Genomic DNA, 1,153,433 nt, shown 5'->3' on the forward strand with positions numbered 1-1,153,433 from the left:
TGCACAGGCTTTTCTCTAGCTGCAGAGAGCTGGGGCTACTCTCTAGTTGTGGAGCACAGGTTCTCGGGCACACAGGCTTCAGGAGTTGCCGCACGTGGGCTCAGTAGTTGCGATTCTTGGGCTCAAGAACACAGGCTCAATAGTTGTGGTGCACGGGCTTAGTCACTCCTCAGCATGTAGGATCAGAGAGTGAACCCATGTCTTCTGGATCAGCAGGCAGATTCTTTACCACAGAGCTATCAGAGAAGCCCCCCAACACCTTTGTGATATATTTCCATCCAGTACTTTTCCTAATGCTTGTATCTGAACATAATTGAGAGTTTACCAAAGACCGTTTTCTTTAAAAAAAAAAAAATGAAGCTTGATCAAGGTATAATTGACATACAATAAGCTGCTCATATTTAATGTGTATAATTTAAAATGTTTTGACAATTGTATCCACTCATGAAACCATCACCACAAGTAAGATAATGAACAGATCCATCACTCCCAAGTCAATTTTTCAAATGGAGTTTTTATTTTGGAACAATTTTAGACTTGCAGGAAGGTTGCTAGGATAATAGATCTGGGATAGCCCAGACCCAATTCTCCCTAATATTAATATCCTACGTGCCATGAATGGTAAAGAATCTTACTGCAATGGGGGAGACTCGGGTTCGATCCCCGTGTCAGGAAGATCCCCTGGAGGAGGGCATGGCAACCTCCAGTATTCTTGCTCAGAGAACTCCATAGAGGAGCCTGGCAGGTACAGTCCATGGGTGGCAAAAGAGTTGGAAGCAACTGAGTGACTAACACACACACGTACCATGAAACATTTATTAAAACCAAGAATGTAATATCAGAACATTGCCATTAACTTAGATACTGACTTAATTTGAATTTCACTAGCTTTCCCACTGATGTCCTTTTTTTTTTTTTTTCATTTTTAAAACCTTTTTATTTTATACTGGAATGTAGCTGATTAGCAGTGTTGTGATAGTTTCAGGTGTACAGCTAAGAGGACTCAGCCATACATATACATGTGTCCATTCTCCCCCAAACTCCCCTCCCACCCAGGCTGCCACATGACACCGAGCAGAGTTCCCTGTGCTATACGGAGGGCCTTGTTGGTTATCCATTTTAAATACAGTGCTGTGTACATGTCCATACCAAACTCCCTAACTATCACTTCTCCTAATCCTTCCCCGCTGGCAATCTTCAATTTGTTCTCTAAGTCTGTGAGTCTGTTTCTGTTTTGTAGAAAAGTTCATTTGTACCATTTCTTTTCAGATTCTGCTTATAAGGGATGACATCCTTTTTCTGTTCTAGGATCCAAGTCAGGATATCAAATTCCTTTTAGCCAAATGTAGTTTGATACTTTACCTTCTATGACTTAGCATTCAATGGGGACAATTTCTTCAAAATCTTGCTTTAAATGAGTGCCTCCTATTTCTTGGTATCAGTTTACTACGGTGCTTGATTTTCCATTTTTGGCTCTAACTAGCAATGTTGCCATGAAAAGCTTTGTACTCATATCTTTGTTCACACCTTACATTGCTTCCTTGAGATATTTTCTCCCCCCACCCAACTTTATTGAGATAGAATTGACATATAATATGATTTCCCTTGAAATATAACTAGTAGGTCAAGGTCCTTTGATATACACTTACTTTTCATATTCTGAACAATGCTATAAGATTCGGCAACTATTATGATACCTGTTTCAGTGAAGAATCGTCAATGGAAGCTAAAGTTAAAGAGCGAAAGTTTGATGAGAAACAGGATAGTCACGTGGTGTCAGAATAGCTCCCCACTGATTCCTGGTTGATTACAAAGGCAGGAGTAGCCACTTGATGGGAGAGAAAGCCTGCGGGCACCGCCTTAATTGAGTGATCAAAGTTAAGGACAACAGAAAGAGACGGACCACATTGTGAGCCTCCTCCTCTGACATGCAAAGGAAAACACAAGATCAAGCTGGGACATTCCTGCCAAAGACGTATTACCTGAATTTCGTGGTAAGAAAACGTCAGGCAAACCCAAATGGAGGAAAATTCATAACTGGCTTGTACTCTGAAAAAACATCAAGATCCTGAAAGGCAAAGAGAGGCTGCAGATCATTCTAGAAGGAAGGAGATTAATGAGACACGCCCACCAAATGCAATATATAATACTGAATTGGATCCAGAGTAAGAAAATACAGTTAAAAATATTTTTGTGTAAAAGATATTACTGGGAAAATTGATCCATGGATTAGATAATAGTACTGTATCAATGTTTATCTCCTGACTTTGATAAATATATTTTATGGCAGAAGGTGCATGGACTTCCATCGATAAGGTACTCCAGAAAGACCCATATTAGACTTTTTTTTTAAGTGCTAAGAGGCATATTATGATGCTTTGTAATTCAAGCAACAGAAAAGCTTTATTATCTCACCAAGATGATGGAGAGATGCTTCCATAAAGTCGTGGAGTTTTCAATTTACATAAAAGTTGCGCAACTGTAACAAAGAATTCCCATACACCTCTTATCCAGAGACCTCATTTGAGTTTTGATAATTTGATGATGTTTTCTAGGACAAACCCATCCAAAACAGATTAAGTGTTATAACCAAGTTTCATGTCCCTCTAGACTCTTTCAATCTGGGCTGAATCAAGAAGGAAGGAAAGAGTAGACAGAGGGAGGAAGAGGGAGCATAGATTTTTAGAGCATCCTTTTGTCTTCTGAACAAATTTCTGAGCTGGAAAATTTGGAAAACACAGCAACGCACAGAAAAGAAGCTAACCTCAGACTCACTTCAGTCAGAGACAAGCACTATTCTCTTTGATGAGCCCCATTTTTATTCTTTGATCATATGTGAGATTATAGTGAATATATAACATTTTAAGAATGCACAGCACCTCTTGGTGAGCTTGCTAAAATGCAGATTGTTTTGTGCTGGTCCTATCCCAAGTCTACTGAGTCAGGACCTGCAGGACTGGTGTCCTGGCCTCTGTATTCTTAACTAGATCCCAGGGATGCTGAGAAAGACTCGACTTTAAGACTCACTCTTTGTATGCTGCATTTGCTATTTAATATTAGGTCATAAACATGTCCCTTCACTGTTAGGAGGCCTATTCAATCACTTATAGGAGCATGCATTATTTATACTACCCAAATATTTTATTCAATAGAAAATCTTTTAAAGGCCAGCCAGCCTCATAATCCTGGTTAATAACTTGGGTTCAAGGACCTACGTAGAGGTGGATACCTAGCAGGGGCCAAGGGAACATCTGTGGAATCTCAAAGGAACAAGTAGGATCCACACATCAATAAATGGAGTCAAGTGGATCCTGTCTCAGAGACGCTCACATATTTTGGGGAGAGAATGAGCTGTGACATTGCCTTGGATGGTGCTATCTCAGTTCAGTTCAGTTCAGTTTAGTCGCTCAGTTGTGTCCGATTCTTTGTGACCCCATCGACTGCAGCACGCCAGGCTTCCTGTCCATCACCAACTCCTGGAGCTTACTCAGACTCATACACATCGAGTTGGTGATGCCGTCCAACCATCTTATCCTCTGTTGTCCCCTTCTCCTCCCGCCTTCTTCAATCTTGCCCAGCATCAGGGTCTTTTCTAATGAGTCAGTTCTTTGCATCAGGTGGCCACAGTACTGGAGTTTCAGCTTCAGCATCAGTCCTTCCAAAGAACACCCAGGACTGATCTCCTTTAGAATGGATTGCTTGGATCTCCTTGCAGTCCAAGGGACTCTCAAGAGTCTTCTCCAACACCACAGTTCAAAAGCATCAATTCTTCAGCACTCAGCTTTCTTTATAGTCCAACTCTCACATCCATACATGACCACTGGAAAAACCATAGCTTTGACCTTTGTTGGCAAGGTAATGTCTCTGCTTTTTAATATGCTGTCAAGATTGGTCATAGCTTTTCTTCCAAGGAGTAAGCGTCTTTTAATTTCATGGCTGCAGGCACCAGCTGCATGATTTTGGAGCCCCCTTTGGAGTGAACATAAAGTATGTCACTGTTTCCATTGTTTCCCCATCTATTTGCCATGAAGTGATGGGACCAGATGCCATGATCTTAGTTTTCTGAATGTTGAGTTTTAAGCCAACTTTTCACTCTCCTCTTTCACTTTCATCAAGAGGCTCTTTAGTTCTTCTTCACTTTCTGCCATAAGGGTGGTGTCATCTGCATATCTGAGGTTATCGATATTTCTCTCGGCAAACTGGATTCCAGTTTGTGCTTCATCCAGCCCAGCATTTCACATGATGTACTCTGCATATACATTAAATAAGCAGGGTCACAATATACAGCCTTGACGAACTCCTTTCCCGATTTGGAACCAGTCTATTGTTCCATATCCAGTTCTAACTGTTGCTTCTTGACCTGCATACAGGCTTCTCAGGTGGCAGGTAAGGCGGTCTGGTATTCCCATCTCTTTAAGAATTTTCCACATTTGTTGTGATCCACACAGTCAGAGGCTTTGGTGTAGTCAATAAAGCAGAAGTAGATGTTTTTCTGGAACTCTCTTGCTTTCTCAATGATCGGACAGATGTTGGCAATTTGATCTCTGGCTCTATCTACTGAAATTAAAAACACACTTAGCCACAGACCCAGCATTTCCGTGACTTGGAACTGGTTTCCTGTACATATTTTGAGACCAAGTGAAGATGGATGATCTAAAGAGCTTATGGAAGCATTGCCTGTAATAACGAATGATTGGACACAACACAAATATCATCAAATGACATGGAAATTAAGTCATGGAGTGCTGGGCAACCATGAAAAGAGTGGGGCAGGTCTCACGTAGTGTTATCAAGAGAGGTCCAGAATGCCTTATGAACTAGGAAAAAATTATGTGTGTGTTTTAAAAAATTAAAGATAATTTTATTTGCACATTTTTGTATGCATAAGGCATCACTGACTCGACACACATGAGTTTGGGTAAACTCTGGGAGTTGGTAATGGACAGGGAGGCCTGACGTGCTGCGATTCATGGGGTTGAAAAGAGTCGGACACAACTGAGCAACTGAACTGAACTGAAGACATTTCTGGAAGGACCCACAAGAGACTTAAAATAGCCATGGCTTGGGAGGAGGTGGCCTCAGAAGTCTGGGGTGAAAGGGAGATCTGCTTTTTGTTGTATTTTTGTGTGTGTGTGCTGTTTGACAACTTTACCATGTGGCTGTATTATCTGCTTTATATTTAAAAATTACAGGGAACTATATTCAATATCTTGTAATAACCTATAATGGGAAAGAATCTGAAAAAGATTCATATACATATTTCTGTGCCTGCTAAGTCACTTCAGTCACGTCAGACTCTTTGTGACCCTATGGACTGTCGCCTGCTAGGCCCCTCTGTCCATGGGATTCTCCAGGCAAGAATACTGGAGTGAGCTGCCATTTCCTCCTCCAGGGGATCTTCCTGACTCAAGGATTGAATATGAGTCTCTTATGTCTCCTGCACTGGTAGGCAGGTTCTTTACCACTAGTGACACCTGGGAAGCCCACATATATATATACTGCTGCTAAGTCGCTTCAGTCGTGTCCGACTCTGTGCGACCCCGTAGACGGCAGACCACCAGGCTCCCCTGTCCCTGGGATTCTCCAGGCAAGAACACTGGAGGGGGTTGCCATTTCCCTCTCCAATGCATGAAAGTGAAAAGTGAAAGTGAAGTCGCTCAGTCGTGTTCGACTCTTAGCGACCCCATGGACTGCAGCCCATCAGGCTCCTCTGCCCATGGGATTTTCCAGGCAAGATTACTGGAGTGGGTTGCCATTGCCTTCTCTGAGTGAAAGTTACTCAGTTATGTCTGACTCTTTGTGATCCCATGGATTATACACAGCATGGAATTCTCCAGGCCAAATACTGGAGTGGGTAGCATTTTCCTTCTCCAGGGGATCTTCCCAATCCGGGAATCGAACCCATGTCTCCTGCACTGCAGGCTGATTCTTTACCAGCTGAGCCACAAGGGAAGCCCCCATATATATATATTTTCACATGTTGGATTCTTCATAATGGCTTAGTCAGTAAAGAATCTGCCTGCAATGCAGGAGGCCTGGGTTTGATCTCCTGGGTTCCACAGGAGAATTCTACGGACAGAGGAGCCTGGTGGGTTACAGTTGATGGGCTTGCAAAAGAGTTGGAGATGACTGAGCAATGAACACTTTCACTTTCATATTAATATATAACTGAATCACTTTGCTGTATACCTGAAGCTAATACAACATTGTAAATCAACTATATGTCAATAAAAATTAAGTAAAAATGATTAATACTTAAAAAATACTAACACTAAGGGAATGAACGTATGAATGAATGAATGCTGATGGAATATTAGCTGGGGTGGGAAGGCAGTGATTTGAGAGTGTGTAGCTGTTGGTCCCAGCATGGCATTCCCAGGTGATCCTAGTGGGTCTCAATACCTCCTCCTAATTAAAGAGGGTGAGCCAGGGGTGTCTGTTGGGTGGCGGTGCATCCATCACCAGCCCCCACCACAGGGGCAGGTTTGGGTGACAGACATGCAGAACACAGAGTCCTTGCTCTGCCTGCTGGAAAGCACAGGTCCAATCCAGAAGCTTCCAGACCGGCTCCCACACCACTGCCCTTCTCCTCACTGCCTCTGTGTAGCCCACTTGTCCTTGCAAACTGCTGACTCTTCCTCCTGGGTTTATGCAATGTCTTCTGTGTCTTGAAGTCCATCCCGCATCCAGTCTAAAGTGGTGGACATGGGCGTAGGCACAGAGGGCAGAGACAGCGGGGCTCAAGGCTTGCTTCCACCACTTACTGTGTGGCTTTGGGAAACAGACCTAACTTCTCTGAGCCTCCCTTTCCTCACCTGTAAAACGGCACTGGTCGTAGTATCTATCTGAGTCCCCTGGTGGTCTAGCGGTTAGGATTCAGTGCTTTTCACTGTGTGGCCCAGGTTCGATCCCTGATTGGGGAACTAAGATCCCAAATGTCAAGGAGCAACTAAGCCTGAACGCCACAACTACTGAGCCTGAGAGTTACATCTAGAGAGTCCACACAACACAGTGAGGGATCCCACGTGGTGCAATGAACATCCCGTGTGCTGCCACTAAGACCCGAGGCAGTCAAGTAAATAAATACACATTTTAAAATAATAATAATTAAAAAAAAAATCCTGGTCAGGGAACTGAAATCCTACAAGTCCAGCAGCACAAAGAAAAGAAAAGAAAATTCTACCTATCTTAAGGGGACATAAGTGTTAAATGAGATAATCTCTAATAAGAGCTCACCAAATGTCAATTGGGTTTCCCTGGTGGCTCAGAGAGTGGAAGAAATAGAAAATCTTAACAGACCCATCACAAGCACGGAAATTGAAACTGTAATCAGAAATCTTCCAGTAAACAAAAGCCCAGGTCCAGACGGCTTCACAGCTGAATTCTACCAAAAACTTCGAGAAGAGCTAACACCTATCCTACTCAAACTCTTCCAGAAAATTGCAAAGGAAGGTAAACTTCCAAACTCATTCTATGAGGCCACCAACACCCTAATACCAAAACCTGACAAAGATACTACAAAAAAAGAAAACTACAGGCCAATATCACTGATGAACATAGATGCAAAAATCCTCAATAAAGTTCTAGCAATCAGAATCCAACAACACATTAAAAAGATCATACAAGTGGGCTTTATCCCAGGGATGCAAGGATTCTTCAATATCCGCAAATCAATCAATGTAATTCACCACATTAACAAATTGAAAAATAAAAGCAATATGATTATCTCAATAGATGCAGAGAAGCCTTTGACAAAATCCAACATCCATTTATGATAAAAACTCTCCAGAAAGCAGGAATAGAAGGAACATACCTCAACATAATAAAAGCTATATATGACAAACCCACAGCAAACATTATCCTCAATGGTGAAAAATTGAAAGCATTTGCCCTAAAGTCAGGAACAAGACAAGGGTGCCCACTTTCACCACTACTATTCAACATAGTTCTGGAAGTTTTGGCCACAGCAATCAGAGCAGAAAAAGAAATAAAAGGAGTCCAAATTGGAAAAGAAGAAGTAAAACTCTCACTGTTTACAGATGACATGATCCTCTACATAGAAAACCCTAAAGACTCCACCAGAAAATTACTAGAGCTAATCAATGAATATAGTAAAGTTGCAGGATATAAAATCAACACACAGAAATCTCTTGCATTCCTATACACTAATAATGAGATAGTAGAAAAAGAAATTAAGGAAACAATTCCATTCACCATTGCAACGAAAAGAATAAAATACTTAGGAATATATCTACCTAAAGAAACTAAAGACCTATATATAGAAAAAATATAAAACACTGATGAAAGAAATCAAAGAGGACACTAGTAGATGGAGAAATATACCATGTTCATGGATTGGAAGAATCAATATAGTGAAAATGAGTATACTACCCAAAGCAATTTACAAATTCAATGCAATCCCTATCAAGCTACCAGCGATATTTTTCACAGAACTAGAACAAATAATTTCAAGATTTGTATGGAAATACAAAAAACCTCGAATAGCCAAAGCAATCTTGAGAAAAAAGAATGGAACTGGAGGAATCAACTTGCTTGACTTCAGGCTCTACTACAAAGCCACAGTCATCAAGACAGTATGGTACTGGCACAAAGACAGACATATAGATCAATGGAACAAAACAGAAAGCCCAGAGATAAATCCACACACATATGGACACCTTATCTTTGACAAAGGAGGCAAGAATATACAATGGAGTAAAGACAATCTCTTTAATAAGTGGTGCTGGGAAAACGGGTCAACCACTTGTAAAAGAATGAAACTAGATCACTTTCTAACACCGCACATGAAAATAAACTCACTTTCTATCACCGTACACAAAAATAAACTCAAAATGGATTAAAGATCTAAATGTAAGATCAGAAACTATAAAACTCCTAGAGGAGAACATAGGCAAAACACTCTCTGACATAAATCACAGCAGGATCCTCTATGATCCACTTCCCAGAATTCTGGAAATAAAAGCAAAAATAAACAAATGGGATCTAATTAAAATTAAAAGCTTCTGCACAACAAAGGAAAATATAAGCAAGGTGAAAAGACAGCCTTCTGAATGGGAGAAAATAATAGCAAATGAAACAACTGACAAACAACTAATCTCAAAAATATACAAGCAACTTCTGCAGCTCAATTCCAGAAAAATAAACGACCCAATCAAAAAATGGGCCAAAGAACTAAATAGACATTTCTCCAAAGAAGACATACGGATGGCTAACAAACACATGAAAAGATGCTCAACATCACTCATTATTAGAGAAATGCAAATCAAAACCACAATGAGGTACCACTTCACACCAGTCAGAATGGCTGCGATCCAAAAATCTGCAAGCAATAAATGCTGGAGAGGGTGTGGAGAAAAGGGAACCCTCCTACACTGTTGGTGGGAATGCAAACTAGTACAACTATTGTGGAGAACAGTGTGGAGATTCCTTAAAAAATTGCAAATAGAACTGCCATATGACCCAGCAATCCCACTTCTGGGCATACACACCGAGGAAACCAGAATTGAAAGAGACACACGTACCGCAATGTTCATCGCAGCACTGTTTATAATAGCCAGGACATGGAAACAACCTAGATGTCCATCAGCAGATGAATGGATAAGAAAGCTGTGGTACATATACACAATGGAGTATTACTCAGCCGTTAAAAGAATACATTTGAATCAGTTCTGATGATATGGATGAAACTGGAGCCGATTATACAGAGTGAAGTAAGCCAGAAAGAAAAACACCAATACAGTATACTAACACATATATATGGAATTTAGAAAGATGGCAATGATGACCCTGTATGCAAGACAGCAAAAAAGACACAGATGTGTATAGCGGACTTTTGGACTCAGAGGGAGAGGGAGAGGGTGGGATGATTTGGGAGAATGGCATTGAAACATGTATACTATCATGTAAGAATTGAATCACCAGTCTATGTCCGATGCAGGATACAGCATGCTTGGGGCTGGTGCACGGGGATGACCCAGAGGGATGTTGTGGGAAGGGAGGTGGGAGGGGGGTTCATGTTTGGGATTGCATGTACACCCGTGGTGGATTCATGTCAATGTATGGCAAAACCAATACAGTATTGTAAAGTAAAATAAAGTAAAAATAAAAAGTTAGAAAAAAAAAAAAATAATCCACCGGCAATGCAGGAGACCCAGGTTCGATCCCTGGGTGGGGAAGATCCCTTGGAGTAGGAAATGGCAACCCACTCCAGTATTCTTGCCTGGACGATCCTATGGACAGAGAAGCTTGGCAGGCTACAGTCCATGGGGTCGCAAAGAGTCAGACACGACTGAGCGACTAACACTTTCACTTTTTTCCAATATCAACTATTCATTTAATTAACAAGCATTTATCAAGTACCTTAGCCTGCACCAATTCCTTTTGCTAAGAACTTGAGATTAAAAAAATTTTAATGTGAAATGGTTTTTACTCTTAAGTAATTCACAGTTTAATAGGAATGGGGTCATACATAATATTTAATAGATTGCTTTCAAAATGCTTCCAGATTTATTAATATCTTTGATTTTGATTACAACCTTATGAGGTAGCTCTGATTACTCATATTTTCAAAAACATTTACTTTTATTTATTTAGTTAACTGTGCCAGGACTCAATGGCAGCGTGCGGGTTCTAGATCCCCAACCAGGGATTATACCTGGGCCCTCTGTTTTGGGAGCTCAGAGTCTTAGCCACTGGACCACCAGGGAAGTCCCTGATGACTCATATTTTATAGATGAGGAAATGAAGGTTCAGAGACCAGAGCAGTGGACTGTGATAAAGAGGAGGCTCCTGGGAAAAACACGCTTGTGTTTCTCCTGTGCTCCGTCACTACTGTCACACTTCACTTCTAACACCACATGTGTGGGTGTTTCACATGTCAGGCAATTCTCTGCAACACCAGCCAAGTACGCTACAATCCACTTTCAACACGACTCAGAGTTAGTGCAGACCCCGCTGGTTCAAGGATCCACCCCACCAGTGCCCCCACCAACTTCAGACACCAATCACGAGTAGTGGGTCCCCAGGTTAACTGTAATGTCTTCTAACTTGACTGCAAATCAAAGGTCCCCATGACCTCTTTCTGGGGTTCCATAGTTTGCTAGAACAGTTCACAAAAACTCAAAGAAGGAGTGATGCAGGGCATCACGGAGACACAGCCCATTTGTGGGCTACTGGAGTGTGTGGAGGCCAGACACACATGACCCTGTGACCCTGCGAAGGCTCCTCTCTCCCTGAACCAAGTTCAGGTCATGGGCCTTCCTGAACTGGAGGGTTGCTGAGGGCATTGCCTTGGTAGTCAAGCACCCCAGCTATGTGTGTCCCCTTGGCTGACCCTCCAATTCTCTTCTGAAAAAAAGGTGCAACAGTTTGGGGCTGCAAGTCACAGAATGCCTGACTAAAAGTGGTCCAAACAGCAAGGACATTTATCCTGTCCTTGAATGAACAGCCTGGGGTTAAGTGTTTTCAAAGTTGCTTCATTCGGCCCTTCGATGATGTCTACACAGACTCTAGGACAGTTTCCCCACAATTTTTGTTTTGTTTTACCTTCCTCCATGGGTTGCACAAATGCCACAAGCTCGTGATACCCAAAAGCAGGCAGGGAGGGAAGGAGGGGTTCTTTGAGCACAAATCCTTCTTTTAACCCAGAGGAAAGTCTTTCCCTAGAGCCCCTGCAGGGTCCCCCTTACACATCATTGGCTAGAACTGGGTCATATATCCCAGGTCTGATAATTTCAGCCTAAGCGTCTTTGCCATAGACATCTTTGCCTCAAGCATTTTTGCGGCAAACGTTTCGCCACATAACTAAATGGCAGTTTTGCCACGAAAGATAAAATAATCGGTTGACAGTGTGTTTTGACAGTTTGGTTTTCAACTGGTTGGAATTTGCTAGCATTTCTTCCAGTCAGTGATGGTATTGATGGCTTTATCAAGCTGAAAGATGATGAGAATTTGCCCAAGAATTGTTTTCTTATTTTGAAACACACTGCATTGAAGGAGAAAGAGGCTGAGGGCCTTGAAGGTTTGGAGTTGAACCCACATGTCCCACAGAACTTTGGAAACCTATGGATGGATGTGTGACAGTAAGTCAAGAACACAATGTGTAAGGTTTTCCTGACATGTTATAAATCTCAGCTACAATTACACACCCTGTTATTGGGAAATTAACACCTCTCAATTAAGGAAGACATTTTAGTGAAAAAGTGCATTCTGAATGAGGAAACAAATCAAGAAGCAAAAAAAGCATAAAGCGTAAAAGGCACTGAAGACAATTGCTTTGGTGCAACCACAAAATCAAATCAGTTTTTTTGCATGCTGTCGCCATGAATCCACACATATTTTAAATGCATTCAAACATTTTGTAGTTCACAATAACATCTTTTAATTTTGTTAATCATTTCTCATGTTGCATTAGGTCCTCCTTAAAGTCCCTCTTTCACTTATCATTATCTTACCTTTTACAGAAAAATTGCCTTATGGCCTATTAGTTGTGTGGCAAAAAGGTCTGTGGAAAAATTGCTACAGCAAAGACGTCTATGGCAAAGATGCTCATGGCAAAGATGCTCATGAACTTTCATGGCCATGCCTGGACCAATCACCAGATGCTGCCAGCCTCATCAAATGCCACTGTCCCCACAGTATGCTTTGAATGATATGGTTCCTGCCTGATATAGGACCATTACTTGTCATAGTCCCTGTGCTTGGAGTAGCCCCTGTTAATACCAATGCCACCCAGTATCTCGATAAAGTTTTTCAAGGCAAGTTTTCACTGAGCCTCTGTAGGCCTCCCTATCCTCCTTGGCAAAATGCATTTATATTATTTGCTTGTGTATCTTCCACAATTCTGTGGGGAGGCTGTGCTCAGCTGGCTGGTTCTTCAGCTGTTCACACCTGGCCTCATGCAGGTACTACAGCGATTGTGACAAGATGGCCTCACTCACAGTCTGGTGCCTTGGAGGGGATGGCTGGAGGGCTGGCACTTCTCTCTCTCCTCATGTGGTCTTTTATGTGACTTGCGATTCTTTATGTGGTGGCTGTATTCACACAAGCGCAAAACTGCCACATTTTCTGGATGCTTGGATCCATACCAATGTATGGATCCAACAAAGCTATTATTTCTGCTTTATTCCATGTGGTTAAAATGAGCCACAGGACCACCCCTGGTGGGAGTAAAAGTCTGGCATGGGTGTGAGAGGGAAGGTGATGGAAAGAATGCCTCTTCCTGCCTACTGCTAGACTAGATTTTCTTACAGGGTCATCCTAGCTCTAACATTCCAGAATTATACATTTTTCAGTAAACTTAGTTCCCACTTAGTTATCTGTCTAACCCAGGACATAATGGAAATATGTGTCTTTGGTCGGTCTCTTTGCTCCTTCTTTGTACTATCTGCTTCTTTCCTGATAAATGTAAAGATTATTGCCTAGAGGGAATAACTGTAAAGCATTTAGCCACGTCTACAAGCTTTTGCTCCCAGAGCTAATGATTTCAGCCTTGTGAGATGTGAGTCACCTTCTCTTTTTCTCCACAAAGACATTGAAAAGCCACCTCTTCAGAGGCAAGGGGTCATTAACAATGGGAGAGGGAAGGGCCCCTTCCATTTAATGTGTGGATAAAAGTGGGGTGCTGCAAATAGCCTTTTAGCATGTGATCACAGAGGTGGGACAGGCTGTCACAGGCTTCAGTTGTCTTGGAAAGGAAGCCACAGGTTCCACTGCAGAAAAGAGTGGTAGGGTGTGGAGCAGCATCCTCCCCAGGGGGTCAGGAAGGCTGACAGCTCTTCCCCAGCCCTCCACCAGAGTGTCCGCCAAGAATAGAGGGATGGGTCATGGGGCTGACCCCAGATGCCATTCTGACAGCTTTATAATTACACCATCTATTTGTCAAGTTACCGGTAACCTTTTGATCTTCTCACCGAGGAGTGTGATGTGCCTTTTATCCTAGCCTGATAGTCTAATCATCACGTTCTTTTTTTCCCCCTCTCTGGTCTTCTTGATCACATAGACCACAACCCAGGATTCTCAGGGCCCACTTGGATTCTCTTTCTGTCTGCTTTTTTCCTATTGTTCAATTACCTTGAACAAGCCCCATCACCTCTCTGAAGTCAGCTTCCTATTAGTGAAATAAAGCATTTTGATTGGATCGTAAGCATTGGTGACACAGAATACCAGACTCAGGCAGCTACATCTCTGCCCAAGTCCTCATCCTGTGTCACAGGTGGGCCCGCTGCGGAACATCCCCAAATGGTGTTCGCACAGTCCACCTCCACCTGAGCCAGAGTGACCTTTTCTAACTGTAAACTGGATCATTTTACTTCCCGGTACCATCCTCACACCTTCCAAGACCAACCTTCCTGTCCTCCGAGGACCCACGTGGTCCAGGATCTGCCTACTGCTCCTCTCTATTTCATGTCATTTCCTCTATGTCCTCCAGCCTCCCAGCCTTTCAGCTCTTCAAATGCCCCATGCTCCCTCTGGTCACATCAACTGGTCCTCTGGCCTAGAAAAGGTGACTCAGTGGTAAAGAATCTGCCTGCCAGTACAGGAGACACAAGAGACATGGGTTGACTCCCTGGGTCAGGAAGACCCCCTAGGAGAGGAAATGGCCACCCACTCCAGTATTCTTCGCAGGAGAATTTCATGGACTGGGGAGCCTGGTGGGCGACAGTCCATGGGATTGCAAACAGTCAGATGCACCTGAGCACACAGCCTAGAACAGGGGTTCTCACATTACAATCCTGCACATTACAATCACTCCGGAAACTTAAAAAAATCCCAAAGGGCAGCCAAGATGGAGAACTGAGAGTCTGGGGCATCCTGTTTCCTTTTTTCATCTCTTACTAATCATGTCCTGCCATCCCAGAGGTCATGTCAAAGTGCCATCCTTGATCCCCATCTATGTCTGACTTAGACCTCTGATTACTTTCACAGAACCAGGTTCTGTGTTTTCAGGGCACACACCTCAGTTTGCAATTGTCCACTCATGAGTGTGATATTTATTACTGTCACCTGACTGGGATGGCTGGCCTTCAAGATGGGCCCCAATCCTCTTCACTTCCTGGTATTCAGACCCACTGTGGCCTCTTCCCACAATGTATTGATACCAGGATTGGATTCTGTAACCAACAGCATATGGCAGAAGTGATGGCAGACCACTGAAGATTAGATTTTAAGGGACGTCCTGGTGGTCCAGTGGCTAGGACTCCATGCTCCCAATGCGGGGTCGCTGGGTTCAAGCTTGCTTAGGGAGTTAGATCCTAGCAGCAGCAACTAAAAATCCCTCAAATAAGACCAGCACAGCCATATAAATAAATAAATATTAAAAAGAAAAGACTACGTTTTAAAAGACTAAGGCTTCTGTCTTGGAGATTCTCTTTGGTCACTTACTTCATGGGACACCAGCCACCATGTCATAAGGACCCCCTAGACAGCCTACGGAGATACCCATGTGTTGAGGACAAGGGCCTCTGACCAACTGCCAGCAAATAAGAGTCACATGAGTGAGCTTGGAAGTGGATTCTGCAGCTTTCAGATAACTGCTGTCCCAGCCAATAGCTTGACAGCAACTTCATGACAGAGTGGGCCTGAACCACTCAGCAGAGCTGCTCCTGTATCTGCAACCTTCAGAAAATGTGAGATAATAAAATTTATTTATTACTTTCACATTTTGGGGTGATTTTTTTACACAGCAGTAAATTACTAATACATTCTCATAGTTCCGTAAGCATGGAGACCATGGCTATGATGCTCACCACTCTATTGCCAGAGTCTATAGGAAGGCTCAACAAAGATATTTTAGAATTTGTCAATCAAAAAATGGCTCCAGGGACTTTCTTGGTGGTCCAGTGGCTAAGACTCCCTGCTGCCAATGCAGGGGGCCTGGGTTCAATCCCTGGGCACAGAACTAGATCCCGCATGCTTCAATTAAGAGTTCACATGCCACAACTAAGAATCTGCATGCTGCAACTAAGATTCGATGCAGCCAAACAAGCAAATAAATATTTGTTTAAAAATGCTTCTCGAGCACCTCCTCTGGGCTGGCGCTGGACTAGGAAAGGGAGATACAGTGGAGAAGGGGATGGTGTCCTGTCCTTAGGGCATCTACATTCCAGTGGGATTTGGTGAATAAGTGAGAAGCGGAGTCTAGGAAGAGGAAACAGTGGAGCGAGAGTGGGGAAGTTTGGAACACAAACACGTGTGGTGAGTTAGAGAGGATTCAGTCATGAGCAAAGGGGGTTGGGGCTTCTCTGGCTGTGCATGGGCCTCCGGGAGGTCATGAACTCATTAGCCTTGTGTGTAAAATGACGTGCAGATGTGCCTTTGGAACACAGAGGGATTCTACATGACATTAAAGTCTCAAAAGGAAGGGAAAGGATAATTGTTGTTGTTCAGTTGCTAATTCATGTCCAACTCTTTGTGACCCCATGGACTGCAGGACCTCAGGCTTCCCTGTCCTTCACTATTTCCTGGAGATTGTTCAAATTCATGTCCATTGAGTCAGTGATGCCATCCAACCATCTCATCCTCTGCCACCCTCTTATTCTTTCACCTTCACTCTTTCCCAGCATCAGGGTCTTTTCCAATGAGTCGGTTCTTCACATTTGGTGGCCAAAGTTTCGGCGCTTCAGCACCAGTCCTTCCAATGAATATTCAGTGTTGGTTTCCTTTAGGATTGACTGTTTTGGTTTCCTTGCTGTCCTAGGGACTCTCAAGAGTCTTTTCCAACACCACAGTTCGAAAGCATCGATTCTTTGGTGCTCAGCCTCCTTTATGGTCCAACTCTCACATTCTTTCATAACTACTGGAAAAACCATAGCTTTGACTATATGGAACTTTGTTGGCAAAGTGATGTCTCTGTTTTTGAATATGCTGCCCAAGTATGTCGTAGCTTTCTTTCCAAGGAGCAAGTGTCTTTTAATTTCATGGCTGCAATCACCATCTGCAATGATTTTGGAGCCCCCCCAGAATAAAATCCATCACAGCTTCCACTTTTTCCCCTTCTATTTGCTGTGAAGTGATGTGACCAGATCCCATGATCTTAGTTTTTTAAGAATAATAAAGGATATTAGGCCTAGATGAATGCTATAGTTGAGTGCTGGGGACTGAAAGTTTGTGTTCCACATCCTCCCCTCCTCACATTCATAAGATGAAACCCTCACCCCCAAGGTGATGGTATTTGAAGATGGGGCCCTAGGGAGGTGATCAGATCACAGGGCAGATCCCTCATAATTGAGATTAGTGCCCTTGTAAAAATGTAAGAGATAGCTTGCTTCCTCTTTGCTCTCTGCCATGTGAGGACCCAATAAGAAGGTTGTTGCTATTGTTCAGTCACTCAGTTGTATCCCATTCTTTGTGATCCCATGGACTGCAGCAGGCCAGGCTTCCCTGTCCTTCTCTATCTCCCAGAGTTGGTTCAAACCCATGTCCATTGATTCAGTGATGCTATCTAACTATCTCCTCTTCTGTTGTCCCCTTCTCCTCCTGTCTTCAATCTTTCCCAGCATCAGGGTCTTTTTCATTGGGTCAGCTTTTCGCATCAGGTGGCCAAAGTATTGGAGCTTCAATTTCAGTCCTTCTAATGAATATTCAGGGTTGATTTCCTTTAGGATTGACTCATTTGATCTCCTCTCAGTCCAAGGGGCTCTCAAGTGTCTTCTTTAGCACAATTTGAAAGCATCAGTTCTTCAGCATTCAGCCTTCTTTATGGCCAATGAGTAGGTGTGTGTTAAGTCACTTCAGTCATGCCTGACTCTTTGCAACTCCATGGACTATAACCCACCAGGCTACTCTGTCCACGGGGTTTTCCAGGCAAGAATACTGGAATACTTCTCATTTCCTTCTCCAAATGAGAAGGTGGCCATCCACAAATTAGCAGACTCCAGATCTGCCGGCATCTTGATCTTGGACTTCCCAGCCTCCAGAACTGTGAGAACTAAATGTCTTTTGTTTAAACCACCCAGTCTATGCTCATTGGTTCTATCAGCCCAGACTAAGGCAGGGAGGCAGGTGGTGGTCTTTCAGTACAGCCAGTTTCTATTCTTGTTGTGGGCAGGAAGGCAGAATGGGGAGAAAGTTGGACTTTGGGTTTAATTATGTGCTCTGACATCCACCATCTGCAGACTCTGGACAAGCTACCATCTGAAGCCTCAGATTCTGCACCCGTACACCAAGTCCTAGAGCAATGGCTTCATTTTCTCATGAAAATGAAAGAGGACATGGATGTCAAGCTCTGAGCCCAGAGCCTGCTGCCCAACAAAGGCCTACTAACAGCTGTTAAGATCCTTAATGGGGTGAAAGAGATTTGAGTTCTGATGTCTTTTTTTTCAGGGCTTCCCTGGTGGCTCAGTGGTAAAGACTCTGCCTGGAATGCAGGAGCCCCAGGTTTGATCCCTGGGTTGGGAAGATCCCCTGGAGAAGGAAATGGCAACCCACTCCAGGATTCTTGCTTAGGAAATCCCATGGACAGAGGAGCCTGGGAGTCTATAGTCCATGGGATCACAAAGAGTCAGACACAACTGAGCAACTGAGCACGCATGCCTTTTATCTCAGTATTTTTAAATGAAAACATTTCAAATATAACCAAACCTTGTAAAGACTTTGCAATGAACACAAACATACCCACCACCCGGGTCCTACCATTAAACTTTCTCTGTACCTGCTTTATCATAGCGCTATCTGCCACTGTCTAGCAGACAGCGGTGTTGCCTGACTGATGTTCTCAGACTGGAATTAAAAATCTTTACTAGTTAAGAATCCTTAATTCTTCAAAGCTCAATGGAACTCTGGCACTGAGGAATTCAAACAAGTCCCTTGCTCTTTTTCCTTTTTAAACAAAAGCACATGGTGAAATTTATCAGTATCAATGAACATTTGTACCTGCTCTAATCCTTTAGGTATTGAATGGTTTTCCTTTCTCCTGGGTTCGATTTCATGACAATAAATGGTACCCAGGGCACACTGCTACACTTAAAACTTATAACCAACAGGGACCTCCTGTATAGCACAGGGAACTCTGCTCGGTGTCATGTGGCAGCCTGGATGGGAGGGGAGTTTGGGGGAGAATGGATACATGTATATGTATGGCTGAGTCCCTTCCCTGTTCACCTGAAACTATCATAGTGTTTTTGCCTGGAGAATCCCATGGACAGAGGAGCCTGGCAGGCTACAGTCCACGGGGTCACAAAGAATCGGACATGACTGAGCATGCACAAACATCACAGCATTGTTCATCAGCTATACTACAACACAAGATAAAAAGTTTAAAATAAATAAGTGGTACCTGGGCACACAATGATCGCATTGGTGGTTTGAGTTGAGTTTCTGACACTCAGCAAACTCACCCCAAAGCAGACAACTGGCTTTTGAGCCCTTGAGGAGCTCAAGTTGAGAGGAGATCAGTGAGGTGTGTGGGACAGAGAGGCAGAGAAGTTTCTGATTCCTAGCTCTCCAGGATCTGGTGTTATCATCAGACAAACCCGTCATACACCGAAAGGGCATCACAATTATCAGCCCTGTTGGGGGGGATGTTGCTGAACTGTCTACACAACATCAACAAGCTTGTTTTCTTAAATCATAATGAGAGACTCTCCACAGGAGAGCTAGTTCATAAAGATGCTCCCTATGACACCGCTCCCTACGCACAAACCAGCCAGACGGGAAACTGTGACCGGCAGGGCAGAGGCTGCCACTAATCAGACATGACATCAGCATTTAGACTCCACTGGCCAGTGATGTTGGGAGCAGTAAATTAAGCTAATGAAGCTTTCTTTTTATCTGCACCAGGAGCCGTGGCAACTCTGTAGGTAAGCGGGGTTGGTTCAGAAACTCCCGCTGGATATCTTTGGGGGGAGGTATGATTTTATTGGGCTTCCCTGGTGTCTCAGTGGTAAAGATTCCACCTGCAATGCAGGAGACTCAGGTTTGATCCATGAGTTGGGAAGCTTCCCTGGAGGAGGGCATGGCAACCCACTCCAGTATTTTTGCCTGAAGAATCCCGTGGACAGAGGAGCCTGGTGGGCTATAGTCCATAAGGTTGCAGAGAGTCAGACACAACTGAGGCTACTTAGCATGAATGCATGTGACTTTATTGCTAGAATTTGTTGGGAGGGAGAAAAATACTTAACTAAGTTGTATTAACTAAATGGATAAACTTGGTTGCATGCGTCAGAGGAGACATAATTTTACAATGGGAGTTGCTTTCCAGGCTATAACTCCAAGAGGAACAGGACTTCCATGTCAGAGGACGAGCTGGGGTCCTACTTGGTGACATGTCCCCCGCTGTGCAGCTGAGGGGGGATCTGCGTTGTTTACACCCCTTCTACCACAGGGGGCTGGAGACTTGTCCCCTGCCAGACCCTAGGAGGACCACTTTGAGTCTTGGTTCAGTGTGGAGGTCATGGGTTCTGGAACCACACAGCTGGATTTTGATTCCCAGCCCTGCCATTTATAAGCTGTGTGATCTTAGAAATTTCCCCCATGCTTCTGAGTCTCCATTTCCTTATTGGTAAAATAGAGATAATAAAAGTACTTACCTTGGACTTCTCTGGTGGTTCAGTGGGTGAGAGTCCATCCGCCAATGCAGGGGACATGGGTTCGATCCCTGGTTCAGGGAGATTTCACATGCCGTGGAGCAAGCAACCCTATGCGCTGCAACTACGGAGCCCATTTGCTGCAACTACTGAAGTCCATTCACCTACAGCCTGTGCACAGCAACGAAGAGTAGCCTCCATTCACCACAACTAGAGAAAGCTCGAGCACAAAATGAAGATCCAGTGCAGCCAAAAATACATAAATAAGTAAATAAAAATGTTTAAAAACATCAGTTTATCAGTCAACTTCTAAAAAAAAAGCACTTACCTTAGAAGGGTTGTTTCAGCATTCAGTGAGTTCAGGCTCATGGAGTAACTGATCAGAAGAGTGACAGGTCATTCTGCTGACCTCCTCGGCCTCTTTTTCCTTTCGAGCCCGAATTGTAAAAATGCCAACCGCGTGCATGTGTGTGCTGTCACTTCAGCTGTGTCCGGCCCTTTGCGACCCCAGGGACTGTAGCCCTCCAGGCTTCTTTGTCCATGGGATTCTCCAGGCAAGAATACCGGAGTGGGTCGCCATGCCCTCCTCCAGGGGCTCTTCCCGACCCAGGGTTCAAACTCAAGTCTCTTCAAACCTGCCTTCCCTCTGCCCTAACCTCCTCTGCTGCAGCCCTTCTCACGTCTGTTACAACGATGACCAACGACGTTATCCTGGGAAGTCAGGAATACAGTGGAGAAGGCAATGGCACCCCACTCCAGTACTCTTGCCTGGAGAATCCCAGGGACGGGGGAGCCTGGTGAGCTGCAGTCCATGGGGTCGACACGACTGAGCGACTTCACTTTCACTTTTCACTTTCATGCACTGGAGAAGGAAACGGCACCCCGCTCCAGTGTTCTTGCCTGGAGAATCCCAGGGACAACGGAGCCCGGTGGGCTGCCATCTATGGGGTCGCACAGAGTCGGACACGACTGAAGCGACTTAGCAGCAGTAGCAGCAGCAACAGGAATACAGATATATTTTATGAGGGACCGACCTAGGAGGCTCAACACAGGAGGGGCTGGGGGCAGTGTGGGCCTTCATGTTACACTACTGGGCTTTATGTGGGGGTGGGGTGGGGAGTCCAACTGTGATGTTTGATGATTCGCATCCTTATCCTCTACACCTGCATATTCTGCATCTAATATGCTAACACATTAAAGAATAAGCTCATTTCAACTTTACAGGGAAGGTACTATACTGTACTCATTTTAAAGATCAAGAAACAAAGTCCCGTCAGGAGGACCTTACCTGCCCAAGGCCACAGAGTTACTGAGTGAGTCGCAGAGCCAGGAGTCAAGCCCAAATGGGCTGACTCTGTCCCATCAACATGTTTTCCTTCTGGGCCTGGAAAGACATACTGGAGGGAGGGAGATGGGCTGGGAGGCTGCAGCAATGGTTCAGTGACCTGGATGGAAGCCGCAGCTACATGGATGCCACTTGCTGAGTGCCCACTGTGTGCCTGGCACAAGGTTAAGTGCCAAACATGCACTGCTTAGCTTAATCCTCTCCAAGATACCCTTGTCATCCTACAGATAGGGATGTGAAAGTCTGCAGGGGCTAAAAACATGCAATGTTGGGCAACCACTAGTGACCAGATGGTGTCTGGGTCCAGAGTCTGCATTGGGGGCTGTCACTACTGCGGCCCTGGGGGTCACTGTGGTGTTAGGGGTCATGAGAGATTGGACACGGGACACTGGGAGAGGGAGAAGCTGGTTTCTGATTCTCGGCAGATGGTAGGGAGTTGTTGGCACTTGTCAAGGCAGGGAACAACAGAAGGGGAAGTGGTTTGACAAGGGAATTGAGTTCTAGAGATGTCGTGCTTGAGTCCTCTCCGGGCCACTGTTATGGGTCTGGTTGGCACTTGGGAGGCTGTGAATCATGGGCTTAGAAGGTCATCGCATTTTAAAAATGGTTTATGCGGGCACTGTCATCACAAAAGTGACAACTGATGCTTCCTAAGACAGAAAGGGGCAGAGAGGGCTGTCCGGGATGCAGGAAACATCAACGTTTAAATTGTCTCACTGCTCCCCATCAGTGGCCAACAGAGGCTGTCCTGTCCCCAGGGGCTCATTACCTTTTCTGACAGACACCAGGGAAGTGCAGGCCTACACGGTAAGTACAGGACGATGTCATTGACAAGGCTCTTCAGGAAAATCATGGCAGCGAAAATAGGTGGTTTAGGGACACAATGTTCCAGTTTGATAGTTTCCACAAGAAGCAAATCCAGAGAGTCTTTCAAAGACACTATAAGAGATGAAATGGATGAATTTCTCCATGAAAGCTTGAAAGAACAGCTTCAGAGCTCAAAGAGAGACTTTGATAGACCTGGGAGTAAGCCACACCTTGAATGTACCCTCCTTCAGTGTCTTCAACATCCTTTAGGGTCTATCTGGGGCAGAGATCCTATGAAAGCCAGACGGTTACCAGTCTATACAGATGGTGGCCTTTGCCTAACAAGACAGAGGTGAACTGAGCATAAATCCAGAGTCTAACCCCCTTACAATGAAGCACAAGCAGAGAGCAACTCTGAGAAACGAATTCACAGGACACAGAATATGCCTGTCAATTAACCAACCAACCCCAGGCTCCTCTACTCTTAGCACCACCAACCTCTCCACCCTCCTCCCTCTTATCTCATGGCCAAGGCTGTGCTCCTCTTCAACGTCCCTGGCCCATCAGTTATTTCCTTTCCCACTCCCACATTTTTACCCACCTTGATTGCTGCTGCCTCTGTTAACGTGCTCGACCCACACTGTCTCCACTTTGCCCTCAGCCTACTCCCTTCCTGAGATCCCTGGAAAAACTGGTCTTTGCTGATTCTCTTACTTATTATTCACCCCTTCAGTGACTTATCGGGTGGCGTCCAGTTAGGCGAGCATTCACAGTCACCGATGGTCCTAAACCCAAGCTCCCTGTGTTTCTTTGTGATTGGTGCTGGTTATAGGGTTATATCACTGGTATTTCTGGTTCTGGCCAAACCAGATTCTGGATGACTGGAGAATGTTTCCCAATGATTGCCTCTGGGCAGTAAAGACCCACCCCACCAACTCTGTCTTCCTGTTTTTGATCATGGTTCTATGAGGATGTGATGCTCAGAACTGTGCAGCCGTCTTGTCAGTAGGCGTCATGAAGTCCTCAACACAGCAATCTGACACACTGAGCTGCTGGAACATCTCAAAACCACAGACTTCAGGGCTCAGGACTGATGTTGTATGAAAAAAATGTACCCCAGCTTGTAAAGCCACTTCTGATCTGATATTGTTACCATCAGCTAGAAGCATTCCAATGGATGGAGAGTGTGCACTTTTACAGATGAGGAAGCTGAGAGGCAGTGAACTGGGCCAGACAACACACAGCCACGGCACAACCTGGGAACCTGGATCCAAAGCTGGGTCTGACTTTGGAGGCACAGCAGTTCTGGAAACAGCGCATCACAGGACAGAATGCCTCCCTGGCAAATGCTGAACACAGACGCTGCTCTCTCCCAAGCGGGAATAAGTCCTTCTTTTCTAAAATTATTTCTAAACAACTTTACTGAGATACAATTTACGTAAAATAAACTGTTAAGCCGCACGTCCTTACAATATTTAATTCAATGAGGTTTGGCAGAGTACACACCTGTGAAACAACCACGCAGGAAGATACAGATCACACTCTTCTCACTCCAAGTCTCCTTGTGCCCCCTTTTCAAGCCATACGTGCCGCCACCCCTATTTCCTAGCAACCACTGACGTGTTTCCTGTCGCTATAGATTAGTTTGTATTTTCTAGACTTTTATGCAAATGGAACAGACTTAAATGTACGGAAAAAAATGTGGCTTCCTTCACTCAGCAAGATATCTTTGCGATTCATCTGTGTCATTGCATGCATCAGTAGTTATTTTTAATGCTGAGTCGTACCCCGTCATAGGAATATACCACATTTTGCTCATTCATTCAGTTATTGATGGGCATTCAGGCTGTTTCTAGTTTTAGTTATTCTTATAAATAAGGTACTAAGTACAAATTTTGGCGTTTAAGTATGTCTACAACTTTCTTAGGCAAATATTAGGTTGGTGCAAAAGTAATTGTGGTTTTGTGTTGTTGAATTTGCTGCTTGATATTGGAATATATTCTTAAATAAATGTGGGTTATGTTGTACATCATTTTAGTGTGGATTTCTCTTTGTGTTTTTTCGATAATGACATTACTTGCTGTTCATTTTACATTTATTTTAGACCATATAAATGATGTTAGACAAAAAGCAAATTCGAGCGACTTTTATTTGAGTTCAAAATGGGTTGTAAAGCAGCAGAGACAACTCGCAACATCAACAACGCGTTTGGCCCAGAAACTGGTAATGAATGTACAGGGCAGTGGCGGTTCAAGAAGTTTTGCAAAGGAGACAAGAGCCTTGAAGATAAGAAGCATATTGGTCAGCCATCGGAATTTGACAATGACCAACTGAGAGCCATCACTGAAGCTGATCCTCTTATGAAATACACAAAAAGTTACAAAAGAACTCAACATCAACCATTCTATAGTCGTTAGGCATTTGAAGAAAACTGGAAAGGTGAAAAAGCTCAATTAAGTGGGTGCCTCATGAGCTGACACACACACACACACAAAATCATCATTTTGAAGTGTTGCCCTCTCCTATTCTACGCAACAATAATGAATCATTTTTTGATCGGATTGCAATGTGTGAAAAAAGCAGATTTTATATGACAACCAGCGATGACCTGAAAAGAAGCTCCAAAGCACTTCTGAGAGCCAAACTTGAACCCAAAGAAGGTCATGGCCACTGTCTGGTGGCCTGCTGCCCTCCTGATCAGCTACAGCTTTCTGAATGCCGGCTAAAGCATTACATAGAAGTACACTCAGCAAATTGATGAGATGCACCAAAAACTGCCTGTAGCCAGCACTGGTCAGCAGAATGGGCCCAATTCTTTCCCACGACAATGCCTGACCGCAGGTCACACAACCCGCACTTCAAAAATTGAATGAATTTGACTACAAAGTTTTGCCTCATCTGCCATATTCACCTGACCTCTCACCAACTGACCACCACTTTTTCAGGCATCTCAACATCTTCCTGTTTGCAGGGAAAAAACACTTTCACAACCAGCAGGAGGCAAAAAGTGCTAAGGTCTGTTGAATCCCAAGGCATGGGTTTTTATGCTACAGGGACAAACAAACTTATCTCTCATTGGCAAAAAATGCATTGATTGTAACGGTTCCTATTTTGATTACTAAAGATATGTTTGAGCCTAGATACAATGTTTAAAATTCGTGGTCTGAAACTTCCATTACTTTTAAATCAGGCTAATACCTAGGAATAAAACTGCTGTGTCATATGGGGGACTTTCATTTTTTAACAAATTGTACAGGGTTGTACAATCCTAACATTCTTGTACAGGATTTTTGTTTATTCACTACTCACAGAACACTTCTGGTACTTCTGCTCATCAGATATTAGGTTTTTTTTTTCCTCCCCACATGAAACAATTCTGGGAAACACACTGGGTGTACTACAATGTTACTCAGCTCTGACATTATCTACCTAGATATCAGGTCAGATTCCAAAGGTTAAGGTTCAGTGCCACCAGCCTGCCTCACTGCACTTCAGATGCAAGTTCAGGTCCTTCTGGGCTTCCGACTGATCAGCTCTAAAGTGGAGGTTCCCACAATGCCCTTGTCCGGTTAAACGAAATTTGCTATAGGGCTCACAGAACTCAGGGAAACATTTCACCTACTACACCACTGGCTTATTATAAAAGGATATAACTCAGGCACAGCCAGATGAAGAGGGGCACAGAGCTTCTCTGCTCTCTCAGGTGTGTCACCTCCAGCACCGTCACCCATCCTTTGGGTTTTCATGGAAACTCTACTACCTGGCACCATTGCTTAAAACATCACTTGTGGTGGCTGATGGTGGTTTAGTCGCTAAGTCATGTTCCACTCTTTGCGACCCCATGGACTGTAGCCCACTGGGCTCCTCTGTCGGTAGGATTTCCCAGGCAAGAATACTAGAGTGCGGTGCCAATTCCTTCTCCAGGGGCTCTTCCTGACCCAGGGATTAAACTCAGGTCTCTAGCATTGCAGGCAGAGTCTTTGCTGTCTGAGCCTCAGGAAGCCCCAAAACATCACTTGCTGGTGATTAATTCAGTCTCCAGCCTCCTGGCCCTCCCCTGAGGTTGGGGGATGGGCCTGAAAGTCCCCACCTTCTAATCTGGTTCCCTGGGCAACCAGTTCCAATCTATTGATTTCTAAAAGTTGCCTCATTAGACAGTTCAGTCCAGTCACTCAGTCGTGTCCAACTCTTTGAGACCCCATGGACTGCAGCATGCCAGGCTTCCCTATCCATCACCAACTCCCAGAGCTTGTTCAAACTCATGTCCATTGAGTTGGTGATGCCATCCAACCATCTCATCCTCTGTCATCCCTTTCTTCTCCTGCCTTCAATCTTTCCCAGCATCAGGGTCTTTTCAAATGAATCAGTTCTTCATATAAGTTGGCCAAAGATTTGGCGCTTCAGCATCAGTCCTTCCAATGAATATTTAGGATTGATTTCCTTTAGGATTGACTTGTTTGATCTCCTTGCAGTCCAACGGACTCTCAAGAGTCTTCTCCAACACCACAGTTTAAAAGCATCAATTCTTCAGCACTCAGCTTTCTTTATAGTCCAACTCTCACATCCATACATGACTACTGGAGAAACCATAGCTTTGACCAGATGGACCTTTTTTGGCAAAGTAATATTTCTGCTTTTTAATGTGCTGTCTAGTTGGTCACAGGTTTTCTTCCAAGGAGCAAGCGTTTTTTAATTTCATGGCTGCAGTCACCATCATCAATGATTTTGAAGCTCAAGAAAATAAAGTCTGTCACCGTTTCCATTGTTTCCCCACCTATTTGTCAAGAAGTGATGGGACTAGATGCCATGATCTTCCTTTTTTGAATGTTGAGTTTTAAGCCAACTTTTTCACTCTCCTCTTTCACTTTCATCAAGGAATCCTTAACTCTCAGCATTTAAGGAATTCCAAGGGTTTTAGGAACTTTGCTTGGGACAGGGATGAAGACCAAAAATATATTTCTTATTATGCATCACAGTATCACAAGAATTGTACCAAAGTCTCACTAACATTTGGTATTGTCAACCTTTTACCCTTTTAGCAATTTTACTTAGTGACAGATAGCACTGCACTGTAGTTTTAATTTGTACTTCCATGTGAGCATTTTTCATGTGTTTGTTAGCCTTTCATATATTTTAAGTGTCTGTTCAAATATTTCATCCATCTTTTTTAGTAACCTTTTTAAAATTGAGTTGCAATGGTTCCTTACATATTCTGGATACAGCTATGCTGCAAATATATCATTCCAGTATGTGGCTTGCCTTCTGATTTCTTAGTGATGTCTTTTGAACAGCAGAATCTTTTCAAAGTTCAATTTGGTGATATTTTGTATTTGCTGAGAGTTTGGAATTTGTAAACTTCTTTTACCAAATATGGGAATTTGCTGGCTTTAGAGTCTTCAGATATATTTTTGCTCCATGAGTCCCCTTTTGGGGACTCATATTACTTACTAGCCCCTGATACCGGGAAAGACTGAGGGCAGAAGGAGAAGAGGGCATCAGAGGATAAAATGGTGGATGCATCACCAATGCAATGGACATGAACTTGGGCAAACTTCGGGAGATGGTGAGGGACAGAGAGGCCTGGCATGCTGCAGTGCAAGGGGTTGCAAAGAGTTGGACACGGCTGGGCGACCGAACAATAACATTACCTGTATGGGGGCTTTCCTGGTGGCTCAGACGATAAAGAATCTGCTATATTTGCTTCCCTGGTGGCACAGAGGTAAAGAATCTGCCTGCCAATGTAGGAGACACAGGTTCAATCCTTGGGTTGGGAAGATCCCCTGGAGAAGGAAATGGCAACCCACTCTGGTATTCTTGTCTGGAAAGATTCCATGGACACAAGAGCCTGGCAGGCTATTGGACACGACTGAGCACACACACACTTTACCTGTATTTTAGACCTTTTGACATTGTCCCACAGGCCCCTGAGGCTTTTTTTCCAAACTCTTTTTTTCTTTTCTTTTATTCAATATTTATTTATTTACTTAGCTGTGCTGGGTCTTAGTTGCGGTATGAAGGATCTAGTTTCCTGCACAGGGATAGAACCTGGTCCCCCTGCATTGGAAGCATGGCGTCTTATCAACTGGACCACGAAGCAAGTTCCTTCTTTAAGCTGGGTGATTTCTATTCACCTGTCTTCATGTTCATCCATTCCATTCTGATATTAAGCCCATTCAGGAAATTTTAAAATTTCAGATATTGTTTTTTTGATTCAGAAATTTCCATTTGATAATTTTTATACGTTTTATTTCTTAGATGAGCTATCCTTTATATCAATTCATCATAAGCATATTTTTCACTTCTTTGAGCATTGTCTTCACAGCTGCTTTATTGCCCCAGTGTGATAATCCCAACATTTGGGATATCTTGGGATTGACTGCCTTTTCCTTTGAGAGCGACTCACATTTTCTTGTTGTTTTTGTTTTCTTGTACATCACGTGATGTGGACTGCATCCTGGGAATCGTGCATGCTAAGCTGTGGAGACTTGAGATTCTGTTATATTCCTCTGAAGAATGTCGAGGCTTCTGCTTTAGCAGGTGGTTAACTTGATTAGACTCAAATGGCAAGTTCTTCGTTGCTTGCCCTCAGCAGCAGTCCAAATAGCAGTTCAGTTCTTTAAGCTTCTGCTGCTCAGTTCATGTATCCTTAGAGTTAAGCCAGAGATTTGCATGAAATTCACTTAGAAAATCAGGAGATGACCATCCCCAGCTGCCTGGGATTCTTCACTCTCCAGTGACCCGCGCTTCCTCCCTGGCGTCTCCGGTCAGATAGACGGTAGGTTTGGGAGAAACCTTTATCCATCTCAGCTGACTGCTCTACAACTGTGGTTAACCCTCAGGGCAAAGTGAAGAGGGGAGGGAAAGTTCTGAGCTCCCTGCTTCTGTTCACTCTCCAAATGACCAAGAAGGTTTTAAAATGCATAGTTATCTGCAGAAGGACTGGTCTGTGGGAACTAAACCACTCAGCTCTGAGTGAAGCTCATTCCTTTTTCTATTTCTTCAGTGTGCACCAGTCTGAACTTACAAAAAAAAAAAAAAAAAAGAATTCCTCTTCAACCCTTCTGTGACTTCCATCTGTCTTTTCTTGTGCTGAAACAAAGATGTTCCCTAAAGGTCTATTTTAAGGTTGTGACCTTAAGGCTCTTCCAGGACTGCTAAATTTTCTCAGGAATCTCATTCACTCACGTAACATTTCTGGGAAGCACTTCCATGATGCATTTTTCACTTCTTTTGAGGCCCTCACTTGGATTTCCAGCCCTCTCTTTTCCCATATATGCTTTGGTCTGGAATCAGTCCCTTCTCTGGGCTCACCTGCTTTAGTTACCGGTACAGTATTTGTTCAGTAAGCAGGACTTAGAATTACCAAGTCAGGGACACTTCTCTTTTCACTCCCAATTTCTTCACTTTGAGTGGAGAACCAAAGATAACACTGATATTGTTATTCACTGGCCTGTTGTTGACAATACCTAACTTTAAGGACAATCCCAAAAGAACTACCACAAGGCTTGGGGATATGGCCTCTTCTCCTTCCTTCCTTCCCTGTGTTGAGTGTTAATGTATTACGTGAATACATTACAATATTGATGTCACCATCAGTATTGCTGGACATCTTATTCCACATTCATTGCTGAGTCCTTATTGAGCAGCTGCTCTGTCCCAGGCAGGGCTCTAAGCATTGGGAAGAGTGGCCAATGAGACGGACAAAGTCCTTCCTTGCATTCTGGGTGTGGGTGGGTGGTACAGATCATGGAAAAACAAGCAAAGTTCTTAGTGATATGCTATGAAGAAAATAAATGAGCAGGGGAGGCGATGCCTGTGGCGGATAAGGAGCATAACAACAGACAGGTGGGGAAAGAAGGCCATTCTGAGGATTTCTGAGCTGAAGCCCCAAAGGACAGGAAGCCAGTTCCCATCAGAGAAGACAGCAAGTACATAGGGCAGTGGGGCTGTCAGCAAGAGCAAGGGGGCGGAGCCGAGAGGTGGGGCGGGGAAGAGTGGGCGGGGCCTGGGAAGTCACAGGAAGGAGTCTGAACTTCGTTCTAAAAGAGATGCAAAGTCCCTTTAAGGAAGAAAATTACTTTTTGAAGACAAATATCAGAACAGAAATATAAAAGGTAATTTTTGAATATTTACATTTAATGGAATTCATTTACAGAGTTTTTTTTTTTTAACTTCTATAGTTCCTTTGGGTTTTATTTAAAGAAAAAAGCCAATCTGAATATATATATATATTTGTGTGTGTGTGTGTAGTCACTAATGAAAATCTAATGACGGAAAAAGAGAATTTAGTCACTAAAATGTTTTCTAGAAAGATGCTAGAGGTCATTTATTAATCAAAGAAAAAAATCCCTCATTTTGCGTGTATATAAATATACACAAAGAGCTCTCCAATGGCATTAAGACAGTATTTTATGAAGTTACAAAAAAAAATCAATATTACCTGTCAAGTACTATCTCTTGCATGTGCAACCAAAACCGCCAAGGTTATCTGAACAAGAAATCCCTGGCGTCTATTACAGAGAGCTTTTAATAGAACTTGCTTTGACAATTTATTCCTAAGTCTTTTTTCCCCTTAGCTCAATACAGTATTGCCTCTTAATTTCACAACTGCAAAAGGCTGTTTTAGACACTACTTGGGGAATAAGTACTAAGAGTTCCAGTAAATGCAAATGATGTTTTTGCTACCTTTTCTCAAAAGATTTCACATTAGAGAACAGACTGTAATATTAAATTGTATTCTGTATATATAGATTTATAACTCAGTATCTTTTGCCGGTTCAGTTCAGTCGCTCAGTTATGTCCAACTCTTTGCGACCCCATGAATCACAACACGTCAGGCCTCCCTGTCCATCACCAACTCCCAGAGTTTACCCAAACTCATGTCTATCAAGTCAGTGATGCCATCCAGCCATCTCATCGTCGGTTGTCCCCTTCTCCTCTTGCCCACAATCCCTCCCAGCATCAGGGTCTTTTCCAATGAGTCAACTCTTTGCATGAGGTGGCCAAAGTACTGGAGTTTCAGCCTCACATCAGTCCTTCCAATGAACACCCAGGACTGATCTCCTTTAGGATGGACTGGTTGGATCTTCTTGCAGTCCTGGGGACTCTCAAGTGTCTTCTCCAACACCACAATTCAAAAGCATCAATTCTTTGGTGCTCAGCTTTCTTCACAGTCCAACTCTCACAACCATACATGACTACTGGAAAAACCATAGCCTTGACTAGATGGACCTTAGTCAGCAAAGTAATGTCTCTGCTTTTGAATATGCTGTCTAGGTTGGTCATCACTTTCCTTCCAAGGAGTAAGCATCTTTTAATTTCACGGCTGAAATCATCATCTGCAGTGATTTTGGAGCCTCCTAAAATAAAGCCTGACACTGTTTCCCCATCTATTTGCCATGAAGTGATGGGACCAGATGCCATGATCTTCATTTTCTGAATGTTGAGCTTTAAGACAACTTTTTCACTCTCCTCTTTCACTTTCATTGAGAGGCGTCTTAGTTCCTCTTGGGGACTTCCCAGGTGGCTCAGGGGTAAAGAATCTGTATGCCAGAGACGTGGGTTTGATTCCTGGATCAGGAAGATTCCCTGGACGAGGAAATGGCAATCCACTCCAGTATTCTTGCCTGGAAAATCCCGTGAACAGAGGTGCCCGGTGGACTGCAGTCCATGGGGTCACAAAGAGTCAGACACAACTGAGTGACTGAGCACGCACACAAGATAAATGGTCCTAGTTTTGTTTTTTATAGTGCTATGAACATTGTCATTGTTCAGTCGCTCAGTCGTGTCCAACTCTTTGCGACCCCGTGGACTGCAGCATGCCAGGCTTCCCTGTCCTTCACCATGTATCCTTTAAAAACTTTTTTATTGGAGTATAGTTGATTTACAATGTTGTGTTAGTTCCTGCCATACAGTAAAGTGAATCAGTTACATGTATACATATGTCCACTCTTTTTTAGATTCTTTTCCTAGTTATTCATCTCAATTGACATGAATTTGACCAAACTCTGGGCGACAGTGAAGGACAGGGGAGCCTGGCGTGCTGCAGCCCATAGGGTCTTAAAGAGTCAGACACGACTTAGCAACTGAATCACAACAAGAAGTTATTCAGGCTTAAAACTTGAGTCTATTAGGGACTATCTTGGAATACTGAAAATCAAGACATTATGAAATGCTCCAGGGAATTCACCACATCCCCCTGTCCCCACTCTTCCCTCCAACTGGAGAGGACACATGGCTGAAGACTGGAGATGAGCTTATTTATTGTGAAAAGCAAATATGGGTAAGATGGTCATCTCTCCACCTGTGGTCCACAAACCCACTCCTGAGTCTTGACAACCCGATTCTAGATCACTGTAAACACTCTTCTTCCTTTAACAGTCCCTTATTTCTTTTCCAATTAAAATCATTAATTGAAAAGGTGAGCCCTGAGAGAGCAGCTGGTTCCCTACCCCCTGGAGCAGGAACCTGAACAAGGAAGGAAGAATCACCCGCTGAAGCATCTACTGGTGTGGCCAGAGCTATGTCCTGTGGCCCATTATGGTTCAGTTCAGCTTTTCAGTTTCCTCCAGTGAAAATTCTCTGCCTGGAACAACCTGTTCCTTGGACAGGCTTTTGCCACCCTGAACCTGGTGTCAGAGAAGGGGCTTCTGGGCCCTGCTCAGGCTTTGCAAACCTTGGGATGAAGTCCCAGAGCCTCTGACTAACACTGAGTGCCAAATATTGACTACTGCCAAATGCAGGTATAAACCTCTCACTTGTGAAGAATGTTTTCCAGGAAAGAGGATAGTGTTGGGGAACATAGGCTCAGCAGCTGGACTGTTTACACTTCAATCCTGACTTGCCCACTGTGACCTTGGCCAAGTGGTCCCACTACTCTGAGCCAAAGGACTTAAAACAGTACTTAGCACATAATCAACAATCAAAACCATGGCATTTATGATCATGGTATGTTTTATTATTTATCATGGCATAAGGCACTTTTAAAGAAATATATCTCTTTTCAAAAGGAAAAGGAATCATAAGTGAACACACTGGTAATTAACAACAATCAGACTGATAACACTTTCCTAACTCCTTTCTGAACCTAACACCACTGGAAAATAATGCTGTTTGGCATACATACTGAGGAAACCAGAATTGAAAGAGACACGTGTACCCTTAATGGTCATCACAGCACTGTTTACAATAGCTAGGACATGGAAGCAACCTAGATGTCCATCAGCAGATGAATGGATAAGAAAGCTCTGGTACATATACACAATGGAGTATTACTCAGCTATTAAAAAGAATGCATTTGAATCAGTTCTAATAAGGTGGATGAAACTGGAGCCTATTATACAGAGTGAAGTAAGTCAGAAAGAAAAACACCAATACAGTATATTAATGCATATATATGGAATTTAGAAAGATGATAATGATGACCCTGTATGCGAGACAGCAAAAGACATAGATGTAGAGAACAGACTTTTGGACTCTGTGGAAGAAAGTGAGGGTGGGATGATTTAAGAGAATAGCACTGAAACTTGTATATTATCATATGTGAAATAGATCACCATTCCAGGTTCGATGCATGAGGCAGGGTGCTCAGGGCTGGTGCAGTGGGATGACCCTGAGGGATGGGATGGGGAGAGAGGTGGGAGGGAGGGTCAGGATGGGGAACACATGTACACCCATGGCTGATTCATGTGAATGTATGGCAAAAACCACCACAATATTGTAAAGTAATTAGCCTCCAATTAAAATTAAAACAAAACAAACAAACAAAAAACAAAGTAAAAAAAATTCAAAATAATAAAAAAAAAATGGAGAGGATTTCATGGGATTCCCTCTTAGTATATTCTTGCTGTGTATTGAGTCAATTACCTTCCTTATTAGGTTTCTGGAAAAGGAGATCTAGAAGTTTCATTTCCATTACTTTGAATTATTTCCATATCTTTTCCCAAACCCAAGTGCCACAGTCTAGAGTATTTCTTACAGGTGACATGACAAGGCGTCTCCATTAGCCCTTGGTGATGAACTCTCCCCAATGGCCCCCAGAAACCCTGAATCTGCATTGACGATTCCAGTTCACAAGTTACGACATCCCAGGCCTCAGAAATCAAGGCTTACTGGTTAAACCTCTTCCTGAATTCCTCTCCTTGATTTCTTCTAGCCACATCTGTTGCAAAGAAAGATGAACACAAGGCAAGAATGCAGCAGAACTCTTAAATAGGAGCATACTAATTTTCAAAATTTTTAATTTTCTTGCCACATAACAATGAGCTATGGTGTGTCACTGATCTGGAGTATAATTAACTTCTTGTCTTTTGTTCCTTATGAATTTACATATCCAATTATCTTTCTCTTTAATTTCTCATGGTTTTGCTACATTGACTAAAACTTTTCAACATGAAAGTCATTTAATTTAATGGACTTTGCAGTTCATTTGTAACCAGTTTTTTTGTTTGTTTTGTTTTGTTTTTTTTTAGGATGACTGAATGCTACTGTGTAACACTGTGAAGTTTTTCTTCACAGGAAAACAGGCAGGATGGTGATACCCAGGTTCCTGGTCCACCAGGACATCTGCTGAAAAAGATGTGGATGGGCTAACGCAGTGGTCGGGAGCAGCGGAGGAGCAGCAGCGGTGAGGTAGATTAAGCAAAGACAATGTTGATTTTAACTCGTCCGTGCTCCTTGATCAAGGCACCAGCGAGCGCATTTAATCAAAGCTAGTGCCAATTTAGACAACGTGGCTGAAACCACTGGTTTTGCCCCAGAGTAATTTATGCTTGGTTTCTGGAGAACTCTGCATGAGCTCCCATGTTTTCTGTGAAAGCAGAGCTAAGAATCTCATAAACAGATGATTCCCATCACAGGAGAACGTGGAGGGAGTTGCTGCAGCAATGAATGAGAGGGAATCAGGTGTGCCGCCCTTGACTGAAGAGATGGGCCTTCAAGGGCTCGGTTCTAGTCTCTGGGATGAGGTTTTCAAATATGGACAATCTATGGCTTCCCAGGTGGTTCTTGCCTGGAAAATTCCCTGGACAGGGGAGCGTGGATGCTATGGTGCATAGGATCGCAAAGAGTCAGACGCGACTAAGTGACTGAGCACACACACTTAGGAGCAAAGGTGACTTTTCTAGCTGCCAAGAAGGTAAACTCAACATTTGACCTGTATCAACTTCATCACTGGTCCCAGACTTTAACAGCAAATGTCAGCAACTCAGCTCCTTATTAAGATGAGTCTGCAGCTCTAGTAATGGGACATGGTGATTTGTTTTGTTAGGAAGGAAAAGAGATGACCTTCATTTTGCTTAACATTTTGGGAGTCCTGACCACAGTTTATTATAATCAGATGCAGTTTGCTCAAAGGATCATCAGAGATCATACTTGGATGTCAAGGTGCAACTGAAGTTGACAGGCAGACATTTACCAAAGGCTGCCAGAAAACCATCTAATGAAGAGCAGAGTTGAGAAACACATCATTAGGAGAATGCATTTAATCACCTATGCAGGGATATTCTAACAATATCATTTATTCTTTCATTTCCAGGTTTCTCCCTCCTCTCTTTTGTAAAGGGAGGGCAGTTCCATTTGAGTATCATATAGGGCAGGACCCAGCTCTCTGATTTAAGCAGAAGGACATAAATTCACAAATCTGCCTGGAATACTTTTTTTTAAAAATTTCAATAAGGGGTTGTTTGCAGCTACTGTTTCTAACAAAATAACAGTAGAAGTGAAAAGTAAATCAATCATAATCAGCGATTAGTTTTCCTTCAACAGATCCATCAGATCGTCTTCTATTCCCTTCTCATTCAGCTCATCTAGGCTGTAGTATCGGTGGACGATTTTCTCGGCGGTGACCACCACGACTCGGAGCCCGTGGGGATCTTTGCCCAGCTGGCACCCGATGGCGGATGACACCACCATGTCGAGGTTCCGGTAGGTGCCCCCAGCATTCCTGTGGTAGTGGCCTGAAAACACAGCCTTGACACCTGCAGGGGAGGGAGAGAGCGTTAGGGCGCCAAGGATTTCCACTGAGATAACCGGGGGGGCTCCAAGGGTTTCTTCTGTGAACAGCGGCACATTATTAGTTATAAATACATGATATTATTCAGCATTATATAATAAATATGAAGGTGGCATATGTGACATCTAGAATCTTTCCAAGGATAACTCAGTACACAATACATTATTCACCTGTTTGTCACGGTTCGCACAGGAAGTACTAGGGAACCAGAAGTAGTATGTATTTGTGCCTAGCCACATTCGACTCTTTATGACCCCATGGACTGTAGCCCGCCAGGCCCCTCTGTCCACGCAATTTTCCAGCGAGGATACTGGAGTGGACTGCCATGTCCTCCTCCAGGGGATCTTCCTGACTCAGGGATTGAACCCGTGTCTCTCGTGTCTCCTGCACTGGCAGGCGGGTTCTTCGCCACTGAGCCACCAGGGAAGCCCCAAGGAACACGGAAAGAGAGGGTGATAAGGTGAATGACTGAGAGATGAAGGGAACCTTCTGAGGCCCACATAAACAGCCACAGGAGGCGGAAGGCACGTGTCCATGAAAAATAGCGTTTATGGAGTTCTAATCAAGACAGCACAGCAAGGTCAACATTTAATGTACCGCTTCCTCTCCAAACTAAGAGCCGCGATGGATAAAATACAAAAAAGGAAACCAAAGGACAGACGTAGCCTTCAAAACCAAAATAAACAGTTCTAGTGACCAGAAAAAAAGCAGAAAGACAGAGTAGTGAGTGGGAGCTGAGCTCTTATAATCGAGACTGAAAGCACTTTCTCTGAGATAAGGAAATAAAGGTTGGCTCCTGGCGGAAACAGGGAAGCCTCAATACCTCCATTTATGGAAGGAGATTGAAGGAAACCTGTGCTGCCCTGGGCCAGGGCAGTGCTGAGCTGGTGTGGTTAACAAGTGCTCAAAAAAAAAAAAAAAAAAAGAGGCTTGACCTGTAGAGTCAGACATGACTTAGTGGCTGAACAACAACAAAACGTATAGCGGAACTACGTGTAACTTTGTCCTGCATTTTCCATGTCTCTTGTTAATATGTTATCACACTTTCATAATTTTAGAAATAAGAAAAAATAGGCCAAAAAAAAAAAAAAGGAAATAAAATTATGTCTTCCTTCCACCACCACACACACACAAAAGAAACTGGTAAATGTTTGTTGAGTATTACCTTTGCTCCTTAATATAATTTATTTAATGATGAGTTCATATAATTAAATTGTAGTAATGGCTTTTACCAACCAACTCATATAGCTCCTTAATATTTAATCACTGGTTTTCCTGTACTGGTAGGAGATGTCTCCAGCCCAGCACTGGGTGAAAGTTGACTGCAACCCGTGGACCTAAGCAGGGAAGATAGACACGGGCTCAGGTCAAGGAACCAAAACGTGTTTCCCCAGGATGACTGTGGGACCAGGACCTTAAAGCACTATTACAAAGCCTGGTCCCAGATGGATACTTTTGGGGTGGAAGTAACCAAAACCAGTGGACAGAGAAAAGTTAGTCAAGAGAAAAGTTAGGGGGAAAACAGAACTTCAAAATACTTCTTACTCAAATTGAACCTGAAATAAAAAATCCTCCCAGCCATGAAAATCTCATGCTAAGTAATGAACTCTTCAATCAGGGACATGAATTCACGTCATGGGAAATCAATGATATCAACAGTCTGGAAAATATTTAAAATAAATATTTGGCTCTCTCAAATATTCTCAATAAAGGACTAATATCGGTAAAAAAGAACTAGATGTTATGAAACAAAACAGGCATGAAGTGAATAAGAATAGTTGGTAATGAAAATTTAGAAATGGTGAGCATACAAGTTAAAGTTTTAAAACAAAACTCTCAATAACTTGGATAAGTTGTAGACTAGACACTAATCAGACAGGGCCTCAGTGAGTGAAAAGGAAGAACTGAGGAGCTGAATCAGAAAACAACAGAGACCCAGACTCAAGCAATACGAACGAGCAATTCGAAGGACCCAAAGGATGGGTTAAGAGCATCGGTGAATGCGTAAGAGGAAAGGGGACCGAAGAAAGGGGGCAATAAGAGCAAGAACAGCTTGAAGAAATAATAGCTGGGAATTTTCCAGAAAGGAGGAACATATGCGTTTTCAAAAAAACAGGACTAAGTAGGATACATAAAAATCAATGCATACCGACATATGCCATGGTAAAATTACGGAGCATCAGAAAGAAAAGTTTTCGAAAGATAATCATGGCAAAAATATTATAAAGGAATGGCAGTTAGACAGGTAGCAGGCATCTCAATCATAAAAGAACCAGGGAGTAACACCTTCAAAATGCTTAGGGCAAGTAACTGTGAACTCAGTTTTTTTACCTAGCTAAACCATCATTCAAATTTAAGGGCTTTTAAATAGATACATGTTTGTACATATAAAGACTAAGAGTCTACCACTTCTCAGAACATTATGCTAAGTTAAGAAATGTCCAGAATGGGCATATCCATAGTGTAAGAAGGCGCACTAGAAGTTGCTGGAGGAAGAGGGGAAAGAAGGAATGGGGATGACTGCTAACAAGCACAGTTTCTTGCAGAATGGTAAAAATGGTCTGGAATTAAGACAGTGGCAATGGTGGCACAGTTCTGTGAATATATCAAGACCACTGAATTTTGTAATAACATTTACTAAATTTTTTTAGTTCCTTGGACTGCAAGGAGATCAAATCTGTCAATCCTAAAGGAAATCAACGCTGAATATTCATTGGAAGGACTGATGCTGAAGCTCCAATACTTTGGCCATCTGATGTGAAGAGCTGACTCACTGGAAAAGACCCTGATGCTGGGGAAGATTGAGGGCAGGAGGAGAAGGGGACGACGGAGGATGTGATGGTTGGATGGCATCACCGACTCAATGGACATGAATTTGAGCAAACTCTAGGGGATAGTGAAGAACAGGGAAGCCTGGCGTGCAGACAGGGTCGCAAAGATTCGGACATGACTTAGTGACTGAACAACAACATGATTGGGATTAAAACAGTAATTGATCTCTGTGATCATAATTATGGCATGAGAAAAATATCAGATAGATCCCAGTAGACCTTTTAACTTCATGGCTGCAGTCACCATCCACAGTGATTTTGGAGCCCAAGAAAAGAAAATCTGTCACTGCTTCCACTTTTTCCCCTTCTATTTGCCAATAGATGTTCTATAAAATACCTGACCAGTACTTCTCAAAACTGTAAAAGTCATCAAAAACACGGAAAGTCTAAGAAATGGTCACAGGAAGAGGCATTCACACCATGGAACACTACTCAGCAATGAAAAGGAATCAACTACTGAGAGATGCAATGTCTTGAATGGATATCAAGGAAATTTCACTGATCTAAAAAAAAGCCAACTCAAAAGGTTCCATATTGTATGATTCCATTTACCTAATTCTTTCTTTCTTTGGCTGTGCTGGGTCTTCGTTGCAGCACATGGGATCTTGAGCTGCAGCATGCAGGATCTAGTTCCCTGACCAGGGACTGAACCCAGGCCCCCTGCACTGGAAGGGCAGAGTCTTAGCCACTGGACCATCAGGGAAGTCCCCACTTCCATTACATTCTTAAGGTGACAATATTACGGATATGGTTGCTAGGAGTTAGGGCCAGGGGTGCAGGGGGTTGGGTATGGGTGTGGCTACAGGAGGGATCCTCATGGTGAAGGAATTATTCTGCATTTGACAATGATTCTGGAAAGCATGACTATAACATGATCCAAATGTTGAGCCCTGCTCATTAGTAGAGGTCTGGGAAACTGAACAGAGCCCTGCAGACTATAGCCACTCTCCTGCAGTAGGAACTGAGACCCACCTGGGCATAGGTGGGGCTGTCTGCCGGCCTGGGCCCGCAGCTAGGGATGGAAAGAAAGGTGACCCAGGTTTCCCTACTTAAAACAGCCAAGGGTGGGGAGACAGCTATTTCCAAGGACTGTTAAGATGCAAATGGATACAACTCATTTCAGAGGGTAAATACGTGCAACTGGGTTCTCACATTTTGTTGTGCATTCCCCTAGACCAATGCCAACATTTTCACATAAACATATCCTTTGGAAATAGCACAGAAGAGCCCATAGGTGTAGGTGTGTTGTGTCTGTGGTCATAAATACAGAGTATGCACAGAGGCATTATTTATAATATTCATTTACAGGAGACTTGATAAATTATAGGGCATGTATTTTTCTTAAAAAAAAAAAAAAAAGAGGTAGATTTACATACACCAGTGTTGAAGGGCACCAAATATATTATTAAGTATGAACAGCAAGATGTAAAAAAAAGTTGTGTGGTCTTATTTTTGTAAAATAAAGGTAACGTCCACATGTAAAACAGATACCTAGTGGGAAGTTGCTATATAACACAAGGAGCTCAACCCGGTGCTCTGTGATGACCTAGAAGGGTGGGAGGGAGGCTCAAGAGAGAGAGTTCTGTATATATGTATACACACACACACACACACACACACACACACACACACATGCGGCTGACTCCCGTTGTTGTATGGCAGAAACCAACACAACACTGTAAAGCGATTACTCTCCAACTAAAAAAGAAAAAGACAACATCTGTATGAGAGCATGTGTGTGTGTGTGTTTGTATCCTCAGCTGAATGGGGGACAAAGAGACACTAAACTCCCATGGGTGATTTCACAGCCAGGCTAGTGGGGGGGTGGGGTTAGCAAGGGAGGAGGCATCACTTTTTATGTTTTCATTACTGTAATGTTTACAGTGATCATGAACTGACCTGGCGATCCCAAGCCAACATCGAGGTGACATGGACCAGGAAAGGAGGACAGGAGGGACGGAGCCGTGTGGCTAAAAGCTGCAGCTGGAACCGTGTCACTGAGCACGTGAACAGCTCCTGACCATGCAGGCTGGAGGGCTGTGAAAATGTCTGCCTGCTCCACTGCCCTCCTGGGCTTTCCGAGCCTTATGGTCTGTGCTGTTGGAAGTCCCAGTGGGAGCGTGTGCAATTAGACCCTCCTTGGGGAGCTCCTAATGGCCAGTCAGAAAGCACTTAGTATTATTATTTTGTTGTCTGCTAAATTATGTTTATGAAATTTGGCTCTTAATGCCTAATTCATAGTTGCAAACTGTACTATTCTAGAAGGAATGCTTGGCAATTTTGAAAGTAGCTCGCATTAGCCATAATTAGCTGTAAAAACTCACTTATGTTTAAATTTCACGCTGTACTTATTGGCATTTGCAGAGACAGGAGCATTAACAGAGACTGTGCAAGTGACCAGCAGAGCTTTCAGAACGGGTATCGGCGGGCTGTGGACAGCTGGGTTTCTCCACCACCAGCAAACCCCATCCATTCTCCACCCCAGGCCCCTGAGTGCTGGTCGTTTATTGTTAATGTCCCGAGTCACAGAAAATGAGGGTTTTTAGGTGAGCAAAGATGCCAAAGGGGACCAGAAATAAAGATTTTGCAAGGGACTGTTAGCAAGCAGAGGGATTGTGTTCAGACCCTTCTCGTTTAAAAGAGATCTCATTCCATTACAATAAAGAACTCGGTATTTGCATCCTGAAAAGGCACTGAGGCAATGACCATTTTATAAATTACAAAGGGATGTCAGGCAAGAGGCTAAAGTCTGTCTCAAAGTAGGGACACACGATTGACTCTCCACTCTCCTGGGTACTGGTGTGGATTTCAAGGCTCTGCGACATTCCCGGTTAGCCCAGAGATGAGACTCAGGTGGGAAGAGCGGGAGCCTCTTCTTGGGATGGTACACTGCAAGTTTCTGGGTCTCTTTCCCACCTCCTGGGAAGTCCAGGAGTTTTGAACCCCCTCATGCCTCCCAGTCCTGTCCCAAGTAAGGGCAGACACTGAGGCAGAGTGGGTGGAGGGAAGCCTGGAAGCAGGGCAGGACTCGAAGGACTTTTCACCTACCATCTTGCTGAATCCTCCCAATAGACCTCTGTCCTGGGGGGTGGGGGCACAGAAGTCATTCCCATTTTACAGATGAGAAGACTGAGGCACGGAGAAGTTAAGGAACTAAGGCAAAGGGACTGGGTTAGAAAATAGGGCAGCCAGGATCAGAACCCAGGTACTCAGATGCCAGAGCCCAAGCCTGCAGACTTGGGTTCTGTCCTTGGGGATCTTGGGCCACTTACTGACCTTGGTGAACCTCGACTTCCTCACCTGTAAGAGAATAATGACACTTGTCTCATCAGTGACAGAGAGGTTTGGATAAGGTCATAGATGCTGACCCTTTTGCGACCCCATGGACTGTAGCCCACCAGGCGCCTCTGTCCATGGAGCACTCAGTAAACAGTGGGTGTTCCCCATCTCCCCCGAGAAGCACCTCCTGGAGGGGGACATAGACACAACCAGCTTGGCCCGGTAACATGCAGGCTTGTCTGAGTTACTTCTGCCACCAGGACCTGTATGAAGTCTGAGCCATCCCGGTTTGGTATTAGCTTTTGATGGGGACGCATTGATTCACAACTCGATGCAGGTTAAGGAATGTGTTAATAAATCATGGTTTCCCTGACAAGGGGATTGATTTTAGCGGTGTTTTCTAGAGTTGGGCAGAATTTCCATTCGGCCCGTTCATCAGTCATCTGTGGCCGACATGGCTCTGTGGTTCCTTAATTGAGTATTATGTATAGATTGTTTTTGAATTATGAACTGCTGTAAGGAGATGACAAGCATCTTCTTAAATTACCACCAGAGGAAGAATTCCTGGCCGAGACAGCCCCTACATCAGGAGGAAGTCTTCCGTGGCATTAGCTTCGTATTTATTTCTCCATGCTATCAAGTCATAAAGATGCTATAAAGGCTATTTTTAAGCTGCCCTGATTCAAGTTCATTTCAAATCAATCAGAGGATTAGGAGGCAACCTCCATATAATTTAATATTCTCATTAATATCAGAAACTTGCCTTGAATCAATCAGGAAATCAGGGATGCACCCTGGTAACAATTTTGGTATTAAAAACTGACTTCCTTAATGCCTTCGGTGTTACTTAGGCTTGGAGGGTGTAAACAGATTCTCCGTGGGCACTTTTTACTTTTATCCTGCCTGAGTACGTTTATGAAAATGCTGTGCATCTTTACGTTGCCAGCTGTCACAGTGAAAATGGTGTCACAAATCATTAGTCACACTCAATTTATTCTGTCTCAGTGGTAAGGGGGAAAAAATGGTCCTCATAAAAGAAGAAAAGGGCAAGAGAAATAAAGGAAGGTTGGTTTGAACATACAGAAGTGAAATGAAAGTCGCTCAGTCGTGTTCGACTGTGTGACACCACGGACTATGCAGCCCATGGAATTCTCCAGGCCAGAATACTAGAGCGGGTAGCCTTTCCCTTCTCCAGGGGATCTTCCCAACCCAGGGATCAAACCCAGGTCTCCCGCATTGCTGACAGATTTTTTACTAGCTGAGCCACAAGAAGGGCCCAAACATACAGAAAGCAGGTATAAATAATCCCTCTTGCAGGTAAGCAATTTCTCAGCAGGCAGCTCAGATGCAAGCCTGGAGATGATGATCCCTGCCCTGCAGGAAGCCAGTGGCCTGGGATGGCTGAGATAGCATCAGGGGAGATATCAGAATACAAGAATACCAGAGTGGGTTGCCATTCTCTTCTACAGGGAATCTTTCCAACCAGGGATTGAAGCTGGGTCTCCCACATTGTGGGCAGATTCTTTACCGCCTGAAGAATCAGGGAAGCCCCAGCAAGACATACTTCATATTAAATTATGATATTGAGTTGCCAATTTGGGAGTTCTAGATTCCAGTACAATAGCTCTCGGAATCTCACTGGCAGGTATCTTTTCAGATGCCCAAGAATCTGCAACCCAAGTCTGCTAGAGACTGTGGAGAAAGGAAACGGCCTGCTCCTGGTTCTCTGGGTGAGGTAGGATGCTGTTTCTTCAGGCGATTCAAGGCAATGGACATTTGCTGAGCTCCCTCCCGAAGCCAGGTGTTGGTGGAGCCTAGAGGGGCACCCAGATCAACCGTTTCTAGCAATCAAGAGCTTAAAGTCTACAGCTGGGTAGAGACTATGTAAAGTGCTTTCATAATAAAATGCAGAAAGTGAAAATAACAGTTTAGCCGTTTTATTTACTGAGCATCTGCTCTGAGCTGAGCACTCTGCACGTGCACCATCTCAGTTAAGCTTCATAAGGACCCCCTCGAGGAAGATAATGTCCCCTTTTAACAGATGATGGGATCAGGCACAGAGAGGTTAAGGAACTTGCCCAGGGTCACACAGCTAGAATTTGTACCTGGATCAGACTGCCTCAGAAGTAGCTGCTCTGTCTACCACCCTGGAGGTACAAAGTGCATGGATCATGGGTGGTGCTGGGGCATAGTAAGAAGGCTTCCTGGAGGGGGTGGCTTTGACCTAAGCACATCCTCAACTTCTTCCAGTTCTTTGGTTGTGCCTGACCTGGGACTTGAAGGCTGGTCATGATGGTGATGGTTGTTGTTCAGATGCTTAGTTGTGTCTGACTCTTTGCGACCCCATGGACTGCAGCACGCCAGGCTTCCCTGTCCATCACCATCTCCCAGAACTTGCTCAACCTCATGTCCACTGAGCCAGGGATGCTATGCAACCATCTCACCCTCTGTTGCCCCTTCTCCTCCTGCCCGCAATCTTTCCCAGCATCAAGTTCTTTTCCAATGAGCTGGCTCTTTGCATCGGGTGGCCAAAGTATTAGAGCTTCAGCTTTAGCATCAGTCCTTCCAGCGAATGTTCAGGGTTGACTTCCTTGAAGATTGACTAGCTTGCCATTTCCTTCTCTAGGGGATCTTCCCATCCCAGGGATAGAACCCGGGTCTCTTAAATCTCCTGCATTGGCAGGTGTGTTCTTTACCACTGGCACCACCTGGGAAGCCCATAACGACCATAATAGTAAAAGCTAACATTTGTTGAAGATCTACTTACTACGGGCCAGGCATCAGAAACAAGCCTCATTACACTCTTCAACATTCTCAAAGTATATTACTGTATATGGGGGATGGGAGACTCCCCCCGCCCCTCAAGGTGGGAACCCCTCTTGTGTGACTGCTGCTCTGGAGCTCCTGCTGGATCAGGCTGAAGTCTGACTCAGCTGAGCACGCACCCTTCTTGTCAACTCTGTCACCTGCCCTGACCCATTGTTACTTCCCGTTCACTCATAGGTCGTCTCAGGCTCTGCCTCCAGAGAAGAGACCCCGATCCACCTGGGCTGGACCCCTCCTCTACTGCTCAATGTGTGAGGCTCAAGGGCTCACCAGCCGCCTGACTTCTCCCACGGCTCTACCCATTTTAAAAACACAGACTTTCTATCAGAACCTTAGCTTGCTCTCTTCAGTGGATTTAAATTTTCCATTGCACTATTCATCTTTGTTTTTCTGCTTTCAAAAGTAATGCATGCCTGAGGCGAGCAGCTGAATAAACTATGGTAAACTCACAGCTGTTAAAAAAAAGAAAAAAAAGAAAAAACACCCAAGGAAGATCTCCATGAACTGATATGGAATAACTGCAAAGAAAAATGTCATATGCAAAAAATTATATATAGGAGCCTACGTTTAGTGTAAGAAAGGGAAAATAAAACACATATGATGCAAGCAATATACCCTCAAATAGATCAGAAAAATATACTTGCAATATGTATTGCAAATAATAAAACAATTAAGCAATTGAGGATAAAATGCCAGATAAAGCTGGGTAAAAGGTATATAGGAATTTCTTTTTTACTTACAACTTTTCTGTAAGCTTGAAAATAAAAAGGCTTTCTTCAAAAAGCAATGCATGCTTGCTAAAGGTGAAATCAAATACTATAAAAATACAAGGCATTAAAAAATAAGGGGGGAATCTCTCAAAGTCTGTCTTCCCATTTTAGGAGTTCTGTGTTATTCCGATAATTTTAATGTCTCTACTAATAAAATAGATCTCAGATATACGGGTACTGAAATAAACACATACACAAATACACGTTAATTTCATAAAAATGAGATATGCCATCTATGGATTTGCAACTTGCTTTCATTCACTCGGCAATCTATCTCTTAATTGTTTCCCCTCACGACATATAGCTCTATCTCAGAGCTGCCACATTATAAAATCCTGAAAACTGTATTTGCAGTGTGTAAAATCTAGGCTGTCAGACGATCGTTCTATGCTTTAAATTGGGACGTGAGGACCTTCAGAGACTTTTGGCCCTCCAGGGAATGCTCAGGTACTTGGGGACACTTGGTGTGGCTTGAGAATCTCAGGGGGCGCCGGGGCAGCAACCCCGCAGGGAGCAGGCATCTACCCACCCGGCCCCTACGGCCAGCTCTCCGGGGAGGGGCCATCCATTCGTTTTGGCTGCAGGCTCATCAGCACAAGAGACTCTGTCAGTTTAAAATGCTCGCAAGCCAGCTCAACCTGGTGCTCTGGGATGATACCTAGAGGGGTCGGATGGGGTGGGAGACGGGAAGGAGATTCAGGAGGGAGGGGACATATGTGGATCTGTGGCTGACTCATGTTGATGTGTGGCAGAAAGCAGCATAATACTGTGAAGCAAATATCCTCCAATAGTTTTGTTTTTGTTTTTTTAAGAAAGAAAGCAAATGTTTTTAGAAATTATATTAAATTAAAAAAAAAAGCTCCCAAGTAGTCCTGCTTCTGTCTGAGTCAACCAGGGATGGGGATGGGAGAATTATCTCCTCCGGGAGTTGAACCCCAATTTTCTGAAGGGCATGAGCCGCCACAGAAGGCTGGGTGAGGATGACTTCACTGCCAGGGGATCAGGTGCTGGGCTACCGCTGGAAACCTGGGTTCACGCCTCCCTTTTTTTTGTGAGTGCTATGGAACATGCAAACAACATCTGGTCACTTCAGGCACTTGCTCAGATGTCTGGTCCACGTGCCAGGAAGCATCTGTTTTGTCTTGAGGATTCATAGCCTCCTCCTGGGACTCTTTTTGTTTAGCTTGGGTCAAATGTAATGGCTCAGTTATTGAAATAACCTTCACCCAAGGCCAAGGGATTTCTTTTCTCTGTAGAGTATGAGCTGGCATTAGGTGAAGAGATTTCTTCTGTTTTAGATTCCACCCCCACCCCAGGTTCATCTCCTAAAATTAAAAAAAATTGCCATGTAAATTACATTCTACTTCCCCTAAATAATTATCAACAAAAATGACACTCTTCCCTCCCCAAGGCTCCTCCAGTTCAAACTACAAGATGGTGGGAGGGCTGGGGGATGAAGCCACAATTCTCAGTGGCAGAGAAATGGCTCAGAGAACACGGAGGGGCTGTGTGTTTCCAGCTCAATCAGGATGGGAGTGGTTTTGCTGAAAAAGTTCCCAAGAAGAGGGGCTGGAGAGAGATTTGCTGGTCAGTCATCACACCCACAAGGGAGGTGTTGGAGAGGGGCCTCCACCTGTTCAGAGGGGAGGGCTGTATTTTTTTTAATTTTTTAATTTTGTATTGGAGTATAAGCGATTAACAATGTTAATCCAGGCTGCCCCATAATTTTGAGCAGAGTTCCCTGTGCTATACAGTAGGTCCTTGTTGGCTATCCATTTTAAACACAGCCGTGTGTACATGTCCATCCCGAACTCCCTAACTATTCCTTCGCCCCCATCCTTCTCCTTGTCCCGGAAACCATAAGTTCATTGGAGGAGGGTTGTATTTTATTAATGTTTTATTAATTTTCATATTTGGTTGCCAGAAAAGCAGTGGCAGCTTGGGGTAGGGACTCAGGGGATGCTGGCTTTAACCTCAGCCTGCCACTGCCGAGCTGTGTGAGTGTAACATGTGCACGCCCTGCTCTGAGCCTTGGCTTTCCCCCCTCGGGAAGGCAGGACTAATATCAACCACTCCCGGTTCAGAGCCGTGCCCAGGGGCACACAGCAGGAAGCTGCACGTGATGTCCTCAGGCCATGCTCAGTAATTATACCTTCTTCTCATCTCCTCCAAGTATTCCATCAGAAGTTTTTTTTTTTTTCATTCGCACAAATTACATCTTTCTCACTATTCATAATTTCCTCTTTATTTTTAAAAGAAGACAGCAGGCCTGTGTGTGAGCTGGAACCATGGGGGCACACAGTCAGGTTTCAATCCAGAATGGACAATTTTCTAGATTTCCATTACCCGGTTTCTATGCCCTATCTTAAACACAGCTGTCAGGACAAGAGGCTCATTAAAAAGACTGTTTTGACTGACGGCATGTTCATGTATCAGATTGGAAATCTGTCCAAAAATACTTGAGGGAGGTAGATGGAGGTGGCAGCAAGCCACGGGAGGGAGATGTTATGCGGACTGCTGGAGATGAAATTTACTGGGATAGAAGTCAAAGCTACGGTTTTTCCAGTGGGCATGTATGGATGTGAGAGTTGGACTATAAAGAAAGCTGAGCACTGAAGAATCGATGCTTTAGAACTGTGGTGTTGGAGAAGACTCTTGAGAGTTCCTCGGACTGCTAGGAGATCCAGCCAGTCCATCCTAGAGGAGATCAGTACTGAATGTTCACTGGAAGGACTGAAGCTGAAGCTCTAGTACTTTGGTCACCTGATGTGAAAAACTGACTCATTAGAAAAGTCCCTGATGCTGGGGAAGATTGAAGGCAGGAGGAGAAGGTGACGACAGAGAATGGGATGGTTGGATGGCATCAGCGACTCAATGGACATGAGTTTGGGCAAGCTCCAGGAATTGGTCATGGACAGGGAAGCCTGGCATGCTGCAGCTCATGCGGTGGCAAAAAGTCAGACATGTTGAGCAACTGAACGGAACTGAAAGGGCTCTAGGTCGGACCAGGTGGGCCCAGAAGGGGAATGCTGTGCCACTGCAATGTGGGGACCTTGGGAGAGTCAGTTTCCATTTTAATAGCCAGGAAAGGAAAGAATCCAATCAGGCAGAGCTGCCTTAAACAACATGGAATTTGCCTAACTCACGTGCTTTTCCATGAGCCCTTTAGATGGCAGCCTTCCCCGGGCTCTGCCCATGCCCTTCTCTGCTCGCTGGACAACCACAGCCTGTCGCAGCCTCTGCCACCCCACCTGCTGACAACTGATATCATTTCCCGGCCCAGACTCAGTTCTCCCACTGCTCAGAGGACCTCTGTTCCTGAAGTCCCTGCAGGTACTGCAAGCTCACTCCTCCCACCCCATGCCTGCTCCTCCCCGTGGGCGTCCCTGGGCCAGCACACAGCCACCCGCTTCAGGGCCGTGGGCTGTGCATCTCCTGCACGCCACGGGGTTTTCTGCCCGAACCTGCTCACAGTCCTTTCTGCTCTCCATCCTCAGGACGGTTTTTACAGCTGCCTGCTCGACCCTCTTCTCTGACCCAAGTGTGTCAGGATAACATTCAGCTGTCAGTGGCTTGAACCAGCAAAGCATGTGCTTGTATTTACCTCTATCTGTCCATCCCATACTGAGAAAGAAGGAGGGCAGTCAGGATGGATGCAGCTGCTCAACAATTTTCACCAAGAATCCAGGCTCCTTTTGTTCTACTCCAACCTCAGCTTGTGGCTTTGTCTAGACTGCAAGATGGCTGCAGGGCTTCCAGACATTGCGTCCAAGTTCCAGGCAGGAAGAAGAGGGAAGAGCCAACGAAAAGCTTTCCAAGAAGTGCCACTTGCTGAATTTCAGGACTGGGACATGTGGCTACACTCTCCATCTGGAAAGGAGTGTTTTCAGCCTGTCATATGGGGCCCGGAACAAAATCAGGCAAAGAAGGAAGGGAAAACGCATCCAGGACAGACAGGGCAAGGCTGTCTTTCTAAAATGCAAAACCTGATTGTGCCACTTCTCCACATAAAATCTCCCCGTGCTTCTCCATCACCCTGGGGCTGGATCTGGCTCCTGTTTCACGTCGTCCACACCTGAGCCCTCCCCTGGTCACCGAGGAGCTTCAGTGCCTGCCCGGTACCTGCCAGCTGTGCTGTGGCTCCAGCCTCAGCCTGCGCTCTCCCGGTCTCTCAAGAGCCCTCTTCCTGCCCACAGGCACCTGATGACCTCGCACTCATCCTTCAGGACCCTGCCTCTCCTCTCCTGGCGGAAAACTTCCTCCTGGACGGAGCAGTCTCTCCTCCCTCCCCTTCCTGGCACGTTCCTCTGCTTTTGGCCTGTGGTTTCTTGCTCTCCCGCTGGTGGCCCCTGATGGCCTGTGAGGACAGGAGCCAAGTCTGAATAAACATCCATCCCCGGAAAGAAGATAACAGGGCTGCTGCTCTATCAATGACTGTTGGGGATGGATGGATGGAGAGTTAAGACAGCGAGTGGATACATGGAAATTTGTGGCAGTTCACAAGCTGCGTTTTAGGAGGTGTCCTGGAGGAGACAAACCTCCCCTTTGCCAATATTATCGAAGGAGAAGTTGAGCGCCAGTACTTTCTGCTGTTACAAAGGAGTTGCCAGGCTCCCAAGAGGAGGCCTGATGTTACAAAATGAGGGTGGAGGGCAGAGACGGTGGATTAAGTACGATCCTGAGTCTTAGACGGCACATGAGCTCCTTTACTGTCCTGAACACTTGTTTCCTCAGTTTAAAGGAGGGGATGGTAACAGACTCCTCATGGAATTGTTGTGAGCTTCAGAGATGATGTGTCTGACCGCCAGCGCAGGCTCACTACATACCCTGGGGACACAGCACTTTTCAGGCCTGGGTGTTTTTTGTTTTTGTTTTTTTTTTTAATTTTTATTTGGCTGAACCAGGTTTTAGTTGCAGCATGTGGGATCTAGTTCCCTGAGCAGGGATCGAACCCAGGCCCTCTACCTTGGGAGTGAGGTGTCTTGGTCATAGGACTACCAGGGAAGTTCCTTAGTCCTGTTTTTGAAAGAAAGCGTGAATGCGGTTCCTCCTTCCTTGCCGTGGGAGACAGTGCTGGTTGCCTCCCGATATTCATGCCCTTCCTTTTCCCCTTTGCTACAAGGATCCTGGTTTTGCCGTGGCGGGTCATGGGCTGCATCCCCAGAGCTAAGGAGGAGGCAGTTCTCTTCCCAGGGCCCTCTGGGGGGCTGGGAAAGGGGCTGAGGTCCAAGTCTGTGGGAGGATGTCTGCTGGGGGTCCTTCCCAGGAAAGGCGGTGTTTCTTTTTTTTTTTTAATAAGTCACCTTTCCTGCCTCCTGGGAGTTGCCAAGTCTGAATGTAATGCTCAGAACTACAGCAACCATCTCAGAAGGTACAAACTAGGGAAAGGGCCAACTGCGGGGAGTCAGTCGGCGGCGCGGAGGCGGCACAATCACAGCAAGATCCTGTCCCCAAGTTAGGCTTGTCTGAGAGCCTGAACCACACAAGATCATAAACTTCCTTATTCTCTGAGCTGGGCAAGTTGGGGTTTCTGAATACATACAGCCAAAAGGAATAAATACGATCCTATCCTTTTTAGACCTGTAACTCTAAAGTCTCTCGGGATGACCAGTAATCTGCTTTTAGACACGATGTAAGTTGGATTTTGGAAGCTCCCTGAAGATAATACAAGAGGTCTTAGGACTTTCTTTGGTAGGGTGGGGCTCAGTAGGATCCCAACAGAGGGCTGTTTTGTCAGAGATATTCTGACATCCTTTCCACAGCATGTGAAATTGCTTTCTCAAGAATCAAATATTCAATAAGACCAAGACGTGGACCCAGGGCAATGCCTGGCACAGAGAAGGGGGTGGGGCTCTGGGTAACCTTAGGCCTTGGTGGCTCAGATGCTAAGGAATCTGCCTGCAAAGCAGGAGACTTGGGTTCAATCCTTGGGTAGGGAAGATCCCTTGGAGAAGGGAATGGCAACCCACTCTGGTATTCTTGCCTGGAGAATCCCATGGACAGAGGAGCCTGGTGGGCTATAGTCCATGGGGTTGCAAAGAATCAGACACCATGGAGCAACTAACACTTTTCACTTACATACAACTTGGAGGCAATCTGGAAGTGAGAAGCTGCTAACACCCATCAGAGATAGAGTGTGCTATTGAAAGACCCAAAACACGATCAACAGAAAACAAAGAAAGAAAATCTCCTCCCTTAGATTTTAGTCTCTCACTTGTGGGTAGACAAGAGGAAATGTGGAAAATGCTAAGTGGCATAATCTTTTGAAATAACTGATGGCTCTGTAACTATTATTCTTAAGTATAAGTGTCAGTGGAGAGTGATCTTAAGTACCTATACCAGGGGTTAGGAAACCACAGCTAATTGTCTATCAGCTCATAAGAGCTGTGAATGAAGAATGCCTCTTACATTTTTAAGTAGCTTACATTTTGGTTTATATAAGCACCTATGTATTCTTTCCAATTTTACCTCTGGGCCCACAAGGTCTAAGAGATTTACTATCTGGGCCTCTACAGAAATAGTCTGCTAAACCCTGACCTTGACTTCATTACAGGAACTCTTCTTAATACTCTTTTTTTCATTTTTTTTTTTGAGAAACTCAGAAGATTCAGATGAGGCAAGAAAAAAAAAACAACCACTAATAATAACATTTATATTCTCACCACCCACAGATAATAAATATTTCCATCTTGTAAGATCTCCTTTTCACAGCTTTTATGAAAGAAAAATTATAATGATATAATTCCTATAAAATTATAGCCCATGTATCCTTTGACCAGCCAGCCCCTTCTGTCCCCAGGCACCTGGTTTCACCTCTAATGAGTGGGCACCTTTAACCAGAGGGTCAGTGACCTCAACAAGATTGAGAACAGCTGTTCCATAATCTTGATTAGAAGACAGGAAGTGGGGACATTGATCACCATGCTTCTGAGTATTGATGGATCAACTGCACAGAAAGGTTTCTTTTCCTTGAAAGCAGCCTGTGCCATGATATGTGGGCTCAGCAAACCCCACTCTAATAAATTAATTGAATGGGTGCCCCCAAAACAAACATTTCATGGAGTGATTTCACGAAGGCACATCCTCAAAGTAAAGGTTGTTAAGAATGAAAGTAAAGGAAGGAAGGGGCATGGACAATGGAGGAAGAAGGAAAAAGAAAAGAGGAAAGAAGGAGGGATGGGATGCCCTGGGTGTGGAAGCCATCCATGGCAACAGGTGGGATGCAGCTCACACACTCTAAAGGGAAACCATCCCCCTATCAAATGGGCAGCAAGAAAGTATTTAAATATCTTCAAATGTGACTTATGGAGTTTAGTGAAAGTTGCTCAGTCATGTCTGACTCTTTGTGACCGATGGACTATACAGTCCATGGAATTTTCCAGGCCAGAAAACTGGAGTGCGTAGCCTCCAGGGGATCTTCCAACCCAGGGACTGAACCCAGGTCTCCCGCACTGCAGGCAGATTCTTTACCGTCTGAGCCACTAGGGAAGCCCAAGGATACTGGAATGGATCCCATCTCCACTGGATCTTCCTGACCCAGGAATTGAACTGGGGTCTCTTGCACTGCAGGTGGATTTTTACCAGCTGAGCTCCCAGGAAAGCCCTGATTTATGGAGAGGGGGGTTTAAATATTAAAAACAAATCTCTAACATCAGAAAGTCCTCACTCCAAGGCTTCCACATTGATTGCAATTCTCTGGTTCCCTCCCGACTTTGCCCCCAGGATTGAGCTTTGTGAGGTTAAGACCCACGCTTACTCATCTTTGTTCCTCTAGTTTTCAAATGCACAGCATGTTCAAGTTGCAAAGGTGACCGTGACCATATGCACAGTACTGGACTGCAGTGTCCAGAGCTCCAGAACTCTTCCAATCAAAGTGTCGAACCTCCTCAGCAAAATGTGACTCCAGGTCATGCCTGATCTTACCAAGACCAATTTCAGGTGCTTGTTTCATAAATAAAAGCAAAAAGAAAAGGAGAAAAGGAAAGATATACCCATTTGAATGCAGAGTTTCAAAGAATAGCAAGGAGAGATAAAAAAGCCTTCATCAGTGATCAGTGCAAAGAAATAGAGGAAAACAATAGAATGGGAAAGACTAGAGATCTCTTCAAGAAAATTAGAGATACTAAGGGAACATTTCATGCAAAGATGGGCTCAATAAAGGATAGAAATGATATGGACATAACAGAAGCAGAAGATATTAAGAAGAGGTGGCAAGAATACACAGAAGAACCATACAAAAAAGATCTTCATGACCCAGATAATCATGATGGTGTGATCACTCACCTAGAGCCAGACATCCTGGAATGTGAAGTCCAGTGGACCTTAGGAAGCATCACTACGAACAAAGCTAGTGGAGGTGATGGAATTCCAGTTGAGCTGTTTCAAATCCTGAAAGATGATGCTGTGAAAGTGCTGCACTCAATATGCCAGCAAATTTGGAAAACTCAGCAGTGGCCACAGGACTGGAAAAGGTCAATTTTCATTCCAATCCCAAAGAAAGGCAATGCCAAATAACACTCAAACTACCGCACAATTGCACTCATCTCACATGCTAGCAAAAGGATGCTCAAAATTCTCTGAGCCAGGCTTCAACAATATGTGAACCGGGAACTTCCAGATGTTCAAGCTGGTTTTAGAAAAGGCAGAGGAACCAGAGATCAAACTGCCAATGCCCACTGGATCACTGAAAAAGCAAGAGAGTTCCAGAAAAACATCTATTTCTGCTTTATTGCCTATGCCAAAGCCTTTGACTGTGTGGATCACAATAAACTGTGGAAAATTCTGAAAGAGATGTGAATACCAGACCACCTGACCTGCCTCTTGAGAAATCTGCATGCAGGTCAGGAAGCAACAGTTAGAACCGGACATGGAACAGACTGGTTCCAAACAGGAAAAGGAGCACATCAAGGCTGTATATTGTCACCTTGCTTATTTAACTTATATGCTGAGTTCATCATGAGAAACGCTGGGCTGGAAGAAGTACAAGCTGGAATCAAGATTGCCGGGAGAAATACCAATAATCTCAGACATGTAGATGACACCACCAGTATGGCAGAAAGTGAAGAAGAACTAAAGAGCCTCTAGATGAAAATGAAAGAGGAGAGTTAAAAAGTTGGCTTAAAGCTCAACATTCAGAAAACAAAGATCATGGCATCCAGTCCCATCACTTCAAGGCAAATAGATGGAGAAACAGTGGAAACAGTGGCAGACTTTTTTGGGGGGGCTCCAAAATCACTGCAGATGGTGACTGCAGCCATGAAATTAAAAGATGCTTACTCCTTGGAAGAAAAGTTATGACCAACCTAGATAGCACATTAAAAAGCAGACACATTACTTTGCCAACAAAGGTCTGTCTAGTCAAGGCTATGGTTTTTCCAGTAGTCGTGTATGGATGTGAGAGTTGGACTATAAAGAAAGCTGAGTGCCGAAGAACTGATGCTTTTGAACTGTGGTGTTGGAGAAGACTCTTGAGAATCCCTTGGACTGCAAGGAGATCCAATCAGTCCTGAATATTCATTGGAAGGACTGATGCTAAAGCTGAAGCTCCAATACTTTGGCCACCTGCTGTGAAGAACTGATTCATTTGAAAAGACCCTGATGCTGGGAAAGATTAAAGGCAGGAGAAGGGGACGACAGAGGATGAGATGGTTGGATGGCATCACCAACTCAACGGACATGAGTTTGAGTAAACTCCGGGAGCGGTGATGGACAGGGAGGCCTGGTGTGCTGCAGTCCATGGGATTGCAAAGAGTCGGACACAACTGAGAGACTCAACTGTACTGAACTGAAGCATTTGTAAGATTTGGGCTTGTTTGAACAGAAAGAACTTCAGGACAGTAGCATTTATCACAGAGAAAAACTGAAAACAACCTTAGGGTCCAATAATGGCAAAACAGTTCAATGAACATGGTATGTCTACAGGGCATAAAAACATCTGTGACTTGGAGAATATTTTTAATGACATGAGATAATGCTTTGTATGACAATCTTATGCTTCTAAAAGCATATGATCTTAGCTGTATAAAGAGCAAGAAGTTGTATAAGAGCAAGCTGTATTTACTAGCAAGAAAACATTAATGAATGAATTATTTATAATCCAAGCCTCTAGCAACTACTCTTCCATACTTGACTTGCTCCACCAGGGAGGAGAGGCACTTTTGTGTTAAATCACAAGTCATGAAGGATTATATATAAAGTTGATGAAAAGTGACACCAGAGAACTGTCCGAATCATGGGGAAGTCATCAAAACCAAGGCTCTCGCAGAACACACACCCATGGGCACACACACACAAGTACCACAGAGGGGCAATAATTGGATTATTGATAGATTCAGAAAAAGGCCCTTGGGAAAACTGATGAAACCTGCAAATATTTTTTTCTCTTATAAATTATGTTGTTGCCAATGTCAAACACAGGATGCTGACAAAGGATTCTTTTATACAACTTAGACCAAGGAAACCAAATGACACTTGATTCATTCTTTGTTCATCCTAAGGGTTGCTGTATACTTGCAGTAACAACCAACATTTTATCAAACACAAGTTGAAATAAGTTGATGGCCATAATTTACCTCTTTTCTCAAGATAGTATCTCAAACCAACCTTTATTTTCATTTGCTCACTATTTCTATGACCTACAGTTGTCATTTTGAAAGTGAGATTTTTCTGCTGCCCTAATCCTCAGATGAGCTTCCCCAGGGGTTCAGTGGTAAAGAATTTGCCTGCCAATGCAGGAGACCTGGGTTCAATCCCTGGTTCAGGAAGATCCCCTGGAAAAGGAAATGGCAACCCACTCCAGTATTCTCGCCTGGAAAATCCCACGGACAGAGGAGCTCGGTGGGCTATAGTCCATGGGGTTGCAAAGAGTTAGACACAACTTAGTGACTAAACAACAACAACAGTCCTTAGATGGGAGCCCGCCTGGACTTGTATCCCAGGGGAGTTGGTCAGAGTCTGCAGGAAAGTAGAGACCCCTTCCTGTTTCAAGCAGCATCTTTGTCAGCAGAAGGAACAGCCCACCTACTCAAGATGAAAGGATGAGCTGAGGGGCTTACTCTGGAAAAAGACTGCTGTTCACTGAAGCCATAGGGGAATTCCACACCCTGTAGGAGTTCCTGGACCCCCACCCAGCAGGACCCCTTCAGATGCTGTGATTCTAAGCCTCCATAACTGGCTGGACCAGCTCCTTCCCTGCGGCAGCCCCTGAAGAAGTACAGGTGCAGAGTGGAGGTGGTAGGTGAGTGGGTGGGAACTGCCCCAACACACGCTAGCCTGGCTCCTCTCATCTTGCCCAATGTGCATTCTACTCATTATCCTGAAAGCACGATTAGGAGGCCAAGGGTCAGAGCCGGAGCCCTGGGACAGGAGCTGACCTGTACGAAGCTGGGCACGCCGATGTGTCTCTCTGTGCCTTGGTTTCCTCATCTATGAAATCAGAGCAATAGAAACTGTGGGAATTCGCTGGTGGCAGGTGGGTAAGAATCCGCCCGGCAACACAGAGGACATGGGTTCGATCCCTGGTCCGGGAAGATTCCACAGGCCTAGGGGCAACTAAGCTGGTGCACCACAACTCCTGAACCCTGCCCACCTAGAGCTTGTGCTCCCCAGCAAGAGAAGCCACCGCAAGGAGACGCCTGCGCACAACACTTGCCACAACTGGAGAAACATCTGCTTCAACTAGAGAAAGCAATGAAGACCCAGTGCAATCAAAAATAAATCAATAAATGAGTAAATACATGAAAAAAATACCTGTAGTACAGAATTTAGGAAGTAGAAATTATGATGATGTTCACATAATATTGTGCTTTACATGGCTTATGAAGTAAAACTGACACTTGAGGACCCTGGTTACCCTGAGGTCTTTAGCACTCGCTTGTGGGGGTTGACTCGGGGACACGGGAGCCCCATGTGGTAGGCACAGGAGACGTAGAAAGAGCACAGAAAGACTCGGGTTCCAAGTCCGGCAACCCTCCAGCCAGCCAGCAGTGGGTCAGAGCTGTGAACCTGTGTGAGGGAGAAAGTAGGTTCCTTGCACATCGCTTTCTCTGATGTTAAGTCACCTGCAATATTTTTATCATAGTGAAAACGATGACAGTAAGATGGCTAATCCTAACTGCACATTATCACTGAATACCTACCAGCAGCCAGACACTGTGTCGAGGTGTGGGATTTACTTTATCTGATCCCCATAAAAACCCAGAAATAATCTATTCCTCTTCCCAGTTCCGTGGCCTGAGCAAGTGATTCAGCCTCTGGGACTTTGCTCGTCAGTAAAATGCTGAGAAAGCCAGCACCTTGAGGCGTGCTGTGTAGGCTGCAGGGACAATGAACACAGCCATCAGCAATAACACGAGCCATTAGAAAAAAAATCTGAGTATCAGCCACGGCTCGCAAGAAGTTTGTGCATCTTCTGCCTTTCTCAGGGGAAAACGGCTCTACTGGGTGCATTCAGTGGCATCGTTCAGTAGGCTACTCACTCCAGTATTGCTGGGCTTCCCCTTTGGCCCAGCTGGTAAAGAATCCACCTGCAATGTGGGAGACCTGGGTTAGATCCCTGGGTTGGGAAGATCCCCTGGAGAAGGGAAAGGCTACCTACTCCAATATTCTGGCCTGGAGAATTCCATGGACTGTTTAGTACATTGGGTCATAAAGAGTCAGACATGACTGAGTGACTTTCCCTTTCAGTGGCATCACGGAGGGAGCAATGTTAGGATGTAAGGTTACAGCCCCCGAGGGAGACAGACCACCACAGGCCCCACCCAGCAGGAGGCTGGAGCAGCATTATTCTGGCCAGGACTCACTCGCCTGCCTTCCCACCCGGCAAGGCCCTGCAAGGACTCCTCACCTGCACTTCCCCCAGGGTGCAGGGGAGTGCCTTGAGTAAAGGAGACACTTAAGAGAAGCTCTTTTCCTTCCTCCTGCATGTCTGCAATCTAAATCTGAAACAGACCCAGGGTCCTCACTGCTGTGTGCTTGGGTTCCTCACCTGGTCTGCAGACGCGGTCACGGGACCCTGGGCTGTGACAACAGGGCAGAGGAGGCTTTTCCCAATTGGGTCCTGGTCTTTACTTCTATTTAAATCATCAACAGGCAAACACTTCCGTTAAGTAAAATTATAAACCTTAACTAAAGCAATTTCCAACTTTAAAAATCTACATATAAATATGTATTTATTTGGCTATACCAGGTCTTAGCTGTGGCATGCAGGATTCTCCATCTTTCTTGTGTCTCGTGGCTTCTTTAGTTGGGGCATGCGGAATCTAGGGATGGAACCCGGGCCCCCTGCATTGGAAGCATGGAGTCTTAGATACTGGACCACCAGGGAAATCCCCTCCAGCTTATTTTATGTAGAAATATTCTAAATTTTCACCACATACTGTTAGTCATGGGGCTTCTCAGGTGGTGCTAGTGGTAAAAACCCTGCCTGCTGACGCAGGACACACAGAGATGTGAGTTCGATCCCTGGGTCGGGAAGATCCCCTGAAGGAAGGAGGGCATGGCTACCCACTCCAGTATTCTTGCCTAGAGAATCCCATGGACAGAGGAGCCCAGTGGGCTACAGTCCATAGGGTCGCATAGAGTCAGACATGACTGAAGCGACTTAGCATGCATGCAGTGTTAGCCACAGTGGGCGAAAGTGCCTTTTAAATGAAAGCAAGTCCAGTAAAGAAAAAATTACTTAAACTAGTATAGGAAGTAAGAGTGTTGAGCTAAGTGAGGGACATTTCAATTTTACACAGGAATCCCACTGCTCATTTGAAAATGACACTAATTGCTATTTTAAAAACATGACTCCCCCCAAAAAACCAGCTATAATATTTTGACTTCATAAGCTTAAACAGACACAGCTGTTTCCCCTGTACTTGTGGCTCCTTTTGGAAATATCACAATGGGGTTTTCCAACAAGATTTTGAATTTTTAGTTTGAAGATGACATACAGCACTCTGTTTTGGGTGCCCAGCATTCCTGTCCTGGGTGCCCAGCACAGGGCCCAAGCTATTTGCTGAGTGGATAGATGCTGACATAACTTTGGGAATCAGCAGCATATACTTACGCATGCCAGATTCGCAATTTATAAATATTTACCATCAGGATTTGATTTTAACTTTAATTAGCCCAACTGTTAAGGATACCTCCGAAGTGAGAAATGTAATCCATTACTTTGCACCAGATGTAGCTTCCGCAGTCGGTCTTTTATCTCAGTTTATAGTGAGGGAGACACAGACATCAAATGACTAAAGCATGAGGTTTTATGGTGAACTGATTAAAACATAAAGCAGACCAACCTGGAAGATGAATTCAAGACCAAATGTAAATTAAAGAGGGTGAAAATTCCCCAAGCTGATATGCCCCCAGAAACTGAATTCTACAGATGCTCAAAAAAAGGACTGCTTGTTGAGTTCTTACTTGAAAGTCAGTTAAAAAAACAACCATTAAGATAGCTTGTTTTTGTTTTAGGGCATTAAAAACAGAAAGCACTGTTTGATGATGGCTGTTGCCTGTGGATCTATTTCCTGGATTCAGAAAAATCTGACTATGAGATGACACCTTCCCAGGTGTGTTTACCAGCACATTAACTGGCGGAGGTGCATGTTTAAAAAAAAATAAATGCAGAGTCAAATCCTCTCACTACATTCCATAGGAATTTACCATCTAGTTCAGCGCCTCCCAGCCTCTTCAACCAATATGCACTTACTACAAAGCTGAAAAGTGTGTATTCCTTGTTCGCTCTGAAAACCCTCCTTGAGATGGTCTACTTTCTGCACAGCCCAAAAGCCAAGAGGCTTCTCGTCTAGTTTCACTTCCTTCGTTTGTATTCTGAAGAGAGCTGCTAATTCCTCTTCCTTTTCCAATATGCGAAGTTATCTTGGGCAACTGCTGGCAAGTCTGCACACTCGACGTGCCTCCCCTTGCTTTGTACACACTCACCAACATCCTCCCAAGAAGAAGCCGCCCGCTCCTGCCAGCCCCGGGGGAGATGGGGGTGGGTAGGAAAACTCTAACAAAAGGAGGAAGCCAGACCCCGGGTACAGCTTTGCCTGCTGTGGGCGCGCACTCTGGTCCGGGTCCGATAAGGACATACCACCCTCCATCAAGCAGAGGCCGTGTCCTAGGTGCGGTGCTGCGTGCTCTTACACACGCCTCCCTTTACCTGATTCTCACACCAACCCTGTGTAAGAGACACCTGTGAGGCTGGGATGAGTGGCCCCATTTAACACAGGAGTAAACTAAGCCAGAAAGATGTTCAGCATATTATGGGAAGCCATTTCGCTAGGGAAAGGGCTTTCTTGGTGGCTCAGCGGTAAAGAATCCATCTGTCCATGCGGGAGACCTGGGTTCAAACCTGGGTCGGGAAGATCCCCTGGAGAAGGAAATGGCAACCCACTCTAGTATCCTTATCTGGGAAATCCCATGGGCAGAGGAGCCTGGTGGGCTACAGTCCACGGGGTCGCAAAGAGTCAGACAAGACTTAGCGACTAAACAACAGCAGCAACTGGGTTGGGAGTGGCGCCAAAGGACTTGAGTGCAGGTCTGTCTGAAGCCATAGCCTGCCCGCTGACCTGCGAGGTTACAGGGCCTCGGGCACCCCACCCTGGAGAACCTGCCACGCCTTGTACCACCACCACAAATTCGGCCTTACCTGCCTATTACCCATGCTACTTGGCACGTTATTTTTCTTTCACTTGATGAGTTAGTTACAGTTTTTTCCTAACGTAAGTTACAAAAGCATGTAAGTGCCCCAGGAACCCTCCCACCCTCCCCCTCAACCCTGGGCCTCCAGTAGGATGAGCCACACCCAGGCAGGCCCTCCACTGAGGAGTCTGGGCCCCTTCTGGGCAGACTCTTCAGTGAACTGGCAGTTGTGACCTGAAGCAGACTGGAATTAGATGTGTGCACATTGCTGACAAGGTCTCAGGGGAGAGAAAGGGTCTCACACTGTACTGGGAACGTTTCTCTAAGCCAAGGATGGAAAATCTATGGCCTTCAGGCCCACCTCCTGTTTGTGTAAATAAAGTTTTACTGGCATCCAGTCACACTCATTTGCTGAGGTACCACTGGTGGCTATTTGCACGCTACAGAGGCTACAGAGACTGCAGGGCTTCCCTGGTGGCTCAGATGGTAAAGAATCTGCCTGCCACGCAGGAGACCTGGGTTCGATCCCTGGGTTGGAAAGATCCCTTGGAGATGGGAACGGCAACCCACTCCAGTATTCTTGCCTGGAGAATCCCATGGACAGAGGAGCCTGGCAGACTACAGTCCATGGGGTTGCAAAGAGTCAGATACAATGAACACTTTCACTTTCCAGAGACCACAGCCTAAAATGTTCACTGTCTGACCATGTGCAGGGCAAATTTGCTGGTAAATACCAGTCAAGAGATAATATGCACATTACCTATGATTCTACTGATGGGTAAATGTGAATCAAGTTTAACTCAATTTCATGTTTACTTACTGAGTGGCTACTAAGTGATAATCTTGGCTAGGAGCTGGGTTTACACAGATGAACAAAGCAGGGACTCCATTTTCTGGAGGAAGCAGGATGGAAAGAAATAATTTCAATACGACCCAGTATTAGATGTCAGAGCAGGGTTTGATGTTTCATTTTTCCTGTGAAGCAGACCCTGGAAACCTGACCTTTTTGTTCTTTAAAACTTTGAAATTCTAACACCATAATATTACATGGGCTAAGATCTCTCTCTCCAGTTTTTTTTTTTTTTTTTGCATAAATAGAGATGAAACTATAATTCTGTGAAATTACTCATTAACTTTTACAGGAAAGATCAACTTATTGAAATTTTTCATAATTGCCAAATTCGCTCTGGGCTTTCTACTACACAGTTCTAATCTCTGTGTGGAGAATGGAGAAAAGAAAAGGTATTAAGACATCAAGCGAAGCAGGGTCAGCGAAAGAGCTAGACTTTGCTTTTTTTTTTTAAGACTGAGTTTTTAAATTAAAATCTGTTATTAACTGGGTCACACATTAACTCTCTGCTGAAAAAGGCATAAGGGATACAGACAATGGCCAAGGGTCCCGACTAAGATTCTATCATCTTCTGCCCTTGCAACTCCAACAAAGTATCAGGTGAAAGAAAGTGAAAGTCGCTCAATTGTGTCTGACTCTCTGTGAACCCACAGACTATACAGTCCACGGAATTCTCCAGGCGAGAATACTGCAGTGGGTGGCCTTTCCCTTCTCCAGGGGATCTTCCCAACCCAGGGATCCAACCCAGGTCTCCCATATTGCAGGCGGATTCTTCACCAGCTGAGCTACCAGGGAAGCCCCAAGGTGAATCAAGAGGAAGACCACTTTCTACATCCCATGGAAGTGATGAAATTAACTATCCTCGGGCAGAGCGAATGAAGACGGGAAATAACAGTGCCGCTTCACACCTGTGCAACTGTCCTGCCCTAAAAACTATTTATTTGTCCTGGCTATTGACAACTTTTGCAGATCATACAAAGACTTTTTTTCTCTTTTTTTTTTGAGCTTCAAAAGAAGAAACAGAATGCATCCGTTTCTAGGGCAACCTGAGCTCGGAAGCTCAAGGCTTTGATTCACAGAGAGCATCCCTACACACGCGGTGGCCCGTTATATAGTAACACCCCTCCTCCTCATTTACCTCATCCCATTTAGAAATTAATGCCACAATGTGAGATGATTGTTGATGCTCATTATTAAATCATTTATTCATCCCACACAATGATTCAGAATTATTCATTAAGCTTGCTGGAAGGAAGCTGGGTGTTACCTCCAAGTGGTGGTTTGAGGAGGGGTGTGCTCTTTAAAAGGATATTTTATAACAACACAATTATCATAATTAAAAACTACCCTGATATTCTGATGAGCTTTTGACATATTTTTGAGGACTGGCATTTTAGCACATGGAGATAAATGAGACTGAAATAGTATTAGGGAATAATATTGCTGTGGGGGATAAAAAAGCTGGAGGCAGTATTAAATACCATCTGTCATCATCACCCCCAATTTGATCACGGTCTTTAAGTTAATGAATTTCACAAAATGTCATTTGAACTGCTGGCTTTCCGAAATGAGTTCCAGAATCACGTGGCCGTGACCTGAGCTCCTGCATCAACGAGTCGTGGGGGCCTGCATTCCCCATAGCAGCCCACCTACCCGTGCTCCCAAACCCAGCAGGCCACGCAGGCTGCCACGGAGCTGTGACTACATCTGATCTCTCTCTCTGCCCAGCGGTGCCTGCGGCTTGTTCTGAGTTTGAAAGGTCATTAGGCAAAGGGCCTGGTTTGGGAAGCCACGCCAATTGGCAGGTGACTGCAGGAAGGGCACCCTTCTTTCTGCTTCTTCCTGGTGGAGCAGGTCTAGGGGAAGACTGCAAGGCCAGCGACCAAGAAGAGCAGCCTGTTCACACATGAAGGGGTTGCCTGGTGGAACAAAGGGGCCACTCGGGAAGAGAGCAATCGACTGCGAGGTGAGCCTGGAAAGCGAGTATGGGGGTCAGAACACAGTCACACGCATGGCCTCACCCAAGACGGAAGGACCAAACTTAGAACACTTGCCTAACACTTGAACACACCACGCAGAGGCTGCATGCAGGAGCTCCATGGAGCGGGGCCTGGCCTTCCAGCAGGCACGTGTTTGGTGCTAAACAGAGAAATGAGCTGGGATGATCAGCCACTGGGCCGGTCACCACTGAGGGAAGGAGCCTGAGGCAGAGGTTCAGTTCTTCTCTCATTCCACAAACACCAATGAAGCATTCATTACGAGCTAAGACCTGGGCCAGGCCTCCCCTGCACTCAGGGAGCTCCGAGTCTAGGGGGCTTCAACACCTACAAATGCACTGGAAACAAGGGAAGCTGGAGGAGAACCCAGTGGGTGGGGCTGGGGACTCCTTGTGCAGAAGGTGAGATGGCGTTGGCCTGATGAAATGGAAGAGGCAGAGACAGTGGTGAAGAGTGAGGTCTTATCCTAAGGGTGAGGGGCCTCAGAAGGGTAGATGCTGTGGGGCTACACACCCGTCTGGCTATAGGTGGAGAACGGGCCAGGATGGAGCAAGAGTGGGCCAGGAACTCAGCACTATTGCTACAACCCAGACGCCAGGCAGTGGTGGCCTAAAGAAGCGGACAGGCTGGAGAGATATTAAAGAGGCAGGATTAAAGGCACAGGAGGTATCAGTCTTCCTGGGCAACAAGGCCCGAAACTAGAGGTGAATCCACCAGCGTTCCCGTGCCCGATGCCATTACGAGCTGATAAGATTATTAACAACAGCCAAGATGTAAGAAGCAACTCAAGTGCCCAGCAACAGATGATTCGATTAAGAAGATGGGGCATATACATACACAAACGTGCGTGCGTGCGTGCACACGCGCACACACACACACACACAGAAACAATGAAATATTACTCAGCCATAAAAACAGAAACACTACCATTAGCAGCAAAATGTGAATGACGCTAAAGACTATTACGCCCAGTGAAATAAGTCAGAGAAAGACAAATACAATATGATATCATGTGTACGTGGAATCTAAAAAATAATACAAATGGATGTATAAGCAAAACAGAAACAGACTTACAGACACAATAAGCAAACTTGTGTTACTTCCTGGGGAAAGAAGAGGGACAAATTAGGGGGTATGGGATTAACAGAGACAAACCACTATATATGAAAGGAATAAGTAATGAGAATATACTGTATAGAACACGGAATTATATCCAATATCCTGCAGTAACTTATAATGCAGTATAGGCCCCCAAAATACTGAATCACAATGTTACATACCTGAAACTAACACAACATTGTAAATCAATTATACTTCAAATTTTTTTTTTTAAAGAGCAAGTAAGAAAACTAGTTCGTCTGCTCTGTCTCGGGCTTAGCAAGATCATAACCTTGATTATAACTTGGCCTTCCATGTTGTTCGGCCTACAGGGAGAGACTGCCCTGCTGGGGTGAGGGGGACGGTTTCAGCCCTGCTCCAAATTAATACAATGCTCTTCTGGTGGTGCATCAGTCTCTGTGAGCTGGGGCAATTGGAGCCCACCCCTGAGACACAGACCAGCTCTGGGTGCACCGTCAAGCCCTCCCTGAGCTCAGGGGAGCTGCAGCCCTGACACGCGAGGAGGCTGGTGCATCCCAGACTCAGTGCCACCATCTGGGGTTCCTGGTGGGCGGGCAGCAGGCTTTCCTCGACCTGTGAGAGTTGGGGGGTGGGGCTCCCTCTTTGGAAGTGTCTCCACTCTCAGTATCTGGGGGTGTTCGTGGGCTGCCCGTGCTCGTCCTATGAAGGATGAGAAACCCAGAACCACACGCCACTCAAGGGTGTGGGTGCCAAGGACACAGGACAAAGGGCAGCCACGGGGATGGCATTCGCATGGCTTAACATTTGATATGAGAGGGATCGTTTCAGTGGCATGAAGCGCTCTCGCTGGCATCACTCTCTGTTACAAAGCGGTTTCCGCGGGGGTGCTGCTGCCATCTTGACACTTCATTTCCTTGTCATCAGCAACAGTTCTCTGCACCAACTCAAGCATGGCAGAAAATTTCAAAGGCCTTAATAGAAGTTTTCCAACTTCATCTCCATGGAACAGTTGGAAAATGTCGCCAATTATGCAAGCTTTTTGTAAAATGTCTCGAAAAGAGAGAAGGGCCTATTGTCCTTTCTGCAAGTAAATGTGAACACATTTAATGCTCAAAGATGAAAAGAGTGTCAGGAGTTGCTTTTTTTTTTTTCATGTCATAAAGGCTTTTATTGTGAGGTAGTGTTTTTATTTTTCCCTTCTTTCTCCTGATCTTATTTTATCTTAATTGGAACATAACTGCTTTACAATGTTGTGCTGGTTTCTGCCACACAATAACGCGAATGTGTCATAATTATATGGGCTCAGATGGTAAAGAATCCGTACGCCAACGCAGGAGACCCTGGTTCAATCCCTGGGTGGGGAAGATCCCCGGGAGAAGGGAATGGCTACCCACTCTAGCATTATTGCCTGGGAAATCCCATGAACAGAGGAGCCTGGTGGGCTACAGTTTATTGTGAGGTAGTATTTTTGTTTTTTCCCTTTTTTCCTGATCTTTTTATTTTAATTGGAGGATAACTGCTTTATAATGTTGTGTTGGTTTCAGCCATACAACAAGGTGAATGAGTCATAATTATAATTCCTTCTTGAGCCTCCCACCTCTCCAGGTCATCACAAACCCCAGGCTGGGCTCCCTGTGTTATATAGCAGCTTCCCACTAGATAGGGATTTTTCTTTTTTTTTTTTTAATGAATGTTTGCTACTGGGTTAGACCACTTCCTTCTCCTTCAGTTCAGTTCAGTTCAGTCACTCAGTCGTGTCCGACTCTTTGCGACCCCATGAACTGCAGCATGTCAGGCCTCCCCATCCATCACCAACTCCCGGAGTTCACCCAAACCCATGTCCATCAAGTTGGTGATGCCATCCAACCATCTCATCCTCTGTCATCCCCTTCTCCTCCTGCCCTCAATCTTTCCCAGCACCAGGGTCTTTTTCAATGAGTCAGCTCTTCTGAACACCCAGGACTGATCTCCTTTAGGACTGACTGGTTGGATCTCCTTGCAGTCCAAGGGACTCTCAAGAGTCTTCTCCAAAACCACAGTTCAAAAGCATCAATTCTTCAGCGCTCAGCTTTCTTTATAGTCCAACTCTTACATCCATACATGACCACTGGAAAAACCATAGCCTTGACTAGGTGGACCTTCGTTGGCAACGTAATGTCTCTGCTTTTTAATATGCTGTCTAGGTTGGTCATAACTTTCTTTCCAAGGAGTAAGTGCCTTTTAATTTCATGGCTGCAATCACCATCTGCAGTGATTTTGGAGCCCAGAAAAATAAAGTCAGCCACTGTTTCCACTGTTTCCCCATCTGTTTGCCATGAATCCTTCTCCCTACACTCTAGCAAATAAAAGAATGTATTTAAATTTTAGAAGGATTTGATGAAGTACACTCTTGGAAGGATCTGAAAGGAGGCATTAGGGCCAAAACAAGAGACATAACAGTTGTCACAACTGGAATCCTTCCAAGTCACTGGTGATGCAGGGAATGAGCTGAGAACGCGCCACTTCTCAGGAAAGGAAAACTGCAGGGGCTCCCGGGAGGAGAAATGAGCTGTGCGGGCTGGTGAGGCACACGGTGCCACCCGGGCTGGAGATCCATGGTGGTAGCGCATCTTCATTTTGCGTGTGTGTGCCTGCACACGAGTACCCGTCATGTGCATGATTAGCTTGAAATTCATAGCAGGGTAAGATCAAACTAAATAGATTTCTTCACCTACTTCTGGAGGAGAACTCGGTCCACCTCATAAAGGAACAGGGATGAGGCTCCCTGACCTGCTCTGTAGCCACATCCCAGGATTTCCCTGGGTTACGTCTAATCTAATCCCGGTAGGAAGTGTGGCTCTTAAAACATCGTCTGCCCCTGGGCAAATTCCTGCTTCACAGAGCAATAAGAAAAGATAACCCTGGCCCCTGCCTTCGCCTGGGGCACCTACAGCCACACTCACACACCCCTCCCATACCCCCAGCCTTCAGGGTCTCCATTCTCAGCAGTGAGCAGTTACAGTTCAGCCCTCCGCTAGCGCGCTGCTCTAACGCAGTCGGGGTGTCTTCTCAGTGAAGCGTCACAGCCGTCCTGTGAGAACTGCCTCCGCTGTTCCTACTTGACAGACGAGGAAGCTGAAGCTCGCAGGCTAAGGTCGCGCGGGCACCAGTGGCAGAGCTGGGTGAGAACCCAGTTCAGTCCAAGGCCCCGCCCTCTCTCCCCTCGGCCTGGAGAAGGATCTGGACGCCTCATCTCCAGACCAGGCTCTCCCCACCGCCCCGCCCCCTCCCTGCAGCCCTGGGCCTACCTGCCTCCACGAACTTATCCGCCATCTCCTTCCGCAGGGCCTTGGTGAGGTTGAAGTAGTCGTCGTCCTCGTCGATGCTCCGCAGGAAGAGCGGGATGTGCTGGAAGACCACCGCGTGCCGGCAGGTGCGCTGTCTCGCGGTGCGCAGCTGCTGGTCTAGCCAGTGGTCATGCTCCTGCTTCAGGGTGGGGCACCTGGAGGCGTCGTACAGGAACTGGGAGTTGAGAACGAGAAACAGGACACCCCCGACCCAGAAGCTAAAGTAGTCGTCTCCCCAAGTCCGCTGGAACTCCGCGATGGTCTCGGGGGTGGGGACGTTGCCCACGTCGTGGTTGCCGCTGACCAGCACCAGCGGGATGTCTCTGTCCACGGTCCTGAGCACCCGCTGCAGGTCCTCTGTCTGCTCCTTCCGCCAGGGCCTCCCTGCAAGAGAGGGCCCTGTTCTGAAACGGCCGAGGCTGTTCCTGCCTTTGCTAACATCAAATAAGAGAGAGTAATCTAGAAATCCACTCAACAGGACCCATGGAAACTACAAAGAGCAGTCATGCTAAAAACAAATCAACATGTGAGGTGGGGAACCTCTCTCCCCCTTCCCATGGACATTCAGCAGCTAGGTGGCCACCCGACCCAAGGTTGCTGACTGAGCTGATGGTACAGGCTCATTCTAATTGTAAATATTAGTGAAGCTGAATTTCTATCTTTTATTTATAAAATAAATAGAAATAGTTTCTGCCCTGCTTCAAGGGGTCATCAACTGCACCCCTGAGGTGTGTGGACACAGTTGTGAATGCTAATCTCCAACAACAGGTATTTAAGTTTTCTTTCTTTTTTTTTTTTTCCACAATACACATGACTCTGCAGACTGTGTGACCACCTTTATGGGAAAATTTTTGAATCCAAATGGCTACATCAACTGGCTTGTGCATCCTGTCAAACTTCCTTCTTACGGAGGAAGACGTATTTTATATTCTACTGACAGCGTCTAGGGGCTTCCCAGGTAGCTCAGTGGTAAAGAGTCTGCCTGCAGTGCAGGAGCCGCAGAAAGACGCAGGTTCGATCCCTGGGTTGGGAAGATCCCCTGGAGGAAGGCATGGCAACCCACTCCAGTACTCTTGCCTGGAGAATCCCATGGACAGAGGAGCCTGGCAGGCTACAGTCCACAGGGCTGCAAAGAGTTGGATACAACTGAAGTGACTTTCCACGCACACACGCACACAACAGTGTCTAAGAGTGCAGAGGCTCAGTGCCCTAAGGTGAAGCACAATCCCCCTGGGACTCCAGAGTCATCACGGAGATGACTGTTTGGACAAAGAGTGAGGTTCCCCCCTTCCTCAGCTTCCTGGCTTCCACACTCCCTGCAATAATGTTTTAAAAGCCTTAATAAATGGGTTTTGAAATGACCAATTTAACCTCGGATCTGTTTCTTTTTGTGCTAATATATTCAACAAATATTTATTGAGTACCCACGATGTGTAAGGTACTGACTTAGTTACCCGGGGGTGAGGTGTGAGTCAGAGACACAAACCCTTCCTTTCAAACGGGTCAGTCAGATATTCTGTCAGGTAAATTACAGCAGCACACCTATCTGTATCAGATATTACTAAAAGTGATTGAGAAAACTAGAGTGGGGAAAGAACAGAATTCCTGATAGTTCTCAGGAATAAGCTCAGCATCCTGCAAAGACAGCAAAAGAAAAACAGTGAAAGAAAGCAGCCCACCTTCACAAGGGATGATTAAAAACTCACCTGAAAAATCCTGCCACGAGCAGATGAAAATTATACCCCACATTCCATTTCCATCATGAATTAAAAAGAAAGCAGGAAAATCTTTACAAAGCAATTACAGCTAAGATCATAAAGCAGAAGTATAGTCTAGACGGTCAGAAAAAAGGCAAATGTGAAATAGGAACTGCTAGAACTCAGAGCCTGTTGGGCTACCGACCTCCATGGGGTCACAGAAGAGTCAGACATGACTGAGAGAGAGAGAGAGAGAGAGAGAGAGAGAGAGAGAGAGAGAGAGAGAGAGAGAGAGAGAGAGAGAGAGAGAACCAACTCAGGCAAGAAACAGAGGGAAAAGACAAAGTTATTTTAGCAATTACAACCACAAGGAGATAAGCAGTAGTGAACTTTCCTTTGCTGTTAGGTCACTAAGTCATGTCTGACTCTTTGTGACACTATGGGATTTCCCAGGCAAGAGTACTGGAGTGGGTTATCATTTCCTCCTCCAGGGGATCTTCTCAACCCAGGGAATCAGACCCGCATCTCCTGCTTGGCAGGTGGATTCTTTACCACTAAGCCACCTGGGAAGTCCTGAGATTTTCTTTATGGCCAAGTACAGGCCTGCTTTTCTAAATATCCCACGAGAGTATGCAAAGAATGTGCATTCTCTAACTGTTGAACATGGAGTCCCTCATATTTCCACTCAATCAAATGTGTTAATGGGGTGATTCAAATCTTCTATGTCATTATTCTTTGCTTTTGGCCTATTGAATCTTTATCAGTTTCTGAAAGATTTGGTTAGGTCCCACTGTAATTATGGATCAATCCATTTCTCCTTATAATTTTGCCAAGTCTGGTGTTCACTTACTTTTAGCTATGTTGTTAGATGCTTCAGCGTTCAGAATTCCCATATCTCACAGAAATATTTTTATGTTTAATCCTAATAAAATATATTAAAAAAAAAGAAACAGGTAGATCTATATTGATGTTTTGGAAAGATCTGTAATATAAATGAAATTACAAAGGAAAGACATAGAGGGGTAAAAATTACACACGTTTTAGAAAGGCTTGTACATATTCATATCTTATGGATAGAACTTTTCCAGAGATACAAAGGAAACTATTAACTCCAGTTAAAGCTAGGAAACAGAATTGGGAAGTGAAGGAAACTTTCACATTTGGTTTAAAACCCTTTATACTATATTTTAAAAGTTCCTTCCTTTCTTCCTCACTTTTTGCAAGCTTATAAAGAATTAAATTTTAGGGCTTCCCTGGTGGCTCAGGGGTAAAGAATCTGTCTGCCAATGCAGGAGACATGGGCGTGATACCTGGTCTGGGAATATTGCACATGCTGTGGAACAACTGAGCCTGTGCCTGACAGCTATTTAGCCTGTACTCTAGAGGCTGGAACTGCAACCACTGAGCCCATGTGCTGCAATTACTGAAGCCTGTGTGCCCTAGAGCCTACGTTCTGCAAGAAGAGAGGCCACCACAATGAGAAACCCTCACACCACAACTAGAGAGTAGCACCTGCTCCCCATAACTAGCAACAAAGACCAGCACAGCCAAAAATAAGTAAATTAATTAATTTTTTTCAATTAGAATTTTAAAAGCTTATTATTTTCTTTCTTTCTTTCTTTTTTTTTTTTAAAGAATTTTAAAAAATCCTTAGCTCTGGGATCCTAAGGATGAAAGAAGATTCAGGGGAGGCCAGTCAGGTGGCTGTATTTCCAGTGGATCCCAATCTTGGGGTGAGTGGAATTTTCTGGAAAAAGGCTGGCTGACTCACAGTAAGAGCTCAGGTGAGAAGAAGAGCAGGTCCTGCCTGGCAATGGGGACCAGGAAGCCTCTCCCTCGGTGGTGCTGGGGATTTGCCTGTAGCCAGCATCTGCCTCGTCACTAGTCTGGCCTGACCCTGAGGCTCCTGATTTGAAGAGGCCATTGACTGACGTTGCTTCCTTAGCTAACCGTGGACTGTGCTGTGTTGATTCTAATGCCCTCTAATACCCCAATGGTCAGCTCTTTTACCAAGTGAACAGACCGCTGGTTCAGTTCAGTCGCTCAGTCGTGTCTGACTCTTTGCGACCCCATGAATTGTAGCACGCCAGGCCTCCCTGTCCATCACCAACTCCCAGAGTTCACTCAGATTCACGTCCATCGAGTCCGTGATGCCATCCAGCCATCTCATCCTCGGTCGTCCTCTTCTCCTCCTGCCCTCAATCCCTCCCAGCATCAGAATCTTTTCCAATGAGTCAACTCTTTGCATGAGGTGGCCAAAGTACTGGAGCTTCAGCTTTAGCATCATTCCTTCCAAAGAAATCCCAGGGCTGATCTCCTTCAGAATGGACTGGTTGGATCTCTTTGCAGTCCAAGGGACTCTCAAGAGTCTTCCCCAACACCACAGTTCAAAAGCATCAATTCTTCAGCGCTCAGCCTTCTTCACAGTCCAACTCTCACATCCATACATGACCACAGGAAAAAGGATGAATCCTTTATGACTTTGAATGGGATAAACCATCTCAAAAGGACTCTATGAATCAAGAGCAATTTATCACTACTTTTCATAACCTATTTCCTAAAAGCCTCCAAAGCCACCATGACTGTCTCCTTTCCATTGACTTGGGGATATTTTCTGATGCTCAACACTAGCCAATATTTACTGAGTACTTACTCCAGGCCAGGCACTGTTTTAAAAACTGTTCGAGTATAAACTCAGTTGACAATCAGTGAGGGACTTGAACTTGGAGCTCCAGCCATGAGTGTGGGCTCTCAATACAGCATCCTGATCTACAGGACGAGGACTTTATAATACACTGGAGTGCAGAATCTCTCCTGTTCTTGATTTTCAAAAGACATTTTATCACAGTGCTTCACACACGGCCTAAGCCAGACACAAAGAATGTTTAAGCAGCTAATGACCATGCACAGAGAAGTTCAAAGTGAGCACCTCAAACAAATGACTTGATTCAAAACTTGGAAAGGAGGCCTTGTCTAGAAAGCAATTTATAGTGAACAGCTGTGAATTATATATAATAATAGGCATACTTCAATTGGAGAAGGCAATGGCACCCCACTTCAGTACTCTTGCCTGGAAAATCGTATGGATGGAGGAGCCTGAATATACATAATAATATTGTCTGTTTGTTTCCAAACTTCAGAAGGATGCTGCTCTTGGACAATCACAAATAATCCCCAATAACCTGTTAAAACACATGAAGCCCATCTTCCCTGGATCCCCTCAATCAGAGATGAGTCCCTCAATGGATAAAGAAGATGTGGCGTGTGTATATACACACACACAATGGAGTATTACTCAGTCATAACACAGAATGAAATAATGTGATTTGTAGCAACACGGATGAAAACAGAGTGTCATACTAAACAAAACAAGTCAGACCAAGAAGGAGAAATATCGTATGACATTCCTTATACTTGCAATCTAAAAAGAAATGACACAAATGAATGTACCTTCAAAACAGAAATACTCACAGACTTAGAAAATGAACTTGTGGTTGCCAGGGGGAAGGGATGATTAGGGAGTTTGGGAAGGTCATGTACACACTGCTTCATTAAAAATGGATAGTGAACAACGACCTGTTGTATAGCACATGGAACTCTACTCAATGTTATGTGCCCGCCTGGATGAGAGGGGGGCTGGGAGGAGAATGGATACATGTCTATGTATGGCTGAGTCCTCCAGCTATCCACCTGAAACTATCACAACATTGTTAATCAGCTATACCCCAATACCGCCTCTTATCCTTGTCCATCAGAGGACAGACATAATGAAAACCACAATCACAAAAAAATAACCAAACTGATCACATGGGTCACAGCCTTGTCTAACTCAATGAAACTATGAGCCATGCCATGTAGGGTCACCCAAGAAGGACGAGTCATGGTGGAGAGTTGTGTCAAAATGTGGTCCACTGGAGAACGGACTGGTAAAACATTTCGGTATTCCTTCCTTGAAAACCGCATGAATAGTATGAAAAGGCAAAAAGATATGACACTGAAAGATGAACTCCCCAGGTCAGTAGGTGCCCAATATACTACTGGAAAAGGGCAGAGAAATAGCTCCAGAAAGAATGAAGAGACAGAGCCAAAGCAAAAACAATGGCCAGTTGTGGATGTGACTGGTGATGAAAATAAAGTCCGATGCTGTAAAGAACAATATTCAATGGAAATCTGGAATGTTAGGTCCATGAATCAGGCAACTTGGAAGTGGCCAAACAGGAGATGACAACTCAGCAGTGGCCACAGGACTGGAAAAGGTCAGTTTTCATTCCAGTCCCTAAGAAAGTCAATGCCAAAGAATATTCAAAGTATCACACAACTGTACGCATCTCACAAACTAGCAAAGTAATGCTCAAAATTCTCCAAGCTAGGCTACAACTGTACATGAACCAAGAACTTTCAGATATTCAAAATGTTAGGAATCAGTGAACTAAAATGGACTGGAATGGGCGAATTAAATTTAGATGACCATTATACCTACCACTGTCAGCAAGAATCCTTTAGAAGAAAGGGAGTAGCCCTCATAGTCAACAAAAGAGTCTGAAATGCAGTACTTGGGTGCAATCTCAAAAATGACAGAATGATCTCTCTTTGTTTCCAAGGTAAACCATTCAATATCACAGTAATCCAGGTCTATGCCCCAACCACTAATGCTAAAGAAGCTGAACAGTTCTATGAAGACCTACAAGATCTAGAACTAACACACAAAAAAGATGTCCTTTTTATCATAGGGGACTGGAATGCAAAAGCAAGAAGTCAAGAGATACCTGGAGTAACGGGCAAGTATGGCCTTAGAGTACAAAATGAAGCAGGGCAAAGGCTAATAGAGTTTTGCCAAGAGAACACACTGGTCATAGCAAACACCCTCTTCCAACAACACAAGAGACAACTCTACACGTAGACATCATCAGATTGTCAATACCGAAATCAGACTGATTATATTCACTGCAGCCGAAGATGGAGAAGCTCTATACAGTCAGCAAAAACAAAACTGGGAGCTGACTGCAGCTCAGATAATGAACTCCTTATTGCCAAATTCAGACATAATTTGAAAAAAGTACGGAAAACAACAGGGATATTCCAAAGGAAAGTGAAAGCAATAGTCATTCAATTGTGTCCGACTCTTTGCAACCTGAAATTCTCTTGCTTTTTCTTTGATCAAATGGATATTGGCAACTTGCTCTCTGGTTCCTCTGCCTTTTCTAAATCCAGCTTGAACATCTGGAAGTTCTCAGTTCACTGGAGTGGGTAGCCTTTCCCTTCTCTGAAGGATCTTCCCAACCTATTTAGGTATGACCTAAATCAAATCCATTATGATTATACAGTGGAAGTAACAAATAGATTCAAGGGATTAGATTTGATAGACAAGAGTGCTTGAAGAACTACAGATGGAGGTTCATAAGATTGTGCAGGAGGCAGTGATCAAAATCATCCCCAAGAAGAAGAAATGCAAAAAGGCAAAATGGTTGTCTGAGGAGGCCTTACAAGTAGTTGGGAAAAGAAGAGAAGCAAAAGGCAAAGGAGAAAAGGAAAGATACCCATCTGAATGCAGAGTTCCAAAGAAAAGCAAGGAGAGATAAGAAAGCCTTCTTCAGTGATCAATGCAAAGAAATAGAGGAAAACAATAGAATGGGAAAGACTAGAGATCTCTTCAAGAAAATTAAGAGATACCAAGGGAACATTTCATGCAAAGATGGGCACAATAAAGGACAGAAATGGTATGGACCTAACAGAAGCAGAAGATATTAAGAAGAGGTGGCAAGAATACGTGGAAGACCTTCATGACCCAGATAATCATGCTGGTGTGATCACTCAGACATTCTGGGGTGCCAAGTCAAGTGGGCCTTAGGAAGCATTACTATGAACAAAGTTAGTGGAGGTGATGGAATTCTAGTTGAGCTATTTCAAATTCTCAAAGATGATGCTGTGAAAGTGCTGTACTTAATATGTCAGCAAATTTGGAAAACTCAGCAGTGGCCACAGGACTGGAAAAGGTCAGTTTTCATTCCAGTCCCTAAGAAAGTCAATGCCAAAGAATATTCAAACTATCACACAACTGTACTCATCTCACAAACTAGCAAAGTAATGCTCAAAATTCTCCAAGCTAGGCTACAACTGTACATGAACCAAGAACTTCCAGATGTTCAAGCCAGATTTTAAAAAGGCAGAGGAACCAGAAGGCAAATTGCCAACATCCACTGGATCATAGAAAAAGCAAGAGAATTTCAGAAAAAACATCTATCTCTGCTTCATTTACTATGCTAAAGCTTTTGACTGTGTGGATCACAACAAACTGTGGAAAATCTTTTAAAGAGATGGGAATACCAAACCACCTTACCTGTGTCCTGAGAAATCTGTATGCAAGTCAAGCAGCAACTGTCAGAACTGGACATGGAACAATGGACTGGTTCCAAATTGAGAAAGGAGTATGTCAAGACTGTATATTGTTACCCTGCTTATTTAACTTATATGCAGAGTACATCATGTGAAATATTGGGCTGGATGAAGCACAAGCTGGAATCAAGATTTCTGGAAGAAATATCAATAACCTCAGATATGCAGATGACATCACACTTATAGCAGAAAGCAAACAGGGACTGAAAAGCCTCTTGATGAAAGTAAAAGAGGAGAGTGAAAAAGTTGGCTTAAAACTCAATATTCAAAAAACGAAGATCATGGCATCTGGTCCCATCATTTCATGGCAAACTGACTGGGAAATAATGGAAACAGTGACAGACTTTATCTTGGACTCTAAAATCACTGCAGATGGTGACTGCAGCCATGAAATTAAAAGATGCTTGCTCCTTGGAAAAAAAGCTATGACCAGCCTAGACAGCATATTAAAAAGCAGAGACATTACTTTGCCGACAAAGGTCCATCTAGTCAAAGCTATGGTTTTTCCAGTAGTCATGTATGGATGTAAGAGTTGGACCATAAAGAAAGCCGAGCACCAAAGAATGGGTGCTTTTGAACTGTGGTGTTGGAGAAGACTCTTAAGAGTTTCTTGGGCTACAAGGAGATCAAACCAGTCCATTCTAAAGGAAATCAGTCCTGAATGTTCATTGGAAGGATTGATGCTGAAGCTCCAATACTTTGGCCACCTGATGCGAAGAGCTGACTCATTGGAAAAGACGCTGATGCTGGGAAAGACTGAAGACAAGGAGACGACAGAGGATGGGATGGTTGTATGGCATCACCAACTCAATGGACAAGAGTTTGAGCAAGTTCCAGGAGTTGGTGATGGGCAGGGAAGCCTGGCATGCTGCAGTCCATGGGACTGTGAAGAATAGGACACGACTGAGCGACTGAACTGAAATGATACCCCAATACAAAATAAAAAGTTTAAAGTTTGAAGAAAAAAAAAAAAGGTGAGCCTCTCTTGTGCAGCTTTTTTAGGACTTTCTGTACCTCCACCTGGAAGCAATGTGTTGATGTGGAGCCTATGACTCTTGGGTTTGGACCTTGGCTCTTGCCCTTTACAAGAGCCTTGTGTGGCCTTGACTGAGTCACCCAGGTCCTCTGAGCCTTGGCCTCATCATGTGAGAAATAGGAATGAAAATCCCCACACCTCAGGGCAGCTGTAAGAATTCCTACCATATTGATTCCGGACTTTGGTACAAACAGGTGTGCAGAATGTTATCTGTCTTCCCTCTAGCCTCAGACCTGAATGTATTATTTCTTCCCTCTTTATCAGTAACCCAACTGTGTACACGTAGCAATCAGCGTATCATTTTTCGGTACTTCCCTGGAGGTCCCGTGCTTAGGACTCCATGCTTCCACTGCACGGGGCATGGGTTCCATCCCTGGTTGGAGAACTAAGATTCCAGAAGCCAGGCAGCGTGGCCAAAAAGGGGAAAGAAAGTCATTTCTGAACGAATGAAAACATTCTCCAGGAATGTGAATAATTTTTAGGTAAGAATTTCAAAGTGAAAGAGTAAATTCTAGATGGTAAAAACCCAAGTTGAATGAAAACATCTGCATTTTGCTAAACACGCTCATTTGTGGATGTCAGAATTTTCTTTAGGGTCAGAACAACAATACCTTAGGATTAACATAGCTTATAGCACAGCTTCCTAAAAAAGTCATAATATTGTAGCAAAGCCCAAAGCCAAACCTCAGGAGCACCAGGAGGAGAAAAAAATGGAAGCCTGGCCAAGGCTCTAGAGCGCCCGTGAGATGCTTATTAAGCAAGGCTCTGTGCTTTACCAAGAAGACAGGACGTGAGGGAGAAAAACAAAAGACACTGGCGAAGGAAGAAATGCAACAAATGACTCAAAGAGAGAAGGAGAAGGATTGTTCTGGGCTGGAACTGGATGAGGAGCATCTGCTGAGGAGTGGGTACAGAGACCCACTGAGTGAACAGACATTCGAGGTCAGCACACACCTGCTGCATGCGAAGGGCAACTCTGCATGGGACTGGCAAGGGCAGCGTGGAGAGCTAAAGTGTGCTTAAAATACCATTCTTAAAAGCTTAATGCAATAAATTAAAATTAAACCAGGAGGTAAAGAATATTATAAAAATGATAACAAAATACTATTTATACCATTTATTGACTTCGAATTTTTAACATGATGTGGTACTATGACATGTGTAACTAATTATTGTCAATATTCATCAAAGAAGAGATTATCTTGCTGTCTTCAGATCAGCCTTAAAATACATTGATAAAACCTCTGAGCTGAAGAGAAATAGACATCCTTTACTGGATAAAGGACATCCGTAAAAAACCTAAAGCCAACATATACTTAATGCTTTATGACTAGGAACAAGGCAAGAATGTCTGCCTTCACCACTTGTGTGCAACATCATATTGGAAGTGCTAACCAGTGTGATATGGTAAGAAAAAATAAATAACAAGCACACAGATTGGAAAAGAAGAAATAAAACCATCTGTTCTCAGAAGATACGACTGTCTCCACAGAAGAATCCCAAGAAATCTTGAAAGAAAAAAGCCTCTCAAAATTGATGAGGGAAATTAGCTTGGTTATTGTATGAAAAATCAACATATAAAAATTAACTGTATTTCTATATACTGGCAATGAAGAAATGAAGGTATAAGTAGAGGGATTTAAGAGATATTTAGGAGGTATAAACTAGAGGAATCTTTGCTGTAATGACTACATGAAGGAGAAGGATTCAAACCTAATTCCCAGACATCTGAGCAAGTAGAAGGTTAGCCATGTCATTTATTGACATGGAAAAGACTAGGGAAGAAATAGATTAGAGATAAAAATCAAAAGCTTTTTTTCAATATAAAAGTTGATGTATCGGTACAGGTAACATAAGAAAAAGTGGACAAATTAGACTACATGACAATTAAAAACTTTTGTACATCAAAAGACATCAACGGAGTAAAAAGGCAACCTACAGAATGGTAGAAAATATTTTCAACTTATGTATCAGATAAGGTACAATATCCACTATATATATATATACACATATATATATATATACATATATATATATATAAAACTCCTAAAACTCAACCACAACAAACAACCTGACACAATAGTAGGTAAAGGACTCAAGCAACACCTCCAAAGAGGATATAAAAATGGGCTATAGACCCGTGAAAAGATGCTCAACGTCACTAATCGTTCAGCTCACTTGCTCAGTCATGTCCAACTCTTTGGGATCCCATGGATTGCAGCACACCAGGCTTCTCTATCACCAGCACCAATTTCCATAGTGGCATTATTCACCATAGTTAAAACATGGAAACCCAAATGTCCATCAGTGAATGAGTTCAGTTTAGTTCAGCTGCTTAGTCGTGTCCAACTCTTGGCAACCCCATGAACCACAGCCTGCCAGGCCTCCCTGTCCACCACCATCTCCCAGAGTTTACCCAAACTCATGTCCATTGAGTCGGTGATGCCATCCAGCCATCTCATCCTCTGTCATCCCCTTCTCTTCCTGCCTTCAATCTTTCCCAACATCAGGGTCTTTTCAAATGAGTCAGCTCTTCGCATTAGGTGGCCAAAATAGTGGAGTGTCAGCTTTAACATCAGTCCTTCCAAAGAACACCCAGGACTGATTTCCTTTAGGATGGACTGGTTGGATCTCCCTGCAGCCCAAGGGACTCTCAAGAGTCTTCTCCAACACCATAGTTCAAAAGCATCAATTCTTCGGTGCTCAGCTTTCTTTATAGTCCAGCTCTCACATCCATACATGACTACTGGGATTGGAATGTGGTATATACACACAATTCAGCTTTAAAAAGGAAGGAACTTCTAACATAAGTTACAACATGGAACAGTCTTGAGGACATTATGCTAAGGATAACTTGCCAATGACAAAAAGACAAATATTATGATTCCATTTATATACTGGAGTTGGCATTTCAAGCCAAAGCACAGGTAGGCTCTGAATTTAGAGTCTGCCTCTGTGAGGGGTGCCCTTTGCGCAGAATCCCTTCTCAGCCTCAGTTCTCTAGCCCTTACAATGGAAATTTTATCACCTCCTTCATGGAGATGCATAAGATAAATGAGATCATGTCTTAAGTGTCTGATGTGCAGTATGTGTTCACCAGCCTATCTCTGAGCCCTAACTCTCTCCCCACCCAGCCCTCCCAGTAATAAGGTGAGGAGGAGGGGTGTGAGACCTCAGGTCATCTTATATCTCCCTGGCGTCCTCCTCATTCTCAGGCTTAGGCCCCTGGCTCTGCTGCTGTCCCCCGAGCTGTGCAGGAAAGGACAGCACACATGCACGTGCTGACACCCTGGCACGTGAGTGGGGAGACCAGCCAGCTCGCTTTTACCCAGCAATTTGTGATGTCTGGAGGCCACATGGCACTGGTGAAAGATGGACGAATGGATGAACAATGCTAAGACCCTGGTACTGAGGGAGAGCCCTGCCAGAGACAAGAACTTCCAATGCCAGCCCCCAAGACTTGTGGAAATACCATCACAGGTGGCCCTTTGTCACATGAAGGTTACAGCAATCACATTAGGGCATCTACTAAACAGTTAATATCATGAACCGAAACTCTTTGCAGGGCCCAGTTAGAAATAAATTCATTATATCTAGTGTCCAAGCAATTCCATTTGTAAGAATTTATCATACAGAAATATACTCGTGTGCAAGACATGACTATTCACTGTAGTAGCATTTGAAAAGTGAAAGTGTTAGCCCCTCAGTTGCGTCTCTTTGCGATCCCATGGACTGCAGCCCACCAGGCTTCTCTGGCCATGGAATTCACCAGGCAAGAATACGGGAGTTGGTGGCCATTCCCTCTCCAGGGGATCTTCCTGACCCAGGGATCAAACCCAGGTCTCCCACACTGCAGACAGATTCTTTACCATCTGAGCCACTGGGGAGTATCATTTGAGAAGATATAAAAACGTGAAATGACTTAAATGTTCATCAACAGAGAGTGTGTCCTTATGGAATAGAGAACAGGTAAATGTGTATAATATAAATGTATATTTGTGTATAAATATGTAATATAAATATATAATAAATAGGTAAGTAAATATATACTGCTAAGACTTGTGAAACTATGGCTGGGGCAGAGAAGTTAGGTGAAAACAGTTAAATTGCAAGAACTAGTATATGTAATCCTGTTTAAAATAAGTCAATAATTTGTATATTCAGAGAAAAACATTTCTGGAAAAATATGGACAAACTATTAATAGTAATTATCGGTGGGGGACTGGAATGACAGAAATCATTTCAGTTTCCTGTGAAGTCTGAATTCTTATAATGACCATGAATTACTTTTATAATCAGAAAAACAATCAAGACATTTAAAACATAACAAATGCACTAGAATTAGATCTTGTTGAGTAAACAAACATAATTTTAATGGGAGCAAATATAAAACAAATGACAAGGCCAAGGTGTAAGACAAGTTCTTCACTCTCAGAAAGAAAGTAGAGAAAAGACCAGGAAGGTGTTTTATAAAAATTATTATTTTTTATTTCCTATAAACAGAATCTAACAACATGTGGTCCCGAGTAGCTGCCTTCTTTCACTTATCAGTACTTCCAAGGCTCATTCATGTTCTAGCTGGACATGACTCCATTCAGTACTCCATTCCTTTACTGCTGAATGATACTCTATTGTACGGATATACTCTGTTGACTTTATCCATTCATTAGTTGAGGAACATAAGGACTATTTCCACTTCCTGGCTAGTATGAGTAATGCTGCTTTAAACAACTATAAACAAGTGTTTATGTGGACATATGCTTTCATTTCTCTTGGGTATTTCTCTAGGAGTGAAACTGCTGGATTATATGGTAACTGTATTGTTAATCATTTAAATAACTGCCAGACTATCTCCCAAAACATCGTTTTACATTTTACATTCCTACCAGCAATGTACAAGGGTCCTAATAATTTACAATACTTACTACTGTCTATTTGGTCAGAGCCACCCTCGTGGGTATAAAGTGGAATCTCATTGTGGTTTTTATTTGCATGTACCTAAGATCATGGCATCTGGTCCCATCAGTTCATGGGAAATAGATGGGGAAACAGTGGAAACAGTGTCAGACTTTATTTTTGGGGGCTCCAAAATCACTGCAGATGGTGATTGCAGCCATGAAATTAAAAGACGCTTACTCCTTGGAAGAAAAGTTATGACCAACCTAGATAGCATATTCAAAAGCAGAGACATTACTTTGCCGACTAAGGTCCGTCTAGTCAAGGCTATGGTTTTCCCAGTGGTCATGTATGGATGTGAGAGTTGGACTGTGAAGAAGGCTGAGCGCCGAAGAATTGATGCTTTTGAACTGTGGTGTTGGGGAAGACTCTTGAGAGTCCCTTGGACTGCAAGGAGATCCAACCAGTCCATTCTGAAGGAGATCAGCCCTGGGATTTCTTTGGAAGGACTGATGCTAAAGCTGAAACCCCAGTACTTTGGCCATCTCATGTGAAGAGTTGACTCATTGGAAAAGACTCTGATGCTGGGAGGGATTGGGGGCAGGAGGAGAAGGGGACGACAGAGGATGAGATGGCTGGATGGCATCACTGACTCGATGAACGTGAGTCTGAGTGAACTCTGGGAGTTGGTGATGGACAGGGAGGCCTGGCGTGCTGCAATTCATGGGGTCGCAAAGAGTCGGACATGACTGAGCGACTGAACTGAACTGAAAGACTCATGATATGGAACACCTTTCTACGTGCTTATTGGCCATTTGTTCATCTTCTTTGAAGAAATGTTTGTTGAGATCCTTTGCCCATCTTTAAGTTGCATTATTTGCCTTTTCATTACTGAATTGTCAGAGCTCTTTATATATTAAGGATACTAGCCCTTTATCAGATATATAATTTGCAAGTATTTTCTCCTTTCCATGGGTTAACTGTTTTTCCACTTTCTTGATAATGTCCTTTGAAGTACAAAAGTTTTCAAGTTTGATAAAGTACAATTTACTTCTTTTCTTTTTTTTTTTTTTTGGTCATTTGTGCTTTTAGTATTATATCTAAGAAATCACTGTCTAATACAAAGTTATGAAGGTGTATGCCTATGTTTTCTTCTAAGAGTTTTATGGTGTTAGCTTTTATTTGGTCTTTACTACATTTTGAGATAATTTTTGTATATGGTGTTGAGGCAGGGGTCCAAATCTAGCCTTCTGCATTTGAATATTCAAGGGTATCCACCACATCATTTTAAAGATTATCCTTTCCTCCACTGAATTGTCTTGGCAACCTTGTCAGAAATCAGCTGACCCTAAATGTGAGGGCTTGCTCCTAGACTCTCAATTCTTTACTTCTGATGCCTATCCTGATGCCAGTGCCACACTGTTTTGATTACTATACATTTCCAGTAAGTTTAAAATGAGGAAGTATGACTCCTCTGATTTTGTCTTTCTTTTTTAAGGTTGTTCTGGCTATTCTGGGTCTCCTGAGTTTCCAAGTGAGTTTTAGGATCAACCTGTGGTAACTGCAGAATCAAGGGGAGCCAAGATCAAGGTCTACATTCAGGAAACATATAGCTTTTAAGGAAAGCCTATCTGAGTTTCTGTCACTGCAGACACACACACAGCCATACTGTTCTGAGGCTGGACTGTGACCTAGGAGGTTGGCCCATGCCCAGGAATCAAAGGTGATACATGCTTCTAAAATAACATCCTGACCACCTGTGCACCTGCACTACAGAAATGAGGGAGGCAGTGAGGGTGTGGGCGCCCTGATGTGTTCTAGCAAGGGGGCACCACGTTAGGAGGACCATGTCCTCAAGAAGATTCATCTGCCAAAGGCAGTTGGGAGGGGCTTAGAAGGAAGCAAATGGAGGAAAGGGGGCTGACGGAGAAGTGATTTTATGGTTTTCAGCCAAGAGGTAATAAAGATTGGAACAGGGCTGTGATACTAGAAATGGCCAGAAAGGAGGCTGTAAAAATACATGTAAGCTGTATCCTGTTTGAATAAGAAAATGTGGGAGAGAAAGCCATTCTGCCATTAACTGGACTTGGAGCTGCTGACCAAGATCTTACATGAGTTACTTTTCCCTCCAAAGTGATCCTCTATCTGGTATTTGTCTTCTTTAGAGCCAATCTTGGTGCTGTAAGTTCTATACATACATAATGATAAAATACTCAGTTTAACAAAAGGCTGCGGGGCACTTGGTACATGTAAAACATTGCTTAAGGCTGATGCTGTTAAAAGACAAAACAATGCCATGTCCAAGAGCACAGAAGCTCCTGGACGGTTACAAGCAAGTCCCCTCTGAGGAAGGAATGAGCACGATTCACTTCTGCTTGCAGCTTCTGGGGTGCCAGATGCATGACAAGATCTTACCTAGAATGAATGACTCTTTCATATTTATTTGTTTATTTTTGGCCGCACCGGGTCTTCGCTGTCGCACTTGGGACTTTCTCGAGTTGCAGAGATTGGCAACTACTCTCCAGCTGTGGAGAGTGGGCTTCTCATTGCAGTGGCTTTTCTTGTGGTGCACAGGCTTAGCTGCCCCCAGGCATGTGGGGTCTTCCCGGACCAGGGATTGAACCTGTCTCCCCTGCACTGGCAGGTGGATTCTTAACCACCAGACCACCAGGAAAGTCCCGAGTGCTTCTTTTTACTTCAAGATTTAACTTTATAACCTGAATTCTGGCACTGGCAGCTCTGTCCCTCAATCACTGGTTTCAATTTGGGATTTTAAATACACAACCTAATGAAAAGTTAATAGATTCACAGTGAAACCTCAAATATAGTCACTGTTCTTTCAAAGATGGAGGCAAAACTCTAAAAAGGCCCAAGCATTGCAAGGCTAGAAGAAATGATTTGTCTTCAGCTAAGTATTTCTTTGATGCACATCTGCTGTCCTACTGTGTGCTGGGTCACGGTCACACCAGAAAAAGCAAGATGCTATCTTTGTTCTCATGGAGTTCAAAGGCTGGAGGGGGCCCCACATGGAAACAGGCAACAGCCATATGGCATCACGTGAGTTGTGAAGGTTGTGATGGGAGCACTGAGCCCTGGGGAAGCACAGCGTGGAGGTAACTGATTAGGCGGGAGGTATTCGAGAGCCTTCCCAAAGGAAGCAAACCGAATATCAATAGGCTTAGGAAGAATCAGTGCCTGCTGAAGGTGGGGAGGGGGCTTCCCACGTGGTGCACCTGCCAATGCAAGAGATGCGAGAGGCGTGGGTTCGCCCCCTGTGTCGGGAAGGCCCCCTGGAGTGCATGCTCGCGTGCTCAGTTGCTTCAGTCATGTCCGACTCTTTGTGACCCCATGGCCCCCATGGGGGTAGCCTGCCAGGCTCCTCTGTCCGTGGGATTTTCCAGGCAAGAATACTGGAGTGGGCTGCTATGCCCTCCCCCAGGGAATCTTCCGGACCCAAGGATCGAACCCGAGTCTCCTGTGTTTCCTGCGTTTTACAGGTTGATTCCTCCCTGCTGAGTCACAGGGGAAGCCCATCCCCTACAGTGGGAAATGGCAACTCACTCTAGTGTTCTTGCCTAGAGATTTCCGAGGCAAAGGGAAGAGCAGGGTGAAGGCAGAGGCCAGAAGGAGAATCTAGTGCCTGTTGGGAAGCTGAACAGTGAAGACTGTACAAGCCAAAGCAGATGCTGGGAGGGTCCGTTCTGTACTCAGCACTGAGCCAAGCACTTTACACAGATGATCTCATCGGCTCCTATGAGACCCATATGGGGTGGAATTAACAGAAAAAATGAGGAAACTGAGGCACAGCTGAGGACCTCATTCCAGGTCACAGGGTTCACAGCTGGCACAGTTGGATTTTAACCCAGGTAGGAATACCAGATAAAATACAGGTTACCCAAGTTACATGTGAATAGCAAATATGTGATTTTTTTTTTTTTTGCGGGGGGTTGGGGGTGGTGATGGTGGTGGTGTGGAGATTACATCCCATGCAGTATTTATATTCCTGTATTTTTATTTACTAAATCTGGCAAGCCTAAACTTAGATCCCGCCTGGGTTAACCCAGCCTGACTCCAGAACCTGTGTTCTCAGCTAGGACTGGGAAAGGGTGCGAACACCATCTCCTGGTCAGTGCCAAGAGCAGATACAGGCAAACACAATCAGCGAAGAGAGAGGGAGCAGCAGTTAGAACTCCACGTGTTTCTATTTTGAGATACAAGAAGATGATTTCAGGCCCAATCCTTGAAACAACTAGCTCGACCACATTCTTCTCAATGTGTTATTCATCCAATTAGCAACAATCAAAAAGTGTTAATACTACACTTTGTTGGTGAGGGCACAGGTAAATGGCTTCTCTTAGCGTGTTGGCTGGAGTGTAAATGGTTTCCTTTATTCAAATTTGACGACCTGCATACATGCTGACCGTAACATTTTAACACTGGAGAATTTTCCCAACACTGTGTGCAAAAAAAAAAAAAAAAAGTACAAACAATTTTACTGCAGCCCGTTTGTAAGAGCATAGCAGGGCTTGGAGCCGGAAGAGGAGAGTGAAATGTTGGCCCTGTATTAGCACACTCCTGAAAGCAAGTGCCTCATTAAATTCTGTTCTCTAGATGCCTCCTTTGTTTCACAGGTCCCCTAGTCCTGCAGCCTATCACCACTGACAACCTAAGGGAACACAGACAGGAGACCCAGTAAATAAATAACAGTCAATCCATATAATGAAATACCATGTAGCCACACAAAAAATAAGATAGACTTGTCTACACTATGGGAAGAAACAAGATCAAGACTTTGTGTGAAATTTGCTACCTTTTATGCAAAAAAGGAGAAATGTATACATACGTATGTGCATACGTTGTTGTTTAGTCACTAAGTCATGACTGACCCCATGGACTGTAGCCCCGCCAAGCTCCTCTGTCCGTGGGATTTCCCAGGCAAGAATACTGGAGTGGGTTGCCATTTCCTTCTCCAGGCGATCTTAGCGACCCAAGGATCGAACCTACATTTCCTGCATTGCAAGTGGGTTCTTTACCACTGAGCCACCAAGGAAGACTGTACATATATTATTATATCTTAGAAATTGGTTTTGTGTGTTGCCTCTAAGGAGGGAAAGTGGGTTAGGAGGGGACCTTTTATACATTCTTTTGTAACTTTTGAATGCTGGTCCATATAAAGATACTCAGTGGGAGAAAGCGAGGGTAGGATAATTTGAGACATCAGGATTGAAACATATATATTACCATATACAAAACAGATGACCAGTGCAAGTTCGATGGATGAAGCAGGGTGCCGAAAGGGAAAACCCAGAGGGGTAGGGTGGGGAGGGAGGTCCAGGATGGTGGGGACACATGTATACTCATGGCTGATTTATGTTACTGTATGGCAAAAACCATCACAATATTGTAATTATCCTCCAATTAAAATTAATTAAAAAACAAAATGTAAGATTATGAAAATAAAATTAAAGTAAAAATATGCCTAGAAATGCACTTGGAAACTGACAGTTGTCTCTGGTGAGAAAACTGTCATGGGGTGGGGGGTGGGGGGGAGATGACTAATTTACCCATTACTTACACACATACAGGATTTGATCCCCTCCCTCATATGAACATATTACCTTAAAAATTGAACATATAACAAATTGCGTGTATGTTAATTACATATACATTACACTGCCTGTGCAGACACACACACTTGTATATGTTTCTAATCAGAAAGTCATTAGAAGCGAACAAAACTAGATGCCTTTATGCAGATGCTGCTGCGGCTGCTAAGTCGCTTCAGTCGTGTCCAACTCTGCAACCCCATAGATGGTAGCCCATCAGGCTCCATCGTCCCTGGGATTCTCCAGGCAAGAAAACTGGAGCGGGTTGCCATTTCCTTCTCCAATGCATCAAAGTGAAAAGTGAAAAGTGGAAGTGAAGTTGCTCAGTCATGTCCGACTCTTAGCGACCCCATGGACTGCAGCCTACCAGGCTCCTCCATCCATGGGATTCTCCAGGCAAGAGTACTGGAGTGGGGTGCCATTGCCTTCTCTGTATACAGATGCTAGACAAGCCCAAACAAGAGCCCAAATGTAGGTTTGGCAAGTATCTGGCATCATTTATCTCCCCGGGGTGGCACCCAGAGCCACTGATCAGAGCAGTGTGGGACCAGGCTTTTCTCATCGGTGGAGAAGGAAGCCTTTGCCCTAAAAAACAAGAATGTTGGATTCTCTCCCGTATTCTTCTTAACTGTCCCTGATATCAGACACCCATGTGTGTCTTGGCTTCAGCCGCTAGCAAGTCCTTCTCAAAGCTGTTTTCTGTGTCTGTGTGCTCAGCGCTCTCTCCCAGGGATCTGTGTTTAGGCTAAAGAACCTCCTTCTTCTCTAAATTTCTGACATTAACTTGGGTTTTCAATTTTATGCAGGTCTATCAAAGCTCAGTTTACAGCTCAACACGATCAAACAAAATTATTGGTTGTTATTAGGACAAAACTCCCATGCCTGGTCCATTTATTCCACAATTAAATTCTTTGGGGCATGGTAGATTAAAAGTAAACGTCAGAATGTACGTGGGATAGCTATTTGTGGAATATTGCCATAATATCTCAGAGGCAATGGTAAAAATCCTTGGAAGGATGAGATGAACTCTTGGTCATGTAGCTTTTCTTAGGATTTCAATGCATTACGATTTATTGTTTATTGAGAACCCGAGTGGTTACTTCATTTCCAAGAACCCAGGTGTACATGTCACTGACATTCTTTCCCCTAGACTAGGGTTCCACTTCCTAAAGGGAAAATAATCACCATGCGTCATGTAAAGTTTATCTCAGCCAGAAGTGTCGGCAGACACTGCAGAAATTTTTGTGCTTACCTGCCAAGCACAAAACATCATGACCATATACATTTCTTTTCCCCTTTGGGGGAAAAGAGAAACAGAAGCTGCTGCAAAGCACTGGAGAATATAAGAGGGTTACAGAAAAGACAGAACAAGAAACAAGCACCGAACCCACGTGTTTCCATTGCCTGTGAACCACCCACCCCAGCTGGCAACATGCAGCAACGCAAAATCCCGCCAGCAGATTACTAATAAGAACCTTCCACCTCTGAGACTTTCAAAATACTGTCTCTCTCTGTGGGCGTCATCTAAACAAGAGATGCTGTGAAAGGATTTCAACAGGGTTATGTGCCGGGAGCCAGCATGGGGAATCCCGCCCATGGCAAAGGTCATGAGGAAGGGGGCCTGAAAAAACACAAAGCGGGATCAGGCCTCAGGGGTCCCTCTGGATTTTCTCGAGCATCTACCCGCCCCCCAAAACCAGAGTCTGCCTGCTTTACTGTGTTATGCTTTCCACCTACTCTTCTGACATTAACAGGGGGCTGTCCCCCCACTACCTTTTTCTGGAAAAAGTTAATTTAGAGCTTTTAGATAATAAGTTTCCTGGGCATAATAAGAGCGTTTCAATCCAAAACCCCTCTGATGGCTTTCTAGCCTGCCTGCCGGACTCTTACAGCTGCACATGTGATTGTTTGCGGCCTCCCGACTTCAAGAGGCACAGGAAGCTTAAAACATCCTAGGAATGTAGGGGCTTCCAAGGAGTCAAAATCATTAGAATAGGACTGATTACGGGTTTCATTTGTTGAGCCAATACTTGCTGCCAAATTTTCATATCTTTTATTTGTAGATACGGTTGGCATGTAGAAAAAACAGGTAGTAGCCCTGGCATTAGCAACATTAGATCTTTGAGTTAAGTACTTTCTTTGTTATAAGCCACTGCACCTTTGTTCTACAGGAAGGTAACTTTATTTAGTACTTTGAGGGTGATGCAGATTAAAGAAAAAACACTTCAAGGGAAAATGAGTTTTCTGGTTGATAGACATTTACCTAGGAAAAGAGCCATAAAAATGGTAACAGGCCCCCTGGCCAGAAGATGATATAAAACCACCTAAGACCTTTTGTATACGGGAAGGTATGCAAAAAGAAAGCCTGGTCTCAATAAGGGTCAGGACTGCTGCCCCTGCATAACTCTGCATATTCCATTATTTCTTTATGTACAACTTGGGGTATATAAGCTGCTTTTGAAAATAAAGTTGTGGGTCTGGCACCAATGCTTGGCTCCCCCATGTCATTCTTTTCTCCCTTTTCAGGCTGAATTCCCATCTGGAGCGCGGAGGCTCACCAAGCCTACTAATTTTGCCTGGGCTTCTAAGACCTGAACGGGGAGGCACTTTGTGTCTCCACTCCTTCGGGAGACTGGGAAGACGCCTGTGGCCTACGTAGATGGTGCAAACTCCTTGTCTCAGAGTTTTATTGGTTCTCCGCATAAACCAAGTTATTCAGCCTCTTTTCTCCACTAATTTTCCTACTACACTATTCTTTCCTAAACTCTCTTTATATCTCTAATAAATAAGTCTCTCCTCGCTGACTCTATCCCTGCTTCGAATTCCCTGGATCCACCGGGGCTGGACCCTGGCAGTTATGAGTGTATTTGGGCTTCCCTGGTGGCTCAATCAAGAATCCACCTGCAATGCAAGAGATTCAGGTTCAATCTCTGGGTCAGGAAGATCCCTTGGAGAAGGGAATGGCTACCCACTCAAGAATTCTTACCTGGAGAATTCCAAGGACAGAGGAGCCTGGAGGGCTACAGTCCATGAGACTGCAAAGAATCGGACACAACCGAGTGACTAACACTAACAAATGAACATAGTTACTGTTTTAGTAAGAAGTTTATCCTCTTTTTTTTTTTTCAATATGAACAAGGAAACCAATGTTTTCAATAGCAAAGCGACAAGAAAGGATGTTGCTTAGTTAATGAAAATAAGACCTCTATACACCCCAGTCGCCATAGGCATGAGAACTCAAATGAGAACTGATGATTATACACTCAACCACTGTCAGGAAAATTTAAATGAAATGGTAGGACAGGAGAGGAACAGTCAGGAGAGGTAAATGGGCTAGTCATTCAGGCAGATCTAGCATGGACTTCCCAGTTCAATACCAGCAACAGAGAAAAGAACACCACAATCAATACAGCCCTCGAGGAAGCCCATTCCGAGCAGTCACTCGCAAACCAAATGATTTCTCCAGCTGAGCCTGGTGGAGAGGCAGCAGATGAGTCAGGGAAGGATGGGGAAGGATTTCCTGGTGAGAGACCACCACTGCTGCTGCCGTGCTCTGTCCAACCCTTTAACCCCAGTCCCTCTTGCCTGCCCCAGCTTCCAGGTACTTCCTTCTGTCTGGGATCTCATGCAGACCCTGGCTTCCCCACGGTCCCCTGAGGCTGGGATGTGCAGTGTGAGCGGCCTCCAGCAGCATTTCCTCTGCATGATGAAGCTGCTCTGGTAGATGTGTATGGACTGGGTCTAACTTGGCTGAGTACTGGAATTAATGGGGTGGGGGGCGAGGGCTTCCCTGGTGGTCCAGGGAAGACCACCTTAAGAATCCACCTTGCCATGCGGGGGACATCAGTTTGATCCCTGGTCTGGGAAGATTCCATGTGCTGCAGGGCAACTAATAAGCCTGTGCTCCACAAGAAGAGAAGCCACCGCAATGAGAAGCCGTGCACCACAACTGGAGAGTGACCCCTGCTCGCTGCAACTGGAGAGAGTCTGCTCACAGCAGGGAAGACCCAACAGAGCCAAAAATAAATAAATACATTTTTTAAAAAGAAATTACTAGGAAGATTTGGGGCTTTGCATGAGACACCCATCTCTTGCCCCTCCTCTTCCTAATTTCAGCAGTAGTTTACGGGCTAGGGCAGCCTCAGAACCCATGTTTCTCGGTCCAGACTTTCTGAGAATAGAAGTCCAGCAGCTTCTTCACCCAGCTTCAAACCAACTTCTACATATACAAACTATTCCTCTGTCTTCTAAACTCTCTTCTCCTAACAGAGTTGTAGCCAATTCTTAGGCAATTAAAGGCACGGCGTACAGCTTGTTGCAATCTGTGAAGCTGTAACATGTAGAAGCAGTGGCCTCATGGGCTGAATTGCGCCTCCCTCCCCCCAGTTCATATGCTGAAATCTTAAACCCTGTCCAGGAAAGCTAGCCCCTTGTCCTCTACTTAAATTTCTCTTGGGACATTTCCTGATGGTCCAGTTGTTAAGAATCATCTTGTAGTACAAGGGACGTGGGCTTGATCCCTGGGTCGGGAAGATCCCCTGGAGCAGGAAGTGGCAATCCACTCCTATATTCTTGTCTGGGAAATCCCACAAACAGAGGAGTTTGGCAGGCTACAGTCCATTGGATTGCAAAGAGTCAGACATGATTGAGTAACTGAACATGCATGGTGGGGCTGGGATCCCACACCCAGTGGAGCAACCAGGCCCTCGTGCTGCAACTACTGAGCTGCTGTGTCATAACTGCAGAGTCCATGCACCACAACAAGGGATCCCGTGTGCTGCCAGGAAGACCCAAGTCAAATAAATGAATAATAAATATATATAAAAAAATTCCTCTCCACCCATCCTTCCTGCATCACAGAAACCAGCAAGTCTGTTTCCTCTGCCGTGGTTAGAGCTCACTGCCCAGAGGACCACCATACTCTCCAGGCTGCTGTGAGTGCTCCTGGACAATGCGTCCCCACACAGCCAGGCCACCAGCCTGTCGAACTGCTCACTCACCTCTCCAGTCACAAACTTCACATTTTCGTAGATTTATCCTTCTTCTATTTTATCCCATCTGATTCTCACATCATCCCTTTGATGACCCAATGGATGACCTTATGGCGTCTTATGCGAGAGACATCTTCTGAAAACCTTGCCTAATTCACAGCTTGCCTATTTCCAGACTATTCCTGAAACAGGATGGTACTGCTTACCAGCTGAAGTGTCCCTGCCACTTTGCAAAAGCACCAGGAGTTTTGCATTTACTCATCAATAGCTTCATCAGTTCTAAAATGACCCGATTCTTGACAAAGGTGTGATCTGAAGGGATCTGAATTACTTCAAAGCTAAAGAGAGGCATTTTTTTTTTTTTTGGTTTCACTATTTGGGGTTCACATAGTATTGTTCTGTTCCATCTCACTGTTCTGTTACCACTGTTTACAGAGAACCAAATCAAGGCTTACTGCGGAGAGGACCGAGGCGTGCAGACTCAGAGTTGAGCTACACGGAACCCAGGGCCCAGTCTCAGAGGTGTGGGCTGGGGATGGGCCCATCAACGGGGCTCACTGCTGGCGCCTCAGAAATGGGGAGACCCCATGTTTTAAATCTCACGCTGTAACCAACTAGCTGTGTTCTTCTGGCAATAATCAGTCTATCAACACAGCCCTCTCTACCATCATGAGCGTTTCTATCTGCCAGGGCGCCAAGGAAGGCACTTCACACATGATATTTCATCAGATGACAGTGCTCTCACCGTGACACAACTGCTTCTGTGACTGTGCTGGCCTCAGTTCCCAGGTAAGAAGCGGCAACAGTAACCTCAACGTGTCTTATTTTCAGTGAATGGAAAAAGATGAAAACAACGACAGGGGACTTCCTTGGTGGTCCCATGGTTAAGACTCCCTGCTTCCACTGCAGCGGGCATGGGTTCGACCCCTGGTCAGGGAAGGAAGACCGCATATGCCGAGTGGCATGGCCAAAACGGACAGACAGACAAAACAGTGGCACGTGGGGCCAGGTACCTGGGCCAGAGCGAGGGATGAGACGGACGCATGCCTTCCCCTCTGAAGCTCAGGGTGTGAACACAGGGTGACACTGGAGCCGCCAGGAGGAGGGCACTTCTCCCACGCGGTGCCGAGGACCATTCCCGCAGCATCCATTGAGGAATCACCGCCGCAGTAACAGCAAAGAACCGAAAGCCCTCACAGGCTTTCGACCATAAACAACTTGACCCCTGGGCTTATGAGGTATGGTTAGTATTTCCCAATGTGCAGAATAGAGGAGAATCCTAGAGAATTCCTGAAATATATCCAGTTTAATCAATCAGACAGGCACTCCAGGTCATGGGAATAGGGAATACATAGCAGCAAATCCTTTGACCAAGTCGTCATATCTGCCAAAGGGAGGTCACTGGAATTGCAGGGGAGATTCTGGGTACCAAAGACATTTTCTCAAGCATTCCATTCTGATGGAATAATGTCAATTCTCCAAATAAAGATAAGGTGCTACAGTTTCTGAATTCATCATAATCCTGCATTATGAACATTATAATGTGGATTTATTAACTTGCAAAATGCGTCAAGTATCCCCTTTGTAGCAACTAACAGTACTGAATGAAAACTTTTTTAACCTGGTACAGTGGTCTTCATTCTAAAAATGTATTGGGTGCGGAAGTTCATTCATAAACTGACCATTTGAAATGCAATGAGGGTTTGCCACAGAAATAACACTGCAAATGGTGATTAGATCTCAGGCTAACGCACAAAAACTTACTTGCGTTTTTTTTTCCCCCCATCAGAACACAGATGAATGTACTAATTCAACCACACAAGAGTTATAATCAAGATCTTCTCCCTAGCGACAGTTTACTTTCCAGTAAACATTTGAGATTAGTTATTATTGCCAAATTTTCTGTCTTTCCTTCCCTTCAAAATTCTCTTACCAGCTAGCACAGGAACCTAACCACTATTTATAGCCATAGGTAACAAATGATCATATGGGAATATAATACACTAGAGAAGAGACATGTACTATGTAAAATATTAGATATATTAAATGCATCTGACTAGAGGGCTGGAGAAGGAAATGGCAGTTCACTGCAGTATTCTTGCCTGGAAAATCCCATGGACAGAGGAGACTGGCAGGGTCCAGTCCATGGGGTCACAAGAGTCAGACTCGCCTTAGTGACCAAACCACCACAGAGGGTTGGTAAAGGTATAATCATGTAGCTATTTATTCTTAGAAACACTATTTGCAACGTTAATAGAAGTAAACTGTATGAAATTAGAGGTTTGGGGATAACATATGTGATGAAGCAAGGAAGATAAAGATGAAGGGTCTGTAGGCTGATCATACTCTCGAGTTTCCAAAGAAAGAGTCAGGTAAGTCAAAGCCACAGAGTCTGACTAAGTGAAGCATAGAACTCTCCTGGTTACTCAGAAGCTCACTCTATAAGAAGAAATAACAAACATATTATCAGCTCTCATTCATGGAATCCTTCAGTTCATTCAGTTGCTCAGTCGTGTCCGACTCTTTGCGACCCCATGAATCGCAGCACGCCAGGCCTCCCTGTCCATCACCAACTCCCGGAGTTCACTCAAACTCACGTCCATCGAGTCCGTGATGCCATCCAGCCATCTCATCCTCTGTCATCCCCTCTCCTCCTGCCCCCAATCCCTCCCAGCATCAGAGTCTTTTCCAATGAGTCAACTCTTTGCATGAGGTGGCCAAAGTACTGGAGTTTCAGCTTTAGCATCATTCCTTCCAAAGAACGCCCAGGACCGATCTCCTTTAGAATGGACTGGTTGGGTCTCCTTGCAGTCCGAGGGACTCTCAAGAGTCTTTTCCAACACCACAGTTCAAAAGCATCAATTCTTCGGCGCTCAGCTTTCTTCACAGTCCAACTCTCACATCCATACATGACCACTGGAAAAACCACAGCCTTGACTAGATGGACCTTTGTTGGCAAAGTAATGTCTTTGCTTTTGAATATGCTATCTAGGTTACATGGAATCCTTACCGTGTGCTAATAAGCATCTGCGTGACTGCACCCTAACAAGCCTGTTACTTTACTACAACTTGTGGCATGTTGGGTTGACCAGTTGACTGGGGCTTTTCCTCATGCTAATACTATTCTAATGAGTAAAACCACATTGGATAAAGTGAACTATAACCAGGGGAGAGGAAACAGTTCTGTAGTGCAAAAGGGATGGGTTAAGAGGAATTTAAGTACAGGATAAAGGGTTAGCTCTACTGAAATACAGCTGGGTGGTAAATGGATGAGGGACATCCAGAGTCTGGGAGCTCGGAGCATCTCAGGCACTGAGGGTATCTATATCTTGTCTGCCTCACAATCACCACCACTGTCAGCAAATATGTCTGGGGCTCCTTGCTGCCATCTTGACCTGCCGGCTGCCATCTCTGCACAAGAAGGAGGCCCCAGAGGGTCAGTGGGGGTCAACATATCCCACTCCTCAGGGAAACACGATCTGACGCCCAATTCACAGCTCGAGGAATTCCACTGTGCCCTCGGTCCTTGTGTACAAACCAAAACGGTGAAGAAGTTCCAGGGCAATGGGAACACCTGGGACACATACTCAGGATGTTATTAAGGTTAAATGTTGGGATGTTACAAGGTTAATGTTGGGATGTTATAAGGTTAAATGTTCAGATTTGCCTAGACTTAGACATTATTTAATCAGCTTAAAAATCCTAAATACAATAGTACTCAAGGGTTTTACAAACTGAAGAAAAAAAATTTAAGGGAAATAATCCCATCAAACTATACCTTCAGTTTGTGATTTGTGTTCTTTATTAATCATTATATCTGATAAAGACATGGAATGATAATTAACTTATCATTGTATTCACCGTGCTGAAAACAATGTCTACAGCAGCTGTGAAAGGCTGAGAGCCACAGAACTGTTTTTATAAAACCATTAAGCAGAAATGACTCAGGAAGAAAAAAAAACAGGGATAATTATGTTTGGTGAGACTGAGAGAGCTAAAAGCCATCTTAAAAATCATAACAGAACCTTCCAGTTAAAGATGGCAGATTGAAAACACACACTTAGCTCTGTTCTTTCCACAAGCCATACTACAAAGACAGCAAATTTCCCAGGACAGAGATAATAGGGGAAGAGAAAAGAGCCACAGATATTTGGAAATCAGAAAGTAGATGGACAAGTGGTAATGGGCTTAGCCAGTTTAGAAAGTTAAATATTCACCTGACAGTGGGAAAAGTTAAGAAGCAAATGGCTTGGTACAACCACTTTGGAAAACTCTTGGAGGGTATTTACCAAAGATAAACCTACATCTTTCTGGTGACCTGGCAATTCCATTCCCAGGAATATAAAAAATTAAATGCACAGGTCTATTAAAGACATGAACACCCTGTCTGGACTCCTGACCCACAGAAACTGTTGCTTAATAAATGTGTGTTATTTTAAGCCAAAAAAAAAAAAAAAAAAAGAGAGACATGATCAAGAAGATTCCTGGAAGCTTTATTCATAAAAATTCCAAAAGATAAATGACCCAGAAATCCATTAACCGTAGAATGAGTAAATAAGCTATGATGCAATCACTAGATGGATATACTACACAGCAATAATAAAGAACTAATAGCTGCTACATGCAATAACATGGATGAATCTTAGACATTATGTAACAGTAGAAGCCCAAAGACTATGTACTGTACGGTTCCATTAAGAACAGGCAAAGCCAACGGACGGTGACAGAAAGGTTACTGACAAAGAGACACAAGGGAGGCTTTGAGTGTGTGGCAAATGTTCTCCATCTCTCTGAGTGGTGGTTAAGGGTGGATTCACATTTTCAAACTCTTCGTTTCAGATTAACTGCATTTTAATTTATTTATATTCAATCTCAATTTTTAAAAAAATATATGGAAAATGAATGAAAAGAAAAAAAAAATCTGCTTCACATTACAGGCTCAGGCCCTGGAGTTTGTGGTGACAAGTATCCTTGGAAATGGGAGTGAAAGGGGGAAAAAAGAAAGCCCTAAGGACACTGGTATTGGGGATGGGGTAGGGCTTCACTGTGGTAGAGATCACGGGACACAAGCCCTCCCACAAGAAGAGTCCAGTCAGCTTTCTAATGCTGCACTGGCTTCGTGTGTGTGTGCTACACCCTCAAACTGGAGTGGGCAGCCAGATCAGCAGACACCTGAAGGAAGTGTACGACATGAAAGACACTCCCAAACGATCAAAACATGGGGAAACAGACTACCCAGTGAAAAAAAACATTACCAAACATTTGATACCCAGCCCAAACTGCCAACTTAATGTGAGGCTGGACTGAAGACATTTTCAGATATAATTTCTACTCCAGAAGCTGCAAGAGGATATAATCCATCTAAAAAGGAAAGAAACAAGGATCCAACATGAGAGAGAGGTAGTCATCCCTTGAACAGGAATGGAAATCCTAAGATGACAGCTGTTAGAGAATAACCAGTCAGTGAAACTGATACAATGCCTAATATTTTTTTTAATGTAGTGACATACCTTCCAAAGGTATGTGCACTTAAAACCTTTTGAAGACTGACATTGATCTAGTACATTTTAAAAACTGAGAAATTTTATTTTTAAAAATGCAAATAAAATTTTCAGGAGAAATAAACACAGCATACTTCATGGACAGAGGAGCCTGGTGGGCTATAGCCCATCGGGTTGCAAAGAGTCAGATACAACTTAGCGACTAAACAACAGCAACTACATGGCTCAGTGGTGAGCAGTGTTTAAAATACCGTATAAATGGATGAATTATTAGAAATATGGAATACAATATAACCAAAATTAGGATTTAACGAAGATGCAAATTCAATCAACAACAACAAGCAGATTCAGAAACAGCAGCATACACATGTTATTTAGAATGACGGAAGTGATTATGAACAAAATTAGCTAAAATCACTGATGGTGGTGGCCACTGGGATGACCAGTGGGCAGGTGAGGAGTCGTGAGCTGCTGCTGCTTACAACATCCTGTGTACAATCTGGCTCACTAATCTGTGTGTATATATAGTACATATAACATTGACAAAGATGAAGAACTAAGCCAAAAAAGCAAAACTTTTAATCCTAACTCTTTGTTTTGTATAAAATAGCAAGTCCATAACCTACATAAACCAGTACACAGTAATTTTTGTAATTAAAAAAAATCACTTTCCTGTCCCCAAAGGTATTTAAATGTCTGGCTCCAGAAGGCAGTTCAGCTCCCTTACATGTCTGCAGGTTTCCCATGACCCTTCATCAGAGCAGATGAAGAGAGGGGTGGAAGCTGCACACGGTGGGTCATGGGTGCCGGCGTGCACCCCATGAAGACCACCAGGCAAGTGGGCCTCTGGCAGTACAGAGCTCGGCCAGGGCCCAAGATTAAAGGGCTCCTCTGTCTTCCCTACGCTCAACCACTCCCTCACACCTAACCACTCCCCCAAGCCCAGCACCAGACTTTAGAGACCAGGCATGGCAGGGAAATGCAGGACAGGAATGGGATGAGGGACTTCCCTGGTGGTCCAGCGGCTAAGACTCTGTGCTCCCAATGCATGGGGCCCGAGTTCGATTCCTGGTCAGGAAACTAGATTGCGTGTGCCACAACTAAAGATTCCACGTGCCACAACTAAGACTGGGTGTAGCCAAATACATAAATACTTTTTTTAAGAAAAGTATTAAAAGAAAATAAAATGGAGTGGGCCCTGCCAATGGGCAGAGAAGCAGGGTCCCTGACTGTCTGAAGGATCAGCTGGAGAGACTTGAATCACCACCATCACAAGCATACAGATGTCCAGGGAGATCCTAGGTGCAACTCCTTTTTACGGGCCTGAAAATCTGCACCTCTGACATACTCCATAGAACAATATTTATTTTTCCTTTTTAAAAAATATATTTATTTATGACTGCTCTGGGTCTTTCTTACTGCACAGGCTTTCTCTAGTTGTGGTGAGCAGCGGCTACTCTCTAGTTGTGATGTGTGGGCTTCTCATGGAGGTGGCTTCTCTTTAGTGGAGCACAGCCTCTAGGGTGAGGGGCCTCAGCAGTTGTGGTGCATGGGCTTAGCTGCCTGGAGGCATGTGACCAGGGATCAAACCTGTGGTGCTTGCATTGCAAGGCAGGTTCTTATTCACTGTACCACAGGAAAGTCCTAACTTTCCATTCTCATCTCTTGCAGAAAGAGAGGCATGAGCAGCCTATGACCATAAAGCAATTTGCACCAAGATCCAGGTGCCCCTTCCCCAAGATAAATTGCACGCAGTGTAACAATATGCCTAATTATACTGCCTGCTTTAATAGGACTGTTATGAAGATGAAGTGAGTTCATCCTTGCAAAGCACTTAGAACAAAGCCTGGCACACAGTAAGCTGTATAAATGTTAGTTACATAAATGAAGTAAAACGAGGGAAGAGAATATGGTGCGTTTGCAAAGGTGTTATGAGAAGTCTCCGTCCAGAAGCTGTGCTCACACGCTGATGAAGTGTTTCTATGAGAGATTAAACAGGGCCTGCCCCCTCAGAGGCCCCATGAGCAGAGAAAAGTTATATTTGGATGAAACCAAATGGCGGAAGAGAGTAGTTTGGAAGCTAAGATGCTATACAGATAATCTATCTCAAAAAATACTTTTAACAATTAAAAAAAATTAATTTGACTTAGTGATAAATATTGTGGGTTTTTTTTTTTTTGGACCCTTCTTATACAAATGTACTTATTTACAAAACAGAAACAGACTCACAGATTTCGAAAACAAATGGTGTTACCAAAGGGGAAAGGAGAAGAGGGTGATAAATTAAGAGTTTGGGATTAACATACACATACTACTAGTTATCTGGAGAAGGGAATGGTTACCCACTCCAGTATTCTTGCCTGGAGAATTCCTTGGACAGAGGAGTCTGGTGATCTACAGTCCATGGGGTCACAAAAAGTCAGACATGACTGAGTGACTAACACTTTCAACACTACATATGAAATAGAAAATCAACAAGGACCCACTGTATAGCAAAAGGAACTCTAGAACTCTACTCAAAATCATGTAATAACCTATACAATGAGAGAATCTGAAAAAAAATGAATATACGTATTGATATAACTGAATCACTTTGCTGTACACCTGAAACACAACACTGTAAATCAACGATTTGTCAATAAAATTGAAAGCAAACCAAAAAACCTCCCCAGTTGCAATGTTCTTATTGCTCACAGCTTTTCTGAAGAACAGAAAGTTAACAGAGGGTCTAAGTTTACCCCTGCCTTTTCAAAGAATTCTATGAACCACATCAGGTCCACAGAGGCCAGAGGGGCCAGCTGAGACACAAGAAGAAAAGGGACACTGGAGCTGGGCAGCAACGGGGCTCGAGGCCACCAGATGGCGGCCACAGAGGGAACAGCAGAAAAGAACAGCTGGAAGGAACACGTGAGTAATTTTCTGACTTCCTGGTATTCACCCTCTCGGTATTAGGGGACACCTGCCTGCAAGACTAAAGGATTTGGCTGCTTTTTTTTTAAATGTAAAAATTACCAAGGAAAAGTCATCATGACAATAAGAATGCCTGATGCCCACCATGATCAATTGCTCAGAGCGTATGTGATGCAGTAGAGGGCCTGTATCATGAAATCCATGAGATAACCCAAACATCCATCAGTAAAGGAGGGTGTGTTCTTTCTTCTTGGGGAGGGGTGTTTAGAGGGGTTCCTTAAGCCACAGATATGGAATGGCACCCTTCCATTATACATAACTTTCTACAAAGAACCAGATGTGGAGCTAAAGGCAGGAATAAAGGAGTGCACAACTCAAACACTGTGCCTGCTTTCAGTAAAGATGGCTTTGGACCACCCTATCCTCACCATTGAGCCAACCTTTATAGCACCCAAGCCAGTGAATCTCCAACCTTGTCCCCAGGATGAGAGAGCAAAGCATGGCTCGTTGGTAGTCATGTGATTCTCTAAGAGACCAGCCTCTTGGAAGAGCCCAGGCATTTCCACACCACAAGGCACGATGGAGCAAAACAGGGAGGGGCCCTGAAGTTCATGTCAATACTTGGTTAGTAACAGACCCAACAAATGGACTGCTGGGCACCAAGCTGCTGGAAGACTGCTAGTGAACATGTGAGTTACCTGCAGAGAAATCATCAGACCAAAGTCTCTATAAGGTAGCAATTATTTCTGTGTTGGGAACAACCTCCTGCAAATTCCAGCAGCACTTTAGACTATTTGATAATAGCAAGGCAAATCATATGCAGGCTCATATAGACACACAGAGAGAAAATGAAAGGTAACAGGCAAGAGCTTGGAACTAGAAGAAAAACATGAGGTACCAGTGTTTTTTTTTTGAATATTTAATATTTATTTGGCTATGTGGGTCTTAGTTGCTGCACACAGGATATTCATTGCATCATGCAGGATCTTCCATCCATGCATATGGACTCTCTAGCTGTGGCAAGAGGGTTTAGTTGCTCCACAGCATGAAGGATCTTAGTTCCCCGACCAAGTGTTGAACCCACGTCCCCTGCATTGCAAGGCAGATTCTTAACCACTGGACCATCAGGGAGAAGTCCCTAGGTACTAGTGCTTAATTATTCTTCCTAACACAGAGTTGGGATCCACTCTGCAGATCTGTTGCTACAATATCACTCCTTAAGTTACACATTCAATGTAGGAGGAAATGATTTCTTTTGAAGGACATACATGACATTTTTTTCTTCCTGAAAATTTTAAAATTTCTCATCTGATGGGTTCTCATATTTGGAAGCATCCATCATACCACACAGTAAATTATTTGCCAGGCCTTGAACTGCAAAACCAAAACACAACCAAAAATATTTCTCCATACTGCCTTTAGCATTGGCCTTGATCCCAGAAATCAGTGTCCCCCTTCCCCAAAACACACACTACAGTCACTCAGAATTCTAGCAGCTGTCAGCTGGGTGTCCTGCAGCTCAGAGGGCCCTGGTCCAGATGTTCGCGAGTCACTCTACTTGGAGGTAATCTGAACAGAAAGGTTGGGAAGAGGAAGGGAAGGACGAGGACAGCCGATCAGAAGATGCGTTTTCCCACCGTATCCTGGTAAATCTGGACTTGAGGTCAGCACCCTCGTGCCTGCTGGGCGGGAGAAAGTCAAGATACAAAAAACAGGCCAGGAATATAGGAGGCAGTTGTGGTGAACCATAAAATGAGGAAGACACCAAACATTTAAAAAGAGAACAAACACTGCCAGAGAAAAGGAGAGACTGGCAAAGAGAGGACAATACCTAGGTATGCACTACCGCAGAACACATTTTTAACAAATCTTCTTAAAGAGGCAGATCCTGAACGAAGCAGATCTATCATGAAAATGTTTCTATCTTGAAGCAGAAAAAGTAGTACTACTTGTGGCTGATTCATGTTGAGGTTTGACAGAAAACAACAAAATTCTGTAAAGCAATTATCCTTCAATTAAAAAAATAAATTAATTAAAAAATATACTGAAGGACTTTGCTGGTGGTCCAGTGGTTAAGAATCTGCCTTGCAATGCAGGGGATGAGGGTTCGATCCCTGGCTGGGGAACCAAGATCGCACATGCTTGGGGCAACTAAGCCCGAGCGCTGCAACAAAAGCCCCTGTGCCCTGGAGCCCGCGGGCTGCAACCACGGAGCCTGGAAGCCACAGCTAGAGAGTCTGTGCTAATGATGATCTCACACGCTGTGAGGCCCAACACAGCCGAGTAAGATGTCATCATCATCTTAACATCGAAAATATTTTTACTTAAGGGGCTCTGGTCATTTTATTTTAGTGAATGTGTAAAAATTATGAAGGATGGTGCGTTCTGAATGAAGGGACATTATGCAGCCATTCACAGCAATGCTTATAATAACAAGGAGGCTTGTTTATGTTCCATGAAAAGTCGCCGGCACCCAAAACTGCAAATAATGTATGACCTCAGCTATGCAGAACACAGCTAAGATTAGGAAGGCCATATGCCACAAATGTTAATAGTTACTGCCTCTGGGTACTACAGAGTTATCAGTGACTTTTCTCATTATCCTTCTCCCCAAATTTCTTTCAGTTGAGCATCTATCACTTTAATAATCAGAAAAACCATATACACTAAAAAAACAGGTTGCAGGGATGAAATATCTCCAATATTTTAGTTCACAAACACAGAACTGTAAGCTGTGAACATGAATATAGATGATCATTGTTTCGTTTATCCTGAAATAAGAATACTGGGGCTTTCTGGAATAATAAAGGGCAAAAGCTCTTGGCAAAGTGCCTTACCTGCTCAAACAGAAAATGATTATGCAAATTACTTAGTCTTAAGAGTAGGGACTAACCATGGGATACCTTCTTAAATAGCCTACCATCCAAGGCCCTGTACTAAAAATTATAACCCTGCTCATAGAATGAATGTCACCTCATTAGAGCCCAAATGTAAAATCACCCCTAATTATAGTTGCAATATTATTAGCATGCTGGTTTTTTTTTTTTTTTTTTACCATAACATGTTTAAGGTAGAAGGTAAATTCTGTCAGGCTAATAATCATTGCGCCCTGGTAGAAAAAAAAAAGTCAAATGTAGAGGCTTTCACGGGATCCGCTATAATCATTCTAGAGACAGTACAGCATTGTGGAAGGTGAGACGCAGAGGGAGGGAGGGAGGTTTGGGTTTGAGCCTTGGTTCTGCCACCAACAGAGATGCATGACCTCAAGCAAGTCATTTATTCTTCCTGAGATTCCATTTCTAATTGCAAAATGAGTATAATAATGTCTGCCTTGCCAGAACTGCCATGAGAATAAGGAAAATGCATCTGAGAGTGACTAATGCCTGGCTCATACTGGACAGTTGACAAATAAATGAACAAATAACCAAAGTGGGTGGATTTTTTCCTACTTGTCCACTAACACCAAAGTACTTTTCCTGGTAAATATTGGGGCAACTGTAAGCTAGCCTAACTCCCATTTCTTCCCTTTGTTCCCCTGTTCACCTCCAGTATAGAGGCTAGAAAAGCTACCCACATGGTTTCCAAACTTCTTTCTAACAAGTAACAAAGTGATATAAGCAGAAATTGACTGGGTGGATTCTAGGGAAACTGATTTCTAAATGAAAGGGTCAGATGTCAGTGGTACTGTCTCCATACCTTCCTTCTCTGAAACGTGGAGGCAATGGCTGGGCTACAGCAGCCATCTTGTACTTATGAGAAAAGTAACAAGAACATGGCAGAGATGCCCCATCACAATAGTGTTAATCAACTTGATTGATGCCAGGAGCTGCTTATCTTCAGATTTGTTGTTAATAGCTTCCCTAATAGCTCAGTTGGTAAAGAGTCCACCTGCAATGCAGGAGATCCTGGTTTGATTCCTGGGTTGGGAAGATCTGCTGGAGAAGGGAAAGGCTACTTACTCCAGTATTCTGGCCTAGAGAATTACATGGACTACACAGTCCATGGGGTTGCAAAGAGTTGGACACGACTGAGTGATTTGCACTCACTGAAGAAAAATAAGCCCTACCTTATTTAAGCTACTTTAAAACAAACAAACAAACAACACTTACAACCAAAGCATTCGTAAAGAATACAAATCATGAGTATAATTAGGCCTGGTGCTTGCTCTCATGGAGCTTATTGTCTACTGAGAATAAGAATAATAAAAAGGGACTCACAAGTAAATGTACACTTAGAATGCACAGTCAGTCCTCCATTTCCACAGGTTCTATATCTATACTCAATCAACTGCATATGGGAAAGATTTGGGGAAAAAAAAATTCTAACATGTTCCAAAAATCAAAACTTGACCTTGCTGTGTGCTAGCAATTATTTATATAGCATTTACATTGTATTTACAACTATTTTCATAGTATTTACATCATATTAGGTATTATAAGTGGGCTTCCCTGGTGGCTCAGATGGTAAAGAGTCTGCCTGCAATGCAGGAGACCCAGGTTCCATCTTGGAATTGGGAAGATCTCCTGGCGTATTGTAAGTAATCTTGAGATGACCGGATGTATCCTGCAGGACATCTGCAAATTACAGGCAAATACGACATCATTTTACATAAGGAACTTGAGAATCCACAGATTTTAGCATCTGAAGAGGGGAAGGGTCCTGGAACTAATTGCCCATGGATAATGAGGGACAACTATATTTTTAGTGTTTTAAGAAGGGGCTGCTTGAAACTCCTTCAAAGATGAGAGCCTGTGAACCAGCTGAGGGGGTCAGAGGCAGCCTCCCTGACTGCATCATGAGGTCAAGGAAGGTGGGGGTGAAGACAAGAATTCTCAGGGGAGTAAAGAGCAGGTGAAAGGCCTGCGGCAGGGAGGAAGAGTACGAAATAGGAGGATCTGAAAAAGGGCGCTGGGCAGGGGCACAGAGAGAATGGAGAGGCAGTGCAGCAGCAGCCCCAGCCCTTTCGGCAGCAGGCGACTGTTCCGTGGACCGAGGGTGGGGAGAAGGTTTCAGATGATTCAAGCGCATGGCATCTACTGTGCACTTTATTTCTAATCTAATGCTGCCACTGATCTGAAGGAGGTACTGGTCTGCGGCCCAGAGGTTGGGGACCCCTGCAGTACAAGACCAGATGGTGGAGGTGGGCAGCGTCAGCCCTCTTTCGACCTTGTATTGAAGTGTTCAGTGTCTGGCATTTTATGTTTTTTTGTATTTTGCTTTTCCGTAAGAGCAAGGGAAGCTACAGAAGTGAGTTAGGCAAAACAGTGACATGTTCAGGTTGATTCTGGTGATCATGTGACCTCTATCTGCGGGTGTGGTGTGGCGTACAAGAGGGACAGAGAGTTGGAGAATATATTCCTGTGGCCAACATACCCGCTGTGTCCCAGGATCCACTCTCCTCCCTCCCCTTCCAACAAAAACCCAGTTATGTTGGGGGCAACCATGTGCTGTGCCCAGCTGAAGAGCGGTAACTGGTCCACACCAATGAGCACATTCCTCTTACCTGTTTTCCAAGACTCCCTAGGGTCCATGAATGGCCATGTCACCCAGATCTGGCTGATGGGACCTCAGCAGGTTTCTAAGCACTGGGGATGAGGGGTGGGGAGGGGTGTGTGCCAAGGGCAGAGTCAGAGGGAACCAATAAAAGGCGACCCGTAGATGGCCAAAACAGCCAACTTGAGACCACAAGGCGACAAGCAGGAATTTGAAAGCCAGCGTGCTAAGGATGTAGTATATGGCAACCCACTCCAGTGTTCTTGCCTGGAGAATGTCATGGACAGAGGAGCCTGGTGGGCTACAGTCCATGGGGTCGCAAAGAGTTGGACACGACTGAGCGCACACACACACAAACAATGCTAAAGGATGACTGTGCTTAAAGTCAGAAATACTCTGGGTCCCTGAGGGCACTGCTTGGGCTGCTGAACTGTAGACCCCGTTTGTTTAGGCTGGTCTAGTAATTGTAGCCAAACACTTTCCTAAGTGATGCATAGCTTTCCTCACCTAATTGGAGGAAAGGCTAAGGGTCCACACTGATTCAATTCAACGTGATCGATAGGTAATTTGCTTAACGGCTCTAAGGAGCCAGCAACGCACTAGGTAACATTCCCACTTTTACACCAGGAAAACTGCCTGACACAACAATACAAGACCCAATTAAGACAAAACACAGCAACAACTTTAGATCAACCAGCCTGACGACAATTAATAGTGGGCATCAGAAAGAACTATTCTGCCTCAGAAATGGCAGAGATGCCCAGAACAGTTTTATAACAGATTTTTTTTTAAATGGGCAGAAAAAAATAAAGTCTCCTTTAGATGCTTTTCTGTACAATAAGTGAATTGAGACAGACATGTTTACAGGGAGCTGCAGAGAATCACACGTGATGGGAGAAGAGATGGCAGTTGTTGAGAGTGATAAAGGGATGCTATTCACTGTGGGTGTGATTTAAGGCATTAAGCTCAATTCAGAGCAGTTTCTGAAATGAGCATGAGTATTTGCTTCCCCTCATTAGGGGAAGAAATTAGTTTGGCACTATTGATCTCTTCGTAGAAGCACTAGGGAAAATCACTATCAAAAAGCAGGTCGGGTGTGTGAAGTTCTCTGAGACAAAATACACTGCATGGACTGAAAAAAAAAAAGCTATCTCCTAGAATTTTATAAGAGGGCTCACAGTTAACTGTGCCGAAGCTTACAATTTCTAGTATATAATGTCAGCCTCTGCACATGTGCTTACCTCACATCTCTGGTCTAAGTCAACAGGATTCAAAACATGACAAAACAGAGATGTTCTTATAAACATGTGAAGAGAGAAACACGTAGAAATGACCAGAACCCTTGTAGAAAACATATCTTAAATAACTGTACACATGCCTTTCATGTTACTGAAATCCATAAATAATGAACTACCACCTACAGAAACATCACACGAATAAAAGCAACTGGTTAGAAATACAGTGACAAGTCTTAGTTTAGCTGGTATAATAAAGTGCCACAGTCTGGATGGCCCATAAACCATAGACATTTATCTCTCGTGGTTCTGAAAGCTGGAAGTCCAAGATCAGGGTGCCAGCATGCCAGGATTCTTGTGAAAAACCTCTTCCAGGTTGCCAACTTCTGGCAATGTCCTCACATGGCAGAAAGAAGAGTAGAGAGCTCTCTGTAGGTCTCTTTTATAAGAAAGTGAAAGTGAAGTCACTCAGTCGTGTCCGACTCTTTGCGACCCCATGGACTGTAGCCTATCAGGCTCCTCCATCCATGGGATTCTCCAGGCAGGAATACTGGAGTGGGTTGCCATTTCCTTCTCCAGGAGATCTTCCCAACCCAGGGATTGAACCCGGGTTTCCCACATTGTAGGCAGACACTTAACTGTCTGAGCCACCAGGGAAGTCCCTTTTATAAGAACGCTAAGCCTGATTATGATGGCTCCACCCTCATGACCTAATCACCTCCCAAAGGTCCCACCTCCTAACACTATCACTTTAGGGGTCAGGTTTCAACTTAATAAACTTGGAGGTGACACATTCAGTCCACAGCAGTGAACAAAGGCAGAAATGTGAAGCATGTTAAATATAGGATTTTAAATTCTCAAAATTAGGAAGAGAGAAAATTTCTAACATGGGACATTAAAGGAACTATAAATGTTCCAAGATGCTAAAAAAAAAAAAAAGAAAAGAAAAGAAATTATGATTGCTAACTTTAAATAACATGAGAAGATTTCACTAATTGCAAAAAACATAAAATGTGCCCACGTGAAAGATTCATAGCTGAATATTTAATATTCCTCCAAACTACCATAGCACTTTGCCTATTTCTTTCTTATGATATTAATGATCATTTACTGAGGGATTCAGGGCTTTCCTAGTGGCTCAGATGGTAAAGAATCTGCCTGCAATGTGTGAGACATGGGTTTGATTTCTGGGTTGGGAAAAATCCCCTGGAGAAGGGAATGGCTACCCACGCTAGTATTCTTGCCTGGAGAATTCCATGGACAGAGGAGCCTGGTGGGCTAAAGTCCATGGAGTCCCAGAGTTGGACATAACTGAGCAACTAACACTTTCACTTTCAAACAGTGACCAGGGTATATGCCCGGAATCGGCTAAAACACCTGAAAAGGAAGGAGCTTAGATGTTCAGGTGAAGAAACTAATGATCAAGAGTAGTTAAGAACACTGCCCAATATCTGCCTCTCAGAATTATTCTGATATCAGCAGGGAAAGGACAGTGCGTTGGGTCCTTAGGACCACCCCTAGGTTGGTGACTTGGGAAGGGGACTCACAGGACTCAGTACCTAGTACTCATGGTGTGATTCATCCCAGCAAATGCACACAGAGCCGGATCAGCAAAGGGATCAGGTGCACGTGCAGGGAATCAGGCGCCAGCTCCCGAGAGCCCTCTCCCAGTGACTCACACAGGCCTCCTCCAGCAGTGAGATGCTACAGCACATGAGACGCGCTGTGTATCAAAAAGCTCCTTAGAGGCCCCTCGCCCAGGCTGCTCACTGGGCTCTGGTCCTGCAGGAGACTGCCTGGCATAGACCAACATCCCAGGCTCACAGAAGGAAAGGAGGACATCTATCTATGTGGTCAGAAAACATGCGAAAAGATGTTATACCATGTTATATCATGCAGTATAAACCACATGTTGATGTGGTCCAAGCACAGTGAGGCCCTCGTATCAGGTCTGGGAATAGTGGGAACCTCACCCTCCGCCCCTCCCCAGAATCCAGGTTCCCAGGCGCCAGCCAGGGGCTGGCCTTGTGAACAGGCCTTTCATACAGGAAGTCTCAGGACTGCTGGCCTGTCTTTTCTGCACAGATAGACTATTCATTAGACAGGGATGGTGCAACTGGTAATCCCAACTGGAAAAAAAATAGAGTAAGATTGGGTCACTGTCCCTACCACACACAAAAGTCAGTTCCAAACAAATTAAAGACCTGAAATATACAAGAACTTTTAAGCCTTTAGGAAAAAATTTTAGAATATCTTAATAACTTCAGGATTGAGCGTTTCTTAACTAAAACAAAACAAAATGCACTGACCTTAATAAAGGAATCTGACGCACTGGACTACATTAACACTTAAAACTTCCACTCATCAAAAAACAATGTAATTTTAAAAATGAAAAGATAATTAAATCTAAGGAAAGGTAGCAACAACCAATTTAAGCTGACAAAAGATTAATCTATAAAAGACATATATAAAGAACTATTTCAAGTTACTAGAAAAAGACATATATATCTCAATGGGAAAAAAATAGGTTGAGATGAACAGACAATTCAAAAGGAGGAAGTGTATCTACGTGGTCAGAAAATATGTGAAAAGATGCTTAACCTTTCCAGTAATTACAAAAAGGAAATTGAAACCACAATGAGGACTCAACTTCTGCTTCCAGCCAAGGAGGACGAATACACACTAGGTTTACCCTCCTGCCTGGAACGATGGAAACATTGACAAACCATATGACCTGAGGGCATTGAAAACAGTGAACTGGGTCATGGCCATCAGCGATCACAAGAGACAGGAAGCAAGCAGGGTGAGCCCTAAGCTGCCCTGATACTAGTGCAGTTTCCGGGCCATGCTGAGGGGAAGGAGACCCAGAGCCTGACCGTCTTCCTGAGTTAAGAAAACAGAGCTGAAGTCCAGGCATCAAGGGCATGAGGGCAGAGAACAAGCAAGGAGAGTCACTGACAAAGAACCTCAGATACTTGCTGAGTGTCTCAACCCCCTGCCCCCTGCCCCCAGCAAGCCTCTAGTGAGAACTGATCAAGGCAGGTGAGGCAAGTACCCCAGGCCAAGGAAAGAAACTCTTCTAAGGACTAGTGGGGAACAGTCCCCAGTGCTCACACAGGGCTGGGAGCAATTCCCATCCAGAGAGGAAAACCTCCGAATTCATGAGCAATCAGGCAGAAGAGACATGAAGACGTTTGCGTTAGCAGTGGGGGCAAAATTAGTCCCAAGCCCAACTCTGTACTGGTCCTGCATAACAAACTTACAAGCAAGACTGAAAGGATTAGCTGTTTCCAAAGAATAACTGTGTCCAAGAATGCCTCCAAAATAGTTGTAGGAAGAGAAAGCATCTAGCATCCAACCAGGTAAGATTCATTACATCTGGAATCCAACTAAAAACCACCAGAATTGCAAAGAAGTAGGAAAACAACACCGAGAAGAGGGAGAAAAGGTAAGCAGTTAATTGACTAATGCAACAGAAGAGAATAAGAACTGAAAACACCTTACATGTCCAACAACAAAATAATGGATAATGGCAAATTACAGTACACTCGTATGCTGGAATACTCTACAGCAGTGAAAAATAAATGAACTAGGATGATTCGTGGGAATGTGGACGACTCTGACATACAGCTGAATGAGAAAAGCAAGTTGTGCCAGAACATATATAGGATATAATACTGTTTACACAAAGTTTAAAAGCATGTAAAATAAGCCTATATGTTTCTGAGGTGTACATACACATACAGCAAAAATATAGACACACAATTTTTTGAAATTAAAAAAACAAAAAACTCTTAATTTAGGATAGTGCTTATCTCTCAGGGAGAAGTTGCCAGCTGCCTACCTAATAACCATTCTTTTCTTACTTGCAGAACCTACATTTTGATAGCAGTAAAAATAGTTTCTGTCAACAGCTACAATTTCCAGCACAATTCTGGTATCTCTGGGATGAAAGTCATTGGAGGGGCCTCCCTGAAAAACCCTTTTGCCACTGGCATTTTTCTCCTTCATGGAACTATGACGTGATGGCTGTAGCTCCAGCAGCCATTCTGTAAGCATGGAAACAAGGGCCTCTCCCTAAAGACAAAGGAGCACAAAGCTAGAACAGACTGGATCCCAGGAACGCCTACCCCAAAACTTCTCACTACCCAAGAAGAAAATATATATTTTCCCTTTTATTTGGATATTCTGTCACATGTCCTTAATCTCTAACTGAAACTAGCACACAGGCGGCTTCAACAGCATTGTTAATGTTTTATTTTGTAAGCTGGCTGGTAGATACACGTGTATTCATTATATTAATCTCTAGGCTATTTTTGGTGTTCTTTATGCTTTTTAGTTTTTCTTTAAAACTCTTAGCCCAATACTTAATCCTCAGCAAGATTTTGAAGACTCAATGATAAAATGTACAAGAAATGCCTACAGTAGGCAACTCAATAAATAAGCTGCATCAGAAATAAAATGAAAGCTTCCTAAAGTCACCAAGCTAGCAGACAGCGGTGCCAGAATTCAAACCAGATTTTGTCTGATCTCCAGCTCTAAGCAGTTCCCCAAACACCCTAAATTAACGAGTAGATAAACACAACTTTGCCTTGAAGATAAAAGTTTCTCATAATAAACTAGTTCTGGTTTAGAAAATCAAACACAACAGGAATCGAGCAGAGGTTAAAGTGCTGTTTTAAAATGAAAAGCCTCATTCTTTCTTTCAGAAAACCTATTAAAAGAACATCATGTGTTGTAACTGGCAAAAAAAAACATCCCTTGGATGTTAAAAAGTCTACTTGATGTTAGTTTATAACATACACGTGCACCTGAATCACTGTTTGGGTTTTAATGAGCTGCCATGCTGGATAAGAAACTCTTGTGTTCTGTATTACTCGACCACACAAACAGGGAAGCTTTGTTTAATCTTGACAGCTCCCACTTAATTCTCCCTAACTGCCGTCTGTTCAACCACAGTTGTCTGCAGATTGGTGAGAATAAATCAATTTGTGTCAGCCTGAGCAGATCAGATTTATTAAACTCTGAAAATTAGTTTATTGAGGGCTATCTTGGCAGGTAAACAAATGAATAAGCAGAGAAAGATTGTATGGAATGGTATGAAAAATCATCTATATGGTCTATCCTGCCTGGGTGGCAATACAAACTCCAAATTTGCTTGCCTTTCAGATTTACAAGCTGAAGACTGACAGAAAGATGAAGATTTTTCTAAGCAAATTCGAACTGTCTGAACCATCATAAAGTCAGTACAGTGTGAGTTCAATTTTTTTCTTATTTTCATATTACTTCGTGTGTGTGTGCGCTCTGTGTGTGCTTAGTCAGTCAGGGCTGTCTGACTCTTTGCGAACCTTTGTACTGAAGTCCACCAGGTTTCTCTGTCCACAGGATTTTTTTAGGCAAGAATACTGGAGCAGGTTGCCATTTCCTCCTCCAGGAGATCTTCCCGACACAGGTATTGAACCCACATCTCCTGTGTCTCCTGCACTGCAGGCAGATTCTTTACCCGCTGAGCCATCGGGGAAGTCTCCTTTACCAACCACCAAAAACATTTCTCTGATTTCTTAACATGTTGTTATGGACTGAATATGTGTGTGCCCTGCTAAATTCCTATGTTGAAATTCTAATCCCTGATGTTATGGGATTAGGAGGTGGGGGAAGGTCTGTGGGAGGTAACTAGATCATAAAGCAGCAATCTCGTGAATGGAATTAGTGCCCTGATAAGAACAGATCCAAGAGAGGTGTGCTTCCTCTCTGCTCTCCACCAAGTATGAATTCAAGGAGAAGGCGGCTATTGGCAAACTGGGAGAAAGGTCCTCACCAGACCGAAAGATCAGAAAAATGCAGAAGCAGAGGCACCTGGACAGAGAGCTATGGAAAGATCTTCCATTAAGCTCTGTTTCCCAGCCCCCCAGAGCTGGTTGGTTCCTCCAACTTTCCAGGATGCCTGCATTTTAATTTTTCCTTCAGTCCTCTGAACCACTTCTTATTCTTTCCATTGCTTTTTATTTATTTATTTCCCTCTTAAACTGGCCACTTGGTTTCCGGTGCTTGAAATCAAAGAACCCTGGGCAACAAACTAAAATGTCCTCCTCCCTCCTCTAGGCAGGTATCTTCTGGCAGACGACACCAACCCCACCTGTGCGCGTGTATGGGGACGACTGCCTGTAGCTGAGTCTGCAGTGTGACCTGAGCGTCGGGCAGTGGCGGGGTGGGGTCAGGAGACACCTCACTCCAGCTGAGCTGATCATGTGATCTCTTCTGGGAACCTGAAATTGGGCCTTTGGAGATGGATGCTTCTGACTGAAGAGGTGAGGTGTGAAATACTGTGAAGGTAATCGGGGCTCATCCTGTACGTGCACCCAAAGCAAGAAAGCTGTCTTCCACAGAGCAGAGGCCAGGTGGGCCCAGGGCTGGCTCAGGTCATGGGCTGATGTCTGTCCTGTCTGTGTCCCCACACCTCCTCACCTTCCAGGGCCTCAGTGACCTTGCATCCCATGAACTCCTCCTGAGACCCATACGCTCCCCACCCCCATCCTCAGTGCTTTTTTTCCCCTCTCAAGCTAGTCTGAACAGACTCCTCTTTCTTATAACAGAGTCGCCCTCTTCCACATCCTCATAACCCCCGATTTCTCCAGAATCCCCTGTGCCCACCCCACCATCCTATCCCCACGACACAGGGTATTTTGAACATCGTTGTCATTCAGTCGCTAAGTCATGTACGACTCTGCAACCCCAAGGACTGCAGCATGCCAGACTCCCTGTCCTTCACCGTCTCCTGGAGTTTGCTCAGATTCATGTCTATTGAGTCGGGGATGCCATCCAACCATCTCATCCTCTGCTGCCTTCTTCTCCTTTTGCCTTCAATCTTTCCCCGCATCAGTGTCCTTTCCAAGGAGTCGGCTCATCGCATCGGGTGGCCAAAGTATTGGCGCTTCAGTTTCGATATCAGTCCTTCCAATGAACAATTCAGGGTTGATGTCCTTTAGGACTGACTGGTTTGATCTCCTTGCAGTCCAAGGGACTCTCAAGGGTACAGGACCTATTTTCTAAATCTGTGGCGTTTGTGTTTGCTTTGCCTGAATTACATGCCCTATAGGAGCCCTTCACCCCCACATGGTTAAGAGTCTAACCTTTGGGATTTCCAACCCTATTTGGTGACTGACACAGGAAAAGAGGAAATGCATCTGCTTCTCCAGTGTGGATCACGGAGAACCTGGACTAGATGAACCAAAATGGCCAAGAGTGAGGCTCTGGGTTACTGGAAAGTTGATTATGGTCATTTTTTTTTTTTTTTAAAGGAGGTGACCTCCCTGGTTCTTGACCCCTTTCCTCTCTGGTGTCTGTTCTTTTAGTCTCTGATTCTTTACGTGGCACAGCATTATCAGGCAGAAGAAAACAAGAGAGATATTTGATCCTCGAATTTCATCTCAATAACAAACAACCACACCCAGGTACACTGTGCCCTCTGAATTCACCCACCTGAGGTTTCATAGTCTTGGTCTGACGACAAATGCAATAACCAGCACTGGTTTTGAAACTTGCTCTGTCTCTAGATCATTTTCACAGGATGCTTTCAAGGCAGACCAAAACCAGATGAAGCCCTCTTAGTTCAAGGCAGCTGTCACAAGCAACTCCTTGTTGGTTTCAGGGTTGGGGCATAGGGGGTGGGGTGGGGGGGAGTCTTCCTTCTATAAGAAGGTCCCTTCCCATGAACAGCAGTCATATTAAATACACTGTTGGAGGAGCACAGTTTTTAAATCTGATCTACACAAATCTGATTAAACCAACCAAGGGCATGGGTGCACAAGCACATTCTTTGGCCTTACAAAAGGCTAAAATGCAGAGACCGTCTTGAGATCTCTGCTGCCTTCTATTTATAAAAATCCAATTTTTACCAGTGCTTCTCTACTGCCTGAGAGAAAGAGGGCAAGAGGGGGAATACCAGCTTTTCTCTGACTTTACCAATTGATCAAAGAAAGTACGAAAGTACAGCAGGAAAAGGTGGGGTCAGACGCCCCATAGAACTGCATGCAGGAAGTGGTGGGGCAGGAGGCGTATTCCACATGAGGCCGAACCAGTCCCTGTCTCTCCCTCTCTCTCTCTCTCTCTGTGTCTCTCTCCCCGGCCTGCGACAGCAATAGTTGAGTCAAATGGTCCCCAGGGGATGTCTGCTGGCACTGGAATTCCATCATTTTTATGACCACTATCACAGTGACGCTCGTGGTTTAACCTCTGAAATTCTCTCAGGGTGACCCTTTTACGAGCACTTCAGTTCACATCTCTATGTATCTACCAGCTATGCAGTTAGACCATGTGGTGCAATAGGTATAAATACTTTGGACAAGGTTCATAGGCATATAAGCAAAACTAATTCCTTCTCTGTCGCTTCTTCCCATGAAAACGGGCTAGACACATTCAGCAACTTTGGCAGAAGTGCTTGAGACCGTGTGATGGAACACCCAGGTTAAGGGGCATGTTTGAGATGTGCACTGTGGGCTCTGCTGGGTGCCTCAAAGCAGCAGACGTGGGTTGAGATGCAGCCCCTCGGAGGCAGGTTCGACAGTACGTCCACAGGACAGGCGACGGGGAAGGCACGCTGTCCATACTAGACGTCTGGACACGGGTAGCTACGGTTGTGACTAGGAGCCCCGCGTGGACAGTCTCGAGGGCAAAGGAGGCAACGAGAGGAGTGACCTGCCAGAGGGCTGCATCTCACACCCGCAACGCCGTGCAAACGGCTCCTGGGGAAGCGACAGCAGACACGTCTTTATTTAACAGCGGTTAGTGATTTGCTCGAGAAATGCCAGGAAAGCCAGCCAGCGACAAGATAAATCAGACAAGAGCAAGCAATCAAAGGGTATAGTGTTATTGCTTGGAGAATCCCAGGGACGGGGAAGCCTGGTGGGCTGCCGTCTACGGGTCGCACGACTGAAGCGACTCAGCAGCAGCAGCGGCAGGGGAAGCTTAGGGTACAACGTTTAACCCTTGAGATCAAAGTTACAGATCTCGACGAGACCGCTCTCCCCAGACGCTCAGACGCTTTTCCTACTGAGAGCTGAATGTTTATATTAAATGGGTGGATCAACAATTTGCCAGGTCTCATTTTTGAAAGTTTTAGTTACAATGCCCTGAAAAACGTTTTTCTTCACAAATTACCATCTGAGTCTGGGAGAATCTTTTGGTAACACGTCAAGGGTGACCAACCCACTTTGTTTGCCCAGAACTGAGGAGTTTTTCAGGATGTGAGACTTTCTAGTGCTCTTAACTGGGAGAGTCCACATCAAATCAGGCTGCTTCCCTGAAACTGGAGCAATACAAAACTGGAAAAGCACCATATTCTCCATCTGCCTATAAGGTTTGCCTACCAGAACAATATGGACTTCCCTGGTGGCTCAGACGGTAAAGCATCTGTCTACAGTGCAGGAGACCCAGGTTCAATCCCTGGGTCAGGAAGATCCCCTGGAGAAGGAAATGGCAACCCACTCCAGTACTATTGCCTGGAAAATCCCACGGACAGAGGAGCCTGGTAGGCTCCAGTCCATGAGGTCGCAAAGAGTCAGACACAACTGAGTGACTTCACTTTCACTTTCACCAGAACGATATAGGAGGAACTTAACAGACTTGAAAATAAAAACTCATAAATAAGTCTTGGGGATGTAATGTATAGCATGGTATACATTATTATATATGTATTATACATATATATTTATTATATTACATATAAGTATATATATTATTGTTATACTATATATATTATACATGTTATATGATATATGTCATATATACTACTGTATTATATACATGTATTAGTATGACAGCTAATAATGCTGTGTTGCATATTTGAAAGTTGCTAAGAAAATAGATCTTATAAGTTCTATAGGAAAAAAATTGTGTAATTATGTTTGGTGACAAATATTAACTAGACTTACTATGATTATCATTTCACAATATATACAAATATCAAATCATTATGTTGTACACCTAAAACTAATATAACATTACACATCAAGTCTACCTCAATTGAAAAAAAAGGATTCAGGAATTCCCTTGTGGCACAGTGGATAAAAATCCGCCTGCCAGTGCCGGGGACATGGGTTCGATCCTTGGTCCGGGAAGACCCCACATGTGGCAGGGCAACTAAGCCCACGCACCACAGCTACTGAAGCCCACCCTTGAGAGCCTGGGAACTGCAACTACTGAAGCCCAAGGGCCTAGAGCCTGTGCTCCTCAGCAAGAGAAGCCAGGAAGCCTGCGTACCTCAACCAGAGAGGGAGCCCTCACTCACAACTAGAGAAAGCCTGCGCAAAGCAATGAAGACACATTGCAGCCAATAAATAAATAAAAATTTTTTTAAAAAATTCAAATTCAAAAAATGAAAAAAGATAAAGAAAGCCCATATGACTTAAGGCTTTGGATTTTCAGAGCCTCAGACCCTAGGCATTGATACTCCACGTGGGGGTCTTAGCAGCGGAGGTCTAGTGAAGGAATAATGGTCTGCACCGTGATGAGCATCATTCCCTCCAGATCAAACCAGTCCTGACGGCAACCTTGTAAAAAGTCCTCTCAGCATGCTGTCAGACGACGCCAGATTTAAACACTGTGTCATTATTTACAGGAGACGGTGGTGTGTCAGACTATTTGACTGAAAAGACCATGTTTCCAAATAAATTTGGTAGCTAGCTAGGGCTGATCTAAAGCCAGCAAAACAAACAGCAAGGAACGGCAAAAAAGGATCCAGTCGTTGGGACGAGTCACGTAATCAGATGACTTCCCAGGTGGCGCAACGGTGAAGAAGCTGCCTGCCAGTACAGAAGACACAAGAGACTCTGGTTCGATCCCTGGGTCGGGTAGATCCCCTGGAGTAGGAAATGGAGACCCACGCTCCAGGATTCTTGCCTGGAAAATTCCATGGACGAAGGAGCCGTGTGGGCTACAGTCCACGGGGCCTCAAAGAGCTGGACGTGACTGAGCACAGACACACGTATAATCAAATACCCTGTCTCATCACAGGGCTCCCTGCTAGTTTCCTGTGTAAGCTTTTGGAATGTTCTGAGTAAGAGGTGGAGGGTCAAAGAAAGAGAAAACAGAGCCCCTTTCTAAACCTTACATTTCCACTTCCTGCAGGAAAAAAGGACAAGCACCACTGCCTGGTCCGGCAGAGCGTCCTGAGGATGACAGAAACCAAGCCAGGACATCACTCTCTAACGGCTCCAGCGAGGTCTGCCACTGGCCCTGTAATTTATGATCTTGTCTGATCCTCTAAACAAGCCAGGAACATAGATACCATCTCCTCTGGCTTCCAGATAAGGAAGCAGACACTCAGTGACATCTAGGACCTTGCTCACGGCCAAATAGCTCGTAAATGACACTTAGTTTTAAATCCAGGTCTGCCTCACTCCAAAAAGCTTATATGCTTTGAGCTCCTGCCATGTGTCAGACACTGGTACGTTCTAGGATACAAATGGATGAATGGCAGAGAACCTGTCCTCAAGCGGTTCACAGTTCAGTTCAGTTGCTCAGTCGTGTCCGACTCTTTGTGACCTCATGAATCGCAGCACGCCAGGCCTCCCTGTCCATCACCAACTCCCGGAGTTCACTCAGATTCACGTCCATTGAGTCAGTGCTGCCATCCAGCCATCTCATCCTCTGTCATCCCCTTCAAGCGGTTCACAAGCTGGGAGCAAATACAAGAAGGGCCACTGTAATAGTCATTAACAATGACTGACGACTCCCCTGATGGTACAGTGGACGGGCGTCCACCTGCCAAGGTAGGGGACACAGGTCTGATCCCTTGGGAGGATTCCACAAGCCGCAGAGCGGCTAAACCCATGCACCACAGCTACTGAGCCCACGTGACGCAACCACTGACGCCTCCGCGCCTAGAGCCCATGCTCCGACCCAGAGAAGACACTGCAATGAGAAGCCCATGCACCGCAACAAAGATCCAGTGTGACTGTAAAAAATAAATAAAATGTTTAGAAAGAAGAAAAAAAAATGACTGAGTGCTTACCAGGTGCCAGATACTGTGTGAAATGTTCCCCAGTCAGGATTATTTCAGGTAATCCTCCTACATGTCCACGGGGACAGCTGCCATCTTCCATGTTGTACAGAGCCTGAGGCTTAGAGAGTTAAATAACTCAAAGTCACAGGGTGAATCAGTCATGTCTTCTGATTCCAATACCCAGACTCTTAACTGGATAGTGCATCAGACAAATGCAGAGGATGACACGGGCTCCAAACCACATTAGTGAGGCAGACCACTGAGTTTAAGGCAGAAAGAATCACTTTTTAAAAACCTGGTACTTTGGAAGTTTTCAAGAAGAAGAGAGGAAGGGGAGCTGAATCTCAAAGGAAGACAAGATGATGAGGAGGACAAGGATGACAATGACAGCAGCGTAATGAAGCTGGAGGGGACGGGGGGGCTGGATGGTTCAGGCATCATTTATTCCATGCCTATGTGCTGCTGGCCCTGAATGTTCATCATCTCACCTTATTTCCACAACAAGCCTCTAAAGTTGGGTGCCAGGACTTCCCTGGTGGTCTAGTGGCTAAGACTCCATGCTCCCAATGCAGGGGGCTGGGTTCGATCCCTGGTCAGGGAACTAGGTCCCATGTGCCACAACTAAGAGTTCGCACACAGCAGCTAAAGATCCCAAGTGCTGCAACTAGGACCCTGCACAGCCAAACAAACGTTTTTTAAAAAAATAATAATAAAGTGGGCACCACTGTCAGCCTCATTTAACAGAGGAAGAGGACCAAGGCCACATGGCCCATGCCCAGCACCTCTGTGGGCACAGGGCAAAATGAACATGGGAAACACACGCCATCTCTGGATAGGAGAACGGCAAAGGCAGGCTGCAGGGAGGGGAGCAGGACTGAGGTCCATCTGAAATAAGAACACTACAAGGGTGGTGGGACCAACCCTGTGGCACCGAGGGCATGGCAATGGAAGCAGCAGAGAATGCACTCGGGAGGCAGCTGCACAAGTTCTGGCATGAGTGTCCAGGGCTAAGAGGACAGAGGCGAATCAGGGCGACAGGGGGACTGGGCAGGACTGGGAAGGGGTTGCGTAAAGAGGAAAGATAGCTCAAGACAGCTCAAGACTGAATCCCAGGGCTGCCCTAGTAGCTCAGGGGTAAAGAATCCACCTGCCGATGCAGAGTTGGATCCCTGGTCCGGGAGGTGTCTACATGCCTTGGAGCTACTAAGCCCGTGTCCCACAGCTGCTGAGCCTGTGCTCTAGAGCCTAGGAGCCGCAACTACTGACCCCATCTGCCACAGCTACTGAAGCCCACATGCCCAAGAGCCCATGCTCCACAACAAGAGAGACCACCACAATGAGAAAACCTCACAGCGCAACTAGAGAGTAGCCCCGGCTTGCAGCAACGGCAGAAAAGCCCTCGAAGCAATGAAGGCCCAGTACGATGGAAAAAAAAAATGAATCCACAAAGGTCGATCCTTATAACTGAGGGAACAATGAATGAGAAGGAAGCTCTAAGAAGACAGTGGGTTTGGTTTTCACGTGATGAAACTGAGATGGAGTGGGACAGACAGACCTGGGGAGAAGCACGGAGCCGACTGTGCCCCAGGGTGGTAAGTGGGCAGCACTGGGAGAAGGGGCTGTGGCATCATCTATCGGTCAGGTTCTCTGTCGCACACAATGCACTCTGGCTGGTTTGAACAGAGAAGCAATTTATAAAGGACGCTGGGCAGCTGAGGGTCTTACAGAGAGCTGGAGAACCAGGTTTTAAAGCTAAGAAGGCAGGAGCAGCACCTCCAATCATGAGCAAAAATGCTTGCATGGAGAAGGGCTGGCCTGGGCTCAGACCCTCCCAGGTTACCCACTGACACCGCTGCTGGTGATGCTGGATGCTAACAACGCTGGGACCCCATCCACTGCTGCCCCCCAGAAGTGGATATAAATGCCAACCCCTGACTGAGACAGATCCTGCTCTCTGTGTCAACAGCTGAAGATTCAAAATCTGCTTCAAGCGGTCTGGGGGGTTGAGCCTGGGTCACAAGCCCAGGTCCTAGCTGCATGGGAGGCTGGAAAGAGCATCAGGGCATCTGGCTTCAGTCACAGCAAGACACCCACAGGAGGGAAAGTGGAGTTCAAAGTAATGGAAGGTCAAGATGAAGGGTGGGACTTCCCTGACAGTCTAGTGGTTAAGACTCCATGCTTCCACTGCAGGGGGAGAGGGTTCGATCTCTGGTCAGGAAACTAACATTCCACATGCCACATGGTACCACCAAAAGGCGGGGGGGGGGAAGACGGACGATATATGCCCACTGCAGGTGCCTTGTTCTGTCTTTTCTAAATAATTGATGGTTAAATTTGCCCCTCACAGGCAGAAACCTTTTTTATGTCTCAGAATGAACAGAGTTTAAGATGGCAGCCACTTTCATCACTGGTGGAGTCCGGAAGCTGCTATAAAGATGGTCTATTTTCCTGCGTTTGGGGGCCCAGTGGTCCCAGGGCCAGCAGGCCTGGTTACTGAGAATAACAAAACTGTCCTCTGTTCAGAAGTGTTGGCACCAGGTGTGTGCAAATCCCTGGATTAGAGACTCTGGGGACCGTTTTTAATTTACCGGTAAGTGGAGTTTTAAAATGTGACATCTTTGAGTACCGCTGCCCGGGTCTGTTAAACAAAGAGGAGCAATTCCCATGCGAGCATCATCCTAAAGCTGATAACGCTAAGGGGGCTCAGGGCTGGTGGGATGGCCTCGACTGTGACTAAACAGCACCCTGTTTCCAATTGCAGAAACGTGCTTCACCCTTACTACAGATGCTGCATCTGGAATACGGAGACAGGCCATTTTAGATTTTGGAGGTTTAGCTCCAAAAGCACAGCTGTGGCTGCTGCTGCTAAGTCGCTTCAGTCATGTCTGACTCTGTGCGACCCCATAGATGGCTGGGCTAGCAGTCATCAAGTTTGAGATGGGAACTCCTGTCCTCCCCCTCTAGCACTTCCTTCCCTGGACTCACGTAGCCTCGGCTTGTAGGATGGCAGCAGATAAAGGATGCTCCCTTGGACAGCTGTGACTCCTCCTCGGGGGTCCAGAGAAAGGAGTCCAGGCTCTGAGTTACTGAGCTGGGCTCAGCCCCAGGATCACCTCCCGGCGGGCAGAGCTGGGCAAGCTGTCTGACCTGACCGTTTGCTCATCTGGAAAAAGGGTGAGCGCTATTCTTTCATCGTAATACAGCTGCCTTAGCAGCTCTGCACTACCACGAGCCCTACTCTTTAGAGTAATGAGCTCTTCCCGACCTCCAGAGGGTCACTTAGTTGACCTAATGATAGGAAGGAATCAAGAAGTCTGTTTTGTTTTGTTTCTTTTTTTGAAGTGATTGCATCAGAAATAATAGGGGGCGGGGGGACATCCCTGGTGGTCCAATGGTTAAGAACCTGCCTGCCAATGTGAGGGACACAGGTTCAATCTCTGGTCACAGAACTAAGATCTCATGTGCTGTGGGGCACCTAAGCCCCCTGTGCACAACTACTGAGCCTGTGTGCCTAGAGCCCGTGCTCCACAACAAGAGAAGCCACTGCAATAAGGCCCGAGCCCTGCCAGCAGAGAGCAGACCCTGCTCGCCACAACCGAAGTAAAGCAAAGCCTAGCAATGAAGGCCCAGCACGCACAAAAGGAACGGGGAGCTCTCTCTGGTGGTCCAGTGGCCAGGACTCTTCACTTTCACTGCTGAGGGCAAGGGTTCCATCCCTGGATCCCTAGTCAGTGAACTAAGATCCCACAAGCTGTACCACACAAGCCAGCCGAAAAAAGAGAGAGGGAAAAAAAAAAAAAAGAAACCAATGAAGTACTGACACCTACGTCAATACAGATAAACCATGGAAACATCAAGCTCCGTGAAAGAAGCCAGTTACAAAAGACCGCACGTTATATGATTTCATTTACACAAAATGGCCAGAACAGACAAATCCATGAACACACAAAGTAGATTAGTGGTTGCCTAGGGCTGGAGATAAGGATGGGGGGGAGGGATGCAGAGAGGAATGGTTAATCTGTGCGAAAGCAGGCTTCTTTAGGGGTTGACGAAAATGTTCTAAAATTGACGGTGGTGGTGTTTGCACAACTCTGTGGGATATACGAAAAGCCATGGAATTAGACACTTTAAGTGGGTAAATTATATGATATGAATTAGATCTCAATAAAAAAATAACTGGTGGAAGTTACTGGATGGTATTAAATGCCAGACAGGGTTTTGAGCACTTAAAAGTTTTATGAGACGCCTACCATAGTGGTATCGTTATTATCTGCATTTTACAGATAAGGAAGCTCAGCCACTGAGAGAGAAGTCAATTGCCCAAGGTTACCCAGTCAGTAAACAGGGGATCCCACATGTGAATCTGACTTCAGAGCCGTGTCCTTAACAGCTGCACGTGCACACAGAAGTGCACTGGTCACCACAGGACTCGGGGTGCCCCCGAGTAGGGGACCATTCAAACTCACGCCGGTATCTCGCCCGGTGAAAAGAGCGGCACAAGTCTGAAGCCGACGCTACGGAGACAGCAGAAACGACAACAGATGCTGCGCTGCTTTTTTCTTCCTTCTGCACAAAGCTCTCTACATGCAAGTGTACACAAGCTTGACAACTTTCTGCTACTTTTCATGAAAAATTATTAACTGTGGGTTTCCACTAAGAAGCAGGTCAGCATTGGGGTGGAACACTGACGTCCACCCCCCCCCCCACCTCCGAAAACCTTTTGCTTGCATGCGTGCATGCTATTTCACTTCAGTCGTGTCCGTCTCTTTGCGATCCTACAGACTGTAGCTCACCAGGCTCCTCTGTCCATGAGATTCTCCAGGCAAGAATACTGGAGTGGATGGCCACGCCCTCGTCCAGGGGATCTACCTGACCCAGGGATCGAACCCAAGTCTCTATGTCTCCTGCATTGGCAGGCGGGTTCTTTACCACTGAACCACCAAAAACCTTTTAGTACTGTTTGGGTTTTTGAACCACGAGCAGGGCAGGGACTATCTAATACTATGCTGATTTTAAGGCAGCCTTCTCTAACCCACCCGATCAGCACTGCATCTGTTCACGGCACCATGCCTGGAATCACCATGCCTTAAACCTGGTGGCTCAGACAGTAAAGTGTCTGTCTACAATGCAGGAGACCTGGGTTCGATCCCTGGGTCGGGAAGATCCGCTGGAGAAGGAAATGGCAATCCACTCCAGTACTATTGCCTGGAAAACCCCATGAACAGAAGAGCCTGGTAGGCTACAGTCCATGGGGTCGCAAAGAGTCGGACACGACTGAGCGACTTCACTGCACTTAAATCACTAAGACTGCTGTTTTATTTCATTTATAGAGCTTTTCACTTCCCTCTTCTCTCCCTAACTATAAGCTTCCTGAGGACAGGCATGGAGTTTGTTTCTTGCTAAGCAGTGCTGGCACACAAACAGACCCTCCACACATACTTGCTATTATTGATCAGACAAACAAATAAGTAAATGGATTAAGGCTGAATTACCTGACTTCACCTGCCAACGGTCAAGGGCACAAGCAGCGATGGATGCAACAGGAAGATGCTTGGCTGGAAAGCCCCAGGATCGGGAACACACTGTCTCAAGCAGCCTTCAATGGAGCTCAAGAAAATGATTTATTCCTTCAATTAAAAACATTTGCTTTCATCTAGTCCCAGAGAATTTATGGCACCATAATCCTTTCCATCTCAAATCCTTTCCATTATCTTTTCCTAATTAATTGAGGTATGTAAATTTGTTTGATCTAAATCTCTGCCAGCATAAACATTACTCACGTGGTGATTCTGCAGCACATTGCTGGCTGATCAAGTTTAATCAGGTTCTACCTGTTTTTAAATTATACACGATATTAGACAAGATTCATTTAACTCTGTATCTAACAGCTACAACTTATTACATTGGCTGCTCCCAGACATTTATAGCAAATCGCTGTTGAATCATCACTGAGAATCAACTTATTGTTGCTGTTTAGTCGCTAAGTCATGTCCAGCTCATTGCGACTCCATGGACTGTAGCCCGCTAGGCTCCTCCATCCATGGGATTCCCCAGGCAAGAATACTGGAGTGGGTTTCCTTCCCAGGGGATCTTCCTGACCCAGGGATCAAAAGCCCGTCTCCTGCACTGCAGGTGGGTTCTTTACTACTGAGCCATAGAGGGAAGCCCATGAACCAACCTAGGATACAACTAAGAAACTGTTTTGGCACAATAGGAGACTTTGGTATGATAGAAAATATACTTTGATGTATTTTTGGCAAAAAAAAAAAAAAGATTAAGGAAAGTATATTATCCAAGTGAAATTTCTCAGGCTATTACCTTACAGATCAATACAAAATCTCTTCACAAAAATATTTATGGATTAGGACAGCAGTATTTCACCCAAATAACACACAAAGAAAGGAGCAGTAAATTTTTTTATACAACTCAAATAATATATGAGGGAGCAATATGTAGAATTCCAAAGCTGCAGACAATTCTGGAGGGGATGAAACACGCTTCTGCAGTGGTTTCTGCACTGAAACGTGCTCCCTTTCCCAGCCTCTTGTTGTCTTTTTCATTTCACATTCCGATCACTTGACCAATTACTTGGGAACTGAATTCCTTCAGGATCACACTTCTTTTTCATCTTTCATTTACTTGGAGATAATAGGCCCATTACGGAGGTGAAATGTCCCAATTCCAGAAAATGAGTGTTTAGAGCAAAAACAATAAAAGGAAAGGTTAAATATTCCAATCAGCTAAGCACAAGCTAGAAAGAGGCTGGTTTTGTCTACGCTCCATTGGTGTGCCAGGGACTCTGTATGCTCCGGGAGCACCCCCTGACCACCTCAGGAGCCCCCGAGGATGGGTGCAGGGCAGAAGTGGGCTCCAGAGCTGATCTGCTCAGTGGCCTGCACTGCTCAGGGGGCTGGCCTGGTGTCTCGGAGCAGACTACCAGGGGTGTTTGGCCCAAAAGGCCTCTGCAATCACGGTCCGCTACAAAGGAAAGAAGTAGGGATCCAACCTGAAAGAGAGATGTGCTCAGTTACTCAGTCGTGTCCGACTCTTTGTCACCCCATGGACTGTAGCCCACCAGGCTCTTCTGTCCATGGGATTCTCCCAGGCTAGAATACTGGAGAGGGTAGCCATTCCCTCCTCCAGGGGATCTCCGCGACCCAGGGACTGAACCCGAGTTTCTTATTCTTTACCACTGAGCCATCCGGGAAGAAAGGTAGTCAGTCCGTAGAACAGGGGTGGAAATCCCAAGATGACAGCTGTGAAGCTTAGAGAGCAACCAGCCAGGAAACAGAGGGCTCTAGGAGAAATTTCTTTAAGAAGCTGAAACCGATAGAATGCCTAATATTTTTACAGGTACTGACATGAACTGTAAGCCATTCTAGCTCTGGGAGAAGGCACTGAGGTTGAATCAGTACATTTAAAAACTGAGAAAGCGTTCTCAGATGGCAGACAAAAATGAGAGTACTCTGATCATAAGTGATTTCTGCTCCTTGGTTCCTTATTCCTTTGTTGAGTCACAGAGCCCATGAGGAAAAAAGCTTGTTGTTGGTTTTTTTTTTTAGATCTTCTTCCCATTCCAGTCTCCAAAGCACCTGTGCAAATCCATTGGATTTTGCCCAGTCTGACGGGCTCGCTGGTCAGATAAGCCTATTCACGGACCTCACACCCAGGTTACGACTCGTACTTCTAGATGTCCCCTTGTTGGACATCATATTACTTAGCGCCCCAGAAGAGAACCTCATTAAAGTTTCTTTTAAATCCAAGATTTCCCAAGGGACTTCCCTGGCAATCCAGTGGTTAAGACTCTGCGCTTCCACTGCAGAGTGTGTGAGTTCAATCTGTGGTTGGGGAACTAACATCCCACATGCCATGCAGCACAGCCAAACAGAAAAATAAATAAATAAAAATTTAAAAAATAAAATCCACCTAAGATGTTCCAGAAAAAGCTGTGATCCTCTTAGACATAGGTATGACTTTGTTTCTTTGATACCAGTTTCTTTTCTGCCTGGCTACGTCTATGTTCAGTTGCATCAGGTTGTTTCTGACTCTTTGCCACCCCAAGGACTGTCGCCCGCCAGGCTCTTCGGTCCATGGGATTTCCCAGGCAGGAATCCTGGAGTGGGTTGCCATTCCCTTCTCCAGGGGGATCTTCCTGAGATCTTCCAGGGATCGTACCTACTTCTCACACATTGGCAGGCAGGTTCTTTACCACTGAACCACCTGGGAAGCCCCTTTGTCTGGCTAACCCTCCATCTCATCAACCACAACAGCCCTGAGGACCTGCCTCCCTCCCTCCGGCCCTGACTTCCTATGTGAACTTATATTTTCTCTGGTCCTGATTGGTTGTTCCTTACTTATATTTTCCCATTGTCTGTTTCTGTCTGCTTTATGCCTTCTCAAATGCTTCCTGGAACAAACAAGCAAGTAAGACAAGACTCTCTCAATTTCAGTTTTTGATCCAAACACTGGAGAGAAAGCATATGAAAGGGTTTTGGGTTTTTTCCCCCCTTAATCAAAAGACGACTGTTAAGTAGCTCCTGTTATTCAGCTCATTTCAAGGACTAATCAAATGTCCACGTTTTCCTAGCTACAACTAAGAAGTGTTGTAGCCCTTAATTAAAGGTACAGGTTCTGCCATCGAATTTATACTTTGGTCAATTATATGACTAGTCAGACAAGAGCGTGTTCACAAGCATACATGGATAAGGGCTCAAGCTGGGATTCACAGGGATCTGTGCATCTACATGGGAAAAAAAATACAATTCCACTGACCTCTAACCGAAATTCAGCATTTCCTCCTACCATGATGTCAGGCAGAAAACCACAGAGGTATTCATGCCCCTGTGACTGTGAAACCAACAGAAATCACGAGGGCTTTTCACATCCTGTTACAGTCGTTAACAATACCTCGAAACGTTGCTTAAGCCAGCACCACTTTGAAAGTATGGTAGTTACTAACCTCGCCATTAGATTGTGTTCTGTAATAACAGATCAACAAAGAGGCATGTATTTCTCTAGCAAATAAATTTTAAAATATTTTGAGGACTGTATTTCAAGATTATTTGTTTCTGTGAAATTCCATGCATTCTATTCTATGCACTCAGAACACTATTGTGAGAGGTGATCCAGAGGCTTCACCAAGCTGTCAGAGGGGTCTGGGCACAGCACAGGCTGAGATGTCCTGACTCTGGCAGCAGGCACAGTGCCTCTGCCATGAGGCCCCGTGGCAGACCCTGGCAGGGGTGGGAGGACGATCACATTGCTTCAGACCACAAACGGCATCAGAAACAACTTTGCAAGTGATGATCTCAGTTTGCTAATGAGTAATATTAGGTCAGTTAGCTCAAACCACTTTCCATCAGCTCCAGCAGAAGGCAGGCATTGCCATTGATTGCCTGGATTTTTCAGCAGCACTGATAATGGACACGAAGGATCCCGGGAGTCCTGGGCTAGCTGACTGCTCCAGGTTGCCACAGTCAAATGTTCAGCCTGCATACAACCTACCAGAAGAGCTGAGGTCGGCAGCCGGGCCCAACCCAGGGCCTGGAGGTATTTCCATCAAGACGCATCACTTTCCTGCATCCAAAACAGAACCCCTCTGTAATGCTTCTATTAAGTCGTGTGGTAAATTGCCTTTAAATCGTGGCATTTCTTAGAGCTTGGTATAGGCACATAAAAATAACAACGAAAGGCTAATTATACAGCCGAGGAACTAAACATGAGCTAACTGCTGCTGCTGCTGCTGCTGAGTTACTTCAGTCGTGTCCGACCCTGTGCGACCCCATAGACGGCAGCCCACCAGGCTCCCCGTCCCTGGGATTCTCCAGGCAAGAACACTGGAGTGGGTTGCCATTTCCTTCTCCAATGCATGAAAGTGAAAAGTGAAAGTGAAGTCGCTCAGTCATGTCCGACTCTTCGCGACCCCACGGACTGCAGCCCACCAGGCTCCTCTGTCCATGGGATTTTCCAGGCAAGAGTACTGGAGTGGGTCGCCATTGCCTTCTCCTTGAGTTAACTGTGCTTCTTTCAAAAAACAACAACAGGAAAAAATCCTTTTGTAAGAGGAACAAAAGAGCTCCCGTCGAGTGGAAACCTTCTGAGTATCTAGGGTGTGGTAGGCAGTGCGGGCAGAGATGATGTTGCACGGAGGAGATGCTACAGAACCAAGTGTGGCTAATCCCTGAGAGGGGTCCTCCCGGGAACTGCAGAGCCAACTGCCTGGTGTTTACACACTGCGAGTGCTGGAGCAGGTCTCAAACCAGCCGATCCGTTTTGACTTCAAGCCTAAAGAACAGCTGATCTGAGCACACAAGAAGAACCTCTGCCGGCAGCACTGTTAAGATGATCACTCCAGAGGAGAACTGAGAGGAGAGCAATGCAGTGAAATTGCATGGATGCAATGCAGTCATTAAAAGCCTGACAGAAGCCTCTGTGTATCAGCGTAAAAGGATTTTCCTGGTGGATGCAAGGGGAAAAAGCAAGGCACTGAACAGTGTGTACAGAATGATGACACTTATACAAGACCAGGTTGTTCAAAAGCATGCATACTTCAACTACGGTGACCCCAGCGGATGGATCCAGGTGGGGGTTACACAGTTTGTTATACTCACAGATACATTATAGATTTTAAACCTTTACAGAAAGAACATATTCACATATTGTTTGCGTGTTACCAGTCACTCAGTTGTGTCCAACTCTGCGACCTCATGGACCGTAGCCCGCCAGGCTCCTCTGTCCACGGAATTTTTCAGACAAGAATACTAGAGCAGGTTGCCATTTCCTACTCCAGGGGATCTTCCCGACACAGAGATGGAACACGCGTCTCCTGCAGTTCCTGCTCTGGCAGGTGGATCCTTTACCATTATGCCACCTGGGAAGCCCCGTATTACTTGTGTAATTTAAAAATCTAATGAAATAACCATAAAACAGATCCACAGCTACCTGAGTTTCAATCCTTCAAAAGATGAGAATGATCCAAAATAATAAAAACTTCATGTTCCCAAGTATCCCTATTCCTTTTATCTAGGTCAAGCATAAGCTTTCGTCTGTTTTATTCACTGATGTAGCACAGGCATCCAGAACAGTGCCTGGTTCAGAGCAAGCATTCAGTGCTGCTGCTGCCGCTGCTGCTGCTGAGTCGCTCCAGTCGTGTCCGACTCTGTGCGACCCCACAGACAGCAGCCCACCAGGCTCCCCCGTCCCTGGGATTCTCCAGGCAAGAACACTGGAGTGGGTTGCCATTTCCTTCTCCAATGCATGAAAGTGAAAAGTGAAAGTGAAGTCGCTCAGTCGTGTCCGACTCTTCGCGACCCCACGGACTGCAGCCCACCAGGCTCCTCTGTCCATGGGATTTGCCAGGCAAGAGTGCTGGAGTGGGGTGCCATTGCCTTCTCTGAAGCATTCAATAGAGATGTTTTAAATAAGTGAACTGATTAGTCATCTAATCCAGAAACTGGTATCTGGTACCTACCATGTGCCAGCCACTTGCTAAGGACTCTGGGAAACACAGTAATTCACTTGACCTCCGTTCATTCGATTCACACCCTTCGCATACCCACAGCGTTGGTGTTAGATAAAAAATCTGCTGCCCTTTAGGAACAAAGAACTCAGCTTGGGGGAAGGTGAATTGTAGAGGTTGGAAGGAGGCGATAAAGCCTTTTGCCAGCCACAGCCTTAATCCTGGCTTTGGTTTTCCAAAGCGTGCCTCTAAAGCTTTACTTATCACAGTCTGTCTTGTACCAGAGTTACATTCACGTGTTTGTGCCCGCCCAGCTGGGGAAAAATGAACACCAGCCTTCCTGGACAGTGTGAACGACCAGAGGACAAATGGCTTATTCTCTGCCTGATGCCAAGCACGCCAAAGCATTCCATCTTGCTGTATCTCCCAGTTCCACCCATTCATCATGGAATCAGAGATCTGCAGTGGGGAAGGAATCTTGACGGTCATGTGGCCAGAGCTACTTGTATCTGGACCTTGGCCCAGCCCTTCACATCTAATTTAAGATGGTGTGTGTGTGTGTGTTAGTTGCTCAGTCATATCTGACTCTTTGCAACCTCATGGACTGTAGCCCGCCAGGCTCCTCTGTCCATGGGAGTCTCCAGGCAAGAATACTGGAGTGGGTTGGCATTCCCTTCTCCAGGGGATCTTCCCAACCCAGGGATCAAACCCAGGTCTCCTGCATTGCAGGCGGATTCTTTACCACCTAAACCACCAGGAAAGCCCCTAAATTAAGGTGAGGGGCTACCAAACCAGATGAAATCGAATCTGCCAGCTCTCGTGGGAAAACACAATTCCACGTGTCAGCAGTTCTGCTGCTCACTCGCACAGTGTCTTCCACTCCTAATCACCACGCCGCTGGTCCCTTTAACTCTCCAGCCTTTCACAGCCGTATCTGCAGAAACCCAGTTTTCTCTACCTTGAAGTGACGACTTTTCCACCTAAGTGGATTATTCTGCAGTTACCTGTAGCATACATCATCTTTGTGCATGGACCCTCTCTTTCAATTCGTCAGAATCATTTCCAAATTCAATTTCATTTTCATATTCAGTCACTCTGGTCCCAACAGGAATGGTTGCCCAACTTCAAATATAAGTTGCCTGGGAACACTTTTAACTTTGAAAATAAAATGTGGCCACTGTGCAATGGGTGTGCCGAGGTGAACTTGGAAAAGGACATTAAACTGGAGGGAAGAAAGAGCCTTCTGCTTCTAGTGATGAAAGGTTGCTTTATCTATAAATTCCGAAAGATCAACACTGCAAGTTCACATGTACTTGTATAAAATGCTTTGGGCCAGGGCTGATTTGAAAACTAGAGTTGTTTTTTGTTTGTTTGGGATTTTTTTTTTTTTGGCTGTGTGACATGTAGGATCCTACTTCCTCAACCAGGGACTGAATCAGTGCCCCCTGCATTGGAAGAGCAGAGCCCTAAACACTGGACTGCCACAGAAGTCCCCAAATCTAGTTTTTCACACTTTAAAACAGCAATACCAGGCAGAGCGTGCTGTGCATGCTCAGTTGCATCTGACTCTTTGTGACCTCATGGACTGTAGCCCCGCCAGGCTCTTCTGTCCATGGGATTTCCCAGGCAAGAGTAATAGAGTGGAGTGCCATTTTCTTCTCCAGGGAATCGTCTCAACCCAGGGATTACACCTGGGTCTCAAACCTGGGTCTCCTGCATCTCTTGCATTGGCAGGTGGATTCTTTACCACTGAGCCACCTGGGAAACTAGTAAAGCACTTATTAAACTAATGCTAAGGCAGGCTGAAAGATAACAGCGAAAAAGCTGGCATAAAACTCAACATTCAAAAAACAGAGATCAGGGCATCCGGTCCCAACACTTCATGGCAAATAGATGGGGAAACAATGAAAACAGTGACAGACTTTATTTTCTTGGGCTCCAAAATCACTGCAGATGGTGACTGCAGCCACTATATTAAAAGACACTTGTTCCTTGGAAGAAAAGCTATGATAAACCTAGACAGCGTATCAAAAAGCAGAGACATGACTTTTCCAGCAAAGGTCTGTACAGGCAAAGCAATGGTTTTTCCAGTAGTCATGTACGGATGTGAGAGTTGGACCATAAACAAACCTGAGCACCGAAGAATTGATGCTTTCGATCTGTGGTATTGGAGAAGACTCTTTGGAGTCACCTGAACTTCAATGGGATGAAACCAGTCCATCCTAAAGGAAATCAGTCCTGAATATTCACTGGTAGGACTGATGCTGAAGTCAAAGCTTTAATACTTTGGCCACATGATGTGAAGACCCAACTCATTAGAAAACACCCTGATGCTGAGAAAGATTGAAAGCAGGAGGAGAAGGGAACGACAGAAGACGAAACAGTCAGATGGCATCACCGACTCAATGGGCATGTGTTTGAGCAAACTCCGGGAGATGCTGAAGGACAGGGAAGCCTGGCGTGCTGCAGTCCATGGGGTGGCAAAGAGTCAGATGTGACTGAGTAGCTGAACAACAACAATAACAACACAGCCTTGCCTCATTACATAAAAATGTAACAGGACTTCGGAGTCTGAATCGACTGGAGAGATATCATGTAACAGCTGCCCAAATGACATCATGTAACGGTTGCCCCAGTGAAGGTCAGTAAACAAAGAACTCTTCAAGGAGACTCTGTACTGAGGGAAGAATTCCTCCCCATTATCTGTTTCTTTGGTTAGAGCCCTTGTTACCAAACAGGGACAGACACGTGTGTTAATAACAAGTGGTTCCAAAGGCTGGAGGGGGTCTCCTGAGCTCTAACGGTATCATCACAACCCCATTTGTCGGCTTCTCACAGTAACTGCTGAAACCTAACAAGGCCCCTGGGGACTACATCAGCAGGTCGATGCCTCCACGTCAGGAGGGCCAAAGAAAGTCACCCTGGGCTCAAGAGTGAAGCACTGAAAAATCAATGGTCTCAATATTGGTACAGGTCTTCATTTGCTACTTCTAATGTGGTTTATCCCACAGAGAAGCTTTATAAAATAAGAAAAATACCAAGATAACCTAAAAGAGGCCAGCAGAATGAAAACATGTTTCAAAACTAAATAGGCTTCGTCCTGCATTTCCTAGGCTTTTTCCTGCAGGTCTTGGCACTAATAGTACCTCTTAATCATCCTGGGTTTTGCACTTTCCTTGCTAGACTCCAAGCTCTTTGGAAGGGCTGGTCTCTCATTTCTAACTATTGCATCCACAGTGTCTAGTGCTATAAACTGGCACTTAGTTTGCAGACAATAAATGTTTGCAGATGAATGGATATTATGATGGATATTTAGAATGAAAAAACATTAGGACTTCCATTAGAAAAAACATTACTTGTAAAGTTTTTTTTCCTCTGACTTGAACTTAAAACTACTTGGCCCAAGATAATATTTATGGTAGAATTAAAAGTGTGTTCTCTGATTTTATTTGCCTATTAATATATGCATTTGATAATTAACAATGGTGCTAAGCGGTCAAAGCAAATAATTACTTTTCTAGTGTCTGCCCCTGTGTACGAGCTAAATGAGGGGGGAGCCACCAACTGCATATTAAAAAATGCAATTAAATGCAAAAAAATGGTAATGAGTTTCAAAAACATTCTGTTTAAGCCTCAGACCACAATATTCAGAAGAGTTACAGTCCTTTCACTGGCTCAGTTACAATTCCACAGAATAGTCCAAATCTTCAAAACAGACACGAATTCTCCTCGGGTCACACTGAATATAAAACCAGTTCTCAGAAGTTTGCCAGTTTATATTTTCGAGGTCTTCTGACCAACTGGTAGGGTTGACCATAAAAATTCTATCTTTACATTTACTTATGTTCAGTATACTTTATTTAAGAAGCAATGTAATCACATAGAATGCTTTTGTTTTAAACCTTATTTTGAAAAGACTGAATACATTAACATAATTCAGAAAAGTCAGTAAACATCCACAAGAACATGTTATATAATCCAAGTGAGTCTCATAATATTCTATTTTCAAAGGAAAAAAAAAAAAACAAACCACTGGACAGAAAAGCAGTAAATTTGGAATCTGTTTCAAGTGTCCAATAAAAGCAGAAGTTGACTCACTGTGTGGTCCGGACTGAGAGCTTGAGCTGATGCTACACTATATATCGGGCCAAACGGGTCTAGACAAACCAGCTGACAGCAAATCAGGCCATTTGGAAGTGGCATTTACCTTGTAAACTAAGACTCTTGAGTCCTGCTGTGATTTCTAATTCCTTTTGAAACTGTGGTGCTCTGTGGTCACTTTGGACCTGAACGATCTCAGCACAGGGGAACCCTCAGCCAAGAGTCACCAAGGGTGGTCAAGTTCATTGGCAGCTAAGAGTTTTACCTCTCTACAAAACTCAGCACCATCCTGAGAACTCATTTCTGTACCAAGCTGCTGAGATGCTCACATGCATGGAGGTATAGAGTCTCTGCCCTGTGCTGGGTTGCCCCAGACTGTTAAGGTTTTAGATTTTAACCGCCATCAGTGAGTTCTGGATTCAGAAACTGAGGCCCTAAGGAGGTGAGCAGGGGACTTCCCTGGAGGTCCAGTGGTTAAGAATCCTCCTGCCAACACAGGGCACACAGATTTGACCCCTGGTCTGGGAAGATCCCACATGCCTCAGGACAACAAAGCCCGTGTGCTACAACTCCTGAGCCTGCGTGCCTAGAGCCCATGCTCTGCAAAAAGAGAAACCTGCACACTGTAACTAGAGATTAGTCCCCGCTCAGGGCAAGCAGAGAAAGCCTGCAGCAACGAAGACCCAGCGCAGCCAAAAGCAACAACTGAAATAAAGTTTAAAAATAATAAGGCAAGGGGTCTGGCCAAGTGTCCCCAGTGCAGCAGGGGCAGATGTGGAGCTGACATCTCCACAGACGTGGCCACAGGAGCCCTAATGCATGCCTTGATCCAGCATCTTGTCTTCCCCCTTTTCCACCTAGTGACTGTAGCCATGAAATTAAAAGACGCTTGCTCCTCAGAAAGAAAGCTAGGACAAACCTAGACAGCATATTAAAACGCAAAGACACCACCCTCGACAGAGGTCTGTATGGTCAAAGCTATGGTTTTTCCAGTAGTCATGTATGGATGTGAGAGTTGGCCCGCAAGGAAGGCTGAGTGCTGAAGAATAGATGTGTTTGAACTGCGGTGTTGGAGAAGACTCTTGAGAGTCCTGTGGACTGCAAGGAGATCCAACCAGTCAATCCTAAAGGAAGTCAGTCCTGAATATTCATTGGAAGGACTGATGCTGAAGCTGAAGCTTTTCCCATCCTTTGGCCACCTGATGTGAATAGCTGAATCATTGGAAAAGACCCTGATGCTGGGAAAAATTGAAGGCAAAAGAAGGGGGCAATAGAGTGAGAGATGGTAGGATAGCATCACCAACTCAACGGACATGAGTTTGAGCAAACTCTGGGAGATAGTGGAGGACAGAGGAGTCTGGCGCATTATAGTTCATGGGGCTGCAAAGAGTTGGACACAACTTAGCAACTAAACAACAACAACAAAGAGGACAGGCTGCTTCTCCAGGGGTGACATCACTGGGTCTTCCAGGGGGAGTCAAGGACACGAGAACGTCCATAATCATGACTTTGTGTAAAACATGAGCCAATGGAGAATGTGGGAAGGTGTGGGGGTTCTCCCTGCTGGCCACACTCCCTGGACTTCAGGGAGAGCGATTCTGGGCAGCCTCTCTTCCAGCCTCGCACGTTCACCCTGGATTGCTCTGGATAGGTAGGCTGCCGGACAAGAGAGCCCTGGTGGGGAGGAATGAATGCCCCCGGGCTTTCTTTTGACGACCTCAGCTTCTAAAGGCACTAGACATCACAGCAAGACTTGGGGACTTCCCTGGAGGTCCAGTGGTTACGACTCTGTGCTTTCACTGCAGGTGGCACAAGTTTAATCCCTGGCCAGGGAAATAAGATCCCACATGCTGCATGCGGTGACCAAAAAGAAAATAATAATAATAATAAATAAATAAATCATAGCAGGACTCAAAGAGTCTGGGTTTACAAGGTAACATTAGCCAAAAACAAACACCCACAGCAGCCGCAGCATTTTCTGCAATGGTCTTTGGGTCCACTCTGCTCAGTAAGCAGAGACCAGGACAAAGATGAGAGTGATCAGAGGTGGGCCTGCTCTGCCTCCCAGACGAGCAGGGGTGGTTTCCGCTTGCTTATTTATACATGCTCACTGGGTTTTCTCCTTGCCTGGAGAGAATGATGTCAGAGTAGGAAAGGGAAATTTAAAAAGGAGGAGAGTTCTAGAAGGCATCTGTTGTGTTCATATTCCTAGTATCTCACTTTTTCTTGAGGGGAACCATCCTGTTCTGACCACTTGGCTGCCATGGAGCTGTTGCCATACCCTGGCTTCATGGAGCTGTGTGAGCTGGATGGACACTGGTCTGGAACTTTGACTGGGCCATCAGGAACAAGGCACTTTCTTTCTGTTGTGGTTTCAGTTACAAGGACATAAATCTAGAGCTTCAGGAACCACTACCTAGAGAGTGCCTGCAGGAGATTGAATTCAACTCAGAGGAAAGCAGGGCTGAGCGAGGAAGAGATGGAGTCCTGACGGCAACTTCTGAGCCCCTGGATCCAGCCATTCCTGAAGTCCAAATTTGCCCCCGGACTTCACAGTACCAGAAAGTAACAATCCCCTGGAGAAGGGCGAGGCAACCCACTCCAGTATTCTTGCCTGGAGAATCCCATGGACAGAGGAGCCTGGTAGGCCTCAGTCTATAGCGCTGCAAAGAGTTGGACACGATGGAAGCAACTTAGCACATGTGCAAGGTAACACAAACTTAAAAAAATAAAAATTAATCCAGTCCAAGTTAGCTTGTCATCTGACACTGAAAAAGCAGGAACAAAGACCGGAGAAGTAAAAGGATAAGAAGGAGGGAAACGAAAGGAGAAGATTATGTTTATGGATGTGGGATCCGAAAGCAATTCGAGTCTGTCTCCTGTAAGTGAAGAAAGGTGACACGTGGGAATCTGTCCCATTTTTCATAGGAAGCACAGATAATCAGGACCGTGGCTCTGCCTTATTACCGTGATTAACCTTGCCATATTCTAAAACTAAAATGAGTGTGTATTTTCTGACGTTTGACGATCCTGCAATCATTGTGAAGAGAAAGGAATGAGCCGTCACTGAGCAGAGATGTCTTTTAAGAGAGATCTTTTTTTTTTAAGGGAAGGAGATAAGATCTCAGCGACAGCCCGAGTCTTACCTGGCATGGCGTGGACGAGGTCCCCGCACAGAACAAAGAATTTGGGCTTGGGGTTCAGTTTGTTGATGGCCTGGACTGCTTGCTCAGCCAGAAGGATCTCCTGTTCCCACTCATCACCACCGTTGTCACAGTCCCCAGTGGCCCAGGCCTTCATCAGTCCAAACTGGGGGTCTGCACCTTGGATGAAGTAGAACGGGCCCTTCCATTCCCTTTCCTTTTCTTAAAAAGAAAAAGAAAGAAAAGGAGAGAAGAAACGTTATAAAATCTGTCAGGGAAAGCATCCAGGTTATTGTGCGAGTAGATACAATATTTTTCTTAAATTAAGTAGGTCATTTTAATAAGCTGCTGTTCAAACATACCATTTTCCTGTCATCAGCTAGAGGATTTTGATTTATACTAATTATGCCTGGGACCTGGTGATTCCCAAAAGCTGGGAGAAAAAAAAAAAAAAAACACACACCACGTGGGCTATTAACAGTCACGCAACCAAGCTGTTTCTTTAACAACTAGATGGCCAAGATGAAGCACAGAGGTATCACGGCATGCTGTATAGAGCATATTAATGTTCAATAGTTTTTTAATTACAATTTAAAATACTGCAAATTGAAAGTTGCCAGAAGTATTATGTTTAAATGACTAGGTGAAGTGCTGTCAAATCTTTTACACCAGGCTTAATGGCACAATTTGCACTGTTTCAAGGGATGTGACAGAAATTTAATTACAAAACTTGGAGTTCAGAAGCTCTGGCTATCTGGTTGGAAAGGCAGTGCCAAAAATGAAATCTTAGTCAATGTGGGGGGAAAAAAAAAGACGCTAACATTTCCAAGGCAGCGTGATGTGGGCATAGGTGAGGTGTGAGGCTGTGGGTCAGGGTGGGGGAACCAGAATCTTTCATTCTTTATGTTCTTGGAAAGCACTTATATCACCTGAAGGTAAGTTATCAGACTGCCCTGCCTACTGGTTTTGCCACAGCCTTGGGGGCCACAGGCCTCTATTCTAATCTGCCAGCAGTGTCTGCATTTGCAGAGCTAGAATGCCCATCGGTGGGCACAGAGATTTCAAACTGTGGTTTCAAACTTCTCTTTGGCCACAGAACCCTTCCTTCAAACAAAATCACACGTGGCAGACCAATGTTGAAAACATGTGGCCTCCTCTGCCCACATGGGCTCTGGGGACAGAGCAGCCTGAACACATTTACTCACTCATCAGCCTAGATTTGATCCTCAGCCCAGAGAGGTGACACGGCCTGCTTGACGGCCACCAGCCATCAGCTGCAGGGACAGAACTACCCTGTGACCTTGAGACTGTCTTCTTCTTTTGAACAAATGACTGTATTTTGCAGGTGAGCTGCATAAATGGCATTTGCTCTGGAAGTCAAGAGGATACTAGAATTTCCAGAAAGCCCCCTGGCATCATTTCACATCTCTGTGTTCATCTCACCCATTTACTCGACATTTACTGAAAGCCCATTGTTTGCCAGGCCCTGTGTGACGTGCTGACGACACATGAGAGGACCTAGATAGGTGAGGTCCTGGCTCTCTTGAGCTTAGTTCTCATGAGGAGTGAAGTGAAGTCGCTCAGTCGTGTCCGACTCTTTGCAATCTTCCTGGGATCGAACCCAGGTCTCCTGCATTGCAGGCAGACACTTTAACCTCTGAGCCACCAGGGAAGCAGCAGCAAATAAGGACTTACACGGAGAGGGCAGCCGGAGGGTGCCAAGGGTTCTGCAGAGGATTAAGGGGGAAGGTGGCGCAAGTGGCAAAGAATCCACCTGCCAATGCAGGAGATGTAAGAGATGAGAGTTTGATCCCTGGGTTGGGAAGATCCCCTAGGGAAGGGCATGGCAACCCACTCCAGCATTCTTGCCTGGAAAATCCCATGGACAGAGGAGCCTGGCAGGCTACAGTTCACAGGGTCGCAAAGAGTTGGACACGACTGAATTGACTTAGCACGGCACACAATGGCTAATTTAAATTGGATGCACCAAGAAGTGGTGTCATTTAAGCTGAGATCCAGATGTCGCACACAAGCTTTTAAAAGCCCACGGTCACCCTCCCAACCCACCTTGCCTAGCTTACTATCATCTCAAGAGTGGATCTCAGGCTTTAGGTCTCCCTCCCTTTTCTTCCTTCTTTTCCAGAGCTTAAGAAGACAAGCATGTAAACAAACAAAATTACCTACACATACTTGCCAGAACAAATTGTATATGTGTGCTAATCTGCTGGTTCCTGACCTACAGCTCAGAATCCTAGCTGTTCAGTCAAATCACCACCAACCTGAACTCAAGTCTGAACAAGGACTATGAAATCCTGTTGCATGCATCCCATTGCCAAGGATAGCAGCTCAGCACTACCACAAATTTGACTCACATTCATTGAGCCTTACTACTCGTGGCAGAATGAATCCAGAATGCTCCCAAAGACCCCTGAGTCCTGATATTCACATCCTGTGCGATCTCCTCCCCTTGACTGCAGCCTGGACCTGGACCTGCTTAGCGACTTGCCTCTAATAAGCAGAATACAGTTATGGGATGAGCCTCCAGAGATTGGATGCATATCCTGGGGTATGCTATGAAAATAACCTAAATGCTCCTCGATGGACAAACGGACAAAGAAAATGTGGTGGTGACACACAGGGGAATATTATTCAGCCCTTAGAAAGGAAACCCTGCCATTTGGGACAATATAGACGGACCTGGAGACACTAAGCTAAATGCAAGAAGCCAGACACAGAAGGACAAACACTGCATGATCTCACTTGTATGTGGAATCCAAAATAGTCAAATTCATAGAAGCAGAAAGCAGGATGGTGGTTTCCAGGGGCTGGGGGTGAGGAAAACAGGGAGATAAGCTCCAATACTTTGGCCACCTGATGCAAAGAGCTGATTCACTGGAAAAGACCCCGATGCTGGGGAAAGACTGAAGGCAACACGAGAAGGGGGCAGCGTCTCTGACTCAGTGGCCATGAGTTTGAGCAAACTCCAGGAGATAGTGAAAGACAGGAAGCCTGGAGTGCTGCAGTTCATGGGGTCGCAAAGACACAGACATGACTTAGTGACCAAACAACAACAAAGTTTCAGTCATGGAAGATGAATAAGTTCTATCTTCTATACAGGAGGGTGCCTACAGCTAGCAAAACTGTACTGGAGACTTAAAATTTGCTAATAAGGTAGATCTTAAGTGTTATCATCACACACACATAATAACAAAAACAACAAAATAAAGTGGGCAGGAAGAAACTTCAGGAGGAGATGCACGTTTATGATAGATGTCTCTGGGAGTGATGGTTTCACGGGTGTAAAGTTATCCCCCAACTCTCGGAGCTGGACACACTGAATATGTACAGCTTTTCACATGTCTTCACACCTCAATGCAGTGGTTCTGAAAAGGAGCGAGATTAAGCAAAAACAAAACAAACGGCCCCGACTTCCATCTTGCTTGCTTTCCCTCACTCTCTCTTGGAGCACATGTCCTGAAGGCAAAAGGCTCCAAGATGAGTAGCCCAAATGTGGCAAGGGACTGAGGGAGGCCTCTGGCCAACACCCTGTGAAGACCGGAGCCCTCCCCACGCAGCAACCTGAAAGGAACGGAAACTCGCCACGGACACGTGGTGCCCCTGGAAGAGGATTCGCCCTGGCGAGCTTCTGGATGAGCCCACACCCCAGGTGACACCTGACAGAGCCCTCCTGAGACCCTGCAGCAGAAGGACACGGCTAGGCTGCACCCAGATTTCTGATGGGAAATGGGAGATAATGTTACTTAGTTGCCTCAAACTGCCAAGCTCCTGGGGTGACTTGTTAACACACATCAGGACTTCCCTGGTGATCCAGTGGTTAGGAATCCACCTGCCAGGGTAGGGGGTCCCTGGTCCAGGAAGACCCCACATGCCACAGAGCAACTGAGCCCGTCTGCCACAACTATTGAGCCTGAGCTGCAGTCTGGGAACCGGAACTGCAGAGCCCACGTGCTGCAACTCCTGAAGCCCGTGCACCCTAGAGCTCTGCAACCAGAGAAGCCACCACAGTGAGAAGTCTGTGCACCACAACTAGAGAAAGCACCCACTCGCCGTATCTAGAGAAGGCCTGAGAGCAGAAACGAAGACCCAGTGCAGCCAATAAGAAAAATAATAAAACCAATTTAAAAAATATCTGTTACATAGACCAGATATAGAGGGCCAGGAAGGAGTCAGCAACACTTCTTCACAAGCTGAAGGTTGATGTCGTGAAAAAAACTGAGATTCTGACTTGTGTTTTAAAGTTCATTGTTGGCACTGTTCATTCATTTTACTTAAATAGTAACCTTTTTGTGCTGATGAATGCTTTTCACTGCTTTTCCTGTTTCTGAAGCAGTTTGCAAAGCGGTTTAAACTGGATAAATTAAACAGGGAGGAGGAAGATCGTCATCTGAAGGTTGGGGCATAAATCAATCTGCTACAACAGATAAAATTTATAAACAGTTTTCTACGGTAACATTTTAACAAACATGGTTTTCTATGACAAATAGTCATAGTCCTGGAAAGTCAGTAGTCTTTGGAGGTATTAAATCTTTCATTATTACTCGTTTAGTTAGTAAAAGCTTAGAATCTCAAATTTATGATGACAAGGCGCAAAATAAACAGATTTGGTCTAAAATAAAGGACAGCTCACATGTCACTGTTCCATCTACCTTATCCTTCTAATAAAGGCAATCTGTTGATTCAGGGCTCTGCGTTCCCAGAAGCACCTGGAGCCTCTTAAAGTTCCTGCCACAGAAGTCTGTGTGGTCTTTGGTCTCGATTTTAATCAAAGCTGAATTAAAGATACTTGAGGCTAGTAAGGCTCAGTACTAGATGGAGGAATCTTTTGTACACTTATACCTTCCCTGCCCCCACAGAAGGGCAGATTTTATATTAGGAAAGCGAATTCTTAACATCTGCATTAAGCTATTTCACCAAAGTCAAGAGTTACCCCCAGGACAGGGCTCAGGTATTAGTTGACTGACACCTACAAGAGGCTGGGAAAGCTTACAACACCTCCCTTCCAGGGCAGAGCAAATGTCTGCCCCCCAACCCCACACACACCCAGAACAGACCAGCTTCTCTCTTTAGAATCCTGGAAAGCACTGTTCTGCCAGCTGAAACCGACGAAGTCTGGATACAGTGAGGTCTATCCCTAAAGCTCCCTGATACACAATCGGGGCATTTAAAAAACGCTTATGGGAGGCTTTCCTGGTGTTCCAGTTGTTAAGAATCCACCTGCCAATGCAGGAGACAGGAGTTCGACCCCTGGTCCAGGAAGATCCCCCCGGCCTTGAGGCAACTAAGCCCAAGTGCCACCACTGCTGAAGCCCGTGCGTCCCAGAGCCAACAAGAGAAACCTCCACAGTGAGGAGCCGGGTTCACTGCAACTAGAGAAAGCCCACGTGCAGCACCAAAGGCCCAAAGCAAAGCAATATAATTAAAAACACACACACACACACTTCATTTTTTAAAATTTTCCTAGTCCGAAAGGGCCTAAACATGCTCTGCAACAAGAGAAAACCTCCACAATGAGAAGCCGGTTCACTGCAACTAGAGAAAGCCCACGTGCAGCACCAAAGGCCCAACATAAATAAATAAATAAAAACTTCATTAAAAAAAATTTTTCCTAGTCCGAAAGAGCCTAAGTGTGAGACAGCCTGGTAAACGCCTGACAACCCAAACGAAGGAGCAGAAATACCTGGAAGCGGAGACTGAGGGAGAAGGTGAGGATGAGCAGAGAGCAGCTAGGAGATGCATGCTGTGCTTGGGCACAGGGGGCGGGGCTGAGCCTCTGCCTCAGTCCTCAAGGCCTGGTCCACGGACCAGCAACATCACCATCCCCCGGAGCTCGTGGGAAAGCCTGCCACCCCAGACCTAGAATCTGCGCTTTAACAACCCCCAGGTAATTTTATGCAGATCCAACTGTGAAAAGCACTCCCGTGCAACTAACCAAGGAACCGCTTGAATGTGTTTTAGATCCAACAGAAAGAAATAGTTTCCCTAAATTGAAATAAGGTCTTGGAGGGATTTTGTTGTTGCTGTTAGTGGTTACGGGTTTTGTTGCATATTTTCCTATTCCTTCTGATGTCCAGTTCAGGTTGTTCTCGTTCACTCGCTAAGTCATGTCAACTGTGACCCCATGGACTGCAGCACTCCAGGCTCCTCTGTCCACCACTATCTCCTGGAGTTTGCTCAAATTCATGTCCGTTGAGTTGGTGATGCCATCTTATACCAGCTCAGGTATTTGGTCCTAAACATTTCTCCATCTTATCTATTACTATCTTCCTTTAAATCACCTTTCAAAACCAATTCAACATTCCTTATAAGAATTCCGGGCTTCCGTGGTGGCTTAGACAGTAAAGCGTCTGTCTGCAATCCTGGAGACCCGGCTTTGATCCCTGGGTTGGGAAGATCCCCTGGAGAAGGAAATGGCAACCCACTCCAGTACTCTTGCCTGGAAACTCCCATGAACAGAGGAGCCTGGTAGGCTACAGTCCATGGGGTTGCAAAGAGTCGGACACAACTGAGTGACTTTACTTACTTACTTACTTATGAGAATTCCAAGATTCAAGATAAGAACTTAATTGGGGAATTCATTACTAATTAGTGAGATCTGACACTTCAGACTTTCACACGACGCCAATGCAGACAATGAAAACACCCGTTAAAACTGTGTGTGTGCTGCACAAATGTGTGTTTTTAAAAGCACAACAGACAGGGTACTTTCTTTGCCCAAATTTGATACAAGTATGCAGCTGGGAACTCTAATTAATGACTATGGTAACTTTGAGATAAACTAAGTACTTTAGAATGAATGGATTAAAGAATAAAATGAGTTGGTTAAGATCTCATTTCTGACCCTGATGGTACCAAAACAAGGCTGTAATCTTTTGAAACATTTGACACAAACCTCTGAATATTGCCTATACAGTAACGCATACATTCATTTAACTAAAACACTTATATCTGCTATGAATGTCTACACACTTCCCAGGTGGCGCTAGAGGTAAAGAACCTTCTATCAACGCAGGAGGCTTAAGAGACGTGGGTTCAATCCCTGGGTCAGGAAGATCCCCTGGAGGAGAGCACAGCAACCCACTCCAGTATTTTTGCCCGGAGAATCCCATGGACAGAGGAGCCTAGCAGGGATCCATGGGGTCACAAAAAGTCAGACATGACTTAGGGGACTCAGCACACACACATGAATGTCTACAGTGAATTTAATTTTTTCAATATTAACTTTTTAAATACTTATGCTTATTTATTTGGCTGTGCCAGGTCTTAGCTGTGACATGCGACACCTTCAATTTTCACAGCAGCACTTGAGATCTTTAGCTGCCACATGTGGGGTCTGGTTCCCTGATCAGGGATTGAACCCAGGCCCCCTGCCTTGGGAGCAGAGTCTTAGCTACTGGACCACCAGGGAAGTCTGCTCAATATTAATTTTTTAAACAAATTCAAAGAGATAGGAGATTAGCTACCTACTGCTATATGACAAGGGCTTCCCAGGTGCCTCAGTGGTAAAGAATCTGCCTCCAGTGCAGGAGCCACTGGAGACTCGGGTTCGATCCCTGGGTCAGGAAGATCCCCTGGAGGAGGAAATGGCAACCCACTCCAGTATTCTTGCCTGGGAAATCCCAAGGACAGAGGATCCTGGCGGGCTACAGTCCGTGGGGTCACAAAAGAGTCTGACACAACTCAGTGACTAAAACAACAACATCCTATGAAGGCTGAAGGCTTATCTCCTACAAGCCCATCTTTCCCCCCTAAAGAACTGGAGGTTGTGCTGGAGGGATTCTTAAGGGAGTTACTTCAAGCATCCTTCTCATTTAACCAAGTGGGGAATACTGAGGCCTGTCTAGAGAGCTTAATCGTGGCTCAAGTTCAAGGTCACACAGTTTACGAGCAGTGGCTTCTATGGTTCAGAATCTCCGGGCTGGCCTGGAGAGGAGAGCGCCATGCATGAAAAAGATGCAGTGTTCCCTGGGCTGCCTGCAAGCTGCCCACCTCCATAAAGACGTTTTTGTCTCCAAAGAGTTTCCTTTAAATGGCACATCTTGGTGAATTAGAAGGCAGTACACAAAGCCAGTGCTGGCAAGGCCCAGAGCTCTTCCCCAGGAAGCTGCGAAGCACACAGACTCTGCCAACAGCAGAGGGCTGATTCAGGGCGACAGGCTGGGGCCCAGGACTTCTTTCTTCCGTAGGATGTTAACTGGTAATCTCCCCTGGAGATAACACACTCCAGGTCTCTGGAAGTGATCTGCCTAGCAGATGTGTTCTGTTTGGCCCATGTAGTGTTTATAAAATTCTGAATTTGTTGCCAATAGTTTAAGCGCATGAGTTTCATACATATACCTGGCTTCCTGGATTCTCATGGAAAATCTGGCCACAACAGGCCCAAATGGGCTGTGCCAATGAATGGCAGGGACTAAGAATAGTAACTGCCCCTTTACTGGGGTAAATGCTCTGGAATTCACCACAGTCCACACCTGGCCCCATTCACCACCTGGTCCCTGAAGCCATGTGGGATGAGAAGCCCTTATCTATGGTACCCTTTCATTTTGCTTAGAGGTACAGAAGAGGAGGCTCACGAGGTCAAGGGTAAATAACCTGCTCGAGACTAACAGAGGGTGAGGGGCAGAACCAGACCGATTATGCCACAGAGCCTTCACTTCAGTGCAGGTGATCGCAATGGTGAAATTACTCATCCGGCTAGGAGTGCTGAGCTCTGCTCAAATGACAAGCCAGAAACAGACAAGCTCCAAGCTACCAAGATAAACTGCCATAATTTAGAATGTTACCAGAGCCTACATCAAATTTTAAAACTGATTTAAAAATACTTCTTAAAGGATAAACACACCTTAGAGAGAAACCTGGTTAATCCATCAGACCTGATTCATCCATCGTATACAGAGTAACAATATTTGGCCAATTACAAATTTCTGCTAATAGAGGCTTTTTTTTTTTTTTTTCCAAAATCAAGGGATAAAACTGATTCTGGGTGATACTAAAGCATGGTCAGGAAAGGCCTGCAAGTCTCCCTTGAGCGTTATTAAGTGCAAAGAGGCTCTACACAAAGAATCTTAAACACCTTTTAAAATTCACACAATTCCCTACCAAGAATCCTTCCTTTCTATGAGATTCTGTTTATGCGCCAGTATCCTGACTAAAAGACAGGTATTCAAAACGCAATCCTTCTTTACATTTTGCACATCAGTGTCACAAACCAAATGTCTTCTTGGATTTGTCTCTGCCAATATATTTCCTCTCATTTTTATTACACTTTGGGGGCATACTTGTCAACTGTTAATGAAAGCTGTCCTTTTAATATACATACCAAGAATTAGAAATTTTATTGATCTTTTCATTCTTACCAGTTAATCAATTAGTAACCATAATAAACGCACCCCCCAAAAGCAAATGAATCATCCAACTAGGAAAAGGCCTACAGGAATCAGTCACGTCACTAATACCTGATATTCTAATAATTTGTTTTCACAGTGTGTTAAGCCTGCTATTTTATAGGCAACCCCAAATAATTAAAGATGGACTACAGTATGACAGATAGCTTTCTGAATTTACTTTATTTTTTCCATTTGTTTATCTGGCTGCTCTTAGTGGTGGCACGCAGGGTCTTTTATTTGTGACATGTGAACTCTCAGTTGCAGGATGTGGGATCTAGTCCCATGACCAGGGATTGAACCCAGGCCCCCTGCACTGGGAGTGTGGAGTCTTAGCCACTGGACCACCAGGGAAGTCCCCTGAATTTTCTTTTTATAAATGAAAGTCTCATATTCTAAATGTAGTGTGACTTTTGGAAGACAGAGTTAAAATCACAAGACAGTTGTTAAAAAACCTGAGAGCTTGGGCTTCCCTGGTGGTCCAGTGGTTGAGAATCTGTCTGCCAAGGCAGGGGTCACAGTTTCCATCCCTGGTTAAGGGAAGATTCCACACGGCGCAGAGCCACTAAGCCTGTGCGCTACCCCGAGAGCAGCCGCTGCAAAGCACGGCCCACACACCGCCTCTACAGAGTCGCCCCCACTAGCTGCAACTAGAGGAGAGCCCTCGCAGCAATGCAGACCCAGCATGGTCAAAACTGAAAAATTATAAAAAAAGAAAAAGTCTGAGAGTGGGCGGTCTGATCCACAAGGTTCCTATCAGTATAACACATCACTGCATTATCAGAATATTTAAGAATTCAATGCTGTGACTCCTGTTAACTGACTCAAAATAATACATAAATTGGGACTACAGGCACCACATCTCTCCAGGGGACTAGAAAGAAAATAAACTCAGCATTAACTGACAGTGCCACCACTGCAGGTCAGGTCTCCATCCTTCCCACCCGGGGGACAGCTCCACCACGACAGCTCTGTGCAGGACTCCTCGCTCTGTGCCACCTCAGCCAGTCCCCACCACCAGACTCTGCCTAAAATGCTCACCCTGATCACCACACTCCCTCGCTAAAGGGCCACCGCCTTCCAATCTCCATGAGAGACGGTCCACATTTGCTTTCCCTTTCCAGCATACTGTCGGCATGTGTCGCATGGTTCCTGGCAGGTGGGAGGCATTCAGTAAACATTTGGTGAAAGGATAAATGAAGATGTCAGTGGATCCTCGCTCCTGCTGGCACCTGGAGCTAAAACGCTGCCTGAAACTCTTCCAGCTGCACTGATTACTGTTCCCATTAGACCAGTGGCTCTAAACCAGGGATGATTTCCATCCGTCACACTGGGAGGGGGATGGTGCTTCTGGCATCCAGTGGACAGCGGCCAGGGATGGTGCTGAACATCCCACATTTCAAGGGCAGCCCCACAAAAAGAAGGATCCAGCCCCTGTCGAGGCTGAGACCGAAGAGCCCTGCACAAGACATGCCGAAGGCTCCCACCACGTGGATCCGTATCAGCTCCTCAAACGCAGTGCCTTCCTGCCCCTTCCTCCAGGGGCTGCGCTCCTTTCTACCAGCTCTTCCTGCTGGGATGCCATCTGTCCCTCCGGGCCCAGCTCACACGCTGACTCCCCTCCCCTGCAAGTGGATGCAGCTCTGCCCCCTCCCCTCATTCAGCTAGTCTGTTCTGAGGACAGGTGCCCCGCACGTCACCTGGATTCAACGGTGGACAAGGCTGCAGGTCCCATTCCTAAAGACCTCACAGAACGGTGGTGAGACAGACAAGGAGCAGGTCAGCCACCAAGCTCACCACACACTGTGCTCCTTGGGACTGCAGAAGCAAGCAGGGTGAACACGGATGGAGTAAGTGGTGGGTGGGAGAGCTCTGCACTGCATGGAACAGCGAGGCAACATGGAAGATGAGATCTGAGGATGAGACAGAGTCAGGCGGGGGACAGGGGGATGCGCCCCAGGCACAGCACACAGCAAAAACCAGACCCCGAGACAAGGGGCAAATGTGAATATAGGGCAGAAGATAAGACCCATCATACCCAGACATGTGGGCTTGTGGAAGGGCTTCAAGACCTTGGACCACTTTGGGATTTCATCTCCCAAAGCCCTAACCTGGTCCCAGCACAGCCCAGACTCAGAGGCTTGAGTGGCAGAATTAAGTCCCATTTCCCCCCTTTACCAACTCTGTGACATGATGCAAGTGCCTAACCTCTCAGGGCCTCAGTTTCCTTATCGGTAAAGGAAGAATAGGGCTTCCCAGGTGGCTCAGAGGTAAAGAATTCACCTGCCACGCAGGAGACACAGGTTCGATCTGATTCAGGAAGATCCCCTAGAGAACTAAATGGCAACCCACTTCAGTGCTCTTGCCTGGAGAATCCCATGGACAGAGGAGCTTGGCAGGCTACAGTCCATGGGGTCGCAAAGAGTCGGGCACAACTTACCAACTAAACAACAACAAAGAAAGAGTAACTCATGTAGTTTATAAGCGTTGCTGAGTTACCGAGTTAATATATGTATGTGAAACACGCAGACTTGGCACAGTGTAAGTCGTCAAGTATGAGCTTCTATAACCATGACTATTACTCATGGTAACTCCTACCTCTGTCCTAGAAGAATCCTCAAAATCTTACCCATTTCTTTGTTCCCCAGAGCACATAGCAGGGCTCAGAAAATATCTGATGGTGTGCATATGTGTGTGTGTGCGCATACTTTTGTCTTAATATCTTTTCCGTCACATACTGAGGATACTGCTTTGGTTATGAAATGGCAAACATGGGTAGCTGTACAGCTGCCTGGAAGCTTTCTGGCTAAAGAGCAAATGCCAACGAAATGAAATTTTTGTAGCTCCTCACAGCAGCGATCGGCACTGTGAATCACAATCTAAATGTCTTCAGTGATACCTCTCATCTTCCCTGGGGACTAATCTCATTTTAGTGGTTTAAAAAAAAAAACATACACACACAACAGTAGCAAAATGATCTTCCCCACTTTGGGACTCTTTCTGGTTTAACAAACCAAATGTCCCAACAGGAAGACTGCCAGAACCAAATGCCGCAGTTAACAGCGTCTTTCATTAGTGGCTGCCTGGGCCTGGGGGGTAGGGTGGGGGTGCTGAGGATGGGGGGTGGGAGCTAAGCGGTGTGGGGTTTTACTTTAGGGTGGGGAAAAGGTTCTAAAATTGGCTGTGGGGATAGTGGCGCATCTCTGTGCATAGACTAAAAGCCACCAAATTGTTCGCTTTGAAAGGGAGAACTGTGTGGTATGTGAAGCTGTTTTAAAGCAGTGTCCTTCAGGACCCTCTCCTCCCCGAAAATAATTAAGTGTGACAGCGAAATCCAGAGTCTCCGAATTACGTTTCCTAAGTACCAAAGTGAATTTACCCAACCTCTTTTCTTGGCCTCCACATGTCCAAAGGTAGCTTTAGAGATACACAAAAGACTGAATCACAGCTTGGCTCCCACACTTGCCATGTGGGTACAAGGGGCCTGCCAGCATCTTTATCTGCAGCTCTTCAGAGAAGTAAGAAGGCAGTCGGGCCAGGAGGGCTCAGCCAGGCGGCTCTCGGCATCAGTGCACTTGGCCGATGTTGTTCTAGACAATGACTAAGTTGGGGGGTGGGGGGACATTTTCCAAACCTCTGTCACTTTTCAGAAGCCGAACTCCACTCAGGGCCCGGCTATGCTGGGCAGAGGTTTGCTGTGACTTTTCTGCGCCATTCTCCGTGACTCGTTGCCAAGACAGCCAGTGACCGCTGGCCCGGGCAGCGCTTCAGGGAGCACTGGAAGCAGGAGCTTGCTCTGGGCAGAGGCAGTCCTGCAGGCAGAGGCTGGGTAAATGGGGGCCCTGGATGGGAAGAGACGGCCACCCTTCCCTGAGACAGATGCAGCTCCACAGGGCAGGGGCCCCTGCCTGGAAACAAGCACCACCCCCAGCAGATGCCTCTGAGTAAGGCACCAACCACCCAGGGGTGCGTGGTTTGCAAGGGTCCTGTTGATTGGCTCAGTATCCTGGTTCCTGCTGGTTTTGTCCAGAGAAAACATGGTGTGTATAAGTGGTGGGTTAGTGGATACACATACGTGATCAGGGGGCATTATACTCATTTTCATTTGTTTATTCACATAATGAAAGGCCTCTGAAGGTCCACGGCTGCCAGACCTCCTCCTAGGCCCAGGCTTCTTGCCCTCCCAGGAATTTATCATCTAGGGCAGGAAAGAACATCAAAGTCACAGGAGTATAGACACAATTCTATTCACTGATGCAAAGAGCTGACTGGCTGAAGGCAGGAGAAGGGGACTACAGAGGATGAGATGGTTGGATGACATTACCAACTCAGCGGACATGAGTTTGAGCAAACTCCGTGAGATGCTAAAGGCTAGGGAAGCCTGGCGTGCTGCGATCCATGGGGTGGCAAAGAGCTGGACACAGCTGAGTAACTGAACAATTATCATAAAAGAATGGGTGATGGTGAATGGCAGGGGACCTGACTCAGGACAGGAGAACCAGCCCAGGCCTGAAGAATGAAGAAGCAGTGAAGAGGGAGACAGAGACAAACCGCGACCAGGCCTGACAGAGCTGGGTTTTGTTTCAAAGATCTGACTCTGGGTGCTGTTCAGGAAACAGACTGGAAGCAGAGAGATGGACTGACCCACTTTCCCTTTTCACTTTCATGCACTGGAGAAGGAAATGGCCACCCACCCCAGTGTTCTTTTGCGTGGAGAATCCCAGGGATAGGGGAGCCTGGTGGGCTGCCATCTATGGGGTGGCACAGGGTTGGATACGACTGAACCAACGCAGCAGCAGCAGCAGCAGCAAGTGTGCCCGGAGGGCTGTGGGCGCTGGGACATGGAGAAGGGGGAAAAGCAGAGGTCAGAGTGACTCCCGGGCTGCCGGTGGGACAGAGCTGGGGGAGCCTGAAAAGGAGCAGACTAGGGGCTGGGGTGGGGGGAGGTGCTCCATCCTGCTCTGCTGGGTTCCGGTGGCGAGGCCAGAGGGCTAGGAGCCAGAAGAGCTGCGTGCTCCTCTGAACCCTCCTGCTTACGCGCCCCGGACCTGAGATCACCGAGTGCCATGGTGCTCCACACAGATCCACACACAGTGCACTCGCCACCCAGGCTGCTCCTTAACTCAGATCAAGCCACCACTTGGCCTCTATCTTACAGCTGAGGACCTGCAGCAATAGCTCCATGAGGAGTGTTCTTTTTCTTTAAATAAGCAGACATGGGGGAGTCTGGATATTCTTTTGCTCATTTCCTGGGGGTCTGATGCCATTCCAAAATCACTGCAGATGGTGACTGCAGCATGAAATTAAAAAACACTTGCTCCTTGGAAGAAAGATTATGACCAACCTAAAGGCATATTAAAAAGCAGAGACATTACTTTGCCAACAAAGGTCTGTCTAGTCAAGGCTATGGTTCTTCCAGTAATCATGTATGGATGTGAGATTTGGACCATAAAGAAAGCTGAGCACCGAAGAAATGATGCTTTTGTGGTGTTGCAGGAGACTCTTGAGAGTCCCTTGGACTGCAAGGAGATCCAACCAGTTCATCCTAAAGAAAATCAGTCCTGAATGTTCACTGGAAGGACTGATGCTGAAGCTGAAACTCCAATCCTTTGGCCACCTGATGCGAAGAACTGACTCATTTGAAAAGACCCTGATGCTGGGGAAGACTGAGGGCGGGAGGAGAAGGGGACGACAGAGGATGAGATGGCATCCTCTCATCCAGTTGGATGGCATCACCAACTCAATGGACATGAGTCTGAGTAAACTCTGGGAGTTGGTGATGGACAGGGAGGCCTGGTGTGCTGCAGTCCATGTGGTCTCAAAGAGTCGGACACAACTGAGTGACTGAACTGAACTGACGCCACAAGAGACGTGGTCCTGAGAGTGGCCGGCAGCTGGCCTGGGGCTTCTGCAGGCTCCACTTGCCCTGGGCCCATGTTACTGCCCCTTGCTCGTTGGAGGGTTTGACAAAGTTAAAAATCACACACTACACGAATATAAAAAGTCATTGCTGAGTCCTCTCCTTGAAGAAGACACTCCCTTAACAGACGTCCACTAGACCAACATGAAGGTGTCACCAATACTCCCCACGCCCCTGCAAAGGCTCTGATCGTGGCCCAGGGCAAGCCGGCGGCCCCTCCATGCTCTGCAGACCTCTGCCCTGACCCCATGGAGTTGCCCTCAGATCTGTTCATGCCTGCACTCATTTTTAAATCGTCTAATTTAATTAAAATCAGAGAAATAGGAATGTAAAAAATGTTGCTTCTGATAAAGCAAAGATGGCTGCTTTGGGAAGACTCAATAAAAGCAAGCTGGTAAAAAATAAAATACAATTGAATTAGGTACCAGGGAGGCAAGTGAAAATATCTGATGAGTATAAACCTAAAAGAATCCTTTGCTCAGAATACTTGCTAAGTGATTTTTAACTGACTACTCCACTGGGAAAATACCCAAACTGGAAAAGATTCCTTATGAATGTTGTTTACACAAGAAAGGCTCCTTTGCAGGCCCATCCATAAACCCAAACTATTAACATAAGCTACGACCTTGGACTGACCTCAAAAGACTAGTAAATGAATGTACATTTATAATTAGAGTTTACATTAAAATGAAATGCCAAAAATGTGTAATTCTTTAATAATTCCCCTCTTTAGCTAATTCTTTCTGTTCATTGAGAAACTACCAGGCTTCTACTGTAGTAAAAAAAAACAAAACAGCAAATTTCTAATTAGACCCTTACTTCATATCATACATAAAAATTTACTCAATATGGAACCAGACCTAAATGTAACAGCATAAATTATAATACTCTTAAAAGAAAACACAGGAGTAAAAATCTTCACAGTTTGGGTTTAGGTAAAGATTTCTTGGGCTTCCACACAGTAAAGAGTCTGCCTGCAATGCAGGAGACCTGGGGTTCAATCCCTAGGTCGGGAAGATCCCCTGGAAAAGGGAATGGCTACCCACCCCAGTATTCTTGCCTGGAGAATTCCATGGACAGAGGAGCCTGGGGGGCTACAGTTCTAAGATATTGCATCAAAAGGACAAAAAGAAAAAGTTGGTAACTGGGACTTCAGAATTAAAAACTTGGGTGCTACAAATGACATCATCAAACAAGTGGAAAACAAGCTACAGAATGGGAGAGAAGATGTGCAAATCATACAGCTGATAAGCGACTTGCATGCAGAACATCCAGAGTCCATGGCCACACCACCCGGAACTTGCCCGACGTCAGAGCATAGAAAGAACTCTAACAAACTCAACAACAGAAACAGAAAGAACCCTATTCGAAAACCAGGCAAAGGATCTGGATAGATAGTTCTTCAAAGATTACAAACAGCCAACAAGCATGTGAAAAGATATCCAACATCATTAGGCATTAGGAAAATGCAAATCAAAACCACAGTGAGATTTCACTTCACATCTGTGTGCTGGGTTATAAGTAAATCGACAGTCTCCAGTATGGATGAGGGTACGGAGAAATCTGAACCACGTGCACCGTTGCTAGGAATGGAGATGGTGCAGCCGCTTTGGAGAACAGCTTGGTGGTTCCTTAAAATGCTGAACACTGCTACTTACGGCCGTGTGTGCTGTCACTTCAGCTGCGTCTGACTCTGCGGCCCTGTGGATTGTCGCCCGCCAGGCTCCTCTGTCCATGGGATTCTCTAGGCAAGGATACTGGAGTGGGGCACCATGCCCTCCTCCAGGGGATCTTCCCGACCCAGGGATCAAACCCATATCTCTTCCACTGGCAGGCAGATTCTTTACCACTTAGCCACCAGGGAAGACCCAAAATGAAACATATGTCCCCACAGAAAGAACTCTATGCAGCTGTTCGTAACAGCTTTCTTCGTGATAGCCAGTGTCCAAACGGGAGAATGTCCGTCAGTGACCAAAAAATTATCCAAATGTTCACCAATGGGTGAGTGGACAAACAAAATGTGGGAATCCATACACTGGAATATTATCATTCAGTAGAAAGGGACAAAGTGCTTATACAAACTGCAACATGGGTGAATCCTAAAAAGATTATGTTAAGGGAAAGAAGCTAGTCACAAAAGACCACAGATTATATGATTCCATTTATATGAAATGTCTAGAAAAGGCAAAGTTACAGAGGTAAATTAGTAGCTGGCCGTGCTGGGAATGGAAACATAAAGAGACTGAAAATGGACACAAGGTACCCTTTCTGGGGAGAGGATGAGTTCTAAAACTGTGATGCTGTACCATTCCACAAAATGTATTAAAAATCAGTAAAACTTAAAAAGAGTGAATGTTATGGTACCTCAACAGTCATTTAAAAACAGAAAAGCAAAGAATAAAGGCATTCAGAAACAAAAGTTCACTTGTCTTTTGGAAATGTTCTAACGGGAACTTTTTATGCACTGATTTTTACAGACAATGAGAGTGAGGAGGGAATATATCGAAACTCCTATTTTAGTCACAGGAACCCTTCTCAAATAGGGAACCGGTCTGGCCTACGTGGATGGTATAATTAAAGGTATTCATTTCGTTTTCTTCATTGATAGGTTAGAATGTTTTACATAATGTTTTCAATCCTGTTCAGACTTGAACCAACATTTCCAGGGTCATTGTTCCTAGAGAAGTCCTCAGGTGAGACCTGAGGAAGTAAGTTTATTCTTTAGGAATTTCATTTATTGTCTGAAAGTGAAAGGGTTTCCAGGAGGGACCAAGAAATATTCAGAATTAGTGAACACAGTTGGCACCTCTGAAATAGCTGTGGAGGCTTAAAGTGTCCAGGGAAATCATCTTTTTAGGTCAACCACTGATGATCCCTGTACTCTGAGGAGGGGAAATACCCGGCGATAAAATGAGATGGAAAAACTGATTGGGACCTGAAAACAATTAAATGCAGGTAATTTTGAAAGCATGTTTTAATCTCGGTATTTCTCCCTTTGAGAATTTCTTCAAAACAGGTGTTATAAACTTTTCAGAAAGACCATTATTTGCTAGGAGAAAGTAGTCTTAATTAGGATACGTGTCAAGGAAATATAAGTATCAATTTGCCTAATTAAAATGAATATTTGAACATGCCTGAGGATTGTGAGCCTTCTCAGGTGAGACACGTACAACTTACTTTCTATAAACATCTGTTGACGGAGCCAAGCAGATTGTGTTAGCAAGGAAATGGGTGACTGAGCCAAGCTTAGCAGACAACAGAACTGCATGGGAATATTGTTCCTCAAAAATCAGCAGGAGGAAGTCTTAAAGTGCTTGCCATTGACTGTCTGTGTCCTCCCCAAATCCCTACACTGAAATCTAACTCCAAGTGTGATGCTATTTGGAGATGGGGACTCTGGGAGGTGATTAAGCCGTGAGGGCTCAGTACCGGGATTACCCGAGGACTTCCCTGGTGGTCCAGTGGTTGAGAATCCACCTGCCAGTGCAGGGGACATGGGTTCGATCCCTGGGCCAGGAAGACTCCACATGCCACAGGGGCACCACAACTACTGAAGCCCAGTGCCGGGAGCCCATACTTCTCAACAAAGCCCGCTGACAGCAACTCGAGAGCAGCCCCTGCTCGATGCCCCTAGAGAAAGACTTCACAGCAACAGAGACCCAGCGCAACCAAAAAGAAAGAAAATGTTTTAAGAAAAGAGAGAGACCCGAGAGAGCTCACTCCCCACTTTCTCCACGCGAGGACCCAGCAGGAGGACAACCATCTACTGTTACGATGCTTACACGTCATTATACAGTACACATACATTACATAAAATGCACAGCTCCAGGAGTGAACTGTAATGCAAACTGTGGGCTCCGGCTGATCACGTGGGGTCACTGTGTGTTCCTCAAGTGTAACGAACACACCACTCTGGTGGGGGGATGTTGGCAACGGGAGAGGCTATCATGTGTGGGGGCGGGGTGGGCTATATGGGAAATTTCTGTACTTTCCTCCAACTTTGCTAGGAATGTGTAACTAAGCTAAAAAATTAAGTCTTTTTTTTTTAAAAAAAGGAGAAGACCCATCTATGAATCAGGAAGAAGGTTCTCACCAGACACTGAATCTGCAGGTTTCTTGACCGTGGATGGCCCTTGGACCAGCCTCCAGGATGTGAGCAATGCATTTCTGTTGTTTTTAAGGCACCCAGCCTATGGTGTTTTGTCATACCAGCCCCAGCTGGCTAAGAGAGCACGCCTTCATTTACTTGACAAGCTTCACTTGAGAAATAAACTGTTTAATTCTGGAGGGGGCTTCCAGTAGGGAGCATGAGGGTTATCAGGGCTGTGATTCTAGGCACAGTTACTGGAGTTCACCAAAACCTCCTTTACAGGCAATGTGTATCTTTGCAAGAGATAGAAAAAGCCAGTTCCTTTCCTTTCTCTTCCAAGCCTGCCCCTGGGGCAACTCCACCAGCTTACCCCCTGCCCACGGAGCCTGAACTGGCAATGGACCCTCCAAGGGCATGGCCCAAAGTCACCAGCAATGCTAACAGGGACCTGGGACCCAGGGAAGGCAGTGACAGCAGTAAAGGCAGCCTGGGGGTGGACTAGGTGCTCAACATGCAGTGAACTGAACCCACAAGACTAGGGGTTTTAAGCCTGGCCCTCCAAAACCAGGGGTTTCCCCAGAGGCTCAGAGGTGAAGAATCTGCCTGCACTGCAGAAGACAAGCGTTCATCCCTGAGTCAGGAAGATCCCTGGAGAAGGGCACGGCGACCCACCCCGGCATTCTTGCCAAGAGAATCCCATGGACGGAGGAGCCTGGCGGGCTGCAGTTCACGGAGTCAGACATGGCTGAGCGACTGAGCACACAGGCGCGCTCCACAGCCAGGCCTTTAGGAGCCGGGGCTCTATGGGCTCTCCATCCATGGGCTCCTCTGTCCCTGGGAGTCTCCAGGCAAGAATACTGGAGTGGGTTGCCATGCCCTTCTCCAGGGCATCTTCCCGACTCAGGGATCGAACCCACATCTCCTGCGATGCAGGCAGATTCTTTATCTCTGAGCCACCAGGGAAACCCGTGGTTTTGGAGGGCCAGGCTTAAAACCCCTAGTCTTGTAGGTTCACTTCACGGAATGTTGAGCAGCGAGTCCAACCGCGGGCTGCCCCTCCTGCCGTCACTGCCTTCCCTGGGTCACAGACCCCTGTACACACATGCTAGGCAGGCCCACTGGGCTGCTCAACCGGCAGGGGAAACCAAGCTCAGGTCCCTCTCCTAGCAGTCCAAGGTCATTTCCCTCCTCCTAGCTCATCAGTTTATCTTCTAAATCTCTCGCCATACTCACATCTCTGCAATTTTTTCCCAGGTGGATGTTTCTCTGGTCCTACGGCAGTCCTGGGGCAGCTCCAGTGAGCTGGGAAGCTTCACACCTGAGCACCCCTGTAATCTCCACCGGAAGCCCCCTACCACCTCCACATGTACCTCCAGCGACTGAGAATCAACAGGGTCAAAGTGAACAATGTGTGCCTTGGAAATGTTGCCTCAGGACAAGTTGCTGAGCTCCGGCTTCCATTAGACTGCACCCCAAGTTCCTCGAAAGCAGAAGCTCTGTTGCTACTGCTGCAGCCAGACCGTTCTTTCCAAAATGGAAACGGCATCACCTCATACATGCAGCTTAAAAGCCCTTGGTGTGATGGGCTTCCCTGGTGGCACTAGTGGTAAAGAACCCGCCTGCCATTGCAGGAGATGCAAGAGACGCGGGTTCGAACCTTAGATGGGGAAGATCCCCTGGACAAGAAAATGGCAACCCACTCAACCCACTCCAGTACTCTTGCCTAGAAAATCCCATGGACACAGAAGCCTGGGCAGCTATAGTCTACAGGGGTCACAAGAGTCAACATGACTTAGTGACTGAATAACTACAACCATAAGATAGAAACAAAACTCCTTGCTGACCCCCTTTCCCACAAGCCAGTCTCATGCCACGGCGCCCCGCTCCACACTCAGGAGCTTCCTTCTTTCAGCCTTCCCTTTCCGTCCCACCAGGGCAGACTTCCACTCGAACCCTGGTCCACAGTGGCCTTCCCGCCCTTCAGGGCCCAGGTCCCTCCCACTCACCCTTCAACCAGGGGCCAACACATCCTTCCCCAGGGAAGCCTCCCTCAGGACCTTGTTCAGGTCCCCTCCCTTCCCTGACGTCTGCCAAGGCTGCTATTTATGCTGGTTCATGTGGCCGGCAGGTTAGTATCGGGCTCTCCAAGTAGCTACATGTCAGAGGTGGACTGTGTGGACTGTGTGAATCACTAGTCGTGTCCGACTCTTTGTGACCCCATGGACTGTAGCCCACCACCAGGCAAGAATACTGGAGTGGGTTGCCATTCCCAACTAGTTTCACTCATCAGTGCACTCCGGATCTAATATAATTGCTGGGACAAGGCAGGTGCTTAGGACATTGTCTGTTGGATGAGCCAACAGACAAATGGATGGACAGACAGATGAAACGATGGACATATGACAGACAGACTGGTGAATGGATGGTCTGGGAGATAGGTGGATGGACAGAAAAGAGAGAGAGGTAAGGGAGAGAGGAGGAGGAAGAGATGGTCAAAGAGAACATTTGTTCCCAGGGCCAAGCCCTCTTCTGAGCCCTCAATCCCATCTTTTCCCATCTCCTCAGGTACTGCTCTCCAACCAGCGACCCTGCCTTTTGCATTTTTCAACCCCAGATCCATCTCAGACCAATCACGTGACCTTGGGCAAGTTGCCCAGCCTTTCCGAGATTGACTTTTCCCTCACTATAGAAATAAGAGAATCATAATAGCTAGTTCAACAGGACTGTTTTGAAGATTACATGAGATAGTCCACAGGCTTCCCTTGTGGCTCAGCTGGTAAAGAATCTGCCTGCAATGTGGGAGGCCTGGGTTTGATCCCCAGGTTGGGAAGATCCCCTGGAGAAAGGAGCGGCTAGCCACTCCAGTATTCTGGCTTGGAGAATTCCATGGACCGAACAGTCAGTCATGGGGTGGGGTCACAGAGTTGGACAGGACTGAGCGACTTTCACTTTCTTTCACTCGAGACCGTCCACACACAGCGCAGAATACAGTGCCTGGCGAGCCATAAACAGCCGACAGATGTCAGATGCTCCCATTGTTCTTACCATCTTTATTACTGTTGTAAACCCTGCAGCCTTCCAGCAGCCTTGCTCCTTCCTCAAGCTTCTAGTGTCCAATGTCAACCTTGCATCACCAAAGGGCTCCAAGCAGAATCCTTTGCTTGCTGACTGCACATCCTCACTCTCTGCCATTCCTCAAGCACCATGTCCCCGGGCTTTCCCCTACAACTCTACTGAAACTGTCCTCCCAAAGGTGACAGAACAATCAAACCTGCTCAGCTACCACTCACCTAGACGTCTGCAGCATCTGAGCCTGTGCACCACCCTGCCTGAGCCCCTCTCCCTGGCTTTGCTACCAAGGCCAGTTCCTGGGTTTATCTTCCAAAATTTCTGGTTGCTTCCTGCTCTGAGACTTTCAGTGTGTCTTTCCCTGTTTCTTACCTGCTAAACGTAGGCATATCCTAAGGACACACACACACACACACACCATCCACTACTCTACACTTTTCCTCTGAGCAATGCCACTGACTCCTACAGCCATACCATCTACTTGCCTCTCTGGGGATGGCAGCACTCACACCTCCACCCCCAGCCGTACACTGCATCCTCCAGGTTGTCCCAGATTTCCTGACAGCACTTCGAAGCCACCACTTCCCAATCAATCGCATCATACCTGACCCTCCTCCTTGCTCCCCGATTTATGTTAAGAGTCTCACCAACGTTCAGGACCAACACTTAAAATCCCAACTCCTACTGCAGTGGCCTATTTTTTGTGCCATAGCTTTGTGCTTAGATTATGGGTCTTTGCCTTCCCCTTGCTTTGCTTTTTCCTACTCTCCACAAGATATCAGAGAATGCAGCAGGACTGCAATGAATACTTCCTGAACTGAAAAGAGACAGGGCAGAGTCACAGGGAACTCTCATAGCCTGCTAGTGGGAATATAAGTTGCTGCAAGTATTCTGGAAGGCAATGTGACAAGATCTAGTAAAGCTGGAAAGATCATATTCTGCAACCCAGAACTTTGCTCTCCTGGGTGGACACCTTGGAGAAATTTTCCCGTGTGTCCACAAGACCTGTACGAGAATGCTCATAACAACAGTTATCAATGGTGAAAAACAGAAAGAACAGAATATCCATCATATCAGGATCCTTGCAGGAAATAGCTGGCATGTTCAAATTATGACAATTAAAGGAGCGTTTAAAGGGGGGTTATTTGGGATGAGTTGAGTGTAGAACATCAAAGGATGGTTTAGTAGTCCAACACAGAAAAGCAGAACTCCATCTGAAAAGAGGGCGGAAGTGGTTACCCAAATCTGAAACGAGAGTTCCAGCAGAAAGACCATGTTGAGAGAAGCAGCGAATTTCAGCGGAGGAGTATAGCCAGGGTAAGAGAAGTGTTAAAAACCTGGCTTAAAACTCAACATTCAAAAAACTAACATCATAGCATCCATCAGGTCCCATCACTTCATGGCAAATAGATAAGGAAACAATGGAAACAGTGAGAGACTGTATTTCGGGGGGCTCCAAAATCACTGTAGATGGTGACTGCAGCCATGAAATTAAAAGACACTTGTTCCTTGGAATAAAAGCTATGCCCAACTGAGACAGCAAATTAAAAATCAGAGACACTACTTTACTGACAAAGGTCTGTCTAGTCAAAGCTGTGGTTTTTCCAGTAGTCACGTATAGATGTAAGAGTTGGACTATAAAGAAAGCTGAGTGCCAAAGAATTGGTGCTTTTGAACTGTGGTGTTGTAGAAGACTCCTGACAGTCCCTTTGACTGAAAGGAGATCAAACCAGTCCATCCTAAAGGAAATCAGTCCTGAATATTCATTGGAAGGACTGATGCTGAAGCTGAAGCTCTAATCCTTTGGCCACCTGATATAAAGAGCCAACTCATTGGTAAAGACGCTGATGGTGGGAAAGACTGAAGGCAGGAGGAGAAGGGGACAACAGAGGATGAGATGGTTGGATGGCATCACCGACTTGATGGACATGAATTTGAGCAAGCTCTGGGAGTTGGTGATGGACAGGGAAGCCTGGTGTGCTGAGTCCATGGGGTCGCAAAGAGTCAGACATGACTGAGTGACTGAACTGCAGCCAGAGGCAGCTCCACAGAGAAGTCAGGGGAATAAACACTTTAGCTTCCCCATTCCTCTGGTCTCCAAAGGGGACTCCCCATTGTCTCAACCCAACAGACGGCCCAAGGGCAAGGAGCCCATGGATGAAGCCCATGGATGTCAACCTTCTAGAGTTCGGTGGGGAAGGGAGGGTGTAGATTTGCAAAGCGAAGGGAAGATCCTCAGAATATCTAGCAACAGAATGTATCAAGTATTGATCTATGCTTATATAATGGAATACTGCCCAGCAAGAAAATGAGCAATGAACTGTGGAAAATTCTTAAAGAGCTACTTATACCAACATGGATAAATCTCAAAAACCTCACACTGGATTGAAACAGAGAAGGAACTTGAGGGGTCCTCCAGAAAACAAAAGCCTTTCTGTGTCCCTCATTTCTTGTTTGAAGAAAAGGCTTTAGTCTCCTAGACCTTCCCTGAGTTCCCAAGAACAGATTCAAGGGGTTAATAATGAGGGACTTGAGGGAATGCAGAAACAAAGGGGAAACAGTCAAGAAACAATAGTAACAGGATAAAACAGAGTCCCAGTCCCTCTACAAGGGAGGCACATAACAATCCGATCCAGTCTTTTGAGTTCTGTGGCCCTCCCCACCCCCCCAGGTGAAGGATGATAACTAACATGGTGAAACCCCCAGACTGGTCACAACTAGAGGCTGAAGCCTGAGATTCCTGGAGCCCTACCCTGTTACCTCACCAGAAACCAATCAGAAGAAAGTTATTCACCCTGCAGCTGTCTCGCCAACTGTTGCCTTTAAATACTCTTCCCTGAGGGACTTCCCGAGCAGTCCAGTGGTTAAGACTCCCCCTTACAATGCAGGGGGTGTGGGTTCAATCCCTGGTCAGGGAGCTGAGATCCCACATGGCTCCCAGCCAAAAAATCATCCACATTAAATTAAAAAAGAAAAAAAAAAAAAAAACCCACTTAAGAACCAAAACCTCTTCCCTGAAAACCAGAGGGACCTGGAGTCTTTTGAGCATGAGTCACCTGCTCTCCTAGCTTGGCCCTGCAATAAATCCTCCTCTGCTCCAAACTCTGAAATTTTGGTTTGTTTGGCCTCACTGTGCGTCGCACACATGAACTTGGGTTCAAAAAACAATGAAAAAGGCACATTAAATCAATATTTAGAGAAGGAGCACTATAACAGGTTCTATTTTAAAATCCACCTCAACCAGATCTCTGGCCCCATATACTCTTCCAGAACCCTGCCTCCTTCCCCACCCTCCCACCAACGGTTGCAGAAAATAAAAGAACAAAGCTTCAGACCAGAGAGTTACAGAAAATAAACCTCCTTCAGTAACGGTGACCAAGGGAAAATTTGTCTGAGAAAGTGATCAAACTTTAATTAAGGTGCGAAGGTTTGAGGAAGAGCCAGACCCATCAGCCAGCTATTAGCCAGGCCCTACAGAGAGAAAGGACTTGGCCTTTTAAAATAGGGAGTTCAAGAAGCCCAGTGAAGCAGAATTGAGCAAGAAGAATGGCGAGCGTGAAGTAATAAAGGTGAGCACAAGCCGGATTGTACAGGGCATCTGGGGTGACTTCCCCGGGGTGACAAAAAGCGGTGAGTTCATGGGAAGGAAGGTGACTCCACGCAGCAAAACCCGCAGGGAGGAGCAAGGAACGGGGAGCAGTGGTTTCTCTTGGGCCTCCGGAGTGAACGTTCACTCAGCACTTAGCCTGTGTCAGGAACCAGGTTACAAAAATTCTTTGAACCTGCTAACTCTCTCCTGTGAGGTAAGCATTAACAAACCCATTCTCACAGCGAGGCGAATGAGCTAACTCCAAAGTCCAAGCATGTAACTCGAACACAACTCTTGACTGCCTCCCCGCTCTCTTAGCTCTGAAGGCACTGCCAACATTTGGGTGAATGACTCATATTGTAGAAGATAACCGTGATTACGGAGTACAAATCTACATCAAGGTCAACAACCATAATAAAAATAACCGCATCGCACGTGCACCCAGCGCTTATCCCGTGCCACATAGAACCTCGTTGCTTTATTCCCGCTTTACAGATGAGGAAACTGAGGCAAACACTCCCTGAGCCACGTATCCAAGGCAGGACTTAGAAATCAAGTCTAACTGCACAGCCCGCGCTATCAACTATGTTTTGCTGCCTCACTTTTATCTTCTCTCGGAGAACCTCGGTCAAGGCCAACGAGATTCCATGACTGTCGGACCCCTAGCCCAGGAACGCCTCTCTCACAGGAGCCCCTGAAAGCCCCACGTGCGGGAGGTGCGGTTGCTATTGCGGTCCCCAGCCCCCGGGGTGCAGCCCCCACTCGGGTCCGGCTGGAGGTGCATACCCCAACTTAACGTTCCCCGCGCCGAATGTTCCGCAGCCCTGAAACCACCCACTCCCCAGCAGGAAGTACCTGAGGAAAAGGAGTCCAGGGTCCTGCCCCGCGCTCTGTGGAAAACACCCGCCTCCTCTGCAGCCGACATGGCTAGCGAGTATTTTGGCCTTAACTGAGTCCGCTGAGCAGCAAGGAGCTGCGAGACTCCTAACTGCCCAAGCGCCGGATGGGGCCTGCCCGGCTGGGGGCTGCGCCCTCTGCTTGGGGCGGGGCGGGGCTGGCGGGCGCGCAGGACTCGGTCGCTCGGGGCGCCACTAGTGCTGTCTGAGCGGGGCGGAAGCGTGAGCGGCCCCTCTGGAATCGACTGAGACTCCTGGCGAGTGGAGGCCACTTGCCAGTCGCCTGCGTGGGCTGACGGAGTGAATTTGGCCTCAGGCATGTGGGTAGATCTTCGCTAAAGGTGGGGGCTCCAGGTTTAACAAGTAAACCTGAACCCCGGTCTCCCGCATTCCAGGCGAGTTCTTTACCCTCTGAGCCACCAGGGAATCCCAAGATTACAGGACACTCAGTTAAATTGGAATTTCAGATAAGCAACGAATGATAAGTATGTCGTATGTAATTTGCAAGATGCTTGTACTAAAATGTTTGTAGTTGTTTATCTGAAACAGCAGTGTAAGTGGGGACTTGTATTTTATCTGGTCCAAAGGACCCTGCCCTGTCCTTGGGGGATAAGACAGTACGGTCTACCAGCCACCTGCTGTGATCGCTGACATTTCATTCTGAAGCAGCTTCAGTTTTGCTTGTCATCAGCACCATCACCATCATTCCGTTTGAAACCAAATCCCCCTAAAATTGAGTTCTTTTACCAAATTGTGATTAATCTCACTATTAAAAATTTTTATTCACTAGTTCTGTCAGGACTGAGGACTATCAAGGAATAAGGGAGATTGAAACCAACCAGGACTGGGGCCTTTCAGGGTAGAAAAGCCCTGCCATGTCCGCTTGTTTATTTGTAGGGGAAGAAAAGGCTTTAGCCTCTGAGGCCTCTGTTGAGTTCCAAAGAGCAGGCTCAAGCAGTTAATGATTAAGACAGCAGAGTCACCAGATTTTGTAGGAATGTAGATAAACAATCTGATGTATGTGAAGACACCCCCCACCCCCAACTCAGGTGGAGGGTGGTGACTACGTGCTGACCACAAGCACAAGACTCCAGACTGGCTGGAACCAGAAGGTTAAAATTTCAGAAACATCACCCTGTTACCCCCCCAACCAATCAAAAGAAAGTCTATAAGCATTCTAGACACTCTTGCCTAACACTATCTTTTAAAAACCCTTGCTAGAAAGCCATCAGTTTATTTGTGTCTTTTGAGCATGAGCTGCTACCCCTTACAAATAAACTCTACTTTGCTGCAAACACCCAGTGTCAGAGTTTCACTTTCTGCACCATGGACACAAGAGTCCTTGCTTAGTGACACATTACTGTCATCACCCATCATGAAGCATCTGGGATTGTTAAGCACTTTGCACCAGCTCAATTAATCCACACAAAAACCTCAGGGGATGGTGCTGTCATTCGCTGCATTTATCAAAAGAGGAAACTGATGCCCAGAAAGATGAAACGGTGTGCACAAGGTGACACACACCCAGGAAAGTAGTGAGACAGCCGCGCACCTGTGCTAGTATCTGTCCAGCAAAAGAAGAAAAATCATTAAAATGAACTACTAAGCCAGTGTTTGTCAAACCTGCTAAAGACACAAATTCCAGACTGGAGCTGCTGTACCTGGAATTCGGCCTCTGTACCACATCACCGAATTGTGTCTTGGAGAAAGAGTTTGGAATAAAGTAGGAAAAAAGAGCTTTATTGCTTTGCTGGGAAAAGAGGGCCACCGTGGGCTAATGTCCTCAAAACTGTGTGTAAAGACCTAGAAGGGGTAGTGAGAAATTTTATAGGAATGGTTCAAAGAGGAGGGTGTGATCAGCTCATGAAAATTCTTCTGATGGTGGGGAGGCAAGTTGAAGTCAGCACAGCCAACCTCCTGGTTCCTACTGGTATGGGGTCTACATGCTTGTGGGCAGCATGCAGTTAACATATCCCACCGGGTAGGGATTGCAGTATCTGCAAAACAACTCAAGGATATTGCGATGTGCATCCCTTGAGGGGGAGCCAGGACCCTGCCCCAAGGCTGCACTGCTGTTTCTTGACTGTTCCTTCCTTGTCTCTGCATCCATCCCACCTCCCTGCCCCCTCACTGATTAGCAACTATTTGGACCTGCCCACTGGAACTCAACATTCTGAAAACTAAGATCACGGCATCCAGTCCCATCACTTTGTGGCAAATAGATGGGGAAACAGTGGAAACAGTGGCTAACTTTATTTTTCTGGGCTCCAAAATCACTGCAGATGGTGACTGCAGCCATGACATTAAAAGACACTTACTCCTTGGAAGAAAACCTATGACCAACCTAGACAGCATATTAAAAAGCACAGACATTACTTTGCCAACAAAGGTCCATCTAGTCAAGGCTATGGTTTTTCCAGTGGTCATGTATGGATGTGAGAGTTGGACTATGAAGAAGGCTGAGTGCTGAAGAATTGATGCTTTTGCACTGTGGTGTTGGAAAAGACTCTTGAGAGTCCCTTGGACTGCAAGGAGATCCAACCAGTCCATCCTAAAGGAAATGAGTTCTGAATGTTCATTGGAAGGATTGATGCTGAAGCTGAAGCTTTGGCCATCTAATGCAAAGAACTGACTCATTGGAAAGAACTGACTCATTGGAAAGAACTCATTGGAAAGAACTGACTCATTGGTGGGAAAGATGGAAGGCGGGAGAAGAAGGGGATGATAGAGGATGAGATGGTTGGATGGCATCACCAACTCAATGGACATGAGTTTGATTAATCTATGGGAGTTGGTGATGGACAGGCAAGCTTGGCCTGCTGCAGTCCAGGGGGTCTCAAAGAGCTGGACATGACTGAGTGACTGAACTGAACTGAACTGGAACTCAGCAAAGGTCATGGAGGCGTGAATGAAGCCTATTTCCTGTAACCAGGAAATGGGGGACACAGAAAGACTTTTGTGGACTTCCCTGGTAGTCCAGTGGTTAAGAATCTGCCAGCCAATTCAGGGGACACAGTTTCGGTCCCTCTTATAGGAAGATTCTACATGCCACAGGACAATTGGGCTCATGAGCCACAACTACTGAAGCCTGCATGCTCTATAGCCCACATGTTGCAATTAGAGAAAGCTTGTGTGCAGCAACAAAGACCCAGTGCAGCCAAAAATAAATAAAATCTAAAAAAATTTTAAGAGAGGCTTTTATGCCCAGGAGCCCCCAGGGGCTGAGTGACACAGCTCAGTTTCACTACTGAGTCTAAATCTCCAGAAAAAGGGACTGCTTCTAACTCCCTAGGAGTTCTTATGACATGACAAGATTGGAAATTCTTTTAACTAGCTACCTACATCTGAAGCATTGTTTGGATGGCTGAAATGACCAGGGCAACTGCTCCCTAATCTTGGACTGCTGCTGCTGCTGCTAAGTCGCTTCAGTCGTGTCCGACTCTGTGCGACCCCATAGATGGCAGCCCGCCAGGCTCCCCCGTCCCTGGGATTCTCCAGGCAAGAATACTGGAGTGGGTTGCCATTTAATCTTGGACAAGAGGTAGTAAATGATGGCAGTTAAGAATATAAGTTCTAGAGTCAGACTCGCTGGTTGTGCTGTGCTTCGTCGCTAAGTCGTGTCCGATTCTTTGTGACCCCATGGACTCTAGCCCACCAGGCTCCTCTGTCCATGGGATTCTCTAGGCAACAATACTGAAGTGGGTTGCCATACCCTCCTCCAGGGGATCTTCCCAGCCCAGGGATTGAACCCAGGTCTCCCACATTGCTGGTGGGTTCTTTACAGTCTGAGCTACCAGGGAAGTCCAAGAATAGTGGAGTGGGTAGCCTATCCCTTCTCCAAGGGATCGTCCTCACCCAGAAATCAAACCAGGGTCTCTTGCATTGCAGGCAGATTCTTTACCAGCTGAGCTACCAGGGAAGCCCACTTTGGTTATATGAGCTTGCAAATTACTTAGTTTCATTAAAGTGCTAGTGACTCAGTTGTGTCAAACTCTTTGCAACGCCATGGGCTGTAGCCCACCAGGCTCCTCTGTCCATGGAATTTTCCAGTCAAGAACACTGAAGGAATTGCCATTTCCTTGTCCAGAGGATCTTCCTGACCCAGGGATTGAACCCTGGTCTCCCACATTGCATGTAGACTCTTTACCATCTGACCCACCAGGGAAGCCCTCTGTCAAGCAAAAAATTGTAGGGAGAAATGGAGTTCAGTTCGGTTCAGTCACTCAGTTGTGTCTGACTTTTTGCAACCCCATGCACTGCAGCACATCGGGCTTCCCTGCCCATTACCAACTTCCGGAGCTTGCTCACATTCATGTCCACTGAGTCAGTGATGCCATCCAACCATCTCATCCTCTATCATCCCTTCTCCTCCCGCCTTCCATCTTTCCCACCATCAGGGTCTTTTCCAACGAGTCAGTTCTTCTCATCAGGTGGCCAAAGTATTGGAGCTTCAGCTTCAGCATCAATCCTTCCAATGAGCATTCAGGACTGATTTCCTCTACGGTGGACTCGTTGAATCTCCTTGCAGTCCAAGGGACTCCCAAGAGTCTTTTCCAACACCACAGTGCAAAAGCATCAGTTCTTCAGCACTCAGCCTTCTTTATAGTCCAACTCTCACATCCATACATGACTACTGGAAAAACCATAGAGAAATGAAATATTTCCTGCCATATCAGTAAATGAGGATGTCACAGTCACCAGTGATTGCAGCCCTCCAATGTGAGTACCTGAGTTCTAAGGGCACTCAGGAAAGAAAAGAATACCTGTGGACAGCAGCCATCAGGACCACAGCCACTCAATACAGTGAGCCCCAGGGGAGCTCAGGATATGAAAAAACACAGGATACTGGCCCCCTGGTAGCTGAGATACATATGAAAGAAATGCTTTCAGTGAGCCCCAGACTCTTACATCTTCCCATATATAGAAAAGTATTAAATTCCTTAACTTGGGATATCTGGCTTCCTTTAATTAACAATAATCTTTTGATGTTCAGACTACCAGCCGTTTGTTGTAAAACGTCTGTATAACCTGGCTCCTCCCTTTGCCTCCTCAGAGTAGTTCTCTCAGGGTCACTTGAGATGCTGTCTCTCGGGCTGGAAGTCCTAAAAATTCCCACTGAATAAAATGTAACTCTCAACTTTTAGGTTGTGGCTAATTTTTAAGTTGACAGTACTATCTTGGTCACAGGGCTGCTTGGTACAGATGGTACAGATGAACTTATTTTCAAAAGAGAAATAGAATCACAGAAGTAGAAAATAAACTTATGTTTTCCCCTCAAGGTGGGTGGGGCGCAGAGGTGGGATGGGTTCGGAGACTGGGGTTGACATTGCGAGTCCATGGACTGTAGCCTGCCAGGCTGCTCTGTCCACGGAATTCTCCAGGCAAAAATACTGGAGTGAGTTGCCAAGCCCTCCTCCAGGAAATCCTCTCAACCCAGGGATCAAAACCAGGTCTTCTACATTGCAGGCAGATTTTTTACCACTGAGCCACCAGGGAAGCCTCATATACACACTACTATATATAAACTAGATAACTAATGAGAACTATTACTAGTGTATAGCGCAGGGAACTCTACTCAATGCTCTGTAAAGAACTAAATGAGAAGGAAATCTAAACCTGATTTCCCTGGTGGTCCTGTGACTAAGACTCTGAGCTTCCAGCGCAGGTGGCCAGGTTCAGTCCCTGGTTGGAGAACTATATTCCACATGCTGTGACAAGAGGATTATGCATGCCTCAGTGAAGACTGAATATCCTGAGGGCCACAACTAACACCCAGTACAGCCAAATAAAGAAAAATAAAATTTAAAATATAGTTAGGCATGAAATAAATAGATACACACATATATATATTTTAAAATAAAATTAAAAGGGGATATATGTACAACTTTAGAGTTGATTGTAAATCAATGTTACTCCAAAAAATAAATAGATGACGTGTACTAACAGGAAAAGTGCTTACAACAATTGGTCTAATAGCAAATGGGAAGTACTGAATGAACATTGGCCCCTGTTATTGTAATCATTATTGATCACTATATTCCTGGAAAAAAAGTGAAAATGTTAGTAGCTCAGTCATGTTTGATTCTTTGCGACCCCATGAACTGTAGTCTGCCAGGCTTCTCTGTCTGTGGGATTCTCTAGGCAGGAATACTGGAGTGGATAGCCATTCCCTTCTCCAGGGGATCTTCCTGACCCAGGGGCTGAATCTGAGTCTCCTGCACTGCAAGCAGATCCTTTACCATCTGAGCCACCCGGGAAACCCTATTCACTGCCTATGGCCTGGTGCAGCAGAAAATTCTCAGGAACTGTTGGAGGAATGAATTGATAAATGAGGATCAAGAATCCTAACAGATGCCTCAAGCCCCTGGGAGATGCAACATGAGCCTACTTCTCACCCACTAATTGTGAGGTCACTAACTTCAGTTCCTTAAAAATGCAAATCTATTTCCCTCTTTGCCTCTGTGGTTCCTCTTGTTTACAGTGTATCTGCCCATTCAAATACCAAGGCCTCTGCTTAAATCACATTTGACCACAGTGAAGCCTTACCCTACACACTTGTACACACTCTTCAAGTTTAAAATTTTTTTTTGGTCACGTCTCATGGCCTGTAGCAGGATCTCAGTTCCAACCAGTACCCCAGCAGTGGAAGCTCAGAGTCTTAACAACTGGACCACCTAGTTATCCCTCATTGTTTTCATAGCACTCTGCTCATGACCTTCATAGCCCTTTGCACAGTTGGTTATCATGTGCTTACACATGGTTGATGTGTAACTATAGATGTAACTATTGATTTAATGTTGTCTCTCCCAGTTCAAATATAAGGTCTATGAGGGCAGTTACTTTGTCTTGCCCACCAAGAGGGTACATAAGCTCAAATGGCTGTTGCATGATAAATAAATGAATGATGATTATCTTGGTAGGATAACCATGTGTAGAACTTGGGCAGTGAAGGCGAGTAACTTTAGAGCTGCGTGGGTGACACTGATAGCTCCAGTTGCAACCACACCTTGCCCACCATTCGGATCAGCACCCTCTGAGCCGCATTGCCAGCCACATCCTCCCCTGACCACTGTGCTTCCGCTCTCTCCTGACTGTACTCATTTAGCTCATATGCTTCTGTTTTCAGTTGTCTGCCTGGAAGGCAAGAGAGGCAGACAGGCAGCATCAGAAGAGCATATTCCTGGACAGCAGGCTGACCTGTTCAGTCCACTTCTCAGCTGTGTGACCTTCAGCCTGTCATTGACTCTTTCTAAGCTTCCTGCTTCTAAGTCACTTCAGTCATATCTGACTCTTTCCCCAGTGTATGGACTATAGCCCACCAGGATCCTCTGTCTATGGGATTCTCCAGACAAGTAGTGGGTTGCCACGCCCTACTCCAGGAGATCTTCCCAGCCAGGGATCGAACCCGCATCTCTTATGTCTCCTGCATTGGCAGGCAGGTTCTTTACTGCTAGCACCATCTGGGAAGCCCTCTCTTCTGAGCTTCAGGTTCTTCATCTTAAAGGAGATAATCAGAGGGTTCCCTGCCAGGCCAGTGCTTAGGACGTGGCACTTTCACTACAGAAATGGCATGGATTCAATCCCTGGTTGTGAGACTAAAATCCTGCAGGCTGAGGGACTTTCCTGGTGCAGCCAAGACTCTGTGCTCCCAAGGCAAGGGGCCTGAGTTCAATCCCTGGTTGGGGAACTAGATCCTGCAGGTCACAACTAAGATGGAAGATCCTGCAGGCTGCAGCTAAGATCCAGCACAGCCAAATAAATCAATATTTCTTTAAAAAAGAAAGAAAAAAAAAGATCCTGCAACCCATGTAGTATGGCAATAATAATAATAAAATAAGTAAATATGGATGATGATAGCATCATTGGTTTTTGTGAGAAGTAAATGACACTGTCAAGTGTTAGACAAGAGCCCACTCTTGTGCCTTGGAAGGGGTATTTCTTCCTGTGACAGTAGATGTGTAGGAGGGGTGGAGATCTGGTCCAGTCCAGACCTTCCATGCTTGAGTAGGCAACCCACAAGCAGCAGGATGATCACAACTGCAGAGATTCTTCCCAAGAAGTAAGGAGTCTTAGCTTCACATCAGGCTCCTGAGTCTGGGGTTCCTGCATGAGAAAGATGAGCTCCCAGAGTGTTTGACTTTAAAGGCCAGTGAGGCTTGCATACAGGAGAGTTGGAGGACCATAGGAAAGAGTTCAGTTCAGTTCAGTCGCTCAGTTGTGTCTGACTCTTTGCGACACCATGAATCGCAGCACGCCAGGCCTCCCTGTCCATCACCATCTCCCGGAGTTCACTCAGACTCACGTCCATAGAGTCCGTGATGCCATCCAGCCATCTCATCCTCTGTCGTCCCCTTCTCCTCCTGCCCCCAATCCCTCCCAGCATCAAAGTCTTTTCCAATGAGTCAACTCTTCGCATGAGGTAGCCAAAGTACTGGAGCTTCAGCTTTAGCATCATTCCTTCCAAAGAAATCCCAGGGCTGATCTCCTTCAGAATGGACTGGTTGGATCTCCTTGCAGTCCAAGGGACTCTCAAGAGTCTTCTCCAACACCACAGTTCAAAAGCATCAATTCTTCGGCGCTCAGCCTTCTTCACAGTCCAACTCTCACATCCATACATGACCACAGGAAAAACCATAGCCTTGACTAGACGGACCTTAGTCGGCAAAGTAATGTCTCTGCTCTTGAATATACTATCTAGGTTGGCCATAACTTTTCTTCCAAGGATTAAGCTTATTTTAATTTCATGGCTGCAGTCACCATCTGCAGTGATTTTGGAGCCCCCCAAAATAAAGTCTGACACTGTTTCCACTGTTTCCCCATCTATTTCCCATGAAAAGATGGGACCAGATGCCATGATCTTCGTTTTCTGAATGTTGAGCTTTAAGCCAACTTTTTCGCTCTCCTCTTTCACTTTCATCAAGAGGCTGTTTAGCTCCTCTTCACTTCCTGCCATAAGGGTGGTATCATCTGCATATCTGAGGTTATTGATATTTCTCCTGGCAATCTTGATTCCAGCTTGTGTTTCTTCCAGTCCAGCATTTCTCATGATGTACTCTGCATGTAAGTTAAATAAGCAGGGTGACAATATACAGCCTTGATGTACTCCTTTTCCTATTTGGAACCAGTCTGTTGTTCCATGTCCACTTCTAACTGTTGCTTCCTGACCTGCATACAGATTTCTCAAGAGGCAGGTTAGGTGGTCTGGTATTCCCATCTCTTTCAGAATTTTCCACAGTTTGTTGTGATCCACACAGTAAAAGGCTTTGGCATAGTCAATAAAGCAGAAATAGATGTTTTTCTGGAACTCTCTTGCTTTTTCCTTGATCCAGCGGATGTTGGCAATTTGATCTCTGGTTCCTCTGCCTTTTCTAAAACCAGCTTGAACATCAGGGAGTTCACAGTTCATGTATTGCTGAAGCCTGGCTTGGAGAATTTTGAGCATTGCTTTACTAGCATGTGAGATGAGTGCAATTGTGCATTAGTTTGAGCATTCTTTGGCATTGCCTTTCTTTGGGATTGGAATGGAAACTGACCTTTTCCAGTCCTGTGGCCATTGCTGAGTTTTCCAAATTTGCTGGCATATTGAGTGCAGCACTTTCACAGCATCATCTTTCAGGATTTGAAACAGCTCAACTGGAATTCCATCACCTCCACTAGCTTTGTTCATAATGATGCTTTCTAAGGCCCACTTGACTTCACATTCCAAGATGTCTGGGTCTAGATTAGTGATCACATCATCATGATTATCTGGGTCGTGAAGATCTTTTTTGTACAGTTCTTCCGTGTATTCTTGCCACCTCTTAATATCTTCTGCTTCTGTTAGGTCCATACCATTTCTGTCCTTTATCGAGCCCATCTTTGCATGAAATGTTCCCTTGGTATCTCTAATTTTCTTAAAGAGATCTCTAGTCTTTCCCATTCTGTTGTTTTCCTCTATTTCTTTGCATTGATCGCTGAAGAAGGCTTTCTTATCTCTTCTTGCTATTCTTTGGAACTCTGCATTCAGATGCTTATATCTTTCGTTTTCTCCTTGGCTTTTTGCTTCTCTTCTTTTCACAGCTATTTGTAAGGCCTCCCCAGACAGCCATTTTGCTTTTTTGCATTTCTTTTCCATGGGGATGGTCTTGATCCTTGTCTCCTGTACAATGTCACGAACCTCATTCCAAAGTTCATCAGGCACTCTATCTATCAGATCTAGGCCCTTAAATCTATTTCTCACTTCCACTGTATAGTCATAAGGGATTTGATTTAGGTCATACCTGAATGGTCTAGCGGTTTTCCCTATTTTCTTCAATTTGAGTCTGAATCTGGTAATAAGGCGTTCATGATCTGAGCCACAGTCAGCTCCCGGTCTTGTTTTTGTTGACTGTATAGAGCTTCTCCATCTTTGGCTGCAAAGAATATAATCAATCAGATTTCGGTGTTGACCATCTGGTGATGTCCATGTGTAGAGTCTTCTCTTGTGTTGTTGGAAGAGGGTGTTTGCTATGACCAGTGCATTTTCTTGGCAAAACTCTATTAGTCTTTGCCCTGCTTCATTCTGCATTCCAAGGCCAAATTTGCCTGTTAGTCCAGGTGTTTCTTGACTTCCTACTTTCGCATTCCAGTCCCCTATAATGAAAAGGACATCTTTTTTGGGTGTTAGTTCTAAAAGGTCTTGTAGGTCTTCATAAAACTGTTCAACTTCAGTTTCTTCAGTGTTACTGGTTGGGGCATAGACTTGGATAACTGTGATATTGAATGGTTTGCCTTGGAGACGAACAGAGATCATTCTGTCATTTTTGAGATTGCATCCAAGTACTGCATTTTGGACTCTTGTTGACCATGATGGCTACTCCATTTCTTCTGAGGGATTCCTGCCCACAGTAGTAGATATAATGGTCATCTGAGTTAAATTCACCCATTCCAGTCCATTTTAGTTCGCTGATCCCTAGAATGTCGACGTTCACCCTTGCCATCTCGTTTGACCACTTCCAATTTGCCTTGATTAATGAACCTGACATTCCAGGTTCCTATGCAATATTGCTCTTTACAGCATCGGATCTTGCTTCTATCACCAGTCACATCCACAACTGGGTATTGTTTTTGCTTTGGCTCCATCCCTTCATTCTTTCTGGAGTTATTTCTCCACTGATCTCCAGTAGCGTGTTGGGCACCTAATGACCTGGGGAGTTCCTCTTTCGGTATCCTATCATTTTGCCTTTTCATACTGTTCATGGGGTTCTCAAGGCAAGAACACTGAAGTGGCTTGCCATTCCCTTCTCCAGTGGACCACATTCTGTCAGACCTCTCCACCATGACCCACCCGTCTTGGGTTGCCCCGCGGGCATGGCTTGGTTTCATTGAGTAGACAAGGCTCTGGTCCTAGTGTGATTAGATTGACTAGTTTTCTGAGTATGGTTTCAGTGTGTCTGCCCTCTGATGCCCTCTTGCAGCACCTACCATCTTACTTGGGTTTCTCTTACCTTGGGCGTGGGGTATCTCTTCCCAGGCTGCTCCAGCAAAGCACAGCCGCTGCTCCTTACCTTGGACGAGGGGTATCTCCTTACTGCCGCGGTTCCTGACCTTCAACGTGGGATAGCTCCTCTAGGCCCTCCTGTGCCTGCGCAGCCACCGCTCCTCCGGTTGCTCCTCCCGGCTGCCGGCCCTGGCATCGGGCGTGGGTGGCTTCTCCCGGCGACCCCTGACCTCAGACGTGGGGTGTCTCCTCCCGGCCGCCACTGACCTCAGACGCGGGGTAGCTCCTCTCGGCTGCCGCCCCTGGCCTCAGATGTTGGGTGGCTCCTCCCGGCCGTTCCTGCGCCGTCACAGCCTGGCACTCTGGGCCGCTGTCCCTGACCTCGCACGTGGGGTAGCTCTCGGCCGCGCTTAGTGTGCCGGCCACAGCATGCAAAATCTCATGTGCTTTGAGTCCCAGCTCCAACAGCAACTCGAAAGGAGTCAGACCTACTCGTTGATCTTGGAGAACCTCCCTGAGAGTCAGCAGGCAAGTGGAAGCCCCCCTCCCTACTCCACCCAGGGACATAGACATGGGTGGCAGCCACCTGGGTGGGCTTGTTCTACCAGGACACTGGTGATGGCTAGAGCCAGTCTGGAGTCCTTTCTTTTTGTGACAGGGGCTTACCTGCCCACCAGTGGGCCAGCATTAGTCTCAAGACACTGCAGGCCCTGCAGTCAGCCGACCTGGGACCCAGCCACTTCCAGCCTAGTGCCAGCCCTGGGCTCCCCTGGTCACACAGCCAGCCAGCCCAGAATCTGGTCTCTCCCACCAACTGACAGGCACCAGCCCTGGGACTTCCTGGGCTGTGCAGCTTGTCATGCCAGGGCTCAGCCCTCCCATAAGCAGGGTGGCAGTTTCTGCACAAGGCAGAGCCTGGCAGACAAGTGGGCTCAAGGTCAACCTTACCTACCAGCATGCCCATAGTAACTGACCCCGTCACAACAGAAGGACCCATGCCATCCCGTTAGGGGGCACCCCTAGAGCATATAGCTCCACTGACCAGAGGGGAGTGTGCTGCTGAGCAGTATATCCGCTAGTGATCATGATGCCCCTCTCCCCACCCTTTAAAATGGGCCCCTTTTCTCCCATCCTACCCCTTCTAACAGCTAATCCAAATGCATTGTTATTTAGTGGGCTTTCCTGGTGGCTCAGACGGTAAAGAATCCACCTGCAAAGTGGGAGAACCAGGTTCGATCCCTGGGACGGGAAGATCTCTTGGAGAAGGGCATGGCTAGCCACTCCAGTATTCTTGCTTGGACAATTCCATGGACAGAAGAGCCTGGTGGGTGAGAGATCATGGGGTCACAAAGAGTCGGACATGACTGAGCAATTAACACTTTTCACACTCAAGACTTTTCATACGTGTTCTCCCCTTTTATTCCCTGAACAAAATGAAGTTCCGCCTTTTGCTAAAAACAAGATCACAGGACTTGCCTAGTGGTCCAGAGGTTAAGAATTTGCCTGCAAGTGCAAGAAATGTGGATCTGATTCCGGACCCGGGAAGATTCCACATGCTGCGGAGCTGCTGAGCCCAAGCCACCTACAGCCTGTGCTCCACAAGGAGAAGCCTGCACACTGCCGCTGGAGAGTAGCCCCCTCTCACCGCAAGCAGAGAAAGCCTGGGTACAGCAATGAAGACGCTGCACAGCCAAAAATAAATAAGTTATGTACCCATGGAAAAAAGTGAAAGTGAAGTCATTCAGTCATGTCCCACTCTTTGCAACCCCATGGTATATAGCCTGCCAGGCTCCTCCATCCATGGGATTTTCCAGGAAATATAATATATTATATTAAAAAAATCATAGAGCTTCAAGGAAGCTAAGTAACTTGCTTGGAGTTACTGAGTCAGCTCATCATTTACCAAAAGTAGCAAAGCCAGGAATCCTCTTTCCACCCTCTTTCGGCCTCCTGCGGTCAATTTCCATGTCTGCTGGGTACTTCTTGGATGCGTACAAAGCCTCCCTGTTGCCTACCATTTGATTTTAAGTTTCTTAAACCTTTGAAAACTTATGTCCCCAGGAGGTACTCATTTAGAGGCTAGGCTGGCCAGTCACATGACATGAATTTAACCACGCTTATTCCTCTCACTCCAGTGTTCTTGCCTGGACAATCTCATGGACAGAGGAGCCTGGCAGGCTACAGTGTCTGGGGTCACAAAGAGTCAGACGTTACTGTGCATGCACACTGGCACATTTCACTTACTAGCTCTGTGCCCTTACGTAAGTCACTTAACCTCTCTGAGCTATGTTTTCCTCACCCCGTAAGTGAGGATAATCACATCTACCTACAGAAGTATTGACAAGATTTCAGAACTTGGATTATTTAAAGTGTATATTATGACACATAATAATTGCTCAATAAATTGTGTATTATTATTGTCGTCAGTATTATTTCATATAAGCAATCAAAGACCTCCCAGCATAACAGCACACTTGGGCTTCTTGTGCTCTGGGGCAAGGCTTCCTGGCATTCAGAACCTGGAATGGAGAGTTGGAGCACAAAACCATCCCTTCAGGACTTCCCTGGTGGTCCAATGGTTACGAATCCACCTTTCAATGAAGGGGATGTGGGTTCAATCCCTAGTCAGGGAACTAAGATCCCACATCCAGCAGGGCAACTAAACCTGTGTGCTGTAACTACTGAGCCCACAAGCTGCAACTGGAGAGTTCGTGCACCACAACGGAAGATCCTGTGTGATGCAGTGAAGATTCCTCATGCCACAACCGAGACCCGACTCAGCCACATAAGTAAATACTGAAAAAAAAAAAACTTGGCATGACTGTAGGGACTTACTCTTTTTAAAAATAATTTTAATTGGAGGCTAATTACTTTACAATATTGTAGTGGGTTTTGCCATACATTGACATTAATCAGCTAAGGGTGTACATGTGTTGCCCATCCTGAACCCTCTTCCCACCTCCCTCCCCATCCCATCCCTCAGGGTCATCCCAGTGCACCAGCCCCGAGCACCCTGTCTCATGCATCGAACCTGGACTGGTGATCTGTTTCACATATGATAATACACATATTTCAGTGCTATTCACTGAGATCATCCCACCCTCTCCCTCTCCCCCAGAGTCCAAAAGACTGCTCTATACATCTGTGTCTCTTTTGCTGTCTCACATATAGGGTCATCATTACCATCTTTCTAAATTTCATATGTATGTGTTTTTATACTGTATTGGTGTTTTTCTTTCTGACTTACTTCACTCTGTATAACAGGCTCCAGTTTCATCCACCTCATTAGAACTGATTCTTTTTAATGGCCAAGTAATATTCCATTGTGTATATGTACCACAGCTTTCTTATCCATTCATCTGCTGATGGACATCTAGGTTGCTTCCATGTCCTGGCTATTATAAACAGTGCTGTGATGAACATTGGGGTACACATGTAGGGACTCACTCTTAACTTCCAGTCTTCATTTCTTTATCTGAATATAGAACTCAGCTTCCTGAAGCATTTAAATATTTTATCATTACTCACTTTGGGTTGTGAAAGATCATTTTTTCCTTTTCTCAACAAGAATGAGTTCTGCTACAAGCTCCAATCCTCTCAACTAAATTGTACTTTTAGCGCACAGTGTAAGCTCCTTGCAGAAGTACAAGCTGCATGGAATGTACCAATGTCCAGAATCGAACTTGACACATAGGAAGCCCTCAATCCGCTGAATTGAATTGAGTTGGCTCTAGTAGTAAAGAACCCTCCTGCCAATGCAGGAGCTGCAGGAGATGAGGGTTCAATCCCTGGGTCAGGAAGATCCCCTGGAGGTGGGCATGGCAACCCACTCCAGTATTCTTGCCTGGAGAATCCCATGGACATAAGAGCCTAGTGGGCTACAGTCCACGGGGTCTCAAAGAGTTGGACACGACTGAAGGGACTTAGCATGCATGCACACTTCTTGCACGTACTAATGCTAAGAGTCTGGAGGTCAAGTTTCAAATTCCATTCAGTTTTCCCACGTGCCTTGGTACTGGATCAGTTCATGATGAATGATAACAACAAAATGCTACATGCTTCAACACCTACCTCTTGCATTGTGCTTTCTTTAATCTGTCCTGTGTTTACACAAAGTAACTGTAGTTGATTCCTGGCCCTCTCTGGATGACGTTTCTACCTTTGGGAGTTCAGGACCAAATTGAAAGCCATTGGTTTCATTGGAAAACTCTATAGACACACCTGACCCTTCTTCTGCCTTTATTCTATTTGTCTATCTTTGCCCTGCTGGGGATTGTTTAATTGAAAGCAAATCCTGTGTGTGCTAACATCATAACAATGCTTTGTTTCACACAGGAAGGATCAACTACACACAGGTTTGAATTTGACAAGTCTTACAGTTTTTATCATTCCAAAACTCTAGCCTAGTTTTTTATGGATGGAGCTAATGTTCTGAAGAAATAATGACTGTATCTAAAGTCACTCCGACAGCACGATTCTGGAATTTTTTCTCTGACCATGTTTGTCTTGGTGAGTGGTCCTCAAGCCTTGGTTACAAGTTAGAATCCATCACCCAGGGAGCTTCTTTTTTATTTTATTTTTTGGCCTCAAGGCTTGCAGGATCTTAGCTCCCTTCCAGGGATCAAAACTGCGCCCCCCTGCAGTGGAAGCACAGAGTCTTAACCACTGGACCCCCAGGGAAGTCTCAAGGGTAAGAGGGATCCTTTTTTTCCACTTTTTATTTTATACCGGAGTATAACTGATTAAGAGTGTTATAATAGTTTCAGGGGGACAGCAAAGGGACTCAGCCACACATAAACATGTATCCATTCTCCTCCGAACTCCCCTCCCATGCAGGCTGCTGCATCGCATTGAGCAGAGTTTCCTGTGCTACAGAGTAGGTCCTTATTGGTTACCCATTTTTAATGCAACATTGTGCACATGTCCGTCCCAAAGTAGTTGTTGGTCAGCTGCTAGGTTGTGTCCGACTCTTTGTGACCCCACAGGCTGCAGAACACCAGGCCTCCCTATCTTTCACCACCTCCTGGAGCTTGCTCAAACTCATGTCCATTGAGTTAATGATGCCATCCAACCATCTCATCGTCTGTCGTCCCCTTCTCTTCCTGTCTTTACTCTTTCCCAGCATCACGGTCTTTCCCAATGAGTCGCCTCTTTGCATCAGGTAGCCAAAGTCCTTTTTTTTCCCCACACCGTGGCATGCAGATTAAACTCATGCCTTGCATACTGGAAACCCAGAGTCTTAACTACTAGACCACTGGGGGAGCTTTTTAGGCACACCTATTCTCAGTCTTCACCCTGCATGCTACAGTCCATGGGGTCACAAAGAGTCAGACATGACTTAGCACAACCATGAGGGGGTTCTTAGACTTCACCATGGAGTTTCTGACTGGACCTGTCTTGGGTGAGACATGAGCACTGGTTTTCAAAATGTCCCAGGTGATTCTGACATGGACCCGGGGTGCTGAATTGCTTGTTTAACTCTATGATGAGGCCAATACCTGAGGTGAATAGCAAGTGACCATCACAGCCTATCGCTGCAGGTGTGATGAGAAGGGCATATTAGAGAGTTCCTGGGGACTGGGATGTGTGCTTTTAATACAAGGCCGTGTACTAGATATAAAATAGATAAACAAGGACCTACTGCACAGCACAGGGGGCTATACTAGCCATGTTGTAATAACCTATCATGGAAAAGAATCTGAAAAAGTATATATATATATACTTTTCAAAGTATATACTGAAAAAGTATATATATGTGTGTGTATGTATGTATATACACACACATGTTCATTGGAAGGACTGATGTTGAAGCTGAAACTCCAATACTTCGGCCACCTAATGTGAAGAGCTGACTCATTTTAAAAGACCCTGATGCTGGGAAAGATTGAGGGCAGGAGGAGAAGGGGATGACAGAGGATGAGATGGTTGGATGGCATCACTGACTCAATGGACATGGGTTTGGGTGGACTCTGGGAATTGGTGATGGACAGGGAGGCCTGGCGTGCTGTGGTTCATGGGGTCACAAAGAGTGGACACGACTGAGCGACTGAACTGAACTGAGACATACATATGGGCTTCCCAGGCGGCACTAGTAGTAAAGAACCCTCTTGCCAATGCAGGAGACATACGAGATGTGGTTCAGTCCTTGGGGTGGAAAGATCCCCCGGAGGAGGGCATGGGAACCCACTCCAGTATTCTTGCCTGGAGAATCCCATGGACAGAGGAGCCTGGTGGGCTACAGTCCATAGGGTCGCAAAGAGTGAAGCGGGCATGACTGAAACGGCTTAGCATGCATGCATGCATATGCATATGTATATATGACCAATAACTTTGTGGTAGAACTGAAACACAACATTGAAGCCAACTACATTTCAATTAAGCTTTTTAAAACAATGCAGGGCCCCAGTGAAGTTTTACCACAATCCTGAGAGGTTGTACACTGGGTTGAATAGTGTCCCCCCAAACTCACATCTAGTGGAACCTGCGAATGTGACCTCATTTGGAAAAAGGGTCTTTGCAGATGTAACCAAGTTCATACAAGGTCATGCTGGACTAGGGTGTACCCTGAGTCCAGAAAGCGGTATCCGTATAAGGAGAGGAGAGGACACACACAGAGAGAAGATGGTCATGTGAGGACAGATGAAGGGACTGGAGTGATACAACCACAAGCCGAAGAAGACAAGGGTTACCGGCAACTGTCAGAAGGTGGGGAAACAGCAAGGAAGTGTTCTTCCCTAGAGCCTTTCGAGGGAGCGTGGCCCTGTTGAAACTTCTAGGCTCTGGAGTTGAAACAGAATTTATTCGGGGACCCCGTTGTTTTAAGCCACCCCGTTGCTGGTAATCTGTTATGGTTGTCCTAGGAATCTGATACAGATGTGTAATATTGACACTCTGCTCATGAGAAGACTGAGGCAGTAGGAAAAACACAAAGAAGTTACACATCGCCCCCGCTACCAGAATGTACCGGGGATGTAGGAAAGCATCACGTGCAGACGAAGAGCTTGGACTCGAGGAGACAGACTTGGGGAACACCTCGGCTCCACCGCTTACTAGCCAAATACCCACAGGCAAGTCTCCTATCTCTCTGAGCCACGGTGTCCTCCTCTCCAAATCAGAGAACTTCATTGAGTTTTAAAGAGAATGAAATGGGAAACTGCTGGAAAAACACCTTGACTTGCTCTCAAAAGCGGTACCTGTGCTGGAGCTTAGTCTCTCAGTAGTGCCTGACTCCTTGCGACCGCAGGGACTGTAGCCCGCCAGGCTCCTCTGTCCATGGGTTTCTCCAGGCAGCAATACTGGAGTGGGTTGCCATTTCCTCCTCGGGAATCTTCCCTACTCACTTCTCCAGAGTCTCCCGCATCAGCAGGCAGATTCTTTACCACTGAGCCACCTGGTACCTGCAACGACAAACGAAACAGACCAAAAAGTTACCGGTGATGATCGTCGTTATTATTAGGATTAATAATAGATGAAGCTGGCCAGGATGCTCTCCAGAGGAGGAGGAATCAGAATTTACTTCTGAGCTTGTGCTAAAACTTGATTCCTTCACGTGACCCGATTGTCTTTGGTCAACAAAGGCCCCTGGAGGAAAGGGAGGAGGGTCTTGAGCTCCCCCTAGAGGTGAGTGTGGGTAACAAACGATGTGCAGAGAGGAAGGAAAGGAGGAAATAAACCTGTGGGAAGAAGGTTCTAAGGCTGCTTAGGGGCAATCTGGGGAGAACCTCGAATGCCAAGGAGAGGGATTGTTTTATGAGACAGTCCACGGTTGTGGTTGGAAGGAATTGGCGTAAAGAGGACAGCTGAAACCTGGACTGACAAGGCGTAATGTTCTGGCAGTCAGAATCACGGAGGAAAAAATGATAGATGCAGATACAATGAAAGAGGGAACATGGTGACAGAGTGGATACAGGGTCTCTAAGGCCAGGATCAAAAGCTTGGGCGTCCTCTGACTCAGATGTAGAGAACAGACTTGTGATTGCTAAGGTAAAAGGGGGGACGGAAGGACTGGAAATTCGGGATGTGCAGATGCAAACTATTGTATATAGACTGGATAAACAACAAAGTCCTATTGCAGAGCACAGGAAGCTATATTCAACATCCGGTGAGAAATCATAATGGAAAAGAATATGAAGAAGAATGTTCACTGAATGTTCAAACAATCATTTTGCTGTAGCACAAATTAACACACTGTAAATCAAGATAATTTAATTAAAAAAATTCTTTAAAAAGGCTTGCATTTCTAGCCTGACAAAACAGAAGGAAAAAGATAATAAATCTGCTTTCAGAAACAGCTTTGTTGGAAGGGAGAGCCAGTTTGATGAAGAAAAAAGATGAGTTAGTTTTTGAATAACTGGAGTTTGAAGGAGTTTGGCGTGAGGAAACGTGAATTCTGGTTAGCTGAGGCACACGCTAACAATGAATCCAACACATAACCCTTCTGGGTTTTGGTCACTAGATCTTTAAAAACTGATGGCACTGCATTATATCCAAATAGGCAAATTCATGGCAGATGTAGTTGGTTTATTCTGCACAAGGTTTTACAATTTAATTAGCTGCCAACATTCCAAAATTGGGAGACTTTACATAAAAGCCCAGATTTCTGCCTCTAGCAGTTGGCTAACGTGAGTATCAGTGGCCCCCTTTAGTCTGGCCATGGATATGTTCCCAGACTTGTCCACAGGCTCCACCATGCCCTATTGTCTTCCTACACTGAGGTCAAATTATTATCAATACCCAATTCCTTCCTATTCCTTCTGAGGCAGAGGGGTTTAAGATCCCTGGATTAGACACTCTCTGAAGTTACTCTCAGTTCAGTAAGTCTAAATTGTACCTCCAAATTCAGTTGGAAATACTGAATGGGAAAAGTTGGGAAACTGGAAATTTTCAGCTATTCAGTTGGAAAATTCCAGTTCAGTTGGAAGAGTCTAATGGGAAGTCAGAGTTCAAGGTACAGATCTGGGGATCACATGAGATGTTATCTAAACCCTTCAGCTATACCATGGGTGTCATCATGTAAAAAGGAGAGGAGAAGAGAGACTCCAGAGTAGAGGGTCTCCCCTCATGGCTCGGCATGGTCAAGGTTCAGGACAGGACGAAGATGAGAGGTAATAAGGAAGACAGAAAAGGAGGGTTTAGATGGATGGAGACAGTGTAGGATGACAGAGACAAAAGAAGTCTCTAGGGTAGATATCAGAGAGATTTCAGGCAATCTAGAGACATTGCAGAGCCTTAGCGATGGCTGACATTGAGCACCTACATGTGTCTGTGTTATCTTTATGGCAGCTCATTGGGGCAGGTACCATAATCTTTCCTCATTCACAAAGGAACTGAGAAGCTGAAAGTGTGAGTAGCCCAAAGTCATGTGGAATGAGGCGTTTTCCATTAGTTCTTGGAAATCCAGAGCCGGTAGAACAAGTAACTCATTTTTAGGCACATAGGGGGTGCCCCCAAAGACAGAACATAAACCATCAAGTGTTAGTCGCTCAGTCATGTCTGACCCTTTGCGACCCCAAGGACTGTAGCCTACCAGGCTCCTCTGCCCATGGAATTCTCCGGGCAAGAATACTGGAGTGGGTAGCCATTCCCTTCTCCAGGGGATCTTCCTCACCCAGGAATCGAACCTAGGTCTTCTGCATTGGAGGCAGATTCTTTACTGTCTGAGCCACCAGAGAAGCCCCAAAACCATCAAGGTTTGGTGGCAAATGAAAGTGGGGAAGTCACTGGTGCATGTTGTATGTGAAGGATAACAGAGCTGAAAAAGACAACCTAAGGTAACTTTTTAAAAAGTCATCAGTTATTGACTTTCTGACCGAACTTGGGGGCAGTTTCTAAGGATGCCAGCTTTTTCTCCCCTTTTTGGTTGATAAATGATGAGATCATTCCATCTCAGAAGATCTTTGTGTCATCCAAGTGTTTACATGATTTGTTCCGTGTAACATATCACCAGTCCTGTGCAAGTTCTGGCAGCTCTATGGTGGCATGAATGGCAACCTCCTCCAAGAGAGCTTATGCCATACCCAGGTCTGCTGCACTCAGAGCCCCTGCCCCTATGGCAGGCCACTGCTGACCCGTACCTTTGCAGGAGACACTCAGACACAGTTCTGTCTCAGGCTCTGGGTCTCTGGGTCCTAGTGCGCACAAGGTTTGTTTGAGACCTCTGAGCATCTCTGGTGGGTTTAATTCTAAATGTGATTTTGCCCCTCGTACCATCTTGCTGGGGCTTCCCCTTTGCCCTTGGACGTGGGGTATCTTTTTTTGGTGGGATCCAACATTCTCCAGTTGATGGTTGTTCAGCAGCAAGTGAACAACAACAGGAAGCTTCCATAAGCCTCTTATCCTTAGCCATCAAAGGGCAGACAGAATGACAGCCACAATCACAGAAAACTAACCAAACTGATCACATGGACCACAGCCTTATCTAACTCAAAGAAACTATGAGCCATGCCATGCAGGGCCACCCAAAATGGACGGGTCATGGTGGAGAGTTCTGACAAAACGTGGTCCATTGGAGAAGGGAATGGCAAACCACTTCAGTATTCTTGCCTTGAGAACCCCATGAACAGCATGAAAGGGCAAAAAGATAGGACACTGCAAGATGAACTCCCCAGGCCAGTGGGTGCCCAGTATGCTATGGGAGATCAGTGGAGAAATAACTCCAGAAAGAATGAAGAGACATGGTTGGTTGGTGGCCATAATCAGTTCCTCAATGTGGTTGGTCTCAGGGACTGCTACCTGTTGGCTGGAGACTGCCTTCAGTTCCTTGGCACATGCCCTTTCCAACGCGGCAGCTCAGAACATGGGTGCTTGCGCCATCAATGATAGTAAGAAAGAGAACCTTCTAGCAAGATAGAGCGTGCCTATTATGAGGCCTCATCCTATCACGTTTGTCATGCTCTCTCGGTCAGAAACAAGTCCCCAGGCCAGCCCACACCCAAAGGGAGAACATTACACAAGGGCGCAGGTACCAGGAAGTGAGAATCCTTGGAGAGCTTTACAGACTCTACCTGCCATAACGGTTAAGTAGCAGAACTAGGATTTGAAGCCAGTCATTTCAAACTCTGAGCTCCCCACAGTAAACATCTACGTTCTGTTATCTTCCCAGGCAAATTACCCTGATCACATCTTAGAAAATTAATCTGGTTATTCCAATATGGACTCTAGTATTTTTCCAAGTAGATTATCCTTTCACATTTAACCTCCAAAATGGGAAGCTGAAAGATCCATCCAAAGTGGGTGTATTAACTAGTTCCATGGGTTTTATTTCGGAGTAACTCTAGAAAGTAAAACTAATGACCATATGACTTCCGATGCTAAATCCTGACCCCTGGATATTAGACTTAGCCTTTGCATATGAACGTTTAGTATATCTGACCAGTTTGCATAAGGATAAATACAAATTGGAGACATGATTAGATTCAAACAGATAAAGCCAAGTTTCCCCGGGAGAAAGAATTTATATTACTTTTCCCCCCTCCCATTTGGTGTCTTAATTCTGTAACTAAATTCAGAATTGAAATGACCAGCCTGAATAAACGTCTTCAGACTTAGCCATACATCTGTGTGTAATTTGGTTTGGGGGAGAACAGGAGAACTGGTTCACAGGGGCATCTTTGTGGGCAGAGAAATATCTTCATTTATTGAAATGTTCCTAGTGACAGAAGTTGTTTTCTTTTCGCCCCCAAATCCTCAAAGTAGAAACAGGCAAGATGATGATAAGAAATCTAGAAAATTGTAGATATATTTTGGTTCCTTTAGAGTGCAGTTGTGTGTGAGGATATCTCATAGCATTTGCTAAAATAAAGTCAAAGTCTCCTTTTTAAAAAATTGTAATGATAAATGTGGAAAATGCAGATCTTCCCCCCCAAAACTAACATATAGGAGAGTAGGTAAATGCTATCATATGAAACTGCTGCAGGATTGTTTTGGCATTGCAAATGCATTTCCCTTGCACGATGATTTTTCTTTGGCTCTTTTCATATTATTCAACTCTGCAGGCATTCAGAACTTTGCCAGCTCAATGCCTTCTGGGAAGTAACAAAAACAATAATAACATTTATTTAGAAGTTTTATCGATCACTTAGAGTGCTTCATACTATGCTCCTCAGTTCCCAGGCATTATTTCATTGTCTCTTCATAACAATCCTAAAAAGTAGGCATTGACCCCAATTTGACAGACGAAGAAAATGAGGTTTCAGGTTCAGAGAACTGAACAGTGTGATCAAGCTCGCACAGCTAGTCCGTGGTGGAGCAGGATTTGAGACCATGCTCTTTGCAGATTTTTAAATTTGTACTTAATCTTTATTTTTTTAATGGCAGTATCACTGATTTACAATACTATATTAGTTTCAGAGACCATGCTTTTCAGTATTTGGGCAAGCGCAATGAATGAATGAGTACATGAATGACAAATGAGCTGAATTACAGCAGACCTTACCTCTTCCCTAGTGGCTGAGAAGGTAAAGAATCTGCCTGCAGTGCAGGAGACCAGGTCCGATGCCTGGGTCAGGAAGATCTCTTGAAGAAGGTAATGGCTACCCATTCCAATATTCTTGCCTGGAGAATTCCATGGACAGAGGAGCCTGGAGGGCTACAGTCCATGGGGTTGCAAAGAGTTGGAGACGACTGAACAACTGACACTTTCACCTCTGTTATATACAAGTTCTGTGACTGCAAGCAAGGTACTTACCTATCTATAAAATGGGCATACTAACATCTCCCTTGTTAGAGGGAGATTTTTTTTAAGGGTTATAAGGCAGTGGTCCTCAAGCATCATCAAGCAATACATTTGGCATTGTCTAGAGATGGAGAAGGCAATGGCACCCCACTCCAGTACTCTTGCCTGGAAAATTCCGTGGGCGGAGGAACCTGGTGGGCTGCAGTCCATGGGGTTGATAAGAGTCAGACACGACCGAGTGACTTCACTTTCACTTTTCACTTTCATGCATTGGAGAAGGAAATGGCAACCCACTCCAGTGTTCTTGCTTGGAGAATCCCAGGGATGAGGGAGCCTGGTGGGCTGCCATCTATGGGGCCGCACAGAGTCGGACACAACTGAAGCGACTTAGCAGCAGCAGCAGCAGCAGCAGCAGCAGCAGCAGACACATTTTGGTTGTCACAACTGAGGGATGAGTAGGGGCAGGGGTTGCTATGAAATATCCTATAATGCAGAGGACAGCCCCCCACAGCAAAGAATTATCTAGCTTCAAATATCACTAGTTCTGGGACTTCCTTGGTGGCCCTATGGATAAGACTCCAGGCTCCCAATGCTGTGGGCCTGGGTTTGATTCCTATTTGGGGAACTAGATCCTGCATACATGCTGCAGCTGAGTGTGAGCCACAACAAAGAAGCCTGCATGCCACCAGGAAGATCCCACGAGCAACAACTGAGACCCAGTGAAGCCTAAACAAACAAACATGAATAAATAAATAAAAATCAATAGCATCAAGGGTGATAAATCCTGTTGTACGGGCCCTTCAGAAAGAGCCAAGGCCCAGTAAATGCTGGATATTATTATTAATATTTCTTGCCTCTTAGAGATTCCATTTCAATCAAAGTGTTATTTCTGAGAGCCTTTTTCAGTGTTAAAATTCTCTGATTCAACACGACATAGAATCTATCTACAACTACATATGAGAGGCAAGCAGGATCTGAACATTGTTTCTGAGTGTTCTCATCAAGACCAGTTGAAAACAATGATCTATTTTGGCAAAATGGAACATTTACTTTTTGTTGTTATTTGACGTTTGATAGAAACTTTAGAGTAACAGTTGAGTATAAAAGCTCATAAAAGCTAGTTTTTTCCCCATTGTATATTAACAGAACAACTCTAGAGAGGGACTATCTATGCTAAAATCCCATCCTTATTTCCAAGGGTTTCATAAAACTCAAGGTTTTTTGAGACAAGAAATGTCTGCTTATTGCTGACTATTTTCTCTGAAAAGTTAGTTATGCTTATGGGCATATTTGTCCACTTGTGTTTTAAGAGTTAAAGTTGACATATCAGGTCATCCTATCCCTGGAGATGAGCCTTTTTTTAGATTTTTTTTTCCTCTTTATAATAGCAACACGTAAGCATTTTGGAAAATACCCACTGTCTAAAGACATATTAAGGAGAGGGAGGAGGAGAAGAAGAAAACCAACATAATCTTATCACCCAAATACACCCAAACAAAGTACTATTAATCTTTTGGCATATTTCTTCCTAGTGTTCTTTTTCTAAGCATTTCTTTAGACAATCAAAATGCTACTATATAAAAATATTTTATCTTGCCTGTCTCACTTAAGATCACAGCATAAAAATTTCTCTATGTTATAAAAATACTTCTTAAACATTTCTAGGGCTGTAGAATACTTCATGATATTAATGGATACTTTAAAAATATTTGGGCTTCCCTGGTGGCTCAGATGGTGGAGAATCTACCTGCAATGCAGAGACCTGGGTTGGGAAGATCCCCTGGAGAAGGGAATGGTTACCAATTCCAGTATTCTTTGCTGGAGAACCCCATGAACAGAGGAGCCTGGTGGGCTACAGTCCATGGGGTGACCAAGAGTTGGACATGACTCATCAACTGAGCACACACACACACACAAATGTATACACAATTCTAAAAATATTTCATTACAGGATAAATTGGAAAAGACCCTCATTGGAAAAGACCCTGATGCTGGCAAAGATTAAAGGCAGGAGGAGAAGGCGATGACAGAGGATGAGATGGTTGGATGTCATCACTGACTCAATGGACATGAATTTGAGCAAGCTCTGGGAGCTGGTGATGGACAGGGAGGCCTGGCGTGCTGCAGTCCATGGGGTCACAGTAGGACATGACTGATGGACTAAACTGATCTGAACTGATGGGCTAACACACACACACACACACACATACACAAATGTACACACAGTTCTAAAAATATTTCATTACAGGACAAATTAGTTTCAAAATGTCAAAAAAGATAGAATTATACCAAATTTAAAAAATTAACCCCTCACTTCTCAAAATCTCTATCTTTCGATGTAACTGTTTTGAACAGTTACATACTCTCAATATGGTGTTTGTGGCAGCCAATAGTGTTGTTTGTCAAAATGTTTTCAGTTCCAGGCACATAGCATGATTGTATTTGTTGGCTAATTTATGTTTTGGTTAGACCATGTGAACAGTTCTGGCCAATGAATTGTGAGTACTTAACTACTGTGATAAGGCCCCTCAGGGCTTTTGTTCCCTCAGCCATAATAACTGGCAGTGTCCCAGTGAGTAGCTGCTTCATCAGCCGAGTTCCAGAGAGAAGGTGACACAGGGCAGAGCCCCCAGACAACTTATGATGAACACACAGAGTGGGAAATAACACAAACTGCCTCAATTAAGAGTTGTCCATTGCACAACTTCCCTGGTGGTCCAGTGGTTAAGAATCTACCTGTCAATGCATGGGACATGGGTTCGATCCTTGGTCCAGGAAGATCCCACATTCCATGGGGCAATTAAGACTGTCCACCACAACTACTGAACTTGCGCTCCAGATCCCACACTCTGCAACAAGAGAAGCCACTGCAATGAGAAGCCCAAGCAGCACGACTAGAGAGAGCCCACACACGACAGGGAAGACCCAGTGCAATTCAGTTCAGTCGTGCCTGACTCTTTGCAACCCCATGGACTGCAGCATGCCAGGCTTCCCTCTCCATGGCCAACTCTCGGAGCTTGCCAAATTCATGTCCATCAAGTCAGTGACGCCATCCAACCACCTCATCCTCTGTCGTCCCCTTCTCCTCCTGCCTTCAATCTTTCCCAGCATCAGGGTCTTTTCCAGTGAGTCAGTTCTTCATGTCAGGTGGCCAGAGGATTGGAGTTTCAGCTTCAGCATCAGTCCTTCCAATGAATATTTAGGACTGATTTCCTTTAGGTTTGACTGGTTTGATCTCCTTGCCGTCCAAGGGACTCTCAAAAGTCTTCTCCAGCACCACAGTTCAAAAGCATCAATCCCAGCACAACCAAAATTAAAACAATTAATTAATTAAAAAAGAGCAGTTTGTTATAGCAGCATAACTGATCCTTACTAATAGAGTAGTGTATGTAATGTACAGTCAATGTGTTCATTTGTGTATTTACACATGCATACATTTTGAAGGTGGGAGAAGGGGATGACAGAGGATGAGATGGTTGGATGGCATCACTGGCTCAATGGATATGATTTTGAGTGAACTCTGGGAATTGGTGATGGACAGAGGCCAGGTGTGCTGCAGTCCATGGGGTCACAAAGAGTCAGACACTACTGAGCAACTGAACTGAACTCAACAGGCACACGTATACAAACTGACTGTAGCATACATTCTTTGGTAGCTTGTTTTTTCCTTTTTGCTAAGAAATATATTTATTATTCAAAAGTCATTTATTGTTCACTATGTCTTGGTGCTTTTCTAGATATTGATGCTATATCAGTGAAATAAACAGGAAAGAAAGCCTACCTTCAATGAAATTTATTTACGTGAATATCTTTTATGTTTATACATATATATTGACCTTATCATTTTTAACAGTTGCCTATTTTTCTATTGTATGGACAGACTACACTTTATTTAACTATACTTGTATACATGAATATTTAGGTAATTCCCATTTGTCTGTTGAGAAACGAAGCTAGAGAGGGTATCGGCATACACGTATTTTGAGTCTTGAGTATCATGCGTGCACATGTGGATACAGCCTAGTTGACTTAATTGGACACATGAGCTAATATGTGTCCTACTTTGGACACATTTCCCTACAAATGAACATATGAACCATTCCGAATTTCTTTGCTATTACCCATGCACTGGTTTTATTTGGTTGTACTAAGTCTTCACTGCGACATGTGAGATCTTTTTCTGGTTGCAGTATATGGAGCCTTATTTCCTGATCAGGGATGGAACCCAGGCCCCCTGCACTGGGAGTCTGGAATCTTAGCCACTGGACCAAGGGGGACGTCCCCATGCAGTGGTTTTAGAGCTACAATCTATTTGTTTGAAATGTTTGGGCCAGGTAAGGATGATTTCTTTAAGAGAAAGGCTCTGAGGTGATATTACTAGATCAAAGGCTTGGGGCATTTTCAAGACTGTTGATGCATGTTGGCATGATTCTCTTTCACAGACTCCTATTTTAGCCGGAATTGCCCTGGTGTCTGTGGTTGTTACACACAGACAGTGAGGGGACCTGAATTGCCTGTTGTCCGCTATTCGTCCTCAGGGCTATCTAAGGAGCTCATTAATACAGGCATGAAAAAGTTCAGTTAATACTGTTAGGCTAGTTTTCTTTTTTTTTCTAATTGGCATTTTGCTTTATCTTCTTTGGTTTTGTTCTCTGAGCATTGGTGTCTTTTTTTTTTTTTTTAAATGTTTATTTGGCTGTGCCAGGTCTTAGTTGTGGCACATGGGATCTTCGTTCTTCATTGGAGCATGCGGGGTCTTTAGTTGTGGCATGTGAGGTCTAGTCTTCCCTGAGCAGGGATTGAACTCTGGCCCCTGCATTGGGAGCATGGAGTCTTAGCCACCGGACCACCAAGGAAGTCCCTGTATTGATGTATTTCCTTGTTTTAAAACAAAGTTGTTACAATGGTCACTTTACACACAAGACTTCACACCGGAATTGGCCTTGAGCCCCATAGGGCATACCTACTGGGTTTCCCTGCTGAGTTCCCTTTCTTACTAAGACAATGGTCCATATCTTCTCCCCTCATCTTTCCTCTACCATACCTGCATCTATCACTTTCTCCCTTCCCTCCCTCCAGTGATAACGACGGCACACACTGTGATGCCCACAAAAAAGGGCCTCTACCTTGTGCCTTACATGTCTTCCCTCTTACCCTGCCCAGTGCATCTTGCTGCTCAGCCTTTCACTTTAGGACACAGTGTTGGAGGGATTTTTGTTGTAGCAAAGGTTAAGCCACAAAAGTGCTTGGTTCTCCTCCCTGGAAAGAGAAGAATAAAAATTAAAAAAAAAAAAAAAGATGCAAAGGGGCACATCTTGCCAGTTTTTCTAACAGAATCAGAACTCTTCTGAAATAATATGGGCTGCAGCTGCCTTCTCCTGGAGGGTTTGCCTGTGGGACAAACCAGCTGCTCCTTGCATTGCTGAATGCCCCACACAAGCTGTGAAATTCTAACTGCCCGTGGTTACTCTGTTCCCAGCGCCCAGAGTTGTTGCTATGACATTTAGGATCCCCAGCTTGTGTGCGACCCTCAGAGGAGATGAAGCAGAAAAATGAAATCCTGGTGTCTCATTCTTCATACAGTACTGTTCTAGGGTTTCTCAGTTAAACAAATAAACATGCAGAACTCCAAGCTAGGTTGATGGGCACTGGGAGCGGATCTTCCTAGGGAAATTCTTTCTTTTTTTCTGCAAATATCTACTGCCTGTCTACTCTGTTTCATGCACTGCTTGGGGGCTTGGAATACAGGAGTGAATAAAACAAAGACATTTGTCCACATCAAGCTTACATTTTGGCATGGGAATTCACACAATACATATATCATAGATGACTTCCCTGACTTTCCCTTGGCTCAGACTGTAAAGCGTCTGCCGACGATGCGGGAGACCTGGGTTCAATCTCTGGGTCGAGAAGATCTGGAGAAGGAAATGGCAACCCACTCCAGTATTCTTGCCTGAAAAATCCCATGGATGGAGGAGCCTGATAGGTTATAGCTCATAGGGTCGCAAAGAGTCAGACACGACTGAGTGACTTCACTTTCACTTTTCAGATAGATGACGTAATGTGATAGGACCTCCCCTGTGGCTCAGAGGTAAAGAATTCACCTATAATGCAGGAGATTCAGGAGACTCAGGAGACTCAGGTTTGATCCCTGAGTCGGGAAGATCCCCTGGAGAGTAGGAGGAAATGGCTACCCGCTCCAGTATTCTTGTCTGCAGAATCCCATAGACAGAGGAGCTTGGCAGGCTACAGTCCATAGGGTTGCAAAGAGTTGGACATGACTGAAGCGACTTAGCAGGCATGCATGTAATGTGACAGAAGATGATATAGACAGTATGTGGAAAAAAGTGGTAGAGCAAGATGAAGAGGACTGAGCAAGCTATAGCAGGGGAGCACATGGGCTGTATTATTAAAAAGGGCGGTCAGGGTCACCTTCATTGAGAAGGTAACGTTACAGCAAAGATCTGGAGGGTGAGAGAGTTAGCCAAGTAGGTTTCCGTGGGGAAGAGTATCTTGCTAGAAAGAAAAGCTAGAGCAAAGGCTCCAAGGAGATGGAATAGAATGCCTGGAACTTCCAGGAGCAGCAAGACCTGTGTCCTAGGAGCAGATGAACAACTGGAGGGGAGTAACAGAAGCAGTCGTGGAGATGATGGGAGTTTACCACATAAAGTCCTTTTACGCCATCGTGAGAGCTTTGGTTTTTTAGTAAAAACCATTTTGAGTAAAATGGGGTGCCACTGCAAAATTCAGAGCAGAGGCATGACATAATACAACTTACTTTTTTCTAGAGCAACTGGAAGGCTTTTTTCTTTTTTTTTAAATTGGAACACAGTTGCTTCACAATGTTGTACAACAAAGTGAATCACATATCATTTCAGTTCAGTTCAGTCACTCAGTTGTGTCCAATTCTTTGCGACCCCATGGACTGCAGCACGCCAAGCTTCCCTGTCCATCACCAACTCCCGGAGTTTACTCAAACTCATATCCATCGAGTCGGTGATGCCATCCAGCCGTCTCATCCTGTGTTGTCCCCTTCTCCTCCTGCCTTCAATCTTACCCAGCATCAGTGTCTTTTCAAATGAGTCAGTTCTTCTCATCAGGTGGCCAAAGTATTGGAGTTTCAGCTTCAGCATCAGTCCTTCCAATGAATATTCAGGACTGATTTCCTTTAGGATGGACTGATTGGATCTCCAAGAGTCTTCTCCAACACCACAGTTCAAAAGCATCAATTCTTCAGCACTCAGCCTTCTTTATAGTCCAACTCTCACATCCATACATGACTACTGGAAACACCATAGCTGTGACTATATGGACCTTTGTCAGCAAAGGAATGTCTCTGCTTTTTAATATGCTGTCTAGGTTGGTCATAGATTTTCTTCCAAGGAGCAAGCATCTTTTAATTTCATGGCTGGACTCACCATCTGCAGTGATTTTGGAGCCCCCCAAAATAAACTGTCACTGTTTCCATTGTTTCTCCATCTATTTGCCATGAAGTCATGGGACTGGGTGCCATGATCTTAGCTCTCTGAATGTTGAGTTTCAAGCCAACTTTTTCACACTCCTCTTTTACTTTCATCAAGAGGCTGTTTAGGTCTTCTTAGCTTTCTGCCATAAGGGTGGTGTCATCTGGGTATCTGCGGTTATTGATATTTCTCCCAGTAATCCTGATTCCAGCTTGTGCTTCATCCAGCCTGGCATTTTGCATGATGTACTCTGCATATAAGTTAAATAAGCAGGGTGACAATGTACAGCTTTGATGTACTCCTTTCCTGATTTGGAACAAGTCTGTTGTTCCATGTTCAGTTCTAACTGCTGCTTCCTGACCAGCATACTGGTTTCTCAGGAGGCAGGACAGGTGGTTTGGCATTCCCATCTCTTGAAGAATTTTCCACAGTTTATTGTGATCCACACAGTCAAAGGCTTTGGCATAGTCAATAAAGCAGATGTTTTTCTGGAACTCTCTTGCTTTTTTGATGATCCAAGGGATGTTGGCAATTTGATCTCCGGTTCCTCTGCCTTTTCTAAAACCAGCTTGAACATCTGGAAGTTCACGGTTCACGTACTGCTGAAGCCTGGCTTGGAGAATCTTGAACATTACTTTTGCCAGCGTGTGAGAGTGAGTGCAATTGTGTGGTAGTTTGAGCATTCTTTGGCATTGCCTTTCTTTGGAAGCAGAATTGAAACTGACATTTTCCAGTCCTGTGGCCACTGCTGAGTTCCCCAAATTTGCTGGTATATTGAGTGCAACACTTTCATAGCATCATCTTTGAGGATTTGAAATAGCTCAACTGCAATTCCATCATCTCCACTAACTTTGTTCATAGTGATGCTTCCTAAGGCCCAATTGACTTCACATTCCAGGATGTTTGTCCCTAGGTGAGTGATCACACTATCTTGGTTATTTGGTCATGAAGATCTTTTTTGTATAGTTCTTCTGTGTATTCTTGCCACCTTATCTTAATATCTCCTGCTTCTGTTAGGTCCATACCATTTCTGTCCTTTATTGTGACCGTCTTTGCATGAAGTGTTCCCTTGGTATCAGGTAAATGCATACCTGTATCCCTCCCTCTTGGCCCCTCTTCCACCTCCGCCCGCATCCCACCCTTCTAGGCCATCACAGAGCACTGAGCTGAGCCTCCCTGCACTATATACTATACAGCACCTTCCATCCAGCCGTCTGTTTTACACATAGCAATGCATGGTCATCAACTCCAATCTCCAATCTACCCCTGCCCCTGCGTGCTCACATGTCTGTTCTCTATGCATCTCTATTCCTTCCCTGAAGGTAGGTTCATCTGTACCATTTTTCTAGACTCCTACTATATGACTCAGCAGTCTACTACAGGGTATATATCTTGAGAAAAGCATAATTCAAAAAGATACATGCACCCGAAAGTTCCTTGCAGCACTCTTTACAATAGCCAGGACATGGAAGCAACATAAATGTCCATGGACAGATGAAAGGATAAAGGATATGCGGTACATGTATATACAATGGAATATTACTCAGCTACATAAAGGAGTGAAACTGGGTCATTTGCAGAGACCTAGGTCAACCTAGAGTCTGTTGCACAGAGTGAAGTAAGTCAGAAAGAGAAAAACAAATATTGTGTATTTATGACTTGCATTTTTTAAAGGCTCACTCTGTCAGCTGCATTGAGAATTTAATGGAGGGAAGGAGAGAAGGTGGGAAGCCTGTTAAGAGGCTGTTGCTGGGATCCAGGAAAAGTCAATGATGTCTCAGAACAGGATGCTGAAGGTGGAGACAGAGACATGTGGTTGGACTCTGAAGATATTTTGAGTATACAGTTGGCATGATTTTATGAGAGCTTGGATGTCAAAAGAAGACAAGGATACTTCTAAGATTTTGTCCCAAGCCACTGGAAGGATGGAGTTGTCAGGACACAAGATGGAAACAGTGGTGCAGCTTTGGGGAGTTTAATTTGGGGGCATGCTGAGTGTGAGATGCCTGATAGATACTCAAGTAGAGATGGCCATAGACAGTCGGATAAATGCATCGGGAATATGGCAGAAAGGTCTGGGTTGATATCTGCAAAAGGCTCATTTTTTTTTTCTATTTCTGTGAGTCAAATTTTCTATTATTCAAAAGCATGTTAACCGCATTTTTTGGTTTGTCAGTACTTTCACGTTTTTTGTGGGTTTTTTGGCTGCATTGGGTCTTTGCCGCTGTGTGTGGGCTTTTCTCTAGTTGCGGTAAGCAGAGGCTACTCCTCCTTGCAGTGCTCAGGCTTCTCATTATAGTGGCTTCCCTTGTTGCAGAGCACAGTCTCTAGGGAGTGAGGCATCAGTAGTTGTGGCAAATGGGCTTAGTTGCCCCACAGCATGTGGAATCTTCCCCGACCAGGGATCGAACCTGTGTCCTCTGCACTGGAAGGCAGATTCTTAACCACTAGACCACCAGGAAAGTCCCTACTTTCACATATTTCTCATTAGTAATAATTAACGTTCAAAACTCTGAACACAAGACCTATAAGACCTTCAAATCCCTTCTGATTCATCACTGAAATAAAATCAAGTTAGGAGGACCTTGTGGTTTAGATTGTAGTTATATGCGGAGTACTTCATGAGAAACACTGGGCTGAACGAAGCACAAACTGGAATCAAGATTGCCGGGAGAAATATCAATAACCTCAGATATGCAGATGACACCACCCTTATGGCAGAAAGCAAAGAAGAACTAAAGAGCCTCTTGATGAAAGTGAAAGAAGAGAGTGAAAAAGTTGGCTTAAAGCTCAACATTCAGAAAACGAAGATCATGGCATCTGGTCCCATCACTTCATGGGAAATAGATGGGGAAACAGTGGAAACAGTGTCAGACTTTATTTTTGGGGGCTCCAAAATCACTGCAGATGGTGATTGCAGCCATGAAATTAAAAGATGCTTGCTCCCTGGAAGAAAAGTTATGACCATCCTAGACAGCATATTCGGAGAAGGCAATGGCACCCCACTCCATTACTCTTGCCTGGAAAGTCCCATGGATGAAGGAGCCTGCTGGGCTGCAGTCCATGGGGTCGCGAAGAGTCAGACATGATTGAGTGACTTCATTTTCACTTTTCACTTTCATGCATTGGAGAAGGAAATGGCAACCCACTCCAGTGTTCTTGCTTGAAGAATCCCAGGGATGGCAGAGCCTGGTGGGCTGCAGTCTATGGGGTCACACAGAGTCGGACACGACTGAAGCGACTTAGCAGCAGCAGTAGCAGCAGCAGACAGCACATTAAAAAGCAGAGACATTACCTTGCCAACAAAGGTCTGTTTAGTCAAGGCTATGGTTTTTCCAGTAGTCATGTATGGATGTGAGAGTTGGACTGTAAAAAAGCTGAGTGCTGAAGAACTGATGCTTTTGAACTGTGGGGTTAGAGAAGACTCTTGAGAGTCTCTTGGACTGCAAGGAGATCCAACCAGTCCATCCTAAAGGAAATCAGTCCTGAATATTCACTGGAAGGACTGATGCTGAAGCTGAAACTCCAACCCTTTGGCCACCTGATGAGAACTGACTCCTTTGAAAAGACCTTGATGCTGGGAAAGAGAAGGCAGGAGGAGAAGGGCACGACAGAGGATGAGATGGTTGGATGGCATCACTGACTCAATGGACATGAGTTTGAGTAGACTCCGGGAGTTATTGACGGACAGGGAATCCTGGTGTGTTGCAGTCCATCGGGTCACGAAAAGTCGGACATGACTGAGCTGAACTGAACTGAACGGAACGGAACTGAACTGAACTGACAGTTCAAGATCACTTAATGGTATGTGTGGTGGCACCAAGGGTGTTTAACTCATTGATCCCTTCTCCAGTTCTGTCTGTACAGTGGTATGAGTGAAACAGCTTTAGAAGCAAACAGACCTATGGTAGATACTTGGCGCTGGAACTTTTCTTCTGTGAAGAGTATTTAAAAATTTCTGAATATCCAAATCTTCACTGTAAAATGGGAAAAACGCCCATCTTGGAGGGATATCAAGGGATAACTTAGAATCATTGTTTTTGTGATTTACACCTTGCCCACGAGGTGAGTAACCAGTAAACCATTACTCCCTCTACTCATCTTTCCACCACCCACAGAATAGCTAGCATGTAGTTAGTGTTCAGTAAATGCTTATGATCCATCACTCAGACGACCCTCCCCTCAGAGGGATCTCCATTTCTCCTTCCATTCTTCTGCAGTATGTTTGTTTCCATGCTACTATGTGGCCTGACATGACACATTTACCTGTTTACTCTCTGCCTCACTCAGGAAATGTAAGCTCCAAGAAGGTAAGAAATTTCATTTATTCAATCCCTATATCTCTAGCTCCTAGGACTGTGTCTGGTACACTGTTAGGGTTTGGGGCTCAACAAAATTTATGGAATAAATTAGGAGATGAGGGGATGTCCCCGGTGGTCCAGTGGTTAAGAATCCATCTTGCAATGTGGGGGCCATGGGTTGGATCCCTAGTCAGGGAACTAAGATCCCACATGCAGAGCAACCGAGCCTCTATGCTGCAACTATTGAGCCTGTACACTCAGGGGCCCGAGAGGCACAGCTAGAGCCTGTGTGCACCACAGGGAAAGATCCTACATGATGCAACGAAGATCCTGCCTGCTGCAGCTAAGACCCGATGCAGCCGAATCACTTGATAAAAATCTGAAGACATGAATGAACGATTTTAGCCAACAAACCAACTCTACCATTTCTAGACGAAGTGAAACTTCAAGGACCATCAAGCAAATCACCTTAAAAATTCCTCAGCCCAGAAACGGAACAAACCGGACATTATTATTTCTAGCAGTAAGGGTTCACAAATTAATTGATTTTTCTGGTTCACTTAGCATGGGTTTCAACCATTTATCTGACAGTGCCGTAATATAGTCTTTGAATTACTCTCACAAGAAGAGACACAGAAGCTGAAATAATGAGTTAAACACTTAGTGGAGCCTTCTTCACTAGACGCTCATGTTTATTGCCTGTCAGTATCAGCTCTGCAGCGCCAGCGTCCATTCACATTTGGTTCTTCTGGGGACAGACAGCAGTGAGTTTTCTCCCCATTTCCCTCCTGGCTCGTTCGAGAAAACTGCAGATCTGTCCTTTGGTGGCATCACCTGCTCTCAACTCAGGAGACTTTGGTGGAGGCTGGTCAGACCTTCCAAAGAAGACTACTGCTTGTTCTGGCCCTGGGGTGCCACCCACCCCTGCAGTAGCAAAGACTCAGAACAGCCAAAAGAAAAAAAAAAAAAACAAAGGAGAGTGGAAAGGGTCACATGCTAAGGATAAGTGAATTGAAGAGGGGATACAGATGATAGAGTTCCCTTGCGGTAATCTGTTCTGAAACGAGACTGTAGAGGTGGTTACACAAAGCTATGCATGGGACAGAATTGCACAGAGCTATGCACGCGCACACACACATATAGGTGTCAAAAAACTGATGACATCTGAATAAGGTCTGTAGTCTGATACACTATACTGCACCAGCGTCAAATTCCTGGCTTTGATATGGCACTTCAGGACACAAGACGCCAACAATGGAGGCAGCCAGGAGAAGAGTTCATGGCATTCTGCATAAGTGCTCCTACAGCAACTTCCTGTGAGCCTACAATTGTTTTTAAGTTGTGCATTTTTATTGTTTTAATTCTTTATTTTGTTTTTACATTCAAGTAGGAGTCATAATATTTATTTAATTTTTAATTTATTTTTTAATCAGAGCAAAATTGCATCATGTTTACTAGTTGCGTTTAAGTCCTTGTTAAGCTGACCAAACGCTGACTCTCCCTCAACTGATATTAACTCCCTCTGCTGCTGCTGCTGCTGCTAAGTTGCTTCAGTTGTGTCCAACTCGATGCGACCCCATGGACGGCAGCCCACCAGGCTCCTCTGTCCCTGGGATTCTCCAGGCAAGAACACTGGAGTGGGTTGCCATTTCCTTATCCATCTACCACAAGGTAATATTTCCTTATAAGACAAAACATTGTATGTTCAAGATTCCAGGAAAAAGACGGGCTTGGGAAAACAATATTAGAAGAAAAAGAAAGTGAATTTATTAGTTTATCAAGTTTTAGATGTGCAAATTTACCACTATAGGGTTTGCTCTTGTCAACTATTAATACGTTGAAAGGAATAATAAACATTTCAAGACACTTGTTTTGTAGGCACTGTCCCAAGTTCTTTACAAATATTTTATTTAACTATTTAACTTTGTTAAACTATTCATGACAACACAGAGTTCAATTCAGTCTTATTGCATTGCCAATGGACTAAGGATGAAACAGGCACAAAGAGTAACTTCCTTACTTACAAATGGTATTTGATCAGAGGCAGGCTAAATGCAGGGTTTACATTTAAAAACTGTATATTTTTAAAGGGGGTACTATACCCCTGCAGGGTCTGACTTTGTGTATCATCTAAACTCAACCAGTGCACTACCAGCAATATACATCCCACTTTGGGCAAAAATTGGTTCACCATTTTCTGGAGGTAAAAATCTAAGAAGAAGATGCATTTATCAAGCTTTTAAATCCTCACATGATATTGTAAGAAACAAGATAGGATTGTGGTTTAGAAGCTTAGGTTCAGGGTCTCATCAGAACGGAGGTGAGGGTGGGAGGAAGGCTCAAGAGGGAGGGGATAGATGTATACTTCTAGCTGATTCACGCTGGTGCATGGCAGAAACTAACACAACATTGTAAAGCAACTGTCGAGACTTCAGGCCACACTCTCAGCCTCTCAGAACCTACGTTTCAATGGCTGAAAACGAGGATAAGTACATGGTACCTTCATCATAGGGTTTCAAAGGGGACTGTATAAAATTATTCAGATAAAGCTCTTAGGATTCAGCATGGCACTTAATAAGGGATCAGTAATTATTTGTCTTGTGCTATCTTCTTTCAGCTTCCCAGGTGGTATTAGTGGCAAAGAACCTGCCTGTCAATGCAAGAGACACAAGCAACATGGGTTCGATCCCTGAGTTGGGAAGATCCCCTGGAGGAGGGCAAGGCAACCCACTCCAATATTCATGCCTGGAGAATCCCATGGAGCCTGGCAGGCTACAGTCCATACGGTCACAAAGAGTCAGGCATGACTGAAGTGACTTAGCATGCGTGGGCCCGCCTTCTTTATCATCTTCATTCTCTTATCCTCTTCTCTCCCATCATCACCACCACTGCCGCCACCATCATCATTATCATCATCATCTTTGTAGCAAGAAGAACAGCATTAGGAAAATACTAACTTTATCTCATTTCACAATTAAGAAAACTAACAACCAGGGACTTCCCTAGTGGTCCAGTGGTTAAGAATCCACCTTCCAATGGAGGGGACTCAGGCCTGATCTCTAGTTGGGTAAGACCTCATATGCCGTGGGGTAACTAAAGCTGTGGCTGCAGTTATTGAAGCCTGTGGGCTCTAGAGCCTCTGCTCCGCAGCAAGAAAACCTCGAGCGCTGCAAGTAAGACCCAGCGCAGCCAAAAATAAATAAATATTAAATCTAAGAACTAGTGAGAATAGTTGACTTGTCCTGAGTCATAGAGTGAAAGTAATGTCATGCCTGGAATTAGACTCCAGTTCTCTCTGCTATTCTGTCTTAATAACAACAAAACAATGATCATTGAGCCATGGAGTGTTAACTGTCAGGACCTCAGAGCTCATGTAGTCCAAATCCTCCCTGGGGAAACAGGCCCAAAGAGAAGTGATTTCCCAGTCACGAAGTCAGCTACTGTGATTTTCCTACATACGCAAAATATGCACCCAAATTACCCAGCTATCAAACAAAAGTCATAGCTGATGCTGCCCCTAGTGGCCAAGATCTGCAGTACAAACCACAGTGCAGATAAGATATTTTTAAACATGGATTTTTTTTTTTTTTTTAATGAAAACAAACCACAGACCACACAGCCGGATCAGGCGGAAAGTAAGGTCAATTCCTCACATATTAGATTTAAATTTATGATTACTCTACCTTTGCTACAGAACATTAATCATCGGTGCCAAAATATTTCTTTTAGGTAATTTTATATCTTTTGTTTTTCCTTTTAGTATATAACATCATTGCGCATCCAGACCTAATAATTTTCTATTAGATTTCAACATACAGTAAAATGTACTTAAGTCAGCCAAAACTAATATGTTATCCTCAACAAAACTACTTGAAAATCACTTTCAGTACATGTAATACATGTAGTGCAGAATTGGGATGATTTTATATAGCTGCATGGCTTATGTACCAACAGAAATGGGAGTAATGAAAAAACTTTTTACTTCTTTGAGTGGGCTGGGTATTTGTTGCTGTGTGCCAGCTGTCTCTGGTTGTGGCGCTCAGGGGCCGTTCTCTTGCTGTGGAGCCGCTCTAGTGTCAGACTCAGAGAGTGAGCTTGGTCGTTGTGCGGCTTTAATTGCTCCAAAGCACGTGAGGTCTTCCTGGACCAGGGGCTGATCGCGTGTCTCCTGCATTGGCAGGTGGATTCTTGGCCACTGGACCACCAGGGGAGGCTTGTTTTGTTGTTGTTGTTAATGTATGTGTCTCAGTGGGTAATCTTCTGTTATTTTCTTTAAAACCATTCTGCCTTTAACCTCCCAGTCAATGCTTATATGAATTTCAGCAAAAAGGTAATTGGCAAATAGATACTTAATCCATTCCTCCTCCCCAACTCAGATGAACAGCTAAAGCAGACATGCAGACATGTCATCTACATTCTGAGGACCTTGAAAATAGAATGGGTCTGAGGAGCTGCTTTTCTGGAAAGATCAGAAAATCTTTATTGTCTCAGGTTCCTCACCCTCAAACTGTGGAAAGTCCTTAAAGAGATATGAATACCAGACTCCCTTACCTGTCTCCTAAGAAACCTCTATGTGGGTCAAGTATCAGTAGTTAGAACCGGACATGGAACAACTGACTGGATCCAAATTGGGAGAGGAAGTATGACAGGGCTGTATATTGTTACCCTGCTTATTTAAATAATTTCTATGCAGAGTATATCATGCGAGATGCCAGGCTAGATGAATCACAAACTGGAATCAAGATTGCTGGCAGAAACAGCAACAATCTCAGATATGCAAATGATACTCTAATGGCAGAAAGTGAAGGGGAACTAAAGAGCTTCTTTATGAGAGTGAAAGAGGACAGTGTAAAAGCTGGCTTAAAACTCAACATTCAAAAAACTAAGATCATGGCATCTGATCCTGTCACTTCATGGCAAATAGGAAGGGAAAAGTTGGGAGGAGTGACATTTTATTTTCTTGGGCTCCAAAATCACTGAGGATGTTGACTGCAGCCATGAAATTAAAAGATGCTTTCTCCTTGGAAGGAAAGCTATGACAAACCTAGACAGCATATTAAAATGCAGAGACATCACCCTTGACAAAGGTCTGTATAGTCAAAGCTATGGTTTTTCCAGTAGTCATCTATGGATGTGAGAGTTGGACCATAAAGAAGGCTGAGTGCTGAAGAACTGATGCTTTCAAATTGTGGTGCTAGAGAAATCTCTTGAGAGTCCCTTGGATAGCAAGGAGATCAAGATAGTTGGTCCTAATGGAAATCAACCCTGAATATTCATTAGAAAGACTGATACTGAAACTAAAGCTCCAATACTTTGGGCACCTGATGTGAAGAGCTGACTCACTGGAAAAGACTCTGATGCTGGGAAAGACTGAGGGCAGGAGAAGGAGATGGCAGAGAATGAGATGGTTAGATAGCATCATCAACTCAATGGACATGAATCTGAACAAACACTGAGGGATAGTGAAGGACAGAGGAGTCTGGTACACTCCATCCATAGGGTTGCAAAGAGTTGGACATGACTTAGCAACTGAACAATTTTAACCATAGACAGGGTTAATCAAGATTAGTTGATCATGTTCTTGGCAAATAGCTTCAGAAATGAGCACAACCCTGGGAACCTCCCTCATGGTCCAGTGGCTAAGAATCAGTGTTTTCACTGCAGGGGGCATGGGTTCAATCCCTGGTCTGGAAACTAAGATCCTGCATGCCTCGAGGCAGGGGTGGGGGGAAATGAGCACAGCCCTAACTCTGGTTCTGTCCTCACAGAAATAGAATGATAATGTTATTAGGTGAAATGGGAAAGAAGAACAAGAGCATATGGATGCTGCTTCGGGTATCTTTCTCCAAGAATAGGAGAGCTAAAGGAAACCAATTTTTGTGCTGGACAAGCACTTTAAATGTCTCATGTTTTAAAATTCTAACAGTTTATGTGTGAAAGACGCCAATCTCATTTTAAAAGTGAGGAAACTGAAGCTCAAAGAGGCTCATCTGTCCTTGGTGCTATGTTGTCAACCAGCATTTGTTGAATCCTCGCTATGTGCCAAGAACAGTACAATTCATTTCTGTGTATTATTTTCTTTCATTTTCAAAATTGGTGTGGCATTATCCATATTTCTTGGAGGAAGAAATTGAGACTAGAAAATACTCAAACTTCTACAGACTTGAGGGAGCAATAGAGAGGTTCCCCTTGAATAAATTGAAAATTGGGGGACAGGGGTCAGAAGCATGGTGAGCAAAACACCAAGTGGGAAACCAGAGGCTGAGTGGATGGAGGTCCCCAGCCAACATGTCACAGGGCCAAGGTCACACAGCTTGTAAGCAGTAGTGGAGGAATCTGAACTCTGATTTGCAGGGCTCAGAAGCCTAGACTCTTTATCTACCACACCATTCTGTCCTTACTCTTTTTTTTCTTTTTGAGAGAAATATAGGATAAGAAAGACATCCTTAGGGACTTCCCTGGTGGTTCAGGGGCTAAGACTCTGAGCTCCCAATGCAGGGGGCCCAGGCTGACCCCTGGTCAGGGAACTAGGTCCCACATACCACAACTGAGAGTTTGCATCCTGCAACTAAAGATGCTGAGTGCCAAACTAACTCCCAGTGCGGCCAAATGAATAAATAAAAATAAATAAATATATATTAAAAAAGAGAATGACATCCTACAGGGACAGGTTTCATCCGTAAGAATCTTGGCTACCTACAAGGGATTCTAACTATTGTCATTAACTGGTTAACTAAGTGTTCGTGAATATTTTAATTCTGCTTATAATAATCCTTGGGAATGAAAAATATATTGAAAAATGGCCCTCTGTCCAACCTAGAAATTATGATCAGGACACTTAACTGCCAGTAATAGGAGCACAGGCCTCCTAGGTGGCTCCGTGGTAAAGAACCCGCCTGCCAATGCAGGAGTCATAAAAGACCCACATTCGATCCCTGGTCAGGAAGATCCCCTGGAGGAGAGCACAGCAATGCACTCTAGTGTTCTGGCCTGGAGAATCCCCGTGGACAGAGGAGCCTGGCAGGCTACAGTCCATGTGGTCACAAACAGCTGGACACAACTGAAGCCACTTAGCACAGCACGGCACAATAAGAGCACAACTTCAAGAAACTTAAACTAAAGGATATATTTGTTAAAAGGACTCTTGAGAATCAGACAAAGAAGGAAAAGGTACTCAAGCTGGGAGAAAGTAGAGATGTTTCTGAGCATCCAGTTGAGGGAAGGATCAGCCAGAAAGACTTAAGGCTTAATACAACACAAATCTATTATCTAATAGTTCTGGAGGTCAGAAGTCTGACATAGGTCTCATGGGGCTGAAAACAAGATGTTAACATAGCTGCGTTCCTTTCTGGAATCTCTGGGGTGGGTCCGTCTTCTTGCCTTTTACCAGTTTCTAGTGGCCATCCGCTTTCCTTGGCCCCCGCCCCCCTCCCTCCTCTTCCAAAGTGAAGCAAAGCTGCATCTCCTGTGAATGTTCTACTTCTCTCATCTCCCTGACTCTCCTCCTCTGCCTCCCTCTTCCATTCTTAAGCACCCTTATGATTACACTGACCTCCACCCCTATTATCCAGCATAATCTCCCTATTTTAAGGCTGGCTGATTAGTAACCTTAGCTCCATCTGAAACTTTAATTCTCATTTGCCATATATTGTAATATACTCATGGGGTCTGAGGGAGAAGGCAATGGCACCCCACTCCAGTACTCTTGCCTAGAGAATCCCATGGACGGAGGAGCCTGGTGGGCTGCAGTCCATGGGGTCTCGAAGAGTTGGACACGGCTGAGCGACTTCACTTTCACTTTTCACTTTCATGCATTGGAGAAAGAAATGGCAACCCACTCCAGTGTTCTTGCCTGGAGAATCCCAGGGACAGGGGAGCCTGGTGGGCTGCTGTCTATGGGGTTGCACAGAGTTGGACATGACTGAAGCGACTTAGCAGCAGCAGCAGCATGGGGTCTAAGGATTAGGGTATGGATATGTTTGAGGAAAATCATTATTCTGTCTATTATAAGAGGTGTTGGGCAGGATTACAAGGCCTGCACTTGCCCAGCTTCAAGACCAGAAAAAGAGCCTGTGGTCAGTAACAGACATCAGTGGTTTAGTGGGTGGAGGAGCTTACCAGTCTGAAGCCAGGTCCTGGCACAACACCCCACCATGTGCAGTGGACAGTGAACAGTATCTGGTGCTGGTCTTTGTTCTGGAGGGGTGGGAAGATTATCAGCTATAGGGGACCTGATCTTGAGTGGGCTCTCTTAGTTACTAGGGAAACCAGCAGAGGGATACACCCATCTCTATCCCTTTGATAAGAACAATCACTAGCTGGGGCCTGGGGCAGGCAAGTAGAAAAGGCAGTCATGAGCACAGTGTACAGGTGAAGAAGGCACTGATCGGGCAGGGGATGTACGGAGAGCAAGAGGACAACCATCGTGGGACTTCCCTGCTGGTGCAGTGGTTACGACTCCTTGCTTCTACTGCAGGGCAGCCCGAGTTCAGTCCCTGGTCAGGGAACTAAGACCCTGCATGCCATGCGGAACAACCAAAATACACACACAAAAATATAGCCATCTTTAAGTGGCCTGACCATATAAGAGGGCAGACACCTGGATTTACCAGAGATTCTGAACACAAGAATGAGTGGTAAACTTCCAGAAGGAAACTGGAGTTTTAAAAGAGGGGAATAATTTATAAGTGACCGAAAGTGGCAAAAGTCCTTGGTGGATGGAGAATCATTCCAGAAGATGGAGGGGCTGCTGAGGGGACATAACCACAGCTGTCTACTACGGAGCAAAATCTCTGCACTGTGGACTGGACTCTCCCTCTGATGCTTCAGGCTCTCTCAGAGTCTCAAGACTCGCATAGGACCACCACCAGCTGCACATGATGCTCAACAGGAAACATCAGTGAAGCTGGTTTGTACTCGCTTGTCAAATACCCTGAATCAAAAAGAAAATTCCTGCCTAAGTTGTTTCTGGTTGTTTGTCCTTGACTTAGGACTTCTTCGATAGCTCAGTTGGTAAAGAACCCACCTGCAATGCAGGAGACCCTGCTTCAACTCCTGGGTCAGGAAGATCTGCTCGAGAAGGGATAGGCTACCCACTCTGGCATTGGGCTTCCCTTGTGGCTCAGATGGTAAAGAATCCACCTGCAATGCAGGTGACCCAGGAGACCTGGGTTCGATCCCTGGAAAAGGGAACAGCTACCCTCTCTGGTATTCTGGCCTGGAGAATTCCATGGATAGTCCATGGGGGTCCTTGACTTACAAAAGTGAAATGTAGAATTTATAAAAATGATTATGTGAGAGCATCAATCAGCGCACTGAATTTTTTTTTTTCTGCTGGGTTTAAGACAATACTACTTTAAAATAAATGGAAAATAAGATCTTTTTCTCAATTTAAGGCATAAACTTATTCTTATCTTTATTCAGTCAAAGTTGGTGAATTTTCTTGGCCAGATAAAACACTTCATTTACATTCTGGGCTGCTGTGGAATCTCCCTATCTCATTCTATTGCCAGTAGGTAACTCTGATTTATAGCTTGATTCTTTCAGATCTTTTCCTATTGCATTTGTATGCAGAAACATGCTGGGAAAGAGTTTGACTAGCATTTTTCTCATGCAACAGTGCTCTTTAATTTTAAAATTTATTTATTTATTTTAATTGGGGATAATTACTTTACAGTATTGTGATGGTTTTTGCCATACATCAATATGAACCAGCCATAGGTATACATGTCCCCTCCATTCTGAACACCCCCTCCCACCTCCCAACAATGTTCTTTAGAAAACACTGTGGGTCAGGCCAAATGACTCTGCCTTGCTCTTGGAAATAGATCAGGTCAAGATCTTCTGCTATATTTTTTTAGTTCCTTTGGGCTGAGTCTTTGTTGCAGCATACGGAATCTTTACTTGCAGCATGTGGGATGCAGTTCCCTGACCAGGCATCAAGCCTGGGCCTCCAGCACTGGGAGCACAGAGCGTTAGCCGCTGAACCACAAGGGAATTTCCCTGCAAGATCTTGGGAAGATCTTCAGATGATTATGGGAAAAGTTCTGATTTTTTAAATGTTAGCAACTAATTGAAAATGTAAAGAGTGTGAGAGCTTAACAGAGTATGCTTGTGGGATTGATTCATCCCATCGATCAATGGCCAGTCTGACACCTCAGAATGGATATGCTCTTCGTTACAGCCCTACATGCATGGTGCCAGTAAAAGCTGCCAAGTTCTGGGAGTAAGAGGATGAAGGGGGACAGTATATTCAGACGATTGTGGTTGAGAGGACAGTAGTTCACCGGTGTAGAGAGACTGACCTTCTCAGCCTCCTTGACTTTGGCCAAGGCCACATAATTAATAGGTTGTGAACAGGAGGGACATGTGTCATTGTTTGCTCTGCTCTTCCATTAGCAACCATAGAAACACATCCTAAAAAGGAGCCTCTAGCAACCTGGATCCCTGAGTGAGTACTTTGAGAGGAATCCTAATAAAATACACAGTGAGTGAGAAATGAGCTTGGTTGTTTTATGATTCTAAAATTCTGTGTTTTAAAAAAAATTAAAAAATTATAATATAATTCTGTTTATTCTTACCAATTAAGGGCATAGTCATTTTCTATTGCTGTGTAAGGAATTACCATAAATTTAGCAGCTTAAAATAACACTCTTCTATTTGCTCAGAGTTCTATTGGTCAGGAGTCTGGTGCAGGGGGGCTGGATTCTCTGCTAGAGATGCCACAGGCTGAAATCAAGGTATCTGTTGAACTGTATCTTAATCTGAAGATTTGGCCAGAGAAAAATCTGCTTCCAAGTTCCTTTGGGTCATTGGCAGAATTCATGTCCTTATGGCTGTAGGACTGTGGTTCCCACTGTCTTGCTAGTTGTCAAGCTAGAAGCTGAGGGGATAATTCTCAGCTTCTAGAGGCTTATCTTGGGTTCTTACCATATAGCCCCCTCCTTTGACAAGCAAGAATCACCCTGAAATTGAATCCTTTTTTATTCTTTGAGTGTCCCTAACTTCTCTTTCCGCCAGAGAAAACTCTACTTTTTAAAGGCTCATGGGATTAGATTAGGATAATTGGGATTATCTCTTAAGATCAACTGCCACATAATATAACCTAATCACTGTAATAAAATCCATCATCCTATAGTTCTGGGAATTACACAGGGTAATTTACACAAGAAGGGCAGAAAACTTGGAATCCATATTAATATTATGTCAGAAACTTGTGGAAAAAGTAAGAATAAGAGTGAGTGAGAAAGACTATTTGTTGTTCTCTTTCTGCCTGGGGAAGAATCTATACACCTATCTCTCTTTTCTTTAATGACCCTTATTCATTCCTGAAAATTCTGTTGCTAAGTAAAATGTCATTAAATGGGAAGCTTTTTCATTGCTTTTAATGGGAAGATTATTATTCATTTCATCTCAAATAGAAAACAATGTATCAGTTGAACAATGGGAAAAAGTTCACATAAGTAGTAACTTAAAAACGGAGAGTAAATAAATGTAGTTGAACATAAGATACAATGCCAAGAAGCCTTATTCCAAAGAGGAAGGCAAGACTTAATTGAGAAAGAAATATGCAAAGGAACCATTCATTGAATGGTGTTTTCTTTCTGCACCATTTATTCAGTAATTTCTGAACTGTTTGGGGCTGATAGGTTGGTTAATTTGCACTCAAATTGTACAAAAGAAGTAATACTAGAGCTCAAACAAATAACTTAAGGACAAAACAAGATGAAACATGAGCATGCTTATATAAATAGTACGTGTGCACAGCACACTGGAGTGCTATAGAAGACACCTTTTAATCCCTCACTCTTGGTATATAGATACAGGGAAAATCTAGGTTCATCAAACATGGCTTGCAATTCAAATTTGTTCTACTTGGTATTTTCTGACTTGAAACTGTTGTGTTGAGTAAATTGGAAAGTGTGTCTTTGCCTGAAACCATAGTGTCAAGCTATCACTTCTTACAGCATATTTATTTAACGTATTTTGGGACAAAAGCATTGGTGTTTAAAAAAAAGAGTGGTTGTCCAAAAAGTAGCATAAATTTTCAAGAGCCATTATGACAGAAATTGATTAAACAGCTATAATGTGATCCAGAAATTAGACCAAGTCCTAGGGTACATAGTTTAAGAACCTTCAGAAATACATAGACCCATAGTTGGTTTCTATTTGCTAGCTGTTGTTGAAAAATCAATCTTCTTTTTCATAGCTACATTGACTATCAAAATGTAAGTCGACTATCAAAAAGGAAAAAAAAAAGAGATTAGGTCAAGTCAAAATGACCCATTTGGGGGTCACCACTATTTAGGAATTGTTGGAAGAACCATGCTTCAGAAATGAAAAAGTTTAAAGTGGTTACTGGCTTCTAAAAATCTTTTAGTTTAATATTTTTAAAAGGAAATTTCAAAGTTAAATGCTAATTTCATATTTAAGGGTGCTATTTCCTGCAGCACAAAAACATGATAATGAAAACACAACTTTAAAAAGTCAGCACAAAAGCAATAATAATGAAATCCTGTATCTTCCTTGAAAACATTTCAGTAGGAACTGTCCATTTATGTTATGGTACTATAACTCTGTTTCCTAAATGCTAGGTAGGGTACTTTTTTTGGGATTTTGAATGAGGTAGACAGCCTGTAAACCTCAGCATTTCTCTTGCTGTTTTTCCAAGTTAACCTTACTTTAAAAATCCCCAGATGTAAGTTTGTGTTTACCTAAAATGGACAAAAGAATATTTTTAGTAAAGTCCCTTGACTTTCTCAAGGGAAGAAAATACAGTTTTAAGTAAATACTATATAAATGTAATACATTTAAAGTAATGTTTATAAAAGACGTTTTGTGTGTGCCCTCAAAACACTTATAATCCCAAACAATTTATTTTGTTCCAGTTCTGATCTTTCCTAATAGATTTATTAAGAACTAGCCCAAGCACTGTGCTTGTGGAGAAGCAGGTAAAGCACTTTCTCTTGACCTCTCTTTCCCACATTCCATCTTAGTTTATTGCTTTGAGGATGAACGCTGAACCAAGTGAAGGGGAAGTCAATATTTGATTTTGGTGAGCACTGAATCTCAATGTTTACCAAAAACAGAGGTCAACACCAATTATTTCAGGAAGAATTCCTATGCATTCCCTTTGAATGAGCTATGTACTTATGGATGTTGCCTTGTGCAATCTGATTCCTCCAAGATATTTTGAGGTGAAATTGTTATTGATGATAGTTTTAGAACTTCTTTCCCAAGTGATGACAGATTTGAGGGCATTTTGTCATAGAATAATATTAAGTTCATCTGCAATAAAACTCTAATATGGTGACTTAAACAACAGAAATGTATTTTTTTTCCTCCTATAAATGAAGCCTAGAGGCCAGTAGTCTGAGGCAGGCACGGCAGCTCCATAGTTCTCAGGGATTCATGCTCCTCCTATACCGAACACATGACTTTTACCTCATCGCCCAAGAAGGCTGCTGGTGTTCCAGTCAGCAGGACAAAGAAAGGGAAGAAGAGGCAAAATGTACATAGTAGCTATTTTAGTAGCTCTTAGGAAGGTTTTATGGAAGCCACCATAGATTACTATATGCTGCGATTCATGGGGTCGCAAAGAGTCGGACACGACTGAGCGACTGAACTGAACTGAGCTATAGATTATGTCCTCTTATACCTAGGATTTAGATTCATGGCCATACCTAATTCCAGGAGAGGCTGGGGTGGGTAATCTGCTTGTTTTTGGTGGCTATGTAAAATGCATCTCAATAAAAATTTGGGATTACATTGGCACAAAAAAAGGAGAGAAGGGGTCTTGGTCTCTGAAGTCAGACACATCTAGATTCAAATCTAGCATTTACTGATCCCGTGACCTTATGAAAGTGACACAATTAAGCCTCCTCTTTAATACAAATATGACACCATTTAGCTCCTATGGTTATCAAGGCTTCCTTCCTAACTTCTATGAAGTATATCTATAAAATAATCAAACTATGGCCCCTGATATGTGTACCTTACATTGCTGCTGCTGAGTTGCTTCAGTTGTGTCCGACTCTGTGCGACACCATAGATGGCAGCCCATCAGGCTCCACCGCTCCTGGGATTCTCCAGGCAAGAAAACTGGAGTGGGTTGCCATTTCCTTCTCCAATGCATGAAAGTGAAAAGTGAAAGTGAAGTCGCTCAGTCGTGTCTGACTCTTAGCGACCCCATGGACTGCAGCCTTCCAGGCTCCTCCGTCCATGGGATTTTCCAGGCAAGAGTACTGGAGTGGGATGCCATTGCCTTCTCCGGTACCTTACATTATAACATTCTAAAACATTCAAACATTTTTGAAAATAACTCATTTAAAAAATTTTCCATCAGAGAATTCCCTGGCAGTCCTGTGGTTTTAGGACTCCATGCTTTCATTGGCGGACCCAGGTTTGATTCCTGGTCGGAGAGCTAAGATTCCTCAAACCATGAAGTAGAGCAAAAAATAAATAAATAAAAATTTTCTTCCTTCAAAGTCATGTAAATCTCTTTAAATTAGAACATAGAGTGCTTTTACAGTAAATGTGGACAGAAAGAATACATACATTTGAAGGATTTTCCCATGAACCCTACCATACAAATTTGGAAAAAAATTAAAGAAAATGTAATTACTCAGATTCTTTAGTTCAATCAATAATTTTGAGGAAAATTATGCAGGCTTTTGCAAGGTTAGTCCTTCCTTGATTCCATTCTTCTTGTGAAAGGAGGGTTTTTTAAAACTAATTTTTATTACAAAAGTCAGGGTTCAGAAACCAAACCAATAGGAGATAGATGGCGGAGAGGGAGAGAGGGAGAGAGACAGACCTCTCTTATGTGTATTTATATACCTGATATAGACAGAGACAGATTTTATGGGCTTCCTTGGTGGCTCAGATGGTAAAGAAACTGCCTGCAATGCAGGAGACATGAGTTTGATCCCTGGGTAGGGAAGATCCTCTGGAGAAGGGAACGATTACCCACCCCAATATTCTTGCCTGGAAGACTCCATGGACAGAGGAGCCTGGTGGGCTACAGTCCATGGGGTTATAAAGAGTCCAACACGACTGAGCAACTAACACACACATATGTGTGTGTGCATGCTAAGTCGTTTTAGTTGTATCCAACTCTTTGCAATCCGTTGGACTATAGCCCTTGGGGCTCCTCTGTCCATGAGAGTCTCCAGGCAGGAATAATGGAGTGAGTGGCAGTGCCCTCCCCCAGAGCATCTTCCTAACCCAGGGATTGAACCTTTATCTCTTAGGTTTTCTGCATTGGCAGGTGGGTTCTCTACCAGTATTTCCACCTAGGAAACCCAACACACACATATAGATTTTACATATTCTACTAAAAAATTTTTTTAATGCACACACATATATTTCATATATTTTCTAAAAATATATATTTATATATATTATAAAAACCTAAATCTGTATCTATATCATCTATATCTATTTCTATATCTGTGTCTCTATGTATATGTATGTCTATATCTAAAACAAGATTTTTGATAAGGATTTAGTTCATGCAGTTCTAGAGGCTAAGAATTCCCATGCTCTGTCATCTGCAAGCTGGAGACCCAGGAAAGCCAGTGGTTTTGTTCAGAGGCCTGAAAGCTGGAAAGTCAGGGGTGCAGAATCAGTTTCAAGTCTGAAGGCCTGAGAACCAGGAATCCCGAGGGCAGGAGTGGATGGATGTCCCAGCTCAGATAGAGAATCCCTGCTTCGCCTGCCTTTTAGCTCTGTGAGACTTTCAACAGATTGACTGATGCCCACCCACAGCCATTTTACTCGGGCTCCCAGGTGAAATGTTAACCTCCTCAGCAAACATCTCACAGACACACCTGGAAATGATGTTGAACCATATATCTGGATACCCCATATCCCAGTCAAGTTGACACATAAAATTAACCATCACATAAAGTAACAAAAAAATATTGGAGTGGATAAGAATCCGTCTGCCAATGCAGGGGATGTGGGTTTGATCCCTGGTCTGGGAAGATCCCACATGCCACAGGCAACTAAGCCAGTGTGCCACAACTTCTGAGCCTGCAAATCACAACTTCTTGGCCCGTGTGCTGAAACTCCTGAAGCCTGCATGTCGAGAACCTGTGCTCTGCACCAAGAGAAACCACTACAGTGAGAGGCCTGAGCACCGCAAGAAAGAGTAGCCTCTGCTCACTGCAACTAGAGAGAGCCCTCACTCAGCAACAAAGATCCAGAGCAACCAAAAACATAAAATACAAATTTGAAAAAAAAATGTGGAGTAGAGAAATGTTTAAAATGTTGAAGTCCATCATTATCTTCATCCTTTAGCTTCATTTTCCAACAGTAGTCATGGTTTATAGTGGGAACTTTTTACTTCCTGACTTTTTTTTTTACTATACATATTCAAATATATAAATATAGCGTAATACCAAATGTACTATTCTGCGACTTACTTTTTTTTCCCTTAATGATAGATCTTGAACACTGAGTCACATCTGTGTATAAAAGCCACCCTCATTCTTTTTAACAGTCACATACTACTCCATTTTATGGATTTCCCTTAAATTCCTTAAGTTGTGCCTGAATGCGGATGCTTTCCACATGTGGATGTCCACTTTACTTCTAGGACAATGTTTCCGGGAATATCTTCCTATAATATTTTTACTTGCATCTATGGCTAAAATTCCTAGAAATGAGATCACTTGCCTCAGATTGTGTTCATTTGGCAGTGAAACATAGGATGACAAAATGCCAGGAGAAGAAATGTAGACATCTTTTGTTTGGCATCACTTGATTGGCATCTGGACTGAAAAAGAAATTTCCCACTGGGCAGAAATATAGAGTCCTTTGTGTTTCTAATGCCCACATCTCCTTGCCCGCTCTCTCCCCCGGCAGCCCAGTGGGTTAACCTCTTACTGGCCACTGTTATGTCAGCAAGAAAAAAACAAGTCTGTTTCTTGTGTCCCTAAATACTATAGCATTTTTTTTTGTATAATTCAAAAAGATATATGCATCCCAGTGTTCGCTGACAGCACTGTCTACAGTGGCCAAGACGTGGGAAGCAACCTGAATGTCCATTGACAGAGGAGTGGGTGAAGAAGATGGGGTCCATGGACACAGTGAAATATTACTCAGGCATAAAAAAAGAAAGAAAGAATGCCATTTGCAGCAAGCTGGATGGACCCAGAGATGATCATGCTAAATAAGTCAGAAAGAGAAAGACAAATGTCATATGATACCTCTTAAATGTGGAATCTAAAAGAAAATAACACAAGCGAAACTCACAAATCAGACACAGACTCACAGACAGAGAAAACAAACCTATGGTTACTAAAAGGGAAATGGGGAGGGAGAAAATAGGAGTTTGGGATTAGCAGATATATACTACTATATATAAAACAAATAACAGGACCTACTTCTAGCACTGGGAATTATATTCAAGATCTTGTAATAATCTGTAAGGGAAAAGAATCTGAGAAAGAATAGACATATATATGTATAACTTAATCACTTTGATATACCCTTAAAACTAACACAATATTTTAAACCAGTTATACTTCAATTAGAAAAAAAAACTCACAGCATTTCTGAAAGCAGAGATTATGTTTCAAATAAGCTGTTTTCTTTAGGACAGGGGTCAGCAAACTACAACCTGTGAGTCACATCCAGCTACCATTTCTATTTATACAGTCTATGAGTTAAAAATGGATTTTACACTTTTAAGTAGTTGGAAAAAATTACAAGATAATATTGGTGATGGGTAAAAATTACATGAAATTCCAATTCCATGTCTCCCTGTAAAGTTTGTTGGAACACAGTCATAGGAACACTTTTTTTTTTTAAGATTTATTTTTGGCTGTGTTGGGTCTTTGTGGCTGCATGCAGGTTTTTCTCTGGTTACGGTGAGCAGGGGCTACTCTGTAGTTGGGGTGGGCGTGCTTCTGATCGAGGTGGCTTCTCTTGCTGTGGAGCACCAGCTCTAAGTTAGCATGAGGGTTTCAGTAGCTGTGGCTCAGAGGTTTAGTTGCTCTGTAACATGTGGGATCTTCCTGGATCAGGGATCGAACCTTGCATGGACCTCTTGTCTCCTGCATTGGCAGGTGGATTCTTCACCACGGAGCCGCCAGGGCAGCCCCCCACATGCACTCTTTCACAAACTGTGCCTGCTTTCACAGAACAAGGATAGAGTTCAGGGGCTGCAACCAGAACCTCTATGGCCCCCAAAGCTGAAAGTATGTACTATCTGGCCTTTTACAGAAAATAGTTTCCAACTGTTCCTTTAGGTCTGCAGCATTATTTTTTCTTGCGTATGTGTCTCATTTTTTTCCCCTCCAAATGTTTCTCTATAATTCTCTGTTACTTTCTTTCTTCAACACTTCTCCAGAGATTACAAGGCAAATTAGCAAAGCCCACTTCAATACTGAATTGTACTTTCCTACTTGCCAAGTTTCTGAAGGTAAAATGTATTTTAGGGAAAATAAAGAATAATAATTTTTACTTCAGTCTAAAATTAATTTTGGTCACAATATTAACACAAGGCTAATGAATTTCAGAAGGAAGGGAATTTTTTTTTTAAATGAGTGAAACAATATAGCTCTGAATACTTCTAGTTTTATCTTTTTCTAGAGAAATAGATTTAATTTTATGGTAGGAGCCAGAGGAATCCCTTCACATTTGGGGTCCATTGAAACAAACAAAAAAAATTAACTCTTTCTGGGCCAGAATTGGTCAGAGGCTAAACAGCTGCTAAAGCATCCCTGAAAAATTCTATTTCTCAGCTCAGGGATGCAGGGAAGGGCTTAGTGCTTTTAGGTGAATTTCCTGACTATCTGTTGATTGCTTGTAAGGTGACAGGGTCCCCTTTAGCATCAAAAGAGAGGATGTGAGCAGGAATTCTGGTGGCCTCTTTCCAAAGTGGACTGCTGTGTTGAGAGAGCTGTTTGGGGCAGTGGGAGGGACCATGTTGATGGTTGGCTTATGGAGCCAGAGCTTGGAAGTGAGGTGATTGCCTGAGAGTTAGACAATTAAATAGATGGCTCTAAGTGTGTTCCCAGGAACTTCCCTGGTGGTCCAGTGGTTAAGACTCTGTGCTTCCACTGCAGGGGACATGAGTTTGATCCCTATTCAGGGAACTAAGATTCCATAAGCTGCACAGTGGGGTTAAAAAAAAAAGTTGTGTTCCCAAACCTGCAACACCAGCTTCTCCTGGGACTCAATACAAATGCAAGTCATCAGGCCCCTGCCCCTGAGGGTGAGGCCCCGCTCTCTGAGTTTTAGCAAGCCTCCAGGTGATAGTGATGTGTGTTTAAACTAAGAACAGCTGCATCCAATCCATGCCTCATGGTTCAGAGTGGAGGCAGCTCTAAAGAGACCACATATGCTCTGTTGGTGGGAATGTAGATTGGTGCAGTCACTATGGAAAAGAGAAACAGAATTCCCATATGGTCCAGAAATCTCACTCTTAGGTATATATCCAGAGAGAACCCTAATTCAAAAAGATACATGAACTCCATGGTTCATTGAGGCATTATTTACAATACCAAGACATGTGGTGGTGGCGGTTTAGTTGCTAGGTTGTGTCCAACTCTTGTGACCCCATGTAGCCTGCCAGACTCCTCTGTTTATGGGATTCTCCAGGCAAGAATACTGGAGTGGGCTGTCATTTCCTTCTCCAGGGGATGGCAACCTAAATGTTCATTGACAGATGAATGCATAAAAATGACGAGGTGTGTGTATATATATATATATATATATACACAATATATATATGTACCCAATGATGAGGTATATATATATATATATATATATATACACACACACAATGTGAGGTATATATTATATATATATATACACACACACACACACACACTCAGTTGTAAAGAAGAATGAAATAATGTCATTTGCAACAACATAAATAGACCTAGAGATCATACTGAGTAAAGTAAGCTAGACAAAGACAAATATCATGATATCGCTTACATCTGGAATCTTAAGAAAGGATATAAACAAAGTTTTTTGTACAAAACAGAAATGGATCTACAGACATAGAAAACAAACTTACGGCTATCGGCGAGGGAGAGATAAATTAGGAGTTTGGGGTTAACATAAAAACGCTACCAAATATAAGATAAACAACAAGGAGCCCCTGTATTTTGTAACAACCTGTAAGGGAAAAGAGTCTGGAAAAGAATAGACATAAAGGTGTATAACTGAATCACTCTGCTCCACACCTGAAACAAACATTGCTGCTGTTGCTGCTGCTAAGTCGCTTCAGGCGTGTCCGACTGTGCGACCCCGTAGACGGCAGCCCATCAGGCTCCACCGTCCACAGGATTCTCCAGGCAAGAACACTGGACTGGGTTGCCATTTCCCTCTCTGGAAACTAACACACAACATTGCATATCAACTATACTTCAATTAAAAAAAAAAGAGAGACCACATGCTTCCCAGGGCTGTTAAGTTTGAAGTTTCCTGTTGGTTGATCGTTTTTTTCTACTAATGACAATGGCAACAATCTAGCTAGAGCTTAGTAAGTCTCAAGGACTCTAGTACATTAAAATGATAGTGCCCTGTGCTTAGTTGCTCAGTCGTGTCTGACTGTTTATGACCACACGGACTGTAGCGCATCAGGCACTTCTGTCCATGGGGATTCTCCAGGCAAGAATACTGGAGTGGGTTGCCATGCCCTCCTCCAGGGGATCTTCCCAACCCAGGGACTGAACCCAGGTCTCCCGCATTGCAGGTATTTACCATCTGAGCCGCCAGGGAAGCCCAGATGATAGTAGCTACCACTGACTGAGTGCTAAATGTGTTCCAAACAACTTTCTAAGCGTTTTATTCTAACATCTCACTTGATTCTGAGAACAAGCTAAAGAGGTAGGTGTTGCCATTACCTCCATAATACAGATGAGAAAAATAGAGTACAGAGAAGTTATGCCCTTTGGTGGAAGGTCATAAAGACTGTGACCCATGTGTGAGCCAGGTGGTCAGGCTCCAGAGCTCTCACCTGGACCACTATGCATTGTCATAGGTATTCTGAGAGGCATTAATGAACTGATCCAATACTCTCCAGATTACTTGGAATGTGAAATTTATTATACAAATTTTATTGTATTTAAGTATAAAGTATAGTTGATTTATACTGTTTCAGGCAGACAGCAGAGCGATTCAGTCATACACACGTGAGTGCTTAGTCGCTCAGTCATGTCCAACTCTTTGTGGCTCTATGGACTGTAGCCCACCAGGTTGCTCTGTCCACGGGATTTCCCAGGCAAGAATCCTAGAATGGATTGCCATTTCCTCCTCCAGGAGATCTTTCCAACCCAGGGATCGAACCTGCATATCCTGTATTGCAGGTGGTTTCTTTGCTGCTAAGTCATCTAGGAAGCCCTGTGCAAACATACACACACGTGTGTTTTTCAGATTCTTTTCCATTGTAGGTCATTATGATATTCTGAATACAGTTCCCTGTCCTAGTTGTCATTAAATAAGTTTTGCAGTGGAGGAGCCAGAGGCTCTGAGAGGTCAACTAACTTTCCTCGAATCACACAGTGCATTAAGGGCTTGCTGGGGTAGAGAAGCTGGCCATTCATCTGCGCTGGGCTGCCTGGGCGGCATGCGGTCTCTCTCCCGTCTATGTGCTGGCACATAGGTCATCATCACCGCGTGCTGCCAGCTGCTAATCCAGAGACCGTGTCCCAACCCTGTTTGGGGTCAGCCTGACCCATTCTTTATGTCGTACAAAGAACAGGCCCTACGTTTATCCCCAAACTGAGCACCACCCCAAAGAAGATTTTCCAGGAGCTTCCTTGAAGCTTGCTGTAAACCAGCAAAGGCGAGTCCTGATTCAAGCATGACTCATTTGAACAGTTTTCATTAGTAAATAAATTGGGTGGTGGTGGGGGGGGGGTGGCGAGGGGGAAAGACACCAATTAGAATACGTGGTGAAATAATCAGAAAGATGCAGAAAGTCCTTGTGCCTGGAGGAAATCATCGAGTTCCATTAGCACTAATTAAGAAACACAGAATAGCCTTCCAGGCAGCATGAGGCTCCGGATTCAGGAACAGTGCGGTGGTGGAGAAAGTATGCTGCTTTCAAGTTTGAGAAATCTGGTCGCTTCAGGGTATCAGGCTCAAATCCTGACCACTCCTGTGAGCCTGGGGTTGGGCGAGGGGGGGGGTGGGGGGGGTGGGGGGGGTACTGTGCCATGGTGGGAGGTGAGGGAAGTGGAGTGGGAGGACGTGAATCAATCTTCAAAGTTTCACTGGGGAATATCTTGGAGGCTATCTACTGAAACTGAGTAGGATTCTGTGGGCTTCTGGGCAAAAAGGCTTTTCATGTCCTGAGTTTCTTGTTTGCAGGAAATAAGCTTCATCCAGCCTCCGAGATCTTCCCTGAGTGCCAAAGGGCAGATTCAAACAGTTGCTAATCAGGGAAGGGAGGGGATGCAGAAATAAGGAAAGAGACTCTTGAGAGGCCCTTGGACCTGCAAGGAGATCAAGACAGTCAGTCCTAAAGGAAATCAACCCTGAATATTCATTGAAAGGACTGATGCTGAAGCTGAAGCTCCAATACTTTGGCCACCTGATGTGAAGAGCTGACTCATTGGAAAATACCCTTACTCTGGGAAAGATTGAGGGCAGGAGGAGAAGGGGGTGACAGAGGATGAGATGGTTGGATGGCATCATCAACTCAATGGATGTTTGAGTAAACTTTAGGAGATAGTGAAGGACAGGGAAGCTTGGCATGCTGCAGCCCATGGGGCTACAAATAGTTAGACATGACTTAGCTAGCGAGTGAACAACAACAATGACAATCAAGAAACAGGCTTCCCATGTGGCGCTAGTGGTAAAGAATCTACCTGCCAATGCAGGAGATGCAAGAGAAATGGGTTCGATCCCTGGTTGGGGAGATTCTCTGGAGTAGGAAATGGCAACCTGATCCAAAATTCTTGCCTGGAAAATTACAAAGACAGAGGAGCCTGTTGGGCTGCAGTCCAGGAGAATCACAAAGATTTGGACACGACTGAGCACACATGTACACACACAGTCAAGAAACAATAGAGCAGGCTTGGGGCAGAGTCCTGGTTTCTCCTCAAGAAATACACAGGGAATTCCCTGGTGGTCCAGTGGTTAGAAGTCTGCACTTTCACTGCCGAGGGTAGGGGTTCAATCCCTGGTCAGGGAACTAAGAGCCCACAAGCCATGCAGCATGGCCAAAACAGAAAAATAATAAAAGTAACAGTATCTTTGAGTTCGTCTGCTGAACTTAGGCCCCACCCAGGCTGAGCACAAGATTCCTGGAGCACCACCCTGTCACCTCACCACCAACCAATGAGAAGAAAGTCACACACCCTGTAGCCCTATAAACCAGAGATCCCCGAACTTTTTGGCATAAGGGACCGATTTCATGGAAGACAACTTTTCCAAGGACCAGGGGGATGTGAGTGATGGGGAGCGGCTGTAAATGCAGACGAAGCTTTGCTCACTTGCCCACCGCTCACCTCTTGCTGTGCAGCTCACCATAAACTACTACCAGTCCACGGCCCAGGGGCTTGGGACCCCTGCTATAAACCATTGGAGAGTTCAGGGGTTTTGAGCATGAGCCACCTGTTGTCCCCGCTTGGCTCTGCAATGAACCTTATTCTGCTCCCAACTCCCAACATTTTGGTTTGTTGGGCCTGCCTGTGCATCTGGCTTATGAACTTGAGTTCAGTCACGTTACCGCAACGAGCAACTTGTCTGATTCTAACTCCCATGAACTCACTCTGCTCTCGTTACTCTTTCTGTTTTCCTGCAATGCTGGTTCCAGACCCAGGGGCTCAGCTAGCTCTTCCTTCCACCTGGATAACCTTTCCTTTGATTCTTTGCTTCCTCATAACATTCAGGTTTTGGCTCAAGACTTATCTCTAGATAATTATTTCTTTTATATATCTAATTTTATTTCTTTATGTTTGGCTGTGCTGGGTCTTCACTGCTGTGCTCAGGCTTTCTCTAGTTGCAGCGAGCAGGGGGCTACTCTTGCTGCGGTGCCCAGGCTTCTCACGTGGTGGCATCTCCTGTTGCAGAGCATGGGCTCTAGAGCACAGGCTCAGTAATTGTGACACACGGGCTTAGCTGCCCTGGGGCATGTGGAACCTTCCCGGACCAGGGATCAAACCCCTGTCGCCTGCATTGGCAGGCAGATTCTTAACCACTGAACTGCTAGAGAAGTCCAAGAAGCATTTCTTAATAATCACTCTTTAATATTGCTCTTCCTCACGGCCTCCACTCCAGGCCAATCCACATCCACCGATACATTCTCTTCACTCTCTGAAATCACCTCAGTTACTCACTGGTTCACTTAGCCTCTGTCTCCCTGCTCCAGACATCAGCATCCTGAGAGCAGGGCTCCACCATGATGCTCACCCACCTGCAAAGCACCTGGTACCCAGTAAGTGAACCACAAGTATTAACCTGGAGCCTCCCTGGGGGGAAATCTCCAGATTCTTCACTTTTCCTCACTCCCGCCTGCTATCAGGGGCCTGTTCTGAAATCTGATCCTGGGTTGGTACTAAGCATTGTGCATTGTCCCCGGGGAGGAAGGGAGGTAAGAAGAGCCTGGGTTACTGGCTGAGCAGCTGCCTTGCTCCAGGCTTGCCTGAAACTGACAGTCTGAGCTCACCTTCTCAGCCCACAGGGCATTTTTTTGTTTGTTTGTTTCTGATGGTGATTATTTGAACGAGGCACTTTTAACTGCACAGCCCCGACATCGGCTTCTCGACAGGGGGCCCATTAAGGCTGGCCTAAATGGGAGTCACCTGGAGGAAGTGAAGCCCCAGGGACCACTCAGAAAGCTTTAGCAGAGCTGCGGCCTCCTCCTTCACCAAGGTTTCCCCAGGCAATTAGATGGGCTGCGACAAGATTGCTCCCTTAGCATCTCCAGCCTCTGGGGCTCAGAGCTGTCTGCAAATCAGCCATCTGCCTAGCCGGATCCCTTCTGCCCTCTCTCCATTCTTCCCTATCCTTGTCCTCCTCTTCCCTTCCTCCCCTCCTCCCCTCCTCCCCTTCCTCCCCTCCTCCCCTTCCTCCCCTCCTCCCCTTCTCCCCTCCTCCCCTTCTTCCCTCCCCTTCCCTTCTTTTCTTTTAAGTCTAAGAAAGTTACAAAAGGTCTATGAATTCCCCAGCTCTCCACTTCTTATTCCTGGCTATTGGCTCTACTCCATCCCTTTCTCCTGTATCTCTCCTGCCTCTAAAATCTGAAATATTGAAGTGACCTACTTTCGTTTTGCAAGTGGAGACCATGGAGCTGTGGGCCAGATGAATGGGAGAACTGGGCAGAGGCTTGCAGCTGGCGAGAACCGTGAGGTCCCACAGGTTATCTGACCAGGCTGCTGGCAGCTGTCAGATTTTCAAAGCTGGGCACCTTGGGCAGGGTTCATGCACCTGTAGTTCTTGATGTGCAGCATTTGAGGGGCAGCTCTTTTGAACAGAAGCAGGGATTTCTATAGCCAGAGTGCTATATTGGACCAAACATTTACTGAGTGTTGCCATCACAGTGCTAAGTAGGGTGATCCAGTTATGAGTAATTGTGAGCACTTTATAAGGCAAGCACTTTGCACATACCATCAGGTTTGGATCCTCCCCAAAGCTCTGTGGGATGGGAATGATTTGCACCCATTTTTCATATGAGGAAACTGAGACGTAGAGAGGTTAAGTTGTACTGTTTCTCAAGTTACCAGAACTCTGTGAGATGAGAATTAGAATATTCATTTTATGTATGAAAATCCTGACTCTTGAGGGTAAAGGTCACAGGGCCAGTAAGCCAGAAATCAAGCACTCCTCAGCGGTCCCCTAGGCCTGCTCTGCTGAAATGCAGTGCTCAGATAAATTGTTATCATTTGCCAAATGCTAAGGCTCAGTTGTTAGGAGAATTATTTACTCATTTTATGAGTACTTCCTGCACACCAGTTAGGTATTAGACTCAGTGGTGGTGAGGTAGATTGCAAACCTGGTCTCTCATGCCTCCTTTCTCTTTATTTTTCACTTTTTGCTGTCTTTTTAAAATTTATTTTAATTGGAGGATAATTGCTTTACAATACTGTGTTGGTTTCTGTCATACATCAACATGAATTAGTCAGAGGTATAAATATGTCCCCTCCCTCTTGAACCTCCCTCCCACCTCCCACCCCATCCTACCCCTCAAGGTTGTGGCAGAGCACCATGGTGTGAGCTCCCTGCGTCGTACAGCAGATTCCCACTGGCTATCTAATTTACCTAAGGTAATATATACGTTTCAATGCAGCTGTCTCAGTTTGCCCCTTCCTCTCCTTCCCCTACTGGGTCCATAAATCTGTTCTCTATGTCTATGCCTCCACTGAAGCCCTGAAAACAGGTTTATCAGTACCATCTTTCTAGATTCCATATATATATATGTGTTAATACATGATGTTTGTTTTTCTCTTTCTGACTTACTTCACTCTGTATCAGTTCAGTTCAGTCGCTCAGTCGTGTCCGACTCTTTGCGACCCCATGAACCGCAGCACGCCAGGCCTCCCTGTCCATCACCAATTTCCAGAGTTCACTCAAACTCATGTCCATCACGTCGGTGATGCCACCCAGCCATCTCACCCTCTGTCGTCCCCTCTCCTCCTGCCCCCAATCCCTTCCAGTACCAGTCTTTTCCAATGAGTCAGCTCTTCGCATCAGGTGGCCAAAGTATTGGAGTTTCAGCTTCAACATCAGTCCTTCCAGTGATCACCCAGGACTGATTTCCTTTAGGATGGACTGGTTGGATCTCCCTGCTGTCCAAGGGACTCTCAAGAGTCTTCTCCAACACCACAGTTCAAAAGCATCAATTCTTCGCACTCAGCTTTCTTCACAGTCCAACTCTCACATCCATACATGACCACAGGAAAAACCATGGCCTTGACTGGATGGACCTTTGTTGGCAAAGTAACGTCTCTGCTTTTTAATATGCTGTTTAGGTTGGTCATAACTTTGCTTCCAAGGAGTAAGTGGCTTTTAATTTCATGGCTGCAATCACCATCTGCAGTGATTTTGGACCCCAGAAAAATAAAGTCAGCCACTGTTTCCACTGTTTCCCTATCTATCTGCCATGAAGTGATGGGACCAGATGCCATGATCTTAGTTTTCTGAATATTGAGCTTTAAGCCAACTTTTTCACTCTCCTCTTTCACTTTCATCAAGAGGCTGTTTAGTTCTTCTTCACTTTCTGCCATTATAGGCCCTAGGTTTATCCACCTGATTAGAATGGACTCAAATGCATTCCTTTTTGGGCTGAGTAATATTCTACTGTATATATGAACCACAAATTCTTTATCCATCCATGTTTCCATGGACACCTAGGTTACCTCCTTTCTCTTTAGCCACACCCCTTTGCAACATGACAAAGTGCCAGTGTAGACCTCAAGAGGCCTTGCAGTTTCTGCTCTCTTTTATTTATTTTTGGCTGTGCTGGATCTTCACTGCTGCGTGGGCTACTCTCTAGACGTGGTGTACAGAAGCTCATTGCAGTGGCCTCTCTCGTTGCAGAGCATGGCTCTAGGGTGCACGAGCTTCAGCAGTTTGGGTGCGAGGGCTCAGCAGTTGTGGCTCCAGGGCGCTAGAGCACAGGCTCAGTAGTTGTGGCTCATGAGCTTAGTTGCTCCGTGGCAAGTGGGATCTTCCCAAATCAGGGATCTGATCCCGTGTGTCTGGCATTTGCAGGCGAATTCTTTACCATGGAGCCACCAGGGAAGCCCTTCTGCCCTCTCTTGGAATGAGCTCGATGGGAACAGCTCTGGACTCAGCAGCCGAGGTGTGAGAGACACACGGCCTAGTCACACATGTCACCTTAGCTGGCAGCCAGCTGCCCCCTAGACACAGAGCTGTGTGGCTGACCAGCAGCTGACCATAGATGCATAAGCGAGCACGGCCCAGACCAGAAGGACCGCCCCACAGAGGAGCCTGGCGGGCTATGGTCCAAAGGGTCAGAAAGAGTCAGACACGACTGAAGAGACTTAGCATGGACGCAGAGGCTAACTAATACAGCCCAAATTGCCAACCCACACAATCTTGAGCTAACTCAGTGATTCTCAAAGTGTATCCTGAAGCCCAGCATTGTCAGCATCACCTGGGACACCTGTTGCTGCTGCTGCTAAGTCCCTTCAGTCGTGTCCAACTCTGGGAGACCCCATAGACGGCAGCCCGCCAGGCTCCCCCGTCCCTGGGATTCTCCAGGCAAGAACACTAGAGTGGGTTGCCATTTCCTTCTCCAATGCATGAAAGTGAAAAGTGAAAGGGAAGTCGCTCAGTGTCTGACTCTTAGTGACCCCATGGACTGTAGCCCACCAAGCTCCTCCGTCCATTGGATTTTCCAGGCAAGAGTACTGGAGGGGACACCTGTTAGAAATGCAAAATTTAAGGCTCACCTTAGGAACTACTGAATCACAAGCCCTAGGAGTGGGCCCAAGTGACATTTTTAAACAAGCTGTCTGGGTGACTGTGATGCATGCTAATGTTTAAGAACCACTAAGTACATGGTGTTATATTAAGCCACTAAGTCTTGGAGTAGTTTGTTACCCAGCAGAGGCTAACTAGGGCTTCCACATGGCTCAGTGGTCAAGAACCCACCTGCCAATGTTGGAGACATCAGAGATGCAGGTTCAACCCTTGGGTCAGGAAGATTCCCTGGAGGAGGGCATGGCAACCCACTCCATGTATTCTTGCCTGGAGAATTCTCTGGACAGAGGAGCCTGGCAGGCTACAGTCCATAGGGTTGGAAAGAGACATGACTAAAGAGACTTAGCATGCATACAGAGGCTAACTAACACAGCTGGGGAAGAGAAATTCACCAGTGCCCCTGAGATGCTTAAAGTTCATTAAGAGAGACAACATATTCTCAAACACAGTCTATAATATATGAGGCCAAATGTTAAAATTATAAACCACTATCAGATTGCATAATAATAATAATGATAGGTAATATCTAAATAAGTGGTTACAGTATGTCGGCATTCATTATTTCACTTAGTCCTCATAGGAACTTCTTTGAGGTGGGTGCTCTTTTTATGTCCATTTCATAGATGAAGAAACTGAGGTCTAAAGAAGATAAGAGCTTTACCTGAGGTCACTTAACCAGTCAGAGGCAAAGCCAGGATTCTGCCCCAGGGGTCTTCCAGACTCTGAAGCACACACTCTAGTGTGATCTAAACCCTAAGTATGGTACACAGAGTGTGCTGTGGAGGACTTCCCTGGTGGTACAGTGGATGTGAATCCACCTGCCAATGCAGGGGACACAGATTCGATCCCTGGTCTGGAAAGATTACACATGCCACTGAGCAGCTAAGCCCGTGCATTACAACTACTAAGCCCATGTTCTAGAGCCCACGGGCCATAACTACTGAGTCCACATGCTGCCACTACTGAAGTCTATGTGCCTGAAGCCTGTATTCTGCAACACAAAAAGCCTGTGCACCACAACGAAGAGTGGCCCCTGCTTGCCACAACTAAACAGGGCCCACACCCAGCAGCAAGGATCCAGAGCAACCAAGAGTAAATACATAAATCATTTTTTTTTTAAGTGTTGCTGTGGACATCCAGAGGGAGAGACTTGCCATTCCACCATGGAGTCAGGAGATGCTTTCAAGGCAGAGGGAGTCCCTGGCTTGACACAGGACTGGGACACATGGCAGCAGAAAGGAAACAGAATCTCAGATGGAAGAGACAACTTGAGCAAAGACGAGGGAACCAGTGACCCTCAGGAAGATCGAGTAGCTTCACTGACAAAAGAGAGAGTTTCAGGGAAGGACTGCAGTGCAATTTTAAATTCAGAGCCTTACAAAGATTCAGCATCAATAATCTTGTTGGACACGAGGTGTGGAAAGGTTATTTGAAATATTAAATTATTCAACCCGGCATTAACAGACTGTCTCCTGAATTTTGGGTAGTGTGGTTTCTGAATTGATTTCCCTCCACCATTTTGACTAGAAGTAGTTTGAAGATGTCAGACTTGAAAGGGTAGGGGAAATATTTAGTTGTTGTTTTAGTTGAATTTCTGGCCTGAATTTTTTATTTAGATTTTTTTTTCTTGAAACATATGCAGCAGGTAAGACCGTCCTCTTTCTGCTTTCCTCTCTTTATATATCAGCAACCAAAAGGGCGAAGAGCACTGAAGAGTGGTGAATGTGAGCAGGATTCTGCCAGGTTTACCATAAGTTAAGATGCGGCCCCTGCTCCCAAGGAACTTAGCAATAGAATTGAACACTAAACTATCTGGCACAAATTCTTTGTGTTTATTTATTTATTTGTGGCTGTGCTGGGTCTTGGTTGTGGCCCACGGGCTCTTGGTTGCTACATGCAGGCTTCTTCTAGGTGCAGTGAGTGGGGGCTATTCTCCAGTTGTGGTGTGTGGGCTTTTCAGTGCAATGGCTTCCTCTTGTTTTGGAGCCTGGGCTCTTGGGCACAAGGGCTTCAGTAGTTTTGGCACATGGGTTTAGTTGCTCTTTGGTATGTGGGATCTTAATTCCAGGACCAGGGGTCAAACCCACTGGCAGCTAGATTCTTAACCACTGGATCACCAGGGAAGTCCCACAGCACAAATTCTAAGGACCACGAACAATGAGAGAAGAGAAAGGCCAGAATAGGCTGAAGAAACCAGGAAGACTTTCAGGGAGAAGTTAGTGCCAGTGGAGGAGAAAAACATTCCAGCTTCACACTGACATTCAATGTTAGCACCATTCTTAGTGTCAACTAGAATATACTCTTATCCAAACAAGAAAAACAAACAGGTGACTTTTTACCTAAAACATTCTTGGAATCTCTTCAGTCTGAAATAGCAAATTTGTTTCACCCATTGGGTCAGTTCTGCTTGGAGCTCTATCTTGAAAAGGATTTTGAGTCTCTGATAATCTCAGAGGAGATGAGTGCTGGAATCAACTAGTGATGTCTGTCACAGGTATTGGAGAAGGCAGTGGCACCTCACTCCAGTACTCTTGCCTGGAAAATCCTATGGACAGAGGAGCCTGGTGGGCTACAGTCCATACGGTCGCTAAGAGTCGGACACGACTGAGCAACTTCACTTTCACTTTTCCCTTTCATGCATTGGAGAAGGAAATGGCAACCCACTCCACTGTTCTTGCCTGGAGAATCCCAAGGACAGGGGAGCCTGGTGGGCTGCCGTCTATGGGGTCACACAGAGTTGGACACGACTGAAGCAACTTAGCAGCAGCAGCAGCAGCCACAAGTATGGGAAGAGCAAGGAAGAATACCATACATGTGTAATTTCTGTCTTTTGTACTTTTCTCTACAAATTGAAATGACATTTTTGTTTTTATATACTGGACTAGCTGAAATATTTAACTGGACTTCACATCTTGCATTGATTTTTAGGACAGAAACACATAAGAAAAATTAAACAAATATTTGAAAAAAGAATCTTCTAAAACATTTTTACTCAAATAGTTAAATTTTAAACAGATATCCTATACTTTATTTACAGGATGACAAACTGATTCCTTTATATTCTGAAAGACGACTCTGAGGCACAAAAAAATTGCTAGATAATGTAATGATTAAACTATACATCTGTGTGAACATCAAGCTGTGTTCTGTTGAAAATATATATTCTAGACTTCTCTGGTGGTATAGAGGTTAAGAATCCTCCTGCCAGTGCAGGGGACATGGGTTCAATCCCTGGTCCGGGAAGATCCCATATGCCAAGGGGCAACTGAGCCCATGCACATCAATTACTGAAGCCTGGGTGCCCTAGAGACCATGCTCTGCAAAGAGAGAAGTCACTGCAATGAGAAACCCACGCTTTGCAATGAAGAGTGGTCCCAACTCAGTGAAACTAGAGAAAGTCCGCTGGCAGCAACAAAAACCTAGGGTAGCCAAAAAATAAATTAAAACTTTTTTTTAAGTTAACAAAATTTAAAAAAATATCAAGAAAAAGAAAATATATGCTCTTGGCTGAGAGTTACTTGTATTAAGAAGAGAAAGTGAAAGTATTAGTTGCCCAGTTGTGTCCAACTCTTTGCATCCCCATGGACTGTAGCCTGCCATGCTCTTCCGTCCATGGAATTCTCCAGGCAAGAATACTGGAGTGGGTAGCCATTCCTTTCTTCAGGGGATCTTCCCAACCCAGGAGTTGAACCCAGGTCTGCCCACACAGCAGGCAGATTCTTTACTGTCTGAGCCATAAGGGAGGGAACACTCATTTAAGGATACAGTTACTTACTAGAGTGGTATTAGATGATTCTAAAGTGACTGACTCTAATTTACTTAGGATAGCAGCTCTAGGTGCTGGAGGATAAAAATCAGGAAGAGAAGTGGGTCACATGGAGGAAAAATTTTCTTGATTAGATAACAAGAGGAATGGGGTGGAGGGACAGATCATTTGTAGCAGAGTCATTTGCAACATAGTGAATGGGACTCCCCAGCACTGCTGTGCATGCTCTCTTTCATCTAAGCCAAGTTCATGTTCAAATGCCAATTTCAGTTCAGCTCAGCAAATATTTATTTAGCACTTACCAAGTGTATTAAAATTCTCCAGAGAAGCAGAAACCGACTTACTTGATTATGGAGGCTAAGAAGAGGAGACCCAAGAAAGCCAGTGGTGTAACTCCAGTCCAAGTCTGAAGACCGGAGAACCAGGAGTGCCTCTGGTATAAGTCCTGATCCAAGGACAGGAGGTCAATATCTTGGCTCAAGGATTCAGGTAGAGAGAGGGCAAATTCTCCCTTCCTTGACCTCTTTGATCTAGTCACAGTCTCGTTGGATTGAATGAGACTCACCCACACTGGGGAGGGCGGCCCATTTGACTCTGTCTACAGACTCAAATGCTCATCTCATGCAGAAACGCTCTCCCAGACACGCTCAGAAATCATGTCTAGCCAAATATCTGGGCCCATGGCCCAGTCAAGTTGACACATAATATTAACCATTGCAACAAGCATCTGGCATCATGTTTAATGCTGAAAATACAGAGATAAATAAGAAAAGGTTCCTCATCCCAGAAATCTTTCAGCTCTAACAAGAGATTCAGAAGAGTTGCTTTTATTCAGTCTCAAATATAGATGCATAATTAGGTTCTCCAGAGGTTTCAAAATTAAAATTTGGCGAGGACATACCCTAGAGAAAGCTGTACACATGAGCTCAACATTCCTGTTCTGGAATGTTCACAGGAGCATGGTTCAAGAAAGACCCAAAGTGGAAACAGCCTAAATGTGCCTCATCAGTAGACTGGATACACACATCGTATACTCATGTAATACTGTATTATTATACAGATATAGTACATGAAGTTATTACATGAATACATATTGATGGGTTTCTCAGGTGGCGCTAGGGGTAAAAGACCCACTGCCAGTGCAGGAGACACAAGAGACTTGGGTTTGATCCCTGGGTTGGGAAGATCCTCTGGAGGAGGGCATGGCAACGCACTCCAGTATTCTTGCCTGCAAATCCCACAGACAGAGGAACCAGGCGGGCCACAGTCCATGGGGTTGCAAAGAATTGGACATGACCGAAGTGACTTAACATGCACATAGTATCTTCATAGAATGCCATACAGCTGTGAAAATAAATAAAGTCTTTCTCATGCAACTATGAGGAAGAATCTAGAGAACATAAAACTGAGCAAAAGAAGCAAGATAAAAGAACTTCCCTGGTGACCCAGTGGCTAAGAATCTGCCTTATAATGCAGGGGACACAGGTTCGATCCACGGTCAGGAAACTAAGATCCCACATGTTGAGGGAGCAACTAAGCCTTGCGCCACAACTACTGAGCCCATGCGCCATAACTAGAGAATTCATGCCCCACAGCAAAGAGCCTGTGTGCTACAACTAAGACCTGACAAAACCAAATAAAGAAAGAAATATTTTAAAAGGAAGCAAGATATAAATGAAAACATGCAGGATGGTTTCCGTAATGTAAAGCTCAGAAACAGGCAACATGGAACTTTACTGTTGAGGGATGTGTCTGTAGATGATAACGCTACAAAGGAAGGCAGGGGAAAACCTCAAAATCCTGGAAAGTGGGGACAGTTGGTTCCCAAACAGGCCTCATACATGGAGGGCAAGGAAAGACTGAAGATAGAGGCAGACCTTTCCAGATTAGCAGGTGGTAGGTTTAATGAGAAGGGAACTCACACATGAGGCTTATCTTGCATGCCACAAGATGGGGAGCTCTCCCCACGTGCTCCCCAGGATCTTAATAGTTTTTATAGAGGCCATGGTGGTATTCAATCACATTTCCCATCCAGATGGTCTCAAGGCTTACTCTCTCAATTGACGCCTTACTCTCTCAAGGCTATGTCCTTGGAACAGCTCCTAGTGTGGGAATGGGGGAGGGACATACATCGCAAGGACAGGGGACAGGATGGAGAGCCTCCGATTGCCCAGGTCCTGCTCAGGGGTCAACCGGCAGTCATATTCTCTGCTGACCTCCTCCGACAGGGAGGTAGGGATCATGATGGGGAAATGAACTTGGGGGTTCCTGGGGTGGTTGGAATCTTCTATTCTAGACCTTGTTGGTGGTGGACCTTTGCTTACTATTTATGTTACACCATGTGTTCGTGGCTTTTGCTCTTTTAAGAATATATTCCATTAAAAAAAAAGGTAAAAAAAAATAAAAGGAATTTTAGATAACCAACAAGGACCTAGCACAGGGAACTATACTATATATTTTGGGATAATCTATAAGGGAAATGAATCCGAACAACAAAAAATAGATACATATGTATGTATAAGTGAATCACTCAGACAGTAAAGAATCCACCTGCAATGCAGGAGACCTGGGTTTGATCCCTGGGAAGGGAAGATCCCTTGGAGGAGGGCATGGCTCCAGTATTCCAAAGTCTCCACTCCAGTATTCTTGCCTGGGGAACCGCTATGGATAGAGGAGCCTGGCAGGCTACAGTCCACGGGGTCACAAAGAGATGGACGCGAGTGAGCGACTAAGCACAGCACAGCACAGCCTAAGTGAATCGCTTTGCTGTATCCCCGGAACTAACACAGCACTGTGGATCAACAGTACGTCAATTAAAGAAAGGTCACATGAAATGAAACAAAGTAGTAATAGGGGAAAGGTCGGGGAGGAAAGTGCGGCAATGTGCCAAGACATCTCCCCCTGGTTTTCCTAAGAGATAATTGCCATACATCGCTGGATAAGTTTAGGGTATACAGTGTGCTGGCTTGATTTACATGCCAAAACTTTGCTCAGAAATTTGTGTCCTATTTGTTTATGATCAGTGATTTTGCTGTCACACTTTCTTCCTCAAGATTTAACACACACACACACACACACACATACACACACACACACACACACACCTCACATAGGCATATGGGCTCCCTACTGTGTCTAGGTGTGTAGTAATCTCAACTTGTTAAATTATGCACAGAAAACTAGACACCGCCTGGGCTGTGGGGAACACAGCTCAATGAATTCCAAGGCCTAGTGTCTAAAAACCTCTCAGAGATCGGCCCTGCAAGTTTATAGCGATGATAGATTCAGACCTATAAGAGGAAAACTTATTTATTTTGCCCTTGGGGGGCTTCCCTGGTTGTTCGGATGGTAAAGAATCTGCTTGCTATGTGGGAGAGCCGGGTTTGATTCCTGGCTTGGGAAGATCCCCTGGAGTAGGAAATGACAACCCACTCCAGTATTACTGCCTAGAATATCTCATGGACAGAGGAGACTGATGGGCTGTAGTCCACCGGGTCACAAGAGTCGAAAACATGACTTGGTTGAAAACGTGACAAGAGTCAGACATGACTTAGCAGCTAAACTACTACTACTACTCTAGACCAATTCTGTTCAACATAAATATATACAATGAATACAACGTGAGCCACAAATGTGATTTTAAGCGTTCTGGTGCATGCATGCTCAGTCGTTAAGTTGTGTCTGACTCTTTGCAACCCCGCAGACTGTACCCCGCCAAGCTCCTCTGTCCATAGGATTCTCCAGGCAAGAACACTGGAGTGGGTTGCCATGCCCTCCTCCAGGGGATCTTCCCAACCCAGGGATCAAACCCAAGTCTCCCGCCTCAGCAGGCACATTCTTTACCACTGAGCCACTCAACTATACGGAAGCTTTCTAGTAGCTCCACTAAAAAAGTGAAAAGAAAGGAGCAAGATTACTTTTAATAACATATTTTATCTGACCCAATATCTAAACTATTATCATTCTGACATGCAATCAATAGGAAAAATGGACATACCTTACACTTGAAAAAAAAACAGTAAGTCTTGGTAAATCCTGTATTTTATACTCACAGCATATCTCAGTTTGTACTAGTGGCTTTTCAAGTTCTCAACAGCCCATGTGGCTTGTGGCTGCTGTACTGGACAGTACATTTCCAGAACAAAAGATTATGAGGGTCTGTTTTTCACATTGCTGTGTCTTTAGTGCCTAATGCCATGCACAGCACATGCTGCTGCTGTTGCTGCTGCTGCTGCTGCTGCTGCTGCTGCTGCTGAGTCGCTTCAGTCGTGTCCGACTCTGTGTGACCCCATAGACGGCAGCCCACCAGGCTCCCCTGTCCCTGGGATTCTCCAGGCAAGAACACCGGAGTGGGTTGCCATTTCCTTCTCCAATGCATGAAAGTGAAAAGTGAAAGTGAAGTTGCTCAGTCGTATCCGACTCTTAGAGACCCCATGGACTGCAGCCTACCAGGCTCCTCCGTCCATGGGACTTTCCAGGCAAGAGTGCTGGAGTGGGGTGCCTTTGCCTTCTCCACATAGCACATAGTAGACCCTTAATAGATATTTTAAAATAAATGATGAAGTGCATATCCAATTCTATCCAGAAGGGAGAGGAAGGGCATTCTCATCTGGTGGAGGGTACTTTTAAAAAAATTATTTCTCTGACTGCATCATTTGGCAGGCTCAGTAGTTGTGGCATGTAGGCTTAGTTGCTCTGTGGCCTGGAGAACTGCGGCAGTTTCCTAACCAGGGATCCAACCCACATCCCTTGCATTGCAAGGTGGATTCTTTCACCACTGGACCACTAGGGAAGTCCTGAGGAGGGCACTTTAAAAGCGGCAGTGAGGGCAGGCCAAAGCAAGTCAGAGTCATAATTGCATCTGGTGAGGGTTTAAATTTTGCACAAGATGAAATTCATAAAACTGCCACAAAGGAGGCCACCTGGCTGTAAGGTGGATGAAATGTGTGGGTGGAGAGCACACACACATGCTCCACACACACACACACACACACACACACACACACACACACACACTGCTATCCCCCACACTTGCTAATAAGGTGCTGAGTTGTTTTCTTTTGTGCATCCTCCCGTGTCGAAATCCACCCTGAAACGGGGTTTTATTATCCAAATCATCGCTATGTGTATTGCCACACTTTTTAATGCCTCCAATATTGTGTTAAGAACTCCAGATCTCTTCCAGCTGTCTGGTATAAAAAATACTGGCTTGCTGTACCTGCCTTAGAGATTAAAATTTTTTAATTGGCTAACACTATGATCTCCTGTGTATGTGTAGGCAGTTAAGGGTGTTATTAAAATGAGATGGTGTTTTGCTCTTTACATATGACATGCTGATACAAGCAAATTGACCCCCAAAAGACACAACCAGGACCTTCTCTCAGCAGCTTTTCCAGCATCTTCTCCCAATGTCTTGATGTACTTTTCAAATTAGGCTCCTAAGTCCTTTCTGGTCTTGCCTCTTTTCTTTTTTTTTCCTCCAGGAATAGGAGCACCACGGGGCTTCCCTGGTGGCTCAACAGTAAAGAATCTGAGAATCCACCTGCCAATACAGGGTGCATGGGTTTGATCCCTGGATGGGGAAGATCTCCTGGAGAAAGAAATGGCAACCCACTCCAGTGTTCTTGGCTGGGAAGTCCCATGGACAGAGGAGCCAGGTGGGCTCCAGCCCTTGGAGTCGCAAAGAGTCAGATACAACTTAGTGACTTAACACAACAAGAAGCACCATAATTTTGGGCAAGCCAGTTGCAGAAAATGACACTGGATTTATTTCATGGGCTTTTTTTCTGTCTTCCCTGGCATCAATATAACAAAGCACATACACGTAGATTAGTTTTATTTTTTTCAGTTCAAGAAAAAGATTCTCCTCTGTTGACAAATAGCAAGGAAGAGACCTAAATGCACTAACTGAAATACAATACTTTAGCATCAGGGGATCATCTATATCACACTGGATTTTCCCTTTTCTACAAATCTGCCATTTGGCCCCTATTCCTATGAGCACATCTGTTTGGTAGATGTTACACTAACCTGTTGTCTCTCTGGAGGCCAAGCAGACACATTTTGCTGAAGCTGCTTCTAATGCCAACCTTTTTGCTCTCTGTTAAGTGTGACAGTCCAGGCTTGCATTCTCTGGCTAACATGGTTTACAGAAAATTCACCCCCAGCTGAACTGCAGAACTCTCCAGTGAGGACAGATCAGTGGGTTTGAGATTTTCTGAGTCAATTGAAGGTAAATGCGTCCCTGAGGTTTAGCACAGCCGCCTTTGTTCATTATGGTGGGGGGAGGCAGGATGGAGGCTACTACCTTAGCACCAAATACCCACACACATGTTCACAAGTTTAGCTGTATTAGTACTGGGGCAAAAATAGTCAAGGACTTCCCTCATGGTTCAGTGACTAAGAATCTGCCTTGCAATGCAGGGGACACAGGTTCGACCCCTGGTTGGGGATATTTGACCCCATGAGGTGTGGAACAACGAACCCTGCAAGCTGCAGCGACTAACCCCGCTCACTCCAGAGCCTGTGAGCCATGACTAGAGTCCTTTCAGCACAATGAGAAATCCTGTGTGATGCAATGAAGATTGCAGGTGCTGCAGCTAAGATCCAATGCAGCCAAATACATATCTAAAAAAAAAAAAAGACATACATGACATTCCCTCACTATCGGTAATAGGCACTTTCCAGCTGACCCATAAGAGCAGCCAGACTCTGGTCCCCAAATGTGGGTGATCAGCAGAACCGTTTGGGGGGCTTTTAGAGAACACAGATTCTGGGGCTAGTGAACATAAGATCTAGTTGGGCAAAGAGCCTTCTCCCCTTCTTCTGGCAACAGGACACATTTCTTGGGTGAAACTCATTTACATGACTTTGTGCTAAGTCAGTTCAGTCATGTACACTCTTTGTGACCCTATGGACTGTAGCCCACCAGGTTCCTCTGTCCATGGGATTCTCCAGGCAAGAATACTGGAGTGGGTGCCATTTCCTCCTCCAGGGAATCTTCCTGACCCAGGGATCGAACTTGGGTCTCTTTGTCTTCTGCACTGGCAGGCAGGTTCTTTACCACCAGCGCCACCTGGGTGGAGTCAACACTGACATCTCTGCCACAGGAATGGACACATGACTCAAGCTTCACCTCTCAGAGCACTGTAACTTTCTAACTATTGATTGGTTAAAAGATGGGCATGTGACCCAAGCTAGATCAATCAGATAGTTCTCAGAGCGCTTTGCTGAAACCACCTGAAAAGAAATACACTCCTATCTTTATGGATCAATAGCATAAAGGCAAGGTGAGACAGGGCTGCTGGTGGCTATCATTTCATCACACGGGGAGCCAAGGAATGAAGCCAAATGACAAGATATGAGAGCCAAAAGACAGAAGAAAGAAAGAGCTTCTTAAAAAAAAATCATTTATTTTTGGCAGCACTGGAATTTTGTTCCTACATGTGGACTTTCTCTGAGTTGTGGCTAGCAGGGGACCCTCACTGCTGTGGCTTCTCTTGTTGTGGAGCACAGGCTCAGCAGCTGTGGCACATGGGCTTATTTGCTCGATGGCATGTGGGATTTTAGTTCCCAGATGGGAACCAAATGAGGAAACACCTGCATTGGCAGGTGGATTCCTATCCCCTGCACCACCAGGGAAGTCTCAGGAAAGACAGATTCCTGAAGGCAGCATTTGAGTCCTTGGATCTAGCCACACCTAAACCTAACCTTGGAGTTTTTAACTTTCTGAATAAATCTTCCCAATTCTTTTTTTTTTTTTTTTTAGCTTAAGTTAATTTCATTTGAGTTTCTGTTATTTTCAAAGTCATACTGTTGAACACACGTGTATTCTCATGATCACTCTGTTTGAAAGCCACTGAATCAGTGATGATGATTTCTAAACTTTAGAATGAATATGATTCAGGCTCAGACAGAAGGCTTTACAAAATGCCGATTTCTGGATATTTCCTAGAGATTCTGATTCAGAAGGATGGAGCCCAGAAATCTGCATTTGCTAAGCACTCTAGCTGATTCTCACATGCGACCATACTTTAGGAAATCACAGAACTAGAATATCTTTATAGGCTACAGCTTCAGAATGTAGGAAGGTGACTACTTGATTGGGCGCTTACTATGAGCCATATCTCTGGACCAGGTTCTGAACTTAACCTCATTTAACCCCCAGAACAATCTAGCGATGTCCCTTCAAATAGAAATCTCTCTCTCTCCCCCTTAGGTGCATGAAATGATTTTGAAGTAGAACAGGTCTACTCTTTAAATAAAGACAGGTAGGTGCAAGAAATAAATGAACCCACTAAATTTTTATTGACTTTCCAGATGCGGACAATTCCAAGGATATGTGTAATTAGGAGAGCTTAATTGATTTCTTCCATGGAACTCCTGGTCTTATACACATGAGCAAGAAAAGATAATGAATCTTTTAATAGACAGAATCATTAGCAGGTTTAGAGTCTAAGTAGCAAATATGGGAGCTGAAGCCATGAGAAACTATCATCATATCAGCCATGTTTTGAATTATCCTGTTTTGTGAAAACTTGGAACTTAAGAAGCTGGTCCTAGATAATGGTTTTTGTGCTTTTGGCGTCTGGTTTTGAGTTTAAACTTATAAGAATGATCACCCGAGACTGTGTTCTACAGAAGACCCTGAGATGAGAATTCATAATGTAATTGATTTATGAAGTAAGTACTTCTCATAAAAGAAGGACTAGAAGCCAAGCAAGTGTGATTGTAGATGAAGTTCCAAGGAGGGTAACTCCAGCCTGATTCCGCAGGGGACACTGGAATGTAAGCTGTCCCTCAGAGTTTATTCTGACCCAAGTCAAGAGAGCTGGAATTTTATACCCCTGTATTCATAAGTGGGCTTCCCTGATAGCTCAGTTGGGAAAGAATCTGCCTGCAGTGCAGAAGACCCTGGTCCGATTCCTGGGTTGGGAAGATCTGCCGGAGAATGGATATTCATAAGTCCCTGACCAAAGGGAGGCACCCTCTGAGTACTTCTGGTTTAGAACATCCAATCAAATCTGCTCCAGTAGGCTTTTTTTTCCTCTCTAATGACTTCCTTGTGCACGGCAACAGGAGCAAAAGCACGCCAATGCAGGCAAGGGTCACAAGACATGGTCAAAGGAAACCAAGGGAATACGGGTGGACACCAGCAGCACTTGGTCCAATAACACTGGTTCTGTCGCTGACTTGATACATCTAGTCATTTGTATCCATTTTATGAATTCACCAAGGGACAATTAGTGGATGACAGACACTGGGTTTTTTAACACGGCCCTGATTTAATTTAAGAATGGTGGCTGAATGGTAAAGAATCTGCCTATAATTCAGGAGACCCAGACTCGATCCCTGCATCAGAAAGAGCCCCTGGAGGAGGAAATGGCAACCCACTCCAGTGTTCTTGCCTGGAGAATCCCATGGACAGAGGAACCTGGTGGGCCACAGTCTATGGGGTCACAAAGACTGTGGACACACCACCTCCAGCACCACCACCACCATGATCTAACTTAAGAATTCAAGATTAGGAAGTATCCTTCAGGTGGCTATCTTTAAAACATGCCCACCTTTTAATATTTGTGTGCCTCAAATGTGCATAAAATAAACATAGACTTTGTTTTGTTATTAATGTTGTTTCGCTCAATAAAGTATGAGTAAGCTAAGCTGAAGAATTCACATATTTTCCATGGGAATCAATAAAGCCATATTTGATTAAAGAAAACTTGCCGATTTATTAAATGATGAAAGTAAAGCATGCCACAAGAAATCAAGTAAGAAATGAGAAGATTATATGGAAAAATCTCCCTCTTAAGTAGCACTGCCAAGAGGTAACCAAATTTTAGTGGCCCATCCTATTTATTTATTCTACTATTTATTTAGCCAGTCTCCTATTTATGGACATTTATGTTGTTTCCAATTTTTCACTAATACAATGTCACAATAAACTTTTTTGTCTATAGTCTTGCATACAAGGATACTAGTATCTTGTGCACAAAGATAGATTCCTTAAAGGAGAATTGTTGACTGAAAAGATACAAGCACCCCAGTGTTCACAGCTGCACTATTTACAACAGCCAAGTCATGGAAGCTAAATGTCCATCTGCAGATGAATGGATAAAGAATATATATGCATACATACAGACACACACAATGGATGATTACCCTGAAGATGGGCTCTAAAGAATGAGTAGGATGTCCCAGGAAAAGGATATATAATTCACCGGCTTTTCCTACCTTCACAATGTTGTACACCCATCACAGTTCTCTAATTTCAGAACAGTTTCATCACTTCAAAAAGAGAATCATTGTTAACCACTTTTGAGTGGTACTGAGTGAGCATCCCCTGCTTGTTGGATATTTCGGGGGAGGAACAACATACATTTTGAGTAGAAAGAATGACCCTTGTTGAAATTAGGTTCCGATAATTATTTTTCTTCTGTGTTACAGAGTTTCTAGGACTTCATGGGCTCCCTTGAGCACTCGGAGACTTGCCAAATGTGCTATTCCTTTAAAAGAATCCCTGCTGTTCTGAATAATTTAAAACCCTGGGCTGAGATCTTGGGTGAAGATACGTGGTTCACTCTTACATTTTCCTTTTACCCTTCTAGCTTCGTTTTCCATTTCATTCTAACATGTAGCCCCACAAACTGTGTGTTCCTTGGCTCCATTTCTTTCTTCAAAGTGTTCTCTCTGTCCAAGATACACTTTCCCTGGGACAGCCTACTCATTCTTCAAAGCCCATCTTCAGGATTGCCTCCTCTGTGAAGTCTTCCTTGATATTTCTCCCTTTCTCCCATTTGTACCCAGAGGACAATGTTTAAACCTCTTCTTTCAGATGATATGCTATTGGAATGACTTAACTGTGTTATCTGTCTTTCTCCATCTCATTGTGAACTTTCTGATGGTAAAGACATTGCCCTCTTCGTCTCTGAGCTGCCCCATACCTCCTAGCATAATACATGTTTATTGAACTGGATTTGAACCAGGGAACATGTTAATATGAATTTTGGTAACATTTTATTTTAAAAAGTTATCTCAGGGAAAAAAATGATCTATATTATTGGGGTGGGTTCTTCCGGATGAAGCAACCCAAAATCTAGTTAGATTAACCTAGGTGTAAGTGGGCCTTTATTTGTTTTTTTAAGTGCTCCATTTATATTTATTAATTTAGTCCCCCTATACAATTCTTACAAATTCTCATTTTACAGATGAGGAAACCTCATCACAGGTGAGTTAGAGAGGTTTTCAGAGGTCACAGAACTAGTAAACCCAGGATCTAGCTCAAGGGTCTTGGCTGCACGCCCACATGCCACGTCCCTCCAGCCGATGTGTGCGTGTGTGTGTGTGTGCACGCGCGCGGGCTCAGTTATGTCTCTTTGCTACCCCATGGAATCTAGTCCACCAGGCTCCTCTGTCCATGGGATTTCCCAGGCAAGAATATTGGAGTGGGTTGGCATTTCCTTCTCCAGAGGTAAGTGGGCTTTTAAAGAAAGATAAAAACCCCGCAAGATTCCAAGAAAAACTGGAAATTTAATTTTCAAAAGGAAAGGAGCTAGGGTGGTACCAGAAAGTCAGACATGACTGAGCGACCGAACAATAACCGCAGGGTAGTATCAGGGATCTAGAGCAGTGAGAATTCATGAAGCTTTTGGCTGGTGATGATTTTTTTCTTTCACCTAATGATTAGTGAGCACCTGTTGTATGCTAGAATGGTGGCAGAGACTAGGCACATAGCAGTGAATGAGACTGTCACAATCTCTGTCCTCATACGACTTTCAATCTAGTTCCGAAGCATTAATACAACGGGCCTTTTCACCTTCATTCTCCCTCAGTCCACGTTTCTTAGTTCAAGTTCTTGAGGGGGGCTCTAAGTGACTTTAGGCAGGTTTATCATTGATTGGATCCTTCTGATCAGTCATCTGGGGCCACCTATGACCAGGTTGCAGAGGGTGGGAAAGCAGAGACTCTTCTCTGAAGAGGGTCAAGGGCTGGTCAGGCACTCAAATGTGCCTCTTGTTAAAAAAAAAAATCATCCCTTATTCTGCATGATTTGCAAATACATTGCTTATGATTCATTTTCTACCCTTTAAGGCATCTGATTCCAAAGATGACTCTAATAAAGAAAAAGCCATTTCCCATTATGATGGGAACATCTTAGGCAGCTGGGAGAAGCCAGCACAATTACTGCTTTAATTTGAAAGTTCTGCCCGAGCAGTTAGCTTGGAACTGGGACCCTGGAGAGCATCAAGTTCTGCTGACCTGTTTTCCAGAGAAAAAAACTGAGGCCTGGAGTAGGGAAATCATTTAGTTAAGATCAAGGATCTGTGAGCATAGAGGCATTAGGATTGGAACTCAGAAGGTTGCTGTTGTTGAGATGTTTGATGATCTTCTCTTTTCATCTGCCCTCACCCATTGCTCCTCTTTTTCTTTCCTTTCAGATTTTTGTGTTTGTGTGTGTGTGGCTGCACTTACCTGGCATTGAGATCTTAGTTCCCCAACTGAACTCGTATCCCCTGCAGTGGAAGGGTGGAGTCTTAACCACTGGACCACCAGGGAAGTCCCCATCAAACACATTTGGACTACATTTCTTAAATAGGCTACGTGCACTGATGGTTTAAAAACCAGCACACAGAGGAATTCCCTGGCGGCCCAGTGGTTAAGAATCTGGCTTCCAATGCAGGGGATAGAAGTTTGATCCCATGTACTGTAACTAAGACCCAATATAGCTGAATAACTAAATGATAAAATAAAATAAAAGATGAAACAGTACATAAAAATACAAGGAGGAAAGTAAATTTTCCCTCCTTTCTAGTTCCTATCCTTAGAGGTCTAGTATATCTTTCCAGAAATGGTTCATATATTCTAACAATAAGTGTGTTTTTATTTTTGCCTTGCTTTATTTTACCCTATCTTGAAAAGTTTTGTGTGTATGAATATATATTTAATATATGTATTATATTTTATATATTTAAATATATTTTATAAGATATATATTTAAAATTTTATAATATATATTTAAATATTTAAAAAATTTGAATATATTTTATATGTAGTATATATGTTCAGTTCAGTTCAGTCGCTCAGTTGTGTCCGACTCTTTGCGACCCCATGAATCACAGCATGCCAGGCCTCCCTGTCCATCACCATCTCCTGGAGTTCACTCAGACTCACCTCCATTGAGTCCGTGATACCATCAGCCATCTCATCCTCAGTCGTCCCCTTCTCCTCCTGCCCCCAATCCTTCCCAGCATCAGAGTCTTTTCCAGTGAGTCAGCTCTTCGCATGAGGTGGCCAAAGTACTGGAGCTTCAGCTTTAGCATCATTCCTTCCAAAGAAATCCCAGGGTTGATCTCCTTCAGAATGGACTGGTTGGCTCTCCTTGCAGTCCAAGGGACTCTCAAGAGTATATATGTTACATATATATTAATTTACATATTTAACATCCTGGAGATCAGTAAGGCATAAATGTACAAGCAGAAGCAGGAAATTAGAGTCAGAAGAGATTAGGAGAAATAGAAATCCCTATTGATCATGAGGTGGTGTGGAAGTGGGAGTTAATGCTGGATTTCCCATTACGTGGAGATGGCATTTGAATTATTTTACTCAAATTACAAAGGGCATGGTGGCCCTGGTAAGCAATAGGATTTGGAAGAGAACCTCCACGGAGTAGCACTTAGGTTTCCCAGGCACTTTCCCGTTCCTTTAGACCTTCCTATTTGCTCTCTGTCCTGAATAGGTGACTAAGCTGGTTACAGCCTCTGAAGATACTATTGAGCATCAGAGTTGGTACAGCTGATACTGATAGAGGAGACTGCTCTTTTGCCCTTGGTCAATATTTGGAGCCTAGGCAGTTCATCACCAAGCCCTCCTGAGTCCACCTATGCATTCGATTAGTCCTCTGCCATGACCTTAGATTATGTATGCATATGTTAGTTGCGCAGTCATGTTTGACTCTGTGACCCCATGGACTGTAGCCCACCAGGCTCCTCTGTCCATAGGATTCTCCAGGCAAGAATACTGGAGTGGGTAGCTAGACTCTTCTCTAGGGGACCTTCCTGACCCAGGGACTGAACTCAGGTCTTCTGCATTACGTGCAGATTCTTTACCGTCTGAGCCACCAAGGAAGCCCCTAGATTACTGCCTTTCTACTTTTCCTCTGAAATAAAGCAAATGATTGCCTCCTTCCAGCACTGACTCTCCTGGTCTGTTCTCCAAGGAGCAGGCAGAGCCACCCTTCAAAAATGCAAACCTCGATCAGGCCACACTTGCTTCAAGGCTGCCCTAGTGCCCTCAGGTTAAAATTCAACCTACCCACCAAATCCTGTTAGATCTGGGCCTTGGCTACCTCTCGGCCTTAACCTTCACCCCTCCCTGCCTTCCTGCCTTTTTGCCTAGCTCTCTAATGAGTGACCCTTATCTGGAACTCAGTGTTGGCATGACTGCCTGTATTAGTTTCCTCTTACTGATTGTAACAAATTACCGCAAACTTAATGTTTTAAAACAAGAAAAATGTATTTTCTTACATTTCTGGAGGCCAGAAGTCCAAACTGAGTCTTAATGAGTTAAAATCAAGGTGTCAGCAAAACTGATTCCTTTTGGCAGCTCCAGGGGGAGAATCCATTCTTTGCCTTTTCCTCTCCGAGTGTCCTTTCTCAGCTTCCTGAACTTGTGGATCCTTCCTTCCTCTTCAAAGAGCACTACTCTAGTGCTCCCGTCATCATATTTCAGTTCCCTTTTCCGCAATCAAATCTTCCTCTGTCTCCCTTTTATAAGAACATTGCTGATTACCTTGAAGGCCTATTTGGATAATTCAGGGTAATTGCTGCATCTCAAGGTCCTTAATTTAATTATATCCACAAAGTCCCTTTTGCTAAGTACTGAGTTTCGGGGTCAGGTAGAACTTGGATAGGTAACATGGTCCTTGGCACAAAGTAATCATTCAATAAAGAATTGTTAAGTGAATGAAAGGCAGTTGGATTCAAGATAAGGACATAGGGAGTTGGATATCTTTGGGGGCCATTATTCAGCTCACCACCACACCTTCTGGAATCCCAGGATACAGTAAATGTATTCAACCTTCCCCTGGTTCCCACAGGATGCTATACTTTTCCAGCTGTAGCATCTGTTAACATGCATATAATGATCTGTGAGGCAAGGACTGGTTAGATGCTTACCAACTCTCTTACCTCCTCTGAGATCATAGGGAGACTACATTTCCCACCCTCCTTTGTGCTTAAGTTGGGACCATGGGCTCAAGTTCAGCTAACGGAATACGGTGGGAATGATGTGCCCCATTCAGCCATGGCCTTAAGTTGCCTCCCTCAATCCTTCCGTTCTTCCATCCACACGCATGGCTCCACTTGGTATCCACATGGCTTCAGTTCAGTTCAGTTCAGTCGCTCAGTCATGTCCAGCTCTTTGCGACCCCATGAACTGCAGCACGCCAGGCCTCCCTGTCTATCACCAACTCTTGGAGTTCACTCAAATTCAAATGGCTTAGGGTAAATGATTTCAGGATGGTGGAGCTACATGATGGGAGGAACTGGGATTCCTAAGTCATCATTCACTACAGATCTTGGGCTTGTGTTTTCTAGCAGGTGTCCTATCCTGACTAATAAATATGCTCTCTTGTTTCTTTTCTTTACCAAAATATAGGCTGTATCTTATTTCCTCTTGTACCCCCTTGTCCCCAGCATAGTGCTTGGCACAAAGAGACAATTCAATGAAAGATTATTAAATGAATGAGAGGCAGTTGGATTCAAGATGGACACAGAGGGTCAGGTGACACTAGGGGGAAGTGTAACTGTCACTGTGAGAAATGAGGTCTGAACTGAAGCCATGACAATGGAGACGAAAGGAAAGGAAGGACCTGATATTTATTTAGGAGGAGGGTCTGGAAGAATGTGGTGATTAACAGGACATGGATATTGAAATAAAGGATGGTATCAGAGACCTTCCACTTTACCAGTATGGACACATGGCTGGACATTAATGCACTGAAATTTCAAATGTCCAAGTTCAGTTCAGTCTCTCAGTCATGTCCGACTCTTTGCAATCCCATGGATTTCAGCAAGCCAGGCTTCTATGTCCATCACAACTCCTGGAGCTTGCTCAAACTCATGTCCATCGAGTCGGTGATGCCATCCAACCATCTCATCCTCTGTTGTCCCCTACTCATCCTGCCTTCAATCTTTCCCAGCATCAGGGTCTTTTCAACTGAGTCAGCTCTTTGCATCAGGTGACCAAAGTATTGGAGCTTCAGCATCAGTCCTTCCAATGAATATTCAGGACTGATTTCCTTTAGAATGGACTGGTTTGATCTCCCTGCAGTCCAAGGGACTCTTCAAGAGTCTTCTCCAACACCACCATTCAAAAACATCAATTCTTTGGCTCTGAATATGTAGGTGAAAACACAGCTCTATGTGACTGTTGCTTCTTTGTGTATATGTGTGTGTGTTAGTCACCTAGTTGTGTCCAACTCTTTGTGACCCCATGGACTGTAGCCCATCAGGCTCCTCTGTCCATGGGATTATCCAGGCAAGAATATGGAGTGGATTCCCGATTCCTTCTCCAGGGGATCTTCCTGACCCAGGGAATGAACCTGGGTCTCCTGCATTGCAGGCAGGTTCTTTACCATCTGAGCTATAGGGAAGTTGCTTCATTGTGTATGTAAGTTTCTCCTTGAATATTGTCAGCTGGGCACACTTGGTGATATGGAGTTTTTTTTTTGTTGGTTTTGGCTGTGCCGCTTGGCATGTGAGATCTTAGGTCCCTGAGCAAGGAAGGAAATTGAGCCTGCTGCAGTGGAAGAATGGAGTTTTAACTGTTGGACCACCAGTAAATTCCCAGATATGGAGCTTTTTATTCCACTCTGGTTGGTAGTAATGGGATTTGAGATAAGTGGTGGTCTGAATGTTTGTATCCCTAACATATCCATAGGTAGAGATCAAAATGCTCAATGTGATGTATTAGAATGTGGGGTCTGTGGGAAGTGCTTAGGTCACAAGCCTGAAACCCTCACAATGGGGATGTAGTTCTTATAAATAAGACGCCACAGGGAGCCCCTACCCCTTCTACCAGGTGGGGATACAATGAAAAGGTGCTAGGTATGAACAAGGAAGAGGACTCTCAGCAGAATGTGACCATGCCCCTGCCTTGAGCTTAGACTCCCCAGCCTCGAGCTTAGACTCCCCAGCCTCCAGACTATGAGAAATAACTTTTTCTTGCCTAGAAACCATCCAATCTATGGTATTTCATTACAGCAGCCCAAACAGGGGCCTTCCCTCGTGGCTCAGTGGGAAAGAACCCACCTGCCAATGCCAGAGACATAAGAGGCCCCGGTTCAATCCCTGGGTTGGGAATATCCCCTTTTGAAGGAAATGGGAACCCACTCCAGTATTCTTGCCTGGGAAATCCCATGGGCAGAGAAGCCTGGTGGGCTATAGTCCATGGGGTCACAAAGAGTCAGATGAGACTTAGTGGCTAAACAATAACAACAAAGCCCAAACACACCAAGAAACCTGATACAAAAAATGGCTGCCATCATTCACACATCCTTATGTGCAGGTCCCTCTTCAATGTGAATTTTTACAGCTTTTCCCATCAAGAGAAGAAATCTATTTCTCTAATCCCTTGAATAGGGACTGGTTTTATGGCTTGCTTTGAGCTAACAGAATGTGGCAGAAGCGATGGTGTGATTTTTCCAACCTGGGTTTCAACTGGGCTTTCATGCTTTCTCTCAAATTCTAGGAAGCCTGCGCAGACACCATGTGAAATACGCTGGGCTAGCCTGATGGTGTACAATAAACCTCATGGGGTAGAGTGGAGCTGACCCAGCTGAAGGCTGTCCCAGACCAACCAGCACCCCGGTGACCTGGCTGCTGCTGCTGCTAAGTCGCTTCAATCGTGTCTGACTCTGTGCGACCCCAGAGATGGCAGCCCACGAGGGTCCCCTGTCCCTGGGATTCTCCAGGCAAGAACACTGGAGGGGGTTGTCATTTCCTTCTCCAATGCATGAAAGTGAAAAGTGAGAGTGAAGTTGGTCAGTTGTGTCTGACTCTTATAGACCCCATGGACTGCAGCCTACCAGGCTCCTCTGTCCATAGATTTTCCAGGCAAGAGTACTGGAGTGGGGTGCCATCGCCTTCTCTGGTGACCTGGCAGTTAACAGCAAATCTGCGAGTGAGCCCAGCCAAGACCAGAAGACTCATCCATGAAGCCAACCTAAAAGGTTTCAATTCACAGAACTATCAGCTAAACAAACATTACTTGTTTTAAGCCACTGTTTTGGGATAATTTGTTACATGTTAAAAACTGATACAATCTCACTTATAGGCATTTATCTGAGCAGAGAGATATGGGCCTGGGGAGTATACAGTTGGGGCATTATCATCTAGTCTCAGTTGATTCCTAGGGATAAGCCTAGTTATTTTAATATAGCTAGCAGGAAAATTCATGACCCCCCAAACCTATTTTGGTTTCACAGTATAGTTGGAGGGACTTCAATTATTCAGATACTTGCTTCAACCTACCACTTTACTTGTAAATGGAAGCTACTGTGATGTTTTAAAATTAGTCCCAGACTCTGGGATTTCATCTATAGTAAAATAACCAAAAATTGGGAAGGGTAGGTTTGCCAATTTTTCTCTGGTAGGAAATATTTTTAAAAATAACACACACATACACACTAAATGGGCTTCCCTTGTGGCTCAGACAGTAAAGAATCTGCTTGCAATGCAGGAGACCCAGATTTGATCCCTGGGTTGGGAAGATCCTTTGGAGAAGGGGATCAAAACCCATTCCAGTATTCTCGCCTGAAGAATTCCATGGACAGAGGAGTCTGGCGGCCTACAGTTCATGGAGTGGCGAAGAATCAGATACAACTGAGTGATTAACGATTTCACTTTCACACACTAAATGGAAACTAATGTGGAGTAAGTCCAACATACTTTACTTTAGAAAGTAAATTGTAATATAAAAATAATATATAACAATTAAAATGGTTTTTTTTTAACACTTATTTCATCAGTCTCACTTTTTCTCAGTTTTCTAAATGGCCCAGTGAAAACCTCAGCACATATTGGTATTATTCTTCAGACTAGCTCTTGAGAACTATTCCCCGTCCCCCTGTTTTCTGGTTGCATTGCTAGGCATGCAGGATCTTAGTTCCCTGATCAGGGATCGAACCCATCCCTGCAGTGGAAGGGTGGCATCTTAACTACTGGATCACCAGGGAAGTCCTGAGAACTACTTTTAAAGAGCGTCTACCAAAATTTTTCCTGCTACATTTCTGAGAATGTTTAGATACATTTAACATAACATTCTCAAATGTCACCACCTCTGGGAAGTCCTCCTTTTCTGTATTGGTGGAGCTAAACATCCTCTTCTAAGTTTCTGTAAGATGAGAAATGACCTCTGAGAAATGGAGCATTTCTTGCCGTATCAGTAACCAAAGGATGTCACAGTCATCAAGCATTGCAGCCACCATGGATGGTGAGTGGGTAAGCCCTGCAAGAACTCAGGAAGGAAAGGATACCTGCCATCTAGCAGCCATCAGATGGCAGCCACTCCCTACAGTGAGCCCCGAGGAACTCAGGATGTGGAAACACAGGAAACTGGCCTATCAAAGGAACAATTTCAGCGAGGCAGATTTCCTGCATCTTCCCATGCATAGAAAAGCGCTAAATTCCTTAACTTGGGATACCTGGTTTCAACGTACAATAATCTTTTAAGATTTAGACTATCTGCCTTTTTGCAAAACTTTACTATATAACCTACACCTACCGCTGGAGAAGGCAATGGCACCCCACGCCAGTACTCTTGCCGGGAAAATCCCATGGACGGAGGAGCCTGGTGGGCTGCAGTCCATGGGGTCGCGAAGAGTCAGACACGACTGAGCGACTTCACTTTGACTTTTCACTTTCATGCATTGGAGAAGGAAATGGCAACCCACTCCAGTATTCTTGCCTAGAGAATCCCAGGGATGGGGGAGCCTGGTGGGCTGCTGTCTCTGGGGTCGCACAGAGTGGGACACGACTGAAGCGACTTAGCAGCAGCAGCTGCACACCTACCGCTGCACTCATTCCCACCACACCCCCCGCTCCACCCCCCACCCCCCAGGGTTACTTGAGATGTTGCCTCCTGGGCTTGAAGTCCTAAATTCCCATCAAATAAAACATAATTCTCAACTTTTAGGTTGTAAATATTTTTAAAGTCAACACCTCTGTTTCTGCTGGAGTTGCATTGCTTATATACAGGACTGGTTATATAATGCGTGGGACCCTGTGTTCAAAAATCACTTGGAATTTCAAGAAGGCAACTGTAGAGCATTAAACCAAGCACGGAGCCTTCCCCAAGCACGAAGCCTTGTTGTAGGGCTGCACAGACTACACGCCCAGGAAGCCTGCCCTGCCTCTATATTCTATCTCGATCTGCAGATGTTGAGATCCTGGAAAGCAAGACTCTTGTCTCTGTCATCTGTCTCCTCACTTCCGGGTGTAGTGCCTGACACACTGTGAACTTTCCAGATTTACTGTATTAAGTGGTGGTTTCACGGCTAAGTGTGAAACTGAATAAAGGAAACCTCTTTTAAAATGGAGTATGGAGGCCAGAAGGGGAGAGTCTCACGCACTACCACTTCATTAAACCACAGACCCCAACAGGAAGAGACATACCTTGCATTTCCGGAGGATGGTGTCTCTCTTCCCTATCACCTCAGCCTGAGGAAGATTTTTCCCCGCCCAGCAACAGGCCCAGCCAATGAGAACTGTCCAAACTCAGCCAATAGGAAGCCAGCACCACCCTGGACGCCCTGGATCCTTCTTGGGGACTTTTGCTGCATGGAATGTGGTGCTACTGATAAAGAACCCACCTGCCAATGCAGGAGACATAAGACACGCGGGTCGATCCCTGGGTAGGAAAGATCCTCTGAAGGAGGAAACGGCAACCTACTCTAGTATTCTTGCCTGGAGACTCCCATGGACAGAGGGACAAGGCAGGTTACTTTGTCTGCAGGACTTACATAGAACGTTTGCTTATCCCACACTGCAATTCTCTGATGTTCACAAACTAACTCATTTTGCTGGTAAAATAAATGGCAGTGTGGTCAACATCAGGTTACATTCACTGTGCTTTTATCACTCTACACAAAGTATGGAGTGTCTGTTACAGGTCTGAGGAGAGGCACTGTTCTTATCCCCCCATTTATAGGTGAGGAAACTAAGGCTTAGAAAGCCTAAGTGATTTGAGATCATCAAACTCATTTGAGAAACTGCTGGGATTTAAACATAAGCAAGATTCAGTGTTGGTGTTTTTTTCTTCCCCCAGGGGATGTTTTGTAAACCGTGTTTGGTTGTCATACTGGGAGGCGGGCTTCTCTGGTGGCTCAGATGATAATCTGCCTGCAGTGCAGGTAACCTGGGTTCAGTCCTTGCGACAGGAAGATCTCCTGGTGAAGGGAATGGCAAGCCACTCCAGTATTCTTGCCTGGAGAATTCCATGGACAGAGGAGCCTGGTGGGCTATATAGTCCATGGGGTCCTGAAGAGTTGTGCACAACTGAGGGATGAACACTTTCACTTCTCAACTGGGAGGTACTTTTGATATCCAGTGGGTAGAATCCAGAGATGCTGCTAAACATCCTGCTATGGCTAAGTCACTTCAGTTGTGTCCGACTCTGTGCGACCCCAGAGATGGCAGCCCACCAGGCTCTCCCGTCCCTGGGATTCTCCAGGCAAGAACAGTGGAGTGGGTTGCCATTTCCTTCTCCGATGCATGAAAGTGAAAAGTCAAAGTGAAGTCGCTCAGTTGTGTCCGACTCTTCAAGACACCATGACTGCAGCCTACCAGGATCCTCCATCCATGGGATTTTCCAGGCAAGAGTACTGGAGTGGGTTGCCATTGCCTTCTCCATTGCTAAATATCCTACAGAGAGTTAAATAACCATTCCAGTCATCGTGCTGAAGCTGAGAATCTCTGTCCTGATACCAAAGGCTAAGTTCCCTCAATTCTGGTTTTCAGTACCAGCCACTTCATATTCTTTTCTTTATCTGTATTTTATTAATAAAATTTTTATTATATTTATTACTTTTCTTAAGTTGACTTTAAGTTGATATACTTGAAAGGACTACACCTTAAACATTGAAGCCATGTGTTTGATGTGACATCATTTTTTTCCCTGATATACATTGAAATAAATATGTCAATGAAAAGATGTTGCCTGCATATCAGTCAACAAAGGATGTTGCCACCATCAAGCCACTGTAGCTGCCCACTGCCAGGCTTTAAGCCACGGCATTGACCTGCAAGAGTGCACCCAGAGGGAATTCAGGATTCAGAAAAGCAGGATACTGGCCCCAGACAGCTGAGGTGCACATCGAACGAATGATTTCAGTGAGCCCAGACTGTTGCCAAAACCTTGGCTCCCTGTCCACTGATGCCAAACAGAAATACAGAGAGAGAGTTTGGAGAAAATAGAAAAAAGTAGCTTTATTACCTTTGCCAGACGAAAGGGAAACAGCGGGCTAGTGCCTCAAGAGCTGTGCTCCCTCTTTCTCGGGAATAGGGAGAGGCTTTATATCCTCTTGAAGGTCTTGCCTTTTTTTTTTTTTCTTGCAGTTTCAAAACGGCTATAGCTGGCATTAGACAACTCATAGCCGGGTCTTGTGTCCCTGAAGTTATCAACTTTTTGCTGCAACAAATGCCCCTCTGTTAGTTAGCCCCTCTGTATCAATGGAGGAAAGGCTGTTCACCCATTTCTGTTTTTGCTGCATCAAATGCCCCTCTGTTAGTTAGTCCCTCTGTATTAACGGAGGAAAGGAAACAGGTATCATTCCTGTCTGGCTGAAGCCTAAACCTTCAGTTTTGCTCCATTTGACAAATATCAGCTGCCTGGCCCAAGGGCCCATTTATCTCCTGTATCAAGAGTCTTGTATTTTCCCAGACACAGAAAGGCACTAAATTCATTAACTTGAGATATCTGATTTTCTTTAATTAACAGTAATTTTTTTATGTTCCAATTGTTGCAGAAACCAGTAATCGAGAGACAAAGCACCGCACTCGGAGAGTTTGAGAACTCAGGTTTATTATGCAGGCGGGCCCAGAGGGGTTAACACTCCAAGCTCTGAGCCCTGAACAAAGGGATTACAGAGTTTTTATAGACAGACTATAGTGGGCAACACTAGCTACTAATAGGCTGGTTTAAACTAAGGGGTTTCATGTGCGTTCGGGAATAGCAGTCAAGATGAGGAGGGGGATGCCTGACTTTCACATGGACAGGCATGATTAAGCAGGTTTGCAGGGGCTGGGCAGTTGCAAAGAGCAGGACAAGGATGAGTGAGATAAGTTCCAGTTCCTAGTATTGTAAGTCCCCACTTTCTGAAACTACGTGACCTACATGATCCAGACTTTGCAAGCAGCAAGCTAGCTGAGTTACAGAGGCAGAAGGATCAGGAGGTCATGTAAAATTTTAACTTTTCCTCTTCACGATAACCTGGCCTTTGTTGCAAAACTCCTGTATATCCAGCTTCCCTCCTTACCTCTTTGGAGCAGTCCCTCAGAGTGAGCTGAGAGTCCAGTCTTTCTGTCTTCCTGACTTGAAGTCCTTAGAATGTCTGCCAAATAAAATGTAATTCTCAACTTTTCAGGTTGTGCATTTTTTCCAGCCAACAAATATAAAACTTAAAAAAAAAATCTTTGTTTGGGGGATTTCCCTAGTGGTCCAGAGTTTAAGACTCCATGCCTCCACTGTAGGGGGCACAGGTTGACGCCTAGTAGGGGAACTAAGATCCCATGTGCCCCATGGTGCGTTCAAAAAATAAAAATAAGTAAATAAAAATATGCTCAAGTCACTTAAAAAATTCAAAAAAATCTTTGTTGGAGTACCACCAAAAATCATCTCACACACTACTTCCGATCTGAGAGAACTGTATAGCAGACCCACTTTTCTTCCTCTAATAAAACTTCTTATCTTTTCAGAACAAGGGAATAAAATATATCATTTCAGTATTTCACTTGAAACTGGCAGGGTGTTAGCTACCCTTTGGCTTCTGTTGGAGAAGGTCATAGAGAGGATGTGACCTGAGAGCTAGACCTGGGCAATGAGAGGCTCCTGACTCTCCTTGGCCCTTGAAATGTACATTCCAGCCACTTTTCCCACACTAGAAGCTGTTCCAAGGATGCAAAAGTCTAAATGAATGGTTAAGACTGGCAGATGGGTGCAGATCTATTCCTCTTGCAGCCACGAAAGACAAACTCATCTGTAAATTCTCTTGTTTATTAATCCTGCTAATCTGAAGTGGCTGCCTCTTTCTCCTGTCTCCTCTCTCCGGAGATAGGCCAGTTTGGAATTTCACCTGGGAAGCTCCCTGAGGATTTAAACCAACAGCTTCTGTTTCAGTGCTTTTTATTATTTTTTTCTTTCTCAAGGCTAACAGTTGCTTAGAGACTACTTCGAAACCCCAAGGCACCGGATGAGGACAATTAACAAAGAACTCCTGGGAGTGAGGACCACTGCACAAATCATTTGATTTGCTGAGCTGCTTCTGGACGTGGGTTACAAGTCCTGGTAAGTGAGCATCCTTCATTACAAGTCCTGGTAAGTGAACATCCTTCGTTACAACGCTACCTCCACTAATTGTTGGGGGGGCGGGTGGTGGGGCACAGTTGCATTCTCGATGCTGCGCATACTGCAGCCTGACAGCAGTAAGGCTGGAGCAAATGAGATTCTTCTTCAGATATTAAAAGCCCCTGTGTTGTAAATGATGATAATAAGGTCATCATCTCTTTCACAGAAAGCACTTTCATTAAGAGCTACGTTTTAATTTCAACATATTTGCATGAATTCATTCGGGTAGTGGTAGGGGGTGGCGTTTAATAACGATTTTTCATCTTCCATGAACTTGCCAGGTGTTTCAATTAGGAAGTTTATAAACGTGCCCCACCCCTCATCCCCAGAAGCCCTGAAAGAAATATCTTCTCAATCACATGTCCCGAATGGGGGCACATTCCCAATAATCACACATCTGGTAGGAAGTAGTGAATCTATTTCCTGAGTTGACATACCCAGAGGAAATTGACTTTTTTTCCCTCTGAGGAGTAAAACGAAGATGACTTCCCTCTCCTCTAAGTATTTTTCCAATTCTTAGGAAATAGGCTCGGGCAGTATTCCAGGGGACACTGACAGCTGCGGCAGGTGGGAGCAGGAAGGGAATTTGGTTGGGGCAAAGCTTACAGGGCTTCAGGTTTGAATCTGGCAAATAAGCCAGGCAGAGTGGATTAGGTCTGCTTCTTCCCAAAGCCGTTCCCTGCACTCTCTTTGTCACAAACAGGGGGCAGTCTCTGTTAATTAAAGCCGGCAGCAGCCTCCAGAGCCGGTCTCCTCTGAGGATTGGGACTCAAATGTCCTGGTGACAGGCAATATTTTGCAGAGATTGGAGGCTGCTTCTGAAATGGACTTTTCAGTCTAGATTTCGTCTCTTTTTGCTAAGCTTTTTCTTTTTTTAAAATCAAATTTAGGAATGCTTTCAAACCTCTTTTGCAGGAAGATATCTGTGATCCAGCCTTCTGTCCGGGTCTTGCCCTCAGCCCTCAGCCCTGATGTTTGCTGGGAAGTGTCACACGGGGTGTAGTGGGGTAGGATGGCAGGAGACCTGGGATTAGGGGCCTGGTGCTCTGCATGCAGCTCTGCATTTCCTGCTGGCTGTGTGACCTTGGACCAAGCCCTTAACCTCTCTGAGCCTCACCTTCCTGGAATGAAGCAACTGTGTTGGAGCAGCCCTTCTCAATTCTGAATTCTCGTGTGAAAATATTCCAAACCCTCTGCACGTCTATCTCAGCCCTAAGAGTTCCTTTCCTCTCTTAAAGACAGGGTATTGCATAAAAGATCTTAATTAGTTCACTAAAACAGCCTGTAGGTATTTGGGGGGGGGGGCTTCCCCAGTGGCTCAGTGGTAAAGAACCCACTTGCCAATGCAGGAGACTGGAGTTTCATCCCTGGTCTAGGAAAAACCCCTGGAGGAGGAAATGGGAACCCACTCCCATATTTTGCCTGGGAAATCCCATGGACAGAGGAGTCTTTGGGCAAGAGTTGGACATGACTTAGTAACTAAACAACAACAACAACAACATGTTTTCAAAGTGTTTCCCACATCCACATTGTTCTAGATGCTGGGGGACTCTTGTCAGAGTCAAAGCCTTTTCTGGCCTGGGCTTTATATTTCAATGTAGTCTGACAGTAAAAAAAAGAAATAATAATATACTGCCAGCTGGATGGAGAGTGTGGAGGTCTATTTCAGGAAGGCGCTACCTGCATTGATTAGAACACAGGCTCCTGAGTCAAATTTCTTGGGTCAAATGTCAACAGCAGCACTTCTTTGCTATGTTTCCTTGGGCACCTGATTTAATTGCTTTGGGCCTCAGTCTCTCCCTCTGTTGTGTGGGCTTGGAAAGATTACCTAACAGGGGGGAATTAAATGAGATCAGTCACTCAATGGTTCAGCAGATATTCCCAGATTGTCTGCTAGATGCAAGGCACTGCTTTAAGCATCGTGAGGAGGTGATTTTACACAAGCAAGCTTAGTGGGTATGTTACAGGCACCGGATAAATGTCAGCTGTGGTCAGCGCACACACCAATGCCTGCGTTTGCAGAGACTTCATACCATGGTGGTGGGTGTGGGTGGACACAGGTGTGGGTGGACGCTGTCTTGTGTTGGGGATCTTGTTTTGATGAACAGGAGGAGTTCAGACTACGCAATCTCATGCTTTGTCCTGAGGGTTTTGGGAATATAACACAGTTCACAATTCATCGATTCTTCCAGGGCTGGTTCACTCCTGGATATGGCTCTATCAATATGGCCCTGGTGTGTTTTTGTTGGAATCGGGTCATTCTCTGCTAGTCTTTAGCAGGAGAGCGTAGGTGACCATTTCTTCAAAGAGAAGGCTTCTACAAAGCCAAACCCCCTCTCATGCTGAGAAAATTTGCAAAACAGTCCCATTAAAACCCCATGATTTTTCAATTAAGGAGACCCCCACCCTAGTATGTCACCTTCTCTGTGGCCCAAGCTCTTGATTCTTCGGAAATGCCCTGAGAAACCCTTGACTGCAGCCAAATGGAGAAGAGGGGTGGTGGAAACATTTGCCTGCAAATCGCCTAGCCGACTGCAAAGTGTATACTTAGTTAATGCAATTAAAAAACAAAACGCAGGGGCGTGTGGGGATCTAAATTTGGTGTAGCAGCTTTGGTACAATTCCTGTTTTAGGGGCTCCTGGAGTCAAATTCAAGCCGAGGAGAGGAAGAAGTGGGAGAAATGGGAGAGGGCCGACGGCTGGCTGGAATCGGCTGCTGTGAGCTAGGGCAGATTTGGAAACACTGACGACGGGAGACTTGGAGCCGAGGAAGCAAGGCCGGGTTCGGCAGCTCCGGTGAGGATATCCGGGGTGGTGGTGGTGGGAGTCGGTGGGAACAGGGGCCAGCCGGCTCCCGGAGAACGATGCGCGAGGGCTGCAGGTACCGGAGGGCGGCCGAGGCTGGGCGCCCAGGCCTTGCGCTGCACCAGATCTGGGCGCGCAGAGGCGGCGCCGCGGTGTGGCCCTCCTGTGGAGCGCGGGGAAGGAGGCGAAGAGGGACCAAGCGGCAGGTCCAGGGGCCTGGGAGAGCGTCCCAAGGAAAGACCTTCTGGGGCCAGGTCATCGCCTCACCTTGCATTTCTTTGACTTTATTTCATCCCGAGCCCCTCTCCTCGGGGTGCCTACGCCGGGCCCAGGCTCCCTCCCAGCTCTGCCTTGGTCCTCGCCTGGGCCCCGGGAGTCCACCCAGCCGGGGGAAGGGGGGGGTGGGGAGCCTCGGGTTGGAGGGCAGGGCCCGGGAAAGGGCCAGGCAGCCCCCGGGCACCTGGGAAGGACGATCCTGATCAGATCGCGCCCCACTCCGTCTTGGAGTGGAAGCCACCTGGTCTGTCCCTCAACCCTTCGAGACACCTCTTTCCCCGGTGGGCCGACTCGAGAGGCCGCTCCTGCGCACGCACCCGGGAAAAAGCCACGGGCGGAGCCGCCTCCGCGCCCCGAACAGGTCGGAGCCGCGGCTCCCGCCCAGTGAGGGCGCGGGAGGTCCCGCCGCCGTCCCCCACCTGCCGGGAAATCCGAGCTGTGCCTTCAGCCACTGCGGCTGCCGGAGCTCGCTCCTGTCCGCCCGCCAGCCCGGCTCGGCTCCGCACGCCCCCCGCCAGGCTCCCGCCCGCCCGGCGGAGTCACCTCTCCCGCGCCCCCGCCCCTCTCGAGCTCGCTCCCGCCCCCTCCCCCCCGAGCCTCCTCTGCCCGCCCTCCTCCCCCTCCCCCTTCCCTCCTGCCCTCCCTTCATTCCACAAGTGTCGCTTCGCTCTCTCCCGCGTACTTGGCGAGCTGGAGAGGTGAGCAGGGATCCTGCGAGCGGGCGCGGGGCGGCGAGTCCCGAGCCGCCGGCCGAGGGGAGGCGCGCACCGCCCGACTCGCCCTTGCTCTCCGGCCCCCGCCTCCCCCGGGAGCCAGCCGGACCTGCACCCCGCGCTGGCCCCCGTTCCTCCTCCCCCCGCCCGGCCCGGCGCGCTCCTCCCCGGCCGGCCCCTCGGCGCGCGGCGCGCTGGAGGCGAACGCGGGCTGAGCCGAGCGCAGTGGCCGCCGACCACCGAGCGCCCCGCGCCGCTCCCTGCATGTGCGGCCCGCGGCGGCTCGCAGCCCCCGGCAGCAGCCTCGGCAGCTTCGGCCGCGCCTCGAGAGGCGGCTGCAGCGGCTCCAGCGGCGGCCGAGTGGCCGAGCCCGGGCTGGGAGACACGATGCGCCGCGTCCTCCGGCTGCTCCTCGGCTGCTTCCTCACCGAGCTGTGCGCCCGCGTGTGCCGGGCGCAGGAGCGAGCGGGGCACGGGCAGCTGGCGCAGCTGGGCGGCGTGGTGGTGCTGACAGGGGGCAACCGCTCCGGGGCCGCCTCCGGAGAGGTCGGCGAGGGCGTGGGGGTCTCGGAGGCGCCCCCGACCCGGGCGCCCACGCCGGACTTCTGCCGGGGCTACTTCGATGTCATGGGCCAGTGGGACCCGCCGTTCAACTGCAGCTCGGGCGACTTCATCTTTTGCTGCGGGACTTGTGGCTTCCGGTTCTGCTGCACGTTTAAGAAGCGGCGACTGAATCAGAGCACCTGCACCAACTACGACACTCCGCTCTGGCTCAACACCGGCAAGCCCCCCGCGCGCAAGGACGACCCCCTGCACGACCCCACCAAGGACAAGACCAACCTGATCGTTTACATCATCTGCGGGGTGGTGGCCGTCATGGTGCTCGTGGGCATCTTCACCAAGCTGGGGCTGGAGAAAGCGCACCGGCCCCAAAGGGAGCACATGTCCAGGTGGGCTGCCGCCCCCCGCCCCCCCACTCCCCGGGCGCCGCTCTTCCCCCGCTCCCCTCCCTTCTCCACCTTCCCGGAGGCAATGGCGCTCCCCCTCCAGCCCGGCCTCTCCGCGGGGGAATGTCAGCCGGGCAGCCAACTTGGGCTGGGAGTGCAGAGAGGGACGGGGAACTCAGCACAGGTGTGGATGTGAGAGTGTGTGTGTGGATTAGGGGTGTCTTCCCCCGCCACCCCCTCTCTCTTGCCGCCCCCCCGAGAATTGCAGCGGACTTGAGACACACAGCCTGGGAGCCCGTGCCTTTGGAGTCTTGGGTTTTGGGGAGGGGGGGTGGTCCAGCCTTCGGATTCCGCATACTACCCTCTAGGTAAACAGGGGCCGGCGAGCCCGAAAGGGAAGAGGGGCGTGTGTGAGCCCGCGCGCGCGTGTGTGCGGGGTGGGGGGAGGGAGGGAGGCAAGGAGTGTGTGCCGCCTGCAACTCGTAAGACTCGCGAAAATGTGGCGAGGGAGGTGGAGAGTGCGGGGAGGGCGAGAACAAAAGCTTTGCTCGGAGCGGCCGCCTCGCTTTCCGCCGAGCTGCCAGGTCCCTGGAATTGGGACCTCGCCCCCCGCATCCCCCATCACCCCCTCGTCCCTCTCTCCAGCCGCCTCCTCTCCCTGCCGGGGGCAGCGACCTCAGCGGTGGCGCTGCGCCCTTTGCGCGGGCTGGTGTGGCCTCCCAGGGCCGGAGCCCCCTCCCAGCGTGCCTTCACCCCCACCCAGACACCCTGATTCGTCAACTTTCCCTTTTGCCTTGTTCATTATGCAAGTCCCAGCACGAGCAAGTCGCAGCAGATGGGAGAAGGCATTTGGGGATTAATGGAGCTATTTGCCATTTTTTTCCCCCCGAGTGTCTAAATCGATTCGCACAACCCAGTAACTTTGGAGGCTGAAGACGCAGACTGGAGGATGCAACCCCCGGCCGGGGAGAGGCCAGGGGTTGGTGTGGGGTCCCGGCTGGGGTGAGGAGGGATGGGGGAGGGTGGTGAAGAGAGCGGGGTCGCCTGCACACAGCCGGGTGACTGGGGAACAAGGTTTATTCTCTTCCCGTATACGCGCAACAGAGTCGCCATGTGTTCTCCCCCACCCCCAAACACACACACACACACACCCCGCACCTCCGGCTGCCTGTGCGCGCGCGTGTGTCTGCACGCGCTCCGTGTGCCTGCCTAAAAAATCTCAACAAAGAGACCCACCAAAAATAGGCGAGGAACATCACCACCACCTCACTAGTAATTATTTTCTATTTATATGCAGATTATCAGATGATTTCCCCCCCCCTTCCCCACTCCAAGGGAAGAATTTGGGGGAAGAAAGAGGTGAGAAGTTCCTCTCGGTTTGGGTTAGCAGGGAGGTGTGGATGGATGATGGGATCAAGAGGCACAGAACCACACCCCCGCCACCCCCCCACCCCAGGGGTTTCGAGAAAGCCTGACCTACCTAAAGAGTCAAGTGCGGGCCCCGCCCACCTCCCGCCACCCCAAGGTGCCCGATCGCCAACCCCACGGGCCTGCGGTTTCACGTCCCCTCGCTGTCCTCGCCAAGGGTCTGGTGTTGCGAGCGAGACTCGGAAGCAGGGTTGCGGCAGCGACTGTTGCTTCGGTAGGGAAATTCACCCAGGGATGGGTAGGGTGCCTGGCAGATTTCGACTTAATTCCTCTGCTGAAATCTCCTTGGAGCATTTGCGTTGCAAAGTAGGGCTTTGGGAGCTCTCCTCCTGGTTCGGTTGGGATGGGGGTGGAGAGGCAGGAGGAGGCAGGTGGGAAGCTGGGGAGGAGCACTAACCTTGGGCAACTGTGGGAGAAACTTCCTGGTCCTGCCCCCTTGCAGCTCTATTTACTCCAGCCCAGCAGGCTGCAGCCACATTCCTCTACAGGTACCGGGAAATGTCTCCTTGGAGGTGGAATCTAGGGGGTATCCAGTCCTGAGGTTGCAGAGCCCCAACACAGGCTCTCCTTGCATACATTTTGAGAATTCCAGGCTGGAGTGAAGGTACATACTCCTGAAAAGAAAGAATGCTTGATTTTTACTGATGACTCCCAAGGTATAATTTTCAACCTTGGCTGACGTTTAGGGTGACCTGGAATGCTTTTTTAAAAAAACTCTGTTGCCAGGGGCCCCACCCTAGATGGTTCAAATCAGAATCTGTAGGGTGGGGTCTGTGCATCTATACTTCTGTATATCTCTCCAGGCTTTATGGCGTTCAGTCAGTCACTGTCCAGGAAAAGGAAGTAACAATTGCTGAGCACAGTTCTGGGTGCCAGGCACTGTACTAGGGATGTGTGTGTGTCTGTGTGTGTGTATGTGTGTGTAAACATAATTTAGTTTGCCCAGTGATGAGACAGGTGCTAATTCTCTATTACATAGAAGCAAATCATAGTTGAGGTTGGTAGCTTGCTCAAGGTCACACAGAAAATTGCGCATTCCTTACTCCCCTGGTGTCAGCTGTGTCTGGGGCAGATGTTTTCAGGTTGAGTGAGCATCAGAATTTGAGGAGCTTCCTAAAATGCACAGTCTTGCACTTGATCCAGAGAGATTCTAAATCCTTCTATCTGGGCCTCAGAAGTCTGCATTTTTTACCACCTCCCTGAACGGCTTGTGTAAAGTGGTCCACACTTGACTTGGGAACATTTTCCCGGATGGAGGGTGGATGGATTCATTCAGTGTGACTCTTACTGACATTCTGTTGCTGGTTCTCCCCATTTGTGTAGCCTTTGGGTGTGTTTCTATGGTTCTAGGAGCTGCCCCAAGTACTCACCAAGTGCATCCTGCTTTACTGATGCAGTTAATCATTTCACATCCCAGCCATGGCTCATTCGCTTTTGCCTGCATGGACCATAGGATGTTTGGCTGGGTCCAGCATGCCACACTCTGCATCAGAGAGACTGTACGGTGGCTTTCAGGTGAAATTAACCTGCTGGCTGCAGCCTCTTCATTCACTTTTTCTCGAGCTGCGGGGTCACTGGGGTGGGAAGGTTGTTCTTACCTCACCTGAGGGTACCTTCTCAAAGACTCACAGCATGTGCTGCTCCCACGTCACACCGTTGACTGCTCCTAGTGACCAGTGTGCTTGTGTTTGACGAGGTCAGTTTCCAGGCTCAGAGGCCTGGGCACATCGCCTGCTTCCTTCTGCGCTGATTAGGACTGAAAACGGGGAGAGACAGCAATTCCAGAGTATGTGCAGGGCTGGCCTGTGATGTGGAGAAAACTGTATAGAAGCTTCTACAGCAGATATAACCACAGCCACATTCAACCACTATTTATTGGAAGAAGTGACCACAAATGGTGGGTACCAAATGGTCCCAAACCATGCGGACCTATTTTATTTGGTGTGCAACATATTTCTATGTCTGTATTCTTATTTTTGGGCTTTCCAGGTGGCTCAGTGGGTAAAGAATTCGCCTGCAATGCAGCAGATGCAGGAGACACGGGTATGATCCCTGGGTCTGGAAGATTCCTTGGAGGAGGGCATGGCAGCACACTCCAGTATTCTTGCCTGGAGAATCCCATGGACGGAGGAGCCTGGGGGACGACAGTTCATAGGGTCCCAAAGAGTCAGACACGACTGAAGCGATTCAGCCTGCACGCATGAATTCTTAAGTTGTTCCCAATTTGTTATTGTGAAACATTTTAAACATACAGAAAACTTGAAAGCAGGATAAACATAAACTTCAGTAGATCTTTCATCTAGAGCAGGGTTTCCTCCCCTTGGCACTCCTAACATCTGGGGCTTGATTGTTCTCTGTTGTGGGATGCAGTCTGGTGCATTGCTGGCTGTTTGGCAGCATCACAGGACTCTGCCCCCTTAGGTGCAGGTGGCCCCCACACACAATTAAAATGTCTTCAGACATCGCCAAAAGTCACCCAGGAGTGGAGTCACTCCCAGTCAAAACTGCTCGTTTAGATTGAATCGTTATTAGTATTTTGTCACGTTTGCTTTATGGCTCTCTCTCTCTCCCTCTTCCTTCTTTCCTTCCTTCCTTTTTTCCCTTCCTCCCTCTTTCCCTTCCTTCCTCTCTTTTTTCCTTTTTTTCTGTCTGGAGCAGTTGAAAATAAGTTGCAGATATGACACTTCATCCCTAAATACTTTAGTGTGGATCTCCTAAGAACAAGGACATTTCTCCCACATAACACAGTTCCAGTATCCTGCCCCCAAAAAGGAACAAAAATTCCATACCATCATCAAATAGCCAATTGTATTACTGTTTTCCCAGTCATACACCAGAAATGTCTTTTAGAGATTCGGTTTTCAAACCAGGATTTCGGTCAAGGCTCACTACTTTTGGCTGTGAAATCTCTTTAGTCTCTATGGTGTATAGTGTTTTAAAACCAACTTAGAACCAATGACCAACATTTAAAAAACTGGGAGGTTTCTCAGAGAAATCCCGATTTTATGATTTCTCTTGAGAAGCCAATAGATTTTGGTAACCCTGGACCTGTCTTTTCAAGCGGCATCTGTTCCCTTTAGGACCCCCTCAGGTTAATTTCACTTGCCCCCACCCCCCGCCCCAGTCCCCAGTTCAGTCAGTCATGTTCCCTGCAGTCCCCGGAGAGGTCGTTGGGCTGACCTGAAGAGAAATGGGTTCAAGTCAAATGGCTCCAGATTCAGTCCCAGCTCAGCCACTTAACAGTGTGAAATTTTGGGAAATTTGTGGCTCATCTCTGATTCTCAGATTCCTGTCTTTAAAAATGGGATGATGAGGGTCCCTATGTCATAGGTCTGTGTGAAGACTCACTGAGACTGAACTTAGGAATCTCATAGAGCAGGACCTGCCACAGAGTAACTGCTCAGTGACTATTGCCCTTTATCATCATCCTTATTATTGGAACTTTCTCCCCCTTATCTATGGAAGGAGGTGAAGTTGTAGTCTGGAACTCTGTGCCTAGTGCTTGCTCTGCTATGTCTATTTAGCTGCGTGACATTGGCCAAGTCTCGTCACCTCTCTGGACTTGCATCGAATTTTAGCAGGATGGGTGGCAAGTTCAGTAAGTTCTCATTAGTTATCTATTTAATACATAGTACTGTATATACGTCCATCCCAATCCATCCCACACCCCCTCATTGGCCTGGCTAATAATCAAGGACACTTGCTGGGTCTGCTATTTTACATAAGCTTGTGTGTAAATTCTCATTTAATTTCATGTCCCATGGAGGTCAGCTTTATGACAATCTGCTTTTCACAGAGGCACAGATTGCTTTTCAAGAGGATGCAAAATCCTTTAGGGAGTGGAGGAGCTGGACTTCAGGCCCAGACAGTCTGAAGCGATGGCACGGGTCCTTGACCATCAGGCTGCACTGCCTTGAAGCACTGACATCCAGGACTTCAGTCTTTGCCGATCACAGAGAGGTGCTTGATGCCCTGCAAATAAGAGTGCACACATCAGGGCTGGTTCAAGGAGCCCGAGTCAGATCAAGACTATGGATGTTTCCTGCATCTGCCCCTGGCAGGGCCAGCCCTCTTGGCAAAGGCATTAGTGAGGGCAGGAATGCCTGTTTGAAGCTCTTTACATTTGAAGCCAGTAGGGAACGCATGTCATTATCTTGCCCACCTTCAAACAGTCAGAAATCCAAGTGGCAAATTACATAGCGCCATGTCCCATGTGTTTTTCAAACATGCTTCACGAACACTTGAGTCTCTTGCAAAGAAATGGCATCAAGTGATAAACGTCCCTCCTGCTCTTGCCTTTTCTCTCTTATTGCAGCTCCCCCCCATCTCCCTTTTCTTATACATTTATGGTTATCCTGTGGCTTCCACCAGCTGCCCAGGCTAGAGAAGCCCATGAATGCATATGCTGTTGGCCACAAAAAGTCTCTAAGTTATTTTTTTAATTTTAGTTTTTAATTGGAGGATAATTGCTTTACAATGTTGTGTTGGTTTCTTCCATTCATCAGCATGGATCAGCTATAGGTATACCTACGTCCCCTCCCTCTTAAACCTCCCTCCCACCCCTCACCGCATCCCAGCTGTGTAGGTTGTCATGGAGCACCAGCCTGAGCTTCCTGCATCATATAGAAAATTCCCACTGGCTATCTAAATTATTTTTCCTTGCAGAATTTGTTTTGTTTCTCTTTGGGCATTGAGACCCTGCATTTCAAAAACCAACTTTACTGGAGTCTAATTTGCACCATACAGTGTACACATATTATGTGTAGTTTGATGAATTTGGACACATGTCTACACCTGTATAACCACTACTCCAGAGAGTAACCTCATGTCCATTGCCCTCAGGTCCTTGAAAAACAAATGATGCTTCTGGTACAAGAGGAAAATCTCAGGAATCCCATTCAAGTGTTTAAAAGTCAGAAAACAGTTCAGACCTTGGAACCCCTGGAGGCTTCGAAGCAAGATGTTGGAACTCTAAGCTCTATTTGGCGATGTTGGGGTCTTTTATTTATTCACTGTAATTGGAAAGAAAAGGGATGCAAGCTTTTCTTTTCCTTCCTCAGATATGCCATGCTCATTGCTGCCTTGGAGTTGTTGTGTTGGTTTGCCTCAGATTCTCTGGCTGGCCCTTTCTCAGCATTCAGGTCTCAGCTCAGTGTCACCTTGCCTGAGAAGCTGTCCTTGATCCCCTAGACTTATTTACCAATGCTCCCCCACCCCCTCCAGCCCATCACTCAATGTGATTTGCTTCGTTTCACATCACAGTCTAAAATGAACTTACTAATGTACTGGTTTACTAGTTTATCATCTGCCTCCTTCCATTATTGTTCACAGTAAGGAATGCAGTCTTTCCCCATCTGACACTTGAGTCCTGGTATAGTACCTGGCGCATAGGAGTTCTGATGCCTGACATCCTGGTTTACGTGATGTAAGGTACCTCCTCATTCCATCATTCATTTGCTCATGGATGCAGTCATTCTGTAGGTGTTTATGGAGTACCTGTAGCAGATCCAGCACTGGACTGAGAGCTGTGAGACTGCGAGGAATAGTGCAGGCACAGAGCTCATGGTCCATGGCAGGAGATGGGTGATGTCCAAGGGAATGTACAAATGAATAGACACTAAGTTGAACCTTATGAAACTGCCAGGTTTCCATCATCTTCACCCTCAGAAATGGCAGTCTTTCAGCTGTTTGGAACTGGGGTAAGGGATATTGAGGAAAAGTGTAGTTTCTTCAATAAGGTGCCTTTATTAAGTCAGAGTTCTCCAGAGGAACAGAATCTTTAGGAGATCTGTCCAACTAGCTACTTATGTAGAGATACAGAGTTGCCACACATGATAATGGAGGCTGGTAGGGACAAAATCTGCAGAGTCAAGGTCCACGTTTTTTTTTTTTTTTTTCCTTCTTCTTTTTTAACTTTTCGCCTGTGCCTCAAAGCATGTGGGATCTTCGTTCCCTGCTGCTGCTGCTGCTAAGTCGCTTCAGTCGTGTACGACTCTGTGTGACCCCATGGACGGCAGCCCACCAGGCTCCCCCGTCCCTGGGATTCTCCAGGCAAGAACACTGGAGTGGGTTGCCGTTTCCTTCTCCAGTGCATGAAAGTGAAAAGTGAAAGTGAAGTCGCTCAGTTGTGTCCGACTCTTAGGGACCCCATGGACTGCAGCCTACCAGGCTCCTCCATCCATAGGATTTTCCAGGCAAAAGAGTACTGGCGTGGGGGGCTACTGCCTTCCCTGACCAGGGATCAAACCCATGCTCCCTGCAATGGAAGCATGGAGTCTTAGTCACTAGACCACCAGGGAAGTCCTAAGGTCCCAGTTTGAATCTGAAAGCCTATAAGTCACTGTAGAACCATGAGGACCTGATGTCCCAGTCTGAAGACCATCAGACAGGAACATTCTCTTTGTTGGGGGAGGATGAGGCTTTGTTCCATTCCAGTCTTCAACCGACTGGATGAGGCTCACCCATGCTGTGGAGGACAGTCTGCTTTCCTCAGTCTATCAATCTACATGTTAATTTCACCCAAAAACACCCACTCAGGGGCATCCAGAATAATCTTTGGTTACCCTGTGGCACCCAGTCAAATTGACACATAAAATTTACCATCACAATACCTTTAGGATCTTGCTCTTCCGAGTGTGGACCAGTTGTCTCTCCATCACCTGGCCCCAAATCTCAGGGCCTGCTGCTGACATCTTGAATCAGAATCCACATCCTAACAAACCCCCCTAGGTAATCCGTGTGCACATTCAAGTTTGACAAGCACTCGGAGTGTGTGCTACACATAAATACCAGTTCCTTGGGCATTAGTTTGGTTTATAGTACATAGTTGGTTATTTCCACTAATTCACTAAATTAAAAAAAATACACATCCCTATTTGTAACATGGGTTTTAGTATACACCACAATATATGGGCTTCCCTGGTGGCTCAGATGGTAAAGAACCTGACTCCAATGCAGGAGACCCAGGTTCGATCTCTGGGTTGGAAAGATCCCCTGGAGAGGGAAATGGCAACCCACTCCAGTATTCTTGCCTGGAGAACTTCATGGACAGAGGAGCCTGGCAGGCTACAGTTCATAGGGTCCCAAGGAGTTGGACATGACTGAGTGACTAACATACACAATATATGCACATACTAGCAAACAGTTATTAGGTACATTATAGCATTTATTATTTTTAAAATTTTTATTGAAAGATAGTTGACTTACAATGTTGTATTAATTTCTGCAGTAAGTGATTCAGTTATATATATTCTTTTTCATATTATTTTTCATTATGTCTTATCACTCGGAGAAGGCAATGGCACCCCACTCCAGTACTCTCTTGCCTGGAAAATACCATGGATGGAGAAGCCTGGCAGGCTTCAGTCCATGGGTCACTAAGAGTCGGATACGACTGAACAACTTCACTTTGACTTTCACTTTCATGCACTGGAGAAAGAAATGGCAACCCACTCCAGTATTCTTGCCTGGAGAATCCCAGGGACGGGGGATCCTGGTCGGCTGCTGTCTATGGGGTTGTACAGAGTCGGACACAACTGAAGCGACTTAGCAGCAGCAGCAGCATGGCTTATCACAGGATATTGAATATAGTTTCCTGTGCTATAGTTGTTGTTCAATCGCTAAGTCATGTCTGGTTCTTTGTGACCGCACAAACTGCAGCATGCCAGGCTTCCCTGTCCTTCACCATCTCCTGGAGTTTGCTCAAACTCATGTCCATTGAGTCAATGATGCTGTCCAACAATCTCATCCTCTGCTGCCCCTTGTCATCTTGCCTTCAGTCTTCCCCAGCATTAAGGTCTTTTCCAATAAGTCAGTTACTAGCATCAGGTGGCCAAAGTATTGGAGCTTCAGCTCCAGCATCAGTCCTTCCAATGAATATTTAGGGTTGATTTCCTTTAGGATTGACTGGTTTGTTCTCCTTGCAGTCCAAGGGATTCTCAAGAGTCTTCTCTAGCACCACAATTCAAAAGCATCAATTCTTTGGCACTTGCCTTCTTTATGGTCCATCTGACATCCATACATGATTACTGGACAGTCTATAGCTTTGACTATATGGATCTTTGTCAGCAAAGTGATGTCTCTGCTTTTTAATACCCTGTCTAGGTTTGTTATGACTTTTCTTCCAAGGAGCAAGCATCTTTGAATTTCCTGACTGCAGTCCCTGTTGCAGTGATTTTGGAGCCCAAGAAAATAAAGTATATCAGTTTCCCCACCTATTTACCATGAAGTGATGGGACTGGATGCCATGATCTTCATTTTTTGAATGTTGTGCTATATAATAGGACCTTGTTGTTTAGACAGACTCTAAAGCATACATAAGAGCAGGTATATTAAACATAACTGAAGGTGAAACAAATATTTACAATTTGTTGCCTATGGTGATGACTTTGTGTAGTAACACACTAATGTGTGTTGAGGATGAAGCTCATCATTCATACATGGATCCATATTTTGAATATTCTTCATGAGACTGTGAATTATTTTTGGCTGATTTCATTTTGATCTGAATAGGCCATCATTTTTTCTAACCTCCTGAGAAGCTGTTGAAGAGGAGAGGGCCCAGTCTATCATTTCCTGCCCTTGTGTCATCAATATTGTCTCCGGGCTGTGGTTTTGTTATGAGGGAACATTCTTAAGCCCCATGTCCACCTAGTGATGGTTAGCTTAGTACAACTAGATTCTTGGCTTGCACATCCCTTTGGGGGTGTATGTAACTACAGCACAGCTGATGTACCCTAAGGATGATGTCACTGACAAGGTTGGCACCTTGGTCCAAGGTTCTTGATTCTCACCATCTGACATGGGTGTTCCAAGTGAGGGCTCCAGCCTCAGTTCACACATTTATTTCTTATTTTTAATGACTAAAGACCATACACAGAAGTTGTCATATTTCCTTCCCCCGCTGCCAAACTATATTAGGCATTCCCCGAGTGAGTGGACCACACCTTGAAGACACCTTGTCCAGGATACAGAGGCTCTAAGAATCCCTGTCCTCATGCCTCCCCTGGGAAGGGCTGCCTTGGGGAAAAGTATCCTTGACTTTCTGGTGAATTTCATGAATTTTGGCACTCAGCAAGAGCCAGGGAATCTGCCGATGGCAGTGGTGACCTAATTCACGGATAGCCACCCTGATCATTTACTTTGCTATCCTGTTGAAAGTTCAAATATTTTGAAATTTTGGAGAGAAATCTTTAGAGAATGTGGTGAGAACTCTGGCCTCTTTTTTTTTTTTTTAACTTGATAGTGTCTCAATCTGCCTTTATTTATTTTTATTTGATTATTTTATTGTTTTGACTGCAGTGGGTCTTCACTGTGGTGTGCGGGCCCTCCATTGTAGACTGTGGGCTTCACTAGCTATGGTGCGGGCTTAGTTGCCCCTCGGCATGGAAGATTGTAGTTTCCCGACCAGGGATCAAGCCTTGTATTGGAAGGCAGAATCACTGGATGGCCAGGGAAATCCCAAACTATGGCTTCTTGTTCAGGAAAAATGCACAGATAAAATTTCTGTTCAATTCTAGAGTTCAGAGATCCTCTGAAGTTCAATAAAGAACCTATGTATCTATTTATTTTTATTTTAATATATTTCTTAAATTTTTTTTTTAAACTGGAGGATAATTGCTTTACAATGTGTTGGTTTCTACCATTCATCAACATGAATCAGCTTACGACAACTTCTCATTAGTTACTGTTTTACATATGGTAACATATATATCTCAGTGTTGGCCTCTCAGTTCATCCCACCCTCTCCTGCCCTCACTGTGTCCATAAATCTGTTCTCTATGTCTGGCTCTCTGTTCCTGTCCTGCAACTAGGAAAGAACATGTTTAGAAGTGAAAAAAAGGCAAATTAGTTTTGAGAGACGTCTGTCTTGTGTTTCAAACATTTCTTTTCTGCAGCCCCTTTCAAGTTTCAGGTTCTGCTTACTGTGCAGGGTCGGCAGGAGCTTAAACAGCGATTTCAAAGACATTCAGGCTTGTATCTTAGTCCCTCCACTGATTAGCTGGGTTAACTTGGGCGTGCGTGCGTGCATGCTAAGTTGCTTCAGTCATGTCCAGTCTTTGCTACCTGATGGACTGTAGCCCTACAGGGCAGTCTTTTAAAAAATATTTATTTATTTATTTGGTTGTGCCAGGTCTTAGTTGCAGCATGTGGGATCTAGTTTCCTTACCAGGGATTGAACCCAGGCCCCCTGAATTGGGAGCTTGGAATGTTGGCCACTGGACTACCAGGGAAGCCCCGCTGGGCAGTCTTTGTTCTGGAGAGTGGGTACAGTAATCCACACCTTGTAATGCTCTCCCACTTGTTGGCTGCAGTTCAGCTTTATTAACCTTCTTGTCCCTCAGATCTGAACTCTTCCAAGCCTCAGGGTCTCTGCACTTGCTGACTCCTCTGACTGGAATGTTCTTTCATCCTCTTTATGGCAGTAACACCTCCCTGTTCAGGGCTCAGCTCAGATGCCTCCTCAGGAAGGCTTTTTCCTGATCAGCCAATCTGTCAGTTTCAGACTTTTTTTTTTCTTAAGTATACAATGCAGTGGTTTGTACTATATTGAGAAAGTTGAGCAACCATCACCACTGTCTAGTTCTAGAACATTTTCATCACCCTAAAAAGAAACCCCTCCCTCATTAACAGTGACTTCCCATTTCCCCTCCCACACCCTTGGCCCCTGGTAACCACTAATCTGCTGTCCGTGTGGATTTTCCCATTCTGAACATTTCAAGTAAGTGGAATCACTTCACCTCTCTGAGTCTTTGTTGACTCATCTGCAAAGAAGGAGTAATAACCCTCATGATGTGTTTATGTGCTGCCTAATTGAATTAAGGCATGTCACGTGACTAGCATAGTGCCTGGCTTATGGGAAGTACTCAATAAATGTTACTGATTGTTACTAATACTGGGCCGTAGCTGTACCTGAAGTGTTGATCTAGGGTTAGCAAGAGTACTGTGCTGTGCTCAATTGTGTCCAACTCCTTGTGACCCCATGGACTGTAGCCCACCAGGCTCCTCTAGTCCATGGGATTTCCCAGGCAAGGATACTGGAGCAGGTTGCCAGTTTTCTTCTCCAGGGGATCTTCTTGACCCAGGGATCAAACCCATGTCTCTTACATCTTCTGCATTGGCAAACATATTCTTTACTACTAGCGCCACCTGGGAATAAACATTGTTTTTTTTTTAATTATTAGGATTAGTTATAAAAGGTGACTAAACTTGTTGGGTGCAGACATATTACATATATCCATCATTTAATCCTCTCAATAACTCTATAAAGTGGGTAACACTGCTATTACATCAGTAACATGAGAGGTGTATGAATTCTTCTGCAGGAGATCCTTATGTAATCTCTAATTGCAGTGATCTTCTTTACTTATGTCTTTTTCCCCTCCACCCTAAGTAAATGGCAGTTCCATGGAGAAAGGGGTCTTGTCTTTTGTTCATAAGCCCAAAGCCCTGGTAGCTCAGATGGTAAAGAATCCTCCGCCTGCAATGTGGGAGACCTGGGTTTGATCCCTGGGTTGGGAAGATCCCCTGGAGTAGGAAAAGACAACCCACTCCAGTATTCTTGCCTGGAGAATCCCATGGATAGAGGAGCCTGGTGGGCTACAGTTCATAGGGTCACAAGGAGTCGGACATGACTGAGCCACTTTCAACTTTTAAGAATAAGTGGGTGCTAGTCATTGTTTTGAATGAATCAATTTAAACTTTCTCTCCTCTCAGGGCCCTTGCAGACGTCATGAGGCCACAGGGCCACTGCAACACTGACCACATGGAGAGAGATCTCAACATTGTGGTCCACGTCCAGCATTATGAGAACATGGATACCAGAACCCCCATAAATAATCTTCGTAAGTATATCTCTCCAACCAGTTCCAGTCCCGTGGGGTGACCCAAGCAGTGGTCACACCTCCAGATTTCATGGTGTGTGTTTGGGTTCATGAGGAGCTTCTCTTTGTTGAATAAGAAGTTTTATTTTATCTCTTCTAGATCTAACTGTGGGTGGCATCCTCAGATTTCACTTTGTTTCTCCATTAAAGAGTCATCCACGTGGTGGATTTCTCATGGTTGGTTCTTCTGTTAACAGGCCACTTTGGAGGTTCATCTTGGTCATATGTTAACTAATAGCTCTTTTGGCTGGTCATCATGGTTAGGTACTTAGCTAACCAAAGGATTACTTGGTTGGTTCATCCTAGATAGTAAATCTGTCAGCCAATAACCTATTTTGTTGGTTCATCTTGATTGGGTAATCTGTTAACCAATGGTTCATTTGCTTATCTGTCTGCCTCGTGAGGTAGACCAGTTGTCACTTTTTGGTTTCCTATGGCTTTCAGCTAACAGATACTGGTTCAGAAGAATTAGATTTACTTTTCATGAAACCAGAGTTTCATAAACATAATCCACAAACTCTGTGTGTGTGTGTGTGTGTGTGTGTGTGTGTACCTGTGCATGTACGTGGGGGCTTTTGAATTGTGGTTATGTTAGTTTGGGTGTGTACCTATGATTCAACAAAAGCAAATTGTTCTGTTGTTCTCCCAGGGGAAAAAAGTTGCATTTGCTATTGTGTTTCAATAGGTATTCTTTAGCTGACAGAGCATACCTGGGAATCTTAGCATGGTCCCAAAGACTTTCTTTCCTTTCAAAGGCCAGTATATACAATATATATTATGGAGCTGATGTACTGACTATAGAGAGTGGAGAAAAATCAGATTGTTTTGTTTTTGACAGTAGTGTACTATCATGGTTATTCCTAGCAATTATGTTTTCAAGTAAGCCCCACATTAGAGTAATGTGTAGGGCTTGGTTTAAAATAATAAAAGCCAGAAAATTTAAAGGATGCATTTAGTTGTAGCTGGAAGTTTTTGTAAAACAGAAACAGTTCTGGCATTTTTGCACGTTTTTCTAGTCTGGGTCACCTTTGACCCAGACTAAAGTTCCACCAGAAACAGCATTGGTGTTTTATTTGCTGAATCATAGTTTTGCACTGTTTGGTTGCAAATTTTCATGCTCAATGGGTAGAGGAGTAAGTCTGTGGAATTTGACATTGGTGATGCAAATTATCTGATTCTGCATGGTGATAATTGCTCATGGCCTTGGAAATGTTGCAGTATGTTTGCAAAGTTGATGTGTATGTGGTTTGAAATGGTTACTAAGTAGAAAGTCTTAAGTTCCAATCTATTAAATAACTTGACATTATTTGTTTATGAACTGGATCAGAAAAATGATATGAGAAATAGCCACATGTTAGAGAAAAATACACAGTCACTGGAAGTTTTATGACCAAATCTCACAGCCCTGAAAGGCATGGTGAATCACGCCAACTCCGATATAGCAATTGTCGCATGCAGTTCTGGCTTTGATGGAAATGAACACATCCTCTTTCAGAATGCAGTGGAAAATAAGTTGAACCTAGGTGTATATGTGTCCTAAATATCATAAGCAAGTGAATATGACCGTGAAGTAGAGAAGGCTGAAATGGTGTTGAGTCCCTGGCTATAAAAAGGTGGCTGTTGAAAGTTTCTCATTTGAAGTTTCAATTTCTAGGATGATTTTGAATCAGCTCTTGAGTGGAATAGCAAACTCATTGAAGTCACTCAAATTACACCACTCCGTCAGGCAAAAGGGCAGGCAACCTTAATGAATCTTGCTTTAGTAAGGGATCTTTGTTTAAAGTTGTACTGAAAATAAATTGTGGTTCAGAGATGGGTTTCTAGGTACTGAGTATTTCAGAAGTCTCCTGTGACTGACGAACTTGGTTTATTTATGAGTCTTGCTTTTAGTCTATATTTGTGTTTCAGTAATCAGTGATCTTTTACACCAAGGAAAAAAATGTGTCTTGTAATATTTTACTGGGTGGAATTGCACTAGAGCTTTCCTGACAAACTGCAGGGGAGAATTCTAGGTACAATGTCACAAACAGTACATTCTCCTAGGAATTACCACAGATATTAATTTTATGTAGTTCTACTAGTTGGTTCCATCCTTATTTCCTAGTATTTTTTGGGAATATCTGGAAAATAAGAGCATATAGCTTTTCTACAGGTTTACATTAATGAGTTTAATTTAAATAACAAATTAATTCAGTAGTTGGTAGTGATAATATTTACTTGTAATGAAGTGTTTGTCTTTTATTGATTTACAGGAGCTCTTTACATACTATGGACACGTGGGAAAAATCACGTGTTCAAAAGAAACAATGATTTTTGGAGTTCATTGAGAAGATAAGAGCTAGGTGGCTGACATTATCAGTTATTAAAGGTTCAAGAAGCCACGCAGTCTCCAGAGCCCACTGACTAACAGAGAACTAAGAGAGAAGGAATCTTGTCTGAAAATCAGAAAGTAAGACCAGCTCTTGGTGCCAGAATTAGAATGCCACTACTGAATACAATGGCATAGGAACTGGCAACCTACTCTAGTATTCTTGCCTGGAAAATTCCACGCACAGAGGAGCCTGGTGGGCTACAGTCCATGGGGTTACAAAGAGTCTGGGCACACAATGAATAGAAAGCCCTTTTCTGGACATTATGGGAGCTACAAAGATTTACCGTTACAAAAATTGGAAAGATGCATCTATTTGTGATCCAACAAGAAGGGGCACAATTGTGCCCTTTTTAGGGTGTTCTTCACTAAATATTCAAGTTGTGAGATTTGATTGAAGTTCCACCTTACATGTTATTTTTATCTCTGTTTGGTGACCCACTTGACATTGCTTTAAGAGAATAATCATCTTCTCCTCTTGAGACTAACACTAGATCACTTTCTGCACTTTTCCTTATGCTTCAAACACTAAGCGAACCAGCCGTCAGTCTAGAAACCTGGATATTTGGAAGGAGGGGAGTCAGGAAGGACTAGAGTGAAGGCAAATAGGGAGGAAAAGGCTTCAATATTGGGAAATTTCTTTTGCCAACCTTTATCAGTTTCCTATGGTTTATTTTTCCTCTGATATAGGCAGGACTCGCCTTTTTTTATCTTCTAGCAGATGCTGTTCAGGGTCTTTTCAGGCATTCAGTGTTATTGCCTAAAAATATTTAGTCTGATAATCAAAAGGGCTTGGACCTCTTTGATTAACAGGATGTAGATTCAGATGAGAGAGTGATTTTCTGCAAAAGCTCCTCGGCTTCTGCGTAATTACAGTTTGCTTTTGAAGGCGCATTTTGTTCTCAAGTGCTGTGAACGTGCGCCGTCTCCCCACCCCAGCCGCCCTGTTTGCCAGTGACAGCCCCCCTAACCCCACCTTCTGAGAGTCCAGGGTAAATGTAGGCTTCTTTTAGTGTCAAGATTGTGAGATTTGAGTGAGGGACTGTGGGGACCAAATACAATCTGGATCAACATTTCTTGACTTGTTTGTGCTAAAAGCACGCTTCTTTTGCAATCAAGTTTTAATTTGGGAATAATTTTATATTTATAGGAAAGTAGCAAAGGTAATAGTACACAGAGTTCTCACCCACTTGCCCCTGATGTTAACATCTTGCATGACTATGGTACACCGTAGTTATATGTCAAAACTAAGAAGTCAATATTTGTACATTATTTTTAGCCAAATGGTAGGTATTGTTTGACTCTCACTAGTTTCTTCTCCGATGTCCCTTTTCTGCTCCAGGATTCAATCCAGAACACTATGTTATAGTTATTGCAGCTGACTTGATAGGAGAATTTTGGTTGTGCAATATTGTTTAACGATGTGGCAAAGGCTGGAAACAACATGAAATAAGTCAGTGGCAATTACACAGCCTTTATTGCCACTGTATAAAGTGTTGCCCAGTGTCTATGAAAGCCTCGCGTTAAGTTATGCACCTGCTCAGTGTTGGAATGGAACCAGCTGATGTCCTGACTGTGCTCTCATATCTATTCATGGGACAAAGGACCCTCACACTCCGTACAAACATACAGCTCCACTTTTGAATGGAGTCAATATTGTAGTATTTATTTTACGGGCATAATCTGAGCAAGTGAGATCTCACCCCAAACTCTGGTGAAATGCTGACTTGCTATTTCAGGGCATAGAACTCATCAGAAAGACCGGATTCTTATTCCAGTTTCTACTCCCACCCTATCCGTCCCCAGGACCATTTCTAAGCGGGTTTATGAGGAATCAGATGAAAAGCAGAGCCGTGACTTAGTTTCTGAAGATGTTGTACAGCTCATGTTTAGGGTTAAATGGATTTTCATTCATTTGTCCATGTTTACAAAGGCACCCAGGATGTCCCATACTCGATTTTTTTTGAAATACTAGAAGGAATATTCCCATGTACTTTCTAAAAATGGGGAGGAATTACCAACCCGGGCCTACTGTATAGCACAGGGAACTGTCCTCAATATTTTGAAATCATGTATAAAGGAAAAGAAGGGCTTTCCAAGTGGTGCTAGTGGTAACCTGCTGGCCAGTGCAGGAAACATGGGACAGGCGTTTGATCCCTGGGCTGGGACGATCCCCTGGAGAAGGAAATGGCAACTCACTCCAATATTCTTGCCTAGGAAATCCCATGGACAGAGGAGCCAGGCAGTGGGTTATAGTCCATGGGCTTGCAAAGAGTCAGACATGACTGGGTGACTGACACCTTTTCTTTCATTTGGGCCAGGCACAGGTGCTAAATGTTTTGAATATATTAACTCCTTTAATATGCAAAACAATGCTTAAACAGCCTAGCTCATTTCTGCCTCAGGGCCTTTGCACCTGCTATGCTTCTTGTCTATAGCACAGGATCCCAGGCCTCTTGCACCTCATCTGTTACCCCTATTGCCACCTCACTAGAGAGGACATCCTTGTTTACCTCTGGCTCCCAAATCACCTACTGTTCCCCATTTCCCCACTATTCTCTCTATAACTTTTGTTTTCTCTGAAGTTGTCATGCTCATGATTTAAATTTATTCCTTTTTCACTATATTGTGAACTCCACAAGAAAAAAGCTTCGTATTGTCACAGCTGTACTCCCCACGGCAGGACTGGGCTGGCTCATGACAGAAGTTCCATAAATTTTTGTCTAATAAATGAAAAAGCCTGTGGAAGAGGTATCGTTATCCCTGTTTTATGAAGGAGAAAACCGAGATTCATGGAAACTAAAGAACTGGCATGATAACTGAGATTTACTTTTAACATCGCCAGGAATATATAAAATTGTGGGGTATAGTAGATGAAACAAAATGGGAAAAATACTGTTCTTACAGCCAGGTAACCAACTACATGGGGATTCATTATTCTAGTCTGTATTTGTGTATATTTGAAAATAATAAAATTGAAAGTTACACAGCTTGTCCACCATAGCAGAGTTAATTCACAGAGGAGCTGGGATTCAAACCCCAGTCTGTCTGAGTCTGTAGCCTGAACTTTAAATATAAATTTATTTATTTTAATTGGAGGTGAATTACTTTACAATATTGTATTGATTGACGTATGGCAAAACCAATACAATATCATAGCCTGAGCTTTAATGGAGGCATGTGGGTGATCTTCTGGTGAATATCCAGGCTTAGGAAGGATGAGAATCAGGACACCTGAGGGACTTAAGGAGATAGAGTGGGTAAAGCATCACTTTTGTTTCTGTCCTTAGTATGCTCAATCACAGTGTCTTTTAGTTCACTTTATCCAGAGAGAGAAAATGTGGTTGGTTTCTGACCAACCATCAACCTGGCTCCCTCGAATCAGTTGTCAAACTCCTGAACAATCAGTTGGGTGGGATGGAGAATGTCTTAGTCTCAGGACTTAGGCGGGACTAGTCTCCAAGCAGGCTATGTTTGAGAAGCACAGTGGAGATTGCTGTTTTAAGCTTCCTAGGGGTAGGGGCAAGGATTACATTTGTTTTATTCTTTTCTGCACCTCCACTGCCTAGAAATTACAGAGTTCAACAGACATTTGTCGAATGAATGATTACATGCGTCTATGAATGACTCCCTTGCCGGAGCTCCGTAAGAAGTCCAGGGGAACCCATTAACAGGACTCTTGAAATTTTTGAGTTTTGAGGAAGCTTGGCTAATTTTGACTCATATGAGGCTTTAACTCTCTTCTAAGAAGTGACAGCTACCAGCACTCGTGTTCCTGAAATGACTGGACAGGTAGTCTTTCCATCTGAAGATCTATGACTGCAAATAGTTTTGCACACAGGTCAGTAGATTATAGCATTGCTAAGAGTTAGGGGGTTGGGCCACACTGGGTCCACTAGAAACACTTTAAAAGAAAACACTTATTTGGTTGCATTGGGTCTTAGTTGTGGCCCATGGGATGTTCATTGCATCATATGGGATCTTGTGTTGCAGCACACGGGCTCTCTAGCTGTGGCTCAGGCTTAGTTGCCCCGTGGTATGTTGGATCTTACTTCCCCGACCAGTGATCGAACCTGTGTCTGCTGCATTGCAAGGCCAATTCTTAACCTTTGGACCATCAGGGAAGTCCCTAAAAACATTTTTAGGTTTAGTGCTGTGGCCTGAGTTCACTTGATATGGTTTTAGATTAGAGCCCTGGTTTTCTCCTGAAGTATTCAGCATTATAGATGGAATCCTAACATGTGATGATGCTCATTAAACAGTAGACCATTTGTCTTTGAGATAGTGCAGTGAGGGTGTGGGAGATATAGGCTTGAGGGGTGGACATCGTTGGATTGGTTGTATGTATGCTCTGTCATCTGTGAGCTGTGGAATCCTGGAAATATTAATTTAATTCTGTAAACTTCAGTTTTCCATTCACTGAAAAGAGTAAAATAACATCTACCTTACAAGTTTGTTTTGGAGATAAAAGAACACATATGAAGGATTTAGTGTAATGTCCGGTAACATATGTATTGATTGTTACTGTTATTGTTTGTGGAATGACTGAGCATTGATGCTAAGGCGGTCCATAGCCTAGGGGCCAGTGATGCTCGTCAGCAGCATTTATCATGCAGTTGTCTTCACAGTGAACATATTTTCATGCTGCCTGTTGATAACCCCATTTGTGTGTGTGTGTGTGTTCTACTACTGCTTCGGATGTAAATGAGAACTGAAGAAACTGTCAACTCTTTCCTGAAGAAATAACTGGGGTGCAGCAGGTGTCCCGTTCTTAGCCATTTGTTCCTGTCTTATGTTTTCCTTCGAGTCCCATTAAAACACATGAGCTTTTGTTCTGAGTGTTGATTTTAATATTTGCTTACACTAGCAGACCAGACCCATAGAAATCTGTCTGGCCCCAAACATGCCTTGTATTTCCACCTAGAAAAACGAGATTTTGTGTGTGTGTGTGTGTGTGTGTGTGTGTGTGTGTGTGTGTGTGTGTATGCACAAGCGACAGAAATAGATCCCTTAAAAGAAAAAAAAATGGCACTTTCTGTAAGTCATATCCTGGGCTCTTTTCAAAATTGCTACTAATGCTGGCCACATGGCATTGACTAATTGGATCTACATTGCCTTTCCAAAGTGCTTCCAACCAGCTGTAGGACTATTTGTAAAGAAAGCCCAAGTGCTTATCACAGTGTCTGGTTTAGTTTAAAAGATGCCAAGTTCTGCTCTTTCCATTCTAGGGAAAGCCTATCCAGCTCCTTTGGGAGAGCATTTCTATTTAGGTGTAGGGACTAAAAGATGCAACATGCTTGTTATGTGATTGACAGGGTGGATTAAAAAAGAGAGGAATACATGAAATAATAACGTTTGTTCTGCACCTACTACATGTATGCATTTTCCTTCTCACAACAATCCATGAAATAATTGAAATAGGTACTGCACCCCCATACTACAGATGAGGAAACTAGGGCATTGAGAGTTTAAGTAATCTGCCCAAGGCCCCTACATATTTGATAAGGAGTTCAGATCCTAGGGCTTCCCTGGTGGCTCAGATGGTCAAGAAACTGCTTGCAATGCAGAGGACCCAGGTTCCATCCCTGGGTTGGGGAGATCCCCTGGAAATGGGAATGGCTACTTACTTTAGCATTCTTGCCTGGAGAATCCCAAGGACAGAGGAGCCTGGCAGGCTATAGTCCATGGGGTCGCAAAGAGTCAGAAATGACTGAGCAATTAACACTTAACACTTCAGACCCTAGACATAGATTCAGGCATGAACTCTATTCATGACTTTTCTCATTTCTTTCAAGGACATGCAGTGGATGACATACCAGATTATGTCTTTTCTCCTACTCCCTTTTATTTATTGATCCTCATTAAGAAACACTGTATTAGACGACACACATCTTTGAAAATGGACCAACTGGATAGAGCCATCATTTCTGGAAGATTCAGATATTCACCAGTCTTTGCTTTCTTGTCATTAATATTTCCATGTCTTCATCAACACTGAACTAGAATTTACTAAAATTCTGCTAGGTGTCACACAATGCTCTGTGAAAACTGGAGGTATGAGGGTGAATGAGAGAAAAATAAGAAATATCCTCCTGGAGCCTGTGATGCAGTCAGGGAGGCAGAAGGGGAAATAGGTACTTGCAAAGCAGCGTGATGGGAGTAAGTACGGAATGTTGTGGGAGCATCATGCCGGCCTCCTCAAAACACCTGGGGCTGATGGGGAGGGAAGGGAAATGACAGATTTTCCTGAGAAATAGGTATTTTGTTCTGTGAGAGAAATAGTCCCCAACAACTTTCCAAGAACCAGAGTGAAAGAAAGCAGAAGATTTTTATGTACTGACTTTGCTTGCTTTTGATTGAGAAGAGGATTACCAGTCCTAGAATACAGGTCTCTCTTGCACGTCTGATTGGTTTTATACAAATTATATAAGGGGAGAAGAGGATTTGGTCCTTTAGGGTCACACTGCTTTTGGTAGGAAAGTTAAAGTGCCATGTCTGATGTGGGAAGCCCAAAACTTCAGGATCAGCTTTCAGGTTTGAGTACAGATTCTTTGCAGAACAGTCTCTGCCAGCTTGCTGTTCTTGGAGATTAGCATTAAATATTTTCTCCTTCTTTTTTTTTTTCTTTTCTGAGCATTGTGGGATCTTTTTTGCCTGACCAGGAATTGAACCTGTGGTCCCTGCACTGAGAGCACAGAGTCTTAATCACTGAACTGCCATGGAAGTCCCTGAATATTTTCTTCTTTTAAAAATAACAGCCAATATAAAATTAAGCAACATAGTTTAATACCATAATGCATATATTAAAAGAATTTGTAATAATGCTTTAGGAAAAAAATCCCAATTAAGAATTCTCAGTAAAGTTAATTACAAGTTGAAAAGGAAATCCGGTCACATTAGTCTGAGAATGCAGTTAATGAAACTAAATGTAATCATAATCTGAATATTTCATTGAATGGAGACTTAGACTCATTAATTTAGGTATTAGGCCTGGAGTTGTGTGCTCACACAAAGACGGCCGAGCTCAAAGCCGAGCCTGGATTTTTACACTTTGAAATCCAGCCCTTAGTCCAGGGAGATTTGTCCATGGTGCTGAATCACACCCCGGATGTATTTATTCAAGCCACCCAGCAAGAAGTCTATCTTACAGAATTTCAGAGCTAGAAAGAACTTTGGGAGTCATTTTGCCTTTGGTTTACCACATTTTTGGTTTCAAAGGTGACCAAAAAAAAAAAAAACCAACAAGAATGGAGGGACCAATATAGTGTGCTTTCAATTTTGCTAAGGAAGATTATGATGTAAAAAGTAACTATGAAAGCAATCAGCATCATTTCACAAATGATATGGGCATTGTAACACCCAACATTTAGGTTAGATATAGCTCTCAAAATAAAATACAACTCCTAAACTGAATGAATTTGATTTTATGAAAAATCTCATTCCAGCATCCTTATATTATCTCTCTGGTTTCTTTTTCTTTTTTTTTTTTGGCCACCAGTCAGTTGAAAGTGAGAACACAGACTTACATTTTGGGGAATTACTGATTATTCCTTAAATGGTTTGCTCATCAGATGAATATGTATTGAGTACCTACTATATGGTAGGCACTGGGGCTTAGTGCTAGGGATATGGAGATTGGCATTTTGTGTGTGTGTGCACGCATGCATATATATGTATGTAGGTATATATATACACACACATGTATATAGGGATATATATATGTATGTATGCACGTGTATATGACTTCATGGAGCTTAAAGTCAGTCCATTCTTTGCATTTTACGAATAATGAGACTGAAGTACATGGAAATGTATGGGTTCTGTTTTTCTTTCTAAAGTGACACAACCATGAAACTTGTGAAGTTAACACTGTTTAGAAAACGTTAGTGTGCTTCCCTGGTGGTTCAGTGGTGGAGAACACACCTGCCAGTGCAGAAGACACAGGTTCTATCCCTGATCTGGGAAGATCCAACATAGAGTGGAGCAACGAAGCCCAGGAGCCGCATCTGCGGAGCCTACGCTCTAGAGCCCGGGAGCTGCAACTGCGGAGCCCACGTGCTCCAACTGCTGAAGCCCACACACTCTAGAGACTGTGCTCCGCAACAGGAGGGGCCATAGCAGGGAGAGGCCTGGGCACCGCAATGAAGAGCAGCCCCTGCAACTAGAGAAAACCTGCACAGCAATGAAGACCCAGTGCAGCCAAGAAAAATAAATAAGTAAAAATAAATAGAATTATTTAACAAATTGTGCAAGCAAATTAGCTGAGATATTGATAAGGTTGTTAATTCAGAGTGATGAAAAGTGGATGAATTGCTATTTAAAAGTGAATATTTAGGACACAATTACTGATCACAGATATATGTTTACTTGGCAGTTCTTGGAAATGGACTTAAGGATGTGAAGCACAGGGATAGACTTCATAGTTATTGGTGCAGTTACTCCTTAGTTTGATGCCTTAACTGTTATCCAAAGAAAGCTGTTTAAAATATTCAGATACTCAGATATTTTAACAAAATATTGAACTGCCTAAAGCCCATGAATTGAGAGTTGTGCAAGGGGCAGCATGTAATTTTTTATTTTCTTTAGTAAGTACTAACAAGGAATGGAGAAAGCACCTCATTCTTCAGAGGCATTTTTTAAAACTATTTAGTGCATACATTCAAAGTCAAGGAAGGTCCTCAGTCAAACAATCCTTTGGTAATAACTGACAGGGGTATTGTATAAGCATGTTTTACTTTTAAGAGAGAAATTGCATGTTTAATATGTTAAAAATTGTATTAGTGAAGACAAGAATGTGCACTTTAAAAACATTATTTCATTGAAGTGTAGTTGATTTACAATGTTGTGTGTGTGTGTGTGTGTGTTTAAAATATTTACCTATTTATAGTTGTGCTGGGTCTTAGTTGTGGCCAGCACACATGATCTTTAGTTACAGCATGTGGGATCTAGTTCCCTGGCCAGGGATTGAACCCAGGCCCCCTGCATTGGGAGCTCGGAGTCTTAACTTTTCCTACAGTGTGGTGTTGATTTCTACTGTTTAGTAAAGTGGTTCAGTTACACATAAGATGTACACCTAAAGACATGAGAGAATATTGTCTCTGTTTAAAGAAAACATAAATAAGGCAGTTTCCCCCCAAATCCATAGACTAGAGCAATGATTGAAGTTAAACCCTGATCCTGCTTCTTTTTTTCACTGAAGTATAATTAACCCACAACACCATGTTAGTTCCAGATACACAGTGTAGTGACTTAATACTTCTGTATATTACAAAATGTTCACGACTGTATAAACATATTTTTGAAAATTGTTCATTATGAAGACTTTTGTTCTGCTAATAAGCATAGAGGTGGGTAGGTTCAGATCCTGGTATGGTTCTTTAAACATGTAATCATTGTTATTTAATTTACATGAGTATTACACCTGTGGGCTTCCTTCATAACTCAGTTGATAAAGAACCTGCCTGCTATGCAGGAGAAGTGGGTTCGATTCCTGGCTTGGGAAGATCTCCTGGAGAAGGAAATAGCAACCCACTCCAGTATTCTTGCCTGGAAAGTCCCATGGACAGAGGAGCCTGGCAGGCTGCAGTCCATAGGGTCGCAAGAGTTGAACATAACTTAGCGAATAAACCACCACCATTCTACATATAATTATGAACCTTTTCACATAATGTGGTACTGAAAATCTTGCTTCTGTCATTAATCATCGCCTCTTTGTAGATACAAAATAATCTCCAGTCGTAATGATTATTAATTCTATGTAAATGAGACCATTTCATTTTATTTCAATGTGAATAAGGTGTATCATGTTGTTGAACTGCTTGGGAGAAAAATCACTTGGGGTTGCTAGGAGGTAGGATGCATGCCTGGAGCTGCTTGAAGCTCCCTTGCCATCACAAGGGGAGGGAGCATCCTGCCATGGGATAAAGACATGGAAGAGAAAGGCAGAATGGAAAGGGGGAGAGAATGAGTTTAGTTCTGATATTGTTTGAGTTCCTGGATCCAGGCATACCTGAAGCCATGGGCCTTTCCGTAACAGAACAAATTTCTTTCAAACTCAGTCAGCTTGAGTTGGGTTTCTGTCACTTGCATGGGAAAGAATGCTGATTTCTATAACCAAAATCTACCATCATAAATTACCCACAGTTTCCAATGCTTAGGTTATCTCATCTAACTTTTAGAAAAACCACCTTGGGACTATTGCCTCTTTAGCTGGGATACTCAAATGTATCCATAAGTATGCTAAATCTGTTGTGATTTTATTCTACCAGTCTGTGACCTCTTCTCTGTGTATCTCTATTCCCAACATTTAGACTTGAAAACAATTCAGTTCAGTTCAGTCACTCAGTCATGTGCGACTCTTTGTGACCCCATGGACTGCATCATGTCAGGCTTCCCCGTCCATCACCAACTCCCGGAGTTTGCTCAAATTCATGTCCATCGAGTTGGTGATGCCATCCCACCATCTCATCCTCTGTCGTCCCCTTCTCCTCTTGCCTTCAATCTTCCCCAGCATCAGGATCTTTTCCAACACAGTAGACAATGAGTAATTACTTGGTGAATAAACTAATGAAGCCCAGCCACTTAATTAGCTGTGATCTGTCTAAGCTAAGAGAACTGGCAAGACAAGGATTAGAATCCCAAACTCCAAACCCCAGGTCTAGTGCTCTTGCATTTGACATTGGGCAATTTGGGTCATAGCGACATTTGGGGGTCTTCACCTGAATTTCATTATGCTACTTCCTGCTTAAAACTCTGCAGGTGAGCTCTCCATTGCCCATTTCTGTGCAGTAATGATAACAAACTCCTCGCTTGCCTACTTGGTCTCGCATAATCTGGCCCAAACACTGTTTCACTCACTTGACCACAGGGAACTCTCCTTTTTCTTATTTAAATGAACCAGGATTGCTTTTGCCTTAGGTAAGGACTTTCCTTTGGCTTTTCCCTCTGCCTTCCCCCCTCTCTGCATCGTTTAGGTTTCTGCTAAATAGTTATCCTCCTAGGGAAGCCTCTCTATAGAAAGTAGCTCACCCTACATATGGAATCCCACAACCATAACTCTCTATTAGGTCACCGTTTTCTTTTCGTCATAGCTCATATCACTGGCTAAACATCAACTTGCTTATTTGTTTCTTTAATATCTTCCCCATCCAAAGGTCAGCTCCACAAGACCAGGGAACTTGTCTATCTCTTTATGTTAGGTGCTCAATAACAAAATTGTTGAATAAGTACTGTCAAAATACAACCCTGAGGGACTTCCCTGGTGGTCCAGTGGCTCAGACTCCATGCTTCATAGGCAGGGGGTCAGGGTTCAATCCGTGGTCAGGGAACTAGATTCTTTGTGCCGCAACTAAGGCCCAGTGAAGCCAAATAAATAAATAAATAAAAATGAATATAAGAAAATACAACACTGAGCACATTTCTCAAGTAATTGCTACTCACACTTTTTCTTGTCAGTTCACCAGGGTTTTATTTCTTATGGACTAAACTTTCAGTGCAGTTATCAGAGTTGAGCAAATGCCAAGTTGCATACCCAGAGAAATTACATATAATAAAAAAATCATGAATACATATTCCAGCATCACCTGGAAATTACATATAACAAAAAATCTTGAATACATATTCCAGCATCACCTGGAAATTACATATAATAAAAAAATCGTGAATACATATTCCAGCATCACCTGGAAATTATGAAGTGTCACACCAAGTTCAGTCCACCAATTTGAGCACAATTGACTTTTTTCAATAGCGTTTTCTTCCATGTCATTCCTTTGAACTTCCCTGTGTCTTAGGTCCCCCGCGATATCCCTTCTCCATCTTGACTCTCAATTTCATCACCACGAAAGCAAATTAAGGAGGGAGTTGGGCGTATTTAACATTTTTGAAATAACTATGTTGTGTTGATGTGCACAATTAAAAAAACTCAACTCCGGTGTATGCCAAGTAACCGTAATAACAGCCTGCTTAGGATTATAATGTTGATTTTCAAATATTGCCAAGCAGACTATTAAATCCCAAACAGCTATGTTCCACATTTAATTATTATATTTAAAAGGAAGTCTTAAAATCCAGAGGGAGGAGATGGTGGATACAAAGGAAAAAAAAAACCAACAAAAACCCAGCAGATCCACCGATTCATTTCATATCCCATAACTGGACAGCCCTCCAGTAGCAAGCCATATGCCCTGGGTATAACATCTGTGGTTAAGATCAAGTACTTAGCTACCTTTTGACTCTGAATTCCAAAATGCCCCCAATATGCCACCGATCTTATAATCCTCACCCTCAGAGCAAAATCAGGTCAAGCTAAGAAAAGCACTCAAGAACAAAAGATGCAGTCTCTGAATTTTCCATCACGAATGCTCTGAGCATCCTCTGCCCCCCAAGGATACTTTTTAGTAAAAGTGTGGGAGAGAAATGGGATATATCATGGTGGGAAAGGGTGCAGACAGAGGACATCATTGTTGGTTCCCTTTGCCTGGTTTTCCAGCTTTGTATCCTGTTGTGGTTGTTTCAGCAGGTTATTGTTCATGTCAGCCCATTTGATTAAGCATTACGGTATGTGAAACACTTTATGAGGTTTACTTGGGTAAGTGTAATAACACCAATAGTTAGCATTTATTGGACCTTGTCTGCCAGGTGTTTCCAATGTATTATCTCATTTAATTCTCTTAATGAGCTGATATGGTGGCTGAGGTTATCTATATCTGACAGAGTAAACAGATATAGATATCAGATACCATGTATCAGAAGCTATGCATCTGATGCATGGATTCAAATACACTGTATCAGTATCAGTTCAGTTGCTTAGTTGTGTCTGACTCTTTGTGACCCCATGGACTGCAGCACGCCAGGCTTCCCTGTCCATCGCCAACTCCTGGAGTTTACTCAAACTCATGTCCATCCAGTCAGTGATGCCATCCAACCATCTCATACACTGTAGTCTGACTTCAAAATCTGGGTTCTTTCTTCTACCCAAAGTAGGCACACGGATTCCCTTTTGGGTGTTGGGAAGGGGCTGCCTGAAGAAAAGTGCTGAAAGGGAGTTTTAGGTTAGAGTCAAACCCAGTGGGCATGAGTGCTGTAGTTGATTAACTGTGTCTGCTGTGAGAGCTAGCTAGGAGCATAGTGTTGTTTGCCTTATATTTATACTCCTATTGACATAAGTCTAAGCACTTATGATTTTTTTAATGAGGGAAGATAAATGGAATATAAACTGAGGGAATATAAACCCACTTGATGGATTGGGAAGGCCTCAATGCATGGTGCCTAACATATGGTGTTTGGATGTGTAGTAGGTGATTAGCATATCTTTAATGAATGGATGAATACATGAGTGGATAGTCTGAGGCATATTACAACCCTTTGTTCTTCTAGGTTCTTTAAGCTATTTACATGTAACAAGTCATTCTACCATAAAATTACATAACAGAACTACTTTGTTTCCTATAGGAGAGTCAACCTAGAGCTGAATATTTCAATAGTATATTTTTGGTCTTTTAAAAAATTATTGTTGTGTTTCCTCCATTGGCAGGTGGATTCTTTACCAACTGTACCACTTGGGAAGCTCATCCTTTGTAGAGGGAATTACTTCTGTCTTATACATGTATTCAATAAATCTTTTTCTTGTTAGATCTAGTTAGACACTGTGTGAATGGAGCAAAACCCAGCCAGGTTTCTGACCTCTGGAGTCTACAGTTGAGGAGATAGGACTGTTTGCAAATCTAATCGATTAAAAAAGTGTAAGAGATATTACTTGTGATAAGTGTAGGAGGAAACAAGGAAGATGATGGGACTAAGGATAACAGGGCTAACTCACTGAGGGGGTGACAATTCACTGAGACCCAAGGATGAGTGAGAAGGGACTGTCCAAGTGAAGCACAGGGGAAAGTGAAGGCAGAGAAAACAGACTGTGCAACGGTTCTGAGGCTGGAAACTACTTCATCTGCGAAGCCAAAGGAAGCCCAAGGGAGCTAGAGTCTGGTGAGGGAGGGGAAGAGGTCATATTCCTAAATGTGGGGAAATGATATTCAGAAATGAGAACAAAGTGAGATATTAATTACAGGCATGTCTTGTTTTATTAAGTTTTGGTTTATTGTTCTTTATAGATACTGCATTAAAACTTTTTTTTGAGTTAGTTGATTTACAATGTTGTGTTAACACCACATTTAAGGGACAGCTAATCAGTGGCAATTAATTGAAAGGATACATGCACCCCAATATTCATTGTGGCACTATTTACAATAGCCAGGACATGGAAGCAACCTAAATGTCCAGTGACAGGTGAAGGGATAAAGACGTTGTACATATATACAATAAAATATTGTTCAGCCATAAGAAGACACTGCATTTGTGTTTTTTTTGGTTTGTTTGTTTGTTTTGTTTTTTTTTTTTTTTTTTACAAATTGAAGGTTTGTGGCAACCCCGCATCAAGCAAGTCTGTCAGCAGCGTTTTTTTCCAATAACATTTGCTCATTTTGTGTTTCTGTCTCACATTTTGTTAATTCTTGTCATATTTCAAATCCTTCACCAGTAAAAAGATCACGATTTACTGAAGGCTTGGATAATGGTTAGCGTTTCTCAGCAATAAAGTATTTTTATTAAATTAAAGTATGTACGTTTTTTCAGACATGATGCTATTGCATGCTTAATACACTACAGGCTAGTGTAAACATGATTTTTATATGCACTGGAAAACCAAGAAATTTGTGTGACTTGTTTATTGTGATACTTGCTTTATTGCAGTCATCCGGTACTGAGCCTGTAGTATCTCTGAGGTGTGTCTGTATAGATTATAGCTACAATTTTGAGCACTTACTATGCCAGGCACTGTGTTAGGTGCTTTACATCGGTTCTGGTGTGTCCCAGGACTGCTCTGTCTCTCTAGTTGGGCTTCCCAGTGGGTGTTCCACTGAACACTGGTCCTTTAGTTTCTTGCCCAAATAAATTTGGGAATTGCTACATGCTCTCTCCACCTCTTGGAGATTCTCAGTGCATCTTATTGGCGCCTTAAAGGCTGAGAATAAAAGTAATAAAGCCATTTGTAATTGCATTCATTTCAGTGTTTTTCAAACTGATAGATCTGTTAAATATCTTTTTGTGTAGCAATTACTGATGTGTATGGAGGAAATGAAATACTGGAGAACTGAGAAGAATGCTGCTGGGTTTATGTTTACTCCGTCCAACTTAATCACCTTCCCTGGTGGTAGACTTATTATTTCCCAAGGCAATCCTTTCTGGTTTCAGGCAGACTTCGTTGATAGGGCGCTTTCCTATTAGTTTTCCCTATCTTTGATAGGGGGCTCAATGGTAAAGAATCCACCTGCCAATGCAGGAGATGAGGTTCGATCCCTGTGTTGGGAAGATCACCTGGAGAAGAAAATGGCAACCCACGTCAGTATTCCTGCCTGGAAAATTCTACAGACAGAGGAGCCTGAAAGGCTACAGTCCATAGGGTCACTAAAGAATTGGACACAACTTAGTGACTAAGACAACAAGAACCACATTGATATGGAGTGTGCCCATTCCAAAGTTACTAGCCAACCCCTCAGAGTTGAAAGAGCCAGTGGAGGACAAAGCTATTAACAATTCTCTTTCTTCCTCTCTGTGCATGCTAGTTTGTGTCATCCTTCAAGACTCGATGTAAACAGTCCGTATCAGGCTGGTTTGGTTATAAGTAACAGAAATCAGGGACTTCCCTGGTGGTCCAGTGGTTAGGACTCTGTACGTCTAGTGCAGGGGGAGTGGGTTCAATCCGTGGTCAGGGAACTAAGATCCTGCGTGCTTGCTGCACACAGCTCAGCCAAAAAATAAAAATAAAAGAAATTAAAAATAAGTAACAGAAGTCAGTGCTATGTGACTTAAGCAAAAAGGGAGCTCTTTTGAAGAATATGGGATGGTTCATAGAACTGAAGGGGCATTTGAAGAACAAAGCTTGGCATAGTAAGAATCAGGGCAGCTCTGACCAGGGCTTGTGGCTTGAGCTAATCTGTGGTCTCGTCAAAGCTCCCCTGCAGACATCAATCATTATAACCATTTTTCTTTCTTTGTGCCTACTCCACTTAAATATAAGGTCCTGGGGAGTGTCTGGCTAGCCCACACTGAGTCACATGGTCAACCTTGTCTAGGGAGGGCTGGTACCTTGATTGACAGTCTCACCAAGATTGTACACAGGGAGGAAGGCGAAAGTCTCCAAAATGAAATTGAGACTTTGGGCAGACAATGGAGGGATGGATGCTGAATATTCAGAGAGAGAAACCAAGGTCCAAACAAATCCCATCTTTTGTCTGATCGCTCTTCTGAATTTATATATGCCTTGATATCTGTCTGAACCCCTTCAGACCACTCAGTTCTGCCAACATCCAGATGCTGCCTGGCCATCTTTCCTGTGTTTTTTTCCTCCTCTGTGGCTTAGCTCTTGTGGGATGAATTTGCCCTGTATTTCTAATTAGGCCTAATAACAAAACCTATACAATGTCTCCAGCAGTAGTCAGAGTTAAGTGCTTATGGGAAAGCATTCCTAGGGGAGGGCAGTCAAGTGATTAGAAGGATGGTGTGGGGTGTGGGGTGTGTGTGGGCTTCGTAAATTACCTGCCTGCCAAAGCAGGAGACGTGGGTTCAATCCCTGGGTCGGGAAGATTCCCTGGAGGAGGAAATGGCAACCCACTCCAGTATTCTTGCCTGGGAAATCCTATGGACAGAGGAGCCTGGCTGGCTACAGCCCATGGGGTTGCAAAGAGTCGGACACAACTTAGCCACTAAACGACAACAACATGAGGTGTGGATGGGTGGAGGGGATGTGGTTGGTAAGGAAGGAGATGTGGGTAGAAACATGGGCGTATGGAAGAAGCCGTTCAGAGAGGGCTGCAAAGGTGGTTGGAGAGGAGGCAGCCTTGCTGGGGTGGAGGGGCTGCACACGAAAGTGCAGAGTGATGAAACTGATGAATGGAAGGCCCCCGAGTCCAGGTTAAGGAATTTAGACCCGAGCCTCTGCGAGTGTTGAGCAGCTGGGCTGCCTTACATCACTTTTGTGACTAAGTGTCTTGTTGGGTTGCTGGGATGATGGATGAGAATGGCCTTTTAAGACAATTCGGGGAAGCTCCCAAGCCATCTCCAACACAGCTGCCACTACCTTATCTGCTTACCCATGAAGTCCTCGTTCTAACCCTTCACCAAAGCATTTTGAGGGTTGCTAGGAAACTGGATGCTTGAACAGTTGGGATCTGATGATAATAATTCTCTAAGTTTCCATGATTGGAGGAAGAGCCAGGTCAGTCCAATGCCATCTTTTCTTACCTTACTATGGAGTAGAGGGAGACAGAAGTGCCTTTAAGACATGTGAATTCTATTCTGTGATCTCAGGTCAGGGATGGGAAGAAGCAAATGGGAGAGAGGGCGTGAGAGGGAAGAGAGAGAGAGAGAGCAACATAAATAACGTGAGTATTTCTGCTCACCCTTCCACACAATGAGCATATGCTCGGAGTGAGACGGGAGACATGAGTCTGCTTTTGCCGCAGACAGACTCACTTCCCACGAGCTTCTCCTGCGTGTGATTCTAGCATTTAAAGATATGCATTTTTCATATAACTTGGCCACCAAACAGAAGCCACTTACTTCATCTGGTGCTCAACCGGAGAAACAGCCATTGTGGGTAATTTTGGCTGAGCATGATTTTAGCTGCTCCCTCTGGCCTTAGATTTCTGCACAAGACAGGATTCCAATGTATAACTCTATGAAATTCCTACTTGGTGCCATGGATAATCCCACAATGGGGTTCACCTACTTGCCCACCCCCCTGGCATAGTATGGACTGGCTGGAGGGTAGTGGGGCTTATTTGTACCTTACCCCAATGATGTCATTTCTGAGATCACTGTTATAACCTGGAGCAGAAAATACCACTTAGGTACCGGTGGCTCAGATGGTAAAGAATCCGCCTGCAATGCAGGAGACTTGGGTTAGATCCCTGGGTTGGGAAGATCCCCTGGAGAAGGGAATGGCTACCCACTCCAGTATTCTTGCCTGGAGAATTCCATGGACAGAGGAGCCTGGTGGGCTATAGCCCATGGGGTCGCAAAGAGTTGGACAAGTTGCTTGGACTGAGCAACTTTCACTTTTTCACCCTCATACAGTTAGCCGGTCCTCCCAAGAATCACAGCTCAGCCCCCTGGGTTATGCAGGTCCACCAGTGCCCTTGCATTGCATGTTTTTTGGAGATGTAGGGATTGACTTTTAGGTCGGTGGTGGAGCTGAGGACATTCCACTAGGACAGCTCACCCAAACCTCTGGGGAGTGTCTCTTGCCATTTACTTATAGTACTTTTTTTTCTTCTTCAGTATTATTGAGATGTAATTGACATACAGCACTGTATAAGATTGTGTACAGCATAATGACTTGACTTACGTGCAACCTGAAGTGCTTATTAGAAGTTTAGTGACCGTCCATCATGTCGCATGGACACAAAATTAAAAAAATAGAAAAAAAGTTTCCTTTGATGAGAACTTTTAGGGTTTACTCTCTTAATAACTTTCACATATAACAGGTAACATATAAGAGTGTTAGGTTTATTGCATGTACATGACACCCCAGTACTTATTTATCTTATAACTGGATGCTTGTAACTTTTGACTGCACGTGTGCTTAGTCGCTAAGTCGTATCTGACTCTTTGCAACTCCATGGACTGTAGCCACCCAGGCTCCTCTGCCCATGGGACTTCTCAGGCAAGAACACTAGAGCAGGTTGCCATTTCCTTCTGCAGGGTCCCTTCCCAACCCAGGGATCGTACACACGCCTCCTGCGTCTCCTGCATTGCAGGCAGATTTCTTTACCCGTTGAACCATTGGGGAAGCCCCTTCATCTAATTCTTCTCCACCCCTGCCTTTGGTAACCACAAATATGATCTCTTTTTCTATGACTTTGTTTTTGAAGTGTAATTGACCTACAACACCAGGTTGGTTCCTGTTACACAACAGAGTGATGCAGTATTTCTATGCATTTCAAAATGTTCACCGTGAATCTAGTTACGATCTGTCACCATACAAAGATATTACATAGCTGTTAAGCACATTCTCTACCTACACTGTACATTTCATACTGGTGACTCATTTATTTTGCACCTAGAATTCTGTGCCTCTTAATCTCCCTCACCTCGTTCTTTCCTCTCCTCATCCCCTCCCCTTTGGCAACCATCCATTTTTTTTTTTTGTATCTATAACTCTAGCATTGCATATTTGTTAGACTTTCAGCAATTGAGTTTTAGGTGGTTGGTGGAGCTGGAGATTTCCCCAGAAGGACAGCTTAGCCAGCCTCTGGACAGTGTCCTCTTGCTTCTTGCATTCAGTACTTCCAAAAACTTAATGCATTCATCTATCTGAATAGTTAGCATGAATATGGAGAAAATAATGAAGTGGTACAAAAGGGTATAAACACAAGGTGTCCCCTACCCTCCAGCCCACGGTTCTCCTCCTCAGAAGCAATCACTGTAATAAGCTTATTGTCTGTTCTCCTGAAGATATTTATTAACATTTGTAAACACTTTCGCACCTTGCTTATTTCGCTTACCAGGAGATGTCTTCATCTGCTCAGGCTACCATAGCAAAATACCATAGTGTATGTTGCTTAAACAGTAGAAAGCTATTTTCTCATTGTCTTGGAGGCTGGTAAGTCCAAGGTCAAGGTGCTGGTCAGTTTGGTTCCTAGTGAGAGCTCTCACCCTGGCTTACAGATGCTGCTTTCTCACTGCATCCTCACCTGGTGGACGGAAGGAGAGATCTCTGTTGTGTGTGTGTGTGTGTGTGTGTGTGTGTGTGTGTGTGCGTGCACACACACGCCTGCTCAGTCATGTCTAACTCTTTGTGACCTCATGGACTGTAGCCCACCAGGCTCCTCTGTCCATGGAATTCTCTAGGCAAGAATACTGGAATGGGTTGCCATTTCCTTCTCCAGGGGATCTTCCTTACCCAGGGATCAAAACCACGTCACTTGCATCTCCTGCATTGACAGATGTATTCTTTACCAAACTGCGCCACCTGGGAAGCCCCAAATCTCTTCTTAGAAGGGCACTAGCCCTATTGGCAGAGAAGGCGATGGCACCCCACTCCAGTACTCTTGCCTGGAAAATCCCATGGGCAGAGGAGCCTGGAAGGCTGCAGTCCATGGGGTCGCTGAGGGTCGGACATGACTGAGCAACTTCACTTTCACTTTTCTCTTTCATGTACTGGAGAAGGAAATGGCAACCCACTCCAGTGTTCTTGCCTGGAGAATCCCAAGGATGGGGGAGCCTGGTGGGCTGCCGTCTATGGGGTCGCACAGAGTCGGACCCGACTAAAGCGACTTAGCAGCAGCAGCAGCAGCCCTATTGGATTAGGGCCCCAGCCTTACAGTCTCATTTAACCTTCATCACCTCCTTTTGTTGTTGTTCAGTTGCTCAGTCATGTCCCACTCTTTGCAACCCCATGGACTGCAGCACACCAGGCCTCCCTGTCCTTCATTATCTCCCAGAGTTTGCTCACACTCATGTCCATTGAGTCAATGATGCCATCCAACCATCTCATCATCTTCTTTATCATCTCCAAATACAGTCACCTTGGGGTTAGAGCTTTAACGTATGCATTTGTGGGGGACACAAGCATTCCTTCCACGACAGTGGATGTATGCCTGTTTAACAGCCTTACATTTTCCCAGGTGATCCTGACATGGATGGTTCTGTGTGATATTTTGAGAAATACTGTCTAAGAGCCCTAATTGTTCAGCTAACTTATCCATACTCTGGTGGAGGCAGTAGGCGTTTGAAGGTTGACTCCTCCCATAGCAGCCCATTCCAGTATTCTTGCCTGGGAAATCTCATGGACAGAGGAACCTGATGGCCTACAGTGTATGGGATCACAAAGAGTCGAACACGACTGAGTGACTCAGCACCTCCAAGATATCATATTTTAGTGGTAGCCTTGGTGGGAAGGAAGGCATTTCTGGCTGGATGAACCTCAGGAGCAAGGGATCCTTCTGCCCATTTGTGGTTACATGTTGTTCACCCTCCAAGGTCTGAGGCAGAGTCTAGAACATGGGTCAAGAGTCCTTTAGACCTGGGTTCAGATTCATGGGTTCTGCCTTTTATTAATGCTAATGGTGTGATCTTGGACAAAGTATATAACCTCTTTCTCCTATCATGGGATATGGTATTACTATCTGGTTCCTTGGATCACTGTGAAGATGAAATTCAATAATGCATATAAAACCCTTGGCACAGATCTGAGGATAGTGAAAGCAAACCAACAAATACAATCAAATCTTGTCTTCTTTAGTGTCACAGTTGTAGACGACAAACCTGCCTGTGTTTATGGTACTTGAATGAGACACATGGTTAGAATATTCTTCATCAAAGCATCACCTCACCAAGACAAGTTTGGCAATTTTTTGCTTGTAAGAACAGGGAACCTGGGGTAGCCTGTAACTTGGGCTGGAGTCACTTGAAATCCTTAGTGCTGTGATAGTCTGATGGTAACATGATATCCCAATGGCCTAAGTTAATCATGGAGACAGGATATGAAGAAGAGGGAAGCTCTTGAGACCTCTGACCTCTGTGGGTCCCTCAGTGCATCTTCATTAGCGCTAGAGGGCAGGAGGCTCCAGTTCTTTTGAACATTCCTCCTCTGAAGGGGAGGGGGGAAACTTCTGAATTTGAAACAAATTATTTTTATTTCTTTTTTAAAAAAATATTTATTTATTTCTTGGCTGCATCGAGTCTTAGTTGCAGCACATGGAATCTTTGTTGTGACAAGCAGATCTTCCCTTGATGCATGTGGGCTCTCTAGTTGTGGCACTTGGATTCAGCAGTTGCAGCCCGAGGCCTTAGTTGCTCCAGTGACATGTGGAATCTTAGATCCTTTCCTGGGATCAAACCCACATCCTTTGCATTGGCAGGTGGATTCTTAATCACTGGACCACCAAGGAAGTCCTGAAATGACCTTATTTCTGAGAAGGGAAAGGCAGAAATGGGCTGAGAATCAGTCGTGATTAAAATGTCCTGGAACCAGTTCTAGGAATGTTCACACATGGAGGAAACCTTCAGGCAAGTTCATCCTTGGAGCACCCTGCCTCTCTCTAAGTCCCACAGAAACAAGTTGAGCAACTGGGGAAGAGTGAGTCCCCCAGCATCTGCTTCAGAGTCTGTAAAGGCCTTTTACTATTTGTATTCGTGAAGGTGTCAATCAGATAAAGCACCATCCTTCATATTTCAGTGTTTCTTTTCTTATGATGCTTTGAGAAGTCAGTGCTAGGGAGATGCTTTGCTTCTCTCAAGGAGCCCGAGTGTTCTCACTGCACTCATGAAAATGATGTAACCAGCTTTCCCTTTTCACTTTGACTACCGGGAAGCACACAGCCAAATTCAAACCTGTGTTCACCCTCGTGTCCTACTCCCTGTTTCCATTTTGCTCTTATCTTGGCATATGCCCTGTAATATGTCATAATCTTGTAGGTTCAAGTGACAGAAACCGAATGCAAACAGGGACTTAGTGGGTCTGGAATTTCAGGCATAGCTAGGACTCAGCCAGTGTTCTCAGGGGCCTGACTCTTCATCTCTAGATTTTGTGTGCCTCTCTCCGCTTAATTTTCACACAAGCTCTTTCCCTGGGAAGGCAAGTTGGCTTCAGCAGCCCTGATCTGACATTGTCCTTAGCCTCCAGACCTACAGAGAAGGAAAGAGCTTATTTCTCTACAACTTTGTGGAAAAACTTGGGAGTGGTCTATGGATGGTTTCTGGTAGGTCACGTGCCCATCCATGGACCAATCATGTTAACTGAGGAAGTCTGATTGGTTAGTCTTGGATCGTGGGTTTACTGTTGGACATAGGTGGAATCAATTCACAGAAGCACAGGATCGCTATGGAGCAGCGAATGTGTGTTTGTATTTGTATGTGTGTGTGCGTGTCATATTTCAGGAGGAGCTCTTCAGACAAGAGACTCCAGACAACAACCATAAAGAAAACAACCCCACACACCTGTTGTCCCTGGTTTTGATGTATGATTGTTTATTTATATTTTGCTTCACTGCCTGAAACCCTTTGTGAAATGAGGCAGAATGAAAAACCAAGATGTGTAAACTGATTGAATAGACGCATCAAAGCATCTCTCTTTACGGAAGGAGGGAGGGGCCGATGAGAGAGAACAGTCGGCAAGCTCAGCCCCAGGTTGAGCTCTGGAATGTGATGGGGAGGGGAAACTTGTTTCTGATTGCCCACGGGTGTGCGGCCAAGACCTCCATACTGTTAGGGGCACGCATGTTAAAAAATGACCCTGCCTTCATTTGTAGGTACTGATGAGAGGCTCGTATGATGTAAATAGCATTTTATAGATTGATAACTGAAACCTAGCTTAGGTTCAAATTTGAAATCCTTAGTGTTTTTTTTGTTTGTTTGGTCCATTTGTTATTCTGTTTTCTCCTTCCTTTACTACAGGGTTTCTCACCCTTGACACTTTGGACACTTGGACCGGGTAATTCTTTGTTATGAGGGTTGTCCTGTGTATTGTAGGATGTTTAGCAGCATCCCTGACCTGAACCCACTAGATGCAAGTTACCCCTCCCTCCTGTTACGACAACCAAAAAATGTCTCCAGATGCTACCAAATGGCCCCTGGGGACAAAATCATGTTGGTTGAAACACCACTGCTCTTTTTATTTATTTAAATTAAAAAAATACTTTTATGTATTTTATTTGGTGGATAATTACTTTACAATATTGTGATGGTTTGGGCCATATATCAACATGAATCAGCCACAGGTATACATGTGTTGCCCCATCTTGAAGTCCCCTTCCACCTCTCTCCCCAGCATATCCCTCTGGGTTGTCCCAGAGCACTGACTTTAGGTGCCCAGCTTCATGCATTTAATTGCAGGACAATCGCTTTACAATGTTGTGTTGGCTCTGCCATACAACAGCGTGAATCAGCCGTGTGTATACACGTGTCCCCTCCATCTTGAACCTCTTTTTCACCCCTCATCCTATCCCACCCCCTAGGTCATCACGGCGCACGGGGCTGAGCTCCCTGTGTATCCAGGAACTTCCCATTAGCCATCTGTTTCACGTATGGTAGTGTATATGTCTCAGTGCTGTTCTCTCAATTCATCCCACCCTCTCCTTCCTCTGCTCTGTCTACAAGCCTGTTCTCCATGTCTGCATCTCTATTTCTACCTTGCAAATAGGTTCGTCTGTACCATTTTTCTAGATCCCATATATTTGTGTTAATATATGATATTTCTTTTTCTCTTCCTGACTTACTTCACTCTAAATAATGAGCTATAGGTTCATCTACCTCACTAGAACTGACTCAAAGTCACTCCTTTTATGGTTAAGTAATAATATTCCATTGTCTATATGCACCACAACTTCTTTATCCATTCATCTGTTGATGGACATATAGTTTGCTTCCGTGTCCTGGCTATTGTAAATAGTGCTGCAGTGTACATTGGGGTACATGTGTCTGTTTGAATTATGGTTTTCTCAGGAAAACCACTGCTACTGCTACTGCTAAGTCACTTCAGTTGTGTCCGACTCTGTGCGACCCCATAGACGGCAGCCCACCAGCTCTCCCATCCTTGGAATTCTCCAGGCAAGAACACTGGAGTGGGTTGCCATTTCCTTTTCCAATGCAGAAAAGTGAAAAGTGAAAGTGAAGTCGCTCAGTCGTGTCTGACCCTCAGCGACCCCATGGACTGCAGCCTTCCAGGCTCTTCCATCCATGGGATTTTCCAGGCAAGAGTACTGGAGTGGGGTGCCATTGCCTTCTCCACAGGAAAACCACTACTCTTATTTGAATGTGGCTTCTGAGAGAAGAGGGACCCTGAATAACTTAGTCGTCTGGAAGTTAGTAGATGCTCAACAAATCCTTTCTTTTTTCCCAAAAAATCTTTGACTAAATGAACTGGCCCACTTTGAACTGATTTCTAGGTACTTTTGGCCTCCAAACAGCCGCATTTCTTCTTGTTAGGAGAACTAAACTAATTCGTGTAAAGTCTTACCTCCTTTCAGGGACATGACGAGCACTCAAGAAATGTTTGCTCTTGACATTGCTGTTATCATGATTACTTCCTTCCTGGAAGTGTGCTAAACCCAAAGCCATGTGGTTATTTTGCCCTAAAAATCATGGCTGTTTCTTGAATTACAGGAAGGAAATGGATGGAAATAGCTGGAGAGGGAGAGAGCCGAACAGGCACAGGGGGTGCAATTATAGGACTTTCAGGGGCAGTTCTCTGTGAGATGACCTTGCCATGCGCCTCTCTTACAGCCAGCTCTCCAGCCAGAGAGCAAATGTTTTCTTATGCAGGAATAGGAAGTCCTCCCCCTCCACACTTCAGTATGGGTGTTTGGAAAAGTGTGGGAACTTTTTCAGTGTCAAGAGGCCTAGGGACTGCCTTGACTTGAATTTCCCCAGAAGCTGACCTTGTGACAATATTTTTTTGGAGGGAGGTGATCCCAGAAACACTGTTAGGTAGGTGTAAGCAAGATAGAGAAGCTAATAAAAGGTGTACTTTCTGACCAGTTACCATCAAGGAAACTAGGAGACCAAGTGTGTTTTCCAGCTAGAAGGAAAGTTACTGGACAGAAAGTCAGAGGTGTTTTCAGATGGCAGCACTGGGTGTAGAGGTGAGTTATTGTTGTTGTTAAGTGGCTCAGTCGTGTCCGACTCTTTGCAACCCCATGGACTGCAGCACACCAGGCTTCTCTGTCCTTCACTGTCTCTCAGAGTTTGCTCAAACTCATGTCCATTGAGTTGGTGATGGCATCCAAACATCTCGTCCTCTGTTGTCCCTTTTCCTCCTGCCTGAACAGATATTGGCAGGGCACTGCTATGGGTGGGACGTTTGGTGGATGGGGCAGTGGTGTACATAGCAAAGTGCTAGAAAAAGGATCAACTCAAGAATGAGAAATGGGGACTTCCTTGGTGGCCCAGTGGCTAAGACTCTGAGCTGCCAAGGCAGGGGGCCAGGGTTCAATCCCTGGCCAGTGAACTGGATCCCACATGCTGCAACTTAAGACCAAGTTCAGTAAAATAAATAAAAATAAAATTTTTTAAAAAGAAATATTTCTTGTTTGGGATACCAGTCTACTAATAAAAAGAACTGATAATAAAGTAAGATATTTTGGTAGCATCTGCTGGCTGCTGAACACTTTGACCTTCATGTGAGTTACCATAGCAACCCTTCAAGGTAGCCATCCTTACTCTCATCCATAGAATGGGTGACCTGGGCAGTCTCTGAGGCTAGGGGCCCTTATAGCAGTGCTGGGAGAATGCAGGCACCACTAACAAGAACGGCTTAGCTGAGTGCCTGCCACACAACACACTGCCCACTGTGTGGCACCTGCGGTCACCAGTATCACTGCCACTGTTAACAGTTATTGTCATTAGGCCACAAGCCAAGTCAGTGACAGAATTTCAACCCAGGCCTGTTAACATAAAAAGCCTGCATTCCTTGTCCTGTACTATGTGCTGAAGGCGCAGCCTCCATTTCACTCCTCCCCCTCAAAGAATCTCATAATCGTACAGGGAAAGATAAACCTAGTAAGCATAAGACAGCCGAGAGAGAAAGTCGAGATCAGTAGGGAGCCAGGATGGGTTTTAATGTCTTATCTCAAGTTGAGTTTCCTAGCAGCAAAGCCTGAGACAGGGGTTTGGGAGGATTTAATTTACCAAGGGAGGCTCTTTGAAGGGGGATGAGGAAGTAAGATGGGGAAAGAGACAAAGCTAAGCAAGCATTGGACTTTTCTGCCTGATCCCAGAGGGAACTCTGGAGCTTCAGTTGTACCACAGAATGGTTTCTGCCTCAAGACAAGTGGCTGGCCTTCTGCACTTTCCCCTAAGTCACCCATTCACTGGCCCTGGCCACCCCATTGGATGGCCGTAGGGGTGAAGTCATTTTTTAGTAGAGAAGGCTCTGCTGGCCAAAGTGGAGAAGAAGGCAGCTGGGAGCCATTAGTCAGTCAGTCAGTCAGTTCACTCGCTCAGTCGTGTCCGACTCTTTGCGACCCCATGAATCGCAGCACGCCAGGCCTCCCTGTCCGTCACCATCTCCTGGAGTTCACTCAGACTCACATCCATTGAGTCGGTGAGGCCATCCAGCCATGTCATCCTCTGTCGTCCCCTTCTCCTCCTGCCCCCAATCCCTCCCAGCATCAGAGGCTTTTCCAATGAGTCAACTCTTCATATGAGGTGGCCAAAGTACTGGAGTTTCAGCTTTAGCATCATTCCTTCCAAAGAACACCCAGGACTGATCTCCTTTAGAATGGACTGGTTGGATCTCCTTGCAGTCCAAGGGACTCTCAAGAGTCTTCTCCAACACCACAGTTCAAAAGCATCAATTCTTCGGTGCTCAGCTTTCTTCACAGTCGAATTCTCGCGTCCATACATGATCACTGGAAAAACCATAGCCTTGACTAAATGGACCTTTGTTGGCAAAGTAACGTCTCTGCTTTTCAAATGCTATCTAGGTTGGTCATAACTTTCCTTCCAAGGAGTAAGAGTCTTTTAATTTCAGCAGCTGGTAAAAGGGATCTCAGTAGGGCACTGAGAACGGCCGCTGCAGGTCTCTGGGGCAGGAGTCTGCAAACTACAATCCATAAGCCAAATCTTGCGTGCTGCTAATGTTATAAATAAAGTTTTATTAGGACACCAACATGCTCATTTGTTCATGTATTGTCTATGGCTGTTTGTACTCCAAGGGCAGAGTTGAGTAGTTGTGATGGAGACCCTAGGACTTTGAAAGCTCAAGTATTTGCTATTCCCAGCAATCAATCCAGAGGTTCAGACAAGAGAGGAGTTCACAGTAATCCAGAGTGGCCCCAGAATGGAGGTCAATTTTCTCTGGACTGGAGAAGGACATGGCAACCCACTTCAGCATTCTTGCCTGGAGAATCCCTTGGACAGAAGAGCCTGGTGGGCTACAGTCCATGGGGCCGCAGAGTCAGACATGACTGAACGCCTAACACTCACTTTTTCTTTTCTTTTTTTTTTTTTTTTAGATTTTATTTTATCTTTTTTACTTTACAATACTGTATGGGTTTTGCCACACATCAACATGAATCCGCCACGGGTGTACACGTGTTCCCCATCCTGAACCCCCCCCCCCCCCACCTCCCTCCCCATACCATCTCTCCGGGTCATCCCAGTGCACCCGCCCCAAGAATCCTGTATCCTGCATCGAACCTAGCATCACTTTTTCTTTTCTCTGGACTTGGGTTCATGTTGAGGAATCCAGAAGAACTTCAAGGATGAGCAAGTTCATGTGGGTACGGGGGAAGCAGACACACCCAGAAGAAAGATGGAAGGCTGTATACCAAGGAAGCGTGATGTGGTACAAAAATTCTTCTCCCAGGACCACGTGGATATCTGGGACAGTAGCTTGTTCAAGGGAAGAAATCCACTTTAGGCTTATTTCCAAGGAATAATTCCATTTAGAAACCCTTAATCAGAGGAGTGCATGGTCTGGGGTGTGCTCGATGCGATGTGGTCAGACCTAATTATTTGGAGCAGCTGTAAACAAGTCTGGTCACTTAAGATAAAGATGGAAAGCACACGCTTTGCCTTCATAGGGACAGCAAAAGGAGAAAAAGCTATCTCGGCCCTTGGTATTGGTGAGCACTTAGCAGGAATTCATTCAGCGCCCGTAGACATCACGTGCTCGCTAACAGGGACAGCAGGACAGCAGCTCTTGAAACTTACAGACTATTTTTGTCAAAGGAGGATTCAGTTTTAAATATTCGATGCCTTTAGGATAATTCATCTATCACTGTGCCAATTTAAGTCTCATTAATCACATACAGGAGAAGGGGGAAAGAACTCCCAGCTCCTGGAGCTTTTAGTGTACAGTGGGAAATGGAGGCTGGGAAGTGGAACTCGAGTGGTATAGTCACACAGGGATGGGAGTGAGAGTGATCCCCCTGCTTTGGGGACTGTTTCTTGGCTCAAAAATCGCCAGTTGCGGGTGCTACTGCAGAGCCTCGGGCAGCCTGAATTGAGATTTTTAAGATCATGATGGGGATCTAGGGATTCCATCTAGGAACATGGAGTAGGGTAAAGACCATGACTCTTGGGGCTGGACAACCTCTGTTTATGGATCTACCATCTACCAAGAGCCTACCATGTGCCAGGCAGCATACTGAGCACTTCCAATGCAAACCCTCATGTAATCCTCATAAGTGGGTGGCTTAGGATGAGATGGTTAGATAGCATCTCTGACTCAGTGGACAGGAATCTGAGCAAACTCCAGGAGATAGTGGAGCACAGAGGAGCCTGGCGTGCTACAATCCATGGGGTCGCAAAGAGTCAGACGTGACTTAGCGACTGAGCAACAACATGTAACCCTCATAACGACCTTATGAGATATGTCATTGTCCACCTTTTACAGATATTAAAATTGAGGTTTACAGATGTTAACTCTTTTGCCCAAGGCCATAGAACTTCAGTGGAGTTGGTGGAGCTGGGATGTGGACCCTAGGTTGACTCATTCCAAACCAAACCAAGCTCTACTACAGTGCACTCAAGGCAAACCAAACCTCAACAGAAATGGAGCCGTTTCTCTCCTTGGAAAAACTGAAATTACAGAATGGTAGGGACTGTTCCTGAACCAAACTTGTGTCTGTTTGCCAAATGTGGAGCAGAGCCAATTAAATGGTTGTAGTGAAGGAGTAAAGTGTTTTTTGTTTTAATTCATTCTTTTTTGGCTGTGGTGAGTCTTCATTGCTGCCTGCAGGCTTTCTCTAGTTGCGGCGAGCCGGGGCTACGCTCTAGTTTCAGTATGAGGGCTTCTCATTGTGGTGGCTTCTCCTGTTGCAGAGCATAGGCTCTGAGCACGCAGGTTTCAGCAGTTGTGGCGCACGGGCTTAGTTGCTCCACGGCACGTGAGATCTTCCCAAACCAGGGATGGAACCCGTGTCTCCTGCATTGGCAGGCAGATTCTTAGCCCCAGAACCACCAGGGAAGTCTTGAATAAAGTGTTTATTGTCAGGCGCCAAGCAAGGAGCATGGGAGGTTAGTGCTCAGAAGACTCAGACTCTTTGATTGCTTTTAGGGAAGTGTTTTTAAAGGGATGAAGGTCATAGGATATGTGATCAACTCGTGGACTTTCTTTCCAGATTGGTTGGTGCTGAAGTAACAGGGTGATATTTTCTGGCGTCTTGATCATCGACCCTCGGGTTCCATCCAGCCTTGAGTCTCTGTTTCTCTCTGGTGGGGTCCTGGTTTTTGAAAAACAGCTCAAGGACATGAGTTGGCCTATGAGTTTCATCCTTTGCAGGGGAATCTGGGGTCCTCTGGCTCTTTTTATGGCTGATCTACATAGTTATTACTACCTTTTTTGCGTGACTGTTTTCTTTTTGTTTCTTTTTCTCTGCTTCTCTAATGATTAACTGCGTCTGCTCTTTGGAACTTGGGGACTGCCTAGGAGCCCGAGGCTTCTTTTGTAAATAAGAACTGGGGGACACAGGAGGTCTATTACTGGGGAGCCCCTGCAGGGTCTTATTAAATTGTAGAATAAACAGCCTTTAATAAACATAAACAGCCATTCATTTTGATTGCCCAAAGTAAATTAAAAAAAAAATCATTTGTTTGTTTTTGGCTTTTGGGTCTCAGCTACAGCACACGGGGTCTTTGTCGTTGCTGCAGCTGGTGGGCTCCCCTCTGGTTGTGGTGTGGCTGCCCCAGCGGGTGTGGGCTCAGTAGTTGTGGTGTATAGTCTCTGTTGCTCTGCAGCATGTGTGGTCCAAGCTCCTGGGCCAGGGGTCAAACCCACATCCCCTGCATTGGGAGGCAGATTCTCAACCATTGGACCACCAGGGAAGTCCCCAGAGTAAGTTGCAGGTAGCATTGTGTTGTATATCCTTTCCTGCTCTTAAAGAATGTTTGTATTTTAGAAGCCTATGAGCCTTCTCTGGTGACCCAGTGGTTAAGACTCCATGATTCCACTGCAGGGGGCACGCGTTAGATTCCTGTTTGGGGGAGAGCCCCTATGCCACATGGCTTGGCCAGAAAAATAAAAAAATAAAGACACATGTATTCACATAGCACATTTTTGCCTTATTTTTCCAAATCAACATTATACATGTTTAAATACTATGATATACCTTCACAAGTATAATTTTAAACAACCCCATAATATGTTGTCGAATGGCTGAGTATACTTACCTATGTAAGTTTCCATATCTTTGCAGTGGGGCTAGAATTTGCTACCTCATATCTTTGTGATGAGATAAGTTATTAAGCTTCTGACATGTGATGGATACTTAGCAAATATTTGTGTTCTTTTCTCCTCATGCTTGGACAACTTTACTAGATTCAGAACCTGAGATGGTGATTCTTGCACAGGTCACTTTTTAGGGGTGAGGGGGTATCTCAGGAAATATCTGAAAGGAAGAAATGGTGGCAGGAGGCGGGCAGGAGAGGAAGGAAACAGCATGTCTACTCTGGAGCCTGGCTACAGCCCGATCCCACGGCAAGTTCTGAAGCATCACAGAGCTGGCATCACCTTGAGGCTGTGGGGTTGACCTCTGACATCTTCACATTAGTGATCATTGGCTGTGGCTTTGTGTAGGAAAAACCTACTCTTCTTCCTGTGTGAGTCTCCTTTACGATCATACTGACACCACTTCTCACACTAGATGTGTAGGGTTATTTTTCCCACACCAAACGATTCTCTGTGACACCAGCTGGTTGTCCTATAGTTCAATTATGACATTAATGGGAGGAAGCTCAGATCACAGATCCGACATATTTCTGATGTCAATTGCAAGTCCCGAGGATGTCACCTATACTTCTGCCTGACTGGTTATAAACCAGGCTTCCCATGACTTACTCCTTGAGTTCAACAACCTGCTAGAATGACTTAAAGAACTCCGGGAAACACTTCCTTGCTTTTACCAGTTTATTATAAAAGAGTATGGTGAGATGTGGGTTTCCCTGATGGTTTAGCAGTAAAGAATCTGTCTGCCAGTACAGGAGACGTGGGTTCAATCCCTGGATTAGGAAGATCCTCTGGAGAAGGAAATGGCAGCCCACCCCAACATTCTTGCTTGGGAAATCCCGTGGCCAGAGGAACCTGGCAGGCTTCAGTCCATAGGGTCGCAAAGAGTAAGACATGACTGAGCGACGCAATAGCAACTTGATGAGATGCAGAGGAGCATCCAGATGGCAAAGAGACATGGGGCAAGGTGTGGGGAGGCGGTATACACAGCTTCAAGCTCCTTCATGTCTTCAGCAACCTGGAAGTTTTCTGATTCACATACCATTGGAGTCTTTATGGAGGCTTCATCCCATAAGTGTGATGGATCCTTAAGTCAATTTTTACCCCCACTTTTCCCTTCCTGGAGGATAAGGAATGGGGATGAAACTCCCAAGCTTCTTATCATAGTTTGGTCTTTCTGGTGGCCAGCCCCCATCCAGGACCCCATCAATCATTGCCTCATTAGAACAAAAGACATTCCCCTCACCCATCAGAGAAATTTCAAAGAATTTAGAAGCTCTGTGTTAGGACCTGTGGTCAAAGACCAAATATTAGAACAAAAGATCCTCTTGTACCCCTATGTTTGTAGCAGCACTATTTGCAATAGCCAAGACGTGGAGACAACCAAAATGTGCATTGACAGATGAATGGATAAAGAAGACGTGGTGTATATATATAACGGGATACTACTCAGTCATAAAAAAGAATGAAATAGTGCCATTTGCAGCAACATGGATGGATCTAGAGATGATCATACTAAATGAAGCAAGTCAGACAGAGAAAGACAAATAACCATATGATATCACTTATATGTAAAATCTCAAATATGACACAGATGATCTTATTCACACAGACATGGAGAATAGAGTTGTGGTTGCCAAGGGGAAGGGAGGGTGAGGGGGAGCTGGCTTGGGGTTTGGGATTAGCAGATGCAAACTAGTATATACAGAATGGAGAAACAAGGTCCTGGGCTTCCCTTGTGGCTCAGCTGGTAAAGAATCCATCTGCAATGTGGGAGACCTCAGTTCAATCCATGGGTTGCGAAGATCCCCTGGAGAAGGGACAAGGCTACCCACTCCAGTATTCTGGCCTGGAGAATTCCATGGACTCTATAGTCCATGGGGTCACAAAGAGCTGGACATGACTCAGTGACTTTGACGCTTCAAACAAGGTCTTACTGTATAGCCCAGGGACCTATATTCAATATACTGTAATAAACCATGTGTGTGTTAGTCCCTCAGTTGTGTCCGACTCTGTGCGACCCGGTGGACTGTAGCCTACCAGGCTCCTCTGTCCATGGGATTCTCCAGGCAAGAATACTGGAGTGGATTGCCATGCTCTCCTCCAGGGGATCTTCCCCACCCAGGGATTGAACCCGGGTCTGCTGCATTGCAGGTAGAGTCTTTATCATCTGAGTCTCAAGGGAAGCCTCCAATAATAAGCCAAAATGGAAAAGACTATGAAAAAAGATGCTATTAAGTGCTTGCATCACTTAGGAAATTACTAAGGTTTCAGGGGCTCTGTGCCAGAAACCAGGGGCAGAGACCAATATGTGTATTTTATGTTATTTCCCTTGTGTAAAACCTCTGGGTAAAACCTCTCCTAGTCAACCAAGGAGACTCTCTTGAGTAGTCCTTTCCAGTATGGTAGCTCATAGCCATATGTAGCTATGAAGCCCTTCAAATGTGGCTAGATTTAACTGTGATGTGCTGTAGGTATAAAATACTCATCATATTTTGAAGATTTAGTGTGAAGAAAGTGATGTCTACATTTCCCTAATAATTATTAAGTAGATTACACATTGAAATAACATTTTGAATATACCAGGTTAAATAAAATAGATTTTAAAAATAAATTTCATTTTTTCTAATATGGCTATTTGAAAATTTGAAATTATATATGCGGCTCACATAATTTCTCTAAAAATTTTTGAAATGCATTTGGGTTATATTCATTTGTTTAAATTTATTGTATTGAAGTATAGTTGATTTACAATGTTGTGTTAATTTCTGCTATACAGCAAAGTGATTCAGGTACATGTTGTTGTTCAGTTGCTAAGTCATTTCTGACTCTGTGATCCCATGGACTGCAGCACGCTATGCTTCCCTGTCTTTCATTATCTCCTGCAGTTTGCTCAAACTCATGTCCATTTAGTCGATGATGCCATCCAACCATCTCATCCTTTGTCACCCCCTTCTCCTCCTGCCCTCAATCTTTCCCAGCATCAGGGTCTTTTCCAATAAGTCAGTTCTTCCTATTAGGTGGCCAAAGTATTGGAGCTTCAGCTTCAGTATCAGTCCTTCCAATGAGTATTCAGGATTGATTTCCTTTAGAATGGACTGGTTTTATCTCCTTGCTATCCTAACTATACATATATATATATTCTTTTTATAATCTTTTCCATTATGGTTTATCACAGGATATTGAATATTGTTCCCTGTGCTGTACAGTAGGGCCTTGTGGCTTACTGATTCTATATATAATAGAATATATATATATATATAATACTAATTCTATATATAATAGTTTGCATCTGCGTCACATTATATTTCTACTGGACAATATTGCTCTGGAGTGGGGGTTGGCAGACTCCATAAGAGGTCAGAGAGCAAATATTTTAGACTTTGTTAAGCCATACAATCTCTACCGCTATTTCAATTCTTCAGTTATTGGGGAGGCAACCATAGACCAAACATAAATCATTAAAGGTCATGGTCATGTTCCAGTAAAGGATTCTTGATAAAAACAAGTGGTGGGCTTGACTTGGCCCTTGGGCTGTAGTTTTCTGATTCCTGCTCTAGGGAAAAATAACAGCTGAGAACTGTTAGCAGTCAGTGCTCATACCAGATAAGGATGGTGGTGCTGGAGGGGTCTATATGCCTCTATTTTTCTCCTGATTTGGAATTTTTTTTTTCCAAATGATTTTCCCCAGGTTTTATTACTGACCGCTAGCTATTTTGTTTATAAAGGAGGAAGCTTTGAGGGGGAAACTTTATTTTAGGGAGCTTGGACTGTGAGACTACAGATGGAGAAATATGCAGAAGGAAGGAAAACAGGACCAAACATTTATTTCCTTCTCAGGATTGTAGGAGAGGTACATATGCACATCAATATAACATTTAAAGATACTGTTTAGTATTCTGCAGGTCTGTGCCACTGGTCTACCCTGGAAGGTGGTGACAGTGTCATCTTGAGGATTTAAGTGATTGTTTAAAATGATACATTTCCCTGCCCCCCCAACTTTTGCCAGCACAAACATAAACATGAAGTTTTCCAATTGAGGCCAATTAACATGGAATGCCTTAGGCCAGGAAATAATTAATACAGAATCCTGGGGAAATGACATCTTTGCAACTCCTGCTTTCTCAAGGTGGCATCACTCAGTTAAAATGATTCTCTGGCCTCCAGAGAACTTTTTGTGACCTGTTTGGGCTGGACACAAATGTCTCCGTTGTGTCTGTGCGTTTCCTCTGACACCCCCATGGCCCTGCCCCTCTTTGTGTGTGCTGAGACTCTTCTAAAGGCCCCTTCAGCTGGTTTGCAGTCGATTCTTCCGGATTGTTTTTACCCACTGATGTGTTGGAGTGGTCTCCCCAGTCTTCAGTCTCCTCCAATCAGAATCTTATTTCTTCAGGGAAGAACTGACATCTTCCTCCTTTTTGTCCTCTTCCTCTGACAAATGTTTGTGTGCGTGCTCAGTCCCTAAGTTGTGTCTGACTCTTTTGTGACCCAATGGACTGTAGCCCACCAGGCTCCTCTATCCATGGGGTTTTCCAGGCAAAAATACTGGGGTGGGTTGCCATTCCCTTCTCTAAGAGGTCTGCCTAAGCCATGGATCAAACCCATGTCTCCCGTGTCTCTTGCTTGGCAGGCAGATCCTTTACTGCTGAGCCACTTGCAAAGCCCCTTGACAACTGTTTATTGAGCCTGTATTGTTCACTGAGCCTATTTTAAGAACCATGTATTGTCAGGCTTGGTATGCTAGTGGGAAAGACTAATACTCATTTTTTAAAAGAATTACTTATTTATTTTGGCTGCACTGGGTCTTTGTTGCAGCATGCCGGCCTTCTCTAGTTACAGTGAGTGGGGGCTACTCTAGTGGTGGTGCACGGGCTTCTCATTGCAGAAGCTCCTTTTGTTGCAGAGCACAGACTATGTAAGAGGGCTTCAGTGGTCATGGCACTGGGCTTAGTTGCCCCGTGGCACATGAGATCTTTCCAGACCAGGGATTGAACCTGTGTCCCCTGCATTGGCAGGTGGATTCTTAACCACTGGACCACCAGGGATCTCCTAATAATCAACTTTAAATAAATAAGAAAATCACGTAAGTTTGCCAAATGATAAGATTTGTGAAAAGAATGAAAAGGGGCAAAAGAATAGAGTGATGGTATGTGTGGGATATCACAGATAAGGTGGGCAGGAGTGGTCCTTTTGAGAAGGTGCAAGAAGGCCTACAAATAAAACCAGCCAGTGCTTATATGGTGCCTACTCTGTGCTAGGCGGTGTTTGGGGTGCTTCTTAGACACTGATTAATCTGCATGATGATGTAGGAAGGTAGAACTAAGATGAGCCCCATGTGATAGGTGAGAACCTAACATAGAAAGAGGAAGTCATTGGCCCAAGAATGCCAAGTTCATCAGTGCTGAGGTTGGGTGGGAACCCAGTCCCCTGGCTCTAAGTGCTCTTAGCCATCAGCAGGCATAAGGACATTGACTTATTGAATATTTGATTCATTGATTGATCCTCATCTCTCACCCATAGAGGACCTCACATAGGCTAAGTAGATGTAAGCAAGACCTATTCCTCTGTTACACAGATGGGGAAAAAGTGGAAACAGTGGCAGATTTTATATTCTTGGGTTCCACAATCACTGCAGATGGCGACTGCGGCTACAAAGTTAAAAGACACTTGCTCCTTGGAAGAAAAGCTATGACAGTACTAATATTAAACAGAGTATTAAAATGGAGAGACATCACTTTGCTGGACAAAGGTCTGTCTAGTCAAAGCTATGGTTTTTGCAGTTGTCATGAGTGGATGTGAGAGTTGGACCATAAGGAAAGCTGAATGCTAAAGAATTGATGCTTTTGAACTGTGGTTTTGGAGAAGACTCTTAAGAGTCCCTTGAACAGCAAGGAGATCAAACCAATCAATCCTAAAAGAAATCAACACTGAATCTTCATTGGAAGGACTGTTGCTCAAGCTGAAGTTCCAATCCTTTGGCCACCTGATGTGAACAGCTGACTCACTGGAAAAGACCCGGATACTGGGAAAGACTGAGGGCAGGAAGAGAAGTGGGCAACAGAGGATGGGATGGTTGGGTGGCATCACCCGAATGAATGGACATGAGTTTGAGTAGACTCTGGGAAATAGTGAAGGACAGAGAAGCCTGACATGGGACAGTTCTGTTAAGTTGGACAGGACTTAATGACTGAACAGCAACATTCCTCTCTTATTGCCTCAGGGTAGAGACAACCTCAGGGTTCAGGCTTTCTGAGAATTTTTATTGAAGTGATAAGCTCATGATCTGGTCTCAGCCCAGGATAGTGGAGGGATAATCATGGAAGACCGTTCAGAAGGGACAAGATGGATTGAAACTTGAAGGATGAGTTTTTGGGATGGCAACGTTGAGCTGGAAATGTACAGTGTGAAAACAGGCATGGGGAATGGCATGGCAGGCAGAAGGAACAGAGAGTGCAAAGGCACAGAGTCAGAGCATCTCAATCCTTAAAGACAGCATAGTGTTCACATGGGGGAAGTAACAGCTCACGAGACAGGAAATGTGGGCAGAGTTCAGATTGCTTACGGAACCTCGGTTTTATCCAGAGAGCGATGGGTAGCCATCGAATGAGGGGTGATGTGGATAGATTTGTGTTTTTAGAAGATAGCATAGTAGCAGTGTGTGCATGCATGGTGGTTTGATGGGGGTTATGTTACCCACTTCATTTTTCTTGACACCTTCCCATCAGCCCAGTGGAACTGGTTTCTTAATTCTTATTTATGGTAATGAAGAGTAATAGTAGATATTTCTCACAGGGCACATCCTAGGGGCTGAATAGATTCTGTGTGAGTACTTCACATTTTTAAATGTTATTTAATTCTAAAAAAATCACTCTGCATGATAGGCATCCTGAGTGCTATTGTTTCTGTTTTGGAGATGAAGAAACCAAGGGTCAGAGAGGTTAAATGACAGATCTCAAATGACACAGCCGTTCATTGGTGAAGCAGGGATGACAGTCCAGAGATTATAATTCTGGAGGCCACAGTAAAGTTCCAGAGGCCACAGTATAAAACATGATGCTTTCATCAACTCATTTCGTCAAGTGCACTTGTCTTATTGTCATTCCCAGAGGGCAGGGAATAAATGAAGACACGTGTTGAGCACCTACTATGTACTAGGTGCAGGTGAACAGGTCTGCACGTATTTCTGATGCGCTTTCCTTTCAATAGTAGTGTATCTCCTTTTAGGAGATGAGAAAACTGAAGCCAGGAGGTGTGGACTGCTGGTTTTTTCCCCCTGCTTGATGTTTCCACTTGTTTCTCCCTGAGGGCTTAGTAAGTTGCCTCCTCAGGCATCGTTTTTAACTGCATCGCTTCCTGTGGGGGTGCCCACGCTCTCCCCAGCCAGCACTCCAGCCAATGGCCACATTAGGATTGACCTCTTAGCGGTCATTGCTCCCTGGTTTCCTTGCCAGGTGACTCCTTCCATAAGCAGCCTTCTCTCCAGTGCTCATCACACCTCTGAGTTTAGCCTGCCCCTCCAGGCTTTGAGCTGATGTGTGTCTGTCTGTTCCCACTGGGGTGCTGGGGAGGGGAGGAGGGATTGCATTTACAGAGACTAATTCTTGGATGCCAAAGACCATGCGTTCACTTTTCCTCGTAATGGCATGACTGATTTATTACAGACACACAGAAAAAGTATATTTGTGTATTGCTTCTTATTCCTATAGTTTTATTCATCACCAAACATTTAGAATGTTTCAATAAGCAAAAAGAAGCAATCAAAAAGTTAGTTGCTCAGTCGTGTCTGACTCTTTGCAACTTCATAGCCTGTAGCCCTCCAGGCTCCTCTGCCCATGGGATTCTCCAGGCAAGAGTACTGGAGTGGGTTGTCATGCCCTCCTCCAGGGGATCTTCCTGACCCAGGAATCGAACCTGGGTCTCCTGCATTTGCAGGCAGATTCTTTGCCATCTGAGCCACCAGGGAAGCCAAAAAGCAATCAAAAGAAACTTTTAACGGGTGGTGCAGTGGTTAAGGCTCCATGCTGCCAGTGCAGAGGGTGCAGGTTTGATTCTTGAACAGGGAACTAAGATCCCACATGCCATGTGGTGCAGCCAAAAGATTAAAAATAAAAAGGAGAGAGTTGAAAAAAGTAGAAAAGCATTCATCAAAGCATGAAACTTTTAATCTTACCTCCTAGTGATAAACACTGCTAACATATTGGGGCATATTTATCTTATCTGTTTTTTTTTTTCTCTCTCTCTCCTTATTACAAACTAAAATAATGCTATACAAGCTATTTTGTAACCAGCCATTTCCCTTTCACAACTCAGCAGAGGCACCTTGACATTCTCCTCTAGTGATGGTTTTCAAACTTGTTTAAGCAGCTCCTGGACCGTTTCTGCAAGCACCGTCTTTGGAAATGAAATTTATTAGACAGATTGTCTTAATCTGCTTGGGCTGCTATAATGAAAACCACAGACTGAGTGGCTTAAATAACAGAGACTTATTTCTTATAGTTCTGGAGCTTGGGAAGTCCAAAACCAAGTCAGTCAATTTGGTTCCTGAGAGAGCTTGCTTCCTGGTTTGCAGATAGTCTCCTGCTTGCTGTGTTCTCAGAGGGGCACTAACCCATCATGAGGTCTCCAGCCCCATCACTTCATCCAGTCCTGCTGCTTCTGCTGCTGCTAAGTCGCTCCAGTCATGTCCGACTCTGTGCGACCCCACAGTAATCACCCCCAAAGCTTCATCCCCTATTATTACCATGTTGAGGATTAGGGTTTCAACATATACATTTAGGTGGGGCCACAAACATTCAGTCCATAATATGAATAAAAATAGAGCTTCTTTGATTGAAGCGTAAATAGAGGAACCAAAATTCTGCCTATTTGCTTTGTTGTTTTGCTCAAATCAGTTCCGTGAATTTTCTAGTTTTCCAACAAGCATTGCTTGCAAAAAACAATTCCTCAGCTGACATTATTGTAAATGGTTGTATTATAGTCCATCGTATGGATGCACTCAGTTCCTTGTTGTTGGACGTTTAGCTTGTTTCTCATTTTCCATCATGAACAAAGTTATAATGGGCAGCTTTGTGCTGCCAGCCTTGTGTGTATTCATGATAGTTTTCCACAGATAGTTTTAGAAGCAAAAATGTCTTTCGATTGCTGCCCTGTGAAAATGTTTCTCTGAAGCCCTAATCTTTGTCGTGCTGGGACTATGGGCCTTGGTTCAGAGTGTGTATGTGCTGGACACAATATGTCTTCATAAGGCGGCTGCTATTGGCCTGCTGAGGCATGCTTCATTGTCGGGACAGCAACGGACCTTCCTCTGGGCCTGGGTAGGCAAGACTGTTGCTGAATAGTCTAACTTATATTTGCAACAGGCTTTGGCAGTTTTCAAAGCCTTTTTTATTTGTCGTCCCACTGTCACTGGAGGTAAATGGAGAAGAGACATATTAAGGTTCAAAGAGGTTAAGTGACTCTCCTAAGATTCTGCTTCTAGTAAACGATGGCACTCTGTTTCAGTCAGCTTTTACTGCAATAGAGCTGTGTAACAAATAACTCTCTCCCCTCCAAAAACATCTCAGGACCTTACATCAACAGTTACTTTCTCACGTGATAGCTAGGTCTGAGGGTTGGCTGTGGTTCAGCTGATCTCAGCTGGTGCAGCTGGGCCTGGGGGACAAAGAGTACAATGACAATATATAATGTCATAGAGAAAGACTTGACCATGAGTTTAAAGGCTACGGCAGTGGCGGGGGGGTGGGGGGGTGGGGGTGGGGGTGGGGTGGGGTTCTTAATCTTATATTTATTGCATTAGGAGGCTACTGAAGGATTTTATGTTGACCAATGTGATCTGATTTATGCTCTAAAAGATTATTTAGACTTGTTTGTTCAATGTTAGATTTTTCAGTGCTGCGTTCATAACAGATGCTCCGTAAATATTTTATTGGATTAATAAAGAACCTGGTTCCCAGAGAAAGCAGTGCAGTGCAAGCCCTGAGGAACTGGGCCCAGTCCCACTCTGTGCAGGGGGCTGGTAAGCTTGTTGGCTCTTCTGGGCAAGATTCGTTAAGTCAGTTTGTTCATTTATTCATTCATTTCGCTAATTCAGAGGACATTTACTGGGCATATCCCCTGGGGTGTCCACAAACACTCTAGAAACCTCAACTGAAATGATGTCCTCACTCGTCTGTTCTTTGGAGGAGGAAAATCTCAGGGCAGCTAGTGAAGAAAAGGACTTCCCTGGTGGTCCAGTGGCTAAGACTCTGCACTATGCAGGGCACCTGGATTCAATCCCTGGTCAGGGGGCTAGATCCCATATGCTGCAACTAAAGATCCTGCATGCCACAAACAAAAAAAGATCCCACACGCAGCAACTAAGACTTGGCTCAACCAAATAAATCAATAAAAATTTTTTTAAAAAATAAAAGGAGCTCATTCTCTTCATAAAAGGTCTTCTCTTTTGGGGTGGAATAACCAGAGGGAGATAATCACTGTTAGGGCTGGGACATCCTTTATTCATCAGTTCATTCAGATCCTTGTGTTGAAGAGGAAACCAAAACCCATGGAAGTTGGGGGGGCATCGATTGCTCAGGATGACCCAGAAAATTGGTTCACAGCCCTGGAGACCCCAGACCCCCAGCTACTGCCTAGCTCTTTACTTCATGATGCCCTGAACTGTGCTGAGCTTAGTCACTCAGTTGTGTCTGACTCTTTGTGACCCCATGGACTGTAGCCCACCAGGCTCCTCTGTCCATGCGTATTCTCCAGGCAAGAAAATTGGAGTGGGTTGGCATGCCCTCCTCCAGGGGATCTTCCCAACCCAGGGGTTGAACCCAGGTCTCCTACATTGCAGGCAGATTCTTTACCATCTGAGACACCAGGAAGGCCCAAGCCCTGGACCCTCACCCTTAAACCAACAGTTTAAACACTCTAAATATGAGTTTGGGGGAGAAAATGATGGTCTTTATTTCGAATGAAGATGCTTTTTTGATTAAAAAACAATCCCAGAAAGATAGTTTACATTTAAAGAGAAATGGTAAGGTGCAAAGGTTTAGAAATAGGAATTAGGATTTCTAATTATATAGCACTTGGGACCACATGTTTATGAAATCTTTGAAGAAACGCTTTATAAATAGGTCAAAAGAGGCGCCACCGTCTTCATGAGTGTATTTGCTGGGGGTGCTTGTTTAGTACTGGGCCCTGATCTTCTGTAGGCTTGAACCCTAGTTGCATTTTCCTGTGTAAATGAATCACCTCCAGCTAGACTGCAAACAGGGAGGTTTTTTTTCTTTTTCTATTTATCATTCCCTTTCCCTCCGTCCCAGTGTCTAGTGTAGGGCCAGGTGCAGGAAGTTTGCTTAATAAATCCATTTCAGACCCAGCTCCTCCCCTTGCGTCCTCCCTCCAGCTTTCCCTCCCCTCCTCTCTGTTTCTTCGCCTTCCTCTCAAGCCCTCCTCACCCTTGCTTCCTCCTTTTCCCTCCTGCCCCATCCTTTTCTCTTTCTCACCACTCTCCTCCCTTCCTTCCATAAACATGTCTATGGCAAACTAGTGCCAAGGGCTTACAGGCATTGGGGATTCAGTGATCAGTAAGGGGAACAAGTTCCTTCTTCCCTGTAGCTGCGTGTCTACTTGGGGAGCCTGGGCACTAATCATCTAGAAGTGGGATTGCTTATAAAAGTATCTCTATACCACGTGGAGTGAAGAATGCAATAGAGGGGGCGCATTGTGTCAGGGGTCAGGGAACACTTTCCTGTTCCTCCTTGCTAGAGCTGAGACCCAGAGGACAAGTAGGAGAGAGCAGCTGAAGGAGGGGAGCAGGTGGAACATGGATCAGCAGAGGGAACTGCATGGTTCTGGGAAAGCCTTGGGCAAGGGGTTCAGGGCCGGGTCTTTGGAGGGATGGACAGGAGACCTGCATGGCCGGAGCAGAGAAAACGGGGGAGATAAAGTGGAGAAGGATGTGGACAGATCAGCAGGCAGGTCAGGCACGGTCTCAGGGGGGCCTGGAGCCAGGGGGCAGGAGTGGGGGAGAAGGTGAAGTTTTGGTGTTTCTCTTTAGAGCAGTGGAAATTGTGGAAGGGGTTTAAACAGAAGAAAGTCACACTTGTAGTTCATTTCTGGAAGGTCACTTTAGACCAGAGGGATATGTGGCTCCATTGATGGGGGTGGGGATGTAAGCTGCGAAGGCCCGCTCTCCACCCCAAGCAATGGCACGTGCCATATCCTGATAGACAAGGTCCCCAGAGTGGCATGTTGAATGGTGAACACCAAGTGCAGGACAGTGTCAGAAAGAGAGGTGGATCAGGGTATGTATTTGGATTTACATGTGTTTGATTAAGGACACACTGGAAGGATGAAGAAAAGGTACCCCAAGAGGCTATATATTAATCATGTGTATGTGTGGGGCAAGATGCATGGGGACAGGTGTGGTTTCCATGTGTGCCTTTAAAAAATTTTTTTAGGTCACTACAGAGCATTGAGTAGAGTTCCCTGTGCTATAGATGAGGTTCTCATTAGTTATCTATTTTATACATATTAGTGTATGAATGTCGATTCCAACCTCCCAATTCATCCCACCCCCCATTTCCTCTCTGGGTGTTCGTATATTTTTTTTCTCTACATGTGTGTCTCTGTTTCTGCTTTGCAAATAGGTTCATCTGCACCATTTTCTTAGATTCCACATAGATGTGTTTCTCTTTCTGACTTCAATCTGCGTGACAGTCTCTAGGTCCATCCATGTCTCTGCTAAAGGAGAAGGGAATCCAAAACAGAGGGGATCTACGTATAAATGGATTCACTTTGCTGTGCAACAGAAAATAACACAACATTGTAAAGCAACTGTGAAAAGTGCAAGTGAAAGTGCAAGTCGCTCAGTCGTGTCCGACTCTTTGCGACCCCGTGGACTATACAGTCTATGGAATTCTCTAGGCCAGAATACTGGAGTGGGTAGCCTTTCCCTTCTCCAGGGGATCTTCCTGACCCAGGGTCTGCTGCATTGCAGGTGGATTCTTTCACCAGCTGAGCCACAAGGGAAGCCCTGATTTACTTCACTTAACATGATAATCTCATGTTAACATGACATCCACCAATGTTGCTGCGAATGGCATTATTTCATTGCTTTTATAGCTGAGTGATATTCCATTGTATATATGTACTGCATCTTCTTTTTCCATTCATTTGTGGATAGAAGTGGCTTCCATGTCCTGACTATTGCAAATAGTGCTGCAGTGAACGTTGGGATGTGTGTATCTTTTTGCATTAGAGTTTTCTCTGGATATAAAAAGTGGAAACAGTGACATATTTTATTTTCTTGGGCTTAAAAAATCACTGCAGATAGTGACTTCAGCCATGAAATTAAAAAACCCTTGCTCCTTGGAAGAAAAGCTATGACAAACCTAGACAAAGCATTAAAAAGAGACAAAGGTCTGACAAAAGTCCATAGCTTCTAGTCAAAGCTATGGTTTTTCCAGTGGTCCTGTACAGATGTGAGAGCATGGCCATAAAGAACGCTGAGTGCTGAAGAATTGATACTTTCACATTGTGATGCTAGAGAAGACTCTTGAGAGTCCCTTGCACTGCAAGGAGATCCAACCAGTCAATCCTAAAGGAAATCAACCCTGAATATTCATTGGAGGGACTGATACTGAAGCTGAAGCGCCAATACTTTGGCCACCTGATGCAAAGAGCCAACTCTTCGGAAAAGACCCTGACGCTGGGAAAGATTGAAGGCAAAATGAGAAGGGGACAGCAGAGGATGAGATGGTTAGATAGCATACCAACACGCTGGACATGAATCTGAGCACACTCCAGAGGAGCCTGGCATGCTGCACAGTCCATGGTGTTGCAGAGTCCGACAGGACTTAGTGATGGAACAACAACAAACAATTGGATATATACCCAGGAGCTGGATTGCTGGGTCATATGGTAGTTCTTTTTCGTTTTTTAAGGAACCTCCATACTGTTTTCCATATGGCTGTACCAATTTGCATTCCCAGCAGTGTAGGAGGGTTCCCTTCTCTCCACACCCTCTCCAGCATTTGTAGCATGTGAACGTTTTTATGCTGCTTTGACTTCTGAGCCACGTGTATGGCTTATTACTCAAAAATTGAATAAAAATGAGCTGAACTGAGCTCTAAAAGCAGTTGTTGTGAATTTTGGAGTGGGGCGAGGGGAAGAGAATGTGAGCTGTCAATCAGTGATGGGAGATTCTCACTCTCCTTTCACTCTCAGGAGATTTTCTTCTCTGTATCTGATAGTGGTGAAGCTTTAACCATTTATTGAATAAACAGCCACTTGATCTCATCCTTCCTCCTCTAGCCAGACTTTTGTCCAAATAACAGGAATTCATCAACATCTTACCTTTAACAATTGTTAAAGTGTCGCCCCCCTGGAGGCTCATGGTGCGTAACTTGTGTTGAGCACGTACGTCATGCCGGCTGCAGAGTGTTCTACCTGTATTGTCACATTTCACTTTCACAACAACCTGTCACCAGTGTTTTGTGGACTAAGACGTGCAAAGGTGAGCTGATTTGTTCAAGGCCCTTGGAGGTTAGCCTGTGGAGGGTAAGATGGAGCGCTGGTTAATTTGACGGCTGTGTGCTAGGCATTGACTAGGTCTTGGAAATAGCCTGATGAATAGAAGTCAGGTTTTGCTCTTTAGAGATCACACTGTCCAAAGGGACTGACAGAACTTCCGCATGTAACTGTTATGTAGTGTGACAGAGGCTTTGAGCCGGGAATAGGCAAGGCCAAAGAAATGGGAGAAGGGAATCAGGGAAGGCCTCCTGGAAGAAGAGAAGATGCTGTAGTTATACATAACTCCTGTGTGCATATCGGAGTTTGACAAGGCAGGTAGAGCCTGGAGGGCATTTTGAGGGGAGGCCAAACCAGGGAGAGGAAACAGCACATGCAGAGGCCTGGAGATGGGAAGTGGTGGACCATGAGGGAGGAAATATGAGAGCCCTTGAACTGCCATGGGGAGGAGCTGAGTGGGGACCTTGATACCATGCAAGGGGTTCATGCCATTTTCCTCCAACCAGCCCCCTTATAATGTGTGACTTTTCCTGCTGGCAGTATATCCCTTTGCCTTTGTGATGTGTCTGTAGTCAGCTCCCAAGATTCATTCTTTGCTTAGCTGATTTGTTGCTATGTATCACCCTTGGAGCTGGAGATTCAATGACAAAAATGAGGTGATGGTGTCATGGGTGAGTCAGGCATGGAAATGGATAAACTGATATCAAATGGATGTTCATAAATGGCATTATACAAAGAAGTCCAGAAATGGAGCATATAATTAGGGACATATAATTAGCATATAATGGAGCATATAATTAGGTTGGGAGGACTTCTTGGAGGAGGTGACTCTTGAGCTAAGTTTTAATAGATGAGGAGGCCTTGGTTGTGGGAGTAGGGATAAGCTAGTTTGGCTTCAGAGAAGAAGGGACAGCAGGGACAAAGGTCCAGAGGTATGATGAAATTAACTGTGTGTGTGGAGCCAGTTGAGTGGCCAGAAATAAAACTGAGATGGGACTTCCCTGGTGATCCAGTGGCTAAGACTCTGTGCTCCCAATGTAGGGAACCCAGGTTCAATCCCTGGTCAAGGAATTACATTCCACATGTGGCAAGTAAGACTTTGTGTGCTGCAAATAAAGATCTTTCATGATGCAATGATATCTGATACAGCCAAATAAAATAAGTAAAGAAATATTTAAAAAAAAAAAACAACAACTGAAGAGATAATGGAGCCCAAAAGGCCTAATAAGGTGTTTTCACGAGGGAGGAAGTAGGAGGAGAAAGAAGGGGAAGAAAGGTGATATCCTTGCATTCTAAAATGCTAATAAAACCAGAGCATCCAGTAAATCAGATCGTTGCACTAGAACTGTTCCCCTGGGGAACAGCAAGTGAACTCACCAAGTCAGGTTTTGGCCAAGCCCTGTGAATCGAGTGGCTGTCAGGTGTGATCACACATCCCTGCCAGAGCTGGCCTTTCTCTGCTGGGGAGTTGTATCTTCCAGCCTGGCTGAGACTGAGAACGCAGGGCCAGCACTTCAGGCCAGTAAGAGTAATTAAAATGGGATCAGTGGTTCCCATGGCAACATTGACATCCGTGCTCCCAGCATGGAGGCCTCTGGCCAAGGCCAGACTTGCCTCCTGAGGACTGACACCTGGCCCCCCTTGCCTGCCCTGGCCAGGCTTACCCTACCAGACAAGCAGGAAACACCCTCCACGTCCCAGCCATCTTGTGCCAGCGCTATCCTGCTGTCACTTTATGCATGTGACCTTGGGTTCTCAAGACAACAGCCCTAGGAGGCAGGAAGGGGAAGCTGAGGCCAAGAGAGGCTCAAGGATCTGCTCAAGGACAAAGTCCTTGGGAAGCAAAGTCTGCAAAGTTGCAGATCCTGGGGTCAGTAGTTTCAGGGCTTTTTGACCTTCTTCACCGTTACTTTTCAGACCCACAGTTGTGAGAACGGCACTTGCCACATTCACTTCTGTTATGGACTAAATGTTTTTGTCCTCCCAGAATTCCTATGTTGAAAGCCTAACCCCTAAGGAGATGGTTTTAGGGAATGGAGACTTTGGAAGGTGATTAGGTTTAGAGGGGTTCATGAGGGTGGAGCCCCCACGATGGCATTAATGCCCTTATAAGAAGAATGGACATCAGAGCTCGCTCTGCCATGTGAGGTCACAGCAGGAAGGTGGCCATCTGCAAGCCAGGAAGCCTTCATGGTGAACGGAATCTCCTGGCACTTTGACCTTGGCCTTGGACTTCTCAGCCTCCAGAACGGTGAGAAGTAAATGCCTATTGCTGTAGTCACTCAGCCTATGCTACTTTGCTATGGCGACCTGAGCTAAGGCCGCTAGCCTTGAACCTCCTTCCTTGCCTCTGTGCATGCGTGCTCACTCGCTTCAGTCACGTCTGATTCTGCGCAACCCCATGGGCTGGAGCCTGCCAGGCTCCTCTGTCCTTGGGACTCTCCAAGCAGGAACACTGGAGTGGGTTGCCATGCCCTTACTCTAGGGGATCTTCCTAATCCAGGGATCGAACCCACGTCTCTTACGTCTCCTGCATTGGCAGGTGGGTTCTTTACCACTAGTGCCACCCGGGAAGCCCAGCCTTCTTCTTTAAAGTACCTCAATTTCCGTTTGGAGAATTTTGTTCCCCTCACTTGCTGCATCTTGGTGGGACTGACTAATGATGGTCACGTGACCACACTGGGCCAATCAGAGTTCTCCCAGGCCTGGCCTCTGCCGATTCTTGCAGTCCAGCATATTCTTCCCACAGGGTGCTCCCGGAGACAAGGAGGGAGCTTGGCCCCTGTCATCCGATCCCAATCCCACTTCCAGTTCGAGTTCTCAGCCTTTGTATCCTGTGTAAGCTGCTGCTCAGGGTCCATCCAATCACGTCTGTTTCTGCTTCAGTTCCCCACCATCATTTCTGTTCCTTGCAGACAGAGGTTCCCCAAGAGGGGTAGCCTGGTTCTGGGAACTTAAACACTAAAAAAAAACAAAACAAACAAACAAAAAACCAAACAACACCAAATATAGTTGCTTTACAATGTTGTGTTAGTTTCTAGTGTATAGCAAAGTCAGTCAACCGTAAGAATACATACATCCCCTTGTTTTTGGATTTCCTTCACATCTAGGTCACCTCAGAGGTATTGGGTACTTACAGTGCTGTTTGTTTTTGTTTTAAATCAGCTTTATTGAAACATAATTTACATAGCAATAAAATTACCCATTTGAAAGTGTACAATTCATTGGCTTTGGTATATTCATGAAATTGTGTATCCATCATCACTGTCTCATATTAGGACATTTCTGCCATCCCTAAAGAAACTCATAGCCATGAGAAGTTATCCCTTCAGCCCCGGAAATTGCTGATTTACTTTCTACTCCATGGATTTGCCTATTATGGCCATTTCATATTAAAGAATCACATGATATGTGGCCTTTCAGGTCTGGTTTTATTTATTTATTTCTTTGGCCATGCTGCATGACTTGTGGGGTCTTTCTTCCTTCCCCAACCAGGGATTGAACCCCTGGACTGCCAGGGAAGTCCCATGGTCTGGCTGGCTACTTAAGCCTGGAGTGTTTTCAAGGCTCATCCACACTGTATCACGTATCAGTATTTCATTGCTCTTTTAAAAATTGTGGTTAAAAAAACACAGAATGTGAGATCTACCCTCTCAACACATTCTAAGTGAACTGTAGGCACGATGTTCTATAGCTGATAACCAGGACTTTTTCTCCTTCCATACTTGAAACTTCATACCTACCAAACACACTTGTTTTTTAAGTTTTTTATTATATATTTTTTAACACCAAAATCATTTTTTACTGAGGTTATAGCGGGTTAACAATGTTGTGATAGTTTCAGGTGAGCAGTGAAGGGATTCAGCCATACACTTACATAAATACCACTTGTTTTTAATCGTTGGCTGAAAGCATGTTGTGAGATGAGCATGAACGTGTGTGCATGTGATGAGCACGATGAGTGGGAAAGGCGAGGGACGGGAGGGACATCTCTGCAGGACCCAGGATGGCGGGAAGGAAGCAGACAGAAACGAGGCAGCAGCCTGGATCTTTCCTGCAGCCTGACTGGGAATGGGAAAGAGTGTCAAAAATACACACAGCATGGCCTTGGCCTTCAGGGCCTCAGTGTATCAGGAGAGATGTTGACAAGGGCATAAATAACCATATCAGAGCGCATGTGATAAGGACATGAGGGAGACAAGATGGGTGGTGGGGATCAGTGGGGGGGATAATTGATAGTAAAACAGAAACAATGATAAGAGGTAACATTTATGGAACTTTTATTGTCTGCCAGGTACCTTACTTAATGTTTTACATGCTGATGCCATTTAATTTTCATAATAACCCTAGGAGGTAGCTACTCTTATTTCTCCCATTTTCCAGATTGGGGGGACTGAGGCACAAAGAGGTTATATAAGTGTTGCAAGGTTACAGGGCCAGGAAATGGTTGGGTGGCATTAAAATCCTCCCTTTCTGGCTCCCCAGCCCATGGTGTCACAAGGTATCATGGGGGTAGAGACTTTGGTGTCGTCTTGTGAAAGGTAGGCTGAGAAAATTGATGCCAGAGTCAGATAATACTTGGGCTTCCCTGGTGGCTCAGTTGGTAAAGAATCCGCCTGCAATGAGGGAGACCTGGATTCGATCCCTGGGCTGGGAAGATCCCCTGCAGGAGGACGTGGCAACCCACTCCAGTATTCTTGCCTGGAGAATCCCGTGGACAGAGGAGCCTAGTGGGCTACAGTCCACGCGGTTGCCGAGAATCGGACACGACTGAGCGACTAAGCACCTCTCAGCACAGATAATACTCACCTCAGGCAGAAGGCATTAAAACAAGCTTTTTCACATGTTTTGGGTGTTGTAGCAGAGAGAAAAGCACTCATGTGATCCCTTCCCTCTGGTCCTCACCAAGGGGGCTTCTGGAACCCTTCAAGTGACAGCCCTATAATTAACTAAATGAAAAGCTCCCTGCAAACAAGGAATCTTCAAAGGGCTACTGCTTGCGGACTAATAACACTGACAAATCTCAGTTTTTATTTGAACAAATTCCTGCTGAAGTTGGGCCAGTTCCCAGACCTGCCCTGGCTACGTTAAAAATCAGTCCACTTCCAGATCTAGCCCGAGATGCTGTGTTTGAAAAGAATTTTGAGCCAAGATAGAGTCAGAGCTGATCTTGAAGGAAGCAAGATTGTTTCGTGACCACAAGCCCAAGACCTTGGCCTCTGGCAGGTAGATGCAACTATCTGCTGCCTGAACAAATAAAAATGATTCAAAGGTGATTAATTCTATGGTGCATCATAGATATGACATGAACCAAAGGGGTGATGGTGTATCTGTCAAGACCTTGGGGCTTTCTCCATGTCTATTCAACAAAAATTGAATCTGACTCAAGTAATAGAATTGGTCAGCTGTGTAACTAAAATGTCTCACAGTATGCTGGCCTTCAGGAAAGGTTTGATCCAGCCATGCCAGTGTCACAAAATTATGATTTTCATTGTGAGAGCTCAACTTCTGCACAATTTAAGACAGATATGTTTATACTACACCTCTGTTTGAAGTCTGATATTGTGGGTTGGTCAAGGGTAATATTTTATAGACACACAATCTGGCCTGAGATGGAAAATAATTCACCAGATTGCCAAGCTTTTGTGAAGTACAGAAGAACAGATGACCAGAATTCAAGAACGTAACAGAAAATGGAGGATATTCCTAGCTGTGTAACCTCAGAAAAGTTTCTTAAGTCTCTCTGAGATTTTCCCCCCTTGAAATAAACATGAATAGTCATTTCTGCCCTATTTTAATGCTTTGGGGTTGTCAAAAGCCTCAACTGAGAAAATACATCTATTAGAATTCTATGCAAGTGAGCAACTATAATTAGTGATCATGGGAATTAATGGGTTATTGATCATGACAGTTTCTTATAGTAGGTGCTTAGACGGATTCATTCATTATACATTCATTCATGTGTATTATGTATATATGTGCTTTCAGGAAAGGTTTGACCCAGCAATGACAACAAATTATTGTTTTTGTCTTGAAAGTTCAGCCCCTAGGAAATTTAAGAGACGATGCGCTTAAACTGCAACCCTGTTTGAAGTCTGTTGACATATGTCTGTGTGCATATATATATTTAAGATATAATTTACATGCCATAAAATTTCACATTTTAAAGTTATATAATTCATTTTTTGGTACAGTCTCAAAACTGTGAAAATTCACAGGCCATTTTCATCACCTCAGAAAGAAACTCCATACTGACGAGCAGGTACTGCCATTCCTCCTCACCCCAGCCCCTGGCAGACATTAGTCTCCTTTCTGTCTCTCTTTTATTGAGCACCTCTGTGTTCAAGGAAGAGTTGGAAATATGATAATAAGAAAATTCTCCCAACTGACTTGGATCAGATGAACAAACCCTAAATTATTGAGATAAAAAAATGAATGGAACTGACTGTCATTGTCTTTGAGGGGGTGACTGCTTCTTTTAAATAAAAAATTTAAAATATGTAATTAATTCATTTGGCTGTGGCAGGTCTTAGTTGCAGTATGTAGGATCTAGTTTCCTGGCCAGGGGTCAAAGCTGGGCTCCCTGCATTGGGAGTGCAGAGTCTGAGCCACTGGACCACCAGGGAAGTCCTGCAGGGGAGGGGGAGTGAATGCTTTCGCAGGGAGGGGCAGTGTAGGGTGGACCAGACTTACTCTGCCACAGCTTGGCAGCCGTGTGGCCTTAGTCTTGCTGAGTCTTAGTTTTGTCACCTCTGAGGGTTGATCTGAGGGTAAAATGAGATGAGGCATGTAAAGAGTTTAGCATGTCATCTAGTGCATGCGTGCGTGTGAAGTTGCTTCAGTTGTGTCCTACTCTTTGTGACCCTATGGACTGTAGCCCACCAGGCTCCTCTGTCCATGGGATTGTTCAAGCAAGAATACTGGAGTGGGTTGCTATGCCCTCCTCCAGGGGATCTTCCCAACCCAGGGATTGAACCCACATCTCCTGCAGCTCTGGCGTTGCAGGTGAGTTCATTACTGCTGAGCCTCTGGGGAAGCCTCTGTTTTACATAAAATAGTGTATATAAGTTAATGATACCCTCTCAATTTGTCCCACCCTCTCCTTTTCCCCCCACTGTGTCCACAAATTGAATCCGTAAAGTTCTTAATTTCTTTTTTGGCTATGCCCTGCAGCATGTGGGATCTTAGTTCCCTGACCAGGTATCAAACCCATAACCCCTGCACTTGGAGCCTGGGGACTTAACCACTGGACCACCAGGGAAGTCCCAGAATCCCTAAAGCACTTTATGTCTTGTATGATAAATGAGTGCCAGTAGGTACTGGGTCTGTGATTTACAATCCTTGTCACAATCCCATGAGTATATGGCAACCTGTTAAAATGTTTTGCCTTGGATGAAAAAAAAATTCCATGAGGATGACATCATTACTCTCATCTATAGATTTAGGAAGCCGAAGCTTTGAAAAACTATGTAATGTGGTCAAAGTGACATAGCTGGCCAGTGGCAAAGCCGGGAGCTCTGTGCATCTCAGAGTTTTGGCTGCTTCTCTTACCCCACCCAGTCTTTGGGACAACCCCTTTCTCCTTTGAACTAGAGTGATCTGTATACATCAATTATTTCCTTTGGACACTGTGAATCCCCTGTCTCCTTCATTTCCAGCACAGTGCCTGTCACATAAGTGCTAAGAAATATTTGTTGAATATATAAATAAAAAGAAGAAGTCTTAAAGGAGGCTTCCAGGTGTGTTTACCAAGCTGTTGAACTTGAGAAACACTCAGTTATAGCCAAAGTGGTTAAATATTCACCTTCTGGAAGGAAGGCTGTGGTCCAGATTATCCTCTTGAATTTTTGCCTGCTTCTAGTCATTTGGTAGAAATTTTCTGAGTGCCTCCTGTGTGCTGGGATTTGTGAAAATCTCTGGGGATCTAGAAATGAAGAAGATGTGGTCTTGTTGGTAGAATTATTTTGAAGAGCAGTTTGGAAACATCTTGGAAACTGAAAGATGTTCATACTCTTTGAACTAGCAGTTTCTCTCCCAAGTGGAGATTCTTTTGCTTCTTTTTTTTTTCTTGTGTTGTTTTTTTTAAAATAACGATAACCCTGTATGCGAGACAGCAAAAGAGACATAGATGTATAGAACAGTCTTTTGGACTCTGTGGGAGAGGGCGAGGGTGGGATGATTTGGGAGAACAGCACTGAAACATGTATAATATCATATGTGAAACGAATTGCCAGTCCAGGTTCGAAGCATGATACAGGATGCTCGGGGCTGGTGCACTGGGATGACCCAGAGGGATGGGATGGGGAGGGAGGTGGGAGAGGGGTTCAGGATGGGGAACACATGTACACCCGTGGCAGATTCATGTCAATGTATGGCAAAACAAATACAATATTGTAAAGTAATTAGCCTCCAATTAAAATAAATTTATATTAAAAATTTATTTTTTAATTGGAGAATAATTGCTTTACAGTGTTGTGTTGGTTTCTGTGTACAAGAACGCAAATCAGCCCCAGGTAGAGATTCTAAAGGAGCCCATGGCTATGGGTACAGCAGGACCTGCAAAGAATAGTTATTCCAGTGTTGTTGGTAATAGTCAAAATATTGGAAGCAGCCTAATTCAGTGGTTCCCAAGCATGTCTGCATATTAAAATCACCCAGAGATGTTTTAAAAATGGTCTACATCCCATATCAAGTATATCACAATTGCTGGAGTAGGACATAGCTGTCACTATGTTTTGAAGCTCTCAGGTAATTCCAGTGTGCAGACTCCTATGGGAACTGCTGATCTAAATGACCATTATCAGCTGAATGTATAAATAAATTATGGTATGCTTATATCAGGGGTTGCCTTGCTGTAATTATAGCATATGAACTATTCCAAAAGATGTATGCCAGAATGTTTACAGCAAGACTTCCCTGCTGGCCCAGTGGCTAAGACTCTGTGCTTCCAATGCACGGGGTATGGGTTCAATCCCTGGTCAGGAAACTAAGATCCCACATGTGGCGTGAAGAAGAAAAAAAAAAAGAATGTTTATAGCAGCAGCACTATTTACAATAGCTAAGACATGGGAGTATCCTAAATGTCTATTGACAGTTGAATGGGTAAGGAAAATGTGGTTTATACATACACACATATACATACACAGTGGAATACTACTCAGCCGTAAGAAGAATGAAATAATGCTATTTACAGCAATATAGAAGGCTCTAGAGCTGATCATACGAAGTGAAGTATGTTAGACAGAAAGACAAATATCATAGAATATTACCTATATGTGGGCTTCCCAGTGGCACAGTGATAAAGAATCTGCTTGCCAATTCAGGAGACCTGAGTTCGATCTGTGGATCAGCAAGATCTCCTGGAGAAGGAAATGGCAACCCACTCCAGTATTCTTGCCTGGGAAGACTAAACAACAGCACTAAATGAAATAAACAACAAGGACCTGCTGTATGCACAGGCACCGATATTCAATATCTTATGATGAATTATAATGGGAAAGAATATGAAAAAGAAAATATATATGTATATTTATCTATAATTGAATCACTTTGCTGTCCACCAGCAACTGATGCAATGTTGTAAATCGGCTGTACTTCAATAACAAAGTTTGTGAAAATAATGTTCACAGCATCACTATTCATATTAGCACTCAAATGGAAACAACCCAAACATCTATCCACACATGGATGCATAAATCATGGCGTGCTTATAAAAGGGATTATTACACATCAGTGAGAATAAAGACACTGCAATGCATGTGTGACTCTCACTCTCTGTTGGGTTAAAGAAGCCAGGCCCAGAGGTGGACAGACTGTGTGATTCCAAGCACGTGATGTTCTAGAACAGGAGTCAGCAAACTTTTCTGCAAAGGGACAGACAGTAAATTCTTTAGTTTTGTGTGCAGCATTGTCGCTGTTGCTAAATCACTCTGCCATTGTACAAAAGAAATCATGTATGTAAACAAGTGAGTGTGTCTGTGTTTCAATAAAACTTTATTTATAAAACAGGCAGCGGGCTGGCTTTGGCTCACCACGTGTAGTTTTGCCAGAGTTTGCTGATCCCTATTCTAAAGCAAGCAACATTTATCAATGCTAAAACTGCCCTGAGACTTGTTACGCCAGGTGGAGGGTCGGGAGGAGAAGGGCAGCTGCAGGGGCTCAGGAAATGATCTTTTTTTTCTCTTTCATTTGGCTGCTGATCCTTCTGCTGTGTTTACTTTGTGGCAATTCATCATTCTGTGCGCTTCTGATGTGTGCACTTTTCTGTGTGGTATTATTCTTCAATGTTAAGTTTGCATTAGAAGCAGCAAATAAACAGATGAGCCGAAATGATATGCCCTAAATCATAATGTGCAAAACAGTTGTGTTTTGGAAGGTATGCTGCTGCGGCTGCTAAGGTGCTTCAGTCGTTTCTGACTCTGTGCGACCCCATAGATGGCAGCCCACCAGGCTCGCCCGTCAGTGGGATTCTCCATACACAGAATGTAAAACAGGCAGAACGATGTGATAAGCTGCTTAGGGACCATGCACTAGATTAAGACTGAGCACCAAATTCAGGGTCCTGGTTAGCTCGGTGTGGAAGCAGGGAGAGATATGGGAGGGAAAGGGGTCCACAGAGGCCTTTATGTGGAGTTGTAGTTTTTTTATTTCTTGAGCTGAGTGATGATTAAGTGAGGTTTATCACATTATCCTTTATTTCTTTTTTGTGTTCAATTATTCAGGGATTGGGGCTTCCATGGTAACTCAGCCTGTAAAGAATTTGCCTGCAATGCAGGAGACTCCGGTTCAGTTCCTAGGTCAGGAAGATTTGCCTGGAGAAGGAATAGGCTACCTACTCCAGTATTCTTGGGCTTCCCTGGTGACTCAGACAGTAAAGAACCTGCCTGCAATGTGGGAGACCTGGGGTCAATTCCTCGGTCGGGAAGATCCCCTGGAGGAGGGCATGGCAACGCACTCCAGTTTTCTTGCCTGGAGAATCTGCCTGGGCAGAGGAGCCTGGTGGGCTGCAGTTCGTGGGGTTGCAAAGAGTCAGACATGACTGAGTGACTAAGCACAGCACGCATTCAGTACCAACAGCAGAAAGAAGAGCAGACGATATCTTTATTTTTCAGGGGCAAATGCTTCAAAGTTCAGAGGAATGTGCGCCCAGGAGGACAGTGGTTTTTAATGATTTTATTTCTCTCTAGTGCCTGGAATAAGGCCTGATACATAGCAAAGTGAAAGTAAAAGTGTTGGTTGCTCAGTTGTGTCTGACTCTGTGACCCCATGGACTGTAGCCTCTTAGGCTCCTCTGTCCATGGAAGTCTCCTGGCAAGAATACTGGAGTGGATTGCTATTCCCATCTCCAGGGAATCTTCCCAGCCCGGGGATCTTACCTGGGTCTCTCGCATTCCAGGCAGATTCTTTACCATCTGAGCCCTGATACACAGTAAGTAAAGTGAAGTGAAAGTTGCTCAGTCATGTCTGACTCATTGCAACCCATGGACTGTAGCCCCCCAGGCTCCTCTGTCCGTGGGGATTCTCTAGGCAAGGATACTGGAGTGGGTTGCCATGCCCTCCTCCAGGGGATCTTCTCAACCTAGGGATCGAACTCAGGTCTCCTGCATTGCAGGCACTGGAGTAGGTTGCCATGCCCTCCTCCAGGGGATCTTCTCAACCCAGGGATCGAACCCAGGTCTTCTGCATTGCAGGCAGATTCTTTTAGCCATGATGGAAGCCCTGATACACAATAGGGACACCTCAAATATTTGTTGAATGAATGAATGGATGAAATGCTCATCACCTGAGACAGTTGCAGACTGACCGACAAATACATTTTGGAGGTGTCATGCGAATTTGGAGAGAAGGGAAGCCAGGGATTCTGTACAGACCCCCGCCTGAGACCTGAGCAGTAAGACAGACTCTGTCGGGTCTCTCCTCCTGCCCAGTCTGCAAAGCTTCTGATTTTCCAGCCTAAATGGCAAAAGCAAAACTCTGTGTCCAACATCTCAATGATGATACCTGCTGACCTTGTTCCCTCTCCACTTTCTGAGTTTGTGCAGGAAAGGCTGTGAGGCACCCCTTAGCTTGCCTGCTTTGTGAGACTGTCTAGTAAATCCTGAAGCCTTGTCAGAAGCCAGGGAGCTCAGATCACTGGTGGGGAAGGAGGTGATGGGGGGGAGATGGAGGTTGTGCCCAGCCGTGTTGCAGAGGCAGGCAGAAACTCGCTTGTCTTTTGGCTGGCTGCCTGGTCTTGAATGGGAAAAAGGTCTTCCCGTGAAGCATGAGTCAGCCTCTGAAGCTTGGGGAGGAGATGGGGGAAACTGTGGCCTAAATTGGTGCATAATTGGGGAGGCAAGCATGCTCCCTGTGCTCGGGGGATGCTGTCATTTAAAAAATTCATGAATCTCCTTACTCACTCTGTGCTGTTGTGTAGATCATCTCTATTTAGGAGGATGAGCCCTAAGCACCAGGCACTGTACCCGATTATTTTTATGATGGCCATTATTATTAATGCCATCATCGTTGTTCTTGGGGTGGATCTGGGAGGCAATTAATCAAGGCAGCCAAAGTAAAGAAAATCCTATAAAAATGGAGAAAGCTGGTATTTGGCAGACTTTCTTAGCTCCTTTTCAGCTCAGTGTTCAGCTCAATTTTAGTGGTACCCATGGGGTTATTCATATTAGCTTTCCTTTTACAGAATTGCCCCTTGGATCCTGGCCTGTCTTTGCATTGTATTTAGCCTAGTTAATCCACAAAATTTTCTCATGAACCCTTACTCTATGCTAGGCACCTTCTGGACACCAGGGATGTGGTCATAAATAAATTAGGGGAAAATCTCTTCTCTCCTGGAGTTTATATTCTAGCATGTGTGTGTCTAAGTGGAGCCCATGGGGGAGGAATAAGTAAATATATATGATCATTTCCAGTTGTTGTGAGCACTGATATTAAAACTGTGCTGTGTGTGTGCTGTGCTAAGTTGCTTCAGTTGTGTCTGAGTCTTTGCAACCCAATAAACTGTAGCCTGCCAGGCTCCTCTGTCCATGGGGATTCCCCAGGCAGGAATACCGGAGTGGGTTGCCATTTCCTTCTCAAGGGGATCTTCCCAACCCAGGGATCAAAACTGTAGGGACATACATTAACTAGGGTGGTCAGGGAGGGCTCTTTTGAAAGGAAATATTTGAATTAGAACCTGAAAGATGAGAAGAAAAACAATAAGGACTTCCCTGGTGGTCCGATTGTTAAGAATCTGCCTACCAGTGCAGGGATCAAAGTTTGATCAGAGTTTGATCTGATCAGAGTTTGATCCCTGGTCTGGGAAGATCTCACATGCGTTGGAGCAATTAAGCCCGTGTGCCACTACTATTGAGCCTGTGCTCTAGAGCTTAGGAACCATGAGACAAGCCACAGCAATGAGAAGCTCTTGCACTGCAAAGAAGAGTGGGCCCTGCTCACTGTAACTAGAGAAAACCCTCTGGCCGCAATGAAGACCCAGTGCAGCCATAAATAAATAAAAACAAAGAAGAAACAGTAGGGCAGAGTGGAAGAGTATTCCAGCCAAAGAGAACTACAGATGCAAAAGTCCTGAGGCAGAACAAAGTCTGGCAGGGCCTAAAACCAAACAAGGGGCTTCCCAGGAGGCACTAGTGGTAAAGAATCCGCCTGCAAGTGCAGGAGACGCAAGAGACAGGGGTTCGATCCCTCGGTCGGGAAGATCCCCTGGAGGAGGGCATGGCACCCTCCCTCCAGTATTCTTGCCTGGAAAACTCCATGGACAGAGGAGCCTGGCAGACGACAGGCCATGGGGCTGCAAAGAGTCGGACACAGCTGAGTAACTGAGCACACACCCAAATCTGGAGAGTCCAGTGTAATTCGAAATAAGCGAGAACAAAGGTGATGCATAATGCAATTAGAGATATTGGAAGGAGTGAAGTTATATATAATTTTTTAAAGCACAGTTAGTCTTTCTTCTCGGTCAACACTGTCCAGTAGAATTTTCTGTGATGGTGGGAATGTCCTATATCTGCTCTGTTTAACATGGTAGCCACTAACCCTTTGTGACTGTTGGGCAGTTGACATGTGGCTAGTGCAACTAAGGTACTGAATTCTTAATTTTAGCCAATTTTAATGAATTCAGAGTTCAATTGGAATGGCTGTGAATAGCTATTGGTTACCATATTGGAGGGCAGTTATGCGTGATCCAGGAAGCAATGCATAGTTTTGCTCAGTGGAGTGGTGCCTGAGTGCATACTAAGTCACTTCAGTCATGTCTGACTTTTTGTGACCCCATGGACTATAGCCCACTTGGCTGCTCGATCCATGGGGTTCTCCAGGCAAGAATACTGGAGTTGGTTGTCATTTCCTACTCCAGGGATCTCCCCAACCCAGGTATCGAACCCACATCTCCTGTGACTCCTGAATTGCAGGCAGATTCTTTACCACTGAACCACCGGGGAAGCCCAGTGGAATGGTATGATTGGGTAATAGTTTTCTGGAGGGTGAATTTTTAGGGCAAGCGTAGAAGCAGGGGCCCATTTCAGAGGATGTTTTATGCCATTCACTTTTCCTGAGAAACCTGGCAGAAGAATCTAATATTCGAAGAAAATTTTCCTTCTTCTTTTTTTTTTTTTTTCCAAATGCTGTCTGCTTTTCTGGAATGGTCCAGGATCAAGACTGACCTGATGCTTTCAGAAGACAGAAAGCCCCAGGGAGTGTGCACTGTGTTTCAATGGACAGCTCAATTCTAGTGGAATGGATTCTTGACTCCCATAAAGATATTGGCTACAGACCAAGCTACTTTACCACCGGTCACTCACTAGGCAAGAGGAACATTTTGATTTCAGAACAGAGTCGTCAGACTGCTGGACAAGATGAGACTAGTTCACCCCATCACTTTTCTTTCCTTCTTCAGACAAAATGCGCTTCATCAAACCTACAAATGATAACGATAGTTGCCTTTTTGCTTTTAGTACGTATGAGCTACACAACTTACATATATGTAACACTGAATTTTCGTAACCACTCTGCCTGTTAATGATGCTGCTGCTGCTAAGTCACTTCAGTCGTGTCCGACTCTGTGCGACCCCATAGATGGCAGCCCACCAGGCTTCCCCGTCCCTGGGATTCTCCAGGCAAGAACACTGGAGTGGGTTGCCATTTCCTTCTCCAATGCATGAAAGTGAAAAGTAAAAGTGAAGTTGCTCAGTCGTGTCTGACTCCTAGCGACCCCATGGAATGCAGTCCACCAGGCTCCTCCGTCCATGGGATTTTCCAGGCAAGAGTACTGGAGTGGGGTACCATTGCCTTCTCTGCCTGTTAATGATCGGTCCCTAAAAAGTATTTCAAAAATTTCAAAATAAGATCTGTAGAGGAGACTTCCCTGCTGGTCCAGTGGTTGAGAATCTGCCTTCCAATGCAGGGGCCGTGGGTTCAATCCTTGACCCAGGAACTAAGATCCCACATGCCATGGGACAACTAAGCCTGAGCACCGCAACAAGAGAAGTCTATGTGCTGCTATGAAGACCCAGTACCGCCAAATATAAACAAATGAAATAAAATATTAAAAAAAGGCTCATAGAGGTAAGGATGGCATCATTGATTTGGGTACAATGGAAGGAACAGAGGCTTGTGTTCTAGTCTGAGTTTTGTCACCAGTTGGCTGTGTGGCCTGGGACAGCTCTCCCTGTGTGTCCAGATATTACTTGGAGGGGATTAATCAGGTATTTTGTAAGTTCCATTCTGGGTTCTGTAACCTATGGCATCAAAGTGTGCTTGCTTTCTTTATTGTGTGTTAATGGCCTTGCGGTTATTTATTGGGAGTGGAGCTCGGGGAAAGGTGAAGCCAGAGGCGAGGGTCTCCAGCATTGGCATGATCAGCATTCTGGGGTGGCAAGCAGCAGAAGCCAGGGATGCTGAAGTATGGGGCCTCGGAAGGACAGGAACCAGGGGGCTCCAGGGTATCCACAGAAAGGCAGTGAAGACCTGTCTAGGTGAGTCCTTGTATTCACATGCTCATGATTCAAATTATGGGAGAAAGCATATGTTTAGAAAAGCTTGGCCCACTCCTTGGCCAGGAGAGAGCAGGACATCTTTTATAATAATTTTGTAAAAATTGCATCTGATAGGAGAGAGGTAGTTTCCTAAAGGAACTTACTGAATGAGAAGGGCAGAGGAACCGGATAGACAGTTCCCTAAAAACACAGCCTATATTTTTGAAAATTAAGCATGTAGCCTAACTGCTATGCACACAAAGTCTGTGCTAGCTAGTGATTTTTAAATCTAAGCAAACCCCCTATTCATCAGAATCCTCAGTTCACTGGCATTTTTAGGTTACTCCCTGTGAAAATTATTGTGAAGCTAGGATTGCCTCTCTCTCTGTCTTTCCCTACATCTACATTTATGTCATCAGTATGTATCAGTCACTTCAGTCACTCAGTCGTGTCCGACTCTTTGTGACCCCATGAATCGCAGCACGCCAGGCCTCCCTATCCATCACCAACTCCCGGAGTTCACCCAAACTCATGTCCATCGAGTCGGTGATGCCATCCAGCCATCTCATTCTCTGTCGTCCCCTTCTCCTTCTGCCCCCAATCCCTCCCAGCATCAGAGTCTTTTCTAATGAGTCAACTCTTTGCATGAGGTGGCCAGAATATTGGAGTTTCAGCTTTAGCATTAGTCCTTCCAAAGACCACTTGGGACTGATCTCCTTCAGAATGCGCTGGTTGGATTTCCTTGCAGTCCAAGGGACTCTCAAGTCTTCTCCAACACCAGTGTTCAAAAGCATCAATTCGCATTTCTCTAATAATGAGTGATGTTGAGCATCTTTTCATGTGTTTGTTAGCCATCTGTATGTCTTCTTTGGAGAAATGTCTATTTAGTTCTTTGGCCCATTTTTTGATTGGGTCGTTTATTTTTCTGGAATTGAGCTGCAGAAGTTGTTTGTATATTTTTGAGATTAGTTGTTTGTCAGTTGCTTCATTTGCTATTATTTTCTCCCATTCAGAAGGCTGTCTTTTCACCTTGCTTATATTTTCCTTTGTTGTGCAGAAGCTTTTAATTTTAATTAGATCCCATTTGTTTATTTTTGCTTTTATTTCCAGAATTCTGGGAGGTGGATCATAGAGGATCCTGCTGTGATTTATGTCTGAGAGTGTTTTGCCTATGTTCTCCTCTAGGAGTTTTATAGTTTCTGGTCTTACATTTAGATCTTTAATCCATTTTGAGTTTATTTTTGTGTGGGGTGTTAGAAAGTGATCTAGTTTCATTCTTTTACAAGTGGTTGACCAGTTTTCCTAGCACCACTTGTTAAAGAGATTGTCTTTACTCCATTGTATATTCTTGCCTCCTTTGTCAAAGATAAGGTGTCCATATGTGTGTGGATTTATCTCTGGGCTTTCTATTTTGTTCCATTGATCTATATGTCTGTCTTTGTGCCAGTACCATACTGTCTTGATGACTGTGGCTTTGTAGTAGAGCCTGAAGTCAGGCAAGTTGATTCCTCTAGTTCCATTCTTCTTTCTCAAGATTGCTTTGGCTATTCGAGGTTTTTTGTATTTCCATACAAATCTTGAAATTATTTGTTCTAGTTCTGTGAAAAATGTTGCTGGTAGCTTGATAGGGATTGCATTGAATTTGTAAATTGCTTTGGATAGTATACTCATTTTCACTATATTGATTCTTCCGATCCATGAACATGGTATATTTCTCCATCTATTAGTGTCCTCTTTGATTTCTTTCATCAGTGTTTTATAGTTTTCTATATATAGGTCTTTAGTTTCTTTAGGTAGATATATTCCTAAGTATTTTATTCTTTTCGTTGCAATGGTGAATGGAATTGTTTCCTTAATTTCTTTTTCTACTTTCTCATTATTCGTGTATAGGAATGCAAGGGATTTCTGTGTGTTGATTTTATATCCTGCAACTTTACTATATTCATTGATTAGAAATGCAAATCAAAACCACAATGAGGTACCACTTCACACCAGTCAGAATGGCTGCGATGCAAAAATCTGCAAGCAATAAATGCTGGAGAGGGTGTGGAGAAAAGGGAACCCTCCTACACTGTTGGTGGGAATGCAAACTAGTACAGCCACTATGGAGAACAGTGTGGAGATTCCTTAAAAAATTGCAAATAGAACTACCTTATGACCCAGCAATCCCACTGCTGGGCATACACACCGAGGAAATCAGAATTGAAAGAGACACATGTACCCCAATGTTCATCGCAGCACTGTTTATAATAGCTAGGACATGGAAACAACCTAGATGTCCATCAGCAGATGAATGGATAAGAAAGCTGTGGTACATATACACAATGGAGTATTACTCAGCCGTTAAAAAGAATTCATTTGAATCAGTTCTGATGAGATGGATGAAACTGGAGCCGATTATACAGAGTGAAGTAAGCCAGAAAGAAAAACACCAATACAGTATACTAACACATATATATGGAATTTAGGAAGATGGCAATGACGACCCTGTATGCAAGACAGGGAAAGAGACACAGATGTGTATAATGGACTTTTGGACTCAGAGGGAGAGGGAGAGGGTGGGATGATTTGGGAGAATGACATTCTAACATGTATACTATCATGTAAGAACTGAATCGCCAGTCTATGTCTGATGCAGGATACAGCATGCTTGGAGCTGGTGCATGGGGATGACCCAGAGAGATGTTATGGGGAGGGAGGTGGGAGGGGGGTTCATGTTTGGGAATGCATGTAAGAATTAAAGATTTTAAAATTTAAAAAAATAAAAAAGAAAACATTAAAAAAAAAAAGCATCAATTCTTCAGCGCTCAGCTTTCTTCACAGTCCAACTTTCACATCCATACATGACCCCTGGAAAAACCATAGCCTTGACTAGATGGACCTTTGTTGGCAAAGTATGTATATGTCTGTCTATATATATACTTCTGTGTCTGCTACTAAATCAGCTAAGATTCTTGTACATTGATAACCTACATGCACACTACTCTCATTCATTCATCCATCCGACCAACCCTTCGTCCATCCAGTCATCCAACAAATATTTGTTTAGCACCTAATTGTGGCCAAGCATTGAATAAGTGTTAGCTGCTTAGTCCTGTCTGACTCTTTGTGACCCCATGGACTCAAAGGTTCCTCCAGGGTCCTCTGTCCATGGACTTCTCAAGGCAAGAATAATGGAATGGGTAGCCATTCCCTTCTCAAGGAGATCTTCCTGGCCCAGGGGTCAAACCCAGGTCTCCTGCACTGAAGGCAGATTCTTTACCATCTGAGTCACCCGGGAAGTCCTTATGCACTATGTGAGCACAAATTATATAAGATACATTTCCTGTTCTTGAGGAGTTTTTGGTTAAATGTGGGCAGTTGTGGGGTGTGGGGAGATGGATAAGCTCACAAATTAATTGTCATATGTTGTGTTTGAAACTAGTACAATCACATGAACAAATTGTTGTGGGGGGCTCAGAGATTAGAGCTATTAGGTCCTTCACAATAGTTGGGATTTATGGGAGTTGGGAGTTAAAGGATTATTAAGACTATTTAGGTAATGACCAAGGACGGTCATTCAGGCAGTGGTAACTGAGAGGCACACACATGGAATTATGAATAGGCTAGATTTCATCAAGAATTGGCAAGTTTAAGATAGAACTGGTGAGTGAGGGCTCTGACAGGAGGTGGATGATGACCCAGATTTTGGCAAGATCCTTTGTCATCTTAAGAAGACTTAAAGTCATCCTCAATGGCCTGCCTTATAAAAAAGGATAATGATTTCATTTATTTGAGCAGCGTTTTTGGCAATGAACATTAAACTATTATAACATGTATACTGTCATGTAAGAATTGAATCGCCAGTCCATGTCTGACATAGGGTGCAGCTTGCTTGGGGCTGGTGCATGGGGATGACCCAGAGAGATGTTGTGGGGAGGGAGGTGGGAAGGGGGGTTCATGTTTGGGAACGCATGTAAGAATTAAAGATTTTAAAATTTAAAAAAAAATAAAAACTTAAAAAAAAAAGAAGAAAATTCTAGTTAAACTTTAATTCATCAGAAAATCTGATGACCCAGAGTGTCCTGAAAAATCAAAGTTTTACTGTGATTCTCAGTTAATTTCACTTGGCAACATGTTTGAACCAATCATGGGATGCCTTCAGATCATAAGTTGCCTCCCTGCTGATGGCTCTAGGAAAGGAAACTCGTTAATTTTTGAAGAGTGTGGTCCTTTGGATTTTCTTCTGTCCTTTTGTGGTCCTGGCCATGTAAGCCTCATCTCTTGGCATGAAAGCTTTGAGATTCAGCATCCCCCACTGAATAATTCTTATTCTGCTACCATCTCAACTGAATCACAGAGATTGGAAAGGATGCTTACTTCCTTCAAAATTCAGTTATCTTGTAGGCTTGAACTAAAGACATTTTTTCTATTCTCAGAATCTCTCTGAATCATTCCAGGTGTGCTAAAGTGTGGCTAAGGCTTTCCAATGCAAAGTGCCTTTTGGGGGTCAAATAATAAATGGTTTTTAGGCAAGTGATTTTTACAGCGGGAGACAGTAAGTCTTGTGGCTGAAAGTCAGACTTACTCTGATTCCAGGCTTGGCTTTGCTTAGAATTTCACTCCAGGTAAAGAAAATGAGATAGGATGGTTAAAATGGGCAGATATACCTGGGATCTCAGAGGAGAACGGCTGAAGGTAAGTCAAGGAAGGCTTTTAGGAAGAGCTGACACTTTAAATGAAGAAAAAATCGTCTAGGGTTGCATGGTTTTCCTGGAGGAGGAGAATATTGTGAATTTGAGTGATATAGGAAAATATAAAGTAGCGTGATCAGAGAGTAAATTGAACATATTTCAGAGGTTAAGAACGTAGAAGAATAGGTGTGTATTAGTCACCATGGTCTAGGTTATGCTGCAGTAACAAATAGCCCCTAAATCTCAGTGGTTTAAAACCAAAAAGGTTTATTACTCCTGCTGTAAGTTATCACAGATAGGCTCTGCTCCAAACTGTACCTATTTAGACACCCAGTTTATCAGAGCCTCAGTTGTCTGCAATGTTGTCATCATTCAAGACAGGGGGAAGAGAAGGTGACAAGCCGTGCAGTGGCTCTTAAAGGTTTCCTTTTGTATGTCATTGACAAAGGCAAGTAACATAGCTATCTGTAGCTCCAAGGAGGCAGGGGGCTGTTGTAGAGTTTGATCCTATCTGGAAAAAGAAAAATGAGGAATATCAGTGGACAGTAGGAATGCCTACCAACAGTATTATAGCATTAGTTTGGAATCATTTGGATTTGTCACTTTACATGATTTGAGTTTTATATCATTATAATTATAGCTGCAGATTGTGCTATGTTCTAGGCATTGGTTAATGATTTACATACATTAGAAATTATGTGTTCACTACCTACTGTGTATGGTAGCTTTTTATCCTGCTCATTTAATGAGAAAAGAAACTGAAGTCCAAAAAGGCTAATCTAAATTTGCCTGAGGCTACAAGTTTAGTAACTCGTAGGGTTCCTTCTGCATCAAAGCTCAGGCTCTATATTTCTATGTTAAAGGAAGATGGAGCCCTTATAGGCATAGCTCCTGTCGTGTGTGTGTGTGTGTGTGTGTGTGTGTGTGTGTGTGTGTGTGAGATGTTCCCACTGGACTGTAAGCTCCATGAAGGCAGGGCATTTCCTGTCTTGTTTACCACCGTGTCCCACATGCTTAGAAGAATTCTTGGTAGATGCTCAACAAATATCTGATGGGACTTGCCTGGTGGTCCAGTGGCTCAGACTCTGCACTCCCAATGCAGGGGACCTGGTTGCTGCTGCTAAGTTGCTTCAGTCATGTCCGACTCTGCGCGACCCCATAGACAGTAGCCCACCAGGCTCCCCCATCCCTGGGATTTTCCAGGCGACAACGCTGGAGTGGGTTGCCATTTCCTTCTCCAATCCGAAGTGAAGTCCCTCCGTCGTGTCCGACTCTTCATGACCCCATGGACTGCAGCCTACCAGGCTCCTCCGTCCATGGGATTTTCCAGGCAAGAGTACTAGAGCGGGGTGCCATTGCTTTCTCTTAGGTAAGTATTAATTGAGGCTCTGTGCTGCAACTAAGAGTTTGCATGCCATAACTAAAACAAACAAACAAAAGCCAAATACCTGATGAATGAATGAGAAAGGGAAGATATTATGTTGGATAATCCTATGGCAGTCACTGGACAGGTAAATGAAGGGAATGGCCCCTGCCCTCGAGGAACTCTTTTCCACCCCCCCCCCCCAAATATTTATTTACCTATTTGGCTGTGCTGGGTCTTAGCTGGGGCACTTGAACTCTTAGTTGCAGCATGTGGGATCCAGTTCTGCAACCAGGGATTGAAGCCAGGACCCCCGCATTGGGAGCTTGAAGGCCCCCAGAGGAACTCCTGATGGAGGGAAGAATATGGTACTGCGGAGAACACAGTCCAGCTTGATAGAATCAGGTGAGGTGTCTTTGAAACTGGCACCTGAACAAAGCTGTGAAGAAAGAGAGAGGGATGGACATTCATCTTATGTGAATAAGGGTAGCAGGTGGGGAGGAGCCTTGCAGAGGGTCTAGGTGGTTCAGAGAAAACGAATAAAGGGAAAGAAAAAGAGTGCTTGGAAATGGGCAGATAACACAGTGAGAGGATGATGTTCTCCAGAAAATAAAATGGAAGCCTGAATTTGGTCCCCATCTAGCTCCTACTTTCATGAACCAAAGTGGCATCACCTACTTAGGATAGAATAATCGGATTGCTTACTGTTTATCTTGGGAGAAACAAGCCTGACTTCTATCTCCCCCTGGGGAAGAATTTTCATAAGCGCAGCCCTATTTCATCAAATTATGATTGCCAATTTGTACAGAGAAGGAAGAGCCACTGTGTAACCCAAGGAGTCGCTTTGGATTATAACCTGACATCTGAGCTTTATTTGACGCACTCAGAATTCAATTATGCTCCATGTAGATGGTAAATAATTTGAAACGGTAAACAATGAGTGTGTTTCCAAACCCCAGACCAAATGCCAGTGATGCCAATTGCCACTTCCATAAAGCTCCCACAAAGAACAATTAAGGACAACCGTGTTTGTTTTCAGAGTTATCTGTTTAATATCTAATTCCAATGATGTTTGAAACAGCCTTAAAGGAGTGCAGTTACCTTGTGGGAGGGGGAGATTGGTGGTGTTTGAGATCACAGAACATTTGGTTTCTGTGTTTAAGGCGGTGATGCATTTTCTTGTAAGTCTGTTTTCTTTCCACTGCAACGTGACAGAACCGGAACCACCCCCTTTTGAAAAAAAGAAAAAAAGAAAAGAGTTGATGCGTGGCTAGAGAGATAGATACAAGGATAAATGTATGTAAAAAAAGCTATTCTCAAGTATTAATTGTAGAATCTAAGTGTGAGTGAGTATGTAGGTGTATGTATTCACATACAATTCTTTCACATTTTCTGTATATTGGAAAGTTTCTGTAATAAAATGATGAGGGAATGAAACAGTGAGACGCAGTGTCTTTGACTTACAGGATGGTTCGTGATCTTTTATGGAATCTCAGAACTCAGTCACTAACGTTGATTCCTCTCTTCTCTCTAACTCCTCATCTGATTAGTCTCCAGGTCCTGTGGATTCTATTGCATTAAATCTTCAGATTCCATCCTTCCCTTAGCTATTCCCTTGACTCTTGCCTCCAGAAGGTCTTGCCTGGGTTATACAGCCATCCCTTCTTGGTCTTTATCTGATCCCTTTATGATTGATCCTTCACACTGCTATCAAAGTGCTCTATTTATTCATGACACACCTTTTGAGTATCAGCCATGTGCTAGACACTCTGCCAAGGGATTGGACCTCAGGTACACAAAACTGAAAGGAAGATCAGAAATAAAATCAGAAGAACCCCTAACACCATACACAAAGTGCTTTTTGCTCAGTCATGTTTGACTCTTTGTGACCCCATGAACTGTAGCCCACCAGGCTCCTCTCTCCATGGGATTCTCCAGGCAAGAATACTGGAGTAGGTTGCCATTTTTTCCTCCAGGGTATCTTCCAGACCCAGAGATGGAACCCAGGTCTCCTGCACTGCAGGCAGATTCTTAACCCTCTGAGCCACCAGGGATGGATGATAATCGTTAGCTTATAACACGCTTCCGTCATTCCATGTGGGACTTGCTTTTGTTTAGTTAATTCTGTTCAATAGTTAAAGTTTGTTATTTTTAATAATGGAAGAAGCACCTCTGAACTCATGCCCCAAACGAAATCTGGAATATTGGTGATAAAGTGCATCTAACCTCATGGTTCTCTATCAGCCCCTCAACCCCACCCCGTGCCTTCCTCCATCAAAGTCAGCTACTGTTCTCAGCGCTGCAGCAGCAGTCTCTTGCTCGCCTGTTGATATATTTATCGCTTCTGTTTATATTCCTAATTGTTTACATTTTTATTTTGGTTATCTTTAACCTTGCGGAATATGCAGCACACTCTATGTAAGTTTTTGGAACTTCCTTTGTTTATCTCCATTTACTAAGATTTATCCATAATGTTGCGTGTGGCTAGAGTTCATTTGTTTTGACTGCTGTTTATCCATTTTAATTTGTTTTACGTTTAACATTTTTAAACTTTAAAATGCTTTCTTTTCAAAAATGGGTATCTGCATCTCCCCTCTAATAAGACAGGGATTTGACATACTTTCCCATACCTTGGTTTCTTTCCTTCCCATCACTACATCTAAAGCTTTGGTATTATCTGTGTAAAGCTACTCAAAGTGCATTCAGGTCACTTGAGGGTCTTATTAAAATGCAGAGTCTGTTTCAGTACATTGTGGGTGGAACAACAGTTCTTGCATTTTTAACAAGCCCAGGTGATGCTCTTGCTGCTGGTCCAGGGACCACAGTTTGAGTATGATCTGGAGACTTTTAATTCTCTGTTTTTCTGGTTATAATTTCTCTTTTTATTTGGTCCTAAAGACAGCAGCAAGGCATTTGATTATCTACAGCTTTATGTGTGGTACCATCTCCTGGATATGTCTTTCCTCTTATTTAGGTAATTCATCCCAAATTGTGTTCAAGGCGGAGCTCTGTGTGGCTAATCTTTGAGGACTTCTATGCCTGAAAATATTTTTATTATGCCTTCATATTTCAATGATGGCTTAACTGGATATAACATTTTGAGCTCTATTTTTTTCACTAAATTCCTTGAAATCATTCCTGCATTTATTCTTTTTTTAGTCATTCAATAAATATTTATTGAGTGCCTTCTTTATGCCAGACACTGTTCTAAGAATTGGAATACAGCGAAAAAAAAAAAACAAACCACAAAAACCCACAAACAACCACTTAAGGTCTCTGCTCTCATAGAGTTAGATTCTAATTGGGGTAAACAGCCAATGAGTAAATACAAAGGGAAATTTCAGATTAGTGTAACTAAAGAAAGAAATATGATAGCAGAATGGAATTAAATGGTGATATTAAATAGAAATATAAAGTGAGCTATACATGTGTACCATATTAATAATTTAAATATTCTAATAGTTTCATTTGAAAAAATAGAACTATGTGAATCATAATATATTTTATACAACTTAGTAGATCCAAAATTTAATCATTTCAACATGGAATTAACATAAAAATTATCAATGAGCTAATTTGTATTTTTTTTTTTGTCCTAAGCCTTTGAAATCTACTATATCTTTTATACTTAAGGCACGTCAGAATCTGGACTAGTCACATTTCATGTAACTACTGGACCGTCATGTATTCTTGTGTTTGGTATGGCTGATGAAAAAATTCTGATGTCAATTTGATTCTTTCTTTTTAAAAATGTGATCTCTTTCTCTTGGAAGCTTTTTAGAATTTCCTCTTAGCTTCCCTGGTGGCTCAGGATGTGCCTGCAATGCAGGAGACCTGGGTTCGATCCCTGGGTTGGAAAGATCCCCTGCAGGAGGGCATGGCAACCTACTCCAGCATTCTTGCCTGGAGAATCCCCATGGACAGAGGAGCCTGGTGGGCTGCAGTCCATAGGGTTGCAAAGAGTTGGACATGAGTGAGTGACGAAGCACAACACAACTTTATAATATGCGTTGCTGTTGTTCAGTTGCTCGGTCATGTCCGACTCTTTTAGACCCCATGGACTGCAGCCTGCCAAGCTTCCCTGTCCTACACCATTCCCAGAAGCTTGCTCAAACTCATGTCTCATGAGTCAGTGATGCCATCCATCCACCTCATCCTCTGTTGCCTGCTTCTTCCCCTGCCTTCTATCTTTCCCATCATCAGTCTTTTCCAATGAGTTGGCTGTTTGCATCAGGTGACCAAAATATTGTAGCTTCAGCTTCAGCATCAGTCCTTCCAATGAATAGTCAGGGTTGCTTGACTGGGTTGTTCACCTTGCTGTGCAAGGAACTCTCAAGAGTCTTCTCTAACACCACAGTTTGAAAGCATCCATTCTTTGGTGCTCAGCATTTTTTATGGTCCAACTTTTACATCCACACATGACTACTGGAATAACCATAGTTTGACTAAACTGACCTTTGTTGGCAAAGTAATGTCTCTGCTTTTTAATACTGTGTCTAGCTTTGCCATCGCTTTCCTGCAGAGAAGCAATGATCTTCTGATTTCATGGCTGCAGTCACCGTCCATAGTGATTTTGGAGCCCAAGAAAATAAAATCTGCCAGTGTTTCTGTTTTTCCCCCATCTATTTGCCATGAAGAGATGGGACCAGATGCCATGATTTTAGTTTTCTGAGTGTTGAGTTTTAAGCCAGCTTTTTCACTTTCCTCTTTCACTCTCATCAAGAGGCTCTTTAGTTCCTCTTCACTTTCAGCCATTAGAGTGGTATCGTCTGCATATCTGAGGTTGTTGATACTTCTCCCAGCAGTCTTGATTCCAGCTTGTGATTCATCCAGCCTGGCATTGCATATGATGTCCTCTGCATATAAGTTAAATAAGCAGGGTGACACTATGCAGCCTGGATGTACTCGTTTCCCGATTGTGAACCCGTCTGTTGTCCCATGCCCGGTTCTAACTGTTGCTTCTTGACCTATGATGTGTGTAGATGTGAGTTTTTCCTCATTTCTTCTCTTTGAGACTTTATAGAACATTAAACAAATTCTAAGAAATTTGTATCTAACATTTTTTCAAATGTTTACTCTTCTTCACATTTATTCCTCTCTCTGGGAATCTTCTTAATTAAAAAAATTTTTTATTTGAGTATAGTTGATTTACAATGTTGTGTTAGTTTCAGGGTACAGCAAAGTGAATCAATTATATATACATATATCCACTCTTTTTAAAATATTCTTTTCCCATATAGGCCATTATAGAGCATTGAGTACAGTTTCCTGTACTATACAGTGGGTCCTTATTAGTTATCTATTTTGTATATAGTAATGTGCATATTTTAATCCCAATCTCTCAATTTATTCTCCACCCCCTGAAATCTTATTTTGTATTAGCAATTCTATTTTCATATCACTTAGCTTAAAAACTTTTTGGCCTCCTTAAAAAACTAAAAATAGAGTTAGCATATGATCCAGCAATCCCAATCCTGGGCATATATCCAGAAAAGATGAAAATTCTAATTAGAAAAGCTACATGCACCCCAATAATAATAGCAGCACTATTTACATCAGCCAAGATGTATACACAACTGAAATGTCCATCAACAGATGACATTGATAAAGAAGATGTGGTACGTACATACAATGGGATGCTACGCAGTCATAAAGAGAATGAAGTAACGCCATTATTAGCAACATGGATGGACCTAGAGATTATCACTGTAAGTGAAATAAGTCAAAGACAAATATTGTACATGACTTATATGTAGCATCTTAAAAAGGGATACAAATGAACTTGCTTACAAAATAGTATAGATTCACAGACATAGAAAATGAACTTAGAGTTACCAAAGGGTACAGTCTGGGGAGGCATAATTTAGAAGTTTGGAATTAACATATGTGGATGTGAACTCAGCTGCTCAGTTGTGTCTGACTCTTTGTGACCTCAAGAACTGTGGCCCCCCAGTCTCCTGTGTCCTTGGGATTCTCCAGGCAAGCATAGTGGAGTGGGTTTCCATTTCCTACTCCAGGGGATCTCCCCCACCCAGGAACTGAACATACAATGCATGTGTGTCATGCATTGGCAGGTGGCTTCTCTACCACCAAATCACCCGGGAATCCCAATCAACGCGTATGCACTACTGTATATAAAATAGATGAACAGCAAGGTCCTAGTATGACAGAGGGAGCTATGTTCACTATCTTGTAAAACCCTGTAATAGAAAGAACCTGAAAAGATAGATATATATATGGATATATATATAGATAGATGGATATGTATAGATATCTGATATATATAGCACTATCTTGTAATGCCGTGTAATATAAAGAACCTAAAAAATATATATATATATCTGACTCATTTTGCTGTACATCTGAAATTAATTGTAAATCAACTGTACTTCAACAAAAAACTTTTGTCTCTCGGCTTTCTTCTGGAAGATTTCTTCAACATTGTTTTCCAGTTGCGTAATTCATTCTTCAGCTGTGTTCATTCTGTCTCCATTTATCCGTCCATTGTGTTATTTCAACCATTGCATTTTTCATGTTTCAGCTTGCCTTTTTAAAACATATTTTCTTGTTCTTGCTTTGATTTATATTGTTCATATTTTATTTTATCTCTTTAATATGCTTTACAAAAGGCTAATTTTATATTCAAAATCCAGCTGTTCTAATACTCTTACTTCTGTTGGCGTCTGAAGCCCAGCGTGTTGTTTTCCCTTTGAAATTATTTTAATCCTCAAATGTCTTTTGTTATTTTGGGTTGTGAGCTCATGTCACCCTGGAGGAATTGGGCATTGACTCTGATGGGCAGTGTGGATGGATGAAGGCCAGACGCCCATGTCAGTTCCCATGAGCTCAGAGGGTAGGGAGCGATTGAGCCCTAGGATGGAGAACTCCAGACAGAAGCACCCCACGATCACTGCTCACCATTCACAATGGCTTTTCAGGCATCACTTTTTGCCCCTAAGGAAGCGCCTCCTCATGGAGCTTTTCCGTTTTCCCTACTCACACATACCACTTTTGGGGTATGAAAGGGAGAAGTCCTCACCTCTCTCTGAGGGAGCAACTTCCTTGAGGTCATTTTGTCGTGTCCCCATTTCTCAGCACCTCACAAGCACACCGCTCTTACTTGGGCCTTCTCTTTTCCCTGATGGCATCTGGACCAGAGGTCTGAGTTGGGCTGTGGGGGCAAGCACTGTATGCATCTGGGAAATGGTAGAGGAGCACCAGGGGCTGAGCTTCTAGAACCCTCTTTCTGGTGTGTCCTTCTCCAACCACGCTGGGCAGCTTCTGCTTTGGATCCAAGTGGTCCCTGCCCATCCCAGTCCGGGTCAGCCCCCTGCCATGCCAGAAACCCCTCCCAGGTTCTCTGCTTTCCCCTTGATTCTTCTGAGGTGGCTCATGTGGAAAGGAGCCAGTATGTAGGTCAGAAATGGAACTGCCGGTCTTGATTTTCAGTCTGTAGCGTCTTTACTACTATATGAATTGTGCCTCCGTGCTCTGCACATTCATGTCAATGTCCTAACCCCCAGGACTTCACAGTGTGGTTATACTCGGAGCTAGGCTCTTTAAAGAGCTAGCTGTGTTAGAATGAGGCTCTCATCCGGTATGATGGGTGTTCTTATAAGAAGAGGAGCCTGGGACACAGTCACCCAGCAGGAAGACCATGTGAAGATACAAGGAGAAGATGGCCATTGACATAGCAAAGAGGACCACCTCAGCAGAAACCCAGCCTGCTGATGCCTTGACCCTGGGCTTCCAGCTTCCAGAATCATAGGAAAACAAATTTGCCATTAGCACCTTTCAAAGCTTCCCATCATCTTCCTAACTACATAGATGCTTGTTGGGTTATTGCAATATGTCGGGTGTTTGTCCAACTGCTTTACGTGTATTGACTTACTTATCCTCACAACACTCCTAGGAGATATGTTATTATCATCCCATTTTACAGATGGGAAAACTGAGATACAGAGCGGTCATGGAGCTTTCTCAGAGTCACACAGCCAGTTTAACTTGGAGCCAGTTTCAAGTCTTCCTGGGGAACTCACAGCTTCATGAATAGATTTGGGTGTCCAATAGGGCAGCCGATAGCCACATCTGGCCATTTAAATTTGAATGAATTGAAATTAAATAAAATAAAGAAGTCAGTTACTCCATTGCTCTAGGCATGTGCGCAGTCAGAGGCTGCCATGTTGGTCACTGCAGATTTAGGCCATTTCCATCATCATCAAGTTCTATTGGACAGCACGACACTAGGTTGTGTTGCTGTTTGGGAAAATGATTACGTTTCTTTTCTTAGCACAGAAAGTCACTCATGGACTGGCCCTTGTCTACCTTTTCAACTCATTTTCTGGTGCTCCCTCACTCTTGCTACCTTTCCATGGTACCCAATTCCCCAGACCTCTCCAGCATGTCACACCTTTCAGGAATACACTATACTTTCATCGTGCCTGCTCATTCATTCAAAGCTGGGTTCCTGTGTTACTGTCTTCAGGACCTCTTCCTTGATTTGCTGGGCCAGACCAGCATACTTTGTCTGCGAAGTGGCAGCACTCCTGTCTCTCCCAACCACAGCACTTATCTTGCTGGATGGCCATGGTTTGGTGATGTGTCTATTCCAGATATGGTGAGCCTCCCAAGGGAGGATCTGATAACTTCTATATCTTGGAAGCTCTGGCACCTAGATTACCTGGGAAGAATGAGATGATCACTCAAGAAGTGTGGCGTGTATGAATGAGGGCATTGTAAGTATCTCCCATTTTCCCATGTCACACACCCACTTTCATAGAGAAATTGCCACCCCACCACGAACTGCCCTGATTTTTACAAGGTGAGGTCTTGCTCATCATCAGAGCCGAAGGGATAAGAAACCATTCAGACTCTTTACTCTGAGAATTTGAACCAAAAGACACAGACACTTGCATCAGATGGTTTCGGGTACCATTGAATATAACTGTTGATATGGGTGGGCTCACGTCTCCTATCCTGGTACTTTCCCCTGGGTGCCGGAACCAGATTTGGGCTGGTCATTTTGCCACTTCACAAGCTTGTTGAGGCAGGAAGAGCCAGACTGCAGGGAGAAGCATTCAGGATATAGTAGACCCAGAGAGAAGAAGCTGAGATGGAGCTCACATGACTGGTGATAGAGGACAGTTGTTTCGAGGACTGGGTATGAATTTTTTCCTTTAAAATTTTTCAAATTTATTTTTTAATTGGAGTATAATTACTTCTCAATGTTGTGTTGGTTTCCGCTGTACAACAGCGTGAATCGGCTGCATGTACACATATGTCTCCTCTCTCTTGAGCCTCCCTCCCACCCCCACTCCATCCCACCCCTCTAGGTCATTACAGAGCACCGAGTTGAGCAGGGTGTGAATTCTAATTCTGCCAATTTGTAGCTGTGCAACCTTGGGAAATTACTTTAGCCTCAGTTTTCCCATCTGAAAAATGGGGATGTTTGTGTCTCAGAGACTTTCTGTGTGGGTAAACTGTGAAATAATGCAGGTAAAGCATTCAGCACAGTGCCTGACATATAGCAGGACCTCAGTCAACAGTATGTATTTATGTGGAGTCAGAGAGGAGAGGGTGGTTTGTTGTTTTTGTTTGGGGCTGCACTGGGTCTTCGTTGCAGTGTGTGGAGTCCTCTAGTCATGGCACGCTGGTGGGCTCAGTAGTTGTGGTGCACAGGCTTAGTTGCCCCATGGCACGGTGGATCTTAGTTCCCCAACCAGGGATTGAACCGGTGTCCCCTGCATTGGAAGGCAGATTCTTAACCACTAGACCACCAGAGAAGTCCCTGTGGTTTTGATTTTGAATTCTCTTGTTTATTCACCCTTTTGCTTGGAATTGTTCTTCTGATTCTTCCAATTAAAGTCTCCTTCATCTCCAGCTAGTTTGAGTGAGTTTTTGTTTCTTACAACCAAATGGTGCATGATTAGGATAATGAGTGCCTGTTGGCTTTTGGCATTAGCTCCTGTTCAAGACTCCCCTATGGGCACCCATTCGACTCTGCTCTTGGTGCTTTTCTTTAAATGCTTGGTATTTAGCACTGATTTTGAAGCTCAAGTCCATCCTGGGCTCCCCGTACGAGACCGCCTTCATGTCATCCCAGCATTTCCAGCCCAGAGCCCTTGGCCTTCCTACCAGTTTACTCCATTGCCAAGACACTGATTCCATCTCTTCCTCAATATTAGAGCCTCAAGCATCGAGGAAATGAGCAGCAGAAAGAAATGAAAGGCTCATTCAATATCTGTCATGGTAAAAATTGAAGCCCCCATAATGTATTCAATCATCTTCCTTGTAGAAAGATTTCATATTAAATCTCAGCAGCCTTTATTTTTGCCCCCAAATAGGAGCTCAATTTGCTGAAGTTCTGTGAACAGTCAAATTTTCCTTTATTTACTGGTATCTGTATGAATAAAGCCGAAGAGCCAGGGACAAGTCACTTGATTATGTTTCTTTCTCTACAGAGGTGGAAAATGGGATACTTTTCTTAGATTAGAGCCAGGCTCAGGTAATCAGCTCTTGAAAATGGTCTTTGAGATGATCTTCAGACTATCAGAAAGGGAGACTTTCTTCCCCCTGGGCAATAGGGAAATTGGTTCTTGGGGGTGAAAGCTAAGAATTAGGGAAAGGACTGCCAGGCTTAATTAAGAATGATGGATGTCCAGACTGCCTCTGGTTCCTTAGGCATGCCTCTCTAGCTTTTGCTCTTATGGTCTGCTTGCCGCCCACCCCATCTCTTTTTTTTTTTTTTTAAAAAGGTTTATTTATTAATTTTATTTTTGGCTGTGCTGGGTCTTTGTTGCTGCACGCGGATTTTCTCTAGTTATGGAGATCAGGGTCTACTCTGTTTCGGTTTGTGACCTTCTCATTGTGATGGGTTTTCTTGTTGCAGAGCACAAGCTCTTTGTGTGCAGGCTTCAATAGTTGTGGCACTAGGGCTCAGTAGTTGCGGTACCTGGGCTTAGTTGCTCTACTGCATGTGGGATCTTCCCGGACCAGGAATTGAACCGGTGTCCCTTGCATTGCAAGGACAATTCTTAACCGCCGAACCACCAGGGAAGTCTCGTCTACCTCTCTTTGATGGACTCCCGTGGGTTACTCGAGCCATTCTACTGGGAAAGTTACATGCTCTGGGTGCCTATGTGGTGCAGGCACATGAAAGCCTAGTTCTTTTGCTTCAAGTTGGAACTAATTCTGAAGCCTTATGTACACGCCAGAGCCCCAGCTGGAATCGGGGGGCTGGGGCTGAGAGGTTCCTAAAGACCGCCTGATGCACAACTCCATCCTCTTCCTTGGCCCATTTCCCCCACTTAAGGAAGTCTCTTTCTGCATGAGATGTTGCATGACCCTCACTGCACGTGAGTCCTCAGCTCAGAGCCTGTGTCTGGGTCATGTCTGCATCCAGAGGAGGTGATTTTGAGTAGGGATGGCAGTTGGACAGAACGGCAGCTCTAGAGTCCTATAGACTTGAGATTGATTGGAATTTCTCCATAACCATTTATTTGTTGTGGAAACTTTTAGAAGAGGCTTCAATTCTCCGAGCCTCATCTTGCTCATCTGTAAAGTGGAAAGAATGTGACCCACCATGGGAAGTTGCTGTGAGGCTGAGCATGGCATTTTATGGTCTCCTGCCCCTTGCGGGCACTCTATACATTTGTTGTTGTTATTCTTAAGTCACTAAATCTTGTCAGAGTCTTTTATGACCCCATGGACTGCAGCCTGCCCGACTCCTGTGTCCAGGCAAGGATACTGGAGTGAGTTGCCATTTCCTCCTCCAGAGGATCTTTCTGACCCAGGGATCAAACACGAGGCTCCTGCCACATCTCCTGCACTGAAGGCAGGTCCTTTACCGCTGAGCCACTGGGAACCCCCACTCTATACTATAATTTTAGCTCTTATTACTCTTTGGGATGGAAAGGGTTGACACCGGAGGTAAGGAGTTCATTCTGAAATGAATTATGTAGTAGGAGAAACAGTGAACCCCAAAGCCGGTACCCCATGCTACTCTGGGCACCATAGCCAGCACTTGTATGTGTTTCTTCCTTGTCTAAGGACTTGGGCTGACATTCAGTTGGTGTCATGGGAAGTTCTGGCACTCCATCTAAATCCACTAATTATTATTATTATTGGTGTGGGTTTTTTTTTTTTTTTTTTTTGCCATTTTCATGGTGTCCAGCCTCTGACTTTCCTGGGCTCTTGCTTCCAGGTGGGACTGTTCAGAGAACTACCAGGGCAGCCCCTGGAGGTGCTTTGCTTTGCTCTGTATCCTGCTGCCAGGGCAGCCCTCAACTCCTGCCTTCCAGATGCATGAACGTGACAGTCAGGCTCTCTAGCCTTTGATCAGCTGACCGTGGGGCTGACTGTTGGCTCCAGACACCCCCGTGGAATCAGGTTGAGGTCACCATTTGTGGGGCTTTGATTCAAGTCCTGAGCCAGCCCAGGGTTTCCTCCTTTTTTGTTCTGCTTTCCTTGCTTTCTTACTGTTTTTTGTTTGTTTGTTTTTATTTTTTCTCCCTGGGAACAGCTTTTTAATAAACCACCCACGTACAAATCCTCATCTTAGAGGCTACAGTCAGTCTGACTGGTGTGCACCAGCGTGCCCATGGTGCTCATTAAAATACTGAAATACTTCCACACCAGCTGGGCAACAATCATTGCCCTGGTGCCCCAAGTACCTGCCTGCCACCCTGACCCTTCCCTTGTATCGCCTAACCTTCCCAAGATTTTTTAAATAAAAAGATAACAGCAGGGGACTTCCAGAACTTTCTCTAAAGTTATGATTTTTGTCCATTCTGCTTGGTTAGTAGATGCGCTGTCAGAGTTGTTAAATATTTTGTCCATCACCTTGTTAAGTAGGCACACATGGGGTTACTCGGAAGTGTGTGTGTGTGTGTGTGTGTGTGTGGTTAAGAATGGCAGGCAGGCTGGTCCAACTTTATCATTTTGTGGTGGCATTTCTCCCAGATGTCACAATGCCTCCCTTGTTTAGCAAAACCCTCAAGCACTTGTGTCTGCCCCAGTGCCCAGACTCTGCCAGGAAAAAGGAAGAATTGGGTTCTGTTGAAGATCGGCACGAGACCGCGAGTCCATTCAGTCTGAGGTTCACCCAGAGTGACCTGGGTCGGGGGCGGCTGGACCAGCAGGTGTTCAGGTGAATAGGCACAGAGGAGACACCTGTCACCCGTCTGCTTAGTCAGGTGAGACAGGAGAGCGTGTGTTCAGGTGTCTGGTCCCTGTGTCCATCCTCAGACAACCCTGCCTTGCCCACAGGTAGCTCCTCATCACCCTTTCCGGTTCCTGTTAAAGGGCTTCCTTCTTCACTTCCTGCCTTCCTGCCTTCCTCCCGTCCCTCTCCCGCCTCACAACCACCCCCCTGACCCGACCCCACCACCCTTCACTGTTGGGGTGCGTGTGTATGTGTGTGTGTGTGTGTGTGTGTGGCACAGGAGATGGGGAGAGTGGGGTATTGTTTTTATTTATTAATTTTTAAAATATTTAATTATTTATTTGGTTACACTGGGTCTTAGTTGTGGCATGCGGGATCTAGTTCCCTGACCAGGGATCGAACTTGGGCCCCCTGCATTGGGAGCATGGAGTCTTAGCCACTAGACCACCAGGGAAGCCCTGATACTACTTTTTGAAGTGATTTGGAGTCTCTTTCCCATTTAGAAAATGGGTGAGTTGCTCCACAGCCACAGATCTTTTGTGGTTTTAGGGGAGGAGGGTAAAACAATAAAAGTGTCCATCTTAATTCCCAAGAAAGTTTTCTCTAGATCTGTGTGGTGATGCCGAGGGGGAATTCAGGTGTGGTGTGATCATGGCCCCTGAGGTATGCCCAAACTGGATATTGGAGGGTGTGGGCTGACTTTCCCTGGGTGGATCCCACCCCTTTGCAAGTCAGAGACCCAGACTGCCTTTCTAGGGTCCATATAACTAGTTGCTGCTGCTGCTGTTAAGTCACTTCAGTTGTGTCCGACTCTATGTGACCCCATAGACGGCAGCCCACCAGGCTCCCCCGTCCCTGGGATTCTCCAGGCAAGAACACTGGAGTGGGTTGCCATTTCCTTCTCCAATGCATGAAAGTGAAAAGTGAAAGTGAAGTCGCTTAGTCATGTCTGACTCTTAGCAACCCCATGGACTGCAGCCCACCAGGCTCCTCCACCCATGGGATTTTCCAGGCAAGAGTACTGGAGTAGGGTGCCATTGCCACTCAGATGTTAATAGAGGTAACCAAGCTAACATTTATTAAACCCTGTGTGCTGGGCACGGTTCTAAGGGGATCCCCTTATTTTGTCCTGACACAACCCTATGAAGGAGAAACATGACTATTATTCTTTTATTTTATATTATTCTCTCATTTTACAGATGAAGATACTGAGGCTTGAAGAGGTAAAGTCACCTTTTCAAGTTCACATGGCTTCAAGATCTGAAGATAAAAGGCAGGGTGATTCCAGGGCCTGTGTGCTACCAGGGCCTGATATTGCTTCCTTTTCTCACTGTCTGAATGAAGTATGTCTTCCTTGTCTGTCTTATCTATTGGATTCTGAGCAACTTGAGGCCAAGGGACTGTTTCTTGGCCATCACAGTAGCCCCACTGCCTACCCAGGACCAGGCACTGGTCAGAAACATAGTGATAAACCCGGGAGCCCCTGAGAAGTCTTGATGGACTAAAGACCTGTTGTCATTCATCCTTTGTACATCTGCCCATTGACCTACCCCACACTCAAAAATTCAAAACAATGAATTCCACTTTGAGGGAGATTCAAGTTCTATGTTTGGAATAACTTTTATTATTATTTTTAAATTTAATTTTTATTTTATAGTAGAGCATAGCTGATTTACACTGTTGTGTTAGTTTCAGGTGTATAGCAAAGTGACTATACATATATGTACGTTATGCATATACGTGTGTTTTTTCCTTTTTCAGATTCTTTTCCCATATAGGTTATTACAGAATATTGAGTAGAGTTCCCTGGGCTATACCTAGGTCTCTGCTGATTACCTATTTTATGTATAGTAGGTTTGAGTATGGAGTAACTGTTAATACCTATTTATTTGCTGTTTTAGTTTTGGCTGTGTTGAGTCTTCGTTGTGCCGTGTGGGCTTCTCTCTAGTTGTGGCACACTGGCTCAGGGGTTATGGTGCATGGGGCTTAGTTGCCTGGAGGAATGTGTGATCTTAGTTCTCTGACGAGGGATTGAACTCACATCCCCTGCACTAAAAGGCAGATTCTTAACTGCTGGACTGCCAGGGAAGTCCCTGAAGTAACTTTAAAGAAAGCAATTAGAGCTGCCATTTTAAGTCCTTGCTGAGAGTTACCTGACTCCATGTGGAACCTCTTACAGAGGGTAGATACCATCACCCACCTCTTGTAGATGCAGAAATGAAGGCTTAGATCCATCAACTAAGCAACTCACCCAGAGATACAATAGCTAATCTGTCGTAGGCCCAGAAATCAAGTTTAGGTGGTTGGTCTCCAGTTTTCCTATTCTTCTAAATGAAGCCAGTCTGCTTATCTGGATACATCGATTGTCAGAGATCCAAAGAGGAAAAGGAATTTGCAGGCCAAGACAGCAAGATCTTGAAACCAAGTCTCCAGATTGTTTCAGTCCATCCCAGCGCTAGTACCCACAGACCTCCGGGGCTCACAATGCCCTGGGGCTCACAATGTACCCACAATGCCCTGGGGCTCATGGCTCTCCAGGCTTCAGATGAAATGGACCACGGCACGTCTGGGAACATTTCCGGTGCCAATTCCCAATGCCTCTTTGTAAGACCCTAGACTGGTAGTCTAACCTGTTAGGCAGTTAAACTTACAGCTCTTGACACTTCAGTACTCTTGACTTGAAGCTGTCTCTCTATCCTGTCCAATTCAAATAACGTTTCCCCGCAGACCATTTCCGCTGCCAGATGGATTCTTCATCGCTGCTTTCATTTCACCACTAACAGTTCTGTCCAGTGTCAGATCCCCGAGCATCAGCAATCTCATTCTCAGACCTTGTCTCTCCCCAGAGAAACTAGACAAGCTCCTTGTGTCTTGGTGGTGTGTGTTTTAAGAAAAAAGGTTTTAATTAAAAAAGTACCTCTTAATGAGAACTCACCTTTAGCTGAATACTTATGACCCCCAAGGCACCTTGCTTAGCACTTTCTATGCATTAACTCGTTTATTCTTTACTCTCTTTGCAGTAGATACATGGTTATTCCCGTTTGATTGATGAAGTCACAGCACCTTAGAGGTTAAGAGCTAGTAATTAGGAGTTTGGGATTTACATATATGCACATTGTTATATAAAAAATAAATAACTGACAAGGACCTACTTATTTCCTGTAGCACAGGGAAGTCTACTTAATATTCTGTAATATGGGAAAATGAATCTGAAAAAGAACCTGACATGTATACACTGTGTGTGTGTATTTAGTTACTCAGTCATGTCCGACTCTTTGTGACCCCATGGACTGTAACTCACCAGGCTCCTCTGTTCATGGGATTCTCCAGGCAAGAATACTGGAGTGGGTTGCCATTCCCTTCTCCAGGGGATCTTCCTGACCCAGGGATCAAACCTAGGTCTCCCTCATTGAAGGCAGATTCTTTACCATCTGAGACACCAGGGAAGCCCCATGTATACATGACTATATATAAAATAGATAACCAGTTCAGTTCAGTTCAGTTCATTCACTCAGTCGTGTCCGACTCTTTGCAAACCCATGAATTGCAGCATGCCAGGCCTCCCTGTCCATCACCAACTCCCAGAGTTCACTCAAACTCATGTCCATCGGGTCGGTGATGCCATCCAGCCATCTCATCCTCTGTCATCCCCTTCTCTTCCTGCCTCAGTCCCTCCCAGCAGCAGAGCCTTTTCCAATGAGTCAACTCTTCGCATGAGGTGGCCAAAAGCTTTAGCATCATTCCTTCCAAAGAACACCCAGGACTGATCTCCTTTAGAATGGAGTGGTTGGATCTCCTTGCAGTCCAAGGGACTCTCAAGAGTCTTCTCCAACACCAGTGTTCAAAAGCATCAATTCTTCAGCACTCAGCTTTCTTCACAGTCCAACCCTCACATCCATACATGACCACTGGAAAAACCATAGCCTTGACTAGACGAACATTTGTTGGCAAAGTAATGTCTCTGCTTTTGAATATGCTATCTAGGTTGGTCATAACTTTTCTTCCAAGGAGTAAGCGTCTTTTAATTTCATGGCTGCAGTCACCATCTGCAGTGATTTTGGAGCCCCCCAAAATAAAGTCTGACACTGTTTCCACTGTTTCCCCATTTATTTCCCGTGAAGTGATGGGACCAGAGGCCATGATCTTCGTTTTCTGAATGTTGAGCTTTAAGCCAACTTTTTCACTCTCCTCTTTCACTTTCATCAAGAGGGTTTTTCTTTTAGTTCCTCTTCACTTTCTGCCATAGGGGTGGTGTCATCTGCATATCTGAGGTTATTGATATTTCTCCCCGCAGTCTTGGTTCCAGCTTGTGCTTCTTCCAGCCCAGCGTTTCTCATGATGTAGTCTGCATATAAGTTAAATAAGCAGGGTGACAACATACAGCCTTGATGTACTCCTTTTCCTATTTGGAACCAGTCCATGGATAGAGGAGCCTGGTAGGCTACAGTCGTGGAGTTGCAAAGAGTCAGACATGACTGAGCAACTTCACTTTCACTTTCTGTTGTTCCATGTCCAGTTCTAACTGTTGCTTTCTGACCTGCTTATAGGTTTCTCAAGAGGCAGGTCAGGTGGTCTGGTATTCCCATCTCTTTCAGAATTTTCCCCAGTTTATTGTGATCCACACAGCAGTAATCCCTTAGAAGAAATGGTGTAGCCACCATGGTCAACAAGAGTCTGAAATGCAGTACTTGGATGCAATCTCAAAAACGACAGAATGGTCTCTGTTCATTTCCAAGGCAAAACCATTCAGTGTCACAGTAATCCAAGTGTATGCCCCAACCAGTAATGCTGAAGAAGCTGAAGTTGAACGGCTCTATGAAGACCTCCAAAACCTTTTAGAACTAACACCCCCAAAAATAGATAACCAATGAGAACCAATTGTCTGGCACAGGGAACTCTACTCAATGCTGTGACCTACATGGGAAGGAATCCAAAAAAGAGGGATATATGTATGCATAAAGTTGATTCGCTTTGCTGTACAGCAGACACTAATACAGCATTCATTGTAAAGCAACTATACTCCAATAAAAAAGAAATAGATATATATGTGTGTGTATATATCTGAATCACTTTCTGCAAATCTGAAACCAACACAACATTGTAAATCAGCTATTCTTCAATATAAAGGAAAAATTAAAAAATAATAAAAATTATTTCAAAATAAAAAATTTAAAAAAGCGTTAATGAGTAGTAGATAGTGGCAGTACTAGGATTTAAAGCCAGGTTTTTCAGACTAGAAATTCATTTTCTGAGCTTATAGAGCCAATAGGTGTCTTAAAAAGGAAATGAAAACTGCTTTTTTATCCTACTACCTAGAGATAATTGCAGTGGACATGTGCTTTGTTTCCATTCAGTCTGTTTTTCTAGGAAAAGCATTACTAATTAAATGATTAGGGGCCAATTAATGACTAGTTAAGTACTTTTCTTTGCTTTTTTTCATACACCATTTTATCATGATTAGGTTTCCATGTTATTAAATACTCCTTGAAAGCAACATTTTAAGTGATTGCATAATATTTCATCTTCTGAACAGACTGTAACACATCTGACCATTCTAACTGAACATTTAGGTCATTTAGAAGTTTTTATTTTTAGATCACTGGTTCCTGATGCAGAGTTTGTCACCCCAAGGAACATTGTCCATATGAGGCAGTGTATGGAGACAATTTTTTTTAAATTTCATTTTATTGAGGTATTATTGACTTACAATGTTGTGTTAATTTCTGCTGAACAGCAAAGTGATTCAGTATACATACATATATATATATATATTCTTGTTCATATTGCTTTCCCTTATAGTTTATTGCAGTTATGTACAATCCTTTAAGATCCCATGGACTGTAGCCTGCCAGGCTCCTTAGTCCATGGGATTCTTTCAGGCAAGAATACTGGGATGGGTTGCCATTTCCTCCTCCAGGGGTTCTTCCCAACCCAGGGATCAAACCCATGTCTTTTAGGTCTCTTGCATTGTAAGGAGGATTCTTTAGCACTGAGCCACCTGGGAGGCTTTATGGTCCATCACAGGATATTGACTATAGCGCCCTGTGCTCTACAGTAGGACCCTGTTGTTTATCTGTGCTATATATAATAGGTTGCATCTGCTAACCCCGAACTTCCACTCCACCCTCCCGCCACGCCTTGGAGACAGTTTTGATCGTCATAACTGGAGGGATGTTGGGTGTGTGTAGAGTCCAAGGATGCCCCACACATCCTGCAATGCACAGCCCTCCAACAAAGAATTAATTGTCTGACCCCAAATGTCAAGAGTGCTGAGATGGAGAAACCCTGATCTTAGAAAAACCAGCATGCTAGACTTCTTTGTCCATTAAACAGGACATGTTTGACAGACAGATCTCCTCTGGTTTTCTGTGGTTGATTCCTAGAAGGGAAAGTACTGAGTCAAATATTAGAACCTCTTTGAAGGATCCTGAAACACAGTATGAAATTGCTCTCCAGCAAGGTGGAAATACCATTCTTCTAACACCAGTACCTATTAAACCCCACTCTAGCTAGCATGGAAAATGATTATACTATGACCCTTTGTTAATTTGAAACCAGAAAAAAGTCCTCTCTTGTTGTTTTAATTTGCATTTGCTTTGTTTATTAAGGAGCTGAGTACCTTTTCATATGCTTATGAGTTGTTTGTATTTCTTCTCCTGTGAATTAGCCCTCCTGTCCTTAGCCCACTTTTCTACTGAAGTTTTAGGGTTTTAACTGATTGGTGGGAAAGTTTTCCTTGCAAACCTTTTTTTTTTTTCGGATTTCAAAGGCAACTCGAGCATACATTTTGGACTCATTATGTACTGCTTATTAACTATTGTTGGGAAGAGCTGTCTAGTAGAGTGATATGAGTTTTTTTGGAGCTGTTCCCGTGTCAGATATAGAGACGTCATTGCAAGTTGATAATATCCTTTGAAGATGAAAACAGTGCTTGGGTGTAAACCAAAGTCCTCTGTGACTGAAGGGGAGGAGATGAAAGTGCCTGAAGTTTGGGGTGTGAATTAAAAGTGGAGAGCCAGGAAGTTCAAGCATGCTCTCAAACTGACAGAACCCTAGTCTCTGGCTCAGAAAAAAACTTCTTGTAATTGCTGTATAATTGCTTAATTAATGTCACTCTGTTCATGGCTGGAGCAGAGTGGGTTGGAAGAGAGGAGATAAAGTGTGTCAGTCTCTCCAGAGAAATCTAGAACAGAACATTTTTGAGAGTTAGCAGGAATCTTAGCTATTATCCAGGTCCCCAAAAGCATCCACTTTGTATCACTTGGAGCACCTGAGATTGTTAGTCGTGTCCAACTCTTTGTGACCCCATGGACTGTAGCCCACCAGGCTCCTCTGTCCATGGGATTTCCCAGGCAAGAATACTGGAGTGGGTATCCATTCCCTTCTCCAGGGGATCTTCCCGACCCAGGGATTGAACCCATGTCTCCTGCGCCTCCCGCATTGCCAGCAGATTCTTTACTACTGGGCCGTCAGAGAAGCGGTATACTGTTCAGTGAAATCTGTGAAAGTGCTAGGAGACTGAGAAGTTTGCAGAAGAGTGCTGTTAACATTCTTGACTGCAGACAAAACAGAATTAAGTCTCACAGCAGGAGAAACATTGCCCATGATCACAGGGTAGGTAGGACCTAGAATCTGCTCTAAATCCCAGTTTTTCTGTCTCAGAGACCTGGGCTTTTTATGCCCTAACTAAAGGTTGTTTACAGCAATTTAATCACGGGATTCCCTTCTTCACTGTCGTAACTAGAGTATCCACAGAGGTCACTGTCATTTTTGATTTGTAAACTGTCTAGGGTGACTGGCATTTTGCAAAGGGGTCATCACTGAACGCTTGCGATTTTCTAGGTAAAACCAAACACTTCGAATGTGTAGCTTCCTTCCCTTACTTCCTGGAGATTGGGACCAGTCTTATCACCCCATTTCACAACTGGGTAAACTGAGGCACAGAAGTGCCATCCCACTTCTAGTGTGGCATTGTCTGTCCAATCCATTTGGCCCTGGGCACACACGGCCTGTGCCATACTCTGTCTCCATCTTGGGTTCTTAAGCAATTCAGCTTTGAGTGTATTTCTCTCTCTTTCTCTAAACGAGATTACTCATTTCATGGTGGAGCCTGGGTGGAGAGGAGAATGGGACAGTTCAGTCCATCCCTGAGCCCACTGTGCTGACCCTCAGGTAGGTTTTTTGCAAGAGGAAGGAATTGACTTTCTTCTTGTCTTGGATGTTGACTTACATTGCAAAGAACACAGGATGGATCATCTCATGTCCTGCGAAACTACATTTGCGTTTCTTTTAGGGGAAGCAACAAGGGACAACACTTACTTGTGTGGACCCCAGAAATAGACGCATCTGGATTTGTATCTAGGCTCTGATTTTTTCTAACGTTGTGAGTTTAGGCACATTACTTTTCTGAGCTTCAGTTTCCTTGGATTAATATACCTAGATCAGGAATGAGGATGACGAAATGAAAGTAAGTGCTCAGTTAAAGGGCATTTGATATTCATTCAACAACCAGTCATCTGAACTTCCCTAGCAGTCCAGAGGCTAAGACTCAGTGCTCCCAATGCAGGAGGCCCAGATTCAGTCCCCGGTTGGGGAACTTGATCCCACACGCTACAACTAAGAGTTCTCATGCTGCAACTAAAGATCTTGCATGCTGCAGCGAAGACTGAAGATCCCACATGGGGCAATGAAGGCCTAGTGCAGCCAAAGAAATAAATAAAATATTAAAAAATCCCAAGCAAGCAGTCATCAAGCATCTACTATGTATACTGTGTCCAACACTGGTGACTTGATGGTGGGTAATATAGACACACAGCACCTGCCCACGTGGAATTTACCATGTGGCAGACAGGCAGACATCAAGCTGGTAATTGCCCACTTACAATTTCAATTTGTAATGAATATTTAAGAAACTGTATGAATAGTTCATTTAGACTGGGCAATCTTTTGTCTTTCTGAGTAGGGTATTGTAAACTGAAAACTGTCAGGTGAATAGGAGGAAGCTCAGGTAGCAAGGAGAATGGGAAGCATGTTCCAGGCAGAGGGAATGGCATCTAGAATGGAAGCGAGGTGGCATCTAGAAATGAAGATGGTGACTTAGAGGGACCTGCAGGAAGGTTGGTGTGGCTGCAGCATGAGAGCAGAGAAGACAGGGAAGGAAGGCAGGAATCCAAAGGGGGTCTGTGGACTCCAGGCTCAATATACCTGGTCTAGAGAGATAGTCTAGGGACAGCTTTGGTTGGGCCTTAGCGATCAATACAGATTTTGAATTTTTCCTAAGTGCAGTGGAAGCCATCAGAGAGCCCACCATGAGTGGATCAACCCTGTGAACAGATTGCACTGACTCCTGTGTGGAGACAGATTGGAGGAGCTATGGAAGGCAGGCAGGTAGCTGGGGGGCTGTGTGGACAGCCAGTCAGAGATGATGCTGACTTGGACCAGGATGGGAGCCATGGTAACAGAGAGAAGTGGGTGGATCCAGGGCATATTTTGGACGTCACCGAGGATGCTCTCATTGTTCTGTAAGGATCCACTTTCTGCTTCATGTACTTCCTCACTCTGCTGATTTTGGCTGATGGAATATGGGCGGAACCAACAGGGTACAGTCAGAGAACAGGCTTTAAGAGAACTCATGTACATCTAGCAGCCTCTTGTGTCCCTGTCATTTGCTGTCACCCTGGCTCTGGAATGAGGTGACACATGGCATAGTCCTGAACTTGGCCTGCATCTTGAGAAGGTCCTGAACTTGGCCTACATCTTGAGAAGGTCCTGAACTTGGCCTACATCTTGAGAAGGTCCTGAACTTGGCCTGCATCTTGAGAAGGTCCTGAACTTGGCCTGCATCTTGAGAAGGTCCTGAACTTGGCCTGCATCTTGAGAAGGTCCTGAACTTGGCCTGCATCTTGAGAAGGTCCTGAACTTGGCCTGCATCTTGAGAATAAGTTCCACAGAGTCAGGCAGAGCTCTAGCTGACTCATCGTGGTCTTCAACCACTCCGATTTTAGAGCTATTTGTTTCTACAGAAAAACCTGACCCTTACAGAGGTAGAACTGGTCATCAGTGTATCATGGTCAGGGATATGATGTCATGGGTGAGGAAAACAGAGGTCTCAAAGACAATTCTCGCATTTCTGGCATAAGCAGCTAGTTGGATTGAGGTGCCATTTATTAAGAAGATCAAGAATTCAGTGTTGTTCTTAGAAATTTAAGATACCTGTGAGGTGCCCAGCTAGAAAAATCAAGTCTGCAGATTATCTTTTGTGTCTTGCACTCACAAGAGAGTTCTGAGATAAAGATATATGGTATTTTCTAATGGTGTGCAAACAGAATTTGAAGACAGAAGTGGATAAGATTTTGGGGGCCAGTGTTTCTTGAATTTGATGTGTGTCTGAATTTCTTGAAGATACCTGCTGAGAAAGAAGGTTTCTTGGCCACACCTAGGGAGATTCTAACTGAGTAGGCTGAGGTAGGACCCAGGTAGGGAAAGGGACTTGAATCAGGTGGTTCAGTTCAGTTCAGTCGCTCAGTCATGTCCAACTCTTTGTGACCCCATGGGCTGCAGCACACCAGGCTTCCCTGTCCATCACCAACTCCTGGAGTTTACTCAAACTGGTGTCCATTGAGTCAGTGATGCCATCCAGCCATCTCATCCTCTGTCATCCCCCTCTGCCTTCAATCTTTCCCAGCATCAGGGTCTTTTCCAATTAGTCACTTCTTCGCATCAGGTGGCCAAAATATTGGAGTTTCAGCTTCAGCATCAGTCCTTCCAATGAATATTCAGGACTGATTTCCTTTAGGATGGGCTGGTTGGAGCTCCTTGCTGTCCAAGTGACTCTGAAGAGTCTTCTCCAACACCACAGTTCAAAAGCATCAATTCTTCAGTGCTCAGCTTTCTTTATAGTTCAACTCTCATGTCCATATATGACTATTGGGAAAACCATAGCTTTGACTAGATGGAGTTTTGTTGGCAAAGTAATGTCTCTGCTTTTTAATGAGCTGTCTAGGTTGGTCATAACTTTTCTTCCAAGGAGCATCTTTTAATTTCATGGCTGCAGTCACCATCTGCAGTAATTTTGGAGACCCCCCAAAATAAAGTCTCTCACTGTTTACATTGTTTCCCCATCTATTTGCCATGAAGTGCTTGGCTCAGATGCCATGATCTTAAAAGTTTTCTGAATATTGACTTTTAAACCAACTTTTTCACTTTCCTCTTTCACTTTCATCAAGAAGCTCTTTAGTTTTTCTTCACTTCTGCCATAAGGGTGGTGTCATCTGCATATCTGAGGTTATTGATATTTCTCCTGGCAGTCTTGATTCCAGCTTGTGCTTCATCCAACCCAGTGTTTCTCATGAAGTACTCTGCATATAAGTTAAATAAGCAGGGTGACAATATACAATATACAATATACAATATACCTTGACGTACTCCTTTCCCGATTTGGAAACAGTCGTTCCATGTACAGTTCTAACTGTTGGTTCTTGACTTGCATACAGATTTCTTAGGAGGCAGGTCAGTTGGTCTGGTATTCCCATCTCTTAAAGAACTTTCCACAGTTTGTTGTGATCCACTGCCTCTTGAGAAAGCTGAGCGCTGAAGAATTGATGCTTTTGAACTGTGGTGTTGGAGAAGACTCTTGAGAGTCCCTTGGACTGCAAGGAGATCCAACCAGTGCATTCTAAAGGAGATCCGTGCTGGGTGTGCATTGGAGGGAATGATGCTAAAGCTGAAACTCTGGTACTTTGGCCACCTCATGCGAAGAGCTGACTCATTGGAAAAGACTCTGCTGCTGGGAGGGATTGGGGGCAGGAGGAGAAGGGGACGACAGAGGATGAGATGGCTGGATGGCATCACCGACTCGATGGACGTGAATTTGGGTGAACTCCGGGAGTTGATGATGAACAGGGAGGCCTGGTGTGCTGCAATTAATGGGGTCGCAAAGAGTCAGATACGACTGAGCGACTGAACTGAACTGAACTGAACACAGCCAAAGCCTTTGGCATAGTCAATAAAACAGAAGTAGACGTTTTTCTGGAAATCTTTTGCTTTTTTGATGATCCAATGGATGTTGGCAATTTGATCTCTGGTTCCTCTGCCTTTTCTAAATCCAGCTTGTACATCTGGAATTTCACGGTTCACATACTGTTGAAGACTGGCTTGGAGAATTTTGAGCATTACTTTGTTAGCGTGTGAGATGAGTGCAATTGGGTGGTAGCTTGAGTACTCTTTGGCATTGCCTTTCTTTGGGATTGGAATGAAAACCAATCTTTTCCAGTCAGTCAGGGATGTCCGAAACCCAAACAAGAGTGTCTTTTAAAAAAATAATATTTTCAGTTTATCTTATGTTTGGCTTTGTGAGGCCTTCATTGCTGTGTGTGGGCTTTCTCTAGGTGTGGTGAGCCAGGGCTACTCTTTAGTTGCAATGCCCAGTGGCTTCTCTTGTGTCAGAACACAGGCTCCCGGTGCCAGGGCTCAGTAGTTGTGGCACATGGGCTTCTGGCCCCGCGGCATGTGGGATCTTAGTTCATGGACCAGGGACTGAACCCATGTTCCCTGCATTGGTGGGTGGTTTCTTAACCACTGGCCCACCAGGGAAGTCCCAGGAGTGTTTTGAACGTCCAGCTGGCCTTCAGCCCAACAAGAATGATGGTTTGGCTTCTGAATTTTTTCCTCCTCTCTCCTGCTCCCTCACTTCGCTTCTACTCTTGCATCGTTAAGAGTTCCTCCTAAATCTCAGAGGATTTCTCCACATGACATGGAGGAAGGGCTTGAAAAACCTGAGATGTTTGCATTCCTTTCTATGTATTTATTTATTTATATAGAAGAAGAGCCTGATTTTAGATGATCTAATGTGAATTTTATTTTATTTTATTTTAAATTTTTTAGTTTGTATTGGGGGTATAGCTGATTAACAGTGTTGTGATAATTCAGGTGAATAGGGAAGGGACTCAGCCTTGCATATACATGTATCCATTCTCTCCCAAACTCCCCTAAGGGGCGAATTAAGTAAGTAGTTTTGTCTTGCTTATTCATTTAAATGGTGCCTGTGTGAGCTGCTCTGAGTCTGAGGTCTGGGTACCCAATCTTGGAATCTCCACCTTCACAGTGGTGGCCACCCAGGTGTATCTCTGGCCAAGGGGTGGACGGACATGCAGGAAACAGTACCATAGCTCTTTCTGTGCTTCCCAAGCTGGGGTTTCTGCCTGTGTTGCTGGTAATGCCGATTGCATAATTCCTTGGAAATTGCAGGGAGGTGTGACTGAGGTCTCCTGACTCAGAAGGCAGACCGCTCCAATTCCTGGATATATCCATGGCACAGAGGGTGTGATACATACGTGCCTCTTTTTATTTGTTGCCAAGAACTCAGATACTTTCTGATGAAAGTATCGAACCAAAAGCTGCAAACTGGTGACCCGGAGGTGTATTTATCTTGCAGATACATTTGATTTGGGCTACATAATTAAAAAAAAAATGAACCTAATTCCTAGCATTTAAAAACTGGGAAGCTTCATATGAAATCCAGATTTTTGGCTTCTCTTGAAAAAATTCAGATCTGGCAGTACTGAGCTGGTTTCCCCACATAGCAACAATCAGTCGGAGGTGAGTAGTAGCTGTCCTTACTTTTAACAGGGCTGAGTTCATCAGTTTGCGTCAGGCCCCGCCATGCTCTCTTGAGCTTGGTGCTCTGGCTAAGTCCTAGCTACCATTCATCACCTTTTCCAGGCCTGCTTGTCTTGCGTGTGTTACAGCATGGCCCCCAAGGCTGCTGCCTTGCACACCTCCAAGTGAGGTCGTTCACATCATAGTCTGAAGCTGTGCAGTGCTCACCCGTGCAACTGACTTGGCTCTCAGCCTGGGATTCTCAACCTGGGATCCATGATCTCTGAGGATCTCTGGATGTGTCTCAGGGTCTTACGGGATAGAAGGGGAAGTCCTGAGGGTGGGGCCTTCAAGAGACCTTCAGTCGCTTATCTCCACTTCAAACAGAAAGCTTCCTTTGGGTCTGTGATTTTGGCATGCTGAATTGTAATTTTGAAAAAAAAAAAAAAAAAAAAGTTTGTTAAGAAAATTTGATTAATGACGGCCAAAATTCATTTTATATAAGGCACCCAGTGCTGAGTCTTCTGGGGATAAAACTGCTTAGCATGCATGTAATTGGTGTCTGCAAGTCCCCAACTGCCAAATCCTCAGCCTCGAATTTGTTTTAATCAGTATGATTTACATACAGTGGACTGCCCAGTAGCTGAAGTGAACAATGAGTTTCGACAGATGCATAAACCTGCATCACCCACTCCCCTATGAGGATGGAGAACCTTTCCATCATCCCCCAAATTCCCTTAGAGCTCTTCTGAGGCAGCACCCCAGTCTCCTCGGGTGGAGGTTCCCAGCCTCTGGGATCTAATGCCTGTTGATCTGAAGTGGAGCTGATGTAATAATAATAGAAATAAAGTGTCCAATAAATGTAATGTGTTTGAATCATCCCCAAACCAACTCCACGCTCTGATCTGTGGAAAAATTGTCTTCCACAAAATTGCTCCCTGGTGCCAAAAAGGTTGGGGATCACTGCTAGAGGAAGCCACTGTTTTGATGCCTTCTACTGTGAAGTAGGTTCACAGGCTCCCCAACATGGTGCAAATGGAATCATAGCCGATGTAGTCCTTTGTGTTAGCTTTTTTTTTTTTTTGTCAAAGGTGTTCACTTAATATAACTTTTACTTTTGAAATAATTGTAGATTTACAGAAAGGTTTAAAAACAGTACAGAGAGGTTACATGTACTCCTTACCAGGTTTCTTCCACTGGTTCAATCTTACATAATTACAGTTATAGTATCAAAAATAGGAATTTGACATGGGTGCAATGTGTGTGTATAGTTCTCTGCCATTTTGCCACATGGGTAGATTACTGTAACCACTGCTGGAATAAGATTCCATCACCACAAAGCTTTTCTTCATTCTACCCCTTCACAATTATACACTTCTCCTCCCCCTACACACCCTCAATCCCGAATCTGTTTTATATCTGTAAGAGCTTTGTCATTTTGAGAATGTTATGTGTTTGCTTCTTTTCCTCCTCCTCTCCCTGGCCAATTCGAGGGGGCCCGTTGACTCAGAAGGTCAGAGGGCTTTCTTCTACGTCCCAGTCTCCTCCCCTCTCCTGAGACTCACTAGGGTAAGTGCATTTAACTAGGTCTTTGGTTCTGAATTTTGACTTCACAAAGAATCTCCCCTAGAGCACTTTTTAAGCAATTTTATTAAAGGATAGTTGATTTACAATGTTAATCTCTGCTCCTCTAGAGTATTGAAAACTCCATTGCCCTAAACTAATCTGTGGTAGAAACAAATCAGAACAAGGGTTGATTCTGGGGAGTAGTGGTATGCATTCACTGAGCAAGGATATGAAGGAACTTTCTGGGGTGGTGGTGATGTTGTCTGTCTTGATACAGATTGAGGTTACATGGGTGTATGCAAGGGGGCTTCCCAGGTGTCACAGTTGGCAAAGAATCCACCTACCAGTGCAGGAGACGGAAGAGACTTGAGTTCAACCCCTGGCTCAGGAAGATCCCCTGGAGGAGGACATGGCAACCCAGTCCAGTACTCTTGCCTGGAAAATTTCATGGACAGAGGAGCCTGGCACACTACAGTCCATGGGATCTCAAAGAGTCAGACACCCCTGAGCGACTGAGCATGCATGTGGGCAGATGCAATTGTTAACCTGTAAAATGATATACTTCAGATTGTGTGTTACATTCTTAAATAAATTTTATCTCCAAAGAGGCAAATATAAACAGATACTGAACTATAGTTCGTGACAGGACACTCATGCAGAAGTGTTTAGGGGAAGACAGACTGCTGTCTGCAATTTACTTTGAAATGAAAAAAAAAAAAAAGCAATCCCACGAATATGAGTTGATGGGTGGAAAGATGGATAAATATATGAAAAAGCAAGAATAGTAAATGTTAAATGTAGAAATTAAGTTGTGGATATACGAGCATTCATGGTAAAAATTCTTCAACTCTTCTGTGTGCTTAAGCACATTCATAATAAATAGGTTGGGAAAAGTGCCAATCACCCAGGATTCTACCCTAGATAAATGGATTTAATTGATCCAGAATGGGGCCTGGCCATCGGTGCTTTATTAAGCTCTCTGTGATGGAAAACCACTGACCTGACTCAGAGTAATAGCATTTGGACTTTACAAATTGCCAATTTTATGTCAAGACCTTCACTTGCAAGATCTTGTTTAATCCCCCATAACAGCTCTGAGTGATCAGAGAGGTGTCTGTCACAGTCACATGGCTACAAAGTGGAAGAGCCAGGATTGGAAACACTATGCTCTGGATCCCTAAATCATGCCCTTTGATGAATCCCCTTAATGTGGGCCAGGCATGATAATAAGCCTGCAGAATTTCCCTGCTTCTCCCTGCAATCATGCCAGGAGTTAGTCCTGATTATCCTCAATGTGCAAAAGCAGAGGCTACAGGGGGTTAAATCACTTCACAGTCATTCGTTTGATACTGATCTAAATATCAGGCACTGTGCTAGGAGCTGGCAATGCCCCGGCAGAGTGTCAGTGACTCCTGTCTTTGTAGGTTGTTGTTGTTGTATAATCACTAAGTTGTGTCTGACTCTTTGTGACACCATGGACTGCAGCATGCCAGGCTCCCCGGTCGTCCACCATTTTCCAGAGTTTGCTCAAGTTCATGTTGATTGAGTCAGTGATGCCATCCAACCATCTCATCCTCTGCTGCCCCCTTCTCCTTTTGCCTTCAACCTTTCCCAGCATCAGGGTCTTTTCCAATGAGTTGGCTCTTTGCATCACATGGGCAAAGTATTGGAGCTCCAGCTTCAGCATCAGTCCTTCCAATGAATATTCAGGATTGATTTCCTTTAGAATAGACTTGTTTAATCTCCTTGCATTAGAAGGGGCTCTCAAGAGTTTTCTCCAGCACCACAATTTGAAAACATCAATTCTTTGGCACTTGGGTCTTCATAGGGCTTGCACTCTAACAGGAATGTAAGCTCAAAATTGCATTCTTAACCAAGTATTGGATGACAGCCATGATTTATGCTGTTGAGATCTAATTAGAGGGAGCTGTGAGGGCTTCTACAAAGGACATTAGACAGAGTCTTGGGGATGGATAGACCATCAAACACAGCATCCTTAAGAGGAAAACAGTGAGCTGAAACGGAATAGTTGGTGTTGTGAAGGGGCACACATCCCACTGGAGGAAACAGCATGTGTATTAACCTCAAAGTGGGAAAGATTTCAGGAGTGAAAAGGTCAGCGTGGTTGAAGCAGAGTGAGATGAGAGGGGTGTGGTGCAGAGTGAGATCAGAGCCGTCGCAATTGCCACAACACGCAGAGTCTTAGACCCCATGGCAGTGACCCAGGACTATAGCCTCAGATCACCGGGGAACCAAGGAAGGGCTTCAAACATGGGAAGAACATGACCCATTTTGCTCCAGGTTATGTAAGTTCCAAAATGGCCAAATCCAGATTTAGACCCAGATTTCTTTGCCCTCAAAGCCTCTGTCTCCCTAAGATTGATGTATTCCAATCTTTTCAAACATTGGCGTGTATTTCTGAGAATTGTTTGTTTTGGCCACATGCAAAAACCCAACCTGCTCGAATGGCAAGAAACATTCTCTTCGTTATAAGACAGAGGGCATACAAGCAATCTGCAAACACTACTAACAACAACAATAAGCAGAAGTGACAACATCCATAATATTCTGTGGGGCAGAATGAAATAATAACTGCTGGATAAGCCATATGCTGGCCTTGCATTCCTTTTTTAGACTGAAGTATAATTGATTTATAATGTGTTAATTTCAGGTGTACAGTAAAGAGATTTGGTTGTACATATATATCTACCATATATCTATACATATCTATTCTCTTTCAGATTCTTTTCTATTATAGGTTGCTATAAGATGGGATATAATTCCCTGTGCTGTAGAGTAGATCCTTGTTATTTATCTATTTTATGTATAGAAGGGTGTAGATATGTTAAGCTCCTACACCTAATTTATCCTTCTCCCCACCTTTCCCCTTTGGTAGCCATAAATTTGGTTTCTGTGTCTCCGAGTCTATTTCTGTTTCATAAATAAGTTCATTTGTATCATTTTTTTAGATTCCAGATGTGAATGGTATCATATGGTATTTGTCTTTCTCTGTCTGATTTACTTCACTAAGTATGATAATCTCTAGATCCATCCATGTTTCTGCAAATGGAATTATTTCATTCCTTTTCTATGGCTGAGGAGTATTCCATTGTGTGTATATATTTGGTCTCTTCTTTAAGTCTGCCTCAAAGGGGTTCTAGAAAAAAGCCCAGCTTTTGACAGATCTGTAAGGCTCCTTAGTGTCCTACTTGTCCATTTTAAAAAAGCCCCAGAGAAGAGATGTTATGCAGTCAAAGCTCAAAAGGAAGCCTATGGTCATTCAGGAACCAGGAGTCAGGTTGCTTGATAGTCAGGTCTGTGGGTTAAATATCCCCAAAATCAGGGCCAAAGGAATGGTCAATGGTGAGGCCAGAAGGCTGGGCTGGACCAGTTCACGCCCTTTTTGAGTTAAGGTAAAGATTTCTGGTTTTATTCTAAAAGTCCTGGGAAGCCATTGGAAAACTTTATGCAGATTCCCCTTTTACAAAGAGATCTCTAGATGCTCACTCTAGAGTGGATCAGTGCTCTCATCCAGTCAGGAGATGATGGTGACCGAACCTAGGTTGGGATGGGGATGTTTTTGGAAAGGGGAGAGATTCAAGAAATATATGAGAGACTATCAAAAGAACCTGGTAATGGCTTAGTTATGAAAATGGGGGATACCTCCTGGGTTGCTGGGTTGGCTGGCTGAGACTGTTGGAGGTACCATTTCTGAGATGAAGGTGATTGAATGCTTTGGGGGATTTGGTGCAGGGAAGGGTGGCTCAGTCCTCAATTTGAGGCATTGTTACATTTGGGACACTTGGGAAATGTCCAGACAGACATGCCAAGTCAGTGGTTGGATAGATGAGTCTGGAGATCAAAAGAGAGATCGGTGCTGGAGATTTAAATTTATGAGTTTTGGGAGGTTTCCAGGTAGATGAGATCAGCTGTTAAGAAGCATAGAGGAAGAGGCTGGGTGTGGGGGATGGTGTTTATGAAGCAGCTACTATGTGTTGTCATCGTGCGTCCTGCAAGCACTGGATGGTTGGATACCCATTTTTGGCCAATGAACAAAATGAGGCTCAGATAAGTTATTTGCCCAAGGGCGCACAGTAAGTGTGCAGAAAGTGAAAGTGAAGTCACTCAGTCATGTCCAACTCTTTGCGACCCCATGGACTAGCCCACCAGGCTTCTATGTCCACGGGATTTTCCAGGCAAGAGTACTGGAGTGGGTTGCCATTTCATTCTCCAGGGGATCTTCCTGACCCGGGGATTGAACCTGGGTCTCCCGCATTGCAGGCAGATGCTTTACTGTCTGAGCCACCAGGGGAGTATGCAGAGGTGGAATTTAAATCCAGCTCTTTCTCTCTTTCACTTCTAGGAAAAAAATCTTCCATGAGGGTCCTGAGCTCACTGGACAAATCTGAGTACTTTCTCATCCTTGCTCCCCTCCTCAGGCCAGTGGGACCTTCTGATTGACCAGGCCCAGGACAAGGGTCATCCCTTGAAACAGGACACTGAGGTTGACCCCACTGACCACATGGCTGCAGAGTGGGGGAGGGGAGGAACTGTGATCAGAGAGGGTGGAGGGTGGATGCTGGTGGGGACGAGGAGCAGGTGACCTTTGCAAACAGACACTCTGCCTCTTGGGCACTAATGTCCCAGGGACGGCTGCCTGTTTGGAAAAGCATTGCTGCCACATGGCATTTCTTGGGTGACCTCGGCTTGTGAGCAGGGAAGGTCTGAAGTGGTGGGCAGCTTATTTCAGAGAGTTGAGCACAGAATGTTGGAGTCCTTTTCAATTGCAAAGTCACCCACTAAGGCATATGTCTCCCTGCAGCTTAGGCTACAGATGGGCAGTAAAGCCACACAGGCACACACACACACACAAACACATACACAAAAACACTCTCCAAGAGCCTGATTTCAGATGAGCTTTTATTAGCTAGCATATCATCTGTGCAAAGAAGACTCACATCTGAGTGTTAGCATCATTGGCAGGAAAGAAAAATAAGCCTGCCAGACTCTTTCCTTCCTCCTCCAAAAGAAGGGGCCAGAGTGACCCCAGGAATCTGAGTGGGTGTGTTTGCTCTGAGCGCCTGTCCCTTGCCTTGTTTCCTAAACCCGGAACCAGAGAGGTCAAACCACCAGCTATCAGCAGGGTGATGAGTGGGGGTGTGTGGAGTCCCACTTCCCTGCTACTATATCAACATACCAGTCAGCCCTTGACACTCAGTCAGCATTTATGGAGCACTTTCTCTGTCTCTCTGACTTGTGGCTGAGGGCACAGAGGATGCCAGTGAAGCATGACTCAGAACTCTGTCCTCAAGGACTCTGCAAGTCACTGGGGACTTCATTCATTCATTCATCAGACCTTTTTTAATTGGGGTATAATTGCAATGCAAGTACAATGTTGTGTGAGTTTCTGCTATATGACAAAGTGAGTCATCTATATGAATATCTATTTTCCTTCTCTCTTGGACCACCCCCTCTACCCAATTCCACCCCTCTAGGTTATCACAGAGCATCGAATTGAGCTTCCTGGGCTGTGCAGCAGCCTCCCACTAGCTAGCTGTTTTACACACGGCAGTGTATCTATGTCAATCCTACTCTCCCAACTCATGCCACCCTCCCCTTCCTGCTCTGTGTCCACGTACCTGTTCTCTACATCTGTGTCTCTATTCCTGCCCTGCAAGTAGGCTCATCTGTACCATAAATTATCGGACATTTTTATCTGTCTTGCTCATTACTGTGGTGCTAGTACCGTGCATGCTGCCTGGCTCACTACAGGTGGGGAGTACATACATGTTGGATGTGCAAATGAGAGAAGACATAAGAAAATGAAGTGAGTTATACCCTGTGATGAAAGGACCAGGAACCTTACCTCGGATGTTTACACTCACTGGGGGTACATAGACACCATCCCTGAACGGCATGCGCTCTGTCCTGCAGCCTACTCGGCTCCACCTCACGTCTGACTCCGCTGGCCACTCTCTGGTCTTTGAGACTCACCTTTTCCTTGGTTTTCATGCTGTACTTTCCTCTCTGTTTCTTTTCCACCTTTTAGACCATCCAGCTCAGGCTACTCTTAAAATTTTTTTTTTTTTTAATTTATTTGGCTGTGGCAGGCCTTAGTTGCAGCATGTGGGATTTAGTTCCCTGTCTAGGGATCAACAGTGATGGCAATGGCACCCCACTCCAGTCCTCTTGCCTGGAAAATCCCACAGACAGAGGAGCCTGGTGGGCTGCTGTCCATGGGGTGGCTAGGAGTCGGACACAACTGAACGACTTCACTTTCACTTTTCACTTTCATGCATTGGAGAAGGAAATGGCAACCCACTCCAGTGTTCTTGCCTGGAGAATCCCAGGGACGGGGGAGCCTGGTGGGCTGCCGTCTATGGGGTCACACAGAGTCAGACATGACTGAAGCGACCTAGCAGCAGTAGCAGCTAGGGATCAAACCCGGGCCCCCTGCTTTAGGAGCACAGTCTTCGCTGGACCACCAGGGAAGTCCCCATAGTTCAGGGTATGCTTTTCCTACCTGTCTCCGACTGTAGGTGTCTTCAGCTCTCTTTTCATCACCTTCCACACCTTTTCTGCACACCTGCTACCTCAGGGCTACTTCAATGCTGGTGAGCCCCTCCAAAATGCTCCTTCATTCTGTCACCAGGTATTTACAGGGTACTATCCATGTGTCTCTTTCAGGGTCTATTCTAAGTGTTACAGACAATACAATGAACCACACAGAAGTCCTTGTCCTCCAAGAATGTCTGTCTCCTACTCCCAAGTCTCCGTCTTGAGTTCCAGACTCATGTAGCCAAATGTATACGTGATGTTCTATTGGGCATCAAAAAGAGATTCATCCTTTCTCCCACCAGACCAGCCCATCCTCTTGTTTTATGGGTCTCAGCAGATGGTTCTTTCCATCACCTGTTTCCCCAAACCAGAGAATAGAGACTCATTCTAGACTCTGCCCTCTTCGCACACCTCCCACACTCAGTAGGTCCCAATCCTGTAGTTCCCACATCTCCCATATTGCTCCCTTTTCTCTACTCTCCACCCACAAATGTTCCTTATCTCTTGCCTGTATTTATCACCATGGCAGCCATATTGCTCTCTCTGCTTTTGTTCTTTCCTTCTTTCAGCTCATCTCCCCACCGCAGCCAGAGGAATGGGAGATCCCAATAATTTCACATTGCTGCGTTACTTAAAAACTTGAGAGCCTTTCATTGCCCAAGGGTGAGAACCCAAGTTTTTAAACGTGGCCTTCAGGGCCCTACATGACTTTCCGCGGTATGCTCTCCCAGCCCCCATTCTTATATGGCCTCGTGCAGACTTGCTCTTGGCTCCCCTAGTGTGACCCAGCAACACTTTGCTCTTGCCAGCTTTCTTCTCTGCAGCTGTTCTTCCAGCTCCCTGCAGAGAACTGGCCTCTCCCCCTCTCAGACCCCTCTTGTGCCCTGTCATCTAGCTCTACTCCTATACTCTTAAAAAAAATGTTATGTGTTTTTTAATTGGTGGAAAATTGCCTTATAATTTTGTGTTGGTTTCTGCCATACAACAACGTGAATCAGTCTATATATATATATATATATATATATATCCCTTTCCTCCGGAGCCTCCTTCCCCCACTCCCCATCTCTACCCCTAGCTTTATTCTTTTCTTCATAAATTTTATATATTATTATTTGGCTATGCTGGGTTCTAATTGTGGCGTGTGGGATCGAGCCCCCTTACCAAGGCTTGAACCCAGGCCCCCTGCATTTAGGAGCATGTAGTCTTAACCACTGGACCACCAGGGAAGTCCCTCTGCTTCTGTATGCTTGTTGCACATGCGTGTTTACATGACCCTCTCCTTTAAATCCCACAATAGGAGGAGCAGTTACTCAGTCTTCCCAGTGCCTGGCACTCGTAGGTGACTGGAGCGGGTGTAAAGCCCTAATTCCTTCAGCTTGTCCCTCTTCCATACCAGCTGTAGGTTTCTGCTTGCCAGCACGGGTGATGCTCCACGTGAGGGTTTTCTCTGACAGCAGGAGCATGCCTGGGAGGTGAATGGAGCAGAATGGAAGTGTCAGGATGTTAACATTTTAGGGAACATCGGTGGGTAAATAATAATTAAAAATAACTACAGTGGAATCATAGTCAGCCATAGAAAGGAACAAAATCAGGTCATTTGTAGAGACGTGGATGAACCTAGAGTCTCTCATACAGAGTGACATAAGTCAGAAAGAGAAAAACAGATACCATATATTAATGCACATATATGGAATCTATAAAAATGGCATAGATAGGGACTTCCCTGGTGGCTCAGTGGTAAAGAATCTGCCTGCCAATGCAGGAGACATGGGTTCGATCTCTGGTCCAGGAAGATCCCACACGCTGTGGAGCAACTGAGCCCGTTTGCCACAACTGCTGAGCTCAGGAGCCTGGGAGCTTGTGCGGCTGCTGAAGCCCACGTGCCCTAGAGCCTGTGCTCCACAACAGGAGAAGCCACCACAACTAGAGAGAAGCCTGCTTAGCAGGGAAGACCGTAAATAAATAAAGAAAATTATGTTAAACGTGATATAGGTGATCTTATTTGCAAAATAGAAATAGAGACACAGACGTAGAGAACAAACATATGGATACTGAGGAGGGAAAAAAAGGGGTGCAAGGAATTGGGAGATTGGGATGGACGTATATGCACAACTGATACTGTGTATAAAATAAATAACTAAAGAGAACCCACTGTATAGCTCAGGGAACTCTACTCAGTGCTCTGTGATGGCCGAAAAGGGAAGGAAATCCAACAAATGGGGATATATGTGCAGGTATAGCTGATCCCCTCTGCTGTACAGCAGAGACTCGCGCAACATCGTAAAGCAGCCATGAAAAGTGAAAGTTGCTCAGCTGTGTCCAGCTCCTTGCGACCCCATGGACTATTCAGTCCATGGGATTCTCCAGGCTGGAATACTGGAGTGGTAGCCTTTCTCTTCTCCAGGAGATCTTCCCAACCCAGGGATCAAACCCAGGTCTCCCATGTTGCGGGCAGATTCTTTACCAGCTAAGCCACCGGGGAAGCCCAGGAATACTGGAGTGGGTAGCCTACCCCTTCTCCAGTGGATCTTCCTGACCCAGGAATCGAACCAGGGTTCCTAGATTGCAAAGCAACTATACTCTAATAAAAATTAATTCAAAAAACTCTTCTGAATTTAGATGAGCACTGGAGGGTTAATAGCCCAGCTTCCTCACTGCTTGGGTGCAGCCATGATGAGATGATCTTCACACACGCTCTCAGCGGTCCTCATCGTGAGTGTGCTCCAGCCGTGTCAGGGGTAACTTGCTCGCCAGCACACCCTCCCTCGTGTCACGTCCCCACTTCTCTGCTGAGACTTCCAGGGGTCGTCATCTCACTAACGCATCCAGATCTTTGTCTCAACGCCTGCCTCCGCCCAACTAAGACAGTGCCTGAAAGATGTTTAATGACTGACTAAAACATGTCATACAATGACTATAAAGTATCTGTAAAACAGTAAGTGAGTGACGTGAGACAGTTTACAATCACCAATCAGCCGATTCAAAGCCTCTGTAAATCAAAGGATAAGGACCCCAATGAGGATGGCGAGCAGTTAGCGTTAACACTGAGTAGGCATTGACCAGGTCCCAGGCTCTAAGAGGGAATGTGTGTGTGTGTGTGTGTGTGTGTGTATTTCTCTCATTTAAACATCACAGCAGCTTGTGGTCAGGCCATTATAATAATCCCTATTTATAGATGAGGAAGTAAGGTGGGAGACAAAATGGTTAACCCAGCTTCCCAGCTGTAGGTGGGGGAGCTGGGAGCTGGCTCCAGATGTCTGGTTTTGAGCTGGATTCTGAGCTGCTGTGCCTTATAGAGAGGGTGAGACTTGATTTGGGTTTTGGAAGAGGTCATGAAGGGCGTTCTAGGAAGGGGGGTCAGCAGGAGCAAAGGCAAGATGAGAAAGTACAGGATTTGTTCAGGGTCGTATGCCTTGAGGGAAGGTTTTTTTTTTGTTCTTCTGTTTTGCTTCTTTTTCTTCAGTTTTATTCAGAAATAACTGACACACATCACTGTAATTGCTTTTTTACTATAAAATAATATACTCATTGTAATAAAGAGAAAAGGGGCTTCCCAGGTGGCTCAATGGCAAAGAATCTGCCTGTCAAGCAGGAGACATAGTGTTTGATCCCTGGGTTGAGAAGATCCCCTAGAGAAGGAAATGGCAACCCACTCCAGTGTTCTTGCCTGGGAAATCCCATGAGCAGAGGAGCCTGGTGGGCTACAGTCCATGGGGTCACAAAGAGATGGACACGACTGAACGACTAAACAGAAGCAGCAGTGATAAAGAGAAAAAGAAGCAGAAAAGCAGATTCTGATGCTATTGTATGACCTAACTACTGTTAAGGTTCTCATCTGTTTCTTTCTAATAAAAATGGGACTTTATTTATCTGCAGGAAGCTCTGCCTTCTGCAATGATCTCATTTCCTCCTCCCCTTTTCCTGTCTCCTATATTCGTATCTAAAAGATGATGCTGTTTAAGTGCTGCACTCATTATGCCAGCAAATTTGGAAAACTCAGCCGTGGCCACAGGACTGGAAAAGGTCAGTTTTATTATCAGGCTTCCCAGGAGGTGCTGGTGGTAAAGAACCTGCCTGCCAATGCTGGAGATGTAAGAGTGGCTGTTTTGATCCCTGGCTTGGGAAAGATCCCCTGGAGGAGGGCATGGCAACCTACTCCAGCATTCTTGCCTGGAGAGTCCCATGGACAGAGGAGCCTGGCAGGCCACAGTCCATAGGGTCGCAAACAGTCGGACACGACTGAAGCGACTTAACATGCACATGCACGCTATATTATTACCAGCATCCTGGGGTGTGGGGAAGGCTGAGGGGTCAAAAGCTGGAATCAGAAACCTCGGAGGAATCTGCAGTAGCAGATTCCTTTCTGTCGCTTTACTAATTTTAGGCAGAGGTTGCAGGAGTCTCAAATGCACACTGGAACTTAGATGTAAAACCACCGGATTCGGAGCCTCATGGCCAAGGTTGCAGACTCAAATGCCTGCAAGGGCCAGGCAGCCAAGGTGAACCCCTCGAGGTAAGATGGTAAATGGCAGCACCTGTGTGTTGTCTGGAGGGGGCAGGCGACAGTCCACTGCAGGCCCTCATTGCTTGGTGGGACTGGGGGTTCAGCAGGCTGCTTTTCCCATTCTACAGGAAAGAGAAAACAGAAATCCAATTTTTAAAAGGAAGAACATCCTAAATTGTGAGTATTGGCCATAAATTAGTTTTTTTTAATTTAAAAAAATTTTTTTTGCCATTTTTTTTTAAAAATTTTAAACTCATAAATTAGTTTTAAAAAACATCTTGCAGGGTGACATTGAGGAGCTCAAACAAAATGTGTTAATGGATCAGACTCAGTTTATAACCCCATTATTAAGACCCCCTGCTTGAGACAACAGAATATTGTGCTTAGGTTGACAGAATCCATTTTAAATAAATAATGAGGAACCAAGAGAATCTTAACGTCAGAATCATTAGTGTTATAGATTCTTAGAGGTAAAACCATCCTAGGCACTTGACACATTCAATCGTTAGAACAACAGACAGAATTTTAGTTGAAATCTCAGGAATGTAAAATCGAATAACCAGAAAAACAGAATTACTAGTGTTATTTGTTTTTTTGAGTCTAGACCTTTACTAATTAACCTCTGCAACCTCATAATCAAGCATTATTAGAATCAGGTGCCTCCTACCACAAGTATCTGGCCTTTAAGAAAGCCGGTTGAATGACTCTACTTGGCAAATCTCTGCTTGAATGAACTGGATCCCCTCCAAGATATTCTTGTTCATTTCTTCCAGAAATATATACTTTAAAGACTTCTCATGTATTTCTTTGGGCTTCTCTGAGGGCTCAGTGGTAAGGGATCCACCTGCAAAGAAGGAGATGCAGGAGACGCGGGTTTGATCCCTGGGTGGGGAAGATCCCCTGGAGGAGGGCACGGCAGTCAACTCCAATATTCTTGCCTGGAGAATCCTGTGGTCAGGGGAGCCTGGTGGGCTGCGGTCCATAGGGTCGCAAAGAGTCGGACACAGCTGAAGCGACTAAGCACACACCTACATTTATTTGTTTGGCTGTGCTGAGTCTTAGTTGTGGCTTGTGAACTCTCAGTTGCAGCATGTGGGATCTAGTTCTTTGATCAGAGACTGAACCCAGACCCCCTGCACTGAGAGTCTGGAGTCTTAGCCACTGGACCACTAGGGAAAGTGAAAGTGAAGTCGCTCAGTCGTGTCCGACTCTTAGCGACCCCGTGGACTGCAGCCCACTAGGCTCCTCCATTCATGGGATTTGCCAGGCAAGAGTACTGGAGTGGGGTGCCATTGCCTTCTCCGGACCACTAGGGAAGTCCCCTCCAAATACTTTTTATTGAGCGCCTAATACATATGGGCATCAGTGAACCATAAGGACATAATGCCCGCTGTGATGAAGCACACATTCTTGCGCAGGTGGGCAGGCAGAAAACAGACGTGAAAGATAATTTTAGACAGTGATCAGCTCTAAGGAGAAAGAAAATAGCATAATACTGCAGAAAGTGACATGATGGGATGATCAGGGTGGACTTCTCCTCCTTTGAGAGGAGACCCAAATGATGAGAAGAGTCAGCCATGGGCAGATCTGGGGGAGGGAGGTCCAACCTGGGAAACGGCAGGTGCAAAGGCCCTGAGGTGGGAACAAGCTTGTGTGGTCGTGGTGCAGGAAAAGCCCTGGCGAGTTGAAGCACAGCGAGTGGGAAGGGGAACAAGGTGGAAGAGATGGGGTCAGGCTGCTGGGCAGCAGTGCAGCCTCTTTTCATTTCAAATAAATAATGAGAGTCTTTCAGCACACCTGTGTTTAACCCACTGCCCACTACACATTACATGTGAGTGCTGGCTAAGCGATTTGGATGTAGAAGCAGGTCACAGAGAACGAGGTCAGGGTTAGCAGCGCCCTGGGCCACTGCTTCAAGCAAGGGTCTATGGTTGTGCTTCGTCAGCGCTTTGCAAGCAGTCTCGTGCCTGTGTGCTTATTGCTCAGTCGTGTCTGACTCCGCGAACCCCATGCACTGTAGCCCGCCAGGCTCCTCTGTCCATGGGATTCTCCAGGCAAGAACACTGGAGTGGGTTGCCATACTCTCCTTCAGGGCATCTTCCCGACGCAGGGATGGAGCCCGAGTCTCTTATGTCTCCTGCGTTGGCAGGCAGGTTCTTGACCACTAGTGCCACCTGGGAAGCCCTTGCGAGCATCTTCTTTACAGAAACCACCTGCCCATCACCCTCGCCTTGTGACTTCCCCTCCTCTCTGGTCCTGTGGGGCTGGGCTCCTGTATCTCCATCAACGACGGCCAGGCAGGGCAGAGAGACAACTTTCAAAAGTATGTGTGAGAGCTGTCACAGCCTCTGTGCTTGCCATCTCCATGGTACCCAGGCAGGGGGACAATCTAATTAGGCTATTTTCAGCATCCCAGAGGGAGGGGAAGTGGAGGGAGACAGGGAGAAGGGGGCCTGCCTCTCTCGCTGCCTATCTCTCCTCTCTCTCTCTCCCTGCCTATCTCTCCTCTCTCTCTCTCCCTCTCTGAAGTTATTATTGATTAAGCAGTCAGAGGCCACGGAGGCAGGACCTTTCTATGCTCCGTGCTGGTATCAGAGGGGGCTTTTCGGCAGCGCGGTGGGACTTGCCAACCGCATCAGGGACCCCAGGGCTGGCGGGCTTCCAAGTGCCTGGTGCTAATGAGCTCTGAAGCCTACAGCTTTGACTGAAAACACATCCCCTACAGGCTGTTTGTCCTCTGCCAGGGTTGGGCTGCCACCAGCCTCCTCTGGAATGATGGGCCCAGAGACAAGGAGGCTGGCAGGCCTTTATTTCTTAGCCTGGGGCCTGTGATGGCCTTCAAGTCTTTTGCCTGTGATCTTCAGAGCCTTGCAAGGAAGTTAGGCTTTCATCTGCCTGGAGCACAAGGCCAGTGGCTCCTGGGAGTGACTCAGGGCCATGGACTCAATAAAGATATGGTTGACTAAATTCCATATGGCCAGAGGTTGCATCCAGTTTGCTTGTCCCATGCTGCAGCTTGTAGCATCCAGAGGTTCTAAACATTTATTCACCAAATATCCTGCTATGTACTTGTAAGAAGGCTGACTCTAAAGGCCCATCTTCTTTAATTCACAAGGCCCCACTTTTCACATCTCTGCATTTGCTCCTGCTTTGCCCAAGCTTGTTGGAGCCAGATGTTGGTGTGGTCAAAGCAGATTGAAAAATGTTGGGTACCTTTAAAGCTCTCACTGGACAGAGAAACAGTGCCAGGTGAGACACCTGCACCATCTCATTTCACCCTCATGCAGTTCCACGAAGTAGGTCTTTTAATTCTCCCCATTTCACAGATGAGAAAACAGAGGCAGAGAGAAGTAAAGGCATGTACCCAAACTAACAAGGCTGGAGACAGATTTGAGATTAACACCCACGTTTGCTTGACTCCAGAGCCAGCCTCCCAAGGTAACCAATTTAAATGGGACTCTCAGTTTTAGGATTCAAAGGAGTTTAATAGGTTAATAGGATTTGAGTCTCCAAGAAGGGGCATTTCCTACAATCATTTGACCCCTCCCTTTTTATTTTCTGGGCGTACTTGTTAACATCTTCTGACAGCATTTTGGGAACAGTTGCTTGGAGGTAATTAAACAGAGCGAGTGATAATGTCCTTAATTAATCCAATCCAGTCTCTTTCATTTGTGCTTATTTCCTTATATTGGCAATAGTTCCAACAGGAGGGCTTTACAATCACATCCCCTGGTTCTTCCTTCTGACTCCAGAAAGAGCATGAATACCAAAGGGGGAATTTTCAAAGAGCATCTCATCTTGGGTTACTGCTTTGCACCAGTTTGATGTGTGATGCTGTCTGTCACAGAGGAGGGCTAATGTGGCTTTTGAACCAGGGTTAAGGCTGTTAAACACACACGCACGCGTGCACACACACACAAACACACACACACACACACACTCTGATGAATCAGATCTCACTATGAGCCTTTTGTTTAAAATATCATAGAGCCGCAGGATTTCAAAGACACCTCTCTGATATTTTTTCATTGCTGTGTTCCTTTTTACCTGTTATTTACCTATTCGATAAGTGAAAGTGACTCGAGGATGGAGGCCTCACCTATCTGCCTGGTGCTTCTCTCCTTTAGCATCTAGGCTTCCCTCGTGGCTTAGTGGTAAAGAATCTGCTTGCCAATGCAGGAGACATGGGTTCGATCCCTGGGTTGGGAAGATCCCCTGGAGGAGAGCATGGCAACCCACTCCAGGGTTCTTACCTGGAGAAGTCCATGGACAGAGGAGCCTGGCGGGCTACAGTCCATGGGGTCACAAAGAGCTGGACACGGCTGAGGTGATTTAGCATTCACGTGTGCAGAGGGTTGGACCAACAGGGCACTCAGCAGATGACTGGCTGGTGGGTCTTCTGTGTTAATCAGCGTTGCTACCATCATCATCATCACTACCATTTTTGATTGTCTTTCATGTGTAGACACTGGGTTTTGTGTTTTTCAGCCACAAGTTGGCACACTATACCTTATGGGCCAAGTTCAGCTGGCTGTCTATCTTTGTAAATAAAGTACTATCAGAACACAGCCACGCCTGGTTATATATGTATTGTCGGTGTCTCTCTTTGTTCTGCAGTGGCACAGTTGAGTTGTGGTAGAGACCATATGACCCTGTAAAGCCTAAACTATTTGCCATCTGGCCCTTTACAGAAAAAGTTGCCCGACCCCTGCTTTATAAACAAACCTGAAAGGCAGTGTTCCCATTATACAGATGAGAGGATTGAGGTTCAAGGAGGTTAAACAGTTTTCCCAACTGATAAGTAGTGAATGCAGGGTGTGGACTCAGGTCTAGCTCTCTAAAGCCAAGGCTTTTTTAGTCTCCCTTAAGCTCCCTGTTCCCCGATACTGCAGAAAATTGAGAACAGACTGAATTTTTTCACCTTGATTTTTGAACCCACTTTTTGCAGCATCTGGGGTTAATTCTTTTGGGGGCTTTGAGGGCACTGCCACCTAAAATCACTTAAGAAAGCAGGCAGGATGCTTGAGTAGTTTGTAACTGGAGGGAACTGTTGCTCTCTGCATAAATACACAGATTTGCTCCTGGAGATCAGAGGTGTCTGGAGCAGCTGATTCATCAATACCTTTGAAATCTGGTGCCAATTTCACAAAGACAAATTAATTTCTTTAGCTTCTTAGCCGCTGATGGTTTCAGCCCTCCTAGAGCTGTCAGCAGGAACATCTTCCCCATGCTTCTCCATGCCACAGATTCTTTGTGTGTGTGCACGTGCTAAGTTGCTTCTGTCCACTCTTTGCGATCCTAAGACTGTAGCCTGACAGGCTCCTCTGTCCATGGGATTCTCCAGGCAAGAATCCTGGAGTGGGTTGCTGTGCCCTCCTCCAGGGGATCTTCCTGACCCAGGGATCAAACCTGTCTCCTGCGTTTCCTGCCTTGCAAGCAGACACTTTACCACTGAGCCACTGGGGAAGCCCTGTCACAGATTCCTGCTGCTGCTGCCGCTGCTAAGTCGCTTCAGTCGTGTCCGACTCTGCGACCCTAGAGACGGCAGCCCACCAGGCTCTGCTGTCCCTGGGATTCTCCAGCAAATTCCTAGAGCTGTCTAAATCTTTGCTGACTATATGTGCAAGGAAGAGGAGGGGCAGTAACACTGAATTCGCAAGCGTAAGTCCACGTAGCTGGTTGTGTAATAGGTGGTGATGAGGGCAGAGATTATTTTTGTCTCTGCACAAAGGAAGATGCAGGGTCTAGCTTTCCAGTTTTGGTGGCTTTATCATCACTTATATTTGTGTTGGGCAGATACTACAAGAATAATAACCAAACTTAATTCAGTACATTCATTTACTTATTTATGTATTGGATCTTTAAAAAAATATTTACTTGTCTGTGTTGTGTCTTAGTTGTGCCACACAGGATATTCGCTGCATCATGTGGGATTTTTCATTGGAGTGCATGGACTCTTTAGTTGTGACGCACAGGTTTAGATGCTCCAAGGCATGTAGGATCTTACTTCCCCTACCAGGGATCTAACCCACATCCCCTGCTTTGCAAGGTGGATTCTTAACCACTGGACCACCAGGGAAGTCCCAGAACATTCATTTATTGGTTGCTTGGTTGATGGATTAGACCTATGACAACCTTTATATTGAAAGTATTACAAAAGCATTATACCACGTGTTAAAGGAATGGGCTGTGTGGGAAATCATGAAGGGAGATGAAGTCAACACCAAGATGCAGGCACGTATTGTGCTTCTTAGGCACTTTCCTGAGATGTTTAAAAACATAATCCCCAAGAAAGGCAATTTTGACCTAGGTGAGTCTTCTCTGGTATTAGAAATTTCAAAACGCATTTTGAAGTGTTGAGCAGGAGTCTAAATGTTTATGCATATGTTGGGGCTCCCTGCCTCATGGGAACTTTTGCTCTTCTGAAAAGATGGGATGTAAAATTTTGTGAAAGGCACTTTTCTATACATCATCTCACTGGAGTTTCATAAACAGATTTCCAAGTTGGAATAATCTTGTAGAAAAGGGAACTGACACTCAAAATTATCAAGTAATTTGTTGAAAATCTCATGACTATTGGCTAAGTTGGGGTTCCCATTTAGATCTCTCTTATTGAAAGTCCTTATTCTTTGAAAATAATATCATCAACAACAATAAATATTAATAGATAATACAAACTGCCCACTCTGTGTCAGGCATTGTGGTAAACACCATCCATCGATTATCTCATTTAATCTTCATGATAACCTTACAAAATAGGTTATTATTCCCACTTTACAGATAAGGGAAACTGAGGTTTAAGGAAGTTAAGTTACTGGCTGAAGGCTCCCCAGGTTGTAAACATCAGAGAAAGGGCTTGAATACATCCTTGTGTGACACCAGTGCTGCAAGGACATGGACTCTGCCAACTTCTGCCCTTCTCAAGTCAAACTGATTCATGCATCCAACCCAGTGTCTTTCCTTAGAGGCCATCTCATCTATCCTTCATCCAATAAGGGGTCAACTGGCCTTAAGGAAGTCCTCTCATGCCTGTATTCCCTTCTAACAGGAGACTTTTGGCTACTTTAGCATTTTTGTTTATTCATTTAAAAATTTTTATTGAGGTGTAGTTGATTTACAATGTCAGTTTCAGGTGTACAACATAGTGATTTCATTACATATATACATCTATTCGTTCTTTTTTAGATTCTTTTCCCTTTAAGTTATTACAGAATATTGAGTAGAGTTCCCTGTGCTATATAGTAGGTGCTTGTTGGTTATTTTATATAGATAGTGTGAGTATAGTGTATATATATATATATGAGTATAGTATATATGTATATATATATAGTATATATAATATAGTAGTGGAGAAGGCAATGGCACCCCACTCCAGTACTCTTGCCTGGAAAATCCCATGGACAGAGGAGCCTGGTAGGCTATAGTCCATGGGGTCATGAAGAGTCAGACATGACTGAGCGACTTCCCTTTCACTTTTCACTTTCATGCGTTGGAGAAGGAAATGGCAACCCACTCCGGTGTTCTTGCCTGGAGAATCTCAGGGACAGGGGAGCCTGGTGGGCTGCCATCTATGGGGTCACACAGAGTCGGACATGACTGAAGTGACTTAGCAGTAGCAGCAATGTGTGTATGTTAATCCCAAAGATTTTTGGTTACTTAAAGGAAAAAGGTCTGAACTTGGATTTCTTCCTTGTATCAGTCAAGACCATTCACGCTTCCCCAAATCCTACGTTGTCCCTTACTAAGAGGAGAGCTCAGAGTCCCAGCCCTTGATTGGACAGAGGTAACCACAGCTGGATCCCTGCCCAGGCAGCCTTTGCTCCCCACTGTTTGTCTGTCTTGGAGGCTTTCATAATCAGCAGAACCCTTCTGTGGAGAGGGCTTCTTGAACTCGTGTTGGCCTGTCTCCCCCTCATTATTCATGCCCTGCACTCAAAGCTTTGGTCCCAGATCTGGCAAGAGGGATCCGGCCTCTAGTCTGATTTTAGACTCATGCCAGTTGGCCCCACTTCCTGAGGAAGTCATTAAATATGGTCAATTAAGACCAGTTTCTCAGTATCTCCTGTTTCCTTCCTGTGTTTCCCCCCCAACCCCCGCCCTGACTCATTCTCTTTTCCTACCCTCAAGTCTGTCTACCCTACCTCTTAGCATTTTCCCGGAACACCATCCTTCACTTCATGGGTCATCTTTTACAAGCTGTGTCTTTGAGCAAGGTGTAGGAAGAGGAGGGTTGTCCCATAGGGATGAAGGCAAACAGTTGCCAAGCAGCAGAAAGAAGTCTCAACACATGCAGACTTTGCACTGTTCTCTCTGCCTCCATCCCAGCTGCTTTTCAGTCCAGGAGAGGCACTGCAGCTGGAAATATTTCCAAAATATGTCTGCTTAAAGTTCTTTATGGATTTCCAGCCACTTGTTAACTTTAGTCATGCAGTTTTAAAAATTTAATTAATTAATGGCTGTGTTGAGTCTTTGTTGCTGCATGTGGGCTTTCTCTAAACTTGTGGCGAGTGGGGGCTACTCTCTAGTTGTGGTCCTTGGGCTTCTTATTGTGGTGGCTTCTCTTGTTGTGGAGCCTGGGCTCTAGGGTGCTTGGGTTTCAGGAGTCGCAGCATGCAGACTCAGTATTTGTGGCACATGAGCTTAGTTGCTCCATGGCAAATGGAATCTTCCTGAATCAGGGATTGAACCTGTGTCCCCTGCATTGGTAGGTGGATTCCTATCCACTGCACCACCAGGGAAGTCCTAGTCATATAATTTTAATGTGTGTAAATATCACCTGGTGCTCTTATGACAATGCAGATTCCTTGGCCTCACTTTCAGAGCCCCTGGTTCAGCAGGTATGGGTTGTCTGCATTTGCAAGAGCCTCTTGCCGAAGGTGACTGCAGCCATGAAATTAAAAGACACTTATTCCTTGGAAGGAAAGTTATGACCAACCTAGATAACGTATTAAAAAGCAGAGACATTACTTTGCCAACAAAGGTCCATCTAGTCAAGGCTATGGTTTTTCCAGTGGTCATGTATGGATGTGAGAGTTGGACTGTGAAGAAAGCTGAGCACTGAAGAATTGATGCTTTTGAACTGTGGTGTTGGAGAAGACTCTTGAGAGTCCTTTGGACTGCGAGGAGATCCAACCAGTCTATTCTAAAGGAGATCAGTCCTGGGTGTTCTTTGGAAGGAATGATGCTGAAGCTGAAACTCCAATACTTTGGCCACCTCATGAGAAGAGTTGACTCATTGGAAAAGACCCTGATGCTGGGAGAGATTGGGGGCAGGAGGAGAAGGGGACGACAGAGGATGAGATGGCTGAATGGCCACCGACTTGATGGATGTGAGTTTGAGTGAACTCTGGGAGTTGGTGATGGACAGGGAGGCCTGGCGTGCTGTGATTCATGGGGTCACAAAGAGTCGGACATGACTGAATGACTGAACTGAACTGAAGTGAACTAGGAGATCTGATACAGAAGGTCCAGGAACTGAGTTTTGGAAAGTTTCTTCCCACAGGACAAAGTTCAAACTCCTTAGAATGAGCCTTTACCTGCTTAGGCTGCCATAACAAAATACCATAGGCTGGGGGGCTTAAATAACAGAAATCTGTTTTCTTGAAGTTTTCAAGGCCGGAAGTCCAAGATTAAGGATCCAGCTGATTTAGTTTCTGGCAAGGCCCCTCCTTCTCACTTTTGCAGATGGTTCCTTCTTATGATACCTTCACATGAACTTTCCTTGGTGTGTGTCTAAGAAGAGAGTTAGAGGTAGAGATCAAGGTTGAGGTAGAGGAAGAGGAAGAAAGAGGGCAGGGACTCTTCGGTGTCTCTTATAAGGACACTAATCCTATTGGATTAGGGCCCCACCTCTATGACCTCCCTTAACCTTAATTCCTCTAAAGGTCCCATCTCCAGGCATAGCCACTGTGTGGTTAGGACTTCAAAATATGAATTTGAGTATCAGGGAGTATTTAATCCATCCATATAAGTATGGCATATAAGAGTCTTTAGCACATCCTTTCCATCTCCAATTTCCCTTCCTTTCTGTATTCTATGGGCCAAATGTACCAAACGACACTAGGCCTCTGATACTGTGGAGCTATACGTTTCAAGACCTCTGTCTTGGTTATAACTGTCAGGTATTCTGTGTGAGCTGGATATCCTATCACTTACTTCTCTTTGAAGGAATTATACACAAGGACACAGAGTCTTGCATTCATTTTTATCTGCAGCCACCTAATATCTCCCCAGTCCTAGGCTCCTCTGGTGGTTGGTGCTGGAGCAAGAAGGTCAGGCCCAGAACTTGTTGGGATTTCTGTTCCTGGTTTATTTCAATCTGGAAGGACTGGGTGTGCCAGGCTGAGCTTGCTCATTCAGTCTTATAGACAGAGATGACAGGGTGTTTCTACCCTTTCTACAAGCCTTGTAGATACTGGACTTTCCTGTAGAGCAGGAGCGAATCAACTTGGGATGATTTTCCTCTCTCTCCTCCTTTAGGGGTATTTGCCAGTAGCCCTTCTTCTTTTCTTTTTGGCTGTGCTTGGTTCAGCATGTGGGATTTTAGTTCCCTGACCAAGGATCGAACCTGCAGTGGAGTCTTAACCACTGGACCACCAATGATCCAATGAGTCATCATCACTGGGGGAGGGTGGTGGCTCTTGGCATCTATTGCGTGTAAAGGCCAGGGGTGCTTCTCAATACCCCAGACATCACAGGACCCACTCCTTTCTTTTCTTAAAATTTATTTTATTATTATTATTTTGTATTTTGGCTATCCCAGGTCTTAGTTGCTGCATGCAAACTCTTAGCTGCAGCATGTGGGATCTATTTCCCTGCCCATGGATCAAACCCAGTTCCCCTGCATTGGGAGCTCTGGGTCTTAGCCAGTGGACCACCAGGGATGTCCTGACTCCCTGCTTTCCATACACACATAATAAAAAGTGATCCAGTCGAAACAGTAGTGATGCCATTGAGAAATTCTCTTTTAGTGGTCCTGCTGAGGGCATGTTTGCAAAACAGTCTTCTACAAATGAGGGACGCAAGTGTAAAATAGGATACGGAGCCAGGCTTCTGATATTTAAGGCTCAGTGCCATTAGTAAAATGTGGCTCAATCCATGTATCTAATTCCAGACATTCAGATGAGCTACTTCTCTTCCCGTGTGAAGTAAGAAGATGGGGAACTGCGGTGAGGAGGAAGAGGAGGAAGACTCAGTCAACTGGCTATTCTTTTCTCTAAGGGTTGAGGTGGAAATTTGGTGAGGGTTGGGAAGAAGGTACATTAGGGTTCTCTTGCAGCTGGATCCTATCACTACCCGCTGCTTGGCTATGAAACAATACAAAGTTTTTTTCTTACAGTTTTGGAGACTGGAAGTCTGAAAACAAGGTGTTGGTAAGGCCACACTCTCCCTTAAAATCTATAAGGATTGTGTGTGTGTGTCTGTGTGGCTGCATCTCAAGGCATGCATGCGGAGCTTCTCTGACCAAGGATTGAACCCATGCCCCTGCATTGGAAGCACGGAGTCTTAACCACTTGACCACCAGGGAGGTCTGAAATATGTAAGGAGAATGCTTCCTTGCCTTCCTGCCTTCAAGCATTCCTTGTCTTGTGGCTGCAAAACTCCAGCCTCTGCCTTCATGTGGCCTTCTTCCCTCTGTGCTTTTATGTGTCAAATCTCTTTGCATTTCTCTTGTGAGTACACGTGTCACTGTATTTAGGGCCTGCCCATCTGGATAATTCAGGATGACCTCATCATGAGATTCTTCATTTGGTTATATCTACAAAGACCCTCTTTCTATATAAGGTCACATTCATAGGTTCTGGGGATTAGCATTGGACAGACTTTAGTGGGGATACTATCCAACCCAGGACAGAATGGGATACACCAGAAAGATAGAAGGGATAAGAGAATACTGTGGAAAGTGATTTACCACCTAAAATTCAGGAGCGACTGAGGCAGAGAGGGAGTAACAGTAATAAAACATCTAGTATATACCAGGGTAGCTCAGATGGTAAAGAAGCTACCTGCAGTACAGGAGCCCTGGGCTTGATCCTTGGGTCGGGAAGATCCCCTGGAGAAGGGAATGGATACCCACTCCAGTGTTCTTGCCTGGAGAATCCCAAGGACAGAGAAGTCTGGTGGGCTACCATCCATTGGGTCACAAAGAGTCAGACATGACTAAGCGACTAATACTATATGCCAGGAACTGGACTAAAGCTCTCCATTTCTCATAGCCATGAATCCTTGCTAACACTTGGCGTATGGGTCATCTCCATTTTTAAATTTATTTTTTAGTTTTAATTGGGGGATAATTGTTCTACAATATTGTGTTGGTTTCTGCCATTCAACAACAGGAATCAGCCATAGGTATACACGTGTCCCCTCCCTCTGGAACCCACCTCCCACTTCCTCTAGGTTGTCACAGAGCACCAGGTTTGAGCTCCTTGCATCATACAACAAACTCCCGCTGGTTATCTATTTTACACATGGTAATGTGTATATTTCGATGCTACTCTCTCAGTTTGTCCCTCCCTCTCCTCTCCCCAGAGTGTCCACAACTCTAGAGCTTATTATTCAGAGTGAAGTAAGTCATAAAGAGAAAAATAAATATCATATATTAACACATATATATGGAATCTAAAAAGATGGTAGTGATGAACCTATTTGCAGGGGTCATCTCAATTTTAAAGGTGAAAACAGAAGCTCAGGGAAAATAAACAAGTAGCTCAAACACATTCAGAAACTGAGCACATCTCTGCTGATTCTTCCCTGGAGGCTCATTGGTAAAGAATCTGCCTGTAATACAGGGGATGCAAATTTGATCCCTGGGTCGGGAAGATCCCCTAGAGAAGGAAATGGCACCCCACTCCAGTATTCTTGCCTGGGAAATCCCATGGACAGAGGAGCCTGGTGGGCTACAGTCCGTGGGGTTGTAAGAGTTGGACACGACTGAGGGACTACACCACCACCACCACCACCACCGTTTATTCTAGAGTTTGTGCTCTTTCTAGGGTAATGGAAGCTTTTGCATGGCTTCTTGCTAGCAGCTGTAGGGAGAGGTCAAGACTCGGACATCTCTTTTGCAACACAGAAGCTGTCACTGCTGGGCCTCCCCCAGCCTGGCATTCACCACCTTGCCTTTGGCAGCTGGAACTCAGGGCCTTGGGCAGCCCAGCTGGTGGGGGCTCAGAGGTAGATTTTGGCAGGTTCGGTGGCAACACCCTCTTTGGCACCCTTGGCCACTTGGCACTGCAGAGGAGCCAGTCCCACAAATAAATATTAAAGGGTTTGGATTCCCTACACCCTCCAGTGCTGAAATTGGAGCAAGTCAGGCAGAATTTTCCAAGAGAGAAGCAGTATAGTCTGCTATAAGGAGAAGCTTGGAACAAGACAGACCCCAGCTCAAGTCCTGCCTTTGCTATATAATGGGTTGTGTGACCACAGGTGAGTTATTTCAGCTCCCTGAGCCTCAGCATCCTCATCCTCCTCTCAGAGCCTCTGCATCCACTCTGAACCTCAGCATCCTCTCAAAGCCTTAGCATCTTCTCAGAGCCTCAGCGTCCTCAGCTAAAACCTAAAGGATGATAGTATCCACCTTTGCAGAGCCTGCACATAAAATGCCTTGAGTAATGCCTGCCACACCGTAGACCCAGAGTTCCTGGGTTGGATGAATCTGCAGGTACCTGCGATGCTTCCTTATCCCCGATTAGCATCTTCTGTAGGGTGAGGTCTCTGCTTGCCTGGAAGTGACAGTAGTGTAGCTGGCATCTCAGTACCAGGTAGCTTCTGTCAAATGCAAATATGTTGAGCATCTTCACTAATTGGGGGGGAGGGAGCAGATCTTGGAGAAGGGATGTCTGGGTGGAAGATTGTGGGATCCCATATGACTTGGTCTGGAAGGGCTTTTAATGAATATCTGCTGTGAGTCAGGCCCTGTGCAGGTGCCTTACTAGCTTCTCTCGTTTATTCTCATGGTCACCTTGATTTTTTTGTCTTTAATTGAAGTATAGTTCTTTTTAGATATTCATTTCCATTATGGTTTATCACAAGATATTGAATATAGTAACCTGTCCTGTAGAGTAGAACCTTGTTATTTATCCATCCTGTATGTAATAGCTTGCATCTGCTAAGCCCAAACTCTCATCAATCTATCCCTCCCTAACATTCTCCCCCTTAGGAGCCGCCATTCTGTTCTCTATGCCAGGGAGTCTGTTTCCATTTCATAGACAGTCTCATTTGTGTCATATTTTAGATTTCACGTATGTCATAATCCTGGTGGGACTTGCCTAGTGGCTCAGACAGTAAAGACTCTGCCTACAATGTGGGAGACCTGGGATCGTTCCCTGGGTTGGGAAGATCCCCTCTAGAAGGGAATGGCAACCCACTCATGTATTCTTGCTTGGAGAATCCCCATGGACAGGGGAGCCTGGTGGGCTACAGTCCATGCAGCCACAAAGGGTTGGACAGGACTGAGTGATTAAGCTCAGCACACATGTAATCCTGGAGAAGGAAACGGCAACCCATTCCAGTATCCTTGCCTGGAGAATCCCATGGACAGAGGAGCCTGGCCAGCTATGGTCCATGGGGTGGCACAAGGATCAGACACTACTTGGTAACTAAGCAACAACAACAACAGCAATATCATAGTCAACTTGGGACTGATATCAGTATTTTAAGAGGATTCTTTAAAACTCAGTGTAGCATCATCCCCTCTTGGAATTTTCTCTGAACCTTTAGGCCTATGTGATGTCTTCCTTCTATGAGTTTCTAGAATACCTCATACTTAATTTATCATCACACTTATGACATTGGATTGTAATGTCCTATTTATTATATAGGGCTTCTCTGGTGGCTTAGATGGTAAAGAGTCTACCTGCAATGAAGGAGACCCAGGTAAGGACACATTTAAAGGCAAGGGCTAACTATTCTTTTTTCAGTCTTCCCTGATAGTTCAGTTGGTAAAAAATCTGCCTGCAATGCAGGAGACCCTGGTTCGATTCCTGGGTCAGGAAGATCTGCTGGAGAAGAGATAGGCTACCCAATCCAGGACTCTTGGGCTTCCCTTGTGGCTCAGCTGGTAAAGAATCTGCCTGCAATGCAGGAGACCTGGGTTTGATCCTTGGGTTGGGGAGATCCCCTGGAGAAGGGAAAGGCTACCCATTGCAGTATCCTGGCCTGGAGAATTCCATAGGCTGTGTAGTCTATGGGGTCTCAAAGAGTCAGACATGACTGAGTGGTTTTCACTTTCATCATCCTAGAACACTGGTTTGCAGAATTTGGTCCCCAGACCAGCAGTATCAGCATCATCTGGAAACTTGTTAGAAATGGAAATTCTCAAGACATACCCCATGTCCATCGGATCAGAGGCTCTGAGCCTGGGTCCTGGCAGTCTGTTTCACAAGCCCTCCATGTGACTCTCATACATGCTCAAGTTGGAAAACCACTGCCCCAGACCTCTGGTCCTCAAGCTTGGCAATGTGCCAGAATCCCTAGGGAGCTTTAGAAAATAATGATGCCTTGGTCTCACTTCCAGAGATTCTGACTTACTTGTTTCAGTGAGTGTCCTGGGCATTGGGATCCTTTGAAGTCTCCAAAGGATGACTAGCCAAAGGTGAGAACCACCGACATGGTGTGACACTCCCAATAGGCACTCAAAGTGCTGCTGCTGCTGCTGCTAAGTCACTTCAGTCGTGTCCAACTCTGTGTGACCCCATAGATGGCAGCCCACCAGGCTCCCCCATCCCTGGGATTCTCCAGGCAAGAACACTGGAGTGGGTTGCCATTTCCTTCTCCAATGCATGAAAGTGAAAAGTGAAAGGGAAGTCACTCAGTCGAGTGCGACTCTTTGCGACCCCATGGACTGCAGCCTACCAGGCTCCTCTGTCCATGGGATTTTCCAGGCAAGAGTACTGGAGTGGGGCGCCATTGCCTTCTCCGACTCAAAGTGCATTTGTTAGTTAATAGAACATGGTGATTCAGTGCCTGCTTGGAAGTCAGACATAGATGACACCCTAATGTCCTTGTTTTAAAGTGTGGGTCCATTCTTTTTTTCCCACGTGTAAGAAAACGTGGCAAGAATACTTAGTGTGAAATCTACTCTCTCACCAACATCATACGATTTTTACTACAGTATTTTTAATTATGGGTTTCCCCAGTGGCTCAGTGGTCAAGAATCTGCCTGTAAGGTAGGAGACACAGGAGGTGTGGGTTTGGTCCCTGGATTGGGAAGATCCCTTGGAGGAGGAAATGGCACCCCACTCCAGTATTCTTGCCTGGGAAATCCCAAGGACAGAGGAGCCTGGAGGGCTACAGTCCACGGGGTTGCAAAGAGTTAGACACCACTGAGAGACTGTGCGTTTTTTACTACAGGCACTGTTTTGTACAGCAGATCTTTAGAACTTATTCATTTTGCGTGGCTAAAACTTCATGCCCTTTGAACAGCAATTCCCCATTTCCTCCTCCCCCACAAACCCCTGGCAGCTACCATGCTATCTTCTGCTTCTAGGAGTTTCACTGCTTTAGATTCTTCACGTAAGTGGAATCATGCGATGTTGGTCCTTCGACACTGGCTTATTCCACTTAGCATAATGTCTCCCAGATTCATCCATATGGTCGTGTGTGGCATTGTTTCCTTTTTTTAAAAAAGCTGAATAATATTCCATTGTATGGATATGCATTTTCTTTGTTATTCATCTATCAACCCCTAGTACTCATTGAAAGGACTGATGCTGAAGGTCCAATACTTTGGCCACCTGATGCGAAGAGCTGACTCATTGGAAAAGACCAGGGGGCTGGAAAAGACTGAAGGCAGGAGGAGAAGGGGATGAAAGAGGATGAGATGGTTGGATGGCATCACTGACCCAATGGACATGGGTTTCAGCAAACTCTGGGAGACAGTGAAGGACAAGGAAGCCTGGTGTGCTACAGTTCATGGGGTCGCAAAGAGTCGGACATGACTGAGCAACTGAAAAACAACAACAATCAGTGGACATTCAGGTTGTTTTCCCCTATCTTGCTGACTGTGAGTAATGCTACAATGAACATGGGACGGCAAACAGCTCTTGAGATCCTGACTTCAATTCTTTTGGGTGTATTCTTAGGAGTGAGGTTGCTGTATCTTATGGTAGTTCTATTTTCAATTTTTTTGAGGAAACTCTATGCTGTTTTTCATAGTGATTATCCTGTTTTACATTCACTGTGGGTCAGTTCTTAACCTCTGTCAGCCTTAATTTCCCTATCTGTTAATAGGAGTAATAATGGGAATCTTCTTATAGGATTGTTTGGAGGATTACCTGTGTAATGCATATAAAGCACTCAATACAATGAAAAACTTCCAATTAGCTGGGATGATTAGTATCATTTTCATTTTATATAGGAGTAGAATGTGAAACGCAAAGACTTTGGCTGAAGAAAGAGGAAATCAGTGCCGCTCCTGGATCAAAGTCAAAGCGTCAGGTTTTAAGGTTCAAAGTTATTAGCTCTGCCTTCAGGGTACTGAAATTTCCTGGAGTTTTGTCGTCTGGAAGAGACTTGGAGAGACTCCCTGCAATTGTCTGAACCACTGCACCCAAGTCTTTGGGGCTATAATTTATCTACTGAACAACAAAACAGGGAGCCCCAGGATTTCTCTTTTCAACATTAAGCTGTACTAGGGATTCCCAGGTGGCGCTAGTGGTAAAGAACCTGCCTGCCAATGCAAGAGACATAAGAGATGCGGGTTCGATCCCTGGGTCAGGAAGATCCCCTGGAAGAGGGCATGGCAACCCGCTTCTTTATTTTTGCCTGGAGAATCCCATGGACAGAGCAGCTTGGCAGGCTGTGGTTCATAGGATCACAGTCGGACATGATTGAAGCAACTTAGCACACATATTAGGAGAAGGCAATGGCACCCCACTCCAGTCCTCTTGCCTGGAAAATCCCATGGATGGAGGAGCCTGGTAGGCTGCAGTCCATGGGGTCGCTAAGAGTCGGACACGACTGAGCGACTTCACTTTCACTTTTCACTTTCATGCATTGGGGGAGGAAATGGCAACCCACTCCAGTGCTCTTGCCTGGAGAATCCCAGGGACAGCGGGGCCTGGTGGGCTGCCATCTATGGGGTCGCACAGAGTCGGACACGACTGAAGCGCCTTAGCAGCAGCAGCACGCACACTGGTTGTCAACTCTTGGATGCAGAGTTCCTAGGTTTCTTTGGAAACTGGCCAATAGTTATGGATATTGTTACCTGGAAGATGGACTCCATCAGTATTCTTTCAGTTATAAGTAGCAATAAAATCCACTTCAAACTTCCTTAAACAATTAATGTTGTTAATTGAGTCATGTAACAAAAAGTCTAGGAATCCAACTAGAAACACGTGCTCTAAAGACCTTGTTTAAAGTTTACCTTTTGTTTCTTAATTCAATGAACACTTAGCATGCCACTGAAACATCCCCTTCCTGTGTATTTACCCAAGAGAATTGAAAATTATATCCATGCAAAGAAATCTACGCTAGTATTCATAGAAGCTTTATTCATAATAGCCCCAAACTGGAAGCAACCCAAATGTCCATCAACGGGAGAATTAATAAACAAGTTGGAATATCCACACAATGGGGTAATTCTCAGCAATGAAAAGAATGAATATTGATACATGTGAAAACAAGGTTGAATCTCAAAAGCATTATATTGAGTAAAAGAAGCCAGGTACATCTGTATATTCTATTTATATGAGATTTTAAAAAGGTAACCCTATAGTGATAAAGTAGACCAGTGGTTACCTGGAGTTGTTGTTCAGTCGCTCAGTCATGTCTGACTCTTTGCGACCCTATGGACTTTGCAGCACGCCTGGCTTCCCTGTCCTTCACTATTTCGCAGAGTTTGCTCAAACTCATGTCCATTGAGTCGGTGATGGCATCCAACCATCTCATCCTCCGTCGTCCCCTTCTCCTCCTGCCTTCAATCTTTCCCAGCATCAGGGTCTTTTACCTGGTGTTGGGAAGGAGTAATTGACGGCAAACAGGTCTGAGACCCCTCTAAGGTGATGGACACATTATAACTCTCGCTTGTCATGGTGGTTACTTGACTATATGCAAGTGTCAGAATGTATCAAACTGTGCCCTTAACATAGGTGTATTTTATTTTATGTAAATTATACCTCAGTAATTTTTATGGATAAATCTGCCTCTCTCCCTGGCTCTGCTTATGTTGATGTGGCTTTGTTTGCAGACAGGCTCTCTCCACGTGGTAGCAAAGCCAGTTTTTGGCAATTTATGTTCCTCAGTTCAGCAACCTCAAGGGAAAAAGAGCTTCTTCTTATATTATAGTTATGGTATAAATTGTCATTGGAGTCATCAGGGTCAGATGACCTTCCTTGAACCTATCAGTGTTTGGAGATGGTAATGGAATTCTATGATTGGTCAGGCCTGGGTCATGTAATTGGGTTGGAGGGTGGGTTCAGCCCTCCAAAACTGGAATGGAATCCTTTCTCAGAGGAATGCAGGGGTGCTGTTACTAAAAGATGGAGACATGGACGTAAATGCCACAGAGGTCTTCTACACAGGCCTTTCCTGGATATAACCTTTCTGGCTGGGTCCCCATCTCTCTTTCAGACCCTTCATCCTCCAGAATGAGATGGATACATCTGTCTCATCACTTTTGTGATTTCTATGACCAGCATGAAGTCAAAGAAAGCCAAAGGCATTGAAGTCAGACACATGTGGGTTCAAATCTCATCTCAGCTCCTTCTTGAGTCCTTGAAGTTAGGCAATTTATTTCAACTCTTCAAAAATCAACTTCCTTGTCTCTGAAATGAGGATACTTATAAGACCTACCCTATGACAGTGCTGTGAGGATTCAGTAAGATAGTTTGTATCAAGTGTTTACACAATGCTTGGCACACAGTAGGCACTTAATCAGTGGAATCTATGATGACTACTTTTTTTATTGGGATATAGTTGCTTTACAATGTTGGGTTAGTTTCGGCTGCACAGCAAAGTGGATCAGCCACGCATATACATATATCCTGTCTTCCTTGGACTTGTTTCCCATTTAGGTCACCACAGGACATTGAGTAGAGTGGCCTGCGCTATACGGTAGGCTCTCATTAGTTATCTGTTTTATACATGTGAAATGTGAAAGTTGCTCAGTCGTGTCCGACTCTTTGTAACCCCAAGGACTGTATAGTCCATGGAATTCTCTAGGCCGGAATACTGGAGTGGGTAGCCTTTCCCTTCTCTAGGGGATCTTCCCAACCAAGGGATCGAACCCAGGTCTCCCGCATTGCAGGCATATTCTTTACCAGCTGAGCCACCAGGGTAAGCCCTGTTTTATACATACTAGTGTGCATTTGCCAACCCAAGTCTCCCAATTCATCCCACCCGCTTTCCCCTCTTGGTATCCGTATGTTTGTTCGCTACATCTGCGCTTTTATTTCTGCTTTGCAAATAAGTTCATCTATGTATTATTATTATTTTTAATATTGCAAGTGACTTTAAAAAAACTGGGTGCTTACCTGTAACCAAGTGTAGCAGGTGAATGGGTACCTACCCTTATCTCCTTGGCACTTTCCCACCCGTATCTGGTGATGACATTCCAATACAGGGACCTTCCGCTCACTCTGTAGGAGGGCTTTCTCTGGCATGCTCTCTTGCATGTGAGGTGGCCTAGAAGTGCTAGAGAGTTGATACCTCTGGAAGCAGCTCTCAGCCAGTAATGGATACCCCAGTTTCCTCATCTCTTAGGTGAAGTAACCCCAAGGCATATTGTACAGCATCTCCCAGGAGATCCCCCTCCTCCACCCTCAGTGTGGGGATTGAGCATCAGCTGCCACCTGCCATTTAAGACTGGATTGTCTTATGCCCCTTCTTTGTCTAACTTCCCTCCTCCTTCCTACCTACTATATAAACTATTTGCATTCAGACTTTATTTCAGACCCTCCTTCTGAAGCCAATCCAAGATCCAGATCCCATGAATGAGTTGAAACATCACAATTCCACTCTTGGTTAGAATCACCCAACACTGTGTAGTGTCATAGTCTGGGCTAGTTATCTTCTGCCGGCCAAGTGTATTGATTGGCAGCTCTTTAAGGCTTTGATGAATAAAATATGGTAGAACAGAATTGTTTCTTAATAAATGCCATGTGCTGGGAAGGGAGACCCTATTAAAGCACTTATAGGAGAAGAATGCAATGGGGGAGATGAATCCTGAAAGGCCCTTTCACGACAAAAGAGAGGGGAGTTTTCTGTAAACAATGGTTGAGTGATTGATTAGCCTGGCTTGTAGTGTGGGGCTATCACTCTGTCAGAATAATGGGCTGTGGGTTTATGTGCAGCCAAGTGACTTTGCGAAACTGCAAGGCTTAGGAAGATGAGCACACACCACCTGGCCATTTCTGTAGCTCTTCTCTGTTGACAGAGGGGCTAGTTTGAGTAAACAGTGGTTTAAGCAGGTGCCACTGGGCACCATGGTTGCAATGAGTCTTATTCCAGGCATACTGTAAATGACTTTGTTCGGCATCTACAGCCCCGGATTTTAATCACTCTCCTGCTACCACCTTCCTATGTGACCTTGGTGAGTCCTCTGCTTTCTCTGGCCTCCAGTTTGTGGAGTGAAAGTCACTCAGTCGTGTCTGACTCTTTGCAACCCCATGGTCTGTAGCCTCCCAGGCTCCTTTGTCCATGGAATTCTCCAGGCAAGAATACTAGAGTGGGGAGCCGTTCCTTTCTCCAGGGGATCTTCCCAACCCAGGGGTTGAACCCAGGTCTCCCACATTGCAGGCGGATTCTTTACCATCTGAGCCACCAGGGAAGCCCCCTCCTGCGTCAAACGCAGTGGTTTGAATGAAGAAGCTGCGTTTGTTCCTGTGTTGTGAACTATGTGAGGCTAGTGCCTTGTCAGAAGCGTACGCAGCCAGAGCACCTTCTCCACAGGGTGGGTGGGTAATACATGGAACTGCCCCATTTTACAGATGGAGTAACCAAGGTCGAGTGAGAAACATGATGCAGTCACTGCCTCCTGTGCCAGATTTTTAAAATTTCAGTGCAGAATCTTATGTAATTCCTGAAACCTGAGGAGAAGACAGCCAAGGGTAAGGCAACTTAGACACGTAACCTAGGAAACACGGGTGCGGAGATGGAGCCTGCCAGTGTGGAGAGCGAGTGAGCTCTACAGTCTGGTGGACACAGCTTTGAATCTAAGTTTGGCCACTCACTGGCTCCCTGAACCTCAAGGTCTTTTCTTTTAAAATGAGAGAACGAATATCTATGATGTAAGATTAAGGTTACGATCATATGAGAAGGTTAATGCTGCTCTTAACACTTGTCCCAGAAACATGAATTTGTTCCAGTGAGATTGATACATTAGGAAGCAATCTGAACATAATGTGAATTTCGTGTTTGCTTATGTACAATGTCATCAGTGAGAAATAATAGGTGAATGAAGGCAATTGCACTCAGCTGAAATGAGCCAGGTAAGAATACATGGGATGCAATGTGCACACACCTCAAGCATCAACCCAGTCCCTAAATTATGAGCCACACCTAACCTCATCTGGTGTTAAAACTTCCTGTCTAACTTCAGATAGCTGTTAGCAGTTCTATCACCTCATAGTGCATCAGCTGGTTTTCCCAACCCCCACCTTCACAAACCAGTGTTAGTCACTCACTCATGCCCAACTCTTTTGTGACTCTCTGTCTATGGAATTCTCCAGCAAGAATACTGGAGTGGGTTGCCATTCCCTTCTCCAAGGGATCTTCCCAACCCGGGGATCAAACATGGGTGTCCTGCGTTGCAGGCAGATTCTTTACTGACTGAGCCACCGAGAAACCCTTCATAAGCCAACTTCAGGTCTTTTCCAGAGTAAAGGATCATATTTGCTGTAGGATGTATGTATTTAAAAATGATTTAACGTGTGTAAAGCAGCGCCTCCATTATTATCAGCTTGCTGTATTTTTTAATGTGTCACTGGTGAGGTTTTTGAGTGTTGTACTCCAGCCTCATTTCCCCATGAACTTTGTAGTTTTTATTGTACAGTTTTGCATAGTGCAGTGAATTTTAGGAATGCATATGCTATATGATAGCAGCGCTGTCTGTATAATGAGGTAAAGTGCCTGGCATAGCACATAGTATAGAGTAAATATTAGTGTAGCCTCATTCCCTCACTTTAAATCCTCATAGGATGAAAAGTAGAAAGAGCTGAATTGTGACTCTCGATTGCTTAGAGAAACAACTTGGGCTTCACAGGTAGAAAAGAATGAGTGATTTACTAGAATAGCTGTCTCAGGGAGAGGAATGTAACTGGGCTTCACTGAAGTCATGGCTATGACCTTTAGTTGTATGAAACAGTAAACCCAACTCACACTTGTGAAGACAAAAAAAGTTTATTGGCTTGTAACTAAGAGGTTCCCTGAAGATTTGGTTCAGTCACAGCTGGATCAAGGAACTAAACCCCTGCTACGCCACTGGGACTTAGTTTCTATCTCTCAGCCCTGCCTTCTGCTGGCTGTTTTCAAACAGGCTTTAATCCTGCTGATGGCAAGATGGTGGCCAGTGATTCTTGGCTCACATCCAAACATTCCAAGTCTAGTGGAAAAGATAGGGTGCTTCTTTCTTCTAGTCTCTTCTGCTTAAATCCTGGGGTTTATTGGCTCTAATTGGATCATGTTCCTGAAATTATAATTGTGGTCAGAGTGATGCGATTCTCTTATTGCCAGGCTTGGCTGTCATATGTTCCCCTGGAATTTAGGGTATCGTCAGATCTTATGCAAATGGACCTGGAGGGAGAGTTGGAGAGAGTGCCTTTTTACAGGAACCTCAATGTATTAGTACCCAAATAAGGAAGAATGAATACTGGCAAAATCAACAAGATTCCGCTATAAAAAATTGCCCAAATCAGAGGTTTGGAAGCCATTTAGATTTTCTTAACTGCTCTATGCTTCACTGTTTTTCTTTTCCTGAAATTTTTCTTCCTCTGCTTTTCTGATCCACACAATCTTCATAATGGGCAGAATCTGCCAGCCCCACACTATCCAAACTCTTAAAGAGCTAGCCGCCGGAAGGACTGAATATCTCAATTCAAAATTCTAAAGCAAGGACTCTGACCCAGCTTGAATCAGGGGCTCTCTTTCATGTAAGCGACCTGATTCAAGCATGGGGTTGCTGCTGTTTTGTTGTATAAATAGACTTTCAGGAGCCGACTGTTATGTCTCTCGATGTGGAGACAGACAGAATGGTCCTTGTGAGTTGGTCAGACTACCTAAGTAGGTGTCCATAAAGAGGCAGGTCATCTCAAACTGCTGTAGTATAACTCCACTACTTCCAAGATTCAGGTCCAAGATGGCTTAACTCATGGATGATGAAGAGTTGATAAATATCTCTATCTGAGTCCAGAGTTTTCACTCCCTCATAGGAAGTGAAAGGTAGTCTGCTTGGCTCCTTGGAGTCCAGCTCATTTAGCAGGATAGAGGGTAATACAGAGGAATAAAGCTGCATGTGTGTGTGTCGGGGGAGGGAGGGTGTAGAGGCAGTGAGCACCATTAACATCTCCTTACTCTTCCCTGGTGGCTCAGATGGTAAAGCGTCTGCCTACAATGTGGGAGACCTGGGTTCGATCCCTGGGTTGGGAAGATCTCCTGGAGAAGGAAATGGCAACGCACTCCAGTACTTTTGCCTGGAAAATCCTATGGACAGAGGAGCCTGGTAGGCTACCATCCATGGGGTCACAAAGAGTCGGACACGATTGAGTGACTTCACTCACTCACTCACAAATGACCTAACTTCTCAGCTTCTCTTTCACTTCCTGGTCCTGCTAGACTTGCTAATGAACGATGACACTGACTCACATCTTACAGAAGTCAGGTCACTGGGCTGTTCTTTTTTCTGGGGGGAGGGAAACTGGATCATAGATATTCAGCCTGAGGCCAGAATTAGTGAGATTCGAGAGTGGGAAGTAATTTAAATTTATCTCAAGTTTTGTGTGGCAGGTTGGCATGATAGAACCAACCCTTCAGCCTCTCAGTATGCATACACTTTTCCACGTGACTTTGCGATTTCTATCACCAAAGAGGTGGAGATGTTTTCCCACCTCTTGAACCTGTGATTTGCTTTGACTAATAGAATATGGTCGAAGTGTCTCTCCACCAGTTCAGAGTCCAGGACTGAGACGTCTTTGTGTGTTTCTGCTTGCTCTCTTGTGCTTCCACCATTGCCTAGGGATCATGCCTGGATGAACCTGCTGGAGGTCTCGAGGCATGTGAAGCAGAAACCACTAGCAACCTCATCTGAGATTATCTTAGATTAGTCAACAGTCAACCAACCCCAGACATGTGAGTGAGCTGGGCTGAAACGGGAAGGGAAACCTAGATGATCCTAACCTGAGTCACTGGTCATAGACTTGAGAGCTAAATAAGCACATTTTGAAAATAACCACAGCATTTGAGGGATGATTTTTTAAAACTGAAGTATAGTTAATGAACAATATTATATAAGTTGTCGTTCAGTTGCTAAGTCGGTTCTGACTCTTTGTGATCCCGTGGACTGCAACACTCCAGGCTTCCCTGTCTTTCACTCTCTCCTGGAATTTGCTCAGATTCATGTCCATTGAGTCAGTGATTCTATCTAACCATCTCATTCTCTATCACCTTCTTCTACTTTTGCCTGCAGTCTTTCCCAGCATCAGGGTCTTTTCAAATTTTATAAGTTACAAGTATACAGTAAAGTGATTCACATGGGGGATGGTTTTTAAAGCAGCATTGCTGTGGCAATCTATAACTAAGATGTTTAAGACAGAATTAAAAGTTTTGTATCTCAAGTATTTACTATGCAACAGACACCGTATGTACATGGTCTTCGGTCTTCCCAGCACATTTAGGAAGGTTGCATTTTGAAGATAACTGAGATGAGAATTATAGAGGCTGCGTGTCTTACATGGGCCACCTAGCTAATAAGGGATTAGTTAGAGATAACAAGGTAGGCACTTTCCACTGTCCCAGTCTACCTACCTCTCTGTGATGTATCCACTCCCAGAATCCTATGGTGGCCATTGCTGTTAGTTCAAAGAGCTCAATAATTTGGAGGAAAGGGGAACATTCTCTTGGACTGTTGTCATCCTGAGGTTGATTATGTCTTCCTTCAAGTCTCAGTTTTAATAACTTTTACCATGAAGATCTTGAGTTTGTTAAAAGGGCAAAGGTTTGAACAGAGGGCAAAGGTAGTTCACAAATAATATACAAATGATTGACAAGCACATGAGAAGGTGATCAGCATCATTAATTTCCAGAGAAATGCAAACTAAAGCCATAATAAGATAGATGTCACCCATTAGAATGGCTACATTAAAAACAGTGACAATATCAAGTGATGGTGAGGAAAGCAGAGCAGCTAGAATCCTCGTACACTGAGGGTATAAAATGGTACAACAAAAAAAGAGTTTTTAAATAAAGTTAAGTCTACACTTACTGTATGATGCATCAGTGTCACTGCTTGGTATTTATTCAAGATTCATGTAAATGTGTCCATGCAAAGACTTGCATGCAAAGCCAAATATTTATATCAGCTTTATTCAAAATAACTGTAAACTGGAGATAGTCTGAAAGTCCATCTATTGATAAATAAGTAAACTGTATATGGGATGCTGCATGAGCAACAAAAATGAATACATTGCAGATATCTGCATTAACATGGATGGATTCTAAAAAATTACATTAAGAGAAATAAGATAGACATAAATGACTATGTACTATAAACTTGATATTACTATTAAGTCAAGGATCGACAAATCAAATCTATAGTGACTGAAGGTAAATAAGAATTTTTCTGTGACTGAGATGTAGGGGATTTATTAAGATGGAGCCCCAGGGGACACTTGAGGATGCTGGAAATATTCTGTATCTTGGCGGTTAAATTGGTATACACATTTGTCAAAAGCCAGTAAAACGTACAATTAAGGTGCTTGCATTTAATTGTATGTAAATTATAATTGATGAAGATGATTTTAAAGAGACTTAAAATTTTGTCTTCTGAAAGTCATAAGATTACGAATTCCAGGGAGATGGCGGATGCTGTGGTACAGTCAGCTTCCTGGAATTAGGAGGAAAATAGCATCAGTTGCCGGAAAAAAACCAATTCGGAACCATGGACAGCACCTCAGGAGTCAATGTTAAACATGCAGGTAAAGCAGTTAGCACAGAGCCTGGCAACAGAGTAAGCCCTCACTAAAAGGCAGCTCAAAAAACCCTTTAATGAATGCCTACTATATGCCAGGTATCATGTAAGACCCTATTTATATGCATTCGTTTTATTCTCCCCAGCCACTGTTATTATCCTCACTCTGCAGTAGAAAAATCAAACGTTTTCCTCAGGGCAATTTTTTTTTTTTTAAGGAAAACAGAGAACAATGAAACACACACACACACACACAGACACACACACACACGTTAAACTTCAAAGTGGTGGTCTCAGTCCCTGAAATGGGAAAGGGCATTTTCATGCCTCGTGTGCAATCATGTCCTGCTTCCAGGATGTCTGAAGGCAGAACTGCCACCAGGCAAGCAGGTGTACCTGCCAGTCTGTACAGGGACTGCAGGTATATTTCCCCAGGCCTCTGGCAGGTTGCTTTTTTACATACGGAATTACTCGCCAGGCAGACTTTTCTCCCCCTTAGTTCCCAGAAGATAGAAACAGCAGTGTTACATAACAGGCATCAGCAGTGTTGGTTTTGCAGAGCATCTGACCAAGATTAGAGGGTGGGCAGCAGCAAGGGAGGATGCGCGTGGTGCAAGCGGTGGCTCAGAGGGCCTGGGGGGCTGAGGCTCTGGGCAGGATGCTGGGGAGAGAATGAGGCAGAGAGAAATTCTTCTTGTAGGAGATTGGGCAGAGAATCAAGCTGAGAGCTCAGACCCCGGCTCACTGCCTGCCTGCATCTCCTCCCGTCCACACCATTGTCCCCATGGTGCCATCTCCCAGAATTCCAGAATTCCAGAAGCAGCCTCCTAACTGGTCCTTTCACTCCAACCTTTCCCTGTCTTGACCCTAGTTCTTTATAAACATGTGTATCTGCTTCCCCCCCGCCCCCACTGTGTTCTCTCAAATATGTTAAACATTCCCCCAAACTGAGCTTTCTCATGTAGTCAAGTCCTCCATAAACATCAAGTGTCATTCAAAACCTGGGCTCTGACTACGTCACCAGTCTCTTTGCTCCTGCGCTCCCTCAGCCCTCATCCTAGTGAACTATAGGCAGGATGCTCAGTGTATCACATGATACAGTATTTCGCCTTCATGATTCTCTCCACCTGAATGCCCTTTTCCTGCCTCAGCTGTCTCTGTAACTCCCAGATATCCTCCAATCAAGAATGCACGTGTCAGCCTCTCAGAGTCTTCCTCCTCCTTCTAACACCAGCATTCTTCCAGCTGGATCAGAGACCCCTTCTCTGCACACCTACACTGTCTGTATTCTAATCCTCTGTTAAAAATTCCACATGGTAATATGTGCACGCTAAGTCACTTCAGTCGTGTCCGACCCTGTGGACCATAGCCTGCCAGGCTCCTCTATCCATGGGATTCTCCAGGCAAGAATACCTGAGTGGGTTGCCATTTCCTGCTCCAGGGGACATGGCAATATACAGATCTATTTAATCATTTGTCATTTACCTTCCATTCTTCATCCCTGTGCCTTCCTTCCATTTCCTTCAGAGCAACTGAGACATCATGTTGTGGCCCATAAGGTCCTGCACAGTGTAGACTCTGCCCCTACTCCGGCCTCATCTTGTAGTCCTCTCATTCTTGCTCAGTCTGTGCCCATTACCCTTGGCTTTTTTCAGTTCTTCTGATGTGCCCCATACTGCTTCTTGCCACAGGACCTTTGCACATGCTCTTCCATAGAATGTTCTCATCCTTCTCCATAGCTGCCCATCTCATAGTTCATTTCAAGGCATCCTTTGGGATTCAGCTCTTTTTTTTTTTTTTTTCTGAGATACCCTCTCTGAGCTCCTGTATCACCCTGCACATTTCTTTAAACATGTGTTCTAACAATGTGACTTTATGTATTTGCAGAGGCAATCATTTGTTCATTCTCTCCCTGAGTAGACTATAAGCTCCATGGAATCAGAGACCATGTCTCACGTCTACTTTACCCACCACAGAATTGCTAGTGTCTGGCGTAAAGTAGAGAGCCAATAAATATTTATTGAATCACTCAGTGGCTCCCTCTACTCATTCCCTCATTGAATACTAAACAATTCATAATATTCATCCTAACATTACACATTTCAGTTCACAAATGACATACAATGTCTTCCCTGTTTCTCCTTGAACTTTCCAAGATTGACAGGAGAGGGTATTACCCAATTTTTCAGGTATTTTAAGACTCAGAGAGGCTAAGTGACTTGCACAGGGTCATAAACTGTTTGAGAACTTCTATCTCCAGCTCTTTCCATGCCTCCACCTCCTGCTTCCATCTGTGGAAAAAGACACACCTGGCCAATGTGTCAATGCCATGCGGTTGTTTATTTCTATAACTCCAAGAGGAGATTGTGAGACCAAGGAGGGTGGCCCATTCAGAGCCCTGAGAAAGTGACAGCCTAATCCAGGCTCTTATTACATTACCCTTTGGAAGATGAATTGGAGCTGCCAAGCACTTGCCTAAATCAATAAGCAGCGTGGTGTTAACTAGTGCAAGGTTAATTTTTCTTCCCCAAATGAGGAGGAGTTGGCATACAGGGAGTGCACAAACCCCACACACCTGTTCTTTGGCAATGACCTCAAGAACAAAAGCTCCATACAAAGGAGAAAGATTGGAAAGAATGTAGGGGTTCTGGAGACACAAAGACATGGTTTCAGATCCTGGTCCTCATAGTTCCCGGCTGTGACCTGGACCACAGTCTCTTGACCCCCCCCAAAAAAAACGGAGATGAGAAACCATTTCCTCATCATGCCTATTGGATGCTAGTTCGCTTAATTCCTTTTGCTTTTCAGTCTTGTCAGTTCCGCCTCCCTAACATTTCCTGAATCGCTCTGCCTCTTGGCACCATCTTGGTCCAAGTCATCTCCCTGCTGGTGGTCTGCCATCGCCTCCTACCCGGTTTCCTGATTCTGCTTTGGCTTCCTTTACTGTCCGTTTGCCACACAGCAGTCAGAATTGTCCTTCAAAACCAAATCAGATCATCAAACCACCCGCACACTCCTCACTGTGCTTGCTCTGATCCCTGCCTCTTTTCTGGCTCATCTATTTTTGCCTTACTACTCAGTTCCAATCACACTGGCCTCCTTTCTGTTCCTCAAACACGTGACTCTGGTAGGGCCTTTGCACTGGTCGTTAACCCTGCTGCCTGCTGTGCTAGTCTCTTTTAATGTTTGCATGACTGTCTTGTTGTCATTCTGATTTCAGCTCAAATGCCGTTTCTAAGAATGGTCTCCTTTTCTGAAAAGCTTCCTGCCTTTTAGTCTCTTTCTTTTGCATATCCCCATTTCAGATTTTTTCATGGGATTTATCACATTCCAAATAATCTCATTCATTTGCATGTTTTCATGTTTATGGCCTGATTCTCTATTAGGATGCAAACTTCAAGAGAGAAGAACCTGGCCTATTTTTTCCCCCCTGCTCTATCATCAGTGCCTTATACTGTGTCTGGTATATAAAACATCCCAATAGAATTTTTGAATTTAACATATTGAAGAGCTACCCAGTAAAGAAAACCTTCATTTCCTTCTTCTATCATGCTAAGGTATGGGGACTCTTAGATAGATTTTTGGTGCAAGAGAACAATAAACATAGGATTTTTAAAGACTCATAAACATGTGACACTCTACTGAGCTTTTTTCTTTGGAGCAAGTCTGTTTTCTGTAGAGCAAGACAGACTTTTCTGGCATTTGAAGCGGGGAGCCAGAGTTGGGTCCAGTGATCCCTGACTGCCAGAGGCAAGTAATGGGTTCTGTTGCAGATATAAGGCCCTTCATCCACTCATCTATTCAGCTATCCATCCATCCATCCACCCACCCATCTATCCATTCATCCATCCATCCACTCAGCCATGCATGCATGCATGCGTCCATCCAACAAATACTATCTTATTGAGGGCAGATTTTATGCACGTACTGGGTGAGATACTTAGGATGCAATTTTGAGCAAACTCATATCTACTTTTCCCAACAACTCCCAGCTGGAGGTGCTGTCTTGTACTTTATCAGAGCTGTGTAGCTGTCTACAGGAGCAGTGCAAGGCCCCACAAAGAACTTCCCTTTCCTCACCATTTCCTTCCTGGCCAAATGGAGCCTGCTTATTTGGCCAACCTGTTATCCTGTTGGCCTCTCTCTGTCCCCTCTCTCTGATCTCCCTTTGTGCCTTGCACTGCAGTTCTTCATCACGGCTGGTGCACATATAAGACGCTGGGCTCTTGGCCTATCCTTGGCTTTCTGCTCTGCCATTATCAGACTTTGAAGCCTGCTAGGCTCCTCCCTCATCTAAAGTCATGCCTTGACCTTTCTTTGGCTGTTCTGTTCCCTGCCGGCATCAGGCAGCCCCAGGTATGGCTTCCGTGGCGCATGCCCTACCCTCGCAGACTGGGCTTACAAACAAGGGGCTCTATGCGGCTCTGTTCTGATTTACTTTGTGTTTTGAAATCCCAGTGTAGAACTTGTTTAAAGGAAGCCTTGGATCAAGTTTCAAAATTGCAGATCAGATCAGATGAACGCAAAACCCAGTTTCTCCTTGTTTGGGCAAAATGTCGACACAGTGCCCAGACTAGCAGTTCTCAAATTTCAGAGTACATGACTCTGGCTAAGGAAGCCTGATAAAACACCAATTGCTGGGCTTCACCTCCACAGATTGCAATTCAGTATGTGTCTGCTGGTACTCAGGAATCTGCAATTTGAACAAACTCTCAGGAATTCTGATGTAGGTCCAGGGGTAATAGCAAAAAATATTTACATGACATCAGCACTAGCCAATCAACGAGATATTGGAGCTCTTTCTCAATCTCTCCCCAAATGCCTGGGTTGAGCTTTTGGTTTCTGGATTAGGAGAAGGTCTAGGGGACTTAGAGAGAGGGCTTGTAGTATCCGATAATCAGGTGGGTATTTAGGGTTCAAGGGACAGGGGCTATTACCCACAAGTATGGCTGCTTTGCATGGGGCTTCCCCAGTGGCTCCAGTGGCTAAAGAATCTGCCTGCCGATGCATGAGATTCAGGTACAATCCCTGGGTCAGAAAGGTCCTCTGGAGGAGGAAATGGCAACCACTCCAGTCTTCTTGTCTGGAGGATCCCATGGACAGAGGAGCCTGAGGGGCTACGGTCCAAAGGGTCGCAGAGTTGGACACCACTGAGCATGCATGCCTGGAAGCATTGTGGTTAAAGTCGCCTAATATAATAAAATATATTATTTTAACGATCAGTGATACTAAGTACATTCACAATGTTGTTCAACTCTCACCATCATCCAGCTCTGTCCCTACCAAACACTAACTTCCCTTTCTCCCTCTCCACCCTACCCACTCCAGACCCTGGCAACTACTAGTATACTTTTTGACTGTATGAATTTGACTATTCTAGGTACCTCATATAAATGGAATTGAACAGTACTTGTCGGCCCCTAATTTATATTGAAGGAGGCCTTTCCAGGTGGTGCAGTAGTAAAGAATCTACCTGCCAATGCAGGAAATGCAAGAGACAGGGGTTTGATCCCTGGGTCAGGAAGATTTCCTGGAGTAGGAAATGGCAACCGCTCCAGTATTCCTGCCTGGAAAATCTCATGGACAGATGAGTCTGGCGGGCTACAGTCCAGGGGGTTGCAAAGACTGAGTGACTGAGTACACACACAACATTTGTTGGGAGCACTTCTGTATTTTAATAACTGGTGTGACTACCAAGCTCTTCCAAAACATGCTGGTTACACGCTTGTAGAACACAGTTTGAACACCGGCCATAAAGAAAACCCGAAGTCTTGGGCCGGTTCTCACATCCACCTAACCTGTAACTGTGCTCATACTGACTAGCACCTGGAAGGGGTTCTAACCTGCTGCTTGGTGAAGTTTTAATACCATGCTTGTGATTGCTTTCTGCTCATTGACAGAATCTGTTCCTTTGGGGGCTGGTATTAGGATTAATGAAATGGCACATTTACTTTGACTGTAATTAGTGGGAAATACAATGGCAATTTATAGGACAACATATAGCTGAGCCAAACTCCCCAAGCACCGACAGGCTTTGCAAACATCTGCCCAGCCTCTGTGATGAATGCCTTAGTTGTTCTCATCAAAGTCTTCCCAAGACAGGATCATTTGACTTCCACTGAGTTGAATGCTCAATTTTTTTGATGAAGGGATCAAGAGCCACCTGCTTTGGGTAGTAGTTCTCTGGTCCTGTAGTGTCTAGAATGCTTGGGGGTCCTGACACAGGGTTTTGTGTTTCCAAAAAAAGAAAAAAAAAAAAGGCAGAGGGAAGTGACTGCCCTGCTTAGAGTAAGTTCCCTGTTTCCCACTCTAGTTACCTCATCTTGTTTTATTTCCTTTATATATATTTTCTCATTTTATTTCCTTTATCTCCTTTTTCTTTTCATGGTCTAATGTGATCTTATTTGCTTACTGACTTTCACTTTGTCTCTTCCCACTAAAGTTGCACGAGAGTCCTTCTCCTTGTTTACCACAAATGCCTAGAAGCTTACCTGGCCGCATAGTTGATGCTCAAAGAACATTCATGGAATAAGCTAACTCAAGGGGTATATCACTTAAGGTGATACTAACTTCCAGAATATACAAATCTCAGGATCTCAGGGGCTTAATGAAACAGAAACTTATTTTGTATTCAGATAAAATCTAACTGTTCCTGGACAGCAGCTCAGGATTGGAGGTTGGATGAGAAGGTCTGCTCCTTGCAGCCACTCGAGAACCCAGGAGGATGGAGAAAGTTTCAGCTTCATCATATGGCTTTCAGTGTTGGCCTGGGCATCATTATCTATACATTAGGGGGTCAGAGTGATGTAGGCAGAGGAATGGAAGATGTTTTGGAAGGATTTAATGGGTCTGACCCGGAAGTGACTCCATTAGTTGCCTCCATAGTCTGTTGGTCAGAACTTCAGTCATATGGCCACAGGCAAGGGAGCCTGGGAGATGCTGTCTAGCTGTGTACCCAGGAGGAAACAGAAATGACCTTGGTACTCCCCACTCCTTATCACGGGGACTTTTGTGATTGCTGTATCACTCCTGTGTTGGACTTTAAGATGTGTCTGTATTTCTGAGCACCCGAAGTTGACCTCTCCCTTTTTGCAGCAGAAAGTTCAAACTTCTTAGCCTTCCATAGGCTGAATTCACTGTCCCAACAGCCTCACATCCCTCCTTGAATGGATGTTGCAAGGTCCAGAGCCACGCGTGTTACACTTTGGGACTTTCGCTCTTCTCTCTGGCCAAAATGCCTTATCAGCTTGTTTTGTTACTTAGTTGGCAACACAACTTAGTTGCCAAGTTGTGTCTGACTCTTTGCAACTTCTTGGAGTGTAGCCCACTAGGCTCCTCTGTCCATGTACTGGAGTGGGTTGCCATTTCCTTCTCCAGGGGATCTTCCGGACTGAAAAACTGAACCCGGGTCTCCTGCATTGGCAGGTGTATTCGTTACCACTGAGCAGTAAATAAACTAGAAAATATTTTATTCTTTTTATGTCATGCTCCAGAACTTAGCTTGGCCAAACAAATATGTCTTGATGGTCTCATGCTAGTGGAAAGGGCCCGATTTAAATTTTGCATGGAAATTGGCCCACAGGGATCCTGCAGACTCAAGCTGTGATCTGTTTCATGAATTGGAATCTGAAAATCCTGTTGAAGGCAGGGATCCTAGAGGATGTCTAATTTCCTGATGTCTGAGAGGCAACAGGTCAAATCCACATGGCGCTTGTGGGTGTCTGGGTGGCAAGAGGAGCTTAGGTCTAGAAAGACACTGATTGGGATCCCACCTGTGCTGTTTACTGGCTGTCTGACCTTGGGCATGTTACTCAACCTCTCTGGACTTTTGTTTTCTCATGCAAAAAATGATGACTTTAACACAACATTTGTTTACTGAGTGTCTGTTATGTGCCGGTACTGATGTAGATGCTGGGTGTATGAGAGTGAATGGAAGGCACGTAGATCTCAGGGACTGGGGTATTAGACCAATGACTTTAAGGTCTCTTTCAGTGCAAAGAGAAGACTTCAGAGGAAGGGATCCCCAGGAAGCTATGGGGCTGACACTGGAAAGTAAGCAAGATACGGCAGAGAAAGGGGTTACTGGAAGATTCCAGGCAGAGGCAATAGTATGTGTATATGAAGGTCTGGAGGTGAATGGGGTTCTTGTTAAGTTGTTGAGAGGATTAAATAAACCCTTGCAATTTCCCACCAGGTGATAAATGACCCACTCGTATTTCTTGGGTTGGCTCTATGGTAATAGCTTCATGATCACTTCAACCTTTGAAGAATAGCATTCTCTCCATTTTTGGCACGTTTTGTTTTTTTCCACCACAAAGAGTAAAAAAAAAAAAAAAAGAAAGTTTATATCGATAGTTACAGTCTCTATTTGAAAAGCCTCATGAGTATTCCATGGGGGACACCAGTTGGGAGTTAAGCACATAGATTCTGCCTGTTTGAAAAATCTGTGCACTGAGGTTTCTAACGTGTGACCTCATACCAGTTTCTTGTGTCTGTTTCATTAAAAAAAAAAATAATTAATTTACTTGGCTGTGTCAGGTCTTAGATGTGGCACACAGGCTTAGTTGCTCCTTGTCATGTAGGATCTTAGTTCCTTGACCAGGGATCAAGCTCACGTCTGTCCCCTGCATTCCAAGACAGATTCTTAACCTCTGGACCACAGGGAAATCTCCTTAGTTTCCTGATCTGTGAGATGGAGATAATAGTAGTCACTACTTCATAAGATTGTCATAGAGATTCCACATGTTTGTTATTATTAGTGGGAGAAATAGAAAGACTTACCAATGTACTTAAGTCGAAATTGTGAGCCAATATGAAAGGAAGTTAATAGATAAACTTGGATTGGGTATTTACTAGGTGATGTGCTAACGGTCTTACGTGTGGTCTCCCTGAATGCTCACTGTGAAGGTGGGTTATTAACCCATTTTACAGGTGCAAACAGGTAAGTAGTTTGCCCAGGGACAGGGCAAATGGCAGAGCAAGGATTCGATGCATTCTGCTTCCAGATCCTCTACTGCTCGCTAGTACACCATGCTGCATCCATTTAAATTATATAGATGGTCCATGGATATGACATGACTAGGGAAAGAGTGCTTGCTCACTTACTCACTTGAGAAATGTTTATTGAGCTTCTAGTATGTGGTGGGCTCCATTGAAAATAACTGCTGGGGTGACAATGGTTAGCAGCATATCTCCTGCAGGGCTTCAGTCTCCAGATGACAAATCAGTAAACAAATACATAAACTAGCTAATTTTAGACCCAGATTTTAAGTCCTATGAAGAAAATAAAACTGGATAATGGGATGGAGAGTGACTGGGAACTTTTGTGTGGCTGCCCCGCTGGGAGAGGGCATGTGGTGCCTGGAAAGGAAGGGTCTGGCCGTTTCCCCAGCTGCGGCTTTTCTTCCCTGATAAGCGAGCCCATGTCACAGTTATGAATTCAATCCAAATTTCAGGACGGTCAGGCCTATTAAGTCAGACCTTCCGAAGAGTGTGCAGAGAACAGATTTATTCTCTGTCAATGTTTGTTTAAATTCGTAACTCTCTCGCAGTGGAATTGAGGAGGCAAGCTCCAAATAACCATCAAAACCCATTAATTTTCTCCGAGTGCAATAGCATATTAATCAGACATCAGCAAGAAGCTGTGGTCTGAAGGTAATGCTGCCGTGAGACAGATATCGGCTCCCCTCCCCTCCTTTCCTGGGAAAAGGCGAATTTTCCTCTGTGACTGTGTGTTGTCCAAAGCCTAGCTGTATACTAGATGAATGAAGAATGACAGTGTATTTGAGCAAGAAGGGATCTTTCTGACGGAGGCTGTAGTTCCTGACCCTCAATTCAGATCCTATTGGGCTGACAGAGGATTTAAGTGTTTTTTTTTTTTTTTAATTGAAATGTAATTGATTTAAATATTGTGTTTCACATATACCACAAAGTGATTCAGTTATATAAATATATATATATATATGTATGAGTGTGTGCTAAGTCGCTTCAGTTGTATCTGACTCTTTGCAAACCAATGGACTGTAGCCCGCCAGGCTCCTCTGTCCATGGGATTCTCCAGGCAAGAATACTGGAGTGGATTACCATGCCCTCCTCCAAGGGATCTTCCTGACCCAGGGATTGAACTGGCGTCTCTTATGTCTCCTGCATTGACAGATAGGTTCTTTACTGCTAGGGCCACCTGGGAAGCCGCATATATATATGTGTGTGTATATATACGTGTGTGTGTATATGTGTGTGTGTGTATTCTTTTTTACACTTTTTTCTGTTATAGATTATTAACAAGATTTTTAATATAGTTCCCTGTGCTACACAGTAGATCCTTATTGGTGTGACAAAGGATTTTCAAACTGTTTTAAGTGTGGGAGGCATTCAGGTTATGAGATCCAGACTCCCAGCGTATAGAGTTTCTGGACGGTTTGGGGGCTGGGTGACACAGAGCATTTCTTGGGCCTGCTCTGGGAAGGGGGAGCCAGGATGGATTTTTGCTATCATGTCATATCATCAATCTACTTTCCTCATCTTCTGGAAAAGCGCTTAGAAAATGTGTGAATAACCCATAATCACACAGCTAGTTATTGAGAGAACCAGTATTCCCTACAAAGCAGCCAGGGCACATTGCATAAAAGGGAATTTCACGAGCCTCCTCCTGCCTAAAGTGCTCTGTGGCTCCCCGTTGCTCTCACAAGGAAAGTTAAGCTCCCCTTACTATAGCCAGATGGTTGGATGGCATCATCAACTCAATGGACATGAGTCTGGGCAAGCTCTGGGAGATGGTGAAGGACAGGGAAGCCTGGAATGCTGCAGTGCATGGGGTTGCAAGGAGTTGGACACTCCTGAGCAACTGAACAGCGACAACACTATCATAGCCTACAAAGCCCTGTGTAATCTGGCTCTGGTCTGTTCTGAACTCCTTTCCCTTCCCTCTTCCCCCACGCTTTTAAATCCAGCCATCATGAGCTTCTTCCAGTTCCCTAGACATTCGGTCTTCTGCATGTAAGTCTTTGATGGCATCATTTCATTTGTCTAAAACACACACCTCTGCTTGGCTTATTCCCTCTCCTCCTTCATGCTTCAGTTACAACATCGTTTCTCCCAGTTGTGTCCCTGGAACCTCTAGGGTAGATGAGCCTTTCCTGTTCTGGGTTTCCATTATACTCTGTACTCTTTTGCATACTACTGTGTCCAAAAAAAAAAAAGAAAGAAACCACCCAGGCAAACAGTATGAATGTTGAACATGTTGGCAAGTAGATGAGAAAATGTTCAATACTGTTCATGAGAAAAAAACTGACAGCTTTCTCTTTTTTCTTGTCCCCTTTGTTTTAAAAGTATGTTCTTTTAAAGTTTTTTTCCCCTCTTTATTTTTTTAAAATTAATTAGTTTATTTATTTTACTTTACAATATTTTATTGGTTTTGCTGTACATTGACTTGAATCTGCCCTGAGTGTACATATTTTTTTTAATGTAATGTGTAAGTCAGACCTCACTAAAATTCATTTTTGTTTTGATATCATTATGTCATAAGCACCAATGTTATTCTGACAAGTATCACTTCCACAAAATTTGTATGTAGATATCATGCATATTATCTCTGCTTCTTTCATTACACTAGGTGTCAACTTCAGGGGAAAGTTTCATCATAAACAAGTGGTGGACACAAAGTAGAAATGGAACTTTGGGATAAATTGGAAGGATCCTTTGGGGCTGCCAGGGGAACCTGCAATTTGAAGATAAATTCTACCATAGTTCTCTCTCCAGTGGGTCTGGCTGGGTATTTTCTCAAAAGATAAACTAAGGAGGGCTACACATTTAACCCATAAGAATCCCCTCAACTCTCTACTCTTTATTCTTGCCCTGATTGTATGCCTCTGAGACCAGTGTTTCAAGACTTACTCTGGCCATTTCCACAGAGCCTTCTTCAGTCCTTATCTGCCCCTCTGTCCATCACAGGAAGAAGGGAGCAAGCTCATTCCCTGCCATGGGCCAGCAAGCTTCCTTCCCTCTATCAGTCACATCATCAGCCCATGGTACCTCATCTATCCTGGGGAAAGTCAGGAAGACATCCTGGAGCCTGGGGGACCATATTCGGTCCCAGTTGGTGGCACATGGGCAGTTGTTATTTTCAAGAAGCTTTCTTAGGCAACAGAGAGAAGTTTATGGTCAGTTTCCTTGCCCAGGGCATAGGGATTAGCTTTGTGAAGTGGCTTTCTGGAGGGTGCTGGGATGTTTAACGCATAATGATTCTGCCCTTTTGGAAAAAGGATAAATGCAGAGGATCCCCAACAGGGCCATCTAAAAAAAGTGACAAGAAATAAACATTAAGTACCTCCTGAGTGCCAGAATCTGTGCTAGATTCTGTATCCACTATATTTCACTTGAGGCTCACACAGCCCTATGGGTTGATTACTAATAATATTCAATAATAAAATTGCTAAAGTGTGCTGAGAAATTGCCATGTCTCAGACCTTATGATGAGTATTTAAAATACATCACCTCATTGGATCTGGAGAAGGAAATGCAACCCACTCCAGTATTCTTGCCTGGAAAATTTTATGGACAGGGGAGCCAGGCAGGCTACAGTCCATGTGGTCGCAAAGATTCAGATATGAGTGAGCATGCACACACATCGCATTGGATCATCACTTCCTCCGTGGAAGGTGGAAGTTATTAATGTTCCTTTTTGTAGAGAGACCCTGTAACTCAGAGAAACTGAGAAAGCTGCCTGGGCTCACATGTTCTGCAAGGGGATTCCAATTTTGCCCAGCAGATGTCAAGATTCATATTATTTTTAGAGTTTAGCATCTTTTAGTGGTTAGCTGAACTTATCACTGAACATTGTGATGCTTTCTGAAAGACATCATCCCAGGCACCAGCCACCACATCAGGAATTCCTTGAGATGGATTCTGAAGGCTCAGCTTTGAGGTAGCATGTCTCTGCCATCTGCAAGCAAAATCACTCCTTTTTTATTTGTTTCCCCCACACAGACACTGTTGTTTTGATAAATGGCATATCTCAAACAAAGTCGGATGATGAAGTAACAAGCAATTTCTTTGACTTTTTTTTTCACTTTGCATAACTCAAAATCAGATAGGATCATCAGAACTTCTGATCAGAATGATAAGGAGGGCAAACGTTTATGTAACCCAAAGCAGATCCAGGCATGTGTAGAGAGTGCAATTTCTAATGTGCTTTTTGAGACATTGAAAGTGACTCATGGACTTAAGTGTGTGTGTGTTAGTCCCTCAGCCGTCGTGTCTGAGTTTTTGTGACCCCATGGATTGTAGCCCGCCTCCATCCATGGAATTTCCCCGTCCATGGCTCCTCTGCCCATGAAATTCTCCAGGCAAGAATACTGGAGTGGGAAGCCATTCCTTTCTCCAGGGCATCTTCCCGACCCAGGGATCAAACCCAGGTCTCCTGCATTGCAGGCAGATTCTTTATTGTTTGAGCCACCAGGGAAGCCTTAAGGGCATCTTTTAAAAAGTGCTTTAGGATCCAGAAGTCTAGAAAGGAAGCTCTGTTGTAAGATGAACTTTGGACTTTAAGAGAACTCCACAGTGTACAGAGGTCATGAAACTTAATTGGTCTAATATGTGTGGGTTTCACTGAGTAGACAAGTCAGATATGAATTAATTTTCAATTAAATGCATTCACTCATTCATTCAAGATTTTCTTTCTCTTATTATCTATTGATTGATTCTGTCATTCAATTCATTAAACCTTTTGGTCATTCAACAAACATTTCTGGTCTAGTGTGTGAGGTGCTGGAATTTTCAAAAGGAAAAGAAAACCTTCAAAGAAGTCTACTTTTGGTGCTGGGCTTAGTGGGCACTATTCAGGAATTATTGGCAAATGCAAAGCTTTGAGCAGCTATTCTAATTTCTGATTAGGAGTGTGTGTGTGTGTGTGTGTGTGTGTGTATTGAGTTTGCAGGCTTACTTGGTATTTTGCCAGGTACGAGTCTAAGAGTGATGAAAGTGTTTCATGGCATAGAGGAAGCAAACAACATTGATGAATGGTCCCAGCCTGCTCTGGTTGGAAGTTAGCATCCCTGGGCCGTGGAATGGCCCTGCTCCTTAAAAACTGGGCCATTTCTGGGGAGTTGAAGAACGTTTTTGGTCTTACTTTTCCAAGCTGTAGAATAGGCAGGTTGACCAGATGACCTAGGATTCCGTGTGCAGCCTGCTCACAGTAGGTAATCACTTCCTTTGCTTCTCTTATTCCAGGTTTGAAAGGAGGATTCATTGAGAAACAACCCAGTTTGGCTTTGCTCTTTATACTCTGGGGAGGGAAATGTGTCCTATCTGTTGCTTTCCCCACCGGATGGTGTTGGTAGTGATGAGGAAGCAGGAGACAGTGAAACACGCTGCATGTGTTGTAACTAAAACAAGAACAGCCCTTGACAGCATGAATTTCTTCTCGATCCAGAGCTTAAATCTTCCCTGTCAAGAGGGGAAAATTAGACAAAAGAAAAATTCTGAACGGATAATGAGTCCTCTTTTCTTCCTGCTGCTTTCCTCCTGGGGCAGTGCAGACAAAATGTCCTAACTTCACACCTCCTACCCTCAACTCAGTTTGTGCTGCCAGGTGATTCTCACCTTGAGAAATGCTCAAATAGGAGAGGTGATGGCGTGGGGGTCAGATCTGCCCTCTCAGTGGCTGGGTACAGCATCTGTATCCCCACTCGTGATTTTTTTCTTTGATATTTATTTTCTCATTTGTCCCTACATGTCTCTGCAGGAATAGAGGTCCACATCTTCTTCCCAAAAGGAGAAATAACTTCTAGGAATTGATCCCAAGGAAATCAGCTTGGAGCTGTCAAGCTAAATGTCCAAGAAAGGGGATGCTAGATAAAACGAAATATTAGGACACTGTATCATGATCATGTAGAATAATTGTTGACATGAAAAGGTGTCATGATGTAGTGGGAAGTTTTCAAAAAGGATGATTACAAAATTCTCTGACTAATATGATTCAATTTGTGAAATGGATAGAAATATGGCTATGTTAATAGAAAACAAAATGTTAAATTTAATCTTTCAGTGGAGAATTATAGATACATTATTTTTTAAAAAAACAACTTAAAATTTTAATTTTTTCTTATAATTGAAGATACAGTTCAGTTCAGTTCAGTCACTCAGTTGTGTCCGACTCTTTGTGACCCCATGAATTGCAGCACTCCAGGCCTCCCTGTCCATCACCAACTCCAGGAGTTCACTCAGACTCATGTCCATTGAGTCTGTGATGCCATCCAGCCATCTCATCCTTGGTTGTCCCCTTCTCCTCCAATCCCTCCCAGCATCAGAGTCTTTTCCAATGAGTCAACTCTTCTCATGAGGTGGCCAAAGTACTGGAGCTTCAGCTTTAGCATCATTCCTCCCAAAGAAATCCCAGGGTTGATCTCCTTCAGAATGGACTGGTTGGATCTCCTTGCAGTCCAAGGGACTCTCAAGACTCTTCTCCAACACCACAGTTCAAAAGCATCAATTCTTCGGCACTCAGCCTTCTTCACAGTCCAACTCTCACATCCATACATGACCACAGGGAAAAGCATAGCCTTGACTAGACGGACCTTAGTCCGCAAAGTAATGTCTCTGCTTTTGAATATACTATCTAGGTTGGTCATAACTTTTCTTCCAAGGAGTAAGCGTCTTTTAATTTCATGGCTGCAGTCACCATCTGCAGTGATTTTGGAGCCCCAAAAATTAAAGTCTGACACTGTTTCCAAATATATATGGAGTTCAGTTCAGTTCAGTCGCTCAGTCATGTCTGACTCTTTGTGACCCCATGGACTGCAGCACACCAGGCCTCCCTATCCATCACCAACTCCCACAGCTTGCCCAAACTCATGTCCATTGAGTCAGTGATGCCATCTAACCATCTCATCCTCTGTCGTCCCCTTCTCCTCCTGCCTTCAATCTTTCCCAGCATCAGGGTCTTTTCCAATGAGTCAGTTCTTCCCATCAGGTGGCCAAAGTATTGGAGCTTCAGTTTCAACATCAGTCCTTCCAATGAATATTCAGGACTGATTTCCTTTAAGATTGACTGCTTGGATCTCCTTGAGGGACTCTCCAAGGGACTCTCAAGAGTCTTCTCCAATACCACAGTTCAAAACCATCAATTCTTCAAGTGCTCAGCTTTCTTTATAGCCCAACATGACTCTTGGAAAAACCATAGCTTTAACTAGATGGACCTTTGTTGGCAAAGTAATGTCTCTGCTTCTTAATATGCTGTATAGCTTGGCCATAACTTTTCTTTCAAGGAGCAGGCGTCTTTTAATTTCATGGCTGCAGTCACCATCTTCAGTGATTTTGGAGTCCAAGAAAATAAAGCCTGTCACTGTTTTCATTGTTTCCCCATCTATTTGCCATGGAGTGGTGCGACTGGGTGTCATGATCTTAGTTTTTTGAATGTTGAGTTTTCAGCCAGCTTTCCCACTCTCCTCTTTCACTTTCATCGAGAGGCTTTTTAGTTCCTCTTCACTTTCTGCCGTAAGGGTGGTGTCATCTCCATATCTGAGGTTATTCATATTTCTCTCAGCAATCTTGATTCCAGGTTGTGCTTCATCCAGCCTGGCATTTAGCATGATGTACTCTGCATATAAGTTAAATAAGCAGGTGACAATATACAGCCTTGTCATACTCCTTTCCCAATTTGGAACTAGTCTGTTGTTCCATGTCCAGTTCTAACTGTTGCTTCTTGACCTGCATACAGATTTCTCAGGAGACAGATAAGGTGGTCTGGTATTCCCATCTCTTGGAGGATTTTCCAGTTTGTTGTGATCTACACAGTCAAAGGCTTTGGCATAGTCAATAAAGCAGAAATAGATGTTTTTCTGGAACTCTCTTGATCCAGATGGATGTTGGCATCTGGAAGTTCACAGTAACACATACTGTTGAAGCCTGACTTGGAGAACTTTGTTTGTTTGTTTCTGTAATTTTTAATTAATTTATTTATTATAATTTAGAGACTAATTACTTTACAATATTGAGGTGGTTTTTGATACATTAACATGAATCAGCCACGGGTGTACATGTGTCCTCCCATCCTGAACCCCCTTCCACTTGACAGTTTATAATTTTCTATAGTAAGTGTCCATTACATTTATAATAAAAATACAGTAAATATTATCATAGATTCTTTTTTTTTAATAACTAGAGCATGTGGCATCATCAGTCTTTCTTTAGTCCCTTAACAAATTAGTTACTGATTAGAGTTCAATCTGCTTCCATGCTCAAGTTCTTTTCTTGTGACATTCTGTCTCCTAAAGCTTCATCAAAGATTCACCAGGAAAATCCTAAGTATTTGCCATGTTTGACTCATGAGTAAATCCTTATGTGTAGGTGCATTATAATTTAGTATGCTCCGGAGTTCTACTTTGCCACTCCTAGCTGTATAACTTGGGTATCAGTCTTTTCATCTGAAAAATGGGGTTAATAATGAATTCTATCTCAGAGGGTGTTTGTGAAGATTCGAGATGATGGTTCTAAACAGTGCTCAGCACAGAATATGGATCGAGTACTCTGTATTAGCTGCTTCTGGACTCCCGACACTCTCCAGTTGTTCTTACTACTTTCCTCATTATCTGTCTGTGGTTTTCTCTTCCCTCCCCTCCCCTCTCCCCCTCCCCTCTCCCCCTCCCCTTCGCCTCCCCCCTCTCCTTAAGACAACATGGTTTACACAACATGGTTTAAACAAACAAATGAGCAAATAAAAGTGAATTTTTGAAGCTATTCCATATCTCCAGAGGGAGGACCGCTTTACAATACAGCCCAGTTTGTCCTCAATCATGCCCCCATAAAGTTTCCATATTTTTAAAGCATTTTTTGACTTTTAATACTTCTCATTGCAAGCCTTAAGTCTTGGAGGAAGGACCAATCAAACCTCAATTACCCACAGATGCTAGAAACCCTCTGTCATTAAAAATAAGAATAAGAATAAGCCAAGAAAAGGAAAGCAGAAACAAGCAATATTGTATAAAACTCCAAATTAGAACCCAGTCACCTAAGGGCTTGATGCCTTTGGTGATGATTTAGAGATTTTTCTTCCTTTCTAAGGATACTTCTGGGCTGTGGAAATGAAATCGTTTTTCTGTAATAACTCTTGGTGAATGTGTCACCCCAAATGTTTGGCTCCAAGGATGATTAAAGATTATGTGTGAGGGAGGGAAGAAATAAGGCCAAGGAGACCTTTTGTTGGGCTTTGTCTTCTGAGAGCTCTGCAAACAGTCATTATTAGGAGACATTCCTCCTTTGCTCCCTCCTGGTTGTTGAGAAATGAGTCAAACACATCTCTTAAATACCTGAGGCTGCCAATTGCACTGAAATAATCATCTTGCCACACAATCTATGGCAAAAATACAACTGGCTGACAGACACTGTCTACAGACCCTATTCAGATGAGTCCACCCAACCAAGAAATCCATATGGCTCCAAACTGCAGGAGAATCACTTCTGTTTTCCTGAATTAAGCTAAACCATACATATTTTTAACCATACATTTTTCTTTCTCAGTGGCAGCCAAACTTCAAACACACTAATGGAAAAATAGATTTTTAAAAAAGATGTCACTTGAGCTGAGCCCTGTGCTAAGAAGTAGGTATTTGGTCTTCTTTGTAACTGTCAGGGGGTGGTGGTATTGTTCAGTCGCTCAGTTGTGTCTGATTCTTTGCAACTGCAATGGACTGCAGCCACCAGCTTTCCCTGTCATTCAGTATCTCCTGGAGTTTGCTCAAATTTATGTCCATTGAGTCAGTGATACTGCTCAACCATCTCATCCTCCACTGCCCCCTTCTGCTCTTGCCCTCAATCTTGCCCAGTATCAGGGTCTTTTCCAGTGAGTCAGTTCTTTGCATCAGGTGGCCAAAATGTTGGAGCTTCAGTGTCAGTCCTTCCAATGAGTATTCAGGGTTAATTTTCTTTAGGACTGACTGGTTTGATCTCTGTGCTGTCCAAGGGACTCTCAAGAGTCTACTCCAGCACCACCATTTGAAAGCATCAGTTCTTTAGTGCTCGGCCTTCTTTATTGTCCAACTCTCACATCTGTACTTGACTACTGGAAAAACCATAGCTTTGACTCCATGGATCATGGACCCTGGCAGCAAATGATGTCTCTGCTTTTTAATATGCTGTGTAGGTTTGTCATAGATGGTTATTTCACCTTAAGATTAGAAGAACTGAGGCTCAGAAAATTTAAATGAGTTGCTCAAGTTGATACAGCTGCTGGGAATCAAGAAATCCTTTAAGATTCCCTTCTCCTTGTATCCAACCCTTCATCAGTCAAGGTCTGCCATCTCACATCCACAATAATGTTTCCAGCCAATCGCTTCTTTTCATCTTCTCTGTTTCTACCCTGGTCCAAGTTTCCATCACTTGTTGCTTGAGCTACAACCACAATCTCTCTCCTGTCACTCTAGTCCCGAACAATCCATTCTCAGTATAGCAGCCCAAGTATTCCTTTCAAAAAGGGAAATTGTGCTGTTCACCCGAAACTACCACAATGATGTTAATGGACTACACTGCAATACAAAATAAAAAAGTTTAAAGTTTGGAAAAAAAGACAAATTAGTTGTTGCTACCATAAAAAAATAAAAAGGGAAAGTGACTACATCACCCCATTATGGTGCCCTCCAGAGGTTTCTCGCCCACCTGAATTGCTCTCTGAACACTCCCTCTCACTTGCTTGCAATGAGGAGACCCTAGTTCGATCCCTGGGTCAAAAAGATCCCCTGGAGTAGGAAATGGCAACCCACTCCAGTATTCTTGCCTGGAGAACTCCATGGACAGAGGAGTCTGGCAGGCTACAGTCCATGGGGTTGCAAAGAGTCGGACACAACTTAGCGGCTAAACCACCACCACCTCTCTCTGACCTCCCTTTGCCATCTGCCTCCCATCCCCCTGAGCTCAGCCTCCCCCATCTTTGCTCACACATCTTAAACCCACCGAGCTCCTTCCTGCCTCAGAGACTGACATTTGCACTGGATCTTTCTGCCTGGAATGCTCTACCCGCAGGTGCTGGATATGGTTTCATGGTCCAGGTCTAAAGTCAAATGCCACCACCTCCCCAAGAGACCCTCTGTGACAATCTCAGCCAGAGACATCTGACCTCATCACCCCTAGTCCCTCCTTTCCATTTCACCTACTTTATCTTCTTTAAAGCCCCCATCAGTTCCCCCATCAGACATTATTTTGTTTACATAGAAGTTTGCTTAATTTGATGTCTTCCTTACAGGACTGTAACTTTCAAAAGGACAGAAACCATAGCTGTGTGTTCCTCGCCCATACAACCATGCCTGGTACTCAGTTCAACAGACATCTGATGACTGAATAAATGATACCATCCCTAGGTTTGGAAAACATGGTCATCCTATATGCCACCAGCTCTTGAAACCCTTTATTCCTACCTGCTTGTTGTGTATGTTAATTTTAAAGGGGCTGAGAGGTGTTGGAAGCCTGCCATTAATAAGGTGCCAGCAGTATTACTCAGATCAAAATTTACTCAAAAGCCTGACTTGTGAGGGTTTCCCTGGTTGCTTTTGGCATGGGGGGTTGAGTGAGCAACCACACAGGTTTGCCTGGGACTACGGGATTTTCTGGGATGTGGGACTTTCAGTGTTAAAACTGGGATGCATCCATGTGGGCTAACTTGCTTTAGTCAAGTCTAACTCTTTGCACTCTTTGCAGCCCTATGGACCACAGCCTGCCAGGCTTCTCTGTCCATGAGATTCTTCAGACAAGAATACTGGAGTGGGTTGTTATGCCCTCTTCCGGGGGATCTTCCCAACTCCAGGGTCAAACCCGAGTCTCTTATACTTCCTGCATTGGCAGGTGGGTTCTTTACCACTAGTGCCACCTGGGAAGCCCCAAACTGGGGTAGTCCCAGACAAAACATTAAGGCTGGCTATCCTAAAGAGAGCAGACCAGCTAACCTGACAACCCAACTCTTTGAAAACCTTATTTCTTTTGTCTCACTGGGTCTTCGTTGCTGCTCATGGGCTTTCTCCAGTTGCAGTGTGGGGACTTCCCATTGAAACAGCTTCTACCTGTTGCGGAGCATGGGCTCTAGGCATGCGGGCTCAGTAGTTGTGGCCCCGTGGCATGTGGAATCTTCCAGGACCAGGAATTAAACCCCTGTCCCCTGCATTGGCAGGTGGATTCTTAAGCACTGGAGCGGCAGGGAAGTCCCGCAGCCCAACTTTTAACCATCACTTTGTCTTTCTGCTTCCTCTTAACCACTAATCAAGGATAGTAGAAATGCTGTAGATTTAGGTTGAAACCGTGGCCTTGGGCAAATCATGTAAAGAGACTCAGTTTTGTTTAAGTGGGGAGAGGAATGATCTTTACCTTACAGGGTGAGTGTGAAGACCACCTAAGAAGCACCTGCGTGGAGCCCACCACTGGCTTCTCACTTGGTGCACGTTGGCCCTCAATGAACATTGCTGCTTTGCTCTTGCACCTTCTGTGTAACACTGAAGCTTCCCAAGCAGCAAATGATGACTGTTCTATTTTAAACTCTCCGATATTTCTGGGAACCAAGGAGTCTTGTAAGTCATTCGACTACACACAAAGCCCTGGAAATTCTCATTGGCGAATCAAGAAGAAGGCCTTTAACTTTCCACCAGAGCCTCCTTTTAAAAATAGCTGACAAATTTGACTTATTTTTCAGGGCAACAGTAGGGTTTTTGCTGAGGGGGTTTGTGACTCTTCTGGAGATGATTGTTAAAAAGGCAAATAAGAATTGTCTGGTGTGGGAGAGGGTTTAGACTTGCCTCAGGCAGATGCTTCAACGAGAGCAACTTCTTCTACGTGGGCCGCCTCTCTCTGGCCTCTGCCTGCACCTCCAGCCCCATCATGACCCATGTTCCCATCCCTCTCTGCCTTCTGGGCACTCAGCCCTCCTTTTAGTGCTGGGAAATTTACACTGTCCCTGCTGCCACAGGACCTTTGCACATGCTGCTGTCTCTGACTGCTTCACTATTCTCTCTAGTCTAAAACAAGTTAGCCGCTACCTGCTCATCCAAATAGTTCCTCCTTGGGGAAACATTCTCCAGTACCTCCAAATCAAATCCTTTTACCCTGTGCTCTTAAAGGGTCCCAGTGATCACAGCTACGAGTTCCCATCTATGTCTCATTGTTACGTTAGTAGCCCTCCCCGCAATTTGGCCATCTTCGCTATAATCATAGCTCACAACTGTAGAGTTCCTTTTCTATGTCCAGCACTGTTCTAAGCATTTATACTCATATGAGTTTGTGGAATCCACACAATGACCTCATGAGTTCGGTACCATGATTGTGCCCATTATATAGATGAGGACACTGAGCCACCTTGAAAGTAAGTGATTTCCCTAAGATCATGCTGCCAGTAAATAGAACTGGGATTAGACCTCAGGCACCCATGTTCTAGAATCTGTGCTTGTAACCCCTGGTCTGTTCTGTTTTCTTTAGGCAATGACCATGTTGGTTTTTGCTGCTCACTGTCTCTCTAAATCTAGCATGAGATAAGCTCCACCTAAGTATTTTGGGGATGAATGAATGAATGAATATCTCTCTAATTCTGTGCCCTGAAGCCTCTATTTCCTTATTTCTTTTTTGAAAAGTATGTATTTATTTGGTTGCACCAGGTTTTAGTTGTGACACGTGAGATCCAGTCCCCTGACCAGGAACTGAACCCAGGCCTCCTGCACTGGGAGCGCAGAATCTTCGCCACTGGACCACTAGGGAAATCCCTCATTATTCTTTTTTAAAACTGGAGTATAATTGCCTTACAATGTTGTATTAGTTTCTGCTGCACAACAACATGAATCAGCTCTCAGTTTACTATTTCCTTAACCTTGGTGATGGTCACAGGAAGGTCCCTAGACTCCCAGCTTGAATCCCAGTCACCTGGGAACTGTAATGTGATTTTGTGGGACCCATTGAAAAACAAGGCAGCATCCCACTCTGAGTTACAATAGCTGAGCAGATGCTAAATTCGCCCTCTACGTCCACCCACCTGCTTCCTTTGCAGAATTCTAGAGGCCCGGCACCAACCTGGAGAAACACTGAGATACATTCTTGGGTAGCACAGAAGTCTGTGGAATCACCGAGGGTGCAGCAAGGTTGACGTTCTGCTATTCATGACTCAACCAAAGTGTTTTTAGAAAAACCTTTCCTTTGAGCTCAACTGAAACTGGCTGAAAAACTACCACACGTCCTTGGTGAGCACCCATGAGCCCTTGGTGGGTGGAGGCCTCAGGGGCTGCCATCTAGACCTATGGGACTCTGGTGGATGCCATACATAACACGTAGTTTTCATGATGCTTGGGACCCTGATGTTCTTACTGGATTTCAGGTCTGGCTTCCTTGGTAGACTGTGAATTCTAGGAGAGCATGGACTCCCCAGGACACCACTCAGGGTCTGACACATAGCAGGAGCCCTGGAAATATCAGCAGAGTGGATGCATGAGATATGGGGGTCATTTGCGTAAATAGACTGAATCGTGGAATGCTTTACCCTGGGGCAGCAGAAGAGGAGGGAAATCCTGTGTGCATCGCTTAGCACTAAATGGCATCAAGTGTGCTGGGGATGTTCACTTCGTTCGGAGAAGCGTTGGCAGGAGGAGAGAAGTGCATTTTTCCAGGGTGGAGGCAAACCAGACTTCATCTACACGGAAGGGTCCAATCACTGAATAGGGGGCTGAACACAAGGAAATAAAAGCCCACTGTCTGAATCCACCTCTCTTGGTAATGGGATCCGCATTGGTCCATCTATGTTGGAGTCACCCTGGACATCAAGGTCAGATATGTAGACCACTGTTAGAGCTGGAGAGGGACTCCTACAATGGATATGACCAGGTCACCATCAGTTATGCGATGGTGAATTTAAGGGGTGACAGCAAGCACGCTCTGCAATCTGATTGCCTGAGTTCAATTCCAGGGTCTGCTCCTTAATGAGCTCTGTGGTCTTAGCTAAGTGACTGCTCCTTTCCTCTCAATGAGATGTGCCTCCCGCCTCATGGTGTTGTGGCTGAGGACCAAATGAATCAGGACACACAGAGTGCTCACAAGATTGCTGAGCACAGCATGAGTGCTATAGAGGCATTAATTCATTAGGATGGGAAAGGGGTAAGTTTCTTTTTAGGGGCTGGTTAAGCCTCCAGTATTATCAGGAAGAAGTGGCAGAGAGTATTATAGACACAGGAGGTTTGGGGAGACAGTGAGTCTGGCAGGTTTGTACCTTTGTATTTTTAGGGTGAAGACTGGCTCTGGGACTCATTAGCTGTGAGGCTTGTTGCTGTTCAGCTGCTCAGTCATGTCTGACTCTTTGCAACCCCAAGGACTGCAGCACGCCAGGATTCTCTGTCCTTCACCATCTCCCGGAGTTTGCTCAAACTCATGTCCATTGAGTCAGTGATGTCATCCAACCATCTTATCCTCTGTGGTCCCCTTCTCCTCCTGCCTCTAGTCTTTCCTGACATCAAGGTCTTTTCCAGTGAGTCAGTTCTTCACATCAGGTGGCCAAAGTGTTGGAGCTTTAGCTTCAGCATCAGTCCAAGGGACTCTCAAGAATCTTCTCCAACACCACAGTTCAAAAGCATCAATTCTTTGGCGCTCAGCTTTCTTCACAGTCCAACTCTCACATCCATACATGACCACTGGAAAAACCATAGTCTTGACTAGACGGACCTTTGTTGGCAAAGTAATGTCTCTGCTTTTCAGTATGCTATCTAGGTCGGTCATAACTTTTCTTCCAAGGAGTAAGCGTCTTTTAATTTCATGGCTGCAGTCACCATCTGCAGTGATTTTGGAGACCCCCCAAAATAAAGTCTGACACTGTTTCCACTGTTTCCCCATCTATTTCCCATGAAGTGATGGGACCAGATGCCATGATCTTTGTTTTCTGAATGTTGAGCTTTAAGCCAACTTTTTCACTCTCCTCTTTCACTTTCATCAAGAGGCTTTTTAGTTCCTCTTCACTTTCTGCCATAAGGGTGGTGTTATCTGCATATCTGAGGTTATTCATATTTCTCCCGGCAATCTTGATTCCAGATTGTGCTTCTTCCAGCCCAGTGTTTCTCATGAGGCACTCTGCATATAAGTTAAATAAGCAGGGCGACAATATACAGCCTTGATGTACCCCTTTTCCTATTTGGAACCAGTCTGTTGTTCCATGTCCTGTTTTAACTGTTGCTTCCTGACCTGCATACAGGTGTCTCAAGAGGCAGGTCAGGTGGTCTGGGATTCCCATCTCTTTCAGAATTTTCCACAGTTTCTTGTGATCCACACAGTCAAAGGCCTTGGCATAGTCAATAAAGCAGAAATAGATGTTTTTCTGGAACTCTCTTGCTTTTTCCATGATCCAGCGGATGTTGGCAATTTGATCTCTGGTTCCTCTGCCTTTTCTAAAACCAGCTTGAACATCAGGAAGTTCACGGTCCACGTATTGCTGAAGCCTGGCTTGGAGAATTTTGAGCATTACTTTACTAGCGTGTGAGATGAGTGCAACTGTGTGACAGATGTGCATATATCCCCTCCCTCTTGAATCTCCCTCCCACCTCCCACCATTTTTCACCCCTCTAGGTTGTTACAGAGCCCCAGTTTGAGTTCCCTGAGTCGTATAGCAATTTCCTTTTTATGACTGAGTAGTATTCCACTGTAGATGCACACCACAGCTTCTTTATCCATTCATCTGTCAATGGACATCTAGGTTGCTTCCATTTCGTAGTTATTGCAGATAGCACTGCAATGAACATTAGGACACACGTGTCTTTTTAAAGTACAATGTTGTGTTAATTTCTGTTCTACCGCAAAGTGATCCACTTATGTTGTTCAGTCACTGAATTATGTCCGCTTCTTCGTGTCCCCATGGACTGCAGCATGCCAGGCTCCTCTGTTCTCTACTGTCTCCTGGAGTTTGCTCAAATTCATGTCCACTGGGTTGGTGATGCTACAATATCTTATATTTCAGAATTCTTTTCCATCTATCCCGGGATATTGAACACAGTTCCCTGTGTATACAGTACGACCTTGTTTATCCATTCTATATAATCACTTGCATCTTCTAATATCAAGCTCTCAAAGCATCCCTGCCCCACCTACTTCCCCCTTGGCAACCATGAGTCTGCTCTCCGTATCTGTGAGTCTGTTTCTGTTTTGTAGGGCAGTTCATTGCTGTCATATTCTAGATTCCACATCTTGTTCGATATTTCCCTGTGTCTGATTCACTTCGCTTTTTGTGCTCATCTCTAGGTCCATCCATGTGGCTGCAAATGGCATTGCTTCCTTCTTTGTTATGACTGAGTAGTGTTCCATCTTGTATATGTACCACATTTTGTTTAGCCATTCATCACAAGACAGGTTTTTAAAGCTCTCTCTGGGCCCGAGTTTCCTTCTCTGAGAAGTGTGGAGGGTGAAGCTGATCACAAAGTGTGTGGTGTGTTGTGTGCTCAGATGCTCATTCACATCTGACTCTTTCGCACCCCCATGGGCTGGAGCTCACCAGGCTCCTCTGTCCATAGGATTCTCCAGGCAAGAAGGAAGTGGACTGCCAGTTCCTCCTCCAGGGGATCTTCCCAATCCAGGGGTCAAGCCCATGTCTCCTGCACTGACAGGCAGGTACTTTTCCTCCGCGCCACCTGAGAAGCCCAAAGCTGAGCATAGAGGGTGATGGTAAAGACTGGAAGGAGTGATGCCTGGAGACAGTCTAGAGTAGCGCTGGGCGTGACAGCACTCCCAGCCCATGGCACCTGCTGCCACTTGAATCAGATGGCGTCCCTTCAAGTCAAGGTGCATGGGATGGGGGACAGGAACCTTTGCTTCCCAATGGTCTCATCTCCATTGAGACCAGTGGAACTGGCAGATAGGAGAAGCAGGGTTTGGTGATTCCCCTGCCACTTGGAAACTCATCTCTTTAAACATAGTAAACAGCAGGGATGCTCCTTCAGGCCGTCCGCACGGGACCTGCTACAGCTCCAAGCAAGACGCACTAGAACAGGCTTCCGAAGCCCCTGCATATGCTCTGCGCTCCAGCCAGAGACATAAATATGCCTCACACACAGTGTTAAAAGAATCGTTCTGCTGCCTACACAGATGTCAAAATAATAACAGGATGATGCCAGGCAAGGAAATATTTCTGATGACTCTGCCCCCATCTAGAGTTATATAATACATTTTTGGGGGTTGCTATTGTTGTTGAGGGAAGTAACCTGAAGGTTGGTGAGATTCAAGGTCTAAGACTGTTGGATACAGGCAAAGCCTTTGATCTGGGCGGATTTATCCACTGCCTGCTTTAAGGGGAGCATGAATGCGAGGTCACTTTGGACGATTCTCTGGGAACAGATGAGAAGCTGCTGGACTGGGAGTGCCTAAAGGTTTGGTTGTTTACTTGGTACATTTATTGAGCACTTACTATGTGCCGGCCACTGGGCTCAGTGCTGGGGGGAGACTGGAAGGAGCAAGCTGCCCTTTGGAGCTTACAATCCTTTGGGAAGAGGCAATCTCAAACTAAGTAACAGGCCAAAATGTAAACAGCTGCAAGGTGTGATTTCTCCTGCAAAGGAAACAAACAAGAGGCAGAGAGAGTGAGACATGAGGTGATGGGAAGATTTCTCCAAGAATGGAGCATTTAAGCCAAGACTCAAAGGACAGAAAAGATGGAGCCATTGAATAGTGGAAAGTTGAAAGGGTTAGTCGCTCAGTCCTGTCCGGCTCTTTGCCACCCCATGGACTGTAGCCCACCAGGCTCCTCTGTCCAAGGGATTCTCCAGGCAGGAATCCTGGAGTGGCTAGCCATTCCCTTCTGCAGGGGTGATTCCTGACCCAGGGATTGAACTCACGTCTCCTGCGTTACAGGTGGATTCTTTACAGTCTGAGCCACCAGAGAAGCCCAAGCAGAAGGATCCGTGTAAGGTCCTTCAAGCTGGAAAGAGCTCCATACAGCTGAGGAAGGAAGAGAAGGAAAATGGGGCTAGACTTCAGGTGGAGAGGGAGTGGGAAATGATGGCAGCTAAGTGTCCAGTTAAGTGATTATTTTCAGTATTTGATGATTCTTGTTACCCCAAATCTGTTACGGCTAGGGTGGCTAAATAAAATACAGTGTGCCCAGATAAAGTCGAATTTCAAATAAGCAACAGACAACTCTTTGTGTAAGTAGGTCCCAACTATTGCATAGAATTTATACTAAAACTGATTTATTTAGTTTTGTTTATCCGGATTTCAAATTTAACTGGGCATCTTGTCTTTTTATTTGCTGAATTGGCAGCCCTAACTGGAGTGATCAACTAACTCCATACTGCAGTGTTGAGAGAAATCTCGTGGGCAAAGATGGTGATTTGTTTTGGCCCTGGAAGTTCTGTGGCACAGAGCGAAAACTGTGGCGAGGCACAGTGAACCTTGCTGTGTGACCCAGAGCAGGTTGCCTAACCTCTCTGTGTCCCAGCTGCCACAGCTTAAAAATAAAGATTCCGATTTAGGTCTCTAGTACCTCAGCTGGTTTTACTGAGGCTTCATTTGCAGAATGTTTGCCCAAGTGCTGTGAAAAGTACTAGGACATTTATTATTTGAGGATATGAGTTATCATACCTGAGCCCCTGACATCAATTGGTTGCTTAGGAGTTTCCTGGACAAGGTTGAAGAGGGTATTACTGCTTATTTCTTAACCACAGGCTCTACTTTGGCTTGGCACAACACAGTTACTCACTCTGTCTTTATTTTAAATGTTGACACAGTTTCATCACAGATTTTTTTGAATTAACTTTTTAAATTATTGCATTAAAATATTATTTATCTTGATGACTCTGTTTTTTGGTGCCCGCTTCTTACATTTTACATGCAAGGAGGGCTCACTTGCTTTCACCTTAGTCTTGGCTTCTTTTTTCTTTTGGCTGCACCGTGAGGCCTATGGGGCCTCAGTTCCCCAACCAGGGATAGAACCTATGCCCCTTGCTTTGGCAGTGTGGAGTCTTAACCACTGGGCCACCAGGGAAGTTCCCTAGTCCTGGTTTCTTAGGCAGAGACTGACAGTATCACGAGCCAGACACACTTGCTGTGCTTCCAGACCCACGGCTTACTGGCAGGGTGACTCTCAGTGCATTAGTGTCTCATGGTGACTTAGTTTCCCTATCCGCAAAATGGGTTTCATAAAAGCACGAGTCTCAACATTGGTTGTAACCTTAACTGAGGGAAAAAAAGTTCATGTCAAGTGCTTAGGACAGTGCCTGGCATTTACAAAGTGTTCAAAACACCTCACCATTCCTGTTAGAGCCTCAGTTTCCTCATCTGTAAAGTGAGGACCACACCAGCTTCTATCTCAGTGATTTCTTATGGTGCATCCATGAGACAATTATGCAGAATGTCTGCGTGCCAGGATCCTTCAGCATCCTCTCCTGTCTTTACACCGGGAAAGCAGCTTATTTTTATGTATTGGGCGTTTTTATTTACTTCCCGCCACTTTCCAGCAGGGATGGGGTGGTGGCTTCTCATCAGGGGCACAGAGGTGGCAGAGACTATGACAGAGATGTGGACAGTGGGCAGCCTGAAGCCAAGGCCAGTGCAAATGCACCAACTTGGAGAGCGGGCGTGCTGACCATGACCCTGGAAAACCAAGCCCGGAGCATTCTGGCATTAGGACAATGCAGGTGTTTCCCCAGCACCACTTTTTGGACAGCCCCCACCCATTTCTGAGCTTGGCTCAGCCTGTGTCTCTGACCATCCCCCATCCTGCCCCCCAGCCCTGCCCGGTGCTCTTGAGGCTTCCTGGCTGAGGCAGGCTCTGATTGGCTTTCCTGCACCGCTGTCTGGATCCAAGCCTTCACCGTTGCCCCATTTTCTGTATTTTACCTTTCAACTGTCAATTTCTGCTGCTGAGAGCCGAGACTCAAAGAGGTGTCATGGCAGGTCACTGTCACTCACTTGTGTGTATGTGCTAAAGTCACTTTCATCGTGTCCGACTCTGTGCGACCCTAGGGACTGTAGCCCTCCAGGCTCCTCTGTGCATGGGGCTCTTCAGGCAAGAATACTGGAGTGGGTTGCCATGCCCTCCTCCAGGGATCTTCCCAACCCAGGGATTGAACCTGCGTCTCTTACATCTACCTGCATTGGCAGGCGGGTTCTTTACCACTAGTGCCACCACTCATTTAGTTGACAGGTATTTGTTGAGCACCTACTATGTCCTGGGCACTTCTGCGGATGCTGAAGTTTCAGCAGGAAATGAACAGAGACAGGTCCTTACAGTTAGGAAGCTTACCCTTCTTGTCTTCCCATTGTGATGGCCGGCAAAAAACAAGAGAACAAAGGATTGAGTGAGCTGTGATGGGGTAGAAAGTAACCAGGGCCAAGGGGGAGGGCGATGGGGAGGAGGTACCCAGGAGAGGGGCAGTCTCACCAAGGTGTGATGTTTGAGCTCAGAGCTGACGGACCACGTACTCCATGCACCCTTGAGCTCGGCATCTTCATCTGCTTGATGGGGACAAAGCCTGCCTCTCAGGAGGACAGTGAGAAATAGACATCAAAAGCCACAGTCATCAAGACAGTATGGTACTGGCACAAAGACAGACATATAGATCAATGGAACAAAATAGAAAGCCCAGAGATAAATCCACACACATATGGACACCTTATCTTTGACAAAGGAGGCAAGAATATACAATGGAGTAAAGACATTCTCTTTAACAAGTGGTGCTGGGAAAACTGGTCAACCACTTGTAAAAGAATGAAACTAGATCACTTTCTAACACCGTACACAAAAATAAACTCAAAATGGATTAAAGATCTAAATGTAAGATCAGAAACTATAAAACTCCTAGAGGAGAACATAGGCAAAACACTCTCAGACATAAATCACAGCAGGATCCTCTATGATCCACCTCCCAGAATTCTGGAAATAAAAGCAAAAATAAACAAATGGGATCTAATTAAAATTAAAAGCTTCTGCACAACAAAGGAAAATATAAGCAAGGTGAAAAGACAGCCTTCTGAATGGGAGAAAATAATAGCAAATGAAGAAACTGACAAACAACTAATCTCAAAAATATACAAGCAACTTCTGCAGCTCAATTCCAGAAAAATAAACGACCCAATCAAAAAATGGGCCAAAGAACTAAATAGACATTTCTCCAAAGAAGACATACAGATGGCTAACAAACACATGAAAAGATGCTCAACATCACTCATTATTAGAGAAATGCAAATCAAAACCACAATGAGGTACCACTTCACACCAGTCAGAATGGCTGCGATCCAAAAATCTGCAAGCAATAAATGCTGGAGAGGGTGTGGAGAAAAGGGAACCCTCCTACACTGTTGGTGGGAATGCAAACTAGTACAGCCACTATGGAGAACAGTGTGGAGATTCCTTAAAAAATTGCAAATAGAACTACCTTATGACCCAGCAATCCCACTGCTGGGCATACACACTGAGGAAACCAGAATTGAAAGAGACACATGTACCCCAATGTTCATCGCAGCACTGTTTATAATAGCCAGGACATGGAAACAACCTAGATGTCCATCAGGAAATGAATGGATAAGAAAGCTGTGGTACATATACACAATGGAGTATTACTCAGCCGTTAAAAAGAATTCATTTGAATCAGTTCTGATGAGATGGATGAAACTGGAACCAATTATACAGAGTGAAGTAAGCCAGAAAGAAAAACACCAATACAGTATACTAACACATATATATGGAATTTAGGAAGATGGCAATGACGACCCTGTATGCAAGACAGGAAAAAAGACACAGATGTGTGTAATGGACTTTTGGACTCAGAGGGAGAGGGAGATTGTGGGATGATTTGGGAGAATGGAATTCTAACATGTATACTGCCATGTAAGAATCGAATCGCCAGTCCATGTCTGACGTAGGGTGCAGCTTGCTTGGGGCTGGTGCATGGGGATGACCCAGAGAGATGTTGTGGGGAGGGAGGTGGGAGGGGGGGTTCATGTTTGGGAACGCATGTAAGAATTAAAGATTTTAAAATTTAAAAAATAAAAAAAAATAAAAAAAATAAAAAAATAAATAATAAAAAAAAATAAATAGACATCAGGCAAGGCTTAGTCTCCTTGCCTTAATGGGATCAGTCTGGCCTTAGCCTGAGATCGTGCCTTTGTCTCCCCTGGGTTTCCTAGACTGTGGACCTCACTTAACAAAGATGCCAGTCACACCCGTGCCTCACTCCTTTGTGTGCTTCCTGTGGTCCTCTGCACCTTGACAGTGAGCACACGTTATTGATGCTGGTCTTCTCTCCCTCTCTCTCTATCCCTTCCTCAGCCTCTCTGTCCCCTCCTCTTCTCTCTTCCCTCTTTTTCTTTCTCTTTCTCTCTCTTCTCTCCATCATGCTGGTTGGACCCCAGTCAGGATACCAGCTCATCCTTAGGGTCAGCTGGATGTACATACAAACAAGAAACTTGGGGAGAGAAGAGGACAGAGTTCAAGGTCAAAACTGTGTCCAGGGCTCCAACTGAAACTAACACTGTTCACATGGAAAAGACACGTTTATTCAGGCACCTAATGTGAAAATGGTAACTTCAGGCATCCAAGTGGTCTTTTACTCATTTCTAGCGCTCAGGTGAGATTTTTTTTCTTTTTAAATGCTTTTAGTGTTCTTTGCCTACTTTGACAATTCTGTTGCTATGGAAGAAGGTTAGAAGGCTTGCCATGTTTTTCCACACCGTGGCTCTTCTGCAGAAAGGAACAGAGAAAGGAAAATAAGTTTCAGAACCAAGGTGTAAGTCCTTTGAATTCTGCAAGAAAGGCAGAAGCAGCGACTGTTGTCTGGAGCTCCCGGAATCTCTGCTTGTCAGGATGACTTGGCAAGTCTTCCATCACTCTGAACTAGACCTTGACAATGTACTGACTGCCACAGCTCAGTCTGTGTGCAGGCCTCGGTCTTGTGTACCCGTGGTGCGTGAACGGTCTTTTGCGCCAGGGTCTGTTGATAATTCATCCTAGTAGCCTGGCCTCATGAAAAGGTGTGGGCTTGTGAAAGACCAGGGTTTAAATTCCAGTCCCGCAACCTGCTACCCAAAGGGGCTTCTCTGATCTGTCTGCTCAAAGCAGCCCCCTCGATTAGTGTCCCTCACTGAGGAGGGCTGATCACTATCCTCTGTTTCCCTGTCTCCCAGGGACCAGGTAGGATCACTCTTCTCCTTCTATTTTAATACAAGTTCAGAGTGACTCTATGACTTGATTTAGCTAATGAAATGTGAATAGAAGTGACGGGTGTCACTTCTCGGGTGAAGCTTTAAGGGCCAGTGTGTGATTTTCCGTGTCCTTGTGCCCTGTCTGTGGAGACAGAATATGCTGAGAGGAAGCCTCCATCACAGTCCCCAAGGGACTAGGGTAACCATATTCCTCTTCTTGCCTGCATTTCACATGGGGTGTGAATGAGAGCTGGACCAGCCATTGAGACTTAGGGCTTGTTGGTTACTGCAGCGTAACTTAATGGATTCTGACATATATAATATCACCTTAAACTGTTCTTTTTTTTTTTTCTCTATAGCACTTATCAATCACCATCATCATGCATATTTCTTTATTTTATGCCTGTTTTCTCTAAACTAGAAATTCCCTGAGAACCATTTTTTTTGTGGTTGTTTATTGGTGTTCAGCGGAGTAACCCTGTTATCCTGAAGTGCGCCTAGTACATGGTAGGCACTCAGTTAATATATGTGTTGAATGACTTGACTAATAATCTGGTTAATGTGGTAAGGTCACTTCACTTCTATGAGGCTCACCTTCCTTGTCCATAAAATGGGAATATTAATCATATCTGCCTCACAGGGACGTGTTGAGAATTAAAGGAATGAAGGTAAAGGACCTTCCACCCTGCCTGGCACATCGGAAGGGTGCGGTAAACACATGCTGTTGTTTCTGTAATGATTGTCAATCTGGTGAACCCAAAACAGGGCCTCTGTGATAGCTTACATTTAGCAGATACATTTGGTCTCCAGACCTATGGAAGATTCTTTAGCAAAGGGATGCATTGCTACACCAGAATCCAGGGTCTTCATTCACAGAGGCTCTCGAAGCCTTGTTCTAAGTGTTTGCTTTTAGATAACAAGCTGGACTTGGAATTTGGAGAAGGCTCCCCTTCTATATTGGACTGAAGCACCTTCAAGGCCCCCTCAAGCTTTACTTATTTATCTCTTTCATTTTGTTGTTTGAGCACTTCGTCTCTCTTTGTATCTGTGCCTATGTGTGTGTGCCTGCTCAGTCACTCTTTTTAGACTCTATGGTATGTAGCCTGCCAGGCTCTTCTGTCCATGAGATTTCCCAGGCAAGAATACTGCAATAGGTTGCTATTTCCTCCTCCAGGGGATCTTCCTGATCCAAGGATGGAACCTGCATCTCCTGTGTCTCCTGCATTGGTGGGTAGATTCTTTACCACTGAGCCACAATTATGTCTGTAGATGTATTTTTTTTGTTGATGTTTTTCTTTCATGCATGTGTATTTCTTTCATCATTTTTTAGCTGGAGTATAATTGCTTTACAATGTTGTGTTACTTTTTGCTGTACAACAAAGTGAGTCAGCAGTATGTATACATGTATCCGCTCCCCCTGGGACCACCCTCCCCCTCATCCCACCCCTCTAGGTCATCGCAGAGCACTGAGCTGAGCTCTCTGTGCTATACAGCACCTTCCTACTAGCTATCTGTTTTACACATGGTAGTGTATATATGCAGCAGCAGCAGTAATGTATATATGTTAATGCTACTGTCTCAATTCATCTCCCATCCCTCAAGCTTTAATTGCTTTGAGTCTTAGGCTAAATGTTCAAATAGGAAGAAATAGCTAGTGTCTATAAGGCCTGGAAGATGATGCTGTGAAAGTGCTGCACTCAATATGCCAGCAAATCTGGAAAATTCAGCAGTGGCCACAGGACTGGAAAAAGTCAGTTTTCATTCCAATCCCAAAGAAAGGCAATGCCAAGGAATACTCAAACTACCGCACAATTGCACTCATCTCACACACTAGTAAAGTAATGCTCAAAATTCTCCAAGGCAGGCTTCAGCAATACGTGAACCGTGAACTTCCAGATGTTCAAGCTGGTTTTAGAAAAGGCAGAGAAACCAGAAAGCAAATTGCCAACATCTGCTGGATCATGGAAAAAGCAAGAGAGTTCCAGAAAAACATCTATTTCTGCTTTATTGACTATGCCAAAGCCTTTGACTGTGTGGATCACAAGAAACTGTGGAAAATTCTGAAAGAGATGGGAATCCCAGACCACCTGACCTGCCTCTTGAGAAACATGTATGCAGGTCAGGAAGCAACAGTTAGAACTGGACATGGAACAACAGACTGGTTCCAAATAGGAAAAGGAGTACGTCAACGCTGTATATTGTTGCCCTGCTTATTTAGCTTCTATGCAGAGTACATCATGAAAAACTCTGGACTGGAAGAAGCACAAGCTGGAATCAAGATTGCCGGGAGAAATATCAATCACCTCAGATATGCAAATGACACCACTCTTATGGCAGAAAGTGAAGAGGAACTAAAGAGTCTCTTGATGAAAGTGAAAGAGGAGAGTGAAAAAGTTGGCTTAAAGCTCAACATTCAGAAAACGAAGATCATGGCATCTGGTCCCATCACTTCATGGGAAATAGATGGGGAAACAGTGGAAACTGTGTCAGACTTTATCTTTTTGGGCTCCAAAATCACTGCAGGTGGTGATTGCAGCCATGAAATTAGTAGACGGTTACTCCTTGGTAGGAAAGTTATGACCAACCTAGATAGCATATTCAAAAGCAGAGACATTACTTTGCCAACGAAGGTTCATCTAGTCAAGGCTATGGTTTTTCCAGTGGTTATGTATGGATGTGAGAGTTGGACTGTGAAGAAAGCTGAGCGCTGAAGAATTGATGCTTTTGAACTGTGGTGTTGGAGAAGAGTCTTGAGAGTCCCTTGGACTGCAAGGAGATCCAACCAGTCCATTCTAAAGGAGATCAGTCCTGGGTGTTATGCTAAAGGACTTATGCTAAAGCTGAAACTTCAATACTTTGGCCACCTCATGCAAAGAGTTGACTCATTGGAAAAGACTCTGATGCTGGGAGGGATTGGAGGCAGGAGGAGAAGGGAACGATAGAGGATGAGATGGCTGGATGGCATCACCGACTTGATGGACATGAGTTTGAGTGAACTCCGGGAGTTGGTGATGGACAGGGAGGCCTGGTGTGCTGTGATTTATGGGGTCACAAAGAGTTGGACTGAGTGACTGATCTGATCTGATAAGGCCTTCACAGACAGGGGTAGTTGCTATATAGAAAGTTATACTTTGATGTCAAAATACCCAGAAGAGGTGGGATGGGGTGGGAGGTGGCAGGGAGGTTCAGGAGAGAGGGGACATATGTATACTTACGGCTGATGCATGTTGGTGTATGGCAGAAACCAACACAATATTGTAAAGCAATTATCCTTCACTTAAAAATAGATAAATAAAAGAAAAAACACCCAGAAGGTATAGAGTGGGTGCTTACACTTATTTCCCCTTCAGTGATGAGTGTAGAATCTAGTCCCAGTGAAGGAGAAGGCCATAGCAGAATCTCTTCCAGCCCCTTGGCTGAGAGTAGAGTGAGCCTGTAAATAACACCCAGGTGGGAGGGGCTTGTGCATGTCCAGCAGAGCTGGGCTCTGGACGCGGATGAATTCAAGCTGGAATCTGGATTCCACGACTTTCCACATGCGTGACTCTGGGGCAAATGGCTTCTCCTCTCTGTGCGTTGGTTTCCTTTTCTGCTGCTCTGGGAAGAATCAGATGAGATTCTATGCCTCTCCAGCAGGGCTTACCTCCTTCAGTCTGTTGTCTTGGTGGAAACCAGTGTTTTCTCCCTAAGAGGCAAATCTGATCGTGTGATGCCTCTCCTAAAGAAAAAAGTCTTCAGTGACTTGGCATTGTCTTCTGGGTGGAATCTGAACTCTATTCCAGCTGAGGCTCTGCCTTACCTGGCCTTCCTCTGCCTGCCCATCTCCACCTGCACCTGCTGCCACACTAACTGCATCCAGGCTTTGTAGTAGGGCTTCATGCCCTTTCTTACCTGCTCACACTCCCGCCTTGCACCCCGCCTTCCTTCCTTGCATTGATTCCTCCTCACCCTTCAGATCCCACTTTACATGTTCCTTGTCAAGTGTCCATACGCCGGCATTAACTAGCTATGCACAGTTTCTGTCCATCAGTTCCAGGCTGAGGCCGTTTTCCTGGGGGCTGAATAACTGAGTGGTTCAGCTCTCAGGCTTGAGATCCAGCTCCCTGGGCTTGAATCCTGGGTCCCTGACTAACAGGGTTTAGCCTTCGGATGGCGCTCTTCACCTTCCTGTGCCTCAGTGTCTCCATTCATAGTGTGGATGCTTGGACAGCACTCTTCACCTCCTTGTGACTCAGTTTTCCTCCTCCATGAAATGGGCTAGCAGCCATCACTGTTGTGCTAATGATATAAGTGGTGCCTGGTCCAGAGGAGATGCTGTATACATGGTGGCGTTTTTTTCATCACTTTCCTGTTGTTTTGTGGACCTGAAAAGAAAAAGGTTCTTCAAAGGGGTGTGAATGCATGTGCACACATGCACACACACACACGCTCATTCTCCCTCTCTCTGTCACTAAGGGACCTTGCAGATGGTCCCTTCAAAGTGCCAAACCTTGTGTGACAGGTGGAAGTGTGTTTGCGTTTAGATGGAGAGCAGGAGTGTCTCTTCCCAGGCGCTCCTTCCATCCCATCCCAGGAGCTCCTTAAATAAATTCGTTTTGAGCCAAGGCTTTGATAAGCTTCTCAAATGCCAACAAATACTGCAGCTGGGCCTTTAGGAAGCCCAACTTTCCCTGCAATTTGCGAATGAGAAAGGGTTCTAGGGGGGTGTATGTGTATTTTGCACACATGCATATTTTGATTTTATGTGTGCAGGTGTGTCTGTGTGTATATACGTGTATAGACATGTGGAAACAGCCAAAGAAGAGAGGGAATCCTCTTCCTCCTCCCCTTCCACCCTTCTCCGTTTCCTCCCCCTCGATCCCTGCCTGTGTCGCTTCATCTCCATGACCGTCCTTGTCCTCTGTCCTCCCTGCCACTGACCCTCCTGCTGTCAGGCTACCCCCCGCCCCGAGTCTGTCTCCGTGCCCCTCCTCGGCGCCCCCTCGCCCAGCACCCAGTCTCTCTGGGCTGGCACAGGAGTGCTGGTTACCTAGGCAACCACTGCAGGGTGAGCACATGTGATTGGCCGGGCTGGGGCCTGACTCTGGGTTGGTGGGCAGATTTGGGGGGCCGAGTCTTGTCCTTGGTCCCTTTTGAGGGAGGGATATTCTCTGGAACATGAAAGGGATCAAAGCGTGCCCTGGTGAGCAGGGCTCCCAAGCTGGGGAGGGGATTCTTGTCCTGATGAAGACTCTGAGTCGCAAAATGAGGCCACTTGAACAGATTTACAAAAAGGCATGCAAGCAGCTTGGAGGGGCAGCATGGTCCATATTGGTAATAGTTCTCACCTATTTATCAGCCACTGTTTGGTAAACTCTTAAAAAAAGATTTTTTTATTGGATTACTGTTGCTTTACACAGTTCTGTTAGTTTCTGCTGTATAGCGAAGTGAATCAGCCACACATATATCTATATCCTCTCTTTGTTTTTGGATTTCCTTCCCATTTAGGTCACCGCAGAGCACCAAATAGGGTTCCTTGTGCTGCACAGCAGGTGCTCATCAGTTATCTATTTTATACATAGTAGCATGTATATGTCAACCTCAATCTCCATATATATATGTATGAACTCATATATATATGTGTATATATATATATAATATATATAAACTCATTAGCGAACCTATGAAGTAGGTGGTATGTTTCTCCCCGTTCTGTGGATTAGGAGAGGGAGAGAGAAGTAACATGGTTAAGACTGTATGGCGGGTACATGCAGAGCTAAGATGTAAACCCAGATGTATCTTGTCATTAAAAAGTCTGAATTGCCACCTTCCCTGGGGATCCTAGAGACGGGCTAGAAGGAACTGGGATCTGGGTTCATGGAGGCAGGGGAGTGAGGTGCTTTTCAAGAACCTCCCTGCCCACCCCACCCCCATCCTTTGATCCGGTTCCTCTCTCTCTGGAGTAACTAGCCAGCCAGTTTGTGGAGCCCTGTAGGTCTCAGGAACTAGCCTGTGACACCCACTTTGTCATCATTTTTTTTTTTTTTTCAATTTTTTGGGCTGTGCCGAGTCTTAGATGTGGCGTTTGGAATCTTCTTTGCCGCGTGTAGAATCTTTAGTTGTGGTATGCAGGATCTAGTTCCCTGACCAGGGGTCAAACCCTGGCCCCCTGCACTGGGAGCTTGGAGTCTTAAACCAGGGAAATACTAACCTTTTTACCTTTGAAGAATGATATGGTATTCTGGACGTGAATGGTGGTGATGGTTGTACAACAGTGTGAAATACTTAATACTACAAAGCTGTACTCTTAGAAAGAGTTAAATGGTATGTTTTATGTTATGTGTATTTAAAGAAAAGAGTGACAAGGGTCCTAGGTATTACATCCCATTGGGGTCTTATGAACCTGTGATTCTGGCCCTATGCTTTTCACACCACATAAGGGAGAGGAATCAGCCACCAGGATACTTTTGAGTACTTTATCTACCCTGGGTAAGCACCTTGACAAACACTTAAATGTGAATTATTTCATTGTATCCTCCCAGCACCCTACAAGGCAGCTTCTCCTATTACCTCCACTTTACAGATGGAATACTCGAGGCTCCAGAGGTGGGGGCATTGCTGGAGTGTGCCCAGCTAGCTAGCCAGGCAGCCCTGGTGTGAACCCAGACCTTTCTGACACCAGCATACCTCACGAATCCAATCTGCCTCCACTTCTTTACCAGCGCAGGGATGCCGATCAGAGAGCCTGACTTCTCTGTAGTCCCAGGAGATTAGATGATGCCTCATCCCTGGTTCCAGCTCAGTTCCTTCTGAAGGCCTGAGTGCCCGTCAGTCTCCTAGCACGCAGCTGGTTGGCCCAGGCTGTCTCCCCAGTGTCCTCAAAGTGTCAAAGCCACTTCAGTGGTGTTGCAAAGCAGTGGCTGGAAAGAGACCTGGGACCAAGGCTGGTAAGCCAGCCACATCAAAGCTAACGAGGCTCATCCTCGGAGGTGGGCAACAACCCAGGTGATTACCTGCCCTCATCGATGCTGGTTATGTGGCTTGGTAGTAGCTTAGTGGAAGGGGAGGAACTTGGGCCTCTGTGGGGCTAGGAGAGGAAGTGAGAGCCAAAGACACACTTTGTTCGAGTTATCTTTTGGCAGAATTAGACCCGTGGTCCTTCCTGCTACCCTGTGCCCATCACACATCAGCAGCCAGGCCACTTATCAGGACTGCTGGCTTGCTGACATCTTTAGCCGTAGCAATAGCTACATCTACACATATGGCCCATTCAGCCTTTTAAGAACTAGGATCGGACCAGGTAAGAGTCCTTTTTTTTTTTTTGAGATTTATTTATTTTATACTTTTGATTGCGCTGGGTCTTCATTGCTGCACGCGGGCTTTCTCTAGTTGCAGTGAGTGGGAGCTACTCTCCGTTGTGGAGCACAGGCTCTAGGCAAATATGTCTCAGTAGTTGTAGTGCTTGGGCTCAGTAGCTGCAGCTTGTGGGCTTAGTTTCTCCACGGGAACGTGGGATGTTCCTGGATCAAGGGCTGAACCCATGTCCCCTGGATTGACAGGCAGATTCTTAACCACTAAATGACCAGGGAAGCCTCTGGGCTGGGCAAGATTCTTATTCCCATTTTAGAGTAGAGACACCTAAGGCTTAGAGAGAGGAAGTGGTTCATCCAAACTCACACACTTTGGCAAGACGAAGTGACAGGTCTGGCTAAGCTCAAAGCTCCTCCCACTCCCACTTTTTTGTATAGTAGGCCTTGCTACTTCTTGAAGACTAATTTGGGGTCACTGGGAAAGCAGGACAGGGACTGATGAGGCAGGCAAGGGTGAAAGATGGGGGTGAGTCTTTGCCATCTTTCTTCACTCTTTTCAGTGTAGACATCTGACACTTGTTAAATATCAGAACAGCGAGTCACTCGGATGTGGAGTTTTTGCTGAAGGCAATGGTCCTCAATGTGTGTTTCCCAGACCAGAAGCATCTGCATCACCTGGCAACTTGTTAGACATGCAAATTCTGGGGAAGGGGCCCAACGATCTCTATTAATTGATGCCCCCTCCTGCCCAAAGGTATGTCCAACTGGAACTTGTGAATGTGATCTTATTTGGAAAAAAAGTCTTTGTGGATGTCATGAAAGTAGGAATTGTGAGATGAACTCATCCTGAATAAAGGTGAGCTCTGAATCCAGTGACAAGCATCACTGTAAGAGGAGAAAAGAGGAAACGACACACAGAGGTGCATGCATGTGGAGACAGAGGCAGAGATTGGAATAATGTTCATTTGCATCATTTTTAACATTCCTCATATAAGTGATATCATATATTTGTCTTTCTCAGACTTCACTCAGAATAATAATATCTAGTCCATCCATGTTCCTCTAAAGGCACTATTTCATTCTTCTTTATGGACGAGTAGTATTCCATTGTATACCCCACATCCTTATCCATTCATCTGTGGATAGACATTTGGGTTGTTTCCACATCTTAAGTATTGTAAACAGAGCTGCTGTGAACATTAGATGGGCTGCCCTGGTGGCTGAGATGGTAAAGAATCTGCCTGCAATGTGGGAGACCTGGGTTTGACCCCTGGGTTGGGAAGATCCCCTGGAGGAGGGCATGGCAACCCACTCCAGTATTCTTGCTTGGAGAATCCCATGGACAGAGGAGCCTGGTGGGCTATGGTCCATGGGGTCGCAAAGATTCGGACATGATTGAGTGAATGAGCACATGAACATTAAGTGCATATATCCTTTCAAATTAGAGTTTCCATCTTTCCCAGACAATATGCCCAGAAATGAAATCGCTGGATCATATGGCAAATCTATTTTTAGTTTTTTAAGGGACCTCCAAAAATGGCAGCCCACTCCAGTATTCTTGCCTGGAAAATCCCATGGACCCAGAGCCTGGTAGGCTACCGTCCATGGGGTCACAAAGAGTCGGACACGACTGAACGACTTCACTGCACTTACATATAGTTCTCCATAGTGACTGTACCAATTTACATTCCCATCAACAGTGTACGAGGGTTTCCTTTCTCCACACCCTTTCCAACGTTTATTATTTGTAGGGTTTTTTTTTTTCTTGGTGATGATGGTCATTCCGATCAGTATGAAGTGGTATCTCGTAGTTTTGATTGGCATTTCTCTAATAATTAGTGATGCTGAGCATCTTTTCCTGTGCCTGTTGGCCATCTGTACGATTTCTCTGGACACATTTCTGTTTTAAACCACTCAGTTTATGGTCACTTTTATGGCAGCCACAGGAAATGAACACAAAACCCTCTAGAGGATTCTGGTGTGCATTAAAGTTGAAAGCCCCCTGGCTCAGAGCAGTATTTCTCCAAGCGTCTAGGTACAGAGGCCCATCCCTCGTTTGCCCAAACAAAATCAAACCCAAATCAGACGTTTTTATGTTTTTAAAGCAAGTTTCTATGGTTACTTTTATGCACACTAAATACTGAGAGTGTTTAGCCTTGAAGAGTGTTACCTTGTGAGTAAAAACCTCTTGTCTCTTCTTCCCTGCCTGGCCATGCCAGTCAAACAAGACACATCCTTCTTTAGTCAGCTTTCTACATTTGCAGGAGAACTTTTTTTTTTTTTTTGCTTTTTATTTTAGTTTGGAATATAGCTGATTAACCAGGTTGTCATAGTTTCAGGTGGACAGCAAAGGGACTCAGCCATACATATACATGTATCCATTCTCCCCTCAACTCCCCTCCCATCCTGGGTGCCATATAACATTGAGCAGAGTCCCCTGGGGTATCCAGCAGGACCTTGTTGGTTATTCATTTTAAATATACTAGTGTGCACATGATGCAATGATCGGGTCCCATCACTTCATGACAAACAGATGGGGAAACAATGGAAACAGTGACAGATTTTATTTTTGGGGCTCCAAAATCACTGCAGATGGTGACTGCAGCCATGAAATGAAAAGACACTTGCTCCTTGGAAGAAAATCTAGGACCAACCTAGACAGCATATTAAAAAGCAGAGACATCACTTTGCCAACAAAGGTCCATCTAGTCAAAGCTGTGGTTTTTCCGGTGGTCATGTCTGGATGTGAGAGTCGGACTATAAAGAAAGCTGAGGACTGAAGAATTGATGCGTTTGAACTGTGATGTTGGAGAAGATTCTTAAGAGTCCCTTGGACTACAAGGAGATCCAACCAGTCCATCCTAAAGGAAATCAGTCCTGAATATTCATTGGAAGGACTGATGCTGAAGCTGAAGCCCCAATACTTTGGCCACCTGATGCGAAGAACTGACTCATTTGAAAAGACCCTGATGCTGGGAAAGATTCACGGCAGGAGAAGGGGATGACAGAGGATGAGATGGTTGGATGGCATCACCGACTCGATGGACATGAGTTTGAGCAAGCTCTGGGAGTTGGTGATGGACAGGGAAGCGTGGCATGCTGCAGTCCATGGGGTTGCAAAGAGTTGGACACGACTGTGACTGAACTGAACTGAGTGTGCACATGTCAATCTCAAACTCCTTAGGTATCTCTTCCCTTCATTCTTCCCCCGTGGCAACCATAAGTTCACTAGTACAACTGTTATTTGTTATTATTATCATTCTCACTATTGCTTTTATTGCTAGCTTTATTTATGCTTCTCTGTGTTCAGCAGGGAAAGAAAGTGAATCTGGTTAACACTCGTCTGGGACCTTACATCTGTCCTATACTGTAAGTGACTCAGGCTCAATGCCTGAAGCATCCGGGCCTGGATGAGAAGATGTCAAAGCCAAGAAACATGAGGCTTGACTCTCTGGTTCACACCTTGGGGGCAGGACCACCAAAGAAGCTGGGTAGGGGGCTGGAAATTTCCTAACCATCTGCTTGAATGGTGTAATGACGTCAGCGTAATTATATACCCAAGAAGTCTCCATTATTCACTGTTCTCTGGTTTCTAGCATCTGGCATCAGCCCCTTAGGAGACAGAGGGCCTGGCTGGCTAGAGATTCTCGCTTGGCCCTCTAGGTCCTAAAGTGGAGGGATCTGGAGCCCATCCTCATGGTTTGAACACTTAGGAAGATCTTTTGAATCCAAGGTGCTCTGTTGTGTCTGCTACCTATAAGAGACAGGAAGATGGGGAGACGAGCCAGGCTGGACTGGGAAAACCATCAGCTAAAGTCTCTGGGATCCTCAAGGGATTCTTTTGGTTCTGAAAACTCACCCTGGAGATTTCTAGAACAGCTGAGCTCATTCAGTTCATAGTATCTATTGGTAGCCTTGGTTGTCCTCTTTATGCAGCCTCTTCACGTGTATTACCTTAATTAACCCTCAGGAAATCACCAATCGAGAGCCCATAGCCCCTAATGAGCTTATGTGCTCAGCCATGTCTGACTCTTTGCAACCCCATGGACTGTAGCCCGCCAGGCTCCTCTCTCCATGGAATTCTCCAGGCAAGAATATTGGAGTGGGTTGCCATTTCCTTCTCCAGGGCATCCTTCTGACCCAGGGATCGAACCCATATCTCCTGTGTCTCCTGCATTGCAGAAAGATTCTTTACCTGCTGAGCCATCGGGGAAACCTATATGAAAGATGTTACAGCTTCCTATTTTGCAGAGGATGAAATAAAACCCAAGGAAAAAGCAGCCTGCCAAAGGTCACACAGCTGGTGAGGCAGAACCAGGATTTATCTAACTCAGCATTTCTTAACCTCAATACAGTTAATATTTGAGGCTGGATAATTTTCTGTAGAGGGGGTTGTCCTGTACAGTGTAGCATATCCTTTCCAGTTCTAACAGCCAAAATATCTCCAGATCTTGTCAATCATCCTTGTGGGGACAAAACTACCTCCTGTTGAGAACTAGGGGTCAAACTATGGATCCTGTGTTTTTCCTAAGATGCTGCTCTGCCTCTGTGAACATCCCAGATCTGAGCATCTCTGTATGAGTCATCAGAGTATAACATTATATATGATACCACTCATTCACCTCATCACTGCCTAGTCAATTCCTCTTCCAAACACAAACACACACACCTCTGCTATTTTAGTGGTGTGGATCAACACAGAGGTTCGTCCACTTGTTTTAAAGTCAAGGAGTAAGTTGAATGCTAAGTCACTTCAGTCATGTCTGATTCTTTGTAACCCTATGGACTGTAGCCCACCAGGTTCTTCTGCCCATGGGATTTCCCAGGCAAGAATACTGGAGTGGGTTGTCATGCCCTCCTCCAGGGATCGTCCAGACCTAGGAATTGAACCAGCATCACTTATATCTCCTGCACTGGCAAGTGGGTTCATTACCACCAGCACCACCTGGGAAGCCCGATCAGTAAGTAACTGGATGGGCTTCTTGAGGCTTCATTATGTGGCCTTAGCAAGAGCATCTTGAGATCACTGATTTCCTTATTTCCCCTCCATTCTTTTACAAGAATCAGCTTGATTGTTATGTCTGTAGCTTAATAGTTTTTCTCTAATATGTTTGGCACTGTATCCCCAATGCCTGTTATGGTGCCTAGCAGGTAGTAGCCTTTCAGTAAATACCTGTTGAACTCATGAATAAATCAATTTTAGTGCCCTTTCCATTGCATTCAAATCACAAGAGCCATCTGTATGTCTTCTTTGGAAAAGACTCTGAAGAAGAATGGATATATGTGTATGTATAGGCTTCCCAGGTAGCGTGAGTGGTAAAGAACCCGATCACTCACCTAGAACCAGACATCCTGGAATGTGAAGTCAAGTGGGCCTTAGAAAGCATCACTACGAAAAAAGCTAGTGGAGGTGATGGAATTCCAGTGGAGCTATTTCAAATCCTGAAAGATGATGCTGTGAAAGTGCTGCACTCAATATGCCAGCAAATTTGGAAAACTCAGCAGTGGCCACAGGACTGGAAAAGGTCAGTTTTCATTCCAGTCCCAAAAAAGGCAATGCCAAAGAATGCTCAAACTACCGCACAATTGCACTCATCTCACACACTAGTAAAGTAATGCTCAAAATTCTCCAAGCCAGGCTTCAGCAATACATGGACCGTGAACTCCCTGATGTTCAAGCTGGTTTTAGAAAAGGCAGAGAAACCAGATATCAAACTGCCAACATCCGCTGGATCATGGAAAAAGCAAAAGAGTTCCAGAAAAACATCTATTTCTGCTTTATTGACTATGCCAAAGCCTTTGACTGTGTGGATCACAAGAAACTGTGGAAAATTCTGAAAGAGATGGGAATCCCAGACCACCTGACCTGCCTCTTGAGAAATGTGTATGCAGGTCAGGAAGCAACAGATAGAACTGGACATGGAACAATAGACTGGTTCCAAATAGGAAAAGGAGTACTATACAAGGCTGTATATTGTCGCCCTGCTTACTTAACTTATATGCAGAGTATATCATGAGAAACGTTGGGCTGGAAGAAGCACAATCTGGAGTCAAGATTGCTTGGAGGAATATCAATAACCTCAGATATGCAGATGACACCACCCTTATGGCAGAAAGTGAAGAGGAACTAAAAAGCCTCTTGATGAAAGTGAAAGAGGAGAGTGAAAAAGTTGGCTTAAAGCTCAACATTCAGAAAACAAAGATCATGGCATCTGGTCCCATCACTTCATGGGAAATAGATGGGGAAACAGTGGAAACAGTGTCAGACTTAATTTTTGGGGGCTTCAAAATCACTGCAGATGGTGACTGCAGCCATGAAATTAAAAGACACTTACCCCTTGGAAGGAAAGTTATGACCAGCCTAGATAGCATATTCAAAAGCAGAGACATTACTTTGCCAACAAAGGTCCACCTAGTCAAGGCTATGGTTTTTCCTGTAGTCATGTATGGATGTGAGAATTGGACTGTGAAGAAAGCTGAGCACTGAAGAATTGATGCTTTTGAACTGTGGTGTTGGAGAAGACTCTTGAGAGTCCCTTGGACTGCAAGGAGATCCAACCAGTCCATTCTGAAGGAAATCAGACCTGGGGTTTCTTTGGAGGGAATGATGCTGAAGCTGAAACTCCAGTACTTTGGCCACCTCATGTGAAGAGTTGACTCATTGGAAAAGACTCTGATGCTGGGAGGGATTGGGGGCAGGAGGAAGGACGACAGAGGATGATATGGCTGGATGTCATCACGGACTCAATGGACGTGAGTCTGAGTGAACTCCGGAAGTTGGTGATGTTCAGGGAGGCCTGGCGTGCTGTGATTCATGGGGTCGCAAGGAGTCTGACATGACTGAGCGACTGAACTGAACTGAACTGAACTGAACCAATGCAGGAGACATAGGAGATGCAGGTTCAGTCCCTGGGTCAGGAAGATCCCCTGGAGGAGAGCATGGCTACCCACTTCAGTATTCTTGCCTGGAGAATCCCATGGACAGAGAAGCCTGGGGGGCTACAGTCCATGGGATTGCAAAGAGTTGGACACAACTGAGGTGACATAAATAGCACACGTGCACATGTGTGTGTATAATTGAATCACTTTGAGGTCCACCTGAAGCTAACACGACATTGTAAATCAACTATTCTCCAATAGCAGTGGGATGACCCAGAGGGATGGTACGAAGAGGGAGGTGGGAGAGGGGTTCAGGATGGGGAACACGTGTATACCTGTGGTGGATTCATGTTGATGTATGGCAAAACCAATACAATATTGTAAAGTAAAAAATTAAAAAAAAGAAAGTGGGCAAAAAAAATTTTTTTTTAAATCTTGGGAGCATTCATTAGGTCTTAGTGTCAGTGACAGTTTACCTTGGTTACCACTGGGTTCTGAAGGAAGAAGCAGAAACCCACTCAAACTACGTAAAGCAAAGGAGCTATTTGCTGGAAAGATCCACAGATACAGACTCCAAAGGCAGAAGTCCAGCCTAGCTTCCTGAGCGACAGGACCAGGAAATGGAATTCCTCAGCAGCAAAGCCATTATTCTGCCTTTCTCTGCAGGAATAGCTCCTGACCTCAGGTTTGCTTAGTGATTACCTTCATCCCCCTCTTTTTGCTTGCCCCTCTCCTTTTTATCTTTTTATTCCTTTTCTCCAGACCAGCTTCCTTTGTCTACATGGCAAAAAAACAATCTCCTCAAAACTGAAATCTTGATCCTCACATTTACTTGACCTCTTACTTCAAACAGAAATCCAGACCAAGCAAACTCCCTAACCATCAATTTCAAATTTTCAGGAGAAAGACTCTGATTGGCTCAATTTGGATCAGATGATCATGTCTGGTCCAATCAGGAGTGTCCAGGAAGTAAGCAGGGTTTGCTTTACATAAAATGACCCCAGAGTCCCATTTCTATGTGTGGGGAGTAGGTGATGGGGAAACAGCCCCAAAGGCTGCTACTGTTCTTTCTCTGCCCAACTGAGAAGTCATAGGTCCTCCTAGGCTGGCAAAAGGCATGTACTCAATAAGAAACTTGACGGTGGGAGAGCTGGGTGTTGACCTACCAGCCTTATTACTTGTAAGGACACACAACAAGTTATATTACAGTCATAAAAATGCAGCAAAAACAAGTAAAAAGAAGCCAAAGAAGATGAATAGAAGTCTAAGCAAAAGAAATCTCAGGGGATCTGCTTTTTTGAATACAACCATAATGATGGTAATGAACACAGAAATGGTTGGAATGAAAACAGGTGCTTGTTTGATTCTCTTAAGTAATGATAATGATAAATAGCAAATGTGTATATAGCATTTACTGGGTGTCAGGCACTGTTGTAAGTGTTTGATAGATTATCTATCAACTCATTTAATCCTGCAGAAACTTGGTGGAGATTCCAAAGGGTGTGAAACCTAGTACTAGACACTGGAGGTTGGGGAGTGGTGGTGCTCAAACTCCTCACAAATAGCTTTGAAACTAATTAAGAGAATAAAGAGGGAGGGCATGTGTGACTTCCTCTGGAGGAGGCAGGAGAGTGATTAGAGTTAGGCTCTGCAGCAGCCAGACAGCTGTGGTTTGAATCTAGCTGAATCTTGACGTTGTGCAAAGTTACTTAATATCTCTAAACCTCAGCTTCCTCTTCTGTAAAATGGGGATTAAAAAAACCTACCGTGGAAGATTGTGGGGAGGATTAAATGTGACATGCATGTGTACTAAGCTGCTTTAATCAGTCCAGCTCTTTGTGAACCTATGCACTGTAGCCCGCCAGGCTCCTCTGTCCAGGAGATTCTCCAGGGAGTGGGTTGCCTTGCCCATCTCCAGGGGATCTTCCTGACTCAGGGATCGAACCCGCATCTCTTGAGTCTCTTGGCAGGCAGGTTCTTTACGACTAGCACCACCTGGGAAGCCTGTTAAATGTAACATAGGACCTCTGAAATGCCTAGTACTGCCCCTGGCACACAGAAGACCTTAATAAATGCAATGATATGTTAGTTGGGAATACAGAGTGTGGATTCCAGCCTGTGTACCTTACAATCTTTGCACACTTGGAATTAATTCTCAAAAAACTTTGACTTTCTCATCTAAAAAGCATGTTTGACGATAGACCCTATCTCGTGAGGTCTTATGAGGAAGAATTCAGGTAATTCAAGGTAAAGTCCCTAGTGCTATCTATTACATATTGTCAGTTTGTTGTTGTTATTATTGTCAACATTCTAGGATGAGGAAAGTAACACAGAGAAAAAGGTGGGCAGTTAAAAATGACAGCATAAAACCCATTCCACTGTTCAGTGATTTGCACTGTACAATTAGTAAATTACACTCAAGTTTTTTTTTTTTTTGCAAAACTACTTTAACAAGAGGAGGACACTTATGACAGTCACAATGCCCCCCAAACAATTCATTTTTCCAGGAAGATCCATCTTCTTCTGACAATGTTCGTTCATTTTGATGGCATCTGCATTCCCCCTGATTTGCCTAATTTTAATGAGACATTAGGTCAATGTCACAAAACTAATTTCAGAGTAGTCTGGTTGCTTGACAAAAATTCCGTTGTCATAGCATTATTCGGTTGATACAGAGAAACTCTTTTCCATTGACTTCCAGGCTCAAACTCTTATGCCAGCACAAGTGTGAAATGGTTGTTTTTTTAAAAATATATAATTAAGGTTTAAAAAATCTGGGAGACACCTTCTTGGAGTGTTAACAGTACACATTAGTATCCGTTGATGCAAGCAATAGAAACCAACCTTGGCTAGCATAAGAAAAAGGAGAACATTAGAACATAGTGAGTGGATAAGAGTAAGGGAAGGGTAGGGAGCCAGCAACCAGGGGCTCCAGGTATTAAGGAAGCAGGACAGTGGAACCATCCTGTCTAGACTCCAGCACTTGAGCAGCTTTATCTCCATCTTGTTCTGCTGCGTTTGAGGGCTAAATTCCCAGTTAGAGTCCCATTGGTCTTGCTTGGCTTGTATGCGTGCTCCTTGGCTAGGAGAAGGTGAGGCACAGTGATTTACAATTTCAGTGAAACCCTAGACACTGAGGGAGAGGAGATTTCCTAAAAGAAGGACAGGAACAAGGACATGGTGTATTTGCCTGAATGGGACCTCCTTTTCTTTGGTTGTCACTTACCGGAATTGCAATCAGTGCTTTGCAGTGGTTGGCTGATGGCCAACTTCAGTCATGGATTGACTATCACTGGAAACATGAAATAGAGATGCTGTCAGAGAAGAGAGTCACTAGATTCTGGAGGACTAGGATGAGACTAGATGATCCTGGTCCCATTTGATTTAATTCAGGGAGTCGTCTCTGTACCCAAGAAAGGACAGAAAATGTGGTCCCCAGAGATGGAGTCTCTTAGCAATCTGGGCTTTGCAATCATTTTTCTGTGCAGAGTACCTCATCTGGATTTAGACCCGAAGTAGTGACATGGGGTCACTTAGCACAGGGAAGAAGAAGAGATGGGAAAGGCAACTTTATAGCACTCTTTATCATGAGTGTAACAGGGTCAGATGAGGCTGACAAGCCAGTCCTCACAGCTGCTGTGAAGAGGAAGGCTGGGCTGAAATTGCAACATGAATTATTTAGGCAGAACATGAGGAAGGGCTTTCTGGCTGCAAGGAAAGTCAGACATTAGAGCGAGCCTTCAAGGTGTGGTTTTGTTCCGAGGTGATCAGTTAGTGTCCCTTCTGCCCCTAATTCTGTGACACCCCCCCCCCAACCTCCACAACATTTTGTCTAGGTAGGATTGGGTTTCAGAATATTTCTCAGCCCAGCACTTGAGATGGCCTCCACTGATCAACTGGACTGGGGAATGGGTTGGGGGGGAGGTCGGTGGGGAATGGGGGGGTGCGGGGATGACCCAATTTATTGCCCCAAATGTAGATTCAGAATTGAGATTGTGAGTAGAAACAGTTTGCACTCAATCTCTCTTCAGTATTTTGCCACACTTGGGAGTCACAGCCGACTCTTTAGGTAATCGCCAAGGCAACAACAACGACAACAGCAACAGAAAATCCCAAGGGAGAGAAAAAAAGGACAGGGAATTTTGTATGGGTGAATGCTTTGAAGCAGAAGTGCAGTATTAACCGGAAGTATTCAACTCCCTCGAGAACATACAGGATAGATATGTGTCACTTAAGAGGTTTTGCACTGTATACAGAAAGGAAACACAAGTCACTCTGGCTAAAATGACGTATGCAACTTATTGACTACAGCAACAGGGAAATCCAGACCCTGCTCAGTCTGGTTGATTGGGTAAGGCTTGATCTAGCGGTTTACAGCCCTCTCCGTTTGCATCTTCGTGGTGATAGCTTCATCCTCAGGCTTCTCTTCGTGGGTCATCAGTAGCTCTATGCTCTTTGCTCCTGGTCTAGAAACAGCTGCAGCAGCTGCAGACTTTCCACCTTTCAACCCACACCATTCAGAGAAGACAGAACATCTCTTTAAATACCTCTTACTCGAGTCCTTGGAGTCTTTCTTTCTCATTGGTGGGTTCTTTACCACTAGGGCCACCTGGGAAGCCCACAGTGGTCACATACATGGGTTATTCTGAGGGTTTTTCTAGGCATTACATGGGATGATGACAAGCAATAGCACCTCCATTTGCATCTTAAATTGGATTCAAATAGGGACTGTTGTGCAAGGGACCTGTTGAAGGCTGCTTTCCAGAGAAGGGTGGGCTTCCCTGGTGGCTCAGTGATGAAGAATCCACTGCCAGTGCAAAAGATTCAGGATCAGTCCCTGGGTTGGGACGATCCCCTGGAGAAGGAAATGGCAACCCACTGCAGTATTCTTGCCTGGAGAATCCGATGGACAGAGGAGCCTGGTGGGCTACAGTCTATGGGATTGCAAAGAGTTAGACTAAATAACAACATTCCAGAGAAGGGTCACATCAAGGAAAGCAAATGGTTCAGGGAGAGGAGCTCAGAAGTGTTGGTCTCAGCTGGCCTAAGGGCCGATCCTGTGGGGAACACTGGGCCTCCACCGCATCTCAGAGTCGGTCTCACTCTAAGGCAAGGGGTCTGGCTTTCTGTGCCCCTGGGCCATTCAGGCCATTCCAAGGCCCAGGGGATGGAACCTCGTTGGCGAGGCAACTTCCATTCAGTGGCAGCCAATTCTCCAGTGATGAGGGTGGCTGTGAGTCACTAGCAGTCTTTGTTCACTAGAGGAGGGTGTGCCCGCCATGGTGAAGGGAATCGATGGCATCGACTCCACCATGCTGCATACAAACTGGCAACCAAGGCAGAGAAAGACTGGGCTTGTGAGTAGCTCTAGCTTTTCAACACAGGAGCCGAAGAACAGAGCTGAGGTCCCCAGTGCCAGCAGGTGCTGGAGGAGGATTAGAGATGGAAACTGCTTGCCTCTTACCATGAGCTGATTCCTGCTATCAGTTTTCTCCCAAAAGCCGGACCATCTTCTTCAAAAAGATGATCTGGACCAGCCCCTTTATTTTAAAAACAAGGAAACCGAGGCCCAGAAAAAATCAAGAAACCCAGATTCACACAGAGAGGGGGACAGACCCAAGACTGAACTTGCCCAAGCATCCTTCTTCAAACCCAGTGAGCCTCTTTCTGCTGCTTCTCTGAAAACAGGCAACTGGGGGGAGGGGTGGTTGCTTTGAGGAACTGTGTCTCCATGAGCTCAGTGACCCCCCTCCCGCTGCTTAGAAGGAAATTTTGGTCACGTGGTGAATAAGCCTCCCAGACAATGGTGTTCTTGCTTTGGATGAGGCTCGTGGGAAACACGGTGAGCTCAGGTCCACGATAGCCAAGATGACAGAGAGCTGGTGCCTGGGCGCTCACATTTATTTAACAAATATTTATTGCACGAGACAGTGGGGGTTGCAGTGCTGCACCATCCAGATGGAGTCTTTCTTCTGGAGGCTACAGTCCAGTGGCAAAGACAAAAGTTAAACTACTCTTTGTGCGATAAAAATGACAATTTTGGTAACTGCTCTGAAGATGTCTGGGGTACTGTGTGAACCTGTAAGCAAGTGTCCTGACCTGGTTTGGGGTCAGAAAGCTTTACTCTGTGGGAGTGATCAGAAGGAGATTGAAAGAATGGAGAGAAATTAGGAATTGGGTGGGTGGGATTTGAGAAAGAGGATGGAAGAACATTCCAGAGAGAAGGAACAGCTTGTGTATGATCTCCAAGGTGGGGCGGTCTGCTTGAGACCCTCTTCACTTGAGGAAGGTGGGGTGGCTGGAGGGTAGGGTGGGAATGGGTGTGTTGAGAGATGAGGGTGGAAATTGACTCTTGAGTCAAGAGGAGGACAGGGCAGGAAGGTAAAAACAGTAGGTATGAGGGTTGAGGGTGTGTGTGCCTGTGTGTTTGTGGGGCGGGGGGTGGGGGGTAACAGAATACAATTTGTGTTTTAGAAGTATCATTCTGGACATTATGGCATGAGGGAGTATACTTAGCAATATGGCAGACTCAACTGGCATAGCCCTCTCCCTTCTTCACACAAGGTAGAATTATTGGAGAGAGAAATGTATGAATATATTATTACTATTGTGTGGTTAGATACCATCACTGACTCAATGGACATGAGCAAACTCCAGGAGATAGTGAAGGATAGGGACTCCTGGTGTGCTGCTGTCCATGGGGTTGCAAAGAGTCAGACAGGACTTAGCAATTGAACAGCAATTATTAATGAGTATAATTTATAGTAACTACTGATATCTCCTCTTAAGGCTAGAATGCAGCTTCCTTTATTAAAAGGGTGGAGAAATTCTATCCACACGTTCAGGGAAGGTTGTTGTCCACCCAGGGTTGAAGGTTGAGAAAAGGAAACGTTGTTTAGTCTCTACAAAAGTGTCCGACTTTTTTCCATCCCATGGACTATAGCCCACCAGGTTCCTCTGTCCATGGAATTTCCCAGGCAAGAATCCTGGAGTGGGTTGCCATTTCCTTCTCCAGGGGATCTTCCTGAATCAGAGATCAAGCCAGCATCTCCCGCACTGGCGGGCAGGTTCTTTATCACTGCGCCATCCGGGAAGCCCCTGAGAAGAGAAAATATCCAGTGAAAAAGTGAGAGGTTAGATCTGTGTTATGTGTGGGTGCACACCTGAAGTAGATTTTTTTTTTTTTTGACTTTTTAGCGGCACTGTGTGGCATGTGGGATCTTAGTTTCCCTGGATCACTAGGGAGGTTCCTAGACATTTTAACATGAGAAATTAAGGTATAAATTCATCTGGGGCCAAGGAAACCCCTGGAGAGTAAGACCCCTTTGTATGGTAACTTCTGCATCCCTGGGCTCACAGAACTTTCACAAAATAAAGAACCTCTGTTGATGAGGAGCTCATCATTAAAAAATTATAAGCTGCATCATTAGATATTTTACACAAAGGAAAGTTAAGAAATAACATCTCAGGAACTTGAGACAGTTGAACCGTCTGTAAGAGATTATAAAATCAGCTTGTTGAAAATGATCAAATAGAAGAAGGATGAAAGACAATCGTGAAAGCACAGGATATTGTAAAAAAGAGAGAAAAATTTAAGGCCAACTGAAATAAACAGTAATCAAGAATATCCTCCCTGAAATGAAATACTTGTGGATTTCCCTGGCAGTCCAGTGGTTAAGACTCCCCACTTCCAGTGCGGGTTTGGCATGGGTTCAACGCCTGTTCGGGGGACTAAGATCCCACATGCCATGCAGTGCAGCCAAAAAACATGTTTTTATTACTTGATTTCATAAACAGTTAGACGTAGCTTCAGAGAAAGGTAGCAGTTTGAAAGATACATTGAAAGAAATTATCCAGAGTGAAAAATTGGTGCTGATGAATCAGAAGGTGTCAAGAATAGAGTCAAAGGATGCTTGAGCTGTGTTGTCCCAGGCAAACGTGGTGCAATTAGAATGAAATTTAGGATACTTTGTGTTTAAGGACCAAGAAAAATGGGCCTGCTAAGGCAGCGACTGGGCTTCCTGTGTAGCTCAGCTGGTAAAGAATCCACCTGCAATGCAGGAGATCCTGGTTCGATTCCTGGGTTGGGAAGTTCCCCTGAAGAAGGGATAGGCTACCCACTCAAGTATTCTTGGGCTTCCCTGGTGGCTCAGATGGTAAAGAATTCACCTGCAATGCAGGAGACCTGGGTTCGATTCCTGGGTTAGGAAGATCCCTTGGAGGAGGGAGTGAAAATCCACTCCAGTATTTTTGGCTGAGAATCCCCATGGACAGAGGAGCCTGGTGGGCTACAGTCCGTGGGGTCACAAAGACCTGGACATGACTGAGCGACTAAGCACAGACACAAGAAAGAGACCAGTGAGCTTATCCTCTGGAGGGAAACCAGTGACTGGGTTGAGGAGAGAGAGGCTGATTTTCAGGCATTATAAGGAAGTTTTCATTTTCCTAAGAACCAGGCTTGAAGAGACAATGAATTATTATTGTGAACACTAGAGGTGGGTATGGGGCTCCCCAGGTGGCGCTAGTGGTAAAGAATCTGCCTGCCAATGCAGAAGATACGAGAGATGTGGGTTTGATACCTGGATTGGGAAGATCCCCTGGAGTAGGAAATGGCAACCCCCTCCAGTATTCCTGCCTGGAGAATCCCATGGACAGAGGAGCCTGGCGGGCTACAGTCCACGCAGCTGCAAGGAGCTGAACATGATGGAATACACACACAGAGGTGGGAATGTGAACCTAGCTCTTTTGGACACCAAAGCCCATTTGTGGAAATACTGAAGCTGGCATGGTAAGGGGGGTCACCTTGAGATTTTTCTCGGGACATAGAGTCTTGGATTTGCAGCAGAGTTGGAGGGAGAGGGGAAGATGGGGCAGATGGCTTGGGGAGCTGGATCCTTCTTTTTCTGGACTTGGCCTTGGACCTGACTTCAACCTCAGGTAACGAGATGGTTGGGGGAACTTCTACTGTAGATTCTGTCTTTCACTGTAACAAACGGTTTCAGAAAGCCTGACTCTGCCACTAGCTGTAGGGTCTTGGTCCAGTTGCTTTCTGCCTCTGAGCCTCTGTTTGTTCATCTGGAAAGTGGGCATGTTAATAAGGCTCATCTTATAGGACTTTTCACAAGATTTCCTGAATCATACATAAAATGGCAAGTTGATAATAAAAGTTACAATAAATGCTAGCAGAAAGGTGGTCAGTCATGACTCTTTCTGGATACAACAGAGTAATTGGGACGGGAAGGGTCCACTTAGGAGGGAGTCCATATTAGCTGCCATCGATTTTCAGGTAAGGATCAAAAAGAGTGAAGAACTATTAAAATCCAAGTTATGAAGTATGCACATGGGACACAGAGGGAATAGACAGATTATAAATCAGAGAAAGTCAGGCCTCTGGGGAAAGCCCTCCCCAAAACGCTGTTGGGGAGCTGTTGCTCCAATTCAGCCCTGGATTTTTCTTCTGGGTACTCAGGTGGCCTTGGAGAATTTCCTCCGGAGTTGGGTATTTTTCTTCCTTGACCTCCCCTGCCTGCAGCCTTTGTATCTCTTTGCATTTTCACAGTGACAAGCCTCTCTCTATATGCAACATGGTACAATGGGACATATATATATATATGTATATATATATATAGAGAGAGAGAGAGACAGAGGCAGAGAGACAGGGAGAGGGGCGAGGGCCTTCCAGGTGGCTCAGCAATTGAGTTCACCTTTAATGTAGCAGCCACAGGAGTTGTGAATTTGACCCCTAGGTTGGAAAGGTCCCCTGGAGGAGGGCAGGGCAACCCACTCCAGTATTCTTGCCTGGGGAATCCCATGCACAGAGGAGCCTGGTGGGCTACAGTCCATAGGATTGCAAAGAGTCGGACATGACTGAAGTTACTTAGCACAGCACAGAGAGAGTGAGAGAGAGAGAGAGAGGTGCCAGGACAAACTAGCTCAGATGAAACTGTCGCTGACTCAGATGCTCACTCCTGTGGCAGAGGAGAGGAGCACCAAGGATTTAAATAGGTGTGGCTCACTTTCCCCCTCTGTCTGCCTCCTCCCTCGTCTGCCTTTTCTGTAGCTGGACTCTGCCCAGCTTCAGACCACACCCCATAAAGGAATACCCCGTCAGGAGAGGGCCTATTCCTGTGTCTCCCATCTCCCGTTTCAAGGACGCTGCCCAGGTCTCCGCTTCCCAGTACTTTTCCATTCTCTCTTTGTCCTTTGCCAAAGCGCCAGCAGAAGGGATTCTGGGAAAGAAAAGATTGTCATTGTCACAGGAAAGGAGAAAAGGCAAAATGTGATGAATTCCCCAGATGTGGTCCTCTGATTTGGGAGAAGGATAGAAGATATGATTTTCACCCACCCTCAGAACTGCACGAAGCAGTTGACCAAACGTGTAACTGAACTTCACCTCTTTGGAAGATGACTTTAAAATAGGCCATTAGACAAAAGTAAGCGAAGAGCCAATTGAGTGCTAAATATACCCATTCTTATAAAATCTGCTATTTTTGAGTTAAATGTTGCAGAAATTACCGAATTTGCATTTAATTATTTTAATAGATCTTGTTTACAGATGACTAGGCAAAAATGAAAGAAAAAAAAAAATACCCCAAACTAATTCACTTTGACTGCTCGGGTTGTAACTGTGCCTAAAATAGAAAAACATACTCAGAATGTTTTCTCAAAGTCAGAGGGAAAGCCAACTTTAATTCCATTTGTCTCAGTGTCAACACCACACATGCTGAATTTCCCATTAAATGAGATTTATGCATTTGATATTGGGGACAAAATATACATTCTCTGAAGATGGACTTTTCTGGACCTCTCTCCTAATTGGCTTATAGACCTTGCTTTGGGTGTAATGAAGAGACAGTGCCTTATGCAATTGACAAAACTCTGGTCTCTGTAGTCAAGTACGACTGGGATTGAATTCAAGTTATGCTCTGTACTAGCTGTGTGTCCTTGGCTAAGTTAGTTAACTTCTCTGAGTCCTGATCTCTTCTTCTAAAGTAGAGGTATTAATTTAACTGTATAAGAGTGTCAGAAAAGTTAATGATAATCTATGTGTAAGGCCGGGGCTTCCCAGGAGGAGCTGATGGTAAAGAACCTGCCTGCCAATGCAGGAGATGTAAGAGCTGTGGGTTTGATTCCCATGTTGGGAAGATCCCCTGGAGGAGGGCATGGCAGCCCACTCCGGTATTCTGGCCTGGAAAATCCCATGGACAGAGGCGCCTGAAGGTCTACAGTCTGTAGGATCACAAAGAACTGGACACGACTGAAGTGACTTAGCAAGCAAACACATACATAAGGCCAACTAGCACAGTGTCTGGCACAAAGTGGGTGCTCAGGAAATATGGATTTTGTCCTTCTCCTCGCAGCTTCCTCTTTTTATAGACATCAGTTTTTTTCCCCTCCTCCTTGAGAGAGCAAACTTGCTGGGTTCAATGGTTTCTTAATACTTCCTAGGCCCCAGGGATAACTGGGAGAAAGAAGAGGAGAATTAGCTGAGCAAACACTGTTTGTGACTATACTTGCTGGCACTGTGTGTTTGGAACCTGTTTCTCAGGAGACTGGCAGGCATCTGCTTGAAACATTTTTCATTCCTACCTCTGCTTTGAGGACGATGAGACCCATTAGTCCACAATACACATACATAGTTTGTCTTTGTGCTTTCAAGCTAAGCTAAGCATGCTGGGAAATGGCCTGCCTTGCTGTTTGGTTTCTGGGTTGGTTGACCACCTCCATTCTGCATGTTTTAATTAACTGGGGAAGGCACAATGAGTGAAGAGGCAAATTATCATTTCCCAAATGTGAATATGGTGACCTCACTAGGTCAGGCAAGGGACATGAAAACACAAATTGTTGCTTCTGCCATGCATGGAAATAGCAAGAAGACTGCTGGCTTTATCTTTGAACCAAGAGGAATCTCGCCAGACACCTACTTTGCTGCTGTTGCCTTGATCTTGGACTGCCCAGTCCTCCAGGAGGGCTGTGACACTGAACTAATGGAAATACACTTTGCTGTCCTTGACATGATATGAACTTTGCCTTTGTATCAAGATTTTATGTCTTTGGTACCCAAGGGACCCGTGTCCAAACACAATGAGCGACTACCAATCAGGAGTCAAATATATTGGAGTTTGAGCTGAACGCAGTTAATTGTTTGGGAATCTGGAGTTGTCTTCTCTGGGGAGGAAGGTTTTTAAGTGTTGAGAGGCTGCCAACTTCCTCTTCAGGGCTGTTCTAGCTCTTGTGGACTTTAGGCACAATATTTGCTATTTGTCAAAGAAGAAGACTATGGTCCAGGCAGTCCTTATTTTACAGATCCCTAGCCTTGCATCCCCTTCATGGATCACAGCTTTGTCATGGTGAAAGGGTTGCGTAGCTCAGTGAAGCATGATCCATGCCGTGCAGGGCCACCAAAATGGATGGGTCATAGTGGAGAGAGTATTAAAAGGCAAAGACAAAGACATCACTTTGCCTATAAAGGTCTATATCATCAAAGCTATGGTTTATGCAGTAGTCACATATGGAAGTGAGAGTTGGACCATAAAGAAAGCTGAGTGCCTGAGAATTGATGCTTTAGAACTGTGGTGCTGGAGAAGACTCTTGAGAGTCCCTTGGACTGCAAGGAGATCAAACCAGTCAATGCTAAAGTAAATCAACCTTGAATGTTCATTGGAAGGACTGATGCTGCAGCTCCAACATTTTGGCCACCTGATGCAAAGAGCCCACTCTTTGGGAAAGACCCTGATGCTGGGAAAGATTGAGGGCAGGAGGGGAAGGGGGTGATAGAGGACGAGATGATTGGATGGCATCACTGACTCAATGGACATGAGTTTGAGCAAGCTCTGGGAGATGGTGAAGGACAGGGAAGCCTGGTGTGCTGCAGTCGATGGGTTGCAAAGTGTTGGACATGACTTGACGACTGAACAACAAGAACAACAAGCCTTGTATTGCTAAGTTTGACAGAATATAACATTCAGTCAACGAACCATTGACAGTTAGTCTACACAGGCAGAAGCTGGTGATACTGTTTCTCATCTCTGTATCCCTGGCATTGAACCTACTATCTGGCATTTTGTGAATACTCAATAAATAGTGAGTAGGTTTATTCTGCTTGACGATAAACTCTAGCCAGTGGTTCTCAAACTTGAATGTGCCTCGGAGTCCCTTGGAAGGCTTGTGATAACACACATTGCTGAGCCTATGGCTACAGTTTACTATTTATTAGGTCTGGGGGGGGGGGCTGAGAATTGACATTTTGAGAACTACAGCTCAGGTGTCAGTAGTGAAAGCTTTCGAGTCAGACTTGAGTTTGAATTCCTACTTCTGCAGGTGTTAGCTGGGTAATTTTGATGCAGATGAGCGAATCCTGTCTGTGACACTTAGCTGTGTGATCTTAGGCAGGGCTTCCCTAGTGGCTCAGTGGTAAAAAAAAAAAAAAAAAAAAAAAAAAAAAAAATCTGCCTGCCCGAGCAGGAGACATGAGTTCGATCCCTGATCTGGGAGGGTCCCCTGGAAAAGGAAATGGTAACTCACTCCAGTATTCTTGCCTGAAAGTCTCCAAGGACAGAAGAGTCGGACACAACTTAGCGACTGAACAGCTGTGATCTCAGGCAAGTGGCAATCTCTTCAAACCTTGGTTTCCTCACTGCCTGTGTTGTAATATTTAGACACAATGTGTATAAGATGCCAAATGAATCCCGGGTGTGTAATTGGCATCCATAAATGCCAGCTCTGATAATTAACGGCCAATATCCTTTTCCTTAACTAATTCAGAATTAGCTGTTCTATGCTGCCATAAACCCACTGGAGCCCCAGCAAACCAAACAGTCTCTGTTTCTCTCTCACTTGCTGGCCCTGCATTGTGCTTTCTGAATTTCATTTTTGTAAGGCACTATTCTAGATGACAATCTATCCACCAAAGAACTTAAACTTTGAAATATACACTTTTTTGGATGTACTAAGCATTTATGACAGGTTTGAAGTGGGCCCCTCCTTTCCTCAAGGAATATAAAATATATAGATAATTGAGCTTGTGTATAAACAAATTGGGGTTTCCCAGGTGGCGCTAGTGGTAAAGAACCCACCTGCCAATGCAGGAGATACAAGAAATGATGGTTCAGTCCCTGGGTTGGAAAGATCCTCTGGAGGAGGGCATTGCAGCCCACTCCAGTATTCTTGCTTGGAGAATCCCATGGACAGAGGAACCTGGTAGGCTGCAGTCTGTGGGGTCACAAAGAGTCGAACACGACTGAGCACAATAGCAACATTAATGTAAAAGGGATTTTAAATCCTAACAGAATTTCGTTTGTTCTTTTATTAAATTTTTGCTTTCCTTGATTTACTTGTAAATGCTACAGTTTGTATGTCTAATAAATCAGGTCCATTTTTCTTATTCTCATAACTGAAAAAATCACCATTCCACCCAATGTTATTGTATTTGTTTGCCAGTGCTGCCATAACAATGTGCCGCAGACTGGGGGCTTTAAACAACAGAAATTAATTTTCTCCCAAGTCTGGAGGCTGGAAGTCCAAGATCAAGGTGAGCGCAGTGTTAGTCTCCTATGAGGCCTTTCTCCTTGGCTTGCAAATAGCCCCTTCTTGCTGTGCCCTCTTGGGGTCTTTTCTCTGTGTGCTGACATCCCGTGTGTATGTGTGTGCATACATGTGTGTTTTAATCACTCAGTTGTATCCAACTCTTTGCATCCCCATGGACTGTAGCCCACCAAGCTCCTCCGTCCATGGGATTCTCCAGGCAAGCATACTGGAGTGGGTTACCATGCCCTCCACCAGGGGCCGACCCATCGCTAGAATTTCCCTGAAGTTCTGAATCCTGTTCTCTGCAAGTGAAAGGGGAGCCTTTTCCCTGTGTAGCGCATGGGAACCACTTTTAGGCCACCATGAGGAAGGAAGGAGGCTCAGAGAATGAGACATCCATAATTAGCCTAAAAGTCTTGACAGGTTTAGGACCACTTCTGGGCTGCCATCCACTCTGTGCAGGGGGCAGCTGCTGCCTTGGGAGTGGAGCTCAGTGCTGAGCTGGATAACATTCCCATTGGTTTCCGGAGTCGGTGGCCCAGCTCTGATAGGCCTGGCTCTGCCCCTTGAGGCTCTGTGATGGGAGTCGGTGGCCCAGCTCTGATAGGCCTGGCTCTGCCCCTTGAGGCTCTGTGATGTTGGACAGCTCCCTTCCCCTGTCTAAGCTTTGGTTTCTTCACCTGCAAAGTGGGTCGGCTATGAAGAGTAAGTGAACAGTAGTTAGCTAAAAGGAAATGGCATACATATGTGTGTGTGTGTTTGTGTGTGTGTAAGGGACTGACATTAAAAGCTGCTGAATTAAAAAAGAAATCTGATTTTATTTATTTCATGGCCCCTGGTCACAGCTGTGGAGCGGGATCTTTGCTCATCCCGTGGCATGCGGGTTCTTTTAGCTGCGGCATGCAGGATCTAGTTCTCTGGAATCAAATCCAGGCCCCTTGCACAGGGAGCATGGTCTTTGCGACCCCCTGGACTGCAGCACGCCAGGCTTCCCTGTCCTTCACTTTACCAGAGTTTGCTCAAATTCATGCCCATTGAGTCGGGGATGCCATCCAACCATCTCATCCTCTGCTGCCCCCTTCTCCTTTTGCCTTCAATCTTTCCCAGCATGGGAAGGATGGAATCTTAGTCATTTCTTGAGTGTATTAGGCATTGTTCTAAGATCCACTGTTGGCAAACCATGGCCTGCAGGCCGAATCCAGCTGCTGCCTATCAAAGCGTGATAAGAATACATCTACATCTATTCATTTACGTATTGTCCACGGCTGATTTGATGCTACAATGGCAGAATTGAGTAGTTGTGACAGAGACCATATGGCCCGTAAAGCCTAACATATTTACTATTAGGCCCTTCACAGATAAAGTGTGTCGACCTCTGATCTGGGTAATGACACATAGAAAATCTCTGGACACACACACACACATCGCTTCCCTAGTGTAGTGGGATACTCTAGAAGAGGGGAGATAGGTAATAAACCTAATACACAGCTAAATTTTATATTATAGGGACTTCCCTGGTGGTGCAGTGGTTAAGAATCTGCCTTGCAATGTGTGGGACATGGATTTGATCCCTGGTGGGAGAGCTAAGATTCCACATCCCATGGGGCAACTAAGCCCTCATGTCACAACTATGGAGTCCACGAGCCACAACTAGAGAAAGCCTGTGTGCTGGAATGAAGAGCCCACGTGCTGCAATAGACTTGCACAGCCGAAAAGAAATCAATAGGTAAAATAATCTATTACGTTAGGAGGTGGTAGGAACAATGGAGAAAGATCAAAACAGGGTGGGTGACAGGGCATGCTGGTAGGAAATATAGTTGTGACTTCAGAAGAGTAGCCAGAGCCAGCAGCATTGAGAAGGTGACATTTCAGAAGGAGGTGAGGGAATGAGCAGTGAGGTATCTGGGAGGAGAGTGCCCAGGGACAGGAGGTTACAAGTGCAAAGGCCCTGAGGCAGAGGAGTGCTCAGTGCATCCTGAAAGCAGTGAAGTCTGCATTGCTGGAGCAGAGTGTACAGGGAAGAGAAATGGGAAGTCAATCCTAAAGGAAATCAACCCTGAATATTCATTGGAAGGACTGATGCTGAAGCTGAAGCTCCAGTGCTTTGGCCACCTGATGTGAAGAGATGACCCATTGGAAAACACCCTGGTGCTGGGAAAGATTGAGGGCAGGAGGAGACGGGGACAACAGAGGATGAGATGGTTGGATGGCATCACCGACTCATGAGTCTGATCAGACTCCGGGAGATAGTGAAAGATAGGGAAGCCTGGCGTGCTGCAGTCCGTGGGGTCGCCAAGAGTCAGACACGACTGAGAGACTGCACAACAGCGTCCCACTGGGGGGTGGGGGACAGTTGTCTCTGACCTTGTGGTTTCTTCAGAGAATTCTGCCTTTTGCCCTGTGTGAGCTGGAACACGCAGTGATGTGGAGCCGAGAAGGGCCATGATCGGACTTGTACTTTGTAACTCCCTCCTTAGCTGCAATATTTGAGCCAGGGAAAATCCAGGAGTTTGGAGAGCCTGGGGTCTCCACGTGGAGCTCTGAGCCTCGCATCCTGGACCATTTCCCTTGACACTTGCAGGCGGTGATGAGAACCCAGGAGTTGACAAGGGTCAGCCTGTGATGCAACAGCAGGCGGGGCTGATGTGAAGGAACAGCGGCCTTTAAGGGATGGATGCGAATCCTCGCCAGCTGGTTGTCGGGAATACAGGAAAGGGAGCTCAGTGCCCCAGAGGCGATTTCTCAGGAGAACTCAGAAAAGCAGATTTTAATGTCAGGTCTTCCAGCTTTTTTAAGTTTACTAGTAATTCACCTTGTCTTTTTAAAATACCATGCAAAACAAAGAGTATCAGCAGAAAGTTTCCAGCACAAATACAGATGAATGCCCCCTTTTTGCTTCTCATACCTTGCAGCTGGGCTTCCCAGGTGGTACCAGTGGTAAAGAACTCACTGGCCAATGCAGGAAATGTAAGCAACCAAGGTTCAGTCCCTGAGTTGGGAAGATCCCTTGGAGAAGGGTATAGCAGCTCACTCCAGTATTCTTGCCTGGAAAATTCCATGGACAGAGGAGCCTGATGGGCTGTAGTCCATGGGGTCGCAAAGAGTCGGACACAACTGAAATGACTTAGCACGCTTGCAACTTGCAGGAGTAGCTTGAGAGCAATGATGGGTCCTCACTTGGCTCACTCCTACCCCAGGTCTAACCCTGTCTTCAGGGCTACTCCAGAGACTGAGAGACTACACGCTTATGCTTACCCTCCTGAAGTTTCCACTCTAGGAAAAAGAGTAGCATACAAGTCCTTAAAAACAGAGAAATAACTGGGTTAAAGTTAGGGTTAGGGTTATTATTATAGACTGGAGTCTGGCCAGCAGTTGTGTTTTGTTTGAGTAACATAATTGCATATAGAATAAAAAATGTCTTAAGTTAACTGCTGGCTTTTGATAAGTGAAAGATTTCAGAGTAAATTCCAGATTTGGGCTTCTCATGAAAACTTTGGGAGAATCTGGCCACACCAGACCCAAATTCCTGCATGGGTGACGGTGATACCGAGAATGGCTCCCTCTTGCAGGTGGGCTGTGCACTCCCTGCTCACTCTGGGCCAGGTCTACTTGGCTAATTTATATACCCGGCCTGTTCTCCTCCTCCCTGAAGTTCTGGGTTTGCATTTCTTGAAGTTGGGGCTGCACGTCTGAGTAGCATGCCTGGGGCTGAATCTTATGTGTATGAACTCCCATGCTTGGCCCTGGGACTCAGAACCTCATGTGCCCACTGTGACCAGTTACGACTCCTCCAGTGTGCTGTTGCATCTCCGTGCACCTGGCTCAATCTCCAGGCCAGAGCAGCCTTCAGAGAAAATGACAATTACTGCTATTTGGGGAGAATTCTGACCTGCCATGTGTGTCCCAGAGGCAGCCTTTCTTTATCTCTTCCAGGTCCCTCTGTTCTCAGGTGGTTCTCAGGGCCAGGAGGTCTGTGGTAGCCATTGTTGCCCTCTGAACTATTAGGGGCAAGAGAGAGAGGAGGGACTTTCCTTCCATCCCATCTGATGCCCCAGTTCAGCCCTTCTTGGTCAAGTTGATCACACCGTAAAGTCAGGGTCACGGCTGGGCCTTGGGAAACATTTCATCCGTGAGGTTGTAACTGGCTTTCCCCTTTCTGTCCTCTCTCCCAACTCCCTATCCCCCAGCCCTTTCTCCATTTCTCTGTCACTGTGATGCTCCACTGATTCTGCTTGATTTTGGGGGAGAATTCACTCTCCATGACTTGTTTTGTCCCTGCTAATCCCCAATCAATATGGCATCCGATGCAGTCACTGTTCAGGGAAAAATAATTATTATCCTCCCTGGGCAAAAAGTCATCTTAATTTAAAGGATAAATCATTAAGTTAACTTCCAGGTTTCATTCTTAAGGGACACAGGTCATGGGTTGGCAGATGGAACAGTTAATGATAGTCTTTTCATATAGCAATGCCCTTAAAAAAATTTTTTTTTTAAGTATCCAGAAATTAATTTTTTTTTTTGGCTGCACCATGTGTGATGTGGGATCTTAACCTGTGCCCTTTGCATTGGAAGCACAGAGTCTTAACCGCTGGAGTGCCAGGGAAGTCCTTGTCTTTTCTCATTTCTTCTTTTTTTGAAGGCCTACTATGTGTGAATCTCTGACTACATTAGTTCTTTCTCCCAATAGCCTGCAAGGTAGTTTTCTCAGTTATAACATGAAGAAATTGAGGCAAGAAGATGGCACAAGTTACCCAAGGTCATATGACTAGCTGGTGGCAGAACTGGGATTGAAACACAGATGTGTCAGACTTCCAAGCTCATGCCATACATTGAGGAATACACCCACCAAGACCCCCATCCCCCTGCTTTTCATCCTTAAGCTTCTCTGGGATAGGATGAAATCTCCCTCCTTAATTGAAGACACCCACCAAGACCCTCATCCCCTTGCTTTTAATCCTTAAGCTTCTCTGGGATAGGATGAAATCTCCCTCCTTAAAGATTTCTCCTGTGTGAGTTTGATGATTTATGTCCTTTGAGAGTGATTTATAGGGTTTCCGTGATGTCTAGGGGGACGTGATTGTCTTTCTTGGATGACTTATTGCATGTCTGGGGCCACGGAGTATCTTTAATGTCTCATGAGCGTGTGAGTGGGAGAAGCCTTGGCTGATGGGAAGGAAGCTTATTGCTCTCCAGTGGGAATCAGCTCCCCTCTCGTACATCATATGTGACCCAGTCTTCCCGGGATTCTCAGCCTTGAGGAATGATGGAGTCACAGGGGCAGAGATTGCTCACATTTCCTGACTGTTATCATCATTCACACACACAGACTTCTGCCCGTGCAAACATTCTGTCGAGATTTCTCACAGCGGGTTCACTGTGTACTTGCATTTGTCTAGCTGCGTTCCTTTCATAGTATCCACTATGGTTTTTTCCTTCTGCTTTGGCCTCATTGTCATTACTTGTGATTTAAGAAGCTCTTGAGGATGCTTCATGGCGCTGGTGCCCTTGAATCACCACCCATTGACTCTGTGTCCTGATGTTCACAAAGTTTCCAACTCAGAAGTTTCCAGAATCCTGAGAAGTAGTCCTCCCCAATTCTGAGATGGAATCTACTACCTGAGTTCCAAAGCCATCCTGCTTGGCTTTACACTAAAACATCTCATGAAACCAGAGCCTTCAGTTTCTCCATTCATTCCCTCTCTAGAATGCTCCAAGGGTCACACACCTGGTTCTTGCACCATCCCCACATCTCTCTCTCTCTCTCTCTCTGGTCATCCAAGTCTCTTGGTTTCATCTTTATCCCCATCCAGTGCTCTACTGCAAGGGACTCATGTGAAAGCATTGTCTCATTGTCTCAAGGGGCTTAGCCCACCAGTTCTCCACACTCTCAGACATATCTGAAGTTCAGTCAAGGTAGGGCATGTTAATAGTGAACAGTATGCTTATGGATGGGGATGTAACATGGTGCAGTGGCTTTGGAAAATGTTGGACAGTTACTTAAAGTATAAACTTCCCATACAACCTAGCAACTTCTTCATTGCTAGGAATCTACCCAAGAGAAATGAAAGCATATGTTTACACAAAGACAAATCCATGAATATTTATGCAAGCATTATTCATAATAGCTTCAAAGTGGAATCAATCCAAACGTCCTTCAATCAATGGATGGATATATAAGATGTGGTATGTCCAAGCAGTGGGATACAATTCAGCAATATACAGGAATGAAATACTAGAACTGTTATGACATGAGTGATCCTCAGAAACCTTATGCTTAATGGGATAAGCCAGACATATAAGCTAGTTGTGGTATGATTCTATTATGAAATATCCAGAGAAGGCAACTCTAAAGAGACAATAAGTAGATCAGGTTGCCTGAGGCTAGAAGTGGGAGCAAGAATTAAGAGCAAGTAGGCGTGAGGAATCTTCTTGGGTGCTGGAAATGTCTAAAGTTAGAGGGTGGTAATGACTGAAATATTATAGATTTACTAAAAGCCCCCCATAGAACTGTATACTTACAATGGCTGAATTTTATGGTATGTAAGTTATATCTCAGTGAAACTGATTTTTAATATATGGGCTCTAATTCAGGCAGACCTTAATCTGAGTTCCTACTGCATTGCTCACTAGTTATGCCATTGTGGACTGCTGAATTTAATTGAGCTTCAGTTTCCTTTTCCATAAAATGGGCATAAGCCCTACCTCCTTGGGCTTTTGTGAAGATAGATATTGGATAGAACATGAGAAATGCTTAGCATCAAGAAAATATAGCAACCAAAATTAGAATTTGTAAAAAAGAACAATTTATATACTGTATTCAGCAAGTTATTTTTAACTGTTGTCTTTCCTTGATGCTGATGTTTTTTAATATTATTAACATTTAAAAAATATACTGTAAGAGTGTGCAGCTAGCAGAGTAATTATGTTTCTTTATTGTCAGTGGTTCTTTTTCTATTCCACATTTTAAAATGATGAGGTATATTCATAAAAGCACAAATGCAATGACCTTGAATACAAGTATTTAAAAATTTTTTTATTGCAGTATGGTTGCTGTACAATGTTGTGTTAATTTGTACTGTACACTAATGTGAGTCAGCTATGTGTATAGATATTTGTGTGTTCATGCTCTGTCATGTCCAACTCTTTGCGACCCCATGGACTGTAGCCCACCAGACTACTCTGTCCATGAGATTTCACCACAATCATACTGGAGTGGGTTGCCATTTCCTCCTCCAGCGGATCTTCCTGACCCCGGGATTGAACCCATGTCTCCTGTGTCTCTTGCACTGACAAGTGGATTCTTCACCACTAGAACCACCTGAGAAGCCCCATATGTATACATATATTCCTTCTTTTTTGGATTTCCTTCCCATTTAGGTCACTACAAAGCACTGAGTAGAGTTTCTTGTGCTTTATAGTAGGTTCTCATTAGTAATCTATTTTATACATAGTATCAATAGTGGTGATTAGGTTTCTTTGATCTTGAAAAGTATTTCTGAACCTTCCATGCATCTGCAGATCGATCTGCTGATCGAAGGTGTCTTAGACTGGAGGAGACGCACTATTATCATTATTACTTGCTGCACTCAGTCCCAAGTGGGTCCTATCTGAACTGCATTTCAGGCCACCAGCTTCCTTGCTCCTTGCTTACCACAACAGGTCTTCCGGTCTTCCTGGCTCCTGCTTCCTATTTTTGCAAAGCTTCTTGTAAGGAAGCTTAGCGGGAGGATGGGCAGGCTGTCCCCACGGGGCTTCCCGCAGCATCCCAATTAGACTCGTTGTGGGGAGATTCTGGAGGAGGAAGGTCTGGGCTTGTGCCAGCAGAATGGCTGCGAGTCTGGGGAGAGAGAAAATAGAGCACAGAAAGGGAGCTGAACTTTCTAAGCAGTCAGTTTCATTTTGGGCATGGCAAGCGCTTGTGCTGTCAGGAGGAATCAAGCTCCACTGCTGAAGAGAGCTGCCAGCAGCTGAGAAACCTCATCCTTACAAGTTACCCAGCTCCTCCTGGGTTTACTGAAAACTTGGCACTGCCTGGTGCGGAATACAGAGCTTGGAGGCTGGGAAATGTGGAGCTGAACTTGAGAGCACCATCTTGGATATTGGCATGGAAATTCTTCATCATTTGGCTTCTGGTTGCACACACTTCACTGTTGCATCTCACCAGAGTTTGCTTCCTCTGTATACCCTGATCTCCCTATTTCCACAGGTTCGGCTCTGCCTCTGCTTCTTTGCCTTCATCCCTGCAGCCCTCCCCCCCTTCTCTTTTGGCAGATGTGGAAATCGGCGGCAGAGTTGGAATTAGAACCCAGTTTTCAATGACTCAAGAGCCTGATCTCTTGGCTACGAAGTTCTATTACCTCCCAGATTTTTGTGTGAATCATACCACATGTTATCACATCATATCATAATTGTGTACTAGTGCATATGCTTCTCGTGTGCACAGATTGTGTATATTTCATCACTGTATCTTCTGGGCCCAGCCCAGAGCCTGAAGACAGAAGTGAGTTTGGTGTGTGTTAAGTTCCTGAGTCAGACCCCACTTCTTCCACCTACTGGCTCTGTGCCTTTGGGTGACTTGTTTAACCTTTCTGAGTCTCACTTTCTTCACTAGAGTATGTGGTGCATGTTGTTGCTTAGTCACTAAGTCATGCCTGACTCTTGCAACCCCATGGATTGTAGCCCACCAGGCCCTTCTGTCCATGGGCTTTCCCAGGCAGGCATACTAGGGTGGGTAGCCATTCCCTTCCCAGGGGATCTTCCTGACCCAGGGATTGAACCCACATCTCCTGCATTGGTAGACAGATTCTTTACCACTGAGCCACCTGGGAAGTCCCTCACTTTCCTTACCCAGAGGGTTTGTGATTTAGTGAGGTGATGCCTCACTAAATGGTACCTGATAGGAACTAAGTGTGGTGGGCAGCTTTGTCTTCCTTTGGGCACCCAAACCTTGTTTATCCTCAGTCAGCTCAGTTTTGATGAGATTTACTATAATCTCCAGCTCCAGGAACAGTGTCGTGACTCTGGTCACAAGGATTGGTTCACAGGAAGTCTTGTGACCTCAATGGACCAATCCATGCCTGCCTTGGGACTTTGGGTGGAAATATCATGAAGAGGCACTTTTCAGCCTTCCAAGTTGATGGGTGCCAAGGGACATATAAACACTGAGCTGTTGCCACCTGGTGGGAAAGCGTTTCCTGAGAATGAGGCCAAACCAGAGGAAACAGAACCAAGAGAAGGAAGGTGAAGGAGAGAACTTTGGGCATTATGAGTTTCTGGGTCCTGTCATACCTCCACATTTCTAGTTGCATAAACCAAAAACAAACAAACAAAAAATTCTCCCTCTTTTCTTGCTCTGGCTTGAGCTAGCTTAAATATGTTTTGTTACTTGCAAGAGAAATTTGTGCTTCACATAATAGGCATTTTAAAATGGCCAGTCTTTTTTTTTTTAATTGAAGTATTGCTGACTTACAATACTGTATTAGTCTCAGATGTACACCACAGCGATTCAATATTTTATAGACTACATTTAAAGTTTTTATAAAATATTGACTATATTCTCTGTGCCCTGTGTCCTTGTAGCTTATTTATTTCATACATGGTAGTATGTACCTCTTAATCCCCATTCTTTTCTTGCCCCTCCTCCCATCCATCTCCCCACTGGTAACTGCTGGTTGTTCTCTGTTCCCGTGAGTCTGTTTCTACTTTTTAATATTCATTTGTTTTATGGCAAATCTTGCTATCATTTAAATGTTCAGTAAGTGATGGAGTGAATAGAAATAATAAATGCTTATAAAATGATCAGAGTTGAACTTTAGATTTAGCAAAGATCAAATAATTAGATGGGAAGCCAAGGTACAGACAGGTAATAGGGTCCAGAACTCACAAGGTGAAAGGTTGTTCATTTGGATGCAGGTACTGTGGCTGCATTATTTTCTTGTATGGGAGTTGCACTGGGGTCAAGGAATAATTCTGGCAGACGATGCTGACCAGGTGAGTTGGGGTCAGGTCATCAGAACCTTCAATGGCATGACAGTGCATTGGGGAATGAATGGTGGCCAGTGAAACCAAAGGCAAGTAGATCATTTTGGGAGACTGAGTGGGGATAAATAAGAACAGTGGCAGTCTTTTGAGGCACATAAATAGTCTTTAATCTCAAGTCATCATAAATCAGCTTGGAAAGTAGGGATATGAATAAGAGTCTAATATGACATAGCAGAAGCCTTACATGTAGTAGGTTCTACAGATATGAATTGGTTTGATTTGACTTTTTTTCAAGGAATTGAGGTTTTCAGCTATAGTTTGATAGTATCCTAACACTTCACAGACCAGGCATTGTACAAGGTACTTGGATTCAGCTGGTAGGAAAGAGGAAGTGTCCTGGACTTCTCAGAGTGTCGAATGGGACAATAGTCCATAATATGTTAAAGAAGTGAAAGTGTTAGTTGCTCAGTGGTGTCCAGCTCTTGGCTACGTCAAGAATTCTCCGGGTAAGAATACTGCCTGGAGTCCAAAAGATTGTTCTATACATCTGTGTCTCTTTTGCTGTCTCGCATACAGCGTTGTGGGAGAGGGACAGGGTGGGATGATTTGGGAGAATGGCATTGAAACATGTATACTATCATATATGAAACAAATCGCCAGTCCAGTTTCAATGCATGATACAGGATGCTCGGGGCTGGTGCACTGGGATGACCCAGAGGGATGGTACGGGGAGGGAGGAGGGAGGGGGGTTCAGGATGGGGAACATGTGTACGCCCATGGCAGATTCATGTTTATGTATGGCAAAACCAATACACTATTGTAAAGTAATTAGCCTCCAATTAAAATAAATAAATTTATATTTAAAAAATAAATAAATAAAAATAAAAAATAAAAGAGACTTATAAAACAAAAAAAACAACAACAAAAAAAGAATACTGCCTGGAGTTGTAGCCATTCCCTTCTCCAGGAGATTTTCCTGACCCAGGGACTGAGCCCAGGTCTCCTGCAGTGCAGGAAGATTCTTTACTATTTGAGCCACCAGGGAATGTATCAGGTGGTGATCAAAGCTAAGAAGAAAAGAACTTTGGATGAGCAGATGAGAGTTGGGGGAGGAAGTGCTATTTAAGAAGGTGGGCAAGGAAAGCTGACAAGGAAGTCTACCTTAAGAGCAGGACGCATAGAAAGATATGTTTATTAATCTCTGGGGAAATGTTCATAATGTAATACAAAATGGAGTGAACATCAGCCGAAGGAGCTAGAAAGCTGATGGAGAGAGAGATTGCTTTCTTTTACCACTGGGGAAATCTTGACTCTGATCCAAAAATTTTTTTAAAGCAAGTCACTTATAATTTTTTTTCTTTTTTCTTTTTTTTCATGATTTGAAACAACTTAGAGCACAACTGATGATATCCAGGAGACTCATGAACCTGGGCTGGAGAACAGATTTCCCGGGAAGAGTCAGCTTTTCGATATGCTTTCCAAACTGTCATGTACAGAATGGACTAGGACCTCCCTGGGTGTGCTAAGCAGCAAATGTTGGGTGACATGGAACAGATGAGGCTATGACATGTACTCCATGATTCAGGTGGCCATTTTGACCTGGCGCTCCTGATTCCAAAGTCATGTGATATTTATGAGCTTTTCAGGATTCTAAAAATCAAGCCACTGAAACAACGTACCCAGTGTTTTGGACATCAGCCGCCCCCCATATTTCATTTTGAGGCTTCAGGGGTAGCCCCATATTGGCATCATTCCTTTCCCTGACTTTTCCTGCTTAGGGATGGGCTGACAGCAGCAAACTCCCAGGGTGTCTCATACACACATTATTAGATTTTGTAAAAAAAAAAAAAAAAAAAGAAGCAAAAACAAAACTGAATGTTTGGTGACTTAAAAAAAATTCAAGTTTATGGAGGTGCAATTTACCATAGCATAACATTCACTTATTTTAAATGTACAATTTAGATTAAAAAATAATGCTTTATTTATTTATTTAGGGCTATGCTAAGTCTTTGCTGCTTCTCGGGCGTTTTTCTAGTTGCCATGCATGGGCTTCTCATTGCAGTGGCTTCTCTTGTTTCCGAGTGTGGGCTCTAGGGTGTGCAAGGGGCCTTAGTAGTTGTGGCACGTGGGCTCAGTAGCTGTGGTTCCTGCGATCTAGAGCACAGGCTCAATGGTGTGGCGCACTGACTTAGTTGCTGCATGGCGTGCGGGATCTTCCTAGATCAGGGATCAGGGAACCCATGTCCCCTGCATTGGCAGGTGGATTCTTTACCACTGAGCCACTAAGGAAGCCCCTGGGTTGTTTTTTTTTCCCCCAAGTAAACTTAACAACTATCACCACCATACAGTTTTAGAACATTTTCATTGCCCCAGTAAAATACTATTCTTGTTCCCATTCCTAGCCCCAGGCAGCTACTAATCTATTTTCTATTTCTATAAATTAGCCTATTCTGGCAAATTTAATATCAAATGGAATCATACACTATGTGGTCTTGTGTATCAGGCTGGTTTGAGGTTCACGCAGGTTGTAGCAGGTATCAATACTTCAGTTTTTTCATTGATGAATAATATTCCGTGAGGTGGTTAGATAGCATCACCAGTTCCATGGACACAGCTTGGGCGAACTCCGGGAGACGGTGAGGGACAGGGACAGACGGTCTAGATGGCACGCTACAGCCCAAGGGGTCGCAAAGAGTCAGGCACGACTGAGTGGCTGAACAGCAACAACAGCGTAGGGAGGGACCGCTCCACTCACCTGTTAGTGGACACCCGAGTGTTTTCCACTGTGGGAACAGTATGAATAGTGCTCCTCTGAATATTTTCATGCAAGACCTGGTGTGTCTTGGGTAGCCTTATAGGAGTGGAATTGGTGGATGCCTATGGTAAGCTTATGGGCTTCTCAAGTGGCCCCCTTTCAAATCACCTTTCAAATCTCTCCAGGTAAAGAATCCACCTGCCAATGCAGGAAACTCGAGAGACACAGATTTGCTCCCTGGGTCAGATCAAAGAGTCATGTCCAAGGAGTCGAACGTCGATGCATGAAACAGGGCACTCAAAGCTGGTGCACAGGGACAACCCTGAGGGATGGGATGGGGAGGGAGGTGGAAGGGGAGTTCAGGATGGGGGACACATGTACAACCATGGCTGATTCATGTGAATGTATGGCAAAAACCAGCACAATATTGTAAAGCAATTAGCCTCCAATTAAAATAAATAAATTAAAAAACAAAGAGTCGAACATGACTGAGCAACTAAGCACCCAGCACATAGTAAAATTATATTTAAGTTTAAGAATCTGCCTTCCAATGCAGGGGATGTGGGTTCGATCCCTGGTCAGGGAACTAAGATGCCACATATTGTGCAGCAAGTAAACCCATGTGTCACAACCAGAAATCCCATGGACAGCAACTAGAGAAGTCCATGTGCTGCAATGAAGACACAGGCAGCCAAAAGTGAATAAATAAATGAAATATTGAAAAAAAGAGGAACTGATGGCTTGGTTTTTCCATCATCCAGCACCTGCTCAGTCGTGTCTGACTCTTTGAGACCCCAAGGACTGTAGCCCACCAGGTTCCTCTGTCCATGGAATTGTCCAGGCAAGAATACTGGGGTGGGTTGCCATTTCCTTCGCCAGGGGATCTTCCTGACCCAGAAATCGAACCTGCACCTTTCAAATCTCCTGCATTGGCAGGTGGACTCTTTACTACTTGAGCCATTGGGCAACCTAATGAAGCTTTTAAGCCTTGCTAAAATGTCCTTTTGGCCCATCAAAAGGGCAGTGCCTGAGTCTTCCTTGTGGCCCTGGGTACTCTCTACATGACTGCTGCCCAGACTGCAGTGGGATTTTCAGGACCTGCCATGTGCTGGGGCAGTTCCACCTGCCAGTCGCTCCTCCAAGCTTCCCCTTCCTGCCCCAGCCCACCCCGAGGAAGAGGAAACACAAAGACAGCTACAGCTGTCTGAACTCGCCTTTTTCTCCAGAGGAGACGGGTGCAGTCCTGTAAAAGCAGCTGCAATGCTTCCCTCCTGAAAAGGGCTTTTCATGAAAGAGACAAAAAAGATGAATGTTGTGCTAAAAGGTGAACCTTGGTAGCGGGTATGAATAGTATGCGGTGTCTGCTCTTCGTTTCTCTGGGAGGAGACATGGTCCCTTTTCAGTTTCTGCTTCTGCCTGGTCTGTTTCAGCATCCAAAAGCACAGAGGGGAGAGACCTGAAACTTTAGTGAGAATCAAAGGTTGCTGGAGACTTGGAGCTAGTCTCCTGATGATGTGACAGGTCAATGAGGCTAGTCAGCCAGCCGAGGAGCTGTGATGGAGAGAGAGCTCATGATCAGAGCCTCCTGGCTCATCCTGTGGGCACCTGAGGAATTCAGTGTCAGACAGTCCTGAATTGAACTTGTGTCTGTCCAAGGGACAAGAAAGAGAAAGTGTTAGTCACTCAGTTGTGTCCAACTCTTTGCGACTCTATGGACTGTAGCCTGCCAGGCTCCTCTGTCCATGGGATTCTCCAGGCAAGAATGCTGGAGTGGGTTGTCATTTCATGGCTGATATCCACGGAGGTCCATTTTATCTTGTATTTACAGATGTAGGAATTAAAGCCCAGAGACACTAGGAAACTTGTCTAAAGACTCACAACTAAGAAACAGAGCTGAGATTCAAGACCAGGTCTCTTTACCATCTGTCTTCTAAAAATGACCTAAAAGGTCTTGCTACCTTTAGTCCAGGTGCTCACACCATTAAAAAGAAAGGACTTTCAGGGATCAAACCCACATCCCCTGCGTTAGCTGCCAGATTCTTTACCCCTGCGCCACCAGGGAAGCCTAACAATATATATTCAGTACCTATTTGCCTAATTGAAGGAAGGAGAGAAGGAAGAAGGAAAGAAGAGGTTTGAGTTTTCATTTGCAAGATACATTTTTATAATATATTAACTTTATGGGACTTTATGAGGGTTATGTCTTAGAATTTCCATAAAAATATGTTTTTTAGGACCATACCCACACCTACTGAACTGGAATCCCTGAGGTCAGTTGTGGACAAATGAAATTTGATTCTAAATTGTATGTCTCATTGAGAATCGTGTTTGTAAGGTTTTTAGTTGTAGTTGTTTTAAGCAAAAGTAGGATTTGTTGCTGGTGGCTCAGGTGGTAAAGAATCCACCTGCAATGCAGGAGACCTGAGTTCAATCCCTAGGTCGAACTGGAGAAAGGAATGGCAAACTACTCAGTACTCTTGCCTGGGAAATCCCATGGATAGAGGAGCCTGGCGGACTACAGTGCCTGGGATTGCGAAGTCAGACATGACCGAAGGGACTTAACACATACACGTGTTTATATAACATGGCTCTCACAGTCTTTTAGGGTTAGGGATAGGGGTTTGGATTAGGTATAGGGTTAGGGATAGGTTAAGGATAGAGAGAGGTGTTTTTCCACACAGTATCCATCCTGACCTAGCCTGGAGGTTGCCTAGTCTGAATTTCCTACCACCCACAGTGGAGTGTGGTCATCCTTGTTTAGAAAGACATCTGAATTAACTGGCTGCCTTCAGGACTTGTGGGTGTCACCCACTGGACAAGAATAGACATTTAAGCCTTGGGAAAATTGTCTTGCTTGAGAAGTTCATTATTGCAGCCAATACAAAGGAATTTGTGCATGGAGGTCAGAGTTAATATGCTTAATATTCAGTTGCTGCAGGGACCCAGCCAAGAAATTGAGAATGTCCTGAAAATTAGTGGCTCATTTGTTTGCATTCTCAGGCTGTGTTGTTGGAACCCAGGGAGGAGGGAGGGCTGAACATATTAGAACCTGAAAAAAGGCACAGGCCACTATCTTATGGAGGAAAAGGGTTTTGTGACCATAGTCAAGTGGTCAGTTAATCTGATTCCCAGTCAATGCAGGCCGCTGCTCTAAACTACCTAGCAAGCATCCCTCCCTTCCTCCTTCTCTTCTTCCTTTCTTCCTTCCTCCCTCCCTCCCTCCCTTCCTTTCACAAATATTTGCCTGGTACCTATTGTAAGCCTGAAATTGTACCAGGAAAATTTTTAGAGATTACCTGTATTGGTTTAAATAGTCCTAGAAATAAATGACTGTTGTTCCCAGAGCACAGAATTTGACTATTAGCAAAGTCATAATATTGAAGTCTCCCCCAACTCCCAATTTTTGCTTCTTCATTCTAATTTCTAGTTTGAGGAAGAGGATGAAGAACCAAGTAGCAATTACCCAGCTTTCCACCACCCAGAATGAATAATTGTTGACTTTTGGTCATATTTCTTCCGATAGATATATATATTCGGCATCAGAACCAATATGTTACTGGTCATGTTGAATCTTTCTGAAATCTAGTCTTTCCTGAATCTCTTTTTTGTACAGCAGAAATTTACACAACATTGTAAATTGATTGTATTTCAATTTTTAAAAAAGTTAGAAGCATAAGAAAAATAAATAAAAAGTACCAAAAATCAAAAAAGGGGAAAAAAAGTCTTCCCCTAATACCATCTCCCAGTGCTATATCCCACCCTCTTCCAATCAGGGAGTTAGAGTCACTTTTTTTTGTTGTTGTTGTTGCACCATGCGATTGCAGGATCTTAGTTCCCTGACCAGAGATTAAACCGGTGCCACTTGCAGCGGAAGCACTGGGACCACTGGCCCACCAGGGAAGTCCCTTTATAGTCATGAATTTTGTGTGTTTTCTTTTTATACCTAATTCTAATACCTTTTAACTTTTTAAAAAATTTATTGTATTGAAGTATAGTTGATTACAATGTGTTCCCTTTTAACAGTAAATAGTTAAAATTATTTATTTTTAATTGTAAAATTTACATAACAAGATTTACCAGTTTGGCATTAATTGTGCAATCACCACCACCACTCACCTCCAGAACTCTTTACGTCTAGCAAAACTTAAATTCTGTACCTATTACATTCTAACTCCCCATGCCCTCCCTCTAACCCCTGGCAACCACCATTTTAATTTCTATCTCTATATATTCACTACTCTAGGTACCTCATATAAGTGGAATCATATAGTATTTGTCCTTTGGGTCTGACTTATTACAGTTTGCATAATGTCCTCAGGGTTCATTCCATGCATCAGAATTTCCTTTCTTTTCAAGGTTGATTATTCCATCATAAATAAATATTGCACTGGTGTTTATCCATCCATCTGTTGATGGACACTTTGTTCCTTCCACCTTTTGGTCCTTGTGAATAATGCATCTAAGAACATGTGTGCAAACAACTCTTTTAGTCCTTGTTTTCAGTCTGATGGTTTTTTGTGTTTTTTTTTTTTTTTTTTTTTTTTTTTGCAGGGTGGGAGGGTAAGGGTGGGTAGCATATACCCAGAAGTGGAATTGCTGGATCATATGATAATTCTTTGTTGAATTTTTTGAGAAACCATCATACTGTTTTCCATAGTAGCTGCCTCACTTTACATTCCCATCAGCCATGCACAAGAGTTCCAATTTCCTTACCAACACTTGTTATTTTTCTGGGGTTTTCCCCCCTATTTTTTTGGGATAGTATCCATCTTCATGGGCATGAGAATGTGGGGTCATTTAAAAGTTTCTATTTATTTGTTTATTTATTTTGGGGCTATGCTGGGTCTTCCTTGCTGCCCAGGCTTTTCTCTAGTCATTGGGATTGGGGGCTAGCTTTTCTCTAGCTGCCGTGGGTGAGGACTATTCATTGCAGTGTGTGGGCTTCTCATTGCAGTGGCTTTTCTTAATGAGGAGCATGGGTTCTAGGGTGAGCAGGCATTGCTGCTGCTGCTAATTCACATCAGTCGTGTCCGACTCTGTACGACCCCATAGACGGCAGCCCACCAAGCTGCTCTGTCCATGAGAGTTTCCAGGCAAGAGTACTGGAGTGGGTCACCATTGCCTTCTCCGAGGGTGAGCAGGCTTTGGTAATTGGTATATTTAGTAAGGGAGTGGGCTCAATTATTAAAGGAGTGGGCTCAATAGTTGCAACTCCCAGGCTCTAGAGCACAGGCTCAGTAGTTGTATACAAGGGCTTCGTTTCACTGCAGCATGTGGAATCTTCCTGGACTAGAGATCAAACCCATGCCTCCTGCATTGGCAGGCAGGTTCTTTACCACTGAGCCACCAGGATGCCCAAGGATGGAGTCTTAATTTGCATTTCATTGATGACTAGTGATGTTGAACATCTTTGCATGTGCTTGTTAGTAATTTGTATATCTTCTTTGGAGAAATGTGTGTACAAATCCTTTGCCCATTTTAAAATTTTCTTGTTCTTTCTTTTTATTTTTAGTCTTGAGTTTTTCAGAGTCCATTATAGATTCTGGACATTAACACCTTATCAAATGTGTGATCTGCAAATAGTTTCTCCCATTTCATAGGTTACTTTTTCACTCTGTTGCTTATCTCATTTGATGCACAGAAGTGTTTTATTTTGACATAATCTATTTATGTAGTTTCTTCTGTTGCCTTTGCTTTTGCTGTCATTTCTAGGAGATCATTGTCAAGTCCAGTGCCGTGAAGTTTTTCTCGTATGTTGTTTTCTAAGATTTTCATAGCTTTCTCTTACAAGTAGGTTTACTTTTAACTTTTACATATAGGTCTGTGTTTCAGTAAATAATGTATAATATTTTTATGTTTTTATTTATGTACATTGTCTCATACTTTTCACTTCACTCTGCTCTTACATTTCCCCTCACTTAATGTTATGCTTTGTGGCTTTCCATGGGTTGCTTTGTAGCTAGGTATTATGCCTAGCTCCATGTATCTATCCATCCATCCAGCTAACTGTTCTTTTCTTTTTTCCTTCCTTCTTTCTTTCTTTCCTTTCTCCCTTCTTCCCCTCGCCTTCTTCTTCTCTTTTTCGTTCTTTCTTTTTTTCCCCTCCATCATTATCACCAATATCATCATCATGGTCATTATCATCATCAATGTGTCTGTCTACTTTTTCATATTTCTGGCTGCTGTCTTGCTGTTTTACACCTGTCCTATTTCACTCACTCATTTTTCTTTCCTAATTCATGTATCAGGGGTGATACTCAATATATTTAACAACCTTCATGCCCCCAGGCACCAAATAATAAAAGCTTGTAATAGCCTGGTGAGGCTAAATTTGACCTTGAATAATTGGTAAATCTATCATACTGGTTCATACCAGCTGTCCAATAACCCTGCCTGTAGACACTTGGGTTTGCAAGCCATATTCTAGAAAATTCCTTCCAGTGCTGAACATTCTTATGAACAAAATCCTCTCATTTTCTTCCTCAAAAATACCCTTCCCTTCTACTACCCAAACACTTCCTTCATCATCTCCGCTTGTAGAAATCTGAGCAGACTTTCAGGCCAAGTTCAAATTCCACTTCCTGCATGGATAACTCTAGGGTCTCCAAGACAAATTTTTATTTTGACACCACTCTGCTTTGTAATCAGGATTATGCCTGTAGCATTGTCCATGGCTTGAATGGTCCAGTGGGCTGTAACTTCCTTGAACCTGGGACTGTACCTTACTAATCTATCTGACCTTCTTTTGTATCTGCCTCTCACTTAAACATTGGAAGAACTGATGCTGAAGCTGAACCTCCAATACTTTGGCCACCTTATGCAAAGAGCCAACTCATTAGAAAAGATCCTGATGCTGGAAAAGATGAGGGCAGGAGGGGAAGGGTGTGACAGAAGATGAGGTGGTTGGATGGCATCACTGACTCAATGGACATAAGTTTGAGCAAACTCTGGGAGATAGTGAAGGACAGGGAAGCCTGGTGTGCTACAGTCCATGGGGTCACAAAGAGTCGTACATGATTGAGCAACTGAATAGCAACTCACTTAAATATGCATGCCATCTGGTACCTAGGGGGGCCTCAGCAAATCCTTGTTAGGTGGGCTGGGAGTCAACCATGGAGTCAACATGGCATGAGGTGTAGGTGTGCAAGGAGGCAACATGATAATGTCGCATCCTCGTGTTCTCATTCATAAGAACTTATCAAGGTGTCCTGACGTTAAAGGTCCCCAGCTCTGAGAGAGCTCATCAGAACAAAGTGGTTTATGGGATGGCAGAATGATGTTGCTGATAATCTCGGGAAGGAGCTGAAGTTTTAGGGGTAAAATGTGCTTTGAGAAGGTGAAACAGAAGGTGAAACCAAGACACTTTGAGAGCCAGGCGGTGTAGAACAGGGAGGAGAGCTAGACACTAACTTCTCTGAACCTGTGCTTAGAATAAAGTCTAGAAAAGTGTGCATCTTGAACCTGGTCACTCCTGGCACGTGCTGGGCATTCAGTAAATATTTGCTGAGTGTGTGAATGGAGCCAGAGAGCCACATGTTCAAATCCTGGCTCTCATGTTTGAATCCACCTCTGAGATTTTGGACCCATTTCTTGGGCTTCTCAGGAGGTGCAGCCGTTAAGAGTCCATCTGCTGAGGAAATGGCAACCCATTGCAGTAGTCTTGCTTAGAAAATTCCATGGACAGAGGAGCCTGGCAGGCTGCAGTTCAAAGGATTGCAGAGTTGGACATGATTGGGCAACTGAGCACATTCATGTGAATTGAAGCTGTTTCCCTGTCCGAAAAATGATAACAAAAAGAGTCTACCCTTTGGGGCTGTTGGACAAAGGAGATTTCACAGATGGATACGGCCTAACACTGTGATTGGCACATGGTGTGTATGCAGTAAACACCTTTCACTTAATATGGGTGGGAGCTCTTGTGTACATTAGGGACAAACATCTAGGAGACAGACATATGTGTTTGTCCCAATGCTGGGGAAGGTTTTGCAATTGTTGTTGATTTGTTTTTAAACACTCTTAGCCTCAGTTTCTGCATCTGTAAAATGGGTCTTCATTAACACAGCAGACACATCTGGGGATACCTACTATGAGATGGTGCAGTAGGCTCCATGGTGGTCTTCAAGAAGACAGAGTCAAGCCCTGATCCCCAAAAGCTGTGAATTTGAACTTAGTTGGAAAAAGAGGTTGTAATAAAGTTAAGCTTCTTGAGATGAGATGATATTGGATTAGCTGCCTGAGCCCCCAGTCCAGTGGTGTGTCCTTATAAGAGACATACAGAGGATGCAGTGTGACCACAGAGCAGAGATCCTGGAGCCACCAGAAGCTGGAAGAAGCAAGGAACAGATCCTCCCATACAGCAGCCCTGCCTGGACCTTGGTTTCAAATTTCTGGCCTCCAGAACTGTGAGAGAATGAAGTTCTGTTGTTTAAGCCACCAAGTTTGTGATGATTCATTACAGCAACCATAGGAAACTAATACAGGTGGTTTCTTTGCTAAGTTTGGTTATGCAATAATCCTTTGCATGCTGTAGGCATTTCCTGAAATGCCTTTCAAAAGTTAAGAGTAAACATCATTGAAAAGTCTTTAAATAATAAATGCTGGAGTGGCTGTGGAGAAAAGGGGACCTTCCTACACCGTTGGTGGGAATGTAAGTTGCTGCAGTCACTATGGAGAACAGTAGGGAGGTTTCTCAAGAAGCCAAAAACAGAATTATCATATGATCCAGCCATCCCACATCTGGACTTATATCTAGAAAAGAGGAAAACTCCAATTTGAAAAGATACATGCATCCCAGTGTTCATAGCAGCACTCACGGGGGCAGCCTAAGTGCCCATCAACAGCTGAATGGATAAAGAAGTGTGGTATATATACACACAATGGAATATTACTCAGCCATAAAAAGAATGAGATATTGCCATTTGCAGCAACATGGATGGACCTAGAGACTGTCATTCTAAGTGAAGTCAGTCAGACAGAGAAAGACAAATATCATATATCACTTATATAGAGAGTCTTAAAAAAGTACAAATGAACTTATTTACAAAACAGAAATAGACTCACAGACATAGAAAACAAACTAATGGTTACCAAAGTGCAAGGCAGGGAGGGATAAATTGGAAATTTAGGGTCAACAGAAGCATATTAGTATATATAAAGTAGATAAACAATAAGAAACTACTGTAAAGTACAGGGAACTCCAGCCAATACCTTATATTAACCTATAAGGGAAAAATCTGAAAAAGAATATCTATATATATATATAGAACTGAATCACTTTGCCATAGAAAACATTGTTTACCAATCATACTTCAATAAAAAGTTGTTTGTTTGAAAAAAAAAGTTTATGGGGGATGCCATAAAAACCAAAAATTATGCATTAATTATGCAGGTGAAGATTTTGATAGAAGCACAGGAAAGGCAGGTAACCCAGCAGAGAGGTATATATGTGGGTGTTTTCAGAAATATTTCTTGAAGCTTAATCTAAACTGTGTCTCAAAGATCAACGAGGGGTTAGCTAGACAAGGGTGGGGGGAGGGCATTTGAGAGGAGGGAGCCAAGACAGAGGCATTGAGATGGCAAGAACAGGCAATAGCTCTTGTCTTTGTAACTTTCTGGAAAGGTTACGGAGTTAAACATAGATAACTCAGGGAAGGTCAAATAGCCATCTAGAGCAGTGCTTCTCAAACATGAAGATATACACAGATTGGACTTCCCTGGCATTCTAGTGGCTAAGAATCCATGCTTTCAATGCAGGGGGCATCAGTTCTATCTCTGGTTTGGGAACTAAGATCCCACATGCCACGTGGCAAAAAAAAAAAAAAAAAAAAAAAGAAATATGTACACAGATCACTAGGGGGCTCTTGTTACAATATTGATTCTGATTCCGCGAGTCTGGAGTGGGTAGAGAATCTGCCTTTCTTACAAACTCTTTGAAGATGCCAGCGTGGCTGGTCTGCGGACCACACTGAGATGCAAGATCCCGGTATTCTGAAGTTTCGAGCACTTTTGCCCATTTCTTAACACATTGCAGTCTCTCCTGAAGAATACCAGGTCCTTGGTTTGCAGTTGTTCATGCCAATGTATGGCAAAACCAATACAATATTGTAAAGTAATTAGCCTCCAATTAAAATAAATAAATTTATATTAAAAATAATAAAAGGGTAAAGAAACTGTAGAAAAACACAATAAACTTATAACAGCTAAAAAAAAAAAAAGAGAGAGTGGAAGCTTAAAGAGAGGAGGTACCTTGCATGACATCACATAGCCTCGAGTGAGATCTTCAGTTTTAGATTTCAGATATTCCGACTGAGAATACAATGCTCTTTTATTTGTGTTTTAAAACTTTTTATTTTGTATTGGAGTGTAATTGATTCAGTGACTGATCACACACGCACGCATGCATGCATGGCTAAGTGTTGTGATAGTTTCTGGTGAACAGCAAAGGTACTCAGCCGTACATATATATGTATCCATTCTCCCTCAAACTCCCCTCCCATCCAGGCTGCCACATAACATTGAGCAGAGCTGCATGTGCTATACAGTAGGTCCTTTTTGGTTATCCATTTTAAATACAGCAGTGTGTACAACACTCTTTTAAATAACTCATTGTGCAACTGATTTGTGACTTGCAAATAAATGCTAGGCTTTGATTTTTCAATTTTGTTTTACACTGGAGAATGTTGTTAGTTGCTCAGTTGTGTTCAGCTCTTTGTGACACCGTGGACTGCAGCACACTAGGCTTCCCATTTCCCAGAGTTTCCTCAAACTCATGACCACTGAGTGAGCGATGCCATCGAACCATCTCATCCTCTGTTGCCCTGTTCTCCCCTTGCCTTCAATCTTTCCCTGCATCAGGGTCTTTTCCAATGAGTTAGTTCTTTGCATCAGGTGGCCAAGGTATTGGAGCTTCAACATCAGTCCTTCCAATGAATATTCAGGGTTGATTTTCTTTAAGATTGACTGGTTTGACCTCTTTGCTATCCAAGGGACTTGCAAGAGTCTTTTCCAACACCACAGTTAGAAAGCATCCATTCTTCAGCACTCAGCAAATAGTCTAGGCTTTGATTTTTCAGTTTCATTTTATATTGGAGTATAGTAGATTTACAATACTGTATTAGTTTCAGGTATACAGCAGAATGATTCAGTTATATATATACATATATCTATTCTTTTTCAAATTCTTTCCTCATTTAGTTTATTACAGAATATTGAGTCGAGTTCTACATGCTATCTAGTCGGTCCTTGGGCTTTGAATTTTTTTTTTTGACCCAGCCTGTGAATCTTTTTCTTTTATTATATTATTTGATCATATTTCTACTTAGGATAAAACTTGTTTATGATTAATTCTGTTGTCACTTGTGGGTGATATTCTTGTTCTTCATACCTCCTTGCTGTTTTCTTTCCTTTCCATCTTGTATCTTTTGCTCTAAATTGGTGCTTCCCACTTTAGACAGATGCTGGAATCCCATCCAGAGCTTTAACAAATTCTGATGTCTGGCTCCCATCCAAGAGTTGGATTTCTTTGCTCTGGCATGTGGTATAGGCATCAGGGTTTAAAAATCTTCCCCAGGTATTCTAATGAGCAACCAGAATTGAGAATCACTTATCTAGATCTTTTTTTAGTCTTCTTTCCCCCTCATTTCCTGCTATTTCCATGATTTCTATAGTCATTTTTAAAGTTCTTCTGCTGGTTGTCTTTATGTGCTTAATGGGTACGTTTAATTCTTTTTCTTCATTTTTGTTTTTTCTTTTAATCTTTTTATATTGTTTTGTTTCTTGGCCATACCGTGTGGCTTGTGGGATCTCAGCTCTTCAACCAGAGATTGAACCTTGGCCACTGTTCATTTGTTAACAATAAAATTGGAGCGGAACCTTTTCATTCATTATTGTGAAAAAGTTTGAAAAAAAGTGGATACTGACTCATGCTTTTCCCATCCTCCCTCTTACTTCAGAGAGTCTTTCTTTCAGTTTAATTAGTAAGCTCTAGCTGGTGGGTGTATGTCCTGGGTGGGGTAGGGTGGGGACTGTACATTTCACTTTTGTTCATGTTATTTTGTGTCATTTGACTTTTCTTTCAACTTGTAAGACTTATATCCTCTTCCCAAGGTTGTTTGGTTTACTTTCATATTTCAGTAGTTCCCTTTGTTAAAACACTTCGAAGAAGTTGAAAGTGCTACAATGATGGAGACAAAATTCAGATGACAATTATATGTACACTGCTGGCAAGAATCCCTTAGAAGAAATGGGGTAGGCCTCATAGTCAACAAAGAGTCCAAAATGCAGTACTTAGATGCAATCTCAAAAACGACAGAATGATCTCTGTTCATTTCCAAGGCAAACCATTCAATATCACAGTAATCCAAGTCTATGCCTCAATCACTAATGCCAAAGAAGCTAAAATTGAACGGTTCTATGACAGCCTACAGGAGAAGGCAATGGCAATCCACTCCAGTACTCTTGCTTGGAAAATCCTATGGGTGGAGGAGCTGGTAGGCTGCAGTCCACGAGGTCACGAAGAGTCAGACACGACTGAGCGACTTCACTTTCACTTTTCACTTTCATGCATTGGAGAAGGAAATGGCAACCCACTCCAGTGTTCTTGCCTGGAGAATCCCAGGGACGGGGTAGCTTGGTGGGCTGCTGTCTATGGGGTCACACAGAGTCAGACATGACTGAAGCAACTTAGCAGCAGCAGCACATGACAATCTACAAGACCTTCCAGAACTAACATCAAAAAAATGATGTCCTTTTCATCATAGGGGACTGGAATGCAAAAGTAGGAAATCAAGATATACCTGGAGTAACAGGAAATTTGGCCTTGGAGTACAAAACGAAGCAGGGCAAAGGCTAACAGAGTTATGCCAAGAGAACGCACTGGTCATAGCAAACACCCTTTTCCAACAACACAAGAGAAGACTCTACACATGGACATCACATGAACTGGGAACTTCCTGATGTTCAAGCTGGATTTAGAAAAGGTAGAGGAACCAGAGATCAAATTGCCAACATCTGTTGTATCATTTAAAAAGCAAGAGACTTCCAGAAAAACATCTATTTCTGCTTTATTGACTATGCCAAAGCCTTTGACTGTGTGGATCACAACAAACTGTGGAAAATTCTTCATGAGATGGAAATAGCAGACCATCTGACCTGCCTCCTGAGAAATCTGTATGCAGGTCAAGAAACAACAGTTAGAACCAGACACAAAACAACAGACTGGTTCCAAGTAGGGAAAGGAGTACATCAAGGCTGTATATTGTCAGTCTGCTTATTTAACTTACATGCAGAGTACACCATGCGAAATTCCATACTGGATGAAGCAAAAGCTGGAATCAAGATTTCTGGGAGAAATATCAATAACCTCAGATATGCAGTTGACACCACCCTTATGGCAGAAAACGAAGAAGAACTAAAGAGCCTCTTGATGAAAGTGAAAGAGGAGAGTGAAAAAGCTGGCTTAAAATTCAACATTCAGAAAATGAAGATCATGGCATCCATTCCCATCACTTCATGGCAAATAGATGGAGAAACAGTGGAGACAGTGACAGACTTTATTTTCTTGGGCTCCAAAATGACTTCAGATGGTGATTGCAGCCATGAAATTAAAAAACGTGTGCTCGTTGGAAGAAAAGTTATGACCAAGGTGTCAGTTCAGTTCAGTTCAGTTCAGTCGCTCAGTCGTGTCTGACTCTTTGCGACCCCATGAATCACAGCACACCAGGCCTCCCCGTCCATCACCAACTCCTGGAGTTCACTCAGACTCACGTCCATTGAGTCAGTGATGCCATCAGCCATCTCATCCTCAGTTGTCCCCTTCTCCTCCTGCCCCCAGTCCCTCCCAGCAGCAGTCTTTTCCAGTGAGTCAACTCTTCATGTGAGGTGACCAAAGTACTGAAGTTTCAGCTTTAGTATCAGTCCTTCCAAAGAAATCCCAGGGTTGATCTCCTTCAGAATGGACTGGTTGGATCTCCTTGCAGTCCAAGGGACTCTCAAGAGCCTTCTCCAACACCACAGTTCAAGAGCATCAATTCTTCGGCACTCAGCCTTCTTCACAGTCCAACTCTCACATCCATACATGACTACTGGAAAAACCATAGCCTTAACTAGACGAACCTTAGTTGGCAAAGTAATGTCTCTGCTTTTGAAGATGCTGTCTAGGTTGGTCATAACTTTTCTTCCAAGGAGTAAGCGTCTTTTAATTTCATGGCTGCAGTCACCATCTGCAGTACAGCATGTTGAAAAGGAGAGAGATTACTTTGCCGACAAAGGTCCATCTACTCAAAGCTATGGTTTTTCCAGTAGTCATGTATGGATGTAAGTGTTGGACCATAAGGAAGGCTGAGTGACAAAGAATTGATGCTTTTGAACTATGGTGTTGGAGAAGACTCTTGAAAGTCCCTTGGAGAGTCCCTCAAGGAGATCCAACCAGTCAATCCTAAAGAAAATCAGTCCTGAATATTCATTGGAAGGACTGATGCTGAAAGTGAAACTCCAGTACTTTGGCCACCTGATGAGAAAAACTGACTCATTGGAAAAGACCCTGATGCTGGGAAAGATTGAAGGCTGGAGGAGAAGGGGACGAACTATTTGGATAGCGTAACTGACTGGATGGACGTGAGTTTGAGCAAGCTCCAGGAGATGAAGAAGGACAGGGAGCTCTGCAGTCCATGGGGTTGCAAAGAGTTGAACATGCCTGAGCGACTGATATGAACTGAACTGAATATATGAGATAGATTGTTGATCTGGTGCCAAGCTTTTACAAATACCCTAGTTCAGTTTGTTTTTGCTTTGTTCTGCACCTCTGTGTGTAAAGGAGATAGGTTTTCTTGTGTGGTCCTTTTTAAGTAAAGGCGATTGGTTCAGGATACATTTCTAACCATCTTTGTCCTGTCTTTGTACTAAGATTATACTGCTGTTATAAAGTTATGAGGGTGAGTCCCACCCTTTTCTATGTTCTAGAATAGTGTGACTAAAATGGGAATTATCTATTTCTTGCAAGTTTGCTAGAATTTGGCTAGAAAACCATCTTGCGCTAGGACCTTTGTCTAAATTTCTTTTTACCCTGACTTTTTATTCTGAAATGCTGCAAGACTGACAAAAAACATTGAAAGAGAAGCACCATAGAAATTACTTCAATTTTTAAATGGCTTTTGGTTTACTGTGATTTTCAATTTTTTATTGGGGCAGTTGGGTAATGTATATCTTGCTTGAAAAATTGACTACATCAACTTGATTTCTAATTTATGGTGAAACTTACAAATCATACCCTATTTTTCTAATTTCAGCTATATCTGTAGTGATAACAACTTTATTCTTTCTTATGTGTTTTGTGTTATTTATACTCATAATGACTTTATGACACAGATAGACATATCCTCCTTTAACAGGTGAGGACACTGAGACTGAGAAAAATTTGGTGATCCACCCAGGGCCAAACAGCTAGTGAGGGAACAGGCCAGGGTTTTAGTGAAAGCCCTTCTGAGCTCAGAGTCCAGCTGACCTCAGCTGTTCCTTCACAGTTGAGGTCTGTGGACCACACTTGGAGGAGCAAGGCCTGAATATCCTGAAATTTACATGCCTCCTTCCCCTGGAGGAGCTTCCCAGGTAGTGCTAGTGGTAAAGAAATGCCTGCCAGTACAGGAGATGTAAGAGACATACGTTTGATCTGTGGGTTGGAAAGATCTCCTAGAGAAGGGTATGGCAACCCACTCCAGTATTCTTACATTGGGAATCCCATGGACAGAGGAGCCTAGTAGGTTACAGTCCATGGGGTTGCAAAGAGCCAAATATGACTGAAGTGACTTAGCACACATGCTCCCCTGGAGATAGTCATGTCCTTGGTTTGCAGCTGGTAAACCAGAAGCTTGTTGAGAGGAGGTCTGCAAGCATGAAGTTACACAGGCTCAAATGATATCTTTTATGTCAGAACTCTGCTTTTCTGATTTTTTTCTAAATGGTGTCCTTTTGAATAATTCATCATGCAATTTCACTATGTTCTACAAAGAAGGGCTAGATTTTAATGTTTCTGACCCAGTCTGAGAGACTGCTTTTGCTAATAGATTGTTAGTCATATTTCTACTTATTGATGTAACGTAAGTGCTCATTACTAATCAATAATAAATATTATTACTTATGTTCTGTGTTATTGAATAAGTATATCAACTAGTGACTACTAATTATCCTCATTAGTCACTAATAATTTTATGAATTGTAAGTAAATTACCTCTTTTCATAACCTCCTAAAAGGTGTAGGCAGCAGTGTCTCTATTTGCTGTTTCCTTCAGGAAAGGTGGGTGCTTCCCTGGTGGCTCAGATGGTAAAGAATCCACCTGCAATTCAGGAGACCCAGGTTTGATTCCTGGGTTGGGAAGATACCCTGGAGAAGGGACTGGCAACCCACTCCAGTACTCCACCACTCCACCCAACCCACTCCAACCCAGTACTCCTTCCTGGAGAATCTCATGGACAGCAGAGCCTGACTGGCTACAGTCTGTGGGATCACAAAGAGTCAGACAGGATTGAGTGACTAATACTTTCACTGTTAGAGAAACTGACCTAGGGGGAGTTGAGGGTGAACTGGGCTGCACCTGATAGCTTATGATGAATAGTGTCGGATTCTTGGTCTCCAAAGAAGAAGATTTAGCTTCAGGATAGGGACCAGGCTTGATCACTCAAGAACTTTTGTGTATCAGAGTTTTATTAAAGTATGAAAGGGACAGAGAAAGCTTCTGACATAGACATCAGAAGGGGAATGGAGAGTGCCCCCCTCGCTAATCTAAGCAAAGCCTTATATGCTTTTATCAGACCCACTCCCACAACACACATCTTGAGAAAACAGGATTAGAAGTAGATGAAAGATCTTACCAGACACACTCCCACAATATACAAGTTTTAAGATAACAAGATTAGTCAGATATCTAGGTTGTTTCCATGTCCTGGCTATTATAAACAGTGCTGCAATGAACATTGGGGTACATGTGTCTTTTTCAATTCTGGTTTCCTCGGATGGATGAAACTGGAGCAGATTATACAGAGTGAAGTAAGCCAGAAAGAAAAACACCAATACAGTATACTAACACATATATATGGAATTTAGAAAGATGGCAATGATGACCCTGTATGCCAGCAAAAGAGATGCAGATGTGTAGAGCGGGCTTTTGGACTCAGAGGGAGAGGGAGAGGGTGGGATGATTTGGGAGAATGGCATTGAAACATGTATACTATCATGTAAGAAATGAATCGCCAGTCTATGTTTGATGCAGGATACAGGATGCACGGGGATGACCCAGAGAGATGTTATGGGGAAGGAGGTGGGAGGGGGGTTCATATTTGGGAACGCATGTACACCCATGGTGGATTCATGTCAATGTATGGCACAACCAATACCGTATTGTAAAGTAAAATAAAGTAAAAATTAAAATTTAATTAAAAAAGAAAAGATTTACAAGAAAGAAAAAAAAAAGATTAGTCAGACAGTTCTGTTAAGGAGAAACATATCCTTGAGCAAGATACATTGTTTTATTGACTAAGACAAAGCAATGTAGAAAAAAATGTTTGTCCTTTTCTCCTCCCTGAGAGCCCTGGACCCCTTTCTCCTTCTCAAGGGCTCCAGACCCCTTTCTCCTTATTGGAGTCCCTGGACTTCTTATCAACCTACCTAGTAATTGACTCTCTCACACCCAAAACCACGTTTCCCCTGATCAGGGCCTCAGAGGGCTGTAGTGTGGGTCTTTTGCTCAGCTCAAGGCAAACATTCTGTTACTCAGTTGTTGGACAACCACTTTCCTGAGATGACTGCTAAATATTGAAAGAGGCCTCATCTTTTCTTTTTGCTGTTGTTGTTCTGAATTGCATGAGATCTAAGATACCACCTTCCACAGCAACAGTCACTAGGAGGTACAGTTTTTGGAAGAAGGATGTTGGATGACCTCGGAAACAGGAGGCTAGACTCCAGGGAGAATGAGAACATGACAGGGAGACAGAAAGAGATGAAGACAGTGTGGTCTTAGAGGTTAGGTGCGAACGGGGTGACTCCAGCTGACATGTCCTTAAAAATGGCATGACTGTAGTGTAGGAGGGGACAGTAGTGTAGGTGTGTCTGCAGGCAGCTCTGAGAATGGATTAAAGGAAGGGTGCTGCTGCTGCTGCTGCTGCTAAGTTGCTTCAGTCGTGTCTGACTCTGTGCGACCCCATACACAGCAGCCCACCAGGCTCCCCTGTCCCTGGGATTCTCCAGGCAAGAACACTGGAGTGAGTTGCCATTTCCTTCTCCAATGCATGAAAGTGAAAAGTGAAAGTGAAGTCGCTCAGTCGTGTCCGACCCTCAGCGACCCCATGGACTGCAGCCTTCCAGGCTCCTCCATCCATGGGATTTTCCAGGCAAGAGTACTGGAGTGGGCTGCCATTGCCTTCTCTGAAGGGTACAGATAGTCATATATATATTTCTCTTAGCTTTGACTGGACTGGTTTGAACACAGAGTTACTCCCACCCCTGAGGGATGTGAATGATAGATTCCATTAGAGAGTTTTGGGCCCTTTGGCATGTCAGCGAGGACTTGTTACCAGGGAATTCCACATCAAACATCTGGTCCCCTCACTATGCGGGATGAAGCTAGTGGCCCTGGCTCCCCCCTACACTGCCTGGTGGCACCATTTCCGCCATTTCCCAGTGGTAGTACGTAGGGAGGAGAACACGGGGGGAGGGGGTGCAGGAGAACATATTTTTACAGATAAATATTTATGTCAAATCAGCTCTGTGAAGGTGACAAAGCCAGTCATGAAAACACAATGCGACAGAGCAGCCTTTGCAGACATTTATGAGAGAGAAAAATGCTGAGAGAGAGAGAGAGAGAGAGAGAGAGAGAGAGAGAGAGAGAGAGAGAGAGAGAGAGAGAAATAGCCCTGGCAGGTTGGCAAAGAAGGGAAGAGAGAAATCAAGGATGTTCCACAGTGTAGGAAGGCTGCCTTTTTTTGAGGAAGGGAGTAGAGAAGGCAAGGCTAATCGAATAATAATGCCATTAGGGAGGGAAGAGGATGGGCACTTTTTATTTGTGTTTTTAGTACCTGTACGATAGTCCTTTTGCTAAGCATGTGTAATTCTTGGAGGTAAGCATTTCAAATCCATTTTACAGATAGGAAAACATGCATTTAAACCCATTTTACAGATAGGAAAACTGAGTCAAGGAGATTAAGGGAATTTTTTTCAAGTTACTCAGCTAGTACATAGGGAAGGACCTGGGATTCCCTACACATTGATTTGTCTCCTAGCCCAGTGGTCTTTCTACCGCTAAACTCTGGTTACCTGACCCAGTTCAGACCTGTGCAGTAATGTGATGGGCAATTGAGAGACTCTGTCTCTGCACTCTGTACATTTTCCATCATAACCATGTGTTACTTTTTCAACTGGAAATACAAAGATTCGTTTGTATTTGTATTTGTGTAATCATTCGTTTCTCTAGGGGATCTTCCCTACCCAGGGATCAAACCCAGATCTCCACATTGCAGGCAGATTGTTTACTGTCTGAGCCACCAGGGAAGGCCAAAGATATTAATACAAAACTCTAATAGAAGAAAGCTCTAATATTTGAAGAATTATATACAATATGCCTTTTTTGTTGGATGGGCAATGTCTGGCAAGGGTCTACACCAGACAGTATCCATGTTAATCTTGTGAGCCAAAAGGGGAGTGAAGTGAAGTGAAGTCACTCAGTCATGTCCGACTCTCTGTGACGCCATGGACTGTAGCCTACCAGGCTTCTCTGTCCATGGGATTCTCCAGGCAATAGTACTGCAGTGGATTGCCATTTCCTTCTCCAGGGGATCTTCCTGACCCAGGGATCGAACCCGAGTCTCCCGCATTGTAGACAGGCACTTTACCGTCTGAGCCACAACTTTAATTTTTCATTTTGTCCATTTCTTCTTAAAATTTTTGCAAGATCATTGTGACTTTTGTGATAGATTACTAAATTCAACACACACACACACAGAACAGGTGTCTATAACAGGCATATTCAGCATCCTTTCCTCTCACTGTCAAATCTCCTCTTTGATAAAATGATGATAATGGAAGTCCCATTGCATTGGATTTTCTGAGGACAGAGGGAGAGAGCCCACATCAAATGCCGCAGTGCCCAACACACGGGAAGCTCTCAGTCCAGGTCCAAGGTTACTCTCATTTTTTTCAGCTCATTGAAGGATTGCCTGGAGGGGTGGTTGGTGGATATAACCCATGGGTTGCCCAGAGTAGGGGCTCAATACTTTTGTTGAAGAAATAAATAAGCTGGGACTGACATTGGTTTTCACAGAAGGAAAGTCAGCCTCTGTGTATAATTTAGCTCTAGGCATCTACCAGCTATTGTAGAATTTTGTTGTTGTTCAACCAAAGATCCTCTTCAGCTTTAGGACATGGCCATTTCTTTATTTTATTTTTTTTAAAATTAATTAATTAATTTTAATTGGAGGCTAATTACTTTACAATATCGTAGTGTTTTTTGTCATACATTCACATGAATCAGCCATGGGCGCACATGTGTTCCCCATCTTGAACCCCCCTCCCACCACCTTCCCCATCCCATCCCTCAGGGTCATGCCAGTGCTCCAGCCCTGAGCACCCTGTTTCATGCATCGAACCCGCACTGCCAATCTATTTCACATATGGTAACATACATGTTTCAATGCTGTTCTCTCAGATCATCCCACCCCTGCCTTCTCCCACAGAGTCCAATAGTCTGTTCTTTACATCTGTGTCTCTTTTGCTGTCTCACATATAGGGTCATCATTACCATCTTTCTAAATTCGTATATATGTGTTAATATACTGTATTGGTGGTTTTCTTTCTGACTTACTTAACTCTGTATAATAGGCTCCAGTTTCATCCACCTCATTAGAACTGATTCAAATGCATTCTTTTTAATAGCTGAGTAATATTCCATTGTGTATATGTACCACAGCTTTCTTATCCATTCATCTGCTGATGGACATCTAGGTTGCTTCCATGTCCTGGCTATTATAAACAGTGCTGCGATGAACACTGGGGTACACGTGTCTCTTTCAATTCTGGTTTCCTTGGTGTGTATGCCCAGCAGTGGGATTGCTGGGTCGTATGGGAGTTGCATTTCCAATTTTTTAAGGAATCTCCACACTGTTCTCCGTAGTGGCTGTACTAGTTTGCATTCCCACCAACTGTGTACGAGGGTTCCTTTTTCTCCACACCCTCTCCAGCATTTATTGTTTGTAGACTTTTTGATAGCATCCATTCTGACCAGTGTGAAATGGTACCTCATTGTGATTTTAATTTGCATCTTTCTGATAATGAGTGATGTTGAGCATCTTTTCATGTGTTTGTTATCCATCTGTATGTCTTCTTTGGAGAAACGTCTGTTTAGTTCTTTGGCCCATTTTTTGATTGGGTCATTTATTTTTCTGGAATTGAGCTGCATGAGCTGCTTGTGTATTTTGGAGATTAATTTTTGTCAGTTGCTTTGTTTACTATTATTTTCTCCCATTCTGAAGGCTATCTTTTCACCTTGCTTATAGTTTCCTTCACTGTGCAAAGCTTTTAAGTTTAATTAGGTCCCATTTGTTTATTTTTGCTTTAATTTCCATTACTCTAGGAGGTGGGTTATAGAGGATCCTGCTGTGGTTTATGTTAAAGAGTGTTTTGCCTATGTTTTTCTCTAGGAGTTTTATAGTTTCTGGTCTCACATTTAGATCTTCAATCCATTTTGAATTTATTTTTGTGTAAGGTGTTAGAAAGCATTCTACTGCTGCTGCTGCTGCTAAGTCACTTCAGTCGTGTCTGACTCTGTGTGACCCCATAGATGGCAGCCCACCAGCCTCCCCCATCCCTGGGATTCTCCAGGCAAGAACATTGGAGTGGGTTGCCATTTCCTTCTCCAATGCATGAAAGTGAAAAGTGAAAGTGAAGTTGCTCAGTCGTGTCCGACCCTCAGCGAGCCCATGGACTGCAGCTCCTCCGTCCATGGGATTTTCCAGGCAAGAGTACTGGAGTGGGTTGCCATTGCCTTTTCTGAGAAAGTGTTCTAGTTTCATTCTTTTACAAGTGGTTGACCAGTTTTCCCAGCACCACTTGTTAAAGAGATTGTCTTTTCTCCATTGTATATTCTTGCCTCCTTTGTCTAAGATAAGGTGTCTATAGATGTGTGGATTTATCTCTGGGCTTTCTATTTTGTTCCATTGATCTGTATTTCTGTTTTTGTGCCAGTACCATACTGTCTTCATGACTGTAGCTTTGTAGTATAGTTTGAAGTCAAGTAGGTTGATTCCTCCAGTTCCATTCTTCTTTCTCAAGATTGCTTTGGCTATTCGAGGTTTTCTGTATTTCCATACAAATTGTGAAATTATTTGTTCTAGTTCTCTAAAAAATACCATTCGTAGCTTGATAGGGATTGCACTGAATCTATAGATTGCTTTGGGTAGTATACTCATTTTCACTATATTGATTCTTCCAATCCATAAACATGGTATATTTCTCCATCCATTTGGGTCACGGCCATTTCTTACCAAGACGACAGTGACTGTTTCTGCTTCTGGCAAATGGCTATCCTTAAATTTTAAAAGAGATTTATTTATTAATTATTGTTGTTGTTCAGTCTCTAAGTCATGTCTAACTCTGTGACTCCATGAACTGCAGCATGCCAGGCTTCCTTCTCCTGCTGTTTACTCAAACTCAGGTCCATTGAACCAGTGATGCCATTGAACCATCTCACCCTCTGTTTCCCCCTTCTCCTCCTGCCTTCAGTCTTTCCCAGAATCAGGGTCTTTGTTTTTGTTTATTTTTGACTGTGTTGGGTCTTTATTGCTGTGCTTGGGCTTTCTCTAGTTTTGGCAAGTGGGGGCTTCTCTCTAGTTGCAATGCATGGGCTTCTCCTCGTGGTGGCTTCTCTTATTGTGGAGTGTGGACTCTAGAGCACAGGCTTCAGTAGTTGCAGTGCATGGGTTTAGTTGCTGTGCAGCATGTGGGATCTTCCCAAACCAGGGATCAAACCCATGTCCCTTGCATTGGTAGGTGGATTCTTAACCAATGGACCTCCAGGAAAGCCCTGTCTTCAGGCTGACTTGAGGTACTCATGCTCTTCCCAGAATTCTGGAGGGAATGGGGTGGAAAGATCTCTGTACTATAGGAAACCAGCCAGGCAGTTGTGATGGAGGAGGAAGAGATACCTTTAAGATGTTTGGGCATTTTTTTCCCAAGAAGTTGGAAAAGAAATATATGATGTCACTTGGGTTTGTAGCTTTGCTGTATAGTGCTGTTCAGTATCAGTTTTCTGTAAGGAGCAAATAGACGAATATAATGACTGGTGTTTGGGGGGGGGGGAGGGAGAAGCGTGTTGACATTAGTGGTCTAATGTCACTAATGGTGTTGTGCTTGGTGCCCTATGAATGTTTGCTCATTTAATCCTCAAGCAACACCACAGGGACCATATTATCCCACTTGTCTTATGGATAAAGAATCTAACATCTCAAAGCTCATGTAACTAAAACAAATATGATAGAACTAGGGTTTGAGAACTAGAATATTTGTCTGGATCCAAATCTTTAAGGGAGTATGTGGGAATTAAAAAAATAAAAGAGATGTGATGGTAAAGGTACACATTATAATACAGTCAGTTTGTTTTTCTGCTCTCTTGGGAAGTGAGGCAAGGCAAGAAGGAAGAAATTTTGTTAATCCAAAGGATAAATTCATTCATATTTTTAGGAGCTGTGATGGGCTTGGCTCAGGGCTGGTGAATAGATTAAATCTTTGGTGCCTAATCTGATCCATTGGTAGTGGCTGCTCAGTGGGAACTTGATTAATGATGCCTGGCTGCCATAATAGGATGGGGTATGAGTGACCCAGTTGCTATTGATACCTACTCATAAAGTGGCTGTTCTGAATAATACAGGAAAATTGCTCTGTTGAATGCACACATTAGGGCAGGTGGATTATATCTTTTTAAAACAAAGGTATGAGGTGGATGGTAAGCATGGGTGGCAGAAACTGAGAATCTAGGTGAGAATGGGCAGATGCTATGTGATAACATTTTGTGTTATCATGGAAGGTGAGTGAGTGAATGCTCAGTCACTCGGTCATGTCCAACTCTTTGTGACCCAATGGACTATAGCCCACCCACTTTTCTGTTCATGGGATTATCCCAGCAAGAACACTGGAGTGGGTTGCCATTTCCTTCTCTGGGGTATCTTCCTGATCAAGGGATCAAACTGCTGTCTCCCACATTGGCAGGTGGGTTCTTTTCACACTGAGCCACCTGGGAATAGGAGATAGTGAACTTATAATTCTTCAACTGCCTCCAAGAGAAGCAGCCCTGTCTGGGCAAAAAAGAGATATTAGGGAGAATCCCGGAAGTGAGCCCTTTTCCTAGTAAAGTGGTTATTAGACAGGGGACTGTTGGAGCTAGACAGATCACATTTCAAATCCTGGAACTTAGGCGCCACATGACTTTGGGTTTTTACCTCTGTATTCTCTTTTACAAAATATGAATACTACCCCCCAACTCTTGATGTTATTCTGAAAATGAAGCAAGGTAAATTATTAAAAGGCTTTGCATACAGCAGGTACTCAGTGGACTGGAGTTATAAATTTAGAAACCGTAGTATCATTTCGGGCTTCCCCGGTGGCTCAGCAGTAAAGAATCCGCCTGCAATGCAGGAGCTGCCGGTTCAATCCTTGGGTCGAGACGATCCCCTGGAGGAAGGAATGGCTACCCATTCCAGTATTCTTGCCTGGATAATCCCATGGACAGAGGAGCTTGGAGGGCTATAGTCCATAGGTTTGCAAAGAGTTGGACATGACTGAAGCAGCTTAGCATGCACGCCGCAAGTATCATTTACTGTGTTCTTTTATGATGGAGGAATCACTGTGCTTGTCTCCATTTTGAAATTGACAGGATATGAGGAAGGCCCAGTTCCCTGCCACATCCTAGCTAGTGACAAACCTTAAGCATTATATAGCGCAAGTTGAAAACTCAGTGATCTACACAGGCTCACAAAGTGTTAGCAGTCCTGTGTGTGCAGAAGATGACATCTTGAGTACCAGCTCTTGAGTACCTTCTCCAAGCCACTGTATCCTGCATTTGGGGGTGCTGTCCTTGATGGGGAAAGCCCTCACTGAGGGGCACTTAATCCTGACTCAGACTGAGTCCAGCCCTCCATACACAGGTGTCTAATGACCCCTCCCATGACCCAACTTCAAGATGTACTTGGCTTCCTCTATTACTATTAATGGAAACTGTGTTCCAAATTCCCCCTCCTGCTGCAGTCAATTTACCTCTTAATGCCTAGCAGAGGCTGCCCAAAAAAGATTGGCAACATTGTTCAGTGTTTAAAGGCTCCACTGTGTGTTGAAAATTACCTAAATGGGGGGATAATGAACAATCACCAAATTGGAGCTTACTTAAGCTGAGACCAAAGAAAGGCTTTGAAGAGAGGTTGACCTATGGCCAAAGTTATTAGCTGGGGAGTGTGGAGGGGGGTGTGGAGGTGGGGACGGGGGTGTGGAGGTGGGGTGGAGTGTCAGTTTCCCAAGCTCAAGAGAGATCAGACCTGTTAAAGTATGAGGCCTGTGGAGCCTTTCACTGTTTGCAGGTTACCTGTAACATTTCAGGGAATTCTGGACAGGCACACTTTCTCCTCTAACCTATCCTCTGGACAGGGTAAAAAAACTGAGAAGCGATTGGTGTCTTCCACTGTCTGCATGGGCTTGCCATGTGAATTCACCACTGATTTCCTTCCTGATGGTAACATCTCTGATGGGGTGGGGTATCCCATTTGGAAGGATGGCACCTCAGATTCTGGCCCTCTGTTTTACTAGTGATATGTCTTCGAGTTTTCACTTCTCTCCTGAAATGAGTATATGATGTTACCTATCTCACAGCACCGTAATGACGAATTAGAGTCATAAATTTAGAAATCGTAAGTTTTCTAAGAAATTGTGTTCTTCTTTTATGATGGAGGAGCCATTGTTCTCATCTCCATTTTGATCAGTAGTCTTGCGATGCAGATGTCATAATCCACATTGGGAAAATGTGACACTGAGCTGCATAGAATTGAGGTTTCTTACCCAAGGCCTCACAGTTAGGAATGAAAATCTGTTTGACTCCAAATCTGATGTTTATCCCATCTATACAAGATGACCTTTAACATGAGACAGTCTCTGATTGTCTGACTTTACCTGACAATTCACCATTGCCCAGGCCAGAGACAGGCAGACATCAGACCAATTTCTTTTTCTCTTTTAACAACAAGGATGACTCTCTCATCACTGTGCTAAGTCACTTCAGTCATGTCTCACTCTTTGCGACCCCATGGACCGTAGCCCACCAAGCTCCTCTGCCCATGGGATTCTCAAGGCAAGAATACTGGAGTGGGTTGCTGTGACCTTCTCCAGGGGATCCTCCCAACCCAGGGATCGAACCTGCGTCTCTTGTGTCTTCTGCATTGATAGGCAGGTGCTTTACCACTAGTGCCAGCTGGGAAGCCCTGTGAAAACCCAGTCTGGTGCAAAGCTGTCATTACCACTCAGGATATTTATGTGTTTTTTGTTTACTAATCGGTTCTCACAAATGCTGAACATTGATCGACTGTGAGACCAGTGGGGGACATTGGCCAGCCGATATCTGATTTTACCTGGCTATTTACCATTGCCCAGAGACAGGCCGACAGCAGACCTATTTCTTTTTCTTTTTAACAACTAGGATGACTCTCTCAGCAATGGCCAGCCCAGTTTGAAATGGACAAGATATGAGGAAGAGTCCAGTTCCCTGACATATCCTAGCTGGCAGTAAGCCCTTGAGTGTTCCATGGCACAAACTGAGAACTCAGAGATCTACAGAGGCTGACAAAGCTTTGGTAGCTCTGTTTATGCAGAAGGTGACCTCTTGAGCCAGGAGAGTGGTTTGCACAGTGACATACAGACTGCCGTGCAGACCAAGCCTTCTCCAGGGGCCCTCTTCCACGCTCCTACAGCCCATTGACCTCCCTTACCATCGTGCTCACCTCCTACTGCACTTGTATGTGTGGCTGTTTATCTCCCAGCTCTACCTGAGTGTGGGTTCCTGGAAGGCAGAGACAAGGTCTAATGGAGCTTCACATCCCAGTGGGATGCAGGAGAACAGGCAAAGAGTAGGTGGGCAATCAGTACAGGGAGAGAATGAGAGCACATGAGAGTGAGGAAGTGGGAGGGGGGAGACAGAGGCAGAGAGACAGAGATCGAGGTAGAGATGGAGAGTGAAAGAGAGGCAGAGACAGAGATAGAGATACAGAGAGACAGAAACAGAAGCAGAGGCGGAGAGAGATAGGCAGATGGAGAAAGAGAGAGATAGAGACAGGGACAAAGAGAAATAGAGAAAGACATCGAGGGGGGAAAGATACAGAGACCAGAGAGATAAAGAAGAAAAGAGGGGAAGACAAGAGAAAACAGGGGTGGGGGGTGAAGACTAAAGTGAGAAAAGAAAAAAGAAAGTTGGGAAGGAAGAAAGGGGGAAGAAGGAGGAGAAGAAAGGAAAAGATAGGAGGGAAGGGCAGACTCTATAGGCCAGTTTTTTGGGTTTTTTAGTACTTCAAAGTTGAAGTTAATTTTTAAAAATATATTTATTTTTAGTTGAAGGATAAGTGCCTTACAATACTGATATATGGCAGAAAACAGCACAATATAGGCCAGCTCTTGAAAGGTTTTTCTTTGGTTCTTTTCCAAGACATAAATTCTTTTTTTAAAAAAAAATAGTATTTATTTTCATGTCAATGTATGGCAAAACCAATACAGTATTGTAAAGTAAAATAAAGTAAAAATAAAAATTAAAAAATAAATAAATAAAATTTATTTTATTGAAGCATAGCTGATTTGCAATTTTGTGTGAATTTCTGCTGTAGAGCAAAGTGACTCAGTTACACACATATGTACATTTTTTAAAATATTCTTTTCCATGATGGTTTAATCCCAAGATATTGATGTACTTCCCTGTACTCTGAAGTAGGACCTGGTTATTTATCCACTCCATTTATAATAGTTGCATCTGCTAATCCCAAACTCCTTGTCTGTTCCTCCACCCCACAGCTTGGCAGCCACAAGCCTGTTCTCTACCAAGATACAATTTCTTAAGTTGTCAAGGTGGACACTGAGCTGCAGGGAGAGCTTAGGAGTTTTGTTCCATATCAAACTCTCTAAGGCTCAGTCCTCATCTGTGAAATGGGCTTAACCGTGTTGACCTCACATGATTGTAAGAATTAAATTATATAATAACAATAAAAAAGCCACAATCTCCAAAGCAGGGGAGGCTGAAGCCAAGATGAGGTATTTCAGAGGCCAAAGCATCCTGAGAAGCTCAGCCAGGAGGTAGGGATCTTGGGGAGAGCCCAGCTTTGGTTGCATGAAGACCTGTCAGCCTTCCCCATTTTAAGGTTGCAATTGTTAAATTCTGTTATTAGACATTTTCCTCTGGCTTCATAGGCCTGTGTCTGTGAACGGGGCCTTTCCTGGGGTTCACACAGACTGTGCTGTTTTGAATGCCACGTCATTAAGAGAATTAGGTACCCAGACAAAGTTAACATACTATTAAGGATTTGGTGTGCACTGGCTGGCCCTTTGTGGTGGCGTCATTTGGGGACACAGCCTCTGCTTGCTGCTGGCTTTTGGAGGCCAGAAACTTGCCTAGGACAAAACAGCAATCCTTGGCAAAGGAAGAGAAGGAAAAAGGAAGGAAGGGGGCGTAATTCTGAGCTCTAAGTGTCAGGTGATCAACAGGAATTCTGCACCCATGGTCTGATTTAATTTCATCCTCCCAATAGATGATCAGGTGTGCATTGTGGCTTCCACGTTTCAGATGAAGATACAGGGTGATGGAAGGTTGAAGGCTTGTACCAGGGTCAAGCCTCTAGGAAGCCCCACTGGCCAGGTGGCCTTAAGCACCTCCCTTCAGGTCTCTAAGCCTAAATGTGCTGACTTGGAAAGTGAAGATAACAATAATACTACCAGGTAGGGTTGATAAGAGAATCAAGTAAGAGGGGACATATATAACGCTCTTATCACAGTGCTGAGCAGCTACAAGGAACCCGATAAGCGTAAGTTAATATTCTTATTCATTCTGTGATTATCTGGACCCAAATCCTACACTTGATGTATGAATCTGTAACCTCAGCTTATGTGCCCTTGGGAAATGGAGTGTCCTGCATGGACATGAGTCCCATATGTACATGAAGTCTGGAAATCTCTTGTTCTGTCTGGGACATGAACGCTCTGGGTTCCCATTGTGCTATAAGAATTCAGCTATGCTGTGTCTGTGTACCTGGGTCTGCACCGTGATGCTGTAAGAATTTCATGTGGCTATGTCTGTACACAAGCTCTGACCTGTGTGTTTGCAAACCCACCTCAGCAGTGATAGTAGAAATTAATATCCTCACAGAACTTCACTGTTTACAGAGGAGCAGTTTTCTGTATATGCATTTATCTCATCTTTCCAAGGACTCTAGGTCATTGATTGCTGTTTATCTTGTCCTCAACTTGCTAATATTTTGGTCTACAAATGTTATCTGAGCATCTTCTTTATGTCAGACTGTTCTAGACACAAAGGTGAGTAAGAGGACAGAGTTCTTGTTTTCATGAAGCTTCCATTTCAAAGGTAGTATAAAGGAAAAGTAGAAGAAAGTGACAGAGGATGAGTTGGTTGGATGGCATCACCAACTCAGCAAACGTGAACTTGAGTAAACTCCTGGAGATAGTGAAGGACAGGGAAGCCTGGCATGCTGCAGTCCATGGGTCGCAGAGAGTTGGACAAAACTTAGTGACCGAACAGCCATATCAAGGTACTTATATGTATTAATTAGGGTTATGAAGAAGAAAAACAACGCCCAAATCTCAGTGCTTTAATATAACCAATGATTTTTTTCCTCGTGCATAGCTAGTGAGTTCTGCTCCATGAAGTCTTTCAGGGACTCAGGGACTCTTCTATTTTCTGGTTCCACAATTCCCACAGGGCCAAGGGTCTGTATCTGACCAGCAGACTGGGAGAGATCTAGATGGGATGCTTTACTTGGATGGGCTTGGGGATTCTTAGAGGGGCAAACAATTTCTGCCTAGCTTCTATTGGCCAGAACTGTTGTATGCATACATGCTAAGTTGCTTCAGTCATTTCTGACTCTCTGTGACCCTGTGGACTATAGCCCTCCAGGCTCCTCTGTCCATGGGATTCTCCAGGTAAGAATACTGGACTGGGTTTCCATGCCCTCCTCCAGGGGGTCTTTCCAAACCTGGGATCAAACCCACGTCTCTTACATCTCCTGCATTGATAGGTAGCTTCTTTAGTAGCACCAGAGGGGAAGCACAGAACTGCTGTATGGCTAAACCTAAATATAAGAAAGGCTGGTGGATATGGGATAGTTTCCCAGGAAGAAAAGGGAACCAGTTTAGTAAAAATACATACATATCCTGCTGCAGTGTACACAAGTGTGATTGTGCAGTGCTTTGTTGTGTGTTTACAGTTGCATGGGCTTGGTGGCGGGGGGGAGGGGGGTTGCATTCCTCCAGAGGAGGAGGCATCCTTGGTGGACGTGTAGCATTCTGTATGGTTTCATGATGTCCAGGAGGGAAATCTGACCACTAGCCCTGCCATTTTCACATCCTCTTCTTTCTCTCTTTGCCCTCTGTTGTTTAGTCACTCAGTCATGTCCAACTCTTTATGGCCCCATAGACTGTAGCCCACCAGATTCCTCTGTCCAGGAATTCTCCAGGCAAGAATGCTGGAGTGGGGTTCATATTTCCTTATCTAGGGGATCTTCCTGCCCCAGGGACTGAATGCATGTCTCCTGCATGGGCGGGTGGATTCTTTACTGCTGAACCACCAGGAAAACCCCTGCCTCTCTTACCCTATGTCTTATCGAGTGCTCAGATATACACAATGTTCTCCTGTGTACCTTCTCTCATTCCTTCTTCCCTGGGTTAAGCTTTTCCACTCTTGTGAATCCCTCAGTCACCTCTCAAAGCTCTCTTACAACTGGGAACCCAGATGTCTTACACCTTTAAAAAATTCTTAGCTGTTGGTAGAATTTCAAATTAAGTGAATTACTTAATTTGAATGGCCCTTCCAGTTTTCTGTGAATTTCATGTGCTGAAGTTTCCTGCTCAGGGTCATTCTATTCCAATAGACCCTAGGCGCCAGGATAACAGGGACCATGCTGTCTGAGCATAGTGGTCCATCAGTGATTGGCACAGCTCCTGGTGCACAGTGGGGAAACGGTATGATATATTCAGTGAACAAATGCATAGGTCATTGAATATATTTCACTGAATCTTCCTTTCCAGCAACCTTAGGAATTGAGTATAATTATCCCTGGGCTTCTCTGGTGGCTCAGATAGTAAAGAATCTGCTGCAATGCAGGAGACCGAGGTTTAATCTCTGGGTGGGGAAGATCCCCTGGAGAAGGGAATGGCACCCATCCCGGTATTCTTGCCTGGAGAATCCTATGGACAGAGAAGCCTGGTGGGCTACAATCCATGGGGTCAAAAAAGTCAGACACAACTAACACTTTCACTGTTCCCATTATGCATCATTCCCTCTCCATGGAGGTGGTGGTTTAGTCATTAAGTCGTGTCTGACTCTTTTGACCCCAGGGACTGTAGCCTGCCAGGCTCCTCTGTCCATGGGATTCTCCAGGCAAGAATATTGAAATGGGTTGCCATTTCCTTTTCCAAAGGATCTTCCTGACCCAGGGATTGAACCCAGGTCTCCCGCCTTGCAGGCAGACTCTTTACTGACTGAGCCACCAGGGAATATTATCCTCAGTTAAGAAAACCGAGGTCACGGAATTTAGTAACTATGCCCAAATCACATTAGTAATCATTGGTTGGACTTGGGTTCAAATGTGCTTGATTCCAAATCCTATGCTACTTGCTTGCTTTTCATTCTGTCACATTGCAAGAGGCCTATATTTCTTAGTTCTTTTCCAAAGTGCTTTCACATGGATCATCTCACTAGACCATCACGGTAGTTCAGTGTTAGCAGTCAGCTCATGTTTGAGTTTTTGTTTTTCTACTTCATAGATTTAGAAAGAAAATCTACAAAGAATTACCTCTACACTAGGGCTCAACTGACTTTATCTGTAAAGTACCAAATAGTAAATATCTTAAATATTTGTTGACCCTACCATCTCTACTACAATGTCTCACCTCTGCCACGGTAGCACAAAGGCAGCCATAGATGGCACTTAAAATGTGGGTGTGGCCATGTCTCAATAAAACTTTATTGTCAAAAATGGGTGACAGTCATATTTGGGCTATGGGTCATAGTTTGTCAGCTTGTACTATATACAACTGCCAGAAATAAAATGAAAAACATGGAATATGCCAAAAAAAAAAAAAAGAGAGAGAGAAAGAAAGAAAGATGAGGTGAATTTAACAAACTTGCTCAAAGTCCCAGGACATCTTTGTGGCAGAGCTGTGTCCTGAATCCATGTTTCTTGCTTCCTGACTTAATGTTCTTTCCACTACACCAACCTCCCTCATTAACCACTGTGGCGGAAACAGAAACCAATCTCAGGCTCATGTATTTGCCATTTGTTCCTTCCGACTGCAAACATTGGTCACTGTTCAGTGTTCACTCCCGATACCTTTATTCCTCAGAAACCTACACAAGTACAGACACTTTGCTCAGCTGCATTGTCTCTGTCCTGAAGAGATGAATCTAGAAGCCAGAATAGGCACGGTCTCTGATCTCCAACACACCCAAGTGTGTGCTGGAATACAGATCTGGAGCCAGGCAGGCGATACTTACTAGCTGGCTAACTTTGGGTGCCTCAGGATTTTCATTAGTAAAATAAGGAGAGTAATTGTCCCCGCCTGAGGGCTGCTGGATGAGGGTTGAAACAGTTCAAGTGCAAAGTGCTTAGAAGAGTGTCTGCCCATAGATGTACAGAACAGTCTTTTGGACTCTGTGGAAGAAGGCGAGGGTGGGATGATCTGAGAGAATAGCATTGAAATGTGTATATTATCATATGTGAAACAGATCGCCAGTCCAGGTTCGATGCATGAGACAGGGTGCTCAGGGCTGGTGCACTGGGATGACCCAGAGGGGTGGGATAGGGAGGGAGGTGGGAGGGGGGGTTCAAGATGGGGAACACATGTACACCCATGGCTGACTCATGTGAATGTATGGCAAAAACCACTGTAATATTGTAAAGTAATTAGTCCCCAATTAAAATAAGTAAATTTAAAAAAAAAGAAAAGAAGCTGCCAAGAAAAAGAAAAAAAAAAAAGAAGAGTGTCTGCCACCCAATAGGTGTTTATTGCTGTTGCTGCTATCATCATCATCATTATTTTTCCCAATGTAGAACTTATGACTTCATATATTAATTGCTTCTAAGTGCCAGTGCCTTAACGCAGAGTATCTTACCCTCAGCACCATTGGCATTTGGGACTGGATAATTCTTTGCTAACACCCTAAAATTCATAGGTGACTGTCTTGTGAATATTAGGGTGTTAGCAGCATCCATGGCCTCTCCCCTCTAGTTGCAGTACCATCTCCTCCCCTAGTTGGGAAAATCAAAAAGGTGTCTAGACATTGCCGAATGTCCCATTGGGTCCTGGGGGCAAAAATCTCTCCCCTTGTTGAGAACCCCTGCTCTGATGTCATCACTTCTTCCTTGTGGCTATTTGGCAAATCCTGACACATGCCTTCCTCTTGGAGAGAAAAATTAATGTGTTAAAAAATATCAAAAGCAATTAACCCCTAGTCAAGACCCTTTCCGGAGAAAGCAATGGCACCCCACTCCAGTACTCTTGCCCGGAAAATCCCATGGATGGAGGAGCCTGGTAGGCTGCAGTCCATGGGGTCGCTGAGGGTCGGACATGACTGAATGACTTCACTTTCACTTTTCACTTTCATGTGTTGGAGAAGGCAATGGCAACCCACTCTAGTGTTCTTGCCTGGAGAATCCCAGGGACGGGGGAACCTAGTGGGTTGCCGTCTATGGGGTTGCGCAGAGTTGGACACGACTGAAGTGACTTAGCAGCAAGACCCTTTCACTGATATGATCCATTGAAGGTCTTTGGAGAAAACTTTCGGGGAAAAGTGAGCAGCTTGTGGAATGCGTTTCTGAAGGAAAGTAGACATTTTAGGATCTGACCCCAACTCAGCTCTCTAGGTTCTCTTCATGGATGGGAAAGATGTTCTGAGTGTCCTAGTCAATCATTTGGGGAAGGTGTACTAAGAGAAAGTCACCAGGTCAGACCATGATGGAAAGAGGGAAGGTCATCATTTAGTCACTCAACAAACCAAGGAATACTTTTATAGCTCAGGAAGCAATGAAAAAGGAGATAGCTTCTCCACATTCCAGGAACTCACAATCTGGTCAAAGAGATAGACAAGCAGACAAATAAGTGAGCAGTCTCCCAGATAGGGGCTACAGAGCTGGTTTGGATCTTAGATGGACTTTGGCTTAACCAAATGTTAGGGAATTTTGTATTGATGTGGAAATGTGCAAATACTGAAACTCACGTGCTCTATTATGATAAAATGCCTATAGAAATGATCATTGAAGACCTGAGACACAGAACTTACTCATAAGGAACGTTCATGATTCTCATTTCTTTTTCCTAATGGAATAATAGTGTGATAAGTACTGTGGAAACCTGGGTCATTGCCTAATGGAGCCCATTCAAATTCAGGTTGAAATTCCTCCCTGAATCCTGCTTGCATCTCTGCAGTTCCGATCACTGACATAGCCAGCATGGGAACACCAAGGTGAGATATTTCTCTGTTCCCACCCTTCAGGTTACTGCGTGATGTGAGGCCCTTTGGATTTTCATATCGATTTTTTTAAAATCCTGTTTTTGGAATGCCAGGATCATCCAGCTGAATTGGCTGGCTTCTGCCCAGTTTTACTCACATTATGCAAGGTAGGCAGCATGTCAAACTAGGCTATGGGCTTTGCTTTCATTCAAAGACATTGAAGTAATTGACTTGTTCTATATCACTGCTGCCTCTTCATCATTCACATTCTCTTCAGTTCTATCAACTGGTTTGTTCATTCATTCAGCAACCATCCAATGTTGTATCAGTTGATGGGGGAGTGGAAAAGATCCATCTTGGCATGGAAGAGTATTTTATTACTGACATTTAGAATTGCTAGAATTGTTTAGAATTACTAGTGCATGGTGATATTACAAAGAAGACCAAATGTTGGTTGGTTTTACCACTGTTTTTAAATTTCTTACAGTCAACATACTTCCTCTATGCTTGCAGTAGGAACAGCCCCCCTCCAAACACCCGGCTTGAAATATTGCTGCTGTCGTTTATTGAATATCCACTATGCCTAAGAAACTTGGTTGAATCTCAGTTCAGTTCAGTCACACAGTCATGTCCTACTCTTTGTGACCCCATGGACTGCAGCATGCCAGGCCTCCCTGTCCATCACCAACTCCTGGAGTCTACGCAAACCCATCTCCACTGAGTCAGTGATGTCATCCAACCATCTCATCCTCTGTCGTCCCTGTCTCCTCCTGCCTTCAATCTTTCCCAGCATCAGGGTCTTTTCCAATGAGTCAGCTCTTCACATGGGGTGACCAAAGTATTGGAGTTTCAGCTTCAACATCAGTCTTTCCAAAGAACAGTCAGGACTGGTCTCCTTTAGGATGGACTGGTTGGATCTCCTTGCAGTCCAAGGGACTCTCAAGAGTCTTCTCCAATACCACAGTTCAAAAGCATCAATTCTTTGGTGCTCAGCTTTCTTTATAGTCTGACTCTCACATTCATACATGACCACAGGAAAAACCATAGCCTTGACTAGATGGACCTCTGTTGGCAAAGTATTATCTCTGCTTTTTAATATGCTGTCTAGGCTGGTCATAACTTTCCATCCAAGTAGTAAGTGTCTTTTAATTTCATGGCTTCAGTGATTTTGCTTGGAATCTGGGAATCCATGAATTACTATAATATCGCACAGTGGTTCCCCAATGTCTCAGCATGTAAAGAATCCACCTGCAATGCAGGAGATTTGAGTTTGATCCCTGGGTTGGGAAGATCCCCTGGAGGAAGAAATGGCAACTCACTCCAGTATTCTTGCCTGGAAAATTCCATGGACAGCAGAGTCTGGTGGGCTACAATGCATGGGGTTGCAAAGATTTGGACATGACTGAACGATTAAGCACACACAGACAGTGGCGAAGAAATGCCTAGTAAAACCAGACTGCCTGGTTTTGCCAATGCCAAGTACCAACAAAGTCACTTAACCTTTCTGGGCTTCAGTTTTCCCATTTGTCAAATGAGGAACAGCAGTAATACCTACCCTCATTTAAGTTAAATAATCTTCATCGAATACTTAGTACAGTGTCTGACACACACTAACACATCAGTACACCCTGTGATTTGTTCCAACAAATATTATTGAACCCTTGCTAAGTGTCTGACAATGTTCTAGGCACTGGGTAGGGATTAACAGAAGAGTTTCTACCCAGCTTGTTGAGAAAAATTGAAAGAGTTACTTCTATCGCAGGAGAGGGGATGAGGAAAAATTGTATAAAGTAAAGAATATTTGAGCTACATCTGAGAGAATGGATAGGAACTTTCTTCAGTGATACAGGATTATAAACACCTCACGTAGGAGATATTTGAACCATTTGGGAGGACAAGGGTTTTCCAGGCATATAGCTCTTATTTACATGCAAACAGTTGCAGCCCTCATTACAAATCATTTTCCTCTATTCATGTGAGCAGGTCATCAGGCTTCTCTATTTGGCAACATATTTTTTTTCTCAGGGTTCATGGCTGATGAGATGACCAGCATGTCTGATGTCCTATTTGGAGTTTTAGATTTCACAATCTGCCCTTTTGCTTTTGCTCTGTGTTTTGTTGGGCATCCTGGGCTTGCAGCAGCTATGAGGGCATCCATTGTGGGGTGATGGAGAGGAAGAAGGAGCTATTGGAGCTTCTGTCCTGAAACATGGAGTCCTGAGTTGGGAAGAAGAGGACCAGAGTTTTCACTACGATGACACCATCTCCTTTCTTTGTCCTCTGACCTCAGAAATCTCACTTTGCCCTTGACTCTGTTTTCTCATGACAAGTTTGGATTTTATCAGTAGTTTGCTTTCTTCCTTCTTGTTTCTTTTCCTTAACTTATCTCCCTCCACCTCTCTTTCCTTCCTTCTTCCCTTCTCTCTTTTTAACTTGCTTTTCTTTCTGGTCTCCTCCTCCACTTTCTCCCTCCCTCCTTCTTACTTCACTCCATTTCCTCTTCTGTCTCCTCCTCTCTCTTCCTTTTCACTTTGCTGTACAGCGGAAACTAACACAACCTTGTAAAGTGATTATATTCCAATAAAAAATAATCAGGGAAATGCAAAATAAAGCCACAATTAAAGACACTAAAAAAAGTAATGATGTAAAATTTAGATGACAAAGAAAAATCATAAGAAATAGGAAAAAAAATTCTTTCATCTTTTGAATGGATGCCCTCCCTCCAAGTCAGTCAGTTAAGTCACTCGGTCGAGTCTGACTCTGTGACCCCATGGACTACAGCACACCAGCCTTCCCTGTCCATCACCAACTCCTGGAGCTTACTCAAACTCATGTCCATCAGGTGAGTGATGCCATCCAACCATCTCATCCTCTGTCATATGCTTCTCCTCCTGCCTTCAATCTTTCCCAGCATCAGGGCCTTTTCCAATGAGTCAGTTCTCACATCAGGTGGCCAAAGTATTGGAGCTTCAGCTTCAGCATCAGTACTTCCAATGAATATTCAGAACTGATTTCCTGTGGGATTGACTGGTTGGATCTCCTTGCAGTCCAAGGGACTCCCAAGAATCTTCCCCAACACCACAGTTCAAAAGCATCAATTCTTCAGTGCTCAGGTTTCATTATGGTCCAGCTCTCACATCCATACATGACTACTGGAAAAACCATAGCTTTGATTAGATAGACCTTTGTCAGCAAAGTAATCTCTCTTCTTTTCAATATGCTGTCTAGGTAGGTCATGGCTTTTCTTTCAAGGAGCAAGTATCTTTTAATTTCATGGCTCCAGACACCATCTGCAGTGATTTTGGAGTCTAAGAAAATAAAGTCTGTCACTGTTTCCATTGTTTCCCTATCGATTTGCCATGAAGTGATGGGTGCCATGATCTTCGTTTTCTGAGTATTGAGCTTTAAGCCAACTTTTTCACTCTCGTCTTTCACTCTCATCAAAAGGCTCTTCAGTTCCTCTTCACTTTCTGCCATAAGGGTGGTGTCATGTGCATATCTGAGGTTACTGATATTTCTCCCAGCAATCTTGATTCCAACTTTTGCTTCATCCAGCCCAGCGTTTCTCATGATGTACTCTGCATAGAAGTTAAATAAGCAGGGTGTCAATATATAGCCTTAATGTGCTCCTTTCCCTACTTGGAACCAGTCTGTTGTTCCATGTTCCATTCTAACTGTTACTTCTTGACCTGCATACAGATTTCTCAGGAGCCAGGTCAGGTGGTCTGGTATTCCCATCTCTTTCAGAATTTTCCAGTTTCTTGTGATCCACACAGCCAAAAGCTTTGGCATAATCAATAAAGCAGAAGTAGATGTTTTTCTGGAACTCTCTTGCTTTTTCGATGATCCGACAGATGTTGGCAATTTGATCTCTGGTTCCTCTGCCTTTTCTAAAACCAGCTTGAACATCTGGAAGTTCCTGGTTCATGTACGGTTGAAGCTTGACTTGGAGAATTTTGAGCATTATTTTGCTAGTGTGCAATTGTATGGTAGTTTGAACTTTCTTTAGCATTGCCTTTTTTGAGATTGGAATGAAAGCTGACCTTTTCCAGTCCTGTGGCCACTGCTGAGTTTTCCAAATTTGCTGGCATATTGAATGCAGCACTTTAACTGCATCATCTTTTAGGATTTGAAACAGCTCAACTGGAATTCCATCACCTCCGCTAGCTTTGTTCACAGTGATACTTCCTAAGGCCCGCTTGACTTCAGACTCCAGGATGTCTGGCTCTTGGTGAGTGATCACACCATGGTGGTTATCTGGGTCATTAAGATCTTTTTTGTATAGTCTTTCTGTGTATTCTTGCCACCTCTTCTTAATATCTTCTGCTTCTTTTAGGTCCATACTGTTTCTGTCCTTTATTGTGCCCATCTTTGCATGAAATGTCTCCTTGGTGTCTCTAATTTTCTTGAAGAGATCTCCAGTCTTTCCCATTCTATTGTTTTCCTCTATTTCTTTGCATTGATCACTGAGGAAAGCTTTCTTATCTTTCCTTGCTATTCTTTGGAACTCTGCATTCAGGCGGGCATACATTTCCTTTTCTCCTTTGCCTTTCACTTCTCTTCTTTTCTCAGCTATTTGTAAGGCGTCCTCAGAGAACCATTTTGCCATTTTATATTTTTTTTTCTTGGGGATGGTCTTGACTGGGGCTTCCCTGGTGGCTCAGCTGGTAATGAATCTGCCTGCAGTGCGGGAGACCTGGGTTTGATCCCTGAGTTTGGAAGATCCCCTGGAGAAGGGAACAGCTACCCACTCCAGTATTCTAGCCTGGAGAAGTCCATGATGTTGAAAAGAGTCAGACATGACTGAATGACTTTTACCACCCTCCACTGGCAACCATTATTATCATCCTTGCTTTTTTCTTTCAGTCTTTTTTTTCTACATAGATTTTTATACAGTGGAGATGATAACAAAGGAGAGTTTTAAACAGGAAAGCGCTCCCTTTATGGAACCCTACTCAACTTCTAAATGAACTAGAAATTGTTGTTTTTAAGTCGCTAAGTCATGTTCGACTCTTTGCAGTCCCATGGACTGCATCACGCCAGGCTCCTCTGTCCTCCACTGTCTCCCAGTTTGCTCAAATTCTTGTCCATTGAGTCAGGAATTACGTAATGGATTTTTGTTTGTTTGAAATGTTTTATTTTAGAACACTTTAGATTTACAGACAAGTTGCAAAGATAGCACAGAGAGCTCCTGTGTACTCGTTTATTAGTCCTTTAATTAATTGAAGTTTATTGCCACTACTTGTTGTCAGTCAGATAAAAAAAATAGCCAAGTCCTGGGGCTTTGTCTAAAAACATGATGGCAGTCTCTGCCTCCCATATTTTCTGCAGCTGTGATGCTGAACCCTGAGGGTGAGAGTTCACATCGATGACCCTGGAGGGACAAATCTGTAGATCTTCCTCGCTGAGGCAGGAAATTAACTCAGATGGTAGAAAGATTCCCCATCACACAAGCTGAAATAAACCTAGCTTTCCTTTCTACCTGAGGTAAAGTTGCAGGATCCTCATTCTAGGAATACTCCTGAGGTCATCCTTGGAGCCATAGCCAGCTGGAGATGGTCCTTGGGGTCTGACTCTAGGTCTTTCATGTCCGGGTGTAGACTGGGTGAAGTAGGATTCCAGGAATCATTATAATTATGTTAGAAATAAGGTGTCTAACATGACCAGACTGAATGGTGCAGCCATAACTACTTATTAGGTCTTCCTTAACTCCAGATGAGTGACAGCTCACATGTTCCCTTCCATATGTGTGTGTGTGTATGTGTGTGTATATATATATATTTATATATTTATACTATTGAGTCCCCCAACAATACTGTCTGAGTTAGGCAGTTTAAACCTTGGCAGCTTCTGAGTTCCTCTAGGATCCACTTGATTTTCACACTTGGGCTAAATGCAGGTTATCAGCACCTAATTTGTTGTACACCTTTCTGGCTAGCTGCAATGGGACTTTTGCAAGTAGAAACCAGTAGACTACAATACTCAAACTCCAAGTCTTCCTATTAGACTTGTACATCATTAACTTCTCCCCACCATTAAGTCTTCAGACAATGTATTACCAAATAGTCTCTTAATTGGTCATCATCTGGATTAAAGTATTTCTGCCTCTTGTTTACCCCAAGTTCATTATTTTATTATCATCTCATAATTTCAAGGGAGTATGGTGGGGGTGGGGGTGGGGCAATATTTCCATCATCACTTTGAACCAAATTAAAGCACATAAGCACACTGTTCAGGAGTTTTTAAAGAGTGTTAGAGTGTCTGTGACAAGGGTTACAAGGCTCTTCCTAATTCTTCCTTTTTTTATTTGGCTGTATCAAGTCTTAGTTGTGGCATGCAGGATCTTGTTTGCGTCATGCAGGGTCTTCACTGTGGCACACGGACCCTCCAGTTGTGGTGCATGGGCTCCAGAGTGTGCAGGCTTCAATAATCGCAGCACGTAGGCCTAGCTGCTCTGTGGCATGTTGGATCTTAGTTCCCCAACCAGGGATTGAACCTGCATTCCCTGTATTGCAAGGCAGATTCTTAACCACTGGACCTCGAGGGACATTCCCTGTAATTTCTGTTTTAAGTGTTTTATAGGAGAAGATATAGTCAAGATTCTAAGGATGAGCTTAGCAGCATGTAGCCATAGATGAACGTCCTCAGTAGATGTTTCCTTTATTTTAATTGGCCTGCTTGTTTATATTAATGAAGGTTTTCAGCCTAAAACCTCAGCATTTCAAGAATGAATATATGTTCCCAAACCTATCCTTCTAGAATTCAGAGCCTACCTAAAGAGACTGATAAGGAAGGAAGCAAACAGCTACAAAGGAGGGTGATAAGGAGGTGAAGGAAGGCTCCTGGGCAACTGCATTGGTCCAGGGGGGAAGTCATGCTGTGATTTGTTCACCATACTCCAGCTGCGCTACTCAGCCTTCCTCTTAATAGTTGAACCAAATTAAAGCACGTGAGCACACTGTTCAGGAGTTTTTAAAGAGTGTTAAAGTGTCTGTGACAAGGGTTACAAGGCTCTTCCTAATTCTTCTTTTCTTTCTTTTTTTATTTGGCTGCATCGGGTCTTAGTTGTGGCATGCGGGATCTTGTTTGCATCATGCAGGGTCTTCACTGTGGCACACGGACCCTCCAGTTGTGGCGCAATCTCCTGGTTCCGGAGACTGACTCACAGTAAACTGATGTAGAAACCATTACGTTGTTGTTCAGTCACTAAGTCATGTCCAACTCTTTGCAACCCCATAGATTGCAGCACGCTGTGTTTCCCTATCTTTCTCTTTTTTCCGGACTTTGCTCAAATTCATGTCCACTGGGTTGGTGATGCTATCTAACCATCTCGTCCTCGGCCACCCTCTTCTTTTATCTTCGATCTTTCCTGGCATCTTTGGGCCTTTTCCAAATGCGTCAGCTCTTCGCATCAGGTAGCCAAAGTATTGGAGCTTCAGCATCTGTCATTCCAATGAATATTCACGGTTGAGTTCTTTTAGGATTGACTAGTTTGATCTCCTTGAAGTCCAAGGGATTCTCAAGAGTCTTCTCCAGCACCACAGTTTGAAAGCATCCGTTCTTTGGTGCTCAGCCTGCTATATGATCCAACTATTACATCTGTACCTGACTACTGGAAAAACCATAGCTTTAACAATATGGACCTGTGTCAGCAAAGTGGTGTCTCTACTCTTTAATACACTGTCCAGGTTTGTCACAGCTTTTCTTCCAAGGAGCAAGCAACTTTTAATTTCATGGCTGCAGTCACCATCCACAGTGATTTTGGAGGCCAAGAGAAAAGAGCCATTAAGCAGATAAGTGAATTTCCTCTCAAGGACCAAATCATACAGGAAGCTCAGTTACAATCAAAGGATTCCTAAGGCAAAGGCTACCACTGGGGATGCTAGAGTCTGCTGGTTTTGATGCATAAGATCCAATTGTATATATCTCTTACTAAATCCACAGTCAATGGATTGTACAATCTGTATACAAAGAATTGTACATATCTCTTTCCAATCCAACATTTATGTTGCTTGCTTGCAATGAACCATGGTGGGAATATGAACACTATCATACTTTGCAAATGTTACAAATTAGAGCTCCTTCCCCCCAAATCTGGTTGTTAAACATTTACCAGCATTTGAACCATTATTTGAACTATCATGTGTGCTATAAGACATATTTAAGCTGGTAGGATTTCCCTAAACATCTGCTAGACAGTCCCGGGAAGGGCATGCCCTATGGCTTCTTCCGTAACACTCCTTGTTGTATGTGTGGCTGGGCAAGCACCCTTCTGATGAGTGAATCTACTATTATGTATTAGCCCAGATTTTTTTCTCGCTAGTTCTTTAAGGTAATATTATTTATTTCTCCTCTAGTGTCTATCTAAGGGAAAGAATTGTATACATCTGTAGTATTCCATGATAACCCAGTTTCTAGATTCCAAATTCTCTGTGGCCATCTCACAGTTGTTCTTGCATACACTGTTGAGGAGAGAGCAAAGAGACAAAAAAACAACAGTGAAGAAATCGCTGTGGTCATTTTTAGTGACTGTTTCTATCTATCATTAAATATCTTCCCTAAAACAATAGATATAAATTTCATGGAAGCTTAAATTTCATGCTAAAACTGGCCTTCTGCTGATTCTGGGTCTTTGTTAGGACAAATGGAAGGCAGCAAAAGCCACCACTAAATGGATTTTGCTCTTCTTAATGAGGGATATAGTGCCCCCCAAATTAAGTTTCTTTCATTAGTGGAGATGAGGCTCCTTCATCAACCTTCACATTATACAAAGAAAGAAGGAAAAAAATACAGGCAGAAGGGAAGGAGCCTAGACAAAGTAAACAATTAGTTTTGATTTATTGATCTCTGCAAGAAGATAGAGCTTTTGGCAGAACAAGGAGCATCGTTCTTAATTAGTGTCATGATTTTTCGAGAGTTATTGACAATGCAGTTTCTTCAGCCCTATTGTTTTCTTAATGCCAGCCTCTTTTCCTGTGTCCCTCAGCATCTAGTTTGGGGGTTCCATCAGAGGAATGGGGGTGGAGAGAAAATTCTCTGCTTCCTCTTAGCAAACCATGAGAGTTCCTGGGTTGTATCATAGGAGAGTGTGGAAACGAATCTTGGATTCAAATCCCAATTCTGTCACTTAGCAGTTACGTGGCCTTAGGCTAGTTGTTAACCTCGCTTGGTCTTAGGTCACTTAGTTTGGTCACCTATAGAAAAGAATATTCAGACCTGCCTTGTGATTTTGTGGAGAGAATTAGAGATGAACTGTGGAAGGCTTTTCACAGTTCATGGGGAAAGTGGCAGCTGTTAATAATAGCAATGATTAGACAGATTAATTTCTGCAACCTACTGATGGGTACAGTATTTGTTATCCTACACTGAGAACCTACTCTGTGCTGAAAACTGTTCTAGGCATTGAATTGTGTCAGTGAATAAAACAGAGGGAAAAAGAAAATCCTTGACCTCATGGAGGTCATCGTGATGTACTATCCTAGTACCTTATTAATAATTCACAGCTAAAATTAGCATCTGAATTGAGGAGACATGGGAAGCCTCAGCCTGATGGACAAGACTCTTAATTGAAACTCAAATTCCAGCATTCAGGAAATGAAAGGAGCATGATCTGTGTCTGTTGGGAGGAAGCTAGGTGTATATTTCCTAAAGCAACATTTATTGAGCCCTTACGATAATACAGCATCTCATTCAACCTTTTGAGGCAGATTTGTTCCCTGAAGCAGTTGTGACACAGAGAGTTTAGCAAACCTGCCCACGACCACCCACCTTAACATTGGTGGACTCAGGTCTCAAACCCAGATGTACCTGATCCTGAACTCATGCTCTTAGCCAGGACTAACGAGACGCCAGTCTGATGGATGAAGTCTTTCCTTCAAATTCTCCTTAATTCCAGATTTAGGCACAGGTTATGGCACTGGGTTTCTGGAGAAAAGACTTATTTGAGTTAGTTTTAATACATTAGCTTTACAAGGGCATGGGGCGTGTCTTTCTGGCCGGCTTCTATATTTTAGTGGTAAAGAATCTGCCTGCCAGGGCAGGAGATGCAGGGAACTCTGGTTCAGTCCCTGTGTCAGGAAGATCCCCTGGGGTAGGAAATGGCACCCACTCCCGTGTTCTTGCCTGGAGAATTCCATGGACAGAGGAGCCTGGCAGGCTACAGTCCATGGGGTTGCAAAGGATCAGACATGACTGAGCAACTGAACATGCACACACACTGTATTCTAGAAGGTAATTGAGCTTCTGAAACTTACTAGTTATCAGAAACTAGTTTAAATGGATGAATGAATCAGTCATGAGTGACTATGGTAGGACATGTCCTTCACGGTCCTTGGTCTTTTTGCTGAAAGGAAGACAGAGGAAGTACGCTCATTCAGCACAAAGGACAGCGACATGTGTTTCTTTGCTAAGTTTGCCTTTGAGGAAGGATCAATGGATAGATGAGCCTAAAAGATATGGTGGCATGGAAGGATGGCCAGAAATGAGAAACTAGTAGGATCAGGTCGTGAAGATTCTTGAGTGGTGTATTAAGGAGATTGGACTCTCCCTGAGGACTGTAGGGAGACAACTATGGAATGGCTGGAATGGGCGGGAGTTAAGACAAAGATTAAGACAAAGGAGGGGTTTACCCAAGGTCAGACTGCAGAATAATAACAGCAGAAACTAGAAACCCTAAAGCTGGAGAATTTCTTCTAAGCCACACTATGTTTTCTTAATTCTTATGGGAAATGTGAAGTGAGCTTTCAGTTTAGTTCAGTTCAGTTGCCCAGTCATGTCCGACTCTTTGCAGCCCCATGAATCGCAGCACGCCAGGCCTCCCTGTCCATCACCACCTCCCGGAGTTCACTCAGATTCACGTCCATCGAGTCAGTGATGCCATCCAGCCATCTCACCCTCTGTTGTCCCCTTTTCTCCTCCCCCCAATCCCTCCCAGTATCAGAGTCTTTTCCAATGAGTCAACCCTTCGTGTGAGGTGGCCAAAGTACTGGAGCTTCAGCTTTAGCATCATTCCTTCTAAAGAAATCCCAGGGTTGATCTCCTTCAAAATGGACTGGTTGGATCTCCTTGCAGCCCAAGGGACTCTCAAGACTCTTCTCCAACACCACAGTCCAAAAGCATCAATTCTTCGGCACTCAGCCTTCTTCACAGTCCAACTCTCACATCCATACATGACCACAGGAAAAACCACAGCCTTGACTAGACGGACCTTAGTCGGCAAAATAATGTCTCTGCTTTTGAATATGCTATCTAGGTTGGTCATAACTTTTCTTCCAAGGAGTAAGCGTCTTTTAATTTCATGGCTGCAGTCACCATCTGCAGCGATTTTGGAGCCCAAAAAGATTAAGTCTGACACTGTTTCCACTGTTTCCCCATCTATTTCCCATGAAGTAATGGGACCAGATGCCATGATCTTTGTTTTCTGAATGTTGAGCTTTAAGCCAACTTTTTCACTCTCCTCTTTCACTTTCATCAAGAGGCTTTTTAGTTCCTCTTCACTTTCTACAATAAGGGTGGTGTCATCTGCATATCTGAGGTTATTAAGGCTGTTTCTGTTCAGGATAGGTTTTATTTTACAGTTTGATTTTTTGATTTTGACCATCTCCATCAAGTTGGGACACCTCTGCCTCTAGACCAGAGTTTGAGAGAAGCCTATATGTACCAAGAAATGTCGAGTGCCCCAGAAACTTTGTGCCTGGTCCACGGAATAATTAGGGACTAGAGTCCCAAAGGGGCAAAGGAGAGCAGGAGGTCAGTATTCAGGAGAACACCTTCAAATAAGTCTCTGGAAGTGAGTTGGAGGAAGATCTAGGATGTAAAGATTGGGCAGGGTTGTTCAAGGCTCTGGGACTATCTTTCTTGGTGTTCTCAGCCTTGACATGTATGTGCACCCACAGACATAAACATGCACACACCCCTTCCAGCACACACCTGCATACTCACCACATCCTTGTGACCCACACATATTGTCAACATATGTTTCCCACACAGTCTGAATGCACACAAACACACATTCCCCGTCCTGAGTGAAATAATCCACCACATGCTCACATAAGCAAGAGCAGATGCAATGCCTTGGGTTCACATATCTTACACATCCCTGCAGACACACCAGCACTACACAGAATGCCCAGTTTCCACCACACACGCATATAGCTCATGTTTTTAGCCACAGAAATATACCACACACTGGTATCAAAACTGTCCCACCCAGCTTACACTCCCTACCCAACCCAGTCACATGAAACACATTCTGGGCCACCTTATTGCAGCAAAACACAGCTGACATCCTCTATATCTACATCCATATCCTTACTCGTATCTATATCTATCCTTACACACACAAACCTTCATTCCTACATGTACATACACATAAGTATGCTATGCCTATGCCATGTATATGGGGCTTCCCTGGTAGCTCAACTGATAAAAGAATCCACCTGCAATGCGGGAGACCCTGCTTTGATTCCTGGATTGGGAAAATCCCCTGGAGAAAGGATAGGCTACCCACTCCAGTATTCTTGGGCTTTCCTGGTGGTTCAGATGATAAAGAATCTGCCTGCAATGCAGAAAACCTGGCTTCGATCCCTGAGTTGGGAGGATCCCCTGGAGGAGGGCATGGCAACCCACTCCAGTATTCTTGCCTGGAGAATCCCCATGGATGGAGGAGCCTGGTGGGCTACAGTCCACAGAGTCACAAAGAGTCGGACACAATTGAGCAGCTAAGCAGGGCACAGCATGCGATGTATATATCCTATATTTATTTCCTGGGGAACATAATTCAACAGTGAAAAAACTTCCTGGGGCCAAACACAATTCTTGCCTACAATCACTTAAAAAAAATATTATTTAAAGCTTAAAAATTTTATGGGGAAATAAGATTCTATTTGCCTATTTTTATCTTCCTTAAGGTTAAACGTGGCCTTATTCCATGCTCAAGCAGCCTCTGGAATTATGTAACTTCAGCAGCTCTGACTTCTGACGTCAGCATCTGCTCTACTGTTGGTGATGGGCGTGCAAGTTCCTTTTATCCACCACCAGCAGCAGCAGGTGTTCTAGGCAAGGGGATATTTACTGCTCTGTTGAAGGGATGGAATATTGGGGAGTGGGGGGAGAGTGATACTCTCAGCTAGTTAGGTGAGCTTCCTGCCACAGCTAGCCCTGCTTGGTGAAGGCTGAGGCTGAGACCAATGTATGAAAAATGGTCTATTCTTGGCACATATCCCTTCCCAAGATCTCTTGATGTGAGACAAATATCTGGAAAAGTGGGGACTAGCTGACCAGGCTCAAATTCTGGGCCCAGTTGGCCAACTGGGAATGGAAATGAGGGGCCTATGTGAAGAGACTATGGTTCAGTACCTTGGGTTTTGGTGCTCGTGTTCTGCAGGCACAGGGTCACAGGTTTCCAGGAACCACCTATGGGTGAGGATGGAGTGGCCACTGTATCACCAGTTGGGGGCAGTAGCATGTGTATGTGCTGTGCTCAGCTGTGTCTGACTCTTTGCAACCCCGCGGACTTGTAGCCTGCCAGACTCCTCTGTCGGTGGGATTATCTGGGCAAGAATACTGGAGTGGGTTGCCATTTTCTCCTCCAGGGGAATCTTCCTGATCCAGGGACTGAACCCACATCTCCTGTGTCTCCTGCATTGGCAGGCAGATTCTTTATCACTGAGCCACCTGGGAAGCCCTGGGAAGGGAGTAGTAGAGCACAGTATAAATCCATGGTGCCTGGAGCTGGTAGCTTTCCATCAAATTCCATCTCCTTTGTCTATTAGCTCCTGGATCTGGGGCAGGCCTCACTTTTCCCAGCTCTAAAATGGGGATCGTTGTGATGTCCAAAGAGATAATGGTGAGATGAGCACAGCTCAATGCCCACCACACAGGAACTACTCAGCAGACATTATCGGCATCTTTTTTTTTTTTTTTTTTAAGCCAAGCTTATTTTTCTATATTGACTCTGGTCAAGATTGAATTCTAAGGAAACCCTGATCTTTTATGTCACCTTTGAAGGATGCACTTTGCTCCTCACTCATATTGACCTTTCAATTGTTCCCCAAATGGGCTACCCAGGTGGCTCAGTGGTAAAGAATCCACCTGCCAATTCAGGAAACACAGGTTCAACCCCTGCGTTGGGAAGATTCCCCGGAGAAGGAAATGGCAACCCACTCCTGTATTCTTGCCTGGGAAATAGTGTGGACAGAGGAGACTGGCGGGCTACGGTCCACCAAAAGAGTAGGAGCAAAGAGAAAGACCCAACTCCTGGGGGTTGCAAACCAGCAGAACACAACTCAGTGACCAAAGCAACAGCTCCCTAAACACATTAGCTCATACCTCTGTGTCTTTTCTTGCGCCGTCTTATTTCCCTGTGCTGCCCTCCTCTCTCTTGTTGGCTTGGCAAACCTTTACTCGCCTTTCAAGTGTGGACTCAAATGTTACTTGTTCTGAATAGCATCCTGGATTCCCCAAGGCAGACTTAGACTTCTTCTGCTCCTACTGATCCTTGTGTATGGTGATCCCCTGCCCCCCATCCTTCACCCATGTGGCAGACCTGGCCCTCTTTGGCAGCAGCGAGAGACAGGGAGAGTAGTTAAGAAGGAGGGCTCACCGCTGTCTACAGTATCATAAGATCAGTCTACTCCTAGCCTTGCTACTCAACCTGTGTTTCGGGGTTATCCTTGTCACCTGGGGGCTTGTTTTATATGCAGAATTTCAACCTTACCCCTGAGCTTCTGGATCAGAATCTAAATGTTAATAATGGGGTGATTCATTTGAATAATGAGGTTTGGGAAACACTGTCTAGGGCTTCCCCCTGCAATGATGGTGATACGCTGGACAGGTGAAATAAAGGGCATCTGTGAACACTTGTCTGATTTCTACCATGTCCATGGAAGAAACTCCCGGTAGATATCATATGTATGTATGATGCATTCAAGAATACAGTCTTGGTCTTTCATTGAATCCTCTAATTTTTCTCCATACTATCTTTTTCCTGCCTTCGTCTCAAACCTCCCCCAAACTCTGTTCCCATATTTCCCAGATGGAAACAGCAAACTATGGGTTACTGTGTCTCTAATTATTGCATATTTCTTTGCATATGGACTTTTTTTTTTTACATTATCATCAACATGAGGAGGAATATCCACATATGGAACAACAAAGAGTGGTACCCAATCTCTTTGATTTTTCAGCGTATTGTATCCTGCCTCCATTTGGCTGAACAGCAGAGAATTCAGCTTCCTCTTACGGTCACAAGAATATAAATACTCTGCAGCTCTATCCTCTTTATATATCTCATCCACCAAGATGTGTTCTCTCAATTCTCTGCCATCAGTATCTATCTCTCCTGCTCTTATGAAAAGAATATTTCTAAATTTACATGACTGCATAATTAAACCTTTACAAATCTTGAACTAAATATGTTTTGTATGCTTATTAATTAGGCAAATGCACTTTCTCTCATTCAGAAAAAAAAAATAGATTTCCCTGCCGATCATTCTACATCAGCACGTGTCTCGTTCATAAGTTTATTTCTAGACTCTAATCTCCATGAGAACAGGATGACGGATTAGCTGGCACTTAGTGGGTATGCTCAGGGAATTCTTTTCAATGAATGACTCAGTAACTCTCTTGGGTCCAGGGTGTCTGACTTTTTAAATCTCTACATCTCTAAGGTTCCCAGCACAGAGTAGGTGTTATAATTTGTTTTTGAATGAATGAATGGATAGACGTGGCAGTCAGTTCTGCAGGCTTTGCCAGTAGGAATTAGTATGGCTCCTTAGATTAAATTTTGTGAGAAAAAGATCAGAGAAGAAAGCAAAGTAGAAACCTTATTTCATGCATATTATCATACTCCTTTTATCATTCAGTGTAAATAAATAAAAGGGGCCAGTTTCAACAATGGAACTGTGAAAATACCCAGAGATGCATATAAAAAGTCTACCACTCCCTAGAAATAAATTCATCTGGCCAAGCTATTTATTTCAGACTCACTTTTTTTTTTTTCTTTCAAACTAAGTCTGTTGTCCTCAATACAAGTCAGGAGAGTTTGTCTATGTGCCTGCTTTATCTTCATGTTCTGTGGGTTTCTCTGCTTATCTCTGTGTGTGTCTCTATGTCTGAATATCTCAAGGCTTATGGTTTGCAAGAAACAGAAACTATATCTGGATGACTTAAGCCAATAAATGATCTTTTGGAAGAAACATGGGACAGCTCACAGAATCAGAAGAAATAATAGAGAACCTCACTTTAAGAAGGAAAGAGACCAGGGAAGTTTCGGAGAACTGGAACTATTATGCTCCTTTCAGCACAATCTGTGATGAAAGTGATTGAACGTCAACAATTTTCCATTATGGGATCGTTCAATTCAAGATTCAAATCCCAGGGACAGGATATCTGACTGGCCTACCTCACATGTGTAGTCTTTAAACAGGAAAGAATATGGCACCCAGTTTGATGAACTGATCAAAACTGAATCAGGAGACTTCCCTTGTGTTCCAGTGTTAAGAATCTGCCTGCCAGTGTGGGGACATGGGAACTAAGACCCCACCTGCCATGGAGCAAGTAAGCTTGCATGCTACAGCTACTGACGCCCATGCACCCTAGAGCCTGGGGGCCACAAGGAAGCCACCACATGTGAAAATAACGGAATTACTTTGGTGCACACTGGAAACTAACACAACATTGTAAATCAGCTGTATTTCAATTTTAAAAAATGGTTTCACAGACTATAATTTAATGATGCCCTCTTTTTATAAATAAAAACCTTGTTGTTGTTATTCAGTTGCTAAGTCATGTCTGACTCCTTGTGACTCCATGGACTGCTGCACAGCAGACTCCTATGTCCTCCACTGTCTCCCAGAGTTTTCCCAGGTTCATGTCAGTGATGCCATCCAACCATCTCATCCTCTGTCGTCCCCTTCTCCTCTTGCCTTCAATCTTTCCCAGCATCGGGGTCTCTTCCAGTGAGTCAGTTTTTCACATCAGGTGCCCAAAGTATTGTAGCTTCAGCTTCAGCATCAGTCCTTCCAATGAACACTCAGGGTTGATCTCATGGTTTGATCTTCTTGCTGTCCAAGGGACTCTCAAGAGCCTTCTCCAGTGCCACAGTTCGAAGGCATCAATTCTTTGGTGCTCAGCCTTCCCATGTAGGAAAGGGAGTGGCTGATGCATGTTGGATTCATCCGTTGATAGACGATGGAACTTTCTTGCTCCTGGTCCTCTCAGTCGTGGTGTTCAGTGGACTGTGGAGGTATCCCGTGCCCACTGTTCTGGAACCTGATGGTGGAACTCCTATGGGTGACTTCCCACAAGAGGAGGGTGTCTGCAGGTTCTGCTTCCCACAGAGCCATTAGAAAAAGCCAAAGCGTGTCCCAGAGGATCGGTTCCAGCCATCACAAGCTCCAGCAGGCAGGGGGATGTGGCCCTCTGGAGAGGTCCAAACCTGCTGTTCCAGGATGTCTATCCATCTTCTCTGGAGCATGAGACAATATTGTGTGTGACAATCGTTCATTTTGATTACACTTCTGCTCCAGGGAAGTATGGTACCTTTTTTTTTTTTTCCTGCAATGTTTGGGAACAAAGCAGCTTTGGGTATTGGTCTCTGCCCATCAGAAATCAGTGTTGTGATATAATTACATTTGCGAAGCAGATGGATCATCATTGAGCACGTGGTTAAAGCTGCTGCGGGGAGAGGCAACAGATCTGAGAGCTGGAAGGGAGGTGGGAGTGGGACTGAAGAGCACCTCTCTATTCCCAGATAGGAGCTGTCTAGTTTGTGTCTCTGATGTGGGTTGTGTGTGTGTGTGTGTGTGTGTGTGTGTGTGAGGAGGTTAGCAGAGAGATAAATGCAGAGGTTTGGGGAAGGGAATTCTTGTTTATTAAGCACCTGCTCTGTGCTGGGTTCTTTCTTTTCCTATCTCATCATTTACAATAGACCTGAGAAGTAGGTTCTAATCATCCCCATTTTACAGGTGAGAAAACTGAGGCTCGAGAAAATGAAATTAGGGGCCTATGGAAACCCAGCTGATGTGATCGTCATCAGTGATCAGTGTTGCCCATCAGATATTTCCCATTCTCCTCCCAAGAACATAAACATTTCTGTGGTCTTTGTCCTTCTCTGTGCTGTATGTGTGAGCTCAGTTGTGTCCGACTCTTTGTGACCCCATATACTGTAGCCTACCAGGCCCCTCTGTCCATGGAGCTTTCCAAGCAAGAATACTGGAGTGAGTTGCGATTTCCTCCTGCAGGGAATCTTCCCAACTCAAGATCGATCCCACATCTCCTGCAGCCAGTGTGTGATTTCTCTTCCCCGACCTTCGAACATGAGTGGAAGCAAGTGACTTTTTTAGGACAGTGAAATGTGAGCAGCAATGAAGTGCATCTCTTCTGGGCGGAAGCTTTAAGTGCTAATACATACACTGCTGTGTGCTCTCCCCGCCCCCCACCATGGTGATGGTCAATGTACCAGATACAGGCTGCTCTCAGTCTTGACAGCGAGGCTACCATGGAGCAGGGCCCCCATCCAATGTGTGAGAGCCGTGAGTCATGCGTGAGAGAGAAAACTTTATTTTTAGCCACTGACTTTTTAAAACTTTATTTATTTTTGGCTGTGCTGGGTCTTCATTGCCGCAGGCGGGCTTTCTCTAGTTGTGGCGAGCGGGGGGCTGCTCTCTTGTTGCAGAGCATGGGCTCTAGGGCACAGGGGCTCAGTAGTCATGGCGCATCAGCGTTGTTGCCTCAGGGTATGTGGACTCTTCCCGGACCAGGGATCGAACTCACGTCTGCTGCATTGGCGGGTGGATTCTTAACCACTGGACCACCAGGGATGTCCTGCCACTGACATTTTTTAAGGCTGTTAGGTACATAACCTTGTCTATTACAGCTTCTAAGAAGATCTGGAATTTTACCATTTATTAGTGTGGCTTCAAAATTTATGCTCTTACCTCTGTTCCACATGGCACCAAAGCATGGAGATTTGTGTAGAGAGTTAGACATTCAAATGTTTTGCCTGTGATTCTGTTTATCTATTTGGCTGTGCTAGGTCATAGTTGTGGCATGTGAGATCTAGGTCCCAACCAGGGATCAAACCTGGGGCCCCCTGCATTGGGAGCGCAGAGTCTTAGCCACTGGACCACCAGGGAAGCCCTTGCCCATGATTCTTGTTCAGCTGGGTCTGTGAAGACCATAGTGTGATATGGTCCTTATTTTGTTTTTAAGGATGTCTTCTGACACTGTACTAGAGTGCACAACTTCCGTGGTGGTAGAGTGGATAAGGATTCTCCTGCCAATGCAGGGCACTCTGGTTTGGGCCCTGGTCCGAGAAGGTTCCACGTGCCACAGGGTGACTAAAGCCGGTGAGCCACAACTACTGCAGTCCACGCCCTAGAGCCTGTGCCTCACAACCAGGGAAGCCACCACAATGAGAAGTCCATGCACCGCAGTGATGAGTAGTCCCCGCTCACTGTAACTAGAGAAAGCCCTGGCGCAGCAATGAAGTCCCAGCACCACCCAAAATATAAAGAAACTAAATAAAATTTTAGAAAGAGAGAGAGCAAAGATGGGGGCTCAGCCCATCTCTCCAGACCCCTTCTGGCACCTATGACTGGTCACATCGCGGATCCTGTTGGAATATCTCTGGCAGGAGTTATGGGAACAGATTAAAATGGTTAAGAAGATGCTGCAATGGTGAAACGGGATGGAATGGAATGATTTTGGACCCTGGGGCTTGACATGGAAGAGCTTGACTTTCAATGGAATGAGATGACCTGGATGTAGATTAGGAGAGAATGAACGGAGATGAGGTAGAATGGCAGGAGTGGGAATTTCAGTGGGATGGAAGGCCTGAGAAGGGAATAGCTTGGCGTGGAAGCTAGGGAGTGATACAGAGTAAGATATTCGGATCAGATGGAATGGAATGAATTGAGTGGAACAGAATTAGTCACTGAATGAAAGGCATAGAATGGGACAGACGGGGTTTTTTTCTTCTGGCCTCTTATCCTTGCCCTGCCCCCAAGCCCTGCCCTGGGGACTATTTTTGTTGCTGTCAGTAGTCCACAGACTATGGAGAAAATGTCATTGTTCAAAAGATGTCCCCTCTTTAGAGGGAGATAGTTTGGGCTGATTCGGGGATGGTTTCTGACCTTTAGCAGCATGCATATGTGCCTGTGCACACACACACGCACGCTTGCACGCACATACAGTGCAGAAGAGTTGGGGCATCCTAGTTGGGGTACCCAGACCATAACCTTTCAAAGAACTCACAATTACTGGGTCCTGGGGATACCTCGCTGGGTCGGGGAGCATTTGGCCAATTTCATTTGGGGGAAATACATCTTCCTGTCCCATTGGCTTCTCAGCCTGTTCCCCACATCTCTCTGCCTGCCCCTGATCTATGTTCCCTGTATAGTAACAAGAGGCTTTCTTTTGCTTTTTCTTTCCCTCTCCCAGAATGAGGGAATGTGCTTGGAAACAGTTGCCGAGGGAGCAATCTTGTTTTTGAAAAAGAAACTGTAAAAAAAAAAAAAAATGTGTTTGCGGGGTTGCCAAAGTGGAGTGAGCCTTATTTAAGTGAGTGGGGTGGTAGGAATGTGTTTACACAGCAAGAAAACGCAGGCTGGGTGTCTGCTGTTTCTTAAGTGGATGGTATTTTGAAAGGACTTTATGATCTAGCTTTTAATTCATTGTTACTCCTTCCAGCCCAGGAAAGTGTGCCTTCCTGGCGTTATTCATAGAGCTTGGGTTAAGCAGCTGAAAATTGACAGCCTGTCTGAACCTGTGCTTCCCCAGGGAAAAATCTGTGTATGTGCAGCTCACAAACAGCTATGCACACATCCACGTGCATCCCTGGGTGGCACTGTTTCCACTGCGAGGATTAAATGTGATGATGTTTGCAACATGCTTAAGACAGAGCCTGGCACATAGTAAGTTCAAATTAGTGTTAGCCCATTATTAACTGTCTGCACGTGGGTGTATGCGCCCAGTTCTGCAGACACTCACTGAGAGGTCTGATTGCATACAGTGTGAAATTATGTCCTTGCACAGCCGTGCACACTAAAAGCTGGGCACCCCTCTGGAATGCTGTTTATCCACAGAACCCTGTGCACACCTCTGGTTGCGCATGACTCCATACTGTGTTCCCCACTGAAGCATGAAGGCATGAAGAAATGGAACACTTATGGAGTGTTTTTTTTTTTTTTTTTTGATACAACAGATATATGGAAGCGATTTGCAAGTTTCCTTTGGAAACTTGGCTGAGGGCTTTTCAAGCCTACCTCAGAGGATACCCACTTAGAGCGACATTTCTATATTCTACTCTTTCTTGGTTCCATGTGGCTCTTTCCTTCCCATCTCCTCGCTACCATCTGAATCCTCATTTTATGTGCTTGTTCATTCATTCATTCATTCCAGCAACATGATTTCGATGCCTGTGGTAAGGCTAACCATGTGCCGGGTGCAGGGCTCCAAGACAGATACATGTCTCCTTACTCAGAGACTCGACTCTATCCTGGCATCAAGTACATATATATATTTTTTTTTGCTAATCTGTGTGAAGCAATTTATAGTCACAAACCTCTATTGCATCCATGACAAAACTTGATTAGCACAATCCTGACGGTCTCTGATTTTGGAACTAGGATCCCTGGATTCAAATCCCAGCTGTCCCCATTATTTGCTGTAATTAGACAACTCACTTAAACTTTCTGTACTCCATTTTCTCTTCAGGAAAGCAGAGATCACAATAGTACTCAATTCATGTTTTGGTGAGGATTGAAAGAATTCATATAGGAAAAACCCTTCAAACAGTTTGTGGTTTATTTTAAGTGCTATAGGTTGCTAAAATTCCTGCACTGATGTTCTTAGGCAGACCTGTGCAGGAAGTGATGTTATTCCTATTTTGCATATATGAAAACAGGGTCAGAGCAGATCAGTGTCACCACCTCTCAGCTGTCTTCCCTGCTTGCTCCCAGGAAGGAGACCACCCCCACACCCCTGTTAATCATTCATTCCTATTCCCAGTTTCCCAGGAACTGGCCATGATCACAGGATTCAATCTTCTTTTGAAAAGAGAACCCCTATCTCTCTGTCTGGGAAGTTCCTGCTTCTATTCATGTTTGGGGTCTCATTCCCTCTACTGTGGGCTCCTTAGTTTGAAACAAGATTTTTATGTCAAGAAGCTGTGGTGAAGAGTGGTGGAACAGAGCGTGAGTCATGGTACATTACAGAGAACCAGGAGCTTACAGTCAATTCCAGGCTGGGTGGTTACCTCTCCTCTCTATGCCTCATCTGTGAAATGGGATCAGCGTTTTCCCAGAGCAGTGTAGATAGAGTGGAGACAGCATGGGCCCTGCCTTCAGACTGACCAGTGTCCAAATCCTTGAATGACCTTGCTGTCTTCTCCAAGGCTGAATCCGTCTGAGTTCTTAGTTGCAAGGGAAAGGGACCTGCCTCTGAATGATTCTACTGGAGACAGATTTGTTGAAGGGATATTAAGAAGCTCATAGAATTTCCAGGGTGTCTGGGAAACTAAGGGCTTCCCTGGTGGCTCAGCAGTAAAATATCGGTCTGCAATGCAGGAGACACGGGAGACGCAGGTTCAATTCCTGAGTCAGGAAGATCCCCTGGAGGAGGGCATGGTAACCCATGCCAGTATTCCCGCCTGGAGAGTCCCCTGGACAGAGGAGCCTGGCGGGCTACAGTCCACAGTGTCACAAATAGCTGGACATGGCTGAGCAACTGAGCACACACACATGCACTGGGAAGCTAGCTTGTGAAACAAGCGGGGACTGAGAGAGACACAGTAGCCAGAACCACCATCAAATCCTGCCACAGAAGCTATCCTCTGAGGACCCTCTATTGCCCTCCCAGGACCCTGTCTGTTGCCATGGTGTTTTGCTCCCAACTCAGTGTTGCTGGCTGGTGCATCTGATTGGCCAAGTCTAGTCACATGTGTCTAGTCACATGCGCCTTCCTGAGCAGCAAGGGAGGCTGGGAAAGCACCTGGTCTTTTCAATTTCTGGGAGGTAGATTCCATCTCCCTTCAAGATTCTTAAGATGGGCACCTCCCCAAACACCTCTAAACACAGGAAGAGATGATGAAGATGATTGAAATAACAGCACTCTCCACTAGCATTTTCAGCAACAATATTGATTCCTTCTCCGTACAATTGGGAAAACAAGACCCATCTCTAAGAACTGTGGTGAAAGTTACCTGTTAGCCCTCGTGAACTCCTGGAGCATGGTACCTAGCACATTATATGCCCTCAACAAATCCTTCTTTCCTGTCCCTGTTTCTAGAAAGTACTTCAGGGATTGGGTTTCAGGGGATGGTTCCCAGAAGGCTGTTCCGTCCTAGCTCCATAAGTGGTATAGGCTGCCTTGGTTTATGATGTTGACCTGTCTTCAGACTCCCAGTGGTTCATGGAAGTTCCTCAGAATGACCTCCTGAGATATGAGAGAAGGCGTCTGATACTGTTCAGTTCTGAGGAGTTCAGGATTGGCAAAGGTCTTGTTCCCTTGTCTTGTTGTTGTTAAGTCACTAAGTGGTGTCGGACTCTTTGTGACCCCATGGACTGTAGCCTGCTGTACCGCTGATCCTGTTCCTGACACCAATTGTCTCACTGTTCATACTGTCCGCCCTGTTCGCTGAACCCAGGATAGGCAAGGCGTGAGCTAAGAGGCTGGAAGGAGCAGCTGTAGCAGCAGCCACAACATAACCATAACAAAGGTCCGTCTAGTCAAGGCTATGGTTTTTCCAGTGTTCATGTATGGATGTGAGAGTTGGACTGTGAAGAAGGCTGAGTGCCGAAGAATTGATGCTTTTGAACTGTGGTGTTGGAGAAGATGCTTGAGAGTCCCTTGGACTGCAAGGAGCTCCAACCAGTCCATTCTGAAGGAGATCAGCCCTGGGATTTCTCTGGAGGGAATGATGATGAAGCTGAAACTCCAATACTTTGGCCACCTCATGCGAAGAGTTGACTCATTGGAAAAAACTTTGATGCTGGGAGGGATTGGGGCAGGAGGAGAAGGGGACAACCGAGGATGAGATGGCTGGATGGCATCACTGACTCGATGGACGTGAGTCTGAGTGAACTCCGGGAGTTGGTGACGGACAGGGAGGCCTGGCATGCTGCGATTCATGGGGTCGCAAAGGGTCAGACACGACTGAGTGACTGAGCTGAACTGAGCAGTAACACAGCCGTGACATAGCCTCATGTAGCATAACCATGATGCCGCTCCAGTGTAGCCCATATGCCGTAGCAGCCAGGGCTTTCGCGGTGAAGCTCTTACAGGCCTACTGTAAGGAGTTTGTGACCAAGTGAGTGCTTTGTGATGCCCATGTGCAGTGCTACCAGCGCTCTCAGCTCTTACATAAACATTATTTACAAAACGCAGGGCAAGACCAAGGAGCTGTGGGGCGAGAGAGCATGACCGCACCATCTTGGGTAATTTGGTCTCTCCCCACAACCTCCAGGCTCCCCTGTCCCTGGGATTCTCCAGGCAAGAACACTGGAGTGGGTTGCCATTTCCTTCTCCAATGCATGAAAGTGAAAAGTGAAAGCGAAGTCGCTCAGTTGTGTCCGACCCTCAGTGACCCCATGGACTGCAGCCTTCCAGGCTCCTCTGTCCATGGGATTTTCCAGGCAAGAGTGCTGGAGCTGGGTGCCATAGGATGAGTTAAATACTTGTTTTATTTGACTATGCCGAGTCTTGGTTGTGGCATGCAGGGGTTGGAGTTGCAGCATACAAGCTCTTAGTTGTGGCCTGTGCAACCTAGTTCCCTGGGATCGAACCCGGGGATTGATTCTGGGCCCCCTGCTTTGGGAGTGTGGAGTCTTCGCCCGTGGACCACCAGGGAAGTCCCTAGAATGAGCTGAATATCACTTAGGAGTCTGACAGAAGTGGACATGAGCAGCTCTTGGTTCACTCATCAGAGCATCCTTTGAACATATGCTTTTTTCTGTATAAACATTTGTGACATTTCTGTGCCATCATAGCATTCCCTGCATCTGACACCTCGAGGTGGCTACTCTTGGGACGAGAATAGCTCATGGAGGTGTCAGATCGTCTGCCCATTCTCCAAGGCCTGGATTCCAGTCTGTCCCCTGGGTGAAGCTCACTGGGACCATTCAGTGCCCATCCCTGCTCCTGGAGCTCACATGGTTTCCTCTTTTTTTTTTCACTCTTGGTTTTCTTTTCACCATTTTCACCGAGGGCCTAACTATGTTCTAGGCACAGGAGATAAAGTGGGTGATAAGACAAACAAGCTGTCTACTCCCAGAGAAATTTTATTCTAGTGGGGAAAGGAGAAAACTGACAAGTAAAGAAATAAACTAATTTTATATTGTGGTGGGTGTGGGCCAGAAAGACTCTGGGACAGTGACATCAGGTGAGGTGGGAGACTTGATGCCTGGATGTTAGTGAGGTCCCTTCCAAGGAAGACTGAAGACCCAAGGAAGAGAGTTCCAGGCAGAGGAAACCGAGGAGCACAGGCCCTGAGATCAGGGTGAGCTGATGTGCTCCAGGCATAGACAGAGGGTTCTCATGGCTGGTGAGCAGTGAGGGAAGGAGAGAGGTTTAGCAAGGCAATCAAACTAGTTCATTCTAAAGGAAATCAACCCTGAATATTCATTGGAAGGACTGATGCTGAAGCTGAAGTTCTACTACTTTGGCTACCTGATGCGAAGAGCTCATTGGCAAGACCTTGGTGCTGGGAAAGATTGAAGGCAGGAGGAGAAGGGGAGGACAGAGGATGAGATGGTTGGATGGCATCACTGACTCAATGGACATGAGTTTGAGCAAGCTCTGGGAGATGGTGAAGAACAGGGAAGCCTGGGATGCTGTGGTCCATGGGGTCGGAAAGAGTCAGACACAACTGAACAAGAACAACAATGGTATTTTGTGTGTTCGCTTATTAAGTTGTGTTTTCGGCAATCAAGTCTGTTTTCTACTTCTTGATATCTGCCTGTTTTTAAAACTTGGTTATTTTCGGCTGTGCTTGGTCTCCTTCGGTGCTCATGGACTTTCTCTAGTTGTGGTGAGCAGGGGCTACTGTCTAATGGCGATGCTCAGGCTTCTTATTGCGGTGGCTTCTCTTGTTGTGGAGCATGGGCTCCAGAGCACGGGCTCAGCAGTTGTTGATATAGGGGCTTAGTGCCTTTCAGCATGTTGGATCTTCCTGGACCAGGGATTGAACCCATGTCCCCTGCATTGGCAGGTGGATTCTCAACCACTAGACCACCAGGGGCTTCCTATCTGCCTGTTATTTGTTTTGTTTAGAGTGTTCGCTGAAACACGTTGATTAAAATTGTTCCTCCCCTCATTGTATTTTATACCGCATAAGTGGTCCTGGTCCCTTCAAGTTATTATTTCCACAAAATACTGCAGCCCAAAGCAGAAGGCTGCAAGGTCCCATGTTGTTTGTGTGCATGCCAAGTTACTTCAGTCATGTCTGACTCTTTGTGACCCTATGGACTGTAGCACGCCAGGCTCCTCTGTTCGTGGGATTCTTCAGGCAAGAATACTGGAGTTGGTTGCCATGCCTTCCTCCAAAGGATCTTCCCAACCTAGGGATCGAATCTGTCTCTTGCCGTCTCCTGCATTGACAGGCAGGTTCTTTACCACTATTGCCATCAGGGAGGCCCCCCACATGGGGGCATAGCTAATGAACATTGGGTCACATTTCACCAGTACAGTCAAATCAGGAGGACCACACCTGAGCATCAGATATGAGAACCAGAATCTGATGAGGAAATTCTAGTATGTGCTCTTTGGGAACTGTTTTTTTTTATACCTCCTTGGGCTCAGTTGAAAGATACAGCTCCTAGGACTTAACAAGCTCCTTGTCACATATGTCCATATATCTATCAGAATACTTCTGCTGGGAACTTTCCGACAGGAAGGGGATGATGTTTCCCTGAAATCCTCTAATTTCACTGCCTCTGGCTGAGACAAGTTGGGAAGAAAGCAGCGCTCTTCTTTTCAGACTGGATGTCTTCAAGGAAACAAGTACATTCTCAGCCTCGGGATGGTGTCAAAATGGCCCTGGTTTCTCTCCCTAGTCTCATTTTCCATGGCAAGAGGAGTTGAAAGTTGGCGCTTGAGCTAAAGCTTCATAAATAATTTGTTGGAAAAGGCAAACCCTGATGAGAGCCAAAGACCTATATTTCAAAGGAGCCATGGACATTCTCAGAGTGCTCTGTCCTGGCAGGTTCCAGGAGGTAGTGAGCAGAGTGAATGATAGTCTGTGGGGAGCTCCAGGCTCCAGGCTTCCGTGGCTTTTGGGAGATGTCTGTGATGCCTTCAAAGTTAGGGGAGGGTGGACCTCTGCTACTTCAGTGGGTCACTCTTTGTTACACTGAGGACATCTTTCTCAGCTGCCCAGGCCTTTGTGTCATCAGACCCAGCTGCTCACATGAGTAGCCCCACGTCAGAGCTGGACCCTAATGCTCTCAGTATGCTGCCTTATTTCTAAACAACTCTTCACCTACGTGGCCACAATTTTTTCTTTTTTCTGATCGGCTTCTGAACCTGTTAATCCATCTCTTTCATCTTGATCTTGACTTTTGGCACTTTTCCCATCCCAACCTCAACTGTCCCCCTACAGCTAAGATGCTGTGTCCGCACAAACTGAAAGGGATTTTTATACCCAGCCAGCCTGATTCCCCTATGATGGCCCAGACCCAAGTCTAGGACCCAGGCAGGGATGAACTTATCTTCCTGTCTCTGTATTTCCCTGAGTCCTATATCTACCAATCTCTTTTATGGGCATTTCACCCTTTGTGAACCATTACTTGCAAGATAAAGTTTTGATGGGCCAGGGTTGGAGGGTCTTGATGCTGCCCTACTAGAAAAACCCCTTCCTTGTTATTTTCCCCCAGTGGTGATAGAAATGTAGAGTTGCTAATGATTTGCTTCCTTGGAGACTTTATCGTGGGGGAGGGGGGAACGTGATGGCAGAGGTGGACCTCAGACATGGCTGTCACAGATGAGTTGACCCATAGAGTCCCCAAGATCCTCAAGTAGATAATATAAGGTTTAGCAAAAGTAGTCAGAAGGGTGGATGTTTGGAAGGAGGTGGGAGAGAGCTTTTTCTTAGAGACAGAGTATGCATATCAATTTCAGGTTCTTGGAGACCTAGCGAGTGTAGAAGAATAAGGAAAATAAACATGAATTTTTTTGAGATTTATGAGTAGGTATAGCTCAGTGATTAAAGAATCTGCCTACCAATGCAGGAGATGAAGGAGACTCAGATTCAATTCCTGTTGCCAGGAAGATCCCCTGGAGTTGGAAATGGCAACCCACTCCAGTATACTTGCCCGGAAAATCCCATTGACAGAGGGGCCTGGTGGGCTACAGTCTATGGGATGTCAAAGAGTTGGATACAACTGAGCATGTGTGCATCCACATAGAATGGTATAATTCTCTTGTAGGGGAAACAGGGACAAGAGATACTTGTGTGGATAGAGGAGTCATTAAGAAATAAATTAAACCAGACTGGCAGGTGATTCTAATAGGACTATTGAGGAAAAACACTTAGAGAAGTGAGGATGCTGTTTTTGGAACCTTGCATTAACATCAATCACTGTGTTAGGTGTGGAGTGCGTCTTTAATATTGATACATGGGGCTGATTGCTGGAATGATAAGTCAAATTCCATTAAGATAAATTCAAAGCTTGTCCCAATTTTTTTTTTTTTTCCTGTGATAGAACTGGGGTAGAGTGAGTGGACTTGGAAATAAGTAGGCCACTCCTGGGACTTGACTGTGTGTTACACACAGGATTTTGTTGTGATGTGACTTAGTGGATAGCTATTATCAGATGGGTATATGACCATTGTTGTGAGAGATGTCAGACACTCGAAAAAGACTTCAATAGCAAGCGCTTTTGAAAAGAAAGCAAATTAAGTTAATCATTTACATGAGAAAATCCTGATGGAAGAAGAAGAAGCGGTTTTGAGCACATTCTATTTTATTACGTTGTAGTAGTTACCCTGCGTCTGTCAAAAGATGACTCTTCTCAATCCTCAGTCTTACTGTGAGTATTTTATCTAGTGTTTTTTATTTGCCAGAATGAGAGAGAGAGAAATTCTAAGTCAGCCCATATTCTTTTTCTTAAAGACCATGAGTTACTTAGCTTAGTTTCACCATAAGTCACTTGGGCCTCAGTTTCTTTGTCTGTAAGGGAAGCTAATAAACTTCTAGGGCTCATAGTAAGGATGACATGAAACAATATGTTTGGAAATACCTACCTAGGACAGGTACTGGGGAGAGAGGCAATACGGGAGGGGCAATAAGGGCAATAGCATGTCATTTAAGGAAGGAGAGAGGCATGATCTTCATTTGACCTTGGGAAAATTATTTAACATTTCTAAGCCAACTTTATTCTACTTTTCAGCATTGCTTTGGTTGTTACAGACCTTTTGAATTTCTGTATGGATTTTAGAATCAGCATGTCACTTCTTTAAAAAAAGAAGTCTGCTTGGGTTTTGATTGGTATTGCACTGAATTTATATACCAATTTGGGGAAAATCGACATTTTAACAACACTGAATCTTCTAAACCAAGAACCCAGTGTCTTATTCCTTTAAAGTCTTTATAAATTTCTCTCAGTAAGGTTTTGTGGTTTCAGTGTATAGGACCTGCACCTCTTTTGTCAGGTTTATCTCTAAATATTTAGTATTTTTATGTTATCTCAAATGGTATTTTTATTCACATTCAATTTCTAGTAGTCTATTAGTATTCTATAGAAATAGAATTGAGTTTTATATATTGATCTTGTGTCCTGCAATCTTGCTAAAATCATTTATTAGTTGTGATAGGTTTATTTTATTTATGTTTTTTGTAGACTCCAAAGGAAAGGAATCCTGATAATAAAGACAATTTCTGACATGGATTCCTTTCTTTGCTTTATTGTGCTTACTAGAACTTCTAATAAAATATTGAATAAATATGGTGAAAGTGGGTATTCTTGCCTTGTTTTCTGACTTTAGTAGGAAACTATTGGTTATCTTACCATTAAGTATGATGTCCATTATCAGTTGAAAAATTCTCCTTTATTCCTAGGTTGAGAAAGTTTGTATCAGTAATAGTACTGAATTTTAGCAAATGATTTTTCTGCATCTATTGAAATAATCATATGATTGTTAATATTACAATGTTCATATTACATTGACTTTCAAATGATAAACTAACCCTGGTTTCATGGGATTGTTGGCAGTTGGGCTCAATGTATCATGTGTCATAAGTTTGGACAAATTTCTGTTACATCTTTTGTCCCATTGGGTGGATGGGGAAACTGAGGCTGAGGTGAGCTGAGACTCCTCCTCTGTGGAGAAGGCACTGTTCAGTGTCTTTCCCCTCTGTCTTCAGGGGCTTCAGCTCCACACACACTATCCCTTTCTACAACAGATAGGGGAGCAAACACACTGTCATGTGCTGATCAACAAGCAAAGCTGTTTCTGCTGTGAATTTATTAAGATTAATTTACTAGCCTGGTTGGAGGATTTATTGAACATTTAAAAATGTTAATGGACAGAATTCCCAATAAATCATGTCAACAGATCTTTATAAAAACAGTGGGGAGGTTTTGAATCAGGCCCAAGAAGCAGCATTGGCCCCATATGGTGGGCTCAGTTCAGTTCAGCTCAGTCGCTCAGTCATGTCCGACTCTTTGTGACGTCATGGACTGCAGCACTCCAGGCTTCCCGGTCCATCACCAACTCCCAGAGCTTGCTCAAACTCATGTCCTTTGAGTTAGTGATGCCATCCAACCATCTTATCCTCTGTCATCACCTTCTCCTTCTGCCTTCAGTCTTTCTCAGCATCAGGGTCTTTTCAAATGAGTCAGTTCTTTGCATCAGGTGGCCAAAGCATTCAACTTCAGCATCAATCCTTCCAATGAATAATCAGGATTGATCTCCTTTAGGATGGACTGGTTGGATCTCCCTGTAGTCCAAGGGACTCTCAAGAGTCTTCTCCAACACCACAGTTCAAATGCATCAATTCTTCAGCCCTCAGCTTTCTTTATGGTCCAGCTCTCACACAGCCTTTAAGTACAACTCTCAGTAGAGCCTTTAAGAAAATGGCAGGGCTTCCCCAATGCAGGGGAGATGGGTTGGATCCCTGGTCCATGAAGATCCCATATACTGAAGAGTACCTACGCCCGTGCACCACAGGTACTGAACTGGTGCACCTAGAGCCTGTGTTCCACAACAAGACAAGCCACCGCATTGAGAAGCCCAAGCACCGCAAAGAAGACTAGTCCCCTTTTGCCACAACTAGAGAAAGCCTCGTACACAGCAACGAAGACCCAGTATTACCAAAAAAAAAAAAAAAAAAAAAAAAAAAAAACCAGCTAAAATTTTTAAAAAATAAAATGGCAGATATTATCAGCTGCTCAGTGTCTGAAGCCTGTGATTCTCCTGCCATAAAATTCTCAATGGGAAGTCATTGTCATTACAGTAGCTATCGTTTGTTAATGCCTACTCTTTGCAGGAGATTGTGCCTGGGATTTCATACCTGCTCTTTGATCCTGCACATGTTAGTTGTAGTATTTTCCATTTCATAGATGAGATAACTCAGGTCTGAATAAATGAAGGGACTTGCCCAGGATTATGGTTTGTCCCCCAGTTCCTCTCTCCACTGGAGCCATATCAGACCACTAACAGTCCTCACAGGTGTGTGTTACTCCTTCATGCTTCTGGGCTTTTGCTGGAGCATCTTCTCACTCCCTCTTCACATCTCAGCTCTTTTGATAAAGCAGTTCTGGTCACTGGACTCCCGTGCCTCCCAGACTTAGAATACCTCCTTTGTTGTTGTTCAGTCATTAAGCTGTGTCTGCCTCTTTGTGACCCCATGGACTGCAGCACGCCAGGCTTCCCTGTCCTTCACCATCTCCTGGAGTTTGCTCAAACTCATGTCCATTGAGTTGGCGATGCCATCCAACCATCTCATCCTCTGTCATTCCCTTCTCCTGCTCTCAACCTTTCCCAGCATCAGGGTCATTTCCAGTGAATTGGCTCTTGGCATCAGGTGGCCAAAGTATTAGAGTTTCAGCTTCAGCATCAGTGTTTCCAATGAATATTCAGGGTAGATTTCCTTTAGGATTGACTGGCTTGATCTCCTTGCAGTCCAAAGGACTCTCAAGGGTCTTCTCCAGCACAACAATTCAAAAGCATCAATTCTTTGGTGCTCAGCTTTCTCTTGAGGATCAAGTGCACATTTCTCGGCATGGCTGGCTAGGGAAGATTGGTGAGGTCTTTCCTAGCCACTTCTAATCAAAGTCCTCTCCTCCTCTCCCCGTGCTCTCTCTTTTCCTGCTTTGCTTTACTCCATTTCAGCACTACTATCTAATACTATACATTTTCTGTTGCATTGTCTTTCATCCCCACTAGAACGGCACAACCATGAGGACAGATATTTTTGTCTGTTTACTGATGTGTACCTGGTGAAGTGAAGTTGCTCAGTTGTGTCTGACTCTTTGCAACCCCATGGACTGTAGCCTACTACGCTCCTCCGTCCATGGGATTTTCCAGGCAAGAGTACTGGAGTGAGTTGCCATTTCCTTCTCCAGAGGATCTTCCTGACCCAGGGATCGAACTCAGGTCTCCCGCCCTGTAGGCAGATGCTTTACCGTCTGAGCCACCAGAGAAGTCCAAATTTTCCAGAGATGCTATCAAAACGAGGGCAAAGGAAAGAGCACTCGATGTGATCCAGTGTGAAGCCAATGACCTTCACGGGGTGCTTCTGGGCGAAGAAGCCAGACGATCATGGAGAAAGTAGGGAAGCTGAGGAGGCAGGGTGTAGAATACTGAGATTTATTTTTTCATTATGAGAATATGCTTCCATTCTTATTTTACTCCATTTCCTAGCAGCCCTCTCGTCTTCTTGGAACACTCTCCTCCTTTGACTTGGTCTTCTCCCTGTATTTCTGGCCACTCCTTCTCTCTCTCACTTATTTGAGTTTCTATGCTATTCTCTCTGATTTGAGTATGCCTTGCTCTTTTCATGATTGGTGGCTTCCCACTCTTCAGGTCTCAGCCCACATGCCTGTTAAGAACCACATCTTCTGGTTTCTTTGTTTGATGCTTTGACATCTTTTGACCTTGTTGGACCCTGGTGGGTCTCTCCATCCCAGTGGTACTCAAGAGAGCCTTTCATGTGCAAACCAACCAATCCATAGTGCAGACCCCCCAGCCACCTCCCTCACAGGATTTCTACACTCTAGATCACTCACTCATCCTTTACCCTTATCACCCAGGACTAGGTACTAGACAATTAGAGATGCTCTTATGTCTCAGAGCCAAGCAAAATTATCCACAGTAACCATTCCTAAACCTCCTTACTCTGCCTCTCCTCTTTCTTCTTGCAGAAACCACAGTAGAAGCCACAATGTGCATGCTTTCTCCTGGCTCCTCACTCTGCCTCCCGCCTGGCCCTGGTGCTTCCCCACATGGCCCCACGTGGTGTGCCATGCCTCATCCTCTTGGAATCTAATAATGTAACAGGCTACCTTTTTTAAAATATAAATTTATTTAGTTTAATTGGAGGTTACTTACTTTACAATATTGTATTGGTTTTGCCATACATCAACATGAATCCGCCACAGGTATACACGTGTTCCCCATCCTGAACCCCCCTCCCTCCTCCCTCCCTGTACCATCCCTCTGGGTCATCTCAGTGCACCAGCCCCAAGCATCCAGTATCATGCATCAAACCTGGACTGGCGATTCGTTTCCTATATGATATTATGCATGTTTCAATGCCATTCTCCCAAATCATCCCACCCTCTCCCTCTCCCACAGACTCCAAAAGACTGTTCTATACATCTGTGTCTCTTTTGCTGTCTCCCTTTCAGGGTTTTGTTACCATCTTTCTAAATTCCATATATATGTGTTAGTATACTGCATTGGTCTTTTTATTTCTGGCTTACTTCACTCTGTATAATCAGCTCCAGTTTCATTCACCTCATTAGAACTGATTCAAATGTATTCTTTTTAATGGCTGAGTAATACTCCATTGTGTATATGTACCACAGCTTTCTTATCCATTCATCTGCTGATGGACATGTAGGTTGCTTCCATGTCCTAGCTATTATAAACAGTGCTGCGATGAACATTGGGGTACACATGACTCTTTCAATTCTGGTTTCCTCGGTGTGTATGCCCAGCAGTGGGATTGCTGGGTCATAAGGCAGTTCTATTTCCAGTTTTTTAAGGAATCTCCACACTGTTCTCCGTAGTGGCTGTACTAGTTTGCATTCCCACCAACTGTGTACAAGGGTTCCCTTTTCTCCACACCCTCTCCAGCATTTATTGCTTGTAGACTTCTGGATCGCAGCCATTCTGACTGGAGTGAAATGGTACCTCATTGTGGTCTCCTGATCTTTTGGCCTTGCCATATTGAAATATTATAAAAGCTACATTTTAAAACAGTATTGTCTCCTTGGAGAGCCTTTTCCCAACCACCTATAATTCCCAGCCTGCATGGAAGATACCCTAGGTTGTTATTATTTAATTCTGTGTTTATTTGTCTACTTAGTTTCTTTCTTAAGAGTGCATTAATCAGAGCACCAGAACCAATAGGAGATGTATCTTTATATCTCTATCTTTCTCTATCTCTGTCTCTATTGCTATCTCTCTATGACTATCTCTCTCTATCTTTATCTCTGTCATTATCTGTCTTTATCTCTGTCTCTATCTTTATCATTCTGTCTCTCTTCAGTTCAGTCTCTCAGTCCTGTCCGACTCTTTGTGACCCCATGAATTGCAGCACACCAGGCCTCCCTGTCTATCACCAACTCCCGGAGTTCAGTCAAACTCAGGTCCATCGAGTTGGTGATGCCATCCAGCCATCTCATCCTCTGTCGTCCCCTGCTCCTCCTGACCCCAATCCCTCCCAGCATCAGAGTCTTTTCCAATGAGTCAACCCTTCGTGTGAGGTGGCCAAAGTACTGGAGTTTCAGCTTTAGCATCATTCCTTCCAAAGAAATCCCAGGGCTGATCTCCTTCAGAATGGGCTGGTTGGATCTCCTTGCAGTCCAAGGGACTCTCAAGAGACTTCTCCAACACCACAGTTCAAAAGCATCAATTCTTTCGCACTCAGTTTTCTTCACAGTCCAACTCTCACATCCATACATGACCACAGGAAAAACCACAGCCTTGACTAGATGGACCTTAGTCAGCAAAGTAATGTCTCTGCTTTTGAATATGCTATCTAGGTTGGTCATAACTTTCCTTCCAAGGAGTAAGCATCTTTTAATTTCATGGCTGCAATCACCATCTGCAGTGATTTTGGAGCTCCCAAAATAAAGTCTGACACTGTTACCACTGTTTCCCCATCTATTTCCCATGAAGTGATGGGACCAGATGCCATGATCTTTGTTTTCTGAATGTTGAGCTTTAAGCCAACTTTTTCACTCTCCTCTTTCACCTGTGACTGGAAGTTCCAGTTCAAAATCTGGCAGACTTGAGACCCAAGAAGAGTTGATTTTTTGGTTTGAGTCTGAATATAAGAAAAGACTAATATCTCAGCCCAGACAGTCAGGAAGATGAGGGTCCCTCTTTCTCGGCCTTTTGTTCCCTTCAGATCTTCAGTTGAGTAGAAGAGGACCACCGACATTTGGGAGGGTGATCTGCTTTGCTCAGTCTGCTGCTTCAGATGTTCTTGCCCAGAAACACCCTTAGACATACCCAGAAAGTTTGACCAAACATCTGTGCATCTCGGGGGCCAATCAAGTTGACTCCTAGAATTAACCATTGTAGAGATAGAATCATGTCAGCCTCGATCGCCTTTGTCTCTCTGGATGCAAGAGGTGCTTAATAAAATTTGTCAATTGAATGAAGAATAGAGACTTACAATTATTCTTTGAGAGGGTAGACTAGTCAAGTGAGGCTAGGCTATGCATCAGTGATTGAAAAAGCCTAGAAACCCAGTAGCTTAATACAATAAACCTTTGTTTCCCATTTACACAAACTCTGCTGTGTATTCAGCAGTATAGCTCCTTTAGCAATGCCCTCCAAGCATATGGCCTCCAGGACTGTCACAGTGGCGGCCTGGGGTCCATCAGTTTTGCCAGTGCTCCGTTGGTTAACATTTAACCACATGGCCCAAGCCTACCCACAAAGGAGGCTGGGAAATGTAGTCTTCCTGTGTGCCTTGGTGAATTGCAAAGCATTGTCGCTCTATACTACATCATGAAAGAGAGGAGGGAGCCTTGGAAGACAGCTGGCCAGGGAGCAATGAGAGCTTAGGAACAGCTAGAGATCTTGGATTTGCTCTAAATCTCATCAGCATCTAGTTTCTCATTTTTCCAGCATCCCTTGAGAGGCTTGGCACCCAGGAGATGCAGTTAGAAGGGTCTGATTTATTTCTACTTCTGACATTGACCAGCTGTGTGGCTTTAGGCAAGTCATTTGACCTGTCTGAGCCCCACGTTCTTTATTGGTAGGAGTGGATATCATGCATCATTGCGTCTGGCACGACCACTTTGCCCCATGAGTAACTGTCATCATTAGAGTTGTTTTTGTATTCTTGGTTAGCACTGTGAAGCCTACTGAGGCATGGACCCTACCCAGCAAAGCAGAAACAACTTCCAGCTTTTGGACTTACAACTCCTTGTGTTTGACAGCCCCACGGAAAGCATTATGCCTGTTTCAATGAACAGAAAGATACCCTTGCCCTGGGTTTGGCCATTTCCTCTGGCTCAAGTTTTCCATATGCTCCCCATGCCTCTCTCCTCTAGTCAGAAGGTCAATGGCAGAGCAGCCCTTTTCCAGGGTAATAAGTTTTTAATGTAGACGCAATTAGTGAATAAGCAGTTGATTAGTTCATTATGAAAATACTGAAAACAACACCATTTGTGGTGGCAGAAGCTCCGGGAAGACAGATGCGCTCCCTCTTCATTCTTTCATTTGGGTCAGAGTGTCAGGCAAGTTAACATATATTACCATAATATTAAGCCCTTTTAACACTGAAAGGCCATTATGTTAGAAAAAAATCCCCCCTCTGGGGTATTAATTAGAGAGATGGAGCTTTAAAAAATCATAATTGCATTAAATTCCTCTCTTACAGCCATTTTCATAGCAAATCCTTAATGCAAAATGTAGATGGAAAAATGCAACGTTGGCTGAAGAATTTATGAAAAACACCAAACGGCTGATCTATCATTTTTAAGGGGAAAAAAACAATTGTCAGATCTCTGGCTTTAGATTTCTAGATCTAAATGGTTTTAGAGTTCTAAAACAATTACGAGAAGCCTGGGCCAGAAGTCAGAGATTGATACAGTCTTTGTAATATCATCACTAGCTCTCCCCAAAACTAATGACGATGGATGATCACTCTGGGTAAAAACTCCTGCTCTGTGTCCCAGTCCTGAATCACTCTCTTCTCTTGGGACTTTCCTGGGTCACCCTGGTTCACTGGCTGGTGTGGCAGTCAAGTTCTGAATTGTTACTCGTGTGCTTGAAAATATCGGTATTTAAAATACATATTCGTTTGTTCATGTATTCATCCCCAGGATGAAGATCTGTTGAGCCACTCTGTGCTAGGTTCAGGGGCTACACTGGTGAATGGAACAGTTCCTGAACTTAGATACTTCGCACATAATAGTGGCTGCGTACGTGTGTGCTCTGTTCTTAGTCGTGTCCGACTCTTTGTGACCCCATGGACCATAGCCTGCCAGGCTCCTCTGTCTATGAGATTTCCCAGGCAAGAACACTGGAGTGGGCTGCCATTTCCTCCTCCAGGGGATCTTCCTGACCCAGGGATTGAACCCAAGTCTGTGGCTCCTGCTTTGGCAGGCAGATTCTTTACCACTGAGCCACTGGTGTAATAGAAAGTGAAAGTGAAGTGAAAGCGCTAGTCACTCAGTCGTGTCTGACTCTTTGGTAAAGAATATGCCTGCAATGCAGGAGACCCAGGTTCAATCCCTGGGTTGGGAAGATGCCCTGGAGAAGGGAATGGCAACCCACTCCAGTATTCTTGCCTAGAGAATTCCGTGGACAGAAGGGCCTGGCAAGCTACAGTCTATGGGATCGCAAAAAGTATAATAGAGGGGTTATTTATTCATCAACAAATCACAGAGATTGGTGTGAAGCTGCAAATGAGACAGATGTCATAAATGAGGGAGGTATGTGCTGAGGAGAGTATTAATAACTGATGCTGTTAATACTGTCAAGGAGGTTCAGGGAAGGCTCCCACTGAAGCTGACAAGAAGGAAGGGAAGGGGTTCCGTGGATGAATCAGGGTGTCTCAGGCAGAGGAAACAGTATCTGCAAAGTTCTAGCCCTGGGAAATGAAGAACAAAGGACAAGGACATTTGGGAAGCTGGAAGAAGGCAAGCAGCTGAAAGTATGAGGTGGTGGGAGAGCTAGGAAGGTGGAGAGATACAGGGGCTGTGTGGGTTCCCTGTCATCTTTGTCCTAAGAGAAGGGAAAACCACTGGAGCATTTCAGGAGGTGACATGAGCACAGTTACACAGACGTGTACGCACAGACACGTATGCATAAAATAGAAATGCAACATTCATGTGATGCTGAATGAATTGCTTTCTCACTCTGAGCCTTTCCACGTGTATTAGGTGATACTAATAATAGGACTTACCTCTAGTTTTGCAGTAGTAATTATAGGAAATAAGCCAAGAGCAGATGCTTTTCTTAGCATTTGGTATGCTGAATAGGAAAATTTCCTTTCATTCTTTTTCTTTCTCTCTCTCATCTTCCTTCCTTCTTCCATCCCTCTCTCCCTCCTTTCTCTCTTCTGTATTCATCAAGCTAATGTCCCCTTTGAGAAAAAAACCCAACTGACCAGAGAATACATTTTTTCTGTACAATTTCAATTGACTTATAAGGTTTCAGGTATACAGCAACTTGATTCAGTTATACATACATATAAATTTATGAATATATATTCCTTTTCAGATTGTTTGCCATTATAGGTTATTATAAGATATTAAATATAGTTTCCTGTGCTATATAGTAGGTCCTTGTTTATCCATTTTATATATATAGTCTGTATCTGTTAATCCCCAAATCCTAATTTATCCCCCAACTCCTTTCTTCTTTGTAATGATATTTCTCTTTTATGTCTGTCAGTCTATTTATTTTGTGAATAAGTTCATTTGTATCATTTTTAAAAGATTCCACATATAAGTGATGTAAAATGATATGTGTCTTTGAGGTATTTCACTTAGTATGTGGAAAACAGTATGGTGATTCCTTAAAAAATGAAAAACAGAGTTGCCATATGATCCAGCAATCCCACTGCTGGACATATATCCAGAAAAAATGAAAACTAATTTGAAAAGATACCAGCACCCCAATATTCACCCCAATGTTTTTTACTATTTATTATAGCTAAGACCTGGAAGCAACCTAAATGTCCATCAACAGATGAATGGATAAAACAGATGTAGGTAAATGGAGTATTATGCAGCCATAACAAAGAATGAGAAATGCCATTTGGAGCAACATGGATGGACCTAGAGATTATCATGTTAAGCGAAGAATGCATTTTAATTCTTTTAAAACTCAAGGCTGTTAAACAACAACAACAAAAGCTAGGGACTTTGCTTATTATTCTTACTAAATCATCTGGTTATCAAATTGATCAATGAGCATAAAATGGGCACTAACTTTATGCCTGGTTCTTCAAAGAGGGCCAGGGGACGGGAAGGTTTCCCTGTTATAGCACGTGTGAATCTTAATATCATGAAACACTTGAGCAGTCCTTACTGAAATAAGCAGGTGGTGGTAGGGACAAAGGCTGCACAGAAACCAGGTAGCTTGCTAACTGCTCTTCCCCTGGGGAATTTGTTATTGCGTCCAGTCCTTGGCCAAGGCATCAGATCAACGTGCAGGGTCTTTTTAAAGATGCACAATCATCTTGACTATGGTTTGAACTAGTCTCCCTTCTTATGGCGCCATCCATGGCTCCTCGGTTCCTTTGTGTGTGTGTGTGTGAAATAATACCGAAAACGCCATTTCACCGTCACCTTCCTGCTGGCAAGAACAGCAGTCATTCAGCCTGCCAGTGGTAATTTGAACCTGTTTATGCCTGTCTCTTTAGGCTCATTGCAAGCGTTAAAAACAATCATATGACTTAATTACAATTCACTTAGCCTGATGATTTTTTTTTTTTTTTTGTAAATAATCTTGATGTAAATTCCTGGTGGGCCAGGAGAGAGGAGGTGGGATCGTAATGAACTGGTGATGAAGTGGAAATATTTTGAAATGCCGAATAATGTATTTTGCTTGTCACCTAATTACTTATCTGCCGCCTAATAGCACATTTCATAATATCTTACTTCCTGATCTCTTCATTTGGCAATAAAAATTCTTCCTTGAGATTGCCATGTGCTCCCAAGTAAAGACCAGTGCATTAGGAGCTCAACATGTAACGATGCTTTAATGATCTGATAATGTCTCTTTTATGGAATGGAAAAAGGGCTTTCTTGTTTCACTGAAAATTCATTTTCTTCGCCAAGTGAATATTGTTTGAAAGGAGCCTGTTATCAGTCAAAAGAGATGAACACACACACACAATCACCAGCCTAAGAACAAAGGGTTGTTAAGTTCCAATTAACAGCAACGTTTTGTTGTTGTTGTTGTTACTTTTAACAATGCAATATAAACACAGAGCGGTATCGAATGCATCCCAGAAAAACAAAAAATCTCGTATCCATGACAATTTATTTTGGAAACCACCATGCGCAAATAGCATGTTTGTCTGTGTGTGCACGGACACACACACACACACCAGAAATGCATTTTCATAGGCATAAATTAAATTTCATTGTATGCTTCCCATATTCCAGGCCCTGAGCTGCACCGTAGGAATATTTATATTCCTATATAAGAAGAACATTGTTTCTGCCTAGGGGTGACTTTGTGCTCCTGTCTCTCTCTGCACCCCCACTGCATGAGCATTTCACAATGTCTGGAGGGAGTTTTGGTTGTCGCAACTGGTGGTGAGGGTGTGATGCTACTGGCATTAAATGTACTTCACTTTCCCCCTTTGAGGAGGGGTTTCAGAGAAGCTGCCAGGAGTAAATGGGAGAATGGATGATAAGAATTCTTTGGAGACTGGGGGCTTCCTTCTGTGATTTGGGTGGGACATGCTCTGCGGCAGGGTTCTGGGGTGGCCGTCGACTCAGTTTCATGCCCACCCCTGGCCAGGCAGAAGGTGACCGTGGAAAGAATCTGGATTAACAGTGATTCTCCACGTCAATGTATGGCAAAAACCACCACAATATTGTAAAGTAATTAGCCTCCAATTTAAATAAATAAATTAAAAAAAAAACAACAATGATCCTCCAGGTAGTCTTGAAGGGATGTGAGGTTCCTTCCAGTGTCTTCCGGTAGAGGCGTTGTTAGCGTCTCGGATCTTGGAGAATAGTAAGCCCCAAGGCTAGAAGCCTCTTCTTTATCACCGATAAAATTTTAAAATGACCTCTCCCACAGGCCCACAGGCTTTCAAGGGTGGGTGGGTAGGATCTCCCTTGAAATGTCATATATAAGGAAATCAAGAGAGAAATGTATTGGGCTGAAAGTTATAGAGCTATAAAGTGACATACCTGGGATTTGAACTGAGGTTCATTTTCTCTCTCTGAAAATGTAAATATATATGTATATAAATAAGTACATCTGTAAAAAATATAAAGTAGTATATATAATCACATAATATGAAAAGTATACATTTTATAAATATGAATGTATTCATTATATATAATTTATAGATCATAAATATATATGTGTGTGTTTATATTTGTATTAGTATTTAATTATATAATTATATTACATTTTATGTTTTGCATATATACATATTAATATTAGTTATATATGTTTATATAAATATATAAACATATTAAGATACAAATATACTTTGTTTGTGTACTCAGTCCCTCAGTCATGTCTGACTCTTTGCAGCCCCATGGACGGTAGCCTGCCAAGCTCCTCTGTCCGTGGAAGTTTTCCAGGCAAGAATACTAGAGTGGTTTGCCATGCCCTCCTCCAGGGAGTCTTCCTGACCCAGGGATAGAGCCTGTGTCTCTTGAATCTCCAGCATTGGCCTGCAGGTTCTTTACCACTAGCACCACCTGGGATACCCAAAATATACCTATAAGTATATGTTTATAATATATACATATATTTACATATATTTTCTTATATTTATAACTTATCTTGATTCTGTTTTATGTCCTTATTCTGCTTGATGTTAAAAACTTACATATGGCAATTAAGATTTCCTTACTCGATATATTCTGCCTTCAGCCTTGTCCCCATGATTGCATCTAAACTCAGGGGGAGCTGACACCTTGTCCAGACATATTTGGGTACAGGTTTGGCCTTTGGTGGTGATGTGTCTACAGCGGTTTCTACTGACAGCTATGTTACCCAGTCTGGTTCTTGGCTGATCGGAGGTATCCATTCTTACATCTGTAGAGGTGCCCCTTTTCTTCTCCTGTCTCTGGTGAGATGGTCCAGGCATGATGCTGCTGTGTCTTGTCCATCTAGTCAAAGCTGTGGTTTTTCCAGTGGTCATGTATGGATGTGAGAGTTGGACTATAAAGAAGGCTAAGCACGGAAGAAATTGATGCTTAACTCAGAGTCCCTTGGACTGCAAGGAGAACAAACCAGTCAATCCTAGAGGAAATCAACCCTGAATACTCATTAGCAGGATTGATGCTGAAGCTGAAGCTTCAATACTTTGGCATCCTACTGTGAAGGGTTGACTCATTAGAAAAGACCCTGATGTTGGGAAGGACTGAAGGCAGGAAGAGAAGGGGATGGCAGAGGATGAGATGGTTAGATGGCATAACTGATTCGATGGACATGAGTTTGAGCAAGCTCTGGAAGATGGTAAAGGACAGGGAAGCCTGGTGTGCCATGGGGTTGCAAAGATGCGGACATGACTGAGTGACTCAACAAAGTCCTATAGCCTCCTTCCAGAACCCAGATGTTAGCCACTACCTCTCTTGTGCCCAGTGGTCATCACCAGCTCAGGCCAAGTGCTCCTGGGAGACTTGGTCCAGAGCAGTCAGACTCAAGAACATGGGTCCACAGTGAGGGGTCTGACTTCAGCCCAAGACTTGGCCCCCTCCCACTTAAATAACTAGTAGAGACGCTACATCTGTGAGCTGGCTTTTGACTCACCACTATTTTTTTTCACCAGTAAAATATAATTGCAGACTTATTGCTGTATTATAACCTCCCATGGAAGAGTGGGTGGTAGGGTGGGCCGAAGCTTAAGACAGATAATGGCCTTCTAGGACTGCAGCTCTCAGATCACCCACATCGCTTCTCTTCTTTCTGCGTTTCATCTGTTGTTGAGACAATAACTAAGCCATGATGTTGACTTGTAGTTATTCAGCCATGTGGTTACCCAAAGGCTGGGGGACATATGACTCCAATTATAGACTGTTTGCCAGCCTTTGACCTTGGAGGACCCAAGGCTGGGGAAGCCTCCTCATTTGCTGACTGGGGAAAGCCTGCTTCTCTTAGCCTTTCCTTTACCCTGCTCAGCTCATCAGCTGGGAATATCTCTGATCCAGGGCCAAACTCTTCGATGTGCTTGGGGATATGAGAATTAGGGAGATCTGTATTTTTGCTTGTGCCTGTTTCTTTGGGCAACCTACAGAACCTCATCTCAGAGAATATACAACAACAGCTGACTCAGTTGCTCTTTTATTTAACTTTTGCTCTTCCTGTAGCCCAGAATTCCTCATATCTTCTGGGCCAGAAATAGAATGCTAACTTAGCAAATATTTGTCCATATCAGTACTATGTTTTGAAGTTCAGAAATCTGGAATGTGACTCTTTTGCTGTTTGATTCCTTTGTGCAAAATTCTCCACCAAGACTCTGGCTGCCCTGTGGCCATCAGCCCAGTGAAGAAGGGTCACTGAATAAAAAGAAGTGGGGTGAGGGGGAAACATAGTGGATAATTCCTCATAATACTCTGCAATGTGTGAATTAGGGACAACTGGTACCCAGTACTTTTTCTTTACAAAAACTCATTTTCTTTCTGCCTAAGATCTGTCTTGCCCACTAGGTTATGGGCTTCCAGAGGTAGGAACTAGGTACGTGTTTTTCGTCGATGTATTCAGTGCTTGGGATGAGACCTTATACAAGGAGGTGCTCCAAAAATATCTATTGAATGAATGAGTGGATGTGATCAGGTCTATTCTGAGGTTCTAGAGAGAGGAACAGATACTTGAACAAATGCAAGCATAGAAAGAGAGCTGGGAGGTGTTATTCTCACATTGCTCAGAGCATCCCTTCCACCCATGGGTTAGACGTAAGTTGGGTCAGGTGTGTCTGGGTGGAGAGAGAAGTACTCTGGAATCCTGGGGAAATGACATGTCATCCTGGCAATCGTCATGCACTTTGCTGAGTGATCATGGCCAAGCCCTCTTTAGGTCTGTTGTTTGTCTGCCTTCTAACCTTCAATAAGATTGAAAGAGTCTTCAAGGTACACATTCTATCATCTTCTAAGGATGCTTCTGAGCCTCCCCCCGCCACCATCCTGGGCTTCATGCTTTATAAGCTGCTTCCTCCAAGCACTCTCTAGGCAGCTACATAGCAGATGGAGCCGGTGCCCGCCCACGACTGACAGATGAACCTCATCTACAGCCCTCAACATTTAACCACTTGGCTATCTGACAGTGTCATCTAGCTCCAAGACGCCGGGAGAGCCCTCCCCATCCCCAGCAACACAGACAACTTCCCACCCCCATGCTCTGTCTGTACCCGGGACCTGGGTGGACGTGGAGCAGAGAAGCCAGCTTCCAGCCATGGGTCAGCGAGGCCTTAGAGAGAAGCCCCATTTGGACTTAGCAATAGTGCCTAGAAGCAGAAGAGGCTGACGTGGTGTCCAGACAAATAATAGCTAGCTTGATCTATCTTCAGGTCCAGTTTCTCAGCCAATGGGATTACTTTGGCTGACCTGTTTAGTAATAATATCAGTACTTCTAGAAAGGCCTGATACTGATTATAAGGTGGTCTGAGAATTGAAACACACCTTATTCTTGTTTGTTGCGATTGAAGACTTTTGAATGGTCAGATATTTCCATGACAATAACAACAGCTCTCTAATATCTGTTGAGTGCTAATTACATGTATGTGTGTTAGTTGCTCAGTTGTGTCCAACTCTTTGCAACCCCATGGACTGTAGCCCACCAAGCTCCCCTGTCCATGGAATTCTCTAGGCAAGAATACTGGAGTGGGTTGCCATTTCCTTCTCCAGGGGATCTTCCTGAACCAGGGATTGAACCTGGGTCTCTCCCATTGAAGGCAGATTCTTTACCATCTGAGCCACCAGGAACGCTGACCATGTGCTAGACATAAACATATTCATAAGCTCTTATTTTGCCCTTCCAACACCTCTATAAGACAGATATGGTGATTATCACTATTTTATAGCAATTAAACAGAGAATCAGAGATGCTAAGAAATTTACTCAATGTTGCTGCTGCTGCTAAGTCGCTTCAGTCATGTCTGACTCTGTGCGACCCCATAGATGGCAGCCCACCAGGCTCCCACATCCCTGGGATTCTCTAGGCAAGAGTACTGGAGTGGGTTGCCATTTCCTTCTCCAATGCATGAAAGTGAAAATTCAAAGTGAAGTCACTCAGTCGTGTCCAACTCTTCGTAACCCCGTGGACTGCAGCCCAGCAGGCTCCTCCGTCCATGGGATTTTCCAGGCAAGAGTACTGGAGTGGGGTGCCATTGTTGCACAGGTCTTAAAAGGTAGAACTAAGATTGTATTCAAGCAAACCCACTTTCCTCCTTCTTTCCTTCTAAGTAATTGAAGGAAAATCCTCTGTTAAATAAGCAGGCCTCCTGGCCTTGGCTCCAGTGATGATCATCTTCTGAGAAAGATGATGGGGCTGGAAAGAGACTCTTCTGTCTTATTTCTTCCATGAATTATTGATTTTTAGGTTCAGTGTAGAAATTCAAGAATCCGCGGTCCAGTTGGAAAACTCAAGGGTGAGACCAGGCTGTTGGATGGGAACAGAGCCCCCTTTATTTTTTATTTTTAAATGTCTGTTTACTTTTGGCTGTGCTAGGTCTTCGTTGTTGCATGGGTTTTCTTAATTGGGGCCACTCTCGAGTTCCAGTGCGTGTGTTTCTCATTGTGTGGCTTCTCTTGTTGCGGAGCACGGGCTCCAGAATACACAGGCTTCAGTAACTGTGGCTCCTAGGCTTTAGAGCACAGGCTCAATAGTTGTAGCACGCAGGCTTAGTTTTAGTTGCTTACGGCATGTGGCATCTTTCAGGAGTTGAACCCAAGTCTCCTGCATTGGCAGGTGGATTCTTTACCACTGAGCCACCAAGGAAGCCCAGAACAGAGTCTTCTTAATGTAAAAAGGAAGGGTCACAGCCAAAATTTCCCTCTGCTATTTCACCCTGGCAGAAGGATGTGGGCATTAAAATGTTGTGTTGGGAGCAGGGTGAAATTGATAGGACAAGACTCGAGATATCTGTTGAGGTCTCTCTCTTAGGGTGAATGTTGGCCCAGGATATTGATGACTTTGTAATATGAAAGAGTCATCAGGCAATTAGGAAAATTTCCTTAGAGTCTATAAGGCGCATGACCTCTGGTTCATTTAATTTGCAAGCTTAGATTGCCCAGGAACCTATGGCATACAGTTCTAAGAGATCATTGTGTACGCATGCCATGCGCTCATGCATGCTCAGTTGCTGCAGTCGTGTTTAATTCTTTGTGACCCCGCCAGGCTCCTCTGTCCATGGGATTCTCCAGGCAAGAATACTGGAGTGCGTTGCTGTTCCCTCCTCCAGGGCATCTTGCCGACCCAGGGATTGAACCCGCGTCTCTTGTGTATCGTGCACTGGCAGGCAGGTTCTTTACCACTAATGCCACCTAAGAAGCCCATGACAAGCCTACTTAGAAAAAAAGTATATTTACAATGTTTCAGGTGTACAGCAAAGTGATTCAGTTTTATATATTTTTATATATATATTCTTACTCAGATTATTTTCCATTATAGGTAATTATAAGATATTGAATTTACTTACCTATGCTATACAGTAGGTCTTTGTTGTTTATCTATTTTGATATATAGTAGTGTGTATTTTGGAGAAGGCAATGGCACCCCACTCCAGACCCCATGGGGTCGCTAGGAGTTGGACACGGCTGAGCGACTTCTCTTTCACTTTTCACTTTCATGCATTGGAGAAGGAAATGGCAACCCACCCCAGTGTTCTTGCCTGGAGAATCCCAGGGACGGGGGAGCCTGGTAGGCTGCTGTTTCTGGGGTCGCACAGAGTTGGACACAACTGAAGTGACTTACCAGCAGCAGCAGCAGCAGCAGTGTGTATTTGTAAACCCCAAATTCCCAGTTCACACCCCCCTTTCCCCTTTGGTAACTGTAAGTTTATGTCCATGAGCCTATTTCTGTTTTGTAAATAAGTTCACTTATATCATTTTTAAATATTGCACATGTATATTATCATATATGAAATGAACAGCCAGTCCAGGTTCGATGCATGATATAGGATGCTCGGGGCTGGTGCACTGAGATGACCCAGAGGGATGGGATGGGGAGGGAGGTGGGAGGGGGTGTTCAGGATGGGGAACACATGTACACCCATGGAGGATTCATGTCAATGTATGGCAAAACCAATACAATATTGTAAAGTAATTAGCCTCCAATTAAAATAAATAAATTTATATTAAAAAAAACATTCCACATATAAGTGGTAACATATGACGTTTGTCTTTCACTTTCACTTACTGTTGTTCCTAACCTACTTTTAATGCCACATGTGTTATGGTGAAGTTATTTGCTGTCTGTTCCCCTCATTGAATTGTGAGCTTCTCAAAGGCTGGGGTGTGATTTTTCCGATTCTTTTCCTGAAGTACCCAGAAAGATGTGTGGCTTAGGAATGGCACATGATGATTATTTCATAAGTGGGTTATTCAGTGAATGAAATTGCTCAACCTGTAATTAGAAAGGATTTGGTTTATTCAACAATCACCACCTTGAGTGTTCTCAGAGAAGAAAATGGTTAGGTTGTTTTTCCTTGGGGCCTGAATTTTTAAAACACAGAAATGTTGGGGGGGAGGGGAAGGATCTCACATTACAGGCTTTCATGTGTGCCAAGCACGAAGGTCAGTGTTTTCAGGGTGTATCTTGCCTTATCCCATCCTGAACTCTTGATAGAGAATCAGTGTAGAGGAAAAAAGCACTGGCTTTGGATACTGCTGGACTTTGTCTCTTTGCTTGTGACCCTGATCAAGTGGTTCAGAGTTTCCCTTTGTCTCAGTTTTCTCATCTGCAAAATGAGCACATTATGTCTAACTGGGTTTCCCCGGTGGCTCAGTGGTAAAGAATCAGGAGACGCAGCAGATGTGGGTCCGAATCCCTGGGTCAGGAAGATCCCCTGGAGGAGGAAATGGCCACCCATTCCAGTATTCTTGTCTGGAGAATTCCCATGGACAGAGGAGCTTGGCAGGCTACAGTCCATGGGGTTGCAAAGAGCTGGACACGACGGAAGCGACCGAGCACGCACACACGCACATACAATGCCTAGCTAATGCTGTGGCTTTAGTATATTGAAGGGTGTGTAGGTAAAGTACTTGGCATGTGCGTTTTCAGTTCAAACTGTGGTAAAGAACGCATCACATAAACTTTGCTACCTTAACCATTTCTGAGTGTATAGCTCAGTAGTGTAATGCCTGTTCAGTGTTGTACAATCATCCCCACCGTTCATCTCCATAATCTTTTCATCTTACAAAATGGAAACTCAGACACCTCTCAAACACTGACTCCCAGTTCCCTCCTCTGCTCAGCCCCTGGCTACCATCATTCTGCTTTCTGTCTCTATCATTTGACTAGGTGCCTCCTATAGTATGTGTCTTTTTGTAACTGGCTTATTTCACTTAGCGGAATGTTCTCAGGGTTCATCTGTGTTGCAGCATGGGTCAGAATTCCTTTCCTTTTTAAAGCTGAATAACATTGCATTGTTTGAAGGCAGGGGACACACGTTTGATTCCTGTTCCAGGAACTAAGATCCCATATGCCACCGGGCAGCTAAGCCCGTGCACCACTCCTGACTGATCTGGAGCCTGAGAGCAGTCACTAGAAGCCTGTGCACCCTAGAGCCCGTGGTCCGCAGCAAGAGGAGCCACTGCAATGAGAAGCCTGACTCGCCAACGAATAGCGTGTTGCAGAAGAAATAGTATTATGATATGCGGCTAGTGGTTACAATCTTTTCTAACAAGCGTGGGTATCACATTTCGAATCCCACAACACATTAGGACTAGAAACAGCGAAGTCCAAGAGCTGGCTGCTCCTCGCCGTGTGGCTGGTAAAACAGACTGACCGTGACGGTGGAGGAAAGTGAACTTATATCAGTGGAGTTGGGAGGAAGAGAACACAAGGGAAGAGAAGAAGGAACAGAAATAAACAACCTTTCCATTTGGTTTGGGGGGGCTCTATTTTTTAACAATAGAAATTAATTTCACCACCATTCTGGAGGTTAGCAGGTGTCTGCGTGTTTGGCTCCTGAGGTCTTTGGGTCTGGCTTGCAGATGGCTGTCTACTTGCCGTGTCCTCATGTGATCTTTCCTCTGTCTATGCATCTCTGTGTTCAAAGGTTCTTTTCTTATAAGGACTCCAGTCAGGATTGGAGTAGGGTCTACCCATATGGCCTCATTTAATCTTCAAAAAATTTTTTTAAACCTTTATAAAAAATGAAAGTGTGGTTGACTTACAATGTTGTGGTAGTTTTAGATATATGCATTTAAGAATATAGGGACATTCTTTTTCAGATTCTTTTCCATTATAGGTTATTGTAGGATATTAAATATACTTCCCTGTGCTATACAGTAGGTCCTTGTTAGTTACCTACTTTGTATGTAATAGTGTGTATACGTTAACCCCGAACTCCTGATTTATCTCTCCCCTTTCCCCTTTCATAACTGTAGTTTGCTTTCTGTATCTGTGAGTCTATTTTGTAAACAAGTTCATGCATGCATGTGTGCTGGCCGCTTCAGCTGTGTCTGACTCTTTGTGACCTTATGGACCACAGCCCGCCAGGCTTCTCTGTCCATGGAATTCTCCAAGCGAGAATACTGGAGTGGATCATCATGCCCTCTTCCAGGGGATCTTCCCAACCCAGGGGTCAAACCCAGGTCTCTTATGTCTCCTGTGCTGGCAGGCAGGCTCTTTACCACTAGCACCACCAGGTAAGCCTATAAACACGTTCTTTTCTTTGTTTTTAAAGATACTGCATGTAAGTGATATCATATGCTATTTGTCTTTCTCTGCATGACTTATTTCACTTCGTATGATAATCCCTAGGTCCATCTGTGTTTCCTTCTTTTTATGGCTGAGTAATAATCCATTGTGTGTATTCTACATCTTCTTTATCCATTCATCTGTCTACTGAGTGAAGGGACAAACATCCCTCATCACACTAGCTCATGAAATTGACTTCTGGGGAAATGGCTACTTGAAGCACAGAACCACCAACCACCCTTTGATCCTTTAATGATAACACTGAGCCACCAGTGGTGAGTTTAACCACTTTAGAGATGTCCTGTTTCAGAAGCGATGCCAATAAACCGTAGTTTCTTCAACACACAAATTTAAAAGGTCTACTACAAATTTAAAAGGTCTTTCTCTTCTTGTTACTGTCTTTGTGAGTCTCTCTTTTTCAAAATGCACCTTCTACAGTATACTAACGCATATATATGGAATTTAGAAAGGTGGTAACGATAACCTTGTATGCGAGACAGCAAAAGAGACACAGATGTATAGAACAGTCTTTTGGACTCTGTGGGAGAGGGAAAGGGTGGGACGACTTGGGAGAATGGCATTGAAACATGTATAATATCATATAAGAAACGAATCGCCAGTCTAGGTTCGATGCAGGATACAGGATGCTTGGGGCTGGTGCACTGGGATGACCCAGAGGGATGGTGTGGGGAGGGAGGTGGGAGGAGCGTTCAGGATTGGGAACACATGTACACACGTGGCAGATTCATGTTGATGTGTGGCAAAACCAATATAATATTGTAGAGTAAAAAAAATTAAATAATTTAAAAAATTAAATTAAAGAAATCTACCTTCTAAACCGGGGGAGAAGGGGGTGACAGAGGATGAAATGGCTGGATGGCATCACTGACTCAATGGACATGAGTTTGAGCAAACTCTGGGAGATGGTGAAGGACAAGGAAGCCCGGTGCGCTGCGGTCCATGGGGTCACAAAGCAGTCAGATACGACTTCACAACTGAACGACAATAAACCTGAGTTAGGTACCTGCTCCCTTGGGCCTTCACAGAATCTGTTTAATTGTATCATAGCACTAACCATGCTGATTTTAACTCTTCTCTCTCTCACCTGTGTTGTTCTTGGGCTGCTTCCTATTCTAGACCATCATCTCCTTGGGGCACAAACTGAAATTTGAAGTGAATCTCTGTCGCTCAGAATCTGCATACAAAATGGCCAGAAATGAACCTTAAGTAGGCATTTGCTTAACAATCCCAGTTTCAAAATATTCACATCCTAAATGCTCAAAATTAATTTTTTTTTGCATGCTCAAAGATATAAACTCTTGGGTAACATACATGATCAATTTGCGAAAGGTTTTCCAATGAATATGTACTCTTTCTTCTGCATCACAAATTCCTGCTGTTCTCTCTGCCACCACAGTTCAATAAGATGAATTTAATTCTCTTTTTACATCAACATTTTCGGGTAAGAACCTAGCCTTCTATGTTCTCTTTTGACAAATTCAGAGTAATTTTGAGTTGGATCTGATTTTTTTTTTTTTTTTTTGGTTTCTTGTGGTCAGAGAAAAATCTACATGATATTTCAAACTATAATTTTCAGGTTTTCTCTTTAAAAGGATGCTGGATGTACATATTTGGATTGGAAAGGAAAATGGAGCTAAATCCTGTTATAATTTCTGAATGTCTATTCTCCTTTTTTGTTGTTAAGAGAATTAGCAGTGCAGTTGACTCCCACAGGAATATCTCCTGCTTATTCTCTCTCATTTGTCCAGTTCTCGGACAATTGAATAATCTGGAATGTATCCAAGAATTCTGAGTCCAGAGGGGGCCTTAGGGAAAACAGACACCCTCTTCTTCTTGGTTTCCCTGACAATCAGAAGCAATAAAGCTTTAGCTACAAAATTTTGGATGCTTACTATGCTTCATGTGCGATACTGAGCATGGAATATCCACAGTCTCTAAACTTTATAGCAAAGCCTATGAGGATTTATGTTATAGTCCAGTCAATCCTAAGGGAAATCAACCCTGAATATTCATTGGAAGGACTGATGCTGAAGCTCCAATATTTTGGCCACCTGATGGAAAGGGCTGACTCATGGGATAAGACCCTGATGCTAAGAAAGATGGAGGGCAGGAGGAGAAGGGGACGACAGAGGATGAGATGGTTGGATGGCATCACCGATTCAATAGACATGAGTTTGAGCAAACTCCAAGAGATAGTGAAGGCCAGGGAGGCCTGGCATGCTGCAGTCCAGGGGGTCACAAAGAGTCAGACATGACTGAGAGACTGAAAAACAACAACAGCTTCATTTTAGACCTGAGAAACTTTATAACACACCCAAAGACGCTGTTAGGAAGTGAATGGCCAGAATTTGAATCCAGAACTGACTGATCCAGAAATCCATGCTTCTTTCATCATGTTGTTCTGGATGTTGTCATGGGAGAGAGTCTGTTGAGGCTCCAGCACAGGGCACAGGAAGAGTAGGGGTCTTGGAAAGCGTAGAGGTGAGGAAGGGCCCTGGGTAGGATCAACATGGCCTGTGGTGCTTCTCCTTTGTGAAGAAAGCTTTGGAAAAATGGTGTGCATTTCTCTAGTTAGTAAGTAGTGTGAAAAGTGAAAGTGTTAGTTGCTCAGTTGTGTCCAACTCTTTACAACCCAACTGACTGTAGCCCGCCAGGCTCCTCTGTCCATGGAATTCTCTAGGCAAGAATACTGGAGTGGGCTGCCATTTCCTCCTGCAGGGGATCTTCCTGACCCAGGAATTGAACCCAGGTCTCCTGCATTGCAGGCGGGTTCGTTACCATCTGAGCCACCAGTAAGTAGTATAAGAGCTAGAATTTGTCCACCAAACACAGTGCCTGGCATACGAGAGACACTCAAATATGTGTGCGGGAATAAGTGGATGAGCCAAGTGGGAGAGATCAGAGGATATGACTGCTATGGTCTGGCCAACCAAGTGTGATCTTTAATATGCCAAAGAGTAGAGATAAAAGTATTTAGTAAAAACTTCCTTCCAAAGTCAATATCGTGACAAATTTTATTATTGTCTAGCTGCACAATCATTTTCTGAATGTCAGAAATTTGCATTCAACACCCTCTGAGGCAGTAAGGAGTGCTGAAGATCACAGATTTTAGAGTCAGACTACCAGATTCTAAGCTTGGCTCTGCCTTATTCAAGTGATGTAAATTTGGGTAAACCACGAAACCTCTGTATGCAAAATGTAGCTAATAATAATAGTATATCATAGGGGCTCTTGGAGTAATACATTGTGTTCAGTCACTCAGTCGTGTCTGACTCTTTGCAACCCCATGGACTGTAGCCCACCAGGCCCCTCTGTCTATGAGATTTTCCAGGCAAGAATACTGGAGTGGGTAGCCATTCCCTTCTCCAGGAGATCTTTCCAACCCAGGGATCAAACCCACATCTCCTGTAGCTCCTGCATTGGCGGGCAGATTCTTTACCACTGAGCCGCTTGGGAAGTCCATGAAATAGTACATTAGTTTGTGTATGAAACAGTGCCTGGCTCACAATAGCACCTTTCTGTTTAGTAGGTACGTAAGTGTGCTTTCACCTTCTTTATTGTTAATTAATATCATCATCACTATTTTTGTGTTCTTTCTTTAATAAATCCTGATTTCCTAGCCTTACATAGCTATATGGATGCCATGGCCATCCAGAATAAAGCTTATATACTCAGGAAAACAAAAGAAAAGTGCATAAATAATTTGAAAAAAAATTGTCCTTAAGACTGTATTCTAGTTGGTACAGTTGTTTTTCCATAGGCTCATAGGTTAACAATTCTGATATTGCTAGACATGCATACTGTAATTAAACAACTAAGTAAATAGATGGTGGAGGCCGGGAGTCGGGTTTCTCATTGTTGGGGTGAGAGGTTACAAATGAGCAAGGGGAGAAGGCTAGAATGATCCATGTGATAATGGATTGGAGTTGGAGATATCAAGATGAATTCATGTTTAGCTTAAGATAGATACAGACGGTTACATAGGTAAATATTCATAGATAAGTATCAGTATATGAGTCAGCATATACACATTGACTTCCTTAGTCAGCTGAGGGACTAAAAGCCACGAGTACCCTTAGGACCCATGTTTTGGTTTCTAACATCATCCTCCAAGAAAAAGAGCCAGGGTCTTTGGAGAAATGGATTCTAGGATGGGGCAGGAAATGAACAAGATGAACCTTGGGCATGTTGCATTATTAGAAAATAAGGAAGTTATTAAAACAAAAAAAGAGGAGGGCTATAGGAGCCACTTGAAGGAGATTCCCCAGACCTGGGAATATTTGAGTGAAAAAACAAAATAAAATAGTATTGGATTATAATCCAAAGTATAAAATACATATCCATGTGTCCACATTAATAATATCATATATGTGTGATATATATATGTATATAGTTGAATTAATAATTTAATGGGGTATGTGCTCAGTCACCATCAATCGTGTCCGACTCTTTGCGACGCCATGGACTATAGCCTGCCAGGCTCCTCTGTCCATGGGATTCTCCAGGCAAGAGTACTGGAGTGGGTTGCCATGCCCTTCTCCAGGGGATCTTCCCCACCCAGAGATCCAATCCATGTCTCCTGCATCTCCTGCATTGCAGGCAGATTCTTTACTGCTGAACCACCAGGGAAGCCCAAATTAAATGGAAGAAGAGACAAATCTCCTATGACAAAAAATTCCAAATAATTTATGTAGACATTCTGTATTCAAGGAGGCGGAGCGTAATTCCTCGCTCCTTACTTGTGGGTTGTGAATAGTGACTTTCTTCCAAAGAGTATGATGTGGAAAGAGAGGGAAATGCAATAACTTTATAATGGAGAGACGAGAAATACTGGCTCAGGCAGTGATTAAGGTTACTATCAACAGCGATGCCATCATAAAAGGTATCCTTGATATGTTGAGAATGTCATCGTATCTGTATGGTTTTCCTCCCCCAAACCCATAACCCCAGTCTAGTCATGAGAAAAACATCAGACAAATTCCACCTGAGGGACATTTCTACAAAATATCTGACCAGTACTCTTCAAAACTGTCGAAGTCATCACGAATAAGAAAAGCCTCAGAAATTCACAGCCAAGAGACAGGCCTAAAGAAAGGTGGTGATTAAATTCAATGTGCTATCTGGATGAGATTCTAGAACAGAAAAAGGTCATTAGATAAAACTAAGGAAGCTTGAGGGCTTCCCAGGTGGTGCTAGTAGTAAAGAATCCACCTGCCAATGTAGGAGATGCAGTAGATGAGGGTTCAGTCCCTGGATGGGGAAGACCCCCTGGAGGAGGGCATGGCAACCCACTCCAGTGTTCTTGCCTGCAAAACTCTGTGGATAGTGGAGCCTGGCGGGCTACAATCCATGGGGCTGCAAAGAGTCAGACACGACTGAGCAACTGAGCACAGGGAAGCTTGACTAAAGTTTGGACTTTAGTTAATAATTATATATCAGTATTGATTCATTAATTGTAACAAATGTACCCTACTAATGTAATTTAATAATAATAAAGGAAACTGGGTCTGGGGATATGGAAACTCTGTGCTGTCTTTGCAGTATTTCTGTAAATCTAAAATTGTTCTACAGTAAAAGTTTATTTTAAAAGGTATGTTGTCCCTATATCATTACTCCATGGGATTGATCTGAAGATTTAAGGAGACGGTGCATGAAACGTTCTTTACCAAGTGATGGGTAATACCTGCTCCACAAAGCAACACGCTTTGGCCATTTTTTCCTTTCTGTGCTATTCTTCCTTGTTTCATGCCTTGAAAAGCTTAGTACTGTTGCCTTCCCTCCAACATGAGCCAGACTGCTCTAGCTTCTGATAGTTGTTATCTGCTTCTTTTCCACTGAGAAAATTAGAGCATCATCCCAGTATTTGTAACTGAGCATTTTTACTTCAGTGAGTCTGTCTTGATTGCACTGATTAGTCTGTTTAGTAACTAAAATGTACCTCATAATAACGGTACTTATATGGTGGTTACTTTGGTAACCACCATTTAGTTACTTCCAGTAAGAGTAAGTGTATCTTAACTTTCTTTGAAACTGAGTAAGTGTATGAGGCCCTCTTTTCTGTCTTAGGAAGGAGAGAGGATGGGATGCCATCAGTCTGTTTGCTGACTGAGGGTCTTGACAGAACGCATCACCCAAGAACAGCAAGTCCTCATCAGTTATTTCTAAGGATCAGAAGGAATGGCAAAAAAAGAGTTGATACATTATGTGTATAACTGATGCACTTTGCTGTATAGCAGAAATGAACACTAAATTATAAATCAACTATACTCCAATAAAAATTTTAAAAAAAGAAGGGGTTGCAAAATTATGATTAAGCAGGGAAAGTTTTTTTGTGACACTGGGTAGAAAGTACCCTTCTGCAGAGATGAGGTGGGTAAGATATCTCTGGGGCTGAGATGTGTCTGGAAGAGAAACAACACTGCTGGCAGCTAGACATTGCTGATCCTACTAGATTCTCTCTAGGGTCATGAGTCTGCAAAAGAAATTATATGCCTGCATGCATGCTCAGTTGCTTCACTCATGTCTGATTTTTGGTGACCCTATGGACTGTAGCCCACCAGGCTCCTCTGTCCATGGGATTCTCCAGGCAATAATACTAGAATGGATTGCCATGCCCTCCTCCAGGGGATCTTCCCAACCCAGGAATCCAAACTAAGTCTCTTGCATTGCAGGCAGATTCTTTACCACTGAGTCACCAGGAAAGCCAAATTATACATTATATATATATTTTATATACAAATTATATACATGTGACATATAGTTACATATATCTATACATGATTTCTTTTGCATAATATATATTTACTACATAAATATACTACATATAAAAATATGCATTTATCATATGTGGGCTTTCCTGATAGCTTAGTTGGTAAAGAATCTGCCTGCAATCCAGGAAACCCTGGTTCAATTTCTGAGTCGGAAAGATCCACTGGAGAAGGGATAGGCTACCCACCCCAGTATTCTTGGACTTCTCTTGTGGCTCAGCTGATAAAGAATCCACCTACAATATGGGAGACCTGGGTTCAATCCCTGGATTGGGAAGATCCCCTGGAGAAGGGAAAAGCCACCCACTCCAGTATTCTTGCCTGGAGAGCTCCATGGACTGTCTAGTCCATCATAATATGTAATTATAAAATATAATATTTATATACTTAGTATATAATATATGAATGTATGATTTATAAAGTTATCTGAAATATGTTTTATATTTATATACCTATATATTTATTATTATATTACTACATTATGCAATATATGATTATTTATATTATATATAATGTATATATATACATACACATGCATAGACATGTATACATACTACTTATTACATATGTTCAAAGATTTATCAACTTAGCTACCTGTCTTTATGTTTCTTCTCTCGATTGTCAAGGAGAGGATTTGTAGATAACCCAGGTCTCACCCACCCTTCTCTCTTCACCCACTCTTGTTCTGTTTTCCTTAGATGCCAACCTAAGCTTACCTCATGTGTATTCTTTGTTTGTCCCCCTTAGCTGGATATATCTGTGCAAAACTTACAGAGAATCTGAGTTGTCAGGTCCAGTCCAGTTTCCTGTTCAGTAAAATGAATATAAGATTAAAAAAAAAAACCCAATCACCAAAGTCTGTTTAATAATTCTTGATTGCTGCTCTGCGCCTGGATTTCAATATTTCTGAATAATCAAAGCCTGGAAGCTAGTACAATATGGCTATCTAAAACTGCCAGAAATTTGCCTCCTGCTGTCCTGAATGTGAAAGCAGGAATGTGATTCTGCGGCAGGCTCTTCCTCCTTTGTGAGGAATCCCTTTGGGGGGCCAGTTCGGTCCTACCCACTTCCATTAAGTAACTACTCGCTGCCCCTGAGTTAGCTCAGGACAGGGAGAAATTGGGGCTTTCCTGGTGGCTCAGCTGGTAAAGAATCTGCCTGCAATGTCAGAGACCTAGGTTCGATCCTTGAGTCAGGAAGATCCCCTGGAGAAGGAAATGGCAACCCACTCCAGTATTCTTGCCTGGAGAATTCCATGGACAGAGAAGCCTGGTGGGCTACAGTCCATGGGATCGCAAAGAGTCAGACACGACTGAGCAACTCACTTTCACTTGAAAGAAGTCATTCAAAAGCAAGTGTTTTATACTGATGTATTAAGTAGTCTGTCTAATAATATAAAAGGCTATCCCAAGTGATAAGGAAGCTCTCTACAAATTTCTTTTCCCTTAATGAAGTGTTTAGCTTTCCCCTGGCAAGACTGGTTACAGGGTTTGAACAATAGTGGATGGGATCTGGGACTGAGGGAGCAAAGAGATGGGAGTAAGGGCTCCCACTGGATGATGGGCTTAGGTGGTGTCAGCTCTTCAACTAGTTTGGAATATATTTTCAGGAAAAAAAAAAAAACCTGCCGTTAAGATAATTAATTAACTGTTGAAGTCTTAGGGTATTCTCTACTCACTACTCAGGCAATCTGCTGCTTGAAATTTCTTCCACAACTCTATTGAAAACCTAGTGCTGGGACCTTCCTGGTGGCCCAGTGGTTAAGAATTCACCTTCTAAAGCAGGGGGCATGGGTTCCCACCCTGGTCAGGGAACTAAGGTCCCACTAAGCCCAACTACAGAGAAGTGCAACCAGAGAAGTACTTATGTACCGCACCAAAGACCCAGCACAGTTAAAAAAGAAAGAAAGAAAAAGGAAATCTAGGGCCAATGCCCATTTCATCTTGATGTACTCCATAGACCCCATGGGAAGCTTCTCTTTTGATCAGTTCAGCTTTCCGGAAGGAATCCAGACAACTGCACTTGTCAGAACTCTATGTTGCATTTGCCAGTAACCTCAAAGCACACTAGCTTGCTTAGAAAGGAGCTTCCCTATCTCCTGTGCTACTTCTCTTTGTCCTTATTCTTTCACAATGAAGGAAGACTTTCTCCACTTGAATTCATGGCCCCCTGGTTCATTGACTTCAAAGCTCCTCAATAGAAAAAATTTAGGGAAGAACTCTGATTGGTCCAGCCTAGATCACATGCTCACATCTGGGCCAATCACTGTGAGAAGAAGGTGTTGTGGTTGGTTTGATTTGGACCACATGCTCACTGTGTGACCAGAGAGGTAGGTTTCTGACCTGATTTCCAACTGCCAGCTCTTACTTATATCTCTGAGTAAGAGTTTCTCTGGCCACTGGGGCTTTCTCTGCCCATGAATGTGGCAGGTTCCAAGTGCTGAGGAATTACCGTATCTCAGAAGCAGCCCTCAAATGACTGATGGGAACTGGCATATAAATACTCAGGGACTCTTGCCCATGGGCTGACAGAATTTCAACACCACTTATCGGAAGGCTAGAGTGGGATTAGATGCCCATTCTTCACCACTGCCCCCTTGCAGACATTGCACTCTTTATCTGCCTTTTTTATTCTCTGCCTCTCCCCCTACTTCCTTTTCTGTAGTATTTCCTGATTGTTGTTGTTCAGTCACTAAGTCATGTAGGACTCTTTGCAACACATAGTCAGCAGCACACCAGGCTCCCCTATCCTTCACTACCTCCTGGACTTTGCTCAAATTCATGTCCATTGAGTCAGTGATGCTCTTCCCATTATCTCACCCTCTACATCTTCTTTTGCCTTCAGTCTATCCCAACATCAGGGTCTTTTTCAGTCAGTCAGCTCTTCACATCAGGTGGCCAAACTATTGGAGCTTCAGCTTCAGCATAGTCCTTCTGATGAATATTCAGGGTAGATTTCCTTTAGAATTGACTGATTTGATCTCCTTGCAGTACAAAGGACTCTGGAGAGTCTTCTCCAGCACTACAGTTCAAAAGTTCGATGCTCAGCCTTCTTTATCGTCTAACTCTCACATCTGTACATGATGACTGGAAAAACCAGTTTTGACTATAGTGGACATTTGTCAGCAAAATGATGTCTCTGCTTTTTAATATGCTGTCTAGCTTTGTCATAGTTTTCCTTCCAAGGAGCAAACCTCTTAATTTCACGGCTGCAGTCACTGTTCACACTGATTTTGAAGCTTGAGAAAATAAAATCTTCACTGTTTCCATTTTTCCCCATCTATTTGCCACCAAATGATGGGACCGGATGCTATGATCTTCATTTTTTAAATGTTCAGTTTTAAGCCAGTTTTTCACTCTCCTTTTTCACTCTCTTCAGGGGCGTCTTTAGTTCCTCTTCACTTTCTGCCAGAAAAGTGGTATCATCTGCATATCTGAGGTTGTTGCTATTTCTCCTGGCAATCTTGATTCCAGCTTGTGCTTCATCCAGCCTCGCATTTCTCATGATGTACTCTGCATATAAGTTAAATAAGCAGTGTGACAACATACAGCCTTGTTGTACTCCTTTCCCAGTTTTGAGCCAATCAGTTGTTCTATGTCTGGTTCTAACTGTTGCATCTTGACCACATACAAGTTTCTCAGGAGACAGGTAAGGGGGTCTGGTACTCCCATATCTTTAACAATTTCCCACAGTTTGTTGTGATCCACACAGTCGAAGGATTTAGCATAGTCAGTGAAGCAGAAGTAGACATTTTTCTGCTTGTACTTGAGTCCTAATCTCAGTGATTTATGGGAAAACCCAAACTAAGAGAGTTATTGTGAGTGACAGCTCATTACATGAGTCAAACCAGGATGAAGCAGTGTGCTGAAGGAACTGATGGTTCTGAATACACAAAATAGTAGCTGTCTACTGAAATACATATGTGTGTGTTGCGGGGCGGCAGGGGGCGGGGAGGGGGAAGAAACCCACAGAACAGCAAACAATGAGAACTTAAGGCAGATCTCTTCCTATGACACCAACATTTGGAAACAAACCATGACTTGCTAGCTATGCCCAGGGGAAGCCCACAGACCTCCCTAGCAGGCTGCTCTAGAGACGAAAATGTCAGCAGATCTCGGGGTCCAGGCAACAGGCAGAGCTGTAATTTATGGGAGCCAGCATTTCCACCCTAACTCCATTAATCTTAGGACTCTTCCACCCCAGCTGAATGCCAGCCAAAAAATTGTCACAGCAGAAGGACATGCCTGACTCCTCAGATGCTGGCCAGCAGCTGGGCGACTTGGCTTCTGTTTGGCGATATTCCCATTAGACAGTTGGGCTTGTGGGTTGGCCCATGCATGTGCAGTGATATAAATACTCTCCTTATCTCTGTGTCTCAGCTGTGGCATCTCTGCCTCTTCTCATTCGAGTGTGTGCTTAGTTGCTCAGTCATGTCTGACTCTGTCTGTCCATGGGGATTCTCCAGGCAAGAATACTAGAGTGGGTTGCCATGCCCTTCTCCAGGGGATTTTCCCAACCCAGGGATCAAACCCAGGTCTCCCGCATTGCAGGTGAAGTCTTTACTGTTGAGCCACCAGGGAAGCCCAATTTGAGTGTATTGGTTTCTAAAGCCAAACTTATTCCATACATGTCACAGGTCAAATCGTCTAGAAGCAGTGTTTGAGAGACAGCTTCAGGTGTATGAGACTCTGATGGAGTGAAACACACACACACACACACACACACACACACACACATACACACACGCTTCTAAGGTTGTGAGGGAAACAATACAAGAAAAATAAAGGAGATGCACCGGGATGGGAATCTCAGTTTCAGATAAAGTCTAGACCGGGGGTTGTCAAACTATGGCCCCTGGACCAAATTCAGCTGCCCCTGTGTCTGTAAATGAAGTTTTATTGGGACACAACCATGCCCCTGTGTTAGCATAATGGCTGTCTGCTTTCTTGCTTCAAGGGCAGAGTTGAGTGGTTGTCACAGAGACTGGATGCCCTGCAAAGCCTCAGCTATTTATAGTCTGATTCTTTCCAGCAATAGCCTACTGATGCCTGCTCTAAACCTTGTCCCAACCTGTGGGAGCTCTGGAGCCTGCATTGCTCCATAGAGTTATCCCTACCCTGAGGCAAGGGCTGGTCTCAGTACCTTAGTGTCAGCTGAGTTTTGTTGTCACCCACTTTGGGGTGTTGGGGGTGAGGTCTGTCAAACAGATTAAGCCCAAGGTGGTGGCTCACATCAGCCGAGAGCAAATTTCTGTATATTAGGGGAAGCCATGTAGCTCAGTCGGTAAAGCATCTGCCTGCAATGCAGGAGACTTGGGTTCAATTCCTCAGTCGGGAAGACCCCCTGGAGAAGGAATTGGCAACCCACTCCAGTATTCTTGCCTGGAGAATCCCATGGACAGAGGAACATGGCAGGCTACAGTTTGTGGGATTGCAAGAGTTGAATACGACTTAGCGCTATCTTTCTTTCTTGATGAGCTCTTAGCAGCTGAAACAGCTGGGACTCACTTGTGGGTTAAGGGCATCTCTCAAGGCACCAGAAGCAACTACGGCTGTGTTGATCTGTATCTGCAGATGTGCTTCTTGGGAATGGGGAGAACCACCACTCCCTCTATCTTATCTCAGCCCGAATGACCTCACCTGGACTCTGTGACTCCCACTTCCCGCCTGGCTCCAGTCCATCCGTAGTCCATCTGTCCCACTGTCCTTGGGGTGAAGACAGAAACCTTTAAAAGCACAAAGAGTATTTCCTCTGGAAAAATGTCTTGACCCCTTCTCCCCGTGAATCGCAGTCCCTTGAAGTACCCACTATTCAATTTGTGTGTCTTTACCTATTTTTGCAAACTGCAGCACACAAAAATATGCAGACTTTCTTCTCTTTCAACCAAACACTGTTATTTACATTACTTTGACATCTGCTTTTTTCCCCTTACCAGTACAAATCATAAGACACTCTCCAGTTTGAATGTATAGTTAACTGATTTTTAATTCATTTTTTCTAAGAGCTGAATGATATCCCTTCATATGTATGTTCATATTATGTACCTAATACAGATGTACAATAATTTAAGAATTGCCAGTGATAGAAGTTCAAGTGTTTTCTGTGTGGTTTTTATTTTTCACTTAACAAACAATGGTGCAATGCACATCTCTTAACAAATACCCTCACATTCTTTTTTGGCAACCCAGAGGGATGGGGTGGGGAGGATGGTGGGAGGAGGGTTCAGGATGGGGGGACACGTGTGCACCTGTGGCTGATTCATGTCAATGTATGGCAAAACCCACCACAATATCATAAAGTAATTATCCTCCAATTAATTAATTAATTTTAAAAAGGGTAAAGAAAATTATATATATATATGATCGTTTTTGATTTTATTTACTTACTTAAAATTTTATTTGGGAAGAGCCCCCTGGAGAAGGGAATGGCAACCCACTCCAGTAGTCTTACCTGGAGAATTTCATGAGGAATTCCAGAGGAGCCTGGCGGCCTACAGTCCATGGGGTCGCAAAGAACTGGACAGGACTGAGCGCCTTTCACTTTCAAATTTCATCTATTCTTTTATTTCTGGCTGTGTTGGTCTTCGTTGCTGTGAGGGCTTTTCTCTAGTTGTGGAGGGGGCTACTCTCTAATTGTGGTGTGAGGGCTTCTCATTGCAGTAGCCTCTCTTGTTGTGGAGCTCAGGCCCTACGGCTCCTGCGCTCAGTAGTTGCAGCTCCCAGGCTCTAGAACACAGACTCCATAGTTACAGCGCCTGTGGGCTTAGCTGTTTCCATGGCATGTGGGATCTTCCCAGATAAGGAACTGAGCACATGTCTCTTGCATTGATAGGCAGATTCTTTACTGCTGAGCCACCAGGGAAGCCTTGGTGTTCTGTTCCCCCCCACCTTTTTTTTTTTATGTTTTAAGATATTTATTTTTTTATTAGCTCGCTCCTGGTCTTAGTAGTGGCACATGGGATCTTTAGCTGCAGCATATGTATTCTTAGTTGCAACGTGTGGGATCTAGTTCCCCGAGCAGGGATTGAACCTGGGCCTCTTGCATTGGGAGCACGGAATCCTAGCCATTGGACAACTAGGGAATCACCACCCTCACATTCTGATGCTTATATTTCTGAATTCACCATCCTTAGAACTGGCATTATCTGGTGAACATACCCATGCCAACCATTTTAAATTTCCGTACACACACACAATCTGCTTCCTTTCTGCAGATATAGCAAATCGCGTATCTACCATGAGTTTATGAGACTGCCCAGGGTCCAAGCATCTTTGCTAGATTGGTGTTCTTCAGTCCTTTTAATTGTTGCCAATCTCTTGGCAGAGGAGTGGCCTTCCATTGTTCTGACTTGCATTTCTTTGGCTGCTACTGAAGTTGGTCATCCTTTTATACATATATTGCTTCAATCACAAGAGTATCCCCTGCAGTGACAGGACTTAGGTTTAATTGGGGAAGGTGGAAATGTTCCAGGTGCATCCGTGCTCTTCCCCATTCATCCTCAGCTGCTCGCTAGTGACGACTGCAGAGCTGAGTGATGCCATTATTCCTGCCCATCCTTGGCTGCCCTCAGTCTCCTGTCCCTAGAGGGTGAGGAGTTTTGGTCTCGAGGGGTGTGGTGATGGTGGGGGTGGATAGAAGTTCTTGCCCGCCCGGTTGATGACCATCTCCTTCTGTTCTCTTCTCTTCCAGACACAACTCAGATGAACAACGCAGTGCCCACCTCCCCTTTGCTCCAGCAGATGGGCCACCCGCATTCCTATCCCAGCCTGGGCCAGATCTCCAACCCTTACGAACAGCAGCCGCCCGGCAAAGAGCTCAACAAGTACGCCTCCTTGAAGGCAGTCGGTGAGCACCGATTTGTTCTTCTTTCTGTCCTGCACTTTTCCATTCCTTCTACATGTCCCTATCTCTAACTTTTTTCTACTCCACTTTCTATCTTTCTGATCTCTCTCATCTATCCATCTATCTGACTATTATCCATCATCTATCCGTCTACAATGTATCTATCCATCCACCATGTATCTATCCATCCAGCATCTCTTTCTCCATGTTCTCTCTCTCTCTCTCTCTCTCTCTCTCTCTCTCTCTCTCTCTCTCTCTAATATATTCTGTGTCTCTGTACCTGGGACACAGTTTACTAAGGACCAGAGCCCCTTAGCTGTTTTCTCTCAACCCCAGGTCAAGTCCTACCTTGCTGTGTGGGGCAGGGTGGATGGGGGAAGAGGAGAACATGGATACTCATTTGATCCTGTGGATACCTCAGCCCCTTCACCATCAAACATCTGCCCTAGTGAATCCTCAGGGAACCTGGACATAGGATCCAGGGCACTGGTCTTTGAACGTTCTGCCCTTTAGTGGCAGACGCTCACCATCTACCCAGTCTAGCCTCCCTTGGAGAAGTCGGGAAGCCTGCACATTCCTATCTCAGGCAGCTTCTGGTTTCCAGGTGTAAATATTTCCAGGTTGAAGGGACAGCCTGGAGCTCCTGATATCTGCATTCTTATCAAGTCTGGGACATTGCATTGGTATTCTTACAGAACGTTGCCTCATTTTCTCAGAGTGATCCAAAGAAGAAGGCATAAATATTGCCCCAGTTTTCAGATTAGGAAAATTGAGACTGAGGAGGTTAATTTAACTTGCCCTAAGTCAAGCAGCCTGTGGGCAGTTTGTGCTTGTGTTTTTATCACTCCAGAGCCTGTGTTCTTGCCACTCTCTTCCCACAGCCCTGGGGTGGGAGTTCAGTCCGTTCCTCTGATTCATACATGATGGAGTGTGACGGTGACCTTGATGATAACCCAGACTGCTTAACAAATGACTCATGGCCACTTTCTATAGGAAGGAAGCAGCACTACCAGCAAAATCAAGCTTTGGGGCAAACAGAAGACACCCAGACCATGTGCTTTCTTTTATTATCATCTTCTCATTCTAGTTTCTCCCCCTTCTGCCAAGCTCCTCTTTGGAGATGGGTTCATTTCAGTTCAGTTCAGTCACTCAGTCATGTCCGACTCTTTGTGACCCCATGAATTGCAGCACGCCAGGCCTCCCTGTCCATCATCATCTCCCGGAGTTCACTCAGACTCACGTCCATCGAGTCAGTGATACCATCTAGCCATCTCATCCTCAGTCGTCCCCTTCTTCTCCTGCCCCCAATCCCTCCCAGCATCAGAGTCTTTTCCAATGAGTCAACTCTTCTCATGAGGTGGCCAAAGTACTGGAGCTTCAGCTTTAGTATCATTCCTTCCAAAGAAATCCCAGGGCTGATCTCCTTCAGGATGGACTGGTTGGATCTCCTTGCAGTCCAAGGGACTCTCAAGAGTCTTCTCCAACACCGCAGTTCAAAAGCATCAATTCTTTAGCGCTCAGCCTTCTTCACTGTCCAACTCTCACATCCATACATGACCACAGGAAAAACCATAGCCTTGACTGGATGGACCTTATTCGGCAAAGTAATATCTCTGCTTTTGAATATGCTATCTAGGTTGGTCATAACTTTTCTTCCAAGGAGTAAGCGTCTTTTAATTTTATGGCTGCAGTCACCATCTGCAACGATTTTGGAGCCCCCAAAAATAAAGTCTGACACTGTTTCCACTGTTTTCCCATCTATTTCCCGTGAAGTGATGGGACTGGATGCCATGATCTTCGTTTTCTGAATGTTGAGCTTTAAGCCAACTTTTTCGCTCTCTTCTTTCACGTTCATCAAGAGTCTTTTTAGCTCCTCTTCACTTTCTGCCATAAGGGTGGTGTCATCTGCATATCTGAGGTTATTGATATTTCTCTCGGAAATCTTGATTCCAGCTTGTGTTTCTTCCAGTCCAGCGTTTCTCATGATGTACTCTGCAGATCAATTCTAGTATGAAATATCCTAATTTCAATACACATTAAGGACAGAAACTAAAGCACAGACATGATCACATGGCTAGGCTGTGTTGTAACTATGGTCTATGGACATCAGATTCAAAAAACAAGCATATTGGTGCCCTGCAGACAGTCAGGCCCAAACTTGGAGCTTAGAAATCTATCTATAGGAATTTATATCCCTTGATATCCTAGGACTTTTGAATGGAAACTTTTGAAGAGAGTTTGAGGAGTGCTTATAATTCTGAGGATACAGCTTGTGCTTCCTAAATCCCAAGTCTCACAAGCTCTCACATACCAGCACCCCATGTTTCCTGTTGAATTTCTCCACCCAACTCAATCCTTATCTACATCTGTGACCATTAAGTGAAAGTGTTAGTCACTCAGTCATGTCCCACCCTTTGAGACCCCATGGACTGTAGCCCACCAGGTTCTTCTGTCCATGGAATTCTCCAGGCAAGAATACTGGAGTGTGTTGCCATTCCCTTATCCAGGAGTCTTCAAGATTGAGCCCGGGTCTCCTGCATTGCAGGTGGGTTCTTTACCATCTGAGCCACCAGGGAAGCCCAGCAGTGACCATGCTGCTGCTGCTGCTAAGTCGCGTCAGTCATGTCTGCCTTTGTGCAACCCCATAGACAGCAGCAGTGACTGTAGATTCCCTCTATTCCGTATTGCATGTTTGTATAGCACATACATCCTAAGCATGTTCAAATAGACTCAGATATTACAAGCGAGGGATGAGGGCTGTTGCCTAGGAGAGAAGTCTTGGCTTCTGCGCCAATGTCCCTGCAGAAGCCTTCATGCACTACGCGGTTGTCCACCTCCGTTTCTTGAGTCTTGCATTTAGGTGATGACTGGCATCTGCTGTTATGTTTGATTCTTCTTTTGACATTAAAAAAAATCCCACCCAGGCATCTTTTTCTTTTTGAGCAGTTCCCATTACCCCAAACAACTCATTTCTTCACTTAGGCCCTGTGTTTCCTTCCCCCTCAGCACCCTGTAGCTCTTGGATAAATCATAAACGGATCTTCCAGCAGAGTTCCTTGATTCTGTCCTGGCTTGACATAGGGCTCCTTGGTACAGCAAATGTTTGCAATGCACTTGGAATTAAATTTTCAGTCTGAAGGTTTATTCATCATTCCTTGAGTAACGTTTTCTCCCACAAAGAGGGCACTCCTGAAACGTTTGCTGAATGAATGAATGAATTTATCTTTGACCCCAACCCAAGAATAGCTTAGTTGGAAGGGAGCACCCCTATATCTTCTAAAAACTTTGAAGGATCTCAGATGAAGAACCCTCCTCAATCCTGGATATGATTGATGTGGCCCTCTTCTTTGCTGCCCTTCTTTTCTATTATAGGAGTTCACAGGCTTTATCTGAGTCACAGATGGTCTTGTGAGGTCCAGTGTGGGGCAGACTGAGTGGCTGCCTGCCTAGTGGGTTACCCAGGAGTCCAGAGTCTGCCTGCCCAAATGAAATGCAAATCCCATAATAAATGTTCTTTCAAGGGTTCTTTATTAAGGCATAATATGACTGTGGTGTGAAGGATGAAATGCATTTCATTAACAAAATCATTACCACCCAGGAGAGTTGTTTAAAAAATGGTTTGCTGTGGAAAGTTCTGCAGTGTCTGATAACCAGATTCATTTTCTAAAAAATTCAATTCAGTCAATAAGGAGAGGCTTGGACAGCCTTTAGGGTTAACTGCCAAGTTCAAAAATATTTCTGGAAAATCGGTGTTCTCTTGGAGGCCTTAATATTCAGAACCTCAAGGGGGTTTTGGTCACTGAAATCTCCTGGCCTCGGCTTCTTTGTGTGAAAAATGAAGAAGTTGAACTCTGTAGTTTCTAAACTCCATTATGATTTTAAAATTAGAAAATGAAACAATTCTATTCATTTTAGTTATTAGAATACCTGTGGGCCATGAAATATGTCTCATTCATTCACTACCAACTCAGAATGGGAACTGTTGGTAGTTCCTGAGATAAATTCTTCCAAAACAGGCCTTCCCTTCTATTTTATTTTATCATATATTTTGGGTTTCCCTGGTGGCTTAGTGGTAAAGAATTCTCCTGCCAAAGCAGGAGACATGGGTTAGGACACTGGGTCAGGAAGATCCTCTGCAGGAGGAAACGGCAACCCACTCTGGTATTCTTTCTGGGAAAATCCCATGGATAGGGGAGCCTGGCAGGTTACAGTCCATAGGGTCACAAGGAGTCGAACATTATTTAATGACTAAACAAAAACACCAATCTTATATTTTATTTACTGTTTGCTTGTTGAAATCTCACTCATTCATGTTTAAACAGAATTCCTTTCTCTCTGTGATTCAGGAGGGATTTGGGAATGTAACATCTGGTCCTGTATACCATGTGGCTGCAGAATGGTCTCTGTTCCCAGGGTGTTCCCTGCCCAATTATTGCAAAATGTTAGCACACACTAGGGAAATGTAAGAGGCTAAACCTCCCTGAACTGAAGGAAGTGAAAGTCGCTCAGTTGTGTCTGACTCTTTGTAACCCCATAGACTGTACACTCCATGGAATTCTCCAGGCGAGAATACTGGAGTGGGTAGCCTTTCCCTTCTCCAGGGGATCTTCCCAACCCAGGGACTGAACCCAGGTCTCCCATATTGCAGGTGGATTCTTTACCAGCTGAGTCACAAGGGAAGCCCAAGAATACTGGAGTGGGTAGCTTATCCCTTCTTCAGGCAATCTTCCCAATGCAGGAGTTGAACCAGGGTCTCCTGCATTGCGGGTGGATTCTTTACCAACTGAGCTATGAGGGAAACCCTAAGCCTCACTGGTGTGCTGCAGTCCATGGAGTCACACAGAGTCGGATACGGCTGAGTGACTGAACTGAACGGAAACCTCACTGTACTCTGTACAAGGAGGGATGGAGTTGAATAATTATTTGTCCAAATCATTCATTCATTCTCCAATCGTTTAATCTAGTGTCCCTCAATTGCAAGCCCCGCTGAGTCAGGAACCAAGTCTGTCCTTTCATTGGTGTATCCCAAGGACCTAGCACCATGCAGCACATTTCAGGCCAGCTAAGAGGCAGCCCAAACCACTTTACTCTCCCCATTAATAGCCTGGACAATGAAGGTCCATGTGCCCAGACCCATGACTCCCATAATCCATCAAAGAAAGATTCTGTTTCACTCAATTAACTTTCCTTACTCAGTCAGGAATGTGAGGTTAAACAGTTTCAAAGTGTTTGCTACCAAGAAAAGTCAAGAAGTGTGTGTTGTTCTAGACTGAGCCAAACTGTAACCTTTTGAAAATTCAGTTAAGCACACAAATCCTCTGCGTCCCCCCTTCCCCCACCTGCCCTGTGCAATGGTGGTGACAATGTGAGGACCCACTTTACGGTTCTTCATTGGTCAATGTTTACAAAGACAGTTGTGAAAATATCCCTAAGAGTCACCTGATGGTTCAGAGTTGGTTGTTTCCTGCCTCCAAAACTGGGAAAAGGCCGCTCTTTTATGTAATTCCTGAGAGCTCTGGAAAATGGAAAATTGCCTGCACATCGGCATTTAGCCCCTATTGGCCCCAGGTCTAGTTTTTCCCGAGGGTGTCTTGAGAGTTGAAATCCTCAGCTGCTAATGGTTCTCGACCATGTGCCCTTTAGATGCTTTTGGACACTTTTACTTGACAACCTAGCTGTCCAGTGAGTAAAAGAGACAGGATGTACCAACGTTATTGATAAAAGGTGGTGTTTTCTTTTTAAATTCCAGAATTTAATAAGAAAATATTTTCTCTGTTACTGTTTAACAGTCTGTGGACTGTTTTCCCAGAAACTTGTTACAGTTTTCCAATAGCACTTTTTAAAACCACAGCAACAATGCACTTAGGAATTCTTTTCTGCTCTTTCTGAAGGAATCATGTGTAAAGACCCTGAGTGATGCATAAACCCCTCAACTTTGAATTAACCTCTACTAGTTTTTTTTTGTTTTTGTTGATGTGGAAGAAAGGGAGCTAGTATCACTGGATTCCCAAATTGTACACCTCTGGGGGAGGTATCAGTGCCAGCGTCAAAATATGGGGAAACTGGGGCTCAATATAGTTAAGTAATTTTTCCAAAGTAATACCTGAAGAGTCAAGAGTCATATCTGGGATAGCCTGAAGCAGGTCTTCTTCCCATGAAATGATGCTATCTCCCAGAAGCAGTTTCTGGCATCAGAAGGATCTTACCAGGCCAAAAAAAAAAAAGAAGACTGAAGAGGCACATTCTCCTCTTTTGTCCGGAAGACTTACTAAGGTGTTAATTATTTTTCTTTTGTTTGTTTGCTTGGAGGTAAAAATTTTCTCATCATGCTAGTATGACTGAGGTATATAACACATTTAAGGTATATTATAGTTGAGGTAGAATTTAATATGTATAGTATAAGACTCAGATCATAATTTTATAATAGTGTGATTATTGAAATATACATATGCTAGAGTCATTAACATCCCAGGGAGGATAAGAAATATTTTCCTCTCTCGGAAAGTTCCCTCATGTTCTCTTCCTCCCAATGCCTAAGGCCCATCCTCTTTACACAGGCATTTAATTTTTCACCCAACAAATGTTTAACCAATTCTCACTTTTTGTGAGAATCAATTTTGGGTTTGTGTCACCAAGCACAAAAGGGGACTTAAAGTATATATTTGGTAGCTTCTGTACCATCTTATTAAGTGCCCTTATTAGCACTGGATTTAATAAACAAAACGTGTTACTACCTCACCAGAGTGAAGCCCTGTCTTAGGGAGTGGACATAGGGATGTCTACCATGTGTTTCCTGCCTTCAAGGCAGTGATGTATTTGACTTGGGGGCAAATGGCTTCCTTGGAATTAGTGACTCAGTGACCGTGTCAGGCTTGTGTCCGCCCACACCGGAAGATCTGGGGCTACATCCCTATTTCCAGATGTCAGTGATCCTGGTTCAGAGGGAGAAGAAACATCCAGGGCATCCCGGGCGGATCCCGCTTAATTTTAACTTCGTCACTCTTCGCCTGTCACTCCAGTTTCCTGACTGTTGTGAGAGATGAGCGTGTAGAGTTCATATCCGCAGGGGGAACGTGGCAATTTGAGTGTCCTTTGGCACGCCTGGGAGGCCAACCAGAAATGCTTAAATGGGCCCCGATCTGTGCTCTGTAATCATTCAGATCACAGACTGTTCCCTGCGTCTCCTCCCAGCTGGCAGCCGGATATGTCTCTGGAAATTGTGCAGAAACGTTGAGGACTTGGTTTTTCCAGGTAGCTTCCTAAGAAAGGAGATGGGAGCTAGCAGCGCACGCTGATTAGGCCGCCAGCCAATGGGCAGAGGCTTCGGCACTGGCTCGGGGGCAGGTTAGCCCCTTTGAGCAAAATCCCGTAGTACAGAGAAGGCCTATGGAGGACCTGGGTAAGGCGCAGCCGGAGCCTTTCTCACCATCCTTTACGAAAAGGGTTGCACTGTGGGCTCCTGCTAATCATGTGAGATTTCCCCCAGGGTTCAGCCAGTACCTCTGAAACGGAATTCAATCTGGAGAAACTGATTTACAATCAAAATTCCAGGCGTTAGGGATTCTCAGATAACAAGCTTGATCCCTTTTGCATTAAGGGGAACTTCCTTACCTTAGGAAGAGTGACTCCGCGGAGAACCTTGAATTCATTCATTCATTCAACAATGTTTTGCAAACACAGATTGTGTGGTGGGCACTGGGACAGGGTGGTCTCCACCCCACCTGGTCTGCTGCCTAGCATTTAAAGTCACAGTCAGCAGAACCTAGCCTGCCCCAATCTCGAATATGGAGCTAATGATGCACCCCCGACTCCCTTTTAGCAGGGAGATTGCAGTCGAAGAGGATCCAAATTTCTCTCTTGACCACAGAGCGTTGTTATTAGCCACTGTGACTTCTTGTAACTGAAACTTTGCCTTCTTTCTTAGAAGGTGGAAATTTAGAGCCAGATTCACCAGATTACTCTCTCTCTGAGTACATCTAGGCTTTTTCAAGGGGAACCTTTTTTGGTCCTGTGTTGGGCATTATCTCGATCATGCTTCAGGACCTTGCAGAGAGAAGTGTTCACATAATCACAGTCGTGCATTCACTCCCTCGCCTTGTTCCCTGAGTCCCCTGAGACCTGCCCCCCTCCCCTACACCCCCCTCCCCCCCACACACACTTAAAAGCTGCAGCAGAGATGCCAACAGCAGCATCTGGGTGTGAGGGCACCGTGCACGTGGGTAGCTGGTGAGCAGATCAGCATCTCTCCATTGTTATTTTTTAGGAAGTTCTGAGGGTGACTGGACAGTGGCGACACTTAAGTCACCGAAAGGTACCGTACAGTTTTTTCTAGCTCTTTTGTCCAGGTGTTGTTGGACTTGGCGTTGATCCGTGAAGGCATAGAGCGTCCCACTGTCTGTGTGTGACCCAGTGCACACGTGTGTCCCTGTTGGCTGGATCTGCAGGTCTGTCTGAGTTCCAGTGTGTAGGTGTTGTGTGTGTGTGTGTGTGTGTGCACGCCTGGGGTGGCGTGTCTCCAGGCTGTTGCTAAAAAGTGTGCTCCTCTTCGCTTCCTGATATTCACTGCCTGAAGGAAAATGTCGCTATCAGAAGCCATCCCAGGTAAGACATCCAGGAAATGTTTTTTTTTTTTCCCTCTCAGAAAGCTGCACAGGCAAATGGCAAAACATAAGGTGATTTAATGCAGGGGGAAAACAACTTCTGAGGGAGTGATAAACAGATTGTTGGCCTTGGGTCTTGGGATTTATTAGCCTTTTGGGGAACAGATGCTCTTTTTAACTCTCCTGGCTATCATGATGAGCTGAAAGTAAAGGAGTTAGTCCACTTGAGTCTGTGTGTTAACTAGCTGGCTGACAGAGGCAGGTGGTAGTTATCATTTATTTACCCCCTGCTATGTGCCAGACAGAGGGATGGGCCCTTGATATTACTATATCATTGAATTCTCTGATGACCCAGCCATATGTGTGTTGTCCTTCCCCTTTATTAATCCTCTTTATTAATAAGGACCTGGGTGTCTGATTGAGTCTAAGTCTCGCTTATCTAAAGTCAGCTAGCTACTAAGTGATGGAGCTGAAATTTGAACCCATATCTGCCTAGCTCTAATATTTAGTTATTTCCCACTGGGGTGTGGTGGGAGTAACTCTTTTCCAGAACAGGCCAGAAATTCAGTTCCCTTCTCTCTCCACTCCGTGTGCTTTGTTGAATTTGGTGGTTGGAAAGATATAGCTGACCCAAGCAGATGGAGCTCAGTCTCTTTAGTGACCTTGAACTGGGAGATGTTAGAAAATATTGCAGGGCTGTAGGTAAGGTACTGGTAGGGCCATTTTGCCTTCTCAAAAGACAGTTCTGGTTTCCAACTGGAGACTGGATCAGGGGAGGGTGGACTGAAGTTGAGACCACCCACTGGGAAGCTCTTGCAGTCATCCAGGTGGGTGGTGCCCTGAACTGGGGTGGTAGAGGATGAAGAGAAGAAAATGGAGTCGAGGGATAATGAAGAGACTGTAGAATGTATGTGAGAGGAGGGGAGGGAGCTGTGGGCTGACCCGTGGTCCTTACCTTTGAGCCACTTGAGCGTGTATCAGCATCCCCTGGAGGGATGTTGAAACCTGCTTCCTGGACCCCATCCTGGAGCATCTCATTCACTAGACCTTGAGTGTGGCCTGAGGAGCTGAATTGCTAACTGGTTCCAAGGTGATGCTGATGCTGCTGGTCTGGGGACCATACTTCAAAAACCACTGCACTAGAGAAATCTTGCTGGGAAACTAAGACCCTAAGACCCTTTGATTGGATCTCCAAACATCTTTCTGTGGCTTGAGAGTTCTGAATAGGGTAGTTTGACCAGAATCCCAGAGGCTCATAAGCAGCCTCAGAAAAGAGGTCGGAATGGAGAGGGCAGCCCCTTATTCCAGAATTGGGAGAGAGAGAGCTTTAGACCCTCGTGTCTAATGAGAATCCCTTGATCACCCAGTTGTTGCCTTGAGAGAGGCAGATTTTTGGGTCTTGTATTAGATAATAACTATTCACATGTCAACGTCCATTTTTAGAAATGCAAACAATTTGGAACATGACAGACCTGCTAATTTGAGGCGTAAACTTTTTTTTCCTTCCCTGTGAAAAACAAAGCCATTACGATGCCCGTGACAGCATCCGTGTCCTGATATCAGCCTGTTATTGTCAAATGCATTTAGAAAATATTTCAGGATGGGTCAGAAGCAAGGGCTTAGAGGCTATTTTTCTGCTCCAACCAGGCTAAATTCACCTGTCCTGCTAAATGCACCTTTATTTATTCTGCTTTATCAGGGGAGAAGATAAGAGGTTCCAGAGAGGGGGCCTCTGGGGTCACTGGCCTTCCCCTGTTGTTTTCTTCTCAAGCTCCAGACCCTCAGTCTGCCTAAGGTGTGATAACAGGTCAGGGGTTTGTACACCTGTCAGCTTCTTGAGGATATCCTCAGTGGCTCAGTGGTAAAGAACCCGCCTGCTGATGCAGAAGTGGATTCGATCCTTGGGTCAGAAAGATCCCTTGGAGAAGGAAATGGTAACCCACTCCAGTATTCTTGCCTGGGAAATGCCATGGACAGAAGAGTCTGGTGGGCTACAATCCATGGGGTCATGAAGAGTCAGACACGACTTAGTGACTGACAGAGCACGCACACCAGCTTCTTGAAAGGGAGGTACAAGCAGGACGTGATGGGCTTAGCTTCAGACGCACCTGGGCTCTATTCATAGCCCCATCTTGTTACTTTCTCCAAGTCATTCAACCTCTCTGAGCCCCTCATTTCTGATCTACAAGGTGGCCACATCACTATCACCTCCCTCCTAAGGTTATTGTGAGGATAAGATGAGGTTACATGTGCAATACATGTCACAGTGCCTGGTGTGTTGAAAGTGAAAACACACGTCATAGTAACATGTATTATTAATACTAATATTATCAGGTGAGCAAATTAAAGTTCTGAAAAATCTCATGGTAAAGAAACTATCAAACTCTGTAAAATCCATCATTTCCCAAACACTTAAAAATTGTTAATTATTTATTTGGCTGCATTGGGTCTTAGTTGTGGTATGTGGGCTCAGTAGTTGCCCTGTGGCATGTGGAATCTTAGTTCCCCAACCAGGAATCGAACCTGTGTCCTCTGCCTTAGAAGGCAGATTCTGAATCACTGCACTAACAGGGAAGTCCCTCAAACACTTTTGACATCTGATATCTTTTCTATCAGTAAAGCCAGTTTAAGTCTTAAGATTCAGAGTGTGAATGTTGCTATGAACCCACTTTACAAACAGCAGGTGAGGGATGACTGTGTCCAGGGGAGGCTGGATAAAGAAGCAGTAGCTGAGAAGGAGAGAGGACAAGGTCCCTGAAGATCCAAGTGTCCTGCTTCCACTTGTGTTGACTCTAACTGATTTTGGAGGGGAATCCTATCTGCTGCTGCTGCTGCTGCTGCTAAGTCGCTTCAGTTGTGTCCAACTCTGTGTGACCCCATAGATGGCAGCCCACCAGGCTCCCCAGTCCCTGGGATTCTCCAGACAAGAAGACTGGAGTGGGTTGCCATTTCCTTCTCCAACTCATGAAAGTGAAAAGTGAAAGGGAAGTCGCTCAGTCGTGTCTGACTATTAGGGATCCCATGGACTGCAGCCTACCAGGCTCCTCTGTCCATGGGATTTTCCAGGCAGTTGTACTGGAGTGGGGTGCCATTGCCTTCTCCCATCCTATCTGCTAGGAAATGGCAAAACAGATCTTACCAGTTTGTGCTGTGGGCATGCGTGCACACTCAGTCTCTTCAGTCGTGTCTAACCCTTTGTAACCTTTTGTGACACTGAGTTCAATAGAGTGTCTTGTAACCACTCACCTCTCTACTATAGCCCGCCAGGCTTCTCTGTCCATGGGATTTCCCAGGCACGAATACTGGAGCGGGTTGCCATGCCCTCCTGCAGGGGAGCTGCCTAATTCAGGGATCACACTCGGACCTCTGTGGCTCCTGCATTGCAGGCAGATCTTGTACTGCTGAACTGTTGTGGTAGCCCACCTTGCATTACTGTATTTTTTTTTCTGTTTTTTAAAAAATATAAATTTATTTATTTTAATTGGAGGTTAATTACTTTACAATATTGTATTGGTTTTGCCATACATCACCATGAATCCGCCACAGGTATACACGTGTTCCCCATCCTGAACCCCCCTCCCTCCTCCCTCCCTATACCATTCCTCTGGGTCATCTCAGTGCACCAGCCCCAAGCATCCAGTATCATGCATCGAACCTGGACTGGCGATTCGTATTTGTCAATACCTGACGTTTTCCAGGCAAGTCTCCCCCTAGTGGTCACTGCTGGAGGTCCGCGTGCCCAGCCCTGGGTACTAGTTTGAGTGTGTCCTTCTGAGGCTAAGGACTCTTTCCAGGTGGCGCTAGTGGTAAAAACAAACACACAAAATGCCTGCCAGTGTAGGAGACACAAGAGACACGAGTTTGATCCCTGAGTTGGGAAGGACCCCCGGAGCAGGGCCTGGCAACCCACTCCAGTATTCTTGCCTGGAGAATCCCATGGACAGAGGAGCCTGGCTGGCTACGCTGCATAGGGTCTCAAAGAGCTGGACATGACTGAAGCATGTATGTACTGATGCCATGCTTGCTAAATTCCCCCAAATCTTGCATGGTGGCCCTGGCATATAGTAGACACACAACATATATTTTATTAATAAATTATTAAATGGAGTTGGGCGTTGCATTTGAGGGGAATCTTGTCTTTTCAGAAGAGGCCATGGGAAATAGCAGAAAAACCAACCAGGTGGAAGCCAGGAAGCCTGTGTTTAGATCCAGTGCTGCTTCTGTTCTGTTGGCTGTCATGGGGAGCCCACAGCTCTGGTTGCTTCTCCTATAAGTGGAAGGCAGGGATCCTTGATCTCATTGGCCCCTCTGTCTCCATAAGTAAAGATCCCGGGCTTTATTCTGATTGACTACCTTGTCATGTGACCACTCACCTCTGGACAAATTGTTATTGTGAGGGCAATGAAATGGGTCATTTGTCGTCACTGGAGAATGGTTGGGGGTAAGGAGTGGATGGGTATGTCATCCAAACCATGTGGATTTAGAGTAGAGGCAACATGGATCCCCATCTGGGAACTGGGGCTCTTCCTGGGAGTAGGGTAAGTGAATGATTGGTATTTGTATCAGTTATCCATTGTTACACTAATGCTGCGTAACAAGCAACCTCAAATCTCATGCCTTAAAATTATTTAGCTCAGCACTTGCTGGGACTGGGGTCTAAGTGCCAGTGGTTTATGCTGACGCAGGAGGTTCTTCTAATCTCAACTGAGTTCACCCGTATATCTGAGGGTTGGCTGAATGTTGGTTAATGTAGGCTAGTTTCAGCTGGAAAGACTGGGGTGACTTGGTTCTGCTCCAGATGTCTTTCAACCTCAGAGAGGGTAGTGCAGACATGTTCTCATGTTGGGGACCAAGGTGTGAGAGAGCAGCCAAATGCCAAAACGCACTTTTCAAGCTTCTGTGCGTGTCATGTCTGCTCACCTTCATTAGTCACATGGATGAACTTGGAATCTAGTGGTGAGGAAACGAGATCCTTCTTTTGAGGGGTGAATTTCAAAGTCACATAAAAAGAATATGGGTTTAGGGAACGGGAAGAATGGAGGTCCCTCATGCATTCATCTAACACAGGGTACCAAATCTTATCATCTACTCTGAGATGGACCTTTGCTACAGTACATTGGAAGGAGGTAGGTAGGATTAAGGAGAATTGACCTTTATTTCCTCCCTTTAAAAAATCACCAGATGTGTAAAATTTCACCAGCTGGGAGGTTGATCATAAGACAAACCAAGTAATGAATTTCTTAAAAGAAATATCTCCATCTATGGAGCAGGGTGAAAGGCAGTGAATGAGTGCACAAGTTCCATCTAGGACCTTTCAAGACAGGGGATGCTGTGGTCAGCCATGGATGGACAGTGAGGCCATCCATCTTTGTTCAGTAGCCTTTCAGAAAGCAGTGACTGTTCAGCAGGGCTGCCTAAGGGAAGAGACAGAGGGCTTGAGGTTTCCTAGGTCCGTTGGCAGCAAGACATTCACAGAGCGCTCTCTGCAGCCACAACCAAGGGGCCAGTGGTGCAGGTGGACAACTTTGGTGCAAAGCCCAAGCCAGGAACTGTTCCAGAACCCTCTCAATAAAGGTAGCAGGACCTCCACATGGGAGCTCTCAGGGCAGAGACATAAAGGGCCAGGCTCCTGTTCTCCCACCTCCAGTTTTCTCTCTTGGAGAGATAAGGCTTCAGGAAAGATGTGCAGCCCTATAGGAACAGCCAGGAGTCCTGGGTTTCATTAGAAACTGGTTCAAATGTGATTTTCCCTCCTTGTGTCTCTGCAGCGAGGCCCCGAACCAGGTGAAATGGGGCTGATTTGCCATAAAGACAAATCTTTCCATCTTCTTCCTGGTTCTTTTCTGCCTAGGAAGCTGGGCTTTTTTTTTTTTTTTCTGCCTGCTGAGAGAGCCCCAGAAGCCTCTGTAGCTTTAGAGCATGCGTTTCAAAAGAAGAGAGAAATACCTGGGTGTTTTTTTTTTAAACATGAACTGTTTCCCCCTTTTAAAATTCAGCTTATGATAGAGAGAAATAATGTAGAAACCAAGGAAACATCCCTATATAAATAAAAGGTCAATACTGTCCTAGTGAACCAAAAGGCCCCCTAAATACAGTGGCTTAAAAGAAAGAAATATACGTCTGTTTCATGTCATAGCCCCAAAGGGAGTGGTCCAGACTGGTAGGACTCTGTACTCCAAGCTGTCACTCAGGCACCCAGGTTCCTGCAACATTGTTGCTCTGCAGACCCTCTACTGTATTGTCCTTGTCTGCACTCTTATAGTTAGTTGTTGTCATCGCCTATGGGAAGGGGGAGATAGGACACCCAGGGCAACCAATTTTCTTTTAAGTGAGTAATGTGAGTGGAAATTGAATGCATCCCTTTTGCTAACATTCCATTGGTGACAGATCAGCCACATGGCCAAGGTTAGCTTCTAAGGAGGCTGGGGAAATCTAGGGCTGGGTGGCCATGTGCTCAGGAAAAAATGGTAGAAGAGTTCTGGGAGACAAGTAGCAGTATTTACAATATCATCTCATGTGGGGTATACATTTAAGGAGTCCTACTGTGCACCATGCATAGTGGTTTTTGTTTTCATGCCTCATCTTGTTTACTTCTCTGCTGCACTCTGCAGAGTAGGTCTTCTTATCCTCATTTTATATTCTTTTTATTTTTTGACAATGAAGCAATAGTGGCTATTGTCTAATGAATACCTACTATGAAGCAAGGCCATTAGTACTTCACATTATACAGTATAGTTCACACGATGCTCTTGAATACCTTAACCCCCTACCACATAGGCAGGCCTTGTTATGTTTTTATTGGAGGATAATTACTTTACAATGCTGTTTTGGTTTCTGCCATATAACAGTGAAAATCACCCAGCATTGTTATTTTATTTTCAATTTTATTGGGGAAGCTTTGAGGAACTTAGGCAACTTTGTGAAGGACTCCAGCTTATACACTGAGATTTGAACTCAGGTCCATGTGCTTTCCAAGTTCATGTTCTTTCTACTGTATTGTAAAGATTCTACAGTTACAGAAGGCAAGGGTACATTCTTCCAAACTCTGCTATCTGCTTTATAACCCTGATGCACTGAATCCTCCAGGCTCTCAATCTCACTAATCTTTCTTTCTCTCTCAGCCTTCTCAGATCTTATTGCTGAAATCTCACCCTCCATGACTCTACTGTGGCTGTTGAAATCTCATTGTAGGATTCAGAAGCAACACTTGGAACCCTTTGTCACCATCAAAAGTGATCTCTGCTCTCTGAGTGGTGGGGAGGGGAGAGTTGAAGCAGAGGGAAAAGAATATTGGTGAATATCTCAGAATGAGATCTCTCCACATTGTCGTCTATGACAGTCTGTCGTCTATGGCAGGCAGTCTATGACACCCCAGCTCCCTTTCTCCTGTCCCACTTTAAGGAAGAAAGCGGCAAACAGATCTTGCCTTCAGGGAAAATTTGAGGCTTCATGAGATTTCCAGTTGTGACATTTTGATATCGCCTTGTGTGAACAAGCTTTACATGTATATCTCAATCCCTAGTGTTTTCAGAGGAGGAATCAAGAAAAGTATCTTCTCCATGCAATTTTCACTCTGCCCTCCATCTTCTTTGGAGTTTGGGGAAAATGTTTTCTAGTGGATAGAAACTTGTTAAGGAAACAAGAGCTTCTTCTATCAGGTGGGCAGATGGTTAAATAGTGGTGAGTGTTGTTGCCACAGATTCATAAATTCTAAGATACTTGGAATTCAGCCAGGTTCCCTGGATTCCGATCCCAGCATTGTCACTTGGACACATTGCCAAAGCTCTGTTGTTTCAGTTTCCCCATTTATAAAAGGAGACCAATCATAGTACCTATCTCATTAGGATATTGAGAGTGTGAAAGTACAAGTGTTAATCGCTCAGTTGTGTCCAGCTCTTTGCGACCCCATGGACTGTAGCCTGCCAGGCTCTTCTGTCCATGGAATTCTCCAGGCAAGAATGCTGGAGTGGGTAGCCATTCCTTTCTCCAAGGGTCAAACCCAGGTCCTACTGCACTGTAGGCAGATTCTTTACCATCTGAGCCACCAGGGAAGCCCTTGAGAGTATTAAATGGGATAACAAATGTCCATTCCCTATCTGGGTACCTGGGGCAGAGCATACACCTAAAGGGGAGCTCTTAGTCAGATTAAAGGTTACTGCTGGGGGAGCTGGGAGGGTGGTGTGTCAGCACAGCCTGCTGCTGCCTCCAGGCAGTCTCTTTAATCAATCCCTGCCTCCTGCACCTGACTCCCTCCTAGCTCCCCTGAGCTATGGCTGATAGAAAATGTTCATGCCTCTGCAAGTTTCCAGCCAGGGGTTTGGAGCTGGGCAGCAACCTGGTTCTCCTGCCCTGAAGCTCCAGTCTTTTTATCCCTGTGAAGCCCAGGTCATGAAGCCTTCCACAGTGTGGACGATGTATTCGAGAAACAGAACAAATTGGAAGTTGGACACATAGACACACACACACAGGAGAGCCCTGTGAAGTCAGAAGCAAAGACAGGAGATGCTGCTACAGGCAGAGAATGCCAGGATTACTGCCACCGCTGGAAGCTGGAAGAGACAAGGAAGGACGCTTCACTAGAGGCTGCAAAAGGAGCACAGACCCACTGACACCTGGCCTCCAGAACTGGGAGAGAATCCATTTCTGTTGTTTGGAGTTGCCTTGTTTGTGGCAACTTGCTGTGGCAGCCTTGGGAAACCAGTACACTAAGTGAGGTCATAGCAAGTGTGGGAAGGATGAGGGTGGACCAAGAGCCAGGGATCAGATCAGGCAGACCAAGTCATGCAGATCATTTGGATTTGATTTGTAAATGTGATGGGAAGCTTATTTTGCTATATTCTTGGACCAAAGGTAGGGATAAGTGGGGAATTAGTGAAAGCCTAGGTTGGGACATTGCTTACCAGGTGAAATCCATCACCTGAGACCCAAGATGAAAACCAACTGAGAAGGAGCTGTGGGAACCTCTCCTTAAAATACCTCTGTCCCAAGGAAAGAAGGTAGGTGGGAGGCCACCTGCTGTGACCCTCAGCTATGTAGCTTGTTTTGAAAACTGGTTATTACCTTGACTCTCTCCATCTCCACGGAGGCAAGGCTCCATCCCACCCAGCACCTGTACCAGTGTCTGCTGCTAATTAAGAGAGAGACAGATGGAGGAAGGTACAGTTTAATTTTATAGCCTTGGTTCCTTCAAGGCAATTAGGCTTATTGGAAAGAAAGCACCTTTTTCATTCCTTCTTCCTCTCTTTAAATGAAGAAAAATCAAAACGGAGAGGACCAGTGTTGTTGAAAGCCTCACACATCTGTTTCCTGGTCGGCTTGTTAGCCATCTGCCCACGAGATACCCGAGATTATCAGGTTAATACATTTACTAATGGGGCTTACAAAGCTGCTCAGTGAATCTGTGATTTCTTTCACAAGTAGCTTTTTAATATACTAAGACAGGGACCATGATGCACAAAGCTGAGAGTGGCCAGGTAAGCATTTCTTTCCTGTCCTTGATACCTAAATCAGAGGGGATGAGAAAGAGGATTCCACGAAAATTGCATTTTCTGACTATGGGAATAGTTCATCCAACCTAACCACCAACCACATCCTTGTTGAAATAACTTGAAAATAACTCTTTGAAGGACAGTTTCACACCCGAGGCAGCAAGTCTGTACTTGCTCTGCACTTGTAGAAAACACCTCTGAGTTTTGTGAAGGGAGGGTATCAGACAATAGATGTGAGTAGTAGAATCCTCCCTACAGAACGTTAGATGATCTGCTAACCCCTTGTTTTCTTCACTTTATTACATAGATATCCTTTCAGTTTTTGAAACTACCAAACTACTTCCCACTTCAGGGCTTTTGTAAATGTTGTCCTGTATCAGTTATCTACTGTTGCATAACAACCCCCAAACCTAGTGGCTTAGCATAGAAACTACTTATATGGCTTGTGGTTCTGGGTTAGCTGGGCAATTATTCTGGTTTGGGTTGGCTTGGCTGTTCTTGTCCAGGCCTTCTTGGTATCTGTGGTCAGCTGGCAGGTGGGCTAATGGCTGTTTGGTATCTGTATGGCTAATGGCAGGTGGGCTAATGGTCTAGGATGGCCTCACTTGGTATCTGGCAGGTACCAGGCTACTGTTGGCTGGGTGAATGTGGGCAACTGGAATGCAGGCTTTTCATCCTTCAGGAGGCTAACCTGGGCTTCTTTTTGCACATAGAGGCAAGGTACCAAGAGCCTGATAGCGGAAGCAGTAGAACTTCTAAAATCACAGATTTGGGATGTTCATGACATCTGCTACAGTCTACTGATTAAAGCCAATCACAAGGTCAGGTTATATTCCGAATGTGGAATAGAACTCTACTTCCTACTGGAAGAAATTGCAAAGTATTACAGCTACTTTTGCAATACACCCTATGAGCCTTCACCTGGGTGCTGTTTCTGCTACTTTTTACCTTCAGATGCCACCTAAAACAGCATCCACAAGGATGCATTCCCTAAGCAGCCCCTCATCCCAAGTGAAAAAGGCCCCTTCTTATGTCATCTCGTAATGAGAACTAGGCATCCATCACACATGGCACGTGGAAGGAGGCTAAGAGGGAAAGAAGAAAGGAAGGAAGGAAGGAAGGTTGGTTTGGATGACTGCTTCCTTTGTGCTTAGCAGGATGTCTGGCACAGAGTGCTCAGTAAATGTTGGATTTAATCCAGTGCCTCCTTCATAAACCAGAAGACAGACAAAATGGATGTCTTGAATAGTTACTCTCTTTCAGAATCATGCTATATAGCTTCTATGTCTCATATAATTTATTCCTAACAATAAACCTCAGATTACTTATTTTATCTTCATTTTACACCAACAGAAATAGCAATATAAGAGGTTGAAATTACCAACATCTCATATACTCAGGTTCTGACTCCAAAGCCTACAGACTTTTCTGTCCCACCTTTGCACCATATTCCAAACATTTTCAGAGCTCAGGTGCTTCCCAGTGCCAGGTTCCACAAAGGACCTATTCAGGGCTGAGTGTGGAAAAGGATGTAGGTTCTCCATGTGGGACTCTATGATTTCTTAGTGGGGGCTGCTTCTCACACCAGCACTGATATGGCAAGAGCTGCCTCTATGACTATTTTTGTTGTTCAGTTATTAAGTTGTGTCTGACTCTTTGCAACACTGTGAACCGCAGTATGCCAGCCTTCCTTGTCCTTCACTATCTCCCAGAGTTTGCTCAAACTCATGTCCATTGAGTCAGTGATGCCATCCAGCCATCTCATCCTCTGTTATCTGCTTTTCCTCCTGCCTCCAATCCCTCCCAGCATCAGGGTCTTTTCCAGTGGGTCAGCTCTTCTCACCAGGTGGCCAAATATTGGAGCTTCAGCTTTAGCATCAGTCCTTTCAATGAATATCCAGGGTTGATTTCCTTTAGGATTGACTAATTTGATTTCCTTGCAGTCCAAGGGGACTCTCAGGAGTCTTCTTTAGCCCCACAGTTTGAAGGCATCAATTCTTTGGTGCTCAGCCTTCTTTCTTTTTTTATCTAGAACTTTTTGAGAGGATATCAACTGGCCAATTTATTGGCACCCCTGCTTCATAATCAGTTTCCTGAGTTTGTCAGAAATAGGAAGCCTCAAATGCATCCCTTGATCTGAGCTGACCTTAGACTAGTCCATTGATTGGAAAGAGGAATATGGGGATAAATGGTTCTGAATGATGCTGGGGGTGCAGAATGATGGTGGGTGAGACTTTTAGCAAGAGACTAAAAGAGGGAAAAGAACTTCCACTCCTACTATTGTCCTGATATTACCTGTGCTTTGTATTTTGATCATAATTTATTCACTGAATATTTATTGCGTATCTAATGTCTGTTAGGAACTAGGTTGGACATTGCTTATACAATGGTGGGCTAAAATCAGACCCGGGCTCTCTTTCTTGAAACTCTCATGGAAGAGTTAGACAATAACGGATGAACTCAGTAAACAAATGTAGAAAGGCAGCTGTGACCCATGCCTGGAGAACGACCTGTCATGGAGGGATCTGACTTTGTCAAACTTTATATGAAGGAAGGATGCCTGAGCTGGGAGGCAGCTGGAAATAAGAAAAATAAAATGAGTAGTCATGTCTTTTTTAATGAAAAAAAAAAAAAAAAAACCCCTTATGTACAGGCACCATGCTAGACACAAGGACTGTATCTCAACTTGGTTCTCAACTTGGGCTGTATATTAGAATCATCCAGGGAGGCTTAAAAAAAAGAATGCCTGGACCACGCCCTCAGAGATTCTGATGAAATTGTTTGGGGGAGGGACCTAGGAATCTGTAATTCTATAAAAATCATACACTATGATCAAGTGGGATTTATCTCAGGGATGCATAGATTTTTCAGTATCTGCAAATCAATCAGTGTATACATCACATTAACAAACTGAAGAATAAAATCCACAGGATCATCTCAATCAGTTCAGGTCAGTCGCTCAGTCGTGTCTGACTCTTTGCAACCCATGGACTGCAGCACGCGAGGCTTCCCTGTCTATCACCAACTCCTGGAGATTGCTCAAACTCATGTCCATTGAGTCAGTGATGGGAAAAAAAAGCTTTTGATAAAATCCAACATCCATTTATGACAAAAACTCACCAGAAAGTGGGCATAGGGGGAACATATGTCAACATAATAAAACCCATAAATGACAAAGCCACAGCTAACATCCTATTCAATGGTGAAAAGCTGAAAGCATTTCTGCTAAAATCAGGAACAGGACAAGGATGCCCACTCTTGCCACTTTTATTCAACATAATATTGGTAGTCCTAGCCACAGCAATCACACAAGAAAAAGAATTAAAAGGAACCTAAATTGGAAGAAGAAGAAGTGTATGCTCTAAAAGTTCTCCCATGTGATTCCCATGCACTGCCAGCACGGAGAACCACTGAGCCATGCAGATGGGAAGATAAGGTTTCTGCTCTCAAAGCACTCACAGTCTAATGAGAGCAAATAGATGTGAAAATGGAAAATTATAAACCAGCACAGTCAGTGCTATGATAGACAGAACAGGGGTTGCTGAGGGATCTGGGAGAATCAGGAAATGACACCTTAGCTTAGTCTTGAAAGATAAATATCAGAGCATCTGGTGTAAATGAAGGGGTGAGACATGTCAGCTCCAAATTCTGGTTCTCTGACCAGCTCAGAGACCTTATTATAAATACTCAAAAGACTTGACAATTCACAACACTTATCATATTTTTACTTTGATGTAATTTGTGGGATTATTTGGTTACTTTCCATCCTCCCTAGCAGAACATCCACTCCATGAGGTCAGGGACTTTGTCTTTTTCTGATTCTCCCTTATATTACCAGTGTCTGTCACCTGGCCCATGCCTATTTGATGAGTGACTAAACAAAACTGCTTGGAGAGGTTTTGGTAGATGGTCATTTTTGCAGTTAGAAATATGCCTTTGGCTGCATAAGCTAGAGGAACAGTTGGTAGGTACAGCTGGAAGGACCTATGGGTTAGCAGTTGTGCTGGGGAGAAGAGGAAGATGACATCAGCACCTGCTCCTGTGTTCTTGGCTTGAGTAACCGGAGAGTTGGTGTTCCCTCTCTCAACAGAAGGAAGGACCTGAAGAACAGACTGGGTGGTGTTGACGTATTCAGGCTTGGCCACCTTGAGTGGGAGATGCCAGTGACTGTCCTGAAGATAACTGGATATATGAATTTTGAAGTCCAAGGAGATGGTGTCAGAGCATCCTTCTGTTGGGGCATTATGGCACTGGAAACCTAGAACTCTCCTCTAGAAGACAGCAGTTTTACTATTAACTTAAAAACTCATTCCCATGTCGGTAGCTATCCCATGGTTCCTTTTGGCATTGATATTCTGTGTCTGCATGCAGCTCTACAATTCAAGGAAAAGGGGAGCATTCTCTTGAAAGATTGCATTCATACAGGGATGTTTGTATTAAACATGGACAGAAACCCAACCTAAACTGCATTGAGCCTAGAAATTAACATGTGGCTTCTTGGGGCATTGTGCTGAGGAGTTTAAGTACCCAGGCTGTACCTACTAGGAAAGAGCTCAATGAGTGCTTTCTGATACAGATGCAGAGGGGGCCAGGGGGGCATATTTGTCTGCTCAGTCCTGAAAGCAAACCTTTCCCTCTGCAATTTTCCAAAAACATCAAATAGCATCTATTGGAATTAGGGTCTACTTTGGCTCAGTCACTAGTTGTGAGTAACCTCAGTTAAATAATGTCACATGCCTTAGCTTGAAAGTTTCCTAATCTGTCAAACAGATGCCATAATCCCCATCTTTACCACCTCTTGTAGTTGTTGAAAGGATCAAATGGGAAAATAAGCATAGACGGGCAATGACCTCCATGAATTTACATACATTCATACATGGAACAGTATGAGATGTTAGAAGTGTGAATAAAAGAGCAGCACATTCTTCTGGGCTCCTGGGAGATGTACGTTCAAAAGTTTATTGCTAACATGGTAATTTTAAGGGTATAGAGGCTCTCCTAATAAAAGAATTGTGAGAGAAAATAAAGTATTAAAGTCTCAGAAACGTATTAAATAAATCGAGAGAGAAGGAAAATAAAGAAGGAAGAAGGGAAGGAAGAAAGAAACAACAAAAAAATAAAGAAGTGAGTCATTCAGTGCTCTAAAGTGTAATGAATAAAGTGGAAATTGGTATAATTCTTTTGTAGCATGGTTGTCAATAGGTATAAAGGGCCTTAATAATGTTTGCACCCTTTGGCCAAGTAATTCTACTTCAGATAATTCATTTCGGGGCTGGATAGTAAATATTTCAGGCTATGTAACCTATGCAGTCTCTGTCACAAGTACTCAAATCTACTACTGCAGAGCAAAAGCGACCACAGACAGTAGGTGACGGAATGGATCTGGGGATGATTCCAGTAAAACTATTTGCAAAAACCGGTGGGAGCTAGATTGATCTATGGGCTATAGTTTTCCATCCCCTGATATAGATTGAAAGATATTTTAAGAATTATTTTCCTTTCAAAATTCTAAATACAAAGAGAGCTTTAGTCTAGAAAATTCTCATTTCAGCTTCATTTATATTAGCAAAATGTTGGCACCACTTGAAAATTCATCAATAGGACAATTGATTGATTTTTGTAGTTCTGCTCACTGAAATATTATGTAGGTATTAGGGTACTCTTTGTTAATGATTCATAAAAATATGAAGAAATGCTAGTTAGAAAGTTACATGGGAAATTATAATTATTCATAATGATGATAATAATGGTGACTAACATCTAAGTACATTGCATATGCCATATCACTTAACCCACTAAACAAACCTATAAAATAGCCTTTTTATTGAAGCCACTTTCCTGGTGCAGACGCTGATGGTAATAAAGGTTATTTATATCAAAGTTACACTGCTAGTATGTGTCAGAAGTGGGATTTGAACACCAGTCTGCCTAACTGCAGAAAGCAAAAACGAAAGCGCTAATACAAATTCCAAGTGAAGCTGTTGAGAAAACCAAGAGGAAATATACACAAGTGTTGATAGCGATTGTTTTGTGCAGTAGCTGATAGATATGAATATTTCTCAGGGTGTTCAATATTTTCTCTACTGGGGAGCTATCATTTTCATAATGATGAAACAACACTGGTATTTTATGAGAAAGGCGAGGAGGGCAGAGTGCTAGGTGTGATGGTGAGGGAAGAAGGATCAGGGTGGGCAAAGCTAGAGATTGCACTGGGGATGCCCTCACCTTCTTGATCGTGGTCTCGTTTGTGAAAAACACATGGCCCTGTCTTCCTTCCTTCTGTCTGCTCCAGGTGGTGTTTCTAGTGTGTGTCTTGTTGGACTGTTGGCCCACTGAGATGCTGTTCTTGGGTTGACCTGGCCGATCCCTAACTGTCTTTCTCTCTCTCTCCTCTCTCTCCCTCTCTCTGCTTTCTCTTCCCCTCCTTCGTCCACCTACCTATCCCATTGTACAGCTGACAAGGTAAACGATGACTTCTACTCCAAGCGACGGCACCTGGCTGAGCTGGCTGCCAAGGGGAACTTACCTCTGCATCCTGTAAGAGTGGAGGATGAGCCACGGGCTTTCAGCCCTGAGCACGGCCCTGCCAAGCAGAATGGACAGAAGTCCCGCACCAACAAGACGCCCCCCCACCCCCTGGCCTACAACTCCACTGCCAACTTTAAGAGCTGGGACCCCAAGGATCAGTCTCTCCGGCGGCAACAGGCTTATGGGAACAAGGGCAAGCTTGGCACGGCTGAGTCAGGCTCCAGCGACCCCTTGGGAACTCGCACCCCGCACTACCCACCCCCACAGCCATACTTCATCACCAACAGCAAAACGGAAGTGACTGTCTGAGCTGTCGCCACAGGGGACATCCTGGAGACCACACTCAACTGAGAGAGGCAAAAAAATACCCCAGCCCACGTCTTCCCTGTCCCCCGCCAGCACACCCACCTACACACTCATCCTCCACAGCAATTGATGATAAACCTCCTGGTGACATGGAATCGTGCTTTTCCTTTGTCCTGCCTAACGTGTGTCGGCAGGCAGCCGAGCAAGACTGGAGCGTGGATGGTCCATGGTACAGCCAAGGGGGAATGGAGACACCCTCTTTCAACTTCAGGGCTGAGGTGGCCGACTCACACGCCCAAACCATGGGGCTGATTTTTTCTTTTCCTCCTAACTTGAAACTGAAATCCATGATGGGAAAAAAAAAAAAAAAAAAAGGTAGCACAATTTAGAGAAATTGTCCAGTTGAGCACATATACCATTTACCACATGTTGTCTGTTTCTGGGTGAAAAAGTGAGAAAAGGGTGGAAAGGGTGGGGTAGAGAAAAGGGGTTGTGCGTGCCTGTGATAAGCATTTCCTAATCCCAGGAAGCGGTGGTATGGACACAGAACTTTGCTAAGCATGAGGTAGTAACTGGACCCCACCACCACCACCATGCTTTTAGTACTTTTCATATCATCAAGGTTGGAAGCAAAAACAACATACAGTCAAACTCACAAAAAATAAGCAGATCCTGAACCCACCTACAGTGATGGGAAAGAGAGGCCATTTTTAGACAACTCCCATAAAGACCGTGGAAATGGAAGGGGTAGGCTTGTATGGCAGGAAGAGGGTCCAGAGAGTCTTCAACAACTATTTTTTAAAAAAGAAAAGTACAATAGAATCCCACTACCAAACAGACAAGAACAGCAAAGTAATTTTTGTCCAATATTTTCAAGACCTAGGAAATCAACAACGTCATCAAGAACAAACAAAATTCACAGTTGAGATGTCAACGAGAGGCCGGAAGGGGACACGGAGCCTGTGACTTCTGGCATTCCCCCCTAGCCTCTGAGACAAGAAACAGACACAAAACCCAGTCCTCTGTCAACTGTCTATCCCTGACTCCCTTCCCTTTCAGCCTGTTGCTGCCGCCGCCGCCGCTGCCAAATTTCAACTGCTTTGGACTGAAAATGTCATAAGCGTGGGTGGTGCCTTCAATGTGTCACTGTTGAATGACAGTCTTGTTTCCCAAATGCAACCTGTGTTCTTTTACCTTCCTCCCTCCTGTCTTTCTGCAGTAGTAGAAGCTGTTTCCATCCTCCTTATGTTGGTGAGCCCACCCCACCACACACTCTGAGGGGGCTGTTGCAACTTGCAAAGACCAAGACCTCCTTACCACCCACACCCTCAAAATTCCATGAGTCCCATGATCTTTTAGCTCCCCAAGCATTTCTGGGTCCCACGGTCCCTCCAAACCACCTCCCCAGGTACTGTGGTACATTCATCCCCCATTCATGATCCCCCAAGGTGGGTGTTCAGATTGGTTCTCGTAGCTAAAGGATGTCCCAACAAAGACAGTTTTCCTACTAGTTTGATTTGCTTGGTGGTGGTGGTTTAGTCATTAAGCCACGTCCGACTCTCACCACCCCATGGACTGTAGCCTGCCAGGTTACATCCATGGATTTTCCCAGGCAAGAATATGGAGTGGGTTGCCATTTCCTTCTCCAGGAGATCTTCCCCACCCAGGGATCAAACTTGCATTTCCCGCATTGGCAGGCAGATTCTTTACCACTGACCATGAAGGAAGTTTAGTGGAAGTCCAAAGAGGGGAACTGACAGAGAAGAGATTTGCATTTAAGGTGAGAAGTTTTCAATTTGTCCCTCAAGGGTTTGGCTAATTAACAGGAGCCTCTGAGAGACCCCAAGGTCTTCTGTTGTCAGAAGCTCAATGTGGTTTGGTCCAAGACCCTTCCTGGAATGCTGGACTTCAGCCTCCTCATCTCTGCACTCTGACGTCATGGGATCAGGGAAACCAGCTGTTTATTCCTTAGTCCCGGCTGATCTGGGGATGTGCACCATGCATGTCATCCCTCTGGGCTTTAGTCTTCCATTGCTACATGGGGAATTGGGGAGAGATCAAGATTTTCAAGATTTCTGAAAATGAAAATGAAAAAATGAAATCGTGCCCAGAAGACCTCCTGTTGGATCCCTGTGCAGACCGAGGCTCTGTGCTAGATGAAGCAGGGATGGGGGTTTCAGTGCGTTTTCTCAGCCCCTTGGCTGAAATCCCAGTGCTCCCTACTGTAGAGTAAACACCATGGGGCTTGGTCAATGTCTCATTGATGTTAGTTATCTGTGTACTTGCAACACACTTTTGGCATGTCTGTGTGTTCCTGTCACAATACTTGTACCTAAATTGATGCGTTTTTTGTAACACTTTAAATGACCACGTAAACAGCATTGTCATGCACCTAAAAAAGAAACAGCCAGAAAACAGCACTGATACTTAAGAGGAAAAGAGATCAGCGTTTGTTAAACATGTACACAGCAACCATCTAGCATTAAATACACAGAACTCCAAGACATTTCTGACAAAGCAAGGCCTCAGACTCATTTCTTTCCAAGTGGGAATGGAGGGAAATGCATAGTTATTTATAATATGAGGGCCATTTTTCATGCATATGGTATTTTCTATGTCTTATGGGTTTTCATTATTGGTGTTCTAACTTCAATAAATAAGTTATTTGAAGTCAGATTTAGAAAATATTAGACCTTCCCTGGTAATCTTCGGTGACATTTATTTAGTATATGGCTCTATGTGTCCTAAGTCTAGTGGCTTTGAATTAAGAATGTATAAAAAGTGCTGGTGTTAGAGTCAGTGGAGCAGGAAGTGTTATTTGCTACCATTACCCTGGAGACCTGCTTAATTTCAGTGATAAATTGGTGCATTTTAAATACATTTACCTTCTGAAAGGAAAACTTCCTGCCAGTATCATAAATAGAAAACCAGTATTCCTCAGTGGCAGCCATCCTAAACAGGAAGTAAGTGTAAAATTATTAAGTTCTAATTACAGACTATCGCCCATGGAAGGGTTTGAGCCTGGCCTTTGCTGTCCCCTTTTCTTCCTTCTTTCCCTCCTCTCTTTCTCTCCGCTTTTCTTTATTGTTATTGTTGTTTTTCAGTCACTTAGTCGTGTCTGACTCTTTGCGACTCCGTGGACTGTAGCCCGCCAGGCTCCTCTGTCTGTGGGATTTCCCAGGCAAGCATACTGAAGTGGGTTGCCATTTCCTTCTCCACGGGATCTTCCTGATCCAGGGATCAAACCCGCTTTTCCTGCTGGCAAGCGGACTCTTTACCACTGAGCCATCAGGGAAGCCCTTTTCTTTATTAAACAGATTAGCAGACATTCAAGAGTTGCTGAAGATATTCTAGCCCCCAATGGAGACTTTCTCTTTGAAGTAATCAAATGGACTGACGAAAGTGAAAAGGGAATCATTTCCCACGTGACAATGTTAATTAGTGCCCTATGCATGTACTACTTAAATTTGGCTTGCATTTGCTAGTGGTACACAGCACATACTTAAGGAAATATGGGATTGGCTCATTTGGTGAGGTTTCCTTCAGCTCAAAAGTTCTCTCCTTCTAGTCTCCCATTGAGCTGGTTTCTCTGCTCCCTGCCCTCAATCCCTTTCATGTGACCTTTACCCCAGCCCTGATTAAGGACCTTTCTTGGTCTCTGAATCTACAGGGTGTATTCTTCGTGTTCCTTCTCTTCCCAGTAAACTGCCTCCAGTGAATTTTGTTAGTTGGGAGTCTGCAGCTATAATTTTGGCAGTGAAGTTGCAGCATGGTCCGTAAGAAGTAGCAGTGGTGAGAATCCAAGAACAGTATTGGGTTGGCCAAAATTTTCCTTTGGGTTTTTCCCTGAGGTGTTACAAACTTTGTGACAAGCCCAATCCTTAGCCTTGTTACCTTCCTCTTGGCTGTGGGAGCTGAACTCACGTGGGGGCAGTGAGGAAGTTTCGACAGGGAAGTTTGTGTTTTGGCTTCTTCTAGGGAGAGTGGACAGACCTTTTGATACTGAGAGATTACCCTGATGGGTGACCTGTAGAACTATGATGGCCATGGCTATGATGGCAAGGCTCCTCCAGCTAAAATGGGCAGATTCAGAAGACAGAAACCGGAACAAGGCAGGGAGACTGCCTTCTCATCCCATGCCCTGGCACTTGCCTCTACGTACTCTTAGCTCCTCCCCCCACTTCCAACCCAATGGGACCAGAATCTGACCACTCTTTGCCCTCCCAGAATATCTCATCCTTCATCTGCCTTGGGCTCCACCTGGCATCCCCATCTAACTCTCCCCAGGTTTTTTTTTTGTGTGTGTGTGTAAATGGAGCATATTTTATGTGCAAATATTTTAGTAACCGTATGTTCTGCAAGTAAACCTGTGTTAATACTTGTCAACAACTGCAGAGTTTATGATACCAATAATACTTCCTACAATGATTAAAAAAACATTTGTTTGTTTTCTAAGAATGTTTATTTGTAAACATATGTATTCACTATATTAATATGAATTTCTTACCTGGCAATAAAATTGATTATATGTGATGCTGTTGGGGTTGCCGTGTATCTTTGTAGGGCCCTACATCTTGATCTGAGTTTTCACCAATGAATAGCAGTATTGAGAGCTAAATGTTTAATACTCTAAATATATGGGAAATCGTTACAGGTAAAGGAAAATTTTAATTAACTGGGACAAATTTTTCTGGGAGAGTTTGAAAGGTGTTGGGGAAGAGTCTGTCCTGTCTCAGTCCGCTTCCTGCCTTGAAATGTATAACACAGATCAATCTCTCTCATCATCACTAAATCTGTTCTTCATGGTCAGGAATCTTGCTGAGATTTGCACTTTTGTTGTTACCAATGACTAGGTTTGTAAAAGACAGAAGTATTGAAAAAGTATGGGAGACTGGATTCTTCTACTACGTACTGAATTTCATTTCCTGCCTGGCTTCCAATAGCATTAAGTTGGAATGCTCAGGTAGAAATCTGCCTTAATGTGGTTCTACAAGGGAGGGATTCTGAGAGAAGGATTTGGTGCAAGGAGTTTGAGATGTGAAGGGAAAACTGGTAAGGGGTGGGGAGGTGCAAGAAACATGGGAAGGAAACCAGCCCACCAAGGATGCTCGATCATGTCAGCTACCGCTCTGAGTGACTAGAGTTTACTGCTTCAGGGAAACTGGGAGAATTATCCCACCCAAATGGGCATGGAGCTGGGGTGCTTACACACCAATTCCCATCAGACATCATTTGAGCATTGCTTTCAAGGAGTGTTTATGCTCGCGCAGTCCCAGGCCATCGTGTGCAAGGACAGAGAAAGCCCCACACACAGGGATGGTAGGGTGAGAAGGCTTAGAAGAGAGAGCAGAACGAGGCAGGGGGACTCTCCTTGCTCCACTCATGCATGTGTGCGTGCTCAGTCGTGTCCCACCCTTTGTGGCCCCATGGACCGTAGCCCACCAGGCTCCTCTGCCCACGGCATTTTCCCTGAAAGAATACTGGAGTGTGTTGCCTTTTCCTCCTCCAGGGGATCTTCCCAACCCAGGAGTCTCCTGTGGTTCCTGCGTGGGCAGGTGGATTTCATTACCAGTGAGCCACCTGGAAAGCCCTTCCCCACCCATGCTCTGACACTAATGGGAAGTCTTAAAGACACAGGGATGGGGGGCGGGGGCTCACAGGAGCTGTTCATACCCAGATGTCTAGAATCTCCTGGGAATGAAGCTTCCACCCTCTGGATACTTGGAGAAGTTGTCCATAAGGATTGTGGACCCCAAACTGCAGTCAGAGTGAGGGTCCTCAGTCTGGGATCTGGGATCCTTCACTGGTCATGGGTCACTTGGTATCTCCCAGAGCGGATGTTGTGGCTTTCTCTCTGAGACATAGTTGTGGTCATCAGAGAAGCCTGGGCGGCAGCGGATGCTTTTCCAGTACTCTGGAACTGTTCAGATCCGTGGAGGGACTGAACAGCACACCCCTTCCCCACAGATGCTGTCCTAGGACAGAGACTCATACCTCTGTGGGCGGTGGGAGGCAGTGACAGACTCTTTCATTAGTGAATCTTGGTCACAAAACACAGGCGATAACAACCACCCTCACCTTGTAAATTATATTTGTAGAGCTCCCAGGATGAGCCACTGCTGAAGAGTAGATGGGACTGTCATACTGGGCCCTCACAACTGCATAAGGTAGGCACTATTAGCTTTGGAGGTGAGAGATTTATCTAAAACTTGAGTTGTTTAGTCGCTAAGTGGAGTCCAACTCTTTCGTGACTCCATGGACTGCAACCCGCCAGGTTCCTCGGTCCATAGGATTTTCCAGGCGAGAACACTGGAGTGGATTGCCATTTCTTTCTCCAGGGAATCTCCCCAGCCCAGGGATCAAACCCACGTCTCCTGCATTGGCAGGCTGATTCTTTACCACTGAGCCACCAGGGAAACCTAAAACTCGAGTAATTTTGTGAAAGCCATTCAATTATTAAGTAGTAGAACTGGGATTCGAACTCCAGACTTCATGCTTTATCTCCTACACAGTACTGCTCATTTGCATGAAGCTGTGAGTCAGCGGGGAAACTTGATAAAGATAATGATTTCCAATCTCTGTCAGTCTGAATGGGGCCCCGGATTCAGCGTTTGTGAGAGAAACTGCCTCTTCACAGTGTAGTGACAACTGGACCACTCCCAAGAGGCATTTGTATGATGCCAGTTTCCTGATCATCCAATATCTGTGGGCTCGTCCTGTGGACCTTGGGATGCAGGAGGAAATGGAATGAAGATGTGTGCTTCCAAAGAGAGAGACCTTTCACCCTTCAGTTTCATGTCCAGTGTTGGAAGCTCGTGTTCTCTAATGGGCAGAGGACTGACTCTCGAAGAGCTGGTTGCTGGTATTGATTCCAGTACTAATTTGCCGTGTGCTCTGAGCCCTGAAAATAACCCACTTGGGACTCTATTTCTTCATCCCAAGAAGGAAGAAGCTGGGATGGATAACCTCCAATTCTGCTGTCTCACTCGATTGAATGGTCTCCCTCTCTGTCACTGTGTCATTTGGTATCGTTAGTAGCACTGACTCCCTTCTTACTTTCAAAGTTTGCTCCTAGATAAACAAGATTTTGCTGGGTGTGATAACAATCACTATGGTAATGACTTTTGTGCACTGAACACTTGCTTTGTACCTAGCTCTATGCTAAGGTCTTTTCATTGCTCTGACAGTTATGTGGGACTTCCCAGGTAGTGCAGTGATAAAGAACCTGCCCACCAGTGCAGGAGACGCTAGAGACGTGGATTTGATCCCTTGGTTGGGAAGATTCTGGAGCAGAAAACGGCAACCCACTCCAGTTTTCTTGCCTGGAAAATACTATGGACAGAGGAGCCTGATGGGCTACAGTCTATGGGGTTGCAAAGAGTCAGACATGACTGAATGTGCACACACACACACACATACACACATCAGCTATGTGCTATGGTGGAGGTTCTTAACTTTTTATGAGTCATTGACCCCTTTGACAGTCTGGTGACACCTGCAGTCCTTTCTTAAAACAATGGTTTTTAAATGCATAGAACAAAATGCATAGGATTACAAAATAAACCTATCATGTTGAAATAACACTGGTGAAAATATTTTAAAATCCACATGTCATATAGTAATGTATTCAATTTTTAACTCATACATTCAATAACAATACCTAATGACAAGTTTCAATATGCACTAAGCACAATCCTTTGAGCTCTCTGCTACCCCTGCAATTTGATGTGACAATATCTGTTCTTCTGTTGGTGACATCATCACCAATTGAGGGACATACTACATTTCAATGATAGGCTAGTGAACTGAACATAAAGATGTCATTTTGTACCGTCCAAGTTCCCAGACCCACTAAATTCTATCCATAGATCCCCTTGATGGTCTGCAGATCTGGGTTAAGCTCTCATGGATTCATGGGACTTGGAACTACTTACCTATTTTCTCCATACTTCTGTTTTCTCATCTTTTAAACATAAGAACAATTAGAGTATATTTATTAATGGCTGTTTTGAGAAATAAAACAATAGATTAGAAGGCATTGATTAACTCAGTAAACACTTGAGTTGGCTTCTCTTATCATGATTATTATTTCAGTGAATCCTCATGATAACCCTAGGAAATAGCATTTTATTATTCACCACTCCCAGAGGAAACAGGCTCAGAGAGATTGCATGCTGTGTACTCAGCTGCTCAGCCATGTCTGACTCTTTGCAACCCCATGGACTGTAGCCCACCAGGCTCCTCTATCCATGGAATTCTCCAGGCAAGAATATTGGAGTGGGTTGTCATTTCCTACTCCAGGGGATCTTTCTGACCCAGGACCAAAACTGTGTCTCTTGGGTATCCTGCATTGGCAGGCGAATTCACTAGCAAGCCCTGGGAAGCCCTCAAAGACATTACATTTGCACAAAGTCACACAGCAAGTCAGTACCAGGGCTGAATGAAACCCAGATTTTTGTGATGGAAACTCAAGTTCTTGACCACATACCATGGGGTATACTTTTTTTTTTTTTGGCAATTAAATGTCCTCCCTACTCCCTGGAAAGAGGCCAGTCAGACCCTGGGGTGTCTCCCAGTCAAGTTTCCAGTGTTTCTCCCCTCCCCAAGGAAAATGGCAGGTTTCAGAAATTCAGGAAACTCTTGTCAGATTTGTCTGAGGACCATTTATTTAAAGGCATATTGGAGACAGTTTCTGATAATGTCCTCCCATTCAAAATAAGCTTTCCCGAGCCCCAGTGCTTAGCAGATTCCAATTACAGAGACCTCACTGTCCTGGAAATTTTCAGGTTCTTTGATTTAAAAACTCAATCCCTTTAGAAATATATTTATCACCTAAAACTGAAATAAGTATGTCTTATCAATTCAGACATTCTCAGTCTTGAAAGATATAACAATGATCATAATGATAATAATAGCAATGATTTCTTCTGGTATGAATTCTGGTATCAATTCCTTCTGGTTTAGGCACTGCGCAGACATTGCCTTATTCCCTCCTTTCAACAGTCCTCTGAGGCAGAGCCATCAATCCCCTTTTTGAGATGAAGAAAACTGAGGCTCAGAGAGGTAGAATGACTCATCCAAGATCTTACATGAACGGCAGGGTTGAAATCGAAACCCAGATTTTTATGATTCCAAAGCCGACATTATCACAACAAGCCACATTCCTGCATGATCCATATCTGTGCTTGCTATCTTTGGGATAAATAATTGGGGACTCTAATGCAAACTAAAATTGTTCCAAGGGGATACATTTAAGTCTGGGGAAAAACAGACTCTTTTGGGTCAGGCAGTATCCACTGGTCAATATTCATCCTATGAGTTGTCACTGAGCTAGAGGCATTGAACTTGGCCTGATGCTGCCTCGGATGATGACTCTGTCCTTCATGTCCTCAAATCTGTTCTCCGACAAAACAGATTTGATCTTCAGAATGCTTTAGGGTCTGTGAGGTGGAAAGAAAACAGGGCCAGAAGGGGCAAGCGGATCAGAAACTAGGAATTTTAACTTAGTATGCCTTCATTTTGAATGACCTTGCAAAAGTCACTTCCCATCTCTAGGAGCAATCTTTTGGATACGAGTAGGACCTCTGAAATTCAAGGATCCACGTCTGAATCCAAGTGGGCATAATAATAGCATCTGTCATAGAGTTATTATGAGAATGAAATGAGGCAATTTAGATAAAGCTCTGAGCACAGCTCACAGGTAATGTTTTCAGTATTTTAAAACCTCATTCAGAAATTATCATATACCCAGGCTCTGCAGAAGGGATTAGAAGAAATATCACACTTCTTTACTTTGGGTGAGACATATCTGAACCTCACTGGGTGCTTTTCCTCCAATTCTTTGGCTGTTGGTGATGCCATGAGCATGGCAAGGAGCTGATTTTACTGCAGATCCAATTAGATATAACCATAATGAATTTTAAAAATGGGAAAGAAAATACATTTTTTGCTCAATGTGGTTTTCTTGGTAGAAGGAACTTTTGAGATCTAGAGGTCTACAGGGGATAAGTCATAATGAAAGAGATCCATGGTAGTACACATGGCTGTGAGCTCCTGGATTTAGAGTGACCATCAATTGCAGCTCAGTTGCTCAGTCGTGTACAACTCTTTGCGACCCCATGGACTGGGGCCCACCAGGCTCCTCTGTCCATGGAATTTCCAGGTGAGAACACTGGAGTGGGTTGCCATTTCCTTCTCCAGGTAATCTTCCCAACTCAGGGATTGAACCCATCAATTGCAGCACAACTATGCAATTATTCCAAACTTTGGCTTTAAAAACAGCACACATTTATTGTCAGGAGTCAAGAATCTGAGCATGGCTTAGTGACATCCCATGAGTCTGCAGTTAATGTTTCAGCCAAGTTTAAAGTCTCATCTGAAGGCTCATGAGGGGAATGATCTGCTTGTAAGCTCAGTTCCTCTAGGATTGTTGGACTGAGGGCTCTGGTCAATAAATGTTCCCTGTTACCATCACCACAACCACCACCATCATCTTTTTTTTTTATCTTTTATTTTTATGTATTTATTTACTTGGCAACACCATGGTAAAGAATCTGCCTGAAATATGGAAGACCCAGATTTGTGCCTGGGTTGGAAAGATCCCCTGGAGAAGGGCATGGCAACCCACTCCAGTATTCTTGCCTGGAGAAGTCCATGGACAGAGAAGCCCAGTGAGCTATAGTCCACAAGGTCACTAATAGACACGACTGAGCAACTAGCACTTCCACTTTCACCAAGTCTTAGCTGTGGCATGTTGGATCCCTCAGCTGTGGGATCCGGTCCTTCTCTCCAGAGATTGAATCAGGGTCCCCCACATTGCGAGTGTGGAGTCCCAGCCACTGGACCACCAGGGTGGCCCCCATCATCATCATCTTAATTAACTAAACTTCTACTCTGTGCTAAGAGATTTACACACCTCTCTAATCCGCCCAGCAACCAGTATCAGTAGTTCCATTTCATAGATAAGGAAATTGAGAAGTTAAATGACTTATTTGAGGTCACAGACCAAGTGCTGGTGTGCTACTTGAAGCCTTGTTTATGTTGTCTGGTTCCACCATTTCTAGCATCCCACTTAGCCCTCTCAAAGTTTCTGGTATGATCTAGACCCAGTTATGGAGATAAAACCTTTGTAGGAGAATTATCTACATAGTCAGCTTGGCATCTCACTTATTTTCTTGTCAGATTTCCAGTCCGAACTTGTGCTGTGTTGTGCAGTTCAAAGAAAGCATTTCACATCAAGAAATGTCATGGTTGCTAGAAATAATTTTGTCACAGCCTCTTGAAATTTTCCTCTTTGCAAGTTCAGAGGTTTCAAATCTTATAATGCCTGTCTTTAAAAAGTTATAAAAGCACAGTTCATTTTCAAAAATCTCAGCATCCAAATAGAACGATTCATTGTCTTCGTCTTAAAAGGGACAAAGTGGGAAGATTTTAGAGAAGCAATTTGTGATGGGCAGGTGCCTTATTTTCTGGTAATTGGAAGCTGTTTTTGATGCTCTAATTTCATTTTTGTGTCTCACTGTCCACTTATCAAAGTCAGTTAAGCTGAATGTACAAGAATTCTATAGGTTGGTGTCACTGGGGTCCCCACATTCAGGGAGCCAAAAGTTAACACCATGTGGGTCTTAAAGCCTTCCCGCTGGGCCTCTTTATTTGCTGTGGGTATCTGTCTCATGGTTACTCAATGCTTTCTCAACTTGACTTCACAAAATTTAAGTGAAAATACAGAGACTTCTGAGAATTTCCCCAAAGTGTTCAGTGCTCAGTTGTGGCTAACTCCTTCTGACCTCACGGATTGCAGTCCACCAGGCTCCTCTGTCCCTGGGATCTCCCAGGCAAGAATATGAGACTGGGTTGCCATTTCCTTCCCCAGGGGATCTTTCTGGTCCAGGGATCAAATCTGCATTCCCCGCACTGGAAGGCAGATTCGTTACCTCTGAGCTACCTGGGGAGCCAGGGAAGAATTTGGTTCCTCTCAAAGCACCTCATAGTCATCCAACAAAATACAAAATGTCTACTATGTGCCAAGTGTTATACTAGTCCTTGAGGATACAAGGACCCTCTGCCACCATCCCATCCCTTAAAACACAAGGGAAGATGGAAGAGGGACAAATGGAAAAGCAAGTACCATATAGAAAGACATCATGGATAGAGGAAATCCTTGATGTCAGATAGCCTTGGGTTCAAATTTCCTCCCTAGCACTTCAAGCCATGTGACCTGGGGGAAATGACTGAGCTTTTTCAGAGCCTAAGTTTTCTCATCCCTAGAATGGACACAATCATACTTACCTTGCAATATTGTTTGAGCATCTGAGATAAGGTGTGTGAAACATTCAGTGATGGTGGATGCTCCAGAAATTGGAGGTGATATTAATACGAAACATTTGTTTATCATTGATTCCTACTCACTGGAGACCAGCTTGGTTTTTGCCTTTTGTTTATGTTAGGATCCCCAGAGACAGATCTCAAGACAAGGATTCATGTTCAAGCTTCAGGGGGATCCTAGGAGGAAGTGGAAGGGAATGGTGGAAGTTAGACACAGGGGGAAGAAGTCAAACAAGGATGCAATTTCGGGTAATGTCCCATGCAGGATACTCCAATGTGTACCACTCTTCAGAATTCACACCTACCCCTGGCACAGAAACTGGGTTTTTCCTTCTTCCATTCTTACACTTGGCAATCATTAGCCAAAGGGGTGACAACCTCAAGAACGCTGACTCACCGCATGTGAAGGGAAGTGGTACCAGTAGCCCCAGGCCGTGCTAGTGGTAAAGAACCCGCCTGCCAATGCTGAAGATGAAAGAAACACAGGTTTGATCCCAGGATTGGGAAGATCCGCTGGAGGAGGAAATGGCAACCCACTCCAGTGTGCTTGTTTGGAAAAATCCCATGGACAGAGTAGCCTGGCAGGCTACAGTCCATGGGGTCGCAAAGAGTCAGACACAACTGAGTGACGATCACACATGAGGAAATCTGGGTGAAACACCAACTTTTTCAGTTATACCTCCCTTTTCTGACTTCTCATTAACCCTGACCCAACAGGAAGTTTGAAAGATTTATCTGTCCAAATTTGGCTAGTGGGAGGCATTGGGGCATAGCTTTGGGGTCAGCCTGATTCAAGAGAAAATCTCGGCCTATCTTTTTGCAGCTTGTGGGGAACTGATTTAGCCTCTCTGACTTAAAGTTTCTCATTTGTAAACAGAATAATGATATACTTGGTATAATTTTGTTCTGGGCTGAGATGCCTTTATGTTTACTGATTTCTTTGGCAGTATGTCTACTGAGCAGTTGCTACATGTAAGCTTAGGGCTAAGCATCGGTATCCTGAAATGAATCCAACATAGGTACTGAGCTTGCCACTGAGTGGTGGAGGCAGGAACAGACATTACAGATCCTGTCCTTCTTGTAAGCTCTCTCTCTCTCTCCATCTCCCTCTCATCGAGTAGAGTTCCCTGTACTGTATGGTAGGTTCTTGTTAGGTATCAATTTTATACCTAGCATCAATAATGCATATACTATACAGAGTGAAGTAAGTCAGAAAAACAAATATGGTATGTTAATGCATATATATGGGAGCTAGAAAAATGGTAGTGATGAACCTGTTTGCAGGGCGGGAACAGAGATGCAGACGTAGAGAGTGGACAGGGAAAGCAGAGGGTGAGAAGAATCCAGACAGTAGCATTGACAGGCACACACTACCATGTGTGAAACAGTTGCTAGTGGGGAGATGCTGTGTTATACAGGGAGTTCAGCTTGGCACTCTGTGAGGGGTGGGGTGGGGAGGGGGTAGGAGGGAGGCTCGTGAAAGAGGGATATATATAAATATATATCTATACTTCACAGCTAATTCACACGGTGTACTGAAGAGGCCAACACAACATTGTAAAGCAATTATCCTCCAATTAAATTTTTTTAAAATAGTGTATATAGGTCAGTCCCGATCTCCCAATTCATCTAGTCCCCCACTTCCCCCCTTGACGTCCATACGTTTGTTCTCTACATCTGTGTCTCTATTTCTGCTTTGCAAATGGGTTTATCTGCACCATTTTTCTAGATTCCATATATATGCGTTAATGTTTTATTTTTTGACGCTGTCCCTTCTCGCCTTCCTTCCGCCCCACTTCCTTCCTCCTTCACTTCCTCTCTACAGTTCTGTCTTGCATCCTCCTACCACACAGACCTAGTTCTTTCTTTCAACTGGACCATATCCAACCTTCCGCCCTGTGAAGTTCCTCCCTCCCACTGTTATTTTCCAAGGCCCCTCTGAAGGTTGCAGAATCTGTGAAGTTCTGGGAGATTCAATTCAAGCCAAACCCACAGGTGTGACAGAGGGTTTCTTAGAGACAAAAGAAAACCATCCAGAGTGTCAGTTAAAGCTTGGGCATGGGAAGGATGGGAGGCGCGGTGAATGAAATTAGCACCCCAAGTAGGTAGCCATGAGGACTGACAGAATATATGGCTCATTACTTTGGGAGGATGCGGGGTAGGGGTGGGGAGAGGGTCTGGACAAGAGGTGATTTTTCCCGCTGTTTTGCAGATGGGTGGCCTCCCAAGTGCCCTGGGGTAGGAATCGGGCAATTTGTAGTTTTGATTCTAGCACTGAGATTGATCTTGGATGTTGTTTTTCCTCATCCACATGATAGAGAGGCTCTGATCTTTAAGGATTGCTCCAGTCCTCTTGGCCAGGAATTCCGCCGTCAAAAATTTCTAATTCCTCCCTACATTAGGTCTCAGTCCTGGAAAGGCACACGTGAGGTGCTACCAAAATAATAACCAGCTTTTTTTTTTTTTTTTTTCATTTTTGGATTCTGGAGGATGAGTAGTTTTGGACTTGAGAAAGGTTTCATGGAAACAGACTCTTGGCTGGAATCCAGGTACCATTTTCTTGTAACGTTTAGGGCAGCTGCTCTGGGAGGAGAGGAAAACTTTGGTGACTTGCATAAGACAGTATTCAGACTCGGATAGTTAGGGATTTTGAGATGGACATGTACACACTGCCATATTTAAAACAGACAACCAACAAGGTCCTACTGTAGAACTCAGGGAACTCTGCTCAGTGTTACGTGACAGCCTGCATGGGAGGGGAGTTTGGAGGAGAATGGAGACATGTATATGTATGGCTGAGTCCCTTTGCTGCCCACCTGAAATTATCAAACCATTGTTAATCAACTCTAATACTCTAATGTGAATTAAAAAGTTGAAAAAATTTAGCCTGAGGAAGTTTTAAAAAATTCAGTTGGTCTAGGGGCCCTGGAATCAGTGTTTTAAGAAACACACCAAGAATTCTTAGGTGAGTAATTGATGGACCACAGTTTGAGAATCACTTCTAGACACCTGGGCCTGGCTCTGCTCCCAAAGCTCCAGCTTAGTTACGGAAGGCCTCTGAGCATCTCTCCTTGTCTGTACAGCAGGGCTCTTCATCCCTGCCCTGCATTCTGCAGGATTTCTGTCAGGAACCATTGAAATGGCAGATGGGAAAATTCTAAGAATCAAAGGTGATGGTCTTCGTGTGAGGTTGCACCAGCCCCAAGGTCCCACCTCTCTATTCTCAGAGACGAGGGAACTTCAGGCAAAGTATATTCACGTAAACACTTCAGCCCCTTGCTGTACTTGCTACATCAGACTCCTCTTAAGCCCCACCTCACTTCCTCTCGGTCATTTGGTTTTCCTTGAGCTATGGCTGTGGCAACCAGTCGGCAGGTCTACCCAGAGAGCACGAATACCCTGCAAGCTCATATTTTCTGCCTCTGTGCCTTCCTGCCTTCATTGGGTAAGACAAGGCCAGAACCAGCCTAGCCATTCAGAATCATGTGTGATTCTGCAAATGTGAGGAATTCACACCCCATGATCCAAAGCATGACCAGTAGGAGGCATGTCGGTGACACGTGTCATGCCCTTCTGTCTCTCGGGCAGACAATTCTGAGTACATTCTATCAGTTCCCCAGAGGTCCCAGTGGGCTAAAGCCCAGGTACTCAGTGGTTTTCAGGTCCAGGAAGCCCTCCATGGTTGGCTTTTCTTCCTTCCCTGTTTCTTCTGCCCAGTCCCTCCTCCTCTTCCGTAGGATTACTTCCTGAAAGAACTACCTCGAAGCTTCTATTTTGTACCAATGTCATACTGTTGTTTAGTCACTAAGTCGTGTTCAACTGTAGCCCCACCAGGCTCCTCTGTCCATGGGATTTCCCAGGCAGGAGCGCTGGAATGGGTTGCCATTCCCTTCCCCAGTGGATGTTCCCGGCCCAGGGATGGGACCTACAACTCCTATTTGGCAGGTGGATTCTTTACACTGAGCCACCAGGGGCACCCACATGTCATTTGGCAAACCTCATATAAAAGGTTTCTCTTGAGCTATTCTGCCAATTACAACCTCAATCCTGAACCTCTTATGCAAACCCACCTGGACAATCTAGAAGAAATGGACAAATTTTTAGACACATACAGCCTGCCAAAACTCAATCAAGAAAAACAAAGCATTTGAACAGACCAATCACTAGAAGTGAAATAGAATTTGTAATTAAAAAAACTCCCCATTGGAACTATATTCAATATCCTGTGATAAACTACAATGGAAAAGAAAATTAAAAAGAATGCATATATAAGTATAACTGAATCACTTTGCTGTATAGCAGTAATTGACACAACACTGTAAATTAGCAACACTACACTTCAAAAAAAAAAAAAAAAAGAATTCCCTGCAAATGAAAGTCCAGGACCGGGTGGCTTCACTGGGGAATTCTCCCAAATAGACTAAGAACTTATGCCAATCTTTCTCGAACTCTTTCAAGGACTGAAGAAGAGGGAACACTCCCAAAATCATTCTATGAAGTCATCATCACTCTGGTACCAAAACTAGTCAAAGACACCACCAAAAAGAAAAATTACAGCTCAAACCCACCGGCTCACACCATTTTGTTATTTAGCCGCTAAGTTGTGTCTGACTCTTGCGATGCCATGGACTGTACCCTGTTAGGCTCCTCTGTCCATGGGATTTCCCAGGCAAGAAGACTGGAGTGGGTTGCCATTTTCTTCTCCAGGTGACCTTCCAACCCAGGGGTCGAACTCACATCATGCTCCCTCCTATAACTTATTCAGTTATTTTGAGGACCCATCAGTACTTAAACTATATCCAATTGGGCATTCATTATCCTTGGACCAAGAGTATTATGAAACACCCCCATTAGGTCAAAAAGGTGAGCACAGAAGAGAGATTTCATTTAATTTCTCCTAACACTCTCTAAGATTAAGAAGACGAAAATGAGATGCCATTGAAAGTTACTTTTGTCAGTTTTTTCAAAAATCCTCCCACTTCCTGTTTTCTCTTGGGAGATTGAAAAGTGTCTCCTCGCATATTTCTCATTATCAGGACTTAATGAGAATTCTAATTAGGGCTACTGCACACTTTGGTGGCAGCTTTCAAAATGTGGCTCTGGCTTCTTATTTGTCAGGCAGCCAGTCCTTGCGTCATTGCCAAAGATGCCCTCCATCATAATAATCCTAATAGCTATCATTTATTGAAAGTGTACTTCGTGCCAGGCAATTTGCATACATTAGCACCAGTCTTCACAAAAGTCATATGAGGTGGGAACTAGTCACCCTAATTTTAGAGGAGGAAAGTGACGCTCAGGCTGGTGAAGTGATTGGCTTGAAGCCACACAGCTGGAGCCGGGCAGACTGAGGACTCACTTTGGCTGAATTCTCTGGTCAGGAATTTTTTCTGTCCAGCCCTCACAGCGGGTCTTGGGGAGAGACAATAAGACAAGGAGACAACGCATCACGACTTCCAGACTGGCTATCTCGATCAGAATTGTGGTTATGAGTTATCATGTCTTCAGTCTTGGATTCTCAATCTCTCTGGGAACAGTGCTATCGTTTAGGGAATCCCAGGAGACTCTGAGACACCCCATTAGAAGGACAGCAATAGCAGATCCAAGAATAGACTGATTGCTTATTCATTATTCTCTTATTCTTGAACTTTTCCATCTATGGATCCGGGGACTGTCAGCAATTACCACAGGGTTCTTTTCAGAAAGGGACCTCTTGGTCTGGCTAATCACCTCACCCAGAACGGAACAGAATCTTGGAGCAAATCCTACTGATGTGACTTTAGACCAGCTGTTTCTGGGGCTTGGCTGAGAATCCTCAGTGGACACCTTGGGGGCAAAGTGAGAGAAGCAAACTCTTGCAAAGGGAGGAACAGTCCCTTCCAGGTCTGTTAAGTGCCAGTCATCTTGTTGCACAGGTGTGCCCAGAAGCAACATTGTCCTATGAGAGATCAGCAGAGGAATACTGGGGGTAACAGAGGATCAGGTGTGAGCTGTTGTCTGCATAACAAAAGAGGATGCGGTCTGCTCCCTCTCCTCCCAGCCTGAGTCTCTATCATTTTGCCTTTTCTCTTCTTTAAAACATTTTTTTAAATTTATGTATTTTTGAGCAGGGCTTTCCCTAGTTGCGGCGAGTGGGGGCTACGCTCTAGTTGCGATGTGCGGGCTTCTCGTTGCAGTGGCTTCTCTTGTTGCAGAGCACAGACTCTAGTCTCGTGGGCTTCAGTAACTGCGGCTCATGGAATTAGTTGCTCTGCAGTTTGTGGGATCTTCCCAGACCAGGGATCGATCCCATGTCGCCTGCGTTGGCAGGCAGATTCTTAACCACCGGACCACCACCCCGGGAGTCTGCTCTCTCTTCTTTTTCTGCCTCTACTCGCCCTCCCAGCGTCCACACACCTGTATACCTGACTGTACCAGGTCAGGAGCATTACTGACACCTGTTGGGACTCCTGGCCCTCCCGCTGCTTTCTCATCCTTTCTCTTTCTCTCCTCTGTTGTGCTTCTGCTCCTGCCTGTATCATTCTCCCCCATACTGTTAACCACTGTGATTCCTTTCCTTTAACCTGATGTTGCGTCTTTCCTTCCTGCTTTTCTCTTTCTTCCCTCCCTCCCTCCTTTCCTTCCTCCCTCTCTTCCTTCCTCCTCTTCCCTTGCTTTCTTTAAAATTCTCTTTCTGTCTAGTCTCTTTTTGTTTCTCTTCTCTGGCTCTCTGGCTCTCATTCTATCTCAAGAACTGTCCACATTAAACCATCACTACCATCTTCCATCCCTGCTTGTGTTGTCCCAAACAAGCACCATTCAAGTTCAAAGGACAGAAGTTACGCCCATGTTTGGCAGACTCCAAAGCTTGTGCTGTTAGAAGCTGCCTCAATCTCACTCTTCTTCACGTATCATGTCTAGTTCATTTCCAGTTCCTGCTAACCTAATACTTGAAATATTTCTCAAGCACGATCTCCACCTCTCCATCCTTCCTATAAATTAATTCATTTACCCTGTGCTACTTGAGTGCCTGTTGATATCTGTAGTAGGTCTGGGACAAGTAACAAAAATGATGAATAAGATGGGATCCAAGTCTACTTGGAATGGCACACCACTGTCTTTGTATGAGTTTTTTATGACTTCATGCCTGGGCTAATCAGTCAATTTTTTTCTGAATCTGCTCTCCATACTGCAGCTACATTACCTGCAGTTTTGCTTAAACCCTTTCACAGGGCCTCCTGATAGGATAGATGAGTCATGTGACAGCCTCCATTGCCTGCCCTGAAATCTCCCCAGACTCATCCTTTCTCATTCTCTACCTTTTCAAGTTCTAGGAAAGTTAGGCTGTTGGAAGCTCCCCCCGTGAATCCTCCATCCTGTTCCCTCCTGCCTGGCCTGGTTCTTTCCTCTGCCTGGAATGCCTCTCCTTCACGTCTGGTTAACTGTGCTCATTACTTAACACTCAGATCAGAATCTCTCCAACCCTCTCAGCCTGCACTAGATGCTTCTCCTCGCGGCCTGTAAATATGTATTACTGAAATTATAACACTGTCTTATAATCATCTACTTAGGTATCTCTCTTTCTGTTAGACCAGGAGCTCCTTAAAAATGATTTTGTCTCTGAACTCCCCTTGCCTTGGACACGGTATTAAGTAAGGTGATGGATAAATACCCAAATGAATGAGTAAATGAAAAAAATGCTACTTTTACTACACCTTGTTGCCTTTCTGATCATTGAGTAGTCCAGGACTCATTGAGGACAGGGGACAGTTTGTGGTTTGAAAGACCTAGGGGCAAAAAACCTTCCTTTGAGGGCAACAGGGGATATTTTAGATCCTTCTGCGCATCTGATGCAACCGTTTCCCCCAGAAAACACACACACAATATATCTGATATAGCTATAGGGAATCCATGGATTTTTTTTTTTTACCAAAAATAATTTTAAATGCCTGGATCTCTTAAACTCATTAGTAAGAACTCTATCTCTAGAAATGGCGTCAGGAAACAAATGCTCTGTCAGAGAATCACTGTCCATTTAGAACATTTTGTAGGAGCGGAAATTGGATGAGAACTCTGTGTTTCTGTTTCCCCTGGGACATCACATTCTCTCTTAGATGAAGACTTTGGTCCTTGATGTGGGAACCTTTCTGAAAACATTTTCTTTCTGTGTTGCTGCTGATATAACATGCTTTATTATCACCCTAGAGAGTGACTTGATTAATTCTTAGAGATATTGCATAGGGTAATTGAATGTAATTAGGCTGGTTGATGAAAGTGAAAGAGGAGAATGAAAAAGTTGGCTTAAAGCTCAACATTCAGAAAATGAAGATCATGGCATCTGGTCCCATCACTTCATGGGAAATAGATGGGGAAACAGTGGAAACAGTGTCAGACTTTATTTTTGGGGGCTCCAAAATCACTGCAGATGGTGACTGCAGCCATGAAATTAAAAGACTCCTTGGAAGGAAAGTTATGGCCAACCTAGATAGCATATTTAAAAGCAGAAACATCACTTTGCCAACAAAGGTCCATCTAGTCAAGGCTATGGTTTTTCTAGTGGTCATGTATGGATGTGAGAGTTGGACTGTGAAGAAAGTTGAGCACCAAGGAATTGATGCTTTTGAACTGTGGTGTTGGAGAACACTCTTGAGAGTCCCTTGGACTGCAAGAAGATCCAACCAGTCTATTCTAAAGGAGATCAGCCCTGGATGTTCTTTGGAAGGAATGATGCTAAAGCTGAAACTCCAGTACTTTGGCCACCTCATGTGAAGGGTTGACTCATTGGAAAAGACTCTGATGCTGGGAGGGATTGGGGGCAGGAGGAGAAGGGGATGACAGAGGATGAGATGGCTGGATGGCATCACCGATTCGATGGACATGAGTTTGAGTGAACTCTGGGAGTTGGTGATGGATAGGGAGGCCTGGCGTGCTGCGATTCATGGGGTCGCAAAGAGTCGGACGTGACTGAGAGACTGAACTGAACTGAACTGAGGCTGGTTGGTCTAAGTTACATCTGGTCTACCTGTTATTAATTACATGACCAGTTACTTATCTTCTGGAACTCTCTTTCCACATCACTAAGACTAGGTTAATAATAACAGACTCACAAGGTGTTAAATAGATAATACTCAAGGATGGTGACTAGGGCAATATTTAGTTGTTATACCTGGTAAAAAATCATGTCATCACCATTACCCAGCATTATTATACCTGGGATTCAGATCTCTTGATCTGACTATGTGATATTTTACCTTTACAATATTATCTTATTTTGATCATTCCTTTTTGTAAAGCAAGAAGGTTGCTGGAATATGTCATTCCCTCCAGGTGTCATTTCCACCAATTTAAATATTGTGCTTCTGAGGAACAACCCAGATGTCTTGGCAGATGTTACCACCTCTATATGCGTGTTCACCTGGAATCAAGCATTACTTGTGAAAGCCCTTAACTTGACCTTTACATTGGACTGCTTGCTCTTGTCTTAATGTTTTAGGCTCCCTTCTGTGCTACTTGAAGCTGATGAAATCTGAAATCTGTCCATTATGTGCTATTTGTAGAAAATCTAGTTTAAACACTTAATTTTATTGGTGATTTAAACCTGTGTTTGCCGTTTTCTTTGCAAAGGACTCTGAGATTTTGAAAGCAGCCTTCTGCAAATAAAAACATCATGACCAGACTGCTCAGTACACTCTGTGTCCACAGATAGCTTTGCAAATGAGGGAAAAAATGTGCAATTTCTTAATTCTAAGTGATTGGAATTTGACTAGAAAATTTTAGCAGCCCTGAGGCCATGTAGTTTAGTCTTTCTGACACCATCTGCCAGCCTCTTCCCCAACCTGAGTGCTCCTCCCCTATGACCCTACAGGGAAACAGTAAAACTTTGATTACCTACAAGAGTCAGAGTAAAAAAGATTCTGAATAAATAAATTTTCTGGCTCATTAGGGAATCATCCAGTAGAAAAAGATTATTGGGCAGACTGGTTCTCAGTACTGTCCCTGCCACTTATTAACTGCATCTTTGGTCAAGTTAACTTTCCAGGGTCTTCATTCCTCCAGCCAAGAAATGGGGACAGAAATGGAAATATTGCAAGATTACTTTGAGGATTAGAAATAAATTTACAGAGCATATGGCATATAATAGAGTCTCAATAAGAGTTGGTTCCCTCCTCTTCTACTTTTTTGCAAACAAAGCTGCATTTTCCACGCTTTTCAGAAGTCTAGTGGTAACATGTGAAATGTTCTAAGATGGGGAAGTTTAAGGTGCTTGGGGAGTCCAGGCTAAGTCTCTACAGTTGTGTCTGACTATTTGTGACCCAAATGGACTATAGCCTACCACTTTCCTCCAGTATTCTTTCCAGGCAAGAATACTGGAGTGGGTTGCCATGCTCTTCCAGGGGATTGTCCCAACCCAGGGATCAAACCCACATCTCTTCTGTCTCCTGCATTGGCAGGCGGGTTCTTCACTACAGGCGCCACCCCAGGAGAGGAGTCTAACCCAGCGTGGGTTAGTTTATAGAGTACAGATGGAATTCTAATGATGATACTGATGATCATAACTTTGATGATGACGATGATGATAAGGACAGCGTTCACATTTTATACTGAGCACTGGCATTAACAGACTTGACCAAGGCCACATAGCTGTTAAGTGTCAGAGTTCATTCAAAACTGAGGTTCTTCCTAATTTCAGAGGCCAAGACTCACCAGATTTCTCTAAGCTAACAGAGATTGAGGATTTACTCTGAAATGAGACAGGGATGAAATTTGGGTTTCCAAATCATGCACTTTGATGATGTCTACAATACACTTTCTTATCATCCAAATGTACTGTTTTCAACATTTTTATAAATTCATATAGGAAGAAGCTGGTGGGTTCATGGTGCCACCTGTCTACTCAATGCCATGTGCTAAGGTTACATGATCATGAATTCTCTCTGTCACCTGAAATGGAGATGGGCTGGTGACCATGCTTTCATGAGTTTGGGATGACTGACAAAGAAAATTGTGAGATGGAAGTTGCATGCACGCTCAGTTGCTCAGTCATGTCCGACTCATTGTGACCCTTTGGGCTGTAACCTGCCAGGGTCCTCTGTCCATGGGATTTTTCAGGCAAGAATACTGGGATGGGCTGCCATTTCTTCCTCCAGGGGATCTTCCCAACCCACAGATCAGACCCTCATCTCCTGCGCCTCCTGCATTGCAGGTGGATTCTTTACTGATGAACCATCTGGAAAGCCCTAAGATGGAAGTTAGTGAGATTTAAACCTATCTGTAGTCAACTCTCTCAGGATGAGGTATGAACATCCTCAAGATCAAAGCATCCCTTGCCTTGCCTCTAGGTTCTGCAGCTAAGGATGACAGTAGATGATAGTTTGCTGGCAGGTGTAGCCCACAGGGATGTCACTGTGTAGCTTGAACTCAAGCAACATGACAACAGCTTCAAAGGTGGCAGGTAGATAACAGAGACATTAATTAAATCAACCTTCTCAGGTAAGATCCCTCTACAGTGATTCAGAAAATGAAAAAAGAGTTATGAGTTCCCACTGAGGTTCAGGGTGAAAGGAAATCAACACCCCCACCACCCTCGAATGCCCTCAGACAATCTGGCAAAACAACAGGCTTGTCAATCATCCAGGGAGGAAAACTGGTCCAAATGTGCTCAGAGCCATAAGAAAAAAATGGAGTTGATACTGGCTGTAGATTGATGTGACGTGGCTTGAGCTCCTACACAGGTGAACGCAGCCAGAATGTGTTGGTTTTCATGAAATATCATTAAAAGTCCAAATTCCTGATTCTGCAATCCACAACCTTCTGGTGAATTTCAGCCTCATGTCTCAGCTCCCTCCTTCCTGAACACGCTAGTTTCCTTTAGCTCTCACAGCTCTCTGTCTATATTAGACCCAAAGCAGAAGTAAGATAGTCTCCGTCGTAGGAGTTTTTAATGTATTTCCATGTGGGGGAAAGAGAGTGGACACACTGACTTCCTGAGGCCCAGGAGAATTCTCCTGTTCTCTTCCATCCTATCCTCTCCATCAGTTCATTCAACAAATGTTCACCAACCATATGCAGAGGATACGTAAACTAAAGATACCTGGTCCCTTTTCTCCAAAAGTGCAGAGTTTGGTGTGGGAGACAGGAACCATTCTTTTCTAGGCAGAAGACAATCAAACAAAAACAAGCAACTTTAGAGGATATTTTCTTTTAAAAGAATCATTGCCAACATCCAGAGTGTTTTGGCCACCAATTCACACTGTAATCAATTTTCTAAACTCTAATTCATCTCCATCTGCAGGCCTGAGTGGTGAGAATTTCTGTTCTTAAGACATGGGATCAGAAAAGAAAGATTCAATTCTGCTCACCAGACATCAGATAAGAAAGTAAATCCCTTTTTTGTTTTCTTTTCATTGTCATGTTCAGAGGATGCTTTTTAAGATGTGTTAATTTTATATCAAAGCAATTTCATGCATGGAGTTAAAAATATCAATCAGTTTTATAAGGAAAATCAGAGGTCCTCTTTCCCTGTGTGTCCTGTTCTCCCTTCTTGGGTACCGTCTCAAAGGCAAAGGTTTTTGATGGTTAACTCTATATTTCTAAATATGTATGGTTTGCTATTTCTTGATTAATTTCCCCCAGGTATTATTTATTGATTTCTCTCTTTGGGAAGATAAGGGTGTAGTTCTGTTATACTGGAGTGAGTTCTTCTCTTAACCTTAGATGAAGATGAGGATTCTGTGATTCTTAGAGCCTATAGTACTTCTCAGAATCCCATACGGTCTGTTCCTACCTTGAGGCTTGTCCAGGCTAGAGAAAGAGAGAGAGAGAGCTTTAATGGGAGCAGTGTTGCCAGGCTCAAAGGTACGATCTGCCTATTACTGATATGAAACATTTGTCTTGTATTAATATTAATGTGCTTTAATGTTCATAATGATAAACTTCTGCATAAATATATATTAAAGAAAAGACTCAATTTGCCTTCCTACAGGCACTAACTATTGCTGTTTCCCAGTTGGAATTTCTCCGGGAGGTCTTGGCCTCCAGGAACTCAGGCCATTCTTGCAAATGCTTTCCAAAGAACTTTTGGGATGGAAAACTATTTGGCTGGCCCAAGGACAGCTCTGAGGACCCTGCTGGAGGGGGTACTGAGTAGGTGGTGGTGGGTGGAGCACAGATGAGCAAGGACATCTGTATGGCCCCTGTTATTATTGCCAACCAGGGTTCTTGGCCCATCTTCATCAATAGAAATTAATAAGAGGCCAGAAAAGAAATTGAGGCAACATTTTATTGGGGCCACTTCTGTAGCAGGGGTGGGGAGCAAGAAACAAGTAACAGGCTCCCTTGCTCACTTGCCGAGGAAGGGCAAACTGGTTCCTTATATGGAGTGAGGGTGGGGGCCAGTCCAGGGCTTCCCTGATGGCTGAGTCGGTAAAGAATCTGCCTGCAGTGCAGGAGACCCAGGTTCGATCCCTGGGTTAGGAAGATCCCCTGAAGAAGGGAATGGCTACTCACTCCAGTATACTTGCCTGAAGAATTCCATAGACAGAGGAGCCGGGGGTGCTTTACAGTCCATGGGGTCGCAAAGAGTCGGACAGGACTGAGCGACTAACACTTTTAACTTTCAAGGGCCAGTCCAGAGGTCAGCCTGGAGGGGTGACTTAGGTGGTTTGCACACCCCTATGGGGGTATCATGTGCAGGGGGCATGCATAATACCCTGCTTTTGTTCCTAACACCCTGCTTTTGCTCCCAGTTCTTCAAAAGCGGCAGTTGGGCTTTTGGTCTTTTTGTGTCTTGTTGTCCATAATTTGCCCCACCTGCGCAAGCATGCAGATATTTTCAGTCCCTCATAGTTTCTTTGTATTTTGTTGATGGAGGAGGTGTTTGTCCAGGTGCAAGCGCAGCAGCAAAGGATCCCAGGACAGCCTAACTCAGTATAACTCAGTGAAGACAAGGATGGAAAACAGTCACTCTCAGGAATAAGACCTTAATATATGATAACAAGCAATGGGAAGCTGAGGGATTATTTAGTACACACTGCTGGGAGAAATGTTGGTTAGCATTATGGCACAAACTCAGGTTGATCCTTCATGTTGGATTTAACACCGGAAAAAAAAGAAAAAGAAAAAGCCTTTCAGATAGAGTCAAAGCCTTAACGTTTTTAGTAAAAACAAGCACCAGAACAAAGTAAAATGGAGCACTTATTGAGCTGCAGAGACAGAGCGGATACGGGTGGATAAAGTCACAAAATAAAAGATTGATGTATTTAATTATAGATTTTGAAAATCTTTGGTTTAAAAATTGTTAAAAGGAAGCAAAATGGGACAATATTCTAAGTGAAGCTGACAAACCCAGTGTTGATATTCTTAACATAAAAGGGCTGATAAAATTATTATGAAAATCACCAAGATGCTGCAAGCTAAAATAGACAGGAAAATAAAAATCACAAAGAGGAAACAAGATGGCTTGAAAAACATATGGGAAAATGTTCAACCTTGCTAGTAATCAAAGAAATGCAAATTAAAATGGAGATACTATTTTCAGCTAGCAAATGTGTATGTAACCTTTCCAAAAAACCAGAATACCCAAACTGATGGGGGTGTGGTAAAACTGATACTCGCAGGCACTGCTGGAGGCAATGTGAGTTCATGCAGTCCTTTTGGAAAGCAATTTGGCAATGCATATCAAGATCCTTAAGAACACCCATGCTTCTTAATTCAACAATTCTCCCTCCAAGGCAGCAATCCTAAATGCAGCCAAAGCTTCCTGTATTAAAAAACTTCTTTGCAGTGTTGTTTACAATGGTGAAAACGGGAAGGCAATGGACAACAAGGAGATCAAACCAGTCAGTCCCAAAGGAAATCAAACCTGAATATTCACTGGAAGGACTGATGCTGAAACTCCAATACTTAGGCCACCTGATGCAAAGAACTGACTCATTGGTAAAGGCCCTGATGCTGAGAAAGATTGAAGGCAGGAGGAGAAGGGGACGACAGAGGAAGAGATGGTTGGATGGCCTCACTGACTCAATGGACAAGAATTTGAGCAAGCTGTGGGAGATGGTGAAAGACAGAGGAGCCTTGCGTGCTGCAGTCCATGAGGTCACAGAGTTGGACACGACTTAGTAACTGAACAACAGCAAAGCTAAATGTATAACAGGACGGGGAATACTTACATAAATGTTGGAATCCACTTCCTGGATTATTCTAGCTGTTGGTAATGAGTCCAACCAACCTGCATCTGTTCCGTGCTTAACTTCCATGTGTCCTGTGGAATGCTGTCTACATTTCTGATCATGCTTCCTTATCATCTCTAAAATGGGCACCCTAGAGGGTGGTGGTGAGAATTTTAACTTAGTAGTTGGCCCATGAGGCCAAGCGTGCTTTTCTTGTTTCTCAGCCTTTTATGACTTAGCAGCTAGCACTCTACTTCCAAGGGTTACAATAGATATTCCTGTGACTCAAAGGATCCCTGTGTCCAGAGGATTTCACCAGGGTCAACTACAAACTGGCCCTTGCCATGGGCACTTGCCATCTGCTTCTATTAACACAAGGATTAAATCATGCGCTGCTGCCACTGTTGACCTTCGACACACCCTGAAGGGAGTTCAGGGTGGAGAACAGGAACAAGGCACTCTGTGTTCCAGGTCTTCAGATAGCTAGACATTTTCAGGAGCTGATCGTATGAGCCCAATCCTTGCATCTCCCCATATCTAGAAAAGTACCAAATCCCTTCATGGTGACATCAGCTCCTCGTGACCAGCAGAAAACCTTTTGCAAAGGCAAGTGCTTGATTACATGAACTCCCCCTTCACCAAAATCACATTTATTGACCTCTCCACCCCCCACCTCTCTGAAGCAGTTTCCCAGAGCTGCCTGAGGTGCTGTCTCCCAGGCTGTAGTCCTCATTTTGCCACAAATAACTCGCAACTCTCACATTGTGCTTTTTTTTTTTTTTTTAAGTAGACACCAGGAAGTCATGCATAGAGAGAAAAGGAATTACAGTACTTGGGGGCCAGAGGAGATGCAGCTGTTACATGAATCTATGGGGGAGGGTGCTCAAGGACCCCACATACTTCCCTCCCTCCCTCACTTTTCTACTAAAACTTTCCCAATTCAATTGCCACAGGTGTTTTGTGCTTCTCATTGAGGGCAGGGGTAAGGGTTGTGGAGATGTTTAGAACATGGAGATGAATAAGCCATTCCTTATGTTCAATGAAAACTTTTCTCTTTGAGCATGCTTATCAGCACATAGTGTTCTCCATGTTCAGGAGAAAGAGTGGACCTCTCTCTGTAGCGTTCATTGTCTTATTTCCATCTTCAATGTCAGCATGTTTTCCTTTTTCCTATAGTGGGCACAGTTTCCTGTGATATTTTTTCTTAATGAGATAACATGTCTTCATATCAATCCTGGAAATCTCTTAATAAAAGAAAGTCAACTTGCAGCTGGAATAAATCACAGTTCTTGGAGAAAATCACCATCACTAGCTTTGTGACACATTCAGCAGATATTTGATGAATACCTATTATGTGCCTACCTAGACACATATTACGAGTTATACCTATATATCTATTATCAGGTCTGAGTATAGCTATTATGTGTCTGTAATGGGCAGAGGTGGAAGTTAATACATGTTCTTGGTTCTCCACAAGAAATGATTGAGAGGTGAAAACATCCAGGTCAAGAAATAATTATGACAGATGTTAGGAGAGCCACATCAAAGTGCAAGAGAAGACTGTTTAGGAAAAAGTACCAAGATGTTTCAAAAGGTGATGAATTTAAGCTGATCTTTGAGAGGGGAGTAAGTCTGTGAATGTTTGAAAGCAAAGCAAGGTAGGGGATGCTGTATCTTCTAGGGCATATAAGGAGGGCTTTGAAGGCAGAGAGCCTAGAATAAATCCTAGCTCAGTCAGTTACCAGCTGTGTCTATTGAAAATGCTAACCACTCTCCCTAAGCCTCACTTTTCTCATATGTAAGATGGGAAAACCAATACATACACTACGGGGCATATATAGCATGAGATCTTTCCCTTCTGTGTGTCCAGGAATGTTCAGCTTTCTGGTGATCATAAATAGAAAGTACTTTTCATAAGCTGAAGACTTTTATGCTCAGCCAGCTCCCTGTGTTACCCATCAGGGTTCTTGGATTTCTTAATCAGTAAAAGTTGATAAGAAGCCAAACAGGAAATTCAGGCAAGGTTTTATTGGGACTCCTGCTGCAGTATGAGGAATAGAAAACAAGTACCAGGTTCCTTGGCTCCCTCCCTGGGGGTGGTGGTGATGATGGAGCACTCTGGGTCCTTATATGGGAAGAGGGTGGGAGCAGGTCTGGAGGTCCTTATATGGGATGAGGGTGGGGTTGGGCTGGAGAAGTGGCTTAGGTGGTCTGCCCACCTCCTTGGTGATGCTGTGTGCAGGGTACAAGCACAGTACTCAGCTTTTGCTCCCAACACCCTACTTTTGTTCTGAACTCCTCAGAAGTGGCAGTTGGGATTTTGGTCTTTTTGTATCTTGTCCATAATTTGCCTCATCTGCACAAGCATGTAGATATTTATAATCCCTTTTCGTTTCCTTGTATTTTGTTGCTCAGAGAGACATTTGTCCAGGTTGCAAGCACTGCAGCAAAGTGTCCCAGGTTCCAGACTGTCTCCCATGCTTGCCCCTCTCTGTTTGTCCTCTTAACAATGGGACTCTGCCAGTTATATTCTTCTGTTACTGATTCACTGTGTGGTCTCGGAAAAATCACTTCCCTTCTCAAAACTTCAGTTTCCTCACCTGTAATAGGAAGGTTGTAGGCACAATGGCCTCTGTCAGTTATAATGTTCTATTCATGTTTCAGAAAGAGAAAACAGTATGTGCAGAGGTCCTGGGGTGATATATTTGAGGCAAATGGGTGAAGAGAAAGAACAGAGGAGGCAATGACTGAACTAAGTATGGAGGAATCTGTGACTCAGTAGAGTTGCCCAAGGCTTTCCTGGTGGTTCAGATGGGAAAGAATCTGCCTGCAATGTGGGAGACCCAGGTTTAATCCCTGGGTCAGGAATATCCTGTGGGAAAGGAACTGGAAACCCACTCTGGTATTCTTGCCCTGGAGAATTCTATGGACAGAGGAGCCAGGCAGGGTAGGATCCATGGGGTCGCAAAGAGTGGGACATGACTGAGCAACTAACACTCACACACATACACACACACAGACACACACACACACACACAGACACACACACACACACACACACGGCCACATACCTTGTAAAGAGGGGATGAGATTTGATCCCAGCTCCAAGCTACTATGAGTTGGATCATATAGAAGGCTGAGCACCGAAGAACTGATGCTTTCAAACTGTGGTGCTATAAAAGACTCTTGAGAGTCCCTTGGACTACAAGGAGATCAAACCAGTCCATCCTAAAGGAAATCAACCTTGAATATGCATTGGAAGGACTAATGTTGAAGTTGAAACCCCAATATTTTGACCACCTGATGCAAAGTGCTGATTTATTAAAAAAAAAAAAAAAAAAAAAAAAAAAAACCCTGATGCTGGGAAAGACTGAGGGCAAAAGGAGAAAGGGGCAACAGAAGATAAGGTGGTTGGATAATATCACTGACTCAGTTTGAGCAAACTCAGGGAGATAGTGAAGGACAGGGAAGCCTGGCATGCTGCAGTCCATCAGGTTGCAAAGAGTTAGATGCAATTTAGCCACTGAACGACAATAGCAAAGTTACCAAAATCTATGTCTCTGCAATCAACTATGAATGAGACTTGACCTCCAGAAAGCTTCCCTCACCCGACCTGAGCAACAGGGTGGGCATTTACCAAAAACTGGTTGGATGCAAGAATGTTGGTATAAGACCCTGACAGGCTGGCTTAATTATCATCACTCTCCCTATTACAGAACATTTAAAGCAAGCTACATGGAGAGGAAGTGTTTGCTGGGCTCTGATAAAGGCTTCAATACAGCAATGCCCTGCCTTGCTCAGTAGACCCCATCAAAATCCAACAGTTTATTTGATGAGAAATACAATTTGCCTTTAATTGACATTCCCCCCCCCCCCAATGGTGAGGGTCTGCAGGCTTCAGCCTGTCTGGGATGGGAGTAGGACTTTGTAATATTGGATTGATGTGTCCTCAAGGCTCTGAGATTCTGCAGACCTAACAGGGAGTGTGGAGAAGGCAATGGCACTCCACTCCAGTACTCTTGCCTGGAAAATCCCATGGACAGAGGAGCCTGGAAGACTGCAGTCCATGGGGTCGCTGAGGGTCAGACATGACTGCGTGACTTCACTTTCATGCGTTGGAGAAGGAAGTGGCAACCCACTCCAGTACTCTTGCTTGGAGAATCCCAGGGATGGGGGAGCCTGGTGGGCTGCCACCTATGGGGTCGCACAGAGTCGGACACGACTGAAGTGACTGAGCAGCAGCAGCAACAGGGAGTGTATCAGGACATCATTATTAACTCTCCAGTGCACCCCCACCGAGTTTTCGAAAGAAGACCTTTTGTACGAGGCAAAGCAGACTTAGAAACAGAATGTACCTTCCTAATGACTCTCTCTTAGGAGACTGAGGAATGAGAGGAGAAAATGAGGGAGATAGAATGAGCCTTTGCCAGAATGTATTTACAACTAAATTGCATTTTAAAGGGAATATGGAAATCCTTACTCTGCAAAGAAGCCTGGTGGAGAGAAGCCAGCAGATTGTGGTAGAAAGTTAGAAAGTGACGCAAGCTTCGGAGACAGGAAGACTTGAGTTAAAGTGCTGATCTGCAATTATCAGCTGCATAACCCTGGCCAATTAACCTAGCTGGGGATCAATGTCTGAAAATAAGGATAATAATATACTTACACAATGGTGTGATTATGCAGGTTGTGACACAGCAGTGACACAGCAGTCACCGAATGTATATTTTTTTCTGCTTTATTAACCAAGAAACATGTATAATCAACAGGAAATGGGAGATGCAGAGTATCTTGGAGTCATAAAAGTAGCTTCTAATTAGCAGTATAGTAGGTGGCAACTTGGAATCAACTGGAGTTTCCCTGAGAGAGAATTGGCTTTTGATCCATTGAAAGTGGTATCTCTAGGGAAAGGAGTAGGGTCTGGAGCTTCACTTGGGAAGTAGACAGGTGCTCCCATTCTGCAGGAAAGGGGACATATGTAAGATATTTGGATTATAAGGGTTTAAGAGAAAGCCACTGATCTCAGGTCTGGGGAGGAGAAATGGATGGGACTTTGGGGTTCTGTGGAGAGCCCCATATTTGGGGTTCTTATGTCCCAAATATGACACAAGTGAAATTCTGTAATATAGAGCTCACCTTTGGCCAAGCTCAATTCAGAAGGAGTGAGATCAAGCAAGCAAATTAGTGATCCAGGAACTGTAACATCAATGGAGAGAGAGAGGGGGCAAACATCTTCTGTTGGACTCTGTAGAATTCTCATGGTCCACAGACTCATCTGGAAAGCTTTGAAAACCAATATGCATCTCTACCCCAGGTCAATTAAATCAAAATCATCATGCAGATCCAGGCTTGAAAACCACAGCTGTAGACCAGTTTTTAAAAGCATTAGATTGCTTTCAATTTGTAGCTTTTATAAGTCAAGGCTGTATTTTGTCACTCTGCTTATTTAGCTTATATGCAGAGTACATCATGCAAAATGCCGGGCAGGATGAATCACAAGCTGGAATCAAGATTGCCGGAAGAAATATCAACAACAACCTCAAATATGCAGATGATACTACCTTAATGGCAGAAAGTGAAGAGGAACTCAAGAGCCTCTTGATGAAAGTGAAAGAGGAGAGTGAAAAAGCTGGCTTAAAACTCGATATTCAATAAACAGAGATCATGGTGTCAGGTCCTATCACTTCATGACAAACAGATGGGGAAAATGCGGCAACAGTGTCCGATTTCATTTTCTTGGGCTTCAAAATCAATGTGGATGGTGACTGAAACCATGAAATCAAAAGGTGTTTGTTCCTTGGAAGAATAGCTGCTACAAATCTAGGCAGTGTATTCAAAAGCAGAGATATCTATTTGCTAACAAAGGTTTGTATAGTCAAAGCTATGATTTTTCCAGTAGTCATGTATGGACGTGAGAGTTGGACCATAAAGAAGGCTGAGCTCTAGAGTATTAATGCGTCAAACTGTGGACACCACAAGGAGATCAAATCAGTCATTCCTAAAGGAGATCAACTCCGAATATTCATTGGAAGAACTGGGCTGAAGCTCCAATACTTTGGCCTCCTAATGTGAAGAGCTGGCTCATTGGAAAAGACCTGATGCTAGGAAAGACTGAGGACAAGAGGAGAAGGGAGTGAGAGAAGATGAGGTGGTTGGATGGCATCACTGACTCACTGACAAGAGTTTAAGCAAACTCAGGGAGATAGCAAAGGACAGGGGAGCCTGACATGCTGCAGTTCATGAAGTCACAAAGAGTCAGAAATGATTTAGCAACTGAACAGCAACAACAATGAGTAATGCTGCTAAGAACATCCATGTGCAAGTGTGTGGACACTGATCAGTGGAAAAGTGTGGTCTATCTGTACGATGGGATGCTTTTCAATGGTAAAAACGAACAAGCTACAGACACATACTCCATCAATGATGAGTCTCAAACACAAGGTTTGAAGTGAAAAAGAAGACCCACAGAGACCACAGATTAAAAAACTTTATTTATGCAAAATGTCCAGTAAGAATATAAAAGAGAAAGTAGATTAGTGGTTGCCTGGAGCTGGGGGTGGGAATAATGATTATCTGTTAATGGGCATATTAGGGACCTTACAGGGTGTGCCTGTGTGTATATGTGTGTGTGCTGTGTCTGTAAATGTTCTCAAACTGACTGATGATGATGGTTAGTCCGCTTGTTACTGCTGCTGCTAAGTTGCTTCAGCCGTGTCCGACTCTGTGCGACCCCATAGACGCAGCCCACCAGGCTCCTCCATCCCTGGGATTCTCCAGGCAAGAGCAGTGGAGTGGGTTGCCATTTCCTTCTCCAATGCAGGAAAGTGAAAGTGAAGTCGCTCAGTCGTGTCCGACTCTTAGCGACCCCATGGACTGCAGCCCACCAGGCTCCTCCATCCACGGGATTTTCCAGGCGAGAGTACTGGAGTGGGGTGCCATCGCCTTCTCCAGTCCACTTAGTAAAGTTAACTAAAATCATCAAAGTGTCTCATTGAGATGGATGGATTTCCTAATCAGAAACTATGCCTTGATAAAGTTGTTTATAAAAGCAGTACAATGAGGCAGGAAGAAGCAATGGTGATGGTGGGCTGTTTGAAAGCTGTGAAAGTTTCTGCTTGAGTGTGGAAGTTGGACAACTGCCCACTCCCTCCCCTACCTCCACCACACGTAGACGTAAACCCCAGTTCTTTCTGGTGTTTGTGAAATCGATAGGGAGATCCATGAGAAGGCAATCAGATTTTTTTTTTTTTTTTTGCCAATCTAGTAGGTGAGGACTCTATGATTCCTCGGAAAAATAAAATAATTATCACCATATTTTCATAGTAAGTTTATAGAACAGCTGACACCAGTTTTGTGAGGATTAATGAAATGATACATGTTGAAATGATATGGGTAGAGTGCCTAGACAGGAGGAAGATGTACAATAGGGTCTCCTTTTTCTCTGTCTCAGGCAAAACCCATTGTCTTTCTCTTTACCACCTACTTCCATCCCATTGTTTACCATCAGAACTATCCATGTTATCAAATGGGGTTTTTTCCCCCACAGCCCTTAGAATCGCCTATGTGATTCTATGTGTCAGTCATACAGACTTTTCTGTTAGACATGCTGATACTCTCTCTCCCTCCCTCTCTCCCTCTGTTTTAATTCGGGATATTTAAACTCTTGGGAGAACTAAAGCTACTGCTTTCTCTCATTTTCTAAACTGGGAAAGCCAGGGAATCAGTGCAGTGATGGTGATTTGGCCAAACCCTTAGTTGATTACCACCAGAATTGGTAGTTTTCACTGCATTACATTGATTCAGCCCATCAGCTGTGAGCAGTCTACAGAAGTACTTCTGAAGACCCAGTTTCTGCCTATGCACCTGGTCACACTGGTGCAAGCAGAGATCTCCCAGAGACATATTGATGGCGTGCCCGAATAGAGGCATTTTGAAATCTCAGGCTTCAGTTGAGCAGCTGTGCGACTGTGATGGTTGTTGCTCAGTTGCCAGGTCGTGTCCGACTCTTTGCGACCCCATGGGCTGTCGCCTGCCAGGCTCTTCTGTCCTCCATTATCTCCCAGAGTTTACTCCTGCTGGCTCAGTGGTAGAGAAACTGCCTGCCAAAGCCGGAGACCCGGGTTTGATCCCTGGGTCAGGAAGATCCCCTGGAGAAAGAAATGGCACCCCACTCCAGTATTCCTGCCTGGCAAATCCCATGAAGAGAGGAGCCTGGCAGGTGACAGTCCATGGGATGGCAAAAGAATGACTGTGGGCAAGTTGCTTAACTCCAAGCTTTTTCATGGTCTGTAAATATGGAATGCCTATTGCACAAGGTAGTTATACAGTGGTTGAGACTCCGCCCTTCCACTGCAGGGAGTTCTGGTTCGATCCCTGATCAGGGAACCAGAATCCTGCATGCTGCATGGCACAGCCATAGATAAATAAACATAAAAAATTTTAATAGATTATTCAACTTGTTAAAATAGTGAAACATAGAGTAACTACTATGGACATATGCATTCATTCAATTTCAGTTCAGTTCAGTCGCTCAGTCATGTCCAGCTCTTTGCAACCCCATGAATCGCAGCACACCAGGCCTCCCTGTCCATCACCAACTCCCGGAGTTCGCTCAGATTCACGTCCATCGAGCCAGTGATGCCATCCAGCCATCTCATCCTCTGTCATCCCCTTTTCCTCCTGCCCCCACTCCCTCCCAGCATCAAAGTATTTTCCAGTGAGTCAACTCTTCGCATGAGGTGGCCAGAGTACTAGAGTTTCAGCTTCAGCATCATTCCTTCCAAAGAAATCCCAGGGCTGATCTCCGTCAGAATGGACTGGTTGGATCTCCTTGCAATCTAAGGGACTCTCAAAAGTCTTCTCCAACACCACAGTTCAAAAGCATCAATTCTTTGGCACTCAGCTTTCTTCACAGTCCAACTCTCACACCCATACATGACCACTGGAAAAACCATAGCCTTGACTAGACGGACCTTTGTTGGCAAAGTAATGTCTCTGCTTTTCAGTATGCTATCTAGGTTGGTCATAACTTTTCTTCCAAGGAGTAAGTGTCTTTTAATTTCATGGCTGCAATCCCCTTCTGCAGTGATTTTGGAGCCCCCAAAAATAAAGTCTGACACTGTTACCACTGTTTCCCCATCTATTTCCCATGAAGATTGACTAGTTTTCTGTGATTATGATTTCAGTTCATTCAATTAAGTTTAGTATTGAATAAAATAAATATTTTTGTGATAATAAAATAAATAAATATTGTAAGAAAGGAAATTCAATGAGATCATCATATACAAAAAGTCCAAGCACAGTGAACACTCAATCCTCTTCCCCAAGCCTCAGAAAAATTACGGAAGTACAATATTGTCATCAACTGTCAAAGTTCATGGCTATCCATGTCTCTGAGAAAGCATTTGCATAACTGGCATATCTGGGTCATCCATCAAGCATCATTCTGAGTGAGCTGGAACTGAAAATACAAATGTTGAAAGTGAATCTGGGCTCTTCCAGCAAGATTGTTTCTAGGAACAAATCATTGTTGTAACAACCTTGAGAAGGTCACTCCAGTGACCAAAGAAATATATCTTAGTTTCCTCATCTAGTTAAAAGTAACAAATCTGGCTGGACAAGTGTCTATAACACATGCCATTAGCTTGCTTCCTTCTCATTTGAAGCGTCATAAAATCAAAACATTAAACTGTATTCTGTCCATCAGCTACTGGACTGTTCCAGGAATTTGGGGAGCACCTCATGAAAGGTAAAGCTGGACCAGTTATCATTTTGATTCATCACTTTTATGCATCCACATTTTTCACTTAGTAGCCTAGCCCTTCCTTGCTGCCCATGAACCCATCTTGATCCTCTGGATAAATTTCTAATTGTTATACACACCAAGATTGTTTGGGTTTAATGTCAGCTTTTGTGGTTTGGTTATTTATATATATGCTGAAGAAATCACTTATACTGCTAATATCCTCTGGAAAACAAACCTTTCTTTCCTTGCCAATCAGTTGCAATGCCTTGAAGAGGTTACCCACTCCTATAGTTTCAGATGCAAAGGCTTGTAAATGGTTTTATTTTAAATTTTAATGAATTATTCCAGCCTCTCGGAGCTGTGCTAGTGAAGTGGTTGTTAATTCCCCCTGGTAGAGACGATGTGGGCAGATGGAAGGGAGCCACAGTACTGCTGGCTGACTGTGAAAGGTGGAGGAAGAAGGCCCTCGATTGTGTCAAGTAGCTCAAATTCCTTGCCAACTCTGTGTGGAATCAGAATGCCTGAAAAAGTCATTCATGCTGCCTTGAAGCTGGAAAAGCCACTTGGCAATGATAGCCATCCCTTTGGAGGAAACCTAGCAGAATCAAACAGGTTTCAGGGAGAACTTGCTAATTCCCAACAGCAGAAAGACGTTAGCCCATGCTGCGAATCTAGCCATCATCCTCTTGTGCGTGTGCTCAGTCGCTCAGTTGTGTCCCACTCTTTGGGACCCCATGGACTGTATTACCCTCCTGGGCACCTCTGCGCATCATGGAATTTTCCAGGCAAGAATATTGGAGTGGGTTGCCATTTCCTACTCCAGAGGATCTTCCTGACCCAGGGATTGAACCCACATCTCTTGTGTCTCCTCCATTGGCAGGTGGATTCTTTACCACTAGCGCTGCCTCGGAAGCCCAGTTGTTCTCTGGTCAAGCACAAATTCCCAAGTTCCACTGGACATCTGGCCCAGTGTGCTGGGCATTTGGTCCATTTGTAGTGGAAGCATTGATCATTTGATGCTGCAGGGGTATCTGTCATTCAGTATCAAGTGTAAATTTCTAAAATCTGATGACAAGGCGGGCAGTCTAACTTCCTCCTCTACAGAAGGCATGGTCTGAGTTTAGCTCTGTTCTCTACCAGCCCTATCAGATTGACCAATAACAAGGAAAATAATCCCTACTCTGGGAGGATCAAGTGTGATATGTCTAAAACCCTTAATACTGGAACTGGTTAGGTGTTCAACACACATTTCTTTTCAATATTTCCTATGCATATTTTTACATAATTGAGATGGCACTGCATATACAATTTTGTCTGGTATAGAAATAAGAATTCAACATCATATTCTGTAAGAACTCAAGACATGGCTCTGTTGCTCTAAAAGATGACGTCAATATAGTTCTGATTTCTTTTTATATAAATGTTTTCTTTTTTCTTCACTATTTTACAATTTTCTATATGCCACTATATTTTTAAAATTTCATTGAAGTAGAGTTGATTTACAATGTGGTATTAATTTCTTCTATACAGCAAAGTGATTCAGTTACACATATATACGTATATATTTGTTTTTATATTCTTTTCCATTATGGTTTACTGCAAGATATTAAATATAGTTCTGTGTGCTATACAGTAAGACCTTGTTGCTAATCCATTCTATATATAATACTTTGCATCTGCTAATCCCAAACTCCCTGACCCAGTACCCCCTTGGCAACCACAAGTCTGTTCTTTATGTCTGTGGGTCAGCTTCTGTTTTGGAGGTAAGTACTGGGCTACCATAGCTTGTTTATCCATTCATCTCTTGATGAACATTCAGGTTGCTTCTATGTCCTGGCTATAGCTCTAAATAGTGCTACTATGAACACTGGGATGTGTGTATCTTTTTGAGTTACAGTTTTCTCTAAACATATGCCCAGGGGTGGGATTTTGTTTTTGAGAGTTCTGATGTTTCCTTTCCTTTGCAGCCTGTTCTTTCTTGCTGATGTGAAATAGCTTGATAAAGTTCCTTCAGCTTATTGTGTCCACTGTTTCCTCCACATTAATTTGTTATTTATTGTATTTGAAATTCCTCTTCACACGGTCAGATTTCTTCAAATGTATGGTATTTACTAGCTGCTGTTCATAATCATTGATGAAATCTAAATTGAGCAACGTCGGCAGCCGGGGGGTAATTCCTCAGTCCAAGTGAAATTTCTCTTCCTCTTGGTAATGAAGGCAGATTTAGATCATAAGCACCTTAATGTCAGGGTTTTTGTAAAAGAAGGGAATGAAGGAAGGGATGGGAGACCAAGTGGAATTTCCTTTAAGGTGTGTAAGTGGAGAATGAGTTTTTCACTTTGAATATGTGACCTCTTTGTCTTTCCTGGAAGATGTAATTTATCTGAGGCACAGTCTCATCTCACTGGCCAAATATCTTTCTCTGGGAGCCTTTGTCAGAATTTCAGGGTCAAAGATGATACGTAAAACATTGTCCTGGGAACAAATATCAGATAAAGACCTTCTGCTATGCAGAGCTTGCCTTAATTTCTCTACCTTATAACTACTCACTCTACTAAGAACCCTTGGCTCTTTGTCCTTTATCCCCTCTTCTCCCTCGGTCACTCCTTTCCAGCCCCTTTTCTCTTCCATTAGGTTGTTTTCCTGGTACCCTTCCCATCTTTCCAGTTCTACTACAGATTTTTAAAAATGTGTCTAATTCTCTTCCGTCATTTCAGTGCTGCATATTCAACCACAAGTCTCTACGAACAATTTTATATCCTATTTTTCAGTTACCACCTGTCCCCAAGCATTTTCTTTGTCACTAAATGTATTCACACCCATGTAAAACTCAAACTCAAGAAGCCCAAATAAAACAAGCAAACAGATCTGAGTGAGCCACTTGTCTGAGCAAAATGTAACAGCCAGTGTCTGTTTCTTCCACAATGATGATGAAACAATTAAACCAATATTAGGAAAAAGAGTAACAAGAAGGAACATGTCATTCACAAAGTCCATCTGAGGCATTTAATGTGATTTTATATATCTGCAGGGGACAACTGTTGATGAAACAAATCTTCCTTCTGCTTAGTACAGCAGAAGTTGATGGACAGAATAGACTTTAAAGAAGGTAGTAATGGAATTAGCATACAAGACACATAACCTTCTTGTTCTTCTATATAAAGCTATAAAATGATACTTCTTATGTTTCCCTATTAAAAAGGCGAAGCTGTGGAATTTGTTTGGTTTTTGTTTATATTTTTGTAAGAACTGAGCTAAAGGAATTATGGTCATCAAACAATTAGGGGGTGGGGATAGGTTTGTATAGTTTTTCACTCATTACTTTTTGATGTACTCATTAAACAAATGCAAATTAAGTATTCAGAATGGACACCAAACACTACTCCTACAGTGAAGGGATTCACATTCTAACAGAAGAGGAGAAAAGTAAGCACATCGTTTAGGATACTGTAAACTGATCCTACAGTAAGATTAATAATGTGGTCTATGAGATCCCATAAGAACCTAGTTAAATTGGGGGGAAGAGACGGCTTCTCAAAGGAAGAACAACCGAAGCCAGCAGGACCAGTAGGAAGTAGTCAGGTAAAGAGCAATGGAAAAGATCTTTTTAGATAGAATAGATGTTCAAACATTTAGAGGCATCAGTGAGAATTATATGGTCCAAAAGAATTGTGAGTAGATCCACGTGACTCAGGGCTTCCCAAGTGCAGCTAGTGGTAAAGAACCCGCCTGTCATTGTAGGAGACATGAGATGTGGGTTCGATCCCTTGGTCGAGAAGAGCCCCTGGAGGAGGGCTTGGAAACCCACTCCAGTTTTCTTGCCTGGAGAGCCCTATGGGCAGAGACTCTTGGTGGGCTAGAGTCCATGGGGTGGCAAAGAATCGGACACGACTTAACATCCATGCCTGCTACATGACCGAAATAAAGAGCGTGAGAGCAAAAGAGCAAGAAATAATGCTGGAAAGGTAAGTCCAACACTTTGATTTGTGCTGAGTTTCTGGCAGAGGGATAGCATGATCAAGTCTGACTGCAGAATGTAGAGTGGGCTCCAGAGAGCAGATCTGAAGTCATGGAGACCTCTTAGAAGAGTGTCGTAAAATGAGCAGTGGTGGTTCATTTTCACTAAGGCATTGTCAACATTAAGTGAAGGTAAACAGAAGAGTTCTAGAACTTCTTAGTAGTTATAATAAGAAGCTGCTGTTTGCACTTGACAGTGGGGTAAAAGATTGCCTCACTGTGCATACTCTTTCACTGTGATACTCATTCACAGAGATGATGAGTGTGGATGGGACCAGTGATGGCTTTGGGAGAAGAGACTATTCAGTTTGGGTGGAGTGAGTAGCAAGATATGTTCATATGTAGCTCCTGTGGGAAACATGAGCTGCACATGACATCTGGGCGACCTAAATGGTGGAGACAATTGAAAACGTCAGTTCAGCCGCTCAGTCATGTCTGACTCTTTGCAACCCCATGGACTGCAGCACGCCGGGGTCCCCTGTCCATCACCAACTCCTGGAACCTGCTCAAATTAATATTCAATGAGTCGGTGATGCCGTCCAACCATCTCCTCCTCTGTCGTCCCCTTCTCCTGCTGCCTTCAGTCTTTCCCAGCATCAGGGTCTTTTCCAATGAGTCATTTCTTCACATCGGGTGGCCAAAGTACTGGAGCTTCAGCTTCAGCATCAGTCCTGCCAATGAAAATTCACGATTGATTTCCTTTCAAATTGACTAGTTTGATCTCCTTGCAGTCCAGGGAACTCTCAAGAGTCTTCTCTAGCACCACAATTCAAAAGCATCAGTCCGTTGAAAACATGGGATGAGGTAAAATTCAACCCCAAAGAGAGCATAACAAGAAAAGATTTCAGAGATAAGAAGAAAACTAGATTAGACTGGTGTGTTAGCTCAGGCTACCATATAAAATGCTACAGACTGGGTGGCTTAAATGACAAAAAGTTATTTTCTCACAATTCTGGAGACTGGAAGTCCAAAATCAGGGTGCCCAAATGGTTGGGTTCTGGTGAGAACTCACTTCCTGCTTCATGGTTTACATACAGCCACCTTCTTGCTTGTCCATACATGGTGGAGACAGAGAGGTTGGGGGTGGCAGGATTTGTTTGTTGATGGATTGCTTTCTGGCAGCACAGAATTTCAGGATGTTTCCCCAGATCTTTTCCTTTGATCACCGTAAGCTGCCCAGTTTTCTTTCCAGCCACACAATCCAAAAATTCCCTCTTTTCTTTAAATGAGTGTGAGTTGTGTTTATGCTCCTAAAATGTTTGAAGACTCCTGACCAATACTGAGATTGTTGGGGTGGAGATGAAAGCAAGAACACTGTAATCTGAGGAATCAACAGAAGATGAGAAAATAGTGTAGTTGTTTTGTAAGAGAGGTTCTTCCTTTTCTACAAAAAAAATTTACTCGTCTGTGTACTGGGTGATTTAGCATTGACCAGAGGTGACAGACCCAATGCAGGAGATACAGGAGATGTGAATTCAATCCCTGAGTCGGGAGAAAGGAATGGCAACCGACTCCAGTATTCTTGCCTGGAGAATCCCATGGACAGAGGAGCCTGATGGGCTACAGTCCCAGGGGGTCTCAATGAGTCAGACAAGACTCATGAATGCATACACACACACGTGACACATATCTATATCTGAGTGTGAATAAACCTCTTTGATAAAAAGTTCTGCTGAACATAAAAATTTAGAGCCTATTTATGGAACAACCTAGTCTTCACATCTACAGTATTGCATGTTAAGCAGTAATATTGAATTTTTGCTTAACGCTGCAAGGGCAAACGTTTCCCTTTGTGGAAGATGGCCAAAGCAGAACTTCTCCCTTAACTACAACAGAGGTTTGGGGAATGAAGATGTAAACAGAAACACACGTTCCCGACTTGGATCTTCTCCTTGTCATTCTTCCCCACGGTGAGCATTCGCTTATGCGTTTAGCCAAGATGAGTGCATGGAGGATGAAAAGGCGCACCATTGTTAGAACCTGGGAGAAGGGAGGCTGATATAGAAACAGACCTTCTGCACCAGGGAACGTGGTATCTTGTGCTGCTGCCAATTAATTAGTGATGAGTTTGTCGTGTTGCCTGTTGCCCAGGATGATTAATCTGAGCCTGAATCCAACTAAACCATTAAGGAAAGTTCACAGCAAGATAAGCTGTGAGTGACAATGTTACCCTTTAGAAGAAGGGGAGCTGACAGAATGAAATGCAACCCCCTCCCTCCCCCACACTGGCTTCCTGCCTGTCATGATAAAATCCCTGAGCTCTTGCCGTGACTAAGGGACTGGGAAGGATGCTTTAGAGTCAGACAGATAGGGACTATGAGAGCTTAAAGGGGCTTTGGGACATCTTGGCGGTACAGTGGATAAGAATCTGTTTGCCACTGCAGGGGACATGAGTTCCATCCCTGGTCCGGGAAGACTCCACACGCCACAGAGCAAATAAATCCATGGGCCACAACTACTGAGCTTGCATGCTGCAGCTATGAAAGCCTGAGTGCCCTGGAACTCGTGCTCTGCCACGAGAGAAGCCACCACAATGAGAAGGCCACACAGCACAACTAGAGCAGCCCCTGCTTATCACAACTAGAGAAAGCTCCCAACCACAAAGACCCAGTACAGCCACAAATAAATAAGCATTACTGGGGACTCGCTTCTCCAACCTGCTCAGCCCATACATGCAGGGGTGGAGGTCCAGAAAGTTCACTTCATTTGCTTACAGATCAAAGCTGTATGTTGTCAGGCTCCTTATTTAACTTATATGCAGAGTACATCATGCGAAATGCCAGGCTGGATGAAGCATAAGTTGGAATTAAGATTGCTGGAAGAAATATCAATAACATTAGATATGAAGATGACACCACCCTAATGGCAAAAAGTGAAGAGGAGCTTCATGGCAAATAGATGGAGAAAAAAGGAAACAGCGACAGACTTTATTTTCTTGGGCTCCAAAATCACTGCGGATGGTGATTTCAGCCATGAAATTAAAAAATGCTTGCTCCTTGGAAGAAAAGCTGTGACAAATTGAGACAGCATATTAAAAAGCAGAGATATCATTTTGCTGACAAACGTCCATCTAGTCAAAGCTATGGTTTTTCCAGTAGTCATATATGGATGTGAGAGTTGGACCTTAAAAGAAGGCTGAGCACCGAAGAACTGATGCTTTTGAACTGTGGTGCTGGAGAAGACTCTTGAGAATCCCTTGGACTGCAAGGAGTTCAAACCAGTCAATCCTAAAGGAAATCAGTCCTGAATATTCATTGGAAGGACTGATGCTGAAGCTGAACCTCCAATACTTTGGCCACCTGATGCAAACAGTCAACTCATTGGAAAAGAACCTTGATGCTGGGAAAGATTGAAGACAGGAGGAGTAGGGGACAACAGTGGATGAGGTGGTTGGATGGCATCACCAACTCAATGGACATAACTTTGAGCAAACTCTGGAAGATAGTGAAGAACAGGGAAGCCTCTCATGCTGCAGTCAGTGGGGTTGCAAAGAGTCGGACATGACTGAGCGACTGAACAGCAACAACCCAGCAAGTTGTTGACTGAGCTGGGGATAAAGCTCTTGTCTTTTGACCCTCAGGGCTGTCCCCTTCCTGCTGTAACACAGAATTCTACTTTCACAGCATCTCTTCTCCTACAGAGGAGAGGAATGGGGGCTTCCCCAGGGGCCTAGAGGTAAAGAATCTGCTGGCAGTGCAGGAGCCACAGAAGATGTGGGTTTGATCCCTGGGTTGGGAAGGTCTCCTGAGGGCAAGCCAACCCACTCCTGTGTTCTTGCCCGGAGAATCCCATCGACAGAGGAGCCTGGTGGGCTATAGTCCATGGAGTCACAAAGAGTCAGACAGAACTGGAGCAACTGAGCACAGGTGCACAGGGAAGAGGTGTAATGTTGAACACACTCTGAAAGGGCATGAGAGCAGAGGCCGGCAGATTCTGGCCCAGCCTCGGGCAGCAGTTTACTCTGCAAAGCAGCAGTGAAAGAAGCTGATGGCCAATGGGGCGCCTCGGTTGTCTCCCACGTGGCTGCTCATTCTTCACTAGGCCAGATCCACTTCCTTCTGTGGATGGTCTCAGAGAGACATTCCATAAGACTGCAAGAACTCCTGATACCTAGACTCCCAAACTTGTACAATATCATTTCCACCACTTTCTAGGAACTTTCCTGGTGGTCCAGTGGTTAAGACTCCACATTCCCAGTGCAAGGGGCATGGGTTTGATCGCTGGTCCAGGAACTAAGATCCCACATGCTGCAATGAAAATTGAAGATCTGGAGTGCTGCAGCTAAGACACAGGGCAACCAAAAACGAAATTTCTACCACTTTCTGTGGATCTAAGAAATTTACTGTGCCAACCCAAATTTGAGGTGTGGGGAGACAGACTCCAACTCTTGCTGAGAGGAGTGGCAAATTCACATCACCCAGGATCATATGGGATATCACTTGTTTTTTTCACTAACTTTTGCAAATCGCGTCTTTTGTCTCTGGCAGTTTAGGAAATTGAAGCTCCCACAAAACAGTCACATAACCCACTAACTCCATTATCCAAATACACTTTATGCATTTTCTCTGGATCATGTTTCTTATAAGTGAAAGTCACTCAGTCATGCTCGACTCTTTGTGACCCCATGGATTGTCTCCAGGCCAGAATACTGGAGTGGGTAGCCTTTCCCTTCTCTGGGAGATCTTCCCAACCCAGGGATTGAACCCAGGTCTCCTGCATTGCAGGCGGATTATTTACCAGTGGCTTATAAGGTGCTCCTATTATTTTGCTGTGGTGGTGATGATGTAAGGAGGTGGTACTGAGAGGAAATGGAAGCATATGTATGTAGATCGTGCAATCATATCTATGCGTGGATGCCAGTTTATGTCCAAGGGTATGTTTCATTTGATATTTGATTTACTGTTCAGAAAAGATATCATATGACACAAAAGAATATCTGATATCAAAGGAGAAATTCCAAATTCAAAATAGATGGAAGATCTTTTTAAAAGCGTAAGAGCAAGAAAATGGAGTCAGAAATGACTTTAAAAGTGTAGCCTTATGTCCTTCAGTTCAGTTCAGTCACTCAGTCGTGTCTGACTCTTTGCAACACCATGAATCGCAGCATGCCAGGCCTCCCTGTCCATCACCAACTCCCGGAGTTTACTCAGACTCGTGTCCATCGAGTCCCTGATGCCATCCAGCCATCTTATCCTCTGTTGTCCCCTTCTTCTCCTGCCCCCAATCCCTCCCAGCATCAAAGTCTTTTCCAATGAGTCAACTCTTCGCATGAGGTGGCCAAAGTACTGGAGTTTCAGCTTCAGCATCATTCCTTCCAAAGAAATCCCAGGGTTGATCTCCTTTAGAATGGGCTGGTTGGATCTCCTTGCAGTCCAAGGGACTCTCAAGAGTCTTCTCCAACACCACAGTTCAAGAGCATCAATTCTTCGGCGCTCAGCCTTCTTCACAGTCCAACTCTCACATCCATACATGACCACAGGAAAAACCATAGCCTTGACTAGACGGACTTAATCGGCAAAGTAATGTCTCTGCTTTTGAATATGCTATCTAGGTTGGTCATAACTTTTCTTCCAAGAGTAAGCGTCTTTTAATTTCACGGTTGCAACTTATGTCCTTAGCCACTTAAAAAAAATTAATTAGTCTGTGCTAGGTCTTAGTTGCAGCATATGGGGTCTTTAGTTGTACCATGTGGGATATTTAGTTGCTTAGTTGCAGCATGTGAACAGTTAGTTGTGGCATGTGGGATCTAGTTCCTTGACAGGGATGGAACCTGGGCCCCCGGCATTGGGAACACAGAGTCTTAGCCATTGGACCACCAAGGAAGTCCTTATTCTTACCCACAATTGATAGACAAGCTGCAAATTTGAATCTAGGCTTCCCAGGTGACCCTATGAAGAGCACAACACAGGACTGCTCTAGAGGGGGATGGACAAAGTAGCGAGTTTTCATTTCTTGGTCATGGAGTCTCCAGCCAAGGCTGCATTCCCTCCATCAGATTTCATGACCTACTCATATAAGTTTCGCTGCTTTTTCCCTTCATAGCTTGAGTGGAGCTTCCCTATGTTCCACTTTCGTTTTAAAATGTGACTTTAATGAAAAGCAGAGACCAGCTGTGGAGCCACCATGGCCTCTGTGTTCTGTCCTTGGTGCTGAACTAGGGGAAAGCCAAATGTGGACTGAGCCCCTGATTTCTAAGAGCCTCCAGGGTGTGACTGACCAGGGCCAGTTACAACTCAGAATATGTGCATGTTTGTCCTGACTGCTGCTTCTAAACCAGGCAGCACCATTTACAATAGCCAGGACATGAAAGCCACCTAAATGTCCCTCAGCAGAGGACTGGATAAAGAAGATATATGATGGAAATATTGCTCAGTCATAAGAAGGAATGGAATTGGATCATTTGTAGGGAAGAGGATGGACATAGAGACTGTCATACATGGGGAAGGGAGTCAGAAAGAGAAAAACAAATATCATATATTAAGGCATATGTGTGAAATCTGGGATTCCCTAGTGGCTCAGATGGTAAAGAATCTGCCTACAATGCAGAAACCCAGATTTGATCCCTGGGTCAGGAAAATTCCCTGCAGAAGGGAATGGCAACCCACTCCAATATTCTTGCCTGGAGAATTCCATGGACAGAGGAGCCTTGTGGGCTGCAGTCCATGGGGTCACAAAGAGTTGGACGAGACTGAAGGACTAACACACACACGCACAAACACACACGTGGACTCTAGGAAAGTGGCATAGATGCGCTTATTTGCAACACTGAAATAGAGGCACAGACATAGAAAACAAGCACATGGACACCAAGGCGGGGAAGAGGTAATGGGATGAATTGGGAGATTGGGATTGACATATATATACTACTGATACTATATATAAAATAGATAACTAATGAGAACCTACTGGATAGCTCAGGAACTGTATTCCGTGGTGACCTAAATGGGAAGGAAATCCAAAAAAGAGGGAATATATGTTTATTGTATCGTTAACTCACTTTGCTATACAGTAGAAACTAACATAACATTGTAAAGCAATTATATCCAATACAACTAATAATAATTAAAAAAAAAATCCAGGCCACTTCTAACACACTCTTTTTCATATCAGATAGTTGGAACCCTACAACAGAGGAGTTGGGTATCCCCATTCAGTTCATCAAGAAAGGCTTGGGTTTCTCTATTCATGTCTTTGTACAGCCCTACTCAGAATACCCCCATGTTTTCATTTCTCTGATCTTTTTATTTAGACTCTGTTACCCAGCTCTGTGCTCACACTAAACCACATGACAGATTTTCTGAGTTCTTTTCCCCCACCTTTTGAATTCCATCTCAAATATCCACTGATCTCCCTATTACTGGTAGCCTCCATCAGGTAATGAGGAGGAAGTCCGAGAGATGCCCTCCTAGTCCTGTAATTGGCCATCGATTCCAACCAGATAGCACCAGTCACTCGGACAAGGGGTGGGGGAGGTGGTTATAGAGAAAGAAAGCTTAACTTCAAGACAAGGTCAGGGAGAAAGCAAAAGACTCTGAGACTGAAAGCGTCTATCTCAAAAGTGACCTCTTCCAAAATTTTGGTCAAGGAGCAAAAGTTTTAGGGCATCAAGTTGAATGAGGATTCTCTGTCTCCTTGCTGCAAGCATTCATCCCTTGCAATTAAAGAAAATATACATGCTACCTTTAGCAGAAAAGTCATTATTGATCTCTGCTCTAGAGAGAAAGAATGCTGCTCTGCATCAAACAAGAATTTTTTTTAAAAAAAAAGAACCTGACAAAGCCAAGAATATCCAGGCTTTTCCCCTTCCAAATAGTTGTTTATCTTGCTGAGTCTTGGCTACTGTATTAACTAGAAAAATCAAGGCAGCAAGCAGATTTTAAATAGCCTCCAAAAGATTGAAACAAGTTCTCAGCTGCAGTAGACAACTTAGAAGTTGTCACTAAATGACCCTGTGATTGTTTTAAAAATTTATTTATGTATGGATGTGAGAGTTAGACCATTAAAAAGCCTGAGCACTGAAGAACTGATATTTTGGAAGAGATTTCTGAATGTCCCTTGAACATCAAGGAGATCAAACTAGTCTATCCTAAAAGAAATCAGTCCTGAATATTCACTGGAAGGACTGATGCTGAAGCTGAAACTCCAATTGGCAACCTGATGCATAAAGCCGATTCATTGGAAAAATTTTCCTGATACTGGGAAATTTTGAGGACAGGAGGAAAAAGAGGCAACAGAGGATGAGATGGTTGGATGGCATCATTGACTCAATGGACATGAGTTTGAGCAAACTCTGGGAAATGGTGAAGGACAGGGAAAGCTGGTGTGCTGCAGTCCACGAAGTCACAAAGAGCTGGATATGACTTAGAGACTGAACGACAAAAACTATTTGTTTATCACACTCTTACTTTTCTCTCTCTCTCTCTCTCTCTCTCTCTCACACACACACACACACACACTCGCACACACCCCACTGCTAGATTCTCCTATTCATTATTCCTGCCAAGTGATGTCCATTCCCTGCTTAGAAAACTGCAATGCCAGGCATCTGTGTATCTTCAAAGCAGCTCATCCTATCCATGTAATGTTTTGACCAATGAAAATTATTCCAAACATTCAAATCAAACTCCTCCTCCTTTCAAAACTCCTCCCACCTCTTTGCCTCTGTCCTGATTTCTTGATCGAAAGAGTCAGAACTGAATATGTGACAATCCACCAAATCCTTGCTGATGGTAATCATTCTCCCATGGATCTTCTCTTCTTAGTGGGCGTTTTCTTGTTTGTCACTAAATTGGCACCTGCGCACACAGGACACACATTCTTCCCTAAAACAAATGAGAAGATCAGGTTGTTTTTGAAGAGTTTTGAACTCCCTGTTCTTTACCTCTATGGCTGATCAACCACTAAGTTCTGCTTATTCTACCACTTGCAAAACTCTTAAGTAATGCAGGAGCAGAGGCATGCAGGAGTTAGGAGCCCAGATACTGATCTAGACTTGCTGGGCTTCAGTCTACCATTTGTAGGCTGCATCACTTGGACCTCAGCATCATCACCTGTAAAAGTGAGCGAGCAACAGTACCTAATTGGTAAGACTGGTCCTTAAATAATGGCCAAATCATGAACAGGAAGTGATGTTCACCTATTATGCTCCTAGATTTCTTGGTGCGAGGAAATTTGCACCTGGTTATTGCCCAAGGTAGTGCTACCCTCATGGATTTACAAAGGTCCCAATTGGCAAATCCTATATCATCATTTGAAACCATGAGTCTCAAACTCAAGTACTTACAGAGGTCAGGAGGGTAATACAACACAGTATGTGTGTATGCTCAGTCATGTGACTCCTTGTGACCCTGTGGGGCTGTAGCCCACCAGGCTCCTCTGTCTGTGGGATTTCCCAGGCAAGAATACTGGAGTGGGGGAACGGTTGCCATTTCCTCCTCCAGGGAATCTTCCCAACCCAAGGATCGAACTTGCATTTCTTGTGTCTCCTGCAATGGTGAGTTGATTCTTTACTACTGATCCAGAGGTCAGGAAGCTAATACAATACAAAATAATGAGTAAATTGAGTGGGCAATAAGCATAATGAAAAGGAGAGGTTATGTCCTACCTTGAGTGAGGGAGGTAATTGCTGAATGCCCCACCCTTGTTAATAGCAACATGTCTGTGTGTCTGTGTGTGAGCCCCTCAGTAGTGTCCAGCTCTTGGTGACTCAGTGGACTGTAACCCAACAGGTTCCCCCATCCACGGGATTTCCCAGGCAAGAATATGGAGTGGGTTGCCAGTTCCTTCTCCAGGGGATCTTCCCAACCCAGCAACACAGTGTAGTAATTGTTCTAATACTTATACATGCTAGACACTGTTTTTGAAAAGTTGCTTAGGGAAGTCTCAGGGCTTCCCTGGTGGCTCAGAGGTTAAAGTGTCTGCCTGCAATGTGGGAGACCTGGGTTCAATCCCTGTGTTGGGAAGATCCCCTGGAGAAGGAACTGGCAACCCACTCCAGTTTTCTTGCCTGGAGAATCCCATGGGCAGAGGAGCCTGGTGGGCTACAGTCCACGGGTCGCAAAGAGTCAGACACGACTGAGTGATGACTTCACTTTCACTTAGGGAAGTCTCTGGTGGCCCAGTGGTTAGGACTCCACACTTTCACTACCCAGAGTCGGGAGCTCAATCCCTGGTTGGAAAGCTAAGAAATAAATAATTAAAATTTTTAAATTGCTTATATTAGTTTATTTATTCACGACAACAATAACAAGACAGGTATTATTATTCCCATGTTTTGGATGAGAAAATTCAGGCACAGAGAGGTTTGATACTTTGCTCTCAATCACAGAGCTAGGATTCTAAATCAGGAAATCTGGCTCCAGAGTTTACATTCTCAAACATTGTACTCTACAACCAAAGGGCTTCCCTGGTAGCTCAGCTGGTAAAAAATCTGCCTGCAACACAAGAGACCCCAGTTCAATCCCTGGGTCAGAAAGATCCCCTGGAGAAGGGATAGGCTACCTACTTCAGTGTTCTTGGGCTTTCCTGGTGGCTCAGATGGTAAAGAATCAGCCTGTGATGCCGGAGACCTGGGCTCGAGCTCTGGGTGGGGAAGATTCCCTGGAGGAGGGCATGGCTCCATTATTCTTGCCTGGAGAATCCCTATGGACAGAGGGGCCTGAGGGGCTACAGTCCATGGGGCCCCAAAGAGTTGGACATGACTCAGTGACTAAGCACAGCGCAGCACAGCTACAATCAAATCTTTTTTTTTTTTAATTTTTTATTTTTTTTAAATTTTAACATCTTTAATTCTTACATGCGTTCCCAAACATGAATCCCCCTCCCACCTCCCTCCCCACAACATCTCTCTGTGTCATCCCCATGCACCAGCCCCAAGCAAGCTGCACCCTACGTCAGACATGGACTGGCGATTCAATTCTTACATGACAGTATACATGTTAGAAAGTCAGAAATGTGTATTTTCACATGCAATCATTCACGATTTACATGTTGACAAGGCATTTAAATAAACAAAAATCAGCTGTGCAGACCAAGGAAAATATACTTATGGACAGAATTGGGCTCTGGACCTCTAGTTTAAGATCACTGTTGTAGAGGGGTTGGTCTGTTAAGGACAATTCTATCATCTTGAATCCAGGGCAGCTGCCCAGACACTCTAGGTCTCCTATTCTTCTGGGAAGGTCCTGAATGCAATCACAGCTTCAAAAGTCAGTCCCCAAGATCCCAGCAGTGTCTCCGTGAAACTGGCTGAATCTCCTGCTCTGGCATTGATTGGTCCAGGGTATCAGGTAGTCACTGCTTGACATTGGCTCATCCTTGAGAGGGTGTTGGAAATTGAGCCCAAGGCAGAGACTAGCCTTGGTTTGCAGATCAGTCTTGGAACTTGCTGACAGCCTTTTCACCTTCAGTGTTTTACCTTCCTTCACGGACCTGAGCAGGTAAGAGATGTCTCAGGTGCCAAGCAGGTGTGGCTTAACATTGTTGTCAAGAATTGGCAGGGTGGAGAGAGGGATTAGAAGGGGGAAAACCTCAAGGAAGTCCCAAGGATGATGAAAAATTCATCACACAATGCACAGAGATGAACAGTGCCCAGGGTGTGCCAGAGAGAAAGTTTGAAAATGCAGAGGAAGGAACGTTGATTCAGAGAGAACTTTTCCCCTCCTTTTCTTTGAGCCTTTCCTTGAATTGCCCCAAATCACATGACAAGTCCTGGTGGAATCAGGCTATGTCTCTTAAGCCTGTGTCAGACTCTGTGTGTCTATCAGTTAGAGAAGAGGAAGGATTTTCCCTGCCTTCCCTGCAAATCTGAAAAGTGTCTCTTAATCCCCAGTCCTTCCATCGGTCTCACCTGTCACTCGCATGCTGCAAAATCCAGCTCACTTGTGCTTTCAGAAATGATAACAGCCAAACCTCTGATTTAGTGCATTTCCTCCATTATCAACCCCACCTCTTCCTCTGTCAGTTCGAAAGAAGAGACTTTTGAATTTTTTTTTTTTTTAATCTCTGCAAAATTCCCCACCCTCCATCTTTATGGCAAAAAAGGATACTGGGATTTCTGAAGGTGGGAAAATAAGTGGTTACATCCTCAAGTTATATTTTTTAGTATTTCATATAACAAATCCTATCAATATTTACCCACCTGTGTTATCGGGATGGTTGTGATTTGCTATGCCTGCTGTATTTTGAATAGCATGGAGGGGTGGGAGGCGGGGGAAGTAGGTTCCTACCTCACCGTGTCCAGAAACTCTGGGAATGTGGCTGTTAATATTCTTTTAGGGGGACCCCATTCTCTTGGTGGGACTGATGATTGTATTCATGGCAACAAAACACATGATGGGATATATGGAGAAAAAAAAAACAAACCCTCAACTATTTATGTACCACAGGGCAGAGGGGAGGAAGGAGAGATGAGATGAATGGAGAGGGTAGGATGCAAGCATATATACCACTACATGTAAGATGGATAGACAGTCAATGGAAATTCACTGTATGACTCAGGGAACTCAAACCTGGGCTCTGTAACAACCTAGAAGGGTGGGAAAGGGTGGAAGATGGGAGGGCGTTTCAAGGGGGAGGGGACATATGTACACCTATGGCTGATTTGTGATGGTGTATGGCAGAAATCAAAGCAATATTGTAAAGCAATTATCCTTCATTTAAAGATAAATAAATTTAAAAACTCACATAGCCTATAAAGTTATTTCCTTATAAGTATAATGAGTGTTCATTGTAAACGTATCTTAGAAACTATAAAAGAGATGAAGAGAATATTTGCTCGCGTTTCTTTCCATCAGTGAGACATTTAGCACTTTGAAATATAGTCTCCCTTGCACATCTTCAGAATAACACTGTAAGTAAATATTAATATCCAGATTTATTTTTTACTCTAATAGCATCCCTACAGTATTAAAAGACTTAAAATGTCTGCATGGTGTTCCGACACACTGATGTGCAATAACATTTTAATCCATCCCCGTATGGTTCAATATTTAGGTGGTTTCCAATGCTTTGCTTCCATAAATGCTACTTGGATAAATATTCCTGCTCATCATTCTTGTATCTCATGTTATTACCTTAGGTTATTTGAATGAGTCAGATGGAACAGTTTTTTTCTTTTCTTTTTATCTTATTTGGAATATAATTGCTTTACAATGTTGTGTTGGTTTCTGCCATAAAATAATGTAAATCAGTCATAAGTATACATACGTCCCCTCCATTTTGAACCTCTCTTCCCTGCACCACCCCCCTCACCAAACCCATTCCACCTTTCTAGATTGTCACAGAGCACTAGATTGAACTTCCTGTGTATACAGCAACTTCCTCCTCAATTCAGTTCAGTTCAGTCGCTCAGTCGTGTCCGACTCTTTGCGACCCCATGAACCGCAGCACACCAGGCCTACCTGTCCATCACCAACTCCTGGAGTTCACTCAGACTCACGTCCATCGAATGAGTAATGCCAACCAGCCATCTCATCCTCTGTCATCCCCTTCTCCTCCTGCCCCCAGTCGCTCCCAGCATCAAAGTCTTTTCCAATAAGTCAACTCTTCACATGAGGTGGCCAAAGTACTGGAGTTTCAGCTTCAGCATCAGTCCTTCCAAAGAAATCCCAGGGCTGATCTCCTTCAGAATGGACTGGTTGGATCTCCTTGCAGTCCAAGGGACTCTCAACAGTCTTCTCCAACACCAAATTCCAAAAGCATCAATTCTTTGGCGCTCAGCCTTCTTCACAGTCCAACTCTCACACCCATACATGACTACTGGAAAAACCATAGCCTTGACTAGACAGACCTTAGTCGGCAAAGTAATGTCTCTGCTTTTGAGGATGCTATCTAGGTTGGTCATAACTTTTCTTCCAAGGAGGAAGTGTCTTTTAATTTCATGGCTGCAGTCACCATCTGCAGTGATTTTGGAGCCCACAAAAATAAAGTCTGACAATGTTTCCACTGTTTCTCCATTTATTTCCCATGGAGTGATGGGGCCGGATGCCATGATCTTCATTTTCTGAATGTTGAGCTTTAAGCCAACTTTTTCACTCTCCTCTTTTACTTTCATCAAGAGGCTTTTTAGCTCCTCTTCACTTTCTGCCATAAGGGTGGTGTCAAGCTGATTTTCGAAAAGGCAGAGGAACCAGAGATCAAATTGCCAACATCCGCTGGATCATGAAAAAAGCAAGAGAGTTCCAGAAAAACATCTATTTCTGTTTTATTGACTATGCCAAAGCCTTTGACTGTGTGGATCACAATAAACTGTGGAAAATTCTTCAAGAGATGGGAATACCAGACCACCTAACCTGCCTCTTGAGAAATCTGTATGCAGGCCAGGAAGCAACAGTTAGAACAGAATATGGAACAACAGACTGGTTCCAAATAGGAAAAGGAGTACGCCAAGGCTGTATATTGTCACCCTGCTTGTTTAACTTATATGCAGAGTACATGATGAGAAACACTGGACTGGAAGTAACACAAGCTGGAATCAAGATTGCCAGAAGAAATATCAATAACCTCAGATATGCAGTGGACACCACCCTTGTGGCAGAATACTAGCTATCTATTTTACATATGGTAATGTATATATTTCAAAGCTACTCTCTCAGTTTTTCCCACCCTCTCCTCCCTCTTCCGTGTTCACAAGTCTGTTCTCTATTTCTGTGTCTCTATTCCTGCTCTGCAAAGAGGTTCATCAGTACCATTTTTCTAGATTCCATCAGTTCAGTTCAGTTCAGTCACTCAGTCATGTCCTACTCTTGCAACCCCATGAATTGCAGCACGCCAGGCCTCCCTGTCCATCACCAACTCCCAGAATTCACTCAAACTCTTGTCCATCGTGTCAGTGATTCCATCCAGCCATCTTATCCTCTGTCATCCCCTTCTCCTCCTGCCCCCAATCCCTCCCAGCATCAGAGTCTTTTCCAATGAGTCAACTCTTCACATGAGGTGGCCTAAGGATTGGAGTCTCAGCTTCAGCATCAGTCCTTCCAATGAACACCCAGCACTGATCTCCTTTAGGATGGACATGTTGGATCTCCTTGCAGTCCAAGGGACTCTCAAGACTCTTCTCCAACACCACAGTTGAAAAGCATCAATCCTTCAGCACTCAGCTTTCTTCACAGTCCAACCCTCACATTCATACACGACCACTGGAAAAGCCATAGCCTTGACTAGATGGACCTTTGTTGGCAATGTCTCTGCTTTTTAATAGGCTGTCTAGGTTGGTCATAACTTTCCTCCCAAGGAGTAAGTGTCTTTTAATTTCATGGCTGCAATCACCATCTGCAGTGATTTTGGAGCCCCCCAAAAAATAAAGTCTGACACTGTTTCTACTGTTTCCCCATCTGTTTCCCATGAACTGATGGGACTGGATGCCATGATCTTCGTTTTCTGAATGTTGAGCTTTAAGCCAGCTTTTTTACTCTCCTCTTTCACTTTCATCAAGAGGCTTTTTACTTCCTCTTCACTTTCTGCCATAAGGGTGGTGTCATCTGCATATCTGAGGTGACTGATATTTCTCCCAGCAATCTTGATTCCAGCATGTGCTTCTTCCAGCCCAGCATTTCTCATGATGTACTCTGCATATAAGTTAAATAAACAGGGTGACAATGTACAGCCTTGATGTATTCCTTCCCCTATTTGGAACCAGTCTGTTGTTCCATGTCCAGTTCTAACTGTTGCTTCCTGACCTACATATAGGTTTCTCAAGAGGCATGGTCTGGTATTCCCATCTCTCTCAGAATTTTCCACAGTTTTTTGTGATCCACACAGTCAAAGGCTTTGGCATAGTCAATAAAGCAGAAATAGGTGTTTTTCTGGAACTCTCTTGCTTTTTCCATGATCCAGCAGATGTTGGCAATTTGATCTCTGGTTCCTCTGCCTTTTCTAAAACCAGCTTCAACATCTGGAAGTTCATGGTTCACGTATTGCTGAAGCTTGGCTTGAAGAATTTTGAGCATTACTTTACTAGCATGTGAGATGAGTGCAATTGTGCGGTAGTTTGAGCATTCTTTTGCATTGCCTTTCTTTGGGATTGGAATAAAAACTGACCTTTTCCAGTCCTGTGGCCACTGCTGAGTTTTCCAAATTTGCTGGCACATTGAGTGCAGCACATTCACAGCATTATCTTTCAGGATTTGAAACAGCTCAACTGGAATTCCATCACCTCCACTAGCCTTATTCGTAGTGATGCTTCCTAAGGCCCACTTGACTTCACATTCCAGTATGTCTGGCTCTAGATGAGTGATCACACCGTCGTGATTATCTGGGTCATGAAGATCTTTTTTATACAGTTTTTCTGTGTATTCTTGGCACCTCTTTTTAATATCTTTTGCTTCTGTTAGGTCCATACCATTTCTGTCCTTTATCAAGCCCATCTTTGCATGAAATGTCCCCTTGGTATCTCTAATTTTCTTGAAGAGATCTCTAGTCTTTCCCATTCTGTTCTTTTCCTCTATTTCTTTGCATTGATCACTGAGGAAGGCTTTCTTATCTCTCCTTGCTATTCTTTGGAACTCTGCATTCAAATGGGAATATCTTTCCTTTTCTCCTTTGCTTTTCACTTCTCTTCTTTTCACAGCTTTTTGTAAGGCTTCCTCAGACAGCCATTTTGCTTTTTTTGCAGTTCTTTTCCATGGGAATGGTCTTGATCCCTGTCTCCTATACAATGTCATGAACCTCATTCCATAGTTCATCAGGCACTCTATCTATCAGATCTAGGCCCTTAAATCTATTTCCCACTTCCCACTGTATAATCATAAGGGATGTGATTTAAGTCATACCTGAATGATCTAGTGGTTTTCCTTACTTTCTTCAATTTAAGTCTGAATTTGGCAATAAGGAGTTCATGATCTGAGCCACAGTCAGCTCCCTGTCTTGTTTTTGTTGACTGTATAGAGCTTCTCCATCTTTGGCTGCAAGGAACATAATCAATCTGATTTCGGTGTTGACCATCTGGTGATGTCCATGTGTAGAGTCTTCTCTTGTGTTGTTGGAAGAGGGTGTTTGCTATGACCAGTTCATATGCATTAATATACAATATTTGTTTTTTAAGTCTACTGATGATTTTGTAAGAAAGTGGTATAAATTTATACTGTGAGGTCTTCTGAGACTGGGTCTATATTAGGGGCTTCCCTTTGTCCTGAGGGGAGAAGACATTTTGAGAAATAGAGAATGCTGTGGTGGGGTTTGGATTTATAATAGCATAGTCAGGGGTGGTGTTCCTATGTGACTTATGGACTGAATGTCTGTGTCTCCCCAGATTCATATGCTGAAACCTTACCTTGCAATTGGATGGTATTAGGAGCTAGGGCCTTGAAGAAGTAATAAGGATCAGATGAAGTTATGAGGGTCGAGCCCTCTTAAGTGGAATTAGTGCACTGATAAGGGTCACAAGAGAGGGACTTGTGAGTGCCTTCTCTCCCTGCTCCCTACCACGTGGGTATACAGCAAGAAGTCAGCTTGGCACATGGCAGACGAGAGCTCTCATCACATCCAGACCAAGTGGGGAGGGAAGGGTAGCGTGAATTAGAAGATTGGGATTGACGTATATACACTACTATGCATAAGATAGATGACTAAGGAGAGCCTACTATATAGAACAGGGACCTCTCTTCTCAGTGCTCTGTGGTGACCTAAATGGGAAGGGAATCTAAAAAAGAGGGGACATATGTGTATATGAAATGGTTGGCTGGCATCACTGATTAATGGACACAAACTTGGGTGAACTCTGAGAGATGTTGGGGGACAGGGAGGCCTGGCGTGCTACAGTCCCTGGGGTCGCAAAGAGCTGGACACGACTGAGTGACTGCACACCAACAGCGACAATATGTGTGTATAGCGGATTCACTCTGCTGTACAGCAGAAACTAACTCAACATTGGAAACCAACTCCACTCCAGTAAAAAAGAAGAAAAGAACCAGACGGTGCTGGCACCCTGATCCCAGACTTCCAGCCTCTGGGACTGTGAGAAACACATGTATGTTACGTATAAGCCCCTGGGTCTGTGATGTTCTGTTATAGCAGCCCGTACTGACCAGGACAATGACAGACAGCTGAATGAGGTGAGAAAGAGCCATCCACCCATTTAAAGGAAGAAGTCCCCCCAAGGATATAGCAGATACAAAGTTTCCCAGGCAGCAAAGGTTTGATTCAGCAAAGGAGGGTGGTCTGACTATCGGCTTCATGAGAGAGCAAGAAGGGGAAGTTAACCTCAGGTGCTCCCTGCTGGCACAGTTCTCAGGGTTTTCTGAGACACTTACCTTCAAAGCACTTGCGGGAAGGTAGGGAAATATGCTCAGGTGGATGCATAAATCATGATGCCTGCCACTCAACTGAAAAAAAAAAGGAGATTTTTATTCAAATACAGTAAGTCCCCATACGTGTGAACCTTTAAGTTGTGATCTTTCAAAGATGCGAACATGCATTCCCCTGGCCAATCACAAAGTTAGTTCATGTGTCTGGCGAACATCATCCTGTGCACAAATCCTCTACAGGTTGTTGTGTCTTTATGTACTTTAGTGCATGGTATAGAATCCAGTAGTACAGTTTTCTGTATTTCAAGCCCAGCATGTCCAGAAGAGAGTGTGAAAGCATCAGTGACACAGCTGGTACTTTTCAAGGTGCTGCACCGTAAGATTAAAAATGTTTTCTTTGTTTTTTGTGCTTTTGAAAAATATATTATTTGTATGAAGAGTATTATAAATCTATTATGGTACAGTACTAGATCGCTGATTGTGTTAGCTGGGTACTAGGCTAACTTTGCTGGACTTACAAACGTGCTCTTGGACTGGAACTCATTCTTATGCAGTGTGCCTGCTCACTCACTTCAGTCGTGTCCAACTCTTTGCAATCCCATGGACTGTAACCCTCCAGGCTCCTCTGTCTATGGGATTCTCCAGGCAAGAATACTTGGAGTGAGTTGCCATGCCCTCCTCCAGGGGATCTTCCTGATCCAGGGATTGAAACCACATCTCCTGCATTGCAAACAGATTCTTTACCCACTGAGCCACCTGGGAAGCCCTGAAGAATACTGGAGTGGGATGCCATGCCCTGCTCCAGGGGATCTTCCTGACCCAGGGATTGAAACCAAGTCTCATTTCTCCTGTGCTGGCAGACATGTTCTTTCCCACTAGCGCCACCCCAGCAGGGGACTTACTATATAAAGATGCTCCCTTCCTCATGGAAGCTCTCCACAGGCTTCCTGGCCACAACCCTTTCCTTCTGATGGTGCAGAAGTTCACAGAGGTTGTAGATTTTGAGAGACCCCACTAAGTCAAAAGGAACTGATGATGAAACTCTTGCTGGAAAAAGTCCCCCTCTGAAAACTCTAATTTCCATTAATTTATTAATTTTACTAATGATTGACATCAATATACTATCAATAATAAAATAATAACTCACAAATACTAAGCAATGATCTCCCAGGCATTCTACTAAAAGCTTTACATGGATTATCTCATTTTCTTCATTATGACAAGCTTAAGAAGTCAGTAATGGTAGTTTCCTGGTGGCCTACTGTTTGGGGTTCTGGGTTTTCACCGCCTTGGCCCAAGTTCAATCCCTCGTCAGGGGACTGGGATCCCATAAACCACAGGTAAAGCCAAAAAAATAAATAAATAAAAATTAAAAAATAAACAAAAATATATTTTTAAAAAAGAAGTCAGTAGGATTACTATCTTAATTTTACAGAGAAAGAGGAAACCAGGGTCTAGAGTGGTTCAGCAATTTCTCCAGGAACACAGAACTGGACGTTAATGGAGCTGGGATTTGAACCCACTTCTGTCTGATGAACTCTGTCTTTCAATTTGTTTCACAGAGGGAGCTCTGTCCAAGCCACAGTTTATCTAGTGAGTTGCTGATGTGTGGCCTTTTGGAAGACTTTATCCAGTTAACTAGGCCCTGGGGAAGGAGGGCTGGAAATTCCCGTCTAACGCAGCCTGGCCACCATGCTGAGATCTGGCCTCGTTATGGCTCTCAGAGCCTGGGGAAGGCTCAGTGTGTCAGAAGGGCACATGCACCGCCTGCTGCCTGCCACTGAGTTCTGGTCACTGACAGAGTGGGAAGCTCCCTGGGCAAGATGCCTAGAGGCCTGTCCCCAAATCCACTTGGCTCAAATGAGCAGTCTCCTTGGCTCCCCTTGGAGCTGCAAGAGTTAGGCAAAGACTGCGTCAGAGGGGACCCGCAGAAGGATGCTCAGAAGGGCAGCCAGAAGATTTCCTGCTCACGTGATAAAGTCCAGCTGAGATATTCCTCCCCCTTCTTCTAAACCACACCCTCCAAAGACAATCACTCACTCCGTTATTGTCCTGAATGTCACTTGGTGGCTAAGAATGTAAAAATTCATTTGCCGCACTCTCATTAGCACTTACCTCACAAGGCAATCACTGCTCTAATCATTCAGATACTCATCAGGGAAGGCTGCTCTGGTGGCTCAGATGGCAAAGAATCTGCCTGCCATGGAGGAAACCTCATTTCGATCCTGGATTGGAAAGATCCCCTGGAGAAGGGAATGGCAACTCACTCCAGTATTCTTGCCTGGAGAAATTCATGGACAGAGGAGCCTGGCGGGTGACAGTCTGTGTGAGTTGCAAAGAGTCGGACACGACTTAGTGACCAACACTTTTTGGGCTTTCCTGATGACTCAGATCTTCCTGCAATTCAGGAGACCTGGGTTTGATCCCCGAGTTGGGAAGATCCCCTGGAGAAGGGAACGGCTACCCACTCCAGTAATCTTGCCTGGAGAATTCCCTGGACTGGTGGGTTACAGTTGGTGGGGTCGCAAAGAGTCAGATGCAACTGAGTGTCTCACATTTTTTTCACTCATCAAGCACAGAGATATTATGTAATTTGCTCAGGGTCACACAGCAGTAGGGTCAAGAGCTCAGATTCAAATATACATTGAGTGGCTCCAGAATCATATTTTATCTTTTTTTTTTTAATTGGAGTATAAGTGCTTTACAATGCTGTGCTAGTTTCCACTGTACATCAGTGTGGCTCAGCCATAAGTAAGTATGTATATATGTATATCCCCTCCCTCTTGAGCCCCCCTCCCAGTCCTTCCTCCCATCTCACCCCTCTAGGTCATCACAGAGCACCAAGCCGAGCTCTCTGTTATACACCAGCCTCCCTCTAGTTATCTATTTCATGCATGGTAGTGTAATTATGTCAATCCAGCTCTCGCAGTTCCCCAGACATAGATGTAGAGAATGGACTTGTAGACTCAAACTCTTAACTGTTCTGTAGAACTGAGATGAGCAGATCCAGGTCCCCATGCTGGCTTTACCTCATCCCCCTCTGCCTTTGTGGGCACAGCCTTGAAGACTTCTGTGCCTCAGTTTCCCCATCAGTGAAGTGCAGGTGCTAGTTCTACCTACACCATCAGATTGCTGTGAGGATTCAGTGAAATGGCAGACATGAAGCTCCAGGAAGGAGTGTGATTTCCCAAAAGGACTCGCTCCCCAAGGTTTCTGTTCAGCCTCCCTTTCCATTTCCATGCTCCTATTTCAAAGCAGTGTAGGAACATCCCTGTTGGTCCAGCAGTTAAGACTGTGCTTTCACTGAAGGGTTGTTCAGTTGCCAAGTCATGTCCAACTCTTTGCTACCCTAAGGACTGCAGCACACCAGGCTTCCCTGTCCTTTGCTGTCTCCTGGATATCACACTGCAAGGGGACAGGTTCAATCCCTGGCTGGGAAACTAAGATCCCACATGCAGTGCGGTGCAGCCAAAAAATTAAAAAAAAAAACAAACCAGCAACAACAGAAAAGCAGTCCAGCTGTTTCTGTCCTCCAGGATGTGAAACTTTACCTTGATTCAAGCAAAAGCAAGCATTCAAGGTGATGGAGGGAAGGGGAATAAGAGTCCAGAAGTAGTGGGCTCTTGCCCACCTTCTCCTCTAACAATCCTGAATTTCATGGGGTGCTGACTTCCCAAACTCAACCCACCCCCGACCCCATTTCTGGGTGGGACCCCATGATGTAACAGAGTGTGAAGACAAGCCAGCTTCCCTAGAGCAAGGAGCTGGTTTTGGAACTTCCCTGCAAATATAACCCTGTTTCTTCCCCACCCTTCCCCCAGACCAGCTCATCCACATGGGCCCTCCAGGAGGAAAAGCAGGGAGGTGCAGTGTTCCTCACATTTCCCCTCCGCCATCTAGTCCACCCCTATCGGCAAAACGTACACTGGCATTACTGGAGATCTCATTTACTAATTGGGAATCGGAGCCCCTTTAGGAGAGAACTGGGCAATTGTGGAGGAGCTGAGCTGTAATGAAAGAATTTAATTTAAAGAACGAGTCGGTTCAATTGAATCCCGAAAATCATTCTGATGTGCTCCCAGCAGAGTCTATTTAGCATCGGTGAGTGCGCCCCTGTCATTGTCTCCTGGCTGCACGCTCCCAGCCTGGGGGGAAGTCGTACAGAGGGACCAGGTTTCCTTTCAGAGAAATGGGGGTTCTGCCAGCTGCACAAAGGCGGGGGGCTCTCCTCAGCCCTGTGAGAGGATCGCTGTCTTTCCTCCTCCCCATATCCTCCTCCCCCTCCATTCATGGAGCGCCTTCCTTTCTTTGTCCCTATTCACTCTGGCTCCTCTCCTCTCCCCTTTTCTCTACCTCTTCCTTTGCTTCTTTCAAAAATGCCATTAGGGGACTTCCCAGTTACCAGTTAACTGTTCCAGTTAAGACTTTAACACTTAAGGCTCTGTGCTTCCACTGCAGGGGCATGGGTTCCATCCCTGGTCAGGGAACTAAGATTCCCCGTGGCACAGCCAAGCAAAACAAACAAATCTAAAAAGTATCTTCCAGCAACAGAATACTAAAGCTTATGGAATCATCGCTTCTCTTCTTTTAAAAAAACATGTTGTTAACATAGCCAAATTCATAGAAGCAGAGGGTAGAATGGTGGTTACTAGGGGCTGGAGGGAAAAACTGGTCAAAGTTTACAAAGTTTAGTACTCAAGGTAAATAAGTTATGGAGACGAAATATACAGCAGCATGGGCTTCCCTAGTGGCTCAGATGGTAAAGAATGCCAATGCAGGAGACGCAAGAAGCATGTGTTCGATTCCTGGGTCAGGAAGATCCCCTAGAGAAGGGCATGGCAACCCACTCCAGTATTCTTGCCTGGAGAATATCATGGGCAGAGGACCCTGGTGGGCTACAGTCCATGGGGTCACACAAAGTTGGACACGACTGAGCGACGGACCCTTTCAATTTTCATGCCACAGGTTGAGTGAACCTGGATGCACAGTGAAGCAGAAGAAACACGGGTTTTGAAAGTTCAGCCAAGACATTGGCTTGGAACGTGATTCCACCCAATTTTTTTTCTTTGAACCTCACTCTTCTCCTTGTCAAATGAGGGTAATCTTGTGTACCTTGCAGAGTTATTGTGAAGGCTAAAGAAGATAGTGTGTAGAATGTGCCTGACACAAAGGAGAGACTGAACTGATGGGGTAATGGTGCAATTTTGCTGTTGTGGAGGAATTGGAGTGTCTGGGGTGAAGAGAATACACTGATGTTTAAAGATGTTGGGCAGCGGGAGAAGGTTTTGTTAGAGCGTAGGGTGTTTGGATCTAGGCTGCTCATTTCCTTCCTCGTGGTGCTAGAGGACCTAGACTTTTGTCTCTTGGTCCGGCTGAGTCATGATTGTTAATGGGAAACCAGGAGAGCCAGCAATCTGTCTGTGTAATCTTTTGTTTCTGCCTCTAAAGAGCTGAGATGTGCAGGCGGAAATTAGCCCGCCCCTCCCCTTCTTTTTAAAAAGAAATCAAAGTCCATAGCTTGTGTCCCTGTGTGAGCTGGACAGAGCCCAGAGCCTATCCTGGGATACATAGTTCTTACTCAACATGACAGAGATTAGTTCCTCTGACTCTGAAAGGTAAATAAAGATATGAGCAGGCAGATACCCACGGAGGAGTGAATGGAGTGAATGGAGCCTTGTGGCCTGAGTTCTTTCCAGGCAGGACCTTGGCTGCAACCAGACGAAGCTGCCGGCCTCTGCCACTGTCCATATCATCCTGGCATCAGCACTCTTTCTGCCCTGTCCTATCCCACAGGAGCAACTTGCTCCCCTGAGATAGTCTCACTCCTCCAGGAAGCCTTCCTTCATGCAGCTTTTGGTAATCAGTGAAAATGGCAATGACTTTTATGCCTCAGAGGCCTGATAACTCTAAACTGAAAGCATTCATGTTTTTTTCTCCACCCGTAAAAAGTGAGATGAAGCAGTTCCTCAAAACATTAAACAGAATCACTATTGTTGTTCAACAACTCAGTTGTGTCCAACTCATTGCCACCCCATGGCTTGTAGCATGCCAGGCTTGTCTATCCTTCACTGTCTCCTGGAGTTTGCTCAAACTCATGTCCACTGAGTTGGTGATGCCATCCAACCATCTCATCCTCAACCTCCTCTTCTCCTCCTGGCTTCACTCTTTCCCTGCATCAGGGTCTTTTCCAATGAGTCGGCACTTCACATGACAATTCCACTCCTAGGAATATATACCAAAGAACCAAAAAACAGATACACAAACTCCTGTACACACAAAAATAGCTAGCTAGTGGGAAGCTGTTGTATGGCACAGGGAGCTTAGCTCAGGGCTCTGTGATGACCTAGAGTGATAGGATGGGGCGGGTTGGGAGAGAGGCTCAAGAGAGAGGGGATATATGTGTACTTAGAGCTGATTCATGATGTTGTACGGCAGAAACTCACACTTTATAAAGCAATTATTCTCCAATAAAAAATCTTGTTCACAGCAGCATTATTCACAGTAGCATTATTCACAGTTCCTAAAAGATGGAAACAGCCCAAATATCCATCAAAGGATGAATGGATAAACAAATTGTGCTGTATCCATGCAAGGGAGTGTTATTCAGCCATAAAATGGAATGCGGTACCAGTACATGCTACAGTGTGGATGAAACTCAGACACATTATGTGAAAGAAACCAGACACAAAAAGTCACCTACGTGTGATTCCATTAATGTGAAATATCTGGAAGAGGTAAATCCATAAAGACAGACTGCAGGTCGGTGGTTGCCAGGGGCTGAATGTGGGGTGGGAAAGAAATGGACAAAAAGCGTATAATGGGAACAAGGTTTCCTTTAAGGGTGATGGGAATTATTTGCATCTGTGTAGAAATGGTGGCTACACAATATTCTGAATGTACTCAATGTCACTGAGTTGTTCACTTTTAAATGGTTAATTTTATTATGTGATTTTATTATGGTGAAATGGAGAAGGCGATGGCACCCCACTCAAGTACTCTTCCTGGAAAATCCCATGGATGGAGGAGCCTGGTGGGCTGCAGTCCATGGGGTTGCTAAGAGTTGGACACGACAGAGAGACTTCACTTTCACTTTTCACTGTCATGCATTGGAGAAGGAAATGGCAACCCACGCCAGTGTTCTTGCCTGGAGAATCCCAGGGATGGGGGAGCCTGGTGGGCTGCCCTCTATGGGGTCGCACAGAGTCGGACACGACTGAAGCGACTTAGCAGCAGCAGTAGCATTATGGTGAAATAATTTCATTATTTGACCATTATTTTCAAAATGGGAGGATAAGGAAAACTATCCCCTAAAGTGGTTGAGTGACAGTGAAATGCAGCTGGAACTCAAATGCACTCTGTGGCTTAACAACTGTCACTCAGTAAATGCTGTTTGCCTTTCTCTTCCCAGACTTAATCTTTTTACAGACTGTCCAGATCATCCCTGGGTTCTCTTAGCATAGCTGGGTTATCCTTAAATTTAAAAGGACTGTATTAATTGCATAGGGAGTTCCCTGGTGCTCTGCAGTAAAATATCCACCTACATTGCAAGAGACACAGGTTTGATCCCTGGGTGGGTAAGATCCCCTAGAGAAGGAAATGGCAACACATTCCAGTATTTTTGCCTGGGAAAGCCCATGAACAGAGGAGCCTGGAGGGCTACGACCTTTTTGGTCTAACACTTATTGCATACGACTTAGCAACTAAACCACCACCACCCATTAATTGCTTAGGGAAACCAAATGAAATTCTTTTAAAGAAGGAAATGTACAAAAAAAAAACCCCTCTCCACCCTAATTTCTGTCTATACTACAGTTTTGTGGGATCTGATTCTTAGTCCACTTCCAATCTCTATCTTGGGGCATCCACACTCTTGGGGCACCAATGGGGTCTTACAGTTCCTTCCTTGTAATTTTCAATTTCTAGTTCTGGGAAGATTTGTGTAGCAGTGTCTTCCACCATGCAGAAGCTCTGTTTCAGATATCTTGACCTTCATGGCTAAAATGGTAATAGTTATAACAACAACAACAACAACAGTAAATGTTGCTTAATTTCCCTGGTGGCCCAGTGGTTAAGACTTCCATGCTTCTAATGCAAGGGATGTGAGTTACATTCCTGGGTGGGGAACTAAGATCCCACATGCTGCACAGTACAGCCAAAAAATAAAAACAAAATAAAAATAAATTAAAAAAAAAAGTAAAGGTTGCTTTTGTTTACTGAGGAGTTACATTGCTTTGAGAACCACTCTCAAGAGTTTTTATGTGCATTTTTAGTCCTCAGAAAAAACTTACAAAACGAGTTCTACTATTAACCCCATTTTTCAAATGGAGAGTTAGAACATGAGTGAGGTTAAGCAACATGGCCAAGGCTGAAACACAGAACTGATGAATGGATGAACTGAGTTTAGAGATGGACTGCCATCCACTGAATGCGCAGGAGCAGAGGAATTGCCTCCTGTTTTCCAGGAGGGGTGCATGGCAGGAGTTCAAGATGGTTCTTAGAGAAAGCATGTGAAAGCAAGTCTGGACCTGTTCTGAGAGACAAGGTCAGGATATTCAAGGCAGCAGCTCCTCAGGTATCTCCCAGTGATCCCTATCACCAGGTATTTAGGCTCTCATTTAATCACATCTCTGGGATGGCCTGGTTTTTCTGTTCAGTCTCTAAATAATGTCCAACTCTTTTTGACCCCATGAACTGGGGGACTCCAGGCTTCCCTGTCCTTCACTATCTCCTGGAGTTTGCTCAAACTCGTGTCCATTGAGTCGGTGATGCCATCCAACCACCTCATCCTCTGTGATCCCCTTCTCCTCCTGCCTTCCATCTCTCCCAGCATCAGGGTCTTTTCAAACAAGTCAGCTGTTTTCTTCAGGTGGCCAAAATATTGCAACTTCAGCTTCAGCACCAGTCCTTCCAATGAATATTCAGGGTTGATTTCCTTTAAGATTGACTGGTTTGATCTCCTTGCAGTCCAAGGGACTCTCAAGAGTCTTCTCCAGCAGCACAATTTGAAAGCATCAATTCTTCAAGCTGACCTGGTTACTTGGCTTCTAATAAGTATGTGGCCAAAGTGATGGGCTGTCCTCCTGAGATTAGGTTACAAAGACTCTGGTTCCCCCTCACTTATCCTCTCTCACTCATTCTCTCTCTCCGATGGAATCCACCTGCTGTGTTGTAAGCTGCCCCAAGGGGCAGTCCAAGTGGCAGTCAGGACCTGTGGCTTCTAACAGCCGCATGACTGAACCTGGACATGGACTGTTCTCCAGTTGATCCTTGAGATGAAGACTACAGCTTTGTGAGGCACCTTGAGTTAAACGACTGAACAAAATCACACGAGATTCCTGACCCACAAAAATGGTAAAGCATAGTTCCATGCTATTAAGAAATAGATACATCATATACTTTGCAGTCAGACTGGCTTGAGTTTGACCCTGGTTCTACTTGCGCAAACTTGATCAAGGCAACTAACTACTCCACAGGTCAGTTTCATTGTCTGTAAAGAGAATCACAGCACCTATATATCAGACTTGTTATAAAGATTAAATAATCTGATGTATGCTCAGGACTTAGTCCACTGCCTGGCACATAGAATTACTTTATGAATGTCAATTACTGTGAATATTCTAAATGGAGGGGCCATGCGTTCCTGAGTGGACGGGCCTCTCGTGTCCTTTCCCTGCTGCTGTTTTCCCCTGGCTTCTGGCTGAGGCTATAAGGGTTCAGACATCCAGGGATGAGCTATCCCAGGGGCCTCCCAGTGCAGAAAGGGGGTTTGCTTTCTGTTCCAGGAAAAGCACAGGATAGCTGCCTGTTTTGTACTTGCTGTATAAAAAGTCTAAAACACACAGAACCTGACGCCAGTTATTATGCTGACTGTAGACATGATTGATTGGTTGTCTATTCCAAGCATTAACACTTATTCCCATAGATACCTGATTACAATGACTAATTAGACAAAAGTTCTTTTCAAAGCCTGCTTGAATTATAACTCTAGAGTAATAAACCCCTAAGTCTTTATTCAATTTGTACGTGATTTTTTTTCCCCTGCACTTTCTCTTATAGGAATCAATAAGTTGTTTAGACATATTTAATAGAGAGGAAAAGAACAAAATTAGGTTTTGCCCCTTTATGAAAGTGACTTTTAAATGTCTTACCTCTAAATAAAAAGACCATCCTTTTAATCCGCTCAATGAGTTGGAATTTTCAGGAAAATTTAGATGGGCTGTTTTCCATGATGGGCTTCCCTTGTGGCTCAGATGATAAGGAATCTTCCTGCAATGTAGGAGGCCAGGGTTCAATCCCTGGGTCAAGAAAATCCCCTGGAGAAGGGAATGGCAAGCTACTCCAGTGTTCTTGCCTGGAGAATCTCATGGACAGAGGAGCCTGGCGGGCTACAGTCCATGGGTCACAAAGAATCATACACAATTGAGTAACTAACACTTTCACTTCACTGTTTCCATGATTAGGTGAGGACGACTGATGGTCTTGCCAGCAACTAAAGTTGGATCGCCTTGTACATAAAACGAACTGGCTTTCACAGAGCTCCCTGTGCTTATTCTGGGTGCCGTACATCACAGACCCAGGCAGTTTGTTTTCTGTTCTTGCCTTGTGCTTCATCTCATGCTTGTGTTTGCTCTGCTCTTTCATGACATTCAAAGTGCATCTGGGATGCTAAAATCCTCTTAGAAAATAATTATTTTGAGGCATCACATGAATAATAGGACTGTGGGGGAAAAAGGAATGGAATGTTCTGGGACTTTTTGCCCCCCAAAGCAGCAGAGCGTATGAACTGCTCTATTATATTCATCAGAGTGGTCTTTGTTCCAGGATCATCCTCTTGGGGGAGAATCTTGTTCCGATGCTTATAAGCGAGGATGTGAGGGAAAGCATCAGATGTATTTCAGCTGTCATTGTTTGTGGAGGTGAAAGGGCAAGACAAGAGATATGCCCCCGCTGTCCTGACCTCGTCTTTCTCCATATCCTCTAACCAACAGGCTGAGTTAGACAAGTCTGTGGTCCTAGTGTGATTAGATTGACTAGTTTTCTGTGAGTATGGTTTCAGTGTGTCTGCCCTCTGATGCCCTCTTGCAACACCTACCATCTTACTTAGGTTTCTCTTACCTTGGGCTTGGGGTATCTCTTCACGGCTGCTCCAGCAAAGCACAGCTGCTGCTCCTTACCTTGGACTAGGGGTATCTCCTTACCGCCGCTGTTCCTGACCTTCAACGTGGGATAGCTCCTCTAGGCCTCCTGTGCCTGTGCAGCCACTGCTCCTCAGTTGCTCCTCCCAGCCACCAGCCCTGGCCTCAGGCGTGGGTGGCTCCTCCCAGCTGCCGCCCCTGGCCTCGGGCTCAGGGTGGCTCCTCAGGGTCACCGCCCCTGGCCTTGGGTGCGAGGTGGCTTCTCCTGGCTGCCTCTGACCTCAGATGCGGGGAAGCTCCTCCTAGCTCTGCCTGCGGGGCAACCCAAGACTGCGGGTCATGGTGGAGAGGTCTGACAGAACGTGGTCCACTGGAGAAGGGAACGGCAAGCCACTTCAGTATTCTTGCCTTGAGACCCCATGAACAGTATGAAAAGGCAAAATGATAGGATACCAAAAGAGGAACTCCCCAGGTCATTAGGTGCCCAATATGCTACTGGAGATCAGTGGAGAAATAACTCCAGAAAGAAGGAAAGGATGGAGCCAAAGCAAAAACAACACCTAGTTGTGAATGTGACTGGTGATAGAAGCAAGATCCGATGCTGTAAAGAGCAATATTGCATAGGAACCTGGAATGTCAGGTCCATGAATCAAGGCAAATTGGAAGTGGTCAAACAGATGGCAAGGGTGAACGTCGACATTCTAGGAATCAGCGAACTAAAATGGACTGGAATGGGTGAATTTAACTCAGATGACCATTATATCTACTCCTGTGGGCAGGAATCCCTCAGAAGAAATGGAGTAGCCATTATGGTCAACAAAAGAGTCCGAAATGCAGTACTTGGATGCAATCCCCAAAACGACAGAATGATGTCTGTTCATCTCCAAGGCAAACCATTCAATATCACAGTTATCCAAGTCTATGCCCCAGCCAGTAATGCTGAAGAAGCTGAAGTTGAATGGTTTTATGAAGACCTACAAGACCTTTTAGAACTAACACCCCAAAAAGATGTCCTTTTCATTATAGGGGACTGGAATGCAAAAGTAGGAAGTCAAGAAACACCTGGAGTAACAGGCAAATCTGGCCTTGGAATGTGGAATGAAGCAGGGCAAAGACTAATAGAGTCTTGCCAAGAAACTGTACTGGTCATAGCAAACACCCTCTTCCAACAACACAAGAGAAGACTCTACACATGGACATCACCAGATGGTCAAACTGAAAGCAGATTGATTATATTCTTTGCAGCCAAAGATGGAGAAGCTCTATACAGTCAACAAAAACAAGACCAGGAGCTCAGATCATGACTGTGGCTCAGATCATGAACTCCTTATCACCAAATTCAGACTCAAATTGAAGAAAGTAGGGAAAGCCGCTAGACCATTCAGGTATGACCTAAATCAAATCCCTTCTGATTATACAGTGGAAGTGAGAAATAGATTTAAGGGCCTAGATCTGATAGATAGAGTGCCTGATGAACTATGGAATGAGGTTCGTGACATTGTACAGGAGACAGGGATCAAGACCATCCCCATGGAAAAGAACTGCAAAAAAGCAAAATGGCTGACTGGGGAGGCCTTAGAAATAGCTGTGAAAAGAAGAGAGGTGAAAAGCCAAGGAGAAAAGGCAAGATATGACCATGTGAATGCAGAGTTGCAAAGAATAGCAAGAAGAGATAAGAGCCTTCCTCGGCAATCAATGCAAAGAAATAGAGGAAAACAACAGAATGGGAAAGACTAGAGATCTCTTCAAGAAAATTAGAGATACCAAGGGAACATTTCATGCAAAGATGGGCTCGATAAAGGACAGGAATGGTATGGACCTAACAAAGAAGAAGATATTAAGAAGAGGTGGCAAGAATACATAGAAGAACTGTACAAAAAAGATCTTTCCGACCCAGATAATCATGATGATGTGATCACTCATCCAGAGCCAGACATCTTGGAATGTGAAGTCAAGTGGGCCTTTGGAAGCATCACTGTGAACAGAGCTAGTGGAGGTGATGGAATTCCAGTTGAGCTGCTTCAAATCCTGAAAGATGATGCTGTGACAGTGCTGCACTCAATATGCCAGCAAATTTGGAAAACTCAGCAGTGGCCACAGGACTGGAAAAGGTCAGTTTTCATTCCAATTCCAAAGAAAGGCAATGCCAAAGAATGCTCAAACTACCGCACAATTGCACTCATCTCATGCTAGTAAAGTAATGCTCAAAATTCTCCAAGCCAGGCTTCAGCAATACGTGAACCGTGAAGTTCCAGATGTTCAAGCTGGTTTTCTAAAAGGCAGAGGAACCAGAGATCAAAATGTCAACATCTGCTGGATCATAGAAAAAGCAAGAGAGTTCCAGAAAAACATCTATTTCTGCTTTATTGACTATGCCAAAGCCTTTGACTGTGTGGATCACAATAAACTGTGGAAAATTCTTCAAGAGATGGGAATACCAGATCTCCGACCTGCCTCTTGAGAAATCTGTATTCAGGTCAGGAAGCAACAGTTAGAACTGGACATGGAACAACAGACTGGTTCCAAATAGCAAAAGGAGTACGTCAAGGCTGTATATTGTCACCCTGCTTATTTAACTTATATGCAGAGTATATCATGAAAAACGCTGGATTGGAAGAAACACAAGCTGGAATCAAGATTGCCGGGAGAAATATCAATAACCTCAGATAGGCAGATGACACCACCCTTATGGCAGAAAGTGAAGAGGAGCTAAAAAGCCTCTTGATGAAAGTGAAAGTGGAGAGCGAAAAAGTTGGCTTAAAGCTCAACATTCAGAAAACGAAGATCATGGCATCTGGCCCCATCACTTCATGGGAAATAGATGGGGAAACGGTAGAAACAGTGTCATTTTATTTTGGGGGGCTCCAAAATCAATGCAGATGGAGACTGCAGCCATGAAATTAAAAGACACTTACTCCTTGGAAGAAAAGTTATGACCAACCTAGATAGCATCTTCAAAAGCAGAGACATTACTTTGCCGACTAAGTTCCATCTAGTTAAGGTTATGATTTTTTCTGTGGTCATGTATGGATGTGAGAGTTGGACTGTGAAGAAGGCTGAGCGCCAAATAATTAATGCTTTTGAACTGTGGTGTTGGAGAGGACTCTTGAGAGTCCCTTGGACTGCAAGGAGATCCAACCAGTCCATTCTGAAGGAGACCAACGCTGGGATTTCTTTGGAAGGAATGATGATAAAGCTGAAGCTCCAGTACTTTGGCCACCTCATGTGAAGAGTTGACTCATTGGAAAAGACTCTGATGCTGGGAGGGATTGGGGGCAGGAGGAGAAGGGGACGACAGAGGATGAGATGGCTGGATGGCATCACTGACTCGATGGACGTGAGTCTGAGTGAACTCCGGGAGATGGTGATGGACAGGAAGGCCTGGCGTGCTGTGATTCATGGGGTCGCAAAGAGTTGGAGACGACTGAGCGACTTAACTGAACTGGCATGTTGAAGGGCCCAAGGTAACATTATTCAAATTAGACCATTCAGGCAGGAAAACGGGTAGAGATGATGTCAGCCACATAGTGTATCTTCAGCTTGGGTCTCAGGAAAACATTCTGGAAATCACAAAACTGCAGCTCTTTCAAATTCTCTCCTGCCAACCCTGTTCCATTTCCAGTATAAGCCCTAGCAGAGTCATACCTTGGACTTCCCAGGTTGTACTAGTGGTAAAGAACCTAGCTGCCAATGCAGGAGACATAAGAGACACGGGTTCGATCCCTGGGTCAGGTAAATTCCTTGGAGGAGGTTATGGCAATCCACTCCAGTATTCTTGCCTGGAGAATCCCATGGATGGAGGACACTGGTGGGTTACAGTCCATAGGGTCATGCAGAGTCAGACATGACTGAAGTGACTTAGTACACACATAGCCATACCTTTGGAGACAAGGCGTATGGGAAGAGATGGAGAAAACTTTAACATAAAAGAGGGTGTACAGTGATGATGATGGGGAAACAGTGGAAACAGTTGCTGACTTTAGATTTTTGGGCTCCAAAATCACTGCAGATGGGGACTGCAGCCATGAAATTAAAAGACGCTTACTCCTTGGAAGAAAAGTTATGACCAATCTAGATAGCATCTTCAAAAGCAGAGATGTTACTTTGCCAACAAAGGTCCATCTAGTCAAGGCTATGGTTTTTCCATTGGTTATGTATGGGTGTGAGAGTCGGACTGTGAAGAAAGCTGAGCACTGAAGAATTGATGCTTTTGAACTGTGGTGTTGGAGAAGACTCTTGAGAGTCTCTTGGACTGCAAGGAAATCCAACCAGTCCATTCTGAAGGAGACCAGTCCTGGATGTTCTTTGGAAGGAATGATGCTAAAACTGAAACTCCAGTACTTTGGCCCCCTCATGTGAAGAGTTGACTCATTGGAAAAGACTCTGATGCTGGGAGGAATTGGGGGCAGGAGGAGAAGGGGACGACAGAGGATGAGATGGCTGGATGGTATCACTGACTCGATGGACGTGAGTTTGAGTGAACTCCGGGAGATGGTGATGGACAGGGAGTCCTGGTGTGCTGCGATTCATGGGGTCGCAAAGAATCCGACACGACTGAGCGACTGAACTGAACTGAACAGTGATGATATTAGTGTTTTGCCATCCATTTAATCATTATGCCGTCTCAGATTCTTTACCGTCTGAGCCACCAGGGAAACTCAATCTTTATACACGGAATACTTACCATTTGCCAGGCACTGTTCCAGATGCTGAAACCTTTTTATTGAGAATGCTAAAATTCCAAATGGGTCATGATAATGCCCCTGGGACCTAGAGACCAAATCTTTAAAAAAAATGCAAGCTATTGTATTTTAAATATCAAATAAACTGCAAAGATATTTTTAAATCTTTTCTACCTAACCCATACTTAAGATAGTTTTAACTAAGTTCAAGAACTGTGATCAGGCTTAAAAAGCTTTGTTCTGTTTTTTACTATGAAATATTTAGGATGCAAAACAAGTGCAAAGAATATTTTAATTAGCTTCCAGGTCTTTACTACATGGTTTAAGAAATAAAACAACATAAATTTAACTGAGATCCTTTGAGACACTTCTTTAGTCTCATTTTGCCCTGTCGACACACAGAATTGCTATCTTGGTTTTTATGTTATCATTCCTAGAAGCGTGTTTGTTTAATAGAGGAATTCTAACTCATTAAGATAGGGATGAAAGAAAGAGTATTTTTGTGCGATTGTATGTCCATTTAAACCAGACTATTTTGAAGAATTCTTAAAAAAAAAAATTGAGAGATGGTTTGAATGTTGGATCTCAATTCTCCACTATGCTATAGTGAATGGCATTAATTTCACACTTGAACATTCACATTTTCTACTGAAGGATTATCTTCTAAGGGTGCTTTGGTTGTAAATGGTGGGGGAGCCTAGGTGGAATCCAAGACTGAGAATGTATGAAGGAACTGAATCAGGGTCTGGGAGATACTTTCACGCTCACGTCTCTGCTTCTCTCCATGTGTCTGTTTGATCTTTCCTGCTCAGCATGCAGACTTTCTCCAAAACAAGGGTATTCACAGGGCTCCTAGAAGCTGAAGCTCCAACACTTTGGCCACCTGATGTAAAGAGAATTGTCTCATTGTAAAATACCTCATGTTGGGAAAGATTGAAGGCAAAAGGAGAAGAGGGTGGCAGAGGAGAAGATGGTTAGATAGCATCACCAACTCAATGGACATGAATTTGAGCAAACTCTGGGAGATAATGAAGGACAGGGAAGCCTGACGTGTTGCAGTCCACGGGGTCACAAAGAGTCGGACATGACTTAGCAACTGAACAACAATGTATATATGTGTATGTGTGTGTGTGTATGTATCTATATAATGTATGTGTGTGTATATGTGTGTGTGTGTATGCATGCATGGTGGTGTTGGTTTAGTTGCTAAGTCGTGTCTGACTCTTTGCAACGCCATGGACTATAGCCTACCAGGCTCCTCTGTCCATGGGATTTCCCAGGCAATCCTGGAGGTGGGTTACCATTTTCTTCTCCAGGGGATCTTCTTGACCCAGGGATCAAACCTGCATCTCCTGCATAGCCAGGCAGATTCTTTACCACTGAGCCACCAGGGAAGCCCCATATACGTGTATATGTATGTATGTGTTAGTCACTCAATCGTGTCTGACTCTTTGGGACCCCATGGACTACAGCCCACCAGGCTTCTCTGTCCATGAGATTTTCTAGGCAAGGATACTGGAGTGGGTTGCTATTTCCTTCTCCAGGGTATATCTGTATATATATATATATATATATTCATATATACTATATTTTATATATTACAGATTATATCTTTTATTTAGCATGTTATATGTATATATATGTGTATTATGACACTCAGTTAAATTTGAATTTCAGATTTAAAAAGAAAGGGTTTTTTTTTTTTTTAGTGTGCTTTCTATCCAATATTTGGACATACTTACATAAACAAATTCAGTATTTTTTGTCAAAAATCTAAACTTCAGTGGGAATCCTCTATTTTATCTGGCCATTCTAAGTAGGTTCTGCAATACGTATTTTAAGCCCAACCCCATGAAGAGACGGGCTTTCCCTCTCTCTCAGTTCCTGGGACTGAAAGGACTCTCATTGGTCCAGCTCACTTGGACAGTGACTTGGAGGATTTTTTTTTTTTTAATCAGCTCTGGACTGAGTCATGTTGTTTAAGCAAGGCTTCTAGAAGACCATCTGGGGGGTGACGGGAGCAAATAAGGAAGGTGACTGTGAAGTAGGAAGATACAACATTTCCACTCCTAAAAAATCTATGTTTACAAGCTAGTGGAGATTGCTCTCTTTGGTCCCTTCTGCTTTCATTTCTCTAGGACAATGTGTTATAATGCGGTAGTTAGGAGCCCAGGCCCTGGAGTCTGCCTCCCAGCCATGATTTCTCCCTCCACCACTCACCAGTGCTATCATCCTGTGCAAGTTATTTGATGTCAGTTTCCTTATCAACAAAAATGAGGTTATGATAACAGTAACTATGTCATAGATTGTTGTGAAAATTAAGTGAGTGGATGATATATGAAGTCCTTAGTACCCTGCTTGAAAAATAGTAAAATTTTACAACTGTGTGTTATTTTTCTCCTGTAATAACAGTGGTTTTTCAGGAAGGATGTCTAGGAAGAGGGATAGGGAACTAGTTCCATTTACTAAAGCCATCGTAACCCAACCTTCAGCTTTATTCTTCCAAATCTTGAAGTCCAGAAGTCTATGAATATTTCTCTAAAGGCCCAGGTTGTAAATATTTTAGACTTCATTGGTTACTAAATTTTTGTTGCAGTGACTCAACCAAGCTGCTGTAGCAGCCACTGAATTTATAAACATATGGTCATGGTTGTGTTCCAATAAAACTTTATTTATGAAAGCAGGTGGTGGCCTAGATTTGGTGGGTAGACCATAATTTGCTGACCCCTGCTCTAGCCCTTCCAGCATCACAATCACCAACTTTTTCTTTTTTTTTTTTCAAATGAGCTTGTATTAATTGTTTCTCTTATCCCCAATCTCTATCATGGATTTCAGGGACATTTCAGTGGTGAATATTTAGAATAATTCCAGGAAAGTAGTTTTGTAATCTTTTTTTAAAAATAATTTTTATTGGTTTTTATTGGTATAGTTGCTTTACAATGTTGTGTCAGTCTCTTTCTACTGTACAGCAAAGTGAATCAGCTATACATATACATATATCCCTTCTTTTTTGGATCCTAAGTAAGGTCACCACAGAACATTGAGTAGAGTTTCCTGTGCTATACAGTAAGTTCTCATTAGTTATTTATTGAGAGTCTTAAAACTGTTCACATCTACACTTTATTCATTGCTGTGACAAATATTGATTAAGAATTCACAGTATGTCAGGTACCCTACTGGCTACTATTGGGTATCTCTTCTAAAGAAACCATCAGAGAAGGATATTCAGACAAACACAAAAATCAAAGCCTTTTATCACAGTGTAATTTATAATAGCGAATAATTAGGGGGGGAAAGCCTCTTTTAATCCTCCTTAAGCGATGGCACCCCACTCCAGTACTCTTGCCTGGAAAATCTTATGGACAGAGGAGCCTGGTAGGCTGCAGTCCATGGGGTCGCTAAGATTCGGACATGACTGAGTGACTTCTCTTTCACTTTTCACTTTCATACATTGGAGAAGGAAATGGCAACCCACTCCAGTGTTCTTGCCTGGAGAATCCCAGGGATGGGGAGCCTGGTGGGCTGCCATCTATGGGGTCGCAGAGTCAGACACGACTGAAGCAACTTAGCAGCAGCAGCAGCAAGCATTGATAGTTAGGGAAATTGAGAAACAAAAACATCCAATGGAATATTATGCAGTCATAACAGATATCCATTTTTCCTACTAGTGTGAATGTTGTTTATTTGTTTTCAAGTTTCAGAATCAACCTATAAAGAAATCATTAATGTCTTAATTATGGAGTGGGGAGAGAATATAAGTATTATCAAAACTGACAAATTAAAAGAAAAACTAGTCAGGATTTTCCCTGGCAGTCCAGTGGTTAAGACTCTACATTTCTCCTGCAGGGGTCACAGGTTCAATCTCTGGTGCAGAAACTAAGATCTCACATGCTGCATGGCGCAGTCAAAAATAAAATAAAATAAAAATTTTAAAAATAAAAACTAGAGTTAATAGAAGTTCAGAAGTGTAGGGAGGAAAACAAGACAAAGATCTTGAAAGTGAAGGTTAGGCAAGTTATCTACAATTATCATGGTGACCAAGCAGGAAATAAGAAAAATAATGGCATAATTATTATAATTATTGGAAGAAGAATAAGGAGAAAAGATATATCTAGAGTTGGTGGTAGAAATAAACTCAAATTCCCATCTATCACAGCAGGAAATCAACAGGTAATTATGAAGTAGAAAAATCTAGAAGTCACATATTAAGCTATATGGAGGTAACAGAAAAACTTTAAACACAGATGGTTGAAAGCAGTTCCCAAGGGGATCACAATAGATGCATGTATGTGCAGGGTAGGGTGTAGGCATAGTGCAGGAGACTATTGCACTTGATTATTGAAAAGGAAAATTGTTTACAAAGAGACTGTAATAACATGGGAAAATATTTATAATTTAAGTGGGAAGGCTGGTAACAAATTGCATACACAGTGCCTTCACAAGTATCTCAAAACGAAAAGGAAAACAAACAAAAAGCTATGCATAGGAAGAGTCCTAGAAGGAAACATGCCAAGTTATCTACAGCTCTCTGGGTGGTGGGAAACAGGGTCATTTTATTTTTGTCACAGCTTTCTTTGTTTCTGTATTTTCCCAATTTTCTATGGCAAACATGCACAGCTTTCATAATTCAAAAATAAACTATATATTAAAAGACTTCAGTGGAAGCCCTTCAGTGAAGTTTGCATTCTCTTTGTGTTGAAAGTGAAAGTGTTAGTCACCAGGCTACTCTGTCCATGGAATTCTCCAGGCAAGAATGCTGGATTGGGTAGCCATTCCCTTCTCCAGGGAATCTTCCTGACCTAGGGATCAAATCCAGGTCTCCTTCATTCCAGGGAGATTCTTTACCATCTGAGCCACCAGGGAAGCCCCTTGCATTGAGCAGTTGGCAAAATGGATGGTTCTTCTGGGAAGCCATGGAGGTTTGCCCTGGTTCTGCTAAAGAGCTCTGTCCTTTAGGCAGGTCTCCAGGCTCCCTTCTTCTGCTGCAAAAAGAGGGTTGGAACTAAATGATTGCCAAAGCTTATTTCTTATTCTGGCATCTTGGAATCAATTCCAGGGCAACTTATTGTGTGGGCTCAGTCATGTTCAACTCCTTGTGACCCTGTGGACTACAGTCCACTAGGAGCTTCTGGCCGTGGAATTTTCCAAGCAAGAATACTGGAGTAGGTTGCCATTTCCTACTCTAGGGGATCTCCCCAACCCACGGATTGAACTTGAGTCACGTGTGTCTCCTGCATTGGCAGGCAAATTCTTTACCAACTGCTCCGCTTGGGAAGCCCAGATAACTAAATAAGTACTGGGAATAACTCCTATTCTTTGATCATCACAGTCCATAAGCCTTGCTTGGTCCTCTTGAAATGATCTCAGCATTCTTATCAGATAAATAAAGCCTATTGTTGGAGCGATGGGGTAAATGGAGAGAGAATGGGTCTCAGAGTCCAGTAGACCTGGCTAGTCAGTAGTGGTGTGCCCTGCACGCCACTCTTGTACAACATGTGCATTGGTGACTGGTCCATAGTAATTGTAAGGACAAAGCCTCTCTGAACTTAGCTTCTCATCTTTAAGAGGAGGTAATAACAATTCTTATTTGCTAGGGTCATTGTGAGGATGAGCAAGATTGCATGGTCAAGGCTATAGCACAGTGTGTGGCATATGATCAGCGCTTGATAAATGAAAGCTGTCTTGACAGCGTTAAACTTTCTTGTGTTTACAAAACCTGGCATTAAGCTATATATTTGCATTCATTATCTTGTTGAATCTTACCACACTCTTGCCATTGGGGAGGCATTTCTGTTGGGTTTAGGACACAACATAAAGTTACGGTTATGAGCACATAACCCAGAGACTGCCAGCCTGCCATTGTCATTCACTGGGCAACTTCCAGAACCTCTTGAAACATCCTTTTTTTTTTTTTTTTAATCTGTTTTTACATCTGTTAAATGGGGATGTTAATAGAATGCCTACCTCAGAGATGGTTGTGAGGAGCAAATAAACAGTTGTGTGTTAACCACATGGAGCAGTGTCTAGTCCATAATATTATCAGCTATTATTATTCTTGTCTTATAGCTGAGGTCACTGAGGCTGAAAGCAGTTGGGTATTTTCCTATTTGGTCACATATTTAGACGTGAAGCTGTGATCCTGGACAGTGACATACCAGCACTTGTTTCTTAATCATCATGCTGTATTTTCCATCTCCCTAGTTAACTATTGAGTGAATACTGATAAAAATGCCCAGATGAGCTGTATGCTCCTGTAGAATTGCATATTTAAGTCAGAGGAAATAAAATCTGATAAGAAGTGTTGTGATCTGAACAATTACATCGATGACAACCAGAGAGTTGCAAATGCCTAATTTTGTGGCCAAGCTGAAGATGAGTAATGGCATTTAGAAAAGGCTTATCACTGGTCCTGCAAAGCTTGGATATGAAGCAATCACTTACTGTCAACTTCTGGTTGCTACCTAGAGTCTGGATGACTTGTCAGTGTGCCAGGAAGCAGAGGTGGAGGGGTCAGTGGTTTTGTATTGCAAATTATGGAACAAAAGAGAAATATGATTGCAAAACTTCCCTGAAAACACAGATAAACCTGTCCAAAGTGATTTATTGCAACCAGAGTTTCATCATTTCTTCCTGGCTAGGGGCTTCTGTTTGTGCATTCATGTCGACCTCTCTCCCCATAAAGGGAGCCCAAGTGTAACTGCTCCTTGACCTTCACTGGGTGTAAGTGTTCAAATACATCTTCAGGTAAAGCTCAAGCTCAAGAGGGATCTTTTTCAATCTCACAGTCACTGGGTGCTTATGATATGCCAGGAACTGCTGATATAAATAGGAATAATAATTGCTAATATTTTAAGCTGTAAATCCAGGCTGTATCACTGAATCTAAGATGACAGCAATAACTTACTTTTATTTCATGTACTGCTAAGGGAAAAAATACCCCATCTAGTAATCTGTATTGTATTATCCATTGTAGGCCACCTTCCAATTTTTAAAGATGATAAAATGTGGCAAATGTACACCATAGAAGTGATGAATACACTGTTAGCTCATTTGAACCTGTCTGTCAACTCTACAAAACAGATACCAATATACACCCCTTTCAAGAAGAGGAAACTGGTTCCAAAACGTTAAACAGCTTGTCAAAGTTACACAGCTAGTAAGAGAGAGGTAAGTAGGTAGGTTTAGTCACTCAGTCGTGTCCGACTCTTCTGACCCCATGGATTGTTGCCTGCCAGGCTCCTCTGTCCATGGGATTCCCAGGCAAGAATACTGTAGTGGGTTACCATTTCCTTCTCCAGGGGATCTTCCCAACCCAGGGATTGAACCCAGGTCTCTTGCACGGCAGATGGACTCTTTACTGACTGAGTCACCCAGGGAAGTCAGTAAAAGAGAGCCACCGTTTGAATCTAGGCAGCTTGGTGAAAGCCCATGCACTTCTGGGAACCTGCAGGTCATCTGTTCTCCAGGCACTTGAGGCAGAATGCTCTCTGGCTTCTTTAATCTCCTTCCTCTCCTTCCTCAGCTGAGCCTCAGGCCTGTCTTCACAGCTTCCAGCCTCCCCTTGCTCCACAGACTGACTTTCTAGCTGCTTTAAGAGGCCAGTAGGGCCCAGGACATGCATAATTCCTTTCCTGGATCTTTTTCTGTACCGGAAATCTCTGGTTGCAAACAATAGAAATGAACAATGACCTACATTAGCAGAGGGTGGAGTTTATTGGTGAGAAAAGAGGCAGTTGGCAGAATGGACAGGAAAGTGGGACCCAGGGCAACACAAGGAATCTGGTTACAACTGCTTGAAGGGAAATCGATCAACCATTTCTGTTTCGTTGTCACAAAGTTTAAGAGAGAAACTTCCAGGCCAGAAAGTCCATGCTCACTGGTGGTTCCCCAATATCAAGCACAAGTTTTCTCAAGAGGAAATTTGGGTGAAGAGTGCAAACTCTGGGGTCCAGCTGGCTTCTCGCCTGCAAGACCAGCTCTGCATGCAAACGAGGTGATCTTGGACAAGATACCTAATCCCTCTGTACCTCTGTTCTTTCATCTGTAACGTGGAGATCATTACAGCTTGAACCCACAGGGTTGTTGTTGTGGGGGGTGGGGGGGCAGTGGAATGCAAGGGATAATGCATCACACTCTGCATATATTGCGCTTCCCAGGTGGCACTAGCGGCAAAGAACCCACCTGCCAATGCAGGTAGATGTAAGAGACACAAGTTCAGTCCCTGAGTCAGGAAGATCCCCTGGAGGAGGGTAGGAAAGTTGGCCATCCACTCCAGTATTCTTGCCTGGAGAGTCCCATGAACAGAGACTGGCAGGCTGCAGTCCATAGGGTCACACAGAGTCAGACACGACCGAAGTGGGACTTGCATGCACTTGCATATACTAAGTGCTTAATAATTGATAATTACGATTGTCTCAGTTCAGTTCAGTTGCTCAGTCGTGTCTGTCTCTTTGTGACCCCATGAATTGCAGCACGCCAGGCCTCCTTGTCCATCACCAACACCTGGAGTTCACCCAAAGTCATGTGTATTGAGTTGGTGATGCCATCCAGCCATCTCCTCCTGTCATCCCCTTCTCCTCCTGCCCCCAATCCCGACCAACATCAGAGTCTTTTCCAATGAGTCAGCTCTTCGCATGAGGGGGCCAAAGTACTGGACTTTCAGCCTCAGCATCAGTCCTTTCAGTGAACACCCAGGACTGATCTTTAGGATGGACTGGTTGGATCTCCTTGTAGTCCAAGGGACTCTCAAGAGTCTTCTCCAGCACCGCAGTTTAAAGCATCAATCCTTTGGCTCTCAGCTTTCTTCACAGTCCAACTCTCACATCCATACATGACCACTGGAAAAACTATAGCCTTGACCAGACGGACCTCTGTTGGCAACGTAATATCTCTGCTTTCTAATAGGCTATCTAGGTTGGTCATAACTTTCCTTCCGAGGAGTAAGCATCTTTTAATTTCATGGCTGCAGTCACCATCTGCAGTGATTTTGGAGCCCAAAAAATTAAAGTCTGATACTGTTTACACTGTTTCCCCATCTATTTGCTGTGAAGTGATGGTACCAGATGCCATGATCTTCGTTTTCTGAATGTTGAGCTTTAAGCCAACATTTTCACTCTCCTCTTTCACTTTCATCAAGAGGCTTTTTAGTTCCTCTTCACTTTCTGCCATAAGGATGGTGTCATCTGCATATCTGAGGTTATTGATATTTCTCCTGGCAATCTTGATTCCAGCTTGTGCTTCTTCCAGCCCAGCATTTCTCATGATGTGTTCTGCATAGAAGTTAAATAAGCAGGGTGACAATATACAGCCTTGACGTACTCCTTTTCCTATTTGGAACCAGTCTATTGTTCCATGTCCGGTTCTAACTGTTGCTTTCTGACCTGCATATAGGTTTCTCAAGAGGCAGGACAGATGGTCTGGTATTCCCATCTCTCTCAGAGTTTTCCACAGTTTGTGATCCACACAGTCAAAGGCTTTAACATAGTCATTAAAGCAGAAACAAATGTTTTTCTGGAACTCTCTTGCTTTTTCCATGATCCAGAGGATGTTGGCAATTTGGTCTCTGGTTCCTCTGCCTTTTCTAAAACCAGCTTCAACATCTGGAAGTTCACGGTTCATGTATTGCTGAAGCCTGGCTTGGAGAATTTTGAGCATTACTTTACTAGCATGAGATGAGTGCAATTGTGCAGTAGTTTGAGCATTCTTTGGCATTGCCTTTCTGTGGGATTGGAATGAAGACTGACCTCTTCCAGTCCTGTGGCCACTGCTGAGTTTTCCAAATTTGCTGGCATACAGAGTGCAGCACTTTCACAGCATCATCTTTCTGGATTGTCTACTCACACAGCAAACATCAAAGGCAATGGCTTTTTGTTGTAGAATCTTCCTGACATCCAGTATTTGACTGTATATATAGTCAAATATTGGGTATTTCAGATAGAAACTCTCACCTAGTGAGAGCTCCAGAAAGTCAAACATGAGGTGCTTCCAACCTTAGGGTCTCAGGATACTTTCGAAAATAATAATAATGCATGAAACTCTGGATGTCAGGAAGATTCTACAACAAAAAGCCATTGCCTTTGATGTTTGCTGTGTGAGTAGACAATCCGGAAAGATGATGCTGTGAAAGTGCTGCACTCAATATGCCAGAAAATTTGGAAAACTCAGCAGTCGCCACAGGACTGGAAAAGGTCCATATATATATATATATATATACACACATACATATATAAATGATTATATATATAATGTCTAATAAATAACTAATTTACTGGTATATAAATGACTATATAAATGGTATGTAAATGACTAATTTCTAAAGCCTACGTATGCCTTATTTAATTTTTTCCACTATTTATCCTGTGTCCAGCACTTCAGTAGTGTCTATGATTTATGTGCCAGGAGAAAATATCTTCATCACTCATGAGCTTATGACTTATTAGGTCAGGGATTTCCATCCTTTTATCATTGGTTATTTTGTCCGTTCTTGGTTCTGGGGCCTGTCCTGTGTTCTATAGGATCCATGGTCTTCATTCCTATCTGCCAGTAGGAAATTTGCCTCCCCCTCCCTAGTTATGAAAACCAAAAATGCCTGCAGACATTTCCAAATGGCCCCTGGGAAGGCAATATTGCCCCTGGTTGAAAACCACTATTGTAGATGAATCAAAGTTTCATAATAACCTACTTATGTCTGTCTGGTTTATCTTCTATAAAATTTCCAGGCCCTGAAATAGTAGCTGGAATGTAGTAGGTGACTAATATTTGCAAAATGATTAAATAAACCTGAATCACAGCCATCTTCCACTAAAAATATAACAAACCAACAAAACCCTACCTCCACCACCTCTTATCACTTTCTAAGTCAAGTGCAGACTCCTCAGCAGACATCCAAAGCCCTGCAAGACATAGGTCCAGCCTATATTCTCAGTCTTGTGCACCAATGAAGACTAAAGCAGTCCTCATGGACTAATTTCACCATATTATTTTTTTTTTTTGCAAAACAAACCTAACTGTTTGGTGAGAAAGCTCTCCAGCCAGCTGCATTTTTTCTGCCCTAAGAGATCTGTTTGGAGAACTCTCAAACAAATATCTCAGTCGCCAGTGTGACACTAAGAGGTAAACCCTACATGAATAAGCAATGATAAGAATTTATCACATAAGAATAAAGCTGACTCTCCTCTTTGCCTGACATAGATTTGAAATGGTACAGCAAAGACTCTAGTTGGAAAGAGCCCAAGTTCAAGAAAGCCTTCCTTCACTTGTTTCTGGCTCCCTGACCTTGGGAATGGGGATGAGTGTGTGTGTGTGTATATATGTATGAGGGTGCAGTTCTCCAGGTCTGAGTTTTAAGCCTTTTCGTTTCTGTCCACCGGGCTTCCCAGGTGGTTCAGTGGTAGAGAATCTGCCTGCCATCGCAGGAGACATGTGTTCAACCCCTGGGTCAGGAAGACCCCCTGGAGAAGGGAATTGTCATGGTCCACGCAGGCTGGGAAAGAATTTCCAGACACGACACAGAATGAGGGGAGAGTAAAGTTTATTAGAGTGGGAGATGCTGCTAGAACAGTGGACCAGCTCAAGGGAGAACTGAACACTTCCACAGGCTAGTAGCCAATTTTTCTAGCCACAAGACAGAAAATTCCTACTGAAATGGTGGCTTTAGGTGATAGGTTAAGATGCTATAGGTAGGTAGGTTATGTCACTCAGTCATGCCCCACTCTTGTAACCCCATGAACCTGCCACGCTCCTCTGTCCACGGGATTTCCCAGGCAAGAATATTGGGGTGGGTTGCCATTTCTTCTTCTGGGGATCCTTCCAACCCTGGGATTGAACCCAGGTCTCCTGTACTGTTCACAGACCCTTTACTGACTGAGGCACCAGGGAAGGCTAGGATACTATAGGGTGAGTATTTTACCTGATACGGAGTCAGGGAACTGGCGGGTTTAGATCTGGAGGCTCATGGCAACAGTTGCTGTGAGGCTTGGTCAGTTCCAGAGATTTTTATCCAATAACCTTAGTAAAAGTCTCCACAGAAATGGCAACCCACTCCAGTATTTTCACCTAGGAAATCTCATGAATAGAGGAGCCTGGCAGGCTACAGTCCATGGGGTTGGACATGACGGAGGGCTAACCAATAAACATCTGTCCACTAGGTGCAGCCCTGAGCTGATAGCAGGAGGCCTGGGCTCTCAGCTCAGGCTCTTCTGGGGTCCGTCTAGGTCCCAACAAAGGTTTCTCTAGGGACTTCAGCGCAGAGATGTGCACAGAGCTGATAAAAACAGGGTGAAGAACAGAACATGGGTGGCTTTTCCAGTGGGGATGGTTCTTGTTTAAACTTTGGTTTTACATTTGTTTTGATATTTGAATTTGAAGCAAGGCCAGGAAAAAGGAAAATCTGCAATTATAATTGCTTCTTATCCTGTTAAAATGAAACTCTCAAGTGAAATGGTAGGTTAGCGTGGAACAAAACAGCAATGGGCTCTGGGGTTAAGAGACTCAGGTTCCAATTCAGGTTCTATAATGGAGCAGGACCCTATGGGGCCTTTCCCACACAGTCCCTTCCTCCATTTTCACTACTTTAGCTCCTCTCTGAAGGGCCTAGATAACAGCGACTCACATGCATTTCCTGAGTTGTTCTACAGGTGCTAAAACAGTCACCAGATGGAAGACATTAGCAACTTGATGATCATGAGCACATAGCCCCCAGGCCTATTGGAGCCTAGGGACTGATAATGTTAACCCCTGTGTCCTCACCATCAGCCAGTCAGAGAACTGTGCATGAACTGGTCACAGCCCCTGGGATGCCCCTCCATCCCTTAGCCTTTAAATATGCTTTGCTAAAACCCATTGAGGAGATTGGGCTTTTCGACCATTAGCTACCCTGGACTCCTTGTTTAGCGCTTGCAGCTAACATTGCACTTTCCTTCACCACAACTTGGTGTCAGTAGATTGGCTTCATTGCATGCAGGCAAGGAAACCCAAGCTTCGTTTAGTAACAGAACCTCTAGCAACTTAGTGGCAGACCCCAGGTTTAGCACTTGGCACTAAATCAGGTTTGACACCCTTTATTCTATGAACCTTTGACCTGTGAGTATCTCCCTTGCTGCAGAATGAGTCAGGTCATCTGCCTCTGGAAGTTTCTGTAGCTCAGAGTTGGTGAGGAGCCTCCTCCAGAATCCAAGACCAGTTTCCAGTCACCTTATGATTGGCAACCCCAAAGGACAAAGGGAAGAGAGCTCAGAGTCTTGATTTCAAATCACAAGCCCACCACTCATTAACTGTGCGACACAGCTTCACCTCTATGACTTGCAATAGATTTTGTGGGGTTTCTATTTTGTTTTGCTTTTGTTTGTTTTTTTCTTTAGGAAAGAGTAGTATCTACCAATCTACTAAGGTTACATCAGAAGCTATGATTCTTTGGTCACAAGCAACAGAATCTGGCTCTGAATCCTTAATCCAAAAGGAATTAATTAGAAATTAATTTTTAAATTAATTAATTAAAAATACATGGAGTAGCTTTCAGTATAGAACAAAGCAGACAGTAAAAAGTGTCTGGGCCTCTCCCAAAGGTCTTGGTAGCACAAACCTCTTGATGGTTATATCAGCCAGGATTTTCCAGAGAAAGAGTCAACAGATGCTTGGAAAGATTGAAGGCAAAAGGAGAAGAGGGGAGCAAAGGATGAGGCGGCTAGCTAGCATCACTGACTCAATGGACATGAATTTGAGCAAACTCTGGGAGATACTGAAGGACAGGGGTGCCTGGCATGCTGCAATCCGTGGGGCCACAAAGAGTTGAACATGACTTAGAGACTGAAAAATAACAACTATCTATCTGTTTATCTATGTATCTGTCCTTCATTTATCTACCAATCACCTAGCTATCAAAGAAATTTATTATATGGAATTGGCTCACAGAATTATACAGTTTGAGAAGTTCCACTTTCTACTGTAGACCCATAAAAGCTGGCAGTGTAATTCCACTCCAAGTTCGAAGGCCTGGAAACCAAGGGCATTGACTAAGTTCCAGTCTGATGTAAAAGACCAATGTTAAAACAGGAAGAGAAAGCACATTTTCCTTTATGAAAAGGTAAAGTGTTAGTTGCTCAGTCATGTCTGACTCTTTGCAATCCCATTGAGTGTAGCCCACCAGGTTCCTCTGTCCATGGAATTCCCCAGGCAAGAATACTGGAGTAGGTTGCCATTCCTTTCTCCAGGGGATCTTCCCAACCCAGGGATTGAACTCAGGTCTCCTGCATTGCAGGCAGATTCTTTACCATCTCAGTCACCAAGGAAGACTCCGTTTTTCTATTCAGATCTCCAACTGATTGACTGAGGCCCATCTACATTGAAAGTAGCAATCCACTTTATTCAGACCAGCCAATGATCCAATCAAGCTGACACATAAAATTAACCAGCACAGTGGTCTCACCCAGAGGCTAACACGGGAATAAACAAACCTTAATGGTTTCCATGGTCATTGCACCATTTCACTTAAGAGTCAGAGTCCCAGGAAAGAATTGAATTGGTTGATATTAGGTCATGTGCCTGTCCCTACTGTATTGGGGCAGTGAGAAAAATAATCTGGCAGCAATACCCAGCACATCATAGGTGTTCCCTGCGTGGTAGCTATTGTTATTATTTTTGTCTCTCTCCTCTCTGTGCCTTATTATCAGTAACTCAGTGACTCATCATAGAATGTCTTTGCAACCTGATTATCCTGAAAACAATCTCAACACCCACCAGCCAAATTTGCTTCTTCCCCAGCAACAATATACACAATTTAGGTGTTAAACAGTGTGATAACAGTTATTTCAGTTCTTGCCACAGTGTTTACCAATTTTTAGAAGTCTTGCCTGCAGGAAACACTAGGCATTATCCTCTGTGAAAGTAATGCTCCAGGTTATGCTTCCTAATAGAACTAGTTGAGCCCTAGTAACCCTTCTCCCTAGGAACCCTTACTTCCTAGTAATTCCTTCTTTGGAAAGAATCATGCTAAAGCTGAAACTCCAGTAATTTGGCCACCTCATGTGGAGAGTTGACTCATTGGAAAAGACTCTGATGCTGGGAGGGATTAGGGGCAGGAGGAGAAGGGGAGGACAGAGGATGAAACGGCTGGATGGCATCACTGAGTCTGAGTGAACTCCGGGAGTTGGTGATGGACAGGGAGGCCTGGCATGCTGCGATACATGGGGTTGCAAAGAGTCGGACACGACTGAGAGACTGAACCAAACCGAACCGAACCGAACCCATCTCGCTGCCCAACACCCTGGAGGCACAGACAAGTCCTAACCAGGGAGGAAGGAGAGGTTGGGGACGGGGCCTGCTGGGGGTGGAGCCTGATTGGTTGGAGTCTGTTAGAGTTTTGGCCTCTTGGAGGTGGGGCCTGTTAAGGGTGGGGCCTGTTGGGATGGAACTGGAGATTTCTGGTTGGCAGATCAGCCAGCTCACTTAGAAGCACCAGATCTTGAGTTTCTTCGAGCCCCAAAGTTGTACTTTGACGCTTGTCTCATCTGAAATGATTCCTTATTCTCACATGTCCATTTATTCATATATTATCTGAACAAATATCTGAAAAGATTCTACTTTTAACAATTATGCAAAGAGAAGAGTATTGTCTCTCCTGGCCCCCCCCTCCCTCTACTCTCCGTTTCAAACTGTCCTGGAGCAGGTGCCCCTCACCACCAAACTCTCTAGCCCCTGCACACGTCTGCAAAACCTTGGACGGGTTGCAATAGCTTTGAAAGAGGAAAAGATCAATTTCCAGATGCCAGCTTGCTAGAAAGGATCTATTTTCCTCCTTAACTATACCAATGTGATTACAAGTGCCTAGTCTACAGGACTACCCTACGTTAGCAACTATTTTTCCTAAGATGTAGCCTACTGCATTGGGCTTGGGACCAAAAGATGTGAGTTAAAATTCGTGTGCTGGATTTTATTGTTGACTCTTCTTCACCCTTCTCTCTAACCATGCCCCTTGCCTTATGACTTTTATGTTCTTCCACCAAAGGAGTGGAAAATAATTTTCCATTCCTCTAATTTAGGTTCAGCCAAGAAACTTCTTTTAGTCAAGAATGAAGCAGAAATGACGTGGTACCAGTTCTGAGATTATGCCTTCTGAGGCCTTGCATGCTTCTCTTTGCTTTCTTGCATCTCTGCCACGTCAGGAGAAGAACATGCCCAGGGTAGGGCAATCGATGAAAGGCACACGGAGCAGAACAGAGCCACCTTGCCCACTCCCAGCCAACCCTCAGAACTGGAGCTACATAGATGCTTCTTATTGCATGTTGTTGCGATATTGAGGATATTTGTCATGCAGCAGAACTGAACATTTATATTTGGCTCATGGGCTTCCTAGGTGGCTCAGTGGTAAAGAATCTGCCCTGCCAATGCAGCAGACACTGGTTCGATCTCTGGCTTGGGAAGATCTTCTGATGGAGGAAATGGCATCCCACTCCAGCATTCATTCTGGGAAAATCCCATAGACAGAGGAGCCTGGTGGGCTACAGTCCATGGGATCGCACAGAGTTAGACACAACTGAGCAACTAAGCGCAAGCACAGTTTGGCTTAATCCAGTTCTGTCATTTTGTTCCCACTTGACTTTGGGCATATCTGTTTCTTCTACTTTTTCAACAAGAGATTGAACTGGCAGATTCCTAAGGATCTTTTCATCTCTGAAGTTATTCAGTGTCTTCTCCAGACCTCCCATATTCCCATTAGTGGATTATCCCCCCAGGATCTTTGGGTTGAGATTTTATCACGTTGAGCTAGTGATTTACTGAGGTGTTTACCTCCGCCGTTCACTATGTGATCCAGATGAATCCGCTGTGTCTTACTCACCTTTGCAGCACAAGCGTGCACCTCAGTGCTGGAACATGTGAGTTCTCAGTTTATCTCTGTTGTAGAAACAACGAAATGACTGAGAGACCATCTGGAGGCAAGTTCATTTGCCTTCCTTTCTTCCGCAGAGACAAACAGAATTTTCAGATTTACTAGAGTACATGCCTGCTATCCCTTATGCAGTGGTGGCTTGATCAATTAGCAAATTTTTCATTTAATAAATTTATAGCAAACTTACTCAATGCATACAGTGTATCAAACTACCTTTAAATTTTCATTTATTTATTTGTTTGCCTAGCTATCTGGTTAGCCAGCTTATCAAAAGGTAATACATGTAAGTGATAGAAAGCAAGCACTGTAAATAATATTTAGTAAAAATTAAATCTCTCCTGCTCCTTATCTTTCATCCCCTAGGTCACCTCTCTGTCATAGTTTCCTGGGGCTTGTAAAGATTGTAAGATATCTTATGGACGTACAAGCAAAATGCACCTATCAGTCTGTTCCTACTCTTTCTTATGTAAATAGGAAATAGTTCCACATAACTTTGTATTTTACCTGTATCAGTTAAATTTCCTTAAGGATGGTACCATATTTGGTAGACATAGCTCTGTCTTAATATTTTGATAGCTGTATATCATCCCATTTTAGGAAGAGACACAGGAGACGCAGGTTCGATCCCTGGGTCTGGAAGATCCCCTGGAGAAAGGCACGGCCACCCACTCCAGTATTCTTGCCTGGAGAACTAATGGACAGATGAGCCTGGAGGGCTACAGCCCATAGGGTTGCAAAGAGTTGGACACAACTGAAGCGACTGTCCAGCACACATCCCACTTTGTGGATGCTTCATTATTTAAACAGTCCTATTTTAGCTTCTTAGGTTATTTCCAGTCTTTAGCAATATTCTTTCGAAAACCTTGGCTTGATCTGGGACGGAGGGGATGGACACTTGACCAAGAGGCCAACTGGGAGTGACAATCAAGCCCACACTCCATTCATCAGACCAGGAACCCTAGAGTAGGACTGTGTCCCCGAGGTGTACAGGTGTAGTAAAGGGGAGTTCCCTGGCCTGACCCCTCTAAAAGTCTTAGAGAAGCAGTCCTCCTTACCTAGTACCCAGCCAATCCCAAGGATCATAAATCATCTCAGCGAGATGACTAGAAGCCACTGTGAACTATACAGACACTAACTACTCAGAAGGAGTAGCTTATCATGAAGAGGCAGAACCAAGTAACAGCTACTGAACAGAAAGCTGGATGGAAGGCTGGTACTTGAGAAAGGGCCAGAAAAATCAAGGGTGCCAGAGTTGTGAAGTGTCCACAACTAGAGAGAAGGAGGGGATATCCCCAGAGGGGTGGGGATAGTGATGATGAACTTTGGGCCTGGGGCAGATGGAGGAACCCCTGAGGGTCAGTTTGAGGGTTCCTGAAAGTTAACCAAAAAAGGGAAAAGTTAATGGCTGCAAATAGAATCATGAACATCTGGTAAAAAAATAGAAAATTTTAATTTAACATTTTTTTTTCCCCATCAAAACCTTTTAACTTTAAAAAAAAAAAAAGAAAGAAAGAAAGAAAGAAAAAGAAAAAAAGCTATTCCCCTCAAACTCTTCTCCTTCTTCCCATGTTCTCATGTCTTTAAATACACCAAACATGATAATTTTATGAGCAAAGCACATTATACATAATACATTTTTATGTTTCAAAGCTTACAAAATGACTTAAGTTCCATAAAGAGTGTTAAATTAAAAAAAAAAAAACGAGAAATGCATATATTTCAGTTTTCCCACATTTCTGCTTCATCTGCTCTCCTCCATCACAGTGGGGTTTTTTTTCCTCCCTGGCTTCAACATTTTGGGATATTTTGTAGCTATAATCTCAAGCTTCCCTTCCAAAATGACCTTGTCTCTTCTCCCGACCAGTCCTGGGTTCTGATTCCAGTTCCACTATATGTTTGCAGTATAACTTCCAACAGGTCATTGAATCTTCCTGATCTTTATTCTCCTGTCTGGAGAATGGAAACAGTAATAATATTATTGTAACTATAATACTTACCCCAGGTTGCCATGATAACCTGGTATGCATTAAATAGCTGGTACAGTTCATGATGTGTATTCAATTGGCTTCATGTTCTATCTCTATTCCCTAACATCCTTCAGAAAACACTCCCCATGATCTTGGGCTGGTTTTCCTTCTTGCTAATCTAGTTGAGGGTATAAATTAGATAGTGATATTTAGAAAAAGAAAGAGGGGGATGGCTGGAGTCTAGAGAAATGACTGGAGGTAGATCTGAAGCAAAGCAATGCCACCAGAAAAACAATGAGAAATTCAAATGGCAACCCACTCCAGTATTCTTGCCTGGAGAATTCCATGGACAGAGGAACCTGGCAGGCTACAGCCCATGGGGTCACAAAGAGTCAGACACGACTGAGTGACTAACACACACACACTACAGCTATATTGGGGCTTCCCAAGGGCGCTAGTGGTAAAGAACCCCACTGCCAATGCAGGAGGTGCAGGAGACCGGGGTTTGACCCTTGGGTAGGGGAGATCCCCTGGAGGAGGGCCCAACAACCCACTCCAGCATTCTTGCCTGGGAAACCCCATGGACGGAGGAGCCTGGTGGGCTACAGTCCATGGGGTCACAGAGTCAGACACAACGGAGTGACTAACACTTAAAGATACCCAATCTTGGGCTTCCCTGGTGGTCCAGAGGTTGAGAATCTGCCTGCCCATGCAGGGGGCATGGGTTCGATCCCTGGTCCTGGAAGATCCCACATGCCACAGGGCAATGAAGCCCGTGTACCAGAACAAGTGAGCCCCCACTCTAGAACCTGCAAGCTGCAACTACTGAAGCCCACATGCCTAGAGCCCATGCTTAGTGACAAGAGAAGCCACTGCAATGAGAAGCCTGTGTATCATAACTAGAGTGTAGGCACCCCCAACTCACCGCAACTAGAGAAAGCCCATGTCCAGCAATGAAGACCCAGTGCAGTCATAAATTAATAAATAAACAAACAATTAAAAAAAAAAACTTTCACGAAAAGATACCCAGCTCTTCATCCTGCTTCTTTTCGTGGCAAGAGGTCCTCTGCAGTGTCTTTTCAGAAGTCAGAGGCCAGGAAGAGTGCAGAAAGGAAAATGTTCTTCAGTGCAGGAAGGAGGATGTTCTCTGGTCCAGCTCTTGGACCTTGCAGATTAGGGGTCATCAGTGCACATGTGTGATTGGTTGGAACATCCATCCAAACATCAAACAGGCTGACTTCTCTCTTTCAAGGGAAGGGAAGTAAAACCATAGCCAGGGCCAGTCAGGGCCACTTTGGTTCTAGAGCTTTTTCAGCTGCAATCAAAGTTTCACCTGGTTCTTCAGATCATCTGGAAAAGAGGAAGCTGGTTTGGGTAATGTGTGAAATGTTATCACCCTGATGAAATTATTGATAAGTCTCAAGCTGATCCCCAGACGTCTGCTTGACCAAGATGCATATAAATTACAAACATTACCCTTCTGACATGCAGGAGCGGGGGTTGGGGGGGTGGCGGTTGTCAAGTCTGCCTATTTTGGTGTCATGTATATTTCATGGCACACAGGGTGAATGGAGCTCCTGGACATCTTCCAACAATCTCACACTCAGAGCCAAGAGTCACATCCTGCATTTGAAGGAACAAGTTGTCTAACTTTGAGAGATAATAACCCATTTACTTACTAAAACATTTGGGAAAGATGGAAGAGAGAGAGTAGCAAGGATGTCCCAAAATGGAAACAGAATGAAAATCACTATGTAAATATCTGGTACCTAAACTGCCTGGTCATAAAATAACCATCCAGTTTTTTCAGCGTCAAAAAACTGTAGCAAAACACACACGGAAGTGGAGGAGTTCTCGAGTACCCCTGCTCTGACATAATTTCTGCTGCTTTGTCAAAAACAAACCTATAATTAAAAAAGATACATGCACCCCTATTTCACGGCAGCACTGTATACAGTAGTCAGGACATGGAAGCAACTAGTTGCCCATAGACAGAAGAATGTGTAAAGATGTGGTACATATATACAATGGAGTATTAGTCAGCCGTAAAAAGAATGAAATAATGCCATCTGCAGCCACATGGATAGACCTAGAGATTATCACACAACGTGAAGTGAGTTGGAAAGAGAAAAACAAATATCGTATATTCACATATATATATATGGAATCTGAAAAAATGATACTGATGAACCTATGTGCAGGGCAAGAGTAGAGACACGGATGTATAGAATGGACATGGGGGGAAAAAGAGAATGGGACAAACTGAGACGGTAGCATTGACGTATACATGCTACCATGTGTTGCAAAGCAGACAACTAGCAGGAAGCTGCTCTATAGCACAGGAAGCTCAGCTCAGTGCTCTGTGACTACCTAGGGGGTGGGAGAGAGACTCAAGAGAGGAAATCCATGTGTATACATGGCTGATCTACGTTGTACAGCAGAAACTAAGACAACACAGTAAAGCAATCATACTCCAATAAAAAAGAAAAAATCAAAGACAGAGAACTCCAGAACCTTGCTACATAGAATAACAAAGGCCTCATCTCTCAGAAACGATCATCTTATCTAGCTCCAAACCACTTCTGCTCTAACTCCGACCATGGAGATTAAAAAGATCAACCTTTTCATCATGTTTTTCTGTATTTGTTGTTGTTCAGTTGCTAAGTCTTGTCTAACTGTTTGCAATCCCTGGGTTCCCTGTCCTTCATTATCTCCCGAAGTTTGCTTAAACTTATGTCCATTGAGTTGGTGATGCTATCCAACCATCTCATCCTCTGTTGTCCCCTTCTCCTCTTGCATTTTCTCTTTCCCAGCATCAGTGTCTTTTCTGATGAGTCAGCTGTTTGCAGCAGGTGGCCAACGTATTTGGGGTTTCAGCTTCAGCATCAGTTCTTCCAATGAATAGTCAGGGTTGATTTCTTTTAGGATTGACAAGTTTGATCTCCTTGCTGTCCAAGGGAGTCTCAAGAGTCTCCTCCAGCACCACAATTTGAAAACATCAATTCTTCAGTGCTCAGCCATTTTTGTGGTCCAACTCTCACATTCGTATATGACTACTGGAAAAACCGTAGCTTTGACTAGACAGACCTTTGTTGCCAAAGTGATGTCTCTGCTTTTTAATACATTGTCTAGATTTGCCATAGCTTTCCTTCTAAGGAGCAAGTGTCTTTTAATTTCGTGGCTGCAGTCACCATTCACAGTGATTTTGGAGCCCAAGAAAATAAAATCTGTCACTGTCTCCACTATTTCCCCTTCTATTTGCCATGATGTGATGGGACCAGATGGCATGATTAGTTTTTTGACTGTTGAGTTTTAAGGCAGCATTTTCACTCTCCTCTTTCACCCTCATCAAGAGGTTCTTTAGTTCTTCTTCACTTTCTGCCATTAAAGTGGTGTCATCTGCATATCTAAAGTTGTTAATATTTCTCCCGGCAATCTTTATTCCAACTTATGATTCGTCCAGCCCAGCATTACACATGATATACTCTGCATATAAGTTAAACAAGCAGGATGGCTATATACAACCTTGACATACTCTTTTCCCAATTTTGAACCAGTCTTTTGTTCCATGTCCTGTTCTAACTGTTGCCTCTTGGCCTGCATACAGGCTTCTCAGGAGGCAAGTAAGGTGGTCTGGTGTGCACATTTCTTTAAGAATTTTCCACAGTTTCTTGTGATCCACACAGTCAAAGGCTCTAACATAGTCAATGAAGCAGAAGGAGATGATTTTCTGGAATTCCCTTGCTTTCTCTATGATCCAACAGATGTTGACAATTTGATCTCTGCTTCTTTTGCCTTTTCTAACTCCAGCTTGTGCACCTAGAATGTCTCAGTTCATGTACTGCTGAAGCCTAGCTTGAAAGATTTTGAGCATTACCTTGTTAGCATATGAAATGAGTGTGACTGTATACGGTAGTTTGAACATTCTTTGGCATTGCCCTTGTTTAGGACTGAAATGAAAACTGACCTTTTCCAGTTCTGTGGCCATGCCTGAATTTTCCAAACTTGCTGACATATTGAGTACAACACGTTAACAGCATCAATTTGAGGATTTTAAAGAGCTCAGCTGGAATTCCATCACCTCCACTAACTTTGTTCATAGTAATGCTTCCTGAGGCCCACTTGACTCCATACTCCAGGATGTCTCACTCTAGGTGAGTGACCGCACCATCATGGTTATCTGGATCATTAATTCCTTTTTTTTCCTGTATAGTTCTTCTGTTTATTCTTGCCACCGCTTCTCAATTGCTTTTGCTTCTGTTAGTTCCTTACTGCTTCTGTACTTTATCATGCCCATCCTTGCACGAAATGTTCCCTTGATAGCTCCAATTTTCTTGAAGAGATTTCTGGTCTTTCCCATTCTATTGTTTTCCCTTATATCTCTACATTGTTCATTTAAGGATTTCTTATTTATCCTTGCTATTCTTTGGAATCCTGGATTCAGTTGGGTATACCTTTTCCTTTCTGCCTTGCTTTTTGCTTCTGTTTTTTACACTCATCTCAGTCCATTTGATTTCCCCAACCAAGTTCGCGTCCCCAGTTTTCAGGATGAGAAAACTGGGGTTTGTTGATCTTTGGATTTTCAGGCCAAGTTTCAAAATGTATAATGTCCAAGTTGAACATCAAGAAGAGAAATTCAATTCCTTTTCTCTCCTCACTGGGGATCCAGTTGACACTCATCAATGAACTCCATGCCTGGTTTTCTCTGTCTTGAGTTCTTCATGTTTTTACCATTCCTAAGAGGAAGAGTCTGCTTCTTGGTGGTCATTGCCCCCGTTGTCTGAGGTCTCAGCTGGTGTTGGTCACTACCAGCCCTCAAGACTGATGGCCATGGGGAGAAGCATTTCACTGCTCCTGACCTGGAAATCTAATCCTGCCAACTGAGGCATTCTTCCTCCTCTGAATTTCGTGTTTCTCTTCTGTAAAATGGAGACAATAAGATACCCGGTCCAAGATTTTGCTCTGAAAGACCGATGAATGGATATGAATTTTTATTTGCCCATTACTCACTGAGCTAAATACAGATTGTAGAGGTTCCTGGCACATAGGAGGTGCTCAGCAAATGTTACCTGCCCACCCTTCCTAGAGCTGGGTACTCTACTCCAGTTCTATATACCATGGTCCTAAGTATTCTAAGAGGCTATGTGAATCCCACCCTTGATTTTATCAATGTTTCCTGCTTCTTTTGGTTCTTTCCATGTGCTGTGCTTAGTTGCTCAGTTGTGTCTGACTCTTTGCAACTCCATCAGTTATAGCCCACCAAGCTCCCCTGTCCATGGGATTAGTTCTTTCCATGGGAAGAACAATTCCTGAGTTCTGATTCCCATACAGAGGACCCAAGAGTTATGGGCCACATCTTATCCCCCAATCGCTTATTATACACTGAAGTCCTAACTCTCAGTACTTGAGAATGTGACCTTACTTGGAGGTAAGATCTTCACAGAGGTAATCAAGGTAAAATGAAATCATTAAGGGTATTATTGTTGCTGTTTAGTCACTTCAGTCATGTCCAACTCTTGAGACTCCATGGACAGTAGCCCACCAAGCTCCTCTGTCCATGGGATTTTTCCAGTCAAGAATACTGGAGTGGGTTGCCATTTTCCTTTTTCATAGGATCTTCCTGACCCAGGGATCGAACCTGTGTCTCCTACATTGTCAGGCAGGTTCTTTCCTGCTGAGCCACCAGGGAGATCTGATACAGGGGATCCCTAAACCACCATGGCCTATGACTGGTGTCCTTGTAAAAAAGAGGAAATTTGGACACAGAAACTGACACACAGAAGGAAGATAATGAGCGGACACAAAGGGAGAAGATGGCCATAAGACAGGAGTGAAGGGGGCCCCTGAGGCTGCCAGAAGCTAGAAGAAGGGCCTGGAGCAGTTCCCTCCCTAGAGTTTTCAGAGAGATCATAGTTCTGCTTACACCTTGATTTTGGACATTTGGCCTCTAGAACTGTGACATAATGCATTTGTGATGTTTTAAGTGGCCTAATTCATGCTACTTTATCACAGCAGCCCTAGGAAGCAAACACACCAGAAGTTGGATAGGGACTCATCTAGGTTTTTCTGGTTTGAGGGTGTGGTTCAATTTAGAATTCTTTCATGGCCTCTGTGCTATGACCCAGCTAATGCATGCTTCATTGCCTGGACTCTTTGGCCCAAATCTAAATCAATCTTATGCAGAAAGCCAAGCTGGGTGCAGAAGCAGACACACACACACACACACACACACACACACACACACACACACACACACACAGAGTCTCTATCTCAAATGTCAATTAACCAGCAAATGAGGAAAGGGGATAGTCAGGTCAGGAGGGCTGACCTGACAGACAACATCTTCCAGACCCTTGCTCAGAAACCCAGTATTTTGGGAAGAGCTCAGATTTTGGTTACCGGCAGCAGCCAGGGTAAATTCCAGCTCTACTGCTCAACTGCAGTATGAACGTGGACAAGTTCCTCACCCATAAAATGATATACTAATAGTATTGACCTAATAGTATTGTTGTAATGTTGAATGAGAAGCCATAGCATGGAGACCCACATAGATGGCACATTGGGTGCTGCCTAAAGACTTATTCAAGCCAGGAGAGAAACACTTTCTGAGCAAGTACCAGGTTCCAGAGACTCTCCTAGGCACTTCCATGGGCCTTGGGTCTTAGTTGAGGCATGTGGGCTTGTCATTGCGTCATGAAGGATCTTTCGTCATAGTGCATGGACTCTTGAGTTGTGGTGCACAGACTCAGTTGCTCTGTAACACATGGGATCTTAGTTCCCTGACCAGGGATTGAACCTGCATCCCCTGCACTGCAAAGTGAATTCCTAAGCACTGGACCACCAATTGTTTTGATTACAGTGCTAGCTAGATAGTTGTGGGACCTACTTAAAAAGTAGTTATTAATAATGCAATTGCTATTGTGTCCTAAAGAATAAAATAATCACACCTGTTTCCCCAGATTTTCTTTCCTAATTGCATGGCTAATTAAAAATATTTTTAAAAGATAGAGAACCAATTGGCCTAAATACCTCAACTACTCATGAAAGATGGTACAATGAGTCTTTTCTTCATCTGCATAATGTGCATTTTTGCATATGAAGATGGACTTTCTATAAACCAGGAGTGAAAGCATTTGAATGGTTTGTTTAGTGGTGGTGGAGGCTTTTGCATTTGGTGTTTGCCCATAACATCACCTTCATCCTGACCAAGAGCATGATGTGACAACAATTCTAGGAATAATCAGTGTCACAAGCACAGGGGAAAAATGGAACATGGGTTGACACTCTCCACTCTGTGCCCAGGCAGACATGGCCAATCGATTATGGAGCTCCTTCCCACAGAATCTGTTCATGGACTTGGCATCTTAAGAACTCAGCCACTCTCATATAATCACAGCCAGCCTTCAGTATGAACAATCAGTTCAGTTCAGTTCAGTCACTCAGTCATGTCCAACTATTTGTGACCCCATGGACCGCAGCACGCCAGGCCTCCCTGTCCTTCACCAACTCCTAGAATTTACTCAAACTCATGTCCATTGAGTCAGTGATACCATCCAACCATCTTATCTTCTGTCATCCCCTTCTCCTCCCTCCTTAAACCTTTCCCAGCATCAGGGTCTTTTCCAGTGAGTCAGTTCTTCTCATCATGTGGCCAAAGTATTCAGCTTCAACATTAGCCCTTCCAGTGAATATTTAGGACTGATTTCCTTTAGGATGGACTGATTTGATCTCCTTGCAGTCCAAGGGACTCTCAAGAGTCTTCTCCAACACCACAGTTCAAAAGCATCAATTCTTTGGTGCTCAGCTTTCTTTATGGTCCAACTCTCACGTCCACTCATGACTACTGGAAAAACCATAGCCTTGACTAGACAGACCTTTGTCAGCAAAGTAATATCTCCGCTTTTTAATATGTTGTCTAGGTTGGTCATAACTTTTTTCCCAAGGAGTAAGCATCTTTTAATTTCATGGCTGTGGTCACCACCTACAGTGAGTTTGAAGCCCCCCAAAATAAAGTCTCTCACTGTTTCCAATGTTTCCCCATCTATTTGCCATGAAGTGATGGGACCAATACTTTGGCCACCTGATACGAAAAGCTGGCTCATTTGGAAAGACCTTGATGCTGGGAAAGATTGAGGGCAGGAGGAAAAGGGGATGACAGAGGATGAGATGGTTGGATGGCATCACTGACTCGATGGACATGGGTTTGGGTAAACTCCGGCAGTTGGTGATGGACAGGGAGGCCTGGCGTGCTGCGGTTCATGGGATCGCAAAGAGTAGGATACAACTAAGCGACTGAAATGAACTGAACTGAACTGAACTGAACTGATGGGACCAGATGCCATGATCTTAGTTTTCTGAATGTTGAGTTTTAACCCACCTTTTTCACTCTCCTCTTTCACTTTCATTAAGAGGCTCTTTAGTTCTTTTTGCTTTCTACTATAAGGATGGTATCATCTGCATATCTGAGGTTATTGATATTTCTCCTGGCAATCTTGATTCCAGCTTGTATGAAAGATATTTGCTATCTACAGCTCAGGAAAAAACAGAAGACCTTAACTGTCTTCTCTTTTCTTGAGCAAAGAGGTAGCAAGTCATTTATCCCAGAATCTGATGGCCACAGGGGGGAGGAAGAGAAGGGCTTTAGGTGTGAAGGGCTATTTGAGATCAGAAATGGGAGAAAACATAAGTAGGTAAAGAAATCAGACCCAGGAATAATTAATTCAGATACCCTGGAGAGAGAAAGAACTTATAGGGAAGTGTCAGGACAAAGAAGGATAATGATGCCTCACATCGGAGACCCACATAGATGACACATGGGTGCTGCCTAAGGACTTACTCAAGCCAGGAGAGAAATACTTGCTGAGCAAGTACTAGGTTCCAGAGACTCTCCTAGGCACTTCCACGGGCCTTTTCTCATTCATCCCTCAGAATAACTCTATAAGGTAGGAAGTATTGTTCTCATTTTACAGATGAAGACACTGAGACTCAGAAAGGTAACTTGTCCAAAGTCACAGATATGTGCTGCCTGCATTTTGGGTCTCTTCCTTTTTCTTTTCTATTACAGTTAAAGTTCATAATATTAGATCTTAAAGGCTTTCCAAACTACCAATAAATTGCAAAATAACAACAACAATCAGAAAATACAAAATAATAAGATATGAATAAAATGCATAATAACAACAGCAGTAACAACTATAAGAAATAGGAAAGATTCCACAAACTTTTCCAGGTCATGTTGACTGAAATTTTTACTTGCTATCAAGGACCTTCAAGGTAGGAACTAATAGATACCCAGACTGGAAATAGAGGTAAAAGATACTCTTGGAAGGCGGGGCCGAACCTGTTTGTAGCAACTCTGTCTATTCCAAGGTCAGAGTCAACACAGATTAACAAGTTGGTGGTACCCCATCCCTGGAGGGTGTGCTTGGCAGTGAATGAGAGACAGGGTAACATAATCCTGTGTGTGGCTCATCATGTCAGGTTTCTTGGGTTCAAACCCCAGCTCCACTTCTTCCCAGTTATGTCACTTTTAACCATATTACTTTGAGTGAGGTATGGTGTGACCAGATGCAGATCAAGAGAGAGAAACAGGTAGAGTTTTGTGGTTTGTCACGCTCACAGTTCCCTGGGGAGAAAGAGCATGCCATGTAGGGCCACTCAGGGGGGCACCCGGTCCACCATGAGGCAGGGGGAGAGGGAGACTGTAGTCAGGCTCCTTTATTGTGGTTTCTTCAGGAGAAGGCAATGGCACCCCACTCCAGTACTCTTGCCTGGAAAATCCCATGGACGGAGGAGCCTGGTGGGCTACAGTCCTTGGGGTCGCTAAGAGTCGGAGACGACTGAGCAACTTCACTTTCACTTTTTACTTTCATGCATTGGAGAAGGAAATGGCAACCCACTCCAGTGTTCTTGCCTGGAGAATCCCAGGGACACTGGAGCCTGGTGGGCTGCTGTCCGTGAGGTCGCAGAGAGTCAGACACGACTGAAGCGACTTAGCAGCAGCAGCAGCAGCAGGAAGGAAAAGGAGAGGCAGAGTAAGCAGGTGTAAGATTGGCTCATGAATAATTTCAGCAGGCTCTGGGGCATAGTTGCTCTCCCAGGTTACTTGGTCTAGGGTCCTTGGGGTGGACAGATCTGCCTGGAGTGTGAGCCCATTACAGAAGTGCTTGGGTGTGGACATTACTGCTCAAAAAGAACTAATTAACCTCTAGCCGGGGCCTCCAAACTGGGTCAAGACAGCATTTTAAAAGCTGCATTTGCATTACCTTCAGCAAATTATGGAATTTCTGGCCCCCCATTTCCTTATCTATAAAGTGAGAATATATGTACCCTATAGGATTGTGTGAAGATTAAGAAAATAATCTTAAACTGGTGTCAGGAAGCATTCAAAAGTATGTTATAATTTTTTAATGTTTTTGTGGTAAAATTCATATAATATAAAAGATACTGTTTTAACCATATTTAAGTGCACATTTCAATGGCACCAAGGACATTCCCATTGTTGTACAACTCTCACTATCAGCCATCTCCTGAATTTTTCACCTTCTTAAACTGTAACTCTGTTCCCATTAAAACACTAAGTACCCATCACCCCCAGCCCCTGGCATCTACCAGTGTACATTCTGACTCTCTGACTATTCTAAGTACCTATGATTTCAGCAAAGAATGTTAGTAATAAAGTCATTAACAAAATCCCAAGTAGGACCCTACCTTTTACAACCCAAAGTTCACCATGCACAACACCCTCTTCTAGCTAAAGCAGCCCCTGCTTCAGTCCTTACTCAGCTAGGCTGCCGACTCCATGGGGCATTGAATCTGGTGTCTGTAGTTTGTCCATTGACTGGCCAATGACCAACAAGGCAAAGTAGAATGGCCAGAGGAGTTGATGACTATCAGCAGAGCCAATCAGACCAGCCTCCTGGGGAACATGGCCCATAAACCATGAGGAGGACCAGCTAGGAGGGAGGGAGAGGGTGACGGAGTTGAGATGAGATGCAGAGCCATCATTAGGGAGAAAGAGGGAAATGGATGGAATAGGTTGCTTGTGGAACTACCTTAAAGTGTGATAGCTTTTCTGGTTCCATTTATACCATATATATGCTGAAAATGTCTACCTGTTCTGGTTCCCTTTAAAAGGAACTGTAGTCTCTTAAAATATGGCAGCCATATAGTTTTTCATGCTTTGCTTCAGCACATGCAAAATAGGTTGTCACTCCCACATGAAGCTAGGGAAAGGTCAAGCGACTGTTACACCAGTCCTATCCTTAACTTGCTGCAGACAATCCCACTCCCTCTCTGAGCCCCAGTCTCCTCATCTGTCAAACTCCCTGGACAAACTCTGATGCTCTGCACCTTCGAGGGTGTCTGAGGTCCCTGGAGGATGGGGCCGTGGAACCAGGTGGGAACCCCAGAGTGGAGGCATCAGCTCTGGGCAGGATCGTCTTGGTGCTTGCGCCCTGTGTCCCATCCCCCCAGATGCCTAGAGAAGAAACAGAGATGTGTTACCAACCAAAGAAACGGAGATAAATATAGCCCTTGCTGGATTAATATCCCCAGGATTACTCACGTCTCCTTCAAAGTGAAGCAAAGATCATGTGCCACCTGACAACCACCCATCTGGCCTGAGAAGAGTCGCCATATGGATGGCGCCCGCTAATTATAGTTAAATACTGAAGGGAGGGCTTCCAGCACGGAGCCTCATCAGATCAGAACCCCTTTTCCAGGAGCTTAGTGGAAAGGTTGTGAGGTTACTTTGCTCAGACTCACCCAGGCATGTTCAGGCATGCCATACCATCTTCCCGGAATCAACTTTCTCCAACTTAAGCACAGAGGGATAATATTGATAATGTTCCTTATTTTAAAAAGGGGTCAACAGTAGTGGCCTCTATGCCAAATAAAGAGCCAATGAAGACCCCAGATCACAAAGGGAGCCAAGTAAATAATCAATAATTTAATAAATGCACACTTGAGGATTCCTATTATGAACCCAAGTCTCTGTTTAGGTATATCAGGACTCAGATTCATATAAAAGATGTTAAATTTTTTTTTGCTGGTCCCAGACAAAAAGCAGGCAGTGAATCATTCTGATCCCAGAAAGGAAGCTTCCTTGGTGAAAGCATGTAGCAACCCACAGCATTGCTTTCTTAAAATAGTTGGAGAGTTCTTTCTCTCCATCCCAAGAGGATGACCAACTTGGAAGGTGAGGAATGCATTTCCTATGTATGTGCCCCTGGACCATCACCAAGAGCTATCAGTTTAGCTGTGGACCAAATGTTGGGCAGGGAATTTGGTCTGGGGTGAGAAGGAAGTGAAATATTCAAACCGTGGATGAATTTTCATCAGTGTCTCCATTCTATCTGTACCATTCTGTCCACTCCTGGACCCGGGCTCTCTGAGTACTGTTTGTTACTCTCCTCCTCATCACACCATCCAAGCAGCATGTCTCTCCCGTGGAGGCTCACACTTCCATGCCCTCCAAAGCCAGTAAGGCAATCTATATAAATGAAGTGGGACAGGTCTAAGAAAACTCACAAGCGTCTCTCAGTCATTCATTAATTGACCCACTTTTCTTAAAGACATGGCCACAGAGAAATATTTTTCTTCTAAAACAAAACCCATGAGAGTATGGTGATGACTGGCCATTGATGCCTGGCTCTAGAGTTTCGGAGACAGTAGAGTGTGGGAGGGATGGCAATCAAATAAAGAGTATGTGCTCTGTGTCAAGGGTGCACTTCTAAGGAGCCAGACTATGGTTACCATTTGCCAACCAAGGCCCAATATTGCTAGATCATCTGACTTTTCCAAAGATACTCTCAACTAGGATATCCATAAGTAATAGTCTGATTTTTTTCTTGACTCAAATTTTTAGCAAATATTTGAAGATATTCTGCTAGTATGGAAAAAAAAATAAGCACAGTCTTAGTTTTCTTTTCATTGAAGAGATAGGTTGTGAGTCAAGTATTCTCAGGGGCCTTCTTGTTGACTTGGGGAGAAAGCTTATCTAAAATGACATCAACTGTTTAGAGAAGGAGAGCAGGACTGAGAGATGGTGGGAAGCTGAGTCCTGGTGATGGCATTTGAACTCCTGGATCCAACCACACTGAAGCTTCCGACAGCCCTGAACTTCTAGCTGCGTGTGTGTGTGTGCACTCAATCATGTCCGACTCTTTGTGACCATATGGACTGTAGCCTGCCAGGCCCTTCTGTCCATGGAAATTTCCAGAATACCGGAGTAGGTTGCCATTTCCTACTAAAGAGGATCTTCCAGACCCAGGGACTGAACCCACGCCTCTTGCATCTCCTGCATTGCAGGTGGATTCTTTACCACTAGCACCACCTAGGAAGCTCCTTCTAGTTGCATAGCCTAACAATTTCTTCCTTTTATTTAAATCTGAGTTATACTTATTTCACTTGCAACTAAACACACACACACACACACACACACACACACACACACACACAAACCCCTTAATCCATTCAAAGACCTCAGGGTCATGCATAAATAATTGATAACGGGATTATTCAACATGACATATCAAGAATCTGCTGTAGTTTGAAATGGTAGGGAAAAAAGTGTGACCAGAGAAAGATGCACAGATGGAGAGAAACTTCACCACAAAGAACCTAGGATGCTTCCCTTAAAGTTTATTTCATCACTCATAGACAATAGTAAACCAATGAAAGGCTTAGAAAGTAGCTCTGGCTTTCTCTGCCTTAGGATTTTTATTTGGAAGTTTGACTCCTCTCCTGCAGTCTTATCTCTTTCTACCTGCTACTTCCAAGGCAGTGGACTAGCTTTCTCCTGCTTGATGGGGTGGAATGATTCAGCCTGTGTTTTGTGGATTTCTAACATCTCTGAGCCACTCTGCAGGCTCATTCAACTGGTCTGTAATCCCCTGGTGAAAATATAGTAAGCAGAAGCTCTTGGCACTTTGAATACATGATACAATAAAGAAAAAGACCCAATAATAGAAGAACAAACAGTACAATATTTTCCTAAGTGTATTTGGATTAGATTTATGCTAGATTTGGGAAACTGGCAATTTAATAGGTGGGGGAACTTCCATTTAACTTCAGAAACAACATGTATAATTCATCACCACTCGGTACACGGAACTGCAAGGAGAGATTGTAACCAGAGAGAAAGAAAGAGAAAGAGAGATATACTGCATGGCAGAGAGCAAAACAGAGTCAGCTTTTACCCTGCTGAACCTCCTCTAGCAATTTATGGGCACTGTCAGCTACTAACAATCTAAATAACTCACCTCTATGTCAGAAATCATAACTGAAGCAGAAAATACTGGAGATTAATCCTGTGTTGTGACTTTATTGTGTAAAAATGCAGACACATGTTGGTCTGGGTATATGGGAGTCATGGATGGAATGGGAACTGGCAAAATTTAAGGGCTAATAGGCACTTTTTCCGGAGAAGGTGATCGCACCCCACTCCAGTACTCTTGCCTGGAAAATCCCATGGATGGAGGAGGCTGGTAGGCTCAGTCCATGGGGTCGCTAAGAGTCGGACACGACTGAGTGACTTCACTTTCACTTTTCACTTTCATATGTTGGAGAAGGAAATGGCAACCCACTACAGTGTTCTTGCCTGGAGAATCCCAGGGATGGGGGAGCCTGGTGGGCTGCCGTTTATGGGGTCACACAGAGTCGGACACGACTGAAGTGACTTAGCAGCAGCAGCAGCAGGCACTTTATCATTTTTGTCTTTATTTTCTCACAAGGGTCCCAAAGTTCATTCAAGAAGGGCTTCGATGGAAGCAGTGGAGAGGGAGTGATGGGAAAATTGTTTTCCTGTTCTCATGTCAATAGAACTTTGGAGTAAAATAGACCTGAATTTGAATCTTGATTCTTTCAGCTACAATCTGTGTTATCTTGAATGAGCCTGTTTCCTTATCAGTAAAATGGCATGTGAGCTCAGTCGTGTCGAACTCTTTGTGACCATGGAATTTTCCAGGCAAGAATACTGGAGTGGGTAGCCATTCCCTTCTCTGGGGGGGGGGGGGGTCTCTCCAACCCAGGATTGAACCGATGTCTCATGTGTCTCCTTCACTGGCAGGCAGATTCTTTACCACTGGAACCACTGGGGAAGTCCATCTCTTTGAGCCTCAGTTTTCTTATCAGTAAAATGGAGGCAATGATAATAGTATAAAGACAGTGGCTGTACAAAGTATATATTCTCTTGTGCCTCCTCTTTAAAAAGTATTGAGATAATAATTCATGAATAATAATAGCCCTCGTTGCTTTTTTTCCTGTTTGGTGTGTGTATGTGTGTTGAGAGAGAGAGAGCATGAGAGAGCTAGAGAGAATGGGGTGGGGAGGGAGACAGAGAGAAAATGAATAAGAACAGAGCAGAATGACCACCTGGACTCTGAGGCCAAACATCTGGGGTTCAAGTTATGTCTCTACTATTTATTTGTTTGTTGTTATATATCACAGCTTGCAATGCTTCACTGTTTTAAAGACAAAATATCCTAGTGGGCACACAGGATGGTTGAAGTAAAAAAATTTTGTTTTTCTTAAGTTGCTCAACTTTTTAAATTGAAGTATAGTTGTTATGTTAACTGCTGCTGTACAGAAAAGTGACTCAGTCATATATATATATATATTCTTTAGTGTATCTTTCCCTTATGGATTATCCTAGGATATTGAATTTAGTTCATTGTCCTATACAGTAGGGCCTTGTTGTTTGTCCATCCTGTATATACTAGTTTGCATCTACTCACCACACAACCCCATCCATCCCACCCTACCCCCATGTCTCTGCTATTTATGCATCACCGACTCAATGGACATGAGTTTGAGTAACCTCCCAGAGTTGATGATGGACACGGAGGCCTGGGGTGCTGCAGTCCATGGGGTTGCAAAGAGTTGGACACGACTGAGCGACTGAAGTGAAGGTGGACTTTCGAAGTAGCGCTAGTGTTAAAGAACCTGCCTGCCAATGCAGGAGACATAAACATTGTGGGTCCAATCCCTCGGTCGGGAAGATCCCTTGGAGGAGAGCGTGACAACCCACTCCAGGATTCTTACCTAGAGAATCCCATGGACAGAGGAGCCTGGAGGGCTATAGTCCACAGGGTCACACAGTCGGACATGACTAAAGTGACTTAGCACACATACATGCAAAGTAAAGGTAATAATACTATTTTATCCCATAGATTGCTATGAGGGTTAAATGAACAATTCCAAACACAGAAGTGCTTAGAACCATGCCTGTAACGTGATGTACTATACATCTAAACCATCCATAGTAATGGTACTATCAATTAAACCCTGCTATTATTGCTATTAAGAATAATAATGATAATAATTTCTCATTTGATGTAGAGGGTTAGGAGATTTAGGGAGGAAAATGATGAAAAGTATAAAGACTTTGAAGTTATTCCCACTTTAAAATACACTCAACCTTCATTTCTACTTTTATAGAATAGAGATTGTGATTTCTGCCCCTTGGGATTAAAATGACACTACAATGAGATCACAGTGTACCAGCTTAGGAAACATTGGCTCTTGTGATGATCTCTGACTTTGCAAAGGAGGAAGTAGGAATGATTCAGCCATTTGTGTACAGACACACAAATGTTTTGGCCAAATGTCTTTCCCTAAATCTCTTGCCCTCATCCCTCCCCAGAAGCTGCCCGCTCTGAAGGAGACTGGAAACATTTAGGGGGAAGTGTTACTCATGGGATCTTCATTCATGGAAAGTGATGGTGTCCTGTGAATGGATGTCATAGTTATCTGGGGGATTCTGGGGCTTCCCTGGTGGCTCAGCAGTAAAGAATCTGCTTGCCAATGCAGGAGACACAGGTTCGATCCCTGGGATGGGAAGATCTCCTGGAGAAAGGAATGGCAAACCACACCAGTATTCTTGCCTGAAAACTCCCGTAGACAGAGGAGCCTGGCGGGCTACACTCCATGGGGCTGCAAAAACTTGGACATGACTCAGCGACTGAACACAGGCATGTCTGAAAGTGAAAGTGTTAGTCGCTCAGTCAGGTCCAACTCTTTGCGATCCCATGGACTGTAGCTTTTCAGGCTCTTCTGTCCATGGGGTTTTTTCAGACAAGGATACTGGAGTAGGTAGCCATTCCCTACTGCAGGAGATCTTCCCAACCCAGGGATCGAACCCGGGTCTCCCCCATTGCAGGCAGATTCTTCCCTGTCTGAGCCACCAGCAAAGCCCACATGCGTGTCTAGTACATCTTTTCTGAAAACTTCCCTCCAACTGGGTCCTTGGCAGCCATGTGACCCTCTCCTCCTGTTACATGACTGGACTGGAGTTGGATCCCTGATCCAATCATATTCACTCTCTGCAGAGGTGGGAACTGGAAGCTGAGTTCCTTCAAACCTGGTATCACAATTCAGCAAGAGTGATTTTTCTGAAAATCAATCACCTCCTTCCTGCTTCGAGCACATCTGTAGCTCCCCTTTGCTCTTGGAGCAAGGACCTGTAGAGTCTGACTGGAGACACTGTGGACCCCCAGGACCTCATCTCACAGTGTGCCACCTTTCTGTTAGTGCACTGGCCCTGTGCTAACCACGGGTGCTCTTGCTAAAGGGTCTTTGCTGATGCCGTTGCCGTGCCCTCTGCCTGGAACACCAGTCCTTCTGCTCTCCTCCTCATCTTTCCTATATCATTTCTGTAGTTACTTTCGCAAGGAAATCTTCCCTCACCTCCCCGACCGGGTCAAGCTTATGTCCTGTGGGCTTTCATTGCCCTGTGTTCTTTTCATCCTAATGCAAGCCGCAGTTGTGGTTACACATGTATGTGCGTGATTATTTGATTGATGACAGTCTCTCCCAGCAGAATCCAGGCTCCATTAGGATGAAGTCATCTTCACTTTTGCTCTCTGCTGTATCCCTAGTGTCTGGCACAATGCCTTGTCCATAACAGATGCTCAATAAATGCTTGCTGAATGAATGAATAAGTTCAGTTCAGTCACTCACTCACGTCCAACTCTTCGTGACCCCATGGACTGCAGCATGCCAGGCTTCCCTGTCCATCACCAACTCTTGGAGCTTGCTTAAACTCATGCACATTGAGTTGGTGATGCCATCCAACCATCTCATCCCCTTCTCCTCCTGCCTTCAATCTTTCCCAGCCTCAGGGTCTTTTCCAATGAGTCAGATCTTCACATCAGATGGCCAAAGTATTGGAACTTCAGCTTCAGCATCAGTCCTTCCAATGAATATTGAGGATTGATTTCCTTTAGGACGGACTGGTTTGATCTCCTTGCCAGGAATGAATAGAGCTACAGGGAGAAAGTCTACATACTGCAGCTGCTGAGATTTGAGACTTGCTCTGATTCTCACCACCACTCTCCTTGAAGTGTTCTTTTCTTCACATTTTTAAAGATTCAGTGAGAGGCCCTAACCATCGTTTCATTGAATGCCTATGCTTTGTTCAATCATATGTGAGTGGGGTTCTTTTATCTGCAACCCAATAAGACCCTTTATGCTGCCATAAGGAGATGGAAATTGAGAAACTCCCAAGAGATTTCCTCTTCCAGGGTGATTCAAAAGGAGGATACGCATGAAGGATGAAGTGAGAGGTTAAGGTTAACAGATAGAAGATTTTATATATAGAATGGATAAACAGCAAGTTTCTACTGTATAGCACAGAGAACTACATTCAATATCCTTGATAAACCATAATGGAAAAGCATATATAAAAAAGAATGTTTATACACGTATACCTGAATCACTTTGCGGTGCAGTGGAAATTAACACAACTCTGCATGTCAACCATACTTCAGTAAAAATTTTGATTTTTAAAAAAGGAGGCTACACAGCACAGGCTTGTCATCAACAAACCATGGTTGTCATTACCGGCTGCTATTTATATTCTGGTTCATCAGGTGACCCAGCCTAACCAGAGAGCAGCACTTTGGTTATGTCTAGTGCTGGCGGGATCCCACCTTCAGTCCTTAAAATGCCCTCCCTAACTTCTGTATCTGCATTCCCACTGGCAACACTCTTTCCCACCACAGGTCTTAATTTGAGTTCATTAGTAACCTCGTCAAGTGCAAAAACTCCTTCCAGGAGATGAAACACTGAAAGAAACAGAAGGATCCTGTCTATCATAGCAGAAAGATCTTGTCCCTTCCATAATGTTCATCTTCCTAAACATCAACCTAATCAGGTGTAATAATCCATCTCTTATTTCACCTCCTGTATACCTCAGTTCGTGATGGATAGGGAGGCCTGGCACGCTGTGATTCATGGGGTCTCAAAGAGTCGGACACAACTGAGCCACTGAACTGAACTGAACTGAACTGATACCTCAGTTGCCACATCAGGGTCACATCTTAGGACTCATGATCACTGAATGCTGCCCCATTTATAGGCATCACAAATGCCATCTCCCTTCTTTGTGACTGCAAACTCCTCTTCTTCCAGCTTGGAGGCAGCTAACTCTCATAAGATCATTCTTCAACTTCATGATGACCCTAAGCCATTGACACCAAGTTCCCCAGATTCCTAAGCCTCTTTTCATGCCCATTCTTATCTTGATTTCATGGCCCATCACTTGCAATTATCTGCTCCCAAAGGCCCACTATCTTGGATACACTTGACTCCTTTTCTCTCTCCACCACATTTGCCTGGTAAAATCCAACCCTATAGGCAATAAGCTTTCTGCCTTCTCTGTAGCTCCCCCTGGTAACCAAAAGCAATAAGAAAATAAAACCAGGATACTGGTTTTACATTCTATAATGTATTTCTTTTTTACCCCTCTTATTTTTTTTTGGTTGAAATATAGCTGATTTACAATGTTGTGTTAATTTCTACTGTACAGCAAAGTGATTCACATATATATATATATATATATACACACACACACATATACATACATATGCACTGTTATTATTGTTAAGTCATTGAGTTGTGTCTGACTCTTTTGTGACCCCATGGACTGAAGCCCAGTAGCCTCCTCTGTCCATGGTATTTACCAGGCAAGAATACTGGAGTGGGTTTCAATTTCTGTTTGTAGGAGATTTTCCCAACCCAGGGATCGAATCTGGGTCTCCTGCATTGCAGGCAGGTTCTTTAATGTCTGAGCCAGCAGGGAAGTAGTAGTTAATGTACATATATTTACATAGTTTATGTATACCCAGCCAAGGCTGGGGATCAGTTCAGTTCAGTTCAGTCGCTCAGTCGTGTCCGACTCTCTGGGACCCCATGAACCATGGCACGCCAGGCCTCCCTGTCCATCACCAACTCCCGGAGTTTACCCAAATTCATGTCCATGGAGTTGGTAATGCCATCCAACCATCTCATCTTCTGTTGTCCCCTTATTTTCTGCCCTCAATCTTTTCCAGCATCAGGGTCTTCTCAAATTAGTCAGCTCTTCGCATCAGGTGGCCAAAGTATTGGAGTTTCAGCTTCAACATCAGTCCTAGGTTGGATTTATGTGTGTGTGTGTGTGTGTGTGTGTGTGTGTACACACATACATATAATAACCTTGGGCTTCCCTGGTGGTGCAGAGGTTAAAGCGTCTGCCTGCAATGTGGGAGACTTGGGTTTGATCCCTGGGTCGGGAAGATCCCCTGGAGAAGGAAATGGCAACCCACTCCAGTATTCTTGCCTGGAGAATCCCATGGACGGAGGAGCTTGGTGGGCTATAGTCCACGGGTCACAAAGAGTCTGACACGACTGAGCAACTTCACTTCACTTCACTTCATAATAACCTTAGGCTTCCCTGGTGGCTCAGACAGTAAAGAACCCACCTGCCAATGCAAGAGACCCAGCATTGATCCCTGGATCAGGAAGATCCCCTGGAGGAGGAAAGGGCAAACCACTCCAATATTCTTGCCTGGGAATTCCGTGCACAGAGGAGCCTGGTGGGCTACAGTCCATGGCATCCTAAAGAACTGGACACAACTGAGCAACTAACATACACACATATATAAACATCCTTTTTTTATATAGTCTTTATTTCCACTGAGCTTACTTTCCTGCTCTTCAGGATCTAATTCAAATGCATAAGGTTGTTGTAATGACTGACTTAATATATCCAAAATGATTAAAATATTAACCGGCATATGGGAATCACTCAATGAACGTTTATTGTTAATATTATTACTGTTGTTATGATTGTTATTGTCATTAGCCCACCTTCCTCTTGTCTGATGATCTTACTTCTTGGTTAAGAAAACTGAAGAGAATTCCCTAATTTTTCTATCATCAAATCTCCAGACCTCCAATAGTTCTGCTGATCTCATTTTTCCATTCCCAAAGTCAATCCCTCAACATGTGATCTATATCTTGCATGGTTTTGCTTTTTTAAGACATTTACATTTTCCCATTTTTTGTCTTATACCATAAAGTAAAATGCTAGTCATCATCAGAACTAAAGTATTAAGTCACCAGCTCCCATCCCCCACGCTCTGGACAATCCATCAGGTAGAGAATTTAAAGCATGTTCCACAAAATATCGTTGGGTGTTGCTTGGTTGGTGGAGAAAGTCTAGTAAGAAAATGAGCAGCAGTTATTAAAAATAAACGAGAGAATCCTACTGTGTAGTAAATATCAACTACCTTTGTCCTCCTAGCTTCTGCCTACAAAATGCCAATGAGGTTTGCAAGTTCATTTCAGTTCAGTCTCTCAGTCGTGTCCGACTCTTTGCAACCCCATGAATCGCAGCACACCAGGCCTCCCTGCCCACCACCAACTCCCAGAGTTCACTCAGATTCACGTTCATCGAGTCAGTGATGCCATCCAGCCATCTCATCCTCTATTGTCCTCTTCTCCTCCTGCCCCCAATCCCTCCCAGCATCAGAGTCTTTTCCAATGAGTCAACTCTTCTCTTGAGGTGGCCAAAGTATTGGAGTTTCAGTTTTAGCATCAGTCCTTCCAAAGAAATCCCAGGGTTGATCTCCTTCAGGATAGACTGGTTGGATCTCCTTGCAGTCCAAGGGACTCTCAAGAGTCTTCTCCAACACCACAGTTCAAAACCATCAATTCTTCTGCACTCAGCCTTCTTCACAGTCCAACTCTCACATCCATACATGACTACTGGAAAAACCATAGCCTTGACTAGATGGACCTTAGTTGGCAAAGTAATGTCTCTGCTTTTGAAGATGCTGTCTAGGTTGGTCATAACTTTTCTTCCAAGGAGTAAGTGTCTTTTAATTTCATGGCTGCAATCACCATCTGCAATGATTTTGGAGCCCAAAAAAATAAAATATGACACTGTTTCGACTGTTTCCCCATCTATTTCCCATGAAGTGATGGGACCGGATGCCATGATCTTTGTTTTCTGAATGTTGAGCTTTAAGCCAACATTTTCACTCTCCTCTTTCACTTTCATCAAGAGGCTTTTTAGTTCCTCTTCACCTTCTGCCATAAGGGTGGTGTCATCTGCATATCTGAGTTTATTGATATTTCTCCCAGCAATCTTGATCCCAGCTTGTGCTTCATCCAACCCACCATTTCTCATGATGTACTCTGCATATAAGTTAAATAAGCAGGGTGACAATATACAGCCTTGACGTACTCCTTTTGCTATTTGGAACCAGTCTGTTGTTCCATGTCCAGTTCTAACTGTTGCTTCCTGACCTACATACAGATTTCTCAAGAGGCAGGTCAGCTTTGCAAAGCCGCCATCAATTTAGACTTTCCTATTATCTGATATTCAGTTTGTCTTAATCATCCACAATATGAATACATGGTGAGTTAAAGGAAAAGAGATCTTTTATAGTGGCAGTCTGATTTTCTGCAGAAAATATCAAATTTGCCTAGATAAGGAGAGAGACCAGAGTCACAAGGGACAGATACTACAGACATGACTTCACTGGTTTAGTACCAGGTCTCTGGAGGCCAAGTGGGCTTCCCTGGTGGCTCAACTGGTAAAGAATCTGCCTGCAATGCGGGACACCTGGGTTCGATCCTTGGGTTGGGAAGATCCCCTGGAGAAGGGAAAGGCTACCTACTCCAGTATTCTGGCCTGGAGAATTCCATGGACTGTATAGTCCATGGGGTTGCAAAGAGTTGAACATGACTGAGCAACCTTCACTTATCACTCTGGAGGCCAAGTACACGGTTCCTGAGGAGCATGGAATAGAGATAGGAAAAGGCCTGGGGGCCTGGAAAACTTGTTTGCTCTCTAATCCATTGACAGTTATAGTATTTCTGTTACAACAAGTGCCCTTTAGTTAAGATGACTAGGATGTTTTTTTCTTCCAAGGAGCACTTCTTTGTACATTTTATTTTCTGAAAGCCTGTTACAACTGACAATTGATGTGTACATTTATTTTTGTGTTTTTCTTCTAGAAAGGTGCTATAAAATCAATGACGTGTCTTACAAATAGGGCATCTTAGACTCTTGGAAAGGTGGTAATAAATCTCATGCAGGGATGGTTACTGTTGTTTAGGGAAGCAGATTAAGAGGTCTGGTGTTTATGTGGTCTGAAAGGGAAGGATTAGGTCAGATATAAAGACAGACCTGATTCCTCAGAAGTGCAGAAGTTAGAACATCCATTACTTTCACTAGACTTTCCTGAAAGGCTCCAGAACTGATCAATGTACATGTTCAGTCCACTGAGATGAGCCTGGAACCAGCCTCAGGGCTCAGTCCTCTGAGAGCCATCCTTGGGAGTTTCAGGTCTGTGTCTCAGCATCCAAAATGCAGAGATGAATTTAGAGAAGTGAATGCTCTCCAGAAATGCATTTGGGCTCCAGAGGCAAGAGTCATTCCGACGCTTACCTCAGCTCGTCTTTGCAGAGAGAGAGGCAGTGAGGGAAAAGGGCAAGCACTGGAGTACTAACTCTGAATGGTTCATTGAGTAGTTGTTGTTAAGATGTTGCTCCTTATAGCACAGAATCCCTCTTCATTCTCCAAAAGAGGCTTTGGCAAAGTAGGAGTAAGGAAGATGTCATCTCACCTGGAATCCAGCTGTTCCAGAGAACATGATGTCTTCACATCTTCCACCAACACTGCCTCATGGATCCATGAAAGGCTTGTATTGCAGGTCTTCCCAACAGTAATCAGTCAGTCAGTCAGTTCAGTCACTCAGTCATGTCTGACACTTTGCAACCCCATGAATCACAGCACCCCAGGCCTCCCTGCCCATCACCAATGCCCGGAGTCCATCACTGGATGGACTCCAGTGATGCCATCCAGCCATCCAGCCATCTCATCCTCTGTTGTCCCCTTCTCCTCCTGCCCCCAATCCCTCCCAGCATCAAAGTCTTTTCCAATGAGTCAACTCTTCACATGAGGTGGCCAAAGTATTGGAGTTTCAGCTTTAGCATCAGTCCTTCCAAAGAAATCCCAGGATTGATCTCCTTCAGGATAGACTGGTTGGATCTCCTTGCAGTCCAAGGGACTCTCAAGAGTCTTCTCCAACACCACAGTTCAAAACCATCAATTCTTCTGCACTCAGCCTTCTTCACAGTCCAACTCTCACATCCATACATGACCACAGGAAAAACCATAGCCTTGACTAGATGGACTTTAGTCGGCAAAGTAATGTCTCTGCTTTTGAAGATGCTATCTAGGTTGGTCATAACTTTTCTTCCAAGGAGTAAGTGTCTTTTAATTTCATGGCTGCAGTCACCATCTGCAGCGATTTTGGAGCACCCCCCCCACCAAAAAAAAGTCTGACACTGTTTCAACTGTTTCCCCATCTATTTCCCATGAAGTGATGGGACCGGATGCCATGATCTTTGTTTTCTGAATGTTGAGCTTTAAGCCAACTTTTTCACTCTCCTCTTTCACTTTCATCAAGAGGCTTTTTAGCTCCTCTTCACTTTCTGCCATAAGGGTGGTGTCATCTGCATATCTGAGTTTATTGATATTTCTCCCAGCAATCTTGATTCCAGCTTGTGTTTCTTCCAGTCCAGCGTTTCTCATCATGTACTCTGCATATAAGTTAAATAAGCAGGGTGACAATATACAGCCTTGATGTACTCCTTTTGCTATTTGGAACCAGTCTGTTGTTCCATGTCCAGTTCTAACTGTTGCTTCCTGGCCTGCATACAGATTTCTCAAGAGGCAAGTCAGGTGGTCTGGTATTCCCATCTCTTGAAGAATTTTCCACAGTTTCTTGTGATCCACACAGTCAAAGGCTTTGGCATAGTCAATAAAGCAGAAATAGATGTTTTTCTGGAACTCTCTTGCTTTTTCCATGATCCAGAGGATGTTGGCAATTTGGTCTCTGGTTCCTCTGCCATTTCTAAAACCAGCTTGAACATCAGGGAGTTCACAGTTCACGTATTGCTGAAGCCTGGCTTGGAGAATTTTGAGCATTACGTTACTAGCATGTGAGATAAGTGCAATTGTGTGGTAGTTTGAGCATTTTTTGGCATTGCCTTTCTTTGGGAATGGAATGAAAACTGACCTTTTCCAGTCCTGTGGCCACTGCTGAGTTTTCCAAATTTGCTGGTATATTGAGTGCAGCACTTTCACAGCATCATCTTTCAGGATTTGAAACAGCTCAACTGGAATGCCATCACCTCCACTAGCTTTGTTCATAGTGATGCTTCCTAAGGCCCACTTGACTTCACATTCCAGGATGTCTGGCTCTAGATGAGTGATCACACCATTGTAATTATCCGAGTCGTGAATATCTTTTTTGTACAGTTCTGTGTATTCTTGCCACCTCTTCTTAATATCTTCTGCTTCGGTTTAGGTCTATACCATTTCTGTTCTTTATCGTGCCCATCTTTGCATGAAATGTTCCCTTGGTATCTCTAACTTTCTTGAAGAGATCTCTAGTCTTTCTCATTCTGTTGTTCTCCTCTATTTCTTTGCACTGATCACTGAGGAAGGCTTTCTTATCTCTCCTTGCTATTCTTTGGAACTCTGCATTCACATGGTCATATCTTGCCTTTTCTCCTTGGCTTTTCGCTTCTCTTCTTTTCACAGCTATTTGTAAGGCCTCCCCAGACAGCCATTTTGCTTTTTTGCAGTTCTTTTCCATGGGGATTGTCTTGATCCCTGTCTCATGTACTTCACGAACCTCATTCCATAGTTCATCAGGCACTCTATCTATCAGATCTAGGCCCCTAAATCTATTTCTCACTTCCACTGTATAATCAGAAGGGATTTGATTTAGGTCATACCTGAATGGTCTAGTGATTTTCCCTACTTTCTTCAATTTAAGTCTGAATTTGGTAATAAGGAGTTCATGATCTGAGCCACAGTCAGCTCCTGGTCTTGTTTTTGTTGACTGTATAGAGCTTCTCCATCTTTGGCTGCAAAGAACATAATCAATCTGATTTCGGTGTTGACCATCTGGTGATGTCCATGTGTAGAGTCTTCTCTTGTGTTGTTGGAAGAGGGTGTTTGCTATGACTAGTGCATTTTCTTGGCAAACCTCTATTAGTCTTTGCCCTGCTTCATTCTGCATTTCAAGGCCAAATTTGCCTGTTACTCCAGGTGTTTCTTGACTTCCTACTTTTGCATTCCAGTCCCCTATAATGAAAAGGACATCTTTTTTGGGTGTTAGTTCTAAAAGGTCTTGTAGGTCGTCATAGAACCATTCAACTTCAGCTTCTTCAGCGTTACTGGTTGGGGCATAGACTTGGATTACTGTGATATTGAATGGTTTGCCTTGGAAACTAACAGAGATCATTCTGTTGTTTTGGGGATTGCATCCCAGTACTGCATTTCAGACTCTTTTGTTGACCATGAGGGCTACTCCATTTCCTCTGAGGGATTCCTGCCCACAGTAGTAGATATAATAGTCATCTGAGTTAAATTCACCCATTCCAGTCCATTTTAGTTCACTGATTCCTAGAATGTCGATGTTCACTTTTGCCATCTCTTGTTTGACCACTTCCAATTTGTTTTGATTCATGGACCTGACATTCCAGGTTCCTATGCAATATTGCTCTTTACAGCATCGGATCTTGCCTCTATCACCAGTCACATCCACAGATGGGTATTGTTTTTGCTTTGGCTCCATCCCTTCCTTCTTTCTGGAGTTATTTCTCCACTGATCTCCAGTAGCATATTGGGCACCTAATGACCTGGGGAGTTCCTCTTTCAGTGTCCTATCATTTTACCTTTTCATACTGTTCATGGGGTTCTCAAGGCAAGAATACTGAAGTGGTTTGCCATTCTCTTCTCCAGTGGACCACATTCTGTCAGACCTCTCCACCATGATCCGCCCGTCTTAGGTTGCCCCGCGGGCATGGCTTAGTTTCATTGAGTTAGACAAGGCTGTGGTCCTAGTGTGATTAGATTGACTAGTTTTCTGTGAGTATGGTTTCAGTGTGTCTGCCCTCTGATGCCCTCTTGCAGCACCTACCATCTTGCTTGGGTTTCTCTTACCTTGGGCGTGGGGTATCTCTTCACATCTGCTCCAGCATAGCGCAGCTGCTGCTCCTTACCTTGGATGAGGGGTATCTCCTCACTGCCGCCCTTCCTGACCTTCAACGTGGGCTAGCTCCGCTAGCTATCGCACTACGCAGTGGCAGGCGGCTGCGACCAGCACACTAAATACAGGTGGCCGTGACTGGAGCACTAAGCATAAAGTGATTATGATAGTGATCATTTATTAGGCAAGGATTAGGATTTTCCAGGTGGTGCTAGTGGTAAAGAACCCACCTGCCAATGCAGGAGACCTGGGTTCAATCCCTGGGTCAGGATGATCCCCTGGAGGAAGGCATGGCAGCCCACTCCAGTATTCTTGCCTGGAGAATCCCCATGGACCAAGGAGCCTGGCGGGTTACAGCATTGGGTCACAAAGAGTCAGACATGACTGAAGTGATATAGCACGCATGTGCATGTACTCTGCTAATTTTTTTAAAATTTTTTGTTTAAAAAATTATCTATTTGGCTGCTCTGCATCTTAGTTGTGGCATTCACGACCTTTAGTTGCTGTACGTGGAATCTAGTTCCCTCACCAGTGATTGAACTCAGGCTTCCTGCATTGGGAGCATGGAGTCTTATCCATTCAACCACCAGGGAAGTCCCTGTGGTAAATTCTTCATAAGAGTCCATTCTCTTTTTTTGGCAATGCCCTATTTGGTAGGATCTTAGTTTTCCAGCCAAGGATCAAACCTGTGTCCCCTATACTGAGAGAGAGCACAGAATCTTAACCACTGGACTGCTACAGAAGTCTTTAGAGTCGATTCTTTTATATGAATTGTCTCAATCAATTTCCCTAACAACCCCCATTATACCGATGAGGACACTGGGGATCAGAGAGATTAAGTAACATTCTCAAGGTCACACAGCAAAAAGTAGCAGAACAGGACTCAAACCCAGATCTACATCACTCTAAAGTCCAGTCTCTTAGTCAATTACCGGCACTGCCTGCCACGGGCCGCTCTTATTTTTCTCTATCACAAGGGAGTCTGCCCAGCAGGTAGACAAAATAGGCTTCTAGCCAGCCAGTGTTAAAGCTAACAAGGAAAGCAAATGACAGCTGCTTCCACATAAACACACTTTTCTGTATAACTTGGTTTTCTGCCCTTGCAGGAACTCATAGACTGGTGGGTGGCAGAGAAGAGAAAGGAGACAGAAAACACCGTGATGAGCAGAACTACCAACCAAGGACTCTTGATGTGCAAAGGAGGTTGAGAGAGCAAAGAAAGGAAGCCAGAACAGTTTTAGAGTCAGCCCAGGTCCTGATCGCTCGCCCACACCCTCAGTCCTCTTTCCTGGCTGGGATGAGTCTGGGGAGGAGACGAGCAAATCGGTGTTTATTTCCTGAAGTTCATGGCCACCAGAGAGGACTGCATCTCCCCGTCTTTCACTTGGAAAAACTGATGTGTTGGAATAATTATGATTCATCCTTTGATCTGTCTCTTTGTCTGCAAAGCATAAATAGTGTCAGCTGGCAAGGTCTGATTGCTCCGATATTTCAGGTTTATATTTTGAATAACACAAGACTTGGTTGCTAGCACTGGTAAATAATTTACTCTAGTCTGAAATACACGCTCCAGGCAAGAAACATAAGATCAAACATGGGGAACTGCGGCACCATAGCAAACACACTGCTACCCTGTGAAGAGTTTTTCTAAATTCTCTGCTGGAAGAAGTTCGGAGGGGGCGGGGGAGAGGATGACAACAGGTGGGGAATCAGCCACGGTGCCCTCTCCTGCGCAAATAAAATGGTTTTGCTGACATCAAAGCAGGCTGGAGAGATGAGTATCAATGACAGCTGAAAGAAGTGACGGCTGAAAGAAACTTCTCCAACTTCTAGCAAAAACAGCCCCCCCCCAAAAAAAACCTTCCTCTTTGCCCAAACTAAGTAGCAATGCTCACTTCTTAGATCTCCTTTTTTTAAATGACTATTTATTGTTTTTACTGGAGTATAATTGCTTTACAATGCCATGTCAGTTTCTGCTGTACAAGGAAGCGAATCAGCTATATGTATACATATATCCCCTCCCTGTTGGACCACCCTCCCTTCATCCCACCCCTCTAGGTCATCACAGAGCACCAAGGTGGACTCCCTGTGCTAACCAGCAGCTTCCCACTAGCTCTCTATTCTACCCACAGAGTGCAGAAGAGAGGGAGAAAGGAGTGCATGGTCTGATTTCTTTGTTTTCCTGTAACTGGGGCAGAAATAAAAATGAACCAATGGAGAGCATTATGATAGGAGAGTCTGTTTAATGCTTTTGTTATGATGATACATGAAGAAGGCAGCATTCGAAATGCAGCTGTGGTGTGTTCACAATTAAGTTCAAGTCCACAGCAAAATTTCTACAGTGAGAATAGACTGAAAAGAAATGTATTAATATGTTTTCAGTGGTTGCTGCTGGGGATGGGAGGAGTGTTATACGCCAACACAGTTTGTTGCCATGAAAGTGTGATCCTGGTAGGAATCTAGGGCACACTGTGTTGTCTTGGGATGACCTTTCAGATTGGTCTGGACAGCAAAGGTGTGGCTCTGTGATGGGCATGGCCTCCCATGGAAGGGGAATCGTCTTTCTGCTAGCAAATCTTTGGCGCCAGTCGCTCAGTGGTGTCTGACTCTTTGTGACCCCATGGACTGTAGCCTGCCAGGCTCCTCTGTCCATGGAATTTTCCAGGCAAGAATATAGGAGTGGGTTGCCATTTCCTACTCCAGGGGATCTTCCCAACCCAGGGATCGAACCCGAGTCTCCTGCATTGCATGCAGACTCTTTACCTTCTGAACCACCAAAGTGAAGTGAAAGTCACTCAGTCGAGTCCAACTCTTTGTGACCCCATGGGCTATACAGTCCATGGACTTCTTGGTCTCCCACATTGCAGGCGAATTCTTTACCAGCTGAGCCACAAGGGAAGCCAGGGAGGCCTCCAATCTTCGGTAAGTCATGTAAAAATTAATAAAGGGACATCTTACTGACCTCGGGAATCTGGAAGCCAGAAGGGGGCGCTCTCACACACATAGCAAGATGTCAATACACGTCCTAAAGGAAAGAGACTACTTTGCATCTTCAGTAGAAGTGCCGCTACTATGGCCAGCCAGAGAAGAAAAAATGTTTTTTCTCCTGACCTAGCAACAGCTTAGCCAATGAGAGCCTGTCATCTTCAACCAACGAAAAGCCACTGTAAGTCAAACTCCCAGTTTTCTCCAATGGACTTTAGTTAATAACAGCCCCTCCCCATTGAAACATGTATACTATCAGGTAAGAAACTAATCGCCAGTCTATGTTCGATACAGGATATAGGATGCTTGGGGCTGGTGCACGGGGATGATCCAGAGAGATGATATGGGGTGGGAGGTGGGAGGGGGGTTCAGGATTTGGAACTCATGTACACCCGTGGCTGATTCATGTCAATGTATGGCAAAACCAATACAGTATTGTAAAGCAAAATAAAGTAAAAATAAAAATTAAAAAAAAAAAAACACAGCCCCTCCCAACTAACGTCCTCTTCTCTATTAAAGAGTTTCCTCTCTTTTGTTTTACCAGGCTGGTACACGGTCCCCCACTGTTGAATGTCCAGAACTGAAATTCTCTGCAGTTCCTAAATAAACCTATTTTGCTTGTAAAACGACTAGTCATTCTATCGCTTTAGGTTAACAGAGGGAAGTGTATCAGTTGGCTCTTACTCAATTGGTAGTGACTATTTGGGACACTGAGAAGGATTTTGAAGAGCCTGATTGATTAGTGACGTCTGTCCGGGGTAGGAGAGGAATTTGCAGTAGGAGGTGCTATAGTTGCTGTCCAGACAGCAACTGAGTCCAAATATTGGCTTTGAGCATGAGGTTTCTTTGTTTGTTTGTTTTTAATTGGAATATAATTGCTTTACAATGTTGTGTTAGTTTCTGCTGTACAATGAAGTGAATCTGCTCTATGTATACATATATCCCCTCCCTCTTGGATCTCCCTCCCACACCCATCTCGGTCATCACAGAGCACGGAGCTGAGCTTCCTGTGCTTTATAGCAGGTTCCCGCTAGCTTGGCCATCATCAAAAAAATGTACAAACAATAAATGCTGGAGAGAGTGGAGAAAAGGGAACCCTCTTACACTGTTGGTGGGAATGTAAATTGGCATAGCCACTGTGGAGAACAGTATACAGATTCCTTAAAAACTAAAAATAGAAATATCATATGACCCAGTAATTCCACTACTGGCCATACACCCTGAGAAACCGTTATTCAAAAGGATACATGTACACCAATGTTCATTGCAGCACCATTTATAACTGCATGAAAACAACCTAAGTATCCAATGGAAGATGAATGGAGAAAGATGAGCATGAGTTTTTGAGCCTGAAAAATTCATCAACTTGTCAGAATTAGATAAAATAATCTATGAAGAATTGAGCCTCCCAGGTGGCACTAGTGGTAAAGAACCCGCCTGCCAATGCAGGAGATGTAAGAGATTCAGGTTCAATCCCTGGGTTGGGAAAGATCCCCTGGAGGAGGGCATGGCAACTCACTCCAGTATTCTTGCTTAAAGAATCCCATGGATAGTGAAGCCTACGGGAGCTACGGTCCATGGAGTTGCAAAGAGTTGGACATGACTGAAGTGACTTCACATGCGTTTATGCAATCTATGAAGATGTATTGGGCATAAATAAATGCTCAGTAAATTTCTCTCTACTTTCCTCTCCCCTTTCCTTTCTGTCCTGCGAACATGAAAATCATAAGAAAATTTTATTCGATTTTCAGGACTCTCAGATTCAGCACAATTCTAAATAGTTCAATCATTTAGTGGAAATTCTGAAGGTTAGAGAAGATAAACACGATATGGTTGATAGGCCTAGAAGACAAAGAGTTTTTCAGTTCAGTTCAGTTGCTCAGTTGTGTCCAACTCTGCGATCACATGGACTGAAGCACACCAGGCCTCCCTGTCCATCACCAGATCCCAGAACATGCTGAAACGCATGTCCATTGAGTCAATGATGCCATCCAACCATCTCATCCTCTGTCATCCCCTTCTCCTCCTGCCTTCCATCTTTCCCAGCATCAGTGTCTTTTCCAATGAGTCAGTTCTTCACATTAGGTGGCCCAAGATTTGGAGCTTCAGCATCAACATCAGTCCTTCCAATGAATATTCAGGACTGATTTCCTTTAGGATTTCCTGAAGTGTTTTTAGGACCAGTGTTAAAAGGTCTGTCAGAATGAGGAAAATGGAAAAGTACCTTAATCCACTGGGTACAATGCTGAGCTAAACAGATTATACGTGGAATTTTTGTAATTCCTCCTCCAAGGACAAAAGCCTGGAACTTTAAGGACTACCTATTTCTGGAGGTAAAGAATGGCTTGATTGGGCTAAGGAATGCAATTCCCATCCCTCAAATTTGAACTGGAGAAGAATCTCCAATTTTGAATTCATCGTGGCTCTCACTTTCCTCTTTAGAGTCTCTCATGTGTCTGGTCCCTCAGGACATGGGTATTTTTAGGTCCTGGTCTGGAAAACAGTGTCAGCAAAATTCCAATAATTAGTCCTGGGAAGAACTGGCCCATTAATGCTGTTGCTATTTTCAATTTAATAGAATTCTTTGCGGAAGACTGGCAGCATGGTAGCTGAGATGAGAGTTTTGAATTCCGTCCCATGTGGGTTTAAACCCTAATCTACCACCTAGCAGATGCCACTCTTACCCATGTGTCACTTTCCCTTAGCCCATCTCTGATTTTTGTAGTTGTTCAGTCACTCAGTCATGTCCAACTCTTTGTGACCCCATGGACTGCAGCACACCAGGCTTCCTTGTCCTTCACCACCTCCCAGAATTTGCTCAAACTCATGTCCATTGAGTCGGTGATGCCTTCCAACTGTCTCATCCTGTGTCACCTGCTTCTTCTGCCTTCAGTCTTTCTCAGCATCAGTTCAGTTCAGCTCAGTTCAGTCGCTCAGTCGTGTCTGACTCTTTGCAACCCCATGAATCACAGCACGCCAGGCCTCCCTGTCTGTCCATCACCAACGCTCGGAGTTCACTCAAACTTAAGTCCATCAAGTTGGTGATGCCATCCAGCCATCTCATCCTCTGTTGTCCCCTTTTCCTCCTGCCCCCAATCCCTCCCAGCATCAGAGTCTTTTCCAATGAGTCAACTCTTCGCATGAGGTGGCCAAAGTACTGGAGCTTCAGCTTTAGCATCATTCTTTCCAAAGAAATCCCAGGGCTGATCTCCTTCAGAATGGACTGGTTGGATCTCCTTGCAGTCCAAGGGACTCTCAAGCATCAGGGTCTGATTTTAGCTGAGCTGAACGGTCACTGCCAGTGTCTGACTTCAGGTCCCCACAGTGTCTCCCCACTTTACTGTCTTTGGGATTTTTTTTTTTTTTTAATGGTGGCAGCTCACTCCGATCACCCATGGAAACATGGTAAAGTTAATGCCAGCATGGTGACCCTCAGCCAATGGGAGACAAAGAGTCAGGGGATAAATGCCCAAACTCCTAGTCATTAGAGGGGGCTTTCTGAAGTACCTTCTACACAGCTTCTCCAAGGAGCTCCAGCAGGAAGCTTTCTGGCTGCCCACAGTGGTAATAACTCAATAATGCCCCCCCAGTCCACCCTCCACCATGGAACTTTCTTGGTGATTTGGTGGCTAAAACTTGGCGCTCCTAATACAGGAGGCGTGGGTTCCGTCCCTGGTCAGGGAGCTAAGGTCCAGCATGCTGCATGGTGCGGCCATAATAATAATGCCCCTGTTATCAGCTTTTCTTCCTTTCTCGTCTGATTTGTACTGCTCCCTCTTCCGACTTTTAAAGATAACCTCTCCAATACACTACCTGAGAACTTGTCTCAGGTTCTGCTTGGGGAGATAGAGACTGACACCTCACCTCATTCTTCCTCTTTTCTTACACTCCCACTGCATCCTTCATTTCCAACACTCGTAGATGATTCAATTTCTCCCTTAAAGGCCGAGAAAATCCACCATCCTCTTTTCTTCTGTGTCTCTTTGCCCACCTTTCTCTTTCTTCCATTCTTAGGGAAATAGGACTACAAGATATGTTGTCTTGAAAAAGCCTGATTCTCCACCAGGACCATATGTTTCAATTTGTGTTATTACTGTGATGCCCTTAGCAACTTGACCCAGAAAACTGGCCAGGGCAAGGTGGGGGGTCATTCTCTTCTCATCCTTGAATCAATCACCAAATAGCAATCATTTCTCTCTTTTGTCCACATCCCTCTAAATTAAGGAGAAGGCAATGGCAACTCACTCCAGTACTCTTGCCCAGAGAACCCCATGGATGGAGGGGCCTGGTGGGCTACAGTCCACAGGGTCGCTAAGAGTCAGACATGACTGAGCAACTTCCCTTTCAATTTTCACTTTCATGCATTGGAGAAGCAAATGGCAATGCACTCCAGTATTCTTGCCTGGAGAATCCCAGGGACAGCAGAGCCTGGTGGGCTGCCGTCTATGGGGTCGCACAGAGTCAGACACGACTGATGCAACTTAGCAGCAGCAGCAGCTCTAAATTAATAAAGGCTAACCTCTTGTTTTTTAACTATTTATTTGGTTGTACCAGGTCTTAGCTGTGGCATGCGGGAGCTTCAATCTCCATTGCAACACGTGGGATCTGAACTCCAGCATGCGAGTTCTCAGTTGTGGCATGTGGGATCCAGCTCCCTGACCAAGGATTGAACCCAGGCTCCCTGCATTGGGAGAACAGAGTCTTAGCCACTGGACCACCAGGGAAGTCCCTAATCTTCTTCTTCGTTTTTTTTTTTTTTTTTTGAATATTTGCTAAATTTGAAGCATCTTATGAACTTTTCATGCTTAATTGCATTGACATCCCTATAGGGATGATACTATTTTCCCTCCCATTTAACAATGATGAAATTGAGGCACAGAGAGGTCCAGGAACTTGCCCAAGGATGTTTGAGTGAGTGAGTGGGGCTGAGGGTGTTAATCTATTTCCCAATTGCAGAACTCCTGATTTTAACCATGTATGTTCCTACCTGTACATCTTATGAGCATCACACCCCTACCTTCCCATCCTAGCATCTTCACCCTGTCCTTCTCAAAAGGCTGCTTCCCTTCCACATTCACCTAAGCTCACGCCTCCTCTCTTTCATATTTCAATACAATAGTCTCACATAAATGGTCTGTGGAATGAAGGGCTTTTATTTAACCGACTAGTTCCCCTGTACCTCTTGTTTGCATTAACACTGAAATATTCATTGTCACTTGTCATTACAGAAGGGAGGTAAAGAATTTCAGGCTTTAGAGTCAGAAAGGCCTAAGGTCATGTCCCATTGCCATCACTTAATAGTTACGTGACCTTAGGTAATTTACTGAACATGTCCCAGGGTTAGTTTTCTCATCTGCAAAATATGAATTTTAAAAATAGCTCCTCTCCCCTAGGTTTGTTGAGAGAGCTGGATGAGCTTGCTTTATTTTATGCAAATCACTCTTCAATGCTTCTGCCACATAATGCTTATTACTCTATTGTAATAAAGCAGCATAGTAATCACCAAGTACTTTTCTAGTAATAAAGTACTAAGCAGCAGTAACTATACCAGTCACAGTAGTAACAGTAGTAGTAATATTACCACCCCACTATCTATTAGTAATTATTATTTACTGCAAGTGTAGTAATAATAAGTGATAGTAGAAGTAGCAGTAGCAGATGTTAAAATCCAGATGTTAAGAGGGCCTTCCAACTGTATGCAATCTACAAGAGATGGATATAAATCTCGATTCTGTGACCAGGAGAAGTCCAAAGTCGTGCTCAGGATTTCCATTAATTCTGAAGGTCATTTGGGCTCCTTCTTCTCACTCTCACCACTTATTGTCTATTCTCCACACAGCAGCCAGAAAAAGCCTTTAAAACTCAAATCAGATCATGTCACTTCTCTGCTCTAAACCCTTCAATGGTTCCCCATCCCACACCCCCCTCCACTCAGGGTAAAATCCAGAGTCCTTGCCAATCAGCACCCCAAGTGATCTTCTCCCTGTTGTCTGGAGACCTCCTCTCTTTTCCTCCGCGCATGCACTCTGCTCCAGAAGTGCTGGCAGGCTTGCTGTTCTCAGCTGGACCATTCTCGCTCTCAGGACTGGCTCGCTTTCTCCTCTGCCCAGTGGCCTCTCGCACAGATTGCCTGTGGCTCTTTATTTCGGTCAGGTCTCTGCCCCATCAGGGCTTGCCTGGTGGCTCAGACAGTAAAGAATCCGCCTGCAATGTGGGAGACCTGTGTTCGATCCCTCCATGGGGAAGATCCCCTGGAGGAGGGCATGGCGACCCACTCCAGTATTCTTGCTGGAGAATTGCCATGGAGAGAGGTGCCTGGTGGGCGACAGTCCATGGGGTCGTGAAGAGTTGGATATGATTGAGTGACTAAGCACAGCACAGCTGCTGCACACTTCCTCCTCAAAGAGGCTTTCCCCAGTCACCCTGGACCATCATCACACCATCATTGTGCCCTATTTCATTCTCCTGCTTAGCGCTCAGCGCTCCAGTTGTGTTAAATGTCTCCTCCACGTGCACGTGAACTCTGTGGGATCAGGGACTTTCCTCCCCCACTGTGTTCACTGCAGTATCCCCAGTTCTACAAGCATGACCAGCACCCAGTCATGCTCAGTGAGTATTTCCTGACTGGCATTCTGTATCACTTTATCTCTAAGATCATCTTACCATAGTCCCAGGAATCCTGGCTCCAGTCCTCAGTGTGCTGACCCAGACGCAAAACTCAGACTCTTCCTTAATTTGCAAAAAAAAACAAACATTAACAGAAAGCACTTGTAAAAGGCATTTGTGTGTTGGTGGATTTTATTGAAAATTATGGGCTGCATGGGACACACATAGAAGAGATTCCTAATCAAAGTGATATAAAAACTTTATCTGTTGCTGAAATGCTCTGGTCACCCTGGAACCAGAGAACTTTCCCTGGCTGCTTCATCCCATCTCATGCCTTAGTCTCAGCCCATCTCACTGGTGACAGATGCCCCCCTTTCCCAGTCTCTTTCACTCATCACTTGCCCTATTCCATTTCCCTTTCTGCTACTATTATATTCCTTCTCTCCCTACCCCAGGAGCAAAGCCACCTTCCTTTCATCTTCTCACACAGAGCCAAGTACCCTTTTCTTTCATCACTTTGAATTTTCCCCCCAAAGTTCAGATGCTCCGAGCTTTTATTCAAGCCTCAAGTAGCTTCTCAAGGGATTCTTCTTAACCAAAACAGGCAAGCACATATAAAAAGAATCCTGAGGCCAACTAAGAAAATAATTAGGGTTTCCACGTCTGCTGCACTGGTGTTAGTATAAGGCGGTTGTGTTGAACTCAGAAAGCCTTTAGAAAAGATTCAACCACACGACCAACTAAGTACAAAGAAATGAAAAGATGTGGATTTGGCCTTCCAAGAGGCTGTAGTCTACAGGGAGAAGCAGCCACAGAAAACAACCATTTCAATGCTGGAAAATAAGCCCTACATTGAAATATGTGTAAAGCAAAGTACAAAGGCAGTGTCACAATTGGGAATTTTTCACTTCCTAATTCTCCCTCCAGATTGTCATTTGTTTGAGATTTTCCTTGAAGAAGAACTAAGTTTCCTTAAGGGAGGGTGGTCCTGAGGAAAATGGCACCTGAACTGAGGCTCTGAAGCATGAAACAGAGAAGTGGAGGGGGGGTGGGGGGGCAGTATTCAGAACAGATCAAAAAAGTGTGTGCAGAGATGCTAAGGTGCAGACATACTTTTGAATCTGGACGACTGCAAGTGGCTTGGTGAGCTTCCCTGGTGACTCAACAGTGGAGAATTCACCTGCAAGGCAGGAGACGCAGGTTCCAACCGTGGGTCGGAAAGATGCCCTGGAGGAAGAAATGACAACCAACTTCATCTCCTGAGAACTCATTAGAAATATACTCTCTCAGGCCCTCCCCAACCTTCTGAGTCAGACACTCAGCTGGTGGGGCCCAGCAATCTGTATTTTAACAAGCATTCCATATGATTTCTGGTTTTAAATAGTATTTTCCTTTTAAAATTTTATTTATGTATTATGTTATGTTTGGCTGCACTGGGCCTTCGTTGCTTTCTCTAGTTGCTGTGAGCAGGGCTACTCTTCATTGCGGTGTGTGGGTTTCCCATTACAGTGGCTTCTCTTGTTGCAGACCATGAGTCCTAGGTGAGCAGGATTCAGTGGCCGTGGCACACAGGCTCAATAATTTCAGCTAGATGGCTCGAGAGTGTGGGCTCAGTAGTTGTGGCACATGAGCTTTGTTGCCCCAAGTCATGTGGGATCCTCCCGGACCAGGGATCGAACTTGTATCCCCTGCATTGGCAGGCAGATTCCTAACCACTGGACCACCAGCGAGGTCCTTCCATATGATTTCTGGTGCATGCTCAAGTGTGAAACCCCCTGATCTAAGATGTGTGGCTAAAAGTCTATAATAAAAACAAAATAAAAACTTATCTTTGATGATCTTCCCTGTTTGAGGAGCTATAACACCTCTAGACAGTTTCCTTATCTTTACTCTCATTGGCTTAGCACCCTGCTAATAGATTTACTCTGCCTTTTAGAAATAGCTTGGACTTCTTCAGAAAGACCCGTGTCCACTAGGTTCTTAAAAACAATATGAAACGACCAGAATCTAGGGAGGGAGGAATAAGGCTAGTCTCTGGTGTTTGCATGCTCCAAGGAACAGGAAAAAGCAATTGTGTCTTTGCCAAAGACACTGAATCACACAAAGACAAGAGACGCCCTGAGAAAATAAAGAGAAGCAAATTTAGAACCAGCAAGAAGAGAAATTTCCCCATTCAACATTCACTCAACTTGCAGCATTTGGGTAGTTTATGTCTTTCAATGAATATGCAAGATGATTCTTTTCACCCAAATATAATTAACACCATTCAGTATTTTTATTCAACAGACAATATGCCATATAGACAATATTAACTAGACAATACCCAATTATAATGAACACCAGGGAATATTTTTATTAAATAGACAATTTAATGGTAAGAGGTTCTTGAGAGATCGTTTCATATTTTGCTTCTTCTCTGATCAACCTCTGAAAGAGACTTGATTCCTGATGTCTGAGGAATTGCGCTTTCTGAATGGGTTCCTTCCATGGACATTAATCACTTTTTGAATAATGCAAGTGACAGTTATAATAAAAAAACTTCTGTATCTGGTGAATTTCTTTGGTTGGAGAATCATGTTCATTTGAACATGATGCTGGGCAATGTCAGAGTTAGGGGCTCAGTTCTTCTGTGGTCAATAAGAATGAGGAAATGAGCCATTTGGGATATGGAACAATGAGGAGGGCAGAGAGGATCATAACATACAAGGACCTTGGGACTTCATATTTGTGTTCTAAAAAGGATGATGATGGTGATGAGTCAGGGATGACTCCCAGGTTTGTATCTGTCTATGGGACTCCATGGACAACCCAGGGATTTGAACCACTGAAAAAAAGTGAGGACAGCCAGAAATTTCCCCCAAGGATGGGGACTTCCCTGGTGGTCCAGTGGCTAAGACTCTGCTCCCCTATGCAGGGGGCCTGGGTTTGCTCCTCCGTCAGGGAACTAGGTCCCACATGCCACAGCTGAAAGATCCGGTGTGCTTCAGTTAAGACACTGTGCAGCCAAATAAATCAATATTAAAGAAAGACATTTCCACCAGGAAAGTTTTATCTCAGAGAAAGTTAAAACTCCCCTGAAGTCTTCTAAATCGCCTTGAATTGAAATGCATGGAGCCCTTATTTTGGTGTTATCATCACATGGTATAATGTTGGTAATTTTGTCTTGCCATTGGTCCAGAAAATAAGGATCATTCAAGGGCCATGTGAAGAAGGTGTATACAAAGCTGCCATCAGTTCACCTTATGACAAAATATCCAATATCTTGTTTCCGTGCCTCACGGTATTTGAAAAGACATTGCCGATAACTCAATAGGTAGTGCTTTAATGCGACCCTGAGTCTTGTCCGTTCACCTTCTGTAGTGCCAGCTCTAGACAGTTAACCTGTGAAGATAGAGGTGACATCTATCCAAGGAGAGTGGAAGTGTGTTTTCACATGTGGTACAAATATTTAGGTGAAGACATTTCAAACTTTATTGTGCAAGCAAATCCCCAAGGACTCTGTTAAAATCCAGGTTCGGATTCAGTAGGTGTGGGGATGCTGAGATTCTCCATTTGTATACAAGCTCCCAGGTGACGCCAGTGGTTCCCAGGGAACCCTATGACCATCAAGGATCTAGGCTTGTAAATACCTGAGTTAATGTGTGTCAACGATTCTCTCCTCTCTCAAAGATCTTAGTAACCTCAAGAATCATCTGTGAAACCGGTACAACAAGGAGTTCCAATCAACAAAATTTAAACTCAAAGAATTAAACAAACTACCAGGGCGAACTTCTAAATAAATGTCCAACAACTTGTGCCAACAACCATTCAGAAATCAAACTTTATCCACTGCTGTGTGTGGAATGCTTACTGAATGCCAGACACCATGCAGAGTATACTCTGTGGTACCTAATCATGCTGAGATCTGAATTTGGGCAAAATGGATACATAAAACAGAGGAAGGAAAGATGTCACCCATGGGTCTCACTTATTAAGCTCTTATGCTGTGCCAGGCACTTTACAGACATTCTCCCACTTAATCCTCACAATGGTAAGAGGAGAATATTATCATTGTCCCCATTTTTCAGAACAGGAAGCCAAGAGGCAGAGAAGTCAAGCAGTGTGCTCAAATTTGCTTCATCCTTGGGTGGGAAACCAAGAATTGAACCATGGGTCTCTTGATGCATTATTCAGCTTCTATAGCATTTTGCATCATTTGGAATGAAAATGCTGCTCCTTATCCTAAAACAAGATGAACAGGCTGAGAAAATGAAGATCCCTCCCAAAATAGGTTTCAGACAGACAGACAGACACACACAACTGAGCTGGTCTTGGTCTCCTTTCCTAATATCTGGACGGAGAAGAAAGATCTGCTAACGAGCCCTTACTTATCCCTGGGCATCCCACAGTCTTCCAGGCCATTAGCCTCCTAGTTGCAATTCAAATCCATGTTGTCAATGGTTGTAATCATCTATAATTCAGAAAAGGCTTCTCCCAAGTACCCACAGACTGGCAATTCCCTACTGTGCTTCAAATGATTAATCAACCAATTTAATCAACAAGTCCTTAAAATTGGGCTGAAATCACCTGCAAAGGCGTTTCTAATCAGCCATATATGAGCCATGGGCACTAGTAGGTGTAATCATGATGATGATTTTGCAACCATATTTCTAGCCCCCTGGGGAGCCAGAGGTCGGTTCTTCCACAGTGAGATGGGAAGAGGGGAGCTTCAAGGAATTTTGGTAGCGTAGGTAGGCTCTTCCTTGTAACTGCTATCCAAGGAGTTGCAACAGACCAAACTCACACTAAATCAGTATCAACTGTATACAGAGACATGCTCATTCGAAGGAACATGACTTAGGACTATCAGAAGAAAGACCCCTGGGAGCTCGGGGCCTGTTTGGATTTGAAGGTTTTTAAATGTGAACGGGAGAGGGAGAAGCTATATGGATGAGGAGAGAGAAAGTGTGTGATGCATTATGGGCTTGTTTTAACAATGAGAAAAGACTTAAAATTTTTTTTATTGAAATATAGCTGATTTACAGTGCTGTATTAGTTTCAGGTATACAGTAAAGTGATACAGTTATATATATATATATTCTCTTTTTATAGTCTCTTCCGTTGTAGGCTATTATAAGATATTGCATATAGTTCCCTGTGCTACACAGTAAATCCTTGTTGGTTATCTATTTTGTATATGCTGTGCTGTGCTTAGTCACTCAGTCATGTCCGACTCTTTGAGACCCCATGGACCATAGCCCGCCAGGCTCCTCTGTCCATAGGGATTCTCCAAGCAAGAATACTGGAATGGATTGCCATGCCCTCCTCCAGGGGATCTTCCCAACCCAGGGATCAAACCCAGGTCTCCCGCATTGCAGGCAGATTCTTGACTGTCTGAGCCACCAGGGAAGCCCATAGTAGCGGGTATATTTTAATCCCAAACTCCTAATTTATCCCTCTCTACCTCTCCCCTATTAAAAGAACACGCAACTGGTGAGAAAATGGAGGGTTGTATTGATCAAACTAGGGTGAGACCGATTGAGAGAGTAGCAGCGACATATATACACTACCGTGTGTAAAACACACCATTGTAAAGCGATCATCCTCCAACAAAAAAAAAGAAAGAAATTTATAGGGGGGAAAGCGAACTCTTTTAGGAGATAGAAAACCATTCAGTTAAGTTAAAGATGCATTTGTTAGAGCAATGGCCTCTGAAGCAAGACAATGTGCGTAAACAAGTCACATTGGGATATGGGGAGAAAATATTATTAATAGAACTTTTAACAATATTTAAAAGTTCTTCTCACAGTGAAGAAGGAAATTAAGGGGCTTCTCTGGTGGCTCAGTGGTAAAGAACCCACCTGCCAGTGCAGGTGAGATGTAGTTCAATCCTTGATCCGGGAAGACCTCACATGCTGTGAAGCAACTAAGCCCGTGAGACACAAGTACTGAGCCCAAGTGCTGCAGTTACTGAAGCCTGTGAGCCACAAGTACTGAACCCGAGTGCTGCAGTTACTAAGCCTGTGAGCCACAAATACTGAGCCCGAGTGCTGCAGTCACTAAGCCCGTGAGCCACAAGTACTGAACCCGAGTGCTGCAGTTACTAAGCCCGTGAGCCACAAGTACTGAGCCCGAGTGCTGCAGTTACTAAGCCCGTGAGCCACAAGTACTGAGCCCGAGTGCTGCAGTTACTGAAGCCCGTGAGCCACAAGTACTGAGCCCGAGTGCTGCAGTTACTGAAGCCCGTGAGCCACAAGTACTGAGCCCGAGTGCTGCGGTTACTGAAGCCCGTGCACCCTAGGGCCCATGCTTCACCCAAGAGAAGCCACTGCAGGGAAGAGCCCACGCACCAAACCAGAGAGTAGTCCCACTCGCTGCAACTGGAGACAAGCCTGTGCAGCAATGAAGACCCAGCGCAGCCAAAAATAAAATAAATAAATACATAAAACGGTGTTTTAAAAAAGAAGGAGATTAAGCTTTACGGATATTTAACATGTGATTGACAGTGGGCTAGGTGCACAATGTAGAAATGAATATGCGCACATTTGGGCGCATCATCCAACATTTTTTCTGGAAAAGAAGAAACTCTCTAGCCAGGAAGATCATCTTTGTGTGAATAGGTGTGTTGGAAAGATTTTAAATGTTCTGTTGGTAGAAAGATAATGCACTAGAATGAAAAAAGTGTTAGACAGTTACACAATGGAACATTACAGAGGTGTTAAAATGAATACACCGAATTTAGATAAATCTCAAAATGCTGTGTGAAAAGAGTAAGCTGCAGAATAAATACCCAGTGTGATTCCATAAAACAATAGCCTTTGTCACTTATTAACATTTGTGTATAGAAAGGCTTTCACATCCCCAAAATGAGAGGGATGCTCACTAATCTGAGAGTGATGGTAACACCTGGGAAAAAATCAAGAGCACAAGATTAGAAAAGACCATAAAAGAAGTCTGAACAAAGCATTAACATTTGTTCACTCTGGCAGACAGGCGTGGCAGCTTGCTAGCTTATTAAATGAATCTATCCTCGTCCATGTATTCCAGATAGCTCATAATGATCAAGGAAAGGAAACGTGCTAAACTGGTGGATTGAGGAGACTGTATCTTGGACAGTGAAATTTGTAAGTCACAGTGTGGGGAGGCTCCAGAGGCGACTTTCTTGGGACCCCACGAGTGAGGTGAGTCGAAATGAGATGAGTCGAAATGAGATGAACAGGGTGTTTAGCCAAAAGAAGGGTGCAAATGCCATTCTGACTGCTGTGAGATGATACCTGGTAGCATTGACATGTATACACTACCATGTGTAACATAGGGAGCTAGTGGGAAGCTGCTGATAACACCGGGAGGCCAGCCTAGTGCTCTGATGACCCAAGAGGGGTAGGCTGGAAGAGGGGAGGGAGGCTCAAGAGGGAGGAGATATGTGTGTGTGTGTATACGTGTATATATAATTATGGCTGATTTGGGCTTCCCTGGCTCAGATGATAAAGAATTTGCCTGCAGTACGGGAGACTTGGGTTTGATCCCTAGGTCAGGAAGATCTCGTGGAGAAAGGAAGGGCTACTCACTCCAGTATTCTTGCCTGGAGAATTCCAGAGACTGAGGCACCTGGGTGATTCACATTGTTGTATGGCAGGAACCAACACCACATTGTAAAGCAGTTATCCTCTGACAAAAATTCTAAAAGTGAGAGAGCGGCAGAGGGTGTGGCCAAGACTAAGCTGTGCTGTTGCACTTCCAGGTCGATCCTGCACAGGGCTTTCCCTTCATGCTTATAGCATCCTTGTTAGCCACGTGCAAATGAAAATCAAGTGACCTGGAGCAATGTGATCTGTGATCACCGATGAGCCTCATACTGAAGGATTTGGGGTGAATTTGAGAGGCATATGAGAGAAGGATAAAAACTGGGATCATGGAGGCCAGTTAAGCCAATGGTTCTCTGCCCTGGCTCTGTATCTTTAATACCTGGGCAGCTCCACTGTGCCTGCTCCCTATCCAGACCAACTGGATCAGCATCCCTGGGAGTGGAGACCTGGTGTGGGCATTTCATTTAAAGTCCCTTCACTTATTTCAGTGTGCAGCCTAGACTGAGAACCTTGGGCTACGTGTGCTCCAAAGCGCCACAATCATGGGTTCTGTCTCTTTTTACTCCTTATGGTCTGGTAACAATCAATGTAAATAGTGGTTATAAATATACATCGCCTTGTGCCTTGCTGGGTGCCTTTTCTGCTCAGACACAGACCTCAGTGGGAAATAAAGAGTAGATTCATTGGCCTTAAAAGGGAACCCTGAGACTATATGATATAATAGCAACATTTTCAAAATGAGAACAAAAAGGTCCTGAAACACAAAAATACCTTTACCCAAAGACACACAGTGAATTTGTAGCAGATCCAGAATTCAAATGATAATTTTCTTTTTTATTATAATTAACTTTATCGGAGTAGAAGGCAATGGCACCCCACTCCAGTACTCTTGCCTGGAAAATCTCATGGACAGAGGAGCCTGGTAGGCTGCGGTCCACGGGGTCACGAAGAGTTGAACACGACTGAGTGACTTCCCTTTCACTTTTCACTTTCATGCACTGGAGAAGGAAATGGCAACCCACTCCAGTGTTCTTGCCTGGAGAATCCCAGGGACAGGGGAGCCTGGTGGGCTGCCGTCTATGGGGTCGCACAGAGTCGGACACGACTGAAGCGACTCAGCAGCAGCAGCAGGGCTTCCCTGGTGGCTCAGATGGTAAAGAATCTGCCTGCGATGCAGGAGACCTGGGTTTGATCCCTGGGTTGAGAAGATCCCCTGGAGAAGGGAATGGCACCCACTCCAGTACTCTTGCCTGGAGAATCCCTTGGACAGAGGAGCCTGGTGGCCTACAGTCCATGGGGTCTCAAAGAGTAGGACGTGACTGAGTGACTAACACACACACACACACACACACACACACGCAGCTGCTTTACAATGTTGTGTTAGCTTCCACTGTACAGCAAATCGAATCAGCTCTATGTTTACCTATAGCCCCTCTTTTGGGGATTTCATTCCCGTTTAGGTTACTACAGAGCTTTGAGTAGAGTTCCCTGAGCTATACTGTAGGTCCTCATTAGTTATCTATTTTACATATAGTATCAATAGTGTATATATGTCAATCCCAGTTTCCCAATTCATTCCACCCACCCTCTTCCCCCTCATAATCCACATATTTGTTATCCATCTCTGTGTCTCCATTTCTGCCAAATGCTGATTCTCTGACACCGTCTTGAAAATAAAGTTGAAGGAAATTCTGTTTATAAGGATTTATTTTCCAGAAGTGGTAGGTCAAGCCCTGAACTGGCTTGAGAAGATGCTTTTGAGTGGACTTCCTTTCAAGCACAAAATAATTTATAATTATCCTAGTTGTATGGAAATGAGAGTTTCTAAAACATCAGAAGTTTCATTAAAACACATTGTTCAGTTAACTATTTTGAGTGTTCCCACCATGATCTTATTATCCTTAGCATAAATTTATTTTATTTTTGAGGGAGTGTTTAGTTAGTAATGAAAAGCTCCCATCTACCTTTGTTTGGTTATGCATTAATATTATTGGAAGCCAAATTAGTAAGGTTCTGAAGGGTTCTTTGCTCCTTACTCTGAGCCAAAGGCTTAGACCAGAGTGGGCTCAATAATAAAAATTTTTAAAAAAATAGAAAACACCTATTAGCACTGGCTGGGTATGCTAAATGATAGTTGCCAGATTTAGCAAATAAAAACACAGGAAATCCAGTTAAACTTGGATTTTAGATAAACAGTGAGTGCTTCTTTAGTATTGTAAGTTTTGTATTTTTCTTTGCTGATTCTGTCAGTTTACTAAGTGAATTAGACCCGTTTATTCCTTACAACCCTATAAGGGAGATTCTATTATAAGTCCCATGATCCAGTTGAAAAAACAAAGGCAGAGGGTTAGGTTAACTCACCCCAAATGGCAAAGCTAGTATGCGGCAGAGTTGGGATTTGAATGAAGGAAGTCTAGCTCCAGAGCCCATTACTTTAACCACAATTATGCACTGCCTCTCTAAATTCATAAGGTGAAAGCCACTCAACAATTATTCAGTCATCGAACTTTCACTCTGTGTCTGCTATGGTTAAGCACCGTGTCTGGTGAGAGGAACTAAAACCTGAGAGAGACAGACTTGTAAAGTCATCTTCCTCTCTGGGCGTTTGCTTCTTCCTGTGTAAAGCAAGAGGATGAAGGCAGATCACTGGCTCTCAACTGGGGGATTTGCTAAATTCCAGATGGCTCTCCTCACCTCCATGGATTTTGAGAAAATGGGCGCAGGGGTGGATTCTTGGCATTTGGGTGTTTTAAACAAGCTCTCCAGTTAAAGCCAAGGAACCTGAAGTTTGAGACACTACAAACACACCATTGAATTGAAGTAGAGCTGGGATGTGCTGAAGCACTGCTTCTCAGCCTTGGCTCCCACTGTGGAATCACCCAGTGAGCTCCACCCCAAACCCAATGAGTCACAACCTTCCCAGCTGATGCTAATATGCAGCCAGGGATGAGAATCATGAAGTACAGTTAACTTCAGTAAGATAATTGATTTTTTTTTGGTATAAATTTGATTTACAATTACCTATTCATTTCAGATGTACCACATAGTAATTCAATAGGGTCATAGGTTATACTCCATTTGATGTTATTGCAAAATATTAATTATGTTCCCCACATTGTACATTATATCCTTGTAGCTTATTTATTTTGCACATAGTAGTTTGTATTTCTGAATCTTGTCGAGTTAAAAATTAGCCACAACCTAAAAGTTGAAAGTTATGTTTTATTTGGTGGGAATTTTTAGGACTTCAAGCCCAGGAGACAGCATCTCAAATAACCCTGAGAGAACTGCTCTGGAGGTGAGGGTTTGAGTCAGGTTTTATAGATGTTTTGCAACAAAGAGCAGGTAGTCTGAACGTCAAAAGATTATTGTCAGTTAAAGAAAGCCAGATTTCCCAAGTTAAGGAATTTAGAGCACTTTTCTACGTATCGGAAGATGCAAGAGTCTGGGCTCACTGAGTTCATTCCTTTCATATGAATCTCAGCTACCTTGTGGCCAGTATCCTGTGTTTTTTACAATCTGAGCTCCCTTGGGCTCACCCAGAGGAAGTGACTGGAATCGGATGGCTTTGAGATTGCCAGTTATTTTCTTTCTTGATTGCTCTTAGGGCTCAGGAGTTCACAATGGAGAGCTGAAATCCCTGATGCCTGTGACATCCTTGTTTGCTGATATGGCAGTCCATTTCTCAATCTCAGGGCTTCTCTGGTGGCCCAAAGGGTAAAGCGTCTGCCTACAATGCAGGAGACCTGGGTTCGATCCCTGGGTCGGGAAGATCCCCTGGAGAAGGACATGGCAACCCACTCCAGTACTCTTGCCTGGAAAAGCCCATGGACTGAGAAGCCTGGTAGGCTACAGTCCATGGGGCACAAAGAGTCGGACACGACTGAGCAACTTCACTTTCACTTCTCAATCCCACACCCTTATATTGCCTCTCCTTCCACCTCTCTTCCCTCTGGTAGCCACTAGTTTGTTCCCATAATACCTGTGAATCTGTTTCCATTTTGTAATTTTTTTTTTTTTTGGATTCCATATGTAAGTGGAAACATTGAGTATTTGTCTCTGTCTGACTTATTTCACTAAACTCCAGGTCCATTCATGTTGTTGCAAATGGGAAAAGTCATTCTTTTTTTTTTTTTTTTAAAGCTGAATAATGTTCCATTGTATACATATGTACCATATCTTTCTTAGGTTGTTACCATATCTTCGCTATTGTAAATAATGCTCCTATGAGCATGGGACTCCTATGAACATTGACGTTAAGTGGGCCTAGGGAGCATCCCTACAAACAGAGCTAGTGGAGGTGATGGAATTCCTGGTGAGCTATTTCAAATCCTAAAAGATGATGCTGTGAAAGTGCTGCACTCCGTATGCCAGCAAATTTGTAAATTCAGCAGTGGCCACAGGACTGAAAAAGGTTGGTTTTCATTCCAATCCCAAAGAAAGGCAATGCCAAAGAATGTTCAAACTACAGCACAATTGTACTCATCTCGCACACTAACAAAGTAATGCTAAAAATTCTCCAAGCCAGGCTTCAACAGTATGTGAATCCAGAACTGCCAGACGTTCAAGCTGGATTTGCAAAGGCAGAGGAACCAGATCAAATTGCCAACATCCATTGGATCATAGAAAAAGCAAGAGAGCTCCAGAAAAACATCTATTTCTGCTTTATTGACTATGCCAAAACCTTTGACTGTGTGGATCACAACAAACTGTGGAAAATTCTGAAAGAGATGGGAATACCAGACCACCTGACCTGCCTCTTGAGAAATCTGTATGCAGGTCAAGAAGCAACAGTTAGAACTGGACCTGGAGCAATGGACTGGTTCCAAATCAGTAAAGGAGTACATCAAGGCTATATATTGTCACCCTGCTTATTGAACTTATATGCAGAGTACATCATGCGAAATGCCAGGCTGGATGAAGCTCAAGCTGGGATCAAATTTGCCTAGAGAAATATCAATAACCTCAGATATGCAGATAACAATGTTAGGTAGTTAGAATAGGAAATAGGAGTCCAAAATGGCGGTGGCTAAAAGATAAGGAAGGGAAAGCCCACGAAAATAGAACAAAGGAAGGTTTGAGGACCAGAGTGAGGACCTCCGGTAGAACAAATAACACTCCCGGCTAGCCCAATTTACATAGGGCAGGCCCAGGGGAGGAAAAAACATATAAAAAGAGGAGCCAAAGGGCCAGGGGTCTCTCTCTCTCTCCCCTGCACTCTGGGGTGCTCTTCTCTTTGCGTTTTTAGGTTGACATGCCCTCATGCCTCAAGGATGGATTTTCCTGCTATTTTCTAAATAAAATAGAGCTGTAACACTGATTTGTCTAAGAGCTATAACATGGTCTGTTTGAGACCTGAGAGCTATAACACAATCTGTCTAAGACCCAAGAGCTGTGACGTGACGAGGGCTTTAATGTCCGTCACTCCAAATCTTTGTTGTAATGAGACAGAACCAAGGAACATACCCTCGCCTGACAACACCATCGTTATGGCAGAAGGTGAAAAGGAACCAAAGAGCCTCTTGATGAAAGTGAAAGAGGAGAGTGAAAAAGTCGGCTTAAAACTCAACATTCAAAAAACTGAGATCATGGCATCTAGTCTCATCACTTCATGGCAGATAGATGAGGAAGCAATGGAAACAGTGACAGACTTTAGTTTCTTGGGCTCCAAAATTACTGCAGATGGTGACTGCAGCCATGAAATTAAAAGATGCCTGCTCCTTGGAAGAAAAGCTATAACAAACCTAGACAGCATATTAAAAAGCAGAGACATTACCTTGCCAACAAAGATCTGTCTCGTCAAAGCTATCTTTTTTCTAGTAATCAACTATGGATGTGAGAGTTGGACTATAAGAAAGACTGAGCACTGAAAAATTGATGCTTTTGAACTGTGGTATTGGGGAAGACTCCTGAGAGTCCCTTGGACTGCAAGAAGATCAAACCAGTCAATCCTAAAGGAAATCAGACCTCAATATTCACTGGAAGGACTGGTGCTGATGCTGAAGCTGAATCTCCAATACTTTTGGCCACCTGATGTGAAGAACTGACTCATTGGCAAAGACCCTGATGCTGGGAAAGATTGAAGGTGGGAGGAGAAGGGGATGACAGAAGGTGAGATGGTTGGATGGCATCACCGACTTGATAGACACGAGTTTGAACATCTCTGGGAGTTGGTGATGGACAGGGAAGCCTGGTGTGCTGCAGTCCGTGGGGTCAAAAAGAGTCAAATATGACTGAGTGGCTGAACTATACCAATGAACATTGGAGTGTATATATACTTTCAAATTAGTGTTTTCATTCTTTTTGTGCAAATACTCAGGAGTGGAATTGCTGGATCATATGGTAGTTCTATTTTTAGTTTTTTGAGGAACCTCCATACTGCTTTTCATAGTATGATGTCTAATAAGGGGTCCAAAATATATAAAGAGCTCATATAACTCAGTATCAAAAAACCAAACAACTCAATTGAAAAATCGGCAAAAGACCTAAATAGACATTTTTTTCCAAAGGGAAAACACAACTGCCCAACAGGCACATGGAAAGGTGCTCAACATCACTAATCATCAGGAAAATGCAAATCAAAAACACAAATAGGTATCACTGCACAGCTGTCAGAATGTCTAGCTTCAAAAAGACACCACATATTAGAAGAATGGCATCACTGACTCAACTGACATGAGTTTGAGCAATCTCTGGAAGATAGGGAAGGACAGGGAAGCCTGGCATGCTGCAGTCCATAGCATCACAGTCAGACACTACTGAGTGACTGAACAACAACATCAACAACTGGGATGCTGTGGAGAAAAGGGGGACTTCTCTGGCGGCTATAGTGGTAAAGAATCTGCCTGCAGTGCAGGAGCTGCAGGAGACAAGGGTTCAGTCCCTCAGTTGGGAAGATACCCTGGAGAAGGGCATGACATACCATTCTTGCCTGGAGAATTCCATGGACAGGTGAGCCTGGTTGGCTATAGTCCATAGGGTCAAAAAGAGTTGGACATGACTGAAGCGACTTAGCATGCATACATTGAGAAAAGGGAACCTTAGTTTGCTGTTGTGGAGGGGTGTGGGGGGGAGTAAACAGATAATTGATTAGTTCTAAAATTTCATTTTCTCTTGGTTGGCTATGGGGAACATTCATTTATACCTTGATACATCAAATATGTAGTAAAATCTTGCTACACTATATTGTACTACAGAGTGGAATGCACTTCCCTTGTGGCTTAGCTGGTAAAGAATCTGCCTGCAAGGTAGGAGACCTGGGTTTGATCCCTGGGTTGGGAAGATCCCCTGGAGAAGAGAGAGGCTACCCACTCCAGTATTCTGGCCTGGAAAATTCCATGGACTGTATAGTCCATGGGGTTACAAAGAGTTGGACACGACTGAGTGACTTTCACATGGTGGAATATGATAAATAAGAAAACCTGAATTATTGCCCTTGTGGAGCCTCTGGTTTAATGAGAGAGACACTTAAAAAAAAGATTACAAAAGTAAAGTATTTAGACTCAGATTTAATATCCACCAGAGGGACATCAGTGGGAATGGCATTTGTAATGAACTTCAAAAATCTGTTGTTCCGTATATACAACACTAGTGAAAATTGTCAAAACCCAACTTTTTCAGAAGTCTGGAGATTAACTAAAGGCTTGCAACAATCTAAGAAATATTTGTCAAGAAAAGCAGATAAATATCAATAAGAATAGAGAGCTTTGTGGCATTTTAACTTGCTCCCTTTAAGTCCCTCTCTCCAGCTCCATGGTAGCCTTGAAAATCAAAAGCCTGCAACCACAGTGAAAACTGTCTTCCCAGGTGGCGTTAGTGTTAAAGAATCTGCCTACCAATGCAGGGGGCATAAGAGATGCAGGTTCGATCCCTAGGCTGGGAAGATCCCCTGGAGTAGTACATGGCAACCTACTCCAATATTCTCCCCTGGAGAATCCCATGGACAGAGGAGACTGGCAGGCTCCAGTCCAGAGGATCACAAAGAGTCGGACACGATTGAAGTGACTTAGCATGCATGCATAGTGGCCAGTGAAGGGAAACAACTAGTTTGGAGCTCTCCAGAAAAACCATTCTCAGGTAATTATCATTTTTGACCTATCTGACAATAGCCTGGAAACACTCAGTAAGGCGATCAGTACTTACCTGACCTGTCTCAGAGCCTTCTCTTTGTGAATGCCCTTTTCCCTCTAGGCATTTGTCCAAAACAATTCGTGGCAATTGTTTAACATGGAAGCTGCCTGAGGCAGCAACAAAAATTTGGGAAAACAAAATAAACTGACCAAAAATAATTAAAAGGAAAAGGTGAAAAATGAGACGTTCATTGAAGGTTTTGTAAATTTCTGACATGTTCCTGAGAATCTAGGCGCGTACACACATGAACAATGCTGTACGTGATTAGGAAAGAAATGGGAAGGCCCCAAGTTCTCACTGCTGACCTGGAGGCTTTACACAAGTAGGAGGTGAAGACTGAGGAGCTGTAAACTGCCTGCCATAGATCTGAAGGGGCATCTCCACATACAGACAGAGACCCTGAACAAAGCCTGTACGACTTACTGGTTCCAAGAATCCAAGACAATTTCTGTCCAGTTATTAACTGACTACTAAGCTAAGCAAACAGAAACTTCAATGTCTACACATAACAATGAATAGGAATGTTAAATGATTAGTTCAGGAAAGTCACTAAACACACAGCAGCAGCAGCAGTGACAAAAACGATAACAAAATGTGGTGGGAGAATCAGAAAGATCTCAAGGCAAGATCTGTAGGGTCTCAAGATCTCAAGACTGTGGTGGGAGAATCAGAAAGATCTCAAGGCAAGATCTGTAGGGTCTCAAGATCTCAAGACCTGTAGTCGTCTACATTAGCAAACTAGGAAAGAAAGAGCAGACTAAGCCCAAAGCAAATAGGTGGAAGCAAATAATAAATGTTAGAGAGAGATTGGTGGTAGAGAAAAGAAATAATGCAGAAAACTGTTAATGAAACCAAACCTTGGTTCTTGGAAAATGTAAACAAAAGTAACAAAACTTTACCCAGATTGATCAAGAAAAAAAGAGAAGACTCAAATTACTAAAGTTAAAAATGAAAGTGGGGTCATTAATACCAATCTCATAGAAATAAGAACTATAAGAGAATATTCTGTACGACTGTATGACAACAAATAGAAAATCTAGAAGAAATGGGCACATTCCTAGAAAAACAAAGATTACCAACACTGACTCAAGAAGGTCTGAATATCAAGTTAAGAAAGAAACATGCACAAAACAAATCCCAGACTCAGATGGCTTCACTGGCAAATTTTACCAAATTTTTTTTTTTTAATCTTAAAAAATAGAAAAGAAGGGAATACATTCCGACTCATTCTACTGGGATAATAGCACTCTGATACTGAAACCAGGAAAAGGCATCACAAGAAAAGAAAACTACAATATCCCTAATATCCCTTGTATTATGTAGTCACAAAAATCTTCAACACAATGCTAAGAAAGTACATCCAGCAAAATATAAAAAGGATTGCATACCACAACTGAGTGGAATTTATTCCAGGAATATAATGTTGGTTGGATATATGAAAAATCAATCAATGTAATATGTCACACTAATAGAGTTAAGGACAAAACTACATGGTAATTTCAATAAATGCAGAAAAGGCATTTGAGAAAATCTAATCCTCTTTCCTGAGTAAAAATACTCAATAAACTAGGACTAGAAAGGAACTTCCTCAACTTGATAAAGGATATCTATGAAAAATTCATATCTAACATCATAGCTAATGGTGAAGGAATGAAAGCTTTCCCCTTAAGATCAGGAACAAGACAAGGATGTCAACTTTTGCTACTTTTATTCAACATTGTACTAAAGTTTCTAACTAGGGCAATTAGATATGAAAAAGAAATGAAATTGTCCATCCTGCAATAAAAGAAGTAATACTAGCATCTTGGCATCTTTTTGCAAATGACAAAATCTTTTACACAGAATATCCAAAGGAATAAAAAAAGACTGAGGCTAACAGATTACTTCCGCAAGATATAGGATACAGCATCAACATGCAAAAATCAGTTGTATTTTTATACACCAATATTATTATTCAAAAAAGAAATGAAAAAACAATTCCACTAACAGTAGCCTTAAAAATAATAAAATGCTCAGGAAATTTAATAAAAGAACTATAAGGCTAGTGCACTGAAAATGGAAAAAATCCTTGCAGACAACTAAAGAAGTAAAAAAAAAAAAAAAAGGAGGGGAGGATAGAATGTATTCATGGATCAGAAGACTTCATACTGTTAAGATGACAACACTCCCCAAACTGATCTACAGATTCAACACAGTGTCTATTACAATTCTTTTCCCAGTTTTGCAGAAGTTGACAAGCTGATACTAAAAATCATATGGAAATGCAAGGGATCCTAAACAGCTAAAACAGTCTTGAAAAACAGAAAATTTGGCGTACTCACATTTCTTGATTTCAAGTTACAGCAACCAACCTAAGTATCCAAGGTGATAGAAGACATTCACCCTAGAATGTCACTGATAGTGTTGCAGAGAAAAAGGAGAGGAAGTGGACTATTAGCTGATGACTCTGTTCATGATTGGTTCATGTCACTTTGGTTCACATTCTGCTTGCCAAAACAAGTCGTACGGTCAAGCCTGATATCAGTGGGGAAAATGCGCAGTCTTCTCTTAGAGAGAAGCAGTGAATATTTTCAGCAGTGATATAACATACCCAGGACAATATTTCAATTAGACTGATGGCATACTAATGTGAATAGTCAAAGCTATGGTTTTTCCAATCATATCCAACTATGGCTTTTACAAATATGAGATTTGGACCATAAAGAAGACTAAGCACAAAAGAATTGATGCTTTAGAGTTGTGGTGCTGCAGAAAACTCTTGATAGTCCCTTGGACTGCAGGGAGATCAAACCAGTCAATCCTAAAGGAAATCAACCCTGAATATTCACTGGAAAAAGTGGTGCTGAAGCTGAAGCTCCAATACTTGGGTCACCTGATTTGAAGAGTCAACTCACTGGAAAAGACCCTGATGCTGGGAAAGATTGAAGGCAAAAGGAGAAGAGGGCAGCAGAGGATGAGATGGTTAGATAGCATCATTGACTCAGTGGACATGAATTTGAGCAAACTCCAGGAGACAGTGAAGGACAGGGGAGCCTGGCATGCTGCAGTCCATGGGGCCACAAAGAGTCGGACACGACTTAGCAGTTGAACAACAACAAAGTCATAATGGGAGAGTATATTGGGACAATCCTCTGCCTTCTCCTCCCTGCAAATTTATGAGGCATTAAAATTTAGAATAAATGTGATGTTCAAAATATAAATGAATGATCGATAGTTGGCAACACAAGGCCAAAGAACTGATGGATTGCCAGAAACTGGGTAGCATATTCCCTTAGTGCCTAGTTCCTTTCAATACTCAGATTGCCCCATAACAAAGTCAGTCCATAGTTTTCTGTTCCTGAGCAGCTTGAGCAATGGTACATATAGGCCATTCATGTACATATAGACTGTCCATGGCAACGGCCACCCATATTGGTAGAGGAGCTCTTTATCCCTTATCCATTTGAGGCGCAGTCTGGCTCACGGGGGTTCACCCTGTTCTCTATCACTGGTGAGCATGGCACCCTCGCTGGCTGGTGAGATGCTGTAACCCTTGCCTTTCTCCTGTCTCCTGAAAGGAGGGAGGTGGCATTAAAGCTTCTTCTGTTTTACATTCCCTTTGGGTAAATGCCTTCTTCATATAAGATCTCATCATTTATAGAATAAGAAATGTTCTCTCAACTTTACTCTGGAAAATAGAAATGTAGTTTTTAATCAGCCTAAAATAAATTAATTTGCTTATTCAGAAGCATAGTCCTCCTTCTGGTTTTCTGCAACTTTAATCTCTCTTGGAATCACCACACACAGAAAAACAAAACCAAAAAACACCTCTGGTCATGAAGATAAGGACTGGAATGACTTCAGATACATTAGGGAGTCCCCATCTGTTTCTAACTAATATGTAGGCTTCTAAGCGGCTCAGACAGTAAAGAATCTGCCTGCAATGTTGGAGACCCGGATTCGATCCCTGGGTCGGGAAGATCCCCTGGAGTAGGAAATGGCAACCCACTCCAGTAGTCTTGTCTGGAGAATCCCATGGACAGAGGAGCCTGGTGGGCTACAGTCCCTGGGTTCGCAGAGTCAGACACGACTGAGCGACTAACACTTTCACTTTCACAAGAAACATAGTCCTGAGTGCCTTGACAGCATCTCACACTTTCCGAGGGCTCTGCCAGAGGATCAGTCAGGCTCTAGGAGCAGGGCAAAGAGGTGTTAAAGCAAAACCTCCTTCTGAAAGGGTGAGTTTCCTGGTCCTGTAGCAACAATAGACCGTTTCTAGGAACTTCAGAATTTACGCACACTGAAGATGTTCAGTCATGCTCATTAGTAATGAAATGGTATTTTGAATAGCAGCTAGATCCAGTGATTTGGGGCTTCCCAGGTTGGACAGTGGTAAAGAATCCATCTGCCAGTGCAAGAGGTGCAAGAGACCCGAGTTTGACCCCTGAGTTGGGAAAATCCTCTGGAGTAGGAAATGGCAAGCCACTCCAGTATTCTTGCCTGGGAAGTCCTATGGACAGAGGAGCCTGGTGGGCTAGAGTCCATGGGGTTACAAAGAGTCCGACCCGACTGAGCACACACCAATTATTTATCTATCAAATGGACTAAAGTTAAAATGCTTGGTAAAACCCAGGATGAGTGAATGTGAGGAATCGGGTATTCTTATTCATGGATGTGGCTGTGTAATCCAGGAGGGCTTCTTTGAAGAGCAACTTGGAAATACCTCTCAAAGCAAAGAGAAAATACGTTCCCTTTGACTCAGTGATTGACCCTCTGTGAATATATCTTACAGATGCGTGAATTCTGGGTCCAAAGACATGTTCAGACTCTTTGCTGCATGGTATTGTACTGTACTTGTCTTATACAGTAAACAACCTAAATGTTTATCAATAGCAGGCTAATTAAATGAACTATGACCTATCTGTATAATTGAGTATCATGAAGCTATTTAAAACAATGAAAAATGTCAGTGTAAGCTGATATGGAAAGAGACTCAACACATGGCTAAGTGTTGAAAGCAAGTTAGAAACAGATTCCTTTAGAGGAGAGATTTTCAACTTCAGCACTATTGACAGTTTGGACCAGATAATTCTCTGTCGTGGAGGGGCTGTCCTGTGCATTGCTGGATGATTTGCAGCATCTGCCAACCAGATGCCAGAGGCAATCCCTACCACTCTCAAGCCATGACAGTAAGAAATGTCTCTAGGACTTCCCTGGTGGTCTAATGGTTAAGAATCTGCCTTGCAATGCAAAGGACAAGAGTTTGACCCCTGGTCTGCAAAGATCCCATATGAGCTGTGGAGAAACTAAGCCCATGCTCCACAACTACTGAGCCTGTGCTCTAGAGCCTGGGAGCTCCAGCCACTGAGCCCGTGTGCCCTAGAACCTGTGCTGTGCAACCAGAGAAGGCACTACAAGGAGAATTCCATACGCCATGATTAGAGAATAGCCCCTGCTCACAGCAACCAGAGAAAGCCCACATACAGCAATGAAGATCCAGTGTAACCAAATATATAAATAAATAAATAAAATTTTAAAAATTAATTAATTTTAATTGGTGGCTAATTACAATATGTTGTGGTGGTTTTTGTCATACATCAACATGAATCAGCCATGGGCATACATGTGTCCCCCCATTCTGAACCCCCCTCCCACCTCCCTCCCCACCGCATCCCTCTGGGTTGTCCCAGAGCACCAGCTTTGAGTGCCCTGCTTCATGCATCAAACTTGCACTGGTCATCTATTTTACATATGGTGATATACATGTTTCAATGCTATTCTCTCTTATCGTCTGACCCTTGCCTTCTCCCACATAGTCCAAAAGTCTGTTCTTTACATCTGTGTTTCTTTTGCTGTCTTGCATATAGGGTCGTTGTTATTGTCTTTCTAAATTCCATAAATATGTGTTCATATACTGTATTGGTGTTTCTATTTCGACTTACTTCACTCTGTATAATATCTCCAGACATTACTAGATGTTCCCTGGGGAAAGCAATGCTAAAGCATGCTGGTTAAGAATGACGGCCATAGATGCATGGAACTTAAGGGCTATGAGTGTTTGCGTGTGCACAGACCATCTTTAGAATAACCATGTGAATCATCGGTGGTAGCTGTCCCTGTTACAGCTGGGACTAGGATTGTAGGTGGGAGAGAGACCTAGTCTTCACTGTAAATACTTTTGTACTGTTTGAATTTTAGCATATGTGCTATTTAAAAAATAAGATTTTATACAGAGTGAAGTCGGTCAAAAAGAGAAGAACAAATATCATATATTAACACATATATATGGGATCTAGAAAAGTGGTACTGATGAACCTGTTAATATTTGCAGACCAGGAATAGAGAGACAGATGTAGAAAATGTACTGGTGGACAGAGCAGGGGAAGAAGAGGCTGGGATGAATTGAGAAAGTAGCACTGACGTACGTATTCTACCATATATACAACATACTTATAGCTGCTGCCTGTTATTATAGGCAGAAACCAACATAACAGTATAAGGCAATTATCCTCCAGTTAAAAATAAAAAAATAAATAAGACAGAAGAAAACCAGATTAAAAGTAAACTATACAGTGATATTTCCATGACTGTTGAAGGGAGAGGTAGAAAGAGCATTTTTTTTTAATTGAAGGATAATTGCTTTACAGAATTTTGTTGTTTTCTGTCAAACCTCAACATGAATCAGCCATATTTGTACATATATCCCCTCCATTTTGAACCTCCCTCCAAACTCCCTCCCCATCCCACCCATCTAGATTGATAGAGTCCCTGTTTGAATTTCCTGAAACATACAACAAATTCCATTGGCAGTAAGGTAAGTTCCCATGTTACTCTCTCCATACATCTCACCCTCTCCTCCCCACTTCCCCTGCCCATAAGTCTATTCTCTATGTCTGTTTCTCCATTGCTGCCCTGCAAATAACTTCTTCAGTACCATTTTTCTAGATTCCATATATATGCATTAGTATATGATATTTATCTTTCTCTTTCTGACTTGCTTCACTCTGTATAATAGGCTCTAGATTCATTAGAACTGACTCATATGCATTCCTTTAATGGCTGAGTAATATTTCATTGCATATATGTACCACAACTTCTTTATCCATTCGTCTGTCGATGGATATCTAGGTTGCTTCCGTGTTCTAGCTATTGTAAATAGTGCTGCAATGAACAATGGAATACATGTGTCTTTTTCAATTTTTGTTTCCTCAGGGCATATGGCTAGGAGTGGGATTGCTGGGTCATATAGTGGTTTTATTGCTAGTTTTTTAAGGAATCTCCATACTATTTTCCATAGTGGCTGTATCAGTTTACATTCCCATCAACAGTGCAAGAGCATTCCCTTTTCTCCACACCCTCTGCAGCATTTATTGTTTGTAGACGTTTTGATGATGGCCATTCTGACTGGTGTGAGGTCATAGTTCATTGTAGTTTTGATTTGCATTTCTCTAATAATGAGCAATGTTGAGCATCTTTTCATGTGTTTGTTAGCCATCTGTATGTCTTCTTTGGAGAAATGTCTGTTTAGGTCTTTTCCCCACTTTTTCATTGAGTTGCTTGTTTTTCTGGTATTGAGTTGTATGAGCTGCTAATATATTTTGGAAATTAATCCTTTGTCAATTGTTTCATTTGCTATCATTTTCTCCCATTCTGAGAGTTGTCTTGTCACCTTGCTTATAGTTTCCTTTGCTGTGCAAAAGCTTTTAAGTTTAATCAGGTCCCACTTGTTTATTTTTGTTTTTATTTCCATTACTCTAGGAGGTGGGTCATAGAGGATCTCACTTTGATTTATGTCATCGAGTGTTCTGCCTATGTTTTCCTCTAAGAGGTTTATAGTTTCTGGTTTTACATTTAGGTCTTTAATCCATTTCACGTTTATCTTTGTGTATGGCATTAGGAAGTGTTCTAATTTCTTTCTATTGCATGTAGCTGGCCAGTTTTCCCAGCACCATTTATTGAAGAGGCTGTCTTTGCCCCATTGTATATTCTTGTCTCCTTTGTCAAAAATAAGGTACTCATAAGTGCATGGGTTTATTTCTGGGCTTTCTATCTTGTTCCATTGGTCTGTATTTCTGTTTTTGTGCCAGTACCATACTGTCTTGATGACTGTAGCTTTGAAGTATAACCTGAAGTCAGGAAAGTCAATTCCTCCAGCTCCATTCTTCTTTCTCAAGACTGCTTTGGCTATTTGGGGTCTTTTGTGTTTCCATATGAATTGTGAAATTTTTGTTGTAGTTCTGTGAAAAATGTCATTGGTAATTTGATAGGGAATGCATTGAATCTGTAGAATGTGTTTGGTAGTATAGTCATTTCCACCAGATCGATTCTTCCAACCCAGGAACATGGAATATCTCTCCATCTGTTTATGTAATCTTTGATTTCTTTCATCAGTATCTTATAATTTTCTGTGTACAGTTCTTTTGTCTCCTTAGGTAAGTTAGATATTCCTAGATATTTAATTCTTTTTGTTGCAATGGTGAATGGGATTGATTTCTTAATTTCTCTTTCTGATTTTTCATTGTTAGTGTATAGAAATGCAAGTGATTTCTGTGTATTGATTTTGTATCCTGCGACTTTGCTAAATTCACTGATCAGCTCTAGTAATATTCTGATAATATCTTTAGGGTTTTCTATGCACAGTATCATGTCATTTGCAACAATGAGAGCTTTACTTCTTCTCCAATCTGGATTCCTTTTATTACTTTTTCTTCTCTGATTGCTGTAGCTAGGATTTCCAAAACTATGTTGAATAATAGTGGTGAAAGTGGACACCCTTGTCTTGTTCCTGATCTTCGGGGGAATGCTTTCAATTTTTCACCATTGATAATAATGTTTGCTGTAGGCTTATCATATATGCCCTTTACTATGTTACTATCTTCATGACCCAGATAACCACAATGGTCTGATCACTCACCTAGAGCCAGACACCCTGGAATGCAAAGTCAAGTGGCCCTTAGGAAGAATCACTATGAACAAAACTAGTGGAGGTGATGGAATTCCTGCTGAGCTATTTCAAATCCTGAAAGATGATGCTGTGAAAGTGCTGCACTCAATATGCCAGCAAATTTGCAAAGCTCAACAGTGGCCACAGGACTGGAAAATGTCTGTTTGCATTCCAATCCCAAAGAAAGGCAATGCCAAAGAATGTTCAAACTACCACACAATTGCACTCATCTCACACACTAACAAAGTAATGCTCAAAATTCTCCAAGCCAGGCTTTAACAGTATGTGAAGTGTGACCTACCAGATGTTCAAACTGGAATTAGAAAGGCAGAAGAACCAGAAATCAAATTGCCAACATCTGTTGGATCATCAAAAAAGCAAGAGAATTCCAGAAAAACATCTACCTCTGCTTTATTGACTATGCCAAAGCCTTTGACTGTGTGGATCACAACAAACTGTGGGAAATTCTCAAAGAGATGGGAATACCAGACCACCTGACTTGCATCCTGAGAAACCTGTATGCAGGTCAAGAAGCAACAGTTAGAACTGGATATGGAACAACAGACTGGCTCCAAATCAAGAAAGTAGTAGTTTCCTTTATATATAAGGTTGTATATTGTCACCCTGGTTATTTAACTTAAATGCAGGGTACATCATGTGAAATACCTGGCTGGATGAAGCACAAGCTGGAATCAAGATTGCTGGGAGAAATATCAATAACCTCAGATATGCAGATGACACCACCATTATGGCAGAAAGCAAAGAAAAACTAAAAAGCCTGTTGATGAAAGTGAAAGAGGAGAGTGAAAAAGCTGGCTTAAAATTCAACATTCAGAAAACTAAGATCATGTCTTCTGGTCCCATCACTTCATGGCAAATAGATGGAGAAACAATGGAAACAGTGAGAGACTTTATTTTCTTGGGCTCCAAAATCACTGCAGATGGTGACTGCAGCCATGAAATTAAAAGGTGCTTGCTCCTTAGAAGAAAGGCTATGACAAACCTAGACAGCATATTAAAAAGTAGAGACATTACTTGCCAACAAAGGTCCATCTAATGAAAGCTATAGTTCTTCCAGTAGTCATGAATGGATGTGAGATTTGGACTATAAAGAAAGCTGAGCACCTAACAATTGATGCTTTTGAACTGTGGTGTTGGAGAAGACTCTTGAGAGTCCCTTGGACTACAAGGAGATCCAACCAGTCCATCCTAAATGAAATCAGTCCTAAATATTCACTGGAAGGACTGATGCTGAAGCTGAAGCTCCAATACTTTGGCCACCTGATGTGAAGAGCTGACTCACTGGAAAGGACCCTGATGCTGGGAAAGATTGAAGGCAGGAAGATCAGGGGACTACAGAGGATGAGGTGGTTGGATGGCATCACCAACTCTATGGACATGAGTCTGAGTAAGCTCCAAGAATTGATGATGGACAGAGAAGCCTGGTGTGCTGCAGTCCATGTGGTGGCAAAAAGTAAAACACGACTGAGCAATTGAACTGGTGTTGAGGTAAGTTACTTCTATGCCCATTTTTTGAAGAGTTTTAATCATAAATGGGTCCTTAATTTTGTCAAAGGCTTTTTCTGCATCTATTGAGACAACCATATGGTTTTTATCTTTCAGTTTGTTAATATGGTGCATCACATTAATTGATTTGCATATATTGAAGAATCCTTGCATCCCTGGAATAAGCCCAACTTGATCATGGTGTATGAGTTTTTTAATGTGTTGTTGAATTCTGTTGCTAAAATTTTGTTAAGGGTTTTGGCATCTATGTTTATCAATGATATTGGCCTGTAGTTTTCTTTTTTTATGTTGTCTTTGTCTGGTTTTGGTATCAGGGTGATGGTGGCCTCACAGAATGAGTTTAGAAATGTCTCTTCCTCTGCAATTTTTTGAAAGAGTTTTAGAAGGATAGGTATTAGCTCTTCTCTAAATGTTTGATAGAATTCTCCTGTGAAGCCATCTGGTCCTGGGCTTTGGTTTGGGGGAAGATTTTTGATCACAGCTTCAATTTCAGTGCTTGTAATTGGGTTGTTCATAATTTCTATTTCTTCCTGGTTCATTCTTGGGAGATTGAACTTTTCTAAAAATCTGTCCCTTTCTTCCAGGTTATCCATTTTGTTGTCATATAGTTCTTCGTAACAGTCTCTTATAATCCTTTGTATTTCTGCATTGTCTGTGGTAACCTCTCCTTTCTCATTTCTAATTTTGTTGACTTGATTCTTCTCCCTTTTTTCCTTGATGAGTCTGGCTAAAGGTTTGTCAGTTTTGTTTATCCTCTCAAAGAACCAGCTTTTAGTTTTATTAATCTTTACTACTTCTTCTTTCATTCATTTCTGCTCTGATCTTAATGACTTCTTTCCTTCTGCTAATTTTGGATTTTTTTTGGTTCTTTTTTCAGTTCTTTTAGGTGTAAAGTTAGAAATTGTCTATTTGATGTTTTTCTTATTTCTTGAAGTAGGGTTGTACTGCTATAAACTTCCCTCTTAGAATTGTTTTTGCTGATCTCATAGGTTTTGAGTTGTTGTATTTTCATTGTCATTTGTTTCTAGAAATTTTTTGATTTCCCTTTTGATTTCTTCAGTAACCTGTTCATTGTTTAAAAACGTATTGTTTAATCTCCACGTATTTGTGTGTTTTTTTTTTTACAGGTTTTTCTTGTAATTGCTATCTAGTCTCATAGCGTTGTGGTCAGAAAAGATGCTTCATACAATTTCAATTTTCTTAAATTTACTGAGGTTTGATTTGTGACCCAAGATGTGGTCTATCCTGGAGAATGTTCCATGTGTACTTGAGAAGAAGGTGTATTCTTCTGCATTTGGATGGAATGTCCTGAAGATATTGATGAGATCCCTCTTATCTAATGTATCATTTAAGACTTGTATTTCCTTATTTGTTTTCTGTTTTGATGATCTGTCCATTGGTGTGAATGGGGTGTCAAAGTCTCCTACTATTATTGTGCTACTGTTAATTTCTTCTTTTGTGTCTGTTAATGTTGTCTTATGTATTGAGGTGCTCCTATATTGGGTGCATAGATATATTGGGTGCATATATATATATATGGTCTTCCTCTTGGATTGATCCCTTGATCATTGTGTATTGTCCTTCCTTATCTTCCTTATCTCTTGTAGTCTTCTTTATTTTAAGGTCTATTTTGTCTGATATGAGAATTGCTACTCCAGCTTTCTTTTGCTTCCCACTTGGACGCAAGTCTGAGTGAACTCCGGGAGTTGGTGATGGACAGGGAGGCCTGGTGTGCTGCAATTCATGGGGTCGCAAAGAGTCGGACACGACTGAGCAACTGAAGTGAACTGAACTGAACTGAACTGCATGGAATATATTTTTCCATTCTCTCACTTTCAGTCTATATGTGTCTTTAGCTCTGAAGTGGGTTTCTTGTAGACAGCATATATGTTGGTCTTGTTTTTGTATCCATTCAGCCAGTCTGTGTCTTTTGGTTGGAGCATTTAATCCATTTACATTTAAAGTAATTATTGATATATTTTTTCCTAGTGCCATATTCTTAATTGTTTGGGGCTTGATTTTATAGATCTTTTACTTCTTTTGTATTTCTTAACTATATAAGTTCCTTTAACATTTGTTGTAAAGCTGGTTTGGTGGTACTGAATTCTCTTAACTTTTGCTTGTCTGAAAAGCTTTTTATTTCTCCATCAATTTTGAAAGAGATCCTTGATGGGTACAGTAATCTTGGTTGTAGATTTTTCCCTTTCAGTAGTTTAAATATATCCTGCCATTCCCTTCTGGCCTGCAGAATTTCTGCTGAAAGATCAACTGTTAAATGTATGGGGTTTTCCTTGTATGTTACTTGTTGCTTTTCCCATGCTGCTTTTAATATTCTTTCTTTTTGATTAATATGTGTCTCAGCTTGTTTTTCCATGGCTTTATCCTGTATGGGACTCTGCACGTCTTGGGCTTGATTGACTATTTCCTTTTTCATGTTGGGGAAATTTTCAACTATACTCTCTTCAAAAATTTTCTCAGTTTCCTTTTTCTTTTCTTCTCCTGGGACCCTATAATTCAAATGTTGGTGAATTTGATATTGTCCCAGAGGTCTCTGAGACTATCCTCAGTTCTTTTCATTCTTTTTACTTTATTCTGCTCTTCAGAAGTTATTTCTACCATTTTATCTTCCAGTTCACTGATTTGTTCTTCTGCTTCAGATATTCTGCTATTGATTCCCTCTAGAGTATTTTCCATTTCAGTAATTGTTTTGTTTGACTCTATGTTTATTCTTTAATTCTTCTAGGTCTTTGTTAATTAATTCTTACATTTTCTCCATTCTGTTTTCAAGGTTTTTGATCATCTTTACTCTCATTATTCTGAATTCTTTTTCAGGTAGTTTGCTTATTTTCTCTTCATTTATTTGGACTTCTGTGTTTCTAGTTTGTTCCTTCATTTGTGTAGCATTTCCCTGCCTTTTCATTATTATTATTATTATTATTATTATTTTTTAACTTACTGTGCTTGAGGTCTCCTTTTCCCAGGCTTTAAGGTTGACTTCTTTCTTCCTTTTGGTTTCTGCTCTCCCAAGTTTGGTGCAGTGGTTTTTGTAAGCTTTGTATAGGGTGAGATTTGTGCTGAGTTTTTGCTTGTCTGTTTGTTTTTCTTCTGATGGGCAGGGCTGAGTGAGGTGGTAATCCTGTCTGCTAATGATTAGGTTCGTGTTTTTGTTTTGTTTCTTGTTTGGATGAGGCCTCCTGCACAGGGTTCTACTGGTGGATGGGTGATGCCAGGTCTTGTATTCAAGTGGGTTCTCACTATGTGATAGTCCCTAGGGTTAGTTATCTGGTAGCCCAGGGTTTTGGAGTCAGGGCTCCCACTCCAAGGGCTCAGGGCTTGATCTTGAATTTTGTGAGGTTCTATATATTCTTTTCCGCTGGTCAGGTACTCCCGTCTTCTCTCAGCTGGTGTTCTGCATACACTTTTGTGTCTGAAGGTATAGTCCTGATGTATCCGTGGAGAGAGACGTACCCCACACCCACCTACTCCTCCACCATCTTGTTCTCCAAGAGCATTTTTTTAAATGCCATTTTAACCCAAAGAGCTCAGTACTTTCTCTTCCCTTGGGTATTGGAAAGTACACAGGGTGAAGAGTTTTGGAACAGCAGCAAGATGGACTGTAGCTGTGCACCACAGTGAAGGCATTCTTGGAGATAAAATCAGATCCCCTGTAGATACCACTGAATAAGTTTGGGAAACTGATTTTCTGAAAAGAACATGAAGGGACCTTTGGAACAAGAGCAGTTTCAGTTCCAATCCTCTTAATGATTTGCCTCTTAATGGTAAGTGATCTTGCCCAAGTCAACTCTCTGAACCTCAGTTTTCTCATTTGTAAAGTGAGCATAAAAGTATCCAATTCATAGATATTTTGTGATTATTAAATAATACACACACACATGCACACATGCACAATTTCTAATAAGTCATGTCCAACTCTTTGAGACCCCATGCATGGTAGCCCACCAGGCCCCTCCGTTCATGGGATTTCCCAGGCAAGACTACTAGAGTGGGTTTCCATTTCCTTCTCCAGAAAATCTTTCCAACCCAAGGATTGAACCCTGGTCTCCTGCATCTCCTACACTGGAGGTGGATTCTTTACTGACTGAGCCACTGGGAAACCCCCTTAAAATTCTGGTGATTGCTAGTTAAGAGTACATTTATTTATTTTTTAAATTTAATTGGGGGACAATTGCTTTACAATGTTGTGCTGATTTCTGCTGTACAACAACTAGAATCAGTCATAAATATTTGTATATCTCCTGCTTCTTGAGCTTTCTACCATGCCCCCATCCCAGCCCTCTAGGATTCAACAGTACATTTTCTGAGTATAAGTTATATGGGGCCTCCATCACGATGATGAAGAACTGTTTCTTTGGAATCAGACTAACTTAAATCCAAATCTCAACTCTGCTATGTGACAGAGTTGTGATCGTGTGATCTTAGGAAAATAATTAACTTCTCTGGATCTCATTTTTCTTATTTTTTTCTGTATAAAAAATAAAATCTCATTTTAGGAATTGGAGACACCTGACACATGGTCCTCTTTGATTCTACAAAGGCTGAAGAGTTGGGAAATATTAATATGTATCAGATTCTATATTAGTTAGGAACAGAGCTCAAACTGGCTTAGATCAAAGGGGAGATTTAATGATCCACGTCAAGGCATCCTTGGGAGATACTGAGGGCTCAGTTTTAGACCACTGCAATAAAGCAAACATCACAGGAAAGCAATGATGCTGTTAAAGTGCTACATTCAATATACCAGCAAATTTGGAAAACTCAGCAGTGGCCATAGGACTGAAAAGGGTCAGTTTTCATTCCAGGCCCAAGGACAGTGACAAAGAATGCTCAGACTACTGTACAACTGCAGTGATTTCACAGGCTAGCAAAGTAGTGAGCAAAATCCTTTAAGCTAAATTCAACAGTATATGAACTGAGAACTTCCACATGTACAAGCTGAATTTAGAAAAGGCAGAGGAACCAGAGATCAAATTGCCAACATCCTCTGTATCACCAAAAAAGCAAGGGAATTCTAAGAAAACATCTTCTTCTGCTTCACTGACTATGCTAAAACCTTTGACTGTGTGGATCACAACACACTGTGGAAAATTCTTTCAGAGACAGGAATACCAGACCACCTTACCTGCCTCCTGAGAAACCTGTATGCAGGTCAAGAAACAACAGTTAGCACCTGACATGGAACAATGGACTGGTTCAAAATTGGGAAAGGAGCATACCAAGGCTGTATCCTGTCACCCTGCTTACTTAACTCATATGCAGAGTACATCTTTTGAAATGCCAGGCTGGATGAATCACAAGCTGGAATCAAGACTGCCAGGAGAAACATCAACAACCTCAGATACGCAGATGATAATGTTCTAATGGCAGAAAGTGAAGAGGAGAGGAACTAAAGAGCCTCTTGATGAGAGTTAAAGAGGAGAGTAAAAATGCTAGCTTAAGATTTGGCATTCAAAAAACTAAGACCATGACATCCTGTCCCATCACTTCATGGCAAATAGGTGGGTAAAAAGTAGAAATAGTGACTGATTTTATTTTCTTGGGGTCCAAAATCACTGAGGATAGTGACTGCAGCCACAAAATTTTAAAGACAATTGCTCTTTGTAAGAAGTTATAACAAACCTAAGCAGTGTATTAAAAAGCAGAGACATCACTTTGCCAGTAAAGATCTGTCTAGAAAAAACTGATTTTTCTAGTAGTCATGAACAGATGTGAGAGTTGAACTGGAAAGAAGGCTGAGCACCCAAGATTTGATACTTTCAAACTGTGGTGCTGGAGAAGACTCTTGGGAGTCCCTTGAACTGCAAGGAGATCAAACCAGTCAATCTTAAAGGAAATCAGACCTCAATATTCATTGGAAGGACTGATGCTAAAGCTGAAACTCCAATACTTTGGCCACCTGATGTGAAAAACTGACTCATGGGAAAGGACCCTGACGCTGGGAAAGATTGAAGGCAGGAGGAGAGGATGACAGGATGAGATGGTTGGATGGTATCACCTTCTCAACAGACAAACTCTGAGAGATAGTGAAGGACAGGGAAGCCTGGTGTGCTGCAATCCATGGAGTTGCAGAGACAGACACGACTTAGTTACTGAACAACAATGGTAAAGTATCACAATAAAGCAAGTCACACTAATTTTTTGGTTTCCCAGTGCATATAAATGTTATGTTTACACTCTACTGTAGTCTATTGTGTATGCAAAAGCACTATGTCTTAGAAAGCAATGTGTATATCTTAATTTAAAAATACTTCACTGCTGGGGACTTCCCTGGTGGTCCAGTGGCCAAGACTCCACGTGCTTCTAATGCAAGGGTTCCATTCCTGGTCAGGGAACTAGATCCCACATACTGCAACTGAAGATCTTGCATGACAAAACTAAGACCTGGCAAAACCAAATAAAGAAATAATTACTTTTAAAAAATACTGTATTGCTAAAAAATATGCAGTCATCTGAACCTTCAGTGAGCCAAAGTAGTAAAGTCCAAGATCACTGATAACATGATGATCACTGATCACCATAACAAATAAAATATGGAAAAATTTTAAATATTGTGAGAATTACCAAAATATGGCACAGAAACATAGAATGAGCAAATGTTGTCGGAAAAATGATGATGATAGACTTGCTCCATGTAGGATTTGCATAAATCTTCAATTTGTAAAAAAAAATAAAAATAAAAAATAGAAGTATCTACAATGCACAATTAAGTGAAGCCTCAAAATTGAGGCCTCCCTAAAATCCCCAAGAGTTTAGGGATTACTCTTATATGACTAGTTGGTTCCAGGTATGACTGGTTCCAGGCACTCCAGAGTCTAAAGGCTTTGATCTCTTTTCATCTCCGCTCTATTTTGCTCCTCATTGGTTTTATTCTCAGGCAGGCTCTCTCCTGAATATTCATTGGAAGGACTGATGCTGAAGCTGAAACTCCAAAACTTTGGCCACCCGATGTATAGACTCACTGGAAAATACCCTGATGCTGGGAAAGATTGAGGGTAAGAGGTGAAAGGGATGACAGAGGATGAGATGGTTGGATGGCATCACTGACTCAATGGACATGAGTTTGAGCAAGCTCTGGGAGATAGTGAAGGACAGGGAAGCCTGGTGTGCTGCAGTCCACAGGGTCCGGACATGACTGAGAGACTCAACAACAACAACTCTCTCCATATGCTAGCAAGGTACACACTGAGAAACCCTAATATAAATACATGCCTTACTCCATGGTCCCAGCAGTGTCCCCACAAAGTGTTGCATTATTCAGTCTGAGTCCTGCTCCATCTCTGAAACAGTCAGTGTGTACAGGAAGGTGCAATAGTGCCTCTGAAACACACAGAGAAATCTCTAGAAGGGAGAAGTTGTGAGCTGTTTCCTGTGTCATCCCCCACAATACATAATATGTTTTATAGATTTCTTTTCTTTTCCTAACCTTCTCTTCTAGACCCTGAGTAGAACAGAGGCTTGGACTTTCTATGTTTCTATAAGCCCAGTGTCTAGTACAATACCTAAAATAGGTAGGTGTCCCTATATTGCAATGAATTACAATGCATAATACATGGGCATGCTGAGAATCTTGTCTGGGGTCTGTTCCACAGCTCAAAACTATTTCTTGAATGAATTGATACTTCCTCTGGAGATAGAAGGCTTCCCAGGTGGCACTAGTGGTGAAAAACCTGCCTGCCAGTGCAGGAGACATAAGAGACATGGGTTCGATCCCTAGGGTGGGAAGATCCCCTGGAGAAGGGCGTGGCAGCCCACTCTAGTATTCTTGCCTGCAGAATCCCATTGACAGAGGAGACTGGCAGACTGCAGTTTATAGGGTCATGAAGAGTCAGGCATTCCTGAAGCAACTTAGCACATATGCATGCTGGAGATAGAAATCACGTTTGATTCACTGTGTTCTCAGCAAAGCACACATTAAGTGACCAATTAATACTTGTTAAATAAGTCGCTGGTTCAGTGAATGACTTCTAGGTTCTGCCACAGCAGGAATCCCATCTCTTTGGCCTCTCAATTTGTAGTGACAGGTCCCTACACTCTAGGGGTCCAGACACCTCCAGCCACACTCTCCGCCCCGCCTCCACCCCCAGGTGGACAGCTGCTCCTCAGTTATTCCCCAGAGATGTCCAGAGGATGGAGACCATGGTGGGAAGGTAACAGGTTTCAATATAAAGAAGAGGCAAGAAGGAGACAAATGAGGAGTTCATTCCAAGTTCACGTCTATCTTATTTTGGAAGGAAGTGGGAAAGGAGAACACAGTTTTCATGAATAATGCTGCTTATTAAAATGCCTGCTCTCTCCGATGGTGATTAAGATGGATGCAGCGTCACACTGACTTTCAGAGGGAGTGGGAGTACAGCTGACAATTTTCCCATCAAAGTTTTTCACAAAGAAGGAGCAACTCCGAGGTCCCCTCCCTTTCCTCCTCCTGTTCCAGGAGGCCTTTCCTGCAGAGCTCCTGGCTGCTTCAAGGCACTGGGGGAGGAATTCATCAGGGGCTGACAAGTGGCAAATGCCATTAGCTTTCAACTCTACTAAAGGATGTGAATACAGCAGGAATGGTGCCTTATCGCCCTTTCCAAGGTCCCAGCCGCGGGGCCTACAGTAGTGCCTGGGCCCTGGTTGTTGCTGTTCAATTGCTAAGTCTTGTCGGACTTCTTTGCAGCCCCATGGTCCACAGGGCACTGGTCTGCCCTGTCTTTCACTATCTCTCCGAGTTTGTTCAACCTCATGTCCATTGAGTCGGTGATGCCATCCAACCATCACATCCTCTGGCGTCCCCTTCTCCTGGTAGGCATGTATTACTTTGAATCATTCTTTCATGGCTATCTGTCCTTTTCTGACATTCCACATTCCCTTCCTTTTCTTCTATTATCAATGCCTTTTTTGTTGTTGTTGTTATAGAGAACCACTCCCTTCCCTCAGTCCATGGTTCTGGGGATTAAAGGAGCTAATTTCACAAAGTTCTTAAAGTACTCCATGGTTCAACTAATATTAGCTATCATTATAGCTAATTTTACTTTATAATTCATGAAATATCCATGAAATAGGAAATCATAGATAAACTATCAGATGTATGAAAGAGATCTTTTAAATTAAAATATCATAACCAAACTTTTTAAAGAACAAAATAAACGTAAGAGTTGAAAGATAAAATCAAAGACATCTCAGAGGAAGTAGTGCCAAAAGATAAAAACACAGAAACACATATATACATACTTTAAATTTGACCATCAATCCAAGAGATTCAATATTTTACTAAAGAAAGTTTTTTTTTAAAAATAGAACAGGAATAACAGAGAAAGGAAAACCTATTAAAGAAAAAATACAAGAAATATTTTCCAGTTTTGAAAAACACTCTCTTTCTAACCCAATGACCAGAACAAAACAATAATAATAATAATAAAACTAAGACACATCATTATTTCATTTTAAAACAAGGGGAATAAAGAAAAACTGAAATGCTTCAAAAGAGACAAAAAGGAGACAATATACAAAGAATTGGAAATGAGTATGGTATTAGTTTTCTTAGCAATGATGTTGGAAACTAGGAGACAATAGAACAATGATTTCAATTCTCTGACTAATAATGATTTCTGAATAAGAATTCTATGCCATTCAAATGAGTGACCAAGTATTAAGGGAAAGCTTTTTTTCCTTAATATTTGTAAGTTCTCAGGAAGCTATTGGACAAAGTGTTCCTCTAAAAAGAAGTAGCCAAAAGACAGAAAAATAAGATTTCTAGGGGAGGGATTCAGCAGAAAGGAGAGGCAGAGGTAATTTTAAGAATGGTTTTGAGGGGATGTCTCTAGATGACATTGGGAAAGAGGCCCAGAGAACAGCCACAACAGATTAGAACAGGGACACAGAGGCACTTGAGAGAGATGAATATAACTGTTTCACTTGACTGTGAGGAAAACAGTGTTAAAATGATTTCCAGAGTTCTGCAGAGTGTGAAAGCTAAGCAAATGAAAAACTCAAGCAATTACCAACTCCAAGAAAATATAAAGTTACGTTACTGAGAAAAGATAATCCATGTATACAGCTTAGCTCAGCAGTAAACTTATACGTACTAACTAGGCCATGACCTAGTTGGGTTCATGATCATTGAACACAGAGTTATATTGGATAAATGTAAATAGAGGCTAGAAAAACAATAGAAAGGTCAATGATACGAAGAGTTGAGTTTTTTAAAGATAGATGAAATTGAGAAATCTTTAGCAAGACTAAAACAAAAAGAGATTAAAATAAATAAAAGTGAAAGAGGATATATTACAGCTAATGCCACAGAAACAGAAAGGATAATGAGAGACTACTGTGAACAATTACATCTCAACAAATTGGACAACCTGGAAGAAATCGATAAATTCCTAAAAACATGTGAACTACCAAGTCTTAATCATGAAGAAACAGGGAATCTGAACAGATCAATTATTAATAAGGAGATTAAATCAGTAATCAAAAAAGCTCTAACAAAGAAAGCCCAGGACCCCATGGCTTCATGGGTAAATACTACCAAACACTTAAAGAATAATTAATGTCAATCCTCCTCAAACTCTTACAAATATTTGAAGCGGAAAGGAATTGCTCCTAATGAGGCCAACAGAACCCTGATATCAAAGTCAGATGAGGATCTCCAAGAAAAGAAAATTCCAAGACAATATTCCTGGTAAGTATGAATGCAGAAAACCTCAGCACAATACTAGTAAACAAATTCCAACAGCACATTTAAAGGGTCATACAGTACCATCAAATGGGATTTATTGCCAGAATGTAAGAATGATTCAACATATACATATCAATATACATGATACACCACATTGACAGAATGAAGGATAGAAATCATATGATCATTTCAACAGATGCTGAACAAGCATTTGCCAAAACTCAGCATCTGCTCATGATAAAAAAAATCTCAGCAGATTAGGTGTAGAGGAAATGAATGTCAACATAATAACGGCCAAATGTGACAAGCCCACAGTTCGCATCATACTGTAATGGTGAAAAACTGAAGCCTTTTGCTCTATGATCAGAAACAAGACAAAGGTATCACTCTCAACACTTCTAATTAACATAGAATTTGAAGTCTTAGCCAGAGGTAATTAGGCAAGAGGAAGAAACAAATGGTACCCAAGTAGGAAAGGAAGAAGTGAAATTGTCTCCATTTGCAGATGACATGATTTTATATATAGAAAATCCTAAAGATGCCACCAGAAAAACTGTTAGAACTAGTAAAGGAATTCATTAAATTTGCAGGATGTAAATTCAACATGGAAAAAATCAGTTATATTTCTACATGCTAAGAGTAAACTATGGTATTGAAAGACCTGGAATACATTTAACCAAGGAGATGAAAGACCTGATACTGGAAATTACAAAACATTGGTGAAAGAAATTGAATAACATAAAAATAAAGGGAAAGATATCCCATGTTTGTAGACTGGAAAAATATTTTTTAAATGTCCATGTTGCCCCCACCAAGTCTACAGACTCAACGCAAATCTTATCAAAATTCCAACAGAGTTTTTCAGAGATAGTAAAAATGATTCTAAAATTCATATGGAATGTATGCAACTTTTGATTCTTCATCCAGGAAAATTCCACGTGATGCAGGGCAACTAAGCCCCATGAGCCCCAACTACTGAAGCCCGGAAGTCCTAAAGCCCGTGCTCTGCAACCAGACAAGCCACCGAAATGAGAAGCCTGGGCACCACAACTCGAGAGTAGCCCTTGTTCACCAAAACTAGAGAAAGCCTGCTCACAGCATCGAAGACCCAGCACAGCCAAAAATAAATAGATAAAAAGTGCACAGAGCCAAATACACACACATGAATGAGTAAAAACAGGTGGACTTACCAGTGGATTACACCAATGTCAATGTCCTGATAATGATATTCTACTACAATTTTGCAAGATCGTATTATTGGGGGAAACTGAGTGGGGGCAGGAGGAGAAGGGGATGACAGAGGATGAGATGGCTGGATGGCATCACTAACTCAATAGTTGTGAGTCTGAGTGAACTCCGGGAGTTGGTGATAGACAGGGAGGCCTGGCGTGCTGCGATTCATGGGGTCGCAAAGAGTTGGACACGACTGAGCGACTGAACTGAACTGAACTGAACTGAGTAAATGATATACAAATCTCTCTGCATTATTTCCTAACAATAGTAAAAAATTTAAAATCCATTGATTACTAACTGGAGTCATGGATTCCCCTTTACTCATTTCTGAAGGTGAATGCTCAGGACTTTTTTCTTTTTTTGGTCAACTATCACTTTAATTCCAATTACATAGTTACAAAATATTAGCTCTATTAGAAGATACACATATTAACTTAATGATCAGAAGAAAACATTCACAAAATTTATTTTTTTCCAGCTAATAAAGTAAAACCTGTACCTTACAGAAAAATTATAAAATGCAAAAACATGCCAAGAATAAAATATCAGTAATTTCAATGCCATCACTGGTAATAATCTGCTTTGTCTTACTCAGATAATTTTTTATATGTGTGAAACTTTCTATATACATGTGTGTGTGTGTGTGTGTGTGTGTGTGTGTGCTTATACTCATTGGGAATATGCTACATTCATAAGCAAGGAAGGTGAGCAAGGTGGTCTCTAACATTACCTCCAGCTCTCCTTCAAGTTCCCCAAACGTAGTAGGTTTATCATGATGACTAAGAGTAATTAAGGGAAAAAGCCAAAATACATTTTTAAGAGAAATACTTAATGAAATGGGGGCAGTGTTCATAACAGACTTGTAAAAGAAAAAAGCAACTTATAAGATAGTATGTAGTATATTTCCAGTGAGTATAAGCACATTCATTATTTTAATGTGCATTCTTCTGGAGTACGTAAAACAGCCCGGATTGGAAATAGTCCTCTGAACTCAGACAAGCCTGGATTCAAATTCTGATTCCACCAGGTGATATCTTTGGAGATGTAACTTAACCTCTTTGTGCCTTAGCTTCATCTTCATTAAACGAGCTATAATAATATAGTAGTTAATTAGTTCTGAGAAGTTAATAAGTTATTATATGTCAGTCTGTTGGAACAGAGCCTGGAACATAGTAAATGCTCAAGATTTATTTTACATTTGTATTCTCAGACAACATGTAGTACACTTTTTTCTGATGTTGACTTTTCGTGTTTTATTCAAATGGTATGTTTCCTGTGTCAGTCTGTTTTATGCTTTTTTCTATCTCAGATTTCTTTCCATGTCACTAAATGTCACATTATCTCATTCTTTGTTATTGTGGCATAGTAGTCCATGATTGGCTAATTTCAATTTATTTACCAAGAGATTTAGATTGCTCCTAATTTTGTGCTATCTAAACTCATGTGAGTGTGTCTCTGAGCAGTACATGAGAAATGGAATAGTTGGTTCACTAAATATGACTTGAAACTTTCAGATGGTGTGTTAAGATATAGCGCTGACTATATGAACTTCAGAATCCCAGCAATGGTTTGAAAAATCTCCTTGCCACTCTTTAAAAATTACTTGATTTAAAATGTTGACCTGAAACAAATAGACTGCTGATATTTTTTCTCCATGAAAGATGGGTTTAATCGGAATCAGCAGAGAATATTAACTTGGTGGTCTGCACCCATAGTGAGTCACTGCAAGTCCCCAAGGAGCAAGAGAAGGAGAAAGCTTTTATAGAGAGGAAAAGCAAGTTGGGTGCGGATGGGGGTAGTAGTAAACAAAGGTTCCATGGCTTTGTACTGGCTGAGTCCTTAAAAGGAGTCTTTCTTTCCTTTGGGCTGTGCTATCATCAGAGGGCGTGAGAGCTCCCCCTTGTGGTTTCCCAACTCTACTTTATTGGGGTTTCTGTTTATTCATTTTTTACAAAGTTTAACTTACATATTATAAAATATACCTATCTCTGTAAATGGACATACATTTGCAAGCAGAACTATGATTTTATTTTTCTGTGTACTGAATTGTGTACATCAAACAAGATATATTCAAATCTAGACCCCCAGGAGCTCAGATTAATGACCTTATTTGAAAATAGGATTGTTGTAGGTATAATTTAGTTTAATGTGACTTTCTCTTGTTTTAAGGTACCAAGTTGGTGGTGCTTTGTTACAAAAGCTCTAAGAAGCTAAGATACATTCGTTTAAAAAAATTTTTTTATTGGAGTTTAGTTGATTTCCAGTGTGTTAACTTCTGCTGGAGAGCAAAGTGATTTGGTTATACACATACATACATTTTTCTTTTCATTTCCACTATGGTTTATCACAGGATATTGAATATTGTTCCTGTGCTATACAGTAGGGCCTTATTGTTTATCCATTCCGTACATAATAGTTTGCCTCTGCTAACTCCAGACTCCCAGTCCATTCCTCCTTCACACCTCTTCTTCTTGACAACCACAAGTCTGTCCTTTAAGTCTATATATTAGCTTTTAGTGCTTTCAAATATAGCTGGTTTTTTTTTTCAGTAGCAATACATGGTACACATTTCGAGCACTTCCATCACCTTAGTTAAGATGCCGTATTTTTATGCAATTTACAGTTCATTTTCACCCTGACCCTAGGAAAGCAGACTCCTATGATGGAGCACAGGAGACTCAAGTCTTTCGGCTGATGCCTGGCTTAATATTATCCCTGAGGACTCATTTTTAACTCATGAAAAGGACTCAGTAGGGAGACTCTTGGATGATCAACTTTGGGATGTAATTTCATTCCACCCTCTCCTCCACCTTTGGTCTCAAAAGTTCTCAACTATTGGGTCAAACTAAAATTTGAAAACCTAGTGTAACTCTCCTCCATATATGTGTATACTCCACGCTCAAAATTTGGCGATTTTAGATGGTCCACAGTTCATTTGTGAATCCCAATTGAAGAATCCTTGTTTTTCTATCATCTGCTTGAATATCTGGGGTGATGGGGAGGTCGTTACTACTGAAGCAATCCGTTCCACCCTGGGGAGCTCTCTGCCCTGTGGAGCAATTTCTATTAGTTGAATCTGGGTCCTGGTGGCTTGCAGGTATCAGTTCTGGGATAGTCTTTGTGAACTGCAGTATGGAACAGGAGACCGAGGAGTTTTCAGTCCCAGGAGTTAAGTAGGAAACTACAGAAAGCTGCATGGGAATGACTGTCAAACCTCTAGCAGATTCTCAGGATGGAGAAGCAGTGGGAAAGCTCAGAATTTGGAAAATCTCGTGTTTGAAAACTCCTGGTTCTATTATGTGCTGTGTCCTTTGGAAATACCAATAAGCCTTTGCCAAGCCTAAGTCTCCTTTGTAAAAGAGACAAACTTGGCTCATAGTAGTTGTTCTATTAAAAATCAATTTGAGCAAAAAGTGGGGCCCAACTCAGAGGAGATGGAAAAATCAAAGAGGAAAGGGAATTTTCATGTTTAACAGCATCCTAACAAATGAGATTATTAAGCCTTTAATACATAAATCTCTTTTAAAATGTTTGTGTTATTGTATAGTTGCTAAGTCATGTCCAGTTCTTTGTGACCCCATGGACTGCAGCACACCAGGCTTTCCTGTCTTCACTATCTCCTGGAGCTTGCTCAAACTCATGCCCATTGAGTTGGTGATGCCATCCAACCATCTCATCCTCTGTTGTCCTGCTCTCCTCCCACCTTCAATCTTTCCCAGCATCAGGGTCTTTTCCAGTGAGTTGGCTCTTCTCATCAGGTGGCCAAAGTAAGGGAGCTTCAACTTCAGCATCAGTCCTTCCAATAAATATTCAGGGTTAATTTCCTTTAGGATTGACTGGTTTGATCTCCTTGCCGTCCAAGGGACTCTCAAGAGTCTTCTCCAGCACCACAATTTGAAAGTAAAGACTTTATTTTTTAGAGCAGTTTTAGGTTCACCTCAAAACGTAAAGTATGCTGTATGTAGCATTTTTAGACTGGCTTCTTCCACTTAGTCAGTCATAAGCATTTAAGGTTCCTTCATATCTTTTCATGGCTCGATGGGTCATTTCTTTTTAACAGTGAATAATATTCCATTGTCTGAATGTACCATAGTTCACATATCCATTCACCTATTGAAGAACATGCAACTTTTATGGAATTAAATTAGGTCTCCATCTTACACTCCAGTGATCACAGCATGGAATGAGCAGATAGCAACATTCCAAGACCATTTGGAAGGGAAATAAGTCCTCTTAATGATTCAGGGTCCCAGCAACATACCACAAAAGATAAGTCACTAGCACCCTAACACCTACCACACTAAGAAATTAAAGAAATAAAATTGATTAGCTGAGGATACTGGAACTGGCCTGAAAATCACAATGCAATACCTCTACCAATTATAACCACCAACAGGTTCCATCTACCCCTACTTCCCTACGATGGGTGCTCTTGGAACTTCAGATCCAGGAAATGCAGCCCCATCCTGCCTTGTTATCCCCGCTTACTTCTAATGAAACTACTAGTTTAGGCATTGGATTTAACAGGGTCTCTGAAGATTTCAATCAGCAAGTGGAAATAACAAGACTTGAAAAAAAATCAGAATTTTTTGCCTTGGTTTTCTGAAGGCTGAATTAAACAAAACTTAAATACAATGTTTTACCTTTTTTTTTTTCTTTTCTGGCTTGAAACTAGAAGTAAAGGGGATTTTTTTTTCTCCCTTTTCAAAAGACACCAGGTGAACCAGAAACAAACACACATTTTCCAAAATCAGTGAACCATGACATTAGAATATTCTTTCAAGCCATACCCGAGTCAAACTTGTACTTCATACAGCTGGAGATTCTCAGCTACACTGGCCCCAGACATGGGACTGTTTTTACCCAGTTCACAGCCAGTACGAAGTGTGTTCACCAGGGCTCTCTCTGGCTCTGTGATTGTTACTGTTGAGGTTTTTATGGCCCTATTCTGTTTCTCCTTCTTTGCACCTTAGTGGCTGTCTCTCTCCATCCCCCTGTGCCTCTGACTTTCATCTTTCTGCTTTCTACTTTCTGTCTCTCCTTCTCTGTAATCTTTTTTTCTCACTCCCCCTTCTGAAATGCTCATAATATAAAGGCCCTGGAGCACAAAGCCTGGGCTTGAAATCTACCCCCACCTCTGGCTATGTCTCCTTATCGGTCAGAGGTGCTAAGAAGGGCGCCTGGCATGCAAGAAGGATGCTCTAGCATGCGCTATTATTATTTCCCAGGTCTGTGTAGCCAACTTCCCTAGGTATAGTTTCTGGGACCAGCAAACAGGGTGACATAGATTTGGAAAGACAAGACTGTGGGAGAGAAAGACTTCATGGGTTGAGAAAAGAGAGACCTACTTAGTTCTCTTGGCTGTGTGGTTTCTCCTCACATCTTTTACAAGAAGCAATAGGAGATGTCCCAGAAGATTGTAGGGTTTACACGTTTAATGTCTGGATTGTTGGAGCATTTAAGCTATTGAACCTACGCTGCCTCTACCCCAGCCTGTGAAAGTTGTGAGAATAAGAGTTTTGAGGATAGAAAGAGAAAGAGAGAGACAACATGGGAAGGAACATAAGAGAAGAGAAAGAGGATGAGAATAAATGAGAAGATGGAAAGAGAATCAGTGAGAGAGAGAGAGAGTAAAAGGAAAAGAACCCAAGAGACAGAGGGAGAGATACACTGTGGCCTTAGACCAGTGTTTTCTGCTGAATAGAGTAACCAAGACCAACCTGCATCCTTGGGGAAAAAAAAGATGCTATGGTCCACACGATTACTCCTGATCGTACATTGTACTGAATGCAAACCTATTTTCTGTTCTTTTCTGTTTTACTACAATTCACTGCGCTGCCTCGGTTTCCAGCTGAGGTGCTGCTTGTGTAAGCCAAAGTCGAACTTCATACAGCAAAGATTTGGCTCCTTAGCAACCGACAGAAGTTAAAGAAAATAGAGCATGTGGCCCTGCAGAGTTAAAGAATAGAGATATTGATGCATTTCATTCGAAAGCAACGAACAAAAGACAACCCCCAACAAACCTATCCCATGCCATCTGCAATCAATATGCATCATTACAGCTACGCAGATGGCTAGGTTCTGGGAGGGTTCCAAGCCAGTGGTTCTCAGCCTCCGCTATGCCCTGTGATCTCCTGGGAGCTTTCAAAAGAAAAAAATCTCGGTGTCCAGGTTGCACCCCCCTGACCAGTTCAATGGTGGGGCCCAGGCAGCATTTTCAAAGCCCCCCAGAGGACTCCAGTGTGTAGCTGAGGTTCACAACCTCTGACCTTGGATGAGTCAAGCCACAGTGTTTCCAAACTGTAACCTGACTGCAGCAGGTAGAGTAGTGCGAGAGACGGCTGCACTTGTTGGGTATTTGTTGTAAAAATCAGAACTGCCAGAGGCCTATGAAAAGTCCATCTGTTTTGGATAAGTGATGCAGTCTAATCAAATGATATTCTTCATGAGCAACTTTCTCATTCCCTGACATTTGGTTTGCCCCTGGTGTTTGATGGTCCTCCTTTGCTGCTGTCTGTTTAGGGCCATCTGCTGCCTGTGGTTGTGGGGAGAGGAGCAGAACGCAGCCAGGTGAGGCGGGGGGTGAGGGGGGGCATCCCTGCCTGCCCGCGGCCTGGGAGTGAAGAAGTCTGTGCCGGGGCACGGCCCTGCACCTCCGCCTCAAGCTCCCACCACACCCCTGTTGTGGGTTGAATTGTGTCTCTGGTCAGATTCATGTGTTGCATTCCTAACCCCTAGTGCTTTAAAATTTTATTTTTTATTTTATCATTAGAGTAGAATTGCTTTACAATGTTGCATTAGTTTCTACTGTACAGTGAAGTGAATCAGCTCTCTGTATAGATATATCCCCTGCCTCTTGGACCTCCTTCCCACCCCCACCTCCCATCCATCTAGGTCACCACACAGCACTAAGCCGAGTCCCCTGTACTATACAGCAGCTGCCCACTAGCTATCTATTTTACACATGAAGTGAAAGTGAAAGTCGCTCAGTCATGTCTGACTATGACCCCATGGACTATACAGTCCATGGGATTCTCCAGGTCAGAATACTGGAGTGGGTAGCCTTTCCCTTCTCCAGGAGATCTTCCCAACTCAGGGATCAAACCCAGATCTCCTGCATGGCAGGCAGATTCTTTACCAGCTGAGCCACCAGGGAAGCCCTTCTATACAGGAGCTTCCACAGGAAGCCCTTTCACACTATCATTTTACACATGGTAGTGTGTACATGTCAATCATACTCTCCCAATTGCTTCCACCCTCTCCTTCCCCCGGGTCCATATGTTTGTTCCGTATATCTGCGTCTTTATTCCTGCCCTGAAAATAGGTTAATTTGCACAGGCAATGGCACCCCACTCCAGTACTCTTGCCTGGAAAATCCCATGGACGGAGGAGCCTGGTGGGCTGCAGTCCATGGGGTCACTAAGAGTCAGACGACTGCACTTTCATGCATTGGAGAAGGAAATGGCAACCCACTCCAGTGTTCTTGCCTGGAGAATCCCAGGGACAGCGGAGCCTGGTGGGCTGCCGTCTGTGGGGTCGCACAGAGTTGGACACAACTGAAGCGACCTAGCAGCAGCAGGAGCAGCACTATTTTTCTAGATTCCATATATTTGCATTAATATACAGTATTTGTTTTTTCTCTTTCTGACTTACTTCACTCTGTATGAGAGACTCTAGGTCCATCCCCATCACTGTAAATGACCTAGTTTTGTTACCGATTATGACTAAGTATATATGTATTACGTCTTCATTTTCCATCCATTTGTCGTTGGACATTTGGCTAACCCCCAGTGCTTTAGAATGTGACTTCATTTTTTTAATCGAACTATAGTTGATTCACTATGTTCTGTTAGTTCAGGTGTACTGCAAAATAACTCAGTTTTATCTACGTATCTATATATATTCTTTTTCAGAGTCTTTTATAGATTATTACAAAATATTGAGCAGAATATGATGTTTAGAAATAGGGTCATGGCAGATATAATTATTTAAAATGAGGTCCTACTGGAGAAGGATGGACCCTCCCCTTAATCCAGTATGAGTGGTGTCTTATGAAAAGTGGGACTTTGGATGCAGACATGTACATGGGCAGTACAACACCTGAAGCTGAAGGCAGAGATTGGGGCGATGCCAAGGAACACCAAAGATTGCCACCAGACCTCCAGAAGCTAGGGAAAATGGGACTGACTTCTCTCACCACCTCCAGGAGGAACCAGCCCAGCTGACACCACAGTTCCTGATTTCTGGCTTCCAGAGTTGGGAGACAATGCATCTCTGTTGTCTAAGCCACCCAGTGAGTGGTTACTATGACAGCAGTCCAGGCCAGAAGAACCAATCCTTCACCTGATGGGAACAAGTGGAGGGTTTCAGGCCTGGCAGAAGACACGTGCTAAACTCATCAACTGCTCTGGTTGTAATGCGTGCTCAGTGGCTCAGTTGTGTCCAGCTCTTTACCACCCCATAGACTGTAGCCTGCCAGGCTCCTCTGTCCATGGGATTATCCTGGCAAGAATACTGCAGCCATTTCCTCCTCCAGGAGATCTTCCCAACCCAGGGATCGAAACTGCATCTCCTGTGTCTCCTGCAGTGGGAGGCAGATTGTTTACCACGGCACCACGTGGGAATCCTGCCCTGGTTATAAATCTGATTTCAAACCAATCCCCATGATTGTTGCTCTTGGCCCCCTCCTGCACATGGTGCCTGCTGCCCTTAGCCGGCCAGCTTCATGGGCATGGGGCCTGTGCAGTGTCTGTGGCTTTTCATTGGCTGAGCCCTTGCCAGGAAAGAAAAGGAATCTTCTTCTTTTTTTTAAACAATATAGATTTATTATCTCATACCTTCCATCTTTCAGAAGGTTATGTGCAGCTTAGCTTGGTGGCTTTTCTACTTAGAGTCTCATGAGGCTCACGTGATTACACTGGGCCCAGTTGGATAACTTAGGATCCTGTCTGTATTAAGGTCAACTGACTAGTCACCTTAATGAAATCTTTCTTCTTCTCAATGGGCTGTACATGTAGAAGGGCTCTGGGCTTATTTGAGTTCTCTGGTGTCGCCATCTTGAAATCCTAAATCATTTCTTAACCTGGGCCCAGCATCTTCATTTTGCACTGGGCCCTGCAAAGTCTGTAACCTGTCCTGTCCCCAAGCCTCTTACCAATTTTCCTTCCTTCAGTCACATCCTGTTTACTTGCTTGTAGTGATTTCTCATTGTTTCTGGTCCACTAATGTCCCTCTCTTGTTGTTTTTCATTGATGTTATGTTTTCTGTTGGTCATTTGTTTTCCCTTTTAGTAATATTATTTTGGTCGCTTCCAGGGGTTTGGGGACAGAAGATGGCAGAAGGGGACTGTGCTGGACTCATCTGACTCATCCACTCTGGTGTATTGTTGGGGCTTCCCTGGTGTATCAGATGGTAAAGATTGAACTTGCAATGCAGGAGACCTGGGTTCAATTCCCGGGTCAGTCCTATTAAGGACCACAGCTAAGGGAAGGGGCAACAGTTCATTAGAGGTTGTGTGAATTTCTGAGAACAGATAGGCCAGCTGTGAGGCTCACGTGACCAAGTAGGACCAAGAACCATGGAGGAAGTGCTGCACCCCTCAGGACTCTTGAGAGCAGGGCTGTTCACACTGGCACAACGTTTTGCTCATCTGATCATTTTATTCATAGCTCTCCTTGAAACCCTGGCATGGGTTTCTATTACCCCTAGGATCACAAGTTGGGCTGCTGTTCCCACTTCTCTCTTCCCTCCCTGATTTAGAAATCGCACCTCCCTGCCCTTTTCTGTGAGCCTCTGTAGTGTGTCTCTTCCTCTGTGGGCAAAGTGACCTTTCCTGCCCTGGCCTGGTGACTAGCCTTGGCCAATGGAACTTGAATGGAACTACCATTGTGTCAGTTCCCAGCTGAGACCCTAAGAAACATTACATGCTTCCTCTCACCTGGTTGCATATCTGCCATCTACAGTGAGAAAAACATGCCTCACTTAGCCTTTGGTCCAAAGAGAAGGAGGAAGCAGGTGGAGTCAACCCACTGCCCAACCTAGATTCAAACCTAGCTGATTCTAGTCAAGCCCAGAAACACAACTGCCTCTCCAGAGACCCATAAGCAAAATTGAAATGCTTTTTGTTTTTAATAGCCCATGTAGTTTGGGAGGTTTTTTTTAGGCAGAATTACAACAGCAAAAGCTGACTGATACAGAGATGTTGTTAACTGGGTTTGTACGGCATTTCCTGGCTGAGCCTTTCTTATTTACCGAGACTTATTCCCCAGCGTCATCCCCTTCTCTCCAGCACATGCTCTTTCATTCTTTAACTGTGCCATGTCTTGCTTGGCTTTGAGTTAATAACATATTGTCTCCTTCCACCACCCCCCCTCCCAATCCTACTACACTTTCACCTAGTTAATTCCTCATTCTTGGGCTCTCACGCTAAATTCCACTTCCATCAGTAAGTTTCCGTACGATCAGGCCCCTAAGATGGCTGTTCTCTCGCTCTCTGTACATCCCCCGCTTGACCAGTGTTCACCTACACCCTACTCACATGACTGACCTTCCTACATACGTGCCTCTGCCCCAGCTAGTGATTGTTCCAGTCTTCAGATTAGAACATCTCGACCATGATAGCTTATCAAAGGGGTGGTGAGCAGTGTGCCCCTCTGCTTGTTTCCCTGGTAATGGATGAGCCAATCTGATGTCAATCCCGCCTATAACTGGTAGTCTCCTGCCATGTCCCACCTACCATCTGCCACACATGGTGGGGTGTCACTCCAGGAACTTGCTTGTAAGATCCCCCCATTCATTAAACCACTGATGTCTCTGTCACTGACTCCGAGCTCTTTCTTCCGTCCTGAGGCTGGCTAAGTACAGGGCTTGCACTGCTGGGTGCAACCCCACAATCTTCCACTAGACTCGCTAGAAAATGCCAACGGCCCCTGGCATATGCTCCTGTTGCACCACATTCTTCTCCTATTACTGCACTTGAAACGGTATAATGTCATCATTAGTTTGATGGGAAAATATATGAAGACATTGGTGTTCCATTGTCAGTTCTGCAGAACGATAAGAACAAAGGAGAAATAGCCACGCTTTGCTTTCCAAACTGCCCCCAGTCCCCTACACTAATCCCAAGTTGTCTGTAGGACCCCTTCTTCCATGTTATCTTTTTGTTTGTGAATTTATTTTGTTATTGGAGTATAATTGCTTTCCTGGAGAAGGAAATGGCTACCTACTCCAGTATTCTTACCTGGAGAATTCCGTGGGCTGAGGAGCCTGGTGGGCTACAGTCCATGGGGTCACAAGGAGCCGGCCACACCTGAGCGACTGAGCACATTATTGCTTTACAAGGTTGTGTTAGTTTCTGCTGTACAACAAAGTGAATCAGCTGTATGTATACACATATCCCCTCCCCCTCGGACCTCCCTCCCTCATCCCACCCCTCTAGCTCAGTGCTCTGTGATGATTCTTCATGTCATTTTAAAGCAAAGTAAGAATCTGGGTTTGTTTTATTTTTTCCCCTCCATATTATGAAATTCTAAGCCACTTCTGGCATCATCCCAGCAGGGGAACAGGAAGAGAGAAGCTTGATTTTGGGGTCTAGCTTTGAGACAAGAGAGTATGCCACAGCGAGGATGGACAGTGGGGATGGATGCTTGGCACAAGGACTTGGAGGTCTGTTGCACCAAAGACCTTGGGTCACAATGTCTGGGCTGTTGGTCAGTAAGGCTCGTGGTTTCTCAGGTGTCATGGAAACCACAGCGAGAACCATGAAGGCTCACATGCTAGGACACTCACAGAAACCAGGAGAGACGTGGGGAAGGGTGGAGACCCTCTGTATTCTTGCTCTACTGCTGCAAAACCACCACTAATCCAAGGGCTTAAAACAATACAAATTTATCATCTCACCATCTCCCGGGGTCAGGAATCTGGGCAGAGCATACGTTCTCTGCTAGAAGTCTCATGGGATGAAGTCAAGGTCCTCTGCAAAGTCCCACGTTAAGATACTGAGCCTGGTAATGTCCAAGACTGAATTACCTGCCAACCAGACACAACTGGGGCTTGAAAGGCGCCTTCACTTGGTTTACAGACAATAAATATCTTTGCTATTTCTTGCAACCTCACTTAAAAAAACTAATTTGACTGGAGTATAGTTGATTTGCAACATTGTGTTAGCTTCAACTGTACAGCAAAGTGATGATATATAGGGCTTCCCTAGCGGCTCAGTGCTAAAGAATCTGCCTGCCAAGCAGAAGATGCGAGCTCAGTCCCTGGGTAGGGAAGATCTCCTGGAGAAGGAAATGGCAAGCCACTCCAGTATCTTTGCCTGGGAAATCCCCTGGACAGAGAAGCCTGGCAGGCTACAGCCCATGGAGTTGCAAAAGACACAACTTAGCAACAAGAAAACAGCAATAATATATGTGTGTGTGTGTGTGTGTGTGTGTGTGTATTTTCTCAAAAAATTCTTTAGATTCTTTTCCATTATTTGGGGTATACAGTAAATTTCAAGATGTTTGTGGTATACAATACATCCTTGTTGCCTACCTGTTTTATATATAGTGCTAACATTTTGGGCTGAAATTCACATCTGCTGTGCTTTAAGCCTGTCTTTCCTGGTAGACCGTGAGCTCTTGGCAGCTGGGATGCTCCTGTTTTACTCCGTTATATCTCCAGAGTTTCACACAGTGCTTAAAACATACAGAGAGGGAATCAACGCATTCGTCAAAAGAGTGACTGACTGTTAGGTGCTCAAGAAATGCTTTCCTACTGCACAAAACTGAGCCAGTTCTCATAAACATCACGGGGCTCACAAAGACTGTTTTGGCAAGGAAGCAACCAGGTGTGGGAAGTTGAGGTAAGAGGTTCAGGGTCACATAAATAGTAACAGGAGAGCTAGAACTTTTTCATTATCTTCACCAAAAAAAAAATATTCCTTTCTATTTGGAACGTGGCCCTGAAATGTGACACTAACAGGTTCTAAATCGCATGACTCACGCTTTCATCTTCCATGATCAAGATGGGGGAAAGAGTAACAAATTAGAAACCTACAAGACTAGATTTTAGGTTGAGCCCTGAGATGCGAACGTCTCCTAGAAACTCAAACCCTGCAGCGCCTGGATTTTCCAAATGGATGACTCTCCTTTTGTAAAGGAGCACAAACTAAAGCAATCCCGAGGGCTCACAACAGAACTTGGTTTGCCTCAGACAGACTTGACTCTTATTTCAGGATTTCTGTTGCTTAAACAGGGTAGAGCTGTTCAGTGAGCAGCAATCTAGGGTGTGGGTTATCTTTCTTATAAATCTTGTGTTGTTGTTGTTCGGTGACCAAGTCATATCTGAGTCTTTGCAACCCCATGAACTGCAGCACGCCGGGCTTGTCTGCCCTGCTTCATGTCCATAAATCATGTGCCACTCCGTTAATTCTTGCCTCAGGGCCTTTGCACATGCTGTGATGGCTGCTGAGAAGGCTCTTCCACCTTCCATGTTTCCATCCTTCAAGAATTCTTGACTTAAACATCAATCCTCAAAGAGGGTTTTCCTGGTACTCGATCTTCAGGCATCTTCCTTCTCCCTTTATCCTTCTCCCTATATTCCACATTTAGCATTTTTCATAATTTTTTCAATTATACATTAATTTCATGTGCTTGTCCGTCCCTCACTAGATTACAGGCTTCACAAGGGCAGCTAACAATGTGGTTTATTCACCAGTGTTAACCCAGCTCTAACACAGTGCCTGGACAATATTATATTCACTGATTATTTGTTAAATGAATGAATGAATGAATGCATTAATAAATGGAGTTCATCAGGCCATTTAGCAAGTACTGATTAAGCCCCAGCTTTGTGCACCCGATGCTGGGATTAAAAATCATGCAAGACCTGAGTCCTTCCTTCTAGGTGTTCACAGTCTAGTGCAGCAACGTGCACAGATAATTCCAAAATGATCCAGGTTTCACCTGGCTTACCCACAAATGGAGCCAAATTGGCATAAACACTTAAACTGCCATGGCCCTTTGTCTCCAGCAAAGAACCACATGGCCTTCTCCTTCACCACCATCTCCCTTGGCTTGTTCTGTGTGGCCCCAGCCATGCTTCACACGTGCTCAAAGACCAGCCCACTGATGGTCTCATCACTAACATCCCCACATCACTCCTGGCTCTATTGCTTCTGGCTCCTGCCAGGAGTGTGGCTTTCTGGCCTTCCATGGGAGTTCTTCAATACCTCAGTGCTCCATAACAGGCCAGCTGGGTGCAGCCATGGTTTTCCAGCACAGAAATGAGGAGAGTGTGTATCTATTAATCCCAAACTCCTAGTTTGTCCCTCCCCTCGCCTTTCCTCTTTGGTAACCATAAGTTTGTTTTCTATGTCTGTGAGTCTATTAAATTTATTTCTTTATTGAAATATATTGGACATAATAACATTGTATAAGTTTAAGGCATATTACCTGTTAATTTGATACATTTACATAGCACAATATAATGATCATTGTAGATTTAGCTATCACCTCTATCACAACACATAATTATCATTTCTGGGAATAAGTATTCTGAGCCTAATTAAGTTCTAGTCCCTTAGCCATTTTGATATTTCTATTACAATATTATTGTGTGTAAACACTATGCTATGTTTTCGATCTCCAGAACTTATTTATCTACTAGCTGGAAGTTTCTACCCTTAAACCGCACCTTCACTATGGTGAGGGAATAAGATAGGCACTTTTAACCAATCCCCTGATGCCTGGAAATTTCCATTGTAATAAGCAATGACTGTAACGGTTAAACAACTTCCTCATTGTCTCTTTATAAGCCATCCTGTAAAGTCATGCCCCTTCATATCCTTTTTAAGTCTGAAAATTCTCCATTCACGAACTGTTCTTGTATGTAAGAACATACTAAATACTGTTATTCAGTACATCTTACTGAACACTGTTTATTGATTTGGTTACTTCAAGTTTGCTATTTCTGGATTTTTGGCAGAGTCAAATCATTATAACATAAAGTCCCGATTTTTCTCTTCAGAAAGATCAAGTGTGATCATGCATGTTAAGTCGCTTCATTCATGTCTGACTTTTTGCGACGCTATGGATGCTAGCCCCCCAGGCTCCTCTGTTCATGGGATTCTCTAGGCAAGAATGCTGGAGTGGATGGCCAGGCCCTCCTCCAGGGATCTTCCTGATCCAGGGATTGAACCTGAGTCTCTCGCGTATCCTGCTTTGGCAGGTGGGCTTTTAACCACTGGTGCCACCTGGGAAGCCCCAGTGTGATGGCGGATGGGAGGCATATTCAGACACCACCCACCAGCTCTCGGTGGGGACGGGGGCAGGGCAGCCGTGGCTCTCCTTGGCCTCCCAGTGGCGTCTTTCTCCAGTAAGGGGGACAGTTGCTGCCAGGGTCCCTGCAACGGTGACTCAACTAGATGACAAGTGAAAAATCATTCTGAAAATCCTCACTCCATGTCTAAACACATCAGCTTGCCTATTTCCATTTCATGCAGATCACACGACCCCAAATGGCCAGCTATTGAAGGACACAGACTAGAAGACACTGGATGTGCACCCTGTCTTCTTGACATGGACTGAATTGATTGAGAACCAAATGAGGAAATTGCTGTGAACAAAATAGATTTACCCAACATCTCTTAGCAGGTAAGCTGGTGAGTCTCCAACATAAGCCTATGTCCACGTCACTTGGGGAGTGCACTAAAATGCATATTTCTAGGTTCAGACCTAGAGAGTTTGGCCACACTTGGGGAAACACTGCTATAAGCTGTCAGAATAATAAACATATTGCTGGATCTTCCAAAGTTTAAAGAGAATTTATTGGGCCCCTATGCTCCAATTATTCTTCTGAGCTCTTTACCTGCTTTCATTTCTTTAATCTTCTTAATGAACTTATCTTAAAGGAAATCAACCCTGAATATTCATTGGAAGGACTGCAGCTGAAGCTGAAGTTCCAATACTTTGGTCACCCAATCAGAAGAACGGACTCATTGGAAAAGACACTGATCCTGGGAAAGATTGAAGGCAGGAGGAGAAGGGGATGACAGAGGATGAGATATTTGGATGGCATCACCAACACGATAGACATGAGTTTGAGTAGGCTCCGGGAGTTGATGATGGACAGGGAAGCCTGGCGTGCTGCAGTCCATGTGGTTGCAAAGAGTCGGACACAACTGAGCAACTGAACTGAACTGAACTGAAGTGAACAATTATAAACTGAGTCTGGAGCAGCATATTTGATGTGTGGTATATCTTGTGGAATGAATGAATGAATGAATGTGTAATTGACCAGAAATGAGAGGTACCTTGTGGAATGCACCCTTGATAGCAATCATATTAATCTCGTGTGGAATATTATTCATGATCTCTGTTGGGTTTGACATCTCCCAAACACCCTATTGGAAATGGAGACAGTAATTCAAAAGCATTACTTAATCACAGTGTTAGATGGTGCTGCTAAGTGTCATCATAGACATACTTCCACAAGGAAAGAAGCATGTTATTAGCGTTAAATGATATGAGTAGGTTGAATAAGGAACTGAGTACAGAATGATGCCTTCCCAGTTCAGGGTCTAATAGACAGACTGTAAAACAAGCAACTCAAATTTGTAGATGAAGGCTTTGGTACTGAGTGGTTGGAATTTGGGGGGCAAGTCACTGATTTACTATTATGGGCCTCAGTTTCCTCCTCTGTGAAGGAAAAGGGGCATGAAGCTGATGGTTCCTCTGATTTTTCTTTGACCCCATCAAACTATCCCTCTCTGAAAATATAAGATATTGCAAGGGGAAATAACAGATCTTGAAAATGGTAGATTTCTGATTCAAACACAGTCTTTCTTTACCCTTAATCCAGTCACGTTCCACTATTATTTTCTTTATGTCATCTCCACTACCTGAAATGCCCTTCTTCACTCAAAATACAACAAAATGTATCTTGGGTACCTGTAATGGTCCCTACTGAAATTTGATCCCTGGACTCAGAACAGAGGCCCCTCTCCCTCTTTGACCCTTTGAGACTTTCTGACCAGCATTCTGCTGCCCTATACTCCTTCCTCCCAGGCTCCCCAAAGTTCTACAGCTTATAGCGTGCACCAGTGGCCTTGTGGGTTGGGAAGGCTGCATGACATAGTATAAGATATCAGTTGAGTCCCAGAGTTAAACACATATGGGCTTTCTAACTTCCCAAGTTCCTAGGTGTGTGACCCTGGAAACACAACACTTTACATCACTAAGCCTTAACTTGTTTATGTAAAGGGACAGAAAGGAGACAGCGATGCTATTGTGAGACTGCAAGATGCTATTGTGCTGTTGCCTAAACAACAGTCATCCCATTTTTGTTGAAAATAGAGTATTGCTTCATTTAGGTACTCAAGGCAAGGTATCTTGTCCCAGGGGATGAATTTTTACTTGGTGATCATAATAATCCTAGTCCATTCAGGTTAGGCCATGCAATCATTTCTGGATCATGCAGTCCAAAGGGGAACCTGCTGGAGAATGCTGGGGAAAGACTTCCCTCCCTAGCAACAAGAAAGAGAATGGGGAAAAGAGTGAGCCCATCTTCCTTTCTTCATAGTTTTAGACATTAATGATTCTATGATGGTCGGTGCTACAGCAGCCATCTTGCAGTCATGAGGGGAAAAGCAAGAAAATCACAGAAAAGTCATACAGAGCCCTGACAGTGTCTAGGTGCTGAACTTCTCTGAAACATTTTTCTCTAGACGCTTTATCATATGAGAAATAAATCTCTCTACTGCTTAGCCAGTTTTACATTTTATGGGATCTGCAAGTTATTCTATGTTGTATACATTCTTTAAAAGAAAGCAAGATCAAAACTATGAAAATTATGTACAGAAATAAATGTTAATGTAGAATTAAAAAGGAAGCCACAGCAAATTTCAAATTTTAAAAGATGATAAATGCCACATCACCAAATTTTTAAAGATAATATATTTTACTACTAAGAGACTAATAAATCTCTATAATATCTTTATCCTCTATGCTCATGTTGCATACTCTGTCTTCATAAGACAATAATTTTATAAAGGTACTTTCTATAAAGAGAATAAATAATTCTAACTTTTTCTTTTCAAAACTATTTATTTGGTTGTGCCAGGTCTTGTTTGCAGAATGTGGGATCCCTGAACAGGGATTGAACCCAGGCATCCTGCATTGGGACCTCAGAGTCTTAGTCACTGGACCACCAGGGAAGTCCCTTTAACATTTTCTAGCATGGTTGACAAAATACTATATGACTATTGATTGATTAGAAAATTTTGTTTCAGCTGTACAACTCACTGTTTTAGTAATGTCATGTAAATTTGTATTGTCACTAAATTTGGGGAAAGCTCTAATGAATTTGTTTCGTATATGGGTTATAAGCTTTAGAAGAATTTCCCATAGACTAGCTTCTGACTTCGTAAACTTCCAGCCTAAATTCTCCTCTGGTACCTGCATTTCTTCTGGCCCCATTGCAGTACCACCTCTGCCCCTGCAGTTTTGGATCAAGACATCATATGAGTCAGCACAGTGGCGGCGGGAGTGTTCCTGGAAACCATAGGGATAAGTCACTCCCGGGTAGAGTAACTTAACTATTCATGGAAATGAGTGAGAAACACATAAATATATCCCACAAAACCCTATCCTGATGTGTTACTGCGGCTGAGTCCCAAATCCCCAAATGCTCTCAGCCTCTCCAGCACCAAACACGATGGAATATGTAATAAAGGACAAGCCCCAGGAGAAAGAATTCACAGCCTTAAGCCACTGCCAGTCAAACATTTTACTTTTACAAATTTTCAAAGTAATAAATATGTGATGACGGAAACACATTGCTAGGGCCTTAGAAATGGTCCATTTGAGGAAAGGGACCCCAAAATGTAAGTTTTGTGTTCTTCACATGAATATATCTTGCTCTGATGACAGGCACGCCAAGAACTGAATGAACCCACAATATAAATAAAGTGCTTATCACAATGTCTGGCACATGATGAAGTTTGAAATATGGTAACAATGATTATATTTTTAGGAGTTTTATTATTATTTAAGATGGTACTTCCCATAGCACCTCCTTTTTCCCCTCCTGAATGTGTTTTCATTGCTGGAATAAAGGGCAGAAAAAAGTCTTTGACCCACGCTTTCCTCCCTCTGGGTTGTTGTTGCTTTTCAGCCTTGAAGTTGTGTCTGACTTTATTCGACCTTATGGACTGCGGCACGCCAGGCTCCCCTGTCCTTCACTATCTCCTGGAGTTTGCTCAAATTCATGCCCATTGAGTCTGTGATGCTATCTAACCATCCCTTTTAGTTTTCTGGTGTGAAATCTGTTCATGGGGGCTTTAGTTTTCAAGGGTTAAAAATTCCTAAGCCTGGTAAGGATGAAGGTTTCTTTAATTGCAGTGAACAGGAAATGAGTGATATCGTTCCGATCAATAGTTTTATGATTACTTTTTAAAATTACATCTTTGCCCTAAAATCGGCATGCTATATTTAGGTACCATCACCACCAGACATCTGCCCAGTGAGGCAATGGCACTTTTTATAAGTGATACGTCATCTATTTATTTCGGCAGCTAAGTACCTTCTGGCACAACAAACAGCCACCTTTGGAAACAAAGATGGAATTTTGGGTGCCTTAACAGATATGGGTTGTCTAAAATTACAGACGGTGCTAATTAACTGGGACACAGAATTAGACCTACAGTTCAGAAAATATGCAAGAAAAATAGAGTGTTTGTCAGAAAGTCGAGCACTGGGGAACGAAGCTGACTGTTTCAAGGATGCTAAATTGATGATAAGAATTAGGTACCGCTGTTAAATCTCAATAAACAAAGCCTGACAGGTTGTGGCTGAATTAGATCATTTGTTTGCTCAAAGAGAGAGTGTTTAAACTCCATTTCACTGATACTAATAAAAATTCTGAATAAACCTGGTGAAAAAGATACTACTCTCTGTGGGAGGGGAGACTGAAATTGACCATAACTTTATTTATGAAGTTAACAAATTAATTTAACAAATGAATTTTCTCCTGTCAAATATACCTTAATTCAAAGAAAATAGCTGTCATAGTATTCTTGAATTTAATATCTGAATGAATGGCTTAGAGTAATTAAAAAATATTAGGAGAGACTGGTGGAGTCTGGTGCTTCCAAGAGGGCCCGACAGATAAAGTCAAGTGAAAGAGGCAACGTTGCAAAGTTTCAAAGACTAGGACTTTTATCCTAACTCCATCTCTAATTCACTGGATGATTTTAGTCAAATACCTAAGTGATCTGGCTAATAACTACAGTAATAATTCCTGCCTCCTTAACTGAGTAATAATCATGGAACCCCTTGGGAAGCTGGAAGGCACTGCATGAAAGGAAAAGTGAGAATGAAGTAAAGCCTGGAGATTAGAAGCCCAAATTGTATGTGAGTCAGGCCTAAACTCTACTGGAATCTCAGCCACTGACCAAGTATATGGTCAAGGGCAGAGTTCTTAACTTCTCTTCAGAAACAGCTCCAGCGATGGCCAGATGAGATAACATGTGAATTAGTTTACCTGTGTGTATCAATAGCACAGAATAGTAATGACTTAAACATAAAAAAGATGAGATGCAAGGAAACCAATCCAGGCGAGCATGGCCTCTCTGCTCTGCAAGGTCATTCAGGGATCCAGGACCCTCCTCTCTTGTTGCCCTGCCATCCCTAGGCTGTTTTTTGTTTCTGCATCAGCAAAGATGGCTTGACAGCGATCTGAATTCCAAAAAGCAAGATGGATGAAGGAAAAGTAAGGCAAACACGGGCATATCCCTTGCCTGTCTGCCTGTCTGTCTATCAACCTACTTACCTGCTATTTCTGTCTGTGCCCGTGTGCTGTCACTCAGTTGTGTCTGACTCTGTGACCCCTTAGACTGCAGCCCACCAGGCTCGTCTGTCCGTGGAATTCTCCAGGCAAGAATACTGGAGTGGGTTGCCATTTCCTCCTCCAGAGGATCTTCCCGACCCAGGGATCAAACCTGGGTCTCCAGAGTCTCCTGCATTGGCAGGTAGATTTTTTTTTTTTTTTTTTTACCATAGGAGGCACCTGGGAATCCCCCATTATTTCTATCTACATTTCTATAATACATTTCTATCTACATTTCTACGTTTGATTTTTATCATTATGAGACTTAACAATTAAACAATGTTTTTATACAAGGAGTTTCACAACTCATTGTTGCAAAGTTCTGAAATTCCTAGAGACAGGTCACCATCACTTTAGGCTCTTCAGTGTCTGATCTGTCAGAGGGAGCCTTACCCTTGGGCTGCAGCAGCTAATGGGAATGTGTCAGTCTGGGGAGCCAAACTTGTCCCAATTTCCTGGGATGTTCTGGGTTTCAGAACTAAAAGTCCTGTGTCCCCTGATCCCCCCTAAGCCCTGGGAAAGCTGAGATGGTTGTTCACCCAAGATGTCCCATCATGGGATTCAGAGAGACCTCTGGGGATGAGACTGTTTTGGAGCTTCAGGAGAACCAGATGAGGCACCCGGGGTGTCAGAGATAGAAGGGGCCTTGAAAATAAAGGCCAAATCCTTGTTTTATGGTTTGTTGTTTTAGTTTAGTTGCTAAGTCATGTCTGACTCTTTTGCGACCCCATGGACTGTAGTCCACCAGGCTCCTCTGTTAGACTTGCTATATATAAGGAAAGGAAAGATGTATCCGTGGTTATGTAATTCCTAACTGGAGAGGTGTGTGTGTTAGTCACTCAGTCGTGTCTGATTATATGTGACCCCATGGACTGTAGCCTGCCAGGCTCTTCTGTCCATGGAATTCTCCAGGCAAGAATACTGGAGTGGGTTGCCCTTTCTTCCTCCAGGGGATCGTCCCAATCTAGGAATCAAATCCCAGTCCCTTGAATCGCCTGCATTGGCAGGTGGATTTTTTTACCTCTAGCGCTACCTGGGAAGCCTAACTAGAGAAGCAGGTAGAATAAATTGCAAAAGGCTGAGGAGGCCACTGTCCAAACACCCCTCCAACGTGGGTCTGCCCAGGCATGGCCTTTCCCTCCCACCTAACAACAAAGTTCATTCACAAGCTGGTTATTGGGTTTAGTTCAGTCACTCAGTCATGTCCAACTCTTTGCGACCCCATGAACCGCAGCACACCAGGCCTCCCTGTCCATCACCAACTCCCAGAGTCCACCGAAACCCATGTCTATTGAGTCAGTGATGTCATCCAACCATCTCATCCTCTGTCATCCCCTTCTCCTCCTGCCCTCAATCTTTCCCAGCATCAGGGTCTTTTCAAATGAGTCAGCTCTTTGCATCAGGTGGCCAAAGTACTGGAGTTTCAGCTTCAGCATCAGTCCTTCCAGTGAACACCCAGGACTGATCTTTAGGATGGGCTGGTTGGATCTCCTTGCAGTCCAAGGGACTCTCAAGAATCTTTTCCAACACCACAGTTCAAAAGCATCAATTCTTCGGCACTCAGCTTTCTTTATAGTCCAACTCTCACATCCATACATGACCACTGAAAAAACCATAGCCTTGACTAGATGGACCTTTATTGACAAAGTAATGTCTCTGCTTCTGAATATGCTATCTAGATTGGTCATAACTTTCCTTCCAGGGAGTAAGTGTCTTTTAATTTCATGGCTGCAGTCACCATCTGCAGTGATTTTGGAGCCCCTCAAAATAAAGTCAGCCACTGTTTCCACTGTTTCCCCATCTATTTGCCACGAAGTGATGGGACTGGATGCCATAATCTTAGTTTCCTGAATGTTGAGCTTTAAGCCAACTTTTTCACTCTCCTCTTTCACTTTCATCAGGAGGCTCTTCAGTTCTTCTTCACTTTCTGCCATAAAGGTGGTGCCATCTGCATATCTGAGGTTATTGATATTTCTCCCAGCAATCTTGATTCCAGCTTGTGCTTCCTCCAGCCCAGCATTTCTCATGATGTACTCTGCATAGAAATTAAATAAGCTGGGTGACAATATACAGCCTTGACGTACTCCTTTCCTATTTGCAACCAGTCTGTTATTCCATGTCCAGTTCTAACTGTTGCTTCCTGTTATTGGGTTAGATCATGAATATTCAATCAGTGGAGAGGACCTAGAAGGAGAACCCAAAGGTACCCAAAGCCTGTCCTCTTATTTTTCCTCACTCTTTTCTCCTTTCTCCTTCTATAACTCTCATATTAATTGGAGTTTTATTATTATAGACAGATGAAAGAAACCTAACTCAAACTGATTTCAGCATGAAAATTGGCTCAGAAGACTAGATTCATAAAATAATCCAGCTTCAGGCACAGCTGGATTCGGGGGTTCAAATCACAGCATCAGGAATCTATTTTCATCTCTGCTTCTATCTGAATAAGTTTTGTTCTTTGGCAGATTTTTCCCCTCATGCTGACAAAATTGCTGCTGGTAGACCCAGACACACTTTCCTTGAAACCTGTGAAAAGAGAGCTTCTCCTTTCAGTAGTTCTCATAAAACTCCCAGAATTGAGCGACACCAGTTTGACTTGGTCACATGTGCCCATGATTATGGTCAAAGAATGAAACATGCTGCTTGGACGACCTGCTTTGTGTGCTCATCCCTGGAGTAGGGGACTGTGAGGCCAGCCCCATATGAGGTCCACAGGCTGGGTGAGAGTAGAGAGGGCTGGTTTCCCAGATGAAAGTGTTGGTGCAAGAGCTGGAAGAAGGGGATAGAGATGCTCAGTAGGCAATATCAACAGATGTCCATAACATCTCCTAAATTCTCTCCTCTCTCTTTTCTTTCTTTTCTCTTCTTTCCCCTACACTACATTCTCTTTCTCCCTCCTCTCTGCTTTTTTCTCTCTGTGTCTCTGTATATTTTTCTCACTGTGATAGCCATTATGCAAGGTGCAAAGATGAATTCCTTCTGATACCTGACTTTAGGCAGCTATCAAATTCAAGAAGACAAGGGACGATTAGGTAACAAATCTAATAAAATGTGATGTTCTTGGGGAATGCAGTCATACATACACACATGAAGAAACAAATAATAAATGAATGAGTGAAATAGTATAGTAGAGAAATATGCAAAATTACCCTAGGCACACAGAAAAAGGAGGGACTGATTTCATCTGGATCAAGTGAAAACCCAGGGAAGTTCTCACAAAGGAAAAATCTGACTCCAAAGGATGCAGAAAGAAACTCCCACATAATCACAATTAAGATCTACCCCATCAATTGTGTGCTCACCTCCAAATTTCTTTACGGAATTTGAAGAAAATTCGATGATTGAAAATCAGGAAATTTGAACAAATAAAACCTGTCACTAAAATTAACCTTGTGTAGCCATCTATGGGGTCGCACAGAGTCAGACACGACTGAAGCAACTTAGCAGCCCCAGCAGCAAGCAATTTATCACTCTTGTCACCGATCTTATCATTTGTAACAAGCAGATGGAACTATTTCTGAGGCTCTTCACTGGGCTCTCAAAACAAGGATTTCTCTCTTGAAAATATTAAAGACATTGGCTTTTAGAATGAATGAAGGCTCTTTGATGATGAGATTCTAATTAACTATGCACCCCTGCTTTGAGGTGTCTGCATGTATACAGCTGTGGAGAAATTGGTCTACCAGATGTCTAAATCGGCCAGTTGATACTTTGGGTATCTATGAGTATATCTTTAATGTCAGAAGTCATCTTGGAAATGTAGCAACGGCTAAGACGTAAAGGCAACTGCAGAGCCAATAGGGGATTTCTGTGGCCAGATTAATCTCTTCTTTCCAAGTCCTGTTATTTAAGGATTATCTTGGTAAGTCCTTTTTGTGGCTTTTCCCCCATGAGTTACATTTGACTTTCTCATGGCTGAGATATGCCCCTTGATCACCACATGAGATAGAGTTGGGTGTCCTAAAATATGTGTACAGTTTTAAGCTATCCCCAGGTTCTGTTTTCACTTCTTAATTTAGTAAATAGGAGGAAAACAAAGCCTCCACTACCTCTCCGTGTTGTAATCTTGCATGCAAAATTCCTGTTGAGAGAGCAGCATGACCCATTAAGCCCTGACTTTTCAACCAAAGAAATTACTGCCTCGACCTAATGATTACAGTTTGTTACTGGTATATACCACTGGCAGATGAGTAAGTTCTAGCATCCAGGGAGAAAATGGACTGAACACAGGATGGAGTAGGTGTTCACAAATGCCCACACAGCATTCCTTGAAACAAGGGCTTTGAATTCCCTGGGGATATTGTTAGCCTCATTTTAAAGGCAGGGAAATAGGCTTAGAGAAGTAAAATGACTCACCATGTCACACATGTAGGAAGTAGATTTGGTAAATTCGAGTTAGGGGCTCAAATTTAATTTTTTTTTTTTTTTTTTTTTACTGTAGCGTTCTTCTCACTGTTCTTTGCTAGACGGATTTTCAAAAGCAAAACCAACACACCTACCAAAATGGTTAAAATGGACAAGACAGAAAATGCTAGTGGCAGAAATGAAGAGAACAAAGAGCTCTCATACACCAGGGGTGGGCATGTAAAGTGGCGCCATGGCTTTGAAAAATTGTTGGCATTGTCTATTAAAACCACATTCATTGGACTTCCCTGGTGGTCCAGTGATTAAGAGTCCACCTGCCAATGCAGGGGACACAGGCTTGATTCCTGGTCTGGGAAGATCCCACATGCTATGGAAAAACTAAGGCCGTGTGCCACCACGACCAAGCCCACATGCTCTAGAGCCTGCGCTCCACAGCTCGAGAAGCCACCGCTATGAGCCTGCAACAGCAATGAAGATGCAACCCAGCCAGAAATAAATTTTTAAAATCTACACATTTCTCCATTCTCCATGACCACTCACTTCATTGCCAACAGTAATGTGTATGTATGTCCACCCAAAGAAATGTTCAAGAATGTTTGTAACACTCTTCATAACCTCCCCAAACTGGAAGCTGCCCAAATTCCGATCAGCAGTAGAACAGATAAATAAACCTTAATGTGTTCACATGGTGGGACAGTACACATTCAGGATATTATACATGCAAAAGTATGGGTGACTCACACAAATACAATATTGAGCAAAATAAACCAGACCCCAAAGGGTACATACTGGAAGATTACATAAAATTCAACAACAGACAAAACTAATCAATGGCATTAGAAATCAGAAGCACAGTTCTCTTCGGAAAGTAGGGACTAGGGGATGGGGGAGCAGGGAAGCTTCTAGGGTCCTAATGACGTCTGTTTTTGCTCTGGGGCTTCTCACATGACTATGATCAATTTATGAAAATCCATTGAGCTATGCTGTTATGACCTTCACACTCTTTTGTACATATATTATACATGAATAAAATCTCAAAAAGTTAAAAAATATTCACACAGTTAAGAAACAAGCTAGACAGTAGCTGTCAGAAAGCTTTATACATAATAAAAACAGTACCTGGCACTTTATCATCTGCTTACTTGGAGTCTCAAATTTTTATGCATTTATTTATTTAATTCTTTCAACATCACAGAGTGAATGCAGTTGTTATTCCATCCTTAGAAAGTAAAACAAGACTGAAAAGCTTAAGTGCCTCACCCTAGACCATATAGCAGAAAAACAATAAAGCATACACTCCAACCAAGGCAACCAGCCTCCAGGGTCCACATCTTAACTATCACATGATGTAGCCTCTGGGAGGACTTTGATTCACACATTAATTCCTGTGAAAACTACCCAGAAACCTAAGAAACTGGGATAAGTTCCTTTAAGTTATCTCCAGAAGAAACGTTTAAATCAAAATCCAGTGGTAACTGAGATGGAGAAAGCCAGCTTATCAAAACTTTAGGGCAGCCACAGAGAAAATCACGCGGGCTATAACTTTCTTCTTGCTGAAAGGCTCCTTTTGAATAAATCACTGCTCCCATCGCGCTGGAGCAACTGGAGAAGACGTGAATGGATGCAGACATTTTCAGGATGTTGGAGGACTGTTAACATCAGTGCAGGATTTGTGACAATGTGTTGAGGGATGGTTGGCACCCGAAGGAGAGAATGGGATATGTTTCATGTTTTATGATATGTTTTGTCACTTGAAGGAATTCAGAGGTGGAAGCACTTATGAAGTGAAAATGGAAGCCAACATTCCCTTCTTGTCCCTTGTGTTATTTGGAAGGTTTAAAGTTAAAAAAGAGAAAATCAGAGACTAGCTGTCCACAAAAGGACAAGGGAGTTGCTCCTAAGAACTGGATTGGAAACAGGGGAGTAGAAACAGCAGCAAGACTGAGTGAATAGCTACTTGTTTGGTGAATTCACTTTCTCTGTCATTAATAATTGGGATCCTGTCATGGAGTCTTCCTGGAGGAGGAAATGGCAACCCACTCCAGTATTCTTGCTGGGATAATCCCAAGGATAAAGGAGCCTCATGGGCTACAGTTCCTGGAGTCGCAAAGATTTGGACACGACTGAGCAACTGAGCATGGCGTCTTTGTTTCTTTCTACAAGTCTATGCTGTTGGTCCCTTTAGACCTGCTAACCACTGCTCTGTTCCTTGTTCCTAAACCAGAAGAAGCTTGACTGGATGGCACCGTCATGGGCATCACACACATCGGACAGATGTCACCATCACAGATTCCTGTCTGTGTAGGTACAAATCAGTCCTGAATATTCATGGAAAGGACTGATGCTGAAGCTGTAACTCCAATACTCCGGCCACCTGATGCAAAGAACTGACTCATTGGGAAAGACCCTGATGCTGGGAAAGACTAAGAAGAGAAGGGGACAACAGAGGATAAGATGGTTGGATGGCATCACCGACTCAATGGACATGAGTTTGAGTAAACTCCAGGAGTTGGTGATGGACAGGGAGGCCTGCTGTGCTGCAGTCCATGGGGTCACAAAGAGTCAGACGTGACCGAGCGACTGAACTTAGGTACCACCTACAAAGACAACCTACAAAGAATAGCCCATCACAGATTCCCTGAGTGGGGACAATGGGCAGATTTATGCCAAATGACAGCCTTCATAACTGCCATCTTATATTTTTCTTGCTGAAACCATGAGCCTCTTATTTTGTTCCCCTTGCCCTTCCTTCTTTGAATTCTTCCTTTTTTTCCTTCCTTTCCTCCTTCATCCATCCAACAGATACCTGACAAGTTTGAGAGGGGAGGCCCTCCCCTGAAATTCTGTTATATTCATCTCTGAGAATATGGCTTGTCTAGGCATGTCTAATTTGCTGTTTCAGTGGTTGACCTACACATGTGTGAATGGCTAGAGATGATGGACTCTCAACTGGGATGTATTTCTGGGTCTTCAGTTCGTTACCTTGTGGCATCTGCTGGACTGTTGAAGATGTCTGCTTCACTCACATGCTTGGTGTCTGGGCTGAGACGGCTGAAACATTTTGGGGGCGGACTAGCACTGCTCTTTCTGCGTGTGACCAGGTTGGGTTTCTCCACAATATGATGGTGTCAGGATATGCAACCTAGATATACAATAGCTGATGTCCCCCAGAGCAAGTGTTCAACAAGACCAAGATGGACACAGCAAAGCCTCTTAGAACCAAGATTTAGAAGTCATACGGCATCACTTCTGGTACATTCTGTGTTACACAGGGTTAGCCCCATTTCACAGTGGGATGAGACAACTTAAGGGCATAGATACCAGAAAGTGGGGTTCTTGGTGATGGGACTCCAGTCCTCAGAGATTCATTAACTCAGAGGAAATAATGTGTATAGCAAGGAGTCTGCTTGGGTCACCCAGCCAGATCCAAAGATTCCTGCCTGGGTACCTGGAGAGAAGAGAAGCTGCAGGAGCTCTAATGATGGGGGACCAAGCAGAGATGTTCTCTGGGCAAAGCAGCACATGGGTGGGGTGATTCTATTCACCTTCTGCCTGACTTGATAACAATACAGTATGGCTTGCCCACCTTAAGTCCTGCAAGTCACAGTCTAGCTTTGGGCACACAGGGAACTCAATGCTTGTCCTGTCACACGAGGATACCATTAGCCCACCCAAGGGGAAGAATAAACAGCCCAGGGTAGAGCAGGAGAGAAAGAACATTTTACGTTATCACACAGTGGTCAAGTTAACAGCCTGGTTAATAAGCACAAATGAGACAACCCTGGGGAGATTCCCAGACGTAAACTGGGGACACTCCGTAGAGACCGGCTGGTTCCTTGCGAGTAGTTGAAGCAAAGCTAGTGAAATGTGACTTTTTGATCTTATATAAGCCCATTTAAACAAACTGGATTATGAAGGAGCAAATTAAACTTGATAACATTTTTAGTTCAAGTTTGGTACTTAATGACCTCACCCTCGGGGGTTTAGCATCTAATTGGGAAAATAAAATTAATATACATTAAATAATGGCATAAGACAATATGAGAGCTGTCACCAGGGAGCCCCAAAGAAATGGCTCATGCATTAAGTTTTATAGGAATAATCTCCAAGGAATATAAACATTCTGAGAGCTGGAGGGAACAGCAGGGCCTCCTGAAAACGGGAAACTTGATCTGTGCTCTGGAAGTCGGTAAGATTTAATTAGTCAGAGAAGAAGCAGAGAAAGGAAAAAATTTTTTAAACTAGAAATGTTTTTTAATGACTTTTGGCCCAAGACACAATTATTTTTTCTCCTAAACATTTTAAATTCTTAAACTTTAGACATTTTTAGTATATAATGTGTGGAACTCCGCAGTTTAAAGATTAATGGGAAAACTAAATGTGGCTATAAGCAGAGAATGAAAAATCAAAAGGCGAGGAGGTATTTTGAAGTGGTTAATTATTTATATCTCTTCTGGGGCTTGAAAGGAAAGAATCTAGACCTAGAGTTGGCCAGATATTATACAAACTATTCTTGGCTTGGTGGGCTGTGCAGTCTTTATTGAAATCGCTCTGCTTTGCTGTTGTGATACACAGTCAGCCATAGAGGATCCATAACCAAGCAGACATGACTGCGTTTCAGTAAAACCACATAGCCGGCTGGATTTGGCACATGAGCCAGGGCTCAATTAACCTTGCTCTAGGCATTCTTTTTTATCTTGTGAATGTTTACTGAGCTCTATTATAAGTTTCCCATTGTTGATAACAATGTGATACAAAAGCTAGGGAGAACAGTATGGGGACTCCTTAAAAAACTAAAAATAGAGCTCCCATATATTCAGTGATCCCACTCCTGGCATATATCCAGACAAAACTGTAATTCAAATGGTACAAGCACCCCTATGTTCATAGCAGCACTATTTACAATAGTCAAGGCATGGAAGCAACATAAATGTCCATCGGCAGATGAACAGATAAAGAAGTAGATACTTGCACATATGCTGCTGCTGCTAAGTCGCTTCAGTCGTGTCCGACTCTGTGCGACCCCATAGATGGCAGCCCACCAGGCTCCCCCGTCCCTGGGATTCTCCAGGCAAGAACCCTGGAGTGGGTTGCCATTTCCTTCTCCAATGCATGAAAGTGAAAAGTGAAAGTGAAGGCGCTCAGTCGTGTCCGACTCTTCGCGACCCCATGGACTGCAGCCCACCAGGCTCCTCCGTCCATGGGATTTTCCAGGCAAGAGTACTGGAGTGGGGTGCCATTGCCTTCTCACATGCACACACACACACACACACACACATATTGGACTGTTACTTAGTCATAAAAAAGAATGAAATAATGCCATTTGCAGCAACAAGAGTAGACCTAGAGATTCTCACACTAAGTGAAGTAAGTCAGACAGAGAAGCCAAATGTTGCAAGATATAACTTGTGTGGAATCTAAAAAGACGATACAAATCAACTCAAATACAAAGCAGACTCACAGTCATAGAAAACAAATTTATGATTGCCAATGGGGAAAGGCAGGGGAGGGATAAAATAAAAGCTTGGAATTAAAGTACACACACTACTACATATAAAATAGATAACAATACCCTACTGTATAGCACAGAGAACTATACTCAATATCTTGTAATAATCTATAATGGGAAAGAATTTTGAAATATATATATATATATATGTATATGGCTTTCTTGGTGGCTCATCAAATCTGCCTGCAATGCAGGAGACACAGATTCAATTCCTGAGTTGGGAAGATCCTATGGAGGAGGGCATGGAACCCACTTCATGTTATTTTTGACTGGAGAATCCCATGGACAGAGAAGCCTGGCATGGTATATATACACACACACACACACACACACACACACACACACACATATACATGCACATATATATATACATATATATATAATATGAATCACTTTGCTGTACAACTGAAACTAAAACAACATTATCAATCAATGAGATTTCAATAAAAAATTTTAAAAAAGAAGAAAAGACCAGAAAAAGCTGTTCACTTAGCAGATACTTACTCTAGCTTCAGTGTGTGCTTAGCATTGCTCTGGTCAATGGGTATACAAAGCTGAACAGGTAGGTGTGACCCTCCTCTCCCAGAGTGTCCAATCTAAAAGAGATGCCTGGAAGTGGGAAGGAAAGATGCAATGGATATCACCTAATCTTAGAGGATGGAGGAGCCAGGAATGACTTCCCTGAGGGAGTGAGGTGTAGTCTGAGACTGGAAGAATCCTGTTTTAGCACAGATGGTTTGTGGAAGGATGTTAAGGAGGGTAGAATTGTTCCATCTAGAAGAAACAGCTGTTTCAAACGCATCAAGGTGAGATAGAGTGTGTTTCATTAGAGAAAGTAATAAAAGTTCAGGCTGACGGCAACAGGGAGAGGGAGGGAGGGAGGAATGGGGAAAGACAAAATTGAAGGTGTCGAGAAATTGGAATCACCCCAAGAAATACGCGAGTGGTGAAGTGTCCTTGAAGCCCGCCCCCCCGCCCCCGGCCCCTGCATGAGCTCATAGCCTCTCCAGTCTCAGGATGTATTATAATCAGCCTTGTTTGGAAACAACTGAAGTTCTGCAAACACCGAATACCTCTCAGCCAGACAAGCTTCCACTCATGAAAAGATGGTGTTAGGGCTACTCCAAGCCAATCAGCTCAAATCTGCTTCAGGGGAAAGCAGTGATTCAATTGCTCTTCCCACACACCAGGCAAGAAGAGAGTGGATTTCCACATCGTTTTCAGTACTGATTAAACTGGAACCAGTGAATGCAAACCTAGAGAACATTTGGAAGTGAGCCTTTTCCATCAACAAGAATATGCAGTTGGCTGGAACTCCCCAGCCCTGGCCCATGCCAGGTAAGAGAGTTTGCACTGCATTCAGATCTCCTGCAGGCAATGCCATTTCTAATCCCTGTCTTTACCGACAACAGGCATTTTCTCTGTTTCACGTAATTCCGATATACCATCCTTTGGCTCTAATAAGCCCAGTCGTGAACTTCATTCAGTGGAACTCAATAAACCGTCAGTACATTTTAATTGCTGTAATTCTGTTGTATGTTAAAGGACCTATCGCAGTGCATGAGGTGCAGGGGATATCAGCAAATATTTGTTCTCTTCCCTTTCCTCCAGGCCATTCTACTGTACACAATTCTTGCCTGAAATCTCATAAAACCTCTTACTGGCCTTCCCCACTTCACCTAATACCTTGAGTGCATCTGCGCAAATAAATGCCAGGTTGGAGCAAATCCTGTCCAATAACACTGTGTAACCTAGCAGGACCCCAGGGGTCTTCCCAGGACAGGCCCCTCCCCCATATCCTGGGCTGTAGTTCTTCTCTGAAGTATCCAGATAATAGCATCTGATGCCTATTCCCTGAGTTGTTTTACAGAGGCTAAAACTCCTACAAAATGGATGAAATTAACGACTTGATGACTCTGAGCGCACTGGTATCACCGACTCGAAGGACATGAGTTTGAGCAAGCTCCAGGAGCTGGTGATGGACAGGGAAGCCTGGCATGCTGCAGTCTATGGGGTCACAAAGAGTCAGACACGATTGCGTGACTGAACTGAACTGAGCACATAGCCCCAGTACCTACTAGTGCCTAAGGATTGATAATGCTAACCCCAGTGACACCACCCTGTTACCTCACCAACAACCAATCAGAGAATTGGGCACAAGCTGATCAGATACCTTGTAGCACCCCCCACCTCCCTCACCTGGCATTTAAAAAGGCTTTGCTGAAACCCATTGGGGAGTTTGGGTGTTCCGAGCACTAGCTACCTTGGACTCTTTGTGTGTTTTTGTCGTTTGTGTCTATTTCTTTGTGACCCTTTGGACTGTAGCCCGCCAGGCTCCTCTGTCTATGGAATTTTTAATACTGGAGTGGGTTAGAATTTCCTTCTCCAAGGGATCTTCTTGACCCAGGGATCGAACCCAGGTCTCCTGTGTCTCCTGCATTGCAGGGGGATTCTTTACCTGCTGACTCACTGGGGAAGCTAGATACTTATTAATTTATTTGGCTGTGCTGGGTATTAGCTGCAGCACTTGGGATCTAGTTCCCTGACCAGGGACTGAACCCAGGCGCCCTGTATTGGGAGTACATTCGACATTGGACCACCAGGGAAGTCCCTTGCTTGGCATCCTGCAATAAGTGTTGCACTTTCCTTCCCCACCACCAGGTGTCAGTAGACTAGCTTTACTAGAAGTAGGCTGCTAAGTCACTTCAGTCGTGTCAGACTCTGCGACCCCACAGACGGCAGCCCACCAGGCTTCTCCGTTCCTGGGATTCTCCAGGCAAGATACTGGAGTGGGTTGCCATTTCCTTCTCCAGTGCATGAAAGTGAAAAGCGAAAGTGAAGTTGCTCAGTCGTGTCCGACTCTTAGCGACCCCATGGACCGCAGCCTACCAGGCTCCTCCATCCATGGGATTTTCCAGGCAAGAGTACTGGAGTGGGGTGCCATTGCCTTCTCCGACTAGAAGCGGGCAGTTCAGTTCAATCGCTCAGTCGTGTCCGACTCTGTGACCCTATGGACTGCAGCACTCCAGGCCTCCCTGTCCTTTACCATCTCCCGGAGCCTGCTCAAACTCATGTCCCTCGAGTCGGTGATGCCATCCAACCATTTCATCCTCTGTCATCCGCTTCTCTTCCTGCCTTGTGAGCGGGCAATGGGACCCAAGCTTGGTTTGGTGACAGCACTGAAAGAAAGGTCTAACCAGAAGGAAGCAGAGGAAAAGATGAATGCCTGGGGACAAGCCCAGGGAATGCCTAGATTGGGCCCTAAATACTGGGCTGGCCAAACATTTCGTTTGGGTTTCTCCATGCTGAAAGAACTTTCTGGCCAAGCGAGTACTTTGTGGGCCTTTTCACTCCATACGTTTTCTTTTTCTTTTTCAAGTGAAGTATAGTTGATATTCCGTATTCTGTTGGTTTCAAGTGTACAGCAAAATGATTCGGTTATGCATATACATACGTCCACTCTTTTTTAGATCTTTTCCCATATAGGCCATTAAATAAGTAAGTGTAAGTGGGTTGCCATTTCCTTCTCCAGGGGACCTTCCCAACCCAGGGGCTGAAGCTGGGTCTCCTGCATTGCAGGCAGATTCTTTACCACCTGAGCCACCAGGGGAGCCCCTTACGCCATTACTCTCCTGTGTGTTCTATTGTGGGACTGAGCTTGCAGAGACAGCTGAGCTGGACCTGCTCAGTTTCCCTTCCCTCTGTGGCCACAGAAAGCATCACTCCAAAGACCCAGGCTCACTCCCTAGTAACATGTGGCCCTTCATGTCACACTCAGGCGCATTCTGCAAACAGCCCCCTTAAGCAGCACAGAGGGGCAGGGAGGTGCTAATGTGTGGGGGCTGTAACTCTGCTCCCAGGTTAAAGCAGAAAGCAAATGACAAATATGTTTATTTCCCTGCCATGAGCACCAGGTGAAAAAAAACAAGTTTCTCCATGCCACCAACCTTCAAATAGACTGGAGAGAACTACATTTGAAATGATCAATAGAAAACCACTGGGAAGAGCGTGAAATTGGAATTCTAACCCTGTGGCTTCCACTCTTTGGCAAGTGATCTTGGTGACAACATTACACCAATTTTGTGTCTCTATTTCCTTGTCTCCCTAATGAGGATCTTGCCCCAGCTGAGGCTGGAGATTCCTTTCAGCTCTAAAAGGAAACGTTCCCGTGGCAACTTTGAAGCGAAGAGGAAAGAGGGCAGGATGGGGAGGGAGGAGCTTGGATTCCTACCCCAGTTCTACCACCAATCAGTTGCATGGCTTTGGATAAATTAGTTTCCCTGAGAACCAGTTCCTTTACCTACAAAAAGAGAGGGGATAGGTTTGATCACCTCCAAGTTTTATTAGTCAGTGATAAAAACGGCTTGCTCTGGGCATCCAGGAGTTCACAGAGGTCAGGTATCCAAATGTGTGTCTGAAAAGAAGAAAGGCTTTGAGCTGCTAGGGAGGGCAGAAAGGATCGCCTACTCATTTTACTGTCTCTGGCCGTCTGACATCTGCCTTGTGTTTCCCTGGAAATTGTTTCCTTTATTTTTGTCTTATGGTAAAAGTTAGAAAAGTTCTAAGGCAGAGAAAAGCAAAAAAGAAGAAATAACCTACCCTGTAATCTATCCCATCCCTTAAAGATACTCATAGTTACATTTTGTTTTATATTCTATGAACCTGGTTTTCAGTATTTCCAAGTGAGTCATCATTTACCCAGGCTCCTCTATCCATGGAATTCTCCAGGCTAGAATACTGGAGTGGGTAGCTATGCCCTCCAGGGGATCTTTCTGACCCAGGGATCGAACCCATGTCTCTGGTATTAGAGGCAGATTCTTTACCATCTGAGCCACCAGGGAAGCTCCTATCATTTACCCAAATTATTCCTAATTTCTTTGGCTTTCTGGGGTCAGTTTTTCATTTAATATACAAATAAAGTAACTCACTTTCCTTGTGTTAGTTCTGCATAACAAATCATCACACATTTGGGAGCTGATAACCATACCAGGCACAGTATGGCTGAGAATCCTGCTCAAGCTTTTATGGGGCTGAAATCAAGGCATTAGCTGGGTCATGTTCCGTTCCAGAGGCTCTGGGAATGAAGCCACTTCCAAGGTCATTCAGGTTGTTGGCTGAATTCAGGTCTTTGCAACTGTAGGGCTGATGCCCCTGCTTCCTATTGTCTTTCAATCAAGGACTGCTCTCAGTGCCAAGAGCCTGCCTGTATCCCTCACCTTGTCTGTCTCCTGTTAAACAATAATCAGTATCAAGACTGTTAGGCAAAGAACAAAGAATTTTATTTGCTGCTACTGCTCCTTAGGCCTTTAGTCACATCTGACTCTCTGCAATCCCATGGACCGTAGCCCGCCAGGGCTCCTCTGTCCATGGAATCTTTCATGCAAGAATACTGTAGTGGGTTACCATTTCCTACTCCAGGGGATCTTCCCAACCCAGGGATTGAATCCACATCTCTTGCATCCCCTGCATTGGCAGGGAGAATCTTTACCACTAGTGCCACCTAAAAAGCCCAAACTTTATTTGAGGTCCTTTGCTGGACAGGCCTTTGTTGGCAAAGTAATGTCTCTGCTTTTTAATATACTGCCTAGGTTGGTCACAGCTTTTCTTCTAAGGAGCAAGCGTGTTTTAATTTCATGCCTGCAGCCACCATCTGCCGTGATTTTGGAGCCCAAGAAAATAAAGTCTATCACTATTTCCATTTTTCCCCCATCTATTAGCCATGAAATGATGGGACTAGATGCCATGATCTTAGTTTTCTGAATGTTGAGTTTTAGGCCAGCTTTTTTACTCTCCTCTTTCACGCTCATCAAGAGGCTCTGTAGTTCTTCTTCACTTTTTGCCATTCAGTTCAGTTCAGTTGCTCAGTCTTGTCTGACTCTTTGCAACCCCATGAATTGCAGCATGCCAGGCTTCCCTGTCCATCACCAACTCCCGGAGTTCACCCAAACTCATGTCCATCGAGTTGGTGATGCCATCCAGCCATCTCATCCTCTGTCATCCCCTTCTCCTCCTGCCTCCAATCCCTCCCAGCATCAGAGCATTTCTGCCATTAGGGTGGTGCCATCTGTGTATCTGAGGTTATTGATATTTCTCCCAGCAATCTTGATTCCAGCTTGTGCTTCATCCAGCCTGGCATTTCGCATGATGTACTCCTGGTGGCTCAGAGGTTAAAGCGTCTGCCTCTGGTGTGGGAGACCCGGGTTCGATCCCTGGGTCAGGAAGATCCCCTGGAGAAGGAAATGGCAACCCACTCCAGTATTCTTGCCTAGAGAATCCCATGGACAGAGAAGCCTGGTAGGCTACAGTCCACCCGGTCGCAAAGAGTCGGACATGACTGAGCGACTTCACTTTCACTTTTACTCTGCATATAAGTTAAATAAGCAGGGTGACAATATACAATCTTGACGTACTCCTTTCCCAATTTGGAACCAGTCTATTGTTTCATATCTGATTCTAACTGTTTGAGGTTCTAGGAATTGCCATTTGGGGAGGCACAGATTTGGGTATAACTGAGTGTTCCAAGGGAACATTGAGCCATCAGAAAGGTCCTGAGAAATGATGAGTCTCTTCTTCATCCTTTGAGAGTCAAGGAAACTCCTGTCCCAGGTCACCAGAGGAAAGGAAAACTGTAACATTCAGAGAAACTCTTCTTTGAAAGAGAACCGCTCATTTGCATTAATATGAAAAACAGAACTTCCCTGGTGGCCCAGTGGTTAAGAATCTGCCTGACAGCTGCTGCAGACATGGGTACGATCCCTGGTTTGGAAGATCCCAGAAGCAGAGCGGCAACTAAGGCCACGTGCTGCAACTACCGAGGCTGTGCTCTACAGCCCGTGTTCCCCAACAAGAGAAGCGTTGCTTTGGCAATTGCAGAGATTTCCCACTGCAATGAGAAGCCTGCCCGTCGCAACCAGGGAGTAGCCTCCACTCACCACAACTAGAGTAAGTCTGCGCAGCAAAGAAGACCCAGAACAGTCAAAAATAAATAAAATTTTTTAAAAGATATGAAAAACATGTTTAGCTTTCTATTGTCCTGATTTCCATTCGCAATTAACATTGTTTTGGAAAGACCACATTTGAAAGTCATTATCGTTGTTTATTTACTCATCCCTTTCCTCCCAGAGAATCCGTAAGCAACCCAAAGACCAGGAAACTAGAAATAAGAGTTCTTGTTGTTGTTTTGCTGACCCTGTAGATATAGATGGAGTTCTTAGGTGTGGTTCAAGGTCAAATTTCCTGTGCTCCCCTCCCCACAGCCACTCTGTAAGGGGAAGCCAATGCGTGGGAAGGAATCAACAGAAGGCTGATCTACACTTTGCTGCACCAGCATCAAAGGTCTCTGTTAACTTTCCTTCTTTCTCCTTCCTGTTATAATAGAAACTTCACAGTTCATTGGGTTGTGTAGAGTATTTGGCAGAAAATGTAGTTTGAGCTGCATCTTGCTGTAATAATAATAGCTACCATTTATTGGGAGCTTACTCCACACCAGGCACTTAGCCAAGTGTTTTATATGTGTTATCTCATTGAATTCTCACAACAGTTCTCTGAAGTAGGCACTATTGCTCTTTCCATTTTATGCAAGGGAAACTGGAGTGTCAAGGGGTTAATCAGCTTCCCTAGGTTCATGGAGCCAGAAGGCAGTGGAGTCAGTTTTGAACACAGGTCTCTCTGACTCTAAAACCACTTCCTGCAGCCACTACACTAAGGAGCCCCTACTTCTGAGACCAAGTCCCTGGTGGCACACTCTGTGTACAGTCCATCTGCTCCCAAGGTGCCAGAAGGAAACAGCCCCTCTTCTTAAGGGCACTGTAGAGTTTTTTTTTTTTTAATTCAAATTAATGTCTATTGGAGTATTGTTGCTTTATAATGTTGTGCTAGTTGCCACTGTATAGCAAAGTGAATCAGCTCTATGTATACATACATATATGTGTATATATATATATATATATATATATGCAGCCATGAAATTAAAAGATGCTTACTCCTTGGAAGAAAAGTTATGACCAACCTAGATAGCATCTGCAAAAGCAGAGACATTACTTTGCCTACCAAGGTCCATCTAGTCAAGGCTATGGTTTTCCCAGTGATCATGTATGGATGTGAGAGTTGGACTGTGAAGAAGGCTGAGCACCGAAGAACTGATGCTTTTGAACTGTGGTGTTGGAGAAGACTCTTGAGAGTCCCTTGGACTGCAAGGAGATCCAACCAGTCCATTCTGAAGGAGATCCGCTCTGGGATTTCTTTGGAAGGAATGATGCTAAAGCTGAAAATCCAGTACTTTGGCCACCTCATGAGAAGAGTTGACTCATTGGAAAAGACTCTGATGCTGGGATGGATTGGGGGCAGGAGGATGAGGATGAGATGGCTTGATGGCATCACGGACTCGATGGATGTGAGTCTGAGTGAACTCCGGGAGATGGTGATGGACAGGGAGGCCTGGGGTGCTGCAATTCATGGGGTCACAAAGAGTCGGACACAACTGAGTGAATGAATTGAACTGAACTGATACATATGTATGTGTTGCCTCTTTTTTCAATTTCCTTCCCATTTGGGTCACCACAGAGCACTGAGTAGGGTTCCCTGAACTACACATAGGCTCTCATTAGTTATCTATGTTACATACAGTATCAGTAGTGTATATATGTCAATCAATCTTAAGATCAAGATGACTTAATAAAGTACTTATATTGATTCTCTATTAGTTTAAGCCAGGCTGGAAGACTTAACTTCATACTAGGAAATTAATATTAGGGGGAAGCAAGTGCCACAGAGCTAACTTAATAAAGCTCCTTTATTTGTGGGATCTTTCAGACACATCAAAATGTAACACTGAAACGGGATGGCTGTACACAGATCATTTAGAATCGACATCCTCTCTTCCTCACTCTGTGCTTTACAGACGATGACTGAGCACTTCCAGCCTGCCAAGTCCCAGCAAGCATTATTCTTACCTTATTGTATTTAATTCTCATCATAAACCTCTGCACCAGTCAGGATAGTCCTGGCTATGCTGCAGTAACAGGCAACCCTCAAATGTCAGAGGCTATAAGAAGAGGTTTATTTCTTACTCTTGCTGTATATCTATAACAGTCAGCTGGAGACTGCTACTCCGGAAATCAGGCAGAAGAGCAGGCTCTCTCAGGAACACCACTGCTTGGCCTTGCAGAGGGAAGGGGAGTTTGGGGGCATCTCACTTTGCCAATTCAATGCTCAAGACTAGAAATGCCCCATGGCCCTTTAGTCCAAACTCACCAGCCAGAGCAGCATGAGAAAGGGAAAGAAATGAATTCATGGCTCTAAGGCCAGTGTTAAAAACTTTCCTTTCATAAAGGAGGGAAGAGAAGCTAAGGAGCCTATCCAGGGTATATAGCTAGATAAAGTCACTCTTTCCTCTCTGATAAAGAAATGTGACAAAAAAGAAGCAGAACACAGAGAACAAACTAGTGGTTACCAATAGGGAGAGGGAAGGGGGAAGGAACACTGTAGGCAGAGAGGATTAAGAGATATAAACTATTACGTATAAAATAAGCTGCCAGGATCTATTGTACAACATGGGGATTATAGCCAATATTTTATAAAAACTATAAATGGAATATGGGGCTTCCCCAGTGGCTCAGCACTAAAGAATCTGCTTGTCATGCAGGAGCTACAGGAGACATGGGTTTGATCCCTGGGTTGGGAAGATCCCCTGGAGGAGAGTATGGCAGCCCACTTCAGTATTTTTGTCTGGAAAATTCCATTGACCGAGGGGCCTGGTGGGCTACAGGGTCGCGAGAAGTCAGATACAACATAAGTGACTTAACACCACGCACGCATAAATGGGATAAAACCTTCAAAAAGTGTGAATCACTACAGAGTACACTTGTGAATTATATAATTTGGTACAGCACCTATACTTCAATTTAAAAAAAGAAGTGTAAACAGATGACTGTCATACAAAACAGATTGAGGCAACTGCAGTTTACGTGAAAAATCAAACTCAGAAGAATTGTAAGGGATGAATCATTCTAACTGGGAGGTAGATGAGCTAAAAAAGAAGAGACAAAGCTTTGTGAGGGAGATGTGGCTTGAGCAGGATCTTGAGAGATGGAAACTTGCATTCCAGGTAGTACAGGATAGAAGGAAGTAAATGCATGGAGATGGAAGAGTAGACGATAAGGCAGGATATTTAAAGCAGTGTGGACAGTGTGAGGGGGGACTTGAGAGGAGACAAACAGAGAGGAAGCAGGAGATGAGGTATTTACAAGGCAGACTGCTAACAGACTACAGCTTTTGTTTTCCAAGCTGTTAGGGTATGCAAACAGGCATTATTCTAGAACAACTCATATTCACAGATAGAAAAAAAAAAAATCATTGAAGATACAACCCACTCGATAATGAGTGAAAGCATCATCTTTTACAGAAGTATAGCATTTCTGGAGTTTTCTATACGGCACATCACACGGGAGGTGTTTAATAAATATTTACTGGACACCGAATGATTTCCAGGAGAAGTCAATTTGAGGTTTAGAATCTGCCCTGAGGACAAAACAGAAAGAACTACTAGAAATCTAGAGATAAAAAGAACCCTGCAAGGAATTTTCTGGGTTGAATTTGTCACCAGGGGACACAGAATACCACATGCTGGCAAACAGCCAAGGCAACAAGAAAGATGACACGTGAGCACAAACTGTGCTGTCAAGGTTTAACTAGTCTTGCAGTGAATGGGGCTGCCATATGGAATTGTTTTTATTTGCTGTGGGTAATTTTCTGTGGAAGAGCATCCTCCTAACCCAGCATAATAAAGTCGATTATTTGTGCTCAGAATCACCAGCAAGGGGTGGGGGTGGGGAAATGAGAGAAAGGCAATCATCAAACACTTTTATCACTGAGCTACACCCTTGGTTGGATTCCATCACTGGGGATCCTCCTGGACGGGCCACCAAAAAAATGGCAAAGGCTGGATTTTCAAGTACATTGACCAAGAGCTCAAAACAATTAGGGGTTCCTTATCTCCAAATAAACACACCCTGAGTGGAAAAGGTCTCCTTGGGAGGCCCCAGTGATTGTCAGTCCTAAAGACAGATATCCAGTAGTCTTATAAGGATGTGAGAGTTGGATTGTAAAGAAGGCTGAGTAGCAAAAGAATTGATGCTTTTGAACTATGGGGCTGGAGAAGACTCTTGAGAGTCCCTGGGATGGCAAGGAGATCAAACCAGTCAGTTCTAAAGGAAATCAATACTGATATTCATTGGAAGGACTGATGCTGAAGCTGAAGCTCCAATATTTGGCCACCTGATGTGAACAGCTCACTCTTTGGTAAAGACCCTGATACTGGGAAAGATTGAGGGCAGGGCAAGAAGGGGATGACAGAGGATGAGATGGTTGGATGGCATCACTGACTCAATGGATATGAGTTTGAGCAAACTCAGGGAGATAGCCAAGGACAGGGAAGCCTGGTGTGCTGCAGTCCATGGTGTTGCAAAGAGCTGGACACGACTTAGCGACTGAACAACAGCAAAAGAGATATATCTGTTTCTGATGCTAGCTTCCCAAAGGTAACTCAATTTCCTGAGACTGGGTTCTCCTTTCCATTTCATGTCCCAGTGAATTCTGACCCCTAAGAAGAAATTCATGAGATCCTAAATTTGGACAATGCTCCCGGAAAAGAAGTAATTTTATTAATGGGGGACTCTGTTCCTGGATGTTGGGCTGATAATCTTGGCGCACATCCTGAGGATAATGGTGAGGATTCTGTACAAGGTGACTCTTGAATTGTGGAAAGGTCACCATGCAGGTGAGTGGAGAATAAATGGAAGGAGACCGTTAGTCTTGTGGGGGGAAGAACACCTAAAGCTAACTGGGATAGACTAGGTGAGAAATGATGAAAAGATGGTGAACAGTTTCAGCTATAGTTATGGGCTGTCAACCTGAAACAAATAGACTGCTGATGTTTCTTTAGCAAAGATGAATTTCTTTGGGGATCAGCAGAGAATTGCAATTTTGGGTCCGTAACCATGGGGAGTCATGCATAAGTCCTTAGATGGCCAGAGAAAAAAAACTCTTTTATAGAGGTGAAAAGGAAGTCGGGAGGGCTGTAGTCACTGGCTGAGTCCTCACCAAGAAAGAAGTCTGTCTTTTTCCGATGGGTTGTGCTATTATATCGTGGCAGGGTGTGAGAGCGCCCCCTTCTGGTCTCCTAACTCTTTTAAATTGAGATTTCTAATTATTAATTTTGTACAGAGCATATAAAGGAGATGACCTGTATTAGTTTTTCGGGCTGCTGCAACAAAGGACAGCAAATTGGGTTGCTTAAACTACAGGAATGTACTGTGCTACGGTTCTGGAGGCTAGAAATTCGAGGTCAAGGTGTCAGATGTGAGTGTTTTCTGAAGGCTGTGAGGTCCGGAGAATCGGCTCTGTGTCTCACTCCTAGCTCATGATGGTTTGCTGGGAGCCTTTAGCATCCCCTGGTTTCTGTTACAGCATCCAAATCGCTCCTTCCATCTTCACATGCTCCTTCCCTGTGCTTGTCTGTCTCTGTGTCCAAACTTTGCTTTATTCTAACGACACCAATCATAATAGGGGCCCACCCTATTCCTGTATCACCTCATCCTAACTAATTACACCCGTGAAGTCTCAGTTTCCAAATAAAGTCACATTTTGAGGTACTGATGTTAGTACTTCAACATATTGATGTGGGGGGCAAGTGGACACAACACTTAACAGAACACATTTCGAAGGTATTTAGAGTTTTGGGAGTTGTAATTGATTTGATGACTAATTGAGTGTGTTTTTCTTATTTATAAATTAAGATAGTTTGCAGATGAAGAAGATATTAACATATAATTTACAACTTAGCAAGGGGTAAACATGAGTTGCAACAGTCTTGTGTGGGGCTGAATTATTCCCCCTTCACCAAAATTCATATGTTTAAGCCCCCATAATCTCAGAATGCAACTATATTGGGGCCTTTAAAGAGATAATGAAGGTAAGATGAGGTCATTAGGGTGGGCCATTATCCAATGGCTGGCATCCTTAACAGAAGAGGTGATGAATATGTTAATTGGCTTGACTGTGGTAACCATTCCCAGTGTGTACATATATCAAAACATCATGCAGTATACCTTACGTACATACAATTTTTACTTGTCAAGTGTACCCAATAAGGCTGGGAAAAATAAGGAAGATAGGAGAGAAGAAAAAACACAGAAGAAACACGATGTGAGGTTATTGGGAGAAGACAGTTATCTATAAGCCAAGCAGAGAGGTCTCAAAAGAAGTAACCCCACAGGAACTTTGATCTCAGACTTCCAGCATCTACAACTGGAAAAAAATAAATTTCTGCTGTGTAAGTCATCCGGTTCGTGGTACTTTGTCATGGTAACCCTAGCAGACAGATATAGTCCTTAACAATCTAAGGATGCTCCTTTAAGATGCCTGATCAGTAGAAGACATTATATGTGAAAGTGGAGAGCTCTGAGTCTTTCTAGGTAACTGGATCCTTAATCTGCCAAAGGACAAGATTAATGCAGCCTTTTTGCAAACTCCAGCAGGCCAGAAGCTTAGAGGAAGAAGCATTTATAGGGCACCCACCTTAACAGGACCTGGTATCCTAGATTCCACCATGCTGTTTACCTCTGGTCGCCATTACCATTGAGGTTTTTATTTTTAAAAATTAAAAAAAAAAAATTTGGTCATGCCCCTAGTTCCCTGACCAGGGATCCAACCCGTGCCCCCCTCCATTGGAAGCATGGAGTCTTAACCACTGGACCACAAGGGCAGCCCCACCGTTTGGGGTTTTAGATGAAAACTTTGTTCAGTGAGGATAAGCAGAGTTTTACTTTATCTGTCATCCACTGAGGAAGGAAGGTGAACAGACCAGAGGATTAGAAAGAAAAGGGAGGAAAAAAGAGTGAGAAATAAAGAACAAAAGGGAAGAAGGGAGAAAAGGGAAGAAGAGGAAAGAGGAAGAGGAAATGACGACTGAGAGACAGATGCATGAACGTAGGGTTTCTCAGCTTCAGCATGACTGACTTTGGGGGCTCACCCTCTGCTGTCCTGGGCTGTCCTGTCCATTGTAGGATGTTTAACAGTATCACTCCACTCACTAGAAGTCACTTACACCCACTGCCACCCCCACACCCTCAGTTGCGACAACCAAAAATTCTCTAGACGTTGCCAAATGTTCCCTGGGGTAGAAATCGCCCATGATGTGATTTCTCATAAGATATGTAAGCGGTCATTTTGATTTTCTAAGATGAAGGACAGAAGGTGGAGAAATGTATAAAAACACAAAAAGATAGGAAGACAGGGATGTAGAAGTGGGACTTGCTGAACCCCACGGTTTCAGAGTCTGAGATGGACGGGTGTGGTGGGAGATCTGGCATGTGATGCGCTGTGTTTATCGGATACGAATACCGCTGTGACTTATCCCTCACTATTTAGACAGAGGAGTCCATGTACTTGTGACGGTGACACATTGCTTCTAACAAAAACATCGTCCTTCCTACCCAGAACACGGAGTGCCAAGTCAAGTACAATTCTAGATAGGGGCTTCACTTTGTTTTCCTAACTGGTTCCAAGTACATCCTACTTCTTGGATCTCGTGCTTTTCCTCAGCTAAAAGGGAGAAAAGGATACCGCAAGCCTTTGCCTTTTATGATTTTAATGAAATCAGTGGGAATCTAGGAGGCACAATTATTGCTGAAAGCTAGGGGTCCGTGGGTTACTCTGAGCAGGTTATTTTTCTAAGTCCTCACTTTCTCATTTATAAATGGGATGAAGGGACTTCCTTGGTGGTCCAGGAGTCAAGATTTCACACTTTCAGTGCAGGGGGGCATGGGTTTGATCCCTGGTTGGGGAGCTAAGATGTAACAAGCTGAGAAGCTTGCCAAAGCAACAATAACAATAGGGGCTTCCCTGGTGGTCCAGGGACTAAGTCTCTGTGCTCCCAGTGCAGGGGGCTCAGCTTCAAACCCTGGTCAGGGAACTAGAATTCATATGCTGCCATTAAAGATCCCTTGTGCAGCTAAGACCTGGCACAGCCAAATAAATAAAGAACCTTTCAAAGGATTTGTCGTGAAGATGGAGATAAGCCAAAAGTGCTTAGTACAGGCCCTGAAAGGGACTCAGTGGACATTTAATTTTATTTTTATCAGCAAATGGTGATCAGAAAGATGAAGAAAATTGATAATAGCGTGATTACAAGATGTTTATTTTTATGAGGGAGCGTGACAATGGACATAAAGACTATCTTCAACTGTCTGATGGAATTCTGTAAAAAGAAGAGTTTTTCCAAAGACGAAACCAGAGATAAGAGAAGTGTTACAGGAAGGTGTATTTAGGTTCCAGAAGTTTTCCAACAACTGCTCCCACATGGTTACCTACTAGAAAAGGAGGGAGACTCTCCTCATGAGGAATGCCTGAGCAGGGGCTGTTTGGGAAACTTCCTTCTCTGGATAGGGGAAAACTCCTACACATCCGTCAAGATCCATCTCAGTTGTCCCTGCTTGAGAAAGTCTGTGATCACCTTCATGGTCCAGCCTGAATTCAGTGTCTTGAACTTGACCTCCCAGATTTTACGGTCGTTGCCTGTTAGCCTGCCTCTTTCTGCATCTATATGGTTCTTCGGTTGTTCTCAGTTGTTCAGTTCTTTAGACACATTGCCCATCATAATACCTGGAACTGAGTAGAAACTCAGAAGATGTCAAGGGGAGAAAGAATTGAATGGACAGAAGAGATTTCTGATTTAGGAGAGGAAACTGACATTGGTTGCGTATAAATTTTCATCCAACTGGAATATGTGATGTGTTCTTGGATTTTCTAATATCCAACTTATTTTTACCAAGATCTTATCAGGCTGTATATCCAGCAACAAAACAACAGCTTGAAGCAAGAAGGGGTAAACAAACAAACCAAATGTATTTGGTTCCTGTAGCAATCCCACTCCTGGGCATATACATGGAGAAAACCATAATTGGCAAAGATATATGTACTCCAGTGTTCACTGCAGGACTATTTACAATAGCTAGAACATAGAAGCAACCTAAGTGTCCATCCACAGAGGACTAGATAAAGAAGATGTGTTACATATATATATAATGGAATATTACTCAGCCATAAAAAGAACAAAATAATGCTTTTTGCAGCACCATGGATGGACTGAGAGATTGTCATACTGGGTGAAGTAAGTCAGACAGAGAAAGACAAATATATAATGTTACTTATATGTGGAATCTAAAAAAAAAAAAAGGTACAGCTTTTTTGTTGCTGTTGTTTGTTTGATTTTCCAACTCCAGGCCCATGGTCCATTTTCTAGTATTATTTCTCCCACAGTCAATCTGAGAGTCAATGGACATGAACAACTGGTTTTGGACTCACTCAGCTTCCTGTGTTCCAGCAGTGACTTTGTTGTCCTACTTGTTGAAGAATTCAGACTTGTGAGGACATACATATTTAATTCCAATAACAAAATTAAAATAACGTGTCTTTAGGTTGTACCCAGACTTGTAAAGTCTCATGTTACAAATTTCTTTCCCGCAGTCTCTGAAAGATGAAAAGCTGAACAACCAATTGAAAAAGCTGGTCAATCCCATCCTAATTTCTCTTTTTTGTACTTCCAAGTTCAGAATATGTAGGACATCTATATTCTCTCTAAATGTCTTAGAATAGATGCCATTCCCCTGTGCCGGTGGGCAGGCGACTATTTGCAAGGTTGCAAAACAAACGAACAAAAACAGAAGCTGCAAATGCGGACTGGAAGGTGAGAATTATTTTCTAAGAGTCCTTATTGTGAGGGACTGAGAGAGGAAACAAACAAACAAACAAAAGAACCCACCTGGAAGCTAATGAGCTGTGAAATGATTGAAATGGAGGGTGACATTCTAAAATGCTCAGAAATCTGCATTTTTGCATTAGTCTTAGGGTCATGAAGAAACATTGATTCAAAAACCTGATAGAATTATAGTTTAAAATAGCGTATCCCTTAGGTTTTGTTTTCTTTTGTTGTTTCATTTTTAAGAAAGGCATTTCAACTCAACAAACAAAATGTTGTGGACCTACAATCTGCAGAGCACAAAAGTAGGAAGACAGATGAATAAATAGATGCGCTTTTTTGTTTCACTATGTTATTAACATAGTGCTGGGAAAAGATGATTAAAATTGTGCTTATTACAGTTCATGCCAAATCACTTCAGTAGTGTCCAATTCTTTGCGACTCTATGGACTGTAGCCTGCCAGGCTCCCCTTGTTCCTGGGATTCTCTAGGCAAGAATACTGGAGTGAGTTGCCATGCCCTCCTCCAGGGGATCTTCCCAACCCAGGGATCGAACCCCACATGTCTTATGTCTCCTGTATTGGCAAGCAGGTTCTTTACAACTAGCACCACATATGAAGCCTATATTAATAGCTACCACTTATTAATTTTATGCCTACCATGTTCTTCTAGAAAAGTCAGTAGAACAGTCATGAAGACTAGAGGCAACACACCTCAATTCAAAACTCCATTTCACCACTTAACTCACTGTGTCACGTTGAGAGAGTTCCCTAAACCTCTCTGCATCTCAGTCTCTCATCTGAAATAACCAAAGTGCCTGCTCTTTAGGGTTATTGTGAGGGTTAAATGAGTTAATATACCTAAAGCACTCATAAAAATTCAGTTAGTGCTGTGTTCATTATAATTACTATTATCTCTGAGTGCATGAAGCACACTGTATTTATGATTTTTTTGGCCATACCCCATGGCTGGTGAGATCTTGGTTTCCCGACCAGGGATCAAATGCAGATCTCTGGTGCTGGAAGCTCAGAGTCCTAACCACTGCATTTCCAGGGAATTCCCATGTGTATGAGAGCTTGTGGAAATTTTTAATTATTCCTATTTCACAGGTGAATAAACTGAGGTCCAGATTGGTGGATTCCTATGCTCAAGGACACAGGGCAAAGAAAGATCAAAGCTAGGATGCAAATCTCAATCTGACCGTAAAATTCACATTCTGACCACCATGCTTCACAGCATCCAAGGTAACAATACTATAACACAAAAGGAAATAAGTGAAAATGAAGGTATTGGGTAAAATCTTTAGGAATGCGGGGGTGGGGGGCGGGAATCGATGAATGGGTTCATGAAGGAGAAAGCATCTGAGCACAGCCTGGAGGATTTGCCCACCTGACTTAACCTCATATTCTTAGGATAGACAGATTATGTGTGCTTTGGCTCTAGATCATTTATTGTCTGCCTTTGTCAGCTTGGTGACATTTCTGTGATAGACAAGCTCTGCCTGGTACACAGTATCTACTCAATGATTCTTGTTGGAATGAAGAATTAATTAAGTAATAGGAGCTGGTGTTCCAGGTTTTTAGCAGCACTTTAGCTAAGTAATTCAGTAACATTCAATAATCTGTTAACCATTCTTCCTATTACAAAGTAGTTGTATTCTGTTTTGACTGGAAAGAAATTGGTATTTTTCTGAATATACCATGAACAGAGAATGCCTTTAGGCTTCGTTACTAATCCCTCTTTAAGACGAAAAATATGCAATCACTGCAAATGTATCGCATGACAAGATCTCAGCCCTGTAGGTAATCTGTTCTTTTTCAAACATAATTTCTTCCCTGTTTACTTGATCCATTATGCTAATTAATGAAAACACCAGCTTTCAAGAATGTACCAAGGTTCTGTTTTTGTTTTGTGTAGCAAAACTTCTATTACTTTAACAATATGTATTGCCGGAGAGGATAGATACACACATTCTTTGAATCATTTCTTCAGGAAATATAGTGAGATAACTCTATGTCATGAGTATTCAGAAGTACAAAGACTTCAGAGAAGTTTAGTGAGAATTCTCTCTACAGGAATCTGAAATGTGGTTGAAAAGAGAAGATAAACACACAACAATTGAATAACAAAGCACTGGGCAAATGATGGTAAACTGTCTTCCGAAAAGGCAGCCAACTGCATAATTGAGCCCAGCTCAATGAAGAATGTCTATTCCACAGGGAATTTTTTTTTTTAATTTTATGTTCATTGGTGTGTAACTGGGAAAAGTAGTTTTCAATGAGCAGCTATCAATATTATACAAACTATCCAGACATTAAGAAAAAATTATTTCTGGTGGACTCAACCATGATCAAAATCTGAGAAAAAAAAATTAGTTCCTCCCATAGCTTCTGTTAGTTCAAGCAAAATGATTTCTTTTTAAACATTTGAATATTATCATTCCTCATTAGGGCTGTGTGTATGAATATGAATTAAAAACAGTGAAATAAGGTGAGAGAGGTTCATTCAATGTTCTGTCCCTTGATCTGAATGTCAATTACATCTGGGTGTGCTCATGTTATAAAAGTTCTTTAAGATTCGTATCCTCGCCCATAGACATGTTATACTTCAATACAGTAAGTCCCCTACATACAAACCCTCAAGTCACGAACTTTCAAAGATGTGAACATGCATCTGATTCCAGCAAGGAACCAGGACCTGTGCCATCAATGTCAGACATGAGTGAAATTGCAGCCCGCCCTCCGTCTCCTATTGCTGACGACCCTTTGGCTCTACCATCTCCCACCTCCTGTCCCTCCTCCAGTCTGTAACTCCTCTTGCCTGTTCACTCGATGCCAGCCCCTGTATGCCAGCTCTTGTACTGTGCTAGGTACTGTACTTGTAAGATTAAAGTGTTTTATTTTTTGTGTGTTCATTTTTTTACATATTATTTCTGTGAAAAGTGTTACTAACCTACTACAGTCCAGCATGATACAGCCAATTGTGTTAGTTGGGTACCTAGGCTACCTTTGTTGGATTTATGAACAAATTTGTCTCAACAAACATGCTCTTGGAACTGAACTTGTTTGTATGTAGAGGACTTACTGTACAAATTTTTTTTTTTTCTGTACAAATTTTATATTTAAGAAAACAGAAGCGAATAAACTACTCAGGTAAGCAAGGACGCTTTAGAATTCTTTCCATTTTCTATTCCTGCTGGTTTCCACAGTCACCTTAAAACAAAATGACCTTGTATTTCAGATAGACTTGGGTTTTGCCTCATCCATTTGTGTAGTTAATTGCTTTAGGACATCCTGTCTAATCCCCCATATCTTTGTTTAAAGCATTTTACAGCTCTGATGAAAATTTAGATTCCTTTTGGCCTGGAAGAATTAGATAGCTTTGGTTTTCAAAAGAGATTTTCAAGTTTTTGCTTAAGGAAAAAAAAAAAATGTCATGGAAACATCTACAGGGGCTGTTTGCCATGGTTACCATAAAGGCAATACAACTCCAGAAAAGATGGACATTAAAAGCTGGGACACCCTGGGGAGAAGACACTTCTAGGACAGTGATGGTCACTAATTACTCAGCACTTCATCTATTTCAGTCTCAATTCTTCCCACTTTTAACATATGAATACACCCAATAGTGCAACGAGGTCAATGCTACAAATATTTTGATTGCACAAATGGGAAAATGGAAGCAGAGAGAGGAGAAGCATTTTTCCTAAGGTTTCACGGCCATTAAGTGGGGGAGCTGGGATGAAACCAGGTTGGTCCCAGGGACCATGTATTCCATTCTGTATGGCCTCCAGTACCACGAAGAACAAACAGGACATGGTGACTCCATTGAGAAGGTCCTGATGGGTTTCAATTCTTTCTCCTGTAAACTCCCCCTTGGCTTTTTTCTTTTCTTTAAGAAAAAAAATTTATTTTAATGTGGACCATTTTTAAAGCCTTTATTGAATTCATTACCGTATTGATTCTGTTTTACGTTTCAGTTTTTTGGCCACAAGGCATGTGGGAGCTTAGCCCTCGATCAGAGATCAGACTTGGACCCTCTGCAGTGTCTTAACCACTGGATCACCATGGAAGTCCCTCTCCATTAGATTCTTGGAGATGATGTTTATCATATCACTAATAGTTACTAATATTGTTGCAGGAAGGGGGACCCCTTCGAGGGCCCAAACCTGGGCTCTTGTCTAACACTCTGAAATTAATTGTCTGGGCAGACACATGTGCTGACAAAGCAAGAGATTTTATTGGGAAAGGGCGCCCGGGTGGAGAGCAGGAGGGTAAGAGAACCTGGGAGAACAACTCTGTCACATGGCTTGCAGTCTCAGGTTTTATGGTAATGGGATTAGTTTCCAGGTAGTCTTTAGCCAATCATCTGACTCAGAGTCCTTCCTGGTGGTGCACGCTTTGTTCAGCCAAGATGAATACCAGAGAGAAGGATTCTGGGAGATGGTCGGACATATGGTGTCTCCTTTTGACCTTTCCTGAACTCTTCCGGTTGGTGGTGGCTAATTAGGTTCGTGTTCCTTACCAGGACCTCCTGTCATAAAACAGCTCATGCAAATGGTTACTACGGTGCCTGGCCAGGGTGGGCGGTTTCCATCAGTGTGCTTCCCCTAACAATATCAGCTTTGTATTTTTAAGGTGATGCTTGGCTTGTAAGATAAGAGTGCCAAGGTCATAAATGTAAATATAGTAAAACCACCAAGCCCTGAAAATTCCACTGATTAGCTTTTGGTCAAGACAAGTTGGAGTTTATATCACTTTTCTACCACTTAATTAGGGGTTTTCCTGGTGGCTCAGATGATAAAGACTCTGTCCCCATTGTAGGAGACCTAGGTTCAATCCCTGGGTCAGGAAGATCCCCTGGAGAAGGGAAACTGGAGCTATGCACTCCAGCATTCTTGCCTGGAAAAGTTCATGGGCAGAGGAGCCTGGCAGGCTACAGTCCATGGAGTCGCAAAGAGTCAGAAATGACTGAGCGACTAACACACACATAGTACATAGCGGGCTTCCCAGGTGGCGCTAGTGGTAAAGAACCTGCCTGCCAATGCAGGAGACTCAGGTTTGATTCCTGGGTCGGGAAGATCTCCTGGAGAAAGGAATGGCAACCCTCTCCAGTATTCTGGACTGGAGAATCCCATGGACAGAGGAGCCTGACAGGCTACAGTCCATGGGATCACAAAGAGCCAGACACGACTGAAGTGACTTAGCACATACACATAGTACATAGCACACTCTTCCATACCTCGTAGGGCCTCAATAATGCATTGAAAATACTTCCAATAATCATTTTATTTTGTAGATAATACATTTAGATGCAAAAAATAAAAAAAATAGAGAGCCTAGCTGATGTATTTGATAGGGATGCTATTGCAGAACAGCAGCTGAAAATCAGGCATGTAATTTTTGTTAGATATTTCTCAAAAATGGGAGTCTACTCTTACAAAGAGGGAGAAAATAGTAAGCATTTCCTATGGCTACTGAAAAGCTTTGGCAAAGTGTGAAGCCTGTGGCACCTCTAGATAAGGACCAGAGCTAAGCAGTGAAAATTCATTTGAAGGTCAGAAAAAAGGGCCCATGTAAAAAGGTTAAAAAATAATTGGGATTAGTTAGCCTGGAAAGGAAAAGATGACACAGCCACTTAATTACTGTCTTCATCCCCTTGCTAAATGAAGTGATTGCCTCCATCTCTGCTAATGAGAAAACTCAAGAAGCTGACTTAAAAAGAATGCCAAGGATATGTAGGCACGGTGCTCGGGGTATTTTTATTTTATGAAGTACACTGAAAAGGTTGGCTTCTCAGGTGGCGCTAGTGGTAAAGAACCTGCCTGCCAATGCAGGAGACATAAGAGATGAGGGGTCAATCTCTGGGTTGGGAAGATCCTCTGGAGGAAGGCATGGCAACCCACTCCAGTATTCTTGCCTGGAGAATCCCATAGGAGCCTGGCAGGCTATAGTACAAAGGGTCATGGAGAGTCGGACATGGCTGAAGCAACTGAGCATGCATGCACACACACTTAAAAGGTTACCTGCAGGGATTCTAGAAATGTCTGTCCAGGAGAGCCTATCTTTCAGGTATGACATACCTGGAATATGGAAGCCAAGAGGGAAGATTTGTTACCTCTCCATGAAGAATGGTTGAAACTGCAAGCAAGTGAAAGCCGCTCAGTCGTGTCCGACTCTTTGCAACCCCATGGACTGTATAGTCCATGGAATTCTCCAGGCCAGCATACTGCTGTGGGTAGCCATTCCCTTCTCCACGGGATCTTCCCAAACCAGGGATTGAACCCATGTCTCCTGCATTGCATGTGTATTCTTTACCAGCTGAGCCACCAGGGAAGCCCAAAAGCAAGAGACTGGATCACACGCCTTTTGGGTGTCCCTTGTTTATAATTTTATTTATGTACTTTTGGCTATGCTGAGGTGTATGGACCTCATGCAAAGAGTTAACTCATTGGAAAAACTCTGATGCTGGGAGGGATTGGCGGCAGGAGGAGAAGGGGACGACCGAGGATGAGATGGCTGGATGGCATCACGGACTCGATGGACGTGAGTCTGAGTGAACTCCGGGAGTTGGTGATGGGCAGGGAGGCCTGGCGTGCTGCGATTCATGGGGTTGCAAAGAGTCGGACATGAGTGAGTGACTGAACTGAACTGATGCTGAGTCTTTATTGCCGCAAGGGCTTTTCTCTGCTTGTGGTGGGCAGACTTCCCATTGTGGAGACTCCTCTTGTTTCCGAGCACAGGCTCTCGGGCTTGTAGGCTTCAGTAGCAGCAGCACATGGGCTCAGCAGTTGCGGCTCCAGGGTCCTAGAGCACAGACTCAATAGTCACAGTGCACGGGCTTAGTTGTTCCACAGCATGTGGGATCTTCCTGGATCAGGGATCCAACCCTTATCTCTTGCATTGGCAGGCAGCTTCTTTACCGCTGAGCCACCAGGGAAGCACCTCTCAAAATTTTAATTCCTTGACTTTGAGCCTGACTCTCCATCTTCCAAGCATCTTTGCTGATGTCAATGTGTTAAACCCAATTATGGGGACCATCTTAGGAAACTTTATTTCTGCTGCAGAGCCATGGAGGAAATAAAAGGTCAGCTCTCAAAAGCCCAGTTGGGAGCCAGCTCTGCTTCTTTTAAACCTTCCAAACTTTCCATTAGAGTGGCAGTGATCTCAGCCATTTACCAGCATGGGCAGCTGAGGCTGTGATTAGATGAAATGCTATTAGAGGGCTGGGTTAAAATTTAGACACAAAGGAGGAGGATGTGTGTTGGAGGGTCGTGATCTTTCTACACACGTGGGAGGAGGAGAGACCCGGAAAATCCTCAGTCTTAATATTACACCCTCAAATACCCCCACAGGAATTATGAATTTGCAGATGGCTTCTTTATGTATGTATTTATTTTTAAATCTTTGTTTTTTACAGAAAGATGATATGCAGAGGGTGGTGGGTGGGGGGTTCAGGATTGAGAACTCATGTACACCCGTGGCGGATTCATGTCGATGTATGGCAAAACCAGTACAGCATTGTAAAGTAAAAAAAATAAATAAATAAAAAATAAAGAGCAAAAATAAATAAATAAATTGAAGAGTTTAAAAAAAAAAATTTTTTTTGGCTGCACCACATGCCAGGTGGAATTTTAGTTCCCTGACCAGGGATGGAACCCATGGCCCCTGCATTGGAAGCAGAGAATCTCAGCCACTGGACTGCCAGGAAATTCCCACAGATGGTTTCTTAATAGTGACTGCGTATATGAGTAGGGATTCATTTTAGATGTTTGGGGCTCCCTTTCCTTAGACGGAAACTCCCCTTTTTATCTTGTCTACTTCCCATTGATGGTGTGCATGCTCAGGCATGTCCAACTCTTTGCAACCCCATGGACTCTGGCCCCCCAGGCTCCTCTCTCCACGGGATTCTCCAGGCAAGAATACTAGAGTGGGTTGCCATTACCTTCTCCTGGGGATCTTCCTGACCCAAGGAGGGAACCTGCATCTCCTCTGTCTCCTGCCTTGGTAGGTGGATTCTTTACCACTGAGCCATCTGGGAAGCCCAATTTGTGGCACCCTATCCCCTTAATGGGGTTTCTCAGGTGGCTCAGCAGTGTGTGTTTGATCCCCCAGTCAGGAAGACCCCCTGGAGGAGGGCATGGCAACCCACTGCAGTTTTCTCCAGTATTCTTGCCTGGAGAATCCCATGGACAGAGAAACCAGGCAGGCTATGGTCCACAGGGTCACAAAGAGTCGACACAACTGAGCCGACTTAGCACATCCTTTTAATGTGCCATCGCTTCCCCAATAATTATCCTCTCCTCCTCTCTTTGGCTTCAAGGCAGAGTTGTCAGTCATTGGATTTGATCTGTCTTATTCCCTGCTGTGTTGGGAACCAGGGATGGAGTTTAAGTCCCTTTATTGGAGAAGAAAAAGAAAGGAAGATTTTGCTATTGTCTGGCTGTAAAACAGAGTAAATACAAAACATCCAAATTCAGAAAAGTCAACACTGGCCATCTTTTAGCATGTTTCCTAGTTATTCTGTGAACAGTCTCCTTTTGTTTCTGCTCCACAGTTTTCTTTCTTTCCAAATGTCTTTCTCATTAGCTTAGAGCCTGCATATGTTTTGTTTTAAGAAGGGGTATGGGCGTGTTCGAAGGCCCAGGATTACTCTAACTCACAACAGCAATAATTAGATGAAGTGGTGGGGATCGGGAAGGGAGTGGAGAACAGTAGGTGGCAGAGGAGTCAATCTGCTTTCACAACTTGAGCCACCTGGGAACCCATGTATATATATATATATTCATATAAATACATGCATTCCCAAGTGGCTCAAATTTATGTATATTTATATGGGCTTCCCTTGTGGCTCAGCTGGTAAAGAATCTGCCTGCAATGCGGGAGACCTGGGTTCTATCCCTGGGTTGGGAAGAAAGTGAAAGGCTACCTGCTCCAGTATTCTGGCCTGGAGAATTCCATGGACTGCATAGTCCATAGGGTCACAAAGAGTCGGACACAACTGAGCGACTTTCACATGTTCATGTATACCATGTCTTCTTTACCCATTCATCTGGTGATGGACATTTAAGTTACTTTCTTATCTTGGCTATTGTAAATAGTAGGAAATATAATCACTAATATTGTAACAATTTTGTATGGTGACAGATGGTAACTGGACTTACTGTAGTGATTATTTCATAGTGTATAAAAATATTGTATCACTATGTTTCACATCTGAAACTAATACAATATTGTATGCGAATTGTAACTTAGTAATAATAATAACAACTCCCCTTTCCAAAGAATGCAGTGAAAATTCAGCTGCCTCCAGAGGCCAGGCAGGTAACACCAGTGAAGAAAGCCTCATGGACCTGTTGAGTGCTTGCCTGCGGGCAAGGGACAGCATCACTAGCCACCTTTACTGCCCAGGCAGGACCACATTGCCAGATCTTCCAGGTTTTCAAAAAAGACCAGAACTCTAACTTTCTTGTTAGATCTCCTAGCTTTGTTGCTAACATTTGCTTGCTTGTTTTGCTTTAATCTTGATAACTAATTCAGAAAAAAAATTAAGTGCTTTGCAATTAATATATATATTTATATAAATATATATATTTAATTTTTATGGGAGTAAATTGATTTAAATGTGTGTTAGAATCAGTTGTATATATATATATATATATATATATATATATATATATATATATATGTCTGTGCTCAGTGGCTCAGTCATGTCCAACTCTTTGTGACCTCATGGGCTATATTCCACCAGGCTCCTCTGTCTATGGGATTTTCCAGGCAAGAGTACTGGAGTGGGTTGCCATTTCCTTCTCCAGGGGGTCTTCCCAACCCAGGGATCAAACCCGCATGCCCTGTGTCTCTTGCATTGGCGGATGGATTCTTTACCCACCTGGGAAGCTGATATATATGTGTGTGTGTGTGTATATATGTATATATAATCAGCTGTATACATATATCCTCTCTTAGGATTTCATTCCCATTTAGGTCACCACAGAGCATTGAGTAGAGCTTCCTGCACTATATGTAGGTTCACATTAGTTATCTATTTTATACAGAGTGTCAATGGTGTATACATGTCAATCCCAATTTCCCAATTCATCCCACCTCCCTTTCTCTTTTGGTATCCATAGATTTGATCTTTGTGCCCATGCCTTCATTTCTGCTCTGCATAGAAGATCACCTCTACCATTTTTCTAGATTCCACATATATTTGTTAATATACAACATTTGTCTTTCTAACTTACTACCCTCTATGACAGTCTCTAGATCCATCCATGTCTCTACAAATGACCCAATTTTGTTCCTTTTTATGACTGAGTAATGTTCCATTGTATATACACACCACATCTTCTTTATCCATTCCTCTGTTGGTGGACACTGAGGTTGCAATAATACGGTACTATTGAGTTATCAGATGTTACCATTGGAGGAAGCTTGGTGAAAGGTACACAAGACTCTGAACTGTTCATGTAACTTTCAGTGAATCTATAGTGGTTTCAAAATAAAAGTCTAAAAGTGAAAGAAAATGGCTCAAGACAACATACTCTGCAAATGAAACTGGATTGGGCAGTTTATCCTACTCTCTCCTCCAGCTCTGAGAGGCATTCCTTCTCTAGAGTTATAACTGGAGAAGACAGTACTAAATCTGCCATGGGAGGACTTCTGATCAAATTTCTTTTCTTTCGAGACAAAAAAACATTTCAGGGGTCGGTGGAAGTTCACTGGGTTTCCCTGGTGGCTCAGCAGTATAGAATCTGCCTGCAATGCAGGAGATGCGGGTTCCATCCCTGAGTCAGGAAGATCCCCTAGAAGAGGACCTGGCACCCCACTCCAGTATTCTTTCCTGGAGAATCCCATGGATGGAGAAGCCTAGTAGGCTGCAGTCTACGGGGTCGCAAAGAGTTGGACACAACTGAGCGACTTCACTTACTTACTTATAGCTAATTAACAATGTTGTGATAGTTTCAGGTGCGTGTTGAGGTTTGTTTTTTTTTTTATCAAGGCTGATTGCCAAATGTGACTTTAACACTAGGGGAACAGAAGAGTTCTCACTAATCTTCTTTAGAAAATATTTGCTCTGGAGAGGTTTGTGAAGCATTGCACAGACCCAGTGAATTCACTGACTCAGGAGAGTCAGTGCACCTGAGTTTGGATTCCAGTTTGCTTCCTTAGTGGCTGGAAGGTCTTGAGTAAGACTGGTCCATCTCATTCTCCATTACCTGTAAAATGGAGATGATGTAATTTCTCCCTCCCAAGGCTGAGATAAAATCAGATGAATAATGCATGATGAGGATTTCCCTGGCAGTCCAATGGTTAAGACCCTGTGCGGCCAGTGCAGGGGGCAGGGGTTCAATCACTGGTCAAGGAACTGAGATCCCACATGTCATGTGGTGAGGCCAAAAAAAAAAAAAAAAACCAGATGAAATAAAGCCAGAGACTCAGCAACTTAAAAAAAAATGCATTGTGAAAGCATTTGATAACCTTCCTTCAAAGAAGCAAACAAACATAAATGGTACAGGTTGTTTTGTTGGTACACGGCAGGATATAGTCCCTATGATCAATTTTATGCCCTGGTAATCAACTCCCCATGTTCCCAGGCCCCTTATTTTTATTTAGTTCATGGGCGCTCATTGTTCACACAAGAAAATAAAACTTCTACCCATTGCCTTGTTCTGTGACTTATATGACACACCTGGGAAAGTTTAACATTAACAAAATGCCACGCATCATAAACCACCCACTAATACCCCTTCATTATTCTTCTCAGACCTGTCTTTATGCATTTTTCTCCCTCTTGACATTATTTTCTGTCGCTTATGGAATAACCTGAACATCAATCTTGTTTAAGGGCAGTTTCCTTCTCATACAAACGTAGGAGTCCAGCCCGGAAGTCCAACTACTTATTTGAAGTATTTCTCGGCCTGGAGAAGCAACAGTCATTCATATCATGGCTATCTGCCAAGATTTTAAGTTTTATGCAACTCATCTTAGAAGGAAGATAAGCTCCTCTCTCCTCTGTGAAGACCAGTCCGTTTCCTTTTCATTTTTGTTCACTAGGATGTAAAGAAAAAATGTAAGGTCTCATATGTCTTATGGAAGCATTTTCTTGATTTCTCCAGTGTGTTCTGGGGTTGATGTTCCTTTGTTCTCCAGTGTTACCACCTGGCCGTCTTAGTTTCTCTAGCATATAAAAATACTTGTAGATAGCCACACAGAGAAGTGTTTCTTTATCTCTGTGCTTTCACTGGAGCTGTCTAACTTTCTTTACCTGGTTGACATCTGAGGATGCCTGAAAATTCAGGGACAGATGTATCTTCTCCAGAAAGACTTCCAAAAAGTCCTAGAGTCGGGTTCAGTGTGGCTCAGATGGTAGAGAATCAGCCTGCAATGCAGGTGACCCGGCTTTGATCTCTGGGTCAGGAAGATCCCCTGGAGAAGAAATGGTGACACACTCCAGTATTTTTGTCTGTAGAATCCCATGGAGAGAAGAGCCTGGCGGGCTACAGTCCATGAGGTCACAGAGAGTGGGACACGACTGAGAGACTTTCACTTTTGTTTCATTTTTCCCCTCATGCAGATTTCTGTTCTTTTTCACCTCCTTTCCATTTGCCTGTCTATCTATCTTTTTATCTATGTATCTTCCTCTCCATCTTTCTATCTATGTTTACTTTGAAATTGCTTTCAGGAAGGGCATATTATTTTCTTTATTTATTTTTCCTTCCATCTTAATTTTTGCCATTGTGTCTGTCCCGTCTACAAGGAACTTGGACTCTTCCTGATGCATGTTTGTGTCTCTAGAACCTAGCATGATCTTGGCACAAAGGAGGTTCTCAGGAGAGGCTTGTTGAGAGAGAGTTTTGTGGAGATAAAGGCTGATGTCCTTTCCCCTTCGTTACTGAAAGCCAATTTCTACAGCAGTCCCTGGGTCATGGTAGTCAGTAAATATTTGCAGAAGGACCAAGGGAAGGAAGCAAGGAATGCATGCAAATTGGCTTATGTATCGGTGATGGTGGAAAGGGAGTATTAGTTTCAGATCAATTTGAAATCATTTTATCCTCTACCCCTTTCCAATAATGGAACCCTGGGTCTTCATTATCATTCAGGGCATAATATAAAATAATGAAGCCAGGTGACTTGGATGCAAATTCTGACTCCACCATGTATCAGCTGTGTGACTTTGGGCTAGTTGCTGAACATCTTTGGGCTACATAATATATATAGGATACATAGGATTTTATATAGGATAATATTGTATATCCTAGATGATATACAATATTATCCAGAAGGATAAAGGGGCTTCCCTGGTAGCTTAGCTGGTAAAGAATCCACCTGCAATGCAAGAGACTCAGGTTCCATTCCTGCATTGAAAAGATCCCCTGGAGAAGGGATAGGCTACCCACTCCAGTATTCTTGGGCTTCCCTGGAAGCTCAGCTGGTAAAGAATCTGCCTGCAATGTGGGAGACATGGGTTTGATCCCTGGGTTGGGAAGATATGAAGGATAATAATATTACCTCCTGAACAAGTAATGATTTAGTGAGTACAAAAAAGACATACAGAATATTGCCTGGCACATAGCAAGTACTCATTGTAAGTATTATTATTGCCTATGTAAACTAGAGTGCAGGTTTACTCATATATTAACAACATTTGCTGGGCACCTACTATGTGCTTCACACTGAGTTAAACCCTATGGAGGCAAATATGGAAGAACTAATTTGATCTTTGTCTGCAAGTCACTCATAGTCTATAAAAAACAAAAATCTAACTTGGTGTTACAAGTTCAGTGAGGCACATAAAACCACAATGAAATATTACCTTCCACCTGAAAGGATAGCTATCATCAAAAAGACAAGTGATAAATACTAGTGTGAATGTGGAGAAAAAGGAAAGTGGAACTATAAATTGGCACAGCCACTGTGGAAAATGGTATGGAAGACCCTCAGAAAATTAAACAGCCATGAGACTTTCCTGGCAGTCCAGTGGTTAAGACTCTGTGCTTCAAGAACAGGCTCAAGGCTATCTACCCTCCTTTTTTTCTCTTCCAGTTTTATTGGGATGTTATTGACATGCAGCACTGTATACGTTTAAGACATACAGAATAATGATTTGACTCACATACATCAGGAAATGATGACCACAATAAGTTCAGTGAACATCCATCATCTCATACAGATGCAGTACTTAAAAAATAGGAAAAAAATTCCCATGTGATGAGAACTCTTAGGATTCACTCCCATAACAATTTCATATATAACACACAGCAGTGTTAGTTATATTTATCATGTTGTACATTACATCCCTAATACTTATTTATCTTATAACTAGAAGTCTGTACCTTGACTAGCTCCATCCAGTTCCCCTTCCCCTCACCTCCTGCCTCTGAAAACCTTATCTGATCACTTTTTTCTATGAATTCATTTCTTTGATTTTGAAGCATAACTGACCTACAACATTATGTTAGTTCCTGGAAGGGTAATGAACCTTAAACGAGGAAGCAGTGCTTCCAAGGTGTGTTTGGAAGGAGACCACCTGTTCACAGGAGCCTTTGGCTCCCAGACATAACCATCATTGCCTTTACTCTTTGAGGTCTTTTGAAAGTCAGTGAGGAGTGAGTTTTCCTGCTCATGGTGGAGAATTTTCTTTGGAGTGGGTTTTCTGGAAGCAAGTTTGGAAGTATCCTATTGAGAACTTTGCACACATACTCTGGCCTTTGATTTTGGTGCAAAAGGCCAGATTTCCTGGAGATGGGAGGGTAATTTTAAACAGCCTTCAAGAGGCCATTATGGAGTCTGCCCTAAATGTTACGTTGGTCCCCATCATTATGCCTCTTGCTGTGTGCTCCACTGTAATTATCAGCCCTCTCGCAGCTCCCAACCTCACAAAGTTCCCCTTTGAAGCTGACCAAGGCACAGACTGGGTCTGTCAACTTCTTGCTTTCCCATGCCCATGATGAAATGAGAGGTGGACAGAATGGACTCTTCAGAAGGAGGTTAGATAACCAGAAGCCATCTGTGACCCTGCTCCAAGGCAGCCCACAAATGTCCCTTGGCTCTAGCTGTTGAACCAGAGTCACTTCTGAGGTTACCTATTGAGACTATCTCAGCATCACAAAATAAGAGAAGAGAAAGAAACCAGCATCATCCTTCAGTGTGGTCGCTGAGGCTTCTAGTAGGAGAGCCTTTCAGAGCTTTTCCAGATGGTACTTCACGTTTAACAAACTGGTGGTTAAGTCAGTAAAGAATCTGCCTGCAGCGCAGGAGACCAACTGCAGCGTAGGAGACCTGGGTTCAAGCCCTGGGTTGGGAAGATCCCCTGGAGAAGGAATTGGCAAACCACTCCATACTGGAGTAGAAATCCCTTGGACAGGGGAGCCTGGCTGGCTGCAGTCCATGGAGTCACAAGAGTCGGACATGATTTAGCAACTAAACACCACTACCTCACGGTGCTTAAGGCTGATGAGTGTGAAATTCATTGACACCCATCATGGGCCCAGATGATAGGAATGTAAGTCTCTCTGTTATGGAAAGCTGTTTGATGCCTATGTATCAAGAATTTGAAGAATATATATGGTTTTGGGGAATTCCTCATGGTCCAGTGGTTAGGACTCTGAGGTTTCACTGCTGAGGGTCTGCGTTCAATCCCAGGTCAGGGAACTGAGATCACATAAGGGCCATGCAGTGCAGCCAAAAATGTAAAGGATATGTACTATTTAAACCAGTACTTCCACTTCCATTCTAATCAGTCTGAAATCCAGACATTATCAAAAAAGGCATTCATTACTATGAAACATTGGAAGTAAACTCAGTCAATATATAGAATTGGTAGGTGTTTATGTTGAATTACTCAATGGAATATTGAAGTCATGTAAAATTAAGTTTACAAAGAATTTATAATTCACCTGGGAAAATGCTTCTGTCCTAATGATTCATTTAAAAAAGAACCAGCATATAGAATTGAATATATAGTATGACCTCAAGTTAAAATTTTTTTTAAAAATGTAAAGACAGCAAGGAATTAACCACACTGTTCAAGGTGGTTACTTCTGAGCTATAGGATGATGGGTGATTTTGATTATTCTTTTTGAATTTTTTGTCATTGTGTGAATTTCCTGCAAGCCTATATTTCTTTTATGCATTAAAAATACATACTTTAAAAATCTAATCTCTGGTGATAAACAAAAAGGCAGAAGAGTGATTTGCTGAGGGTGGAGTAGACAGAGAGGGAGCTATTGATTGGAAAGGGACATGAGGGAAATTTCTAGAATGATGGAAATATTCCATATCTCGATCTGGTGGTTATATGGGTGTATAGGCTTGTGTTTGCTTTGTCACTCAGTCGTGTCTGACTCTTTTCGACCCCATGGACTGCAGCCCGCCAGGTGTATACAGAGGTACAAATTCACTGGGCTGTACCATCCATAGGGCACAGTAAGAGAAGACTTTTGAGAATCCCTTAGACCACAAGGAGATAAAACCAGTCAATTCTAAAGGAAACCAACACTGAATATTCATTGGAAGTACTGATGCTGAAGCTGAAGCTCCAATACTTTGGCCACCTGATGTGAAGAACCAACTCACTGGAAAATACCCTGAAGCTGGGAAAGACTGAGGGAAGAAGAAGAAGAGGGTGACAGAGGATGAGATGGTTGGATGGCATCACTGACTCAACAGACATGAGTTTGAGCAAGCTATGGGAGATGGTGAAGGATGGGGAAGCCTGGCAATGTGTGTGTTCTCTGCTGTATGGAATTTTCACCTCAGTTTAAAAACACTGTATGTTGACCCTTGCATCCCCTTATGTGCAGTCTCCACATGTCTTTCTCCCATGATATTTTTGGCCAGCCCTGATTTCCATGTTCCCATCACGCCCGTTGAGTTGCTCCCACCCCCATGTCCTACTCCCATATTCTGGGAAGAATTACATTATATTCTTTCCTAACAAAGCTAGTTCTCCGAAGACAAATACTTTTAACCCATATTCCACCCCTTGCTGAGAGGCCTCAGGTAAGTAATTTATCCTTTAGTTCTTTTGTCTTTAGGGTTGAGGGCAGGGAGGTAGTACCTCATGGAGTTATATTGTGTAGATTAGGAAATACATATACAGGGACTTCCCTGGCCATCCAATGGTAAAGACTCCATGCTTCCACTGCAGGGGGCACAGGTTCGATACCTGGTTGTGGAATTAATAATCCACAAGCCATGTGGTATGGCAAAAAAAAAAAAAAAAAAAGGTAAATACACATACAAAGTGCTTTCCCACAGGGTCTAAGACAAGTAAGTAAGAAGTAGAAGTGAATAATATTCTTCATCTTGAATCTTGCCCAGATCCGCCCTAACCCTGCCCATTCTTCAAAATGTATCTATCTTTCTAGAAGCTACTCATGACCACTCCAGCTTTCATGGATCTCCTAATTTTTGTTGTTCATCTTAGTCCTTAACCACATACTGCCCTAGAGAACATGCTTCACTTTCATGGCAAAGAGAGATGAGATTTATTGGTCACCTACTATATGCCAGACACAGTTGTGAACTTCGTTTACACTACCTCTAGTCATTTTAAAATAATTCTCTGAGGTGGGAGTTATTATCACCATTTTACAGGTGGGTAAACTGAGACCCAGAGGGACTATGTAATTTGTTTAAAGTCACCCAGCTGGATTTGAACCCAGCTCGGCTTGAGACAAAAATCTGTGCTGTTTCTTCTTTAATGTGTACTAGTTGTTGAACATTTCTTGAAGGTCTGATATTAGCTGCAGCAAAAGACATGGAATTCATTAATTAATTCACGTATGCATGCATGCATTCTTGCATTCAGTCAACAAAAGCCTGTGAAGCATCTAACAGATGCTATCAGGATCCCCTCTTCAGTTCAGTTCAGTTCAGTTCAGTCGCTCAGTCGTGTCCGACTCTTTGCAACCCCATGTATCGCAGCGCGCCAGGCCTCCCCGTCCATCACCAACTCCTGGAGTTCACTCAGACTCACGTCCATCGAGTCAGTGATGCCATCCAGCCATCTCATCCTCGGTCATCCCCTTCTCCTCCTGCCCCCAATCCCTCCCAGCAGCAGAGTCTTTTCCAATGAGTCAACTCTTCGCATGAGGTGGCCAAAGAACTGGAGCTTCAGCTTCAGCATCATTCCTTCCAAAGAAATGCCAGGGCTGATCTCCTTCAGAATGGACTGGTTGGATCTCCTTGCAGTCCAAGGGACTCTCAAGACTCTTCTCCAACACCACAGTTCAAAAGCATCAATTCTTTGGCGCTCAGCCTTCTTCACAGTCCAAGTCTCACATCCACACATGACCACAGGAAAAACCATAGCCTTGACTAGGCGGACCTTAGTCAGCAAAGTAATGTCTCTGCTTTTGAATATACTATCTAGGTTGGTCATAACTTTTCTTCCAAGGAGTAAGCGTCTTTTAATTTCATGGCTGCAGTCACCATCTGCAGTGATTTTGGAGCCCCCCAAAATAAAGTCTGACACTGTTTCCATTGTTTCCCCATCTATTTCCCATCAAGTGATAGGACTGGATGCCATGATCTTTGTTTTCTGAAATTTGAGCTTTAAGCCAACTTTTTCGCTCTCCACTTTCACTTTCATCAAGAGTCTTTTTAGCTCCTCTTCACTTTCTGCCATAAGGGTGGTGTCATCTGCATATCTGAGGTTATTGATAACAGATGCTATCAGGATCCCCTCTTAGGTCTTATCAATAAGGTATACACAACACAACTCTTAGTGCTGTCATCCACAAGTCTTTACTTAAACATTTCCTCTGGCCACCAGAGCCCACTCTGCCCAGGAACTTGGCAGGATGACAGCGCTAAAGACTTCTCATTCCCTGGAAAGAGCCCTCAATGACTGATGGGAGCTAATATGTAATTACCCCAGCTCCACCACCCCTGAGGTGTGACAACTCTGAATGTGTGTCTACACTGGCTCCTAGAGTCCCTAGAGCATACTCCAGTTACCCCAGTGGTAACTCACTCTTACATACCTGCTATAGACTGAAAGTTTGTATCCCTTCAAATTCATATGTTAAAACTTAATATCCAATGTGACGGTGTTTAGGACTTTAGGAAGGGATTAGGTCATGTGGGTGGAGCCTTTATGAATGGGATGAGTGTTCTTATACCAGAGACCCCCAGAGAGCTCACTTCCCCTGCTTCCACGAAAAGACACAAGGAGTATTTGTCCATCTGCAACCTGGAAGAGAGCTCCTGCTCAACCCTGACCCTGATGGCACCCTGATCTCAGACCACCAGCCTCCAGAACATTCAGAAATAAATTTCTGATGTATATAATCCACTCAGAATGGTTCCTTGTATCACAGACTTTTATTAACTGTCTTCATTTCCTTGTCTCACTCTCATCCCCTGACAGCACTTTCTTCATCTCCCAAATAAACCACTTGCAAGACTTCCCCGGTGGTCTAGAGGTTAAGAATCCACCTGCCAATGCAGGGGACATGGACTTGATCCCTGATCCTGGAAGATTTCACATACTAAGCTACTAAGCTCGTCTGTCACAACCACTGAAGCCCATGTTCCCAGAGCCCAAGCTCCACAACAAAAGAAGCCACTGCAATGAGAAACCCACACACTGGCAATTAAAGAGGAGCCCCCACTTGCTACAATTAGAGAAAGCCTGTGTGCAGCAACAAAGACCCAGCATAACCAAAAAGAAATAAATAAAACCTTTTGCACTTGACTCCTTGCCTCAGCATCTGCTGTAGGAGGAAACCAAGCAAAGATGAGCAGAGACATCTATCAGGTACCTGGCTTTATGCAGATTGCACCCTAGATGGGGAAATCAGCCATAAAAACAAACAGTAAATAAAAGATAATTATAGATGGTGAAAATTACGAGCAAGAACCAAGATGATATGATGGAGAATAACTGGGATGGAGAAACTCTTCCAGAGGTAATCATGCTCAGACAGGCAGGCTTCCCTGGTGGCTCAGCTGGTAAAGAATCTGTCTGCAATGCAGAAAACCCAGGTTTGATCTCTGGCTCAAAAAGATCCCCTGGAGAAGGGAATGGCAACCTACTCCAGTATTCATGCCTGGGAAATCCCAAGGACAGAGGAGACTGGTGGGCTACAGTCTATGGGGTCACAAAGAGTCAGACATGACTGAGGAATTAACACACACACATACATGCTCAGACAGGATCTCCAGGGAAAGCAACCTTCACATGAGACCTGGAGAACAAAAAACCAGCCACACAGAGGCAAGAATGAGAGAAATTAGCAAAGTGGGGCTACCAGGGACAAAGGTCCCCTAGGTGGGGATGTGTTGCATATTTATGAACTCAAAGGACAACAGCTGGGCTGTAATAATAGTGACTAAAGAACATGGAGATGCTGGCAGGTGACAGAGACTTTTTGGGACTAAGATCAAAGAAGTTTGGAACCAGGCTTTCCTGGAGGCTCAGTGGTAAAGAATCCACCTGCCAATGCAAGAGACATGGCTTCGATCCCTTATCTGGGAGGATCCCACATACCACGGAGCAACTCAGCTCGTGCGTTGCAACTATTGAGCCTGTGCTTCAGAGCCAGGGAACTGAAACTACTGAAGCCCAGACGCCCTAGAGCCCATGCTCTGAAACAAGAGAAGCCACCTCAAAGAGAAGCCCGTGGACTGCAACTAGAGAGTAGCCCCTGCTTGTCACCACTAGAGAAAAGCCTGTACAACAACGAAGACCCAGAGCCAAGACATTTGTAATAAATAAAATTATGTATATACGAAAGGAACTCTGGAACCACAGGAAGCCACTGACGTTGTCTAAAGAAGGCCTTTGAAATTGACCTTAATGTGGTGGAGGTTACTGTCTTCATCTTTGGATGTAAATTCATTCACCTGGCTTCAGGCGGGGGGGAGAAGGAGAAGGGTGCCAGGAGGCTGCTTCTGCAAAGAAGTATGTCAGGAGAAGCTGAAGGGACCTTTTGTTTCATCAGGCTAGCTCTCCCTTGATCCCCCAACACCTCTAATTCTGCACATCACCGGGAAATAGGTATACTGCAGCTCTGTGACAGCCTTCTCCAGTGTCTATGGCAACCTGGGGCTGGGGCCATTTTTCCTTCCTCAGAAGAATGGGCTGGCTTCCTGAAGATAAGTAGAGCCCCATTGTTGCTCTCAACTTTACAGAGGTGGCATGCACAGGAGTAATAAAGCTCCAGCCAAATTCTGCTAATGATCTTACGTGAAATAGCATGAATTAAAGAAAGTCTTTCTCTCAAGTTTAATTATAGATGCTTCAGAAGGAGAAAGCAAGAAAGAGCTCAAACTGGGGCCTTACTTCACATACCAGCCATTATTTCTGATGTTCCTGTGTGTGTGTGGCTGGAATCTATTGTCTAACGACTACAAAAAGAGCTGGCTTACAGGTCTGTGAATTAGAAGCACTTAACTGTGTTCCTGAGAAGAACAAAAGGGCTAAACAAAGCAGGTGGGTGGAGAAAGGAGTATTATTTGACAACAAAACTCTCTTAACTTACAAATCAGGTGGGTGTGCAGTTCTTTCTCCTCTTCCTAACCGAGGGACAAGGTTATCTTTCCAAAAGAAGGCAGATCACATTCAACAATATAAAAACCTACGGTGGCTTCTGGTAGACGGGTACAGTAGAAACCCTCAGCACTTCAGCACAACCTTTCAACCTCAGCATTCACGATTCATCTTTTACTTCGCCTGATGATTACTGCCAGTTCCTCCAAAGCGCCAAGCCCTAATCAAGCCTCTGGGCTTTCTGGTAGAATGCATGCTCCAATAAAACATTTTAAAAATGCATAATAGACATTTTTAATGAATCCAAGATTAATACATGTATTCATAGAATAATTTCTGATTTTCTTGGGCAAGAAAAAAAGCCTGTGGTTGAAAGATTTCAATAAATTATCAGATTCATTTTTGCAATCCCATAAAAAAAAAAATTTGGCTCAGGAATCTCCTCCATCTCAAAGCTGTCTAAGCCTTCCCAAGTAAGATGGTTTTTCTCATCCTTGCAAGCTGTGAACACCCCAACTCCCACATAGAAGAGTTTGGGAATGGGGTAGATGGATTGTAATAATGACCCCAGTAAATGACCTGCCTATATCCACACCCTTTGCTTGTCATTCTGTAGTTCCCTGGCTCAGATGTGTGACTTGTTTTGGAAGATGAGATTTAGAAATGGAGTATTTCCTGCTTATCAATAAATAAGAATGTCACTTAGTCATCAGCGATTTCAGCCTCTGGAGCACTCAGGAAGGAGAATACCTTCGGGGATCCTGCAGCCATTGCCTCCCTTAGGAATTCAGGATGTAAAAAAAAGAACAAAAACAGACCGCAGGATACTAGCCCCAGGATAGTTGAGGTGCATATGAAAGGAATCTTTTCAGTGAACCCAGACTCTTGCATCTTCCCATACACCTAAAAAGAGATAAATTCTTAACTTGGGATATCTAGTTTTCTTTAATTTACAATAATCTCTTGATGTTCAGGCTACCTGCCCTTTGTTGTAAAATTTCTGTGTAACCTGGCTCATCCTCTTGCTTCCTCTGAGCAGTTCTCTCAGGACTACTTGAAATGCTATCTCCTGGGCTTGAAGTCCTAAGAATTTCTGCCGAATAAAACATAACTCTCAGCTTTCAGGTTGTGACCGTTTTTTAAGTCGACAAGATTACAGCAAAGCTCATGCCACCAGAGGCTTGGAAGAACGTGTGAATATCTTCTTGTTCTCATATACAGCTCTGTTTCTCTCTCTTTAGTCACTAAGTCGTGTCTGACTCTTGCGATCCCGTGGATGGTAGCCTGCCAGGCTCCTCTGTCCATGGGATTCTCCAGGCAAGAGTTTACTCACTCTCAGATCCCTGCTGTCACCATGAGAATAAGCCTGGGGTACCCTGTTGGAGGATGAGAGGCACAAGGAGCAGAGCAAAGCCATCCTAGACAAGCCAGCCCCTGGCCAACTCTCCAGTTGCCTGAAGATGCATTAAAGATCCTGCCCACTCCCCACCCAAAAACTGGCAAAACTAACTAGATTCCCCACAGATTTGTAAACAGTAATATCACATTGGCCAAAAAGTTCATTCCAATGTTTCCATGCCATCTTATGGAAAAAGTCAAATAAACTTCTTGGTCAACCCAATAAATGGTTGTGTTCATGCTTATAAGTCATTTCTGACTCTTTGCATGGACCGTAGCCTACCAGGCTCCTCTGTCCATGGGATTTTCCAGGCAAGAATACTGGAGTGGGTTGTTTTGCCCTCTTCTGGGGATCTTCCTGACCCAGGGATTGAACATGAGTTTCCTCCATCTCCTGCATTGGCAGGCAGATTCTTTACAGTTGAGCCACCAGAAAAACCCCAACAAGTGGTTAAGCCACTACATTTTAAGGTAGTGCATTTTATGCCAGTTGCTACATCATACAAGCGCTCGTGAAGGGGAAGATTTTAGTCTGGTTGGTCGTCCAGCTTTGTGAAAAACCAAAGCTTACCTCACTCTCATCAAGAGAAAAGAGACAAGAAAAAGAGGAGCCCACTGCCTTTAGCATAACTATTTCCAATTGAGAAGGTTTGCCCAGTTTATGTTATAATCCCCTCATCTCATAAATAAAGATCTCCACTCTTCAAGGGGTACTAGTGAGGTAATGAGATGATGTCTGTACCATTTGATCCTTTTGAGAGGATCAAAAGTCTTCTTTTGTCTTTGGACTTGTTGTGAGAAACTAAGAGGGAAAGGGAACGGCTCCCCCTGCAGGACATACTTGACCAACCATGCACAGCTGTAAAACGTTGAAGTTTTCAGAACCACTGCACACCCTCTTTCACTGTGTTTGCTTGCTTGCTCTTGGAATTGAAGGAGAAACTATGTCAATTAAACCTCTAAGGAGAGAAAGGAGGGGAGAGATTCAGGCAGAAGCGAAAAAGACTAGGAGAGGCTAGCAGAATCTGAGAGGGGTAACTGAACAGCACCCTATGGGGTCTTCCCAGGTCAAACCATCTCCCTCGTCCTCTGCTCCTCTCTGAAGCACCTACATAACAGTATTTAATGCACATTTCCTGAGTCATTTTGCAGTTGTAAAATTCCTCCCTCTCTTCAACAAATGAAATACGTTCAACTGTTTGACAGCCATAAGCACAGAGCCCCAGGCCTCCTGGAGCCCAAGGATTGATAATGTTAACCCTATGACATCACCCTGCTACCTCACCATCAGCCAATCAGAGGCTTGTGCACAAGCTGATCACAGACCCTGCCTTCCTCACCTGGCTTTTAAAAAAGCTTTGCTGAAACACTTCTGGGAACTCAGGGAGTTTTTAGGGCAGGAGCAACCTGTCTTTTGACATGGCCCTGCAATAAGCTGTTCTATGTTTCAAATTCCATCATTTCAGTCTGTTTGGCCTCACTGGGCACTGAGCACCTGAACTTGCATTAATCGCGGTATCTTTGGAAGGGATTTTGTCTTCACTGACACCGTTTCATTTTCCCACCCAGACTCACACTCGTGCATCCTCTAAATCAAAATATGCATAGAAACGAATGAAAATGAAAACACAACAACCCAAAACCTATGGGACACTGTAAAAGCAGTACTAACGGGAAGGTTCATAGCAATATAGGCTTACCTCAAGAAACAAGAAAAAGGTCAAACAAATAACCTAACTCTACACCTAAAGCAATTTGAAAAGGAATACATGAAGAATCCCAGGGTTAGCACAAGGAAAGAAATCTTTAAAATTAGGGCAGATATAAATGCAAAAGAAACAAAAGAGACCATAGCAAAAATCAACAAAGCCAAAAGCTGGTTCTTCGAGAAGATAAATAAAATTGACAAACCATTAGCCAGACTAATCAAGAAAAAAAGGGAGAAAAATCAAATCAACAAAATTAGAAATGAAAATGGAGAGATCCCAACAGACAACACAGACATACAAAGGATCATAAGAGACTATTATCAGCAACTATATGCAAACAAAATGGACAACTTGGAATAAGTGGACAAATTCGCAGAAAAGTACAATTTTCCAAAACTGAACCAGGAAGAAACAGAAAATCTTAACAGACTCATCACAAGCACAGAAATTGAAACCTTCCAACAAACAAAAGCCCACAACCAGACAGCTTCACAGCTGAATTCTACCAAAAATTTAGAGAAGAGCTAACACCGATCCTACTCAAACTCTTCCAGAAAATTGCAGAGGAAGGTAAACTTCCAAACTCATTCTTTGAGGCCACCATCACCCTAATGCCAAAACCTGACAAAGATGCCACAAGAAAAGAAAATTACAGGCTAATATCACTGATGAACATAAATGCAAAAATCCTCAACAAAATTCTAGCAAACAGAATTCAATAACATAGTAAAAAGATCACACATCATGACCAAGTGGACTTTATCCCAGGGATGCAAGGATTCTTCAGTATCTGCAAATCAATCAATGTAATACACCAAATTAACAAATTGAAAGATAAAAACCATATGATTATCTCAATAGATGCAGAGAAAGCCTTTGACAAAATTCAAGATCCATTAATGATAAAAAAAAAACCCTCCAGAAAGCAGGAATAGAAGGAACATACCTCAACATAATAAAAGCTATATATGACAAACCCACAGAAAACATTATCCTCAATGGTGAAAAATTGAGAGCTTTTCTCCTAAAGTCAAGAACAAGACAAGGGTGCCCACTCTCACCACAACTATTAAACATAGTTTTGGAAGTTTTGGCCACTGCAATGAGAGCAGAAAAAGAAATAAAAGGAATCCAGATTGAAAAAGAATTAAAACTCTCACTGTTTGCAGATGACATGATCCTCTACATAGAAAACCCTAAAGACTCCACCAGAAAATTACTAGAGTTAATCAATGAATATACTAAAGTGGCAGGATATAAAATCAACACACAGAAATCCCTTGCATTCCTATACACTAACAATGAGAAAACAGAAAGAGAAATTAAGGAAACAATTCAATTCACCATTGCAATGAAAAGAATAAAATACTTAGGAATATATCTACCTAAAGAAACTAAAGGCCTATATATAGAAAACTATAAAACACTGGTGAAAGAAATCAAAAAGGACACAAATAGATGGAGAAATATACTGTGTTCATGGATTGGAAGAATCAATATAGTGAAAGTGAGTATACTACCCAAAGCGATCTATAGATTCAATGCAATCCCTATCAAGCTACCAATGGTATTTTTCAGAGAACAATGGCACCCCACTCCAGTGCTCCTGCCTGGAAAATCCCATGGACAGAGGAGCCTGGTGGGCTGCGGTCCATGGGGTCGTGAAGAGTCGGACACGACTGAGCGACTTCCCTTTCACTTTTCACTTTCATGCATCGGAAAAGGAAATGGCCACCCACTCCAGTGTTCTTGCCTGGAGAATCCCAGGGATGGGTGAGCCTGTTGGGCTGCCATCTATGGGGTCACAGAGAGTCAGACACGACTGAAGCAACTTAGCAGCAGCAGCAGCAGCAGCAGCAGCAGAACAAATAATTTCACAATTTGTATGGAAATGCAAAAAACCTTGAATAGCCAAAGCAATCTTGAGAAAGAAGAAGGGAACTGGAGGAATCAACCTGCCTGACTTCAGGCTCTACTACAAAGCCACAGTCATCAAGACAGTATGGTACTGGCACAAAGACAGAATATAGATCAATGGAACAAAATAGAAAGCCCAGAGATAAATCCATGCACCTATGGACACCTTATCTTTGACAAAGGAGGCAAGAATATACAATGGAGAAAAGACAATCTCTTAAACAAGTGGTGCTGGGAAAACTGGTCAACCACTTGTAAAAGAATGAAACTAGAACACTTTCTAACATCACACACAAAAATAAACTCAAAATGGATTAAAGATCTAAACGTTAATACCAGAAACTATTAAACTCCTAGAGGAAAACATAGGCAAAACACTCTCTGACATAAACCACAGCAAGATCCTCTATGACCCACCTCTCAGAATATTGGAAATAAAAGCAAAAATGAACAAATGAGACCTAAATAAAATTAAAAGCTTCTGCACAACAAAGGAAACTATAAGAAAGGTGAAAAGACAGCCTTCAGAATGGGAGAAACTAATAGCAAATGAAGCAACTGACAAAGAATTAATCTAAAAAATATACAAGCAACTCCTGCAGCTCAATTCCAGAAAAATAAATGACCCAAACAAAAAGTGGGCCAAAGAACTAAACAGATATTCCTCCAAAGACATACAGATGGCTAAACAAACACATGAAAAGATGCTCAACATCACTCATTATCAGAGAAAGGCAAATCAAAACCACAGTGAGGTACCATTTCACACCAGTCAGAATGGCTGCTATCCAAAAGTCTACAAGCAATAAATGCTGGAGAGGGTGTGGAGATTCCTTAAAAAACTGGAAATTTAACTGCCATACAACCCAGCAATCCCACTGCTGGGCATACACACTGAAGAAACCAGAATTGAAAGAGACACGTGTACCCCAATGTTCATCGCAGCCCTGTTTATAATAGCCAGGACATGGAAGCAACCTAGATGTCCATCAGCAGATGAATGGATAAGAAAGCTGTGGTACATATACACAATGGAATATTACTCAGCCATTAAAAAGAATACATTTGAATCAGTTCTAATGAGGTGGATGAAACTGGAGCCGATCATACAGAGTGAAGTAAGCCAGAAAGAAAAACACCAATACAGTATACTACAACAGACTGGCTCAAAATAGGAAAAGGAGTACGTCAAGGCTGTATATTGTCACCCTGCTTATTTAACTTATATGCAGAGTACATCATGAGAAACGCTGGACTAGAAGAAACACAAGCTGGAATCAAGATTGCTGGGAGAAATATCAATAATCTCAGTTATGCAGATGACACCATCCTTATGGCAGAAAATGAAGAGGAACTAAAAAGCCTCTTGATGAAAGTGAAAGAGGAGAGCGAAAAAGTTGGCCTAAAGCTCAACATTCAGAAAACGAAGATCATGGCATCCGGTCCCATCACTTCATGGGAAATAGATGGGAAAACAGTGGAAACAGCGTCAGACTTTATTTTTTTGGGCTCCAAAATCACTGCAGATGGTGATTGCAGCCGTGAAATTAAAAGACGCTTACTCCTTGGAAGAAAAGTTATGACCAACCTAGATAATATATTCAAAAGCAGAGACATTACTTTGCCGACCAAGGTCCATCCAGTCAAGGCTATGGTTTTTCCTGTGGTCATGTATGGATGTGAGAGTTGGACTATGAAGAAGGCTGAGCGCCAAAGAATTGATGCTTTTGAATTGTGGTGTTGGAGAAGACTCTTGAGAGTCCCTTGGACTGCAAGGAGATCCAACCAGTCCATTCTGAAGGAGATCAGCTCTGGGATTTCTTTGGAAGGAATGATGCTAAAGCTGAAATTCCAGTACTTTGGCCACCTCATGCGAAGAGTTGACTCATTGGAAAAGACTCTGCTGCTGGGAGGCATTGGGGGCAGGAGGAGAAGGGGAGGACAGAGGATGAGATGGCTGGATGGCATCATGGACTCGATGGACGTGAGTCTGAGTGAACTCCGGGAGATGGTGATGGACAGGGATGCCTGGCGTGCTGTGATTCATGGGATCGCAAAGAGTCGGACATGACTGAGCGACTGAACTGAACTGAACTGAACTGAACTGAATGCATACATATGGACTTAAGAAAGATGGTAACGATAACCCTGTATCCGAGACAGCAAAAGAGACACAGATGTATAGAACAGTCTTTTGGACTCTGGGAGAGGGTGAGGGCAGGATGATATGGGAGAATGGCATTGAAACATGTAAATTATTATATGTGAAATGAATCGCCAGTCCAGGTTAGATTCATGATACAGGGTGCTCGGGGCTGGTGCACTGGGATGACCCAGAGGAATAGGATGGGGAGGGAGGTGGGAGGGGGGTTCAGGATAGGGAACACATGTACACCCATGGTGGATTCACGTCAATGTATGGCAAAAGCAATACACTATTTTAAAGTAAAGTAAAGAAATAAATAAAACAAAAAATAAATAAACAGGATTTTGTATTAAACCTTGACTATTTTGGTCTTCTGAGAAAAGATTTTTTTTTAATAAAAATTCAGTGATCTGAAAAAAAAAATAAATTATTAAATGTCATCATAGAAAATGTTTGATGATGGATCCCTGCATGCCAGGCATTTTACAAACTCAGTTAACTCTCACAGTAGCTCTAGATGTGGGTTGTCATCCTCATTTTACAGAGGAAGAAGTCAAGTATCAGATTTACCCAAAGTCACACAGGTGGTAAGGGATGGAATTGGGATTCAAATCCAGGCAGACTTGCTCCGATGCCTGTGCGTACACAGTCTTGAGGAAAGAAGCCACACTGCACCTTGTAACCCAAGATGTAGTATGAGACCGTGGATGTGGATCAGTAGGGATGATCAGAAGGAAGAAGTGCTTCTTCGGTATCCTACTTTGGACCTTCCTCCAATTTGGGGCTGCTACACCCATGGATATTTTGTTTGTTAAATTTATTTTATTGATGTATAGTTGATTTACAACATTGTGTTAATTTCTCCTGTACAGAAAAGTGATTCAGTTATACATACACATACATATTCTTTTCCATTATGATTTATCACTGGATACTGAATATAGTTCCCTGTGAGATACAGTAGGACCTTGTTGTTTATCCATTTTATATACAATGGTTTCCATCTGCTAACCCCTAACTTGCAGTCCATTCATCTTCCATCCTCCCAACCCCTTGGCAACCAGTCTGTTCTCTATGTCAGTTTCTGTTCTGTAGTTAAGTTCATTTGTGTCATATTTTAGATTCCATATACAAGTGATATCATATGCTGTTTGTCTTTCTCTTTCTGACTTACTTCAGTTAGTATACTAATCTCTAGGTTCATCCATGTTGCTGCAAATGGGAATATTTCCTGCCTTTTTATGGCTGAGTAGTTTCCCATTGTATACATGCACCACACCTTTATCCATTCATCTGTCAGTGGGCATTTAGATTGTTTTCATGTGTTGGCTATTGTGAACAGTGCTGCAATGAACATAGGACTGCGTGTATCTTTTTGAATTACAGTTATGTCTGTATAATGCCTAGGAGTGAGGTTGCTGGATCATACGGCAACTCTACTTTTAGTTTTTTGAGGAAACTCAATGCTGTTTTCTATAGTGACTGCACCAGTTAACTTTCCCATCAACAGCATTCGTTATTTGTGGATGTTTTAGTGACGGCCATTCTGACTGGTGTGAGGTGATACCTCTTTGTATCTGTGGTTCTGATCTGCATTTCTCCAGCAACTGAGGATGCTGATTATCTTTTCATGTGCCTGTTATCATCTGTATTAGTCCCATGTTGTTCTGTCCCTGGTTGCTATAATGTATACTTCCAGGCACATGGTTCTCTTTATTACAAAGGCATTTGCATGAAGGAAAGGAGTCTAAGAACCAGGCAATTGGGAATTTTGCCTATTTTTTTTTCACCCCAAGTAGGACACTCCCCTCCACTTGGTTGAATTCCAAGTTGATGTTCTTGGCCCACATCACTATTACTATCAGAGATATAACCAACCACATCTTTTTTTAATCTTATTGCCTGAGTTGTACTCTAACTCTACTATTTTAATCCATTCAGTTTCTATACAGAATATCTCCAAATGCATATAACCACATAATTATACCTTTATAAACCATTTATTTAAGTTCATTTTATATACATAATTTAGTACATAATCCTCTTCAAAACAGGAGTTTCCCCTTCTAGTCATCCTCCTCCACCCCTATCTGTCTGAATTTCTTATCTTCCAGTAAATATGAGAAGCCCATCTCTGCACTGACCCCAAGTCATTCTCTGCCAATTTATACATCCCCCATGAGGATGGATCTCTCATTTCCTACACAGAGAGCAAAGTCAAAGTCCATTTTGTCCCCCGTTGGACTGATTTCAAGAGCAGCTTCAGTGCTTTGCATTCACCACAGATTTATGTGAAAATCAATACAACAGAGTCAAAAGAAAGTGACACAAACTTGCACCTGGTGGATGAGAACAGTGAGGCACGGTGCTCACTGTCATTGTCAACAGCCTGTGTTTAGGAAGCATTTGCCTAATCCCAGCTGAATCGTAATAAACGTGTGGAAATTGATAATTATGTTCATTCAACCCTTGGAAAAATGCCTTCATGTGTTAAGATGTGAAAACATATAGCTAAGTACCCTATTCTTTATTAACTCAGAGTGGAGTTTTTCCAGTTAAAGGCAGCGGTCTTGCATCTACAATTACCCCTTCAGCTCTTAAGTGGATCTAAATGGACAAACGAAACACAGCCTCCTATTCCCTTAACATAATGTTTCACTCTCCTTCTGGGAAAAAAAAAAAAGAAGAAGAACAAGAGTTGACTTCAAGCTAGACACTCTGTTGGTGGCTATGGGTTTCTCCAGTTTAAGCTGGAGAAACCTAAGCCCTGTAGGTGGAAAGTTCAGAGATCCTTCTTATGGCTTGGGACTGGAAAAAAATTCATTTAATTAATGAATAACGAGTGTCCACCTTGTGCTAGGCACTATTCTGGGAACTGGGAATAGACTGGTAAGAAAGGCAAGCATCATCCCTTATCCTAGTGGCAGAGCTAGACACTAAATAAGTGAATAAGAAAACCAGTAATTTCAGACATGTTAAGTTCTAGAGAGAAAATAAAATGGGATAAAGATCTGGCTGGTGTCTCCTCTCCATCTGTTTCCTATGGATCTTAATGACTTACAGTTGGCCTTTCTCATTCTCTCTTCTGGAAGAAAACCTTGGAGTCCCAGTTCCCCTTAGGTTGTGCACTTAACTTTCCTGTTTTCATCTTTAGTGCTATCCCCACTAGCTAGTTAGATCACTTTTCCATCCTCCACCTTCTCCATGCCTCCAATTAATTGCTGACATCTGAGTCAACTCCAGAATCACGTCTTCTTCACCGCTGTTTCCCCCACAGTGCCCAGCACATTATTTGTACAGAGAAATGAATAAATGAATGATTCACTGGGGGCAATTCTGAAATGCCAAGGTCTATTCTTTTTTGTGATTGAAGTATAGTTGATGTACAATATTAAATAAGTTACAGGTGTATAATAGAGTGACTCACAGTTTTAAAGGTGATACTCCATTTAGTTATTATAAAATATTAGCTATATTCCCCATGTTGTACAATATATCTATCTATGTGGTTTATTTTGTATCTAATAGTTTGTACCTCTTACTTCCATACCCCTAAAATGGCCTTCCCCTTTCTTTCTCCCCAATTGGTAATCACTAGCTTGTTCTCTATATATGCGAGTCTGCTTCTTTTTTGTTATATTCACTAGCTTGTTATATTTCATATATAAGGGGTATCATACAGTATTTGTCTTTTTCTTTCTGACACTTCATTTAGCAATAATACCCTCCAAGTCCATCCATTTGCTGCAAATGGCAAATTTTCATTCTTTTTAATGGCTAAGTAGTATTCCATTGTGTGTGTGTGTGTGTGTGTGTGTGTGTGTCTGTGTGTCTCTGTGTGTGTGTATACATATATATACATACAGAGACTCCATCTTCCTTAGCCATTCATCTGTTGAGGGACACTTAGATTGCTTCCATATCTTGTTAACTGTAATTGATGCTGTAATGAACCTTTTAGGGTACATCTATCCTTTCCAATTATAGTTTTTGTTTTTTTCAATCTAAGAGTGGAATTGCTAGGTCATATGGTAATTCTATTTTTAGTTTTTTTAGAAACCTTATACCATTTTCCACTGTGGCTGCACCAGTTTACATTCCCATCATCAGTGTCCAAGCGTTCCCTGTTTTCCACATCCTGGCCAAACTGTTATTTATTTTTGCTGATAGCCATTCACCAAAGGTGATAACCCACTGTGGTTTTAATTGGCCTTTCTCTGATGATTAGTGATGTTGAGCATATTTTCAAGTGCCTGTTGGCCATTTGCGTTTCCTTTTAAGGGCACTGTGCAAGTGAAGAATTAACCTTACCCAAACAGGGGTCTGAATTTTGCTTTTGGCCAACGGTGTGCAATCCCTTGACCTTTGAATGTCATGCCTGATAAGAGTGTCCTTGTTTGCCTGCATCCCTGGCCATCAGACAGTCTAGCAATGTGATTTATAAATGAGGCTTTGGGTCACATAATATCAGTTTTACCTGTGAAGGAGCTGAAGACTAACAGTTAGCATTATGTTAGCAGTTCCAACACCAGATGGGTTCTCACCAAAGCAGTATATAATCGAGCCCCAATAAAAGCCCTAGAATTTCAGGTGAGTTTCCCTGGTTGGTGACACTTTGTACATACAGTCACCCATTTATGCTGGGAAAGTCACACTATCCAGAACTTCATGGAGAAAGGATAATCCAAGCTCCAAATTTGCAACCTCTCCTGGACTCTGCCTGTGAGCTCCCTTTTAATCTGTGTCCTTTTCCTGGAATAAACTGTAACCACAAGTATAACAGCTTTCTGTGAGTTCCACGCATCCTTCCAGCAAATTACCAAAACTAAAAGTGCTTTGGGGGATCCTCTGAATCTACGATTGGAGTCAGAAGTGAGGGTGTCTTTTGGTGGATTTTGTTTATATAGTTGTCTCACATTGCATGTTGCCACATAAAAAGAAAGATCCTGTACATACGTACAGTTCATAGCCTAAGTTCTGAATGCCTCTGTTTGGCTGGTTCTCTATACAAGTACCAGCTCCGTATCGTCTTTCATCGTTCCACTCCCCTTGTTTACTTCGTCCTTTTTATTTGACCAGGACCATTTACCATCTATAATATTAAAGCCTCTTGAACAAGATTCTTTGTATTGGCTACTCACTGTGTTAGCCATGCTATGTGTGCTCAGTCATGTCCAACTCTTTGCAACCCCATGGACTGTAGTCCCACCAGGCATCTCTATCCATGGAGTTTTCCTGGCAAGAGTACTGGAGTTGCCATTTCCTACTCCAGGGAATCTTCCTGACCCAGGGAGCAAACCTGTGTCTCTTGCATTTCCTGCATTGGCAGGCAGATTCTTTACCACTGCACTCCCTGGGCTACTCAGCTACCAATAAACACAGTCCCCCAAACATTCTGTTGTCACCCTTCATGCTTAGGACAGTCCCCAAACAGGAACTGAAGACCCAGGCAGTCCACCTGAGAAATAAAAAGAAAATCGAAAGAAGTGATAGTTCTATTGTTAAGAAATATGAGTAGGGCCTCTCTAGGCAAGACTTTAGGAAGAATTCCTCACTTGTCACCTTTCTTCCTTCCTTTATGTCAAGGACAGTGTCTGACATGTCACTGGAAGCACAACCAATATTTGCAATATTTGTTCAATGCATGGATGAACTAACCTATGCTGAGTATGTCCCATATTCATACACTATGCTGGGCACTGGGGATACTGTGATGGAGGGTATAGACATGTTCCAACATTTTTGGGGGGAGTGTTCAAGTGCTAGATACTTTTCATGTATCATCTCTAAAGCTCAAAACTAGTTTATAGCATATATATGTGGTCATTTCACTATTACTATTTTACTATGGGTTTGGGTAAGGTACAAATCACTGACCCTCTGTCTCTTCTATAAACTGGGGATAATATTAATATTGCTAGTAATCACTTCATAAAATTTAAATTGCTATTCAAGTTTTAGGTATTACTATTATTTGTGAAGTTTTGGGTAATACTCAAAGATTTGGGTAATGCTCTTTTAACTTTAAAAGAACCAAGTGATGATTGTTTTTGTTTGCCTTGAGGTTATAATGTATCTTTAAAAAATCCTATATATTAGAATCATCTCAAGAGGGAAACAAAAAAACTGTCCATTTTTAGGGGACTGAAAATATATTAAATTTAGGGACAGATCAGAAGTGTTCCAACTTTGATGTACTTATTCTACCAGTCAACTCATTGAACAGGGAGACTCTGAAGGAAACTCAGAGAATAATAAGAATAACCTCATGGGGACACTTATTTTGTTATGGTTCATCTTCTCCTTCCACCAATTGTGGCTGCTTGGGGATCATGAGATATCATAAAAATGATGGAGTCTCTTTGGCTGGAAGGATCTTAGACATTCTTAGCATGTGCCCATGCTTTATCAGTCAGGCACAGCCCTGATCTTGGCATGCTGCAGGGAGAAATGATTTTGCAGACTTTATACGGCAAATGTTACTCTCCCTCCCTCATTTCCACTCCTCTTCTCCCATGTTACCACACAGATGACAAGGGTAGCAGGGTACCAAGAAAGCATAATCTCGGGAAACCAGATGAATTATTTTATAACCTTTACCTATGCCTGGAGATGTTCTAGCCTATTGTTTTCTTTATTCTGTGTGTGTGTGTGTGTGTGTGTGTGTGTGTGTGTGTGTGTGTGTGCGTGTTTTCAGGGCTTCCCTGGTGGCTCAGCTGGTAAAGAATCCACCTGCAATACAGGAGACCTGGCTTTGATCCTTGGGTTGGGAAGATCCCCTGGAGAAGGGAAAGGCTACCCACTCCAGTATTCTGGCCTGGAGAATTCCATGGACTGTATGGTCCATGGGGTCTCTAAGAGTCGGACGTGACTGAATGGTTTTCACTTCACTTATCTCCTTGGTTTTTGCAAATAAATCATAACTAGATTATTCAGTGTCTCAGATCATACATCAAAATTTGAAACCACTGGAGTTCATATAACAGATGAGGAAAGTTTACATTTCAGAGGAGAAGGAAGTGTGTCTTCCTCTTCAGCTTTTCCAGCCTGGCATTTGCTAATATTAGGCTGTTATTAACCCCCACATATCACGTCTGGAGACCTTAATGAAGATGTTCTAACATAATTTAATCAGGAAAAAAGGGCAAAATAAAGACATTGTGCTGATACACAGCCATTAGAAGCTACTCTATCTTAAAATAATGGGTATGGAGAAAGAAACATGTTTGCATGAATCCTGCAGTCCATGGGGTCACAAAGAGTTGAACATGACTGAGCAACTGAACTGAACTTAGATATCCTTATGTGTGTGTGCTAAGTTTCTTCAGTCATATCCAACTCTCTGTGACCATATGGACCACAGCACACCAGGCTCCTCTGTCCATAGGATTTTCCAGGCAAGAACAGGAGTGGGTTGCCATGCCCTCCTCCAGGAGATCTTCCTGACCCAGGTATTGAACTTCTCTTATGTTTCTTGCATTGGCAGCCATGTTCTTTACTACTAGCACCACCCAGGAAGCCCAGATAACCATAGAGTCACTATCAATCTCCGTGTTTATTAATATGACCCCTAAAATACACATTTGAATGGTCATGGCAGTAATTGAGTGTCCACTGCATACTCGGCAAAATTGGATTAATAGAAAATGCCAAGGGAGTGACATAGCCCTGCCCCCTTGGAGGTGGAGTCTGTTGGTCCATAAATATAACACACAGAAACAGCCTCAAAATGAGTCAGCTGTATGTGTGCCTCGAGGAAAGGAATGGAATCATTAGAGTCACAATAATAATAATACAAAGACTTAGCATGTGTTGATGGTTTATGTGTGCTTGTAAACCTCACAACAAGTCTCCCTAATTCTATCATGTGCTGTGTACTTAGTGGCTAAGTCTTGTCCAACTCTTTGTGACCCCATGGACTGTAGCCCACCAGTCTCCTCTGTCCATGGGGATTCTCCAGGCAAGAATACTGGAGTAGGTTGACATGCCCTCCTCCAGGGAGTCTTCCCAACCCAGGGATTGAACCTAGGTCTCCCTCACTGCAGGCAGATTCTTTACTATCTGAGCCATCAGAGAAGCACAAGAATACTGGAATGGGTAGCCTATCCCTTCTGCAGGGATCTTCCCGACCAAGGAATTGAACCAGGGTCTCCTGCATTGCAAGTGGATTCTTCACCTGCTGAGCTACCAGGGAAGCCCAGTTCATGTATGTCCCATAATACAGATGAGAAAACTCAAGTTTAAAAGTTATGTAAGTAAATTTATCATTTATCTAATAAATTTTTATAAAATACATATTCCATGGCAGAAACCAAGCTAAGGACTTTACATTCGTTACCTTATTTACAATAAGCTACAATAACTAGACTGGATTTTCCTGTTCCACTTATCCTATAAAAGCTTGCCACTCCTATTAAGAAATGAAGTCTGTGTCTCTTCCCCTTGCAGCTGAGTGGCTTTTGTGACTGTCAGAGCAATGGAGTCTTTGTGACCTCCAAGGGCGCACAATGAGAGAAACAGCTCTCTCTGGCTATCTCTATTGAGAGAGTCACTCTTGGACCCAACCACTATGCTGTGAAGAAACCCAGTACACATGAAGATGCCTCCATGGGGACAGACTGAGGTTCCCAGAGTCCTCAGGTGACCTTCCTGCCAGAAGCCGGCCCTGACTTGAAAACTGTGTTGGTGACCCATCTTGGAGGTAGATTCTCAGCTCACAAGGAAGTAGCCACACCTCAGGCTGAGTAGAGCAGAGAGATTTCCCTACTGAGCTTGGCCCAGACTGCAAACACACAAGCAAAACCCGTTTTTGTTTTAAGCCTCTTATGATTGGTTGATTTTATGTGTCAACTTGACTGGGCTAAGGGATTTCCAAATAGCTGGTAAAACATGTCTGGGCATGTCTGTGTTTCTGGAAGAGATTAACACTGAATTGACAGACTGAATAAACACGATCACTCTCATCTGTGAAAGTGGGTATCATTCAATTTGTTAAGGGCTCAAAAATAATGAAAAGACAGAGAAAAGGTGAATTTGTTCTTTCTGCTTGAGCTGTGACATCCATCTTCTCCCACCCTTGGACTTTGGTGTTCCTGGTTCCCGGGCCTATGGACTCAGACTGAATCATACCATTAGCTTTCCTGGGCTCCAGCTCCCAGGACTTCTTGGCTTCTGTAATTGCATGAGTCAATCCCTCACAAGATACCTCTGTGTCTCCGTGTATGTATATCCAATTGGTTCTGTTTATCTGGAGAAAGCTGAAGGACACCCCATGTATTGGCATAGTCTGTCATGCAGCAATTGATAATCAGAACAAATGCTGAGATGACTGTTAACTTTAATCCCCATTTTCCAGATGAGAAACACCTGACTGGCTATAGTCCATGGGGTCACAAAGAGCTGGAAACGAAAGCACACATACACAAAAAAACCTTAGCAAAGTATATATAAACTTACCTAAGATCACAAAACTACAAGTGGTAACCCTATAAGTATAGCCCTGACTGCAAGGAGATCAAACCAGCCAACCATAAAGGAAATCAACCCTGAATATACTTATCTGAAGGACTGATGCTGAATCTGAAGCTCCAATACTTTGGCAACTGGATATGAAGAGCTGACTCTGGAAAAGCCCCTGATACTGGGAAATATTGAGGGCAGGTGGAGAAGGGGGCAACAGAGGAGGAGAGGGTTGGATGGCATCAGCGAATGCAGGGGGCTCAGATTTGATCCCTGGTTGGGTAACTAAAATCCCATATGCTGTGTCGCTAGGTGAAAAAATAAAAAAAAATTTTTTTTTAAAGAAATGAAGTAACTAGTTGAAAGTCATAGAGTTAATTAGGGACAGTGCCAGGACTGAACCCAGACAGTTGGATTTTAGAGGTTTATTAGTCATCTACTGAGGTATGATGAATGACCCCAAAGTTTGGTGACTTAAACCCACTATGTTTTGGACTTCCCTGGTGGCTGATTCCTGGTTTGGGAGAATCTCACATGTCACAGAGCAACGAAGCCTATGCACAACTACTGAGCCTGTGCTCTAGAGCCCAGGAGCTGCAGCGGCTAAAGTCTGTGCATCCTAAAGCTCTTGCTGCACAACAAGCGATGCCACTGCAATGGGAAACCTGTGCACCACAGCTAGAGGATAGCCGTATACTCTCCACAACTAGAGCAAAGCCCATGCAGCAACAAAGACTCAGCACAGCCAAAAATAAAGAAACAAAAAAAAAATTTTAAGGAAGAAAAAAACCCACAATGTTTTATACTTACAAATTCTGTGAGTCAGAGATTCAGGTGTGGCTAAGCTCAGGGTCTCTGATGAGCATGTAGTCAAGATGTTGGTTGGGACCACAACTGTCTGAAAACTTGACTGGTACTGCAGTATCCAATTATAAGATAGATCTTGCTCTTGTTGGCTGTCATCCTCAGGCTGCTTGAGTATCCTCACAAGATGGCAGCTGGCTTCCTCCAGAGTGGGTGAGTCAAGAAGGAAACAAGGCAGGTGGGGGCAGCAAAGATCTAGCCTCATAAGTCATATTCCATTAGTCTTGCGGCATGCTATTTGCTGGAAGCAAGTCACCAAATTTGGTCTGTATTCAAGGTGTAGGGAATTAGACAACACATTCTGAAGAAGAGGCGTGTCAAAGAATCTGTGAACATAGCTCTAAGCCACCGCAAGAGGTAAGAAGACAAGGCCACAGAAATGCAGAGAGACAAGTGCCTGACTCAATTCAGAGGGTTTTTAACCCTTAATTTCAGTCTTCAAAAAATGAATAAAATTAAACCACTTGTTTAATCCAATTAAACTTGAAGGATGGAAAAGTAATTCGGATAGAAGAAATAGCATCTGTAAAAGTAAAGCTTCTGGAACTGAATATCATTCAATATGATAGGGACTAGAGGAAGCAGGGGTGAGAGATGAGGCTAGACTTCAGAGGATATTATCTCATTATCTCAAGCTTCTGGAACTGAATATCATTCAATATGATAGGGACTAGAGGAAGTGGGGGTAAGAGATGAGGCTAGATTTCAGAGGATATTATCTCATGCTGGAAGTTTAGTTTTATCCTATCGTATTGGGACCATCTAAATAGAGTGATGGCAAAATCAAACCTGCAGTGTAGAAAGTTCACTGTGGCGTTCATATATAAATAGTATAAGTAGATTGGAAGGAATGAGCGTGAGGTTGTGTGACCAGTTAGGAAGCTGCTGCAGTCGTTCTAGGAAATTGTGGATGGGTGTTTACGCTGCTGGCAAGGGGAGGGAAAGGGCTGGCTAGGCAGGGGAGGGAATTCAGAGGTAATGCCATCAGTACTTGAGACAGATTGCCTAAACATCGTGGAACAGAGAGAAGAGTCTAGGAAGATTCTTAGACTGGAGGGTTTGACCTACTCTCTGAAAAACTGCCCTTGAGCTTCATTACCTTCTCCAGTTGCAGAAGTGAGGGAATCCAGTGTCAACTCTGTTGATGTTGATGATTCTGTTCTTGGCTTGGCGCTTTGGGTAGCTAAGGTCAAGAAGTAGGAAAAACACCCATTGCAAACTGAGTGTCTGTGTAGGGCAGGGAGCTCTACTTCCTAAAAGAAAGCGCTTCCTTAGCAGATTCTGTATTTAACTGGTTACTATCTGCAGCATCTTTCTGGTTCTGGATAGGACGGGACTATGGGCTGCTCGGGATACAGTCAGCTACTAATCAGCTGGCAAGGAATTGATCCCTGTGTCACATCCCCTCCCTTTAGGTCACACGTCTACAAGATTGCTAAGTGGCAGAGGCTTCTGAATCCTTGTCTTTGGGCCCCTGGAATCGCTGAATCTTGTTAATATTGACTTCCATCTAATTGCTTCACTATTTAGTTGACAGGGTTGTTCTTTTTTATTTTTATTTTCCTGGTTACCTTATGCCCTAAGGGAATGCTAATTAATAAAAAGGTCCAGAATATCCCAGGCTCAAAGTCTATCTTCCTTTCTCCTTACCCCATGACTTGTGTGTTGTGAGAATTACATAGCAGTTTCATCAGTTAAATGTTCCATGCCTCAGTTATTTTATCTCTAAAATGGGCATAATTCTATGAAGTCTCCTACTTCCTTTATAGAGTAATTGTGAGGATTAGGGGAAGCTTTTCAGCTGAGTGTACTGCCTGGTACCTCATGAGGGTTCAATAATGGGTAGTTAAAAATAGTAATCACCCTATTTTTCAGGGAGATGCTTCCAAAGCTTGTGTGCTCAGTCATTCAGTAGCGTCTGACTCTTTGCGACCCTATGGACTGTAGCCAAACAGGCTTCTCTGTCCATGGGGATTCTCCAGGCAAGAATACTGGAATGGGTTGCCATGCCCTCCTTCAGGAGATCTCCCCAATCCAGAAATCAAACCCATGTTTCCCTGTGTCTCCTGCATTGCAGGCAGATTTTTTACTGCTGAGCCAATGGGGAAACCCCAAATTCCCGAGACAGTTTCCATCTTCATCCCCACTTTACAGCTGAGAAAAATAAGAACCTGAGAAATCCATTAAGTCCTACATCTAGAAAGACTTTTCCACAAATGCTCAAATAGTCTCCTTCTAACACTGATACTTAGGGATCTAGGGTAATCAAAGATTTTGTTATAATGGATAATAGAGGCCCTATTTGAAAACATAACAATTTATCGAAGAAAATATTGCTATTAGCTGTTAACTTCAAAGTAGGGTTTCTTTGCCTTCACACTTAAAAAAAAAATTTCATTTGGCTGTGCTAGGTCTCAGTTGCAGCACACAAGATCTTTAGCTGTGGTCTGCGGGATCCAGTTTCCTGACCAGGGATCAGGAGTGCAGAATCTTAGCCACTGGACTGCCAGGGAAAGCCTCTACCTTAGCACTAGTAACACTCGGGGACAGGTAATTAATTATCTGTTGTGAAGGGCTGTCTAGTGCATCATGGGGTGTTTAACAGCCTCTCTGGCCTCCACCCACCAATGCCAGGAGCACGTCCTCCTTCCCCCCAAGACGTGACAAGCAAAAATGTCACCAGATGTTGTCAAATGTCTTCTAGGGGATGAGGATCACAATCACCCACTCCTCAGACAGCTGCTCTAAAGCTCAGAAGAGTCCCGGGAATCATCTCTCAAATAGAGTTGGACGTGGGGCAGGTTTGATTTTGGAAGGTCTGGAGGTCATAGGAAAAGTCTAGAGTAGAAGATTTTGTCCAGCAAGGATAGGATCTCTGGTAGAACGTGGTGCAGGAAGGTGAAAACCCACCAACTTCGGTCCTCGTCACGAGAACCGTCTAGGTTGAGTGCTGAAGAGGTAAGATGCCCTCCCCTCAGATAAAACCCCCTCAAAACCCATCATCTTGTCCTCTCAAGAGGTAGGATGTAGGGCAGCAAATGCAACAAATGGCCGCCACAGAGCCTCAGAAAGGTAGAGTGATGGCTCTCAAGGTCATGAGCCTGTAAAGACAGAGTCGGTTTCAAGCCCACACGTCTGGACTCCACAGCCCTTTATTTATTTATATTCGGCTGCACTGGGTCTTCAGCGCTGCGTGGGTTTTTCTCTAGTCGCCCCGAGGGAGGGCTGCTGCGTGTGGGTTTTTCACTGTAGCGGCTTCTCCCGTTGCAGAGCACGGGTTCTAGGATGTGCAGGCTCAGTAGTTGTGACAGGGCTCCAGAGTGTGGCGCATGAGCTTAGTTGCCCTGCGGTGTGTGAGATCTTATTTCCCGGACCAGAGATTGAGCCCATGTCCCCCACACTGGCAGGCAGATTCTTAACCACTGGACCACCAGGGAAGTGCCCCCCTTCTTTGCCTACTGCAGCCCACGAGTCAAATGTACTCACCGCCTCTTTTCAGAAGTACAGACATATCATTCACATACATGGTATCCACAACTGCTTTCCCGCTACAACCAAAGAGCTGCCTAATAGAAACAGAGTCTGCATGACCTGAAAAGCCCAAATGATTTACAATTCGATCCCTTACTGAAAAACTTCATCACCCCTTTATTCAGAGAATAATATCTATATCGATATTCTCCAGTGGGCGCCCTGCAGGATGGAGCCAAGGGGACAGCCAGATGTTGGGTTTGGTCACTGACCTCCTTCTTCCTCTGCCACGTGGAGTCTTGGCCCACCAGCCATGTTTCTTGCTTTCTCCTCCATCCGTCTCACACACATTTGTCTCCACTAGAAAAATCCCTCAACTGAAAAGTGAAAACAATTCAGGGACTTGCAACACAAATTGCTTGTGTAAACACTCCTGAAATTTGCCAGTTCAACACATTGTTATTCTTGAGGGTGTTTTATCTCCCTTCAGAAGAACTGAGAAACTTAACAGCCGACGAAAAATCACAACAAAATTCAGCTCGGTCTCGTTGTTAGACTGAGTGGGTTTTACTCTCCTGTTCCTCAGTTGGATTTTAAATGGATGTGGTTTTATTCCCTTTCTCATCTCATATCAGAACAGATCAATCTACTGCAGGATCTCATTTCTAAATGATGTTCTTGTATTTCAAGAGACCTTTTAGAAGGGAGAAAAATACCTCCACTCTAGAGAAAGCTAAGGCCAGAAAGCAAGTATATTTATCTCCAATGGTTCAATAAATACTTACTGAGTGGTGGGCCCAAATTCTCAGTGGTTAGAGGAGGAGCTGAGGTTCAGGATGGGGATGTGACTTGCACAGAGTCAGGAAGCATCTTCTTCCTTCCTATCACTGTTGGATCCTTTCCATTCCCTTGAGTGGAGGCACAGAGCCTGGTTAGAATAAGAATTCCTGTCCTGTGCTCTGCTGAGATGGAGCACCTTAGAAACTGATGATGAACCAGCTCTTGCCATTCTCTGTGGTAAATCTCTCAATAGTCACCAATTTCTTTCAGAACAAAGTCACTCACTGGACCACAGAGGTAAGCTCCCATGTGGTGTAAGCATTCACAAACTTTTTGCTTTATCGTTTCAACAAATTTCTTTTCTGTAGACAGACACACCCTCTGCCAGTTGCTTGGACTCTTTGCACAACCTACCAGCACAGGGTTTACGTATGTATGCATTCTCCATCCCACCAGTCACTTCATGAATTTTGTTTTTCTTTTTTCAAGACTTTTTTTTTTAAAATGTTGACCATTTTTTGAAAGTCTTTCTTGAATTTGTTACAGTATTGCTTCTGTTTTGGGTTTTGGGTTTTTGGCCCTGAGACAGGTGGGCTCTTATCTCCCTGACCAGGGATCAAACCTGCACCCCTTGAAGTACAAGGTGAAGTCTTAACCACTGGGCCACCAGGGATGTCCCTAACATTGTTCTTTAGGTCTCAGTTTAAATGTCATGTCCTCAGAGCACCCTTCTCCACCTCAGCCACTGCCTTCTCAGACTTGGTGAGGCTCCCAAAGAAATTCTCCCTTTCTTGGATTAATTATTCATCACACTGATCAGAATTATAGTTATGTACTTAATGAAAGTCACTTCCATTTCTCTGTAAACTTCAAGAAGGTGGGAATTGAGTTAGTTGTTCTGTTCACTGAAAGTGAAAGTCACTCAGTCGCGTCCAACTCTCTGTGACCCCATGGACTGTACAGTCCATGGAATTCTCCAGGCCAGAATACTGGAGTGGATAGCCTTTTCCTTCTCCAGGGGATCCTCCCATCCCAGGGATTGAACCCAGGTCTTCCGCATTGCAGGCAGATTCTTTACCAGCTGAGCCACAAGGGAAGCCCAAGAATACTGGAGTGGGTAGCCTATCCCTTCTCAAAAGGATCATCTCGACCCAGGAATCGAACCGGGGTCTTCTGCATTGCAAGTTGATCCTTTATCAACTGAGCTACTAGGGAAGCCCCTCTGTTCACTGTCATGTAACAAATACCTAGCATCCAGCCTGACACACATGCTCAGTATTTATATACTAACCAGCTAATATGGCCTTTGGGCTCCAGGCCAGAGGAGAAAAGCAGATGCTTTCCTTATAATGGACAATGGGACTGATGGGAATTTACCTTTCCTCCCACCTTTATGATGTGCCATTCGAAAGCCTTGTTTAATTCCACTGGACTCCTGGATTGTGCAGGTAGCACCCAATAAAAGCAGGTTTTCCCAATGGCGTCAATGTGTTAAAAAACTGATCCCAGATCCTCTTCTTCTAGACCCTCCAGATTGGCTTCTGACCACTCAGGTTCTACTTCTGATTTAATTTCTCCAATATATAAGCCTGTCTTCAGTTAATTTTGCTTTTCCTCATTCCCAAACCAACGATTGGGATTCCATCTTTCTTAGCTGAAGATGCATCTTACTCAGTTGCCCGAACCGTACTCTGGTTCCCAAGAAATGCAGCTTGAAGGATTCAGCCTAATTCACATCCTCTCCATTTTTCAAGCCCTCTGCTCCCTAACCACCTCCCAAAGTTTTATGCAAGCTTTTCCCACTGTCTGGGGTGTGCTTCTTCCTACCCTATTCATTCGGTTAACTCAGACTCCTACTTAACACACTAACTCAAATAGAAGTCCTTCCCTGATCCTCAAGGCCAGGTCAGGGCTCCTGTTAAATATTTTCTTAACACCATAAACACTGTATTTGGAAAAAAAAAATATTTGGAGCAATTTATAAGGTTGTATTTATGCAATGATTCTCATTTATATCTATTTACTCTAGACTGTAAACTCCTTAAAGGCTGGCATCATGTCTTTTTGTTCATTATCACAATCTCAATATCTGGCACAGAGTACATGCTTAAGATATTGGTTGAATGAAGGAAGGAAGAAATGATTCAAATTTGATATATCCTTCCTTGCGCTTCTTCCTCTGTTTGTGCTTTAAGGAAAAGATAAGCGAGGATCTCTTTCATAATCTTTGCTACCTGTCTCCTACAGTAGAAAGGGCAAATAGGAGGTCTTTTTATCCTCCATTCCTCTCTGTGGGAGATTGCGAAAGGTGCTCACTTGCTCTGCCGCCCAGCCTCTGCCTTTCTGAAACTGATCACTAAAATAACTGCCTCAAAGGACACACTCATTCATTCGTTCATTAGAGAAACAGCATTTCTCAAAGTGAGATCCTAGGCCCAACCACATCGGGATCTCCTAGACCACTAACAGATGCAGATTCCTAGATCGTATTTAAGATTATAGGACTAAAGTCTCTCTAGGAGCAACTCATTTTGACAAAGTTTATTGGTGATTCTTAAGCGTCTTTAAATTGAGAACCAATGTGTGCAGTGGGCTGTTGTGATAATTTAAAAAGATACCTTACAGAGATCAGTATGGGAGCTGCTTTATTGCACAATCCTGGTGCATGGTCAGAACTTCACAACAGTCTATCTTTCCATCTACTTAGTATCCATCTATCTAACCACTGACCTCCCTCTATCTCTCCTAACATAGTGTTTTCATTTCTTCCTCTAATTCCACCTATTCTTTTGTTCTCCCCATCTTATCCCAAATATCTTACTCTATCCAAAGTTAATAAGAGGCCCATCCCTGTACCAAGTGATGAAAGAACTCTGGAAAATATAGAAGACAAAACCCTGGTCCTCAGGGAGCTCTCGGCAGACAAAGGAGAGCTGGGATTCTACACCTATATAAAGACAGGTGGGCACATCCCAGCCCGTGCGCTTGACCTCTACAAATTGCCTCTCCTCTCCTCTTTTCTCCTATCCCACAAAGCCCTGCCTTCCCCAGTGGCTCAGCAGTAAAGAATCCACCTGCAATGCAAGAGATGCTGGAGACAGTTTCGATCCCTGGGTCAGGAAGAGCCTCTAGAGAAGGAATCAGCAACCCACTTGAGTATTCTTGCCTGAAAAATCCCATGGACAGAGGCGCCTAGCGGGCTACAGTCCGAAGGGTCACAAAGAGTCAGACATGACTGAGTGAAGGAGCACGTGCATGTGCGTGAAGCCCTGCACCTCGTTCATGTAAATGACTCCGGCTGTGGTCCTCCAACCTTCCCCAGCCCATGTTTCTTTGTCCCTGGGAGACAGGCAGAGCTGCTCATTCACCAGATCCCACCTGTGCATTCAGAACTTCTTCCTCCTCAGGGTAATCACAGGGTAAGATTAATTATGCTAATCAGCCTCTGCAGGCAGATACAATTAACCAGCGCATGTGGAAGCTTCAGAAATCTGTACAGGAGCTGTTACTTGCTGGGTTTAACTTCACCATCCCACACAGTAATTAAAAGATAAGGGGAGAGGAAGAGGGGGCTTAGTCGACACGAGTGGTAAAGAACCCGCCTGCCAATGCAGGAGAGAGAAGAGATGCGGGTTCCATCTCTGGGTTGGGAGGATCCCCTGGAGAAAGGAATGGCAACCCAGTCCAGTATTCTGGCCTGGAGAATTCCACAGACAAAGGAGTCCTGGCAGGCTAGAATCCATGGGGTTGCAAAGAGTTGGACACAATGAAGCAACTTAGCATGGAGAAGAATTTGCTCTTTTTCACTAAAGACCACATGGCTCCATTCTCCAGTGGAAGTTGCAAGAAGCTTTCCAGAGAATATCTGGCTACTTAATGCCCACCCTTGGGACCTGCCACAGGACTCCTTCTTCATGGGGCTAGGTACCAGCCTGGTAGTCAATTTTGTTCTTGTCAGTGGTACAAAAATAAGGTACTCATGTTTTGATATGTTTGAAAATCCTTTTTCTTCCCCTCTTACTCTTCTACACCATTTAAATTTTTAAATATTTTTCTTTATTCAAAATAGAAAAAACTGTAGATACTTTAAATCAAGCATCCCTGACATGTGTTTCATGGAGTGCTAATTCTCCAGGTTGCCTTGGGGATAAAAGCTTATAATCCAACTTTGGGAAGCTTAAATTTCTGAATTCCCCTCATGAAGAGTCAGAATAAATATTAGCACATTAAAGCTCTGCTGCTGCTGCTGCTAAGTCACTTCAGTCATGTCCAACTCTGTGCAACCCCATAGACGGCAGCCCACCAGGCTCCCCCGTCCCTGGGATTCTCCAGGCAAGAATACTGGAGTGGGTTGCCACTTCCTTCTCCAATGCATGAAAGTGAAAAGTGAAAGTGAACTTGCTCAGTTGTGTCTGACTCTTAGAGACCCCATGGACTGCAGCCTACCAGGCTCCTCTGTCCATGGGATTTTCCAGGCGAGAGTACTGGAGTGGGGTGCCATTAAAGCTCTAGAACTTCTATAAAAGAAGACATGTTTAACTACAGGCAACTCAATATTTTCTAAATTTATTTTCCCTTATATTTTAGTTTTGTTTTTCCCCCAAAGATGACCCTAAGATAAGGACTTGAGTACAGTTCATTTACTGAGAGGAGATTTCAGAAAACAGAAATGAAGAGATGGGGAAAATGAGGCAAGGTAGGGGGAAAAGCCAATCAAGAGTGCATTAAAAAATTAACTAGAAACTATAGACAGAGTTTGGTCTTGCTGAAGAACCCCTAAAGACTCACGGAGAATTCATCACAGAATTTTCCTATGGGAGAACTTCCCTGGTGGTCCAGTGGTTAAGACTTTGCATTTCTACTGCCGGGGGCATGGGTTCAATCCTTGGCAGCGGGCTAAGATCCCACATGCTGCAAGATGCAGCTTAAAAAATAAAAATAAATAAACGAAAGAAATAACAAACACATTTTAATTAAAAAAAAAAAAAAGAATTGTCCTGCTGGAGGATAGAAAAGCCTAGACATTTATCCACTGACTCACGGCCCTCATTATTTGGGAGTTACCGTAAAGGATTTTAACCTTCCTGTACTTCTGAGTTGATCAATTGATAATCCTTTGCCAGCTTTATGAAAAGCTGACTGTAGAGACCCTATGGCTCTTAACGCAGGACACTGACAATGGGCTTGGAACTCTCCGCCACTGCAGTGCTGAACTCAGGAGGGTTAAAAGCGTGTGGCTTGGTCATCATGAGCACTTGTTATGTTAATACCATATAATATTTAAAGTTTTAGAATTTTAGGTTATTAACATTCAACACACTGTGTCTATCTATGTATATGACAATGCTCTAGTCTCCTCTACTGCTGCCCAATTCTCCATCTCTCTCATATTCTGCAACAGCAACTCTGGATGCACCTGTGTGATGGCCACAGCAGGAAGCAGACCAGATCCCTGCGTGACCTGCGGAGGGACTAAGCTGAGTGACCTGAAGTGGATTTTGAGTGAACAATAAATCAGCTTTTATGTGTGAATCCTTTGGAATTTAAAACTTTGTTTTGTTTTATCACAGAAGAGCCTAGCCTACCCTAAAAATGCCACAGTCTTAGAGAGTACAGCCACAGAGAAGCAAAAGTTCATTGTAATTTCTGGAATATTCCTTACACAGATATCTGATGTGGGTCAGCTGATGGTGTAGCAAAACAAAGAAACCTTCTGTCTAAAAAAAACAAGGAAAGGATGAGACTGAACTGCTGTTTGTGCTTCCTAGTGTTACTAACGGAGAAGGCAATGGCAAACCACTCCAGTACTTTGGCCTGGAAAATCCCACAGCGGAGGAGCCTGGTAGGCTGCAGGCCATGGGGTCGCTAAGGGTCGGACACGACTGAGTGACTTCAGTTTCACTTTTCACTTTCATGCATCAGAGAAGGAAATGGCAACCCACTCTAGCATTCTTGCCTGGAGAATCCCAGGGATGGGGAAGCCTGGTGGGCAGCCGTCTATGGGGTCGCACAGAGTCGGACACGACTGAAGCGACTTAGTAGCAGCAGCAGCAGTGTTACTAACAGAGAACCATAAGGACAGTAAATAAAGGATCAGAGGAGTGGCCCAAGCACTGCAAGAAAATGTTCTGTTTCTGCAGAATGGCTTACTCAAGAAGGATGTGTTCGATTCGCTGGGAGCAGATATGGATCAAACTCTTGCTGAGAAGTGAGAGGGATCTGAGTGCTGTGCTTCTGTGCCCTGCTCTTGACTCTTGAATTAGGCTCACTGGTCTAAAGACTACACACTTGCTGGTCTATAGATATGAATAATGGAATCAATGTCTCCTACTCTTGCTTACCCCGTTTCTGTTCCTATATTTTACTATTAAGTATTTTAAATTAGTTCTGAAATCTAGGCTCTGTAACCCCTGTTGTTGTTGTTCAATCGCTAAGTCATATCCGACTCTTTGTGACCACATGGACTGCAGCGTGCCAGGCTCCGCTGTCCTTCACTATCTCCTGGAGTTTGCTCAAATTCATGTCCACTGAATCAGTAATGCTATCTAACTATCTCATCCTCTGCCACCCTCTTTTCCTTTTTGAAGAACCAACTCACTGGAAAAGACCCTGATGCTGTAACCCCTACTCAAGTATTCCCCTCCTTTGGGGAATCCAATTATATGTATATTTGATTGTTTGAATCCATCTCACAGCTTATTGATGCTCTGTTAATATTTTTAAATTCTCTTTTTTGTCTTTAACTTTTGATAGTTTCTATGGCTATGTCTTAAAGTCCACTATTATTTTCTTATACTAATCTAATCTCCTGTTACAATACAATCTAGTATTTTTAATCTCACACATTGTAGTTTTCACCTCAACAATGTCAAGGTGAATTTTAAAAAAAATCTTCCATGAAAACAGGTGAAAACTTTGGATAGTTTCTATTGTTGCATCTTCAAGCCCACTATTATCTTCTGCTACATCTGCTGCTGCTGCTGCTGTTGCTAAGTCACGTCAGTCGTGTCCGACTCCGTGTGACCCCATAGAGGGCAGCCCACCAGGCTCCCCTGTCCCTGGGATTCTCCAGACAAGAGCACTGGAGTGGGTTACCATTTCCTTCCCCAGGGGATCTTCCAGACCCAGGGACTGAACCCACAGCTCTTGCATCTCCTGCACTGGCAGATGGATTCTTTACTACTGAGTCACCTTGGAAATCCTTGGTATTCCTATAACTATTCTTGCTCTTGGTAATGGGAAACAGTTAGATTCCTTGGAAGACTCCTTCAGATCTTGCTTTTAATGTTTTCTAGGCAGGACCAGAGAAGAAATTGGTCTGGGACTAATCATTCCCCATTATGAGGCAAGGTTCTTCTTTGTCCACACTTCAGTGCCTCTAAAATCAGAGGTTTTCTAGTTTGGCTGGTAGAAGAGGCACAATTCCCAGCCCTGTGTGAGCACTAGGCATTGAGTCCTCTAATCTCAATGGGAGCTTCTTTCTTTCATATCAGGGAGTTTTCTTGAATGTATGTGCTAATCAGAATTCAGCCAAATATTCAAGAGGTGCTCTTCAGATATTATTACATGAGAGGGAAAACCCTTTATCTGCTTAAATCAGTGGCTTTAAATTTCATGTTATTACTTGCACCCAAGTATAATCTTTTTAAAAAATTTTATTTACTGTTTAATTAAAGGGTAATTGCTTTACAGAATTTTGTTGTTTTCTGTCAAACATCAACACGAATCAGCCATAGTTGTACATATGTCCCCTCCGTCTTGAACCTCCCTATATTCTCCATTCCTTTCCTCTATAAGCAACATATCTGGTCGGTACCATCACCCAGACCTGATAAACAGTAACAAGTCAGTTCTGTTTGGAGGACCTCCTGCATTCCAGTTTCCAAAGGATTGGATAGAATTGATGCAGAAACAGAAACTTACAAGTGGGATTTTGTTGTTGTTGTTGTTTGTTTAAAGCAATGTAAGAAACGACTAGAGTAACTACATTTATTGCATGTTATTTATGTGTCAAACACAGGGCTAAGTGCTTTATGTAAATTATCTCATTTAACCTTCAAAACTACAGTAAGATGTAGGGTTTATATATTTATTTCACAAATATTTCTGAATAACTAGCATTATTCTAGGTACTGTGGATATTTCCATGGATTCAACGTACTCCCCATCTATGGAGTTACCTTCTGGTGAGGGAGACCTGCATGCATGTGTGCTGAGTCACTTCAGTCGTGTCTGACTCTTTGTGACCCTATGGACTCACCCACCAGACTCCTCTGTCCATGGGATTCTCCAGGCAAGAACACTGAAGAGGACTGCCATGCCCTCCTCCAGGGGATCTTCCCCACGCAGGGATCACACCCCCATCTCTAAGGCCTCCTGTACTGACAGATGGATTCTTTCCACTAGTGCCACCTAGGAAGCCCTAAGGGAGACGGACAGCATCAGTTCAGTTCAGTTCAGTCGCTCAGTCGTGTCCAACTCTTTGCGACCCCATGTATCGCAGCACGCCAGGCCTCCCTGTCCATCACCAACTCCCGGAGTTCACCCAAACTCATGTCCATTGAGTTGGTGATGCCATCCAGCCGTCTCATTCTCGGTCATCCCCTTCTCCTCCTGCCCCCAGTCCCTCCCAGTATCAGAGTCTTTTCCAATGAGTCAACTCTTCACAGCAGGTGGCCAAAGTATTGGAGTTTCAGCTTTAGCATCATTCCTTCCAAAGAAATCCCAAGACTGATCTCCTTCAGAATGGACTGGTTGGATCTCCTTGCAGTCCAAGGGACTCTCAAGAGTCTTCTCCAACAGCACAGTTCAAAAGCATCAACTCTTCGGTGCTCAGCTTTCTTCACAGTCCAACTGTCACATCCATACATGACCACAGGAAAAACCATAGCCTTGACTAGATGGACCTTTGTTGGCAAAGTAATGTCTCTGCTTTTGAATATGCTATCTAGGTTGGTCATAACTTTCCTTCTAAGGAGTAAGCGTCTTTTAATTTCATGGCTGCCATCACCATCTTCAGTGACTTTGGAGCCCAAAAAAATAAAGTCTGACACTGTTTCGACTGTTTCCCCATCTATTTCCCATGAAGTGATGGGACCAGATGCCATGATCTTCATTTTCTGAATGTTGAGCTTTAAGCCAACTTTTTCACTCTCCTCTCACTTTCATCAAGAGGCTCTTTAGTTCCTCTTCACTTTCTGCCATAAGGGTGGTATCATCTGCATATCTGAGGTTATTGATATTTCTCCCGGCAATCTTGGATTCCAGCTTGTGCTTCTTCCAGCCCAGCGCTTCTCATGATGTACTCTGCATGTAAGTTAAATAAGCAGGGTGACAATATACAGCCTTGATGGACTCCTTTTCCTATTTGGAACCAGTCTGTTGTTCCATGTCCAATTCTAACTGTGGCTTCCTGACTTGCATACAGGTTTCTCAAGAGGCAGGTCAGGTGGTCTGGTATTCCCATCTCTTTCAGAATTTTCCACAGTTTATTATGATCCACACAGTCAAAGGCTTTGGCATAGTCAATAAAGCAGAAGTAGATGTTTTCCTGGAACTCTGTTCCTTTTTCCATGATCCAGTGGGTGTTGGCAATTTGATCTCTGGTTCCTCTGCTTTTTCTAAAACCAGCTTGAACATCAGGGAGTTCACGGTTCAGGTACTGCTGAATCCTGGCTTGGAGAATTTTGAGCATTACTTTACTAGCATGTGAGATGAGTGCCATTGTGTGGTAGTTTGAGCATTCTTTGGCATTGCCTTTCTCTGAAGATCAGTAAAACACGGGATGAATATAGAACATATGTTAGTTTAGATCAGGTCATTGTGAAAGCCATCTCTGAGGTGCCAGTGAAGGTGAAATCTGAATGACAAAGAGTGAGACAACTAACTATGTGGAAATCAAGCCATTTCTAAGCACAGATTACAACCAGTGCAAAAGTCTTCAGTTGAGAATAAGCATGATGGATTCAAAGAATAACAAATAACAAACAAACAAACAAACAAAAACAGTGTAGCTGGAGAGTTAGAATAGATAGGACATGACAGTCATGAAGGATTTAGAAAACCAAGGTCAGGAGTTTTGATGCCATTCCAAGCAAAATGGTAGATCACTGGGGGATTTTAAGCAAGGTAGGGTTGTGATTTGATTTGTATTTTATAAAATCAATCTGGCTGCTCTTCAGCGAATAGATTATGAGAGGCTGGGATGGAAGAAGGAAATGAATTAGGAAGCTTTGTAGCTGTCAGCTCGGATATGGTGATAGTCAAGTTGGAGGAATGGAGATGAAATTAAATTTCTGAGGTAGAATTTTCAGAGCTTACTCATGGGTTGGCTGAGAGCTATGAGAGGAGAGTCAGGAAGTGTTCTTAGGAGTTTGGCTAAGAAATTTTCACCCTGATTTTATATATGAAGATATCTATTTATCTATTTACATGCCATCTGTCTCTATACCTTTCTATTATCTGTCTACCTATTTACCTTGTACCATCTACCTACCCATCTTTGCTTCCCCAGTGGCTCAGTGGTAAAGAATCTGTCTGCAATGCAGAAAATGTGGGTTCGAACCCTGGGTTGGGAAGATCCTCTGGAGGAGGAAATGGGAAACCCACTCCAGTATCCTTGTCTGGGAAATCCTAGGGATGGAGGAGCCTGGTGGGTTAGAATCCATGGGGTTGCAAAAGAGTCAGATACAACTCAGCAACTAAACACCAACAGAATCTTCTAGCTACTATCTATACACCATCTGTCTGTCTACTATAGTCCCTACCTATATGCCATGGCTCTCTACCAATCATCTATCTATTTAACTACTATCTAAATGCCATCTGTCTATCTATTGAGAGATTTTATATGAGCTTATGTAACTTGTCAAAAGTTACACAGCTCGGCCATGACATTCATTTATAATACCTTTATTCATTCAACAAATATGTGTGAAGTATGGCAGAAATATGAGTAATCAAGACAGTCACAGTCCCCCACAGAATTCCCAGTTGCAGAGGAGAAGAGAAGATATAAGTAATTACACACATACCCAGATGCACAGAGAATATTTTACCTTACTATTAAAGTCCTTAAACAAAGCTGACATTCAAACTCAGCTTCCTGCTATATAACTCATGTTATGATCGATTGAATTTTCCAGGGTTTGAGAAGGGCAAGTCAGGGCGTCTGGACTGTATAGACCCTTCCTGCCATCCCACATAACCCACTTCATTCTTTGTTTGTGTTTCTGTTTGTGTTTGTGTCACGCAGCCACCTGTATTCTTTCCCTCTTCCTCCACGCATGCGCCGCAAGTGATTACCACGAGTGTCGACACACATTTACTGCATACGCACTATGCGGCAGGCACTGGGCTGCTCACTGCGGAGTCCCATGCCAAGGTTGCAGGAAGGGGGACCCCTTCCAGGGCCCGAAAGCGGGCTCCTGTCTAACACTCAGGAATGAATTGTCCGAGCACATACATGTGCCAACAAAGCAAGAAATTTTACTGGGAAAGGGCCCCCCGGGTGGAGAGCAGGAGTGTAAAGGAACTCAGGAGAACTGCTCTGCCACGTGGCTTGCAGTCTCGGGTTTTATGGTGATGGGATTAGTTTCCAGGTTGTCTTTAGCCAATCATTCTGATTCAGATTCCTTCCTGGTGGTGCACGCCTTGTTCAGCCAAGATGGATGCCAGAGAGAAGGATTCTGGGAGGTGATCAGACATATGGTGTCTCCTTTTGACCTTTCCTGAACTCTTCTGGTTGGTGGTGGCTTATTAGGTTCGTGTTCCTTACCAGGACCTCCTGTCGTAAAACAGCTCATGCAAATGGTTACTGCGGTGCCTGGCCAGGGTGGGCGGTTTCAGTCAGTGTGCTTCCCCTAACACCAAGGTCACGGGTGCAAGCCTTACATCAAGGCCACACATGCAGAGCACAGGACCAAAATCATCGCTGGAACTGACTGCTGCTGCTGCTGCTGCTGCTGCTGCTAAGTCCCTTCAGTCGTGTCCGACTCTGTGTGACCCCAGAGACGGCAGTCCACCAGGCTCCCCCATCCCTGGGATTCTCCAGGACTGACTGAGCCCCGTGGTAATCATTGACAACCTCCCCATCCCAGTCCTTCCTGGCCAAGTCCCTGAACCCATATTAGGCAAAAATACCCACCCCAGTACGCACGCTATTGTGCCTTAACCAACCACCTAATGCCACACTTGTAGCAGGAATTTTCTTTGTCTTGAGGCTAGAAAAATTGGTTACTAACCCACGAACATCATTGACTCTCCTTGGCTTGTCAGGAGGTTGGCTGTGGTGCTCGAAGCACCCACGTAATCTCTGCTCTTTGTTCTTAATAAACTCACTCCTTTCTGTAACACTCCATGTCTGGAAATTCTTTTCCAGCCTGAGCTCTGACTGCCACGACAGTCACTAGAGGATCAAAAAAAGAATAAGAGACCCACCTGTCCTCAAGACACCCACAGTCTAATTGGAAAATGGAACCAGAAATGATTATTCTGATCCAATATAACAGGTGTCATGGTAGAGATTAGCATGGGACCCACTGGATCACAGGGGAGGGTACCTTACACAGACTGGGAAAAAAGTAATTAGGGTGTCTTAGAGGATCTGATGGAGGAGAAGGACTTTGTCATACATAAAGGAGAAAAAAAGAATGCTAAAGTAGACAGAACAGTCTACATAAAATTACAGAGGTCTAAAATACCACGTAAGTTCTCGGGGGTTATGAAGGGCTGAGACCACAAAGCAAAAGAGAGGCTGGGGAGAGATGAGGTTGGAGAAAAAGCTCCCAGCTTGTGCCACATGGATTCATTCAAAGTCTTTTCAGTGTGCTTCCTAACACAAACTGGAAACTGGAATCTGCATATACAAGACTAGATTCTGTTGGTTTTCTACCCACCTTACTTTCTGGGCTGGGGTGGGGAAGGGTTCAATAGTGGCTCAGTGGTAAAGAATCCACCTGCAATGAAGGAGACCTGGGTTCGAACCCTGTGTAGGGAAGATCCCCTGGAAGAGGAAATGGCAACCCACTTCACTATTCTTGCCTGGAGAATCTCATAGACAGAGAAGCCTGGCAGGCTACAGTCCATGGCGTCACAAACAGTCAGACAGGCTTAGCGACTGAACAAAAACAACAAATTTCTGGGCACCTGCTGTATTCTGATCATCAGTTCGGTTCAGTTTAGTCGCTCAGTTACGTCCAACTCTTTGCAACCCCATGAACTGCAGCATGCCAGGCCTCCCTGTCCATCACCACCTCCCAGAGTTTACCTAAACTCACGTCCATTGAGTTGCTGATGCCATCCTACCATCTCATCCTCTGTCGTCCCCTTCTCCTCCTGCCCTCAATCTTTCCCAGCATCAGAGTCTTTTCAAATGAGTCAGCTCTTTGCATCAGGTGGCCAAAGTATTGGAGTTTCAGCTTCAACATCAGTCTTTCCAATGAACACCCAGGACTGGTCTCCTTTAGGATGGACTGGTTGGATCTCCTTGCAGTCCAAGGGACTCTCATGAGTCTTCTCCAACACCCCAGTTGAAAAGCATCAGTTCTGATCATGGATCCTTTTTTATTTGGGAATCATCTCCATGTTTTCATCTGGAATTCTTCCTGTCATTCTTTCATTCTGCCATTTCTTTAACTAAAAGAGGAGCCTGCATGGGGAAATATGTCAGGATCTTGACAGAATCTACTGTGTGTTTAAAACACACACACACACACACACACACACACACACTCTTAAAAGAGATCCTGAGTCACCCAGGGACAGTCCCCTGCTCCTTGTATTTCGGCTCCAGGGACTGTCACCAAAGTTCACCTCACAATGCTGAGTGTTTTAGGGTTTCTTCAAGGAGTTAGAGAGTCATGTTTAGGGGACTCTCTTGGGTCAGGACCTTGAAAATTTTTACCTGGTAGGAACAAATATATTTAATTCTTATCCCAAATGCTCTCATTATCTTTTCTTTTTAAAAAGTTTATTGAAGTACAATTGATTTACAATGTCATATTATTTTCAGGTGGCAGCAAAGTGATTCAGTTATGTGTGTGTGTGTGTGTGTGTGTGTATTCTTTTTCAGATTTTTTTTCCTTTATAGGTTATTACAAGATTTTGACTAGCTCCCTGCACTGCACTATATGCAACTGTAGGTCCTTGTTAGTTACCTATTTTATATACAGTACTGTGTATATGTTATTTCCAACCCTCTAATTTATCCCTGACCCCGTCTTTACCCTTTGGGAGCCATATGTTCGCTTTCTATGTTGGTGAGCCTATTTCCATTTTATAAACAGGTTCATTTGTAACACCTTTTTCCCACACAGAAGCCATATCAAACGGTATTTGTCTTTCTCTGTCTAACTTACCTCACTTAGTATGATAATCCCTCATCGCCGTTTTAGCTCACCAAGACACACAGGCGCACACAAGCACACACGTACGACACACAGGTGCACGTGGTCACCCAGTCGTGTCCAACTCTTGCGGCCCCATGGACTGTGGCCCGCCAGGCTCCTCTGTCCATGGGATTCTCCAGGCAAGAAGACTGGAGTGGGTTGCCATTTCGTACACATTCATAACTGAATGCAGACACAGACATGTAAAGTCCAATAGGAGTCTCTAAGAACAGCGCCTCATTTCAGGGTTCTGGTCTACCAGGCCTTGTGCTGTAACCTGTATGAGGCTTCTGTGCTCCTGACCCTCTGACAGAGCCTTTTAGGGACTCTCTCACAAGGCAGCAAGGGTTGGGCCTGACATAGGACACTGTGTTTTCAGGGGAGACACCTTACTACTATGTTATGACAGTTCATTTTTTAAAGTTTTTATCTCCTTTTTTTGGGAGAAAGTGCTCAGAGAATTTTTAAAAATGCACCCTCTTTTTCATTTCACTAGCAACCCCAGATAAACTGTAAAAATTCCACTAATAGGAAACCTTTTTAAAATCCAGGGAAGAACATGATAGATACATCCATAGTGGTAGAAGAGATAGAAGGAAAATACAATGTGAAAGTATGCAACCCCATAATTACACATGAGCGTAAAAGTTGGGTTTTTTATTTTGTTTGAGCTGTCTGTAGACCTAAGAAAAAACTCACTTTCAAATCAATGTTGTCTTCCCCAAATAAAAGATGGCACCCTAGAAAGAACTCATGTTTCCCTTTTGCTTTGATCAAATGGAATTATTCTACAACACTAAATTCTGATCCAGACTCAAAATTGATAGTTTACTCCCTAGAAACCCTGGCCCTCCTGTTGCCTCCATTCCTAGGTCTGAAAAATTTAAGCATTTGGACCATCCTCCCAAGGTCCTTTCCAGTTTGAACAGCGTAGGATTTAATGAGTAACTTGCTTAGAGCTTAGTGATTCTGCCAAACATACTACAAAAGTCATCACTTGTTTTCTGAATAGCGAACTTCTAGGTCCTCATAGTCTCCGTTACCCCAGTAGAATATTTCTCAATCCCCCTGAATTGGAACCACCTGGGGATTTGGGGAGGGAAGGATGTTAAAAATGCATTCACTGGCTGGAAAAGAAAGTTTTAGTTACTCAGTTTGTCTGACTCTTTGCGACCCCATGCACTAAAGCCTGCCAGCCTCTTCTGTCCATGGAATTCTCCAGACGAGAATACTGGAGTGGGTAGCCATTCCATTCTCTCAGATCTAATGAATCTTAATGCCTGGGGTGGTTCTTGGGAAAATGCTTCTAACAAACTGTGGAGGTGATTGTGATGCACTATCAGGCCATCTGATATTTCTATAGGTAACAGTTTGTATTAGTTTCTTATTGCTGCTATGAAAAGGTTGGGAAGATCCCCTGGAGGAGGGAATTGTATGCATCCTGTTCATCTAATCACATGTCTCCTTGGTTTTGCTGGGGCTGATAGAAGGGTCTCAGAATTTGTTGCTGCAAGTTTTCTCTTGTACAAGCTAGTAAACTGACTCCAGGAGATTCCCTTGAGACATTTGCTAATAATAATCCATATCTATATTAATGCATATATGCGGAATCTAGAAAAATGGTATAGATGATCTTATTAGCAAAGCAGAAGGGGGAGAGGGGTGGGATGAATCGGGAGATTGGGATTGACATATATGAATATTGATACTGTGTATAAAATAAATAACTAATGAGATCCTACAGTATAGCACAGGGAACTTCACTCTGTGCTCTGTGGTGATGTAAATGGGAAGGAAGTCCAAAAAAAGAGGAGGTATATCCAGACATACAGTTGATCCAATTTACTGTACAGTAAAAATTAACACAACATTGTAAAGCAATTATATTCTAATAAAAATTAATTAAAAATAAGATAAAAGCTGAAATACCTCCTCAAAAAACAAGTCCTGAGAATGAATGATTCTATTAAAAAAATAATAATCCATATCTGATTAGGTAATCAGCAATTGCCTGCATCATGTCACCTAGAACCCTCCATTTCGTGAATGTAAATATATTGTTCTCAGAGGATCAGTTCAGTTCAGTTCAGTTCAATTGCTTAGTCATGTCTGAGTCTTTGCAATCCCATGGACTGCAACACAGCAAGCCTCCCTGTTCATCACCAACTCCTGGAGTTTACCCAAACTCATGTCCATTGAGTTGGTGGTGCCATCCAACCATCTCATCCTCTGTCATCCCCTTCTCCTCCTGCCTTCAATCTTTCCCAGCATCAGGGTCTTTTCAAATGAGTCAGTTCTTTGCATTAGGTGGCCAAAGTATTGGAGCTTCAGCATCAGTCCTTCCAAAGGATATTCAGGGTTGATTTCCTTTAGGATGGACTGGTTTGATCTCCTTGCAGTCCAAGGGACTCTCAAGAGTCTTCTCCAACACCACAGTTCAAAACATCAATTCTTCAGCACTCAGCTTTCTTTATAGTCCAACTCTCACATCCATACATGACTCCTGGAAAAATCATAGCTTTGACTAGATGGACCTTTGTTGGCAAAGTAATGTCTCTGCTTTTGAATATGCTGTCTAGGTAGGTAATAACTTTTCTTCCGAGGAGTAAGAGTCTTTTAATGTCATGGCTGCAGTCACCATCTGCAGTGATTTTGGAGCCCCCAAAATAAAGTCTGTCACCATTTCCACTGTTTCCCCATCCATTTGCCATGAAATGATGGGACCAGATGCCATGATGTAAGTTTTCTGAATGTTGAGCTTTAAGCCAACTTTTTCACTCTCCTCTTTCACTTTCATCAAGAGGCTCTTTAGTTCTTCTTTGCTTTCTGCCATAAGGGTGGTGTCTGCATATCTGAGGTTATTGATATTTCTCCTGGCAATCTTGATTCCAGCTTGTGCTTCAGCATTTCTCATGATGTACTCTGCCCAGCCCAGTGTTTCTCATGATGTACTCTGCATATAAGTTAAATAAACAGGGTGACAATATATTGCCTTGACGTACTCCTTTCCCAATTTGGAACTAGTCTGTTGTTCCATGTCCAGTTCTAACTGTTGCTTCCTGACCTGTACACAGATTTCTCAGAGGATAGTTGTAGCTATTAAACATGAAGGTTTAGGGGACAAACTGACATGAATTAGCATTCTGCCTCAATCAGTTATCAGCCACATGTTTCTTAACCTTTTTATCCCTCAGTTTCCTCATCTGCAAAATGGGTTTTCACAGCTATTAACAGCCGGTTAACACTAGAGCCTCACACCCAGAGATTCTGACACTTGGACCTGTGCTTTACTTGGTGTATGTGTGGCAGAAAGGGGACAATGGCAAGATGGAAAACTTTCTTTTTTATAAAACATCTTAATTTTTGTTTTGAGTCTCAATTCCACCAAGCAGAGAAAAGTGAATCTTGGACTATTTAGGGTTTCTCTCTTCTTTCTCAACATGTTGTGGCTTAACTCTGAGGCTTCTTGAGTCACATCATGCTGAGGGAGGAAGTGTTAACTCTGAGGCTTCTTGAGTCACACCATGCTGAGGGAGAAAGTGTTCTATTTTTCTGTCATCAGTCTGTGCTAGCGTCCCTTGAGATCCACTCCATCCCTCCTCATCAAAGCCATGGTCACTCCAGTCTTCAATCACGCTCAGCCTCTCTTGAACACAGGAGCATTTGGTCACCCTTTCTTGGAGCATGGACATGCCCAAGGCGCTCCCTGCCCTGTCAGCATCGCCCTGCTCTCTCTGCACTAAGTGCATCACTCAGAACCTTGGGCATATTAGCACATCTATTTCAGGACAATTGGCCACTTCCGTTTATCCTCTGCTGCTCCCAGATGACAGGGGAGGAAGTCATCTAGGCAGCAGTCCCCAACCTTTTGGGGCCCCAGGGACCGGTTTCAAGAAAGCAGGAGTGGTTTCAGGATGATTCAAGCACATTACATTTACTGTACACTTTATTTCTATTTTTATTACATGAACTCCACCATAGATCATCAGGCATTAGATCCTGGAGTGTGGGGACCCCTGTTCTAGGGTCCTGACATTTTAGGGGCTATGTTCTTTCTCCCTCAGTAGGCTGGGTGTCTTCTGGGGCAACCAACTCAAACCTTTGAGATTTCTTTTTCTTTTTTGCAATTTTCCTTTGCAGACAGGCAGAGATAAGAGGCTGAGAATGGACCAAGGCAGGTGTCACAACCAGGGGCCCCGGATGCCACCATGATTTCTTTGCTAGAAAGGGAGCTATATGCACGCACATCCCTTGCACACCCCTCCTTGGCAGCAGCAATTCAGAAGGCGGTGGAAAGCTTATAGATAGTAGAAAACATTTATGTTTAATTGCCTAGGGAGGGTCAGAAATGACTCTGTGTTCAGCTTTGTTGAGCTAATTAGTTGGAAGAGAATGTGCTCAGCACATAAACAAGACTCTCTTTTTTCTATAAGCAATTAACGACCCTACGCTTACTCATTTAAATACACACCCCACCACAAAGTTGGAAAGACCAAAGAATTGGAAAGACACCAAAGCTGGGGCTGGCAACGACTTTGGCTAATCCTCAAACCTTTGCATTTAACGATGTCTTCCTTTATGGAGAGCTTCTTCTCTTTGGTAATCCTTGAGGGTTCATTTTCAAACAGCATCAGGCTGGAGTTCCAATCAAGCTGTGGAGGCGCTTGTTCACCCACACCTACCTCCATCTCACATCTCACATGCTGCTTCATCTCTACAGTAAGTTCCCTGCATAGGAACCTTCAAGGTGCGAACTTCCAAAGAAGCCAATGTGCCCGTGCGCCACAACTACCGAACCTGCTTCTGCAACTACTGAAGCCCACACTCGAGGGCCCACGAGCCACAGCTACTGAGTCTATGGGCCACAACTGCTGGAGTTCTCATGCCTAGAGCTTCTGCTTCATAAGAGAAGCCACCACAATGAGAAGCCTGAGCACTGCCATGAAGAGGAGCCCCTGCTTGCCACAACTAGAGAAAGCCCGCACAAAGCAATGAAAAAAAGGGGGTGAGTATGCGTCCCATCAACATCAGGCAGGAATGAAATTGCATCTGGCCCTCTGTTAGGGAAATTTAAAAAATAGTCTTATTTAGGCTTCAGAGACAAAGCAGAGCAGGCCTCTGACCTTGCTTCTAACTTGCCTGGACACTGCCCCGACTGGGAGTGACTGAGAGTGACTGCCTGCTGGGAGTGCAAGACTGGCAGTGCCTTAGATAAGATGAGGGAGGAATCTTGAGATTGTTGGGATCCTGGAGGGGTCTGGCCAACCAAGCCCCGGGTTTAGCTACATTCCAAGTTTTCCAAGACAAAACAAACAGCATTCACATTAAAAGGGTTGCAATTTGGTCACAGATTGATGGTGATATCAGTTTGCCTCCATCCTGGGATTATAAACAGGAACCCTGAACTGCAGTCTTTGAAGTCTCACCCACAGAGCAGACATGCTGCCTGGGACCTTTTCCCAGCTGGGACTCCAGATGTGCTGCGACACAGGACTTCCCAGCGCTGGCCAAAACCCAATTTGGTGACGTATTCTCTGCTCTTTCTGTTTCTGCTTTCTTTTAATGTTAGTATATTGAAAGTAAGCTAGATCATTATCTAATAGATAGCTGTATTATTTATTTGTATATAACGAGTGACTTATTTTGTTAACAAATCCTTTGAACCTGAGATGAAAGTTTTCACTTTCGGCAGAACACTCTCACTCTTCTATTGCTGGTGATCCTTCAGCTCGACCATCTCCCATCCCCTCTCCTTCCTCCAGCCACTAACTCTTCTTGCCTGTTCAGTCGATGCCAGCCCTTGAATGCCAGCTGTTGTACTTGCATGCATGCTCAGTTGCTCAGGTGTGTCCAACTCTCTGCGACCGCATAGACCGTAGCCCACCAGGCTCCTTTGTCCATGGGATTTCCCAGGCAAGAACGCTGGAGTGGGTTGCCGTTTTCTTCTCCAGGGGATCTTCCTGACCAGGGGATCAAACCCACATCTCTTGCATCTCCTTCACTGGCAGGCAGATTCTTTACCACTGAATCGCCTGGGAAGCCCTGTTGTACTGTACTACTGTATTTTCAAGGTGCTATACTGTAAGATTTTAAGTGTTTTCTTTTTTTTAATATTTGTTTCTTTTTATATATTATTTGTGTGAAAAGTATTGTAAATCTATTACAGTACAGTACTATATAGCTGATTGTTATATTTGGGAATTTAGGCTTACTTTGTTGGACTTACGGACAAGCTGGACTTAATGAATGCACTCTCTGAGCAGAACTTGTTCAGATTTACTGTAGGAGCTTATGTGTTCCTGCTCTCTGATAGCCTGCAAACACAGAGACTAGATGTGTGTCCATCACTGTGGGTTCAGTGCCCTGTACCATGCCTGGCACAGAGGTGGTGCTGAGTCAATCACTGTTGAGTAAACCATGAATGAATGAATGAATGAATGTCTTCCCTAAGAAGAAACTTTAGTAGTAAAGCTTGCTAAGGACTTCCCTGGTGGCTCAGATGGTAAAAGCATCTGCCTACAATGCAGGAGACCTGGGTTTGATCCCTGGGTTGGGAAGATCCACTGGAGATGGAAATGGCAACCCACTCCAGTATTCTTGCCTGGAAAATTCCATGGACAGAGGAGCCTGGCAGGCTACAGTCCATGGGATCACAAAGAGTCAGACACGACTGAGTGACTTCACTTCACGTCACTTCACTTCACTTCAGTCCTTGCTAAGGCCCACTTGACATCACACTTCAGGATGTCTGTCTCTAGGTGAGTGACCACATCATCTTGGTTATCCGGATCATTAAGACCTTTTTTGTATAGTTCTTCTGCTCATTCTTGCCACCTCTTCCTAATCTCTTCTGCTTGTTAGATCCTTGCGTTTATTATGCCCATCTCTGTGTGAAATGTTCCCTTGATATCTTCAATTTTCTTGAAAGAGATCTCTAGTCTTTCCCATTCTATTGTTTTCCTCTATTTCTTTGCATTGTTCACTTAAGAAGCTTTCTTATCTCTCCTTGCTATTCTTTGGAACTTCACATTCAGTTGGGTATATCTTTCCCTTTTGCGTCTCTTCTTTTCTCAGCTATTTGTAAGGCCTCCTTAGACAACCACTTTGCCTTCTTGTTTCTTTTCTTGGGGATGATTTTGATCATCACCTCCTATACTGTGTTATGAACCTCTACCCATAATTCTTCAGGCACTCTGTCTACCAGATCTAATCCCTTGTATTTATTCCTCACCTCCACTGTATAATCATAAGGGATTTGATTTAGGTCATACCTGAATGGTCCAGTGGTTTTCCCTACTTTCTTCAATTTAAGTCTGAATTAAACTCTGGGAGACAGTGAAGGACAGGGAAGCCTGGAGTGCTGCAGCCCATGGGGTCACAAAGAGTTGAACACGCTCTAGCATCTGAACAACAACAAAGAAGAAATGTAGAAAATGCCAGAGGGCACTGCTGGGATGGAGAGGATCAGCAAATCTTCAAAACAAAGAACGTGGAAAATGGGAATTATCTTTCCCGAATTTTTCTATAAACTTGCACCTCAAGATTGGAGTTGAAAAGAATCCCCGAGTGGTAGCACTATAATTCTTCACACTTTGATTATGTAATTAAGATCACTATTTATTAAACACATATCCCATGCCAACCTCTGTGATGAAGCACTCTACTTGCATCTCTCTCTCTCTGTTTGATACTTGAGTTGGATGTCTTCCGTGGGCCCCTCCAGGTTCACCCTCCACCCCTCTCCACCCTGCTCTGGGTACGAGGATGCTAACCTCTATGGACCACATGGGTCCTTTATTCCTCCAGCTTCTGCATAGATTTAACCAAAGGAGGCACCAGCAGATGTCAGGAGGGAAGGAGTAGAATATGGTTAAGGTATTCAGTTCCCTGGCTCCTCCCTCCCAGGTGACAACAGATGATCTGGCTGCACCATCCTGTTCTAGACTCTAGTTTCTGTCGTAGCCTTTTCCACATGGTTGCCTTCTCTGGGTACCAGTAACCACCTCCTCCTGTTGCCCTTTCCAGCTTTGGGGTTGGATCAGCTGCCCTCCATTACTACCCCAGAGGCATTTGCTATGTCTTCCAGTTTTCCTGAAACTCTGTCCCACACTTTGCTCATGACAGAAGTCCCATGGTTTTTAATAGCTCCTTTTTAAAGAGAAGACATCAAATCTCAAAAGGCTTAAGAGACAAGTTCAAGGTCAGAGTCAGTAGGAGCAGACCATCAAACCCAGATCAGTCCAAACCACACGCCGATCACCCCAGATCTCCATCGGAAGAGAAATGGAACTCAGGAAAAAGAAAAAAAAAATGACTAGAAGAATGTTTCTAGGGACCAAGAGCAGAATTCTCATTTTGGAACTCTGCTTCCACAGATGGGCACTTAAGAGTTTGGCTCTGTGAGTTGGTGGTGGTTCATGGAGAGTTCAGACCCCATCACAGACACGTGTGGGTTAATAAGTGGCAGGGGCTTCAGTCCCTCTAAGTGCCTGATGCAGGCGCACAGATGCGTGGGGGTGTGAACAAGAGAGCCTCGAGTGGATTTCACCCTTGCACGTAGCCTATAAATATGTATATTGGGCACCATGAATCACTCGCGGCTCAGTTGGTTGCATTTTTTCATTTCTTAAAGGGATGGTTTGACTGATTCAGAGATGTTGGCAAGCAGCTCCCTGAGGCCAGAATGGAACCAAAAGCTTTACAGAAATCGGAAGGAAACCAAATCTTTGTCACCTAACTTTATGCTTTAAAGTTCAAACTTTTTTGAAGTTCAAAAAAACAACAGGGATGAACTTGATTTCAGAGTAACAGAGGTTTTAGAAATGGCACCACTTTTAGAATTTGTCTTTTTTTTTTTTTTATCAGAGTACAGTTGCCTTACAATGTTGTGTTTGTTTCTACTGTACACTGAAGTGAATCAGCTCTGCGTGCACGCGGAGTGGCTTCAGTGGTATCCGACTCTTTGCAACCCTATGGACTGCAGTCCCCCAGGCTCCTCTGTCTATGGGATTCTCCACGCAAGAATACTGGAGTGGGTTGCTATGCCTGCCTCCAGGAGATCTTCCCAACCTGGGGACCAAACACCCATCTCTTACGTCTCCTGCATTGGCAGGCAGGTTCTTTATCATTAGTGCCACCTGGAAAGTCGAAATCAGCTCTATGAATACATGTATTCCCTGTCTCTTGGACCTCGCTCCCTCTGCTCCATGACTTAGAATCTGTTTTTACTATTAATTACAATTGTGACTTTGAGGAAGTCACCTCACCTCCTGGGGTCTCGGTTTCCATGCCAACAAGATGGGAATAAAAGTTGCATGAGACGTCTGTACACAAAGCACCAGTACAAGACGTGGATAATACCTGCATTACTAACTGCTGATCCCACTCCTCCTCTTCACACTGTTTCAGCCCACAACCAAGTCCAAATGCCCAGCATGCCTACAGCCAGGCTTCAGACACTAGCACTGATCACTGGTAAATGTTACCTCTTCGGTTATACAGTAAGCTTCTGAATGGTAGGTATTTCTATCCTGCAGGAACAACATTTAAGCCCTTTTTCTTAGACCATTATATCCCTTCACCCCCAAGCTGAGTATCTGCCCAGATATCCTCGGTCTCCCCTCTCACTCCATCCAGAAGTTTATTCTAGAACCTGCCTTGTTAGCAAAGTGTTAAGCCATTCCTGTGCAGAGCTGACTCCAGATGGTCCATGGATGGGCATCTAATATGATCAGATTCCTTTCCTGAGAATTGGGGACCTGGAACTGGGAAAGACACTCTATCTATCTTTAGGACTGTAAAGAGGCAAAGCTTGAGAGGTATTGGTCAGAATTGGAGAAAGCCAGTGTGGGAGACAGCAAGAAAATGGAATAAACACTCAGAGAGGAGGTGGCTTGAGAGATGAGGTTATCTGGGGAGTGTCCAGGTCTTTGATTTCCATTACACCTGAGGTCCAGTGGCATTGCCCTTGTGGCTTCCATGGGTCACCCCAATATTCCACTTTTCTGAGTATCATTGGATTTCTGTCACTTGCAACCAGGAGTCAACACTCTGGTAACAGATTAGTATCTATCAATCTAGCTTTAAAAAATTTTTCATTTTGAAAAAATTTTAGACTTCCTACCAACTCAATTTTACTCCACATCATGTCTGCTTTGACTTTGTCCATTTATCAAGTGAGAAGAGTATTTTCCTGGAATAATCCTTTTTTTCTCCTTTTTTTAGCAGGATGTGTGTAAATCCTCTACTCCAGAGTCAGGCACATGGTCAACACTCAGGGGGCACTCTCAATAATTCTCTCCCTACCCCTTTCCCTTGAGGATCTTTGCTTCTTGGCTCTGCATCAAGTCGAAGGGTTGTTTGCTCACCTTCCTGGTCCCTGTTCTGAATGAATGACTCCTCCCTCCCTCCCCATTGCTGTGTATTCATTTGGGCTGGGACAGTTGGTGTTGGGATGACAGAAAAGTTCTTGGGAGTGTGGGATGGTAGGGCTAGTCTGGAATTGGAAAGGGGGTGTCCGTTTTAAGTAATCCGTGAAACTCGGTAAGGCCAAAGAGAGTTTCTTATAGGTCAGTCCTTGAACTTGGCTCATATCTTAAGTAGCAAACCATAGTGTCAATTTCAATTCTTCCCTCTGATGCTTTTAGAAAGATAATGGGCCAGCAGGGAGACCTGTTAACTTGACCCCAAACAGCCATCACCCCTTCCCTTCCCATGTAAGGCCCCTCATGGCTTTATCCCTCTAGCCTTCTTCCCTCTGCATTAAATATACACAGTCTAACGATATTCAGGGCTTCCCATGTGGCTCAGCTGATAAAGAATCTGCCTTCAATGTGGGAGACCTGGGTTCGATCCCTGGGTTGGGAAAATCCCCTGGAGAAGGGAAAGGGTACCCACTTCAGAATTCTGGCCTGGAGAATTCCATGGACTGTATAATCCAAGGGTTCACAAAGAGTCAGACATGACTGAGCGCCTTTCACTTTCACTTCACTTTCACTTTAAGGATATTCAACTTCCTCAAGTGGTAGAAGAAGGAATTATTTTTAACTTTATGTCAAAGACTGTGAAATGTGTATTACAGGACAATTTTTAAAAATCTAATTATGGACTATTATTGCTTGAGAAACCTATACGCAGGTCAGGAAGCCACAGTTAGAACTGGACGAGGAACAACAGACTGGTTCCAAATAGGAAAAGGAGTACGTCAAGGCTGTATATTGTCACCCTGCTTATTTAACTTCTATGCAGAGTACATCATGAGAAATGTTGGTCTGGAAGAAGCACAAGCTTGAATCAAGATTGCTGGGAGAATATCAATAACCTCAGATAGGCAGATGACACCACTTTTATGTCAGAAAGTGAAGAGGAACTAAAAAGCTTCTTGATGAAAGTGAAAGAGGAGAGTGAAAAAGTTGGCTTAAAGCTCAACATTCAGAAAACAAAGATCATAGCATCTTGTCCCATCACTTCATGGGAATTAGATGGGGAAACAGTGGAAACTGTCAGACTTTATTTTGGGGGGCTCCAAAATCACTGAAGATGGTGACTGTAGCCATGAAATCAAAAGATGCTTACTTCTTGGAAGAAAAGTTATGACCAACCTAGATAGCATGTTGAAAAGCAGAGACATTACTTTGCCGACTAAGGTCCGTCTAGTCAAGGCTATGGTTTTTCCAGTGGTCATGTATGGATGTGAGAGTTGGACTGTGAAGAAAGCTGAGTGCCAAAGAATTGACGCTTTTGAACTGTGGTGTTGGAGAAGACGCTTGAGAGTCCCTTGGACTGCAAGGAGATCCAACCAGTCCATTCTGAAGGAGATCAGCCCTGGCATTTCTTTGGAAGGAATGATGCTGAAGCTGAAACTCCAATACTTTGGCCACCTCATGCAAAGAGTTGACTCATTGGAAAAGACTCTGATGCTGGGAGGGATTGGGGGCAGGAGGAGAAGGGGATGACAGAGGATGAGATGTCTGGATGGCATCACTGACTTGATGGACGTGAGTCTGAGTGAACTCCGGGAGTTGGTGATGGACAGGGAGGCCTGGCATGCTGCGATTCACAGGATTACAAGGAGTCGGACATGAGTGAGCGACTGAACTGAACTGACTGATTGCCCTACTAGCAGACCTCAGGTCTCTGAATCAGTGTAAATGCTTCATTTTTCTCTATCATCTGGGAACCTTTCATATGAAGATATCTTTTTTTTTTCTCATGCCCAGTGGTTGATTCTTTCTATAAGTAACCTCTTACATATGATTAGAGTTTTACAGATGACAACGCATCTTCACTGCCAAAATATTTTGGCAGTATGTATACTCCCAAGCACATATATAGCAGACACTAAAAATATTTGTAGAATTAATGAATGCTGTTCAATAGCTACAGAAATGTTAGGAGATAGAAAAGGCATTTTGTTTTTTTTAAAGATTCCTTTGATGTGGATCATTTAAAAAGTCTTTATTGAATATATTACAATATTGCTTTCATTTTATGTTTTTTTTTTTTTGGCCATGAGGCACGTGTGTATCTTGGCTCCCCAAACAAGGATAAAACCCTCACCTCCTGCATTGGAAGGTGAAGTCTTAACCACTGGGCCATGAGGAAGCCCTGTAGAAATGGCATTTTAAAATAATTTTTCTCACTTTACAGATTAAAATAAAGAGGTTCAGAGGGCTGACTGGCTTGCCCAAGATCATATAGCTGGTGTATGTCTGCATGGGAACTCATACCTAGGTCTTTATTTATTTAATAAACATCTATTAGTCACCTATCTTTGTTGCTTTTCTTGGCTATGGGGTAATAAAGTCAAATAATATTCAGTATATGCCTTCAATGACCTTATAGTGTAAATGAGGAGTCCAGTAAAATAAACCAGTGACTATAAGTTAACACTTATTGTTATTTATCATTAATTATATGCCAGGGCTTCCCTTGTGGTTCAGCTGGTAAAGAATCCATCTGCAATGTGGGGAGACCTGGGTTCAATCCTGGGTTGGGAAGAACCCCTGGAGAAGGAAAAGGCTACCCACTCCAGTATTCTGGCCTGGAGAATTCCATGGACTATATATTTCATGGGCAAAGTAGTCAGACATGACTGAGTGACTTTCACTTTTCATATGCCTGAGATTCTGTTAAATTTTATATATAATCTCCCCATGAATAGTATGAGATAGAATAAATTATTTCTACTTTACAAATAGGGAAACCGAGACATCAGTTCAGTTCAGTCACTCAGTCGTGTCCGACTCTTTGTGACCCCATGAATTGCAGCATGCCAGGCCTCCCTGTCCATCACCAACTCCCGGAGTTCACTCAAACTCATGTCCATCGAGTCGGTGATGCCATCCAGACATCTCATCTCCTGTCATCCCCCTTTCCTCCTGCCTTCAATCTTTCCCAGCATCAGGGTGTTTTCAAATGAGTCAGTGCTTCACATGAGGTGGCCAAAGTACTGGACTTTCAGCTTCAGCATCAGTCCCTCCAATTAACACCCAGGACTGATCTTCTTTAGGATGGACTGGTTGGATCTCCTTGCACTCCAAGGGACTCTCAAGAGTCTTTTTCAGCACCACGGTTCAAAAGCATCAATTCTTTGGCCCTCAGCTTTCTTCACAGTCCAACTCTCACATCCATACATGACCACTGGAAAAACCACAGCCTTGACTAGATGGACCTTTGTTGGCAAAGTAATGTCTCTGCTTTTGAATATGCTACCTAGGTTGGTCATAACTTTCCTTCCAAGGAGTAAGCGTCTTTTAATTTCATGGCTGCAATCACCATCTTCAGTGATTTTGGAGCCCCCAGAAATGAAGTCTGACACTGATTCCACTGTTTCCCCATCCATTTCCCTTGAAGTGCTGGGACCAGATGCCATGAACTTCGTTTTCTGAATGTTGAGCTTTAAGCCAACTTTTCCACTCTCTTCTTTCACTTTCATCAAGAGGCTTTTGAGTTCCTCTTCACTTTCTGCCATAAGGGTGGTATCATCTGCATATCTGAGGTTATATTTCTCCTGGCAATCTTGATTCCAGCTTGTGCTTCCTCCAGCCCAGTTTCTCATGATGTCCTCTGCATATAAGTTAAGTAAGCAGGGTGACAACTGAAACATAGAACTGAGAACAGGGTGATAACTGAGACATCAAACAGTTAAATAACTTTCCCACAGTCACAAGTAGGGGAGGAGGAGGGGTTTGGATGGTGTGGGGTAAGGGTGGGTTTGGAAGCAGTGCACAGAGTCATAGAGGACACTAGGAGATTTGTTCTAACCAAATGAAATTGACAGTATTCAACCACTTTTAATATCCAAAATGGCAATTTCATATGGTTCAACTGATCAGAAAATAGATAGAAATATAGTAGATACTATATTTAAACGGGGGTTCCTTCATAGCTCTATTGGTAAAGAATCTGCCCGAAATGCTGGATACCCAGGTTTGATTCCTCGGCCGGGAAGATCCTCTGGAGAAGGAAATGGCAATCCACTCTAGTATTCTTGCCTGGAGAATCTCATGGATAGAGGAGCCTGGCAGGCTACAGTCCATGGGGTCACAAGAGTTGGAAATGACTTCTGTGTCTTCTTTCTTTCCAAAGAGTGCCAGAAACAACACTCAACATGCAAAAGGTGCTCAGCAGACGTCTGTTAATCAGCCAATTGACTGTCCCAACACTATATCACCACGTGCAAGATGTTCTCTGGGTTTTGCTTGCTGGGGGAGGGGAATCTTGATTTTAATTTTTCCTTTATTAAGTTCCTTTCAAGTTTTAGCAGTGCAAGACATATCCTAAAACCAAAGGCTAGTTTGCTGCAAGAGTGTGATTCAAATTCAAGTTCAACTAATCTCTGTTAAGCACTTGTTTTGTACTGGACACTTTCACTTCACTAAGTTCACTGACTCTTTAAAATAACCCTCAAAAGATGACTTTCATTGTCTCCATTTTCTAAGACAGTTACATCAATAGACTTGCTCATAAGTAGTGAAATCAGGATTTGAACTTGGGTCTCTTTGTTCTTTGCTATGAATTTTTTTCTCTACAAGGGCTTCCCTGATGGCTCAGCTGGTGAAGAATCCACCTGCAATGCAGAAGACCTGGGTTCGATCCCTGGGTTGGGAAGATCCCCTGGAGAAGGGAACCCACTCCAGTATATTGGCCTGGAGAATTTCATGGACTATACAGTCCATGGGGTTGCAAAGAACCAGACATGACTGAGTGACTTTCACTTTCACTTTTCTCTACAAAGATAGCACTGGGAAACTATTGGTGAGGATGACAAGGATAGAGTGGATGATGATGAGGTGGCGATGATAGTAGCAGTAGTCATAAAAGTAGCCATTGCAAATACTGCAATTGTAATATTTCTGAAAGTAATAATTGCCTTACTGTGTGCCAGGATCTAACCTAAACACTTAGAGGAATAACTTCATCAGTTTTCAGAAACTCTATAAAATGAAGCTTTTTCTTATCCCCAATGTCTGATGAGGAAACTGAAGCTAAGGGTTAAGCAAGGTTAAGCTACCTGCTGGGATTGAATAGCTTATTTGTGGCAGGGTTGGGTTTGTAAACCAGGGCCAGTGGCTTCTGAAATTCAAGTATTTGCTAGCTTCAGATTCCAGACTCCATTCCTAGCCCTACCCATCTCACCTCTCCCTGACTAGGAAGGAAGAACAAAGAAAATGGTCTCTCAGAGCAAGGTTCTCAGCATCCTGCATCATCATGACAATGGGTCCTAGTCAATGTCTTCACAAGGTGGGGAAAAGCAAAAGTCAAACTGGGCCTCCATGGGAACATTCTGTGGGCAAACACCATGGCCAGTGTGCTCGGAGCCCCGTGTCCTCACTCAGTCCCAGGTGAATCACTCCTGGGATCGGAGCTGGGAGGTGGGCCAGGTTCCTGGTGCTCTTGGAGAGCCTTCAGGTCACTTTGAAAATTAATCCTTCAGAATCTGAGCTCATAAATGAGCAGACAGAAATCAAAGGGGAGAAACCAATGAGGATTCCTGGCAAGAGGTTTTCGGGCAACCCAGCTTTCTTCCTAGGATGACATCAACTTGTTTCACCTCTCCTGCCCATCCTCAGCCAAGGTCTAGTTTGTTTGTTTTTTAATTTTTATTTTTTTAGTATAGTTGATTTATAATGTTGTGTTAGTTTCAGGCATACAGTAAAGTGAATCTGTTATGTATATTTTATATATACATTATATATATACTATATATATACTGTATATATATATATAATACAATATATTGTATATATATACTATATATATATATATATATATATCCAGGGCTTCCCTGGTGGCTCAGACGGTAAAGAATCCACCTGTGATGCAGGAGACCTGAGTTTGATTACAGGGTCAGAAAGATTCCCTGGAGGAGGGAATGGCAACCCACTCCAGTAATACTGCCTGGAGAATCCCATGGACAGAGGAGCCTGGCGGGCTACAGTTCACAGGGTCACAAAGAGTCAGACACAACTGAGCGACTAACACTTTCACTTTCACAGAGTACCGCGTAGAGTCCCTTATGCCTTACAGCAGGTTCTTATTAGTGATCTATATGGAGACTGTCAAATCCCAAGAGAATGTAGACTCCAAAAAGTCAAGGGTCAAGTTAAGCTCTCTTTCACTGTACACACGGCGCTTCACAGGTGGCTCAGTGCTAAAGAATCTGCCTGCCAATGCAGCAGACACAGGAGATGCAGGTTCAATCCCTGGGTTGGGAAGAACTCCTGGACTAGGAAATGGCAACCCACTTCACTATGCCTGCCTAGAAAATTCTATGAACAAAGGAGCCTGGTGGGCTGCAGTCTACCAGTGGGGGTCACAAAGTGTCAGACACGACAGAGGGACTGGGCATGAAATGTATACACATGCCAAACAATGCCTGACTCAGAGTGGATACTTACTAGCTATTGATCAATTAGGTAATTGATTGCAGATAACACAAGCAATGATTTGACTGGGGCAGAATGCTTTTGTTTCCAATATTTGATCATTTGAAGCAGAACCTTTTAACCTCTCCAGGAGGTGACATTTAAGCTGAGATTTGAATGACAAGAAGCAGTGAGTTAATAAAGAAAGAGAATTTCAGGCAAAAGAAATAACAGATTTTGGAGGTGGGAAGGAGAAACAAAGCAGAGACCTCTGTGGCTCAAGAGAAATGGAATACATATATAAGAGAGAGAAGATGAGATTGGAAGGACAGAAAGGGTCAGCCCCTGTAGTGATAGAATCAAAATTTTATTCTTCGTGTTATATGTCACCATTGAAGGATTTTAAGCAAAAAGCAAAAAAAAAGAAAAGAAAAGTGTCATTCACTTGGTGTCCCCAGTGCTTGGCATAAAACAGGTGCTCAGAAACTAGGTGAATAAGCTGAGATAATGCATATTAAGTGTTTTAAACAAGGAAGTGTTTCGGAATTGACAGTCATCATCATTCAGAGAAGAATAAGACCTGCTCCAGTACCATTGTCTTAGATCACAAAGCTATTAAAGACTTCTGGATAATGAGGGTGGACTCATTATCACAGCACCTCTGATTTCACAGCACCTCTTTTCTGTGAAAATAATTTCAAGCCACATCAAGATGCAGGGTTGGAATACAATGAGCAAGACTCTAGGAGACATTTCCATGAAGAAGTCAGTCTTGGCCACCTGAGGCAGAACAGCAAGATCAGGAAGGGAAAAGGTAATAGATTTTCCCTGAGCTCTGGTGTCTGAGACACGTGAGTTTCTGCTATGTAGGAGACACGTTCTGATGAGGTAATGATTCCTTCACTGGTCCCCTTCCCTCCAATACTGCATCTTTTTTTTATTCTAATCACGTAGGGACAGCAGTAGCTGGAATTGTGATGTTGTGAAGGATGCAGAGAAAGAGTGAACAGCAGTTGCTTATTGTCACCTGGGATGGGAGATACAACAACCAAAGCAGGAGGAGTCAGGGAGAGACAGGGAGCAGTGGAGACAGTATACTTTAAAAAATTTATTTATTTTAAAATTTATTATTTATTTGGCTGCACTGAGTCTTAGTTGCAGAATGCAGGAACTTTAGTTGTGGCATGTGGGATGTAGTTCCCTGATAGAACCCAGGTCCCCTGCATTGGGAGTGCAGAGTCTTAACCACTGGGCCACCAGGAAAGTCCCAGAGTGGTGTACTCTGCATAGGATTTAACGTACTGCTCCAGACAAGGGAAGGACCACACACCCTGTTCAATAATCCATGAATAGGTTCCCACTGCAGCATCAGCAGAGTAAAGTTGTCTCTTACACTCACACTCAGTATATAGCCACTAGCTTCAGAAATATGGCTAGCAGAATACATTAATCAAACATCCTTCAAAAGGTCTGAGAGAGGGAGGTCTAACTGTACTCAGGAGGACAACTAGGAATACAGAGGAAAATCCACCCAACCTATCAGCAAATACCAAGCTCCTCTTCATTTTTGAGAAGGCTGAAGAAGACTTTAGGGATTTCAATCCTAAAGGAAATAAAACCTGAATATTCACTGGAAGAACTGATGCTGAAGCTGAAGCTCTAATACTTTGGCCACCAGATGCAAGAGCTGACTCATTGGAAAAGACCCTGATGCTGGGAAATATTGAGGGCAGGAGGAGAAGGGGGCAACAGAGGATGAGATGGTTGGATGGCATCATTGACTCAGCAGACATGAGTTTGAGCACACTCCGGGAGATGGTGAAGGACAGGGAAGCCCGGTGTGCTGCAGTCCATGTGGTCGCAAAGAGTCAGACACACCTGAGGGACTGAACCACAGCTAGTTGTCCAGGGGTTAAGATTTTATGCTTCCACTGCAAGGACCCTGGTCTGGGAGCCAGGGTCCCCTGTGCTGCATAACGCAGCCCCCAAAAAAAGTTTGAAAGAAGAATTTTATAAAACCAACAACCTGGATCTATGAAACAACTTCCTATCACACTAAACAGGAGACGCTGCACTCAAAATGCACAGAAAGCACACACATTTTTAAAAGATTTACTGAGAAAAAGAAGAAAATTTTAAAGAGCATCTGGTGAGCTCTTGATAAAATTCAAAGAATATGAACTTATAGGGAAATGGTTAAATAATGGAGGTATAGCCATATGGTAGAATATTGTGCAGGCATTAAAAACCATGTCTTCAAAGATGAAAGAACAATATGGAGAAACACTTACAATAGAATGTTATATTTTATAAGTAGAATTTAAAAACAACGAATGCCAAAAATCCCAGTCTCTGCTTGAATGTTCACAGCAGCTTTCTTCACAATAGGAAAAAAAAAAAAAAAAAAACTGGAAGTAACTCAAATGTTCTTCAGTGGGTGAATGTTTATATAAACTCTGATCCACCCATGTACTGGTACATACAACATCCTGGACGTATCTCAAAGGCATTATGCATTGTAAAATAAGTCAACCCCAAAAGGTTGTATAGTGCATGATTCCATTTAATAGCAATTTTGATATGACAAAACTAAAGAGATGAAAACAGATTAGTTAGTGGTTGCCAAGATACAAGGATGGAGGTGTGACTATAAGAAGGTAGTAGCAGGGAGTTCCTTTGTACTGATGGAATAGCTCTCTATTTCAATTATACTAGTGGTTCCATAACCTATCCAGGGGCTGAAATTGCATAGACGTATACACATACACACGCAAATAAATGCATGTTAAAAATGCTAAAAACTTGGTAAAATCTGTGTTTAGGAAACAGCATTTTACCAATTTCAACTTCTTAGATTCATACTATGCTAACGTTCTATGAGACGGCACTGCTGAGGGAACCAGAATAGATGGCTTATGGGACCCTATCTGCTATATTTGCAATGTCCTGAAGGTCTACAATGACTTCAAAATGAAAGAAAACATGTATACCAAGGAAATAAAAATTTTGACTACAAGAGGATACGAGGAATTGGGCAAGTAGCGGTGACATATACACACTGCCCTGTGTTCAATAGGAAGCTCGTGGGAAGTTCCTGTATAACACCAGGAGCTCAGCCTGGTGCTCTGTGACGACCCAGAGGGGTGGGACGGGGTGGGGAGGAGAGAGCTGTACATTCATGGCTGAGTCACATCGTTGGGAGGCAGATACAAAGAGCATTATAAAGCAATTATCCTCCAATTAATAATAGAATTTAAAAAGAATATTAAGTTTTCCAATCCACATACACAAAAAATTACTCCATTATTCTGGCAGTGAGTTTTTAATGGGATAATGGTCATTTTCAGTTCAGTTCAGTCACTCAGTCGTGTCCAACTCTTTGTGACCCCAGGAACCGTAGCACGCCAGGCCTCCCTGTCCATCACCAACTCCCGGAGTCCACCCAAACCCATGTCCATTAAGTTGGTGATGCCTCCAACCATCTTATCCCCTGTTGTCCCCTTCTTCTACTGCCCTCAATCTTTCCCAGCATCAGGGTCTTTTCAAATGAGTCAGCTCTTCTCATCAGGTGGCCAAAGTGTAGGAGTAGCTTCAACATCAGTCCTTCCAGTGAACACCCAGGATTGATTTCCTTTAGGATGGACTGGTTGGATCTCCTTGCAGTCCAAGGAACTCTCAAGAGTCTTCTCCAATACCATAGTTCAAAAGCATCAATTCTTTGGTGCTCAGCTTTCTTCATAGTCCAACTCTCATATCCATACATGACCACTGGAAAAGCTATAGCCTTGACTAGATGGACCTTTGTTGACAAAGTAATGTCTCTGCTTCTGAATATGCTATCTAGGTTGGTCATAACTTTCCATCCAAGGAGTAAGTGTATTTTAATTTCATGGCTGCAGTCTCCATCTGCAGTGATTTTGGAGCCCCCCAAAATAAAGTCAGCCACATTTCCACTGTTTCCTCATCTATTTGCCATGAATTGATGGGACCGGATGCTATGATCTTCGTTTTCTGAATGTTGAGCTTTAAGCCAACTTTTTCACTCTCCTCTTTCACTTTCATCAAGAGGCTCTTTGGCTCTTCTTCACGTTCTGCCATAAGGGTGGTGTCATCTGCATATCTGAGGTTATTGATATTTCTCCCAGCAATCTTGATTCCAGCTTGTGCTTCATCCAGCCCAGCATTTCTCATGATGTACTCTTCATATAAATTAAATAAGCAGGTTGACAATATACAGCCTTGACGTACTCTTTTTCCTATTTGGAACCAGCCTATTGTTCCATGTCCAGTTCTAACTGTTGCTTCCTGATTTGCATACAGGGTTCTCAAGAGGCAGGTCAGGTGGTCTGGTATTCCCATCTCTTGAAGAATTTTCCACAGTTTCTTGTGATCCACACAGGCAAAGGCTTTGGCATAGTCAAGAAAGCAGAAATAGATGTTTTTCTGGAACTCTCTTGCTTTTCCTGATGACCCAGTGGATGTTGGCAATTTGACCTTTGGTTCCTCTGCCTTTTCTAAAACCAACTTGAACATCTGGAAGTTCACGGTTCACGTATTGCTGAAGCCTGGCTTGAAGAATTTTGAGCATTACTTTACTAGCATGTGAGATGAGTGCAATTGTGCGGTAGTTTGGGTATTCTTTGGCATTGCCTTTCTTTGGAATTGGAATGAAAACGGACCTTTTCCAGTCCTATGGCCACTGCTGAGTTTTCCAAATTTGCTGGCATATTGGCATAATGGTCATTTTATATTCTTCTAAATACTTTTCTGTATTTCTTAAATTTTTTGCAGTAAATATATGTTATTTTTAGATTCTGAAAAGAACTTATTAATTCAAAGTTTAGCGATTGAAATAAAATGTTTGATCAATGCAACGAAATAAAATGTTTGATCAATGCATAATATTTCAGGTAAAATACATATAATAGTGTTATAAAAGAGAATCAGGAGAAAGAAGGACAGAGAAGAAAATGTCCTGACAAGATATAGAAACAGTGCAAAGAAATACAAACTGTAGTAGCAAAATTAAACCCTACATTATAAACATGCAGAACACTACAGACACTAAGCACTGATGTGTGTAGCACACACAAATCTCTTCCAGAATGCAGTATAAAAGAATACTGGAGTGGGTAGCCTTTCTCTTCTCCAAGGGATCTTCCCAACCCAGGGGTCAAACCCAGGTCTCCCACAATGCATGTAGATTCTTTACCAACTGAGTTACCAGGGAATCCCATGTAAAAGAATAAAGATGTGAAATGGTAAGAGATATATCAGATCATAGGACCAAACATGGAGATTCAGGGTACCACTGATGTTTCTAAAAAGCACAATCATAAAAGACAAAAGCAATCATCAGAAAGAGAACATAGCAACACACCTTCCAGGTTTATGGATGATCTGATTTGTAATGCTAATAGATACACTGAAAAACACCATCTAGATACAATCCAAATAAGTTTTAGAATTTCAAGGAAAAATGTTCAAAATCCTATATGTAGCCAGGCAGAAAATGAAACATAACTGAAAAATGGTTTACCTGGGAAGATGAAAACATGATACGGGTCTCAAACTTTTCTTCCGTATTGCCAATACTCGAGGAGGGAAGATTGCGACTCAAGTGTTGTGCTGTGCTTAGTTGCTCGGTCACGTCTGATTCTTGGCGACCCCATGGACTGTAGCCTGCCAGGCACCTTTGTCCATGGGGATTCTCCAGGCCAGAATACTGGAGTAGGTTGTCATGCCCTCCTCCAGAGGATCTTCCTGACCCAGAAATCCAGCAGGGGTCTCCTGCATGGCAGTCGATTCTTTACTGACTGAGCTCCCAGGGAATCCCTTATAACCCAGAATCACCACCAAATCTCCTGAAGCAACGATAAAATCATCCTCAGAAAAGAACAAGAGGAGGCTTCTGAGGACGTCCACACTCACTGCATCACTAACAAAAACTTAATGCAACTAAAATAAAATGAAAGTGCCTCAACACAACTTTTTTTTAATTGTCTTAAGTCAATGGTTAAGGAGATAGTTCCATTAACATTAACAATAAGACAAGGAAGCCCACTGTTGTTTATTAATGTGCTGGATATTCTAATCTATCCAACAGGTCATGAGAAATAAAGGAGTAGGGAAATTCACTACTCTTTCCACTAGATACAATTACCTACTTAGAAAAAAATGTGAGCTGGGAAAATGGAAATAATAAAAATGTTTTGAAGGTAATCAGTTGCAAAATTAATACATCTCCCTATATGTTTAAAACAAAGGAATTAGAAGATACAAAACAGCTGATTTCCAGCAGCAATAACAACAACAACAAAATCCCCAGAACTCATAGGCAAAACACACATACAACGTATATGATATGAAGGTTTTCTGATGCCCTATACTGACTCTGTGATGACCTAGAAGGGTGAGGTGGGCAGCACAGGAGGTTCACGAGGGAGGGGATATATGTATGCATACAGCTGATTCACTTCGTTGTACAGCAAAAACTAACACAACATCGTAAAGCAATTATACTCTAATAAATAAATAAATAAAAGAAATTTGTTTTCGTTGTTGTTGTTCAGTCGCTCAGTCATGCCCAACTCTTTGTGATCCCATGGAGTGTAGCATGCCAGGCTTTCCTGTCCTTCACTATCACCCGGAGTTTGCTCGGACTCATGTCTATTGAGTCAATGATGTCATCTAACCATCTCATTCTCTCTTGCCTGCTTCTCCTCCTGCCTTCAATCTTTCCCAGCATCGGGGTCTTTTCCAATGAGTTGGCTCTTTGCATCAGGTGGCCAAAGTATTGGAGCTTCAGCTTCAGTTTCAGCGTCAGTCCTTCCAGTGAATATTCTGGGTTGATTCCCTGTAGGACTGACTGGTTTGCTCTCCTAGCTGTGCAAGGCACTCTTAAGAATCATCTACAGCACCACAGTTTGAAAGCATCGGTCTTTTGGCACTTAGCTTTCTTTATGGTCCAACTCTCACATCCACACATGACTACTGGAAAAACCATAGCTTTGACTAGATTGACCTTTGTTGGTAAAGTGATGTCTCTGCTTTTTAATAGGCTGTCTATGTTTGTGTAGCTTTTCTTCCAAGGAGCAAGCATCTTTTAATTTCATGGCCACACTCACTATCTGCAGTGATTTTGGAGCCCAAGAAAAGAAAGTCTGTCACTGTTTCCACTTTTCCCCCATCTAATTGCCATGAAGTGATGGGACTGGATGCCATGACTTCGTTTTTTGAATGTTGAATTTTAAGCCAGGTTTTTCATTCTCCTCTTTCACCTTCATCAAGAGGCTCTTTAGTTCCTCTGCTTTCTGCCATTAGGATGGTGTCATCTGCATATCTGAGGTGTTGGTATTTCTCCCAGCAATCTTGATTCCAGCTTGTGATTCATCCAGCTTTTCATGCATTTCACATGATGCAATCTGCATATAAATTAAATAATCAGGGTGACAATAGACAGCTCATTTCCCAATTTGGAACCAGTCCTTTGTTCCATATCCAGTTCTAACTATTGCTTCTTGACCTGCAAATAGGTTTCTCAGGAGACAGGTAAGGTGGTCTGATATTCCCATCTCTTTAGGAATTTTCCAGTTTTCTGTGATCCCCACAGTCTAAGGCTTTAGTGTAGTCAATAAAGCAGCAGGAGATGTCTTTCTGGAATTCCCTTGTTTTTTCTATGATCCAAACAGATGTTGGCAATTTGACCTTTGGTTCCTCTGCCTTTTCTAAATCCAGCTTGAACATCTGGAAGTTCTCAGTTCACATACCAATGAAGCCTAACTTGAAGGATTTTGAGCATTACCTTGCTAGCATGTGAATTGAGCACAATTGTGTGGTAGTTTGAACATTCTTTGGCATTGCTCTTCTTTGGGATTTTTTTAGAATGCAGTAAAATTATTCTAAGCTTCATTTGAAAATATGAGATGAGGCTAACCAAGAGATTTGAGGGGATATAAGAGAGGTATAAAATGAGAGGCACCCTGTCTTGCTAGATATTAAATTTCTAATAAGATACTACATAAAATAGCAATAAGTTCCAGGACAATGAATTATCTATTTGTTATGGAAAAAGAGAAAATCTCAGCCTGATAACACACACCAAAATAAACTCTAACCAGATTAAAATGTTAGGTGTAAATATATGAAAAAAAACCATAAAAAGGTACAGACAAATTATATCTGAAAAGGAAGAAATTTGTAAGCAATGGAAGGATCACAAACACTCAACAAATTCAGTAATGATAACTTATTTAAAGTATCAACAAAATAAAAGAAAAAACAAAATTAAAAATATAGCAGACAAATCTGTTATACTTAGTATATAAAACCCATTCAGAAATTAAAATTCAGTAGAAAAATGTTCAAAGAGCATGAATGATTGGCTTATTTAGAGCAAAAGCTCAAATGACAAACAGATGAAAAAAGTTATCAGCTTTCTTTCTATGCAGATAAACACAAATGAAAAAAATAAGCTGCTGTTTTTTTTTCTATCAAATAGAGAAGAACAGCTTTAAACTGGCACTGCCCAATGCTTATGAAGATTCAGTGACGTGGTCAGCTGTATACACTGCTGGTGGCGTGGTAAATTTGAACAACTTTACAATGAACAAATTGAAAATATGTCTCGAAAGACATAAAAATATTCAACCTGTCAAGAACTCTTATAGAAATCTTCCTTAAGAAAATACTTATGGACTTGTGCTTCAGAATATCCAACACAATTGGTCAAGTGAAAGATGTCCACTAAAGGTTATCTCTTGGGCACTCGGGGGACAAGGGTGAGATCCATCCAGTTGGTGAATTTGGGAGAAGACATGGGGTCTGAGGGGTCCTGCCTACTCTACCCCCTCCCTCTGGGTGGAATCTGACTCCTCACATAAGAAGGTGTCTAATGCTCTGTTCTCCCTCTGTCTCTCTCTCTAATATATGAATGCAGTGTATAATATACACATATATATGTATGTATATAGTGGTCACGTGTGGTGGTGAGAACTAGACAGTAAAGAAGGCAGAATGCCAAGGAATTGATGCCTTCTAACTGTGGTGCTGGAGAAGATGCCTGAAAGTCCCTTGGACCAGTCAATCATTAGGGGGATTAACCCTGAATATTCATTGGAAGGATGATGCTGAAACTGAAGTTCCAGTATTTTGGTTACCTGATTCGAACAGATGACTCATTGGAAAAGTCCCTGATGCTGGGAAAGATCAAGGGTAGAAGGAGAATAGGGCATCAGAGGATGAGATGGCTGGATGGCATCACCAATGCAATGAGCATGAACTTGGGCAAACTCTGGGAGATGGTGAGGGACAGGGAGGCCTGGCATGCTGCAGTCCATGGGCTCACAAAGAGTCAGACATGACTGGGCAACTGAACAACAACAACTATATGTGTATATAACTCAGCCATAAAGAGAAGGAAATCTTGCCGTTTGTGATAACATGAATGAAATTTCAGAACATTGTGTTCAGTGAAATAAGCCAGACTGAGGAAGACCAATATACCATGACCTCACTTACAAGTGAAATATTAAAAAATAAAAATGAACTCTTAGAAACAGAAAACTGATTGGTGGTTTCCAGAGGCTGAGGGGTGGGGGAAATGGGAAAGTATTGTCCCAAGGATCCAAACTTCCAGTTATGAGATGAATCAGTGTTGGGGATCTCATGTACAGCGTGGAGACTGGAGCTAACAAAACTGCATTTGACACTTGAGAGCTGATAAGAGGGTAGTTCTTAAATGTCTCACCATTCACACAAAAATAACTGAAACTGTGCAAGGTGACGGATGTGTTAACTAAGATTATTGTGGGAAGCAGTTCACAATATGTACATGGATCAAGCCTTGACTTTTACATCTTAAACATATACAGTGTCATCGGTCAACTGTATCTCAACAAAGCTGGAAACAATATTCTGGAATGTGGCATCAGGGAGTTCTTTGTGGTTCTACATCCTCCAAATTAGTACACAATCAGTAATTAAGTTGACAGATCCTTACTTGTCCTAACTTCTGTGTGTCTAATCTTCAACTGGCTCTGAGGGTGGAGACAAAATGGTACTATTTTTTATTTAAGTTATTTATTTATTTGGCTGTGTTGGGTCTTAGTTGTGTCATGCAGGATCTTTTTGATGGGGTGCAGGGACTCTCGAGTTGCGGCACCCGGGCTCAGTAGTTGTGGCACACAGGCTCTGGAGCACAGTGGCTTCAGTAGTTGAGACGCACAAGCTGAGTTGCTCCAGGGCACGTGGGACCTCAGGTCTCCAACCAGGGATCGAACCCATGTCTCCTGCATTGCCAGGTGGATTCTTAACCACTGGGCCACCAGGGAAGTCCTGAGAGGGTACTATTTATTAACCCCCCTCCCAAACCTCAGTTCAGTATTATCTACAACCACACACCAAAAAGAGGACAACAAAGATACAGCAGGTGAGAAGACAGATGAACTCAATGTTAGCTTCTCTATAGGATGGACTATCATACAGACGCTAAAAGCAGTACATATGTACAGAATGGAGTATTACTCATCCATACAAAAGAATGAAATAATACTATTGGCAGCAACATGGATGGACCTAGAGGTCATCATACTAAAGTGAAGTCAAACATACAAAGACAAACAGCACACGATGTCACTTTAATGTGGAATCTAAAAAAAATATGATTTGAATGAGCTTGTATACAAAACAGAATTAGACCCACAGACATAGAAAACAAATTTATGGTTACCAAACAGGGAAGGAGAAGAGGGATAAATTTCGAATTAGGGATTAACATATATACACTGGAGAAGGGAATGGCTACTCACTCCAGTGTTTTTGCCTGAAGAATTCCATGACAAAGGAGCCTGGTGGGCTACAGTCCATGGAGTCTGAAAGCGTCAGGTGCTTTCACTTTTTTCATATATAAAATAGATAACTAACACATATCTACTGTATAGCACATGGAATTTATATCTTGTAATACTATATAAGGGAAAAGAATCTGAAAAAGGATAGACACACACACACACACACACACAAATCACTTTGCTGTCTACCTGAAACTAACATAACATTGTAAATCAACTATATTTCAATAAAAAATAAAGTGGTACATAAAAGAAAATGGGCACTGTCTAAGATCAAACTCAAGGAAGCACATAACAAAAATAGTGCATAAATAAATATATCTACAAATTGTGATACCTGGAGGAAAAAAAGACTAGAATAAAGTACTTTAAAATGACACCATTTATCTCTGGGTGCCAGGGCTATGGGGCATTCTTATTTTCTCCTTTCTGTTTTTCAGGTATTATATAAATTCCTGACACTATGTTTGTACTGCTTTTATAATCAGAAAAAAAATTCGTCTTTTTTGTGATAGAAGAGGATCGTAGAGGTCAGAGTGACTTTGCGCTCTTTGTCCTCTGCTCATCAGGAGGAATAAACTCTTTGATTTTGGCCCAGAGCACTTTGAACAGATGAATATAAACCCACTACAGGTGTATTTGGAGAAAATTCAGCACAACTGCTCTCAGTCAGGGCATCTGACAACCTTCAGACCTTCTGTCCCTCGGTGGGGTCAGTGCATCCATCCATCCGCCGACACGTGCCAGGAGCCATGGACGAGCAGGGGCCCTGTGTGTGGCACTGTGCTCAGTGTCACGTGAGTGGCCTTCAGAAGTTTGGCTGTCACCCCAGAGGAGTGCTCCACGGCAGAAAGGCAGACATGCAGACAGAACTAGCAGTGTGATATAACGGATGCTACGTGGGAGGCAGGAACACTGTGGGGACACGGAGGAAACAACATCGATCTCTCTGGGATATCGCTAGAGGAAATAACATTTGACCTGGGTCTTGAAGAATGAAGAAGCAGTGGAGAGGCTAGGTGGGCAGGGTATCTCAGGCTCAGCAACGGGAAAGAGAGAAAGAGGGAGAAAGACAAGTGAGGTTATGTCACCACTGGTACCCTAAAAATTGTGAAGCGCATAGGAGGAGCTAGGGTTCTTCGGTCCCACGTCATAGGAACTGACTGTAACTAACCAAGGGAGAAAGGGAGCTTGCTGGGAAAATGCAGGGTGGCTTCAAGATTCACCAAGTTCAAAAAAATTACAGTGAGAGAGGGCAGCTCCAAGAATCTTTAGAAAGCTAGACTGGTCTCCTCTGGAGATCAGACGTGGTGAATCTTCTCTGTTACTCAAGACTTGATTCCAGAAAGGAAGCATTCGAAGGGTGTAGGATGAGTAACAGAGGCACCCCTTGCTCTTGAAGTTTTTTTTTCCTTAATTAAAGTATAACTGACTTTCAATTTTGTTAGTTTCTGATGTACAGCAAAGTGATTCAGATATATGTGTGTGTGTGTGTGTGTGTAGTGTGTGTGTGTGTGCGTGTGTGTGTGTGTGTTAGTCATTCAGTCATGTCCAACTCTTTGTGACCCCATGGACTGTAGCCTGCCAGGCTCCTCTGTCCATTGAATTCTCCAGGCTAGGATACTGGAGTGGGTTGCCATTCCCTTCTCCAGGAGATCTTCCCAATCCAGGGATTGAACCCAGGCCTCCTGCATTACAGGCAGATTCTTTACGAACTGAGCTACCAGGGAAGCCCATATGTGTGTGTGTGTGTGTGTGTGTGTGTGTGTATGAATTATGGTTTATTCCATTAAGGTTTATTACAGGAGATTGAATATAGTTCCTCATTTCATGCTATATAGTAGGATTTTGTTGTTTATTTTATATATAGTAGTTTTATATATATGTAAAGTTATATATATATATAGGGTTTTATATATATATATAAAGTTATATATATATATAGTATTTTATATATAGTAGTTTTATCTGCTAATCCAAAACTCCTGATTTATCCCTCCCCTCTTTCCCCTTTGGTAACCATAAGTTTGTTTTCTATGTCTGTGAATCTGTTTCTATTTCATAAATAAGCTCACCCGTGTCATATTTTAGATTTCGCTCTGGAGTTTTTATGGCGAGCCACATAGTTTAAAGCAATATAATGCCGGTGAGCATTTGTACTAAGTCACTTCAGTCGTGTCTGACTCTGCGACCCTGTGGACCATAGCCAGCCAGGCTTCTCTGTCCATGGGATTCTCCAGGCAAGAATACTAGAGTGGGTTGCCACGTCCTCTTCCAGGAGATCTTCCTGACCCAGGGATCGAGCCCTCGTCTCTTACCTCTGCTACATTGGCAGGCAGGTTCTTTACCACTAGCGCCACCTGGGAAGCCTCAATATAATGCCTAGGCACTCGATAAACTTTGTTTGCTTTCCTTCCTTACAGTACCCAAATTGTGGTAAGACCAACACATAAGATTTCACTGGGGTGTACAAAAGGGAACTGACAATAAGAAAACACACACCATTTATGTGCCATTTGTCTGAAATGACCTCAACTAGCTGATAACCTTTCCTCAGACTTCCAGCACACTTTCTGTCCCTGGGCAGAAAGTGGCCCCACACAGAAAGCTCAGGCTTGCTCTTCAAGCTGCCAGGTACATGACTCTAAGCTAAAGCCCAAAATAATTCCATTAGTCACATTCCAAAGCGCTAAGCAGAAACAAAAAGAAATCAAAATTAACTTCAATACCTATAGTGACAGCAGCAATTAAGGTGACAAGATTATGGGAATCATTGCCATCACCGGAGATCTTTGCCTGAGGGGAAAATAACTGGGAATATAGAAGGGCTGAGAAACAGAGAAACTTTAGTTGTGGGATGATGAAACCCACTATTCACAACATATGGACCACCAGCCCTGGGGAGATTCAAAAGAGGCATTTCTTCACATCATCAGGATGCATTCTGTACCTACCATGTGCCACGATTTTAAAGTTATTTCCTCTGTTTCTCACGACAACTCTACAAGAGGTTTTATCATTCCTGTCTTACAGATGAATAAACAGAGTCATAGAAAGTTCCAATAAATTACCCAAGTTCATGTTGATGGAAAGGAAGAGAACCAAGACTGAAATCAAGGTCTTCCTCAACAGAGATCCACCCCATGACTATCCCACCACGCTGTCACTTTAGATAATCAGATAACATCAATCTTATTCCCCAGGCTTTTTTTTTTTTTTTAATTGGGTTGCACCAGATCTTAGTTGCAGCTTATGGGATCTAGATCCTTGACCAGGGATGGAACCCCAGCCCCCTGCATTGGGAGCATGGAGTCTAAGCCCCTGGACCACCAGGTGGTTCCCCAGGCTTCTTCCAGATCTGTGCTCCAAGTGCTAGGAAACACACCAAGGCTGTTGGATGGAATTGGAACACTGCATGAGTTGCCCATTTGTTTCTCTTTCTGCTTTCTGGTTTGTGCCACTGCAAGAGATGGCTAAAGAACTCCAGTGCAATTATGCAAAACAGACCCAAGTGTTAGAGAACATCCTGCTCTGAAATCCCAGGAAAGGTAAATTACATCTTGCTGTGCAGAGTGACAAAAACAATCATTAAAGTCCGCAGGCCTGGCCAGAGGGAGTTCAAGCAGCCCTGAGAAGCTCTTTGTGGTTCTGCCATCTGGTCCCCTCTCCTCAGAATGGTGCCCTTCTGGATGTTTTATATATCCTTATTGATCCCCTCCATGGAGGCCTTGGGTAGTGGAGAAAGCAAGCTGGCCTGGAGAAAACTTGCTTTTATCAGAATAATAATGAGTGAGTGGCTTTTCCAGGCTAATTATATCACTCAGGCCAATTTGGGGGCAACTGTGAAGGCTTTTAGAGCAAGGAAGCAGGGATCATTACCAAGTCTTCTCTGTGTACGGAGGAGGGCAAATAAGTAATAAATGACAATAATAATAACACCCATCACTAAAATGTGGTGTGTTTTACAGTCTGCAATACCCCCCACCAAACGCATTTTGATTTCTAAGCCAGTAGCCTTGTTTTCTGCAGTCTTGAGAGAAACTCAGAGGAGGCAGAGAGTCAGAACTGGTTTTAGTAACTTGGAAAATTGTATTAGATTCATGTCAAGAGGCTCCTCTGGTGAAATCAATGTAATAGCGCAATCCTGTCTTAATGCGTCTGTGTCTGTTGCAGAAAGCCTTGTGCCTATGTCTGTGGCAGCGAGGCATTGAACTCCTTTTTTTCAGAACTCTTCTAAAAATGATGCCCATGGCAAATAGCTCCCCAGACCATTGCCCACTAGCCAGATGTTGAACAGTCCAAGTCATCTGTACACAGAACTCGGAGACACAAAAGCTTTGATAAGAAAGATATGGTAGATTAGCAGGGACATTCAAAGACTTAGCTAAAACACAGATAAAACTAAAGGCAAATGAGTAAACACTAGAACGTTAAAGCCATTCTGTCTTAAGGATCAATCCCTCTGGTGAAGAAGAGAATAGAGATTTATCAAGTTGTTGTTTATTCATTCATTCACTCCATCATGCATTTACTCAACCAATATCTACTGAGACCCTACTGTGTTCCAGGCACTGTTCAAGGTGCTTGGGGATATCAATTAGCAACAATAAAAAGATAAAGGAGTTTCAACAGATATGTGTGAGGAGAGGGTGCAATAAAAGAATAATAATAAGCCAATTATACAGTATGTTTGAAGGTGGTAAGTGCAGTGCAAAACAAAAAGGAAAGCAAGTGAGGGGAGGTTGGGGGTGTCATGAGGAGGGATGCTGAGATTTTAAATAGGATAGGTGGTGAAGTCGCTCAGTCGTGTCCGACTCTTTGCGACCCCATGGACTGTAGCCTACCAGCCTTCTCCGTCCACGGGATTCTCCAGGCAAGAATACTGGAGTGGGTTACCATTTCCTTCTCCAGGGGATCTTCTCGACCCAGGGATGGAACCTGGGTCTCCCGCATTGGAGGCAGACACTTTAACCTCTGAGCCACCAGGGAAGCCCCAAAAAGGAATCTTTGAGCAAAAGACTCACTGGAATTAGATGGCTGATCTGTATAGCAATGGGAGAGTCTTACGATGGAAGTGTGCTTGGCTTGATTAAACAGAGACAGAATACAGTGGGATCAGAGAGGTTATGGGGGTAGAGAGTGGATCATATATGATCTTGTAGGCTATTTTAAAGGCTTCCCTGGTGGATCAGTGGTAAAGAGTTCTTGCCTGGGAAGTCCCATGGACAGAAGAGCCAGGTAGGCTCCATCATCATCATTGCCACCACCATCACCATTATCCCCATCGTCACCACCATCACCACCGCCATCACCACCATCACCACCATCACCATCGTCACCACCGTCACCACCACCATCACCACCACCACCACCACCACCACCATCTTCACCAATCATCATGCCATTCTCATTTCATAGATGAAAACAAAGAGACTCTCAGAGAGGGGAAGTAATTTCCCAAAGTCAAGGTCACCCTAGCAAGAAGGTACAGAGCCAGGATCCTACTAGGAAATTGCTGAACTGACGAGATTAAAGGGATTTTTCTGCCCCCAGGTATCTTCCCTGTAGAAGCTTTCACTGGATTCAACATTTCCTCTTAGTTCTTGCCCCATTAACAGCAGGTTCCTCCGGGGCAATGATCTCTAACAATAGCAAAATAGCATCACCTGGGGCTCTTGTTGCAGATGCAGAATCACCAGTCTCATCCCGATTCAGGAAGTCTGAAAGGTCCAGGAATCAACATTTTTGTTAGGGAGCCTGAATGATTCCTGGATCAGGCATTCAAGGACCAGAACCAGGTAGGTATTCTGAGAAATAGCACTCTTAGTGTCAAACTCCTGAGGGTGGGTGAGTTTACCAGATGTTTCCTTCTGGGACAAGGACTCAACCATAATGAGAGGATCAGTAGTAGGAAGACTGCTAGCTAGGCTGGGGAGATGCCCATGTCTGAATAATCCCTTAACCAGGGGCCAGAGCAGTAAGCAAGACTGTGGTCAAGTCTAGGTCTTTGAAGACTAAACTTCATGTTTACCTCCTGCTTCCTGATCTAAGAAAAAGTTCTTTTCCAAGGCTGTTTGTTTCTTAGGTGCCCAGAATATTTTAATGATATTTGTTATTTTCTGATTGCAAATATAATGCATGGTTATGGTGGAAATTACCACAACGCATATTGAAAACAAGTTGTTTTCAGTTCCTATCCCTCCAGGGTAACTACCAATAAATTTTGTATATTTTCATATCACATTTTTCCTCCCCCTTTCTCTCTTTCTCCCCTAACCTCTTTGAACTTTTGTTTCCATTTCTGTTATATGGGGATAAAAATACCTACCCTTCAGGGTTATATAATGGATGCTTAAGAAATTATATTATACCTACTGTTATTCAACCTTGATTGTGTTTATTTTTTCCACTTGACATTCTATAATGAGTATTTTCCATGTGTCATTAACCACTCTTCAAAAACATGACGTTTAATGGCTGCATAATACCCCATCATTTAATGAACTATAATTTACTTAACTATTCTGTTATGGAGCATTGAAGTATTTTCTAATATTTTTCTATTAGAAATAACACTGAGTGTTTCAATCTTTTTCTACTCCTCTGCTTTTTGTAGGATAGACTTCCAGAAAAGGTATGAAAAAGACAGAAGGTATAAATATTTTAAGGCTTTTCATGTATGCTGCCAAATTATTTTTCCAGGGGGGAGAAAGTGTATACTCCTAATACCACCACCAGCATTAAAAATTACCTGGAATTTAACACTTAGGTCAGAAATGAATATGTGTCAGCATAATAATTGGTGGGAGTCACGAAGAGTAAAAATAAAATCTATGAGAGATCTTTAAAATTATCTTGTCTTCTGGGTGTACACAGTGCATTCAAATCTGTAAGGGAGGAGTCTCAGAAATCCTGATCATTTTCTAGCCACTGCTCACTTTCTAAGAGACCTTCATTAGTGAAAAGACATCATTTCTCATTGGCAAGTTTCTAATATTAGTCCCTATCTTGAAAAATCTTCCACTCTTCTGGTCCCTATTGCTAAATCCCAATCATCCTGAAGGGGATTGGTAATTGTGGCAACTGCACAGAATGATTGCTACCTGCAAAGGCAATCACTTCTGACGCCTGCAGAAATGATGAGCAATTCATTATCAAGGATTTAATTGCTGTAAACCTGGGAGGAAAAGGGATTTCTCGTACGACTTCCAGGATTTCAGGCATCAACCCTGCTTGGCTCCAAATTGGCTTTCATTAATGGAAATCTGAAGTCAGGCTGTGGCAAGAGGCTAATTACCCAATGGAAAGTACAATAGAAATATTTGCATAACCTGTCTTGAACTTGCCATGTTAACTTTCAATGGGATGCTACCTCCCTGAGTGGGATAGAATCTTCTCGGATGATCCTGGCAGAAACCCATCGCTTGTTTCAATCAGATATGCAAAAATGGGATTTCCCTGGTGGTCCAGTGGTTAAGACTGCACTTCCAGTAAAGGGGGTGGCGTGGGTTCGAACCCTGGCCAGGGGACTTAAGATCCCATGTGCTCTGTGGTGCAGCCAAAAAAAAAAATTTTTTTTAATGCAAAAACCCCAGTTAAAAATGATGTCTGAGAACTATGAAGATGCAGGATGCTTTAGTGATTAGAACTGGAACTTTGGATTCAGAGTGTCTAGACTCAGCCTGTGTTCCCCAGACCTTACTGGATGAACATGAATAAAGTAGATGTGTCCTCCACAAGCCTCATAGAAATGATGAAGATAGTGCCTGCCTCATTTATTGGTGTGAAGATGATTTCAGAATATCCTCAGGCATGGGTCTCATAAACTAATATTATTCCTATAACATCATAAAGTTTTCTTCATAGTCTGCATTTGAATGTTCCCATTGATCTCAAGTATTCTCACCACCAAGCACTACTCTTTAAAATTATTAGATCTTGGGACTTTCTGGGTGATCCAGTGGCTAAAACTACTTGCTCCCAGTGCAGGGGGCCCAGGTTCGATCTCTTGTCAGGGAACTAGATCTTACATGCCACAACGAAGACATGGTACAATCAAATAAATAAATAAATTCTTTAAAAAACTGGGGCTTCCCTGGTGGCTCAATGGTAAAAGAATCTGCCTGCCAATTGCAGGAGGTGCAGGTTCAATCCCTGGGTTGAGAAGATTCCCTGGAGAAGGAAATGGCAACCTACTCCAGTATTCTTGCCTGGGAAATCCCATGGAGAGAGGCGCTTGGCCAGCTACAGTCCATGGGGTTGCAAAAGAGCTGGACATGATTTAGCAACTAAACAACAGCAAAAAAAAAAAAAAAAAAATTGGATCTCCCGCTTTGGAATCCTTGTTTAAGAAATTCGAGTGAAGAAAAGGAAAGTGTCACTTACTGAAGAATCACCATGTATTAGGAGCACACAGTATGACATTTAATCCTTACCAATGACTTTTTAACATACATGTTGTTTTGCTTTGTTTTTGCATGATACTATTGTCAGCCAGGATTCAAATCCTGGATCTTCATTTATTACCCAAGTGATGTATTTAAGCTTCATCTCCCTCACCTGTAAAGTGAACGTCACTCAGTGATGTCCAGTTCTTTGAGATCCCATGGACTATACAGTCCATGGAATTCTCCAGGCCAGAATATTGGAGTGGGAAGACTTTCCCTTTTCCAAGGGATCTTCCCAATCCAGGAATGCACAAGGGAAGCCCCAAAATACTGGAGGGGTAGCCTTTCCCTTCTTCAAGGGGTCTTCCCAACCCAGGAATCGAACTGGGGTCTCCTGCATTGCAGGCAGATTCTTTACCAACTGAGCTATCAAGGAAGCCCTCATCTGTAAAATGAAGATAATAATCATCCTGATTACACCTTACTATGGTGGCTGTCACATATTAACTGCTGAAATCATGCTGAATCTTATTATTTGCTAATTATTTACTAATAGTAAAGAATCTGAACTCATTCAGGTAAGTTATGTAAATTTTTGAGGATCACAAAACAAATTAGTGAGCTGAGATATGAATCCATACCTGTCTGACTCCAAAGATGATAACCATTTTATCATATCATGTTGACAAACTGTACTGTTGTGGTAATTATTCATTCATTCCCATAATTTTATCAGTCAAACAAAATTGTAACTACTGAATAGACTTCCTTACCAGTTCATGAGGGAGAAGCACAATGTATTCAAAACAGTAAAGTTTTTCCACTTCTGCTTTTTTTGCACAGTTGTTTTGAGGCCTAAAAACGATGGCTTAAACATAATTTGTTTATCAAATAGTAGTTGTTATTTTTATACTTTATCATTTCAGCCCAAAGAAGCAATAATAATAAATGACACTATAGTTATTCTGTGTAGATTGATTATTGAAAAATGAAAATTTTCTATTGAGGTTTTGTAATAAAAAGCATTATAGAAGTTACCATCTCCATGGTCAAGGACCTTTGTCATTTAGGTACTTAAGCCTGGGAACGAGGTAGGGATCCAACTCCGGTCTCCTGGATTGCAGGCAGATTCTTTACCACCTGAGCCACCAGGGAAGCCCAGGTATTATAGTAGGTGCCATTAATACACATTAGAACTATGCCTGCAATTTGTGCAGCATCCACTATGGGCATATGCTTCTGCCTGCATAGGTCAATTAGATTTTCACCAGGCATGGACACCTAGAGAAAGCAAAATTTACCACATGGTTCATTTGGGGGGTACATCACTTCATTGGGCTTCCCTGGTGGCTCAGAGGTTAAAGCGTCTGCCTGGAATGCGGGAGACCTGGGTTTGATCCCTGGGTCGGGAAGATCCCCTGCAGAAGGAAATGGTAACCCACTCCAGTCCTCTTGCCTGGAGAATCCCATGGACAGAGGAGCCTGGTAGGCTACAGTCCACGGGGTCACAAAGAGTCGGACACGACTGAGCGACTTCACTTTCACTTTCACTTCATTAGTAACATGTCTTGGTTAAAGACAAAACTTTGGCTAATGTTCTTAAGTTGAGACTAACTACTAATAAATCAGTCAGTGATAGCCCAGATTGTAGTTGTAGCCAAATAAAAGTCATTTTACTGTAAATCTTTTGGGGAAATTAGCCACTGATATGAGACGCTCGTGCTAGCATGTGGAGTTCACAGAAAGTTGTGACAGTCAAGATATTATTTTGAACAAAGAAGCAGAAATGTCTAGAATAAATTAAAGAAACCTCAATTTAAGATCACAAATTATAGCAATAAGGATATTATTTATATATTGCCTGCCTGCATTCAGAATTTTTCATATATAGAATCTTTTGCTTGCAACCAAGGTGAAGTAACAATGAACAGACTTATCTTCCTGCTTAAAACATCAGAAAAACTGGGTGCAGTGAATGGAATATCTGTTTTCAGATATTGGGCATCAGGCAGTGCAATGCAGTGATCCCTGAAATGAAGGAATCAAATCATGTAAGTCCCAGAAATTGTCCCAAGTTACTACAACAGAGAGTTTTCAGGCCACAGTGTTGGGAGAGGAAACTCAGGTGAATGCCAGTGATCTGAGTTGAGAAGGAGATGGAAACTCAGGGAGATGCAGGTGATTAGACCGTTCACAGAGAAGAGTAGTGGACAAGAGTGGAGGTGGGGAGGGGGGAGAGAGAGATAGCAGAGTGGTCTGAAGAAGTTTCCTCTCAAGTCCTAGGCTCAATACTGGTTAGCATGCTGGTTGGTGGTAGTGGTGGTTTAGCCGCTAAGTCATGTCTGACTGACTCTTGCAACCCCATGGACTGTAGCCCACCTGGAATTTTCCAGGCAAGAATACTGGAGTGGTTTGCCATTTTCTTCTCCAGGGATCTTCCCGACCAAGGAATTAAACCTGGGTCTCCTGCATTGCAGGCAGAGTCCTGCATTGCAGGTGGATTCTTTACTGACTGAGCTATGAGGGAAACCCACTGGTTAGGATAATGGTTAATAAAGCTAGCAAAGTCTAGGGAAAGAATTATCTGAAAGTAGCAAAAGGAATAATTTCCGGAGCTCACAAAAATCCAGGGCAAGTTCCTATTTCTGCTAACCAGAGTGAAAAAACTCACAGGTTGAACAGTGTGTTAGGTAAAGTACTCAGAAAGACATTGCCTTGGTAGTGGGCCAAAATTAGTTAAAGACTAAGAACTGCTCTAGTCCCCAAATAAAGCTGAAAAGCAAGCATCAAATGGATCAAAATGTTTCCAAGAACTTAACTGCATCCCAGGACAGAGTTCAAGAATATTTATGGAAATACAAAATTATCTAACACCCAACAAGCTAAACCACAATGTCTAGTATCCAAACAAAAATTACCAAGCATTCAAAGATGTGGGAAATATGATTCACAGTGAGGAGAATAAAGAAATAATCAAAGCATGCCCAGAAATGACACATATGTAGAACCAGTTAGACAAAGATATTATAACAGTCATTATAACTATATCTCATATGTTCAAGAATGTAGAAGAAAAATTGAGCATATTAAGTAAAGATGTGGACGATACATGGAAGGCCTAAATTGAACTTCTAGAGGTGAAAATTGCACTGGCGATCAGCATAAAATTAGGCATTGCAAAACAGTTTTGTGAATTTGAAGATATAGCAATAGAAATCTTCCAAGGTGAAAAGCAAAGGGAAAATAAAAGGGTAAAAATAAAATAGAGCATCAGTAAGCTGCAATCAACTTTTATTGGCTTAACATATGTGCAGACATAGACCCCAAAGAATGGGGAACGAAGAAATATACTTGAAGAAATAATGATAAAAATTTATAAATGAAAGGAAAATGTAAACGCAGTGAGCCAAGAAGCTCAAACAGAATTACAAGAAACGTAAGAAAATGGCACCAAGACACATCATAACCTAATTGCTTACAACCAGTGATAAAGAGAAAATCATAAAAGTAGTTAGAGAAATAAGACACATAACATACACAGGAACAAAGTTTTGCATGACAGTAAGCAACAGCACAGCAATATCCCTAAAGTCAGGGGACAGAGGGGGCAGGAACTGTCAATCCAAGATTCTACACCCAGTGAGAATATCTTTCCAAAATGAGGCTGAAATAGAGGATTTCTCAGACACACAAAACCCAAATAATTCAGCAGTGGAAAATTGGCACTAGAAGACATGTTAAATGAATTTCTTCAGGCAGAATAAAAATGATTTCATATAGAAGTGTGGAGATACGTGAAAGAATGAAGAGAATTAGAAATGGTAATTGCATGTGTATATATGTGATTTTTTTCTTACATTTTAAATTTATTAATATTTTTCCTTTTTTTTCCTTTTTTTAAATTTTACTTTATTTTACTTCACAATACTGTATTGGTTTTTCCATACATCAACATGAATCTGCCACAGGTGTACACGTGTTCCCCATCCTGAATCCCCCTCCCACCTCCCTCCCCACACCATCCCTCTGGGTCATCCCAGTGCACCAGCCCCAAGCATCCTGTACCCTGCATCGAACCTAGCCTGGCGATTCATTTCTTATATGATATTACACATGTTTCAATGCCATTCTCCCAAATCATCCCACCCTCTCCCTCTCCCACAGACTCCAAAAGACTATTCTATACATCTGTGTCTCTTTTGCTGTCTCGCATACAGGGTTATCGTTACCATCTTTCTAAATTCCATATATATGTGTTAGTATACTGTATTGGTATTTTTCTTTCTGGCTTACTTCACTCTGTATAATCAGCTCCAGTTTCATCCATCTCATTAGAACTGATTCAAGTGTATTCTTTTTAATGGCTGAGTAATATTCCATTGTGTATATGTACCACAGCTTTCTTATCCATTCTTCTGCTGATGGACATCTAGGTTGCTTCCATGTCCTGGCTATTATAAACAGTGCTGCGATGAACATTGGAGTACCCATGTCTCTTTCAATTCTGGTTTCCTCGGTGTGTATGCCCAGCAGTGGGATTGCTGGGTCATAAGGCAGTTCTATTTCCAGTTTTTTAAGGAATCTCCATGCTGTTCTCCATAGTGGCTGTACTAGTTTGCATTCCCACCAACAGTGTAAGAGGGTTCCCTTTTCTCCACATTTCTCTATATGAAAAATGATTTCATATAGAAGTATGGAGATACATGAAAGAATGAAGAGAAATAGAAATGCTAATTGCATGAGTGTATATGTGATTTTTTTCTTATATTTTAAATTTATTAATTATTTTTTAATTTAAATTTATTTATTTTAATTGGAGGCTAAAAACTTTTAAGACTAAATTGACGGGTTAAAACAAATACAATACTAAAAAAATCTGTTATATGGAAATCAGTGCTCCCATTTTAGAGATGAGAAAACTAACTCATATAGGTAAAGAACTCACCCAAGGTCACAGGTATGTCTGATACCAAAGCCATTACCCCTTCCCAGAAGTTTTATATGGGTCTAACTGTGAAATTGAATAATGTTTTTTCCATTTACTGAGAAGGTGTTCAGATATTTGGAGAGGATTAAAACAGCATTTGGTAAGTTAGAAAGGCTCTGAACTAATTGAGTACCTTCTTACAGGACAGAAGTCTGAGGCTAATGGAGTTCAAGTTTATCTTGGCACAGTTTCCTCTCCACCCTTTTCCTCTGTGAATTGTGCATTTCTAATGGTTAATTATACACCCCTTGACACTGTCCATCCCTTTCTTTCACATGGCAGAATTTCTCTAATTGTGTTCTGCAAGAGATCAATGCATTAAGTGTGTTCTGTGGTGAAACATAACTTAGTGGGGACAGTAAATTAACCAGACACTTCCTGTAGGACACCATAGAATCTTAAATATGATACCAAAGATTATATTGGGACTTCTCTGGTGGTCCAGTGGTTAAGAATCCACCTTGAAATGCAAGGGGATTTGGGTTAAATCCCTGGTCGAGGAACTAAGGTCCCCAACACAGGGGGCAACTAACTAAGCCTGCGTGCCACAACTAGACAGAAGCTGGGTGCCACAGTGAAGATCCTACGTGCTGCAACTAAGACCCAAGGCAGCCAAAAAGAAGTAAATACATATTTTAAAATAGGTTAGCATATATTATACATACCACAGAAAGGAGAGAAAATATATGGCATTTCCTGTAATCATGTTACCCCAGGAAACTTATTTATGCAACTCTTGGTAATAGAGCATATCTTGATTGCCAACAAGGCAATATCAAGCAATATCAAGGCAATATCAAGCAATATCAAGGAATCAAGATATCAAGGAATCAGAAGATACAATTATTAAGATTTCTGTACCCTTAGTAATTTTGCTTGACTTTGGAAAACGCGTGTGTGCATCTGAATGAGGTCACTGGTGGCAAGAAGTCCACATCTACTGGTGACTTTTCCAGCATTCGTAAGTAAATGTTGTATGTTAAAATGTGAGGAGTATCCATAAGAAGAAATTGATATTACCACAAGAGACTCCTGGAAACAAAACATTTCTAAATTGGGGGGAAAGTTCATATTTGCCAACTTGCTCCTTTCTGCTAACATCTTTATTGATTATTATGGGGCACCAGTTGTTATGGTGATGAGAGACATGTTCAACTGGATGGATATTGGGAAAGATGTTGCAAAGAGGAGAGGCTAGCCTAATGCTTCTCAAATGTTAATGTGCATATCAATCACTGGGGATCTTGTTAAAATTCAGATTTATATGTAATAGTTCTGGGATAAAATCCAAGATTGTGTTTTTCTAACAAACCCCCAGGTAATGGACAATAGAACACATTTTGACCAGTGTCTGTCCTATACACATTTTAGGAAATGTATTCTCTTTTGTACCAGGCTTGATGCTAATGAGCCTGATGTGACTGGGCCTTGTGGGATTCTGTAAACAGGACTGTCCTTTATTCGCAAAACTCAACCCCAACTAGCAAGAAGGTCATAACAACCAACAACCTGTGCTCCCAACTAGTAAAACACAAAAAGTCCGAACTCTTTACCTTGGATTGCCAAGACCGCCATCAGTTGCCTCTACCTACATTCTCTACCATTGTGGTTCTTTTTCAAATGCACTCTTGAGACATGAACCACTTGCCTTTCTGGGAAAAAAAAAACTCAATGTTCTTCTTCCCCTTTGTCTTTGTAAAAGCAGCTCTCCCTACACTCTTTGCCCAGCACTGACTTGTCCATCTCAGGCTAACTCATTTTACAAAACCCAGTTAATGCAGGTTCTATTTTGTCTAAGAAGTCTTCCAAGAACTCCAACCGGGATAAACGGCACTCTTCTCCAATTTGGGGCTTCCCAGGGGGCACTAGTGGCAAAGAATCTGCCTACCAATGCAGGAGACCTAAGAGACGCTGGTTGGATCCCAAGGTTGGGAAAATCCTCTGGAGGAGGAAGTAGCATTCCAGCATTTTTGCCTAGAAAGTCCCTTGGACAGAGGAGGCTGGCAGGCTACAGACCATGGGGTCACAAACAGTCATACACAATTGAGCAACAAAACAGCATTCCTCCATTGCATGTCCTGGATACTTATACCAACATGCTTATCGTGGAGTGTACGTTGGATCAGAGCCAAGTACATGATGTCATCTTTCCCCATTACATGTTGAGCTCTTGGAGATAATAAGCTTTGTCTTAACTATTTTTGAGTCCTCTTCCCTATAGTACTTAATACAGAGACATACTATAAAAAATACTTCTTAATTAGCTAATTAAGAATAAAATATAATAGTCTCTAGAGAAGAACTTATCTTAATTTGGAAATAAGACATAGGAAACCATTTGTGAACAATACAAGACTAAACATAATAAAAGCAGCTATAGTGTACTGAAAGATTATTAACTAGCAGGCACTGTACTAAAAATATTTCAGACACTGTCATTTAATCCTCAGAAAAAACTCTATGAGAAGGAAATTACCTCCATCTACAGAAGATCAAACTGAGGCTTGGAAAGACAAATGATTCATCTGAGATCCCTGGTTATGAAATATAGATGCATCTTGTCATTGCCTGAGGGGTTTAAGGAAATATTAATGCCTGGGTCCTACTTCCAAAGACTGTCATTTCTTTGGTATAGGATGGGGCTTGCATGTCAGGATTTTTAAGCTTCTGAAGTAATTCTAACACACAGCCAGGGCTGAGAAACATTGGTTGAAAACACAACTAAGTATATAGTTGGGTGTGTCTGACTCTATGGCTTGGTTTTTCATCTTGAGTCTCATTGCCAGGAAGCAAAAATAAGAGCATTTTAGAGAGAGATGGATTAGAGTAGGCTGGCAGAAATGAGGATGGAAGAGGGATTTAATTTTGATCACACTTAGATCTGGGTTTGGAATACAATTGGTGAATTGAAAATGCAAGTTCCCTGGGCTTTGAAAGCAGTTTTGACACTTAGTCATTACACTGAACTTAGTCTACAGGTCTTAAACATTTGACCAAGCCTGCCTACGTAATCACTTTTGTCGCAAGCATATAGCAGAATAAGCAAAAAGAAGTAATCATCATTTTACCATAGATGAGGCACAATGCCTGGAACTGACTGAATTTTTCCCCCTTTTCATCAGTGGTCTATGCCCTCTTTTATCTCCTAATTATGTGGCAGCTTGATCAAAAGCCTTCCAAAATTCTGCATGGAGACATTCCCTCTTGCAGAAGAGGCATCTTACCCAGGCTAATCTTCAACTCAGATAAACAGTAGTGCTGATGCAAGGTCAGGAAGGGTGGACAGGATAGACAGGACCTCTCTTAACCTTGCAATAAATATCCTCTGTATTTTCAAAGAGGCAGGACTCCTCTCTTGCTCAACAAATGCTAAAGGATGTAGAATAAAGTTCAATAATCACTTTCTACTTAGAAGCCAAGGGGAACAAGTCTTGAGGAGTGGCTCATAGACTGAAGCCATATTGTTGGAGAAACCTCATGTAGGGGCTAGAAAAAGTTGGGATGCATGTCCTGAGTTAGGGGACACTAGACTGGTCTGACTCACGATGGACTGAAGAGGTACCGCTGGGACGGGTGGAAGGATTATAGGGAAGAAGCAAAAGTCATAGTGTTGGAGTGCGTTCATCCTTTCACTTGATCAGTGAATACACTCTGGGAACACACTCTGTGTGAGGTGCCAGTAGGGTCGATAAAACCCATCTGGTCACTGCCCTCTGAGAGGTTACAGGGTGTATGCTTAGTCACTCAGTTGTGTCCAATTCTTTGTGACACTGTGGGCTGGAGCTGACCAGGCTCCTCTGTCCATGGGATTCTCCAGGCAAGAATACTGGAGTGGGTTGCCATGCCCTCCTCCAGGGGATCTTTCTGACCCAGGAATCGAACCCAAGTCTCCTGTGTCTCCTGCATTGCTGGCAGATTCTTTACCTGCTGAGCCATCAGAGAAGCCCAGGGGCTTCCTCACTAGGGAAGCTTACAGGATAGTGAGGGAGAAATAAGTAAGTATTGTCAGTGTGTTGGACTGTATGAAAAGTAAAAGTGTTAGTTGTTCAGTCAGGTCTGACTCTTTGCAACCCCATGGACTGTAGCCCACCAGGCTCCTCTTTCCGTGGGATTCTCCAGGCAAGAATACTGAAGTGGGTAGCATTCCCTTCTCCAGGGGACCTTCCCCACCCAGGGATGGAACTCAGGTCTCCTGCATTGCAGATGGATTGTTTACCACTGAGCCACCAGGGAAGCCCTGGGCTGCATAGTGTTACCAGATATTCATGTCCACCCAGAACATCAGAGTGTTTGGAAAGAAGGTCTTTACAACTGTCATTAATTAAAGTGAAGTCACATTGGATTAGGGTGGGTACTAAATCCCATAATGCATTTTTTTTAATCTTACACTTTATTTTTTACTTTATTTATTTATTTGGCTGTATCAGGTCTTAGCTGAGTCATGTGGCATATTTAGTTGCTTGGCACGTGGGGTTAGTTCCCTGACCAGGAATCAAACCTGGGCTCCCTATATTGGGAGAATGGAGTCTTAGCCACTGGACCACTGGGAAAGTCTCTGATATCTTTAATTTTAAAAAAGAGATTCTGAGACACACAGAGGACAAGCCACATGAAGATGGATGCAGAGTTCTGAGCGATGAATCTACCCGTCAAGAAATACCCATGATGGCTAGCAACCATCAGGAGCGCCCTCTGAGGCTCCAGAAGAAACAAACGCTGCTGATTCCTTGATTTCAGATTTCTGGCCTCCTGAACCATGAGAGTAGAAATTTCTGTTATTTTAAGCCACCTGGTTGGTGGTGATTGGTTGTGGCAGTCTTGGAAACCAGTATAGCTGGATCACAGATTTACACAGATGTCAAAGAAAATGCACCATTTATATGTCCTGAATTAGCCTCACAAGCCCTCACCTCAAGTGGTCGTGGGGAAAACCTGAAGTTTTAATAGCTTAGCCACGTTAATTCAGGCTGATGCAATACTTCAAACAATCTCTTAAGGTGAGTTAGCCTCTCCCCAGTATTTCCAATTTCTTTCTCCCCGTGTTGATGTTCAGTTGCTAAGTCGGGTCTGACTCTGCAGTTCCATGGACTGCAGCACACCAGACTTCCCTGTCCTTCACCATCTCCTAGAGCTTGCTCAAACTCACATCCATCGAGTCCATGATGCCATCCAACCATCTCATCCTCTGTCATCCCCTTCTCCTTTGCCCTCAATCTTTCCCAGCATCAGGTTCTTTTCCAATGAGTTGACTTTTCTCCTCAGGTGGCCTCAGGTAGCATCAGTCCTTCCAATGAATATTCAGGTTTGATTTCCTTTAGGATTGACTGCTTTAATCTCCTTGCTGTCCAAGGGACTCTCAAGAGTCTTCTCCAGCCGCATAATTTGAAAGCATCAGCTCTTCTGTGCTCAGCCTTCTTCATGGTCCAACTCTCACATTCGTACATGACTACTGGAAAAACTATAGTTTTGACTATACGGATCTTTGTTGGCAAAGTGATGTCTCTGCTTTTTAATGTGCTATCTAGGTTTGTCGCAGCCTTCCTTCCATGGAGGAAGTGTCTTTTAATTTCATGGCTGCAGTCACCATCCACAATGACTTTGGAGCCCAAGAAAATAAAATCTGCCACTGTTTCCACATCTTCCCTTTCTATTTGCCTTCTCCCCTCCTTATGCTAATTCTCCACTGGGCATTGGATGGGGTCCAGGAGGCTGGAGAACACAGCACTGTGGTGGCAGGGATGGTAGGGGTTTTAGATCCACTCACTGAGGCTCATCCACTGATCCAGGCTCCTCTGGTCTCCATGGTGATGTCCTTTGCTGCCCCGTTTCTGGACACCCTGCTTGGCAGTGGACCACATGGAAGCTGATGACAGGTAAATTTAAGATCTGTGCTCTCTCAACCCAATCAGGGCCTCTGATGGGTCCCTCCCTGCTTCCACACATCCTTCTGAGGCTGACCACTCCCTCTGAGCCCCCAGGCTAGGTGGCCCACAGTGCAGCATCCTCCCATAGACCACTTCATTTCTGGAGCAGCAACCCTAAGGCAAGCTTCCTAGTCATGCTCAGCTAATATCCAGGTCCTTCCATAATTCAGAAAAAATTCTGGCTTTTCCTGGTCCCTACAAGAGCCCAGGGAGGCTTAAGATCCTGTCTCAGCCCAGCTCTTCCCCTAACCACAGCATGCATCTAATGTGGCTCTGAAGGGGCCACCCCATGTTATCACGGGGGATGCCCTAGAAATCCTTCTCCTCTCAGATCCTAAATAGGAAGTAAGCAAAGAAAAATCCTCTTCTGCTTTCATCTCCCCCTCAATCTATCTAGCTGGTTTCCCCTCCCTGCACTTCAACCCAGAGAGGCTGATAAAGATACATGTGTTTCACCCCCTGCCTCACCAAACTGTTAACTTGTTTCTTCCCACATGGTCAGAAGCGGCAGGAATGGGCATCAGGCTACTTCTACCTCTTTCACGGTGATATTTCCTATTCTACACCCTTCTCTCCCCCAGGTTGGCATCTTAATTCTTAATCTAAAACCACATTAGAATGAAACAGACTCACAGACGCAGAGAACAGACTTGCGGTTGCCAAGGGGGAGAGGAACATGGAGGAGGGACAGGGTGGGAGTTTGAGATTAGCAGTTGCAAACTATTATGTATAGAACGGGTAACCACAAGGTCCTACTGCACAGCACAGGGAGGTATATTATATCCTGTGACAAGCCATCATGGAAAATAATATGAAAAAGTATATGTATGTATAACTGGATGACTATACTGTATAGCAGACATTAACACAACATTGTAAATCAAATATACTTGAACGAAATAAATTTTAAAAAGTAAAACTGTAGTGGAAGATTTCCTTGATGGTCCAGTAGTTAAGAATCTGCTGTCTAATGCAGGGGACATGGGTTTGATGCCTGATTTTGAGAACGAAGATCCCACGTGCCTCGGGGCAACTAAGCCCACGTGCCACAACTGGAGAAGCCCACACACCTGGAACAAAACAAAAAACTATTGGAAGAACATGATTTACCACAAAAATGAGAAAAAAGGGCTCTTTAAAAACTTTTAAAACTATTATCCTTGTTATGAGTAAACAAATTGTTCAAATGAAATACTTGATGATATTAAAAGTAAAATAAATGGAGTGTAAATGGCAAAACATAATCAAAGATTTCTTAAAATAGTTAACACATTTAGGGCATTGTGTATGTGTGTGTGTGTGTGTGTGTGTGCGCACACATGCACACGTGTGCTCAGTCGTGTCTGACTCTTTGCAACCCTATGGACTATAGCCTGTCAGGCTCCTCTGTCCATGAAATTTTCCAGACAAATATACTGGAGTGGGTTGCCATTTCCTCCACCAGGGGATCTTCCTGGAAGAAAGGGATCAAACCTGCGTCTCCCACATCTCCTGTTTCTCCTGCATCGGCAGATGGATTCTTTACCACTGAGCCACTTGTAAGCCCTGAATATATTTTTTAAATTATTGTTACTTGTAGCTTTTGCTGTAGCATCTTTATGGGCAATGCCACTATTAACTGCGGCAATTGACAAGATGTCACATGATGCATAAGGCTGGTCACAACTCAACTGGTGATGGGTATGTGGCTTGACTGGTGTTGACCTCAAGCAGTGTTTCCAAACATGAATGCCATTGTGAAAATTCATACCATGTCTTCAAAACTTGCAGCAAGTACCACATCATATATAAATTGTATCTCTGCAACCACAGTTATCTTTGTTTCCGTTAGCTACAGCATCCACTCATGAAAATGCTGCAACTTCAAAAATATTGATATCTCATTTGTCTTGGTCACTGACATACCATCCAAACTAAGGAAGAATCGTAAGATTCAGGACCATGGGAGGCAAGGCAACAGCCACATCAGCAACAACCAGAAGCACTGGGGAAGCAGGGTCAGGCTAGTGGCAGGCATCACCGAACAATCAATTTAGGCAAAGCTACCTAGGTTACTTTGACAAGGTTTATGTGAGGCATAACCACTTAAAGAGGAATCAGAACTTCTATCCAAATGTCAACCTCAATAAATCATTGGCCTTGGAGCAGACATAGGTAAATGCTAACAAAACCAAGACTGGTGACAGTCCCATCATGGATGTGATATGATTGCGCTTAAAACATTCTGCAGAAGAGAAACTCCTAAAGCTGCCTGTCATCATGAAGGTCAAATTCATCAGCAGAAGAGCCATGGAGAAGATAAAGAGCAGGAAAAGGAGTCTGGTATCTTCGTGGTTTGAAGCCACATGGATTTCACTAAATACTAAATAATGCTTTAAAAAAATTAATAGTACACAATGCTGACTGTCATTCAGCACCCTCCTTTGTCACCCCTTATTCTGAGAAGGGCATCTCTGCCCGTGTACTGCCTTCTAGCTCTCAACTCTCACGCTACAGACCCCACTGAAGAGAAAGGGGGGTTTTGTCTGTCCCAGCCACTGGCTTCCCAGTAGTCAAGAGCAGCTTCCAGGTTGGATGTTGAGAGCACTCCGCATGAACTCTTCCCTATCTGATAGCTATGGGTTGAAAAAAATCTCCGGCATCTTCTTGGCTTTCCTCTACATGCACACAGAGCATGTGAGCTCCCTTCCCCACTCCAGTCTTCTTCCCTGCTTGCCGACTTGGCAAACACCCTTTGTCTTCTTCAAAATTATTCTGACCTCATCTCTTCCATGAAAGATCCCCTGATCCTCCCAAGGAAAATAAGTCAATTCCTTCTCTCCAAAAACCTGATCCCTTGAGTGCATCACCATGAGGGCATCTAATGTCTTATGTGCATCTTATATAAATAAATACGTGTATTTATTTACATGGTTGTCTCTGTTTGCTTTCTCAAGGGAGCAAATTATGTCTGTTTCAACTCTGGTCAATTTAGGCCCAAGGCGCTTCACCCTGATTTCACATTGAAATCACCTGGGGAGTTTTGAAAACTACAGATGCCTGGGATAATCCCCAGAGGTTCTGGTTTAATTAGTCTGGTGGTTGGCACTTGTATTGTACCATTTTATTACATGGTTTCTGAGTGCCAAGGAGAACTCTAATGAACAGCCAAGGTTGAGAGCCGCTGCCCTTATCCAGCACAGGACTTGGTATACTGTACACTGTCATTTAACTGTTTCACATTCCTTATGCTTAATGCTCTTAACCTTTAGCAGATTTCCCGCTACAACTGCTGCTAGGATGAGTCACCAAAATATCACTTCTCCCTGAAAAACTAAACAAACCTTTGAAATAGAAGTCTTCATCCATCAGCGTTCTCCTCCTAGGGTAGCTTAGGGAAAGGCGGGGGAGGGGGGAACACTCAAGAAATAACTCCCTCTGAAGGAGGGAGGCTGGCTGTTGACTTTATCATTTTTGCGTGAAGCCCACACATACCCTGGGAGACGCTCTGTGGCCCAGGAACAGAACTCTGGAATACCAACAACAAATCTGATAGGAGCTCCCATCATATTTGAATCCGCTGACTTCTCTCCTCCCCCAACCTTAGAATCCAAAGCTGGTTCCAACTGCTTTCCAGTAATTTCATATAAGATGAAAGCATTCCTATCAGGAGGGTTGCGTAGCCAACTGTGCAAAGTTTTCCCATTTCTTTCTGTTTTGACTAGAAGAAGCGTTCCCATTCTGATACTCAGATGCAAAGACAGGAAGAGGGTTTTGCAGTAGATGCTGGTTTGAGCTGGGAGCCACAGACTTCGGAGGTTACACAGAAGAAAAAGAAGCTTGAATAGTTCTCATCCTAGTGACATGTTCAGAGCTTCCTCCACTGGCCCCTCCCTCAGGGGTTTGACCATCTGAAGATAATTGGGGGGATGTTCTAATATTAATGATGTTGACCCCGCTTGCTTCCGGGACCATTAATGAGAAGCCCTGTTCTTTTCCTTTGTACCCAGTTTGACCTGGAGGCCAGCCATCCTTCTGCATGGTGCTGAGTTATACATATTCTAATATGCAGGCAAAGGTTAGACTTAATGAAAGCAGACAGATTTTGATTCTTCCCTTTTATTATTTCAAAGCCATATTAACCTGGGCAAGGCTGACCTTATGAAAGCTTCAGTGAGAGCCTGCCCATGTGGGGCAAAGTCATCTCTTGCCTGAAAATACTTTCCCTGATGCTGATAACCCATCATTCAAAATGCATTCTTTGAAACTGAGAGCAGCTAGTATAATGCCAGACACCCATTCTATCCTAATTGTGTAAAAAAAAAAAAAAAATCACACCAACCTTCCAGGACCAGGGCAGAGTCCAAGATGCTGGAGGCAGATGATGCAGTTTGTCCCCTGGCGTATCAAAGGTGTAGAGAGAGACAAGGTTGGTCCTGGACAAGGAGCATCCACTGTCAGATCTGGGGCAGAGCGAAGAGAGAGGAGACTGGGAATGAGTTCAAACACATGAGCATCAGGGGTTCTTACCGAGCACAAAGGGGACAGGCTTGCCATTTTTAAAATGCAAGACCTAGAAAGGTAGTAATGCTGATACTTAGCATGTGGTAAGCATTTTCTATGGATCCGGCATTGTTCTAAGAGTTTTACATGCAGTGAGCCATTCAGTCCTAGCGTGTGTGTGTGTGTGTGTGTGTGTGTGTGTGTGTGCACTTGGTCATGTCTGACTATTTGCAGCCAGGCCCCTCCATCGAAGGAATTTTCCAGGCAAGAATACTGGGGTGGGTTGCTATTTCCTCCTTCAGGGGATCTTTCTGACCCAGGGATCGAACCCAAGTTCCTTATGTCTCCTGCATTGGTAGGCAGATTCTTTACCACTGAGCCAGAACCCCAATTATTATCACCCTTAATCTACAACTGAGGAAACCGGGGCTTAGAAAGGTGACCAGTTTGCCAAAGTCACACAGCCGTGAAATAGCAAAGCTGGGATTTGATTCCAAACACTCTCATTCCCCAGACAGTGCTGTTGACTTTTATGATACACGGCCTAGTGATCAGGGAACTGGATGTGGATTCTTTCTTGGAGGGGGTGGAGTCTCAGCATTCAGAGGACAGTTTGAAGTCCTAGGTGCTAAGAAGGCCAAATGGGGTTCACAAGCCCCCCATATTATCCCAGGGCTGCCCTGGTTTCTTGGGCTAGACTCCACCACCACCTCTGACCACAATATGATATCCATTTCAGATATCACGACTACGGCTACAGATTGGAGAAGTTCCTTGCCCAATGAATCTGTGAGCACTAGCAAATGGCCAATGTGCTACTCAGTCAACCAGAGGCCAAAAGAAGCTTCAGTTTTTAGATGACTCACGGTCTCCTAAGTATACACCATCGCAGGACTTCCCCGGTACGCCATAGTTAAGACTCCATGCTTCCAATGTAGGGGGCATGCGTTCAACCCTTGCTATAGGCACGAATATCCCACACGCCACAGGACAAGGCCAGGTTTTTTTTTTTTTTTTAATTAAAAAAAGAAACTATACACCATTGACCAAACCACCATGCTCATCAAGCCAAGATAAATCGGTTTGGTGCAGGGTTTCTCCATCTCAGCCCTACTACATCTTGGGATGGATCAATTGTTGTTGTAGGAGGCTGTCCTGTAGAGGATGTTTAGCAGCATCCCAGGCCTCTACGCACCGGAGGTCTGCAGCACTCCCTGCCCCAAGTGGGACAACTATAAGTGCCTCATTGCTCAGTCAGGTCTGACTCTTTGTGACCCCATGGACTGTAGACACCCAGGCTCCTCTGTCCATGGGGATTCTCCAGCAAGAATACTGGAGTGAGTTGCCATTCCCTTCTCCAGGGGATCTTCGTGACCCAGGGGTCAAACCCGCATCTCTTGCATCTCCTGCATTGACAAGCAGATTCGTTACCACTGTGCCATGTTTCCAGATATGGTTAAATGTCTCCTAGGGAACCAAGTCACCCCCAGTTGAAAACCCGAAGATAGTTCCCAAACTACAGCGTGCCTCGGAATCACCTTGAGTTTGATCAAACAGAGATTTCTGAGCCCCGCCTTCAGAGTTTCTGACCCAGCAGTCCTCTAGTGGATCTAAGAATGTGCAGAGATTCCAGGTGATGCTTCTGCTGTTGGCCCAGAAGACACCCTTAGAGAACCACTGAACTGGTCCATTCTATTACATATCCAGGGTCATGCACGTGTCTGTTCTGAATGTGACTCTGGAAAGCCCTTTCTCACCTACTAGAACAAAGAAGAACTGACTCATTGGAAAAAAACCCTGACGCTGGGAAAGATTGAAGGCAGGAGGAGACAGGCATGATAGAGGATGAGATGGTTGGATGGCATCACCGACTCTATGGACATGAGTTTGAGCAAGGCTTGGGAGTTGGTGATGGACGGGGAACCCTGGTGGGCTGCAGTCCATGGGGTCTCAAAGAGACCCCCCCCATACAACTGAGTGACTGAACTGAACTGAATTTAGACATTAACTCTCAACAGAAGGGTAAGTTCATAGAAAGAAGCCTGGAATTAGATTCAGAGAACATGAATTTGAGCCTACACACACACACACACACACACACACACACATATATATACATAAGCTCAAAGGGCTTCCCAGGTGGCCCTAGAGGTAAAGAATCCAGTTGCCAGTGCAGGAGACATAAGAGACACAGGTTCGATCCTTGGGTTGGGAAGATCCCCTGAAGTAGGGCATGGCAACCCACTCCAGTTTTCTTGCCTGGACAGAATCCCATGGACAGAGGAAACTGGCAGGCTACAGTTCATAGGGTCACACAGAGTCGGACACGATTGAAGCAGCTTAGTACACACACACATATATAAAAAACAATCCTGGATGAGTTATTTAAACTCTCAAAGCTCCAATTCAATAATCAATAAAACAACTCCCCTACTCGCAGATAACAACCAACTTACTCTGGATTACTGGTAACAAAAAAATAGCCCAGTGTCCCCCAAGCTTTGATCATCCCCAAAACACATCATGCTGTCTTACTGTATCAGCCACAACCTGAAATTAACACTTCTCTTTAAATCGACTCACTCTAAGGGGGAGGTAAAATCTTAATCATCTAATTTATCATAAGAAATAATATCTGTGAAATCAGTTTTCACTTGATAATTATCTTTCCCCAAATAGGCATTAAGATAACTATTAAAAATCTCTGTGTACCACTTAAAAGCATCTTCTATACCGCCTATGGGGCTATGGTTCATGTTATCACACTTTGGGGAACAGTGAGGTATTTGTGAGGGAGTTTTGTAGGTTGTAAATTTTTGTACAGATTCAACGTGCTGTTATCACTTTTGCCTAGGCAGCATGGCTGTTTTAATTGTCTAGAAAGGGAGCAAAGGCTGAGACCAGGAGGCCCTCCCTGATGTGAGCTAACGCAGCTAGTCTGCCCTCTCCTCCTGCTCTTAAAGTTTGGCTGTATGTCAGGAATGGCCACTTGAACCTGTCATTCCCATCCCCTTCAGTCTCTGAGAGCTCTTCCTAATATGCCCTAATGCCATTTCAAATGGGAGATGATGAATTAAGAGTAGAGCAGATTGGACCCAATAGGAATATACTTGACACTGACAAGATCCACCCAAGCTTCAGTATTTCTCTTGTAACTAGCCAAAACAGGTCTCACTCTAGAATAGACCCATCAATAGCTTCAGCACAGCACCTCCTGGAGAGGACACCACTTCAGAGCCTGGCCCACATCTCCCTGGAGCAAAAGACACCATCCCTGTGGGCCTGTGATCACGCGGCTTTTGGTCTGAGCACTTCTTGAAATAGGTTCAGGACCTCAGGTGACTGCTTCTCACTATAAGTCAATAGCTCTCCTTTCTGTGTGTATGAGACTCATTTCCAAAGCTCTTTGGAAAATTAATGCATGTGTCCCACCCCAGATGAACTGAATCAGAATCCCTGGAGGGAGGTAGGACTGGGCCTCAGCATCAGTATTTTTTAAACACGTCTGCTTAAAAAACTCATATGTGGATCTATGGTTAGGGACATGGTCTTAAGTGAAGGAGAAAAAAATCAGCAAATATTTTGACTCTGCCTATAATGAAAGGAACTCTGCCTTAGAGATACACACACACAGAGGTCGCTCAGTCGTGTCCGACTCTTTGCGACCCCATGGATTGTAGCCCACCAGTCTCCTCGGTCCATGGGATTTTCCAGGCATGAATACTGGAGTGGGTTGCCGTGCCTTACAGATAAGCATGCACCAATTTTGATTCTAAGAAGAATGCCATGGCCTTTTACCATGTCCCCCTGAGCTCTTCCACTGACTTCCTCTCTCAAATGGCAATTTATTCTGTTTTCCAACTCAAGACTCAAGGATGAGATAAAAAACCTTCTGCACTTTTTTTGCAGCCACTGTGGAGAGTGGTATCAAGGTTCCTCAAAAGCTAAAAACTGAACTATCATACAATCCAGCCATCCCACTCCTGGACATATATCTGGAAAAAAGGAAAACTCTAGTTCAAAAAGATACATGCACCCCAGTGTTCTCAGCAGTACTATTTACAATAGCCAAGACATGGAAATAACCCAAATGTCCATTGACAGATGAATGGATGAAGAAAATGTGGTATAGAAATATAATGGAATATTGCTTGGCCATAAAAAAGAATGAAATAATACTATTTGCAACAACATGGATGGACATTGAGGTTACCATACTAGGTGAAGTAAGCCAGACAGAGGACACATATCACTAATATGTGGAATTAAAAAAAATGATACAAATGAACTTATTTACAAAATAGAAACAGACTCAGGTATAGAAATCAAACTTAGGGCTACCAAAGGGGAAAGGGAGGAAGGGTAAACTAGGAATTGGGGATTAACGTATATACACTATTTGTTTATAACATATAAACAAGGACCTACTGTTGAGCACAGGAACTATATTCAAAATCTTCCAATAACATGTAAAGGAAAAATAATCTGCAAAAGAATATATGTGTATTTCAAAACAAACAAAAAGCTCTGCATTTATTGAGCATTTATATCAATTGACAGTATTCTGCGTTCCTGAAATGTAATTCACTAGACTGTCTTAACGAGGTAGCACAGTTTCAATACTTTTATAAAGGAAAACTATTAGGCAGTCTATCCAGTAAAACCACAGCTTCCGGGATCTCCCCCTCAAATTTTTCTGAGACCACTTCCTCCTCCTTCCAACCACAAATTTCCAAGGAAAGCTACCATTTTGGTCCAGTGTCACTCCCAGACTTCAGACATAGATGACTGACTTAGTGTTGGATATGGGCCTTAGCCAAGCCAGGCGAGACCCTTGTAGATCAGAATACAGAGAGGATTAAGATGCATTGAGAAATGGGGCGGGGGTGGGGGGCAGGGGGAGGAAGAGAAAACTCTTCTGTATGAATAATCTAGTCAGTAAACTAGAGGTGCCAGCCGTCTTTTTTTTTTTTTTTAATTTGTGGGAAGTCAAGCAAACTAGTTTAAGTGAACAAGAATGAAGGAAACACACAGAAGCTCATATGATGGAGGAAAGTCTACACTGCATTCAAGGCCCTGGTTAGCTTAAGCTAATCTGAGTAGGTTTCTGTTATTTGCAAGCAAAATAAATTCATATGACTTTACCTAGGACATACAGCAAAGAAGTATAAGACTTTGGCAGATTCCTTATAGAAATTTGGACTTCCCTGGTGACTCAGATGGTAAAGAATATGCCTTCAGTGCAGAAGACATAGGTTCAATCCCTGGGTCAGGAGGATCCCCTAGGAGAGGGCATGGCAACCCACTCCAGTATTCTTGCCTGGAGAATTCCATGGACAAGAGGATCCTGGCAGGCTATGGTCCATGAGTTCACAAGGACTGAGTGACTAACACTATAGAAATTTACAATCTGGGAGGCACAATAAAAAATTAAAGATTTTTTCAGCTCTTTCATGGAGCTCTTCTTCAGTAATTTCATGGAGTTCTTCAGGTCAGTTCCTAATCCCCACTCACCAGCTGTGATACCTTGGGTGGTTATTTCACCTCTGTGAACCAGTGTCTTCACCTTTATAAAGGATACTGATATTTGATGTGGGTGTGAAAATTAAACAGTAATATACTGCCTGGTACTTGGCTGGGGCCTCAACTAACCAGAATTCCTGCCCCTGTCTTAGAAGTAAAAGGGATTTTAGGGAACAAAGGGGAGAAGCGGCGGAGGGCTTCCATGCAAAATCTGAGCATGACCTGAGTTCATGCGATCATAATACACTCAGCTCTCCCCAGCTTCTGGCTGATGGAGAACAGGAGGCAAACCAGCATGGAACCCGAGCACTCCTGATCCCATGCAGCCCAGAAAGCATCAGAGCAGCCAATTAAGATGCTTTATCCTAAAAGTTCTTAGTAAAAGCAGGTGGAAAGAGGAGGTCACAGAGCTCGGAGCACAGAAAAAGAGAAAAAGTCCCTATCTATATGTGCTTTGAAAGTCTTATTCTAAAATAAAAATTAGGGGGAAGAAAACTGGGTCATTGAATTGAAATTCGTCAGGATCCTCATTAAAAGTTTGACTTTTTCTCATATGAATCTCAAATAATAGAAGAATATGAGAATGGCATTTGGTTATTTTAGGGTCATAGGAAAAGTTTAGGCTTTTGATCCAAAGAGACCTAGGTTCCAATTTTGATTTTTTGGCTTAGCTCTGTGGCCTGCAGCAAGCCAAATCTCCTGTTTTAATCTCCGTTTACCCCACTCATCCTATTAAATGGAACTAATTTTGGGGGTTGATTAAAGGAATTAAAGAAGTTTCTTGTAAAGTGTCTTCATAGTGGCCAAGCATGATATGTGCTTGATCAATAAAAACTGTCACATCTCCAAACTCTGCAAAGCTTTACAAAATAAAAAGTTTATTAAAGTATAGTTGATTTAAAATGTTGTGCAATTTCTTCTACGCAGCAGAGTGCCAGTACATATGTGTGTGCATATATACATATATATACACACTTTTTCATACTCTTTTCTGAGATGGTATGTCACAGAATATTGAATATAGTTTCATGTACTATGCAGTAGGAACTTATTGTTTATCCATCCTATATGTGATAGTTTGACTCTATTAAGTCTATTGGATTCCCATTCCTTCCCTCCTCTATCTTCTCTCCCATGGGGCGACACCAAGTCTGTTCTCTACATCTGTGAGTCTGTTTTTATTTCATAGATATGCTGACTTGTATTTTGTTGTTGTTCAGTCGCTAAGTCGTGTCTGACTCATTGCAACCCCGTGAATTGCAAAATGCCTGTCCTTCACTTTCTCTTGGAGTTTCCTCAAACTCATGTCCATTGTGTCAGTGTATTTTAGATTCCACATACAAATGATATCATATATTTGTCTTTCTCTTTCTGACTTAATTTGCTTAGTATGATCATCTCTAGGTCCATTCAGGTTGCTGCATAGGGCATTGTTTTATTCTTTTTTATGGCTGAGTAGTATTCCAGTGTATATATGCACCACAGCTTCTTTATCCAGTCATCTGTCAATGGACAATTAGGTTGTTTCCACGTCATGGCTATTGTCAATAATGCTGCTGTGAACATAGCAAATCCCATAAAGCTTTAATGTGGCTCAGATCATGAACTCCTTATTGCCAAACTCAGACTTAAATTGAAGAAAGTGGGAAAAACCACTAGAACATTCAGGAGTGACCTAATTCAAATCCTTATGATTATACAGTGGAAGTGAGAAATAGATTTAAGGGACTAGATCTGATAGACAGCGTGCCTGATGAACTATGGATGGAGGTTCGTGACTTTGTACATGAGACAGGGATCAAGACCATCCCCATGGAAAAGAAATGCAAAAAAGCAAAATGGCTGTCTGAGAAGGCCTTACAAAAAACTGTGAAAGGAAGAGAAGCAAAAAGCAAAGGAGAAAAGGAAAGATATACCCATTTAAATGCCGAGTTCCAGAGAATAGCAAGGAGAGATAAGAAAGCCTTCCTCAGTGATCAATGCAAAGAAATAGAGGAAAACAATAGAATGGGAAAGACTAGAGATCTCTTCAAGAAAATTAGAGATACCAAGGGAATATTTCATGCAAAGATGGGCATGATAAAGGACAGAAATGGTATGGACCTAACAGAAGCAGAAGATATTAAGAAGAGGTGGCAAGAATACACAGAAGAACTATACAGAAAAGATCTTCATGACCCAGATAATCACGATGGTGTGATCACTCACCTAAAGCCAGGCATCCTGGAATGTGAAGTCAAGTGGACCTTAGGAAGCATCACTACGAACAAAACTAGTGGAGGTAATGGAATTCTCGTTGAGCTATTTCAAATCCTGAAAGATGACGCTGTGAAAGTGCTGCACTCAGTATGTCAGCAAATTCAGAAAACTCAGCAGTGGCCACAGGACTGGAAAAGGTAAGTTTTCATTCCAATCCCAAAGAAAGGCAGTGCCCAAGAATGCTCAAACTACTGCACAATTGCACTCATCTCACACACTAGTAAAGTAATACTCAAAATTCTCCAAGCCAGGGTTTAGCATTATGTGAACCGTGAACTTCCAGATGTTGAAGCTGGTTTTAGAAAAGGCAGAGGAACCAGAGATCAAATTGCCAACATCCTCTGGATCATCAAAAAAGCAAGAGAGTTCCAGAAAAACATCTATTTCTGCATTATTGACTATGCCAAAGCCTTTGACTGTGTGGATCATAATAAACTGTGGAAAATTCTTCAAGAGATGGGAATACCAGACCACCTGACCTACCTCTTGAGAAACCTGTATGCAGGTCAGGAAGCAACAGTCAGAACTGGACATGAAACAACAGACTGGTTCCAAATAGGAAAAGGAGTATGTCAAGGCTGTATGTTGTCACCCTGCTTATTTAACTTACATGCAGAGTACATCATGAGAAACGCTGGACTGGATGAAGCATGAGCTGGAATCAAGACTTCTGGGAGAAATATCAATAACCTCAGATATACAGATAACACCACCCTTATGGCAGAAAGTGAAGAAGAACTAAAGAGCCTCTTGATGAAAGTGAAAAAGTTGGCATAAAGTTCAAAATCCAGAAGACTAAGATCATGGCATCTGGTCCCATCACTTCATGGCAAATAGATGGGGAAACAGTGGAAACAGTGTCAGACTTTATTTTTGGGGACTCCAAAATCACTGCAGAAGGTGACTGCAGCTATGAAATTAAAAGGCACTTATTTCTTGGAAGGAAAGTTATGACCAACTTAGACAGCATTTTAAAAACCAGAGACATGACTTTGTCAACAAGGGTCTGTATAGTCAAGGCTGTGGTTTTTCCAGTGGTCATGTATAGATGTGAGATTTGGACTACAAAGAAAGCTGAGCACCAAAGAATTGATGCTTTTGAACTGTGGTGTTGGAGAAGACTTGAGAGTCCCTTGGACTGCAAGGAGATCCAACCAGTCCATCCTAAAGATCAGTCCTGGGTGTTCATTGGAAGAACTGATGTTGAAGCTGAAACTCCAACACTTTGGCCACCTGATGTGAAGAGCTGACTCATTTGAAAAGACCCTGTTGCTGGGAAAGATTGAGGGCAGTAGGAGAAGGGGATGACAGAAGATGAGATGGCTGGATGGCATCACTGACTCAATGGACATGAGTTTGGGTAAACTCCGGAAGTTGGTGATGGACAAGGAGGCCTGGTGTGCTGCAGTTCATGGGGTCACAAAGAGTCAGACACAACTGAGAAACTGAACCGAACTGAAGTGAACTGAAAGAACATACATCTTAGGATCAGAAAGGTTTGAGTTCTGCTTTTAATCTGATGATTGTGTGAATTTACAAAAACTCTCAGAGCCTAAGTTTCCTTCTCTATTAAAAAGCAATAACAGCACCTCCCTATAGTGGACCCTGATTTTGACCACTTAGATTCATTTCCCTTTCTTTCTCTCAGAGTATGACTTTTTTTTTTTTCAGGTGCTATGATTTTCCAGGTGTCCATATGCTTCTGGAAGGCTGATCTCTCCTTCAGCTCCTAGGTGACCTGACTGATCTGGAGGAAATCCTATTCTCTCAACTGATTTGAAGTGGCCATATGATGAGGCTTCCCAGGTGGTTCAGTGGTAAGCAATCTGCCTGCCAATGCAGGAGATGCAAGAGATGTGGGTTCGATCCCTGGACTGGGAAGATCCCCTGGAGAAGGAAATGGAAATCCACCCCAGTATTCTTGCCTGGGAAATCCCCTGGACTGAGGAGCCTGGTGTGCTACAGTGCATGGAGTCACACAAAGTTTTAAAATTGTATCTATTTATTTATTTTTGGTGTTTCTGGGTCTTTGCTGCTTTGCACAGGCTTTCTCTAGTTGTAATGAATGGGGTTACTTTTCATTGTGGTGCATGGATTTCTCACTGTGGTGGCTTCTCTTGTTGTGGAGTACAGGTTCAGTAGTTGTGGTCTGCAGGCTTAGCTGCTCCATGGCATGCAGAATCTTCCCTGACCAGGGATCAACCTGTGTACCCTCCATTGGCAGGTGGATCCTTATCCACTGCACCACCAAGCAAGCCCTGCTGTTTAATATAGGACAAATAAACAAGGTCCTACTGTATAGCACAGGGAACTATATTCAATATCCCATGATAAAACATAATGGAAAAGAATATGAAGCTATATATGTAACTGAATCATTTTGCTGTACAGCAGAAATTAACACAACATTGTAAATCAACTATACTTCAATTAAAAAATAAACAAAAGAAAAATGACAGCAAACTCTGCCTATGTTCCAGGCACCATTCTAAGAGCTTAACATATTTAAATTATTTAATCTTTACAACAATCCTATGGAAAAGACCCTGATCCTGGGAAACACTGATGGCAGGAGGAGAAGGAGGCAACAGAGGATGAGATAGTTAGATGGCATCATCAACTCAATGGACATGAGTTTGAGTGAACTCTGGGAGCCAGTGATGGACTGGGAAGCCTGGTGTGCCGCAGTCCATGTGGTTGCAAAGAGTCAGACACGACTGAACAACAAAAACAATCCTATGAGCTAGATGCATAATTAAACCAATTTTATGGATGGAGAAAAGGAAGTTCAGAGAGGTTAAATAATTCCTCTGAGTTCACACAGTTGATAGGTAATAGAGGCAATATTTAAAGCCAGGGAGCCAAGTGCTAGAATCTATGATACAGAGCAGAGGAAGACCACAGAAAACTCTGATTTGATCTGCTGGTTTGGCCTCCCTTCATCCTTCCAGCTTCTAAACAAAGTCAAGGAAAATGAATAGGGTCCATGGGGAGGTAGAGAAGGGGCTGATTTGGGAGGCAGGGGTGTACATGTGGTCTCCAGTAAGATAATACTGTGCCTGGATTGCCTACCTGTAAAAGGGGCAGAGAGGTGGCTCACCTTGTAGGATTGCCATGGGGATGGGGTAGCATGCTTCCTGTTCAGTGTGGGGCTCAGAACCAGTGCTAAGTTGCTTCAGTTATGTCCGACTCTGTGCGCCCTTATGGACTGTAGCCTGCGAAGCTCCTCCATCCATAGGATACCCCAGGCAAGAATACTGGAATGGATGGCCATGCCCTCCTCCAGGGGATCTTCCTGATACAGGGATCGAACCCGAGGGTCTTAGGTGTCCTGCATCTGCAGGTGGGTTCTTTACCACAGGAGCCACCCGGGAAGCCCTCAGGGCCTGCTGCTGCTGAGTCGCTTCAGTCACATCCGACTCTGGGCGACCCCACAGACAGCAGCCCGCCAGGCTCCCCCATCCCTGGGGTTCTCCAGGCAAGAACACTGGAGTGGGTTGCCATTTCCTTCTCCAATGCATGATAGTGAAAAGCGAAAGTGAAGTCGCTCAGTCGTGTCCGACTCTTAGCGACCCCATGGACTGCAGCCCACCAGGCTCCTCCATCCATGGGATTTCCCAGGCAAGAATACTGGTGTGGGGTGCCATCGCCTTCTCCGTCAGGGCCTAAATGAGAGCTATTAAAGACAGCATCAGAGCGCTAGCCTAGGTTTCTCCCATTTACCAGTTACCTGCTCTATCTCATTTAATGATGACATGAAAAGAAAGAAAGACTTAAGAAGTCAGTCTGAATGCCAACCAAGTCATCAGTTACCATTTTAATTCCAACCCCTTTCTCCGCTCTCCTAAGGAGTCTGATGAGAATTCCCTCCCAGGGCTTCATTTCATAACCAAAGCCAATTTGAGTCATTATCTCACTGTCAGCATCAAGAGAATGGAAAGCAGCTGTCTGCCCCTGCTCGGAATAGAATCTGGGAGAGAGGAGAAGTCAAGGGTGAATTCCCTGTGCAGGTCATTAACCCTGAGGACAATATCCAAGGATTCGTGGCCCAGGCCAGCCTCAGATGAGGCTACAGATGCCAGTAACCTCCTGAGTAGCCTTAGGGGGTGACCTTTGAAGGAGGAAGCTGCAGGGTCAGGGCAGAATAGGTCACACGTGGCAGAACTGGACACAGCATGGGGTTCCGATTTGCGAATCATATCAAACCGGAACACAGGCTCCAGAATCAACAGACATGGGCTTGAGCCCAAGCTGCTGTGACCTTGGCCAGGTTCCCCAATCTTGATGAACCTCAGTTTTCTTGCCTGGGTAGCGGAGTAATATACTACATACACAGGCATGTATCAGAGATATTGTGGGTTTGGTTCCAGGTCACCGCAATAAAGCAAATATGCCAAAAAAAAAAAGTGAGTCATGTGAATTATTTGGTTTCCTAGTGCATGTAAAGAGTTTCCCAGTGGCTCAGCAGGTAAAAATCTGCTTGCCAAAGCAGGAGACACAGGAGACATGGGTTCAATCTTTGGGTCAGGAAGATCCCCGGGAGGAGGGCATGGCAACCCACTCCAAAATTATTGTCTGGAGAATCCCATGGACAGTGGAGCCTGGCAGGCTACAGTCCGCAGGGTCACACAGAGTTGGACATGACTGAGTGGCTTAGCACGCAGTGCATGTAAAAGGTATGTTTGCACCGTGTGCTGTGCTATGCTTAGTCACTCAGTCACGTCCAACTCTTTGTGACCCATGGACTGTAGACCACCAAGCTCCTCTCCATGGGGTTCTTCAGGCAAGAATACTGGAGTGAATTGACATGCTCTCCTCCAGGGGATCTTTCCAACCCAGGGATCAAACCCATGTCTCCTGCACAGCAGGTGAACTCTTTACCATCTTAGCCACCAGGGAAGTCCAAGAATCTGGAGTGGGTAGCCTATCTCTTCTCCAGGGGGTCTTCCCAGCCCAGGAATCGAATCAGTCTCTCCTGCATTGCAGGCAGATTCTTCACCAGCTGAGGTACCAGGGAAGCCCATGTTTACTGTAGCTTATTAAGGGTGTAATACATTATGTCTTTAAAACACAATGTACATATCTTAATTTAAGAAAACTTTATTTCTAAAAAAAAAAACTAACCATCATCTTGTAGAATATCAAAGATCACTGATCACAGATCACTGTAACAAATGTAATAAACATTTAAAGTATTGCAAGAATTACCAAAATGTGACCCAGAGATGCAAAGTGAGAAAATACTGTTGGGGAAAGAGCACTGATAGACTTACCTGACACTGTTGACTTACAATATTGTAGTTTCAGGTGTACAACATAGTGACTCAGTATTTTTATAGATTACATTCCATTTAAAGTACTATGAAATATTGGCTGTATTCACTGTGCAGTACAATATAGCCTGTATCTTATTTATTTTATATGTAGTAGTTTGTACTTTTAATCTCCTAGTCTTATTTTCCCCCTCTCCAACCCCTCCTTCCACTGATAAGTAGTAGTTTGTTCTCTCCACCTATGAGTTTGTTTCTGTTCTGCTTATTTGTAAAAAGCACAATATCCAGGAAGAGCAATAAAGTGAGGCACAAGAAAATGAGATATGCCTATACAGAGACGCAAACCAAAACACAACCAGCCCCTGCGAGCAATAATTTTTTTCCTACAAGAGAAAAGGTAAGAAAGCACCCCTCTTACTTCAACACAGCTGCTTCTCAGCCTTTTCTTTTCCTTCCTGCTTCCAAAATTTCAGCTCTTTTGAAGTTTATGCCAAACCTGCACAAACCATGGCCCCTTCTTTTCAGAGTCTTGGACTGACTTCACAGGCACTCACTCTCATTCACTGAAGATTCTAGCTTCTAGTCCACTGTTTTCCTGTCAACCATTATTCCAGCCATCCTTCCTTGTGACTTCAGTATCCACGTGAATTATCCAGCTATCCACCCAAGGACCCCAGCCCTCAGGCCTTTGACCACCCTACCTCTGCAAACCTATTCTTTTGTATCATCTCATCTCTAAACATGTTTACATGAATACACTCTAGAACATTGAGAGCACCAGGTCTAAGACCTCAAACTTAAGTATTCCGTCCTCTTATCGTTCCACCTCATACCTTGCAGGACCCTCTAATCCAATTATTCTTCCCCACCATTGAGAACTCTAATCGATTGTCCCCCACCACTACCTCACTAATGATCATCTCTTGTCACTCTTCCTTTTTTCTTCAGACAGTTTGCTCAGGATCAAACACTAAGCCACGTCACCTGGGTACACTGTTAACTCTTATACTTCCCAAGTTCTGTGTCTTCTTTCTCCATCCAAGTCAAGCCCAGTTTAAACCTAGTGCTTCATCTCTTCTATGCCCATAGCCCAAGAGCTCAACATGATGGGAGAAACACAAACCCAGCTGACTGACCTCACTTCACGTTTATGACCTTAGCCCTACTAGAAAATCTTAAACTCCGTTTCCCTGGAAAGTCTGTCTTTCCATCTGTCCAGGTTGACTACTTGATATCTTCTTCGCCAACCTCCAATGCCTCTTCTCCCATCCTTGGAAAACTGATGATTTTTTTCTATCTCCCTGAAAATGAGAAGCATTCCTTCAGCGTCGCTCTCCCCCTCATCATATTTATAAGCATCAGTGCAGATTCTGACTACCCTTGTGCTGGATGGACTGTCAACCCCTCCCCTATGACTCTTTCCTCCTCAAAGACTTTGCCGCTCCAACTGTCTCTTTTTTGGCCTGCATCAATTCTGCCCTCTTTGTGGATCATTCCCATTAGGCTAGTGGAAAAGATCCTGCCTGCTACTGCAGGAGATGAAAGGCATGTGGGTTTGATCCCTGGGTCGGGAAGATCCCCCGGAGGAGGAAATGGCAACCCACTCCAGCATTCTTGCCTAGACAATTCCACGGACAGAGGAGCTCGGGAGACTACAGTCCATTGGGCCACAAAGAGTCAGAAACTTTCATGACTGAAGCGACTTAGCACTCAGGCCCCTGTAAGCATACAGACAAGCTACGGCAACTCTCATGTTTTCAGATCACTTCCCTTGATACTACATCTTATCCTACCAGTACTGCATTTTTCTTTCTTTATTGCAAACTAACCCACATTCCAGGCTTATTATTCTAACTGAATCCATATGAGTCTTATTTATGCCATTTCACTTATGCCAATAACCTCTATGTTGCTAAAATGAATAGTCAACCCTCAGCCCTCCTTTTACAAGAATTCTCAGCAATCTTTGGTACATCTGGTCACTCTTTCTTCTTAAAAATATAAAGCAAATGAATGAATGTAAGAAAACAGAAACATATACAGAGAACAAACTAGAGGTTACCAGTAGGAAGACAGTTCAGGGAGGGGCAAGATGGGGGAAAGGATTTAAGAGATATGAACTACAAGGAAGAAAAAAAAATAAAACACAAAGGACCTAATGTACAGCACAGGCAATATAACAATATTTTATAATAACTTTAAATGGAGTATAATCTATAAAAATATCAAATCATTGTTGTACACCTGAAACAAATATAACATTATAAATCAACCATGCACACGCAGTGTCAGTCATGTCCGACTCTCTGCAACCCATGGACCTTAGCCTGCTGGGTTCCTCAGGGATATTCCCAGCCAGAATACTGGAGTGGTTTGCCATGCCCTTCTCCAGTGGATCTTCCCGATCCAGGGATCAAACTCACGTCTCCAGCATCTCCTGCATTGCAGGCGGATTCTTTTAACTGCTAAGCCATCAGGGAAGCCCCACAAATCAACAGTACTTCAATTAAAAGCATCCTCTGCTCCTGAATTTGGAGATATCGACTCCTTCACAGGAAGCCCCTCTTCTTTTCTGGGGCATCCTCATATGCCAACTTCTTGAAGTGGAAATCATCCAAAGCTCAACCCTTAGCCTCATCTTCCCTCCCTTCCCATCTCTTCTCCTTTGCTCTTCTCTACGCCCTTTCCCTTGATGGCTACATCCTTTCTTATTTATCACCTGTGTGATGATAATCCCAGAATTAATAATGCTAGTCAATCCTGCCACAGTACTCTACGCTTCACTCAACTCTCCAATAGCCAACGCAAAATCTTCAAGTAGACATGAAATGAGCATCTTAAAAACCTGAGGTTGAAAACAGAACTTTTGACTTCTCAGAGAAAACCTACTCCAGATCCAAAAATGAATGTTTAATCTACTCATTCATCACTACCTTCATCATAACTCTTACTATAAGAGAGAGGTCAACAAATTATGGCCCTTGGGCCAAATCCAGCCCACCATCTGTTCTGGTGAATAACATTTTATTGGAAAACAGCCACCCTCATTCATTTGTATATTGTCTGTGGCTGCTGTCATGCTACAATGCCAGAACTGAGTGGTTGTGACAGAAACCATTTGTTCCACAAAGCCCGAATTTTTTACTAATTGGCCCATTTCAGGAAAAGTTTGCTGACTGCTGACCCAAGCCATCATTGTTTCATACCTTTGTAATTGCCATGGCCGGCTTCTTGGTAGTCTTCTATTATTTTCCCTCTTCTTCACCCAGAAGTCAGAATGATGTTCTTGAAATCCTAATTACATCTTTTAGCTCTCCTAATTAAAAATTCTAATCGTTCCATCATATTTGCAATAAAAGCCATACTCTGTGCCGTGACCTAAATGTATGTGTGTGCTCAGTCGTGTCCGACTCTTTACAACCCCATGAACTGTAGCCCATCAGGCTCTCTGTCCATGAAATTTACCAGGCAACAATTCTGGAACAGGTTGCCATTTCCCACTCCTGGGGATTTTCCAAACCCAGGGACTGAACCCGCTTCTCTGGTGTCTCCTGCATTGGTAGGCCACTGTGCCACCTTGTGATGACCTACAAGGCCATAAATGATCAGCACCTACTTTTGCTAACTATTTCCTACAACTTTTTCCCTTACTCACCAGACTCCATGTAGCCTCTTTACTTTTCCTCGGATAAGCCTAGCATTCCACTTTTCAGGATCTTTGTACCTGTTTTGCCATCTGCCTAATGCACTTTTAAGACTTCCCCTGGGGGCTCAGAGGTAAAGAATCAGCCTGCAATGTAGGAGTTGCAAGAGATGCAGGTTCGATCCCTGGGTCGGGAAGATTCTCTAGAGGAAGGCATGGCAACCCACTCCAGTATTCTTGCCTGGAGAATCCCGTGGACAGAGGAGCCTGGTGGGCTATAGTCCATAGGGTCACAAAGAGTTGGACACGACTGAAGCAACTTAGCATGCATGCACGCAAAGCGCTTTTCACCTATCCATCCATACAACTCCTTCTTTTCATTATTTGTGTCTCTGCTCCAATATCATCTCTTTGGCTCTAAGAATGCTGTTTTCCATTTGACAGGGAGATTGTGTCTCTCATTCACTGCCATGTCCACAGGACCCTGCATATTGTAGACTCTCAATATGTAATTGTTGAGGGTCTACATGAATGAGTCCAACACAGAGCTCAGCAGAAGGAACTGTGGGGACACAAAGCAAAGGTGATTAGCACTAAGGGATGGTTGGTTGAGAAGGCTAAAAAAGAAGGGGACAGTGGAGGGGGGAGGAGATTATTCAAAAAGTTGGGGGGGGGCAAATATGTCCAAAGACAGGAACTATAGGAGCAGGTGGCTCACTTAAGAGCCCAAGTGTGTGTTTAGTTGAGACTCTGTGACAACATGAACTGTAGCATGCCAGGATCCTCTGTCCATGCATTTTTCAGGCAAGAGTACTGGAGCAGGTTGCCATTTCCTATTCAAAGAGATCTTCCCAACCCAGGGATCAAACCTGTGTCTCCTGCATTTCCTGCGCTGGCAGGCAGATTTTTTTTTAACACTGTGCTACCTGGGAAGCCCAGGAGCACAAGTAGTGGTACACAGAGAGTAGATACACATATAAATCATGATGCAGGGGGCAGTGGTGGTGTGGAATAGACACCACGCAGGTGATAAAAGACCTTGAATATCAAGCCATTTACTATGTCTGAGGTCATTAAGAAATTGTTGATGTTGTTCACTCACTAAGTCATGTCCAACTCTTTGCGGCCCCTTGAATTGCAGCACACCAGGCTCCTTTGTCCTCCACTGTCTCCCAGAGTTTGCTCAAATTCATGTCCATTGAGTCGGTGATGCTATCTAAACCCATCTCATCTTCTGCCACCCTCTTCTCCTTTGACCGTCAATCTTGTCCAGCATTGGGGTATTTTCCAATGAGTCAGGTCTTCATATCAGGTGGCCAAAGTATTAGAGCTACAGCTTCAACAACAGTCCTTCCAATTCAGAGTTGATTTCCTTTAGGATTGACTGGTTTGATCTCCTTGCCATCCAAGAGATTCTCAAGAGTCTTCTCTAGCACCACAATTTGGAAATATAAAAATTAATGAAGACTAAACAGAATTGTAGCATGATTAGAAGTACTGGTTTCCAGCACTTTGGCACATTCATGATTCTCTCCTTTCTACTATGAGGTTTTTATAAATAGTTCCTTGGATTTTCATTATCAAGTGTGTTAATTTGGTGTCTGCTCCCAGAGTCAAGCTTCAAAACTTTCCTCATCTCTAATGTATCAACCTCATTCCTGGAATTCCATAGTATTGTAATTACTTAAGATTTTTGAAAGCTATATGCACAAAAATATTCATTGCAGCATTATTTATAATGGGAGGAAAATATAATAAACTAGATATTTTACAGAGGCAAAATTAAGAGATTATGATATACCTTCTTACTGTAACATTATGTTATAAAGATAATATTTTTCTAGAAGGACAGGAAAAAAATCAGTGATTACCAGCGTTTAGAAGTGGGAAGAGAGGATGACTTAAAAGGTTTATGAGGAAATTGTTGGGCTGTTCAGCATCTTGATTATAGGGGTTTCTACACAAGTGTCAAAATTCAGAGAACTGTACATTCAGTTCAGCTCAGTTGCTCAATCATTTCTGACTCTTTGCAACCCCATGGACTGCAGCACGCCAGGCCTCCCTGAACATCACCAACTCCTGGACCTTGCTCAAACTCATGTCCATTGAGTCGGTGATGCCATCCAACCATCTTGTCCTCTGTGATCCCCTTCTCCCCCTGCCTTCAATCTTTCCCAGCACCAGGGTCTTTCCAATGAGTCAGTTCTTTGCATCAGGTGGCCAAAGTATTGGAGTTTCAGGTTCAGCATCAGTCCTTCCAATGGATATTCAGGACTGATTTCCTTTAGAATTGATTGGTTTTATCTCCTTGCAGTCTAAGGGACTCAGACATCCATACATGACCACTGGAAAAACCATAGCTTTGACTAGGACCTTTGTTGGCAAAGTAATGTCTCTGTTTTTTACTATGCTGTCTAGGTTGGTCATAGCTTTTCTTCCAAAGAGCAATTGTCTTTCAATTTCATGACTGCAGTCACCATCTGCAGTGATTTTGGAGCCCAAAGTCTGTCACTGTTTCCATTGTTTCCCCATCTATTTGCCAAGAAGTGATGGGCCTGCATGCCATGATCTTAGTTTTTTGAATGCTGAGTTTTAAGCCAGCTATTTCACTCTCCACTTTTACTTTCATCAAGTGACCCGTACATTAAAATGGGTAGACTTTACTATGTGCAAACTACACCTCAAAAGTCATAAAGCTTAAAACTGTGTTTTTTATTGTTTTGAGTGCCATGGAGAATATGCACAAGCAATGTGAAACAGTATCAAGCAACACAGAAACCACACACAGAAAAACATACTGGAGAAAACCATGTCCAAATCCTGTAGATTTTGCTAGTGAGAGAGCAAATATTTTTTTCTATTATTTTTCTTCTTTTCTGTGCTTCATTCTAGTGATGAAACAACTAAAGGTTGCTTTAAACATATGCTAGATTATAGAAGTTTCTCTCAGTTGTCTTTGACTTTCGGGTCCTTCACACAGCACACAAGACTTTGCCTGATACCTGTTATCTGTGTGTGTGCTCAGTCGTGTCCCGCTCTTTGAGACCCCATGGACTGTAGCTTGCCAGTCTCCCTTGTCCATGGAATTTCCCAGGCAAGCTTACTGGAACAGGATGCCACTTCCTTTTCCAGGGGCTCTTCCTGGCCCAGGGAGTGAATGTGCATTTCTTGCATCTGCTGCACTGGCAGGTGAATTTTTTACCACTCCACCACCTGGGAAGTCCCTATCTGTTATCTACTGGAAAGAAATGGGTTAGCACCATGGACAGCTCCTGGACTTTTCTTTTCTTTTTTTTTTTTTTAGGATGGCTTTCTCACGGGCTTGGAATGGGATTCTAACAGTTTCCCTCTCACATTGCCCTATGACAGTTCCTTAAGTCAGGAGACACTGTTTTTCTCTCAAAAGTCTCTGTGATTCAATGTCCTCTGCTAGCAGAATCCACCTCCCAGCCCCTACTTTCCTCTCTAGACTTTTGTGAACAAACGTGAGACACGCTCAGAATACTTGCTGAGCACAAGAGAAAACCTGTGTTATTATCTAGACTTCTGAAGTAGACAATCTCTTCAAAACCATTTCATAAATAATCTTTTAGAATCTGTCGGAAAATACATGTTGCAAGCGACAATAACAACTGCGTTCTTTAGAAAACACATTTTAAACTTCCATCCAAGTTCATCAGAACATTTTTCCCCAAATTCCCATCAGTACATTTTTTGCCTCCTTGTCTAAACAGTTATGATGGACTGGAGTGGTGGTGAGAGGACAACGGCCTAATGAGGACAAGTAGAGAAACCAAGAGACAAAATGGAAAAGCTGTAATAAATTACAGATTTTGATAAATTACCCCACACTCTTGAGTTTCAATTACAGAAACACACAGTTTACACAAGTAATTACTGAAGAAATTACCACAGAAGCGCATCCATTCATTGAATTATAAGGCATCAATTCTGTCCCCTTGATTGCATCTTCAGTTCCAAGGATGGCAATCACAGCTTCACACAAAACTTTAATAACACAATCTTCAGGGGATTAAAAAAAATGCCGTTGGACATAAAATGTGTACAGGAATGATAAGAAAAAGCTGTTGATTCATTCTGAGAAAGAAAATGTCTTCAATGAGTTAATTGCCAAGCCAGAACTTTGACAGTTGGAAGCTGATCACTCAGTGAGCTGGCTCTAGAATTCTAACGCTCTCCGAGGGTCTCTGACACTACCTTGGGGGTCAAGAGAGATGACCCATGAAGGATAATGCCCAGCCACAAATCTAACCTGTCGATTTTGGATTGTCATATAACAATAGAGCTGAATGGATGTTTAAGGGATTTTAGTCTAGCCTTTAACTCAGTGCTTACAGCTTTTCCTCAACTCAATGTCCAGATATGGATAGATAACAAACATGTACACACACACACATTAAATTCCTTGTAGAAGACATTCCACGTCCCTTCATTGTTCCTTCACTATTTTAATTTTTCAATTAATATTTCTTGGATCACAGTTGATTGACAATGTTGTGTTAGTTTCTATGAACAGCAAAGTGAATCATATAATATTTGTCTTTATCCATCTGACTTCACTCAGAACAACAGTCTCTAGGTCCATCCATGTCACTGCAAATGGCATATTTTGTTCTTCTTACGAGCTGAGTAATACTCCATTGTATGTTTGCACCACGTCTTCTTTTCACTGATGGACATTTAGATTGCTTCTATGTGCTGGCTACTGTAAACAGTGCTGCAATGAACACTGTGCTGCTGCTGCTGCTGCTAAGTCGCTTCAGTCGTGTCCACATGTATCTTGTTGAACCATGGTTTTCTTTTTTTTGATATATGCCCGGGAGTGGGATTGCCTTCACTACTTAAAAAATTGTCTTTAATCAACTTTTTTGAAGTTATAATTTATTGGATGGACAGGGAGGCCTGGCGTGCTGCAATTCATGGGGTCGCAAAGAGTCGGACATGACTGAGCGACTGAACTGAACTGAACTGAATATGCAATCATTTAAATAAAGTTCGATGAGTTCGGATACATACATCAGAGTAACCATCATTATATTCAACCTATAGAATATATCCATCATTCCCCAGAAAACACCTTCCTAACTGTTTGGAGTCAGTATCTCTCCTGCTGAACCCCGGTGGGAGAGTGATTGAGAAAAACAATCATGTTTAGTTTCATCACTATAGTTTGGCTTTGCTTTATCTAAATTTTCTGTGAATGAGATGATACAGTATGGAGTCTCTTGTGTCTGTCTTCTTTCTTTCAGCATAAAGCTTTTGAGATTCGTTGATGTTGTTGCATATAGTAATTGATTGTTTTTGTTGCTAAGGAGCATCCCGCTGTATGGATGTATCACAGTTTAGGCATGCTCTGTTGATGGACATTTGGGTAGTTTCCAGTTTGGGTATTCAGGAACAAAGAGCATCTCCACAAGGCTGTGAAGAGCTGAACCACCATCTAATTAAACCACCATTGATCAGAAGTGCGGACTGGTCAAGAATCCATCTGCCAAACAGGAAGCTCAAGAGATGCGGGTTTGACCTCTGGGTCAGGAAGATCCCCTAGAGTAGGAAATGGCAACCCACTCCACTATTCTTGCCTGGTAAATCCCATGGACAGAGGAGCCTGGGGGTGGGGGGAGCTACAGTCTGTGGGGTCACAAAGAGTCAGACATGCCTGAGTAGAGCACAGCAGTCTTTCTACTTCCTCAGAGCCCAGACAGAAATGAAGCATGCTCATGCTTTCTCCTAACCTTCCACTTCATTCTCCTTAGAAAGATGGTTTTCAAAGGCACCAGTCATAAGATTTCCTGATGCCTTGAGGATGAAACACAAATACTTTCCCATAGCCTAGGGTTCCCACCATCAGAGGGCTGCAAACTGGGGCCCTTGGGACAAACAAAGTCAGCCTAACATTTATATGTGTCAAGACAGTCTTTTTTTTGGGAAAACAACTGCACCCATTCAGTTTTGTATCAATTGTGGCTGCTTTTTCTGTAAGTGGCAGAATGGAGCCATTGCGACTAAAACCATATAGTGTGAAATGCTGAACTGTTTACCACGTGGCTTTTTACTGGAAGAGTCAGCCGGTCCCTGCCCGACATCATCAGACTCTTGTTTGTGGCTCCGCCAGGTGACTCCCCGCTTTCCTGCCCTGCCACAGCCATGCTGGCATCCACAGGGTTCCTGCCAGCCCCCGGCCAACGTCCTTCCCTTCTCTCCTCAGGGCTCACACTCCATCACCAAGCTCTCACCACAAATGCCTCCAAGAGACCATCAACTGTAAGTTTCTTCATAATACTTCTGACTTGGGAAATTCTACATTTATTCCTTTAAGTCATTCATTCATTCATCAGACACTTATGGAGTGTCTAGTATGTGCAATGCAATTGGTACAGGCCAGTGGACAAGTCAGAAATGATTCTGGCCATTTTAGAGTTCACATTCTAGTTGGGGGAAACAAAAGACAGCATGGTAACATACACATTCACATGGTGCATTTTATTTATAAGAAGAACTATGAAGACAACACTGGATGGGGAGGATTTCAGAGTATATGGAGCTGAGAGGTGAATGACAAGGAGTGTGAAGTTTAGAATATTCCCAAAAGAGGGAATGGCAAGTGCAAAGGCCCTGGGGCAGGGACGAGCTTAGAGGAACAGAAAGAAAGCTACATGCTTGGAGCTGAATGAGCAGGGGTGAGGGGTTTCCCTCTCGCTAAGGTTTTACCTTCATGGAGACCTCACTTATCATGTTAACTGCTGTCTCTCCAGCACCTAGAAACAGACTCTCCTACCTTGGGCCTCAGTTTCCTCAGCCCTGCAACAAGAAACTTAAGCTAGATAATGTGTATGTGTCTCACCAGCTCAAGTCTACACAGAATTTGAACTTTCTGAAATCATAGAGCTAAAAGCCAGACTCCCCATTTTAGCACCAGCCAAACATCCTCCTCATCATTTTGAAAACCGTCGAAGCGGCAACTCTCAAACATGGATCAGCAAACGCAGAGCTAAGCCAGGGATTCTCAGTATGTTCCCTCAGACGGGCGGTTTGTCAGAAGGTAAATGAGGCAAGATTGCTGGATGAGAGTCTGGCCCTTCTGCCTTCAGGCTTTCTGAAAATATCAGATACACAGTGAAGCTTTGAAAAATGGCTTCTCCTTAATCAGAAAATTTTTAATGCCAGTGACATGCTGTCATACTCTCATATTTTTCTACCTTTAAAATGGTTGGAATTGACATATATACACTACTATATATGAAATAGATAACTATTAATAATACGAGCCTACTGTATAGTACAGGGAACTCTACTCAATATTCTGTAATGACCTATATGGGAAAAGAATCTAAGAAAGTGAAAGTGACGTTGCTCAGTTGTGTCCGAATCTTTGCAACCCCATGGACTGTAGCCTACCACGCTCCTCCATCCATGGGATTTTCCAGGCAAGAGTACAGGAGTGGGTTGCCATTTCCTTCTCCAGAGGATCTTCCCGACCCAAGGATTGAACCCGGGTCTTCCACATTGTAGGCAGACGCTTTACCATCTGAGCTACCAGGGAAGTCCATTATATATATACATAGATACATAGATGCATATATATATACACATACACATATGTATACATATATACATATATAATTACATATACATATACACATATACATTATATATGTATACATGTATGCTTCCCTCATGCTCAGTTGGTAAAGAATCCGCCTGCAATGCGGGAGACCTGAGTTTGATCCCTGGGTTGGGAAGATCCCCTGGAGAAGGGAACGGCTACCTACTCCAGTATTCTGGCCTGGAGAATTCCGTGAACTGTATAGTCCATGGGGTCGCAGAGAGTTTCACTTTCATATATATGTATAACTGAGTCACTGGGCTGTACACCTGAAACCTATACAACACTGTAAGTCAATTACACTCCTGTAAAAAAATTAAAGTGATGTTTTCCCTACCTTTTAATACACTCTCTTTTACGTGGAGTTTAGTTGCTTTAGTTGCGTTAGTCTCTACTGCACAACAAAGTGAATCAGCCGCACATATACAAACATCCCCTCTTTGGCACCACAGAGCACTGAGTAGAGTTCCCTGTGCTATAAAAACACCTGTAAGCAGTCACTGCGAAAAGGAAGGGAGAAGTTAACTGGCTGGTAACGTTTCCCCCTGCATTTACATGGTCGCTGTTTCTTCCCTGAGATGATTAAACGGGGAAAATATTCAGTTCAAGTGGTGATGTCCACAAAGATAAAAATCCACTGAAGATCTTTGCTCCTTTTTCTCTCTTTTTCATGTGCACACGCACACACACACACACACACACACACACACACCTATAAACACACACCAATGTCTCAGATGCATCGTTGTCAATAATATTCATGAAACACACATAAGCACAAACATGGATTTACATTCACAGCCTGCAGTGCGTGCACAAACACTCATCTGCTTGTGTCTCTACAGGTAGGAATACTCTCCTGCACCTGACACCCATAACAATAAAAAATCCACTTATGTACCTACAAACACAAATACAAAACAGATGAGTGTTTGCAACAGAGAACTCACACACACGTACCCACAGAGCACGAGCATGCAGGGACAGGTACAGTCTTAAGATGCAAATCCTCACACTCAGATATAATGACACAGGCACAGAAGACACACGCACCAACACACATGCAACTGCGGGTGCACACGCAGGCATGCACTCAAGTGCTTGGGCTTCCCTGGCGGCTCGGCGGTAAAGAATCACCAGCAATGCAGGAGATGCAGGTTTGATCCCTGGGTTGGAAAGATCCCCTGGAGAAGGAAGTGGCAGCCCACTCCCAGTATTCTTTCGTGGAGAATCCCATGGACAGAGGAGCCTGGCAGGCTACAGTCCATGGGGTCGCCAAGAGTCAGACACGACTTAGCGACAAAATAACAGTAACACGAGTAATCAGAAGCATGTGAGTACTCCTCCAACTCCGGAAGGCAGACACACAACTGCTGTGTGGGCACACACACACCTGGGGGCCTCACACTGTTCCTAAATGATCAGGTGAAAAGAAACACAATTGGTAAAGGATTGAGGATGTGTTTTTGCTTCTGCTTTCTGTCTTTCCCAACCTTGCTATGAAATGGAAAATCAATTGCAGTGAAATCAGGGAAGCAGTAAGAAAATAAGATGCAGGCTCCTGGGGAAGCATAGATCTGGCATTCATCTCTGCCAAGACAAGGAGGATGAGGAGGTTAGGCTCTGTGGGGAAGCCGGATCTCTGCCCTGGAAATTCATGAAATCCTCACCAGAGGGAGTCTCCCAGGATATTCCTCATCATCCTTCAAGTTAATATTAACAACAGCCTTATGTTTATGACTCCTTTTGACATTAGGGAGAAAAACGATTTCACATCTATGTTCTCTTTTTATTGTGAAGCTTCAACAAAAGGAAAGGCAGATGCCATGGTGCCATGTCAGAGTTCACAAGGACCAGGGGCTTCCGTGGTGGACCATTGGCTAGGATGCTGGGCTCCCAATGCAGGGGCCCTGGGTTCAATCCCCAGTCAGGAAACTAGATCCGCATGCCACAACTAAAATTCCAGCATGCCATAACAAAGACTGTGTGCCACATCTAACATCCAGCGCAACCAAATAAATAAATATATTTTTTTCAAAAAGAAAGCAATCACCAAGACCCCAACAACAATCTCACATATTCACAAGGTGCCTCACTTTGTGCTAAGTGCTTCTGCCACCTTAACTCACAGGATCTTAGCAACAACCCTGAGGGGCAAATATATTGATATTATTATTCCCATTTTGAAGTTGAGTAAAGTGAGGCTAAGAGAGGTAATAACTTGCTCAAGGTTACAACTGATGAGGCTGCTCTGTGAACCCAGGTTGAATTTGGGAAGATTGATCCAGGAGGTGGTTGAGACTGGGGTGTTTTAGAATACTGAGGTGGTTTTGTTTTTTAACAAAAGCTTTATTTTTAAACATACTTTTTAAAGAAGCATAACCAGAGCTCACTTCACAAGGCCAATCTGGCTCTTTTTTGATAGTTGGCCTCTGTCCCCTGGGAACAAATTTCCATGGGAAGCAGAAGTCACAAAAGCCACCAAAGGAACAACAGATGACCTCATTCAAGCTTTTGACTATAGCAGAGGTTCTCAACCTTGGGCGGCATTGATATTTTGGGCCAGATAACTTTTGCTGTGGGGAGTCTGTCCTGTGCCTTGCGGATGTTTAGCTACACCCCTGGCCTCTACACACCGGATGCCATCATCATCTTTGAAAACCAAAAATGCCTCTGGGCATTACCAACTGTCCCCTAGGGCACAATATCATTCCTAGGTGAAAAACCACTGGACTAGAGCCTTCCTGAATGCCTATTGCGTGCAAAACACTGAATGATGTATTTTAATTAATTTATTTCCCCAGCAATCCTATAAGATATCAATATCCCCATTCGATAGGTGGGGACACTGAATCACACAATGCATATATGATAACTGATCATATCCAACATCCCTTTCTGTTACCCCTACTTCCAATAAGATCAACTCTATTAAGCACTCACTGTGCCAGGCACTGTGTTTACTCTATATAGATTCACCACAACTCTTTGCAGTAGACATCAAAAGCTTTTCCATTGTATGGGTGAGAAAACAGAGGTCCAGCTAGCAAAATGTGGGGCTCTGACTTGTGCCATGTGACCGGTAGTCTTGGCACTCAGCAGGTCTAAAGTACCACTGTTCTTGCAGATAGGAAAGATTAGGTTGAATCTCATGAAGACCACAACAAGGGATTTTTAGTTTTTAATTGGCGTATAATTGCTTTGGGGGCTTACCGCCACTAGCGGTAAAGAACTAACCTGCCAAAGCAGAAGATATAAGAGACGTGGGTTTGATCCCTGGGTCAGGAAGATCCCCTGGAGGAGGGCGTGACAACCCACTCCAATATTCTTGCCTGGAGAATCCCGTGGACAGTGGAGCCTGGCAGGCTAATAATCCATAGGGTCACAAAGAGTCGGATGTGACTGAAGAAACTTAGCATGCATGCACGCATAATTTCTTTACACTGTTGTGTTCGTTTCTGCTGTACAACAAAGTGGACCAGCTATATGTATACATATATCCCCTCCTACAACCTCTCTCTCACTCCCCATCCTACTCCTCTAGGTCATCTCGAGAATTGAGCTGAGCTCCCGGTGCTACACAGCAGCTTCCCACTAGCTATCCACCATACACATGGTAGTGTATGTGCGTCAATGATGCTCTCTCGCTTAATCCCACCCTCTCCTTCCCCCCGACATCCACAAGTCTGCTCTCGACGTCTGTGTCTCTATTTCTGCCCTGCAAATAGGTTCATCGATACCATTTTTCTAGATTCTATATATATGCCCCAAACACAGTCTTTTATTTGAACATTTCCTGCCTTGTGAGCTAGCATAGTGATTTGGAGTATCAGAGTCACGATTTACAAAAAACTAACTGTGCAACTGAATTATAAAGCCAATCCCTTGTGGCATTGTTGATAAGCCTTAAGCATCACTCCTCTCTGAATCACCACCAAATTGTACCACTGGGCTTTAGTTACTACTAATTAACTCCCTGGCAACCTAGTATATTTTCCACTGTTTTAGGGGCTGTGTAAACTCTTCCAGCTGGGATGGTCCAGAGACCTTTGAGTCCAACCTAGATGATGATCTTCCTGTCTTTGTGACAGAAAATATATGGGTCAGGACTGTTAAAGATGAAAAATAGCATCCTATTAAAATCTAGCATTCTGTGAGGTCCTCTAAAATGGTGTAAGACCACAACTTAGAGGCTTCAAGGCAAACTCCCTTATTCTATTCTGAAGGACACTAAACACTAAAAAAGCAACTCACATTCACTACCCTTTCCTCTTGGTACTAGAACTGTAATTTTTGACTGGGTATCACTCCCCTCTTACACACACAGCCCCACCCTCACTCCAGGGATGTGCCTTGATTGGCTTAAAACAGTCCACCCTCTCCAGGAAGCCACTCTGATTGGTTCAGTGTATCTGATACATTTTGAGCCAATGAGATAACAGATATACTTGTTGGAAGAGAAAACATTTATCCTCTATGTGAGATGGCTGTGAGGAAAGGCATACTTAGTTCCTGCTGCTAAGTGATGAAGAAGTACTGGGCTCTTGCAAGCTCCTGGCAGTCACTTTGCATCATAAGGACAGTCATTCTTACGATGAAGCAGAAAAGAATAATTTGGAGAGAAGAGATAGAAAATATCTGTGTACGATGCATCAAAGCCTGCTTGAGGCCAGATCTTCCTCTGGGATGCTCATCAGTCCCAGTCAATAAGTCCCTTTTGCTGTTCAAAGCGACTCAAGTTGGATTTTCCATTAACCTCAAGCATCAGATTTCTGATACACAATTAGTATTAGCTAAAAATAGAGCTTGTACTTAGGTATTGGGAGCATCCTGAAGGAGCATAGGTAGAGAATGACATTTGACACTGAAAATCATGCCCATGCCCAAAAACTTACACCCAGTCTTGTGTTATTCCTCAAACAATCCTGAACAGTTAGATATACTGATTGCTGTTTTACAGATAAGGAAACAGCCTTGGGAAGGTCAAGAGATGGCCTAAGGACTCACAGCTGGTAAGTGGTAGATGCAAGATTTGAATCCCAGTTTGATCAATTTCTTAAAAAGCTAATTATTTTTATTAAATAACTTTGCCCCACTGAGATTTCACACAGACTGACCTCCTCACTGACAAGGAATTCACACAACTAAGAAGTAGTTAGAGCTGAGATTCTACGACCCCTCACTTCAAAACACTCTGTCCCTATATATGGATACCAAAGGGGGCGGGAGAGTGGAATAAATCAGAAGGTTGGGACTGGCATAAATACACTACTATGTGTAAAATAGATAACTATTGAGAACCTATTGTTTAGCACAGGGAACTCTACTCAGTGCTCTGTGGGGACCTAAACGGGAAAGGAAATCCAAGGAAGAGGGGGTATATGATCCACTTTTCTGTACAGCAGAAAATAATGCAACATTGTAAACCAACTATAACCAATTAAAAATAAAGTGAACCAGCAGCCTTAAAGAAATAAACTAAATGTAACTTTCTGTTGCCCTAAAAAACTCTAAACAAACAAAACAAATTTTTTAAAAAATGACACTGTGTCCCTCCAACTTCTGGAAGCTGGCTTTTGGGGACTTCCTCAGCTCACAGTACAACTATTGCAAACAGACTCTTTGAACGTGATGGATACCTTGTGAATGCAGCCATTAAAAAGCTTGCACCCTTGACTTTATCATGGCTCCATGACGTGATCCCCAGGGCCACTGCTTACTGGGAGCAGATACTTCCAAATTCCAGCCACACCTTCCCCCAGACCCCCCACCTCTGAATCCCCAGCTTCTAGAGAGACCTTAGTCTGGAGCATGAAGCGACAGGCACTCTCCAGTTGCTTCTATCAAAATTAATGCTCTCCCTTCCATTTCATTCCATAGCTAGACTAACGAATACATGAATGGGTTACATGAGTATGCAAATTATCCACAGTTCATGGGTTCCTTCCAGCATCTTATGTATAGAGACTTCCCTGGAGGTTCAGTGGTTAAGAATCCACCTTCCAAAGCAGGGGACATGGGTTTGACCCTTGGTCGGGAAACTAAGATCCCATGTACTGAGGAGAAACTAAGCCCACACGCTCTGGAGCCCATGTGCTACAACTGAAGCGAGGCCCTCGAGCTGTGATAGAAGATCCCCTGCTGCAACTGAGATCCTGCCTGCCGCAACGAAGACTTGATGCAGCCACAAATAAATAGTTTAAAAAGAGCATCCTATATACAATACATTTATGAAAAAAACAAATAGTCATAAAGCTTCTTTGACACTGGAGCTTTCAAGTTTGTTTTCTTAATACCCCAGTGTTGACCAAAAAGATGAGAATTACCAAGGTTAAGCCACCCTTGGCAGGGAAGGAGAGATTGCCAGTTTCTGGGGTCCAAAAATTGCTTCCGATTCCCCAAAGTTAAAGCTACTGTTATTAGGATGCTTCCAAAACTCCAATTCAAAACAACAAAAAAAAAATAGACTTTTACTATTCAATATTAACTTTGGCAGTCAAAGAAAGAAAATGGATTACGTTAAAGCAAGTTAGGGTCCCCTGGTGGCTCAGTGGTAAAGAATCTGACTACCAATGCAGGAGAAGGGGTTCAGTCCCTGGGTCGGGAAGATCCACTGGAGAAGGTAATGGCAACCCATTCTAGGATTCTTGCCTGGGGAATCGGATGGACAGAGGAATTTGACAGGCTATAGTCCATGGGGTCACAAGAGTCAGGCAGAACTTAACTGCTGAATAACAACAACAAAGCCTTTAAAAGACCATACGGAGACTGTTCCAATCCTACACATGAAGTCTTAAATTCACTCACTCACTCATTCATTTTGTGTTTACTGAGTACTTACTGTATTCCGAGAATACCTCCCAGCACAGAGACAAACTGTTAGCCTTGAAGCCATGCCGTAATTTAAGCACACATGATACTTTCTATGACATCATTGGAACTCTCATGAACCAGGGAGGCTGTGATCTGTGGTTGAGAAAATGGGCCCTGGGGTCAGGTGACATCTGCTCAAGAAGGGACTTGACCATTCATGACATGTCATCAGACAGCTACTGAGTTCTCTGAACCTTGGTTTCCACATCTACTGAGCAGGGTAATAAAAATCTCATAGGGTTGCTGTGAGGATTAAATTAACCGACAATTCTATACAGTGTGAGCATAGTCCTTGGTCAAAATAAAAGTAAATGCCTCTAGAACATTCTACCCATACAAAATTTGTGTCATCAACCCTAGAGCCTAATCTGAGCTTTGTTGCTGTTGCTCAGTCACTCAGTCATGTCCAACTCTTTGCAATCCCATGGACTGCAGCATGCCAGGCTCCCCTGGCCTTTACCATGTCCTGGAGGTTGCTCAAACTCATTGAACAGCTCATTCAACCATGTGCGTTGAATCGATGCCATCCAACCATCTCATCCTCTGTCATCCCCCTCTTCTCCTGCCTTCAGTCTCTCCCAATTCTAATCTGGGCTTAGAGAACATTAGTCCTGTCACTCAGATGGAGCCCTCTTTTATGGTGAATAAAGATGGTGTTACCATACTCAAAATACATCTAAAAATTACTGGGGTAAAATAAGCTTTTTTTTTTTTCCTTCTAAACCCAAGAAAGTTTGGTAGCTCCTTCAAATGATGGGTGGTTGGAGTGGGAAAGGCACATGTGAACTGTGTGAAAAAAAAAAAAAAAACCATTTTAGAATGCACAAGAAATTGAACTGTTTAAAAATGAGCAAGAGAGAGAATTCATCAATTCTTACAACAAGTGTCTCAGGCAAACCAGGAGGTCTGTGATTAAGATGCTTGGGGAGGTAGTGAGTTTCCCCTCCCAGAGAATTTCAAGTGAATACACCGTGGCCATTTGTTGTGATGTAGTACAAAAGGGTCCCATGGACGGAGGAGCCTGGTAGGCTGCAGTCCATGGGGTCACGAAGAGTCGGACATGACTGAGCGACTTCACTTTCACTTTTCACTTTCATGCTTTGGAGAAGGACATGGCAACCCACTCCAGTGTTCTTGCCTGGAGAATCCCAGGGACGGGGGAGCCTTGTGGGCTGCCATCTGTGGGGTCGCACAGAGTCGGACGCGACTGAAGCGCCTTAGCAGCAGCAGCAGCAGGCACAGCACAAAAGGAGTGCTGGACTAATCTATGTCCTCTTCCCAGAGACCCTGGTCCCCTGTGCTACTTAGCTGGAGGGAAGGGGCAGGGTGTTTTGTATTTAGGAGTAAAATAACTCTCCACGGGGAAACAATGGAAACAGCGACAAATTTTATTTTCTTGGGCTCCAAAATCACTGCAGATGGTGACTGAAGCCATGAAATTAAAAGATGCTTGCTCCTTGGAAGAAAAGCTATGACAAACCTAGATGGCATATTTTGCTGACAAAGGTCTGTCGAGTCAAAGCTATGGTTTTCCCAGTAGTTATGTATGGATGTGAGAGCTGAGCCATAAATAAGGCTGAGCACTGAAGAACTGATGTTATCAAATTGTGGTATTGGAGAAGACTTTTGAGAGTTCTTTGGACAACAAGGAGATCAGAGCAGTCAATCCTAAAGGAAATCAACCCTGCATATTCATTGGAAGGACTGATGCTGAAGCTCCAATCTTTGTCCACCTGATGCGAAGAGCCTACTCATTGGAAAAGACCCTGGTGCTGGGAAAGACTGAAGGCAGGAGGGGAAGGGGGCAACAGAGGATGAGATGGTTGGATGGCATTACCGACTCAATGGACATGAGTTTGAGCAAACTCCATGAGATGAAGAAGGACAGGAAAACCTGGCAGGCTGCAGTCTATGGGGTTGCAAAGAGCCAGGCACAACTGAGCGACTGAACAGCTCTCAACTCTCAGCCCACAGTGAAGTTCAGCCTGGGGAAGGACTCCGGAATCAAGCATACGCAGGCTCGATTCCACCCTGCCACACAGATGCTGGGTGCTCAGCGGCAGACAGCTTCCTAGTCCTGGTTCTCAGGTTCCCTGTTTGTGACAAAGAAGGGTGGCTGACTTCTTGAGACTATGTGGAGATGCAGATGAGCTTAGCAAAGCTCTGAACACAGAGCCTACTGAGATGAGGCTGGCCTGGTTTCCACTCTCAGATTTCCCTAAACTCCTCCTTCAGGACTCGTGTACTCTCAAGCCCATACTAAGCACGCTCAATCAGACTGATACTAAATACACTGAACATGAATTCACTTAACTTAATGAGCTGAGTCCAGGTATTTTTATTATCTCCTGGTTTACAGATGATGCAAGTGAGCTATGGGGTAGAGATGAAATCACACGAGGTCACACAACCAGAGTTCGGGTGGGGACACAGTCCAGCTCCAGTTCATGCTCTGAATCAGTGTATCGTTTTGTTCTGCTTCTCACTTCATTGATTAACATGGGTCCTGGCTCTCTGCTCTACCCCCAGCCCCTAGAACAATGACTGGCACATAGTAGGTGTTCATAAATATTAAATGAAGGAATAAATGAATGCACAGAGGTCACCCTCAACAAATGTCAGCTCCCTTTTCCTTCCTCCCATATATTGGTCTTAGAGAGTTAATAAAGTGTTAGTCATTCAGTCGTGTGAGACTCTGACTCCATGGACTGTAGCCCGCCAGGCTTCTCTGTTCATGGGGGTCTCCAGGCAAGAAGAGGGTGGGTAGCCATTCCGTTCTCCAGGGGATCTTCCTGACCCAGGGATTAAACCCAGATCTTCTGCATTGCAGGCAGATTCTTTACCACCTAAGCCACCAGGGAAGCCCAAGTTAATAAAAATTGAATTGAATTCAAATCCCTTGCCTTCTTGTTGAACCTTTAATTGTGCCCCAAATTTGCCCCAAAGTATGGGTTATCATTGTTGTTGTTTAGTGCCTAAATGGTGCTGGACTCTTTTGCAACCCCATGGACTGTAGCCTCTCAGGCTCCTCTGTACAGGTTATCACAGAACAGCTATAAAGAAGAATTCAGTTAATTAGATCAAAACCACACTTTCTCTATTGCAATGCAATGCATTTGTCTGGAAAAGATATTTGGCTGGAACTTCAATGGATCTAGTGCTCCTCTGAGGCCACTAAGAAGAGACACGGCCTGGTGCTGTAGGATGGCTGAGTCCTGGGGTTAAATGATGATTAGGAGATACCTGGGGCAAGGCAGCCTCATAACGAGATTAATTTGGGAGTAAGGAGAGGGTGGTTATTAACGTGTCCGGAAAGCGACTCCAGGTCCTGTTTCCCTGATGAGAGCAGAATCGTAGGTTATTTATAGCCACTTCTCAAGAGGAGCCGTGGCACAGGGCGTCCGAGGAGAGAACCATGCCAAGGTGAGCTAATGAAACTTTGAGGATAATTTATTGCTCAAGTTCAAGGACTTTTGCAATAAGAGCCAGCTTCTCAGACTCCCGGCAACCTTTGCTCTGTTATGAGGCTAATGGAGATTGTGCAGGTGTGTCATTCAAGATTCACTGTCCGCCCTCACCCAGCTCACTGTAACTGCCTCCTGGCTGGCCTGCTGTCTTCTGCTTTGACCTGCTTCAGTCTGTCCTCAATGCCGCAGCCAGACAGACCCTATTAAAATGAATTCCGATTGAAATTTCCCTGGTGGTCCAGTGGTTAAGAATCTGCCTTCCAATGCAAGGGACACAGGTTCGATGCCTGGTCAGGGAACTATGATTCCACATACCTTGGGGCAACTAAACCCTTGCGCCGCAACAAGAGACGCGACGCCCAAGTGCTGCAATGAAGACCCAGTGCAGTCAAAACAAAACATGAATTCAGATCATTTTCCTTCTCCGTCAAAACTCGCCACTGCTATCCCATGCGGTTCAGAAGGCATCAGAGTCCTTGCAATAGCCCCAAAGCCCTGCATGGTGCGGCCTCTGCTACCTTCTCATCTTCATCTCCCTCCGCTGTCTTGGGTCTCAATCCTCTCCAGCCACACCAGCCACCAGACTACCCCTCCTACACGTGAAGCACATTTCCACTGCAGAGTTCTCTCTCGCCATTCTCTCTGCTTGAAAAACACTTTCTTGGCACCCTTTAAAGACATGGGCTCCTTTTTCCTGCTTCCACGCTTTGCTTTCCTCCACAGCTCCTACTGCAAATTCACATGGTATCCAGTTGCTCCTTATTATTGCAGGTAGTGATGTTCCATGAAGTGGATGTGAACTGTGAATAAGCAAACACCGAGCCATTTGCTCCTGGAGGTAGCATAAAACTCAGTTTCCTGCAAGGCTCTGGTCATCCCATTTTTTCAACCCATCAATTTATGACCTTGTTCTTTGTTTTTGTTTAAAGACACCTTATTTAATATACATGGTTTCATTAATATTGAACTCACAACCAACACACATTATAATTCATGCCTGAATGAAGCATATATTTTCTCTGTAAGGCTCATACAGCTCTCTTGCACTTAGGAAGACTAGACAGTACTTCAAAACTATATATCTGGGCTATTTAAAATCACTCATAAAAAGACAGAAATTTAAAACTTGGCACTAAAAGTTTTGTGCCACAAGGAGTTTGTTTACAACAAGAGAGCTGTTAGGAGAAGGCATCCCCTTGTTTGATCTCAGTTGGGAATTGCATATCAAGTGACTCAATTTTTTCACCACTTCCCACTTGTCACTCAATGACCATGCTGGTGCCTTAAGTATTGGTTTGGGGGTTACAAAGACATTTTAGCAAGTAGGCAAATTCACAAATACTTATTCCATGAATGATGAGGGTCTACTCCCCATCTTGGGCTTCCCAGGTGGCTTAGTGGTAAAGAATCTGCCTGCCAAGCAGGAGACGTGGGTTTGATCCCCAGGTCAGGAAGATCCTCTGGAGAAGGAAGTGGCAACCCACTCCAGTATTCCTGCCTTGGAAATCCCCTGGGCAGTGGAGCCTGGTGGGCTACAGTCCCTGGGGTTTCAAAGAGTGGGACAAACTTAGTGACCAAACAACCACTGTATCTCACTTAGGTGTTTCTCTGTTATCTGTTTCTCCCACCAGAATGTAAACTCTAAGAGATCAGGTGCTTTTGTCTGTTGTGTTCACTGCTGTGTCTCCAGCACCTAGAACATAATAGACTCTTGACAAATATTGGCTGGGTACATAAGCCTGAAGCTCTATTTTGAGCAGACACAACATCAAATGTATTTAGAGAGTGGCATGTTAAGGCTGGAGAGGATTTTAGAGAGTTATCAACCAATGCACTCACATTATAGATGAGAAGCTCAAGTGCAGGGAAGGATGGTGATCAGCACAAGATCACAAAGCAAACTGGGGGAGAAGCAAGCATGTATTTCTCTTTTTAATTTATTTTTAATCAGAGGACAACTGCTTTACAATGTTGTGTTGGTTTCTGCTATACACTGACATGAATCAGCCATGCGTATACATACGTCTCCTCCCTTGTGAATGTCCCTCCCAACCCCTACCCCATCCCACCCCTCTATTTATCACAGAGCACTGAGTATGAGCTCCCTGCATCATACAGCAAATTCCTACTGGCTATCTGCTTTATATATGATAAAGCATAGGTTTCAATTAAAGCATGTATTTCTTCAGCCATGGTTCAGGGTGCCTTCAGGTTCACTAGACTGCCAACACCTTGCAGATGGAATCTTTGCTCTTATTGGGATGTCACAGAGCATCTGGCCCAGTGCTTGCAACAGAGCAGTGTTCAATAAACACTGACAAAGTGGATTGCAGAAAAGGAGGAGGGTATTCCCAGAAGCTCCAAACACAGCCTATACCTTCAGCTAAAGTCAGTCACACCAATTGGGATGACCGACTTAATCTTAAGCAATAGCCCTCACGAGTACCAGTTAAGACTTAAGTATTGGGCTTTGTGTTGCAAATAATGAAAAACTAAACTCATGTTGGCTTTAAAATGTGCAAGACAGAGAATTTACTGACTTGCACAGCAGAAAAGTCCAGAATTAGGGTAGATTTCCAATACGGATGGCTCCAGAGATTAAAAATATCATTAGGTTTTTAGTTTTGCAAGTCGGTTTCTCTGCAGTTCTCTTAGCTGTGTCCTCACACAGTAGCAAAATATCTTCAGGAGTCTAAGACTTAGCATCTACACAAGGCAGAATTTTGGGGGAAAAAAAAAAAAGAGAGCTTCTGTGGTCCAGCATTTCCAGCCAAAGATCTGATTGGACTGGCTCAGGTCACGTGGCTATTCCTGAACCAACCACCGGAGCCAAAGGGATGGACACTGCTGACTAGTTGGGCCAGATCACATGATCCAGAGGTTAGTGTCAGCCCAGAGCTTCCAGTAGTCCTATACGGATGGGAGAGTTGGACCATAAAAGAAGGTTGAATGCTGAAGAATGGATGCTTTTGAACTGTGATGCTAAAGAAGACTCTTTAAGAGTCCCTTGGACAGAGGGAGATCAAACCAGTCAATTCTAAAGGAAATCAATTCTAAATATTCATTGGAAAGACTGATGCTGAAACGGAAGCTCCAATACTTTGGCCACCTGATTCAATGAGCCAACTCATTGGAAAAGGTCCTGATGCTCTAAAAAATTGATGGCAAGATTAGAAGGGGGTCACAGAAGATGTGATGATGGGATGGTATCACCAACTCAATGGATATGAGTTTGAGCAAACTCTGGGAGATAGTGAAGGATGGAAGAGCCTGGTGTGCTGCAGTTCATGGGCTTACAAAGAGTTGGACATGACTTGGCAACAGAACAACAATACAGTTTCCAGCAAAAGATCTGAGATTCACTCTGATTGGATTGGCTTAGGTCACAAGTCCACCTCTGAACCAATGAGGATGAATAGTGCTTAGTGGCTGGGCCAGGTCACATGACCCAGAGGTTAATGTCAGCTTTCCCAGTACCTGAAGAATCTATCAAAATTTAAGGCTAGTAGAAAGAGGGGAATGAATACCAGAAAGCAACAGCTTTCTACTACACTCTGACACACAAAGGTCAACAAAGGCCCTCAAAGTGAAAACAGAGATTTCAGAAATTGCTATTTTTTAAAAATGCATATTGATCCCCAAATATTGTTTTTCTAGGTACCATGCTAGATTCTGGGTATAAGGAGGTGAAAGATTCCCAGTCTCCATCCCCAAAGGAGTTCACAATCTAGAGCTGAAGTGAAGAAATGTACCAATAATTACATTACAGTGTCATCTGTTCAATACTAAGGGTAACTTCAAGACATACTGGAATCAAACAGGTGAAGTATCACATGTGCATTTAAAAAGTACTGGAAGGAAAAGATCATGAATGAGCCAGGTATCCAAAGAGGGCTGGATTTCACAGAAAGAATCAGGATGGCAAAACTGTTCCAGTAAGATGGAACAATCTGTGCAGAGACACAGCACTGAGAGGACGTGAAGGGCCCAGAGAATTTCTGATGATTCTCAAGAGCTGGATCACAAGCTTTACATGCAAAGGAGAGAGGAAGCCAGAGAAATTTCGGGGCTATATCAGCCCTTGAACAGCAACAACAAATTTCTTCCATGTTATTTATTTTTTGAACATCTTTTTGAATACGGTATGTGCACCAGGATTTGAAATTTGTAATGTCGAGTGAAGCATTTGGCAGCTATTAGTCCCAGAATATTAGAAGACCATGAGTCATCCAAAGTAATGTCTTTGAGAGAACCAACAGCCTCTTTTCACCAGTGACTGCCTTCCTTACATAAGTTGAAGGAGGAGGATTCGACCTCACATTCCTTGTGACACACCAGGTCTAATGGGAATCTCTAATCCCAAGACTTCACTCTCAAACTGATGTCGAACAGCTGCTCTGCTGCCTAGGATTCTAAGTGAGAAGCAAACTGTGGACAGGAACCTCTCCTCCTTTCCATTCCCTCTCAGGTTTGCAGCAAAATTGTATTTGATGCTTTTGCCTGGGTTTTGTGTTGAAGCACGCTGATTCTTCAGGACTCCATTCAAATTCAGAATTTAACAACACAGGGGTAGTGTGGGAAGCTGGGATTGGGAGAAAGGACTGGCTTGGTGAGTCTGATTGTCACAGTCAAGTGGCCCTAAATGCCAGGCGATGGGCAAAGGAAATCACCTAGTGCAAGCCCTGGTGTATAGAAGACGTTAAATAAATGTTAAATAATTTATAGGGTTGTGACAGCAGAAGAGAAGTGCCGGGTATACTCTGTATCGGTTGCAATTCAAATTTGCTTAGGAAAAGAAAAGATATCAACATTAACAAAGCAAAAGATAACTCTGTTGGCTTGTGTACCTGGAAAGTTGAAGAGGAGACTAGCTGCAGTCCAGAGTGGATCCAGGGACATCACTGAAGTGGTAAGAACTCCATGTCCCTCCCCTTCTTGGCTTGTTTCTCTGTAGGTGGTGGCTGCATCCTTACTTTCCACAGGTATCTTTTTCCACATGGAGGGGGAGATGGTTGACCCAGTCACCGACCTTTCCTTCAGCTTTGTGACATGCATCACAAAGTCATTTTCTTCCAGCACAGAATGAAGAATCATAGGGGATGTTCTCTGATTAACCTGTTTGAGTGGGATAGCACCTCTCAGAACTGGCATTGTGAACTGGAAGAAGGCAGGTCCAAGGTGTGCCAGCCTGGGTGCACAGCCAACCTAGTGGTAGAGCTGCTTGATTCAGCAAATAAAGAGATAAGCAGGGAGTAAAAAGTTATTTATGTCAATGTATGGCAAAACCAATACAGTATTGTAAAGTAAAATAAAGTAAAAATTAAAATTAAAAAAATTATTCATTGTTTATCTGAATAAACAATGGGTGTCTTATATTTGATCCTGCAACCCTGTGGTTGCCAGAGGCAGGAGGAGGATTCTGTGATTGGAAACTCCCCAGAGTCACTAGCTAGAGGGGAGAAAGAAGAAATCAACAGACTGTTGGATGGGCAAAAACAAAATTGCCCTCCGCAGCTCAGTTTCTCCTGAACAGACTCATAGAGGCAGATAAAAATTCAAAACTTGATAGGAAAACCAAAGATTAAAGAGACCGTAAACCAGTGTTTCTTAAAATGTGCTCCCCAGGACAAAAAATGAGTGGGATGTTAATAGTTCTTCCATATAAAAGGAGTTTTGTGGTCAAATAGGTTTAGAAAAGACTGGATAAACCCAGTTAATCGTGTTTCTCTGCTCTAGGACTCTCCTTGTGGAAGTCAATTTCCGTTGCAGATTTCCCAAGGGGAAAGGTAGTCTACAGTTTTCCTCCAACACGTTAGGCTGGGGAAAGCTTTTAGAGTCAAGCAGCCTCTGGGGCTGCATTCTATGGGAATCACAAAGTCCAAAGGGCATTTGGCTAGCTATATGGTCAATGGGATAGATCCCACAATCCGGTTCTCTGGATTACAAGAGTATCCCCAAAGAACAAAATTCGAGAAAATACTGATTCTCTTCTCTATTTCCGACTAAAAAAAGGATGCAGGGAAGGCAAATCCACCAAAATAAACGTGTCTATGCTTCCAATGCATGGAGACTGTGTCCTGAGCCACAGGCCAAGTTCTGGTATTTTTCAACTCCTCTCCTTTCCACTCCTTGCTCTATGCATACGCTCATGAGCGATAACTCCCAGCATGCAATGCAACAGGAAGTGTAGAGGCAGGAGTGCAGAGTTCTAATTTCTGCGGGGACTAGATGCTGTATTATACCTGGTCCACCGCTCTTATCACAAGTTGATAGAAATTGGGAATGAAAGAAAACTTTAAAGGAGAAACAAAGAGAAAGGACTTGTGGACACAGTGGAGGAAGGAGAGAGTGGGACGAATTGAGAGAGTAGCATTGACGTGTATACACCACCGTGTGTAAAACAGACAGCTAGTGGGAAGCTGCTGAATGGCACAGCTCTGTGATAAACTAGAGGGGTGGGAAGGGAGGCTCCAGGGGGAGGGGATCTATGTGTGCACTCCCAGGTGGCGCTAGTGGTAAGCAACCCGCCTGCCAATGCAGGAGACAGAAGAGACTTGGGTTCCATCCCTGGGTCGGGAAGATCCCCTGGAGCAGGACATGGCAACCCACTCCGGTCGAACCCCATGGACAGAGGGGTGTGGAGGGCTACAGTCTATAGGGTCACAAAGAGTGGGACACGCCTGAAGTGAACAAACATGCTGCACACATGGGGCTACACGTTGTTGTTGTTGTATGGCAGAAACCAACACAACATTGTACAGCAATTATCCTCCAATGAAAAGTAACTTTAAGAGCTTCCCTTAGTGGCTCAGTGGTAAAGAATCCACCTGCCAATGCAGGAGACACGGGTTTGATCCCTGATCAAGATCCCACAGGCTGCACAGCAACAAAGCCCGTGGGCCACAACTACTGAAGCCATTGTTGTTGTTGTTGTTGTTGTTGTTGTATGGCAGAAACCAACACAACATTGTACAGCAATTATCCTCCAATTATAAGTAACTTTAAGAGCTTCCCTAGTGACTCAGTGGTAAAGAACCCGCCTGCCAATGCAGGAGACACGGGTTCAATCCCTGATCAAGATCCCACAGCGGCACAGCAACTAAGCCCGTGGGCCACAACTACTGAAGCCGTCGTGCCCTAGAGCCCATACTCTGCAACAAGAGAAGTCCCCACAATGAGAGGCCCTCGCACCACAACTAGAGAGTAGTCCCCACTTGCCGCAACTAGAGAAGAGCTGGCATAGCAACAAAGACCCAGCACAGCCAAAGATAAATACAGACATAGTGGCTCAGAGGTTAAAGCATCTGCCTGCAATGTGGGAGACCTGGGTTCGATGCCTGGGTTGGGAAGATCCCCTGGAGAAGGAAATGACAATCCACTCCAGTATTCTTGCCTGAAAAATCCCATGGACAGAGGATCCTGGTGGGCCACAGTCCACAGGGTAGCAAAGAGTCGGACATGACTGAGTGACTTCACTTCACATTTTAACATGATTAAAAAGGAATAGAATCACATCTTGACCACCAGGCCCACACCAGACAGTTTGCTGTTCCCTTGTCATCCATTTTCTCAGTCACTTCCCCATAAAATTTTGAAATCTTATTTATAAAGGGGGTTCTATGCCTTAATAAGCTGAGGTTTTCTCGTGGACACTCTACAAATGCAGAAAGTAAGCTTTGAGACAATGGCTTGATTGAGCTAATTTTGCTCCTTGAAAAAGCTTTGAAAGAAGAGACTTTTATCCCCTGTACAAAAATTGTTGCTATCTTGCGCCTCTCTCAGCCACGCAGTGCTCCACATCCCCAAGAAACTCCGCTTCTTATTTTAACATCTGTCAACCTCTGCTCCCTCCACCAAATTTCTTCTAATGAACAGCAGCCAAGAAGTGCCGTTCCCTTTGTGTGCCCCACTGATCCTCCACATTATGTTTGATTTCAACATCTCATTGAAAATTGGATATTGGTAGTTGCCCTGCTACGATAATGAACCATTCATGTCTCAATTTGAAAAGGCTTTGAAGACACCTGTTTTCATTAGTAATTATAGATAATTGCTACGGTGGAGGGATATATATATATATATATATATATATATATATATATATATCTCACACAGTAAAGGTCTTTGAGAAATGGAACAATTAATTTTCTGACACCTTATTAAGAGCAAGTTATGATGTTAGCCATCACTTTGGGAAGCATTTCTAGGTAATTGGGCTTGACTGCTTGTGAAGAACAAAAGTAAATTATATTCTAATCAGCCTTCTGACACATCCTAGCCATGGATAGCTTTTTTTTTTTTTAATGTTTTATAGTTTTATACGAAGTTTACTCATTTATACATTCTAGGAACATTTGTTGAATGAGTCCTATGGGCCAGGCACCCTGCTAAATGCTGGAAATGCAAGGACTCAGTTTATTTATTTACTCTTTCATTCAACAATTAGATGCTTACTGCATGCAAGGCACTGGTTATTAAACCATGACTTACAAATTTGAAGCTCTACTTTGACAGTATGAATCCATTATCCTAAAGAAATGTTCCTGTCTTTCAGCCTACACTTCCATATCTAAGACATTTTATTAAAGAAACTATATTTACGTTAGAAGCAATCTAGTTCCCTGGTAGCTCAGATGGTAAAGTGTCTGCCTACAATGCAGGAGACCTGGGTTCAACTCCTGGGTCAGGAAAATCTCCTGGAGAAGGAAATAGCAACCCATTCCAGTATTCTTGCCTGAAAAATCCCATGGATGGAGGAGCCTGGTGGGCTACAGTCCATGGGATCGCAAAGAGTGGACGCAACTGAGTGGCTTCACTTTCACTTTCACTTAGGAGCAATCTAAGTATTTAGTAAGAGTTGAAGAATGGTTAAATGAATCATGATAGTAATGTGCAGTCGTTAAGAAATGTCTTATAGAAAAAGATACAATATGGGGAAGTGATATTTCAAAACAAGGGAGAACGTGGTGTTGAACACTCCAAACTTGTGAGATAAAATAGACTAGAAGGACTCCCCTGTGGTCCAGTGGTTAAGACCTCATGCTTCCACTGCAGGGGTGAGGGTTCGATCCCTGGTCTTGGAATTAAGATCTTGTGATGCTGATCAGCATGGCCAAGAAACAAAGAAACAAAAAAAATAGAGATGCAATAAAACTATTTTAAAAAGAATAGAAGAGCATAAGTCAAAAATTGGAACTATCCTAGGTCTAGCCATCACACTACTGGGTATTTATCCAAAAGAATTTAAATCAGGTTCCTTAAGAGATCTTAACATTCCCATGATTATCGCAGCACTAGTCACAGCAGCCAAGATATGGAAACAACGTAAATGCCCATCAGCAGATGAACCAATAGAGAATATGTGTTGTATAACACACAATGGAATACTATGCAGACCTACAAAGGAGACCCTGCAATATGCTACAAGATGGATGAAACTTGAGGACATTTGCTAAGTGAAATAAGTCACAGATGGACAAATACTGCATGATTCTCCTTATTGAGGTATCTAACGTAGTCAGATTTATAGAATCAAAAAGAATAATGGTTGCCAGAGGGAGGGGGTTACAAATCAATGGGCATAAAGCTTCGGTTAAGCAAGGTGAATAAGGGGCCTGCTGTACAACAATGTACCTATGGTTGCCTTAAGAGATGTAAATCTGAGTCCAGAGGTGATAATAAGCTCCCTTATGATAATAATAGCAAAAGTAAGTCACAGGATCTCAGGATGGGAAAGAACTACAGAGGCTGATTCCTTCTACATCTCTGATTACCAACCTTGGCTGCAAATAATCAGCTCTGAAACTTTTAAAACATAAGAATGCTCAAGTCCATCCTTACTGTACACACCTCACAAGAGATTCACCATGAGATGGGGCTGAGCCTGGATACCTTTTAGACTCCCCAGGTGATTGTAATATGCAGTAGCCAGGGTTGTGAACCACTATACCATTGATTCTCAAACTGAATGTAGGAATTACCCGGGAGGCTTTACAAAAATATTGATTCCTAATCTAAAAATAAATGATAGACATTAACTTACAAAACAGAAAGAGACTAAAAAAAAAAAAGACTTAGAAAATGAACTTATGTTGTCTGGGTTTGGAGGGAGGATAAGAGGAAGAGATAGTTAAGGAGTTTGGGATGGATGTGTACACTGCTTTATTTTAAATGGATAACCACCAAGGACCTACTGTCTAACACAGGTAATTCTGCTCAATATTATGTGGCAGCCTGGATAAGAGGGGAGTAGAGGGGAGCTTGGGGGAAAATGGATACATGCATAGGTATGTATAGGCTGAGTCCCTTTGTTGTTCACCTGAAACTTTCACAACATTGTGAATCGCCTGTGAGTGTATGCACACTAAGTCGCTTCAGTCGTGTCTGACTCTGTATGCCTTCCATGGACTGTAGCCCACCAGACTAGTCTGTTCATGGGATTCTCCAGGCAAGAATACTGAAATGGGTGGCCATAACCTCCTCCAGGGGATCTTCCTGACCCCTGGAGATCGCAACAGTGTCTCTTATGTCTCCTGCTTGGCAGGCGGGTTCTTGACCACTAGCGCCACCTAGGAAGCCCTTATTGGCTATAAAAAATATAAAAATACTGATTCCTAGGTGTCACTTTGAGATTCTGATCTAACTGGTCAGGGGTTTGGCCTGGCATCCTGATTTTTAAAAGCGCTCCAAGCAATTCTAATATGCAAGCAAGTTTGGGAGCCATCTCCTTATACTCTTAAAGAGTGGCCATGGACTGGAAGCATGGTTCATCTAGGAGCTTGCAGGTAATGCAGAATCTCAACTCCATCCTACATCTAGAAAAGCAGGATCACAAGTGTCTGTGTGTCTATTAATAAAGTCTGAGAAGCACTGCCATAGACCATCCCAGACAGGAATTGCCAAGTCTCTGGCATTCTTCCAAGTCAAATTTCCACAGACACCTGTCTCTACCTCACCCCTACTCCCATCCTTTAAAAGGGTGGGACACGGATCATTTAGGACAGTTCTGCACCAGGTAAACTAAGGATTTATCCCTCCCAATTTATATCTCAGCATCAGGATATACACAATGCTGGAAAAGACTGAAGGAAAGAGAAGGGGACAACAGAGGATGGGATGGTTGGAAGGCATCACCAACTCAATGGACATGAGTTTGAGCAAGCTCCAGGAGATGGTGGGGGACAGGGAAGCCTGGTGTGCTGTGGGTCCATGGGGTTGCAAAGAGTCATCAATTTATATCCAGGCTTTTAACCACCCCCTACCCAACACAACTAAGCTGGAAGGCAAGCATTTGCTCCCTGAAGCTGGAAGATCCAGATTTTTTTATTATTCCAAAGGACTACATTGAGTGGGAACAGAACAACCCCTGAAGAGGATATTTCACCAGTGAGCAGCTTCAGGAGGCCCCAGACTTCCCTACAACAAAGTGAACCATTTTCAACAGCAGCTGCTGGCTCGTCTGTATGCAAATCCCATGAATATGCAGGCTGGGTGATAGGATCTCAGGGAGCAAGGCTAATTGGCCCCTTTCACTTGATATTCCAGGCCATAATTCTCTTCTGGTGCAGTTTTCCTCTCCAGCAGTCTTGTGAGGGATTTAGGTCACAGTGAATGCCATGGGCATTCTCCATTAGAACAAGATCAAAGGGAGGAAGGAGCTCATTTTAGAGTCCAGTGTGCGGTGTGATTACTTGATGATACTATTCAATTCCTTCTATGTTTGGCAACCTCTCTGGAGAGGGCTTTGCAAATACTCCTCTGTCTCATTAGCCTTGGGCCAAACCAGCCCTGGGCTTACTGCGTGGTGGGAGGCATGCAGCTGGTGCCTCGCCCTCTGCAGCCTGCTCGTCTTTGGGAATGGAGAGATGTAGGGGCTCCCTAAGGCAAGATTAGTGAAAGTGGAAGTCGCTCAGTCATGTCTGACTCTTTGCGACCCCATAGACTGTAGCTCCTCTGTCCATGGAATTCTCCAGGCAAGAAAACTGGAGTGGGTAGCCATTCCTTTCTCCAGGGGATCTTCCCAACCAAAGGATTGAATCGAGGTCTCCAGCATTGCAGGTGGATTCTGTACCAGCTGAGCCATCAGGCGGGAGCATTTGAAGACCCAAATCATCCAAATGTAGCCTCTGGAGCAGACACCATATTGCTCACCAGCATTTAGTCTCTCTTCTTCCTCTAGGGAAGAACCACTCTCTCCCTGGTTTTGATTTTGCATGGTTTGGAGATGACTGACCAAACCAAAGATGGGTGTGTGATTCAAGTCCAGCCAATCAGAGCTGCCCGATTCAAACAGTTGGATTCAAATCCAGATAGGTTTCTCTGCTTAGGCCTGTCTGAAAATCCAGGCCAGAGGTGGAAAACTGCAAAATCAAGCCAGATCATGCCAAACAGTTGTGATTGGACCATGGAGATTTTTTTTTTTTTTTTTTTTTACATTTTAGAAGGATTGTTGTTGTTCAGTCATTCATTCATGCCTGACTCTTTGCAACCCCATGGACTGCAGCACACCAGGCTTCCCAGTCCTTCACTATCTCCCTGAGTTTGCTCAAACTCATGTCCATTGAGTTGATGATGTTATCCAACCATCTCATCCTCTGTCACCCCTTTCTCCTCCTGCCCTCAATCTTTCCCAGCATCAGGGTCTTTTCCAAAGAGTTTTGCAGTTTTCCACCTCTGTTCACATCAGGTGGCCAAAGTATTGAAGCTCCAGCTTCAGCATCAGTCTTTCCAATGAATATTCAGGATTGATTTCCTTTGGGATTGACTGGTTGAATGTCCTTACAGTCCAAGGGACTTTCAAGTCTTCTCCAACACCACAGTTCAAAAGCATCAGTTATTCAGTGCTCAGCCTTCTTTATGGTTCAATTCTCACACCTGTACATGACTGCTGGAAAAACAGTAGCTTTGACTATATGGCAAAGTGATGTCTCTGCTTTTTCATGTGCTGTCTAGGTTTGTCATAGCTTTTCTTCCAAAGAGCAAGCATCTTTTCATTTCATGGCTGCAGTCACTGTCCTCGGTAATTTTGGAGCCCAAGAAAAGAAAATCTGTTACTGTTTCCACTTTTCCCGCTTCTAGACCAAGTGTTCAAGACCAACTACCAATAAAGGGAAACCAATAAAGTGACAGAAACAAATGTGCCTCCCACTTGTCTGAAGAGGAATGAAATGACAGGTCAAAAGGGCTTGACTTCTTTCATAGTGGGGAGAAAAAAGTTTGGGGGTGGGATTAGGAGCATTCAATTTATTATTGAGTATCTGCTGTATGCCAGGCACTGTGCTAGGTGATCAGATACAGTGGTGAGTGAGACACAGTCCCTGCCCACAGGAGCTCACGCTATCAGGGGCTGGGAGTAGGGAGATGAGAAGGCATGGGATGCTATAAAGTATAGGAGAGCTCTGATAGAACTGTGCCTGCAGTCCAGGGGTCAACCCCACTCAGGGGGTGCAGTGGGAGCAAAGGCATGGAGGGGGAAGAAAAGGAAGCACATTAAGGGGGTGGCTTAGGAATGGATAGGGGCTTCCTCAGTGGCTCAGTGGTAAAGAATCCACCTGCAATGTAGGAGACACGAGTTCAGTTCCTGGGTCAGAAAGATCCCCTGGAAGAAGGCATGTCAACCCACTCCAGTATTCTTGCCCAGAGACTCTCACACAGACGACCCTGGCAGCTACAGTCCATGAGGTCACAAAGAGTTGGACACAACTGAATCAACTAAGCATGCACACATGCAGGTATGGCTGGAGTATGGGCGGTGAGGAGGCCAGGGGCCCAGATGAGACAGATTACACCAGAGAGGTTGGCAGGACCCCTAGTGTGATGGGTCCTTCATACTAGATTTAATCAGCTTATCATAGGGGACAGAGCCATAACTCTGGCAACTTACCGACTGGGGCTCAAATCCATATTCCCTGTCTAACTTACTGGGTGACCTTGAGCTAGTGACATCACTTCTCTGAGCCTCAGTTATCTCATCTGAAGAATGGGAAACTAGCAGTGCTTACCTCATCGAGTAGTGGGGATAGTTAACTAAAATAATCTATTCAGATGCTTACCACAGTGCCTGGTACTGAGTACGTGTTTAATGCACATTACTGTGGGAAGCTCCTGAAAGGTGAGGCAGGGAGTCATGTTGTTATTGTTTAGTCACTAAGTATTGTCCAGCTCTTTGCAACTGCATGAACTACAGCATGCCAGGCTTCCCTGTCCTTCGCTATCTCCCAGAGTTTACTCAGATTCATTTCCATTGAGTCAGTGATGCTATCTAACCATCTCATCCTCTGTCATCCCCTTCTCCTCCTGCCCTTAATCTTTCCCAGCATCAGTGTCTTTTCTAATGAGTCGACTCTTCACATCAGGTGGCCAAAGTATTGGAGCTTCAGCTTCAGCATCAGTTCTTCAAGTGAACCCCCTACCCCACCCCCATCCCCTCACCAAATGCCTTAATTTGCAGCTGAGGATATGAGAAAAAAGAGCTCCTGGAGGAAACTGGATCTTTCAGCTCCCACAGGAGACTATTTCTGCCTGTCCCTACCCCCATTGATAAGATGTGTTGGTACACAGGGAATATACAGAGTTTTGAGAGTCCCAGACATGGAAATGAAGTTTCTGATTTACTTTTCAATTTGCACTTCTATAAATGCATCCAGGCTGTAGGTCACTGAATTATTCAGGCACTTTGTGAACAATGCCCACAGTGGAACGGGTGCTTTGGAGCTGTGCTTTCTGGGGTGACATCATTTGGGAAGTTATCAACAACACGTCCTCAGAGATACCAGGCGAGCCTGCATTGTTGAGACAAGTGCTAATAACTTAAGCCTCTTGAAAATTAAGACGGAAGAGTGATAAAATTAAGAAAGGAACAGTTTACATGTGGAATTTGCATTTGCAATGAGAAGCGCCTCATGTGACTGGTGCATACACAGGGACTAAAAGGGTGGAAAGGTGAGGATAGAACAGCCATCCTGCTCATCCTCTGTCAGGCTGGCCAGGGGTCTGAACTCCACTATGATGCCCATCAATTTGAGGCCTGAAGCCTTAACAGGCTTTTTGGATTCTTATTTAAAATGCTTATATCCTTATAAAAAGGCAAAGGATTTCACGTAAGAATTTTGGTTAAATTCCAGCTATATGCTGTTTATGCCTAAAGCAAGTGACAACAAAGTTTGTGCATAAATCTGCAGGTAAAGGTGCAGTGGGCTCCCCTGGGGGCTCAGTGGTAAAGACTCTGCCTGCAGAGGCAGGAGATACGGGTTCCATCCCTGGTGCACGAAGAACCCCTGGAGAAGGAAATGGCAACCCAGTCCAGTATTCTTGCCTGGGAAACCATGGGCAGAGGAGTCTGGCGGGCTATAGGCCATGGGGTTGCAAAAGAGTTATACACAACTCGGTGACTAAACAACAGCAACAATAAAGGTACAGCAGGCAAATGCGAAAACAACAATGGAAAGCATGAGCGGTGCTGGTATCAAGAGATAGAACACAATTCAGGACCAAAAGCATGAATTTGCCCAAATGCTGAAAGATATAATCCATGGAGAGAAGAGTGTAACGCTGACAGGTTCTGCACCAAACAATGGAGAATAAGGGGAAGAAATTAGGAACAACCTAATGAACACGAATGGAAAAGCGGATGAACAGGTTTCGATGCACCCCTACTATGAAATATTACGTGATTATTAAAAGGGATGAGTTACATTTATATTATATGTATTATAATATATCTTATATGTATGTATGAAAGTAGATCAGAGGCTTTCGATCCTGACTGCACATTAGAATCATCTAGAGAACTTTTAAAAAATGCCACTGGCCAAAGTGATTCATACCCATACCTTTACCTGTAGATATATATGAGTCTAGTCTTTGGAATTGTTTTAAACTTTCAACAGTGATTTAAATGTGCGATTAGAATGAGACTCACCAGCTTAATAGGACATCACTGTATCATCATATATTAAGTAGAAAAGCAAGAAAGAGAGGGGGAAATGAAGAAAAACAACAAGAAGAAAAATAAGAGAATAAACAATACGAATGTGTATAATTTTTCATAGCTTTGTCTGAGGCTTGTGAAAAATGAAAATAATATATATAATACCAAAAGTAAATACTGCTCATCTAATTTGTGGGAAGAGGAGTGTGGAGTACAATGAGGTTAATCATTGAATGTCCTATATGTTTCTTTGTGTAATTTGATTTACAATGATAAACATGAATTATTGTGTAGCATTAAAATTAAACCATTCAATAAAAAGTAATTTATCATCTACGACATGCCAGGCACTACCTTAGCTGCTGATGTTATAGCAGTAGGAAAAACAGGCAAAATGCCTACCTTTGTAGAGCTTATATTCTAGCAGAATCAAATTTTACTAAATTACAAATAAAATGCCAATAATTATTTTAATGTTAATACTCAACGTTGACAAGACATAATGCTGTATCAGCTCTTGTTTTTATGTAGATTAAAACCTGTAGAAACAGTAGGATGATGGAAACAGAATGACTATTTGGAATGATCTCAGAATTTGATGGCTAAATCAGGGACTAGACGTGATCCCCTGGTCTGACTGACATGTGGTTCAACTGTAAGTTAAGCAGACTAAAGTCATTAGAAAGGTTGCCCTCACTGTCGACCAGATAATCAGGAGTTATTCTGTGCGTCAGCTAGATATCTTATGTATTAATAATGGCATTTCTGAGTCTACTCTTCCCACTGGCATCTGAGTGTCCAGTTAACCCAGACTTCCTGAATATCTAAACAGAGTTTTAAGAGCTTAATAGGAGGGATAGGTGGCTTGAACAACAAGAATAACTTATTCCAACCTTATCTAGGCCACCTTCTGTGCTTACTCATGAAGTCTACACCATAATCCGGCTTAAAACAGAAGAAGCCTATTTGAAACAACATGGCATATAATCCCCTTCCCTTCTCACCCCTCTCATTAAAGAATGAAAAAAAAACTTGAGGTTCTTCAGGTCAGAAAAGAGCCATGAGTTTGTAAATACCTATTTCATGACTAATCTTGTTATCCCAGTCACTGCTGGTTTCTATTAGCACCCTCAACTCCTAAAACTTACGTTGTGTACCTAAAAGTATCCTGGAGCCTTGTCAAATACTGGAGCCAGGACAATCCCCAAATATGACCAAAGTTCAGGAATAGCTTCAGTTTTTACTAGCTGGAGAGAAAAACCTCATAATTCACAGAAAATGAAAGTTCTGAAAAATGAGTCATCTTATTAGTTTGGAAATGTAAGCCCTGAACTAAAGGATCTGCTTACCAAAACTTAAAAAGCAAGGCTAGAAAGCAACAAACTTAACTATGTCCCACAACAAAATCATAAAATATTTATAAGATTACAAAACTATTCAGCATCCAACAAGGTAAAATTCAAAATGGCTGATAATAATAAAAATTTCCAGGCATGCAAGGGAGTAGAAAAATCTTATAAAAAATGAGGAGAATAATTAATCAGCAGAAAGACACCCAGAAATGACACTGACTAGAGATTAGGTAGACAAGGAAAGCGAAACAGCTGTTATTAATACATTCGATATGATCAAGAAGACAGAAAAGCTGGAACATGTTAAGGAGAGAAGATATTTTAGAAGATCGAAATCACACTTCTAGAAAGGAAAAACACAATCTCTAAGATGAAAAATACACTAGATGAAATTAACAACAGATTAGACACCGCGGAGGAAAATATTAGTGAATTGAAGACACAGCAATGGAAATTTGAGAGGGGAAAAAAAAGAATGACAAAAACCCAGAAGATAAATATGCTGTGGAACAATTTCAGATGGCTTTGATAATGTATCTGTAATCCTGAGAGGAAAGTAGGCATAAATATTTATAAGAAAAAGGCAGATACATTACTTTACCAATAAAGTCCTGTCTAGTCAAAGCTATGGTTTTTCCAGTAGTCATGTATGGATGTGAGAGTTGGACCATAAAGAAAGCTAAGTGCCAAAGAATCTATGCCTTTGAACTGTGGGGCCGGAGAAGACTCTTGAGTCCCATGGACAGCAAGGAAATCAAATCAGTCAATCCTAAAGGAAATCAGTCCAGAATATTCATTGGAAGGACTGATGCTAAAGCTGAAACTTCAATATTTTGCTCACCTAATGTGATGAACTGACTCACTGGAAAAGACCCTAATGCTGGGAAAGATTGAACGCAGGAGAAGGGGATGACAGAGGATAAGATGGTTGGATGGCATCACTGACTCGGTGGACATGAAATTGAGCAGGCTCTGGGAGTTGGTGATGGACAGGGAAGCCTGGTGTGCTGCCGTCCATGGGGTCACAAAGTCAGATATGACTGAGCGACTGAACTGACTGACTGATTGATAAAAAGAAAGCCAAATTAAATCCAAAAAAGCAGAAGAAGAAAAGTAATAAAGAAAAGAATAGAAATAAATGACATAGAAAATATACATGTTAAAACTAAAAACAAGTCTTTGAAGAGATTGATCAAATTAATATACTTCTACTCAAATTGATCAGGATGAAAAATAATGTCAATCACCAATATCCAAAATGAGAGAAGAGACATCACTATTGATCTTACAAACATTAAAAGCCTAATAAGGGAATATTATGAACACCAATATGCCGTTATAATCAACAACTTGTTGATGAAATGGGCAAACACCTTAAAAACCTCAAACTGTCAAAACGCATTTGAAAAGAAATAGAATATCTGATAGTCCTGTATCTACTGATGAAATTAAATTTAGAGTTTAAAACACCTTACCACCAAGAAACCTCCTTGCCTAGATGAATTCATTTGTGAATTCCAACAAACATTTAAGAAATAAATAATACCGATTCTACAAAAACTCTCTGGAAGAGTTACAAGCAATCTGGGACATATGCGTGTGTGCATGCTAAGTTGCTTCGATTGTGTCTGACTCATTGAGACCATATGGACTATAGCCCATCACGCTCCTCTGTTCATGGGACTCTCCAGGCAAGAATACTGGAGTGTGATGCCATGTTCTCCTCCAGGGGATCTTCTCAACCCAGGGACTGAACCTGCATCTCTTATGTCTCCTGTATTGGCAGGTGGGTTCTTTACAACTAGCACCACCTGGGAAGTCCCTGTGGGACATATACATGCTTGCAAATTAAAAAAAAAATTTAAACATTTGACTAAACTATGATCCAATCATTCTGTTCTTAGGCATGAACCAAGGGGCAGTTGAGACCTAGGTCCATACAAAGACTTGCAGAAATATGGTCAAAGCAGCTTTACATGTAATAGTCAAAAAATAGAAGCATCTGAGAAGTTTCTTATCAGATGGGTAGAATAAATGAGCGAAAGTCACCAAACAAAAAGAGTGTATAATCTACGAATCCACTTACATGAAATTCTAGAAAATTACAAACTGATCTACAGAGACCATAGATCTATGGCAATCTGAGACAGGAGGATGGGGAAGGAACGGAGATGAATGCATTACAAAAGGACTCCAGGAAACTTGAGGAGGTGACATATTCATGATCTTGATTGTGGTGATGACTTCACAGACACATCATAATGTCCAAACTCATCAAATTGTATACTTTAATATGTGAAGTTATTGTAAGTCAATCATACTTCAGTAAAGCTGTAAAAAAAAAAAAAAAATGCAGCCACCCAGCTCCATGCCCAGAAATGTTTAAGTAGCAGTAGGTGAAATACAAGAATCAGTGTTTCAATACACCTCCCAGGACATGCTGGTGAAGGTGGTGCCTGAATTGCACTTTGAAAAATGCTGCTTGAGGAAAATATATCTCGGCCACACCAAGCCAGCCAGGAATGCTAAATGCCAAGCACAGCTGGCCGGTTAGCCACAGTCAGCTGGGCAGGTAGGTGACATATTGTGGGAACTGATTTCCGCACTTTTTTCGTTCTCCCCTTTCTCTCTATACTGGCTCACGCATGAGTTCATTTTTCTTTCCTGTCATTGCCCTTCTGTGTCACTTCACTGGTTCTGGATGGCTGTCCTCAACTCGTCCCCTTGTGGCTTTAGACTGCTCATTCTTCTAAACACTCCAGAATTGCCAGAGCCCTCCCCATCCTTAAGCTGGAAAAACTCTCCAATGAAAAGAAAACACATTATGGTTTCCAAATTTGATTCATAAAAAATATATTCTTGTTGTATAGAAAGGCTAGAAACCAAGCTCAGTCTAATGGAAATGGGTTGATGGCTCTTAAAACATCTCTTTTTTCCCACAAATTTTTCTAAGAGTTCTTTTTCTGACTGCATCAAGTGCTGAGATCTTATGAAATGAGGTCAGCAAGCAATCCAAGGGCACATTGTAATAGTATAGAAAAAGGTTTATTTTTTTTTAAGAGTAAGAAATGGAAATGAAAAGATAATAAACTCTTTAAAAATGCAAATAACTATGAGTAAAGGTGGATGCATTTTGCCTTATCAGTAGGTGTCTGGTGGATTTAAAGGGATTTTGGTTGTTGTTATCGTTTTTAGTGAACTGCTTCTGTCCATGTTTTTAAATTAACTAAACAAGAAGGTCGATAGACTAAGTTGACTTGAATGCCTTAATAGCTTCAGGTGGCTCAGTGGTAAAGACTCCACTTGCCAATGCAGGAGACGTAGGAGATGCGGGTTCGATTCCTGGGTCAGGAAGATTCCCTGGAGAAGGAAATGACAGCCCACTCCAGTATTGTTGCCTGGAAAATCCCACAGACGGAGGAACCTGGTGGGCTATGGTCCATGGATGGGGTCACAAAGAGTCAGGCACGACTTAGCGACTGAGCACGCAGCTGACATAAGCAAACCAAAATCTAAGCCTGAAATCTCTCAAGGTTAAACAATTGATACCTAAAGACAACCAACCACAAATAGACAACTAGGTTTCTCCCCATAAAGCAACCACTTAAGCTATAGCTAAGCAAACCATTCCCTCACATTACTTACAACCTTTCTCTATAAACATCTTTCCCCAAGCTCCTGTGTTGGGCTACTTCTAACCACTTCCTATTGGGCACTGGCAGATTCAAATAGATTTTTGCTCAAATAAATTCTTACCATTTTGAATATGACTCAATTTATCTCTTAAAAATGCTCATTGACATCACCCATTTGCCTGCCCCACTCTACTTTCGTCTACCTTTCCTTCTAAAGTAAATCTATGCCTTCCTCTGGCTTGGCTTACGCTGTCAGCCTTACGAGGGCCACTTTGTTTGAAAGTCACTTTGTCAGCACCTGGCCCTCAGCAATTAGGGAAAGCTGGCAGGAAAGTCTCATTCTCAGAGGTATGGGCAGCCTTGGTGCCCTCTGAGTAGCCTAATGTGCCTCTTTTCTGGCTGAGACAATGAAAAATCTAATTTGGAAAACTGCCCTGGCTTGGAAGGCTCTGCTCACTCAGTCAAAAGAGAACTTTATTTACATAGCAACAATAATCCTGTAAGTTGATTGACTGTTTCTCATTTACATAGCATTCCTGGGGCCATTACGGCAATAATATCAGTCAGGACTCACTCACTATTGCAGGTATCCAGAATTTCCAGCTCAGAGAAATAAGCAAAAGCAGGAGAAATGGCTTATGTAATGTGGAAGTGCAAGGGGAGAGTAAACTTCAAGCATGTTTTGATCCAGGGACCTTGTTTCTCTGTCATTTGACTATCATTCACTGAACTATCTTCCTTCTCAGACCCCATGTTTAGCCCCTGACTGGTCTAGCTTGTGATGCCACTATTGTTAGCATTATCTGTGGGAAAGACCATGTGACTCTCTGCCAGCATTCCTAGTAAAAGTTTCCTTGCGTTTTATTGGCTTTCATGAGATCACATGATCACCTCTGAACCAATTACTACGGGCAGGCAAATCTCATATTCTCTTTGGCCAAGTCTCAGGTCACAAATCTCCCCTTGGAGTTGGGCTAAGACTGAGAGTAGGGGAGGGGGTTTCCAGAGGAAATCAAAGTGCATCGGAAAGGTACAGTGGATGCTACTGGTATCCCAGCCTCAATACAAGGTCTGTGCATTCATCTCCCAGCTGCTGTGATGCTGGGTGCTGACAGTTTATCTTGCAGCCTTCTCTGGGGGATTGCCTTGCTATTGATAGGAGCCTTCTCATCAGGCGTGTCTGGGAGATTAGGTCCTTCTGGGAGCAGGCAAGCAACCAATGACTGACTGATATGGGGGTATAAAGCCCAGTTCTCTGGCCTCTGGATAGGATAAACTCTGTGATACAGTGCACTAGTACTCCCTGCAGGATCTGACCAAAGCTGGACATCACCCCAAATCACTTCTTTGCATCTTTCCTCTCCCACTCTCTCCTGATTCCCTGATACTTGTTTGTCCTGAGAGCAGTCTCTCAATAAACCATCTGCACACACACACAAAATATCCTGTTTCAAATTATGCTTCTAGGCAATATAACCTAAGGCAGATGGGAAGGGAAAAGCATGCTAAGCAGCAAAACAACCAACTGTCCCTAATAACGGTGGTGATGATGGTGATAGTGATGAAGATGGATGGTGGCGGTTATGAAGGTGGTGACGATGATGGTGATGATGTTGATGGTGACGATAGTGGTGATGATGGTGCTAATGGTGATGATGATGTGATGGTGATGATGGTGATTCTTATGTTGTACCAAGGACTGATATGTACTGGCCTCCATTCTAGATGTTTTAGATACATCGCTTCATGTCCTCACTATAGCCTCAAAAGATGGTCATTATCATTCCTACTTTGCAGAGGAGGAAGTTGGGGTGGAGAGAGGGGAATGGAATCACTGCTAGGAGCAGGCAAAAGCTGCCTGTGAACATACTCTTCCTTGCTGCTGCTCTTAGACCAGTTCAGTAATTTCCACTGCACCCGGCAATATAGCACACCTCCTTTCTCTGTTATATTATTTTTAGAAATATGCCATATGTGTCAGACACTTTGCTAAGCCTTTATATGCATCATCTCATTCAATTCTCCCAACATCTCTGAGAGGTTGGTTATTATCCCATTTTGCAATCTGAGACCTGGTAAGGTGAATGAGCCTGCCAAAGTCATTCATCCAATAAGTAGCAGGACCCAAATTTTGACCCAAGTACCTGACTTCAGGGCCCACACTCCTAACCCCTACCTTAACATCATTACTAAAGTTTTTCCAAAACACTCTAAGTAACCAAACTTCACCTAACTATGAAAAGACTAAAACAAATCATGTTTCTCTATTCTGCCCTTCAACACTGATTTCCTAGATATGTAAGAAAGTGATAATAACTCTGAGTTATTAACCCATGACTCAATCAATTTAAGTCAATTCCCCAAGCTGCCAGAGGTAGGCATGAAATTGTCTGCTTCATAACAATTATGATCTGAAAGAAAAAAAACCTGAAAATCATGTTTAAAATTGGGGCCCATGTCCTTTAGCCGCATAAAGACCAATTGGTTCGTTTCCTTCTCCAGTAATTGCCATAATTTTTTAGCAGTTTTGTTGTTGTTGTTCGGCACTTCCTGAAGGTAACCTCCACAAGAACAAGGGTTAGGTTGGCATTGTTTATCACTGTTTTTCCAATACCTGGCACTATCATGGCACATAGTTTTGTTTTTTAAAAATATATTTGGATGAGTACATTCTGAGAACGAAAAGAAAAATAGCAATCACATCAGGTTATGCGTCACTGATACAGAAACTTTCCTTTAAAAGAGAGAACTGAATAATGTTAGAGGTCTACTAACTCCTCATGATTCTACTAGTGATTAAAAGCCAGTAGTTTCATTATTTCATTCTGTTCTGAGGTTTCCGGAACTTAATTGTGCCTTGTAAATTGAGGTCAGAAAACTGGTAGAAAATCTAAGTCCTCTGGGCTGTTTCTCCATTCTGGAGACTACAGTCGCCATCAGCACTGTCTTAATGAATCTCCACTCTATTAAATTGTTATTTGGTCCTGAAGCAGGTCATTTGCAGCCCTTCTTCCTCAGAACAGAAGGCAGGCTGCAGAAAAAAAACAGGCAAATACAGACAAGGCCGAATGAAACGAAGATGTACCCTTCAATTGTGCAGCCTCACTGAATTAACTCTTTCTATCTCAGATCTCAGACTCACACTATCAGGGGCAATGTGGTGGAAAATTTTAGCATGGGACTGTCCAGACCTGGACATGGTAGGAATCCCAGGAATAGGGCATCTGTTTGGAAATTTGAATGTTTTGTTGCTGGGTCCCTGGAGAATGTCAGTTTCTTGAGTCAACTCAGTTCAGGTAGGAGCTACTGCTCTCCATCACCCCATCATTGCGCTAGCTCATGTCCCCATCATGTTCCATTCCTTCTTCTAAACTGGTCTCCCTGCCTTCAGGCTCAAACCCCCACACTTCCTGGGAATCTAGAATAATTATTTAATGAGTTTCAACTACATCCAGACACTTAAGCGCATTACATGAATTAACTTCTTTAATCCTCACCAGCAACCCAGTGGGGTAGGCAGGATTATCATCTTCATTTTACAGAGAAGGAAGTGGGGGTTTAGGGAAGAGATATGCTTTGCCCAAGGTCCCACATGCTATTCGACGGTGAAGCAAGATCCCAGCCCAAGGCAGCCTGATTCCAAAGACAGTGTCATTCACTCTGATGCCCCAACTCTCGCCAACACCCATGTGATCTCCCTAAAGCCCACATCTGCCCATATCAATTTTATTAGACTTTTTGTAATTTTCTGCTGCCCAGTTAACAAAGCCCAGATTCATATTCTAGCAGTTTTCCAAAGTGGACTTAAATCTATGTCCCCATCTTATCCCTCAATCCCCAACTCTCTCCCTAGTGTACCCATCACCCTATTCCCTTTAAATTTCTTACTGTGTTTCAAAGACACTATTCACCTTCATATCATCCCCTTTGCTTGGGAGGTCTTCCCCTTCTTCCCCACCTGGGGAATATCCGATGATCACCTGAAGCCCCAAAGGCACATCCTCTGTAAAGCTCTATCTGACTGTCCAAGAAGAAACATCCCTCCTTCTTTGTCTCTGACAGCACTTTTGCCAAACCTTAACAGGGCACTTAGAGTTTTGTAATACACTTGCTCACATGACTTGCTCACATGACTTACTCACAAGAGTAGTTTACTTGTCTTGATCTTCAGAATGCCTAGCCCAATATTTCTCAACAGGCAACAGTTTTGTCTCATCTCCAGGGGGTGTTTGGCAACATCTGGAGAAATTTCTGTTTTCACAGTTGGGGAAGAGGGTGACTAGCATTTGTTGGGTTGAGCCAAGGAAGCTGCTAACTAACCAAAAATGCACAGACAACAAACAAAGGGTTATCCAGCCCAAAATGTTAATATTGCTGAGGCTGAGAAATCTGGCTTCTCTCAAAGTCTGCTGACAGCACGGAAATAGACCAGTATTTCCTTAAGGGCAAATCTATCTAGGAACCTCAGTTGTGATAGGTGTTTGTGTTAGAGAACCCCAGCTCTGCCCTTGGAAAACCAACTGAAAAATCCAGACAGAATCCAAGATTTTAAACTCTCAGGAATCCGCAGTGGAAAAATCTTATACATACATTTTTAGTCTTTGATCTGGGCTTTTGGAAATTGGCATTCTTTGACATAGACAGGATACTCAATAGTGCAGAAATAAAGAAGGAGCTCCATTTAGAAGAGAGGTTTGTTGTTTTTTGTTTTTTGTTTTTTGTTTTCCAGGAGCTATTTTGGGGAGGAAGAAAGAATTGTCAGATACAGGAGAGGCTAAGAAGTGTGATCTCATGGCTGTGTTCCAGAATATACAAGAGTCCTTTAGATAGGAAGTATGGAATTATGCTTAGTGGAAAAAAAAGTGAAAGTCACTCAACCATGTGACCCCATGAACTATACAGTCCATGGAATTCTCCAGGCCTGAATACTGGAATGGGTAGCCTTTCCCTTCTCCAGGGGATCTTCCCAACCCAGGGATTGAACCCAGGTCTCCCGCATTGCAGGCAGATTCTTTACCTGCTGAACCACAAGGGAAAGGCTCTATTGTGCTGAGATATTTTGAGCATAATACTGAGAAAACACTGGTCCCCCAAAAGAAGATGGTGGCTAATAATGAGTGGTGAGGGCTCAACAGAAGAGATTTAGGAATATTTCTTGAGTTAACAAATGAACTAATAATAATCATGCAAGAATCTTTCCAGAGTGACTGTAAATCACTACTATCCAGACTAGGAGACACTCTTGAAAATAAAGAGGCATACATACATAACTAAGAAGGATTAACTGATTTATGACAGGGATAAACTGAGACTGTCCCATGCATATTGGATCTTATGATAATCCTTTGCAAACTTTCTGTTTTATTTATTCTACTTAGGCTGCAGGTAACATACACATGTATACTGCTATTTGTTCTTCCAACGCTTGTTAACAGACATTACTATTCACTTACATCACTCCATCCTTCTAAATTAGTGAATGGTCTTGAAATCATCCTTAGTAGAGCATCCCCACCCTTCTCTATAAATGACAGGTGTTCAGTAAAAGAGTAAAAGGGCTTCCCTTGTGACTCAGCTGATAAAGAATCTGCCTGTAATACAGGAGACCTGGGTTTGATCCCCGGGTCGGGAAGATCCCCTGGAGAAGGGAAAGGCTACCCCCTCCAGTATTCTGGCCTGGAGTATTCCATGAACTGTATAGTCCATGGGGTTGGAAAGAGTTGGACACAACTGACTGGCTTTCACTTTCACTTCAGTAAAAGAGTAGATACTTGCAGTAGGAGAGCACCTTACCTTTTTTATTCCACTGGCTTCCACCCTGCCTTTACCACTTCTCGCCTCACTAGAGTTCTCATTCCCAGGAACACAGAATTCTGTTCTTCATATTCTCATAAGAAGGCAACATCCTAGATACAGTGGTTCTTTTAGACTTACTTGCAGTTATTTGAATATCTTGCTGCGCTTTTTAATAAAAATGCTATATGATGCTTGATCCATTTGATATCTAGGGTCAATGAGGCATGAATATTAAATATGTTTTTCAATTAATGGATAATAAAATGAAACCCTCAGATGGATTTCTGCTTGTTGGAAGTTGTAGGCTTTGATTAACATGGTCATTTTTCCAAGGAGAGATTTCAGTTCCGATCTTTGCAAATACATAAGAGAATTTTGACATGCTTGACGAGCGGTTATTAAAGTGAGCGGGATGAACCAACAACAATAACTGATAGGCTGAAAGCCAGAAGCAGTTAAGAACCCCATCTCTCTCCATTAATATTAATGCATAAACTTTGAGGACATGGTGAAGCAAGGTCAGGGGGTATGATAGGGAGCTTCTCAAGGGTGACATAACTTTCATTATTTCAACCATAATGGAGATTGATGACTTGAAGATGATAGACTCAAGGTCTCTATCTTGTTGAGTAAAGCACTAGTATGAAATGCCAAAAATTGATCTTTAATGCCATAATCCTTCCTGTGTTATTTGGGAAACCCTTTGTAAAGCAGGCCCATTAAACTCTAACCTCAGGCCTCAAAATTGGGCCTTAATTGGATCTCTATCAATTTTATAGGTTTTGTACTATTCAACAATAAATGTAGTGTTTGATATTACCCAAGGTTGTTCTTTGGGCTTCCCTGGTGGCTCAGATCGTAGAGAATTTGCCTACAGCGCAAGAGACCCAGGTTTGATCCCTGGGTCAGGTATATACCCTAGAGAAGGGAATGGCTACCTAGTCCAGTATTCTTGCCTGGAGAATCCCAAGAAGAGAGGAGCCTGGTGGGCTACAGGTCCATGGGGTCACAAGGAAGTGGACACAACTGAGAAATGAACACTTTCACTAGTTCAAGGTTGTTCATTGTAAATTAAATATTCATTGCAAACTAAAATACTATTATAGGTGTAAAACATTTAACTCCTTTTCTCAGAATGATTGCTTATGAGTTGGCTCTAAGCTTCAGATATATTTTATTTGGCCCATATAATATTTTAGACATTCTATTTTAGTATTTCCCAATTCTATTAATAACAAAAATTAAAATCAGGACCTTTTACATCTCTTAAAAGCACCTTTTAAAATTAAAATCCTACTCTGAAAAACTAGAATATCTAGCAATACTGAGTGTCTATTCCTATGAAGATAGTGGATACCCATTCCTATGAAGATATTGGGGTTTTTTTTTTTCAGTTATACCTAAGCATCCTTGTTTACTATGCTTCTTTCTGGCCCCTCAAGGTATTCTAGTTTTCAATTCCCAGTTTAGCTTAATAAGTCAATCACAAAGGAATCAACCATGAAATTGAAGATGTAGTCACCCAAGAGCATATTTTAATTTAAATTTAACATTAGCCAATGCTTCAGGCAAATGATGAACATTATCCAGCTATTTCAACACAAATACACACAGACACATGCAGAAACACACACACACACAAAACTTCAGAACAATTTCTATTCATTGAACCAAACATTTATTGAGTGTCCACTCTCAGCCAGAAATAATGTCAGGTATTCTGATAACAAGATCAACTTGATTCTTCCTCTCAAAAAGCCCAGAGATAAGCAGGATAAACTCACAAGGTAATGGAAAATTACAACACAGTGAAATGCTGGATGCGGGGATGTGCTATGGAAGCTCTGAGGTGAAGCATACACCCCAGATTTTTAAAAAATCCTTGTACCGAGATAAGCTAGGAAGAAGAGATAGGTTTGAATAAGTTAATATGTTTATAACTGCCTTGGTACTTTGATAGGTACAAATCCTATCCAAGACATAGTAACCAAGACTTAGAGGACAGATATTAATGACTCACTCAAGGTCAATTATTTGACATCATCGGGCAGGACTAGAACTCAGAGCTGGGCAATTTTTTTTTTTTTTAGGAGGTTTACAGATTCCAACCCACTGACTTGAAAATTGGGTCATGCAATTGCTGGTAGATTTGGAAAATATTGTCTGCAAAAATACCCAGCATAATATCTCCTTATTTCCACTCCTCTGAAATCATTAGTGGAGGTGATGGAATTCCAGTAGAGCTATTTCAGATCCTGAAAGATGATGCTGTGAAAGTGCTGCACTCAATATGCCAGCAAATTTGGAAAACTCAGGAGCGGCCACAGGACTGGAAAAGGTCAGTTTTCATTCCAACCCCAAAGAAAGGCAATGCCAAAGAATGCTCAAACTACCACACAATTGCACTCATCTCACATGCTAGTAAAGTAATGCTCAAAATTCTCCAAGCCAGGCTTCAGTAATACGTGAACTGTGGACTTCCAGATGTTCAAGCTGGTTTTAGAAAAGGCAGAGGAACCAGAGATCAAACTGCCAACATCTGCTGGATCATGGAAAAAGCAACAGAGTTCCAGAAAAACATCTATTTCTGCGTTATTGACTATGCCAAAGCCTTTGACTGTGTGGATCACAATAAACTGTGGAAAATTCTGAAAGAGATGGGAATACCAGACCACCTGACCTGCCTCTTGAGAAACCTGTATGCAGGTCAGGAAGCAACAGTTGGAACTGGACATGGAATAACAGACTGGTTCCAAATAGGAAAAGGAGTACATCAAGGCTGTATATTGTCACCCTGATTATTTAACTTCTGTGCAGAGTACATCATGAGAAACGATGGACTGGAAGAAACACAAGCTGGAATCAAGATTGCCAGGAGAAATATCAATAACCTCAGATATACAGATGACACCACCCTTATGGCAGAAAGTGAAGAACTAAAAAGCCTCTTGATGAAAGTGAAAGAGGAGAGTGAAAAAGTTGGCTTAAAGCTCAACATTCAGAAAACGAAGATCATGACATCCGGTCCTATCACTTCATGGGAAATAGATGGGGAAACAGTAGAAACAGTGTCAGACTTTATTTTTTTGGGCTCCTAAATCACTGCAGATGGTGACTGCAGCCATGAAATTAAAAGACGCTTACTCCTTGAAAGAAAAGTTATGACTAACCTAGATAGCATATTCAAAAGCAGGGACATTACTTTGCTGACTAAGGTCCATCTAGTCAAGGCTATGGTTTTTCCTGCAGTCATATATGGATGCTAGAGTTGGACTGTGAAGAAGGCTGAGCACCGAAGAATTGATGCTTTTGAACTGTGGTGTTGGAGAAGACTCTTGAGAGTCCCTTGGACTGCAAGGAGATCCAACCAGTCCATTCTGAAGGAGATCAGCCCTGGGATTTCTTTGGAAGGAATGATGCTAAAGCTGAAACTCCAGTACTTTGGCCACATCATGCGAAGAGTTGACTCATTGGAAAAGACTGTGATGCTGGGAGGGATTAGGGGCAGGAGGAGAAGGGGATGACAGAGGATGAGATGGCTGGATGGCATCACTGACTCGATGGACATGAATCTGAGTGAACTCTGGGAATTGGTGATGGACAGCCTGACATGCTGCAATTCATGGGGTCGCAAAGAGTCAGACACGACTGAGCAACTGAACTGAACTGAAATCATTATGGTGGGAAAAAAAGAAAAACACTGAAAAATTTTCTGTCCTGTGAGCTTCATCTAGAATAGCTGGCCCAAATAATGCTCATTTGTGTGGTTGGGGGTCATGCTTGAGGTTGGTTTTCAGTGCAACACTGCAAGGTCATAATGGAGAAATCAAGAGCTTGGAAGAGTCCCTTGTGGCCACACAGATCCAATCTGTATTTGACAAAATGTTGAATGAGAAAGCTAAGCCCCAGAATGAAAGAGTCAAATTGAGAAAGATCTCACTAGACTGGAACATTGGGTGCAAGCCAAAAGATAAGCATTAACAAGGATAAATATTGCTTTAAAAAAAAAAATCAATTGCTCAAGCAGAGAATGGAGAGGCCCAAGCTTGGCTGTGGCTTCCTTGAGAAAGACTCAGGGTGTCACAGAGGCTTCTGTGTGCCAAAAAGTGATGCAATGCCATAAAAAGACATTAATGCAGAAGACTCTTCCAGTTAACAAATAACAAAACTCCAACTCAAATTAATTTAAGCAATATGGAGAACCTATTGGATCATATACCTAAAAAGTCCTAGGATGAACTCTTTAATGTTAGTCATTTTTTATTGTGTGGCAAAACTTCCTTATCTCAGTAGCTTTCAACAACAAATCTTTGTTTTCCTTTCTCATAGGTCCTTGGGGCAGCTTTTTGGCAGATCCGAGTTGAATGTGGTTGAACCAGGCAGGACTCAGGACTCCCAGCTTGTTCTGACTACTCCATGGGTTTCCACTCCAGTGCCCTGCCAAAAACGGAGTGGCAGCTTGAGGAGGATCATCTCATGGCTGATCACAGAAGCTTAAAAAGGGCGGTAGAAATACAGATGCTCATAGGTCACTGCTCAAAACTGGCAGCCATCACTCCTACCCATAATCTATCGGCCAAGTCCAGTCCTGTGACTAGCCCAGCATCAGTAGGACTGAGAAATAGAATCCACATTGTTTGTTAGGAGGTGTTCTGGTTGCATGATAAAAGACGAGAATGTGTAATTCTAATGCAAAGAGAGCATGATTCAACCAGCCATTGCTGACTTTAGTATTTCTGGATTCAGAAATTTATTTATTTGTATCGAAGTATGGTTGATTTACAACATTGTGTTAATTTCAGATGTACAGCAAAGCGATTCAGCTATACACACGTATGTCTATTTTTTTCAGATTCTTCTCCCTTTATTGGTTATTACAAAATATTGAATATAGTTCCCTGTGCTATATAGTAGGTCCTTTGGTTATGTATTTTATATATAATAGTTGTTATATGTTAATTGCAAACTCCTAAATTTATCCCTATAGAAATTAAATGATGCCAACAGAATATCTTCCATCCCTCTGCCTTCCATCACCTACATCCACAGCTTACTGTCTACATTATCAGTTCAGCTCAGTTCAGTTGCTTAGTCAGGTCCAACTCTTTGCAACCCCAAGGACTGCACACGTCAGGTTTCCCTGTCTATCACCAACTCCCGGAGACTGCTCAAACTCTTGTCTATAGAATCAGTGATGTCATCCAACCATCTCATCCTCTGACCTCCCCTTCTCCTCTTGTCTTCTTCAATCTTTCCAGGAAGCAGGATCTTTTCCGGTGAGTCAGTTCTTTGCATCAGGTGACCAAAATATTGTAGTTTCAGTTTCAGCATCAGTCTTTCCAATGAATATTCAGGACTGATTTCCTTTAGGATTGACTGGTTGGATCTCCTTGCAGTCCAAGGGATTCTCAAGAGTCTTCCCCAACACTACAGTTTAAAAGCATCAATTCTTTGGCACTCAGCCTTCTTGATGGTCCAACTCTCATATCCATACATGACTACTGGAAAAACCATAGCTTTTACTATACAGACCTTTGTTGGCAAAGTAATGTCTCTGCTTCTTAATATGCTGTCTAGGTTGGTCATTGCTTTTCTTCCAAGGAGTAAATGTCTTTAAATTTCATGGCTTCATTCACCATCTGCAGTTATTTTGGAGCCTAAGAAAATAATGTCCGTCACTGTTTCCATTGTTTTCCCACCTATTTGCCATGAAGTGATGGGACCAGATGTCATGATCTTTGTTTTTTGAATGTTTAGTTTTAAGTCAGCTTTTTCACTCTCCTCCTTCACTTTCACCAAGAGGCTCTTTAGTTCCTCTTCACCTTCTGCCATCAGGGTGGTGCCATCTGCATATCTGAGCTTATGGATATTTCTCCCTGCAGTGTTGAGTCCAGCTTATGCTTCATCTATCCTGGCATTTCACATGATGTACTCTGCATATAAGTTAAAGGAGCAGGGTGATAATATACAGCCTTGATGTACTCCTTTCCCAATGGAACCAGTCCATTGTTCCATGTCCAGTTCTGTTTCTTCTTGACCCACATACAGGTTTCTCAGGAGGCAGGTAAGGTGGTCTGGTATTCCCATCTCTTTAAGAATTTTCCACAGTTTGTTGTGATCCACATAGTCAAAGGCTTTAACTTAGTCAATGAAGCAGAAGTAGATATTTTTTCTGGAATTATCTTGCTTTATCTATGATCCAACGGATGTTGGCAATTTGATCTGGTTCCTTTACCTTTTCTAAATCCAGTTTGAACATCTGGAAGTTCATGGTTCACATATTATTGAAGCTTGTCTTGGAGAATTTTGAGCATTTCTTTGCTAGCATGTGAGATGAGAGCAATTGCGTGGTAGTTTGAACATTCTTTGGCATTACCTTTCTTTGGGATTGAAATGAAAACTGAATTTTTCCAGTCCTGTGGTCATTGCTGAGTTTTCCAAATTTGCTGGCATATTGAGTTCAATACTTTCACAGTATCATCTTTTAGGATTTGAAATAGCTCAACTAGAATTCCATCTCCTCCACTAGCTTTGTTCATAGTGATGCTCCTAAAGCCCACTTGACTTCACACTCCAGGATATCTGGCTCTAGATGAGTGATCACACCATCGTGGTTATCTGGGTCATTTATATCTGTTTTGTATCGTTCTTTGTATTCTTGCCACCACTTCTTAATATCTTCTGCTTCTCTTAGGTCCAATGCCCAATGGTATGGGCATTCATGCCCATCTTTGCAAGAAATGTTCCCTTGGTATCTCTCGTTTTCTTGAAGAGATCTCTAGTCTTTCCCATTCTATTTTTTTCCTTTATTTCTTTGCACTGATCACTTAGGAAGGCTTTCTTATATCTCCTTGCTATTCTTTGGAACTCTGCATTCAGATGGCTATATCTTTCCTTTTCTCCTTTGCTGTTCACTTCTCTTCTTTTCTCAGCTATTTGGGAGGCCTCAGACAACCATTTTGACTTTTGCATTTGTTTTTCTTGAGGATGGTTTTGATCACAGCCTTCTGTATAATGTTACAAACCTCCATCCATAGTTCTTCAGGCATTCGATCATATCTAATCCCTTGAATCTATTTGTCACTTCTACTGTATAATCATAAGGATTTGATTTAGGTCATATCTGAATGGTCTAGTGGTTTTCCCTACTTTCTTCAATTTATGTCTGAATTTTGCAATGAAGAGTTTATGTTCTGAGCTCTAGTCAGATACCAGTCTTTTTTTGCTCTCTGTATAGAGCTTCTCCATCTTTGGCTGCAAACAATGTAATCAATCTGATTTCAGTATTGACCATTAGGGGAGTTATCTCTTGTGTTGTTGGAAGAGGGTGCTTGCTATGACTTGTGCATTCTCTTGGCAAAACTGTTAGCCTTTGCCTTGTTTCATTTTGTGGTTCAAGGCCAAATTTTCCCGTTACTCCAGGTATTTCTTGACTTCCTACTTTTTGCATTCCAGTCTCCAATGATGAAAAGGACATCTTTCTTTCATGATAGTTTTAGAAGGTCCTGTAGGTCTTCATAAAACCATTCAACTTCAGCTTCTTCGGCATTAGTGGTTGAGGCATAGACTTGGATTACTGTGATATTAAATAGTTTGCCCTGGAAATGAACAGAGATCATTCTGTCATTTTTGAAATTGCACTCAATTACTGTATTTTGGACTCTTACTGACTATGTGGGCTGCTGCATTTGTTTTAAGGGATTCTTGCCCACAGTAGTAGATGTAATGGTCATCTGAATTAAATTCATCCATTCCAGTCCATTTTGGGTCACTGATTCCTAAAATGTTGATGTTCAGGCTTGCCATCTCCTATTTGACCACCTCCAATTTACCTGGATTCATGGACCTAACATTCCAGGTTCCTATGCAATATTGTTCTTTGCCACATCAGACGTTACTTCCATCACCAGTCACATCCACAACTGGACATTGTTTTTGCTTTGGCTCAACCTCTTCATTCTTTCTTGAGTTATTTCTCCACTCTTCTCAAGTAGCATATTGGGCACCTACCCACCTGAGAATTTCATCTTTCAGTGTCCTATCTTTTTGCCTTTTCATACTGTTCATGGGGTTCTCAAGGCAAGAATACTGAAGTGGTTTGCCCTTCCCTTCTCCAGTGGACCATGTTTGGTCAGAACTCTCCCACATGACCTGTCCATTGTGGCCCTACATGGCATGGCTCATAGTTTCATTGAGTTAGACAAGGCTAACTCCATGCAATCAGTTTGGTTAGTTTTCTGTGACTGTGGTTTTCATTCTGTCTGCCCTCTGATGGATAAGAATAAGAGGCTTGTCTACATTTTCATGACTTTACTATTTCCCCAGGGCTTCCCTGATAGCTCAAACAGTAAAGAATTTGCCCTGAGTGTGGGAGACCTGGGTTTCATCCCTGGGTCAGGAAGATCCTCTGGAAAAGGGAATGGCTACCCACACCAGTATTCTTGCCTGGAGAATCCCAGAGACAGTGGAGTCTGGCAGGCTAAAGTCTGTGGGCTCTCAGAATCAGACACAACTGAATGACTAACACTTACTATCTTCCTGTCTTCATAGACATAATTTTACCGTTCCAGAAAACTCTTACCCAGAAAGATAAAAGTGGCAAATAACCTTATTATTCTTTTAAGGAACTTGAGGAAAGATCCATCAATTCTTCAACAGAAAGTATTAAATAACAGTTTATACTCAAGACTCTTTGAACCCCTCATTTTGAATTTCTCATCCTGATATATCTACCAATCCTAAATTATTATACTACGGTCCTTACTAATTCTGACAAAGTCCTCAGATTAGAGACCCACCATAAATTGACTTCAGAATCTCAATAAATATTTCAAGTTTGTCCTTACTTCTCTGTGATGCTAGTAAAATTCTATCAAAGTAGAGCTCTACTCTCTATGGTAAAAATCAACTCAACTTTGACTTATCAGCAAATTGTTTTCTTGGTATTTGGGGGAGCCAGCATTCAACAGCTTCAGTCTTAGGATGTCAGCATAAGACTGCAAAAATGTCCACAGCTTCTTTTGGTTTATATTATTAGCATAAAAGGTGGGCAACCCTGAAAGAAAAGGTGAAGACTGTTTCTTGGTAGCTACGGAAAAAGTCTTAGTTAAGACTTGGATTCTCCCAGGTTAAAGCACAAGCCCAACTATAAACGAATCAGTTCTGAGGGTTGTATATTCTGGCGCTGCCTTAATCTCTTGGCTATTGCTGGATGTGAGAACAGAGGAAACTTCTTCTGAATCATGTGGGTTGAGAGTGGGGGAATTGTGGCTCCCCAAATGACAATCAAGCACTTGATAACAGAGTAAGGAAGAATGGATGATGAGTGGCAAAAATGACTGATATTTGCTACATTATCTTAGTGGGTAGATATAACTGAATCCCACACAAGAGGAGAAAAGCTTTATTGCATCGCTTAGTACTAATGTCTACACACTTTTGTGTATCCAGAAGAAACAGTGATAATAGTCATGAGATAGAAACCAACTGAATAATGAAGCCTGCAGTTTACCCAGAGCAAACAAAAGCCTTGAAGTCTTGTATAAAATGAATATGGGATGGGGAGGGGGTGGGGCTCAAGAAGGAGAGTGTATATGTATATCTGATTCACTTTGTTATACAGTAGAAACCAAGGCAATGTTGTAAAGCAATTCTACTCCAGCAATAATAATAATAAGCAAACTCTTACAATTCAACAATTAAAAAAAAACTTGATTAAAAAATAGGCAAAGAATTTGAATAGGCATTTCTTAAAAGATGTACAAATGAAAAAGATATACAAATGCATACATACACATCTAAATATGTGTAAAACTGAGTCACTTTGTTGTACAGCAAAGATTGGCAAAACATTGTAAAACAATACTTTAATTAAAAAAATTTTTAAACACGAATGAACCTGATTCTCATCTGATTCCATTCAAAACTGAACTTTGTTATGGAATGAATGTATGCATCCTCCCAAAATTCATCTGTGGAAACCCTAATTCCCAATGCGGCTGTTTTTGGAGTAAGGAAGTAAACAAGTTCAAATGAGGTCATAAAGATGGAGCGCTGATACAAAAGGACTAGTGTCCTTACAGAAAGAGACACCAGAGAGTTCCTTCTCTGCGTGCACATGGAGGAAAGGCTCTGTGCAGACACGAAGGCAGCTCTCTGCAAGCCAGGAAGAGACCTCTCACCAGAACCCAATCACAGAAACTTTAATCTTGGACTTCTCTCCTCCAGAACTGTGAGAAAATAAATTTCAGCTTTTTAAGCCCTCCAGCCTAGCAGCCTTAGCTGACTAACACAGACTTCAGGTTAATTTGCTATACAGTATTCTTTTACTGGCTTCCCTGGTGGCTCACTGGTAAAGAATCTGCCTGACAATACAGGAGACACGGGTTCGATCCCTGGGTCTGGGAGATCCCCTGGAGGAGGAAATGGCAGCCCACTCCAGTATTCTTGCCTGGAGAACCCCATGGACAGAGGAGCCTGGCAGGCTACAGTCCCTGGGGTCACAAAAGAGTCAGACGCAACTGAGTGACTAAACAACAACAGATTCTTTTATTTCAGTCAGTAGTTGATAAATCTCCACTGGATTCTGATCAAAGCAAAAGTTTTATTTCAAGAACTGGGCTAGGTGCTATAGCAACACCACAAAAGGGGCCTTGACCATATGGGCTTTTTTAAAAAGATGATATACAATTTATAAATGAGGTCAGAAAAACATAGCCTGAGCTCTCAATGTCATGTCAGAGTGTTGTTTAACAATTCTGCTCACTTAAGATTTATTTAGTTCTCTTAGAGAATGTATCTATATTGGTTTTGTTATTTATTCTTTGCTTAGAGACCAAATACTGTGAAGTTACATGTCACCTTGCAGATTTCTGTGCAGTTGCAAAGGCCGCCCTACTGGTTCCATTTTCTTGTCCTATAGGACAGTATTCAGTTATGCAACTAACCTAGCAGTCTTGGTCTAATGTTTTTCTTTCTAAAATGCCTATAAATATCCAGTTCTTCAAACTGCTCTTTGAATAAGTTTTACCTTTTCTATGGATTCCTTCATTAAAGAGGGAAATAAAATCTTGACATGTTGTTCAATTGATATTCACCTGAAAGTCGCATCTTTAACTTTTTGAAAATTATTCTGGGAGAGAGCTTTCTAGACTAGAAGAGAGACATTAAGCAAATTATACCTGGGAAGAGTATTAAGGAAAGGTGACTATGGTGTCCTGTGGGGCCAGGAAACAGTGGGGTTTAATCTAGTAGAAAGGATTGGAGATGATTTCCCTTAAAAAAAAAAGTGGCACTTCCTGAAGCATGAGTGGAAATCAATCAAGTGAAGAAGAGGAAGTTGGAGGCTGGGAAGTGGGCCTGATGCAAAGCCCAGGGTTACAGCTGCAAGAAAAGGAGATGGGTAGAGTCAAGGGCGTCAAGCCATAAGGAGCATATTTTTCACCAGAGGGATCTGAAAGACCTCTTCTGGCCTTCCAGGGAGGTCTGAATCCCTGACAGGATCATGAAAGGGGCACTCAGGCCCTTGTTATCTTTGACTAGGCTTGCACATGACTTCAGAATCTACGTGAATGACTCCTGCAAAAGAAAAAGCTCAGAGGCCCATGCTTGGGACTCAAGGCTCAGCTTCAGAGAAATAAGAAAGACTGTTCCTTCTCCCCACCCACTGAGGGCCCAGGAGGGGAAGAAGGAAGTCAACTTCCATGAGCCCAACAGAAAAGACAGCTCTCCTAAGCCGGTGTGACACAGAAGCCTAATTAATCCCCATCCATGAAAGGGAGTGGCTGCCATGTGGGCTAGCTCTGATCCCATCTCTGCTTTGCAGATGAGGGGGTTTAGTTAATGAGCCCAGTGTACTCCTCATTTGGTTGCAAATTTCAGAAAACAAGGGGGATATAAAATGTCAGGGCTTGTGTTGCCAGGATATTAAGCCACTTGGCATAAAATGAGATACCTCGAATTCCATAGAAGGAGGTGGCTTTTCAACGCTGGGTCCTGACTTCTGAAGCACAGGGAGGCCTTTGAGGGGGAGGTTTGACCTGGAGGATGGTGGAGGGAGGTGCTTTGTTCAGCCTGCAACCAATCCTGTCCATGCCAGCCACCTAAAGGAGTCCCTGTTTGAACTTTAGACACTGATCAAAATTGTGCAGACTTCAGAAACACACAGGCCGGGGACTGTACCCTGGCTCTGTCACTTACTACCTCTGTGACCTTACACAGACAGACTCAACCTCTGCATCTCCACTGGGGAAATAACAGTCCTTACCTCCCGGGGCTTCTAGCATGAAGTGAGTGAATGCATACAAAATGCTTAGTCCAGGGAGGGGAATTTGGGGGAGAATGGATACATGTGTTAGGTTGGCCAAAAATTCCACTTGAGTTTTTCAGTAACATTGTATGGAGAAATCCAAGTGAACATTTTGGCCATGCCAATATATTAATATGTATGACTGGGTTGTTCTGCTGTGCACCTGAAACTAACAACTTTGTTAACCAGCTATTGTTGTTATTTAGTCTGTAAGTTGTGTCCGATTCTTCATGACCCCACAGACTCTAGCAGCCAGGCTCCTCTGTCTACGGAATTCTCCAGGCAAGAATACTGGAGGGGGTTGCCATTTCCTTCTCCAGGAGATCTTCCCGACCTTCACGATAGTAATAATAATGATCCCCTTCATGATCAAGGACTGTCTATAATTTCTATTATAAAAATTTGATTTCAAATTCCAGTCTCTTTTTGTATCTCAAGTTTCATCTTCTAACACTTTTAAAGAGCATGTCAGCATCTTGAGTAAAAATGTGAGGAGTTTTGATGGCTGCCATTCAACTTAGAATGCCAGGCAGGTCCAGAGTGATGGCTGGCCAATTTGTCTCCATTTGTGTGGGTCCTTCTTGGTTTCAGCACAGAAAAGTCCCATATCCTGGGAAACCGCACAGATCTGGGCCAACCTGGACAGGTCAGTCAGTACCTTAATTGCAGGACTGACTCAGGATGCACAGTGAGTCTGACACAGAACCATTTCATAACTCCAACCTGGAGGTGCCCCCAACAGAAGTCCCCTCACCTGGTCCTGGGGTGAGGTGAGGAGGAGCCCAGACTGAAAGAAGTTCCAGTTGACAAGCTTAAGGGCATAGCTTTTTGCACCTGGAACTAAAATGAATGAGCCAGACCAGGGGACTCCTACAGCAAATCGCACAAGCTTTCTAAGTGGGCAGCAGTTGGTTCAGTCCAGTTCAGTCGGCTCAGTCGTGTCCGACTCTTTGCGACCCCATGGACTACAGCACTCCAGGCTTCCCTGTGCATCACCAACTCCTGGAGCTTGCACAAACTCATGTCCATCAAGTTGGTGATGCCATCTAACCATCTCATCCTCTGTCATCCCCTCTCCTCCTGCCTTCAATCTTTCCCAGCATCAGGGTCTTTTCCAGTGAGTCAGTTCTTTACATCAGGTGGCCAAAGTATTGGAGCTTCAGCTTCAGGATCAGTCCTTCCAATGAATGTTCAGGGACTGATTTCCTTTAGGATTGACTGGTTTGATCTCCTTTCAGCCCAAGGAACTCTCAAGATCTTCTCCAACCACAGTTCAAAAGCATTAATTCTTCAGCTTTCAGCATTTAGCAATAGCCATTTCTTGCCTGTGGGGGAACGGGAGCCAGTGTTGTGAAGTACAGTGATTATTGAAGAGATGGCAGATTTCCAAATTTTTTTTCTTAAAAATGTGAAATCTCCCTATTTTCCAATGTTGGCATCTGTTGACTAAAAAACATAGTCACAACCTTTTCAGTCACAACCTGAAATGTAATTTTTTTTTTTTTTTTTCGATGGAAATGTTTAGGACTCCAAGTTCAGGAGCAGCTTTCTCAGAGCTAACAACTAATTCCACTAAGACAAACAAGCAAACAAAAACTGGATGAGCCAAACAAAAGACATTAGTGAGCCAGTGAGGTCCGCCGGTGCTCAGTTACAATCCTGACCTTGACCATCCTTTTCCTCACTCGTGGCCCTTGCACATTCCTGCCCCTCTGCCTGGTACATAAGTTCCTATGCTTGCTTATTATTCAGCTTAAGTACCAGAACCTATTGGCCATGACGCTGCATCTTCCTAATTTTCTTGCCACTTTTCAGAGGGTCCCAGGGCTCTACCCCTGGACTTCTATTTGTTATCTATGTTTATTTTCTAGTGCTTTCATCCTCATGACATTAAACAGTGTCTCTAAGCTAATGACTCCCAAATTTTATTAGTAGGTTAGAACCCTCTCCGGAATGTCAGACCCTTATATTCACCTGCTTGCTCAACATCTATTCTTGATGTCATAATGGGCATTTAAATCTTAACATGATCAAAACTGGACTTGTGATCACGTGCCTCTAAATCTGTCTCCTCCCAGTGATGCTGACACCATTTCTTCCATTTCTTACCAAACTAGAAGCCATTCTTGGCTTCCCTCTGTCTGCTGTATCTCATATAAATCCTTCAATAGAACCCATGGCTCCTCCTCTACAATACAACCAGAATCCCACCTCTTCTCAACCCTCCTCTGCTATCGTCTTGGTCCAAGCAACCATCATTTCTTACCTGGATTAGAACCACAGCCTCCACGCTAGTTGTCCAGCTTCCACTCTCACAAAAACAGTGTTTAACAATCTGCCCTCCTCCCCAGCACATCTCTGACTTCAATTCCTGAAGTGTAGTGAAGTGTTAGTCACTCAGTTGCGTCTGAGTCTTTGTAACCCCATGGACTGCATGTAGCCCATTAGGCACTTTTGTCTGGGGGATTCTCCAGGCAAGAATACTAGAGTGTGTTGCCATGCCCTCCTCCAGGGGATCGTCCCAATCCAGGGATCAAACCCAGGTCTCCCACATTGCAGGAAGATTTTTTTACCATCTGAGCCACCAGGGAAGCCCTCAGTTCCTATTGAGTAGAATAAATCCCCTACATACAAATGAGTTCCATTTCGAGAGTGGGTCAGTAAATCCAGTTTGTTCCTAAGTCCAACAAAGATAGCCTAGCTTCCCAACTAACACAATCAGCTATACAGTACCGTGCTGTAATAGCTTTACAATACTTTAGAAATGGAATATTTCCTGCCATATCAGTAAACAAGGATATCACAATCAACAGTGATTACAGCCCTCCAAAATGAGCTGATAAGCCCTAAGGGCACTCAGGAAGGAAAAGAATACCTGCAATTTAGCAGCCATCAGACTATAGTCACTCCCTACAGTGAGCCCCGTGGAAGCTCAGAATGTGAAAAACAGAGGCAACTGGACCCAGACAGCTGAGATGCATATGAAAGGAATGATTTCAGTGAGACTAGACTCCTGTATCTTTCCATACATAGAAATGCACTACATTCCTTAACTTGGGATAACTGGTTTTCTCTAATCAACAATAATCTCTTGATGTTCAGACTACCTGCTCTTTGTTGCGAAACTTCTATGTAACCTGGCTCTTCCCTTCATCTTCTCAGAGTATTTATCTCAGGGTCAATTGATTTGCTATCTCTAGGGCTTGAAGTCCTAAAAATATCCACCACATAAAACATACCTCTCAACTTTTAGGTTGCGAATATTTTTTAAGGCCACATACTTTTCACACAAATAATACATTTAAAAACACACACAAAAATAAAAAACATTTGTAGTCTTACAATACAGGACCTTGGAAACTATAATAGTACCAGCTACATCACTGCTGCTTTTACACTTATTTCTGGACATGCTGGGCTTGAAATAAAGATACTGTGCTACTGGGCTCTCTACAGTACCCTACAGTAAAGTACACCAAAGCACAACCACTTGTAGAGGATAGAAGCACACCAGACATGTGAGTTAGCTTACGGGACTGGGTGTGCGAAGGCACACACACATCTTTGAAAGTTTGCAACTTGAAGGTTCTTATGTAGGGGATTTATTACATTTTGCTATTCCCACAATGCTCCCTTTGTGCTGTTTCCTTAGCTGAGTGCTTTTCTCCCAGATATTCATGTGACTCATTTCCTTGCCCCCTTCATATCTTTAATCAAATGTCACCTTCACAATAAGACAAGGCTTTAAAAATTAAAATTTTGTAACGGCCACCCTACAACCCCCCACCCCCACCCCATGAGATCTCGATTCCTTTCACTTGCTTTATTTTCTCTCTAGCATGTATCATCACTGAACATTCAATATATTTTACCTGCTTTTTGACTATCTGTGTCTCCTCACTAGCCCCTAGAAGACAAAGGTTTGTGATAACTTTATTTCTGTCTTTCCAGAACCTAAAACAATGTCTGACACATAATAAGAGCTCAATAAGTATTTGTGGAATGAATGAAACAAAGAACTAAGAATACATGAGGTGAAAGATCCAAAGAACCAGTTGTCCTTTAGGAGCAATTATGGATATTTGAATAAATCAGAACAAATAGATTCTGGCCATCCATAATAAAATCAAAAGAAAAAAATTATAAACCGAAGGAAAAATACTTTTGCCCCACCAGTGACAGAAGAAGAATCAATTTCTTTCATCAAATCAGTGCTCTTTCAAAGAAATTTAAAAATGGTCCCAGTGGAAAAATTAGCTGAGGGCACAAACAGCAGTTCACAAGAGGGGGGAAAAAAAAAGCTTCATTAACACATGAAATTATGTCTAAACTCCCTCATAATTAAAGAAATGCAAATTAAAATAACAATGAGACCCTAATTTTTGCCTCCCTGGCTGAAAAATATAAAGATATTTATAACTGACAGTGTTATTGAGGATAGCCTGGCTGAAATGTGTCAAGCAGAACAGCTTCAGGGAAGCCAAATTAACCTTAATTATTTAAACTGTAAGATACAAATCCTATGATCTACCAGGAATTTACCTTCCCCTACAATAAGAATACACAGAAGAACTATACAAAAAAGATCTTCATGACCCAGATAATCACAAGGGTGTGATCACTCACCTGGAGCCAGACATCCTGGAATGCAAAGTCAAGTGGGCCTTAGGAAGCATCACTATGAACAAAGCTAGTGGAGGTGATGGAATTCCAGTTGAGCTATTTTAAATTCTAAAAGATGATGCTGTGAAAGTGCTGCATTCAATATGGCAGCAAATTTGGAAAACTCAGCAACGGCCACAAGACTGGAAAAGGTCAGTTTTCATTCCAATCTCAAAGAAAGGCAATGGCAAAGATGCTCAAACTACCACACAATTGCACTCATCTCACATGCTAGTAAAGTAATGCTCAAAATTATTCAAGCCAGGCTTCAATAGTATGTGAACTGTGAACTTCCAGATTTTCAAGCTGGATTTAGAAAAGGCAGAGGAACCAAGATCAAATAGCCAACATCTGCTGGATCATTGAAAAAGCAAGAGAGTTCCAGGAAAACATTTACTTCTGCTTTATTGACTATGCCAAAGCCTTTGACTGTGTGGATCACAGCCAACTGTGGAAAATTATTAAAGAGTTGAGAATACCAGACCACCTTAGCTGCCTCCTGAGAAATCTGTAAGCAGGTCAAGAAGCAACAGTTAGAACTGGACATGGAACAACAGACTGGTTCCAAATTGGGAAAGGAGTACACCAAGGCTGTATATTGTCACCCTGCTTATTTAACTTCTATGCAGAGTACATCATGAGAAATGCTGGGCTGGATGAAGCACAAACTGGAATCAAGATTGCTGGGAGAAATGTCAGTAACCTCAGATAATCAGATGACACCACCCTTATGGCAGAATGTGAAGGAAAACTAAAGCACCTGTTGATGAAAGAGGAGAGTGAAAAAGTTGGCTTAAAGCTCAACATTCAGAAAACTAAGATCATGGCATCAGGGGCCATCACTTCATGGCAAATAGATGGGGAAACAATGACAGACTTATGACAGACTTTATTTTTGGGGGCTCCAAAATCACTGCAGATAGTGACTGCAGCCATGAAATGAAAACATGCTTGCTCCTTAGAAGAAAAATTATGACCAACCAAGATAGCATATTAAAAAGCAGAGACATTACTTTGCCAAAAATGTCTGTCTAGTCAAAGCTATGGTTTTTCCAGTAGTCATGTATGAATGTGAGAGTTGGACTATAAAGAAAGCTGAGCCCTGAAGAAGTGATGCTTTTGAACTGTGGTGTTGGAGAAGACTCTTGAGAGTCCCCTGGACTGCAAGGAGATCAAACCAGTCCATCCTAAAGGAAATCAGTCCGGGAATATTCATTGCAAGGACTGATGCTGAAGCTGAAGCTCCAATTCTTTGGCAACCTGATGCAAAGAATTGACTCATTTGAAAAGGCCCTGATGCTGGGAATGATTGAAGGCAGGAGGAGAAGGGGACAACAGAGGATGAGATGGTTGGGTGGCATCACTGAATCAGTGGACATGAGTTTGAGCAAGCTCTGGGCATTGGTGATGGACAGGGAAGCCTGGCATGCTGCAGTCCATGAAGAGTCAGACACGACTGAGTGACTGAACTGAACTGAACTGTACAACCACAGCAACATTTGTCCTTGCAAAAATGCACTAAAATACACGCACAAAAAGATTTATAGCAACATTGTTCATAAAAGAGAAAGACTGGAAACAACCTAAATATTCATCAACAGGAGTGTTGTTGAATTTTTAAAGCAGGTCAAGACTGTCCCATTTTATAGATGACTATATACACCTATTTGGCGGGAAAAAGAGATTAAGGTGGATCTGCATTATTTATTTGAAAATAGTAAGTGAAAAATGTAATATACAGAACACTGTATATCCCTTTTATGTTAAAAAAAGAGAATATACTGACATACATATACTTATAATACATAGAAATTTTATTTTAAAAATATATAAGAAGCCATGAATACTGGTTGTTCATGGGAAAAGTCATGGGAGTCTGAGGTGGGAGGGAAACCTTGGTTTCATTGATATAATTGTATTTTAATATTTTTATATTTATATTTGTAATTAAAATTAGATTTTAAAATACCATTTCCCTAAAACGTACACTGAGTATTTTAAGTCCTACAACTTAGGACCGAGAGGTGCTTGTCTGTGAGATCACAGGCTCCCCACTGCTGCTAAGTCGCTTCAGTCGTGTCCGACTCTGTGTGACCCCATAGACGGCAGCCCACCAGGCTCCCCTGTCCCTGGGATTCTCCAGGCAAGAACACTGGAGTAGGCTGCCATCTCCTTCTCCAATGCATGAAAGTGAAAAGTGAAAGTGAAGTCACTCAGTCGTGTCCAACTCTTAGCGACCCCATGGACTGCAGCCCACCAGGCTCCTCTGTCCATGGGATTTTCCAGGCAAGAGTGCTGGAGTGGGGTGCCATTGCCTTCTCCAGGCTCCCCACTACCTCACCCCAAATGTGGATTTTGCTGCTTCTTAATATCCTACCATACCCTGACTATATGCTTTCATAATTTACCATACTTTTCCTCTGTTGCATTTACCATGAGTGCGGTTCATTGCTTATGTGATTATTTGATTAATTATCTGAGTTTTCCTTTAGACCACAGCTATGGGTAGTTGGAGACAAAGTGTGTCTTGCTCCCTGCTCAAGGGCTACCATCGAGTGAATTTCCACATACTCAGCACTCATGATTGAAAAACATTTGTTCAACAGGTGGATATGTTTGAAGATAGATACCATTATCAGTGAGAGCTGTTCCTCTTACATCATTCAATCTGGGCAGTGGCGCTTTCCAACCTGCCAGCTACAAAGATAATTACAATGGCATTTTCCCTCTCCTGAAGCTCTGTCCTCTGCATGTGCCTTTGGAGAGAGAAAAATTAAGGAGAGCTTTTATCCTTGGCTTTGAAATGAAGCTTAAAAACCCTGCAAGCACCTGTACAAATGAAGTGTAAGGCAGACAGAAACTTCAGGTCCAAGAATACCTTTCCCTTTAGACTTGGGAATGAGATCCTTTGCACAATAATAGCTTCTATTTAAGATGTATTGAGAATAAAGGTAAGGCCACTCTTCCTCATTCTCTGGATCCCGGGATAATTGTCACCTCTTCATATGCCCTGACTATGTCCTCTCATAATTTACCATTCTTTTCCTCTGTTGCATTTATCATGAGTGCAGTTAATTGCTTGTGTGATTATTTGATTAATTATCTGACTTTTCCTTTAGACCACAGCTAGGGGTAGGTGGAGACAATGTGTGTCTTGCTCCCTGCTCAAGGGCTACCATCGATTGAATTTCCACATACTCAGCACTCATGACTGAAAAACATTTGTTCAACAGGAGGATATGTTTGAAGATAGATACCATTATCCTCTTCACATAGTTAAGAAAAGTTACAAGGTTCAGTAACTTGCCTCAGTTTACAAGGTAGGAAGTAGATGGTAGAGCTAGAATTTGAACCTATTTCTATTTGGCTCCAAAGCCATGCTCCTACCATATCTCCTCCTAACAGGAGCAGAGTATTACTGGGGGTAGAGTATTTTAAGATATAAAGGGCCTATAGGGTTTGGAAGCAGTAGGTTATTTTCTTTCCCCACTGCAAAAGAAAGTATGTATTAATCACTCCTGCCCCTGGCTTGAGGCATTTGTGAATGAAACTGAGTGAGTATGAAGGAATACAGCTTCTGGCTTCTTTGAGATAAATCATCAAATACTTTGAGAGGCAAAGAGGCATGGATTCAAGACTTTGATTTTGAATATTTTACTTAACATGTTTGAAATAGTGGGGAAGATTAAATTAGAAAATAAATATAAGGGCCTAGCTCAAGCTGGCAGGTTAGAAACAGTAACCATCATTATTAACGTCACTTTTCAGTTAGTCATAACATTGTGTTGAAGACAAGAAAATAACATGATCCCCTAGGAGCACATGAAATTTATGACATGATTAAAAGAAATCATAATTACTGGATAGACAGATGGAAGAATGGAAGGGTAGATGGATGGAGAGAGAATATATTAGCCCACTCAAGCTACCATAATAAAGTACTACAGACTGGGTGGCTCAAACAACAGAAATATATTTGCTCACAATTCTACAGACTAGAAACCTGAGTCGCACGTTATGAACTCTCCAAGTGTTCTTTTTTTCATTCCTTTGTTCTTGAAATAACTGCATGTATGGATATTAAAATTAAATAATATTGAAAATTCTGTTCTTTCTTTGCCCTACTAACATGTCACAAGGGAGCCACAGCCACATGCCAAGGTCAAGTTTTAGTTGCTCAGTGGTGTCCAACTCTTGAGACCCCATGGACCATGGCCCACCAGGCTCTTCTGTCCATGGGATTTTCCAGGCAAGAATAATGGAGTGGGTTGTGTGTGGCTGATGACAGATGGATCAGACAATATACATTCTGGCTGTTGGACAGCCCAGAATGGACCATTTTAGCACATGGTAGTTTTTCTGATATTCAAGTTCTCATTTGAGACACTGCCAAAACGGATCTCAAGATATACTTGGATGCGGCGCTTCTCCCAGTGTTCTGAATCACCCAGCTAGTTCCATCTGAACCTAAGGAAGGCATCAAAAGCATCCCATGAGGACCATCAAGTCTCACATTTGTTGCAAATTGCTTTGGGTAGTTTTGCCTTTTTTCCCCAGTCCTATTGAAAACTGATGTACATTACTGTGTAAATTTACGGCATACAGCATGATGGTTTGATTTGCATACGTGTGAAATGATGACCACAATATGTTCAGCTAACATCCATCATACTATAAAGATACAATAAAAAGAAATAAAGAAAAAAATCTCCTTGTAATCAGAGCTCTTAAGATTTACTCTCCTAACCATTTCCGTAAAGTTACTCATCATTGTAGTACATTACACTCCAAGTACTTACTTGTCTCGTAACAGAAGGTTTCAATCTTTTGACAACCTTTCTCCATTCAGATGGTCACACAGTGTAACCTCTATGTGGTTCCTGGAATCCCATCCTCCTCTCCATGGACCCTCTATGTGGATGGGATGTTGCATCCCCCTAGGGGTAAGGGGGCCAAGTGAGAAGTGACAAATGGCTTCTCTGAAGCTGACCATCCCTGGTTTAATTATTTGATCCAGCGGAGTATGGTGATTCGACTTGCTTAAGTTCAGGATCTTTCTAGGCAGCCACAGCTCAATTAGTGGATGCTAACTGCTCCAAAGTTACAAGACAGACTGAAATTCCACCAAAACTCCAACTACAGTTGGGTGGAAATCTCCAACTGTTAGGCGTGAAGATTCAAAAGAAAAAAACAAAAGGAAGAGAAAGAATTGGGAGGCAAAAGAGAATTGGGAGAGAAATGGAAAATTCAAGACATAATCCTTTTAGTGAGAAGAAATGGCTCACAAAAGTAGTCATGGGGGATTAAAACATAGGATTTACAGCTTCCACGTGTAGTTATGAAGGGGCATAAGATGTTCTGTGTTATTGATCCGGAGAATACAGAGGATGGTGCTCCTGTGTTTTCATCAGACAGATCTGACTGAAAATCCTGGCTCTTCTGTTTTCTAGGTGTGTGACACTTGTGAAGTCATGCAGGCTCATTATGCCTCCCAGTTTGACAGTGCCTGTCTCCAACACCATTGTGGAGAATAAGTGAGAGAAGGCGAGGGATGCAGAGCACGTAGTGTGCATCTGGAAGGTCCTAACTGGAGATAAAGATGCGGCTGGGCTTGCCCAGAAAGTGTGAAGACAGAGAGAAATAAGAGCCCAACTCAAGCCCTGAGAGACTTCAGATTCCTCAGAGAGGACGATGGAAGATGAGAAGGCTTTAGGATGATGAAATAGAGAGATCACAGAAAAGGGAGAATTCCTGGGGCCAAAGAAAGATAATGCTTCAAGATTCTCCCAAGAGGTAACAATAATAAAAAAGAACTGAACCTGTCGATTTATAACTCTGCATAGCCATTAAAAGTGAGGTGCTGCTAAAGGAGTAAACGTAGATGTTTGTGATAGATTGCTTCAAGGGAAGACTCTGATTACAAAATGTTTACATATTTAAGGATAAAAGCTGCTGGTTGTGCTAGTATTGATTTAGCTTGTTTATTCAACAAGCACTCACTTGAGTGTTTCACTCCATGCACTGTTCTAAATGTTAGGGATATGGGGCGGGGGCAGATGGGATGAGGGAGTGAGATCAACATCTTACAGTGTTTATATCAGACTGCAGGAGTTCCTAATCCCCTGGCCACGGTCCTGAACCAGTCCATGGATTGTTAGGAAAACAGGCCGCACAGCAGGTGGCAAGAGGCAGGCAATCGAGTGAAGTTTCGGCTGTATTGACAGCCACTCCCCATCAGTCATGTTACTGCCTGAACTTTGCCTCTTGTTAACTCAGTGGTGGCATTAGACTCTCATAGGAGTGCAAACCTTCCTGTGAACTGCATGCGAGAGATCTAGGCTGCCCACTCCTCAGGAGATTCATCCCAAATCTAACCCCATCCCTGGTCCATGGAAAAATTCTCTTCCATGAAACCGGTCCCTAGTGCTGGAAGGTATATACATGCACACATGTACTTATATGTATCTGTACCTTTGACTGGAAGCTAAATGTAATATGCTGGATGACAAAACTGGACAAAATCATATGTATGCAAATGAATACCACTTATCACTTAAAATATGTCGGTCTATGTTTCTAACACTAATGGTGTTTCAGCCCAGTGGTGGAACAGTGTCTGAATAACATGCATTCAGATAATTGGGGGTCAGATAACACGAGTTCAACTTATTTTTGCCACCTACTAGCTGAAGAGTTGAGCAAGCTACTTGACTCACTCAAACTGTTTTCTCTTCTCTATAATGGATATAATAATAGTCCCCACTTCCTGGTGTTATGGTGAGAATAAAATGATATCTGCAAGTGTATGCCAAACTCAGTGTCTGGCACACAGTACCTAATAGATCTCAGCCATTACGGTTAATAGTTGTTGAGGGGCTTCCCTGGTGGCTCAGTGGTAAAAATCTGCTCGCCAAAGCAGGATACAGGTTTGATGCCGGGTCCGGGAAGATCCCACATGCAGCAGAGCAACTAAACCCATGCACCACAGCTACTAAGCCCGTGCTCTAGAGCCTGCGCTTAACAGCAAGAGAAGCCACTAAATGAGAGGCTTGTGCACTGCAAGTAGAGAGTGGCCCCCAATCGCTGCAACTAGAGAAAGGCCTGTGCAGCAATGAAGACCCAGCACAGTCAAAAATAAATAAACAAATAACATAAATAAAAATGGAAAACAATTGTTGAGTTTGCCTGGATTTTATCATCTTTTTTGCAAAACATGGTTGTATTCCTCCTGTAACTAGAAAACATAATAGAAGTTGTTTAAACATTTTTAGTGGAGAGTAAGGAGGGGCCAGTTGCCTGGAGTTTAAACACTTGAAGAGAAGAAAAGAAAAGTCATTCTGTTTTACAACCTGATTGGGTCAAATACCAGCACTCTGCAAAATATGTCTCATCTTTCTATATTTAAAAGTCAGTAAAAGAGAGGAAAAGTCAATAACAGCATCTGGAAATTATATACTTGAAACAAGGTCTTATCAGTTTTTCCAATAAATGAAACACAATCAAACAAAAAGTCTTAGTGGGTGAGTCACGTGGCCCCAGGGGTAATACCATAAGAGGTCATTGAGTTACGTGCTGTGTGCTGTGCTTAGTTGCTCAGTCATGTCCAGCTCTTTGTAACCCTAAGACTGTAGCCAACCAGGCTCCTCTGTCCATGGGGATTCTCCAGGCAAGAATACTGGAGTTGGTTGCCATGCCCTCCTCAAGAGGATCTTCCCAACCCAGGGATCGAACCCAGGTCTCCTGCACTGCAGGCGGATTCTTTACCAGCAGAACAACCAGGGAAGTCCCATCGAGTTACAGTCTACTTCAAACAGCCCTTGGAGGGTAGTCTTGCCAATTTCCTTCCGAATGCAAAAATGTCCTCTAAGACACCTCTGAAGGATGGGAACTGAGCTGCTGATGGAGCTACTATTTATTTTGCAACTATTATTGCCAGACATTGTGTTATCATCTATTCTTCCCTGGTGGCTCAATCGGTAGAGAATCCGCCTGCAATGCGGGAGACCTGGGTTCAATCCTGGGTTGGGAAGATACCCTGGAAGAGGGCATGGCTACCCACTGCAGCATTCTTGCCTGGAGAATTTCCATGGACAGAGGAGTCTGGTGGGCTAGTCCATGGGGTCACAAAGAGTCTGACACAGTTGAAAGACTAAGCCCAAGCACACTTTCCTGGTGGCTCAGCAGTAAAGAATCCGCCTGGCAATCCAAGAGACCCACGAGACACATGTTCTCTCCTTGGATTGGGAAGATCTCTTGGAGAAGGAAATGGCAATCCACTCCAGTATTCTTGCCTGGGAAATCCCATGGACAGAGAAGCCTCTCAGGCTACAGTCCATGGGGTTGCAAAGATTCAGACAGGACTTAGCAACTAAACAGCATCCTTAGCATCCTGAGTGATCTTGTTGAAATCTGAATCAAGTCTCATCCCCCTCAGTATATTCAAATCATCTGGAATACAACCCATTTCTTTCCTCAGCTTACAAAGAAGGGTACTGTGGCTGCTTTTCTGACCTCATCCTCTTCCACTCCGCCCTTATCTACTACACTCCAGCCTCAGGCCGTCTTCCAGGCTGCAGTTCACTTCCTCCTGAGATCCTTTGCCAGTTATTTCCTGAAACGCTTCTCCCCTTGGTCAGTGTAGACATTCTCCCTTCCCAGCCAGGTCTCAGTTCAAAATGCTCCTGCCTCCAAAAAGCCCTTCTTGACACCTGATCTAAAATAAGTCCCTCTTTCCTCATCACCCTCTGGCACATTTCTCCGGCCCTGTTTCCATAGCCCTCATTGCTACTAAGAATTATCCTGTATTTCAGGTCAGTTTCCCTGGAAGAGGATCCTGAGGATTTTTGTGCAATTGACTGGCTTTCTAAGGGAAGGCTTCTGGGAGGAACATGTAAGGGAGCATGGGATGCAGGACAGGATGTGGAAAAGCTGAGCAAAGATATAGATGATGCAGGTGACACAAAGCATTGGCAAGGATACAGGTTCAGGTGACATGAAGCGTCAGCACTCACCCCTATCTGGGAGCTTCAGAGCAGGGACTGAACCACTGAGTCTGTCTTGCTTTGAAGCAAAGGGAGCTGGGTTTTGGTAGCTATTCATCAGTCAGTCCGAGACTAAAGGCTGCCCCGGCGGTGAAAGTGAAGTCACTCAATTGTGTCCGACTCTTTCAATCGTGTCCGACCCTTTGTGACCCCACGGACTGTAGCCTACCAGGCTTCTCCGTCCATGGGATTTTCCAGGCAAGAGTACTGGAGTGGGTTGCCATTTCCTTCTCCAGGGGATCTTCCGGTTCAACCCAGGGATCGAATCCAGGTCTCCCGCATTGTAGGCAGATGCTTTTAGCGTCTGAGCCGCCAGGAAGCCCCAGCGGTAGGGGTTCATAAAATTCGAGGCAATCACAAGCCTTAGCATGACACTGGAATATGAGCTGTCAGGAAGGCAACAGAGGCTCCAACAAACACACCAACTGAGTCTGCAACATGGTGTTCACATACTATTGTTAATTGACTCGTGTCTGTCTACCCTGCTAGACTGTAAGCTCCATGAGGGCCAGGTCAGCAACTGCTTTCTCCACTGTGCATTATTTCTTCAGATACAATTGTTCCAGTCACTAAGTTGTGTCCAATTCTTTGCAACCCCATGGACTGTAGCATGCCAGGCTCCTCTGTGCTCCACCATCTCCTGGAGTTTGCTCAAACTCAAGCCCAGTGAGTCAGTGATACTGTCCAACCATCTCATCCCCTGCCATCCCCTTTTCCTTTTGCCTTCAATCTTTCCCAGCATTAGGGTCTTTTCCAATGAGAAAGCTCTTTGCATCAGATGGCCAAAGTTTTGGAGTCTCAGCTTTAGCAACAGTCCTTCTGATTAATATTCAGGGTTGATTTCCTTTAGGAATGACTGGTTTGATCTCCTTGCAGTCCAAGGGAGTCTGTAGAATCTTCTCCAGCACCACAATTCAATGGAGTCAATTTTCAGCACTCAGCGTTCTTCAGATATAATAGGTGCTCAGTAAATATTGTTTAAATGATCAAGGAATTAGTTTATAAGTTAAGACACTTTACCTAACCTACCTAACTCATCCTTATAATCACCCTGGGAGGCAGGACCTTTAAGTCTCAGTACTTTCCAGGCTCAGATCCAAGTCTGTCCACTTGAGAGCCAGATAGAGATAAATCATGAGGGCAAACTTCACTCTAGCTTTGACTTTGAGCCTTTTTCCGTGTTTCCAACTACTTCCCACCCCTAACACATGGATTTTCTTTTGTTTTTCAAAGTACTAATTCCCAACATCCTTAAACGTGAGATCAAAGAATCACAAAGAATCAGTGCACACATACATTAAGTCAACCTTAAAAATGCATTCCAATCAATATTCAGTTTAGTTCAGTTCAGTCACTCAGTCGTGTCCAACTCTTTGCAACCCCATGGACTGCAGCACACCAGGCTTCATTGTCCATCACCAACTCCCAGAGCTTACTCAAACTCATGTCCTTCAAGTCGGTGATGCCATCCAACCATCTCATCCTCTGACATCCCCTTCTCCTCCTGCCTTCAATCTTTCCCAGCATCCGGGTCTTTTCAAATGAGTCAGTTCCTCACATCAGGTGGCCAAAGTATTGGAGTTTCAGCTTCACCTTCAGTCCTCTTAATGAATATCCAATGAATACCCAAGAGGTGCATATTATTCACATTATTCCATCTTTATGAAGAGGAAATCAAAGTCCAGAGTCACCTAGTACATAAATGGTAGGGCTGGCACCAAAGTTCAGGTCTATCTAAGTCCAAGGATACAACAGCTCTTAGTGTAATATATTGAAACTCGCTCAGTCATGTCCAACTCTCCTCAATCCCATGCACTGTAACTCTCCAGCCTCCTTTGTTCATGGAATTCTCCAGGCAAGAACACTGGAGTGGGTTGCAATTCCCTTCTCCAACAATAGTTCTTACCCAATGCTAATGAGAAATGGAAGAGGATGTTGTCAAGCTCATAATCAAGAGATTAAGGGCTGATATTCCAAGGAGATTGAAGATTCAAAGACACAGCAGAGAAAGGATCTTTGCCCTCTCCTTTCACCATGCCCATATTAAATATTAATTCCCTTTGTCTTTGCAAATACAGAAGTTGACTAAGACACACATCATAAAAAATGCAAGGTAAAGTTTCACTCTAATTTCAGCTTTCATATTGAAAATGCATCCAGAGGACATTGCCCCCTGCTTCTGGGGTTGAGCATTTGATCTTCTTTGCCCTTGGTCAGTGTCGTCCCAAAGGACAGCATGTAGCCAGAGGTCAAGGGCACAGTCCCATCAGAAGACTGACAGCCCCAGCTCCAGGCATCAACAAACACTGTCCTTTAAATGTTTTTAGGAAGCAAGAGGACCTGAGAAGGAGACCTTCCTGGCTGATGATTATCTGGATCTCAGGAGAGGGGCTGGGAGGGACAGCTTGGGCAGGAGGGTTCAAAGGGCTCACCAGGATGAAGGAAGGCCCTTGACTGCAGGTTTCTGAAGGCACTCTTTTGGGGGCCCTGATTTCCAACATCTCCTTTTGGGTTTTAAAAAATAATTTTTACTTTTTTTTTCCTTGAAAGGATATGTGTTCACTGCAGGAAATTTCAATGATGTGAGCATGGAAAAAGGAGATAAAAATTAACTATAATCCAAGAAGTGTCTGAGAATGATAAACACCCAAGTTACAGAAGTGTTTACCCCTAAGGGGAAGGGATGGCGTGTAATGGGGAATGAATAATATACAAGGACTTTCAATGGCATCAGTTATGTTTTATTTCTCTGTCTAATTACTGGATACATGGATGTTAGTTGCACTTTTTATTTGATACTTTTTCATTATGTCTGAAATAACACAGGATACATTTTTAAAAGTCATCTGCTATACTCATCATTGAAAACTCAGTGCCTAGCACAACCTCAAGCACTCTCCAAGCCAGGTTTCAACTGTAAGTGAACCATGAACTTCCAGATGTTCAACCTGAATTTAGAAAAGGCAGAGGAACCAGAGATCAAATAGCCAACATCTGTTGGATCATTGAAAAAGCAAGAGAGTTCCAGGAAAATATCTATTTCTGCTTTATTGACTATGCCAAAACCTTTGACTGTGTGGATCACAACAAGCTATGGAAAATTCTTAAAGAGAGGGGAATGCCAGACCACCTTACCTTGCTCCTGAGAAATCTGTATGCAGGTCAAGAAGCAACAGTTAGAATCGGACATGGAACAATGTACTGGTTACAAATTGAAAAAGGAGTATGTCAAGGCTGTATATTGTCACCACGCTTGTTTAACTTCTACGCAGAGTACATCATGAGAAATGCCAGGCTGGATGAAGCACAAGCTGGAATCAAGATTGCCAGGAGAAATCTCAGTAACCTCAGACATGCAGATGGTGTCACCCTATGGCAGAAAGTGAAGAACTAAAGCACCTCTTGATGAAAGTGAAAGACGAGAGTGAAAAGTTGGCTTAAAACACAACATTAAAAAAACTAAGATCATGACATCTGGTCACATCACTTCATGGCAAATAGATGGAGAAACAATAGAAACAATGACAGACTTTATTTTGGGGGCTCCAAAATCACTGCAGATGGTGACTGCAGCCATGAAATGAAAAGATGCTTGCTCCTTAGAAGAAAAGCTATGACCAAACTAGACAGCATATTAAAAAGCAGAGACATTACTTTGCCAAAAAAGGGTCCATCTAGTCAAAGCTATGGTTTTTCCAGTAGTCCTGTATAGATATGAGATTTGGGCTATAAAGAAATCTGAGCCCCAAAGAATTGATGCCTTTGAACTATGGTGTTGGGGAAGACTCTTGAGAGTCCCTTGGACTTCAAGGAGATTTAACCAGCTAATCCTAAAGGAAATCAGTCCTGAATATTCATTGCAAGGACTGATGCTGAAGCTCCAATACTTTGACCACCTGATGTGAAGAACTGACTCATTAGAAAAAACCCTGATGCTGGGAAAGATTGAAGGCAGGAGGAGAAGGGGATGACAGAGGATGAGATGGTTGGATGGCATCACCAACTCTATTTTGAGCAAGGTCTGGGAGCTGGTGATGGACAGGGAAGTCTGGAGTGCTGCAGTCCATGGGGTCACAAAGAGTCAGACAGGACTGAGTGACTGAATTGAACTGAACTGAGCACAACTCCTGATACATAGGAAGTACCTAATAAATATTTCTTGAAGGAATGAATAAATGAGTGTGAGTGATTTAACAGTGTGTTGAGTGTGTAGGTGTGCTCAATCAAGTCCAACTCTTTGGGACCCCATGGACTATAGCCTGCCAGATTCCTCTGTCCTTGGAATATCCCAGGCAAGAACCCTGAAGTGAGTTGCCATTTCCTACTAAGGGGATCTTCCTGACCCATGGATTGGACTCCTATCTCTTATGTCTCCTGCATTGGCAGGTGGGTTCTTTACCACTGAGTCACTTGGGAAGCCCCAACAGTGTGTTAACTCTGATAGTTTTCCTCATCTAGAATTTAAGGCCAGCAGTGTCTTCTCTCAAAGTTTGGTGAGAGTTAAACATATGCGGGATCCTACCACTCAGAAGTGCCATTTTGATAAATATCCACCGAGGGCTTTCATTTTTCCAAAACATGGATTGGTTAACACCATTTAGATCATGTAATACATACTACTTTGTAATCAGATACTAAGATCATGGCATCTAGCCCCATCACTTCATGGTAAATAGATGGGGGAAAAATGGAAACAGAGAAAGACTTTATTTTCTTGGGCTCCAAAATCACTGTGGACGGTGACTGCAGCCATGAAACTAAAAGATGCTTGCCCCTTGGAAGAAAAGTTAGGACAAACATAGTGTATTAAAAAGCAGAGACATTACTTTGATGACAAAGATCCATATAGTCAAAGCTATGGTTTTCCAAGGAGTAATGTATGGATGTGAGAGTTGGACTGTAAAGAATGCTGAGTGCCAAAGAATTCATGTTTTTGAATTGTGGGGCTGGAGAAGACTCTTGACAGACCCTTGGACTGCAAGGAAATCAAACCAGTGAATGCTAAAGGAAATCAACCCTGAACATTCCTTGGAAGGACTGATGCTGAAGTTGAAGCTCCAACACTTTGGCCAAGTGATGTGAAGACCCAACTCATTGGAAAAAGACCCTGATGCTGGGAAAGATTAAGGGCAAGAGGAGAAGGGGGCAACAGAGGATGAGATGGTTGGATGGCATCATTGACTCAATGTATATGAGTTTGAGCAAACTCCAGGAGATAGTGAAGGACAGGGAAGCCTGGTGTGCTGTCATCCATGGGATCGCAAAGAGTTAGAGATGACTGAGTGACTGAACAAAAACAATCAGATACAGTCAAGGCATTTTCTCACATCCTTTAAATTCCTTTCCTTTTCTTTCCTTCTTTCTTATTATTTCTCTTCTTTGGCTGAGCCACACAGTATGTAGAATCTTAGTTCCCCAACAAAGAATCGAACCTGTGCCCCTACGGTGGAAGTGTGGAGCTGGGACCACTGGAGCAACTGCCAGGAAATTCCCAATTCTTTTCTTTATTATTTTAATGGCTGCATATTATTCCATCATATGAGTAAATCTCCTTTGAGTTTTGCAAGATTCAACATCCTTCACAGAAAAGGATTGTCTGGGGGTAGCATTGTCAGAATTACTCTGGGCGGACTCCCAGGAGGCAGAAGGCACTGTCCTCTACAAATTAGAGGATTAATTCTATTTCTCCCAGGTAACCTCAGTTGAAACTCAGTTGTGTTTAGCTTGCTAGGGAAGCACAGGCTCAGATGTTTCCTCTCTTGGCTTCCAGTTACCTACAAAATAAAATCCAAATTTCCATGTACCCTCACGATCTGGCCCCTCATCAGCCACTGTGTCTAGGCCCCTAAAATCCCCATCATCCAGCCATGTGGGCTTGTCCACCTCTGGATCACATCAAGCACCTTCCTGGCCCCAGCTGATCACCACCCTTCAGATGGAGCACTTCTGGAGCACTTCTGGAGCACTTTACCCTGGAGCACTTCTTCCCCAGCTTCTCCTCCTTCTTTGGTCTAAGCTGAATGTCACTTCCTCAGAAAGGCTTTTCTGATCTCCTAATTTAAAGAAGGTTCCCTCACCTGCTATAAACCACCGGAAGCTCAGCTCGGTGCTCTGCGATGACCTAAATAAAGGGAGGGGATATACACACGTGTGTGTGCATGCTAAGTCACTTCAGTCGTGTCCGACTCTTTGTGACCCTTTGGACTGTGGCCTGCCAGGCTCCTCTGTCCATGGGATTCCCCAGGCAAGAATACTGGAGTGAGTTGCCATGCCCTCCTCCAAGGGATCTTTCCAACCCAGGGATCAAACAAGTGCCTCTTGTATCTCCTTGCATTGGCAGGTGGGTTCTTTACCACAAGCGCCCCCTGGGAAGCCCATATGTATATAATATACATACAGCTGATTCATTTCCTTGTACAGCAGAAACTAATGCAACATTATAAAGCAATTATATCAGTATGAATAATTAAATAAAGAAGATTCCTTCATATTCCCTCTCATAACATCGTGTCCTTTCTCTTCACAGCCTTTGCTCTATTGTAATAATTAAATATTTATCTGCATGTTTATTTGTCAAATCCTGTCCTCACTTTCACTGTCCTCCTTACCAAGGACTCTAAGCCCCACGAGGACAGGGAGGAACCGCATCCATTTTGTTCACTGAATATATGCAGCTAGCACACAGCCCCTGCTGCCTTCTGAGGCCTAATAAATCTTGAAGGAATGAATGAAAAAACAAATCACTTGGACAGAAGAGTAGGTGTGTATTACTGACCTCTAGGCTTCAGTTTCATCTGTCAATAAGAAATAGGGCCAGCAATATTTCCCCACATTTCCCCACCCAAAATATTATGAGTAAATGCACCCTTTCTGAGAAATGTCCCACTGGGCATAGTTAGCAGTGAGAAGTGATTTCCACCTGCAAAGTCCTTTTGCTCCTCAAACATCCCTGGCCTTAGTATTCAATGTGGCAGACATGCTGCCCTACTTAACTTAAAACTTTCTCTTTCTTCTTTTGAAGGCAGGTGTATATGAGAATGCTGGAATGTTCATTTTCATATAATCCCTTTGAACCTTGAAATGCATGTGATAGAAAATGGGAAGACACACACAGCGTTTCCTTTTTTTTCTAGCTAACTACTGTTTACAAAGTTGGTTGCTCCGGGTTAGCTCAAAATACCTTTTCAAAGCCTAGGCAGTTAATTACAGCTGCTTCTGGGCCCATGGAACCTGAGCCACACTCAGATCAACAGCTTTGACTACACTGGGAGGGAAAATGTGTCACTCAGCCATGACAGGCTGAATGCCAGTCACCCCAGGAACCAATGCTTCTGTAAGTCAGTTCTCCCAGCCTCATGTTCCATTTGCAAAAGTTTATACAAACAATAATCAATCAATGCAAATACATCCTTTACTTCCCAAGGAAAATCTGGCCTCCAATCTGGAATGGAAGGGATGTTAAATAATTCATCCATTCAACCCACAAATATCTATTGACCACCCACTACGTGTCAAGTTTTGTACTAGATGCTAAGCAAGAATACAGCTGTGAACAAGACAGTAAACGATCTCTGCTGTCAAGGAGCTTCTATCTTCTTGGAGGGAGATGGAAGAGGGACAGAAGACAGAAAAACAAAAGAAGAAAATGAAGAAAAAATATCTTACAGAGACGAGCACTTTTTCAGATAAACTAAGATAAAGAAAGAATGACAAAGGTTGATATTGGATCAGAGATATCTCAACAGCAAGAAGCAATTAGCTACATGAAACGTCTTAGAGCAGAGCATTCAGACTTGTGGACACAGTGGGGAAAGGAGAGGGAAGGACGAATCGAGAGGGCAGCGTTGAAACACATACATTACCATGTGTAAAATAGACGGCCAGTGGGAGTTTGTTCTGTGATGCAGGGAGCTCAAACCGGGTGCTCTGTGACAACCTAGATGGGTGGGAGGGGGTGGGAGGTAGGAGGGAGGTTCCAGAGGGAGGGGACATGTGCATACCAATGGCTGGTTCATGTTGATACACGGCAGAGACCAACACAATATTGTAGGGCAATTACCCTCCAATTAAAAATAAAGAAAGAAGAGCATTCTAGGAAGACAGATCAAGTAGTACAAAAGGTCCTGGGGTGGGACGGTCAGATTTTTGGAACGTTGGCAAGTGGACTGAAGAGGAAATACAAAGACGGGTGTAGAGACTGACCTTGTACATCATGGTAAAGTTTCCATTTCTTCTATGGGGCAACAGAAGCCACTGGATGGTTTTAGCAAGGGGGTAATATGATATGACTTATGTTTTTAAACATCATCTGGCCACTGCGTGGAAAACGTGTTATAGGTATATGTGTACAAGTAGTGAGACCGTACAGGAGGCTGTTGCTATACCCTAAAAGAGAGTGGTGACTTAGATGGTGGCTAAAATGGTGGCTTAGGCAAAGATGTCACAGACAATTCATGTCCACAGTGGGCTTACAGTCAGTTAAGAAAACTTTCAAACCCACAGAGGAAGGACATGAATCCTACAAGAACTTAAAATACAATGATAAGTTAATTTGTACAGAAAAGTTCAAACCTTCATTCAAGTCTTTTGTGTTGGAAGAGGTGGTCTACAAATAATCTTCCTTTCCTTCCTTCCCAAAATCATCAGTTAAGATTCACCTGTTTAGTTATACAGAGAGAGGAATTCAGAAAGAGAAAAAAAAAAATTAACACATACATATGGAATCTAGAAAGATGATACTGATGAACTTATTTTCAGGGCAATAGAGACTCAGACAAGAGAACAAATTTATGGACACAGCAGGGAAGGAGAGGGTGGGAGGAATTGAGAGAGCAGCGCTGAAAAAAATATATTACCATATGTAAAACAGATGCTAATTGAAAGTTGTTCTACAATCCAGGTTGCTGAGCCTGGTGCTCTGTGACAACCTAGAGGGGTGGGATAAGGTGGGAGGTGGGAGGGAGGTTCAAAAGGGAGGAGACATTTATAACCTATGGTTGATTCATGTTGATGTATGGCAGAAACCAACCCAACATTGTAAAGCAATTATCCTCCAATTAAAAATAAATGTAAAAAAGATTCACCTGCTTATGATCTACCTATAGGTCTTAGATACTGTCATAGCCTTCAAAGAACAAGGTCAAAGGAGGGAAAGATGAAAGAGGTATTCTTCCTCTCTGGTGTATAAAATCCAAGAGGTTTGGGATGAGGATATTAAGGCCAGAGTTTCTTTGAATGAATCCAGCCATGGAACAAATCAGAATTAGAAACCTCTCCTTCTTCCCCATATGACAAAATAGGAACATCTTGGATCACGGAATGAAGGCTGTGGATGAAATGACTTAGGGTCTCCTGATGGTGCTCATTTGGGTGCTTAAGGAAGTATGCTGGGAAGAGAACAGGTAGCTGAAGATGATGTGCGAAAACTTATCACAGTCATGCATGGTCCAGGAACACCTCCAAATGTTTGCCGGGTGATTAGTCTCTTTTGTAATTTGTATTACTCCAGGGACCTGGGACCATAGCAGCTGAGGGGGTGGGGCAGGGAACTTGGCAACCTTAATCCAATAATCAAATATGGTGGGTGAAGAGTGCAAAAAATGTCAAAGATCAGTAATCAACATCTGGATGAGTGAAACTAAGACTCACCCCTAGAAGTATCAGCAAATAAATATCAAATATTATGATATCAATTAATATATTAAATATATTATATAGTATTTAATATAATACATTATAATACATACAATTAATATATTATATTAAATAATAGTATATTTTAAAAACATAATACATTTGTTGTTGTTCAGTTGCTCAGTTGTGTCTGACTCTTTGCGATCCCATGAATGGTAGCAGGCTAGGCTTCCTTGTCCTTCACTCTCTCCTGGAGTTTGTGCAAACTCATGTCCATTGAGTCAGTGATGCCATCCAACCATCTCATCCTCTGTCGTCCCCTTCTCCTCCTGCCTTCTTTAATCTATCCCAGCATCGGGGTCTTTTCTAGTGAGTTGGCTCTTCACATCAGGGTGCCAAAGAATGGGAGCTTCAGCTTCAGCATCAGTCCTTCCAATGAATATTCAGGACTGATTTCCTTTAGGATTGACTGGTTTGATCTCCTTGCTGTCTGAAGAACTCTCAAGAGTCTTCTCCAACACCAAAGTTCAAAAGCATCAATTCTTTGGTGCTCAGCCTTCTTTATGGTCCAACTCTCACATACAAACATGAAAACTAGAAAAACCATAGCTTTGACTATATGGACCTTTGCAAGCATTTAACATGATATTAAATGATATTATAGACAGACAAAGTTTCCTTTTTCTCCATATCCTTGCCAACACTTGTTATTCCTTGTTTTGACAAGAGTGAAGTGATGTCTCACTGTGGTTTTGATTTGCATTTCCCTGATGACTAGTGATGTTGAGCTTTTTCTAAAGTGCCATCTGAATATTTTTATCTGGAAAAAATGTCTGTTCAAGTCCTCTGCCCATTTTTCAATTAAACTGGTTTTCGACATTAGGTTGTATGATTTTTTTAAAATATATTCTGGATTTAACTCCTTATCATATATATGATTTTCAAACATATTCTCCCTTATTCACCATTGGAGGGGACATGATATGGAGTATAATGGAATGTAATATGGAAAACAGCACAAAATTTCTTTAAATAACTAAAAACAGGACTACCATATAAGCCAGCAATTCCATTTCTGGGTATTAATCTAAATAAAACAAAAACACTAATTTGAAAAGAGATATGCAACTTTATGTTTATTGCAGCATTATTTACAATAGCCAAGATATGGAAACAACTGAAATAAGTTAGACAGAGAAAGACATATACCATATGATTTCACTTCTATATGGAAGCTAGAAAACACAATAAATGAACAAATATAAAAGAGAAACAGACTCATAGATACAGAGAACAGACTGGTCTCCAGAGGGGAAGGGGTTCAGGGGATGGAGGGTGAAAGGGATTAAGAGGTACAAATTTCCAGTTATAAAATAAGTCACAGAGATGTAATACACAGCATTAGAAAGTGAAAGTGAAGTCGCTCACTCGTGTCCGACTCTTTGCAACCCCATGGACTGTAGCCTACCAGGCTCCTCCCTCCATGGGATTCTCCAGGCAAGAATGCTGGAGTGGGTTGCCATTTCCTTCTTCAGGGGATCTTCCCAACCCAGGGATCAAACCCGGGTCTCCCACATTGCAGGCAGACGCTTTAACCTCTGAGCCACCAGGGAAGCCGCAGCATTAGAAACATAGTGAATAATACTGTAATAAGTTTAAATGATGACAGATGGCAACTAGACTTCTGGTAATGACCACCTCATAGTGTTCACAAATAACTGAATTGCTATTTTGTACACATGAAACATATAACACTGTCAATTATAGTTCAATTATACTTATTAAAGTGAGTGAAGACATGACTCTAAAATGAATGTAGTGTCTCTCCAATGCCTGTGTCTGGTAAACCCTCTTACATCTTTTTCAGACATCTGAATTGAGACGTTGTTTTATTTGCTATCAGGACAAAATATTCTGAGACATCAGAATCAGGAGAGGGACTGAGAAAGAGGCAGAGAAAGAGTCTTAACAGATGACACTACTCTTGTGTCTAATTACATGAAAAGGCCATTATCATGTGTCACAAAACAAGGGCTCTTGTGTCCTAAATCACAGAAAGAAACAACTCATGAACTTGCCCCACAGGAAATCTATTATAAATCAATATTAAGCCATGACTTGGAATCAATTTACATGTAAGCCCTTCAAAGGGTCTCACCTTCTTCCCAATCTTAGAACACAGCTCCTATGTGGGACCTAGTCTAAAATTGAAACACACACACACACACACACACACACACACCTTCATCTCCAAAATAAGTATTCTCAGATCAGGTTCTCAAATAAAATAAAAGGTTGAAAGTTTGCAGAACATTTCATTTTAAATGAAACATCCTGACAAGAAAAGAAATTTACCAAGTCGGAATGCTGATAAACCATGATTTCTCCCCAAATATGCTGGGGAGTGCCTTTAGAAGTATCACCTTTTCAAGAGAAAAATGTCAGACTTAGCCGCCTCCTCTCCTCACCTTCTCCTCTACCACCATCGCTTCTCTCTCCTCCACATGACAGTCCCCTCCCACCAACCAAGGACAGATCAAAGGGAAATTCAAGTTCCCTGCCCTTTGGGAATGCCTTTCTTATTTGTAACCCTACAGAAAAAAAAAAATTACTCTTACTCTGTGTTCCCCCAGGAGGCTGTTGAATTTGAAAGTCTGACTTTGAGTCTCAGAGGCACAGAGGCGCAGCAGAGTCATTGACCTTTGAGGGTGACCAACTTTAACTTCTTACACCTGGTTATAGAATCTTCTAGGGCCACAGAGGAGAGTCAGGACCATTGAGGAGAGTCAGATGCCGATTCAAAACCCAGTTCTGCAGGGAACTATATTCAATATCCTGTGATAAACCAGGATGGAAAAGAATACAAAAAAGAATATTCATATATGTATGTATAACTGAGTCACTTTGCTGTACAGCAGAAATTCACATAACATTCTAAATCAACTATACTTCAATAAAGCAATTCTGTACTGACGCATTTGTACTTAAGCAGTTAATAATCGATAAATGGATCAAGACATACTTTACTAACTTACAAGAACTCAATGCATAGAAAATATTCACTCAGAAGTATACACGTGCTCTTTATTGACTCGGATATTTTTATTGATTCATGTATCTATTTTTTTCTCCTCTCCCACTTAGACTGTCAGCTCTAAAAAAGTAGGGGCCTTTCTTCTGTCTTCAGTGGTATAGCTATAGTATCTGGCACGCAGTAAATTGAAGTCTGGAGAAGGAAATGGCAACCCACTCCAGTACTGTTGCCTAGAATATCCTATGGTCAGAGGAGCCTGGTGTCCAAGGGGTCTCAAAGAGTCTATTGTTTTTCTCCTCTCCCACTTAGACTGTCAGCTCTAAAAGGGTAGGGGCCTTGTCTGTTTTCTTCGGTGCTATAGCTATAGTATCTGGCATGCAGTAAGTACTTGGTAAATTCTTGTTTAATGAAGAGAGGCAGAGAAAAAAATTAGAAGGAAATAAACCAAGAATTAATAGTGATTACTCAACCCTAGGAGACCATGGTAGGCAGAATAATAAGATCCAAAGATGTCCAGGTCCTATTTTTCAGTATTTGTGGTAGGTACATGGCAAAAGAGACTTTGCAATGTGGTTAAGTAAAGGATCTTGAGAAGGGAAGTTTATCTTGGCTTATCCAGTGGGCCCAATACAATCATAAGATCCTTAAAAGAGGGAGGCCAAGACTTCCCTGCTGGTTCAGTGGATGGGAATCCTCCTGCCAACTCAGGGGATATAGGTTCAATCCCTGGTCAGGGAAGATTCCACATGCTGTGGAGCAACTAGGCGCATATGCCACAGCTATTGAGCCTGCGCTCTAGAGTCCATGAGCCACGACTACCGAAGCCTACACGACTAGAGTCTGAGCTCTGCAACGAGAGAAGCCACTGCAATGAGAAGCCCAGGACCACAACTGGAGAGCAGCCCGCTCTCCACAACTAGAGAAAGCCCAAGCACAGCAATGAAGACCCAGCACAGCCAAAGCTAAAACGAATAAATTATTTTAAAAAGGAGGCCAAAATGTCAGAGTTGGGATGTGCAATGACACAAGAGGAGGTCAGAGAGAAAACAAGAGTTGAAGATGTTACATTGCGGACTTGAAATGAAGGGATGGGCCAAAAGCCTCAAAAAAGCATCTAAAAGCTGGAAAAAGGCAAGGAAATAGCTTCTCCCCTAGAGAATCCAGAAGGAATACAGCCCTTCCAACACCTTGATTTTAGGGCATCTACTCACTAGAATTGAAAGATAAATCTGTGCTGTTTTAAGCCACTACTATTCTAGTAGGAAAAAAAAGTGTTAAAAAAATTTTTGTATGCTTTGTACTTTTGTCATATGTGTTTATTATCTATCTTAAATTAGTTAAATTATACTTTTAAAAATTGTGATTACTCAAGGGAGAGAAATTATGGAGTGGTTACAATTTATTCTTTTTCCTTTCTATCTTTTCTGATTTTTCTTAAAAAATATTTTCTAATTCTAATAACATCAAATGATGATGGCTTGGATAAAACCCAAGTTATCACCAATCTTAACATTAGCTAGCAAGCCATGAGAAAGTTCAGACTTGTCAATAATGCAGCTACTTGAACTCATGTTATTTTAACGTGGGAAATAGATGGGGAAACAGTGGAAACAGTGTCAGACTTTATTTTGGGGTCTTCAAAATCACTACAGATGGTGATTGCAGCCATGAAATTAAAAGACGCTTACTCCTTGGAAGGAAAGCTATGACCAACATAGATAGCATATTCAAAAGCAGAGACATTGCTTTGCCAACAAAGGTCCATCTAGTCAAGGCTATGGTTTTTCCAGTGGTCATGTATGGATGCTAGAGTTGGACCATGAAGAAAGCTGAGCACTGAAGAATTGATGCTTTTGAACTGTGGTGTTGGAGAAGACTCTTGAGAGTCTCTTGGACTGCAAGGAGATCCAACCAGTCCATTCTAAAGGAGATCAGTCCTGGGTGTTCATTGGAAGGACTGATGCTAAAGCTGAAATTCCAATACGTTGGCCACCTCATGTGAAGAATTGACTCATTGGAAAAGACTCTGATGCTGGGAGGGATTGGGGGCAGGAGGAGAAGGGGACGACAGAGGATGAGATGGTTGATGGCATCACCCACTAAATGGACATGAGTTTGGGTAAATTCTTGGAGTTGGTGATGGACAGGGAGGCCTGGCGTGCTGTGATTCATGGCGTCACAAAGAGTCGGACACGACTGAGCGACTGAACTGATCTGAACTGAATGAGGGAACTGGTAGGAGGTTCAGTTCAGTTCAGTCACTCAGTCGTGTCCGACTCTTTGTGACCCCATGAATTGCACCACGCCAGGCCTCCCTGTCCATCACCATCTCCCAAAGTTCACTCAGACTCAACGTCCATCGAGTCAGTGATGCCATCCAGCCATCTCATCCTCTGTCGTCCCCAAACCATAACCTTGACTAGACAGACCTGAGTTGGCAAAGTAATGTCTCTGCTTTTGAATATACTATCTAGGTTAGTCATAACTTTTCTTCCAAGGAGTAAGCATCTTTTAATTTCATGGCTGCAGTCACCATCTGCAGTGATTTTGGAGCCCCCAAAAATAAAGTCTGACACTGTTTCTACTGTTTCCCCATCTATTTCCCATGAAGTGATGGGACCAGATGCCATGATCTTCATTTTCTGAATGTTGAGCTTTGAGCCAACTTTTTCACTCTCCTCTTTTACTTTCATCAAGAGGCTTTTTAGTTCCTCTTCACTTTCTGCCATAAGGGTGGTGTCATCTGCATTGCTGAGGTTATTGATATTTCTCCCGGCAATCTTGATTCCAGCTTGTGTTTCTTCCAGTCCAGCGTTTCTCATGATGTACTGTGCATATAAGTTAAATAAGCAGGGTGACAATATACAGCCTTGATGGACTCCTTTTCCTATTTGGAACCAGTGTGTTGTTCCATGTCCAGTTCTAACTGTTGCTTCCTGACCTGCATACAGATTTCTCAAGAGGCAGGTTAGGTGGTCTGGTATTCCCATCTCTTTCAGAATTTTCCACAGTTTCTTGTGATCCACACAGTCAAAGGCTTTGGCATAGTCAAGAAAGCAGAAATAGGAGGTTACTATCAGGTTAAAGCAGAATGCAAAGATTCTACACACGCATAGGTCAGGACTATTAAAGCGAATATGGAAACTGGGAAAACCTGGCCTCTCCTACCTGAGACTCTCCACTGTCTACATATGAAGCTTCATTTTACAGAATTTTGGGATGTCTACTGGCAAGGATGGTTTTGCATTGCTGAGGCTCACCCACAACTCACAGTCATCAAAGAACTCAACAATGATAAACACTCGACAACCAGAAAGAATATGCTCTAGGCAGTGGGTACTTTCCCACTGAACCACCACTTTTCCTTACACTACAAGAATGATTAAGATGCAGCCTCTGCCTTCTCATGTGGTGTCTGGGAAATCTAACATTACAAAGAACTTGCTTTGCTTTGCTTTGCTTTGCCTGAACAGAAGGAGAATAAATCTCTCCATGGCTCCTCTTCTGTTTACCAGGCCCCTGTGAAAGGAACTCCTGTATGAGAATTGACTATTATCCCAAGAATTAGAAAGAGGCTATTTTAAACTTCCTTGCATTAATGATTTCATTACAAATATACCAATAAATCAATAGGCACTCACTGTAAAAATAAAATGCAAACCATAAATAAACATACATTTTAAAAAGAGAAAACAGAGTCCTTGACTGTCTCCCTTCTAGCAATTCCATTTTCTCACCCACTGGAAATGCTACTGATAAAAAAATAACATCTGCACGTCAGATGCTTTGTGAGCTAAAGGGAGAGACCAGAAGAAAAAAACCTCTTATTAAGTGCGGCCACCTTAATGAAATTTTTGGATATGTCAAGTCAGCCAGAGATTAGTTCAGAGGAAAAGAGGAAGACACTAGAAAGCTCTGCACATAAGTCACAAGAATGTTAAGTGTTCAAGGCTGGCAAAAGTAGAGGGGAGGGGACATCCACAGAGGCAGGGCAAGAAAGGTATATAAAATAAAATCCTCGGCTGAGACGCAGTCAGTGAGAAATCCCCAGTGCCAGGGAACATCTGATGAGTTCTTGGGATCGTGACATCTAATATTTCATCTCAAGTTATTGTCTCTTCTGTTCTTCCATGAGGTAATCTCCCACTGTGAGCAAAAACCTTCTGGTAAATAAATATCTGCTAGACAGGACAGCCTGCATCAGCGGTACTTTGAAGACCGTGTCAGTACGGGTCAGGGGGAAGGGAAAGAAGAGAGAAATTGCAGGAGGTGGCCAGAACAGAGGAACTCAGGGCAAGAGACAATCGGGAGAGGATAAGTGCCCTGTAGTGGGTCCTGCCAGGAGTCCCTAGAGATACTGGGCATAGACAGATTTTATGCCTTCTCTTAGACTGCAGTTTCAGACATTTGAGATGAATATTAAAGGAAAGGATCATCTCAAGGTGCTGCAGTGAAACTGAGAGCATGCAGAGCTTCCCAGAGAAAGTGATATTTGGACTAAGTCTGGAAGGAAGTGGAGGCTCTCATCACACAAAAGGGGAAGAGTAGAGAGAACCACGTGTGCAAAAAAAGCCAAGAGATGTTTGGGGGGACTAAAGAGCAGGTTGGCATTATTAGAGCTCAGCCTCTGTAGCACTGGCGGGATATGATTTTGAATAGTGTCCAGACCTCTCAGGCTACTGTTGATATTCATCTTAAGAGCTATACTCAGCACAGAAGAGAAAAGCATCTTGGTGGAAAACTAGTGATCGGACAGGATTTGAAGCGCCATAGCTAATATTCACTCTGCCACTAACTTAAGCAATCAGCTTTCCTTCATCTGTGAAACCTTACTAGGCTGTGTTTATCCACCCCAAATACTGGATGAATACAAAGTATTGGGATCAGGGAAGACTTCCTCTTTCTCGAAGCAAGGATGTAGTACAAACCTGTGAGTATTTTGCTAAAAATGCTCAGAACAGGTAAATAGACTGAGTTTATTTCCCCGTGTTGGAGCAGAATCAAGGCAAAATGAACAACGACAACAAAATGCTCCAAAAAAGGTCCAAAACAAATTTGGCCCAGTGAGATTTTTTTTTCTTCTTGCCCATTGGTAGCATCTTGATGTGGAACATAGACCTCTGAACCACTAGCTTGATTGTTTCCACTTCCTTTTGTAAAAATTTATTTATTTTTAACTGAAGGATAATTGCTTTACAATATTGTGTTGGTTTCTGCCATACATCAGCATGAATCAGCCATAGATATATAGATATCCCCTCCCTCTTGAACTACTCTCCCACCTCCCACCCCTTCCCATCCCTCTAGGTTGTCACAGAGCATCTATTTGAGCTCCCTGAGTCATACAGCAAATTTGTTTCCATTTAATTGTGGTTGTTTCTACCTGCTTCCCTCTGATGCTCTTCTCAACACCTGTTATGTAAAAGAAAGTGAAAGCACAACTCCTGGTATTTTTCACTTGGTAAATCATGAATCCTAAACATATTTCCAAATGCTTTGACTTCCTCTAGGTTCAGGGGAGCATGTAAAATATTAAATGTGGGCACCAGAGGCATAGTTCAACAGAAGCAGATCTACAGAAGGTGAAACCGAGAGACATGCAGCCACTCTGATGAACAGGCAATCTTTTACCCTTTGCCTCCCTTCCTGTGAGACACTTGGAGCTCAAGAGCCAGGATTGACTCCACACACTTCTCTAACCCCAACAGTTCTTCTGGAAAGAACCCAAGGCTTCAGATGAGGTCCTTCAGATGATCTGTAGATACTGAAGTCCTACTTCCTGAGTGAGGACATAAAAGTCCTTGGTGAGTGGGTTTCAGCCATATGTCAAGTAGTTCTCTGGACATCAAGGTGGAAATGAGATTTATTAGCAAGACATGATTTACCTGGCACCATATGCAGATTGTTTTGTAGGTAAGACTTAAGCAATCTATATGGAATATTGTCTATTATAGCATCACCATCATTAAATAATCATCAAGCAATTATAGTCATCTAAGTGTTAAGAGAGATGTCCAACAGCAAAAACACAACTAATTCCCTAAGGAAGATACAGGATGCAAAACACATCATAAAAAGATAAAAAGTAGCATGCACCCCATACCTCGGCATGGAGTGGAGAGCAATGCATCTGAAGGTCAATTTTATTGGTCTGACAAGTTCAGGACATGGACTGCACCATTTCATCTGCCAATATCACCCTGGAAACTAGCCCACAACATACACAGAGTAAGGGGGCTCGGAATGTCTGTTGAACACAACAAATGTAGAGGTCTGCAGTGATGGTCAAGAAAGTTGACCACCAACTTGGAAGTTGACCAAATTGGTGGCTTATGATTTGTGAAAAGAGAGAATGTACAGATGAGGGGTCAGAACCATTGCCTCTGGAGCTGGGCTGCCTAGACTTGAATCCTGGCCACATCATGTCCATGCTAGGTGACTTTGGGCAAATTATTTAACCTCAGTGTTTCAGTTTCTTTATCTATACAATGAGGAAAGTTAAGATACCTATATCATAGGTTGGTGAGAAAGATTAGATACATGTAAAGTACTGAGATGCTAACGCTGAAACTCCAATACTTTGGCCAACTCATGCGAAGAGTTGACTCATTGGAAAAGACCCTGATGCTGGGAGGGATTGGGGGCAGGAGGAGAAGGGGATGACAGAGGATGAGATGGCTGGATGGCATCACCGACTCGATGGACATGAGTTTGGGTGGACTCTGGGAGTTGGTGATGGACAGGGAGGCCTGGCGTGCTGCAATTCATGGGGCTGCAAAAAGTCGGACACGACTGAGCAATTGAACTGAACTGAACTGAACTGGACATCAAGTACTAAGAAAATGAGAAAAGAGTAGATACGTGTAAAGTACTTAGAAAATGACTAGAATATAGTAAGGGCAAGGGGTAATGTGATGATGATGGTAATGAGGAAGAAGATAATGATAATGAGGATGATGACAATGATCATGAACATGATAAAAAAAAAATTGAGCCTCATACTGAATGAGCCAAAGCACAAGAGTGGAAAGAAATGTAAATACCAGCTTAGTGGTGGGCATATAGTAGGGAAGCAGCAATAAGTAAAATATAAAAAGGAGGTGAATCAGAGTAGAGACTTCCCCACGTGCATTTATGGTATAAACACCTGAAAATCCTATGAGGGAGTGCTCATGTGGTGTTTTAGAAGATGCAGAAATCAATCATGTTGCTTTTAATAATGAAAATGTGAAAATATCAACAGGAAGTGGCTTAATAAGTTTGTCATATTTATACTGTGGAATCCCATGCAGTAGTTGAAAAAAATGAAGTCAATCTCTATGTAAGAATTCCTAAAGACCTCCAAATCATACTGCTGAGTTAAGAATAATAACAAACTGAGATACTTCTGATACACATTCAATATATTTTTAATGAGTACATACATTGGCAAATATAAAGAATGGTGCCTGGAAATTCACCTGCCAAACTGTATACACATGAGTAGTCTGGAGAGAGGAACACAATTTGGGGGATGAGGGTGTCAGAGGGATTTCACACACATGCTCCATGTCTTTTGATGAGGGAATGCATTCATGTATTCAGTTCAGTTCAGTCACTCAGTGGTATCCAACTCTTTGTGACTCCATGGACTGCAGCACACCAGGATTCCCTGTCCATCACCAACTCCCATAGCCTGGTCAAACTCATGTCCATTGAGTCGGTGATGCCATCCAACTATCTCATCCTCTGTCGGCCCCTTCTCCTCCTGCTTTCAATGTTTCCCAGCATCAGAGTCTTTTCCAATGAGTCAGCTCTTCGCATTAGGTGGCCAAAGTATTGGAGTTTCAGCATCAGTCCTTCCAACGAATATTCGGGTCTGATTTCCTTTACAATTGACGGGTTTGATTTCCTTGTAGTCCAAGGGCCTCTCAAGAGTCTTCTCCAACACGACAGTTCAAGCATCAATTCTTCAGTGCTTAACCTTCTTTATGTTCCAACTCTCACATCCATACATGACTCCTGGAAAAACCACAGCTTTGACTAGATGGACCTTTGTTGGTAATGTCTCTGCTTTTTGATATGCTGTCTAGGTTTGTCATAGTTTTTCTTCCAAGGAGCAAGTGTCTTTTAATTTCATGACTGCAGTCAACATCTGCAGTGATTTTGAAGCCCAAGAAAACAAAGTCTGTCACTGTTTCCCCATCTGTGTGCCATGAAGTGATGGGATTGGATGCCATGATCTTAGGTTTTTGAATGTTGAGTATTATGTACATTATAAAAAGTAAGAATTTGTTAGGGGGGGGGCAGTTCTCCCCTGGTGGTCCAGTGGTTAATAATCCACCTTCCAATGCAGGCAACATGGGTTTGACTTGATCCCTGGTCAGGGAACTAAATCCCACATGAAAGCGAAAATGTTACTAACTCAGTTGTTTTCAGTTCTTTGTGACCCCATGGACCATAGCCCACCAGGCTCTTCTGTTCTTGGGATTTTTCAGGCAAGAATAGTGGAGTGGGTTGCCATTCCCTTCTCTGGGGGATCTTCCAGACCCAGGGATGGAACCTGGGTCTCCTGCATGCAGACAGATTCTTTATCATCTAAGCCAACAGAGGCAACTAAGCCATTTCTCCACAACCAGAGAGAAGCTCCAGCACACCGAAAGTAGACAAAGCCCATGAACCACAATGAAGAGCATGAGTGCCACAATAAAGATCTAGCACAGCCAAAAAAAAAAAATCAAAGCAATAATTTTAAAATAAACTTGTTGGCATGGAGGAGAGAATAGAAGCTGGAGGCATGATTGCAGGGCATTGCTGTGGTCTGGTCTGAGGGGTTGGTAGAAATGTCAGTTAAAAGGAATAATAAGGAAAATTACATGAATCAATGGAAATGAGTGGAGAGGCAGAGAAAAGGTGAAGGATTTCTCAGAGAGAGAAGACTTGGAGCAGAAAGAGAGCAAGAGAGAGACAGAGGGATTTAGCTCAGTTTTACACTTGCACATGGTGACTCCGAAGCTCTGAGAACAGCTAGCATCCAAAATTCGACTGCTTTCATGAGGACTGCTTTCTCTAGCATAATAATGACCAGATTAAATCAATTAATTTGGCCAATTAATTAATCACTTGGCCCACAGCTATTGTAACAGCTTTGTATAACAACCACAAAAAACCTCCCAAACAGTTGATTGGATATTTAGCTATAGCTTTAATCTTGCTTAATAAGAAATAGCTCCATTGACACCAGAGTGTATTATTACTTCATGAGAGGATTGAATGCCATGCACTCAATGGTCGCCACTGATATGGAGTTGTTATTTTTATGCCACTGAGAAGGCAGTTTGAGCCCTCGGCCACTTGAATTAAAGCATTTCTGATCAGTACAGAGCTAAAGTGTGTATGTCACTTTCATCACAGCAAATAGCATTTATAATGTCTTGACTTCTCAAGGCCTTATGTATGGATAGGCCTTGATGATAGCTTTTCTTTTCCTTCTGACAGCAGATTCTAGAAATACAATTACTGAATCAAGTTTAAAGTTAATCGTGATGGAAGTTGTCTATTGGCAATATCAAATATGGTTCCCTTGTGCTTTAGTTAATACACAACACAAGAGAATTAACCTACTGAAGCACAAGTTCTTAATCAAGTGCAAATGAAGGTATGGTGGTTTGAGGTAATTCTGAAATATTATGCAAAGTTCTCTGGAATTTTGCCTTGTTGACCTCTTGGTGAGGGCTTTCCGGGTGCTGCTAGTGCTAAACAACCTGCCCGCCAGTGCAGGAGACCTAAGAACCATGGGTTCGATCCCTGGGTTAGGAAGATCCCCTGGAGGAGGGCATGGCAAGCCACTCCAGTATTCTGGCCTGGAGAATCCCATGGACAGAGGAGCCTGGGGGGGTTATATTCAATAGAGTCACAAAGAGTCAGACCTGACTGAAGCAACTTAGCACTCATGCACGCAACCTCTTGGTGAAAAAGAGCCCATGGTTCAAATAGGTTCTTAAAAATGCTAAAAACAGTATTCCCTTTATAAATTATGTCATCCTAGCTAATTGAATCATTTTAATTAGACAGGGGATTGTTCATTCGGGTAATATTAAATTGAACTTCATACCAAGTCAATCCTTTAAGGGAAATATGACTTGAACTATTAACTTAAAAAAAAAAATCATAGGCAGTAATGAGCCCAACATTTCTCACAAACAATACCTAAGAAGGAACGTTTACAGAAACATTCTCAGGAAGGGAAATTTCAAGGAAAAAAAAGGCTTCATCTAGTTGAGAAAATACTAGGACACTTTTGGTAGCAGAAAGCACTTAAACTGTCCCTTATAGAAGAGATAGGAATTTGTAGCAAAAGGATGAGAGAGCAGGTTCTAAGCTAAAATAAGTATTGACCAAAGTCATAGGTGCAGGACAATGCAAGATGTCTTCAATAGCTAAAACTTTCTGGGAAAAAGTAGGAGATAAGACAAGAAATGTAGCCTTGGGCCTGACCAAGAAGGCTGGATTCTATTCATAGGAAACATATGAAATGGAGAGCTATTTGATGTTTCTGATCAATGGAAGAAACTGAAAAAGTAGGTTCATCTAGAGTGAAAGTAGAAGAAGTTTGGAGGAAAGAGGGCCATTATCTGTAGAGGCCCTGAGGATTAGCTTCTGAGAGGATCAGCCACAAAGGCAGCTGGACCCCTAGGGTTATAAAGTATTAATAGTTTATAGTTGCCAAGGGCAGCTACTCTGAGGTCAAAATTTCTGTCCAAAATGATTGCTTTTTTCAAATGCTTAGTTACAAAACACACACGCCATTAGCACCTGCTGTTAAGTCCTAAGATGATGAGTCTGAACTAATGCCTTTCCTAGTAACTTGGCCTTTGTGTGAGGGAAATAATCTCAGTCCATAAAGATATTCAGCAAATGCCAGAGGGCAGGAATGAATTCCCTCCTAAACTCTCTTCCTTTGGTTATAATCTTAACTCCCTGATCCCTCATCAATGTGGGACATGAATGTTGCCTCTAGTAGGTGTCAAGCCCACCTGCCCTGTCTGACTTTCCCACCCACTCGGTTGAAGGATTAATTGCATCACACACTCAGGCTGCTCAATGAATAAGTGGCCAGAAGTTGAGAGGTCATTTTGAATAAAAAACTTTTATTTTCTTGAGAAACCATGACAAGTTTCTCCATCACACATCCAACAGAACACAGGCTTCTGAGATCATTATGTTGCATACAATCATTATAACAACTTCAACAGGAATCAAAGAACCACAAGATGGGAATGTGACAGTGTGCAGAGATTTACACAAACTGCAGTAGACATGCATGGTCCTCTGTGATTACAGCTGTGGGTTGCTGTTGTTGCTTAGCCACTAAGTCATGTCTGACTGTTTTGCGACCCCATGGACTGTAGCCTGCCAGTCTCCTCTATCCATGGGATTCTCCAGGCAAGAATACTGGAGTGGGTTGCCATTTCCTTTTCAGGTGATCTTCTCAACCCAGGGATTGAACCTGAATTGGCAGGTGGATTCTTTACCACTGAACCCCCCAGGAAGCCCACAGCTATGAGTAGAAAATGATAAACCTTCTTTCATTTAAATCCCCAGTGATTGGAATCGTTACATTTTGCTTTTGGCAAATATGAGAGAAAGATGCCCACCCACAAGGACCAGAAGAGAAGAAATGGGTCAAGCATTAAGATCTCATCCTGAGAGTATCAATTAACAGCTAAGCAGGAGTTACCTAATCTTTGAGCAGAAATCTCATTTTGGACCCAGTTTGACAGACACTGATTTTGTAAAGATCTGATACAACCTGAGACTTCCAGATAATAATATTTCCTCCTGGAAAAAAATATTACTTTGCAACAAGATGCTCCAGAGTCCAAGCGTCATTTCTAAAATTATCTTGTTCCTCTGTAGCAACCAAGCATTTTTCATTGTCTGAAGGTTCTTTGTTTAAGTTTCATTTTGTTTGATAATGATGCCAGGCCAAAAAATCCCTCATTATTTAAGAATCATGGTCAGTGAGACAGGTAAGGATGTAGTTAACTAGATAGATTATATATATAATAGATAGATGGATAAAGAACCTTTCACCGATGTCATAAACACAATAAAAGAAAGTTTTTGCTCATCTAAATAACGACCCCTTCCAAAGATTTCCATGCCCTAATCCTCAGAACCTGTGAATGTGTTAAAGGTAACATGTGGCAAGAGTGACTTTGCAGATGTGATTAAGGACACTGAGATGGGGAGATTAGCCTGAGAGAGATTACCTGGCTGAACCCAGTGTAACTACAAAGGATCTTATTAAGAGGGAGGCAAGAGGTCAGAGACCAAGAAGGAGATGTGACGTTGGAATTGTGGAGGTTGGAGCAATGCATTTAGAAGAAGGCAGAAGGGGCCACAAGTCACGGAATGCGCGAGACCTCTATAAGTTAGAAAAGGCAAGGATTCTCCTCTAAAACCTCCAAGAAGAATGTAGCCCTGCCAAAACCTTGGTTTTAGGACTTCTGACTCCCAGAACTACAAGATGATACATTTATGTTGTTTTGAGCCAATGCTGCTGCTGCTGCTTAGTCGCTCAGTCATGTCCAACTCTTTGCGACCCCATGGACTGTAGCCTGCCAGGATCCTCTGTCCATAGGATTCTCCCAGGCAAATACTGGAGTGGGTTGCCATTTCCTACTCCAGGGGATCTTCCTGACCCAGAAGCTGAACCCACATCTTCTGCCTTAGTAGATGAGTTCTTTACCATGGAGACACCTGGGAAGGCAATAGGAAATACATGGTGATAACTGGAATTACTCAGGACTCTCAATTTCTGCCGAAAGGAAACAGTAAAAAGTTGAAAATGGCCCCCCACTTCTCTGGTTCAGGTCCCCAGACCTCATTCTTCTGTCCAGAGCAACCCCTGGCATTTAACAACCATGGCATCAAGGTCTGAAGGAATCCTTCAACCAGCTTCTATATCCTCATATTTCATATTTTATTCCACTATGATCAGAAGACTGAAAACCTGGCTGGACCAGAGGGTAAGAAAGCAGAGAGGGGAGTGATTTGCACAAGATGACTCAAGCCTGCAGTTGTATGGATAGATCTGACAGAGCAAGACACCGTGGGGAGAGAGGAATGTTGTTTTCAGCTGGGTCCCCTGAGAGCACTGACAGTGAGCAGGGCCTCCCTGCAGGTCACTTCTTTGGGAATTGATTATAGGGACTTGCAGTTAGTCCAGGGAAGAGGAACAGGGGGAAGGGAGAGCAAAGCAAAGATGTACTATGGGATGACCTCTGCTGAGGGTGCTCAGCCTGCAGAGGCTGATGAAATGCATCTGAATCTCTCTGCCTGGGGGTATTCAACTGCTCAGCCCCATTGTTCAAGGTGGTCCCACAGGCATTAACCACACACACACACACACACACACACACACACACACACACAAATACATACACAACTTCTGTGTCCAAGCTAAAGGCCAGTCAGTTCCTATAGACCATCATGGTGTCATAGAAGCCAGAAATATACCCTCAGGGTCCAGGGTGGGGACTGACCAGTTGAAGACTGTTGACATCTGCTCTCAACTAGTGGCTGCAGAAGCATCTGGAGTAATAGGTGGGGCTCATAGGTTTGCCGCATCCCAGGTGGCGCTAGTGGTAAAGAACCCACCTGTCAGGCAGGAGACATAAGAGACACAGGTTCGAACCCTGAGTCCAGAAGATCCCCTGGAGGAGAGCAAGGCAACATACTCTAGTGTTCCTGCCTGGAGAATCCCATGGACAAAGGAGCCTGGCAGGCTATGGTCCGTGGGGTCACAAAGAGTTGGACACGACTGAAGTGACTTAGCACGCACACACGCACACCCAAGAGGGACCCAATACAATGACAAAACCCAAATGATGAATTGAAAAGGAAGATCCATTTGGAAGTAAAAAAGGATGAGGATGAGGAGGAAAAGAAGAAGAGAAGGAGGAGGAGGCAAGGCAGCCCACATCACGTGGTCACTACCATGTGTTAACAAAGGTGACCAGAGCTCCTCTTCAACACTTTCCAGTTCTCCAATGCCTGGCACAAGGCTGGAAGTCATAGAGCAGGTCCTTAGCAAAAGTTTGTGAAATTGAATTATTTCCCTCTGCCGTCTCCCCCGTCATAGTTTCCAAGGGCTGCCATAATAAATTACCTCACACTCAGTGGCTGAAAACAAAACAAATTCATTGCCTCACAATTCTGGAGGCCAGAAGTCTGAAATCAATTTCATGGAGCCCGAATTAAGGTGTTGGCAGGGCCATGCTCTCTCTGGAGGCCCTTGGTGAGAGTCCCTCTTCATTTCTTTCACCTTCTGGTGGCTCCTGGCCTCCCTTGGTTTGTGGCAGCGTGACTAAAATCTCTGCCCCATCTTCACGTGGACTTCCTGTGCGTCTGTGTGTCTTTCTGGGTCCTCTCCTCTTCTTAAAAGGATACAAGTCACCAAAGTTAGGTTGACCTTACATCCATGACTTCATCTCAAGGCTTTTAACAAATTGCATCTTTCACATGGCCTGTTTCCAAATAAAATCACATTCTTTGGTTCCAGGTGGACAGGAATTCTGGGGACATGCTACTCAGCCCACTAAACTGCCTAAATCCCCATCACAACAGGAATCTGGGGCCAGTTTTAGGTCTCCAAGTGAAAGTTGGGATAGGGGAAACCAGGGATGATCCAGGAAGAATCTAAAGTAGGTGGAAGTAGAAGAAGGGAAACAGGCAAAAAGAGGGTTTCAAGAAGCATGGAAGAGAAAGAAAATTTTAAAAATGGCCCTGGAGGATTTCCCTGGTGGCCCAGTGGTTAGGACACTGTTCTTCCAATGCAGAAGATGGGGTTCAATCCCTGGTCAGGAAACTAAGATCCCACATGCCACACAGCGTGTCCCCACCCCACAGAATGACCCTGAACTCTAAGCCTGGGTGAACAAGAAAGTGGGGAGGGAACATGTGTATGTCACTGGACAATTCTGCACTGTCAAGAGTGTATCTTCCAAGCTGTCTGATTCTACAGGAGCTACTTCCCAGCTTTGTAAGTTGTAGATAACTGATAGCAGTAAAAACAGTTTTCGTATAGATGTGCAAGTAAGTTATGTCCAGTAGAGAGATAACCCCCCACTCCCTCATCCCCATGTACAGGCAGCTTCGTATTCATTTGCAAATCCATTTTAACTTTCCTTTACTCCCCATTAATTTGTGCTTTGAACCATTTGCTGGCTGTTGTCCTCATATGAGTTAAATAAAATCTTTAACGTGTGTGTTTCAGTTTGCTAAGCTGCCATAACAAATTGCCATAAACTGAATGACTTAAGACAACAGAAATTTATTCATTCACAGTTCTGGAGGAGAGATGCCTGAAATCAAGGGGTCGGGGGGCCATTTTCCCTCTGACAGTTCTAGGGAGACATCTTCCCCTGCTTCTTTTTAGTTTCTTGTAGTTTCTTCCCCAGCTTCTTATAGTTTCTGGCACTCCTTGTTTTGCAGATACATAGCTCTAATTCTCTGTCTTTGTCTACACCCCGCATTCTCCCTGTGAGTCTGTCTTGAGATTTTCCCCTTACAGGGCATCAGTCACTGGATTTAGGACCTACACTAATTTAGTATGATCTCATCTTAATTTGATTACATCTGAAAATATCTTATCCTCAAATAAGGTCACATTCACAAATGTGAATAGAGGGATCCTATTCAACCTAATGTGCTTCTCCATATGACTAAGGAAATCATGATTCTATCTTTTTGGAAAATTATCCCATAAGAGTACTGCTGTCAGTGAAAGTCAACAGGAGATAATGGACTGGGAAAGATGAAAGAGAAGGAGTGGACTATGTTGAGTTTGCCTACATGTGGGGCTGGAGATCAGAGAAAGACTGGAAGAGAGTAGGGCTACAAAACACAGTGGCAAAGGCTTTGTTCAATCTAATGTGCTCATTTGACATATGAGAAAACTGAGGCCCCGAGAGGGGAACCTCTCCCAAGGACACAGAACAGGCAATGAGCAGAAGCAGAATGCAACCCAGACTTTTTTGACTTTGAGCCCAGGATCCACCCACTGGTTGCAAAAGGTTTCAAGAATTCCAGCATTTGGACAGAGACCTTCACATCCTTTCTTTTCCCTGGACAACTTTCCACATAGCACATCTTTCACATTCCCACGTAGGCACACACATTCATACACATAAAAGCGAGAGTTCCCCATCATGGCTCAAAACCGAAGTGCGAAATCTCTTATTAAATCTGAATCAAAATTCAACCATAGATAATTAGCTTGCATGCCACTCTGATTACACCATTGTGTCATCTCTTGGCTGCAAGAAGATGTCTACACTGTAGACAACTCTATAGCTGTTAGATCAGTGAAATTGATTTCAAGACCAACATTTCAGTACTTGATAATGGCACAGGTACAGAGGATCTCTGAATTCTTATAATTTTTAAAAGCAGAGGAAATAGTGAAAATGGAAAACATCACAGTCCAAAACTTGAGTTTTTTAAATTATGGTACTGACACTATAAGCCTGGAAATATCGTAATCAAGCCTCATTTTCTTGCCTAACCCTACAGTGATATTTCAGCTCCAAGAGTTTATAATTACCAAATCATAAAATGTGGCTTAATTCCCACTTTCTTTTACTCTGTACCGTTGAATGTATTAATCATGTAGCCATATTTCTTTACCAGCAAAAAAAGAGAACTGAGAAAATTTGATCATTCATTTCACAAACTTTCTTAAAACTTTAGTACTTCAGAGAGGTAACTTTCCTATTCTGTGGGAAAATTCAAATTTGCACCAGGGAGAAAGGGGATCAAGATGGCAGAGTAGGGGGACAGTGAGCTCAACTCCCCCCAGCAGCAGCAAAAATGCATCTCCATGTGGAGCAATTCTCATGAAAGCAAATGAAACTGTCAGAAAGACTCTTCTACAACCAAGGCTAGAGAGTCGCTTTGGAAGATGACCTCCAAGCCTGTAATATCCCCATTCTCTTCTGAGTCCCCTAGGTGTATTATAGGGGTCCCAGATGAAGAAATGCAGAAGGGGAACAAAAAATGTATTTGATAAAATTATGGCTGAAAGAATCTTGAGCCTAAAGAAGGAAACAGATATCCAGGTACAGGAATCAGACAATGCAAACAAGATGAACCCAAAGAGACTCACTCCAAACCATATCATGATTAAAATGACAAAAGGTAAAAAGAGAATCCTAAAGGCAGCAAGAGAAAAACAGAGTCACACATGCAAGGGAATCAGCTATTAGCAAACTTTTCTGAAGAAAACTTGCAAGCAAGAGGGGACTGGCATGACATATTTAAAGTGTTGAAAGGGAAAAACCTAGGATACACTACTCAGAAAACTATCTTTCAGAATTAAAGAAAAGATTTTTTTTTAATTTAAGAGGGTAGAAATTATTTCAAGCATCTTCTCTGACCACAGTGGTACAAAACTAGAAATCAACCACAGAAAGATAAACAGGGGGAAAAAAATGATTACACAGAGACTAAACAATATGCTACTGAAAATCAATGGGTCAACAATGAAATCAAAGAGAAAATCAGAAAATACCTTGAGACAAAAGACAATGAAAACAACCTTACCCAATCTATGGGACACAGCAAAAGCAGTTCTAAGAGAGAAATTTATAGCAGCACAGGCCTTTGGCAAGAAATAAGAAAAATTTGAATAAACAACTTAACCTACTAACTAAAAGAATCAGAAAAATAAACAAAACCCAAAGTCAGCAGAAGAAAGAAAATAATAAAGATCAGAGAGGAAATAAATAAAATAGAGATTTTTAAAAAAACATAGAAAAGATCACTAAAACCAAGAGCTGAATTTTGAAAGGATAAACAAAATTGACAAACCTCTAGCCAGGCTCACCAAGAAGAAAAGAAAGAAGACACAAATAAACAAAATAAGAAATGAAAGAGGAGAAATAACAGCTGATTTTTTTTGTATTTTTTAGATATACAAAAAATTATAAGAATATACTATGAACAGTTAAACACTAGCAAATATATCAATATATATTAATATGTGTGTGTGTATACAATTGAATCACTTTGCTTTGCACCTGAAACTAACACAGTATTATAAATCAACTATACTCCAATAATACATAAATAAATATCTAGAATTTCAGACCTAGAATGAACATGAATATTATCTGGTTCAGTGGTTCTCATCCGGGGGATGTTGGCTGACTGCTGTGGGGACGACGCTACTGGTGTCTTGTTGGGGCAAGAATGCTGTTAAAACATTTTACAACACATGGATCAGAATCCTGCAAAAAGAATCATTCAACCCAAGATGTTAATATTGCCAAGTCTGAGAAACCCTGATCTAGCTCAGAGGCCTGCAAACATTTTCTGCAGAGGGCCAGATAGTAAATATTTTAGGCTTTGCTATTTACAGTAAAAACAACCTTAGATAATATGTAAATGGACATGATTTTCTTCCAACATAACTTTACAAAATTACCAACTTTCCGGATTTGGTCCACAATGGAATTCTAATTTTCTTTTCTAAAAACAATTAAATGTTTCATTCAAATGAAATATTATGTGGAATCCAAAGTGTAAAACAGATCAAAAGGATGCTTCTCAGATGAGGCAAGTGTGCATTCAAGGTATTAATAGCTCTCAAAGAAACTCCAGTAGTAGTTTGGCCATCCCTAACACAGGCAGCTTGAAACACTCTCATCTTACCCAGATGCCCTTCCCAGAATGACTTAGTCATCCTTTCCTCATAACCCTTCAGTGGTACCTCACTGTTCCTGGGATGAAGTTCATTTCCCAGCAGACACGACCTCACATAGCAGTGTAGCCCAATGGCTCTAGCCTCTGATTAAGAGGCTTCCAGCAGAAGGCAATGGCACCCCACTCCAGTACTCTCGCCTGGAAAATCCCATGGACAGCGGAGCCTGGAAGGCTGCAGTCCATGGGGTCGCTGAGGGTCGGACACGACTGAGCGACTTCACTTTCACTTTTCACTTTCATGTATTGGAGAAGGAAATGGCAACTCACTCCAGTGTTCTTGCCTGGAGAATCCCAGGGACCGGGGAGCCTGGTGGACTGCCATCTATGGGGTCGCACAGAGTCAGACACGACCGAAGCGACTTAGCAGCAGCAGCAGCAGGTTAACTACAGCTCTTACTGGCTGTGTGACTGTGAGAAAGTTACTGCAACTCTCTGAGACTCAGTTTCCTTATTTACACAGAAAGAATTACCAACAAAACCTACCCCACATGATTGTTTTGAGGAATAAATGGAATAATACATGCATAGCCCTTCCCCAATCCTAGCACATAATAGCAGTCAATCAACTGACATCATTATTACATGAACTTATTACTTTTAAAATATCTATTGTGTGGGGTCTTAGTTGTAGCATGCAGGATCTTTAGTTGCAGCATGTGGGATCTAGCTCCCTGATTAGGGATCAAACCCTGGACCCCTGCACTGGGAGTGCGTAGTCTTAGTCACTAGACCACCAGGGAAGTCCCTGAATTTATTGTTTTTATTGGGCACTTGTATCTCTACAACCAACTTGAATGTCAAAGGAAGCTGGTGGGATGCTGAGTTTACACACATGGGAGGTTTGTGAATAGAAAATTGTCCTAAGGAAGACCTCTCTTGGGTTTCTACTTAGTTATTTTCAGTCCTTATTCTGCACAAATACCAATTGTAGGAGAAGATCAGCTCAAGCTGCTTGTGTCAAAGCCTTCTGGACTCCAGACGGAGAACAGCATTGACAAGCTTATCAGTGTTGCTGTCTGGAATGAAGATTCCCTGTCCCTCAGCCCATGGGAAGCAGAGGTGGATGTAAAGTGCAGAGGTGAAAGGTTCCTCTGATACTGTAGTTGCTTCCATTGGGGAGAAAAAGAGCAGCAACAGTTCGTGGCTGACACTGTTAGTTGTTTCCCCAACAGCTATGCCCCCCTTCTTTGTTGCTAACAGAAATGTCAACACTCAAGGGCCAAGTGCTCTTCACCAGCCCAGAGGCTAAATCTTTATCAGCTCAAGCCACTCATGACAATTTCACTCTCCTGTGATTCATGGAGAGGTGAGTCTGGGGTGCTGCTCTGGTCAAAAGAGGTAGAAAACAATGTCTACAAGACCACTCTCACTTCTGACATCACCTACAAGTTTGTTGGTCTCCAAGATCATGTGCAGGTATAATACAATAATTGCCTAGGACTCACAGAACTCGAACTTCCCTGGTGGTTCAGATGGTAAAGAATCTGCCAGCAATGCAGGAGACTTGAGTTCGATCCCTGGGTTGGGAAGGTTCTCTGGAGAAGGGAATGGCTACCCATTTCAGTATTCTTACCTTGAAAATTTCATGGACAGGGGAACCTGGCAGGCTACAGTCCATGGGCAGCAAAGAGTTGGATACAACTGAGCGACTAACACTTTCTCTTTCACAGAACTCAGCAAAGTCTTCATACTTATAGGGACAGAGTAAAGGACAGACAAAATAGGTAATTAAAAGTTAACTGAAAAAAATATGGGAGACCCCTGTAAGTTAATGATTACTCACAGAAGCAGGTTTGCTTAACCACAAAACCAAGCAGGTTTGCTTAGCAACAAAACCATGCAACAGAAGCATAAGACATACCCCCAAAACAATAAAACAAGGGTGGCATGAGGCCCACAACCTGCCCAGTGAGCTTAATAAGTTAGTAATCCCTGGAACATGCTCTCTGCATGCATGTGCACACATGCACGCACACACACACACACACAATAATTTGTAGACCTAGCTTGACCATGTAGGAACCAAAAAACTCCCCTGCCCAACTGGGAGGGGGAACCAACGCTGGGAACATGACATATACTCAAGAAAGACAAAGAAGGTCTTCTCCACCCCACTTTTCCTTTGATTATAAACCTGTAGCCCAATAAGCTCTCAGGGTTTGGCACCCTCTCAATCACAAGTGTAAACCTCACAAGCGTCCTATTCTAATAAACCACTTTTCTATCACTTCACCTCTCACTGAATTCTTTCTGCAAAGAAACATAAAGAACTAGAGCTCTTTGGAGCCCCCTGAAATGCCACCTAACAGTTTCAATAGCAACTATTAAGGGCTTTTTTTTTTTAATAGCAAAAGAACGTATTAAAATCAGCCAAGTTTCATAAGCAACATTTAAGAGATACCTAGCGTGGAGACTATGGTTGTTCTCTTCCAGTGGAGTCATGTAGATAGCACTTACTTCTCAAGCAGCATTGTATGATGATGCATGTTATATTACCAGCCAGGAATATTATCCAAACCTTGGTATCCAGAGTTTTTACTGGGACTCAGTCACAAAGATGCAACTGACCACTCCCATGGCTGACCTTAATCTCAGCCCTTGCAGAGATCAAGAGATGTGCTATGCAACGCTTCCCACCTTAACTCACCTTGTCGACAGACACTATCTGGCCTGGCCCAAAGCCCCCAGGTAAACAGATATCCTTATCATGCAGGACTCCCCAAAGGCCTAGAGGTCACCTCCCAGTAGCTGAGGCCAAAGCCCAAATCTTGGGGCAATTTTAATCCTTCACTGCACAGGCTCATAGAGGAAGACTTGTGGAATTTTTATCTCCTATCTTTGAAAGAGTTAAAGATAGGGATTCTTCCTCTACATTTGATTGTTCCTATGTACAGCTGTGAGGTCTGGAACTGCAGCCATCATCCGGTAACCATGAGGTGACTCAGTCGGGGATAAAAGTCACAAGTGTAGGGTGGCTGAGGAGAAAGGCAGGAAAGCTAATGTTCTTTCTAATGTGTGTTTCTTTTTTTTAAGGGAAGTTTTATTTTAATTGACCTTGTTCATATGTCAGAATCATGTCTATTTATTTATTTTTAAATTTTAGTTTTGGCCATGCTATATAGCATGTAAGATCTTAGTTCCCCAACCAAGAATTAAACCCACACTCCCTGTGTTAGATGCGCAAAATCTATACTGGACTGCCAGGAAGTCCCCTTGCTCATGTCTTGAGACAAACTTTTCTTTATATGAGATAATGCACATCTTTAACATTTAAGCTATTTTAAGTTAGACTTTCTCGTCACAACTGAAGGCATCCTAATTCATACAAGTGGTCATTAGGGTATTATAGTCTGGCTTAGAGCAAGTCAACATGCGGCAAAACCAATGGGATTTTCTGAGGCAACCTGTAAATAGACTATAAGGCATACCTGGATAATAGTAATAGAGTCACCAGTTGATTTCACTGGAGTGGGCCTATATCTGCAGTTTCAGTGTGGGTGGAGCAGAAAGGTCCCGAGTTAGGGGTATGGAGATACGGTTTTGATGTTTGATCCTGTCAATACTTTATTGTGGGAACCTGAGGAAGTCACTCAACTACTCTGAGCTTCCAATTCTTCATCTGAAATAGAAACCAAACAAAAATTCACCCAATTTCTAGTGCTTTGGAGAAATTCCACAAAAAATCTTAACTGAGACTGAAATCCAGTTTAAATGGTTTAAGGAAAAGAGAGAAAGAAAATTCATTTTGAGAAGGAGATAGTACCACACGCACAGATGAAATGCTGAGCTAGACGGTTACTTAGGCTGCTGGTGGGGGGAGGGCTCATACGTAGGTTGCTTAGTCCAGTCTTCAGTGGAGGAATATTTCCTAACTCAAATCTTAGAGAATGGGACTTAACCAGGCAATGAGTAGAGGAAAGAGGGTTCTGGTCTAAAGGAACAACATACAGATGGGGAACCACGTAAAGCACAGCCATAAATGTTGGTGCATGTGTGTGTGCATGCAAATGTGCACACACACATGTGTGTATTTATGATAGAGTGTGGGCCACTAGATAAAGAGTTCAATGTTACCAGTGAGTAGGTCAGGTGGGAGATGGGGCTGGACAGGTCATCAGAGACCACCTCGTGTAAGGCAGAGTCCATGACAAGATAAGAGCTGTGTAGCTTCCTTTTACACTGTGCAGAAAGTGAGGAAAAATAGCCCTCAAGCAGACTTTAAACCCATCGGGTACTTGAATGAACAAAAATGGCTATCACTCATTCTTTCCTAGGCTTACAACCCACACAGTTTCCCTTTGCTTTTAGTCTACTTCTCTTTTCCTGTATCCGCCATTCACCAGGTGAATGCCTTTTTTATATATTTTATCGGATTTTCCTTTCAAGTTACACAGTGCATGCTTGTGACAACAAGTCAAAATCAGAGTTGTACAAAGAAAAGGGCAACTGTTTCTCTCTTCTCATTCAATTCTTGTCAACCTTCCACCAAAGAAACAGGATAACACACATATTTGGTGTATAATCTTTTACATCTACATTCATCCAACCATATGTAAACATAGTCACATACATAAAGTTATTTTCAAAATAACTAGATCACACTATTCTCACTATAGTATACAACTTGCTCATGTTAAGGCTTAGAGATGTAATTAATTTCCCAAAATACTGAATAATATTCTGTAAAATGAGAACTCCAGTCCATCAATTCAACCATCTCTATCAGTAGATGATATGGAATTTGCTTTCTTTTAAGCCATTGCTAATGATACTTTAATAAACATGCTAACACAGAGATCTTCAGGTACTAATATGCTTCTTTCTATAAAATTCCTCAAAGTTGGATTTGTGACTGAAGGGGTTTTAATGTAATTAATTTTACAATTAATTATATATTTAATTATGCATGCTAAGTCACTTCAGTCGTGTCTGACTCTTTGCAATTCCATGGACTGTAGCCTGCCAGGCTCCTCTGTCGACAGGATTCTTCAGGCAAGAATACTGGAGTGGGGTGCCATGCAGGGGATCTTCCTGACCCAGGGACTGTACCTGCACCTCTAACTTCTGCACTGCCATGTGGGTTCTTTACCACTAGTAGCCCTGGGAAGCCCATATTTAATTATATAATTAATATAATTATTGCTGTTGTTTAGTCACTATGTTGTATCCAATTCTTTTGCAATCCCATGGAGTGTAGTCTGCCAGGCTTTTCTGTACATGGGATTTCCCAGACAAGAATACTGAAGTGGGTTGCCATTTCCTTCTCCAGGGGATCTTCCCGACCCAGGGATCAAACCAGTGTCTCCTGTGTTGGTAGGTGGATTCTTTACCACTGAGCTACCGAGGAAGTCCAGTTAATATAAATATAATTAATTTTTACAGACACTGCCAGATTAATTTCCTAAAAGATTATAGCATTATATTTGTACTGCAAATTTTTTAAAGTGAAGTGTCAACTGCTACTGCTGCTAAGTCGCTTCAGTTGTGCCCGACTCTGTGCGACCCCATGGACGGCAGCCTACCAGGCTCCTCCATCCATGAGATTTTCCAGGCAAGAATACTGGAGTGGGTTGCCATTGCCTTCTCCAATATATATACAAATACATATATACATATATATATATATAAAATATGTTTTTTACAAGAGTACTCTGTGATCTTAAGCATTGAGAATTAAAGTGTTCCATTTCTTTGCAAAAACGTCAGCAAGGAGGCCTCTCAACTCTGCTTTCTTCCTTCTCTACATAACTTTCAACTGGGGGTGAGGATCTTTCCTATGCACGACCTGGTCAGTTGTCACCCGATACTTCCTTAACCTGGATCTGCTTTCAATGTCTCATTCTTTGTGCTTTCAGGCCTGATACTATCTCCAAGTTTCTTTATCCCTACCAAGTGAAGTAACAGTTGCTGGCATATTTACCTCTGAGACATCTTTTCTTTTGTCACAAACAGGGGCTTTATTTAAGCTTTTCCAGGGGATGGGGAATGAGAGCCTGAAGCTGGATTCTACATCAAAATGACAACACCTCCAATTTGGCAGAATTCAAATCACCTAGAAGATGCCATTTTTCATCTATCAGATTGGCAAGCATTGGCCAGGGTAAGGGGATAAGTGTTAGTGCCTTTGAGGATCTTGGAAAAAATGGTGAGCTACCTAAATGGTGGTGTATCCTTAGGTATTCCCTGCAGTCTGATACTTAAGAACTATACTAGAGAACCTAGTTTGAACTTGGCTACTCTAGAAGGTCATGTCTTATGCATGACAAATCACAGAGAAAGTGGTTCCGAATCTAACTTAGCTGTTCCCTCTTCCCTGCCCTTCTCCTATTCCTTGAATAAGCCATAAACCCTCCCATCTCCCAAATCTTTGCTTAAGCTGTGTCCTTTTTTCCAGGTTTCCATTCTTCTCCCAATTTATATGCTCATGTCAAATCTTTACTCTTAGTTCCAGATGAATCTCAGCTTCCACATTTTCCAAGGAGCCTCTAAATCTCTACAGTGAAATGAATTTCCTTCTCTATCATTTGCTTGAACAAGATCAACTATTCATTCCATCATTTATGATGGGCCAGGCATCACCGTGTTCTTTGTATGCCTTATCGTATTGACCCCCAGTAATTTTATCAGGTAGTTTATGGTACTATACATATTTTGAAGGTAAGGAAACTAAGGCTCAAAATGGTGAAGTTACCAGACCAAGGACACACAGCCAATAAGTGCTGGAACTGGGTATTATGCACAACTCTGACTTCAAAGTTCAGACTCATCACTTCACACCAGTCAGAATGGCCATCATCAAAAAATCTACAGATTGTAAATGCTGGAGAGGATATGGAGAAAAGGGAAGCCTCCTACACTGTTGATGGAAATGTAAACTGATACAGCCATTATGGAGAATAATATGGAGATTTTTTTAAAAACTAGGAATAAATCTATCATGTGACCCAGCAATCCTAGTACTGGGCATAACCCCACTAAAGGGCTTCCCAACTGGTGCAGTTGGTAAAGAATCTTGTCAATGCAGGAGACGCAAGAGATGTGGGTTCAACCCCTGGGGTCAGAAAGACCTCCTGGAGTAGGAAGTGGCAACTCACTCCCATATTGTTGCCTGGAAAATTCCATACACAGAGGTACCTGGCAGGCTATAGTCCATGGGGTCGCGAAGACTCAGACATAACTAAGCACACACAAACACACACACATACACACACACACGACTCAGCAATCCTACTACTGGGCATATACCCTGAGAAAGCCACACTTCTAAAAGACAGATATGATGCTTACTGCAGCACTATTTATAATAGTGCTAGAAAGAACCTAGATGTCCATCTACAGATGAGTGGATAAAGAAGATGTGGAAGAAATACACAATGGAATATTACTCAGCCATACAAAGAATGCATGTGAGTCAGTTCTAATGAGGTGGATGAACCTAGAGCCTGTTATACAGAGTGAAGTAAGTCAGAAAGAGAAAAACAAATACCGTATAGAAATGTGTATATATGGAATCTAGAAAAATGGTATTGATGAACGTGTTTGCATGGAAGGAATAGAGATGCAGATGTAGAGAATGGGCTTATGCACACAATCAGGGAAGGAGAGGGTGGGACGAATGGAGAAAGTAGCGCTGACATATATACACTACCACGTGTGAAATAGATGGCTGGTTGGAAGCTGCTGTATAACGCAGGGACTCCAGCCTGGCAGTCTGATGACCTAGAGGGGTGAGATGAGGGGAGGCAGGTGATGTATGTATAATTACGACTGACTTGCATTGTTGTATGGCAGAAAACAACACAATAGTGTAAAGCAATTCTCCTCCAATTAAAAAAAAAATTTCTTTTTTAAGTTCAGACTTCTGTTATCATCCAATGCCACATAATAAAAGAAGAATTTCACTGAGTAAGGTTTGACTGCCATAGCAGACTGCCTGGGTCATTGCTTTGTAAACACTGCCTGCTATAGATGAATTGGTTTTCTACATCTTCTAAGGGATCTTGCTTCACCAATGAATCTTAGGAATGGAGCAGAGTTGTCAAAGCCCTACAGTAAACGACATGCAGTGTGATGTTACCAGAATTCAAGCTTTCTGTCGCTAATTTTTCACTGGGTTGCAAGCTTTAATTTAACTGTCAGACCCTGGGTCTTTTGCCAATGCTAATGGAGGACTGTGGCAGAGATGGTAATTATTTCCAGACTCTAGTACCTCCTTCATTTACCTTCTGGTCGCAAATACTCAGCAGCTTCAAGCTAATTTCCTTCCTTATTTTCCTCATTAGTTTGCAAACCCCTACTGTCAATGAAAACAAGCAACCCATCTGATAAAAATGCCAGCATGGAGTGTTCAAAATATTAAAACTGTCAAATAAAAATTGTGTTTTTACAAGGCAGTCTAACCATGTCATGCATGCGGAAATCACTTTCTGAAGACAGATTATATAGGTCAAAAGTTGGTGGGATATTTTTTTTAGCCCACAAAAACAAACCCACTGTGACAGAGTCTTCTGGATAATGTTTTGATGTCTTGAAAATCAACTTCCAAACTACTCTGGACAAATCTGATTAAAATGCTAGTGTCAAATGTCCTTGCTTCCAATAAAAACCACAGGTTTTCCGTCCACAGTGAAATTAATAGGAGAATTACCCAAAAGAAGATACAAGAATTTGACTTTATTTATATTTCATTCTTCCCACCATTTAACAATGCGGACAGAAGATGGAGCCTGTCAACTAATGCTTGTTATCAGGAGTGCTATTCATTCACAAATCTCAGAGGCTGAACACCCTGATTCAAATTGCTAGGTAGCAACTCAAGTTGTGCACGGGAATAAAAGCACCAAAGATAATTGAAAGGCAGAGAAGAGAGGTGATTGACCTCGGGTGGAACTGAGCTGCACAAACAGACAAAGACTGAACCGCAAACGGGTAATTTTAAAAGAGACTTTGAGGAGGAAAAATCCTCCCAAATGAAAGACTTTCCAAATAGACACTGGCATGTTTGCAATGTTAGTTTAAAGAAAAGAAGCCATTCAGAGGGGCCTTTATCTTCCACTTAGCTCAACTCAAAAGGCTCAAACCAAGAGAACTTGGATGTGTGTCTTAGGGAAGCTAAGCCTCTTGTGATAAAGGGAAAGAAAAGTTAGTAAAAGATGATACAAGAGGAAGCAGAGTCATGTCTGGGAAAATAGCTCATGTACACACATACACCTGCAAAGAGAAAAACAGACATATCATGTGTATTGCTTTTGTGTGTATATGAGCAAGACATTGAAAAAGGAGACAAAGATTAAAAGGCAGATATAAGCAGAGATAACAACAAAGACAGAAACAAATAGAAATTAGGATAGAAATAGCCAAACTCTGTGATCAAGACAGAGAGACACAAATCACAAATGCTAGAGAGAAGGCGGAAAAAAGGAACCCTCCTTGATGAAAGTGAAAGAGGAGAGTGAAAAAGTTGGCTTAAAGCTCAACATTCAGAAAACGAAGATCATGGCATCCGATCCCATCACTTCATGGGAAATAGATGGGGAAACAGTGGAAACAGTGTCAGACTTTATTTTTAGGGGCTCCAAAATCACTGCAGTTGGTGACTGCAGCCATGAAATTAAAAGACCCTTACTCCTTGGGAGAAAAATTATGACCAACCTAGATAGTATATTCAAAAGCAGAGACATTACTTTGCCAACAAAGGTCTGTCTAGTCAAGGCTATGGTTTTTCCAGTAGTCATGTATTGATGTGAGAGTTGGACTGTGAAGAAGGCTGAGTGCCGAAGAATTGATGCTTTTGAACTGTGGTGTTGGAGAAGACTCTTGAGAGTCCCTTGGACTGCAAGGAGATCCAACCAGTCCATTCTGAAGGAGATCAACCCTGGGATTTCTTTGGAAGGAATGATGCTAAAGCTGAAACTCCAGTACTTTAGCCACCTCATGTGAAGAGTTGACTCATTGGAAAAGACTTTGATGATGGTAGGGACTGAGGCAGGAGGAGAAGGGGATGACAGAGGATGAGATGGCTGGATGGCATCACGGACTCGATGGATGTGAATCTGAGTGAACTCCGGGAGTTGGTGATGGACAGGGAGGCCTGGCGTGCTGCGATTCATAGGGTCGCAAAGAGTCGAACACGACTGAGCAACTAAACTGTACTGATACTGTTGGTGGGCATATAAATTGGTGCAGCCACTGTGGAAAATGATATGGAGGTTTCTTTAAGAACTAAAAGTTGCCATATGATCTAGTAATCCCTCTCCTGAGCATATATCCAGAGAAACTCTAATTTGAAAAGATATATGCACCCCAGTGTTCAAAGCAGAGTCACTATTCACAATAGCCAAGAAACGGAAGTAACGCAGGTTATCCATCAACAGATGAAAGGTTAGAGAAGATGAACTTCTCTATGGAATACACACACACACACACACACACACACACACACACACACACACACACAATGGAATGCTACTCAGTCATAAATAACAATGAAATTTTGCCATCTGCAGCAACATGAATAGACTTGGAGAGCATTATGCTAAGTGAAATATGTCAGACATAGAAAGAAAAATACCATACCAATTACATATCTAAAAACTTAGATTAACTTATTTACAAAATAGAAACAGATACACAGAAACAGAAAACAAACATATGGTTACCAAAGGAAGAAGAGGGTGGAAGAGGGATAAATTAGGGGTTGGGATTGGCAGATACAAAAAATTATGTACAAAATAGACATGCAGCAAGGTGCATACTGTATAACACAGGGAACTGTATTCAATATCCTATAATAAACCATAATGGAAAAGAATGTGAAAGAGAATATATATATGTATACATATATAACTGGCTCACTTTGCTATACACCAGAAACTAACACAACGTTGTAAATCAGCTATGTACATGTGTGTGTTAGTCACTCAGTTGTGTCCAACTCTTTGAGACCCCATGGACTGTAGCCCGCCAGGCTCCTCTGTCCATGGAATTTTCGAGGCAAGAACACTGGAGAGGGTTTCCATTCCCTTCTCCAGGGGATCTTCCAGACCCAGGGACTGAACCTGGGTCTCCTGTATTGCAGGCAGATTCCTTACCTTCTCAGCCAAAAGGGAGGCAACAAATACCTCAATTAAACAAAAAGAGAGACAGACAAGAGATGAAATAAGAGTGAGGCAGACAGAGGCCAGAAACATAAGCAGAGGAAGAAGGAAAAATGTAATTTGTGAAGATAATTGCATATCTGCATAGCCAGGACATCATACTATTTTGCATATTTTCTGTCTAAGTACAGCTTAGCAGCCAGAAGTAAAGAAACCAAGAGGTCAAATGAGATCATTAAATATTTGGTGAAATGGGCAAGAGAGGTTTTCAAACTGCCCAAGAGCAATTCCTGGAAAGAAGGTCAGAATTCCTTGTCACTACAAGATTGAAACCCATTTGCTTTTTTAAATTGCAAGGGTCAAAAGAGTTCAAAAACCAATCTTGGGTTGGTACTTAATTTTATTGAAAAACATGTATGTATAATAGTAACAGCTAAGAGCTAGTAGGTGCTTACTATGAGTTAGGCATTAGTTTAAGTACCTATATGGATTAACCCAATTAATCATCATTACTGCTGAATGAGGTAGGTTCCACTATTATCATCCTCATTTTGCCCATGAGGAAACAGAGTCACAAAAGGATTAAATAACTTGCCCAAAGTTACACAGCTTGTAGCCTAGGAGCCAAGATATAATTGAGGCAGACCAGAGGTCAGATTCTACACTCAATTCCTGCACCACACTGATCTTCCTTCCTAGGTTATACTGTACACTTATGTGTTTCTATATATTCCACAAAATAGAATGCCATGAAAATTTCCAAAGAAATTAAATATGCTATGATCAAAACATATATTTTCAGGACTCCCCTGGTGGTCGAGAGATTAAGAATCCAACCGCCAATGCAGGGGAAAGTGAAAGTGAAAGGTGCTCAGTCGTGTCTGACTCTTTGTGACCCCATGAACTATACAGTCCATGGAATTCCCCAGGCCAGAATACTGGAGCGGGTAGCCTTTCCTTTCTCCAGGGGATCTTCCCAACCCAGGTCTCCCGCATTGCAGGCAGATTCTTTACCAGTTGACCAAAAATACTGGAGGAGGTAGCCTATCCCTTCTCCAGCGGATCTTCTCAACCCAGGAATCAAACTGGGGTCTCCTGCATTGCAGGGGGATTCTTTACCAACTGAGCTATCAGGGAAGCCCTGCCAATGCACAGACTCTAGGCATTCAGGGAACCCAGGGGAAATGGGTTTAATTCCTGGTCCAGGAAGATTCCACATGCTGCAGAGCAACTAAGCTCCAGCACCACAACTACTGAGCCCACGCCCTAAAGCCTTCGAGCTGCAACTGCTGGGCCCGTGTGGCGCAACTACTGAGCCTGTGTGCCTGGAAGTCTGTGCTTTACAACGAGAGAAGCCACCACAGTAAGATGCCTGGACACCACCATTGAGAGCAGGTCTCACTGCATCTAGAGAAAGCCCGCAGGTAGCAACAAAGACCCATCACAGCCAAAAATAATTAATTGAAAATCTTTTAGGTGAATTGCCCAGTTAGTGCTGGGGTTTCCCTCATAGCTCAGCTGGTAAAAAATCTTAACTGCAATGCAGGAGACCCAGATCTGATTCCTGGGTCAGGAAGATCCCCTGGAGAAGAAAATGGCAACCCACTCCAGTGTTCTTGCCAGGAGAATCCGATGGACAGAGGAGCCTGGCAGGCTACCGTCCATGGGATCCCAAGAGTCAGACACGACTTAGTGACTAAATCACCACCAAACCAGTTAAATTTTCTTTATGATAGAACTTCTCTATTACTCTGTATCAATGTGCATCATACTCCAAAAATGCTTTATTTCAAAAGTCTTATTTTTTTCACAGATTCACCTAATAACATAGAAATTGGTGAGAAATACTGATTTAGATGCTTTATCAGGTCTCCCACAACTCTAAGACTCCTGAATTAATTCTATGGTTCTTTCCTTTGTGATTACAAAAGAAGATAATTTTTAAAAATAAGAAAAGAATTAAAAAATCATTGTAAAGTCAGAAATATCAGCCATATTCTCTCTCTCCTCTCTCTCTCTCTCTTTTTTTTTGGCTGCATTGAGTATTAGTTACAGCACACAGGATCTTCATTGCATCATATGGGATCTTTCCTTACGTGCATGGATTCTAGTTGTAGTTGTGAGGTGTGGTCTCAGTACTTGTGGCATGGGGGCTTGGTTGTTCCTCAGTATGTGGCATCTTAGTTCTCAACCAGGGATCAAACCTGCATCCCCTGTACTGCAAGGTGGATTCTTAACCCCTGGACCACCAGGGAAGTCCCAGCCATGTTCTTTCATTCACTCAACAACTATTTATTGAATAACTGCTTTGTACCAAGAACCTGTCCACCATACTGGCTAATCACATGGAGCTTGCTTTTGGGTGTGGGAAGAGTGGTATAGAAACACTTAAGAAATAAATACCAAATGAACAATATAATCAGAATGAGATCAGTACTATGAAAATATGATAGTCAAGGATTAAGGAGTAGAAAGGGACAAGTGTTGCTCTTTCAGGCATGTTAAGAAAGGTAACACTTGAGGAGGTGACATTTGGGCAGAGTTCCAGATGAAGTTAGGGAGTGAATCATGTAATTATTGGTCAGTGTCCAAGGCAAGGGGAAAGAGCAGGTGGAAAGGCTCCAAGGTGGGGATATTTGTATGATGGGGGATCTGCAGTGAAGCCAATATGGCTGGCGGACTGTTACAGAGGGCAAGTGGTGAGAAAAGGGGCCAGGAGCCAAATGGTCATGGGAACAACCCCGTAGACCAGGGATTCCCAAACTCTGGACTGTGGATTGGTACCTCCTGTCAGGTCAGCGGCAGCATTAGATCAGAAATAAAGGGCACAATAAATGTAATGTGCTTGAATCATCTCAAAACCACCCCCTTCCCCATGCGGGTCTGTGGGAAAACTGTCTTCCAGGAAATAGGTCCCTGGGGTCACAAAGGTTGGGGATCATTGCTATAGACCATAGGAAGAACTTGGATCGTTTGCTCTTACCATACGGTTAGTTAAGGGGCATTGAAGAAAAGAAGACCTTACTCCACCATGCAATAAATTCTTGAGAATCAGTTGTTCCTAGAAAGAAAGTTAGATGGATCGTGTTGACCTCAAAATAGTGTCAGAAAGAGAGTAGCCGAGGAATCTAATTATTAAGGCTTCAGAAAAGCAAAAGCTGTAAGTGATGTAGCTTCACAGAGCTGTGACATGGTGTGGTGGGAAGGCAGGATGGCATTGAGATTCAGTGGACCTGAGTTCATACCCTATGTCATCCATGATGTGAAATGTGAGGGCCGGGGTGTGTGTGTGTGTGTGTGTGTGTGTGTGTGTGTGTGTGTGTGTACCTATCCAAATATAGGTTTTGATACTGGCTTTAGAAGTGCTTTCTTTTATTTAATTATAAAAATTTTCCAACACAAAGAAAGGCACAGGTCTCCCCTGCACTCTCACTTCCCATTTGCTTCTCCACTTTAGCTCCCCCACCCTTCTCCCTCCATGGGAACTTTGCTTACCAATATTACCAATGACTTCCATCTGTCAAAGGCAGAGCCCTTTGACTTTATTTCACTCAGTCTCTCAACAACACTTGTCAAGTCCTGTGTGGGCAGCGGGGCTCTGTTTGCTTCCTGAATATTGGGTTCTTCTTCTCTCTTCCAGATCATGGCTTTACATCCATCTGTCACTCTTCTTCTTCTTAATTCTAAAGGGCAGAGTTAATCAGGAGTCAGTCCTGGGCCTCTTTTTAGTTCTTTCCTTTCCCTTCATGCTAGATTCCCAGTTGATCCAAAAGGTCTCAGAGTTTCAACCAAGCAATGTTGGACGCAACCAAGCAAGGCTCCCTTCATAGCTCAGTTGGGAAGGAATCCACCTGCATTGCAGGAGACCCTGGTTTGATTCCTGGGTCGGGAAGATGCCCTGGAGAAGGGATAGGCTATCCACTCCAGTATTCTTGGGCTTCCTTTGTGGCTCAGCTGGTAAAGAATCTGCCTGCAATCCAAGAGACCTGGGTTCAATCCCTGGGTTGGGAAGATCCCCTGGAGAAGGGAAAGGCTACCCACTCCAGTGTTCTGGCCTGGAGAATTCCATGCACTGTACAGTCCATGAGGTCGCAGAGAGTCGGACACGACTGAGCAAATTTCACTTTCACTTTCCAGCAATGTGACCACTATGTCTGCCTGTATCTGGCTGGAATCTGAGAGAAAAGTGAGCCTGTGTTGCTTGAGGGAGGAATCAGTGTGTGGTCTTGAGCAGATGTCAGTGAAAAGCAGGATGATAGGAATAACAAAGATTATTTAACCACTGTGTTGCTTATCACAGTGTGACCAAGAAGTTTTTTAATATTTATTGACAAGCAGCTTGCAAGGATCCTGCAATACAGGCAAATGCATTGAAAAATAAGATAAGTATTCATGGCTTCAGGCTTCAAAGCATCCAGAATTATTAATAATTTCTCAGCTGGCCTCAGTGCCCCTAGCAAGAAAGCACCAACATTTTTTTAATTCAAAAAATATTAATTAGGAGTAACCTTTAAGTAAAGGCAGGCTCCTGTAATAAACCTACAGTTCCAATATTATTCAAAACCAATAGTTTTTTCATTAATTATTGCAGATTAAGTCTCTCTTCATGTATATGCATTTTCTGAGAATTTTATCTGGAACATATGAATATCAAAAGCCTTTGAGCTTTTTTATAACTCATTCCTTTCCACTGTTAAAAATAAATACTTGTTCTTGCACAGAAAATTTTGTTAACTCTATTTAAATATTAAAGATAGATAAATAGATATGAAGACTGATGGATAGATAATCACGCAGACACAAACAACTGTGTCAGACCACAAGGAAAAACACAAAACCATTACTTCATTGAATCTTTTTTTTTCTTTTTTTTTAAAATGTTTTATTTTTTATTTATTTATTTTTTTAAATTTAAAAATCTTTAATTCTTACATGCGTTCCCAAACATGAACCCCTCTCCCTCCTCCCTCCCCATAACATCTCTCTGGTTCATCCCCATGCACCAGCTCCAAGCATGCTGTATCCTGCATCAGACATAGACTGGCGATTCAATTCTTACATGATAGTATACATGTTAGAATGCCATTCTCCCAAATCATCCCACCCTCTCCCTCTCCCTCTGAGTCCAAAAGTCCATTATACACATCTGTGTCTCTTTCCCTGTCTTGCATACAGGGTCGTCATTGCCATCTTCCTAAATTCCATATATATGTGTTAGTATACTGTATTGGTGTTTTTCTTTCTGGCTTACTTCACTCTGTATAATCGGCTCCAGTTTCATCCATCTCATCAGAACTGATTCAAATGAATTCTTTTTAACGGCTGAGTAATACTCCATTGTGTATATGTACCACAGCTTTCTTATCCATTCATCTGCTGATGGACATCTAGGTTGCTTCCATGTCCTGGCTATTATAAACAGTGCTGCAATGAACATTGGGGTACATGTGTCTCTTTCAATTCTGGTTTCCTCGGTGTGTATGCCCAGCAGTGGGATTGCTGGGTCATAAGGTAGTTCTATTTGCAATTTTTTAAGGAATCTCCACACTGTTCTCCATAGTGGCTGTACTAGTTTGCATTCCCACCAACAGTGTAGGAGGGTTCCCTTTTCTCCACACCCTCTCCAGCATTTATTGCTTGCAGATTTTTGGATCGCAGCCATTCTGACTGGTGTGAAGTGGTACCTCATTGTGGTTTTGATTTGCATTTCTCTAATAATGAGTGATGTTGAGCATCTTTTCATGTGTTTGTTAGCCATCCGTATGTCTTCTTTGGAGAAATGTCTATTTAGTTCTTTGGCCCATTTTTTGATTGGGTCATTTATTTTTCTGGAATTGAGCTGCAGAAGTTGTTTGTATATTTTTGAGATTAGTTGTTTGTCAGTTGCTTCATTTGCTATTATTTTCTCCCATTCAGAAGGCTGTCTTTTCACCTTGCTTATATTTTCCTTTGTTGTGCAGAAGCTTTTAATTTTAATTAGATCCCATTTGTTTATTTTTGCTTTTATTTCCAGAATTCTGGGAGGTGGATCATAGAGGATCCTGCTGTGATTTATGTCTGAGAGTGTTTTGCCTATGTTCTCCTCTAGGAGTTTTATAGTTTCTGGTCTTACATTTAGATCTTTAATCCATTTTGAGTTTAAATTTTTTTAAGGATATCTGTTTTATTAGATTTTTCTCTAACAACCACAACATTGTGTAATAGAGTAACACATTTAACAGTGAAGTATTTGCATTACAGATCAGGTAGAGAATATTCTAAAGTTTCATGCAGCCAGGTGTACTTTGAAAATTTGTCCTTTTTCTAATTTTATTTATTTATTTATAATTATTTTTTTATTTTACTTTATCTTACTTTACAATACTGTATGGGCTTTGCCACACATCAACATGAATCTGCCATGGGTGTACACGTGTTCCCCATCCTGAGCCCCCCCTCCCACCTCCCTCCCCATACCATCTTTCTGGGTCATCCCAGTGCACCAGCCACAAGCACCCTGTATCCTGCATTGAACCTAGCCTGGCGATTCATTTCTTATATGATATTATAAATGTCTCAATGCCATTCTCCCAAATCATCCCACCCTCTCCTTCTCTCACAGAGTCCAAAAGAGTTACCTATACATATGTGTCTCTTTTGCTGTCTCACATACAGGGTTATCATTACCATCTTTCTAAATTCCATATATATGTGTTAGTATACTGTATTGGTATTTTTCTTTCTGGCTTACTTCACTCTATATAATCGGCTCCAGTTTCATCCACCTCATTAGAACTGATTCAAATGTATTCTTTTTAATGGCTGAGTAATACTCCATTGTGTATATGTACCACAGCTTTCTTATCCATTCATCTGTTGATGGACATCTAGGTTGCTTCCATGTCCTGGCTATTATAAACAGTGTACAGCCACTATGGAGAACAGTGTGGAGATTCCTTAAAAAACTGGAAATAGAACTGCCTTATGACCCAACAATCCCACTGCTGGGCATACACACCAAGGAAACCGGAATTGAAAGAGACACGTGTACCCCAATGTTCATCGCAGTACTTCATTTAATCTTCATAGCCTTTCCATATGGAATATGAAGTTTTTATAGACATTTTACACAAGCAACTGAAGCTGGGGGATGGTAAGCAATTTTCCCCAGACAATTCAGCTTGGCAGTGCAGGAGCCATTGATGGTGATCACAATGATGAAGATAAAGATAGCAAAACATTAACAATCATCTTAAAAAAAAAAATCTATTATGTGCTAGGTATCATACTTGGCTTTTTATTTGTATTGTGTCACTTGTTGTGTTAGTAGTCACGTCCAACTCTTTTGCGACCCCATGGGCTATAGCTCACCAAGTTCCTCTGTCCGTGGACTTTCCCAGGCAAGAATACTGGAGTGGGTAGCCATTTCCTTCTCCAGGGGATCTTCCCAACCCAGGAATTGCCAAGCCTACTGCATTGGCAGGCGGATTCTTCACCACTGAGCCACCAGGGAAGCCCCATTGTGTCACGTAGGCACCACGATTGTGTCATGTAGGCACCACAATAAATATTTAACTATCTCTATTTCAAGTATGGAAACTTGGACTCAAAAAATCAAGAAGCATGGCCAATGTCATCAAGTTATCAGTGCCGGCATCATAATTTTTTTTTTTTTTGCTTTGCTGTAGAGCATCTGGGATCTTAACTTCCTTATTAGGGTTTGCACCTGAGCCCCCTGCACTGGAAGCACAGTCTTAACCACTGGCCTGCCAGGAAAGTTCCTGGCATCATAATTAGAACCCAGGTCCATTTGATATCCGTGGCCGAGACCTTCCCATGGCACCATGCTTTATTTCTCCTGGTTTGGTGTTTTGAAATTTTATTTCCTGTTTTTGTCCAAAGCTATCAGCTTTGTCTCTGAAGACTTCAGAAGTCTGTTGGAAAGTTTATGAATCTATTTTTGTGCTGTTATTCTTTGTGAGGACTGCTTATGGAAGTCACAGATACAGAGCACCAAAAAAACTCAGCTCAGAAATATCTCCTGGGTATTATATTTTGAGATTTGAGTAAATAAGCGCCTCTTTTAAAATGTAAATACCACTCGAAAATGTTAAGCCCATTAGAAAGTCACACCTCAGTTTTAACAGTTAGATAATCCAATTTATACTTGAGTAGCATACTGAATGGGCATTGTAACTGTGGTAGAATGGATCGTTTTCTTCTTTTCGTTTAGTCTGGGATGTTGCAAAGGAGAGGAAGGAAGAAAATACTTGGGTAGGGTTTCTTTTTTCCTTTTTTTTTTTTTGCTGTGCTTTATTTATTTTCTTTAAATATAAATTTATTTATTTTAATTGGAGGTTAATTACTTTACAATATTGTATTGGTTTTGCCATACATCAATAAGCCTTTTCACTTTAGCAAACTTTTGGATATACAGAAAAATTGTGAAGATAGCACAATGAGTCCCCAAATACCCTACGTCCAGGTCTTCCTATTATTAGCATGGTACATTAATCTGATACATTTTTTTACAGTAAGTGAACCGGTATTAATACATGATCATTAACTAGAGCCCATAATTTCTTCGTACATCTTTAGTTTTTACCTAATGTCCTTTCTTTGTTGCAGAATTTTATCCAGGGGACCATGTGACATTTAGTCATCATGTTCTCCTTAAGCAATCTGGGCTGTGACAGTTTCTCAAACTCACCTTGTTTTTGACAGTTTGAGGAGTGCTATTCGAGTATGCATGTAGGATATCTCTCCACTGAGATTTGTCTGATATTTCTCTTCTGATTAGACTGGGGTTGTGGGTTCATCAGAGGAAGAACACAGAGGTAAAATGCCATAGTACCAAAGGGTATGTGCTTTCAAGATGACTTATCACTGTTGATGGTGACCTTGATCCCCTCACTGAGTAGTGTTTTTCAGATTTCTCCTCTATCCAGCCACTCTTATTCCCCACTTTCCATACTGGACTCTTTGGAAGGAAGTCATTACATGAAGCCCACAGTTACAGAGTGGGGTCTGAGGCTCTTCCTCCTTGAAAAAGGAATATCTACCTAAATTATTTGGAATTCTTCTGCCTGGAAGATTAGTCTCTTTCCCCCATTTACTTAACTATTTACTTATATCAGTGTGGATTGGTGGCTATTTTCCACTTTGAGTTGTCATGCAATGCTACTTTATTATTTTGTTGCTCAGATTGTTCCAGCTTTAGCCATTGGGAATTCTTTCAGTTGACTTCTGCATCTCTGACATATCCCCATCATTGTGGGGCTTTTTTTTTGTTTGTGGTTGGTTTTTGTTTTTAGCACTTCCTTAATTCTCTAGAACATGTGCTCTAGGTTTATTTTTTATATATTTTTTGCCCAGTCTTAGAATCAGTTATTTCTTCAAGGACCACCGATACATATTATTGGAGCTTAGAGTTTATTGGGGAATATATGAGAAATTAAGATATGAGCTCTAGGACTGCTTGTTGCTACTGGGTGTTTCTTCTAGGGCCTCTCAACTAACAGAAAGGGAATTTCATGTATCTAATCTAACTGTATATGTGTGTGTGTGTGTGTGTGTGTGTGTGTGTGTGTATGCATTTTTCTATAAATACTTCTATATGTAACCATCTGCATCTATAATAAGTTCATCTAAATATAAGTTCATACTAATGCTTGGGTATATTTTTAAAAAATACCAATCCTCCAAACACAGTCCCGATCAACTGAATTAGAATTGATTAAACTTGACTCCAGGTATATGGAGAAAGGGGTCTTGCCCAGGCCTAGGGTAATATTTTTGAAAGCTCCCCTAGGAGTCTGACAGCTGCCATAAGCCTTGAGAATCACCGACAGAAACAAAATAGCAGATATAAAGGCAAAGAAATAAAGGTAGATTCTCTTTCTGGGAAACTATATATTAAAATTACTGATAGATGGAAGAATTAAGAGCATTTTCCTAACACCTCCTACCTTTATATCCTCAGCATTTTTAAAAAATTTTCAATTTAGTTCAATATTCATTGATCAAACCCAGCCACAGCAATACTGATATTTTATATATGAGCAGAAATGGAATTGTCCTAGTTGTGGAGAGAACCAAGATGGAAGAAAAGACCCGTGTATATGAAACCCACACACAAAGAACATAGGCACCATTTTATTCATAAACCCAAGGAGACTGAGAATCATCTGAGCACAAATAATTAGTGGAGCACCTTCAATGTACAAAATGTTCTGCTAGGTACCTTTATTTGGGCAATGTCATAATAGCAATATTCACCATTAAAAATAACATTAAGGCACTTCCCTGGTGGTCCAGTGGTTAAGAATCTGCCTTCCAATGCAGGAGATGCACGCAGGTTTGATCCCTGGTTGGGGAGCTCATATCCCACAAACCCTGGGGCACCTAAGCCTGCACACCACAGCTATTCAGTGCACACGCCTCAACGAAAATCTTGCTTGGTGCAACTAAGACCTGGTGCAGCCAAAAAACAATTTAAAAATAAATAAATAAATAGCATTAAATTGAGACTAATCTATGTAATCGGAGAAGGCGATGGCACCCCACTCCAGTACTCTTGCCTGGAAAATCCCATGGACGGAGGAGCCTGGTAGGCTGCAGTCCATGGGGTCGTGAAGAGTCGAAGACGACTGAGCGACTTCATTTTCATTTTTCACTTTCATGCATTGGAGAAGGAAATGGCAACCCACTCCGGTGTTCTTGCCTGGAGAATCCCAGGGACGGAGGAGCCTGGTGGGCTGCTGTCTATGGGGTCACACAGAGTCGGACACGACTGAAGTGACTTAGTAGTAGTAGTAGTAATCTATGTAATATAATTTTTAAAAATCTCTGGTCTTTGTCCCTGCTTCCTGGCACAGAGCTTCAAAAATCCTTGAAATTTCATGAGTGATGGGCATGCCATTGTATACTGATGAGGTGACGAATGTCAGAGCTCCTAGACAGCTTTGGGATGAGGGCTGGTCCCTAGAAAAACCAACCAAATGATGAGAGGGTTGGAACTTTCAATAGCCCAACATTTGGGGAGGGGAAGAATTCTGGAATATGAGTTTAATCACATAGTCAATGATTTAATCAATCATTCCTATGTAATTAATAGATCTTAGTTTAAAAAAAAAAAAAGACTGAACATCAGGGATTGAGGGAGTTTCCTGGCTGATGAACATATCAAAGGCCTAGACAAGGGGAGACACTCTGACTGCATAATACTGAAACCTCGCCACCCTATGTACCTTATCTGGCTCTTCATTTGTATCCTTTATGTGAAAATGGTAATCCTAAGTATAGCACTTCCCTGAGTTCTGTGAGTGGTTCTATAAATTACAGAAGGAAGTTAGTTGTGGGAAGCCCCAGAATTGTAGTTGTGCAATAGTGAAGGCGGCCTTGGGTCCCTACTTGAGGCTGGTGTCTGAAGTAAGGGGGAGTCTTCTTGGGGAACCTTACCCTTTACTGTATGAGATTGGACGTTAACTCTGGGCAGTTAATTTCAGAATTGAATTGAATTAGAGGAGACCACACTGGTATTGGATAATTGCCTGCAGAACACAAATTGAAGCAAATGACATAACTGTATATCAAGTTTTTGGCATAATCACCCAAGAATTATTTTAAGTGACAGGCACAGAATATGTTGAATTTACATTCCAAGGGGGCAGATATCCAAAATGCAAAAGAGCTTAAACTATTTCTAGCAGTGTTAGTATCAGTTATTCTTATTTTGAAATTACATATATATATCGTCATCATTGTGAAGTTGCTCAGTCGTGTCCGATTCTTTGAGACCCCATGGACTGTAGCCTACCAGGCTCCTCCCTCCATGGGATTCTCCAGGCAAGAGTACTGGAGAGGGTTGCCATATATACATGTATATTAAGATAAGGTAGAAAGAATACACAGAACTGTATAAAAAAGACCTTAATGACCCAGATAACCTTGATGGCATGATCACTCACCTAGAGCTGGATGTCCTGGAATGCGAAGTCAAGTGGACCTTACGAAGCATCACTACAAACAAAGTTAGTGGAGGTGATGGAATTCCAGCAGAGCTATTTCAAATCCTAAAAGATGATGCTGTGAAAGTGTGGCACTCAATATGCCAGCAAATTTGGAAAACTCAGCAGTGGTCACAGGAATGGAAAAGTCCGTTTCCATTCCAATCCCAAAGAAAGGCAATGCCAAAGAATGTTCACACTGTCTCACAACTACACTTATCTCACAGACTAGCAAAGTAATGCCCAACATTCTTCAAACTAGGCTTCAACAGTATGTGAACCCAGAACTTCCAGATGGTCAAGCTGGATTTAGAAAAGGCAGAGGAACCAGAGATCAAATTGCCATCACCCACTGGATCATAGAAAAAGCAAAAGAATTCCAGAAAAACATCTACTTCTGCTTCATTGACTACACTAAAGCCTTTGACTGTGGATCACAACAAGCTGTGGACAATTCTTCAAGAGATGGGAATACCAGCCCACCTGACCTGCCTCCTGAGAAATTTGTATGTGGGTCAAGAAGCAACAGTTAGAACCAGACAGGAAACAACAGACTGGTTCCAAATTGGGAAAGGAGTACGTCAAGTCTGTATACTATCATCCTGCTTATTTAACTTTTATGCAGAGTACATCATGAGAAAGGCCGGGATGGATGAAGCACAAGCTGGAAACAAGATTGCTGGGAGAAATATAAATAACCTCAGATATGCAGATGACACCACCCTTATGTCAGAAAGCAAAGAGGAACTAAAGACTCTCTTGATGAAAGTGAAAGAGGAGAGTGTAAAAGCTGGCTTAAAACTCAACATTCAGAAAACGAAGATCATGGCATCTGGTCCCATCACTTCATGGCAAATAGTTGGGGAAACAATGGAAACAGTGACAGACTTTATTTTTTTGGACTCCAAAATCACTGCAGATGGTGACTGCAGCCATGCGATTAAAAGACTCTTGCTCCTTGGAAGAAAAACTATAACCAAACTAGACAGAATATTAGAAAGTAGAGACATTACTTTGCCAACAAAGGTCCACCTAATCAAAGCTATGGCTTTTCCAGTAGTCATGTATGGATGTGAGAGTTGAACCGTAAAGAAAGCTGAGCACAAAGCATTGATGCTTTTGAACTGTGGTGTTGGAGAAGAATCTTGAAGTCCCTTGGACTGTGAGGAGACCAAACCAGTCAATCCTAAAGGAAATCAGTCCTGAATACTCATTGGAAAGACTGATGCTGAAGCTGAAGCTCCTCCAATACTTTGGCCACCTGATGTGAAGAACTGATAATCAAAATTACAGAAATCAAGCATCTAGCCTGCTTTTATAAATAGACTATATTTATGTTGACCCTTGAACAACACGGGGAGGGGTTAATCTGTATATAATTTATAATTGGCCCTCCATATCTGCAGTTCCTCTGTTATCTGTGGACTCAACCAGCCATGGATCTGACTGTGTAGTTCTGTAGTATTTACTATTCGAAAATATCTAGGTACCAGTAGACCCTTGCAGTTCAAACCCAGGTTGTTCAAGGGTCAACTGGATTTCAGAGTCACCAGATTTTTTTTTAATTGGAGGATAACTGCTTTACAATGTTGCATCAGTTTCTACTGTACAATGATGTGAACCAGTTATGTATATATATATATATATATATATCCCCTCCCTCTTGAGCTTTCCTCCCACCTCCCATCCCATCCCTCTGGTTATCACAGACCACTAAGCTGAGCTCCTTGTGTTACACGGCGTCTTTCCACTGGTAATCTACTTTACCCATGGTAGTGTATACGTGTCAACACTACTCTCAATTTGTCCTGCCTTCTCCTTCCTGCCCTGTGTTCACAAGTCTGTTATGCATGTCTGTGTCTCTATTCATGCCCTGCAAATAGGTTCATCAGTCTATATATATGCATTAATATATAATATTTGTTTTTCTCCTTCTGACTTACTTCACTGTGTATGGAAGACTCTAGCTTCATCTACCTCACTAAGATTGTTTCTTATAAGAGAATTCCTGTTAATAAATTCAGCAGAAATTATATAATTGTGAGATTGCTATTTTTCAATCACTAAAAGTGGGACAACCTATGCCTCCAGATGTGATGCCATAGGAAGCAAACAGAGGTATCCAAGATGGCTTTTTTCCAGAAGAAAAAAGGCATGAAAATCATAAAGCTTCTAACCCTAACTACCAGATTACAAGAAATAAAGGAAAAAAAGAAAATGAAAAAAAAAAAAAAAAGAAATAAAGGAAAGGAAGGAAGTTGTTAAAAAGTCAGAAGATTAGAATCAGCCAAATCTCAGATGTAGAAAGTTCTATCAGGCAGTGACTCATTTTTTTATTCACAAATAAACAGCATGAACCAAAAAAAGAAAAAGGTGGGGAGATTAATTATCACAGTTGTATTCTTATATAAACTGTTATAGTTAAAAGGCAAGAGTTGTTTGGATCCCAATCACAAAAAAATGTAACCATAAAAATATATTTTAAGAATTTCAAACATAAGCCAAGTAGTAGCTAAGATATAAGAAATTATTTTCATATATAATTTCAGTTATAAGCACCTCCATAAATATTATCCAAAATCTAAAATTTTGTATAGAAGGTCATGGCCAGTAATAGTCCATTCATTTCTTAAAGTGCTCTGACTTATCTCAATGTGAAAATCACTTCAAGTGTATAAAAAACAGTTGAAGGCACCTTATCTTTAACAAAGGAGGCAAAAATATACAATGGAGAAAAGGCAGTCTCTTCAACAAGTGGTGCTGGGAAAACTGGTCAACTACATATAAAAGAATGAAAACAGAACACTTCCTAACACCATAGACAAAAATAAACTCAAAATGGATTAAAGATCTAAATATAAAACCAGAAACTATAAACTCTTAGAGGGAAACATAGAGAACACTCTCTGCATAAGTCACAGCGAGATCCTCTATGACCCACCTCCTAGGATAATGGAGATAAAAACAAAAATAGACTAATGGAACCTAATTAAACTTAAAAGCTTTTGCACAATGAAAGAAACTATAAGCAAGGTGAAAAGATGACTCTCAGAATGGGAGAAGTATACAGCAAATGAAACAACTGACAAAGAATTAATCTCCAAAATATACAAGTAGCTCCTGCAACTCAATATTAGAAAAGCAACCCAATCAATAAGTAGGCAGAAGACCTCAACAGACATTTGTCCAAAGAAGACATGCAGATAGCTAATAAACACATGAAAAGATGTTCAATATTGCTCATTATTAGAGAAATGAAATAAAAACTACATGAGGTATCATCTCACACTGGCCATCATCAAAAAGTCTACGAGCAATAAATGCTGGAAAAGGTGTAGAGAAAAGGGAACCCTCTTGCACTGTGTGGGAATGCAAACTGATATAGCCACTATGGAGAACAGTGTGGAGATTTCTTTAAAAAAAAAAAAAAAAACAAAAACCTAGGAAAAAGCTACCATACAACCCAGCAATCCCACTACTGGGCATATACCCTGAGGAAATCAGAACTGAAAAAGACACGTACACTCTATGTTCATTGAAGCACTATTTACAATAGCTAAGACATGGAAACAAACTAGCAGTCCAATGACAGATGAATGCATAAGGAAATTGTGGTTACATATACACAATGGAATATTATCCAGCTATGAAAAGGAACACATTTGAGTCAGTTCTGATGAGGAACTTGGAGCCTATTATACAGAGTGAAGTAGTCAGAAAGAGAGAGACAAATAGCGCATATTAGTGCATATACATGGAATCAAGAAAGCACTGATGATCCTACTTGCAGGGCAGCAAAGGAGACAGACGTTTTAGACACAGTAGGTGAAGGAGAGGGTGGGATGATACGAGGGAATCTCCTTGAAACACATACATTACCATACGTAAAACACGTAGCCCGTGGGAGTTCAATGCATGATGCAGGAAAGTCAGTGCTCCGTGACAACCTAGAGTTGTAGGATGGGGAAAGAACAGGGAAGAAGGTTCAAGAGGAAGAGGATGCATGTGTACCCAAAGCCAATGCATTGATGCATGGCAAAAACCATCCTCTAATTTAAAAAAATAAAATACACTTTGTAAAAATTGAAACATCTTTACCAAAATAAATGGCTTATTTGAAAAGTGTATCCTAGTCCTTCCTATTTTAATCTGAAGAAAGCCAAAATTTTCTTTGTTTCTATTTCAAGCATAGGCTGTGTTGTATGTGTGTCCACGTGCATGTGTGTTTGTATCAGAAATTTCTAAGTAGACTTTGTTTTTATTAACAGACGCACACAAGGTTTCATTCTCTAACATGTGTCCTGTACAAACTGTGATGAGCTCTTCAACTGTGAGGTCATTAAATATCCCAAATAAGACTGTACAAAACAAAGCAAACATATCCCAAAGTCATAAACCAACTCGGAGAGTAAATAAACAAAATATTTCAAAATGAAGCTGAACAAACATTCAAAGCATGGCCAAAAAAAAAAAAAAAAAAGATTTTAAGACAAATGTAGAATTTTGAATATAAGCCAAGTAGTAGAGGATATATATGAAATTACCATTGAACTTGTCAGGTATGATTAATAATATTATAGTTCTGCTTTTAAAAGATTCTTTATCAGTTATTAATGCCTACTATATTATTTATAGTTGAAGTGCTATAATATTTTATTTGCTTTAAACTATTACAGAAAAAAAGAAAAAACAAGCAAACCAGGAAGAATAGCTGAATGAAGAGTGGCAAATGTTAATAACAGTCGAAGCTGAGTGGTTAGTCCCTGAAGAATCATTATCTAGTGGCTCTGATTTTGTGTTTGCTCAAAATTTTCCATAAAAAGATTTTTAAAAGGAAAAAAAATAACAGTTATTCAGAGACACATCCAACTAGCCCTTAGTGAGTGCCACCCCTGAGCCAGGTCCTGTGTTAGAATTAGGGGTACAAAGATGAGTCACTCATGGACTCCAACTTCAAGGACTTTTCATTGGAGTATAGTAGTTCAAGAAGTCAAGAGGTGATTACCATATAGGTGCATATTCCCACTGGGAGGACTTTGCCAAGCTGTGCATTCCTTTTGATGGCCCACTTATGGTTATCTTTCCACTCTCAAAGAATTTCTACCCTGAGGTATCTGCCATTCTTTGAAATACTGTCTCAGATCCAAAGGAAGACAAGCCTTGGAGGCCAAGGATGGACCAAGGCCAATGAGTGGTGGGCAAGCCAACATTCCCCAGTGTGAGTCATCATAGTTCTGGGCTGTCACTCAAAGAAGAAGTAGCTTCTCCAACTGACATTTGGAGAATATCAGGGCTTTATGGCAGCTGGTGGGTGGGCATACTGGGCTGGCACTTCACCATGAGGTGATGGGATAAGCCATCAACACTTCTCAACTGATCAAATTGGAAAGGGCTTCCCTGTAAATCGACCAGGTGAAAGGCTTGGACACTCTCCATGGTGGAAAACTCGTATTTGTTAGTGCACTCATTATGTTCATCAACAGAAGCTGCCATTTCCTGAACACCTGGAATGGGCTCTGCTTTGTGCAGTGTGCTTTGTATATGTGATTTCATGTAATGCTCACTATGAACTTGCAAGCATTTTGACATATAAGAAACTAAGACTTAGAGAAGTGAACTGTTCATGGTCAAAAAGTGTTTAGAGTTTGTTTTGTTTTGAATCAATTAAAATAAAACAACAACCAAAATAAAACAACATGCAGGCCAAATAAAGCACACTTCTGTGGGCTAGCTCAGCCATAGTTTCCAGTTTGAGACCTATACTGTACCCTGATGCGTTTACCAAATGCACCTCTTACTAAAAGCCTTTTTTATTCTCCAGCTTAAAAAGTAATAGTTCTAGAGCCCTGGGTTCTAGAGCATGGGATGCAAGGCAATTCCACTCTCTTCTTCACATGATATGGAATGACCAATTTCTACTTGGAAATACACATTTCTTGGGGAATGTGTTTCCTCTTTCCTTCTTCTAAGGACACAAATCTTTGTCAAGGGTCAGGGCTTCACCTTTATGCCTTCATTTAGCTTTACTTCCTAAGAGGCCCTATCTCCAAATGCCATCATATCGGGGGCTAACACTTTAATATAAGAATTTGGGAAGGGCATAAACACTCAATTTATAGGACTCTATACAGGTGAGTTGTCAGGCAAGTACACAGACTCGCTGGCATCGATAGGAAACACTGGAATGTGTAAAATGTCCACACGGTATGGAAACACTGCATTTAGACACAGATATGGACAGAGGAGCCAAATTATCACTCCTGTTTCAAGCCCAGGAATTACATCAACCATTTGCCCCTGGTATGGAAAACTCTCCTTCTCTATTTGTTTGTGAAAACTGTCTGTCATGAATAAGAGATCAAACTAGAAATGTATATCAAACCTGATGCAGCAGGAGTTGGGGCAACCAGGAAGGGAATACGGTGAGTTACAAATCCTCCAAGAGAAAAGGAGGTCTGTACAACTCTCTTGAGCAAAACCTTGACAACAAAAGAAGAACCATCATCTTCTGAGAGCCTAAAGAATGTGCTGCCCAGAGGCTGTTCTACCAGCCTGAATGGATCATGCCATTATGTTCAACAACCACTTTACAAAACAGATTTCTGTACTGGCCAGTTATCTGACTAACTCAGGATTGGCTTGCCACTCAGCTATAGTAGGGGATCAGATGGTATAGACAAGGAATGAAAGTTTTAGGGTCAGTGTAGACCTGGGTTTGGAAGAAGGCAATGGCACCCCACTCCAGTACTTGGAAAATCCCATGGACGGAGGAGGCTGGTAGGCTGCGGTCCATGGGGTGGCTAAGAGTTGGACACGCCTGAGTGTCTTCACTTTCACTTTTCACTTTCACCCATTGGAGAAGGAAATGGCAACCCACTCCAGTGTTCTTGCCTGGAGAATCCCAGGGATGGGGGAGTCTGGTGGGCTGCCATCTATGGGGTTGCACAGAGTCGGACACAACTGAAGCGACTTAGCAGCAGCAGCAGCAGACCTGGGTTCAAATTCCACTTGCATCACCTACAAGTTACCTATAAAATCCATTTCAGCAACAAACATGACCCACGTGAATCTACTTTCCAGATTTGTAAAATGGAGATAATAATATATTTCTCCTAAGGTCCATTGGAAAAAGTGTTGAGTGCTATTTACATGCCAAGTCCCATGCTAAACTTACAACCTTCCCAACAGCCAGTGACGTAGATTTTTACCCCATATTATCCCATATTACAGACAATGAAACTGAGGCACAGAGAAGTTAAACAACTTTCCGAAGTCCACATATTTGAGGGAGTATGTATGTGACATTTAGCTGCTTCTAGGCACAGGTACACTCTCAAAAAGTGCTTCCTCCTCACCGTATGTTGTCCTCAAACACTAATAAACTTTGGGTTTAGGCAGTTGTTGATCTTGTCATTCAGTCATAAGTCATATCTGACTCTCTGCAGCCCTATGAACTGCAGCACTCCAGGCTTCTCTGTCCTTCACTATCTCCTAGAGTTTGCTCAAGCTAGGCAGTTGAGATCCCTTTGAAATGTAAATATTTTAACTAGGGCAGATAGAACATTAAACCATATCAGTCAAGAAATAAAATTACCATAGAATCTTGTTTTCCAAACTTCCCCCAAGATAAAAAACTCATTTGGGACTCTTGATGTCTTTCCCCTCTTCCCAGGACCTTGCCCTGATGATTCTGAAGCAACAGATCGAGCTAGAGTACTGGAAATTTTTATGCTTAAACTTTCAGGTGATACTGATACTCAAGGAAAATGTTCACCTGATCCCCAAGGAGAAGAGACCTCTAGGAATTATATGGCCATATTCCCCTGAGAGCTCAGTTGGTAAAGAATCCGCCTTCAATGCAGGAGACCCTGGTTCAATTCCTGGGTTGGGAAGATCCACTGGAGAAAGGATAGGCTACCCATTCCAATATTCTTGGCTTCCTTTGTGGTTCAGCTGATAAAGAATCCGCCTGCAATGCAGGAGACCTGGGTTTGATCCCTGGGTTGGGAAGATCCCCTGGAGAAGGGAAAGGCTACCCACTCCAGTATTCTGGCCTGCAGAATTCCATGGACTGTATGGTCCATGGGGTCGCAAAGAGTTGGACACAACTGAACGATTTTCACTTCACTTCAAATGGCATGATAAACTCTTACAAAAAGAAAGGATGGGAGACCTTACTGAATAGCATCCCTTCGTATTACTGATGGGGAAAACTGAGTCCTGGCAAGGGGAAGATTTGAAAATTGAACCAATGTTTCATGACCCATCAAGACACTTTTCTTTACTCTAACATCTTCAGGACAAGCAAGTATTGGTGAGGTGAGAGGTGGAAGCAATTAAGAACACCGGGAGATATCCAAGTAAGGTAAGTTTGGATGGAACACGTGTGAATGACCCTGAGCAGCCCAGGAGAAAACAAGAGAGGCAGAAAAGGGGGAAATAAAACAATTGTTTCTGGGACTTCCCTTGTGGTCCAGTGGTTGAGAATCTGCCTGCCAATGCAAGAGACATGGGTTCAATCTCTTGTCCAAGAAGATTCCACATGTCCTGGGGCAGCTAAGCCCATCTGCCACAACTACTGAAGCCCTAGAGACCAGACACCACAGCTAGAGAGCAGCCCCCACTCTCCACAACTAGAGAGCAACATAAGACCCAGCACGGCCAAAAATAAATAAACATTTTTAAAATTGCTTCCAGTGTGCGTTGTAAGACCTGGCTATCTCATAGCCATTCATATTTATAGCTTCTCTCCCTGTCTCTCTCCTCCACTTTTATCTTTCATCTTTTTCTTTGTTTCTGGTTCTGTTCTCTTGTACTTTGTGTACCTCTTTTTCAGATATATTCCTATCAAACAATAAAGATATCTTTTCTACAGAAAACTCGGATTTCTTATTCAATGCCTACGAAGCGCCAGAGTTTTCTTTCTCTCAGTGACACTTCTGTTCAATATAATCTTCGCCTTCCCAGCAGTGGCTGCCCTCCTTCTTCACTTAGTCTAGATATGTTTTCTTAATTTTCCTCCAGAAAAAATGTTCCTTCAGGCTCCAGTTGGGGCAAATCTAAACCAAGAGATAGGCAGCCTGTGTCTAAGGCTTGAGAAACCCCAGTCCATGTCTGTCCCACAAACTTTCATATTTTTGTTCAGTCCCCATGGACTACAACATGCCAGGCTGCCCTGTCCACCAACTCTTGGAGCTTGCTCAAACTCGTGTCCATTGAGTTGGTGATGCCATCCCACCATCTCATCCTCTGTCATCCCCTTCTCCTCCTACATTCAATCTTTCTCAACATCTGGGTCTTTTCCAATGAGTCAGCTCTTTGCATCAGGTGGCCAAAGTATTGGAGCTTCAGCTTCAGCATCAGTCCTTCCAATGAATATACAGGGTTGATTTCATTTAGGATTGGCTGGTTTGATCTCTTTGCTCTCCAAGGGACTCTCAAGAGTCTTCTCCAGCACCATAATTGGAAACCATCAATTCTTCAGCACCCAGCCTTCTGTATGGTCCAACTCTCACGTCTGCACATGACTACTGGAAAAACCATAGCTTTGACAACAGTGAACTTTGTCAGCAAAGCAGTGTCTCTGGTTTTTGATATGTTGTCTAGGTTTGTCATAGCTCTTCTTCCAAGGAGCAAGTGTCTTTTAATTTCATGGCTGCAGTCACTGTCCGCAGTGATTTTGAAGCCCAGAAAAATAAAGTCTGACACTGTTTCCATTTTTTCCCCATCTATTTGCCTTGTAGTGATGGCAGGGCCACCCAAGATGGAAAGGTTGTGGTGGGGAGTTCTGACAAAATGTGGTCTGCTGGAGAAGGGAATGGCAAACCACTTCACATTCTTGCATTAAGAACCCTATGATCAGTATGAAACAGCAAAAAGACTTCTGAGGAAGTTTCCTTGATCTGGGGCATAGTTTGGAATAAGTGAGGGAAGAATATGTCAGGGGAGGATTAAGTTAAAGTGAAATGTCTTATATTCTTTGAGCTATTCAGCGCCTATGGTAAAACTTAGTTCTGGACTTTAGGAAGAGGAGCAGAGAAAACCATGGTTTCTACTAGCCTGGGAGAGGAGCAGTCAGCAGGATTCCCACCTGGTGCACTGGATGACAGCCAAAGGCTCAGAACAGAGCCAACGTGTCCTTCTCTGGAAGCCATAGCTCTGCTGACCCTGAAGGCAAATATCTAATCAACTGGTACCCCACAGGGAGCCCTCTAGTCTTCAGACTGGAGGTTTCTCAGGCCTGCCTAGACTGTGATCTCAGTTCCCACTGAGATGCTCAAATTTGAAGATGTAAATAATAGAACCAGAGAGAAATTGAAAATTCTTTTTAATCTACTTCCCAGAACAGATTTCTGCAAATACCATTTTATTCCTGATGAGCATAAACAGAGAAAAAGCAGAAGATTTTCCCTTTCCATTGGAGGAAGAAGGAAGAATATACACTAAACTCTAGCGTCCAAAATCCTTTTAAACCCTGGCTCTGTCATTTGCCAGTGGTGTGGTCTGGAGGAACTGACTTATCCTTGCTGAGCCAAAATGTCTTCATCCATAAAATGGGAATGATACTCATAAAATCTATTGCAGAGGGATGTTGAAAGGTTTAAACAAGGTGATATAGGCAACGCATTTAGAACAGTGGTTAGAACTTAATATGTGGGCTTTAACCATTTGTACAGATAATGCTAAAGAATGTTCAAACTACCAAACAATTGCACTCATTTCACATGCTAGCAAAGTAACACTCAAAATCCTTCAAGCTAGGTTTCAGAACTACATGAACCAAAAACTTTCATATGCATAAGCTGGATATTGAAAAGGCAGAGGAACCAGAGGTCAAATTGCCAACATTTTTTGGATCATAGAGAAAGCAAGGGAATTCCAGAAAAACATCTATTTCTGCTTCACTGACTACATTAAATCCTTTGACTCTGTGGATCACAACAAACTGTGGAAAATCTTTAAAGAGATGGGAATACCAGACCACTTAACCTGTCTCCTGAGAAACCTGTATATAGGTCAAGAAGCAACATTTAGAACCAGACAGGGAACAGCAAACTGGTTCCAAGTTGGGAAAGGAGTACGTCAAGGCTGTATATTGTCACCCTGCTTATTTTACTTATATGCAGTGTACATCATACAAAATGCTGGACTGGATGAAGCACAAGCTAGAATCAGGATTTCCAGGAGAAATATCAACAACCTCAGATATGCAGGTAATACTACTCTAATGGCAGAAACTGAAGAGGAACTAAATAACCTCTTGGTGAGAGTGAAAGAGGAGAGTGAAAAACCTGTTTTAAAACTCAACATCAAAAAAATGAAGATCATGGCATCTGGTCCCATCACTTCATGGCAAATAGATGGGGAAAAAGTGGAAGCAGTGACTGATTTTATTTTCTTGGGCTCCAAAATCACTATGGATGGTGACTACAGCCATGAAATTAAAAGACATTTGCTCCTTGGAAGGAAAGCTTCCTTCCAAGCTTCTTTGGAAGGAAAACTATGGCAAACTTGCTGCTGCTGCTAAGTCTCTTCAGTCGTGTCAGACTCTCTGTGACTCCATAGACGGCAGCCTACCAGGCTCCTCCACCCCTGGGATTCTTCAGGCAAGAATACTGGGGTGGGTTGCCATTTTCTTTTCCATGGCAAACCTAGACAGCATGTTAAAAAGCAGAGATATCACTTTGCAAACAAAGGTCCATATAGTCAAAGCTATACACATGTGAGAGTTGGACTGTACAGAAAGTTGAGTGCCAAGTATTGATACTCTCAAATTGTGGCGCTCAAACTGTGGGACTGTTCAGAGTCCCTTATACTGCAAGAAGATCAAACCAGTCCATCCTAAAGGAAATCAACACTGAATATTCATTGGAAGGTCTGATGCTGAAGCTGATGCTCCAAATTTTTGGCCACCTGATGCAAAAAGCTGACTTGTTGGAGAAGACTCTTATCCTGGGATATATGAAGGCAGGAGGAGAAGAGGGTGGCAGAGAGTGAGATGGTTAGATAGTATCACCAACTCAATGGACCTAAGTTTGAGCAACACTGTGAGATAGTGAAGGACGGGGAAACCTGGTGTGCTGCCGTCCATGGGATCTCAAAGAGTCAGACATGACTTAGTGATTGAACAACAACAACAAATAGATATGTCTGACTTGGTTGAATTATTAAAATCTGCTCGATTACTTTGCAATTAGGAAAAAAATCCAAAGATCCAAATCACAGATTGTGAGAAGTAAAGATTCTTAGTTAGCCATTTGCCAACTCCAAAGTCATGACCATGAAATGCATCCAAATTAAACTGCCAGGAATAAACCCCAAACATTTCTAATACCATTTCTATATAACTTTGATATTTAAGGTTTTTTTCTTTTTTTAAATATGTAGTGGCACTTCCAGCAAACAAAAGCCCAGGTTCAGACGGCTTCACAGCTGAATTCTACCAAAAATTTAGAGAAGAGCTAACACCTATCCTACTCAAACTCTTCCAGAAAATTGCAGAGGAAGGTAAACTTCCAAACTCATTCTATGAGGCCACCATCACCCTAATACCAAAACCGGACAAAGATGCCACAAAAAAAAAAAAAAAAGAAAGAAAGAAAACTACAGGCCAATATCACTGATGAACATAGATGCAAAAATCCTTAACAAAATTCTAGCAATCAGAATCTAACAACAAATTAAAAAGATCATACACCATGACCAAGTGGGCTTTATCCCAGGGATGCAAGGATTCTTCAATATCCGCAAATCAATCAATGTAATACACCACATTAACAAACTGAAAAATAAAAGCCATATGATTATCTCAATAGATGCAGAGAAAGCCTTTGACAAAATTCAACATCCATTTATGATAAAAACTCTCCAGAAAGCAGGAATAGAAGGAACATACCTCAACATAATAAAAGCTATATATGACAAACCCACAGCGAACACTATCCTCAATGGTGAAAAATTGAAGCATTTCCCCTAAAGTCAGGAACAAGACAATGGTGTCCACTTTCAGCACTACAATTCAACATAGTTTTGGAAGTTTTGCCCACAGAATCAGAGCAGAAAAAGAAATAAAAGGAATCCAAATTGGAAAAAAAGAAGTAAAACCCTCACTGTTTGCAGATGACATGATCTTCTACATAGAAAACCCTAAAGACTCCACCAGAAAATTACTAGAGCTAATCAATGAATATACTAAAGTGGCAGGATATAAAATCAACACACAGAAATCCCTTGCATTCCTATACACTAATAATGAGAAAATAGAAAGAGAAATTAAGGAAACAATTCCATTCACCATTGCAACGAAAAGAATAAAATACTTAGGAATATACCTACCTAAAGAAACTAAAGACCTATATATAGAAAACTATAAAACACTGGGGAAAGAAATCAAAGAGGACACTAATAGATGGAGAAATATACCATGTTCATGGATTGGAAGAATCAATATAGTGAAAATGAGGATACTACCCAAAGCAATCTACAGATTCAATGCAATCCCTATCAAGCTACCAGCAGTATTTTTTACAGAGCTAGAACAAATAATTTCACAATTTGTATGGAAATACAAAAAACCTCGGATAGCCAAAGCAATCTTGAGAAAGAATGGAACTGGAGGAATCAACCTGCCTGACTTCAGGCTCTACTACAAAGCCACAGTCATCAAGACAGTATGGTACTGGCAGAAAGACAGAAATATAGACCAATGGAACAAAATAGAAAGCCCAGAGATAAATTCACACACCTATGGACACCTTATGTTTGACAAAGGAGGCTAGAATATACAATGGAGTAAAGACAATCTCTTTAACAAGTGGTGCTGGGAAAACTGGTCAACCACTTGTAAAAGAATGAAACTAGATCACTTTCTAACACCGTACACAAAAACAAACTCAAAATGGATTAAAGATCTAAATGTAAGATCAGAAACTATAAAACTCCTAGAGGAGAACATAGGCAAAACACTCTCAGACATAAATCACAGCAGGATCCTCTATGATCCACCTCCCAGAATTCTGGAAATAAAAGCAAAAATAAACAAATGGGATCTAATTAAAATTAAAAGCTTCTGCACAACAAAGGAAAATATAAGCAAGGTGAAAAGACAGCCTTCTGAATGGGAGAAAATAATAGCAAATGAAGCAACTGACAAACAACTAATCTCAAAAATATACAAGCAACTTCTGCAGCTCAATTCCAGAAAAATAAACGACCCAATCAAAACATGGGCCAAAGAACTAAATAGACATTTCTCCAAAGAAGACATACAGATGGCTAACAAACACATGAAAAGATGCTCAACATCACTCATTATTAGAGAAATGCAAATCAAAACCACAATGAGGTACCACTTCACACCAGTCAGAATGGCTGCGATCCAAAAATCTGCAAGCAATAAATGCTGGAGAGGGTGTGGAGAAAAGGGAACCCTCCTACACTGTTGGTGGGAATGCAAACTAGTACAGCCACTATGGAGAACAGTGTGGAGATTCCTTTAAAAATTGCAAATAGAACTACCTTATGACCCAGCAATCCCACTTCTGGGCATACACACTGAGGAAACCAGAATTGAAAGAGACACATGTACCCCAATGTTCATTGCAGCACTGTTTATAATAGCCAGGACATGGAAACAACCTAGATGTCCATCAGCAGATGAATGGATAAGAAAGCTGTGGTACATATACACAATGGAGTATTACTCAGCCGTTAAAAAGAATTCATTTGAATCAGTTCTAATGAGATGGATGAAACTGGAGCCAATTATACAGAGTGAATTAAGCCAGAAAGAAAAACACCAATACAGTATACTAACACATATATATGGAATTTAGGAAGATGGCAATGACGACCCTGTATGCAAGACAGGAAAAAAGACACAGATGTGTATAACGGACTTTTGGACTCAGAGGGAGAGGGAGAGGGTGGGATGATTTGGGAGAATGGGAATTCTAACATGTATACTGTCATGTAAGAATTGAATCGCCAGTCCATGTCTGACGTAGGGTGCAGCATGCTTGGGGCTGGTGCATGGGGATGACCCAGAGAGATGTTGTGGGGAGGGAGGTGGGAGGGGGGTTCATGTTTGGGAACGCATGTAAGAATTAAAGATTTTAAAATTTAAAAAATAAAAATAAATAAAAATAAAATTAAAATAAAAAAAATAAAAAAATTAAAAAAAATGAGTTTTTATATCCTCAAGCATGTTTATGGGGCTTATGCTTATGCTGGGCTTTAGAAGGAAGCCAGCCCCTGATAACCCTCCTCCTTGGAAATAAATCAAGATATAATACATGGGGGCTTCCCTGGTGGTCCAGTGATTAAGAATCTGCCTGCCAATACACAGGAATTCTCTGGTCAGGAAACTAAGATCCCGCATGCCACGGGGCAGCTAGGACTGCATGCCACAACTAGAGAAGCCCATGTGCCACAATGAGGACCCAACACAACCAGAAAAAAAAAAAAGAAATGATACAGGACATTCATCTAATCACCAATAGTTTAAGTAATGGAGTCAGATTGACCCAGGTTACAATTCTGTTTCTGATTCTTACTAGTTGGCAAATAATTTTGGGTAGTTACCTGAACTTTTTGAGTTCTGGTCTCCTTTACTATGGGCTTCCCAGATAGCTCAGCAGTTAAAAAAAAAAATCCACCTGCAATGCAGGAGCCTCAGGAGATGTGCGTTCAATCTCTGGGTTGGAAAGATCCCATAGTGGAGGGCATGACAATCTACTCCAGTATTCTTACCTGGAGAATCCTAAGGACAAAGAAGCCTGGTGGGCTACAAGTCTATGCAGTCACAAAGAGTCAGACATAACTGAAGCAACTTAGCACACACGTACTCCTTCTCTATAATGGAGCCAAGGGTGATAATTGTATCCTTCATAGTTTTTATGAGATTAAGAGGACAATAAACACTCAAAAAATGTCCTTTTTGTTTCCCTTTCCCTGCAACCTCCCAGGCTCTCTCTGGACATTCATATTCTGTTTGTTGATGAGACCCACCAGAGGAGAGACCATGTCTGTTTTTTCCATCTTTGTATCCCAGCCACAGTGTGCAGCACCTGATAGTACTCAATACATATCTTGGGAATGAATGACTGTTTGAGTAAACATCAGCTTCCTAAAGAACATGAGGAAACCTGGGTTTTGACCTGTTGCTTCTTCCCTCCCTTTTCCTGACTCCATTTCACTGAACTCCTGAATTTACAGCCATCTGAACAGTATCCTAACAGTAGGTACTTTGCAATGAAGATGCTGGTGAATGAGCGCTTTCTCTCTCCCCATCTGCCTTTATTCCTGTGCTGCTGATAGCTTTATCAATTTTTCCCCCCAAAGGATGAATGGCAGGTCTTAACTGAGAACATCTCTGCAGTGACCCTGGTGGCATAAAGTTATTTTAAACCTGGGATATATAATCTGTTTAGCAGGCAAAGATGAACTCCTCAGGGCCTCCTAGAACAATATCATAGGCTGGCTGTTCAAGGAACACTGGGTAAATGAGTTTCTCCTCCATCCCGAAATGTGTCAGACAAGCTCAGCGAGAAAACATGACATTGCCCAGGCGGAATGGGAAAGGGCAGTTCACATTTGGCACTGGAAGCCCATGAAAGTGGATCCAAAGACTGCAGTAAAATTAGAAAGGAAGTAATTTGGCTTATCAACTATCGTATTCCACCTTGTCTTCTAGCTTTGGCCTTCATCAATTTCTCAAATATCCAGAGCTCCCCAACATTGAAATTTCCTTTCATTGCCTTATATCTCATTCCCACAGTGCCCTAGCTTTCATTTTTCCAATATGACATTTTAAATCCACATTTACATGTTAGTTAATGAACTAAAGACCTAACTACCTTGAATAACAAATTGCTTTTTTAAAAAAATATTTCCCAGTGGGTGTTCCAAAGAATTTGTGTTTATTATTCCTCATCATTCTACCCCCTGAAACTGGCATAGTGCCAGGTATCTAGTATGTGCTTCATGAATATGCATTTATAAAATAATAGAATATTCTGTGACTAAACGGGCTTAAATTAGTTTTGACTTAAATTAGGTTTGACTGAGAAAAGAAAGGAAATGAAAGTGAAGTCGCTCAGTCGTGTCTGACTCTTTGTGACCCCATGGACTGTAGCCCACCAGCCTCCTCTGTCCATGGGATTTTCCAGGCAATAGTCCTGGAGTGGATTGCCATTTCCTTTTCCAGGGGATCTTCCCAACCCAGGGATCAAACCGGGTCTTCTGCATTGTAGACAGATGCTTTACCGTCTGAGCCACCAGGGAAGTCACAGTTTTGATTGTGAAAGAGACTCAAAATATCAGTGGCATAAACTAAGCCATGTTTATTTCTCTCTCCTATAAATGTCTAGAGGTTGACCAGTTCAAGGTTGACACAGAAGTTCTGATTCATAAGAAAACAGAGCCAATAAAGAAACTATGGCAAGCCCAATACTTTTGGAAGTTGTAAGCACTGTATAACTACACACTACAAGCAAAGGACGGTCCTTTAATCAGACAGGATCCAATCATGCCCTCAAACTTACTATATGTATGAAATTTGGCAAGTGATTATATTTTCTGGGTCTGTTTTCTTAGCTGGAAGAAGAAAGGGGAGAAGCAGAAGGATAAGAAAAAGAAGCGAAAGAAGAGGAGAAGAGAAAGGAGAACAGGGAAGGGGAGAAGAGAGGAGGGGAAGAAGGAGGAGGAGAGAGAAGGGGAGAAGGAGGAGGCAAAAGGGAAGAAAGAGAAAGGGGAGGAAAAGAAGTACCACAACAGCTCCTGGGGAACATAGAAACATCCTGGGTGAAGAAAAAGATCCATGTCCCACAGCTTCCTAGGAAAAACTGGAACCTCTCTGGCTGGCCATCTCTCTGACTTGTACCTCCTCAACCACATACCTTTTCTCCCACCATTGCCTCTTTCCTACCATGGTTCAGAATACCTAACAATCAATGAATCCATACCTCTAGAGCTGGGAAATGAAAGTCGCTTAGTCGTACCTGACTCTGCGACCTGAATTCTCCAGGCCAGAATACTGGAGTGGATAGCCATTCCCTTCTCCAGGGGATCTTCCCAACCAAGAGATCGCACCCAGGTGTCCTGCATTGTGGGCAGATTCTTTACCAGCTGAACCACCAAGGAAGCCCAAGATTACTGGAGTGGGTGGCCTATCTCTGCTCTAGGGAATCTTCCTGACCCAGGAATCAAACTGGGTCTCCTGCATTGCAGGCAGATTCTTTACCAGCTGAAGAAAAAATCAACCAAAGTAAGGGCTTAGGGAGGGGCTCTCCTTAATCTTTTCATCACTTCTATAAAGGCATCCTTATAAGGTTTTTAGACTCTACATGCCAAGAATAAGACTTGGCACATAGTAGGTGACCAGTATATTTGAGTTTTCCTCTCTTTCATTCCTCAATAGTAGTAGTATTTATTAATTTTTTTAACTCCGTTAAAAGTAATATCTTCAGATTTAAATCCAGGATAATCCAAAATCTACTCATTTTATTCTCAAGAGTATGACTTCTTGATCTTCTATAATAGCTTTAAATGAATATAGGACATTTCTAATTCCTTTGCATTTAGCAGTGAAGTTATTTTAATATCATATTTTAATTATAGATCTCAGGAGTAGGCAGTTTGTCCGGAGTCCATGGATCCAGATGCTTGAAATAATATTTTTAGTCCCATATACCCAGGTTTTCTTCGGAGAAGGCAATGGCACCCCACTCCAGTACTCTTGCCTGGAAAATCCCATGGATGGAGGAGCCTGGTGGGCTACAGTCCATGGGGTCGCTAAGGGTCGGACACGACTGAGTGACTTCACTTTCACTTTTCACTTTCATGCATTGGAGAAGGAAATGACAACCCACTCCAGTGTTCTCGCCTTGAGAATCCCAGGGATGGGGGAGTCTGGTGGGCTGCCTTCTATGGGGTTGCACAGAGTCGGACACGACTGAAGCAACTTAGCAGCAGCAGCAGCAATGGAGGAGTGGAGAGGATGGGCAAGGGGGTAAATCAGAAACACTGAGAGTTTTCATGCTATTATGTTTATTGAAGACAACCCTCTAGGAGTTCTTGTTTCTCTGATTATAATCTGGAGATTATGATCTGCTCACAACTCTTCAGCATCCTGGAAACCCCTTTCATTAACCTGGAAATTCCTTTTCTCTCTTTCCTAAGTTGGAGACTTTGTTTCCTGAATTCTATATATTTTTTCTTTTTCTTAGTTGGAAAATAGTTGACATTAAAAGCTATACATATTTAATGTATACAACTTGATGGTTTGGGGGGTAGATATACACTATGAGGGCTTCCTTGGTGGCTATAAGGGTAAAGAATCTATTTGCAATGCAGGAGACCTGAGTTTTATCCCTGGGTCAGGAAGATACCATAGAGAAGGAAATCTACCCACTCCAGTATTCTTGCCTGGAGAATTCCATGGACAGAGGAGCCCGGCAGACTACAGTCTGTAGGGTCCCAAAGAGTCAGACACAAAGGAGCAGCTAACACTTCACTTCACACACACTTATGAAACCATCACCATCATCAAGGCCATAAACATATTCATCACCTCCCAAAGTTTCCTCTCACCCTTTTATTATATTATTATCACAGTTCTTACTTGTGAAAAGAACACTTAACATAGATCTACTCTCACGGCAAATTTTAAGTGTACCATGCAGCATTGTTAGCTATAGTATAACACCTTACCTGTCTGTAGATCTCCAGAACTTATCTTGCATAATCAAATATTTGAACCCTTTCATATCCTCATTTTCCCTCTCTTAGCCACAGGCAACTACCACTCTACTGTCTGTTTCTGTGAGCTTGACTATTTTTGATCTCACAGATAGGTGAGACCATACAGTATTTGTCTCAGTTCAGTTCAGTTCAGTCCCTCAGTCATCTCCAACTATTTGCGACCCCATGGACTGCAGCACACCAGGATTTCCTGTCCACCACCAACTCCCAGAGCTTACTCAAACTCATGTCCATCGAGTCAGTGATGCCATCCAGCTATCTCATCCTCTGTCATCCCCTTCTCCTCCTGCCTTCAGACTTTTCCAGCATCAGAGTCTTTTCCAGTGAGTCAGTTCTTCACATCAGGTGGCCAAAGAATTGGAATTTCACCTTCAGCATCAGTCCTTCCAATGAATATTCAGGACTGATTTCCTTTATGATGGATTTGTTGGATCACCTTGCAGTCCAAGGGACTCTCAAGAGTCTTCTCCAACACCACAGTTCAAAAGCAGCAATTCTTCAGTACTCAGCTTCTTTATAGCCCAACTCTTACATCCAAACATGACTACTGGAAAAACGATACCTTTGACTAGATGGGCCTTTGTTGGCAAAGCAACATCTCTGCTTTTTAATATGCTATCTAGGTTGTTCCCTTTTCTTCCAAGGAACAAGCATCTTAATTTAATGGCTGCAGCCACCATCTGCAGTGATTTTGGAGCCCTCCAAAATAAAGTAACTCACTGTTTCCATTGTTTCCCCATCTATTTGCCATGAAGTGATGGAACCAGATGCCATGATCTTTGTTTTCTGAATGTTGAATTTTAAGCCAGCTTTTTCACTCTCTTCTTTCACTTTCATCAAGAGGCTCTTTAGTTCTTCTTCACTTTCTGCTATAGGGGTGGTATCATCTGCATTTCTGAGGTTATTGGTATTTCCCCCAGCAATCTTGATTTCTGCTTGTGCTTCATCCAGCCTGGCATTTTGCATGATGACTCTGCATATAAGTTAAATAAGCAGGGTGACAATACACAGCCTTGACACACACCTTTTCCTATTTGGAACCAGTCTGTTGTTCCATGCCAGTTCTAACTGTTGCTGCTTGGCCTGCATACAGATTTCTCAGGAGGTGAAAGAGACTCAAAATATCAGTGGCATAAACTAAGCCATGTTTATTTCTCTCTCCTATAAATGTCTAGAGGTTGACCAGTTCAAGGTTGACATGGAAGTTCTGATTCATAAGAAAACAGAGCCAATAAAGAAACTACAGCAAGCCCAACACTTTTGGAAGTTGTAAGCACTGTATAACTACACACTACAAGCAAAGGAAAGGTCCTTTAATCAGACAAGGATCCATCAGTCCATCAGGAGACAGGTCAGGTGGTCTGATATTCCCATCTCTTTCAGAATTTTCCAGTTTGTTGTGATCCACACAAAGGCTTTGGCATAGTCAATAAAGCAAAAGTAGATGTTTCTCTGGGACTCTCTTGCTTTTCGATGATCCAGTGGATGTTGACAATTTGATCTCTGGTTCCTCTGCCTTTTCTAAATCCAGTTTGAACATCTGGAAGTTTATGATTCACATACTGTTGTAGCCTGGCTTGGAGAATTTTGAGCATTACTTTGCTAGCATGTAAGGTGAGTGCAATTGTGTGGTAGTTCTTTGGGATTGGAATGAAAAACTGACCTTTTCCAGTCTTGTGGCCACTGCTGAGTTTTCCATATTTGTTGGCATATTGAGTGCAGCACTTTCACAGCACCATCTTTCAGGATTTGAAGTAGCTCAACTGGAATTCCATCACCTCCACTAGCTTTGTTCATAGTGATGCTTCCTAAGGCCCACTTGACTTTGCATTCCAGGATGTCTGGCTCTAGGTGAATGATCACACCATCGTGATTATCTGGGTCGTGAAGATCTTTTTTGTACAGTTCTTCTGTGTATTCTTGCCACCTCTTCTTAATATCTTCTGCTTCTGTTAGGTCCTTACCATTTCTGTCCTTTATTGAGCCCATCTTTGCGTGAAATGTTCCCTTGTTATCTCTCATTTTCTTGAAGAGATCGCTAGTCCTTCCCATTCTATTGTTTTCCTTTATTTCTTTGCACTGATCCCTGAGGAAGGCTTTCTTATCTCTCCTTGCTATTCTTTGGAACTCTCCATTCAAATGTGTATATCTTTCTTTTTCTCCTTTGCCTTTAGCTTCTCTTCTTTTCTCAGCTATTTGTAAGGCCTCCTCAGACAACCATTTTGCCTTTCTTTTTCTTGGGGATGTTCTTGATCACTGCCTCCTGTACAATGCCACAAATCTTTGTCCATAGTTCTTCAGACACTCTGTCTGTCAGATCTAATCCATGAATCTATTCATCACTTCCACTGTATAATTGTAAGGGATTTGATTTAGGTCATACCTGAATGGTCTAGTGGTTTTCCCTACTTTCTTCAATTTAAGTCTGAATTTTCCAATAAGGAGTTCGTGATCTGAGCCACAGTCATTGTCTATGTCTGGCTTATTTCATTTAGCATAATATCCTCAAACCTCATGCATGATGTTGCAAATGGCAGGAATTCCTTATTTTTTAAGAGATCAGTAATATTCCATTAAATTCATATACCACATTTTCTTTATCCATCCAACGATCAATGGACATTTAGATTGTTTCCATATTTGGGCTATTGTGAATAATAGTGCAATGAACATGACAGCACAGATATCTCTTCAAGGCACTGATTTCATTTCCTTTGGATAAATGTCCATCAGTTGAATGGCACATCTTCTTTTTATCACTGTTGCTCTAAAATTCACAGTGAGGTAGTTCAATATGTAGAATTTTTATTCACATTGTGTGGATGTCCAATAACACTTCTTTTAATTCATGTCATGGAGGTCTGATAGTTTAATCATTTCCTTCCTTCCATTTTCTGTTTTCTTTTCTTGGCCAGCAATATTTCTGTCTTTGTCTTTTCTATCTTTTTGTTATTCCTAAAATTCTGAGTCATTAACTTGACTTTATCTTTAAATTCTTATGTTAAAATTTGGCAAATATCCCTCCATCTTTTAACTTCCAATATTTCTTTCTTGTTCTTTTCTGTACCTTTTCTAAAGCATCCTGTTCTTTCATAATGCAATGGTTATAGTCTACTATCTCTCTGAAGGTACTAATGATCATTTTGTGGTCTGGACACTATTTCCCCCGCATTCCTTTATTTAGGTCATTGTATTTCATAGTACAGGCTTTCCTTAAGTGTCTAAAGATCAGAAGATTTTACTCATTCATTGTAAATCCAATATGGAATTGGATTTTATTTAATAACAAAACACTAAAATGCTGGTTGAGGATGATGGGTAGCTCTATCTTCATAGATAGAACTTGTCAATTTTGGGGCTTCACTCTAGGAGTATGACCTATTTCTCTGGGTGCACCTAAACACCAGTATGTCCATACAAGGCTGTATATTGTCACTGTGCTTATTTAACTTATATGCATTTCATATATCATGTAAAATGCCAAGCTGGATAAATCACAAACTGGAATCAAGACTGCAAGGAGAAATATCAACCACCTCAGATATGCAGATGATACCACTCTAATGGCAAAAAGTGAAAAGGAGCTAAAGAGCCTCTTGATGAAGGTCAAAGAGGAGACTAAAAAAACTGGTTGAAAGTCTTCATTCAAAAAACGAAGATCACACCATCTGACCCCATCACATCATGGGAAATAGATGGAGTAAAAATGGAAACGGTAGCAGATTTTATTTTCTTGGGCTCCAAAATCACTGCAGATGATGACTGCAGGCATGAAATTAAAAGGTGCTTGCTCCTCAGAAGGAAAGCTATGGCAAACCTAGGCAGAGTATTAAAAAGCAAAGACATCACTTTGTGCACAATGGTCTGTATAGGCAAAGCTATGGTTTTTCCAGTAGTCATGTACGGATGTGAGAGTTGGACCATAAAGGAGGCTGAGAGCCAAAGAATTGATGCTTTCAAGCTGTGGTGCTGGAGAAGATTTTTGAGAGTCCCTTGGACAGCAAGGAGATCAAACCAATCAATCCTAAAGGAAATCAACCCTGAATATTCATTGGAAGTACTGATGCTGAAGCTGAAGCTCCAATACTTTGGCCACCTGATGCAAAAGCTGACTTATTGGAAAAGACCCTGATCCTGGGAAAGATGGAAGGCAAAAGGAGAAGAGGGCAGCAGAGGATGAGATGGTTAGATAGCATTACTGACTCAATGGACATGAATCTGAGAAAACTCCAGGAGACAGAAGAGGACAGAGGAGCCTGGCATGCTGCAGTCCATGGAGTCACAAAGAGTTGGACACAACTTAGGAACAGAACAACAATAACAACAACAAATTTACTAGCTTTTCAGGTAGCAAATATTCCCAGAGGTAACTTCATTGTCCTAGTTGGATGGTCTAGCTTTGGCTGACAACATTCTGGGATCTAAGAGGAAAAAGAGAACTCAGAGTCTCACCATTTAGTATGCAGATATTTTCTCAATGCCTTATCTTTAGTAGAGTCAGTTCAGTTCAGTTCAGTCGTGTCCGACTCTTTGCGACCCCATGAATTGCAGAAATTTTGTCTGAATCTGGTATCCTAATCAAGCTGGAATCAAGATTGCTGGGAGAAATAGCAATAACCTCAGATATGCAGATGGCACCACCCTTATGGCAGAAAGTGATGAAGAACTAAAGAGCCTCTTGATGAAAGTGAAAGAGGAGAGTGAAAAAGTTGGCTTAAAGCTCAACATTCAGATAACTAAAATCATGGCATCCGGTCCCATCACTTTATGGCAAATAGATGGGGAAACAGTGGAAACAGTGGCTGACTTTATTTTTCTGGCCTCCAAGATCACTGCAGATGGTGATTGCAGCCATGAACAATAAAAAGTACACAAAAATAAATAAATAAATAAAATATGCTTACTCCTTGGAAGGAAAGTTGTGACCAACCTAGACAGCATATTAAAAAGAAGAGACAATACATTGCCAACAAAGGTCCATCTAGTCAAGGCTATGGTTTTTCCAGTGGTCATGTATGGATGTGACAGTTGGACTATAAAGAAAGCTGAGTGCTGAAGAATTAATGCTTTTGAACTGTGGTGTTGGAGAAGGCTCTTGAGAGTCCCTCAGACTACAAGGAGATCCAACCAGTCCATCCTAAAGGAGGTCAGTCCTGGGTGCTCATTGGAAGGACTGATGTTGAAGCTGAAACTCCAATACTTTGGCTACCTGATGCGAAGAGCTGACTCATTGGAAAAGACCCTGCTGCTGGAAAAGATTGAGGACAGGCAGAGAAGGGGACAACAGAGGATGAGATGGTCACCGACTCGATGGACATGGGTTTGGGTGGACTCCGGGAGTTGGTGATGGACAGGGAGGTCTGGCGTGCTGCAGTCCATGGGCGCAAAGAGTTGGACACGACTGAGTGACTGAACTGAACTCAACTGAATCTAGAGATCTTCTGGCTGTATCTTCCTGGAGAATGAACTTGCAATCTTCTGCCAAAGAAGAAGAGATGTAGTAAAATGATTTCTAGATTTACAGTGAGGGAGCAGCTCTCATGGTTTCACTTCTCATTATGAAAACTTGCAACCAGTCTTTATGTTCTCAATCCTTCCTCACACCTTTTTTGAACCTTTCTGGGCTTCAGCAACTATACCTCCTCGTTTTTAGCCTTCTCCCTCTTCTCACTGGTACCTAATTTTCAACTTTCTCAGTCTTCCAGGTAGGTATCCTCTGCTTATATATATATATATATATATTTTTTTTTTTTTTTTTTTTTTTTTGCTTTACAATACTGTATTGGTTTTGCCATACATTGACATGAATCCACCACAGGTGTACATGAGTGCCCATCTTTTATCAACAATCAAAAGTATACTGAAATTTCTTGCCTATTATTATGTCCTCTGTTTCTTTGTGTAGCTTTTTAAAAATTTTTTACTTTTTATCTTTTTTTTTTGGTCTGTCAGGGGATTTCAGGAGGGCCAGCATAAAGAGATGTGTTCAGTCTACCACACTGAACTCAAGTTTCCTGAGATTTATTTCAAAATAATAGACATTACTACTATCTACTGAGGATCCTGAACCAAAGTAAGACTGCTGCTGCTGCTGCTGCTGCTGCTGCTGCTGCTGCTAAGTCGCTTCAGTCGTGTCCGACTCTGTGGGACCCCATAGACAGCAGTCCACCAGGCTCCCATCCCTGGGATTCCCCAGGCAAGAACACTGGAGTGGTTGCCATTTCCTTCTCCAAAAGTAAGACTAAGAAGACCCAATTCTAAGTTCTAAGATACCATGACAAAAATACCAGAAAGAATGTATACAATAATAAAAACAAAGATTCTGCATAATTTATTACTCTAAATATGCATTTCTAGTAAATGATCTCATTTAATATTTACAGAATCTCTGAAAGACACATTTTATTATCACTTTTACTGTTGCTCAGTTACTCATTTGTAACTCTAATTCTTTGCAACCTCATGGATTGCAGCACACCAGGCTTCCCTTTCCTTGATTATCTCCCAGAGTTTGCTCAAACTCATATCCATTGCGTCAATGATTCCATCCAACCATCTCATCCTCTGTCACCCCCTTCTCCTACCCTCAATTTTTCCCAGCATCAGGGTCACTTCCAATTTACAGGTAAATATAATGGAACTTCAGAAATGTTAAACAGCTGCTCAGGATATGACAGTCAGTAAAATATGTAAGCTGATTTTGGACTTTCTACCTCCCAATGCTGTGCTGTTTCCACAACATCACCCAGTGGGAGATTTCCTAAAGTAAATCTCCTAAGTAAAAAGCCTAAATTCCCCATCTTGAGGAAGGCATGGTGTGAGTTTTAGGATTAAGAATTCTTGGATGATTTACCAAAGCTGAAAAACCCCTGAGAGCTCTCACTGGTATTCTCCATGGCTCTGACTTCCATTCCTGATCTAGTACTCTGTACTGTAGGATTCTTCTAGGGAAATCCCTTCTTTTAATCTCTATACTTCTTCAAGTCAGACTTTTTAAGTCTTTTTAACTGTGGTCCAGTTGCCTTTTACCTTTACTTTTTATCCACTCTATTTTATACCCACACTATTGGCGTCTAGAAGGTGTTGTAGGAAGAGAAAAGGGGCCATAATCCCAATTGCACCATTAACTAAATGACATCAAAGAGGTTTTTAGTCCTCAGTCTCCTCATCTTTAACAGGAGGTGGAGATGAAAATGGGTTAAATAATTTCTAAGGTTTCTTCCAGGAATAAGTATGTGTGTTTCTACCACTTAAATAATTGAGTTGTCTTTACAATAATGAATTAAGGACCAAAGAAGTCATGCATACCTTTTTATATCCATAATGACTCCTTTGAGGCCAACAACAGCTGTTCTTCTCAAAATAAGTGAATAAATCCAGAAGCAAGAATTGTCTTTTTTTGTTGTTGTTCAAGAAATATTAGGAGTCAGATCCATCAAACAAATTGTGATAGTTCAAAATGCTCAAGACAAAGAAGATACACTTCTTTCTTACTATTCCCATGCATGCTAAGCCACTTTCCCTCGTAACTCATCTGGTAAAGAATCTGCCTGAAATGCAGAAGACCCCAGTTCAATTCCTGGGCCTGGAAGATCCCCTTGAGAAGGAAATGGCTACCCACTCCAGTATACTGGCCTGGAGAATCCTATGGACTGTATAGTCAATGGGGTCACAAAGAGTCAGACCCAACTGGGTGACTTTCACTGGACTGTAGCCCACCAGGCTCCTCACTCTATGGGATTCTCCAGGCAAGAATACTGGAGTGGATTGCCATGCCCTCCTTCAGGGAATCTTCCTGGCCCAGGGATCAAACTCATGTCTCTTTTGTCTCCTGCATTGGCAGGCTGGTTCTTTACCACTAGCACCACCTGGGAAGCCCATTATTACCATAGAACCCCGTAAGTTATATTATAAGCTTTATAGAGTCCTGTCTTGCTCTCCACTGCCTAACAGAGTTTCCAGTATATTGTTATGCCAAACTAATATAATAGCTCTTTGATGAACTCTATTAATACTTAATCTGTGCTGTAATTGTTTTCCAGGTCTACCTCTTACATTAACTGTAAACTCTTGAAGGAGAATCTGTATGGATATTTTCATAAATTGAATGCCTAACATAATAGCTGATAGATTAAAGATGTTCAATAAATACTTGCTAAACTTGTATGGATCAATGTCTGGATCAATTCATTGTCTTAGAGATAATCACCACTCTCTGGAGGTTAACATTACACCCAAAGTGTGAAACACAAAATTCCCTGGACATGGCCTACTTTAGCTCGTGACTCTTTCTAGCTGGTTACAATATGAATGCTATTAACGCTTGGTAGAGTTTATGGGTCTCACTAAGAATCATTCAGCATCTGTCATGTATAGCTTAGAATTCATTACTTCCCTAAGAACATGCGACAAATGGAGACTTGAAGCTCATAGGATACTGAGGTTGCAATTTTCATCCCCTTTTCAGAGTCACTATAGGAACAGTAGCTTGGCTTTAGCTCACTTATCCTGAAATCCAGGTTCACACCAGAGATCTGAGCAGGATATGAAAAGCACATTTTAGGCTTATCTGGTGGCTCAGTGATAAAGAATCTGCCTGCCAGTGCAGGAGACATGGGTCCAATCCCTGATCTAGGAAAATCCCACATGCCACAGAGCAACTAAGCTCACATACCACAACTATTGAGGCTGGCTCTAGAACCCAGGAGCTGCAACTACTGAGGCCCACATGCCTTAAAGCCCATGCTCCACAACAAGAGAAACCACCACAACGAGAAGCCCATACATTGCAACTGGAGAGTAGCTCCTGCTCACCACAGATAGAGAAAAAGCCTGCGCAGCAAAAAGACCCAGCACAGCCAAAAATAAGTAAATAAAATTATTTTAAGAAAAAGAAAAATGTATTTTGTGTTAGGCAGACCCTAGTACTGATGCCAAGCATTTCTCTTTCAACTTTACCAACATGCATTTTCTATCTCTCACTTGTAAAAAATGAGATGCAAAAGCACCATCCAAAGAGGCAAAAATTACCTAAAGGATTGACTGAGTTTTCCACTGGAAAAGAAAAATGATACCATAAAAATCTAATATTTCTCATCATAAAAAAATCAGACATTACACATTTCATGAAAGTCCTTATTTCACCTTCCTGTTTTGAAAGATATTTTTACTAGGTATAGAATTCATAGCTGACAGGTTTTTTTCCTTTTGATCCTTTGAAGTTGTTCCACTGTCTCCCTGAATTGTGCCTAAGAAATCGACTGTCATGCTTATCATTGTTCCTCTTCTATGATGTGTGCTTTTTCTCTGACTGCTTTAAGATTTTATTTTCATCCCTGGTTTTAAGCAATTTTATATGACATACTTTGGATAAGATTTTGTCATCTTTCTTGTCCTTGCTCTTTGTTGAGCTCCTTGGAGCTATAAGGTTTAAACTTCACATCAAATTTTAAATTTTTTCAGCCACTATCTCCTAATATTTTATTTTTGCCACCCACTTTTCCACACTGAAATTATAAACATATTGAGCTCCTTAAAGTTTTCCCACATATCATTCATGCTGTTTATTTTTTTCCCAGTGTTTTTCCTATGTGCATTTTATTTCAAGTGAAGTGAAGTGAAGTGAAGTCACTCAGTCGTGTCTGACTCTTTGTGACCCCATGGACTATACCCTGCCAGGCTCCTCCATCCATGGGATTTTCCAGGTAAGAATACTGGAGTGGGTTGCCATTTCCTTCTTGTCATTATCTCTTCAAATTCACTAATCTTTTCCTCTGCAACATCTAATCTGCTATTAATACCATCAACTATATTACTCCCCCCCCAACCTTGGTGTTTTTTTTTTTCTTACTTTATTTTACTTTACAATACTGTATTGGTTTTGCCATACATCAACATGAATCTGCCACAGGTGTACACGTGTTCCCCATTCTGAACCCCCCTCCCACCTCCCTCCCCATACCATCTTTCTGGGTCATCCCAGTGCACCAGCCCCAAACATCCTGTATCTTGCATCGAACCTAGACTGGCGATTTGTTTCTTATATGATTTTATACATGTTTCAATGACATTCTCCAAAATCATCCCACCCTCTCCCTCTCCCACAGAGTCCAAAAGACTGTTCTATACATCTGTGTCTCTTTTGCTGTCTCGCATACAGGGTTATCATTACCATCTTTCTAAATTCCATATATATATGTTAGTATACTGTATTGGTGTTTTTCTTTCTGGCTTACTTCACTCTATATAAAATCGACTCCAGTTTCATCCACCTCATTAGAACAGATTCAAATGTATTCTTTTTAATGGCTGAGTAATACTCCATGTGTATATGTACCACAGCTTTCTTATCCATTCATCTACTGATGGACATCTAGGTTGTTTCCGTGTCCTGGCTATTATAAATACTGCTGCAATGAACATTGGGGTACATGTGTCTCTTTCAATTCTGGTTTCCTCGGTGTGTATGCCCAGAAGTGGGATTGCTGGGTCATAAGGCAGTTCAATTTCCAGTTTTTTAAGGAATCTTCACACTGTTCTCCATAGTGGCTGTACTAGTTTGCATTCCCAGCAACAGTGTAAGAGGGTTCCCTTTTCTCCACCCCTCTCCAGCATTTATTGCTTGTAGACTTTTGGATTGCAGCCATTCTGACTGGCGCGAAATGGTACCTCATTGTGGTTTTGATTTGCATTTCTCTGATAATGAGTGATGTTGAGCATCTTTTCATGTGTTTGTTAGCCATATGTATGTCTTCTTTGGAGAAATGTCTATTTAGTTCTTTGGCCCATTTTTTGATTGGGTCGTTTATTTCTTTGGAATTGAGCTGCAGGCGTTGCTTGTATATTTTTGAAATTAAATCTTTGTCAGTTGCTTCATTTGCTATTATTTTCTCCCATTCTGAAGGCTGTCTTTTCACCTTTCTTATAGTTTCCTTTGTTGTGCAGAAGCTTTTAATTTTAATTAGGTCCCATTTGTTTATTTTTGCTTTTATTTCCAGTATTCTGGGAGGTGGGTCATAGAGAATCCTGCTGTGATTTATGTCGGAGAATGTTTTGCCTATGTTCTCCTCTAGGAGTTTTATAGTTTCTGGTCTTACGTTTAGATCTTTAATCCACTTTGAGTTTATTTTTGTGTATGGTGTTAGAAAGTGTTCTAGTTTCATTCTTTTACAAGTGGTTGACCAGTTTTCCCAGCACCACTTGTTAAAGAGATTGTCTTTAATCCACTGTATATTCTTGCCTCCTTTGTTGAAGATAAGGTGTCCATAGGTGTGTGGATTTATCTCTGGGCTATTTTGTTCCATTGATCTATATTTCTGTCTTTCTGCCATTACCATACTGTCTTGATGACTGTGGCTTTGTAGTAGAGCCTGAAGTCAGGCAGGTTGATTCCTCCAGTTCCATTCTTCTTTCTCAAGATTGCTTTGGCTATTCGAGGTTTTTTGTATTTCCATACAAATTGTGAAATTATTTGTTCTAGCTCTGTAAAAAATACCGCTGGTAGCTTGATAGGGATTGCATTGAATCTGTAGATTGCTTTGGGTAGAATACTCATTTTCACTATATTGATTCTTCTGATCCATGAACATGGTATATTTCTCCATCTATTAATGTCCTCTTTGATTTCTTTCACCAGTGTTTTATAGTTTTCTATATATATAGGTCTTTAGTTTCTTTAGGTAGATATATTCCTAAGTATTTTATTCTTTTCATTGCAATGGTGAATGGAATTGTTTCCTTAATTTCTTTTTCTACTTTCTCATTATTAGTGTATAGGAATGCAAGGGATTTCTGTGTGTTGATTTTATATCCTGCAACTTTACTATATTCATTGATTAGCTCTAGTAATTTTCTGGTGGAGTCTTTAGGGTTTTCTATGTAGAGGATCATGTCATCTGCAAACAGTGAGAGTTTTACTTCTTCTTTTCCAATTTGGATTCCTTTTATTTCTTTTTCTGGCTCTGATTGCTGTGGCCAAAACTCCCAGAACTATGTTGAATAGTAGTGGTGAAAGTGGGCATCCTTGTCTTGTTACTGACTTTAGGGGAAATGCTTTCAATTTTTCACCATTCAGGATGTTTGCTGTGGGTTTGTCATATATAGCTTTTATTATGTTGAGGTATGTTCCTTCTATTCCTGCTTTCTGGAGAGTTTTTATCATAAATCAATGGCTGAATTTTGTCAAAGGCTTTCTCTGCATCTATTGAGATAATCATATGGCTTTTATTTTTCAGTTTGTTAGTGTGGTGTATTACATTGATTTGCAGATATTGAAGAATCCTTGCATCGCTGGGATAAAGCCCACTTGGTCATGGTGTATGATCTTTTTAATTTGTTGTTAGATTCTGATTGCTAGAATTTTGTTAAGGATTTTTGCATCTATGTTCATCAGTGATGTTGGCCTATAGTTTTCTTTTTTTGTGGCATCTTTGTCTGGTTTTGGTATTAGGGTGATGGTGGCCTCATAGAATGAGTTTGGAAGTTTACCTTCCTCTACAATTTTCTGGAAGAGTTTGAATAGGATAAGTGTTAGCTCTTCCTTAAATTTTTGGTAGAATTCAGCTGTGAAGCCCTCTGGGCCTGGGCTTTTGTTTGCTGGAAGATTTCTGATTACAGTTTCAATTTCCGTGCTTGTGATGGGTCTGTTAAGATTTTCTATTTCTTCCTGGTTCAGTTTTGGAAAGTTGTACTTTTCTAAGAATTTGTCCATTTCTTCCACGTTGTCCATTTTATTGGCATATAATTGCTGATAGTAGTCTCTTATGATCCTTTGTATTTCTGTGTTGTCTGTTGTGATTGCTCCATTTTCATTTCTAATTTTATTGATTTGATTTTTCTCCCTTTGTTTCTTGATGAGTCTGGCTAATGGTTTGTCAATTTTATTTATCCTTTCAAAGAACCAGCTTTTGGCTTTGTTTATTTTTGCTATGGTCTCTTTTGTTTCTTTCGCATTTATTTCTGTCCTAATTTTTAAGATTTCTTTCCTTCTACTAACCATGGGGTTCTCCATTTCTTCCTTTTCTAATTACTTTAGGTGTAGAGTTAGGTTATATATTTGACTTTTTTCTTGTTTCTTGAGGTATGCCTGTATTGCTATGAACTTTCCTCTTAGCGCTGCTTTTATAGTGTCCCACAGGTTTTGGGTTGTTGTGTTTTCATTTTCATTCGTTTCTATGCATATTTTGATTTCTTTTTTTATTTCTTCTGTGATTTGTTGGTTATTCAGAAGCGTGTTGTTCAGCCTCCATATGTTGGAATTTTGAATAGTTTTTCTCCTGTAATTGAGATCTAATCTTAATACATTATGGTCAGAAAAGATGCTTGGAATGATTTCAGTTTTTTTTAATTTACCAAGGCTAGATTTATGGCCCAGGATGTGATCTATCCTGGAGAAGGTTCCGTGAGCACTTGACAAAAAGGTGAAATTCATTGTTTGGGGGTGAAATGTCCTATAGATATCAATTAGGTCTAACTGGTCTATTGTATCATTTAAAGTTTGTGTTTCTTTGTTAGTTTTCTGTTCAGTTGATCTATCCATAGATCTGAGTGGGGTATTAAAGTCTCCCAATATTATTGTGTTATTGTTAATTTCCCCTTTCATACTTGTTAGCATATGTCTTACATATTGTGGTGCTCCTATGTTGGGTACATATATATTTATAATTGTTATATCTTCTCCTTGGATTGATCCTTTGATCATTATGTAGTGTCCTTCTTTGTCTCTTTTCACAGCCTTTGTTTTAAAATCTGTTTTATCTGATATGAGTATTGCTACTCCTGCTTTCTTTTGATCTCTATTTGTGCGGGATATCTTTTTCCAGCCCTTCACTTTCAGTCTGTATGTGTCCCTTGGTTTGAGGTGGGTCTCTTATAGAGAACATATTTAGGGGTCTTGTTTTTGTATCCATTCAGCCAGCCTTTGTCTTTTGGTTGGGGCATTCAACCCATTTACGTTAAAGGTAATTATTGATAAGTATGATCCCGTTGCCATTTACTTTATTGTTTTGGGTTCGGGTTTATGCACCCTTTTTGTGTTTCCTGTCTAGAGAATACCCTTTAGCATTCGTTGGAGAGCTGGTTTGGTGGTGCTGAATTTTCTCAGTTTTTGCTTGTCTGTAAAGCTTTTGATTTCTCCTTTATACTTGAATGAGATCCTTGCTGGGAACAGTAATCTGGGCTGTAGGTTATTTTCTTTCATCACTTTAAGTATGTCTTGCCATTCCCTCCTGGCCTGAAGTGTTTCTATTGAAAGATCAGCTGTTATCCTTATGGGAATCCCCTTGTGTGTTATTTGTTGTTTTTCCCTTGCTGCTTTTAATATTTGTTCTTTGTGTTTGATCTTTTTTAATTTGATTAATATGTGTCTTGGGGTGTTTTGCCTTGGGTTTATCCTGTTTGGGACTCTCTGGGTTTCTTGGACTTGGGTGATTATTTCCTTCCCCATTTTAGGGGAGTTTTCAACTATTATCTCCTCAAGTATTTTTTCATGGTCTTTCTTTTTGTCTTCTTCTTCTGGGACTCCTATAAATTCAAATGTTGGAGTGTTTCCTATTGTCCTGGAGGTCTCTGAGATTGTCCTCATTTCTTTTAATTCATTTTTCTTTTTTCCTCTCTGATTCATTTATTTCTACCATTCTATCTTCTACTTCACTAGTCTTATCTTCTGCCTCCATTATTCTACTACTTGTTGCCCCCAGAGTGTTTTTTTATCTCATTTATTGCATTATTCATTATATATTGACTCTTTTTTATTTCTTCTAGGTCCTTGTTGAACCTTTCTTGCATCTTCTCAATCCTTGTCTCCAGGCTATTTATCTGTGATTCCATTTTCATTTCAAGATTTTGGATCATTCTCACTATCATTATTCAGAATTCTTTATCAGGTAGATTTCCTATCTCTTCCTCTTTTGTTTGGTTTGGTGGGCATTTATCCTGTTCCTTTACCTGCTGGGTATTCCTGTCTCTTCATCTTGTTCATATTGCTGTGTTTGGGGTGGCCTTTCTGTATTCTGGCAGTTTGTGGATTTCTCTTTATTGTGGAGTTTTCTCACTGTGGGTGGGGTTGTGCAGGTGGCTTATCAAGGTTTCTTGGTTAGGGAAGCTTGTGTCGGTGCTCTGGTGGGTGGAGCTGGATTTCTTCTCTCTGGAGTGCAATGAAGTGTCCAGTAATGAGTTATGAGATGACAATGGTTTTGGAGTAACTTTGAGCAGCCTGTATATTGCAGCTCAGGACTGTGTTCATGTGTTGCTGGAGAATTTGCATGGTATGTCTTGCTCTGGAACTTGTTGGCCCTTGGGTGGTGCTTGGTTTCAGTGTAGATATGGAGGTGTTTGATGAGCTCCTGTCGATTAATGTTCCCTGGAGTCAGTTCTCTGATGTTCTCAGAATTTGGACTTAAGCCTCCTGCTTCTGGTTTTCAGTCTTATTTTTACAGTAGTCTCAAGACTTCTCCTTCTATACAGCACAATTGATAAACTATCTAGGTTATAGATGAAAAGTTTCTCCACAGTGAGGGACACTCAGAGAGGTTCACAGAGTTACAGGGAGAAGAGAAGAAGAAAGAGGGAGTTAGAGGTGACCTGACTGAGATGAGGTGGGATCCAAAGAGGAGAGAGCAAGCTAGCCAGTAATCACTTTCTTATGTGCTCTCCACAGTCTGGACCACTCAGAGATGTTCACGGAGTTATACAGAGAAGAGAAGAGGGAGGGAGGAGACAGAGGTGGCCAGGAGGATAAAAGGGGGGAATGAAAAGGAGACAGATCCAGCCGGTAATCAGTTCCCTAAGTGTTCTCCACCATCTGGAACACACAGAGATTCACAGAGTTGGGTAGAGAAGAGAAGGGGGAGGGAGGAGACAGAGGCGACCTGGTGGAGAAAAAGAAGAGTCCAAAGGAGGAGAGAGCAGTCAAGCCAGTAAAAATGGGTACTGAAGATTGGATTTTTGAAGGTACAAAATTGATAACAAATACCAAAATGCAAAGATTAAAAATCTAGAGTAGAGGTTGAAGTTTCAAAAATACAATATTAAAGAAAAGAAGAAGAATAAAAAGCAAAGTCACAAGAATTATTTTATATATATATATATAAAGTTTCCTTTAAAAATAGGGTCTTTTTTTTAAAGTAACAGTAGGTTATAAAAATGAAAATTAAAGGAGTAATAGAGGACTTAAAATTTTTTTTTAAGTTTTACAAAAAAGAAGAAAAAGAAAAGAATTTAAAAAAAAGAATGATCATAAAAATAGTAAAGATATAGCTAGGACTTTCTCTGGTGTTGTTGCGGGCACTGTGGGGTCAGTTCATTTTTGGATAGTTCCTGGGTCCAGGTTATATTTCTCAAGATCTATAGGCCCCTTCCTATGTAGTCGGTACTAACGACAGGGTTTTAATCTATTGCACCTGTGACTTCCAAGGCAGCTCCCTCTGTTTTAGCTTCTTCTGTTTGCTGGTTTCTTCAGTGTCTGATTTCTGTCCTGACACAAGAGGGGGTGGTGGTGAATACTTTTTTTAGGCTCACTTGTTCAGTCTCACTGTGGGGAGGGAGGGACGCTGTAAACAAATAACACTGGTGTGTGCTTGCAGTGTCTCAGCCACACTGGGCCTGCCCCCGCTCACGGCACACACAGCTCAGGCTCTAGGTTGCTCTGCCAGGAACCGTCTGAGGCCAGCCCTGGGCTGCATACACCTCCCAGGTCTAAGCCGCTCAGGCTCAGGCACTCAGTTGGTCCTCAGAGGTGCAGACTCGATTGGGCCTGTGTTTTGTGCCCTTCCTAGGTCCGAGTAGCTCAGGTGTTTGGCGAGCATGGTTGCTGCAACTTATCGCCTCTCCCGTGCCTGCTGCTCAGTTTTCTGGGTGTACAACTGGCGCACCTTCTCAGGCAGATGATGACTGTCCAGTTAGCAAAGAAGCCTGTTTGCAGTTTGGTAGTTAATGTCTCTCTGGGGCTGCTATTGCCTTGTTCCGGCCCTTCCGGCCCTGGCTGCATGTCACCGGAGGGGGATGGTCTGCAATTGGCTAATTCTGTTCTGTCCTCTGTTCTGTGCACGGTCCTGGTGGTGTCTTATGTTAGAGCTTTTCTCTTGGTAGCTATCACACAGTCTGGTTTGCTAGCCCAAGTTAGTTCGCTCTGGTTACCCTCGGTGCATTCGGGCCTTAAAAAGCAATGCAGCCCGCACCTCCCTGCCCAGCCCCCACTTGCTAGTAGTTGATGCAGGCATCTGCGCTGCTGGGGGAGTTACCGTTGGGCTCGTCATCTATGGGTTTTAATTATTTATTTATTTTTCCTCCCTGTTATGTTGCCCTCTGTGCTTCCAAGGCTCACCACAGACTCGGCAGTGAGAGTGTTTCTGGTGTTTGGAAACTTCTCTCTTTTTAAGACTCCCTTCCCAGGACGGAGCTTCCTCCCTACCTCTTTTGTCTCTCTTTTTGTCTTTTATATTTTTTCCTACCTCTTTTCAAAGACAATGAGCTGCTTTTCTGGGTGCCTGATGTCCTCTGCCAGCATTCAGAAGTTGTTTTGTGAAATTTACTCAGTGTTGAAATGTTCTTTTGATGAATTTGTGGGGGAGAAGTGGTCTCCCCATCCTATTCCTCCACCATCTTAGGACCCCAATATATTACTTTTTAATCTCAGACATCATAGTATTAATTTTTAGAAGCTCAATTTGTTTTTTCAAATATACCTTTCATTTCTCTAATAAACATGGGAGAGGGAGGAAGTACTGTGTTACCTACAACAGATACAACCACTGCAACTATTCCAAAACAACAAACCAGGTGGCCAAATGGAAAGAAGGATACACAGCAACTTCAATGAAGAACTTGCATAAGGATATTTCATATTTATACTGAAATCTTTCTCCTGTTGAAATCATGACATCTTAAGCAAAGAGTGGTGTTTCCTCTCACACCACAGTATTTCTCAAACTTTCTCAATGATAAGAATATCTTGGAGTATTTGTTAAAACAGATTCCTACACTTCAACTGAGTCTTACTGAATCAGTATTTCCTGGGGAAGAAATTGGGTAATCTCTAGACTTGACAAGTACTCTCATCATCATGGAAGTTTGGGAAACAGTATGTATGGATATGCAAGACCAGACGCCTCTAAATTGTTTCTTTCATAGAACCCGATCAGGAGCTAGGACTTCTGAACAAAATAAACAGAAATGTAGACTAGGTAACAACTACATGGAGAAGGCAATGGCACCCCACTCCAGTACTCTTGCCTGGAAAATCCCATGGACTGAGGAGCCTGGTGGGCTGCAGTCCATGGGGTCACTAAGAGTCGGACACAACTGAGCGACTTCACTTTCATTTTTCCCTTTCATGCATTGGAGAAGGAAATGGCAACCCACTCCAGTGTTCTTGCCTGGAGAATCCCAGGGAAGGGGGAGCCTGGTGGGCTGCCGTCTCTGGGGTTGCACAGAGTCGGACACGACTGAAGCCACTTAGCAGTAGCAGCAGCAACAACTACATACTCTAGAAAGGCTTCCTATGCCCATAATTACCTAAAGTTTAAAAAAAAAAAAAAACTTTCTCTTTCAATCATGGTTTTAACTTTAAAAGTTGTAGTTAATTAAGCACAAGTACCAATTACTTTTGCTAGTACAGTGGACTGTTGACATTTAACTTTCCTGATTCTAACAATTTGTGAGTGGCTCTGAACATCTATCATTTGAAATGACCCATTTGTGAGTTTAAGGGACAACTGTTAGAACATCATGCCTCTGTAAATTGTAAATAGTGAGTGGACTTAGTTGACCACCGCACACTGTTTTCCATTAGTAATTAAGATTCAGTAATTCATGTGAGTTAAACGAAAAAGTTCTTCCCCCCACCCAATCCTTTCTCCCAAGAAATGCAACTGCTAACGCTGGTTTAGAAGCAATGAGAAGAGATTAAAGGAATAATAACTTCTGGGATTCTGTGGCGGCTCAGTGGTAAAGAATCCACCTGCCAGTGCAGGAGATGTGGGTTCAATCCCCAGCCAGGTAAGATTCCACATGCCCATGGAGCGGCTAAGCTTGAGCACCTCAACCACTGAACTTGTGCTCTAGATCCTGGGAACCACAACCACTGAAGCCTGCACACCCTAGAGCCTGTGCCCCACAACAAGAGAAGCCACCACAATGAGTAACCCCTACACCACAATGAAGAGTAGCCCCTGCTCACCAAAACTAGAGAAAAGCCCAAGCAGCAGCAAAGACCCAGCACAGCCAAAAATAAACAAATAAATAGAAATTGTTTTTAAACATTTAACAAAAAATAATAAAAATAAGCTTTATGGAAAAACCAACATGGTGGAATTTGAAAATGTGGGTCATTTATAAATTAATGTCTAGGGTGATATTCTCTAGGATGGGAGACTTTATCATAATTATATTTTAAAATGTTATAGAATGAGAAACTTCTAAATGCAACTAGGCAACTTAAAAAAAATCATTTTCTGTTGATTTTAAATCACTGCTTTGTTTAACCTTTTTTCCCCTTAGAATTCATTAGAATAATTTGTTCAACTGAACCAGGACTTCTGCACATCAAGACTAAGGTATTCTCATAAACAAACATAGCTGCAGCCCTTCTCAAGTGTCATCATTCTCAGGTGTCCAGAAACTCTTTCTTCTGCCAGGGGCTTTCATTTTCCAACTGAGAACACTGCTAGAATACCAGTGACATTCAAAAACTCTTCCTAAGCAACTAAATCTCTCTTGGATTTCTCATTAAAAATTTACACAAGTAAATGACCTTGGGCGAGTCATTTCACTTCTCTAAGATACAGTGTTTTATCCATGAAAGAATGGGAAGAAGGGAGAAAAGAAATGGACTAGAACACAGTTACTAAGATAGGGCAATTATTTTATATTTATATTTAAAAGCACTAAAGCCAGAGTGAAATACCTTGTATTTTAATACTAGATTCTCCATTCACGGTCTAAGAATCTTTAGGAAATTTCCTTAATCTTTCTAAGCCTCTATTTCCTTTAAAAGAGATTATCCTAGTGTCTGCAAGACAAGATTGTTGTAAAGAATTAAATGAGTTAATTGGTGTAAAACAATTAGCATAATACCTAGACCATGATTAGCCTTCCATCACTGTTCCCTCTTATATTAACATATGACAATGAATTGCAGTACTAATAAAGGTAGTAATGGCGGTAGTAGCAAGCTGTTGAGAGTTTAGCTAAACTACTTCACAGTATCGCTGCCTTGGTACCCATTCTATCTGGTTAAGTGGTCTGAAGGGACCTTCAACTGACACTAGCCATCTCAGGGAAGCACATGCCCTAGATAGCAATCTGCAGAGCCACAAGCAAATGTACGTTGCTGATATGCCTTTTCCAGTGTCCCTATGTTCACCCCTTTGATAATACCCCCATATGTGCATACTCAGTTGCTCAGTCATGTCTGACTCTTTGTGACTCCATGGATCTGTAGCCCACCAGGCTCCTTTGTCTATGAAATTTCCCAGGCAAGAATACTAGAGTGGGTTGCCATTTCCTTCTCCAGGGGATCTTTCCCACACAGGGATCAAACCTCCATCTCTTGCATCTTCTACATTGGGAGGCAGGTTCTTTACCACTGTTTCACCTGGGAAACCCCAGCACCCCATGGTGCTTACCAAAATCCTTCTCTTTTGGTTTATATTGACCAAATATGCCCTTACCCCAAAAGAGCAGTTCTTTGTGTACCTCATTTTTTGAGGTGCATCTCATTGTTCTCCATCAAAGACCAAGAAGAGCTCCTGAGATATAAACTGTGGTACAGGTAGGTAGTCATTTAAGTTTGTTGATTTGGGTCCAACATTATAAGCTCCTTAATTTCTTACCAGCTCTGTCTGTTAATACAATTTACAGCCATCTAAAAAATGAAACAATTATCTCTAGCAGGTAGATTAATAGACAGCAAATCATTTAGTCTGGTGCTTATGCAAATGTTTTTGTCTTCCTCTGGACAGAGTGACAAGGAGGGCGGGCGGTGACAGAGAGCTTGTTTTGATGATAATTCGACTGACTCTGTAGATCATCATAGTCCTCAAACCTGACTCACAAATTTTAAAATTGTAATCATAAATCACCCAAATCCAGGGCAATCATCCCCTCCTTGCTTTCTTCCTTTGCTCATTATACAAAGGTGTTTTTGCAGCATGACAATCACCATCCAGTATCCAGAAACCCTGTGATGGGTTCCTTTGGAAATCTTCCAGGAAAAGATTATCTCCTTGTGGTAAAGAAAAAAATAAAAATTCAACAATTCTACTCTGACTAACTGACTTCCAGGATCATGTTACCCTGGTTTGCAATAAAGATATGGATGTACTGACTTGGAGGCAGGAGAAATGTGGCTTCCAGGCTAAGCATTTAAAAGTGGCCTCCTGTTTATATTTCTTGAAGCAGGGGATAGATAGGCTCTAGGTTATTAGACATTTATAGCTAGTCTCTTGTTTATACTTTGAGATGGAAATAACAACAGAAACAGGGTAAATATCTGGACTTTGTCTCCTGTGGACACTTGGCGATGACACTAATGGCAAGGGCAGAGAGGGGATAAAGTTGTTTGTGTAAAAGATCAAGAGGTCACATATTTCCCATCTTTGGGGCCAGGAAGACCTTCACTGCACATGCACAGAAACGCTTCTTAGAGGTCAAAAAGGGAGGGGATGCTAGGCCATAATAAAGTGTCCTAACTCCCCCAAAGGCCCTTGAACTGAAATCCATCTTTGCTGAAGGATGCGCACACACGTAGGAATGGTCTTGAAACAAATCAGCCATGGGGTCAAAGCAAAACAATTGGCCAGAGGAAAGCAAAGACCTGGAAGACTACCAGCTTATGAATGATTCAAGCTTCCCCAAAGACATAAATGTCTCTCCAGGCTCACCCATGAGTCTGCCCACATGGACACCTTACTTTCCTCTCTACTTTCCATCTCCTTGTCAGAATTTTTTTTTTTTTCAAGGCAGAAAAGAACTGGGCCCCAGATTCTAGCCACAGGCCCTCATGGTTTAGTGGTTAGGACTTGGTGCTCTCACCGCCCTTCCTTCAGGGAACAAAGGTCTTGCTTCAAGCTGCTGTTCATTGCAAGCTACTACTCTGCTGTGTGTCTGGAATCAACTTCACTGAGCAACTCCCTACTGCTTTTACCTGCATTTTTAAGAGGAAAAAATAAGCAGGTTTGTAGCATATTTTCCACAGTGTCAGTTAATGATATCACCTGCCTGGTTCGCATTGTTCTTTCACTAAAGAATTAAAGGGATGGAGAGAGAATAGCAGATTTGGAGCTAGACTAGCTGCATCCACAAACTGCCTGTAGATGCTTATTAACTGTGTGACCTTAAGCAAAGTGATTAACCTTTTAAAATGGAAATGCCCCTGCTAGGTGCCACATTCCATCCATCAGCAATTCCCGTCCTTCCTAATGTCTCCAAAATATGTCTCAACTCTATTTCCTTTTTCCTATCTTCACAACCACCACTCCGGTGCAGCCCTCCATCGCCTTTTTACTGGTTTCTCTTAGCAGTTCCCACTCTGGTCTCCCACTTCCTCTCCTAAACTTCTAAGATCCAATTTCTACACAAAGTGATCTTCTAATCCTGCACCCAGTTCCAATGTGTAGGGGATTTTCACCACCATACCACCAATCAGTTCTCCAACACCAGCTGAATATACTACAATTCAACTCAATTCTGACACTATCTACCTGAATACAGTGTCAGATCCCACAGGTTAAGGACTCACTCTTACAAGACTGACTCCCCACCCCGAGAGGTCAATCAGTAGTTCAGGTTGTTCCCTCACCTTCTGGTCAAATGGTTATACAGACTGGCAGTTCCCATGACTTCCTCCTTGGGTTGATTAATTTTCTAAAGCAGTTCACAGAACTCTGAGAAGCATGTTACTTACTAGATCACTTATTTATTATAAAAGGATATAACTCAGGAACAGCCAGATGGAGGAGATGCCTAAGGCAAAGTATGTGGGACGGAGCACAGTTTCCAAGCCCTCTCCAGGGGACACTCACCCCAAAATGCCAATGTCTCCTGCAAATTATAAGCTCTCTAAACCCGGTCCTTTTGGGGTTTTATGGAAGCTTCATTTCATAGACGCAGTTGATTAAATCATTGGCTATTAGTAATTGAACTCCATCTCCAACTCCAGTTGAACTCCTTTCCATCCCCCAGAGGTCTGGGAGGGACTGAAAGTTCCAACTCTCTAATCATTTGGTTGGTTTCAGTGAGGACTAGTCATCACCCTTAGGTTCAGTCCAAATGTCTTCTCACTAACATAACAAAAGATAGCTTGATCTCTCTCACCCCTTAGTAAATTCCAATGGTTTTAGGAGTTCTGCTGCTGCTGCTGCTAAGTCACTTCAGTGTCCGACTCTGTGCGACCCCATAGACAGGCTCCCCTGTCCCTAGGATTCTCCATGCAAGAACACTGGAGTGGGTTGCCATTTCCTTCTTCAAAGCATGAAAGTGAAAAGTGAAAGTGAAGTCGCTCAGTTGTGTCCGACTCTTAGCGACCCCATGGACTGCAGCCTTCCAGGCTCCTCCATCCATGGGATTTTCCAGGCAAGAGTACTAGAGTGGGGTACCATTGCCTTCTCCTTAGGATCTCTGTACCTCCCAAAATGGGATGAAGACTAAATACATATTTTTTATTATGTATCACAATATCACAGATCTTAAAACAAATCAGATCATATTTCTCCCCTGAATAAAATTACTTTTAGCTACTCATCTCCAAAACATCTTACCATGATTTCTGAGTCTCTGCTTCATCTGGCCCCTGCCTACCTCTCAGACTTCATTTTCTCCTTCCTTCTGCTTCCATCACACCAGTCTCATCTCTGTTCATCAAAAACAGAAGCACAAGTCTTTTTGACCTCCATGCCTTTGAACCAGCTGGTGGGTCTGCATGGAATGCTTTCTCCAGACCTTAGATGACTGTTCCTTTCTATCCCCCACACTACTCAGGATAAATGTTGTTCTACACTATTTACAATAGCCAGGGCATGGAAACAACATAAGTGTCCATCAACAGGTGAATGATGAAGATGTGGCACGTATGTATAATGGAGTATCACTCAGCCATAAAAAGGAATGAAATTAGGTCATTTGTAGAGAGATGTGGATGGAGCTAGGGTCTGTTATGCAGAGTGATGTAAGTCAGAAGGAGAAAAACAAATATTGTATATTAATGCATGTATGTGGAATCTGGAAGAATGAACCTATTTGCAGGGAAGAAATAGTGATGCAGATGTAGAGAATGGATGTGTGGAGAACACGGAGGGGCAAGTAGGGGAGGGTGGGATGAATTGGGAGATTCAGATTGGCATATATACACTACCATGTGTAAAATGGATAGCAAGTGGGAAGCTGCGTATAGCACAAGGAGCTCAGTTTGGTGCTCTGTGATGACCTAGATGGATGGGATAAGGGGGCCCACGGAATGGTAGGGAGGTCCAAGAGGCAGGGGATATGTGTATACATACGGCTGATTCACTTCCTTGTACAGCAGAAACTAACACAACAGTGTAAAGCTTCAATAAATTCTAAACACTTCAATAAAAATAAACAATGTCACCTGTGCATAGTATTTTTTCATATCAATCTGTTGATTCCTCTCACAGAATGTATCACAAATTTCAAATATCTGTTTATTGTTGTCTGACTATCCCACTAAACATACATGTCATGGGGGCAGGGATCAAGCATGTGTTAGTTACAGATGTATCTACTATGTAGCTTACTAGGCAGGGTCCTAAATGGCCCCCAAGATTCTTGTTCTCTGGGATACAAGGCCTGTATAATCCCTTCCCATGAATCTAGGCAGGTCTTAAGACTATGATGGGCCATCACTCTCATAAGGTTACATATATGGGAATGAGGAAGACACTTTGTAGAGACAATAAAAATCCCTAATCAGTAGTTAATCAAAAGGGAGATCATCCCAGGTAGACTGACCTTCAATCAAGCGAGTCCTTAAATGATGCCAGAGAGATGAGAAGCAGCAGTAGTTGCTTGTCTAGTGTCTAAGAGGTCAGGTTCCATCTGGTAAGAAAAGGAGACAATGTGGCAAGGATTTGAGGTTGGCCTCTGGGGGCTGAAAGTGATCCCCGGCTAACAGCTAGCAAAGCAGACTTCAGCCATACAACCACAACAAAATGAGTTCTGTCATCAACCAGTAAGCTTGGAAGAGCACAGCAAGCATCAGATGAGACTGAAGCCCCAGGGGACACCTAGATTTCAGCTAGATGAGACTCTGAGCAAAGGATAGAGCTAAGCCCAGATCACTGATCTACAGGAAGTGAGAAATAACAAGTGTGTTTGTTTAAGCCACTAAGTTTGTGGTAACTTCTGAAGTAGCTATAGAAAGCTGATACCAATAGCAAAGTTTGCCTGGCACACAGCAGGCCTGCAGTCATTACTACTGAATGAATGAATATCCAATTTTGCTTTTAAATGCTTCATGAAATTAGAGTGTATATTTAGACATGGCAAAGAAGGAAAATATGAGGAAATGAGCATGGAGAGGGGAAGATGTAAAAGGAAAGGAAGAAATCAAACATGGACAAATGCTCCATTGTTACTCCAAGGATGAGCGCTGTCCTGACATCTGAGCATATATAACCCATGACTTATCTGCCCCAATGTCCAGGATTGTTTGGAGAAGGAAATGATGGGGAAGTAGACGTGGAAAGATGGATTTCTGCTCACTGTAAATCAAAGAGGATTGTATTCCAAAGAACTAAACAGAAGAGATTCAATAATTCTAATCAAGGGTAGAAAGAAGGCAAATCTCATTCCTGGGATTTCCAGAAAGTCAAACACAACAGAAACCCTCAAGTCAATACACAAAGCAGAAGCATCTCAGAGGGTTTCTGTTTGTTTTGCTTTGTTTCTTCCTCTTTCCCAGAGGAAAGGAAACCTATTATCCACACCTTAATTACAGCAGCAAGCAGTACCTCCTAAGATGTACCAAGCTGCTCACAGAGGTTTCACAGTGTCCCAGCCTGTGTGACTGGAAGGGTAACTGCAGCAAGGTCGGGAGACATTGATTTTTCTCCCAGGTTCTGTACTCCTGGCCTGTGAGACCAACAAGTCCCTGCACTTCTGGATCCCAGAAGTGGTAAAAGGGGGACAATAATTCATACTATCCATCACTCAGGGATTAGCATAAGGGTCACATAAATACAGAGATGGTGTCTGGAGCTGTGCAAATGTGCAACTTATCAAAAGCCAGCCACATAGAGGAATCAGCAAACTGTTTACTGGCAGAGATCTTGTCTTCCTTTTTTTTTTTTTTTTTGTCTTCTGCTTAGCAGCCAATAAAGAGCTCTAGCCCCCAGAAATCATCAATCTTCCAAGGCTATTGTTGAAGGACTGAAACCAGCAGTCCTCTCAGGGGTCTCACACATTAAGAAGATGCACAGCAGCTATTGTTTTACCAACAGGGCACTGGGATCCATAGGCTGTTTTCCAGACTAGATTTATTTCTATTTCTGATGCTAAATTTGACTTGTTATCTACACAACAAATATTGCTGAGCACCTTCTCAATGCCTGGCTGTACACATTAGTCAAAGCATAGCCAATGAAACAAATCCCTCACCTTCATGAAGGCTGCAGTGTCCTCTAAAGATAATCTTTGCCTACCACATTCCTCCTCAGCTTAAACCCACCTACACACACCTCTAAATCTTTTAATCATACCACTGTGTTGAGACACCTCCTTCATGAGGACTTCCCTCAGTCTAGCAGCTGGAAGTTGCCCTCAGAATATCCATGCATGCAAATCGAGGCAGGAGCTCATCATGAGGTGTCTTGCTATATGTATTTCTCTATTTCAAGCAGCTTTAAGGTAAAGATGGCACTTTGATCTTCTGGGTATCACACACACCTTTGTATAACATCTCACCCTAAGGTCATGACTGCCCATCAGTGTTAGTGGTTCTCTACATGTGTCTCATATAATTTGCTTTTGAGATAGATAGACAGACATATCTACACAGAGAGAGACATTAAGTCTACAAATACTTTTACTTTTAAAAGTACCTATGAGAGTCAAATAGATAGAGTCAGAAAGTACACTCATAGATGTCAGGGGCCAGGGATAAGGGAAGGGTAGGGGGGTGAGGAAGGAAAGGGTAGAGTGTGGGGTGGGGGGCTGGGGACTTAGTGGGTTTAACGGAGACAGAGTTTCAGCTTAGAAAAGTAAAACATTCACAAGATTATGGATGATGGTGAAAGTTACATGAAACAGTGTGAATATACTTAGTGCCACTGAAATGTACACTGACATATGGTTAAAATAGTGTGCTTTATATTATGTGACTTTCTACAAAAAGTAAATTGCAACATATTTAAGGTTATTCTTATAATCATAGTACCCTGACTCAAGTCACTTTGAGTGCTCTCTTGAATGGGAGAGCAAGAGATGGAGTCATCACTTGGGGACTAGTAATCATGTTTGACTTGAAGACATCCATGGGAGTCTGTCACAGACATGACCGTTACCCATGATTTGAATTGTATAATCAAACAAACAAAATAAACAAATATGGAGTATTGATTTTTAAGACATTTTTTAAAGATTTTATAAGTAATACAAGGATATGTGTATATATGTGTGTGTGTTACATATATATATAATAAAATGAGTAGAGAGTAAAAATCTCCTCCTCCTAAACTGACTGTCCATAGCTAACTGCTGCTAATAAGTTTGCACGTGGCCTTCCAGATTTTTCACTATACAATAAGTCCCCTACATATGAACAAGTTCTATTCCAAGAGCAAGTTCATTAGTCCAATTTGTTCATAAGTCCGACAAAGTTAGCCTAGGTACCCAACTAACACAATCAGCTATACAGTGTTGTACTGTAATAGATTTATGATACTTTTCACACAAATAATATATTAAAAAACAAACACAAAAATAAAGAAAATATTTTTAATCTTACAATACAATACCTTGAAAAGTACAGTACAACAGCTGACACAGCTGGAGGAAGGAGAGGAGGTGCAAGATGGTAGAGGAGAAGGATCCTCATCTATAGGAGATGAAGAGAGAGCTGCAGTTTCACTCATTCCTGGCATTGATAGAATGCATGTTTGCATCTTTGAAAGTTCACAACTTGATGGCTTGTACGTAGGAAATTTACTATACCATTATATTCATTGTTATAGTCCATTGCTTAGTCACACTTTAAAGTTCTGCCCCAATCTATATAAGGCCAACAGTATTCCACTGTATGGATGAACTATCATTTATTCAGCCAATCCTCTTTGGTTGGATACTTAAGGTTATTTCCAATTTTTTATTAACACAAACAAGGCTGTAATGAACATTCTAATATGCAGGGTTTCTGAAACAATGTGACAATTTTTGGAGGGCAGATTCCTTGTACTGGACAATATCTAAATTTGAAGTGTATCTCCTTTTTGACCTGATGATACAACTTTGGGGCTAATTTTTAACAGATTGTCATCTCAGCATTGTGTAGTGCACCCTCCCTTCAACCCCTATTCTTCTACAATAGCTTTAAAAGCATTGAAGAGGCAGAAGAAAAGTGTTTGGGTGATGCTTTCAGGAGGCATAGTGACATCTATTGCATTCAGTGACCAAGGAATTGGGGCAATCATTGGATCTACCAAAGACAGAGAATCAAAGTTCAATGATTAGACTTCCCTGGCGGTCCAGCGGTTAAGAATCCACCTGCCAATGCAGGGGACAGGGGTTGATTCCTAGCCTGGAAAGATCCCACATGCTGTAGGGCAACCAAACTGGTGCACCACAGCTACTGAAACCCACACTCCAGGAGTGCTCCACAACAAGAGAAGCCACCACAATGAGAAGCCTGGGCACCACAACTAGAGAGTAGCCTCTCCTTGCTGCTTGAAAGAGAAAGCCCATGTGTGGCAATGAAGACTCAGTGCTGCCAAAAATAAATAAACCTCAATGATTAGACATAGCAGCCCATCATACACAGCCCATCATACACGAAGTCTGATGTAGGGACACTTCGCTAGTTTGACAGATTTGGAGTCTGCTTGTCTGAAAGTCAGAAATTGATATATAAACAGTATGAGACTGGAAAGTCTCTTACTGGTCCTCCTCCACTGTCCACCATCTTTATCTCAGACCCAGCCAGTGATACTTTTGGATCCGATACACCATATTCTCCAAACCTTTTGGATTACATTCTCCTTACAGGCTCCAAGTGGGCTATAAACATGGAAAGAGAATACAGGCAGACAAATCTTTCATTTCCTTTCATGCAAAGACCTCCAAGTTGGGCAGAATTCAAAGAACTTCCCCAGTTTCTCCATCCCTGCTACAAGTGCAGGAAACAGTGCTTCAGAACAGATCTGTGTTCATTAAACCACTCACTGAAAGTGACTCTATAAAATACAATGGAAGGCTTCTATGAAGCCAGGATATTCTTAGAACACCACTTGGCTGAGCTTAGAGAGGGAATGATCAACCACAAAACTGTCATCAGTTTTCAGCATGAAGCAATAGATAAAGGAGGCTCCTATTGCATCAGAATCTGCTGGCCTACCAAGAGAATCAAAATAAGAATTTGCAGCGTTGAAATTCCTTCTGCAGTATAAAGCCACCCATGGGGTCTAGCTCAATGGTTATAGACTGAGTACTATCAAATCTGAGATATGATGCTGAATCAGTTCAAGGAAGTCTCTTTAATTCCCAAGCATGGATGCTCCAAATCAAAATAGAGAAATAGACAAATCCCACACTCAACTCCTAACTTCTCACCGGAGTTGACTGAGTAGCAGCTCATATGGGAAAATAAATTGACTCCTCAAACAACTAGGGGAAAAACAACAGTCTACAATGTCAAACTGACCCATAATCATCTTTCCCACCACTTCCACCAAGATGGTAGTCTAGTCTATTTAAAATAGATAAAATAGATACAAAACAGATAAAAGTTACAAAATAGATACAAAATAGATAAAATATTAACCTTCATCCACTGCAGGTAAGCAGTGAAGAGGGAGATTTAATAGTGTTACACAGGAAGTGGCACAGTGGGGAATCCTTTTCAGCTGGGACACACTGAAAATGATCTTTCCTGCCTACAAAGAAAAGAAATGAAAATCTCTCTTCCTTCCACCAAAATTCAAGAAGAATACAGAGGCAGCAGTAGGTGAGACACAGAATATTGCATAGAAATAGATAAGTTATTTCTGGATAATTGGCAGCAGACAAGTTGCAGAGCACATGGGAGGAAGGATCTCCATAGCAACGCAGTTGGTGATGGCTCCATATTTAAACTAAATGTTGAAGCTTTACACTTGCAGAGACTGAGGATTTCCTGTAATTTCTGGTAATAAGTTTTCTCTAACTCAGGGAAGCAAGCGTTCCAGAAGAGGACTGCATAAAGCAAGAAGAACGTGAGATATGCAGAAAATAATTCATGGATCTTAGAGGTTTAATAGAAGAAAAAATCCAGACCAAATAAGAATAGAGTCACTGACTAAATCTTTCAGGAATTCCTAGTTAGGACCAATTGGATATGAATTACAAGTTTTATTGTACATTGTTTTTAATTTCTTATATATGATTATATTTGTGTTAAGTGTACAATAAAATTATACATATATTCTGTAGTACCATTTATTTCCTTTCAGTGAGTACTGCTTTTCCTTTATAGAGGTTTGTGTTATAGAGGGATAGGACCCATCTCATTCAAGATTTGGCGTCTATGGTAGGCTCACGTTGATAGCACCCCTGTTAGAATTCTTTATAAGACAAAGCTTAGACTATCTGTAAGTCGACAACATTCTCCTTCCATCACAAAAGTACATCAGGGACAACCTTGTTCTTCATGTTTATTTTGATCTACTCTCCACTGTTTGAAAATATGATTGTGAAATTGAGGCATAATACTCATCTTGATGCCCTGTCGGTTCATCTCCTGTTCGTTTCTCTTCAAAGACCGAGGAAATCAAAAGTTGGCTAGTGTGACCTCCAGGAATCCATTCTAATGCCACGCGTGACACCCAGTGACACTGCCTGCCCCTTTGTCCCACTGGCCATGCCATTTCTACTAATCAATGCTTAGTTAAACAAGTTAGGTTAGTTAAGGATCCAATAAAACAAACTCTGTCTTTTAGTGCACAGTCTTAAACTTACTATTGCCCAAAGTACTAACAGTTTTAACGAGAGAAGAAAGTCATTAGCCAGAGAAATTCGGACATCAGTAAACTGTTAGGGTCTTTTTGGTCAATATAAATGGATATTACAGGTATTCAGACAATTAAATAGCAATGCTTTTAAAAATCTGACCCTGTTCTTATGCTTAATTTTCTACCACCTGATAAAACAATGGAAACTACCCCTAACACAAGAAAGAAAATTCTTAAAGCATTTATTATTCTTTGTATTATTTGACCCAGAATTTCCACTATTGGTTATTCATACTAAGTCATCCAAAATATGAAAAGATTTTTAGCATTGTTAATCACAGTGCCATTTTAATAGCTAAAAATCAGAAATAATTTAAATGTCCAGTAATAGGAGAGTGATTAAGTAAATTATGATACATTCACTTATGATGAGATAATACTTTAAAATATTAATCTTTGTGCTTTCTTTTCTGTGCTCCATTATACATGACCCTTCTCCTAGTTAATCAGAGGCATTCAAAGGAAATTGGGATTGTTATCATGAGAATGGACAGAAAGAAATAAGCCATATCCAGTTTAACTTCCAAAAAAAGCCTTGATAATCACATAGAATGGTCTTTGGGGAAAGTTGACTGATGAAGTTTATGCAACAATAATTGGCTGGAAAGAAAAGGGTAGGCAATCATGCCTCTCATCTTTGTTCCTGATTGGGCAAAGGGATAAGACATGTTCTTGGAGGGTAGATGTAGCCTAAGACTAGGAAAGGAAGGATGGACCCCAGGGGATCACATGAAGAGATGGCAGCATCATGAAACAGCCCCAATAACCCCATTAGAGGAAGCTCGTATTGGGGCTGATGCTGAGAGTCCAGTGATCAGTCCTCAGTGTTCTCATAAGTGTTTTCCCACAGTAGCCACCTGCAGATCTCCAGTAGTATTCTGGCAAAAGAATTACCACCTATGCCCTTGAGTTTTTGAAGATCTCCAAACTACACCATGTGGACTAACACCTTTCAGGACACTCATGAGCCCTGCAACTGTAGAATCCTCTATGTACAGAGACCAATGGGAAGATACCAAGGAAAGCTCTAGCACTAACAGAGTGGGCCTGGAGGATACTGAAATCCATCAACCTCTTTACACACACAATGATAACAGCAACTACTGCCAATGAATACCTGCTAAGCACAATTTATAAGTATCAAATTCCAACAGTCCTTTCTGTGAGGCAGATACTCTTATTAGCCCATTTTACAGATGAGGAAACCAAAGGGAAGAGATGGTCAGTTTCTTGCCCATGACCACACAGCTAATAACTGGTGGATTTGGGATTCAAATTTAAGATAGTATGGCCCTGGAGCCATATGAAAATGGTGTACAACTTCCCATGGACTGCCATTAAAAATAATGTTTCTAGATGTATGTAAACCAAATTATTATACTATATATGTTACACTTATACAGCACTGTATGTCAATTATACCTCAATAAAACTGGAGGGGAAAGAAGCTAAAGAAAATAATGTTTCTACCAAGTTTATAACAACACAGAGGAAGTTTATGTTATTATCTTCAGTGAATTGACCAGAATTCAATAATACGCTACAATGTGATATACATAGAAAAAAGCAAACACCAAAACATTAATAAATGACTATGGACAGTAGGTGAATTATGAGCTATTTCTTGTTTATTTTTCTGTATCGCAAATTTTCTCTATAATGAGCATGAATTATATTCAAACTTGAAGAACAGACTCCCTTTTAGTACTTCTTGAACTTTTCCAGCATGCATATCCACACACGCACGTTTTTGAGTTATAAACTCCAATTCTTTGAAGATATATATTTTGGCAATAGTCAGAGAAGCCGCAGGGCACATTTCAAACCAGAGGAATGCAAAAGTACTTTAACACTCTGCAGAAAAAGCAGAGAATAGCAATTATGCTAAATTTATCTTCTCCATGACTTTGATAGGAAGGACAGGGTCACCAATAATGGAGATGAGGTCAGCAAGAGTTGTCACATCCGAGCAGCCGTAACATCTGTCTACATTCTTATAGCTTGGGATGGTCTTGATAAACCAACATTCACAAATAGAACAGAAGGAATTCAGCCTCAAAGTTCCCATTTTCACTCTTTATGTGATGTCTTTGGATAAATGCATATGCTTGGTTTTCACTTGGGTAAATTTGTCAATCATGTCCTTTATGGATTGTGCTTTTTAGGCCTTGTTTAAGAAATCTTCCCATATCTTAAGTTCATGAAAACATCCATAAACATTCTCTTCTGAAAAGCTTTCTAGGGAATTCTGTGGTGGGTCCAGTGGTTAGGACTCCACATTTTCACTGCTGAGGGTGCAGTTTCAGTCCTGGTCGGGGAACTAAGATCCTGCAGGCCATGTAAGATCAACAAAAGTAAATAAATAAATAAATAATTTTCCTAGTTTTCCCTTGTACATTTGGATGTTTAATAAATTTGTTATTCATATTTGTGTACAATGTGAGGTAGGGATCCAATCACATGTCCTTCCATATAAACAACAAAAGTCTCAGCAACATTAATGAAAACATCCACTTTTTCTCCACTGATGCAAAACCACTTCTATCCTGTGGGCTCTTCATTTTGTTCTATCGATCTCTTTGTCTATAGCTATGCCAATATCATGCTGACTTTGTTACTGTAGAGTTATAGTAAGTTTTGAGTTATGAAGGCAGCATTAAAACTTGAAAAGAAGTATCATGCTGAGAACTACATAGTGAATTCAATATGAAACTCCAGTATCCAAGAAATACACAAAAAAATACCCCAAAATAAAACTGGTGGATATTTGTGCCCCATTGTTAGAGTTGGTGTGTCTTGTGTTTGTTTATTTGTAGTTTTTACTCCTATCCTACCCCTACCACGCAAATGTGGAACTAATATGGATTCATGGATTTGCCATATACCAGGTTCACTGGGATAAAAATAGAAAATGAGAGAACTGAAGATAAACAGCACTCTTGGGCAAAACAACAGAATTAAGTTACTATCAGGGCTTCAATCTGACATTGTCCAAGGCACGAGAGAATTCCTGGCAGTGTTAACATCTAGATGTTCAGAATTCTGATAGGTTTGATTACACTAATTTAGGCATGTGGAGAAATTACTTTATCACCAGTATTATGGAGACTGCCAAGCCACTCTCGAGGCTGGCATGCTCTGAATTTGGCACCATAGCAGATAAAATATCTCCCTGGACCTTCTTCTTGTTGCTATTCACCAAGCAGCACTACATGCCCCTGCTTCTAATAGACAGAGCCTAGAATGGTCTATTAATTTAAGAAATGGAGAGCCAAAGTTATTTTTCAAACATGTACATTCACCTCCAAGTTGCATTCAAATAAGGCTTGAGTGAACAATTAACAAATGACATCTTTAGACCCTGCTGTTGGTGCTTTTCTCGGGTATACTTGACTTTCATATGGTAACACCAAGGTCACTCCTAATTCCATAATTGAAACATTTTGACTATTGCATGAATAGTCAAAACACTTTCTCTTATCAAAGTTTGCCCCTACATGACTAAGAGGCAATGCACAGCCACAGCAGCAGTAAATTAAGCTCCTGGAGACTCACTAGGCAACGACCTAAGAACAAAGCGGTTATACATGAGCTCACTGTGCCTTGTTTACCTCTCGCACTTTGAAGTATTTGAGTATTTCCTTGGTTTTGTTCTGGGGAATTTTCTGGAAAAGAGCTGGTTAGGCCTTACAAACAATTGTTTCTTTCTTTTTTTTTTTTTTAAGGATTTAAAAATTCTTATTTATTATTTTCATCTATTTAATTTTTTAAATTGAAGTATAGTTGATTCACAATATAGTTAATTTCAGATGTACAGCATAGTACTTCAGTATTTTGTAGATTATACTGCATTATAGATAATTACAAAGTATAGGGTAAAATTCCCTATGCTATACATTAAATTTTTGTTGCTCATCTTTTTAATGTATAGTAGTAGTATGTGTTTGTTAATTCCACGCTCCTAATTTGTCTCTCCTTCTCTCCTCTCCCACTTGATGAACATAAATTTGTTCTCCATATCTGTATCTTTCTGCTTTGTATATAGATTCATTTGTATCAATTTTCAGCTTCCACACACAGGTGATACAGAATTTGGCTTTGTCTGACACTTTTTACTAAGCGCAATATTCTCTAAGTCTACCTAAATAAAGAGGTTAAGAATTTGCAAACTCAAATGTATTCATAACAACTTATCTTTCACAACATATTCACATGGGGGAATTTAGTACGGATTATTCAATTATTCATACAAAATATAAATATGAAGAGATTTATTCACTACTCTATAATGAACTGGTCTGGGCCTCTCTCCAGAAAACTTCCATGTGGAGGTGATGTTCAGAGCCTCAGACCATCCATCACACTTACTACTTATCCAGCTAGCCATTTGGTCTACAGAAAAGGATAAGAATGTTCTAACAAGCATCAAGGCAAATTGGTCACTATACTCATTTCCATCATTACCTTCTGTTCAGTTCAGTGCAGTGCAGTCGCTCAGTCGTGTCCGACTATTTGCGACCCCGTGGATAGCAACACACCAGGATTCCCTGTCCTTCACCAACTCCCAGAACTTGCTCAAACTCATGTCAGTTATGCCATCCAACCATCTCATCCTCTGTCATCCCCCTCTCCTCCTGCCTTGAATCTTTCCCAGCATCAGGGTCTTTTCCAATAAGTCAGTTCTTTGCATCAGGTGGCCAAAGTATTGGAGCTTCAGCTTCAGCATTGATCTTTCCAATGAATATTCAGGATTGATTTCCTTTAGGATGGGTTGCTTGGATCTCCTTGTTGTCCAAGGGACTCTCAAGAGTCTTCTCCAACACTACAGTTCAAAAACATCAATTCTTTGGTGCTCAGTTTTCTTTATAGTCCAGCTCTCACATCCATACATGACTCCTGGAAAAACCATCACTTTAACTAGGTGGACCTTTGTTGGCAAAGTAAAGTCTCTGCTTTTCAATATGCTATCTAGGTTGGTCATAACTTTTCTTCCAAGGAGTAAGCGTCTTTTAATTTCATGGCTGCAGCCACCATCTGCAGTGATTTTGGAGCCCCCCCCCCCGAAATAGTCTGTCACTGTTTCCATTGTTTCCCCATCTATTTGCCATGAAATGACTGGACTGGATGCCATGATCTTAGTTTTCTGAATGTTGAGTTTTAAGCCAACTTTTTCACTCTCCTCTTTCACTTTCATCAAGAGGCTTTTTAGTTCCTCTTCACTTTCTGCCATAAGGGTGGTGTCATCTGCATATCTGTGGTTATTGATATTTCTCCTGGCAATCTTGATTCCAGTTTGTGCTTCATCCAGCCTGGCATTTCACATGAGGTACTCTGCATAGATGTTAAATAAGAAGGGTGACAATATACAGCCTTGACGTGCTCCTCTCCTGATTTGGAACCAGTCTGTTGTTCCATGTCTGGCTCTAACTGTTGCTTCTTGACCTGCATTCAGATTTCTCAGGAGGCAGATCAGGTGGTCTGGTATTCCCATCTCTTGAAGAACTTTCCACAGCTTGTTTTGATTCGCACAGTCAAAGTCTTTGGTGTAGTCAATAAAGCAGAAGTAGATGTTTTTCTGGAACTCTCTTGCTCTTTTGATGACCCAACAGATGTTGGATTTTCGATCTCTCGTTCCTTTGCCTTTTCTAAATCCAACTTGAACATCTGGAATTTCACGGTTCACATACTGTTAAGTTAGCAAGTCTCAAACTTTGGTCAAAGTTTAATTTTAAGGCAGTCTGAAACTTTTTTATAATAACAGTCAGAACAGCAAGAGCAGGAGCAGCATAAACAGTAACAATAATAATGCTTGATATATACCTATATTCTTTCTTCTGTTAATTTATCCAATGCATAGATTTGTGTTGTTGACTTCCATGTCTATACTTCTAACCATGAGTTCTCCCTGGAAGCCCAGACATGATCAACAGCTCCCAACATAACTATTTAGAAGTCAAACAAGCATCTCTAACATATTTAAAATCCAATATCTTCTCTCCCCCCAAAACCTGTGGCTCCTTTAGCTTTCTTCATCTGTGTAAATTATACCATCAACTTTAAGAGCCAAAGTCTAGAAGTCATACTTGATGCCTCTTTTTCTGTCATTCTTCTCATTAGTAAGCTCTGTGGATGATTCTTCCAAAACATATTAGGAGTCAACCCACTTCTGTTTCCTTTTCTTCCACCCAAGCTCAAGTTCTCATCATTTCTAGCTTGGATCACCAGCAATAAGTACTTAACTGGTCTTTGTCCTAATCTTAGGACTTTACCATATTCTTACAGAACAGCCAGGATGACCTATTGCAAACAAAACTTACATATTTTCAAACAAAACCCATTATTATCTTAAAACACTGTGATTGTTTTCAAATACAATTAGAATAAACCCCCAAACCTTCACTCTGGCCTGCAAGATCTTCCAACAGGAGTCCCTGCATTCTTCTCTGTACTTAGCACCTTCCTGCCCCCTCACCATTCTCCAACCACACTTGCTTTCTCTCTTTCTCAAATACTCTAATCTCAGCCTCATTTCAATGCTCTTGTCTTTGCTGTTCCCTCTTCCTGGAATGTTCTTCCTCCAGATCACACAACTAGCTTCCTATCCTTTCAGATTTCATTTCAAATAGTATCTTTTGAGAAAAACTCTAACTTTTTGTGCAAGTCAGTACCCAGCAAAGAAAGAAGAAACCTTTCTTTGTATTTAACTCAGAAGGAATTTTTAAAGTTAATTTGTACTGGGATATAGTTGATTTACAATGTTGTGTTAGTTTTTGCTGTACAATAAAGTGAATCAGTTATATATATGCATATATCCACTCTTTTTATAGATCTATTCCCACATAGGTAATTGCAGAATTATATAATAACTCTGTATATTAAGTAGAGTTCCCTGTGATATAACAGGTTCTTATTAGTTACCTATTTTATGTATAGTTGTGTGTATATGTCAGTTCCAATCTCCCAATTTATCCCTCCCCCACTTTCTCCCTTGGTAACCATAAGTTTGTTTTCTACATCTGTGACTCTATTTCTAATACAGAAGGAATTTAATATAGACAATTAGTGATACATGGGATGGATAGCCATTGAAGACAAACAAGGAATGACAAGGCAAAGATCTGCAACAGCAGGAAAACTAAGTCCACCCAGGCCCAGAGAGCCAAAGGAAGAAACTGCATTACCAGAGCCCATGAGCCAAAATCACCAAGTGGAAGCTGGAAGAAGCTTTAGTAAGACCTGCTCAGCAGAAGCCAGAGTCACAAGAGAAATGCAGCCACAGGACGTCATCATAGAGAGGTGGGGAGAAGTACCATGGTTTCTCCCTTCCTCCATCCCTCAAATCTCCTACCAGTGCGTCAATTGATGAAGTCCATCTGGAACCCCCAAACCACAAGAGTTTGGGAAACACATCTGACAGCCCCATGACCATACAGATCACAACAGGGAAATGGAAAAGATGGATCTAATGTCAAACAGCATAAAGTCAGTGCATGACCCCATTTCATCTTCCAATCTCTCCCCTCCCATTCAATTTCGATCACCGTATCCTGTATAGTTATTTTCATAGTAATCACTACTATCTGGTGGTGGTTTATTCATAAGTCATGTCCAACTTGTATGACCCCATGGACTGTAGCCTGCCAGGCTCCTCTGTCCATGTAATCTAGACTTATCTTGATTATTTCTTTCTTCATTTTTACAAATTAGAATGTAACCATCATACTCCTTGGGCTTCCCTCGTAGCTCAGTCGTTAAAGAATCCACCTGCAATATAGGAGACCTGGGTTTGATTCCTGGGTTGGGAAAATTCCCTGGAGAAGGAAATGGAAACCCACTCCAGTATTCTTGCCTGGAGAACCCATGGACAGAGGAGCCTGGCTGGCTACAGTCCATGAAGTTCAAGAGTCGGACACAAATTAGCAACTAAACCACCACTATCATACTCCTTGTTTCTGTATACATCTCTGGTACCTTGAGCAATTCCCAACTCATGAAAAGCACTCATTAAATATCTATTGGAAATATACTGAATGAGGGATTGCTATGTCCAATGCACTGTGCTAAGGGCTTTACATGAACTAACTCATCAAATCCTTAGAAAAACCTCACAATTCTTTCATTCATAAGGAATCTGAGGCTTAGGGGGAGCATTGTGAAGCATTACATCTTCACAATTAATGGATGGATTCCAGCAGCCAGTAGGCTGTCAACAGTACAAACTGCAAATTAGAAATGACTATCCATATATATAATCCATCAAGGTGTCATTGTGCCAACTTAAAAATGTAGTTTTGCTAATAATGAATAGTTTATTCAACACCTTCACTGAGCAGTGTTGGATAAAGTAGTCGGCATTGCTCATCACTTCTGTTTCTTCCAAAGAGAAAGTGAAAGAAAACAAACCTAGGTCATTGTCAATTTCAAGGTACCAAACACCTGACCTTAACTTTCTGATCCTCAGAAAACAGAGAGTTTATTGAAGACTTACAATAGTATTTTTATCTTAAGCTGGACACTATACAGTATAAAATATTGTGTCTGATTGCTGTCCTGTGCTGTTCTTCATTGTTCAGTCACATCTGACTCTTTGCAAGCCCCTGGACTGTAGCCTGCCAAGCTCCTCTGTCCATGGAATTCGACAGGCAAGAATATTGGAGTAGGTTGCCATGTCCTCTTCCAGGGGATCGAACCCAGGTTTCCTGCTTTGCAGACAGATTATTTAATATCTAAGCCAACTTCAAATATAGCTCTGAGGGTTAGCTGTCTCTCGGTGAGATATGTTTATCTGAGCAACAAGCAGACATCTAAGCTCTATCTGCATGACTTCTTAAAAATCAAACAGGAATCACAGAACTGCATTAAATTTGGGTCAAATGCTTTACATATGGCGTTTGGCCATAGAGCATCAGTCCTTCGGAAAGAATGAGACAAACATTCCAGGGAGGTTCCACTTGGGAAACCACACCAGCAGCTCTAGCCCACTCCAGCACCATGTTGGAGACTACAGTGTGTGAATTATGGCTAAACAGGCTGCCTCAGGGGAGAAGCCAAGATTCTGTCCATAGCTTTCAAAGCAGCTCTTCATCTTGTATGAATGTCAGCTGTTCACTTTGCAAACACAACTGGGCAGGAACATTTCCAGATCTTTGACTCCATTAAGCAGTGACTTAGATATAATGATTAAATCTCTAAAGACAAAGATACAGGGGAAAAGCACCATCACCGTTGACTTTGAGCTATATCTAGATCAGGCTGGTTTATTTTTAAGCCATGGAATTTTATTAGGCTTTACATTAAAGCAATAAAGAAAGTCTGGACCAAAGTTCAGAGACCTTTGGATGTAGCCATAATGGATTCCTTGGAAACCTATGAAATAAGCTCTGAAATTGACTTGGGATTTCTGCCATTTTCAGATGAAATGACAAGAGTTTCAGCCAAGGTCCTCTAGCCAAATGAACTGACTGAATATCCATCACTGATTAGACTCCACAGGATCATACAGGAAAAGACATGGTTCCCTCTCTGAATGTGGATATTTCCAGGTCCTTTGATTGGTTTTTTGGGTTATGTCTCTCACAGGACATGAGAGCCCATGTATTAGTTTTAGTTACTTACCTTCTACTCTGTTCCAAGTATTTGAAGTGGCTTAGAGACATGTACACAGTACAGTTATACAGGAATATTTAGTGAAAAAATCAAGGTCAATATACTATGGTACAATACAATACTCTACAGCTATTAAAAATGGCGATGCAGCTCTCTGTGTTTCAATATACAATACTCTGTAAGTTTCATTGCTAAGAGAAGAGGACAAGGCGCAGAAAACTAAGCACAGCATGCTGTAAATTGATTCACAGACAGTAAGAGAAAATGCATAAATCATAGAAAACAAACCTCTGGCTACCAAAGGGGACAGGGTAGGGGAGGGGTAAACTAGGCATTGCGGATTACTAGATACACACTGCATATGGGGGCTTCCCTGTGGCTCAGACAGTAAAGAATCTGCTTTCAATGCAGGAGACCCATGTTTGATCCCTAGGTCAGGAAGATACCCTGGAGAAGGGAATGGCTACCCACTGCAGTATTCTTGCCTGGAGAATTCCATAGACAGAAGGACCTAGAGGGCTCTGGTCCATAGGGTCACAAAAATTCAGACATGACTGAGTGACTAACATGCACACATACTACTATATACAACATAGATAACCAACAAGGATCTACTGTATGCTGCTGCTGCTACTGCTAAGTCGCTTCAGTCGTGTCCGACTCTGTGTGACCCCAGAGATGGCAGCCCACTAGGCCCCCCTCGTCCCTGGGATTCTCCAGGCAAGAACACTGGAGTGGGTTGCCATTTCCTTCTCCAATGATCTACTGTATAGTAATGGGAAACTACAATGGAAAAGAATATGAAATAAATATACATACATATATATATATATACATATATATACATATATATATGTATGGTGGGGGATCCTCTGGTGAAGGGCATGGCAACCCACTCCAGTATTCTTGCCTGGAGAATCCCATGGACAGAAGACTCTGGTGGGCTGCAGTCCATAGGGTCATAAAGAGTTGGACACAACTGAAGCGACTTAGCACACACACATGCGTACACGTAACTCAATCACTTTGCTGGACACCAGCAACTAATACAGCATTGTAAATCAACTATACTTCAATAACTAAAAATAAATGGAGACCACTTTTGAAAGCATATACAAGAAATTCATAACAGCGGCTGCCTCTGGGGAAGAAAATTGGAGACATTTTTAAAAGGATTGAAATAGTGCCATTTGCAGAGACATGGATAGACCTAGAGACTGTCATACAGAATGAAGTAAATCAGAAAGAGAAAAACAAATATCACATACTACCACTTGTATATGGAATCTAGAAAAATGGTATGGATGAACTTCTTTGCAACACAGAAATAGAGTTACAGATACAGAAAACAAACTTATGGACACCAAAAGGGGGAAGGTGGGTGGTGGGATGAATTGAAAGACCAGGCTTAACATATATATATACTATTGACATTATGTTTAAAATAGATAAATCTAATGAGAATCTACTGTATAGCACAGAAAACTCTATGTAGAGCTCTGTGGTGACCTAAATGGGAAGGAAACCTAAAACAGAGGGGATATATATATACATATAACTGATTCACTTTGCTTTACAGTAGAAACTAATGCAACATTGTAAAACAACTATACTCCAATAAAACTTTTAAACAATTAAAAGTAAATAAAGCACTTGTGGTGGACACTTTTGATGCCCCACGCAGACTGGTTTTCATAGGTCATGTCCCATAGCTACTAGGAATGCTGATTGATGATGACTCACAGTTGATCCCTGCTGGTTCCCTGGCCTCAAGGAGGAATCAGTTCTGACACAACACTTGCTCCAGAGCTTTCCTTGAGATTAGGCTGAAGCTAGACTCCATTTGGGACCCACCTTTGATAAACTCTTTTCCCTTCCCTTTTATTCTCCTTCTCCTGAGAGCTCTCTTTGAATAAGTCACTTGCACAAGAATCTCTGAAATGGCTTTATTTCTGGGGAATTTAGCCAAAGACAGTATGATAGAAAGAAAAATCAGGTTGTACAAAATACCAAGAATATAAATTCATGTATATGTTGTGTTCACATCAGAGGCAACAATGATTTTTTTCTTTGAAAATAGATATGTGCCCACTCTTAAAAACCTTTCATGGGACTTCCCTGGTCCAGTGGTGAAGAATCTGCCTTTCAATGGAGAGGACGTGGGTTCAGTCCCTGGTCAGGGACGTTAAGATCCCACATGCCCCAGGGCAACCAAGCCCAAGAGCCACAACTACTGATCCTGCGTGCGGCAACAAGAGAGAAGCCTTGAGCTGCAGGAAGATCCCTTGTGCTGCAACTAAGACCTAAGACAGCCAAATAAATAAATAGGTGTCTTTAATGTTAAAAAATAATAATAAAATGTAAGATATTAAGGTTAACTTTTTTTTAAGCCTTTCATGATTTTCCTTTGTTCTCCAGATAAAGACTGAATTTCTTGGCAAGTTTGACAAGAGACCCAGCACAGCCTGGCTTCCGCACACCCCATCAACCTCAGCTTCACACAGTGCTCCTTGTTCTTTCCACATCAGCCACACTGGCCTAATTTTGAGTTTCTTCTCCTCCCCACACCCCGTTCTGCTGTAGGACCTCTGCTCATGCTTTTCCCTGGAATGTTCTTCCCCCCATTCTTTGCCCAATTGACTTCTCCTTCTTCTGACATCCCCTCCAACATTACTTTGACCAGAACAAATACTCCTATACCAAGTTCTCATAATTCCACTGGTTTATTTTCCTTTTTTAAAAAAATTATTGTTTTGGCTTTGCAGGGTCTTCATGTTGCACGTGGGCTTGCAGCAAGCGGGGGCTACTTTTCCTTGAGGTGCACAGGCTTCTGTTGATGGGGCTTCTCTTGCTATAGAGCACAACTTCTAGTCTTCAGCAGTTGCAGTTCAAGGGCTCTAGAGCACAGGCTCAGCAGTCCTGGTGCACAGGCATAGTTGCCCCGCGACATGTGGGGTCTTCCCTAATCAGGGATTGAACCCATATAATCTACATGGGCAGATGGATTCTTTACCACTGGACCACAGACTTATTTTCTATAGTACATCTGAAAATTGCAACTGTGAGGCTTATTTATATAATTCTTTCATTAACTGCCGCCTAAATATTAGAAGCCCCTGTAGAAGCCAATAGTGCTTGGTTTCACTCATTCCCCTCTGTCTAGAGCCTGGGACAGTGTTTCCCACATTGCAAGTGCTTGATAAATGTGTGCTGAATAAACAGATCTTGGTTAAAATGAACCTAACCAGCTGGAATTCAACGCTAAATTTCACTCTGGCCTGCTTAAAATCCAAACAAAAAAGGAAAAACCAACAGTTCTTTAATTTTCACTATATATAGACAAAATAAAGCACATCAGTTATTCATGAGACATCTCTGGTACTGAAACCAGAAAAAATGTTTCACACTATGTGCTCATTGAACAATGATTTTCATGGAAACATCTTCAAAACCATCCCCACAATAGATGAAATAATTAATTTAAGCTGGTTGTTTTCTTCATTCACTCAGAACATATTTATTAAGCACCTATTATGTTCCAGGCACTGTGTTATACTCTGGGGAGTGGAAACAATGGTAAATAAAAGAGATAAAAACTCCTGCTTTCATGGAGCTTAGCTTCTCATGAGAGATTCAGACAAAATTTCACAAAACACAGGAATAAATGCAAGTACTGTGAAGCAGTCATAAAATAAATGCAAGTGCTGTGAAACAGTCATAAAATACAATGATAGATGATTTACCCTAGACCAGGGGGTTGCTTGACTTTAGATTTGAAGGTTGAATTGGCTTGCCCTGGGCAAAGAGATGAAGGTGTTGCCAGAAGGTACAACCAATGAAACTGCCCCATGGAATAAAGCTGTTTTGGTAAGTTAGAACCACTGTGGCTAAAAGGAGGGTGGGGAGGAGGTAGTCTAGTGGAAGAAGAGGCTGAGGAGATAGAAAAGAGTCAGACAATGGACCAATTTCTCTTAAGATCAATGAGGAGATACCGAAGGATTTTTAGCAAGTGGACGAGACAATAAACAGAACATCATGTGAAATGCCGAGCTGGATGAAGCACAAGCTGGAATCAAGATTGCTGGGAGAAATATCAATAACCTCAGATATGCAGGTGATACCACCCTTACAGCAGAAAGCGAAGGAGATCTAAAGAGCCTCTTGATGAAAGTGAAAGAGGAGACTTAAAAAGTTGGCTTAAAATTCAACATTTAAAAAACTAAGATTATGACATCTGGTCTCATCACTTGATGGCAAATAGATGGGGAAACAATGTAAACAGTGACAGGTTTTATATTTTGGGGGCTCCAAAATCACTGCAGATGGTGACTGCAGCCATGAAATTAAAAGATGCTTGCTCCTTGGAAGAAAAGCTATGACCAACCTAGACAGCATATTAAAAAGCAGAGACATTACTTTGCCAACAAAGGTCCATCTAGTCAAGGCTATGGTTTTTCCAGTGGTCATGTATGGATGTTGGAGTTGGACTATAAAGAAAGCTGAGTGCTGAAAAACTGGTGCTTTTGAACTGTGATTTTGGAGAAGACTCTTGAGGGTCCCTTGGACTGCAAAGAGATCAAACCAGTCAGTCCTAAGGAAATCAGTCCTGGATATTCATTGGAAGGACTGATGCGGAAGCTGAAACTCCAATGCAATAGCCACCTGATATGAAAAACTGACTCCTTGGAAAAGACCCTGATGCTGGGAAAGATTGAAAGTAGGAGAAGAAGGAGATGACAGAGGATGAGATGGCTGGATGGCATCACTGACTTGATGCACTTGAGTTTGAGCAAGCTCTGGAAGTTGGTGATGAACAGGGAAGTCTGCTGTGCTGCAGTCCATGGGGTTGCAAAGATTTGGACACCACTGAGCAACTGAACTGAACTGAGATAATCAGACTTTCATTTTGAAAAAATCACTTGGCATTTAAGGGAGAACAAATTATATGGAATCCCCTAGGTGGCTCAGTGGTAAAGAATCTGTCTGCCAGTGCAGGAGAAACCAGTTCTATCCCTGGGTGGGGAAGATTTTCTGGAGAAGGAAATGACAACCCACTCTAGTATTTTTATCTGGGAAATCCCATGGACAGAAGAGCCTGGTGGGCTATAGTCCTTGGGGCACAAAAGAGTTGGACATGACTTAGCGACTAAACAGCAACAACAGAAAATATGGGAAGATCACTGGGCTGGAAGTTAAGGTTAGGTACTGTAATAACGCAGATGATAAATTAAGGCATTTTTTCCTATAGTATTGACAGGAATATGGAAGGAAAGGAACATATTACTATTTGATGAATTTGGATATCATAGAACCAAAACAATTTTCCCCAAAGGCAAAAGAATGTGTACCAGGCACACATTTCTCTGATAAATTGGATTCAATAAATTTTAGAGAATCTAAAAACTGGGTTGGTAATCCTTTTGAAAAGTTCAGCTCAGTTCAGATCAGTCGCTCAGTCATGTCCGACTCTTTGTGACCCCATGAATTGCAGCACACCAGGCCTCCCTGTCAACCACCAACTCCCGGAGTTCACCCAAACCCATGTCCATTGAGTCGGTGATGCCATCCAGCCATCTCATCCTCTGTTGTCCCCTTCTCCTCCTGCCCTCAATCTTTCCCAGCATCAGGGTCCTTTCAAATGAGTCAGCTCTTTGCATCAGGTGGCCAAATTATTGGAGTTTCAGCTTCAACATCAGTCCTTCCAATGAACACCCAGGACTGATCTCCTTTAGGATGGACTGCTTGGATCTCCTTGCAGTCCAAGAGACTCTCAAGAGCCTTCTCCAACACCACAGTTCAAAAGCATCAATTCTTTGGCACTCAGCTTTCTTCACAGTCCAACTCTCACATCCATACATGACCACTGGAAAAACCATAGCCTTGACGAGACGGATCATCATTGGCAAAGTAATGTGTCTGCTTTTTAACATGCTATCTAGGTTGGTCATAACTTTCCTTCCAAGAAATAAGCGTCTTTTAATTTCATGGCTGCAATCACCTTCTGCAGTGATTTTGGAACTCAGAAAATAAAGTCAGTCACTTTTCCACTGTTTCCCCATCTATTTCCCATGAAGTGATGGGACCAGAGGCCATGATTTTAGTTTTCTGAATGTTGAGCTTTAAGCCAACTTTTTCACTCTCTTCTTTCACTTTCATCAAGAGGCTCTTTAGTTCTTTTTCATTTTCTACCATAAGGGTGGTGTCATCTGCATATCTGAGGTTATTGCTATTTCTCCCGGCAATCTTGATTCCAGCTTGTGCTTCATCCAGCCCAGCGTTTCTCATGATGTACTCTGCATATAAGTTAAATAAGCAGGGTGACAATATACAGCCTTGACATACTCCTTTTCCTATTTGGAACCAGTCTGTTCCATGTCCAGTCCTAACTGTTGCTTCCTAACCTGCATACAGGTTTCTCAGGAGGTAGGTCAGGTGGTCTGGTATTTCCATCTCTTTCAGAATTTTCCACAGTTTATTGTGATCCACACAGTCAAAGGCTTTGGCATAGTCAATAAGGCAGAAATAGATGTTTTTCTGGAACTCTCTTCCTTTTGCCACGATCCAGCAGATGTTGGCAATTTGATTTCTGGTTCCTCTGCCTTTTCTAAAACCAGCTTGAACATCTGGAAGTTCACAGTTCACGTACTGCTGAAGGCTGGCTTGGAGAATTTTAAGCATTACTAGCGTGTGAGATGAGTGCAGTTGTTCAGTAGATTGAGCATTCTTTGGCATTGCCTTTCTTTGGGATTGGAATGAAAACTGACCTTTTCCAGTCCTGTGGCCACTGTTGAGTTTTCCAAATTTGCTGACATACTGAGTGCAGCACTTTCACAACGTCATCTTTCAGGATTTGAAGTAGGTCAACTTATATTCCATCACCTCCACTGGCTTTGTTCATAGTGATGCTTCCTAAAGCCCACTTGAAAGTGTCTCTTCAAAAAAAAAAAAAGTGCCTCATGATTGAGGAGGTCTATCATTCAATTTTAAACTATCCACCAAGAACTGAGATTTGGTAGCAAATGTCAAGAACTGACATCTACAGAGTCAGTGGTGACATACAGAGGTTCTCACTATACTGGAAATAAATGATGAACATCCTCCTACAAAAGTCAAAAATCTTGCTGTATATATTGCTTTTATTTATATAAAGTTAGGGCTGTATATTCATGAGTAACTATATATTAGGTATTCCAAAAATATAAAGATAGATTTCTGTTTGTTTGGTTTTTTTTTTTTTTGTATCTTTGTAAATTGCTCGGATTAAAAGAACATCTTAAGGTATCGTTCAGTTCAGTTCTGTCACTTTTTCATGTCCGACTCTGCGACCCCATGGGCTGCAGCATGCCAGGCTACCCTGTCCATCACCAAAGGTGTTGTTACAGAGACATACAAGTCAGATAGAATCATTGACATCCACTGTCAAAGTGACCTTTTCATCTAAGTCTGTTCCTTGCACCGTATTATCCAAACTAGTATAATTCCTGTTCAGGTGTGCCTCACTTTACATGGGCAGGAAGTTTTAAAGCTAGCTTTTTTTTTTAAACAGGGAAAATGATATGTAAAATATTAGTCTGATCAATTGGTAAGATCAAGGGTTTAGAAGAGCAAGTTCATGTATTCAATTCCTGCGTGGGCCAATTAGCTCCAATTCAGAAGATAGGATTTTCAGCTTGAAGGAATTTCAGAGGTAATCTTGTACAAACATAAAATTTTACAGATGAGAAAACTGAGACCCAAGGGGATAAATTCTCCAAATTTATCAAGCAGTGCAGTGAAAGAGCTTCTTTTAAAACCCAGCAAAACCAGGCCACTTGCCCCCCACAACCCCTTCAAAATAACCACATAACTTTGCTCTTACATGAATACAAATTAGTCCTCTTATGCTGAGTAGCCAACTGATAAATATGCTTTATGTTTATGGTTTATTTGAAAATACAGATATTCAGACTAAGTTTAAGAAAAGGAGGATTTTTACTAATGTAGTAGGTGAATAATATATTAAAACAAAGAGAAGAGAAATTTATCTCAGGGAAATGCTACAACTAGGGCATCACAAGAGTGTTCAGCAGCAGAGGTCCCAGAATTGGTTCCCTAGAAATTACCACTGGATTTCTCCATTTCTGGATCTCAGACCAAAACTAAAATTTTAGCCGAGAATGGTGCTTCCAACTGTAATGGTCCAGTTTGTATCAGACCAAAAGTTCCAAAAAGAATAACTTTAAATCCGGGAAATTTTTTAAAAGATGTTCAAAGTCACTGAAAATCCACCAAGACGGCCACGATCTGAGGAAACGCTGGTATTCTGTACAAAGTTTCCCCTTGAAACCTTTGCCAATGTGGAAACAAAGGTGAGAAGCTAGGGAGAAAGTGGTGACTAGAGGGTTAAAAAGAATGAGCACCTCCTTCAGAAGTCTCAAGTGGTTAGGTAAAAGTAAGATCCATGGCTACCAAAGTAGAAACTTGAGGGGCAAAGGTCATGGAGAAGATGGAAGTAAGCTTTACATTTAGCTTCTGCATTTCCCTTTCAGGAACATGCAGATTTGTAACCAGGGACTGAGAAGCTGAGAAGCCAAAGAGAAAATATAAATTAAAATTCCAAAAGGCGAAGCAGAGTTTATAGTAGTTTCACAATGATGGTGAGACAAAAATTGGAGTTCAGGACCAGCCAAAAATTAGAGGTTTTGGTAAACATCAAGGTTTTGATTTGGGGCCCTTAAGTGTTCTGCCCTAAAGTTAAGGACAGAATGAATATATACCATCCCTTATAAACACTAATTCAGCTTTGTATTGGACAGAATTGCATATTAGATAAAGTTATCTGCCTCTATATTAACTGTCTTCCAAAATCAAAAGCATGTCCTCTCTAGAAGATGAACAATATCATCCATAGTTTCTATACTGTTTCATTCATTTATCTGGCACATCAAGAGATGAGACAACGTGAAAAACAGGCTTTTAGATCATCAGAGACTTTAAAATGATTTTAATATACTCGAGAAAATAGCACAATGGAGGATTTAACCAGAGAACTGTAATCTACATAAATCAAATGGAATACCTAGAGCTGAAAAAATACAGAAAATGAAAGAGTTTTTGATATGTCAATAGATATTCTAACATTAGATTAGACACCACAGAAAATTAGTCTATCTAACTATACATCAATGGAACATACTAAGAATGGAGCACAAAGAAAATGATGGGAAACTCATTTTTTAAAAAACACAAAAGATACAAGAGACTTCTTGATATGCTCTAATATTTATGTAATTGGATGCCCAATAGGAGAGGTGAGAGAGGCTGGTTGGAGGTGGGAGAATGGGAGAAGTAACTTTTGAAAAGAATTTTCCAAAAATGTTTAAAACATCAAAACACAGTTTCAGGAAACTATGAAACTCAAGCAGGGATTTTATATATATTATATATATATATATATATATATATATAATATATATATAGAGAGAGAGATATTAATATATATATATAGAGAGAGAGACCTAAATACATCAAAATAAAACTTCTAAAATCCAACGTTAATGATAAAGTTTGAAAGCAGAAAAAGGAAAAAGAAGCATTTACCTTCAAAAGAGCAATAAGAATAATGGATGATTTCTCAGTAGTAACAATGGTATCCAGAAAACAATGGAAAAATATCTTTAAGGTACTAAAAATAAGTTTTCATTGATAAGATTCTGTTTGGACTTTCTTTGACCAAATACCCATCCCTGTGAAATGTTCAGCATTATGGAATAAAATTTCCCAAAGGAAACAGGACTGTAATGAGTAGAAGGGATAGGGAAGAGATAAGCAAGGAAAGCTGAAACAAGAATTATCTATGCACTGCTTTAATCCTCATGGCAGCTTTTTGTGGCAGACAGAGAAATAGTTTGCACAAGGTCATACAGTGAGCTGTCAAAAATGAAACTCAAGTCCAGTTTAAGTTTCAATCCCATGATTTTAACCTATATTCCCTGCAGAATGCCTTGTATAGAAGGAAGGAAGTTGGCAGTCAGGTCATTGGAGTCAAACCTGGTAGTCCTGGGACTGTCGATGCTGCAGTTTAATCACCCAGTTATCCGAAGGGGAATCGTTTTAGCTATCCAGGAAAAGAGCAATCATTCTTAGAGATAAAAATCAACATTTCATAAAGAAATAGAAGTGTTTCACACATATGTAAAACGCATAGTTTATCTATTTCCCAGCTAATGTGCAAAAATTATGCTTCTCATCAGGGATCTAACTCAAGGCAAGGGACTCATGACTATCCTGCTTATAAACAAAACAAAGGCAACACACACATCAGCTGAATAACCCAAGTAAATTAAATTCACTCCCATGAGAGAAAAATGATAATAAATAGTGCAGCTATAATGAGCTCATTCATCCAATTCAGTGGACAAACACACAAAGGAATGGATAGAGATGTGTAGCTGATGAAATTGCTTAAACTATCAGTATTTTTGGTGAATTACATCCATGGCAAGATGATATAAATACTCAGCTAAGGGCTTCTCCTGGAACTTTGCCAATGTTCACTCTTCTTCTTTAATGATTAACAAGTCACAGAGGGGTTATTTTCCCAACCTTCCAAATCAGATTTAATGAACATACATTAAAAGAGGACAGCACTTCAGAAATAGTATACAGGTCCTTCAGCATAAACTCCAAGCCTACTTGTCTGGCAGAAGTGACTCATTTAGTTCCTGAGTGGTGTTTTCTTATTTTGAGCATCCATTTCACCATCCAAAAACACCCTGTCAGATCAGTCTTAGACATTGCCTATTAAAATGTTAAGTTCACCTGATAAAATATAATTATAGCATTCCTGACATTTTCACATAGCACACACATACTTTAAGCCAATTTTGCTGGAGTTAAGATTTTTCCTCTAGATGTGAGAATGCATGATGAAGCTATAAGGAAATATCATTACATCAAACTCTAACATAGTTGAGAACATGGGTCCAAAATAAATAAGAAAACCAAACCAGAAGATGTATAAAGGGAATAAATGGGCAAAAATGATGGCAAAGGCCAATAAAAGATGGCGAGAGCTCATCAAATTATGCAATCAAATAAAGATTTAAAACGGCATCCAAAATTAAAATAAATAAATTTGTTAAAAAATAAATTAAAAAATACAAAGGCATCCAAAAAAGGTTTCTTAAAGATTTGTTAATCGGTAACTTTTAGTCCCTTGGACTGCAAGGAGATCCAACCAGTCCATTCTGAAGGAGATCAACCCTGGTATTTCTTTGGAAGGAATGATGCTAAAGCTGAAACTCCAGTACTTTGGCCACCTCATGTGAAGAGTTGACTCATTGGAAAAGACTTTGATGCTGGGAAGAATTGGAGGCAAGAGGAGAAGGGGATGACAGAGGATGAGATAGCTGGATGGTGTCACTGACTCAATGAACATGAGTCTGAGTGAACTCCAGGAGTTGGTGATGGACAGGGAGGCCTGGCATGCTTTGATTCATGGGGTCGCAAAGAGTCGGACACGACTGAGTGACTGAACTGGACTGAACTTTGAGTTTATTGGGCAATGATTTTTCACCTGGAAAGTTTTTTTTAATTACCAATATTCAGATCCCATTGTAGCCCATTTGAGTCTGAATTTCTAGAGCTGGAATCCAGGTATCAATATTTTTGGAAAGCTATACTCCCCTAGTTATTCTAGTATGTGACCATTATCAATAATCATTACATACTTAGTATTTGAGAGTGGTTAGATTATTCGGTCAGCATGCTTATACATCTCCTTCAAGTCTGCATCTGAACCTAGCTATATCACAGGCAACCAAGTCCTTTAGAGGAAGTGGGGTGTAGTATAAGGAGATGTCCATAAGTTCTTTGATACTCCTCCATTAAAATGATAGGGCCTGAGACTTGCATGATGGTCCACTGATTAAGAACCCATCTTGCAATGCAGGGTTCACAGGTCTCTAGTGGAGGAAGTAGGATCCCACATGCCCCAGGGCAACTAAGCTTGTGTGCCACAACTATCAAAGCCTGCACCCTGGAGCCCACATGCCACAACTAGAGT

The 1,153,433-nt window shown here is 43.4% G+C and overlaps 3 protein-coding genes across 5 annotated transcripts; 1 reads left to right on the forward strand and 2 right to left on the reverse strand.

Moving 5' to 3' along the window:
• On the reverse strand, window positions 34,918-166,897 carry CPPED1 (calcineurin like phosphoesterase domain containing 1). Its single transcript, XM_005697514.3, has 4 exons — window positions 166,684-166,897; window positions 139,763-139,981; window positions 69,260-69,682; window positions 34,918-36,671 (listed from the first exon to the last, which is right to left on the reverse strand). The coding sequence occupies exons 1-4, from the start codon at window positions 166,751-166,753 to the stop codon at window positions 36,442-36,444; spliced, it is 942 nt and encodes a 313-aa protein (XP_005697571.1). The 5' UTR covers window positions 166,754-166,897; the 3' UTR covers window positions 34,918-36,441.
• On the reverse strand, window positions 262,052-263,482 carry LOC108633845 (laforin-like). Its single transcript, XM_018039863.1, has 3 exons — window positions 263,186-263,482; window positions 262,821-262,922; window positions 262,052-262,390 (listed from the first exon to the last, which is right to left on the reverse strand). The coding sequence occupies exons 1-3, from the start codon at window positions 263,480-263,482 to the stop codon at window positions 262,052-262,054; spliced, it is 738 nt and encodes a 245-aa protein (XP_017895352.1).
• SHISA9 (shisa family member 9) lies at window positions 263,417-798,115 on the forward strand. 3 transcript variants are annotated; one of them, XM_013974979.2, is made up of 5 exons: window positions 263,417-264,166; window positions 277,307-277,434; window positions 588,102-588,257; window positions 788,818-788,865; window positions 797,780-798,115. In XM_013974979.2, the coding sequence occupies exons 1-5, from the start codon at window positions 263,481-263,483 to the stop codon at window positions 797,821-797,823; spliced, it is 1,062 nt and encodes a 353-aa protein (XP_013830433.2). In that variant the 5' UTR covers window positions 263,417-263,480; the 3' UTR covers window positions 797,824-798,115. The 3 variants fall into 3 exon arrangements, with proteins under 3 accessions (XP_013830433.2, XP_013830430.2, XP_013830431.2); XM_013974976.2 differs by lacking the exons at window positions 788,818-788,865; window positions 797,780-798,115 and adding exons at window positions 596,518-596,565; window positions 612,797-617,709; XM_013974977.2 differs by lacking the exons at window positions 788,818-788,865; window positions 797,780-798,115 and adding an exon at window positions 612,797-617,709.

Source organism: Capra hircus, chromosome 25 (genome assembly GCF_001704415.2).
Source record: "Capra hircus breed San Clemente chromosome 25, ASM170441v1, whole genome shotgun sequence".
NCBI lineage: Eukaryota > Metazoa > Chordata > Mammalia > Artiodactyla > Bovidae > Capra > Capra hircus.

What these genes read in the sequence shown, in the direction of transcription:
- CPPED1 (XM_005697514.3), bottom strand. Translation starts at nt 166,753, where the DNA reads ATGTCGGCTGCAGAGGAGGCGGGTGTTTTCCACAGAGCGCGGGGCAGG. An exon ending in CCTCGTCCACGCCATGCCAG is followed by an intron (nt 69,683 to 139,762) that starts GTAAGACTCGGG and finishes CCTCTCTTGCAG; the next exon opens with GGAGGCCCTGGCGGAAGGAG. An exon ending in GGATAAGTTCGTGGAGGCAG is followed by an intron (nt 36,672 to 69,259) that starts GTAGGCCCAGGG and finishes CCTCCCCTGCAG; the next exon opens with GTGTCAAGGCTGTGTTTTCA.
- LOC108633845 (XM_018039863.1), bottom strand. Translation starts at nt 263,482, where the DNA reads ATGCAGGGAGCGGCGCGGGGCGCTCGGTGGTCGGCGGCCACTGCGCTC. An exon ending in TCACCTCTCCAGCTCGCCAA is followed by an intron (nt 262,923 to 263,185) that starts GTACGCGGGAGA and finishes ATTTCCCGGCAG; the next exon opens with GTGGGGGACGGCGGCGGGAC. An exon ending in CGCCCGTGGCTTTTTCCCGG is followed by an intron (nt 262,391 to 262,820) that starts GTGCGTGCGCAG and finishes CGCGCTCCACAG; the next exon opens with GAGGGCCACACCGCGGCGCC.
- SHISA9 (XM_013974976.2), top strand. Translation starts at nt 263,481, where the DNA reads ATGTGCGGCCCGCGGCGGCTCGCAGCCCCCGGCAGCAGCCTCGGCAGC. An exon ending in CAAAGGGAGCACATGTCCAG is followed by an intron (nt 264,167 to 277,306) that starts GTGGGCTGCCGC and finishes CTCTCCTCTCAG; the next exon opens with GGCCCTTGCAGACGTCATGA. An exon ending in CGCCTCCTTGAAGGCAGTCG is followed by an intron (nt 588,258 to 596,517) that starts GTGAGCACCGAT and finishes GTTATTTTTTAG; the next exon opens with GAAGTTCTGAGGGTGACTGG.